The 1,153,433-nt window shown below is 38.6% G+C and overlaps 3 protein-coding genes and 1 pseudogene across 9 annotated transcripts; 1 reads left to right on the plus strand and 3 right to left on the minus strand.

The window, feature by feature from the left end:
• Window positions 1-25,722: 25,722 nt before the first annotated feature.
• On the minus strand, window positions 25,723-164,851 carry PTPRB (protein tyrosine phosphatase receptor type B). Of its 4 annotated transcripts, XM_049883885.1 has the most exons (34): window positions 164,714-164,850; window positions 163,057-163,452; window positions 146,170-146,426; window positions 126,486-126,750; window positions 109,797-110,075; window positions 108,317-108,574; window positions 105,422-105,685; window positions 103,324-103,593; window positions 99,954-100,214; window positions 94,154-94,420; window positions 88,754-89,014; window positions 82,946-83,209; window positions 82,143-82,406; window positions 81,129-81,392; window positions 78,070-78,339; window positions 74,356-74,619; window positions 71,803-72,066; window positions 70,822-71,103; window positions 69,556-69,834; window positions 68,842-68,991; window positions 64,537-64,780; window positions 57,147-57,253; window positions 52,394-52,493; window positions 51,501-51,584; window positions 51,380-51,397; window positions 51,178-51,259; window positions 50,373-50,463; window positions 49,699-49,775; window positions 47,141-47,275; window positions 45,760-45,882; window positions 45,413-45,576; window positions 42,205-42,340; window positions 35,590-35,710; window positions 25,723-31,513 (listed from the first exon to the last, which is right to left on the minus strand). In XM_049883885.1, exons 1-34 carry the CDS (start codon window positions 164,766-164,768, stop codon window positions 31,491-31,493), a joined length of 6,639 nt encoding a protein of 2,212 aa, XP_049739842.1. In that variant the 5' UTR covers window positions 164,769-164,850; the 3' UTR covers window positions 25,723-31,490. The 4 variants fall into 4 exon arrangements, with proteins under 4 accessions (XP_049739842.1, XP_049739843.1, XP_049739844.1 ...); XM_049883886.1 differs by lacking the exon at window positions 99,954-100,214; XM_049883887.1 differs by lacking the exons at window positions 146,170-146,426; window positions 163,057-163,452; window positions 164,714-164,850 and adding an exon at window positions 127,149-127,422.
• Window positions 164,852-165,486: 635 nt separating this feature from the next.
• On the minus strand, window positions 165,487-526,302 carry PTPRR (protein tyrosine phosphatase receptor type R). 2 transcript variants are annotated; one of them, XM_049883889.1, is made up of 14 exons: window positions 526,264-526,302; window positions 500,826-501,124; window positions 331,332-331,445; window positions 327,414-327,569; window positions 321,838-321,948; window positions 310,243-310,505; window positions 253,808-253,994; window positions 250,820-250,904; window positions 221,690-221,769; window positions 220,930-221,067; window positions 202,245-202,355; window positions 200,491-200,648; window positions 193,092-193,205; window positions 165,487-166,651 (listed from the first exon to the last, which is right to left on the minus strand). In XM_049883889.1, exons 1-14 carry the CDS (start codon window positions 526,295-526,297, stop codon window positions 166,558-166,560), a joined length of 1,944 nt encoding a protein of 647 aa, XP_049739846.1. In that variant the 5' UTR covers window positions 526,298-526,302; the 3' UTR covers window positions 165,487-166,557. The 2 variants fall into 2 exon arrangements, with proteins under 2 accessions (XP_049739846.1, XP_049739848.1); XM_049883891.1 differs by lacking the exons at window positions 327,414-327,569; window positions 331,332-331,445; window positions 500,826-501,124; window positions 526,264-526,302 and adding an exon at window positions 322,067-322,271.
• Window positions 526,303-707,247: 180,945 nt separating this feature from the next.
• Window positions 707,248-707,822, plus strand: LOC126076460 (high mobility group protein B1-like; annotated as a pseudogene).
• A 125,706-nt stretch (window positions 707,823-833,528) lies between these two features.
• TSPAN8 (tetraspanin 8) lies at window positions 833,529-887,732 on the minus strand. 3 transcript variants are annotated; one of them, XM_049883894.1, is made up of 9 exons: window positions 887,700-887,732; window positions 876,245-876,412; window positions 859,111-859,173; window positions 853,091-853,228; window positions 849,597-849,671; window positions 849,393-849,500; window positions 844,618-844,752; window positions 841,085-841,168; window positions 833,529-833,822 (listed from the first exon to the last, which is right to left on the minus strand). In XM_049883894.1, the coding sequence occupies exons 2-9, from the start codon at window positions 876,302-876,304 to the stop codon at window positions 833,769-833,771; spliced, it is 717 nt and encodes a 238-aa protein (XP_049739851.1). In that variant the 5' UTR covers window positions 876,305-876,412; window positions 887,700-887,732; the 3' UTR covers window positions 833,529-833,768. The 3 variants fall into 3 exon arrangements, with proteins under 3 accessions (XP_049739851.1, XP_049739850.1, XP_049739849.1); XM_049883893.1 differs by lacking the exon at window positions 887,700-887,732 and adding an exon at window positions 887,592-887,693; XM_049883892.1 differs by lacking the exon at window positions 887,700-887,732 and having other exon boundaries at window positions 876,245-876,596.
• Window positions 887,733-1,153,433: the final 265,701 nt, after the last annotated feature.

The following is a 1,153,433-nucleotide window of genomic DNA, read 5'->3' on the forward strand; positions in this document are numbered from 1 at the left end:
TCATGCAATCTCCGGCATCATTTCCATCACCAAGGTCGTATTTTCCAACTGCTGATCCTTCTTTTATGTTTCCAGCTTTTGCATTCCAATCACCAGTAATTATCAGTGCAACTTGATTGCATGTTTGATCAATTTCAGATTGCAGAGGTTGGTGAAAGTCTTCAATTTCTTCATCTTTGGCATTAGTGGTTGGTGAGTAAATTTGAATAATAGTGGTATTAACTGGTCTTCCTTGCAGGTATATGGATATTATCCTGTCACTGACAACAAAGTCCTTCAGGATAGATCTTGAAATGTTATTTTTGACAATGAGTGTGATGCTGTTGCTCTTCAATTTGCTATTCCCAGCATGGCAGAACATATAATTGCCCTATTCAACCTGGCCAATACCAGTCCATTTCAAATCACTTATACCTAGAATACCTATCTTCAAGCATTCTGTTTCATTTTTGACACCTTCCAATTATGCTTGATTTGTACTTTGTACATTCCATGTTCCAATTACTAATAGATGTTTAAAGCTGTTTCTTCTCATTTTGAGTCATGCCACAACAGCAAATGAAGGTTCTGAACATTGCTCCATCCACGTCATTAAGGCTGACTCTACTCTGAGGAAGCAGCTCTTCCCTAGTGTATTCTTAGTGCCTTCCAACCTGAGGGATTCATCTTCTGGCACTGAAGCAGGCAATGTTCCACTGCTAGCTGTAAGGCTTTCACTGGCCGATTTTTTTTCAGAAGTAGAAAGCCAGGTCCTTCTTCCTACTTTGTCTTAGTCTAGAATTTCCACTGAAACTTGTCCACCATGGGTGATCCTGCTGGTATTTGAAATACTGGTGGCATAGCTTCCAGCATCACAGCAACACAAAATCTACCACAGTACAACAAACTTAAAGATGAGTAGCAAACTGTAATAAATTACCACATACTTAGTTGATTAAAATAACACAAACGTATTTTTTTTTTACTATCTTAGAGTCCTGAAAGTCAGAGTTGAAAATGGGTCTTACTGGGCTAAAATTAAGGGGTTCATACACTTGTATTCCTTCTGGAGACCTATATTTCCTTGCTTTTTCCAACTTCTAGAGGCTATCTGCATTCCTTGAGTAATGGTCCCGTTCCTCCATCACCAAAGCCTGCAATACTGGGGTAAGACTTTCTCCCAATGCTACTCTCTATTTCTATGTCTTCTGCCTCCTCTTCCACTTATAAGGATCCTTGTGATTACATTGGGCCTACCCAAGTAATTCAGGAAAAACATCTTATCTCAGGATCAGTTGATTAGTGATCTTAATTCCATCCACAACCTTGATTCCTCTTTGCCACATCACCTAATATTCCTAGGTTTCAGGTATTACATGTGGGTATGTTTGTTGTTGTTGTTAGGTGCCCTCAAGTTGGTTCGGACTCATAGCTACCCTATATACCACAAAACGAAACATTGCCCAGTCCTGCGCCATGCTCACAATCGTTATGCTTGAGCCTGTTGTTGCAGCCACTGTGACAATCCAGCTCCTTGAAGGTCTTTCTCTTTTCCGCAGACCCTGAACTTTACCAAGCATGATGTCCTTCTCCAGGGACTGATCGCTCCTGACAACATGTCCAAAGAATGTAAGATGTGGTCTTACCATCCTCGCTTTTAAGGAACATTCTGGTTGTACTTCTTCCAAGACAGATTTGTTCATTCTTTTGGCAGTCCATGGTATATTCAGTATTCTTTGCCAACACAACAGTTCAAAGGCATCAATTCTTCTTTGGTCTTCCTTATTCATTGTCCAGCTTTTGCATGCATATGATGTGATTTAAAATACCACAGCTTGGGTCAGGTGCACCTTGGTCTTCAAGGTGACAGCTTTACTTTTCAATACTTTAAGGAAGTTCTTACCAGCAGATTTTTCCAATGCGATGTGTCTTTTGATTTCTTGACTGCTGCTTCTATGGGTGTTGACTGTGGATCCAAGTAAAATGAAATCCTTGACAACTTCAATCTTTTCTCTGTTTTTCATTATTGGTCCAGTGGTGAGAATTTTTGTTTTCTTTATGTTGCGGTGTAATTCATACTGAAGGTTGTGGTCTTTGATCTTCATCAGTAAATGCCTCAAGTCCTCTTCACTCTCAGCAAACAAGTTTGTGTCATCTGCATATTGCAGTTTGTTAGTGAGTCTTCCTCCAATCCTAATGCCATGTTCTTTTTCGTATAGTCCAGCTTCTTGGATTATTTGCTCAGCATACAGATTGAATAGGTATGGTGAAAGGATACAACCCTGATACACACCTTTCCTGACTTTAAACCATACATCATTCCCTTGTTCTGTTCGAACAACTGCCTCTTGATCTATGTACAGATTCCTCATGAGTGCAATTAAGTGTTCTGGAATTCCCATTCTTCGCGATGTTGTATATAATTTGTTATGATGCACACAGTTGAATGCCTTTGCATACTCAAAAAAACACAGGTAAACATCTTTCTGTTATTCTCTGCTTTCAGCCAGGATCCATCTGACATCAGCAATGATATCACAGGTTACATGTCCTCTTCTGAATCTTGCCTGAATTTCTGGCAGTTCCTGTCAATATACTGCTACAGCCGCTTTTGAATAATCTTCAGCAAAATTTTGCTTTTGTGTGATATTAATGATATTGTTTGATAATTTCTGCATTCGGTGGGATCACCTTTCTTGGGAATAGGCATAAATATGGATCTCTTCCAATGGGTTGGCCAGGTAGCTGTCTTCCAAATTTCTTGGCATAGACGAGTGAGCACCTCCAGCACTGCATTCGTTTGTTGAAACATCTCAATTGACATTCCGTCAATTCCTGTAGCCTTGTTTTTTGGCAATGTCTTCAGTGCAGCTTGGACTTCTTCCTTTAGTACCATTGGTTACTGATCATATGCTACCCCTTGACACCTTCCAATTACTCTTGATTTGTACTTTGTACATTCCATGTTCCAATTACTAATGGAAATGATTGAACGTCGACCAGTTCTTTTTGGTATAATGACTGTGCATTCCTTCCGTCTTCTTTTGATGCTTCCTGATTTGCTTAATATTTTCCGCATAGAATCCTTCACTATTGTAACTCGAGGCTTGAATTTTTTCTTCAGTTCTTTCAGCTTGAGAAATGCTGAGAGCATTATTCCCTTTTGGTTTTCTATTTCCAGCTCTTTGCACATTTCATTATGGTTTTTTTTTTTTTTTGTCTTCTTGAGCTGCCCTTTGAAATCTTCTGTTTAGTTCTTTTACTTCATTGTTTCTTTCTTTTGCTTTAGCTACTTGACGTTCAAGAGCAAGTTTCAGAGTTTCTTCTGACATCTGTTTTGGTCCTTTCTTTCTTTCCTGTCTTTCTAAAGACCTCTTGTTTTCTTTATGTATCATGTCCTTGATGTCGTTCCACAACTTGTCTGGTCTTCAGTCATTAGTGTTCAACGCATCAAATCTATTCTTGAGATGATCTGTAAGTTCAGGTGTGATATACTTAAGGTCATACTTTGGCTCTCGTGGTCTTGTTCTAATTTTCTTCAGTTTCAACTTGAACTCCCATATGAGCAATTGATGGTCTGTTCCACTGTCAGCCCCTGACCTTGTATTGACTGATGATGTTCAGCTTTTCCGTCATGTCTTTCCACAGATGTAGTCAGTTTGATTCCTGTGTATTCCATCTGGTGAGGTCCATGTGTATAGTCACCATTTATGTTGGTGAAAAAAGGTATTTGCAATGAAGAAGTCGCTGGTCTTACAAAACTCTATCATGAGACCTCCGGCATTGTTTCTATCACCAAGGCCATATTTTCCAAATACTAAATCTTCTTCACTTGCTGAAAATGAAGAGGACTTGAAGCACTCACTAATGAAGATCAATGACCACAGCCTTCAGTATGGATTGCACCTCAACATAAAGGAAACAAAAATCCTCACAACTGGACCATTGAGCAACATCATGATAAATGGCGAAAAGATTGAAGTTGTCAAGGATTTCGTTTTACTTGGGTCCACAATCAACAGCCATGGAAGCAGCAGTCAAGAAATCTAAAGATGCATTGCATTGGGCAAATCTGCTGCAAAGGACCTCTTTTAAAGTGTTGAAGAGCAAAGACGTCACCTTGAAGACTAAGGTGCTCCTGATCCAAGCCATGGTATTTTCAACCACATCATATGCATGTGAAAGCTGGACAATGAGTAAGGAAGACCGAAGGAGAATTGACGCCCCTTTGAATTGTGGTGCTGGCGAAGAATATTGAATATACCATGGACTGCTAAGAGAATGGACAAATCTGTCTTGGAAGAAGTACAACCAGAATGCTCCTTAGAAGCCAGGATGGCGAGACTGCGTTTTACATACTTTGGATATGTTGTCAGGAGGGATCAGTCCCTGGAGAAGGACATCATTCTTGGCAAAGTACAGGGTCAGTGGAAAAGAGGAAGACCCTCAACAAGGTGGATTGACACAGTGCCTACAACAATGAGCTCAAGCATAACAATGATTGTAAGGATGGTGCAGGACCTGGCAGTGTTTCACTCTATTGTGCATAGGGTTGCTATGAGTCGGAGCTGACTCAACGGCACCTAACAAGAACAACAATCTTTCTTCTTGGTTCCAACTTTTGCATTCTAATCACCAGTAATTATCAATGCATCCTGATTGTATGTTTGATCAATTTCAGACTGCAGAAGCTGGTAAAAATCTTCAGTTTCTTCATCTTTGGTCTTATTAGTTAGTGTGTAAATTTGAATAATAGTTGTATTAAGTGGTCTTCCTTGTAGGCATATGGATATTATCCTATCACTGACAGCACTGTATTTCAGGATAGATATCGAAATGTTCTTTTTGATGATAATTGCAACGCCATTCGTCTTCAAGTTGTCATTCCTAGCATAGTAAACCATACGATTGTCCAATTCAAAATGACCAGTACCAGTCCATTTCAGCTCACTAATGCCTAGGATATTGATGCTTATGCGTTCCCTTTCATTTTTGAAAATTTTCAATTTTCTTAGATTCATACTATGTACATTCCATGTTCCAGTTATTATTGGATGTTTGCAGCTGTTTCTTCTCATTTTCAGTCATGCAACATCAGCAAATGAAGGTCCCCAAACTTACTGCATCTATGTCATTAAGGTAAACTCTGCTTTGAGGAGGCAGTTCTTCACCAGTCATCTTTTGAGTGCCTGTCAACCTGAGGGTGTTCATCTTTCAGCACTATATCAGACAATGTTCTGCTGCTATTCATAAGGTTTTTATTGGCTAGTTCTTTTCAGAAGTAAAGTGCAGGGTTCTTCTTCCTAGTCTGTCTTAGTCTGGAAGCTCAGCTGAAACCTGTCTGCCATGGGTGATGCTGCTGATATCTGAATACAGGTGGTATAGCTTCTGGCATCACAGCAACATGCTAGACCCCACAGTATGACAAACTGACAGACACGTGGGGATGGATATGTTTGAAGGACCATTATTCAACGTACCATGTTGTTATTGTTGTTGTCGAGTCAGTTCTGACTGATGGTGACCCTGCTATGTTACAGAGCAGAACTGCTCCATAGAGTTTTTTTGGCTGTAACCTTAACTGAAGCAGATTGCTAGGCCTTTTCTTCTGCATTACCGCTGGGTGGGTTCAACCTGCCAAACTTCAGGTTAGCAATTGAGCATAAATCTACCACATTAGCATTGCACTGAAGAATGCATTATAGACTCTTTGCCACAGTGTCAGAATTTAATAAATATTTGCACTTATTATAATTGCCTTTAATAATACAAAGGATCCCTTGTGGCACCGTGGTTAAGTGATCTACTGCTAACTGAAAGGTTGGTGATTTGAACCCACTGGGCGCTTTGTGGGAGAAGGATGTGGTAGTCTGCTTACCTAAAGATTACGGCCTTGGAAACCCTATGGGGCAGTTCTACTCTGTTGTATAGGGTTGCTGTGAGTCAGAATGGACTCAAGGGTGATAGGTTTGGGTTCTAAGAATACAAATGAGAGGTCTAGAACCAATGCGTGAAAGGTATAGGGAGCACACTTTTGGCTCAGTAAAAGGAAGTTCTTTCTATCCGAGATGTCTGAATACAGATGGGGTGCTGAGTTTCCCAACATTCATCAACCACTTAGTGTGGAGGAAGACGGTGCAGAACAGATTCAAGCATCCCAAAACCACTTAGAAAAGATAAGCTTTCAAATGTCCTCTTAACCTGGAAAGGATAGGTTTATTTTATAATCAACTTCAGAAAGCTGTAGCACTTTTCAGAGATTTGTGCAAACTCAGTTCATTACATCACTTGAGTCTACAGTGGACCCACAGCTGAGCTTGCTCGGTGGAGTTCTGTAGCATTCTTGGAAAATTTACCCTGAACTTTGATTACAGATCATGATGGACTCACACCCCAGTAAGTTAAAAGTTGTATAAGTAAGCTCTTCAAAGTTCCTGTCACCTGTAATTCAGGGAGATAAATTGTTGTTTGGATTATACCAAAGTATCTATCTAGAACTCCAGGTAGGTGAGAAATCACACACACTTCCAGGCAAACCTAAACTGGATTATACAAGATAAATCCGGGTTGAGGTAAGAGAGATTTTATTGGAAAGGATGGTTGCAAAACGGGAGAAAGGCTATTATAATGGCGGGGGGGGCGGGGTACTATTGCAATAAGGACAATGCTCTGAGATCTGCAAACATCTCAAAGGTCAGGCAGAAAAGGGCTTTTCTTTTATGTTGTTGTTAGTTGTTGTCATGGTTACCCCACGTGTGCAGAATAGAACTGTTCCATAGGGTTTTCAAGACTGTGACCTTTTGGAAGCAGAAGTGCCTCTGGGTGATTTCCTTTTGGCTAGTAGTCAATCCCTTAACCGTTTGCGTCACCCAGAGGCTTCCAAACACAAAGTCATACGTCATTAAGTACTCAAAAGGGTAGTAGAGATAGATGCAAGTGTTTTAGGAGATAGAGGAGAGAGAATTTAAAGCTGGCTGGAAGAGTTGGAGGCCCAGAGTGATCATTCTGGTTCGTCTGCTTTTGCCTCCCCCTCTCCCATGCATTCTCTGCCTTCTCTGCCAGTTTTGCACTGACCCCTACGGATTGCATCCCCAGGCTACCTTGCCAGCTGCATCTGAATTGGGCGTCCAAGGGGACACAACTGAGAGTGATGAGAGAGTAAGAGAGGCTGAGATATTTCCCCCGGATCCTTCCCTGTGTCAGGCAAGACAGCCCCTCCTCCTGCTCTCACTGGACTCTGGTGACCTTTTTTCCCCCTTGACCTTCAGGCTTAGGGCTGGGAAAGGCTCCCTACTGCTGCTAAATTTTGGATGGCTCTCCAAGGACTTCATTGGGTCCCTTAACCTTGCCCACCGTTCTGCAAATTGCCCCTTCCTTAGAGTCTCTTCAGCTGAGCACCTGAGTGGAATTATATTCCACGTCAGCAGAAAAGCCTGGCAATCTTACTTCTGAAAAATCAGCCATTGAAAAACCCTATGGAGGACAGTTCTACTCTGACACATACAGAGTCAGAACCAACTCAACAGCAGCTTTTTATTTATTTATTTTTTACAATGAGGAATTGGGCTCCAGGAAATAAACAACCTGCTGACAAGTTGTACAGCTTATCAGAGATGCTTTTTGAACCTGGATCTGTCATTTTCAATACTCTGTGCTCTTTCAGAGAAAAGAGCAATTACAAATACAACATGGTCTTTACAAAATCCCCTTTAAAGTTGATTTCATTTAAAAGGTACCAATTTAGAAAATAGGATTATCTATTTGATTAGATTAAATCATCATCATAGAATTTCATATGTTGTTGTTGTTAGGTGCTGTGGAGTCGGTTCTGCCTCATAGTGACACTATGTACAGCAGAACGAAGCACTGCCCAGTCCTGCACCATCCTCACAATTGTTATTCTTGAGCCCATTGTTGCAACCACTGTGTCAATCCATCTGCTTGAGAGCCTTCTTTTTCGCTGACCCTCTCTACTTTACTAAGCATGATGTCCTTCTCCAAGGACTGATCCCTTCTGATAACATGTCCACAGTATGTGAGATGCAGTCTCACCCTCCTTGCTTCTAAGGAGCATCCTGGTTGTACTTCTTCCAAGATAGATTTAGCCATTCTTTTAGCAGTCCATGGTATATTCAATATTCTCTGCCAACACCATAATTCAAAGGCATCAATTCTCCTTCAGTCTTCCTTATTCATCACCCAGGTTTCACATGCATATGAGGTGACTGAAAACTCCATGGCTTGGGTCAGGTGCACCTTGGTCTTCAAGGTGACATCTTTGCTTTTCAACACTTTAAAGAGGTCTTTTGCAGCAGATTTTTCCAATGCAATGTGTGTTTTGATTTCCTGACTGCTGCTTCCATGGGTGTTGATTGTGGAGCCAAGTAAAATGAAATCCTTAACGACTTTAAAAAACACAGGTAACTATCTTTCTGGTATTCTCCGCTTTCAGCCAGGATCCGTCTGACGTCAGCAGTGATATCCCCTGGTTCCACATCCTCTTCTGAATCTGGCTTGAATTTCTGTCAGTTCCCTGTTGATATACTGCTACAGCTGCTTTTGAATGATCTTCAACAAAATTTTACTTGTCTGTGATATTAATGATATTGTTCGGTAATTTCCACATCTGATGGGATCACCTTTCCTGGGAATAGGCATAAACATGGATCTCTTCCAGTGGGTTGGCCAGGTAGCTGTCTTCCAAAATTTCTTGGCATAGACGAATGAGCACGTTGGCGGCTGCATCCATTTGTTGAAACATCTCAATTGGTATTCTGTCAATTCCTGGAGCTTTGTTTTTTGCCAATACCTTCAGTGCGGCATGGACTTCTTCCTTCAGTACCATGGGTTCTTGATCATATGCTACCTCTTGAAATAGTTGAACATCGACCAATTCTTTATTTTATTTTTTAAATTTTTATTGCGCTTTAAGTGAAAGTTTACAAATCAAGTCACTCTCTCACACAAAAACTCATATACACTTTGTTTTACATACTCCCAGTTGCTGTCCCCCTAGTGAGACAGCCTGCTCCCTCCCTCCACTCTCTCATTTTGTGTCCGTTTCGCCAGCGTCTAACCCCCTCTACCCTCTCATCTCCCCTCCAGGGAGGAGAAGCCAACATAGTCTCAAGTGTGCACCTGATCCAAGAAGCTCACCCCTCACCAGCATCCCTCTCCAGCCCATTGTCCAGTCCAATCCCCATCTGAAGTGTTGGCTTTGGGAATGGTTCCTGTCCTGGGCTAACAGAAGGTCTGGGGGCCATGACCACCAGGGTCCTTCTAGTCTCGGTCAGACCATTAAATCTTGTCTTTTTAGAAGAATTTGGGGTCTGCATCCCACTGTTCTCCTGCTCCCTCAGGGGTTCTCTGTTGTGTTGCCTGTCAGGGCAGTCATCGGTTGTAGCCAGGCACCATCTAGTTCTTCTCGTCTCAGGCTGATGTAGTCTCTGGTTTATGTGGCCCTTTCTGTCTCTTGGGCTCATAATTACCTTGTGTCCTTGGTGATCTTCATTCTCCTTTGCTCCAGGTGGGTTGAGACCAATTGATACATCTTAGATGGCCGCTTGCTAGTGTTTAAGACCCCAGATGCCACTCTCCAAAGTGGAATGCAGAATGTTTTCTTAATAGATTTTATTATGCCAATTGACTTAGATGTCGCCTTCAAAGCATTCAGTTTATTCAGGAAACTACTTTTGGTTTAGACCAGTTGTGCTGACCTCGCTTGTATAGTGTGCTGTCTTTCCAGTCACCTAAAGTAGTGCTTATCTATTATCTAATTAGTGAATACCCCTTCCCGCCTTCCCGCCCTCCTGCCTCTCGTAACCATCAAAGAATATTTTCTTCTCTGTTTAAACTATTTCTCGAGATCTTATACAATATTTGTCCTTTTGCAACTGACTAATTTCACTCAGCATAATGCCTTCCAGATTCCTCCATGTTATGAAATGTTTCACAGATTCATCACTGTTCTTCATCGATGCATAGTATTCCACTATGTGAATATACCAGATTTTATTTATCCATTCATCTGTCCATGGGCACCTTGGTTGCTTCCATCTTTTTGCTATTGTAAACAGTACTGCAATGAACATGGGTGTGCATATATCTGTTCATGTAGAGACTCTTATCCCTCTAGGGTATATTCCAAGGAGTGGAATTGCTGGATCATATAGTAGTTCTAGCTTTTTAAGGAAGCGAAAAATTGATTTCCAAAGTGGTTGTACCATTTTACATTCCCACCAGCAGTGTGTAAGTGTTATAATCTCTCCACAGCCTCTCCAACATTTATTGTTTTGAGTTTTTTGGATTAATGCCAGCCTTGTTGGAGTGAGATGAAATCTTATTGTAGTTTTGATTTGCATTTCTCTAATGGCTAATGATCGTGAGCATTTCCTCATGTATCTGTTAGCTACCTGAATGCCTTCTTTAGTGACATTTGTATCTTTTGCCCATTTTTAAATTGGGTTATTTGTCTTTTTGTAGTTGAGTTTTTGCAGTACCATGTAGATTTTAGAGATTAGGTGCTGATCGGAAATGTCATAGCTAAAAAACTTTTTCCCAGTCTGAAGGTAATCATTTTACTCTTTTGGTGGTCTTTGGATGAGCATAAGTATTTGATTTTTAGGAGCTCCCAGTTATCTAGTTTTTCTTCTGCATTGTTAGGAATGTTTTGTCTACTGTTTGTGCCATGTATTAGAGCTCCTAACGTTGCTGCTATTTCTTCTTCCATGATCTTTAATCATTTTAGATTTTATATTTAGGACTTTGATCCATTTTGAGCTCATTTTTGTGCATGGAGTGAGGTATGGGTCTCGTTTCATTTTTTTGCAGATGGTTCCACATTTAACTGTTTTGGGGCCTTTGTCAAATATCAACTGCTCATACGTGGATGGATTTATGTCTGGATTCTCAATTCTGTTCCATTGGTCTACGTATCTGTTATTGTACCAGTACCAGGCTGTTTTGACTACTGTGGTGGTATAATAGGTTCTAAAATCAGATAGAATAAGGCCTCCCACTTTGTTCTTCTATTTTAGTAATGCTTTACTTATCCAGGGCCTCTTTCCCTTCCATATGAAATTGGTGATTTTTTTTCTCCATCTTATTAAAGAATGTTGTTGGAATTTGGATCAAAATTGCATTAAATCTATAGATCGCTTTAGGTAGAGTAGACATTTTTATAATGTTAAGTCTTCCTATCCATGAGTAAGGTATGTTTTTCCACTTACGTAGGTCCCTTTTGGTTTCTCTCAGAAGTGTTTTGTAGTTTTCTTTGTATAAGTCCTTTACACCTCTGGTAAGGTTTATTGCTAAGTGTTTTATCTTCTTGGGGGCTACTGTATATGGTATTGATTTGGTGATTTCCTCTTCGATGTTCTTTTTGTTGGTGTAGAGGAATCCAACTGATTTTTTTTTTTTTTTTTTATCCCGATACTCTGTAGAACTCTTCTATAAGTTTCAGTAGTTTTCTTGAGGATTCCTTAGGGCTTTCTGTGTATAAGATCATGTCATCTGCAAATAGAGATACTTTGACTTCTTCCTTGCCAATCTGGATGCCCTTTATTTCTTTATCTAGCCTAATTGCTCTGGCTAGGACCTCCAGCACAAGGTAGAATAAGAGTGGTGATAAAGGGCATCCTTGTCTGTTTCTGGATCTCAAAGGGAATGCTTTCAGGCTCTCTCCATTTAGGATGATGTTGTCTATTGGCTTTGTATAAATGCTCTTTATTATGTTGGGGAATTTTTCTTCTATTTCTATTTTGCTGAAAGTTTTTATCATGAATGGGTGTTGGAGTTTGTCAAATGCCGTCTCTGCACAATTGATAAAATCATGTGATTCTTGTCTTTAGTTTTATTTATATGATGGATTACATTAACTGTTTTTCTAATGTTCAACCATCCCTGCATACCTGGTATGAATCCCACTTGGTCATGGTGAATTATTTTTTTGATATATTGTTCAATTCTACTGGCTAGAATTTTGTTTAGGATTTTTGCATCTAACTTCATAAGTGATATATGTCTGTAATTTTCTTTTTTAGTGGTGTCTTTACCTGGTTTTGGTGTCAGGGATATGGTCGCTTCATAGAATGAGCTTGGGAGTATTCTGTCCTTTTCTATCCTCTGAAATACCTTTAGTAGTAAAAAAAAAAAAAACAAAAAAACAGTGCATGGTGTTAATTCTTCTCTGGAGGTTTCGTAGAACTCTGCAGTGAACTGATCCAGGCCAGAGCTTTTTTTTGTTGGGAGTTTTTTGATTACCTTTTCAATCTCTTCTTTTGTTATGGGTCCATTTAGTTGTTCTACCTCTGTTTGTATTAGTTTAGGTAGGTGGTGTGTTTCTAGGAATTCATCCATTTCTTCTAGGTTTTCCAATTTGAGTACAATTTTTCATAGTAATCTGATATGATTCTTTCAATTTCAGTTTTGCCTGTTGTAATATCACCCATCTCATTTCTTATTCAGGGTATTTGCTTCCTCTTCTGCTTTTCTTCTGTCAGTTTGGCCAATGGTTTATCAATTTTGTTGAGTTTCTCGAAGAACCAGCTTTTGGTCTTGTTAATTCTTTTAATTGTTTTTCTGTTTTCTATTTCATTTAGTTCTGCTCTAACTTTTATTATTTGTTTTCTTCTGGTGCCTGTGGGTTTCTTTTGTTTCTCTCTCTCTATTTGTTCAAGTTGTAGGGATAACTCTTTGATTTTGGCCCTTTCTTCTTTTTGTATGTGTGCATTTATTGATATAAATTGACCTCTGAGCACTGCTTTCACTGTGTCCCAAAGGTTCTGATAGGAAGTGTTTTCATTTTCATTGGATTCTATGAATTTCTTTATTCCATCCTTAATGTCTTCTATAATCCAGTCCTTTTTGAGCAGGGTATTGTTCAGTTTCCAAGTGTTTGATTTCTTTTCCCTGCTTTTTTCTGTTATTGATTTCCACTTTTATGGGCTTATGATCTGAGAAGATGTTTTGTAATATTTCAATGTTTTGGATTCTGCTAAGGCTTGCTTTATGACCTAATATGTGGTCTATTCTAGAGAATGTTCCGTGTGCACTAGAAAAGAAAGTATACTTGGTTGCTTTGAGTGGAGTGTTCTGTATATGTCTATGAGGTCAAGTTGGTTTATTGTGGCATTTAGATTTTCTGTGTCTTTATTGAATTTCTTTCTGGATGTCCTGTCCTTCACCGAAAGTGGTGTGTTGAAGTCTACTATTATTGTGGAGCTGTCTATCTCACTTTTCAATGCTGTTAGAGTTTGTTTTATGCATCTTGCAGCCCTGTCACTGGGTGCATAAATATTTAATATGGTTGTATCTTCTTGGTATATTGTCCCTTTAATTATTGTATAGTGTCCTTCCTTATCCTTTCTGTTGGATTTAACTTTAAAGTCTATTTTGTCAGAAATTAATATTGCCACTCCTGCTCTTTTTTGATTGCTGTTTGCTTGATGTATTTTTTTTCCATCCTTTGATTTTTAGCTTGTTTGTATCTCTAAGTCTATGGTGTGTCTGTTGTAGGCAGCATATAGGTGGATCGTGTTTTCTAATCCATTCTGCCACTCTCTGTCTCTTTACTGGTGCATTTGATCCATTTACATTCAGCATAATTATAGATAGGTATGAATTTAGTGCTATCATTTTGTGTCTTTTTCCATGTGTTGGTGACAGTTTCCTTTTCCCCACTTAATTTTATGTGCTGAGTAGATTATCTTTATATATTGTCCTTTCCTCATATTTGTGTTGTTGATTTTGTTTCTGCTGAGTCTCTATTTTTTTTCTTGTATTTTATTTTGATGTGTAGGATAGTTTGTCTCCTTTTTGGTTAATTTATTATTTACCCTATTTTTCTAAATTTAAACCTAACTTTTATTTCTTTGTATCTCTGTATCTTCCTCTCCACATGGAAGATCTATGATTACATTTCTTAGTCCGTCTTTATTGTTTTAATGCTGTCTTCTTTTACATAATAACATCGCTGTTACCCTGTTTTGAGCATTTTTTAAATCTTGCTTTGCTTTTTGATTTCCCTTTCTGGGTTGACTTCTGATTGTTCTGCCCAGTGTTCTAGTCTTGGATTGATACCTGATATTATTGATTTTCTAACCCAAGAACCTCCTTTAGTATTTCTTGTAGTTTTGGTTTGGTTTTTATGAGTCCCTAAACGTCTGTTTATCTGGAAATGTCCTAATTTCACCTTCATATTTAAGAGACAGTTTTGCTGGATATATGATTCTTGGGTGGCAATTTTTTTCTTTAAGTTTTTAAATAAGTTGTCCCATGGCCTTCTTGCCTGCATGGTTTCTGCTGAGTAGTCTGAGCTTATCTTATTGGCTCTCCTTTGTAGGTGACTTTTCTTTTATCCCTCGCTGCTCTTACAATTCTCTCTTTATCTTTGGTTTTGGCAAGTTTGATTATAATATGTCTTGGTGACTTTCTTTTAACATCTACCTTATGTGGAGTTCGATGAGCATCTTGGATAGATATCTTCTCATCTTTCATGATATCAGGGATGTTTTCTGCCAATAGATCAGCAATTCTCTGTGTATTTTCTGTTATCCCTCTGTTCTGGTACTTCAATTACTCGCAGGTTATTTCTCTTGATGGAGTCCCACATGATTCTTAAGTTTTCTTCATTTTTAAAAATTCTTTCATATGATTTTTCTTCAAATATATTAATGCCAAGTGCTTTATCTTCAAGTTCAGAAATTCTGCCTTCCACTTGCTTGTTTCCACTCCTCTAACTTTCTATTGAGTTGTATGCTTCTGCCATTTTATTGTTAATCTTCTTAATTTCTGATTGCTGTCTACGGATTTTTCCAGCGTACTAAATTTTTCGTTATGTTCCTGAATAATCTTTTTAATTTCTTCTCTTGCTTTATCTGTGTGTTCCTTGGGTTGTTCTGCATATTGCCTCATTTCCTTCCTGATGTCTTGAAGGGTTCTGTATATTAATCTTTTGTATTCTGCCTCTGGTAATTCCAGGAATGCACTTTCATCTAGAAGATCCCTTGATTCTTTGTTTTGAGAGCTTGTTGAGATGGTCATGTTCTGTTTCTTTATGTGACTCGATATTGACTGCTGTCTCCGAGCCATCTATAAGTTATTGTATTAGTTTATTTTATGTTTGCTTACTGTGTAATAGCTTCTTGCTTTGTTTTGTTCTGATATGTCCAAATGTGTTGCTTGAGTGAGCTAGCTTGATTATTTTTGCCTTTGGAGCTCTGATGTCCTGTGCCCCGATGGCTAGAGCTGTTATCAGGTATATCATTCTAGGAGTCCATTCACTTTTCTTGTATGAATTCAGCTCAGGTTTCCAGGTAGCTGATCATCAAGTGTGTGGTACGTGCTCTGTCCTACAGTCTTAGAGGGGCTGGGGTGATTGGTGTAGGTACTGGTATCTAGTTGCAGCAGGGGGTCACACTCTGAACAAGGCAAGGAGCTGAGAATCGTCTCCCATGTGTCTCTGAGGAAAGTGTGTCCCTGTTCCCTAGAATGTGCAGGTGGGTGGATTCTGCAGATGGACCATAGGCACCCAGTGTTTTTGGTTGTAAGGACTGGGAGGTACCAGTTATCCTTGGACCCCTGTCACAGGTGGGTGACCTGAGTGGAGCTTACTAGTCCTTAGTCCCCTGATGTGGGTAGGTGAGGACCCTGTTTAACAGGCAAAGCAATGTCAAACATCAAACACTCATCTCTCCGCTGCACATCTGAAATGGTTGTAGTCTGCCAAGAAAGGCCTATTCTCCCAAAATAGGCCCACACAGGTCCATGCAGAGGGGAAAGTTACTCAAAGTCCACAGACTGTTTATGCCTGGACAGGAGCTGCTTCTGTCCTGAACTCCCCCAGTTAGTGGAGCTGGCAAATTATCTTTTCCCCTAATTGCAAATTTTTTCCTTCTTCAAGGCTCAAAGGATGGCTCTACGTGCTCAACAGGGACTATCTCAGGCCCAAGGTATTCAGCTGCTGAAGCCAGCTTGGGGGTGGTGGGCATGGTAAAATATATGCAAGTACTTAGCTTTTTCTTTTACTTAGGTTTTGCCGAGAGCGCCGTTCTTCTCTGGTTCCGGAGGCATGAGTAGGCTGTGTGGCTGGCTGCCTTTCCCTGAGGAAACTGTGGCCAAATGCTAGTACCAGCCCACTGCCACTGCTCCAGGAATGGTGCCTGAGAGCTCTTTGCAATTCAGGTCCAGTAACTCCTCTCTACTTCTGAACCGTCTCTTTCTTCCCCTGCCCCTCATTTCATTTTCTAAGGTTGCCTTTGATGCTCAGAGCTCCTACTTGTCATAAATATACTTGTTTCACTTGTTTTTTTGGGTCTTTGTTATAAAGAGGTCTCACTGGAAGCATCTGTCTATTCTGCCATCTTGCTTCCACTTCCTAGCTGTCGACCAATTCTTTTTGATATAGTGACTCTGTGTATTCCTTCCATCTTCTTTTGATACTTCTCACATCATTTAATATTTTTCTCATAGAATCCTTCAATATTGCAACTCGAGGCTTGAATTTTTTCCTCAGTTCTTTCAGCTTGAGAAATGCGAAGCTTGTTCTTCCCTTTTGGTTTTCTATCTTCAAGTCTTTGCATGTTTCATTATAATACTTCGTCTTCTCGAGCTGCCCTTTGATATCTTCTGTTTGAGCTCTTTTACTTCATCGTTTCTTTCTTTTGCTTTAGCTACTTGATGTTCAAGAGCAATTTTCAGAGTCTCTTCTGACATGCACTTTGTTCTTTTCTGTCTTTCCTGTATTTTTAATGACCTCTTGCTTTCTTCATGTATGATGTCTTGATGTCATTCCACAACTCGTCTGATCTTCAGTCATTGGTGCTCAATGCATCAAATCTATTCTTGAGATGGTCTCTAAATTCAGGTGGGATATACTCAAGGTCATACTTTGACTCTTGTGGGCTTCTTCTAATTTTCTTCCGTTTTAACTTGAACTTGCATATGAACAATTGATGGTCTGTTCCACAGTCAGCCCCTGGCTTTGTTCTGACTGATGATATTGAGCTTTTCCATTGTCTCTTTCCACAGATGTAGTCAATTTGATTCCTGTATATTCCATCTGGTGAGGTCCATGTGTATAGGCACCATTTATGTTGTTGAAAAAAGGTATTTGCAATGAAGAAGTCATTGATCTTGCAAAATTCTATCATTCGATCTCTGGCATCATTTCTATTAGTAACAGCATGTTTTCCAACTACTGATCCTTCTTCTTTGTTTCCAGTTTTCACATTCCAATCATCAGTAATTATCAGTGCATCCTGATTCCATGTTTGATCAATTTCAGACTGTAGAAGTTGGTAGAAGTCTTCAATTTCATCTTTGGCCTTAGTGATTGGTGCATAAATTTGAATAATAGTTGTATTAACTGGTCTTCCTTGTAGGCATATGGATATTATCCTATCACTGACAGGATAGATCTTGAAATGTTCTTTTTGACAATGAATGCAAAGCCATTCCTCTTCAAGTTGTCATTCCTGGGGTAGTAGACCATATAATTGTCCAACTCAAAATGGCCAATACTAGTCCATTTCAGCTCACTAATGCCTAGGATATTGAAGTTTATGCATTCTATTTCATTTCTGATGATTTCCAATTTTTCTAGGTTCATACTCTAGACATTCCATGTTGTGATTATTAATGGATATTTGCATCTGTTTCTTCTCATTTTGAGTCATGCCACATGACAAATGAAGGTCACGAAGGCTTGACTCCATCCATGTCATTAAGGTTGACTCTACTTGGAGGAGGCAGGTCTTCCCCAGTCATCTCTTGAGCGCCTTCCAATCTGAGGAGCTCATCTTCCGGCACTGTATCAGACAATGTTTGGCTGCTATTCACAGGTTTTCAGTGGAAAATTCTTTTAAGAAGTAGACCACCAGGTATTTCTTCCTTTTCTGTCTTATTCTGGAAGCTCGGCTAAAGCCTGTCCTTCATGTGTGACCCTGCAGGTATTTGAATACTGGTGGCATAACTTCCAGCATCACAGCAACACGCAATTCCCCACAGTAGGACAAACTGACAGACACTTGGGGGGAATTTCATACAGTAACTTAAAATTTGGGTTCATTATTTTGGATAGCACAGAAACTAAAAAAACTAAACCTGTTGCCATCGAGTCAATTTGGACTCATTAAGACCCTATAGGACAGAGTAGAACTGCCCATAGGGTTTCCAAGGAATGCCTGGTAGATTTGAAGTGCTGATCTTTTGGTTAACAGCCGAGCTTTGAACCACTTTGCCACCAGGGATCCAAAAAAACCCAGAGTGTAGTGTAAATCAAGGCTTTGAACTGGTTCATTCCAGTTTGAAATGCTGCTGAGAATTTGCATTTCTAACAAATTCCCTGCTGAAAATTTGCATTGCCACTCCAGATATACTGAATCAGAATCTACATTTCAAAAAGATCCCCAGGTGATTCTTATGTATAACTTCTGTGTACTTGTTAGAGATGCAGATTCTGTACAGGGGTTGGAACTGGACTGAACCAGTTCAAAGCCGTAGTATAAATTTTCTGATTTAGAAACACTATGGAAGGCCCAGCAATCAGTGTTTTAATAAGACTTCCAGGTGTTTCTGATGCACACTTACATATAAGAATACTCATGGAGTGGTTGAGCACATTGCCTGAAGTCAGACTGCCTGGGTTTGTATCTTGGACTCTGCCGTTTATTAGCTGTGACTTTCCTAGGTCATATTTTCCCATTTCATAGGATCTTTGAGCAGATTAAATCAATTCAAATGAGTTAAAATACAATGTATAATACAAGTCCTTTGTTGAAATGTGTCTTTTAATATTATATATTACCTATTATTATGGGAGCCCTGGTAGTGCCAAGGTTAAAGTGCTCAGCTGCTAACCAAAATGTTGGCAGTTCGAACCCACCAGTGGCTCCCTGGGAGAAAGCACCTGGCGATTAGCTCCCAGAAAGATTTCAACCTAGGAAGCCCTATGGGACAGTTCTACTCTGTCCTATAAGGTCACTGTGAGTCGGAATCAACTCCACGGCACACAACAACAACAAATTATTATTATAATCTAGAATCAGCCTTGAATTTGTTTGCTGGGTGCATTGAAGAAATAGTTCTCAAGCAGTCTGACAAGGAAGACAAAACAAATCATTTCAACATAATGTGCCATGGGCAATGATAAATATCTCTATAGCTGCAGATGTAGTCCAGGAGTAGAAAGTTTGTGGGGGTAGGTTAGAGCAGGTCTCAGAGGTCAAGGGAGACTCTGATCTTGCCATCTTTTGGATCTCCTGGTATAGTAAAGACATAAATTAAACCTCAAATTAAAAAAAATGCCTAAACAGGATTACAAAAATTGTGCAATTCACAAAATAATGAAAGGACTTATTAAAAAATTACTTTATAATACACTACAGGTTGATTAAGGAGTCCTGGTGATGCTGTGGTTAAGTGCTTAGCTGCTAACCAAAAGCTTGGCAACTCAAACCCACTCAGTGGCTCTTCAGGAGAAAAGACCTGGTGATCTGCTCCCGTAATGATTAGCCTAGAAAACTTTGTGGGGCTGTTCTACCCTGTCACATAGGGTCACTATAGCTGAAATCAACTTGATGGTACCTAACAACAGCAACAGCAGCATAGGTTGATTGGCTCAATAATGAGTTTAAAGTTATACAGAGCATGTCTTCTCTCATTCCTGTCAGCGCACCTCTGTGAGTCTACATTTATTTGTAGATAAAATCAAAGGGCTATATTGCTACAATTTGTGAGAGCAAGGCCTTGACTAATAACCTTCCTGGCCTCTCTGTGACCAAATCTGGGTGTCAGAGAAGAGGTGAGAATGATTTTAGCTGGAAAGAATGGAATATACAAGAGCAAAAGGTACAAAAGAGCCATGAGCATTCTAGAAACCCCAAGTGATTTGAGACAATGAAGCCTAAACTGCAAGGAGAGGAGTGGCTACAGGTACAGCTGAGGAGGTCGATACAGGCCACGTCATAAAAGACCTTATATGTCTGCCAAGGAGCCTAGACTGCACCTTGTGCCTGATTGGGAATCACTGGTCCATTTCAGAAGGAACAGGGTAGGGTGGGTTTGGATTTTAGACAAGTCACTCTATTGGCAATGTGGAGGGTGAACTTGAGTGGGGACAATGCCAGAGGCAAAGAGACCACACAGGGGACTTCTGGGGCTGGAAGGGATGATATGACCTGGACCCAAGAGGACAGTGATATAGAGAAGAGTTTGGCTATTTAGAAAGCTGATAGAAACAGCAACAATTAGGGGAGTGGATGATGACTTCCTATTCAGGAGGTATGGATGGCAAAGAAAACCAGTCCTCGGGACTTGCCCAAAGTCACCCAGCTTTTAAGTGAATCTAGATTGTACTGTTCTACCCCAAAACCTGTGCTTTCCTCCTTGTGGCATATTGCCTGGCTCACTATATGCATAGCCTCTGGGAAGTTGCTAGGGGTGGGGTAGGGGTGAAGGGAGAAGAGCCAAGGAAATACCAGGGGAGCCAGGAAGCCTGCCCACTTCCTGGTTAATGGTCCCTTTGTTTGCTGAGCAGGACATCAACATTAGGGCTAATGGACTAAAGAGCCTTTGAAGGAGAGTTGAAACCCTGTTGGCAAATGATCCCTGTGTTGCGGTTAAATCATTCCCCTATCTGAGTGTGCCAGCTGCTTCCTGCTGGACCCCTGACTGCTGCATCAGTGCTATCTTTACCCAAATGGAAGCCATGAATGAACATTTTAGCACACTTTTCTTGTTCATGGCTTGGTTTGGAGTTGCAATGGTACCTTCGAGGTCCTGACAAACCTGTCCCTCGTTCTTTCTCACTCCTCATGGCTTAGGTAATACTTGCTTTCTTTGGCTTGCTTGATCTAAACAGTGCTGTAGAAACCTGCTCCTGTTTCCTTTCCTTTTTCCAAGTGGCTCAGCATTCATTTGGGCCTGACTTTTACAGCCTGTGTTTATTCAAATCTCTGAGATTTGGGAGCTCCATTCTGGAGTCCATTCCCTGCACCTAATTTGTGGATTCCTCTTTGTGAGTTCTTCTCATTCTTTATGTCTCCCAACTGACATGCAAGTTCTGTACACAGGACAATCAATCACTGTCCTTTTGCCCTCAGAATTTATCGTCATCCTGAGAATTGTCTAGCAGCATATTCCTGGGCCCCCAGAAGTAGCAGATGGGATTGAATTTAGAGTGGATGACTGTGCTATCACAGTTGTCTAAAATCCTAGGAGGGCCATCAACATTAGGGCTAATGGACTGAAGAGGCTTTGAACAACAGTCGAATAGGGTAAAGGTGGAAGAAAGTGATTTGCAGCCCATATTGTGAATCTGCAAAACTGAATGGGAAGCTGGAGGCCCAAAACTGAATTTAATTCAAGCTTTGAAATGGAATTTACCTTTTTCCCACCCCATGATACACAAGGAAGTGGTTAAGAACACAAGCTCTAGAATTAGACTGTCCATTTCAGATTAAGACTCTGACAATTGGTAGCTATGTGACCTTGGGCAAGATACGTATTCTCTCTGTGCCTCTCTGTGCTTCATCTGTAGAATGGGAATAATAATAATAGATTTTATTTATTTTTGAGAGGATTAAATGAGACCATGCAATTAAAGCAGTTCAGAGCAGTACTTGGCACATAGTTGTAATAGCAGCTAATATTTATTGTTGTTATTAGGTGCCATCGAGTTGATTCTGATTCATAGCGACCCCGTGTGACAGAGTAGAACTGCCGTATGGGGTTCTTAAGAGCTCAGCTGCTAACAAAAATGTTGGCAGTTCGAATCCATCAGCTGCTCCTTGGAAATCGTATGAGGCAGTTCTACTCTGTCTTATAGGGTCGCTAACAGTTGGAATCAACTCAGTGGCAACAGGTTTGGTTTTTGGTTCAATCTTTCTGGGAGCAGATTGTCAGGTGTTTCTCCCATGGAGCCTCTGGGTGGGTTTGAACTGCCAACATTTTTGTTAGCAGCTGAGTGCTTAGCCAGTGGACTGCCAGGGCTCCTAGCTAACATTTATGGAGTACTTTTTTTTTTTATTTAAATGTACTAGATAAGGGCTCAAAAATATTATACATCACGGTTCCTCTTTGTTACACAGGGCAAGTTATAGAGTTTCGTTTCAAAGAGTTAAATTTGACTAATGAGAAGCTACAAAGCCAGTAGGTTGCCCAAACTTAAGGCAGAGCAGTGGTGTTTAAACTTTCAAGTGCATCAGCATCCCCGGGAGGGCTAGTCAAAACAGAGATTGCTGGGCCCAAGCCACAGAGTTTCTGATTCAGCTGGACTGGAGTGGGGCTGAGAATCTGCGTTTCTAACAAGGTCCTGGGTGCTGCTGCTGCTGCTCTGGGGACCACGTGTTGAGATATACGGGCATAGAGGTTAAGAGGTCACATTTTAAAGTCAGAAGGATCTGAGCTGGAACCCAGGCTTGGGCCTTGTATGGCTTCAGGCAGATTACTTTGTCTCTGTAAGCTTCCCATTAGGGCTAATAAAAAGGATTGTGTGAAGAGTTAAATTGGATGATACATATAGAATGTTCAGCACACAGATAGTGCACAATATACATTCACTGTTTTTCCATTCTTAGGCTAAATGTGGGGCCAACCCCCTGGCCCTTTCTGTGCTTCTACTCCCTTATCTGTAAAGTAGGAATTTCCAGTAATCTGTATTATATGGCAGTTGAAGGAATTCAATAAGACAATGTTTTTTTAAGAGTAAAAAGCTTTGTCTAAATGTGACAACTTTATTAACCATATTAGAGATTAAGCATACAGTCCTCTTCTGTAGCTCTTTTTTTTTTTTATGGTAAATATATATGTAACAAAACATTCTTCACATGTACAGTTCAGTGATCAATTTATGTTCATCATGCTGCTCTACCATCACCCTTATCTGTTCTCAGATTTTTTCAGCACCCTTAACAGAAGCTTAGTGTCCCCCAAGCAGCAAGTTTTCCTTTCCCCCTCCCTTCTGCCCGCCCTTGGTAACCACTAATAAATTTAGGTCTCTAACTCTATGGGGCAGTTCTACTCTGCCCTACAGGGCCACTATGAGTCGGAATCAATTCCATGGCAATGGGTTTGGTTTTTTGGTTTTAACTCTATGGGGTCGGTCTACTCTGTCCTGTAGGATCACTATGAGTTGGAATCGACTCAACTGCAGTGGGTATGGTTTTGGTTTACATACAATTGCCTGGAGCCCTCGTGGCACCGTGGTTAAGTGATACGGCTGCTAACCAAAAGGTGAACAGTTTGAATCCACCAGCTGCTCCCTGGAAACGCTTTGGGGCAGTTCTATGCTGTCCTATAGGGTCTCTCTGGGTTGGAATTGACTCAACGGCAACGGATTAATACGCTTGCTTATTCTAGATATTTCATACAAATGGAATCATATAATATCTGTTCTTTGTGACTAACTTATTTCACTCAGCATATTTTCAAGCTTCTTTCTTCCTCTCAGGTTGATTTGAAAATCTACGGCAAAGGGTTTAAGGATTCCGATAAGTCCTTCAGACTCTAGCTCTCACTGTTAGTTTTATTTGTATGGAGGTGGGAACAACAACGTAGGATCAGTCATTTTATTTCTCCTTCTGTCTAGGGTTACCTTTATCTACTGCTGATGTATTATTCTTTGCAGGTAGATTGTGGTTTCTTTCCTTGGCCATCTGTCACATGTGGGGAAAGAATACCTACTTGAGTGAAGATGGGTCAGCAGTCACTGGAAAATTCTTTAGGGACAAAAGATGGCTTAAAAAATTTAATTTGTATATTTTACAAAATGGTGTGACATTATTAGAGGTTATACTTCGGAATGGCTTCCCACTCTCAAAAGTGATGTTCCCTGGCTTCTGAACTTTTCTACTTTTATTGCCTTTTGTTTCTGTAGTTGTATTGTCAGTTTTTTGTTTTGCTTTTTTTTAATTTTTACCTTAGCTCCTTGGCAAGGCCTAAGTCACAGAACCTTCTTGACCACCAACAGTTTGAAGCAGGCTAGTAGAGACAGGAACCATATTTCATTTCTACCTCCTTTCAAAGACTTAACTAGATGCCTGGTTTCTTTCTGGGATCAGGAGCTCTAAGAGCAAAGAAAAAAGTTATTTTACATTAAGATAATTTAAACAAAGACCCTTGCATCATTAAAAAAAGCTCCAGAAAAAAGGCAAGCTTCACTCAAATCAACAATTTTTTTACTGTAATAATAACATTTTCCTCCCAAGTACTGGGTGGAGAAGACACTTTAGTGAGCAAGGCCACTGGGGTTTTTCACCACCTTCGGCAAGGAGGTGAACGCTTATTAACTCCACCTGCACAGGACCATCCTGCATGGTTTTCTCTATTACTCAGGCCTGAATTCTTCCATTGAATGTTTACTCTTCTGTTATGAATGCTTCTTTTACAGGAGACATCAAGTCTTGCCAATTCTCTCAACATCTAGCTGTAGTACCTCATTTGGAATCTAGGTGATTTGATTTAATTGGCTTTTAATGAATTTTTATAATAGTATTATGTTAGAAAATCATGTTTTCCCCTTTCTTAAACCCAGTGCCATTGAGTTGATTCAGACTCATAGCGACCCTATAGGGCAGAGTAGAACTGCCCCATAGAGTTCCAAGCCGTGCCTGGTGGATGCAAACTACTGACCTTTTGGTTAGCAGCCATAGCACTTAACCACTACGCTACCAGGGTTCCCTTTATTACTCAATACTTTTTCAGCTTTACTATTATGATGACTTTTTTAAAGGTACGACTGTAAAATACAGTCTGAAATCTGTTTAAAAAATGGACGTCTCCAGACATATGAAACGGAAAAATGAGAGGACTAATTACGCAAGGTTGAAGGTTCCACTGACGCTTCGGTTTCCCTGTTGGAGATGGTTGTTGTGTCCATTGGCTTCTGAGCAACTTTCGTATTTTTCTAAATTTATAGGTAGACAAGTCCTCCCCAGGGAGCAAGAGAAAGACCAGCTTCAATTTCAGCTCTATTTTGCTATATCACTTTTAAACTTGGGTTTTGGTTTACTTTAATGTAAATCCCTCTGGTGGCCCTTCCACTTCTAAAATTCTCTGATTGTGGGTGATGTTTCAGCAAAATTACCAAAGGTTAGTTCAAATTGTGATCGTTTCTTTTTCTTTAAGAGCAATTTCCAGCAAACAGCTACTTTGGGAAAAAAAATGCAGGCTCATAGGTCAAATTAGTTTTGTTAACCTAATTATTTGAATTCAGAAGACTTGTTTTAAAAAGCAGGATTGCTTTACTTTTTTTTTAAATAAAGGTTTCTGTAAGTTGCAGAAATATGAAATACTGGCATTTTAAAGAAGGACACTGATTTTTTAACTGAAATATGAAAAAAGCAAAAGACAAATTCATCTTTCTGGAAATAGGCACAGCAGCTCTTTACCAAATGTCACTGTCCACTAATGTGTGAAGTGCCTCTGAGGGGCTCATGGTGACTAGCTGGGGCGGCGCCTCTGAGAACCCACCAACACTGTTGGTAATAGATGACATTTTGATTACTAATGAACTAAGGAACTGAAAACAAGAATTCAGTTGGAGGCAGTCAACTGGAGGGTCTATTATATGTACACAACACTGTCGGCAACCGATTCACCACTTACAGGAATAAAGGTGAAGCCAACCATGTTGTTCATGATAATGGCTTGGAAGATTTTCTTATTTAAAAGCAATCACTTCTGACCTTTCTTCTGAACATAATGATGACGAAAACTAATAAATGAGAAGACAGGACACTCTGCTTCAACAAACAGCAGTTTTATTCCTGTGCTAGTGAGAGGGTATGTAAGGTACTACATAGATTTCTTGGCCACAGTTACACATATGAAAATAAACAAATACATACTTTAAATAAGCAGGACTAATGAAATTCTCTGTTCAAATAGAGTTAGTTAGAAACGCAAATACTGTGGTTGGATGCAATAGTATGGGAAAAAAGAAAGAAAGAATCGTCTACTACCATTTTAAATAACCAGATTTGCAGAGAAAGAATAAATGATGTAAAACAAAAGTGCTCTACTATAGAACATAATAAGCTCAGTTGCTGGAATCATTTACATTATTTATTTAAGCTTCACAAGGAATAGCCGGATGAACCCCCACAAGTAATAGTATTATTAGACACTGACTACCTTACATCCAAAGTATCAGGCAATTTACACTCAAACAGTGTACGTTGAATATAATATATGAGCTGTGCACCAATCTCTACAAGGTAGAGAAGAGATTAAAGACTTGGTTCTTGTCCTTGAAGAACTTAAAGCCTGAGGAGCTCAGCATGGAAGAGCAGGGATCTTCAAGTATTCTTCAGGTAAGAACATTGGTGCACCCTTTTGTTGGTGTGGTCGACCAGGAAGTGCCACGAAGGCTGTTGCAGACTTGTCCACTAGCTTGTGGACAGAACACTGCCCAACTCTGCTACAAACTCATAAAGCCACAATTGCACATACTCCCTTTCTAATGGGATGCTTATCTACATACACAGCTATTAAAACACAGCATTTTGAGCATAACAGAAAGCTTACTCTTAGGGTGAGAATAGTATTTTTTAAAAGAAATTACTTAAGGCACAAAACAGCCATAACTAATCCTTCTTGTGAATATTCTAGAAGGGACAAATTGCATTTGTATGACATTATTCACAGTTTTGCATAACTTATTTTGGTATCTTATATAAAATCATATGCATTGGCATATGTTGTTAGGTGCCATTGAGTCAGTTCTGACTCATAGCGACCCTATGTACAACAGAGGGAAACACTGCTTGGTCCTGCACCATCCTCACAGTCGTTGCTGTGTCTGAGCTCACTGTTTCAGCCACTGAGTCAATCCATGTCATTGAGGGTCTTCCTCTTTTGCTGACCCTCTACTCTACCAAGCATGATGTCTTTCTTCAGGGACTGGTCCCTATATGCACTGGCATGTAAATCAAAACCAAAACCAAACCCATTGCCATTGAGTCAATTCCAACTCATAGTGGCCCTATAGGACAGAGTAGAACTGCTCCATAGGGTTTCCAAGGAGCGGTTGGTGGATTTGAACTGCTGATGTTTTGGATAACAGCCAAGCTCTTAATCACTTAGGTTATGAAAATAATCTTTGATAAATCTGTTAATAGACCTTTTATCTCCATTACATAAACCCATTTTAGGAGCATTCACCAACAATTATCTTATTGAATGAATGTATCTATATAGGCAATCTTTCAAAAATTAAAATGCCTTATTTTTGTTGCATACATTTCCCCATCGTGCCTCATACAAGTCAAGAGTATTCTTTCAGCCAAAGGTATTTTCATTGCTAGAAACAATTTTTAGAATAGATTTTTTGCTATTATTATGGCTCCATCAAATGTTATTCTGCAATTTAACTAAAATGGCCAAACATTTTCAAAGGCATCATCCACTATGAGAATCTAAGGCTGTGTCTTTAGAATGCCAAACCCGGTAAATTTAGTCAAACACCCGGTAAATTCACAAGGCTAAATTAGTCAATTCAGTGTCTTATCCACTAAATCATTTGGCCAATGTAGTCAAAGTGAATACCCAAAAGGGCAATATATCCTAATAGAAACGTGTGACGACAATTTCAAAGAACAATCTAGTCATACAGAACGGATTCCATTTTCTCCTCTTGATGACGTTTTTAGCTTCCCTTTTCAAATGTTTTCCCTTCTTTGCATCATTTCACTTGCTTTTTGCAGTTATGGCTTACAGATTTTCCTTTGATATGAAATGCTTTTTGAATACTTGATGTGACTCTAAACTTCAGGTTAAAAACACTCAGATACTTAACGAGGCATTTGGACTGACAGGGCACTTTCTACTTGACTCTTCAGGGATGAGGTACTGTTGAGGGCTTGTTCGCTGCCACTTTGGGGGAAAAGAAGTCATTTCTTCTTGGCTGATCAGTGACTTTCATCTCCTCAATGAAGGAGAGCCCGGAGAGCCTTTGAACCGCTACCCCAAATGATCAGCTTATTTATTACCTATTGTTTTCCACCAAGTTTGGTTTGGTCTGGCCAATGTGTATGAAGTAAACACTTTCTAGAGCATTTCAGAGTTGGTGCTCGAATCTTACCATTCCTATCATACATATTTGATAGGTTTATGATTTCAGGATTCCAACCTCAGACAATTCCCCAAAAGCTAAGTGAGTAAGAATTTAGTATACAGCCCAAGAATTTTATTGCAAAAAGTGTTTAATATAAGAACTGTATTCTTAGGCACCAAAGCAAGAGAATCAGAGTGTGAAGTATAACATGTGAGGTGTATTTTTGTATTGTTGGGAGTCTGCTTACTGGTTGCATATTATATTCTTATGTCATTTTGGACTTTCTTTCAAGAGGTAATAACAAAAGTAATTAAACACCTCCCCAGATAAAACTACCCCCAACATAACTGTGAGCTATGGCCATTTTACTATTTAAAAGTGGAATCATGGTCATTTCTTGTGTAAAGCAGGGCCTGAAAAGACTATGAAATTATACTAAGGGGTGTAAGGAGATAAAATAAGCCAAAAATAGAATCACATTTGACTGGGAAAACAAACATTCAATAGGGGGAAGGGGAGCAAGTTGTGAAGAGAGGGCTCAAAGTGATAAGAGATGGTAAATTACTTAGAACAAATACGTGCAAGCCAAGACAGAAACGTGAGTCTTTGAAATACCTGATTTCAAGGGTTGAAAAGTTGGCTGCCATCCAGAGAACAACAGAACGATAATAAGAAATTGATTTAATGAGAAGAGATTAAAGGAGTTAATTATAGAGAACTTGGATAAATAATTATTAAGATGCAAGATGGAACTCTCCAAGCCTTTGATAGGTCCAAAGCACTTTGATGCCTTCACAATTAAAGTGCATGGCACAGGTGCGCAGACAGGATGCCCACCAAGACAGGAAATGGAATGTTTACCAAGATGTAGCACATGATGGGATTAAATTAAAATGCACCCAGTTGGGCTGAATGTCAATGAAACCTTTTTTTCCCCTCCAAAATTTAATAAATAGATCAACTAGATTATGTATTTCCTCTTCTCAGAGAGAACAGTGAAACATTTGTTGCTAAGGAGATTTAAAATTAGAAAGGTGTAGCGTAGTAATAAGCATTTCCTGGATTAGACTAAAAAAACCTGGTTTTCCCTTGTCACATTCATTTTCATAACTCAGATTCCACCCCCAGGCATGGCCGAGGTATGTGAGGGTTATTTACTATTACAGATGTGTAGGTTTTTTATAGTTTTAATTCCTGGTTTGTGCAATTAATTGCTCTCTCTTCTAGATGCACTAGCTTGCTACTGAAACAGCATCAACACTCACCAGTGTGTGGCCTGTGGAGCTGCTGCTGTCCTGGACTGGCTGGCTCAGTTATCTCACTGCCTTGCTGAAGCCCTCTTTTAAGCTTAATTGAAGGTAGTACAGCAAGCCTAACATTACTATTAGGATGTTTAGGATGTTCTCGCGCGCCTTATGTGAGTAGAAATGTGTAGTTTTCTGGAACAGTGCATATCGGGTTGCAGGCACTTACTAAAAGTTTTCTGAATGAATGTTGCATATGAATATGAATTTATCTTTCCATGCATTAATGTGCTTTGCCCCAGCAACATTAGTTCAAAATTCTGATTTGTTTTTGTCTTGCCTTTTTTAAAATAATGTAGGAAAAGTTATTCCTAATAGATGCCATAGCTCATAAATCTCTGACCTTTATTTTCTATTGGTCCATCTGCCTCACTTACACATATGTTGTTCCTTTTCATTTCTAGAAGATCCGCCTAGTTCCCCGATACAGAATCACAGCTTAACACTGTCATTTCACAAGAGCATTGAACACAAAGACACTGTGAAAACTCTGAATCTTCTTGTTACACTTCCCATTTATTCTTATGAAGATTTTTACCGTTTTTATAACCTTCAAATAGCCCTGGCATTTTTGCTAGTTTGGGTGTAGATTTACATAACTATAGATAGCTATTTTAGATGTTACTAGGCAAATTATATCCACAATATTACTTATGGGGCTTTATGGTAAGTAGCAAAAATATATGCTTTGAAAAAAATGTATTCTTTCTGCAAATGAAGGTGTGAGATCAACAAACTTGACCTCTAATTACTAAGTTTATTACAGAGAAATTTGTAATGAGAAAAAGGCAAATATTCCTCGCTCATCTTCTCAGGTAGCCATGAGGATTCCATACAGATATCTTTCAAATTTTCCCCAGGAGACCCTTGGAACTGGACCCTGATGAAAGCAATACCCACTTCCGAAATTTGTTATAGTCAAAATAAGGCATGACATAAGATAAACTTAGCAGAGTTTGTAGTGTCTATTATAGTAAATGCAGTTTACTTTAGGTGACTATTTGCCATTTTGACTTCACTGATTGATTCTGGAAAATTTTCTATTAAGCACCACTGAGTTTCTTGTTGTTGTGTTGTTTGTTTAATCAACTATATATGATGTTTGTGGACATTTCCATTAAAAATGTTGGTATTAGATCCATTGATCAGGAGCATAATCTTCCACCATAGTCTTATTTTAGTGAGAAAATCAAGTATGACTGGCCTAATTTTGACTTTTCCAGGAATGCAGCCCACTGGAAATAATACGAAGACTACTATGCACACATAAACCAACACATACATTAAAATATGGGCATGCATGTTCACACTCCACCCTCCAGTATTCATTTGGATACTGATAGGAATGTAGTGAAATAATCTCCAAGCACTGTGCATGTTGATTGATTCTCACGATGATTGTTTCCTTTCAGGGGTACAGTTCGCATTCTTCTTAACACAAGTACTTCATCATTTTTGCTTGGATCATACTCTATCAGAACCCCCAACCCTGTAGTTTGGGTTTGCCTTGCAAGTTACATGGCCTCCGAGCTGACCGCTTTGGCTTGTACCCTTGGCCGGAGAAAGAGGAAATAGTTTAGGCACAACAACCCAGATCAGCCTTGGTGCCACTTCATCTTTTTCCCCCCTCTAAACCTGTTTTTGATGATTATGTTTCTCCAAAAGGCATGTGCATCATCTTTGGATCTCAAGACCCATAGGCCAGCCATACAGCAAAGCTAGCCACACTATGCGTTCTCTCCAACCCTGTCTTTTAGCCTATGCAGTGACTATCAAAATAGGTAGAAATCACGGCCTAAGGAATTGCCTCTGCAATAGCCTCTATATACATTTTCCCAGTAGTCCTGTCATACAGGTTAAATTACTTTATGTAGAACAATCCATGAACACTTTAGTGTGGAAAAATAGTATTATATAAAGCTTAATATTAAACATTATGAAAAAATAAATATTTACAGAAGAAACTACAAAATACAACTATGTACAATAATATCTGTTACCTTTAAATTACATAAATTCTTTAAAATTCTTCAGATTAATAAATTATACATAGTATCAACAGAAATAGCCGGCATCTTTCTAGGGCATGAAGCAAGTTTTTTAAAAAATCACACAGGGAATAGCTTTTATCCAGGAGCTCTTTAGGTACATTCCTAATGCCTTGAATAGACTGCATCTGAAAGGAAGAACATTGTAATTAGAAGTTGTAGTAGGGTGTGGCATAGTTGCTAGTTCTGCTCATTAAAATTACAAATGGGAAAGACTAACAGAAACAACTAAAGCTCAATATGGTTTAGGATGAGATCATTCCTGTGGGGCCAGGTCATTCCATTTAGAACCACAGATTATTAGTATTGAAAGAGACTAATGATTCCAGCCTTACCCCCACCCCCTTGCACCTTTCTGAGTTGGTTTTACAGATGAGGCCACAGGTTTAGAGAGACGAAGTAATTCACTTAAGGCTATACAGCTTGTTAATGCAAGCTAGCTCCAGAGCTTTGAACTGAATCTTAACCTTCAGATGCCTGGTAGTTATAGCTAGCTTTTTTTAGGAGTACCCAAGAATATGCTAAAAACAGACTCTCCAACTGTCAAAATAACACAAAGGAACCTCCAAGATCCCCAGAGCCCTCTCCATCCTGGAGTTTTTTGAAGAATCTGACATGTGAAAACCTTAATTTACTACACAGATAGATTAGGGAGTAATTATTTACAATACAAAAGGATTATGTGATTTACAAAGGACTCCTTTAAATAGCAGCTCTCTCATGTATTGGTGCTTTACAGATTATTAACTATTTAACTGGCAGACAAGTACATAAAATATTAGGAGATATTGACAACTGAAGATCAAACAGAAATGGAGATAAACCAGCTCTGAAATAATATCTGCCAAAAAATATCATCTGATTTACAGATAGATAACCAGTCCCTGTGGCAAGTATCTGAAACCTTCTTCCAACCTCCATGTGACTGATCCATCTTGAAGTAGATCCTCCAACCCCAGTCAAGCCTTCAGTTAACTGTAGCCCAAGCCAATGTCTGAACTGCAACCTCAGGAGAGGCCCTGGGCTAGAAAAAAAACCTCTCTAAGGACTATAGAAACTGTGAAATAATAAATGTTGATTTAAGCTGCTGAGGTTTGGGGCAAAGTTTTAGGCAGTAATAGAGGACAGTACAATGTAGGTTCAACTTTGCAATTATCCTGTGTGATGAGTTAGGTCTTACTGATGGCCCAGAGTGGGAAAAGGCATGAGGACTTTTCTCTTGTCAAGTAATTATTGTCTGATAAAAGCAGTGCCCTACACAGTTAATTAAAAAAAAAAAAAAAATTTTTTTTCTTTTTACTGATTTTTTCATTTAAATAGTGTTACATGCTTATTCTAGATAATTTGTAAAATACACAAACTAGAAGAAAAAATCATATGTATTTCTATTGCTCAGAGAAATTTGTAATACTATTTTGGTATATTTCTCTCCAGTCTTTTTTTTTTTTCTTCTATGCATTGTTTTTGTTTGTTTTACATTCTGATATTTTTACTTTTTTTACAAAACATTTTTATATCTGTTACTATAATCTCTTCAAATATATCATTCTTAATGACTGCATTGTGTTCTATTAAGAGAATGCTTCATGTTGTATTTAGTCCTCTATTGTTAAGTATTTATTTGCTCATACATTTAGCTGTAAAAAGCTTAAAACAAAAGCTTTTTCAGTACTTAAAATGGTAGTAGAAATATTGTGTCACAAGATAAGGGCATATTAAGGACCTTGATGTTGTTGTTGTTAGGTGCTGTCGAGTTGGTTCCGGTGCATAGTTATCCTACGTACGACAGAACGAAACACTGCCCATTCTTGCGCCATCCTCACAATTGTTGCTATGTTTGAGCCCATTGTTGGAGCCACTGTGTCAATCCATCTTGCTGAGGGTCTTTTTCTTTTCTGCTCACTTTCTACTTTACTAAGCATGATGTCCTTCTCCAGAGACTGATTCCTCCTGATAACATGTCCAAAGTACGTGAGAGGAAGTCTCACCATCCTTGCTTCTAAGGAGCATTCTGGCTGTACTTCTTCCAAGACAGATTTGTTCGTTCTTCTGGCAGTCCACGGTATATTCAATATTCTTCACCAACACCATAATTCAAAGGCTTCAATTCCTCTTTGGCCTTCCTTATTCATTGTCCAGCTTTTGAGTGCATACAAGGTGATTGAAAATACCATGGCTTGGATCAGGTGCACCTTAGTCCTCAAAGTAACATCTTTACTTTTTAACACTTTAAGAGGTCTTTTGCAGCAGATTTGCCCAGTACGATGCTTCATTTGATTTCTTAACTGCTGCTTCCATGAGCATTGATTGTGGATCCAAGTAAAATGAAATTCTTGACGACTTCAATCTTTTCTCAGTTTATCAAGATGTTGCTTATTGGTCTGGTTGTGAGGATTTTTGTTTTATGTTGAGGTGTCATCCATACTGAAGGCTGTAGTCTTTGATCTTCATCAGTAAGTGCTTCAAGTCCTCTTCTGTTTCAGCAAGCAAAGCTGTGTTGTCTGCATATCGCAGGTTGTTAATGAGTCTTCCTCCCATCTTGATGCTGAGTTCTTCATATAGGCCAGTTTCTCAGATTATTTGCACAGCATACAGACTGAATAAGTATGGTGAAAGGATACAACCCTGACACACACCTTTCCTGATTTTAAACCCTGCGGTATCCCCTTGTTCTGTTAGAACAGCTACCTCTTTGTCTATGTACAGGTTCCACATGAGCACAATAAGGTGTTCTTGAATTCCCATTCTTTGCAATGTCACCCATAATTTGTTATGATTCACACAGCTGAATGCCTTTGCATAGTCAATAAAACACAGATAAACATCTTTCTGGTATTCTCTACTTTCAGCCAAGATCATCTGCCATCAGCAATGATATCCCTTGTTCCACATCCTCTTCTGAATTCTGCTTAAATATCTGGCAGTTCCCTATTGATGTACTGCTGCAACCATTTTTGAATTATGTTTAGCAAAATTTTACTTGTGTGTTATAATAATGATATCATTCGATAATTTCTGCATTCTGTTGGATCACCTATCTTTGGAATAGGCACAAACATGGATCTCTTCCAGTCAGTTGGCCAGGTAGCTTCTTCCAAAATCTTTGGCATAGATGAGTGAGTGTTTCTAGTATTGCAGCCATTTATTGAAACATCTCAGTTGGTATTCTGTCAATTTCTGGAGGCTTGTTTTTTGCCAATGCCTTCACTGCAGCTTAGACTTCTGCCTTTGATACCATCAGTTCTTGATCATATGCTACCTACTGAACTGGTTGAATGTCAGCCAATTTTTTTTTTTTTTTTTTTGGTACAGTAACTCTGTATATTCCTTCCATCTCCTTTTGATGCTTCCTGTGTCATTCAATATTTTCCCCATATAATCCTGCAATATTGAAACTTGAGGTTTGAATATATTCTTCTAGCTTGAGAAATGTCAATTGTGCTCTTCCCTTTTGGCTTTTTAACTCAAGTTCTTTGGACATTTCATTACAATACTTTGTCTTCTTGAGCCACCCTTTGAAATCTTCTGTCGAACTCTTTTACTTCATTATTTTTTCTGTTTACTTTAGCTACTCATTGTTCAAGAGCAATTTTCAGAGTTTCTTCTGATATCCACTTTGGCCTTTTCTTTCTTTTCTGTATTTTTAATGACCGTTTGCCTTCTTCATGTATGATGTCCTTAATGTCATCCCACAACTCATCTAGTCTTTGGTCATTAGTGTTTAATATGTCAAATCTATTCTTGAGATGGTCTCTAAATTCAGGTGGGATATACTCAAGGTCATACTTTGGCTCTCATGGACTCGTTTGAATTTTGTCCAGCTTCAACTTGAACTTGCATATGAGCAATCAATAGTCTATTCCAAAGTGATTTTACAATTTGAACTCCCAGTTCTGATTTCAAAACATCCTCCCTAGCTATGAGCTTATCACCTAGAAAAGAAATGTTAGGCAGAGTCCTTAATAGAGGGCTTCCTAGGCTAGACAGGGAGGGACACCAGGTATGAAATCAGTACTTTCATGTGGGCATCCCCTCCCCGTGCTGCCTCTCCTCCCTGTAGCCACTCTTTGTGGAGGCCTTTCTCTCAAACCTCTGGAGAGAAGAAATGTGTGGTGCACACTGGAAAAGCTTTAGGGTATTAGTGGTTTCTAGACTGATGATATCTTAGTGAATAAGCTTAACAGTCAGTGAAGTAAGTTCCTACCTCTGTGATACTCTGGATTCACATTTTCATAGATTGGATACAAGGGGTTTTCTTGTTCACTCCGTAGCTTCCTTGCTCTGAGGACGTCTCTTACACACTGATGTAGGTATACATATTGACACTATGAAAAAGCAGAAAACATGTCAGAAGAGGGTTAAAGCATAAGAAAGATGAAGGACTCTCATAGAACATCAACAGTGATAGGAGTCTGTATGTTGTTGTTGTTAGGTGCTATCCGGTTGGTTTTGACTCAGAGAGACCCTGTGTACAACAGAACAAAATGTTGTCTGGTCTTGTGCCATTCTCACAATTGTTACTATGTTTGAGCCCATTGTTGCAGTCACTTGTCAATCCATCTCATTAAGGGTCTTCCTCTTTTTTGGTTTTGGAATTCTATATAGTTAGCAAATTTCTTGATCATCACTTTACTAATGGTCTCTAGTACATGGAAGAATGATTGCTTTTTATTGCCATTGAAAAGGGAATGATAATGAACAGAGAGGTTGTGTTTATTCATTCTTTCTCATGCACGGGTGTATTATAGAGTATGTTCTATGAGTGCCTAGAACTATATGTGGCACATAGTAGGTTCCCCACAATTATTTATTGAATGCTGAACACTGTGTTATGCAATTTACATAAATTATCTCATTTAATTATTTCAACAACTTGGTGAAACAGGTATAGATATCCTTATAAACTGAGTCTCAAAGAGGTTAAGTAATTTCTCCAAGGTCACACACCTAAGAAATGGGGCCCTAGGATTTGATCCTGAGCATGTGACTTCAAAGTTCATGTTCTTTTCACTGTACCAGTTTTTCTTGGATGAATTCTAATTTCATGCATTATTGAATGAGAAACCCATTTCTTTGCATACTCTCCTATTTTTTCCCCCTTTTTTAGGGAGTATAAAAGGGCATGTATAATACACCCGCTGGGCTGTCAGTTCTTTGAGTGCAAGGTCAGTGTCTTATCCATCTTGGTGCTCTCAGCCTCTGAGTCTAGCACATGGAAGATGGTCAAAGACGTTGACTGAACTGCACAGAATTACAGAGGGTTCTGAGTACACAGAGTGAGGACAGACTCACATGTCAGCTATTTGGTTTTGGTAACCATTAATACACCACAAAGACCTCCAATGACAATAGTCTCAGCCACAGGCAGGCAAACTTATGCAGCGGGGCCCCTTCCTTCCTACCAACTGAGCTCTTTGTAAGGGCATGGGTGTCAGTGTAACTTCAGTGCATGGCCTTGGCTCCCTATAATGACATAGCAACTCCTCAGAACCAGGGGAGTCAGGAGGCTGAGAGGAGAGCATGAAACTCCTCCTAGTGGGGTGGGGGGGTGGGTTCTTGGCTTGCCTCCAGCTGGCATAGGCTGAATTGATACTTCTTGGGATCTCAATTACCCTATCTATAAAAAAAGAGATCAAGGTCTCGTCTACAGCTAACATCCTACATTCATTAAAAGCAAAGTTTTTAGGGTGTACAACTTTGTGTTACTGTCAGATGAATGCTGAAAAATATTTCTGGACCTAATGTTTAAGGTGATTTATGTGGCCAGCCTTACCGTATCTTAGACACTTGAGATATGAAGTGAGACTATAAGGTCTTCTCTCACCAGTGATCTTTAAAAGCAGACAAGTACTTATTTTTAGGGGTTGGTGCTCGGCATTGTCCCTGACTGGAAGCTAGACCTGGTCATCTATCTCTGGGACTCATCAGATTAGGACATTTAAAAAAAATTGCTTATAAGTGATGCCGGAATTGGTATTAGTAACTATTCTCTGCATTTCTGCTCACTTGTCATGAGCGTTTTATGCTACCTTAACCTTGAAAATTTGAGGAGGGTGCTATCCTGAGAATGGTTGTTAGCATACAGCAGTCTCTTCTTGCCATCTTGAAAATGATCTACCAAATTAAAGACTGGCTCTTCCTTGTTTCCTTCCCCCCAAGCATAATTCATATTTTCAATTCTACTGGGATATTAAATTACATTGGGGCCTTAGAGGTAAGCTGTGAATGAGCTCTAGTAGCTCTATGCTTTGACCTATTAATAAATTCTTCAACAAATGATCCACCATGGGCTTTGAAACTAGGTAATATCCATTAATTTTCCTTGTTTTAAATATAAATTCTTTTCCAAACAGAAATGTCCCTTTGAAAATGATTACCATGAAAATGTTCAGATTGTTAACACGCTTTCCACTTTATTCATAATGAAAGTAGACAAAGTCTAATATATGAAACTTAGACCATGAAAGATCTTTTTGCTCTGGTCAGTTAACTGGTGAAGCCTTGGCTTGATGTTGACACATTCTAGCCCATTCGATTCCACCAATATATGCAGTAACACAAAGTATTTATAGACCTTCATGGTCCCTAAGTCCACAGTTTAACAGAGAGGCAGATATGTGAGCAAATATCTATGATGTGATAAATGTAAGATAAAATTGTGTACAAAGCTTCATAGAGAAGAGGAAGCTATCAGGACTTCCTTGCGGGAAGGGAAATATCAAGCTAGAGGGAAAAAGGTAATATTCGGAAAAATGTAAGTAAAGAAGTAGTACATTTCAAGTGATGGAAATATCGTGAAAGTACACATATATTCTGGAGACTGTGGGAAGTCTAGTGTAGCTAAGATGTAGAGTGTGTGGGTCATGGGAATCCCCCAGGACAATCTTCTAAAGACTTGGGATCTTTAAGTGTTTCTTTCTCATGGGAAGCAGACAGCGTGACAGACTGGGACAGTCATCTATTGTCTCAGAGCCAGGCTGCAAATTTGCCCCAAGGGAAGATAAAAGAAGAGATGGGCATACTTGGAAATCCCCTCTCTAGTGCTTCTTTGTTTAGAAATACTTGCTCTTTGATATATTTATCAAACATTGTGAAGACCCACATCCCTTTGTATCCCAGAAAAGGTAGAAGAAAATTAAGGTCTACCGTCTCTATGGATCCAGAAAAGTAATACAAAGGGGTCAGAATATCCTTCCTCCTTTGCTGCTGACTTCTTAGCAACATAATGGTAGGATATTTTTTGTTTCATTTAAGAGATAAAACAATATTGGGGATATAAAGAACAAATACAAATCCCTACCCTCTAGAAACTGTTAGTTTGCTGGGGAAAACTGAAGGAAAACAATTGTGAGACAGTGTGATAAAATTCTATAACACTGAATGAAATAATAGATCTATGGCTGCTACAGCTGTTAAGTGAGAGGTTGACGGCGAACATTATAGTGGATGCTTCAGGCTGAGATCCGCTGAAGCCACTGCCAAATTTATCAGCACTTAAAGGGAGACACAGACAAGAGATGCGTTCCGATGTGGTCCAACAGTAAGTGCTCAGTGGCCCCCCGTGAAGCACCGTACCCGTAAAAAGGAACTTGAAGTTAATCAAGCCTCTAGATCCAACCACCAGTGGACAAGAACTAAGAGGGAATTCTTGCCTTCCGTGAAGGAGACCCGGGTTTGAGTCTCTGCCAAGGTGCCTCATGCACAGCCACCACCCATCTGTCATTGGGGGCTTGTGTGTTGTTAAGTGTTGAACAGGATTTAGTGTAGCTTCCGGACTAAGACAGATTTTCTACTTCTGAAAATTAGCCAATGAAAACCCTAAGGATCACAATGGTCCAATCCATAACGGATCATGGGGATGGTGTAGGACCTGGCATCATTCTGTTCTCTCGTGCATGAGGTCGGCCACGAGTCAGGCCGACTCAGTGGTATCTGACAACAACAATAGACAATAGAGGACTACATTACCACTGTGAAAAAGCAATCAGTCACATCCAGAATGTGGGAAAATCTACAGAACAAACGAACTGGTTACTTTCACAAATAAGTGGTATGGAAAACAAACTGGAGGGAGCATTATTATAGATTAAAAGAGATTTAAAAGATACAGTAACCAAATGCAATATATAGACTTTATTTGGATTCTAATTCAAACCAACTGTAAAAAGTAATTTTTCAGATAATTAGGGGTATGTAAACATTGAGGGGATTTTAGATGATACTAAGGAATTATGGTTAAAATGTGATAATGGTATTGTCATATTTTTTAAAAAAGAGTCCTTATCTGTAAGAGATATGTACGGAAGTATTTAAGGATGAAATGATGTGATAATTAAGAATTGATTTAAAATATTCTAATGGGGCCAAGGGGTAGGGAAACTACATAGGATATAGAATAAAAAAAAAAAGAAAAAGAACATAGAATGCTGATCATTGTAAAAGCTGGGGTTTGGGTACATGAAAATTGATTACGCTACTCTCTCTAGCTTTGTGCATCTTTTTTTTTTTTTGACCCCTGCCCTAAAGCGAAGGAGCTCTGGTGGTGCAGTGGTTAAATGGTTGGCTCCTAACCAAAAGGTCTGTAGTTCAAACCCGCCAGCTGCTCAGGGGGAGAAAGATGTGGCAACCTGCTTCCATAAAGATTACAGCCTTGGAAAGCCTCTAGGGCAGTTCTACTTCATCCTATAGGGTTGCTATGAGTCAGAATGGACTTGACAGCAAAGGGGTTCCTAAAGATGGGAGCCCTTGGTGGTGCAAATGGTTAGTGCATTTGGCTGCCGACTGAAAGTTTGGAGGCTCAAGTCCACTGAGAGGTGCCTCCTCTGAAAGGTCTGGCAATCTACTTCTGAAAAATCACTCATCGAAAATCCTATGGAGAACAGTTCGATTCTGACACAAATGGGGTCTCCGTGAGTCAAAATCGACTTGACGGCAACAATTTTTTGTTTGTATTTTTAACTCTCAATCTGCACTGTCCAAAATGGTAGCACCAGCCACATGTGGCTACTGAGCACTTGATGTGGCTAGCGTGTCTGAGGAACTGAATCTCTAATTTTAATTAATTTATATTTAAGTTTAAAAACTTTTATTAGATTCAGCCATTGAATGTAACTCTGATAGTTTTGTGCATTAAAAAAAAAATCCATAATTAAACATTCAGACAAAAGCATGTTGTAATAATTGGTATAATGAAAGCACTCCCAGCCTAGGACAGTGGTGGAGGCAGAAGATGCTGGGTGTGGGCACAGCAAGGAGGAGGCAATGAGACCAGTGTTTTCCAAAGCGTGCTACAGAATGTGAGTTCTGCAAGATACTAGTAAGTGCTGCTAAGAAAAGAGTTCAGTTGGTTTTGGGAATAGTGGGCTCAACAAAGTTCAAGGGGAGCCTTTGCTGCAGCAGACCCCAGTTTTGTGGAGCACTGCTGCCTACGCAGTTTCATGTGTACTGGGACTTTTGTCGTCATTGTTGCTGGCTGTCATCAAGTTGCCACTGACTCATAGCTACCCCATGCACAATGGAACAAAACATTTCCCAGTCCTGCACAGGCCCATTATATTCTATATAGAGTTTTCATTGGCTGATTTTCAGAAGTAAATCACCAGGCCTTTCTTCCTAGTCTATTTTAGTCTCGAAGTTCCACTGAAACCTGTTCAACATCATAGCAATATACAGGCCTCCACTGACAGGTGGTGGCTGTTCATGAGGTACATTGGCTGGGAATTGAACCCTGGTCTCCCACATGCAAGGTGAGAATTCTACAACTGAGCCACTACTGCCTCCTTTAAGGGAGTTATAATAGGATGTGGAACTTTTAAATCTTTTTGACCACAGAAATCTTTTTCTTTATTTTACATGGTTACTTGGGGGTAGGGGGGACCTTGGGAAACACAAAATAAGGGAAATTGAGCTTTCGAAGGTGGTTACGCAGGGGTATGAAATACTTGGGTCTGTTTACAACTTAGTCCCAGATCTAACCCTGAGGCTGTGGGGCAGCAGGCCAGTACTTATGGCCTGGGATTTTTTAGACCAGGGCTCAAGTCCCAGGTTGGCCACTTCATGGCTGTGTGCTTTGTGTAACACTTCACCCTCCGAACCTCAGTTTTCTAGCCTGTAAAATGGGAAATAATACCTCCCTCATCTGGTTATTGTAGAAATTTAGTAAGATAACATGTTTTAAAATGCCCTGCAAATGTCATATGACTGTGCAAATGAAAGCTTTTAGCCTTCACGATCACTCCCTTGGTGTTCCCAGAGGCAGGCGTGCAGGTGGGGGTGGGCTGTAGGGGAGAAGAAATCTACTTCCTGTTTTCTGACTGACATTCTTGTGCTCAACCACCAGCCTATCTTAAATTGATCTCCAAGATGGGTCTCCTTGGCCGTTTCCCAGGCATAATGTATTAAAAAAAAAACCCATCTTGCAAAATTTGGAGACAGATAGTGGTGATAGTTGTACAACATGATGATGATTGTAATTAATGTCACTGTTCTGTATGTGTAAAAAATGTTGAAACGGCAAATGGTTTGTTTTATGTATATACTTACCACAATTAAAAAAATGGAAAAGCCACAGGGAGGAGGGGAGAGAATCCATCGTTCTTCCTAACCACCTACAGAGGATGGGTAACTAAGCAGTAAAAATAAGTGCAAACATCATCCTCAAGGTCACTGAGGTTCCTTTTCAAGCGAGCCCTATAAAACATCTATATTCAGTTTTCTCTTTCCCTTCCTATTGTGTCCTAGTTCTTTCTCCTTGTCAGATTGAAGCCCTGGACATTTTGGGTGGAGGGAAGGTCTGTGTCCTTCAGCCTGTAACTCTTACCTCGGTTTGCACCATGTGAGCCCTGTGAAGTCTCAGGTCGTTCACGGCTCCATAAATGTCCACAGTGTCTTTGGAGTCTAGTTGCTGGAGGATTCGGTCCAATGCAATAAATGTCCCAGTCCTACCCACACCAGCACTGGAAGAGATGGCGAAGGAAGCCTTTTTATTCGTTTTGCCATTCAAGACTGCATCCATAAACTCTGGCACAATCTTTCTCTTCTCTTTCTATTCATGGGAGAATATAAGGATATTTCTTTCTCTCTATCTGCTTTCCCTCTTAATAAAATAAAACATAGAGCCCCTGCCCTCCATCTCTTTCCCCTTCCTTCCTCTCCCCAACACTCTTCACACGAGTGGTAAGTACTGCTCTGCACTTGGTATCATTTCCATACATGATTTTATATTTTTTAAACATACATATGATTCCATGAAAATATATTTATTTTATAAGATTAAAAAATTTACTAAAATGGTAGCAGGTTTTATATGCCCTTTTGCCAACCTTTCTACTCAATATTGTGCTTTGAGATTTATCCATGGTGTTACATGTGGATCTATTTTAACTACTGTACAGATTTCTATAGAGTTCACAAAGGAACCCTGGTGGTACAGTGGTTAAAGCAATTGACTGCTAACCAAAAGGTCAGAAGTTCGAAAGCACCAGCGGCTCCGAGGAAGAAAGATGTGGCAGTCAGCTTCTGTACAGATTTACAGCCTTGGAAACCTTATGGGGTCACTATGAGTTGGAATCAACTCAATGGCAGTGGGTTTTGTTTTTTGGTCTATAGAATTCACAAACCATAGCTAATCCATTCCCTACTGATGGTCAATGAGATCATTTCCAGTTTTTGTCTGCTGAAAAGACAGCTGCCAGGAACATCATTGTGCACATACGTGAAGATTTCTCTAGGACAGATACGTAGAAGCAGAACTGCTGGGCCACAGGGTATGTACACTTTTAACTTCACTAGGTATTGCCAAATGGCTCCCCAAAATGCTTGTAAAACCTGGGGATTTTTGATGCACACGTTTATTAAAAAAAAAAAAAAAATCAGTTCTCCAGTGGTCCTGGGTGAAAATGCTTGCCAGTCTTCAGAATGCATGAAGCTATTCGGTGTCTCACAGTCCTATTAAAAACATCAGGGTTCAAATGACATATAAAAGCAGGGTTCCTAGGGTGCTGGGCTGACTGGGAGAAAATGAATACATCTGACATTTCTTACTGTAGCAATTCCCTGCTCCTTATTTATTAGTGCCGTTGAGTTAGGGCTATCAAAGTGCTGTTGCAAATATTAATTTGCTAAACACCAGGCTCCCCAGGGAGAGAAAAAAAGAGAGAGAGAGAGACAGCTTGTTAGGTTGATTTTACGCACATACCGTTGGAGGCAAAGAAAGGCCAAGCAAATAGCCCCAGAACTGAAAATGAATCCTAGGAGCAAGCTGGCACCAAGCTGATTTGCAGATAAGTCTTTTTATCTGCCTAAGGGGGTTCCATGCCTCAAGGTCCATCTCTGGCTAGGCTGTTTCTTTAACTTCAACACTTTGAGAGCACCAGTGAAGTCTCAAATTGAAAAGAAATATTGAAAAGCAGAGGTAAGTATTGTTTCAAACAGAAGGGAAAAGAAAAAAAGTGAAACTGAGAGGGGGGGCTGCCAAGAGGACAGAGATGAAAGGACTCAATTAGCAAGTTCAGAGGTTTTGTACCGAACACTGCCATGCTATGCCCCACTGTGCTATGTGACCTGGGGGATACCCAAGAAGCAATGACAATGGGTCAACTTAATAAGCTTACAGCCTGGTAGGGGAGAAGCGATGAGATCACAGGAGGCAGTGAAAACATGTAGGAGAGACAGAAATTTAAGAGCAAAATCAGATGCTACAGGTAGCAAGTGCTTCTAGAGCTGGAGGCAGGTCTAGAACAGGGGTCTTGAAGGATGGATGAGTAGGGGTTATATTGGCGGTGGAGAGAGATTAGGCAATTCCAAGAGTAAGAATGGAAAGAAGTAAAAATAAGCTTATGCAGTCACCTTCCCGGCTAGACTGGGAGGGGATTTGTTGGAACCTTGGATTGGAGGGTGAGATGTGGTCTGATTATGGAGGGGGTAGAAATGACATAAGGACTTTGCATTTTGTATGGTACAAAAAAGAACAAGAAGAAGAGAGAAGTATAGAGGCTGAAAGGAGATGAAGTGGAAAAGAAGAAGTCAGTGCAGAGGAGAGAGGTCAAGGAAAAGAAGGGGGAAGAGGGCCTAATAAAATCCTTTGAGACTACATAGTTCATTGCAGCATGCTTCACAATAGTTCAAAATGTCCATCAACAGATGAATGGACAAACAAACATGGTACACACACACAATGGAGTATTACTCAGCCACATGGGAAATGAAGTCCTGATGCATGCTACCACATGAATGAACCTTGAAAACATTATGCTCAGTGAAATGTGAGTCACAAAGGGGAAAATGTTTATGGTCCCACTTAAACGAAATAGGCAAATATATAGAGACCAAAGTTTATTAGTGGTTACCAGAGGTGGGAAGCAGGAGGAAAAGGGGAGTCTTTGCTTAGGGGATCACTGAGTTTCTGTTAATGGTGGTGAAATAATTTGGAAATGGATAGTGGTGATGATTGCACGACATGATGATCATAACCAATGTCACTGAATTGTACAAAAAAATGTTGAATTGGCAAATATATATATATATATATAAATTTTATATATATATATAAAACAAAGCTAGGCAGCCTTAGCAGTGGAGGCCCAGCTTCCATGTATACATACGTACATAAAAAACCCGTAAATATGTAAGTATATATATATATGTGTGTGTACATATATATATGTGTGTGTGTGTCTATATAGGAGCATTGGTGGCACAGTGGTTAAGCATCTGGCTGCTAGCCAAAAGGTCAGCAGTTCGAATCCACCAGCCACTCCTTGAAAACTCCATGGGGCAGTTCTACACACACACACACATATAGACACACACATATATATGACATATATACATATACACACATACATACACACACACTCATATATATCCTATACAGAGGATATCTTTGGGGCTAATAGGCTGGTTGGACCAGACCAATCCTCCACCCACCAGATTCCCCATGTTTATGCCTTTTTTTTTAGTCTCCTGGACACAGTAGACACAGTAGACCCTGTATGGCTGCCATTTTTGGCTCCCAGGTTGCTGAGTACCTGCAGTGCACCACAGTGGGCCCAGCACCCGGGGTTCTGTTGATGTAGTCTCTGACGGTTCTCACAAACTGGATAAGGGATTGGGTGGTCTCGGGGACACCATGGTCTGGCCACACCGTATAGTGAAAGTGGCGGATGAGTCTGTGTGAATCGGGCTGTTCCTCCTGCAGGAGCAGAGAGTAGACTGTTAAGAAGAATGACTCAAGGCAAACCTTCACCTTTGCCAACTGTGCCCATGCAGGAATTCCTAGGGTTTGAATCCAGGACAGGAACCACCAAAACTGGGATTCACAAATCTCCATCTTCCCAAGCTGGATTGTTAAATGAAGTCAAACAAACTAACATACGCTGCATATCTTAAACTCCCTGATGGTCCACTCTGGCAGCACAGACTCTGAGAGCATCTGCAGGATGAGGTCTCCGTAGTAGAGGGAATCCTGGTCTGCTGGCCAGTAATGGTCACACTTGACCTAGAGGAAGACAGACAGAAAAAATGTGAGACCGGAAACATAACTCCTTTGTGAACCTGGACTTTCCCTCCTCAAAATGTCTTCCTGAGTTAGGAACCAGAATCAGCTGCTAAAACCATTTGGCCTTCTGCTTTGTATTAACCTGTTCATGGCCAGTGCTGAAGTTGGGCTGCTGCTCCTGGTGAAGGGGAATCCATAACAACTGGTGATGGGCACAAAGAGCAAAATCCCCAACTTTTGGACTCATTTCCCTTCCATTTCACACAGCCTTACACAGCTTGAATATTTCTGTTGGTTTTCTCAGCATTCCAGTTCTACTAGCAGGTAAAGTACGTCTTAAAATGTATCACTCTTTCTGAAAAAACATCTAGTTGGGCAGTTGAGGGCATTGTCTTCCTGGCCTGTCTTGTTCATATTTTGATATTGATGTCCTGGCCTGGACCATGTACCACATGCCAAGTGATCTTTGAAAAGTCAGGACATTTAGCTAAGCTTGTGTTTACAAGCACAAAGATGGGAGAAAGAAGACTGTGGACAAATATTTACTGAGCACAGATACTGAGTACTTTCCATACAATCTCTCTTTTTTAATCCTCAAAGTACCCTATAAAGTAGGGGATTATAAATGCATTCATTACAAGAGGTTTGTGTGATTTTTTCCAGATATCTACTTTACTTTGTGTCTCCAGACACAGCCTAAAACTCATTTCTCCTTTTTTCTGAAAGCAGAGGCAGGCCCAGTGACTCTGGTAAGGTCTTTCCCTAGCCACACATAGCAGGAGAGAGCCACAATTGGCTCTTTTCTGGAATGGCACTTCCAATCAGGGACGAATTACCAATCAGCAAAGTCCGTATGGGCTTACTTGTGCTTACTTACTAATCTGTAGTGCAAATTTCACCTGTTTTTCACCACATCAAAGATTTGGTGAAACCCATGTGAAATTGTGCACTGCAGATTATTAAGTAAACTCAATTAAGCATGTGCGTACCTTGCTTACTGCTTAGTCCGCTCCTGCTTCCAAATATTCCAGTCCGCATTTGGAAATACCTTTGACTGAAGCTTCAGAACCAGAATCAGAATCAGGCACTGCCTGGATTTACTATTAAAGCCTTTTATGACTGAATAGCTTGATTCCCTAACAATGTCCTCACATGATCGCTACTTGGTTTTTGTAGGGTTTAACTTTTGATGGTGGGAGTGGATTCCATTCAGATGGTGGGAAGCAAAGCTCTGAAGCCAGGGAGGCTGTTTACTTACTCGGCCCTTCTCAACACACTGGGTCACCATGACAATGTTGTGAACGTTCTGTTCCCACGCCATTTTCCAGAAGTCATCCTTGGTGCCAGGAAGTGGTCCCTGAGTAGCGATGTATTCTCTTCTGAAGTTGTTGCCCTGAGATGAATTTACAATATGGAGAGTCAGAAACAATAGGCCTCTTAAGAACTATAAACAAAGAGTTAGTTCTGCAGATTACATGATATGTAGGTTTCTGCCAGACCCCTGACTTGAGAAAAAGACACTTATACAAGTGACAAGGTTTGGGAGCAGGAAGGACAAAGGCCAAGGCACTGAACTATTGTTGAGAGTGAAATTCCTTTTTATTAGGCTGGACTATTCTAAAAGGCAAATGGAGGATACAGGCAATAATCTAGAAAACACTTCACCCTCAGTTATGTGGACAAGTGTGTCTCAGTTCTTCTGTGTGTACGTGTGTATATGTGTGTAGACTGAGGGACTGGCTTTGAGCAAGTTCTCTCCCTATTTAACACAGAAGAATTTTAGTCATTTTGGATGACTGACATTAGAATAATGTTAGTAAGGGATGCCATACAAGAGAAACTTAAGGGTAAAGAAATCACTGATTACTGAGCATCTACCATATGACAGGGGACATTGGTGATCCAGTGGCAGAATTCTCATTTCCATACAAGAGACCTGGGTTCAACTTTCAACCAATGACCCTCATGTGCGGGCTTGTGTGTTGCTATGATATGGAACAGGTTTCAGCATAGTTTCCGTGCTAAGACAGACTAGGAAGAAAGGCCTGGTGATTTGCTTCCAAAAAATCAGCCAGTGAAGACCCTATGTATCCCAATATCAGGACCCCAGTGGATCACAGTAATGGTGCAGAGCCTTGTTGTGCACAGGGTTGTCATGACTTGGGGGCCAACTCGATGGCAGCTAACAGCAACAACAACGATAAAAATTGTGCGACAGGCGGTGGACCAGGAGACTTTACAGATCTTATTTAATCCTAGCCAACTAGTGGGAGTTATTTTCACCCACTCACTCTGCACTCCAGCAATACAGAATTATTTGTAGATACTAGTCAAAGCTCTTTCTCTTCTTGCCTCTTCTCGGGGCCTCTGCAATTGTCACCTCCGCCACCTTCAACCTGCCGCCCACCCCAACACAGCTTCTCATCTGGCTAATCCTTATTTATCCTCCGAGTCTCAGAACGTTGGCTGCTCTGTGGAGCCTTCGTTTATCTTTTGCAGGGTGATATTCTCCTCCCAGATGCTCCCATGGCATCCTCTCACCTGTTGATACTCAGAGTGTGGTCCTCAGACCAGCAGTATTCCAACCATATGGGAGTTTGCTTGGAATGCAGAATCCCAGGCCCCACTTCGGCCCTACTGGCATGAGAATCTGCATTTTAACAAGATCCCCAGATGATGAATGTGTACATTAATGTCGGAGAAGCACTGCTCTAGAACGTTTCTTGTGGCATGGCCTTGTAACTTCTTGATGTCTCAGCTCTTCTGAGAGTTCCTTTAGGGTTAGGGTCCTATCTTATCCTAACCCTGCACACAGCTCAGTGTCTGACTTAGAGTTAGCACTTACTTAATAAGTGTTTATTGAGTTAATGGATGATTGAGGTAAATATTAAACTCACACTTTTTGGAAAAGGAAACAAAGACCCAGAGAGGTGACATAACTTTCCTAAAGTCACTGGGTCAGCAAGGGGTGGAGGTGAAATTCAAATCCAGATTTGTTTGACCCTAAAGTTCTTTCCACTGTAGCGGGCTACAGGAAGTTGGCTAGATGCTAGCCAGAATCAGAACCCAGAGGTTTGACTCAATCTTTGAGTTGTGTTTGTGGTTTTCAAAACTCCAAATAAGATGGGATCTGCTTCCCTAGCTAGGCAGCCTTACCAGGACATTAGAGGCCCAGCATTGCTGTTGTTGTTAGCATCCATCGAGTCAGCCCCAAATCACGGTGACCCCAGGTACAACTGAACAATCAGTTGTAGATTGGGCAATGTTCTGTTGTGATGCATAGGATTTCCTTGGGTGTTTTATGGAAGTAGATCACCAGGCCTTTCTTCCTAGTCTATCTTAGTCTGGAAATGCTGCTGAAACCTGTTCAGCATCATGGCAACATATGCAAACCTCCACTGACAGACAGTGGCTGTGCATAAGGTGCACTGGCTGGGACTCGAAGCCGTGTTTTTCACATGGGAGGTGAGAATTCTACCATTGAACCACCAATGTCTCATCTAGCTTCCTTAGGGAGCTGTAATCTTGGCTAAGGGCTGCAGAGAGAAAACGACCTTTGAAAATGCATCCTGGGATCTTTATGATCTTGTGTGACTACATGTATGGTGAAAAATGGGCCTCAGTAGTGATTGAGTTGAACACCCATATTTTATGGCAACCAGGCACTGATGGTCTAAAGGCAACAGACATGGTCTTTTGAAACCCTATAAACATTTCCAGACCTTTAAATGAGGTCAGTGGGAACATGCAGGTGGAGAGACATTTCCGAGTAGCCACCCATCAAAACTTCACCCCCAGACAGCGTAGTTCACTTACAGGAATGTAGCTGGCATTGATGTAATCAGAGCAAGGGTCATCGTCGACATTGGACAGCTTCACCCGAGAAGCATCATCTAGAAAAAAGTTTATTGAAAGAGATTTATCACTGACTCTTCGGGATGGTTCTCTCCTCCTATCCCCTGAGGCGATGTGCCAACAAGCAAACAAACAAACACCAAATGCCCTTTGAATCCCCACCATGCATCCCTTTACAATACTATGGCATTTGTCTGATGGAGCGGCCAGTTCCCCTTCACTGCTAGAATGAAAACAATCCAGAAAAACTACCTTCTATTGCTTCACCCAAAACACTAAGGATAGTAGTAAAACAACAATAGCAAACTAGAGATTTTGTTAAGCAAACCCAGGTCTGCTGGATACTAGAGCACTTGCTTTAACCCCATTACTGTTATTTGGCTTTCAAGGAGAAGCAGTAGGACCACATGGTGAAATGTCAACGGCATAAGGGCTTCTCAAAACCAGAATTTAAGCTGGTTGTTACCCCTCAGAAGGGAGTGCGATAAAATACAAGTCGTTCCTTTTTAAAGGCATTTACAGCTTGAGATCTTCTGTATCTAGCTATATCATATTTCTTTAGCCCCATTTTATCTCTGGAAAAGAGAAGAAAGGGCTACTGGAAACAGTAATACAAATTTCAACACAAAACTTACAGGGCAATATATTGTTATATCGATTTTTCCCTCTATTCTCCGGCAAGAGTGCGATGTCACATGGTTGGTTTCGACCCACGTCCTTTAAGTCCTATTAAGTAAAAAATAAGTCTTCAAGTAGATGAATATGAAATAGAATAAGACAAATCATACAGTCCTGAATACTCAGAGATATAAAAATATTAACACTTTGTTGTCGTTGTATGCCATCAAATCGATTCCAACTTATAGTGACCCTACATGGCAGGGTAGAACTACTCCTGAGGGTTTCCTAGGCTGTAATCTTTAGAAGAGAAGATTGGTAGCTGTGTTTATGGAATACTTAATATCTGACGTACATAAGCTTTGATCCTCACGATAGTCCCAATGGGGAAGTATTCTTATTTCCATTTTACAGATGAAGAAATTGGAGGGTCAAAGTTGATAACTAACTTGCCCCAGGTCGCACGGACGGCAAAGCTGGGAATCATATCCCAAACCTGCGCCCTTTTCACCACATTTTCTTCCATCCAAGCGAATGGCCAGGCTGAAGAACTGACAGCATTGGGCCTGCATTTGAAACACGTCAATTCTTTCTCACCATGTGATCTAGGTAGCAGTTTGCTGAGCTACTCCAGAGTTAAACTGGCCTCTGAGATTAGGTGGTATATTGTGCAGGGAGTGGATTCTGGCATAAAAGAGCACTCAGTTAAGAATCTAAATATCATTCTAACTCCTGAGCCCAATCAGCCTGTGATTCCACAGTAAAGGCTAGGAGGGAAATTACGCTAAGGGGTGCTAAAGCTTGGCTAAATCTGAATTGTACCTCATATTCCTTGGATAGAAGGTAGTTGGAGTCAGCCTGTAGCTTCATAAAGTGCCCTTCAAACTGGTTTATTTTTATTGGGCTATAATTAAAAATAACAAAAAGAAGAGAAAGTTACTGAAGAAAAGGGAAAAGGCCATAACCAATCTGAGTTGTATTTCAAAAGCACATGATAGAGTAATTAATAAGTTCTCTCTCTTACCAAGATGTTTTCCGGTTACTGTGAAGGGAAGCCAAAAGAAGAAAGACCTCATTAGCAAATCTCGGATAATACAAACAACTCCTTTTTCAATAAATTGTATGAAGGAAAATGCAGCAGTTACCCTTTCTGGCCCAGGTTCAAGTGCACAGATAATGGTCGATCCCGGCGAATGCTCAAGCGAGCGGAGGGCCTTTCTCGACCGTGGCTGAAACGTAAGGGAGAAGCTTTTGATTCTGATTATTAAACTTGGTTTGAACACAATTTTTTCATTTATGGTAAGGTCGTGTGTGTTTGTGCTAATGTGGATTTTTCAGCACTCCTGTAGATTTATACTCGGCCAACATCTCTTTGAGGGAAGGAAAGGGGGAGAAGAGCATAAAGAAGAAATAGATTTTTTCCCACTCAGAAACAGATCTCTGTAACAGCTGAGGATTTGTCTCCTGGTTTTTGGCTACAGGTCATAATCACTTCCCACACTCTCAATAAAACCTTCTTTAAAAAACCAGTAAACCTCAGATGCAAGACATGATTGCAAGAGAGAGGATAATATGCCAAATAAAAGAAATCCCTAAGAAAAGAGGGTATGGCATTAAGGCAGCATGCTCTTTGGTTCTTTTTGGTCCCTTTTTAAATTTGGATAGCAGATATGAGCCAAAAGTGGTGATGTCAGCCATAATTTTCAGCATATTTTAGGAAAGTACTTGGGCACACAATTTGCAAACATCTCTGTCTTCATGAAGAGACTGAACCACAGGAAAAAAAAGATTTTTTTTTTCTGTGCAAAAGAAGTTATTTCACATTCAAATGAAGCTGCAGAGGCTCCTCAGTCTCCTGATCAGAGCAAAATTCATCAAAGGTATACAGAGGAGCTGAAAAAATGTGAATCATGGTTTTAGAGTTTGATTTTTGCTTTTGTTGAGCAACAAAGATGATTTAACCTGGGGAACTTCTTTTCTTTCTTTTCAGTCTAAATGGCATTTTCAGTCGCATCACCAAAGGGGTCTTTGTACTCACCTAACTTTCTGTCTGCAGATGAGTAAGGCCACGACAGCCACCAGCGTGCCGATTAAAAACAGACCAGCACTCACACCTTCAATAACTCCAAACAAGGGTTCTATAGTAATCCGGATGGAAACAACAAACCCAGGTGGGAAAATTAGTGTTAAGGAAGTGAAGCCTCTCTCCCAAGGAACACTGTGATAGATGGGGTTCAAGTGACTTCCAAGTTGAAGCATTTATTATCTAAAGGCTAGGAGTATGCAACTGATAAGATGAAATGTGGGCTACCATGCTGTGACAGACAGTCCAGTCATTATACTTGAGGTTTGTATACTTATACTTAAAGTTAATGGTGTTTCACTTATAAGGGAATTTTGGACTTCTTTTGTGCTTGTTTGTAGCCCTGGTGGCACAGTGGTTCAGAGCTCTTCTGCTAACCAAAAGGTCGGCAGTTCAGTGCTGGACAGAAATGTTATTTTAAATAATTTTTGTAATTAATGATTAAATACTGATATTGTAGATACAGGGAAACCCTGGAGGTGTAGTGGTTAAGAGCTACAGTTGCTAACAAAAGATCAGTAGTTCGAATCCACCAGGCACTCCTTGGAAACCTTATAGGGAAGTTCTACTCTGTCTTGTAGGGTCACTATGAGTGGGAATCGACTCAACGGCAACTTTTTTTTGGGGGGGTGGGGGGAGTCCGTGCTTATTTATTAAGCTTGGGACATCTGAGATAAAGGCCAGTATTTAGAATGGAGAACATGTTATTTGCCATCAAAATAAAAATGCTATTTCATTTATATGAAACATGTTACACAGCATCTGGGGTTTTGGCAAATTCAATGAGTTGGCTGAAGGTTATTTTGAAGAAATCTCCTTTTCTGTTATGCTGTGTGAGACAGCCACTGGAATTTATGAACAGGTAAGAGTAACTCATTTTTCTAACAGCTTTATTGAAATATAACTTACATACCCTATAATTTACCGATTTAAATTGTATAATGCAATGGTTTTTAGTATAGTCACAAAGTTTTGCAACCATCACCATAATCAATTTTATACATAACATTTTCATCACCCCCAAAGGAAACCCCATACCCATTAGCAGTCAGTCCCCATTTCCTTTCATTCCCTCCAACTCTAGGTAAGCACTAAGCTACTTTCTGTCTTCATGTTGTTGTTTGTTGCCAGGGGCAGATTAACCAACAAGAAAGGTACCCACAAGCTTACAGTAAGCAAGGCATGTATCTGCTTACTTGTGTTTACTTATAAATCTGTAGTGCACACCTTTGATGTGGTGAAAAACAAGTAAAATTGTGCACTACAGATTCATAAGAACAGGTAAGCCCATGCACACCTTGCTTATTGGGTAATCTGTCCATGTCTGTTACTGTCAAGTTGGCTCCAAGTCATGGCAACCTAATACATAACAATGAAATATTGCCCAGACCTGTGCCATCTTCATGATTGTTGGTACGTGAGGTCATTGTTTCAGCTATTTCTGTCTTTATACCCATTGCTGTCAAGTTGATTCCGACTCATAGTGACCCTATAGGACAGAGTAGAACTGTCCCACTGAGTTTCCATGGAGTGCCTGGTGAATTCAAACTGCCAACCTTTTGGACAGCAACCGTAGCACTTAACCACTACGCTGCCAGGGTTTCCTCTGTTTTTATAGATTAGCCTATTTTGGACATTTCATATAAATGAATTCATATATTATGTGGTCTTTCATGATTGGCTTCTTTCACTTAGGATGATATTTTCAAGTTCATCCACGTTGTAGCAAGTATTAGTACTTCATTCTTTCATATGGCTGACTAATAGTCCATGTATGGATAGACCACATTTGGTTCATTCATTTAGCAGTTAATGGATATTTGGGTTGGTTCTACTTTTTGCATATTATGAATAATGCTGCTCTGAAAATCCATGAACAAGTTTTTGTGGGACATAGGTTTTCTTTTTTCTTGGATATATACTTAGGAGTGGAATTAGTTTTTATAATAACTTTATGGTTAATGTTTTGAAAAACTGCAAACTGTTTTCCAAAGTGGTTGTGCCATTTTACATCCCCACCAGCAGTATATGAGTTCCTATTTTCCCAATTCTTAGTCAGCACTTGTTATTGTCTGGGTTTTTTATTACAGCCATTCCAGTGGGTGGGAAGTGTATTCTATTGTGGTTTTGTTTTGTTTTTACCCAATGACTAACGATGTTGGGCATCTTTTCATGTGCTTATTGATCACTTGTATATTTTCTTTTGAGAAAAAAAATATCTATTTAGATCTTTTTCCTATTTTAAAAAACCTGTTATTTGTCTTTTTATTATTGAGTTGTGAGACTTCTTTTTACACATATATAATTTTTATTGTGCTTTAAGTGAAAGTTTACAAATCAAGTCAGTCTCTCACACAAAAACTTATATACACCTTGCTACATACTCCCAATTGCTCTCCCCCTAATAAGACAGCCCGATCCCTCCCTCCGCTCTCTCTTTTCATGTCCATTTTGCCAGCTTTTAACCCCTTCTACCCTCTCATCTCCCCTCCATGGAGGAGATGCCAACATAGTCTCAAGTGTCCACCTGATCCAAGAAGCTCACTCCTCACCAGCGTCCCTCTCCAACCCACTGTCCAGTCCAATCCCTGTCTGAAGAGTTGGCTTTGGGAATGGTTCCTGTCCTGGGCCAACAGAAGGTCTGGGGGCCATGACCACCGGGGTCTTTCTAGTCTCAGTCAGACCATTAAGTCTGGTCTTTTTATGAGAATTTGGGGTCTGCATCCCACTGCTCTTCTGCTCCCTCAGGGGTTCTCTGTTGTGTTCCCTGTTAGGGCAGTCATCAGATGTAGCCAGGCACCATCTAGTTCTTCTGGTCTCAAGATGATGTAGTCTCTGGTTCATGTGGCCTTTCTGTCTCTTGGGCTCGTAATTACCTTTTGTCCTTGGTGTTCTTCAATCTCCTTTGATCCAGGTGGGTTGAGACTCACTGATGCATCTTAGATGGCCGCTTGCTAGCGTTTAAGACCCCAGATGCCACTCTTCAAGGTGGGATGCAGAATGTTTTCTTAATAGATTTTATTATGCCAATTGACTTAGATGTCCCCTGAAACCATGGTCCCCAAACCTCTGCCCCTGCTACACTGGCCTTCGAAGCATTCAGTTTATTCAGGAAACTTTGAGAGTTCTTTATGTATTCTGGATACTTGGTCCTTATAAGAAATACGATTTGGGAATAATTTATTCTATTCATAGGTTGTCTTTTTACTTTCTTGATGGTATCCTTTGAAACACAAACATTTTTAATTTTGATGAAGTCCAATTTATCCATTTTTCTCTTTTGTTGCTTTTACTTTCGGTGTCATATCTAAAAAAACATTCCACAACACAAGGTTTTCTTTTAAGAGTTTTATCGTTTCAGTTCTTGTGTTTAGGTCTATGGATAACCCATTTTTGCACTTGGATTTTAAGCCCTTAAATTTGTTTCTTCAATGTTGTTTTTCAAGAATCATCAAATCAACTCATTTTTCTTTTATTGTGCTTAATACTATCATTTTTAATATATGTTTACTCTCTTCCTTTACTGGACTACATACAATTTTTGTTGCATAAAAATATTTTAAATAGGAAAGGCTTATATTTACAACCCCTGCTTAACATTAAGTTACACCAAATACATCTAAACCTTCCGTCCTAACAGTGTTCTGATGTCTTTGGTTTGGAGAGCAGGAGATTACCCCCGTAGTTGGCATAAATAGACAGGAGTGTTTGTGAGGCTGCCATACAGCAGGAGAGACTTTTTAGCTATAAAGAAGAACTTCCCTAGAGTAAGCATTATAGATCAGTGACTACAGGGAAAGGGTGGGAGAGATAATGGTGCCAAGGCAAAATCTAATGAAAAAATGATGTTATTCTGAGCATGATGGAAATATTCCAAGGCAGTGCAGTGCAGTGCAGGGGTTGAGAGCTCAGGTAGAAAGTGCCAGAATCCCAGCTCTACCAGTGTGGGCAAGATACTTAATCCCTTAGTGCCCTGGTCTTCACCTTTAAAATGGGAACAATACTAGTATCTCTTCAAAAGGTTGGAGTGAGGATTGGATATTTTACATAAAATGCTTCAAACCTCCACAGATAAAGTGACCAGTAAATACTAGCGATTATTATTACTTGGACTTTCCCTCTTACTAGAGAAGTTTCTTTCATACATTTAGGTAAAGCTTTTATATTAATATTATTTTTATAGTGGAAAAGCAATATATAATAAGCAAAGGAAGAAAAATTGCCTGTAATCCCACTACTTTGAGATGTTCATTGTGAATCCATCAATTGTATTAATTATTGTTTTAATAACTATTAATAATTATTCTGTCAATAATTCATCATTAATAATACTTTTCTTTTAGTCTTTGCATGCATTTCTATTTTTATGCATATATATATATCCCCACTTACAATTAAAAGCCTTTTGTACCAACTTATATTTTGGCCTGTTCATGCTCTTGATTCTAATGTTTTTCACCCACTACTTAAAACTAAATAAATGCTGCCTTCTTTTCTAGATTAATCCCCTTTCCAGTCCATTCTCCTACGGAAGCTGTACAATCCCTCTAATCCATTTCAACCAATAATCACATAAAGATTAGATTCCAACTGGAAATAAAATATTCCCCCCACCCTCAGCCGCATCACCAGGTCTCCTCTTTAGAGGCCCTTATAGATGACATGGTGATTGGTAGAATGTGCAGGTGGATGGACAGGTTAGCCTTACCTGACTCTGTGGTGATAGGCAAAGAGAAAAATGTGTCTGAATAGAGTGGTTTTGTGAATTCCTTCAGATCCTCATCAAACAGCTGTGTGAAAGCCCGAATGCTGATTCTGAAAAGAAAACCAATTTATTTAAATATTTATTTAACTGGCTGATCACCAAAGAATCAAAATGTGTTTGAGCAGAAACAGGGTGGGAGCCTAGCCAGTGGGTATGTAGTGTAGGATACGAATTACGGAATGAGACACAGCTGGGTCTGTCCATTCATTCATTCATTCATTCATATATCCATCCATTCATTCATTTAGTCATTGGATATTTATTGAGCCTCTACTACGTTCTAGGAACTGGGAATACTCAAGGAATAAAACAAAGTCCCTGCCCTCCCAGAGCTTACATTGTCATGGAAGAAGGCAGACCATAAATCACAAATATGTCAGGTGGTGTTATGTGCTATGGAAAAGAAAAGAGCAGAGTAAGGGGAATTGAAGCAATGGGGTAGGTATGTGGGATTACTTTGTTCAGCATGGTCAGTGAAGGTCTCCTTGACAAGAAGACAATTGCACAGAAACTTGAGGAAAATGGGGGAAGGAGCCATGCCTGCATTCCAGGCAGAGGGAACAGCAGGTACAAGGCCCTGGGACTGGCATATACTTGGAGTGTCTGTGGAATAGCAAGGAGGTCAGTGTGGCTGGAGTGTAGTAAAGAAGTGAAAGAGTATCATGAGATGAGGTCAGAGAGGTAATTTCCGTCTCTAAAGGATCCTTTTCAAGTCAAAAGCTGTACTTCCAGGAAAAACAGACAATGCATAGAAGAATTTTGAGATGTCCCTGTTGTGGATTGAATTCTGTGCCCCCAAAATATGTGTTGTAAATCCTAACCCCTATACCTGTGGATGTAAACCCATTTGGGAATAGGGTTTTCTTTGTTATGTTAGTAAGGCCATATCAACGTAGGGTGTTTTTAAGCCAATCACTTTTGAGATATAAAAGGAGCAAATTAGGCACAGAAGCAAACAAGCACAGACGGGGGAAGATAAATGTCATGTCACGTGAAGATCACCAAAGAATAAAGAGACAGAAACTGAAAAGAACTGACAAAGAGGAAAAGCCTTTCCGTAGAGCTGGTGCCCGGTATTCAGACTTCTAGCCTCCTAATCTGTGAGAAAATAAATTTCTGTTTATTAAAGCCACCAACTTGTGGTATTTCTGTTATAGCAGCACTAGATAACTAAGACAGTCCCCAAAGGGTAACAAGTAGCCTGGGGTGTTAAGTCACAAGGCTGGGAGTTGGTATGTGCTGCTAATCGATTGTACCTTTGGAAGTTGAAAGGAGTCTCTTTGATGACGATGTGTTTCTTATATTTGTGTATTGATTGTATAAGTTTGGAAGACCTTTTACAAACATGGTTATATTTGATTATCTCCAACCTCTTCAAGATAATAAGGATGTTTATTATACTACTTTACTGATTTGTAAAGTGAAGCCTGAAGAGATTCCATGTCTGGACCAAGATCACAGGGAATGCTGGTGAAAGAAAACTAAATTCCATATATCCTGACTTCTCTTTCTCTTATTTTATCTTGGCTTAATTTTTATTTAGCAGCCATGACTTCTGTTGGAGGAATGGTAAAAGGAGCCTGGGCTAGGAGTCTGAGGATTTGATATATAGTTTTCATTTTGTTACTCATTAGTTGAATGTCCCTGTGATGGTTAATTTTATATGTCAACTTTGCTGTACTGTGGTTCCTAGTGGTTTGGCTAAACACTAGTCTAGTTGCTGTCATAAAAGTTGCATATGATTAAATCATTTGGCTGTGGGTAGAACAGAATTACCTTCCATAATGTAATCTAATGTAATCAATCAACCATTTGCAAAGGGTGTTCCCTAGGGTGTGTTCTGCCTCTAGAGCATAAATAGATATTTTGGCAGAAGTCTCACTTGGCTCTTTATTCTGCACTCTTCCTGTCCTCTGACCTATAGATCTTAAGATGCAAGCCTACAGCCTATCACCTGATGGATTTTGGGCTTGCAATCCCCCCACAATAGAGTGAGCCAATTCCTTGAAGTAAATCTCTCTCTCTCTATATATATATACACAATCTCACTGGTTCTGTTTCTTTAGCAAATCCTGACTAAGACAGTTCCTAAAGCTCTTATGCCTCAGTTTCCTCATCTGTAAAATATAAGCATTGGATATAACAACCTTGACATGTTCTCTGAAATTCCAGAAGTCATGGGTGCAAATGCACAGTACCAAATGGATCCAGACAAATACACCCATCCTCACTTGTGGACACGGTTGGGTTCCAAAGACCTGGTTGTTATGTGAAAATTGGCATTATGAGAAAATGGAGGATGACCACACCAGAGCCAAAAATGGAGGCTGACTACATTACTGCATAACTGCCAAACTGCTGAGAATCATGGCTCAGCCAAGTTGACACGTAACCTTAGCCATCACAGCCAGCATTACTTTTGCCTCGCACCTCAGTGTTCGTTACTGCCAGAAGTACATCGTTAATGTGCAAAATAATATGATAGTAGATTTTTTATTGTCATAAACAGGAAATGTTGGATAACGAGATAGTTGATAAGTGAGGAGTAGTTTTAAGAACCTTTAGGAACCAAGGAAAGAGATAATGACCTATTATAGGCTTGGCCTAAAATTAGTGGGTCGTCAGGAACTCTGCCCTTAAAAACTTTTCCAAAAATATGGATACCACAACCACATTCCCTAGCCCAGCACTTAGCACCCATCCACAATCCTGTCCCACCCTATCTCCTGGCTTTGTCTTTCCCACCACCCCATTTCATGCACCCCTGTTTCAAACTGGACTATTCACTCTTCTCTAATTTGTGCATTTCTGCCTCCACAGTTTGACTCACACTTTTCCCTTCACTTTGAATCCCCTCCTGTATCTATCTCCATATTTCCAAATTCTTTCAAACTATTTAAATAATTTTTTTACTGTGGCAAATATATAAGTAACAGAATGTTTTGACAATCTTCACATGTACAGTTTAGTGACAATTATTATGTTTAGCTTGTTTGTTCCACTATCACCCTTGGCTGTTCCCAAATTTTTCCATCATCCTTAACAGGAGCTCAGCGTCCCCTAAGCATTGTGTCTTCTTTTCCCTCTCGCTCTCCCTCCCACCTGTCTCTGGTAGCCACTAATCAACTTAGGCCTCTATATACTTGCCTATTCTAGATATTTCATATAAGTGGGATAATGAAATGTTTGTCCTTTTGTGGCTGACTTATTTTACTCAGCATAATGTTTTCAAGGTTCATCCATGTTGTAGTATGTATCAGGACTTCATTTCTCTTTGTGACTGTGTAATAGTCCATTGTAGGGATATACCACATTTTGTTTATCTAGTCATCTGTTGATGGACACCTGGCTTGTTTCCACATCTCAGCTATTGTGACTGGTGCCGCAATGAACACTGGTGTACAAGTATCTATTTGCATTCTTGTTTTCAATTCTTTTAGGTATATACCTAGGCTTTCCCGACTTTTTAATGCCTACCTAAAATGATACCTCCCCCAAGAAGCCTTCTTAACCTTCACAGATTTTATTTACCTGTATCCCTCTTATGTCCTTCAATATTTCTGCCTGTATGTTACAGACACATCTTCTTTCTCTCACTACATTACATGCTCTTGAAGGCAAGGGTCTCCTCTTATTTATCATTCTATCCCCTACTGCACCTGGCTCAGTGCTTTCCACAGAGCAGGAAATAAAACATGTATATCATCAGCATGATAAATATTATTTTAATGAATAGGTATCTATCTGACAGTAACTACAATGTGTCCAGAATCAGAATTCTATAGCAGAAAGTCAGAGATCATGTGGTTGAATTTCTTTCACTTGAGGAAAATGAGGTCAGGAGAGGCTGCCTACCTAATTGTGGTCATATTGCAATCCTATTTAGAATAGAAACAAAACCAGATCCACATTTTCCTAACTTTCAAACTGCCTCTCACCCGTAATGGTCTGCCCCTTCTCTTTCCATATGGAACAATGGATAATAGGAATCCAACAATGGATGGGAAAACATTACATTTGTTGACTTGCATATCAGCTAAACTTAGCTTTTTCCATTTTTTTCAGTCCTGGTATATATCTTTTTTCCATGTCCTTTCCTGTCTACCTATTCTCTTCGGAAAAAGATGCTGATAGCAGTGAGGATTGCTGTGATTATCCTCTTGAGACAGACAGCATTCGGATTGCACTGAGTCAGAGTTCAGCAGTCAGCACACAAGAGGCCACTTAGCATGTGGTTCTCCCAGGTGCTTTGAAACGGTGTTGTTGTGAGGTGCTGTCGAGCTGATTCCAACTCATAGCAACCCTATGTACAGCAAAACAAAACACTGCCTGGTCCTGTGCCATCCTCACAATTGTTGCTATGTTTGAGCCCATTGTTTCAGCCACTGTGTCAATCCATCTCGTTGAGGGTCTTCCCTCCTTCTTCAGGGACTGGTCTCTCCTGATATGTCCGAAGTGTGTGAGACGAAGTCTCACCATCCTCGCTTCTAAGGAACATTCTGACTGTACTTCTTCCAAGGCAGACTTGTTCATTCCTCCGGCAGTCCATGGTATATTCAATATTTTTCGCCAACACCATAATTCAAAGGCATCATTTTTTTTGTTTGTTTGTTTAGTCTTCCTTATTCACTGCCCAGTTTTTGCATGAAAGGGTACACCCTGTCTTATCAACCATTATCTGCCTGGCATGCTTTTAATAGAATGAACCAAATGTATATTGGAGAAATATAGGAAAGCTGTGTTCTAGAGAACAAATGTGTATGGCATGAGTTGATTACGCTATAATAAGAATGTGTAACTTTTCACAGAGCATCTTGGCTCATTTTTGTATTTGTTTATATGACATTTAATGAGTGCCTCTTTTGTGCCAGGTACTTGACACGTTGTTTTGTAACCAATGACATGTCTGTTTCCCCTATTAGACTATAAGCTCTCTCAATCTAGGGAAAAACAAAACAAACTTGTTACCATCTAGGTGATTCTGACTCATAACGACACTATGGGACAGAGTAGAACTGCCCCATAGGGTTTCCAAGGAGTGGCTGGTGGATTTGAACTGTCGACGTTTTGGTTAGCAGCTGAGGGGCAGGCACTTAATCAAAGGCTTTACAGTCACTGGTAAATGCAGCAGTAGAAACATGTCATGGTGGGTGCTATGAAAATGGAGCTGAGGGAGCACCCAACTGCCTGGTTGTGGGTGGCCATACGTGGTGTCAGGCTTGACGAAGTGTAAGAAGGAATTCACCAGCTAGACGAGGCAGTGGAGGGTATCCAATACAGAAAGAAAAGAATGTGCAAATGCTTGAAGGTTTGTTATAAGAGAGCCATGACACCTTCAAGGGAACTTGGAGGAGTGAAGATCAAAAGGGCAGGGAGTACTTGGGGTAGTTGGTGGGAGACACGGGAGGGGGGCAGAAGGCAGAGGTCAACGGCTTGCTGTACTCTGTTCAGGAATCTGGACTTGCTCCTGTAAGTGCATGGGAACCCCTGGACACTCTTAATCTAGAAGAGACATGACTAGGTTTGATCTATCACATACATTACTCCTTAGGACAACCCTGTAACGTTTTGCAGATGTAAAAAATGAGGATTAGGGAATGGAAATGCTTGTTTACAAGCTAAAAAGTGTCAGAGCTAGAACTCAAATCCTGGTGCTCTCCATAGGACCTCGGCAGCTGTTGGGGACAGGAAGGGTGCCTGCTGGAGACTGGTGGGCTCTGGTCCAGATGTGAACTTCTATAGCTTCTTACTCTCTCTTTAAATATAGTAGTGAGTCATTTTCTCTCTTTCCCTCTCCAAAAGCAAGCAAGCAAAAAAACAAATAAGCTAAAATAGCTTCAACTTTCTAATTCTGAAAGAGAAAGTTGTCCTTCAGAAACTTTTGCTCAAGTTTCTTTCAGCGCAAGTAGCAAAAGAGCTGGGGGAATCTTGATTTTTATAGAAGCTGAAGGATCCTGGTTTTCTGATCTCTCGTATGTTTCTCCTTAGCTCTTTCAGAGATCTCACCTCCTTTAGGTTATGGAAAACAATATCCTTGGGTAGAGCAAATGGTTAATGTGCTCAGGTGCTAACTGAAAGGTTGGAAGTTCAAGTTCACTCAAAGGTGCCTTGGAAGAAAGTCCTGATGATCTGCTTCTGAAAAATCAGTTCTACTCTGACACATTTTTTTTTTCTAGGATAGAGGCTCATATGGTCCCTTTTGAAGTAAACATCACTAATAAGCTTGAGGGTGTTTACTCCAAAGGTGCCAACCTTGGCTGGAGTGGCAATAGCAAGTTTGTGGTGAGTCCTGGACAGAGATAGCTCTTCAGAGTTTCTGTCAAAGTGGGTCCTTTGTTTTAGTAAAAACCTGCACCTATCTTTGTTGATATGAAGGAGAGGCTAAGAACTCTCTTAGGTATGGTGCCATGTCATAGACTCCTTATGGATCTGACAGAAAAGCTTCTATGCTGAGACCCAAAGGTGATACTCGGAATATTTAAGAGTCAGCAACGCCTGGGCAATGACTAATCAGAATGGACACTGGTCCATAGAAAACCCAATTGGCTGTGATACTGGCCAGATACCAGCCCTGTCAACACCCAACAGAGAAGCTACATCCTTTGTAGGAGTGATAATCTTGGTTGCCTGTAGCCTTATACCCAAGAGAGTAGCCAGGTTTTCTTTCTCTTGTGGACCCTGGTTTGGGATGTTGTGTACTTCTGCTTGTGCCCCTGCTTTCTGGGAACACAGTGCAGACTAAGGACATTGCCAGTTGGAAGGGCCTCTTGCATCCAGTGGTGCTTGCTGGAGCTTAAGCCAAACAGCTGCTCCTTTTCACCTGCCATCTTAGCGGGAGGAAAGGGTGCCCCCTTCATTCAGGAGCCCTTGCCCCCCAACAGCTGTGTCTGGACCACAGAGCACTTTTATGTCTTAGAAGGTAAACAAATAAGTGTAATTCTAGTCCTCACTAAATGTGGAAGATAAAGCCTAATATTGCTTGGGTCTCCTCTCCCTAAACTCAGTCTTTCTAGTCAGACCTTCCCGCAGTAGTTAACACTAATTTACTGGACTCATATTAGAGAAGCTATAGGAGAAAGAACAGTTGATTAAGAAATCTTCAATCAATTCTTTACATCATAAATTGGAGCTTTTGCAATATCCTGAAGGCCCTCTTCACACACTACCTGTGAATGGAGGCAGGAACCCAACTTTTTTCAATTACCCAGTAGAATATAGAGCACTCTCGTAAGTTATTAATCTATAGGCGCTCACGGACATCAGATGCCCAGACAGCAGAGCACCTGGTAATATAGCATGTCCCCTCCAGCAAAATGATGCTAATACATCTAACCTGTAGGCAGTGCGTGGCTTCAGTGGGCCATCACAAAATTTTTGCTGATTGGGATCACATTTTCCACCCAGGCTCTCCATCTCTGCTCCAAGCTTAATGTTAAAACTCTTGGAGTTGCTGTCAGGACTTTCAGCACATTTGCTTGCAAAATAATTGGTCTGATATACTCGAATGGAGGCGTTGTGTCTGTACTCCAGGTAGGAAGGCAGAGGGTGCTGTTGTTCTGGCTTCAGCTCATCGCTGCCTACAGAGAAAAAACCCAGTTACAGACTTTCCTTGTGACTTTAGTGCTCTAAAACCCAAACCAAACCCATTGCCATCAAGTCGATTTCGACTCATAGCAACCCTAAAGGACAGAATAAAACTTCCCCATAGGGTTTGAAGGAGCGCCTGGCGGATTCAAACTGCTGACTTTTTGGTTAGCAGCCATAGCTTTTAACCACTACACCACTAGGGTTTCCAAAAGTTGCCATTGATTCTAGTGACTCTACAGGACAGAGTAGAGCTGCCCCCTAGGGTTTCCAAGTAGTGGCTGAGGTAACAGATGAGATCTTAACTACTACACTACCAGGGCTTGAGTGATTTCTAAAGCTGCCTTCTCCTTACTCAGTATCTCTGGCTTATTCCCAGAGTTCTGTGATATCAAGGGATGCTGTGAAATTCCCCTAATGAAATAAATTTTAATTCATATATATATATATATATATACACACACCTACAAGGAGTCTTGGTGGCACAATGGTTAAGTTTGCTGCGAACCAAAAGGTATGTAGTTCAAACCCACCCAGGGCTCCTTGGGAGAAAGACCTGAAGATCTGCTCCCATAAAGAGTAAGAGTAAGAGTAAGAGTAAGAGTAAGAGTAAGAGTAAGAGTAAGAGTAAGAGTAAGAGTAAGAGTAAGAGTAAGAGTAAGAGTAAGAGTAAGAGTAAGAGTAAGAGTACAACCTAGAAAATCTATGGGGTAGTTCTTTCTACCCTGTAACACATGGGATCGCTATGAGTCAAAATCGACTAGATGGCACGTAACAACATGTGTATGTATATATATATGTGTGTGTGTATACATATACGTATATGTGTATAAGTATATGTATATTTATACACACACACATATATATATATATCATCATTTTCTAGGAAATAAAGTGCATGGTGTATGTATGTGGGTAGGTAGCTCATTGCAACAAACAAATGATAACACATTTCATAATTCCACACAGTTGGATGCTCCCCATTGTGAGAGTCCAATAAGCTCAATAAGCTCTCTACCTTGCCAATAACCATTGTAGCTGAGCTAATAAGGAAATCTCTATGACCTGGGAAATAGGGAAAAGATAACAGAAACCATGTCCCAGGCCAGAGCAGCCCATCCCACAAGGCACGTTCCACATGCCCGGCCTGATAATTGCTCCATGTACAGCTCTCCATTATCTTGAGTACAGTTTTATCTTGGCTTGAATTCGGCCCATCACTCAGGACACTTTCCAGAACTCTTCCCCTGCCTGCTTAGCCCACTGTGTGTTTTGGCACTGCAAGCTAGTTTTGATGTTAGCTGGAGGAAAGCACAATTAGGAAGACAAATATTATAGAGATCAGATATCATTTACAATAACTTCAAGGAGTGGTACTATGGGGTTCATTGCAGCATTCTGGACTCTTGTTTAACAAGATTTGCCCAAAATGAGTCTTGGTGTGGGCTTTACATTAACTTTATCCAAAGAATTTGGTCATTGCCCTTGGTTCCTGAAAGATAACCTCTAAAGCCATGGAATTTCCCCAGTAACTGAAATGTTTTTGATGAGACCTCTAAACCATACCTGAGGGTATATGCTAATGAGGTGCCTCTTGGGTGGGGACTGGCCAGGCCAGGAAAACCGCTTTGTGATATCAGCCAACCTGTGGTGGTAGTGGTGTGGGGCCTGATTTAATCAAATGAGGCCCCAATAAAGGCTATGGACACTGAAGTTCTATGAGCTTCTTGGTTTGTGATAGACATCAATGAAACTTGGGAAGGTAGCGTGTCCCTTTTTGGGGACGCAGAAGCTCTCGGTAACCCTCCCAGACCTTGCCCTATATGTCTCATTTGTATCCTTTTTGCTATAATAAAACTCTAATAGTAAGTTAAACTCTAACAGCTCTTTCCATGAGTTCTGTGAGTTGTTTTAGTGAATGACTGAACCCAAGAGTAGTGGGAACGAGCAGGTCAGAAATGAGGGGGCCCTGGGGACCCCTGAGCTTGTACTGGCATCTAAAGTTTTGAGCAGACTTGGAAGTCTGGAGGATTGTGCCTTTGTAACTTGTGAGGTCTGACCTAGCTCTGGGTGGTTAGGGTCTGAGGAAGAAATGCTTCTTGTGTAGATGGTGTCCGAACACAGGGGAACAGGATTCACTAATTCATTAAATTCATTAATTGGGCTGATCCTTACAGTTTGGTGTCAGAAAAGTGGGGACTGAGGTTTGATTTTCCACATCCTTTGAAATGGTATTTTTTGGTAGTAGTTGAAAAGGAATTTTGCCTTTAGGATGAGCATATGTGCTATCAATGACATTTGTATGAAATGGATTGTTATCTTGGATGACCAGAGGAGTGCGGATAATTGAAAACTGGCAGGAGGACACAAGGCTGCCTTCTGGGGTATGACTGCTTTTTGGCCTCTGCCTTACAAACATGTAGTAAAACAACATCTCCATCACAGCCTAATTAAATCTAAACTGTTTGCACAGTTCACCAGTCTATCCCCAATTATAAGGTGCGAGGAAATTTGGAATGCACTCCTGACCCTTGAAATTATTTAATTAATTATGCATAACCAGCTTTGGTAAAGTTAAATAAAATGCAAAAGCACATAGACTGTTAGATAGCCAGTGAAACTAAAATACTATTTTGCCTAGAAACTGTTCCAGCATTGGTCAGGTTTGAAGTTTCCCCCTTGCCGAAGAATGAGTCAAAATAGAGAGAGATGCTTAAGAAACTCATGTACAACACCTTAAACAATTCTGGAAAAATATAATGGATGTAAAACATATTAATGCTCTTCTAGACACAGATCTCTTTTGCTGACATAACACACAAGACCTCAATGGCAAATACACTTATGAGCATGCGTGCCCACAAATACAACACTCCTGCCGGTGATTTGACAATTGCTGAAACGGTAAGCTCTAAAGGGCATATTCAGAGGTTGTACTAGAATGTTGTTATGTCTATTACCTGGTATTTGCCCGGTCTCTAGAATTTTTTTTTTTTTTCTAGAAATTAGATGTTGAATAATTCAGGAAACTAGCAAAGGAAACTCTTCAAAATTCAGTAGAGAAAGGAGGAATGCTTCTCATGATTAACCCTTTGCTTCTTTTAAGCTTGTGAATATTTTTGTGAACTGGTGGGTAGTGTGGAGCCCTGGTGGTGTAGTGGTTAAGAGCTATGGCTGCTAGCCAAAAGGTGGACAGTTTGAGTCTTCCAGCTGCTCCTTGGAAACCCTATGGGACAGCTCTACTCTGTCCTGCAGGATCGCTATGAGCTGGAATCCACTCCACAGCAATGGGTTTGGTTTGGTTGGTTGGGACTGCATGGTTGGTTGAAGTATTTGAGATGGGAAGGGGAGGACAAAGAGAGTTGAAAAATAATTGCTACTAAATGGCCCAGTGAAAGAGTAGTGAAGATCTCATATTGCTCCCATTTGGCACCAAATCAGGAGACCCCAGTGTAGAGACTAATTTTATTTGTATAATCTTCGAATTAACTGGGTAGGTTTTAAGAGCATAGGCTCCAAAGTCTAACTGCCTAGTTTTGAACCCTCTAACTGCTAGCTTTTTAACTGCTAGCTTTGTGACCTTGTTCATGTTACTTAATCTTTTCGTGGTTTAGCTCCTTATTCATAAAGTTGGAATTGTCCTCTTGGGGTTGTTGTGAGAATCGCATGAGCCAATATATGCAATGAACTTCAAACAGTGCCTGGCACATAGTAAAAAAGAAAAAAAAATTTTTTTATAGTAAGGACTCAGTAATCGATGGTTATTATTATTATTGTTGTAGCTGCTATTATTATTATTCTCCCATTTAATAATTAAACTCAGTGGATAATACTTTATTACTGAAAGAGTCTTTAAATAATTTCTTGTTCCATCTCTCTGCTCCATGTAGAGATGGTGTCATAACAGAGTGGAACAGGATTCACTAATCTGAAAAAAAAAAAATCTGAAGGATATAAAAATTAAGCTTTCTACTCTTTTTTTTGAATTTGCAACAGAGAGTCCTCGAGAAAGCAATTCTGTGTCTAAAAGCAGAGTCACTTCATGAAAACTTACCATCCGCCTCTCTCACTACCACTGTGAAGTATTTCACAGCTCCATTGGTGTCGCTGAACCAGCTGCAGTTGAAAGTAAAGTTGATGGAAGATTGGCTAATAAGCACATCCTTTTTATTCACACGAATATGTGGAGGTGGAGGAGGGGGGCCTGGAACAAGGGGTGGGGAAGGAACCAAGAGAGGTCACAGCTGGGCTTTCATGTCATAAACAATAGCCAGTGAAATGAAAATCTCCACCCAACTACATCAGACAGAAAGAGTGTATGTGTGTGTGTGAGTCTAATGCTTGTAATCAAGAAACCCTCCTCCTCCTCTCCTGAAGGGAAGCGGGCAGAGGAAGTGACTTGCCATCGGCACATTAAGCATAATGAAAGCGGCAACTCCTCAGCAGGACTTCCTGAAGTTGTTGCTTCAAATTGCTTAAAAGCTCCATTATAGCTCTAAGTACATCAGGCAAAGCGATGTATTTAAATACTAACTCATTCAGGTACTTTAACATCATTTAACTTGTTTGCTGCCAGGCTACTTTACACAGAGAAATGTTTCCATCTCATGGAGGATTTTAGGTCCTTTTCTCCAAGAGGCGATAAGACCTGCTAATGTGAAAGGGAACTATACGCAAGTGGATACTGGTGATGGATACAACAGGGAGGGTTTAAAGCCCCTCCACCCAGTGTGCAAGAGGCTTGGTATAGACCTCCAGGGGCACTTACGGTCTATCATTGTGATAGTGCTGTCTTCAACTACCTCGCTCGTCATGCCAGCAGACTGCACCTTAATGGACACCAAGTACCTCTTATGAGGCACTAGCATCATGATGTTGAGCAGAGATTTCTCTTTCTCCAGCTTTCTGGAAAACTCAACTTCTTGAGTGTCCATTTTCCGGCACTCAATGCTATACCCATCAAAGTCAGAATCTGGGGGGATCCAGGAACAGGCGATGGCAGTTGAGTTCTGAGGCCGGCAATGCAGGTTTTGTATCTTGTCTGGCTCTGAGAGAGAGAGAGAGAGAGAGACAGACAGACAGAGGGACACACAGAGAGAGACAGAGAGAGAAAGGAAAAAAAAAAACCTTAGAACTCCACGAGACAACTTTTTCAGCTCCTGTGGTCCAACTAGCTCGGAGTTCTAAATAAATGATTCTCAAACTTTATTTGGATTGTTTTTCAAGGAAATACTCTCATGGGCCTCACAAGAGAATTTTTGTTTGCCAGATCCCACTTTTAAAAATACAACATTAAAAGGTAAAATGCTGTCCTTTTAGGTAATTACCAGGTGCCAAGGTGACTGGAAACACAAATGCACATATGGGCACTGAAATCAAGTAGCAGAAGTCAGACAGAAGGTGGGGCAGAGTAGTACGGAGGTTAAAAGTACAGATTGGTCTGCCTGGATTCAAATTCCACTTAGATGTGTTCTTTCATTCTTACTATGCATTCTTGAAATGAATTTTCGGACGAGTTACTCATCTCTGTGCCCTATCTCTGGCCAACTAAACTTCTTTCTGTTCCTCTCTTAACAGATCTTTCTCTCCTCCCTCGGTCTTGGAATATTTTCTTCTCTCCCCCTGGATTATTCTCCATTTCTTTCCCCACCTCCACTTGGTGAATTCTACTCTTTCTTTATGTTTTGATTTGGATGTTTCTTCTTCCCGGAAGTCCCCTTGTATTGAATTAGATGCTTCTACCATGTTTCTATAGTACCATTTACTTCCTTCATCATACCTCAAATGTAATTGTCTGTTTAATTATAGTATCTCCCACCTAATTGTGAGTTCCATCAGGGCAGAGATTATTTCTGTATTGTAAATTGCTGTTGATGCTGAATGAATGAGCAAGTCTCTAAAGGCTTCTGTCTGAATTCCAGTTCAACCAATTCCAAGTAAAATGTGAATTTAAACCAAGCCTCATCAGCATAAGATTTTGCAACATATACTTCCTATCTACACTATCTGAAAAGAGTGGCAAAACATGTCATACTTGTCCTCACAGATCCAAAAATTGGTTTGCTGTAGGTTTTCCAGGAATCTCCGCTGACAGTCTTGACGCTGAATTGATAGGATCTTCCCGGACGGAGACCGTGCACGATACGTCCTTCTGATTTTTTATTGCTGTAGGGGTTGAAGACAGTGAGTGCATCTTGGGGGAACCACTGTAGTTCAAAGTCGTCGTAGTCTGTCCAGTCCGGGGGCCCCTTCCAGGTGATAGCCAGGGATGTGTTTGCAACATCGGCAAACGACATAAGACTGGGAGGACTTGGGGCTATATGTAGAAGAAAGGGGAAAATTACAACCATATGATAACATAGACAAATAACGATAGCTGAGTGACTTTAGACATACTGTTAATGTTCTTTGTAGGAAGAGATAATACAATGATATTATAATAGAAGCTTCCATTTGTAGAGTGTTTACTATGTGTAAGACACTGTCCTCAAGTACTTTAAGTACTTTGTCTTTAATTCTGCTAACCAGGGTGGCGTGGGTTACAAGTATGCAAAGATATTGATTCCATCAGATTTGGGAATGGCAGGGTTGGAGTCCACAGGCAATTATGCCCAGTTGCAGACAGCCTTGCCCATTTCAGCACACAGTGCAGCATACAGATGTTAGTATTATCTGTGCATGCCCAAGATATAAAAATGGTTAGGAAGCACTGCTCATAACAAGGCAATGACGATAGGTATGATTATCCCTATTTTACAGATGAGGACACTGAGGCTTAAAGCTCAATAACTTTCCCAGCTTCACACAGGGAAATGGTAGGCCTGAGCTAAGGACCTAGATCTTTTTGACCAGTCTGTGTTCTTTATCCACTGTGCCATTTTGCCTTCCCAAGTTCAGGGCTAGCACATGGCATGTCATTATTGATTTTATTTCTTGTCACTAAAATAATAATTAAAATGTGCCTTTGGAAGGTACTTCCTACCAGAATTTGGCCATTGGCAACTGAGCATCTTACCTGTTCTGCTCTCCCCTGTGGCCTTATTGGTGAGATCTCCACTGTGGGTTACCACACACAGCATGTACTTCCTTCCAGGAATAAGGCTGTGAAAACGCCACTCGGTCAGGTCCTTGTCTTTCCAGCTTTCCTTCTTCATGCCATCGGGGTTGTAGAGAATCAGCTCATAAAAGTCAAAGTCCCCAGAGGCTGGACTCCAACTGAACCAGAGGCTGTCTGTCATGTTCCGATTGGACCCCTTGAGGTTACTCACGGAGGCTGGGACTTAAACGGAAGGAAAACCTTTACTGAGAACAAAACAGGAACAAAGGCATTTGGGCCCACAGGTGAAAATAAGAGCTGATTTCAGTATATGGGTGGGTAGTACATATAGGAAAGTCAGATCTTGTCTACCTTTAAGGCCACCTAGGTTTAGGGGCAGGTGTTCATTTTGAGAAATGTGGTGTAAATTAAAACAAAAGAGTGAGTGATTTTTATATGCTTGCCACATGTACTCTGCTAAACACATAAAATGAAATCTTCACAAATGATTAATTACTAATGGGCAAGCAGTTTATAACTTAGCTTATAAAAGGCCCTAGAAAAGTTCATAAAAGGCCTTAGTCCCTCCCAGGCTGGCCCATCTCATTAGTGGTCCCCAACCCGTAACAACCCTCCCTGGGTCTCTTTACTTCCTTTCTACTCTCCTATAGGTTTTCAGTTCTCTCATGCTCTTTCTTGTCAAAACATGTCTGGGGAAAAGAAGTGTTAACGGTTACTTCTGCCATTGTATAAATTTAGTCACTGTGCCACCTGCCCTGTGGTTTTTTTAAGCTTCATGATTCTTTGGAAAGTAAAGACTACTGCCCCCTGTTGGAGGAATTTTAAACATTAATAAGCAGGTAAAGGGGGACTTTCAGAGGGAAGGCTGCCTGGGGAAACCCTGGTTGCATAGTAGTTAAGAGCTATGGCTGCCAATCAAAAAGTTGGCAGTTCAAATCCACCAGGCACTCTTTGGAAACCCTGTGGGGCAGTCCTACTCTGTCCTACAGGGTCACTATGAGTTGGAATTGACTTGACAGCAACGGGTTTTTTTTTTGGTTGCCTGGGAAATGGCAACTCGTGGGTAACTCTCTCCGTGGTCTGGAAGCCCTGGTGGCGTAGTAGTTAAGAACTATGGCTATAACCAAGAGGTGGAAGTTTGAATCCACCAGGTGCTCCTTGGAAACTATGAGGCAGTTCTATTCTGTCCTATAGGATCACTATGCGTTGGAATCAACTTGACAGCAGTGGGTTTGGCTTCATGGTCTAGGCTTATAGTTGCTCTTTTTCATTCCTTTCAAAATACAGGGGAACTTCTGGTGCATGCCTAGGATGTGGTCTTCAATGGCTCCCCTCATCTTCAGTCTCAGCTAAAATGTCTTCCCTTTCAAGTCACTCTTTGACACGTACACAATTTCCTTGATAGGAGAAAGGAAATCATCTTTTAAAATTCTGAAGTCTGTTTCTGTCCCCTCCCTTCCCCCAGTGTAGAGCTCTAAGAGGCCAGGGGCCTTGTCTTTTGGTCATTGTCATTCCCAGTAGTGAGCCCAGAGGGCTGGGCAGGGGAGCACCAAAAACTACTGTCAAATGAGAAAAAAACAGGATACAAATGAGCCTGAAGAGACCAAATTATGGAAAAAGAGTAAATTCAATTTCTTATTCGCAGCCCAGAGAGATTCCTCTCTCTCGTTTTCCTGGAACTTTTTCTTTTCATTTTACTAGACTATGTTTCCCATTCTCAGCAGTAGTTCCTTGTTTGTTCAGTTTGTGGCTGCCCTTCTCTGAACCTGCCCTCCACTCCGTCTATTTCTTGTAGAAATCTGAAGGACATCATGTAGATCCAACCACAGTAGGTTACTGCCCTCTGTTACCAGTTTGCCAGGAAGTAGAGAAGCCAGATTCATTTTCATCAAACCCCATGAGACAAGCAAAACCCAAAACCAAACCTGCTGCTGTCAGGTTGCATGGATGACCCCGTGAATTACAGAGAAGAACTGCTTCATAGGATTTTCAAGGCTATGACCTTGAAGAAGCAGATCCCCAGGACATTCTGGGGTGCCTCTGTGTGGGTTCAAACCACCAAGCTTTCGATTAGTAGTTGAACATTTAAATATTTGTGCCACCCAGGGACTCCATGCAAATGGAGGCAAAAGAGGAGAACCAAAAAAGAAAAACCAAACCCGTTGCCATCAAGTCGATGCTGACTCATAGTGACCCTATAGGACAGAGTAGAACTGCCCTATAGAGTTTCCAAGGAATGCCTGGTGGATTCGAACTGCTGACCTTTTAGTTAGCAGCTGTAGCACTTAACTACTAAACCACCAAAAAGAGCAGAAGTCAGTGCAAAAACTTGCCACAAACCATTCTTGTATATAATCAAAGTCTGATTTAGGGCCCATAGCCTGAAGGTCACAAATTTTATGTAACGCTGCCTACTGGATAGAATACGGAGCTAAGAACAAATGAAGGAAAAGTCAGTGACTAGTACGACAACTATCTTGCTGTACATTACTGCTTGAGTCCGGGTGTTACCTGTTCTCCCCAATATAAAAGACTCATTGGACAGCTCTCCACTGTGAGTTACAATCACCATTTTGTACATTCGGCCTTGTAGCAAGTTCTGGAAAGAGAAGCTCTGAACTTGTGGGTCAACTTGAGCTCTCTCCTGAAGAGTGCGATCTGGGTTGTACAGAAAGATGTTGTACCAGTTGAGTTCCCCCTCTGAGGTGGTCCAGCTGAAGGACAGGTGTCTAGTTGAATTCTCTGTGATCTTCAGATTGGTGACAGCTGCAGGGACTGGAAAAGTCAAAGGGCAAGTAAGTGAGACCAAGTTTGGCATGTCCCTGACACAGCCTGGAAGGATGTACCAAAAGCAGATGTTACTAACAGCAATTCTCTGCCTTTAGGACACATGGTCTCTGCCTTTAAGAAATTTTGACTTCACAGAATCCCCAGAGTAAAGAAACATGAATTTCTGTGCATTACTGATGCTGAAACTGTTAATTTTAAAAATAACAAAACCCCAATGTGAATAAAGTTGAAATGGCAAATGTTTTGTTTAGTTATTTTCCACAATTAAAAAAAAAAAAAAAAAAGGGCAACGCCAGCGTGTCACACCCAGAGATTCTGATTTAACACATCTGAAGTGCGGCTCAGTTACTGGTGTTTTTCTAAAAAAAGTTCTCCAGGTCTCATAACCACAGGGTTAAATAGTGTCTGGGGACTCTGCCGGCATGATAAAGTCTGCTCTCCTGCCTGTCTGGCTCCTGCACTTTATTATTTAATCATCTATTTCGAAGGTACTCATCTTTTATTTTCAGCATGTTGCATAGGCTGATTTTTAGAAATGTTTTTAATTATAAAACAATTTATATTATTGAAGTATTATTTCTAGGAGTATATAACTGGTGTATAATAAACTGCACATGAAAAGTATAAAAAAATGAACCAAAAAGTAGTAGTGGGAAATTATCTTCACAGACATTTTTGAGGTGTAGAATAAATGCTGATCTGACTTGTGTAATTAAATGTTGTTTCTAATACTAAGAGTTAGATCAGAAATGAAAAAACTCTATCTGAGTGCCATTCTGAGCTAAGGAAGGGCCTTTGGAGGGAAGGACTTTGGGGAGAAGAAAATAGGTGGATAAAGAAAGATGAAATTGGATTCAAGGATATGGGAAAGAGAAACAGAGGAAAAGTCAAAGCTATTGAAAAAAAAAAAAAAAAAGGAGAGGGTCTATACTAAGATTTTGCAACCCCTTTGGCCTTAAGTGCTGCTGTTAGCAAAATGGTCAAGTGACACTAGAATGCTCTGCCTCTAGATTGCTGACGCAGATGCTAGGTATTCCACAGAAGTCTCTAGATGCCAGTGGAAACAGAACAGGACAGCTCCTTTGGTTTCTCTCGGGTTCTCCTCCCTCAACTCTGACCACTCTTTCTTAGGTTCTTTCGCTTACTCTTAAGTAGGATTTTGAAGGTCTCCTACCATGCACCCTTAAATGTTGGCCCTTAAAAGTTAGTATTTTCCCTGGTTCCATTCTTTTTCCCTTTATATTCTATAATACTATATAAGCAATCAATTTCACTCACTTTTATGGATTTAACTAGCATTTTTGCCCAAATCTTTACCTCTAGCTCACTTCTCTTCTGAGCTCAGGGCTCATATCGCCAATTACCTATGGTCACCATTCTCTGCAAGTCATTTGGATATCTCAGACTTGATACACAGCTGAAGTCTGTATATCTCTCCTTAACACTTCCTCTCCCTCCTTCTCATATCTCCTTTAATGGTATCACCTTCTACCCAGACATCCAAGGTAGAAACTTTGGGATCTTCTATTCTTCTTCTATAATTCACTCAGCCACCAAGTGCCACCTTATTTGCAGAAATATTTTTTGACTTTATCCACTCTTCTTCAGGAGGGCCTCTGTGTTAGTTTAGCTTTAGGTCTTTATCATTCCTATAACTGCAATTGTCTCCTGACCCCACTACCCTCTCTCTGCTCACATCTTACCTACTCTCATTCTTGTTCCCTCTATTCCAGCCATACTGGTTTCTTTGTTGTTCCTCCAGCAGGTCAGACATACTCCTGCACCAGAGTCTTTCTTTCCCTTCTGCTTAAGATACTCTTTCCCAAATATTTGCATGACTCTTTCTTACTTTCAGATGTTTACTCGAATGTCACTTTCTCAATGAAGCCTTTGAGGATTGATTGTACTATCTAAAATTGTAACTCTCCAGTACTTTTTATCCCCCTTCCCTGCTTTAATTTTCTCTTTGGTATTTATTACTATAAACCTACTATGGGAATCCCTGGGTGGTGCAAATGTTTAACAAGCTCTGCTGTTAATCGAAAGGTGGGAGGTTGAAGTCCACTAGAAGTGCCTTGGAAGAGAGGTCTGGAGAACTACTTTCGAAAAATCAGCTATTGAAAACCCTATGGAACACGGTTCTGCTCTGACACAATGGAGTCACTATGAGCTGTGGTCAAGTCCAAGGTAACTGGTTTCAACCTACTGTATTTTTTACTGATTTTTTTTTATTGCCTTCTTCCCTCCTAGAATATAAGCTTCATGGCCGTGAGACTCTTATCTTATTCATTCCTGGATACCCAGAATTTAGAATCATGCTTAGCACATAGTACATACTGAATAATTAATGAATTAATGAACAGGTCTCCCTACCTTTGGTCTCTTCTGTACCCAATCCATCCCTCCATCCCAATTGACTCTGATTTATCCTTTTTAAGAATACATTTTTATTACAAAAAATCACTCTGGCTGAAAAATGTTTATTGCCTCCTCATATTTACAAAATAAAAGAAAATAAGCTTCTTAGGAAAGCACGCAAAGACTGTAATGTGGCCCCAATCTGGCTACTAAGCCTTACTTTCCCTCATGCAACATACACTTCAACTACCCACAACTTCTCATTGTTTCTTCGACAGGCCATAGTCTCTCACAACTCCCTCCCTTTGCCCAGGATAGTCTGTCTGCAGGGAGTATCCTTCTACCTTCTTTCCACATGGGGAATCATTCCATCCTTCATGATAGTACTACAATGTCACTTTTATGAAGACTTCTCAATTTCACCTGACCTCCATGCTTCCCTGCATGTTGGACATTCTTCTCTTATGTACCAACTTATCACAATGTATTGCCATTATTTGTCTATGTGCTGTCTCCTCCACTAGATAGTCAACCTTTTGAGGACAAGAAGCATGTCTAATTCATTTTCATGTCCCTATCAACATCACCTCCCCCTCAGACCTAGATAGTAAATAATCAATTAGCTCAGTGTGGTAGGCAGAATATGGCTTCCAATGATTTCCATGTCCTAATCCTTGGAACCTGTGACTTTTACCTTATCCATCTTGAAATGGGAAGACTATCCTGGATTATCTGGGTGGGCCCAGTGTAATCACAAGGGTACACAAAAGAGGGAGGCAGAAAAGTCAGAGAAGGAGATGTGATTGCCGAAGCAGAAGTCAGAGTGATGCCATTGCTGGAAGGGGGCCATGCGCCAAGGAATGTGGGTGGCCCCTAGAAGCTAGAAAGGACTAGAAACAGCCTCCAAAAGAAACATAGCCCTGCCAACCCTTGATTTTTAGCTCTGTAAGACCATTTCAGATTCTGAAGTATGAGATAATAAGTTTAAAGTAATTTATTACAGCAGCAATAGAAAATGAACACAGCCAGTTTTTATAAGGAGCTATCACATATGAAATAATAAGCTGTACTACTTACCTGTTCGGCCTTCAGTTTGGGCTTCCTTGCTAAAGAGACTTCCACTGACAGTTAGGATCTGTATCTTGTATTTCTTTCCTGGTGTTAGGTCTTCAAATTTATGTTGCATAGCAGTGGCTGGCTCTGATGTGTTGCTCAGAAGGATTCCATTTTCATTTAGAAGAAGGATGTCATATCTTTCTGCCACACCAACTGCTTTCTGCCAACGTACTATTAAGGAATGACTGCTGTAAGCGTTGTCTGGAATTATTCCCTGGACAGATGCTGGGACTGCAAAGAAAAAGAACCAATTGAGAAAATCCTTCCTGAATCAACTGCAGGTAGGCAATAATGCTCCTGCTTTATTTGTGTTGTATTGATACTTTCTGTGTGCCTTTATGGTGTAAAGAGAAGAAAGTATTTCTTGGCTTGAATTATCTGTATAATAATTTTGATTCTCCATTTTTCTCTGAATTTAGACAGAATCTTAAAGTTGAACAGGTGGAGAGATTAGTGAAAGTAACACTGAAAAATATGTGGTGTTGTTTTTTTGTCAGTTGCTGTCAGTCTCTGACTCATGGTGACAACATGTACAACACAGGGTTTTCATTGGCTGATTTTCAGAATTAGGTCACCAGGCCTTTCTTCCTAGTCTATCTTAGTCTGGAAGCTCTGCTGAAACCTGTTCAGCATCATAGCAACACACAAGACTCTGCTGTTGCATGATAAACATGTAGGGTGATGTATATCTGCATATCTAGAAAGTGGAAGAATGCTGAACAAATTTACACTCAATGAATGTAGTTTAGATGACTGAATTATATCTTTTGTTTAGATTTTTATTCCCAAGATTAACTCAAGTCAAACCCTCAAGCCTTGATCTAAGCATTAGTATATAATTGTATTTGTGCTATGGCTCTTGACATGAAAGAAAAAATAATTGTACTTGCCAATGATTTTTATGTTCTAGGCTTATTTCTTTTCTCATTCTACAAAATCTCCTTAGGAGATCTCATCTATTCCCATGGTCTGAATTGCCACGTATAGGCAGGTGACTCCCAATTTCAAACTTTCAGTTCACACGTCTCTTCTGTTTTTGCAAATGACGTCTATGGATATTCCGCAGCTACCCAATGCTCAAGATGCCCCGATTAGACTCTCCCTCAACCAGAATGCTCCTTAGACGCAAGGATGACAAGACTTTGAATTGTTTATTTTGGACATGTCATCAAGAAAGAACAATTGCTAGAAAAGGACATCATGTTTGGTAAAGCAGCAGGTCAGTGAAAATGAGGGAAACCCTCAATCAGATGGACTCAAACATACCAATGATTATGAAGATGGCATAGAATTGGGCAAGATTTCTTTCTTCTATATATGAGGCCTCCACAAATCACAGCCAACTCAACAGCAACTAACAACAACACAACTAACAACTCCTCCCCCATCCTCCTTATTGCCCTTTGCTCCTATCTCACGGTCCAAGTCAGAAATCTGGATTCTTCTTCATATAATCAAACATGAATCTCATAATTTCTGTCTCTTAAATCTTATAAATATCTGTTGGATTGATACTCTTTCTACTGACACTACCCTAGGACAATGTCATCTCTCACATGCACTATTCAACAGCCTCTTGACCAGCGCCCTTGCCTTTTACCCCCCATTGTTTCAAACTCCACACTACGTCCTTCATAACCCCCTAGAAGTCTCATGCTGATGTCCCTTCACTGGCTCTACATAATTCTAAATACCTTAACAAGGCAAAAAAGGCCCTTTATGATTTGGTCGATCTACTCACCAGGCCAATGGCTCACATTCTTTATTCTAACATATTAAATAGCATGTAGGTTACCAAATGTGCTACGTTTTCTCTCATCTCCAGGTCTTTGCTTCTTCTAGTGGAACCAAATCAATGTACACTTCAACTAGATACCTTCTTAATCTCTGTTTATATGTTACATCCCCCTGAAAGCCTTCCCTGGCTCTTTTCTTTTGCTCCTGTAGTCCTCAATAATTGCTTTGATTTTAGTATTTATCAGCATAGTACTGAAATTGTCTTTTTACTTCTCTGTCTCCTTCACTAGATTATAAGCTTTTCGAGGGCAGGAGCTGTGTCTTGTTAGCTAGTGAGTTCCCATATTCCAGCTTAATGCTTGGCATGGTTGGGTATATATGTATATATTCAAACCACATGCCAAGCACTATGTCAGATATGGGAAATATATATATATATATTTATATTATATATGTATACACATATATGCATATTTTTATGAATGTGTGTGTATATATATACACATACACATAGGTAAGGGGCACAGTACAGAAGCCCCAAGCCACAGAACTAAATAAATGGTCATGAGAAAGGAAGACATCCAAGAACTACTGTATCATAGTAGAGAGGGCATGTGATTTGGATTCAGACAGACTTAGATTTGAATTACATCTCTAGGTCTTATTACATGCATACTTGGTAATGTTTCATAAACTTTCTGAGTCTTATTGTCCTCATCTGTAAGATGGCGATAATGATGTCTACCTTGTAGCATGGCTAAAGAAAATTTAAAATGTCTGGCATATAGCAGGTGCTTGTAGCTTATTTTTGTTTTAAAAAATAATATATTAATTCTAGTATTATTAAACAGATACCTCATTCACTCATTTGATAATTGTTCTTTAGCTATGACAGGTAAAATAGATGGCATAAGTATATGTTTTATTCTTAAAAAGAATTCTGCAAAAATGGTGAAATTTTGAAAACTGTGTAGTTATGAAATGTTTGCTTGCTAACTCAATGGCAACTAACAACAACATATCTTTTAACACGTGCAAAGTTTATTGAAATGGTTTGGTTTCTAAATTAAAATCTGTTTGTTTCGAAAATGTCTATTATTAAGAAAAATGAAAAGAGAAAGATGAGAAAGGCTGTTGAAACCACATTGAATTGTAGAAATTTAGATGTTTTTGAATTTGGATATTTTTGATTTGTGAGCAAATGCCTAAGCCCATTTATTGTCCTATCATAGGAGAACTATGAAGCATTCTGCAATTTGGCCTTTCTCCAGGTAAATGCTTACCTGTTCGCCCAAATGCATCTATTTGGTTCCTCAGGGACCCACTGATAGAGGCAATCACGATCTGGTACTGTTCTCCAGCCTCCAGTCTGTGGAATGTGTGCTCATAGACATGCTTGGGGATAGTCTGACACTCAATCTTCTTATTTTGCCTGAATGCTGACACCGAGTAGGAATCAACATCTCCCCCACCAGGTGTCCAGTTTACCATCAGGCTATCTGTTGCCCCATTGGGAGAAATGTGAATATTTTTGACAGCACTAGGAACTAAAAGAGAAAATAAATTTAAAAGCCATTACTTAGAGAATGAACGGTGAATATTTTCAGCCTAAAGCTTTTTGCTTCTTGTATTTCAGCATCTACTGAAAGAATACATGTGAAGAAAAAGTATCAATTTGCCACTTTTCTCTGTCTTTTCTGTCTGAACTGAAATTGGTTGGAAAAGTTTAAGGGGAGGTCAAGGTCAATGAGTAGAGATGAAGAATGCTCAGTAATATAGCTAATGGCAAGTCAGATTACAAGTCTTGGTTTCCTTATTTTCTAGCTGTCGGACTATAGGCAAACTACTTAGCCTCTTTAAGTTTCAGTTTCCTCATGAGAAAAATGGCAATGACGACCATGGAGTTGTGAGAACTCAACAAAAGGACACGCAAAGTGCTTCACTTTGGTTCTGCTTTGTGGCAAACCATCAATAAATGTTAACTATGATAGCAACACTCCTAACAGAGCTTCAAGAAGTGATACCCAACCAACAGAGTTATTTATGCTTAATCTGTATGCCTCACAAACACCAGCTATTCACATCAATTCAATGCTATTTCACTGTATCATCTATAAAGCTCCCGCCCCACATAAAATTTTACTTTTGTTAACCCAGCTTAGACAATTTCATTGTCACGGTTAAAATAACTTTATCCCCTTTGCCATTGCTTTTACCCCTCTAAATCTGCAATCAAAATGCCTGGGTTATCCAATGTGCTAAATATACTACATCTACTCAAGTTCAAGTTCAATTACCCGTTAAGCCCTCAATGAAGGCTGACTGGTGTACATCTCCACTGATGGTCAAGACAAGAATTTTATACAGGCGCCCTGGTGTTAGGGAGGTGAACTGATACTCAGTTGCGGTATTTACAAGGTGAAAAGGAGGAAATACTTTCATGTCATTGAAGAGCAGCTGGATCTCATATTGGTCGACGTCCCCATCAGCTCGTGTCCAAGTCACCTGCAGGTCCTCAGTGCTCCTATTCTGCAATGTCAGATTCTTCACAGGATCAGGGACTAGGGAGGAAAGTGAAAAGATACTTCAGGGAAGTGACTGATCAGAGTTTATCTGCACAATAACTTATGAATCACATTCAAGGGACTGGCAAACATCTTGCCTCCCCAAATAAGCCACTTGAATTACTTCATGCATAATTAAACAAGAAGAATTGGAAGCAACTATTAAAAATGTAATTTTTCCCTGACATAAATCTTATATGCTAAGCGTTGGCAGAATATAATTATAAAATGAGTTATGGTCTCAATCATAAGATAAAACAAGCAGTTGAGAACTTTAAATGCCAAAATACACAAGGACAGGAAGAAAAATGAGATATTCGGTCTTCTTGGTTCCCCACTATGTTTACTTCTTTCTACTAATAAATATTCTATAATTATAGGCCATCACTTGCCTGAATGATGTTAGCCTCAAATGAGACTTACTGGGAATGCAATTTACAGATCAGCAAGCAGAGGAACTTCAAGGTTCAGATAAATTATTACCTGATGACCTTCAAGTCCAAACAACCATTAGATTTTGGAATCACCCCACTTACTTGTTCTCCCGTTGCCTTGTTCACTGGCTTCATATTGTCCACTTTTTGTCGTAACAGTGACACTGTACAATCTTCCAGGGACTAGCTTAACAAATAAGCACTCATTTTCGGACTTGGGAATGCTTTTGGTTTGAATGAAATTGTTTTTGTTTTTAATGGTGACTTCATAGTGATCAAAGTCTCCAGTGGCATGCACCCAGGATACCTTTAAATAGTCACTCCTGGCTGAGTTGCTAATACTGACTCCCTGGACCTTGTCAGGCACTGAAAAAGAGAACAGAAAATAGCTAAAGATTTAGTAATCTGCGTGGGCAATTGATCAGATGACAATCGAGATGGTACAGGAAAGTGAGTAGATTTTTCTTGTGTGAATTTAAAAGACCTATCTTAGACCTTTAGATCACAAATTTCTGGAGGTAAAGATTGTTTCACTGCTGGGGGTGATTAATTGGATCTTTTAACAGAGCCTGATGAATTCATTTTAATCCTGTTTTTTGCCTAAAAAAATGTCATGTGCAAGATGGAACCTTAAACATGTTAACTGGTGATTAATATGAATGATTGTGGTGATATTAATAATTCCAGCATACCTTGGTGACTCAAGGATATATCAAAAAGTTAACAAGAAGAGTATCAACAATCCAAGAGAAAAATGGACAAAAAGGAAACACCTCTGGTTAATTATCACATGAAGAAATGTTCAAGAGCATTGGTGATCAAGAAAATGCAAATCAAGACTACAGTGAAATACCATTTTACCCCCTTTGATTGCTTTCAAAACCTGATAAAACCAAGTGTGGGAGAGGATGCCCATCCACAGGTGATTGGATGAATAAAATGGTATATATTCAGAGTGAAATATGATATTGATTTCTGCCTCTTAATTCAAAATACAAAATATGGATTTTCTCCCTTAACATCGAAACAAAAATATGAACAAACCTTATCAATATAACATTAAGCAAAAAAATCTAACTCCCAAAAGATTACATACTGCATTAAAAATACCCTTTTTATAATGTTAAAAACAAGTAAAATAGAAAATATTCATAATTTTAGAATTACATATGCAATGAAACTATGTAAGACGGAAAGCAAAGGAGAGATAAATGTAGGAGTCAAGATGATCTTTACCCTGGGATAGATTAATGAGGTGGGGGCCATATGATTCAATGCAGATTATTTTCAAGGTCCTAGCTTTTATCTTGGGTAATGGTTTCTCCTATACATATTTAATTATTAAAAATTACCAATGTTGGGGTCTTAAAAGCTTGTGAGCGGCCATCTAAGATACTCCACTGCTCCCACCCCATCTAGAGCAAGGGTGAGTGAAGAAAACCAAAGGCACGAGGGAAAGATTAGTCCAAAGGACTAATGGACCACAACTACCACAGCCTCCACCAGGCTGAGTCCAGCACAACTAGATGGTGCCTGGCTACCGTCACTGACTGCCTGACAGGGATCACAATAGAGGGTCCCAGACAGAGCTGGAGAAAAATGTAGAACAAAATTCTAACTCTCTCTCTCTCACACACACACACACACACACACACACACACACACACAAGACTAGACGTACTGGTCTGACAGAGACTGGAGAAAACCCGAGAGTATAGCCCCTAGACAGCATTTTACGTCAGTAATGAATTCACTTCTTAGGTTCTCCCTTCAGCCAAAGATTAGACAGGCCCATAAAACACAATGAGACTAAAACGGCATACCAGCTCAGGGGCAAGGACAAGAAGGCAGGAGGGGGCAGGAAAGCTGGTAACAGGAAACCCAAGGTCAAGAAGGGGAGAGAGTTGAGATGTCTTGGGGTTGGTAACCAATGTCACAAAACAACATGTGTACTAATTGTTTAATGAAAAGCTAGTTTGTTCTGTAAACCTTCATCTAAAGTACAATAAGAAAAAATAATAACACTAAAAAAAATTACCAATGAAATGCTTAACTAACTAAATAAAAATGGTTTCCTGAATTAAGAATTATGATTAATCCAATTCTGTGACCATGAGGCTCCCAATAATAAATATGAAGAGAAAAAACAATTCTGTGTATCCAAGGTTTTTCCCTCAATCATCAATCAATCAGTCCTACTAGGAACATTGTAAAATAAGGCAACTCTGTATTTACAGCATGATGTTAAGGATATTCTAATTTTTCATTTGGGGCTGTCTTTTAATTCAGCAACAGGCCATGGGATCGTTACTGTCTGGTTATAACTGGATATTATAAATATTAATGAAATGGAGCATTGAAAAGATATATGAACTCAGATTCAAGGAACTGAACTCCCATCTCAAATAGCTTGTCTGCACAGTCTTGGTCTGTGTTTAGTATACGCTGAGGGATTTCTGCTCTGACCACATGCAAACCCTGCGTCCAAGTCTTCATTTCCACTTTTCCCTAATGCATGAAATGATCCAGAAATGTCAGTATTTTGACATCTACATTAAGTTTTTCATGATGCTTCTCACACCTACAAGTTGCACAGCTATCCTCTGTTGGATCATATTTACTGATTAGTTTTTGTATGGATCTATATCTCACCATAGATATAGGGCAAGCACAGGTATGGTTTCTTCAAGATATTTACCTGAAACCAATTATAGATTTGCTAGATTTTAAACATCATAGAGTCAAGGAGAAGAAATTCTGAAGTGACGTTGTATGAGTGGACTAAGAAAGCTCAATGATCTAGGCAATTCACTAAGGCGAAGCAACTATTACAAGAAGAAAAAAATCCTGCTGAATACCATGCTAAGTCAATTAGAGGCTCTCCACATAGAAGGAGAGGTAATTTGTGAGGCCTGCCTTGCTGCACTGTGAGATGAGGTACACAGAATTAGAAATATTGATATTTTTTACCCAAGATGTAGAATAAGAGCATTAGGAAAGGAAAAGGACATTAAGATAATCAACCAGAATCAACAAGACAACAACTTAGACATGACTCTCCAGTTAAACTGATTTGTTGGGGGCAATAGTTTGCTTCTATTAGTCACAAGCCAAGTCCAAGTTCATGCTGGTGAGTCAGGAGGATGCTTTGAATAAAGGATCATTTAAAAACAATCTTAGCAAAAGACCTTGCGATATAAAAGCCATATGGATAAGAAACATTCACGAATTGACACTGATGGGAAGCAAGGGAGCTAGTCGTTAGGTGGCATATCCTTTAATTTCTGACGATTTTTAGGCTCCAAGTTGATCAGCATGAAACACTGACATGAGGCTGCTTTGTAAATGGAAATCTGCTTTGTGGATCTAAGTCATTATTGTGATTGTCAGTATAATTAGGCTTTAAATTATCAGAAGGTGGAGATTATCTCCTTATACTCCTGATTAGTGTGTTCAGGAGTAATATGATGTAATGGAGTCCCTGGGTGGTACAAACAGTTAATGTTCTGGGCTGCTAACCAAAAGGTTGGAGGTTCCGGACTACCCAGAGGCACCTACAAAGAAAGCCCTGGCAATCTTCTGAAAATTCAGCCATTGAAAACCTATGGAGCATAGTTCTACTCCAACACACTAGGGGTCACCATGAGTTGGAATCAACCGGACAGCAACTGGTGATGGAGTGGACATAGCACCGATCTGGGCCGAACTCTGCTACCTGCTAGACACGTGACCTTGGAGAAGTCACACTTGGCACTTTGTCTCTGGAACTTTATCTGTCTCCAAATCAGAGAGGAGATTATAGCATTTTAAGGACTCCTTCAATGCTAGCATGCTGTAACAATGTAAATCAGTGTTTCTTTACCTTTTTTAATTCTTGTAACCTATGAGAATCTGATAAAAACCATAGACCCTATTTCCAGAGAAAGGCACATACCTTCCATAGCCTCAGCTACTTCACAGACAATTTCAGAGGTTACTACATTCCTAGAGCCCATCCATTGACCCCAGGTGGGAATCCCTCATCTAAGTGATTTCTGATTATCCATTCACAAACAATTATTGAGTGTGTACTTGGCTCCAGGCACTGTGCTAGGTGATAGGATGATGTCAATTATCCCATATCCTCACGGAAAAACTGACATTTTTAAATGCAAAACTGAACTCATAGGTCAGGAGAAAAGACTGGACAAAATACTGATGACAACCGTAAGCAGAAATCTCAACTGTAAACACCGTAAAGCGTAAAGATATTGGGAAAAAAATTTTTTTTTTTTTTTTTTAGTTCTTTCCAGCATATTGACGCCTTGGCATTAATTACCTTTGCTAAGATTTTGCTCCCTAGTCCCAGAATGATAAAGATTCACATTTTCCTTGTGTGTGAAAAGGGATGAATAGTGGTCTTGACTGACAGACATTTCAGAAAAGATTTTAGAAGCTCTGTAGATTCTGGAGTCACTCAGAACTGGGCTTAAATCCAGGATTGAGACTTAATGGCTGTTTAACACGTTAAATAAGTTGAGTGAGTTACTTAACCTTTCTGATCCTTGCTTTCCTGATCTGTAAAAGGGGAATAATAACAACTACCATCTCCAAAAGAGATTTAGAAGGACATCATGCTTAGTAAAGTAGGAAGACCCTCAGTGAGACAGACTGACACAGTGGCTGCAACAATGAGCTCAAACATAGCAATGATTGTAAGGATGGCACAGGACCGGGCTGTGTTTCATTCTTTTGTACATAGGATGACTCAGGACTGGGCAGTGTTTCATTCTGTTGTACATAGGGCTGCTATGAGTAAAAACTGTATGAAAAGTCAGGGTCTAGCAACAAGAAAGTGCTTCCAAACAGAAATATTTATTACTATGTTTGAATACTGGAGAGAAAAAAAAAATTGAAGTTGTCAATGATTTCATTCTATTTAGGTCAACAATCAAGGTCCATGGAAGCAGCAGTCAAGAAATCAGACAATATATTGCATTGGGCAATCTGCTCCAAAAGACCTCTTTAAAGTTCTGAAAAGCAAAGATGTCACCTTGAAGACTAAGCTAAGGTGTATCTGACCCAAGCCATGGTCTTTTCAGTCACCTCATATGCATGTGAAAGGCGGATAACAAAAAAAAAAGAAGAACAAAAACCAAACCAATTGCCATCTAGTTGATCTTGACTCATAGCAACCCTATAGGACAGAGTAGAACTGCCCCAAGGAGAGGCTGGTGGATTCGAACTGCTGACCTTTTGGTTAGCAGCAATAACTCTTAACCACTGTGCTACCAAAAGAAAAACTGATACATTCCAATTGTGGTATTGCTGAAGAATGTTGAATATACCATGGACTGCCAGATGAACGAACAAATCGGTCTTAGAAGAAATACAACCAGAATGTCCCTCAGATGCAAGGATGGCAAGATTCCTATTTGTTTGCTTTGGACCCCTCACAGGAAAGACCAATTGCTAGAAAAGGACATCATGTTTGATAAAGTAGAGGGCCAGCAAAAACGAAGGAAACCCTCAGTGAGATGAATTGATACAATAGCGGACAATACAATGAATTGATACAACAGCGGACTCAAACATACCGACATTCATAAGGACAGTGCAGGATCGGGCAGTGTTTCACTCTGTCATACGTAAACTCTCTATGAGTTGCAGCCAACTTGATGGCAACTAACAAGATGTTTGAATATGATGTGAATTCTAGTCATGAAAGTTTGTGTTAATCTTACTCTAAAAGTAACATCTGCTCACATAAGGAGTTTGGTCAAAATATAAAGAATTCATAACAATTCTGTGATCTCAACTGCTTTTAATCCTATAATTACAGGGTTTCTTTTTACAGTTACATGACGCTCTGGGCCACATGGCTAGCAGGATTCTTACAGAGTCCTGTACTTCCATACTGTACTTCCTTACCTGTCCGCTCTTGTCTGAAGGAATGATTTTCGTATTTGCCACTCCTGGTAGTTACGGTCACATTGTAGAGGCGGCCCGGAGTGAGGGAGCTGAAGGAACATTCACTGACAGACTTTGCAATAAGGAGGGACTGAACCACCTTGTCATGAGAGAGTGTTACCACATAGTTATCCACGTCTCCAGGTGCCGGGAGCCAGGAAATGCTGAGGTAGTCATTACGACCAGAATTGTTCACCGTTACTCCACTCACACTGGAAGGGACTGTAATTTGAAAAGGAGAAAAAAAAAAAAGTACAATCAAAAGCTTGAGTCATTTATCTTGATTGCAAAAATAATGGGGAATCAGGAGATCTAATCTGATTACATAGGAGGTCAAGAAAGTGTTAGGATTTCACTTCAGCTTCTGGAAGCTGAATATGCTTACACTGGAAGGCCAACCAAAATAAAAACGCTAGGAGGCCTTTGGGATGAACGCCAGGCAGTCTCATAAATACAAGGATGCTGCTACTGCATTTTTATGGGGTTGCTGTTTGTGAAGTATTTTAAAGTGGAGGCATTTTTATGTGAATGTGTCAGGAGGTCCCCTGTAGGAAAAGGAACCAACATTATAATAATCTGAATGAATTAACTTGAATCAAACTCATCAACAAAGCAAAGATATGTGAGGGGCAAGGCAAAGGACACAACAGTTTTTCGGAATATCTTAGACTTTGAGGTAATTTTGATCTTCATGTGATGAAGTTATTTACCCCTGGGGAGTCTAATAACTAACACAACTGGGAGTTGTGTTTTCCTTTGCAAAGCGTTCCCTGCCCTCTAGTGGTAAAAAAAAAAAAAAAAATAGTAAGTCTAAAACTCTATCCTGGAAGCAAGAAGTCTGAAACTTGCACCAACTGTGGGCAAAGCCAGCTACTGTGGCAATAGGGGTCCTTCTGGTGTTAACTACAATCATTTGCTTATTTTAGTTGGGGGTTAGTGCCACAAACATTTACTAAGAGCCTACTATTTTCCAGATAGCAAAAATGGATTAGACACAAATGCCTTCAAGGAGCTCTCTAGCTGGAAGTATAGTTGGCAAATTAATAATGGTGGGTTTCTGGGTATCGAGTAATAGTTGTAGCACGTATCAGAGTTATGTGCATGGTAAGTAGTATTGCCATTAGTGAATATCAGGAAAAAAAAATCCATTAGTGAATATCAGAAAAAAAATCCTACAGTATATATTAACTGCACTACTGTTTTCATCATTAGCTCATTAACATCAGTTCAATATTTTCATATATTTGTCACTATTGGTACATCATATATAATGGAAGGGATTTGGAAGAATGACTTCTGAAAACACTTCTAATCTAATATGCTCTGACTGTAATTTAAGCCCCAAAGTTTTCCTCACAAGCACTTACCCATCATCAAAAATTATTAACAACACCCTATTAAACAGCTGTACTAATGCTGATCCATGTATACAAATATTTTTTATATGTAAAGTTGGCTTTTTAGCCATAATATTTATGTATTGGTATATACGTCCTTCCTTCATTCTTTCTATCCATCCATCCATCCATTCATCCATCCAACTCTTGGTTGTTCTCAAAATAATTATGCTTGTTTTTCAAAACTGCTAAGAATATTTGACAACTACAAACATTTTATTAGAAAGCATACACTTATCAAAAGTCATGCCAAAAAGGTGATTTACATTGTTAATAAATAATAATATATATATAATTTGTTGTTTTTCCTTTAGAATGAGTTTTTTTTTTTTTTCAGATTGCAATTAGATTTGTTAATCACATCTAATAATGTCTTTAACATACTCTGCCATCTTATCTTGGCTGGGAAGATTTATTTATGTCTCAACTCTATGGAAATATAAACAAATGAGAAAACCTTTCAATATTATCTCAGCGTCAACCAAAATTTCAACGATTTGAGTGAGTGGGAATGATTATCAAAGCCTGAGCCACTAAATTTGTCACAATCTACTGTAAAAAGCACTTTTTAAGATCTTTAGTTTCTGTGCTTCTATAGTAGTGGGCCACTTTTCTTCTTTCTCATGATAATGTCTGCATTTCTAATGTGTTTGAGTAACATAATTCATGCTCATATTTATTCATATGTTACTCTGTCCCCCAAATTTTATGATCATTCTTTAAAGTATTTCTTGTCTCTTTTTGCTTGCTTCTATTATATGAGTCAAATATTGCTGCCTCTGTTACAATTCAAACAGAGGTATAAAAAATATTACAAGTCCTAACTAGCCTATTGCCCACTTATTTCAAGTAATATCAGAGACTAAACTATTTTAATACATCACAAGTTGGACAGCCCTATTGGTATTTTAAATAGGATTTAACTTTTGTGGTAGAGTAAGACTGGTTGTTCACCAAATCATTTACTTTTTCCTCTTGAACACACAGCTAGACTACTGTGAAGACTAATTTTATGTGTCAGCTTGGCTAGGCTATAGTTCCCAGTAGTCTGATCAAACACTAGTCTAGTTGCTGTCATGGAGTAGTTACATGTGATTAAATCAGTTGGCCTTGAGTAGAGCAAATTAGGTAATATAATACAATGTGATGTAATATAATGTAATGCAATGTAATGTAATATAAGGTAATCACTTTCCATAATGCAATCTAATGTAATATAATCAGTCAGTTGAGGTCATGCCACTGGAGGGTGGATGCTAAACCTAATCACTTCTGAGTTATAAAAAGACCAGAATAGACATAGAGACACACACACAGAAGAAGACAGACAATATGTGAGTACCATCTATAGTAAAGGAGTGCCAAGAATAGCCAGCACACAATAGAACTAGGAGAGAGGCCCACAGAAGGAAGTGACAAAACTGATACCCTGATTTGGATTTTTAGCCTTCAGAACCATGAGAAAATAAATTTCTGGTCTTTAAAGCCACCTATTTGTGGTATTTGTGTCACAGCAGTACTAAAGTGACTAAGACAATCAGATTTCTTAACCTCTCCTGCAGTTAGGGGTAACCTTGTGACTGAGTTCTAGCCAATGGAATGTGGGTAGAAGTGATGTGTTTACTGGCAGGTCCGGTAATCTTTTCTCCCTCTCCATTCTCTGGAATAATGGGCAGATCTCTGAGGACCTAGAGGAAGGAAGAGCCACAGATGGGAGAAGACTGGACTTATAAATTGCTGCTTGGAGAAGAACCAACCAATACAGTTTTCTAACCAGGAACACCCTCATTGTACAGTTGGGTAGGCAGGAAATAAGTCAATATAACCTGACTAATACAACTTTTTTTTTTTTTAATACAACTGCAATACACTGGGAAATGGATGCAAGGTCCTTCTCAACTCCTCTTCTCAACTTTCTTTTTGTTATTCCTCCTTCCCTATTCTGACACCCAGGGTAGGCTGGGGAGGGATGAATGACTGTGTCTTGATTACAAAACAGAGGTTTCGAGAAATAAATTCATGGCAGAACTAGGACTAGAATCTAAGCCTCTGGATTAACAATCTAAGCTTTTCACCCTTCACCCCTCAAGTACACTACACAGATGGATGGCGCCAAGGCCATTAAAGAAGAAGATAGACGGTATCAAGAGGGAAGACACAGGTAATGGTGTCAACTGCCATGCAAAGGAAGCACATAATGCGAGAAACGGGCATACATCAGTGGATTTCTGCCAAGACCATGAAACATCTTTTCAAAGATCTTAGTTGCTCTTCAGGGAGAGTTAATGAAGTTAACGTTCCCTGAGTTCATTAAGTACGTGAGAGTCATGAAAACGGACACATCAATGATGCCTGCAGCTGAAACTCATAATATGAGCATTAGAGATGTACAAGGGAGAGCCTGAAATCCAACTTATCATCATCATATAAAATTGAGCAGGAGAAGCTTCTGAGTTCACTAATAATTATCAAAGCTTCCATTGGGTTGTTTTGTTTATTTATTTTCCAAGAAACTAGAACATCGATTTCAGTTTCTGTTTATGTTGTTTCTTTTCTCAGTGTTATGTAGAAAATTACATTTTCTTCATTAGAGCTACTCCTCTATCTGACCAGGTGACCATAATGACACTTAATTGTTTAGTTGGCCTTCTGCCTTATTTGACTGTGAGTTCTTTAAAATCAAGGAACATTGTTTAGGTGGTGTCACGTATTGAACAATGTCCCCCCAAAAAATGTGTGTATCAACTTGGTTAGGCCATGTGTGGTTGTCCTCCATTTTGTGATTGTAATTTTGTGTTGAGAGGATTAGGGTGGGATTGTAACACCACCCTTACTCAGGTTACCTCCCTGATCCATGGTAAAGGGAGTTTCCCTGGGGTGCGGCCTGCACCACATTTTATCTCTCAAGAGACAAAAGGAAAGCGAAGCAAGCATAGAGTTGGTGACCTCATACCACCAAGAAAGCATAGCATGTCCTTTGGACCCAGGGGTCCCTGCACCTGAGAAGCTCCTCAACCATGGGAAGATTGAGGACAAGGACCTTCTTCCAGAGCCAACAGAGACAGAAAGGCTTCCTCTGGAGCCGACGCCCTGAATTTGGACTTGTAACCTACTAAACTGTGAGAAAATAAATTTCTCTTTGTTAAAGCCATCCACTTTTGGTATTTCTATTCTGGCAGCACTTAGATAACCAAGATAGGTGGCACATAATACTAAGCACTTGCTTATGCACTAAGCACTAAGCACATATAATACTAAGCCCTGCTTATATTTATGAAAATACATGTGATTTGGGAATTTTATTAACTCAACTTTTGACCGTACAAGCTGGAGATAATTTTCTTTCTATGTCCTGAAACCAAGACTATGAAAGTAAGTGACGGGTACTTTTCTGTTTTTACTTTGCTTGTTTACCTTAACTGGGACATAAACGTTTCGTGGGAATCAACTGAATGAGGGGATAAACTTAGGCATCAAATGACTATTATGCCATTACAAAGGTTTTTCTAAGAGTTCTGACACTGAAATTAGAGATTGCAGAAAATTCAGAATGCATTTCCCCCATCTATCATTCCTGGGTAAGGGTCCCTGGATGACACAAGTAGTTTGTGTTGGTCTACTAACTGAAAGGTAGGCAGCTTGAACCCAACCATTGTGTTGCAGAAAAAAAGCCTGGTGATCTCCTTCTGTAAATATTACAGCCAAGAAAACTCTATGGGGTAGTTCTATTCTGTAACACATGGGGTCACCGTGAGTCAGAATCCACTTGACGGCAATGGGTTTGTTTTATCATTACTGGGAGAGCTACATTTACCTTCTAGATGGTATTGGAACCTGGCTTTTAAGAAGGTCAGAGGTGAGTGTGTTTTTGAGAATGTTAAAAAAATTCTAGAACATACTGTCTTGGGGTTGCCATGTGTTCAGTTCTCTGTAGGTTACAAACACACATATCTCTACTTCTTACCTGTCCTCCCCTCAGCCACAACTTGTCGGGAAGAGATCCCTCCGCTCACTGTTGTTACCACAACAGAGTAGAGGCTGCCTGATTTGAGGGAGTGGAAGCTGTATCTGCTGGTGTCACCGGAGACACTTTCATTTTTGATGACCACATTTTCATGAATCAGTAAGACTTGGTAGAACTCTACATCTCCTAGAGCCTGGGTCCAGTTAGTAAACAGACTGCTGGTTGTCCCTTGGTTGGCCACATGCAAGCCAGTCACTTGGGCAGGCACTAAAACACAGTAGACAGAGAAAGGACCAAACACAGAATGAACGATTAATCATCCTAAGGAATTGTAGCCAAAATGAGTCAAAAATGGAGGCAGACTTGAAAATGCTAAAAATACTATATTTTTGCTACAGACTCTCAGCTCTATTTTCTGTGATATATGGAGAACATTTCCTGTGGACGCTCTTCTACTCTAAAAAGCTATTATATTGGAAATCAAAATTATTTCAGATCTAAGGAAGAGGCATGCCTACTAAGTGGTTGGGATTTTAAAATTTAAATAATGAAAGGCTTCTATATTTTTAAAATAATTTTTATTGTGCTTTAAGTGAAAGTTTACAAATCAAGTCAGTCTCTCACATATAAACTTATATATACCTTACTACATACCCCCATTTACTCTCCCCCAATGAGTCAGCCCACTCCCTCCTTCCAGTCTCTCCATTCGTGACCATTTTGCCAGAGTCTAACCCACTCTACCCTCCCATCTCCCCTCCAGACAGGAGATGCCAACATAGTCTTAAGTGTCCACATGGTGCAAGTAGCTCACTCCTCATCAGCATCTCTCTCCAACCCATTGTCCAGTCCAATCCATGTCTGACAAGTTGGTTTTGGGAATGGTTCCTGTCCTGGGCCAACAGAAGGTTTGGGGACCCTGACCGCTGAGGTCCTTCTAGTCTCAGTCAGACCATTAAGTCTGGTCTTTTTATGAGAATTTGGGGTCTGCATCCTACTGTTCTCCTGCTTCCTCAGGGGTTCTCTGTTGTGTTCCCTGTCAGGGCAGTCATCGGTTGTGGCTGGGCACCATCTAGTTCTTCTGGATGTAGTCTCTAGTTCATGTAGCCTTTTCTGTCTCTTGGGCTTATAATTACCTTGTGAGCTTGGTGTTCTTCATTCTCCTTTGATCCAGGTGGGTTGAGACTCATTGACGCATCTTAGATGGCTGCTTGCTAGCGTTTAAGACCCCTGACACCACACTTCAAAGTGGGATGCAGAATGTTTTCTTAATAGATTTTATTTTGCCAATTGACTTAGATGTCCCCTGAAGAAAGGCTTCTATATTTGAAGGCTGCTTACTTAATGCTATTTTCTCTGTCCTCACCCTTTGAGAACTCAAGGCCATGTGATCTACCTAAGTTGATGGTTGTTATGGGGTGGTTATGAATTATATTATCATATAATAATAGTGATAATAGCATTCACAACAACAATTACTGAGTGCCTACCTTGTGCCAGTTATGGATTCTATGCCTTATACAAGTTACATTATTTGATACTCACTTAAAACTCTAAGAAATTGATTTTATCATTTCCTGTTTACTGATGAGAAAACCAAAGATCATAAAATGTAAGTAACTTAGCCTATGTCAGATTGCTAACAAACAGTCAGTGTGGGATCCAAAGCTAGACCTGTCTAATCCCTAAGCTTGCGCTCTTTTTCTAGTTAGTAACTATAGTGACGTTTAACCCATCCATTAACAAATCTTATACAAGATGTTGACATTGGCACTTGATCGACATACTTCTTTGCGTCTCTTCCCTGGTTTACTACAATCAAAGTGAATGGAACTTTGGTATGGTCCTTCTCAGAGTTTATTGACCTTTGGATTAAGATGTAAACATATTCATTAAAAAATACTACTATACTTGGATTGAAAGACTCAATATTGTTAAGATATCAGTTCACCATCCCAAGCTAATTTATAGATTTGACATCAACACATTCCTAATCAAAACCCTGGCAGGATTTTTTTTGGTAAAAATTGATAAACTGATTCTAAAATTTACAAGGAAAGCAAAGGACCTAGAATGACCAAAACAATTTTGAAAAAGAACAATGTTGAAGGACTTACACCATCTGATTTCAAGACTTACTATAAAGCTACAGTAGTCAAGACAGTGTGATACTGGTGAAAGGACAGACACAGTGACCAATGGAACAGAATTGAGAGTCCAGAAATAGATCAACACATATATGGTCAACTGGTTCTTTACAGAGGTACAAAAGCAATTCAATGGAAAAAGGATAGTCTTTTCAATAAATAGGGCTGGAATAATTGGATGTCTATATGCAAAAAAGTAAACCTTTACCCATATATTATACCATGTATAAAAATTAACTCATAATGGATCATAAACCTAAATTTAAAAATTAAAACTACAAAACTTCTAGGAGTAAATCTTCACGATCTTTTGTCAGGCAAAGATTTCTTAGATATGATACCAATACTATGACCTATATAAGAAAAAGTTGATAAATTTGACAGAAAAAATTAAAATTTCTATTCTCCAAAGTATACTAAAAAAGTAACAAAAAGACAAGTCACAGACTGGGAGAAAATATTTTCAATACACATCTCTGACAAAGAACTTGCTTCCAAAATAAAGAACTCTCAATACTAAGAAGAGAAAAACCCCAATTTAAAAAGATGGGCAAAAGATCTGAACAGAAACTTCACCAAATAATATAAATGGATGGCAAATAACCATAAGGAAAGGTGCTCAACGTCATTGGTCAGTAAGAAAAGGCAAATTAAAACCACAATGAGATAGCACCAAACACCTGTTAAAAAGGTCAAAATTAAAAACACAAAAAACAAACCAAGCTGACAGTACAGGTGCTGGCAAGAATTTAGAGGAACTAGATATCTCACACATTGCTGGTGGGAATGTAAAGTTGTACAGCCACTTTGGAAAAGAGTTTGGTATGTTTTTAGAAAGTAAACATACACTTAACCGTATGACCTGGCAATTTAGGTTATGGTGATGATGAAAATGATCATTGAGTGTAAAATAATGCCTTGAACTTCCATTTTTGGCAATAGGTGGGCACGATACCATAAAAATTCCCCAATAAACTTAAGTACATATGTGGGATAAAACAAAAAAATGCAAATGCATCAATGAGTTGCCAAGAAAGTAAATTCTTGAGGGTCATCTTTTATTCTTGAGAGCATCTTTCAAACATAAATTTAAGCTTTGACTTTACAGATTTGTAGGATGCAGAAGATATGAGGCAAAGTATAGGACTTTCCCAGGTTGAGGTAACCCTGCATGACATTGGATCCTGAAAGGCTACATCCTAAGTGTAAATGAAATGAACTTTTCCTTTCTACACCCCACCCTACCCCAGCCTCTTTAGTACTGGGTGGAAAAGAAAATTTCCTCTGAGAATTTATAATCTCGAGATAGCTTCAGTGAGTTTGCAGCCTGAATTCACAAAATGTGGGTGGTCAAAAAACTTCAAGCTGAGACCATAGATTAAAGTTGTTCTGGGTTGACAGTAGTTCTACGTACCTGGAAGAACCAAATGAAAACAAAAGTCTTTCTGGAACCCTCCTTCAAACAAGGCCTTTAAGAATATCCACAGAATAAAATCCAAAAAATAGAAGCTTACAGTAAAAAAATCACAAACATTTAAGAATCTAAGACACTATGAGAAAAAGGCAACAAAGTCAATAAACAACACAATTGGACTCCTAGAGGTTTCATATAATTATCAGGCATAGAGTGTAAAACAAGCATTTTTAATTTGTTTATAGCAGTAAAGGAGGAGATTGAAAATATGACTAAAGAGCAAGAGAGCATAAAATACATTTGGAAAAGAACCAAAGAGAATGTTGAAAAGTGAAGAATATAACAATTAAAACTTAAGGCCTATTGTATGAATTTAACAACAGATTAGATAAAGCTGCAGAAAGAAGTAGTGAACTGAAGCAAAGAGCTGAGGAAATTATTCAGACTACAGCTCAGAGAGCAAATACATGGAAAATATGAAAAAGAGGTTAAAAGACATAGAGGATAGAATGTAGGGGAGGGGGATATATATATATATATATAAATCAAAGTACCAGAAGGAGAACAGAGAAGGAATAAAGAAGTGACAATATTGGAGAGCTAATGGCTGAGAAAGGAGCCCTAGCGGTGCAATGATTAAGGGCTCAGCTACTAAACCGAAAGGTTGGCAGTTTGAACCCAACCAGCAGCTCTTCAGGTGAAAGTCCTGATGATCTGCTTCTGTAAAGATTAAACCTGATGGGGCAGTTCTTCTCTGTCACATGGGGTGGCTGTGAGTCAGGATCAGCTTGATGGCAACCAACAACAACAACAACAACGGCTAAGAATTTCCAGAATTGAATAAAGATAGTATTCTATAAGTACAGAAATCCCAATTAATCTTACAGAGGATAAACAAAAAGAAGGTCTCACCTAGATCATTATTGCAAAACAACAGAATACCAGAGGCAAACAGTAGATCTTAAAAGCAGCCATAGTAAACAGATTATCCATAAACCCAAAAAAACACCAAACCCAGTGCCATCGAGTCAATTCTGACTCTTAGCGACCCTATAGGACAGAGCAGAGCTGCCCCAAAGAGTTTCTAAGGAGCGCCTGGCAGATTTGAACTGCCAACCCTTTGGTTAGCAGCGGTAGCACTTAACCACCGTGCCACCAGGGTTTCCTAGATTACCCACAGAGAAATAAAAATTAGACTCACAGCTGACTTTTCAACAGCACCAATAAATGCCAGAAAGAGGAAAGTAATATCTTCATGGACTGACAGAAAATAACTTTCAACACAGAATTGTAATCCAGGAAAAATATTTTTCATGACTGAGAGCTATATTAAGACATACTCAGAAAAACAAAACTAGAGTTTGTCCCTAAAAACTCTCAATAAAGAAATGTGAAGAATGTTCTCCAGGATGAAGGAACTTCTGAGATGTAGGAAGGAAAGGTAAGAAAATAAATGATAAACTGGTGGGTAAATCTACAGGAACGTTGACTGTATAAAACAATAATACTGTTTCGTGGGGTTAAAAAAAGGAGAGAGAAATAAAATACAGGACAACAATAGCATATAAATTGGAAAAGGGAATCTTGAATGATGACCTTGCTTACTATATAAAAATGAGAAAATCAAAGCAGGAGGAAGATCACTGCCCACCATTACATCTATCCACTGACTGGCATCTGTACCCAAATACTCTCCTTCCTAGCTGACGCTAAAACTACTTGTGCTCCTTTCTACAGCCAACTCCTTCCCTTGTGCTCTAGATGCCCACACCTCTCACCTACTCATAGAATAACTGCAGCCATTCTTTCCTCTTTTCATCACCACTATTCGCCTCTCTTCTAGCTCACTCCTACTGGCAAAACAAAACAAAACAAAGCAAATAAATAAATAAACTCCGTTATTTCTGCTATGCTTAAAAATAATCCTCCTTTCAACCCCGTGCTCTCTGCCAGAAGCTGCCCCATTTCTCTCCTTTCCTTTGCAACAAAACTCTTTGGAAGAGTTGTTTTCTGCTCTGGCAAAACAAAGCCAAACCATGTAAAAAGAAAAAAAAAAAATAATGTAAAAAGAAGGAACCAATAAAGAGCTGCAATTAGTGAAATAGAAAACAATCACATAGGATTCATAAAACAAGGCCCAGAATAATCAGCATGTAATGAATATTTGTAAATTGTGTGAATGTTAAACAATTCAGCAAATAAGGTATTTTTAAAATCTAAAATTTATAAAGAATATTACCTGTTCTTCCATTTACTGAAGACGAATTTTTTAAGTCTCCACTAATACTGGTGACTGTAGCCATGTAGTTTCGCCCAGGCACCAAGTCGGTAAAAGTGAATTCTTTGGCATCTTTGGAGAGCAACTTGTGAATGAGCAAGAGGTCTCTATCAGTTAGTGAAATGATGTATTTCTCCCATTCTGCTACAGGAGGCTGCCACATGATGCTCAGTGAGGTTTCATTGGCATGTTTGACACAAAGCTGGAGGACAGCCAGGGGGACTGAAGAAAAAGCAACAGAGCCTTTGACCATTGATTGGCTCACATACATTTACGGGGTATTCTTTACTTTTCTTTTCTTTTTTTTATTGTGCTTTAGGTAGAAATTTACAGAGTAAATTAGTTTCGCATTAAACAGTTAATCCACAAATTGTTTTGTGACACTGGTTGCCAGTCCCACAATGTGCCAACACTCTCCCCTTCTCCATCCCAGGTTCCCTGTTTCCATTCATCCAGTTTTCCTGTCCCTTCCTGCCTTTTCGTCTTCACTTTTGGCCTGGTGTGCACATTAGTCTCATATACATGATTGAACTACGAAGCGTGTTCCTCATGTGTGTTATTGTTAGCCCTAAAGACCTGTCTAATCTTTGACTGAAGGGTGAACCTCAGAAGCGACTTCAGTGCTGAGTTAAGTGTCTGGGGGCCATGTGCTCGGGGTTTCTCCAGTCTCTGTCAGACCAGAAAACCTGGTCTTGTGTGTGCGTGTGTGTGAATTTGAATTTTTTTCTACATTTTTCCCCCTCTGTCTGGGATATGGAGTATTCTTTAAACAGCTGTTCTCTACTATCCATAGGTGTATTCCAGTTCAGCATTTCTTTTCTGAATGCTTATGAGCATTTTTTTTAAAAAGATAATCACCAAAAGTTGGGCTCATGAACATATCAGAAATAAAGATTCGAAAGGATACTATTAGAAAACACTTTGCTGGAAGAATCATTATGTTTGACCAGATATTACTTTATTACCATTTTTTCTCTTCATATGAATTCTATCATATAAAAATGTGTAACTCAATTTTGTCATCCACAAAACTGCAGACAAAAGTCTGTGTTTAAGAATTTAGGTGGAGTCGGGAGTGTTTAGGAGCCTTGGTGGTGCAATGGTTAGCGCACTCAGCTGCTAAATGAAAGGTTGGTAGTTTGAACCCACCAGCCACTCCTCGGGAGAAAGATGTGGCAGTCAGCTTCCATAGAGATTTACAGCCTTGGAAATCCTATGAGGCAGTTCTACTCTGTCCTATAGGGCTGCAGTGAGTCAGAATTGACTCCACGGCAATGGATTTTTGGGTGGAAGTATTTATTATCCCCATAGCTTGGAAACACCAAGTGCTTTCTTCCTTCCGGTTCTGTAAAGGGAACATTGATGTATCCATGAAAGGAAAAAGTGGTTGGTAAGTAATTATAGCATCTGATCAAAGACTCCTTGCATCTAAAGAAGAAGCCCCTGGGTGGCACGAACAGTTAAGTACTTGTCTACTAACTGAAAGGTTGATGGTTCAAACCCACACAAAGGTGCCTTGAAAGAAAGGCCTGGTGATCTGCCTCTGAAAGGTCATGGCCTTGAAAACTCCATGAAGTGCAGTTCTGCTCTGCAACATATGGGGTCAACATGAGTTGGAGCCGGCTCAACAGCAACTGGTTTAGTTTAGCATATCTAAAGAATCGAAATTACTTCCATTAAAAAAAAAGCTTTGTTTTATTATTACAATTTCTAGGAGACACCACAAATGCAATACAGAAGATCTATATAACAAAGCCCAGTATATGACAAGCACTTACTGAACATTTGTTCAGTCATTTCTAGGAGAAATTATTAAGAGCAAAGTGTTGGTCCCACAAAACAACAGGGAAACCAAATTCTGCAAGAAAGAAATTTTAAATTATATTGTGATTTTTCTATCAAACTTTTAATGTAATTCCATTCTCATCAGGGCTCTAAATCTGCAGTTTCCTTCTTCAGTATATAGAAATGAAATTTTTACAATGAGTTCAAAAAGTCACCTTATTCACCTAGGGGTACAATTTAAGAAAAGTTCTTCTGAGGATTATGCCAACATGCTAAGAGCCTCTACTGTTCCTTGATCTTATATTTCCAAGTTATTTGAGGTGACTGAAAAAAATATTGGAAATGATATAGATGTTTGAAGAGCCCTGGTGCCACAGTGGTTAAGTGCTTGGCTGCTAACTGAGAGGTCAGCAGTCTGAACCCATCAGCTGCTCCATGGAAGAAAGATTCGGCAATCTGCTTCCATAAAGATTTACAGCCTTGGAAACCCTACAGGGCAGTTCTATTCCATCCTGTAGGGTCACTATGAGCCAGAATTTGACTTGATGGCAATGGTTTGTAGATGCCTGTCCTATGAAATACTAAAAATGGCTCAGTTTAAGTTTATATAGGTCTCTGATCATTTTCCAATGGACATTAATATTTGGAAAATGAAAGGATTACTGGAAGACACAGTTGGCAAGCCAAGGGGGTGCCTCAATCCTTTTCATTGTCATATTTCTAAGAAGAATATTAAATTAATGTCATTATTTCCTTATTTTCAGGCAAGACCAAGAGAGAATATATTTGAACTTCACTCCAACTTTGGTATATTCCATGCCATAAGAATATTCATAGAATTTTTGAACTTGGAAGGGCCACTCCCCTCTTTGAAAATTGAGGAAATGGGTTTAAAAAGGTTGTGGCTTGTCCAAGGAATTATAGGATAGTGGTGACAGCAAGAATACCAAGACCCATGTCTCAGAATCCTTATTCTCTGCTGCCTTGAAATCCAAATATATCCCTCTTCACTTTAATCATGCTTTCTTGATGGTTGAAATTCTCATATTAGCCAATATTAGGTCAAGGCAAGAGTTCCCTAATACTGATCACCAGCGAAATGTTGTTATCCATCTTCTTTTGGGAGAAGGATAAGCTCTTACTCTCAGCTTGTATCCTTCTTTCTCTTTTTGTGTTAAAATGTCTTTCTTTTATAAAGTAATGTTGTTACCAGAAGAACTAATTTTTAATGTTCTAATTTGACAAAATTAAATGTTAGTAACCCTATGTCAATCTGCAATTTTGGTCTACTGGTTTGCAATATCTCAAATTCAGGGAACATTGTATATGGCCTTGATGGTTACCTAGGTTACTTAGGAGAGGGAAAAAATTAAGGTTGCATCAGCCAGAGGCACCTCAGAAGACAGGCCTGGTGATCTGCTTCCAAAGGGTCACAGCCTTGAAAGCCCTATGGAGCAGTTCTACTCTGCACACCTGGGGTTACCATAAATTGGAATCGACTCAATGGCAACTAACCACAGTCATTAACACTTTGATATTTGCTTACCTGTCCTGCCTTGGCAACGCTCGGAATTCTTCTGGTTTCCACTCTCAACAATGACTTCAACATCATACTGTCTTCCTGGTATGAGCCCTACATCATCCATGACATAGTGTGTTTCCTCCTTTCCCACAGTGATGTTGAGCAGCACCAAAGAACCATTGAAGAGCATGATACGATACTGCTCCCAGTCTCCTGCAGGAGGCGACCAGCTCACTACGAGGGACCTCGTCCAACTATTGCTATTTGCCTTCAGGTTCCCAACTTTCTCTGGAACTAAAGGGTGAAGTGATATCAAAAAGGAGACACTAAAAACTGAAAGTAAAGATATTCATTTCCTTTCCATGCTCAACAAAAGACAAGAGATATAATATCACCAAATCAAAACATTTTTACCTCCCCTTTCCCGAAAAAAAAAAATTTTTTTTTCTTTTTTTTCCCCGTGTCTGTGGATTGTAAATATGAGTGTTCTTTTCTCATTTGGGGAGACACTTGATACTCAAGAAATGTATTCTAAAGTAATCTCAGTGATATGTCAGTAATGCAGTCTTCTATAACACTGTTAATAATCTAGTGATACGAATGTTGCTTTTTATTAATTACACACCAGTCCTTAAGACAACAGTGATGTTGCGTCTAATGATGGTGACATTGACGGATGTGGCATCTTTTTGAAAAGATACTGGATGCTGTGGTCATGAAACATTTTTTTTGCAGCCGAAAAAGATTAATCTTCCTTCAGTATAGCTCCGATTATTATTACTTTGCTGAAAACATTCACGGTCTTGCCTTTAACTACAGAATAAAACTCCTTGGCTTGGCATTTGTGTCTCTACAAAACCAAACTCCATATCTTTCCAGACTTATCTCTGACTACTCCTCACATACTCTCCCGCCTATCCCAACCCCCTTGAATGCTGGGTTCCAGTTGTGTGTTTTGCAGACCTGAAAGGTCCCTGGGCTCTTCTGCCTCTGTGCTTTGCTCATATTGTCCCCTCCAACTCAATTGTCCTTCCCTTTTCTTCCTTTCCACCTGACAAAAAGCTACATGTTCTTTACGTCCCAGTTAAAGGCCACCTGCTCCAAGAAACCTTTTCTGATCTTCTGATAGAGAATTTTGTTCTCTTTTCTTTCTGACCATAAAGCTCTTTTATAGAATCTCTAATAACAGAGAGAATGGACTCTGAAATCATACAGCCTGGGTTTAAATTCCAGCCCCACCAATTACTGTCCGGATGACTGTGGACAAGTTATTTGACTTTCAGAGTTACCTGTAAACCAGCAATAATAATAAGATCTCTCTCATGGCTTTGTGGTGAGAACTAAATAGAATAATGAGCGTAAAGTATGTAGTCATTGCCTGATGCGTGGAGACATCAATAAAATTGCCATTATTAGAATTTTTATTTTTATTATTTGTGTGTATATTCTCCATCTGTGCTATTAAAATGTAAACTCCCAAAAACAGGGCTGGGCAAACATTTTCTGTAAAGGGCTAGATACTAAATATTTCGGGCTTTATGGGCCACAAATGGCTCTCAGTCTCATAATTTTCTTTCCTTTTTAACAATTACTAAAAATGTAAACACTTCTTTTAGCTCTGGGGCTATACAAAAACAAATCTGGCCCACTGGCATACTTTGCTGACCCCTGCCTTAAAGGCAAGTTGTCTTTTTTTTTTTTTAAACAACTTTCAAAGCTCCTACTATATTAATTTATTCATAAAAAGGCACTGGATAAATGTTTGGTGACAGAAAGTAATAATTTATGGAAAACATGGTTAAGTGGTAACTGATTCTCCCTTTAAGACTACATCAGAAATGTTTTAGTCATTGGTATAAATGGTGTGACTTGAAAACGCACAGGGGAGAGTCAACCATGTAGATCATTCAGGAATCCAAACACATTTGTTTAAGTAACGCAGATAAATGCAACTGACCCTCCACTTTACTCTGTGCATGGGGTCCTGACACACAGATGCCCTCAGGCATACAGACCATCCTTCCCAGGCTGGAAAAGGAGTTTTCCTTCTAACTTACTTTATTCTGTTCTAAGATGGATCAGAGAGTGATTTGAGCAAGCAAGGAATATTCTCAAGACCCACCTGTTCTGCCAACTGCCATCTTCTGAGCAGACAGTTCACCAGAGACACAGCTGACGGTAACTTGATAAAGTCGTCCAGGGGTTAAGTCTCCAAAGTGAGTTTCAGTAACTTGGGGTGCTAATATTTCGGATTTGCTGATGGTCCCTTGGTGAGACAGGGTAATGTTGTAGGAATCCACATCCCCAAGGGGTCTTTGCCACTTGACTTTTAGAGAGGTCAAACTGCCATCATTTGTCACCTTCAGATTTGAGACTTCCATGGGGGCTAGTCACGAAAGAATGGAAAAGAGACTTTGACTTAGGGTATCTTACCAGTAGAGGCCAAATTTTTATCTGCATTTTAATTCCTGCAAGCCACATTCCCTGCTCTGAAGAAAACATCTATTTCAACAGGCAGAAATAATACTGCAAGACTAAAGAAAGGCTGTCAGGCTAGTGGAAAGAGTATAATTCTGGCAGTCAGGAGCCTGTATTCTGGCTCAGACTTGGCTATTAGCTGGGCAGCCCGGGCTGCTCTCTTTATCTTACCGAGCATAGTGTTCCTTATTGGTAAATGAGGGCTTGGTCAAAAGATCTAAAATGGCCCTTCCCAGTTCTGAAATTCCTTAAATGTAATGCTCAAAAAGATCTGTCATCTGCCTAATTTCTGCCAGCGTTTATATATGTAATAATAAAGAAATAAAAAATTCATTGCTGTTGAGTTGATTCTGACTCATGGAGACCCTATAGGACAGAGTAGAACTGCTCCATAGGGTTTCCAAGGAGCAGCTGGTGGATTCGAACTGCTGACCTTCTGGTTAGCAGCCAATCTCTTAACCACTATGCCTATTTAATAATAGCACGTATATAATAAATAACAGTTGCCATTGAATCAATTCCAGCTCATAGTAATCCCATGTGTGCCAGAGTAAAACTGTGCTCCATGGGGTTTTCGACAGCTGTTTTTCAGAAGTAGATCACCAGGCCTTTCTTCTGAGACATCTCTGGGTGAAATCGAACCACCAACCTTTTGGTTAGCAGGTAAGCATGTTAACTGTTGGCACCACCCAGGGACTCCCGCATAATAAATAAATTGACCATCACAAAATTTTGTGTGCTAAAAATGTGTCATATTAAATCATGGGAAAGTTTAGTTGCGGTATTATTTCATTAAAGAAAATGACTGCCAAGGAGAGACACTTTGGTGGATATTTTTTTCTACCTCTTACCCATGCTATGATTTTGGGCCTCACTAAGGGCATAATATCCATTAACAAGTCATTGTCAAAGAATAGGCACATCACACGGAATTTGCATAGGACAGTCAGAAGTGTAATTCACTCTTGATATATATAAACAACTCTTAAGGATATGTGATACATTTTTGTCAAGAATGTCAACACATCTTTGAAGGATAATATGAAAGGTATGTAAATGTACCAACCCTTCCCCACCACAAAAAAAAGTTGCCATTGAGTTGATTCCAACTTGTACAGGTATACACAAATATCCTTCCCATCAGCCTCCACCAGAGTAATTTCTGAGGCACTACATATCTTAGATTTCTCTTAAGATTTGATAACTTACCAAGAAAGCGGGTTTATTAGCACATTAGATCCACCAGAAGCATTAGAATCTACTAGAATGTATGCTCCATGAGGGCAAAGACTTTGTCTCTCTTGGGTGTTGTTACATCCACAATAAGCATATAGTTGATAGTAAATACTGGTTGATTGAATTATTCATTAAAACTCAGCATAGTTTAGTTTATCTTTATCAGGGTAGGTTAGGCTGTGAAAACAGGTCCTATAGTATTGGATCCCAAAAACCAAAACCAAACCCATTGCTGTCGAGTTGATTCTGACTCTTAGTGACCCTATAGGACAGAGTAGAACTTCCCCATAGAGTTTCTAAGAAGTGCCTGGTAGGTTTGAACTGCTGACCTTTTGGTTAGCAGCTGTAGCACTTAACCACTAAGCCACCAGGGTTTGCCCCGTTGGGTCCCAGGACATGTTTTATTGCATAGAGTGTTTTAGAAATGGTTGTAGCATGGGGTAGGTCTATGTATGTTTTGGTAGCTGCCACAGAGTTGGTTCCAACTCGCGGTGACCCATGTACAACAGAACAAACATTGCCCAGTCCTATGCTACCTTCACAATCATTAGTATGGTTGAGTCCATTGTTGAGGACACTGCATATTTTGAGTGTCTTCCAGCCTAGGAGGCTCATCTTCCAGGACTAGATGGGATGATATTCTATTGTGCTTCATAGGGTTTTCAATGATTAGTTTTCATAAGTAGATCACCAGGACTCTCTTCCTAGTCTTTTTTAGTCTGGAAGCTCCACTGAAACCTGTCCATCATGGGTGACCCTGCTGGTATTTGAAATACCAGTAGTATAGCTTCCAGTATAATAGCAACACGCAAGCCTTCACAATATGATAAACTGAAAGACAGGTGCTGAAGGTCTATATAGGTGGTCGTTGTTTAATCTTTTTGAATTGATTTTGACTCATAGTGACTCCATATGATAGAATAGAACTGCTTGATAGGGTTTTCTAGGCTATAGTCTTTATGGGAGCCAGGTCTTTCTCTTGCAGAGCTGCTGGTTGGGTTCAAATCATCAATGTTTGAGTTAGCAGCCAAGTGCTTAACCATTGAGCAACTAGGGCTCTTTGGTCTAGGTATAGCACTGAGAAAAGTAGGAATGTCCCGCAAAAGCCAAGGATGCCTGCTTAAGAGAAGGAAGTAGGAATCCTTATCAAGGAGACCGGTGTATTAAAAGAGAAGCTAAAAAAAAAAAAAAAAAAATTTTTTTTAAGTGCTAGTGTAAACGTTAGAATAAAAGTTGAGTCCTTGTTTATTAAACATTTCCTTGATTTGAGCTTTATTCTTGCTCACTATCTAGGAGCACTTACTTGTCCTGACTAGTTTCGATCTGTAGTTTTGCAGCCCCGTGGCTTCAGTCACAATAGTGAGGTTGTAGAGGTGGCCAGGCGTCAGACTGTGAAAAGTGTAGGAAGTAGCATGTTTGTCCATGACTCTGTTGTAAACTAGACTCCCTTTATCCATTAACATCAGCTGGTATCGTTCCACATTCCCAGAGCCATGGGACCAGGAAATCAGGAGAGAGTTGGTTTTTGTGGAAATACCAATATCTTTCACTGGAGACGGCACTAGGGGGATAAAATGCACATAAGTGTCATTCATAATTTCCTTATGAAGGTCATAAAACCTGCTGACTCATAGCAACACTATAGGACAGAGTAGACCTGCCCCATAGGGTTTCCAAGGCTGTAATCTTTATGGAAGCAGACTGCCACATCTTTCTCCCATGGTGTGTCTGGTGGGTTCGAACCACTGACCTTTTGATTAGTGGCTGAGTGCTTAACCACGGCACCACCAAGGCTCCTTAATGGAGGACATAGATCTTTAATTAGAAATCATAGATTCATTTATGCATCTTTGTAAATCTATCTGGTGTAATAACAGTAATGAATAACAGCACTCCTGGATTTCACTGGAATGTTTATTAATGTGCTTTTCAAAGTCTACAGCTGAAAGCTATGTCATAGTTTACTTGTCTGTCTCCCCCACTTAGTAGGTATTAAAGATAATTTTTGCAAATAAAATATGACATGATGTAGTAGTAAAGGGAAGAGAAAGGGAAACAACTGTATAAGATAAAAAATGGAGGGAAAGAAAATGAGGGGAGAGGGGCTGGTATGAAATATATTTCATCGAAGGAGGTGACAATGTGTCCTCAGTATCAGGATGTGTAGGTGCAAGAGACGACTTATTTCTCACCAAGTCAAGGGAGCAAGGCTTGTTTCAAATATAAGAATATTTAGGAAACATCATGACTTGATGTTATGAAACCAAAAACCAAAACCAAACCCAGTGCCATCGAGTCGATTCCGACTCATAGTGACCCTATAGGACAGAGTAGAACTGCCCCACAGAGTTTCCAAGGAGCGCCTGGTGGATTCGAACTGCTGACCCTTTAGTTAGCAGCCATAGCACTTAACCACTACGCCACCAGGGTTTCCCATGTTATAAAAAGAATATATAAAAGAGGAAAACACTTTAAAAATGTTTTATGGAACAAACTTAGAAAAGGAGACAAAAAATTCTATTGCCTAGGATTTGAGTTAGTAAGCCCATTAGGCAGCATCTACTTCAAATTGGAAAAACTACACTCCCAGAGAAGGTCTATGACTTGTTCAAAATCGCCCAGCTGGTTAGCAGCACAGCATGCCTCATTATCTTCAGTCCAGTTTTTCCTCACCCCTCCTTTTTTTGATGGGGGGACATTCCCACTCCCATTATTTGAATAAAATATAACTTCAGAAGTATCACAGATGATTGAATACCCAATTATATGCAAACAAGTCTTACCTGTTGATCCACTGGTATAAATTGTAGAGGAGCTTTTATCTCCAGAAACAGCAGTGATGGAAATATTGTATTTATTACCAGCAGTGAGGTTAAAAAAAGTATATTCGGTCCATGAAGTACTTTCTTGAATTTGGACCCCCTGTATCTTTTGCTTATTATCATCAAATAACTGCATCTCATAGCAAGTAACTTTGCCAGGAGAAGGAGTCCACCAAACGTGCAAGCTGGTTGAAGTGGTCTTCTCTTTATTGACTTCAAACCTAGCAGGAGGTAAAGGATCTGCAAGGCAAATACCAAGAAAGAGAACATGGCTTGAAGACTTTTTCAAATGTATGTTTACCTTGTTGCAACCCAGATTCAGTTTGCTTAAAAACTTCAAGAAAAAGTAGTGGCCAACTTACGACATGTTCAAGTTATATCGAACCGCACTTATGACAGTCTTTTTTTTTTTTGTACGTCTTATTGCTAAAAATTTTTTTTTTATTGCTAGTAATATGTACTACATATGATGTTAAAATATATCTGTAAGATCTAATTTATAAAAGATCAGAGCAGAAATAAATGAAATAGAGACTAGAAAAACAATAGGAAGAATCAAAAAACCAAAAGTTGGTTCTTTAAAAGGATCAATAAAATGGACAGGCCATTAGCCAAACCGACAAAAGAAAAACAAGAGAGGATGCAAGTAACCCAGATAAGAAACAAAATGGGGGATATTAAACAGACCCAACTGAAATAAAAAGGATCATAACAGAGTACTATGAAAAACTATACACTGACAAATTTGAAAACCTAGAGGAAATGGACAAATTACTAGAAACACACTACCTACCTGAACTAACACAAACTGAGGTTGAAACTCTGAGCAGATCCATAACAAGAAAAGAGATTTAAAAAGCAATAAAAAAAAACTCCCCCCCCCCACACAAAAAAAGCCCTGGCCCAGATGGCTTCACTGGAGAATTCGACCAAACATTCAGAGAAGAGCTTGTATTACTCAGACTATTTCAGGACACTGTAAAGGAAGGGATACTTCCAAGTTCATTCTATGAAGCCAGCATAACCCTGATACCAAAACTGGGGAAAGACACCACAAAAAAAGAAAATACAGACCAATATCTCTCATGAATATAGATGCAAGACTTCGCAACAAAATTCTAGCCAATAGCATTATATCAAAAAAATAATACACCATGACCTTGCATACCTGGGATTAACACCAGGTGTGCAAGGATGGTTCAACATTAGAAAATCAATCAATGTCATTCACCACATAAATAAAACAAAAGAATCACATGATCATCTCAATAGACACAGAAAAGGCATTTGATAAAGTCCAACACCCATTCCTGATAAAAACTCTGAATAAAATAGGTAGAGAAGGGAAATTCCTCAACATAATAAAAGGCATCTATGTAAAATGAACAGCAAACATTATTTTTAATGGAGAGCGGCTAAAAACATTCCCCCCAGGAACAGGAACAAGACAAGGATGCCCTTTATCACCACTCCTCTTTAACATTGTGCTGTAAGTCCTAGCTAGAGCACTAAGGCAAGAAAAATAAATAAAGGACATCCAAATTGGTAAGGAAGAAGTAAACTATTCCTATTTGCAGATGATATGATGTTATACATAGAGAACCCAAAGGACTCCATAGGAAAACTACTAAAACTAACAGAAAGATCCGGCAGATTGGCAGGATACAAGATAAACACACAAAAATCTGTTGGATTCCTATATACCAATAAAGAGAACTATGAAAAGGCAATCAGGTAAGCAATACCATTTATAATAAAAAAAAAAAAAAAAAAAAATTTTTTTTTTTTAGCCCCTGAAAAAATAAAATTCTTAGGAATTAATCTAACCAGGGATGTAAAAGTGCTATACAAAGAAACTATAAAAAACTACTGCAAGAAAACAGACCTACATAAATAGAGAAACATACTATGCTCATGGATAGGTAGACTCAACATTGTGAAAATGTTAATTATACCCAAAGCAATCTACAAATACAATGCAATCCCAATCCAAATACCAACAGCATTCTTTAAAGAGATGGAAAAACTAATCATTAACTTCAAATGGAAAGGAAAGAGGCCCCGGATAATTAATGCACTATTAAAGAAGAAGAATAAAGTAAGAGGACTTGCACTACCTGACCTTAGAACCTACTATACAGCTACGGTAGTCCAAATAGCCTCGTAGTGGTATGGGCACATTGATCAATGGAACAGAATTGAGAACTCAGATATAAATCCGTGCATCTACAGTCACCTGATCTCCAACAAAGGCCCAAAGTCCATTAAACGGGGGAAAAGATAGTCTTTTTAACAAATTGTGCTGGCAAAGCTGGATGTTCGTCTGCAAAAAAAATGAAACAGGACCCAAACCTCACACCATACCCCAAAACTAATTCAAAATGGATCAAAGACCTAAATATAAAAACAAAAAGATCATAGAAAAAAATAGGGTCAACACTAGGGTCCTAATATACCACATAAACGGGATATAAACCATAGCTAACAATACACAAATACCAGAAGATAAGCTAGATAGATAACTGGGATCTTCTAAAAATTAAACACTTAGCTTATCAAAAGACTTCACAGAAAGAGTGAAAAGGGAACCTACAGACTGGGAAAAAAATTTTGGCTATGACAAATCTAACAAAGGTCTAATCTCTGAAATCTATAGGAAAAGCCAATACCTCTACAACAAAAAGACAAATAATCCAATTAAAAAATGGGCAAAGAATATGAACAGACACTTCACCAAAGAAGACATTCAGGCAGCTAACAAACCCATGAGAAAATGCTTGAGATCACTAGCCATTAGAGAAATTCAAATCAAAACTGCAGTAAGATATAGCATCCCATCCTGACATTACTGACTTAGACACACACACACAAAAACAGAAAGTAACAAATGTGAGGACACTGGAACTCTTATGTACTGCTGGTGGGAATGTAAAATGGTACAACCATTTTGGAAAACAATATGGTGCTTCCTTAGAAATAGAAGTACCATACGATCCTGCAATCTCACTCCTAGGAATATATCCTAGAGAAATAAGAGCAGTCACATGAATAGACATATGCACAACCATGTTCATTGCAGCTTTATTCACAATAGCAAAAAGATGGAAACAACCTAGATGCCCATCAACAGATGAATGAATAAACTATGGTACATACACACAATGGGATACTACCCAACAATAAAGAACTATGATGAATCTGTGGAACATCTCACAACATGGATGAATCTGGAGGGCATTACGCTGAGTGAAATAAGTCAATAACAAAAGGACCAATACAGTATGAGACCATAATTATAAAAACCCATGAAAAGGTTCACACACAGAAAGAAACAAACTTTGATGGTTACTCGGGAGGAGATGGGTGGGGAGGGAAAAACACTAACTAGACAATAGATAAGTGGTTAACTTTGGTGAAGGGTAAGACAATACACAATACTACGGAAGTCAGAACAAACAAACAAACAAAAATGCAACAAAATCTCTTAGTTACTAGTCATATGAACTCATTTTCCTAATGAAATTTTTTTGTTAAGTTAGCTCTGGCCTTGGAAATCCAAGCAAGGTTATATTTTCTTTGACTTGCATGGCTAGCAAATTTTTCCAACACTGACAAATATGGAGGCTGTTTCTGGATAAATGCTGAAAATCTCTAAAGAAAATATAGATACTAAGAAAATATTTAAAATTTGTACTGAAATTTTTATTTTCTAGGAAGTGTATTTTTGGCGGCAAGCATACAGATTTTGGTGTGGTTTTTAGATAACAGAAAACCACAAAGGAGCCTAAGCTAGGTTTGTTCACTAAAATAGATTCTACCAACAGCTGGGATTCTGATAGCCCTAGATATTCTAAACTTCAGTTCTGGTAATGAACCAGATAGAACACTTTGCAGCTGCTGGAGCCCCAGAGCAGAGGGGAGGTCCTGTGGCCAGCTTGTTGGTTAGTTTCAGCTCTCAAAGTCAGGAGTCTAATTGAGGAGTCTCACTTTCCCTGTGTTAAGCCTCCACTGTGGAACTTGAAATAGGAAGAACAACATATCTCTGGATTTAGAACTAGGTCAATGGCATTTAGTGAGCAGCTGCACTCTCTTAGGGAAGTGGGGACCATCTGAGAAATAAAGGTCTCCCTGTCCTGAGGGCTGGGGGTAGAACAATGGAGAGATATCTACATATGAAAGATTTTCAGAAATCCTACATGGTACTTAGTTTAGACAGTGGGACCAAGATATTGAAAACCAATTTTCAAGGGTCAGGTCAGTCAGGTGATTTAGTGGCATGACTATTATAGTGACCTCAGTTCTTTTTTTATTGTGCTTTAGGTCAAGGTTTACAGAACAAACTAGTTTCTCACCGAACAGTAAGTACACACATTGTTCTATGACATTGGTTAACAACCCCACAACATGTCAGCACTCTCCACTCTCAACTTTGGGTTCCCCATTACCAGCTTTCCTGTTCCCTCCCGCCTTCCAGTCCCTGCCCCAGGGCTGGCATGCCCTTTCAGTCTTGTTTTGGCTGAAGGGTGAACCTCAGAAGTGACTCATTACTGAGCTGAAAGGGTGTCCAGGGGCCATACTCTCTGAGTTTCTCCAGTCTCTGTCAGAACAGCAAGTCTGGTGACCTCAGTTTTTATCTACTTTCTGGTAGATTACATTATACTCACACGATAACTCCAGGAATTCTAGAACCTTCTAAGAATAGTATAGGTTTTAAGCAGATATTCACTTGGAATTGACAAATACAAATATGAGCAAAGGAAACTTCTTATATATTCAAAAGGCATGTGGACAAACAGCTCCACAAGACTATTTATGGGTTTTTCACCTAATGACACTTGTGGAAACCCTGGTGGTGTAGTGGTTAAGTGTTATGGCTACTAACCAAGAAGTTGGCAGTTCGAATCTGCCAGGCAGTTCTAGTCTGTCCTATAGGGTCGCTATGAGTCGGAATTGACTCGACGGCAGTGGTTTTTTTTTTTTTAATGACACTTGGGTGGCACAAATCATTAGGTGTTCACTACTAGCCGAAAGGTTGTTGGTTCAAATACACCCAGAAAAGCCTTGGAAGACAGGCCTGCCAATCTGCTTCTGAAAGGTCACAGACTTCAAAACTGTATGGAACAGTTCTACTCTGTACACATGAGGTTATCAGGAGTCAGAATCGACTTGATGGCAATTTAATATAGATACCACACGCTTAATAGAGTCTTTGCTCAATTTAGTAACTTGTCGGTGTTTTATGCTATGATTTATCTGAGTACATGCTACTGCAGAAATTAAATAAGTCACATAGCATTTTGTAATATCAATAATTAATATGAAATGTAACAAGTAAGCCGAGGCAGCAGTAACTTTAAGATAATACAGAGGGAGCCCAAAGCACGGGTGAGCCTGGAAGACAAGATTGTGTGGGTTACACTGCAGCGCAGCCCTTTGGCTTACCCGAACAGGGTAGGCTTTAAAGACTGATTTTCTGGTCTCTGCTTCTTTGTAGCTCTGTCACCTTGGGCTATTTCTTAGCCATTGTTGTGCTTTAGTTGTACCATCTATATGATGCTGATAATAATATTATCTTTTTAGTAGAATTCTTATGACACTTAAATTGAATGTTATATGTAAAGCACTTAGAACAGTTTCTGGCACAGAGTAAGTGCTCAGTGTTCACTATTATCATTACCAGTCCTCTAAATCGGGAGTCCTGGCGGCACAGTGGTTAAGGGCTTGGCTGCTAACCATAAGGCTGGTGATTTGAATCTAACCAGTGGCTCTGAGGGAGACAGATGTGTCAATCTGCTCCTGTAAAGACTTCAGCCTAGACTAGAAAACCCTATGGAGCAATTCTACTCTGTCACAGGGGGTCACTATGAGTCAGAATAGACTCAACAGCACCTAACAACAACACCAATCAGGAGAAGATATTGTCACACACAAAGCAGTAAGGTTTAGTGGTAGTGAGTGTGGACTTTGGAGTCAGACTGAACTAAACTCAAATCCCAGTTCCATCACCTATCAGTCATGAGACTCTGGGCAAGCTACTTACTTATCTAAGCCTCAGTCTTCCCATCTGTCTGATGAGTATAATAGTAATATCTACCTTAAGGATATTTTGAAGATTAATAAGACATAGAGGAGAATGTAGCTGACATACAGTGGGCACTCAGTAATATAAACTTATTTCTGTCTACTTTACCATTAAAAAAAAAAAAAAAACACTTTCAATCACTGACAAAATGGAGGCAAAAATGGAATATTTTTTGGAAACTAAACTGATAGCCTTAATCGACTTCTTCAGAAAAAGCCTTGATTATATCTTATCGGTTTATTCCCATGAACTAACTTTCTGTTAAGATAAAATAAAAAAATTCCCAAGCTGATTCTCATCTATCTGTTCTTGAGGAAAAGCAGTGATTTTTGTTTGGCAATATTATTTAAATTTTTTATCCTACATAGCAGTATATATAATTAAGGATATAATAAAAGGAAATAACGTAATTGTCCCTGGGGGCCTGGTAAGAATAAGACAGTTCAATACCATGAGATTTTAGAAGCCAAGTATTATGGATTGAATTATGTCCCCCAAATATATGTGTTGTAAATCCTAACCCCTACACCTGTGGTGGAGCCCTGATGGCGCAGTGGTTAAGACGTTAGCTGCTAACCAAGAGGCTGGCAGTTTGAATCCACCAGCAGCTCCTTGGAAACCCTATGGGGCAGTTCTACTCTGTCTATAAAGTCGCTATGAATCAGAATAGGCTTGATGGCAATCGGTTTGTTTGTTTTTATTTTTTAATACCTGCGGTTATAATCCTATTTGGCAACTGGGGTTTCTTTGTTATGTTAATGAGACAGGATTAGGTAAGGTGTATTTTAAATCAATCTCTTTGGAGATTTAAGAGAGATTAAACAAGCAAATGAGCAAGCAGAGATGAAGGAAGAGAGATGCCAAGCCACATGAAGATTGCCCTAGAACAGAAGCTCAAAAGAGACAAGGACTTTCTTACAGAGTCAACAGAGAGAAAGCCTTCCCCTAGAGCCAGCATCCTGAATTTGGACTTCTAGCCTCCTAACTGTGAGAAAATAAATTTCTCTTTGTGAAAGCCACCCACTTGTGTTATTTCTGTTGTAGCCGCACCAAGATAACTAAGACAGCAAGGAAACTCAAGAACAACCCAACTGAGATGCAGCCTTCCTGAAGTGGCAGTTTAAAGACAAGGATGAGTGTAAGAGTTGCTTTCCAGTGATAGTTCAAAACGGATCACTACTGTCATCTAAGTCTACTACCCAGCCAGGAAGTTAAAGAAAATGGTCTTATGATCGGTATAATCTAACCATATATAATCTAACCATAACCTGCAAAATATGAATTACAGAAGTTGAATTTTAAGGTTGCGTGCCTACAGGGTGAAGTTCAGAAATGCAGACTTTATCTAATCTCTCTGAGCCAGAAAACAAAACAGTCAATCCTTTGTACATCCGCTAGAACAAAGGAACAATGAGACTGGGAAGTGCCTGGGCTTCGAGAACCTGCGCTGGAAACAAACTTAAAACCCCATTTAGACTGTGATAAAGCCCTTTGCTGGCAGTTGTCCACTATTGCTATGCATGCTGTAGAAGTTAGTTTTTAGAGAATGACTTTTTAACCTAAGCCCGATGACAACGCTGCTGTATTAAAAAAAAAAAAAAAGTTTTTGATATTTTATTAGATATTTTCATCAGAGGTGCTAATTTTCCAAAACTGAGATTTTAATCCTATTTGAAAATCTACTTATATACCTGTAATCTTCTGATTATATGACAGGTCATTAGAAATACACATTAGATTGACCGTAGGTTTTAATAAGCCTGTGGTATTTTTTTTTTTTTCTATCCGTAGACGGCCCATAGATTGTCTTATGAGCTGTCTGTCCGTGATGTCTTTTGAACATATAAGAAGGTTCCCTTGTTTCTATTTGTGTTTGTGTCAATCACAAGTGAACACTTTTTTAAAAATGCTACTTGACATATAAAATTTATGCTGATTGTTAGAAGTATCAAGAATACGTATGTGAACATTTATAGACTCTCTGGTTTTTTCACCCAATACCTGCATATACATTGTAACCCATGAGGTATTACAAAATAGGAAAAGGGTCAAAAATCATACATCGATATTTTAATATGATCAATATACCTAAATTTATAATTAGCCATAAGTTTAAGACATCTTTGTACTTCTTGGTTTCAGACAGACTTGGAATATAGAATATCAAAGGCAAAGTTGATCTACATATTTGAATAATTCTATGGGTATCAGGGCTCAACAGTTAAGCCCTTGGCTGCTAACCAAAAGGTTGGCAGTTTGAACCCATCCAGTGGTTCCATGGGGGAAAGACCTGGCAATCTGTTTGCATAAAGATTACAGCCTAGAAAGCCCTATAGGGCAGTTCTGCCCTGTCAGATGGGGTCACTATGTGCCGAAATAGACTCAATGGCACCTAAAAACAATAACAACAGCGTGGGTATCAGGAAGCCCCAGAATTTCATAAGCAGTCTTAATATCAACTGAATTTTTCTATACTCAAAGGAAAAAACAAAGTTGGGCTAAATTCCTGAATTCTTCCTTTTTTTTTTTTTTTTTTATGTGACCTAGGAAGGGGGTCTAAATACTTGCCTATATAATGCAGGTATTATTTGCTTCCTTAAATTTTTTTTTTTTCTGCCAAAGCATGACCACTGAAACATCAGTGTCTACTGATACAGTGTTTAGAGTCAAAATGATTGGATTTATTTTAGAAATATATTAAACCTTATGTCATGGATTGAATTATGTCCCCTAAAAATGTGTGTATCAACTTGGTTAGGCCATGATTTCCAGTATTGTGCGGTTGTCGTCCATTTTGTGATTGTAATTTTATGTCAAGAAGATTAGGGTGGGATTGTAACACCACCCTTATTCCCTGATCCAAGGTAAAGGGAGTTTCCCATCTTAAGAGATAAAAGGAAACGGAAACAAGCAGAGAGTTGGGGACCTCATACCACCAGGAAAGCTGCACCAGGAGCAGAGCTTGTCCTTTGGACTCGGGGTCCCTGCACCTGAGAAGCTCTTCGTCCAGGGGAAGATTGAGGACAAGGACCTTCCTCCAGAGGCGACAGAGAGAGAAAGCCTTCACCTGGAGCTGAAGCCCTGAATTTGGACTTGTAACCTACTAGACTGTGAGAGAATAAATTTTCTTTGTTAAAGCCATGCACCTGTGGTGTTTCTGTTATGGCAGCCCTAGATGACTAAGGCACCATATAACAAGAGTGCCGCCAATTTGTGGATTGGTGCCAAAAGCTTTTCTTGAAGGTATAACGGCACCACACTATTTTAGCGTGGAATCTGAGAGTTTACAATAGGCTTTCTCAGTGAGACAGGTGCTCTGAGACATTTAGTGACTTGGCTTCTCTCAAGCAGGTACCAGGCAGTACAGCTGAGCTTCTAACACCTGGCTCTAAATCTTGTGTCCTTCCTCTCACACCTTGGCTGTCCCAAGGTGGAAAACCATGTCATGAATTGCATATTCAGTGTAACAACAAAAATGAAACCAGATGTCTATGGAAAATAATGTGCAAATTTACTGAATTTTTCAATTGATGGCTTGGATATTGTAGCATATTCAAAATGAATAAAAACAGTAATGGTAACTAAATCTGTGGTCATGAAAGTTGCATTGATTCTTTTTTTTATTATTAATATTTTCCTTGTCTGTTTCTTTTCCCCCTATTCTTACTGCCTTTACCTGTAGGTCCATCACCTGGTGTCTGGATTACTCCAAGAGTTTTCTAGGTATCTTTCCTGTTTTCTGTCTTTCCTGCATTATTGCCAAATAACCTCTTCGCATATCTCTCCCATCCGCCATCTTTATCCCCCTTGAAACATTAAGAACTTTCCATTTCAGGATGAAGTCTAAGATTTTTATAGGCATTCAAGGTCTCCTCAAACCGGATACTATCCTCTCTCCGACCTTACCTCTCACCACTATCTAACTCCAAACCAAGAGATCTACTTTTCTAGTCATTATGGAGCCGATTTCGTATCTTTACAGAAATTGACATATCATTCTAGTTAAAAGCAAGTGACTAGGAGGCTTGACTAGAAGCTGCATTTATGTAGCACTTCATGTAAAATGGAGTAAAACTCAACCCTAAAATAACTAGGCATTTTCTCATGGAAATCAGGGGGTGGGGGCGGCAGGGGGATGGTGGTGGTGGCAAACATCCCTAACCATTTCTTGGTGCAAGTTTTTAAAAAATAAGCAAAAAAACAAAATGGAAAATGAATTTATCTCAATCTCCAGTTAATGAATTACAACTACAGAATGGTAATTTTTCCTTGACTTTGTTATTGTTGCTGCTTGACTATGGCAAGTTTTCTGACTGACTTTAAAGACGATGCTCTGTATTACTGCTAATATCTCAGAATGCCATGCCTTAGATTTAACATCTTTATATACTAGGTATAAAACGGAGGCACTGAATTCAATCAGAATAATTAACTGAATAATTTAGAGGGATTTCCTAAGCACACAAAGGAAGATCAAGTGCAGAGAACTGAGTTGGTTCACTCCATACGGGTAGCCCAACTTGATCTTAAAATTTCTGAAATAGCTAGACTGCAAATGGTTGAATGTTAAATTGGTTGACTACCTAAATTCCTAGATATTAAGGAAATTTGAAAGATTTGTCCACCTCCAAAGGAAAATTAAAGCAGTTTTGACAACCATTTGTATCATGATTAACAATTGTGCGGGCCATCATATTAGATATTGTAGATAGTCAGCTTTCTGAGAATCTAAAATCTACTCAGTGAGTTAAGACACATATCAAGAGAGGAAACAAAAAGATGAATTATCAGGGAGGTAGACTTTGATGTCGGAATTGACTTGGGTTCAAATCCCAACATATCACTTACCACAAGGGTGGTTTTAGGCAAGTTGCCTAGTCTCTGGATACTCAGTTTCCTCATCTGTGAAATAGGGCTAACATTACCTACTTTATGGAGTTGTAAATGTTAAGAGGTAATGGAGGTAAAGTGTTTAGCAGAGTCCCAGGCTCATGGTGGAAACTCAGTAAATGGTAGGTAGTATCAATGTTGCTGTTATTCTGGGTGTATATCGTAATACAGGCTGGCATCAATACCAAATGTGCAAAATAGAGAATGATGTCCAAGGGCTGGAGTCTCAGAGGTGAGCTTCATGAAGGAGGTGAACTTGAGCAAATTTGGAAACTTAAATAGGATGTAAAAAATCGGGGAGAAGAAAGAGCATTCCTGAGTGAGAAAACAGTTTAAGGCACTAAAAAGCTCACTTCTAGAGAGTATCAGGAGAACCATGTCACTACTGAGCGTACCCAAACAATTTATGGAGACTTTGACACTTCATCCTCATGATATCCTCGAGTAAAGTGGCTTTACTCTAATTCTTTGATATCAACAATTGAGGCTTTACCAATTTTAACTAAAGTGCCACAGAAATTCAGGATAAAGAGGTCTCCTGGCCTCCCTCTTCCAATCAGATTGCTGTCCAGAAGCCCCTCTTATGTAAACATTCATGGGCTACCACTTGATGTGCACTTCCACACCAGGACATCAAGATAATTAAGGAATTAATGTTAATATTAGGTATGAGGATAATATTGTGGTTATGAAAACAATCCTTGTCTCTTAGAGCTACTTACTGAAATATTTATAAATGACATTAGATAATGAATTTCATCAAGTCATGGTATTGGGGGAGTGGGTAGGGATATAGATGAAACAAGATTGGATATAAGCTGGTAATTGTTAAAGGAAGGTAATGGGTACATGGTAGTTCATTATACTATTCTTTTTATTTATTTTTTTATGTGTATTAATTTTTCCATAATAATAGAAAGCAGAAAACAAAAAAGCCTGGAAATCTATATTTACACCTACCATGTTCATTATTAGTTACATATTACATGTTTAGAAGCATACATGCACCTTCATTTACATACATTCATGTACGTAGAATAGGTATGATTTCTCTTTACAAGGTTAGAAAGGTGTCAACAGTATCCTTTACTGGGATTGGAAGGTGTCATGGATTGAATTATGTCCCCTAAAAAATGTGTGTATCAACTTGGTTAGGCTATGATTCCCAGTATTCTGTGGTTGTCCTCCATTTTGTTAATTGTAATTTTATGTTAAAAGGATTAGGGTGAGATTGTAACACCACCCTTACCCAGGTCAGATCCATGATCCAATGTAAAGGGAGTTTCCCTGGGCTGTGGCCTGCACTAGTTTTCTCTCTCAAGAGAAAAAAAGGAAAGGGAAACAAGCAGAAAGTTGGGGACCCCAAGCAGCACCAGGAGCAGAGCGCGTCCTTTGGACTCAAGCTCCCTGCGCCTGAGAAGCTCCTTGACCAGGGGAAGATTGAGGACAAGGACCTTCCTCCAGAGCTGACAGAGAGAGAAAGCCTTCCCCTGGAGCTGATGCCCTGAATTTGGACTTGTAACCTACTATACTGTGGGAAAATAAATTTCTCTTTGTTAAAGCCATCCATTTGTGGTATTTCTGTTACAGCAGCACTAGATGACTAAGAAGGCGAAACAGTTTTTCTTTGTTCCTATTCCATCCTGTCCAGACAAATTTGATTCTATTTCTTTCTCGGTAACCTATGGAATGCCATACACACCAAGAGAAGTTAGACCAATAGAGGAGCTTCCTAAGCACACCAAAGAAGATCACATGTAGAGAACTGGGCTGGTTCATTACATATAGGTAACCTTCCTTGACCTTAAAATTTCTGAAATAACTAGACTGCAAATGGTTGAATGCTAAGTACTGCAGTCTATCACCAAAAATTCAACATAATTGAAAATAAATAGCTGCTAAAGTGTCTTTTTTTTTTTTTAAAAGTGTCTTCACATTAAACCACATTCAATTATCATTCTGCACTTGCACTGGCTAAGCGTATGTAGATTTTAAAGTATTTTCTTGGTACATTTGGTCCTCTTTAAAAGTTGCCTTGAAAAGTAACAATGAAACATCACATGGAAATTTGGAATGATGAATACCAACTTAAAAATAATATGCTTTCTGAAGACTAGTAGAAGGAATATTGGAACTGGAGCCAGAAAACCAAGGTTCAAATTCTGGCTCTATCATATATTAGCTTTGTGGATTTCTGTAAATTATTAGTTAATTCTTCTGAAGATGAATCTCCTCATAACCTAAAAGTAGTAATAGTAAGCTTACTGCACACTTACTGTGTGACAAAAATTTTACATATTAGCCAATTAAAACATTATAACAATCTTAGGAAGAAGGCATTATTATCATCCCCATTTTATAGATTATGAAACAGGCCTCCAAAAAAAACCAAATCCAATGCCATTGAGTCAATTCTGACTCATAGTGATCCTGTAGGACAGAGTAGAACTTTCCCATAGGAGTTCCAAGGCTGTAATCTTTATGGAAGCAGATTGCCCCATCTTTCTGCAACAAAGCAGCAGGTGGACTTGAACTGCTGATCTTTGAATTAACAGCCTAGCACTTAACCATTGCACCACCAGGGCTCCTTTGAAATAGACCTCCAAACCCACTGCCATCCAGTCGATTCCCACTTATAGCGACCCTATAGGACAGAGTAGAACTGCCCTGTAGAGTTTCCAAGGAGCACCTGGTGGAACCTACTTCTTATTGCTAGGCAAAAAAGTGGCCCCCAAAGTTCTAAAGGAAAACTCTAAAGTAGAAGTTACAAATTCAAATGTCTTCAGGATGCATTAGGGTAAGAAAATAAATGAACTAGCTCAGGGGGATTCCAAGAAATTGGTGCCTAAAGAAGAAGCTACAACACAGCTTCAGAGAGTTCTAGGCACACAGGCCCAGTTTTTCCAAACTTCTGATGTTTCAAGAGAATCCACACATCTAGGTTTTTATGTGAAATTTCTGTTTTTAATGCTGGTGAATAATTTTAGTTTTTCACAAACATGACATGAGCCAAACAAAATATATCCATTATTTACACACCTACACATCCCCATGTGCTACCATTTTGCAATCTCTGCTCTAGACTCTGAGGACATAGGCTTACAGAAGTGTCAGTTCTTCAGTATTTGGTATCTTCCTTCTATGATTTCTGGTGAATTCACAACTAAGTAATTGGCTTTCAAAGGATATTCTTGTTGCATTGACCATTTAATGACCAAATAAACCATACAACTGCCAGATGTCTTCTCCTCTAAGGTTAGAAAGCCAAGCATGCATGAGGACAGACTAGGCTCTTATTCAGGAAAGAAGTGGTAAAGCTCTGTTGCTACCTTCATCATGACTATCTCTCACCCCTCTGTAAGACTGCAAGGGCAAGGCCATGTCTTGTTCATCATCTTTATAAGCTCACCCATCACTGAAAGGCATATTTCCCTGCAGTATCCATGCTCGGTAAATGTTTGCTGAATTGAACTTAAATCCAAATATGTTCTTTGATTTTGGTTTTAAATCTGGTGTGAGAACTGATGTTGGACTATTTCCATTTAATTTTTTTTTTTTTAAATCTTTAAGGTCATGTCTACATTACACTGAAATAACTAGCTATTTTAGTCAATTTATTGGAAAATAAAAGCCAGACAAATCAGACTTGGAATTATACAGAGATAATCATGCCTTGCTCTCATTCTATTTTATTCTAGACCAATAAGACAGGCAAAATGGAATCAGGAAAGCACAGCACATTTGAGTATTTTTTTTAATTTGAAGTTCTGTTCCATACTTAATATGACATGACTAGTTGGCCTTGCTTTAATAACAAAATATGATTTATAGAGCTCATTTCTTTAGCATAGCAATTAATATATAGGAATACTAGTACTTTCTCCTAGCTAAATGAAAACTTCACATATATCCTTAAAACATAGAAAGCACTACTAATAATAAATAAATAACTACCAGCTGCCCAAAAAATCCTCCCTGAGACAATTTTTAAAATATCCTAAGACATAAATATTTTTATTTAAAAAAAATATATAGAAAATCCTAGGAAAGATTATACCATCATACAAATCAGTGTGAGAAAATAATAACTACACAAAGACCACCTGCAAATTTCATTCTTCACATTCATTATGAAGCTCATAAAATTTATGGTGAAAAGTATCTGTAAAAAGTACCTCCTTAAGAAAATTATGAAAACCCTGATTCTAACACATGGTGGATGCTGATGAAGTCTTGTTTTACTCAATATAATCAATAAAATGCAAATATTGTACTTGAAACACCTATTTGCATAATTTAACTCAAAACCCATTCTAACAAGTAACACCCACAATGAGTCCTTTCCTTCAAATCATTTTCCAAAAAGTAAATCCTCTTGATTAAACAAATGCATTCTGGCCTCTTAAGATCTTTATCTCTTCTCCTACAAGCTTCTGAAACTCATCTATTTTTGCAAATCACTCTATCCTTTCAACACACACATTAGTTGGTCAAGCACCTTATCAAATGCAATTAGCACATCTGGAAGTTCTATGTTAAACAATCGCTGTTTTAGCAATATGAGTGTTAACAGAAGTATCCTTAAATAACCAACAACTTTGTGATGAAAAACGAAGCTGCTTAAACATCTGTAAAATGTTTTAAATATGTGATTGATTTCAGTCTCTCTTGATTCCCTATAAAAACACAACAAATATCTTACCAAATGGTTTCCTGACTCTGCTTTAACTGCCCTGTGAACTGAAAGTTCTCGCACCTCTTTACAAATCTGTAGCTGAAGAAGTGATCTTTGTACAGGTTGAAATGTGAGAGACTGGTAAGGACAACTCATTTCTAAATTTAACTTGCAGAATTTTCCCTGAAATTGGAATTTCTGGATTCAAGTAAGTCTTCACTATTGCAGCACATGACAATAATTTTAAAAGACTCATGAAATCATAAAACATCAAAATTGTTAGAGGATTTACAGTACAGCTGAGGGTGGATGTGAGTATTAAAAATGATCTAAGTGTTTGGCACTTGGTAGGAACTTGGACCTGAATGACCAAGCCTAACACTTGTTTTTCAGGTAAGAAAACTGAAGCCACAAAGACAAATTCTTATCAGAGTGTAAGGAAAATGATTGACTTGAGGTATAGAGAAACCAACAGATGTTCTTGGATATTAAGCTGCTTTAGTTACTCATTGATACAAAATCATTTTCATACCCTCACTTGAGGGAAGTTTTCTAATTCCCTGCTCTGAATGGCTCTATTTTACCCCTGAGGATTTCCACAATAAAGCAAAGTAGAGGGAATGCATATCCCTAACCCTCACACTTGCATTATTTATTCCAAAAACATTTCCTTATAGTTATGGTAGGGTTTGGCAATTTAGTGTGATGGAAGCTCAAACCATATCACTGTGACAAATTCCCTCCACATCCCAGAGTAGCTCTCCTTTGCTGCACTCTGAAGTGGCTAGTCTTCTGTTTTCAGCACTAAGGCCATTTATGAAAGTGAACCAAGTCACTTCTGGCCACATCTAAGCAAATTAGAAATCTTTGTCAGTATTCATCTTCATGGGTATTTTTACCTTTAATTTTTGTATGCCTGGAACTCAAATGAAACACCAGCTTGAAAAGGCAGGGCCCAGCCTCCAGTGGCTTGGGCGTCCAGACTGCACTTGCCACCCTTTACCTGTTTGCAAGACCACAGTTCTCTCTTCTCCATCCTGAGACATAATCGTGAAGTTATAGGTGGTTCCCGCTTGTAAATCCTTGGAGTTCCATTCATAGGTGGTGGTGTTTATCTGCACGGGGTTGCGCGACTCGGTGTCATTGCTACAGGTGAGGCTAAAGTTACAGGGTGACCCCAAAGTTCTCCACCGGAGAAACACGGACCGGCTGGAGACCCTGGACTCCGTCAGGCTGATGTTGCATCTCACTGGCTCCACCAGTCCAGTCTGCAAAGGAACCAGAGACAGCAGCTGAAGCTTGCAGTCCGGTCTGCTCAGGGATGTGTCCACTGCAAGCTTCACGAGCTTGCCCCCAGTCTCAGGCCATCCCTTTACTCTCCAGCCAGAGAAAAGGCTGGCGCCTGCGGGGGGAACCAGGTTGCAACTTTCTCCCCAGCTGCTTTCCCTCGGGAGCAGCTGGAGGGAGATGTGGCTTTTTGGCTTTGACAGCAGGATGAGGTGTTAGTCTGGCTGGGGCGCAGAGGAGGATCGTTCTCAAGGAAGAGAAGAAAATTTTACCATCTCACTCACTAAAACACAACCGGGGAGACAGGAAAGTGGAGAGGGAATTTGGTTCTCCGCAAAGAGGTGATGCATCAGCCCCTGACCCCTTCTCGGGCACTCACCTGCAGCAGGCTCAGTGCAATCCACAAGGCCAACTCGGCTCCATGGCTCAGCATTGCGCTCAGTGGTTAAGACCCAGGTTAAACAGGAGTTCGGACGCGGGGCAGCCTTGAGGGCGGGTGCAGGGTGACGGGGAAGCAAGGCTTGCGGGCGTGCAGGGAGCAGCCCCGGGCGGGTTACGGGGCCACTTGTTGCGCGCGCTCAGCGCGCCCCGCGGGCGCAGCGCGCTTCCCTCGGGGCTGGCGACGCGCGGGGGCCGCCGCAGCCGCAGCTGCTGCTGCTGCTGCCGCCCGGGGCGGGCTGAGGACGCGAGAGGTGGCGGGGGCAGGCAGCGCGCCGCCCTTCCCACGCTGCCATTCTGACCCGAGCTGCCTCGCCCCGAGCCCCGTCCACGGACTTCCGCAATCAAAAGGCAATTTCCTTGTCTCCCAGCAAAGGAACAATGCACTGGGGAGGGAGCCCTGAGGAGCCAACGCCTCAGGCTGCCAAAGGGGCCCGAGTCAGGCCAAGCTGTCCCCACTGCTCCGCGCCACCGCCTCTCGGGCAAGGGTCCCGGCCTGGCCCGAGGTGATCTACCTCCTCCCGGACTTTCACTTTTCCCCACTCTGTGGTCCTCGATTCAGTCCTCTAAGCCACAAAGTACTAGCTCCCTCTCACTTTCCAGGCCCCCTCCCTCACCCCCTTCCTCCCTCCACACCCAGCGCCTCCCCCTCCCAATCTTCCTTCCTATCTTCCTCATCTGCTTTCTCCAGGGCCTCTTTTCCCAGGATTAAACTTGACCACAGCAGATTTCCCTAGGTCGCTACACTCTTTCCTGAAACCTTTTATTAGAGTGCTTTTGCCCTTCTCACCTCAAAGCATTTATTTGTCTCAACGGGCATCCCCTGATAACAGCAAGGGAAAAAGACCCCAAAATGATCCCATACCTGGTCAACTTGACTTTCACTCTTTTCTGCCATTCACTAGGTTGGTGTCTTTCTCAAATGGTGCTAACTAATAACGAATATAATTACCACCAATTGTTCACCCATAAGCAAAGCAGCTTCATCACTGACCATCCAGTAGTTAAAGCCATTCCATCCACAATTGTCCAACCAATTAAACAGAACAAAACAACATAAACTCTCATTTGTGGAAAATACTATTGTGAAGGCTCAAAAAACAAAACCCATTGCCCATGCCAACTCATAGCAGCCCAATAGGACACAGTAGAACTGCACCATAGGGTTTTGAAAGAGCAGCTGGTGTATTTGAACTTCCAGCCTTGTGATTAGCAGCAGAGCTCTTAACCACTGCACCAGCAGGGCTCCTCCCCACAAACCTGCAAAGAAACTGCACTTATCAGTCTCCAGCACTAATTTTATGCTTTTACTCAGTCTCCAGCACTAATTTTATGCTTTTACTCAGTCTCCAGCACTAACTTTATGCTTTTTAGTAACTTTCTCAGTACCTGGGTGATTACATATCTGAAAATGGATTTCTCAATAGCTCCCAATAATTGAAGAGCAAAACATTTTTATTGCTTTTCTTTAAGTGTCATCCTTAACCACTGCCAAAAGAGGGGAGCTGAATATCATTCCACATTTTAATTTCCAAAACAAAATACTCTAGAGCTAAATCGATAGAAAGGATGACATATTCCCTTCTTTTTCAAATAGGTTATACACAGAGTCAGATTTATTGCCACTATACCAGGGTATCTACTCTGAGGAAAAGCAGAAAAAAAAGAAGAAAAAGTGAAAATTATTTTGATTCTTTTAGAAAACATGGGGTTAAAAAAAAATCTATTAATGAGAAAATGAAGTGTCTACCCCTTCCAAGATTCTATAATTTCTGCCAGACCAGAGATTTCAAGTTAGCAGACACTCAAAGAACATTGAGATTTTCTAGAAAAGCAGAAATCTCTGCTCAGGTCACTAGTTTTACTAAAGAGCTTTTCCTCTTTATATTTTGTGTCCCCCTCCCCAGCCCCGAAGTTCAATGGCTTTGCACAGCCTTGTATGCATTTCAGCATCATTAGAGACAGCCTCTTCCCCTCCTTTACATAGTGCAAGTCTTATTACAGGCTTCTGTTGCCTTCAACTTTTACGGGAGTCTTTTTTTCAACCCTACTACTTCTCAAATGGAATCCCTGGTGGCGTAGTGGTTAAGAGCTAAGGCTGCTAACCAAAAGGATGGCAGTTTGAATCCACCAGCCACTCCTTGGCAACCCTATGGGCCACTGGGGAGTTTTAATCTGTCCTATAGGGTTGCTATGAGTTGGAATTGACTTGACCCAAAGGGTTTGGTTTACTTCTCAAAAAAAAAAAATTTTTTTTTTTACTTCTCAAACACCCCTTTTTTTGCCATATTCTTGCCAGTGTGGTTTCCTCATCTGTAAAACTGGAACAATACCTGCTCTGAATACACAGCTATAAGGTTACTTATGTTAAAACACCTTTGCAAACATTAACGTGCTGTGCTAACAAGTGTTAGTTTGCCTAATAATACATATGTGCCTCTAAATCTCGGGTTTTTTTTTCTCTCTCTTTTAAATTTATTCATCACATAGATGGATCACTTACCTAACTTATGCTGCTCAGCCATCTGTGTCCATCCTTCTTTTTGCTCTTTCCTTTGGGGTTTTAAAATTTCCTCACAGATTGTCCTTCAGATTTGAAATCTTTCCACCAAAATATATTAATACCCTTCTGTCCTTTGCAGAAATCTTCAATAAATCCTATCTCCTCCAAGCTTTTCCAAGCATCTTTTTTTTTTTAAATACCACTTGCCACCCACCAACATACTGTACCCTATCAGTTAATAATTTTAGAATTAGATTTTATTTCCAACATACTGTCTAACCAACCCTCCTTACAATGCAGGTAAAAGCACCAAAAAGGTAAAACTCGAAGAAGACCAATCAAACAGGGCAATAACCAAATATCTTTACAACAACACAGTTTCGATACTTCCAATTTCTGTGGTATTAACAGTGATCCACTAATAATGCCCTTGGAAACAGGAATTAGAAAAAGAAGTAATTTCCTTAAATATGATGATTTTATTTTTGCTCTGTCAAAGAGGGACACATATATTTAGAATGATGTGTCTTTATTTTAATATCCTCAACATGTATAAAAAGAATCATGGCAACACGTGAAGGAAAGGACCAGAAGTAGACTTCCAAAGTACATAACTGCCAATTCTTATTTTGGAGACTCTTCAGGTTCAGAGCATTGCTGTCAAATAATTAGGACTTCCTAATTAACAGCAACGACAACAACTAACAAAGAGCCCATAAGGAGCCCTGGTAGTACACTGGTTAAATGCTCAGCTGCTAACAAAAAGGTAGGCGGTTGAACCCCACCAGCAGCTCTGTGGGAGAAAGATGTGGCAGTCTGCTTCCGTAAAGATTGGAAACCCTGTGGGACAGTCTTACTCTGTCCTGTGGGGTCACTATGAGTCGGCACTGACTTGACGGCAACAGGTTTGGTTTGGGTTTTTACAAAATAAGGAAGGAAATTTTCAACTCAGGCTTTTACTGATTACAGTTTTCCTTTTTAAAAGCACAGACATTAATATGAGTAATCAGAATTGTAATAGTTTCAAGGAAGTATGGGACTGGAAAAAGCTGCCAGATACTATCTTTTCTACTAAGAGTTTATTTGAAACTACTGTAAAAAATATAAATAAATTGATTCATTTTCTCTTTGTTCTCATCTTTGTTTGGAATTCCTCAACTTCTTTTGAACCTATTTATCCTGCATAATGACACTGCATTTGTTTTAGAAGTTGCTGCATTCCAGGAATTAGAGACCAGCCACTCTGTGATGTTTAAAGGGACAACCTTTTCTCTTTTCCATTACAAAACCTTTCCCAGACTACATGGGAAGGGTGGGGCTGCATTTGATTAGACTTAAGTCAAGCCTAAACAAAAGGAGCTGTCTTTAAAAATAGTAACTAGGTAATAATTATACAACGTAATTATTAATTCATGGCTAAAAGCATGGATCTTTTTATTTTATGGACATGATGCAGAATGATACAGGTCACCAGGGGTCTAGGACCACACTTTTAAGAACTGCTACTGTAGATTTTTTCTTTTTTTTTTGAGCTGGGTTGGGAACAGCTTGGTGGGGTGTTGGGTGGATGAGAGGAGGGCAGGTGACTGGGTCCAGGTGCTTGGTCAATCTAAATTTCTCACCCATGACCTAAAAGGCCCTCCATGATCTGCCTCTGTCTCTCTCTCAATTGCCTCCTATGTTCCAGTTGCCTGGATCTGACAATACATTCACTCATTTGTTCATTCATTGAGCACTTACTGTGTGCCAGGCACTGGTCTAGGTTTTGAGGACACCCCCATGGAGCTGACATTTTCCTGCCCCGGTACCTTTATGCCTGATATTTTCTCTTCTTGGACCACTCTTTTTCAGATTCTCTGCTTCACTATTTTCCTTTCATTCTTTACCCATTGCTGTTGAGTCGATTATGATTAGTAGTAGCCCTATAGGACAGAGCAGAACTGCCCTATAGGGTTTCTAAGGAGTCTGGTAGATTCAAGCTGCAACCTTTTGGTGAGCCGCTGTAGCTCTTAACCACTACACCACCAGGGTTTTTGTTTCGTTCTTTAGGTCTCAGTTTAAACATACCCTCATGGGGGGCAGGTCCCTTTTGACCTTACAGGGTAGAACAATGTCTCTATTGTTTTCCATCACAGCAGATCCATTTGTTTAATTCAGATCATTGGTTACATTTGGTAATTATCTAATTATTTGCATATTCATGCCCTGTTATCTGCCTTGCCCATAATATAGGAAATTCCATCAGGGCGGAGTCATTGTCTTGCTCTTCTTACAGAGGTAGTGCCTCAACAGATACATGTTGAATAAATGAGTGAATGAATGAATGAATCTTTGTAGCTGTTTAGTAAATAGTAAGTGAATAAATACACTTTAAACAAAAGTCCTTCTAAACAGGGTCCTGTTGGATGTCTAAAATACCACCCTGGAAGGGAAGGAGGAAAAGAGGAGAAGAAAAAGAAGGAAGGGTAAAGGAATAAAGAATGAGAATGAGAAGAAGGTGGAGGAGGAGGAGAAGGAGAAGAAGAGATTGATTTTTGAGGGGAAAGAGAAAGAGGTGGGAAAAGATAAGCGTGTGAGGAAAAATGAAAGTAGGAAAAGGAGAAAGGGGACAGAGATAGCAGCCTTTAAATCCACTGCCATCAAGTCTATTCCAACTCGTAGCGACCCTATAGGACTGAGTAGAATTGCCCCATAGGGTTTCCAGGGCTATAAATCTTTACAGAAGCAGACTGCTGCATTATTCTCTTACGGAGCAGCTGGTGTGTTCCAGCCGCCAACATTTGGGTTAGCAACCAAGAGCTTTAACCACTGCACCACCAGGGTTTCTAGCATCCATTAGTAGTTCTGAAAAAGAAGCATTGGCATCATCTGAGAACTTTCTAGAAATGCAAATTCTAGGGCCCCCCTCACAGACCTAAAGAGTCAGAAATGTTGGAGATAGAGAGCCCAATAATCTGTGTTTTAACAAGAGCCCCTGCTCTAGCTGGTGAGAAAGAACTATTCAAATTCCAAACAAAAGCGTCAGATTGTCAATCCTGCTACCCTAAACCCTGCACCAGATATCATTTTCTAGGTATCTGGAGAGCTAATGATATCTTGTTCTTTTCTCTTAAATTTTGCTGAGCTCTTGGGTTACAAGAAGCTACACAGGTGATTTAGATGGTCTTGAGCAATTTTAGAATGAATTAAATATGTAACTTGGTGACATTTATAATGTATAACATGCATAATTTGATATTTATAACTTCTCAGTAAAAATAAAGTAGGTATGCTAAAAGAAAACAGATCAACACACAACAAACTTAATAACTGTTAGAGGAAAGCCCAGTTCTGGTGCCTTTTCTGACAAAGCACTTTTGTTGTGTGAATCTCACTCAAGGCTGTTCCCCAGATATTTTTAAAGAGAAGAAAGCATAGCAATTGGGGGTGTGTGTCAATTAAAAACAACTACAACCTGCCAAATCCTTTTCCAAATTTTGATTTGGAAACTGATTCAATAGTAAGTTATGGCAAAAATGAGAACAACTTTAACCTGCACAGGTGCCAGGCATATAAAAAGAGGTGCTTTATGAATTAAAGAAAAATAATATTGGTAAGCAGCTGTTTTTTTTTTTTTTTTTTTTTTAAAAGACTGTGATTATACTGTTTGGTGTTTAGAGATACAGCTTGGGTTACTTCTATTTCAAGAATCTCTTGTTAACCTTCATAGGTCACAGGTCCCCAGGAAAATGGAAATAATAAAAGTGTCTGGAGGGCGATTACTAGGATTAAGTGAGATCCTGCATGTAATATGCATAGCACAGTTCCTGGTTAAAGGGCCCAATAAATGTTAGGTACTTTGATTATTAATATACTAATAACATTATATGAATAACAATGAAATAAGCTGACAATACTGAGCACCCCCAGTAACACTAGAGAATGACAAAGTCCACAGATGGGAATGTCTTCCTGAGGACATCCAAAGGACAATGAATTATCATTGCTTTCAATCTCATACCCAGGAGAAACTCTTTAGTAGATTAGCACAAAAGACGTTTAACTGCTATTCAGTCTGTTGGCCATGCCAAGATTTTTTTAAAAATCCTGCAAGGGAGGGGTGGAAGTGCCGGATATGTCTCTAACAGCAGGCTCCGTGGCTCTCTCAGACACTTCTCTAAGGTTTCCTGGTGGGGTTTTTTTTTTTTTTCCCCATATCAATTTCTCACCCTCTTACCCACCCCCACCTTTTTTTTTTTTTTTTTTTTAATCTGCAGGAAATGGGCTTGGCATAGCTAAAGACAGCAGAATGGCTTACAACCAGATGTGACTGTAAACGAATCACTTTTTCAACCTGAATCACTTCTGCTGCCCCTTCATTCTCATCTTTCAGTCCCTACCACCCTACCTTCCAAATGGGTCTACTTGAAGATAAATTAAATTGTGGAATTAATGCTTAAGCATTATGGTTTCAGGAGCAAGGTCATGATTTTCAGGAACATTTATTCACCAAACCCTAGGATAGTAAATAAACAAAACATGGCTTAAGATAACATTGGCTTTAGGGAAAAGGAATAGGAAAACAAATAACCAAACATCTATTTCATCTCCCATAGAAAGTGAGATTGAAGGGTAAATGCTATCTTCTTTTTATTCTGTATATCACTTTGCTAAAGCATTTTCCATGAGCTCTCTGGACAATGCACAGAAGGCTCGTTTACTATTTGGCCAGCATGTGTGCTTCTTCTGGTTTTTAAAGAGTAATCTTTACATTGTTAAAAACAAAAGTTGGTGGAAGGAGGGAGCAGGCTGACTCATCAGGGGTAGAGTAAGTGGGAGTATGTAGTAAGGTGTATATAAATTTATATGTGAGAGACTGACTTGATTTGTAATCTTTCACTTAAAAAAATTAATTAAAAAAAAAATCTAGGCTGACCTCCCAGTTTTAGACATTCTTTTGTACTTTTTTTAAAAAAATGTACTTTTTAAATACCATCCCTGAGGCTAGTCACTATTTGCATGGATTAATAAAAATCTAATGTAATAAACAAGCCAATTAAAATTAAAAAAAAAAAGCTATCACAAGGTTAAAAAAAAAGTTGGAATAAGTAGGTAATTTTGAGAAAATCAGAAGGTTTTACATGTAAAAAATCTGGATTTTTTACTTTTAAATACAGAAAGGTGGTGCCACCCTGGGTATACATTCTGACAGCCTATCGGTCAGATCTAATTCAATACAGCCCCTCACTTCACCCTTCTCTGCTGGATGAGGCAGACACATGACATCTCAGAGATCCTGCGTGTTGGAGCTCACAGTGATCAAAGCTGAAGGTCAAAGGATCTTGTCATGTTTTCAAAAATTTAATGATGCAACCATTGGCTAGATGATAGACTACTTGAAGGAAGCAGTTATGCCTCTTCCTAATCTCTCCCATATCCCCAGGTTGTGGAGCTCAATGTCTATTTATATATTGATGGTGTTATGGACTGAAATATATCCCCCCAAAATATGTGTTGTAAATCCTAACATCCTTGCCTGTGGTTATAATTTCACCTGGGAATGGGTTGTCTTCGTCATGTTAACGAAGCAGGATTAGTGTAAGATGTATTTTGAATCAATAAGTTTGGTATATTAAAGAGATTAAACAAGACAGCAGAGCAGAGACAGAGGAAGAGAGGTGCCAAGCACTTGACGATTGACAAAGAGCAGAGAAGTTCAGCAGAGACGAGGACCTTCCTTCAGAGCCAGCAGAGAGAGAAAGCCTTCCCTTAGAGCCAGCACCCTGAATTTGGACTTCTAGCCTTCTAAACTGTGAGAAAATAAATTTCTGTTTGTTAAAGACACCCACTGGTGGTATTTTGGTTATAGCAGCACTAGATAACTAAGAGCTCTGGTAGTGCAGTGGTTAAGAGCTCAGGTTTCTAACCAAAAGTTTCAAATTTACTAGAAACTCCCTCAAAACTCTATGTGGCAGTTCTACTCTGTCCCGTAGGGTCGCTATGAGTCAGAGTCGACTCAGTGGCACACAACAACAACCGATAACTAAGACACGATTTGGTGCTGCAAGAATGGGGTGCTGCTCTAACAAAAAAAAAAAAAAAAATTTTTTTATTTTTTAATTAAAAAAAATTTTTTTTTAATTTTTTAATTAAAAAAAAATTTTTTTTTATTTTTTAATTAAAAAAATTTTTTTTTTAATTTTTTAATTAAAAAAAAATTTTTTTTTTTTGTTAGAGCAGCACCCCATTCTTGCAGCACCAAATCGTGTCTCAGTTATCGGTTGTTGTTGTGTGCCACTGAGTCGATTCTGACTCATAGCGACCCTACGGGACAGAGTACAGATACCTAAAATGTAGAAGTGGTTTTGGAATCGGGTAATGGGTAGAGGCTGGAATAGTTTTAAGGTGCCTAATGGTAAAATCCTAGACTGCCTTGAAGAGTAAATCCTAGACTGCCTTGAAGAGATTATTGGTGGAATTATGGACATCAAAGGCAATTCTGCTGAGGGCTCAGGAGGAAGTTAGGAGAGCTACAGAGAAAGTCTCGTGTTTTAGAGAATACATATGGTGCCAGCAATAGAATGTAGCCAGAAATGTGGATGTTAAATGTGCTTCTGGTGAGGCTTTAAAAGAAAACAGTGAACATGTGATTGGACAATGGAGGAAGGGCAATGCTTTTTATGCAGTGACAAAGAACTTGTCTGAATTATGTTCAAATGTTTTATGAAAAGTAGAACTTGTAAGCAATGAACTTGGATATCTGGCTGAGATTTCTAAGCAATATTTTAAAGTGGCAATGTGGTTTCCCCTTGCTGCTTATAGTAAAATGCCAGGGGAAAGAGATGGACTTAAAAACAGACCATGCAAGTAAAAACAGAACTTAAAGATTTGGAAAATTCTGGTGTACAAACTAAAGACACATGTCCTAGAATGTTCACCAAGGACGTGGCTACACAATCTTTTATTAAAGCGATAAAGCCTGTGACTAACGGCTCTAACTGACTACTACAGCAGAAAACCCACCAGCTTGGACAGAAGGGGACAGAGAAACTTGAAGGAAAGAATGCTGCCTGCATCTTGGAGTTCTACAAGCAGGAAACAAGCCAAAGGAGCTGCATCTGTTGTCCTCCAAGAATAGAGAACGACAATTCCTGTAGCATCTTGAAGATCAGCAGAACTGTTGGAAGAGCACGGGAAGCAGGGCCTTCCCAGTTTCAAAGGGTGGGCCCACCATCTTCTGGATCTCAAAGGGTGGGGTCACAGCTTCCTATGTTTCAAAAAGTTGAATCTTTGCCAACTTGGTTCTGGGCTGTGGGGCTGCTGTTTATGCATACCAGGGAGATGGGGCCGCTGCCTAAAGCTGAGGGAGTGGGGCTGCCATGCTCAAGGGGCAGAAGAACAGGGCCTGCTGGGGCCAAGGTGGTGGGGTTGCCACTCAGATGGACTAGGAGAATGGGACTACCTAAAACTAGGCCCTGGTGGTGAAGTGATTAAGAGCTCAGGCTGCTAACCAAAAGGTCAGCAGTTCGAATCCATCAGCTGCTCCTTGGAAACTCTATGGGGCAGTTCTGCTGTGTCCTATGAGTCAGAAATGGCTTGACAGCACACAACAGCAAAGCTGAGCAAGCTGAGTTGCCGTCCGAGAGGACCTGGAAGGCGGAGCCTAGGGCTGAGGGGTCTCCACTCAGAATCCAGAGGGCTTGAACATCACCCAGAATCTGGAGGGTGGGGCCATTTCCTAGATGGTATCAGAAAAGAGAGGATTATTTTCAAGTCTTGAGAGCTAATATAAACTGTTCTTGTGGGTTTTGGACTTGTTTGGTGCCTGTTATGCCTTCTTTCTCTCCAATTTCTCCTATTGTAACGGAAAGGTCTACCTTGTGCCTGTTCTACCATTGTACTTTGGTAACAGATGACTTGTATTCTAGATTTCATAGGTTTTCAGATGAAGAGGAATTTTGCCCCAGGATGGAATATGCCTAAAGTCTCATCCATATTTGATTTAGATGATTCAGAAAATGAGATTTTGGACTTGGAGTTGATTTAAGACTTTTGGGTGATATGATGGGGTGAAAGTGTTTTGCATGTGGCAAAGACATAAATTTTAGGGGCCAAAGGGTACAATGTTATGGATTGAATTGTGTCCCCTATAAATATATGTTGCCTTAACCTCCGTGCCTGTGGTTATAATCCCATTTGGGAATGGGTTGACTTTGTTATGTTAATGAGGCAGGATTAGTGTAGGGTGTATTTTGCACCAATCTCTTATGAGATACTAAAAAGATTAAATAAGTCAGTACTGCAGAGATGGGGGAAGAGAGATGCTAAGCATAAGAAGATTGCCCAGGAGCAGAAGCTCAAAAGAGACAAGGACCTTCCTCCAGAACTGACAAAGTGAGAAAGCCTTTTCCTAGAGCCAATGCCCTGAATTTGGACTTCTAGTCTCCTGAACAGTGAGAAAATAAATTTCTGTTTGTTAAAGCCATCCATTTGTGGTATTTCTGTTACAGCTACACTAGATAACTAAGACATGAGTAACATTCACACCTCCACCACTACACACACAAAAAAAAACACAAGGGCATGGTTAAATACTTGAAACAAGGTTGTATTCTTCAGCCATTCTAGTGCAGAGCTAGAGCCCTTAGTATTACACAATCCAGCAATATGTAGTAAACCCTGGTGGCGAAGTGGTTAAGAGCTACAGCTGCTAACCAAAAGGTCGACAGTTCAAATCTATCAGGTGCTCCTTGGAAACTCTATGGAGGCAGCTCTACTCTGTCCATAGGGTCTCTGTGAGTCAGAATCTACTCAATGGCAATTGGTTTTAAGCATTAGGATAAACAGCCCTGGTGGCACAATGATTAGGTAGGTGCTTGGGCAATAACCAAAAGGCTGATAGTTCAAACTCAGAGCTTCGAACCAGTCCATTCCAGTTCAAACTCCTGATGATAAATTGCATTTCCACCCCAGATATACTGATTCAGAATATACATTTTAACAAGATCCCCAGGTTGATTCTTATGTATAATAAGTTTTGAGGACCACTGTTCTACTGGAAACCCTTGCAGTGCAGTGGTTAAGAGTTCGGCTACTGACCAAAATGTCGACAGTTTGAATATACCAGGCACTCCTTGGAAACCTTATGGGGCAGTTCTACTCTGTCATATAGGGTCACTATGAGTCTGATCGACTCGACGGCAAGGGTTTTTTTTTTTTTTAATAACTGTTCTACTAGTTGTTCTCAGAATTGGTACCTAACCAGTAGCATTAGCATTGCCTTGGAGCTTGTTAGAAATACAAGTTCTCAGCAGGGGTTCGAACTGGAATGAAGTGATTCAAAGCCCTTTTGGAACCCACACAGCAGCTTGGAGGGAGAAAGACCTGGAAAGCTGCTTCTGTAAAGATTACAGCCAAAGGAAACCCTATGGAGCAGTTCTACTATGTCACACGGGATTGCTATAAGTTGGAATTGACTCGAGGCACTCCACAACAAGCACTAGGATGAACTAGTGTAAACCCTGGTGGCGTAGTGGTTAAGTGCTACGGCTGCTAACCAAAGGGTTGGCAGTTTGAATCTGCCAGGCGCTCCTTGGAAACTGTGGGGCTATTCTACTCTGTCCTATAGGGTCGCTATGAGTCAGAATCGACTGACGGCACTGGGTTTGGTTTTGGTTTGGTTTAGTGTCCACACAGCCCATGTTCCATTTGGATAGACCCTGACTCCATAGAGGATCCAGTCTTCCAATAATCAGAAGATTTTTTTCCTGACCTCATTACTCAGGCCACGGTGTAGAAGCTTAGCAAAGAGATATCCTTTGCAATAGCCTCTCCACAGCTCTACTGTCCTGAGCTGAACAAACTTGCAAAGCGCCCTTACACATTCCAGATCTGACAGAGAAAGAAAGCCTTCCCCCAGAGCTGGAGTCTGAATTTGGGCTTCCAGCCTCCTAAACTGTGAGAAAATAAATTTGTTTGTTAAAGCCACCCATTCATGATACTTCTTTTATAGCAGCACTAGATAACTAAGACACTGCTCTTTCTTGCAAACTCATCATCATTTCACTGTGGCATTTGCTCTCCTCTCTCCTCCTCTCCTCTCCTCCCTCTCTGCTCCCCTCCGTCTGAGCCACAGGTCTATCCATAACTCAGTGGCATACTTTGGGATTCTACTCTCAGAAAGGCCTTAAATGTCTCTACTCTTTGTATTTTTAAAACTTTTTTATTTTGAAATAATTTCAAACTTACAGAGAAGTTGCAAGAATCATATAGGGTGCTCCCACATACCCTTACTCAGATCTACCAATTGTTCTTAACATTCCGTCCATTTACTTTTTTGTTCTGTCTCCATATATATTCTTCTCCCTGAACCGTTTTAGAGTAGGTTGTATATATCCTATACCTTTATTCTTAATAATGCTTGAATGTGTATTTAAGAATTAAGAAAAAAAAAAAAACCTCAGCAAAGCTATCGAATTTTGGAAATTCAAAATTGATTCAATACTTTAATCTATTCCACACTCCATATTCCAATTTTATCAACTGACCTAATTTTTAAAAATTTTATAATTATTTCAGTATTTTGTGTTTTTTCTCTAGTACAGGATCCAGACCAGGATTTTGTATTCCATTCTGTTGTCAAGTCTCTTAATCTCCTTTAATTTGGAACAATTCCTCAGTCTTTTAAGATTATCTTTATGCCATTGACCTTTTTGAATGATACAGGTGAGTTATTTCTATAGAATATTCCTCCGTTGGGTTTGCCTGATGTTTCCTTATGACTTCTTTTTTCTTGCTCTTAATTTTTTTTTTTTTTTCCTAACAGGCTAACTATTCAATTATTCTCCAGTGGATTTCAGACCTAACGGCACATCAGATTTGCTTGATGATATTTTCACACCACAGATGCTGAGGTCCTACCTCGTTAAACTCTGATTTAATAGGTCTGAGATGAAGCCTTGGAATCTGTATTTTTAGAAAGCTCCTCAGGTGATTCTGATGTGTGACCAAGGCTGAGAATTGCAGGCTTCCTATCTCAATCGGTACATCCTCACTTCTGCTTTGAGCTCATTTTCCATTTCCTTCAAAAGTTCCTTTTATCTTCCTCTCTCTCCACTTCATTAACCCTTGCCTGAAATAGACTTCATCATCTCACTGAACCAATGTGCTGCAGAAGTATCAGCATGTTAAAGAGCTCATTTCAATGCACGCATTCTACTCCGTGGTTGCATTTTATGTGTACATGATTTATATTGTGACAAAATATTAACCCAGTAAAATAATAACCGTAGAAAATGATTGAATGGAACAAAATTGAAAAGAATGCAAATCACCCATAACCCAAAAAAGGAAAAAAAAAAAAATCATTGACATTTTAAGGCTACAGTGATCACATGGATTGTAAACCATATTTATGCTATTGCCACTTGGGAATCCACTTTAACTGGCAGACCAAGAAAACTGTAGCCTTTCGTCAGAATGATGCTAATTACAAATCAGGGATCCTTCCCATCATATGTTACTTCCTGTTGCAGCATCAGTAGTCAGAACCTGGTTATGGTTCACCTCATTCACATCAGGCAATCTAAGTCATTCAAGACGAGCGATCAGGAAATGACTTTTTGTGTTACATCCTTGCACTTCTCCTTCTAAGCTCTGCCTCCATAAAGGGAAACATCACCCCACCTTTAGTTCTGGCCACAAAGCAGTGATAGCAATGAGCACACTCATACTTTAAGTAACACAGTGAAGGAGGCTACCCCAGACTTGGGAGGAAGTGCTGGCAGGGAGTGTTTTCTGGATTTGCCTCCTCACTTATCCAGAGACTCACACTGGGCTGGGATCTCTTTGAAGGCCACATGGAAGGAAACACAGGTTAGAGTCCAGATCAGCACCACAATGGCTATTCACGAATTGAGGAAATGCAATCCCTCTCCCAGGCGGAGCCAGGGCGGGGGTAGAGAGGGAAAGAAGAAATTCAGCAGTATCAGAACCAGCCAGTAACATTTTTTCATGCACGACCAGCATTTTAATCCTTTCAAAGCATTTTCACATAATACATTCGCCCATATGGACCTCATCACACTGCGGTGAAATAGGCAGGGTAGGAATGATAAAGCAGAAACGAAAAGTTAGTATTTATTGTTAACATGATTGAATATTTATTATGTGTAGGCAACGTACTATTTGGCTTAATCAAATTTTAATCCTCACAACTGCCTTATAAGACAGGTAAATCCAAAACAAAAAAAACAAAACCAAAAATACCCACAACAGTTGCTATCGAGTGGATTCTGACTTATGGATTCATGGTGACCCCATGTGTGCAGAGTAGAAGTGTACTTCCTAAGTTTTCAAGGCTGTGCCTTTCAGAAGCAGATGATGGCAACTAACAACAACAGCTCATTACCACTGCGTTGAACCACCTCCACAAAGGTCACATGGTGAAGAGGGACTCCAGACTGGACTTCCCTTGAGAGTACACTGCTCAAACAATAGGCAGAGGCTGGCCAGGTTTCACAAGCCAAAGTGAAGTCCATGGCCTACCCTTTCTCCCATTGGAGGCCATTTCTCCACATTTAACTTCTTCCCTACTCCTGAGCTCTTCCTCCTGCAGCCTCTTGCTGCCCACTGCTCAAGTCCCTGGTACAGATTGCCTTTCTTGATGCCTCCTGCCCTGCCTGTCTCACATGACCCACTGGAAGGGCTAGTATATACAGGACACATTTCTGACACCCACATCTGGCCTGATGTACAACTGGACCTGTGTACAGGACACCATGTATCTTTATGTAGGTTGTATACTGCATGGGGTCCCTGGATGAAGATGTGGGTGGAGGCTGCAATCCAGCCCTTATTCCACTGCCATGTCTTATACACTGGTGGTAGAAACATGTGTACCTGCAAGCACCTTTTTCTAATTAACACAAAGGCTCTTTTGACATACAGCAGGACCCTATCTTCCCAGACCCCACTTACTTACCCTAGACCCCATTCCTTGAGGAATGTACACTTTGCTAGACCCCATTCCTTGAGGAATGTACACTTTGCCAAGAAACAGTAGGAGGTTATAATTGAATAAATTAATTTCTGCTGTTTGATTATTTAGCTTTTATAGCACTGCTCTCCCTGCCTTGATAACACAATGCCTTCACATATGCAAAAGTGCCACAAAGGGTGGGAAACTCAGGTGCATGGGGGAGATATTCTGGGTCGAGGACCATATTTATCTAGATTAGTAGTTCTCAAATTTAACAGGGCATCCGCATGATCTGGAGACTTGTTAAAACACAGATCGCTGGGACCCACCCTCAGTGTTTCTGACTCAGTAGGTCTAGGGTAGGGCCCAAGAAGGCATCCCTGGGTGGCACAAATGGCTAAATGCTCAACTATTAAACAGAAGGTTGGGGAATGGAACCTACTCACAGATGCCTTGGAAGAAAGGACTGGTGATGCGCTTCTGAAAGGTCACAGTCATGAAAATTTTATGGAGCAGTTCTACTATGCAGCTCATGGGGTCATCATGAGTCAGAATTGACTTGGTGGTAACTGGTTTGGTTTACTTTTTGTTTAGGGCCCAAGAGATTGCATTTCAAACAATTTCCCAGGTTATGCTGGTGCTTCTGGTCGGGAGCTCAAAGCTGAGAACCTACTGATTAGGCATTTTCCTAATGCATCCTGTAGACAGGCTTTCTGTTCACCAGCTTTGTCCTTGTGAAGAGACACACATCCATATGACTATTTATAATGGTGGCAATAACAACAGCAGCTAACATTAATTAAACACTATTTTCTAGGCACTGTTCTTGGTATATATGTGTTAATTTATTGAATTCATGTTCGGGGTCGAGAAAGAGAGTGAAAGAAAGGAGAAGAGCAAGAGGAAGAGGAGGGAGAGGAAGAGGGTGAACAAGAGGAAGCAACAAAGTTTTAAACCCAAGTGCAAATCTCCAAAGTAAGGCCCATCACTCTGGCAGGGGAGGAAGATAGGAAGAGAAGGAAACCTGAAGGCATGGAAAATTCTGCTCCAAAGAGTCAACTTAATCCTAAATTGTATTTGCAGTAGCATTAATGAGAAGTGATTACTGGGTTCTAAATCATGTTCTCCTTGGCATTTACCTTCAATAACAGGTGTCTATGTAAGAGAATAAGGTGATTAGGCATGTGTGTGTGTACATGCGTGCATGTGAGTGAGTGTGTGTGTGTGTGAGAGTGGGTGTGGTACATGTCTGTATGTCTGGGCATGTGCACTCTTCTCCCTGCTCTGCCACTCTCTAGTTTTGCATCTGAAAAATGGAGACAATAATAATACTACTATGGTTATTGTTGTTGTTGCTAGGTGCTGTTGAGTTGTTTCTAACTCATAGCGATCCTATATACAACAGAACAAAACACTGCCCGGTCCTGTGCCATCCTCATTATCATTGCTATGTTTGATTCCATTGTTGCAGCCACTGTGTCAATCCATCTTGTTGAGGGTCTTCCTCTTTCTCAATGATCCTCTACTTAACCAGGCGTGATGTCTGTCTCCAGGGACTGGTCCTTCCTGATAGCATGTCCAAAGTATGTGAGATGGAATCTCACCATCCTTGCTTCTAAGGAGCACTCTGGCTGTACTTCTTCCGAGACAGATTTGTTTGTTCTTCTGGCAGTCCTTGGTATATTCAATATTCTTTGCCAACACCACAATTCAAAGACTATCAATTCTTCTTTGGTTTTCTTTATTCATTGTCCAGCTTTCACATGCATATGAGGCGATTGAAAACACCATGGCTTGGGCCAAGGCTTACCTTACTCCTCAAGGTGACGTCTTTGCTTTTCAACACTATAAAGTGGTCCTTTGCAGTGGGTTTGCCCAACGCAATACGTTGTTTGATTTCTTGACTGCTCCTTCTATGGGCATTGATTGTGGATCCTAGTAAAATGAAATCCTTGACAACTTCAATATTTTCTCCACTTATCATGATGTTGCTTATTTGTCCAGTTGTGAGGATTTTTTTTTTTTTCCTTTATGTTAAGGTGTAAACCATACTGGAGGCTGCATTTTTGGTTTTTGGTAGATTTGATACTATAGTAGATTGTTTAATAACTATAGACTCCTCTTACCCAATACATATGCCTCTTTGCAATGAGACTTTGCAGCAATTCCCATGAAGAGGTGGAGTCTATTTCTGTACCCCCTAAATCTGGTATAACTTATGATTTGCTTGACCAATAGAATGTGGCAGAAGTGATATTGTGTGATTTCAGAGACTAGGACTCAAGTGGTATCTTCTACCTTGTCCTCTTGCAAACCTGCCCTAGACCAGGAATCCAGAGTAGTATAATGCAGGATAAAAGACCATGTGGAGGAGAACTGAGATGAGCCACTAAGAACAGAGGACAAGCTAACTTTAAATCAAATTTAGAGTTTTGGTTATTTTCTGGAATGAATATTTTTGTTTATGTATGGTGAATGAGTATTGAGTTTTAAAGTGATGGAGCGTCCCTGAATTCTGTTTCAGGGCACAAGAGAAGAACTAGGTCACAGGAAAGATTTATTGTAAAGGAAAAGTTGAGATAAAAAAATAAAGTTCCATGAGTCATTCAATGTACGTGCTATATTTGTTTTGTGATCAATCATATGCATTGGTGGGAGCCATATGCAGTGTTAAATATTGCATAATACAAAAGAAACTGAGGCACTGAATGAATGTTAAGTCATGTAAATAGTGTTGAGCTTTTACTTTCTTTAAATTATTTAAATTATTAGCATTGGTTATTCAGGAACAGCTAAATGTTGCAACGTGAAACCATAGATTTTGCATTGCTATAACTACACTGTTACTGACCAAAATGGCAACCTAAAACTCTGAGAAAAAAGCAAAATCAAAGAGATGAACACCTGAAACAGAAACCCTATATGAGCCAATGCCTATGACCTGCATGGCTGCTTCTCAGGCGTTTGATTTGTCTGTGATCTCATGGACTTGCTTTACCTTGGAGACACAGGTGGGTTTGAGGATGCTGATGTGGAAATGGTACATGACTTTGCTTATCTTTGACCATGCTCCCAAATCAAATATAGTGATTTCTGAATCTGCCTCTTCTTGTTGGCTCTTTCCCCTTCCCTTATGAGTATAAATGATTGCAACATACATGCAGGGTAACCTGCAATGTGCTGATTTCAATTTTCTGTTTTCAGACCATATGTAAGATCATGAACCTTGGTTTTACTTCAGAAAATGTGGCCAACCTACTGGAATAGAGTTATACCATGTTGTTCTCATTACCTTCACTTTATAAAGAGGTAGACATTTTAATTCTAATTTTAAGATTTTCTCATGACACAAAAAGCAGACATGTATATGTAGCAGTAGGACACAGAATTCCTATTCCACCCACTTCAGTAGTTGCCATTTCCCACAAAGCAAGTCTTTTCAAGCAATGGGCTTTCTGAGACTGTTGACAAACCACACTTCACAGCCCCCTGTCCCCTTACCTCTTCAGTGGTGCTGGAGAACATCTGGGTAGTCGTTTGAACCCATGGTGACTCTGTAATTCCAGTTGTCTGCATACTGGGGCTCTGCCTCTTATTGCTGCTTTGACTGTAGATTTCTGTAGTACTCCTGGTGAAGGCCTTTGTCATATTCCTAACGAGGTTTTCCGTGCTATATGTAACTGCATTAAAAGTACTGGGGATTTGGGGAGGATCGGTGTTTCTAGTGCTTCTCACTGAAGCTTCTGCTCCCAGGTGAGCTGAGGTAAAGAAACGACAGTTGCTAAAATTACCCTCATATTTTATGGATTCTTCACATAAAAACACTTTTTTTTTTTTTTTTAGAAAATAAAAGACCTCTTCAATAGTGGGCACGTGGATAAGTTTTAGTTATACGAAAGATGAAACATATTTTGAGTGTGACAGTGTTCATTTGCCCCATACAATTCACTCATTCCCTAATCCATCTATCCAATTTATATGGCAGGTGAAGGGTTCTGGAAACTGTGTATTGGAAAAAGCTCATCTCTGTGTAGAAGTAAGATAAAATTAAATGTACTCCAAGCAGATATTGACTTAAATGTGGCATCTTCTAATCTAGAGGTTAATTTACATGGAGTCCATGAACATTTTAGGGGTTACTAAATTGGTTTTAGGGAGTCCATGAGTCTCCAGAAAGTTTATGCAAAATTGCATGTATATGTGCATGTTTATTTTTTCTTTGGAGAAGTTTCGTAGTTCTCATCAACTTCTTGAAAGGGGGTGTTAGAATACCAGGTTGAGAACCACTGTTAATGGCTTGGATAACTTCATAAAGATTGAGGATTCTTTGGAAAGTAATACCAGTTCTTTAACGGCAGTGCACACTGTTTCTATCCCTGCTTGTTATGTGCCAAATCACAGGACTGTTGTATTTCTAAGCTATCTATCTTCTGGAGGAACTGTGAATGGATTTAAACTTTCGACCTGGTGAGATGAATTTAAAGCTTTGTTTTGCAAGCCTGAATTACCATATTTAAATATGTGTATACGTATGTTTGCGAATGAGATCCACCTAGCCATAATTTTAAAATGTGCTTTCCAGTCCTTGGGATCTTGCCGAAGTGTAAACTCTTATTTAGTATAAACTGTTAGGTTCAGTGTTTCTAACAAGCTCTCAGGTGATGTTGATGCGCAGGTCTTTGGACCACCCTTTGAGTAGACCCTAGAGAACAGTTGTATAATATGAAGCATTAGAAAGTTCTATAAATTATGGGCAGATATATATAAATGTTCAGATGACTCTATCAACTCCTTACTGTACTGGAACTTCTTGGGATATTAAAATCCACTATATCTTGCCAGATTAGAAAACCATGACCCTGAAGAGTTCCAGTTTAAAGACTAATAAAAGAGAGATTTTATTTTTTACTACTTCCTTATTGGTTCTTTCAAACAACCATTCATTAAGCAACTACTATGTGCCAGGCAACGATCCCCTAAATCTGGTCATTAATTATTGCATTTTCCCTGTGCTGATCTGCCCTACTGGTCCCTCTTTTGAACCTCATCCTTTTCCACTGCAATTTCAGCTGACTAATATATTTCATATGCCAAAGTATATAAAGAAGACAGGACATAGCACAAAAAGAGAATTAAGGTGCAAGAGACATTTTTATAATTTAGCAAGATATAAATATCAGCAGTTCCCTTAAAAGTTAATGAACTAATCATGGCTATTAAGCATCCTTTCCTTGCGATGTAGACAGTAGTAAAAATAATCTTGTACATAAGTGTTATGGATTGAATCATGTCCCCCCAAAATATTTGTTGGAACTTAACCCCTATATCTGTGTATGTAATGTACTGGACTAAAAAAAACTACTATACTGTAATATAATCACTTCCCATAATGCAATCTAATGTTATATTAATGAGATCATACCAGTGTAGGGTGTATCCTAAATCTAATCATTTCTGAGTTATAAAAAGAGCAGATTAGACAGAGGCAAGCACAGATGTAGTGTGGGAAAACAGATGCCATGTGAGAAACATCTACAAACCAAGGAAACGTGTAATGCCCTGGCTACTGCCAAGGAAGTAATTGACAGGACAGAGACTCTGATTTGGACTTTGGGCCTCTAGAAGGGTGAAAAAATAAACTTCTGTTCTTTGAAGCCACCCAGTTATGTTATTTGTGTTACAGCAGCACTAAGGATCTAAGACAATAAGGTTGCCAGATTCAACAAATGAAAATATAGGACATCCAGTTAAATTACAATTTTATATAAACAACGAATAATTTTTATATAATTTGGTATATTTAATATGTATTTTTATATAATTTGGTATTATTAATAAATATATAATAATACAGACATATTTTATATTATAGTGCACATCTGGAACATACTCATACTAAAAAAAATTGTCATTTATATGAAATTAAAATTGAGCTGTGTTTTCTGTATTTTATCTGGCAACATTATTCATATATCTACTTGGTCTAGGCTCTGATAGAATTTTGGACATCCCCATTAATTTCTGCTTGCTTTTCTTCTTCTGAATCCTATGCCATTATCACTGCCTTTGGGTCTGGGTTAGCCACTCTGAATCAGATTTATTTACCCCTGAGGTGTCTTCTACATAACAGTCCCAACTACACTATTAGTGAAATTCCTTTACAACAAATTCCAAGAAACAGCCTTAATTTTATAGTCTTGAGTTAGGTAATGTAATCACCTCCCATAGGTGTTTGAAAGTTTCTTTAAGTAAGTAGACATTTGTCTATTGTTGGGAAGTAAAATATTCTATATATAGAGATTAGTATTTTGGTCATGTTGAGCTTTGGCCAATGTTGATCCTCTGAGTAGACTACCACGTATGACAATTTTAGCTCTCAGATCTTAAAAAAAAAAGATCTTAATGATCGGTTTAGGACAAAAATAAGCTTCCAAATATGATTACCTAGCATGTAATTATAACATCTTAGCATGTCAACCTGTGCTTACTCTTCACTAAGGAGCAGTTGGTAAAGTGTTCTTCCTAAGGACAATTTTTTTTTTTTAAATTAGTTAACTTACATAGTTCATTCAGTGGATAAAATAAGATTCTCCCAAAATTAAATAAGTGATCAAAACACTTAGGAAATTTCTTATGTGAATAACATAGCTCATTACCATTACATGTAGCTTTGGATTATCTGGTGGAGAAATTTTTTGTCTTCCATAATGGTCTTCAATTAACCTTCTAAATATATTTTTAAAACACCCCAAACCAAACAAGTCCATTTTCCATTTTAAGCCACAACTCCTTTTCTGAAGACAGAACCTACAGAATATTCAAGCCCAGTACCCCTTCATTTTATGTCTGTGTTTTTAACTTGTCAAGAAGCAAGAAAAAAGCTTTAGCCTTCACTTTCAGTTTCCTTGTGTGGAGAATACCAAAGCAGTGGTTCACAAACTTTGATAGGCATCAGGATCACCTTTGGAGTTTGTTAAGAGTTCTGAAGCCTTGGGCTTACCCCTAGAAATTGTGATTCATGAGATCTGGTATGGGGCCCAGCACATGCAGTGTAGCAAGCTTCTCAGATGATTCTAATACACATCTAAATATACAGTTTTAGCCATTTGCACAATATAAGCCAGAGTTGAACTCTAATTATTTCTTACATGAAGGATTGAAGAATTATAAAATAGATAAGAGGAGAGAAAAGTCATCATAGAAATATATGACTACCAAAATAAGATTATTTTTCCATCTCCTGAACTCTTTGTTGAAATAGGTAGTATAAAATTATACTAAAAATAGTAGATCTCTGGATGTATTAGGGTCTATGAATTCTCCTGGTGTTCTTTAAAATATTACATATTTCACAATTCATGAAAGAACAAACTGTATTTTGACAAATGTAAGGAAAAGTTCTTAAACAATGGAACAATATATCAAAGCTATTTTTAGCAAGCTTTATTGTATCATTGCTGCTATATTGTTCCCCCATTATAACACAATTCCTCTCAGAACACAGTTCAAGGTGAGGAGGAGCATACTGGGTCTGACCTACAAATTTTAGCATTTAAGTTGCAAATAGCTCTTTTTATAGGGTGATATCAACCATAAGATAATTTGCAATGACTCTGTCATATGAAGACCATCTTTTGAATGCATTTTTTAAGAACAATGTGTACTGTAGTTTATCCATTAACCTGTGATTGGTTCAGAAATAATGGATAATATAAATCTGATTTTTGTATAATGAAAATTAAAGAAAATACACAATTTGGTAGCTCCCTTCCTTTAAATGTTACAAATAACTTTCAAGCATGTTGAAATCAGAGTAATTTGAATAAAACTTTTTGGAGATAGAAAATTTTAATTGGATTAATTTGAACTATACTGGTTCTTTTTATTCTGTAGGAAGATGCCAAATATAATATCCCTTTAAAAACTCGGAAAAATCACCACAAAAAGAGATAGGAAATGATACAGACTATACTTTAGTAAAAGAGTGGTATATGTATATACATATGTACTATCAGATGAATTTGCTTTGATATTGTTGGAGCCAGTTTCCAGTTTACTATGTTCTAATTTCCCCCTATCTAGGATTATTAGATCTACTTGCAAGTCAGTAGTTCCCTTTGAGTAAATTTCTCTGTTCCCCATAGATACAGGAGTGAAGGAATGAGCTATTTACCCATCATGACTACGTTAAATAAGACTGAGTTAGAATAAAGGTTAAGTGAAAAGGATGAACATTATAATTGTCTAAATACTTATGAGAAGTGGTAAAAAGAATAATATTTTAGAAAACATAATCAGTGAAATAAAGAGTAAGTTTTAAAAATATGTATCTGAAATTTGAGGAAGTGAACAAGGAAGTGAAAAGAGATGAGAAAGATGGTGGACATGCAAAGCATGAGAGATACAACAAACAATTCAGAAGTCATAATCAGAGGTAAACAAAATAACATTTTGTAGAACTTAAAAAAGAGCCAAGATTGGAAATAAAATTAATAAATGGAAATTGACACCAAGACATAGCATAGTAAAACACCGAGACACAACATAGAAAAAATTTTAGATTAAGAAAAAAAAAGAAAAGGGAGGCTATATCAAAGAAATACTCACCAATAGCCCATTATTACTCACCTACTGGGTTATGGCATGGGTTGCATCATGAAGATGCACTTGGTTTATCCTAATGCCTCATATTTTCTTTTGGATATATAGATTTCAAATCCATATTGCTATGATATATAAGTGTGTGTTTCTCTAGCTCTACAACTACATCTATATTTACACACACCCACCCACACACACACACGTATAAAGTGACTGAGGGGAAGAGATGGGATGGTGAGATGGTAGGGTAGGAGGTAAACATCTGAGTGGAGGAGGAAAGATGGTTTGTAAGTCATGACTACTGTGAGAGGGAGATACTGAACCAGCAGCTACTTGAACAGGGTGAAGAAAAGGGGAGGCGAAAGGTGGATGAATAACCTGGAATGCTTAGGGCTTACATACCCACTAGGCCCAGTGCCCATGAAAATGAAAAGAAAAAAAAAAAAAAAGAATTTTAGGGTTGAAGAAAATGTTTTAAATTTTTGCCCTCATCATTAAAAAAAAAAAAAAAATTTAGGGTCCATGAAAATCTATTAAATTATTAATTTTTTTTTTGTTTTGTTTTTAAACGAAAGAAAGAGGCCCCAAAGGCAAACCTTCCCAGGGCCAAAGAAAGTAGTAGGTGGCCCTGTGCGTGTCCTGGTAAGTTCACTGTTAATGGTACAGGTTGAAAATGGTTGGAAGCTTTGGACCCTCTGACAGCTATTTTCAATGATGATATAAATTAAATCATATCAATAATCATATTATTTTAAATTATCATATAAATAAACGGTCAATTATGAGGTCCATCTTGCTATAATGATGCAAAGAAATAACAAATTTCTAAAATATCTGTAACAGCCAATTTGGTGAAAGTAGGGTCAATATATACAAAATACATTTTATGCTTTTGTTTTCCCACAATGTCCCTGTATTTACTACACACTCCTGCCAATGACTTAGCAAATTGTTGTTGTTGTCATTAGGTGTCGTCAAGGCGGTTCTGACTCCTAGTGACCCTTTGTACAACAGAGTCAAATACTGTCTGCTTTTGCACCATCCTCACAATCATTGTTATTCTTGAGCCCACTGTTGCAGCCACTGTGTCAATCCATCTCATTGAGGGTCTTCTTCTTTTCTGCTGACCCTCTACTTTATCAAGCATGATGTCCTTCTCCACGAACTGATCCCTCCTGACAACATGTCCAAAAGTATGTGAGATGTAGTATCGCCATACTTGATTCTAAGGAGCATTCTTGCTGTATTTCTTCCAAGACAGATTTGTTTGTTCTTTTGGCAGTCCATTCAATATTTTTCACCAACACCATAATTCAAAGACATCAATTCTTCTTTGGTCTTCCTTATTCATTGTCCAGCTTTTGCATGCATATGAGGCAATTGAAAAAACCATTGCTTGTGTCAGGATCACCTTAGTTTTTAAGGTGACATCTTTGCTTTTTAACACTTGAAATAGGTCTGTTGCAGCAGATTTGCCCAATGCAATGCATCTTTTGATTTCTTGACTGCTGCTTCCACGGGTGTTGATTGTGGATCCAGGTAAAATGAAATCCTTGACAACTTCAAGCTTTTCTCTGTTTATCATGACGTTGCTTATTGGGCCAGTTGAGAGGAGTTTTGTTTTCCTTATGTTGAAGTGTAATCCATACCGAGACAGCTGTAGTCTTTGATCTTTGTCAGTAAGTGGTTCAAGTAATCTTCACTTTGAGTAAGCAAGGTTGTGTCATCTGCATGACACAGGTTGTTAATGAGCCTTCCTCCAATCCTGATGCCCCATTCTTCTTCATATAGTCCAATTTCTCTGATTATCTGCTCAGCATACAGATTGATTAAGTGTGGTGAGAGGGTACAACTCTGACACACAACTTTCCTGACTTTGAACCATTCAGTATCATGGTTGATCTATGTACAGGTTCCTCATGAGCACAATTAAGTGTTCTGAAATTCCCAATCTTGCAATGTTATCCATAATTTGTCAGGATCCATGCAGTCAAATGCCTTTGTATAGTCAATAAAACACAGGTAAACATCTTTCTGGTATTCTTTGCCTTCAGCCAGGATCTATTGACATCAGCAATGATACCCCTGGTTCCATGTCCGATTCTGAATCCGGCTTGAATTTATGGAAGTTCCCTGTTGATGTACTGTTGCAACTGCTTTTGAATGATCTTGAGCACAATTTTACTTGTGTGTGATATTAATGATATTGTTTGATAATTTCCACATTCAGTGGGATCACCTTTCTTTGGAATAGGCATAAATAAAGATCTCTTCCAGTCAGTTGGCCAGGTAGCTGTGTTCCAAATTTCTTGGCATAGAGGAGTGAGCACTACCAGCACTGCATCCATTCGTTGAAACATCTTAATTGGTGTCTTAGTCATTTAGTGCTGCCATACCAGAAATACCACAAGTGGATGGCTTTAACAAAGAGAAATTTATTTTCCCACAGTCTAGTAGGCTAGAAGTCCAAATTCAGGGTGTCAGCTTCAGGGGAAGGCTTTCTCTGTCAGCTCTGGAGGAAGGTCCTTGTCATCAATCTTTCCCTGGACTTGGAGCTTCTCCACGCAGGAACCCCAGGTCCAAAGGACGCACTTTGCCCTTGGCACTGCTTTCTTGGTGGTATGAGGTCCCCACTCTCTGCCTGCTTCCCTTTCCTTTTATCTGTTGTAAGATAAAAGGTGGTGCAGGCCATACTCCAGGGAAACTCCCTTTACATTAGACCAGGGATGTGACCTTAGTAAGGGTGTTACAATCCCACCCTAATCCTCTTTAACATAAAATTGCAATCACAAAATGGAAGACAACCACACAATACTGGGAATCATGGCTTAACCAAGTTGACACATACTTTGGGGGAACACAATTCAGTCCACGATAATTGGTATTCCATCAATTCCTGGAGTCTTTTTTGCCAGTGCCTTCAGTGTAGCTTGGACTTATTCTGTCAGTACCATCAGTTCCTGACCATATGCTACCTCCTGAAATGGTTGAACATCGACCAGTTCTCTTTTGGTATAATGACTCTGTGTATTCCTTCCATCTTCTTCTGATGCTTCCTGTGTCATTTAATATTTTCCCTGTAGAACCTTTCCACATTGCAACTTGAGGCTTGAATTTTTTCTTCAGTTCTTTCAGCTTGAGAAATGCCAAGCGTGTTCTTTCCTTTTGGTTTTCTAACTCCAGGTCTTTGCACATGCCATCATACTACTTTATCTTCTCCAGCTGCCCTCTGAAATCTTCTGTTCAACTCTTTCACTTCATTGTTCCTTCCATTTTCCGTAGCTACTTGACGTTGAAGAGCAAGTTTCAGGAGTATCTTCTGACATCCATTTTGGTCTTTTCTGAATTTTAATGACCTCTTGCTTTCTTCATCTATGATGTCCTTGATGTCATTCCACAACTCATCTGGTCTTGGGTCATTAGTGTTCAACGCATCTCACTGAATCTATTCTTGAAGCGGTCTCTAAATTCAGGTGGAATATACTCAAGGTCATACTTTGGCTCTTGTGGACTTAATTCTATTTTCTTCAGCTTCAACTTGAACTTGCATATGAACAATTTATGGCTTGTTCCTCAGCTGATCTCTGACCTTGTTCTGGCTGATGATATTGAGCTTCTCCATCGTCCCTTTCCACAGATATTGTTGATTTGATTCCTGTGTATTATATCTGGCAAGGTCCAAGTGTATAGTTACTGTTTATGTTGTTGAAAAAAGGTATTTGCAGTGAGGAAGTCATTGGTCTTGCAAAATTATATCATGCAATCTCTAGCATCATTTCTATCACCGAGGCTATATTTTCCAACTACTCATTCTTCTTTTTTGTTTAAAACATTTGAATTTCAATCACCGGTCATTATCAATGCATCCTGATTGCGTGTTCTATCAATTTCAGACTGCAGAAGTTGGTAAAAGTCTTCAATTTCTCATCTTCGGCCTTACTGGTTAGTAAATCTGAACAATAGTTGTATTAACTGGTCTTCCTTGTAGGCGTATGAAAATTATCCTATCACTGACAGCATTGTACTTCAAGATAAATCTCGAGATGTTCTTTTTGACAATGAATGCAACACCATTCCTCTTCAATTTGTCTTGGCATAGTAGGCCATACGATTGTCTGATTCAAAATGGCCAATACCAGTCCATTTCAGCTCACTAATGCCTAGGATATCAATGTTTATGTGTTTCATTTCATTTTTGAAGATTTCCAATTTTCCTAGATTCATAATTCACATATTCCACATTCCAATTATTAATGGATGTTTGCAGCTGTTTCTTCTCATTTTGAGTCATGCCACATCAGCAAAGGAACTTCCCAAAAGCTTGACTCCATCCAGGTCATTAAGGTCAACTCTACTTTGAGAGGTAGCTTTTCTCCAGTCGTCTTTTGAGTGACTTCCAACCTGAGGGGCTCATTTTCTGGTCCTATGTCTGACAATGTTCCACTGCTATTCATAATGTTTTCACTGGCTAATATTTTTTCGGAAGTAGATACCAGGTCCTTCTTCCTAGTCTTCCTTAGCCTGGAAGCTCAGCTGAAACCTGTCCACCGTGGATGTCCCTACTGGTATTTGAATACCAGTGGCATAGTTTCCAACATCACAGCAACATGCAGGGCCCCACAGTAAGAGAAACTAACAGATGTATGGAGTAAGTCAAACAGCCACTAATAAAAGCTCTTTCTCCCAAGAGTATACATGATTGCTTACCTTTTTATAATGCTTACGTATTTTATTCCCTCACCCACATTATTATAATTAAACAATTACTTAAACTAGCAATTATAACAAAACTGACAACAATATGGTTTACTTTATCAGCAAAATCTCTCTTAGACATTTCATTACTTTAGCCATATTAGAGACATTTGAATATTTGCCTGTTCTCACAGAAATGAGATTTGAATGAAAAAATCTGTAGTAGTTGCTGGGTAAATGTTGGTCCTTCGGCTGATATTTTATATACAATGTTACTGTCTGTGCAATATGAATTATTTGAGTAAAAGTAACAATTTTAAACAATTATGCATATTTTTATAAAAATAGAGAGACTTGATACTCTCTTGAGGAAGACATTCAAAAGATGAGTGGAATTTTGCACCCTTCACCAGGAAGTCCTAGATTTGAGTGGATAGGCCCTATCTGTACTTGGATTTGCTCTGATATTATTGAAGTCAGTTTCAAGTTTACTAAGTTTTAATTTTCCCCTCTCTAGGATTGTTAGATCTACTGGCAAGTAAGTAATTCCTTTTGAGTAAATTTCTCTGTTTCCCATAGAGGTAGTGGTTGAGGAACGTGTTATTTCCCCTATCATATAGATCCATAAAACCTCAGTAATTGGCTCACTTTGTTTTCTGCTTGGGGGCCCAGACTATTCCCTGCTGGATTGATTTGATGGCTTGGTCAGTTTAAAATGGTGCTTGGATTGGATAGAAAAGAAAAGCAATAGCCATGATTCCAATAGTGGCTTTTCTCAATGTAGTCCTTAGGTTTTCCTTATTGCTCCCTACAAATCTGATATTCAACACTTTCCAGAAGTTGAAACATTTATTAGTTTAATCAGTATTCATTGAGCATGGGTACCAAGATTAGCTTAAGGAAAATATAAAGATTTTTAAGGTATGATACATGTTTTCTATAGGCTTCCAAACCAAACCCATTGCCTTTGAGTTGATTCTGACTCACATTGACCCTATAGGGCAGGGTAGAAGTGCCCCAGAGGGTTTCCAAGGCTGTAGCCTTTATGGAACCAGACTGCCACATCTTCCTCCTGTGGAACAGCTGGTGAGTTTGAACCGCCAACCTTTTGGTTACCAGCCGAGCTCTTAACAACTGTGCCATCAGGGTTCCTTCTATAGGCTTACAGTGTAGCAATTTGGTTTTGCTAACTTTTTTCCCCCTGTGAGTATCTCCTGTATTACACAAAAGACTTGGTCATAAGGAAATTATTCCAACTAAATTTTAAGTGAACTCTCCTGGAATGTATCAAAACATAGGCCAATACAGTTCTCCCCTTAAACAATGTTTAAGCCATGCAGGAAGCCCTCCACTTATAAGTGTTTTGTTGCAATAGTTTGGACATCAGAAATTTGGACTTCGGAATGAACTTTTACTCCTAAAGTAACAATACTCCTTTTTTAAAAAGTCAGGTGTGTGATTACTATATAAAAATGTGATCCTATTGAATCAGTCAACACTCAGGTTTTTCCTTATTCTTACTGCATTATTGATGACTATGTCACATGAATTTATGGAATGAAATAAAGGATTTATATACCAGGGATTTCTAAAAATTATACCCTTACTACAGTGGCTTTGAGGATGTAGCTATCCAATATAACATCAAAATATATACATGAAGATTTGGAAAGTCACCCGTTTGCTTTATTGACACCTTCCAAAAATATAAGTGTTTCTAAATACGTGGATATTTGGCATCTGATGATAGAATATCAGATAAGGAAAATGACATTTTCCAGTTTTTAGCCATATATTTTTGCATTTTGGAGACAATGTTTTCATTATAACTATTATGACTCAGATAGCTATAAGGTTCTAATTTTTTATTTGGCTGAAAAATGTTGATATTTAAGAAGAAGTGTCTGTCTGGCAGATACACTCTTCCTTTGTCCAAAATGAAGGCATACAGTGTACTCTTTTAGAGTAAACCTAAAATGGTAAAAAGAGGAAATGGTAAAAATCTCAATCTTATCTTTTATCTAATTTTTGTCATCTGCTATGAACAGATGTCCTTGGTTCCAAATAAATCCACTTATTCAATTTAATTAGGTTCCTTTTAATTAGGTCTTGTGAATGAACCGTCAGCTGTTCCTGTTCCAAGTGCTATTAACTTTCTCAATTACCAGAATCTTGCTGCTAAATCTGCAAATGATTGATAGTGGATTTTGAACAAGTAATTTTAACAAACAATTCCTTGTTTTTGAAAACAAAAATCAAAAGCAGAAACTTTTATATGGAAATGTGTCTTAAAAATATTACCTATGAAATGTGTATTTATAGTATTTTGTTTTATTGCAGAAAAACATTTTATTCTATTGTTACCATTATATGGTGGTTTTAGAGAAATATAAATTACGTTTGAAGATTAAAAAAAAAAAGGACAATCTTAATTCTTGTCCTGATGAATATCACTGCAGCCAGAATGTTCCTTAAGAAGCAAGGATGGCAAGACTCTGTCTCACGTACTTTGGACATGTGCAGTATAATGGATTGCTTTTGTGTGGCCTTTCTCCCCACAGTTTTGTAACTCTCACCCAGGTTATTGGGTGAGACTGTGTGATAGGGTAACTGTGGCCCACCAAAGGTATTGGTCAGTTTTGCCATCCCACTGGGCTTGAGGTGAGCCGCCCCAGAAGTGAAAGAGTCCACCACTACCAAGGAAGCAGAGTCCGCCAGCAGAGGCCCGGCAACAGGAGATGGAAGGGTGGGCCTCCCAGCCCATGGAGAGAGAAACCTGAGTGCCTTTGGGCAGAGACTGAGGGCCAGGGAGAGGCATGCCTGCAAGCACAGCTAGGAAGAGGCTGTCCTGATGGAAGAACTATATCCTTGAGTGTTCCTCAGCCTGAACTGTAATCTGTTACTTCTTGAATAAACCCCATAATCGTGAGTATAATCTATGAGTTCTGTGTGGCCATTGCAATGAATTATCAAACCGAGCAGAGAAGAGTGCCATGAAAGAGATGGTTGGTGTCAGATGGCAGGGAGAGAAGGCATGTCTGACACCCTCCTCATAGGTATCAGCCTTGGGCTGTTGATCTTGATTCTCCTTCCCCCTAGTGAAATTAGAGGAGGACAGTGCCCCACACTGTTTTTACAACATGTTGTCGGGAGGGACCAGTGCCTGGAGAAGGATATCATGCTTGGTAAAGTGGAGGGTCAGTGAAAAAGAGGAAGACCCTCAATGAGATGGATTGACACAGTGGCTGCAACAATGGGCTCGAGCATAGCAAAAATTGTGAGGATGGCACAGGACCAGACGGTGTTCCATTCTGTTGTACATAGGGTTGCACTGAGTCAGAAACAACCCCATGGCACCTAACAACAACAACAGCAAGAAGCAGTGATTATTCAAAGGAACCTGACTGTAGCACAGGTCCTCCTCCCAAAAAGCTTCACATAAACTTTCGAATTAATCTGGACTTCCTTTGGAAGTCTACTCAATTCATCCTTTTACAGAGGGACTCCAAATAAAGGAGAGGAAGAAGAAAAAAAAGGTAACCTAGCGAGAGTAAAAACCACTTAAAAAAACTGGTGGCCTTCCAGTCGATTACGGCTCATGGCGACCACATGTTTGTCAGAGTAGAACTGTACTTCACTGGGTTTTCAATGGCTGCTTTTTGGAAGTGGATAGCCAAGGCTTTCTTCCCAGGCAACTCCTGGTGAACACCGATTTCTAACCTTTTGGTTAACAGCTGAGTACATTAACCATTACGCCACCCAGGGACTACAGCTACATTATGACAAACCCAAATGAATCAGTTAATGATTGAACAAGGAAAGATTTACTTAAAAAAAAAAAATCAAATTTAAAATTATCCTTTAAAAAAATATTTTAAAAGCAGGGTTGCTTAATGTGACATACTGGTAAGGATGTACATTGGAGAAAGAGGTACTTTTTTCTATTTATACTCTATTGCAATTATCTATTTACTTACCTGCTCCCTCATAACCCTAAGGAATAAGACATAATTATTGATTCTTTCTCAACCCTGGGTGCACAGTAGAATCACCTGGAACACATTTAAAAAAATACAAAGCTTGATTTAATCGACCTTGAGGATGAAGCCTGAGCAACCCCAAAAAACCCAGTTTTTTTTTTTTTTTAAAGCTTCCCAGGTGATTCTGATGTGCAACTTGGGTTGAGACTCACTGGACTAGGGATATTAACTAACACGAGGTCTGGAACACAGTAGGTGTTAGATAAATATTACTCGAATGCTTAAATGAAATCACAAATGCTTCTCTATGAATCAAATGTGAAACATATGGTCCAGACAGATAGGCTTTCTATTCCTGAAGAATTTAATAAAAAAAAAAAAATTCACATTCTGTGGATGAACAACACACATATTTATGCTGCTATAGATTATACCAAAAGACAAACCCAGTGCCATCGAGTTGATTCCAACTCATAGTGACTCTATAGGACAGAGTAGAACTGCCCCGTAGAGTTTCCAAGGAGCCCCTGGTGGATTCGAACTGCCGATCCTTTGGTTAGCAGCCATAGCACTTAACCACTACGCCACCAGGGTTTCTGCTATAGATTATAGGACTTAGTTATTAATGCTTTAAATATGGGTATTTGGCATCTCTTATTGTGAACATATATGAATGCAATTTGGTTAATTTTTCACAATTGCCTTTGCTCACAAACTAGTGAGCTATGGCTCCACTAATGTCCTATATTTTTAATCAATCTGTGGTACAAACTATTGATGCACTGGACTGCTAACCGAAAGGTTGGCAATGCAAGTCCATCCACAGTCATCTCAGAACGAAGGCCTGGCAATCTACTTCTGAAAAATCAGCCATTGAAAACCCTGTGGAACAAAGTTCTACTCTAGCACACACAGGGTCACTGTGAGTTAAAATCGACTCAGTGGCAGCTGATTTTATAAGTTTAAGATGGAACAGAAAAAATTTGCGTATTAAATTATAATTGTGCTAAAGTAAAATATGTGCTGTGCCTATGTGTATTCAAACATAAGATTGCTTCACAATTGTTCAAATTTTAATTTTTTGCCTTTTCTAGAAGTCCATTTTTTCCCAACACACATTACTGACTATGCTTTGGATATGGCTTCGTCAGAGTTTAATTGCAAATGGTCTATTCTATGCACTTTACTTTGAAAGTCAAGTCCTCATAGGATATATTTATCTGAGGGTCAAAGGTGAAAGTTTTCCATAAATTATCTTCCATCTTGACTAACACTCCACTAAATCCATGTCTACTTTTTCACAGTTCCAATTAAAGATTCTTCTCTTAAATAAAGTGATAGGAATTTGGGAGGGATTTCATCTCTTGTGTATAACCTACAACTGGAATATTTACAATGTTTGAATGTTGTTTCGGATGGGTCTAGTTGGATGAGCCACAGGAAAGGAATTGCACAAATTGATGCTATATGTGTACATTCTCTGATAAATTTGAATTTCCTAGTTGACTCATATTTTTATCTTATCATAGTCAGAAGTGATATGTGACTGTAATTCTTAACTTCTATTGTAGAAGAGCCTACTGCGTTAAATGCTGGTTTAGTTTATGAAATGAATAAGTGACAGAAATTGTTCCAAAATCAGCACAGTGCAAAAGGCTCGTACGAGCCTCAAAAATCAATACCTGAGAAAGAAATCTAAGGGTACAGTGGATGCTGATCCCCAAATTGGGTTATGGATCAAAATTACTCATGGAGTTTAAAAAAAAAATTAAATATTATGTCCAATCCAGATTTCCTAAAACTCTTAGAGGTGATAGTGGAGGAAGAAAAGGTGTGAAAGAATCCCAGGAATTTGTATTTTTAATAAGCTCTCCTTCTTCTACTGACGTGACTCTTATGCAGCCAGGAGGGCAAAGATCTGTGGTCACGGATTTGGGGACCACTGGTATAATGGAAGGTGCACTTGGCAGGGAGTTAAGAAACTTAGGTTCTAATCATGCCTCTACCATAATTACCTGGGACAATTCACTTGATAAACTTCAGTCTACTTAATGAGAGTTTTTATGTCTAGATAATTTCTCCAATAATTTGTAATATCTATTGGAGCCTAATATATTGTGATTCTGTAAGTTTTATCTTTCATGATTTCCTAAAAAACAAACTTGCTGCTGTTGAGTTGATTCCAACTCACAGTGACCCTATGCGACAGAGTAGAACGGCCCCACAGGGTTTCCAAGGAGCCCACGGTGGATTCAAACTACCGATGTTTTGGTTAGCAGCCAAATGCTTAACCACTGTGCCACCAGTGCAAACCTCAAATAAAGGAACAAATGAGCAATAAAATGATTAAGTGAAAGAGAAGATCCAGCTTCATGTATACTCTACAGACAGAAATCCCTATCTCAGGATGTGCTGCGCCATGAATTTTTTCACAGGGGTATAAGTTTTTATACATGTCCATCATCTAGGTTATATACACCAATGGACAACAAACTAGAATGCTTTGTGCCTGCACGCTGGTTCTTACCACTTCAAAAATATGTTGCCACCAAAAGATATCTACCCCTAAATATCAGAACAAGAGATTTGCAAACACACAATTCATCTACTCAGTCTTATAAAAATGCCATTTTGATGTTCTAATAGTTCCTCATAATCAGATCTAGACTAGAACTGTCTATGTCAACAAAATCTAATAATTTCCTGATCACTGACATACACAAGCCAGCTGATGGACTTTAGTCATTACACATGTACGCTATGTATATGCCCAGATTTCTTTATCTAATAGCGCGTAAGCCAAAGTGCCTAGCATAGTGTCTGACGCAAAGTAGAAGCTCGATAAACATTTGTTGAATTAATAAAAGAAACAAAAAACAAAGGGAAAGAATAGAGACAGACAGAAAAAGAAAATCTGGGCTTATTTAAATAAGGGTACTGAAGTTTTCCAAGTCATTGGGCACCATGCCATTCATCTCCCTTAGCTTATGAATCTTCTATAGGAAATGTATTGAGGCATATAGACTTCTCCTGAATTAAAAAAAAAAAAAAAATACAAAAAACAAGACATTTAGCAGAACTTTCAAAATTGATCCTAGAAGGAATAGCTCACCTTTTTTTAAGCAGAGGCTTTCATTGACCAGGTTTCCCTTCTCGTTGACATCTATTTTCATCCAGCTATGGAGGTATTTCCTGCCTTTCTTGACCATTGCCCTGAAGCCTTGTTTCTTGAGAAAGAGAGAGGCATTCTCCACCTCAAGGAACCCTCCCTCCTCGTAACAGGTCCATCGGGGTGCCTGGGAGCACTGGGTGAAGATGGCTGCACGGGAAGGGCCACGAGAGGAACTGGAGATGCCCAGGCACAGGGTAGATTTAATGTGAAGGAGCTTTTCATTCTCAGTCCACATCCACTGCTGGTTTTGGCTGGTCTTATTGCACGAGCCCATGACCACTACCCTATTTTGGAAAAGGCACTGTTGTTTCTGGACGTGGACAATCTGAAACCCATCTGGAAGATGAAAAGCTTATAAAGTACTGCATAGCAAATTATAAGGCTCATTAGAAAACAAAAAAACCCACCCAGAAATCAACTAAATAAAAATATTTGGTTTACTTATCCTTTGCTATCATTTCAAGCGTATATTCCCAGATTCAACATGTATGATTTAAAACCCCAAGGCTGATAATATAAAATGTCAACATGTCACACACAGTTCCCTTTCTTTTACTTTCACATGGTTTGAGAAGAAACCACACCCCCATTGAAATAATGAAAGGAAGCTTAGAGAAGAAACAAAACCATCCATAGACTATGGTGACATTTTAGCTTGCTTACTTAAATATGCTGAAGTTCTGAAAAGCCCGCTTTCGTTTTCAACCATTTTACTCTTTCCATCTCACTTCCCTCCCCACTCTTAAAAAACACCCCTTTTTTGAATCTCTAAGTGCCCATTGCAGTAAAAAAAACTTGTATACAAATTGGATTGTCTGAATACAATAAACCAAATCCAAGAGATTTTCTTTCCCCACCCCTCCAAATGCATCCTCCTAACTACAGGAACCAATGAAGTTATTATCACAATCTAACTTTCTTAGAGTCCTGGGGAGAAGCATTTCTCTTTTTTGTGACAATCTCTTTATAGTTTTTCCACAAATACAAATTCAGATATATTTTGAAAATCAGCATTTCTCGATGTAAGAAAATTAAACATTCAATTGCTAAACATCAGTATTAAAAAGTGAGATATTCAGGCTCAGCAACCATTTTCAATGTGCTTTTTTTTTACTCAAATTACCCAGCTCTTCCATGAAAATATTCAGCCCTTTCAAATCACAACTTCCGAATAAAACATCATATTCTCTTACCCCCTTTAATCGTATTTTTTGTATTTTCTCTCTTTATGACAAAACGAAACTATAGCCTGATTGGAAAATATGTTACTTAGCATGGGGAATGCCACAGGCTGTTACATAAGAACAAAAATTTCTCCTCAGGGTGCTTTACCCTCTGCTGTAAAGATGCCGTTTCTGGAACTGCCCAGGCGTTTAGAGGACATGAAGAGGCCATTTATTATTATTATTTTTTGGAGAGAAATCGCAACAGTGTGGGCACAGCTGGCTCCTCTTATTCCCCCTCCGCATCGTTATGTAGCTAAACTGCCATGGAGACCTGGCTCCATTTCTGCCTCATTCCAGACACTTTCCAAAGGCCAGAGACTCCTGGGCTGGGGAGAAATGCCCCAGGAAAATAAGGAGGCAGGCCCACTCACCTGAGTTCCCGAGGAGCAAGCAGGTAAGAACCGCCATGTAAAATTCAGCCTCCATTTTCCACTTAACAACTGTTCATGCTTCGCTTGGAGGAAAAAAAAATTCTCCCAGATAAGAGAAGCAGAAACTAGGAAGGAAATGTGCCTTCATGGTGGGGGGAAAAGTCAGTGACGAGCACTTCCTCCTATTGAATTGTTTGCGGGAGTTTTACACCAGTGTCCTTTTGTCTGTTTCCTTAGAAAGAAGGGGTTATGATTACTTCTCTCTTTTTTTTTTTTTAGAAAAAAAATTCCAGTCTCCAGAAGCAGAAAGAAACCGGTAAGTCTTCACCTACCGTTCCCTTGGTGTATAACTACTTCTTAACCTCAAGAAGGAAGTAAGGGAATTGTAATCTTAGAAAATTGAATGTTCTTACACATTACATCTCTTCAGGTGATGTGATTCTGCTGAATAAATACCAACCATATAATTTACGATGGTCTGTGACAAGTGATATAAAGCTGTAAACATGTACTGTTTGTCTAATGATATGCTGGGCATGTATTGAGAAAAACCACGTAATGATGGTACTTCTAGTTCATTATCTCTTGAGCAATGATGATATTACACTTTCAGATAGTTATCTCCATTGGGGAGATGTAGAAACTAAAATTAAACCCATCACATTATCTACTCCAGGCTTCCCCAAAAGACAATGTTTCTCTCTTTAAATAGGAGGGGGAAAAAAGTATATACTTGACTCAATATTTAGTATTAAGAGTAGTTTATTGGCAGTATGAAACAAAGTCAACATTGCTCCATTAAAAATTGATATTTGAGCTCAACACCTAGTGCTTGTTGGGCTTAGTTATTTTAACTCTTTTGTCTCTTGAAGAGTAAAACCTTTCAGTAATTTAAGGGTATAGATGGCAGCATCCTTTTGAAGAATCTCTGGAAATGGGACAGGTTGTATCATTCCCAAAGGCATCTGCCTTTTATTGGACGAGAGATTCCAGGTAGACAGCATATTCAAAAATTGCCTCTTAGTAAAAGATGGACACATATTTAAAATTCTTGATAGTTCATGGTTGCTAAAAATTTGCTTTTTCCTTTTTAAAGTAAAATGACTCACAATCTCGAAATACACTGGATAGAGATCTGGAGCGGAAGCCACCTTATGCCCAATAATAGAGAATAAATACGTATATACTGAATGACAATCATTGTGCTCTGTAATTGATTGATAGGAGGTACTATAAATATGTATTTAATAGGCAATATTATCAAGACACATTTCCATATAAAATAGTTACTGCTTTTTTTTTTTTTTCAAAAACAAGAACTGATTTCTTAAAAATTCATTATCAGTCACCTGCAACTTTAGCAGCAAGATTCTGGTAACTGAGAAAGGTAATAGCACTTAAGACAGGAACAGTTTAACAGCTGACAGTCCATTCACAACACGGATTTTGCAAACGTTAAAGCATCTAAACACACAATAATAATTTCTTCAGCAGCTCTTCAAATTGTCATCTGACGACATGTATCACTGAGTGTTAAGGACATACATTCTGTGTGGCAGATAGTCAATACAGACAAAACAAACTCCTTAGGATGTGTGAAAAATCTATCAAACAGCCTTCAGCATAGGACCTTCAGAATAACTTAGGGGATGCTTACAAATGCATTCATATACACAAGGGGTTGGCAGTCTTTAATATCTTGCCAAGTCTTCCACAATCCATGCCACAGGTTGGCTTCAGAGCTTCTTTTTCCTTATATATCAGAAAGCTCCTTCTAGAAGCCTCAGGTGGGTAATTCGATTAATCACCCTAAGAGATTGATGGTCACGTAAGTCTTCAGCCTCTCACTGGACAGTTTCTGCTGAAAGTCTGCTCTCATATAGGCACAGAGCATGATGCACAAATTCGTACTGCTCACTGGTTTGGACCATTCCACCCCTGCAAGAAAGAAATGAAAAATAACTTCTTTTTGCTAACATCCTGCAATCTCAAGTGACACAGAGATAACATCCAAGTACAGGGTTTCCCAAAGATCTACAGAATGGTTGACCTATTGATTCTTTTGTTATTCCTGTTACCTGTGCTGAAAGGACCCAACTGGCAAGCTTAAGCCCTGTACATAATTAACACATTAATACAGTGCCTGGTATATACTAGCACTTGATGAATTCTACCTACATACCAACCACTATTGGAAAGGCAGTAGAGTTGAATCGTTAAATACTTGGACTTTGGAGCCAGGCTATCTGCCTTTTATTGTAGAGAAAAACTTGAACACTGTTTCAGGTTAAAACAGAGAGGTTTATTAAGGGTTTAAAACCATTGAAATTGGGGAACTACGTAGCCCAGTGGAAATGGAACCAGTTAGTCCGGGGGCAGTGTCGTTATACAAGTATTCTTATGGGGTAAAAGGAGGAACCAAACCATGGGCGGGGGCGGGGGTGGGGGGGAGGTGTGCAATTACAGGAAAATCAATGAATATTGTAACAATCACACTCTGGTTACTGATTATTAATAGTATAGTTAGTGATTACAGATATAGTTTCACAGGATGTTTAGATCATGATCACAAGATGCTTACATGCATTTTCTTTGTCTATCTTGCAAAAAGATCTTGTTGGCAATGGTACCCAGATAGCACTCTTCCTGAGTACATTTATTTTGAGGGGTGCAGATGGTTACTTGTTCAAGACCCCTCGGGGCATATGGTTCCATACTAGTTTTGACCACTGAGGAAAAACATGTTTTTCTAAAAAGTATAGCTGTTAGTCTAGAATCCAGATTAAAATTAGGTACTATGGCCAGCATATTATTCCTCTGTCTCACTGATGGCACTGAAAGTTTTCTCTTCCTGACACCTTTCCCTCCTTTTGATCAAAGATCTCGTAGAGCATCTTTTGATCACTGATGAATTGAGTAGTCTCTCTCACATAGGCATGTGCTTGCGACTATTGTTTACTGTAGTGGCTGCTTGAATTATCAAACATTTAAGACCTAGAACACCACGCAACAATTGTGACTGAGCACCACTGAGTATTTTCCTTTTACCTTAACATAGTGGAGTTCTCCTCTTTAGGTTGCACTTATAAAGGAGTAATTCATCTTCTGTAAGGTTTTCTCTAGCTCCATTATGCTTTAGAGAGAGACACTCTGGTGGGCATCAAAAGGGGGAGGGAAAGAGGCAACAGTGCTAGGCACAATGGATCAGAGGCACAAAGGGCTGTCTTATTTTTTTCAGTCCCTCCAGTAAGGTTTCATCAAGGTCATCACTGACCTGGGAAGTTTCTATATACGTTTTCTTTCTCATGGACATCGTGTTTAGTTTTCGAGGTCAAAACACGAGTGGTTAATTTTATGCAACATTTAACAGTGCCGATTATGATAAGAATGGCTATTAAAATCATAATTTTAACAAATAAAATGGTCTCTAAAAGTAGTGTTTATAAAAAAGGTCTGGGTTTACAAGGTAAAAGCCAAAATGTCCAAGCAGAGGGTTTATGCTAAAATTGCAATTTGATGATGGTGAAAAGGAAGGTTTGGTAACAAAAAGGAAACCTTAAGTATTTTAACAGCTCATATCTGAAATGTCTAATTTGTCTAGCAATTTTAAGCAATAGGTATAACTGTCATCATGTAATATTTAACAAATAAGGTAGTTGATCTGTTCTATTAACAATAAGCAAATGCACTAAGCAGCATTAACATCTATCATTAACGTGGGAAAAACATTATGTAGAAACACGGAATAACTTGAAGTTTATGGAGTAAAGCAATTAAAAACAATAAAACAAATAGAAAAGCAAAGAAATTAATGTAAGTAAACTTCAGCTATGAGTTCAATTTAAATCTTTTTTTTAGTTTACTCAGTTCCATGTAGTTAATTTTGGTTCCATGTAGTTAATTTTGGTTCCATGTTATCCTGGATCAGCCGCAGCCTGGGAACACATCAGCTCCTACATAAGAATTCTGGAAATCGTGATTCAGTCTAGTCACAGCCTTTTTCACAAATCTAGTCCATCTCTTTGTTGAGATGTTTTGACCAAATTTTTCCAGCAAAGTAAAACTTATCTGCAGACGACAAACTTAATAAGGCCATGATTAACTTAAAATAATAATAGTTCTTACCGGGGACTGAACAAGCCCATAAAACAAAATGAGACTAAAGGGGCAAACCAGCCCAGGCGCAAGGACTAGAAGGCACGAGGGGATAGGAAAGCTGGTAATAGGGAACCCAAGGTCAAGAAAGGAGAGTGCTGACATGTCATGGGGTTGTTGACCAATGTCATAAGACAATACGTGTACTAACTGTTTAATGAGAAACTAGTTTGTTCTGTAAAACTTCATCTAGAATACAATAAAAAAAAAAAAGCTCTTAAAAGTGAAGACTTGACGGGAATTACAAAAGTAATTTAAAGCCAAAAGTCAGTTACAAAATATCCCTAAGCATAATGATTGACTTATTTTCAAAGAGCTTCACATATAACACATAGTAATCAGGTTGCTATGAGTTGGAATCAACTCGACAGCAACTTTTTTTTTTTTTTCAATCTTGAGACGTATTACTATATAGCTAAGATATAACAAGAATATACCAAGATTATCAAGTCTCTAAATAACTGAATAAAAACCAAACCGAACTCATTGCTGTCCAGTTGATTCCAACTCATAATGACGTTATAGGACAGAGTAGAACTGCCCCATAGGGCTTCCAAAGAGCGCCTGCTGCCAATCTTTTGTTTAGCAGCCATAGCTCTTAAACCACTATGCCACCTGTGTTACCAAAATAACTGAAGAGTAGTAAAAATTTTATGGGTAAATGATGTAAATTCCCCAGTCAAATCATTGGCTTTGATGATGTTAGATTAAAATAAATAAATAAATAAAGTTGCAACTAAACAACTGAAATAATAGAAATATGACACAATAACTATGTGTTTGTAATCTAGTATCAGGCATATACTACTAACATATAAATTCTAACTTAAATAAAAGTGGTTATTTATATGACAACGTTTCATATAATTCACATTTTAAATAAATTCTTTGAGCTTCTTAGGAAGTTGTAAAATTGTCAGAAGTTTATCACAGATTATTGAGAAACAATACTTAAATTATTTAAAGCAAAGACTTTAAAAGTAACAACCTTAGTCCCCTCAAAACTATGAGAATTTATTTTGACTTTAGGAAACTTCATGAGATTGAACTCTTGCTTTGAGGCAGATTGTATAAAGAATAAAATTAAACACTTAATTTAGTAACTAAGGAAATTTTGTTATTTTAATCATAAGAAATTTAACTCTTTATATGCTATTTGACCTAGAAAGCTTATAAAAATTTTCTGAATTTTGAATGGTTGTAATAAATAAGAACTTTCACTATTTTAAGTAAATTTCTTTTTTAAAATTTTCTCCTCTAGTTGTTTACTGTTATTGTTGCTGTTGTTAGGTGCAGTCGAGTCCATTTCAACTCCTAGTGACCCTATGTACAACAGAACTAAACACTGCCTGGTGCTGCACTATCCTCACAATCATTGTTATACTTGAGCCCATTGTTACAGCCATTGTGTCAGCCCACCTTGTTGAGGGTCTTCCTCTTTTTCACTGACCCGCTACTTTACCAAGCATGATGTCCTTCTCTAGGAACTAGTCCCTCCAGATAACATGTCCAAAGTACCTGAGACGAAGTCTCACCGTCCTCTCTTCTAAGGAACAATCTGGCTGCACTTCTTACAAGACAGATTTGTTCGCTCTTCTTGCAGTCCATGGTATATTCAATATTCTTTGCCAACACCATAATTCAAAGGCATCAATTCTTCTTCGGTCTTCCTTATTCATTATCCAGCTTTCACATGCACGTGAAGTGATTGAACACACCTTGGCTTTGGTTAGACACACCTTAGTCCTCAAGGTGACATCTTGGCTTTTTAACACTTTAAAGAGGTCTTTTGCAGCAGATTTGCCCAATGCAGTGTGTCGTTTGATTTCTTTCTTTTTTTTTTAAATTTAATTTGTACTTTAGATGAAGACTCATAGAGCAAACTAGTTTCTCATTAAACAATACACATATTGTTTTGTGACATTGGTTGCCAACCCCATGACATGTCAACCTTCTCTCCTTCTCGACCTTGGTTTTCCCATTACCAGCTTTCCTGTCCCCTCCTGCCTTCTCCTTGCCCCGGCCTGGTGTGGCCCTTTAGTCTGGTTTTGTTTTATGGGCCTGTCTAATCTTTAATTTCTTCATCTTTGGCTTTAGTAGTTGGTGCTAAATTTGAATAATAGTTGTATTAACTGGTCTTCCTTGTAGGCATGTAGATATCATCCTATCACTGACAGCATTGTACTTCAGGATAGATCTTGAAATGTTCCTTTTGACAATGAACGCAATGCCATTCTTCTTCAATTTGTCAATCCTGGCATAGTATGCCATATGATTGTCCAATTCAAAATGGCCAATACCAGTTCAGCAATGCCTAGGATACTGATGTTTATGCGTTACATTTCATTTTTGGCGATTTCCAGTTTTCCTAGATTCATACTTTGCACACTCCACATTCCTATTTTTAATGGATGTTTGCAGCTGTTTCTTCTCATATTGAGTTATGTCACATCAGCAAATGAAGGTCCTGAAAGCATGACTCCATCCATGTCATTAAAGTAGATTCTTTTTTTAGGTGGTAGCTCTTCCTCACTTGACTTTTCAGTGTCTTCCAACCTGAGGGACTTGTCTTTTGGCACTATATCAGACAATGTTCTGCTGCTATTTATAAGGTTTTCACTGGCTAATTTTTTCAGAAGTAGACCCTAGGTCCTTCCTAGTCTGTCTTAGTCTGGAAGCTCAGCTGAAACCTGTCTGCCATGGGTGACCCTTCTGGTATTTGAATATTGGCAGCATAGCTTCTAGCATCACAGTAACTGGAAGCCACCACAATACAACAAACTGAGAGACATGTGGGGGTGTTTATCGTTGTTGTTGTTAGGTGCCGTCGAGTCAGTTCCAACTCATAGCGACCCTATGCACAACAGAACGAAACATTGCCTGGTCCTGCGCCATCTTTAAAATCATTGTTATGCTTGAGGTCACTGTTGCAGCCACTGTGTCAATCCACCTCATCGAGGGTCTTCCTCTGTTCCACTGACCCTGTACTCTGCCAAGGATGATGTCCTTCTCCAGGGACTGATCCCTCATGACAACGTGTCCAAAGTATGTAAGACACAGTCTCGCCATCCTTGCTTCTAAGGAGCATTCTGGTTGTACTTCTTCTAAGACAGAGTTGTTCATTCTTTTGGCAGTCCATGGTATATTCAATATTCTTCACCAACACCACAATTCAAAGGCGTCAACTCTTCTTCTGTCTTCCTTATTCATTGTCCAGCTTTCACATGCATATGATGTGATTGAGAATACCATGGCTTGGATCAGGAGCACCTTAGTCTTCAAGGTGACATCTTTGCTCTTCCACACTTTGAAGAGGTCCTTTGCAGCAGATGCACCCAATGCAATGCATCTTTTGATTTCTTCACTGCTGCTTCCATGGCTGTTGATTGTGGATCCAAGTAAAATGAAATCCTTGACAACTTCAATCTTTTCTCCGTTTATCATGATGTTGCTCATTGGTCCAGTTGTGAGGATTTTTGTTTTCTTTATGTTGAGGTGTAGTCCATACTGAAGGCTGTGGTCTTTGATCTTCATTAGTAAATGCTTCAAGTCCTCTTCCCTTTCAGCAAGCAAGGTTGTGTCATCTGCATAAGGCAGATTGTTAATGAGTCTTCCTTCAATCTTCATGCCCCGTTCTTCTTCATACAGTCCAGCTTCTCGAATTATTTGTTCAGCATACAGATTAAATAGGTATGGTGAAAGAATATAACCCTGACGCACACCTTTCCTGGATTTAAACCAATCGGTATCCCCTTGTTCTGTCTGAACAACTGCCTCTTGATCTATGAAAAGGTTCCTCATGAGCACAATTAAGTGTTCTGGAATTCCCATTCTTCGCAGTGTTATCCATAGTTTGTTATGATCCACACAGTCAAATGCCTTTGCATAATCGATAAAACACAGGTAAACATCCTTCTGGTATTCTCTGCCTTTGGCCAGGATCCATCTGACATCTGCAATGATATCCCTGGTTCCACGTCCTCTTCTGAAACCAGCCTGAATTTCTGGCAGTTCCCTGTTGATATACTGTTGCAGCCATTTTTGAATGATCTTCGGCAGAATTTTGCTTGCATGTGATATTAATGATATTGTTCTATAATTTCCACATTCAGTTGGATCACCTTTCTTGGGAATAGGCATAAATATGGATCTCTTCCAGTCAGTTGGCCGGGAAGCTGTCTTCCATATTTCTTGGATAGACGAGTGAGCCTCTCCAGAGCTGTTTTTTGAAACATCTCAATTGATATTCCATCAATTCCTGGAGCCTTGTTTTTCACCAATGCCTTCAGAGCAGCTTGGACTTCTTCCTTCAGTACCATTGGTTCCTGATCATATGCCACCTCATGAAATGGTTGAATATCGACTAATTCTTTTTGGTATAATGACTCTGTATATTCCTTCCATCTTCTTTTGATGCTTCCCACGTGATTTAATATTTTCCCCATGGAATCCTTCACTATTGCAACTTGAGGCTTGAATTTTTTCTTCAGTTCTTTCAGCTTGAGAAATGCCGAGCATGTTCTTCCCTTTGTTTTTCCATCTCAAGCTCTTTGCACATGTCATTATAATACTTTATTTTGTCTTCTCAAGAGGCCCTTTGAAATCTTCTGTTTAGTTCTTTTACTTCATGAATTCTTCCTTTTGCTTTAGCTGCTTGATGCTCAAGAGCAAGTTTCAGAGTCTCCTCTGACATCCATCATGGTCTTTTCTTTCTTTTCAGTGACCTCTTGCTTTCTTCATGGATGATGTCCTTGATGTCATTCCACAACTTGCCTGGTCTTCAGTCACTAGTGTTCAATGCGTCAAATCTGTTCTTCAGATGGTCTCTAAATTCAGGTGGGATATACTCAAGGTCATATTTTGGCTCTTGTGCACTTGCTCTGATTTTCTTCAGTTTCAGCTTGAATTTGCATATGAGCAATTGATGGTCTGTCCCACAGTTGGCCCCTGGCCTTGTTCTGACTGATGATATTGAGCTTTTCCATCGTCTCTTTCCACAGATGTAGTCAATTTGATTTCTGTGTGTTACGTCTGGTGAGGTCCATGTGTATAGTTGCCGTTCATGTTGGTGAAAGAAGGTATTTGCAAAGAAGAACTCGTTAGTCTTACAAAATTCTATCATTTGATCTGTGGCATTGTTTCTATCACCAAGGCCATATTTTCCAATGACTGATCCTTCTTCTTTGTTTCCAACTTTCGCATTCCAATTGCCAGTAATTATCAATGCATCTTGATTGCATGTTCGATCAATTTCAGACCGCAGCAGCTGATAAAAATCTTCTATTTCTTCATCTTTGGCCCTAGTGGTTGGTGCGTAAATTTGAATGATAGTCGTATTAACTGGTCTTCCTTGTAGGCGTATGGATATTATCCTATCACTGACAGCATTGTATTTCAGGATAGATCCTGAAATGTTTTTTTTGACGATGAATGCAACACCATTCCTCTTCGAGTTGTCATTCCCAGCATAGTAGATTATGTGATTGTCTGATTCAAAATGGCCAATACCAGTCCATTTCAGCTCCCTAATGCCTAGGATATCGATGTTTATGCGTTCCATTTCATTTTTGGTGATTTCCAATTTTCCTAGATTCATACTTCATACATTCCAGGTTCTGATTATTAATCGATATTTGCAGCTGTTTCTTCTCATTTTGAGTCATGCCACATCAGCAAATGAAGGTTCCGAAAGCTTTACTCCATCCACGTCATTAAGGTTGACTACTTTGAGGAGGCAGCTCTTTCCCAGTCATCTTTTGAGTGCCTTCCAACCTGGGGGTTCATCTTCCAGCACTATATTAGACAGTGTTCCACTGCTCTTCATAAGGTTTTCACTGGCTAATGCTTTTCAGAAGTAGACTGCTGGGTCCTTCTTCCTAGTTTGTCTTAGTCTGGAAGCTCAGCTGAAACCTGTCCTCCATGGGTGACCCTGCTGGTATCTGAACACCAGTGGCATAGCTTCCAGCATCACAGCAACACACAAGCCCCCACAGTACGACAAACTGACAGACACGTGGGGGTTTATTGTTAGGAAAGTAAAATTTAAACCTTTTTTTAAAATTAACAAAATGAATTTATTTTTATCATTTCCTGAAAACACTGAAACTTTTGAACTTCACAAGAGTGTATTCATCATCAAACTAACTAGAAACATCCTAACTTAAATTCAGCAACACTATTTAGAAGTAGAAAACTATTACTTTCTCTTTTGCAAGTTTTATAGAATCTGATAAAGAGAGGTTTTATGAAGAGATCATTTTGGAATAACTTAAAGTCCTGGTTATATCAACTAAACAAACAACTTATTTACTTTTAAGCAGACTATTCTATAGCTACCGTAGGCCCATCCCATGGCTTTTAAGACAAGATAAAACTTAAACATAAGACAACAAAACCAAACCCGTTGAGGTCGAGTGGATTCCAACTCATAGGGAGCCTATGGATGAGAATAGAACTGCTCCATAGGGTTTCCAAGGAGTGGCTGGTAGATTCAAACTGCCAACCTTTTGGTTAGCAGCTGAACTCTTAATCACTATGCCACCAGGGGTTCAGAGACATAAGACAAGAATTATATAATTAATACTATTGTTTGTTGAGAACCAAGAAGAACATTATAAATTTCATGAAATTAATCAAGGCAAATCTAGAAAACAAAAACACTATAGCCATTTATTGATAAACCAGCGTTTACCAATAAGTAACTACTGGGCTTTGTTTTGTAAAAAAAAAAAAAAAGAACAAAGGTCTGTGTATAGGAAAAAACTTCCTATTATTCTTCAGTGTTATAAGTTTTTCTTCAAATTGTGGATGGCAATTTAATTTAGATCATTTGTTCCCTTCTTTTCATGGTGGGTTAAAGAACTTGGGCCATCTATGAAACTATTTTGAGACACCATATGTGTCTGGGGGTAGACGGGATTGTTTCTAATTAATGATTCTCCTTTTTGTAGTTTTAATGTTATCAAAGGAAAGATCTCTGTTACTTCCCCGGAGGCTGGTTATGCTGACAGTTGTTGGTCTCTTGTGGGCAGTAGAGAGTTGAATTTGTTCTTTTTCTCCCTGTTTTTTAATTCAAAACATTTTTTTTTTCCCCTAGGATGACCTGGTTTTTACAATAAAAACAAACAATAGTGCAGTCTGAAAGATTGTTGAGTTGTATTTGAAATGGTTCCAGTTGTAAAGTTATAAGAGCATCTGGTGGTATTTGTGAGACTTTTTGTTTAAATTGTTCCTTTTTGTTTGTTTTTTAATTTATAACAACCCTTTTTTTTCCTTTTCCTAATACCCAGATTCCTTGTAGTAGTTGTAAGCACCAGGAAGGAAAAGATTAGGTGGAAACTCGTTTTCTCAGAAAAGCAGAAGTTAAGGTCTCTGATGGCTTCTGGCCAGAAAAAGTGGAAATTAGGAGAAATTTCAGGCTTCAACTCTGAAAAATTCAGGTAATAGCTCTGAAACTCAGACTTTAGACTTTAAAATTTTCTTATATATCCAATTCAGCCTAAGTTACTGAAAAGGATTCTGGAGCTAATTTAAGTTGACATATTATAAAACAATAAAAACTTTACCAGAATGATGTATTTTAAATTAGAAGCTTAGACATACTAAGCAGTTTCTCCAAGACTTAAAAGGTTTCCTTATGAGAAAAAAAAAACGAACAGCTAGTCATGGCTTTTGAGACAAGACACGCAAATACTTAAACATGAAATGAGAAAACCCCTTAATGAGTGCGTGCTGTGGATAATGGTATGCTCTACCCTCACTAAGACTGCAACCACATGCGTGGAAACCACTCTGGAGACTTCCACACACACAAAAAAACAAAAAACAAAAAAACACCTGAAGAAAACTTAATGGGCATTTAGGGGAAAACACAACAAGTTCACAAAGCCTGAACCAAACTGCAATTAGCCAGATAACAAACTCATCAAAACGCTCTTGAGTAAGCCAAAAGTAAAGAGATAAAGGACCATTAATAAACCTCAGAGGACTTCAAATGCAAAGACGAAGGTCCTTGGTCTAAGAGGTTTTACCTAGAGAGAACTCTCCAGAGCTGGAAAAGTGGATTAAACATGCAGAGGGCTCGTAGGGGTGCCAACATTCCACAGTCCCATCCTGGGGTCATCTAGCAGGCAAATTTTCTTTGGATCCCACTTCTGACACCAAAATGTTGTAGAGAAAAACTTGAACACTGTTTCAAGTTAAAACACAGAGGTATACTAAGGGTTTAAAACAATTGCAATTGGGGAACTATATAAATTGCAATTGGGGAACTACATAGCCAACTGAAAATGGAGCCAGGTAGTCCTGGGACAGTTTCATTATACAAGTATTCTTATGGGGTAAAAAAGAGGAACTAAACCATAGAGATGGCAATTATAGGAAAATCAATGAATGTTGTAATATCACACTCTGACTGGTTACTGATTATTAATTGTATAGTTAATGATTACAGATTGTTTCACAGGATGCTTAGATCATGGTCACAAGATGCTTACATGTATTTTCTTTGTCTATCTTGCAAAAATATCTTCTTGGCAATAGCACCCAGACAGTACTCTTCCTCATATGTTTGTTTTGAGGGGTGCAGATGGTCACTTGGTTAAGACCTCTCAGGGCATATGGTTTCACGCACTGGTTTTGACCACTGAGGAAAAACATGTTTTTCTCAAAAAAATATAGCTGTTAGTCTAGAATCCAGATGAAAATTAGATAGTATGGGCAGCATATTATTCTTCTGTCTCACTGACTGCACTGAAAGCTTTGTTTTCTTGACACAATTCAAATCCTTCTGCTAAATTCTTAGCTGTGTGACTGGGTATGTTCTTTAAAACTCTGTGTGTCTCAGTTTCCTCTTCTGTTAAAGTGGAATAATGACATTAACTACTTCATAAGGTTGTTGTGAGGGTTAAATGAATTCAGTGTAACCAGAGTGTTAGCATTACTTCTCAATTGTTTTGCCATTCAGCTTATATTAAAATGGTTTATACATTTTGATTAAAATTAATTGAAGCAGGTTATTTAAACAAAAGCTAACTATGAAATGTTGTTCTTTCTACAAGTAAAAAAAAAAGTCTGCCCTGGAGTGGTTCATTTGAGTATGCTATTTGGAAACAACCTTAGGCTTTGGGTGTGGTGTGCTGGGTATCTCAACACAATAGTGGCTGGGCCCTTTAATGAGTTGAAAAAGGGAATTGGCTCTTGCTTTTTTATCTTTGTTATTACCGTTACTATCCCTGGTTATTCAGCATCCCTTTTGTCATTGGACAAGTAGAGGACAGCTGCCTTCATGAGAAGTAATGATGCAAAAATAGATATATCACATTTTGCTCCTTTATAATTATGGTTTTTTTTTTTAAGCTTAGCAAAGCTACCAGGCCCTAATATGTTATTGTTGTTACATTGTTGTTAGGTACCATCAAATCAGTTCTGACTCATAGCGACCCCATGTACAACAGAACTAAAGGCTGCCCAGTCTCATGCCATTCTCACAATCATTGCTATGTGTAAGCCCATTGTTGCAGCCACTGTGTCAATCCATTCCGTTGACGGCCTTCCTCTTTTTTGCTGACCCTCTATTTATCAAGCATGATGTCCTTCTGCAGGGATTGGCCCCTCCTGATAACATGTCCTAAGTAAATGAGATGAAGTTTCACGATCCTGCCTTCTAAGGATCATTCGGGCTATCCTTGTTCTAAGACAAATTTGTTCATTCTTCTAGCAGTGTGTGGTATATTCAATATTCTCAGCCAAGATCACAATTCAAAGGCATCGATTCTTCTTCAGTCTTCCTTATTCATTGTTCAGCTTTAGCATGCATATGAGATGACTGAAAATACCATAGCTTGGGTCAGGTGCAATTTAGTCCTCAAGGTGACATCTTTGCTTTTTAACACTTTAAAGAGGTCTTTTGCAGCAGATTTGCCCAATGCAACATGTCGTTTGATCTCTCGACTGCTGCTTCCATGGGCGTTGACTGTGGATCCAAGTAAAATGAAATTCTTGACAACTTCAATCTTTTCTTCATTTATCATGATGTTGCTTATTGGTCCAGTTGTGAGGATTTTTGTTTTCTTTATGTTGAGGTGTAATCCATACTGAAGCTTGATCTTCATCAGTAAGTACTTCAAGTCCTCTTCCCTTTAAGCAAGCAAGGTTGTGTCATCTGCTTATTGCAGGTTGTTTATGAGCCTTCTGCCAATCCTGATGCACCATTCTTCTTCATATAGTCCAGCTTTTCAGATTATTTGCTCAGCATACAGTTGAATAAGTATGGTGAAAAGATACAACCCTGACACACACCTTTCCTGACTTTAAACCACTCAGTATTCCCTTGTTCTGTTTAAAGGACTGCCACTTGATCTATGTACAGGTTCCTCATGAGCACAATTAAGTATTCTGGAATTCCCATTCTTTGCAATGTTACCATAGTATGTTATGATCCACACAATCGAGTGCTTTTGCATAGTCTCTAAAACACACATAAACATCTTTCTGGGACCCTAATATAGATGTTGGAAACCCTGGTGGTGCAGTGGTTAAGAGCTATGGCTGCTAACCAAATGTTTAGCAGTTTGAATTCACCAGGCTTTCCTTGGAAACTCTATGGGGCAGTTCTACTCTGTCCTATGGGGTCACTATGAGTCGGAATTGATCTGACAGCAGTGGATTTAATATAGATGTTTCTTATTTTTCCTGCTCAATGATTAACAACACCACTGTTAGTAACTATTTGAAGTTCTGTACAGTCTCCATAGCTCTGCAATCATAAAGCTAATTTTGAAATTGTGTTTTAGCCATTTCTTCCTAGTGGCTGTTAGTACTACTCAAAATAATTATTCTCAGACCATTTAAGCACTTCAGCTTTCAAATTATTGCCTCACCATGACATGATTTCTGGTTAATGATAATAACTAGGAAACCCTGGTGGCGTAGTGGTTAAGTGCTACAGCTGCTAACCAAAGGGCTGGCAGTTCAAATCCGCCAGGCGCTCCTTGGAAACTCTACGGGGCATTTCAACTCTGTCATATAAGGCTCGCTATGAGTCGGAATTGACTCGACGGCACAGGGTTTGATTTTTTTGGTTTGGGGTAATAACTAAAGCAGGGCTTGTATCTATGTTTACTGTTCAACCCCTTTAAACATGAGCTTACTAGATATTGAAGCAGTAAAAAAAAAAAAAAGAAAAATACTGAAGCAGTAAGGCTTCACCCTTCAAAAACAAAACCATGATTCTTCGAATAGATCGACATGATGCCAAAATGATAGATTTGGCAAGAAATAAGGAGGTAAATACAATTTTCAGTGATGGTAACTTCTAGACAGAAATATTTCATCAGTCTGTTTTCCTAGGACTGTACATTTTATTGTACTAAAGGTAACTTCCTAGCCAAAGAATTCCTTGGTCAAATGCTGACAACAGAAATGGCCAGCTGAGGATGTGGTAACCCTTCCTCTTCTTAGCTGGATGATGACATGTGGGCACGCCTAAAAACATAGCAGGTGTCCGGAAGATGCTGATCTTGACTATGAAGCTTGGGAGACACAGCCACAGTAAATATTAGGGCAGCTCCAAGAGCTGAGAGGTGCCTCCCTTCCTCTGGCATTTGACAGCTCAGGCAACCATCACTTCCCCTGCTTGAGCTGCAGAAGGTATATGGAAGCTTCTATGTGTCCCATCTCTTGGCCTTGTATCTGTAAACCTCCTCTTTCCACTTACCTCACTTTGAGGCAAGATTTTCCGTTTCTTGTATATGTTCTGGTTTGCACTGGTATTTACATATCCAACTGGTATGGAGGCATAGTCTAGGTTTTCATAACCATTTTACCCCAAGTGAGTAAGCTGTGTATTTTAATACTTGGAATATATTTACCATGACATTCTGTTAACGAAGCCGAGATCGTTTTAGCCAGTGAAGGTGGGGAAGATGAGGGAAAGGAACTCGTTAGTTGTGGGCTAGTAAAATTCTTGTGGGCCTGAAGGCTTAAGGAAGTATGTGAAAAATTATATTACTTCTCACTTAATTCAGAAAATAAAAATTAAAGAATTGACATTAGAGGAATCTTCAAAGGCCGTTCATTCCAATGGCCAATGAGGTGAATCCTTTTGAGATAGAAGCAGTCTACATGGCAGCTAGCTTCCTGAAAACTTACGTAGAGAAGTACTTTAGAGGCTGAGAAAACGTTCCCAACGTTGGCAGGAAAACTTTTGAATACATCAAAATGAATCTGCCTGTTTCTAACTTTCAGCCCATTGGACCAACTGAAATAACCCAAAAAAGTCTTACAGCTTCTCTTGTAGTCACATAATAGCACTGTAAATGTTGGAAAACAACCATCAAAGCCCCATAATCTTTTCTTCTAGACTAAACATCCTGTGCTTACTCAATACTCTCTACAGCCTGGTTTCCCTGTCATTAAACAATATAGTCTCTCTCTTCTATAGGCAGTTTTATCAAACATGATCTTCTTAGAGTGTTGTGTCTACTCCAGATGTGTTCCAGTCAGTAGAAATATTTCCTCCCCTGAGTAGTACACATTACAGAACAAGGAGAACCTCTTAAGTTTGCATTTGCAGGTGCATTGGATGATGAGATGCCTACATGGTGCCTGGCACTCAGCAGGTGCTCACCAAGCATTTTAGGATAGTGAATGAAGGTATAGGTTTAGGTTAACCAAAAAGTCTGCAGGATTTTTTTGAATGTGAAAATTATAGCTCTCTCCCATCCTGTAGTTATATATTGACTTTTTGAAACTAAATGTAGGACTTTCTTTTTATTCCTATTAACTTCAACTTGTTAGTTTCACATAACATTCTTGTTTACTGAAATCATGATTTCTGTCATTCAGTATATTAGTTTTCCATTTCTCACTACCAGCTGTGTCTTTCCAGATATTTAATCAGCAAACCTTATATATTTTCATCAAAATCATTAAAAAAAAGGTAGAACCAAAGTAGAATATTTATTATAACTAATTAGATATCGTATTATGCACTGTCTAGTCTCATTCCAAATTTGTTTACAGCAAGGCTGTAGGTTCTCTGAGGCAGGCATAATGTCTCTGTCTTCTCATATTTGCAGCAATAAAAAGCATTTAGTAGTCCTAGGTAAATACTTGTCAAGTATGTTACCCAGACTATCCTATTTTTTGCATCATGTGAAAACACATAAATGCTGAGCTAAAAGAAGACAAAGGGCATCCTAGATGCATTCACTGGAGGCTGGTTCCAATTCAGGGATGATTCTTCACTCTCATCTTTGAAAATATTCAATAAACTTCCAGTTGCCTATACTGATATATAGAAGACTCTGTTGATCTTTGTTGCTGCCGTTAGCTGCCACTGAGTTGGCTCCTGACTCATGGTGACCCCATCCATGCACAACAGAACAGGGTTTTCATGGCTGTGGCCTTTTGGAAAGAAATCATCAGGACTTTCTTCTGAGAATCCTCTGGGTGGGGGGTTTGAACAGCCAACCTTTCAGTTAGTAGCTGAGTGCTTAACTGTTTGCAACACCCAGAGACTCCAACTACCATGTAGTGAGTACTAAATAAATGCTGCATATTCTTTTTCTTATCCTTTTGCTAACTGCTTAGTTAACACTGCCTATGGTGATCATGCATTGTGGTTTGCTTAGAACAGACCTGTTGCCCTGGTGTAATTAAAAGGGCTGCCTTTCACCCTCAGAAATGTCTTGGTTTAGATGATAAATTATTTGGTCACCCTGATTATGCTCCATTTCATAATCTGGAAGAAAGTTTTTTTTTTCTTTTTTTTGTAAAAGTGGCTACATGGCTACAGAATATGAACACTGGGTTTGGCCAGGCCAGAGAGGATTCAGAGATGCTACCCTTCCAGAAATGTCAGATAGCTCATATCCCTTTAGCCCTGCCAGACACAAAAATCAGGGTAGTCTCAATCTCCATGCAGGGAAGCACGTAGCTATGTCAACTGGGGGTAAACTCAGGTTAGGAAGGCAAAAAAAAAAAAAAATGTAGCTTTTCCCTTTGCTTCTGGAAGAGTATGTAGAAAAAACCCCTCCAGGTGCCCAAGAGAGAGATTTGGTTGTTAACATGTTAAAATTGTGACCTTTTGTGACTATTAACTCACACATACAGAGAGCAACAGCCTTTCCTGCCGCACCGCCCAGCGCGTATCCGGCCTAATCAGTAGACAGAAGAAATTCTGCAGCAGTGACTCACTTCTGGTCTAACAATGGAACTTAAGCTCCTTTGCTTTTTATTATTTTCAAATCTGGAATTCTTCTGGTAAAGTTTGGTGCAGTAAATTTAGAACAAAAGGTGTGGACGTTAATAGGCCTCATGGGTAAAGTGCCGAGAGTTTGGGCATGAGTTGAGTGTGACTAATGTCTGTTTCTATAACTTGGGTCCAGCTGTGATATGTGTCTGGGTCCCTCCTACAAAGGCTTTCCCCATATCTTTACACAGATGTCAGATCAGTGAGGCAGAATTGGACATAAATATTTTGACTAATTCTAACTTGGTATTTAGAACATCCACCTGTCAGTTCCTTGTACTGTGGTGGCTTGTGTGTTATATACCATACTGGAAGCTCAGGCACCAGTATTTCAAATACCAGTAGGGTCACCCACAGTGGACAGGTTTCAGTGGAGTTTTCAGACTAAAACAAGGAAGAAAGGCCCAGTGATTTATTTCTAAAAATTCCCAAAAAACCCACCCAGTGCCTTCAAGTTGATTCTGACTCATAGCGACCCTATAGGACAGAGTAGAACTACCCCACAGAGTTTCCAAGGAGCACCTGGCAGATTCAAACTGCAGACCCTTTGGTTCGCAGCTGTAGCACTTAATCATTATGCCACCAGAGTTTAAAATTAGCCAATGAAAACCTTATGGATCATGACAGAACACTAACTTGCTTACTTTGGACATGCCATTAAGAGGGAACAATTGCTAGAGGAGGACATTATGTTTGGTGAAGTATAGGGCCAATGAGGGCATAAGAGACCTTCAGTGAGATGGATTGGCACAATAGTCTAAATGATGGCCTGGAACATGCTGGTGATTGTGATGATGATGCAGGACCAGGCAATGTTTTGTTCTGTAGCACGTAAGGTTGCCATCAGTTGGAGTCAACTCGATGGTAGCATAACAGCAACATTCAGAACACAGACACTTTCTCTGAAATAGATGTGTCCCAAAGGATTATAGGGCATAAAAACCAGCATAGATGAAATGTAATTCGGTGACAACCCTAGCATATCCTGAGGTCCATTTTTTTTTTTTTTTAATTAGCCAATTTTCTTCTGAATGCCCGGGTTAACACTCAATTAACTCTAAGCTGAGAAGAAGGAAAGCTGAGAAAGAAAAGGTTGTTTGGCAACCTCACAGGAAATTCAGTTGGTACAATCTCTTTTATGAAGAGGACCTCTTACGATCTCAGGAACTGTAACATCAAGCAAATCCATACCAGTTTCTAGGGCTTTATCTACTAATGTCTTCAGAATAAGTAAAGCAAAATGTTGAATTCTTAATCTTCAAATGAGATCTTTGAAATTCATTAATTAGGGGGTCTTTGTGATTGTTTGGGAATGCAGAGAGATACGGATAAATGTCAGGTGAGGGCTGGTAAAAATTATACCAATAGGTAGAAATTTTAAGAAAAGAATATTTTTGAGGCACCATATTAGCCTCAGAAATTGATGGTACGTGCATTCTTTCTTTTAGATCCCTGTAGTGAAAAAAAGAAAAAGGAAAGAAAATCACCAAACTAAAGTGATTAATCAAAAATGTAAACAATGATCTGATGCACACTGGACACATTTTTCTATCCTGTCTGGAAAACTACAAGTAAGGCCTTTGAATGTCATTCAAAATAAGGCCTCTGCATTAAGGATGTATGAAGACAATTACAGACTTCACCATTGACTCTCAGAAAAGAAAATTAGATTGTTTCCTGTTTTTGTTGTTGCAGGAGGGAGGGAAGAAAAAGGCCTTGAAACCAAATATTCTTTTACACGTTTCATTTCCCAAATTCTTCTTTCAAATTCTTCCAGAGTTCAGAGGTGCCAAATGGGGTTAAAAGGATTACGATGAGGGAAAAAGTGCCTGAGGTCAACCTGCGATGGAGCACATTCCTTTCCTCCCCAACTATTTGTCTTCTGATGATCAGTATAGCCGTGCTGTCATTCTCCTGTAAAATCTATGTTTGTGAGGCATTTCCTGAGTTTCCTGGACCAAATTATTACTATGGATGATTGTTATTTTTTAAAGGGGCAGATGCCTCTCTCACACTCAGGGTATAAAGGACCTTCTGTCACTACCTCACACTGTGAAACCTTGGTGTGTACAAGCCTAAATGAGCTAAATATGGTGAAAGCTGGTGAATTTACCATTATATCAAAGGGAATTCTTAATTAGGTGGTATAGTCACAACAATTTTGTCATATTTAAGAGTAAAGGATTTAAGCATAGTATGAAAAGACTTTCTAAACAATAAAAAATGTTTACAGTGTGTTCAGTATAGTACTACTGTTATGGGTCCTTTTTTTCACTATAAATTTTGAACACTGTTGACCTGTATGTGGATGCTAACCTTCCATTAACAGGAAAACTTGATTGAGCAAGTTTCCACAACCATGCTGACCAACGGAAAATTCATTGTGTTTCACATTTCAGATACTAATAATAAGTAACCTAAACTAAAACCATCAATTTGCTCTGGTTTCTATAGCAACTAGTTCAGGGTCATTATGAAAGACAGGATTAGAATGTGAACTTTCTCTCCCTTAATCTTGGGCTTAACCCATTTAGATCTTCCACCCCAGAAAACAATAGCCTTTGGAACTATACAAATCCAGAGTTGAGCCAATCTAAGTAGAGCAAAATTGATAGCTCAGTTCAGGGTGTTAAAGAAAAAAAAAAGACAGTCAAAATTTGTTGTATGATGTTGAATAAGTCATTCACCCCTTTTAGGATTTCCCCCTGAAAAGAATGAGAGGTTTTACAATATTCTGGAGGCCATAAATCGTTATTTAACCATCCCTTTATTTATTTATTTTTTACTGGTAGGTGGAAACCCTGGTGGCGTAGTGGTTAAGTGCTATGGCTGCTAACCAAAAGGTCGGCAGTTCAAATCCGCCAGGCGCTCCTTGGAAACTCTATGGGGCAGTACTACTCTGTTCTATGGGGTCACTATGAGTTGGAACTGACTCGACGGCAGTGGGTTTGGGTTTTACTAGTAGGTATTTAGCAAAGGCTATGACTGCCTATTGTTGCCGTTCTATTATTCTTCACTGAAGCAAAGATTGAAAAATCAAAGAATGCTATACCTGAATGCAGTCTTAGAGATCCAACCCATCATTTCCAATCACTGAATCCCAGGGTGGCATAGGCAACTTATTAGAGGGGTTCTTAAACCCACTTGTGCTCAAACATTATTGGTAGACCAAATAAATATACATGCACTACCCTGGGTGGTGCAAAAGGTTAATGTAGTCGGTTGCTAATCGGAGGGTTGGGGTTTAAATTCACCCAGAGGTGTCTTGGGAGAAAGATCTGCAGTTTGACTTCCAAAAAAATCAGCCACTGAAAACACTATGGCACCTAGTTCTAGTCTGACACACATTGAGTCGCCTTGAGTCAGAATCAACTCGATGACAATTGATTTTTGGTTTACGTATGTATTACTAGTCTTCAAATGTATATAGGTGCTGTTGTGAGTCGTAGAATGAAAACTAATTTAGAAGTATTATGGGATTCAAAATACAACTATCAGGTGGCAGTCCATGAGATATCTTAAAAATAGGATCCTCATACCAGAAGAAGCTGAGGACTACTGATACACTCTACCTCTCTTTTTACACGTGTGAACAGACACCTAGAGTGGACAAGAGATCATGTAGGAAATTAGGGGCCAGGCCAAGATTAGCATGAAACTCTGTGATATCTGCTGCAGAGATTTCTGCCACCACACTCTCTAGTTGCCAACAGCCAGTGCTCTAACCCAATTGGCATACTACCCACTTCACCTTTTAATTAAAAATGAACACAGTGGGAATGAAGGAATGATCCATTACTGCACTTCTAAATAAAACACCTGTGGGTTCCTTGTATTGAATTTGAACTCCTACTTGGAAAAAAAAAATTCATTTTAGTTCAAAATATGGTCAAAAGTATTATTAAAAGGAGAATCACAGACTCATGAGTCTGCAACGAGGACTGTAGCCTCTATTAATAGAAGTTGCCCTCAGGCCAATAAAAATAATGACTTGCCAGAGAATGAGGAATCTACCAAATGGCTTTGTCATTGTTGTTTTACTGGAAACATCCATTCAGCATAACACTCTCATCTCTAAATTGGACCATTTGAATTTATTTGTAAAACTCCAAAAACTAAAACTCAGCATTATAAAAAATCCATGATTGGAGTATAAATCACTTGTTCTTGTCATGTTGAATAGTGATGATCAGACATTGTAATTTTTTTAATCAAGATTTTGATCCTGCCCAATCCTCAAACTTTTGACTGATTGGTCAAGAAACACGTCCCATTTCAAGTGTCCAAATTACTTCCTTGTCTTTTTCTTTGCTGAGGGCAGGGTCCTGGGACTTCTCAGAGGAGGCAGCTAAAAGTGGTAGGGGTGGACTATAAAAAGAAGATGCATAGTGTGCAGCTTTGGATTACGAGTGGGGAGAGGCCATTGTTTAAAAGGACAGGAAAGGAGCTCGTACTCTGCCAGAGTAGAAAACATCAGTGCTCTGATATTTTGTCTTTGTTCTATCCTTTATTATACTCAGCTGAATGCTTCCAATTAGCCAGCCCAATCTTTCTTCTCCCTTTTTAATGGTTCCTGCCCAGGCTCAAAGGTCTCTGGATGGTGCAAATGCTTTGTGCTGGACTAACTAACCTGCAGTTTGGCGGTGTGAACACACCCAGTGGCACCTCAGAAGAAAGCTGTGATAATCTGCTTCCACAAAGATTACAGACAAGAAAACCCTATGGAGCTGTTCTACTCTGTCACACATGGGGTTGCCATGAGCCAGAATCAACTAGATGATGACTTTTTTGTTTGCTTATTTTTTTGCCTGGGCTCAAATTACTATTCTATCTTCAGTCTTTTCTTCATCAGCAAACTTCTTGAAAGAACACTTTGTATGTATTATTTTACAACTTCTTTGCTGACCATTTAAATGTTTTTGTGGTCAGATAAGTCTGTAAAAGAGAGCTTAAATGAAGTTAAACGAGTTTTTCTGCTGGGAAAATTTTCAGGCCATTTTAGTACATTAATGCTTACTGTGAATCTCCAAGTGAGGAGGAATTAAAAAAATGTATAGTATATAACTTTTTCTCAAATTTAATTGAGAACCTGTTTATTTATTGCTTGAATACTGTCTAAGAGGGCCTGGAACTTAAGTAGATACTCAATAAAAAAAGTGTTAGGTAAACAATGCCCTAAGAAACCTATTTGGAAAAGTCTGAAGGGAATCCATCTTTCTATACTCAAGCACCTGATGTATGTCCAGTAATAGGTGTTTAGTAAATGTCTGTTGAATGAATGAATGTATACGTCACTCAGAAGCACTAAAACCCTGCTGGTGTAGTGGTTAAGTGTTACAGCTGCTAACCAAAATGTTGGCAGTTTGAATCCACCCGGTGCTCCTTGGAAACTCTATGGGTCAATTCTACTCTGTCCTATAGGGTTGTTATGAGTTGGAATTGACTCAACGGCAATGGGTTTTGACTCTGAGCAGAGATCTCAGTGCCTCTTCAACAGGGAATAAGGCATGGGATGCAGGCCCATCTACAAACACCCATCCTAAAAACACCTGAAAGCCAGGCCAGCTTCATGGACTTGTGACCTGGACAGTAATGCTGGCTCATCTCTCCTCCTGCTTTAAAGGACTTTGTACTTGGGTTAATACTCTGCTGTCATCATTTTGAAATTTTTAATAAATTTTTCAACAAGAGGCACCACATTTTAATTTTGCACTGGGCCCCACAAATTCTGTAGCTGATCTTACCTAAGGAGTCCCTTGCTAGAGCTCTTCTGCTCCCTCCTAACGTCCCTCACCTTCCCAGTGCCCAGAGATAATCTTCTAGTCTTCCCAACAACAGGGCCTCATCAAGGTATGCCCAGCTTCTGGAACCCTCTGTTCAATTTCTCTCCATCAAAGCCTATGTTCTAAATGTGTTCCTAATGCTGAGAGTTAGACTCTGTTTAGCTGTCATTGTAGAAAGGATAGATCATCTGCTTTAGATTAAAGTGTTAATATCTGAGAAGATAGAAAGTGTTACCCTCACCCTCATCCCCAGGTTATGTGAACTTTCTAAAGGAATGATTCTTTTAGCCAAAGATTGACTCTCTAATAGTAGCATTTTAGACATTCACCATAAATGGATATTTTGGGTTGATAAAACCTTCCTATGTCCTTCGAAGTGTACTGTTAAGGCAACTTCTGACAATATCACCTCATTCTTTGATGAAATAACACTCATTCATAATAAACACAGTTTTAAAAATGATGGTGTCATGAAGTCACTGCATTTTTTTTTTAATTGGCAGAACATTATCAAAGAGAGATGTCTTTGTGAAGTAGTTTTACAAGAAACATGTTCCAAGAACCTGTTTACTTTTATCTACAGTTGTATATCTTTTGAGTTAGAAATCACAAGTCCTGGATTCCAAAGAGGTCCATTTTGCCACTCTCTAAGCTACACCACCATGGACAAGTTACTCGATCTCTTGAATTGTTTCCTCATTAAAAAAAAAAAAAAAAAAAGTGGGGAGGGGGTAAAGAACACCTCTTTTCCTATTTTCAGATTTATTTGGGGTATTAAATGAAACATATGCTTTGAAGACCATGGTGGGGACCCCATGATTAAATAAATTTCCCAGTTGTGAAATAGTGCATTCTGGAATGTCTGAAGACAGATCCCGAGCTGGAGTCAAGGAAAGCCAGGGAAACCAGGTATGTGGACAAAGCTTGAAGGACTGATGAAGAAAGAAAAGCTGCAAGGGCAGAAAGGTGAATGTTTAGATTTGCTGAGATCAGCTTTCCCTTTACTGGCATGAGTCATGGACATGGTCAATGACAGTGGTCAGCTACAAATTAAAATTTTAAAAATGATGGTGCAGGACCTGGCAATGTTTCATTTTGTTATATATGTGGTCACTGTGAGTTGGAGCCTAACAACAACATGACAGGAAAATGCTGAAGAATTGGAACAGGAGGGAAGAGGGGCAGAGGAAAAAAGGTAAGGTGGGGTAAAAAAAAGATTTTCTTTTTTATTTTCCATTATAAGTGGAGGAGTGAACAAAAGAAGGAAGAGACAAGAAAAGGAAAATTGATGTTGATCTTGTGAAGGAAGGAAGGTAGAGGGAAGACCTTTCAAGGAAAGTTTTAAGGAGAGGATCCATTTCATAAACAACAGAAGCAGCTGCTCAGAAGGAATTTATGTAGAAGGGAGCCTGATTAATAAATCAGATTGAAAGATATTGAGACATATATTGGCAGTAATTCAAATTCAGGGTGGTAAAGAGCCTGTGGGCTTCAGATCAGTAGAGAAGTTGAATATGTTTTGAAGATCATATCAGGAGTAAAAAGACAAACCCCATGTGAAGACCTTGGTAGTGACTCCAATTAGCAGGCCAAGGCTAAAATTTCTAACCATTCTTTTTAGGAAGGACGGAGCAGATAGAAAAAGCATCGTGATATGGTTTATAAAAAATGGTTTAAAAAATGTATTTGTGACCCCATTCAAAACTAAAGGACGGTTTGGTGGGCTTGACAGGAGAATGTGACTAGGAAGTAGAATTCAAGGTGGATGGAGGTCAGCTTATGAAGGCGTGTGGGGGAGGTAGGAGATAGAGGGCGAATAGGCAAGATTCAATAGTAGCAAGAGACAAAAAGTTAACAAATCAAGGCCATTTTCCAGGGTGTCATTCCAAATAGGGTCAGGATAGGTAGTATCAGAGGCCAACTTGGTATGGAGTTAGATTATATCTATGCAGGAATCTAGTGTTTATGGAATTCTGGCCCTAGATAGTTGAAAAGCAAGGCTCAGGGGTATGAACTGCAGTCCTTACAGGATTTGAGCTCCAACGCAAGACCCTTGTTTACGAAGCACAAAGCAGGAGACATCAAGGCCACTTTAGGGGCAGCTCTTATCTTCTGACTTAGGGTTCCTCTTTTGGGTGAAGGTAGATCCCAAAGTCTGAAGTGAAGCATCTGGATCCTATCACAGGTAGAGAATGTACTGTACTGTACAGGAGGCACGGAGTTCGCAGGAGATCAAGATGGCAGTTACAAGGGGAGAAGAAGAGAAAACGGGAGCAGATACTCTTGTGTACAAGAAGAAAATATTTTTTGGAAGCAGTTACATGTGGGGCATAGAAAGGGGGAAGTAGAAAGGGTGGAGAGAAGATAAGAAACATAGGTTAATCACTTTAGTAACTGCTTCACAGGTTTAATCTCATCTAAACAGCAACCCTGTGAGGTACATATTATTATCTCCAGTTTATAGATGTGTGTTTAGGTAACTTGCTTTATATATTGGTAATAAATGTGGCTAAACTTGATTGAATGCTTATGATGTGACACTTTACATAGGTTATCTCTTTTAATCTTTACGACAGCCATATGAGGTAGATGCTGTTATTATTTCTGTTTTTCAGAAGAGAAGACTGAGGCATGAAGAAGTTCAGTAATTCACCAGTGCCACCCAATCAGAAAATGGTGGAAGCCAGGATGCATGCAAACCTTGGTTTTCCAGAGCCCCAAATCTTAACCAGCATGATGAGTGGCCTCTAATAAGCGAGTCAAAATTAAGAGGAAAAAGATAAGGATTATGCACGTACAAAGACTTAAAGGCTATTATTTAAAAAGAAAAAATGAATGGTAGGAATGGGGAAATGCCTAAGAGAGGAAAATCCAGGTCACTCTGGAAGTACAGAAGCAGGAAAACCTAATCTGGACTGGAGGATCTGAATGTTTAATTTTTAGAAATAAGAGAAACTTTTTTGATAATTTTAATAATGGTGATGGCAATGATAACACAGTGAACAAATTATTGAAGACTTATTATGTGCCAGGCTCTGTTCTAAGTGCTTTATATATACTACTCCATTAGATCTTCAGAACAATCCTTTTGTCACTTTCTGTTGAATGAATCTTCAAAGTAACTATATAGAGTTTCACTTTTAGGAAAGTCCAGGTCATAGGGCTGAAGTTCAAGAAGCTCAGCCCCTGTAACCCTCTTTGTTTTATTACTTCGTAGGGTCTGGGTAACATCTATTTCTGTTTGAAATGATCATGTTTCTTTGCTTGTTTATTATCTCTCTCTCTTTGTCAATAGGTAAACTCTAAGAGAGCAGGGGCCTCACTCATCTTGCTATAGAGAACAACTCCTAGGGCATAGGAGTTGAGTAAGGAATATTTGCTCTGTAAGTGAAAGAAGAGAATCCAGCCTTTCAGCGTTTCAGAACAACTCTTTTTCCACTATATTGAATTGCTGACCATAGAGACCAGCTACTTCATATACCCCTATGGCATCTTTCTCTCTGTACCGTCTCTCAAGGACCATCTGTTCACTTTCTCTATCACTGACTCAACTATTCATTGACTCAGGTACACTTAGCAATGAAGAAAGGAAGACAGATTTTTTCTTGTTATTGGTTTTGTCTTCAAAACGTAGTATAGATGTCATTACAAAAGTGATCGAACCACCTGCCTATAAAACAACTCTTTATAATACCACATATGCCTCATTTTAAAGGATCAAGATCCTAAAGTAAATGATTAAGTCAAATGAGAATGCAGAGTACATATAAAATAATTGTTTTTTGCTGTTAGGTCTGTTGAGTGGACTTAGACTTGTAGCAGACTCCTAGTGACTGTATGTTTAACAGAATGAAACATTGCCTGGTCCTGCAACATCCTCATATATAAAGGAATAGAGTGTAAGATAAAGAAGAAACAGCTACCGGTATGAACAATCTGTATCAGATGTAGAAGGATTAGGCATGAGCTTTACTTTGGGACTTTTTGAGGGTTGGTGTTCTAAGTAACATGTTCTTAGAGACTTTTTAATGTAATGTGCATTCTTAAGCATTTTACACAAATCTCTGTTGAGATCGAGGACTTGAGAGCCTGGGACGTTTACAAAGTCAGGTTGATCAGATCAGGTTGTGACTTACAATGATGTTCTGAAGTGAAGTCCCCACTACACAATCTCTCAAACACTCACCTGTCTACACGAAGCTGGCAGACGATGCTTAGTGTATCAACAACTCCTTCTTCTTTCAACTGTCGACAGCCAATGGATGTAGCAATAAAACATCCGGTTCTACCTATCCCCGCACTGAAAGGAAAGATATAGAGTAAAAAGGTGGTGGAAAGATGATAAAGGTAAACTATATTCTTTTAAATGGGTAATTTTAAATCTGAAATAATTAGAAGTAATAGTAATAAAACAGCTTTCATGTATTGAATAATATAAGCTAGGACCTATGCTAAGCGCTTGAAGTACATTCTTTCATTTGGTTATATGTAGTAGGATGAGTAGGAGCCCTCGTGGTGCAAGAGTTAAGTTCTCAGCTAATAATCAAAAGGGTGGCGGTTCAAACCCACCCAATAGCTCTGCAGGAGAAAGACCTGATGATCTGCTCCCATAGAGGTTCTTGTTGCTGTTATTAGGTGCCGTTGACCCTAGGTATAATAGAATGAAACACTGCCTAGTTCTGCGCCATCCTCACAATCGTTATCTTTGAGCCCATTCTTGCAGTCACTGTGTCAATCCATCACATTGAGGGTATTCCTCTTTTTCAAAAACCCTCTACTTTACCAAGCATGATGTCTTTCTCCAGGGACTGGTCCCTCCTGATAACATGTCCAAACTATGTGAGATGAAGTCTTGCCGTCCTTGCTTCTAAGGAGCATTCCGGCTGTACTTCTTCCAGAACAGATTTGTTCACTCTTCTGGCAGTCCATGGTAGATTCAATATTCTTCACCAGCACCATAATTCAAAGGCATCAATTCTTCCAGTCTTCCTTATTCATTGTCCAGTTTTCACATGCATATAATATGATCGAAAACACCATGGCTTGGATCAGGCGCACCTTAATCCTTAAAGTGACATCTTTGCTTTTTAACACTTTAAAGAGGTCTTTTGCAGGGGATTTGCTCAATGCAGTGCATCTTTTGATTTCTTGACTGCTGCTTCCATGGGCATTGATTGTGCATCTGAGGAAAATGAAACCCTTGGCAACTTCCATCTTTTCTCTGTTTATTATGATGTTGCTTATTGGGATTTTTGTGAGGATTTTTGTCTTCTTTGTGTTAAGATGTAATCCATACTGAAGGCTGTAGTCTTTGATCTTCATCAATAAATGCTTCAAGCCATCTTCACTTTCACCAAGCAAGGTTGTGTTGTCAGCATGTTGCAGGTTGTTAGTGAATCTTTCTTCCTATCTTGATGCCCCATACTTCGTTACATAGTCCAGCTTCTTGGATTAATTGCTCAGCGCATAGATTGAATAAGTACAGTCAAAGGATACAACCCTGACACACATCTTTCCTGACTTTAAACCATGCAGTATCCTCTTGTTCTGTTCGAAGGACTTCCTCTTGGTTTAAGTACATCTCCTCATGAACACAATTAAGTGTTCTGGAATTCCTGTTATGTGCAATGTTGTCCGTAGTTTGTTATGATGCATACAGTTGAATGCCTTTGCCTAGACAATAAAACACAGGTAAACATCTTTCTGGCATTCTTCACTTTCAGCTAAGATCCACCTGACATCAGCAATGATATCCCTCATTCCACGTCCTCTTCTGAATTTGGCTTGAAATTCTGGCAGTTCTCTGTTGATGTACTGCTGTGACTGCTTTTGAAGCATCTTCAGCAAAATTTTACTTGTGTGTGATATTAATGATATTGTCTGATAATTTCTGCATTCTGTTGGATCACCTTTCTTTGGAATGGGCAAAAATATGGATCTCTTTCAGTTGGTTGGCTAGGTAGCTGTCTTGCAAATTTGTTAGCATAGACAAGTGAGCGCTTCTGGTGCTGCGTTCATTTGTGGAAACATCTCAATTGATATTCCGTCAATTCCTGGAGCCTTCTTTTTCACCAATGTCTTTAGTGCAGCTTAGACTTCTTCCTTTGGTACCATAGGTTCTTGATCATATGCTACCTCCTGAAATGACTCAACGTCAACCAATTGTTTTTGGTACAGTGACTGTGTATTCCTTCCATCTTCTTTTGATGGTTCCTGTGTCATTTAATATTTTCCCTGAAGAATCCTTCATTATTGCAACTCGGGGCTTGAATTTTCTCCTCAGCTCTTTCAGCTTGAGAAATGCCAAGTATGTTCTTCCCTTTTGGTTTTCCATTTCCCAGTCTTTGCGCATTTCATTATAATACTTTACTTAGTCTTCTTGAACGGCCCTTTGAAATCTTCTGCTCAGCTCTTTTTCTTCATCGTTTCTTCCTTTTGCTTTAACTATTCTACATTCAAAAACAAGTTTCAGAGTCTTTTCTGATGTCCCTTTTGGTCTTTTCTTTTCTGTCTTTTTAATGACCTCTTGCTTTCTTCATGTATGATGTCCTTGATGTCATTCCACAACTTGTCTGGTCTTCATTCATTAGTGTTCAATGCATCAAATCTATTCTTGAGATGGTCTCTAAATTCAGGCAGACTATACTCAAGGTCATACTTTGGCCCTCATGGACTTGTTCTAATTTTCTTCAGTTTCAACCTGAACTTACATATGAGAAATTGATGGTCTATTCCACAGTTGGCCCCTGGTCTTGTTCTGACTGATGATATTGAGCTTTTCCATCGTCTCTTTCCACAGATGTAGTTGATTTGATTCCTGTGTATTCCATCCAGTGAGGTCCATGTTGAAAAAGGGTATTTGCAGTGAAGAAGTGGTTGGTCTTGCAAAATTCCATCATGCAATCTCTGGTGTTGTTTCTATCACCAAAGCCATATTTTCCAACTACCAATTCTTCTTTGTTCCCAGCTTTCGCACTCTGATTGGAGTAATTATCAGAGCATCTTGATTGCATGTTTCATCAATTTCAGACTCGAGAAGTTGGACAAAATCTTCAATTTCCTCATCTTTGGTCCTAGCGGTTGGTGTGTAAATGGTTGTATTAACTGGTCTTCTTTGAAGGTGTATAGGTATTATCCTATTGCTGACAAGGTTGTACTTCAGGATAGATATTGAAATGTTCTTTTTGATGATGAATGTGACACCTCATCTTCAATTTGTCATTCCCAGCATAGTATACCATATGATTGCCTGATTCAAAATGGCCAATACCAGTGCATTTCAGCCCATTAATGCCTAGGATATCGATGTTTATGTGTTCCATTTCATTTTTGACCATTTCCAATTTTCCTAGATTCATACTTTGTACATCCCATGTTCCTGTTATTAATGGATGTTGGTAGCTGTTTCCTCTCATTTTGAGTCATGCCACATCAGCAAATGAAGGTCCTGAAAACTCGATTCCCTCCATGTCATTAAGGTTGACACTACCTTGAGGAAGCAACTCTTCCCTAGTCATATTCTGAGTGCCTTCCATCCTGAGGGGCTTATCTTCTAGCATTATATCAGACAATATTTCACTGCTATTCATAAGATTTTCCCCAGCTAATTTTTTCAGAAGTGGACTACCAGGTCCTCATCTTCCGTAGTCTGGAAGCTCAGCTGAAACCATGGGTGACTCTGCTGATATTTGAAATACTGGTGGGATATGCAACACGTCTGTCAGTTTGTTGTGTTGCAGTGGGTTGTGTGTTCCTGTGATGCTAGAAGCTATGCCATAAAGGTTACAGCCTAGCGAATGCTATGGGGTGGTTCTACTCTGTAACATGGGGTTGCTGTGAGTCGAAATCAACTTGACAACTCCTAAGAAAATAACAGTAGGATTAGTGGGGTGAGAAGAGGTCATGGGGGAAAGAAGAGTGAGAAAGGCATTGTAATAATTCTAGAAAGGGTAATTAGGGTCTGAACTTAGGTGAAGTATGAGCAGTACAAAGGAGGGGAACGACTTCAGGCATCAAAAAATGAGTCTCGAGGACTGAAGTTGAGGAGTGAGCAAAGCATAAAGATGACTAAGTCTTGAGTACTAGAAGAATGGTGGCATTACTGAGCTAAAAGGGAGTTCTGGAATAAGGGCTGATTTGAAGTAGTGAAACCAAATGATTTGGTCTTGAATATATTAATATCGAGGAGTCTAGTGAATAACTGATTCAGTTCAGTTTAGGAGAGGAACCATTTCCAAATCATTTATGTAGAGGTGATAGTTAAATAGAAACATTATCTGTACAAAAGGATTTACACATTCATTTACCCTAAACGGTATGTTCATAAACTCAACCTAACAAGCCCTTTCTCTCTCTCTCTCTTTGTCTCTCTCAGCAATTTCAACCACTCACAGACTTTATGTAAATGTCTCTCAAATCTATATCTAAATTCCCAAAGTTTCTTCTGAACTCTAGATTGGCATTTCATATCCTAGCTGGCACTCTTGATGTTACTATTCTGCACTTGCTTCAATTCAATGTATCTAAATTAGATATATCTAAAACAGAATTCATTATCTTTCCTCTCAATGGTATTACCAGCCAGTCACAACTTTTCCAGCCTAGAAATCTTGGAGCCATCTTTAATGTCTTCCCCCTCTCTCACCTCCCACACATCCAATCTGTTACCAACTATTATATTTCCCACCTCTGCTGAGCCTTTGGGATCCATGCTTCCCTTTCTGTAGGCCGTGGTCACGTTTTCAGCATCTCCTTACTTTATGATTAAATTAAAGCAATGATCTCATTATGGTTTCCAAGTCCTGGACTAATTCACCATACACATAGCTGTAGGTTCATCTTTCTAAGATAGAGACCAAATCATATTATTCTCTACTCCAAACTGTCCATGGCTTCCATTAGTTATAGAATAATGTCTAAGCTCCCTACCATGGTATTAATGGCTGTGCACAATCCAAATATGACTAACTTTCAAGCTTTATGTCCTTCTGCAATTGTCCCTCTACCTGTTCTTCTGTATATGAATCATTTTCTTTCTGTGTTAAAGATGCTCCCTCAGTTAGAAATGCCCTCTCTACCACCTTTTAAAAGCTCAAACACTAGTCATTTTTCAAGACCCAGTTCAACATATTCCAACTTTTAGATGCTTTCTTCAATCCCCATATTTGGAATTAATAACTACCCTCCTGGGATTCAAATAACACTCATTTTTCATAGTTGGCACTTGTTTCATGTTGAATGTGAGTGCTAGAGAGATTGAGAAGAGGAATGGATCCCTTTTTGTTCAAGTGTCTATACAAAGTTTATTTCATTGAAGAAATAGTACTTGAACTGTACCCTAATAACGATAGGAGTTTGGTTATCATGAGTGAGGGAGAATATTCCATGTGAGGGAATGGTATAAGAAAAGAACAAATGCATAACAGGTTATGTGATACACGACAATGAGTAGACTAGCTTGATTTGAAGAGAGAGTTATTTTAGGGGAACAGTGGGAAATAAGACAGGGAATGCACATTGGTGCCTATGTTTTTGTTCTAGGTTGCCATTGAGTCCATTCCAACTCATGGCAACCCTGTGTGTGCAGAGTAGAACTGCTCCATGCTCCACAGGGTTTTCAAGGCTGTGACCTTTCAGTGTTCCACTGTTATTCATAAGGTTTTCACTGGCTAATTCTTTTCAGAATTAGACTTCTGGGTCCTTCTTCCTAGTCTGTCTTAGTCTGGAAGCTCAGCTGAAACCTGTCCTCCATGGGTGACCCTGCTGGTATCTAAACACCAATGGCATAGCTGCCAGCATCACAGCAACACACAAGCCCCCACAGTATGACAAACCTTTCAGAAGCAGATCACCAGATCTGTCTTCCAAGGTGCCTGTGGATGGGTTTGAACTGCTAACTTTTTGATTAATAGTAGAGCACTTTACTGTTTGTGCCACCCAGGTCACCAATAGGGCCTGTGAAGAATCTTATATAGAAAGTTAAGAGGTTTGGACTTCATCTTCTAAGCCATGGTACTTTTTTTTATTTTTTGAGAAAGAAAATGATGAACTTTTATTCCCCAGAAAAAGTCACATAAGGTTACATACTTAAATTTGTCCAAATAATTTCAAGGAGTTCACTGACCCCCTAGTTCATCCATAGGCCCAACTTTAAAGATTTTGCTGTAGGCAATGGGAAGCCATTCAGAGGTTTTGAGCAGGACTTCATGTGATGAAAAAGGGTTTGGGGAACATCAGCCAAGAGAAGTACACACAGGGTAGGCTAAAGTGGGGATGGGGATGTGTGTGTGCAATTAGCCAACTACTTCTAAAAGCATGGATGAGGTCACAAGGGCCTGAACTAGGGTAGTTGGGCAGGAAGTGATTACAGGAGATGCTTTGAAGGGAAAGACAATCTGGTGACTGATTAGATACTGAGGATGGAGTTAAGGGAATGGCCAAAGATAACTGTCAACGTTGAATGTTGAGTGCCTGGAAAAAAAGATGGTTTCATTCTTAGAAACAGTAATCAGAAGGGGAACTGGTTTTATAAGGGAAGTGGCTAGTTGATTTTAGATAGCCTGACTGTTTTATGATTTGGGGTGGGGAACAGTTCCAGCTCTAAAATATGACCAATTAAGTTGTCTTTCCTCAACTTAAACTATGTTTAGGATCAAGCCCTCTGCTGGAAGCTGGGTAATGACCTCTTTGGATAAATGGACATACAGAAAATTTTACTTTTAATTAGCCTACAAAGGTCCAAAAAAGAATCAAGCTAAAATTACAATTTAAAATAATGTTTTTAAAATTTATTAAAGGTATTATCAAAAGCTATCTTAAAAGACTTATGAGAAGGTTAAACAAAGCAACATGAGTTATTCTGAGAAAGTATGGGGAATATATGGCTGGTTATAGAAACAAATTTTTAATTGCCTGCTTCAGTTTGGATATATTAAAAGGAAAACAAGGGGGAAGAGGCATCAGCTATGCAAGGAGAGCTTTAAGCTAGAAACTAGGAAAGGGAACCATCATGGATGTCTTTTGCTTTAGTCGCCTGCATTCAGTACCCCATGTTCTGGTAATAGCACTTTGTTTTCCTTTTGGCGAACTTCCAAATTTGTTTCCATCTAGTTTTTATGAGATAACTTTTAAAAGAGTTGCCTGATTTTCACCAAATTTGACGTAATAATAAACATTATCAAGATTCAATCCAAGTACAGTTCAGGTGCCATCTTGAAACAACATAAAAAATATTGATTTCAAACAGCGCATCTGTAATTTTTAGTGTTATATGAGGCTTATGAGACTGAATGGAGAAATATAAATTTCAAGGTAGATGACTAAGCTTTTCTGTTCCCTAAACCACCTACAACTTGCATTTTGTCAACTGTGTAATTGCCCTCTGAAGATGCCCTGAAAATGTGACTTCGTTTCTGTAATTACCATCTTGGTCAAGTGTCTCAAATATTAGGATACTAACCAATTTCTGTAAATATTTAATTTACCAACAAGGTCACATACAGGAAGCAAAACCCAACTCCCACCCACTCTATGACTTTACAAAGAATGGACAGTTACTTAGGCAGAAAGGATAGTTCATGCCTTACCTGCAGTGGACAACCACAGGCCCTCGGCCCACAGAAGCAAGTCTGTCTTCTTCTACATCCAGCATGAGCTGTAGAAGAGGCTGCGCGCTGTCAGGAGTCTTGTGATCAGGCCATGAGGTGTACCAGTAATGCTTCACATGCTGGGTGTGACTTCCTTGCTGAAAATAGCAACAGCCATCAAATACCCCATTCACATGTGGAACTAAAAGTTATTCAAACCACAATAATGTGCGCCTTCTATTACTCCCAGCTTGCAGAAAACTTATTTCTAGGTGGAAAACATGGCTTTTTGGAAAAAGGAGACTTTTGAAGAATGCCCTTTCACCTTGAGGAAGCCTTACTATGCATACCCTAATCTCAACATTTGACAGCCATTATTAAATGAGATATACATTTAACATGGAAAGTATATACATAACAGATACTAAATATATGTTTATAATTAGTTATAATGAACAAAACGGTAGATGGAAACTGTAGCCAGAAAAAACTGGGATATTGTGTTTACTGCTCCATTAGTATTCCTGGAAGGTTATTATAAACTTGTTAACCAATATACCATTATCAGTTCCCGGTACTTCTGGGTAGACTTGAACCATCAAACTTTTGATATGCAGCTGAGCATGTTAACCATTTGCACCACCCAGGGACTCTGGTTAGCATGCTCAGCTGCTAACGGGAAGAAAGGCCTGGTGATCTAATTCTGAAAAATCAGCCATTGAAAACGCTGTGGAGCACAGTTTTACTGTGACACACATAGGGTTGCCATGAGTTGGAATCAACTCAATGGCAACTGGTTAACCAATACAAGAACACTTAATTTTACATTCAGTCACTCTAATACCTCTACACTCAACCCAAATTCCAGTATTTAAGAGTAGTGGGGAATCCCAACAATAAAGGAGTTGTTTGATTGAAAAAGCCTTGAGCACAGGGCCCCTGTGCATCATCTTTGCACCCCAGTGCCTGACTGGGGACTTGGCTTATACTAGGCACTGGAGAACATGTGTTGAAAATAGTTTTCCGTAAGTGCTTCCTATCCAACACCTCTCAATAAAAACTGTCACTGCAGCTCTGCCTCCACCCTCTTCCTCTGTAAGATGATTCTGTCCCAACAGTGATGTTCTAGACAGGATTGAAATCTTTGGGACGATCATCCTCTAGAGGAAAAAATAATACCATGGGAACTTTCCTTAGCATCTGCCTACAATAAATTCAACAAGATAATTTTTCTATGACATAATCTTGTCTGGGGAAAGTCCCTGTAAGTTACTGTAACTCCAAGTTTCTGAAAATCTCATCAACACTTTGGGCTGTCTTGCCACCCACAGCCACCCACAAGTGCAGATTCTCTCTTACACAGTTTCCAGGCCTTGCTTACTTAAAGCTGCTTAGACCAAAGTGATATTAAAAAAAAAAGTCATGGTAAGCTCTCTAGCCCAAACCTTTAGTTAAAGGCTTTCAGAGAGTTCAATCAGAGATGTGTTAATTATTCAGATTAAAAGAGCATAACGTCCTACACAATGAGTCTCCTTAATATCTACTTACATTAATTATTCCACATAGGTTGGGTACTATAGTATCTGACAACAAAGAAATGCATTAGGGAATGATTATTATTTCTGTTTGATCTTCTATTACTTAATTTCTTTAAACTGAATCTGTAGTACTTAAGAGGATAAATAATTTCAAAGTAGAAATGTAATACTCTATCATCAGCTACTTTGTAGATGGCTATAGCTTCATAATCTTACCTTTAAGACCAAGTTTCGAACTGTATAGTTATCACATTCTTTCACACTGATAACAAGAACCTCAACTTTCCCATATATTCCTCTCTTTTCAGGCCAGTATAGCACACATTTCTGGGGAAGGGGGAAGAAGAACACAGAAAACATTAATGGTTTTCATTAGCCTTAGAGAGATTTTCATGTAAGCATCACAAAGATGAATTTTAATTAATTTTTAAAAATCAAATATCAAGCTTTATAATTCTGTAAGTGTGCTAAAAGCCACTGAATTGTGCATTTTAAACAAGTGAATTTTACGGTATGTAAATTATAACTCAATAAAGTTTTTTTTTTTTAAGTATCTATTTTTACTTGTGCCTTCCAAACACTGTTGCTACTAACTCCATAAGAAAGGTAATCATGGCAAAATTTCCCAAAACTCCACAGGGAAATTAAATCCAAATATTTGACTCACAGTTCATCGTGTGACAACTAGAAATAAAAGGGCTGTTCTAGCACAATGATTGAGGCAAGTCATGTTTCTGCTTCATCAAACTAAGGTGTCTTACAAGAATGGCAGTACTGTGCTAGATGCCAGAGAAGGAAGTTTCTGTTGTATGTAAAGCAGATGTAATGACCATTAATACACCTATGGTATTATATTTTCTAGGACCAATGGTTTCTTCACTTATGGGGTCCACTGAAATACATGTATAACATAATTATTGTAAAAAAAATATTTGTATCATGGATTCTCTTTGAAGGGCTTGATAAAAGTAATAATAATTATGTTGTAGGCAAGGCAATATTGTATGGTGGTTAAGGTGCAGGCTTTGGAATTAGAAAGCATGGGTCCAAATTTTTGTTCTACTACTTATTTATTTTTTTTTTTTACTTATTAGCTGTGAGTACATGAGTAAGCTACCAACCTCTCTGGGCCTCAGTTTTCTCATGATTTAATACATGAAAAACACTTAGAACAAAGCCAGGTACATAGCAAGAACTCAACACATGTTAATACTATTATTATACTTTATAACTACTGGATTATAATTTTTTTTAACCTAAGTGATTAGATTTTCATACACTAAATATTATTTGATTGTTGTTCTATCAAGTCCACATCACTAAAACTACAAAATGAGGTGCAAGCATAGATATAAGCTCATGTTATGTATTATTTTACCTTTTAAACAACTGAAAAAAAAAAAGCATCTGTTAATTTTTTTTTAACCACTTCTTTTAATGATTAAGACTACAAAGGGCAAAAATTAATGTTTTACTTGGAGCGCCCAGGGAAGCAATGTTAATTTTAGAAATACTTTTTTTAAAATAGCACTAATCAGTTTCTCCCAACACACACATTTATATAGAAATTCCTTCAGCTGTTGCCTTCAATTAGGATGTTTTAATACTCGGAGACTTGTTTCTTCACATTTATATCGAAGGCATACAAACCACACTTGAAAACAAAACCACTACTTATGGATACAAAAGAGCCACAGAATTACAGAATTAAAGGAGAAGACATGTTAAGCATCAGACACACACCTCTGGGGCTGTGTCATGCTAAGAAGTACCAAATACTCCACATGCTAGCGTCACGCAGGAAGTCACTTCACCTAGTGGAGTCACTGCTTCATCCCTTACGATAAAAACACATTGCATTCTCTGTTTTAATTCTTTTCCAAACCAAATAAATTGTTTTAGCTCTATTTACCTGCCACCCCACATCCAAGCCTGTCAGGCAAGCAGGCTTACTCTGCCTGACATCATTAACAATCTTTTTAAAATAGAGCAACTGATTTCCCTTCACATTTACCAGTGGCCAAATGTCTAAAATTTCTCCCGTTTGTTAAAGGAAATCATACTGACCAATTTGCCTGGTTTCTTTCAAATGAGCATCAATTATTTCGCTTCAAGACCCGTGCTATTGTATGTTAAAACTCATGCCTCCCGCATCAGTCCAAGAAGATTGGCCAAGAATCTTGAAAAAGGTATTGAGCAGAGAAAAGAGGCATTCAGCAGTCCTGTAGTCTGGACTATGCGCCCCATTGTCCGTGATCTGACTTGAGCAGCAGGCCCCTCTTTAGGAAAGTGGCTCTCAAGATTGGAAAAAACACTGTGAAGCTGGAGCTCGCAGCCTGCACCCTGATCTTAATACTGGAGCAGCCTTCTGCACCTACTTGATAAATGGAAGCACTGCTTGCTTCTCTCCCAAGCTTGCTGGGGTCCTCTTGAATGTTTTTCTTGACTCTTGACCAAAGAAGAAATTGGCAGCCAGCTCCCAGCTGACAATGCAATGTGACTTGTTCATTCAAACAACCCTTAATTAACATCCCATCTCCTTTCTGAGATACAATAGCTTATTTTTACACACTGAATACATCCCTCCACCCCCTTGTAGGAGAAAGCAGAAAAAGAGACCAGATAAAGTGTAGGTGCTTTTGAATACAAGATGGGGGAGAGCTGCAAATATACTTGTTTCTAAGAGCACAAGTTCATGCTCAAATTATTTCCGTTAAGAGCTTTTCAAGGTTTCTTTATTGTGGTGCTAAAAATGATACGGAAGAGGCAGAAAATGCAAGGAAAGAAAACGCTGGCTTACAGATAATATTGTGAAACCGTACTAATGCTAGGTGATTCCACATAGCATGCTATTCAGCAGAATATAACCCCCTAATCATCACTCATCATCTTTTGCTGGCTGCACTGAATCTTTTAAGTAAAATTACCTATTAATTCTAAGAATTGATAATTTGGGAGAAAAAAAGAGGTTTTCAGAGGATTTTGTGTCTCTTGTGCAAACAGGTAATTAGTGAACCCTGAACAAAAGGCTCTGGACATCAACTGGTTCTTTGTAATCAGTGCTTTATAGCAAAAGTAGAATATTAACATAAGCAAGGCAAACTCATATTTTTATGAGTTTTTTCTTCCTTTGGTCCTACTCCCCTCCTCAAATTGGGGCATTTGTGTTTAAAGAAAAAGGAAATCTAGCTAGAAGTTTAGTTGCCTGTAAAAACAAACAAACAAACAAAAAGTCTTTTTAAGTTACTTTCCTTTTAGGTAATGCACATTCAAAACCAAAGAGATTTTGCTCTTTGAGCTAAACACATGTATCATCACATTGAAAGTGGTGATTAATGAAAAAAAGAAGATGCCCAGTTTCATTGGGTTATATAAGCATGTAAGAGAAACAGAATGGGTCAGATTATCTAAATTACAATAAATTCCCTAAATTTATTGTAATTACTCTTAATATTGAATAAAGCAGAGAGCATCAAAAGAAGATGAAAAGAATACAGAGTCACTGTGCCAAAAAGAATTGGTTGATGTTCAGCCATTTCAGGAGGTAGCATATGATCAAGAACCAATGGTACTGAAGGAAGAAGTCCAAGCTGCACTGAGGATACTGGAGAAAAACAAGGCTCCAGGAATTGATAGAATACCAACTGAGATGTTTCAAGGGACGGATGTAGCACTAGAGGTACTCACTACTCTATGTCAAGGAATTTGGAGGACAGTTGATTGGAAGAGATCCATATTTGTACCCATTCCAAAGAAAGGTGAACCAAAAGAATGTGGAAATTATTGAACAATATCATTAATATCACACATGAGTAAAGTTATGCTGAAAATCATTCAAAAGCAGTTGCAGCAGTACATAACAGGAACTACCAGAAATTTGAGCTGGTTTCAGAAGAGGATGTGGAACGAAAGATATAACTGCTGATGTCAGATGGATCTTGGCTGAAAGCAGAGAATACCAGAAAGATGTTTACCTGTGTTTTATTGACCATGAAAGGCATTCGAATGTGTGGATCATAACAAATTATGGATAACATTGCAAATAATCAGAATACCAGAGCACCTAATTGTGCTCATGTGGAACCTATACATAGACCAAGAGATAATCATTCGAACAGAACAAGGGGATACTGTGTGGTTTAAAGTCAGGAAAAGTGTGCAACAGGGTTGTATCTTTTCACCATACTTATTCAATCTGTATGCTGAGCAAATAATCAGAGAAACTGGACTATATGAAGAAGAATGGAGCATCAGAATTGGAGGAAGACTCATAAACAACCTGCGATATGCAGATGACGCAACCTTGCTTGCTGAAAGTGAAGAGGACTTGAAGCACTTACTAATGAAGATAAAAGACTAGAGCCTTCAGTATGGATTACATCTCAACATAAAGAAAATGAAAATCTTCACAACTGGACCAATAAATAACAACATGATAAACAAAGAAAAGCTTGAAGTTGTCAAGGATTTCATTTTACTTGAATTCACAATCAATACCCATGGAAGCAACAGTTAAGAAATCAAAGGACATATTGCATTGGGCAAATTTACTGCAAAAGATCTCTTTAAAGTGTTAAAAAGCAAAGATGCCACTTTGAGGACTAAGGTGCACCTGATCCAAACCATGGTATTTTTAACAGCCTCAGATGCATGACAAAGATGGACAATGAATAAGGAAGCTGGAAAAAGAATCGATGCCTTTGAATTGTGGTGTTGGCAAGGAATATTGAATATACCTTGGACTGCCAAAAAGGCAAACAGATCTGTCTTGGAAGAAGTACAGCTAGAATGCTCCTTGGAAGCGAGGATGGCAAGACTTTGTCTCCCATACATTGGACATGTTATCAGGAGGGACCAGTCCCTGGAGAAGGACATCATGCTTGGTAAAGTAGAGGGTCAGCAAAAAAGAGGAAGACCATCAGTGAGATGGATTGACACAGTGGCTGCAACAATGGGCTAAAGCATAACAACGATTGTGAGGATGGTGCAGGACCCGGAAGTATTTTGTTTCATTGTACATAGGGTTGCTATGAGTTGGAACTGACTCCATGGCACCTAACAACAACAACAACACTCTTTTGCCTAGTGCTCTGACTGAATATTACTAACAGGCATAGCAACTTAATATTTAATGTACTTTCATCTACACTGTATTGTTTAACCCTTTCCACAATCCTGTGAGTTAGGTATTATTATCATTTTACAGCTGAGGAAACTGGTTTAGATGTGTCTATAAAGGACTCTTGGAAAATTTCCTTGGGGGCTAGGACACTCCAAGCAAATGCCATTTTATGCATTAGATTTTCTATCTTTGATTTCCAGACTGTCCACTGAAATACATTATAGGCTCTTTTAACCTACTTAACCCTGGGTGGTTCAAATGGTTAAGTGCTGCACTACTAACCATAAGGTTGGTGGTTTGAACTCACCCAGGGGCGCTTTGAAAGAAAGGCCTGGTGGTCTGCTTCAGAAAGGTCACAGCCATGAAACCCCTATGGATCACAATTCTACTCTGAAATACATGGAGTTGGCATGGGTGAGAATTGACTCAACGGCAACGGGTGGTTACAGCATTAACCGATGTCCTCCCTTCCCTCTGTAAAATATGCTGATGCTAATGGAGCGCTGAACACTCCTGGCCCACTCACTTAAAAAGTCCAGTCCTTCTGTTTCCACCTGTTGAGCTGTATGTTTACCAAGTTGTATTTGTCCCCATACCTTTTTATGGCAGTTGTACTCATTATGAAAGCCCAGTAATTTAATTAAATATTATATAAATCAATGAAACTTGAGGGTGAAAAGGAAAAAATACAAGAGTCTTTCTGTGAAATAACTAAGTTGAATAAGTTTTTCATTGCAAAAAAATCAGTAAAGAAATTTGCAGGTATATCAGATACAGGTGAGACAATTCTAGAAGTTTGTGCAACATGGTAAAATCTAGAAAGATTCAGCACTCGCATTGCTTCACAAGCTTTCCTACTTTCTCTCTTACTTTAAAGAAACTAAAATGGGAAATTTTGATGATACAAAAGGGCATGCTTTATAGAAGCTATACAGTCTAGAACTCCAACCATCAGACCAATATAAAAAAAAAAAGACTGAACCACATAATACAAAAATGAACAAATTTTAATGTGAACAAATGCACATATAGATGATTTAAGTTCAAATAAAACATTTTAGTTTTTTTTTTTTTTTTTTTTTTAATTCTCTACTCTGACTCCTGGAGACAAGAGAGCTTCTAACTACAGTCAGAAGTAAAGCAGACTAAAACAACTTGAATATAACACACAAGATTAAATTTAGATATAAATTTATGTTTGGAATATAAGTATGCTTCAAAGAATTGATGAGTAATTTTGCTTGGGGCCAGCAGCCTCTGAGTTTATGGCCACCCTTAATTGTTTGGGCCATGAAATATGATTAGGTTGCTGGCTGTTGCTGGGCAGTGCTAGGCTAGGCTGCTGCTCTCTCCACCCAATGGATGGACTCTCAATCAGAGGCTAGGCAGCCTTGTTGCTGCTTTTGCTGTGGCTTTGGTCTCCTCTTTCCCTGTTAAATTGATTCCTGTTTTGAACTTTAGCAAAGTCCTTCATGGGATCCTAATTCCTCTGGTGACTCCATTTCACGTCCCCGTGTCCAGTTGCCCAGTGACAGTCTCCATAATATCTAATACTGGTCCTCCAGGAAAGCTGAATACCAACCAATCGGTGTGTCTTCACTATTTGCATGCTAGGTGGGCCTCCAACACTACCTCCCCTGACACTGTTTGGACAGACACTTTGACTATGGGACTTGGCTTGCTCATTTCCTTTGATTCTTAGTAAGGAGCATGAATCCTCTGTCCATACCATACTCCATAGATTGACCTCCAACCTGTGTGTAACTTCATAATCATAGTTCCAGGTCCAGACTTCCAAATTGTCCAATACTTTGAACAAATTCAACAGATTTTTGTTTTTTTCTTTAAACTAGGTCACAATGCCTTGTCTGTCTCGTTTGTTAAGAGAATGGTTAGAGACTTTAGCCTTGACTACAAGCAAGCTGCCCTCTGGCTGCAATCACCTCCCACACCATAATCAGAAGACTTGAGAAGGCAGCAGAGTATAAAGGTGAGAAGGAGAAGCTCGGGGGTCAGGCTACTAACTTCTGACCTTGGACAAGTTGCTTAGCCTTCTGATGCCTCACAGTCATTATTTGTAAATGGAGTTTACACATAGGTCTATTGTAAGGATTAATTCCTAGTATACCATTAGTTCCCCACGTGCCTGTCAGTTTGTCATACTGTGGGGGCTTGCATGCTGCTGTGATGCTGGAAGTTACGCCACCGGTATTCAGATACCATCAGGGTCACCCATGGAGGACAGGTTTCAGCTGAGCTTCCAGACTAAGACAGACTAGGAAGAAGGACCCCACAGTCTACTTCTGAAAAGAATTAGCCAGTGAAAACCTTATGAATAGCAGCAGAACATTGTCTGATACAGTGCTGGAAGATGAGCCCCCCAGGTTGGACGGCACTCAGAAAATGACTGGGGAAGAACTGCCTCCTCAGAGTTGACCTTAATGACGTGGATGGAGTAAAGCTTTCAGGACCTTCATTTGCTGATGTGGCATGACTCAAAATGAGAAGAAACAGCTGCAAACATTCATTAATAATTGGAAAATGGAATGTACGAAGTATGAATCTGGGAAAATTGGAAATCATCAAAAATGGAATGGAAAGCATAAACATTGATATCCTAGGCATTAGTGAGCTGAAATGGACTGGTATTGGCCATTTTGAACCAGATAATCATATAGTCTACTATGCTGGGAATGACAGCTTGAAGAGGAATAGTGTTGCATTCATTGTCAAAAAGAATGTTTCAAGATCTATCCTGAAGTACAACGCTATCAGTGATAGGATAATATCCACACGCCTACAAGGACCAGTTAATACGACTATTATTCAAATTTACACACCAACCACTAGGGCCAAAGATGAAGAAATAGAAGATTTTTATCAGCTGCTGCGGTCTGAAATTGATCGAACATGCAATCAAGATGCATTGATAATTACTGGCGATTGGAATGCGAAAGTTGGAAACAAAGAAGGATCAGTTGTTGGAAAATATGGCCTTGGTGATAGAAACAATGCCGCAGATCAAATGATAGAATTTTGCAAGACCAACGACTTCTTCATTGCAAATATCTTCTTTCACCAACATAAACGGGGACTATACACATGGACCTCGCCAGATGGAACACACAGAAATCAAATTGACTACATCTGTGGAAGGAGACGATGGAAAAGCTCAATATCATCAGTCAGAACAAAGCCAGGGACTGACTGTGGAATAGACCATCAATTGCTCATGTGCAAGTTCAAGCTGAAACTGAAGAAAATCAGAGAAAGTCCACGAGAGCCAAAATATGACCTTGAGTATATCCCACCTGAATTTAGAGACGATCTAAAGAATAGATTTGACATATTGAACACTAGTGACCGAAGACCAGACGAGTTGTGGAATGACATCAAGGATATCATACATGAAGAAAGCAAGAGGTCATTGAAAAGACAGGAAAGAAAGAAAAGACCAAGACGGATGTCAGAGGAGACTCTGAAACTTGCTCTCAAATGTCGAGCAGCTAAAGCAAAAGGAAGAATTGATGAAGTAAAAGAACTGAACAGATTTCAAAGGGCCTCTTGAGAAGACAAAGTAAACCATTATAATGACATGTGCAAAGAGCTGGAGACAGAAAACCAAAAGGGAAGAACACGCTCGGTGTTTCTCAAGCTGAAAGAACTAAAGAAAAAAATTCAAGCCTCGAGTTGCAACAGTGAAGGATTCTATGGGGAAAATATTAAATGACTCAGGAAGCATCAAAAGAAGATGGAAGGAATACACAGAATCATTATACCAAAAAGAATTAGTTGGTGTTCAACCATTTCAAGAAGTGGCATATGATCAGGAACCAATGGTACTGAAGGAAGAAGTCCAAGCTGCTCTGAAGGCATTGGCGAAAAACAAGGCTCCAGGAATTGATGGAATATCAATTGAGATTTTTCAACAAATGGATGCAGCGCTGGAGGTGCTCACTCGTCTATGCCAAGAAATATGGAAGACAGCTTCCTGGCCAACTGACTGGAAGAGGTTTTTGAATGATTTTTAGCAAAATTTTGCTTGCGTGTGATATTAATGATATTGTTCTATAATTTCCACATTCAGTTGGATCACTGCCTGATCCTGTGCCATTCTCACCATTGTTGCCATTTGAGCCGGTTGTTACAGCCACTGTGTCAATCCACCTCATTGAGGGTCTTCCTCTTTTTCCCCTCACCCTCTACTTTACCACGCATGATGTCATTCCCAGGGGTTGGTCCCTCCTGATAACACGTCCAAAGTATGTGAGACAAAGTCCCGTCATCCTCTCTTCTAAGGAGCAGCCTGGCTGTACTTCTTCCAAGACAGATTTCGTTTGTTCTTCTGGTTTTTAGTCCATGGTATATTCTTCACCAACGTCATAATTTCAAAGGCTCCAATTCTTCTTCGGTCTTCCTTATTCACTGTCCAGCTTTGCATGCATATGAGGCGACTGAAAATTCCATGGCTTGGATCAGACACACCTTAGTCTTCAAGGAGACATCAAGTCCTCAGACTTAACATGTTCAAAATGGAGCTCATTTTCTTCTCTCATAAATATCACCCTGCCCATCTGGGTTGATGATATCACCATCCACTTAACATTCCAATCCAGAAATCACACTTTCCCTTCCTCTCTTACAGTCAGAAACTAAGCACTGTGGCTTCCATGTCTGGAACACCTTTTGAACCTGTCCTGTCTTCTCAATATCCTCTCCCTTAGTTCAATATCTCATTACTTCTTGCCTGTACCATTGCTATAGCTTCCTAGCCTATTTATTTCTCTGCTTCTCCATGCTTTTCTCAAATCCAAATTCTCTATCCTGCCACTAATTACCTTTATGAAATACAAATTGCATTATATCATTCCGCTTCATAAACTTTTTTATTGGCTCTCTGCTGCCTATATAGGAGGCCTAGTGGTGCAATGGTTAAGCACTTGGCTGCTAACTGAAAGGTTGGCAATTCAAACTCACCAGCTGCTCCACGGGAGAAAAGACCCTGGTGACCTGTTCCCATAAAGACTACAGCTTAGGAAATCTTACAGGGCAGTTCAACTTTGTCCATATAGGGTTGCTAGGGGTCAGAATCGACTTGATGGCCTACAACAACAAGATGCCTATATAATAAAGCCCCATTTTATTTATTTATTTTGCCATAGTCGTGGATTCTCTGCACACAACTTGTCTTTCCAGTGTCATCTTTCACTCCGTACCATGCCACACATGCTCAGGCACAGCTGACTGTTCAACTTAGACATGCCGTGTGGTTTCTTGTATCTCTCTGCCTTTGTATGCTGTTGCCGTGCCTGAATTGTGTTTTTTCCTCTGTGCACCAGCTCAACTGTGAGGACTCTGCTGAAAGGCTTGAAGGCATCATATGAGCTTTTTTGTGAAATAAATATGATTAAAGTTGGTCTTTTCTATAATTTTCCCAGATAGAAAAAGGGAGGGAATGAAAGAAGTGACAGCATAAAATAGGATTCCTTTATTTGGATTTTTGAGGTTAAACTGTTGGCAAAGTGCTGAATAGGCCAACGGGAAAAATGGGGTTCATAGTTCTTAAGTCACATAAGCTTAGCTCTGATGAAAGATGTATGTAAGTACAGAGAAAGAATTTGGCTGTGTTAACTACTTGAGAGAAGTCCTATGTTAGGCTAGATAATCAAGTAATGCCCTCACATTATGAAAAGTAAATTTGGTATCTTACCGCTCTTTGAGTGGATCTCTTGCCTTTTACTGTCTTGTTTGCAAATTTGGCCCCTGTTACTATGTTGGGGCAACAATTACGGACAGAAGCTTTGGAAATCAAACAAGCCTGGGTTACAATTCAGACTCCACTACCTGACAGCACCTAACAACTCACCTACTTTCAGGTTTTGGTAAACGACTTAACCTTTCTGAGCTTCAGTTTTCTCATGTATAATACAAGGATAGTAAAATCTGTTTTGTGGAGTTGGATGAATTTACATATGAACTGTGCTCACCATGTAGATTCAATAAATGGAAGTGGCTAGAAAATATTTTCCACAGTATGTGTGATAAGGTCAACATTTATAGCTACTTCCCTTCTTTCCTAAAAAGGGACGAAAGGGGCAACGCGCAACCTTCACAAGTAGTGTGAGGACTTCGGCTCCCTGGAAGTGTGCAAACACTACTTATCATTTTTGGACTGGCCTTCTAGTTCCAGCTTTGCAGATTTTGGCTACTATGTTTTCATGGGATAGTTCATATAAAAAGAGTGGGCACCCTTGTTTTAAAGGTTTTGTTTTATTTTAGAGGAATTCCCTTCTTCTTGAGATTTATCTAAATGAAGAAAAGGAAATTTACCTGCCATAAAATCTCTTCTCTTTTATTGCAATATAACTAATTTTTTAGCTTTATTAATTTTTTTGTGTTTATTCTTATTTCACAAAAAGTGAATAACTGTAAGAATATTGGGATTATTAAAAAAAAGACCTGGCAAGTGTTTATTTTTTTATGAGAAAGTTGAAAAGTCATGAGAATATAAAGCCTGGGAATTTCTAAAGATACCTCCACCTCTATATTTTTGGAGGAAATGATTGTTGTCTATTTCAAACAATAACACTTAATGCTATTGAAGGTCAGTGCATTTTTGGTAAACAACATTTTCCTGGTAGTGTGAAGTCTAACTATGTATTTTGAGACAGACTTCTCAGTATCATTTTGATCTGTAAAACATCAAAAATTCCTCTATGATATCAGTATTTTCATCTCTATAGAGTCTGGATGGAAAGGAATTTTTAATTTAATTTAATGAATTATCGACAATAAAAAATGTCAAAACTTTGATTGCAACATTTGAAATTATGACTCCAAAAAAAAAAAAACCAAACAAACCGAGAAACAAAAACAAACAAATGAAGACACCCACCTCTCTAATTTCTGAATAATGCAGCCAAACAGAAAAATAAAAACCCCAACCATGCTTCAGTGCTGGCATTACTAAAAAAAAAAATCTAGATTTCTGTATATCCATCTCATTTTCCTACAGCGAATGTGAAATCTGGGAATGGCACTAACAGGTTAGGTCCAAGTATGGTTGTGGCACTTGAAAGAACAAGGTGGGCTCTATTCCTTTACAGACTCAGAATGGAGAGTTCTGAACGTCATCGGTGAATTAACTCTGTATGACTTTGAAGTACATATTTGACTTACACAATTAGTAGAATGACAAATAGCCTTGGTGTTAGAGATGGGGAGTCCTTGAGTGGTAAAAAAAAAACTACTAAACAAAAGGTTGGAGGTTGGAGTCCACCCAGAAGCACCTCAAAAGAAAGTCCTGGTGATTTATTTCCAAAAAACCAGCCATTGAAAACCCTATGGAGTACAAGTCTACTCTGACACACATGGGGCCACTCTGAGTCGAAGTCTGCATGTTGGCAACCATCTTGGTTAGATACAGAGAAGAGTGACTGTCTGTTGAGGCTTCAGCTTACTTGCCAGTTGCTCATATCATCCTAATTGAGCTTCTTTAAAATATGTCATATACTACACACACTCTAGGGTGCTTAAGAAATGCTTTCTGACTAACCGGAAATCTTAGCCTCCTGTGTCCTGATAAAACCCTGATCTAAAAACAAGTTAGAGCGCTAGAGGCATATCTCTGACCTTGTCTATAAGAAGGAAGTAAAATTAGAATACATCACAAGATTCAAAGATTCAAATGTCCAAGAGAACAAAAATCATAATTCAGCTTAAGCAGTGACCACAACCTCTTCTATAACCCTTGTGGGAGATTGGGTTTCACGTATGCTTTGTTGAGTTTTAATCCCAAATAAATACGCAACACAGACAAGTAAGTACTGTTTTCTCTGGAAAATACAACTTAATTGTTTCCAAATATTCACATAATTTGTAAATAATTACACAATTTAGGGTGCTTTTTCTGTGTTGATTTTATTTTTTAATAGAAGAGGAACAGAATTAGTAAGGCTATGACTATCCTTTGTGAAAACATTTACATTATATCTTTTCTGTCTTTTTAATCTTAACATTTCTATGTCCTCTTGTAGACTACATATAACTGAATTTATTTTACCTGTTTGATAATTTCTGGCATTTAACTGGCAGGTTATTCATCCACATTTAGCATGATTATTGGTTTATTTGAATTTGTTTCTACCATCCAATTTGGTAAAAATATACACTGATTTTTCTATGCACCTTTTTTCTCTTCTTTGTGTGTACGTGTGTTTATTCTACCTTTTCCCACTTTTACTAGTTTGAAAGTTATATATCCTATTTCCATTCTTTTGATGGCCAATCTTAAAATTTTAACATACATATTTAGCTTAATCTAAACTTAGTCACTATTTCTTTCCTTTTCATGATTAACACAGATATTTGAACTTTCTTCTTATTCCTCCATCTTAAACATTATTATTATCCAGTATTTTAGTCCTACTTTCATATTTTACTTTCTTTGATTACTATTATTTCTTATAGTTGAGTCTTTTTTTTTTTGGTCTGGATTGAATCTCCTTCATTCCCTACATCTCTTGCAATTCTTTTGTTAAGATTCTGTTGGTGGGAAATTCTCTCAAGTTTTGTTTGTTTGAAAATGTCTTTCACTTTTTATTCCTGTGTGATAGATTTGTTGGGAATAAAGTTCTAGGCTGCCAGTTATTTTCTTTCAGCCCTTTGTAGGTATTATTCCACTTATTTTTGGCTTCTATTGTTGCCAGAAGAATGAACAAATCTGTTTTGGAAGAAGTAGAGCCAGAATGTTCCTTAGAAGGCAGAATGGTGAGACTTCGTCCCACATATTTTGGACATGTTATCAGGAGGGACCAGTCCCTAGAGAAAGACATCATCCTTGGTAAAGCAGGGGGTCAGTGAAAAATAGGAAGACCCTCAATGAGATGGATTGACATATTGGCTGCAATAATGGTTCAAACATAGCAACAATTGTTAGGATGGCACAGGACCAGGCAGTATTTTGTTCTGTTATGCATAAGGTTGCTATGAGTTGGAACCACTGGAGGGTACCTAACAACAACATTGTTGCTACTGAGAAGTATTTGCCAGTCACTATGGCTATGGCTGTTAAGGAAGCCCTGGTGGCGTAGTGGCTAAGTGCTAAGGCTGCTAACCAAAGGGTCGGCAGTTTGAATCCGCCAGGCGCTCCTTGGAAACTCTATGGGGCAGTTCTACTCTGTCCTATAGGGTGGCTATGAGTCGGAATCGACTCGACGGCACTGGGTTTGGTTTTGGTTTATGGCTGTTAACACCATCTCTTGTTTGTGTTTTTCAGTTCCCACTGATAGCTCTAACGGTGGGTTTATTTACTCAGTTTAAAATTTATTGTGTATTTCGAATATGAGAGGTCAGGTCTTTTTTAAGTCTTGGAAAATTATTGGCCACTATTTATTCAAATATTACTTATTTTCTTATATTCTCCCCCTTTTTCTTCTAATACTTCTATTAGACCTGTGTTGGATATTTTAATTCTGTCCTGTAAATCTCCTGACTTCTCTTTCACATTTGTGGTTATTTTTATCTTCTAGATAATCCTCTCAGCTCTACCTTCTAATTCCCAAAGTATTCAGCAGTGTCTAGTCTGCTCTTAACCCTGTCAAATGAGTTTTTTCACATTAATGTCTATGTAATATCAATTTTTAATAGTTTTCTTAGATTATTTAAAAAATTTTTGATAGTAACTTGACCATTTTTAAATTTTATATTATGTGCTTAATTATTTAAAATTTTATAGTCTATGCTTGTAATTTCTTTTATTTGAATTTCTTGGGGATATAATTCTACTTTTTGTTGCTTCTGCCAATTTTTTCTTGCAATATTTTATTTACTTGTGTGCATCATAATTTTCTCTTGTAAGCTTGCATTTGCCTGGGCTTTTTCTATGGGAATTCTGTGAGTCATATGCTAAGAGTGTATGCCTCCGGAAAGTTTTTTCCTTTCTTTCTGCAAAGTGCCACAGAAGTGTTACCAGCCTAGAATGATCTTTCATGTTAATTTTTCCACTTGGGGTTTCCTGGTTTTGGAATTCTGGGGTTTTCTGGCTTTGAATTCTCTAAGAGCCTTTTTATTTATCTCATGTGAAGGGCCAGACTTAAAAGATTAACTACCAGTTTTATTCCTATTTTGTTACACAGCTATATTTTTCAAATTCACCTTTTCACTGAAGATATATAGCCTCATAGGTCCTCATTTTATATAATGTCTCGGTTCTAACACCCAGCTTTCTGCAAGAATGAGGCGTTGACTCTAGTTCTTGTATTGCTATTAAAATGCAACTTTTCATTCTCTGGTTTATGCCTTTTAGTCAGTTTTGACTGCTGGGGTTTCTCTTTTTTACTCTTCAAGCTCTGCTATGCATGCTATTTCCTATTTTACCGAGAATAACTGCTTTTGTAGTGGGAGACTTTTCGGGCTGTCTACCATATTACGAAGTTGTATGTGTGTATGTACGCATGCATGGATGTATATATACATAGGATACACCTTTTAAACATTAGTAATTTTTCTCTACAAGAGAGGTAAGCACCAATGATATAAAACTATGCAGGAACTGTTTGTGCCTTAATATGCGGACAAATTGCTATTGTATGTGAATCAGTTGAGAACAATAGGGATTATTTTATTTTGCTACCTCAAGCTTGCATTTAAAATTTATAGAAATGTATTTATTTAATGAGGCATACAGTTAACTTAGTATATAATTTCATGTTCTGGTCAAAAACATACTTTTTTTTTCAGAATAGATTTCAGAAAAATTCTTTATATATTATGGCAAAAAATGAAGGAAACAACACATTTTTTGAAGCTTACAAACTGCAGTTTTGTGAGTCTGAATTCTCTTGGCTAGCAGCAAGATTATTCTACACTCAAGGGTTATAATTGGACAAAGGTGTCTAAGGGAAAGCCCATGTTTCTTGAATTCTTATTGTCATGGTGAAGCCCTGGTATGGTAATTTTGAAAAGAAAACGAACAACAACAACAACAAAATACCTGACTAAGACCAGACTGTCAACTGTCTTAATAAGATGCCCTAAAATGTAAGAGGTACTTAGGATAGCACCTTTCAGGAATTACACAATTTTATTTTTATGATGCAACATACAGGATGAGTATTCAAGTTAAATCCTTAGAAAAGACTGTAAGAAAAATTTCATCATTAAAAAGACAAGAAAGAAAGAAATACCAAAATGGATGTCAGAGAAGATTCTGAAACTTGCTCTTGAATGTAGAGTAGCTAAAATGAAAGGAAGAAACAAGGAAATATAAGAGCTTGAACAGAAGATTTCAAAGGGTGGCTCAGGAAGACAAAGTATTACAAAGAAATGTGCAAACACCTGGAGATAGAAAACCAAAAGGGAAGAACATGCTTGGCATTTCTCAAGCTGAAAGAACAGAAGAAAAATTCAAGCCTTGAGTTGCAGTATTGAAGGATTTCATGTGGAAAATATTAAGTAACATCAAAAGAAGATGGAAGGAATGCACAGAGTCACTGTACCACAAAGAACTGGTCAACATCCAGCCATTTGAGAAGAAGGCACACAGTCAAGAACCAGCGGTATTGAAGGAAGAGGTCCAAGCTGCACTGAAGGCACTGGTGAAAAACAAAGCTCCAGGAAAGGACAAATACCAACTGAGATGTTTCAACAAACAGAGGCAGCACTGGAAGCCCTCACTGGTCTATGCTAAGAAATTTGGAAGACAGCTACCTGGCCAACTGACTGGACGAGAGCCATATTTGTACCCATTCCAAAGAAAGGTGATTCAACAGAATGTGGAAATTATTGAACATCATTAATATCAATATTGTTCAATAATATTGTTAATATCACATGCAAGTAAAATTTTGCTATAAGATCATTCAAAAGTTGCTGCAGTGGTACATCGACAGGAAACTGCCAGAAATTAAAGCCAGATTCAGAAGAGGATGTAGAACAAGGGATATCATTGCTGATATCAGATGGATCCTGGCTGAAAGCAGACAATACCAGAAAGATGTTTACCTGTTTTTATTGATTATGCAAAGGCATTTGGCTGTGTGGATCATAACAAATTATGAATAACATTTCAAAGAATGAGAATTCCAGAATTCCAGAACTCTTAATTGTGCTCACTAGGAACCTATACACAGATCAAGGGGCAGACATTCTAACAGAACATGGTTTAATTAAAGTCAGGAAAGGTGTGCGTCAGGGTTGTAGCCTTTCACCATACTTATTCAGTCTGAATGCTGAGCAAATAATCAGAGAAGCTGGACTATATGAAGAAGAATGTGGCATCAGGACTGGAGGAAGGCTCATTAATGACCTGCGATAGGCAGATGACACATATTGCTGGCTTGAGGCACTTACTAATGAGAGACTACAGCCTTCAGTATGGATTGCACTTCTACATAAAGAAAACAAAAATTTTCACAACTGAACCAGTAAGCAACATCACGATAAATGGAGAAAATATTGAAGTTGTAAAGGGTTTCATTTTACTTGCATCCACAATCAATCCCCATGGAAAAGCAGCAGTCAAGAAATCAAACCAATGCTTTGCACTGGGCAAACCTCTTTAAAGTATTAAAAAGTAAAGACATCGCTTTAAGGACTAAGGTACGCTCGACCCAAGCCCTGGTATTTTCAATTGCCTTTGAAATGCATTTGAAAGCTGGACAATGAATACGGAAGATTGAAGATAACTGATGCCTTTGAATTATGGTGTTGGGAAGAATAATGAATATATAGTGTACTCCCAGAAGAATGAACAAATCTATCTTGGAAGTACAGCCAGAATGCTCCTCAGAAGCAAGGATGGCAAGACTTTGTCTCACATAGTTTGGACGTGTTATCAGGAGGGACCAACCCTGTTGAAGGATATCATGCTTGGTAAAGTAGATGGTGAGGGAAAAAGAGGAAGACCCTCAATGAGATTGAGTGAAGCAGTGGCTGCAGCAATGAGTTCAAGAACAACAATGATCGTGAGGGTGGTACAAGTGTCTCATTCTGTTGTACACAGGGTCACTACGAAGCAGAACCAACTTGACAGCACCTAACAACGACACCAACAACAATTTTGTGTCTTTCTTGGATTTCTTATTTCGAGGATTTCGAGAAAATTGCTCAGTTTTTTATAACTTCTTTCAAGTCTTTGTTCAAATCTCACCTTCTTAATGTGGTCTACCCTGACCACTCTATATAATATTGCAACCTACTCTTCCCCTTCTCTATTGTCCAGCATATTCAATCTGCTTATCCTGCTCTACTTTTTTTTTTCGATAATACTTACCCTTTCTAATGTCCTATGTTACTTATGAATTTATTATATTTATTGTTTTTTTCTTTCTCCCTTGACTAGAATGTAGAATTTTACCTAGAGCAATAATATTTGTGTATTTTGCTCACTAATTATCCCAAATGATTACAGTACCTGTCACATAGCAGGTGCTCAAAAAATATTTGTTAAATAATTTTTTTTTTTTTAAATATACCTCTCTGTCTTTAAATTGGAATGATATTCATGATGCCTTACTTCCTCACTGGGACACATGGATACAAATGACAGACTTGTATATATCCCAAGTATATGGACTCCTCTGAAATAAAATCACAATTCATAGAATAACACCAATACCAATTACCATTTTTCAAAAGCACAAAGTGGCTTAGTCTTTAAATGTCTCTAAGTTTCCATTTTCAATCTGGTATTAAGTACATGGCATTTTTATTCATAAAATATCTTTTCTATAGCAATAGGACATGTATAACATTCAGTACTTGGGCTTAAGATCATACCTCGTTTTTTTCTTTGAGTTTTGTAATCATAACAATCACAGGGCTGTCTTCCTGCCAAACCATCTGCCAGAAATCATTCACGGTGTTGATCATGGGGCCCTGAGTAGCAATGAATGCTTTCTCCTCACCACTGTAGCCCTAGTTAGAGTGAAGAGAAAAATATGTTGGTTTTTAAGTTCATGCCTTGCACTGAAAGTTTAGGTGAAAGATATTTCAGAACAAAATATCTGTGCTAGTCTAAAAGCAACACAGACTATGGCAGCCCCATTGACTCTAGCTCCACAATTCGCATAACGTCTTTCCTGAAAGTCAAGTATATCATTTACGGTATATTGTGGTATTGAAGGTTGTAATACTCACTCCCTGCCCGAGCACCCCATAAGAGCACGCTAGCCACAGACTCAGAATAAAGAAGTCATTGGAACGGACCCCACTACGAATGATGGTTATGATGAAAACAAAACAAGCAAAAAAACTTACTAGTAACCAACTTGCCTTAACGCTATCAGTGGTTCCCAATTATCTATAGAAATATTTCCCAAAGTATTATGACATATAAATTAGGCCATCTTGAAAAAAGGGAGGTTCAGTAAAAAAAAAAAATAAATGTGGGAAACATTGGGTTAAACAAAGTTGGACCACTTTTTTTTTAACCAAGTTAAATCACAAACTTAATCTACCTTGAGGAAAAAATAAAATCAACAGTTCCAAATAGTAAATCAAATGCACATCAGAAATAAAATTATATTTATTTACTTACCCTAATATAATTAGCATTAATGTAGGTGCTCAAAGAATCAGTTACATTTTTTGGTCTTAAACACACTCGGCTGAGGGGATCTAATGAAGAAAACAAGAAAGAATATATTAAACAAATTTACACACCTGTTAGCTTATATACTGACCATCCAGCATGTGTCAATGTTTGTCACTGATGCATCTGTGTGTCTGTCTCTTCATCCATCTGTGTTTATTGAGAGACATTTGGACCCATCTTGACCAACCTAGCCTTGCCCCACCACCCCATCAGCTTATGTCCTGGTCATACTTCCTGATTTCTCAAGATGGGTGAGATTGATTCATTAAGTGCCAGGCACTGTGCTATCAGTGTGGGTGTGTTGCAGGGGGATGGGGGGGGTGGGGGGAAGGAGATGAGGGGGAGAAGAGGGGTGGTATACAGAGAAACATGATTCATTTCAATGAGTTCTAGTCTGTTCATAAAATAACAGCCCTGTTCCTATCGCACTGACTTCTTTTGTCCTGCCGTATGTCAAACACAGAAACCCTGGTGGCGTAGCGGTTAGGTACCACAGCTGCTAACCAAGAGGTTGGCAGTTTGAATCTGCCAGGTACTCTTTGGAAACTCTGTGGGGCAGTTCTACTCTGTCCTATAGGGTTGCCATGAGTTGGAATCAACTCGATGGCAGTGGGTTTTTTTTTTTTTTTGGTATGTCAAACACATGGTCTTGTCTGAATCCCCTTTTGCTATTTGAAAGAAGCTGTTTTTGGTTACCATATGTAGCAGTTTATTCATTGACAGCATGGATATCTGATATTGGGTAGACTGTTGTAAAGCTAGCAACATGGTCTTAGAATTCTAAAGTCATTTTTCATCAAGAAGTTGAAAGGCTCTGTGGACCACCAAACCAAACCTGTTGCTGTTGAGTCGATTCCAACTCACAGCAGTCCAACAGGACAGAATAGAATTGCCAAGCTCTTAACCACTGCACCACCAGGGCTCCTTGTGGACCACAGTGTTACGGAAAATATGGTAATTTTTTTAACCAACATTTACATAAATGAGTTAAGGTCATATCATCCCTTTATAATTCTTTAACCTGGTATACTTCGGAAACCCTGGTGGCGTAGTGGTTAAGTGCTACAGCTGTTAACCAAGAGATTGGCAGTCTGAATCCTCCAGGCACTCCTTGGAAACTCTATGGGGCAGTTCTACTCTGAGTCGGAATCGACTCGACTGCAACGGGTTTCGTTTTTGGTTGGTATACTTTGAGCCAATTGGGGGCAGAGATGGGGATTTTTCACTATCTCTCGGACTCCTAGTGGTGCAGTGGTGAAGAGGTATGGCTGTTAACCAAAAGGCTGGCAGTTCAAATCTACCAGCTGCTTCTTGGAAACCCTACGTGGGGGCAGTTCTACTCTGTCCTATAGTCGGAGTCTACTTGATGGCAATGGGTTTGGTTTTAAAAGACCTAATGTCTAGCACAGTGGTTTATAATATAGACACTCAATAAATGCCTATTACATTGACTTAAATGGTTACTTCCATCTTTTAAAAATACAGTACGCTGTGTTCCTCCCTAGCAGTGGTTCTATTGCTTTCCTTTTCTACTCAGAAATACGTCTTTAAGATTTTATTATACTCACTGTTTCTATCTCCTCATCTACAATTCAGTCTTCCTCATGTCCATCACAATCTGCCCTAACCCTAGCATTTTACAGAGACTATTCTTGCTAAGACCGACTCTCTCATTGCTAAACCCTAGGGGTCCAACGAATCGACTCAACGACAGTTGGTTTGGTTTAGTTTGCTTTACGGGTCCAATGTGGTATTTTTTTTCTTGTGATCTCTCTATGACATTCAAAAACTATTGACCATGACATTGTTCTTAGAGATCTCTTTTCCCTTAGATTCTGGGACACAGCATTCTTGTTTTCCTACCTCTTTGATGGCTTCTTTTCTGTCTCCTGCTTATTTAATCTGCTCCATTTAGCGTGGCTAATTCTAGCAACTTTTGACCCTCTGCTATTCTCACTTGGCCCTGCCTTGTTGAGTGAGTTCATTTATTCCCGTGACTTTAAGTATTGCCTATATCCTGATGATTCTCAGATACGATTCTTAGACTAGACTCCCAAATATATATCTTAGATCTCAGTTACAGACCATGCTTTTTTCTTTGTTACTCGTTTTGGATATACCAAAGATTTGTTGAACTCTACATTCCCCACATGTGTTCCTGATAGTCCTTGTTATTTTTTATGTTAGGTGTGCTACCATCATTCCAGAGCCTAAGTTTGAAGACTAGGTATCCTACTGGACTTAACCTTCCACACCCAATCACTCATCATATTCTTTTTGCTCTGTATCATAAAACACTCTGGGATATGTCTTGCCTCCTCTTCCCATAGCTGTCTTCTTACAGTGAGCATCCCAGCTGGTCTTCTTTCCTTTAACGTTGTTCTTTTCCAACCCATCCTTCCCACAGTTGCCAAAGTGCTCTCTGTAAAACAAAATCTGTTCTCATTATTCCCTTGCCTAAATGCTACCAGTGGTTCCCAGCTGCACATATTAGTATTTCCCAAAGTGTTATCTGTGAATTATTACCTCTATGACACGTAAATTGTTGTTGTTGTTAGGTGCCATCAAGTCGGTTCCAACTCATAGCGACCCTATGCACAACAGAATGAAACACTGCCCGGTCCTGAGCCATCCTTACAATCATTGTTATGCTTGAGCTCATTGTTGCAGCCACTGTGTCAATCCACCTCGTTGAGGGTCTTCCTCTTTTCCGCTGACCCTGTACTCCACCAAACATGATGTCCTTCTCCAGGGACTGATCCCTCCTGACAACAGGTCCAAAGTATGTAAGACACAGTGTCGCCATCCTTGCTTCTAAGGAGCATTCTGGTTGTACTTCTTCTAAGACAGATTTGTTCATTCTTTTGGCAGTCCATGGTATATTCAATATTCTTCGCCAACACCACAATTCAAAGGCGTCAATTCTTCTTCAGTCTTCCTTATTCACTGTCCAGCTTTCACATGCATATGATGTGATTGAAAATACCATGCGCACCTTAGTCTTCAAGGTGACATCTTCGCTCTTCCACACTTTAAAGAGGTCCTTTGCAGTAGATTTTTTTTGCAGTAGATTTGGAAACCCTGGTGGCATAGTGGTTAAGCGCTACAGCTGCTAACCAAAGGGTCGGCAGTTCAAATCACCAGGCGCTCCTTGGAAACCCTATGGGGCAGTTCTACTCTGTTTTATAGGGTTGCTCTGAGTTGGAATCGACTCGACGGCACTGGGTTTGGTTTGTTTTGGGTTTAATGCGTCTTTTGATTTCTTGTAAATTAGACCATCTTAAAAGGAGGGGTTCAGTTAAAAATTAAATATGGGAAACACTGGGTTAAGCAAAGTTGAGCCACATTCTTTTTATTACTGGACTTCTCAAGATCTTTATAATGCTTTTGTACTATGTGAATTTCCAAGAGTCTATCACATTTTTTTTAATCACATAGTATATTTTTAAACTTATTTGTCCACTGAACTCATTTTATTATGAGCACTTATTGGCAACTCAAACAGCCTGAATCAGCATGGCCCAACTGAACTTTCTGTGATGATGGAAATGCATTCTATCCACATTGTCCAAAACAGTAGCCACATGTGACTATTGTGCAGAAACTGGTCAAATGGACACATGGAACCCAGGGTGCAACAGGGGAGTGTGCTGACACATTGTGAGGATTGCAACTAATGTAACAAAATACGTGTATAAATTTTTAAATGAGAATTAACTTGAGCTGTAAACTTCCATCTAAACCACAATTAAAACAACAACAAAAACCTGTGACTAGTTAGAGCTGAGGAATCCCTGGGTGGTGCAAATCGTTAAGCTCTGGATTAGTAACCAAAAGGTCAGCAGTTCAAACCCATCCAGAGGTGCCTTGGAAGACAGGCCTGGTGATTTGCACACATGTGGTTGCCACAGATTAGTAAGTAAACACAAGTAAACCAGCACACACCTTACTTGCTGGTTAATCTGCCCCTGTCTGCATGGGAAAGCCTTCCTTATTCTTCAGGGTTCAGTTCTAGAAATACAGTCTTTCTGAAGCCCTTGCTGGCCTTCCCAGGCAGAATTAATTGGTCCCTCCTTTCCTCAGGCTCCCTGAGATTTATTTTAGTGTGTACCATCTTGTTCCCCACGCATCTATCAGTTTGTCATACTGTGTGGGCTTGTGTGTTGCTGTGATGCTGGGAGCTATGCCAAATACCCGCAGGGTCACTCATGGTGGACAGGTTTCAGCTGAGCTTCCAGACTAAAACAGACTAGGACGAAGGGTCTGGCAGTCTACTTCTGAAAACAATTAGCCACTGAAAGCCTTATGAATAGCAGTGGAACATTGTCTGACATAGTGCCAGAAGATGATCCCCTCAGGTTGGAAGGCACTCAAAATACGAGTGGTGTGGAGAACAGGTTAGCTGAAAGCAAATGAAGACGTAAACAACATGTGAAGAAAGGAGATAAAGAAGATGATATAACTTAGAGGAGAAAAACAGCTTTATCAACAGAAAAACTGGGACCAACTAAGTCATAAACAAGGACTTATCAATATCAACCAAATGGGCTCAAAGAGCTCCAGCTAAGTCATAAACAGTACTTATCAACACCAACCGAAAGGGCTCAGAGAGCCCCAACATGTATAAAAGAAGAGACAATAAGACTCAACCTTGCTCAGAGCATATCAGAGCCACCCTCTTTCAGACAGTGGAGAGGTGGTATGAGACCCCTCACCTGCCAGAGGACTCCCTGTGAGAGAGGTTGATCAACCGGGGTCCCAGAGCCAGCTGAGTTTGGAAGTAAGGGCGATTGGCCTTTGAGCCACCCTGGTCTCCACTCAGCCTGAAGGGAATTCGATCCCTTTGTGACCCTAGCTTGACAAAAGTCTTGCTGAGGTAGAGGCCTGATATAGCGCTCCTGAGCCCAACGGAACAACGTGGTCAAGAGTGACAGGGGTGTCGGGACTTTGAACATTGGACCTTGGACTTTGGACTTTGCAGTTTGTTTGCCGTAAGCTTGCTTGTTCTCTTTCTCTCTCTTACCTTTTTGGTGACTGAGGCCTCTGGTGTCTGGGGTAGCCAAGAACCTGTGTGCTTAATAATTAATAAAGACATTGTGGAAAGGCACAAATAATTTGAGTAGTTGATAGTGACCCCCTCCTCACGACAGACTGGGGAAGAGCTGCCTCCTCAAAGTTGAGTCCACCTTAATGATATGGATGGAATCAAACTTTCAAGACCTTTATTTGCTGATGTGACACCACTCAAAATGAGAAGAAAAAGCTGTGAACGCCATTAATAATTGGAACTTGGAATGTACGAAGTATGAATCCAGGAAAACTGTAAGTCATCAAAAATGAAATGGAATGCATAAAGATTGATATCCTAGGCATTGTTGTTGTTGTTGTTAGGTTCCCTTGAGTCATTTCTGACTCAATAACCCTATGTACTACAGAACAAACCACTGCCCAGTCCTGCGCCATGCTCACAATCATTGTTGTGCTTGAGCTCATTGTTGTAGCCACTGTGTCAGTCCATCTCACTGAGGGTCTTCCTCCTTTGTGCTGACCCTCTACTTTACCAAACATGATGTACTTCTACAGGGACTGATCCCTCCTGATAACCTGTCCAAAGTATGTAAGACACAGTCTCGCCATCTTTGCTTCTAAGGAGCATTCTGGTTGTACTTCTTCCAAGACAGATTTGTTTGTTCTTTTGGCAGTATATTTAATATTCTTTGCAAACACCACAATTCAAAGGCATCAATTCTTCTTCAGTCTTCCTGGTTCATTGTCCAGCTTTCGCATGTATATGAGGCAATTGAAAATACCATGGCTTGTGTCAGGCTCACCTTAGTCTTCAAGGTGGCATCTTTGTTTCTCAACACTTTAAAGAGGTCTTTTGCAGCAGATTTGCCCAATGCAACGCGTCTTTTGATTTCTTGACTGCTGCTTCCATGGGTGTTGATTGTGGATCCAAGCAAAATGAAATCCTTGACAACTTCAATCTTTTCTCCATTTATCATGATGTTACTTATTGGTCCAGTTGTGCGGATTTTTGTTTTGTTTTCTTTTTTATAATTTTTATTGTGCTTTAAGTGAAAGTTTACAAATCAAGTCAGTCTCTCACACAAAACTTATATACACCTTGCTACATAGTCCCAATTACTCTCCCCCTATAGAGACAGCCTGCTCTCTCCCTCCACTCTCTCTTTTCATGTCCATTTCGCCAGCTCCTAACCCCCTCTATGCTCTCATCTACCCTCCAGGGAGGAGATGCCAACATAGTCTCAAGTGTCCACCTGATCCAAGAAGCTCACTCCTCACCAGCATCCCTCTCCAACCCATTGCCCAGTCTAATCCATGTCTGAAGAGTTGGCTTCGGGAATGGTTCCTGTCCTGGGCCAACAGAAGGTCTGGGGGCCATGACCACCAGGGTCCTTCCAGTCTCAGTCAGACCATTAAGTCTGGTCTTATGAGAATTTGGGGTCTGCATCCCACTGTTCTCCTGCTCCCTCAGGGGTTCCCTGTTGTGTTCCCTGTCAGGGCAGTCATCAGTTGTAGCCGGGCACCATCTACTTCTTCTGATCTCAGGATGATGTAGTCTCTGGTTCATGTGGCTCTTTCTGTCTCTTGGGCATGTAATTACCTTGTGTCCTTGGTGTTCTTCATTTTCCTTTGATCCAGGTGGGTTGAGACCAATTGATGCATCTTAGATGGCTGCTTGCTAGCGTTTAAGACCCCAGATGCCACTCTTCAAAGTGGGGTGTAGAATGTTTTCTTTTTTTTAATAATTTTTATTGTGCTTTAAGTGAAAGTCTACAAATCAAGTCAGTCCGTCACATATAAGCTTATATACAGCTTACTCCATACTCCCACTTACTCTCCCCCTAATGAGTCAGCCCGCTCCCTCCTTCCAGTCTCTCCTTTCGTGATGATTTTGCCAGTTTCTAACCCTCTCTACCCTCCTTTCTCCCCTACAGACAGGAGATGCCAACACAGTCTCAAGTGTCCACCTGATACAAGTAGCTCACTCTTCGTCAGCATCTCTCTCCAACCCATTGTCCAGTCCCTTCCAGGTCTGATGAGTTGTCTTTGGGAATGGTTCCTGTCCTGGGCCAACAGAAGGTTTGGGGACCATGACCGCCGAGATTCCTCTAGTCTCAGTCAGACCATTAAGTCTGGTCTTTTTATGAGAATTTAGGGTCTGCATCCCACTGTTCTCCTGCTTCCTCAGGGGTTCTCTGTTGTGCTCCCTGTCAGGGCAGTCATCGATTGTGGCCGGGCACCATCTAGTTCTTCTGGTCTCAGGATGATGTAAGTCTCTAGTTCATGTGGCCCTTTCTGTCTCTTGGGCTCATAGTTATCATGTGACCTTGGTGTTCTTCATTCTCCTTTGATCCAGGTGGGTTGAGACTAATTGATGCAACTTAGATGGCTGCTTGTTAGCATTTAAGACCCCAGACACCACATTTCAAAGTGGGATGCAGAATGTTTTCATAATAGAATTATTTTGCCAATTGACTTAGAAGTCCCCTTAAGCCATAGTCCCGAAACCCCCACCCTTGCTCCGCTGACCTTTGAAGCATTCAGTTTATCCTGGAAACTTCTTTGCTTTTGGTCCAGTCCAGTTGAGCTCACCTTCCCTGTATTAACTATTGTCCTTCCCTTCACCTAAAGTAGTTCTTATCTACTATCTAATCAGTAAATAATGCTCTCCTGCCCTCCGCCCCTCATAACCACAAAAGAATGTGTTCTTCTCAGTTTATACTATTTCTCAAGATCTTATAATAGTGGTCTTCTACAATATTTGTCCTTTTGCCTCTGACTAATTTCACTAAGCATAATGCCTTCCAGGTTCCTCCATGTTATGAAATGTTTCACAGATTCATCACTTTTCTTTATCGATGCATAGTATTCCATTGTGTGAATATATCATAATTTATTTAACCATTCATCCGTTGATGGACACCTTGGTTGTTTCCAGCTTTTTGCTATTGTAAACAGAGCTGCAATAAACATGGGTGTGCATATATCTGTTCGTGTAAAGGCTTTTATTTCTCTAGGGTATATTCCGAGGAGTGGGATTTCTGGGTTGTATGGTAGTCCTATTTTCTAACTTTTTAAGAAAACACCAGATAGATTTCCAAAGTGGTTGTACCATTTTACATTCCCACCAGCAGTGTATAAGAGTTCCAATCTCTCTGCAGCCTCTCCAACATTTATTATTTTGTGTTTTTTGGATTAATGCCGGGCTTGTTGGAGTGAGATGGAATCTCATCAGAGTTTTAATTTGCATTTCTCTAACAGCTAATGATCGAGAGCATTTTCTCATGTATCTGTTAGCTGCCTGAATATCTTCTTCAGTGAAGTGTGTGTTCATATCCTTTGCCCACTTCTTGATTGGGTTGTTTGTCTTTTTGTGGTTGAGTTTTGACAGAATCATATAGATTTTAGAGATCAGGCGCTGGTCGGAGATGTCATAGCTGAAAATTCTTTCCCAGTCTGTAGGTGGTCTTTTTACTCTTTTGGTGAAGTCTTTAGATGAGCATAGGTGTTTGATTTTTAGGAGCTCCCAGTTATCTGGTTTCTCTTCGTCATTTTTGGTAATGTTTTGTATTCTGTTTATGCCTTGTATTAGGGCTCCTAGGGTTGTCCCTATTTTTTCTTCCATGATCTTTATCTTTTTAGTCTTTATGTTTAGGTCTTTGATCCACTTGGAGTTAGTTTTTGTGCTTGGTGTGAGGTATGGGTCCTGTTTCATTTTTTTGCAAATGGATATCCAGTTATGCCAGCACCATTTGTTAAAAAGACTATCTTTTCCCCAATTAACTGACTCTGGGCCTTTGTCAAATATCAGCTGCTCATATGTGGATGGATTTATATCTGGGTTCTCAATTCTGTTCCATTGGTCTATGTGCCTGTTCTTGTACCAGTACCAGGCTGTTTTGACTACTGTGGCTGTATAATATGTTCTAAAATCAGGTAGAGTGAGGCCTCCCACTTTCTTCTTCTTTTTCAGTAATGCTTTACTTATCCGGGGCTTCTTTCCCTTCCATATGAAGTTGGTGATTTGTTTCTCCATCACATTAAAAAATGTCATTGGAATTTGGATCGGAATTGCATTGTATGTATAGATGGCTTTTGGTAGAATAGACATTTTTACTATGTTAAGTCTTCCTATCCATGAGCAAGGTATGTTTTTCCACTTATGTAGGTCCTTTTTAGTTTCTTGCACTAGTACTTTGTAGTTTTCTTTGTATAGGTCTTTTACATCTTTGGTAAGATTTATTCCTAAGTATTTTATATTCTTGGGGGCTACTGTGAATGGTATTGATTTGGTGATTTCCTCTTGGATGTTCTTTTTGTTGATGTAGAGGAATCCGAGTGATTTTTGTATGTTTATCTTAACCTGAGACCCTGCCAAACTCTTCTATTAGTTTCAGTAGTTTTCTGGAGGATTCCTTAGGGTCTTCAGTGTATGAGATCATGTCATCTGCAAATAGAGATAATTTTACTTCCTCCTTGCCAATCCGGATGCCCTTTATTTCTTTGTCTAGACTAATTGCTCTGGCTAGGACCCCTAGCACAATGTTGAATAAAAGCAGTGATAAAGGGCATCCTTGTCTGGTTCCCGTTCTCAAGGGAAATGCTTTCAGGCTCTCTCCATTTAGAGTGATGTTGGCTGTTGGCTTTGCATAGATGCCCTTTATTGTACTGAGGAATTTTCCTTCAATTCCTATTTTGCTGAGAGTTTTTATCATAAATGGGTGTTGGACTTTGTCAAATGCCTTTTCTGCATCAATTGATAAGGTCATATGGTTTTTGTCTTTTGTTTTATTTATATGGTGGATTACATAAATGGTTTTTCTAATATTAAACCAGCCTTGCATACCTGGTATAAATCCCACTTGGTCATGGTGGATTATTTTTTTTGATATGTTCTTAAATTCTATTGGCTAGAATTTTGTTGAGGATTTTTGCATCTATGTTCATGAGGGATATAGGTCTGTAATTTTCTTTTTTTGTGGTGTCTTTACCTGGTTTTGGTATCAGGGATATGGTGGCTTCATAGAATGAGTTGGGTAGTATTCCGTCATTTTCTATGCTTTGAAATACCTTTCATAGTAGTGGTGTTAACTCTTCTCTGAAAGTTTGGTAGAACTCTGCAGTAAAGCCGTCCGGGCCAGGGCCTTTTTTTTGTTGGGAGTTTTTTGATTACCGTTTCAATCTCTTTTTTTTGTTATGGGTCTATTTAGTTGTTTTACTTCTGATTGTGTTAGTTTAGGTAGGTAGTGTTTTTCTAGGAATTCATCCATTTCTTCTAGGTTTGCAAATTTGTTAGAGTATAATTTTTCATAATAATCTGATATGATTCTTTTAATTTCAGTTGGGTCTCTTGTAATATGGCACATCTCGTTTCTTATTTGGGTTGTTTCCTTTCCTGTATTTCTTTAGTCAGTCTGGCCAGTGGTTTATCAATTTTGTTAATTTTTTCAAAGAACCAGCTTTTGGCTTTGTTAATTCTTTCAATTGTTTTTCTGTTCTCTAATTCATTTATTCATTTAGTTCAGCTCTAATTTTTATTATTTGTTTTGTTCTGGCGCCTGATGGATTCTTTTGTTGCTCACATTCTATTTGCTCAAGTTGTAGGGACAGTTCTCTGATTTTGGCTCTTTCTTCTTTATGTATGTGTGCATTTATCGTTATAAATTGACCTCTGAGCACTGCTTTTGCTGTGTCCCAGAGGTTTTGATAGGAAGTGTTTTCATTCTCGTTGCATTCTTTGAATTTCTTTATTTTCTCCTTAATGTCTTCTATAACCCAGTCTTTTTTCAGCAGGGTATTGTTCAGTTTCCAAGTATTTGATTTCTTTTCCCTAATATTTCTGTTATTGATTTCCGCTTTTATGGTCTTGTGTTCTGAGAAGATGCTTTGTAATATTTCGATGTTTTGGATTCTGCAAAGGTTTGTTTTATGACCTAATACGTGGTCTATTGTAGAGAATGTTCCATGTGCGCTAGAAAAAAAAGTATACTTTGCAGCAGTTGGGTGGAGTGTTCTGTATAAGTCTATGAGGTCAAGTTGGTTGATTGTAGCAATCAGGTCTTCTGTGTCTCTATTGAGCTTTTTACTGGAAGTCCTGTCCTTCTCCGAAAGTGGTGTGTTGAAGTCTCCTACTATAATTGTGGAGGTGCCTATCTCACTTTTCAGTTCTGTTAAAGTTTGTTTTATGTATCTTGCAGCCCTGTCATTGGGTGCATAAATATTTAATATGGTTATACCTTCCTGGTCTATTGTCCCTCTAATCATTATGTAGTGTCCTTCTTTATCCTTTTTTGGTGGATTTAACTTTAAAGTCTATTTTGTCAGAAATTAATATTGCTACTCCAGCTCTTTTTTAGTTGTTGTTTGCTTGATATATTTTTTCCATCCTTTGAGTTTTAGTTTGTTTGTGTCTCTTAGTCTAAGGTGTGTCTCTTGTAGGCAGCATATAGATGGATCGTGTTTCTTTATCCAGTCTGAGACTCTCTGTCTCTTTATTGGCGCATTTAGTCCATTTATATTCAGCGTAATTACAGATAAGTATGTGTTTAGTGCTATCATTTTGATGCCTTTTTATGTGTGTTGTTGACAATTTCATTTTCCCACTTACTTTTTTGTGCTGAGACGTGTTTCTTTGTAAATTGCGAGTTCCTCATTTTCATAGTATTTGACTTTATGTTTGCTGAGTCGTTATGTTTTTCTTGGTTTTTATTTTGAGTTATGAAGTTGTTATACCTCTTTGTGGTTACGTTAATATTTACCCCTATTTTTCTAAGTAAAAACCTAACTTGTATTGTTCTATATCGCCTTGTTTCCCTCTCCATATGGCAGTTCTATGCCTCCTGTATTTAGTCCCTCTTTTTGGTTATTGTGATCTTTTACATATTGACTTCAATGATTCCCTGTTTTGAGCATTTTTTTCTTTTAAAAATTAATCTTAATTTGTTTTTGTGATTTCCCTATTTGAGTTGATATCAGGATGTTCTGTGACCTTGTGTTGTGCTGGTATCTGACATTATTGGTTTTCTGACCAGACAATTTCCTTTAGTATTTCTTGTAGCTTTGGTTTGGTTTTTGCAAATTCTCTAAGCTTGTGTTCATCTGTAAATGTTTTAATTCCGCCTTCATATTTGAGAGAGAGTTTTGCTGGATATATGATCCTTGGCTGGCAGTTTTTCTCCTTCAGTGCTCTATATATGTCGTCCCATTGCCTTCTTGACTGCACGGTTTCTGCTGAGTAGTCTGAACTTATTCTTATTGATTCTCCTTTGAGGAGACCTTTCTTTTATCCCTGGCTGCTTTCAAAATTTTCTCCTTATCTTTGATTTTGGCAAGTTTGATGATAATATGTCTTGGTGATTTTCTTTTTGGATCAATCTTAAATGGGGTTCGATGAGCATCTTGGATAGATATCCTTTCGTCTTTCATGATGTCAGGGAAGTTTTCTGCCAACAGATCTTCAACTATTCTCTCTGTATTTTCTGTTATCTCTCCCTGTTCTGGGACTCCAATCACACGCAAGTTATTCTTCTTGATAGAGTCCCACATGATTCTTAGGGTTTCTTCATTTTTTAAAATTCTTTTATCTGATTTTTTTCAGCTATATGGGTGTCAATTCCCTTGTCCTCCTGATCCCCCACCCTGCATTCCAATTGCTCAAGTCTGCTCCTCTGACTTCTATTGAGTTGTCTAATTCTGTAATTGTACTGTTAATCTTTCAGATTTCTGAATGCTATCTCTCTATGGATTCTTGCAGCTTATTAATTTTTCCACTATGTTCTTGAATAATCTTTTTGAGTTCTTCAACTGCTTTATCAGTGTGTTCCTTGGCTTTTTCTGTAGATTGCCTTATTTCATTTCTGAGGTCATCCCTGATGTCTTGAAGCGTTCTGTAAATTAGTTTTTTATATTCTGCATCTGGCAATTCCAGGATTGTATCTTCATTTGGGAAAGATTTTGATTCTTTAGTTTGGGAATTTGTAGAAGCAATCATGGTCTGCTTCTTTATGTGGTTTGATATCGACTGCTGTCTCCGAGCCATCTCTAAGATATTGTAGTGATTTATTCTATATTTGCTCACTGAGTCTTGTTTTGTTTTCTTTCAATATACGTAGATGGGCTACTAGACTACACTGTCTTGATTGTTGTAGCCCTTGAATCACTTATGTCCTATTACCAGCTGGTTTGGGCTGTTACCAGATATGTAAGCCTAAGAGTCCATTTACTATTCTTGAGTAGAATCTGATTTTGGGTCATCAAGTGTGTGGTGCAGACTGTCACCTATCCACCTAGAGAAGTAGTGGTGATAGTTCTGTGCACCAGATTCTAGTAGCAGCAGGGTCTCACACTCCAGGGGGGGCAGGCTGCTGACAGGCTTCCCCCAAGTGCCAGTGAGGTAGGTGTGTCTCTATTGCTAAAGCACTTTGGTGGGTGGGCTCTGCAGCTGTACCTTAGGCCCCCAATGCAAGTACCTCTACAGATTGGTAGATGTCACCCTCTTTAGACCCCTAAGGCAGGAGGCTCGGCGGTCTGGGGGGAGCGTCAGCCCTCGGTTCCCTGTTGTGGGTCAGTGAGGGCTCTGTTGAATATGCAGAGATATCAGACCTGGGAAACTTGTCTTTCCAGTAATCTGCTAAAACAATTACAGTCAGATCCCTATCAGAATTGCCTTTGCATTATAATAGCCACCTTGTTCCCTGTAGGGATGAAAGCCCAAGACTGTGGATCACATATGTTTGGCTGGAGCTGGTTCTGTGTTTTTAGTCCAATTAGGGAAGGATTTTTGGTCCCTGGGTTTTTTGTAGCTGCTTCTCTCAGGCCAGGAGAATGGGGTAGGAAAAGACCAAAAAAAAAAAAAAGAACAACTGCAGCACACTTCACTTTCTGGCTCAGGAAATTCCAATGTTGATGAAGCCACCTGGGAAGGGGAGGGGAGGGTTCGGATAAATAGTAGAGAGTAGCACCCCAGAATATAGACAAAGTTACTTATCTTGTTTGTTGATGACTGTTTTATCTGAGATTCCCGAGGGGTGTGTAGCCTGTGTGCTTTGTCTGGGTCGAGATTGCCCCCGAGGGTCAGGCCCGCGTCCCGTGCTCGTGCTGTCTCAGAAGCCGTGGTCAGTTCCTTTGCTCCCAGTCCAAAGCCCAGCATCAAGGTTCCCCAGCTGGGACGCTGCACTCCAGGCTCCAAAACCAGTCACTGCCTCCTGGTGACTTCTCCTCCTGTCAGCCGTGTCGCTGCGCTGCCTGCGTGCACTGGCTAGGCTTCCCCTGAGGTCACTTCTGGGTGCTAGGGCTGTGTCCCATATTTGCGCCTTCTCAGGATGCCGTGCTCAGCTCCCCTGTGCCCAGTCCAAAGCCTGGTGCCAAGGTTTTCTGACTGGGAAGCTGGCTCCAGGCTCCAAAAGCAGTCATTGGTTCCCTGTGGTTGTTCGTTCTCAGTCTCTGTCACTCAGGTCAACTCTTTAGATCTGTGTTTGATGGTCAGGGTTCGTAGATTGTCATGTATGTGATTGATTCACTTATTTTTCCGAGTCTTTGTTGCAAGAGGGATCCGAGGTTGCTTCTACCTAGTCAGCCATCTTGGCCCAGCCTCTCAGAATGTTTTCTTAATAGATTTTATTATGCCAATTGACTTAGATGTCCCCTGAAGTCATGGTCCCCAAACCCCTGCCCCTGCTACACTGGCCTTCAAAGCATTCAGTTTATTCAGGAAACTTCTTTGCTTTTGGTTTAGTCCAGTTGTGCTGACCTCCCCTGTATTGTGTGCTGTCTTTCCCTTCACCTAAAGTAGTTCTTATCTACCGTCTAATTAGTGAATGCCCCTCTCCCACCCTCCCTCCTCTTGTAACCACAAAAGAATGTTTTCTTCTTAGTTTAAACTATTTCTCAAGTTCTTATAATAGTAGTCTTATACAATATTTGTCCTTTTGCAACTGACTAATTTCACTCAGCATAATGCCTTCCAGGTTCCTCCATGTTATGAAGTGTTTCACAGTTTCCTCACTGTTCTTTATCGATGCGTAGCATTCCATAATTTATTTATCCATTCATCTGTTGATGGGCACCTTGGTTGCTTCCATCTTTTTGCTATTGTAAACAGTGCTGCAATAAACATGGGTGTGCATATGCCTGTTCGTGTAAAGGCTCTTATTTCTCTAGGATATATTCCAAGGAGTGGAATTGCTGGATCATATGGTAGTTCTATTTCTAGCTTTTGAAGGAAGTGCCAAATCGATTTCCAAAGTGGTTGTACCATTTGACATTCCCACCAGCAGTGTAGAAGTGTTCTAATCTCTCCACAGCCTCTCCAACATTTATTATTTTGTGTTTTTTTTTGGATTAATGCCAGTCTTGTTGGACTGAGATGAAATCTCATTGTAGTTTTGATCTGCATTTCTCCAATGGCTAATGATCGTGAGCATTTCCTCATGTATCTGTTAGCTACCTGAATGTCTTCTTTAGTGAAGTGTCTATTCATATCTTTTGCCCATTTGTCTTTTTGTGGTTGAGTTTTTGCATTATCATGTGGAATCTGGAGATCAGATGCTGATTGGAAATGCCATAGCTAAAAACTTTTTCCCAGTCTGTAGGTAGTCTTTTTACTCTTTTGGTGAAGTCTTTGGATGAGCATAGGTGTTTGCTTCTTAGGAACTCCCAGTTATCTAGTTTTCCTTCTGCATTCTTAATAATGTTTTGTATACTGTTTATGCCATGTATTAGGGCTCCTAACGTTGTCCCTATTTTTTCTTCCATGATCTTTATCATTTTAGATTTCATATTTAGGTCTTTGATCCACTTTGAGTTAGTTTTTGTGCAGGGAGGGAGGTATGGGTCTTGTTTCATTTTTTTTTGCAGATGGATATCCAGTTATGCCAGCACCATTTGTTAAAAAGACTGTCTTTTCCCCATTTAAATGTTTTGGGGCCTTTGTCAAATATCAACTGCTCATATGTGGATGGATTTATGTTTGGATTCTCAATGCTGTTCCATTGGGCTATGTATCTATTGTTGTACCAGTACCAGGCTGTTTTGACTCCTGTGGCGGTATAATAGGTTCTAAAATCAGGTAAAGTAAGGCCTCCCACTTTGTTCTTTTCAGTAATGCCTTATTTATCTGGGGCCTCTGTCCCTTCCATATGAAGTTGGTGATTTGTTTCTCCATCTCATTAAAGAATGCCCTTAGGATTTGGGTTGGAATTGCATTAAATGTATAGATCGCTTTTGGTAGAACAGGCATTTTTATAATGTTAAGTCTTCCTATCCATGAGCAAGGTATGTTCTTCCGCTTATGTAAGTCTCTTTTGGTTTCTTGCAGAAGTGTACTGTACTTTTCTTTGTATAAGTCTTTTAATCTCTGGTAAGATTTATTCCTAAGTATTTTATCTTCTTGGGGGCTACTGTAAATGGCATTGATTTGGTGATTTCCTGTTCAATGTTCTTTTTGTTGGTGTAGAGGAATCCAACTGATTTTTGTATGTTTATCTTGTATCCCAATACTCTACTGAACTCTTCTATTAGTTTCAGTAGTTTTCTGGAGGATTTCTTAGGGTTTTCTGTGTATAAGATCATGCCATCTGCAAATAGAAATACTTTGACTTCTTCCTTGACAATCTGGATGCCCTTTATTTCTTTATCTAGCCTAATTGCTCTGGCTAGGACTTCCAGCACAATGTTGAATAAGAGTGGTGATAAAGGGCATCCTTGTCTGGTTCCCGATCTCAGCGGGAATGTTTTCAGGCTCTCTCCATTTAGGGTGATGTTGGCTGTAAATGCCCTTTATTATGTTGAGGAATTTTCCTTCTATTCCTCTTTTGCTGAGAGTTTTTATTATGAATGGGTGTTGAACTTTGTCAAATGCCTTTTCTGCATCAAGTGATAAAATCATGTGATTCTTGTCTTTTGTTTTATTTATGTGGTGGATTACATTAATTGTTTTTCTAATGTTGAATCATCCCTGCATACCTGGTATGAATCCCACTTGGTCATGGTGAATTTTTTTTTTTAATTCTATTGGCTAGAATTTTGTTGAGGATTTTTGCATCTGCACTCATGAGAGATATAGGTGTATGATTTTCTTTTCTTGTGGTGTCTTTACCTGGTTTTGGTATCAGGGATATGGTGGCTTCATAGAATGAGTTTGGTAGTATTCCGTCCTTTTCTATGCTCTGAAATACCTATAGTAGTAGTGGTGTTAACTCTTCTCTGAAAGTTTGGTAGAACTCTGCAGTGAAGCCCTCTGGACCAGGCCTTTTTTTTTTGCTGGGAGTTTTTTGATTACCTTTTCAATCTCTTTTTTCGCTATGGGTCTATTTAGTTGTTCTACCTCTGTTTGTGTTAGTTTACTTAGGTAGTGTGTTTCTAGGAATTCATCCATTTCTTCTAGGTTTTCAAATTTGTTAGAGTACAATTTTTCACAGTAATCTGATATGATTCTTTTAATTTAAGTTGGGTCTGTTGTAATATGGCACATCTCATTTCTTATTCGGGTTACTTGCTTCCTCTCCTGATTTTCTTTTGTCAATCTGGCCAGTGGTTTATCAATTTTGTTGAGTTTTTTAAAAAAAACAGCTTTTGGTCTTGTTAATTGTTTTAATTGTGTTTCTATTTTCTGTTTCATTTAGTTCTGCTCTAATTTTTTTTTTTTTTCCTGTGCCTGTGGGTTTCTTTTGTTGCTCTCTTTCTATTTGTTCAAGTTGTAGGGATAGTTCTTTGATTTTGGCCCTTTCTTCTTTTTGGATGTGTGCATTTATTGATATAAATTGACCTCTGAGCACTGCTTTCGCTGTGTCCCAAAGGTTCTGATAGGAAGTGTTTTCATTTTCATTGGATTCTATGAATTTCTTTATTTCATCCTTAATGTCTTCTATAATCCAGTCTTTTTTGAGCAGGGTATTGTTCAGTTTCCAAGTGTTTGATTTCTTTTCCCCACTTTTTCTGTTATTGATTTCCACTTTTACGGGCTTATGTTTTGAGAAGATGCTTTGTAATATTTCAATGTTTTGGATTCTGCTAAGGCTTGCTTTATGACCTAATATGTATGTGGTCTATTCTAGAGAATGTTCCATGTGCACTAGAAAAGAAAGTATACTTGGTTGCTTTGAGTGGAGTGTTCTGTATATGTCTATGAGGTCAAGTTGGTTGATTGTGGCATTTAGATCTTCTGTGTCTTTATTGAGCTTCTTTCTGGATGTCCTGTCCTTCACCAAAAGTGGTGTGTTGAAGTCTCCTACTATTATTGTGGAGCTGTCTATCTCACTTTTCAATGCTGATAGAGTTTGTTTTATGTATCTTGCAGCCCTGTCACTGGGTGCATAAATATTTAATATGGCTATATCTTCTTGGTGTATTGTCCCTTTAATCATTATATAGTGTCCTTCCTTGTCCTTTCTGATGGATTTCACTTTAAAGTCTATTTTTTTAGAAATTAATATTGCCATCCGTGTTTTTTTTTTTTTATTGTTGTTTGCTTGATATATTTTTTTCCAGCCTTTGAGTTTTAGTTTGTTTGTGTCTCTAAGTCTAAGGTGTGTGTCTTGTAGGTCACACATAGATGGATCTTGTTTTTCAATCCATTCTGCCACTCTCTGTCTCTTTATTGGTGCATTTAGTCCATTAACATTCAGGGTAATTATGGATAGATATGAATTTAGTGCTATCATTTTGATGTCTTTTTTTGTGTGTTGACAGCTTCCTTTTCCCACTTGATTTTATGTGCTGAGTAGATTTTCTTTATATATTGTCCTTCCCTCATATTTGTTATTGTTGATTTTGTTTCTGCTGAGTCTGTATTTTTCCCTTGTATTTTATTTTGATGAGTAGGATAGTTTGTCTCCTTTGTGGTTACCTTATTATTTACCCCTATTTTTCTAAATTTAAACCTAACTTTTATTTCTTTGTAATGCTGTATCTTCCCCTCCATATGGAAGGTGTATGATTACATTTCTTAGTCCCTCTTTATTATTCTAATGTTGTCTTCTTTTATATAATAACATTGCTGTTACCCTGTGTTGAGCTTTTTTTTTTTTTTTTTTTTAAATAATCTTGCTTTGTTTTTTTGCATTTCCCTATCTGGGTTTACTTCTGGTTGCTCTGCCCAGTGTTCTAGTCTTGGGTTAATACCTGATATTATTGATTTTCTAACAAAGAACTCCCTTTAGTATTTCTTGTAGTTTTGGTTTGGTTTTTACGAATTCCCTAAACTTGTGTTTATCTGGAAATGTCTTAATTTCACCTTCATATTTAAGAGACAGCTTTGCCAGATATATGATTCTTGGCAGGCAATTTTTTTCCTTCAATTTTTTAAATATGTCATCCCATTGCCTTCTTGCCTGCATGGTTTCTGCCGAGTAGTCTGAGCTTATTCTTATTGTCTCTCCCTTGTAGGTGACTTTTCTTTTATCCCTCACTGCTCTTATAATTGTCTCTTTATCTTTGGTTTTGTCAAGCTTGAGTATAATATGTCTTGGTGACTTTCTTTTAAGATCTACCTTATGTGGAGTTCGATGACTATCTTGGATAGATATCTTCACATCTTTCACGATTTCAGGGAAGTTTTCTGCCAACAAATCTTCAACAATTTTCTCTGTATTTTCTGTTATCCCTCCCGTTCTGGTACTCCAATCACTCATAGGTTATTTCTCTTGATAGCGTCCCACATGATTCTTAAGGTTTCTTCATTTTTTTTAATTCTTTTATCTGATTTTTCTTTAAATGTATTAGTGCCAAGTGATTTATCTTCAAGTTCAGAAATTCTAGATTCTACTTGCTCAGTTCTGCTCCTCTCACTATTTGTTTTTCTACTTCTGTAATTTTATTGTTAATCTTCTGAATTTCTGGTTGCTGTCTGTCTATGGATTTTTCCAGCCTATTCAACTTTTCATTATGTTCCTGAATAATCTTTCTAATTTCTTCAATTGCTTTATCTGTGTGTTCCTTGGCTTGTTCTGTGTATTGTCTCATTTCCTTCCCGATGTCTTGAAGGGTTCTGTGTACAAAATTTTGTATTCTGCATCTGGTAATTCCAGGAATGCACTTTCATCTAAAACATCCCTGGATTCTTTGTTTTGAGAGCCTGTTGTGGTGGTCATGGTCTGTTTCTTTATGTGACTTGATATTGACTGTTGTCTCTGAGCCATCTATAAGTTATTGTATTAGTTTATGCTTGCTTACTGTGTCGTAGCTCTTGCTTTGTTTTGTTTTGGTATACCCCTATGGGTTGCTTGAGTGAGCTAGCTTGATTATTTTTGCCTTTGGAGCTCTGACGTCCTGTCCCCAGCTGGCTAGAGCTGTTATCAGGTATATCAGTCTAGGAATCCATTCAGTTTTCTTGTATGAATTCAGCTCAGGTTTCCAGGTAGCTGATATCAAGTGTGTGGTACAGGCTCTGTCCTACAGTCTTAGAGGGGCAGGGGTGATTGGCATGTATATCAGTATCTGATTGCAGCGGGGGGTCATGCTCTGAACAAGGCAGGGGCCTGAGAACCAACCCTCGAATGTCTCTGAGGAAAGCGTGCCCCTGTTTCCTAGAACTGCTGCTGCTCCGGGAATGGTGCCTGAGGGCTTTTCCCGATTCAGGTCCGGTAACTCCTCTCCACTTCTGAACAGTCTTTTCTTTCCCCTGCCCCTCAGTTCATTTTCTAAGCTCATCTTTGAAGCTCAGGGCTCCTAGCTTGTCAGAAATATATTCGTTTCACTTGTTTTTTCAGGTCTTTGTTGCAAAGAGGGCTCACCGGAAGCATCTATCTATTCCACCATCTTGGCTCCACCTCCTTGGATTTTTGTTTTCTTTATGTTGAGGTGTAATCCATACTGAAGGCTGTGGTGTTTGATCTTTATCAGTAAGTGCTTCAAGTCCTCTTCACTTTCAGCAAGGAAGGTTGTGTCATCTGCATAACACAGGTTGTTAATGAGTCTTTCTCCAATCCTGATTCCCCGTTCTTCTTCATATAGTCCAGCTTCTTGGATTATTTACTCAGCCTTCACATTGAATAGGTATGGTGAAAGGATACAACCCTGACACACACCTTTCCTGAATTTAAACCAATCAGTATCCCCTTGTTCTGTTCAAACAACTGGCTCTTGATCTATGTACAGGTTCCTCATGAGCACAATTAAGTGTTGTGGAATTCCCATCCTTTTCAATGTTATCCATAATTTGTTATGATCCACACAGTCGAATGCCTTCGTGTAGTCAATAAAACACAAGTAAAGATACTTCTGATATTCTCTGCTTTCAGCCAGGATCCATCTGACATGAGCAATGATATCCTTGGTTTCACGTCGTCTTCTGAATCTGGCTTGAATTTCTGGCAGTTCCCTGTCGATATACTGCTGCAGCCTCTTTTGAATGATCTTCAGCAATGTTTTGCTTGTGTGTGATATTAATGGCACTGTTCTATAATTTCCGCATTCAGTTGGATGACCTTTCTTGAGTATAGGCATAAGTACGGATCTCTTCCAGTTCGTTGGCCAGGTAGCTGCCTTCTAAATTTCTTGGCATAGGCGAGTAAGTATTTCCAGCTCTGCATCTGTTTGTTGAAACAACTCAATTGATACACCATCAATTCCTGGAGCCTTGTTTTTTGCCAATGTGTGCAGTGCAGCTTGGACTTCTTCCTTCAGTTCTGTCGGTTCCTGACCATATGCTGCCTCTTGAAATGGTTGAACATTGACCAATTCTTTTTGGTATAATGACTCTGTGTATTCCTTCTATCTTCTTTTGGTGCTTCTTGTATCGTTTAATACTTTCCGCATAGATCCTTCACTATTGGAACTCGAAGCTTGAATTTTTTCTTTAGTTTTGGTTTTCTGTCTCCAGCTCTTTGAACATGTCATTATAATACTTTGTCTTCTCGAGCCCCCTTTGAAATTTTATGTCCAGTTCTTTTACTTCATTATTTCTTCCTTTTGCTTTAGCTACTTGATGCTCAATAAAAAGTTTCAAAGTCTCTTCTGATATCCATTTTGGTCTTTTCTTTCTTTCCTGTCTTTTTAATGGCGTCTTGCTTTCTTCGTGTATAATGTCCTTGATATGTCATTCCACAACTTGTCTTGCCTTCAGTCAACAGTGTTCAATGCATCAAATCTATTCTTGAGATGGTCTCTAAATTCAGGTGGGATATACTCAAGGTCCTACTTTGGCTCTCATGGACTTGTTCTAATTTTTTTCAGTTTCAACATGAACTTGCGTATGAGCAACTGATGATATGTTCCAAAATCAGTCCCTGGCCTTGTTCTGACTGATGATGTTGTACTTTTCTATTTTCTCTTTCCACAGATGTATTCGATTTGATACCTGTGTATTCCATCTGGCAAGGTCCACATATATAGTTGTCATTTATGTTGGTGAAAATAGATATTTGCAATGAAGAAGTTGTTGGTCTAGCAAAATTCTATAATGGGATCTCTGGCATTGTTTCTATACCAAGGCCATATTTTCCAACTACCCATCCTTCTTTGTTTCCAACTTCCACATTGCAATCACCAGTAATTATCAATGCATCCTGATTGCATATTCAATAAATTTGAGACTGCAGCAACTGGTAAAAATCTTCAATTTCTTCATCTCTGGCCTTAGCAATTGGTGCATAAATTTGAATAATGGCTGTATTAACTGGTCTTCCTTGTAGCCATATGGATATTATCCTATCACTGACAGCACTGTATTCAGGATAGACCTTGAAATGTGCTTTTTGATGATGAATGCAACACCATTCCTCTTTGTCATTCTTGGCATAGTAAATCATATGATTGTCTGATTCAAAATAGCCAATACCAGTCCATTTCAGGTCACTAATGCCTAGGTTAGATGTTTAAACACTTAAGTGTTTCTTTTCATTTTTGATGATTTCCAATTTTCCTAGATTCATACCTCGTACATTCCAGGTTCCAATGATTAATGTATGTTTGCAGCTGTTTCTTCTCATTTTGAGTCATGCCACATCAGCAAATGAAGGTCCCAAAAGCTTGACTCCATCCATCTCATTAAGGTGGACTCTACTTTGAGGAGGCAGGTCTTTCCCGGTTATCTTTTGAGTGTCTTCCAACCTGGGGGATTCATCTTCCAGCAGTATATCAGACAATGTTCCACTGGTACTCATAAGTCTTTCACTGGCTAATTCTTTTTTGAAGTAGGCTGCCAGGCCCTTCTTTCTAGTCTGTCTTAGCCTGAAAGATCAACTGAAACCTGTCCACCATGGGTCACCCTGTTGGATCTGAATTCCGGTGGCATAGCTTCCAACATCAAAGTAACACACAAGCCCCCACAGTATGACAAACTGACAGATGTGTCAGTTTCTATTTTTATTAGAAAGAGTTAAAATGCTACTTTTTCTTTCTAGATTTTTTTTCCTTTTCTTAGCAAAAGAGGCAGGAAAACTGTCATCCCTTTTCTGTATCCACTGATTATTAGACATTTCCACAAACACCCTACACCACTCAAGCTTGACCTCTTCCTTCAGTTTTTCAAATGCATGTGATGTATATAAGGAGCCTTGGTGGCGTACTGGTTAAGCACGTGGCTGCTAACTGAAAGGTTGGCAGTTTGAACCCATCAGCTGCTCCATGGGAGAAAGATGCGGCAGTCTGTCTCCGTAAAGATTTACAGCCTTGGAAACCTGTGGGGGTAGCTCTAATCTGTTCAATAGGGTCACTATGAGTCAGAATCAACTCAAAGACAACAGGTTTGTTTCTTTGGTATGACATATATGATTTACTGAGAACTCGGCCCTATAAATTGTTTAGTTTAAAAACCATCTAGCTAAATTAAGTTTATATTGGAAATTAGTACTAATGGTTTCAAATACATTTCTTTTTAAAGCAAGAAGATCATATATAACAGTACAGGAGAAAATGTAGGGTTCCAACCAAAGCCTTTTTAATATGTTAGCTTGGACTAAAAAAAGTAACTGCCAAGGATTTAAAAAAAATCTTTATCATCACTGTCATCATCAGCATTTTCAACACTGCTGTTATAATTTTATTCATTTTATACATTTTAAACTACATATTAGCCAAGTTAGCTCCGATAATTGTTTTTTTCAGAACAGAAATTTCTGGATTATATATTAAATAGCATGCTATTTATAATACATCTGCATATTATCAATAAAAAATACCAATATCACTTTAGCACTGATCACTTTTCCTCCATTTTTCCTCCCCTCTTCATTTTCTTTTCTTCCTTCCTTCTTCTCTTCCTCCCTTTTTTCCTTCCTTCCTTCTTCTCTCCCTCCCTCCCTCCTTTTCCTTTTGTTTCTCCCTCCCTCCCTTTTTCCTTGCTTCCTTTTTCTTCTTTCCTCTCAGCAAATTAGTGAAAAAATATAAATTTGGTGTATAGAATGTACAAAGTTTCCCCACACTGGTCACTCTAAAATACCTTCTGGTGATCTTAAGATTTCTTTTTAACAGACAAAATGTTATCTGAATCTTGATATTTTGACTGTCATCATATCAGTTTTTTCAAGGGATATTCCTCTCTTTAAGATTTTCCTTCCAGGAAGAAATGGGGTTTAGGTTTGAAGTTAAGAGAAGCTATTAGATGGGGGGAAAGTGTGTCTCTGCTAGAGATGGGTAAAGCAAGGATACGAGGAATAGCATGGTTTTTATAGATGGCTGCAAGGTAAGTGGGAAATGAGAGGAAAAGCAGGGACTGGCCACACCTTCAAGGTAACTGGGACTCATTTTCAAATTTGTCAGAGGAGATAGAGAAGACTCTAGGCCTGCACTGTCCAATATGGTAGACACTAGCTAATGTGGCTAATTAAATTTAACTTAATTAAAATGAAATCAGTTCCTCAGTTGTGCTAGCCATGTTTCAAATGCTCTATTGCCACAGGTGGCTAGTGGCTACCATACGAGAAATAATGAACATTTCTACCACTAAAGAGAGTTCTAGTGGACACTGCTGATCTTGGCAATGTAAGACAGGAATTATATGGACACTCACTTTTGAGGAGCCATGTGAAAATTATAAGAGCATACAGAACCTTTGAATACTCTGTTTTTGAAACTCTAAAGTTTCCTCTACACAGTGTCCCTATTTCTTGCAATTGATTCTGGGGTTAATGATAGCTTCATCTTGAACTAAGTTTGGAGGGAAAGGAGAAACTAACAGGAAAGGAGAAGCTAACATTAGCTGAGGGATTACTATTATTTGAAACTTTGCTCGGGATTTCACACATACTATAATTCTCTCAACAGACCTGTGGGGTAGTATTATTATCACCATTTTTATGGAGGAAGAAAGGATGGTACAGGAAGATTAAGTAACCTGCCAAAAATCGTAAACGTTTTTGCCCAGGGTGGGAAGTCAGTCTGACTCGAATATTTTGCTTTATCCACACTGCTTGTTGCCTTAACAATTGGTTCATTTATTTCAATATCTACTCTGTGCTAGGCATTAAATATAATAAAACAGGAAGGATAAATTAGGTAGGAAACAACACTGGACATTTATTTTTAAATATAAAATCATGGCCAGAATAAACATCATTCCTTTAATTATACACATATTATTTTATATTTGCATAAATTTTTTAATAAATAAATTGTATGCATGGAAGAAATATACATAAAATTTATTATTATTATACTTGTGTAAATAATTTCATATTGAAATGTAATCTTTTTTTTCCCACTGTTTTTGTGATTTGGAATTTAGGCATATTTTAATCAATGATATTTATTTATATTACAAAATAATTTGATATAAAATTGGTCTCAGCACTTTAGTCTACCATTTAGAGTGTTCTGAACCCGCCTGACATTGTCCTCAGTGAAGCAGCTGTAATTTAATTGGTTTCTGGCCATCCATATAGTTAGTGTAAAACATCCTCAAGACTTTCCATTATGTCCAAGTTGGCAAGCTTTTAAAGTTGAGTTGATTGTAGGCTAAAGCAACAAAAACAATCATATTTAAAATCTTGATCATATGCTAATCGTTATTTTATGTATTGTCTCAAATTTATCTCATATTAACAGTCTAAAATAAACCACAAAGAACAATTTGGCATATTCACTCCAGCCTTTACTGATGATGTCTCAACCAATAGTGTGGCTTCTCTAAGCTACATTTCATAAATTATAATTATTTGCACGATATGGGGTGGGTGGAGTATTCAGGGTACAGACATTTTCAACAGAAAATCCATCATTTACAACATCAGATGCCCTGGTTCCAGTGACCCACCCAGTTCTGGGAATGGAAAAGCTGACACAGGACTATGAAGCAGTTGTTTGATATCATCTGGGCAGGAAATAGAGAAGGCTGAACTTTTAAAATAATCCTAATCATTAGGTAGATAAAATTGGCATGAGTATATATGCCCTGATTATTTATGTTTGGAATATTTTAGATTAAAAAAAAAAATTAACAGAAAGAAAGCGAGAGAGAGAAAATGAGAGAGAACACCAGTTCTAACATTCAGTGCTTTCACCCAGTCAAACGACCGTAGCCATAGAACACCATTCTACAGTAACTACACCTTAAAACCAGGTACTACCAAGTTGATTTTGACTCATGGTGACCCCATGTGTGTCAGAATAGAACTCTGATTTATAGTGTTTTCAATAGCTGATTTTTTCGAAGTAAATCTCCAAGGCTTTCTTCTGAGGAGCCACTGGGTGAACTTGAACCTCCAACCTTTTATTAGCAGCCAGGTGTGTTAACTGTTTGCACCACCCAGGGACTCTGACTATACCTTTGGTAGATTTAGCTGTATAGACCAGTTAAAAATATGTTATAGAGAGTGACTTTAAAAATGATGCACTTCCAACTCTACCAGAGGGGAAAGCAAATACTATCTTAGTCTTTGCTTTCCAGTGGACCTCATCAACAGGTAACTCTTTAAGTAGTCTATTTGAATGTATTGCAAAAATATGGAGAATTTGGCATCTTATGAGTGATTTAATGGGCTCAATTATGAAGACTCCATTATTTCAGTGTCAGCACTTTATTAAAGCCTGTGTGGCTTCCTCTTTCCAAGGTATCATAGGTAAAGATTTATGGATTTTTTGCCAAAACCCCAACTATACCTGTTGTTTAGTGGTTGAAAATGTCATTTTCTCTCTGAAACCTTTTTGTCTACTCTAGGCAGAATTAGTTACTCAGTCCTTTCTATACTCCTACACCACTTGGGCCGTGTTTCTATTATGACTTTTATTACACTGAATATAAACACTTGTTTACATGTCTCTCCCCTCTAGTCCATGAGCTTAATCTTACAGACTGTTCCTTATTCCTTACTGGGTCCTGGTGTCCACCTAATTTCCTGACATCAATAAACTTCACGGATCTCAACTCAGCTTTAGCACAGTCTATAGTTGGTATCATGCATCAGAACCACCTGGGCATTTGCTAAAAGTACAGTTTCCTGGGCCCAGCAGTGGACTTAACTGAACAGAATATCTGGGGTGGGGCATAGAACCCTGGAAAAAAAAAAAGATGATTGCTATGTACAATAAAGCTCTTTTTGGTGGCACAGTGGTGAGGAGCTACGGCTGCTAACCAAAAGGTCGGCAGTTGGAATCTACCAGGCACTCCTTGGAAACCCTATGGGGGCAGTTCTACTCTGTCCTACAGGGTCACTACGAGTCAGAGTCCACTCGACGGCAATGAGTTTGGCTTTTGTTTGTTTGTTTGTTTTATTGAGCTGTAGCTATAGGGTTGTTATGAGTTGGAATTGACTCCACAGCAATGGGGTTTGGTTTTTTTTGTTTATAGTTCACATACAATTCACTCACTTAAAGCGTACCATTCAATGGCTTTTAGCGTACTCACAGAATTGTACAACCTTTACCACAATCATTTTTATAACATTTTCATCACCCTAAAAAGGCACCCCATATCCTTTGGCAGTCACTCCCCACTCCTTCCCCCAGCCCTAGGCAACAACTAGTCTACTTTCTGTCTCTATACATTTGCCTATCTGGATATTTCACAGAAATGGAATCATCAATATGAGGTCTTTTGTGACTGGCTTCTTTCACTTAGCATAATGTTTTCAAGGTTCATACATGCTGTGTAGCATGTGTCAGTACTTTGATTCTTTTTTATGTCTGAAAAATATTGCATTTTTATGCCACATTTTATTTATCCATTCAGCAGTTGATGGGCATTTGAGTTGTTTCTGCCTTTTGGCTGCTATAAATAATGCTGCTCTAAACATCTGTATACAAGTTTTTGTATGGACATTTATTTTCATTGCTCTTTCTGTCATATCTAAGAAGCTTGCTTAATTCAAGATTGTGAAAAACAAACAAAAACCTGTGTGTTTATTCTAGGAGTTCTATAGTTTTAGCTCTTACATCTAGGTCTTTGATCCTTTTAGAGATAATTTTTTTTAGAGATAATACGTTTTGGGAGAAGTACAGCCAGAATGCTCCTTAGACGCAAGGATGATGAGACTTGTCTCATATACTTTGGACATTTTATCAGAAGGGACCAGTCCCTGGAGAAGGACATCATGCTTGGTAAAGTAGAGGGTCAGCAAAAAAGAGGAAGACCCTCAATGAAATGAATTGACACAGTGGCTGCAACAGTGGGCTCAAACATAACAATGATAGTGAGGATGGCACAGGTTCCTATGTACAAAGCACATGGTGCCTATGAGTTGGAACTGTCTCAACAGCATCTAACAAAAACAACAGAGATAATTTTTTTTTTTAATACGGTGTCAGTTAGTGGTTCAACTTTTTCTTTTGTGTTTGTATATCTAATTATTCTAACATCATTTGTTGAAAAGACTATTCTTGCCCCACCGAATTGTTTGGGACCCTTGTGGAAAATCATTTGAGCCTAAATGTGAGGCACAATAAAGTTTTAGAACCATGAGTCTACGGCATCGTGAGTCTAGCATTATAACAAGAGTAATACAAAGTGAAGTTATTACCTTCAGGCCAGTTTAATAACTATTATTCTTGACATGTGTTTGCAACTTCAAATTTGGTGTGCATGTCAGTGACATGAGGATGGGAAGTGATAAGGCAGGGGTAAATGAGGGAAGGTTTGTGTCTTACAATACAAACTATTCAATTTAAGAAACTTACTTGGCAAAATAGTCTTATAGCGATTTTTAGTTCCATGCCTTGGAATGTCAATTTCTTTGGGATCCACAAAGTTCATCGGTATTTCCTACAAAAAAAAAATGATATCATTAGTGTATCTAATGCTGCCACAAAGAAGACCTTCACAGGGGGCTATCTGCTCCATGGCTTTATTGGACTTCAAAGTAATTTAAAAACAACAGACTCCCACCTCTGGTCAACCAACACCCTTCCTTTCATAAACATGTCAGCTGTACCCTGACGAACTACTTCTAAGAAACAGTTTTTTGTGTTAGAGGATATCATTTTGTATGTGGCTATTAAAGAGACAAATAAATAAGTCTTTGGTTAAATTTTAAGAATCTTGTTCTGATGTAATTGCTGAAAGTTATATGCACAGGTGGACAAAAATCGACTTAACAATGCATTCAAATTATTTCAAAATGTTCAGTAACAAAATCATTCCATAACAAAAATTTCACGATGATGGACTCCCTTATAACGTTGATTGTGACTCTTTCAGGATTAGTAAAACCTCCCTCCCGACATGGTCAACCTAAAGGGCTTGTTTGTCGATTTAAGTGATGAGCAACTGATGCGTTTTTGTATTAAGGAATGGCTTATAATTGGGCTGTTCCATTTGTGGTTGTAAAGGCAATATTTTCAGTGAAGTACATCCAAACACTATCTTCCCCCACTTAATAAGAATATACATATTCTTATTTGGTCAGAATATGTGTCATATACCTTAAAGGATTGGAGAGGGAACAATTAGAGCAGAAGCGGCTCAGTGGAAATGCCTCAGACCTAAAATGGAGAGCGTCTGTAGCTGAGCTGACTGGGACAATGAAAGCAGCCAGTGAATGTTTTCAAAAAGGTCCAAACAAATATTGAAGGATTTGATTATATAAAATAGTATGTTCTCTAATTGAAAATTCTGTAAAGGATTGCTTAATTAAGACTAATGTGAAATAAAATACCTTTCCTGTTATTTAATGACCAAACCAAAAAAAAAAAAACCAAACCCTTTGCTATCGAGTTGATTCAGATACATACCGACCCTACAGGACAGAGTAAAACTGCCCCCCATAGAGTTTCCAAGGAGTGCCTGGTGGATTTGAACTGCTGACCTTTTGGTTAGCAGCTGTAGCACTTAACTGCTACACTACCAGGGTTTCCATTTAATGACCAGTGAGTATTAAATTCTTAGATGACATAAAATTACATTTTAATTTAAACTTTCCCCAATGGAAAATATATAACAACACAGCCTAATATTCATTGAAATGAAAGAAATTACTTCTAAATTAATTCAGATTGTTCTAGCTTTCTGTCAGTCCGAAAATTTGAGGTAAGTAGACTCAATTATGAATTTGAGACCTGGTCTACAGAGGAGCAGATTACTTTTAAAACACCATTTCCTAAACTTGTATTATTTTCATATATTTATAATATTTATTCTCCTCTCTGCTCCAATGAAAGGTTTGAAAGTCTCAGTTTCACTGTGCCAAAATAAGCAAAACTGTGTCATGTACAATAGAAACCACATGTTCAAGTTTGGTAATTTCGAACAGGTCAGTGTGTTTTGGTAAAACCATGAGGTAGGCAGTGTCTTCATTCCTCCCTTGCACCTTCCTTCGCACCTCTTACTTTCTGACACACACAGACAATTTGTCATCTTGCAGCATCCTTTCTCTCCTGGGTACTCCATGTTGTCCTCATCTTCCCTTTCAGGGAAGTGGGTCATGTTAACGACTTCTTTCAAAAAACAAGGAGCTATCTGTTGTTCTAGAAAAGAATATTAGCTGTGCATTCAGCTAGATGTCTGGTTGTTGGATGGATCTTTAATTCCTGTCAGTCTCATTTTCTTCATATATAAAAAGATGACACTGTAAAGTCTTATTGAAAAAAATTTTTTAAAATTCCATGCTTGTATTTTACTTGGGACACTTAACAATAGTCCATGGGGCCAATAGTAGATCTAACCCATTTTTGGGTCTTCCACCATTGACAGCACTGGGTTACTGGGTACCATTAGAGTGGTTGCAAATATCTGAACTGACGCTAAAAACAAACAAACAAAAAAACCAAACCCATTGCTGTCAAGTCGATTCTGACTCATAACGACCCTATAGGACAGAGTAGAACTGCTCCATAGAGTTTCCAAGGAGCACCTGGTGGATTCAAACCAGCGGCCTTTTGGTTAGCAGCTGTAGATCTTAACCACTACGCCACCAGGGTTTCCAAACTGATGCTAGAAGGGTCAATTCATTATACTCAATTGATATGGCTTAAGATGCACAACTGATTTAAGATGCAAGGTGATATATAAAATGGAGATTTCCTTTGGGCAATAAAGGCCTCATCTTATTCCTTGGTCTCTGGGTAAGCATATGTTTTTGATTAAGCTATTTCCAGCAGCACTAATGGGTCTAGAATTAAATTCACCATCATTTTTTTTTTTTCATTTTTAGCCCACAATTGATCTTTCTCCTGTGTTCCTTATTTCATATAAGACCACCACACTGCGCCCAGCTCCCCCCCCCCCACCACCTCCCGTTGCTCAAGCTAGAAACTGTGGTATTAGTTCTGACTTCTTCCATGTCCTTGGCTGGGTCCTCCAATTAATGGCCACTTATAGGTTCCTGTGGATTCTCTCCATTTTCACTGCTACTATCTTAGTTTCAACTACGGTCATAATTCCACAGAACTATCTCTACAAGAAAAAAGAAAATCCATTGCTGTTGAGTCAATTCCAACTCATAGCTAACCTATAGGAGAGGGTAGAGCTGCCCCATTGAGTTTCCAAGGCTGTAACCTTTACAGAAGCAGACTGGTATATCTTTCTCCCGTGGAGTGGCTGGTGAGTTTCAACCATCACCTTTTCTGTTAGCAGACAAGTCCTTAACCACTGTGCTGGCAGGGCTCCGTCCCTAATGCCTAGTATATCAAAATACCTATTGAAGAGTAAATAATAAACAGCAGTCTCACCATGAATTCGCTCTGGAGTAAATGTGAACTTGCCACGACGTCTCTCAGCTGTGACCTTGTGAGAATTCGGCTGGCTGACTGCAGATACTCCATTGCTACCTTCTCCCGTGGGGTTGGTATAGCCACAAAGGGTTCAACATTCCCCAAGCTACTCATGTCCAATGTAAGGGACACATTGGAACCTCGCCTACATTAGAGAAGAATGATATTAGGTTTAAACATCACATGGATTATTTTGATTGAACAAATATCTTTCTGTTTTACATGCACACAATTCAGTGAGAACTTTTATAGAAATAAGGGTCAAATATCTTTTGTCTTTTAGTATCATGGTTGCCTATAGCAACTATTGATAGTTTCTTTACAGGAAACTGATCATTTTGTTGTTGGGAATAACTCTGAATTGAGGAAATGCACTAGAATTTATTAAAGGGTATACTTGCTATAGAAATAGTAGAATAGCTAACAATACTAATGTGAGAATTTTCTCAAAAGTAATGTGAGAATTTTTGCAAAAGCAAACATCACACTTGAATTGAAAAATCAGATGTACCACAAACCAGCTTTTATTTATATGTATGTCAAAAAGTTCAGTATAAAAACTGTCATGGATTGAATTATGTTCCAACAAAAATGTGTGTATCAACTTGGTTAGGCCATGATTCCCAGTATTGTGTGGTTGTTCTCCATTTTGTGATTGTAATTTTATGTTGAGAGGATTAGGGTGGAATTGTAATACCACCCTTACTCAGGTTACCTCCCTGATCCAATGCAAAGGGAGTTTCCCTGGGGTGTGGCCTGTACCACCTTTTATCTCTCAAGAGATAAAAGGAAAGGGAAGCAAGCAGAGAGTTGGGGAGCCTCATACCACCAGGAAGCCATCTTAGTCATCTAGTGCTGCTAAAACAAAAATATCACAAGTGGTTGGCTTTAACAAAGAGAAGTTTATTCTCTGACAGTCGAGTAGGCTAGAAGTTCAAATTCAGTGTGCCGTCTCCAGGGGAAGGCTTTCTCTGTTGGCTCTGGAGGAAGGTCCTTGTGATTCATCAGTCTTCCCATGGTCTGGCAGCATCTCAGCACAGGAACCTCAGGTCCAAATGACACGCTCCACTTCTGGCACTGCTTTCTTGGTGATATGAGGTTCCCCCCTCTCTCTACTCACTTCTGTCTTCTATATCTCAAAACAGATTGGCCCAAGACACTACCCAATCTTGCAGACTTCATCAGTATAACTGCCACTAATCTGTCATATTACATCATAGTGATAGGATTTACAACTCATAGGGAAATCACATCAGAAGATAAAATAGTATACAATCATACAAGGGAATCATGACCTAGCCGAGTAGACAGATATTTTGGGGGGGACACAATTCAATCCATGACAGAAATCAAATAGCCATCTAACTTTTTTTTTTTTTTTTACATAAAATACTGTACTTGTGATTTTACTGAACACAGGAAGCTTAGAGAAAAAATGATTTCTTTATTTAAGTTCAAATTATTGCCAGTGAAATAGAGTTTGAAATAAAAAAGTTATGTATTTTGTATAACTTCCGAGTGAGTTCTACAAAACGGTTATGGGAGATAGCCTCCGTATCTCTTATGCATGTATGCATGTATACATGCACATATGTGCAAATGCATGTATATATTTATTTAATTCTGTGACAAACTTATAAGGAACCATAGAGATCACATAGCCTTAAGCTAAGCTACAGTTTATCTCTGCTCTGCAATTTCCTTCCTCTTGTTGGATGGCAAGGTAGGGATCTTCCAACTTATATTGGCCCCTTGTGTCCTGGGTAGAAGATGCGAATGCCTCTTACCAGTAACTTTAGCTGTGTGGAACCAAGAAGTAACTATAAATAGCATGCAAGAGACTAAAGGTCAAAGTCAGAGATTGTGTTCACAAGAATTGTTAAATTAAAAGATGCATTAGGTCTGTGCCAGAAGCCCAAATATGGTGCCAAGTGGTTGGTGTGCCAAAGAAGTGCAGAGCAGGAACAACAGGTCAAAATAAATGAGAGTAAAGACAGTGATAGTAAATACTAGGCCCAGAAAATTATTTCCTCTGAGTAGTGTTTTACAAGCTTATTATGGAGTACTATGGCAGGAAATATTCAAGTGGCTGTTGTTTTTTGTTGTTGTTAGGTGCCATCGAGTCAATTCTGACTCATAGCAATTCCATGTAGAACAAAATGACACACTGTCCAGCCCTGCACCATGCCCATAGCTGTTGTTATGCTTGAGCCCACTGTTGCATCCACTGTGTCAAACCATCTCATTGAGGGTCTTCCTCTTTTTCGTTGACCCTGTACTTTACCAAGCACGATGTGGCTACAGCTTAATTTTAATTAAGTGGCTAGACCTTAATTTTAATCAATGGGAAATTATTAGAACACACAAAACAAACCCATTAAACAGAAATATACCAGTCCTTTACTCCTACGAATCTGCTTCTGGTTGCAGCTTGGGTGCCATTCTATAAATTTGATATGTAATGTTATTTTTACTAATTTATAAATGGATGTAATAGTAATTTTAATTCCTGCTTTAACCTGACGGTTTTGTTTTGAACATTTATTTCCCTTATTAATTTATAGGTATAATACATAGAAGTTAGAGAATGGCTTGACTTCTAATGTTTGGAATTTCTTGATTATTTCTTTGAGACATAAGCTATGATAAGCTTTTCTAAATATTTCATTGATGCTTTTTTCTAGCAACAAATTTGATCATTTATGTATCCATTGACACACAAATAGAGGTACGAGTTGCTTAACATCCATTTGGGCAATGTCCAACTGCATATATGTCCGTGGTCCCATAAAATTATTATAATAATAGAGTTCAGAAATCCTGATCTGAGGACAGGATGTAGCAGATGTACTTTGCTAAGTATGGAGATTCCATGTGTCTCTTACTAGCTCTCCCAGTCCTGCATCTACCCCAGCCCTGCCTGGGGCAGCAGGTGTAGGGAGTCCTAGTGCCCTTCCTTCGTTGCCTATCCCACTGTATTCTCCTCAGGCATGGACCTCAAAGATGCCGCCAGAACAGCCAAGGAAAATGCCTCGCCAAGACTGCTGCCTCCACTTTTCCTGGGCACCCTGCATGTGAGGCCCTGGCCTGAGGCAACGGCTCCTCCTGTGGTGGCGGCCACTGAGTGGTCGGTGCTGCCACAGTGGTGGGAGGAGGAGCAGGAAAGGTGGCAGGGGGAGGAGGCAGAGTCAGAGGAGGAGGCGGAGGAGGGGAAGGTGGGGCTGGGAGAGTTTAACGCCCATGGGGGGGTGGAGGGAAGCAGGTAGGGAGTAAGGAAGGGAAAGGAGTCAGTGATGGCTTGCCGGGAGGCCGCCGGCTGGACAGCGAATGTGTGCAGTGGCAGGCAGTGGGGACCAGGTGTGGCTCTCAGACTGGACAGTGACCACATAGGACCAGCGGTGGCGGAGCCAAAGTTTTCAGGCAGTCCCTCAGCTTGCCAGCTGGTGTGTGTCCTGGGCCTGCCCAGTACAGTCCTGTGCGCCTCTCACCTGTATATAATATAAAGTTGGCACAGTTTCCAAATGACATAAAGCCCTACTTCACAGAACATGTGGCTAAGTGATGTGGACATTAAGCAAATCATACCTGTATATATATGTACAAATACATATAGGCTTATTGATTATATTATTACATATTTTTAAAAGATATTCCAATCTAGTAATTCCTTACTTTTTTCCTACTGGCTTTATCAAAGCCTGAGAAATGTATGTGGGTCTTCCACAATACTTGTGTTGTCATTTCTCCTTATGTTTCTAATAGTTTTTGTTTTATATATTTCAGCCTTTGCACTATTTGCTACTAAGAGATTCATTACCGTTATATCTTTGCTGTACATTTTAACAACATGACATGTTTTGTTTTCCTTTAATTTTATGTTTGGCTTCTCATCTTTTAAAAAATATTAGTATTGCCCTCTCTATTTATTTGTCCATTTATTTATTTAGCATGTTCCTGATAACCTTTTCCTCTATTATTATTTTTAACTATTTTAAATCACTGGGATAGGGGTTTATGGATAGCATTCTGACTACCCCATAAGATATCACCTATGTGATAGAGAAATGTTGCCCCACACCCTTTTTTATTTTTCTTATTTTGGGTTGTTAGTGGGTGACAGGGGTCCTGTGTTTCTGAGTAGGAGGCAAATAGTTGAGGAAGAGCAAAAGGTGGTTCGGTTTTGGGGCCAAGAATTTTTATCTATTTTTGTGGGAAAGCAGGTTATAAAGTTTCTCACTCTAGTTCTTCTGGCCTTAAAATCAGTGGAAACTCCTTTCTGATTCTGATAACAGGTTGCCTATTGGTCTTAGTTTTTAATGTACTTGTGAAAAATCTGGCTTTTGCTGATTTGATAGATATTTTAATAAGGCTGCCTAGGAAACTGTTAATCAGATGCTATTTTAAGCCATTATTCCATTCAGGCAGTTTTTAGCCTCAAACACAAAGGTGTCTTCGATCCTTCTGATGCTCAGTGCTACAGTGATTTAGTAGATGGCAAGGTCTCTTCCATCTGGAGTGATCAGAGCAGATGTATGAAGTAGGAGGCATTTGAGTTGGGCCTTAAGGCTCAAGTTCAGTAGTTAAGTTTTTGTAGAGGGTGTTTCACAGAGAGAGAGCCTGGAATGAGAAAAGGCGTGGGAACAGGAAGTGATAAGGCATCTTTAAGAAATGGCATATAAGCAGTTTTAGCTAGAGTCCAGTTGTGTAGAAATGTATTTCAGAATTGGGGGGAAAGATTACACAGGAGAGATGAGAGAAAAGCAAGAGCTGTGGAAAGTACAATGCTATACAAAGCCTGCCCAATCCAGAAGAGAGAGAATCTAGAACCCTAGCTTCTATCAACCTCTGTCATGGCTTCCTACGGTATACACTACTCAAACCTGGGAGATGAAAGGCCTCCGAGATTCCATGTCTCAGCTCCATTTAATGTAGTGAATAAACTTTCTAAGGCTTCTGTGGTTAGCTGAGAGCCATGGAAGCATTTCCATGTAAACTGACTTTGTAAGAAAACATGACTTTTGTCTGGCAAGTAAAGCAAGAAGGGAAACTAATATTTATCAAACATTTATTATTTACCAAATACTGTTCTAAATACTTTCACATATGAGATCTTAATTAAATCTTCCGAGTGGCTCTCTGAGGGATTACTTCCCCCATTTTACAGGTGAAGAATTAACGTACTTAGGAAAACAATACTGGAGCAAGAAATCAATCTAATTTAGCATATACTGCCCAAGTTTTTTCAACTTTGCCATCCAAAATAAAGGTATGATGGTGATAGACTATGTTGGCCTATACAGTGTTCCACATGGAGTTGGGAGTCCGCTGTTGGGAGGAAGGGGTCCAGATTATTGATGTGTAATGTGGAGGCAGTATTCAGGTTTTAAACGTGATTTTTATAGTCATAATTGTCTGGGCTCAAATCTCGCTTCATCCATATCCTTCTGCTGGACCCTTGGGCAGGGTATTTAGCCTCATGTGTCTCTATTAAGTATACCTTTCTCAAAGGGTCCTTACAAAGGTTTATGAGATAATGTAAGTAAAAAGCTGTTGTTGTTAGTTGTCTTAGAGTCAGCTTTCAACTCATGGCGATCCCATGCACAACAAAACTATAGTCGACTGTGGATCAGATTGTTGTGATCCATAGGGTATTCGTTGGCTGATTTTCAGAAGTAGAATGCCAGGCTTTTCTTCCTAGCCTGTCTTAGTCTAGAAGCTCCACTGAAACCTGTTCAGCTTCATAGCAACACGCAAGCCTCCAGAGACAGACAGGTGCTGGCTGCTCATGAGCTGCATTAGCTGAGAATCAAAACCTGGTTCTCCAGCATGGAAGGTGAGAATGCTACCACTGAACCACTAGCCCCTCTTATAAAAAAAAAAAAAAAAGGAAATGGCTATTATTAAATTAAGGTAATAATAAATATTCGAAGTCCTATTTAACTCTCACCTTCTGTTTCTCTAAGGTATCTATTTGAAGCGATCTTTACTAAAAACTTGAAAGTTGTTTAGCACCCTACAGAACAGAGTAGAACAGCCTCACAGGGTTTCCAAGGAGTGGCTGGTGGATTTGAACTTCTGACCTTTTGGTTAGCAGCAAAGCTCTTAACCACAATGCCACCAGGCCTCCGAGATTAACTTTAGTGTTGTGAAATCAATGGATAGAATCTACACATGCATCATTAAATAAAAACACATCCTTCTTGAAGACCTATTTACCTTAAAGTCTCCCTTTATTATGGCAAATCCATTTCCCTGGATGCTAAACAATTCCAGACCACTTCCCCTCAACATTTCAGACAATGGCACAAAGTTCAATGGAAGAGTTAAACTTGTGCAGGTTGTTGACCTTACAGAAAGGGTATCTTCTGTGTTACAAAATGGTTCTTTTATCCTGGTAAGTACTCTCTTATCCTAGTCGTGAAATATTATGGTACACTGTCATTAACTTGGAAACCCTAGTGGCATAGTGGTTAAGAGCTACAACTGCTAGTTTGAATCCACCAGGGGCTCCTTGGAAACCCTATGCGGCAGTTCTACTCTGTCCTATTGGGTTGCTTTGAGTCGGAATCAAGTTGATGGCACCGGTTTTTTTTTTTTTTTTTTGGTCGTTACCTAGGGAAAATCCCAACTTTTGTTAATTCTTATTTTAAAAGAACAAACAATACTTAGAATAATTTGAATAGGGTGAAATCAGGAAATCTAATCAGAATCTACTAAAAACATTAAAATACTTAGACACATTCTTTTAGTCATGTGCCTAGAGAGGAGATTAAATTTATACGCACATTTATTTTTAAATCTTTACTTTTTAATTTATAAAAGTAACGTGTTATTTGTAGAAAATCTGTAAAATTTAGAAGTGTTAAAAAAGGAATTAAAATCACTCATAGTGACATCTTCACTGGCATTTTTAAATTGACTTCTAAATTTTTGTTATTTTATAGGCAATAATGACAGTGACCTATTGTTTTATTTTTATTTATTTGATTAGACATGAGGATACATTTTTTAAAAATAATTTTTATTGTGCTTTAGTGGAAGTTTACAAATCAAGTCAGTCTCTCACACAAAAACCCATATACACCTTGCTACACACTCCCAATTACTCTCCCCCTAATGAGACAGCCTGCTCCCTCCCTCCACTCTCTCTTTTCGTGTCCTTTTCGCCAGTTTCTAACCCCCTCCACCATCTCATCTCCCCTCCAGGAAGGAGATGCCAACATAGTCTCAAGTGTCCACCTGATCCAAGAAGCTCACTCCTCACCAGCATCCCTCTCCAACCCATTGTCCAGCCCAATTCATGTCTGAACAGTTGGCTTTGGGAATGGTTCCTGTCCTGGGCCAACGGAAGGTCTGGGGGCCGTGACCACTGGGGTCCTTCCAGTCTCAGTCAGACCGTTAAGTCTGGTCTTTTTATGAGAATTTGGGGTCTGCATCCCACTGCTCTCCTGCTCCCTCAGGGGTGCTCTGTTGTGTTCCCTGTCAGGGCAGTCATCGGTTGTAGCTGGGCACCATCTAGTTCTTCTGGCCTCAGGATGATGCAGTCTCTGGTTCATGTGGCCCTTTCTGTCTCTTGGGCTTGTAATTACCTTGTGTCCTTGGTGTTCTTCATTCTCCTTTGATCCAGGTGGGTTGAGACTCATTGACGCATCTTAGATGGCTGCTTGCTAGCGTTTAAGACCCCAGACACCACTCTTCAAAGTGGGATGCAGAATGTTTTCTTAATAGATTTTATTATGCCAATTGACTTAGATGTCCCCTGAAACCATGCTTCCCAGCCCCCTGCCCCTGCTATGCTGACCTTCGAAGCATTCAGTTTATTCAGGAAACTTCTTTGCTTTTGGTTTAGTCCAATTGTGCTGACCTCCCCTGTATTGTGTACTGTCTTTCCCTTCACCTAAGTAGTTCTTATCTACTATCTAATTAGTGAATACCCCTCTCCCACTCTTCCTCCCTCCCCCATCTCGTAACCACAAAAGAATGTTTCATTCTCAGTTTAATTATTTCTCAAATTCTTATAATAGTGGTCTTATACAATATTTGTCCTTTTGCAACTGACTAATTTCACTCGACGGCAGTGGGTTTTAATTTCACTCAGCATGATGCCTTCCAGGTTTCTCCATGTTATGAGATGTTTCACAGATTCCTCACTGTTCTTTATCGATGTGTAGTATTCCATTGTGTGAATATAACATAATTCATTTATCCATTCATCTGTTGATGGGCACCTTGGTTGCTTCCATCTTTTTGCTATTGTAAACAGTGCTGCAATAAACATGGGTGTGCATATATCTGTTCGTGTAAAGGCTCTTATTCCTCTAGGATATATTCCAAGGAGTGGGATTGCTGGATCGTATGGTAGTTCTAGTGCTAGCTTTTTAAGGAAGTGCCAAATCGATTTCCAAAGTGGTTGTACCATTTGACATTTTCACCAGCAGTATAGAAGTGCTCCAATCTCTCCACAGCCTCTCCAACATTTATTATTTTGTGTTTTTTGCATTAATGCCAGCCTTGTTGGAGTGAGGTGAAATCTCATTGTAGTTTTGATCTGCATTTCTCTAATGGCTAATGATCGTGAACATTTCCTCATATATCTGTTAGCTACCTGAATATCTTCTTTAGTTAAGTGTCTATTTGTATCTTTTGCCCATTTTTTAATTGGGTTATTTGTCTTTTTGGAGTTGAGTTTTTGCAGGATTATGTAGATTTTAGAGATCAGGCGCTGATCAGAAATGTCACACAGCCAAAAACTTTTTCCCAGTCTGTAGGTAGTCTTTTTACTCTTTTGGTGAAGTCTTTGGATGAGCATAAGTGCTTGATTTTTAGGAGCTCCCAGTTATCTAGTTTTTCTTCTACGTTCTTTATAATGTTTTCTATACTGTTTATGCCATGAATTTGGGCTTCTAACATTGTCCCTATTTTTTCTTCCATGATCTTTATCGTTTTAGATTTTATATTTAGGTCTTTGATCCATTTTGAGTTAGTTTTTGTCCATGGAGTGAGGTATGGGTCTTGTTTCATTTTTTTGCAGATGGATATCGAGTTATGCCAGCACCATTTGTTTAAAAGACTGTCTTTTCCCCATTTAACTGTTTTGGGGCCTTTGTCAAATATCAACTGCTCATATGTGGATGGATTTATGTCTGGATTCTCAATTCTGTTCCATTGGGCTATGTATCTATTGTCGTACCAGTACCAGGCTGTTTTGACTCCTGTGGCGGTATAATAGGTTCTAAAATCAGGTAAAGTAAGGCCTCCCACTTTGTTCTTTTCAGTAATGCCTTATTTATCTGGGGCCTCTGTCCCTTCCATATGAAGTTGGTGATTTGTTTCTCCATCTCATTAAAGAATGCCCTTAGGATTTGGGTTGGAATTGCATTAAATGTATAGATCGCTTTTGGTAGAACAGGCATTTTTATAATGTTAAGTCTTCCTATCCATGAGCAAGGTATGTTCTTCCGCTTATGTAAGTCTCTTTTGGTTTCTTGCAGAAGTGTACTGTACTTTTCTTTGTATAAGTCTTTTAATCTCTGGTAAGATTTATTCCTAAGTATTTTATCTTCTTGGGGGCTACTGTAAATGGCATTGATTTGGTGATTTCCTGTTCAATGTTCTTTTTGTTGGTGTAGAGGAATCCAACTGATTTTTGTATGTTTATCTTGTATCCTGATACTCTGCTCAAGTCTTCTATTAGTTTCAGTAGTTTTCTGGAGGATTTCTTAGGGTTTTCTGTGTATAAGATCATGTCACCTGCAAATAGAGATACTTTGACTTCTTCCTTGCCAATCTGGATGCCTTTTATTTCTTTATCCAGTCTAATTGCTCTAGCTAGGACTTTCAGCACATTGTTGAATAAGAGTGGTGATAAAGGGCATCCTTGTCTGGTTCCCGATCTCAATGGGAATGTTTTCAGGCTCTCTCCATTTAGGGTGATGTTGGCGGTTGGCTTTGTATAAATGCCCTTTATTATGTTGAGGAATTTTCCTTCTATTCCTCTTTTGCTGAGAGTTTTTATTATGAATGGGTGTTGAACTTTGTCAAATGCCTTTTCTGCATCAAGTGATAAAATCATGTGATTCTTGTCTTTTGTTTTATTTATATGATGGATTACATTAATTGTTTTTCTAATGTTGAATCATCCCTGCATACCTGGTATGAATCCCACTTGTTCATGGTGAATTATTTTTTTGATATGTTGTTGAATTCAATTGGCTAGAATTTTGTTGAGGATTTTTGCATCTACATTCATGAGGGATATAGGTCTATAATTTTCTCTTCTTGTGGTGTCTTTACCTGGTTTTGGTATCAGGGATATGGTGGCTTCATAGAATGAGTTTGGTAGTATTCCATCCTTTCTATGCTCTGAAATACCTTTAGTAGTAGTGGCGTTAACTCTTCTCTGAAAGTTTGGTAGAACTCTGCAGTAAAGCCATCTGGACCAGGGCTTTTTTTTGTTGGGAGTTTTTTAATTACCTTTTCAATCTCTTCTTTTATTATGGGTCTATTTAGTTGTTCTACCTCTGTTTATGTTAGTTTAGGTAGGTAGTGTGTTTCTAGGAATTCATCCATTTCTTCTAGGTTTTCAAATTTGAGTATATCTTTTCATAGGAATCTGATATGATGCTTTTAATTTCAGTTGGGTCTCATTTCTTATTTGGGTTATTTGCTTCCTCTCCTGTTTTTCTTTTGTCAGTTTGGCCAATGGTTTATCAATTTTGTTGAGTTTTTCAAAAAAACAGCTTTTGGTCTTGTTAATTCTTTCAATTGTTGTTCTGTTTTCTATTTCATTTAGTTCAGCTCTAATTTTTATTATTTGTTTTCTTCTGCTGCCTGAGGTTTTTTTGTTGCGCTCTTTCTATTTGTTCAAGTTGTAGGGATAGTTCTTTGATTTTGGCCCTTTCTTCTTTTTGGATGTGTGCATTTATTGATATAAATTGGCCTCTGAGCACTGCTTTTGCTGTGTCCCAAAGGTTCTGATAGGAAGTGTTTTCATTCTGATTGGATTCTATGAATTTCTTTGTTCCATCCTTAATGTCTTCTATAATCCAGTCTTTTTTGAGCAGGGTATTGTTCAGTTTCCAAGTATTTGATTTCTTTTCCCTGCTCTTCCTGTTATTGATTTCCACTTTTATGGCCTTATGGTCAGAGATGATGCTTTGTAATATTTCAATGTTTTGATTTCTGCTAAGGCTTGCTTTATGACCTACTATGTGGTCTATTCTAGAGAATGTTCCATGTGCACTAGAAAAGAAAGTATACTTGGTTGCTGTTGGGTGGAGTGTTCTGTGTATGTCTACGAGGTCAAGTTGGTTGATTGTGGCATTTAGATCTTCCGTGTCTTTATCGAGCTTCTTTCTGGATGTCCTGTCCTTCACCGAAAGTGGTGTGTTGAAGTCTCCTACTATTATTGTGGAGCTGTCTGTCTCACTTTTCAATGCTGACAGAGTTTGTTTTATGTATCTTGCAGCCCTGTCATTGGGTGCATAAATATTTAATATGGTTATGTCTTCTTGGTGTATTGTCCCTTTAATCATTATATAGTGTCCTTCCTTATCCTTTCTGATTGCCACTCCTGCTCTTTTTTGATTGTTGTTTGCTTTATATATTTTTTTCCATCCTTTGAGTTTTAGTTTGTTTGTGTCTCTAAGTCTAAGGTGTGTCTCTTGTAGGCAGCACATAGATGGATCTTGTTTTTTAATCCATTCTGCCACTCTCTGTCTCTTTATTGGTGCACTTAGTCCATTAATATTCAGGGTAATTATGGATAGATATGAATTTAGTGCAATCATTTTGATGTCTTTTTTTGTGTGTTGACAGCTTCCTTTTCCCACCTGATTTTATGTGCTGAGTAGATTTTCTTTATATATTGTCCTTTCCTCATATTTGTTGTTGTTGATTTTGTTTCTGCTGAGTCTGTATTTTTCCCTTGTATTTTATTTTGATGAGTAGGATAGTTTGTCTCCTTTGTGGTTACCTTATTATTTACCCCTATTTTTCTAAATTTAAACCTAACTTTCATTTCTTTGTATCACCGTATCTTCCTCTCCATATGGAAGGTGTATAATTACATTTCTTAGTCCCTCTTTATTATTTTAATGCTGTCTTCTTTTATATAATAACATTGCCGTTACCTTTGTTGGGCTTTTTTTTTTTTTTAAATCTTGCTTTGTTTTTTTTTGGATTTCCCTGTCTGAGTTGACTTCTAGTTGCTCTGCCCAGTGTTCTAGTCTTGCGTTAATACCTGATATTATTGATTTTCTAACCAAAGAACTCCCTTTAGTATTTCTTGTAGTTTTGGTTTGGTTTTTACGAATTCCCTAAACTTGTGTTTATCTGGAAATGTCTTAATTTCATCTTCATATTTAAGAGACAGCTTTGCCAGATATATGATTCTTGGCAGGCAATTTTTTTCCTTCAATTTTTTAAATATGTCATCCCATTGCCTTCTTGCCTGCATGGTTTCTGCCGAGTAGTCTGAGCTTATTCTTATTGTCTCTCCCTTGTAGGTGACTTTTCTTTTATCCCTCACTGCTCTTATAATTTTCCCTTTATCTTTGGTTTTGTCAAGCTTGATTATAATATGTCTTGGTGATTTTCTTTTTACATCTACCTTATGTGGAGTTCAATGAGCATCTTGGATAGATAGCTTATCTTTCACGATTTCAGGGAAGTTTTCTGCCAACAAATCTTCAACAATTCTCTCTGTATTTTCTGTTATCCCTCCCTGTTCTGGTACTCCAATCACTTGTAGGTTATTTCTCTTGATAGAGTCCCACATGGTTCTTAAGGTTTCTTCATTTTTTTTAATTCTTTTATCTGATTTTTCTTTTGTGCCAAGTGATTTATCTTCGAGTTCAGAAATTCTAGCTTCTACTTGCTCAATTCTGCTCGTCTGACTTTCTATTGAGTTATCTAATTCTGTAATTTTATTGTTAATCTTCTGAATTTCTGATTGCTGTCTATGGATTTTTCTGGCTTATTACACTTTTCATTATGTTCCTGAATAATCTTTCCGAGTTCTTCAGTTGGTTTATCTGTGTGTTCCTTGGCTTGTTCTGAGTATTGCCTCATTTCCTTTCTGATGTCTTGAAGGGTTCTGTATATTAAACTTTTGTATTCTGCATCTGGTAATTCCAGGAATGCACTTTCATCTAAAACATCCCTGGATTCTTTGTTTTGAGAGCCTGTTGTGGTGGTCATGGTCTGTTTCTTTATGTGACTTGATATTGACTGTTGTCTCTGAGCCATCTATAAGTTATTGTATTAGTTTATGCTTGCTTACTGTGTCATAGCTCTTGCTTTGTTTTGTTTTGGTATACCCCTATGGGTTGCTTGAGTGAGCTAGCTTGATTATTTTCACCTTTGGAGCTCTGACGTCCTGTCCCCAGCTGGCTAGAGCTGTTATCAGGTATATCAGTCTAGGAATCCATTCAGTTTTCTTGTATGAATTCAGCTCAGGTTTCCAGGTAGCTGATATCAAGTGTGTGGTACAGGCTCTGTCCTACAGTCTTAGAGGGGCAGGGGTGATTGGCATATATACCCGTATCTGATTGCAACAGGGGGTCACACTCTGAACAAGGCAGGGGCCTGAGAACCGACCCCCAAGTGTCTCTGAGGAAAACGCATCTCTGTTCCCTAGAGCGTGCTGGTGGGTGGACTCTGCAAAGGGACCATGGGCACACAAAGATTTTGTTGTAAGGACTGGGAGGTACCAGTTATCCCTGGGCCTCTGTTGTGGGTGGCTGGGCGACTCAAGCGGAGCCACCAGTCCTTAGGTCCCTGTTGCGGGTAGGTGAGGACCTTGTTTAATAGGCAAAGCAATGTCAAACGTCAAACACCCACCTCTCCACCACACCGCTGAAATGGTTGGAGTTTTCCAACAAGGGCCTATTCTCCTGAAATAGGACCACACAGGTCCATGCAGAAGGGAAAGGTGCTCAAGGTCCATGGATGGTTTATGCCTGGACAGGAGCCGCTTCTGTCCTGAGCTCCCCTGGTTAATGGAGCTAGAAAATTATCTTTTCCCCCCAGTTGCAAATTTTTTCCTTCCCCAAGGCCAGAAGGACGGCTCCAGGTGCCCACCAGAGCTTATCTCAGGCCTAGGGATTCTGCCGCTAAAGCTGGCTTGGGGGTGGGGAGGGTGCAGTAAAACATACGCAAGTACTTAGCTTTTGCTGAGAGCGCCCTTCTCCTCAGGCTCCGGAGGCGTGAGTGGGCTGTGTGGCTGGTTGCTTCTCCATGAGGAAACTGCGGCCGAACGCTTGGACCAGCCCACCGCTGCCGTTGCTGCCGCTCTGGGAAAGGTGCCTGAGGGCTCCCTGTGATTCAGGTCTGGTAACTCCTCTCCGCTTCTGAACAGTCTCTTCCTTCTCCTGCCGCTCAGTTTGTTGTCTAAGCTTGCCTTTGATGCTCAGGGCTCCCAGCTTGTCACAAATATATTCCTTTCACTTGTTTTTTCAGGTTTTTGTTGTAAAGAGGGCTCGACGGAAGCATCTGTCTATTCTGCCATCTTGGCTCCGCCTCGAGGATACATTTTTATATGACTGTTGTTCTTTTACAGGTCCTTACTTTTGAGAAATATCTGTTCATGCTCTTTCCCAATTTTTATATTGTGACATTAATGCAATTATTATTGACTCTTACCTTGTCAGATGGGGTTACTATGAGTCGGAATTGACTGCATAGCACACAACAACAACAACACTATGATATGTACATTAAGATATTATTTCTCAGTCATGTTTGTTGCAGATATACAATTCGCTGTTGCCTAAGGATTTTTTAAAAATACCATTCACTTTATATGCAAGCATATTAACCTTTTCTTTTGTGGTTTCTTGCATGACTTTAATAATAGAAATTCTTCTCCCTAAAGTTTAGGATTTTTTAAAAGTTAATCTTTTAATCTATTTGGAATGTATTTCGAGGTACGGTAAAGGTGAGAATTACCTTTTATCCCCCCACTCAATAAAATTTTCAATACTTCTAACACAATTTACTGAACAATCTAGAGAAGAGATACATTTTATAAATATGGGAATACTGGAAATACTAGGATTAACTAGCTATCTCTGAATAGGGATTTAATACAGCAGAAAATAATTTACTGAAATAAGAGAATATCAATTTGTTCCATAGAATCCACAAAGCAAAATTGTAAGAAGTGAGGACAGAAACAGAAAGACATTTCAAAAACAAAGCAAACAAGCTAAGAGAAAATTCAAATTTAGACACAGGAAACAAAATCTAAAGGATTTAGAGGAAAATAAAAAATTAACATGAATAATAGAAATAGATCTGGCCTTTTAATAAAAGCCAAGTGTGGAAAACAAAGAATGCAAACTTTCATGGAAAGCTTTGCTTCTATTTGGTGTATAACTTTGGACAAAGTGCTTAGTCTTTTTTGTGCCTCCTGACTGCTGTTGGACAAAAGGAAACATAATAAAAAGCTTTATCAAGCTCCCGCTGGAGCACAAATTATTATTTATGCCAAAAAATAAATAAGAGGGAGGAAATTCAAAAGATACCAATGCAAACAATTGAAGGAAAAGGCAAATTCTTAAGGAAAGGTAAAAGGAATGCAATAAACAGCATACTAATTACAATTAAGTAAAAAGGAAAACATGTATAAATATTATGGGCCAGGGCCACACAGCCATTTCAGCAAGAGAATGTAAACAACTCTTTGTTGAAACTGTTTAATGTGCAACATTTTTCCTAATGACCAAGAGGTAGACAGAAAATGAGGCTGAAAATACAGGAACACTGTAACTGAGTGTTGGAATAACTGAGATAATAGGAGTATTTATGTTTTTAGGTATTTGGGGCTATAATTGAGATTTTAGAAGCGAGATTTAGACAGAATGGGCTACAGTTTCCAGCATTGTGTCCATAAAAAAAAAAAAGGCTTTGTCTAATTCCCAGACTTCTTTTCGAAGTACCTGGGCCACCCAGAACAGTGAGACTTTCAGTCTGGTGCCTCATTTAGTACCGAATGAAGAATAGAAATGGGAGTAAGAGAGCAAAATGAAACAAATGACCGTTTTGCCTGTAGCCCAGGAAGATGTACTTTTTTAAACTACTGGGTTATGAAATTAAGTTTCAGTGGGAAATAGTGGCAGCTGCTGATCTTGAAGCACTTGAAATGGGAACGGAAAAACATGCAAGATTGTAAGAATTCAGTGCAGAATGAAAGCAAACGGATTTGACCTTTCAGAGCCTTCCAATCTTAATTTTTTGGTCTGTAAAAAATACACCTCTTTTTCCAGAGCTGTCTTCATTAATAAAAAAAATAATTAATCCTACATGGTGAGAAGTAAACTTGAATACTGATGTCCTCCCAGGCTCCAAAATACTGTGAGTCTGCAGCCTGCGGTCCCAGCTTTGGTCCCTATGCTTCACTATCCTAATGATCACAAATATGACAATCTTGGCTTGATCGTAAAAGGTGAGCTCAAATCTTCCCACCTCTAACTTGAGTTCTTATATTTAATTTTCCTTATTCAATTTGTCCACAGATTTAATTTCCTAGGAGACCCTAATAGGAAAAAAGGAAAGAAAAAAAGAATTTCTTACTCATTTGAAAAGCACAGGAGAAAAAAGTGGTAAAGCGAGTGGTGAGATTCCTTTGCTATGTATGGATTGACAGGCTTCCACAGTTGTTTGAAACTCAAGATTCTAGAGCTTTTATGTTCCACAGTCATAACTAATGGTACACTGTCTCCATCTCCTTACCTTCAAATAAATTATGTATAATACTAGCCCCTTCCTTTTAATCATTTGACATATGAAAGGTTAATATATATACCAAAAAAAAAAAAAAAACCCAAACCCATACCCGTTGAGTTGATTCTGACTCATAGTGACCCTATAGGACAGAGAAGAACTGCCCCCATAGCGTTTCCAAGAAGCAGCTGGTAGATTCAAACGGCCCAACTCTTGGTTAGCAGCCAAGCTTTTAACCACTGCACCACCAAGGCTCCATATATATATTGACTTCTAGAAAAGCTAAATTCTGACAGACATGCAAAGTGTTACTAATTTCTAGAAGGTGAAATAAATGAATAGGTATTGTGACTATCTGTAATAAAAATTCTCAAAGGAAATCCTGTAGGGAAGAAATGGTAATAACTTTAAAAGACAACAAGCACGGGCCTAGGAAGATGATAAATGAATTTGACTCTAAGGTACAACCTTACAGCGTAGAGAAAATTCTGGTGTAGGGCGTGATTCATTTTCCTACTGAAAGCACCAAAGTGCCTCTTTTACTAGGTAGAATGTTGCTCTCATTTTTGAGTGATTATATAAAACTTCTTGAGTTCATACAATGGTATCTGACCTTTTATATGTGTACAGGATAAGGCAAAATTTACTACACCCTTGTTTTATTACTTTAAAAAATAGAATTTAAAACAATCATTTAAAAAAATAAACATAAACTTAATTTGTTACATTGTTATTTAATTATTGACCTTGGAATCTGAGTTTAAATCACTACTCTGCACTTAAGCTCTCTGGGCCTTAGACTCCTTAATTTGTAAATAGGGATAATAGTAAAACTCACAGAACTGATCCATGTTTAAAAAGGAAAACAAAATATGAACAATTTCAGCCTATTATCTGTTATATAATATACATACATGAATGGTCTTGATAATTAGTAATAATCATGCGGTAATTCTTACCAACCACCTTCTGGTTAGCAGCTGAGCGCTTAACCACCACACCAACAAGGCTCGTTGTGGTAATTCTTAGAGCCTGACTACTAACTGAAAGGTTGGTGGTTTGAATCCACCCAGAAGTACCTTGGAAGGCAGGACAGGAAATCTGCTTCTGAAAGGTCACAGCCTTGAAAACCCTACGGAGCAGTTCTGCTCCGCACACATGGAGTACCATGGTTAGGAATCAACTTCATGGCAACTAACAACAACTTTTACTTCATTCTATGCATACCGGAGCCTTGGTGGTACAGTGGTTAAGTACTCAGCTGCTAACTGAAAGTTCAGCAATTGGAACCTACCAGCCATTCTGTGGGAGAAAGATGTGGTGGTCTGCTTCCTTATAGATTATAGCCTTGGGAATCCTATGGGGGCAGTTCTACTCTGTCCTACAGTGTTGCTATGAGTTGGAATTAACTCGAAGGCAACAAGTGTGATTTTTTTTTTTAGTTTCTATGCATACCTGACTGTGTGGGAACTATACGGACATAAACTTTAATATCTGAAGGAGGCATGGTTGGGAAAGTGGGTCAGTGGTTAAGAGTTAACAGCAGCATTATACATGGAAAGTCAGTGATCATCTAACTTGGGACTAGTTTTCATACCTCCAAGCAAATACGCTTAAAATTAATAACTTATTTTTTTTAATTTAAATAATGCATATTCATTGTAGAAAACTAAAACACAGATAAAAAGAAAGAAAAATATTCTGTAACACCAACACTCAAAGTAACTGCTAATAACATCTTGTACATATCTTTCAAGTCTTTATGTGTAGATACACATACTATGAAATCTAGACTTTTACTGTACATATTTCTTTTATGACTTGCTTTAAAAAAATTAAATATACCATGAATGTCTCCTCATGGACTCCTTTCCTCAAACACTGTACACTATTCCATTGTATGGATGTACAATAGTTTATTTCCAACAGAATGCAGAAATTAGCAATGTCAATAATATCACATGCAAATAAAACTTTGCTGAATATAATTCAAAAATGGTTGTAGCAGTACGTCAACAGGGAACTGCCAGAAAGTCAAGCCAGATTCAAAAGAGGACATGGAACAAGGAATATCATTGCTGATGTCATACGGATCCTGGCTGAAAGCAGAGAGTACCAGAAAGATGTTTACCTGTGTTTTATTGACTATGCAAAGGCATTCAACTGTGTGGATCAAAACAAATTATGGATAACATTGCAAAGAATTGGAATTCCAAAACACTTAATTATGCTCTTAAGAAACCTGTATGTAGACCAAGAGGCAGTCATTCGAACAGAACAAAGAGATACTCTGTGGTTTAAAGTCAGGAAAGGTGTGAATCAGGGTTGTATCATTTTACCATGTTTATTCAATCTGTATGTTTAGCAAATAATCTAAGAAGCTGGACTATATGAAGAAGAATAGGGCATCAGGATTGGAAAAAGACTCATTAACAACCTGTAATATGTAGATGATACAACCTTGCTTGCTGAAAGTGAAGAGGACTTGAAGCACTTACTGATGAAGATCAAAGACCACAGCATTCAGTATGGATTGCACCTCAACATAAAACCAAAAAAAAAAAAAAAAACTCTCACAATTGGACCAATAAGCAACATCATTATAAATGGAGAAAATACTTAAGTTATCAAGGATTTCATTTTACTCGGATCCAGAATCAATGCCCATTGAAGCAGCAGTCAAGAAATCAAACTACACATTGCATTGGGCAAATCTGCTGCAAAAGACCTCTTTAAAGTGTTGAAAAGCAAAGATGTCACTTTGAGGACTAACGTGTGCCTGACCCAAGACATGGTATTTTAAATTACCTTATATGCATGTGAAAGCTGAACAATGAATAAGGAAAACTGAAAAATTGATGCTTTTGAATTACGCTGTAGGCAAAAAATATTGAATATACCGTGGACCGCCAGAAGAACAAACAAATCTGTCTTGGAAGAAGTACAGCCCAGGGTGCTCCTTGGAAGCTAGGATGGCAGAACTTTGTCTTACCTACTTTGGACATGTTATCAGGAGGGATCTGTCCCTGGCGAAGGACATTATGATTGGTAAGGTAGAGGGTAAGTGAAATAGAGGAAGACCCTCGACAAGATCGATTGACACAGTAGGGCTGCAACAATGGGCTGAAACATAGCAACGATTGTGAGGATGGCACAGGACCTGGCAGTATTTCGTTCTGTTGTACACAGGGTCAGTTTGCGTCAGAACAAACCCAATAGCACCTAACAACAACACCATAGTTTATTTAGCCAATACTTTATTTTTGGACATTAGGTTGTTTTCAGTTTTTCACCATTATAAATAACACTGCAATAAAAATTCTTGTATCAAAATGCTTGTGCATTGTGATGATTATTTTTAGGCCAAAGAATTTTAAAACTAACTTAAAATCTTTACATTCGGGCACATGGGGTGCATAGGAGGCATGAAGACTGACTCTCGGGGATAATTGACATTGACTTAGCTCAGACCCTCTTCATCTCTTCCTCACACCTTTGAGTATTTGCGTAGCATGTCTTTCTGACTCTAAAATGTCCTAGTTCAATATGTTTTCTTTCATATTTCACCAGAATGATGTCTGAACACTGAACATATGATAATAAAAAAACACAAATAACTGCTCTTTGACTACAGGAAAAAACTCAAACCCTAAGATGCTTTCTAATCTGTTCCCTGTGTTTTTCACCAGCCTTGTCTATCACATCCTCTTCCTGAGCTGTGCTCCAGGTAGACCCATAAACTCATACTCCATCCCTGTACCTGAAATAAGCTTGCCCCAACTCGTTTAAGATCCAGTCCCTCAAAAGCTAAGAGCTCTCTCTGGTATCTCAGTAATTTTTCCAACATATCTCCAATATATCATATTAGGAAACCCTGGTGGCATAGTGATTAAGAGCTACAGCTGCTAACCAAAAGGGTGGCTGTTCGAATCCACCAGGTGCTCTTTGGAGCAGTTGTACTCTGTCCTACAGGGTCACTATGAGTTGATATCGACTTGACGGCAAGGGATGGCAACAGGTATATCGGGGTATATACCATATTAAGTAGAAGTGATTCACACTAAAGTGTGAACTCCTTGAGGGCAGACTTTGGCATTAATCCTTTCTCTTTCTTCAACCCTGTGTGCAGGGAAGGCAACATTTTTGTTGACTGAATGGATAAATGGCTGCAAATGAATTGGTTAGGGTAATGCTCGGTGTAACCGTGTTCTGACGGCTTTTCCAAACCTTCTGAAAGTAGGGGAATTGGGGGGATCATGTTAGATAAGAGTTTGAAAATTTAGACTGGAGAAGCCATGCTGATCCAAGTACAATAAATTGTACTATCAGAATTTTATTTAAATATCACCAAAATGTAAGTATTAACATTTTTAAAATCTATGGTGATTCATTTTATTGTATGTAGGGTTGCTATGAGTTGGAATCAACTTGACAGCACCTAACATCAACGTGGTGATTTTATTCATGAGTAAGAAAAAAAGCAGACTTTTGTTTTGTAACCAAGTATGATTTATTTATTTACTTTTTTGGCATTTGGTATTGTTTTGACTGTCACTCATGGTGAGGAGGCTGTTTCCCTTTCAACAAAAGAACAAAATGGTGAGAGCTCTAATTTTAGTCCTCAAGAAAAAGATGATGCTGAAGAAACATTAATAAGTCACAATGAATAAACTATTCTTTCAGAAATGAGAGTTTTTCTTTGCATTCAGCATAGACACCACACACACACACACACACAATTTGGTATTTTCTAAGCAGCACAATACAATGAATAACTCCCTGTCTCTTCAAGCAATCGACTACTAAAGAACTCTTTCAATGCTGAACATTACAAGTAAATTAAATATATTCATTTACTTTCCAGACTAGAAATTACACATATGATTATGATGATCCACAAAAATCCCACTGTCGTGTTTCTTCTGACTCATAGCAACCCTATGGGGCTCAGATAAAACGTGAATCGTCTAAAAATATACAACTGCTCATATCCTTCAGGGTTTTTTTTTTTTTTAACAGCCATTTTTTTGCAGCCCACGTTTATTAAGTCAAATCCTGCAATCCTTAGGAAAACGTAATTGTCTTTTACTTTCAGGCTGCTTTTTTTGAAGTAACAGTGAAGGCAGAATTTTATACCTCCATAGTGCAGAGTGAAATATAGCTATAAAGCAATACAACTGTTATTTATAAATATATGTGTAAGAAGATTTAAGTGTAAAACTAAGGTAGAGCAGTAAGTAGGTATTTACAGCTCTGGCTGCACCTAGGGTGAATGTCGTTAACGCATTTCAGGAATTAATCACGGAAAGGAGAAATTTTCACTACTTGGAGAATTCTTCTCAGAAGCTTCAGCCTGTAAGATTTTCCTCTCTACAAAGTCAGACAGGTGGGTAAACTTCCTCCTATTGCCCCGGCACAGATTATCAGGCATTATGTGCCTGACATTCAGTAGTGCAAATTTATGTTAGAGTAAGCACGTACTCTTGAAATCCTTGCATGAATGGAACTGTGTTGTCATAAGTGGGAACAGGGCAAGAGCTATAGAAATATGGCTGAACAACTCTTTGTTCTTTAAATTTAGAGCTTCACGCAATTGTAGATATTGAAGATTTTCAGTAATTAGAATCGCAACCATGCCGCTAGGTAGTAGCCAGTCTGATTTGGATCTCTATGTAACTAGGTGAAAGCAAGACTTAAAAAAAAAAGATGAGGATAAATAAATGGTACAGAACCAAATGACAAAATCTCAGAGAAGTACCAGAGACTTTTATCCAAATAAAGATTTTAGTTATACCATAAGAAGATTATAATAATGGATGGATGGGACTGAAGATAATTCCAAAAGATGTTTGGAAACACACCCTATCTTTATTTGGATTTATCATCTGACATGTGTTCAGATCTGACATGGCTCACAAAGTTGTCCTTGCTCAAAACTTCTTTTGGCATCCTTCTTCTGTATTTAAGCTGTTAATGACCACAGAAGAAATCCAAATTCATTATTTTGAAGTCCAAATCATTTGTCACCAAACTAGTTCTATTCAGTTCGATCAACTAATTCACCAGATAAGACACCAATCGATTTTTTACTGCTTCCAAAACTCACATTCACTTCAAAGTGGGGCGGGGGGGGGGGGGAGAACTTCTGGAATGACAAAGAAAGGACTCCCAAAAATCTGGTCCTCTATAAATGTAATGATAACACTGGCAAAAAAAAAGGACAAAATCAACATTCTCACAACTCTAGAAAAAAGCAAAGATAACACTGGCAAAAAATGGACAAAATCAACATTCTTAGAACTCTAGAAAATAACCAAAGGCTTGCAACAACCCAAAGAGCATTTAATCAAGATAAACAGCTGAATCTTAGTGAGAACAGTAAACTTTATGGTGTTTTGACTTGCCCTATTTCCATTTTAAGGAGCTCCAGTGACAAAACGGTTAAGTGCTCGGCTGCTAATTGAAAGCTTGGCGGTTGGAACCCAACCCGCTTCGAAGGAGAAAGACCTATCTACTCCTGTGAAGACTGCAGCCTAGGAAACTCTAATTTCTACTCTGTCATTTAAAGTTGCTGTGAGTCAGAGTCAACTCAAAGACACACAACAACATTTCCATCTTAGTCTTTTGATACAAGAAATAGATATCTAAATTCATTAGCAAGGTCACATCAAGGTCTACCTTTACCTAAAATGAACTCAGTCAAAGTTATGAAAATTCACTGTCTCCAGAATTTCCCCAGATGTTATCCATGAACAGTAATTTATTTAAATATACACTCTGTGTTTGTTTAAAAGTATAACACCCAGAAATCCAATCATGACTATTGCGCTCTGAAAGTCACTGGCCTTTCACCTTGGAATATCAGAATAGGGAGTTGCTTCCTTTTGGCCACTGGGGAGTCAATGGTTTTGCTACGCTGTCCTGTGGCTGTGAATTGTATTTAAAGTACCATTACTCCTCAGGTGGAAGGAAAACATCAATTACCTGGGAGAGCTGTGATAGCGATAAGTGAAGAGAGGAACACTTGATTTGATCTCCATGACCAAGTTCTTGCCAAAGTAAATACACAATCATGTTATCAGTGAAGCCTAGTACAAGGATAGATATTTAAATATGAATTATTGAACATAGTTGCCAATAGTTAAAATAAGCTTTTCCCCTCTACTAACTGGGATTTGTTGCCTTGATGCCATTTATAAAAATTCATTTTTTTCTGTGTCTTCTCTCCCTCACTGCCAGATGGAATAATTACAAGATAACTATTAAAATCAAATAGCCATTGACCCAAGTCAAGATATCATGCATACCAGACAAAGCAGAGAATTTTTACTTCAGATACTGTACTTTATTATCTACATTATATCCAAAGAGCAGATGGACTGGTAAAAAATAAATATTTCTGGAATGTGTAATGTCATACACTTTTTTAAGAGTGAACGAAATTTGTCATGTAAAGGACACTTTTATACTTGTAGGAAATATATCCCTTTGCTTTTCCAAAAATAAAAATGTTCTAAATTAGCATGCTTCAACCAAATCAAAGAAAATGAAAAAGTGCTAAAAGCAATGTCTAACTAATTTTCTAGAAACAGCCAACAGTTTGATGTAAAATTAAAATTCTATATACTTTTTCTAATTTTTTACTAAGGTATAATTCACGTACCATAAAATTCACATTTTCAAAGTATATAATTCAGTAGTTTTTATATATTACGAGGTTATACAACTCACCACTATTTAACTCCAGATTATTTTCAAGTCCTCAAAAGGGACCCTGTACCATTAACAGTAACTCCCTGTTCCTCTTCCCTCTAGCCCCTGGCAACTCTAATCTACTTTTTATCTCTGTGTATTTGCCTATTCTGGACATTTCATATAAATGGAATCATACTATATGTGGTCTTTTGTGTCTGACTTCTTTTACTTAGCATAATATTTTCAAGGTTCACCCATGTTGTAGCATGTATCAGCATTTTATTTCTTTTCTGGCTGATTAACATTCCATTGATGGATAAATCATATTTTGTTTTCATATATCAGTTGATAGACATTTGGGGTGTTTCCACTTTTTTGGCTATAATTAATACTACTACTATCAATATCCATGTACAAGTTTTTATGTGGACATATGTTTTCATTTTTCTTGGTTATATATTTAGCAACCCTATACGACAGAGTAGAACTGCCCCATAGGGTTTCCCAGGCTGAAATCTTTATGGGATCAGATCGCCAGGTCTTTTCCCCGGTGGAGCGCCATATGGGTCCAGCCTTTGACCTTTTGGTTCAGTAGAGCACTTAACCATGTTGTGCCATCAGGCCTCTTTCCTTTGCCTTAGTTCCTCTCATTTCCTGATTTTCTGATTCTAATTCTCAGAGCTCAACACTGGTCATATTCTTCTGTACCCTTCCAGAAATTATCTATGCATTTACACAGAGGAACATGTATATGGTTTTTAATATAAATTGGTTCATAAAATTCTATAGAGTTCTGGAACTTTCCCCCTCACTTTACATTACATCTTAGAGAATTTGTCTCATCAGTACATGTAATGGCACAATGTAGATTTCATAAATAATAATTATGCAATAATATCTGTACATATCTATTAATAGATATTGTCTTATAATGGGACTACCACGAGTGGATGGCTTTAACAAAGAGAAATTCATTCTCTTGCAGTCTAGGAAGCAGAGAGATAGGGTGCCAGCTCCAGGGGAAGGCGTTCTCTCTCTGTTGGCTCCGGAGGAAGGTCTTTGTCATCAATCTTCCCCGGTTGAGGAGCTTTTCAGCACAGGGACTGCAGGTCCAGAGGACTTGCTATTCTCCTGGCTCTTATTTTTTGGTGGTATGAGGTCTCCCTGTCTCTATTGTCAATTCTCTCTTTTATATCTCAAAAGAGATTGATTTAAGAAACAGCCTAATCTTGTAGACTGAGTCTTGCTTCATTAACATAACTGCCGTTGATTCCACCTCATTAATATCACAGAGGTAGGATTTACAACACGTAGAAAAATCACATCAGATGACAAAATGGTGGACACTGTCACAATACTGGGAATCATAGACTAAACAAGTTGGCACACATTTTTGGGGGACACAGTTCAATTTACAACAGATATTCATTTCCAATTCCTTCTGCTATTACAAACAATGTTGTAATGGACATTCTAGTATTATAAAAATAGCTCTGCTTATTTGTGCACATATATCTCTAGGAACAAGTATGAGAGGTATAGTTGGTGGGTTAGTTTTAATGTAAGTTTATCCTATATATTGAATATGGCAAACATAAATTTTCTTTGTTATTCAAGACATTACAAAATGTAACCTCTTCACACCTTTTATTTCCCTTTTTATCACCTTCTAAGTATTTATAAAGGATAGCACTATTAGAATAATGGAATTATTAAAAAAAATTTTTTTTTTATAATTATAGGCAAGCTAAAAAACACTTGGTTTAAGCCTACTATATACACAATAAATTTCTCTGTCATTTTCGGTAGAATTATCAGTAATTTTCCATTTTTTTCCTACTATTCACCACTATAAGTAAAAAAAAAAGTTAACCACATCTTCAGTGAAGTTTATTTATTTATAAATTATCTCATGTACTTCTGATTATAAAACATTTACAAATATTGAAATAGAAACAAGGCAAGGTAAAAACAAATATAAATAGGTTTTCTAATATTTTCTTTTTATACCCCAGTAGGTCATTCTGCACCTTCCCTGGAGTGCAGACACCCCACTTTGATATCACTGCTTCAATTATCTAAACTTATCCATGTATGTGGTAGCTTCTCTGAACTGCTTTGAATATACAAGATAGTAAGGCACATAAAAGGAACCCTTATAGCACAACAGTTAAGCACTTGGCTGCTACCCAGGAGGTTGGTGGTTTGAACGCATCCAGTGGCTCCATGGGAGATAGACTTGGTGATCTCCTCCCATAAAGATTATAGCCTAGAAAACCCTATGGGACACATGGGGTCACATGGGTGACTGTGTGTCATGGATTGAATTATGTCCCCCCCCAAAATGTATGTATCAACTTGGTTAGGCCATGATTCCCAGTATTGTGTGGTTGTTCTCCATTTTGTGATTGTAGTTTTATGTTAAGAGGATTAGGGTAGGATTGTAACACCACCCTTACTCAGGTCACCTCCCTGTTCCAATGTGGAGGGAGTTTTCCTGGGGTTTGACCTGCACCACCCTTTATCTCTCAAGAGATAAAAGGAAAGAGAAGCAAGCAGAGAGTCGGGGATCTCATACCATCAAGAAAGCAGCACCAGGAGCAGAGCATGTCCTTTGGACACGGGGTCCCTACGCCTGAGAAGCTCCTTGACCATGGGAAGATTGAGGACAAGGACCTTCCTCTAGAGCCGACAGAGAGAGAAAGCCTTACTTTGAAGCTGACATTCCTGAATTTGGACTTGTAACCTACTAGACTGTGAGAGAATAAATTTCTCTTTGTTAAAGCCATCCACTTGTGGTATTTCTGTTACAGCAGTACTAGATGACTAACACACTGTGGGTCAGAACTGACTTGATGGCATCCAAAAACAACAAGAAGGCACTTGAGAAGCTGCAACAGAATACAGGCAGTCCCCGGGTTATGAGCCAGATCCATTCCTCACTGTGTCTTTAAGCCAAATTTGTAGGTGAGTTGCAACAGGTACATATATAGCTCTTATTTAGCCTTACTTTAGGCTTGAAGACTTTCCAAAGCTTTAAAAGCTGCACGCGCAGCAAGTGAAGATGATTGTGATAAAGTAATTGTTGGTTGGTTCAATCATTTCAAAGTGAGGGAAAATTTACACAACATTAAAGGGTAAGTACAAGTACTCTGTAAGTCGGAGTCCGTAACCCAGGGGACTACCTGTATCTAGCCCATTGCCGTCAAGTCAATTCTGAGTCCATAGTAACACTACAGGATAGAGTGGAACTGTCCCACAGAGTTCCCAAGGAGTGCCTGGTGGAATCGAACTGCCAACCTTTTGGTTAGCAGCTGTAGCTCTTACCCACTAGGCCACCAGGGTTTCCCTGTATCTACAGAATCAGTATTTAATCATTAATTATGAAAATTATTTAAAATAACATTTCTGTCTACCACTGAACATACTTCAATCTGCCCTCTAGATTGGCAACTGGTAATCATTAGGTTTTCACTGCAAGAATTTGCCACCCAAATGACTTCTATGGCTATAAGGAAAAAATTAAAAAGCTCTAAATTTAATATATTCAACAGCACTTCTCCAAGGCAGATGGCAGTGGGGAACATGCAAAAACAGGCTTTTAAACAACAGTTACAAAAATATTCCTTGTTTCTCTAACAAGTGATTATCTCTCAGGTATTAATTTATAAATCAATTCACTATTTCTTTTTACCAGATATCTCTTAACATAGAACTTCTAATTTTATCTGTTGCTGTTGTTAGCTGCCATCAAGTTGGCCCCTGACTCATGGTGACCCCGTGCACAACAGAACAAAAAAGCTACCCGGTCCTAACCATCCCCATGATTGGTTGCAGGTTGGACCATTGTGATTCACAGGGTTTTCATTGGCTGGTTTTAGGACAGATTGCCAGGCCTTTCTTCCTAGTCCATTTTAGTTTGGAAGTTCTCCTGAAACCTGCTCAGCATCATAGCAACATGCAATTCACCACTGACTGACAGGTGGTGGCTATGCATGAGGGGCACTGGGTGGAATCTGCACCCAAATCTCCCACATGGAAGGTGAGGATTCTACTACTGAACCACCAATGTCCCCAGTATTTATCTAGACAACTTTTAATCTGAGATATTCATTTTTATTAAGTCCGCAAATCATATTTCTGTGAATAATGTAATAATGAATAAAACTTAAAAAAAAGTATCGCCTTTTCAACTAAATGGACAATGTAAGACTAGAGTGACTTTTAATGCCAACTAACTGCTGTATGAACATCTTAAGTGGCCCTAAACTATACTACCCATTATCTACCCAGTGCCGCCAAGTTGATTCCAACTCATAGCGACCCTATAGGACAGAGTAGAACTGCCCTACAGAGTCTCCAAGGAGTGGCTGATGGATTTGAACGGCCAACCTTTTGGTCAGCAGCCAAGCTTTTACCACTGTGCCACCAGGGCTCTAAACCAAACCAAACCCATTGTCACTGAGTTGATTCCACCTCACAGCAACCCTATATTGACCCCACAGGATGGAACAGAACTGGCCCATAGGGTTTCCGAGGAGTGCCTTGTGGATTTGAACTGCTGACCTTTTCGTTAGCAGCCATAGCTCTTAACTACTGCACTACCAGGGCTCCTCCAGGGCTCTAGGAACTCTTAATTCTAAACTCGTTAATTTCTGATGATAAAAGTGGATTCAAAGAATATATTAAAGAGTTGAATTATTGAAAGACTAACAAGGAGTGTCAAGATTTAGGGCTGCCAGATTTAGCAAACAGAAGTCCAAGCTGTCCAGTTAGATGTGGGGAAAAAAAAAAAAGCTCTGTCAAATTTTTGTAATTTAAGGAAAAAAGTTGAATACAGGACATGTAGGGTATCCTGACAAAATACAGTAAGCAGGACAAAACCATTAAATATAAGCTATGTCCTGTATATACAGAATGCCTGGCAACCCTAACAAGGTGGAACATAATTGGCCTAATTTCAGTTCCTTCTATGCATCCATGTGTGTCTTCCACATATGGCAGGGATGTGGAGACATGGGGAGGGAAATAACCTCTGTTTACAGGGATTTTCAAGACTGACTAAAAGTGAATTGTGTTTTTCCTGTTTATCACAACTGTTTTCAAAAGAAAAACAATCACATTTGCTTTCACTACATACTAAACAAATATAAGATAAAACCTGACATTCCTGGAATAATGCTTATTGATCTGTGGCAGGAATAGGGATCCATGCTAAGAAATAAAAAATAAAAACTTCTTTTAAAAAATCCAATGGAGCCATAGCATGTCAAAAGCCTCTCAAATATTAATTGCTTGAATCAGGACAAAATGAGTTTTAGAAAATGTTATTTTATAATGTAAATATTATATTACTTGTAGAATATGGAATTGTGTCGTGACAGCTAGACTTTTGAAAAAGAAAGTACTGTAAAACCTTAACACTGGAAGATATACTGGAAGGTTTAAAAAAACAAAACAAAACTTAACGGACCACTGCTTTACATGCAAACAAACGTCGTTTTTGTGTCTTCCATTGTGAACTGAATACCCGCTAGATTATTTTAAAAAGTTGAAAGCTACATTAATCCTTTGTATTTCATGTGAAGAAAATTTACTCACAATAAAAAAAATGGTCTGCAATAATTTGAATATTTTGAGTTTGTTTCTATTGTAGATGAGGTGAAATACTTCTAAGATGTGAGAATGCAATTATAACAGTAAAATATAAGAAGACTTAAGTTTGTAGATTAAAATATATTTATACTAGTTTGTATATGTTGGAAATACTATAAAACAATTTGAAGGTAAGTCCTTTGAACTTTTTTCGCTTTCCTTCATCTAAATTACCCATCCATAGTCTCCACGTCAGATGAGGGCATTCAGAACTGTGATGAGATAAAAAATGAGGTGCTTAAGACAATCTGTTCAAATGGATAGAGCTCATTAACTGAATACTATTGGCCAGTTCCTGGAGTTCAGGTCCACACCTAACAAATTCCAAAAGTTCTTCAGACCTCAGCAAGTCAAAATATACTACGGAAATCGTTTTTGACAAGAATTCTTGGGCTAAGCTTTAAGTAATCAGTATCTGGTTAGGACAGGAATCACCCAGTATCCTGTGAAGGAAAACAGCTGACATGAGAGCCATTTCAGCTTTCCCTCTTCTCATCATGCTTTCTAATGTACTGCCAACTAGCTCCTGGATGGCCCTCGATAAGACTTGCAGCATTACGGGAACCCAGGGTTCATGAATGCAAACTTTACCAGGCCCCCTGCCCCCATCTTTTCCTGCAGATCATTTCTACAGTAAAATTGGGCTTTATCACAGAAATCCCTTTTCAGTACAAATCCTGCTGGAACTTATAAAACCCACAGTTGACGAGTCAATTTGGACTCACAGTGACCTTATAGGACAGAGCAGAGCTGCCCCATTGGGTTTCCAAGGCTGTAAATCTTTACAGAAGCAAATTGCCACATCTTTTTCCTCCGGAGGGGCTGGTGGATTCGAACCTCGGACCTTTTGGTTAGCACTCCATAGCTTTAACCACTGTGTCACTAGGGCTCTCTGGAACTTATAAAACTCCCTAACTAAATTGCAAAGGCTTAAGCACTCAAATTTGATTAATTTCGTATCTTTATCATTGCTAACAAAGAAGAAATAAAAAGAACTTCTGGCTGATAGCAAATGAGAATCTTCTGAAGACCACAGACTCTGTAGCCAAGAAGCCCTGTGGAATGCATTTGCGGTCTGAACATCTACAGCATCCCTCCAGAGACTGCCTCTTATGGATGGCAGTAAGGGACCTCCGGGAAACAAGGGTTCTACTAAAAAAAAAAAAACTACTCCCTGTCAATTTTAGGATTGTTACATTTTTTTTTTTTTACATAGCCCATTCCTTGTTTATGTGTTTTAGCTTTTAAATCCTAAAATGGTAACTAATATCTCCAGCAGGATTTTTGGGGACAAAGAAACAAGCTACTTAAATATCCGTGGAAAAGCAAAAGCATAACCTACTTTTGACCTTGAAACCTCCTCCGTCTAGACGTTAGCGGCGCACAGGCGCCATCTAGAGGACAAATGCAGCACCCTCAGCTCTTCTAATGGAATCAATTTATGAACAAATGATTTTATTTTGAGTGCTTCTATTTCTCCACTTAAAAAATTAAATATAATCCAGTTTTGTACAAGAAGAAGGTGAAAACAAGAATTGCCTTGGGTATTCAGGAAAGGCAGGAAGGAGGAAAGAGTGTGAATTTTGGTGGCACATAGATCTGGGCTCAAATCCCACCTCTGCAATTTATGGGCTCCATGACCTTGGATGTTTACTTAAATATCTGTTTCTTAGTTTTCCCATTTTTGATATTACATATGTAAAGCATTTCTTACAGTGCCTGGCACATAGCAGTTTTTGTTAAGACTTTTCTAGGCTCTTTTCTCTCCACAGAGAGGTATATTTATTCTTGTATATTTTTCCTTATTGGTACCAATATTAGGCTTTGGAATATTATCCTATATTTGAATTTTTTTTTGACTATGCCAAATAAAATAATCTTACTATTTTCCCCTTTTATTTTGACCCCAACAACTTATTCAATCTGGGTTAAGGTTAGAGTTCAGATTTAGTTCTCTACTGGGTAGGACTTGCCTATAAGCAATGCTTTCCATTCTAAGCATGCCAACAGAGGTTCAGTTATTCAAAATGCATGTGTTACATAAATGAGATCATCCAGAAGAACACACTATCCATATGTCTCTGAAAGAAATGCCTTGCAGACATTTACCCATTGTTATCTCTATTGCTTGGATGCCCTACAAAAAGCTCTAGCTTAGGCGTAGTACTGCCAAATATCCTAAAGCCCTCAATGGGAAATGATGTAGGTTAGAAATGATGCTAAGACAATTTAGGGAACAGTTTGGATCAGAATAGGAGTCAGGTAACGTGGCACAAAGTAAAACTGCTGTCCAGGAATAGATAACTCATCCACCTTGGTGTAGCATCTCCCAAGGGGCACCCACCATTGTGAATAATAGTTGGCACCCACCCCCCACTGGGCCCACTCCTTTCCACTGCCAATGGAACAGCGAGTGGAAAGAAGACCAGGCAAGCAGCCAAATAGCTCCTGTCAAAATAGATAGTCATACAATTCAAAATGAGAACTAATATGGGGATGTAGGGAGATTATTCAAGATATTTTAAGTGCATTTTAAGTTTGCTGCAAGATACTATTTGGGTTCCCTACCAGATTTCTTATAGGGCCTTGACAGATGCCAAGTCTCCCTGACAGATTATAAAATATTTATTTAGTGTCTTGGATTTTTTTCCTACTTGACTATTGGTAAAACAAGAATTACGGCTCTGCAAAATGTATAAAATTCAAAACACTACATACTTTGTCTAGCCTGTGTCTTTATTCCATAGGCCTAGCCCCTCCATAGAAGAAAGTGTTGTGAATAAATAAAATTGGATCAAAATTCTCCTTTCTAATACATCTAGGAAAGCGCTCTTTGGGAGGGAAGTTGGATGAGTGTTGGAATTAACTGGGTCAGATAGAGCAGAAAGCTCTCAACAAGCATATTTACCAATTCTTTGGTGACTCTATGGCCTGAACCAGCCACAGTCTTAAATGTATCCAAATTTTGGTGGGAAATTTTAAGTCTTAACAAACTAGCATAGACATACAACCAAGATTATCCGTCTCACAATAAGTGAGAAATGGATAAATAAATGGCTAGAGACTCTGGTATCTTTGGGGAAATTTGGCCTCGTTATGGGCCCGCCATGGACTGGACGCTTCCACTCCTACCCCCTTCTTTCCTGGCTTCTTACCACCACAACCCAGGGTACTTTTAGGTCTGTACCTAGGATTCACGAATACCTCAGGTGAATAAGAATGCCTTTCCTGTGTTAAGAACACGGGACATTTTATGAACAGGAAAAGCTTATTCGGTCCAATATACCTGCCCTTTTTAGGTTTATCTTAATCTCACCTTCTTGCATTGTTACCTTCCTTCATCTTCCTATACAGAGAAAAAATATTTCTTGTACATTTTCCATGATCTCTACTATCACTAAAAAAAAAAAAAAAAATTTTTTTTTTTTTCTAGTCCTGATAAAATCAGATGTACGCTTTGGTACCATTGTCCTTAAAACTAATGAGTTCTGAAAACAGTTCACTAGGCAATAGCACAGTTTGTAATTTTTCTTTTTATAGAGTCATAAACCATGTGTTTGAAAGAGGAGACTCCAAAGAAATTTGGCTTTGAGAATGGGAAGGTCATCTGGCTTGATTCTATGCTTAGCTTTTCATTATGAGTTATCTGTCATGTTCTGGGTACCAGCATTTTCTCTGAGTGTTCAGTGATAAGAGATATGTTTATGTGGGACAGGACTTAGCTTGAAGAAAATATGCAGGTGGCTAAAGAGTAATCACAAAAAGCAAAGACCTGTTAAAAAGCTTAACATTCCTTGAGCTCGTCCTTGTCCCGTTTCACATTTCGTATCTGGAATTTACAATAGGGTGAGGTAAGCCAGTCACTATCATAAAGAAGGTGAAATATTTATTCAACAGATGTTTGATTACTTGAGAATATTCACATTTTCAATTAAAAAGCTGAAAGATGGGCCTTCTATGCAAGCCCATAGAAGTGATTCTTGGCAGCATTAGATATCATGTCTACAAGTTTTATGCACTGAATTTTGACTCTGTTGCTGTGCAGGTCAACAAATCATGGAGAAGACACAAAAGCTGTCTGCCAGATGTCAACCACTGATTAATTCGTCTTAAGTTCAGCCAAAAGGGAAGAAAATATGATGGGTGGAGCATGAACAGCAAGCACAATCAACATCTGACCAACCAGGGTTTCCTGTCACCTTGGGAACAAAATTGATTGGCACTGCAGTTTCCTGTGTACAAGTTAAAAACCAGTAGCAACTGCAGTAACAAGAATAAACTACAGATAAGAGACTTGGAAATTAAATCAAGTCATATCACCAAAACTTCAGCTTGAAACCCTAAGCAAAAAAGTTCTGAGATAACTTTTGAGGGCATTTTTTTTTTTTCCATTTAAGTGCTTTTGTATTCAAGTTATATTTGCTTCTAATTTTGCCACATCTTGCAGTCTGCAATCATTAAAAAGGACACAAGAGTTCACATATATGTTAGGGTCATGTATTTTGTCCAAGACTCAACGTCTCATCTTCCAAAACATAAAATTTTATTAATGCATTGGAGTGATTTTTGTTTTTGTTCTTATTCCACCTTGAATTATAACTTTCTAGGAGCAAAGGGGCTTTTTCTATAAGGATAGCTATAAGTGTACATAAAAAAACAGATTAAATATTAAAAACCTACATTGTAAACTAAACTTGTGTTTAGCTTACAACTTATAAAATATGAGATTAAAGAAGGTAAAACAGAATCAAAAAAAGATTTAAAGCATCAACAACATTTAAGTTTTCTTAGTTCCTTGGCTGCTGTCGTCATGAGTATTAAAGAGTTCTTGTTGAAGTGTTCTGTGTCTGACTCAACACAATTCCATTTGCTTTTAGGGTGGATTCTGGAATTTTATTTCTTATTATTTTATTTATTCACTCACAAATATTAATTGACCACCTAAATATGTGGAGGTACACCTATAAGCTGAGGATTATGACCAATTAAGCAGATACGGTCCCTGCCTTTTAATTTTAAGAATTCACAAGAAAAGATATCAAAAAGTTAGACAAGCATACAAAGGCATTAAAAAACAAACAACAACAAAAAAAACAAACCCATTGCCAAAGAGTTGATTCCTATTCACAGCGACCCTATTGGACAGAATAGAACTGCCCAATATGGTTTCCAAGGAGTGCCTGGTGGATTCAAACTGCTGACCTTTTGGTTAGCAGCCATAGCTCTTAACCACTACAGCACCAGGGTTTCCATACAAAGGCGTAAGGCCACGTTATTGAGAAATAACGAAATAATGGCGCAAAAACATTTGCAAAGGATGCTATTTTAAGATAGTTTTAAGTTGAGAACTGTGAAACTGACCGTTTTTAAATTGTGAGGCTTTTTGAAAATCACTTCACATCCTCTTCTTCTGTTCTTCTAATTTCAGAATCACTCAAAATTTATTCACTGGTTGTGAAATAAGTATATAAATTGTAGCATAATCCTCACACTGTAATTTAGGATTTATGCTATTTCCGTTACTACTGCCAGTGTAGTGGTTAAGAGGATGGATCTGGAGCCAGACTGCCTGGGTTCAAATTCAGGTTCTACCCATTACGACTGTGTAAACTTAGGCAAGTTACTTAATCTGTGTGTACGTCAGCTTTCTTATCTGTAAAATGGGCATAAAATTTATACAATTACTTCATTGGATTCTTGTGAAGATTAATCAAGATAATATATGTGAAAGCATATAGAACAGTACTCAGTACATGGTAAATTCCATTTATTCCATTATTACTGCTGCTGATATTGCTACTGCTTCTGCTACCAGGACACCTTCAGAGCTACTGCTCCAGTTGTTGGGGCTTTCTCTGCAGTCATGGCTATAGCAGTGACGAATACTCTGTCATTGCTGGTGCTGATTTCTCTTGGTAGCTACCACTGCTACCGCCACTGTTAGAACTACTGCAGAGGCTTATTCCTGCTGCTATTGCTACCACTGCTGCTACAGTTCTCAGCATTATTACAGTGTGGTATATGGGTGTGTGTGCATGTGTGTGTATATTAATCTGAGGGATATATACAACATGTTAATGGTGGTTATATCTGCTGGTAGGACTAACTGTGCAATGATTTCTACATTTTTGTTTTGGCTTCAATATGTTTTCTAACAATTTGGTAATACAATGTATTATTTGTACACTTCATTAAAATTTTTAAAAATTTAGGAAGGGCTCTATTGCCTTGGAGAAACATTGAGGTTTGGCTCTCTACTTATGGCCAATACTACCTTTCTGAGATAGAAATGGTGAGGAGTGTACCTCTTCCTGGTGTAAGGAGGGCGTCTTTTATTACGTATCATCTATTATAAAATAAGAATGAAGCGATAGGGCCAGGAGATACTATTAATTTACCACTGAACTATGCACTAAGATGGCATTGGGCATTTAATCACTGACTTATTTTGCAGATATTTTCATCTCATGTCAAACATTTCCTCACTTATCTTCATGCTTAAGAAGAAATATTTTTTATAAACAGAGAGATCTTTTGTATATTTTAGTCAAGCTATTCTTTTTTTTTTTATTCCCAGGAGAATGTCATTGGGTTGGTCCATAGCTCAATTTTGAACAATTACTCTGACATTTTCCTGAAAACAATCCCCATAAGTCATACCAAGAATAAATAAAGCACAATGGAATAAAATTATCTGCTGAATCTAGGAAAAGCAGCTATATTTTAGTCAGGAAATCGAAGGTCTTTTTTTCAATGTATTAAATTCTTATGCTTATGTCACCAGCGAATTTGGAATGTGGGAAAATATTTAGATTCTCCAGTTAGTGTCATAAACCTAGTGCAGTGTCATGGGAGAGACAAATACTAAGGGGAAAAAAAGCACCAATAATCAGCTTGGGTGAGTTTACATACAGACAATTGTCTTTGTGATACAAATAGTTTCAACAGAACAGAGAAAATGGGGGAAGGAGGAGTGGTGGGAAAAGCATTCAAAATAAGGTTTTTTTTTTTGTTGTTGTTAGAATAACAGAAAAAGCAAACTAATTATTGTTGCCTTTTTTTTTTTTTTTACCAAATGCTTTGAAACTTTAAATGTCAAAGAGTTAACTATCCCATCTTTATGAGATAGGGAACTCTAGTGGCACAGTAGTTAAGAGCGCAGCTGTTAACCTGAGGTCAGTGGTTTGAACCCACCAGCCACTCTGCGAGAGAAAAATGTGGCAGCCTGCTTCCATATGATTTACAGCATTGGAAACCCAATGCAGGACCTTGAGCAAACGACTTAACCACTCCAGGCCTTGGTTTTCTCATATGTAAAACAGGGGTAATAATAACCTCTGCCAGATAGAATTGTTCTGAGTTAAAGATACCACCTTGAAGACTAAAGTGACCCAAGGCTAAGGCCTGACCCAAGCCATGGTGTTTTCAATTGCCTCATATGGATGCGAAAGCTGGACGATGAATAACGAAGACCAAAGAAGAATTGACGCCTTTGAATTGTGGTGTTGGAGAAGAATATTGAATATACCATGGACAGCCAAAGAACAAACAAATCTACCTCGGAAGAAGTACAACTAGAATGCTCCTTAGAAGCACAAGGATGGCAAGACTATATCTCATATACTTTGGACATGTTATCAGAGAGATCAGTCCCTGGAGAAGGACATTATGTTTCATACATAGAGGGTCAGCAAAAAAGAGGCAGACCTTCAATAAGATGGATTGACACAGTGCCTGCAACAATGGGCTGAGGCATGAGAATGTTTGTGAGGATGACACAGGACCAGGCAGTGTTTTGTTCTGTTGTTCATAGGGTCTCTGTGAGTTGGAACCAACTCGATGGCATCTAACAACAACAATATATGATAGGTATGTACAGATATATATTTAAATATGTTGTTGTTAGGTGCCACTGAGTTGATTTTAGACTCATACGGACCCCATGTTACAGAGTAGAACTGCTACATAGGGTTTTCTAGGCTGTAATCTTTACATGAGCTGATTGCCAGGTCTCTCTCCCATGAAGCTACTGGGTGGGTTTGAACCACCAGCCTTTTGGTTAGCAGCTGAATGCTTAACTATCTGGGTATTTAAATATACAAATGTTCATACATACCTATTTGAATACATATAAATACATATATTCAAATACATATGTATTTGAAAATACACATTTAAATATACATGTGTATTTTAAATATATATATTTCCAACCCTGCCTCCGATATGTTGGAGCTGAATTTCTGGGTTGGACTGTATGTAATTTCACAAAGTTTCCTAAGGGATTATGATAATAAGGTTTGGGAATCACTGTTTCAGGTTTTTCTCAACTCTAAAATGCTATTTCTGATTTTCAAGGAAAAGAAAGACCTGGCAACCCACTTCTGAAAAATCAGCCATTGAAAACTCTATGGACACAGTTCTCTGGCACACATGTGGTTGCCATGAGTTGAAGTCAACTCAATGGCAATTGGTTACCTCCAGACTATCACAATGGCCACCGCAACCACCACCAACAGCAAGTGGGAATGGGGGAAAGGGACTAAGCACATATTAAGGTCTATGTGCACCAGGAACTTTGACAGATGATAAGAATACAAATGGTTTAAAACATGGTCCTAATAGTAGGATTCGGAAAAGTGGCAAGGTTCAAGATTAACATACAAAAATCAGTCGGATTCCTCTACACTAACAAATAGAACTTCAAAAAGAAAATTAGGAAAACAATACCATTTACAATAGCCAAATGATAAAATACTTAGAAATAAATCTAACTAGGGACTAGACTTCATCGTACATGCTTTGGACACGTTATCAGGAGGGATCAGTCCCTGGAAAAGGACATCTTGCTTGGTAAAGTAAAGGGTCAGTGAAAAAGAAGAAGACTCTCAATGAGATGGACTGACATGGTGGCCGCAACAATGGGCTCAAGCATAACAACAATTGTGAGGATGGCGCAGGCAGGCAACACTTCATTCTGTTGTGCATAAGGTCGCTATGAGTTGGAACTGACTTGAGGACACCTAACAACAACAACAGGGATGTGAAAGACTTATAAAAAGAAAACCATAAATTACTGCAAGAAACCAAAAGAGACCTACATAAATGGAAAAACCATGCTCATGGATAGGAAGATAGCATGGTGAAAATGTCAATACTACTCAAAGCAATCTATAGTTATAATGCAATCCCAATCCAAATTCCAACAACATTCTTTAACAAAATGGAAAAACAAATTCCCAATTTTATATGGAAAGGAAAAGTTTCTGGATAAATAAGGCATTATTGAAGAAGAAGAACAAAGTAGGAAGACTCATACTTCCTGATCTCAGAACCTACTAAACAGCCATGGTAGTCAAAATAACCTGGTTCTGGTATATCGACAGACACACAGACCAATGGAACAGAACTGAGAACCCAGAAGTAAATCCACCCACCTGTGGACAGCTGATCTTCCACAAAAGGTTGAAGTCCATTAAATGGAGAAGAGATATTCTCTTTAACAAATGGTGCTGGCAAAACTGAATATTTATTTGCAGAAAAGTGAAACAGGATCCATACCTCACACCATATATAGAAACTAGCTCAAAATGGATCAAAGATCTAAATGTAAAATCTAAAACTAAAAAGTTCATGGAAGAAAACATAAGAACAAAGTTAGGGGCCCCAATTCATGGCATAAATAGACTACCCAGCATAACTAAAAATGCACAAACAGGAAATAAACTAGATAACTGGGATCTCCTAAAAATTAAATACTTATACTCATCAAATTATTTTTCCAAAAGAGTAAAACGAGAACCTATAGACTGGGAAAAAAATTTTTGTAACAACTTATCTGACAAGGGTCTAATTTTTAAAAGTTAGAGAAAACTTCAACACCTCAACAACAACAAAACAAACAATACAAATAAAAAATGAGCAAAAGACATGAACAGACACGTCACCAAAGAAGACATTTAGGTGACTGACAAACACATGAAAAGATGTTGGTGACCATTAGCCAATGGAGAAATGCAAATCAAAACTACAGTGAGATACCATCTCACCATGGCAATAATAAACCAAAAACCCATTGCTGTCCAGTCGATTCCGACTCATAGCAACCGTATAGGACAGGATAGAACTGCCCCATAGAGTTTCCAAGGCAGGCCTGGTGGATTCAAACTGGTGGTCTTTTGGTTAGCAGCTGTAGCTCTGAACCATTATACCACCAGGGTTTCCCTGGCAATAATGGCATTGATCAAAAAAATAGAAAACAACAAATGCTGGCAAGGTTATGGGGAGATTGGAACTCTTATGTGCTACTGGTGGAAATGTAAAATGGTACAACCGCTATGGAAAATGGTATGGTGCTTTCTTAAAAAGCTTGAAATAGAAATACCATATGCCCCAGGAATCCCACTCCTAGGCACATACCCTAGAGAAATAAGAGCCGTGACATGAATGATATGCACACTCATTTTCGTTGCAGCATTATTCACAATAGTAAAGAGACAGAAATAACTTTAGTGCCCAACAGTGAATAAATGGATAAACAAATTGTGATACATACACACAATGGAATACTATGCAACAATAATGAATAATGATAAATCCTCAAAGAATCTCATAACATGGATGAATCTGTAGGACATTATACTGAGTGAAATAATTCAATCACAAAAGGACAAATATTGCATAAGACCACTATCATAAAAAATAAAGAAAAGGTTTACACACACAAAGAAACATTGGCTGATGGTTACCAGGGATGGGGGAGGGAGAGAGAGGAGTGAGAATCATCAACTAGATAATAAAACCCATCGCCGTCAAGTTGATTCTGACTCATAGTAACCCTACAGGACAAAGTAGAACTGCCCCATAGAGTTTCTAAGGAGTGCCTGATGGATTTGAACTGCCGACCTTTTGGTTAGCAGCCATAGCATTTAAGCACTACACCACCAAGGTTTCCAAAACTAGATAATAACCAAAACCCAAACCATACCCAGTGCCGTCCAGTCGATTCTGACTCATAGAGACCCTATAGGACAGGGTAGAGCTGCGCCATAGAGTTTCCAAGGAGCGCCTGGCGGACTCAAACTGCCAACCCTTTGGTTAGCAGCTGTAGCACTTAACCACTACACCACCAGGGTTTCCAACCAGATAATAAACCAAAAAACCAAACCCAGTGCTGTCGAGTCGATTCCGACTCATAGAGACCCTATAGGACAGGGTAGAACTGCCCCATAGAGTTTCCAAGGAGCGCCTGGTGGATTCGAACTGCTGACCCTTTGGTTAGCAGCCGTAGAACTTAACCACTATGCAACCAGGGTTTCCAACCGGATTAAAAAAAAAAAAATAGCATGCGTTAATTTTGGTGTAGGGAAAGGCAACACACAACATGGCAGAAGACAGCACAATACAACCAAGTCAAAAGATGGCATTGAGAGGTACGCAAGAATAAAAGGCAACTTATATATATATTTTTTTTATGGTAAATACAATAGCATATTCAATCCTGCAACAACAGTAATAACAAAAATAATTTGTGAGTGGATACATAGGTAGATGTGTATGTTAAATATGTGTGGGAAGTTGTATGGGTGTATACCCACATGCATGATTAGGAATGGTTGTGGATATTTCCATATACATATTTACATGTACTCCATGTATCTTCATGTATATAATAGAGTGCATATGGGACACAGCTATGGAAATTTCTTAGACATAACCAAATACCTCGAGGGACTAAGGTACTGGGCTTGAAGACTAGGGACCATCGTCTCAGGGGACATCTAGGTCAGTTGACATAGCATAGTCCATAAAGGTAATGTTCTACGTCCTACTTTGCTGATTAGAGTCCACGGTCTTAAAAGTTTGTGAGTGGTCACCTAAATTACAACTATTGGCCTCTTCCCATCTGGAGCAACAAAGAGTGAAGAAAATCAAAGACTCAAGGAAGTGATTAGTCCAAAGAATCATTAGCCCACATGAACCACAGCCTCAGTTTAAGCCCCATTTGAATTTTTTTTATTTATCATTTTTAAGATTTTGATTTTCTAGTGCTATTTTACTTTGTGCACCTCCCCCCACGGATAAAACTACTGTGGGACATATTATTGGCACCATATTAGAAATTTCATAAGACACTCCTTCACCCCCGTACATTTCACTGGTTATCACTGTAAAACCCATTGCCGTTGAGTGAATTCCGACTCGTAGCAACCCTATACGACAGAGCAGAACTGCACCATAGGGTTTCGAAGGTGGCGCTGGTGGATTCAAACTGCCGACCTTTTGGTTAGCAGCTGAGCTCTTAACCACTGCACCATCAGGTATCACCTTAGATGATGTAAAACTGTGCTTGGGAATTTCTATCATATACAGAGGAAAAGGTTTTTAATTTCTGGTATATTGTCATTATGCCTACAGGTCATATATGGAAGAATAAATATATTTAAATTAGAAACATAACTTTGGTTCACAGTTCTTAAATAATATTTGCTGAGCATGTTCTTCACAGCTTTCTAAAAATTTTACATTTAACAGTGGAGATAATTATTCCAGTAAGATCTCTTTGCACACACTTCTAAAATATCTATCATCAATTCTTTGTTTCTGTGTTCTTGTCCCAATTTTCCAATCCAATGTTCCTAGGATTCAATCTGTCAATATAAAACAAAACACATAAAATCTTCCCGTTCCCTAACACCTAGCATACGCACAAAGGCCTTACTGCTTTGTTGCTGTTTTTGGGTGCCCACTGAGTCGATTTCGTCAAGTGACCCCATGTGACAGAGTATAACTGCCCCATAGGGTTTTCCAGGCTGTAATCATTATGGGAGCAGATTGCCAGGTCTTTCTCCTTGCTGGGTAGATTCAACCCATGGACCATTTGGCTAGCAGCTGTACTCTTAACTCTTGAGCCAACAGGGCTCTTTGCCACACTTTATTTTCACTTTCATATATCCTTTAGCACTTCATTTTTACTCTCATTGATTAAAGTGGGTTGAAAATTTCAATTTATTTCTCAGGATCCTTAGGTAGGCTAAGGATTCTTTCAGGAAGAGAATATATATATTAATCATTTCAGAAGACCATATTCAGAGCGGGGGAGTGAGGGTTTTTATAAGCTCCTGTTAGATGTCACTGTGGGGCCGAGTGACATCACCAGGGACAGGCCTGGAAAGCAGCACAAAGACGCTCCCCTGTGGTGGTTAATGAGGCCAGGTGGCCTTCCAACCCCAGAGGCCAGAGGCTTCTGCCTGAAGGGTACGGAGCGAGATGATGGGTCATCTGCTTTTCTTCCTGTGAAAATTATTTCCTTCCGTAAAATTAACCCTTTTAAGGATGTGTTCATTTTTTCACATTGCTATTTAACACATGTTTATGGAGCGTGCAGTATGTGTCAGGCATTGAGCTATCAAAACCAGCATGTGGGGAAATCAGAATCAAGAGGGAAAAAGGGGAAAATGAGAAGTGAGGCAGGCAGGATGTGGGTGACTTGGAAAAGGAGAGGAATCATTAAGACGCGTACTTAAGCCCCTGATTAGGGGAAAAAAAAGGTTATTTAATAAAAGGATTCATATATTCTAAGACATTATTGCCAAAACCAAACCAAACCACTGTCATTGTCAATTCCCACTCATAGCGACCCTATATGACAGAGTAGAACTGGCCCATAAAGTTTCTAAGGCTGTAATCTTTTTTTTAATCTTTAAAGAAGCTGATTGCCACATCTTTGTCCTGCAGAGGGGTGGGTTTGAACAGCTGAGTAGTGGAGCGGTTAGTCACTGCACAACCAGGGCTCCTTTAAGGCATTATTAGGGGATCATAATTTATTTTGACACATTGTCCTTAAAATTACTTGTGGATCAAATGAGGAATAAAAATGATGATCGGGTAATAAGCATTGTTAGAAAGCACAACATATTTGAATGTGTTCAGACCAATTTGTTGTCTCTCAAGTTACAGATCTTTCATCAGTCACATGAGACCTTTTTCTAAAGTATCTGCCAAAAGAGATTATGCCTTACCTGTCAGAGAGGGTATTAGAGTCATAACGAATTTTTTACAAAAACAAGAGCCGCTTTTCTTTTCCCTAGATGAGACAAGTGAGAGACTGAGCCAACATGCAGTTCTCCACTAAAAAAAACAACATGCAGTTCTCCACTAGGGGGCACTAATTCCACATACTACAAACAGATCGGCTTCAACTAGGCTGTCTTCAGAACAGGTCAGAGCACTTGGTTTCCAGCTATCATTCTTTAATTTAATCCCTCCATGTTTAAATAATACCCAGATAATCATGATGCATTGCTAAATGGAATGGCACTTTAAAGTTCATGATACACTTCCATGAAAGAAAACCCCATCAGTTAAAAAAAAAAAAAATCTTAGTTTTTGCTAAAGTCACCTACCGTGGGTGGTCGTGATTTTTCACCATATAGATTCCAAGTATCAATATCTGGAGAAATCTGATGAGAACAGAGTGGTGCCACGCTTCATAGGAAAACAACATTCAGACACTCCATAAAATGCGCATAGTGGGCCCTGAGCTCTAGCTTTATGACACATTTCAAATAACTTCAAAGGTAAAAAGCTCTGTGCAAGATAAAACCTCCTGACACAGTACATAAGATTCTGAGCTTGTTTCTCTCAAAATAGGAAGCCAAGGGTACGTTGGGAATTGTCTGTGCCTGCCCTGATTAAAATGCTTCTACAAAAAAAGGCCGTTCACCTAATTCTGTCAACCTGTACATCCAGATCTAGAACACGGTCCCCTAGAAAAGACTTGAAATCTCATTTTTAAAAGCACTGCATTTAGTAGTTTCCAAAGTGAAACTCTAATTTGACGATGTGTAGAGGAATCAGCAAAGACTGATCTCAGAAAACGATACCTTCTCCTTTAGGGTAAGGACAATAAGAACTCTATACAAATGTGAACGTTATACAGCCAGGGGAAGTATAATTCTAAAAATAGGTGACATCCCACAGAATGGCCAGAAGCGTTGCCAGGAGGAAATCAGCTTTGGCTCCCAATGATGTGAGTGGAAATGGAGACCACCTTTGCAAATGGTTAATGTGCTTGGCTGTTAACCAAGGGACTGGAGGTTCAAGACCACCCAGAGGTACCTCAGAGAAAGGCCTGACAATCTTTTTCTCTGAAACATTGCCATTGAAAACCCTGTGGAGAGGTTCTGCTCTGACACACATGGGGTCATCATGAGTTGGAGCTGACTCAACTGGCACTGATTATAAAGTTGGAAATCTGTGTCTAGGATCAGGTTGCAAGTTCATGGACATAGAAGGATGGGTGGGAATGGGTAGGATGGGAGCATGGAGAAGACCTTTCTGCTCGAACCTCAGGATAAGGAGCTTATGTGACAGGTGGTCTGGTGGCAGGTACAATAAATAGTTGTTGTTGTTAGGTGCCATCGAGTGGGTTCCGATTCATAGCGACCCAATCTATGTACAACAGAATGAAACACTGCCCGGCCCTGCACCATTCCCATTGTTGCAGCCACTGTGTCAATCCATCTTATTGAGGGTCTGCCTCTTTTTCGCTGACGCTGTACTTTACCAAGCATGATGTCCTTTTCCAGGGACTGGTCCCTCCTGATAACATATCCAAAGTATGTGAGATGAAGTCTCACCATCCTTGTTTCTAAGGAACATTCTGGCTATACTTCTTCCAAGACAGACTTTTTTTTTTTTTTGGCAGTCCATGGTATATTCAATATTCCTCACCAACACCATAATTCAAAGGTGTTGATTCTTCTTGGGTCTTCCTTATTCATCGTCCAGCTTTCACATGCATATGAGATGATTGAAAATACCATGGCTTGGGACAGTCACACCTCAGTCCTCAAGGTGCCATCTTTGCTTTTTAACACTTTAAAGAGGTCTTTTGCAGCAGATTTGCCCGCTGCAATTCGTCTTTTGATTTCTATGGGTCTTGATTGTGGGTACAAGTAAAATGAAACCCTTGACAACTTCAATCTTTTCTCCGTGTATCATGATGTTGCTCATTGGTCCAGTTGTGAGGATTTTTGTTTTCTTTATATCGAGGTGTAATCCATACTGAAGGCTGCAGTCTTTGATCTTCATCAGTAAGTGCTTCAATTCCTCTTCACTTTCAGCAAGCAAGATTGTGTCATCTGCCTATCACAGGTTGTTAGTCTTCCTCATAAGATTTTCACTGGCTAATTTTTTTCAGAAGTAGACCACCAGGTCCTTCTTCCTAGTCTGATTTAGTCTGGAAGCTCAGCTAAAACTTGTTTACCACGGGTGACCTTGATGGTATTTGAATACAAGTAGCATAACTTCCAGCATCACAACAACATGCAAGCCCCCACAGTATGACAAACTGACAGATGCATGGGTCGATAAATAGTAAGAGGACTCAAAGGGACTTACTCCAGTTATTCTGTGGGGGGCCATGAGTGGGGAAAAGGGAGAAGAAGAGAGGAAATGAACAGTTACTGTGATTGCCACAGAGCAGCATCCAAGTCTAAACTCTTAAGACACATTCATCCAAAAAGGCTCAAACATTTAGGGGTCTGCTTGGAGAGAAGTGAGGGCTGTGCTTCCCAAAAAGTGATGGCCAGTTTTTACCTTTTTAGGCAAAACTCCTCTATTTTGAAATTCTCCAAAAAATACATCTTGGCTCCCATTCTAGTCTCTTTGGGTTGTATCCACTGTCATTTCTTTCAGTTAACACTATTACATTTTGTCTTCTGGCATTGCTTTTCAGGTAGGTTTCAAACTGTTTACATCCATTTTCTTAATCCCAGTGATTTTTTTTTTTTTTTAAGTATAAACCCTTTATGAACTTAGATGCAAAAATCCTTAACAAAATTCTAGCCAATAGTATTCAACAACATGTCAAAAAAATAATTCACCATGACCAAGTGGGATTCATACCAGGTAGGCAGGGATGGTTGAACATTAAAAAAACAATTAATATAATCCACCACAAAAATAAAACAAAAGACAAGAATCACATGACTTTATCAATTGATGCAGAAAAGGCATTTAACAAAGTTCAATACCCATTCAGCAAAATAGGAATAGAAGGATAATTCCTCAACATAATAAAGGGCATTTATACAAAGCCAACAGCCACCATCATCCAAAACAGAGAGTCTGAAAGCATTCCCCTTGAGATTGGGAACCGGACAAGGATGCCCTTTATCACCACTTTTATTTAGCATTGTGCTGGAGGTCTTAGCCAGAGCAATTAGGCTAGATAAAGAAATAAAGGGTATCCAGATTGGTAAGGGAGAAGTAAAAGTATCTCTATTTGTAGATGACATGATCTTACACACAGAAAACCATAAAGAATCCTCAAGAAAACTACTGAAACTAATAGGAGAGTTCAGCAGAGTATCAGGGTACAAGATAAACATACAAAAATCAGTTGGATTCCTCTACACCAACAAAAGGAACATCGAGGAGGAAATCACCAAATCAATACCATTTACAGTAGACCCCAAGAAGATAAAACACTTATGAGTAAATCTTACCAGAGATGTAAAAGACTTATACAAAGAAAACTACAAGGCGCTACTGCAAGAAACCAAAAGAGACATACATTAAGTGGAAAAACATACCTTGCTCATGGGTAGGAGGACTTAATATTGTAAAAATGTCTATTCTACCAAAAGCCATCTATAGATACAATGCAATTCTGATCCAAATTCCCACAACATTTTTTAATGTGGTGGAGAAACAAATCACCAATTTATATGGAAGGAAAAGAGGGCCGGGAAAAGTAAAGCATTACTGGAAAAGAAGAACAAAGTGGAGGCCTCACACTACCTGATTTTAGAACATATTATACTACCACGGTATTCAAAACATCCCAGTACTGGTACAACAACAGATACACAGACCAGTGGAACAGAATTGAGAATCCAGACATAAATCCATCCACATATGAGCAGTTGATATTTGACAAAGGCCCAAAGTCAGTTAAATGGGGAACAGAGAGTCTTTTTAACAAATGGTGCTGGCATAACTGGATATCCATCTGCAAAAAATTAAACAAGACCCAAAGCTCACACCATGCACAAAAACGAACTCAAAATGGATCAAAGACCTAAGTATAAAATCTAAAATGATAAAAATCATGGAAGAAAAAATAGGGACATTAGAAGCCCTAATACATGGCATAAACAGTATACAAAACATTACCAGCAATGTAGAAGAGAAGCTAGACAACTGGGAACTCCTAAAAATCAAAAACCTAGCTCATCCAAAGACTCCACCAAAAGAGTAAAAAGATTACCTACAGAGCGGGAAAAAGTTTTTAGCTGTGACATTTCCGATCAGCATCTGATCTGTAAAATCTACATGATACTACAAAAGTTCAAGTACAAAAACACAAAGAACCCAATTAAAAAATGGGCAAAAGATATGAACAGATTCTTCACTAAAGAAGACATTCAGGTAGCTAACAGATACATGAGGAAATGCTCACCATCATTATGATTAGAGAAATGCAAATCAAAACTATAATGAGATTCCATTTCGTTCCAACAAGGGTGGCATTAACCCAAAAAACACAAAATAATAAATGTTGGAGAGGTTGTGGAGAGTCTGGAACACTTATACGTGGGTGGTGGGAATGTAAAATGGTACAACCACTTTGGAAATCAATTTCCTTTAAAAGCTAGAAATAGGACTACCATACAATCCAGCAACCCCACTCCTTGGAATATATCCTAGAGAAATAAGAGACTTTACATGAACAGATATATGCACACCCATGTTCACTGCAGCACTGTTTACAATAGCAAAAAGATGGAAGCAACCAAGGGTGCCCATCGACGCATGAATGGAAAAATAAATTATGGTATATTCATACAATGGAAAACTACACATTGATAAAGAACAATGATGAAACTGTGAATCATTTCATAACATGGAGGAATCTGGAAGGCATTATGCTGAGTGAAACTAGTTGCAAAAGGACAAATATTGTATAAGACCACTATTATAAGAACTCGAGGAATAGTTTAAACATGGAGGAAAATATTCTTTGGTTATGAGAGGGGGGAGGGAGGGAGGGAGGGAGAGAGGTTTTCACCAATTAGATAGTAGATAAGAACTATTTTAAGTGAAGGGAAAGACAACACACAATACAGGAGAGGTCAGCACAACTGGACTAAACTAAAAGCGAAGAAGTTTCCTGAATAAACTGAATGCAATAAAAAAAATTTTTTTTTTTTCCAAAGGCCGGCGTAGCAGGGGCAGGGGTTTGGGGACCATGGTTTCAGGGGACATCTAAGTCAATTGGCATAATAAAATCTATTAAGAAACCATTTTGCATCCCACTTTGGAGAGTGGCATCTGGGGTTCTAAACGTTAGCATGCAGCCATCTAAGATGCATCAGTTGGTCTCAACCCACCTGGAGCAAAGGAGAATGAAGAACACCAAAGACACAAGATAATTATGAGCCCAAGAGACAGAAAGAGCCACATAAACCAGAAACTACATCATCCTGAGACCAGAAGAACTAGATGGTGCCTGGCTATAACCGATGACTGCCGTGACAGGGAACAAAACGGAGAACACCTGAGGGAGCAGGAGAGCAGTGGGATGCAGACCCCCAATTTTCATAAAAAGACCAGACTTAATGGTCTGACTGAGACTAGAAGGACCCAGGTGGTCACAGTCCCCAGACCTTCTGTTGGCCCAGGATAGGAACCATTCCCAAAGCTAACTCTCCAGACAGGGATTAGACTGGACAATGGGATAGAAAATGATACTGGTGAAGAATGAGCTTCTTGGATCAAGTAGACATGAGACTATGTTGGCATCTCCTGTCTGGAGGGGAGATGAGAGAGCAGAGGGGATCAGGAGCTGGCCGAATGGACACGAAAATAGAGAGTGGAGGGAAGGAGTATGCTGTCTCATTAGGGGGAAAGCAATTAGGAGTATATAGCAAGGTGTATATAAATTTTTATATGAGAGACTGACTTGATTTGTAAACTTCCACTTAAAGCACAATAAAAATTAAAAAAAGAAATCCTTTAAAAAATTTTTTGAATTCTTCAGAATCCCAACCTACCTACATAAAAATGCAGTCATGTCTCTCCTACAAGAAAGAGGACAACAGCATGATGTTCACTGTTAAGGAAGGGTTTGTGCGTGTTTCCAATACCTTCCCCACCCCTGGGATGTCCTCATCAAAGTAGTCTATAAGAATATATTTTCATGTGATTGTAATAAATAATAAAGGGCTACAATGTTATTTTCTGTATCACCTGAGGCAGGTAAAACATGTATGTGCAGACTTTGTAGCCAGACTATCTAGATTTGAATCTCCAACTCCATCTTTATTTCTTTGTGACCTTTAGAGTTATTTATCCCTCTAAGTATTAGATCACCAGCAGGAAGAGCATAAAAATAGTATCCACCTGGAGGGATGCAGTGAAGATTGTATGTGATAACACACTAGCACAGTGTTTGGCACAGTTATGTTACTGTTGTTAGCTGTTGGCCTCCAACTCAGGGCAACCCCATGCACAATGGAAGAAAATGCTGCCTGGTCCTGCATCATCCCCATGATCAGTTGTAGACTGGACTGTTGTGATCCAATGGGCTTTCACTGGCTGATTTTTGGAAGTAGATTGCCAGACCTTTCTCACTAGTCAGTCTTAGTCTAGAAGCCCTGCTGAAACCCATTCAGCATCGTATCAACACGTAAGGCTCCAGTGACAAACGAGTGGTGGCTACATATAAGGTGCCTTGGTCGGCAATCAACCTTGGGCATCCTGCACGGAAGGTGAGAAATCTTCCCCTGAACCACTGGAACATGTTTCACGTTCCCCCTGAAACGGTGGCAACATAGTACTTGTTAGAAGTACAGTGTCTGGGGCCAGACTGCTTGAGTTCAGGTTTTGGATGTCACACTCACACCCCCAGTCACTTGCTATTAAGATATTTGGTCTGTAATTTAAACTCTCTGAACATTAGTTTCTTCAGTTGTAAGGAGTGGGTAACAGGTCTCTTGTGAGGTTTAAATGAGGTAATGCATGTAAAAGGTCTATAAATGCGATTGAGTTATTATTAATGCTATTTGGAGTTAAATTAGGGTTGACTTCTCAATGGTTGTTAGTTATGTGTTGACCCCCATATTATCTGACTGAGGGTGAGTCTTGGTTGAGAGACTGTGTTCAGTGGTGCTCAGTCATAGGTTTCATTAGAGCGAGTGATATTTATCTGCAACTTCTGGCAAGTACTGTGAGCTACGGGTCCCATGCAGATCCCCTTTATCTAGATGGTCTGTTTCCACCCCTTCCCATTGCTGGGAGGGTTGGCTGGTAATAGTGAGCTGCTGCCCCTTTCCTGGAGAATTGCCGTCAGCTGATGGGAACGGCCTAGTCCAAAGGTGTGTAGGAAGTTATGAAGCCCCTGCGGGGTGGCCCACAGTTGATGGCTGGTATGAGGGTACAGATGCTTGGCCTGTTTCCCTCACGCTGAAACAACCATCCATGTGGGATCAGGCTGAGGCTAGACGTCAGCTGAAACCACATCTCTGCTTGGCCACCGCTTCTCTTTTTTGCTTCACTTACTTCCCTACAGGTTTCTCAGAGAACACTCACTCGACTAATCACTTAGACAAGGATCCTGTTTTCAGGCTATGCTTTTAGGGGACTTCACCTAAGGCCTAAGACAGCAAGGTTCTGTGTCTCATTTTCTCTAACAGAAAATGAGGAGTTGGATCTGTTTTCACTGCTGAGTCTATTTTATGAATACAAGTTTTCATTTCCAGAATCGTTTTGTATACTCTGTGCCCTGACATTGAGTTGTACGCATTCTATACCCATTTCTTTACTTGTATCTTTCAAAGAGAGGTAAGTTGAGGAAATATTAAAACTCAAACTCGTTGCCATCGAGTCCAACTCATAGCGACCGTATAGGACAGAGTAGAACCGCCTCATAGAGTTTCCAAGACTGTAATCTTTATGGAAGCAGACTGTGGCATCTTTCTCCTGGGGAGCGGCTGGTGGGTTCAAACTGCCGGCCTTTTGGTTTGCAGCCGAGTGCTTAACCACTGGGCCACCAGCACTCCTTGAGGAGCCATTAAGAACCTTGTAAATTCAAGTTTTTAATCAAATAAGCATTGAAATATTTCTCCACTTTTTTTTTTTTTTTAGGGGGAGCAGAGGACAGAAGTCAGGACATTCTACCTTGCCGGGAGCAAATTATAGTAAATAAAAGCTTTAATTTTGGGTGTAGAATACTTAACACTTTCTTGACAAGGTCCCCTTTTTCAATGTTTCCACCATATCAGACATAGTTCTAGCTCTGATAGGAATCTTTAAGGATTAACCAGGTTTTAACCCCTAAGAAAGTCTTTAAACCCACACACCTGGGCACGGACTATATCATCATCTACACAGTACTTATGCACACCCAAAATAAACCACATTGTGGTATAACTTAAGAAAAGTCAGAGAATATTTATTCATTGAGTATCAGCAATCCTTCAGGACTTTATGATAGAAAGAAAACTTCTATTAATGAGATATTCCTGCTAGCTCCCTACCGATCACTGAGAAATACTTTAGTCAGGAAGGGGAGCCCTATGTGACAGGGAACCCACACTTCCTTTCTGGAATGTTCTGTAACAGTGCTTGTTCAGTTTTTACTTCTAATAGAAAATAATATGAGAAAAAATGAGGAAATAATGTGAACATACTTGTTTACCTGCTGATTTTATTTTCCACAAAACTGGAGATTAGTCAGACAGTAGACTAACGGGGGACTCTCCAGAGGCTTTCAAGTTCTCTGTCTCCCCACTGTGGAAAACGTACCGTTCTAGGGCCTGGATGTGATTCCTTGTTTACTGGCATTTCGAGCCTGGACTGTATACAATTTCCTTGAGATTGGTAAGTGGAGGATTTGATTTGGGGAGGATAGGGATGGGGTAAAAGAGGGGAGGGAACAGGTGGCCACTAAGGCCTCATGCTGTACCAAACCTATAAAACCAAACCTGTTGCCTTTCAGTCTATTCCGATGCATTTACTGTCTAGCTTAACCCTCATGAGAGCTGTGTGCAGCACATATTTTTCTCTTAGCATGACAGGTGTAAAAACAAATCCCAAGTTACACACATGCTGAGATGGAGCAGATATTTGAATTTGCCTCCCCAATCCAGGAACTCAATATGGGAAATAAATTTATTTGTTACAATAGAATACATTTAATTTGATATTGATATTTATTAGATAACATTAAATGATGAAATTTACAAATACAGGTTTATAAATTGAGTGAGAGAAACTAAGTCAATTGACATTTAAGAAAATATTTATGATGTCAAATGACAAGTTCACTCTATCAATTCAGTAAAAACAATGTTTCGACTTTTCTGAGTGGGAAAATGTAATTGACCTAGTATAGGCTTGTAAAATAGAATCAGAGAACAAAAACAAAAAGAATAGTAGCATTTTCTTTTCCTTCTTAAAGGCATAATGCCATGTTATATTGATTGTTAATTTTATAGCATCCTTTGAAGTAGGGCAGGGCAGGGCAGGTCTTATTATTTCTATTTTGTGTATTGGGAAAAGTAACCAACAGAAGAGTTAATTGATCTGTTGAGTTACTCATTTAGTAAATATCAGAATTAATATTAGAACAAGTTTTCTTGAATCTTGGCTCTGTAGTTTATCATTAGGCTACTTGTTCTTATGAAATGTTCTTTGGAAATATATGACAGACCCAGATTATGGGAAAATTAATTAATTACTTATTAACTCTGATATTTTTGGGTGTTCACTATGCACCAGGATTACAGGAACCACGGGAGACACGAGAGGATCTTGTCACAGTGTCTGTCCTTAAGGTTCCTACAATCTGGTTAAAGGACAGAATAAACCACTCGAAAACCAGTTTCAGTCCCTTTATGAGCTATTATTTAACTAAAATCATTGCTAGAATGAGTGATATATGGGAGAATTCAGAGGTGTTAGAGACCACCATGGGCATGACTAAATTACGTGGCCAATGGTAGGAAGTAAATTTCATGCTGGGCTTTGGAATTTAGAGATGGGTGGAAGGAGGGAAGAATAGGGACCAGGTGAACAAAGATGCAAATGTGGACAGGAACACAGCACACCTGGGAGGATATGGTGGAGAACAGTCTAAGGGGAAGGGAAGGTTTATTATGGGGAGAAGTCACAAACAGATTTGGACACAATTATCAGGAACCTCAAAGGCCCAAAGAGAGGTATTGAGGATTTTGGTAAGACAAAGTAATATACATGTTCTGGTGACTCTCATAAGTTGGTTCTGACATAATTTGAAAGCCTCGTTTTTTTGATTTCATTATTATTGCCATAGCCTGCTATAGGGCAGTGTTTTGAATAGTAAATCATAACATTGAATATCTGCAAGAGAACCTCTGACGATGATAACATCCGCAAATTAAGTGTTGCAACATTGTACGTAGTGCATATTACTAACGATAAGATGTACCAAAAAAAAAAAAAAAGTCATGAGTGCAGTTTGTCATAACTCCAATACGTCTTAAGTTGGGGACAGCTGTAATGCAAGTATTGTTACAGCAAGATAAATCAGAAGAGTATATAGTAGGGATTGAAGGAGGGCATAGAACTACATACAGGCAGGTTAAGTGAAATTAAAATAATATATGTGAAATATACATGAGTCTAGCTTCATTTTATCATGAGAAATAATTCAGTTATGAAGTAATGAGCTCTGAATCAAGGGTGATGGTTACAGAAAGGAGGGAATCACTAAGCAGAAAAACAGAGAAACAAGAATCAATATGATTTTTTGACTGGTTGGAAATAGAAAAGAAGAGGGTACTGTTATTTCTCTCATTTTATGAGAATCTTTAATCTTCATAGTTTTGGGGTGTATCCTTTGCATTTAGGTAAGCATATGCATTTAGTCTCTATTATTGGTAACGTCAAAGTAATAGATTCTCCCCATCAGTGATGAGAGATTTATATGGCATGACCTGAAAGGTCTTTGGGACAAGCAACTCATAAGGGAGCCTTTATGGCTTCCTGGTGATTTCAGTGAAGCCAGACTTTCACGTAATAAACACAGGATTATTACTACACTCAAGGATCAAGAGACAGAGAACTGTAAAACTCCAGGCTACTTCAAAGGCACCATTAGAACACATGAACATAAATTAAGTTTTAAGACTTAAAACTCTCAGAAACGTTCTCTGACCTCATGGAACACCTTATGTCCTTCATCCTTTATCGCGCTTGAAACTCTTCTCTAGTCTTTCTTGGCAGGGAATTAGGGCAGAAAAATGAAGAGGAAGGGGCGATGGAATAAGCAAAGTGTTTCTCTGCAAAGACTTGAAAATTATTTGTGATAACATTCATTCAAGCCTTTACTTCTAGGAGCTCCTGCTTTCCAGGTATTATGTTCTATATTCAAGAGATGAAGACAAAGTTAAATCATATATATGCTTTCAAAAAGCTTAGTCAATTGCTAACACAGGTAAATCAAAATTTAAATACACCTGAGAAGTGCTGTAAATACTGTTTACCCACAGGCCTGTGGGATTAAAGCAGAAGAAAGGGAGACACAACAGAGCTGGCAGGGCGGGCTGGAGGAAGAAAGGGATAGGAATGTGGCCCAGGGAGCCTGGAACCACTGCCAAGAGGAAGTGATGCTTGATCTTCCTCCTTGTATTCCCCATTCCCACTCCTTCTTCACCTTTGCCTCGTCCCTGTATTCAGGCTGTCAGGATTGGTGTTTTATTGCCTTTGGGAAGAAATGTGATAGCAGAAAGCAGAGGAATTTGAATCCTGCCCCTAGCTTTGAGCTTTAAAGGGCAGGCCCTTAGTGGCAGGACTGGGGCTTGCATGTCAGATATGGGAGAACATGCCATGAGTAAGAGCAGACTTTTCTGTTCTCAAAGTCTAAGAAAGAATCCTGGGCCTGGGAAGGAAGAAGTTTAGAGCAGCTGCTTTGAGAGTGCAGGTAACAGGGGGACCCTGCATCTTTTGGGGCTGAGCCCTGGGGAGTTGGGGGACCCTCAATAGAGGGTAAATGATTCCACCCAATTATGTCAACCATCTCCAGTTCTATCCTTTCCAGTAGGCAAATACTTAAAAAATTTTTTTTAAATTGTGATATATATATACACTGTAATTTAAAAATTATATATATAGAAACATTTGTCATTTTGTTATTTACATGTACAGTTGAGTGACATTAAGTATATTCATCAGGTTGTGCAACTATTACCACTGTCTCTAAGTTTCCCCATCCAGGTGGTGAATATTTTCAAAAACACAACATGTAAGGGATACAGCAAAGCCCTTACCTCTCCTGAAGGCCTATGGGCTTCATCTTGAAAGGGGAAGGACACGCAGAGGTGGCAGCTTTGATCTCAGGAGTGCATCGGCCTTGAGGGTCCACGACAACATTCAGCACCCTTGGAGCCTGCTCAGGCTGGACCATGCTGTTCACTGTCTTTGCCTCGGACTGTGTGGGCTGTAACGCAATGGGTGATAAGTGGATCTCCTGATTTTTCTCTTTATCTTGTCTCAAGGAAAGCTGAAACTTTTCTTTTAATCTGTAGAGAATCTGCAGAAGGAGAGATAAAGGCCTGTCACATTCCCTCAGAGTGAATGATATATGACCTCCTCCATCCCACCCTAGAAGATAAAACAAAAAAAGGTTTAGTGATAATAAATGTAAGCAAAGCCTTGTATGATGATTTCTCACTTTTGTGGTATTGAGATTTTCTCAAAAGGATACATTTGTATTTCTAGTTATAATGAGAATGTGGCTCACTTATTTTGGACATGTCTTTAGGAAAGACAATTGCTAGAAAAAGATATAATTGTTGGTAAAGTTGAGGACTGGTAAAAACAAGGGAGGTCCTCTGTGAGACGGATGGACACAGTGGCCAAAACAATGGACTCAAACATTGCAATGACCATGAAGATGGCACATGACTGGGCAATGTTTTGTTCTGTTATATGTAAGGTCTCTACGAGTTGGAGCTGACCTGACTGCAATTAACAACAATTATGGTACACGTATATATTAAATATGTATGGGCATGAATCGGTTCCTCAAAAATAAGTTCAAAAGCAAATTTGACTGATTTTATGAAAATGCCAGATGTCAGTTTGATCAGATGGGAATTTTTACTTAAGATGTCTGACAAAGGAGGCTGCTTGTAGCAATGAAATATGAGTATGATATGTATGTAATCAGAGACATGCATTCAATACAGCATAGAAGAAAAAACATCTCACAAAGTATCAATAAAAGAAGAGTTATACTATAAACCATAATTTCTTATGTTAATAAATATCTGCATCAGTCATACATTAACATGAGTATGTGGTAATGACATATTGCTTTGGGCAAATCTGCTGCAAAAGACCTCTTCAAAGTGTTTAAAGCAAAGACATCACTTTGAGTATTAAGGTGTTCCTGACCCAAGCCATGGTATTTTCAATTGCCTCATATGCATGTGAAATCTGGGCAATGAATAAGGAAAACCAAATAAGAACTGATGCCTTTGAATTATGGTGTTACTGAAGAATATTGACTATACTATGGATTGCCAGAAGAACAAACAAATCTGTCTTAGAAGAAGTACAGTCAGACTGCTCCTTGGAAGTAAGGATGGAGAGACTCCCTCTCACCTACTCTGGAGATATTATCAGCAGGGACCAGCCCCTGGATCACAACATCATGCTTGGAAAAGTAGAGGGTCAGCAAAAAAGAGGGAGACCCTCAATGAGATGGATTGACACAGTGGCTGCAACAGTGGCCTCCAACATAGCAACGATTGTGAGGATGGTGTAGGATTGGGCAGTGTTTCATTCTGCTTTACACAGGGTCACTATGAGTCGGAACCAACCTGATGGCACCTAACCACAACAATCCGGTAATACTTGAAAAATTATATTTAGGGTATGTATCCAAAAACAATTTGGACCACCAGGATTCTCTTTCTTACTCCCTTCCTCTCATAATTTTTACGCATTTAGAAAAAGGCAGAAGTGTCACTTTCCTCCATTCTCAACAGCGCTCTTTCTGAAATGACATTCATTTCAGAAATAGTAGGTTTCAACACTTTTAAACATTTAAAAAAATGGGAGTAACTGTGTTGGGCAACTGCATGAGCTATATATATTGAGAGGTGGACAAAATGTGTCTTTCATGTCTTCAGGCTCCCCTTTTTATAGGCCCCTCTCCTTTTTTTTCCTTTTCTTGAGGCTGATTTCTTTAGCCCAGTTCCTGCAGAAACTAGGTGTCCTCATGTTTCAAGAATGCTGTCAGAAAATGACTTGAAAAGCTAATTCACAAGTAGATGTGACTTAACCAGTCGTCTGCAACTGTCTGAAGGTATACAGCTATGGTGGCATTTGCATCTTAAAAGGCCTTAAGCTAATTAAACTTCTCTATTTCATCTCAGGAATCCATTAGCTGAATGAGTGTTATTTTAGAGGGAGGGGGCTTTCCTGGCACTTTGCAATCACATTTACTCTAAATAGTTACAAAGTTAATTCTGTCTTTCCTTCTCTTTCAAAGTTCATATAAATCCTAATAATCTTTATATTTTAAATGTACTGGAAAAACAGTGTAAATATATATATATTTCTTGTTACAGGATGAACAAACAAAAGAGAAAATTAGGGAAGAATCCCCCTGAAATTGTGTAGGACATAATTAATTCTGAGAATTTACTACCGGACAATTTTAGGAAATTTTGCCTGGTATTCTTAAAATGACTTTGGGGAAAAAAGTCTATTTGACAAGATTAGATTATTAAAAAAATCAAGATGAAATAAAAACACAACAATCTAAGATAAACAGGTGTTCTACTGCTATTAAAAAAAAATACAAGGAACTAGAAACTTGGTAACAGAATGTAAATCTTTACAAACAATGAAGAGCAGAACTGATAATGCAGAAAATGTAACCAGTGGTTAAAAACAAACAAACAAACAAAAAACCCAAACCCATTGCCATTGAGTCGATTCCAACTCATAGTGACCCTATAGGACAGAGTAGAATTGCCTCCTAGGATTTCCAAAGAGCCACTGGTGGATTTGAATGCTGACCTTTTGGTTATCAGCTGAGCTCTTAACCACTGGGCCACCAGGGCTTTGCACCTACACAAATTGGTGTCATGTATATTTATATGAAGACACAGGTCTTAGAAAACATACTACCCATGTATTCTTGCTGAAAAAAAAAAAAAACTACTCACAGATGGTCTTTAGTGATCAGAAAAGGGACTCAAAATTAAAAACTAAAGGACCAGAAATGGTGATACAAAAGGGAGTTTGGAGTTATTTAAACACAAAGTGAAAACTCAGTTTAACGATGTCTCAGGTCTAACATCCTGGATTTTAATAACAAGAAAGTTCGGGGAGGGCAGGAAGGTAGAAAATAGGGGCTAATGTATGTATGAGAAATGACTTTCTAATTAGGGATACAGAGGTAATCACGGTTAGAATGGTCACTCCAAGTGGTCCTGGTCTCTTGATACATTAAGGAAGTAGGTCTAGACATGTAATGTGGCTTGCCCAAAGTCAACAGTTAGCTGTGGCAGAGCCAAGCCCTAAATGAAGTTCTGATTTGCCAGCCTATGCACTTTCTACACCCTTAAGGAGCCCTGGAGGCTGCTAACTGAAAGACTGGCAATTTGAACCAGGCCAGCCACTCTACAGTAGAAAGACCTGGTGATCTGCTTCTGTAAAGATTACAGTCAAGAAAACCCTATGGAGGCAGTTCTACTCTGTTAAATGGGGTCACTATGAGTGGAAAATGACGGCACCTATCAACATTACCTTTGGCACCGCTCTGCCCTGTGCCACCATCCTGAAAGACTGACTCTCCAACCACATCTGCAGTAGATGTGGTTCTCACTACTGGGTTTAAAAACCACCGAATCTAAGAGTATGTCTTTTGTGGACTAAAATAGTCTCCTTAAGGGGGAAGACTATGTTCATATGACATATGACTAGAAATACATATGATTAATTGAACTGCCAGGAAATTGAAGAGAATCCCTATTATCTTTTGTTTCAGTGCACTTCCACATAACCTGGAAACTTTTATGCTGGTGATATTCATTAATTCTGTGCAGCTAAATCTTAAATTTTGAACAAAGAGTTCTGAGTATTTCCAAAACAAATGTTACTGTGTAAGGAAATAAAAAGATGTCTAATGCTAAGTGGCAAGTTTCTTACTCTTATTATAATTACTTTCAAACAAATATATTGTTTTTCTTTAACTATAGAAATGGAGCCTTGGTGGCGCAGTGGTTAAAAGCTCCTTGTTAACTAAAATAAATGTTCAGCTGCTAATCAAAAGTTCAGCAGTTTGAATCCACCAGCCGCTCCTTGGAAACCCTATGGGGCATTTCTAACCTGTCCTGTAGGGTCAGTATGAGTCAGAATTGACTCGACAGCAATGGTTTTGGTTTTGTGTATAGAAAATACTGAAGCCGAATGGCCTATGCCATTCATAGGCTACTATGCATAGTGCCTAAGGGTGGGAGAAGTTTTCATAACCCTCACAGGGTACTTTGCCACCAGTCTGCAAAAACAAAATCCACACTAGAACAATACCAATTGGTTGACACATACCACATACCTGCTTAGCTTTTTGTGTTAAGCTAAACACATAACTACTAAAAGCAAGTTATTTTCCTGAATGAAAAAAGAAACAAATATCTCCATACCTTTCCAAAAATATATTTAGTAGAAAATAACATATATATTGTATATGCCAAGCTCTTCAAATATGGCGTGTATGTCAGAACACTTACTTGCCTGTTTATACTGGAGCCTTGGAAAAGCATATTTCAAAAACGAAAATGAGAAAGCCAAGGAAATATTAACCTTCTCAATTGTCAGGCCATTTTTATGATGACATTAGTGTAAAACAAGCTCTAGTGCAAAGTCCTTCCCTGCCATTCATGAGTTTATGTTCTTGATGAGGAACCTTTGTCACATATTTTGCCATCAGTCATCTATTTACTTCATCTCTGGTCAGGGGTCAACTTTTCAATCTACCTCAGCGTAGTGTGTGTGCAAAGTGATTTCTACATCTTTAATTAGGGAAAAGCAGAACTAGGAGAATGTATAATGTTTATAACCCACTCTTTAGAAATACTCAAGAGAGAGATTGGGCTGTCTGAAAAAATATGGAAGAATTTGAAGAGTTTGCTACATGGCAATCGGGCAGCTGCCATGTTGTTGTGTGCTGTCATTTCCAACTCATAGTGGCCCTATAGGACAGAGTAGAACTGACCCCTAGGGTTTCCTAGGCTGTAATCTTTACAGCAGCTGATTGCCAGGCCTTTTCTCCCACAGAGCAGCTGGTGGTTTTGAACTACCAACCTTTCGATTAGTAGCAAAGCACTTCAACCATTGTGCTACCAGGGCTTCTTCAATTACCACAGAGTTAAACTATAAGGCAGTTCTTTTAAACTGGTGGGGATTTTGCCCCTCAGAGGACATCTGGCAATGCTTGGAGACAATTTTTGTTATCACAGTAAGGGTGGAGGTATGCTATTGGAGCTAGTGGGTAGAGAGGCCAGGAATGCTGCCAAACACCCTATATTATACAGGACAGACACCCTAAAACAAAGAAACAAAATGTCAATAGTGCTGCTATATGATCTTAAATATCATTTCATAAAATCTCCTCATTTTACATTTAAGTCCAGAGCAATTGGCTGACTTATACAAGGTTAGATAGAAAGCCTAGAATCCAGGTTTCCCGACTTCCAGGCCAGTGATCACTCAACTCTATTGTTTTTTTGTCCAAATCCTCACATCCTTCTTCCCAACCTCTTTCCCAAAGCCTCTGGGAAGTGTGTCAGAGAGTTCTGGGAAATAGTATATTTCTCTATGTGAGAGCACTTTGTCTCAAAGCCAAAAGCCTGTTCTCAATAATAAGTCAGTATTTTTCCTTCATCTTTAAGAGTGGGATGTGATGAAGTTACTCGATCAATTGAAAAAGGAAAAGAAAAAGGAATATTGAATGAGAAGAGCTACAAAATTCAAACTATAACAACAGAAAAAATATATAATAACAGGAAGAAAAGAACCAGAAAAAACAGAAACGGGGGAAGCTAAAAACAATTCTATAAAGCTCTTTTGCAGTTTATAACTTTCATTTAACAAAAATATCATAAGCAACACTTAAAACATTCTATCTGGATTATGTTCAAATTTTAAAATGATGCCACCAATTAACAGTCCATAGCTTTTTTTTGCAGTATTTTACAGTTTTGGAAGAGTTCATTTATTTTCTAGATTTTTTCATTTTTAAAAAATTTAATAAGCATGAAGCAATCCTTACTATGTTCTAGAAACCAAACATTGCAGATGCAAAAGTAGACAGCACACAGCCCTGTGTTCGAGGTTTGCAGAGGAGACAAACGCATAAAAATTCTACCCAGTATAAGACGCTAAGTGTAAAAACAGAGGTGTGTCCCGGTGCCTGGGTGGAATGTTTCTGATTAATAGAAGCACTCTCATCTGTTACTGGACACCTTTGTGACAAGAAATAGATGTTCATAAGATAGAGCAATTGGACTAAAAGAAGCCACAGTTTGACTCTTCATACATGGACTCACAGTAAAGAGCTCAGACTTTTAATCCAGACAGACTTGGGTTTGAAACTCAATATCCCTGCCCGCCCCCCCCCCCACCACCACCACACACACACATTCCTGCCACTGTGGGTTCTTGGTCAAGTCACTTATCTTCTCTGAATCTTGGTTTTCTCATCGGTAATAACAGGAGACTAAAACACATTGTAAAATATCAGGCATCACAGTAAGTATGCAATAAATGGAAGATAAAAATAATTATTGTTATTATAGTAGTATTATTAAGAAGATTAGGCATTCATAGCAAAACGGTTTCCAGAAAAAAAATTGAAAATTACTTTTAGACATATGCCTACCTTGGAAAATAGTTCTGGAACCCATCATTCCAGCTAGAAATCTAGTCCCATTTCCCTCAACCCCTAGGGACTGTATATAACAAATTGGACATGCACGGCTATTAAAGTTCACATTAACAGGTGTTTATTGTATGATACTCAGGCTATAGCAGGTGGTCTTAAAAATAATAATTTCCCATTCTTATTAACTAGACCATAACTAGAGAACCTCTATGTATCACATATGATGACTCCTCTATGGGGCTAACGTGCCAGAGCTTTTACCAACCCAAACAGCTGTTCTTATGCACTTTCTAAAACTGTGTTACAGTAGAGCAATCTAATTTCTAGACATCTCTTCCTACATGTCATAAATACCTTTGCACTTGTTAATCAACTTCTAAGTTCATTTGAAGATCTCATTTAGATGACAAACGGCATCCTATGCATCATGTATTCAAGTTGAAGAATTAATTCTTCTTAGTAATAGACTTTCTCCGTCTAAAACAGACTGAATGGATTAGAAGTTGCCCACACATTTTTTTCTTAGAAAATTGTTTTTGTCTATTTGCTGCTCCACCCACTCTACATTCACATTTGAGAGGCGCTAAATAAGTCACACGTTTGAAAATGTCATGCCTGTCTAATTTTATGCCTGGCAACATTAAAAACGTTTTTGTATTTTAAGGAAAGTAAACAATATGCCACATTTCAAAAATGTAGTCAAGTCTTAAGAAATTGTTACATCGCACTTGTACTCCTCCATCACAGCAGTTTACCTATATAATTTCATAATAAAAAACACATGCTTTTCATTTCGATGGCATGCAGGAAGGCTGGGCGCAAATAACAGTATTTGCTCTATCATAAATAGAATTAATGCCAGAAGGAAAATTCTGAGTTCTATCTTTTCCTTTGCCAGAGTATCAACAAAATTATGGACAACAGAATTGAATACATGTGTCTGAGGGTTACAAAAGTGATAGCATTGACTGTTACTTAGAGATTCAAGTAAAAAACTTGCTTTAAATCAAGATTATCAAAGCCTTTTGAGCAGTGACAAAGACAAGCTTATTTTAGAGAATCACATTTGACACACCCCTAAATGTGAACTGTTGACTTGTCAGTGGTAAGTTAGCATCAGATAAACTTAGCTTCATTTTAATCCTGTCTGCTAGGTAGTATTTATTTTCCTATCACTATCAATTCCTTTTTATGTGCTGCAGGGTTGCTTGTTACTTTTTTAAAGTGACTCTTTCATATTAAAATTTAAGATAGTGTTTTATATCTATCATTCTACTTCTTTCTTTCATTTATTTGACAACTTTTTGAATACAGAGGCCCTGGTGGCCCAGTGGTTAAAAGCTACAGAGTGCTATGGCTGCCACCAAAAAGGCTGGTGGTTCAAATCCACCAGCTGCTCCTTGGAAATCCTATGGGGCAATTCCGCTCTGTCCTATAGGATTGCTATGAGTTGGGTTTTTTTTTTTTTCTTTTTTTGGTTTATTTAAACACAAAGAAAAAATGTTGCTTCTCTGTCACTATTACACTCACCCCCAACCATCTTTCTCCTCCCAAGAATTGGGAGCACTGCCTCCTAGGTGATCAAGTCAAATAACTTTGGAGTCATCTTTAATTTTTAATTTTCTTCTCCTTCAGAATTAGTACAAAGCAAGTCTTTTCAGATTTACCTTCCAATAAACCCCCATTCGTTTCTCTCCACGTCACTGCCACTCACTCACTGTCCCCCCTTCTCTGAGCCATCATCATCTTTCTCATCTATTATAGTAGCCTCTGCAACAGTCTTCTTGCTCCCACAGGCCATCCCAGCCTCTGTCACAACTATTTTTCACGCAAAAGAGAAAGTGATGGTTTAAATGCACAAATCAGATTATAAAAAGGCCCTCCCTGCTCAAAACACTCGATTTCTATTTTTCTTCTTGAACCCAGATCTCCACCAGTTGCCCTTGAGTGGACTCCAACTCATGGCAACCCTATGTGTATCAGAGTAGAACTGTGCTCCATAGGGCTTTTCAATGGTTGATTTTTCGTGTGTAGATTGCTAGGCCTTCCTTCTGAGACACCTCTGGGTGGATTTGAACCTCCAATCTTTTGGTTAGCACCTGAGAACGTTAACTGTTGCAACACCCAAGGAATAAAGCTATGGTTACTCCCGCCACAGACCTGTTCCCCACACTGTACCCTTTGCCTAGGAGGTCCTTTCCTCACATTTTCATCTCTATTCATTGCTGTCATTCAGATCGCAGCTGAAACGCCTCAAATGTCTACTCCACTCACTCACTATTATGCTGTTGTCTTTATAGCACTTATGATATTTGATTTTTTAAAAATAAGCTTGATTTTTCTCTGTGTCCACCTCTAAAGTATACGCTTCAGGAGAACCGGGGCCTTATCTGTCTTGTTTTCTCCTTGACCCACAGCTCACAGGCCTTTAACAACATGCCCACAGTGGATGTTTCGAAGGAGCTTGTTGATTGCATGAATGGATGCATCTATCTTGCAACCCAAAAGAGAGCAATCACCTATACCTTTGAAGCATTCCTGACTCTAATTGTTCTAGTAACATTAGAACATACCTATCTAGGTTTCTGACTTTCACATTGGCGTTTTGCAAATATTGGGAAAGGAAGAATTGTCCTTTGGTCTCAACAGGCTGAGAATGTGGCTATTACAGGTCCTCTGGTCACATCAGACCAGCATGTCATATAGGGATTTATCTAATCTTGTTGGATACACATGGAGTCCTGGGAGGCACAAATGGTTAAGTGCACAGCTACTAACAAAAAGGTTGGTGATTCGAACCCACCCAAAGACATCTTGGAAGAAGAAAGGCCTAGAGATCTGCTTCAGAAAGGTCACAGCCATGAAAACCCTGTGGAGCACATTCTACTATGACACACGCGGGGTTGCTATGAGTCAGAGTCTATTCCACAGCAACTGGTTTCTTTTTGGTTTTGGTTGGATACACAGGTGTTCCCTGGGTTAGAAATTCAGAGTCTCAAACATGGTAGGAAAGCCTACCCTGCCTCTTTCTGTCCTCTAGTGTCTTGGAAGAAGTACAGTCAGAATGCTTCTTGGAGGTGAGGATGGCGAGGCTTCCTCTCACGTATTTTGGACATGTTATCAGCAGGGAACAGTCCCTGGAGAAGGACGTCATGCTTTGTAAAGTTGAGGGTCAGCGAAAAAGATGAAGACCCTCAAAGAGATGGATTGACACAGTGGCGCAACAATGGGCTCCAACATAGCAAGGATTGTGAGGATGGTGCAGGGCCGGGCTGTGTTTCATTCTGTGTGTGTGCATGGGGTCGCTATGAGTCGGAATTGACTTGACTGCATCTAACAACCACAACTCAGAGGCTGCTCATGAATCTGCTTTCCCGCTTTCCTCCTTTTATCCTTGCCTTTGCTATTCTGAATCTTGATCCATTTACCCCCTTTAAAAGCTTCATTACTGTGCATTACTCTTTACCCCATCCCACCCTTCCCCTCCACCCAGCCTTTTTTGATGTGAGACTGAAAAACACATTCACTGTGACTGACAAGAGGGATTTCCTGTATAAAGGAAAAGAAGAATCACATATTTTGAAGTGAAATTAAGCGTAACAAGGAACCACACCCCCTAAAACACTAAAAAATGCCCAGAGGTCTCTGCTACAATCTCCACAAAACTTTCAGCCTCCTCAGCAGCCTCTCATTAAAAAAAAAAAAAAATTTTTAAGTCCCACCATTTGAGATATAAAAATCCACTTTCTTATTCAATTTTATTCTTTTGTTTATTGTCTCATAATTTAAAAAATCTTCTCTCTTAATGCCTGGACCATAAAGATGCCTCTAAATTCACAGCTATTATCATTATGATGGAAGCTTTAGGGTGTTTTTGCTACTAGGTGTATTTTGGTCTCTAGGAAACATGTTCATGTCCACCTTATTCGTGGCCTTAATTGTTTTGTATCCTTCAAGTTTAAACCCACTCAGCCTCTGACTTTCCAGACTGGAATCCTCATGGTTCTAACATTAGCCCCTTCCCAATAAGGGGGAGCACAAATGAACAAAACCTAATAAGACACTTAGCACTAGTGGTGATCGCAGATAAAATAAGTAGCATGATGTCTTTTGGGTACATTTAAAAACTCAGAAGGAACATTTTTAATAATTTGCCACATAAAAAAGAACATAGCTTCCAGGAAAAAATACATTAAAACCCATTTGTAAACTTCAGAGATTATGTTACATCACAAAATTTGCAAAAGACTAGAAAATGTTATCATTCTACTTGCAAGGTAACTGTTAACTCATTCAATGCCAAATAGCACTGCTTCAGTGAGTTTAAGCTTATTTTTGGTTCTGTTTTTTAATTAGAAATATGTGGTTAAAGACCACAAATTTGTAACTTACAGAGCTATTGCAGTAAATACATTTTTATTATGCAGTAAATACATTTTTATTATTCAGTCACTTAAAGAATCATTTGGCACTGGATTGTTCAGCCTTTTCATGCCTGGTGTTCTGTAGAATGCCTTCAAGGCCCTTCAGAAATAAGGAAATTAACCACTCCTTTTTTTTTTAGGGCACAAGCATACGCTTGAAATATATTTCCTTTTTTTTTTTTCCTCCTGAGTTTCATAAAGATGATATAAAAGAACAAATAAAGTAAGAGACTTGAATGACTTTGAAGGCTTCAGTGACCTCAGTAAATCACTTTCTAAAGCTTCACACTTAGAGTTGATCAAGTTACTAGAAGCCTTAAGGCACTTACAGCCTTATCATGCAGTTCTGCAAACATAATTCTATAGGCTTTCCTTTAGCACTCACTCCGCTGTCCGATATGAAATATTCCCAACATAACAGAATGTGTAGTCCTGCTTCTCCCATCAGTCTTTTCAACATTTATTTAAATGCCAATGTATCCAATAATATTAAGCAGTGGGCTCAGAAAAGGATAAAATATATAAAGAAGCCAACTTACCATCAAACATGTTACTATAATAACAAAGATGCTGAGAAAAATGACAACAGCATAAAATCCTTCTTTGCTCCAGATTTTGTCCGCTTCACGCTGTCCTTGTAAAACATTTTTCTTTAAAAGCAAAACAGAAAGAAAGTCCGACGTTAAACGAGAGCTTGAGTGGACTGGCGTTCTTTTCAGACACTAGACATATTTTTAGCTTTATTCCATTCAGTGTAGTGGAACACACCTACATTCTCCGGTGCCAGAACTGCCTCTCAAAGTGATCTAAGACACTCGTATATCAAGCGATTATTTTATCTATCAGGAGTAAGCATGCCCAATCTGGCATACTCAGGTCCCAGACTTCATGCATATCCTTCTCAGTCTCTCTTGCAAACTACCTGGCTCATAGGTAAGGGAATTATGTTCTTGTCTGTGTTGAGGAAATTGTTTCTGAAGCTTTCCTCACTGTGTTACGTCCCCTCCCACAATGCTGACACCCTGGTTCACTTGCTGTAACACTGCTCTCTACTTTTAAACAAAAGTGAAACAGGTGCACACAGATCTCATGATGCATTAATAAACAGCAATCTGACGGGATCATTTCCTTCTTTTGTTTACCCTTTTCTCACTTTTTTTCTCAAATAGAGTCTACTTTGTAAAAATCTGACTAAAGCACTATCTTCGTTTTATAAATTGCCAGGCTGTTACATTTTATTTAGAGCAACAGAGAACATCAAAAAGTCCAGGGTTAGTTGGTAATAAAAGGTAAAATGAATAAGCTGATTTATTTTGTTATTTACTTACTACTTTGGGGGTGGAGGGGTGGAGAAGAACCATGAATAAAATATGAATGAGTCTCTTGATTTTATTTCACCTATTCTTTCCAAAAGTTACATTCACTGAAATCAAGTTTTAGAAAGAATTTTTTTTTTTTTTATAATTCAATAAAATTTGTAGACTTAAAGAAACTTTAACATGAAACCAAGTGGCTTACCATTAGGAAAAATACATAAAGGCTAAATCAAACCCAATGCTTCCACTCATCTAAAATGCCATTTTATTGAAGGCCGCCTTTATTTCTCCCCTAGTGAGGGTGCTACTGTCCTGAAATATTTTCTCCACTAATGAGAAAGCTTTGAGCAAAATCTGTCTCGTAGGGGTCTGAGCTTTGAAGTCACTTCTACTTATTTTTCAAGCTTTTTAAAAAAGTAAAAAAATTCAACATTTGTAAGTTAGACAAAAAACAAAATATTTTCCTTGCGAAGTGTTTTGAAAAAAATTTTATTTTGGTACTCAAGTGAGTTCTGGTTTGAAGATGAGCAAGATAGAACAAATGAAGTCTTTGAGTTCAATTGGGATTACAAAAACTATTTGAAGGGCAATTTACATGCTTGAGGTAGTGGAGTTTCCATTTTCTTCACCTGTAAAACCTTAACATGCTCACTATAATATCTTGCCTATTTTAAGACAAGGACAAATTCGCAGACGCAAGAAATGACTGAAAAATAAAAAGGTTGCCTTTGAGTAGATTCCAGCTCACAGCAATCCTATATGACAGAGTAGAACTGCCTGATAGGGTTTCCAAGGAGCGGCTGGTGGATTTGAACTGCTGACTTTTTGGTTAGCAGCGGAGCTCTTAACCACTGTACCACCAGGGTCCCAAGAAATGACTTAGGTGTACATTATTTTGGAGGGGCCCTGGTGGTACAGTGGTTAAAGTGCTCAGCTGCAGATGGAGACTCAGAAAATGCTTGCTTGATGAAATTTGCAAGCTCTTACTTTGATTTTTTTTTTTACTTTGATTAGGAGGAGCCTGGTGGCACAACAGTTAAGTGCTCAGCTGCTAACTAAACAGTTGGTGATTTGAACTCACACAGCTGTTCAGTGGGAAAAAGACCTGGTGATTACAGCCAAGAAAACCCTCTAGGGCAGTTCTACTCTGTTATGTGGGGTCACTACGAGTCGGAATCAACAGGCACCCAACAACAGCAACACTTCGATTAGGAACAAAGTATCCTGCTAGAAATGACATCTTGGGCTCACGTGCTAACTTTTTTTTTACTTTCTGACATCAGCCAGATCATTTATTATTTCCTTGTCTTTATAAAGGTAGCTGGAAACTAATAGAAAATAAAGCTTTTGTAGAAATCCGGTATAAATTTAGAAATTAATTTTTTTGCAGGTACTAAATAGCATCCATTGCTTGCTATAAAAGCAAACTAGTTAAGCCTTCAAGTAGGCAGCGTAAACTTATCATGTCTAAGTATGAGCATCTGAGCTTTAGCTCACATAAACTTTGAATAAAAAGGGGTGGTTAGGTTGGGTGGAAAAAGATTTTGTGTTCCTCACTTGGTTTGTTTCATCCCCCTGGCCCCCTCTTTTTTTTTTTTGGCTATAGTTTGATACCTCTTGAGATATATTAACATGTTCCTAGTTTTGTTTTCCTTTTTAGCTGAAGCAGTGATGATTGCAGAATTAACCATCCCCCACATCCCCTAGTTAGAAAAACACTTGTTCTGAACTCTTAGAACTTAGTCACTGCGCTTTCTTGGTAAATAGATTTCCTTCTGACTCATGCTACTCCTGCTGAGCATTACTATATTTGTACAGAGATCTAAAACACTTGATAAGGGCAGAGTAATAAATGCAAAGTTTATAGTTAAGATCCCACAAAATAAAAAGATTGTAACTCACAGGAATCTCCAATCTAACCTTTGCATAGGGTTAACCCGATGGCTTATAGATTTTGTCAGGGCCTAAGGGTTCAAAATTCAGATGCCCTGTGTCTGGGTCAAACCAATGCCACTGTATCATCTTTACATCTTTTTCCATAGCTATATCTTTTTTTTTTATATCACTTTGCCCTTTTAATGTAGCTGCAGTGAAAGAAGCTGATGGGTTTTGCTTTGTTTTCTTGCTTAAAATTTGGGCAGTTTCCTGTGTTGATAACAATGGCTTCTCTATATCCTGTTAAAGTTGATACACTATAGTTTTCTTGTCTTTTTTTTTTTTTAATCAATTCTGATCCCAGATGCTGGGATTTAGAAGAGAAGATGATACAGAGACCAAAGCACTTAGCAGAAGCACGAAGTGAAAATGTTATACATTATCTGACGAAACTGATTGACTAGACAGATAAATGAGATATATCCTACAACACTATGGTTTTGTTGGATAAATGCCAAACTTGCACTGTGTTATGCACCAGGTGGACAATTTGGTTTGGATGATCTGACATACGTTGACATTGATTGTATTCCTCCTTCAACAGTGTATGGCTACATCTGTAATTCTTTAGACTAGACTGCTCGCTACCATTCCTAGTTTGAAAGCACAATCACTAAATTCATGGATTAAGGTTTAGATTTATTCGTCATGGTTATTTCTTCTGGTAAAAGTTCCATGAACATATCCGTCAGCACATTGGCTTGTTATTTAAAGAAGGTAACTTCCTCCTTTGAAATATAAGGCCTGTGAAACAGGAGTAACTTGCAATTGAACAAACAAAACAAAATGAACAAACAAACAAAAAAACCAATAGCTCGTTTTTTCTATATGAATGCAGAACTCATTGTTTATATAGATATTTAATGAATTGTGTAAAAATAATTTTAAACAGAAACCAAATTTTATTTCCTTAAAGTTTTGGCTTATTGGGCAAGAGGAGGTCTACCTTTATGAGCATCTTATAGAAAAGAATAAAAGAATATTTGAATACCTACAATGTCCTCAGTACCACATAAATATATACATATATATGTAAGAAATAATACCTTTACTTTCAAAAAACTTAGATTAAAAACAAAAGCAGATGAATAAACAAAAGTAAAACTATGTTTGTATTTCTCCTTTTTTCAGGAGCCATTTCCTAGTTAAAAAAATCAAACAGTCAACAGCACAAATACCCTTCCATGGACGTAAATAATGTATATTTACAAAGAGATGCTTTTGAGACATCATCCACAATGTTCTATAATCCATGTAAGGAATCAAAAGCCAAAATGTCAATATTCCTTTTTTTTTTTCTTGTTGATCAACATATACCATTGTAGAGCTATAGCTTTAAGATTAAAATGTGTAAGAATGGATTGAAATATAATCTGTTATAAAACGTTAACTCAAAAAAGAGATTAAAAAAAGTGAGGAAACTCACAGAATACCCTTAGCTTTAAACAAACAAAAAATCCGAGTTTTTTTTGCAGTGTGCCTTTAGATGGTATCTATAAAAAAAAAAAAAACCAACCACTAAACCTTAGAAGCATCTCCCCATAAGGCACTTGTACACTGTAGACAGCTTTCTCTTCAACTTTTTCCTGTTTCTGTGTTCCGAGCTTCAGGTTGCAGGGTAATGCGTGGACTATTCTAGGAGTATCTGAACAAAAGGCTCAGACAATCCATGCGCTCTTGATGAAAAGAAATATCCAATTCAAACACTCCCTAGTCTCCTGTAAAATATTATTTCCTAGATTCCTATATTCCCATGAACAAATATCAAATAATTTTATTATTCGAGTGCACTACAGATATTGTAATCTATTGTGGACTAATAGCTCTGTGACAAGGGCTCAAGCTAAGCACCTCATCTTCATGAGGCTGGAGTGTGTCGGTTGTTGTTGTGCGTCACTGAGTTGCTTTCGAGTCATAGTGACCCTATGTGACAGAGTAGAACTGCCCCATACAGTTTCCAGGGAGCAGCTGGTCGGTTAGAACTGTTGACCTTTCAGTTAGCAGCCGAGCTCTTAGCCACTGTGCCACCAGGGCTCCAGGAGTAGAAGGGGAACCACGTTTCATTCAGGAGTGAGATGGTGGAGGTGGCAGGGGAAACACAAAAATTTGCCAATTTTGGAAAATACTATAATGAAAACATCTGTTTAAGCTCTAAGATTGGGTTCCTCAGCAAAAGAAAAGCACAATTGAAATTAATTCCAAGGCCGTGGATGTTGTCGCTCTTGTTAGGTGCTGTCAAGTCAATTTTCCACTCATACAGACCCCACATGACAGAGTGGGCTAGCCCGAGAGGTGATTCTAGGCTATAATCTCTATAGGAGCAGATCATCAGGTCTTTCTCTTGTGGAGCCACTGTTTAGGTTCAAACTTCCACCTTTCAATTAGCAGCCAAGCGCTTAACCACTGAATCACCAGGGCTCCTTCAGTTGGGGATAGAGGTGAATACTGGTGACCATTTTGAAAATGAAGAAAACTCTTTAGGAAGAAAGATGTGAGAGTGGGGTTTTCTGTTTGTTTGTTCGTTTTTGTTTTTTTTGACACATCAGTTTCAACTAACCAACCAACAAATATATCTAAATTGTCTTCCTTCCAGGCAATTCACTGGTAAAATCAAAAGAACACAAAACCATAAAGATTTGGGGAAGAAAGTGTCAAAAAGGGAAAACTTTGATGTGAGAATGGATTTCCTTAAGGGATAAACACTACAATATGTAGAACAAAGAATTCTGACCCTTAGGGAGATTTTTATTATTAAATAATATTATAATAAGCAACTTCAATCTCAACACCCCCTTCAGTTAACTTGCCATATCATGCTAACTGTGCAAGTTTTTTAAAATGAAATATTCCATGCAACCACATACCTCAGGGGAGACTTCTATAATCCCAAATTGGGATAAACTTTGATGCAAAACATTGATATTAAGTGAACGTAGCACTTCTTCAGATGGCAGAGCATCAGAAATTCCTGACTTTCGGTTTACAGGAGACACAAATAGTTCAATGCGGTTCTTCTTTTCCTAGTGAAAATGGATTATTTTGTAAGTTATAGAAACATTTTAAACAACTTTTCAATCCTCTAGAAACATTAAAGGAAGTTAGAATCCTGGAATCCTAAACGACATCTTGGAGACCACATTTATTAGTTATTCTCTGATACGCTTAACATTACCAGTACAAAGCCTGAAAGCTTCAAAATGGCCTTCCTCCAATTAGCTGGCACCTCAAGATTTATAATTTCATACATCTTTGCATGCTGATTTATTTTTCATTCCATTTTACAATTTTTGAAACATTGTATTTTTCAAATATTCCCTAAACAAACGTTCAAAGAAGCAATGAAAAATCAAATAAAACAAAACCTGATGTAACGGTACAATTATCAGACATCAGCATTCTATGCCATACGCCAGATGATTTCTTACAACTTGTATTAACATGAAGGCTGGACTAGTTGGGAAGATGGCGCTAGATGCACTTTGCAGTCTCTTCCTCGATGTATTTATATTTATTTTTTAAATAGTATTTTATTGTGTTTTTGGTGAAAGTTTACACAGCACATTAGATTCCCATTTGATAGTTTCCACACAAATTGTTCGGTGACATTAGTTACATTTTTCACACTGAGTCAACATTCTCTTTAGTTGTGTTCTGGTTGTTCCTTTTCCAGTACTCTAGTGTCCTTGCCCCTTATCTTCTCATCTTTGCTTTAAAGTAAAGCATTGTACATACAGATGGTTCTTTTAGAAGAGCACCCATCTTACAGGTAATATCCTTTATTCTGTGTGCCACTCTGTTTTCTTCCTTGATATATGATTCTATGCTCATCACTTTAAATAAGTCACATTTTTAAAATCTATCCTTTGGGAGAAATGCATATGTTGTGTAATGATATCATGATACTTTTCTATTAGTTTTAGCTCATTAGCTGAAATGGAGACAGGATTTTTGATATAAATGATCGATATCACACACACACGCACACACACACTCACACACATCAGGAAAAAATGACATTGGCATTGATATTTTCTCTTTTACAACTTATACAATGCACTTATAGAGATAAATTATTGTTAGCCTTTCCTGTTTGATACATGAAGTTCTCTCATGCTAGAAAATTTTCTTTTAATGCAGTTTGTCAGAAGTTTAGCCATGTATAAAATGGAACATCAATATATTACTAGCATTCCATTGTAGGAAAAAAAAAGATGATGACTAAATGCAGCATATTACTGATGTGAAACATGTTTGTTACAATTTAGTTTATGACCTAATAATAACAGTAGTAGGGACAGAGCACGTATTTTGTGTCTGGCACGCTACCGTGTACCTTAAACCCATGTATCATTTAACACCTCCATGAACAGATATTATTTCCATTTTACAAATGAAGAAACGTAAGTAGTTTGCTGAAAGTCACACTGTTGGGACATGGCCAAGTTGGAAACAGAGTTGGTTCTGTCTGTCTTTGAAGTACATGCTCTTAATCACTGGGCTCTGCTGCTTCACATATTGCAACTACATTGATTATAATGACTACTTTTAGAAACAAATATGCATGCAGTGCTACTAGAATTCTTTGAGAATATGCATATACCATGCTGGGTGTGGCGAATTCCTCTTTTTTTTTTTTTTTTAAAAGCTATTATGCTAATTAAATCTGTCTCTACAAAGTATACCTAAGATATCAATGTATATGTAAAAATTTAGACCTAGATCTAAGCTATCTACGAAATCTAAATCTTCTCACTGGAGTAAGGCTTCTGTGGATATAAATAACTTACTCCGTTCTTTCAGGACATTAGGGAATGCTATATTTCCTCTTCTGTGTTGTTGTTGAGTGCTGACAAGTTGATTCTGTCTTATAGCTACCCTATATGACAGAGTAGATCTGCTCCACAGGGTTTCCTAGGCTGTAATCTTTACAGAAGCAGATTGCCAAATTTTTGTCTCCAGGAGAGTGGCTGGTGGGTTTGAACCGCCAACCTTTCTGGTTAGCAGATAAGCTTAGCAGCTGAGCACTTAACCTTTGTGCCACCGGGGCTCCTTTCCTCTCCTGTAGACTTGAATGAAATCTTTTCTTTTAGAGCTTATTTGGTCACAAAAATTAAAAGTTTATACGAGGAATGAACAACTCACAACCCCAACGGAAAAATGAAAAGAAACAAAGACCCCAAACTAAAACAAAGAGCAAATCCTTCTCCACAGTTGGGAATGCAGACATTGGATGTAACAGGAAGCAGATCCCAAGCAGAAGCATAACTACTTAAGAAAGGGAGAACAGATAGTACTTGCTTGGGTTCCTATTGCAGCAGAAATCAAGAAGATAAATTTAAAACTGTAAGATGATTCCAAAGTCCTTTTCCCCATGAACCTTAGGTTCATGAACTTTTTACAAAGACAAAATCATCTAATGTGCATTTACCTTTTTTGCCTTTGCTCACATCCATCTTCAATCCAGATGGGTGTAGTTGGATGAAATAAGGTTCCCAGATAGTGAGGATAAGGGGGTAAGAAAAGACATGGGGAATTGATAGATAGGTCTAGAATGGCCCCTATACAGAAGATCCTTTGGGTTTACTCTCATTTCCACCTTAGATCCCATCCAAGTTTTCTCTTGGTTTTTCAGGACTTTTTATTCTGGCATTCTATTTGAGCCTCTGTTCTCAAGGATTAAATCTTTATTCTTTACTCAAAATCCTCCACCTTGTGCATTCAATATCCTTCATCCTACTAATGCACCTGAAGGGGCTTCTGTCTGAAAGCAGTGCCTTAACTGATGAAGTTTTTATTTTAATTTTAATGGAGAATATTTTGGAAGTAGTGTCCGGTAGATGGAGTCCCTGGATAGAGCAAATGGTTAACACACTAGGCTCCAAATTGAAAGGTTGGCAATTCGTGTCTACCAAGAAGAGCCCTGGAAAAAAGATCTGGTGATCTACTTCTGAAAAATCAGCCATTGAAAACCCTATGGAGCAAAGTTCTGCTCTGACACACATGTGATAGGCAAGGAAGTCAGGCGCTGCTTGGCCGTTAGCAAACAAAACTTTAGGTGATGGCCATGGGTGTGGCTCAAATGGGAGCTGCTCAGACCAAGCGGAACCTGTCCCCTCCTCTCCATTGTCCTCAAAGTGTTGGGTGTGGCTCAAGTCAGTCAAATCCAGTTTACTAGCCTACATGCCAGAGAAAAAACGCAATTTGTTTTACTGCTCCTGTGCACCATGATAATCTATGTAGTCCATAACGTTTGTATGTACTTCCTTGGGAGAGGCAGTATAAAAGGTTCTGCCTCCCTTTGTTCGGGAAGCTTGATTTGAGGTATACACCTCCTTGCTCCTTGCCTGCACACTTCCAATAAATACTCTTCCTCCCTTCTCACCTTGGTGTGTCTTCATTGACAAGAAGCTACACTGAACAGAACCTGCTTTAGGTAACATACGGGCCACCATGATGGACTCAACTGCAGCTGGTACCTACCAAGGTAGTTAGCCTTGAACGACAATAGCACTGGCAAACTTTTTCTGTAAAGAGCTAGACTGTAAATATTTTAGCCTTCACAGGCCAGATAGGCTGTTTTATCCACTCAACTCTGCCATTGTAACGTGAAAGCAGCCATAGAAAATACATAAATAAAAGGGTGTGGCTTGTTCCAAAAAACTTTATTTACAAAAACAGGTGGCAGGCTAGGTTTGGCCAATGGACTGTAGGACTATAGCACGAACTCTTAAATAATAGAAAACAAAGCTTGTACTCCAGAACGTGAAATTTAGGCATCTTACAAGGAGGCGGTTGATGTGCACTTGCTGAGGTAAGAGTCCTAAAGCTGCAGCCACTCCTTGGCGGAATATCCGAAGCAGTGTTATATTCAGCTTGTTTACATCCATTTGAAGTGTCTGGAAAAACAAAGAAAAAAAGAAGTCCATATTATAGTAAATCATTGGTTTGAATCGTTCAGTTTATCATTGAGGAAGGGCCACAACAATTTCTGTGACTTGCATCTGTGATGCTTTATTGCATTTTAATGGACATAAAATTATAGGGAAATTTTATGTGAAAAATTAAATAATGTTAGCTAAAAAGATAGTGTATTATTACAACAATGCAGTTTACCTAGTTATAATCAATAACTCAAATGAATGACAAATTCATAAAGAATTTCACTGAAATGCGCTTTGATTTATTTTGTTTTAGTTCAAGTCCTGATGATAAAATGGAATCTTTGTCCAAGTATATTTCAGTAATCCAGTCCAAGGACATCTTTAATTTGTGTTCACACACAGTCACAGAGAGCAAGGCACTGTGTAAGTCCCATAAGGCCAGACTTGACAGTTTCTGTACGTACTGACCCACTTCCAGTGCAACGCAAAAGAATGAGGCACAATAATGCATCTTCAAACTCTGGTAAGGAAGCCAATGGTACTGATGATTTGGGCTAAGGTAAATAATTCTTATTCAGTTGTTTGGGCAAACACTCTTAACTGTCATACCTGCTTTGGAAAAGTAACAGCAATTAAATGTTTAAAAATTCCTAAAATAGAAACTAAATTGTGATAATGATACAGCCTTAATTTAAGCCATGGGTACTACTACTATCTTTAAACCACGAATCAGTTTACTACATATTTTTAAAAATGCAGGATAATCTTTTGAGATAGATACTTTACAAGATAGGGAAGCCAAATCTTTATGTATTTTTTATAATGCTTAATTCGCTAACTTGACCATAGTAAGTAACAACAACTGGATGGAGCAATACCATCTATTCTATAAAGTGAGGCATACTTCTATATACCCTGATGAAGATTTGCTTACAAGTGTAGTCTATAGGGTAGGAACTCTGAGAGGACCTTCTCCTAGTTTGCTCTAAAAGGCGAATGATACTGCTTTGGAAATTTACAGTCTCATTAGGAAATAGCTCAGGACCTGGCAGTGTTTTGTTCTGTTGTATATAGGGTCACTGTGAACCAAAACTGACTCAACGGCACCTAACAACAACAACAACCTACAAATAAAGACAAAATAAGTTGGCATAAAATAAGTGACTGGACCAAATGCTTGAGGCTACAGGAATCAGAGGGAATTGGGGAAGTCAAAAGAGTTATAGTGGTTTCTAGTAAAGATGGCAGACCCAGCTGAAGTTCCAGACTGGATATACATACACCTTAAGCAAGAGCTATTGGGCTTGGTCATGTTAGGGAGCTGGAACTAAAAAAAAAACTAGGCTCTGCAAAAAATTGGGAGCCAGAAAAGGGCAGAATCTTTGAAAAACTTTAACAGCTAAGGAGTATGACTTGCTTCTGGAAAGGAGGAAAGGAAAATTATGTTAGGGATAGGTTCAGTAGCTACATCAACACTATCAATAATGCTTTTTGTTAAATAAAATTCATTTAATGGGACACAATAGTTTGCTATATTATTCTCTGTCTTATTCTGCAGTCTAAAAAGTGCTTGCATATATAACACATAATTTAACACAGAAATAAGGCTTGAGCTTAACACGGAAGGATGAATAGGGTTTGGAAAGGCATTGATGAGAAAAACATTATAAGCCTGCTTTATATATTCATCTGCAAACCCAGGAGATTAGAAAAACTCAGTCCACATGGTGGTGGGTTTGAGAAACAGGCTTGCTTTTATCTAGGAGCCTGCTTTCAGCTCTTCGAGGCTGCGGACACTGTCATTAGATATGGGACACTGTATTAAAGGCTCTGTCTACCCTTCTTCCTTTGGGAAGCCAAGGATGGGTTCCTCAGTTCTATAAAACACTGATGAGGAACCACTGACTTCTGGATCACCAGCAGTGTTTGTCAGGCAGGGTAAGCAGGCAGGCAGTATCCCTTTCCCCAGGGGCAGGATTGGGAGCCAACGGTCCACGCTGGGAACTGAGAGTCAAGAGGGTTGTATACATACTTGAGAACTCAATTCCCAGGGCCATGATTAACTTGAGGCTTGTAACTGTGGAAACAGTATTAAAGTATAAGTTTCTCAGTTTGAAACAGTAAATGGGAAAAGAAATGGGAACTCAAGATTAAAAATCATTCAAGAAGGCAACTTCCCAAGAAGGTAAAAGCAGTGCATTTGAAATGGAAATTGAGCTTACAAAACTAAAGTGAAGAAGCAAATTGAATTAATTTACACTAAAATCATCTGGTTCATTGCAACAAAAACATGTGAATAATTTGCCTCAGTTCGCTGCTTGCCTGTGAAAAGCTGGATTGGTTTTACAATGTATGCACATATTCCTGACTATTTCACATAAAATAGTGATGCCAAAATATAGTACAAACAGATACATATGGGTAGGACCTAATATATGCCAGGCATTATGTGTGGGCGCAATCTGAGGAAAAGAAAGCCTTCTCAGACAAAATGAGAATTTCACGTCAGACAAAATGAAAGTATATGATTTCCTTCTGGATGGATGCTGGAAACGCACAGCTTCTCCTCATCCTATTCTGTGGCATCATATCAACTAAGGTAGAGTATAAATTTCCATGGCAATAATAACAGTGTTTCAGCTTTAAACCATACAACTGTGCAAGACATATTTTAGTCTGAATTCTAAACCTGTGGTCATTTTTATCACTTAACATACAAATGATTTAAGTTTTTAATTTCAAAGAAATGAAAATTTTCTTTCCAATGTGAATACTAAGCCCCTTCACAGTACTAAATAAAGCATGACGATTCATTCTGTTGTATATAGGATCGCTATGAATCGGAACCGACTAGACGGCACCGAAGAACAATATAAGGACAATTGAATACCTTTAACAATATTACAAATATACAAATATATAGAAAAAATAAACACATTAAAAAATTTGAAGATTACAAACTCCATCTATATTTAGATTTTTTTTTTTTGGCCTCTGCCTTGTTAAGAGGTTCCTGAATTAATTCCCTTTACCTAGGATTTAAACTCCCTCCTCCTTACCTGAGGAAATGCCACTTTGTAATAAGTCTTCCTTTCTTTGGTCACCAGACTGGCCACTAAGGCGATTGAAGCCTACTGGCCATAGATACGGTGGCTTCACTGGGGTTGGTATCACTCAGTGTGGTAACTCATGGTGTCAAACCCCTACTCCTCCATGGACCTCCTCCCGTACCAGATCATACAGAATCCTAGTAATGTTTTTGTACTAATGTTACTTGTAAATTGTTATTCCCGTATATCGCTCCTTCTTTTTCTTTAATTATTACTGCTTTCTCAGAAAAGTTATCGATATAGGTTCACAAATATTAATTACCACAGTACTGCAGCGAAAACACCAGAAAATTTGACAAAATCAACCTGTTAGCCCATTGCCGTCAAGTTGATTTTGACTCATAGTGACCCTACAGAACAGAGTAGAACTGCCCCATAGGGTTTCCAAGGAGCATCTGGTGGATTTGAACTGTTGACTTAACCACCGTGATTATAAAACACGGGCAGTGAATGCAGACGAAACCACGTGACTGGAAGCGTCATTGTAATTGGGTAGTAGCAGCTCTGGCTGTTCAAAAGTAAATTAGCATAGAGTTTTAGCTTTGTAGGTATATTGATACATGTAAGCTAAGCTTATGAAAAAATGTTTTTGTTGTTATAATTAACTATAGGGATATTTTTTATAGACAGTCATTTTGGTGTCACCCCCCTGACAGTGTCACCCACCACAATCCACACCCCCACCACCGCACCCCACCTAGTGATGCCACTGCTTAGATATTAATCAAGACAGTGGAATTGATTAAAATTCACATTTGAATTTAGCACCAGTAGTATATTTGAATTATTAAGTATAAGACAGGCTTTTAGTTATTTATTTATTAATGGATGGTTAAATTATTTTTGCCTAGGAGAAGGACAGGTTTTTAATTGCTAGTTCCCTCCTGACACTATTAGGCAGCCTGATGACTTGGCCATACCCAGTAAGAGTGAGGACCACACCAAGTGTGAGCCATTAAGTGGAGGGAGGCCAAATGATCATGCCTGTTCCTGGAGAGACATCCTCAAAATCCCTGAGAGAAAAGCTGCCTCATTTCCAAAAGCCATAAAGGACCCAGTTTCCTTAAGGACCAAAGCCTCATCTTTCTAATGTTAATTTATGTTCATTGCTCCCTGGAATGATGAAAAACTGTCATTTATAACTCCATTCTTGGCTAAGGAGCCTCCTCTTTTTGGCTGTGGGTTGGACTGGTAGATTGACAAATGATATCTAGGAATAAGAGCAAAAGTTTCTCTGTTTATATCTTTGAATTAAGTAGAAAACACTGAACTGTGGGAGACATTTTAGACCTTCACTTAGTCCCTTCTTACCATTCTCTGCATTTATGCTTTGCTTTTTTACTACTTTCAAGCTATTTCCATATTTCACTTTCCCACCTTCCTTGGAGTCTTACACTTGCTTCCCTCTACCTGAATGTTCTACTCATGCTTGAAACTCAGTATCATCAAAGCTAAACTTATATTTCTCTCTCTCTGCCCATCCACAATGAAATTTGCTTCTCTTTTTATATTTCATATAATGGGATGAAGTACCATATTTGGGAGTCATCTTCACTCCTTCTTTACTCTCTGCATAGCCACCATGATAATCCAATTAATAAGCAAAATTCTCCCTTTTCTACCTCCTAAATATCTCTTTGAGCTGGAATCAACTCGATGGCAATGGGTTTGTTTTTTAATATCTCTTTAACATTGACTTCATCTTCTCTTTATCTTAAGTTCCACCATCTTAGTTCAGATCATTATCATGGTTACCAGTACCCCTTGAATAGAATCTTAATGGGTGGCCAATTTTTTTCAGCTTAGAAATTCTCTAAATTACTCTTCCAAAGGGCACCACAGTGACCTTTACAAAACGCTAATCCAATCAAGTCACTTCTTAAAATATTTTGAGAGCATCTTATTTTCTAATGAATGGTCCTTACTCTTTGGTAAGGACAATTGCCTTGTCCTTCTAGTCTCACCTCCCACCGTCCTCCACTAGGAACATTACGCTCCACCATACCTAAGGCTTATTAAACATGCTATGCCCTTTCACATCCTGAGTCAGCACGTGTGGACTGCTGCTAGGCTCTCCTCATCCTTGCTTTCAGACTCAGCTCAAGTATCATTCCGCCAGCCTTCCCTGATCACTCCTCCCTTTCCTTTGCTTGATCTTTCAGTTCCTCAATAGTATTTCTTAGTTTTCATTTGTTTGAATTTGTATCACAAAAATTTCATGCATATTACAAAAAATTAATGTACAGAAAGATAAATAGTGAAAAGTGAAAGTATTCTTATTTCCTCCTAAACCTACATTCCAAACCTCAATTTCAATTCTAATTGGTAACCATTTCTCGTGTATCCTTCCAAATATTTCATATACAAATATTTTATAAAAAGAATATGTATATATGATAAAAAAACACCATATATATTACTCTTAAATACAAATAGGATTAAACTACACATTTTCACAACTTGCTTTTTTCATTTATGAATATCTCTTGGACTTACTACATAATGTTTCTGGGACATTGGTGGTTCATTGGTAGAATTATCACCATCCGAGTGGGAAACCTGGGTTCTAGTCCCTGCCAATGCACCTCATGTGCAGCAGCCACCTGTCCGTCAGTGAGCGTTGTGTTTTGCTATTATGATGAACAGTTTTCAGAGGAACTTCTAGACTAAGATGAACTAGGAAGAAAGGCCTAGTGATTTATTTCTGAAAATCAGCCAATGAAAACCCTAGGGATCACAATGGTCCAATTTGAAACCGTGCTTCATTCTGTTGCAGATAGGGTCACTGTGAGTCCAGGGCCAACTCAAGGGCAGCTAACAACAACTTATTTAGCTAGTTTTCATTATCAGATATATCAGATAGCATCTTTCAAGTAGGGTCCATGAGTGCTATATTTCCTGAGACTTTATATGTATGAGAATGTGTTTATAGTGTCTTAACAATAAATAATGCCTTGGCTGGATATTAAATTCTTGATTCAATTTTTATTTTTTTGTCTTTGAACTCTGTTGTTATATTCAAATGCCTTATGGCACTGAAAGTTGCTGTGAAAAATAGCCTGGCCTGAGGCTGGCCTATCTTGTAGATAATTTTCTTTTTCTGCCTAGAATCTTATTTAAAAAAAAAAAAAAAAAGCATTGCCATTGAGTTGATTCTGACTCATAGCGACTGTATAGGACAGACTAGAGCTGCTCCATGGGGTTTCCAAGGAGTGGCTGGTGGATTCAAACTGCCAATCTTTTGGTTAGCAGCTGAACTCTATAACCACTGTGCCACTAAAGCTCCAAAAATCTTACAGGAGTTCTAGTTTATCTTTAAAGTTAAAAAAAACTTCACCAGGACAATTCCTTGGATTAATAGTTCCTGGAACAAGGTAATGAATGTGACCCTTTCATTCTGTGGATTTCAGAATCTTTTATCTCTCAACTATTATTGCCTATTAAATACATGTTTGGAAACCCTGGTGGCACAGCAGTTGAGAGCTCTGGCTGCTAACCAAAAGGTCAGCAGTTTGAATCCACCAGGGGCTCCTTGGAAACCCTATGTGGCAGTTCCACTCTGTCCTATAGGGTTGCCATGAGTTGGAATCAACTCAAAGGCACTTTTGGAGGGGGGGTAGGGGAGGTTTATATATTTGAATGATTTTTTTCTAAGTATAGTTGTCTCATCTTTAAGGACATCAATTATGCATTTGTATATTCTCTGTGTCTTGATTTAACACAATTTATGTTTTATTAGTAATTCTCTGATACTTTGATTACTATACCCTTGAAAAAAAAAAGGAAACAAATCAGAAGTTTATCTTATGGACTTTTTTATTAGTGTACACATACATATATAAAATACAAATTTTGCCAATCCAAGATTTCTCATGTGTACATTTTAGTAGATGTCTACTTCTGATAGTTTAAATCTATATTCTTTTAGAGTTATGTGCTCTATTGGTTATGAACTGAGCTAAAACTTAATCAGTGTTAGTGTCTATTTCTTGTAACTAATTTGAGAGTTAAAAAAAGTTTTTTTTCTGGTTATAAAAATTGAACACATTCCTGATAGAAGACTTAGAAAATACAAGGAATTTAAAAAAAGGAATAAATATCATCCATAATTATTCATTCCATCATTCTGAGGTAAGGTTGTCATATTTTTAGTATTATTTTCTGATAGTTTATAAAATATTACGTGTATACTTATATATTGGAAACCCTAGGGGCATAGTGGTTAAGAGCTACAGCTACTAACAAAAAGGTCGGCAGTTCAAATCCACCAGGCACTCCTTGGAAACTCTATGGGGTAGTTCTACTCTGTCCTATAGGGTCGCTATGAGTCGGAATTGACTCGACGGCAATGGGTTTATGTATATGTTACATATACCCATATATATCCTACAAATATCTATCTATTCTAAAGTAAAGCTGTAGCTATTACATTTCTATGGCTTTCCTCTACCATGATATTAGGAGGGAACACTTATTCCCCTTTCCTGATATTTCCTTCTATGTGGTGGCAGCTCCAATAGAATAATACTCCTGGATTCTTCTACCTAGTCTCCCCAGGGAAGGCGAAGTGACTTATGGAATTGGGGCACTTGGAATAAGACACTGAGCATGTGTAGCTCTGTATTTTCGTTTTGGGGTCTGTCTGCCTGTAAAGAGTATGTGCCCAGGTCTGCTCTTTGCCATGTGGTAAGTAAGCTATAGAGAAGCCCGGGTGGCTCAACAGTTATGTGCTGGGCTGCTAACCAAAATGTTGGCATTTTGAACCTACCCAGCAGCTCCACAGAAGAAAGACCTGGCAACCTGCTCCTGTAAAGATTAAAGCCTAGAAAACCCTGTGGGACTGATCTACTCTATCACATAGGGTTACTAGGGGTCAAAAATCGACTTCACAGCACCTAACAACAAATAAGCTGTAAAGGCTCTGTCCCTGCAGGGCCACAGTGGACCAGTGCTGCCTGTAGCTGAGTGGGTAAATCTGCCTATGGAGGTAGTGTCATAGAAGGATATCATTGTCATGGTCCAAAGTCACATCTCCAACAGCCCTATCAGCAATAAAGCTGATATTTTGATTTCCACTGACCTGCTTCCTTTGTTTCTCTTGGTTGACTCAGAACTCCACCGGAGAGGAGAGAGAATTTATTGGCTTCCTCAAGCACCAACATATGGCACCACAAAGTCAAGTTAAAAAAAAAAAAAAAAAAAAAAAACTCTCTAAATGCTTTTATTGTAACGTAGCCTTGATTTTAGCATGGATATCTAGACCTGGAAGGGTCAGAAGAAAATGATGGTATGTGGCATCATGGAAATCAGGAGTAGAGAGTTTCCAGAAGAGGTTTGTTGCCAGGTGCTGTCAGAGGTAAAGAAAAATGTAGACTAAGAAAAGGCTATTATTTTGTTGATCAGGAGGTATTTGGTGGCCTTGGAGAAGTGATTCTCAGAATGTGGTCACGGTCCATTGGGAGGCCAAGTGGGTCTTCATATAAACTCATTTGAAAGTACAGGTCCACTGAGTAGCAATTTTGGGTGTGTCATGTACAATTCCATAGACTTTCTTTGATACCAAAGGACTATTTAATGAATTCTTAAGTAGTATAATTTGGTATACATGAACCAAAATGAGTGTGTTATTGGTGTACATTGCAACTTTTTGGGGGTTAAGAAGTGACTGCATGGTGAAGAAAAAATGCAGAATACCAAAACAAAAAGAGAAAGATAAAATGATAATTAGAAAGAAGCATCTTTTTCTTTCCCCAGATGGTAAGAACTAGAACCTTTATATTAGAGTAATAGCAAGTCAGGCGACACAATCTTTCTCAAGATCTTTATACTAGTAATAAGCTACCCCTCTTAACACGTGAAAAAAACATACTAGGGTTTTGGTAAGAGTAATGTCTTGAAACATTTAAAAACAATTGCAATGTCTACTTCATGTGTTTTTCATACTGTTGCTCATTTAATCAAATGATTGGATTTGCAGTGTTTACATTTATTGATTCTTACACCTATCAAGAAGCTTTGGCCAAAAGTCAACCAGCAAATCTAAGCCAGAGGCAAACGCAATAGTTAAAAAATAATTTGGATTTGCTAAGTAACATAATCTACTTTTGAAGAAAATATAGATTTGAGGTTTAAGTTCAAAATGGCACATTTTAAGAAAGGTTCTTTGATTCCAGAATCTCTGCTTCCACTCACTTCCTGGCCTACCCTTCAAACCAAGGCTTTTGTGAACACTCAACCCAAATCCCAGGTACTACAGAAAGCTTTTTATAGATGCCAAATTAAGTTCATCTTCCTTTCTCTCTGCCACTACAAATTAAATATTAATAATGAAACAGAGCCAAATTTAGTGATTTAGATTAGAATCTTTTATTCTACTCATTTGAAAAGGTTTTTAGAACCTAGTTTTTTTTTAATCTCTCTCTTCTATTTTAACATTGCCTTTTAATTAGTGTATCCTTTCACATCCAATACTGACATTCTTATACAAACCTTTCTCCTTCAAATACTCTTGAAATTCAGCAATTACAGAACTTCTATACATTGTTCTGAAAACACCAAATTCTATATAATTTGGAGTAAGCCTCCACCTTTAAAAATTAGCTGGTTTTAAAAATCATTAAATAGTGAAGGTCTTGACTTTTCCATCTATAAATTCACTGAAGGAGATAATGCTACCATACCAGAAAACCTAACTCATTGACTTGAGTCAATTCCGACTCATATCGACCCACAGGACAGTAGAACTGCCCCACAGGGTTTCCAAGGAGCAGCTGGTGGATTCGAACTGCCACTCTTTTTGGTTGGCAACACCAAGGTTCCAATGCTACCATAGATTGTAAAATAATGTTCTACAAACTTTTATGATACCATCCTTCATATATGTTGTGATTTTTATATCCATTTATACTTAGAAAATATTTTTATAAAACTTACAAACATATCTATGAATCAAACAGAAGAAAATAGAGGTTTAATAGAGTGTTCTTTAGAGATAGGCGAAAAATCACGATTCAGCCACAAATAGATATTATCCTGGGTACAGTAAACAAATATAATAGCAAGTTGTTTGCTTCGAACAGTGTTTTCAAGTCTCATTATTATATGTTCAAGTCAACAGCAATTTCCACCTTCATCTCCCCTGATTATGTTTTCTGCCGTGTACTATTACTTTTTCTCACTTATTCTTTGTGTTCTCTCTCAGTCTCCACTAAGTTGTTATTCCTCCCTCCCCTTCCTTCGGTATTTCTTATGCTGGAGGCAGAATACAGCAGCCAAAAGCTTGAGCAGAAAATGGCTGGAATCAGGCCACGCAGAAACCCTGTATGGACAAAAGCCCAACACTCAGGCAATGTTGCCTGAAAAATGAGGTCAGATAAATTCAGGTTTCTACATCTAGCCTCATCAAGATGACAAAGCTCTAATCATCACAGCTGTCACTGCTCCATTTGTGCAGTTTTTCTGCAAAGGACAGAGGAGGCTTCTGACTAAAATGCCCAGCAAGAATAGAGACCAAACTAACTTCTAGGTGGCATTTAGAGATGTTTGGAACTAGATGTTGAGGAGTAAAAATGATAATATTTCAACACCCCTGCCACAAGCTCTTTTTTTTTTCTAGTCACAAACTAATACTATCCCAAGCATGAAATATATAAATACCACTTTTTTGTTGTTTTTAATGAAGACATTAACAGTGCTTTATTTCAGATGTGAGTAAAATTGGGAGATGGCTGTCTGTTCACGTACTTATGCTCATGCAAAGTAGCCCTGGTGGTGCAATGGTTAAACTCTTGGCTGCTAACCAAAAGGTCCACGATTCGAACCCATCAGTGGCTCCGAGGGAGAAAAGACCAGGTGATCTGCTCCCATAAAGATTACAGCCTAGGAAACCCTACGGGACAGTTCTACTCTGTCATATAGGGTTGCTATGAGTTGGAATCCATTCGATGACACACAGCAACATATTCAAGCAACAGGAATATATTCTTCTCGGACTTTATGGTGATCTCATGCAAAAGCTTAAGTTATAAAGGGGCAGGGGAACACACAGGCTCTAAAACATCAGTCTAATGCTCCATAAAAGGATGTTATAAATTTGTTTTTATTTTGATTTCCTCCATGAAGTAATTTATGTATCATTTCAATGATCGCAATAGGATTCTATTTTTTACTCCTCTGGTGAATGACAAATTCTCCAAGAAACATGGTAAAATGAAGATTACTGGCATGTGTTTTTGTGATGCGAAGAAAAACTTAATGATTTAATATTCTTTCAGTTTTTATTCTTGGCAATCTTGATTTTTCTGTCACAGTAGAAATTAACAATTTTCTGCATAACTAAAAATAAAGACAGCATATGGAATAAGTTTTAGGCAGTGTTTTTGTGGTCCTTTCATCTATAGAAGGGTATAGCAAAACAATACTAAGCATAACATTTTCCACAATGTGTTATTTTATTTTAGTGATTAGCACCCTGAGAACCATCCTATTTCTGGAAGAGAAAGGATTCTGAGTGACATTGTCTACCGCATAAGTGTAATGCCCAGCATGATTGTGCCAATACCATTCTGTGACTATTTCCCAATCCTTACAGTAATAATCCTTTTATCTTCTTTTGGTATGACTGGATCCACAGTATGTCTTAGGATTGCATATCTCTAATCTGACTATTAGATTGTTAGATAGATGGAAGTGCATAGATTAATCAGGAAAACAAAGGAGACTAAAATATATCACTTATTCCTTTTTGTTGTAGGTAAATATAGAAAATGGCTAATTTCATATAACACAATCCAGCATCAAGTGTCAGCTGAGTAACTCATGGTAGCAATTTAAAAAATAAATTTACGACTGTAGAAGGTATAGGAAAAAATATTTTGTTATACAAGATTAAGAAGTCACATCTTCTTTAAGGTTTTAATTTCTATTAAATGACAGATTTAAACAGGATAGTCTTCCTCATATTAAAAACATATCTGTGTTAGACATTAAAAGAAAATCACTAAAAAACTTTAGTTTCTCTTTAGTCTAAAATCTTGCTAATAAACTCTAAATCCTGCTGTAAAATTACTGCCAAGCCATCATTTACCATTATTATCTGCTCATGTCTCACACTAGAGTAGTACTCAAAAAAAAAAAAAAAAAAAATTCTGGCAGGCCTATATATTGTGGCAAATAGAGATTGACTTCTTCAAACAAATGATTTATTTGGGCCATCCTGATGACTGTTTTCCACAGTATTAAATCAGACAGGAAGTTAATTCAATCTTATTATTACGATAGATGGAAACACCACATGCTCTGTTTTTTGACATTGTTACTCATCATTGTGGACCACAGATAAAATCAGAATTATCCATAATTTTTTTTACCAATACTGGAACAATCATATTATTTTTACACCCTCAGGCTAAATTCTTATTTTTAATGTTGTATGCTCAGAACTTAGTACAATGACTAGAATATAGTGGGACTCAATACACATTTTTTAAAAAAAATAAACCTACATGAATTAAACATTTTGTAAAACTTTTCACCTGAGAATAGCGCTTTTTATACAGATGAACTAATGAGAACCATAATACTTACAAGAAAAAGCAAGGTTAAATAATAAGGTTCTTGGTTCCTGGTGGAAAACAACAAAGCTGAGGTCCCCAGCTGGGAATTAGGTCAGGGACGTCTCATGTCACAAACTTTCATTCATTGGTTCCCACATCTGATTACAATGGAAGAAAATGACTAGTCTTTTAGTGAAGTCTGCATGTAAAGGCAGGGTCCCCAAGATACGGCTATGATAAAAACGTCTAGATTTAGTGGCTCAGCCTGCTGTAACCCTCTCTCTTTTTCTCCTCTTGTTATTGAAAATGGAAACAGTAATCTTTTCCCCAACATCAGGGGGGGAACTAAGCTGAACAAAGCAAGAAAATATCTGCTCCACTCAATATCTTTTATAAAACTTTTGAGTTCTGCCCAAATGGATTTATTTGCAATTCTACTCTCTTTAGCTTGGTTATGGATTTTACAAGAAACTCCTTAAGATTGTGGTAGGATCATTACAATTTAGATATGTTGAATAATTATGCACCATTTTGTTTTAATTTAATACTCTGAGACGAAAGATATTTCCCTGGATATCACCAAGATTCTCCACTGATTTCACTCATATACATGCATATGAACAGATACAGACAAAAATTTCAGCGTCTACCCTTCTAACCTTTCCCCATTACATGGATGACCTGCTGCTTTACAGACTGAATGATTCTCTTACCTGCCTAGAAACTGTCTGGTTGCTGTGACGAATTTGACTTCCATTTGTACTCTTCTTTGTATTATTTCCTCACCATAGCAAGCCAGACTAATCATAAAGCTTTCTAAGCTTGTGCGCTGAGATGAAGCCTCATTTAGTCACCTGAAGGTAACTGCCTGGTACTATTTCTAGAGACATTGCTGATCCCATGTCTACCTGTAGCAGCCTCTGCTTTCCCCAGAGATATCCCAGGTGCTTGCTGTTTCGACAGTTCACTAGAATAAAAATACATGGGGATTTTTTTTTTTAAATAGTAATTAGCAAAACTGTAAGATGAGAACTTTATGAGCTGTAGATAAGGTATGTTGCCTGAGTGAGGAATTTTTCTATCTGCCTTTAAAAAAGTTATGTTCACAATCTATTTTTATGATAAATATAAAGTTCTTATGAAAGTTCCACTCTTTGCACCAAGATTTTCCTGCTCAGTGCAAGGGACTTTACAGATATCTCATTTTAACCCTCACAATGACTTAGGAAGCAGGGATTATTATTCATCCTTCTATTGATGGGAAATTAAAGTGCTGTAAGCAAATTACCTAAGTAATGAGGCTGGGATTCAAATACAGATTGGTCTGATTCCAAAATTAATGATTTTTTCCACTATACCATATGTACACCATTATGGTTTAACACAGAGGGATTTCAGATAAGTGATTCTTATAATATCATTATCAGTAAAATATTTGGTCTGAAAAAAGTAGGAAGGCACAAAGATAATTAGACAAGACCTCTGTCTCTAAATAGCTAAGTGTCTGTCAGAATAAGGGCAGTTTAAACACTTTAGAGATTCTATGAACTTTGGCACCAAGATAGATGGAATACCTCTAGTAAGGTTGCAGTAAAACTTACTAATTTATAAAAACTTAACATTATTAATGGCACGGAAATTGATTTTTTTAAAGCATTAGGACAGTGTCAAGTGTCTTGAAAATGTCCACAATCTTTGATCCAGTAATTCCTCTCTTGAAAATTTATCTTAAGGCAATGATTCCAATGAATAAAAAACAAATAGGCACACAGAAGCTTTTTTTTTGCAACTTTTTAGCAAAAAATTGGAAGTAATCTAAACGAACATCAGTAGCAAAAAGGGTAAGTAAATTATGGTACATCGGGTAGAGGTAACTGTCTAATTCTCTTGCTCTCTCCTATATCATTGGTTTACCTTCTCTATTGTATCTTCTTAATGTGTCTTCAAATGTGCTATAATATTTTTCATATTAAAACATAATCTGAACAAACCATACTATATCCTGGTCCAGTTATCATCTCTTTTTTTACTGTCCTTTCAGACAAAAGGTCTCAAAAGAGCCGTCCATGGTCATTGTTCCGATTCCTCTGTTCTTCCTCTCACTATTCCTGTAACAGTGCCTGTTAAACTAAACCATGATTGCTAAATCCACTGGTCAATCCTTAGTCCTCATCTTTCTTGGACTATCAGGAGACTTTGATACAAATGTTTTCTTCCTTCTCTTTGATATTCTTTCCTCACCAGGCTTCCAGGCCAGGATGCTTTCTTAGTTTTGCTTCTCAGCCATTGGCCACTCCTTTTCAAGTTTCCTTTGCTTATTCCTCCTCATCTCTCTGACCTCTATACATTGGAAGGCCCCAGAACTCAATTCTTGAGTTTCTTCTTCTTTTTTTCAAAACCACACTCTCAAATTAGCCAAGGCTTTTTCCTCAGAATTCAAGACTTTTATATCTAATTGCATACTTTATATACCTACTTAGATATCTAACATTAAACTCCTGATTCCTACTCTACCCATCCGAATTCCTAATCCTTTCCTCTCCCCATTCTTTTCTTTTCCATAACTGGCAACTTCAATATTTCATGTGCTCTTATTAAAATACCAGGCATCATTCTTGCCTCCATTCTTTCTCTCATGCCCCACAGTTGGTAAATCCAATCAGTTCTACCTTTGAACAACATTGAGAAAAAGACCATTTCTCAATACATCCTACCAACCTTTTTTAACTCCCATCATCTCTCACTTGGACCATGACGACAACGTTTTAATTGGTCTTCTTGTTTCCACTCTGCCCACTATAGTTTATTCTCTCGACAGAAGCTAGGATAATATTTTAAATTATAAATTAAATCACATCAGTCTCCCGAAAAACCCACAGGGTCAGGCCATTTCATTCTGAATTAAAATACAAATTGAATCTGATAAAGCCCCACTTAATCTCCCTATCAGCACCTCATTTATTTTCACTCTCTGCTTCTTATTCCACTACATTCATTCTGGTTTCATTGTTGCTCTTTAAACACACAGTTCACTCCTTCTTCAGGGCCTTTGCCTTTACTGTCTGTTAGGAACGTTCTTCCCTGAGATATCTACTGGGCTTCTCTCTCAAACTGTACCTCTGTTTACTCAAACCCTACCTGTCATGGATTGAATTGTGTTCTCCCAAAATATCTGTCAAATTGGCTGGGCCATGATTCTCAGTATTGCATCATTGTTCACTATTTTGTCAGCTGATCTGATTTTCCTATGTGTTGTAAATCCTATCTCTACATGTTGGTGAGATGGGATTAGTGGCAGTTATGTTAATAAGGTAGTACTCAATCTACAAGGTTGGGTTGTATCTTGAGCCAACTTCTTTTGAGATATAAAAGAGAGATGTGAGCAGAGAGACATGGGGACCTATACAACCAAGAAAGCAGTGCTGGGAGTACAGCGTGTCCTTTAGACCCCGGGTTCCTGCATGGAGAAGCTCCTAGACCAAGGAAAGATTGATGACAAGGATCATCCTCCAGAGGTGACAGAGAAAGAAAGCCTTCCCCCTGGAGCTGGCACCTTGAATTTGGACTTCTAGCCTACTAGGATGTGAGAGAATAAATTTCTCTTTGTTAAAGCCATCCACTTGTGGTTTTTCTGTTATAGCAGCACAAATTTACTAAGACAGCACCTTTTCAGAGAGGACTTCCCTAATATATTATTTTAAACTATCAACTTGCCTGTCACTGTCCACTTACCCTACTCTCTTTTTCTTAGCACCTTTCACCATTTTATTATGCTTTCTTCCTACTAGAAGTTATGCTTCATGAGAGCAGAGGTTTTGTCTATTTGGCTTATTGGTGAATATGCAGAGTCTGGACAATGCCTGGCCCATGGCAGAAGCTTAATAAATACCATTTGAATGAATGAACAAAATAGGTATATAATTTAATAGTAGGTGAAACAAGCACAATGTAACAGTGTATACTTTAATTATAACTATAAAAATATGTGCATATTTGGTTAAGGTCTGTAAGGTGACAGAAAACATTAAAATAGATATGTGTGGTGGGATTTGAATGATAAGTTCTATTGCTGGGCTAATGTCAAAGATTTTTTTATAGCTGTTGACGGTTACAGAAAATGCAGTTGCTCTTTTGAGAAATGACTGGTTTCAACCACATGTTTCAGAGGAAAATAGCCACAGTGATTTCAGAGTTAATACCACTCACTTATTATCTCCCCCTTGGTATAGTGCACCAGTTAAGTGCAAGGATTCAGAGTTACATGTTCTGGGTCTGAAGCACAGTTTTGCCTCTTATAGTTGGCTGACCTGGGGCTAGTTGCTTAGTCTCTCTCAACATCATTTTCTTCATCTGAAAGAGTGAATGGAAATTATACCTACCTCAGAGGGTTGTTAAAGGGGATTAATTGAGACAAAGCTTCTAAGGTGCTTAGCATGTTGCCTGGTACATACTGTATACTCAATAAATATTACCATTAATTATTTTTGTTATTGTTAAGTTGGGCAGATAATTTGTTCCATTTTACAGATAAAGCAACTGTAATTCAAAAAGGTTAAAGGCTAACTCGGGACAACCAAAACTCATTCTCAGGCCTTCTTAGTCCCAATTCAGTTGTTCTTTCTACTATGTCATGTGGCTATCCCATAAACAGCAAGCAAGGACTACAGCCACTGCGCATAATATGGAAAAGATTCTTTGTCTCTCTTTGAACTTTTCTGTCATAATCTCTTATCCGGATTATAATTTACTGTCCATGATGTCATCTCATAAATGATGTAAATTTCATGCTTGCATCTTGAATTAGCTTATTTAAAAAATATAGACAGTAAGATATAATTATTTTTAAAATAATTAAAAATTTGTAATTTTAAAACTCCCATATAGGGCATAAATATTAAAAAAAAAGACACTGAATTTTATACACATATTGACTCCTATAACATATCACAAATGAGCAATATTTCCTTACTAATGATCTCCTTAATAATTTTTGAAGGAATAAGGGAGAAGGGGTTGTCTAGTTCGGGTGGACACATTATCTTAGATCATCTCATAGCCACTATATAGAGATTCTAGAATCATACATGCAATTTTTTAAGTCCACATGAAATCATAATGAAAAATCCTTTGCAAAAGATGTTTATTGAGAAACCTAGTTGCCAGAATTTTAGAAGTAATATGAAAATTGAGTCCCCTGGTGATGCAAATGGGCTCGGCTGCTAACTGAAAGGTTGGAGGTTTGAGTCCACCCAGGCACCTCAGAAGAAAGGTCTGGCAATCTACTTCCTAAAAATTAGCCACTGAAAACCCTGTGAAGCATAGTTCTACTCTGACACAGATGCGGTTGCCATGAGTTGGAGTTGACTCAACAGCAGCTGGTTTAATATGAGAACGATCATACCTTGAAATAATGGTGTGCCCACTTGGGGATTCAGGAAAATCTGGCATAACTGGAAGCCTTATGGCTAGAAAAACCACATGTCTATTTACACAAATGACAAAGGCGCTTCCTCTGAGGGAACTCATCCTAAGAGAAGTAAGGGTTGAGAATCACCAGAGGGATTTAAGGACAATGGACTTAAGTGAAATGGAAGAGGAGGAAAGAGAAATGTAGGTTAAGATTTATGCCAAAACTCTGGGGAAATGAAGCCTGAAATTAAAAGACAAAAAACATCAATTTAGGAACATATAAAATCAAGAATGATGGAGAGGATGGAGAGGAATTCTCTTCCTTTGATGCTATATAGATCAGAGCTTTGTCACATGCAGGGCTCAGGCAGTTGACAGCACACATGGGTCCTGCAATGATGAGAAGTAAAACCTTGAGCCTCAGCAGCAATCGGAAAACAGTGTCCTTGGTGTAGATTATCAATGGCATCGATATCACACCTGGAAGCTTTGGTATACGTATCACCACCTCCAACATCTCTGGCAACTTGCTGGGCACAGGAAACCCCAGACCAGGTGACCAAAGGGAACTAGGGTAGGAAACTTCCCTTCTGCATAAGTCACACAAAACTAAAAGAGCCACGTTTATGAAGAAAAGCTGTTATCTTCTAGGAATTTCATACAAAAACCAGGGTAGGAAAAGTGAAGAGGGTTGAAGATCCGGTAATAGTAGATGTGTATGTGGGTGGGCAAGTGGGGCAGAAGGAGACTGCTGGTAATCACCACGGATTTATTATCAGGCTGGTATAGCTATACGAGTACTCCATGTTACTCTCTTTGTCACTTTCCAACTGACTTACTCACTGTTCAGGTCTCAGTTTAAATGGTCAGGGGTTCTTTTGTTAGGTTCCGCCCAACCTAAATTAGTTCTGCTCTGTTTTTCTCTCTTTTTTAAAGTTATGTTCTTTTTTAAAATTATTTTTTATTCTAAAAATATTTATTGTTGCAAAAACATTCTAAATATGACTATTATAACATATTACTCTTAGACTCAAGAAAGTTCGAGTAAATAATCAGGATGTTGAAATGCCTTCAGGACAGAATAATAAAAGATGAGCTCAATCTCTGGTGTTTTTCTAACAAGTTGCAAATGAAAATTTCCCAGTAATTCTAGAATATAATAAATTCGCATCTATGGGGTTATTCAATGTGTGAGAATAAATTCACATTTGTTATTAACTCATCAAAATTCTTCTGAGTATATTGTTTTGAATTTTGTATTACCACATGATAAAAAATATTGCTGCATCATTCATTATTCATACACTCCATTAGTGTATATAAATATCATTTCTCTTTGTATTGCATTAAACTAGAGAAACATACGGGAATCACAAAACGTTTTATTACCTTTACTTCAAAGGCAGTAACAAAGTTTCTTGATTTATTACCATCAGTGGATCATCCTTAATACAATACAAAAAGAAAACAAAAATCATAAATACGTCTAGTTAGCAAACGTATCTTATTTGATACGTACTCTTTTATGGTGTTTAATTTTTGAGTACTGCTGGCTGTCATGTATTTTGAGAAAGGCAACTGCTAAATAACAAATTTTCAAAAATGTTTCAGTGAGTCCTGTATGTTAAAAATGTATTTATACTAGATTTTTAATAACAGGGAATCTGTCTTCTGTTTCAACTGACTACCCTGACATATGTGCAATAAAATTGAATTTATGTGAACTTGACTAGGGTATACAGCCTTTTTTTTTTTTCCATTATGGTTATTCCTAGCTTTATAAACAAACTTTGACTCTCTGACTGTGAATTAGGTTTTACCAAGTGCCAGTTAGCGCCTTTAATACAAAATAGATGCGTGATTAGTGAATGTGTGTGTTTTGGTTTAATATACATAACCAGTAATTTTATCAGTGTTGAAGATAATCATGGGAACTAAGGAAAATCATATGCAAGTCAACAAATTTTTTGGACACCTGTCATGTGTCTGATAATGAATTATAATGTAGAAAGCACATCTTCCACTTGAGAATGTACACTGTTAGGGGATCACAAGACACAAAGTAAGCCCAAAACTGAACTAACTAAGCTCCCATATGGCTATGTCTTCACATAAAAAGTACAATTTGATTTTTTAAAAAAATTAACTAAGTTGATTAATCAAGATGATAAAAAACACATTATAAAAAAAGCAATAGCTTATCAATGAGTGGGCCCTGGTAGCATAGTAGTTAAGAGCTTGGCTGCTCACCAAAAGGTTGGCAGTTCAAATCCATCAGCTGCTCCTTGGAAATCCTACGGGGGCAGTTCTACTTTGTCCTATAAGGTCACTATGGGTCAAAATCGATACAGCTGCAACAGGTCTGGTCTGGTCTATCAAGGAGTATGAATAAGTCGTGTCCCTGCCTTTGCTTTTGCCTACTCTCCACTCTTTCATGTTTCCTCTTTGGCCTTACTGCTTGTTTTGTCTCCCTGGCTTGGAATAGATGTTTACTTTATTCACACCATAAATATTTATTGAGCTCCTAACATACGGCACGTACTTTGGACATGTTATCAGGAGGAACCACTCCCTGGAGAAGGACATCATGCTTGATAAAGAAGATGGTCAGTGAAAAAAGAGGAAGATCCTCAACAAGATAGATTGACACAGTGGGTGCAACAATAGGCTCAAACAGCAAGACTGTGAGGATGGTGCAGGACTGGGCAAAGTTTCATTCTGTCGTACATAAGGTCCCTGAGTCAGAACTGACTTGATGGCACCTAAAAACAACAGTATATGCGAAGCACTGTAGACATTGGACATATATTGATTTTTTAAAGCACCATCTCTGCCCTCAGATTCCTGTGAAAGATATTTTTCCTGCTCCTATCAAAGGCAAATCCATCTGCGTATGCTCTGTATTTCAGCCCCTGCCATGTTCTCCAGGATTTTCTTCCTCTCCTTGAGTACTGCTGGTTGTCATGTATTTTGAGAAGGGCATTATCAGCACTTCCCTCACTACTGGATTATTCTCATAAGCATATAAATATGTATAACTGAAAAAAAATTTGCTGTCAAGGCAATTCCGACTCATAGCGACCCTAGAGGACATTGTAGAACTGCCCTATAGGGTTTCCAAGGTGGTAATCTTTACGGAAGCAGACTGCCACATCTTCTTCCTGCAGAGTAGCTGGTGGTTTGAACTACTGACCTTTCAGTTAGTAGCCAGGCCCTTAACTGTTGTGCCTCTAGGGCTCCTATAAATATGTTTAAGTCATTAAAAAAAATAAGGACCGACATCTACCTCTACGAATTGTCCCATTTCTTTGCCCCCTTTGATCATTAAGGTTGTGTGTTAACTTGACTGGGTCATGATTCTCAGTGGTTTGGCTATTATGATGCATTTGGCAGTCATAAAACAATGTAATCACTTCCACGGTATCTGATATAATGTGGTCACCTCCATGATGGGATCTGCTGTGAGTAGCCAATCAGTTGAAAGGGAGTTTCCTTGGGGGTGTGGTCTGCATTCAATACAGATGGACTTTCTGGTGAGGCTTGCTGGCTGTTGCTCACTCTGGATCCTTCACTGGCTCCTGTTCATCTGACCTCCAGTCCTTGGGACTTGAGCAAGCAGCTTGCTTGCCAATCTTGGAATTTGTCAGCCTCTGCAGTCTGGATCTTGGGTTCACCAGCCCCTGCAGCTTCATGGGTTGGGAGAAGCCCCCTGCCTGACCTATGGACTCGGGACTTCGGGAGAAACCTCCAACCTAACCCATGTACTTGGGACTTTCCGGCCTCTACAACCGCATGAGCCATTTCTTGATATAAATCTCTCTCTAAACAGATGATAGATAGATAGATAGATAGATAGATAGATAGATAGATAGATAGATAGATAGATAGATAGATAGATAGATAGATAGATAGATAGATAGATAGATAGATAGATAGATTAGATAGATAGATTAGGTAGATAGGTAGATAGGTAGATAGATAGATAGGTAGATAGATATAGATAGATAGATAGATAGATAGATAGATAGATAGATAGATAGATAGATAGATAGATAGATAGATGATAGATAGATAGATGATAGATAGATAGATAGATAGATAGATGATAGATAGATAGATAGATAGATAGATAGATAGATAGATAGATAGATAGATAGATAGATAGATAGATAGATAGATAGATAGATAGATAGATAGATGATAGATACTTCACTGATTTTGCCTGTCTAGAGAACCCAGCCTAAGTAAGATATTTGGTTCTGAGAATGGTCCTAGAGAAACAAACTGTAACAATGAGTTTTCAAAATTGTTTCTCAAGTTTGGTAAGTCTTAACGATGTTGATATCTCTGCTTCCAGTAGTAAAGAGGGCACTGCTAATCCATGGCATGAGGTGGCAATGTTGTTGTGAGGTGCCAGTGAGTTGGTTCCAACTTATAGTGACCCTATATACAACAGAATGAAATATTGCCCGGTCCTTCGTGATCCTCACAATCATTGCTATGCTTAAGCACATTGTTGCAGCTACTGTGCCAATCCATTCCATTGACAGTCTTTCTCTTTTTCACTGACCCTCTACTTTACCAAGCATGATGTCCTTCTCCAGGGACTGATCCCTCCCGACAACATATCCAAAGTACGTGAGACGTAGTCTCGCCATCCTTGCTTCTAAGGAGCACTCTGGATGTACTTCTTCCAAGACAGATTTGTTCGTTCTTTTGGCAGTCCATGGTATATTCAGTATTCTTCTCCAAAACCACAGTTCAAACCTGTCAGTTCTTCTTTGGCCTTCCTTATTCACTGTCCAGCTTTCACATGCATAGGAGGCGATTAAAAACATCATGGCTTGAGTCAGATGCACCTTAGTTGTCAAGGTGACATCTTTGCTTTTCAACACTTTAAAGAGATCTTTTGCTTCAGACTTGCCCAATGCAATGCATCTTTTGATTTCTCGACTGCTGTTTCCATGGGTATTGATTGTGGATCCAAGTAAAATGAAATCATTGACAACTTCAATCTTTTCCCCATTTATCACGATGTTGCTTATTGGTACAGTTGTGAGGATTTTTGTTTTCTTTGTGTTGAGACGTAATCTATACTGAAGGCTGTGGTCTTTGATCTTCGTCAGTAGGTGCTACAAGTCCTCTTCACTTTCAGCAAGCAAGGTTGTGTCATCTGCATAATGCAGGTTGTTAACGAGTCTTCCTCCAATTCTAATACCTTGTTCTTCATAAAGTCCAGCTTCTCAGGTTATTTGCTCAGCATACACATTGAATAGGTATGGTGAAAGGATACAACCTTGACACACACCTTTCCTGACTTTAAACCACACAGTGTTCCCTTGTTCTGTTCGAACGACTGCCTCTTGATCTCTGCACAGGTTCCTCACGAGTACAATTAAGTGTTCTAGAATACCCATTCTTTGTAATGCTATCCATAATTTGTTATGATCCACACAGTTGAGTGCCTTTGCATAGTCAATAAAACACAGGCAAACATCTTTATTTCATGCTTTCAGTCAGGATCCATCCAGCATCAGCAATGATATACCTGGTTCCATATCCTCTTCTGAATCTGGCTTGGATTTCTGCCAATTCCCTGTAGATATACTACTATAGCTGCTTTTGAATGATCTTCAGAAAAATTTTACTTGCTTGTGATATTAATAATATTGTTTGATAATTCCCACATTCAATGGGATCACCTTTCTTGGGAATAGGCATATATATGGATCTTTTCCAATCAGTTGGCCAGGTAGCTGTCTTCCAAATTTCTCGGCATATATCAGTGAGTGCTTCCAGTGCCGCATCCATTTGTTGAAACATTTCAGTTGGTATTCCATCAATTTCTGGAGCCTTGTTTTTCGTAAATGCCTTCAGTGCCAGTTGGATTTCTTCCTTCAGTACCATTGGTTCCTGTTCATACAGTACCTCCTGAAATGGCTGAACCCTGACCAATTCTTTTTGGTATAGTGACTCCGTGTTTTCCTTCCATTTGCTTTTGATGCTTCCTCAGTCCTTTAATATTTTTCCCATAGAATCCTTCAATATTGCAATTCAAAGCTTGAATTTTTTCTTTAGTTCTTTCAGCTTGAGAACTGCAGAGCATGTTCTTCCCTTTTGATTTTCCATTTCCAGTTCTTTGAACATGTCATTATAATACTTTGTCTTCTTGAGCAGCCCTTTGAAATCTGTTCAACTCTTTTACTTTATGATTTCTTCCTTTCATATTAGCTATTCAGTGTTTAAGGGCAAGTCTCAGAGTCTCTTCTGACATCCATTTTGGTCTTTTCTTTCTTTCCTGTCTTTTGAATGACCTCTTGCTTTCTTCATATATGATGTCCTTCCACAACTCATCTGGTGTTTGATCATTAGTGTTCAATTCATCATATCTATTCTTGAGATGGTCTCTAAATTCAAGTGGGATATACTCAAGGTCGTGCTTTGTCTCTCCTGGACTTCTAATGTTCTTCAGTTTCAACTTGAACTTGCATATGAGCAATTGATGGTCTGCGCTGCAGTCGGCCACCAGCATTGTTCTGACTGATGATATTGAGCTTTTCCATCATTTCTTCCCACAGATGTAGACGATTTGATTCTTGTGTATTCCATCTCATGAGGTCCACGTGTATAGTTGCCTTTCATGTTGGTTAAAAAGGGTATTTGCAATGAAGTCATTGGTCTTGTAAAATTCTATCATGCAGTCTCCGGTATTGTTTCTATCACCAAGGCCATATTTTCCAACTACTGACCCTTCTTCTTTGTTTCCAACTTTTGCATTCCAATCCTGATTTCATGTTTGATCAATTTCAGACTGGAGAAGTTGCTAAAAATCTTCAATTTCTTCATCTTTGGCCTTAGTGTTGGTGAGTAAATTGGAATAATAGTTGTATTAACTGGTTTTCCTTATAGGCATATGGATATTATCCTATCACTGACAGGGCTGTACTTCAGCATAGTAGTTCCCAGCATGGTAGACTATATGATTGTCCAATTCAAAATGGCCAATACCAATCTGTTTCTGCTCACCAATGCCCAGGATATCAATGTTTATTCTTTCCGTTTCATTTTTGATGACTTCTAATTTTCCTAGATTCATACTTTGTACATTCCAGGCTTTGGTTATTAATGGATGTTTCCAGCATGGTTCTTCTCATTCTGAGTTGTGCTACAGCAACAAAGGAAGGTCCTGAAAACTTGACTCCATCCATGTCATTAAGGTGGACTGTACTTTGAGAAGACAGCTCCTCCCCAGTTATATTTTGAGTGCCTTCCAACCTAAGGGGCTCATCTTCCAGCGCTATATCAAACAGTGTTCCACTGCTACTCATAAGAATTTCACTGGCTAAATCTTCTCAGAAGTAGACTGCCAGATCTTTCTTCCTAGTCTGTCTTAGTCTGGAAGCTCAGCTGAAACCTGTTTGTCATGGTTGACTCCTCACATGTCTGTCAGTTTGTTTTACTGTGGGGGATTGCATGTTGCTGTGATGCTGGAAGCTATGCCACCAGTATTCAAATACCAGTAGTGGGGGGGCGGAGCCAAGATGGCGGACTAGACAGACGCTACCTCGGATCCCTCTTACAACAAAGACATGGAAAAACAAGTGAATCGATCACATACATAACAATCTACGAGCCCTGAACAACAAACACAGATTTAGAGACGGAGAACGAACTAATACGGGGAAGCAGCGATTGTTTCCAGAGCCTGGAGCCAGCGTACCAGTCAGGTACGGCACAAGCACAGAGAGCTGCTCCACCCCCTTGAACTAACCCCGGGAGGGAGACCAGCCGGTTCCGCAGGCGGCGTGGGACGCAGCCGGTAGAAGTCCCCGGGAGGCAGTGACTGGTCTTGGAGCAGGAAGAGCAGCGTCCCAGCCGGGGAACCGTCTCGCCGGGATTTGGATTGGACGCAGGTACGGCATAAACACGGAGAGCTGCTCCACCCCCCTGAACTAACCCCGGGAAGGGGCCCAGCCGGGTCGCGCGGGCGGCGTGGGACGCAGCCGATAGGAGAAGTCCCCGGGAGGCAGCGACTGGTATTGGAGCAGGGAGAACAGCGTCCCAGCCGGGACACTCGGTCACGGCACAAGCACGGGGAGCTGCTCCACCCATCTGAACTAACCCCGGGAGGGGGCCCACCTGATTCGCGGAGGCGGCACGGCCACGCGGCTGGAGAGACAAGAAGTCCCCGGGAGGCAATGACTGATTTTGGAGTCGAGAGTGCACCGTCCCAGTAGGGGAGCCTTGACGCTGGGCGTGGGGCTGGAAGCGGAGGATCTGACCGTGACTCCAGCGGGCCAGACCCCCCGGGGGCAATCTCCACACAGCCAGCACACATAGGCGACGCGCCCGCGGGAATCTCAGATATAATAGTCATTCCACGCAAGACAAGCAACTCTGGCTATATTCTGAGGTGCTACTCTCCTATCTCTCTGTTCCCTCCCCCACCCTCCCCAGGCGGCTTCATTAACATCTGAATAGCCTGAGCCAGAGGGAGAACTCTGATAGGGGTCTGACGGCATTTTTTTTTAGCGGATTTTCTGGAAAAACTAGTTTCCCAGTGATGGCTCGGAGACAACAATCCATATCAAACCACTTAAAGAAGCAGACCGGGACAGCTTCTCCAACCCCCCAAACAAAAGAATCAAAATCTTTCCCAAATGAAGATACAATCCTGCAATTATCAGATACAGAATATAAAAAACTAATTTACAGAATGCTTAAAGATATCACAAATGAAATTAGGATAACTGCAGAAAAAGCCAAGGAACACACCGATAAAACTGTTGAAGAACTCAAAAAGATTATTCAAGAACATAGTGGAAAAATTAATAAGTTGCAAGAATCCATAGAGAGACAACATGTAGAAATCCAAAAGATTAACAATAAAATTACAGAATTAGACAACGCAATAGGAAGTCAGAGGAGCAGACTCGAGCAATTAGAATGCAGACTGGGACATCTGGAGGACCAGGGAATCAACACCAACATAGCTGAAAAAAAATCAGATAAAAGAATTTAAAAAAAAATGAAGAAACCCTAAGAATCATGTGGGACTCTATCAAGAAGGATAACCTGTGGGTGATTGGAGTCCCAGAACAGGGAGGGGGGACAGAAAACACAGAGAAAATAGTTGAAGAACTCCTGACAGAAAACTTCCCTGACATCATGAAAGATGAAAGGATATCTATCCAAGATGCTCATCGAACCCCATTTAAGATTGATCCAAAAAGAAAAACACCAAGACATATTATCATCAAACTCACCAAAACCAAAGATAAACAGAAAATTTTAAAAGCAGCCAGGGAGAAAAGAAAGGTTTCCTTCAAGGGAGAATCAATAAGAATAAGTTCAGACTACTCAGCAGAAACCCTGCACACAAGAAAGGAATGGGACGACATATACAGAACACTGAAGGAGAAAAACTGCCAGCCAAGGATCATATATCCAGCAAAACTCTCTCTGAAATATGCAGGCGAAATTAAGATATTTACAGACAAACACAAGTTTAGAGAATTTGCAAAAACCAAACCAAAGCTACAAGAAATACTAAAGGATATTGTTTGGTCAGAGAACCAATAATATCAGATACCAGCACAACACAAGGTCACAAAACAGAACGTCCTGATATCAACTCAAATAGGGAAATCACAAAAACAAACAAATTAAGATTAATTAAAAAAAAAATACAAATAACAGGGAATCATGGAAGTCAATAGGTAAAAGATCACAATAATCAAAAAGAGGGACTAAACACAGGAGGCATTGAACTGCCATATGGAGAGTGATACAAGGCGATATAGAACAATACAAGTTAGGTTTTTACTTAGAAAAATAGGGGTAAATAATAAGGTAACCACAAAAAGGTATAACAACTCTATAACTCAAGATAAAAGCCAGGAAAAACGTAACGACTCAACTAACATAAGGTCAAACACTATGAAAATGAGGATCTCACAATTTACTAAGAAAAACGCCTCAGCACAAAAAAGTATGCGGAAAAATGAAATTGTCAACAACACACATAAAAAGGCATCAAAATGACAGCACTAAAAACTTATTTATCTATAATTACGCTGAATGTAAATGGACTAAATGCACCAATAAAGAGACAGAGAGTCACAGACTGGATATAGAAACACGATCCATCTATATGCTGCCTACAAGAGACACACCTTAGACTTAGAGACACAAACAAACTAAAACTCAAAGGATGGAAAAAAGTATATCAAGCAAACAATAAGCAAAAAAGAAGAGGAGTAGCAATATTAATTTCTGACAAAATAGACTTTAGACTTAAATCCACCACAAAGGATAAAGAAGGACACTATATAATGATAAAAGGGACAATTGATCAGGAAGACATAACCATATTAAATATTTATGCACCCAATGACAGGGCTGCAAGATACATAAATCAAATTTTAACAGAATTGAAAAGTGAGATAGATACCTCCACAATTATAGTAGGAGACTTCAACACACCACTTTCAGAGAAGGACAGGACATCCAGTAAGAAGCTCAATAGAGACACGGAAGATCTAATTACAACAATCAACCAACTTGACCTCATTGACTTATACAGAACTCTCCACCCAACTGCTGCAAAATATACTTTTTTTTCTAGTGCACATGGAACATTCTCTAGAATAGACCACATATTAGGTCATAAAACAAACCTTTGCAGAGTCCAAAACATCGAAATATTACAAAGCATCTTCTCAGACCACAAAGCAATAAAACTAGAGATCAATAACAGAAAAACTAGGGAAAAGAAATCAAATACTTGGAAAATGAACAATACCCTCCTGAAAAAAGACTGGGTTATAGAAGACATCAAGGAGGGAATAAGGAAATTCATAGAAAGCAACGAGAATGAAAATACTTCCTATCAAAACCTCTGGGACACAGCAAAAGCAGTGCTCAGAGGCCAATTTATATCGATAAATGCATACATACAGAAAGAAGAAAGAGCCAAAATCAGAGAACTGTCCCTACAACTTGAACAAATAGAAAGTGAGCAACAAAAGAATCCATCAGGCACCAGAAGAAAACAAATAATAAAAATTAGAGCTGAACTAAATGAATTAGAGAACAGAAAAACAATTGAAAGAATTAACAAAGCCAAAAGCTGGTTCTTTGAAAAAATTAACAAAATTGATAAACCATTGGCTAGACTGACTAAAGAAATACAGGAAAGGAAACAAATAACCCGAATAAGAAACGAGAAGGACCACATCACAACAGAACCAAATGAAATTAGAAGAATCATTTCAGATTATTATGAAAAATTGTACTCTAACAAATTTGAAAACCTAGAAGAAATGGATGAATTCTTGGAAAAACACTACCTACCTAAACTAACACATTCAGAAGTAGAACAACTAAATAGACCCATAACAAAAAAAGAGATTGAAACGGTAATGAAAAAACTCCCAACAAAAAAAAGCCCTGGCTTGGACGGCTTCACTGCAGAGTTCTACCAAACTTTCAGAGAAGAGTTAACACCACTACTTCTGAAGGTATTCCAAAGCATAGAAAATGACGGAATACTGCCCAACTCATTCTATGAAGCCACCATCTCTCTGATACCAAAACCAGGTAAAGATATTACAAAAAAAGAAAATTATAGACCTATATCCCTCATGAACATTGATGCAAAAATCCTCAACAAAATTCTAGCCAATAGAATCCAACAACACATCAAAAAAATAATTCACCCTGATCAAGTGGGATTTATACCAGGTATGCAAGGCTGGTTTAATATCAGAAAAACCATTAATGTAATCCATCACATAAATAAAACAAAAGACAAAAACCACATGATCTTATCAATTGATGCAGAAAAGGCATTTGACAAAGTCCAACACCCATTCATGATAAAAACTCTTACCAAAATAGGAATTGAAGGAAAATTCCTCAACATAATAAAGGGCATCTATGCAAAGCCAACAGCCAATATCACTCTAAATGGAGAGAACCTGAAAGCATTTCCCTTGAGAATGGGAACCAGACAAGGATGCCCTTTATCACCGCTCTTATTCAACATCGTGCTGAAGTCCTAGCCAGGGCAATTAGGCTAGACAAAGAAATAAAAGGTATCCGGATTGGCAAGGAAGAAGTAAAGTTATCACTATTTGCAGATGACATGATTATATACACAGAAAACCCCAAGGAATCCTCCAGAAAACTACTGAAACTAATAGAAGAGTTTGGCAGAGTCTCAGGTTATAAAATAAACATACAAAAATCACTTGGATTCCTCTACATCAACAAAAAGAACACCGAAGAGGAAATAACCAAATCAATACCATTCACAGTAGCCCCCAAGAAGATAAAATACTTAGGAATAAATCTTACCAAAGATGTAAAAGACCTATACAAAGAAAACTATAAAACTCTGCTACAAGAATTCAAAAGGACATACTTAAGTGGAAAAACATACCTTGCTCATGGATAGGAAGACTTAACATAGTAAAAATGTCTATTCTACCAAAAGCCATCTATACATTTAACGCACTTCCGACCCAAATTCCAATGTCATATTTTAAGGGGATAGAGAAACAAATCACCAATTTCATATGGAAGGGAAAGAAGCCCCGGATAAGCAAAGCACTACTGAAAAAGAAGAAGAAAGTGAGAGGCCTCACTTTACCTGACTTCAGAACCTATTATACAGCCACAGTAGTCAAAACAGCCTGGTACTGGTACAACAACAGGCACATAGACCAATGGAACAGAACTGAGAACCCAGACATAGATCCATCCACGTATGAGCAGCTGATATTTGACAAAGGACCAGTGTCAATTAATTGGGGAAAAGATAGCCTTTTTAACAAATGGTGCTGGCATAACTGGATATCCATTTGCAAAAGAATGAAACAGGACCCATACCTCATACCATGCACAAAAACTAACTCCAAGTGGATCAAAGACCTAAACATAAAGACTAAAACGATAAAGATCATGGCAGAAAAAATAGGGACAACCCTAGGAGCCCTAATACAAGGCATAAACAAAATACAAAACATTACCAAAAATGATGAAGAGAAACCAGATAACTGGGAGCTCCTAAAAATCAAACACCTATGCTCATCTAAAGACTTCACCAAAAGAGTAAAAAGACCACCTACAGACTGGGAAAGAATTTTCAGCTATGACATCTCCGACCAGTGCCTGATCTCTAAAATCTACATGATTCTGTCAAAACTCAACCACAAAAAGACAAACAACCCAATCAAGAAGTGGGCAAAGGATATGAACACACATTTCACTAAAGAAGATATTCAGGCAGCCAACAGATACATGAGAAAATGCTCTCGAGCATTAGCCATTAGAGAAATGCAAATTAAAACTACGATGAGATTCCATCTCACACCAGCAAGGCTGGCATTAATCCAAAACACACAAAATAATAAATGTTGGAGAGGCTGCGGAGAGATTGGAACTCTCATACACTGCTGGTGGGAATGTAAAATGGTACAACCACTTTGGAAATTTATCTGGCGTTATCTTAAACAGTTAGAAATAGAACTACCATACAACCCAGAAATCCCACTCCTGGGAATATACCCTAGAGATACAAGAGCCTTCATATGAACAGATATATGCACACCCATGTTTATTGCAGCTCTGTTTACAATAGCAAAAAGTTGGAAGCAACCAAGGTGTCCATCAACGGATGAATGGGTAAATAAATTGTGGTATATTCACACAATGGAATACTACGCATCGATAAAGAACAGTGACGAATCTCAAACATTTCATAACATGGAGGAACCTGGAAGGCATTATGCTGAGCGAAATGAGTCAGAGGCAAAAGGACAAATATTGTATAAGATCACTATTATAAGATCTTGACAAATAGTAAACCTGAGAAGAACACATACTTTTGTGGTTACGAGGGGGGGAGGGAGGGAGGGTGGGAAAGGGTTTTTTATTGATTAATCAGTAGATAAGAACTGCTTTAGGTGAAGGGAAAGACAACACTCAATACATGGAAGGTCAGCTCAACTGGACTGGACCAAAAGCAAAGAAGTTTCTGGGATAAAATGAATGCTTCAAAGGTCAGCGGAGCAAGCGCGGGGGTCTGGGGAACATGGTTTGCGGGGACTTCTAAGTCAATTGGCAAAATAATTCTATTATGAAATCATTCTGCATCCCACTTTGAAATGTGGCGTCTGGGGTCTTAAATGCTAACAAGCGGCCATCTAAGATGCATCAATTGGTCTCAACCCACCTGGAGCAAAGGAAAATGAAGAACACCAAGGCCACACGACAACTAAGAGCCCAAGAGACAGAAAGGGCCACATGAACCAGAGACCTACATCATCCTGAGACCAGAAGAACTAGTTGGTGCCTGGCCACAATCAATGACTGCCCTGACAGGGAGCACAGCAGAGGACCCCTGAGGGAGCAGGAGATCAGTGGGATACAGACCCCAAATTCTCATAAAAAGACCAAACTTAATGGTCTGACTGAGACTAGAGGAATCCCGGCGGCCATGCTCCCCAGACCTTCTGTTGGCACAGCACAGGAACCATCCCCGAAGACAACTCATCAGACACGAAAGGGACTGGTCAGCGGGTGGGAGAGAGACGCTGATGAAGAGTGAGCTAATTATATCAGGTGGACACTGGAGATTGTGTTGGCAACTCTTGTCTGGAGGGGGGATGGGAGGATAGAGAGAGAGGAAAGCCGGCAAAATTGTCAAGAAAGGAGAGACTGAAAGGGCTGACTCAAGAGGGGGAGAGCAAGTGGGAGTAGGGAGTGAGATGTATGTAAACTTATATGTGACAGACTGATTGGATTTGTAAACGTTCACTTGAAGCTTAATAAAAGTTATTAAAAAAAAAAAATACCAGTAGTGTCACCCATGGTGGTGGCAATAGAAATACACAAAATTTCACCACCAACAGATTAGGTATTGGTGAGAGGAAATTCTTTGAGTGATAGCATGTTTGATACATTTTCGCAAATTTGTCATAATGAGAAGTATAAGGAAGCTGCTACTTTTGCTAGACAAAATGGTGAAAGAAAGAGATGAGCTCAGGGCTTCAAAACTCGAGCACTGCATAAATGACTTCAAAGTTTCCACTTTATGCCTTGAAAGAAAGCCTTATGACTTGTAGTAACAGAAATGATATTGGTGAAAACGAAACCCAGAGTCTTATTGTAAGAGTGGCTGAATTACAACATCTACCGAATTCCCAACCTCAAGTGGTGTCTGAAGTTAAAGTGAAGGCATTGATTGGGAAGAAACAGGATTCTGAAACTTGGGATGTGGACTTATCAGCAGATAATCTGGAAGCTGTGAACACTGAGCCCCTAAATTCCATTGAATCACTCCTGCCAACAGAACTAGCCCTCTCATTCCCATTCGAAGAAGTTACTCCATCTTTGTCTGCTACGCTATCCTCCCCAGTAAAATCATTAGCACCTCCACCCCCATCTGATGAGATTAACTTGTCTGTGTCTGAAAAGCCTTTGTCTGAATCATTGCCTGGGGCATCATCTGAAGAGATGTCTTACAAGACAATGCTGAATGTTCTCAAAACACAACCCACCACACATTTTGGCTTCTAGACCTATAACCAGCCTTAAGTGCCAGTGAGCTCCAAAAGGTGAAGTACAAAGTATGACCCAGGAGGAGGTACAATACACTCCAAAAGAACTGCTTGACTTTTCTAATATGTACAAACAGAAATCTGGGGAATATGTGTGGGAATGGCTATGGTGCAAGGCACATAAAGATGGATCAGTCTGAGTTTATCGATATGAGCCCAGAAGGCACAGATTCTTCATTCAATATTTCAGCTCAAGAGTTTAGGATAAGATCTAACAGTTTATTTGTTTGGGTCACTGAAGCCTGTATTACGTGGTAGTCAAAACTAAATCAAGTTGAAGTACCAGACCTGCCTTGGAACACTGTAGAAGAAGATACCCAAAGGCTTAGGGAAACTGGCATGTTAGAGTGAATTTATCAGGTTAGACCCACAGATTAACACATGGAGTGCCCAGAGGACACAGTTTTTACCACAACGGTGAGGAACAAATTTGTGAAAATAGCCCCAGCATCCTTGAAGACTGCTATGATTGCTGTTGCAGATTTGACAGGGGGAATGGTCCTAACTAAATTAAGACACTTAACTACAATGGGGAGCCCTGGTGGTGCAGTGGTTAAGAGCTTAGACTGCTAACCAAAAGGTTGGGAGTTTGAAACCACCAGCCACTCCTTGGAAACTCTATGGGACAGTTCCATTCTCTCCTATAGGTTCGTTGTGAGTCGGAACAGATTCTATGGCAACGGGGCTGATTGAACTCCATGGTGGGAGGGGCCCACTGGCAACCTCAATCAACAAAGACAAGGTGGGTGTGGTTACCATAATGGACAGCAGAGTCAAAGCGGTAGTCAGAATAGTCTAACTCATACGGACTTAAGGCACTGGTTACTTAGTCATGGTGACCTAGGAGTGACATAGATAGGAAATCTACTAAATATTTACTTGATCTGTACAAGCTGAAGAATTCTAGTTCAAATGAACATCAATCTAACTCAAATCTCCAGAATAGAGAGTCATGGCCCCTCAATCAATTTCCAGACTTGAGCAAATTTAAATACCCACAACCCCTTGAATGAAGGGGAGTCTGGGTCCCCTGGAAGAAGGATCCCACTACACTGCCCAAAATTTATGTTAATCTTTCTCCCAGGTTTCCCCAAAGGAACCTATGGCTTTTTTTTTTTTTAACGAACAATTCAGTGGCATTTATTGCATTCATAATGTTGTACAATTACCAATTCTATTTAGTTCCAAAACTTTTCCCACTTTCCAAAGTAAAACCCCTTATCTATTAAATAGTTTCTTCCAATTATTCCCTCTTCTCATCCACTAGCAACCACCGGTATGCTTTTTGTCTTTATGGGTTTATATACTCTGGCTATTTCATACAAATAGGATCATACAACATGTGACTTCTTTCACGTAGCGTAATGTTTTTGAGGTTCATCCACATTGTAGCATGTATCGTTATTTAATTTTTTTATGACTGAATAATATTCCATTGTATGTATAGACAACAAATTTGTTTATCCACTCATCCACTGGAGGACTTTTGGGCTGTTTCCACCTTTTAGCTATTGTGAATAATGCTGCCATGAACATGAGTATAGATGTATACTTATGTTTTCAATTTCTGAGGTGTATACCTTGGAGTAGAATTACTAGGCCATATGATAACTCTATGTTTAACATGTTGAGGAACTGCCAAACTATTTTCTAAAGTGACTGCATCATTTTTATTCTTACCAGGATTCTCCACATTCTCACCAATAATTGCTGTTCTCTTTTTTGGTTATAGCCATCTTAGTGGGTATAAAGTGTTAACTCAGTGTGGTTTTTATTTTCATTTCCCCCATGATTAATAAACACATGAGCATCTTTTCATGTGCTTGTTGGCCATTTGTCTATCTTTGGAGAAATGTCTATTCAAGTCCTTTGTCCATTTTTTAATGAGTTGTTTGACTTTTTTGGTGTTGAGTTGTAATAGTTTTTTATATATTCTAGATACTAGACCCTTATCAGATATATGATTTGCAAATATTTTTGTGATCACCTTTTAAGGGCACCTAACTCCTCGATCAGTGGAAGAGCGTATGAGGCCTACCTACCTCTCTGACCATACCCGTACACACTAACCTTTATCTACAAGGAATAGCCCAATGTAATTTTAGACCAAATCATGACATTTAGCCATCTAGGGTAAATCTGTGTCTATGTGTGTTAAATAAGTACATAAACCAAAACCAAACCTATTGCCCTAGAGTGGATTCTGACTCATAGCAACCCTACAGGACATAGTAGAACTGCCCCATAGGGCTTCCAAGGAGCAGCTGGTGGATTAGAACTGCCGATCTTTTGGTTAGCAGCCGTACCTCTTAACCACTGCACCACCATATATACATATATATTACATGCATGTTATATGTACGTATATTAAACAAAATGCATTTAAACCTAGACACACAACCATGTATTATTTTATATTTGCTTGGGCATGTTATTCTTGCTTCCTCCTCAATAGTTAAAAATTCTGATTCGTGTCCAAGCATCACATGTTTAAGTTTCCCTGGAATAAAGTTTTTTCTTTATGTATTGAATTTCAACAAGATGATGTCTCAAAAAGTTGAGAGCTGTGGGAGAAGATAGTATACTTAATTTTAACATTAAACAATGCCCAAGTGCAAAATTTATATTTCTTTGTCATTAGGGATCTTATAGCACTGATTTTCACACTACAGACATAATGTTTACAGCGATATGCATATATTTCATTATCAAAGTTTAGCTAAGTAACAAAAAGTCAACTTTTTCTGGGAAAGAATCACCAGAACATGTTCTTGTTGATGAGAAAAAAGGAAGAGCACTTTAAATGTTTGATATGTAAATCATTTCGAAGAAGAGGTGGTTTTTCATAAAATAAGCCCAGTCCACGTCCTGTTATGTAAATTTACAGCACCCAAAAGCATCCATGTCACAAGTACTTTGTCACACAGCAGGGCAGGTCACAGCACAGAATCACAGAGAGATCTGGCCTTTGCCTATTTCTCCAAACTTGTCTTCAACCACTTTCTTCCTTGATCACTACATTTCAGACAGCCTGTTCTACTTATTGTGCTGTGGTTGTAGAGCCTGAGGTAGAAATCCCTGAGCACTCACAGAATGCGATACAGTTTCAAAGAGAGATAGGAACTCGCTGACACACTAAGCCAGTGATTAGGGCAAAAGGAAGATGGGGCTAAAGGAGGAATAAGGAAAAGCTTGAATAAATAATGTTGGTATTAACAATAATAAGAGCTAAACCTTAAAATGTGGTGGTTATTAGGTGCCGTCGAGTTGGTTCCGACTCATACCTTATGTATAACAGAACAAAACATTGCCCAGTCCTGCACCATCCTCACAACTGTTGCTACGTTTAAGCCCACTGCTGTACCCACTGTGTCAATTTATTTCGTTGAGAGTTTCTCTATTTTTTGCTGACCCTCTATTTTATCAGGCATGATGTCTTTCTCCAACAATAGGTCCCTCCTGATGATGTGTTCAAAGTAAGCGAGACAAAGTCTCTCCATCCTTGCTTTTAAGGAGCATTCTGGCTACTGTACTTCCTCCAGGATTGTCCATGGCATATTTAATGCTCTTTGCCAATTCCACATTTCGAATGCATCAATTCTTCTTTGGTCTTCCTTTATGACTGCCAGCTTTCACATGCGTATTAGGTGGTTTGAAAAGATCATGGCTTGGGTAATGTGCATCTTAATCATCAAATCAAAGTGACATCTTTGTTTTTTAAAACTTTTAAGAGCTCTTTTGCAGCAGATTTGCCCAATGTAATATACTCCATTTGTTTCTTGACTGTTACTTCCATGGGTGTTGATTCATCCAAGTAGAATGAAATCCTTGATAACTTCAATTTCTTTATCGTGATGTTATTTATGGGCCCATTTTTGAGGATTTTTGTTTTCTTCGCATTCAGGTATAGTCTATACTGAAGGGTGTAGTCTTTTACTTTCATCTTAATTTAATCAAGCAAGGTTGTGTCATCTGCATATTGCAGGTTGTTAACGAGTCTTCCTCCAATTCTGATACTGTGTTCCTCTCCATATAGCCCAGCTTCTCAGATTAATTGCTCAGCATACAGATTGAATAAGTACAGTGAAAGGATACAACCCTGACACATACCTTTTCCAATTTTAAACCATGTAATATCCCCTTGTTCTGTCTGAGTGATTGCCTCTTCATCACATGAGTTCCACATGAGTACAATTAAGTGTTCTAGAACTCCCATTTTTCATAATGTTGCTCATAATTTATCATGATCCACACAGTTGAATGCCTCTGTCTAGCCGAATGCCTTTGTGTAGTGAATAAAACACAGGTAAACATCTTTCTAGTATTCTCTGCTTTTGGCCAAGATCTACCCATTATCAGCAATGATATCTCTGGTTCCATATCCTTCTCTGAATCCAACTTGAGTTTTGGGCAGCTCCCTATCGATGTATGGCTGCAGGCTTTTTTGAATTATCTTCAGCAAAATTTTGCTAGCATGTGATGTTAATGATATTGTTAGGTAGCATTTGCTATGTCCTGGGATGGCAGTTAGAATCCACCAGGTGCTCCTTGGAAACTCTGTGGAGCAGTTCTACTCTGCCCTATAGAGTTGCTATGAGTCGGAATCGACTTGACGGCAGTGGGTTTGGTTTTTGGTTTGGGGACTGTAAGTGCTTACACTTAACACATTGAAATAATCAATATTTACAGTAAACTCATGAGTTAGGTAAATTATTATCCACATTTTGCTAATGAAGAAAACTGAGGCTGAAAAGTGTTAATGATCTGTCCAAGGTCACATATCTATTTAAGTCCTCCACATTCTCTTCCTCTTATCCTCCCATACAACAAGTGGGGCTCATTAATGCGGAGAAGATCATATGTAAACTAGTTTTAATAATAGCCATTTTTAAAAAGACCTATTATGGCATAGTAGGATGAGAATTCACTGAAAAATATAAAGATTTAGGTTAAGATCCTTGATCTTTCACTAACTGTATAAGCTGAACAGTCACTTTACATATCTGGATTCCAGCTTTTTTAGCTTTAAATGGATAGAGTTGGATCCTATATTCTTAAAGCCCATCTAATAATACTGATAATCTATGATAACAAACAGCTTTTTCAGAGGTATTATGTTGAACTTGTCTTTCTCCCATGTTATCTTTGTACTTGTAGAAAGTTTTGGTTTTTATCCTAGAGGCATGAGGGTAAAATCAGATGGTGTGGGGTGTAGCCAAATAGATTGTGACTACCAAATTGAAGGAATATTTATTAGAAACCTATAAGAGTCAGTTTGTCTTTAGCCCACATTGCTGAACAGAATGCTTGCACAACCCAAGTAATTGTCACCCTCTAATTTAGGTCTCTTGTCTGACTGCAAAGAAAAAATGTTAGATTACATAGTGTTCTCATCGAAATCAAACGAATGATAATATTAAAAAAATTATTAAATTACTCACAAAACACAAGCAGCACCAGCTTAAAACAGCTGTCTTTGCATACATAATTTGTTCAATTAATGCAGCTTTATAAACAGTAATATTTTCACAGATACCCTCTATGATTCATAAAATACTTTCTCATTTACTCCATTAGGCAATAATAACCAAATTATATTGAGAGGAGCTATGTAGAAGAAGTCATATCTTTCCAAATTTTAATCTATATTAATATATAGTTACAGGAATTATATATAAAATACAACAAATAAAATAACTTTGACTATTAATGGCAACGACAGGGCCATGAATTTGTTATTAATTTCAAATACACTGTTATACTGTTTGCAAATACCTGTTAGATAATAATTAAGAATCCTGGCATGTTAAAGTGATGGGATCTTAGAGATTTTGTCTCTCTCATTCTAATGTCTCTGGGAGGTACAAATGGTTAATGTGCTTATCTGCTAACTGGAAGGTTGGAGGTTCGAGCCTACCCAGAGGCACCTCAGAAGAAAAGCCTGGCAATTTGCTTGTGAAAATATCAGTCACTGAAAATCCTATGCAGTACAATTCTACTCTGACACACATGGGGTCGCCATGAGATGAAGTCTCTACTTCATGGTAACTGGTTTATCTTTCTTAGTTCACAAACGCATTTTATCAAACTCAGAGAAAGTTAGTTTCCCATCTGAAGTTACACACCTATTGGAAGAACTGGGCTAGAACCTAGGTTTTCAGATATTCTTGCTTTCCTGTTGCTTGCAACATTAATAATATTAATAATATTCTAAGATATAACTTCAATAAGTAATTCTGCGAGAATATAAATTACTACTTTTAGCACTAAATAAAATTTCTTTCAACATAATGCCTTAGAAATCACTTATTTTAAAAAAGTTAGGCCTGAAATGTCACTGTGAGTGTAATTTTTCATCTATATGTGTCAGAATGGAAACCCTGGTGGCGTAGTGGTTAAGTACTACAGCTGCTAACCAAGAGGTTGGCAGTTCGAATCCGCCAGTTGCTCCTTGGAAACTCTATCGGGCTGCAGTAATCTGTCCTATAGGGTCGCTATGAGTCGGAATCCACGTGATGGCAGTTGGTTTGTTTTTTTTTTATGTCAGAATTTCCTGGTGGTACTTAATTTTTTTACTTATGGTCGCGATGAGTTAAATCAACTTGATGGCACCCAACAATAACAACTCATGAGAATGAATGAGTGTTTGAGTGAAATATTATCATGTGGATTTGATTTTTATTATACGCCTACATAGTGTGAGAGTCTAATTTGATAAGGTTAAATCTTGCCTTCAACAGCAAAGTTTGGAAGCCTATCTACCATGTCTTATAAAAGTAAAATTTTGATTTGAAGTCATGCTAAAGTTTTGCTACTGAAGCACTTGCTATTGGCCTCTGTGCCAAAGAGAGATTGGCCATGTTAAAGCACAGTATTGCCCCACAATCCCTGTTAATCACTTCAGCATTTTTCTCCTGGCCAATGGAGTCCAGGTGCCTACCCTGGGCATGGGGAGTTCGCACTTTGAGATCACGGAGACAAGAAATGTGGGACAATAACCAAAAGAAGCACCCTTTGGGGTTGCCAGATCAATATTGTGAAGGAGCCTCCAAAATCTAGGTATTTGGTATAAGGAAAGGCTTCTGCCAAAGATGTAGGTTGGACTCCATTTTTGTTGTTTATTGTTCATTCTGAGCTGACTCTCAAAAGTCAGCTACTCAGAATACCTCAGGAAACCTGTGGGTTCCCCTCTCCTCCCTTCCTCACACAGTATGGTCCCAGAAAGAACACTTACTCAGGCTGGCCCCCAAGATAACCACAGATTAGCAAGAAGTTAACTGACTCAAACTTTATGATTAACAAAACAAAGCTTAAGGGATCTCATTATTGCCTGTTGTCTGTTAAAGCATAGTTTTGTAAATGTCAGCCAATCAGAATTTTTCCTTGTAATTTCCTGAATTTTCTGTTAAACTCTGTGAAAAATTCTTTTTGATGGAAGAGTACTTCGGTGAATCCTCACTAAGTGCTGCCTGATCCAGACCACTTTACTCCTTCAGTAACACTCTTTGCTTTAATTTTGACAGAGGCTCCAGTTTGCTCTTTGACAATACTAAGTTCAACTGTCCAGAGTTGGATACTAAAATCTAAGCGGGGAACATCAAGAGAAAGCAGTATGTGAATTCCAGTAGAGGCTAACAGAAACAGATGCACGTGGAGTCTTAAAGGTTGTTGTAGACAGATGAGTGGAGGATTTCCTGGATCACTGTGTAGGTGGTCATTGTGGCATTTTATGTGGATCCTGTGGCCTCTATACCGCACTGGGTGGGTGGCCTCTATTGTGGGAATTCTAGTTTACTCAAAGAAGACAGTGTGGAATCAAATTTATACTAAAAAGAAGATATTTTACTTTTATTTAAAAAGGGCTGTTATTCACAAACTTAATTCTTAACCCAAAATTAACTATTTCTCACTCAAAGTAGATAATCAACTTTTCATCCTGTTCCAAAGTGCAGACGAGCAAAACCATTCATCTATTGTTAAATGAGAATGAATTGGACTCCTTTAATTTGAATTTCTGGAGGTCTTGGGACTGCAGGTGGGTGGAGGGGCAAATCTGTGAAGTTACCTTTTTAATGTTAACTCAGTAGCCATTAAGTTCTTCATCACCATGGAAACCTGTATTTTTTAAAGCAAAAGTTATTTGAGTCTCTGTGAATTCTCCCTTCTCTGGAAGTGGCTTCCTCTTACATGAGGGGACATTTCTCCAATTTGCAAATTGTTCATTAAATCATAGAGCAATCAAAAATTGTGTTATTCTTTTGAACTAATACATGATTATATTTTTAACAACAGTGATGTCCATGGAGAAACGAATGGGTAAGAGTGACTCTTGACTCATCCTCATCACCTACCAGAAGGCAGAGCAGTTTTCTCTTTCTAAATGCAGTTAGGTCATTTCCACATATTTGATGAAGAAACATCACAGAAACTGACAATCTGCAGATCTATTTGTTGTCCTCTTTTCAAAGGCTGCTAATCTGTGCGTGTGAGCACCCATGCACATGTGCCAGACAGGAACTAAAGTGAGAGGTGCCTGTTGTTGTTAGGTGTTGTCAAGTTGGTTCCAACTCAAAGTGACCCTATGTACAACAGAATGAAATGCTGACTGGTCTTGCATCATCCTCACAATTGTTGCTATGTTTGAGCCCATTGTTGCAGCTACTTTGCCAATCCATCTCTCTGAGGGTCTTTTTTCTTTTTTGCTGACCCTCACTTTATCAAGCATGATGTCCTTCTCCAGGGACTGGTCTCTCCTAATAATATGTCCAAAGTATGTGAGATGTAGCGTATAAAATATGGCGTTAGAAATGGGATTAGAATCAGATAATCTGTTTACATGACCCTGAGAGTGAGTGACTACTTAAATTTTTTGCCCTAGGTCCCTTTCTTTTCTCTCGGTAATTCTGGCCGTGTGTGTGTGTGTGTGTGTGTGTGTGTGTGTTTTAACTCCAAATTGTTGTGTGCCGTCGAGTCGATTCCAACTCACAGTGACCCTATAGGACAGAGCAGAACTGCCCCATAGGATTTCCTAGGCTGAAATCTTTATTGGACCAGATCACCAGGGCTTTTCTCTGCACAGTGGCTAGTGAGCTTCAACTGCTGACCTTTTGATTAGCAGCCAAGCTCTTAATTATTGTCCCAAGAGGGCTCTTTAACTCATAATTACAGTCTTTAATCCTTGTTTTGCTCTTTATGCTTCTGTTAGCTGCCATCTAGTCTGTCAGTTGTGATCCATAGGGTTTTCACTGGCTGATTTTTGGAAGTAGATCACCAGGTCTTTCTTCCTTGTCTTAGTCTGGAAGCTCCACTGAAACCTATTCAGCATGATAGCAACATGAAATCCTCGACTATCAGGCAGGTGGAGGCAGCACATGAGGTGCATTGGTCCGCAAGAGAACCCCGGTCTCCGGTACGGAAGGCAAGAATTCTACCACTAAACCACCACGGCCTCATGCTCTTTATAGTTAAGATGGTAATTAGCTATTTCGTTTTAGCATTTGAAAAATGCTGATGCTAGCTACTTAAGTAAGAGGTAAATTTACCCAAATCTTCCTAATGGTACTCTACCAATAACCACATGGCTCGTTGCCCCAGGCCACACACAAAGTTAACAACAGAAATGGGATTAGAGTCAGTCGGCTTCCTGGTTCTCTGCTTCCAACACACTGCCCACTGACTTCAGATCCAAAGACACACTGCTGACAGCCTTGATGAATGTGTGAACATGTTGAGAACCGCAGGTCATTTGCCCTGGGTGTTCGTAAAAAATCAAGTTTCAAGATGATTGTTTTTTACAAAAGGAAAGCTTTATTTTTTTTCCAGACTTTCATTGTGACAATTTCAAAAAATAGGATAAAGAAAAAAAATAAAGTTTATCCAAATGTTACTACAAAGATAACTAATAATATTTTATGTACCTCCCCAGACTTATTTTTGTACATAAAAAGATATCATATATTCTTTTTATTATTAATTTCTTAATAGAAATAGGCTTATATTCTCTGTGATGTTGATGGCCTTTTTTCATTTACTGTATGGTGACTTCTGTATCAAATTTGTGGGTTTATATTATCATTGTATAAATATTTTAAAATTTATTTAATTAATGCTCACTGATGGACATTTATGTTGTTTCCATTTTATCCTACAAGAAACATTCTTTCGTGCGTGTCGTGTACTATTTTCTTAGAATTTTTAAAATTAGAATTACTCAGTCAAAATATACAATTTTTTGAGGGACTTTTGATAATTTTTCCAAATCACCCTCCAGAGAGGTTGTAAAATGTACACTTCTACCAGCAGTTTATCAGTGTGGAGCTGACTGCTTTTTTAATGGATTGATGCTTTTCTGTGTTGGAGAAAAGCCCATTTATTTTCAATTTCTATTGCCAGGCTGTGTCAATGGTTCCTCCTCTCATTTCTAGAGTCATGCAGTACTGAAATCAATTTAGTCATTCATTAAATCATTCTTCAAATATTTATTATGTACCTTGTTGTTTTTGTTTGCTGTCAAGCTGATTCTCACTCATGGTAACCCCTTGTGTGCAGAGCAGAACTGCTCCATAAGGTTTTCAAAGCTGTGACCCTTCAGAAGCAGATCACCAGTCATATCTTCAGACGTACCTCCGATTGGGTTTGAATGGCCAATCTTTCGGCTAGTAATCACCAGGAACCTACTGTGTACATTCAAAACCAAAAAAACCCATTGTCGTCAAGTTGATTCCAACTCATAGCGACCCTATAGGACAGAGTATAACTGTCCCATAGTGTTTCCAAGGAGCGGGTGGTGGATTTGAACTGCCAACCTTTTGGTTAGTAGACAAACATTTAACCTCTATATCAGCAGGACTCCATTGTGTACATTGTAACTGTTAAATATAACAAGGGAAAATATAAATATGAAGGAAATAGTCCTCTCCCTCAAAAAATTATCTAAACTTGACAAAAAACATCAACTATTCTGAGGCACTGGCTTAAATAGTTTACTTGGATTATCTCATTTAATATCCACAACAACCAAAAGCATTGGGTACCATTATTGTTTCCACTGTATTGATGAAAAAATTGAGGCATGCTGCTCAAGATCACACAACTTGTAAGTGGTAGACTTGAGATTTAAACTCTGGAAGTTCAACTCTAGAGCCCATGCTCTTAACCACTACGCTAGCATGTCTAAAAGATATACATAAGTAGCTATAATATTGAAAAAAAAATATGTGACAAGATTCTGTGGGTAGGTCCTGGTCAGAAACAGAATGTGGAATATACTTATGCCAAAGCAAAAAATTCTCTACTTGGTAATAGATAGACCTCGCAGTACTGATGTGGCACCGTCCCTGGCTATGTAGGATAAAAGGCACTGAAACTATAGTTCTGGCCTCTTCTGATCTGGTAGTTTTCTTACTTTCAGAGGCCTGAATTGACTAACCAACTACAGGCACGTCTTCATGCAGGACTAGAGAGACACTGGGGAGCTATAGCCACTCACTTGCATCCTAATCCTACATATCTCCCTTGCACTGCTCGGCTGCCTGTTTGGGAGCCATCTGAAATGAAAGCAATCTTGAACTGAGTCTGAGTCATCGTTCTTGCCAGTCTTTGAACCTGAATGAAGGAGTTTAGATCTATTCTAGCTCACCCTTCCCAACAAAGGACCATAATAGATAAGTACTGGATAGTCCAAAAGAGTATGATTAGATCCAATGAAGGTGATAAGAGATGCTTCTCCTTGTTATTTGGGATGGGCCTTGAATGATGGGTAGAATTTTAGGCTGGAAAGGGTTGGGGAGAGCATTGCAGTAGCATCCATAGCAGAAAGCATTGTCTGGCTACAGAAAGTGTGCTGTTGTGGGGGATAATCCAGTTTGATCTAAGATATTGGCATATATATGGTATATACACACACATGTAGGATCACCATGAGTCAGAATTGCTCAGTGGTAAAAAAAAAAAAAAAGAAAAAAATTTTTTTTTTTTTTTTAGCTAGTTTTTAGTGGTAGGAAAGAATTTAGCAATCAATGCAGGTAAGGTACAAGGCATCAAGAGCCTTGAGTATCAGCCTAACAAGTTTTATTTTGATTTTTCATGTTCTGGGAAGCCACTGAAAGTTAACAGATCCTCTACATACGAATCCCAAAGTCCCTTTGTATTGTATATTCTCAGCACACAACTTCCCTACCAGCACATGTCTATACTCCCTGAGATCATACTGCCATTCACTCATTCCTTAAACATACCATGTCACTTTATACCTTATGCCTTTCCTTTATGTATTGTTTTGAATTGTTTTGCAGCCCCCACCCCCTTACCAAAGTCATATTTATCCTAAAAGCTCTAAACTAAGTGCTATTTTCATGATACCCTTATCCCAAAACAGAAATTAATTGTTCTTTTTCTCTTTTACAGCTGATTTCTTTCTGCCTTATTGTAGTCTATGTGGAGATATTATGGAGAGATTGACCCCAAAGAAATTCCCCAGTCCCTTCTTTCTCCTTTGCCACTCCCCACCAAAGAGGTTAGAAAAGCTAAATACTCATTTCTGCAGCCTTCCTTACATGTAGGTGCAGTCATGTTGCACAGTTCTGACATGCTTGTAGGGGACTTAAAAGGGAATTCATGCTTCTTTATGAAAGAGACAGGCACTTAAAAGGGAATTCATGCTTCTTTATGAAAGAGACAGGCATAAGAAGGGAGCTCTCTGCCTCTTCCTCCTGCCTGCCTAGAACACTGATGGTATGCTTGGAGATGTGGCAGCTATATTGCACCATGAGGGGAAAGCAGGAGGTCAGGAGGCACATGCCAAGGATGGCAAAGCAAAGAAATGTAACATGGTAGAATTACTGCCTCTGCCCAGCACTGTTCACTATACACTTTTTACATGTGAGAAAATAATTTCTTTATTGAATAAGCCGCTGATAGTTGGATTTTCTGTTTCTTGCTGAAGAATGCATTTCTAACTGATAAAATCTACTTGCCTATCTTTACCCTTACATTATAAACTCTTGGTTCAATACATTTTGAATTCCTTGGTGGAAGATTTCAAATATATTCATCTTTGTATTCACCTATTATTGCCCCAACCTCTGGTAGAGACCCTCAATAAATGTTGAATTGTTTGAATACTGTTTCATCTACCAATGTGATTAATTCAGCTAAGAAAGAGAGGAAGAAACTAAACGTAGCAGCCAACACTATTTAATATACTTCCTTTAAAGATATTCTGTGAAGTTCTTTTTCAGATTTTAAACATGTCCTCTTGTTGATATATTATCTAATCTGATAAAGCTGAACTCAGATTGTTAGTGAATCAATTTCCACCTTATTTAGATGAACTTTGGAATGGAAGACATATTAGTAATTTGTTTTTGTAAGATATAGCACAAGGAAAAGGTAAACAGCTTGCAACAGTCATATAAATACAGCTGGACTTTTCCAGGGACATCATCGTGTTTCACTTTCTCTCACTCCTTGTTTGGACTACTCCCTATAAATACATCCAGGTAAGCATCTGGTTTGGTTTTTGGTAAGCATCTGCTATGTTCATTAAACCCTAAAGAGCTACCCTGAAGTTATTTTCAGTAGTTCTGTTCCAATAAAACCTTCATCTAAAATTAATGAGCAATTGCTATGGTTCAATGAGAGGACTCAAAATGCACACAGTCCCTAGAATTTGTTGTGCAATAGTCAGTTCTCAAATACCAAGTAGAAGAACTGTCCAATACATTTTCTAACATTGAGTAGTAATATGAAAAATATGTCTAGTCTCTGAGACTGTGAACATAATATTTTTACTTTCAGAGAAAAGTCTTTTCCCTTATTTTCTAGGTATGTGCCAAACTTAATAGCAAAAAGTTAGTATGCATTAACCTCTCTAGAATGATCATCTGAAACTAATTTTTAAATAATTACTTGACTATCAATTTTAAAAGACTATCTTCTTGAATATTGAAATAAAGCAACAAAGCTGCTTTTATATATAAAAAACAGGAAATCCATACCAAAAACAAATGTTGCCAGGAAAAGCTTACTGAGAAAACATTTCTCTAATAAGTGTGTTTTGAATTCAAGGAGCTTCTCAACTGGAATGAGAATGCCATGGTGGGAAATGTACCTAGCATTTGAAATGACAATGAAAATCTCTGTGCTATGCATCTTTCTTTTCCTTTCACAAAGTGCTGTGATTACATCTCTGTCGTTCACAGGAAGACAAAAGCTCTCTGAGACAATTAGCTTTAAGACCTTGTAGGTAAAAAAAATCAAGCCTAATTGAAATGCACTGTGGCAGTTCCATGACAACATCTTGTCGGCATGAACTAGGCTCTGCTTTAACAGATTATCCGAAAGGGTAACACGTATTAGTGGAGGAGCAGCGAACATCTCACAAAAAGTCAGCATGCCCTCGGGGATCATTGTGATTTCTCAGTGATGGTGCCGACAAGAAGACGAAGAGGACTCACTAGGATAAAACTTCACATCCATAAAAAGCTAAGATGAAAACGGTATTTGCAGCAGTGACTTTGAATGTTTGCATTTGATGGACACAACCACAGTTTTCCCACCGATGTAAAGCTGACCAGGAGAGGTTCCGTTCTGCAATAATAATTGCGTGGGGCATTTTACAAACTGACAGGTGCCTACAAAATGTGATATTCTTATCACCATTTTATGTGCATTTTATGTCAGAAGTTCAGTAAACATGTCCCCAAAGTGAAATTCGGCAGGCGGCTTGAAAAACAAAATAAAGACAGAGATGGTGTTCATAGTCCGGCTGATTAAGTTAAAAATAATGTATTTTCTAATATTCTTCTGTAGCTTTGGGGGGGAAAATGCTGGCTTGCAGAATTTTCTAAAGCAAACACTATAGCTATTAAGTAAGAGCTCCCAATTGAACAACACTGTTAGGTAGAGGTGGGCCTCTGGGCAAAAATAAAAGCAGAAAACTCAGTTGTCAACTCAGGGAATTCTGGTCTCAGCCTTCAGACTAGTTTGCCGATCCAAGCCCCTTTCATTGGCCCCTTTCATTGTACATTTCCAGATAACTGAAGCAAATGTGGGTGTGCTAAGTATTTATGATTATTAATAACAATACCGGAACTTACTGAGCCATGCATATGCACTAGGTCACTGGATTCTCACAATAGCCCTAGGCAGTAGGATCCATTACCATGTCTACTATGCCAATGAGGAAACAGTAGATGAAGGGTAGAGAGGTCAGTGACTTGTCCAAGGTCAAACAGATATTATTAGTGGACTTACGGCCTGACCATACTGCTAGAGCATCATCCATCTCATTGCCCTAGAGAGACTTCGCCCATTCCAAAACAGTAAATAAAGCTAAATTTCAATGATTTCATTTAACATTGACCAATATTTACATCAAGATTTTTCTGTTTTTAAGACATTACTTTAGCTTTTCAGCTCACTTTACTTCAAGCAAGAATCCTTTTGTAGATACACTGTCCATTTGGTAGAGATTGTCAAACTGGCCTCTTTGTCTTTCTGCTGTGTTTTAAGGATAGTTTAAAACTCTACTTCTTTCCCTACTAATTGATCTTCCTTGTCACCTTTTATTCTTCACCCTAATTAGCGGAGTCACAAAAATCCCAGAGATGTTGAAAGAATTAGCCCACAGTACTGCAAGATGTTGTTCTAACTACCACTATAATTTCACAAGAGACCCTGCAGAAGAGTGAGTGAAAAAAATACTCCAGTATTGCATGAAGCATTACGATGGGCACCCATGCTACCCCTGTCTTAGTTATCTAGCACTGCACAGAAAAATCACAAGTGGATGGCTTTAACAAATAGGAATTTGCCTTCTCACAGTTTAGGAGGCTAGAACTCCGAATTCAGGGCAGTGGTTCTAGGGGAAGGCTTTCTCTGTCAGCTCTGGAGGAAGGTCCTTGTCTCCTCTGAGCTTCTGCTCTTGTACAATCTTCACGTGGCATGGCGTCTCTCTTCCCCCATCTCTGCTTTTCACATTCTTGTTTAATTTTTTTTTATGTCTCAAAAGAGATTGACTCAAGACACACTCTACACTAATCCTGTCTCATTAACATAGCAAAGACAACCCAAATGGGATTATAATCACAGGCATTGTTTGTGTTCTTGTTGTGTGCTGTAGAGTCCATTTCAACCCAAAGCGACCTTATAGGACAGAGTGGAACTTCCCCATAGGGTTTCCAAGGAGTGGCTGGTGGGTTTGAACTGCTGATTTTTTCATTAGCAGCCTGAGCTCTTAACCACTTTGCCACCAGGTCTACAACCACAGGCATAGAGGTTACGATTTACAACATATATATATTTTTGGGACACAATTCAACCTGTAACAACCCCCCAAAAGACACGTTTCAGAGATACCGTATGTAAACCTTCCAGAACATGAGAAATTTCATTAAACTTTAGCATTGATTGACTATTCCACGTGGAGTATTTGAGAAAGCGAGTGACTCTCTGAAGTGCTTTAAAGGGGGGAGAAAAAAAAAAAAATCTACAGACCCACTGCACTCCACTTAATTCTTCAAGGAATAGGCTTATTGCTGCCATGTGATCCCCTCTAATACCATCGAAGCACTTTTGGAAAGGATGGATATGATTTTCCTAACCCACATCTCCCATCTGAGAAATTGCAATAACAATTAACTATTAATGACAAGAAGAAAATAAGCTTTCTTTTCCCTCAGCAATCTGTCACACTGAGCTCAGTTGGTAGCTTGAAAAGCAGTTTGGTGTATTTATCTGTCAAAAGGATATCATCTTAGGGGTAGAAAATGCACACTTCTCAGTAAAGTACCCTCCTTATGGATAAAACTAGAGATAAATGATTTCTACATTATTGTTGCAGATGCATTTGCATTGTCATAAATCATGAGCAGATTAAAATCTCACTGAATAGAGTCAGAAATAGGAAAAGTATATCTTTGCTTTCTGGAACTATAAAATCAACTCCCAGTTTAATTGCTTGATTTCTTAGACATTCTTCTTTCCTAAAATTAATATTTGGGTATCAAATTAGTTTTAAGGTTAAGAATCTGGGGAAAAGAATTTTAATACACTCTTCGACATAATTTGCTGCACTTTGGATTGTCTCAAAATCAAGGTTGGGAACCATTTCTTTAGCCAACATTTCTTTGCTATAAAATATGATGTCTTAACAGGTTTCAGCAGCGCTTCTAGACTAAGACAGACAAGAAAGAAAGGCCTGGCAATCTACTTCCAACAGTTAGCCAATGAAAACCCTACGTAACAAAATGGTCCGATCCACAACCAATCATGGGGATGGTGCAGAACTGGGCAACATTGTATTCCGTTGTGCATGGGGGTCTCCATGAGTCGGGGGTCAACTCAAGGGCAGCTCACAACACCTCTTCAGCTTCTTTTGCCCAAGTACGTAAATGCATCATCCTGTTGATGACAGAAATCGGCTAAATAGATACCACATCTTTCGCCTAATTTCCTTCCAAAATGTTGATATTCAATATATAAAAAAGTCCTAGAAATGAAGACTATACCCTCTCTTTATTTAGAAGATAAAGGATAATTTCACTATTGACCCACTGCAGGTCCTTTGGGAAACCTCCTCAAAACTCCTTGCCTCAAGGTGGACGTTTTACTTTGTTATCAAAATTGAACTTAAACCTTTTGGAAAAATCCCTATCAAAACAATTCCACTTTTAGGCATCATGTAGTAATCGGCACTGATTTAGTCTCCCACTGTAAACAACTACAAAACAAGACAAAATATATGAAACAATGAGTTTCAGACACTGGGCAACAGGCAGCACAGTACAGTGATGCCTGAGGGAAAGAACTAAATGAGGTCCATTCTACTAGTGCCTCAGTTACTGTCTGGTACAGGGAGCACCCACACAGAGCCCTGTGTCCCCCTGAGTTCATAACTCAGAATTTGCAAGGCAGAGAACCCGAAAGAAGAAAGCAGTATGGGAAAAAGAGAGCTGCAGAGAGAGAGAGAGAGAGAGAGAGAGAGATCGCTCCAGAGATCAGTAGAGGATACTTATGTCCTCAGCTGAGTCCTAACCAGCACATGCATGTGACTTAATAACTTGGAAAGAACAAAATAAATTAACAAAGCTCGAATATATTTAAAAGCATAAAAATATCCAGCACCAAACAAGGTAAAATTCACGATGTCTGGGATCCAATAACACATTACTAGGCATGCAAAGAAGCAGAAAAATACAGCCCATAAGGTACAGAAAAATGAAACAAAGGAACAGATGCAGAAATGACAGATGATAGAATTAATAGACACGGACACTAAAACGGTTATTATAACTATACCCTATATGCTAATAGGAAGATGAAAACATGAACATTTCAAGGAGATATATGGGAGATATAGGAAAGACCCAAGTCTACCTTTTAGAGATAAATGTTATAATCTCTAAAACGAAAAATATAGTGGATAGGATTAACAACAGGTTATATACCCCAGAAGAATGGACTAGTGAGCTTAAAGACATAGCAATATGAATTATTCAAAATGAAACACACAGAGGAAAAAGGTGGAAAGAAAATAGAGCCTTAGTTAGCTCTGAAACAACTTTAAGTGGCCTCCAGAACCAAAAACCAAACCAACTGCCGTCGAGTGGATTCTGACGCATAGCGACTATACATGTAATCGGAGTCCCTGAAGGAAGGAAAGACCAAAAAAATATTTAAAGTAAAAATGGATGAATAATTTCCAAATTTAATGAAAACTATTAAACCAATAATCCAAGAAGTTATGTGGAAGAAATATGAGTAAAACAATAAACAAAACAAAACCTGTTGCCATCGAGTCGATTCCAACTAATAGCAACCCTATAGGATAGAGTAGAGCTAGCCTCATAGGGTTTTCAAGGAGTGGCTGGTGGATTCGAACTGCCAACCTTTTGGTTAGCAGCTGAGTTCTTAACCACTGTGCTACCAGGGCTCCAAAAGTACAATACAGCACATTAAAAACAAAAGGATTAAAAATAATCAGAAATCACATTGTATGAAACCACTACTGTTAAAAACTCATGAGAAGGTTTACACACAGAAGGAAACAATCTTTGATAGTTACAAGGGAGGGGAGGGGTGGGAATGGAAAAACACTAAATAGACAATAAATAAGTGGTAACTTTAGTGAAGGGTAAGACAGTACACAATACTGGGGAAGCTAGCACGACTTGTATAAGCCAGTACAACTTGTCATGGAAGCTCCAGAGACAACAACCAAACTCCCTGAGGGATGAAATTGCTGGATTGAAAGCTGTGAAGGCCGTGGTTTTGGGGAACGTCTAGTTCAATTGGCATAATATAAAGAAAATGTTCTACATTCTATTTTGGTGAGTAGCGTATGGGGTCAGTGGCCATCTAGGATACTCCACTGGTCTCATCCCATCAGGAGCAAGGAAGAATGAAGAAAACTAAAGATGCAAGGGAAAGATTGGTCCAAAGGACTAATGGACCACATCTACCATGGCCTCCACCAGACTGAGTCCAGTACAGCTAGATGGCACCTGGCTACCACCATTGACTGCTCTGACAGGGATCACAATAGAGGGTCCTGGGCAGAGCTGGAGAAAAATGTAGAACAAAATCCTAACGCAGAAGGAAAGACCAAACTTGCTGGCCTGACAGAGACTGGAGAAACCCTGAGGGTATGGCCCCTGGACATCCTTTCAGCTCAGTAATGAAGTCAGTCTGTGGTTCACCCTTCAGAGAAAGATTGGACAGGCCCATAAAAAAAACAAGACTAAAGAGGCACACCAGCCCAGGTGCAAGGACTAGAAGCCAGGAGGGAACAAGAAAGCTGGTAATAGGGAACCCAAGGTTGAGAACGGAGAGTGTTGCGATGTCATGGGGTTGTTAACCAATGTCATAAAACAATGTGTGTACTAACTGCTTAATGAGAAACTAGTTTGTTCCGTAAACCTTCATCTAAAGTACAATTAAAAAAAAATCAGAAATCAGACTTTCCTAACTGAATTTACTACTAAGCCAAGGAGTTTGAGGGGAGTACAAATGCTGTATGAAAACTACTTGGCAGGGCAGGTTTAGTGTCATGAAGTCTAACATTTCAAAGAACCTAGAGCCTCTGGTAGTTTATACATGCTAAGCACTTCAGGTTGTTGTTTTTGGCCCAAATTATTTATATTGAAACTAAGAAAATGAGGTAGAAAGCTCATTCTTTCATTAATCCAACTAAATTTATTCAACAAACTATTAGACCTCTTGGTTCTGCAAAAGCATATTAAAAAAAAAAAAAACCCAAACCCGTTGCTGTTGAGTTGATGCTGACTCATAGCATATTACGACACATAAAAATGAAGAACACAAACACCTTGTAATCTAGTCACCTTCCAAATGTTATGGCTGAAACAATTCTACAATGGTTTGACAAACACATACCTACATGTCTGTCATGCAGAATGCCTTGTCTTATAAAATATAGAGCATTTCTCCCCCATTTCTTTACCATATATTGCACTGAACATTAAATTACAGCTAATTTAGAAGAAATACTCTTTCCTGAGTCATCTATATCTTCCTAATATGTGAAATCTTTCTTTAGGAGGACTTGATGGGTAACATTGCTCATAGTAAAAATAGTTTTTTCTTCAGTCACCTCTTTAATTCATCATTCTTTATCTCTAGCACAAAGTTCCCTGCAGCTCTTATCTAAAAGTTTATGACAAGTAAAAAATGAAACAGTCATGTGGTGGTATACAAATATTTACAAACAGATATGAAATAAAAGAACACACTCCCAAGAAAAATGACCTTTGCATAGGTACATATGCAAATATGAAAATGAATGAGAATTCTTCAAGAAAAGTGACCTTTAAACAGTTCTATACAGTATTTTTTTTTATAGTAATAGTCATTGTGATAAAACAATAACTCAGAAGAGACAATAAAGCATGAAATAGTTCAGCCTTTAAGATAAATACAGGCCCAAGGAAAGTGTGGTAGAAAAATCCCAAGGCATGTACAAGGTGATCCATTGAAGTGAAGGAGGAAATAGGTATTTTAGTTATATTCATATTTATTTATTTTGAATTTTCTTTTTGGATAAGTTTTATAATGCGGATAAAAAATTAGTATATTTGTATAAAAAACCAAACCAAACCCAGTGCCGTCGAGTCGATTCCAACTCATAGCGACCCTATAGGACAGAGTAGAACTGCCTCATAGAGTTTCCAAGGAGCACCTGGCGGATTTGAACTGCCAACCCTTTGGTTAGCAGCCATAGCACTTAACCACTACGCCACAGGGTTTCCAATATTTGTATATAGTCATATAAATACACAGGCACACATACTTTAGGGAATATAATAATATTTTTAACTGATGAGGTATATGACCAAAAACATTTGGAAACCACAGATCTAGGAAAACTATTTTCAAACATTCTTAAAAATAGAAGTCCCTTTTTCATACAAAATTTTACATAAAAATCCAAAATAAAAAGATAAGAGCAGTATTATTTTAAACTGTTTTAAAATAAAACAATTTATTTTTCAACTTCAAAGTTATGATGTTTGAGTTTTACAAAATGAATCAAGGGATTGATGAAGTTTATTTAACACAGGAAACTGAAATGGAGGATTATGGGAAAAAGTTGTAGTATTTTATCAGCTTCAGCGTCTGGGTTTATTTTTTTGGCTATCACAGATACTCATAGACAAGTAGCTGCAAATGATCACAGCTAATCAACAGCTTATTTCATCTAGAACAACTATAGTAAGATCTACTGTAGTAGGATCTTCAATACTATTAGCACTGTTAAATGGATAGATAACAAACGCATGCATGCAGTATTGTATCAATGTTAATTTCCTGATTTTAATGTTTATTCTATCATTAAGAAAGAGAATGTTCTTATTCTTAGGAAATATACACTCAACTATTTAGGGACAAAGAGTCATTGTGTCTGCAATTTAGCCTCTGGTTCAGAAAATTTTAAAAATATACTTTTTAAGTTGACATCTATGATTTAAACCATGATGAATTAACTGCTCAAGAAATAGCCATTAGACATCACCTTATTCTAATGTTTTGGTCCACAGTGATACTCAACGGACAGAGATAAGACTGAGAGTGACTCCAAAGGAAGGGAAATGACAGTTCAAAAAGATTAAAATATGCCAGGCTGTTGTTCATACAGTAATGTATCTGTTAAGAACGGAAATATTTTCAGGGACATCTTTGTCAACAGAAGATACCAAAACCATACCCAGTGCCGTTGAGTAGATTCCGACTCATGGTGACCCTACAGGACAGAGGAGAACTGCCCCATAGAGTTTCCAAGGAGCACGTGGTGGATTTGAACTGCCAACCCTTTGGTTAGCAGCCATAGCACTTAACCACTACACCACCAGGGTTTCCCAACAGAAGATATATTTGATAAATACACATGCATGTGTGCATGCACACACACACACACACACACACATTAATGTGTCACTCAGTTTATTTGATCTAAACCATTTATAGCTCTTGTTTATTAGTTTATGTCTTTATGACCTTTTTCCCCAACTATAATGCAAGATCATGAAGACAGGATACACACTCACACGAGAGAGAGAGAGAGAGAAAGAGAATGATTAAGCCAATGTAAAATGTTAACAATAGATAAATCTAGGTGAAGGGTATATGAGAGATCTCTAAATTGTTCCCATGACTTTTAGAAAGCCTGAAATTATTTGGAAATAAATAGTTACAAGGGAAGATTGAAACTGATAATCTGTAAAGGGAGGGATATAGAATGAAACCGAAATGATTTAAGATTTTAGAGTTTCTCTAGTAGCATCTTGCAGTGATTGTAGGTGTTCCTTAGAACTCATGCTACTTTGGAGGCTTGTTCATTCTTCTTTATAGAATACTAAATCAAGATCTGTATCTCAAAAGTAACAGACATGAAATAAATTTTTAGATACTTGTATTTAAAATCATTTAAGGAAAAAGGAAAAAAAAAAACTCTCTGGTCTGTAATTCAAAATAAATCATGGTAAACCAAGGGAAAAAAACAATACATTATTTGCTTTTTCTCTACTTTGGAGTGAGAAGGATAACGGTCCCCTTTAAGCTTGTAATTTGATATGATTCTACAAATATATATTGAACAAGGTACCTCAGTAGTGGATACGCAAATGAAGAAGTAAAACTCTGGCTTCAAGGGGATTACAGTCTTCCACAGAAAAGGAAGAATAAAATAGGGGAAAGAATAGAATAGATAGCTGCTGTCTAGTAGGCTCCAGCTCATGGCGACCTTATGTTCTACAGAACTAAACGTTGCGCAGTCTTGCATTATCCTCCTGATTGCTGTCATGTTAGAGTCCATCATCGCAGCTATTGTGCCAATTCATTTCACTGTGGTTCTTCCTTGCCCTCATTGGCTCTCTACTTCAGCAAACATAATGTCCTTCTCCCAGGGGCGAATTATCCAATAGGCAAGGTAAGCACAGTGCTTACTTTGTTTACCAGATCATTTGTAAATGAACAATTTCACATTTTTTTGCCACATCAAAGATTCTGCCTCTGGGTGTGCCTGGCATCTATCTCTCTCCCAACCTCACAGCACCTTTCTATAGAATTAAACTTCTTTTTTAAATTTACAGTTTCTGACAGTGGTGGATGACCAAGTAATCAAGGTAAGCACAGGCTTATTTGTACTTACTTGCTAATGTGTAGTGAACAATTTCACATGAGTTTCACCACATCTTTGATTTTGTTCACTACAGATGACCTGGTAAGCAAGGTAAACACTGTGCTAAACCCCGTTATTGGATAATCCACCCCTTCTTCTTCTGGCGATTGATCCCTCCTGATGACCTGTCCAAAGCAAGTGAGTTGGACAATGTTCTGTTGTGATCCATAAGGTTTTCACTGGCTAGTTTTTGGAAGCAGATTCTTAGGCCTTTTTCTTCCTTGTCTGTCTTAGCTTGAAGCTCCACGGAAATCTGTCCACCATGAGTGATCCTGCTGGTAATTGAAATACCGGTGGCGTAGCTTTGAGCATCACAGCAACACACAAGTCAAGTCACCACAATACAACAAACCGAGAGACAGATGGAAGGGAAAAAGAATAAATAGGAAAATGTAAGCATTCATCAGTATAGATATAAATTACACATTTATGAACTTCATATTTTTCAAAAGTTTATTTCACATCGCCTAAAAAAAATGTAAATGTCCTGTAAGATGTAGACCATTAAATCATTATACTTAAGACGAGGGTTTTAAAGAAAAAGAAGCTTTGATGGGAATGTGAAGGATAGTTAGGTCATGGGATAAAAGAATTGATTGAAGCCTTGGAATTTACTGGATGGAAAATGAGATTCAGAGAAGGAAGGATTCCCGAGAATACACATTGCCTCTTCATGTTTGTTTTAGGTCAGACTGGTTTGTAAAGTGGCATTAAATTTAAATAGTTCAATAATATAAATGTGTACACTTGTTACATTGTGGGACTATTTAAAGATATTCTTTGTATTCATTGTAACTTCACCTACCAAGAGAAGTCTCCTAACTCTGACAATCTAAATTTGTGGAAAACGAAAAAAGAACAACTATTTTTTGAAAACTTAAGCAAAAAAATAAAAATGAATTCAAGAAGGTATATTTATATATGGAACCAAAAAAAAAAAAAAAAAACCAAACCCAGTTCTGACTTATGTGGGACAAAGAATATGAAAAACAGCTTGAGATAACGTGAAAGAAGCGGAACAGCTTCTACAGAAGCAAACTGGCTGCGATCCAGGACTTTATGGCATGCTGAGTACGTTTATGCATATGTCCACAACAATGCTTGACATCTACAATTTAAACCATGATGGATTACATGCTCAAAAATAATCATTAGACAACACTCTATTCTAGTGTTCTGATCCACAGGGATGCTCAAGGTTGAGAAAAGACTGAGGGTGACACCAGTGGAAATGTCAGACTGTTGTTCATATAGTACTATATCCCCTAAGAAAGGAGATGTGTATATTTCAGGAGATATATTTGTCACCATTGTCTATATAAATGCAAAATATGTTGAAAGCAATCACTTCTTTCAATGCCTTGGTTCTGACTCAGGAGTAAGTTTAATGTGTCTGAGAACTGGCTGGAAGACAAGTGTGGCTGGAGCTTACTCAGCAAGGTAGAGAGCTATCAGTTGCCATCGAGTTGTTTCTGACTCATGATGCCCTTATGTGTGTCAGAGTAGGACTGTGCTCCATAGATTTTCAATGGCTGATTTTTCAGAAATAGGTTGGCAGGCCTTTCTTCTGAGGTGTCCCTGGGTGGATTCAAACAGACAACTTTTCAGCTAGCAGCTGAGCCTGTTAACTGTATCACCCAGGGACTCCAAGAGGGTGGAGAGTAGTAAGAGAGAAATCTGGAGAGAAGTCATGATTGAAAAGCAATCCTCAAACTCAGATTCTTTTGTAGTCCAAAGTACAGGATATTTATTAAGCCAGAAAAATATTTATTGATATGTCTGATTTCTTTGGTTAATGTAAACAATTTCAAATACTGATAAATACATCTCAACAGTTCAAGATGTTCTTGCTCATTTTATAAGTATTTATTTGGCATCACTGTATACAAAGGATGGTACAGGCACTGCAGGAAATATAAGGAAAAGGCTTCAATGAGGAGGTGACACTTCAACCTAACCTGAAGGACATGGAGGAGAAAAACGTGACAGAAAGGAGCACAAAGCTTGAACAAATTTGAATTGTCCATTGGAATCCATACAAGTGAGTGGTAAAGACAGCAAGGGCTTCCCTAGAAAATGGATGGAGTTTGCAAAACATACAAATAAAAATTATGCTTTTCTGCATCATAGAAATAAACAATCTATGCTGCCAGGAGCAAGACAAGTGGAAATTAATGGCAGAACCCAAGTTTAATTTTCTCTCAAATTTAGAGAAATGAATTTTAATGTTCATGAAAACCATGTGTCACACATTGTAGAGGCCAATTACTTGTTTATTCATAATTTCGTGTGTCTGGTATCAGACACATGGTGGGGAAACAGCCGAGGGAAAGCAAGAGGTGCCAGGATCCTTCATGCAATTCGAAGGCAAGCTGTGGAGCGTCTTCCCTACCAGTTCACAAAGACACTATATAAATAGCTCCTTCCACCTTCCAGAAAAATCTGAATGAATGCAGGGGAAGGAGATTAAATGACTCCAACTGTCAATACCGAGGCGGGGTTGCCAATACATAATCTCTGAAGTAAAGTATTTTACAATATTCTTTTGGCCTTTGGAAAATTGCTACTACAGAAAAGGGCACTGACTTAATATGACCATAATTGATTGAAAGGTCCTCTCATCTCTTTATTCATTAGTTGTTTAGGACATCATGCTAATAAAATTAAAATCATGGGGCTTGATCCTTTTTTAGATTAACTGTGTGTATGTATTTTATCCTTGGGTACAATCCCTTTCCCCTACAATTTTTTTTTTTAAGAAGTTTAAACAAGCATTTTGGTCTCATCTCCTTTTTTCATAATTTTCACTCTCTTTCTCTTTCCTTCTGGCAACTCAAAGTACACAGAAACACACAGAAATAGTTTATATATATATTTTTTTTTTCCCTGTATCTCTTTTTGAAATAACATGGCTCATAGTATAGGATTACCCAGAGGTTTAAGACCATCTTTAAGCTAGAGAATGGAACAGAAGAGGTATTGTTTTAATTTTATATAATGATGTGGAATTATAGTAAGGAAATAAATGGATGGTAAGTTACTAAAGCACATCCTAAAGTTGGCCCGTAGGCATGGCAGAGCAGTGATGGAAGCATCAACCATCTGGAAACTTGGATCTTGCTGTCAATCTCCCTCAAGTTAAAAGTAAAGCATCTAGCCTAGATGACCATTTTATCTCATAGAAAGTAGAGAAAGTGATTAGCAGGAAGACTGTCCTGGACCTAGTTCTGACTCGATGGAAGAATTATTTGCTCCTTCCTCTTTACTCCCAGTGTCCTACATTTATTTTTAGTTTTTACTCATTTATTTTATTTTTACAATTAACACTAATTACATACCCCTCCTAACTCTCATTGCTTTGCTTGGAGCTTCATCTCCCTCCCTACAGTTCCCACGGCAAGAGTAAAGGGGTTCTCCAAGAGAGAACAAAGGCCCAACCTCACTAAGGTAGGTTTTGGCTGCATGTCCAGAGGCCACGTCCTTGTCCAGGGGCCAGGTCTCAGAAGCTGGAAGGCAAGGCCAGGCTGCAGCTGCGAGAGGGCTGGTGAGGGCAGGACTAGTCAGAAAGGGGCTATTCCCATAGTTTTGTCACAGGCTGGACAGAGTATTCAGCCTGTGGGCTCCAGTCCAACTGTCTAGTGGTCATACTGGTGGTTGCAGGGCCTGCAGAGGGACAAGTAGTAGAGGCAACACAGAACTGGAAGAGCAATAAGGAGAAGGTAGTAGATGGGGAATCTTCAACTTGCAAAGAACAAACTCCTCCTCCCTCAACAAGCATTCATGTAACTCCTAGCATTGACTTACTGCTCTGAACCAGAGGTTCCCAACCTTATACAGAACTTCTCTGGGAGCAGTCTCTGGGCTAGGTGCCCTTCCTTTGTGTCCTCATAGCATCCCTTGCTTACTTCTAACACAGCACTCGATATCCTGTGTTGCATTTGTCTGATTATGAGCCCTTGAGAAAAGGCTGTATTTTATTCATTCTTGTGTTCCCAAGGCCACTTAGCACATAGTAGCCACTCAATAAGTATTTTTTCAATTGATGGAACATATACTTTTGAGCATGGTAATGCCTTTAAATGCATGGGATGATCATACGGTAAACTTTAGTATCTCCACTGAGCAACTATGATGGCTCAAAGCTACTATGAAGCCTGTTAAATAAAATTGTGTTTGATTATCCCAAAAGACAACATACATGCCAAAAATACTATCTCACGTATGTTTGAGAATGCTGTACAGGCAATGCTTGTTTCCCAAATGGATCAGTGTTCCCTTGTGTTGTCCTCATCTTGGCAGCTATCTGACCTGGGAGAAACTACCCAGATATTGGCTGTTGAGTCCTATTGTTTTCCTCATTCTCCTAGTGAAAAAGAAGGGACTTGGTTGCAAATATCTGGCTAAATCTCCATGAGGAAGTGACTATGTATAGATGAAAAAGCCCCGTTCCATTGAGACCAAAGATGACTTTCACCCTGCATTGACAGTATTAATAATAACTAACATCATCGTGTGCTTATTAAGTTTTCATGGTCTATTCCAAGTGCTTTAAGTACAATTTACTACTCACAATAACCCTACTAAACCAAAAAGCCAAACTCGTTGCCATCGAGTCAATTCCGACTCATAGCAACCCTATAAGACAGTGTAGAACTGCCCCCATAGAGTTTCCAAGGAGCCCTTGGTGGATTTGAACTGCTGAACTTTTGGTTAGCAGCCATAGCACTTAACCACTACAGTACCAGAGCTTCCAATAACCCTACTAGGTAGACAATATTATTATTATTATTTACAATCAAGGAAACTGAGTAGAATGGTAAGTTACTTGCATAAATTCACCTAGAGAGTGAGTGATGAAGACAAGACTCCAATCTGGACTGCCTGGCTCTGCAGCACCCACTTGCAATCACTATCCTATCTTGCATCCAATTCTAAACACACATTTCATAATTCTACAGCACAGAATCAGCCAACCATCACCAAAAATGTGGGCAGCCTCGAGTCTGATGTTAATGGAGAAGAAGTACCTGCCTTAAAAGCAGTTTAAAGTGGTGTCCTCTGGTCTTTTCACAAGTCTCCTTTCCTCTATTAGGCCTTCTCATGGCCTCTGTTGGAATTAATCTCTCATTCCTTGATTCTACCACAGAAGCACATGCTTCAGTTATAACTCTTGCTATTCTCTCTCTTGCACTGTGCTCCCTTGTGGGATCCCAGTCATATTTGCTTCCTGAGAACAGGGTGTAGGCCTTTATCTATTTGTATCTCCCATAGCATCTAGCACTGTGCCTGGCACACAAAAGGTACTTAATAAATGGGAGAAGAGATATTGAATATGAAATAACAATGTAAGACAATATGTCAAAATTATAGTTGACATTTTAGCAATCTCAGCTATTTTCAGGATAGAGAATGAATCAGAACTCTCTTTTTATTAATATTTTTAAGCTTTCGTAAGTATATCATGGTGACCCCAGGTGTTACAGAGTAAAACTGTGCCATAGGGTCTTCTTGGCTATAATCTTTACAGAAGCAGATCACCAGGACTTTTTTCCATGGCATTGCTGCTGTTGTTGTTAGGTGCTGTTGAGTCAGTTCTGATTCATAGTGGCCCTACAGGACAGAGAAGAACTGCTCCCATAGGATTTCCAAGTAGCAGCTGGTGGATTTGAACCGTCGACCTTTTGGCTAGCAGTTGAGATCTTAACCACTACACCCCCAGGGCACCTACAGCAGTGCTAGGTGGGTTCAAATGACCAACTTTTAGATTAGCAGCCACTTGCAAAATGCTTGCGCCACCCAGGTCACCATGAGTGGAAATCAATCAATAGCAATGGGTTTAATGAGTAAGAATATATTCCTTGATTTAAAAATATTGATCATCAATCTTTTTCAGAAACTATGCTTCTCAGGAAGAGCCAACATGGTGCCCTAGACAGGTGCATCATGCCATCCCTCTGCAGCAAAGACACAAAGAGCTAAGTAAAACATATATAAACGTCAATCTTGGAACCCTAAGCATGAAATGAAGGGATAAAAAATAGATCAAACACACAATGGAAAAAGAAACTGAAGGAAAACAGAGAATAAGGAGAGATATGGAGGGGAAGTCCCCTGCCAACTAACATGACACAGCATCACTATCTTGAAGCACAGCCAGCAATGACTCCAGATAAGGAATATGGGAAGGCAACTTCACAGAGCTCCCAACAGGAGGCAGAACACCCAGTAACCAAAGAAACACACTTTCCCATCCCTCAACTTTCTGCCACATATGCCACAACCCCCCCTTACCAATGGGCCTTGCCGCACCACTCAGCCAGAGAGCTACCAGCCCGCCGTCACCCCAGATCCACCCAACCCCCACCTGCTAGCTCCTGTGTGCCATTCTTTCTCCTTTCTTCCTTTTCTTTCTCCCTCCCACCTAGCCCAGAACACTACCTTCCCCCTTCCCACTGGGCCATGCTGCACCGTTGTGGCTAAAGAGCTACTGGTCTGCAGCTTTCTACTTCCTACTTAGGCCCATAAGTCACCTCCCCACTTCCCACCAGCCTCAAAATCTGCCCTGCTCCCACCCACCAGTAACTTTTTTTTCCCTTTCTTTTCTTTCTCCCTTCCCTCCAGCTCCACAGCCACCACCCCCTACCTGCCAGCCTTCGCCATGTTGCTGCAGCTACAGTGTGCTTGGCGCAGGTTCGCTACTGCACCAGGACTGTACTGCCCCTCTGCTCCCACCACTTGACCAGCTGCAGAATAGTGGGAAGTGAGCATCTACCACTCCTCTTCCAACATGCTCACCTATCTGGTGAGGGGCTGTGAATGCTCTCACACCATTGGACCAACATCAGGAGGCAGACAGCACCTACCCAGTCCACCCTCAGCCACTTTGCCAAACCAGTGTACAGTGAAGTGGGCTTGTCCTGCCTGCTGATGTCCTGCCTACCCAGACAAGGTGGTGAGAAGTGTTTTCGTGTCCACAGACAAGCAAGCAACAAAGTATGCCTGACCCACCTGCCAAAGAGGCAAGATGAAACAAATTAACATACAATCAATAAATAAAGAAAATAACACCTTAATGTCTCAGAGACAGCAGATAATATCAAAACATAAAAAAGCAGGACAAGATGGATTCAGCAAGTGACCATAATAAAGAATCAGATGATCTTCCAGAAGAAGAAAAGGCAGTGGAACTGCCTGTTACGGAACTCAAGAGACTAATATTTAGGGCTATCCAAGAGATTAGGAAAGACATCAAGGCAAACACAGGGAAAAAAAAAAAAACAAGGAAAAAATAGATAAAATTGTTGAAAACACAGACAACTCAATGAAAACAGTCAAAATGAAGGAAAACACAAACAAAGCAGTAGAAGAATTCAGGAAAATAATACAAGAACAAAACATCAAAATAAACACTTAGAAATCATACAAAAACAGCAACTAGAAATCCAAAAGATAAACAACAAAATTTCAGAAATGGACAACTCAATGGAAGGTTTTGGGAGCAGATTTGAAACAGAATCAGTGGGATTGAAGACAAATCCAAGGACACCACTTTGAGGAAAAATCAGAGAGAAGAATGAAGAAAACCTAAGAATTACGTGAGACGCAATCAAAAGCAAAAATTTGCACATGATTGGAGTTTCAGAAAAGAGGGGAGAAAGAAAATGGAAAACACAGAGTAGACTGTTGAAGATTTGCTGTGAGACAACTTCCCAAATATCATGAAAGATGAAAAGCTGACCATGCAAGAAGATCAATGAAACTCATATAGGACAGACCCCAAAAGAGAGTCACCAAGATATATCATAATCACAGTTGCCAAAACCAAAGACAAAGAAAGAATCCTGACAGCAGATGCAGAAAAATGAAAAGTCACTTACAAAGGGGAAACAATAAGACTTAATTCTGATTAGTTGGCAGAAAGTATGTAGGCAAGAAGACAATGGGATGACATACACAAAACCTGGAAAGAAAAAAACTGCCAACCAAGAATAATATATCCTGCAAAACTCTCTCAAAAAAAATTAGAACATTTCCAGATAAACAGAAAATAAGGGAATTTGTAAAAACTAAACCAAAATTATAAGAAAAATTAAACAGAGTCCTTCAGTTAGAGAACCAACATCAGACAACAACCAGAGTTTAGGACACAGGACAGCATAAGCCAGATACCAATCTAGGTAAAGAACTCTCAATAATAAGACAAAGATAAAAGACTTAAAACAAGGACACTGAGATGACAATCTGTAAATGATGGCAACATCAAAACAATAAAAGTGGGAATAAACAGTGTAGGTATAGAACTTTCAAATGGAGAGGAAGTTGATACCAAATAATGAAAATCAGGTTCAAACTTAGGAAGATAAGGGTAAATTTCAAGGTGGCTACAAAGAAAATTAACAAACCTACTCATCAGAATAAAAAACAAGAAAAACATAAAGTCTAACTAAGCACAAAACTATAATAATGGAAGAAAATTAACAAACAAAAGGAACTTAGGATAGGAAAGTAAGAAGAACAAAGAAAATGCCAGCAACACACACAAAAAAGCACAATATTACAGCAATAGACTCATACCTATCAATAATCACACTGAAAGTAAACGGCTTAAAGGCACCTGTAAAGAGGCAGGGTGGCAGAATGTATTAAAAAAAAAAAAAAGACCCATCAACATGCTGTACACAAGAGACATGCCTTAGACACAAAGTGATAGATATATTAAAAATCAAAGAATGGAAAAAATATATCAAGCAAACAGTAACCAAAAAGAGCAGGAGTGGTGATACTAATTGCAGATAAAATAGACTTTAAGGGAAAACCAACGATAAAAGACAAGGAAGGGCATTATATACAATCTAGCAAGAAGATATAACCTCAGTAAATATCTACGCACCCAGCGACAGGGCTCCATAATATAAAAAATGAACTCTGACAGCACTAAAAAGAGAAACAGACAGTTCCACAATAATAGTAGGAGACTTCAACACACCACTCTTGGTAAAGGACAGAACATTTAGAAAGAAACTCATCTAAGATACAAAGATCTAAAGACCCAAATCAAACAACTTGACCTCATGGACGTATATAGAACACTTCACCCAACAGCGGAAAAATATACATTCTTTTCCAAAGCATAGGGATCATTCTCCAGAACAGATCACATTTTAGGCCACAAAGCAATCCTTAATAAAATTCAAAACATCAAAATAATACAAAGCATTCTCTCCGATCACAATGCCATAAAAATAGAAATCAGTAACAGGAAGAGCAAAGAAAAAAAAAAAAAGAAAGAAACACATGGAAACTGAGTAATACCTTGCTTAAAAACAACTGGATAATAGGAAAAAAAGAGGGAATAAAAAATTTCTTAGAACTAAATGAGAATGAAAACACATCATAACAAACCCTTTGGGACACAACAAAGGCAGTGTTCAGAGGGCAATTTAGAGCAATAAATACACACATCAAAAAAAGAAGAACTGGCCAAGGTCAAAATGTTAGCCCTACAACTTGAACAAATAGAAAGAGAACAGCAAAAGAAGCCACAACCACCAGAAGAATGGAAATAAAATTACTGCAGAAAGAAATGAAGTAGAGAACACAAAAACAATAGAAAGAATCAAAAAGACCATAAGTTGGCTCTTTTAAAAGATGAACAAAATTGATAAACCATTGGCCAAAATGACAAAAGAAAAATAGAAGAGAAAGCAAATAGCCCACATAAGAAACGAGACAGAGGAGATAACACCACACCCAACTAAAATAAAAAGAATCATAACAGAATACTATGAAAAATTATACTCCAATAAATTTGAGAACCTAGAGGAAACAGACTAATTTCTAGAAACACACTACCTACCTAAACTAACATAAGCTGAAATAAAAAATCTGAACAGACCCATAACAAGAGAAAAGGTTGGAGAAGTAAAAAAAGAAAAATTTCCCAAAGTCAACAACAAAAAAAAGCCCTGGCCTGGCTGGCTTCAGTAGAATTCTACCAAACATTCAGAGAAGAGCTCACATTAGTACTACTCACACTGTTTCACAACATAAAAAAAAGAAGGAATACTCACAAATTCATTCTATGAAGACAGCATAACCCTGATACCAAAGCCAGGCAAAGACATTACAAAAAAAAATTACAGACCAATATTTCTCATAAATATAAATGCAAAAATTCTCAACAAAATTTTAGCCAATAGAATTCAGCATCATGTCAAAAAAATAATACACCATGACCAAGTGGCATTCATGCCAGATATGCAAGGATGGTTCAACATTAGAAAATCAATCAACATAATCCACCACATAAAAAGAACAAAAGAAAAGAATTACACGATAATTTCAATCCACACAGAAAAGGTATTTGATAAAAGTCCAGCACCCATTCCTGACAAAACTCTCAGTAAAATGGGAATACAAGGGAAATTCCTCAACATATTAAATATACAAAACCCTGGTGGCTTAGTAATTAAGAATTCAGCTGCTAATCAAAAAGGTCAGCAGTTTGAATCCACCAGGCACTCCTTGAAAACCCTATAAGGCAGTTCTATTCTCTACTATAGGATTGCAATGAGTCAGAATCGACTCCACTACAATGGTTTTTTGGTTTTATACAAGATCAAGAGTGAACATCATTCTCAATGGAAAGAAGCTGAAAGCATTCCCACTGAGAGTGGGAACAAGACAAGAACATCTTTTGTCGCCACTGCTATTTAACATTGTGCTGGTAGTCCTAGCTAGAGCAATAAGGCAAGAAAAAGAAATAAAGGGCATCCAAATGGGAAAGGAAGATGTAAAATTATCCTTATTCACAGATGATATGATTCTATACACAGAAAACTCCAAATGTTCCACAAGAAAACTACTGTATAGAAAGATTCAATAGAGTAGCAGGATACAACATCAGCATAAAAAATCAGTTGGATTTCTATACTCCAACAAAGAAAACTTTGAAAAGGAAATCAGAAAAACAGTACCAGTTATAATAGCCCCTAAAAGGATGAAACACTTAGGAATAAAATCTAACCAGGGATCTAAAAGACCGGTACAAAGAAAATTACAAAATACTATTTCAAGAAACCTACGTAAGTGGGAAAACATACCATGGTCATGGATAGGAAGACTCAACATGGTGAAAATGTCAGTTCTACCCATACTGATCCACAGATACAATGTAATCCTGATCCAAATACCAACAGCATTCTTTAACCAGATGGAAAAACTAATCACCAACTTTATATGGAAGGGAAAGAGGCCCAGATAAGCAATGCATTATTGAAGAAAAAGAGCAAAATAGGAGGCCTCACACTACCTCATCTCAGAACCTACTATACAGCCATGATAGTCAAAACAGCCTGGTACTGGTACAACGACAGACAATTAGGCCAATGGAGCAGAAACAAGAACCCATATGTAAATCCATCCACCTATGATCAGCTGATTTTTGCCAAAGGATCAAAGTCCATTAAATGGGCAAAAGACAGTCTTTTCAACAAATGGTGCTAGAAAAACTGAATGTCTATTTGTAAAAAAATGAAACAGGACCCATACTTCACATCATATGCAAAAACTAACTCAAAATGGAACAAAAACCTAAATATAAAACCTGAAACAATAAAGATCATGGAAGAAAAAATAGCAACGTCATTAGGGGCCTTAATACATGACATAAATACAATACAAACCATCAGTAACAATGCATAAACACCAGAAGATAAACTAGATAACAGGGAGCTCCTAAAAATTAAACATGCTCATCAAAAGACTTGACCAGAAGAGTAAAAAGACAACATAGAGATAGGAAAAAATGTTCGTCTATTACATATCCAACAAGAATCTAATCTCTAAAATGTATAGAATACTTCAATACCTCAACAACAAAAAGACAAATAATCCAATTAAAAAATGGGCAAAGGATATGAACAGACACTTCATCAAAGAAGACATTCAGGCAGCTAACAGACACATGAGGAAATGCTTGTGATCACCAGCCATTAGAGAAATGCAAATCAAAACTACAAAGAGATACCATCTCGCCTCAAAATTACTGGCATGAATTAAAAAAAAAACAGGAAATAACAAATGTTGGGGAGGTTGTGGGGAGACTGGAACTCTTCACTGCTGGTGGGAATGTAAAATGGTACAACCACTATGGAAAAAGATATGGTGCTTCCTTAAATAGCTAGAAATAGAAATACCATATGATCCCAGTATCCCACTCCTAGGAATATATCCTAGAGAAATAAGGGCCACCACACTAATAGACATATGCACACCTGTGTTCGCGGCAGCATAATTCACAATAGTGAAAAGATGGAAGTAACCTACGTACCCACCAACAGACGAATGGACAAAAAAAAATTATGGTACTTACATGCAACGGAATACTATACTATACAATGATAAAAGAACAATGATGAATCCACAAAACATCTCAAAACATGAATGAATCTGGAGGGCATTACACTGAGTGAAAAAAGCCAATAACAAAAGGACAAATATATTGTATGAGACCACTATTATAAAAACCTACATAAGATTTACACACAGAAAAAAAAAACAAACTATGATGGTTACGAGGGAGGACAGTGGTGAGGAGGGTAAATCAGTAACTAGAAAATAGACAAGTGTTAATTTTGGTGAAAGGAAAGATACTATATAGGGGAAGTCAGCACAACTTGACCCAGGCAAAGCCATAGAACCTTCCTAGACACATCCAAACACCTTGAGGGACCAAGTTACTGGGCTGAGGCCTGGGGACCATTGTCTCAGGGGACCTCTAGTTTAACTGGCATAATGGTTTATAAAGAAAATATTCTACATCCTACTTTGGTGACTAGCACCTGGAATCTTAAAAGCTTTAGAGTAACAATCTAAAATACATCTATTGGTCCCATTCCATTCAGCGCAAAGGAGAATGAAGAAAACCAAAGACACGAGGAAAATATCCATCCAAAGGACTAATGGATCACATGAACCACAGCCTCCACCAGCCTGAGCACAGAATAACTAGATGGTGTCCAACTACCATGACCAACTGCTCTGACAGAGATCACAATAGGGGTATGCTGGAGAGAGGAGGAGAAAAATGAAGAACAAAATTCAAATTCATACACACAAAAATTCTGACTTACTCGTCTTACAGAGACTGGAGGAACCTCCGAGACTATGCCCACCCCTAACACCCTGCTAACTCAGCAAACTGAAGCCACTCCTGAAGCCCACCTTTCAGCCAAATATTAGATGGGCCTATAAAACAAAAAACACATGTGAGGAATGTGCTTGTTAGTTCAATCACGTATAGGAGACTAAATGGGCAACACTTGCCCAAAAACAGTAACAAGAAGGCAGGAAGGGACAGGAATACTGGAGCGAATAGACAAGGGGAACCCGGGGTATAAAGGGAAAGGGGGAGAGTGTTGACATATTGCAGAGATTGTAACCAATGTCACAAAAGAATTTGTGTCTAAATTCGTGAATGAGAAACTAATTTGCACTGTAAACTTTCACCTAAAACACAATAAAATATAATAATATTAAGAATAAAAAGAAACTCTGCTTCTCTACCACAGTAGATTTTACATATTTTTATTCTGGGACTTTCTGAAGTCCTGAGTGAACTTCTATAAGAAGAGAAGGATTCAGGAGATACACGAGAGGCAAAAATGGAGAAAGGAGAGAGGAAAGGAAGGAAGGAAAGAAATAAGAAGAGAAATGCCAGCGTGTCAAAATCCTAGATTATTACTAAGAGGAAAGCTGAAATTTTGGTAACATCTTTCCTCCAATTAATCCGGAAATGAAATAGTGGTAATAGGATGTGGAAGAAAAAGAGTGAGATACAAATGGAACAGTGATAATGGGGAAGGTGAGAAGAGGGTGGGAAAAGTTGGGCACTCAACTCACACCCACGTCATCACATGCCAGTGACAGCAGATGTGGTTAACGCTGAGAACAATTTGCGCAAATAAGTCCTGCTGCGTCATCTGCTCCCAAACTCCTTTGTCTGGGAACTCCTTGAAATTTGTATTTAATAACACTTAGGAAACACCTTTTGTAAATCAGATAGAGATAAAAACTCAGTCTTTTCGTTTTCCACAGCAAAATGCATACAGCTAGATACAAGAAGGATAAGGTGAACATTCATTCTATTGACTGTCCTATTGACTCCCTCAGCACACGTAAACTTGTAAATTCATGTGCCTTAACGTCTGGCTTGAAAATACAAACGATGTAAACTGATATGATGAATGCTCACAGATATGAATGATTGCAAAACATTTACTGAGTTCATTAGTCCTTTGCTCCAGATCACGTCAATCCTGTGCCTAAAACTCTCTAGTGACTTGCATTAGGTCTGGAAGAAAATTTAAAATCCTTGCCATAACCTTCAAAGCCCTAGAGAATCTCATCCTATAGTTCCTTCTCTAACCTTTAACCACTACCTTCCAGTCATATTGGCCTGCTTTCTGTTCTGTGAACATGCCAAGTTTTTTCTTGACTCAGGGCCTTTGCCCTAGCTCTTCTCTCGGCCGGGAATGTTCTTCCTCTGGTAACTTTTCATGATGGACTTCTCATAGTTCAGACCTTGGTTCAAATGTCAACTTCTCAGAGATCATTCCTTTACAGTCTTGCCTAAACTAGCACTACCCTCCCCCCCCCCCCCCCGCAGACACTTTCTTGGGCATGATCCTTTAATGTCTATTTTGTGACATTTTTCTTGTTGTTGTTAGCTGCTGTCAAGTAGTTCTGACTCATTGCAACCCATGTACAACAGAATGAAACACTGCCTGGTCCTGCACCATCCTTACAATTGTTGCTATGTTTGAACCCATTGTTGCAGCCACTGTGTCAATCCATCTCGTTTAGGGTCTTCCTTTTTTTCGCTGAACTCTACCTTACAAAGCTTGATGTCCTTCTCAGGGACTGGTCCCTCCTGATAACATGTCCAAAGTATATGAGACAAAGCCTCACCATTCTCATTTTCAAGGAGTACTCTGGGGCCATACTTCTTCCCAGACAGAACTGTTCATTCTTCTGGGAGTCCATGGTATATTCAATATCCTTCACCAACACCATAATTTAAAGGCATCAATTCTTCTCTAGTCTTCCTTATTCATTGTCCAGCTTTCTCATGAAAAGTTAACGGCTCTCCAATTGCAGCAGTTGCAGGAAATTGTGGGAGCAAAACCAAAGCAAGAGAATTCTCCCACCAATAATACTGCTCCAATGGTCTGTAACTATTGCAAGAAACCTGGTCACTTTGAAATGCATAGTTTTAAGCTTAAGAATAAACAAAAGGTGACTCCTTCAATGCCACCTTTAGAAAAATCAATGTGATGATGCCCCAGGGAGTTAATAGAGGCTTCAGCAGTAGTCACCTTGTCCCAATGGGAAGACACAACACTCCAAGTAAATGGGGAGCCTTGTGCCTTCCTTGTGGTCATAGGTGTGACACTGTTGACAATCAACTCTGCGAGTTTGCAAAGGCCTCTTCCCCAGAGTACTCAGATTTCTCCTGTCATGGGGGTTCCCAATAAGGAACAAATTTTAACCCATTCTTTACCCATACCAGTTTCTTTAGGGCCAATAGAAGACATCCACCCATTTTTACTAAGCTATAGTACTTCTGTAAATTTGTTAGGGTGTGACTTTCTTTCCAAATGGAAATGCCATATTCAGTTACAGATGCAGGGGATGTATTACTCAATTTTCTTGCCGCTGAAGATGAAAATAAAACCCAGATGCCTGATACAGAAGAAAATTCCCTATTTATTACAAGGTATTTTGGTATCGGAGGCTAAGGATACCCTGCCCTTAGAAAAAGAGACTCAAATTCCTAATCAAATACCATCACAGCTACGGGCTTCCTTGTCCACTGATGTTGGCCTCATTCCATCAGCTGAACCTATTAAAGTCCAAATAATTGCCACTAAGCCATTACCTAAGTTATCTTAATGCCCTTTAAAACCTGGAGCAAAGGAATAACTGAAACCTATCATCCAAGATTTTTTAGAAAAGGGATTAATTGTTCCATGTATTAGCCCTTGTAATATCCCAATATTTCCTGTCAGAAAACCTAATAGCTGTGGTTGGCAGTTTGTACAAGATCTTAGAGCTATTAACCACATTGTTATCCCCTGAAATCCAGTTGTTCCAAATCCACTTTTGCTATTAGCACAAATTCCGCCAGATGCTGCATGGTTTACAGTCATTGACCTCTGTAGTGCTTTTTGTCAGTGTTCTGGTTCATCCAGACAGTCATTTTTTGTTTGCCTTTATGTGGAATAATCAACAATATTCTTGGATCATCATGCCACAAGATTTCACTGAGAGCCCCATCTACTTTTCCCAGATTTTACATACTTACTTATTGCCTTTACACTTTGAACATAAATCTGTGTTACTCCAGTATGTTGATGATCTCTTAGTCTGGCCAAAGAGCAAATAAGCAAACATACAGTATAATCTGTTATTACATCATCTGGCTGTTAGAGGGCATAAGGTGTCCAGGGAAAAATTACAGTTTCTCCTCTCACAAGTAAAATACTTTGGTCATTTAATCTCAGCAGAAGGGATCTCAATTGGCCCCAAACAAAAAGAAGCTACCTTTTCCTACACTATACCTACAATAAAGAAACAGTTAAGGAGGATTTTATGATTGTATAGATACAGTAGAGCTTGGATACCAAATCTGTATTAGTACAATCTCTTTATGTATATCTGAAACTTTCTAGCTGTCTATGGAAGCTGTGTAAGCCACAACTAAATTAAAAGAATCTCTAACTCATACTCCAGCTCTTGAATTCTCACCTATTCTTTAGGTTTCTCTATTTTTCTTCCTGAAAGATGAGGGAATGCCTTAGGCATTTTAATTCAGATGCATGAAGACAGATAGAGATCTGTAGGGCTGCAACCACTGCCAAATTAGTAGAAACAATAGCTGATATAGTATTGAGAAATAATCTAGATGTATATGTTCCACATGCAGTTTCTGCCATCTTAAATTCTACTCTAACGTAACACCTTCCTGATACCCGACTAATGTCATATGAAGTTCTTCTAGCTGCCCCTAACCTTAGAATACACACCACAGGGACATTAAATCCTGTTAACCTCATGCCTGATCCCAATGATAATGACATTGATCATGACTGTTTTAACTTAGCAGATCAATTTTTATCTCCTAGAATAGATCTACAAGAAACTCCACTCTCCAACTCTTCTTCTCTTCTTCACTTGTGCTGTTTATATATGGCTGCTACCTAAAACCTGAAGTTTCTAGGTCTAGGTATCAAGGAGGATATACTGTCACTACTGCGGTAGAGGCATTGGAAAGTGGACCCTTGTCTGAGGTAACCTCAGCCCAACAAGCAGAGCTTATGGCTTTAACAACAGCATGTAAATTGGCACAAGGCCAGCTGGTAAATATTTATACTGATTCTTGATATCAGTATGGAATGATTTTTGATTTTTGAATGTAATGGAAATAGAGGGAATTTTTAACTTCCTCAGCACAATTTTTTTTTTTCAGGACAACTTGTAAAGAATGGTGTGTTAGTGAATGGTATGTTAGTGGCTGATTTGCTGAAAGCTCTTTTATTACCTTCTGAAATAGCAGTAATAAAAACAACCACATCAACCCAAACAGGGGAAGAAAAGGGAAATAGGTTGACTGACAAAGCTGCTGCTGGCTGCTCAGACTCCCATTCAGGAGCATTTAATTTTGACAACTGTTGAAAATAGGAGAAAAACTCATTTTAAGGGTATTAGCATAGGCTCCCCAAAAATTCAAGGTTGAAGAATTAATGGTCTTTGCCTTTCTCTTGTTAACTGTCAATTGCCATTCATAATTTACCTCTGTTTTCAAATAATAAGACAACTTCAGCAGTTAGCTCTGCTGTCTTGGGTCTCAAGAGAGTGTTATATAGACACCACCACCCAATTATGGATGAGGCCAGTAAACAGGCCAGTAATACTTCAAGGTCTCCACCTTACATTATTATTAACTTGTCTATTGGAAATCAAATCTATATAGAAGGAAGATCTTATTGCCTTTTAGATCAAAGTTTCTGGGGAAATTTTAAGGCAGTAGCCCATAATCTATGAGGTAGGAAGTGGACTAGTCTCAGAATTTAGACTAATGCTAATGGAGGAATTGAAATTAAAAGGTATCACCCCTGTATACATTTTTTGGATGGGACCAATGCTAGATTTTTTGTTATAATGGACAAAGTACCCCCTTACCAAAACCTGGGATCAAGGATCCAGGGAAAGAGGGGGAAGAAAAATGGCAAAACCTGTCATTACAGCAAAAAGCTGCCCCTTCCTCTGAACATGATCAATGAAAAACGGAAGGATGTCAGACAAACCAGCAAACAGGATTGTAGATGGAACTAAATAATCACTATGCACTCCCTAAGGATTTACATATTCCAGTAGCTACTAGTTTTCATTTAACAGATCATTTAGGATGAGATAAGACAGTACAAAGAATGAAGAAATATTACTGTGGTCACTTTTGGAGGATTGCAGATAAGGTAGTCAGACAATGCCCAATCTGTGCTGAATTTAACCGAGTGAAAACACACAGACCCCCTGTTGTCAGGTACCCTTTTCCTACTGGATTTATGTTTGACTGGCAAATGAATTTTATTCAGTTAACTTCCTCACAGGGATACAAATACATATTGGTCATCATTTGTAGATATTCTCATTGGATATAGGTTTTTCCTTGTAGGAATGCCCCTGCCACCTTTGTGGCAAAGAAGCTTTTAGAAAATATAGTTCCTACTTGGGGCGTTTCAGGAATTCTCTATAGTGATCTAGGAACTCATTTTACTGGCAAGTAGTAACTGTTTCGTGCAAAATTTTTCCCATCCTACATTGCTTAAAAAAAAAAATCTTTTTTTTTTTTTTAGTGCTTACATTGTCTATATTATTTCCAATTCTCAAGATTGCTAAAAGAACCAATGGTATTATAAAGAATCAATTAGCTAAATTAAACTCTTCATTAGGACTGGCTTGGCTTCAAGCTCTTCACCTAGTGTTAACGAAGTTAAGATCAACTCCCTTTGGTCCTCACCTTTTGAAATTATAACTGGCTGCCCTATGGCTTTACCTTGTGGGGTTAATAATATTGAGTCAGATCTCCTTTCTACTAATCCATTAGAATATTGTCAAGGATTAGTTCAATATGCTAAAGATCATGCTTTTTTTTTTTTTTTTAAAGATCATGCTTACCAGCTGCAACATGCATATCAAACGAGCACACCTGTTTCCAATTCTTCAGATTATGAACCTCAACCAGGAGATTAAGTGTTTTGGCAATGTCACCAAATTAAGGACTCCCTTGAACCTCCATGGACAGCATCTTATTTAGTGCTATTAACTAATGATTGTGCTGCTAAATTACAGGGAGTAAAGTCATGGATACATCTGTTCCAGCTGAAGAAAACCAATGTTCCTAGATGAGTTATTGAACCAGCAAGATGACTAAAACTGAAGTTTAAATGCTTCCTGCACACCACTACTAATTGTCCTCCACCAAAGTCCAAATCTATTCAATCTATACCAGAAAGCGAAGGAGCAGAAAATCCAGTTGGCTGAATTATTAGGACTTATACTAACTTGTTTTCTAATGTAATCATTGTCTGACTCACAGAAACCCTATAGTACAGTGTAGAACTGCCCCATAAAGTTTCTGAGGAGCACCTGATAGATCCAAACTACCAAACTTTTGGTTAGCAGCTGTAACACTTAACCACTACGCCACCAGGGTTTCCATATCAACAGAAGCGTTAAATACTTTAGGTTGAAGTTTGTGGTTTAGTCTGTTTAATCATAGCAATAATTCTGATAGTTGCTGTATTATACCCATTGTTGGTTCTTCATCTATATTATTATGGGTTTAATTAAAATAACCCTAACCTTCTCCATATGTATCTTAACGTTAGCCTGGGAAGAAAATGCATATGTAAAATTGGCTCAATCAGTTGCTGATGTAGGGAATTTAACTGATTGTTGTATGTCATCATAATCTTAAATCTGTACAGGACAATTCAGATCTTTTAGCGTCCCCGTCATGTAACTATCATGTCATCACTTCACCAACAACAAATTCTAGCTCTGCACTAAAATAAGCAGTAAGGGTTAAACTGTAGTGTCCCTCTAACATGCTGTTTCATCCAAATATTCCTTGCTTCAATCTCATGGGTATACAATGCCTAGTTATAGATTGGAAAGGAGCAAAGGCAATTAACCCCCAAGTTTCCTGTGTACAGGAAGGAGAATTAGGACTTTATGTTATTAAATACTATCTTAAATCACCTAGGTATTATGATTACTGGTTTTATAATTATTTAACAACCTTAAATGAAGTATGTCGTAAATATGACAAATACAATAATCCTATTTATGACAATCTCTGTTCTGAGAATTATACTAAGTTAGAAGTTAAGTTTGGAAGACTTCAAATATGTAATAACAATCTAGTTAAAACATGGCTAACGCATGTAAATTTTTCTATTCCTGACCCTCATACCAGTACTGTCATTTGTGCCTCTTATGGTTATATGTTCCTATGTGCGGGATCTACTTAGGGTGGTTTAAGTAACCCCTTTTCTACGGGCAGTCCTTATACATGAGCTATTCTGTGTGTAGATGGGTGGAGAATGCAAGGGCAATTTTAGGATCAATGGGTATTCCCTTTGAAATTTATTCCAAAAACACTAGTTGATACTGGATATGAGTGATATCAAACTTATTCCAATAACCAAAAGAGAAAAAAATATGAAAATCCCACAGCAGAACAGCCAGGGTGGGGTTGGTCATTTTTAAGAGCATTAATTCCCTCATATGGTATAGTAGAATTAGAAAAATCTTTATGAAACCTATGTACTACAGTGGCACAAATAGCTGGTAATGTTGCTGACCACCTCTGGCAAAGGGGGTCCTTGACAATCGAATTTGCAGACTTCTTATTGCCACAACAAGGAGGGGTATGTGCAATAGCCAATACATCCTGTTGCTCTTGGATAGATACCTCTGGAACTATAGAACAAGATATCCATAAAATTAGACAGGAAACTTCTTGGCTGCACTCTATTCTTCTTTTTGAAACCCCAGATTTATTTGGATGGCTACCCCAAAGGATTGAATCTTGGGCTTGCTTTTTCCTGCAAGGCATTTTAATGATAATTAATAATATTAATTAGCCTACTATATATTTTGTTCAAATGTGCAGTCACTGGAATTAACAAATGCCAGCAGCCTAGAGCATGTCCAACTCCTAAACCAATAATATATATTGATTCTGCCCACTTCTGCAACATGATCAATAGAGCTGTAACCCTCATCTAATGATCCTGGCAAAGAACGAGATGATATCTGGTGAAAACCAGACCATGAGTTTAAAGTGCCTATTACGGCTGCCATCTAGGAGCCCAGCAAAGTCTAGGCATCATCTTGTGATCATAATGTACTTACAGTAATCAATGATCAAAAGGAGGGATTGATAAAGGGTTAACCTAACCACAGCAGACCATGACCACAAAAGGCCAACTTGTTTGTCAGAATCTGAAAAGCCTGAAACAATAAGAAACTACATCAAAGAAGTGGGACAGAGTGCTCTAAGTGGTTCAACGGACAGTGGGTATGCCTACCACAACTAAATAACAATTTACCCCAGGAAGTGAGTTAAAGATCTATCTACTATTATACAAAGCCCACATAATAAATAAAAAACAACCATCATATGATAGACCTGGAACCCCTGAGCCAAGAGACCAAATTGTTAGAAAAGAAAAACAAGAAACGTTTACCCAACCATGATCTTAGTTCTTTCTTTAAACAATCATATTCTGTAAGTAATTTACTCATAATGAATCAGCTCCTGTCAAAATTGTATAAAAAGCTCTTATAGATTGTGCTTCTTTGGATTTTGTCTGTTTATAGGTTGAGTGTTTGCAGCCAGTTTCCCATTTTGATTTCTGATATGTCACAATAAAAATCTCTTTTTTGCTGAAGGCTTTGGTAACAGTTGTTTCTCTACATCAGTCATGATGGAAAAAAATTCCTCGGTGCAAATTTCCTGGACTTTTTCTCAACAATGCAGTTTTCAATTTTCTTAAAATTTCTTCATAATAAGCCCCTGTGATAATCTTGTGTCTTTCAAGAAAATCTATCAAGATTACCCTTTGGAGTTCCAAAAAACAGTCACCATAGCCTTCTGAGAGGTCTTCCCTCTCTTGGCTCATCTTTGAGGTCTTCCCAATCTTTCTTAAAATGCTTGATCCATCTAAAAACTGTTGTTTTATATGAGGCAGCATTCCCATAAACTTGCTGCAAAGCTTCAATAATTTGGGAAGATGTCCACTTGAGTTTTGTTAAAAATTCGATATCAACCTTGGCCTCAAAATCATTTTTTACCATGGCATAAAATATGTTCTGTTTATTTTTTTTTAAAGACACCCTAACGAGACTGAAACAATCAGACTGAGATAAGAATATTACTGAGTGAACTTGTCTACAGCTATCCACTGATTGTAGAGATATGTTTAAACATGTTTTGCTTGGAATAAACCCGTGCACATATGAACTGGAGCCCCAGTAGCAATGCTTTTTGAATTCCCTCATATGTGCTAGCCACGGTTTTAAGGTTTTACTTGTTTTAGCTCTTTAAATCTTCACAACGACCCTAAGAAACAGGTACAATTATTACCCTCATTTAATAGATGAAGAAACTGAGGCACAGAGAGATTAAATAACTTGATTAAATTCCTTTAGCAAATATGTAGAGTAGCTATGAGTCAGAATTGACTCGATGGCAATGGGAATATGTAGTGAGTAGGAATTTCAACCAATAGAGTCCACACTATTAATACTATAACACTATACTATACACAATAAATACTGAGTATGTTAACTAATTATTTTATTTTTGAATTTGGGGTTCTGGGTAGGGGTTGAAAAGCACTTTGTTAGTAATTTGGCAGAAGGTGCCATCTCACTATTTGACCATTAGTATACATACTAATAGTCAAATCCCACTTTCTCTGATACCATCTGTAAAGATTAATTGAAAATCAACTTATTATCAGTTTTGCTTCTCTCTGTTCCACTTTTTTTCTGACAACAGTTGCACATACTGCACTTCCTCTGACCCTAACCACCTGAAGCTGATCAGATCCCACAAGTTAAAGAACATAGTTTCAGGCTGTCAGATGTCAGCGGCAAGCTTGGGAGTCCCCATGACACCCTCACTTCTGTCCTGTTGGCTACAAATTTGGGATTTTCTAGATACTTCCTCAGGATATCAGCCATAAGGTTAGGAGTCCACAGGTCTCCCCCTGACTTCTGATTTGTTTGCTTCCACTACTCCTTCAGGTTTGATAATTTGCTAGAATGATTCACAGAACTCGGGAAAATGCTACACTTATGATTACATTTTCACTACAGCAAAAAGGATACAAATGAAGAGATGCATAGCACAAGGTCTGGGAGGGTCCCCAACACAAAACTGACCATGTGCCAAAAAGGAGTGCATTACCCTCCCATGTGCATCGATGCCTTTCACCAAACAGGGAGCCCAATGGAGCTTCCGTTTCCAGAGCCTTTACTGGAGACTCATTACTTATTCATGGTTAATTGAATCAGCCTACCTCCTCTGAGGTCAACTGGTATCATGAGGTGGTCTTTCTTGCCTAGGTAGCCCCTGCCTGAGTCACCTCGTTAGCATATATCTGCAAGTGTAGTTTTGCAGCCTCATCAAAGAAACTTAAATCACTGGGGAAATTCCAAGGTTTTAGAGATTAACGCTTAGGACAAGCACCAAACTCCTTGGACAAGGTTAATGTAAATCCCACACTAAGGTAAAGCCTCAATTAACCTCTTTGAAATACTACTTTGACATTCTGTGCAAAGAAGGAGCCCCACTGCTGAGAAAAAGTGCCCACTTGTGGAGAAGTCATAATCAGAGGAAATCAGTGCTCCAATCCCTTCAATCAGCTGTGGGATGCTCTGGCTTCATTCTGTGCAAAACTGTTGTTACAAATGCTACAAAATAGAGCAGCCCACACAAGTGTTACCATTTTCATTTTGGCTGGTTTCTGGAGTGTAGCTCCTGGAGGGCAGATGGCAAACTGTCACTGCAGGCCTGCCTTTTGGCTCACCTACCTGTAGCCACACGAAACTCTCATTTCCTGAGAAAGCATTTCCTATCTTAAGAGATATTTATAGTCTCTGACTCACCCTCATTGCTCTTACAGTCTTTCTTAAGGTCAGGAAGTGTGCTAACATAGGTCTTACAACTTAAACTGAAAGGTTCTCTTTGTAGCACCCTAATTATGTTAAAACTTGGGGCTGTCTATTCTTGCTCACCAATATGTTTAGTCTTAATGTACACATTCTGAAACAATATTTTTTCCTAGGTTAGATGTAAATAGATATAGACTTATTTTATCAAATTTTTTGCTCTCAATGCCAAAATTACTCTGGAATAGTTCCGAATTACAGGGCAAAATTTCTTGCTCTCTAAAGCAGCACTATTTATTTAAGCCATAGTGTTCCAACTGTCCGTCTTCTGGATGTCCATTTATCCATCTGTTGATAAATGATGTTGTAGCTTTTGCATTTCTGTAGGTCAGGTGTTGTAAACTCAATAGCAGCTAGACAAGTAATACAGAGGAGTGAAAGAGGCAGGTTTTGAGAGATAACAGAGAGTGGTGTAAACTGGAGAATCAAGTTTATGTCTACAAAAGGGTGGCTGCCAGGAAGCTGTGGCCAATTATTGCTGTGTGGGAGAGCAGGTTCTATGCTACTAGATCTAATTTTTCAAGATAAATTCAAAATCCAGAGTTTTAAAAATATGAAATATTCTGACTTATAAATGTTATATCAAATTCAAAAATATTACGGAGAAAGGGCATCCCAAGCAGAGGGAAACTGAGAGAACACGACATGCTTTGAAAAAGCCACTTCATTTAACATGATGGGTGGAGAATGCACAATGGGAATATCAGGGAGTAGGGCTGTGAGGTTTCTTAGATTTTATCATGTAGGTGATGAGATTCCATTTAAGGATTTAAGCAATTATATGACATGTTGTTGTTGTGTGCCGTTGAGTCGATTTCAACATGCAGTGTCTTTATATGGCAGAGTAAAACTGTTCCATCGAGTTTACTGGGCTGTAATCTTTATGTGACCCTGGTGGTGTAGTGGTTAAGTGCTACGACTGCTAACCAAAAGGTTGGCAGTTTGAATCCACCAGGTGCTCCTTGGAAACTCTATGGGACTGTTCTATGCTGTCCTACAGGGTAGCTATGAGTCGGAATCGACTCAAAGGCAGTGGGTTTGGTTTTTTGGTGAAACTTTATGTGAGCAGATTTTCACGACTTTTCTCTTTTGTAGCCACTGGATGGGTTTGAATCATCTACTTTCACCATAGACCACACCTCAACATAAAGAAAACAAAAATTCTCACAATAAGCAAGATCACGATAAATGAGGAAAAGATTGAAGTTTTCAAGAATTTCGTTTTACTTGGATCCACAGTTAACACCCAACACAATCAAGAAATCAAAAGACGCATTGCATTGGGCCAATCTGCTGCAAAAGACCTATTTAAAGTGTTGAAGAGCAAAGACGTCACCTTGATGACTAAGGTGCCGCTGATTCAAGCCATGGTGTTTTCAATTGCCTCCTATGCATGTAAAAGCTGGACGATGAATAGGGAAGGCCAGAGAAGAATTGATGCCTTTCAATTGTGGTGTTGGTGAAGAATATTGAATATACCATGGACTGCCAAACGAACGAAAAAATCCATCTTGGAAGAAGTACAACCAGAATGCTCCTTTGAAGCAAGAATGGTGAGACTACATCTCACATACTTTGGAAGTGATTTTAGGAGGGATCAGTCTCTGGAGTAGGACATCATGCTTGGTAAAGGGTCAGCAAAAAAGGGAGGACCCTCAATGACATGGATTGACACAGTGGCTGCAACAACGGACTTAAGCATAACAATGATTGTGAGGGTAGAATAGGACCAGGCTGTGTTTTGTTCTGTTGTGCATAGGGTCGCTGTGAGTCAGAACTGACTTAATGGCACCTAACAACAACAACAAACTTTCTGCTAGCAGTAAAGCACTTAACCATTGAGCCACCAGGATTCCTTCATGATGTGGTTAGAATTCAAATTTCTATTAGAGTGGTTAAGAAGATGGATCAAGGAGAGGAAGACTGGGGTTGGAACAGAAGTTCAGAGGGTACCACAACTGTCCTAGGGAAGACGTTGGGGGCCTAACATTGTTGAGATGCAAGGGAGACAGATTTTAAAGATAAGTAGAAGGTAGAATATCAGGTGTGGTGATGGATTCAATATGGTAGTGGGGAAGACAGAAGTGTTGAGGTTGTGCCCAGACTGCTAGGTTGGAAAAGTGAGTGGTGAGTGACTTGTGTTATTCACTGAGGCTGGAAATACTGGAGGGGCACTCAAGGTGGGCTGGTGGGTGGGGGTGATAGGGGAAGAGATGAGTTCAGTTTTTGACAAGTTCTATATGATGTGCGTGTGAGACATCAAAGTGGGCTGGAGACAAGTGCCTGGGGACATCAATAAAAGGTGATGCTTGAAGCCATGGGAGTGGATAGTGAGTGAAATAGAAAAATTCAGGGAACAGAAGGAGGGAAACAACAAATCTTTAAGGTGGGGATGATGACTGGTGCAATTAATAAAGACATACTACTCTCAGTTCCATCACTATGCACCCTCAGGGTCTTAAATCCAACAAAAAGCCTCAATGGGTGGATAAGGGTGAGGCTTCCCCCTACCTACACATCACAATGTTGTGGATATCTAAGCTGACAAGTGTCAGGCTCACATTGCATGTGGCAGCTGGGATGAAAGAACTCTGATGGAACGAAATGTGACATCTATAATGGCCTGTGAAAAGGCCCCAGGTGGCATATATTGAATATAGAAAAGAACTTCAAGCTTTCCTGGGGCTGCCTGTTCCCTCCCATGCAATTTCTCTTCAAAAAGGAACTACAGCTAGGCATTCTTACTGCACTGGAGAAGAGTGCACAATGATTTTGCTTATGAGTCCATTAGCAGGCTTCCTAGAGATGCAAGCCGTTATTGACTTTTGAATCTGCATCAGCACATTGTGGAGAACAGAAACCTCACCTATTGCCACAGATACCAGTCTCCTGGGACTTGGACTATGGTTAGCTGCACAATACTACTTAGCAGTGGGCCGCCAGAGATACCCTTGCTATAAGTGTGAGGCCCTTGTAGTTCCATAGTATCTCCATGACCTTTAGAATATGGCAACAATACACCATTTCTTAAACTTATTTCTAAAGATAAATCTACTTGCACTTAGGTCAATGAGAGAGGGAGAAGAGAGAGAGAGTGTCTTGGTGGTGCAGTGGTTAAAGTGATTGGCTGCTAACCAAAAGGTCAGCGGTTCCAACCCACCAGCTGTTTCTGGGGAAAAAGATGTGGCACTCTGCTTCCATAAAGATTTACCACCTATGGGGGAGTTCTACCCCGTCCTATAGGGTCACTACAAGTCAGAATCGACTCAACAGCACTGGGTTTGGCTTTTGATTTTTATTATATATGTGTATACATACACACACACACACATATGGCTGTGGACCTTTGGCCCATATTATGATATGTTCAGCAAAGCATGACAATGTTCTAGGCCATCTGCAACTGTACCTGGCCAAATTTCTTGTACCACCTCTCTGGAAATTTCGAAAGCTGAAGATCTACCTCACTTGTTCCATCTTTTCAGGCCCAACAAATAACACAGTACAAACTGCAAAATTAGTTCATTTTCTCAAATTGGTTTGGCGTAGCCATCTAGTAGAGAAGCCATCTAAGTTATTCAAAACACTGGATTTCAGGTGATGAGAGTATAAGGTCAATAAGAGCAGGGCTTTCCATCTTTTTATTAACTGCTATTTCTTTAATGACTAGAATAACATCTGGAATATAGCAGGAAATCAATATATAATTGTTGAGTAATGGAATGAAGTCATTCGCAGATAATCACTAGGGTAATCCTCTCACAAAGAACATTTTTAAAGAGGAAAATGAGACCATCTGAAGAATAGATTTGACGCATTGAACACTAGTGACCGAAGACCAGACGAGTTGTGGAATGACATCAAGGACATCATACATGAAGCAAGAGGTCATTAAAAAGACAGGAAAGGAAGAAAAGACCAAGATGGATGTCAGAGGAGACTCTGAAACTTGCTCTCAAATGTCGAGCAGCTATAGCAAAAGGAAGAATTAATGAAATAAAAGAACTGAACAGAAGATTTCAAAGGGCGGCTCAAGAAGACAAAGTAAACTATTATAATGACATGTGCAAAGAGCTGGAGATGGAAAACCAAAAGGGAAGAACAAGCTCGGCAGTTCTCAAGCTAAAAGAACTGAAGAAAAAATTCAAGCCTCTAGCTGCAATACTGAAGGATTCCATGGGGAAAATATTAAAAGACGCAGGAAGCATCAAAAGAAGATGGAAGGAATACACAGAGTCATTATACCAAAAAGAATTAATCAATGTTCAACCATTTCGAGAGGTGCTTATGATCAAGAACCGATGGTACTGAAGGAAGAAGTCTGAGCTGCTCTGAAGGCATTGGCGAAAAGCAAGGCTCCAGGAATTGATGGAATATCAGTTGAGATGTTTCAACAAACAGATGCAGCACTGGAGATGCTCACTCATCTATGCCAAGAAATATGGAAGACAGCTTCCTGGCCAACTGACTGGAAGAGATCCATATTTATGCCTATTCCCAAGAAAGGTGATCCAAACAAATGTGGAAATTATAGAACAATATCATTAATATCACATGCAAGCAAAATTTTGCTGAAGATCATTCAAAAACAGCTGCAGCAGTATATCAACGGGAAACTGCCAGAAATTCAGGCCAGTTTCAGAAGAGGACGGGGAACCAGGGATATCATTGCTGATGTCAGACGGATCCTGGCTGAAAGCAGAGAATACCACAAGGATGTTTACCTGTGTTTTATTGACTATGCAAAGGCATTTGACTGTGTGGATCATAACAAATTATGGATAACATTGTGAAGAATGGGAATTCCAGAACACTTAATTGTGCTCATGAGGAACCTTTACATAGATCAAGGGGCAGTTGTTCCGACAGAACGAGGGGATACTGATTGGTTTAAAGTCAGGAAAGGTGTGCATCAGGGTTGTATTCTTTCACCATACCTATTCGATCTGTGTGCTGAACAAATAATCCGAGAAGCTGGACTATATGAAGAAGAACAGGGCATCAGGACTAGAGGAAGACTCGACTCGTTAACAACCTGCGTTATGCAGATGACACAACCTTCCTTGCTGAAAGTCAAGAGGACTTGAAGCACTTACTAATGAAGATCAAAGACCACAGCCTTCAGTATGGATTACACCTCAACATAAAGAAAACAAAAATCCTCACAACTGGACCAATGAGCAACATCATGATAAACGGAAAAAAGATTGAAGTTGTCAAGGACTTTATTTTACTTGGATCCACAATCAACAGCCATGGAAGCGGCAGTCAAGAAATCAAAAGGCGCATTGCATTGGGTAAATCTGCTGCAAAGGACCTCTTCAAAATGTTGAAGAGCAAAGATGTCACCTTGAAGACTAAGGTGTGCCTGACCCAAGACATGGTATTCTCAATCACATCATATGCATATGAAAGCTGAACAATGAATAAGGAAGACCAAAGAAGAATTGACGCCATTGAATTGTGGTGTTGGCGAACAATATTGAATATACCATGGACTGCCAAAAGAACAAATCTGTCTTAGAAGCAGTACAGCCAGAATGCTCCTTAGAGGCAAGGATGGCGAAACTGTGTCTTACATACTTTGGACATGTTGTCGGGAGGGATCAGTCCCTGGAGAAGGACATCATGCTTGGCAGAGTACAGCATCAGCGGAAAAGAGGAAGACCCTCAACGAGGTGGACTGACACAGTGGCTGCAACAATGAGCTCAAGCGTAACAACGATTTTAAGGATGGCTCAGGACCGGGCAGTGTTTCATTCTGTTGTGCATGGGGTCACTATGAGTCGGAACCGACTGGACGGCACCTAACAACAGAACAACAACAAAGAGGAAAAATCATCGCTTTTCTAGGAGGCAGTATTTGCCATTCTACATACAGGGGTATCCATACCATTTGCCTTCCTGGCTAGAAAATATTTTTGGCAGGGATTGACTCAAAATTTACTTTATAGCCCAATAATATGTCTACAATTAGTTGCTGGGATGACATAGTGAAAAGACAGTTAACTTGCAGTTGAAGTGTTAGGTGTGATACCTACTGTTTCTTACGCCATTGTGTGCCCTTAAGGAAGACATTTAACCTCTCCAAAATGAATTTCCTCATCTATAAAATGAGATGATAACAGCTCCCTTAAAAATTTCGTAAGATAAATGAGAATAAGTGCCTCTTGGAAACTCACCAGACCCAGGGGTGAAGGAAGAGTAGGAGGAGTTAAGGTCTCCCAGGTTTCTGCTTACCTTTCAGGATTGTTGTCAGGATTAAAAGAGAAGATATATACAAATGTCTTTTATATACTACAAATTGTATTTGAGAAGATAATTGTTTATTTGTGATTTCTGTATAGTAATTTGTTTTCAGTGATTACTATAGGTTCATTTTTTGTTGTTGTTAAGTGCTGTCGAGTTGGTTCTGACTCATAGAGACCCTATGTACAACAGAAGGAAACACTGCCCCGTCCTGAGCCATCCTCATAATCATTGCTATGCCTCAGCCCACTGTTGCAGCCTTGTGCCAAACCATCTTGTTGAGGGTCTTCTTCTTTTTTGCTGACCCTCCACTTTACTGAGCATGATGTCCTTCTCCAGGGACTGGTCCCTCCTGATAACGTGTCCAAAGTATGTGAGACGAAGTGTCATCATCCTTGCTTCTAATGAGCATTCTAGCTGTACTTCTGCCAAGACAGATTTGTTCGTTCTTCTGGCAGTCCGTGGTATACTCAATATTCTTCACCACACCACAATTCAAAGGCATCAATTCACTGGTCTTCTTTATTCATTGCTCAGCTTTTGCATGCATGTGATTGAAAACACCATGGCTCGGGTCAGGCACGACACAGTAGTGTGATCTTATTATTTATTACAGGTTCTGATTAGGATCCTAACAGCGTTTTGGATATCTCAGATATCCTTGAATCCTTGTGTATCCTACCTTCCATTTAATTACCTATAGTGGCTAATCAGAGAGAGATTGCCTATATGCCTACTAAGGCAGAGAAAAAGGGCAGATGGGTATTCATGATCGACACGTTCTCTTTTCATACTGCCATTCAGGCTACTCATTTATTCAATAAACATACATTGAAAACTGACTACGTGTACTGAGCATATGGTAAAGATAATTGGTAGAACAGGAATATTTCTCTACTTTATTAGAGTCCCTCTAGGTACTGGATACAAAGATCACCTTCCAGCTCCTAGCTTTCATGTTAGAGAGGTGAGGCCTTAATTTCTACTTCTTTTTCTTTAAATTTTCTTTCAAAAGTGTCATTGCTAATGTTTACTTTAATAAAATGCATCACAAATATAAGTGAATCAATTGATAAAATGGGCACAAATATTTTAATTTTTATTTTATTCTCTCTAGTTCATTTATTTAACTAAAACAGCAACCCAGTAAACTCCCACTTAGCCACCATTTTTGCAGAGGAAACTGTCTAATTAATAACATCAGTTATTTTATTTACAAAGCTTTCTTTTATACTTGCCCACCTTTTTTTCCCTCTTCCCTCTGTACTGGCCCCTGTCTCCAGCCCATCTCACACATTGCTGCAGAACAACTCTGCTAATACTTAAACATGAATGTGTTACTCACTTGCTCAGAAGATCTCAGAGGTTTCCCATAATCTACCAGATACAGTCCAGATCCCTTGAATGGCTTATATGACTATCTCATCTCTTATTCCCCTCTATTCTCATAAATTGGGGACAATTCTCAGTAGTAGTATAATTATAATATCTCAGGATGCATGTTTCTCCTCTAACTGGAATATCCTTGCTTTGTTTGCACTGATTATCCTTCAAATCTTAACTCAAATGCTGTATCTTCTATGAAGATATTCCTGACGCTCTCTGGAGGCTTAGACAATTTTGCTGTACTTTTGTAGAAATAAGATATAACACCATAAGTCACCATAAAATTACTCTTGAAAGAAAGTTCAAAATTTTAACATGATAAATGATACCCCACGGAATCCAGTCCTTCCCTATTACTCCACTCTCCTCTCCTGACTCTCTCCCAACAGGTTAATCCCACAATGACCTTGAAAGTGCATGCTCCTAGCTGCCTCAGGACCTTGGTACATGCTGTTCATTCCATCTGAAATCTCCCTGCACCTACATTCTCATTCACACTTTTGCCTGGCTAACCTTCATTCACTCTCAGGTTTCAGATTAACCATTTCTTCATCAGAGAAGCTTTTCTCAACCTCTCAGACTAGTTCTCATTCCCTGGTTATATGCTCACAATGCACATACTGTTAGTGAATATGTCTATCTTAATCACCATTCTGATCCCAACCCCTAGATATTATTACCATAATAAATGCTCAACAAATATTTAATTGAATAAATGAGCTTTCCTTACAAAACCTTTCTCTTTCTGATTATATACAGATATACGGACATAAAAGAAATTAAACTGTATGTTCTGCAAAAGAAAAAAATCTTATTTAAAATATTTTATTTTGAAATATTTAAGATATATAAAGGTATAAAACGATCTTTTGAATATCAAGTGTGATACCGACAAGGGAGCCAGCAAGAGACTTAGCGAAAATAAAGCAAGAAGAGATAAAGGGAGATGTAGCTATAAACATAGGTCCAGCAGGAATCCAAGATACTGTGCAAGTAGAGTGTGTTGAGCATCCACACTGGTTCTCGTTCTCCCACCCTCAAATTTCCTCATTTCCTGAAAGTGGCTTTCAGTTAGAAAATGAGGGCTATATAATCTTTAAATGTCCTTCTATTTCTTACATTTTATGCTGCTGAGGTCATTTTGGCTGCCTTCATAAGCGCTAATCAGCCAATTTGACTGAAAATGAATATCCCTTGGTTTGGTGGAATACTATAATTTCCCCTCCACAAGTGTAATTTATACATTTGTTTTGCTGATCATTACAGAGAAAGCTATTGACCTGGACACGTCTCTTCTGTACTTAGATTGTGGAGACTGGACCTCATTTTTTCAGGGTTCTTTTACAAAACAAAGTAACAAAGTTTAAAAATGCCACCAAAGCACCTTAAAGGCCTCAAGAATAAGTAATCCATTGAAGTTGGAATCCTCAGGGGTTCATCTACATTACTGTTAATTCTACATTAGGATTGATGTGTTTCTACAAATGAGGTGGCATATTGACGGCTTAACATGCATTTGTTTTCAAAGAAATTCAGTTGGTTTAAGGTGGGCCACTAACTATTTATCACAAGCTTTATCTTTTTTTTTTATCCATTCTAATGATCAATAATAATAGCTCCTAACTATTTAGCACAAGCTTTATCCACTCTAATGGTCAATAAACATCTGCTGATGTCATTCTTTCCTAATGCATTTTGGCAAAGAATAAAACTCTTGGATGCTGTCAGCATAAAGATGATTTGTGGCATGAGTCACTGGTTGAGAATAGTTGGGAATGGAAGAGAAGAACCTGGGTTATTTGAGATTCCTTTTTTTTTTTTTTTTGGTTGATTGGAAAGAAGAATATGGCAGGGGCAGACAACTAAAAACAAAAATGGGTAAAAATGGTATCAAAAGAACACACTGAATAGTGGCACAGTGGTTAAGAGCTCGGCTGCTAACCAAAAGGTCAGCAGTTGGAATCCATCAGCTGCTCCTTGGAAATCCTATGGGGCAGTTCTACTCTGTCCTATAGGGTCACTAGAAGTCGAAAGCGACTCGACAGCAATCGGAGTTTTATTTTATTCTTTTAAACTGGTAGCAAAGACAACTGAAAGTGCAGAAGGGGCTATGAGGACAACAAATTAGCAGTCAGAGATGGGTCAAAGTCTGGCGAATTATAGCAGGAGCTAGGGGAGGACACACATACAAAGCCCTGGAACAAATCTGGCCTGACTGGTAGGACTTTTTCTAGTTCTCTGGATAGTTTGCTAACCATTCCCCAATATTCAATGTTTCCATTTTCCCTTTACTAATAAAATCCTTCAAGTTATAGCTGGACATATGGCCATCTACCTACAGATTACATTTCTCAGTCTACCTTGCAGGTTGCTATGACTATGCAATTAAATTCTGGCTAATGGGATGTTAGTAGAGGTAATGTCTGTACTTCCTACATGTCCTCCAACAGGAGCTTCTCCCTCCACTTTCTCTTAGAATGTGGATGTCATGGTGCTGAACTATGTGGATGAAGGTAACCCCTAAAGTATGAGGAGCAACAAGAAATACATAACTCGGGTCTCTGGATAAACCCATCAGTTAGAGCTGTCCTGCCCTCTGGTTTGCCTATCAGGTCATATTTTTACACGAAAGGGAAGTAAAGCCACTGAACTAGTACCTTAGCTCAATCCATCTTTCTTGTTCCTCTTTATTCTTGGTATGTGTGTGTATGTATGTCTTAAAAGTTTCCAGTACCTAATTGATAATTTTAGCAGCAAAACCACAAATTGGTTGGCTTAAAGCCCTTACGATTAAGGAAAAAATCTAAAAAATATGCAACTGCAATATGCAATTTCATTTGTGAAGTTATATAAGTGATTTTAAAACTATTGTTATAATCCAGTGTAATTGTATCAGTCCTGGTTTGGTGAATCTGAGTTAGAAAGATAAAACAATCCATCAGGCATCATCTGCCTGGCCTGACTTTTATAACAAAACCTGACCATGATATGGTTCAGGGGTCACCCTCTTGGTAACTGTCTGACTGTACTCACATATGAGCCAGGTATGGTCTCACATATAGATCTTGGCTTCTCTTCATCTGGGGAGCTGGGACACTGATCGGTACTCTCACTTGTGTTTAAAATTCCCTTCTTAGAAGCAGGTTTAAACCACTGCTGGTTGAACCAAAGTGTCTATGCTGTGCTACAATATTGGTGTCCTCTTCTTAGCTTGACTGCTAGCCCACAAATGTGACCATGTCTTTGAATTTTGAAATATAAATTAAGTAACTATGGGGGTCACTGGATTTTGATTCTGGGTTTGTTCTTGAATGTTACTGTATTATATTCTTATTGCTGTTGTAAAAATTTTTCCTCAAACATAGCTTCTTAAATAATGCAAGTTGACTATCTTACATTTCTGTAGGTCAGAAGGCTCTCAGAGTCTCATTGGGCTAAAATCAAGGTATCTGTAAGGCCTGTATTCTTTTCTGGAGGTTTTAAGAGAGAATCTGTTTCCTTGCCTTTTCCAGATTCTGGAGGCTGTTTGCATTCCTTATCTTATGGCCTCCTTCCATCTTCAAAGTCAGCAACGGCAGGTTAAGTGACTCATGGACATATGGTATCTGAACCACTTTTTATGCCTCTGGAGTTCTCTGGGAAGGAGGTAACCTGATTTTAACGTGTTAAGCCTCAAAGTGGTAGCCTTTTTAAATAAGTGAAACCAAAAAATTCTGAGTGGGAGCCCCATTTTTGAGTAGATTGAGCATTGTCTTAGGTGATGCCTCTCAGATGTGTGAATTTTCTAAACTTTTGACAGGCTTGCCTTTATCTCTGTGAGATAAGCCTCCTCATCATGTTTCCTAGTTACTATGGTCTTGTGAGTATGTGCTTATCCTGAGAATAAGCTAGTGCCAGTCTTCAGTCAATCACAGTGGCCATTTTCTCCTTTATACCACTGATTGTTTCCAGGTGTTACTGGCTCCCTTCTTTTCTAGCTTCCTTACCGTAAGAAATGCCTTTCCAATAAGGCATAAGACATTGCAGTGGTACTTTCCAAGAGACTCACGGTCTTGTAAGTTATTCTTACCACACATTCATGGCCTTATATTGGTGGGATTTACTACGTCTTGGCATCCTTTGGGACATATGTGATCCCAGATAATGGGCATCAAATTCATAACTCATAACAAAAATTCCGAATTGGTCTTTTAAACAGCATGCCTTCCATTAGTGAAAACACATGGTATCAACAAAAAATTCAAAGGAGAAAATAATTGGGTTAACAAAGGGTCAAATCCTTCTCAAATAACATCACACTGATCTTCTCTCCTTTCTCTTTCTTCCATTTTTAAGGACCCTTGTGATTACACTGAGCTCAGAAATCGAGGACAACCTCTTCTTTTTATTGGTTTTAAAATTTTATTTTATTTATCTGAGAATAAAAGCTGGAAAGCTTTGCCTAAACATCAAATTAGCAAGTACTGTAGGTGCTATTATGTTCTTTCAGGCTGACATATTATAAGAGCATATGAGACCTTTAGCTTCTAAAGGAATTAAAGAACAGCTAGAAAAAGAATATTACCTTTTATAGCCTGTCTAGGCTACAAAATTGAAAGAGGGATATGCTGAATTTATATACTGAGCAGATGACATCACGTAACTGTTATTACATTGAGGTTAGAGAGAAGTTACATCCTCCAACATTACCAAAATGGTGATGGAAATCCAGAAAAAAACTAGTTCCACAATGGATAGTACAAATTAATGGGATAACATCAGACCTTGAGAAAGAGAAATGACTGCTATATTGTGTGTAAATCATTATCCAGATTTTCCTGATATAGCTAATAGTTGCTGGAAATAAGTCACTGTTAGATGCTGTCGACCCCATGTAGTCTTGGAAGGTTATACACACTGCTAAGCTAAACAATAAAAATTCTGACTTGAAAAAAATGATCTTCCAAAATTGGTGATGAAGAAATGATAATGGTCCGTATTCTGTGCCATTGCATCTCAGTTTTGTTTTTTTTTTTTAGTTGAAGATTGACAGTGAAGAGTCCTTTATAGAGCACATTTCCAGTTTAGCAGAGCATTAGCACTATCAGGGGTGGACATGTTATCAAGAGGGAGCAGTACCTGGAGAAGGACATCACGTTTGGTAAGGTAGAGGGTCAGCAAAAAAGAGGAAGACCCTCAATGAGTTAGATGGACACAGTGGCTACAACAATGGGCTCAAATATAGCAACAATGGTGAGGATGACACAGCACCGGGTATGTTTTCATTCTGTCGTACACAGTGTCGCTATGAGTCAGAACTAACACAAGAGCATCTAACAACAACGACAGCAGGAGTATGATGTGCTAATGAGATTAATGTTTATGTGCATGAAAAGCCAAAGATTCTCCATTATTTGCCTGACCAAGCACCAGATTTCCTGAGCCCTCAGCACGTGTTCTTGCGTGCCTTTGCTCATTTGCTTGTTTATCTATCGTCTCCATTTGGTGACTCTGGCCTTCGAGTGCCCAATTCAAATGTTCCTTCCACAGCAAGACCTTTCACTTTATAGCAGGAGGTTTGGATTAACGAACTTCAGAATAATCTTCCCTCTGAAAATTATCGGAACAGGAGTCAGTTTCACCAGAGAGAATATAAAGTCACTATGTCTTTCTAGTATCCCACGATCTATGTGGTCAGACTATCTTCGTTTCTGTGTTGAGTTTTTAAATCTTTATTTTCTTAAACGGGGCTTACCACAGAGGTAAGACAACCTTGAAACTATGGTCATTTGTTCTGTCAGTAACTAAGTTTTTCTTGACTGGTCCTCGAGAAATTCCTGCATTTAGTCTGGAGGGGGAGAGGTGAGGCCATGGCCATTTGGCAGCCACATCACTGGGCCAGTCTGAAGTGTGCTTGGGCTTGCCCCGGAATTCCCTCCCGAGCAAGCAGCACTGTGAGGTGAGGAGACCTCTCTGTTTATCTTGGCGGCTCCCATCTTGGTCTGTTGAGCTCCGTGCTGTGGGCTGGACAGAGCCAAACTTGGGCAGGCCTGGGTTGGGGTGGAGGCAAAGCAGGCCTGGCCATCAAGCCCCACGGACTCGAGCTATTCAGAGGAAATTTCATTCCAGCTAATAATATCATTGGGTTCAGACTCCTCTGTACCAGAAGAATACCAAAATGCATAAATAACTGCAGATAGCCTTATCCTGAACCACCACCTGTGAATCAGCAGAAGAATAAGATACAGCTCATCAGTATGCTCAATGAGAAGATCTTTTCTCGAAATTTATTAATATGATGGGGGTAATTCAATTTCCTGTACAGATACTGCATAGTTTCCACATTTCTTGTCTTTATTTGCATAACAAACTGGCTGTCATCCACTTCTTGGTTGTTTCTCTCCACTCTGATTGGGTGATCTTCCCAAAATGATTATCTCTGGAATTTAAAGCCTCACAACTTGATTCCCTGACTCTGAGTACCACTCTAAAGGTATACGGCTAAATTTCAGTAGCTGAAAACTATGACACAATTGCACAATATAATGCTTAATGTTGAATAAAGTAAGAATACTTTTGTCTTGGGAATTGAATAACCAAAACCAAAACTCGTTGTTGTCGAGTTGATTCTGACTCATAGGGAACCTATAGGACAAGGTAGAACTGCCCCATAGTTTCCAAGGAGTGCCTGGTGGATTCCAACTGCTGACCTTTTGGTTAGTAGCCGCAGCACTTAACCACTACACCACCAGGGTTTCCTAGGAATTGAATATTTATTGAAGATAATATGAGAGTGAAAGTATATACTAAATTAGATTTTACAAAATAGAACAATACTTCAAAATTTTCAACATGTTCCAAACATTTTACTTAAGCTGAAAAAAAGGAAAGATAACTTTTCTCCAAATTTAATAGAGATTTCTGATACAGGTTATAATAGAATTTCTTTGTTTACTTTATTGCTCATGGCATTAGTTTTCACTGTAAATTAAAAATCAATTAATATTTTATTAATGAGTGTACAGGTACGGGCACATGGAATTTATAAAACAATTTGCTAATACTTTTTGGATAAGCCTTCCTGTTAGCATCCCCATGGTGCTCTATTAGCATTACCAACTTCCTTTAGATAATATCAGCACTGAAGTCCCACATTTTCAAATTTGAGTTTTTTTTAATGCAATAGCAATGTTAACATATCCCTTGAAGAAATTTAGAGCCATATGTCCTTTTAAGAAGCCCAATAAAGCAATTCCTATAGGAATGAAAATATATTACATTTTGTAGCCAACTGCTATCACTTTTTATATATGACTTGTGAATTTTGCTTTTTATATGAATATATTTTAAACTTTTTCCCCCATAGTTCTCTAAAAGTAACAACTCTCTGTAGAAGCAACACAATGGAATAAACTGAGTAAATCCAGATCCATGAAATTATCGAAATGCTCAAATATCATTCTTTTAGAAATCCTTGCCTAATGAAAACGTAAATCTACCTGTTCTACACCTAATCTTGGCTTGTTTCCAATATATGGATTAGCTGGAAGATGCTTACTAAATTGCCTCTATGGTATGTGTACTAGTTTCCTGCGGCTACCATAACAAATAACCCACAAGTTTGACGGCTTAAAACTACAGAAATTTATTATCTGGAGGCCAAATGTTTGAAATCAAAGTGTTGGCTGTGCTGAACTACATTCAAAGGCTCTGGAAGAGAATCCGTTCTTTGTCTCTTCCAGTTTCTGGTGGCTGTCAATATTCCTTGATTTGTGGCTGCATTACTCCAAATCCTGCCTCTATGGTAACATTGCCTCCTTCTCTTCTCTGTGTTATCTCTTCTGTCTGTTGCAAATATCTTTCTGCCTTTATCGTATAAATATACTTGTTATTGGATTGAGGGCCCACCAGATAATCCAGTATTATCTCCTCATTTCAATATCCTTAATTTACTCTAATTTGCAAAGACCCTTTTTCTAAATAAGATCACATTCAGTTTCCAGGGATTTGACCTGGATAAATTTTTTTTCAGCCTACCACATCATAACATTTAAAACTTCTGCTTGAAATCTTCGAGCACTTCTGCCTTATAATTCCATATTCAATTTGCAGAGCTAGATATAATTCTACAACTTTTTTTTTTTCAGATGTACTCTACTTAAATACCCTCAAAAACTTGTTCTCATCAAGTTTAGAGAAGTATTTTACCCCAGAAGTTGAAAAATTACCCCTAAAATAATAAAAATGTAATCCTTATACTAACAACTGACAATTGTCTCCCTTTGCATGATTGTCTTTGTTGCACTGAGAACAGAGGCTGGCAAAGAGTAGTCACTCAGCTAATGTGTGTTGGTTGGTTGAATGGATGCGAGGAAAAGAACTAGGCCTTTAGTTTTTCTGCAGTCTCACCACTGTTAGTCTTTACGCATTTTGGTTCTTCCTACCTCAGAAATGTAGATTGCAAGATAAACAAGTTATAAAAGCCCTCAGGGATTTAAAATATTTAAATTTCTCATGAAAGGTGTGAATAACAAATATTTATTGAGCATTTATTTTATGCTAGGACTCACTGGAGCTGAACATGAACATATAAAATGGCAATATGAATACTATATGACCATAGAAGCTCTCTCTTTTTATTTTTTTAAAGTATTTTTTATAAATCTCTTTAATGTATGGCTTAATAGACATAGAAGACAGCTGAATTCTCATATCTGCTCCTGCTTTCTATCTATTGAAATACATATATGTTTTTCATTTTTGGTGAAAATATATACAACGAAACATACACCCATTCAACAATTATTTAAAAAAAAAATCCTCACAACTGGACCAATAAGCAACATCACGATAAAGGGAGAAAAGATTGAGGTTGTCAAGGATTTCATTTTACTTGGATTCACAATGAACACCCACGGAAGCAGCAGTCAAGAAATCAAAAAAGGCATTGCATTGGGCAAATTGGCTGCAAAAGACCTCTTTAACATGTTGAAAAGTAAAGATGTCACCTTGAAGACTAAGGTGTGCCTGACCCAAGCCATGGTATTTTCAGTCACCTCATATGCATGTGAAAGCTGGACAATGAATAAGGAAGACTGAAGGAGAACAGATGCCTTTGAATTGTGGTGTTGGTGAAGAATACTGAACATACCATGGGCTGCCAAAAGAACCAACAAATCTGTCTTGGAAGAAGTACCACCAGAATGCTCCTTAGAAGCAAGGATGGCAAGACTGTGTCTCACATACTCTGGACACGTCAGGAGGGAGCAGTCCCTGGAGAAGGACATCATCCTTGGTAAAGTAGAGGGTCAGTGAAAAAGAGGAAGACCCTCAATGAGATGGGTTGACACAGTGGCTGCAACAATGGGCTCAAGCATGGCAACAATTGTGAAGATGTGGCAGGACCAGGCAGTTGTTTCCTTCTTTTGTGCATAGGGAGGTGATGAGTCAGAACCAACTCGAAGGCACCTAATAACAACACAGTTCATTGATAATGGTTATTTTTTTTTAGTGGATTTCACATCACGTCATCTTTCTTTCTATCTATGACCATATTGTTTCACCACCATTAACTTAGACTCTCTTCTCCTTAAAGTTCTCATTTGTGTTTTATAGTTACTGTTGTCCACTTAATCTCATATAGATAGCTCTTTAATAGCACGCATTATTCAAGGAGAAGGTTCTTTATTAAATGAGCTAAATTGTTGTTTAATTTAAAGATGACTTCATGGATAGTTTTGGTTCAAGACATAAAAGCTGTTTTCAGGCAATAAATTCAGGAGTTCCTCTAGTCTCAATGTAGTCAGTAAGTCTGGTTTCCAATAAGAATTTGAAGTTCTCTTGCACATTTTTTTTTCCTTTTGATCAAGATCCAACTATTGGGCCCTTGATCAAAACATTCATTGATGATAACCAGGCACCATTCATTTCTTCTGGTCTCATGGCAAAGGAGGTAGTAGTTCATGGAGGCAATTAGACTGCAGTCCGTTTCATTCTCTGATTCGTGGGTCTGCTTCTTCCTCTGTTGTTCCAGGTGAATGGAGACCAATTGTTTTATCTTGGATAGCTGCTCGCAAGATTTTAAGACCCCAAAGAAGCTCTCTTAATCTATCTCCAGAGTTAAATGCTCTTCAATAAACTTCTCAGTTGTTCTGCAAAATATGTAGAGTGGAGCCCATGGCCTGCTTAAATATCCTGGTGACCAGTGGGTTAACTTCCAAAAGGTCTGTGTGATTCTGCACCAACCGTTTAATTGTATGCTTACTGAAAGTCAGTTGAGTATGTTTCCAAACCTTTTTATGTTTTGTTATTGTAATTGATGTAATTTACTGAACTCGGTAAAATGATGTGAGTACCAAAAACCAGATTATTGTTATTTTTATGAAAACTAAGTTGAAAGCTTTGAAAGATTCAACATAAATATGTTGCTAAAAAGAATTTCTGTTGAATTATGTTTAGGTGAGAAAATTATAATAGACTATAAAAATTATAAAAGCCTAGAAGGATTTTGAACTCATACTGCTTGCCTGTGTTCTCATTCCACTTTAAAGAAACCAAATGTGGAAATCGAAGATGATTTTAAGCGTGGTTTGTACAAAAAAGATAACCTGGCACTGTAATCAGTGCAACCACAAACGAAAGATGGTTCAAAGTTTTAAGTCCAAGTTAAATAAAATAAGATTAAAATGTGTATCATTTTTATTCTCTACCTCAGATTTTTTTTCAGTTAGTCAACCAATGATCAGTTTCAATTACATCACACTTTACATGAGTTTTGACTTGATTTATATAGTCGTATTAATTTGATCTCAAGGTTCATCATTTAAAAAATTCCAATAGATTTTAACGGGACTAAGGAAGTAGTAACTAAAAGACAAAAATCCATAAAAGGTAAAAAACAAACAAACTATAATACAATGTATATACAATGCATGCTTAGCATTACAGTAGATGTTGTTAGGTGCCATCGAGTCAATTCTGACTTATAGCAACCCTATGTACAACAGAACAAAACAGTGCCCGGTCCTCTGTCATCCTCACAATTATTGTTATGCTTCAGCCAATTGTTGCAGCCACTGTGTCAATCCATCATGTTGAGGGTCTTCCTCTTTTTCGCTAACCCTTTACTTTATCAAGCATGAAGTCCTTCTCCAGGGACTGATCCCTTCTGATAACATGTCCAAAGTATGTGAGATGTAGTCTTGCCATCCTTGCTTCTAAGAAGCATTCTGGTTGTACTTCTTCCAAGACAGATTTGGTGGTTCTTTTTGCAGTCCATGGTATATTCGCTATTCTTTGCCAATACCATAATTCAAAGGCATCAATTTGTCCTTGGTCTTCTTTATTTATTGTCCAGTTTTTGCATGCATATGAGGTGATTACTTTAGATATGGTGGGGAGATACCAGAGAGAATAAATCATGTTTTTTGTCTTAAGGAATCAGAATTTGGTTGAGGGTAAGAAGACCTCAATAATAACATCAAAAAGAATAATAATTAATATACAAACAAGATCTGGGATATATCCACAGACAGTATTGTTGTAGGCAATACTGTTAAGTTTACCTCTTAAAATATGGAATCTGGGGGCAGTGGCTCTGTAATCTCCATCTCCTTTAACTTGCTTGGTGAGGTTAGCTTCTGGGATAACTGGAGAATCATAGCTTCCCTTCCATTCTTCATTTAAACCAAGTTGAAAAATTCTTCCTTGTTTTTGCCTCACCGAAAGATTGGAATGTCAATTAATGGGATATGTCAATAATGAGGAAACCCTGGTGGCATAGTGGTTAAGTGCTACAGCTGCTAACCAAAAGATAGGCAGTTCGAATCTACCAGGTGCTCCTTGGAAACTATGGGGCACTTCTACCCTGTCCTGCAGGGTTGGTATGAGTTGGAATCAACTTGATGGCAATGGGTTTGGTTTGGTTTTGGTCAATAATGAGACTTTGGGTTTTAATCCTCCCACAACCCTAAATCTTATTGACAGAAAATTTTTTAGTTGTAAATGCGTATGGCTTTAAGTGCCAGATGGACATCTAGAGGTTCGAGAAAGACTCAGAAGAACTGGGAAACTTGGTTGGTTTATCATCTTTAAAAGTATTTGTTCTATTATTTTATTTTTTTTGGTAAAGAATAGCAGTAGTTGTACCATGTAATTTATATTATTTGATTTGCACAAACAATTATTTTCAGTGAAAATAATTTACACTCAGTTGATTTTGAGTATCTTCATCTTTTTTCTAAGATTTTTAAAAGAAAACTACTTCACACTGGTGTGATCATAATCTATTATCTAGAACTAAATGTGTCATAGGGTCATCACCATGAGTTATAAGAAATGCCACTGTACTCATAACACATATAATGATGAGAAATGCTTTTAAAATCAACATACAATTCAGATGTTGACTCAGTAAAGGCCTAACCATCAAACAACTCTAAAAATAAAATATAATGACTTGGTGTGTAGACAGCTGTACTGGCACTGAGTAATCTCCATTTGCAATAATTACCAGGTTCTGTGACTAAATTTCATCCTCTCAATACTATTCTCTCTGGATATTTTTTTGCTCAGCTGTGTTCATGCAGATTAATGGATATTAAATTGTAATGATTAGATTAAAGATTTCAAGAATGGAAATGTGTTTTGAATGCTAATTGGTTACACTTAAAAGATTTTAAATAATGTAAAATAATCATTTATAGTTCAGATAACTCACAGATACACCAAAATACGGCAGAATATGTGATAGACATTTAGAATTATGATTTGAATTTAGTAAATAACTTTCTAATGAATTTCTGTATACTGCCTAACCAAACACAATTAATACAGTAAATAATCTCTACTGAGATTATTAATTAGGTATTTCATAAGTACTTATTTAATATAGAAAATTTCTGACTCCATCTTTATATAAGTTAAAGGGAAATTTTGTGATCTAACCAACAACCCTAATTACTACTTATAATCTTGTTTTTATATGAAAATATGCCCCTTATCCCAAACAGTTGACTCATCAGTGAACTCTGGGGACAGAGCATATTTACCCCTGAAGAATAGAATATTCAGGTGGAACTTAAGAGATGTCGAATGACAGGGATACCTTGGAGATATTGCAGGTTCAGTTCCAGACCACCCCAATAAATCCAATATCAAAATAAAGCAAGTCACATGAATTTTTTGGTTTCCCAGTGCATATAAAAGTTATGTTTATACTATACTGCAGTCTATTAAGTGTGCAGGAGCCCTGGTGGCACAGTGGTTAAGAGCTTGGCTGCTGACCAAAAGGTTGGTAGTTCGAATCCACCAGCTGCTCCTTGGAAACCCGATGAGGTAGTTCTACTCTGTCTTATAGGGTCACTATGAGTCAACGGCAATGTTTTTTTCTTTTTTTATTAAGTGGGCAACAGCATTATGTCATGGACTGAATTGTTTCCCCCCAAAATATGTGTCAACTTGGTTAGGTCATGATTACCGGTATTGTATGATTGTATACCATCTTGTCATCTGATGTGATTTCCCTATGTGTTATAAATCCTATCACTATGATGTTAATGAGATGGATTAGCAGCTGTTACATTGAGGAAATCTACAAGATTAGGTAGTGTCTTAAGCCAATGTCTTTTGAGATATAAAAGAGAGAAGTGAGCGGAGAGACATGGGAACTTCATACCACCAAGAACACAATGCCAGGAGCAGAGCACATCCTTTGGACCTGAGGTCTAGGGGAAGACTGATGACAAGGACCTTCTTCTAGAGTTGACAGAGAAAGGCTTCCCCTGGAGCTGATGCCCTGAATTTGGATGCAGCCTGCTAGACTGTGAGAGAATAACTTTCTCTTTGTTAAAGCCATCCACATGTAGTATTTCTGTTATAGTAGCACTGGATATCTACGACACATTATGTCTAAAAATGTACATATCTTAATTAAAAATACTTCATTACTAAAAAATGCTAACCGCCATCTGAGGCTTCAGGGAGTATTAACCTTTTTGCTGGTGGAGGGTCTTGCTTCCGTTGATGGCTGCTGACTGATCAGGGTGGTGGTTGCTGAAGGTTGGGGTAGCTGTGGCAATTCCTTAGTATAAGACAACAATAATGTTTGCCTCTTCCTTTTACAGAAGATTTCTCTGTAGCATGTGATGCTGTTTGATAGCATTTTACCCACGGTAGAACTTCTTTCAAAATTGAAGTCAGTTCTCTCAAATCCTGCTGCTGCTTTTATCAGCTAAGCATATGTAATATTCTAAATCCTTTGTTGTCATTTCAAAATGTTCACAGCATCTTTGCTAGGAGTAGATTCTATCTCAAGGAAGCACTTTCTTTGCTCATCCATTAAAGTTTTATCATGAGATTGCAGCAATTCAGTCACGTCTTCAGGCTTTACTTCTAATTCTAGTTCTCTTGCTATTTCTACCGCATCTGCAGTTACTTCCACCACTGAAGTCTTGAACCCCTCAAAGTCATCCATGAGGGTTGGTATCAACTTCTCCCAAACTCCTGTTAATGTTGATATTTTGCTCTCCTCCCATGAATCACAAATGTTCCTTTTGGCACCTAGAATGGTGAATCCTTTCTGGAAGGTTTTCAATTTACTTCGCTCAGATCCATCAGAGGAATCACTATCTATGGCAGCTATAGCCTTATGAAATATATTTCTTAAATAATAAGACTTGGAAGTTGAAATAACTCCTTGATCCATGGGCTGCAGAATGGATGGTGTGTTAAAAACCCATTGCCATCGAGTCAATTCTGAGATGGTGTGTTAGTAGACATGAAAACAACATTAATCTTGTAAATCTCCATCAGACATCTTGGGTGATCAGGTGAGTTGTCAACGAGCAGTAATATTTTGAAAGGTGTCTTTTTTTCTGAGCAGTAGGTCTCAACAGAAGGCTTGAAATATTCAGTAAACCATGTTATAAACAGATGTGCTGTCATCCAGGCTTTGTTGTTCAATTTATAGAGCACAGGCAGAGTAAACAAATTCTTAAGGGGCCCAGGATTTTTGGATTGGTAAATAAGCACTGGTTTCAACTGAAAGTCACTAGCTGTATTAGTCCCTAACAAGAGAGTCAGCCTGTGCTTTGAAGTCAGGCATTGACTTCTCTTCTCTAGCTATGGAAGTCTTAGATGGTATTTTCTTCCGATGTAAGGCACAATTCAATCCATGACAATAATTAATGAAGGTGGCTACATTGAAAATCTGTTTTTTAATGTAGCCACCTTCATCAATTATTGTCATGGATTGAATTGCATCCCCCAAAAATATGTATATCAATTTGGCTAGGCCATGATTCCCAGTATCGTGTGATTGTCCACCATTTTGTCATCTGATATGATTTTCCTATGTGTTGTAAATCCTATCTGTATGATGTTAATGAGGTGGGAGAGGCAGCACTTATGTAAACTCAATCTACAAGACTGGATTGTGTCTTAAGCCAATCTCTCTAGAGATAAAAGAGAGAAGTGAGCAGACAGACAGGGGGACCTCATATCACCAAGAAGGCAGCACTGGAAACAGAGCGAGTCCTTAGGATCCAGGGTCTCTGCACCTGAGAAGCTCCTTGAACAAGGGACGATTAAGGACAAGGACCTTCCTCCAGAGCCAACAGAGGGAGAAAGTCTTCCCCTGGAGCTGATGCCCTGAATTTGGACTTGTAGCCTACTAGTCTGTAAGCGGATAAAATTTCTCTTTGTTAAAGCCATCTACTTGTGGTATTTCTGTTACAGCAGCACTAGATAACTGAGACAATTATCTTAGTTAAATCCTCTGTATAACTTGCTGCAGCTTCGACATCTGCACTTGTTGCTTCACCTTCCACTTTCATGTTATGGAGACAGCTTCTTTCCTAAAACCTAATGAACCAACCTCTGCTAGCTTCAAATGTCTCTTCTGCAGCTTCCTCACCTCTCTCAGTCTTCACAGAATTGAAGAGAGTTAGGGCCTTGCTCTGAATTCGGCTCTGGCTTAAGAGAATATTGTGGCTGGTTTGATCTTCTATTCAGATCAGTAAAACTTTCCCCATATCAGCAATAAGGCTTCTTGCTTTCTTATCATTTATGTGTTCACTGGAGTAGCACTTTTAATTTCCTTCAAGAACCCTTCCTTTGCATTCACAACCTGGCTAGCTGTTTGGCACAAGAGGCCTAGCTTTCAGCCTATCTCAGCTTTTGGCGTGTCTTCCTCACTAAGATTAATCATCTCTACTCTTGATTTAAAGTGAGAGCTGTGCAGCTCTTCCTTTCACTTGAACCTTTGAGGCATTGTAAGGATATTAATTGGCCTAATTTCACTATTGTTGTGTCTCAGGGAACAGGGAAGCCTGAGGAGAGGGAGTAAGACGGAAGAATGGCTACTCAGTGGAGCAGTCAGAACACACACAACATTTATCGATCAAGTCCACTGTCGTATATGGGCATGGTTCACGGTGCCCCAAGACAATTACAATAGTAACATCAAAGATCACTGCTCATAGATCACCATAACAGATACAGTAACAATGAAAAAGTTTGAAATGTTGCTAGAATTACCAAAATGTGACAGAGACATGAAGTGGGCACATACTGTTGGAAAAATGGCGCTGATAGGCTTGCTGGACGCAGGGTTGCCACAAACCTTCAGTTTGTTAAAAAACACAATATCTGCAAAGCGCAATAAAGCGAAGTGCAATAAAACAAGGTATGTCTATTTTCAACAACTATTATTTCGAACAAGAGTATTAGGTATGATTTATATACTTTCCAAGGGTAGAAATTTGAACAGTGTGTGGTAGATATATCAAAGTAAGAAAGAATTTTCCAACAGGCAGAGCTGAAACAGAGATGGATTTGTTGCTCCAGGTGGGAGTGGCTGGTGTTTTAAGGCAGGTTTTTAAGAACAGGTCAAATAACCCCTCCGCAAGGATGGTCTGGAGAGAATCCAAGTCTGGAAAGAGTCTGGTTAGACTTGTAGCTGGTAAGGTCCCTCTAATCCTGAAGTTTCATTTTGCAGTTGCCAAAAATTAGAGTTTGGGATTATTTGTGGATTTTATTCATCTCAATTACCAATTTCTTTCATTAACACAGTATGACACTCATTTGGGTGTTGACATATCAAGTTTGAGAAGAGGGACATCTGGTGGATGAAATAAGCAAAAGTAAGAGGTTTATATACGTGTTCTAATTTTAAATGCATTGTAGATGTTTTCATGGACTTTTCCATTAAAAAACTTATGTATGTGTACGTGTGTGTGTATGTGTGGCTGACAATAGAAAATATTGTTCATGATTTTGATAAGATAGTTTTTTCATCCTGTTCTTTAATACATATTTGGAGAATGCCATTTTAGTTATTTTCTTTAATCAATTTCAAATTAGGCTTTGTCAGAGAGAATTTAAATGATCTCTGTAAAACATAAGCATGTGACCTTCTTGTTCACACATTAAGATCTGTTCCTTTTAGCTAAATCATTCAGTAGAGGGAACGGCAAACAAACAAACGAGCAAACAGAAAACACCTACCTGCCTAAACTATAAATGCAATTGTTTTATTCAAGCCCTTTCCAAAATTTTCACTAGCATTCTTATGTTCTCATAAATTTGAAATTAATTCAAATACTTAAGTGTAGTAATAAATCTCTCTCTGGGAGAAATTTAATTTTGTATCCCTTTCAAGGAAGAGCATTACAGCAGCAATTCAGGGCTGGCTTGCCTGGGAAAATACGCGGTTTGACTTCAGTGCTACTGACTAAAACAGCTACTTGACTCATTAGAGATGTTTTCCCACTAAGATCTATATCTAAATCACAAATAAGTACAAGAAGCATCATTCTTCAGAGCAGGGCTGATTTTTTTTTTTTTTTTTCTGTATTCTAAATATAGTATATCAGGAGCCCTGTTGGCACAGTGGTTAAAGTGATTGGCTGCTAACCAAAAGGTTGGCAATCAAACCCACCAGCCATTCTAGGGGAGAAAGATGTGGCAGTATGCTTCTGTAAAGATTTACAGCTTTGGAAATTTATGGGGCAGTTCTACTCTGTCCTATAGGGTCACTTTGAGTGGGAATTGACTCAAATTGATGGTAGTGGGAAATACAGTTTATTGTAGTAACTTAAATATTTGGTGAACGTATCTCTTCAAATCCATCTCAGCTGGGAGTTATTTTGCCCTCCTTTGAGCACTAGAGCTCTGTCTGTGCCTCTCTACCCTTTTGGGGAAGAAGACTTGATGTACCCATCCCTCTCATCCATTCATTCATTCATCTACTCATTTATTCAGTGTCAGGGCCTGTGTAGAACACAAAGGCATTTTGCCAGATGCCTTCCCTCTCTAGACCTTAAGCCACAAGAAAGAACATGCTGCCCTTACATTACTTTGAACAAAACACAGCCTCAATAACATGTTTTGCTGAATCCAGGAAAAAATTAATAAATTGCTAACCTTTCTGAGTGTTTCCTCCCGACAATTTTTTACTTCATTCTCTTCCCTGTTACTTCAGTCTCATGTATTGGGATTTCAACAGCCAATATTTACTTGTTGGACACTCATTATATTCAGTTATTATTCTAAACATTTCATACATGTCATTTAGTTTAATTCTTCTAATAACCCTGGGAGTGCAGTGGTTAGGAACTTGGCTGCTAACCAAAAGGTCGGCAGTTCACATCCACCAGGCACTTCTTGGAAACCCTATGGGACAGTTCTACTCTGTCCTATAGGGTCGCTATGAGTCAGAATCGATCCAACGGCAATGAGTTAGTAACCTTATGAGGTAGAATTAAAAAAAAAAAAAACTAGTTTTTAAATGAGGAAACTGAGAAAATTTACCCAAGGTGACAGAGCTAAGTAAGTGGCAAAGCCAGGATTTGAACCTGGGAAGTATCTGGTTCGAGAGATGGTGCATTTAATTACTGCATTTATCCTGCCTCTAATGATGATGTTCTGGTGAAATCTACACACACACACACACACACACACACACACACAAGCAAATAATAGTGAAAATAAAAATGGGTATTACAGAGATTTTGTAGAAGATGGGAAAGTATTCTAAAAGCCAAACCAGGTGATGGAAATGAACCAAAAAAGACACTATGTCCTACACTGAAAAACCAGAAAAGTATATCAGGTAGAGGATAAGGGCATAGCCTTGTGAAGAAGTCTGGGTTTATATGCCAGCTCCACCACTTACTTACTAGATGTGGGACCTTAGGCAACTGCTTAAGTACTAATCTGCCACTGTTCCCCCTGTCTAAAAAGAGGGGAAAAAGAATACTCATCCTATAGGTCTATTGTGAATAGTAAAGAAGTTAATATTTATAAACTTACATGGAAGAATGACTGTCACACGATACTCACAAATATTGCTACTGCTGTATTTCATCATATTGAGGACACTTCCATTGTAAAATAAACTATTATCTTGTACATTTCTCTGGTAAAAAAAAAAATACCATCACTTTTGAGATGCATCTCGATGGCAGAGATGTTGAAATGCAAAAAAAAAAAAATAATAATTAATTAAATAAATAAAAGTACATCTTGAAATTGATGAAGTATCATTTTATTTTTATTTGCAGAACTGAGAAGATAGAAGCCTGTTGGGAAAACTAAATGTGTGAGTACACTAACATTTTTATTTTAATTCTATTTTTCACTTTCTCTTCAATACGTTTTCACATATTTTGAACCTGATCGTTAGCTTTTAGTATTATTGTTCTGTACACAGTGTTCATGTTTAGGCTTAGAAGTTAATTGTGGTACTAAATTGAGGAAAGACAGAATTCTCTGGAATGAAGGAAGATAATGTATGAGTGTGTGGGTATGTGAGGGGAAGAGAGCTGAAGGGTGGTGTGTAGGAAGGTTAAATTCACCTGACCTAACTTGATGCTTTAAAAAAATTTCAAGTCAAAGTCCCCTGCCACTTGAAAAATAGGAGAATTAGATAAATGTCAAGGATTGGAAAAATGAGATGCAAGATTTATGACAAATCAATTATTCAAATTATTCATTCAACTAATATTAAATTAAGCACCAATATGAACTCAATGTGCTATGCATAATATATGAAGGATATAAAAATGATTAAGACATTCTCAATTATAGAAAGAAAAAAAGCACATAAGAGAATATTGGAGTTAGAAGTATTTTTAAAAGAGATACAGTTATTGTGACCATAACCTAGTTTTCTCAGTGATTGTTGCTGGTGTCGTCAGGTGCCATTGAGTCTGTTCAAACTCTCATTCTCAGCCACCCCACATACAGAAGAACAAAACACTGTCCAGTCCTACACCATCCTCAGAATGCTTGCTGTGTTGGAGCCCACTATTGAAGCCACTGTGTCAATCCATAATGATGAGGGTCTTCCTCTTTTTCGATGACCCTCTACCTTACCAAGCATGATGTCCTTCTTCAGGGACTGGTCCCTACTAATAACATGGCCAAAGTTTCACAATATTCACTTCGAAGAAGCACTCTGGCTGCACTTCTTCCAAGACAGATTTGTTCGTTCTTCTGGCAGTCCATGGTATATTCAATATTCTTAGCCAACAACATAATTCAAAAGAATCAATTCTTCTTCTGTCTTCCTTATTCATTGTCCAGATTTTGCATGCATATGAGGCCATTGAAAATAGCATGGCTTGGATTAGGTGCGCCTTAGTCAACAAAGTGACATCTTTGCTTTTCAATACTTTGAAGAGTTTTTTTTTGCAGCAGGTTTGTCCAATGCAATACATCATTTGACTTCTTGACTGCTACTTCCGTGGGCATTAGTTGTGGGTCCAAGTAAAATAAAATCCTTGACAACTTCAATATTTTCTCCATTTATTATGATGTTGCTTACTGGTCTGGATGTGAGGGCTTTTGTCTTCTTTATGTTAAGGTATAAACCATACTGAAGGCTGTGGTCTTTGATCTTTATCAGTAAGTGCTTGAAGTTCTCTTCGCTTTCAGCAAGCAGCTTTTTGTCATCTGCATATCATGATTTGTTAATCAGTCTTCCTCCAAGCCTGATACTGCATTCTTTTTCATACAGTCCACCTTCTCAGGTTATTTGCTCAGCATACAGATTGAATAAGTATGGTGAAAGGATACTACCCTGATGCATGCCTTTCCTGATTTTAAACCATGCAGTATCCCCTTGTTCTGTTTGAACAATTGCCTCTTGGTCTATGTACAGATTCCACATGAGCACAATGAAGTGTTCTGGAATTCCCATTCTTCGCAATGTTATCCATAAATTTGTTATGATTCACACAGTCAAGTACCTTTATGAACCAAAAAACCAAACCTGTTGCTGTCGAGTCAATTAGGACTCATAGGGACCCTATAGGACAGAGTAGAACTGCCCCGTAGGGTTTCCAAGGAGCTGCTGGTGGATTTGAACTGTCAACCTTTTTAGTTGGCAGCTGAACTATTAATGACTATGTCACCAGGGCTCTTTTACACGGTCGATTAAACACAAGTAAACATCTTTCTGGTATTCTCTACTTTCAGCCAAGATTCATCTGACATCAGCAATGATATCCCCTGTTCCAGGTCCCCTTCTGAATCCAGCTTGAATTTCTGGCAGTTCTCTGCTGATGTACAGCTGCAACCATTTTTAAAATTATCTTCAGCAGAATTTTACTTGCATGTGATATTAATGATATTATTTGATGTCAAAAGACTAAGTAACCTGCTCATGTCACAAGGTTGGTAGTAGAGAAACAAGATTCAAACCTAAGCAATCTGGTTATAGAATCTAGTACTTAATCATTGCACATCCTGGTTAAAAATATCCATAAGGTCACACAACTAATAACAGTAGAATAGGAATCCAAAGCCTTATCCCTTAAGTAACATTACCTTAGCTCCTTGCCTGACCACATCCCCTCTTCTCCTGGATTTATCAGTAAATTCTGGCTCTGCCACCCGCCTTGACTCAGTTTTGGTCTCTAATCTGACACCTGACATTGGCCTGACCCCAAACTTCATTTCAGCTCACGAATGCTTAGGATATCGATCTTTATGTGTTCCATTTCATCTTTGAAGATTTCCAGTTTTCCTAGATTCATGCTTTGTACATTCTACGTTTAATTATTAATGGATGTGTGCAGTTGTTTCTTCTCATTGCGAGTCGTGCCACATTATCAAATGAAGGTCCCAAAAGCTTTACTCCATCTGCGTCATTAATGTCAATTTTGAGGAAGTAGCTCTTTCCCAGTCGTATTTTGAGTGACTTCCAACCTGAGGGGCTCATCTTCTGACACTGCATCAGACAATGTTTTGCTGCTGTTCATAGGGTTTCCGCTGGCTAACTTTTTCTAAAGCAGACTGCCAGGTCCTGCTTAGTCTGTCTTAGTCTGGAAGCTCCCCTGAAACCTGTCTGCCATGGGTGACCCTGCTGGTATTTGAAATACCAGTGGCATAGCTTTCAGTATCACAGCAACATACAAGCCACCACAGTACAACAAACTGACAGATGCATTGATACTATAATGTTATTCTGATTAATATATATTATTTCTTTTTATACCCTGATCGAAGCCTTGGGGTTCAGTGTTTAAGACCTCAGTTGCAAACCAAAAGGTCAGCAGCTCAAGTCCACCAGCTACTCCTTGGAAATCCTGTGGGGCAGATCTACCCTGTCCTCTAGGGTCGCTGCGAGTTCGAATCGATTCAATGGCAACGGGTATACTCTGATCACTAACAGAGTAGTCAAATGTAAGGCTGTGAATTATAACAGAATCTTCCTCATAGAGTAGATGTGAGAATTGAGTGAGTTAATACATGAAAAGCCCTCAGTACAGTAATCATCCCACCACCCACCTGTCAGTTTGTCGTACTGTGGTGGCTTGTGTGTTACTGTGATGCTGGAATTTATGTAACCAGTATATCAAATACCAGTAGGATCACCATGGTGGGCAGGTTTCAGTGCAGCTTCCAGACTAAGATAAAAGTATGAAAATTAGCCAATGAAAACACATGGATCACACATTATTCAACTTGCTTGCTTTGGATACATCATCAGGAGAGATCAATCACTAGAGGAGGACATCATGTTTGGTCAAGTAAAAGGTCAACAAGGGAGTGGGAGACCCTCAGTAAGATGGATTGGCACAGTAGCTACAACGGTGGACTCAAACATGCCAGCAATCTTGAGGGTAGTGCAGGGCCAGGTGATGTTTTGTTCTATTGTATGTAAGGTCGCCTTGAGTTGGAGTCAACTCAGTGGCAGTTAACAACAACAACAGTAATAGTTACACTGTAAGCACAAATAAATACCACTATGATTATCCAGAACCTTTTAGAGTTCCTGTTCCGCCTCTGTTAAGTGAAAGTCATAGCTAAGAGAGTTGTTGTAAGGAATAAATGAGAAAAAAATATGGAGGCACCTAGCACATCCTGGACTCTTGAACAATAGTCATGATCATTATCAGGCACAAACAGTAGAAATCCCCCACGTGTCTTTCAGTTTGTCATACTATGGGGGCTTGTGTGTTGCTGTGATGCTGGAAGCTATGCCACCGGTATTCGGATACCAGCAGGGTCACCCATGGAGGACAGGTTTCAGCTGAGCTTCCAGATTAGGACAGACTAGGAAGAAGGACCCGGCAGTCTACTTCTGAAAAGCATTAGCCAGTGAAAACCTTATGAACAGCAGCAGAACATTGTCTGATATAGTGCTGGAAGATGAGCCCCCCAGGATGGAAGGCACTCAAAAGATGACTGGGGAAGAGCTGCCTCCTCAAAGTAGAGTTGACCTTAATGATGTGGATGGAGTAAAGCTTTTGGGACCTTCATTTGCTGATGTGGCATGACTCAGAGTGAGAAGAAACAGCTGCAAACATCCATTAATAATCGGAACCTGGAATGTATGAAGAATGAATCTAGGAAAATTGGAAATCATCAAAAATGAAATGGAGTGCATAAACATCGATATCCTAGGCATTAGTGAGCCGAAATGGACTGGTAGTGGCCATTTTGAATTTGACATTCATATGGTCTACTATGCTGGGAATGACAATTCGAAGAGGAATGGTGTTGCATTCATTGTCAAAAAGAGCGTTTCAAGATCTATCCTGAAGTACAATGCTGTCAGTGATAGGATAATATCCATGCGCCTACAAGGAAGACCAGTTAATACGACTATTATTCAAATTTATGCACCAAACACTAGGGCCGAAGATGAAGAAATAGAAGACTTTTATCAGCTGCTGCAGTCTGAAATTGATTGAACATGCAATCAAGATGCATTGATAATTACTGGTAATTGGAATGCAAAAGTTGGAAACAAAGAAGAAGGACCAGTAGTTGGAAAATATGGCCTTGGTGATAGGAACAATGTTGGAGATCGAATGACAGAATTTTGCAAGACCAACGACTTCTTCATTGCAAATACCTTCTTTTACCAACATAAACGGCGACTATACACACGGAACTCGCCAGATGGAACACACAGAAATCAAATTGACTACATCTGTGGAAAGAGACAATGGCAAAGCTCAATATCATCAGTCAGAACAAGGCCAGCGGCCAACTGTGGAACAGACCATCAATTGCTCATATGCAAGTTCAAGCTGAAACTGAAGAAAATCAGACCAAATCCACAAGAGCCAAAATATGACCTTGAATATATTCCACCTGAATTTAGAGACCATCTGAAGAATAGATTTGATGCATTGAACACTAGTGACCAAAAACCAGATGAGTTGTGGAATGACATGAAGGACATCATCCTTGAAGAAAGCAAGAGGTCACTGAAAAGACAGGAAAGAAAGAAAAGACTAAGATGGATGTCAGAGGAGACTCTGAAACTTGATCTTGAGCATCGAGCAGCTAAAGCAAATTGATGAAGGAAAAGAACTGAACAGAAAATTTCAAAGGGCAGCTCGAGAAGACAAAGTAAAGTATTATAATGACATGTGCAAAGAGCTGGAGATGGAAAACCAAAAGGGAAGAACACGTTTGGCATTTCTGAAACTGAAAGAACTGAAGAAAAAATTCAAGCCTCGAGTTGCAATAGTGAAGGATTCCATGGGGAAAATACTAAACAACACAGGAAGCATCAAAAGAAGATGGAAGGAGTAAACAGAGTCATTGTACCAAAAAGAATTAGTCGATATTCAACCATTTCAAGAGGTGGCATATGATCAGGAACTGATGGTACTGAAGGAAGAAGTCCAAGCTGCTCTGAAGGCACTGGTGAAAAACAAGGCTCCAGGAACTGATGGAATATCAATTGAGATGTTTCAACAAACAGATGCAGCGCTGGAGGTGCTCACTTGTCTATGCCAAGAAATATGGAAGACAGCTTCCTGGCCAACTGACTGGAAGAGATCCATATTTATGCCTATTCCCAAGAAAAGTGATCCAACTGAATGTGGAAATTATAGAACAATATCATTAATATCACACGCAAACAAAATTTTGCTGAAGATCATTCAAAAACAGCTGCAGTTGTATATTGACAGGGAACTGCCAGAAATTGAGGCTGGATTCAGAAGAGGACGTGGGACCAGGGATATCATTGCTGATGTCAGATGGATCCTGGCTGAAAGCAGAGAATACCACAAGGATGTTTACCCGTGTTTTATTGACTATGCAAAGGCATTTGACTGTGTGGATCATTTAACAAATTATGGATAACACTGCGAAGAATGGGAATTCCAGAACACTTAACTGTGCTCATGAGGAACCTTTACATAGATCAAGAGGCAGTTGTTTGGACAGAACAAGGGGATACTGATTGTTTTAAAGTCAGGAAAGGTGTGCGTCAGGGTTGTATTCTTTCACCATACCAATTTAATCTGTATGCTGAACAAATAATAGGAGAAGCTGGACTATATGAAGAACGGGGCATCAGGATTGGAGGAAGACTCATTAACAACCTGTGTTATGCAGATGACACAACCTTGCTTGCTGAAAGTGAAGAGGACTTGAAGCACTTACTAATGAAGATCAAAGACCACAGCCTTCGGTACGGATTACAACTCAACATAAAACAAAAATCCTCACAACTGGACCAATGAGCAACATCATGATAAACGGAGAAAAGATTGAAGTTGTCAAGGATTTCATTTTACTTGGATCCACAATCAACAGCTATGGAAGCAAAAGACGCATTGCATTGTGTAAATCTGCTGCAAAAGACCTCTTTAAAGTGTTGAAGAACAAAGATGTCACCCTGAAGACTAAGGTGCGCCTGACCCAAGCCATGGTATTTTCAGTCACATCATATGCATGTGAAAGCTGGACAATGAATAAGGAAGACAGAAGAAGAATTGATGCCTTTGAATTGTGGTGTTGGCGAAGAATATTGAATATACTATGGACTGCCAAAAGAACAAACAAATCTGTCTTGGAAGAAGTGTGGCCAGAATGCTCCTTAGAGGCAAGGATGGCAAGACTGGGTCTTACATACTTTGGACATGTTGTCAGAAGGGATCAGTCCCTGGAGAAGGACATCATGCTTGGCAGAGTACAGGTTCAGAGAAAAAGAGGAAGACCCTCAACGAGGTGGACTGACACAGTGGCTGCAACAATGAGTTCAAGCATAACAACGATTGTAAGGTTGGCTCAGGACTGGGCAGTGTTTCGTTCTGTTGTGCATAGGGTTGCTATGAGTTGGAACCGCCTCGACGGCACCTAACAACAACAACAACAGTAGAAATTACTAAGGTAATATCCCATGAAGATAGAACTTCTTAAGAAAGCTCCAAGATTCTAACCGTAAATCATAAAGCATATACTCCAAGCACAGCATCTGACTGCAGCTCCTTTCCTGCCTCCTCATAGGGTTGAGCACAATATTCAAAAATTAAAGAATACGAGATGGAAGAAAATTTAAAGTCCTAAACTCAATCTATACTTTGTATGAACAAGGACTCAGAAGCGCAGAAAGATAATGTAATCTGCACAGTCACATAGGTAGCTGGTTACAAATTTGGTCTTTGAACTCAATTACTCCAACTCCCAGTCTACTGCCTATAGCACTGTACCATGCTAATGTTGTCTCTTCTAAATTCTCACTATCTATCTAGTACTTCCTCTGGGGCTGATTTAGGTTCCATGAAGGGGCTTAGTTTACTTTAAATGCAGAATCACCCGTTATGTGACACTAAGTAATATTAAGGTCTGGCAAAGGGGAACAGAATTTCTAAGAAGCAAAATGCAAACCAAAGCCAGCTGTCCCTTTCAGAATAATCTACTAATCCACATTCTTACAAAACCAGAGTACCACAGTGAGACATGCTGCATTCAGTAGACTTCACGGGGCCATTCTATGCCACCCCTACACATCTGTCAGTTTGTCATACTGTGGGGGCTTGTGTGTTGCTGCGATGCTGGAAGCTACGCCACTGGTATTCAAACACCAGCAGCTTTGAGTTGCTTGCTAAAGTAGAAGGTAACCAAAAAAAAAAAAAAGGGGGAAAGGCCCTCAATGAGATGGATTGGCACAGTGGCTGCCACAATGGGCTCAAGCATATCAACAATTGTGAGGATGGCACAGGCCCAAGCAGTGTTTTGTTCTGTGGTATATAGGGTCACTATGAGTTGGAACTGACTCGATGGCACCTAACAACAGCGACAACTCTAAGCCATGTACCCATTTCATCTTTTTGACTGAAGCAATGGATACATCTTGATTAGGTCCTCAGAGTCTTTAGTGTCTGAAGAGATGCACTCAATGCTGGATGTGCAGTGTGGTATTCTCAGTTCATTTATTCAAAAGCTCCTTAGCTCTTTTCATTTAGAACTATTCTTTGATCTCCTCTGATGTCTACTGTCCTATGACCTATTTCCTGGTATTTTTATGCATCTCAGAGTCCCTGGGTGGTACCTACAATCATTAAGTGCTCTGCTACTGTCTTAGTCATTTAGCGCTGCTATAACAGAAATACCACAAGTGGACGGCTTTAACAAAGACAAATTTATTCTCTCACAGTCCAGTAGGCTAGAAGTCCGAATTCAGGGCACCAGCTCCAGGGGAAGGCTTTCTCTCTCTCTGTCAGCTCTGGACGAAGGTCTTTGTCATCAGTCTTCCCTTGGTCTGGAAGCATCTCAGCATAGGAATTTCGCGTCCAAAGGACACGCTCTGCTCCTCGCACTGCTTTCTTGGTGGTATGAGGTCTCCACTCTCTGCTAGCTTCCCTTTCCTTTTATCTCTCGAGAGATAAAAGGTGGTGCAGGCCACACCCCAGGGAGACTCTCTTTACATTGGATCAGAGACGTGACCTGGTAAGGGTATTACAGTCCCACCTTAATCTTCCTAACATAAAATTACAATGATAAAATGGAGGACAACCACAGAATACCAGGAATCATAGCCTAACCAAGTTAATATGCATATTTTTGCAGGGACATAATTCAGTCCGTGACAACCGCTAACTGAAAGGTTGGTGTGGTTCGAACCCCCCAGAGGTGCCTCAGAAGAAAGGCCTGGTAAAACCCTATAGAGTTTAGTTCTACTCTGCAAAACTTGGGGTCACCATGAGTCAAAATCAACTTGACAGCAGTCAGTTTGTTTATTCTCGGTCTATGGATCTCATGAGAGCCAACATTTTACCCAGGCACCAGAGCGCAGAGATTAAGAGTTTGGTCTTGCAGTCAAATTGCCTGGGCCCAAATCCTAGCTTTGCCACTTACCAGCTGTGTGACTGGCAGGTTACTTAACTCTCACGATCCCTATCTCCCACTTTTGGAAAATGGGGATGATGAAATAGTACCTGCCACATAGGTGTGCTGTGAGGATTAAATGAAGTAAAAAAATTTTCTTTTAATTTTTTTCATTTTTTTACCCAATAAGGAAAATTAATGTAGGCAGGTGTTGCTAACTGAAATATTTCCTGGGGCCACCAGAAATGTAAAATAAATGACTAATAATGGGGCACAGGACAAATCCAAGAGTGCATAGTCTGCCTAAAATCTTCCAAATCCTTCATATTTTTTTAAAGCACTGTGAAATCCAAGCAAAACACATCTGCTGCCGAGTTTAGCTAGTGTAGAGAAATTTGGGCTAAGAAATGTGTCCATGAATGGTATATTAAATATTCTAGCTCTCTTCACAGAGTTAAAGATTTTCAGTTTCTTCCCCCTCCCCCGCCCCTTTTTAAAAATTGTTTTGATTGTTGTTTTGTACCGAGGAAGGTGAAACGGTAAAACTGCCAGATGCAGGACTAAACCTTAGACACAAACCTGAGGGCAGTTAATACATCATGGAGTCAGTGAAAGAGTTTATTGGTGCCAGTATATAAAGCTGGCAGTTCTCACCTCAGACAGGGCATCTGGGGCTGCAGGGGAGAAGTCGACTCATAGTGACCCCAGGTTTTGCAGAGTAGAACTAAGCTCCATAGGGAAATGAGGGAACTCCTTCCTACATCGATGGTCTTAACAGTGACTGGTAACCTTGGTACTGCGAGAAATACTGTAGTAACAAACTGAGCTAGCAATGACTAACAGTCCACAGGTCCATGTGCCTTGAAGATGGAAGTGAGCAAACAGGCAGCAAGGATTCATAGAAGTAGGAGATTAGCAGCCAGAAGTATTATATTCTAGCTCCACCTTCACCAAGTAGTAACTGTGACCTTGGACAAGCCACATAACCTCTCAGAGCCTATGTTTATATAAAAAGATGACATTTTTTGTCCTGACTGCCTCATTGAAATACTTTGGATACCAGATAAAATTAGGGCACGAAAACTGTTTGGAAACCGTATTGTGTGACTATAAGATATTATTATCTTAAGGCTTTCAAGCCAAATTCCATTTTAACAACAACAAAGCTCTGCATGAAAATCTCCACATAACAACATGTTTTGCAACCCCCAATGCCCCACTTATACGGGAAAAATTTAAAACAAATGAAGCTGTTACAAGTAGTTTGGGACAATCTTCTAAAGTTGCTTGCAATAAAATGAAATCTGTGCACTTTAGCAAATAGAGAGAAATTTTCACCCACAGCCCACAGAACTTTTTAATATTTCATTCTCCTGAATTTCTTCAGACACCTATTTTAGAAGAACTTAGAGGAGGACATCTAAGTTCCCTTTTTTAAACTTCAAGACTCAATTCTTTGAACTCATACTCATTGACTTAGTCACTCAAATACAAACACCATGAGCCACTTATATGCCAGGCCCTATACCAGGGTTCTGGGTATACATTCATTAAAAGACATGGCCCCTGTATCTAATTACTCTCATGTATGTTGGGAAAAAAGACATGAAAATAATTATAGAACAGTGGTAATTGCCACAGTGAGGGTGAAAAAAATAGTGGGAGCATTCATAATCTGTCTGAGATGTGAGGAATGAATAGGCATTTTCCAAGGTGGCGGATTCAGCAGCATATATAACAGGCAGGTAAGAATGAACATGGTGACCCATATATCTATGGCCAGTTACTTTTCAAGAAAGATGCTAAGCCCATATAATGGGGAAAGAATGACTCGTTTTCAGTGAATATACTGGGACAATTGGACTTCCACATGCAGAAGAATGAGGTTGGACCCCTATTTCACGCCATGTAAGAAATCTAACTCAGAATGAATTAAAGGGCTAATTATAAGATCTAAAATCATAAAACTATTAGAAGAAAATATAGGGGTAAATCTTCAGGTCCTTGTATTTGGCAATAGATTCTTAGATATGACACCAAAAGCATGAGCAACAAAAGAAAAAAGAATAAACTGGACTTCATTAAAATAAAAAAAAAAATTGTGCATCAAAGAATGCACAAAGACATTCTTTTACCAAGGATTCAAAAAGACAACCTGCAGAATGGGAGGAATATATGAAAATCATATAGCTGGTAAGGGTTTAATATCCAGAATATACAAAGGAATCCTACACCTCAATAACAAAAAGGTAAATAACCCAGTAAAAAATTGGCAATGCACTTTGTCTTAGTTATCTAGTGCTGCTATGATAGAAATACCACAAGTGGATGGCTTAAAAAAGAGAAATTTACTCTCACATAATTTAGGAGGCTAGAAGTCTGAATTCAGGGTGTCAGCTCCCAGGGAAGTCTTTCCCTCTCTGTCAGCTCTGGGGAATGGTCCTTGTCATCAGTCTTCCCCTGGTCTAGGAACTTCTCATCCAGGTCCAAAGGATGTGCTCTGCTCCTGGCTCTTCTTGCTTGGTGGTAATGAGGTCCCTCTCCTCTCTGCTCAATTCTCTATTTTATATCTCAAAACGGATTGACCTAACATACAAACTAATGCCTGAGATTATGTCTTGCCTCATTAACATAACTGCCTTTAATCCTGCCTCATTAACATCATAGAGGTTAAGATTTACAACACATAGGAAAATTACATCAGATCACAAAATGGAGGACAACCATACAATACTGGGAATCATGCCCTAGCCAAGCTGACAAACATTTTTGGGGGACACCAATCAATTCATAACACATATAAATAGCCATTTCTCTAAAAAAGATATACAAATGTCCAATAAGCACATGAAAAGATGTTCAACATTATTAGCCATTAGGAAAACGCAAATCAAAACCACAATGGGATGCCACTTCACACCCATTAGGAGGGCTAACATTAAAAAAAAACAGAAAATAAATTTTTGGTGAGGATGTGGAGAAATTAGGACCCTTTTGCATTGTTGAGGGGAATGTAAAATGTTGTGGTCACTATGGAAAACAAGTTTGGTGGGTCCTCAAAAAGTTAAACATTGAATCGCCATATGATCCAATAACCCTACTCCTGGACATACACCCAAAAGAATTGCAAACAGGCGCTCAAATAGATACTTGTATACCAGTGTTCACTGCAGCATAATTTACAATAGCTAAAAGATGGGAACGACCCAAGTGTCTATCAACAAATGAATGGATAAAAAAAATGTGGTATATATGTACAATGGAATATTATTCCACCACAAAAAGGAACATGGTTCTAACACATGCAGCAACACGGATTAACCTTGAAAACATGATGGTAAGTGAAATAAGCCAGACACAAAAGGAAAAATATTATATGATCCCATTTACAGGAAATATGTTGAACGGGCAAATGCATAGAAACATAAAGTAGATTAGTGGTTACCAGGGTGTGGGGGAGGGGAGATGGGAGTTTTTGCTTAATTGGTAGAGTTTCTGTTTGGGGTAATAAAAAGTTTTGGAAACAAAAAAATGGTGAGAATTGCCCAATATTGTGAGTCTGTTAATGCCACTGGCTTGTACACTTGAAAATGGCAAAAATGGCAAATTTTATGTTGTGTATATCCTACCACAATTTAAAAAAATAAGCATGGTGAATTCTCCTATGTAAGTAGTTCATTTCAAGTAGGGTACAGAGAACATATGTGAAACTAGAGGCAGATGACATTGAACAGATTTTCAGGGGCAAGTTGGTCAAGGGCTATGTGTGACATGATAAGCAGTATTTGATGGTGAACCACTGAACAGTTCTGAGTGATATGACCAGATTTGCCTGTGAGAATGATCACTTCTCTGACAACAGGGATCAAACCTGGAAACGAGGTGCAGGTTTGGATACTACTTTTCTAAACAATGCAAGAAATTATAAATCCTTAATTATTGCAGTGGCAGTTGGGATGGCAAAGAGCATAGAGGTTAGAATTATTCTGGGTTGGGGTTTGATTTGAATCATAAAGGGAGAGAGAGAGAAAGAGTGCATTTGATGTCACTCTATAGTCTGGCTTAGGTGGATACTGGTGGTGTTTACCTATACAGGGAATAACAGGAGGGGAGATGGGGTAAAATAGGTGGCATTTGGTTTTTAAATTATTGGATTTGAGTTACCTGTGTAACATCCAAAGGGAGAGTTCTACGAAGCAATAGAATGGCTACTTAATGGTTAATTGTGGTTGGTGCTGGAGCTCTAGAGAGGAGTCTGGGCTGGAGACATAGATTTGGGAAATTATCAGTAAATAGGTATTTGATATCTTGAGTGAGACTGATATTGACTAGAAGGAATATATAGAATTAGAAGACAGGACTTGGGAACACAGGCATTTAAAGGGTGGTTGAAAATCTGAGAAACAGCAGTGAGAGTGGCTATGGAAAGATAAGAAGAGAGTTTTACTGAAGGAGGGAAGAGTCAACCAAAATCTCCAGTCACACTAGGAGTTAGCACATACTGGATTGGTCAACTAGGTCCTTGGACCCTTTATAAGAACTGCTTCATTTGAGTAGTGGAGGTGGAGCTATATACTGAAGTGGGTTAAAGGTGAACAGAAGCTGAAAAAAATGGACAGAGTGATGGTAAGTCTACTCTTTCAAGAGGCTTGACTTCAAGACTATAAAATAGAATATGCAGTATTTAGTAATTCTTTTAACTTGCATACAACCAACCAGGAAGGAAATATACTAATATGCTAACATATTTGGAGGATGGATGTTGGCAGTAGTGAGAGAAACAATAAAATGCTCCATAAAACTAGTAAATAAACTGGTTAAACTTTTGAAATTTCCACGCAATGAATATTATTGGCTGCTTGTGAGATCATCTATGAATGTGTTACAGGTAGCTTGGGACACATAAAATCCAAACTAAGGTGACCAAGATCTACCTCAGAGAGATAAGAGAAGAATATTATCATACCTTAGAAAGGAATAATATAATATTTTTATATTTTTCTCAATTGTTTCTTGGCAACAGACTGCAAGATAAAAGTCAGCCTAAGGGCACAGAGAGAAACTCTTGGGAGCCAGAAGTTGGGGGCACTTATCTAGGGGTATGACAGCCATGTGGGTGCCCTGCTCAGATCTCCCTTCAAGAGAGAACCTGCTGCTCATTGCTTCCAGCTGCTCCACCTTCAGGATTCATCACAGTTTCATACCACAGTCACGTTCTCTCTTGCCACCCTCAGCCAATGACTGAGTAAGCACTAGTGCCAGGCCATTCCTGCCCAATGCAGGAACCCATTCAAGGGCAGTGTTTGTTCTGGGGTTCCCACCAGCCTGGCTGAGACTTTCTCAGAGGTGTACTTCAATCTGATACTCTTCCTATCCAGCTCTTCTTACTTCCCTTTCTCATCTTACAAGTGTCAGATCAGCATCATGGCCCAACAAATCTTCCCACCTATTCCTGCTCTTATGGCCTTTTTCCTTCACAGCTGTTTCCCCTAATAAATCACTGCCATATATATTTCCATCCTGAAATCTTCTTCTGGTAGGATGCAAATTGACACAAAAATTTATTGAATTTTGGGGGAATACATTTTCCAATCATAAGAGGAGTGTTCTCTGTGTGGATCAAGAATGATTCAGCAAATCTCACTATCTCTTCAGAGAAGTATTTCTCTCAAAGGCCCTACCTCTTTGCTCTGATCCACCAAGATAATGACTCATGTGAATAGAAGACCATTCAGTCTCTTTGAATCTGCGTGTTTTATCATCTGCCTGACATTTTCCTCTTATTTTCTACTTCTTTGCATTTCGAGTAACTCCCACCTCCAACAACCTATATTCTTTCAATAACTCACTTTTCAATATTCTTAGCTGCTTGCCCCATTACCTTCCATCACATCCAGCTGGATGAAGTCAAGTATCAAAATATCCATCTTCTCCATAACTTTATGTATGCAGTAAGATGGATTGCTTTTTCATGATCTTTCTCACCATGGTCTTGTAACTCTCACCAAACGATTGGATGGGACTATGCAAATAAGGTGCTTGTGGCCCACCAAGGGGATTGAACAGCTTGCTAATAATATAAATAAGGAGCATGGTACCCTTGTGGGGGTGGAACCACGCAAATAATGTGTATGAAACCCTAATGAGGGGATTGGTCAGTTTTGCCAACCCGCTAGGCCTAAAATGAGCCATCACAGAGGTAGAAAGGGGGAACCTGAAGAAGAGACAGAAGCAGAGCACGTCCTTTGGACCTGGGGTCTCTGCACTGAGAACCTCCTAGAACCAGAAGACGGAGAGAGCTCTAACACTGGAGACAGTAAGAGATGGCAAGAGGCAGCAGCAGAGAAACAGCAGCAGCAGAGGCAGCAGAACCAGACCAGCAGATGGCACAATGGGCTTCCTTGCCCATGGAGCAAGGCAGTTACAGTGGGTGTGCCAACACACAGAGCAAAAGAGCTGAGTGCCTTTGGGACGAGGCTTACTGGTAGAGTGGTGTGCCTCTGGGCACTTATTGGTGGAGCTAAAGATCTTTGTAATACTTACCTGAGCAGGGCAGAGGCCAGGTTGAGGGGCCAAGGGCCAGAGAGCCCTGCCTGCAGGCATAGCTTAGAGGAGGCTGTCCTGATCAAAGAACTGTATCCAGAATTGTAACCTGTTACTTCCCTAATAAACTCCATAATTGTTTGTGAGTTCTGTGTGGCCACTGCAATGAATTATTGAACTCAGCAGAGAAGTAGAGTACTGTTGGAGGGACGGCTGATGTCAGAATTAGTAAAAAGGTTAGAGGGTGGAGGTATGTCTGACCTCTGCCTCATAGGAATCAGCTTTGGGCTGCTGATGCTGGTGCTTCCCCTTGTAAAATCAGAGGAGGTCACATTCTGCCACTACACCATTTTCACAATATGCTTGGCACATAAAAAATGCTCAATAAATGTTTGAAAATTGAGTGAACTTCTGAGCATTAGAATTTAGAGTAGGGCAAGATGAATGGCAACTAACTGTTAACAAGAAGCACCAAGTAAGTGGCTCCCCGTGGCCCAGAAGAGAATGAGAGGTGGGATACACACACGGGGAGAAAAAGCCAGGTAGGGAGAAAGACAGAGGCATTGCAGCACAGTCTCTGAGGACATTAATTAACCTTATGGTTAAGCCATTTCCATGCCATGACTTTCTGTAAAATTAGTTTCACATGTGGCCTCTCCCATTCCTAGAATTGATAAGTGATTAATTTTTAAATTCCCAAACATTTTTGGATATGGTAGCTATAGAATTGAGCTTGAGAAACTGCCTGGCATATGGAAAATAGGATAAGCTTTTATAGAGGTCATCAGTCAATTGTGAAATCTATAAAACCATATGAAGGCTGGGCATTTCTGTTTCAAACAACCTTATGGAGATTTAATTCCAATGGTATCCATGCAAATTTCTCAAGGTCTCGTGGAATGACTGGGACTGATCACAGTTGGGACTGTGTTCTGGGTTGCACTGATGTCAGTCAGATCACACAGAAACCTTTGTTTAGTCCTGGGGTTGAGTATGCAGTATATCCATTCTCCCCATCCCAAGTTATGGCCATCTGCCTATGGAAGTTACGATCTTGTTAAAGGGCCATCAATCTCTGTCTTTCCATGAGGATTCTTCTAAGCACAGCACTGTGGACATAAACAGGTGGCTTTAATTGACTACTGCCTTCCAAATCTAGTTCTTAAGAAATACAATTTGGATTTTAAAACAAGACAGTGAATTTGAGTTCAGATTGATTCTCATACTGTCATGCTCTTTTAAAGAAGAATTTTGAATAGAAGGGTATCTGGACAGAGTAGCTCTGAGGATGGGGGCACAAGGCAAATATATCAGGATTGTTCATGACCAGGCTTTCCTTTCCCACATTAAACCATAGCCAGCATGACAAAGTTTATGGTTAGTGGTAGAGAGTGTAGGAAAATTGTCCACAGTCCCCAGGAAAATGTGAAGCAGTGTGCAGAATGTTACAAGAGATGGGGCAAATTCTCCTGGGCCTATCTATATAGCCTAGTCTTCCCCAAGTTGAATCCCACATTCCACTGATTAGTTGCACAAATTAGCTGTGTAGCTCTAAACAAGTTACCTCTTGGTGACATACTAGACTCTAAGTTTCCTCATCTGAAAAATGGAGACAATGATGCCTCTTTTACAGAGTTGTTGTAAGGATTATAAATGGTGCTGTTAAATGCTCAATAGTTAGTAGATATAATTTTTATTGAAGCAGGGAACTTAGGTGGTTAGAAAATTCAAAGGGGAAAAATGAAATTGAATAAATAATTTCAGAACAAAAAATTACACTGCTGCTTAATTAATTAAAAAAAATCAATTTCTCTTTTTATGATGGTCTCTCATTTGGTACTTAAAAAATTTCCAACTTTACCATAGCAATTGATGAGTTAGTAAGGCTCAAAAGGCAGATGAAAGCAGGATGAAGGGAGAATTAGGCTAGTGTCAAGGTTGCTGTAGAATATGTTTTCTTATCCACCAATTTCCCTATTTTGTACTTGGAGTCTAACCCTACTTTTTTCTTTTGAATACAGTTATATCTTGCTGTCAAGTTGATTCTGACTCATGGTGACTCTATAGTCCACTGTAATTTACACTGTAGCTAACATCGATCAAAAAGGAAAATAAAAAATAAACAATGAGCACTGACCAGAAGAAGATTGTAATTCAATAAAGTCCCATGACTAAACATTACTGTGCATATTTAATATACCAGACTTTCAGCCTCCTAAAATTAATTAATGCCCTAATGAAAGCTGTCTGCTATCAGAATAACCAATTTACTTTCGCAACAATCTAGCCACACCAGTTTTCAATTAAGATTCAAAAAGCCAAGTCCTGATGAGAAAGGAAGTCATAAATGATTTATGACTGTCCTACTTTTATGTAATGTTACATTTATTATTCTACTTTAATCCTCTAGCATGCTTTTTAATTCATGAAAAATGAATGCTGAGGCTATTTTATAAAGATTATATCCGCTTCCAAGGTAAGGTATTCCAGGAAGCACGTTCTAAAACTAAGCACGCAATCTTTTCAAATTTAGCAAGCTGATTTCCTAAAATGCCCAATTAAATTTTAATAGTTTCTTTTTGTTTAATTGACTTCCTTTTCAGGACAAATTCCGATAAGCCTAAAGCTATTGTTTCTCCACACTTCATAACAGGATGAAAAACTTCCCAGGTATTTCCATTACTGTTTTTTCATTCAGAATGTAAGGATGCAGAAGCATTCACATGTTGGAAAACATTCAGTGTTTAAAAATCTTCAGACCCATTTCCATTTAGAATGAATTCATAGTGCTGGGAGTTCACAGTGCCTGAAGAAATGAGAACCCCTGGTTTCCTTTGATCTTCACTTTGGCAACACTGCTACTCAGAATCTCTCTGTCACTAAAATATACTGTCATGCTATGATCCTGGGTTCAGGCAAAGCTCCAGGGAAATTTCTTAATTATAAGAAATAGGTACCCTCTCTGAGCTAAAGGTAGAGGGGAAAAGCTGTGAGGATATGAAAGGTAATTTCGTAGATCTCCATAGACAGCCACGCCTCACGTAAATTTTAACGGGGAGCTAGAAAATCAGGAACCAAGATTCTCTTGCTCATCTTGCATGTGGCCAAATTGGCAGCCAGTCCTTAACCTCTAGCATGAGTCCTTTGTTCAAGTGTCCACTACCAGCTTTAGACAGACTGTTTCCCTTAGTTTGGATTGTCAAAAGGAAAAACAAAACAAAAACCTAAATGTCTAAGCTGATTTCTTAGGAGAGCTCTTTACGATAGCTCCAGAGAATGCCACTTATTGAAACTACAGTGTGAAGGATATCCCCTGGATTTGTACAACAAGGCAAGAAGCCCATTACGGTGTTAGGATTTTATTTCAAGATCAGAGTAGATCAGTAACAGGATTGACAATGGTGTTGCTGATCATCATCATCAACTCATCATCATGATGGCCACCATGATTTTGACAGCTAATATTAATTAGTACAATGCACTACACTTTAAAGAACACAGCCACTGGTCCTCAAAAGAATCAAACGAGATAGCCAGGTCAGGTATTATAATTACTATGAAGATGAAGAAATGAAAGCTCATACATTCTCACTGACTTGCCCAAGGTATCAAAGGTAGTAGCAGGACAAGCACAAGAACCCAGGTTGCCTCCTTCTAACACCATGTTGTTCCCACAGCCTAAGCTGGTCCCACTGGGAATGAAGATGGGTCCCGGCCATTAGGACCGGTCTGAGCCTGGGGCTTACTGAGCAGTCAGCCCAGCAGGTCATTATACACAGTGTAATTCTTTTATATAAACTCTATTTTCTTAATTTTTCATACCCAGTGGGTAAATAAAATTTTCGTCAGAAGATTTCCTGCTGTGTCACATTCAGACTCAACTTGTCCCTACTGATTGTTGTTCTGTTGTAGTGACTATTTGTTATGCAGAAGCTTATAAATCACATAATAGAAAATAAAACTGAATAAAAAAGTAAGGAGAATGAGTGAAGAAAAGAAAACATCCAGCCAAGAATGAGATTAGTTCACAAAATAAATACTTAGTAGAGTTCTCTGTGTTTGCTAGAGGTAAACCACAGATTTGGCTCTTAAATATTTAGCAGGCAAAAGAAAAATAAATACAGTTTATAACACTTAGAAGATATAATTATAAACCAACTAGTGGCTCAGGAGAAATACAAGTATTTGCAGAAAGATATATTTCTTCATTGTTCTCTATAATGCTAACAATAGCAACTAATATTTATAAGCCTCTTGCTATGTGTCAGGCATAATGCTAGATGTTAAAAATGTATTATCTCATTCAATCCCCACAACAATTTCAGGGGGTGAATATTATTAGTAGCACTTTTTTTTACTAATGAGGAAACTGAAACACAGAGAAGTTGAGTAAGTCACTGAAGGAAATAATTAGCAAGTGGCTGATCTGGGATTCTAATAAACTCGGCTGACTCCAAAGTTATTCTCCACCACACAGATTCTACTGCTTGAGGTATAGGTTGATTCAATCCCTAAGTACCCCTGAACGTCCAATAGAACCTTCAATATCCAACATAAAGTAGCCCCCATGGGTTCTCGCCTGCCACATAACCTTGTTTTGTTTTCATCATTGCATTCTATGTTACCCAAATTTATTGTGTTCATTTATTTACATGTTTTATTGTCTGTCTTTCATCCATTAGAATGTAAGCTATATAACTGCAATGACTTTCTTTATCTTGTTCACCATTCTATCCTCAGGGCCTGCTTCACTGCCTAGGATGTGGGAGGCACTTGGTAATTTTTTTTTAATCAATAAATAAATGTTTCAAGGAACAAGGATTAGGTGTCCATTCAAAACCTTTATATGTCTGAGAATTCAGTTGCCCCTACATATTCTTACCTTATAGATATCACTTACATATTTTCCAGTCTCCATGATTTATACTACTTTCTCCCCAGAAATGTATTGGTTTCCTATAACTTTCATTCTTTTTCTAATCCACCTTGGCATAGACTTGGTTTTATTTATTTATCTTATAATTTGTAAAATTATAGTTGAAAAATACATGGCACACTTGCTTGTCACACATGAAGAAGTTTTTCTATCCATTTGGCCATAAAGAATGTTAATGTTTTGAAGCCCTACTTCTGAAGAGTTTGCCTAAATGTCTGTTCAACATAGATTTTTCTCTTGGCTATTTGCTGCTTGATATTTCCTATTTAAAAAACAGACCAGTGTTAAAGAAAGAGAGAGAAATCAACTTAATGGCTTGAACACAAAGAAACAGCATGTACTTGTTCCAGTTAAACACACTAATTTCAGTTTTGCCATGTTCTCTGTCATGAAAAATAATCAAATCCTTAAATAACGCAGCTTCACTATCTCACCAACGGGGACATGAGACACTTAGGAGGCTGCTTGAATCACAGACACTCAAGCCTGTGCCTCTACCTATTATTGCTGATTCCTAGGTTCTGTGGAAGCCATTTGTATTCATGATAAATACGAAAGAGTGATAGAATCCATATCCTAAATTCTTCTCCAGCCTCCTGTCATGGCTGCTACCCAAGGGATGTAAAACACCAGGGACACTCTAGGCTAAACCACCACCAGGAAATCTGACCTTACCTCAATAAACACTCTGGAAAAAAGAGAGAAAACAAGAAATAAGTGTCAGGCAGTCCATTCCAGCAAGATCCAGGAAAGACTTTGCCTCTGTGGTTACATCTGTTTATGATGCCTTTATTATTCCACAGTGACTAGGAATAAGATGAATGAATAATACCCATCTTCTGCTAATTTGCCCAAATCTACCTGAAACCTATTGCTGGTTTTCTCTGATGGGCATTTTCTGAGAGTGTTAGACTTTCTTCTTGTATTATGTGCTGCCTAAACTGAGCTTAAGAGTCTGTATGTCCTCAAGTGCTTATGGACTCCAGATCCTAGTCTAACATACTGATAGTCTGAGTTCCAGCTTTGTTATTCAATTGCTTTGATTTGTACTTTGCATATCCAACAGCAAGAACATTTCTCTCCATGTAGTTATTATTCACTGAGTGCTCACTATCAAAAGATTATCTCATTTAATCCACACAGCTCTAAGAGATGGCATTTTACGCCTCCCTTTTTAAAGATAATGAAGTTCAGACAGACAGACTAGCTTATCCAAGGTCACTTAGCAAGTAAAGGAGGCACAGCAGGAATTTTAGTCAGACCACACACCGAACTAAACTATACTCCCCTATAGTCATTTTTAGCCATTTATATGTTTTTGCAAACTTTTTATTATTTTTCTGACTACCTGAATACAGATAATACTTTAATAACAACAACATATCCACACACAGCTAAGGCTAAGGTCTTAGGTCAACTGTCCAAGTCCAGTATATTCCCCTCCAATTCTCTCCTTCTGGTCTGTACAATTTCTCCTCTTTATCTGACTCAGGCAGTTAGGAACTGCTGTGTGCTGAGAACTATGCCTAGTTCAATGGAAAGTCCAGTGCTTTCACTCATAAAGGTCACAGACAGATCTGGGGTGTTATATACCCACTAAAGAAGCAAAAAGAAAGGGTTAGGAAACTCTGAGAAGGCAAGTCTTGCATCCTTTGATTGACATGATAACCTAATATTTTGAATAGGATACTTTCACAGCAGCTGATATTATCAGAAGAATTTATGCTGTGAAGCTCCCAGATTACCATCCATCTCTTCCCTGTGCTGTCCCTCCTTCTTCTTTCTATGCAGCGAATGCCTGTTCTTTTTCTACATCTGCACTCTCTTGCCCACTCACATAGCATTGCCTACCATACTTAAGTCTGTGGATATTTCCCAGATCTAGAGCTTTGGGCTTGACTTCTCTGGACTCACATTTCTAATTGTTGACAGGTACATGAACAAGCTTCACAGCTTTGCCTAAGGAGAGGACGTTCTAGGGTCTTTTAACGCTCATGTTTTCCTAAAACAAGAGAGAAGAACAATTTTTTTTCAATCTCCTGAGTTACAGGGATCGTGTTGAGAGGGCAAGGGAATTTGCTAACTGGTGCCAAGGCCATCACACACGGACAGGGCCAGATGTTCAAGAAAAAATCAAGAAGCTGAATATAATTATTAATTGGCAGTTTTATTTTAAAGTAAAACATTTTATATAAAAAATTTGTTGTTGTTGTTGTTAGTTGTCATTGAGTCAATTCCTATCCATGCTTGTAGAGTAGAATTGTTCCATAGGGTTTTCAAGGCTGTGTGACATTTCAGAAGCAGATTTCTAGGCCTGTCTTCTGAAGCACCTTTGGGCAGGTTTGAATCACCAGCCTTTTGACTAGTACTAGAGTACTTAACCATTTGAGCCACCCAGGGATTAGAAACAAAATTGTTAAATATGATTTATAGGTATTTATGATTAGAAAGAAAGAGGTAAAGAAGGAAGGAAAGAAAGAAAGACAAAGTCACCCACTTTGGGTACAAGAGAACAGTTCTTAATGGAAAAACCAAAAGGTAATTTTTAGAAAGGAAACTGACAGAGCCATGCAAATATTTTAACTAAAGAAAAGCTATTCTCTCAGTTAATCTATGGGCCTCATTTTTTTTTTTTTTAATTTGTGGAAATTTTGGATTAAAAAAAAATTTTAAGTAACAATAAAGAAAGTTAACAAACCTACTCTTCAAAATAAAGAAGAAAAACATAAAGACTCAATAAACACAAAATCTATAATAATAAAAGAAAAGAAACTTCACAAACAAAAGGAACTCAGCACAGGAAAGTAAGAGGAACAAAGAAAATATCAGCACCACAAAAAAAAAAAAAAAAAAAAGGACAACAATATGACTGCAATAAACTCATACCTATCAATAACCACAATTGAGTGTAAATGGATTAAATGCCCTAGTAAAGAGACGGAGAGTGGCAGAACGGATTTAAAAAACACAACCCATCACTATACTGTCTACAAGAGACACACCTTAGATGCAAAGACAAAACTATATTAAAAATCAAAAGATGAAAAAAATATATCTGTCAAACAGTAACCAGAAAAGAACAAGAGTGGTAATAATAATATCAGATAAAATAGACATTAGGCAAGATCAGCCATAAAAGACAAGGAAGGACATTACCTAACGATTAAAGGGACAATTCATCAAGAAGACACAACCCTAATAAATATCTATGCATCCAACCACAGGGCTCCAAAATACATAAAACAAGCTCTAAAATCACTGGAAAGAGAAATAGACAGTTCCACAATAATAGTAGGAAACTTCAGCACAACACTCTCGGTAAATGGCAGAACATTTAGAAAAAAACTCAACAAAGATACAGTAGATCTAAAGACCACAATCAATCAACTTGACCTCATAGACATATACAGAACACTCCACCCAACAGCAGAAAAGTATACATTCTTTTCTAACACACATGGAACATTCTCCAGAACAGGTCACACTTTAGGCCACAAAGCAATCCTCAACAAAACCCAAAATATTCAAATAATACAAAGCATTTTCTCTGATCGCAATATCATAAAAGTATAAATCAATATCAGGAAGAGTGTCTTAGTTATCTAGTGCTGCTATAACAGAAATACCACAAGTGGATGGCTTTAAGAAACAGAAGTTCATTCTCTCACAGTCTAGGAGGCTAGAAGTCCAAATTCAGGGTGCTGGCTCCAGGGAAGGCTTTCTGTCTCTGTCAGCTCTTGGGGTCTAGGAGCTCATCATTTGCAGGGACCCTGGGTCCAAAGGACTCACTCCCCTCTTGGTTATTCATTCTTGGCGGTAGGAGGTCTCCCTGTATCACTGTTCACTTCTCTCTTCTATATATCAAATGAGATCCACTCAATATACAATCGATCTTGTAGATTGAGTCCTGCCTCATTAACATAACAGCCTCTAATCCTGCCTCATTAACATCATAGAGGCAGGATTTACAACACATAGGAAAATAATCAGATGAAAAAATGATGGAAAATCACACAATACTGGAAATCATGGCCTAGCCAAGTTGACTCACATTTTTGGGGGGACACAATTCAATGCATAACAAAGAACAGGGAAAAAAATCAAATACATGGAAACTGAATAACATCTTTCTTAAAAACAACTGGGCAATAGAAAATTCAAATAAAGAATCAAAAAATTCCTAGAATCAAATAAGAATGAAAATATATCATACCAAAACCTTTGGGACACAGTAAAAGCATTGTTCAGAGGGCAATTTATAGCAAAAAATGCACACATCAAAAAAGAAGAACAGGTAAAAATCAATATGTTAGGCCTATAACTAGAACAAATAGAGAGGAGCAAAAGAAGCCCACAGCCACGAGAAGAAAGGAAATAACAAAGATTAGAGCATAAATAAATGAAAAAGAGAACAGAAAAACAATAGAAAGAATCAACCAGACCAAAAGTTGGTTTTTTTGGAAAGATCAACAAATCACCGACCAAACTGACAAAAGAAAAACAGGAAGCAAATAACCCAATAAGAGAGAGATGAAGGACGTTAAAACAGACCTAACTGAAATAAAAAGTATCATAACAGAATACCATGAAAAACTGTACTCCAACAAATTTGAGAACCTAAAGGAAATGGACAAATTTCTAGAAATACACTACCTACCTAAACTAACACACACACAAAAAAAGGGAGGTAGAAAATCTGAACAGACCCATAACAAGAGAAAACATTGAAGAGGTGATTAAAAAAAAAAAACTCTCCCCTCCCCGCCTAAAAAGAAAAACCCTGGCCTGGACGGTTTCACTGGAGAATTCTACCAAACATTTTGAGAAGATCTCACACCAATACTACTAAAACTATTTCAGAGCATCAAAAAGGATAGAATACTCCCAAATTCATTCTATGAAGCCAGCATAATCCAGAGGCCAAAGCCAGGCAAAGACACCACAAAAAAAAGAAAATTACTAGACCAGTAACTCATGAATATAGACGCAAAAATTTTCAATAAAATTCTAGCCAATAGAATTCAGCATTATATATAAAAAAAAAATACACCACAATCAAATGGGATTCATACCAGATATGCAAGAATGGTTCAACAGTAGAAAATTCATCAACATAATCTACCACAGAAATAGAACAAAAGAAAAGAATCATGATCATTTCTATCAACACAGAAAGGACATCTGATAAAGTCCAACACTCATTCCTGATAAAAACTTCCAATAAAATAGGAATATAAGGGAAATTCCCCAACACAATAAAGGGCATCTATACACAATCAACAGTCAACATCATTCTCAATGAGGAGAGGCTGAAAGCCTTCCCCCACTGAGAATGGGAACAAGACAAGGATGGACTTTATCACCACTGCTATTTGACATTGTGGAATGACATCAAGGACATCATACATGAAGAAAGCAAGAGGTCATTAAAAAGACAGGAAAGAAAGAAAAGACCAAAATGGATGTCAGAAGAGACTCTGAAACTTGTTCTTGAATGTCAAGTAGCTAAAGCAAAAGCAAAAAAAATGCTGAAGTAAAAGAGCTGAATAGAAGATTTCAAAGGGAGGCTCAAGAAGACAAAGTATTATAATGACATGTGCAAAGATCTGGAAGTAGAAAACCAAAAAGGAAGAACACACTCAGTATTTCTCAAGCTGAAAGAACTGAAGAAAAAAATTCAAGCCCCGAATTGCAATATTGAAAGATTCTACGGGGAAAATATTAACTGATGCAAAAAGCATTAAACCAAGATGGAAGGAATACACAGAGTCACTATACCAAAAAGAATTGGTCTACATTCAAACATTTCAGGAGAGAGCACGTGATCAGGAACTGATGAAGTCCAAGCTGCACTGAAGGCACTGGCAAAAAAAAAAAAAATCTCCAGGAATTGATGGAATGTCAATTGAGATGTTTCAAAAATAGATGCAGTGCTGGAAGTGTTCACTCCTCTAGGCCAATAAATTTGGAAGACAGCTACCTGGCCAGCTGACTGGAAGAGATCCATATTTATGCTTATTTCCAAGAAAGGTGATTCAACTGAATGCAGAAATTATCAAACAATATATATAATTAATATCAGAGGCAAGTAAAATTTTGTTGAAGATCATTCAAAAGTGGCTGCAGCAATACATCAACAAGAAACTGCCAGAAATTCAAGCCTGATTCAGAAGAAGACATGGAACAATGAATGTCATTGCTGATGTCAGATGGATCCTGGCTGAAAGCAGAGAATACCAAAAAGATGTATGCAATCAAGATGCACTGATATTGCATTGATAATTGAACTGACACGGTGGCTGCAACAATGAGCTCAAGCATGACAACAACTGTAAGGATGATGCAGGACCGGGCAGTGTTTTGTTCTGTTGTGCATAGGGTCACTATGAGTCAGAACTGATTCAATGGCACCTAACAACAACAACAACAATATACAATGGAATACTATGCAATGAGAAAGAATAATGATGAATACACGAAACATCTCACAGCATGAATGAATCTGGAGGGCATAATACTGAATGAAATAACAATCACAAAATAACAAATATTGTATGAGATCACTACTATGAAGACCTAAGAAAAGGGTTACACACAGAAAAAAACAATCTTTGATAGTCACGAGGAAGGGAGTGGTGGGGATGAGAAATCACTAACTAGAAAGTAGACAAGTGGTAACTTTGGCAAAGGGAAAGATAATACACAGCATAGGGGAATTCATCACCACTTGATCAAGGCAAAATCATGGAAGCTTCATGTTGTAGTCGTTGTTAGGTGCCATCGAGTCGATTCCAACTCATAGCGACCCTACGTATGACAGAACAAAATGCCACCTGGTCCTGAGCCATCCTCACAATCTTTGTTATGCTTGAGTCCATTGTTGCAGCCACTGTGTCAATCCATCTTGTTGAGGATCTTCCTCTTTTTTGCTGACCCTCTACTTTACCAAGCATGAAGTCCTTCTACATGGACTGGTCCTTCCTGACACCATTTCCAAAGTATGTGGGACAAAACATCACCATCCTTGCTTCTAAGGGCCATTTTGGCTATACTTCTTCCAAGACAGATTTGTTCATTCTTTTGGCAGTCCATGGTATATTCAGTATTCTTTGCCAACACCACAATTCAAGGCATCAATTCTTTTTTGGTCTTCATTATTCATTGTCCAATTTTCAAATGCATATGAGCCCACCAAAAACACCATGGCTTGGGTCAGGCACACCTTAGTGTTTAAGGAGACCTCTTTGCTTTTTAACACTTGAAAGAGGTCTTTAGCAGTAGATTTGCCCAATGCAATGTGTGTTGCTTGATTTCTTGACTGTTGTGCTTCCATGGGTGTTGATTGTAAATCCAAGTAAAACGAAATCCTTGACAACTTCAGTCTTTTCTCCGTTCACCATGATGATGCTTATTGGTCCAATTGTGAGGATTTTTGTTTTATGTTGAGGTGCAGTACTGAAGGGTGTGGTCTTTGCTCTTTATCAGTAAGTGCTTCAAATCCTCTTCACTTTCAGCAAACAAGGTTGGGTCACCTGCATAATTCATGTTGTTAATGAGCCTCCTCCAATCCTGATACTGCATTCTTTTTCATATGGTCCATCTTCCTGGATTACTTACTCAGCATACAAATTAAATAAGTATGGTGAAAGGATATATCTCTGATACACACCTTTCCTGACTTTAAACCATGCGGTATCCCCTTGTTCTGTTCGAATGACTGCCTCTTGATCGATGTACATGTTCTTCATGAGCACAATGAAGTCTTCAGGAACTCTCCTTCTTCGCAATGTTATCCATAATTTGTTATGATCCACACAGTCAAATGCCTTTGCATAGTCAATAAAACACAGGTAAACATCTTTCTGGTATTCTCTGTTTTCACAGGATTCATCTGACATCAGCAATGACATCCATTGTTCCATGTCCTCTTATGAATCTGGCTTGAATTTCTGGCAATTTCTGGTTGATGTACTGCTACAGTTGCTTTTGAATGATCTTTGCAAATTTTTTTCTTGCATGTGATATTGATTTATTCAATAATTTCTGCACTCAGTTGGATCACCTTTCTTGGGAAGAGGCATAAATATGAATCTCTTCCAGTTGGTTTGTCAGGTAGGTGTCTTCCAAATTTCTTGGCATAGAGTACTGTGCACTTACAGCACTGCATCCATTTATTTAAACATCTCAGTTGGTATTCCGTCAGTTCCCGAAGTCTTGTCTTTCACCAGTTTCTTCAGTGCAGCTTTTAACTCTTCCTTCAGTACCATCAGTTCCTGATCATATGCTACCTAATGGTTGAAAGTCAACCAATTCTTTTTGGTATAGTCATTCTGTGTATTCTTTCCATCTTCATAGACACATCCAAACACCCTGAGGGATGAGTTACTGGGGCTGAGGAATGGGGACCATTGTCTCAGGGGACATCTAGGTCAATTGGTATAACATAGTTTATAAAGAATACGTTCTACATTCTACTTTGGTGAGTAGTGTCTGGGGTCTTAAAAGCTTGAGAGCAGCCTTCTAAGATATATCTATTGGTCCCATCCCATACAGAGCAAAGAAGAATGAAGAAAACTAAAGGCACAAGGGTAATATTAGTCCAAAGGACTAATGGGCCACATGAGCCACAGCCTCCACCAGCCTGGCTCAGAACTAGATTATGCCCAGCTACCACCACTGACAGCTCTGACAGTGATCACAATAGAGGGTCACAGACAGAGTGGAAGAAAAATGTAGAACAAAATTCAAATTCACAAAAAAAGAAAAAGGCCAAACTTACTGGTTTGACAGAGACTGGAGGAACCCTGAGACTATATATGGCTCCCCAAAATTCTACTAAATCAGGACTGAAGCCACTCCTGAAGTCCACTTCTCAGTTAAAGATTAGACAGGCATATAAAACAGTAACATATGTGAGGAACATACTTCTTAGTTTAATGTAGTACACTAGACCAAGTGAGCAGCACCTGCCCAAAAGCAAAAATGGGAAGTGACAGGAAAACTGGACAAATAAATTTGGGGAGGAAAGGGAAAGGGTTGCAGCTATTGTCACAAAACAATTTGTGTATACATTTTTGAATGAGAAACTAATTTGCACTGTAAACTTGCATGCAAAGCACAGTAAAATTAAAAAAAAAAATTTTTTTCAGGGCTCCAACATAAAAAGAAATGGCACTTTCCATCTTCCTCAATAAAAAGTCCTGAAATAGAACAGTTTATATTTTTTTAACAGAACATCTGATGTTTTGTTCCTCTTATTTCTATGGTTGCTTTATATATTTCTGTTGTTAAAGTTTTAAGGTCTATGGAACATACATAATTTTATCAAATTAAAAAATTAGATCCCATATTATAACTATATACAGAGTTCATAAAGAAAGAAGCTACCCTTGAAATGAACTGATGACTACACTCTCTCAAAAATATTAGTTGGGGAGTTGCTTTGAAAAGAGAATACTAAATTTAACTTTTCAACACTTATTTCTCCTCAGAATTAGCAGCTTTAAATCATTGAACATTTTGGGAACATAAGTGAATATATAAAACTGTGAAATCTACCATATAATGGAATTTTAGTAGATGTTAAAAATGATGCTGTATAAATACATTTCATGACTTAGAAACCTGTCCAAAAATTGAGTAAAATATTACAAAATATTACAAAATCTTATGTATGCAGACTCCATGTGTTATATAAAAAAATGCTTACACCCATATATATAAAAAACTAGAGATACATCAAGATGACATTAGTTTTCTAACAGTAAAAATTGTTTTTACCTCCTTTTTCCTTTCTATATATTCTACAACTGTATAAAAATGCAATACTTTTGGAATCAGAACAAAAATACTACTAAATTGCTCTCTGTACATGAGAATATTCAACATACTTACGCAGCAAGGCTTGGCCTTTAGTATGATAATCTATTAGATCAGCTCTTTCGAGATTTTAGTCATCCTACTGTTGAGTCTATGTGATCCAAAAGAAGCAGATGTACTGAGTGGTCCTGTGTTGTAACGTCAGGTAGATATTGCCTAAGCTTAACCTCAAGCGTTTCTAGAATGTGTTCCAGAAATGGAAAAAATCAGCAGATGGTGACAGTTATGACTGTCAGGATGCCAAGCTCAAGAATGGAATTTCTACTTCAAGGCTATTTTGCAGGGAGACAATAATATCTAGGGAAATATAAGCACAAATGTCTCTAAAATGCAAATAGTTGGAATAAAAATAAAAAATGATTATATGAGAAAACTTAGTAATTTAGCAGGCAGCATTTAGGCTAGACTAAGTAAAAACCTTAGTAGGTTGTCAAAATTTTAGCCAAGCTTCTGAAGTAAATCATAGAACTTCTCTTTCTCAAACTCTAATTTGATGTGAAAGTTCATTCTTCATTTATTACCTGTAGAATGACCATGGTGGATATTTACCCATTTCAACATTCCTCAAGCTCCAACATTAACATCTAGTGATCAACGAGTGTATTTTCAGAGAATGCAAATTGTCATTAGCTTAAATAAAGTGCAATTCATAAAATCAAATTTATAATGCTTACCCAAAGCAAATCAAAATGACTCGTGGTATAAAATGTGCGGGTTTTGAAATCAGACAAATATGGATTTCAATTCTGCCTCCAACGCTTATATTAAGTGTATAGCCTGGGGAAAGTTACTGATGTGCGGCCTGGATTTCCTCTTCTGTCAATTGGGGATAATAACACCTAATCCTGAAGTTCTCATGAGGTTTGAAAGTTTTTTATTGACAACTCAATTTTGTCCTGCCATTATTATATGTGATGAAAATTCTGTACTAAGATTTCAACATACAGTTATGTTCCTGAAGTTCACAGGTAGAAGCTGTGGTAGGGAGAATAATGCTCCAACTCCTGCAAAATATCCATATCCTAATCCCTCGAACCTGTGAATAAGTTATTTTATATTTACATGACGAAAGGAATTTAGGTATGATTAAATTAATGATCTCGAGATGAGTAGATTGTCCTGGATTATTTGACTGAGTCCTTATAGTGAAAAACCAAACCAAACCTGCAGCCATCGAGTTGATTCCTACTTATAGTGACCCTACAGGACTGAGTAGAACTGCCCCATAGGGTTTCAAAGGAGGGCCTAGTGGATTCCAATTGCCGGCCTTTTGGTCAGTAGCCATAGATCTTTAACCACCATACCACCAGGGTTTCCCCTTACAGTGAACGGTCTTTATAAATGAAAGAGGGAGACAGAAAAGGTCAGAGTCAGAGAGATTTGATGATGCTATCCTGCTTGCTTTTAAGATTGATAAAGTGGCCTTGACCCAAGGAATGCAGGTGGCCTTTAGAATCTGAAAAAGATAAGGGAGTGAATTCTTCCCTAGAGTCTTCAGAAGGAACCAGCCCTGCCAACACCTTGACTTTAGCCCAATGAGACTGATTTTGGACCTCTAGAACTGTGATATAACAAATGTGTGTTGTTTTAAACCACTAAATATATGGTAATTTGTTATTGCAGCAATAGAAATGAATACAGAAGTCAATAGCAAGCAATGCTCATAAATAAGGAATATTCAATTTTGCTCTGAAGTTTGGGTAGCTGGCCTCCAAGATGGCCCCCACACCTCCTAGTATTCATGCTCTTGTACCCACTGAACAGTCCCCTCGTATTCAGTGTGTACTGGAGTCAGTGGTTCATTTCTAATTGATAGAAAAAGAAAGCGGAAATGGTAGTCTCTGTCTTGAAGACAAAACCACAAAATACAGTGTGAGGTTGCCTGTGTTCATTCTCTTTCTCAGACTGCTTGGCTGGGGGGAAGCCAGGTCATGATGTCCACGTGGTGAGGAAATGGCACATCTTGCCAACAGCTATGTGAGTGAACTTGAAAGTGAATACTTTAGCCCTGATCAAATATTCAGAGACTTCAGCCTGAGCCACAGCTTGACTGCACCAACCTCTGAGTCAGAACCACAGGGCTAAGTTGTTCTCAGTTCCTGACCTTCAGAAGCTGTGTATGCAAATAAGTATTTATTGCTTTAAACTGCTATGCTTTGAGATAATTTGTTATACAGCAATCGGTAACTAAAAGACCCAATCCAAAACGACAGTCCATAGGCTCTACGGACAAAATGTCATTTGCAAGGGAGGCAGAAAAGAAATTCCTAAGATTTAACTACATTTATTTGAGAATCAAGGAAAAGAAGTACACAATTGATTGCTTAACAAATGTACTACTATATGTGGACACAGCGGATATCAGGTAAAGACAAGCCAAATGATTTTGAATCACAAGAATGAATTAAGCAATCATCAAATATTTATTGATTAGCTATTTTGTATTCACTATTGAAAGGTTATAAATTATAGGTTATTTTTTCTTGGAATTTGTACTCTATGTGGGGAAATAACCATATGATGATAGGCAATTATGTGCTATAATTGGGCAAAATTGCTTTAAAATTTGGGATGAATAGGTTATGAGTGGTGGTTGGAGTTGTAAGGAGATATTTAACTATGGATGTGGAGTTTACACTGGGTCTTGGAGGATGGTTAGGGTGTAGGAAGCCAGTGCTTGATCCCTCTAGCTTGTCCATTTGAGCAAAGCACCAAGGTCCACTGACCAATAAAAACTAGCTCTAAGCTCTTGGGCCCTAGCTACAGTTGAAATGTCTTAAGAACCCTCTCCAAAACCAAAAAACCAAACCTGTTGCCATCAAGTTTATTCCAACTCATAGTGAATCTATAAGATAGAGTAGAATTGCCCCAAAGGGGTTTCCAAGGAGCGGCTGGTGGATTTGAACTGTCGACCTTTAGGTTAGCAGCTGTAGCTCTTAACCACTGTGTCACCAGGACTCCAGAACCCTCTCAGTCATGAGCAAATCAGGGTCATTAGTCATCCTAACTGACCTTGCATGAAACATTCGAGGTTGATGAGATACTATTCTAGCAGCAGGATTCAGTTAACCTTCTAGATGGAGTTCTCCTTCTCATGTTCCCCTTTTCTCTCACGTACAAGATCCGGCTTCCTGGTTTGTTTCCCATTTGCAATTCAAATCCTGGTCCTCCCATTTGACAATGGTTTTGGCTCTTCCAAGACTAATCTTGCTTTGGCTAATTTTCTTTCTAGCCTGATTCTGCACTCTGCTACGTTGCCTAATTTACTTGAGAATAGATCAGCCTGGATAGTTTGATATAAATGTGTTAACTATGTTAACGTATACTGTAGTTTAGTGATTTTTAGTTCAGATTTGAAGTATTTTTTTTAATCAGAAATACATACTTCACAGATAGTTAGCATTTTGAAAGGTTCTAATCAGAAGCCATGGAATGCAAAAAGATTATTATCCTAGGTATTAGTGAGCTGAAATGGACTGGTATTGGCCATTTGAATCAGACAATCATGTGATCTACTATGCTGGGAATGACAAACTGAAGAAGAATGGCATTGCATTTATCTTCAAAAAGAACAATTCAAGATCTATACTGAAGTACAACTCTGTCAATGATGGGATAATATCCATATGCCTACAAGGAAGGCCAGTTAATATGACTATTGTTCAAATTTATGCACCAATTACTAAGGCCAAAGATTAGGAAATTGAAGATTTTTACCAACTTCTGCAGTCTGAAATTGATGAAACATGCAATCAAGGTGCACTGATCATTATTGGTTGAGTGTGAAAGTTGGAAATAAAGAAGAAGAAGAAAAATATGGCCTTCGTGATAGAAACAACACTGAAGATCCCATGACAGAATTTTCCAAGGCCAATGATTTCTTCATTGCAAATACCTTTTCTCAACAGCATAAACAGTGACTATACACATGGACCTCATCAGATGGAATACACAGAAATCACATTGACTACACCTGTGGAAAGACAGCATGGAGAAGCTCAATATCATCAGTCAGAACAAGGCCAGGGGCTGACTGTGGAAAAGGCCATCAGCTACTCATATGCAAGTTCAAGTTGAAACTGAAGAAAATCAGAACAAATCCACAAGAGCGAAAATACGACCTTGAGTATATTCCACACAAATTTAGAGACCATCTGAAGAATGGATTTTGATGCATTAAACACTAATGACTGAAGACCAGATGGGTTGTGGAATAACATCAAGGACATCATACATGAAGAAAGTAAAGGTCATTAAAAAGACAGGAAAGAAAGAAAAGGCCAAAATGAAAGTCAGAAGAGAGTCTGAAACATGTTCTTGAATGTAGAGTAGCTAAAGCAAATGGAAGAAAAAGAGCTGAATAGAAGATTTCGAAGGGCAGTTGGAGAAGACAAAGTAAAGAATTACAATGAAATGTGCAAAGACCTGGAGTTAGAAAACCAAAAGGGAAGAACATGCTCCACATTTCTCAAGCTGAAAGAACTGAAGAAAAAATTCAAGCCCCGAGTTGCATTATCGAAAGACTCTATGAGGAAAATATTAAACGATGCAGGAAGCATCAAAAGAAGATGGAAGAAATACACAGAGTCACTGTACCAAAAAAAATTGGTCAACATTCATCCATTTCAGGAGGTAGCATATGATTAAGAACTGATGGTACTGAAGAGAGAAGTACAAGCTACACTGAAGGCACTGCCAAAAAACAAGGCTCCGGGAATTGACAGAATATCAATTTAGACGCTTCAACAAACAGATACAGTGCTGGAGGTGCTCATTTGTCTATGTCCAGAAATTTGGAAGACAGCTACCTGGATAACTGAATGGAATGGATCCATATCTGTGCCCAAATAGCCAAAGAAAAGTGATCCAACAGAATGTGGAAACTCTTGAACGCTGTCATTAATATCACACACAAGCAAAATTTTGCTGAAGATTGTTCAAAAGTGGTTGTAGTAGTACATTGACAGGGAACTGCCAGAAATTCAAGCTGGATTTAAAAAAGGACATGGAATGAGGGATATCATCGCTCATGTCAGATGGATTTTGGCTGAAAGCAGAGAATACCAGAAAGATATTTACCTGTGTTTTATTGACTACGCAAAGGCATTTGACTGTGTGGATCAGGACAAATCATGGATATCATTCTAAAGAATGGTAATTTCAGAACGCTTAATTGTGCCCTCGAAGAAACTTTATTCAAATCAAGATCAGTTGTTTGAACAGAACAAGGGGATACTGTATGGTTTAAAGTCAGGAAATGTGTCACGGTTGTATCCTTTCACCATACCTATTCCATCTGTATGCTGAGCAAATAATCCAAGAAGATGGACTGTATGAAGAAGAACACAACATCGGGATTGGAGGAAAACTCATTAACAACTTGCAGTATGTAGACGACACAATTTTGCTTGCTGAAAGTGAAGAGGACTTGAAGCACTTACTGATAAAGATCAAAGACTATAGCCTTCAGTATGGATTGCACCTCAACATAAAGAAAACAAAAATCCTCACAACTGGACCAATAAGCAACATTATGATAAAACGAGAAAGGAATGAAGTTGTCAAGGGTTTCATTTTACTTGGATCCACAATTAACGCCCACGGAAGCACCAGACCTCTTTAAAGTGTTACCCTGAGGACTAAGGTGGCCTGACCCAGGCCATGGTGTTTTCGATCACCTCATATGTATGCAAAAGCAATGCATATGCAATTAATAAGGAAGACTAAAGAAGAATTGATGCCTTTGAAGTATGGCGTTGGCATTGAATATTGAATATACCATGGACTGTCAAAAGAATGAACAAATCTGTCTTGGAAGAAATACAGCCTGAATGCACCTTAGAAGCAAGGATGGCAAAACTTTGTCTCACATACTTTGGACATGTTAACAGAGGAACCAGTCCCTGAAGAAGGACATCATGCTTGCTAAAGGAGAGGGTCATTGAAAAAGAAGATCCTAAACAAGATGGATTGACACAGTGGCTGCAACAATGCACTCAAGTATATCAACAATTGGGAAAATGAACGCAGGAATGGGTAGTATTTCATTTTGTTGTACATAGGGTCACTATGAGTCAGAACAGACAGGATGGCACCTAACAACAACAACAATTGGAAGCCTACATCTCAGAGGCAGCTACTGCAAGGGCCAACTGTTTCTATTTTTGTTACTCCCACCCTTTACAAAAAGTGTAGACTATATTAGGAAGCCCCGTTGCCAATATCCTTCCAAATGGTGCCCGTTTAAGCAATCCTATGATTAGAAGATGCTCCTTATAGAATATTGTTGCATAACTTCATCTAGATGAATAACTGAATCCTGCTGCTAAGGATATTATCACGTCATTCTCAAATGAATCTTTCATGCAAGGTTGATTAGTATGACAAACCATTCTGATATGCCCACGACAGAGAGGGTTCTTAGGACAGGAAAGTCCTGGGAAAATGAGATGAGTGGTCACCCTATACAGCAAGGTACTCTCAGAACCTAAAAGGACAGCGGGCAGAAACTTAATGGAACTTACAGATCAGGTTGCTTAATTGTTTGTGTAAACCAAAAAAAAAAAAAAAAAAAAAGCCCACTGCCATCGAGTTGATTCCGACTCACAGCGACCCTGTAGAACAGAGTAGAACTGCCCCATAGGGTTTCCAAGGAGCCCCTGGTGGATTCAAACTGCCAAGCTTTTGGTTAGCAGCCGTAATTCTTAACCACTACACAAGGGTTTCCAACTGTTTGTGTATCTGCTTGCTCATAAATGTTTGCATGTGTGGCAGATTTTCTTTGAAATTTGCTTTCATTGTAGCATTCAAAATGGCAGTGAAGCATAAGAAGACTATGCCCTTATTTAATTTTAAATATGAGTTTTGCAGTACCTCCTAAAAAGAATCTAATAACTGATTCCCAGAGTTACCTCAGGCCCCATTCTTGTTGCTGGCTGTCTCCATCTTACCCCCATGGTTAGTTCGCACAGCAGCCTTTAGCAGCCCAGATAAACTCCCAGATGAAGGTAATAGGAGAGATGGATGCTATACTGAGAGTCAGGAATCCCAGATTCCAGGTCTAACTCTCCTACCAGCTTTCGGGCCTTAGGCAAGTCATTTGACTTCACTGATCCTTTTTCATTTCTGTAAAGTGGGAGAAATAGTAATTGTCCAACTACCTTATAAGGTTCTTGTTAAAATAAAATTAAATGGGAAATTCTAACAGACAGTGTAACCTTTGTGGTATTGAATGTGGGGTGCTTTAAACAGTAGTCGATGTGTGCACTGATGCTGAGGTAGTTTTCCCTGTGTTACTCAAGGGGGGCCAGGGTTCTGTGGGTTGGGATTTCTCACCTTCTGGGACATCTTGCTGGGACACAAATACAAAATTACAACAACCTGTCTATTGAAAAAGCATCCAACAACTATTTATGCTAAATGCTACAAAATTTATTTACTGTGTCAAGGCAATGAGAAGGCTGCAATTTGAAAGCCCTTCAAATTCCATCTAGGGATAATCCCTTTACCTGAAAGATGAAACTCAAAAACTGGTCAACACCAGAACCAAGCCCAGCTGACCTATAAAACAGAGTTCAAGATCTAATTGAAACTCAGAGTTATCTGGAACTCTTGGCTTTAGTAGTTTCTAAGTCAACTACCTGATAAAAGTATTTGCAAAGAAAGTTTTGCATCAAAAAAAAGAGAGAGAGAGAGAGCAAGAGAAAGAATGTCTGTGTGCTAGCCTGGGTGAGTAGTGAGCAAGGCAAGAAGCTATAGGATTCTAGGAGTCTTAATAGACCATCTCAGGCTCCTGGACACTCTCCACCATCTTATGTGTTCATTGCCCTAAGAACTCCCTCCTCCTTCCTTCTCTTCCTTCCCTCCTTCTTTCCTCTCATTTTCTCTTCCTTTCCTCCCCCTCCTCCACTTTTTCTTTTATTCCTTCTCCAAAGTACAACCTTCATGCCCTCTTCACTGACTCTGAAATGAAAATTATCTTTTGTATTCCAAGGCCTTGTCCAGGCAAAATCTTCACTCAGCAACCTACTGCAGAACTGGAAAGGTCTCCAGCTGCTTCCACACCACCACTTTCATTCATATCTCTGGGATCCCTCCTCCTTGTTGTTGTGGCTCAGTGACTATCCAAGGGACCCAGTGATCAAAACTTCTTGCCATCAAGTCAATGTCAACCCATAGCAACCCTGTACGACAGAGCAGAACTGCCCCCATAAGATTTCCAAGGAGCGGCTGGCAGATTCAAACTGCCGAGCTCTTGGTTAGCAGCCATAGCTCTTAACCACTGCTTCACACGCTTTGTAATTTTCAGCATACATTTGGTTAAAGTTTTTTTTTTTTTACTCTTGCCACAGAATTGACCTTGAGGCCACTCATATTCCTTCTACGTTGTACTTGTACAGAAATTCTAATAACACCTTCTTAATTGAGCTTCTGGAACATAATTAGCATTCTTTGGGATAAACATTCTAACTGTGCTGTCCTCTCCTTGGAAAAAACAAACTACAGATTTTCCTGATTATAAAAGAAAAAAGAAAAAGGGGGGAAGTATTGTGGATAAACACTTCTATGAAATGCTTTGTAGTGGCAATTGGGAATCAAGAAAGGAAGACGAATGCATGTATCTGTCATGTTCCCATTAAATTTCTCATTCTGAAATACATTGTCTTAATGTGGCAGAAACAAGAAAGAGAAAAAAATATACAGGAGGAAAAAAACGTGATCCCTCTCTCTGAGCTAAGTAGTCGTAGAAGTAGTATATAAGGTTTGAGAGTTGGGGATGGCTTTTTACCTGGCTGAAAAACAAAATCTCAAAGATTTCCCCGATTCAGGAAACTGATACTCATTGGCACAGCTCATAGTTCATTTTGGTATAAATTAAACCACATAGTACCACTGCAGTATTCCTCAAGCAATAAGGTCTGCAGTAATATATATGGAGCCCTGGTGGCACAGTGGTTAAGTGGTCAAGGTGATCGACTGCTAACTGATACATATATATATCTTTCTCAAGATTCATGAGGCATACAGTATCCCATCCACTTTTTATGCTTCTGGAGTTCTTTTTTTTTTTTAACACATTTAGCCTTCTGAAACACTTGAAACTCAAAAATCCTGAGTTGCACCGGAAGGAGAAGTCCCCGGGAGGAAGTGACTGGTTCCAGAATGGGGAAAGCAGCGTCCCAACCCGGAAGTCGTCCAGCTGGGATTTGGGCACGCACACGGGCGGGGCGTGACCGCGGGGCCCAGTTATAATCGCCTGAATAGACCCTAAGGGCGGGCCCACCCGTTCGTGCGGGAAACACCCACCCAGTGCCCGCGAGCGGTGCCGCGCACCGGAGGGAGAAGTCCCTGGGAGGAAGTGACTGGTATCCGAGCAAGGAAAGCAGCGTCCTAGCAGGGGACCTGTCCCGTCCGGATTTTGGCGAACGGGGGCGGAGCGTGAACGCGGTGTTCAGCTCTATATTCTGTGGTGCTACACTCCTTTTTTTTTTTACACTCCTAGCTCTCAGATCCCTCCCCCACCCTCCCCAAGCAGTCCCATTAACATCTGAATACCCGGAGCCAGAGGGAGAATTCAGATAGGGATCTGACTGCATTTTTTTTTAGCCGACTACCTGGAAAATCTAGTTTCCCAGTGATGGCTCGGAGACAGCAGTCTATATCAAACCACATAAAGAAACAGACCATGACCGCTTCTCCAACCCCCCAAACAAAAGAATCAAAATCTTTCCCAAATGAAGATACAATCCTGGAATTATCAGATACAGAATATAAAAAACTAATTTACAGAATGCTTAAAGATATCACAAATGAAATTAGGATAAATGCAGAAAAAGCCAAGGAACACACTGATAAAACTGTTGAAGAACTCAAAAAGATTATTCAAGAACATAGTGGAAAAATTAACAAGTTGCAAGAATCCATAGAGAGACAGCATGTAGAAATCCAAAAGATTAACAATAAAATTACAGAATTTGACAATGCAATAGAAAGTCAGAGGAGCAGACTCGAGCAATTAGAATGTAGACTGGGACTTCTGGAGGACCAGGGAAACAACACCAACACAGCTGAAAAAAAATCAGATAAAAGAATTTAAAAAAATGAAGAAACCCTAAGAATTATGTGGGACTCTATCAAGAAGGATAACTTGCGGGTGGTTGGAGTCCCAGAACAGGGAGGGGGGACAGAAAACACAGAGAAAATAGTTGAAGAACTCCTGACACAAAACTTCCCTGACATCATGAAAGACGAAAGGATATCTATCCAAGATGCTCATCGAACCCCATTTAAGATTGATCCAAAAAGAAAAACACCAAGACATATTATCATCAAACTCGCCAAAACCAAAGACAAACAGAAAATTTTAAAAGCAGCCAGGGAGAAAAGAAAGGTTTCCTTCAAGGGAGAATCAATAAGAATAAGTTCAGACTACTCAGCAGAAACCATGCAGGCAAGAAGGGAATGGGACGACGTATACAGAGCACTGAACGAGAAAAACTGCCAACCAAGGATCATATATCCAGCAAAACTCTCTCTGAAATACAAAGGAGAAATTAAGATATTTACAGATAAACACAAGTTTAGAGAATTTGCAAAAACTAAACCAAGACTGCAAGAAATGCTAAAGGAGATTGTTTGGACGGATGACCAATAATATCAGGTACCAGCACAATACAAGGTCACAAAACAGAACGTCCTGATATCAACGCAACTCAAATAGGGAAAGCACAAAAACAAACAAATTAAGACTAATTCTAAAAAATAAATAAATAAACAAAATAATACACACAACAGGAAATCATGGAAATCAATAGATAAACGATCACAATAATCAAAAAGAGGGACTAAATATAGGAGGCATTGAACTGCCAGATGGAAAGTGATACAAGGCGATATAGAAGGATACAAGTTAGGTTTTTACTTAGAAAATAGGGGTAAATAAAAAGGTAACCACAAAAAGGAATATCAATTCCATAACTCAAGAAAAAAGCCAAGAAAAACGTAACAACTCAATAAACACAAAGTTAAACATTATGAAAATGAGGATCTCACAAGCTACTAAGAAAAACGTCTCAGCACAAAAAAGCATGTGGAAAAATGAAATGGCCAACAACACACATGAAAAGGCATCAAAATGACAGCACTAAAAACTTACTTATCTATAATTACGCTGAATGTAAATGGACTAAATGCACCAATAAAGAGACAGAGAGTCACGGACTGGATAAAAAAACACGATCCATCTATATGCTGCCTACAAGAGACACACCTTAGACTTAGAGACACAAACAAACTAAAACTCAAAGGATGGAAAAAAATATATCAAGCAAACAATAAGCAAAAAAGAAGAGGAGTAGCAATATTAATTTCTGACAAAATAGACTTTAGACTTAAATCCGCCACAAAGGATAAAGAAGGACACTATATAATGATAAAAGGGACAATTGATCAGGAAGACATAACCATATTAAATATTTACGCACCTAATGACAGGGCTGCAAGATACATAAATCAAATTTTAACAGAATTGAAAAGTGAGATAGACACCTCCACATATATAGTAGGAGACCTCAACACACCACTTTTGGAGAAGGACAGGACATCCAGTAAGAAGCTCAATAGAGACACGGAAGACCTACTTACAACAATCAACCAACTTGACCTCATTGACTTATACAGAACTCTCCACCCAACTGCTGCAAAATATACTTTTTTTTCTAGCGCACATGGAACATTCTCTAGAATAGACCACATATTAGGTCATAAAACAAACCTTTGCAGAATCCAAAACATCAAAATATTACAAAGCATCTTCTCAGACCACAAGGCAATGAAGCTAGAAATCAATAACAGAAAAACTAGGGAAAAGAAATCAAATACTTGGAAAATGAACAATACCCTCCTGAAAAAAGACTGGGTTATAGAAGACATCAAGGAGGGAATAAGGAAATTCTTAGAACGCAACGAGAATGAAAATACTTCCTATCAAAACCTCTGGGACACAGCAAAAGCAGTGCTCAGAGGCCAATTTATATCGATAAATGCACACATACAAAAAGAAGAAAGAGCCAAAATCAGAGAACTGTCCCGACAACTTGAACAAATAGAAAATGAGCAACAAAAGAACCCATCAGCCACCAGAAGAAAACAAATAATAAAAATTAGAGCTGAACTAAATGAATTAGAGAACAGAAAAACAATTGAAAGAATTAACAAAGCCAAAAGCTGGTTCTTTGAAAAAATTAACAAAATTGATAAACCACTGGCTAGACTGACTAAAGAAAAACAGGAAAGGAAACAAATAACCCGAATAAGAAACGAGAAGGACCACATCACAACAGAACCAAATGAAATCAAAAGAATCATATCAGCTTACTACATAAAATTGTACTCTAACAAATTTGAAAACCTAGAAGAAATGGATAAATTCTTGGAACAATACTACCTACCTAAACTAACACATTCAGAAGTAGAACAACTAAATAGACCCATAACAAAAAAAGAGATTGAAACGGTAATCAAAAAACTTCCAACAAAAAAAAGTCCTGGCGATGGAGGCGGAGCCAAGATGGCGGACTAGGCAGACGCTACCTCGGATCCCTCTTACAACAAAGACACGGAAAAACAAGTGAATCGATCACATACATAACAATCTACGAACCCTGAACAACAAACACAGATTTAGAGACGGAGAACGAACTAATACGGGGAAGCAGCGATTGTTTCCAGAGCCTGGAGCCAGCATACCAGTCAGGTACGGCACAAGCACAGAGACCTGCTCCACCCCCCTGAACTAACCCCGGGAGGGGGACTAGCCGGTTCCACGGGCGGCGTGGGACGCAGCCGTTAGGAGAAGTCCCCGGGAGGCAGTGACTGATCTTGGAGCAGAAAGAGCAGCACCCGAGCCGGGGAACCGTCCCACAGGGATTTGGACTGCACGCAGGTACGCCATAAACACGGAGAGTTGCTCCACCCCCTGAACTAACCCCGGGAAGGTGACCATCCGGGTCGCGCGGGCGGCGTGGGACGCAGCCGGTAGGAGAAGTCCCCGGGAGGCAGCGACTGGTATTGGAGCGGGGAGAACAGCGTTCCAGCCGGGACACTCGGTCGCGGCACAAGCACGGGGAGCTACTCCACCCATCTGAACTAACCCCGGGAGGGGGCCCACCTGGTTCACGGGGGCGGCACGGCCACGCGGCTGGAGGGACGAGAAGTCCCCGGGAGGCAGCGACTGATTTTGGAGTCGAGAGTGCACCGTCCCAGTAGGGGAGCCTTGACGCTGGGCGTGGGGCTGGAAGCGGAGGATCTGACCGTGACTCCAGCGGGCCAGACCCCCCGGGGGCAATCTCCACACAGACAGCACACATAGGCGACGCGCCCGCGGGAATCTCAGATATAATAGTCTTTCCAAGCAAGACAAGCAACTCTGGCTATATTCTGAGGTGCTACTCTCCTATCTCTCTGTTCCCTCCCCCACCCTCCCCAGGCGGCTTCATTAACATCTGAATAGCCTGAGCCAGAGGGAGAACTCTGATAGGGATCTGACTGCAGTTTTTTTTTAGCGGATTTTCTGGAAAAACTAGTTTCCCAGTGATGGCTCGGAGACAACAATCCATATCAAACCACTTAAAGAAGCAGACCGTGACAGCTTCTCCAACTCCCCAAACAAAAGAATCAAAATCTTTCCCAAATGAAGATACAATTTTGGAATTATCAGATACAGAATATAAAAAACTAATTTACAGAATGCTTAATGATATCACAAATGAAATCAGGATATCTGCAGAAAAAGCCAAGGAACACACTGATAAAACTGTTGAAGAACTCAAAAAGATTATTCAAGAACATACTGGAAAAATTAATAAGTTGCAAGAATCCATAGAGAGACAACATGTAGAAATCCAAAAGATTAACAATAAAATAACAGAATTAGACAACACACTAGGAAGTCAGAGGAGCAGACTCGAGCAATTAGAATGCAGACTGGGACATCTGGAGGACCAGGGAATCAACACCAACATAGCTGAAAAAAAATCAGATAAAAGAATTAAAAAAAATGAAGAAACCCTAAGAATTATGTGGGACTCTATCAAGAAGGATAACCTGCGGGTGATTGGAGTCCCAGAACAGGGAGGGGGGACAGAAAACACAGAGAAAATAGTTGAAGAACTTCTGACAGAAAACTTCCCTGACATCATGAAAGACGAAAGGATATCTATCCAAGATGCTCATCGAACCCCATTTAAGATTGATCCAAAAAGAAAAACACCAAGACATATTATCATCAAACTCACCAAAACCAAAGATAAACAGAAAATTTTAAAAGCAGCCAGGGAGAAAAGAAAGGTTTCCTTCAAGGGAGAATCAATAAGAATATGTTCTGACTACTCAGCAGAAACCATGCAGGCAAGAAGGGAATGGGACGACATATACAGAACACTGAAGGAGAAGAACTGCCAACCAAGGATCATATATCCAGCAAAACTCTCTCTGAAATATGAAGGCGAAATTAAGATATTTACAGACAAACACAAGTTTAGAGAATTTGCAAAAACCAAACCAAAGCTACAAGAAATACTAAAGGATATTGTTTGGTCAGAGAACCAATAATATCAGATATCAGCACAACACAAGGTCACAAAACAGAACGTCCTGATATCAACTCAAATAGGGAAATCACAAAAACAAACAAATTAAGATTAATTAAAAAAAAATACACATAACAGGGAATCATGGAAGTCAATAGGTAAAAGATCACAATAATCAAAAAGAGGGACTAAATACAGGAGGCATTGAACTGCCATATGGAGAGTGATACAAGGCGATATAGAACAATACAAGTTAGGTTTTTACTTAGAAAAATAGGGGTATATAATGAGGTAACCACAAAAAGGTATAACAACTCTATAACTCAAGACAAAAACCAAGAAAAACGTAACGACTCAACTAACATAAAGTCAAACACTATGAAAGTGAGGATCTCACAATTTACTAAGAAAAACGCCTCAGCACAAAAAAGTATGTGGAAAAATGAAATTGTCAACAACACACATAAAAAGGCATCAAAATGACAGCACTAAAAACTTATTTATCTATAATTACCCTGAATGTAAATGGACTAAACGCACCAATAAAGAGACAGAGAGTCACAGACTGGATAAAGAAACACGATCCATCTATATGCTGCCTACAAGAGACACACCTTAGACTTAGAGACACAAACAAACTAAAACTCAAAGGATGGAAAAAAGTATATCAAGCAAACAATAAGCAAAAAAGAAGAGGAGTAGCAATATTAATTTCTGACAAAATAGACTTTAGACTTAAATCCACCACAAAGGATAAAGAAGGACACTATATAATGATAAAAGGGACAATTGATCAGGAAGACATAACCATATTAAATATTTACGCACCCAATGACAGGGCTGCAAGATATATAAATCAAATTTTAACAGAACTGAAAAGCGAGATAGATACCTCCACAATTATAGTAGGAGACTTCAACACACCACTTTCGGAGAAGGACAGGACATCCAGTAAGAAGCTCAACAGAGACACGGAAGATCTAATTACAACAATCAACCAACTTGACCTCATTGACTTATACAGAACTCTCCACCCAACTGCTGCAAAATATACTTTTTTTTCTAGCGCACATGGAACATTCTCTAGAATAGACCACATATTAGGTCATAAAACAAACCTTTGCAGAGTCCAAAACATCGAAATATTACAAAGCATCTTCTCAGACCACAAGGCAATAAAACTAGAGATCAATAACAGAAGAACGAGGGAAAAGAAATCAAATACTTGGAAAATGAACAATACCCTCCTGAAAAAAGACTGGGTTATAGAAGACATCAAGGAGGGAATAAGGAAATTCATAGACAGCAACGAGAATGAAAATACTTCCTATCAAAACCTCTGGGACACAGCAAAAGCAGTGCTCAGAGGTCAATTTATATCAATAAATGCACACATACAAAAAGAAGAAAGAGCCAAAATCAGAGAACTGTCCCTACAACTTGAACAAATAGAAAGTGAGCAACAAAAGAATCCATCAGGCACCAGAAGAAAACAAATAATAAAAATTAGAGCTGAACTAAATGAATTAGAGAACAGAAAAACAATTGAAAGAATTAACAAAGCCAAAAGCTGGTTCTTTGAAAAAATTAACAAAATTGATAAACCATTGGCTAGACTGACTAAAGAAATACAGGAAAGGAAACAAATAACCCGAATAAGAAATGAGAAGGACCACATCACAACAGAACCAAATGAAATTAAAAGAATCATTTCAGATTATTATGAAAAATTGTACTCTAACAAATTTGAAAACCTAGAAGAAATGGATGAATTCCTTGAAAAACACTACCTACCTAAACTAACACATTCAGAAGCAGAACAACTAAATAGACCCATAACAAAAAAAGAGATTGAAACGGTAATCAAAAAACTCCCAACAAAAAAAAGTCCTGGCCCGGACGGCTTCACTGCAGAGTTCTACCAAATTTTCAGAGAAGAGTTAACACCACTACTACTAAAGGTATTCCAAAGCATAGAAAATGACGGAATACTACCCAACTCATTCTATGAAGCCACCATCTCCCTGATACCAAAACCAGGTAAAGACATTACAAAAAAAGAAAATTATAGACCTATATCCCTCATGAACATTGATGCAAAAATCCTCAACAAAATTCTAGCCAATAGAATCCAACAACACATCAAAAAAATAATTCACCCTGATCAAGTGGGATTTATACCAGGTATGCAAGGCTGGTTTAATATCAGAAAAACCATTAATGTAATCCATCACATAAATAAAACAAAAGACAAAAACCACATGATCTTATCAATTGATGCAGAAAAGGCATTTGACAAAGTCCAACACCCATTTATGATAAAAACTCTTACCAAAATAGGAATTGAAGGAAAATTCCTCAACATAATAAAGGGCATCTATGCAAAGCCAACAGCCAATATCACTCTAAATGGAGAGAACCTGAAAGCATTTCCCTTGAGAACAGGAACCAGACAAGGATGCCCTTTATCACCGCTCTTATTCAACATCGTGTTGGAAGTCTTAGCCAGGGCAATCAGGCTAGACAAAGAAATAAAAGGTATCCGGATTGGCAAGGAAGAAGTAAAGTTATCACTATTTGCAGATGACATGATTATATACACAGAAAACCCTAAGGAATCCTCCAAAAAACTACTGAAACTAATAGAAGAGTTTGGCAGAGTCTCAGGTTATAAAATAAACATACAAAAATCACTTGGATTCCTCTACATCAACAAAAAGAACACCGAAGAGGAAATAACCAAATCAATACCATTCACGGTAGCCCCCAAGAAGATAAGATACTTAGGAATAAATCTTACCAAGGATGTAAAAGACCTATACAAAGAAAACTACAAAGCTCTACTACAAGAAATTCAAAAGGACATACTTAAGTGGAAAAACATACCTTGCTCATGGATAGGAAGACTTAACATAGTAAAAATGTCTATTCTACCAAAAGCCATCTATACATTTAACGCACTTCCGATCCAAATTCCAATGTCATATTTTAAGGGGATAGAGAAACAAATCACCAATTTCATATGGAAGGGAAAAAAGCCCCGGATAAGCAAAGCACTACTGAAAAAGAAGAAGAAAGTGGGAGGCCTCACCTTACCTGACTTCAGAACCTATTATACAGCCACAGTAGTCAAAACAGCCTGGTATTGGTACAACAACAGACACATAGACCAATGGAACAGAATTGAGAACCCAGACATAGATCCATCCACGTATGAGCAGCTGATATTTGACAAAGGACCAGTGTCAATTAACTGGGGAAAAGACAGCCTTTTTAACAAATGGTGCTGGTATAACTGGATATCCATTTGCAAAAAAATGAAACAGGACCCATACCTCACACCATGCACAAAAACTAACTCCAAGTGGATCAAAGACCTAAACATAAAGACTAAAACGATAAAGATCATGGAAGAAAAAATTGGGACAACCCTAGGAGCCCTAATACAAGGTATAAACAGAATACAAAACATTACCAAAAATGATGAAGAGAAACCCGATAACTGGGAGCTCCTAAAAATCAAACACCTATGCTCATCTAAAGACTTCACCAAAAGAGTAAAAAGACCACCTACAGATTGGGAAAGAATTTTCAGCTATGACATCTCCGACCAGCGCCTGATCTCTAAAATCTACATGATTCTGTCAAAACTCAACCACAAAAAGACAAACAACCCAATCAAGAAGTGGGCAAAGGATATGAACACACATTTCTCTAAAGAAGATATTCAGGCAGCCAACAGATACATGAGAAAATGCTCTCGATCATTAGCCATTAGAGAAATGCAAATTAAAACTACGATGAGATTCCATCTCACACCAGCAAGGCTGGCATTAATCCAAAAAACACAAAATAATAAATGTTGGAGAGGCTGCGGAGAGATTGGAACTCTCATACACTGCTGGTGGGAATGTAAAATGGTACAACCACTTTGGAAATCTATCTGGCGTTATCTTAAACAGTTAGAAATAGAACTACCATACAACCCAGAAATCCCACTCCTCGGAATATACCCTAGAGATACAAGAGCCTTCATACAAACAGATATATGCACACCCATGTTTATTGCAGCTCTGTTTACAATAGCAAAAAGTTGGAAGCAACCAAGGTGTCCATCAACGGATGAATGGGTAAATAAATTGTGGTATATTCACACAATGGATTACTACGCATCGATAAAGAACAGTGACGAATCTCTGAAACATTTCATAACATGGAGGAACCTGGAAGGCATTATGCTGAGCGAAATGAGTCAGAGGCAAAAGGACAAATACTGTATAAGACCACTATTATAAGATCTTGAGAAATAGTAAACCTGAGAAGAACACATACTTTTGTGGTTACGAGGGGGGGAGGGAGGGAGGGTGGGAGAGGGTTTTTTTATTGATTAATCAGTAGATAAGAACTGCTTTAGGTGAAGGGAAAGACAACTCTCAATACATGGAAGGTCAGCTCAATTGGACTGGACCAAAAGCAAAGAAGTTTCCGGGATAAAATGAATGCTTCAAAGCTCAGCGGAGCAAGCGCGGGGGTCTGGGGAACATGGTTTGCGGGGACTTCTAAGTCAATTGGCAAAATAATTCTATTATGAAATCATTCTGCATCCCACTTTGAAATGTGGCGTCTGGGGTCTTAAATGCTAACAAGCAGCCATCTAAGATGCAGCAATTGGTCTCAACCCACCTGGAGCAAAGGAAAATGAAGAACACCAAGCCCACATGACAACTAAGAGCCCAAGAGACAGAAGGGGCCACATGAACCAGAGACCTACATCATCCTGAGACCAGAAGAACTAGTTGGTGCCCGGCCACAATCGATGACTGCCCTGACAGGGAGCTCAGCAGAGGACCCCTGAGGGAGCAGGAGAGCAGTGGGATGCAGACCCCAAATTCTCATAAGAAGACCAAACTTAATGGTCTGACTGAGACTGGAGGAATCCCGGCGGTCATGCTCTCCAGACCTTCTGTTGACACAGGACAGGAACCATCCCTGAAGACAACTCATCAGACATGAAAGGGACTGGTCAGCGGGTGGGAGAGAGACGCTGATGAAGAGTGAGCCAATTATATCAGGTGTACACTTGAGATTGTGTTGGCAACTCTTGTCTGGAGGGGGGATGGGAGGATAGAGAGAGAGGGAAGCCGGCAAAATTGTCAAGAAAGGAGAGACTGAAAGGGCTGACTCAAGACGGGGAGAGTAAGTGGGAGTAGGGAGTGAGATGTATGTAAACTTATATGTGACAGACGGATTGGATTTGTAAACGTTCACTTGAAGCTTAATAAAAGTTATTATAAAAAAAAAAAAAAAAAAAAAAAAAAAAAAAAAAAGTCCTGGCCCAGATGGCTTCACTGCAGAGTTCTACCAAACTTTCAGAGAAGACTTAACACCATTACTATTGAAGGTATTTCAAAGTATAGAAAAAGACGGAATACTACCCAACTCATTCTATGAAGCAACCATCTCCCTGATACCAAAACCAGGTAAAGACATTACAAAAAAAGAAAATGTTAGACCTATATCCCTCATGAACATAGATGCAAAAATCCTTAACAAAATTCTAGCCAATAGAATCCAACAACACATCAAAAAAATAATACACCCTGATCAAGTGGGATTTATGCCAGGTATGCAAGGCTGGTTTAATATCAGAAAAACCATTAATGTAATCCATCACATAAATAAAACAAAAGATAAAAACCACATGATCTTATCAATAGATGCAGAAAAGGCATTTGACAAAGTTCAACACCCATTTATGATAAAAACTCTAACCAAAATAGGAATTGAAGGAAAATTCCTCAACATAATAAAGGGCATCTATGCAAAGCCAACGGCCAATATCACTCTAAATGGAGAGAACCTGAAAGCATTTCCCTTGAGAACGGGAACCAGACAAGGATGCCCTTTATCACCGCTCTTATTCAACATCGTGTTTTTTTTTATGCAAAGCCAACGGCCAATATCACTCTAAATGGAGAGAACCTGAAAGCATTTCCCTTGAGAACGGGAACCAGACAAGGATGCCCTTTATCACCGCTCTTATTCAACATCGTGTTGGAAGTCTTAGCCAGGGCAATTAGGCTAGACAAAGAAATAAAGGGTATCCAGATTGGTAAGGAGGAAGTAAAGCTATCACTATTTGCAGATGACATGATCGTATACATGGAAAACCCTAAGGAATCCTCCAGAAAACTACTGAAACTAATAGAAGAGTTTGGAAGAGTCTCAGGATATAAAATAAACATACAAAAATCACTTGGATTCCTCTACATCAACAAAAAGAACACCGAAGAGGAAATAACCAAATCAATACCATTCACAGTAGCCCCCAAGAAGATAAAATACTTAGGAATAAATCTTACCAAAGATGTAAAAGACCTATACAAAGAAAACTATAAAACTCTGCTACAAGAATTCAAAAGGACATACTTAAGTGGAAAAACATACCCTGCTCATGGATAGGAAGACTTAACATAGTAAAAATGTCTATTCTACCAAAAGCCATTTATAAATACAATGCACTTCCAATCCAAATACCAGTGTCATACTTTAAGGGGATAGAGAAACAAATCACTAATTTCATATGGAAAGGAAAGAACCCCCGGATAAGCAAAACATTACTGAAAAAGAAGAAGAAAGTGGGAGGCCTCACTCTACCTGATTTCAGAACCTATTATATAGCTACAGTAGTCAAAACAGCCTGGTACTGGTACAACAACAGGCACATAGACCAATGGAACAGAATTGAGAATCCATCCACGTATGAGCAGCTGATATTTGACAAAGGACCAGTGTCAGTCAATTGGGCAAATAATAGTCTTTTTAACAAATGGTGCTGGCATACCTGGATATCCATATGCAAAAGAATGAAACAGGACCCATACCTCACACCATGCACAAAAACTAACTCCAAGTGGATCAAAGACCTAAACATAAAGACTAAAACGATAAAAATCATGGAAGAAAAAATAGGATCTACCCTAGGAGCCCTAATACAGGGCAGAAACAGAATACAAAACATTACCAAAAATGATGAGGAGAAACCAGATAACTGGGAGCTCCTAAAAATCAAACACCTATGCTCATCTAAAGACTTCACCAAAAGAGTAAAAAGACCACCTACAGACTGGGAAAGAATATTCAGCTATGACATCTCAGACCAGCACCTGATCTCTAAAATCTACATGATTCTGTCAAAACTCAACCACAAAAAGACAAACAACCCAATCAAGAAGTGGGCAAAGGATATGAACACACATTTCACTAAGGAAGATATTCAGGCAGCCAACAGATACATGAGAAAATGCTCTCAATCATTAGCCATTAGAGAAATGCAAACTAAAACTACAATGAGATTCCATCTCACACCAACTAGACTGGCATTAATTCAAAAAACACAAAATAATAAATGTTGGAGAGGCTGCGGAGAGATTGGAACTCTCATACACTGCTGTTGGGATTGTAAAATGGTACAACCACTTTGGAAATCCATCTGGCGTTATCTTAAACAGTTAGAAATAGAACTACCATACAACCCAGAAATCCCACTCCTCGGAATATACCCTAAAGATACAAGAGCCTTCACACAAACAGATATATGCACACCCATGTTCATTGCAGCTCTGTTTACAATAGCAAAAAGCTGGAAGCAACCAAGATGTCCATCAACGGACGAATGGGTAAATAAATTGTGGTATATTCACACAATGGAATACTACGCATCGATAAAGAACAGTGACGAATCTCTGAAACATTTCATAACATGGAGGAAGCTGGAAGGCATTATGCTGAGCGAAATGAGTCAGTTGCAAAAGGACAAATATTGTATAAGACCACTATTATAAGATCTTGAGAAATAGAAAAAACGGAAAAGAACACATACTTTTGTGGTTACGAAGGGGGGAGGGAGGGAGGGAGGGAGGGAGAGGGCTTCTTATAGATCAATCTGTAGATAAGAACTGCTTTGGGTGAAGGGAAAGACAACACTCAAAACAAGGAAGGTCAGGCTAATTGGACTGGATTAAAAGTAAAGAGGTTTCCGGGATAAAATGAAAGCTTCAAAGGTCAGTGAAGCAGGGGCTGGGGTCTGGGGAACTTGGTTTGAGGGGACTTCTAAGTCAATGGGCAAAACAATTCTATTATGAAAACCCTCTGCATCCCACTTTGAATTGTGGCGCCTGGGGTCCTAAATGCCAAGAAGCGGCCATCTAAAATACATTAATTGGTCTCAACCCACCTGGAGCAAAGGCAAAGGAAGAACACCAAGGTCACACGACAATTAAGAACCCAAGAGACAGAAAGGGCCATATGAACCAGAGACCTACATTATCCTGAGACCAGAAGAACTAGTTGGTGCCCAGCCACAATCGATGTCTGTCCTATCAGGGAGCACAACAGACAACTCCTGAGGGAGCAGGAGACCAATGGGATACAGACCCCAAATTCTCACTAAAAGACCACACCTAATGGTATGATTGCGACTAGAGGAATCCCAGAGACAATGCTCCCCAGAACTTCTGATGGCACAGGACAGGAACCATCCCCGAAGACAAATCATCAGGCATGAAAAGGACTGGTCAGTGGGGGGGAGAGAGATGCTGATGAAGAGTGAGCTAATTAAATCAGGTGGACACGGGAGAGTGTGTAGGCAGCTCTTGACTGGAGGGGGGATGGGAAGATAGAGAGAGAGGGAAGATGGCAAAATTGGCACGAAACGAGAGACTGTAAGGGCTGACTCAATAGGGGGAGAGCAAGTGGGAGAAGGGAGTAAGATGTATGTAAACCTACATGTGACAGACTGATTGGAATGGTAAATGTTCACTTGAAGCTTAATAAAAATTAAAAAAAAAAAAAATCCTGAGTTGGAGCTTCATTTGTTTTTGTAGATTGAACATCATCTCAGGTGATGCCTCCTACATGTGTGAATTTTCTAAACTTTTGACAGGTTTACCTTTATTTCTGTGAGACAAGCCTCTTGGCTATGTTTCCCAGTTACTGTGTTCTTGTGAGAATGTACTTACAGTGAGAATAAGCTATTACCCGTCTTCATTCAGTCATGTTGTTGTTGTTAGGTGCCATCGAATGGGTTCTGACTCATAGCAACCCTATACACAACAGAACGACAAAACACTGCCTGGTCCTGCGCCATCCTCACAATTGTTGCTGTGCTTGAACACATTGCTGTAGCCACTGTGTCAATCCATCAAGTTGAGGGTCTTCCTCTTTTTCACTGACCCTCTACTTTACCAAGCATTATGTTCCTTTTCCAGGGACTGATCCCTCCTGGTAACATGTCCAAAGTATGTGAGATGTAGTCTCACCATCCTTGCTTCTAAGGAGTATTCTGGTTGTACTTCTTCCAAGACAGATTTGTTCATTTTTTTGGCAGTCCATGGTATATTCAATAGTCTTCTCCAACACCACAATTCAAAGGCATCAATTTTTCTTTGGTTTTCCTTATTCATTGTCCAGCTTTCATATGCATATGAGGTGATTGAAAACACCAGGGCTTCGCTCAGGCACACCTTAGTCCTCAAGGTGATATCCTTGCTTTTCAACAGTTTAAAGAGGTCTTTTGCAGCAGATTTCGCCAATGTAACGTGTCTTTTGATTCTTGACTACTGCTTCTATGGGTGTTGATTGTGAATCCAAGCAAAATAAAATCTCCTCTTCGTTTATCATAATGTTGCTTATTTGTCTAGTTGTGAGGGTTTTTATTTTTTTTATGTTGAGGTGTAATCCATACTGAAGACTGTAGTCTTTGACCTGCATCAGTAAGTGCTTCAAGTCCTCTTCACTTTCAGCAAACAAGGTTGTGTCATCTGCATAGCGCAGGTTGTTCATGAGTCTTCCTCCAATCCTGATGCCCCGTTCTTCTTCATATAGTCCAGCTTCTCAAATTATTTGCTCAGCATACAGATTGAATAGGTATGGTGAAAGTATACAACCCTGATGCACACATTTCCTGACTTTAAACCATGCAGTATCCCCTTGTTAGGTTCGAACGGCTGCACAATTGAGCGTTCTGGAATTCTCGTTCTCTACAACGTTATCCATAATTTGGTATGATCCACACAGTCGAATGCCTTAGCAGAGTCAAAACAACACAATAAACACCTTTCTGGTATTCTCTGCATTCAGCCAGGATTTATCTGACATCAGCAATGATATCCCTGGTTCCATGCTCTTCTCTAAATCCAGCTTGAATATCTGGCAGTTCCCGGTCAATAAACTGCTGCAGTCGCTTTTGAATGATCTTCAGCAAAATTTTGTTTGCATGTGATATTAATTATATTGTTTGATAATTTCCACCTTTGGTTGGATCACCTTTCTTTGGAATAGGCATAAATATGGATCTTTTCTAGTCCGTTGGCCAAGTAGCTGTCTTCCAAATTTCTTGGCATAGACGAGTGAGCACTTCCAGTACTCCATGCGTTTGTTGAAACATCTCAACTGGTATTCCATCAACTCCTGGAGCCTTGTTTTTTGCCCATGCCTTCAGTGCAGCTTGGACTTCCTTCTTCAGTACCATTGGTTACTGATCATATGTTAACTCCTGAAATGGTTGACCGTTGATCAATTCTCTTTGGTATGGCGACTCTGTGTATTCCTTCCATCTTCTTTTGATGTTTCCTGAGTTGTTTAATATTTTCCCTGTAGAATCCTTCACTATTGCAACCCGAGGCTTGAATTGTTTCTTCAGTCCTTTCAGTTTGAGAAATGCAGAGCGTGTTTGTTCCCTTTTGGTTTTCCATCCCCAGGTCTTTGCACGTCACTGTAATACTTTGTCTTCTTGAGCTACCCTTTGAAATCTGTTCAGCTCTTTTACTTCATCATTTTTCCTTTCCCTTTAGCTACTGAACGTTCAAGAGTAAGTTTCAGAGTCTCTTCTGACATCCATTTAGGTCTTTTCTTTCTCTCCTGTTTTTTAACGACCTCTTGCTTTCTTCATGTATGATGTCCTTGATGTCATTCCGCAACTCATCTGGTCTTTGGTCATTAGTGGTCAACACATCAAATCTATTCTTGAGTTGGTCTCTAAATTCAGATGGGATATACTCAAGGTCATACTTTGGCTCTCGTGGGCTTGTTCTAATTTTCTTCAGATTCAATTTGAATATGTATATGTATATGACTAATTGATGGTCTGATCCACAGTCTGCCCTGGCCTTGTTCTGACTGATGATATTGAGCTTTTTCCATTGACTCTTTCCACAGATGTAGCTGATCTGATTCCTGTGCATTCTACTTGGTGAGGTCCATGTGTATAGTCATCGTTTATGTTGGTGAAAAAAGGTATTTGCAATGAAGAAGTCATTGGTCTTGCAAAAGTCAATCATACAATCTCTGGCATAGTTTCTATCACCAAGGCCATATTTTCCAACTACCAATCCTTCTTCTTTGTTTCCAACTTTTGTATTCCAATCACCAGTAATTATCAGTGAACCCTGATTGCATGTTCGATCAATTTCAGACTGCAGAAGCTGGTAAAAATCTTCAATTTCTTCATCTTTGGCCTTGGTGGTTGGTGGGTAAATTTGAATAATAGTCGTATTAACTGGTCTTCCTGGTAGGTGTGTGGATATTATCCTATCACTGACAGCATTGTACTTCAGGATAGATCTTCAAATAGTCTTTTTGACAATGAATGCATCATCATTCCTCTTCAAGTTGTCATTCCTCACAGAGTAGACCATATGATTGTCTGATTCAAAGTGACCAATACCAGTCCATTTCAGCTCACTAATGCCTAGGATATCTATCTTTATGTATTCCATTTCATTTTTAACCATTTCCAATTTTCCTAGATTCATGCTTCATGCATTCCATATTCTGATTATTAATGGATGTTTGCATCTGTTTCTTCTTATTTTGAGTCACGCCACATCAGCAAATGAAGGCCCCAAAAGCTTGACGCATCCATGTCATTAACGGCGACTCTACTTTGAGGAGGCAGCTCTTCCCCAGTGGTATTTTGAGTGCCTTCCCACCTGAGGGGCTTATCTTCCAGCACTATATCAGACAATGTTTTGCTGCTATTCATAAGGTTTTTACTGGCTAATTCTTCTCAGAAGTAGATTGCCAAGTCCTTCTTTGTAGTCTGTCTTAGTCTGGAACCTCGGCTGAAATCTGTCTGCCATGGGTGACCCTGCTGGTATTTGAAAACCAGTGACATAGCTCCCAGCATCACAGCAACACGCAAGCCCCCACAGTACGACAAACTGATGAACAAACAGTCATAGTGGCCATTTTCTTCTTTACATCATTCATTGTTTCCAAGTGTTAATGGCTTCCTTCTTTTCTAGCTTCTGAATGGTAAACAAAGCCTTTCCAATAAGGAATAATGCATTACAGTGGTACTTTTCCAAGAGACTGGAACTCCTGCAAGTTATTCTTACCCTATGTTCAATCTTAGGGCCCAATCATTGCTTCCAAGTGTAGCAGGTGGAATGCACTGGTGTGAGCAGTTCTGCAGTATTCCAGGGCAGCTGTTTTTGCTTCTTAGCTGTTAGCACTGCTTTTGTTCTGATGAAGAATACATACAGTGGTAATTTTCCTGAGATTCAACTTCCTTTGGTTTTCTTATTTGGCCTGTAAGTACTGCTTTTGTAGTAATCAAGAATACATTATTGTGGTAATTTCCTTGAGATAATAAATCTCTTGGATTTATTTATTTGGGCTGTTAAGTATTGACTGTTTCTACAGTAAGGAAGGATGCATTGTACCATATTTTGAAAAATTTCACGAAAAATAATAAAAAGGTTAAGAAGAAAGAAAGTAGAATAAAACGTACATGCAGTCATTGCCAGGTGCCTTCATGTTTTACCTCATATTTTGCCAAGTTTCAAGAATAAAATTAAAAATAAACAAATAAGTTTTATCACTGACTCATGTCAGAAGGATTTACATTGTTCAGGGTCCCCTGGAATACACGAGATTCTAGATAATGGGTATCGAAAAATTCTGAATTGTTTCTTTAGTTAGCATACTTTCATTAGTGAAAACATATAGTATCATCAAAAAATTCAAAGGAGAAAATATTTGGTCTTTGAAAGGGATATATATGCGCACACGTGTGCATGTGCGTGTGTATGTTTGTGTGTGTGCATATATATGTGCATGTGTGTGTGTGTGTGTGTGTGTGTGTGTGTATATATATATACACATATCTTCCTAAGTAGAGCAAATAGTTAACACACTCACCTGCTAACTGAAAGTTTGGAGGTTCAAGTTCACTCAGAGATGCCTTAGAAAAGAAGCCTGGCAATCTACTTCTGAAAAATCAGCTATTGAAAACTCTGTGGAGCACAGTTCTACTCTAACACACATGGATTCACCATGAGTTGGAATCAATTGGTGACAACTGGTGGTATACATGTGTATGTGCGTGTGTGTATATATGAATTTTATACTTGTACACCTTATCTACACAAACATATATCAATTCCTCCAACATATTCATTTAGCTGCCTCAGAATATCTCCCTTGCTTCCTCTATGCTCCATTCCTAAACCCCTTTTCCGCATCGAATAGACCTTCAAACCAGCTGTTATTTGATTGCATGTTTTCCCTTTGCTTCTTGAGCAAGCTGAACATTATTGATTTATTTTAAAAATAACTCCACCTCCCTGGTTTTCTTAGTAAATCACCATGTGCATAAGCAATGCAAGTGGATTACAGGAAACATTAGCACTAGCAATTGTTACAAGCTATCAAAGCCACAACATGGTTAGAGGCTAGATCAAGAGACGCTGGGGATGGGGTTACCTAATGTAGCAAAATCGCCTATTGCCTCTGGACAATCATCATCCAAAAGAAAAGGCCAAGCTTCTTCATGAATCTCCAAACCACAAATAAGCTAAAAGTGAAAAGACCTGCCAGAAGAATTCCTCACTGATGCATTTTATCCTCAATAATATTAAATTAACCATAGAGTACATGTCATTACAAGATAAAATAAACCTTTTGAACCATAATTCACAGTGACTTTAAGAGTTGATGACTATGGGTGTATGACGGTTACTAGAGAGAATATATCCCATGAGCACTAGCATTAACACAGGCATTTCCAGATACAGTGACATCATTAACATCATTCATCCTCACAGAATTGACAGAGTACATGACTTTCACCTTCAGAACATCTGTTCCTCATATAAATGCACAGAACCTGCTCAAGTATTTCAGGAGGCCAAATGACCCACATATTTACTCTTAACAAGAGCTCATTTTGCATTCTCGGTTCATGATTTTTATTGACTAACTGACATTTCCCCCAGACATTTTCCAAGCAAAAGCAGAAACTCCATTTCATTTGTCTCTATTTCCAAATACCCTAAATGATGACTGGGTCATAGTAAATACTCAGTGTATGCTTGTTGAAAACATCAATGAATGGATCTTTGATTCTCAGTGCCAAGTAAAATGTCCAAACCCATTACCACTGAGTGAATTTTGACTCATAGTGACCCTAGAGGACAGAGAAGAAGTATCCCATAGGGTTTCCAAGGCTGTAAATCTTTACAGATGCAGACAGCCACATCTTTCTCCCTTGGAGCAGGTGGTGGGTTTGAACCATCGACCTTTGGTTAGCAGCCAAGCACTTAACCTCTGTTCCACCAGGGCTCCTTTACTGCCCTATGTAGTAGATTAAAAAAAAAAGAGAAGCAGAAGAGAAAGAAACTTGTTCATTACTTTTGGTACATAAAGAGGTTGCCAAAGTGCAAAAATGATTTCATTAAATTATCTTGGCCTCAAAAGTCAATGCATTTGGTTATATTTTTGGCAGAAATGCAATAACAACCATTTAGCTACTGATTTGTAGTTTCAGTGTGGACCCTCCTCTTATAATTTTAAATTTGAGAGGGGCTACGGCCCAAATAGGGTGGCAACTTCAGTATGCATTTAAACAATGATACTTCGAAAAATTGCGAATCTCTGGCCTAGATTACGTACCCTAAGAATATAAGCAACAAGACTACTACATCTCCTTGATTAATAAAGGTTGATGTGTGTTCAGTGATACTAGGACTATTATCCATCAATTACTCCCAAATCATCTTATTTACTCCAATGACAAAAAAACTATCATCCTACACCATCATCTCCTTTTCAACTGTCTTTTCATTTAGTACAATTTAAGTCAAGTGACCAGAGGATCTTCAATAAATATTATTTACTTATGTAGGCTGAGACTGATTAGAACAGATTATCACAGAAGGCAGGAGGCCCAGTACAAGATATGATCTGCTGTAACTGTAAACCCTTCGTAAAGTAATTTTTTTATTCAAATATATATTAAGCATCTAATCTGCCACACATTGAACTATGCAAACAGGATGCAGGCAAGGTCTCTGATTTCATGGGCCTTACATTCAAAAGAAAGCAAAAAGACAATAATCAAGAAACAAACAAAATCAGAGAATGAGAAGCGCTGTAGAAAATAACTATTGAGATTCAGTGATAACCATTCACTATTAGTTTTTTCAAGCATCAGGCACAGAGGAAAAGCACCACCACCAGCATCAATTAAACTCAATACTTACCACCACGATTATGTTTGCTGCCGGGATTGGAAGGTTTTCCACTTCAAGATCTTGACCAGCCATGGCCAACAGATTGAGAGATGGGTCATACGCAGGTCTAGGAAATGCTGAATTAACAATTTGGTGGTGTTTGCTTATTTGAGCTTGGGAAGAGAAATGGTAGCTATGTTTATATATCTTTTGAGGAGCTATATCCAGGCTTTTCTCAATACCTTGCGAATGGTGATAAATGAATACTGGCTTCCCACTCTTCTTCTGATGAATCGCCAAAAAGTGATCATTATTTCCTGAAAAGCACCCTGGAAGAGGGAAGAAGCAGAAAGAAAATTCAAAGATTCTATTCAGTAAGATCGGTAGAAACCTCTGAAAATGAGACTTATATTTTTCTTAAGAGGCTTTAAGGCTTCTGAAAGATTTAGATCAGTTAGTCTTCATCATTTTCTCTGCATCATCATCCCCAACAAATAGAACACATTTGATGGCATGGAGGCATCTCAGAGACTTCGAGTGGTGAGAAGTGGATGTAGCTTGAAAAAAATCCTTATTTCCCAGACATTCTAATACCTCCTAAAAAAAAATTTTTTTTTCTATTTCTAATGCCTCTTTTAGTCAAGAATCCCCACCTTTATCTAAACTCACAGTTCCAACACCTTGTTGGACTCTATTCCTGGATGTTTATTCTGCTCCTCAAATCATAAATATTTATATTATATCCAAGTGTTTTTTTCCTTTAATCAATAGAATTTCATACAATTCTCATTTCATACTTAATTTTGTTCTGCTTGTATTACAGTTAACTAAGCCTATTTAGTTTTTTATGTTTGCTAGACTATTTTAAGCTCATTAAGGGCAGAAATCTGAGTATATTCATGTGGTAGCAACTGCCAGCATTCTCTCCTTCTTATATGGCCATCCAGATAAAAGCTAAGTTTCCCAGCTTCCCCTGCCACTAAGTGTTGCCACTTGATTGAAGCCTAGCCATTGGGATGTGAGTGAACATGATGTGAGCCTTTCTTTCCACTTTTCCTCCTCTGCCGGCTGAAATGCAGATGAGATGGTGGGAGTTTGAGGTAGAAACCATGTGTTAAGGATGGTAAAGTGATAAGACAGAAGGATTCTGGGTCTCTGGTGAAAGTGGAACTATCATACCAACCCGAGTTTCTACTCAGACTTTACATGAGAGAGAAATAATTTTCTGTCTTACTTTAGCCAGTTATGTTAAATCTCTAAGTTACAGCAGTTGATCCTACCCCAACAAATACTTTCATCTTTATTTCTTCTATTAGGTAAATATTCATTGAATTGAATAACTTTTTCTTCCATTTGTTATTGGTGCAGGAGGAATTAGGAACCTGAGTCAGAAAGAATATTACTAGGTCAAATACCAATTAGAAAAGCAAAATAAGATGTTCTGTACAATATGACAAGCAGAGTGAGCAGATTGTAACTAGTTATGTCACCCACATCGTGGCAGATAATAGTAACCCAGGCCACCCCAGATTTTCCTTTGACATGCCAGTGTCAGTCATATGCTATACACTGTCCTTAGAAAATTATCACTGCTCCTTACATCCTTCCTCACTTCCTTATTATTTTATTTTTTACTTTATAACCAAATATTGCAAGGTCCTCCAAATCTTTTCTGAAAATTTCAGTTATTAACATGGCTTATTTCAACAAGACTATCATGGCAGATTTAGTTCTTATGTTGGTGAACATTTTAGATTTTTCTTTTTGGTAGAGGGCCAGTCTCTAAGGAGGGAAATCTACATTCATTCAACCATATAATATGCCTTTCCCCAAATAAAGGCTTATCCTTAAATGAGGAGTATTGGAAAAGGAAGCTAAGATAAAAATAGTATTTCTATTCCATTTCTAAACCCAAAGATGACCACTTCATTGTTGCTCTTAACAGTTCTCCCAGAGGGGAAGGAGGAAATTTCTTACCTGTCAGACATGTAGTAACTCTTCTGGAATACCACAATATCGTTTAGTAAATTACTTTTAGTAAAATACCAAGTGAACACCTTATGGTCAGAAAGTTAACATACATCAAAAACATTTTAGCCCCATTCTCTATTAATAAAACAATGGTAAGAATTATAATTTTGAAGTGGCCTGTTCTGAATTCCATAATATCACATATGTGCCTAATGATGGTTTCCTGTCTAAATCTAAGGAACTCTTATTTCATTTAGAGAAGAAAGGAAAAACAGAGTTATTTCCAGGCCATCATTGTCCAATCATCATATCTGGCAAATTGTGGCAGCTTGATTACTTCAAAAAAAAAGAAAGTCTATTTAGCCTGCTCAGAACTGAGACATGATGATTAGTTTCTATCACTATTTCAGCATCCACAAGAAATGTAATTGTGATTTGAATGATCTAAAGACTAAAGCCAAGAGGACCAGAAGATGATTTCCAAATGGCCTGTTATATACTGGAAGAAAGCACTTTAGCTGGCTAAGAAAATAACTGTCTTTATGTACCTAAGTGAAGGTTGAAGGCATTCTGGTGAGAGGGAACCGCTGGAAAAGCTAGTCACTACATGCAAGTCACACAAGCCTTGATCTTCAGATGGAGGAACTGATTTTTAAAACATGTAAAAATCGGCAATTTCTCCACTCTGGATTTACCATAAATGTTAAATTAGAAAATCGGAGAACACAGATTTCTGAGAAATGGAGAAAGAAATGAACAACAAGAAAATTACAGGATTATCTTCAATCTTTCTTTTTATGTGGTATTAACCACAGCAAACCATTTCAGAGGCACTTCATTTACATAGAATAGGTGAGTTCAGCTAAAAAATACCTCCTGTGCTAAAATTAGCCTACAGGGAAAGGGAAAACTATTCAATTTTAGGTGCAATTGAGACAAAATTGAAGTACAAAGTATAGGGCCTCCTCCTATCCCATCCTTATCCAGTTGCACAGATGAAAGGATGTAGTGCTGCCCAGTTCTTGAAAAATAAGAACCAAGTTAGCAGTGTAATATTAGGTAGGAAAAAAAAATTTTTTAAATGTTATCTTTAAATCTCCTGCATCAGAATCACCTTGAATATTAAAATGCAGATTTCTAAGACTTAACCAAGAACTACCATAGCAGAATCTCTAGAGATGTAGCACAGGCATCTGGATTTATAATCAATTTCTCGTATTCAAGCTCTGAAGTTTGGGGACCACTGAGCTAGTGTCTGGAATAAGTTTTGTCTTCTCTGTCCACAATTGCTATCTCTATATTTCCTCCTTTACTTTAACATTAAGAATATACTCAAGTAAATGTTTTGAAAATGTTAAGATTGAGATGTCTATTAAATATCGAAGTGGAAACATTGAATTAGAAGTTAGATATCCAACTGTGTAGTCCAGGGTTTTTTTTTGTTTGTTTTAGTCCAGGGTTGGAGAAAGAGAGATTTGGGAGTCATTCAATACAAAAAAGTTAAAGCCAAGGAACTGGATTGTTGGTAGAGGACGGAAGAGGACCTAGGACAGAACACTGTAAAATTCCAAAATTTAGAGTCAGAGAACTGGAAAAAAATGAGCCAGCAAAGGTAACTAAGAAGGAATAGTAATGGGGTAGGAGGAAAATCAGGAAAAAGCAGGTCATAGAAGCTTAAAGACAAAAATGATTCAGAACCTGTATATGCTATAGAACCTCAGGCAGAAGCAACTGAAAAATAACTCCGATAGTGATGTCTCTAGGAAATACGAGATAAATAAAACTTCCATGTGCTTCCATGGAGGATAAGTCCCACCGAAGACATGCATACAGATTTTAAAAAATTATGAACCATACTAAGAAACCCCTGCTATGAGAATATACAAGAAGTGGGAAGGTTATCATTTAAGGAAAAATAAATAAAAGAGAAAAAATAAAGGGGATTTTTTAAATAAGTTGATTTAAAGCATTGAAAGAGATAAAGGAAGAAAATAAGAATAAGGAATTTAAGGAAAGTTTTAATGCTCATGTTTTAATAAAAGTGAAAATTGTAGAGATAACAAATATTGTCATTGGAAGAAACTCGATGGATTACACAGTAGACTAGACACAGCTGAACAAAGAATTAGTAAACTGGGAAGTTTTAAGATAAAGAAGGTAAAGAATTGAAGGAGGTCAACTCCTAAGACAGCACCCAATGATCCAGACCTACTGGTATTCACACCCGAGTGTAATTTACTCCCATTGAGAGTGGGATAGATCCAGTAACTTCTTTCTAGCCATCGGATATGGCAATAGTGATGGGATATCACTTCCACGATTAGGTTAAGAAAGACTGTTACTTCTGTCTTGCTAGCAGACTCTCTCTTGCTGACTTTGATGATGTAAGGTGTCATGCTGGAGAGGTCCATGGGCAAGGAGGGTGGTCTGTGGCCAATAGCCAGTAAAGAACCAAAGCCCTCAGTCCAACAAGTGTCAAGGAACTGAGTCTTATGGACAGTAATGTAAATAACCTTGGAAGCACATCCTCTCTCAGTTGAATCTTCATTTAAGACCTTAGCCCTGGCTAATGCCTGGATTGAAGCCTTGTGAGAGACCATGAAGCAGACGATCCAGTTAAGCTGTGCCTAATTTCTGAACACAGAAACTGTGAAATGACAAATATGGGTTGTTTTAATCCCCTAAGTTTTGGGAAAATGTGTTATGCAGCAATAGAAGGCTAATGTGGAGATACTGAGGATAACATAAAAAGTTTTAAATACATTTAATAGTGTTTAATAAATGAATATTAGAGAAATGGGATATTTTACAAGATTTAAGGAGGGAAGTGACAATATAAAATTTGTATTTCTGAGAGATTACTCTGGCTGTATACAAGTCACCAATTTAAAATAGGTTAAAGAATTGAACAGATACTTCACTAAAGAGGATACATGGATGGAACATAAGTACGTGAAAATATGTTCAAGTCCATTAATCGTTAGAAAAACGCATATTAAAACCACAATGGGATACCATTGCACGTTTATTAGAACTGCTAAAATAAAAATTACTAACAATACCCAGTGTTGGTGAGGATGTAAAACAACTGTAAGTCTCATACCTTGCTGGTGGGAAGGCAAAATGGTAAAGGCACTCTGGAAAACAGTTGGGCTGTTCCTTATCAAGTTAAACATACATTTACCATATGACCAAGCAATTTCGCTTCTGAGTATTTACCCTAGAGAAATAAAGACTTCTGTTCACACAAAAACTTGCAGAGTGAAAAAAAAAATTGTAGCAGCTCTGTGCATCATCAGCCAAAATGGAAACAACCCAAACATCCTTCAATGGATAAATGGATAAACAAATTGATACCACTATAAAATGGAATATTGTTCATCAGAAAAAAAGAAAGACCTACTGATACATGCAACAACTTGGATGAACCTCCAAAGCATTATGATGAGTAAAAAAAGCCAGTCTCAAAAAGTCATATACTGAATGATTCCATTGAGATGACATTCTCAAAAACAAACAAAAGCTATAGTGATGGAGGAAAGATCAATAGCTGCTACATGGTTTGGGTTTGGGGGAAGGAGAAGATGTGACTACTGAGGGGAAGCAATAAGAATTTTCTGGGGTAATTGATCAGTTTTGTATTCAGGTTGTGGTGGTGGTTACACGAATGCATGTTAAAATTCATAGAAGTATATGTCAAAAAAGCCAATAGATTATACTATATTGTTTTGTAAGCTACTATTTCACTCAAAAGTGTATCAAATGCATTGTTTCTCGTCACTAAATATAAGTTTAGAGCATTAAAAATTTTTCTTTGACCTTATAGAAAGCAGTTTTCGTAAAGGAATGGGGGAGGTAGCCAGATATAATTGACTTAAGGAGTGAATGTGAGATAAAGTAGAAAATATTTATGTGGACAACTCTTTCAACAAGTTTGAGTGTAATAAGAGTGTGAAAGTGTGGTATCAGAAAGGGAAAGTGGGTGGAAAACAACAGGTGTTGGCGAGGTTGTGAAGAAACTGGAACCCTCATCCGTTGCTGGTGCGAACATAAAATGGTACAGCCACTGTTGAAAGCTGTTTGTTCATTCCTGAAAAAGTTGAACACAGAACTGCCATATAACCCAGCAACCTCAGTCTTCGGTATATATACCCAAAAGAAGTGAAGGCAGAATTGCAAACAGAAACCTGTATACCAACGTTTATTACAGCACTTTTTATAATAGCCAAAAGCTGGAAACACCCAAAAAGCCTGTCAACAGATGAATGGATAAAAAAAAATGTGGTATATACACACGATGAAATACTACTCAGGTATACAGAAAAATGAAGTCCTGATGTATACCACTACTGAAAACATATTGAAGGAAATAAATCGGTTCCATAGGTCAAATATTGTATGATTTCCATTAAATGAAATAAGCAAATACATAAAAACCAAATACTATCAGTGGATCCCAGGAGTGGGAGGTAGGGGACAAGGAGGAGTTTTTGTTTAGGGGACACTGAGGTTATGTTAATAATTGTGGAATGATTGGAAAAGGATAGCGAGAATGGTTGTACGACTTGAAGGATGTAATCAATATCGCTGAATTGTACACGTGAAAATTGTCAAAATGGCATAAGGTTTGTTGATTTTTACCACAATAAAAATTTAAAAAAGAAAGAGAAGGTAGGTTGGTGGGTTGAGGGATTTTTTTTTTAAGATAAGAGAGATTTGAGCACATTTAAATTAAAAAAAAAAAAAAAAAATTTTTTTTTTTTTTAATCTCTATGGGGAAGGAGCCAGTTGAGAAAGAGTGAGTAAAGAAACAGGAGAAAGCAGCTAGAATAGGCTAAGCCTGTGCTCCCCCAGGAGACAGGGGAGGTTAGGATACATAGGACGGCAGAGGGATCAGCACTGGACTGGAGAGAGCAGTGAGAGGCATTTCTTCCATTATAATATGAGGCAGGGCAGAGTGGGGTGGGGGTGGGGGGAGATCAGGAATGTTAATGAATTTGGTGGTAGAAATTGAGCCAGTTTTCTTCTGATAGCTTATATTTTCCCTGTGCAGAATGGGATAATAGAAAGGACCAGTGGGGATGGATTGGAGGTTATGGAGAAGGACTGAGACAGTTCTTATAAAGAATATGAGAGAAAGTTAAAATGGGATGTGTAGTAGGATCGATCCTTCATCTACACTGAGAGCTCAGTGATCCCCCTTACCCTGCCACCCCCATGAGATATACAGTGTCTCTCACAGAATACTACCTAAATAGTTTGTTAAGGATACTCACCTGCATTTAAAATAAAAGAACCTTTTTTATAGAAGCAACATTTACACGAGAATAACCAGTGAGTTTTGATGATCATGAAATTACACAATTGAAATTTCATTCTAGATATGACCTTGATAGTCTCCAAAGAGATCTTGAACAAAGGAAAGAGAAATATATGAAATGACAAAGTTAGAGTATATTATGATTCATTATTTCAAATTCCATGTCGGTAATTCCTGGATGCACAAGGTAAAGTGGCCTTGTATACACCTTCTCAGAATGAATCCTTGCACTTCAAGTGTTTAAATCAATGTCAGTAACTTGTGAAAGGAACAAAAGGATGAAGGAATGGTCTCCAAAGAAAACTGAAAAAAGTGAACAATCAACAAAGAAAAGGCAACTGTATCTCTGATCATTTTGTGAAAGGGCAATCAATGTTTTTAAAAGCATTACCAACAATTTCTTCCCGAGAAAGGAGATATAAATGGATAACAACAGGAACTTCCCTCGGAAATTTCGGCATGAGAAACAGTGACTCTCCCATTTGGTTTATAAATATCTCTCAGGAAAATTTAAAAATACACAGGAGATAGAGACCGTATAGGACAGAGCAGCATTTCCAAGGAGTGGCTGGAGGATTCAAACTGCCGACTTTTTGGTTAGCAGCTGAGCTCTTAACCGCTATACCACCAAGGCACCACGTGAGTAGAAGTGAAAGTTTTACATAGAAAAATAAATGTCTATTAATAGTCCCAAGAAAGAAAGGAAACATTTTTTTTTAGACAACAATGAGTTGCCCTCCCCCATCTATGTGAACTAAAGCAAGACTCCTCATCCTTAGTTTTCTCATAAGAAAATAAAGGTGGTTCTTGTATATCTAGAACCAGATTGGAAATGTAAAAGAGAAGACTCAACTCAGTTAGATTTAACATAGTCCTGGTTTTTTTCTAAAGAGATAAATTTTTTCTGTAAGTACAATAAAAGACTCTTTAGGGATTTATAAGAATAGGACTTTTCAGAGGCAATATTCTTGGGTGTAAGGAGGCTAATATTAAAGCTATTCTTTCAGTTATTCCTGTTATTTTTATTCATTATAATACTAATCTCCAGTTAAAGGGATCCACAGTAATAACACTGAACCTCCCTGATAAACCCTACAGCCTTCTCAATCTGGGACAACTGATGTCTGTTAGGATAACCTTCCGAGGTATAAGAAAATATACTTATTCCCACTAAGCTTGGTAGAAAATTAATTACATCATGTTTTGAAAGAGTCTATTATGGCTATGCATATATATATAGCCAGTTCTATAGAATTCAGCTTCTTTGTCTTAGTTACTTAGTTAGAAACCCTGGTGGCCTAGTGGTTAAGTGCTACAGCTACTAACCAAGTGGTCGGCAGTTTGAATTCACCAGGTGCTCCTTGGAAACTCTACGGGTCAGTTCTACTCTGTCCTATAGGGTCACTATGAGTTGGAATCAACTCGATGGCACTGGGTTTGGTTTTTTGGCGGGTCTTAAAACACACATATATGTATGTATTTATGTATTCACACATTTGTTTTGTTTTGCATCCTGAGACCAAACAACCAGTTTGACAAAAATACTCGTCCTTCAACCAGCTAATTTGTCATAAAAAGGAAAAATAATAAAATGAAGGTTTCTATAAGATGACAGGAAACCCTGGTGGTGTAGTGGTTAAGTGCTACGGCTGCTAACCGACGGGTTGGCAGTTCAAATCCACCAGGCACTCCTTGGAAACTCTATGGGGCAGTTCTACTCTGTCCTATAGGGTCACTATGAGTAGGAATCGACTCAATGGCACTGGGTTTGGTTTTTGGTTTTATAAGATGACAATGACTGAATTTACTAAAATTGTTAAAGATTATGGGCCAAAAAAAAGAAACGCTTGAGATAAGCTTTTCATTGAAATAATGTCTCCCTCCTGGACTGGTTTCTAAAATCCATCCTGGGCACTGGCCACTAAGATGTAAAAACATAACCCCATGAGGAGGTGCTACATAATTCTCCAATATTATTTAAACACTTCGCAAGTTTGCATGGCTAGTGATATGTCAAAACCGATTGCCATCAAGTCTATCCTGAGCCATAGCAACCCTACAGGGCAGAATAGAACTGCCGCGTAGAGTTTCCCAGGCTGTACTCTTTATGGAAGCAGACTGCTACAACTTTATCCGGCAGAGTGGCTGGTGGATTTCAACCATAGACCTTTCAGTTAGCAGCTGAGTACTTAACCACTGCACCACCCCGGCTCATAGTGATAAGTATAATAAAAATAAAGAAACGAATACCAAAATAATTAGTCAATTTCTAATAGAGACAGCTCTATTCTTCTATATACTGAGTTTTTCTCAGGAGAGGACATGAATTCTACAAAAATGAGGGTTAATTTTAATTAAGGCACCTCGCAAACTTTCCCCGTATGTTCTTTGACATAAACACCCCTTCACATTTCCTCAAATATTCCATTAGAAGAAGTGGTTCCTACTCCCAGACCAGTGAAACAACCTGTGATGTACTTACGTACCAAATGGCGAGCTGCATAGTGGAAAATTGATTTAGGAGTCCCAGAATTGACAGTCATTTCAGGAAATATCCACTTGTGCTGGCTATAAAATTATATGAAAGGATTTCATGTTTCCTGATTTCATTCCATCTTCAATAGATTTGTCTTTCATTTGATGAATATATATTACAGAGTGGAGCATAATAGAATTAGAACAATACTATTTGGGGCAATGAGACGAGACATAAAAATCATGAAGAAGGAATGGGGTTAAGACCACTGGCCTCAGCCTCTGCTGGAGAAAGTGGGATTTATGTCTGCTCAGACAGACACAGGCGGACATCCCCCAATTCTTGAAGAATTGAGTTGAGTGGTGCTTGGAGGAGAGGAGTGAATGCCACTATGCCTTAAAATCTACACCGAAAAGACCTTCATCAAGGTACACCCTCTGGGGAAATGCAAAAGTGGAGAAAACTACTCATGTGGTTACCAGGCTGGGAAATACTAGCATTTGCCGAAATCATAGGAATTGACTTCTGTGTATAACTATCTCCATTTTTTTTATAGCAGAGTTTTCCAGATTAATTGAAAGCTTGACTCCAATTGCAAGACAAAGCAAAAAAAAGAATCTATTTTAAGAATAATTTTCATATTGTTAGGATTTATATTAAAACATAGCTAAATGAACCTTAGGGAAAAAATTAACATATTGCCACAGTAATGGTACTACACTCCTCACTTATTGACATGGTTAGATTCCAAAGACCAGGGTGTTATGTGAAAATCAGTGTTACGTAAATATGGAGGAAGACCACATCATGTCACAAAATGGAGGATGACTACATCATTACATAACTGCCACATTACATCATTACATAACTGTCAAATTACGTCATTACATAACTGCCAAACCACTGAGAATCATGGTGTAGCCAAGTTGACACTTAACCCTAACCATCACAGCCAACATGACTATCGCCTTGCAACTTGGTGTTCATTACTGACAGATGTACATTGTTAATGTACAAAATAGCTGGACAGTATATTTTTTACTCTTGTCATAAATGCAAAATGTTGGATAACGAGGTAGTCAATAAGTGAGGAGTGGCTGTACAGAGACGTAAACACCTTGATTTGGGGGCAGAAGAGGGTAAGAAAGGAGTCCATATTTGGCCACTTGAAGAGATTCTCGCCCTGATCTTTTTTATGGTCGCTGCCTGTGTTTAGGGATTTGAGGTACACTTGGCAGGCCCTTTCAACCAAAAGCTTATACTGCCTCTTCATTCACCATTTGAAATTAATGCCCCTGGGCTACGGCGCTGTTGTTGTTGCGTACCATTGAGTTGATTCCTACTTATAGCGACCCTAGATGACAAAGTAGAACTGTACCATAGGGTTTTCTAGGCTATAATCTTTAAAGGAGCAGATTGCCAGGTCTTTTCTCCTATGGAGCCTCTGGGTGGGTTCAAGCCACTGTTTCAGTTAGCAGCTGAGTGCTTAGCTGTTGTGCCACCAGAGCTCCTTGGGCTAAGGCGCTGTTCTCTAATAATTATTTGAAATACGAAAATACACTAGAGAAGGACTGTATGATAACAACTATTCTTATGGGGATGGAGAAGAGAAAGTTGGAGATTGAGGCTGAGCCTGAAAATTTAGCATTGGAAGATGAACCTCAAAACATCAAGGACTGGTGGGGCCTGCCATCCTCAAGAGCTGATGGTACAGGGTGAGGTATGGGGAATTCAAAGACATCTTTGCTTCAAAGGATAGGCCTGGACCCACTGGTAATTCATAGGAATCATCGAAGACTCAGCAGAACTTAAACCCAGAAGAGGCAGGATGCCTGATTCTAGGAATACGTGTGAGTGAACTCTGGGGAGTCATGATGCTTCAGCTTTGTTCAATTTCATCAAGTGTACGCCCTTTCCCCCTCACACACGCCAAGGTGTGTACACAAGATCTTCAAACTGGACAGGAAATCTGCACTGTACAGATCTTCCCAGGCATACATAGGCATGGAGAGAAAATCACTTGCCAGACCTTAGCTTTCATATGTTTACTTTTCTAAAATTGCTCTGCTTGAAAATGGACCTATTGTCAAAGCATCATGCTGTCTTTCTTTTCTTTAACAAATCTCACTTTGCAAAATGAAGGCATGCCTCTCATCCATTCTGAATTGAATTTTTCCAAGCGCCCAGCCCTTGGCTGCCAACCAAAAGGTTGGAGGGTCCAGTGCACGTAGAGGTGCCTCTGAAGAAAGTTCTCATGATCTACTTCTGAAAAATCAGTCACTCAAAATCCCTGGAGCACAGTCCTACTCTGATACACATGGGGTCTCTGCTTCAGCGCCAGCTCAACAGCAACGAGTTCCTGGTTTACCAAGGTATAAAAAAATCTCCCAAGTCTCCTATCAAAGGGACAGATCAAAACACTGGTATAGGCAAAGCCTCCGTTAATCAAGATCCCTCCTTCTCATTGCAGGACTTCACAAATTTCCCTTATATACACTTCTCTTATGAGTGAAGTTCAGCATTAGAAATAGGGTATTTTGGCCAGTGCCAGACGTTGTGAATTCAGATAGTTCGTAGGTGGGGCTGCAGGGATGATGATACTTGCTACAAGTCCTATCTTGAACTCTAAGACTGAGAGATATTTCATCAGAAGAAGGGATGCTCATGACTGCAGTGGCTCTGATGGTTACAGGATTTTTTTTTCCCTTATATACTTCAATTTGGAAAACAGCATTTACTTCCTTCAATACAGTTATAAGCATTTTTAAAATTGTAAAGCAAAGGTTTTACTAGTCTTTTAAAAATGGGAGCATGCCCACTGGTTTTCATGGCATGCCCTCTATTTACCAAAGAAGGCTTTGAAGTGATTATTTTTTAATGGACCAATAGTCAATGCGTAATTTTTTTCTCTTCGTGGATGAAAGGTGAAATATAGTATCAATGAAAGTTTTCACATGCTAGTACGATAACTGTTATAGCTACTAGTCATTGAATATATTCAATGTCCCAGGCTAACGCTATAGAGCCTTATATTCATTACCTCTTTAAATTCTCAGCCACCCTCTGAGGTAGTTACTATTGTATTAGCCCTATTTTACTGATAAAGGGAAGCATAGAGAATTTAAAAAGTACATGGCAGAGATAGGATTCAAAACCAGGTAGTCAAATTCTAGAACCTAAGTTTTTTACTATGCTACGTGAGTTAGGGGATATTTTTGCTGCTTTTGAAGCACAGGCATGTCATTTCAAAATATGCCTTCTATCCTAAAAGGTGAGACAATTATCTTACAAAAGCCCTTGGGATAGAATTTAATACATCATAAAGATTTAGGAAATGCTTTTTTTTTCTTCCTTTCCTCAAAAAGAAATATATTTGACTCTTCTTTGTGAAATCCAGTGTTTATCTTAGAGAGAAAACTCTTTTATTATATTTGCATAGCTTCGTTTAATGTTCAGATTTTGGAGTTGCTTTTTTTTTTAGAAAATTTACAAAATCATACAAATGATAAAATGTAAAATTCGCACACTTTAAATGTTAGGCATTCCCAGTTTGAGGAAACAAATCACTCAAAAGTAACCGGTGGTCACCAGGTGGGAAATCATGGTGCTATGGGGATAAAGAGACTCCTGGAGATGCCAAGGGTTGTGTCTAACTGTACCAGACTTGTGAACACCTGTGAGAATCCCTCTGAAGAGCTTCTTAACTGTCATGGAATTCTGAGTGAGACACTAAAACAGCTACCTGGCTGCATTCCTGGATTTGCATAGACCAGAGAAGCACCACAGAAGAGCTTACACAATGGAATTCTAAGTTTATTCATGGATTGACAGTTTCCAAGGCAGCTGGTCACTGGAACTATTGATAACAGGTCACCTGAGATAAAATTGGCATGAGAGAAGAGTCCTGGCAGAGTTGATAAGGCTGAGTAGCAGAGCCTGAATATTAAGGTAATGGTGGGTAATTTCATGAATAGGCTGAGGCCGTGTTTGACCATCCCCAGTCTAGGCTCTTTTCATCTCCATGCCCCACCCTGCCTTTATATTCACACAGCCCTGTCTTCCCCAGGGTCCACAGAATCACAAGTAGTCTTCCATGTGGACCTAAAGACCAATAGTCTAGAAGCTCCATGACAGAATGTCAGTTGGTCAGTAGAGCAGAAGGATTTCCAGAGCAGCAGACAACAAATGAGAGGTCTATAGAGTTATAAGCAGCTTCCTGGTCACATGTTAGAACCTCTCAGCCTTAGTGAGTCCCTAGAGGGACTAATTGGGGATGTGGCTCCTAGGACAAGTCTGAACTTCCTGCTAATAAAGGCAGTGCAGTAGGAACCACACTTTTGAGATTTATGGTGTTTATGTAAATGATACACATTTAAACTTGCCATCAGGTAAACCTAAGAGAAATTTGTATTACATATTCATTTAAACAGGAATTTTTGAAGACATGCCAGAACCTATGTGTAGATGGAACTTTTAGATAAGGTATTAGGAAAGAGATTGGGTGGGGGGTAGGTAGAAGATATTTTAGAGCTTCACAGTACACTACAAACCTGAACATATGCTCAGGCTCATGCTTGTAGTAGATGAAAACTATACAGATAAGGCCCAGTTGGGTAACCAGTTGGAATTCAGAACACATCCTGGGCATGGATGCTTCCCAAGCATTAGCTCAAACACACAAAAATGAGAAATCGTTCCAGCTATCCACTTATTATCATACCTCTCTCACCCCTAATAAAACAATATCTAATATTTATCTGGCACTTACTAAGACTACACTGTTTTACATACATCATCTCATTTAGTACACGGCAAAGACCCTGCAGTTGTATATTACATAATCTCCATTTAAAAAAGAAGAAACTGAGGCTTAGAAACATTAAGTAGCCTGCTCAAAGTTCCAGAGGTAGTAAGTGTTAGTGCCTGGACTTGAACCCAACAGTAGCATCCATGCTCTGAACTACTATGGTATTCTGTTAAAGGTTACCTAAAAACATGGCATTTTCCCCTTATTTCAATTTTCTCTTCATTTCTTTTTTCAAGATATATCATTTTCCTCTGGGGAGAATAGAAAAGCCATATTGATTCAAGAAGGCAAAGAAAGCAAATTGCTTATAACTGAAAATCACACTTTTATATTAGTGGATTGATGACCCTTCAAGCTAACTTGCCATGATATTATGTTTGACATAGTTCTTATTGTGCATCTTTTCCAGATAAGTAACAGTATCCCAATGATGGGAGCTATGTTCAGTTATGCACACTGCTTCATTTTTCCTCCAGTCTCCGTTAGGAATTGGATCATTGCCATGGTGGAATAGCAGTAGAGTCTTGCTCTGTACATGTTGTTGCACAGGCCAGTAAATCACTCTTACCCTGTGCTCATGTAGTGCTCCTTCCCAAAGAATCAGTGGTTTAGGCCATTCTGCATATTTAAGTCAAAATAGATATTGCTTCAGATCTGAACTAGGAAAAAAAAAATAATTCATGTCCCCACTGAACTTGGCATTTGCTTCAGTGCAATTAGACTTATTGATCTAGACTGCAGCTTTATGTAAACAATTAGTTTTTGCTTTCTTGTTGGTTCATGCTGCTGCAATTTTGATGAACACCAACATCTTAATAAATTGAAATCGAATGAGATTTGATTATTAGGAAAGTCTAGATATCCATTATGAGTGAAAAATGATTTAAATGGGAAGTGCTGATGTTCCCAATACAAATTTGCTAATTGTCTTTCTGTGGCAAATATAATTACAATAACAGACACTTATAGTTGCATTATATGATGCAATAGACATTTGGAAATTTAATATTAAAATAATATTTTACCATTAAATCATTTCTTTTCAAAGCTACTAAAATCTCTTATGTTGGGAAATGTCAATGCTACTCGAAATGTGTCAGTATTTATAAGTGCTTTGAAGATTAAAAATGCACTCAAGGGCCAAGCAGTATCTTTCAAAATCTCCCTTTAAAGGAAAAAATGGCTCCCTGAACCTCTTGAATTTGACTTTACAAACAGCTTTTTAAAAATTTTAACAATAAAGAAAAATAAAGGGCATCCAAATTGGGAAGGAAGAAGTAAAACTATCTCTATTTGCAGATGATATGATCTTATACACAGAAAACCCTAAAGAATCCTCAAGAAAACTACTGGAACTAATAGAAGAGTTCAGAAAAATATCAGGATACAAGATAAACACACAAAAATCAGTTGGCTTTCTCTACATCAACAAAGTGAACGTTGAAGAGGAAATCACCAAATCAATACCATTTGCAATAGCCCCCAGAAAGATGAAATACTTAGGAATAAATGTTACCACAGATGTAAAAGACCTATACAAAGAAAACTACAAGACATTACTGCAAGAAACCAAAAGAGACCTACATAAGTGGAAAAACATACCTTGTTCATTGATAGGAAGACTCAGCATTGTACAAACGTCTATTCTACCCAAAGCGATCTATAGATACAATGCAATCCCTATCCAAATTCCAATGGCATTTTTTAACGAGATGGAGAAACAAATTGCCAACTTCATATGGAAAGGTAAGAGGCCCTAGATAAGTAAACCATTACTGAAAAAGAAGAACAAAGTAGGAGGCCTCACACTACCTGATTTTAGAACCTATTCTACAGCCACAGTAGTCAGAACAGCCTGGTACTGGTACAACAACAGCTACATAGACCAATGGAACAGAATTGAGAATCCAGACATAACTTCATTGACCTACGAGCCGCTGATATTTAACAAAGGCCCAAAGTCCATTAAATGGGGAAAAGGCAGTCTCTTTAACAAATAGGGAAACGCTGACGGCGTGGTGGTTAAGTGCTACAGCTGCTAACTAAAGGGTCAGCAGTTTGAATCCACCAGGTGCTTCTCGGAAACTACATGAGGCAGTTCTACTCTGTCCTATATGGTCGCTATGAGTTGGAACCGACTTGATGGCACTGAGTTTGGTTTGGGTTAGGTTAACAAATGGTACTGGCGTAACTGGATATCTATCTGCAAAAAAAATGAAACAAGACCCGTACCTCACACCATGCACAAAACTAACTCAGAATGGATCACAGACCTAAATATAAATTCTAAAATGATAAAAATTATGGAAGAAAAAATAGGAACAATGTTAGGAGCCCTAATACATGGAATAAGCAATAAAACATCACTAACAATGCACAAACACCAGAAGAGAAAGTAGATAACTGGGGGCACCTAAAAATCAAACACTCGTCCAAAGACTTCGTCAAAAAAATAAAAGATAACCCACAGAGTGGGAAAAAAAAGTTGGCTATGTCAAATCTGGTCAGTGCCTAATGTCTAAGATCTACAAGATATTGCAAAATCTGAACAACACGGGGAATATAGGGTGGAGGAGAAGTATGACATCACATGGTAGGGAGAGCAACTAGGGTCACATAACAATGTGTGTATAAGATTTTGTATGAGAAACTGACTTGAATTGTGAACTTTCACGTAAAGCACAATAAAAAATATAGATTCCTAAAAAAAAAAAATTAACAATAAACTTTCTGTAAAACTTAGCATCCGTATTATGATTTCCTATTATGATGACTACTAATGACAGTGAATGTACTTTGGATTTGTCATCCGATCTTCCCATAAAAAATGACTTTTTATAATTCAGAAACCACTCTCCATTCTTTGGGCCTGACCATGTCAACCATAAGAAAAAAAAAATGTATGGGGCCCAAAACTTTATGATTCAATAAAGACTTTGCTCACACATAAGATGAGGGGGAAAAAAAGGTAGATAGCCACTCAAATACTGAAAAACTTTGTGTTGGAAATTTGATTTTGTTTAGGGGAATCAGGTGAGGGCTGGATTGTTTGGGGTCTTGATTTATTGAAGTCATGCTTGATTGAATGTGTGGTTCATGTTTATTACTACAAGATAGGTGATGATGAACCAGTAACCAGGATCAGGAGTCCTAGCTGTATTCCTAAGTGCACAACTATCATTCTATATTGCTTATATAACCCTTTGATCTCTTTAAAATAAATACATTCCTCTCACTCCTATTCTGAAATAGTGCTGGAAAATCATGCATAAATGTCTTTCCACTTAGTCACTACAACCAGAATTGTGCTCATGGAACACAAACTTATGTTATAGACTGTGTTTGAATAAAAGCTTGTCTGTCCCATTTCCATTTCTCTGTAAATAATAAATGTAAATTGTATTGAGGGAGCAATGTTAAAAGTCAATTCTATTCTTTGTGGTCATGAAGATGACTTGCTATCTCTTTGTCTATGTAATTTAATATATCATAATTTTATTTTGCCAAATACATTACTTTTTCATTGAACATTTATTGATGATATACCAGAAAACAAGCACAATGCTAAGGAATAAGTATACAGGGATTATAACTACATTATTGTCCTTAAAAAGCTTCATAATATAGGTTAAGTGCACTGAAAGAGGAATATCTAGGACTCAAAACACATAAATGCAGGGAAGCTGCTTAAATGAGGTAGAGTGTCAAAGGAAGGGTTCTTAAAGAAGGCAATGCATGGACAAGATCTTGAAGTTGGAGGAAGCATTATCTAGAAAAAGAAGCAGAGTATGAGGATTTAAGATAAACAGAACAGTATGTGAAAAGGATGAGAGGCATGGGAAAACAAAAGAAACTTACTGTCTTGCTGTACAGATAATGGAGCTCTGATGGTGCAGTGGTTAAGAGCTCAGCTGCTAATCAAAAGGTTGGCAGTTCAAATCCACTAGCTACTCCCTGGAAACCTTTGGGGGCAGTTCTCTGTCCTGTAGGGTCTCTCTGAGTCAGAATCAACTGGACAGCAGTGGGTTTGGATTTTTGGTTTTATACAGATAATAAGGTTCAAAGGACATGATGGCAGGAAATTACAATGGACTTTTTTTTTTTTTTAGGAAATACCTGATCATGAAGACTTTGCCAAGCTTCTAACGGACAGGGATATAAAGACACGGAGAATAGAGAAGACATGGAGACTGTTGGATAAAAACAGCAAAGAGCGGGCCAGAATGAATTATTATATTAGTTTTAATCTTGAGTAGTTGTGGGGGATGCTGGTGTTATTCACAGAGATAAGGCATATAGAAATAAGAGCAATTATTATGGGAAATGTTGAGTGTGAACAGTTGAATTTAAGATGATTGTGGTATACTCAATTTAAATGACCTGCCCTGGTGGTGAAGTGGGTAAGAGCTACAACTGCTAACTAAAAGGTTGGCAGTTCAATTCCACCAAGTGCTTCTTGGAAACTGTATGTAGCCATTCTGCTCTGTCCTATAGGGTCGCTGTGAGTCAGAATCCACTAGATGGCAATGAGTTTTTTTGGTTTAGGTAATTATAAATATAGGGCCAGAGTTTAGCAGAGTTACTTGAGGTAGATTAGGAGTCCATGGTATAATTACCCAAGGAGAGTGTGTAGAGAGAAAAGAAAAAAAGAAGACCAAGGACACATAAACTCTAGAGAGCACCAACCACTAACTAATACCCAAAGGACTTCAGGGTAGAAACTGAACAGTGTCTGCAGAGATAGGACGAAAGCTAGGAAGTAGTGGCTGTCCATGGAAACCATGTGAGGAGAGCTTTCAAAATTCAGAAAGAGATCAAATTAGATAAATGTTGTAAATATCCATTGGCAAGGAGAAGATAGCTGGTTACTATAATTATGTTCAACAGTAGGATGATATGATGAGGAGTTGGAATGGGTAGATAAATAGATGGGTAGCAAAGAAAAGACTACATGTGAATAAGCATCCCATAATTTTTATGACGTGTGATATCCGATAGAATACACAATCTCCAAAGTGATGCTGCATGGAAAAAGGGGATACTGCGCGATTTAAAGTCAGAAAGGTGTGCATCAGGGTTGTATCCTTTCACCATACTTATTCAATCTGTATGCTGAGCAAAAAATCCGAGAAACTGGACTATATGAAAAAAACACGGCATCAGGATTGGAGAAAGGCTCATTAACAACCTGTAATATGCAGATGATAGAACCTTCCTTGCTGAAAGTGAAGAGGACTTGAAGCACTTACTGATGAAGATCAAAGACTACAGCCTTCAGTATGGACTACACCTCTACATAAAGAAAACAAAAACCCTCACAAACTGGACCAATAAGCAACATCATGATAAATGAAGAAAATATTGAAGTTGGCAGAGATTTCATTTTACTTGAATCCACAATCAATACCCATGGAAGCAGTAGTCAAGAAATCAAAGGACATATTACATTGGGCAAATCTGTAGCAAAAGGCCTCTTTAAAGTGTTAAAAATCAAAGATGTCACTTTGAGGACTAAGGTGCACCTGGCCCAAGGCATGGTATTTTCAATTGCCTCATATGCACGCAAAAGCTGGATAATGAATAAGGAAGACTGAAGAAGAATCGATGACTTTGAATTATGGTGTTGGTGAAGGATATTGAATATACCATGGACTGCCAGAAGAAGAACAAGTCTGTCTTGGAAGAAGTACAGCCAGAATGCTCCTTAGAAGGGAGGGTAGAGAGACTTGGTCTCCTGTACTTTGGACATGTTATCAAGAAAAACCAGTTCCCGGAGAAAAACATTATACTCGGTAAAGCAGAGAGTCAGTGAAAAAGAGGAAGACCCTCAACAAGATGGACTGACACAGCGGCTGCAACAATGGGCTCAAGTATAACAGTGACTGTGAGGACGGCTCAGGACTAGGCAGTGTTTCATTCTGTTGTACATGGGGTCGCTATGAACTGGATGGCATCTATCAACAACAGCGACAATAAATAATATGCTTCTTAAGTGTCAAAGAAGTAGCAAGGTTTGTTCCAGGGCCTTAAAAACTCTACTTGTAAATTAACTTTGTAAATTTTTTTACAACACTATAGCCATGTCCACATATATAAGGCATTTCACTGAGAAGTGAAAAGTGTCATCAACCAACAAAGTATTTGGGCTGTACAGCATATGACAATCAGTTTGAAGAACTTGGTCACTAAGTTGACGAGCAGTTCTGGTCTCATGCAAGCTCATCCTTTGTTGTCATTCAGCTCATAATGGAAGCAAAATCTCTAAGAGAGAGTAAGTAAAGCACACCATGAGTTTTGGACAGGTGAGCTCTGTTGAAGTTCATTCTGAAAGGGGCTGAGTTGACTAGGTGTGTCTTGCACAGCTGCCAAGAAGAAATTAAATGCAAAAAGGAGAGACCATAAATACCACCTTGTTATATTTATTTATTAAACATAGTTATTTAATCTTTGTATCTAACTTTTATATTAGGCACTGCCTAGGTTTTTTTTTTTTTTTTTTTTTTTAGGCAGGTGCTAGGGAGGGCAGGGTCTACAATAATACAACAGTAAATAAAACAGACAAAGCTATTTGCCTTTAAGGCGTTTACATTTTAATGAAGAGAGGAAAAATATGATAAATAAAATATATGTCAAACGGTGAAAGACCCATGCGAATAAAGTTGAAGAGTGCCTGGCAAGTAGCAACAGAAAGGAGACCAACGTGACTTGAGAGAAATAATAAAAAGAATAGTGAGAGATGACAGTCCCTGGATGGCACAGCAGTTTGCACTCAACTACTAAAGGCTGATAGTTGAACACACCCAGCAGTGTCACAGAAGAAAGGCCTGACAATCTGCTTCAATAAAATTATAGCCAAGAAAACCCTATGGAGCAGATCTACTTTGTAACATTTGGGGTTATCATAAGTCAGCACCAACTTGAAGGTAGGTTTTTTTTTTTTTTTTTTTGGTGTTGGTGATAGGTGAAATCAGAGAGATAATGGGAGAAGGGACTCAAAGAGAGACTTGGCCACTGTAAAGACTAAGAGGTGATTTTGAATAGGAAAATCGGATCCTGGAGTTCTAAGAAACTGTTAATGGAGAATAACCCAGTGACCCAGTGCCGTCGAGTCGATTCCAACTCATAGAGACCCTAAAAGACACAGTAGAACTGCCCCATAGTGTTTCCAAGGAGCACCTGGCAGATTTGAACTGCCGACCCTTTGGTTAGCAGCCATAGCACTTAACCACTACCCCACCAGGGTTTCCAATCGAGAATAGGTATCTTAAAGAACGAGGAAGTTACCATTTTCCAGAAGTCTACACTTTTCTTTGAGAGTGGTGCTTCTGAAAATGACCTCCCAGATCCTCTTGACCCCATCATAGGAACCTACCTTACCAAAGACTACAGAGATTGACTATGCAGTTCTCTGAGAATGAGGAGGCACCTTAGGGGACATACTGAAGGCAGTCTTTGTGCCACTCAGAAAGGCTGGCAGTAAGCACAAGGTAGAAACTTGACAGTCTTTCCCAGAGCATAAGGAGACCATAATGGGTTGAAATCAGTTTCTGTGTTTCCTTAGTAAAACATTCACTAGGAAAAAAAAAAAACAAAAAACTTTCACATGAGAATTTTTAAGATCTCTCAAGGACTTCACTCCCTTGAAACTAAAATACTACCCAATAAGTACCATCATCTGCTCAAACAGATTAGAGTTCTTTGGGCAAGGAAAGAGAAAAAACACTGATGAAAATAAGCTCTCTGTGGATTTTCCACATGATTTTTGTTTTTTAGCATCCATATTACTGGAGAAACTTCTAGTTGCCTTCTTGGATATTCCCCAAGTGGTCTTTTCCATTGGAGTTTACGTATTACACTGGTTCCCAGAAAGATTAAAAAGTGGAGATTTGGGACCACAAACTCAGTGGCGGCTTCACCTACCAGAACCAGTGTGTAATTTTCAACAGTATGCTATCACAGGTCTGGACACTTGGATTTTCATCCTGGCTATGCTATTAATAGACTCTTCATTATTCTGGATCTTAGTTTTCTGATCTGTAAAAAGGGTGATAAATAACTAAGTTTTTGTTTTTAAATAAGGAGATTGATGAAAATCATCTGCCATGGATAGAAGCTAAGTCTAGCTTCTCTAATATGTGCCATAGTCAGCAATTCTTCAGGGTTACCTTACCCGGAGATGTCAATTACATCTCCCAAACATTGCAAATAGATCACAGTATTTTCCCTGTTGAGTTAGAACTCAGGGTCAGATTTTTTTTTTTCTTTTTGTACAATGTCTCAGGAAACCATGACCAAGTAATTGGAGCTGGCACTCAAGTTGAAAATAATTTGCTACCTTATGATTAGAGGCATGGCTATGTTGAAGGCAACACTCCTACTACCACTAAGAGGAGCACTCACATCCCGTTAGTCAATTTTTCCCATTTCTAAAGCTTTCTAACATGTCATCAGTTCCACCAGCATAAAGCAATTGTTGGTTCCCTGGGCATAACCAAAATGGATCAATTAGCTTTCCAGTTAAAGACGCCTAAGTATATAGGACTCATTTCCCTTCTTTATAAAGCCTGTTTCTGTCCTGAGAGAAAAGCCTTCTGTAAAAGAAACAAATTCAGACATTCAACAAGTAGAGAAATCAGTTACATGACTTCTTGATCTTTATCCTACCACCCACTAATTTTCTTATTGGCCAAATATACAGGAGGTTAGATCAAGGAATCTGTGTTTGTTTCATTTCTGATGTAAAGCTCTAAAAATGTTATTAGATAGCTGTGATGAATTTTAATCGGATGACAGCTTGTGACCCACAAATTTCAGTGTAAAATTAAAATGCATCCAAAATGAAACTGGCAAGAGAACCACGATATTAAACTTGCAGTCTGCTGTGATAAAACACCTATCTAAAGCACTATATTAAATATGAATACAATTAATTTCTACACAGCATCTGGCAACTGAAATCTGAAAAAGATAACTCTTCAATATATTGCCTTATTAAATTCAATTCACTAGAATAATCTTTTTTTTTTTTTTTTGCAAATTAAAAAGTCAAAGTAGAGATAGATTGGCTTGGCTTTGATAATACACCCTTTGGCAGAGTTCCAGGTATAATCTAGGGTTCCAGACTTCTAGGTTTCTCCTTTGAACAAAAGTCCTCTATTTTCCTTATCCCAAATATTCATCTACAATAATTTAGAAATGTTTACCACATGGGTTTTTTTTTTTAAGTTTAGTTACTATTTTTTGAACTATAATTACTCAAGATACATTAAGTGTGATCTTCAAGGTAGAATACTTTTTAAGGTTGTTTATATATTAGCTTTGAACAATACTCTAGTATTTTTGCTAGATTGGTTAAATTATTTCTAAACTTGAAGCTTTTTTTTTTTTTGGAGGAGGTAATAGATATCTGTATTGGTGCTATCATTAGGCAATCATGTAAACAAAACTCAATGTCTGTATTTTTATCCCATATTTCAACATTAAAGAAGTGTATGTGGTAATAAAAGGATTCACTGTAGCTGTTTGCGAGTAATTTAATGACCAAGTCATAGCTATTTCCTGGTTTTCAAAAGGTGCCAAAGAATGATAGAAAATCCCATAATATAACATCATAATTATAACAATTAACATGTGTACTTAATTACAGCCTTAATTCTCCTATACATTACTTGCTCAAAAGATTCACAATACATTAAAATAGCACTAGCTAGAATTGTTTTTAGCTAGAATTGAGAAAGTACCATATTATACTCCTATTATTGCACACATAGGGAAAAAAATAACTCATTTAAAGAAAATGCCACAATAACTAATTAAATGGCTGTTATTTTTATCCATTGACCCTGGAACATAGAACACACTCAATAAGTCTTAATTGAAGGAATGAATAAATATGTATGATTGGATGATAAGCAAAGTCAGGGAAAATACCTAGTCTTTGGTTGCTACAGGACTACTGCATAGAAGACTGCTGTCGCAGTAGGGTCCCTAAAACCTCTCTGCCATATTCTATTTTGGTTCATGTATGTATAAAAATGATAAAGGATTCAGTCGAGCAAGTCTTTGCATTACATAGAGGCACTATGTATCCAAAAAATCAAGGTCTGTAGTGACATCGCATATGAAATTTCCCATGCACTTCCTAAGCTTTGCTTCTATATAAAACCTGACATTGGTTTTGGTATCAAATCTGTTCATATTTAGAAGCAGTCTCACTGTCACTTCTGGCTAGACCTCATCAAATCTGTCCCAGGGTTGTCAGCTTGGAAACTGTGATTGGGTTTTTGCCAGTGGACTCTGCCCATGGTGCTGAAACAGAAGAGAGGGTACAATTTGAAACCTTTTCTCCCTCTTACTGGTTTACAAAATTCGATTGACAAGAGCAGGGGCCAAAGGAGCCTGGGTTAACAGCATTTGGTGTGAACCACGTATTTCGATCTTTTGGGAGGAGATGTGGTCCATCTGGTTACAGCCAATGCATCCCTGTGAGCGCTCACTAAACCAAGAGAGCATGTAGATACAGCCGCTGCAGTAAAAAAAAAAAAAAAGGTTGCATCCAGCAGGATGTCTTGTCCCTCTCCTGAAAGAGTGGAAGTCAAGAGCATAACCTAGAAACAGGGGCAGGGAGTCTAGATGGAAGAGAAGAGGAGCAAATCTGTACAAAGGCTGAAAATATTCGAGATGTACGGAAAGATTAATAGCTGATTTTAAGTTCAAGTTTTCTGCCTCAGTCTTCCAACAGGTGCATGGCTCCCTCACCCCTTCCCTGCCAGGTAGTGTCCTGCGTTGCCTTTCTAGGGCTTTCTTTGCAAGGCAAGCTCTTCCTAGAGTCCTTAAGCATTGGCAGTTTCCCATTTCATCCACAGCTCCAGCTCTATGCCCTGCAACTCCTTACCTGCAGCATGAAGACTAAGAAGCAGGCACAGCATGGGGAAGCCGACTGCTCTCCGCATAGTGTTTGCATTGAGAGGTGGAGAAGAAACTCCTCCACGACCCCACTTCAGGCAAAGTGAGATTAGATAGAGCCACCGCGAAGGGTCCTCTGGTCTCCGGGAATTAGCTCACGGGTCCTCGGCTGGGTTTGCAGAGCTGGTCTGTGGCGCGGACTGAGACAAGCACCAGCTTCACCTCCCTAAGAACCGGGGAGAGGAAGAAGAGTAGGAGGAAGCTGGCTGGGGGTGGTGGTGGTGGTGGTTGTGGTGGGGAGATGGGTGCTGTGCCGCTCAGAGGTCCTAATGCTTGGCCTCCTGGAAGCCCTGCAGCTGCGGAGGAGCGGGAGGGGTGGACTCGGGTCGCGTTCCCGCGCCAGCTCTGGAGCCGGGTGGCGCGGCCGCCGGAGCAGCGAGAGAGGCAGCCCGGCCTCGCCGCGACTACTGAGCATGCCCAGCACCAGCCCTCACGCGGCACGGGAGTTTCAAAGTGAAAATCCACTTCTCCGGGTCTTAGTGGCGGCTGCGAGGGGAGCAGGCACCACCCCAGGGGGCTGCTTGGGGCTGTTATTAGTCTTGAAATCTGTCAAAAACCCTTGTGCGGGGGGCGGGGGCGGAATGGGGTGGGGCGGGGGGACAAGATGGGGAAACGACCAGAGGAACCAAAGAGAGAACCAAAGAAAGTGTCAGCCACACCGACCTACCCTATCCCTTCACCAATTCTTGGTTTACAAGTGGACGAAGCTCAGTGCTGGGAGTTTGGTGGGCCTCAGATTGACCAGCTTCTCAGCACTAGCCTACGGGAATATAGATTGCTTATCGGGTGGCTTGGCCTGCTGAGCATCCTAAGCTGCCTGGAGAGGCCCCCCAAACAGCCTACCCCTCGTAAGCAGTGAAGGTGCAGACTGGGGGTGTCTTCTTCCTAGCAGATTTCCCCTCTTTGTTTCTCTTTCCCCTCCTTCCAGCTCAGTCTGTATTTAAACTTTCTCTTGACTCAAGTCAAAAATTTATGGCCAAAACGACAGAAAGAAGTGAGCCCGTACTTTTAGACTAGCGGAATACATCCATGAAGCAAAGCAAGATGCCTTTTATCTGTGAAGATAATTACCTTTAGTTTCCATTTTATTCTGTAAGGTAAAAGGCAATAGGATCACCTCCCATAACAGGGCTTCTCTGATCCAGCTTTGTGTTTCAAGGGAGGCTATTACAGTCTGTCTAACGTAGGTTGCCCTCTTTTTGTATTTTCCATCTTACTGCTAAGTCTTTGGTGTGTGGAGATCCCTATTAATCTAGTTTAGTGGCCAATTACTCCCAGAGTCAAGAAGTCCTACAGTTAGACTTCTTTAACTATTCAAGGAACACTGACCTTTCTGCTTCTGCGTCTTTACTGGTACTCTTGCCTCCGCTCTAATTGCCTCCACTTGCACTACCACTACACTCAAGCTTACAAGAGTCTAACCTTAGTCTCACTGTGTCCAGAAAGCCCTGGGCCAACTTCAAATTACAGTGATGTTTCTCTTCCACCTATGAATGCATACACATTTGGTTAGCATTGCCTGTTATTTTCCTTTCACATAGCTCATGCATCTGTGGTTTGTCTTACAGCACAGTTGAAGGCTCCATAAAGAACTTCTGCATCTTTGTATCACTTAAATTCAATAAAATTGTTCTAGGGAAATAATAGATACCAACAAGTACTCTTTGAATTGAACTGCATATCTAATTGAATGCTTTCTTCCTCTATCCTCTGTAAATTGGGACAAGTGATGGGAAATATGCTACTCACCAGAGCTTAAATTAGGCAGGATCTCATAGGACCTGAAAGCTCAAACAGCATCATTTTTCTTTTATAATTTATTTCATCCCCGGCACTGAAAGGCAGGCCAGGAATTGTACCCCAACAGGCGGGAGAAGGGGAGATGTAGCTTTAAAAATTGAAAGGTCGTCTATGCCAAAAATAGAGAAATGTGTAGCCTCACTCTTTGTACTCTTCTATTTCCCAGGGTTTGCTGGCAGGCACTATTTCTGTGGCACAACCATTTCTTCCAAACCCAAGGAAGCTGTAACCTCTTCTCTTACTCCAGATTCTTTTTTCTCTATCTCCTTTTTTTTTTTTTTTTTGAATAGCATACATCACTTTCTAGCATACCAAAATAATTACTCATTAATCTATTGTTTGTTGTTTATATCCCTCCCCCCAGCTATGAAATATGACCTCCATAAAGACAGAGACTTTGGACAATTTTATTCACTTATGTCTCCCAACTGCTTAGAACAGTGCCTTACATGAAATAGGTGCTCAAAGAATGAATAAGTTGAAAGCAATTGGTTGATAAACAAAGCTAAGTAGTGACAATCAGCTTGGCTCTTTGGAATTCTTACTAAATAGACCTTTGAGATAATTTATGTAGCTGTGCTTAAAGCTAGGAGGTTGTACAATGGGTAAGTGCTAGGATACTGACTGAAAGGTTGGTGGGTAAACTCATTCAGTGGCTCTGCAGGAGAAAGACCTGACGACCTGCTTTCTTAACGATTACATCCAAGAAAACCCTATGGGGCAGTCACATGGCATCGCTATGAGATAGAATCAACTCCACGACACTCAACGACAACAACAAAGCTTAGAGGCCATCATTCATCTGTCAGTTTGTTGTACTGTGGTGACCTGTGTGTTACTGTGATGCTGGAAGCTATGCCAATGGGTATTTCAAATACTAGCAGGGTCACTTATGGTGGACAGGCTTCAGCAAAGCTTTCAGAGTAGGACTATGGAAAGAGAGCTGGTGATATACTTCTCAAAATTAGCCAATGAAAACCTTATGGATCATAACAGAATACTGTTTGATATAGTGCTGGAACTTCTGGGTTGGAAGGCATTCAGAATACACAATGGCTGCAACAATGGACTTGAGCATACCCATGATTATGAAAATGGCACAGGACAGGGCAATGTTTCATTCTGTTGTCCATGGGGTCACCACAAGTTAAACCCAACTCAACAGCAACTAACAATAAGAAGAAGGAGTAACCCTTCTCATCTAATATATGGTACTGGAGAGGCTGTAGGGTTTAGTGTGGGGGGGATATAACTGCTGTAGGGTTTAGTGTGGGGGTTTAGTGTGGATTTCCTGTATTTTCTCCTTCCCTAAAAGAGCTAATTTCCAGACTTACATAGGTCTCTCCAAGAAGAAAATGCCTCATACTAGTGAAACACTAGCTGCAGTGAGGCCCTAGACCCCTTATTTTCCCACACAATAATTCCAACAATTATTCCAGGAGGAGTGGGACATTTATAGTTTCAATTAATATAATTGGCTGTGCCTTTGCCCACAAGACTTCTGCTAGCTATTTTGCCTAGGGGCTGAATTATTAAACTGTGCAAGAAAATACTCTTAGCTGAAAATTTTTCCAATTTCTAATTTGACCAGGTATACTACTAGGATAGTTCAGCATGGTAAAAATAACCTCATAGGAGCTATATTTTTGGTGACTGGACATTAATGATTAATTTACTTGATAGAGAAAAGAAGGCAAGAAAAATTCATATTCTTTGGTGAGTCGATCTAATATAACACCTCTAATGGTTTTGATCCCATGATGTGTGAAATTGAACAGCAATAAAATAAAACCTCTGAATTCTTAGAAATAGTCTCTGTTAATCTATAGGTACTACTTTTCCTTGACTCTGTGATCTAATGCTAGTGAAGGCGATGTGGTGTGTTAGAGAAGTTAGGTTAACACACTGCACCTGGGGTTTAGAGAAGCTAGTTCCAGTTCAAAGACACACGAAAATTATTAGAATGAGAGAAGCATGCAAATTAGTGCCGGCCTATAAAGCTGTTTCCTAAAGGAAATCATTTACATTTTAAAAGACGAATGGAAAGCTAGTATCCTATGGACTTTTCCTTCCCAGCAAACACCTAATCTCTTATGAGGTAAGGTTCAGGAAGAATTTACACAGGAGATAAGCCTTTCAGAGCCTGTCCTCAACACAAATTTAGGCATGATAAGCCTCCACATTAACCAAACTATAAACCAGAGGAAAATCATTCATGTCTCCATCCTTCATTGTTGTCGTTGTTAGGTGCCGTCAAGTCATAGCCACCCTAAGTACAACAGAACAAAACATTGCCTGCTTCTGCGCCTTTTTACAATCCTTGCTATATTGGAGCCCGTTGTTGCAGCCACTGTGTCGTCCATCTCGTTGAGGATCTTCTTCTTTTTCACTGACTCTCTGCTTTACCAAACATATCGTTCTCCAGGGAATGGTCCCTCCTGATAACACATCTAAAGTATATGAGACGAAGTCTCACCGTTCTTGCTTCTAAGCAGCGTTCTGGTTGTACTTCTTCCAAGACAGACTTGTTTGTTCTTCTCTAAGCCCACAGTATATTCAATATTCTTCAGCAACACCATAATTCAAAGGTGCCAATCCTTCTTTGGTCTTCTTTATTCATTGTCCAGCTTTCGCACGCATATGAGGCAATTGAAAATAACATGGCCTGATGGCGTAGTGGTTAAGTGCTACAGCTGCTAACCAAAGGGTCAGCAGTTCGAATCCACCAGGCGCTAGTTGGAAACTCTATGGGGCAGTTCTACTGTGTCCTATAGGGTTGCTATGAGTAGGAATCAACTCCACGGCACTGGGTTTTTCTTGGGTTGAGTCAGGCGCCACCTTAATCCTCAAGATGGCATCTTTGCTTTTTAACATTTTAGAGAGGTCTTTTGCAGCAGATTAGCACAATGCAAAAATTGGTTAATTTCATAACAGCTGCTTCCATGGGCATTGACCGTGGGTCTGAATAAAATGAAATCCTTGACAACTTCAATATTTTCTCCATTTATTGTGATGTTGCTTATTGGTCCAGTTGTGAGGATTTTTGTTTTCTTTATGTTAAGGTGCAACCCATACTGTAGGCTGTAATCTTTGATTTTCATTAGTAAGTTCTTCAAGTCCTCTTCACTTTCTGCAAACAAGGTTGTGTCACCTGCCTATTACAGGTTGTTAATGAATGTTCCTCCAATTCTGATGCCCCGTTCTTCTTCATATAGTCCATCTTCTCGGATTACTTGCTTAGCCTACAGACTGAATAAGTATGGCGAAAGGATACAACCCTGATGCACACCTTTTCTGGCTTTAAACCATGCAGTGTCCCCTTGTTCTGTTTGAAGAGGATGTAGAATGAGGGATATCATTGCTGATGTCAGATGGATCTTGACTGAAAGCAGAAAATACCAGAAAGATGTATACTTGTGTTTTATTCACTATACAAAGGCATTCAACTGTGTGGATCAAAACAAATTATGGGTAACATTGCAAAGAAAGGGAATTCCAGAACACGTAATCATGCTCATGAGGAACCTATGCATAGACCAAGAGGCAGTTTTTCAAACAGACCAAGGGGATGCTTCATTAGGACACTCTAAATAGAGAAATTGGATCTATTGACTGTTAGAATTTCCTATTTAAGTTATTTATATTATTATTACTATAATAAATATTGATAACTAACATTGATTTAGTGCTTCCTATGTATTAGACTCTATTTTAAGCATATGGACTTCCCATGTAAAATTTATACTATTCCTATAAGCAAGCAGTATTATGATGTCATTTTAGAACTGAGACAATTGAAGCGCAGAGAAATAACTTGCCCAACATCAGAGTTATTAAGTTAGCAGAGTCAGGATTTGTACACAGATAAGTTGATACCAAACAACTATGCTATGTTACCTCTCATAAAACAAACAAACAGTTGTCCATGGGACAGATTCTGACTCATGGCCACCCTATACGTATCAGAGAGAACTGGGCAACATAGGGTTTTCAATGGCTAGTTTTTCAGAAGCAGGTCGCCAAGCTTTTCTACAATGTATTGTGCTGTTCTCTACTCTGGCATACATATAATAAATACATATTGTTGGTTGTAGTTGGCTCACTGGGCCAGGGCAGGAGATACTGATCTACAATCTGGTAATAAAGCTCTGAGGTGAGAACCATCCAAAGGAGATCATCTCCAGGAGGATGAACGTGGCTTGTCACAGTGGATTCTGGGGCCTAGCATCAAGTGAACAGGGACAGACAGGGAGTAAAGTCATGTTAGGATGCTTAAGGTAGAGTAGAGCAGAATAAGGGAACTGATCTCTTCCATGGAGGGTGGAGCAGAGGTGAGGATGGGTAGTAGACAAGAAACTATCAGTGGTGAACAGGAAATGAGCTGAATCTGGCTGGATAAGCAGGTTCTAACTACTCTATATGAAGAGAAAGGCAAGCTGATTGTGTGAGGCAGTGAAAGAGACATGACTTTGCAAATGGATTCAAAGAACTTCTGAACGTGTATGGGAACAAAAGGTAAAAGTCTCCGAAATCTTATGGAGATTTGTGATGCGCTTTCCTGCATCATCCTTTCCAAAACCAGTTGCTGTGGAGTTGGCTCTGACTCACGGTGAGAGTAGAACTGTGCTGCATGAGGTTTTTGGTGGCTAATTTTTCAGCAGTAGATTGTAAGGCCTTTCATTCAAGGCACCTCTGGGTGGACTTGAACCACCAACCTCTCAGTTAGCAACCGGTGTGTTAAACATCTGCAACATCCAGGGACTCCTACCATTCTTTACAGAGTCACTTTATTAATCCTGAAGTTGGTTTCCTTTTATCTGAGTGATATCTATGAATAAGACGGAAAAAAGAATACTTTTATAAAGTACTGATTTAAAGGTGAAATGTCTCATAATGGAAAGCAGTGAATTGTAAATGCACAAAGATATTGTGCTCAGGTGTGCTAATTCACTATTAATTCTTTTTAGAAGCATCCCAAGCATAACAAGGAAGAACAGTCTACCCTTCTGCACAGAGTAAGGAAACTAGTAAAATTGCAAAGGACACTAAAATTGGGGGAGAACAATTCCAAAATTTACACAATATGTATTATCACACTGAACTCTCACACAAGCTCTATGAGGTAATATTATCCTTTACTGACAGAACAGGAAACTGAACCTCAACGAGACTGGTGACTTTTCCATGGTCATCTAGCCAGTTAGCACTGAAATTGGAATTAGAACTCAGGTCTGTTGACTCCTAGCACTCTGCTGTTAGCAACTATTCACTGCTGCCTCCCTGCTTAATAATAAGACTTACTTCAAGACTTTACCGGAGAATGTAAAGTTTTTATCCCAAAATAGGCTTCAATATATATAACAACGATTACATTTATAGTATTTTATAGCTCTAGTTTTGTTAAGGTTTATCTATTTGAAGTGTTTGACACATACACACAAAATGCCAACAATATGATTCCAGGAAAGATAAATTATATATCCCCCAACAATGCAGATATATATTTTTCTCTACATATGTGGATCATGCTGTCCTAGTAAAATACAAAATATCAGAGACAGAAAGACTATGGACATGTATAGATTTTGGTTCATTACTAAAATTTTGTTCAAAATGAAATACAAACTTTCCTTGGGGCTAGTCCTTGGTACCAATTTATTGTACTGTCATCTACTCTGGTACTGCAAAGGTCAGACTCATCCAAGACGTTGGTAATGGATTTACAAACCGCTGACTCTCCTGCATTAGCTCTCTGCTTATCCCAAGACAGTAATCAGGCTGCACTTACATCATCCATCATCCTGAGCAGCACACAGAAGTGAGAACCCTCTGTAATGCCTCGGAATAGCCACTTGGGGCCAGTTAAATACATTTTCTGCAAGGCTTGTTCATTCTTTTGGGTTTCCTTGAATGGGGTCACTTTGGAACAACTTGTTCACTCAATAGCCTGGGACACCCAGAATATCCTGGGTAAGTAACTGTGGATTGATTAGATCTTTTAATTCCACTCCATTTCAGTCACCCTGTTTTCACAAGACTAAAATGATATAAACGAATGTCTCCCCAGTACAGGTGGGTCTTCATGCCCCTCTCACTGACTGCTCACCCTTTGAAACTAAAAGTCAGTTAATGCTACTGTCTTATATACTTCCCTCATTCTCTCACTCTTGCAGCTAGCTGTATGTCCACAATAGACAACCAGTCAACCGGTTGCTGTCGAGTTGATTTCAACTCATGGTGACCCCATGTACTTCAGAAATGAACTATGTTCTATATGGTTTTCATAGTTGTGAGCTTTTGGAGGCAAATCACCAGGCCTTTCTTCTGAAATGTCTCTGGGTTCGACCTGCCGGGCACTTAACCAGTTGTGCCACCCAGTGACTCCACAATAGAGAAAAGGGTAGTTGATCAGTCTATTGTTTGGGGTTGGGAAGCATTTTTAGAATAAAACATTCTTTTGCGAAAGACCTATACCTCTACAACATGGAAAAGAGAGTTAGAAGAAATCATACTAAAAATTTCCATTGATTATAATATAATCATTAACATATCCAAATAGCTAAGTAGTCAACTCTCTATGGTTAAAATCTTGACTTATTCATCAAACTCCATGAAAACAGGGCAACTCTAGTGTCTTGTTCAATAAGTACACCAGGAAATGTTATATGAACGCAAGTTGCACTAGAATATGCTATGTCACATACTTTCAAAAAACTGTAGAATAATCTGCTGACATTTCATCAGTATAGTGTTTGATTTCAAACAATTAAACAAATACATATGCTGAGCCTGGGGTCCCTGGGTGGCGCAAATGCTTAACGTGCTCAGCTGCTAACCAAAATGTTGAAGGTTCAAGTCCACCCAGAGGCTACTCAGAAGAAAGGCCTGGCAATCTACTTCTGAAAACCCAGCCATCGAAAATCCCCTGTAGCACATTTCTACTCTGACACAGATGATGTCTCCATGAGTTCAAATTGGCTTGATGGCAACTGATTTTTTTTTTTTTCTCGTTTATGATGAGCCAGGCAGTGTTTCAAGTACTTAGGATATATTATTGAAAAAGCAGACAAAGATTCCTGCCCTCATGGAGCTTACATTCTAGAAGGAAGAAATATACAATTAACAATGAATACAAGAAATTAGTAAATTATATATTACAGTAGAAGTCATTAAGTGATACAGGAAAAAGAAAAAGTAGAGCAGAGAAAGGGGTACGAGGGGCGGGGGTAATGTGAGTGCAGGGGGTTTGCAGAATTGAATAAGGCCTTTAAGTTAAGCCACGTGGAGAAGATGAGCTTGGAGCAGAGACCTAAAGTTAACAAAGGAGTTAGTGAAGAACTTTTCAGTCAGAAGGAACAGTCAAAGCAAAGGCCCTTGAGAATCCATAGATATCTTAACCAGTCTAGAAAACCAAACTGTATCGGAAGTAATTCCCAGCATACCTTTAAATACATAAAACATATAAAGAGAAATCTAACTGACCAAAGGCCAGATCAGGTTGAATGCATAATTCTCCACCAGCTATTTTTATTAACTCAAGTTGCACTTGATTTCAAATAACATGACAATAATTCAACCACGAGGATAACAAAGCTGTTAACAGAACTCAGAAATTACAACCATACGACTGATAAAACAACTCAGAATTCTACTCTTCATTTCATGTTTTTTATGTAAAATAAACAGCTACCTTACTAATGTAGATACATTTTATAATTTATTCATTTTAAAAACAAAGAAAAACTTGGTTAGCTGCTCTTACATTAAACTACCAGCAAAAAAAGTCAATTCAATGTATTATAGATGAAAAATCGAAGCAGGGAAAGAGTGAGAAAAATACCCTCTCAAGCATTTTTGTGTTCTCAGTCTCTTGCTCGACAAATTTCATCAGAATTTTTGAGCTAGGCATTGTCCAAATGCTGGAGAGTAAAGGTTTCACAAGTTCCTTGTTTCTTAGAATAGCTTAGGCAGACAAATGATTTTGATTTTCTGTTATTTTGGGATGTAATAAAAGGTAGCCTCATTTTATTTTTAAACTGCTCTTTAATTCAATTTCATACAATACATGCCCACCAAATTATAGTACTTTATTATTAAGGCCAAATGCAGAGAAAATATAAATCTCTTACAGTGGAGTCATCTGGATCCTCTAGCCTTAGAAGTGCTTTACTTTACAAAAGAAAGTAAGCCAACCTAGATTTTGAATGCAGAACTTAAAATCATATCTTATATTAAGTCTGCGCAAATGGTGATGATCACAGAGATTGGAAAAAGTACCCCTTTTAAAAAAGAAATTCAGTTCCAGTTTTGGAAATAAAATTAAACTGTTTTTGAATCATCCATAAGCATAATTATACAAGATACCAAATTTACCTGTTTCTAGGAAATGGGCAAAAATAGGCAGGATATTTCTGAAGTTTTCCTTCATGTGAATTAATTTTCTTCAGTCTGAAGTTGAACATTTTTAAATTACCAAAAAAAAAAAAAAAATGTCAACTGCACAATAGATCATACAGAAAAAAAGAAAAGAAAACGAGTCATGGGCTCTATCAGTTAGTGATAAACATGCTTAACGTTTTTGTATGCCTAGTTTGGATATACCCAGCTGAAGATGTATGGTTCTATGTATGCATTAAATATAGGTGTGTATATATATATATATATAAAACCCAAACCCTGGTGGCCTAGTGGTTAAGTGCTATTGCTGCTAACCAAAAGGTCGGCAGTTTGAATCTGCCAGGTGCTCCTTGGAAACTCTACAGGGCAGTTCTACTCTGTCCTATACGGTGGCTATGAGTCGGAATCAACTCAACAGCAGTGGGTTTTATATATATATAAAACTAACCCTGTTGCCATCGAGTTGATTCCGACTCATAGCCACCCTATAGGACAGAGTAGAACTGCCCCACAGGGTTTACAAAGCTGTAATCTTTACGGAAGCCAACTGCGACATCTTTCTCCTATGGGGAGGCTGGTGGGTTTGAACAGCCAAACTTTTGGGTAGCAGCCGAGAGCTTAACCACTGCAGCAATAGGGCTCCAGTGCATTAAATATAGTTATTGTTAATTTTAACAATATTTTATACCACTAGGATCATACTACGGATTTGGAAACTTCATTTTTTTAATCTAACAGTATTTTCGAAACATATTTTCATGTCATTTAAGATTGTTCTCAACCATATTTTTCATTGTAGCATAGCATTGCATTTTTGAATTCTATCCTTGACTTCTTATTCTTTAGGGCTCTTCCTCAATTATTGTGAGCTGCTTTAGTGAGTGACCAAGGAAAGGCATTCAAATGACACTCTCTTACCCTCCAAAATATTTGAAAACATGCAATAGAGAATGAAAGTTATAATATTTTTGCATTGCATTTCTAATTTAGTGCCAGTGAAGCCATCACCCCATTAAAGAAGAAAAGCTGAAGTGTCAAAACCATGTGCCAAGAATGGGACATCAGGGACTCAGAGTCAGACCTCAGCCCCTAGCAAATTAGGGAAAACTGAAATGTGTTCATTCCAACCAACCTCCTGCATATTATAAGAACTATCTCCATTATCCATTCATAACTCATTTGACTAACCCTGGAATAATCATAAAAATACAGTTAGATGAAAAGGATTGTAAAATGAATTATATAAATAAAACTTATAAGTAAGTGTAACATTATTTCCTTTTAAAAAATACTTTCCCCTATTTGATTCAGGTATCTTTGTATTAAAAAACAAAACAAAAACCAAAGAAAACAAAAACCTTAATGATACAGTTACAGCCCTATTCTCTTTTCTCCTCAAATGTAATGACTATTGTGATTTCATAGTTTATTATTCCTATTATATATTTTTTATTATGTATTTAGACTTCATCATAGGTATCCTTAAACAATATGCAGTAATTTTTCATTTTAAATTTTACTAAATTGGCTAAGTTGTTTTTACTTTTTTTTTTTTGCTATTACAGACAACATTTCTGAAATTAATACATCTTCTACACATTTTCCGAGCATATTTACCATAGTTTCTCTAGGGTACACATAGGCCATAACCATCTTTACCTTAACCTTAAAGTGCTAAACTGCTCTGTATTGGGTTGGTATGAATTTTCATTCTCAGCATCAATGTATAAGAATATCAATTTTCCTCTAGCTTCACCCACAAATAAGTATTAGACTTCCTTTTTTTTTTTTTTTTTGCCAAGTCAATACATGTAAAACGGTATCTTGTTCATAAAATTTGGTTCTTGTGAGAAGTAATAAGAGCTTTTTTTTTTTTTTTTTTTAAGTTTTAATGGTCATTTGTTTTCTGTTATGTGAAGTCTTTTTAAGTCCTTTGTGTTAATTTTCTTTGTGGACTGTTTTCCTTTTTCTAACTGACATTTTTGAAGTTCTCCATATGTCCTAAAATCTAGGTACTAAGAGTTTGATTTTTATTTATGCTGCAAAAATCTTCTGTCACTGCATGATTTTTCTCTTCTCCTTTATGGTGTGTTTTGATGAATAGCTCTTAATTTTCACATAGTCATATTTATTAATCGGTCAGTCTGGATAGAGGTTAATTGACGATATTCATCTTTTTCACTGAACAACATTTTGATTTCATGGATTATCTAAATCCATTTTGTATTCAGTTTCATAGATTTCAGATTTTGTCCTTATTATTTTCCTTCTTTTGCTTGCTTTGGATTTAATTTACTCTTTTTCTCCAGTTTCTTAAAGTGGAAGTATAGATCTTTGATTTGTGACCTTTCTTCTTTCTTTAATATAAACATTTAATGCTATAAATTTTCCTATAACTACTTTAGCTGTTTCCCATAAATTTTGCTATTTGTATTTTCATTTTCATTCAATTCAAATTAATTTCTTACGTAATTTTCTCTTTGACTCACAGGTTATTTAGAAGTATGTTGTTTAATTTCCAAATATTTGGGGATTTTCCAGATATTTTTGTGCTATTAATTTCAAATTTAACTCCATTATTGTCTGAGAGCGTATTCTATATTATCTAAATTCTTTTAAATTTGTTAAATTCTGTTTGATGGCCCAGAATATTGTTTATCTTGGAGAATGTTCCTTGAACCCATAGAAAAAATGTGCATTGTGTATCACTTGAGTGAAGTCTGTTCACAGTATTGTTCATGTTTTCTATATTCTTAATGATTTTTTGTCTACTTTTTCTTTTGACTGTTGAGGGATGAGTGTAGAATTCTCCAAGTAGATTTGTAGATTTCTCTTTTAATTCAATCAATTTTTGCTTCATGTATTGTGATCTCTTACTAGGAGCATATACATATAGGGTTATTATATATGTCTTTTTGGTGAACTGACCCCTTTATGGTTATGTAGTGTTTTTCTTATCCCTTGTAATACTCCTTGTTTTGAAGACTACTGTGCTAACATTAACATAGCTACTCCAGCTCTTTTGATTAGCATTTGCATCATCTATCTTTTGACTTATCTCTGTCTTTATACTTAAAGTGAGTTTCTTGTAGATGGCAAATAGTTTTGAATACAGTCTTACAATCTCTATGATTTGATTGATTTGTTTAGACCATTTACATTTAATGTAATTATTCATACAGTTAGATTTAGATCTACCATTTTATTGGTTGTTTTTTGTCTCTTCTGCTATGTTCTGCTGTGGTGTCTTTCTCACCTTCTTTTGAATTATTTGAATATTTTTTAGTATTCCATTTTAATTTGTCTCTTGGCTTTTGACTTTTTGTAACATTTCTTTAAGCGGTTTCTCTAGGGAGTGAAATATACATACCTCACTTTCATAGTCCACTTAGAGTTGCTATGTTGTTCTTTTATGGGTTCTTTGAACCTCCCTTCTTTGTTATAACTCTCATATATATTCCATCCACTTATATCAAAAACTCATCATACAATGTTACAACTTTTGCTTTCAACAATCATACATATTTTGAAGATCTTCATCAGAAAAAAAAAAATCTTTTATATTTACCCAAATATAAAGGAACCTCATTCTACCTTCATTCTTAATGTTCCATATTTCCCTCTGATACCATTTTCTTTTAGTACATAAAACTTCCTTTTGCATTTCCTTTAGAGCAGATCTGCTGTCATTTCTCTTAGTTTTATTTCACTTGAGAATGGCTTCATGTCTCCTTCATTTATGAAGGAAATTTTGTCTGAATGTAGAATCCTGCGTTGGCAGTTCTTTTAACACTTTAAAGATGTCGTTTTAAATGATGAGATGAGAAAACCATAGTCATTCAAATTATTGTTCTTATCTATGTAACATGTCATTTCATATCTAGCTTTTTTTAAGATTTTTTCTTTACTTCTGATTTTTAGTATTTTGATTATGACACGTCTTGAAAGTTTTTCTGAGTTTATCTTGTTTGCAGCAGTGAACTTCTCAAATCTCTAAATTTAGGGTTTTCACTAAATTTGGAAAAGTCTTAGCCATTATTTATTCATAGACATTTTCTGCACCAATCTCTTTCTCCTCTTCTTTTTAGGATGCCAATGACATGAATGTTAAGACATTTTTGATGTTGTCCTGTGTTTCCTGAGGCTCTATTCATGTTTTTCTATCTCTTTTCTCTCTGTTCTTCATATTGGATAGTATCTATTGTTCTATTGTCAAGTTCACTGACTCTTTTCCCATCTTTAATCTGCTATTGAATTTATCCAGTGAAGTTTTTATTACAATTTTTTTTTCGATTCTAGTTTTTTAAAATTCTGTTTTAGAGTTTCTGTTTCTTGGCTGAGAATAGGCATAGCATTTACCTATTCATTTCTAGTATGTTTATATTACCTCAAGAAAAATAGCTGCTGTTTTCAAGTCTATGTCTGCTAGTTCTAAGATCTGAATGGATATAATAATGGTATTTTTCACTTGAGAATTGGTCAAATTTTCCTGTTACTTTGTATATCTAATAATTTCATATTTTATCCTGGATATTTCAAATGCTGTGCTTTTAAGTCTCTGTATCCTATTAAAATCCTTTGGGCAATGTTCACTTAATGGTAGGCTTGGTTAAGACTACAAATTCTACTTTATTTTCTTGTGCTAGTCAAGTTTTTGAATATTTTCTAAGCTGCCTCGCCTCTCTCCCCTGCATGCACTACTCAGAGATTTGTCTGTAGGGGTGGGGGTTTATACTGTAATTCAATTCTCAAAGCCTTTGGTATGCTGCTTTGTGCCTGTCCAATATATGTGGTAAGTCAAGAAGTACTGGTGCAAAATCATAGGAACCTTTATTAAGCAGACATATCAAAATGTAAAGCTATTGTTTTTCAACATATCCTCTATCTAGGACTATACACTTTTGAAGGAGGTGTTTTCATTTCTCAAACCCTTCCCCAAAGAATTCTGTGCTTTTCGATTTACACTACTTCAAAATGACAGTTTTAGCATTATACCCAAATATAGAGGGACTCAAATCTTGTACCTTTTGAATGTTGAGTTTTGGGAACAAAAAGAAGTCTGAAGGGGAAAGATCAGGGCTATAGGGTGGATGGGGTCAGGTTCCCCAATAAATTCTTATAGGACAGCCTTTGCTACCCTCAAAGAATGAGGTGTATTTTCATGATGGAAAAAAAATTCCTCAGTGTAAATTACTTGGCCTTCTTCTCACCAATGCCATTTTCAATTTTTTAAAAACTTCTTCATAAAGCCCCCGCGATTGTCCTGTGTACTTTGAGAAAAGGTATCAGGATTATCCCCTGGGAAACCAAAAAATAAAAAACCATTGCCATAACCTTCTGAGCAGTCTTCCCTCTCTTGGCTCATTTTTGAGGTCTTTCCAACCTTCTTTAAAACACTTGATCCACGTAAAAACTTGTTTTATGTGGGGCAGCATTCCCATAAACTTGTTGTAAAGCTTCGATAATGTGATAAGTTGTCCACTTGAGTTTGGTTAACAATTCGATATTAGTTCTGACCTCAAAATCATTTTTTTCCATGGCACAGAACGTATCCTTTTTTTTTTTTTTTAAGGCACCCTAATGAGACTAAGACAAGTGTATTACTGACAGAACTTGTCTGCAGCCATCCACTGACCATAGAGACAAGTTTAAAACCCATTTTGTTTGTAATAAACCTGTGTATGTATGAACTGGAACCCTAGAAGCAATACTTTTTCACTTACCCTCCTATGTGTAGCTCAGGTGTCAATATTGGCCTTTTTTAGACTCATATACAGAATTAGAGAGACGCATTCTCCAAATCTGCTGCAAGAGACCTGTTTAAAGTGTTAAAAAGCAAAGGTATCACTTTGAGGACTAAGGTGAGCCTGACCCAAGCCATGGTGTTTTCACTCTCCTCATGTGCATGTGAAAGCTGGACAATGAATAAGGAAGACCTAAGAAGAACTGATACCTTTAAGTTGTGGTGTTTGTGAAGAATATTGAATATAACATGGACTGCCAAAAGAGCAAACAAATCTGTCTTGGAAGAAGTATAGCCAGAATGCTCCTAAGAAGCAAGGGTGGCAAGACTGCGTCTTACATACTTTGGACATGTCGTCAAGAGGGATCAGTACCTGGAGAAGGACATCAGCAAAAGAGAAGACCCTCAATGAGATGGACTGACACAGTGGCTGCAACAATGGGCTCCAGCATAATAATCAAGAGGATGGTGTCAGACCAGGCAGTGTTTCTTTCTGTTGTACACAGGGTCGCTGTGAGTTGTAAACAACTCGACAGCACCTAACAGCAAGAACAACAACATTCTCCATTGTTCTCTTCTCTAGGGATTCTCCCCATACTCTATAGCCTGCAAAAGCGTCTTTTCATGGTCTTCTTCTACAAAGTCTAGTTTCTCTTCAAGTTTTAGCTGCCTGTACTGTTGTCTTACACCCAACTGGAGCACCCTCAGGGGAAAAGGAAGGGGAAAAAAAAAAAAGTAGAGAAAAGAAAAGGATTCTCTCTATACTCTTCAAGCTGTAAGAGCCCCTTTTCACAGTTAATTTTCCAGAAAGATGGAGTTTCTGTTGAGCCTTTGCTTGCGATGCTGTTACTATTCAGTTCTGTGACTGAGATCCTCCCTCACCTTAAAACTGTGAGAGAAAATTGTGGCCTTCCTAAATTCACTTGTTCTAGCCTTTTTATGTATTTCTCAAGAATGTTCTACATATACTTTAGTGTCAGAAGGAGAGTTCTGTCTTTTCCTTCATTATTATATTGTTCTTCATTTTGGATCACCTGAAGCAGTGGTAATATACATATTTGCCATATCAGCTATTGACACTTGGTGATACTGCTGATTATAAATTTTACTAAAAAACCCTGTCATCACAAAAAAAAAAACCCAAAACCAGGAATATTTATCTTTATTTATAAGCTGTTTTACAAACATACAACATAGGAGATGCAACTCAGATCACAATAGTTTACTACTACTTATATATCAGTTTCTTTATGTTGAGGTGTAATCCATACAGAAGGCTGCAGTCTTTGATCTTCATCAGTAAGTGCTTCAAGTCCTCTTCACTTTCAGCAAACAAGGTTGTGTCATCTGCATATTGTAGGTTGTTAATGAGTCTTCCTCCAATCCTGATGCCCCATTTTTCTTCATATAGTCCATCTCGGATTATTTGTTCAGCATACAGATAAGTATGGTGAAAGAATACAACCCTGGCGCACACCCTTCTTGATTTTAAACCACAAAGTATCCCATTGTTCTGTTCGAAAGATGGCAAAAACAAAGAAAGAAACAAAACAAAACTGCAAAAACAAAAATCCTGACAACAGAACCAATAAGCAACATCACGATAAACTGAGGAAATGGTGAAGTTGTCAAAGATTTCATTTTACTTGAATCCCCAATCAGTGCCCATGGAAACAGCAGTCAAGAAATCAAGGGATGCATTGCATTGGGCAAATCTGCTGCAAAAGGCCTCTTTAAAGCGTTAAAGACCAAAGATGTCACTTTAAGGGCTAAGGTGCACCTGACCCCAGCCATGGTATTTCCAGCGGCCTCATATGCATGCAAAAGCTGGACAATGAATAAGGAAGACCAAAGACAAATTGATGCCTTTGAATTATGGTGTTTGCGAAGAATATTGAACATACCATGACTGTCAGAAGAATGAACAAATCTGTCTTGGAAAAAGTACAGCCAGAATGCTCCTTAAAAGCCAGGATGGCATGACTTTGTCTCACATACTTTGGACATGTTATAAGTAGGGACCAGTTGCTAGAGAAGGACATCACACTTGGTAAAGCAGAGGGTGAGTGAAAAAGAGGAACACCTTCAATAAGATGGATTGACACAGTGGCTGCAACATGGGCTCCAGAATAACAACAACCGTGAGGATGGCACAGGATGAGGCAGTGTTTTGTTCTGTTGTACATAGGGTCGCTATGAGTCAGAATTGACTCAAAGGTACCTAACAACAACAGCAGCATGTATCAGTGGGGGATTGTTACGTAAGCACCAGCATGGAAACGGGTACAGGTCACTCAGTATCAGTAAGCTAAATCAGAGAAATTTTTCTGTGTTTTTTCTTTTTTTAAATTGTGCTTTAGGTCAAAGTTTATAGAGCAAATTATTTTCTCATTCAACAATTAATATGCAAATTTTTCTGTGACATTAGTTGCCAACCCCTCTACATGTCAACTCTCTCTCCTTCTCCACCCTGGGTTCCCTGTTTCCATTTGTTCAGTTTTCCTGTCCCTTCCTGCCTTCTTGTCTTTGTTTTTGGGTAGATGTGCCAATTTAGTCTTGTATACATGATTGAACTATGAAGCAAGTTCCTCCTATGTGTTACTGTTTTATTTATAGAGCTGTCTAATCTTTGATTGAAATGTTGACTTCAGGAGTGGCTTCAGTTCTAAGTTAGCAGGGTGTCTGGGGACTATATTGTCAGGGTTTCTTCAGTCTCTGTCAGACCAGTAAGTCCAGTATTCTTTTGTTAATTTGACTTTTGTCGTAGCTTTTTCTCTCACTCTGTCTGGGACCCTCTATTGTGATCCTTGTCAGAGCTGTCAGTGGTGGTAGTTGGGCACCATCTAGTTTTTCTGGGCTCAGGCTGGTGGAGGCTGTGGTTCACGTGGTCCATTAGTCCTTTGGACTAATATTTCCCTTGTGTCTTTGGCTTTCTTCATTCTCCTTTTTCTGGATAGGATGAGATCAATAGATGTATCTTAGATGGCCTCTCATAGGCTTTTAAGACCCCAGATGCTACTCACCATAGTCAGATGTAGAACATTTTCTTTATAAACCGTTATGCCAATTGAGCTAGATGTCCCCCAAGACCATAGTCCCCAGGTCTCAGCCCAGTAACTCTGTCCCTCAGAGAATTTGGATGTGTCTTTGAAGCTTCTATGACTTGGCTTGGTCCAATTGTACTGACTTCCCTATATTGTGTACTGTTTTTTCCTTCACCAGAGTTACCACTTATCTACTACCTAGTTAGTGATTTCCTGTCCTGTCCCTACCCCCACCCCATAACCGTCAAAGATTGTTTCTTTCTGTGTGCAAGCTTTTTCCTGAGTTTTTATAATTGTGGTCTCATACAGTATTTGTTCTTTTGTGATTGACCTATTTCACTTAGCATAATGCCCTCCAGATTCAACCATGCTGTGAGATATTTCATAGATTCATCATTGTTCTTTACCACTGCATAGCACATTCCATTGTGTGTGTATACCATAATTTGTTTATCCATTCATCTGTTCATGGGCATGTAGGTTGTTTCCATCTTTTTGCTATTGTGAATAATACTACCATGAACATGGGTGTGCACATGTCTATTTATGTAACAGCTCTTATTTCTCTAGGATATATTCCAAGGAGTGGGATTGCTGGATCAAATGGCGTTTCTATTTTTAGTTTTAAAAAGGAAATGCCATATCATTTTCCAAAGTGGTAGTACCATTTTACATTCCTACTAGCAGTGCATAAGAGTTCCAATCTCCCCCTAACCTCTCCAACATTTGTTATTTTCTTTTCTTTTTTTTGATTTATGCCACTAATGTTGGGGTGAGATGGTATCTAATTGTAGTTTTGATTTGCACTTCTCTAATGGCTAACAATCGGGAGCATATGCTCGTGTGTCTGTTAGCCAACCTAATGTCTTCTTTGGTGAAGTGTCTGTTCATACCCTTTGTCAATTTTTAAAATGGATTATTTATCTTTTTATTGTTGAGGTGTTGGTGTATCATATAGATTTTAAAGCTTAGACCGTTATTGAATACGTTATAACCAAAAAAATTTTCCCATTCTGTAGGTTCTCTTTTTCACTCTTTTGGTGAAGTCTTTTGAAAGCATAAGTGTTTAATTTTTAGAAGATCCCAGTTACCAAGTTTATCTTCTGGGGTTTGTGCATTGTTAATTATGGTTTGTATACTATTTATGCCAGGTATTAGGACCCTTAGCATTGACCCTATTTTTTTCTTCCATGATCTTTACAGTTTTGGGTTTCATATTTAGACTTTTGATCCACTTTTGAATTAGCTTTTGTGTATGGTGTGAGGTCCTGTTTCATTTTTTATGGATGATACCCAGTTTGGCCAGTCTATTTAGTGTACTTTGGACCTTTGTCAACGATCAGCTCAGTAGATGGATTTATGTCTGGAATCTCAGTTCTGTTCCATTGGTCAATATGTCTTTCATTGTACCAGTACCAGACTGTTTTGACTACTGTAACAATACAGTAGGTTCTGAGGTCAGGTAACATGAGGCTTCCTACTTTGTTCTTTTTCTTCAGTAATGCATTACTTATCTGGGGCCTCTTTCCTTTCCATATAAAGTTAATGATTAGTTTTCCCATGTCATTAAAGAATGGTGCTGGTATTTGGATGGGGACTGCATTATATCTTATAGATGGCATTGGGTGGGACTGACATTTTTACAATGTTAAATTTTCCTATCTATAAGTATGGTATGTCTTTCCATTTATGTAGGGTCCTTGCAGTAGGGTTTTGTAGTTTTCTTTGTGTGGGTCTTTTACATCCCTGGTTAGATTTATTCTTAAGTATTTTATCTTTTTAGGGGCTGTCATAAATGGTATTGTTTTCCTGATTTCCTTTTCAGAGTTGTTTTTTTTTTTTTTTTTTTTTTTGGTGTATAGAAATCCAGCTGATTTTTGTATGTTTATCTTATATCCTACTACTCTGCTGAATCTTTCTGTAAGTTCCAGTAGTTTGCTTGTGACATCTTTAGGGTTCTCCATGTATATAGTATCATATCATCTGTGAATAGGGATAATTTTACTTCTTCCTTTCCAATTTAGATGCCCTTTATTTCTTTTTCTTGCCTTATTGCTCTAGCTAGAATGTCCATCAAAATGTTAAATAGGAGTGATTTTGTCTGTATTTTCCATTATTTTGTCTATTTTTTCCTTAGTTTTGCCTGTGTTTTCCTTGATCTCTTTCCTGATCTTTTGGAGAGCCCTGAATATTAGACTTCTGAATTTCATATCAGGTAGTTCTAGTGCTTTTTCTTATACCAGAAGGTCATCTGGTGCTTTATTTTGGTCACTTGCTGGTGCCACCCTGTCTTGCTTTTTTATATGTTTTGATATTGTCTGTTGTCTCTGAGACATTCAGGTTTCTTCTTTTTTATTAGTTGATTGTAGGTTTGTCTGTTTCAACCTGCTTTTTTGTTTGGTTTGGTTATGTCTTGGAGGGTGGACCAGGTATGCTCTGTTGCTTGCTCATCTGTGGGCATGATAGTTCTCACCGCTTCTTTGGATGGGAAGGGTCAGTCCCTCAGCTATGGTGCAGTGCAGCAGGTCCAGCAGAGGTCGGGGGTGGGGGTGGGGAAGGGTTGTTTGCTGCAGTGCAGGGCACGGGGCAGAGCTGGTAGGGAGGGGGATGGAGCAGGGTGGGTTCTGCTCTGGCACAGTGTGGCAGACCACAGCCAGTTGAGAGGGGGCAGTCATGGAACCGGTTCCACTTGCATCTATGGCTGGCAAGGCACAAGAGAGAGGCAGGAGAGAAGGGCAAAAGAAGGGCAGATGGAATTAGATGGGGAATAGGAATAAACGGAATTTGTACTGTGGTCCCTGGAAGTCAGGGCTGCTGGGATGGGGCAGTTTGTACCGTTATTCACCAGGAGGGTGAGGGTTGTAGGGGCCTTCTTTTCTGGTCACTGTGTGAGAGTGCCTGGGCACTTCCTTGAACTTCAGTCAGCAAATGGGGTCTCACTTCGCTCTTGGTGTGTCCACACCATTCCTCTACCTCCTTTTGGGAAATCCATGAAGGTGTCTTTCTGCACTCTTCATTTGGGGTTGTTGACTTTATTCCAATGTCTTAGGAATCTAGTGCTGCTATAACAGAAATACCAAAAGTGGATGGCTTTAACAAAGAGAAGTTTATTCTCTCACAGTCCGGTCGGCTATAAGTCCAAATTCAGGGCACCGGCTCCAGGGGAAGGCTTTCTCTCTCTGTCAGCTCTGGAGGAAGGTCCTTGTCATCAGTCTTCCCTTGGTCTAGGGGCATCTCAGCACAGGAACCTCGGGTCCAAAGGATGTGCTCTGCTCCTGGTGCTGCTTTCTTGGTGCTATGAGGTTCCCCACTCTCTGCTTGCTTCCCTTTCCTTTTATCTCTTGTAAGATAAAAGGTGGTGCAAACCACAAGCCAGGGGAACTCCCTTTTACATTGGATCAGAGAAGTGACCTGAGCAAGAGTGTTACATCCCACCCTAATCCTTTTAACCACAGGCAGAGATTATGATTTATAACATAATAGAAAAATCACAAAATGGAGGACAACCACACATGGCCTAACCAAGCTGACACATATTTTTGGGGGACACAATTCAATTCATTACACCCAAGATAGGCACACCGTGCTGTACCAGTTAGCAGGGAACGTCAACTTCATATCTCTACTTGTTTGCTGTCTTCAGTCAGTTTCTTCTTCTCATTTGCTTCTGATCTAATACTTTATCCCTTCATTTTAAGACTCAGGGTTCCAGGATTGACATCTGTATCTATTCTACTTGGTTTTTCAGGTCTTTGTTGCAGAGGGATGGTTTAGTGGATCCGACCGATCTGCTGTCTTGGCTCCAGCCAGAACTGTATTTCTTTTTGGATTGTTCCTGAAAGCTCTCTAAATATATAGACCATATCTGTGAAAGTAAATCCAGATAATTATTGCCTTCTACTCATATAATAGCCCCTGTTATTTCTGCTTGGCCTAAAGTGGCCAAGGTCCTTTTCAAAGTCTAGAGTGGATGCCTGTGATTGTTTATTTGGGAGACGGGGAGGCCAATAAGAAACAATATTACCATGATAATGTTACCATTCCTGCTTTGAAAAAGAAAAATAAAACAAAATTACATGCCCCGAGACTGTGCTGGAGGTGTTGCTCTCTATTTTGAGGGATCAGAACATGATTAATTGATGCCTTGCACTCCCCCCTGTGCTGGCCAGTTTTTTTTCTCTCTGCTCTTAGCACAACAGGCACACCATTTACCTTGATGAGAAATTTCACAAATATATATATATTGCTTGTCACCAAGAGCTCAAGCAAAAAGATATGGATCAACAAAAATGTAGCAAATGTAGCCTCACTCTTAGAAGAGAAGAATTTTTCAAAGTAGTATAATCTTTTTACGTCAAAAGTAGCATCGGTTTGCTCTTAAACTTATCATGCCTGGACCACTGGGAGGCACTGACAATGTAATGTGTATAATCCGCAGGTCATTTAGCAATGCTTCACAATCAAGTATTTGCTCATCTTTATATCAAATGTTATTTGAAGAAGATTCTTGTTGAAATCTTTCTATTGGGTTTTGGTTTAATAACTTGCTAAATGAGTAAAAAGATCATTTTCCATCTTGATACCTAAATTAGTAATTTTGGTCCAATTTTTGAAAGAATACATATCCTTGAAACTGGAGTTAATATCCTCCATGCTTTGTTAGCTCATAGACTTGGTAATAGTATCCTCATTGATTAGACGCAAGATGCCTAAAATGATCTAATGTCCTACAATGCTCTGAGGTTTTCTGGTGTGAAGTTCTACCGAGGAGAACAACAGACCTGTGAAAGTTCAAATGAGAAGTAGAAACACAAGTGAATGTTTGTATTCTATCATTGGTGTTTTGAGTATTCTGTTTTTCCTTTCATCCTATCCCAGATTTATTATCAAAGAAGAAGCTATAAAAATATTCTTTTCCTGAAATTCAGGTAAATAGAAATATTTCAGCATAAAATTTGCTAGACAGGTCACATTTCTTCCCCATACCCAGTTTTTTATATTGTTTCAACTACCCTCTTAATATTATTAATAATTTTCATAGATGCATTTCATTTAGAAACCTTGACTGTGCATGAAAGGAAAAGGCTAGAGTGATAGCTATAGCATAACAAGAGATTTTTTTTCCCTCTAGATAAAGGAGAGAAAAACATATATTCTAATTTAATTACAATTATATCTATTCTGAGCAATTATTGCTCTTGTATCATAGGTCAGTTTATATCCATTTAACTGATCCCTTAATGTCAAATTCAGTACTTATGTCCTGCATGAAGCTTTATCCACTGCTCAACTCAAATTCATCTCTCCCTTCCCTGACTTTTTTGGCCTGAACTGCAAGTATCGTGTCAGTCATTGTGTGAGCTCCTCAGGGAAATTTCTGGTGCCTAGCACGTTTTCTGGCACATAGAAAACTTACACACAGTACACTAAGACTACCTCAGCTTACTTTCAAACTAGACTGTAAATTACTTTGGGGCTGGGATATGCCTTATTTGTTGTCAATTCATCAGTGCCTGTCATAATGCCTAGAATACCACAGGTACTCATAAGTGTCTTCTGAAAATATGTTGTATGTAATGTTAATGTATACAATTTTACACAATATATATATTTTATGTAGCATGTAGTACATGTCACTAAATATTGATTAGAAAATATCCTACATCCCTTATTACATTGATAAGTTCCCTGAAATAAGAACCGTATCTTACACTCCTCCTGTATCCCTATCCTGCAAGCATAAGGATCATTTCAATACTCTTTGAACTAAATAATAAAATGTAATTATGAGGAAGTTCAGAATTAAGTTGTTGTTGTCGTTAGGTGCCGTCGAGTCGGTTCCGACTCATAGCGACCCTATGCACAACAGATTGAAACACTGCCCGGCCCTGCGTCATCCTTACAATCATTCTTATGCTTAAGCTCATTGATGCAGCCACTGTGTCGATCCACCTCGTTGAGGGTCTTCCTCTTTTCCGCTGACCCTGTACTCTGCCAAGCATGATGTCCTTCTCCAAGGACTCATCCCTCCTGACAACATGTCCAAAGTATGTAAGACGCAGTCTCGCCATCCTTGCTTCTAGGGAGCATTCTGGTTGTACTTCTTCTAAGACAGATTGGTTCATTCTTTTGGCAGTCCATGGTATATTCAATATTCTTCGTCAACACCACAATTCAAAGGCGTCAACTCTTCTTCAGTCTTCCTTATTCATTGTCCAACTTTCACATGCATATGATTCGACTGAAAATACCATGGCTTGGGTCAGGTGCACTTTAGTCTTCAGGGTGACATCTTTGCTCTTCAACACTTTGAAGAGGTCCTTTGCAGCAGATTTGCCCAATGAAATGCGTCTTTTGATTTCTTGACTGCTGCTTCCATGGTCGTTGATTGCAGATCCAAGTAAAATGAAACCCTTGACAACTTCAATCTTTTCTCCGTTTATCATGATGTTGCTCATTGGTCCAGTTGTGAGGATTTTTGTTTTCTTTATGTTGAGGTGTAATCCATACTGAAAGCTGTGGTCTTTGGTCTTCATTAGTAAGTGCTTCAAGTCCTTTTCACTTTCAGCAAGCAAGGTTGTGTCATCTGCATAACGCAGGTTGTTAATGAGTCTTCCTCCAATCTTCATGCCCCATTTTTCTTCATATGGTCCAGCTTCTCCTATTATTTGTTCAGCATACAGATTAAATAGGTATGGTGAAAGAACACAACCCTGACGCACACCTTTCCTGACTTTAAACCAATCAGTATCCCCTGGTTCTGTCCGAACAACTGCCTCTTGATCTATGTAAAGGTTCCTCATGAGCACAATTAAGTGTTCTGGAATTCCCATTCTTCACAATGTTATCTATAATTTGTTATGATCCACACAGTCAAATGCCTTTGCATAGTCAAATAAAACACAGGTAAACATCCTTCTGGTATTCTCTGCTTTCAGCCAGGATCCATCTGACATTAGCAATGATATCCCTAGTCCCACGTCCTCTTCTGAATCCAGCCTGAATTTCTGGAATTTCCCTGTCGATATATTGCTGCAGCCGTTTTTGAATGATCTTCAGCAAAATTTTGTTTGCATGTGATATTAATGATATTGTTCTATTATTTCCACATTCGGTTGGGTCACCTTTCTTGGGAATAGGCATAAATATGGATCTCTTCCAGTCAGTTGGCCAGGAAGCTGTCTTCCATATTTCTTGGCATAGATGAGTGAGCACCTCCAGTGCCACATCCGTTTGTTGTAACATCTCAATTGATATTCCATCAATTCCTGGAGCCTTGTTTTTCACCAGTGCCTTCAGAGCAGCTTGGACTTCTTCCTTCAGTACCATCGGTTCCTGATCTTATGCCACCTCTTGAAATGGTTGAATATCGACTAATTCTTTTTTGGTATAATGACTCTGTGTACTCCTTCCATCTTCTTTTGATACTTCCTGTGTCGTTTAATATTTTCCCTGCGGAATCCTTCACTATTGCAACTCGAGGCTTGAATTTTTTCTTCAGTTCTTTCAGCTTGAGAAATGCCGAGCATGTTCTTCCCTTTTGGTTTTCCATCTCTAGCTCTTTGCACATGTCATTATAATACTTTACTTTGTCTTCTCGAGCTGCCCTTTGAAATCTTCTGTTCAGTTCTTTTACTTCATCACTTCTTCTTTTGCTTTAGCTGCTCGATGCTCAAGATCAAGTTTCAGAGTCTCCTCTGACATCCATCTTGGTCTTTTCTTTCTTTCCTGTCTTTTCAGTGACTTCTTGCTTTCTTCATGGATGATGTCCTTCATGTCATTCCACAACTCGTCTGGTCTTCGATCACTGGTGTTCAGTGCATCAAATCTATTCTTGAGACAGTCTCTAAATTCAGGTGGGATATACTCAAGGTCATATTTTGGCTCTCGTGGACTTGCTCTGATTTTCTTCACTTTTGGCTTGACCTTGCATATGAGCAATTGATGGTCTGTCCCACAGTTGGCCCCTGGCCTTGTTCTGACTGATGATATTGAGCTTTTCCATCATCTCTTTCCACAGATGTAGTCAATTTGATTTCTGTGTGTTCCATCTGGCGAGTTCCATGTGTATAGTCGCCGTTTATGTTGGTGAAAGAAGGTATTAGCAATGAAGAAGTCGTTGGTCTTGCAAAATTCTATCATTTGATCTCTGGCATTGTTTCTATCACCAAGGCCATAGTTTCCAACTACTGATCCTTCCTCTTTGTTTCCAACTTTTGCATTCCAATTACCAGTAATTATCAATGCATCTTGATTGCATGTTCAAGATTATGTCCCATGTATTCACAGTGATGTAGAAAACATCTCTCAGTTCAGATCAGCAAATATTTACTGAGCACTTACTATTTTTTACTATGTGCCAGGCACTGTGCTAAGCACTAGGAGTAGAACAATGGAATAAAACAGGGAGACAGCTCTCCAGGAGCATATATTAGTTGATAAGACTGATGTATAATATATTATGGTAAGTAATAAGGATAATTTGGACATACATTGGTCATTTTAAGAGCACAGAATAGCCCTTGATTCAACTTTGGGTTAACGTATGTACCCAAAAGAAAATGATGCCTTCAAGGATGAGGAAGCCTTACCTACCCAAGCAAAGAAAGAGGAATATACCTCTTAGAGGGATTAAAGTGAATGAAGACACAAAACTCTAGAGCAATATGTTATATATTTATTAAAGTATAAATTACGAGGTTGAAAGTGAGGAGAAATTATATGCAGAGTTAGACCATGTCGGGTTATAAAGATCTATCTTAAGCTACCATAAGGAACTTGAACTTCATTCTGTTGTCAGTGAAGGGTCTCTAAGGGTTTTAAGGGGTGAAATTATGTAATTTGGCATACATTGCAGAGAGGCTGCTTTGGTTGTCAGGTAGAGGATTGATTGAGGGGCTGAAGCAAGACTGGAGTAAGAGAAAACAGTCAGGACACTACTGAAATAGTATAGGAAGATGATGGTGAGGGCCTCAGCTTGCTCAAGGGAAGTAGTATGGAGAAGATAAAGAAGGGGGTTTATTCTAGAAATTTTAGGAAAACTGTCATGACTTGATGAAGGACTGAATAAAGTATATGTAGGTGAGGGGAGTCAAGAATGACTTTCAGGTTCCTGGTTAAGAATGAACTGCCAACTGGGAAAAGCAGAGTAGAGGGTGCAGAGGTAATGAGCCCTTTTTCTGATATACTGATGTTGAGGTATGATCAAGTGCAAATGTTCAGCCTATATTCAGATCGTGTGTCTAATCACAGGGTAGGAGTTAGAACTGAAGGCAAAAGTATATAGGGGGATGATAAAGACATAAGAATGAGTTAAATAGCCCATTAACAGTGTGTGAAGGAAAAAGAGCAATAGATTAGAGACTGAAGTCTGAGGAACATTTATATTACAGAGGATGGGGGGGATGGGGTAGACTTTACCTATCACAAAGGTAGGAGGAAATATAGGAGAGTGTCAAGACCTTGGGAGGTATAAATTTCTAAGCACTTGGCTGCTCTCTGAAAGGTTGGCCATTTGACTTCACCCAGAGACACCTTGAAAAAAAGGCCTGGCAACTTACTTCTGAAAGGTACCACCCATTGAACACCTATGTACAATTCTACTCTGTCTGAGACACATGAGGTCACCATGAGTCAGAAATAACTTGACAGCAATGGGTCAAGATCTAGATAGCATCAAAAGTCATGAGAGGTCAACAATGAGAGGTCCAACACCAACAGGCAAGTGTTAGTTTGGTTCCTCAATACTAGTGTTTTAGCAGTACTCCTCTGTGTTCTATCTTACTGTCATACAGTTAGAACCTATTTCTCTTAAACAGCTTTTTAAAAATGACATGAGCCTATCTTTAAGCCACTAAGGGTGCACTAAAGCATAATGCATCCCAGAATGGAGAAGAGGTAGGATGCTTTTCCGGAGCATTTGTTCACAACTGTGACCTTCCCAGTCATGCTGAGAAAGCAGAGAGCAGGCCTGGGGAGGTGTACTTACCAAGGAGCTGTACCAGCTGAGTGTTAATGGAAAACCACAGATGGTGAGCTGTGCATGGCAGGTGCATCCTCCGAGAGACACATTTTAAGCAAATTGATGCTCTTGTGTACGGCTACTTGGACTATACCTGTGAGTACTTTGATATATGCTTTGATATATATTTGATGTGGGTTTTTAATGTACCTTAGGGTAAACTCTCTGCACAGTTGTATTCTTTTCTATCCCCCAAAGGGATGCTATTTGTGAATCTCATTAAAAATTAACATGACTCTATTTCCCAGACTCTGCCTGTCACAGATGAAGAATGACATATGTTGATAAGCACAATCAATTCATTGATTTCTGGGCCCAGAGGCACTGCAAAGCATCACAAATCATGTGATGGGTCTCGGCAAAACTCAATGATTCATCTAAATGATGTTCAGAATTTCATGCATCAATAAAGCTCCCTGGTGGCAATAAATTCAGAGAACTCTGTTTCTCTTTGTAATAAGGAAAACACATTATTCCATGAATTGGGTCCCAATTCATATATTTCTGATGACAACCTGCATTTCACTCAAAGCTTGTCTATTAGTAAAAATCAATCGTTATGATTCTATCGGTGGTGGATATAGAGCTTGAAAGAAGGCAGCTAAACTGAGAATTAACTGGGAAGACCTTGTTAATACTATAGAATCCATGTTGCAACAGATCATTTTTACAAAAAGCCAAGTTCAATTCATGTCTTGCTATCTTGAAAAAAACAAATGAAAAGAATAAAAACCCCTCAGCCAACACCCAAACTAGAAATACAATAAAAGCTTTATAGAACACAGCCTAACAAGTCCTGCGTTAATCTTTTCTCATCACACAAATATCACAGAGAAGATTAATTAGAATACACTCCTCTGTCTGTCTACTTCAACCTTCCCAGAAATACCTGCAAAGCTAAGCTAGGTGAGAGAATGGTGAAGGAGAAGCAGAAATTTCAGGAGGTGAGCCATTTACCTTCTGTAACCTCAGATTCCTCATCTGTAAAACTGAAAAAACATCCTCTAGCGTTTTTGGGTCACCATGAGTCAAAACTGGCTCAACAGAAATTTTTTTTTTTTTTTTTTGGTTTAGTATTACTGGGAGGATTAAAATTATACAATGTATGTAAAGCTCTTACCATAGTGCTTGTACATTTTGAATAGATGATTAAGGATGGTTATTGTGATTATTGTTAATATTACCATTATTATTCAGGGGTTTGCATTAACACTCATTCACTACTTGTAAATCCATTTTACCATTTATTAGCAGGTGACATAGGAAGAATTAAAGAGTTAAGAAAAATCATGAGAGAAAAGCATAAAATGGACTAAATGATATTCATTACTTTACCTACAAATTAGGAAAAACTTGTTGCTGTTATTCAATTTGGTGGAGAAATACAAGTGTTCTACGGAAACATAGTTTGAAAACCACTTTCTAGGATATAATGTAATGACATACTCTGAAATATATAAGCTATCTTTTATCCAGAGAGAAATTCTGGTTCATCATAAGAACTGAGTCTTTACATAGGATTTTTTTTAATGTAAAATATTTCTATTTCATTTTTTTCACAACAAATAGAAATAGGAAATAAATGACCTCAATAATTATGTTTCTTTCACCAATTTGCTTATTTTCCAAAGATATGTGCCTTTGATGAGATTTTAACATGGAATGGGTATAATACAGTCATGTTTTCTGTTAATAAAACTGATTCTACTTTAAGTTTGAGTGTGGTACATCAGCGTGCATTATTCTTGCTGGCATTTTGCCACCTGAAGAAATCTGAGGAACCCTAGCCTAATGTTTTTAGCCTAATGTACAAGGATGGCTAATTTCAGGACTCAACTATAAATCTCCAGCAATGAAGGGTTATGGCAAGTTTAAAGGACTCCAATGTAAGATGTGATGACGTGAGGTGGCAGAATGAAGGTATTTTCATAACAAATGGGAAATTAAAGAAGATGCAGTACTTGAGCTTTGCGCAACACTTCCCACACATAAAAATGAGGTGATGGAATGATTGTCGGTATTCCACTACAAGAGGCAAAAGCTAAGACAAGTATTTATGACAAAGGAACAACCCCAAGCACCATGGAGGCGGGGGGCAGGGAATTCAAATAACTATTTATTCTTATGGAAACTGGAGAAAAGCAGACAGCAGTAGGAGGATATGATATACTTATAAAGGGAAAAGATGAAGCTATTTCTGAACCTGACACCAACCCAGGAACAGTTCCATGAATGCAACATTTAACAGTCAGGTAGCCATTGTTACAAATGTATTCACCCACTTGATCTACACTTAATGAAACACATGCTTCATTCTAGGCTTTTTCCTGGACACGGAGATGAACAAGTTGCCTAAGACTCTATAGAACTCCTAGTGTTTTTGGAAAACAGATGAGAAGGTGAAGCAATTACTAAACAATGGATTAACTAGTGTGAGAATCATCGTAAATCACAATTTTCTGAGTAGGGTAATGGCAGATAGAAAGATGACAGAGATCCAGTTACAAAAGGCTTCGTATGCATTGGGATAAAAGTGATTCATATATATATACGGTGTCTAGCTTTTGGGGATGGGGGCGGATTCCTGTGACATGTGTATTCTGGGCAGCAGCAGATGGCACTAGTGTCTCTTATCCACCACTTTCATTGCTTGCAGTCACAACAGCAAACACCAGAATCATCTGTGAGGGTGAATGACCTGGAAATTTTGAGCCAGGAAATTTTGTCTAAAAGCAACTAGGGATCTTGAGCCAAGTATTAGAAGCCAGGATTTGCTGCCAAAGAGGAATCTGAGAACTGGGCAGATGAGTGAGTGCAAAGAGCTGCAGGACAGAACAGACAAATTGGTGTCAATTTGGCTAAATTCTGGAGGCAGCTGAAAATCCCATGATAGACTGTCTCATCACTCTTGGCAGTTTGTTTATGTGGGCGCTTGGTCTGAGGGTTCACAGTGAAACAGTCACCCGGCACATAGTAGGTTCTCAGCAGAGTGTGTGGTTATGCTGTACGATTTGTCTATTTACCTATGTGCCTAAATACAATGATTCGCCTTAGAGCCAAAAATCTCTATCGAACAGATAGTCTTTAAGGATAGCCACATAGATATCTCTTCAAAATAGTTGTCTTTCTTGTTTATCATTTTATACCAAGGCCTATTATAGTGCCCAGAATAGATGTAATCTCAACTGAAATGAAAAGAGTTCTCTAATGCAGCCCGCCTGAAAGCCTGATTAATCCTGGCAGATCAATGATTCCTACGCCTTCCTCAATATTAGTTTTAAAGCTGACAGATCAGTTTTAGAAATGATAATAATACAAGCATCGAGTTTACAACAAAATTAAAAACTAAAATAAATTAAATTAAATTTAAAATGTTATGAGTCGAAATTGACTCAACAGCACCTAACAGCACAACTACATAGTAAAATTAGAAATGATAATATAAAACATCAACTTCACAACAAAACATTGGGTAATACTTTACAAACTGTTATCTTTCTGACATTGAAAGAAAGAGCGACTACAAAACTAATTACCATATAAGTAGAGGTTTTTTTGTTTTGTTTTATGATTAACAAACCAGAACTAATGAACTTAATGATTTCAAATGGCCCTTTAGGGTAGTTTTACAGGTCATTTGTAGATGGATGACAAACCCATGAAATTTTGAGAGCTTAAATAAAAGAAATTATTTGGTTAAACTTCTCCCTGTTCCACAGAGTGACTTACTCCAGAGGGCTTTTTGTACATCTCCTCTGTCATACCTTTTTCAGTACTTGGGATAATTCACCATAATCAGGTACCTCAGAGACTTTATCATCCCTAACTATAAGTGCTTAAGAATTGACATTATGTATGTATGATATGGTTTCAGATTCTGCATTGCAATTCAAGAAACTACCACTCGTCTCAAGTTTTGATGTAGTATCTTTAAATCAAAGAAAAATATATACGATTAATTGGAGACTACTAAAATATTTTTTTCAAACTACATAGCTGTGTGAAGCTGAATTCTCTTCATATACTTCAATCAAAACACATATTGCAACAGTTTAAATGCAGAAATAGATATGAGAACCCAGCTATCTTTTATTAAATCAGACATTGAAGAGAATTACAAAAATGGAAAATAATGCTACCTACTATTATTTTTGTATTGAAAAATGTTATTTTTCATAAAAAGTATGGGTTTAATTTTGAGTGGATTTATAAATTTTTTAAAGTAAAAAAATAGACATTATGTGAAGGTAACATCTTTGCATTGCCATAATGTAGCACAAAGGTAAGCATACGATAATAATGAATATTTGTTGGGTGGCAGGAGGTCCCTTTCCTCTCTGCTCTATTCTCTTTTACACCTCAAAAGAGATTCACTCAAGATACAACCTAATCCTGCAGATTGTGTCCTGCCTTATTAACATAACTTGCTTCTAATCTTGCCTCATTAACATCAGAGAAGTAGGATTTATAACACAGGCAAATTACATCAAATCACAAAATGGAGGACAACCACAAAATACTGGGAATCATGGCCTACCCAAGTTGACATACACTTTTGGGTGACAAAATTCAGTCCCTAACAGGTAGCTATTGCTATCTCCTTCACTAATGGGCATCTGTTCTTTTCATTGTCTATATCAGACTTCACTCTAGAATGCTTTACCAGGTAATTCATACCAGGTGCTTGATTCTATTCCACTTTAATGGATTCTACATTTCTTTAAGACTCATGAGTTCATGTGATGTCAAATGTTTCTTCATCATCTATTCCTAGATGCTTAACACAATTACCTACCCATGAGGATCTTATCTTTTCCAGATCAGCTCTGAGAACCCTGATTGATTACAAGTTGATTCCAGCTTTAGGATCTCCAGGAAGGCTACCTTCCTGTTCTCTACCCGATCTCTTCATATTTTTCTGGCAAAGATTAAGAATTTGATTTGAGCCCATGAAATTGCCCTAAGATGACACATACTATTAGAGCTAAATGAAATTATGGTCTGTTTCCAGTGGATGACCAAGATGATAACCTGAACTAGCAGCTTTCCTTGATTTGAGTCCAACCAGAGCAGGACAAGTCAAACCATTAAAAATCATGAGAAACGATACTATCTAACATTCTCATTTAGATAAATTTTGGCCTAAAAGACATCATCCACCAACCAATGTTCTTTGTAAACAGATGACTGGAGATATTAGGTTAATATTAAAAGGATAGTCAACCCTTTCTTTTTCATTAGTTTTTCTTGCAGAAGATCCTTGGTGTGTGGGTTCAATAGGTTATTTATTCTTCAGAGCTTAAATAGGGCTCTTTGGGGTGGATATTATTAGGACTGCAATTTTTGGTGGGATCACTCAGAGATATCCCCGACTGCTGTAACAAAGGGAGAAACAGCAGTTAATAGCACTGGGAGTCTTAAATTATGAGACTGCAAGTTATTGCCATTTACTTGTTTCTGTGGTCCACAGAACTCGCTATGCAGTACTCTGACAATGCTGCTGAATAAATGGTATAAAGACAGAGTTTTCAAAGAATTCTCTCTGCATCAGCAATATAAAATGTCAATTTTTTGATGTTATTATCATTTTGGTTCTTATGTTCAAGAGAAAATGAACACTACAATAGTACCATTCTCTTCATAATTTGAATTCCTTTCCATTCAGTGAAACTAATTTTTGCAGTTAGAGTAGTCATAACGTATCAATACGATTATAAAATAATGCCCACCTGTCATTAATGCAATGCAGTAAATGAAAAAACCAAGCATCTCTCCTTTAATAGCAGAAACACTTGCAATGAATTAAGAAGGTGCCCTTTATAAGATTGGCTTATGATTTTTCTTAGGCGATACAGTGGTTAACAGCTGACTGCTAACCAAAAGGTTGGCAGTTTGAATTCACTAGTTCCTCCCTGGAAACCCTATGGGGCAGTTTTACTCTGTCTTATAGGGTCTCTCTGAATCAGAATTGACTCGACGGCAATATGTTTGGTTTTTCTGGTTATCTGTTTTATTCCCCTATAAGGCTAGATGCATTTTTCAAAAGTCTTATCCTTTGGGATACTGCAAAGATTTCCAAATCAAAAAACCTGTTGCCATTAAGTTGATTCCAACTCTTGGAGATCCCATGAGTTGCAGAATAGAACTGCTCCATGGGATTTTCTTGGCTGTCATCTTTATGGAGGAAACCCTGGTGGCGTAGTGGTTAAGTGCTACATCTGCTAACCAAAGGGTCGGCAGTTTGAATCTGCCAGGTGCTCCTTGGAAACTCTATGGGGAAGTTCTACTCTGTCCTATAGAGTTGTTATGAGTTGGAACCGACTCGACAGCACTGGGTTTGGTTTGGTTTTGGTTTAATCTTTACGGAAGTAGATCACGAGGCCTTTGTTCTGTGACACCACTGGATGGGTTTGAACCACTAACCTTTTTGTCAGCAGCTGAGCGCTTTAACCATTTGTGCCACCCAGGGACCTTCTGTGTAACTTTAGAATTATTAGAGTACGTATTAAATAAACCTATAATTGTAGCCAGTTGATTGAAGAGTTTCAATTCATTCGGATGTTATGGTTAAATGGATTTGTTTATTCTAGTAACTTTCACCAACTCTTCTATGCTGAATGCAGCCTTCCCAAAGGTTAAAGGATCCTTTCTTAACTTCTTGGCCTGATTCCATAACTTTTCTTACACCCATTGCTATTAGAATAGTCTCGATTCATTATTCAAGACTCCAAAGTGTTCGTTTTAAAACCATAACTTCAAGCTGTTTACATAATTTGTTTCTCCCACTGCCTAATACTAAACAGCTACTGAGTTAGGCACTCTAAATATATTGTTCCCTGATGGAAACTATTAAGTAAATACTATTATCATTCTCATTTTTCAAATGAGGAAATTGAGGTTCATAGAGGTTAAGTTACTTGTAGAGCTTGTACAGTAATGAGCAGCAAATAACCTTACCTGCCTAATTCCAAAGATTGAGTAATTTTCAGTAGAATACACTCTACAAAATAAGTTAAAAAAAAAAAAGACTGCATTATCTCCATTTATATGACAGCTAAACCATTTCTCAAAGAAATGCATTTGTAATTCCCTGGAATACCTTTCTTTAAATACCCATCTTGCTTATTTCCCATGTGGGCTTCAAAGGTAAAACATATATTTTTTCCCCTTAAGAAGAAAAAAGAAAGGCTGCTTTTCAACTTTTATCATAGATCTTTGATGTGGCCAATTTCCAATGGCCAATCTTTGTATACACTAATAAATCAGCCATATAGCCAATATTATTTTTCTGTGCTTTAACACGTGGGCAGCATTAATCATAAAATTAAGGTCCTTTATTTGCAAGTTACATAGCTGAATGTCATGAAGATCCTTGGGCAATCATTGCTTCTTTTCCATTTTATTCAAAGAGAGATGAAGTCCTTTTTATCTACCAGTCATTCCAATAGTACACATATGCCATTTTGAAACATTGATACTTTTTTTGAACCTATTTTCTCCATTTTCTCTGTTGTTCTGCCTTTTAAAGCAACAACTGTTAGACATTTCATTTAGCTTGTCATTTGATCCACCATTTTTATTCCCTTGACCAGTAGTTAATCTTAGGGACCATGTTATCTGAAATTGCTAATATATATATTTTCAATTTCCCTCAAATGCTTCCTTCCTTGGCAACAGCTACGATGACAAGGTGTTTGCTAATTCCCAGGAATCCAACATTTCCCTTTTTGAAGATTAACTTAGAAGAAGCCCTGCATGTTTTTCCTTGCAAAATCCTCATGATTTGTTACTTCTCTTCTTTTACTAATAAGCTTATTATTGAGTGTTTATGTCTATTTTAATGTATTATAAAAGGCTTTCTAAGTCTCCTTAGAATTAAATCAATTTTCTTTGAATAATATGATATTAAATACATATGGCTTGGAATTCTCCAAAGAATTTAAAGTCTCTTAGCAAATCTGAAAAATGTTCATGTTCATTTTGGCCATAATAGCTCATGGATATGTAATGAGATCCTTCCAACTAATGCCTAGCTAATCCTTCAAAGTTCAGCTAATTTTTGAAACCCAGTATGGAATTTTTTAAGGTAAACAAATCTAATTGGTGGTATAACTAGGGAAGTGGGATCCTCAAATTCAAGATCCTGAGAGAGATCCAATTTATCTAAAATCCAAGTGCTACTGTTACTTGTCCAATAATTTCTCTAGGTCATTCGAAGTCATTAAAATGAAGTCATTAGGCTAACCTTTACTTTTTTTGTCCGCCTAGTTTTTTTTTATCTGAATAATTGTCCTTCAAGCAAAGAGACGCTGAAATAAACTGTTGACAGACATTTTTTTAATTCATAATTTTCATTGTGATTGCTGTATATACAGCTTACCATGTGGAATATTTTGAAAAAGCATAAGAGGAGAAAGGGCAGATGACCAAGTCATCTGTTTTTTATTGGGAAATGTGGTTTTTGTCTACTTCTGTGTGTTTGACTTGAACAACCTGTTTTATTTACCTAAGTGAGCAATTTCTTAGGATTAAATCCTCCACATATCAATATGATTGAAAACACACTCTATATGTATTCGTAGATGAGTGACCACTTCCAGTGCTGCATCTGTTTGTTGAAACATCTCAATTGATATGAGGCTCATTTCCTGGAGCCTCGTTTCTCACCAATGCCTTCAGAGCAACTTGGACTTCTTCCTTCAGTACCATCAGTTCCTGATCATATGCCACCTCTTGAAATGGTTAAACATCAACTAATTCTTTTTGATATAATGACTCTGTGTATTCCTTCCATCTTCTTTTGATGCTTCCTGCATCATTTAATCTTTTCCCCCATAGAATCCTTAACTATTGCAACTCGAGGCTTGAATTTTTTCTTCAGTTCTTTCAGCTTGAGAAATGCTGAGTGTGTTCTTCCCTTTTGATTTTCCATCTCCAGCTCTTTGCACATGTCATTATAATACTTTGTCTTCTTGAGCTGCCCTTTGAAATCTTCTGTTCAGTTCTTTCACTTCATCAATTCTTCCTTTTGCTTTAGCTGCTCGAAGTTCGAGAGCAAGCTTCAGAGTCTCCTCTGACATCCATCTTGGTCTTTTCTTTCTCTCCTGTCTTTGAATCAATGACTTCTTGCTTTCTTCATGGATGATGTCCTTGATGTCTATGCCGAGGAATATGGAAGACAGCTTCCTGGCCAACTGACTGGAAGAGATCCATATTTATGCCTACTCCCAAGAAAGATGATCCAACCGAATGTGGAAATTATAGAACAATATCATTAATACCACACACAAGCAAAATTTTGCTGAAGATCATTCAAAAACACCTGCAGCACTATATCAAAAAGGAACGGCGAGAAATTAAGGCCAGTTTCAGAAGAGGATGTGGAACCAGGGATATCATAGCTGATGTCAGATGGATCCTGGCTGAAAACAGAGAATACCAGGAGGATGTTTACCTGTGTTTTACTGACTAGGCAAAAGTATTCAACTGTGTGGATCATAACAAATTATGGATAACATTGGGAAGAATGGGAGTTCCAGAAGACTTAATTGTGCTCGTGAGGAACCTTTACATAGATCAAGAGGCAGTTGTTTGGACACAACAAGGGGATACTGAGTGGTTTAAAGTCAGGAAAGATGTGCATCAGGGTTGTATTCTTTCACCAGACCTATTCAATCTGTATGCTGAGCAAATAATTCGAGAAGCTGGACTATATGAAGAAGAATGGGGCATCAGGATTGGAGGAACACTCATTAACAACCTGCATTATGCAGATGACACAACCTTGCTTGCTGAAAGTGAAAAGGACTTGAAGCACTTACTAATGAAGATCAAAGACCACAGCCTTCAGTATGGATTACACCTCAAAATAAAGAAAACAAAAATCCTCACAACTGGACCAATGAGCAACATCATGATAAACAGAGAAAAGATTGAAGTTGCCAAGGATTTCATTTTACTTGGATCCACAATCAACGACCATGGAAGCAGCAGTCAAGAAATCAAAAGATGCATTGCACTGGGTAAATCTGCTGCAAAGGACCTCTTGAAAGTGTTGAAGAGCAAAGACTAAGGTGCACCTGACCCAAGCCATGGTATTTTCAATCACATCATATGCATGTGAAAGCTGGACAATGAATAAGGAAGGCCGAAGAATTGACGCCTTTGAATTGTGGTGTTGGTGAAGAATATTGAATATACCATGGACTGCCAAAAGAACAAACAAATCTGTATTGGAAGAAGTACAACCAAAGTGCTCTTTGGAAGCAAGGATGGTGAGACTGTGTCTTACATACTTTGGACATGTCAGGAGGGATCGGTCCCTGGAGAAGGACATTACGCTTGGCAGAGTACACAGTCAGCAGAAAAGAGGAAGACCTTCAACAAGGTGGATTGACACAGTGGCTGCAACAATGAGCTCAAGCATAACAACGATTGTGAGGATGGCTCAGGACCGGGCACTGTTTTGTTCTGTTGTGCCTAGGGTTACTATGAGTGGAAACCGACTCGACGGCCCCTAACAACAGCAACATATGTATTCATTGACGTCAACAGATGAAGAACACTGAAAATATGAAGTTTTTCTTGTTGGCTACAAAACTTTTGTTGCAGCATATGGTATGAATTCCATGCCTTTTTTTTTTTTTTTTTTTTAAACAAATCCACCTTTACTCCAATACCTTCTGCTTTATGGAAATGTAAGGCCAGGGTGTTGAAAATAGATTACACTAAATAATTTAAGATTTTATCTTGTTGTAACTTTTGCTTAACTATGCAATCAGTCTTCATTCACTCACACATACCTTCAATTCAAAATATTTTATTGAGGACTTTCTACATACCATGCATTGTAATTGGCAGCATGGACACAACAATAAATGAAGCAACCTTTGCACTCATGTGCTTTAGATGGTGGGGAATTAGGTGATAATTACAACACAGGGTGATATGTGCCTTTGAAAGAAACAGAAATTTAGTGCTAAGAGTGCACAGAGAAAGGATTTCTTAGGCTATTATAATGGCTTAATTCTTTTAAATATTTATCTAAGTTAGTTAGTACTTTATCATATACAATCAGCTTGGAATTTATGGAATTTTAAGTGGAAATATATTTTATTGTTCAACAGAAACAACTATTGGGAGCAAACAACCATGTTAATGTCTAGATTTGTGAGCCACTGAAAACACCTAAATAAAAATGAGAATGGAGCCTGTTAATTCTGCAAATTATAAGTGTGAACTCTCCAAAATTTTGAGGAACTTCTGTACAAGAATGACAGAGGAAGGGTGACAACAGTGGCTGCCAGTAGGCAGGAGTCCCAGAGCGCTACCAAAACTGTATGCTCCAAAGGAAAAATAAACTGTGGGTGAGGATCATACTGCCATCCATACTGAAACGTCTGACATAACAGATCCACCAGCAACCATGGATTTGGCCGTGACAAGCATGATCTCCCTACAAAAAAAAAAAAATTAATTTGTCTGGTTTTTAAAAAAATAATAAAGGAATTCAGATTTTAAATTAAAAATGGAAAATAAGCTGTACTTTGCGGATAATGTTCTTTCAGTAATCTTGCTTAGATTTTGTGAGCAATGCCTTTAACAGAGTTTTCTTGGTGATCTCAAAGAGGGATTTAAGATTTGGCTTCTTTGCTGAAATAGTGATCCTGCTGAACGTCTAGCTGCAAGAGCTGGTGTGTATAGAAACTTTTGTTTGGGCCTGAAGGAAGATGAAGTTTTGTGTTGTCCGTGGAATGAAAATGAGAGACTATGAATATAGTGGAAACAGCAAGACTTTCATCTTAATGTGCCATAGGATAGGTTGTTGTTGTTAGCTGCCACGGAGGTGGCCCATGATTCATGTTGAATTCATGCACAGTGGAACCACAGATTGGACCATTGTGATCCATAGGGTTTTCACTGGTTGAAGTAGATCGCTACGTCTTTCTTAGTCTGGAAGCTCCACTGAAACTGGTTCAGCATCATACCAACAAGCAAGCCTTCACTGACAGATAGGCGATGGGTGCACATGAGGTGTATCTGAGTCTCCCACATGGAACGCGAGAATTCTGCCACTGAGCCACCAATGCCTCATCACCCCAGGATGTAGTGTGCCAATGTACAGTTGGAGACAGAAATTAACCTCTTTCATGAAAGAGTCTGCGCAAGCAGCACAGGTCTGGTTTCTTCAGTAGAGACTGAGCCATTCTCACTTCCATCACTGGCCACAGTACCTTTTTGGCACCTGACGACATCTAGGTAGCCCCAGCAGACCAGTGCTCTGTATAGTGCAGCCTTGGTCATGACTGAAGGCCTCCCTCACTTAGTTTGTAGATAACAGATCAGGAATATGTCAGAGTGCAAGAAAGTGAGTGACCTTTATGATAGGCATTTCTGGAGCCAAACTGAATGACTGGGAAGACTAAAGAAAAGGAGTGGAGGCCGTATCAACAGGTGGGAGTAGTAAGCCAAAGGAATTTTCATATTGATTATCTCATTTGTTCCCAAAGATAAAAGAATGTTGGATACAGAATTCTGGGAATGTGTTATAGTTAATGAACAGTGTGCTAATCATTTTAAACTCGTTGTGTGTAACACTACAATATTAAACTGCCTCAGCCTCGTCCAAATTCTTCATTTTAGCAATGTTCCCAATCAATGTTGATTACTGCAGCCCAATTGATTGTATTAGAATCCATACCATTATTAAGACTGCCCAAATGACTTGTCACAGTGGACATTTATTTTTGACGTACAGATCCATCCAGTTATGTCTTTATTTTAGGCTCTTTTTTTTTTTTAAAGGTTTATGAATATTTTTGTTAAGATGACTCATGGAAGAGATGTGCGACACAAACCTGACTAAGCGTGGCCTTTTCAGATAGGCAGGAGAAAGTGCTTCCCCTACCAATAGTGATAATATCACTTTGCATTTGCATAGAAAAATTTTCAAAGGCTTTTTTCTTCTATTATTTCGTATCATTCTCATGACAATTCTGTTATATAGACAGCACAGTTATTGCTCTGAGCATTATGCAAATGAGGAACCCAAACAAAGAGAGGCTACACTGAAAACAGTCAAAAGGGAAATCCAGTTCTTTTAACCAGTACCTCTAGCTCATTCCAGTATTCAGCATGCTTTCCCTAAGACCGCTGAAGAACGTTCTTTTCTGAGGGTCATCTGTTCAGAAATTACACTATGAACTCTCTGGAAATTCATTCAAATACATTCAATTTCTCTCTTTTCCTTCTCTTCTTTAGGCACTTTACCTGACTCAGGGTGAAAATTATCAATCTTCAAAATAGGCAGATTTACATCACATAATAACAGAAAATGGTTCCATTGTTGATCAGGTATAATGTTAGACATCTGCTAGAACAGTCTGATTTCACTAATTATGCCATTCTTTTACTCTTCATATTCTTCACTAATCGTTTATGTGCCTTAATTACTTTCTCAAATATACTGTAAATTCCTCAAGGGAAGATACTGTAATTTCTACTTTATATCCTCATTACCTAAGTTGAAACAAAGGTGGTCACTGAACATAAATAGTTGTTGGTGATATTTATGTAGAAAAGGGTTTGATGTATGCCTGTAAAAGGGGACCAACAGTTTCTGAAAGAGTGAAAAATTGCTGAATAAATAACTTCTTTCAGGTTATTAAATGTACCATGCCATCTACACATGGCTCAACATCTGCTATATTTGGGCTTTTTATCTTGTATTGTGTTTCATACAGGAAATGTCACCATAATGCCAAATGTGTGGTGCTTTCCTGCACTGTTGCATAGTATGTTTTGATCTTTATGAAGTTCATTCATCCAGCAAACACTTGTTAATCTTTTATATGCTGGACACTGCCTATAGGCTACAACACATAGAGATATACATAACCACTGGCCCAGGCTTTAAGACACTTTATATTATATAGTTAATACAAAACATGTTGTGTGTTCCTCTATTTCTATCTCTTCACACTTCCCATTATACTCATTGACTTCTCTCATATTTGTTTTGAGAGGCCCACAGCACCTGGTTAATAACAGGAAGGCTTCCATTTTTTGAGTACTCACTGAACAGCGAGGATTGTGCCAACTGCTCTTCACACAATACCTTGTTAAATTTCGTTTAAGCCTCAGAACAAATCTATGAAGTGTGTCAAATAAAAAAACAAATCAGGACTTTGTAAGGACAGATTTTATTCAGAAGGATTATTGCAAAGGGGCTATTGCATTGGAGGAAGAGTGAGGGGAATTATTGCCATAGGGAGAATGCTCTGACAAAGAGATCTGCAAGCCTTTCAAGGGTTAAGTGAAAGATTTTTTCTTTTTCTGTTGTTGCTTTGTGCCATTGAGTTGATCTGGACTCAGAGTGACCCTATAGGACAGAATAGAACTGCCCCCATAGGATCTGTCAGTTTGTCGTACTGTGGGGGCTTGTGTGTTGCTGTGATGCTGGAAGCTATGCCACTGGTATTCAGATACCAGTAGGGTCACCCATGGAGGACAGGTTTCAGCTGAGCTTCCAGACTCAGACAGACTAGGAAGAGGGAGCCGGGATTCTACTTCTGAAAAGCCAGTGAAAACCTTATGAATAGTACTGAAACACTGTCTGATAAAGTGCTGGAAGATGAGACCCCCAGGTTGGAAGGCACTCAAAAGATGACTGGGGAAGAGCTGCCTCCTCAAAGCAGAGTCGACCTTAATGACACGGATGGAGTAAAGCTTTCGGGACCTTCATTTGCTAATGGCATGACTCAAAATGAGAAGAAACAGCTGCAAACATCCGTTAATAATCGGAACCTGGGATGTACGAAGTATGAACCTAGGAAAATTGGAAATCGTCAAAAATGAAATGGAATGCATAAACGTTGATATCCTAGGCATTAGTGAGCTGAAATGGACAGGTATTGTCCATTTTAAATCAAACAATCATATAGTCTACTATGCTGGGAATGACAACTTGAAGAGGATTTAATGCATTGAAAACTGGTGACTGAAGACCAGAAGAGTTGCGGAATGACATCAAGGGCATCATACATGAAGAAAGCAAGAGGTCACTGAAAAGAAAGAAAAGACCAAGATGGATGTCAGAGAAGACTCTGAAACTTGCTCTCAAATGTCGTGCAGCTAAAGCAAAAGGAAGAATTGAGGTAAAAGAACTGAACAGAAGATTTCAAAGGGTGGCTCGAGAAGGCAAAGTAAACTATTATAATGACATGTGCAAAGAGCTGGAGATGGAAAACCAAAAAGGAAGAACACGTTAGGTGTTTCTCAAGCTGAAAGAACTGAAGAAAAAATTCAAACCTCGAGTTGCAATAGTGAAGGATTCTATGGGGAAAATGCTGAACGATGCAGGAAGCATCAAAAGAAGACGGAAGGAATACACAGAGTCATTATACCAAAAAGAATTAGTCGATGGTCAACCATTTCAATAGGTAGCATATGACCAGGAACCGATGGCACTGAAGGAAGAAGTCCAAGCTGCTCTGAAGGCATTGGCGAAAAACAAGGCTCCAGGAATTGATGGAATATCAATTGAGATGTTTCAACAAACGGATGCAGCGCTGGAGGTGCTCACTCGTCTATGCCAAGAAATATGGAAGACAGCTTCCTGGCCATCTGGCTGGAAGAGATCCATATTTCTGCCTATTCCCAAGAAAGATGATCCAACCGAATGTGGAAATTATAGAACAATATCATTAATACCACACACAAGCAACATTTTGCTGAAGATCATTCAAAAATGACTGCAGCAGCATAGCAACAGGGAACTGCCAGAAATTCAGGCCGGTTTCATAAGAGGACGTGGAACCAGGGATATCATAGCTGATGTCAGATGGATCCTGGCTGAAAACAGAGAATGCCAGAAGGATGTTTACCTGTGTTTTACTGACTAGGCAAAAGCATTTGACTGTGTGGATCATAACAAATTATGGATAACATTGGGAAGAATGGGAGTTCCAGAAGACTTAATTGTGCTCATGAAGAACCTTTACATGGATCAAGGGGCAGTTGTTCAGGCAGAACAAGAGGATACTGATGGGTTTAAAGTCAGGAAAGATGTGCATTAGGGTTGTATTCTTTCACCATATCTATTCAATCTGTATGCTGAGCAAATAATTCGAGAAGCTAGACTATATGAAGAAGAATGGGGCATCAGGACTGGAGGAAGACTCATTAACAACCTGCAATATGCAGATGACACAACCTTGCTTGCTGAAAGTGAAGAGGACTTGAAGCACTTACTAATGAAGACCAAAGACCACAGCTTTCAGTATGGATTACACCTCAACATAAAGAAAACAAAAATCCTTACAACTGGACCAATGAGCAACATCATGATAAACAGAGAAAAGATTAAAGTTGTCAAGAATTTCATTTTACTTGGATCCACAATCAACGACCATGGAAGCAGCAGTTAAGAAATCAAAAGACGCATTGCTTTGGGTAAATCTGCTGCAAAAGACCTCTTTAAAGTGTTGAAGAGCAAAGATATCACCTTGAAGACTAAGGTGCTCCTGACCCAAGCCGTGGTATTTTCAATTGCATCATATGCATGTGAAAGTTGGACAATGAATAAGGAAGACTGAAGAAGAATTGATGCCTTTGAATTGTGGTGCTGGTGAAGAATATTGAGTATACCATGGATTGCCAAAAGAACAAACAAATCTGTCTTAGAAGAAGTACAACCAGAATGCTCCTTAGAAGCAAGGATGGTGAGGCTGCATCTTACATACTTTGGATGTGTCATCAGGTGGAATCAGTCCCTGGAGAAAGACATCATGTTTGGTGAAGCACAGGGTCAGCGGAAAAGAGGAAGACCCCCGATGAGGTGGATTGACACAGTGGCTGCAACAATGAGCTCAAGCATAACAACAGTTGTAAGGATGGCGCAGGACCGGGCACTGTTTTGCTCTGTTGTGCATAGGGTCACTATGAGTAGGAATCAACTGGACGGCACCTAACAACAACACAACGACAATCGTTACAGGACCAGAATGCCAGGTTTTTCTTTTTCAGAGGCACAGATGGGTTATGAACTGCTGACTTTTTGGTTAGCAGCCTAGCATTTAACCATTAAACCACCAAGGATTAAACACGGGGAAGTGGGATGAAAAGGTGCATGATAGAACAGTAGATCAGGGAATGTTTTACCTGAGGCCACTCTATTCATGGGAGGGGTTGTTATGGCTCAGGTTGAGGGTGGGCCAAAGTTTAGGGACCTGGAGAAGGAGAGAAGCCTAACCAGAAGTTGCTTAACAACAATTTTGTTCTGATTGATCAGTGGGAACAAACACTTCAATTAATCATTTACAAAGCAAGGAATAGAAATTTGGAGTATCTGTGTCTGGTCTAAGGAGCTCTGGTGGTGCTTAGTTGCTAACCAAAAGGTTGGCACCACGAGCCTCTCAGCGGGAGAAAGATGTGGCTCCTATAAAAATTAGTGGAAACACTATGGGGCAGTTCTACTCTGTCCAACGTGGTCTTTATGAGTCAGAATCGGCTTCACGGCAATGGGTGTTTTGGTTTTGGTGTCTGGTATTAGGAGCACCGAATGTCCATGGTCAAAATTCAGCAGCTGTTTTGTGGGAGAAAGATGTGCCAGTCTGCTCCGCAAAGATTACAGCCTTGGAAACTCGATGGGGCAATTCTACTCTGTCCTGCAGTGTCACTATGAGTCGAAATCGACTGGATGACAATAGATTTGGTTTTTATTTTTGTTTTTGGCGCCTGGTCTTGCCATAGGCAAATAAAGAGGGTTCCATAAGCCTTATTTAAGTCATGTGGGGAAGGGCAGTCCATTTCCCAAAATACAAAAAGGTGGGAGGATTCCTTAACTTTCATTGTTTTCCAGGATCATAGGGCTTACTGGTGAAGTTCAGCATCTTCAGGTGGCTATTACTGATATTTTCATTTTACAGCTGAGAAAATAAAGGATTAGAGTGGCTGAGTGATTTGCATAGGACCCTTGGTTCTTAAGTGGGGGAGCCAGGACTGAACACAGACCTAATCTCTTCAAAGTCTGCTCGCTGACCCCACTACATTATTAAACAAACAAAACAAAAGTTGCTGTTGAGTTAGTTTTGACTCATGGTAACCTCACGTGTTTCAGAGTAGAACTGTATTCCTTACGATTTTCAAGGGTTGTGATCTTTCAGAAGTAGGTCGACAGGCCTTTCTTCTGAGGTTCCTCTGAGATTTGATTGGCCAATCTTTCAATTAGTAGCTGAGCATTTAACCTTTTTCGCCACCCAAGGACACCTTCACTACATTATTGCAGCCATTTAACTAAAGGTGACAGCAATCATTTACATAACTGACAGACCTTTGGTGGTGTACACACTTTTTCCCCTGCTAATATGAATCAGTAGGTGCTCATGTAGAGAATAAGAAGTATGTGCAGAGGGGCTTGAAATAATATCCAGGTACGCTGAAGGAAATGGGGCTGTTTAGGTGAAAAAAGAAAAAGTCTATGAGTGGATGTAATGACTGTCTCTAGAGATGTCACACGGAAAGGGAATTTAGCTTGTTCCACATGACCCAACGATAGAGCTAAGATTACAAGTTAAGAAGAAATCAGTTTGGGCTTAACATGAAGAAGGATTTTCTAATAGGATTCTTGTAAAAGAAAGAAAATAATTCAGTTCATGGAGAAGTACAAACATGACAAGTGCTGTAGAGGGAACTCAGCATGGAGGACAGGTTGAAAACATTGGGACTGTGGTGCAGCCTCTGGCGCTGAAGTTTAAATAGTAGAAAAACTGATCGTGCTGGACTTAGAAGATCCCCCAGGATTAGCCCCACTGAGCAGTAGATGTCACTGTTTCATAGAAAGAGGAGTAAAGGGGCAGCTTTCTGATTGCAAATATTGAAAAGAGAAATATTCAGATCTCCCTCCATTTTACATGCAGACAATTTTCTAAACATCATTTAGAATTTATTTTATATCTAAGAAGCCTGCAATAAGAGAACTGACATTTTACATTTTGCTTAAAAAACTCGTAAGGTTTTTTTTTTTGGAAAATATAGTCCATCATTGTAACGGAAGATCACACTAGTTTCAAAGCATTGCTATGCGTAAGATGAGATCTAATGAGAAAGAAAAAAATTCCTCTTCCCTGGATACTGCTGCTTGTATCGAGGATATATATATACATAAAACCATCGAGTTGGTTTTAACTCATAGGGTTTCCAAGGAGCAGCTGGTGGATTCGAAATGATGATTTCTTGGTTGGCAGCCCAATGCTTAACAAGTGGCATCACCGGGGCTCATATATATACACACACACCCCAAAAAAACCCAAACCAGTTGCCATTGAGTCAATTCCGACTCATGGCGACCCCATGTGTGCAGAGTGGAACTGCTCCCTAGGGTTTTCAAAGCTGTGACCTTTCAGAAGCATATGACCAGACCTTTCTTCTGAGGTGCCTCTGGGTTGATTCAAACTGAGGAGCCAAAGAGAAGGTTCAAACTGCCAACCTTTCTGTTAGTAGTCTAGCCCTCCTTTCTGGCCCTCTATTCTGTGCCTGAGTCAAGCTCTATAAGGGAAAGGGCATGACATGAGTATAAATTGGCTAGTATTTATATTTCCCATCTTGTAAAGGCATTCAAGCTGAGATCGCTGTGTTCCAGGCAAAAGAGGCTTTTTTTTCCACCAGTTATGATCTGCAAAACCTGAAGGTTTGGATTGAATTGACTTCTCAGCCTCAGAGAAAGTTACACAGTCATTGACACTGCTTTGTCTCCTCAGTTCCAAAGATTCCTACTGGAGCACGTAAGAGCTGTCCTCATTTGACCTGTCTTCCTGGGGAACCTTTCTCTTGGTAGTTTCCTTTCACTTCAAAGGCAGAGAGAGGGAAAAGAGAAGACAGTGGTCCTCTAAACCTACCCTCTTCATTGGCTAAGAACTTTTTAAACAACTACTTCCAAAAATCTGGAAATGTGTGTAACTGCTGGTCCCATTCTCTTACACCCTACAAAAAAAAAAAATTGCCTTAGAGTCAATTTTGATTCACAATGACCCATGTGTTATAGAGCAGAACTTCTCAACAGAGTCTTCTTGGCTGTAATCTTCATAGAAGTGGTACGCTAGGCCTTTCTTCTGTGGTGCCACTGGGTGGGTTTGGAGAGCCAACCTTTAGGTCAATCATTGAGCACAAACCATTTGTGCCACCCAGGGACCATCCTATTCTCTTAAGGAGTTTATAATCTCTGAGGAGGGACAAAATGTAGAAAATCATCATGATAAAAAGTAGAATACATTGCAAGTGTGGAACAAAGAGTCATATGTTTTAAAATAGAGTGAGCACTTCTGGCTAGAAAAATCATAGGTTTTTTAGAGCATATAAAATTATAACTAGAGTGCTGAAGGACAGGCAGAATTTTGATACATAGAAAAGATGGGGGAATAATATTCTAGAAAAAGAAATGGTCGTAGTTTAGGTGCAAAGGTGGAATAAGAAGGCATTTCACTTTCCTGTTCAGATTGGTTGATATGTAGGGTTCATAAAGGGGAAATAAAACTAAAGCAAAATTATGATAATCATCTTACTTTGCATGTGGGGATAAAATGGAAAGGTTTTCAGGAGGGGAACGAATTCTACAAGGAGTACTCTAGAGAGATTACCATAATAACAATTGTATTACCATGATCTTCTCTACAGAGTGATGATTTTTGTAACAGGAGGTGAGATCATCTGCCGAGAGTAAGGAAGGTGGACATGCAATTGGGATCTTTGAAAGTATGGAAAGTTTGGGGAGTTACTAGTTGAGAGAAATAAAACATTGCAGTGAGGACCCAGCAGAGTGAAGTCAGGGCACAGATTATGCAGCAGTTATTACTAACTGCCAGTTTAATATTGTAATTAGCAGTATTGGAGTGGGAACATGGAAAGCAGACGGTAGCAGCCACTTAAAGTTAAGTATGCACATGGTAAGTTAGGCAGAGAATATAGAAAGCTAAGAATTCTAGGGTATAGAGAGGGCTGGATTGAGACTGTCCAAACATTGCCTTCTGTTCAGGTGGAAAGGTAAATGAAGCTTGTATGTACATCTACCATTTTGCAAGCACCTATGTGTGCCAGGCAATGTGTTAAACAATTAATTTTTATAAACCCTATGAACTAAATGGTGTTGCACTCATTCTATAGACAAGAAAACTGAGAGTTGGTATGTGACTGGTATGACTGCTATGGGACAGAATTTGGATTCTAACCCAGGCTTGCCTGAGATAGAAGAAAGCAGTTGTTATTAGATGCCATTGGATCAGTTCCAACTTATATCGATCCTATGTGTAATAGAACAAAACGTTGTCTGGTTCCATGCCATCCTCAAAATAGTAGGTATGTTTGAGCCTATTGTTGCAGCTACTATGTCAACCCATCTCATTGAGGGTCTTCTTTTTTGCTGAACCTCTAATTTACTACTATGGCTGCTAACTAAAAGGTAGGCAGTTAGAATCCAGCAATTGCTCCTTGAAAGCCTATGGGGAAGTTCTACTCTGTCCTATAGCGTCACTGTGAGTTGGACTCAATGGCATTCGGTTTTTGGTTTTGGCTACTTTACCAAGTATGATGTCCTTCTCCAGGGATTGGCTGGAATCCTAATTCTAACCTAATTCCCAGGTCTACCTGAGTTAGAGGAAAACAGCAGACATCTTTTTTGGATGGCAGAGGAAGGGAGAGGATATTGGAAGGAGTGGCCTCTTGGAGAAGTTTGGGTCAAGGCATGCCAAGTGTCTGTTAGGATGTTAAAAAGAATAATACTTTTATTATTAGTTATTTTTGATAAATATTCATTTCATATCTTAGGTGTTATGATAATTGGGTTCTTTAAAGTTAATATAATGTGACCAGATTGGCCCTGCTATGGTTAAAAAAAAAAAAAAAAGGAGTGAATCTTAGAATCATAATGGCTTTCAGGAGAAACATGATCTAACATTCTAGTGCTATAGTTAGAAAAACAAATGTTAGACCCAGAAGCACAAATACATAAAAATTAGTATTCAGTAAAAATGAGTGAAAACATAAATGAAGAAAGTTGAAAATATTATTGCAGGACACAAAAGAATGAAGAAAGATATAATGTTTAAGTGCTGACTCTCTTCAAATTAATTTGTATATTAAACCAAATTTTAGTAAAGATTCTAAGGGTTTTGGGCTACTTGATAAAATTGATGAAAACAACATAGTTTGTAAAACTTGAGGTAATGGACATACATGGAGTACTGCACCCAGCAACAGCACATCTTTTTCAAGCTCAACATCGAATATTTTCCAAAACTGGTAATTTACTGGCCCACAATATGCCTCAGTAAATTTCAAAGACTCAGACCAAAATGCAATTAAGTTAGAATTCAAAAAAGATAACTAAAAATATAATCTGGGAGTTCAAAAACACACTACAAAATAACCTATGGATCAAAGAATAAATCATAATAAAAACTAGAAATAAACCAAAATTAAAATGATAATGATAAAACTACATATGACAAATTGAAGGACGTAGCCAGGGGGCAGTGATGATTCTGTGGTAAAATTCTTTTCTTCACATTTTTTTTTTATTGTGCTTTAGATGAAAGTTTACAAAGCAAATTAGTTTCTCATCAAACAGTTAATATACATGCTGTTTTGTGAAACTGGTTGCCAATCCCACGACATGTCAACATTCTTCCCTTCTCAGCCTTGGGTTCTCCATTACCAGCTTTCCTGTCCAATCCTGCCTTACAGTCCTTGCCCCTGGGCTGGTGTGCTCCTTTTGTCTCATTTTGTTTTATGGGCCTATCTAATCTTTAGCTTAAGGGTGAACCTCGGGAATGACTTCAGTACTAAGTAAAAGGATGTCCGGGGGTCATACTCTTGGGGTTTCTCCGGTCTCTGTGAGACCAGTAAGTCTGGTCTTTTTTTGTGAGTTAGAATTTTGTTCTGCATTTTTCTCCAGCTCTGTCTGGAACCCTCTATTGTGATTCCTGTCAGAGCAGCTTTTGGTGGTAACTGGGCACCATCTAGTTGTGCTGGACTCAGTCTGGTGAAGGCTGTGGTAGTTGTGGTCCATTAGTTCTTTGGATTAATCTTTCCCTTGTGTCTTTGGTTTTCTTAATTCTCCCTTGCTCCAGACAGCATGGGATCAGTGAAGTATTAGATGGCCACTCACAAGCTTTTAAGACCCCAGACGATACTCATTAAAGTAGGATGTAGAACATTTTCTTGATAAACTATATTATGCCAATTGAGCTAGATGTCCCCCAAGATCATGGTCCCCAGCACTCAGCCAGGTAATTCATTCCCTAGGGAGTTTGGATGTGTCTATGAAGCTTTCATGACCTTGCCTTGGTCAAGTAATGTATACTGTCTTACCCTCCATCAAGGTTATCTGTGGTAAAATTCTTGCCTTCCATGAAGGAGACCTGGGTTTGATTTCCTGGCCAATACACTTCATGGCTAGCCACCATCAGTCTGTTGGTGGAGGCTTGCTTGTTGCTACGATGCTGAACAGATTTCAGTGGAGCTTCCAGACTAAGACAGACTAGAAGACCTGACAAATTACTTCTGAAAATCAGCCAATGGGATCTGATTATTGAAAAAGCCATGATGGGATATGATCCTTAACCAATCATGGGATGGTGCAGGACAGGGCAGTGTTTTGTTCTGTTGTGCATGGAGTCACCATAAATTGTGGGCCGACTCAACAGCAGCTAACAATGACAACAGGATGCAGCTAGAGCGGTACTGCTATTATTGTTGTCTGCCTTGGAGTTGATTCCAATTCACAGCAATGCTATATGATGGAGGAGAACTGTCCCATAGTGTTTCCTAGGCTGAAATCTTTATGGGAGAGGAGTAGCAGGGTCCTTTCTCCCTTGGAGCTGCTTGTGGGTTAGAACCGTTGACCTTTCAGTTACCAGTCCAGTGCTTAACGACTGTGCCACCAGGGATCCTTAGTGGTATTGTAATTCAGGAATAATAATAATAGGAAGAAAGTTTGAAAATTAATTGGATAAGCATACAAACCAGGAAGTTAGAAAAAAAGAACAAATTATCCCAATATAAGTAGAAAAAGAAAGCGTAGAAATTAGTAAAATAGGAAACTGTTATTAATCATAGCATGTAATATGTAGAAAATCAAAAGAATTCTAGAGAAAACTAGAAAAAAACAAGAGATTTAGTGAGATTAATTGCCGTAATCTAAAAAGGCAACTGTATTTCTATACACAAAGTAAACATTTAACTTAAAAATACTACTTGCAATTGCAACAAAAAATAAGTAATCTAGGACTGCAAAATGTGTAAGACCTTTATTTATAAAGTTATAAAATATTATTGAAAGGCTTTATAAAAAAATAAAAATATAGAGGTATACCATATTCATATATAGGAAAATCAATATCATAAAAAATTGACTACGCTCACGTTGATTTATAGATTAAATGTGTTTTTTTTTTTAATCAAATTCCAACAAGGGTTTTTTTGTAAGAAAAAGCTTATTCTAAAAATTGTATGGGAGTACAAAAGATTAAGAATAATCAAGGCATTATTTGAAAAAAAGAACAGAATAGAGATACTTGTCCTAATAAATATCAAGACTTATTGTAAAGTTTTCGTAATTAGAACAATGTGGTACTGACATAAAAATAGGCAAATAAACCAGTGCAACAGGACAAAGAGCCCAGAAATAGACTCATGGAGTTATAGATACTTGACATATGACAGATCTGGGAAGGAAGATAAGTGGGGAAACAATGGCTTATTCAATAATCATTTTATCCAAACTGAAACAAAATGAAATTTTATCCTGGCATCACACCATACATAAAAATACCCACCAAGTAGCTTAAGAGCTTAAATTTAATATTAAAACTTTAAACATTTTAGAAAACAATATAAGATAATATCATTATCATATGTCAAAGGAATGTATTGTAAGATAAAAAACGCACATGAATTAAAAGATTGTACCAAGAATAAATTTAATTTGTTCATCAATGGCACTATGCAAAGAATAAAAGGAACAAACCAAAACTGGGTGAAGATATTTGTGTCACATTTCACTTACAAAGAATTAATATCCAGAATATATAGAGAGATTCTATGAATCAATAGAGACTATATATACGCCAATGGAAAAATGGGAAAGATTAAAAACATGTATTTAACAGAAAAGAAGATGCATATTGTCAATAAACAAATGAAACGATGTTTCCTCTCATTATTAATCTGGAAAAATTCAAATTGAAACCACAATGATTGAAAAAAATTTAAAGGTCTAAAAATACAAAGTGTTAGAAAAGATTTGTTGGAATAATAGAAACTCCCAGACACTGCTGGTGAAAGTGTAAATTGATGCAAATACTTTGAAAAACAATTTAACCAGCAAATTTGATCATGTATTTATCACCTAGCAATTCCACTACTTTACTTACATGGTAGAGAAAATACTGCTCCATGTACACTGGAATTATGTTCTAGAGTGTACATAGCATCATTGTTTTTAATAACAAAAAATCTGAAAACAACTCAAATGTCCATCAATTTTGAAATAGACAAAAAAAACGTGTGGAGCAATCAGAATTATGGGATACCACAGAGCATTAAAATGAATGGATCACATTAACATGGATGAATCTTAAAAACATAGAACTAAAAAAAAAATGAGTAGCAAAGAAAAATATACGATTTCATCTATATAAAGGAAATAAAAAATATTTTTAGGAATGAATACATGTGTGCTAAAAGTATGAACACCAAGGTATTGTACATAATGAATGAATCAATGTCACTGAATTGTACTTGTAAAAATTGTTGAATTGACAAAGATTTTGTTATATATATTTTTACAAAAAAAACAAGGAAATTATTATCATAAAATTTTGGATAATAATTAAATTTCCAGGAGGAAATTGATTAATTAGTTACACATGATTTCAAAGCCACCAGTAATGCCCAATATTTTAAGTTGGGTCATGGGTACATGGGTGTTTTATATTAGTATTATCTTTAACCATATGAGCATATTATATATACCTTGTGTTTGAATAATTTATTTTTTAACTACATACTATGAAAGGAATCTAATGTTTATCTAGTAGAAGTGTGAGAATAATTAAAGCATTAGCAACTCATAAAAAGATTGGGTTTACACTTAAACTATATTTATGAATACATTATAAAACTGCTACAAAAATTGACAGATGAATGGAAAATAATAGGCTAATAGAAACCACCAGTTGCTCATAAACAAGTTCAAGTTGAAGCTGAAGAAAATTAGAACAAGTCCACCAGAGCCAAAGTACAACCTTGAATATATCCCACCTGAATTTAGAGACCACGTCGAGAATAGATTTGACCCATTGAATACTAATGACCAAAGACCAGATGAGTTGTGGAATGACATCAAGGCCATCATACAAGTAGAAAGCGCAAGATCATCAAAAAGACAGGAAAGAAAGAAAAGCCCAAAATGAGTACAAGTAGAGACTCTGAAACTTGCTCTTGAACATCGAAGAGCTAAAGCGAAATGAAGAAATGCTTAAGTAAAAGAGGTGAACAGAAGACTTCAAAGGGCAGCTCCAGAAGACAAAGTAAAGCATTATAATGACATGCGTAAAGACCTGGAGTTAGAAAACCAAAAAGGAAGAGCATGCTCTGCATGTCTCAAGCTGAAAGAACTAAAGAAAAAATTCAAGCCTTGAGTTGCGATTTTGAAGGATTCTATGGGCATAATACCGAACAACGCAGGAAGAATCAAAAAAAAAAAGGGAAGGGGAGGCAGAGCCAACATGGAGCTATAAACAGAAGCACCACAACTTCCCTCCACAGCAAAGACCTGAAAAACTAAGTAAAACAAAGGTCAATCCTGGAACCCTAAGAGTCAAACGTAGGGACAAAGAACTCAACCAAGTACCGAGTGGAATAAGAAACTGACAGAGAACAGAGAGCAAGGAGAGATACGAGTGGAGGTCCACTATCAGCTAACGTAGCATAGATTTGCCATCTTGGACTCCTGTTGCAGATCGGCAGACAGGGAGTACAGGAAAGCAGGTTCACAGAGCTCCCATCTGAAGACAGAGCCCCCAGTAACTAGTGATACATGCTATCCCACTTTTCACCCTTCCTTCCCCTGCTTGGCCTCCACTGCTTCCCAGGGGACTGAGCAAATGGGACTCAGGAGGCACTGGCCATGTGCTGCATGGATTTGCCCTGCCCACACCAGCCGGCTCCTTCAGTGTCATTTCTTTGTTGCTGGTGTTGCTTTTCTCGGCTTCTTTTGTTTTCTTCCCTGCCTCTCACCTCCTCCCCCTCCTTTCTTTTGAACACCAGACTCCGTGTGCCATCTTTGCTTCTTCTTGACAGGCTGTGAAGCTCTGCTCCACTGAGGAACTGGTTCTCTGGTCTGTATCACCATGCTGGTGGGATCCCTGGGGACTTTTTGTTTGTTTGTTTTCTCTTTCTTTTTTATCTTTCTTCATTTCTCAGTTTCTCATCTCTTTCTATTTACCTTCTTTTCCTGTCTCCTGAATACCTGGCACTGTGTGACATCGCCACCCCTCTCACTTTTCAAATTTGTTGGCGTATAGCTTTTCATAACACTATTATGATCGTTTTTATTTCAGTTGGGTCTGTTGTAACATCACCCATTTCATTCCTTTTTTGCATCTTCTACTGTTTTTCTTTTGTCGGTTTGGCCAGTGGTTTGTCAATTTTGCTGATCTTGTCAAAGAATCAACTTTTGGTTTTGTTGATTCTTTGTACTGTTTTTCTGTTCTCTATTTCACTTATTTCTGCTCTGATCTTTATTATTTCCTTTCTTCTGGTGACTGTGGACTTCTTTTTCCCAAAGAAAATGGACAAAATTTCTAGAAACACACTATCTATCCAAACTAAAACATAATGATGCTGAAAATCTGAACAGACCCATACCAAGAGAAGAGATTGACAAGGTTAAAAAAAAAAAAACTTACAACAACAACAAAAGCAGCCCTGGCTTAGATGGCTTCACTGGAAAATTCTACCAAACATTCAGAGAAGAGCTTACACCAGTACTAACTCAAATTATTTCAGAACGTATTACAGAATAGGGTACTTTTTAATTTATTCTATGAAGCCAGCATAACCCTGACACCAAAACCAGGCACAGACACCACAAAAAAAGAAAATTACAGACCAATATCTCTCATGAATATAGATGCAAAAATTCTCAACAAAATTCTAGCCAATAGAATTCAGCATCATATCAAAAAAATAATATACCATGTGACCAAGCAGGATACATAACAGGCATGCAAGGGTGGTTCAACATTAGAAAATGAATCAACATAATCTACCACATAAATAAAAGAATCACAAGGTCATCTCAATTGATGCAGAAAAGGCATTCGACAAAGTTCAACACCTATTCCTGATAAAAAGCTCAATAAAACAGGTATAGAAGGGAAATTCCTCAACATAATAAAGGGCATCTATACAAAATTAATAGCCACATTATTCTTAACAGAGAAAGGCTGAAAACATTCCCCTTGAGAAGAGGAACAAGACAAAAAATAAAGGGCATCTATACAAAATTAACAGCCACATTATTCTTAACGGAGAAAGGCTGAAAACACTCCCCTTGAGAACAGGAGCAAGACAAGGATGCCTTTTATCACCACTCCTATTTGACACTGTGTTGGAAGTTCTTGATAGAGCAATAAGGCAAGAAAAAGAAATAAAGGGCATCCAAATATGTAAGGAAGAAGTTAGACTGTCCCTATTTGCAGATGATATGATACTATATAAAGAAAACCCAAAAGACTCCAAGAGAAATTTGCTGGATCTTATAGAAAGATTCAGCAGAGTAGCAGTTTACAAGATAAACAAACAAAAGTCAGTTGGATTCCTATACACCAATAAAGAGAATGATGAAAAGGAAGTTAGGAAAACAATACCATTTATAACAGCACCTAAAAAAATAAAATACTTAGGAATAAATCTAACCAGGGATGTAAAGACCTATAAAAAGAAAACTACAAAATACTACTACAAGAAACCAAAAGAGACTTACATAAATGGAAAAACATACCACGCTCATGGATAGGTAGACTCAACATTGTGAAAATGACTATTCTATCCAAAGCAATCTACAAATACAATGCAATCTTGATTCAAATACCAACAACATTCTTTAAAGAGATGGAAAAACTAATTGTTAACTTTATATGGAAAAGGAAGAGGCCCCAGATAAGTAAAGCACTATTGAAGAAGAAGAGTAAAGTAGGAGGACTCACACCACCTGACCTCAGACCCTACTATACAGCTACGGTAGTCAAAACTGCCTAGTAATGGTACATCAACAGACACATTGACCAATGGAACAGAATTAAGAACCCAGATATAAATTCATTCATCTACGGTCACCTGATCTTCAACAAGGGTCCAAAGTCCATCAAATGTGTAAAAGACAGTCTTTTTAACAAATGGTGCTGGCAAAACTGGATGTCCATCTTCAAAAAAATGAAATAGGACCCATACGTCAAAATAGATCAAAGACCTAACTATAAAACCAAAAACGATAAAGCTAATAGAAGGAAAAATAGAATCAATGCTAGGGGCCCTAATACACTGCATTAACAGAATACAAACCATAACTAACAACACACGAACTCCAGAAAATAAGCTAGATAAATGGGATCTTCTAAAAATTAAACACTTATGCTGATGAAAAGATTTCGCCAAAAGAGTAAAAAGAGAACCTACAAGACTGGGAAAAAATCTTTGGCTATTACATATCCAACAAAAAGGTCTAATTTCTAAAATCTACAGGAAAATCCAACACCTCTGCAACAAAAAGACAAAAAATGCAATTAAAAAATGGGTAAAGGAAATGAATAGACACTTCACCAAAGAAGACTTTCAAGGGGCTAAAAGACACATGAGGAAATGCTTGCAATCATGAGAGAAATGCAAATCAAAACCCCAATGACATACCATCTCATCCTGGCATTACTGGCACGAAACAAAACAAACAGAAACTAACAAACGTTGGAGAGGCTGCAGGGAGATTGGAACTCTTATGCACTGCTGGTAGGAATGCAAAATGTTACAACTACTTTGGAAAATGATATGGCGCTTCCTTAAAAAGTTAGAAATGGAAATACCATATGATACAGCAATCCCGCTCCTAGAAATCTATCCTAGAGAAATAAGAGCTGTCACAAACGAATAGACATATGGACACCCATGTTCATTGCAGCATTGTTCGCTATAGCAAAAAGTTGGAAACAACTTAGATGCTTATCAAAAGACGAATGGGTAAACAAATTATGGTACATACACACAATGGAGTACTATGCAACAATAAAGAATAATGATGAGTCTGCGAAGCATATCACAACACAGATGAATCTGGAGGGCATTATGCTGAGTGAAATATGTCAATCACAAAAGGACAAATATTGTATGAGACCACCACTATAAAAACTCATGAAAAAGTTTACACACAAAAAGAAACAATCTTTGATGGTTACTAGGGAGGGGAGGGGTAGGAATGGAAAAACAGTAAATAGACAATAGGTAAGGGTTAACTTTGGTGAAGAGTAGGACAGTACACAATAATGGGGAAGCTAGCACAACTTGTATGAGGCAAGGTCATGGAAGCTCCACAGATACATCCAAACTCCCTGAGGAACTGAATTACTGGGCTGGGAGCTATGAGGACCATGGTCTTGGGGAACATCTAGTTCAATTGGCATAACATAGTTTATAAAGAAAATGTTCTATATTCAACTTTGGTGAGTAGCGTCTGGGGCCTTAAAAGCCTGTGAGCAGCCATCTAAGATATTCCACTGGTCTTATTCCTTCAGGAGCAAGGAAGAATGAAGAAAACTAAAGACACAAGGGAAAGATTAGTCCAAAGGACTAATGGACCACAACTACCACGGCCTCCACCGAGTCTGAGTCCAGTACAACTAGATGGTACCCAGCTACCGCTATTGGCTGCTCTGACAGGGATCACAATAGACAGTCCTGGACAGAGCTGGAGAAAAATGTAGAAAAAAATTCTAACTCAAAAAAAGACCAGACTTACTGGCCTCACACAGACTGGAGAAAGCCTGAGAGTATGGCCCCTGGACACCCTTTTAGCTCAGTAATGAAGTCACTCCTGCAGTTCACCGTTCAGTCAAAGATTAGGCAGGAACATAAAACAATCAGACTAAAGGGGTAAGGACTAGAAGGCAGGAGGTGACAGGAAAGCTGGTAATAGGGAGCCCAAGGTAGAGAAGGAAGAGTGTTGACATGTCATGGGGTTAACTGATGTCATAAAACAATATGTTTTATGAGAAGCTAGTTTGTTTTGTAAACCTTCATCTAAAGTACAATAAATAAATAAAAAGAAAGGCAAAAAAAGAAAAAGGATGGAATACACAGAGTCACTGTTCCAAAAAAGGATTAGTTGATATTCAAGCATTTCAAGAGGTAACACATGATGAAGAACCTACCGTATTGAAGGAAGAAATCCAAGCTGCACTGAAGCCATTGGTAGAAAAACAATGTCCCAGGAATTGATGGCATACCAATGAGATGTTTCAACAAACAGATGCAGCACTGGAAGTGCTCACTCATCTAAGACAAGAAATCTGGAAGACAGCTACCTGTCCTACTGACTGAAAGAGATCCATATTTATGCCTATTCCCAAGAATGGTGATTCAACTGAATGTGGAAATTGTTGAACAATATTAAGTCAGAATCCACTTGACGGCAACAGGTTTAGTTCTTTTTAGTTTTATCAATAATGTTACATGCAAGTAAGATTTTGCTGAAGATCATTCGAAAGTGGTTGCAGCAGTACATCAACAGGGAACTGCCAGAAATTCAAGCTGGATTCAGAAGAGGAGGTAGAACCAGGGATATCATTGCTACGTCAGATAGATCATGGCTGAAAGCAGAGAATACCAGAAAGGTGTTTACCTGTGTTTTATTCATTATGCAAAGACTGTATGGATAACATCACGAAGAAAGAGAATTTCAGAACACATAATTGTACTCATGAGTAACCTGTACAGAGATCAAGAAGCAGTCATTTGAACAGAAAAAGGGGGCACTGTGTGGTTTAAAGTCGGGAAAAGTGTGTGACAGGGCTGTATCCTTTCACCATACCTATTCAATCTGTATGCTGAGCAAATAATCCAAGAAACTGGACTATATGAAGAAGAACTCAGCATCAGGATTGGAGGAAGATTCATTAACAACCTGCATTATGCAGATGACACAACATTGCTTACTGAAAGTGAAGAAGACTTGAAGCAGTCATGGATGAAGACTACAGTCTTCAGTACAGATTACACCTCAACACAAAGAAAACAAAAATCCTCAGAACTGGACCAATAAGCAACACCATGATAAATGGAGAAAAGACCGAGGTTGTCAACTATTTCATTTTACATGGATACACAATCAACACTCATGGAAGCAGCAGTCAAGAAATCAAAAGATGCATTACATTGGGCAAATCTGTTGCGAAAGACCTTTTTTAAAGTGTTAAAAAGCAAAGATGTCACCTTGAAGGGTATGGTGCGCCTGATCCAAGCCACGTTGTTTTCACTAATCTCATATGCATGTGAAAGCTGGACAGTGAATAAGGAAGACCAAAGAAGAATTGATGCCTTTGAATTATGGTGTTCGTAAAGAATGTTGAATATACCATGGACCGCCAAAAGAACGAACAAATCTGTCTTGGAAGAAGTACAGCCAGAATGCTCCTTAGAAGCAAGGATGGTGAGACTTTTAACATACTTTAGACATGTTATCAGAAGGGACCTATCCCTGGAGAAGGACATAATGCTCGGTAAAGTAGAGGGTCAGCGAAAAACAGGAAGACCCTCAACAAGATGGACTGACACAGTGGCTGCAACAGTGGGCTCAAGCATAACAAAGCCCACGAGGATAAAGCAGGATTGGGCTATGTTTCGTTCTGCTGTACATAAGGTAGCTATGAGTCGGAACTGACTAGACAGCACCTAACGACAATTAACAACCACAATAGGAAATAATAAATAGTTCAGGAGCAGGTCCAACTATATGAAGTAATTAACTGTATTGTGAAGTTGACATTTCAAATCCATAAGGAAAGAGTAAATTTTTCAATATATAGTATAAAAATAACTGATTAATGAAATAAAATGTTAGGTTCTTGCACTCTACTCCCAAGTAAAATTCATATGGGTTAAAGAGTTAAATATAATGATGAAATGTAAAAGTAGAAGAAAATACAGGTGAACATTTATATAACTTTAAAGTAAGGAAGCCCTGTCTGAGCAGGATACAGAAAATGAATGTAGCAAAAGATCAATCAAACAAAAATCTAAATACCATAAATAAAGCAGAAAGTCAAATAGCAAAGTACAGGATATATTCATAATATATCACAAAGGTTTACTATCTTTCTCTAAAGAAAATAAAAAACTCTAATAAACTGTTAACAAGAATATTAATACTGCAATAGAGGAAAAAACTCATGTACAGGAAAATGAAGTTTACGAAGAAATACAAATGGTGTGTTGGCATATGAAAAATTCAACTCCGTATGTAAGGAAAGAAATGAAAATTAAACAATGATACATTAATACTTATTGTTGATAAGTGCATAAGGAAATATCACTCTCAGAAACTGCTGATGAGAATGTAATTTGGTCCAACTGCTAGCCCTAGAAAACAATTCTGCAGTATGCCAAATTTCTTCATCATATGTGTATTCTGGTGAAGTCTTTGGCTGGTAACTGAAAAATGGGCTGTTTGAACTCATGAGTGGCTCCTTGAGAGAAAAGACCTGGAGGTCTGCTCAAGTTTACAGGCTATGAAACCCTATGGGTGCAGTTTTACTCTGTCATATGGTGTTGCCATGAGTCAGAATCGACTCCAAGACACACAGCAACAACAACATCCTTCAACCCAGCAATCCCAACTCTAAGAATTTATCTTTATCTTAAGGACATAACAATAGATGTGTGCAAAGGCTATTCTACATATGCTCAACACAGGCATTATTGTAATCAGGGCTGCTCCTTGGGAGTGCCAGGTGTAGGCAAACATTTTTTAGTGAGACTATTGTTATATAGGGTCGCTATGAGTTGGAATCCACTGGAGGGCAACAGGTATCACTGTATATATAAACAAAATGGATTTAAAAATGCATTACAAAATCAGATCTATGAAAGGCATATTTGTTTTTGTCCAATCAGTGCACGTGAAGATTTGTCTGAGTTTGAGGCTCCAGGTCTCCCTTTCAAGTTCAGGTACCACACTTCTTTATTTTTATTGTCAAATGTGCAATTTCTGACTAACGCTACATCTCCTAATGCTACAATACAAAAGGGTAGCAATGCTGTTAATGCTTATACCATGTCTCTGCAGAACCTGTTTGCATAGAACAACATAGGTCTTCTTGCAAGAGTAGTTTCTTAACAGCATTTTTAAAGGTACCTGTATCATTATGCCATGAAAGAAAGGCCTGGTGATCTACTTCCATAAGATTACAGCTATTGTAACCCCTATGGAGTGCAGGTCTTCTCTGACACACATGGGGTTGTCATGAATCAGAGTCACTCCACAGCATTTTTTTTTTAATATCATTGTGCCACTAACTTCCAATGACTCTCTCAAAGGCTGTCACTGTGCTTCCTTGATGATCAAAAAAGCGTTTTACCAGAGTATACAGTAAAATGTGAACGATCAATCCTTTTTTGTTTTTGCTTTTTTGGCTATGTTAAACTTACTATTAGGGATGCGTAAAGGTAGAATAGCATGTTTTCCAACCATGTATTTTCTCTTGAATTCTTTAAGACATAAACACTGCATTCCTAGAACATGATTACTTCCAATATTAGCTGCACCCCTGCCTCCCACATATCTCCAGCTGTGGAGAGGGTAGATGAAGGGCCCTTAGGTGGAGCAGGAAAGGCGGTTCATGCAAGCAAGAAATGCCTGTCCCTTGTCCAGTGTGGATGAGTCCAGTATGGCTTAAACCCAAAACCCAAACCCATTGCAGTTGAGTCAGTTCCGACTCATAGCGATCCTATAGTTTTATTAGTATGGATTAAGCACTTCTTAAAGTCAACCAGAAGAGGATGTGGAACCTGGGATATCATTGCTGATGTCAGACGGATGCTGGGTGAAAACAGAGAACACCAGAAGGATGTTTACCTGTGTTTTATTGACTATGCAAAGGCATTCGACTGTGTGGATCATAACAAATTAAGGATAACATTGCAAAGAATGGGAATTCCAGAGCACTTAATTGTGCTCATGAGGGACCTTTACATAGATCATGAGGCAGTTGTTTGGACAGAACAAGGGGATGCTGATTGGTTTAAAGTCAGGAAAGGTGTGTGCCAGGGTTGTATTCTTTAACCATACGTAGTCAATCTGTATGCTGAGCAAATAATCTGAGAAGCTGGACTATATGAAGAAGAACAGGGCATCCGGATTGGAGGAAGGCTAATTAACAACCTGCATTATGCTGATGATACAACCTTGCTTGCTAAAAGTGAAAAGGACTTGAGGCACTTACTAATGAAGATCAAAGACCACAGCCTTCAGTATGGATTACACCTCAACATAAAGAAAACAAAAATCCTCACAACTGGACCAATGAGCAACATCACGATAAACAGAGAAAAGATTGAAGTTGTGAAGGATTTCATTTTACTTGGGTCTACAACCAACAGCCATGGAAGCAGCAGTCAAGAAATCAAAAGACACATTGCATTGAAAAGCAAAGATGTCACCTTGAAGACTAAGGTGCACCTGAACCAAGCCATGGCATTCTCAATCACATCATATGCATATGAAAGCTGAACGATGAATAAAGAAGACCGAAGAATTGATGCCTTTGAATTGTGGTGTTGGCGAAGAATATTGAATATACCACGGACTGCCAAAAGAACAAACAAATCTGTCTTAGAAGAAGTACAACCAGAATGCTCCTTAGAAGCAAGGATGGCAAGAGTCTGTCTTACACACTTTGGACATGTTGTCAGGAGGGATCAGTCCCTGGAAAAGGACATCATGTGTGGCAGAGTACAGGGTTAGCAGAAAAGAGGAAGACCCTCAACGAGGAGGATTGACACAGTGGCTGCAACAATGAGCTCAAGCATAACAACAATTGTAACGATAGCTCAGGACTGGGCAGTGTTTCATTCTGTTGTGCATAGGGTTGCTATGAGTCAGAACCGAATGGACAGCACCTAACAACAACAAAGTCAACCTGGAACATGATGTAGACTGATGGAAGACATAGCGGACATTGGTCAGAAAGGCAGTTGTCATTGCTACACAACCAGTTTAGAGAGCCCTCAGAGAAGTGCGTATGGCCACTCCTCATCCCCTGGAATGTCTGACATGTGCCGTGGAGCCTGTGGGGAACTGGGGTGAGCACTCCAGGTGCCTGCAGCGGGTCGCAGACATTAAAAAGTACAACAACTGCTGCCCCCTGGCCATCCTCGGGCGCTGTAGACTCAAGGCACTTGTGGTTTGACACAGGCAGAGAAAAAGCAGATGCATGGCTCCACACATGCAGCTCAAGGGTCAGTGGTGGTTATTCAGTGTCCCAAAGCTATGAACTAGTCTTTTGACCAGCATGAATGAGAATCACCGCAAATCAACAGGTCAGCGCCATTCTGTAGACCCAAACTCCTGCAGTCCTATGAAAGAAATAGCCCTCTGGCCAGCAGAAGTGATCTGCAGTAGGTCACCCTACTGCATTGTAGGATCATTTAAGGAATAACCTCAAGTCTTCCAAACTCTCCTGGGCATATGGTTGAACCTCCCGGGACTGGCAGACGATGGAAAATGTGCCAAAGATTAAAAAAAGGAAACAGGAGCACACGTGGACCAGGTCTAGGCTCGCATGCCCTTTCTGGATGACTCTTCCAGACTAGAGTGAGATTTACCATGTGAGCAAAGAGGTGGGGATGGGAGGTGGGAGCTGAGGTTTGATCCCTGACACCCCACGCTTGCCTTATATAAGGATGGTACTGCTTGTAATAGACATTTTAAGTCTTACAGTGCACATTTTCTGCAGTCAGAAAGAATTGCTTTGATTCCGAGCTCTGTCACTAGCTATGTGATCTTGAGCAGATTACTTCCCCGAGTCTTGCTCTCTCATTTCTAAAAGTGGGACTGAGATACTTCTCAGTCAGCTTCTTGATATTTACGTACAACTCATAATATAGTAAGGGGCACATTGCAAGGAATCAATAATTGGTAGCAGCTATCAACTGAAAGTAGGTCTTGGAAAAAGAAAAGAATTTGTCTGAAAATAGAAGAATTTTTTAAAATACACTACTGAGGGCGGAACCAAGATGGCAGAATAGACAGACACTTCCATGGAGCCCTCTTTACAACAAAGACCCGAAAAAACAAGTGAAACAAGTATATTTGTGACAAGCTGGGACCCCTAATCATCAAAGGCAAGCTTAGACCACAAACTGAGGGGCAGGGGAAGGAAGAGACCGTTCAGAAGCAGAAAGGAGTTACCAGAACTGAATCACGGGGAGCCCTCAGGCACCATTCCTGGAGTGGCAGCGTCGGCAGGCTGGTACTATCATTTGGCCGCAGTTTCCTCAGGGAGAAGCAGCCAGCCACACAGCCCACTCACACCTCCGGAACATGCGGAGAACGGCACTCTCAGCAAAAGCTAAGTACTTGTATATATTTTACCGTGCCTCCCCCCACCCCCAACCCAGCTTCAGCGGCTGAATCCCTGGGCCTGAGATAGACCCTGACGAGCACCTGGAGCTGTCCTCCCGGCCTTGGGGAAGGAAAAAATTTGCAACTGGGGGAAAGAGGTAACTTGCTAGCTCCATTAACTGGGGGAGCTCAGGACAGAAGCGGCTCCTATCTAGGCGTAAACCGTCCGTGGACCTTGAGCACCTTTCCTTTCTGCATGGACCTGTGTGGGCCTATTTCCGGAGAACAGGCCCTTGTTGGCAAACTCCAACCATTTCAGCTGTGCAGTGGAGAGGTGGGTGTTTGACATTTGACATTCCTTTGCCTATTAAACAAGGTCCTCACCTACCCACAATAGGGACCTAAGGACTGGTGGCTCCACTTGGGCCACCCAGCCACCCACAACAGGGGCCCAGGGATAACTGGTACCTCCCAGTCCTTACAACAAAATCTTTGGGTGCCCTTGGTCCCTCTGCAGAGCCCACCCACCAGCACGCTCTAGGGAACAGAGATGCGTTTTCCTCAGAGACACTTGGGGGTGGGTTCTCAGCCCCCTGCCTTGTTCAGAGCATGACCCCCTGCTGCAATCAGATATGGGTATATATGCCAATCACCCCTGCCCCTCTAAGACTGTAGGACAGAGCCTGTACCACACACTTGATATCAGCTACCTGGAAACCTGAGCTGAATTCATACAAGAAAGCTGAATGGACTCCTAGACTGATATACCTGATAACAGCTCTAGCCAGCTGGGGACAGGACACCAGAGCTCCAAAGGTGAAAATAGTCAAGTTAGCTCACTCAAGCAACCCATAGGGGTATACCAAAACAAAACAAAGCAAGCAGCTATGACATAGTAAGCAAGCATAAACTAATACAATAACTTATAGATGGCTCAGAGACAACAGTCAATATCAAGTCACATAAAGAAACAGGCCATGATCACCTCAACAGGCTCTCAAAACAAAGAATCCAGGGATCTTTTAGATGAAAGTGCATTCCTGGAATTGCCAGATGCAGAATACAAAAGTTTAATATACAGAACCCTTCAACACATCAGGAAGGAAATGAGGCAATATGTAGGACAAGCCAAGGAACACACAGATAAACCAACTGAAGAACTCAGAAAGATTATTCACGAACATAATGAAAAGTTTAATAAGCTGGAAAAATGTATACACAGACAGCAATCAGAAATTCAGAAGATTAACAATAAAATTACAGAATTAGATAACTCAGTAGAAAGTCAGAGGAGCAGAATTGAGCAAGCAGAAGCTAGAATTTCTGAACTCGAAGATAAATCACTTGGCACTAACATGTTTGAAGAAAAATCAGATAAAAGAATTAAAAAAAAATGAAGAAACCTTAAGAATCATGTGGGACTCTATCAAGAGAAATAACCTGTGAGTGATTGGAGTACCAGAATAGGGAAGGATAACAGAAAATACAGAGAAAATTGTTGAGGATTTCTTGGCAGAAAACTTCCCTGATATTGTGAAAGATGAGAAGATATGTATCCAAGATGTTCATCAAACTCCACATAAGATAGATCTTAAAAGAAAGTCACCAAGACGTATTATAATCAAACTTGCCAAAACCAAAGATAAAGAGACAATTATAAGAGCAGCGAGGGATAAAAGAAAAGTCACCTACAACGGAGAGCCAATAAGAATAAGCTTGGACTACTCAGCAGAAACCATGCAGGCAAGAAGGCAGTGGGATGATATATTTAAAAAATTGAAGGAAAAAAATTGCCTGCCAAGAATCTTCTATCCATCAAAACTGTCTCTTAAATATGAAGGTGAAATTAAGACATTTCCAGATAAACACAAGTTGAGGGAATTTGTAAAAACCAAACCAAAACTACAAGAAATACTAAAGGGAGTTCTTTGGTTAGAAAATCAATAATATCAGGTATCGACCCAAGACTAGAACACTGGGCAGAGCAACCAGAAGTCAACCCAGAAAGGGAAATCCAAAAAAAAAAAAAAAACAAAGCAGGATTAAAGAAAAAAAGCCCAGGAGAGGGTAACGGCGATGTTATTATATAAAAGAAGACAACATTAAAATAATAAAGAGGGACTAAGAAATGTAATCATACACCTTCGATGTGGAGAGACAGATACCGTGATACAAAGAAATAAAAGTTAGTCATAAATTTAGACAAATAAGGGTAAATAATAAGGTAACCACAAAGGAGACAAACTGTCCTACTCATCAAAATAAAATACAAGGGAAAAATATAGACTCAGCAGAAACAAAATCAGTAACAACAAATACGAGGAAAGGACAATATATAAAGAAAATCTACTCAGCACATAAAATCAAGTGGGAAAAAGAAGCTGTCAACACACAAAAAAAGACATCAAAATGATAGCACTAAATTCATACCTATCCGTAATTACCCTGAATGTAAATGGACTAAATGTATCAATAAAGAGACAGAGAGTGGCAGAATGGATTAAAAAACAAGATCCATCTATATGCTGCCTACAAGAGACACACCTTAGACTTAGAGACACAAACAAACTAAAACTGAAAGGATGGAAAAAAATATATCACGCAAACAACAATCAAAAAAGTGCAGGAGTGGCAATATTAATTTCTGACAAAATAGACTTTAAAGTGAAATCCATCAGAAAGGATAAGGAAGGGCACTATATAATGATTAAAGGGACAATACAGCAGAAGATATAACCATATTAAGTATTTATGCACCCAATGACAGGGCTGCAAGATAAATAAAACAAACTCTAACAGCATTGAAAAGTGAGACAGACAGCTCCACAATAATATTAGGAGACTTCAACACATCACTTTCGGTGAAGGACAGGACATCCAGAAAGAAGCTCAATAAGGACACGGACGATCTAAATGCCACAATCAACCAACTTGACCTTGTAGACATATACAGAACACTCCACCCAACAGCAACCAAGTATACTTTCTTTTCTAGTGCCCATGGAACATTCTCCAGAACAGACCACATATTACGTCATAAAGCAAGCCTTAGCAGAATCCAAAACACTGAAATATTACAAAGCATCTTCTCTGACCATAAGGCCATAAAAGTGGAAATCAATAACAGGAAAAGCAGGGAAAAGAAATCAAATACTTGGAAACTGAACAATACCCTGCTCAAAAAAGACTGGATTATAGAAGACATTAATGATGGAATAAAGAAATTCATAGAATCCAATGAGAATGAAAACACTTCCTATCAGAATCTTTGGGACACAGCAAAAGCGGTGCTCAGAGGCCAATTTATATCAATAAATGCACACATCCAAAAAGAAGAAAGGGCCAAAATCAAAGACTATCCCTACAACTTGAACAAATAGAAAGAGAGCAACAAAAGAAACCCACAGGCACCAGAAGAAAACAAATAATAAAAATTAGAGCTGAACTAAAATGAAATAGGAAACAGAAAAACAATTGAAAGAATTAACAAGACCAAAAGCTCATTTTTTGAAAAACTCAACAAAATTGATAAACCATTGGCCAGACTGACAAAAGAAAAACAGGAGAGGAAGCAAATAACCCGAATAAGAAATGAGATGGGCAATATCACAACAGGCCCAACGGAAATTAAAAGAATCATATCAGATTACTATGAAAAACTATACTCAAACAAATTTGAAAACCTAGAAGAAATGGATGAATTCCTAGAAACACACTGGCTACCTAAACTAACACAAACAGAGGTAGAACAACTAAATAGACCCATAACGAAAGAAGGGATTGAAAAGGTAATCAAAAAACTTCCCCCCCGCAAAAAAAAAAAAAAAAACCCTGGTCCTGACGGCTTCACTGCAGAGTTCTACCAAACTTTCAGAGAACAGTTAACACCACCACTACTAAAGGCATTTCAGAGCATAGGAAAGGATGGAATACTACCAAATTCATTCTATGAAGCCACCATATCCCTGATACCAAAATGAGGTAAAGACACCACAAGAAGAGAAAATTATAGACCTATATCCCTCATGAATGTAGATGCAAAAATCCTCAACAAAATTCTAAACAATAGAATTCAACAACATATCAAAAAAATAATTCACCACAGCCAAGTGGGATTCATGCCAGGTATGCAGGGATGGTTCAACATTAGAAAAACAATTAATGTAATCCACCACATAAATAAAACAAAAGACAAGAATCACATGATTTTATCAATTGATGCAGAAAAGGCATTTGACAAAGTTCAACACCCATTCATGATAAAAACTCTCAGCAAAAAACGAATAGAAGGAAAATTCCTCAACATAATAAAGGGCATTTATACAAAGCCAACAGCCAACATCACCCTAAATGGAGAGAGCCTGAAAACATTCCCACTGAGATCGGGAACCAGACAAGGATGCCCTTTATCACCACTCTTATTCAACATTGTGCTAGAAGTCCTAGCTAGAGCAATTAGGCTAGATAAAGAAATAAAGGGCATCCAGATTGGCAAGGAAGAAGTAAAAGTATCTCTATTTGCAGGTGACATGATCTTATACACAGAAAACCCTAAAGAATCTTCCAGAAAACTACTGAAACTAACAGAAGAGTTCAGCAGAGTATCGGGATCCAAGATAAACATACAAAAATCAGTTGGATTCCTCTACACCAACAAAAAGAACATCGAAGAGGAAATCACCAAATCAATGCCATTTACAATAGCCCCCAAGAAGATAAAATTCTTAGGAATAAATCTTACCAGAGATGTAAAAGACTTATACAAAGAAAACTACAGTACACTTCTGCAAGAAACCAAGAGACTTACATAAGTGGAAGAACGTACCTTGCTCATGGATAGGAAGACTTAACATTATAGAAATGTCTATTCTACCAGAAGCGATCTATACATTTAATGCAATTCCTATCCAAATCCCAATGACATTCTTTAATGAGATGGAGAAACAAATCACCAATTTCGTATGGAAGGGAAAGAGGCCCCGGATAAATAAGGCATTACTGAAAAAGAAGAACAAAGTGGGAGGCCTTACTTTACCTGATTTTAGAACCTATTATACTGCGACAGAAGTCAAAACAGCCTGGTACTGGTACAACAACAGATACATGGACCAATGGAGCAGAATTGAGAATCCAGACATAAATCCATCCACATATGAGCAGTTGATATTTGACAAAGGCCCCCAAACAGTTAAATGGGGAAAAGACAGTCTTTTTAACAAATGGTGCTGGCATAACTGGAAAAAATGAAACAAGACCCATACCTCACTCCATGCACAATTACTAACTCAAAATGGATCAAAGACCTAAATATAAAATCGAAAATAATAAAGATCATGGAAGAAAAAATAAGGACAACGTTAGGAGCCCTAATACATGGCATAAACAGTATAGAAAACATAAAGAACGTAGAAGAAAAACTAGATAACTGGGAGCTCCTAAAAATCAAACACTTATGCTCATCCAAAGACTTCACCAAAAGAGTAAAAAGACTACCTACAGACTGGGAAAAAGTTTTTAGCTATGACATTTCTGATCAGCATCTGATCTCTAAAATCTACATGATACTGCAAAAACTCAACTGCAAAAGGACAAATAACCCAATTAAAAAATGGGCAAAAGATACGAATAGACACTTCACTAAAGAAGACATTCAGGTAGCTAACAGATACATGAGGAAATGTTCACGATCATTAGGCATTAGAGAAACGCAGATCAAAACTACAATGAGATTTCATCTCACTCCAACAAGGCTGGCATTAATCCAAAAAACACAAAATAATAAATGTTGGAGAGGCTGTGGAGAGATTGGAACACTTCTACACTGCTGGTGGGAATGTCAAATGGTACAACCACTTTGGAAATCTATTTGGCGCTTCTTTAAAAAGCTAGAAATAGAACTACCATACGATCCAGCAATCCCATGCCTTGGAATATATCCTAGAGAAATAAGAGCCTTTACACGAACAGATATATGCACACCCATGTTTATTGCAGCACTGTTTACAATAGCAAAAACATGGAAGCAACCAAGGTGGCCATCAACGGATGAATGGATAAATAAATTATAGTATATTCACACAATGGAATAATAAAAAAAAAAAACACGATGGAATACTATGCATCAATAAAGAACAGTGAGGAATCTGTGAAAATTTCATAACATGGAGGAACCTGGAAGGCATTATGCTGAGTGAAATTAGTCAGTTGCAGAAGGACAAATACTGTATAAGACCACTATTATAAGAACTTGAGAAATAGTTTCAACTGAGAAGAAAACCTTCTTTTGTGGTTACGAGAGAGGGGAGGGAGGGAGGATAGGAGAGGAGTATTCACTAATTAGATAGTAGATAAGAACTACTTTAGGTGAAGGGAAAGACAGCACACAATACAGGGGAGGTCAGCACAATTGGACTAAACCAAAAGCAAAGAAGTTTCCTGAATAAACAATGCTTCGAAGGTCAGCGTAGCAGGGGCAGGGGTCTTGGGACCATGGTTTCAGGGGACATCTAAGTCAATTGGCATAATAATATCTATTAAGAAAACATTCTGCATCCCACTTTGAAGAGTGGCGTCTGGGGTCTTAAACGCTAGCAAGCAGCCATCTAAGATGTATCAATTGGTCTCAACCCACCTGGATCAAAGGAGAATGAAGAACACCAAGGACACAAGGTGATTACAAGCCCAAGAGACAGCAAATGCCACATAAATCAGCAACTGCATCATCCTGAGACCAGAAGAACTAGATGGTGCCCGGCTACAACCGATGACTGCCGTGACAGGGAACACAACAGAGAATCCCTGAGGGAGCAGGAGAGCAGTAGGATGCAGACCCCAAATTCTCATAAGACCAGACTTAATGGTCTGACTGAGACTGGAAGGACCCCGGTGGTCATGGCCCCCAGACCTTCTGTTGGCCCAGAACAGGAACCATTCCCAAAGCCAACTCTTCAGACATGGATTGGACTGGACAATGGGTTGGAGAGGGATGCTGGTGAGGAGTGAGCTTCTTGGATCAGGTGGACACTTGAGACTATGTTGGCATCTCCTGCCTGGAAGGGAAATGAGACGGTGGAGGGGGTTAGAAGCTGGCGAGAAGGACACGAAAAGAGAGAGTGGAGGGAGAAAGCAGGCTGTCTCTTTGTGGGGAGAGTATTTGGGAGTGTGTAGCAAGGTGTATATGGGTTTTTGTGTGAGAGACTGACTTGATTTATAAACTTTCACTTAAAGCACAATAAAAATTATTAAAAAAAAAATTCACACTACTTTGTATGAAGTTACCAGATAGCTTTCATGGTAAGATCTCATTTTTTGTAAAAGAAAAAATATATATATATAAAAGGAAGCTTGGGACAAAGGGAGACACAATGTGGGTGGGTTGATTGTTCATTGATTTTTGGGGGCTTTTTTCAAATTAATATATGTTGATATTGCAATAAAAAATGAAATTTAAAGCTCAAGTGTGGTTCTAAGATACATTTTTGGGTTTTTGTGTCTCACTATTCCCCAATTTCCAAATTTGAAACTCTTGAAAGTTTGGAATGGAACATTTTTCATTCATTTAGTGTTATAACTACATTACCATATTATACCTAGCAATTTAAGAAGAGTTACATCTTCTCATATATGCATTTATGGCTCTTAATCTGTTACCCAAAAGTTTCTGCACTCAAACACAACTATTTTATTTTTCGGTTCCACTCCATTTCTTGTTCATTTATAAACATATACCACATATACTAATCAGAAAGTACATAAACATTTTGTATCCTTTTTCCACTTAACATTCTTCACTTTGCTCCATAGTCAGTATATGATTTTCACAGCTGCTTAGTGTTATTCTATCAAGCTCTATGATCTTATTCGTCCTATTCTCTATGGTTGAACTTTTCAGACATCCCTATACTGAACCAACCTCGTTGACACAACTTTTTTGTAAATATAATTTTTTTTCTTCTTGTGAATGATTTCCTTACGATAGACATTTTCAGAGGTAGGATAATATTTTCTGGCTCTTAAAATTTATTGACAAATTGTTTTTCAAAATGACTATACAGATTTATAGTATCACTCTCCTGGCAACTTTGACAGCTGTTTGATCTTCTGGCCCAGTCTCACATTATCCCTAATATTGTTTTAGTTTGCCTGTCTCTGATTACCAGCAAGTTTATGCACTCTTACTTATATGTTTGCTTTTTATGCTTCCTCTTGTAGCTCAGATATTTGTAAATAAATGCAACCTTTTGAGCTGTGATCAGAAAAAGTTAAGTCCCTTTATTGTTGGCTTTTCTTCTCTTGTTTAAATCTAACCGAAAGTATTCATTCCACTTTTGAAGTGTCCCCAAAATGCCATATGCCATGATTGGAGATCAAAAATAGAAAACAAATAATTCTATAAATTGTTTTGCTTTTGTGCCATCCTACACCCAGGAGAGAAATTAAGGACCTTGCTCAACATTCTGAGGCTTTAAGGCACCAATTAAAAGTCTCCTGGCAGAATCAGTTGTTGCGACAGTTATAACTGTCATGCTCTGAACAAGAGATTGGATTACTGACCAGGATCAACCCTTTATGGGTCAGTTAGTTTGCCTGTTATAGCAACAAAATTTGATTTGATATTCAGTTATTCAATCAATGGCTCAGCAATTGACCTGTGAACGGTACATTCTGTTGAGACTGAAGGTCGCCTTTCCCTCCTGGATAAACCTCATGCCAACATCCATCTGAAAATTTTCAGGGCTTAGTATCTTCAGTTTGAAATGTCTCTCCTTTTCCTTTTAAAGGGCTCAGCACTTCCATTGGATATGTGTATCAGCTTAAGTCAGGAATCAGACAAAGATGTGCACAGTTGCACAGCAGGATAGAAGCCTACCTCACTTGTTAGATCTGAACCTTGGGAAACAGTGGATTTGATTTGCTTTACTTGGTCTTAGGAGAGAATCAGGGAAGATGGCTGCCCTGGAAGATCAAGCAGTTTTGCTTTTTTTTCTGGCTCTTCCTGAGTTTTGTCCCATCCTACATTAATCATTCTGAATGTGACTCTCTCTCATGTCCCATTGAGCTGTGAATCAATCACATTTTCAAAGTGCTGTAATTTCATACGTATTTTAGCACAGACCTAAGAGGTTCCATGTACTTTGACCATTTAGGGCAAATGCTTCATAGACTGGTAACCCAATATGCTTAGTAACTCCTTAGGGAAGCAAATGTGGTAGCTCACTGCAGTTCTAGAAGGAAAATGATACTTGTATATCTGTTTGCTTCACTTCTAAGAAGTTTTACAATCTATCTTTAGCTAAATGTTACTTATACAATTATACAAAAATGTATAACATTTTTCATCCAAGAATCTATTTTGAATTTAAATTAAAGCCATATATATTTGCATTTAAGAAGCCTTAGTCCTAAAAACAGAAAAAGAATTTTGATGGTGGTTTGCTTTACTGAAGCCAAATTATAACACTCTTTTTTTACCACCCAAAGAGAAAAAAGAGAAGCTATAAATATTATCTCCTGTTGTTCATGTGACAACATTAAAAAATGTGTTGAACTGAATCTAACATATCTTCCTGTGAGTTTTTCCACAAGCTGTGATACATATAATCTGGATATATGTTTGATTCATGGTAAACAATAAAACCAAAAAACCAAACCTACTGCCATCAAGTCTGACTCACAGCAATTCTATAGGACAGAATAGAGCTGCCCCAAAGGGTTTCCAAGGCTGTAATCTTTACAGGAGACTGCCACATCTTTCTTCTGCAGAACAGCTTGTGAGTTTTAACTGCCTACCTTTCAATTAGTAGCTGAGTGCTTAACCACTGCACCATCAGGGCACCTTAAGAAAACAATAATCTGATAAATTATGATTCCAATTTCTGAGATGTTTTTTGACAGGTCATTTTATTTTTGGTTAACATTTGTGCAAAAATAAAATGCCACCAACAACCATCAACCAATGTGGGGTATACATTTTGAGGGCATTTTTTTGCTTTTCCAGTAGTAGGGAAGGATTTGATTGTTTACATATTATCCCAGTTTCTGTCTTCAGCCAGCATATGCATGGAGGAAATGGTTAGCCCGGATTTAGAACACGACAAAACTAACTGACCCACAAAATGATTGAACCCAGAACAGTGTCCTGATCAGTTTGCCAAGTCAGTTTTCTGTTACATGGTAGCCTTTTAAATGGAGAACACAGCAAGCTGGAGTTGATTAGTCAACCTCATTTCCTTAAATCAAGGAAGAATTAATAGTCTCTTGTAAGCAATGTTCCTTCTTTCAGCTTTGTTATTGACTACATGCCTTAACGATTTAGCAGATTTAAACGCAGTGGTTTTTAAACAGAACATTCTTCTAACCTGTCACAATATCAGAAAGCTGAGAGGTTGGGTGATAGTTCCTGACTTTGCTTTGATAAAGGGATTACATTATTAAACTTTGCAATTTGCTTCAGCACAGAATACCTAACTATGGAAGATTCCTGGATGAAGACTTTTTCAGTGATACAGACAGCTGCTTTTTTAAAGAACAGGTTTTTTCTATTTTTATAAAAAGTAGTTTCAAACAGAGGTCATAGACAGAGTTTCAAGAGTCAAGGTCATCAGATTTGAGGTTTTAATTTTTGAGGTTGACAAATTCCACGTATCGAGAACTCTCTCTCTGGGTTCTTAAAATTGTTTTCAGTATCATATGTTTTCACTTGGCTGTTCTTGCTGCATTTGGAATGAAGCTAACTTCATGCTGGCCTTAGGACTGATATAGAGATTCCCTCATAGGGTTGGGCAATCTCCCCAAACAGGATGATGAAAGCTGCCTCAAGCCCCACTACTAGGCAGGGCCCCCTGGGCATCTACCCTTCAAACTTCATCAAAGTACGAAATGCAGCTCCCCAGTCAAATACCTGATTCTTTTATTGGAATAATCTGCCCCTACCCATCTCTTTCTGCTTTCCAAGATAGAGGGTCAACATTCTTTTTCATTTAAACACTCTCTTGGCCACTCTTTTTAGTCCTATGTCATTTAAAGGCTTCCTTCTTTGGATCTGGATGACTCTAAAAAAGTAGGGTGCCAGGCAATTTGATATGTATGGTTTACATCATGACCATTAACCATGCCATTCAGCTACTTATGTCAGCCATTAGTCTTATCAGTTTAGCTGACATTACTTTAAAGCTTTCAAATCTCATTTAGCTTTAGTTTCAGTTAACATAAAGAAAAAATTGGACAGATACGATATTCAGTGCTACAGATAAATGGATTCATTTAGGAGCTGAACAGAGGGTGATTTTTCTTTCCAGTAAATATCTTATCTATTCTAAATTCTCAATGAATTATAGTTTGACTGTCAACCCTAGCATTGCATGTGGATGACTCAGGATCCATAATAAAACATGCTGTATGTCTGATATCTTAGATCACAATCAGAAAAGGGAAAGGTTTTAGTTTGGAAAAGACCTCACTTTTTGCCTCACTCTCTGATGATAAAAAGTCCTTGGTATTGACAACATTGCTTGGGAAAAAAAGAATACTTGTACAGGGTTTTAGTCTTGGTTCTGCCTCTAGTTACATAACCTTGAGCAAGTCACAACCTCCCTGTCTGTTTCTTCAACACCAAGTGAGTGAATTAGATTTTCATAACCCATCAAGCACAAAAAGTTTAAAACTATGTTCAAGCTTGAAAGAATTCACTAAGTCAGAGGTAATGGAGCCATTTTATTTTTCATTCCACGTTTGTGAGGCAGTCACACAATTAACATGAATGGATGAATCGGCCTTAAGTAAAAAACTCAGCTTGGGTAAGGTTAGCCAGGATTAAGGGTTAAATGTACTCTCAGCCAACCTCCAAAGAGCTCACCAACCAGTGCTGTTCCACAAGGCACCGTCCAGAAGCGAAGCTCATCACAACATGTTGTTCACATGAACTCACTAGCCAACATGGTATATTCTAATATCAATGGCCAAGTAACTGTCACCTTTTAATAGTTACATTACTTTTTTAGTTAACAAAGAAAAACTATTACATCCAAGACATTGTTTGGGGCCAGTGAGTGGGATGCATTTATGGTCCTACATTTTTAAAGGTAAAGTTTTCAAAAGTTCTTGTCAATAAAGCAGACAACAATATACAAGAGGAAAAAAAAAATTTCTTAAATGGCAGAGAGAAATCTTCCTCTTTTACGATAGGAAAAGATTTTGAGTCAGGTTCTTTGATTAAACATCAACTCCCCTCGAAGCCCCTAATGTTTCTTACCATTAAAAAGGATCGGAAAACATTTCTGTTAAGAGGCATAACTCTAACTTCAATAGAACCTGCCTACTTTTCCTAACAACGATCTCAAAGCAATAGTGTTAGGAAGTCTGGGAATAAATAATACTCATTTTAAGCCTCACCAAAGTCTTAAGCCAAACAATATTGCCAACAGTCAGACAAAGATTAGCTCCAGTGGAGAAGAAACTAAAGCCTCCAGAATTTCTTCTCAAATTTCTTCCAACTGTCTGTGAGTCAAAACCACAAGGAGTCACTGATGCAGCAGCCCAGAGAGGGGGAGTTGAAAAAGTTCCAGTAACTGTCAAAGAAACTCCTAGTCTTTTCTAAGTTTTTAAATTAAGTTTTACTCATGTCATCCCCATCAGCACAAAGGAATAAACTAAGACTCTGTTTATATGACACCACAACAACCAGTCAATTAAATGGAGAATGAACCCAAATGCTTTGATTGACTCAATTTTTTACCTTCAGTTTGCTATTTCAGTGTACTTAATTGGTCACAGTCTTAACAGGGGCATATTCATTCAATAACATTCATGTGGCATTTGAACACTACTAACTTTCTACCCAAATGAATCTCAGAGATGTCAAGAATATGTAATACAAAGCTTCTTAGTCTATATAGCTGCATATTAATTTCTGATTAGTAATTTTGCTTTGAGTTGTCACTAAGAAATAATAAGGATAAAGCTAATGTAAAGATGGTGATAAATATGAAATCAAGACAAATCAGATCTGGATTAATTTAAACATTGTCAGGGTAGAAACAGTAAGTCTCACTCCATTGTTATATAAAGATGAACATACATGCATATACAGCAGAAATGATGAGTATATCAATCATATGTTGTAATTATAAAACTGTAGCTTGAATAATAAGCCATAATGTGTTACACTGGCAGAGGTGCTTACTTATAGAACGAATTATTAAATAGGGATCATATTTCACCTACAACATTGCCTTAATGTTGTAGAATTTATGAATATAAGACAGACTCTAAATATTAACTGTATTTGGTTAAAATATTATATTAACTACTATTTATTTATTTCAGAGAAAATCAGTCTCATCTAAATAAAAGAAGTCCGCAGTGTCTTAGGCTGTGTTCTCTAGAGAAGCAAAACCAGTAAAGCATATAAACATATATACAGAGATTGATATTAAGGAAATGGCTCACACGGTTGTAGAGGCTGGAATGTCCCAAGTCCACGGGTCAGGCTGGCAGCTTCTCCTGACTCATGTAGCCTCAGGGGCTGGTGAACCCAAGATCAGCAAGTCAGGTAGCAGGGGATTGGCTCATGGGCTGCAAAGACCAACGAATCCTAAGATCAACAGGCAAGACATCAGGTGAGCTGCTAGCTCAAGTCCCAACTGCAGGTCAGATGAACAGGAGGCAGCTACATGATCCAGTGTGAGCAAGAGCCCACAAGTCTTGCCAGCAACTCCACCTATACTGGATGCAGGCCTCACTCCCAAGGAAACTCCCTTTGAACTGACTGGCTACTCACAGCAGATTCCATCATGGAGGTGATCACGTTGTATCAAATCTCATCATGGAAGTGATTGTATCATTATACAACTGCCAGACTACATCATAACTGCCAAAACACTGAGAATCACAGCCCAGCCAAGTTCACATACAACCTTAGTGATCACACCCATGGAGTCAAAATATTTGGGCACCAAGCATGGCTGCATGATCTTGGCTGTATGACCTTGGGAAAGTCATTAATCTGTCTGAACATCAGTTTCTTAATATGGAAGATGAAAAATAAATATGCCTCTCAGGGTTGTATGAGAATTAAATAATTATTTCATGTAACATTTTTAAAATAAAATTATAAATCATCATCTAATATAAATTCTCATTAATATTTATGGTTGTTGTTGTTGTTAGGTGCTGACAAGTCAATTTTGACTCATGTCGACCTGATGTGACAGAGTAAAATGGCCTCACAGGGTTTTCTAGGCTGCAATCTTTTCAGAAGCAGATTACCAGGTCTTGCTGGGTGGGTTTGAACCACCAACATTTCTGTTGACAGCTGAGTGCTTAACCACTGTACCACCAAGGCTCCTTAATATTTATGGTATGGAGTTAGAAATACTAAGTAAAAATAAATATTAAAATGCTTACTATGAGCTAGACAATATGAAAATCATTAATCTTCATAATTTTCTTGCAACCCCAAATCTTGCAAGGAATGTATTATAAACACTGTACAGAGGAAAAAATTAAGATTCCAAAATCATTAGTAACTAATCCAGGACCATACATACAGGAAGCAAGTAGAGCTGAGACTCAAACCCGAGCCTTCTAATTCCAAAATCAAAAGTCAGTCCACATCATTGCATCCTAGTTACTAATAATGACATTCTCTCAAATACTTGTGGATATTCAGTTCTTCATAAAGATGGGTTTTTTTCCATATAGAAAGGAATAACCATTAACAATTTTTATTTTAAGTCTTTGATGAACACAAAGTGAGATAATTTACAAAACAAATTTCGATATTTAGTTAATATCTTATTTGAACAACTAGGGCTTTGTCAACTGACATTTTGACTTGGGGAAAGTTTATGGTTGATGTATAAGTTAGTGCAGACTTAGAAATCATTAGTGAGTTTATCTAGGTTTGACTCCTTCTATTTGAGGTTATAGAGTCATATATATGCCAAGACCTCTTTCTATGCAACAATAACAGTATTTGCTGCCCACTAGCACTAAGTCGCTGTTATGAGTTGAATTATGTTCCTTAAAAACATAGGTTGAAGCCCTAACCCCATTACCTGTCAATGTGACCATATATGGAAAAGGGGTCTTTGAAGATGTAATCAATTAAGTTAACATGAGGTTATACTAGAGTACAGGGGGCTGTAATCCAATTTGACCAATGTCCTTATAAGAAGAGAGGAGAGACAGAGAGCGACAGACACAGGAGGAAGACAGCCATGTGAAGATGAGGAAGAGAATGGAGGTATGCTGAAACAAGCCAAGGAATGCCTGGGGTTACCTGAAGCTGAAAGAAAGATCTTTTAAAGGCTTCAGAGGCAGCACGGTTTGAAATCAGACTTCTAGCCTCCAGAACTGTGAGAAAATAATTCTCTGTTGTGTTAAACCACCCAGTTTGTGAAACTTTGTTATGGCAGCTCTGGGAAATGAATACAGTCCCTTTTTAAGCACATATTCAGCCCTGTCATTTTAGGTGCATTGAACCTAAATTCTATTAGCACGTGAACATGACCATCTCTGTGCGATAAGTATTCTTACAGAAACTTGGTCCAATAGCCTCCTTTCAGGCAGAAACGTATTCAAAATGAATAGATAAGAGAGAAGTAAATGTGTTCCTCTATAAGGTCACTACCTGTGTTTTATTGACTATGCTAAGGCATTCGACTGTGTGGATCATGACAAATTATCGGTAACACCGCAGAGAATGGGAATTCTAGAACATTTAATTGTGCTCATGAGGAATCTGTACATGGATCAAGAGGCAGTCACTGGAACAGAACAAAGGGATACTTCTTGGTTTAAAGTCAGGAAAGGTGTGCGTCAGGGTTGTATCTTTCACCATACGTATGCGACTGTATGCTGAGCAAATAATCTGAGAAGCTGGACTACATGAAGAAGAATGGGGCATCAGGATTGGAGGAAGATTCATTAACAACCTGCGTTATACAGGCGACACAACCTAGCTTCCTGAAAGTGAAGAGGACTTGAAGCACTTACGGATGAAGGTCAAAGACCACAGCTTTCAGTATGGATTACACCTCAACATAAAGAAAACAAAAATTCTCACAACTGGACCAATAAGCAACATCATGATAAACACAGAAAAGATTGAAGTTGTCAAGGATTTTATTTTACTTGGATCCACTATCAACACCTACAGAAGCAGCAGTCGAGAAATCAGAAGACGCATTGCATTGGACAAATGTGGCGAAAAGACCTCTTTACAGTGTTAAAAGCAAAGACGTCACCCTGAGGACTAAGGTGCGTCTGACTCAAGCAATGGTGTTTTCAAACTCCTCAAATGCATATAAAAGCTGGACAATGAATAAGGAAGACTGAAGAATTGATGCCTTTGAATTGTGGTGCTAGTGAAGAATACCGAATATACCATGGACTGCCAAGAGAAGGAACAAATCTGTCTTGGAGGAAGTACAACCAGAGTGCTCCTTGGAAGCAAGGATGGTGAGACTTCATCTCGCATACTTTGGACATGTTGTCAGGAGGGATCAGTCCCTGGAGAAGGACACCATGCTCGTAAAGTAGACGGTCAGTGAAAGAGCAAGACCCTCACTGAGATGGATTGACACAGTGGCTACAAAAATGGGCTTAAGCAAAGATGGCACAGGATCAGGCAGTGTTTCATTCTGTTGTGCATAGGGTCGATATGAGTCAGAATTGACTCGACTGTAAAGGGTTTGGTTTGGTGGTATTGTAGTAGAGCATAAGATAATGTCTTAGGCTGGGTTCTCTAGAAAAGCAAAACCAGTAAAGTGTATAAATATAGATAGATTTATATCAAGGAAATGGCTCACCCGGTTGTAGGGGATGGAATGTCCCAAGTCTACAGGTCAGGATAGAGGCTTTTCCTGATTCACTTAGCTGTAGGGGCTGGCAAACCCTAGACTGGCAGGTCAGAGAATAGGGCTCTTGCTCACAGGCTGTGAAGACTGATGAATCCCAACATCGGCAGGCAAGACCACAGAAAGCTGCTAGCTCAAGTGCCAAGAACCAGCGGTCAGGGGAACAGGAGACAGCTACAGGATCCAGCCTGAGCAAAAGTCCACAGCCTTGCCAGAATATCCACATATTCACTGCAGGCCACATGCCCAAGGAAACTCCCTTTCAATTGATTGGCTACTCACAGTAGATTCCATCGCGGAGATGATCACATAACATCAAATCTCATCATGGAAGTGATCGCAACATCATGCGACACACAACCTTAACCATCACAGATAGTTACCATCTTTTTTTTTTTTTTTGTAACAAACTATCAGAGTTTTTAAGGCAAAGCTTTTCAAACTGTTGTTCATGAACTAGCTGTCTCAAAAACACTTGAGATGCTTATTAAAAATCCATATTGACTTTAACTCAGGCTTATTAGAGTATTAAGGGAGATGCATTTATGCACACTAGAGTTTCAGAATTAAAATGTGAAGTCACATCTCACTTCCAGGTCAAATAATTCCACATTCTTATAGATTTTCTTTTCTGTGCTATAATATTAGTCATTTTCCTATTCACTATTTAGTTGTGCTTAATATTAAGACACAGAGCCCTGGTGGCACAGTAGTAAAGTGCTTGGCTGCTAACCATGTTGCCAGTTGGAATCCACCAGCCACTCCTTAGAAACCCTATGGGGCAGCTCTACTGTATCCTATAGGGTCATTGTGAGTTGGAATCGCCTTGATGGCAATGGGTTTGTTTTTTTGTTTTTTAAATATTATACATACTTCATGGCTAATTCACTCATATTTTCAAACTGAACAAAATATTATTGACAAATGTAATTTGTTCATTGTTTAAATACTAGAAGAGTTTCTTCTCTTTAGCTCTGGGTCTGGGTCTCTTCTCTGTATGTGTCTGATGAGGGCTATAATCCTTTCCTACAAAAAAAGGTATGTAGACATGTACAAATAAAATACATACAATTTCAGTGGGTTCACAGATATTCTGAAGCCCACCAATGGATCACAAGTTAATAACGGAAAAAGTTACCATCGTAATGGGAGGTTTTAAAGCACAAATTTAAGGAATGTTGAATCAAGCAGGCAAGAAGAAATAAGCACTTTTTTTTTTTAAGACTATAGACATGTGAACAAAATAAGTAAGTTTTATCTAATGAGTATGTGTAACTGCGTTCAACATCTGCAGAGTATATATATTTTTATCAAAAACACACTATTTATAAAAATTGACCACACACTGGGCCATGAAACATATCTAAACAAATGTCAAAAAGTTTATAACAGTCATATTATCCGACCAAGTGATTTAACTAGAAATCAAGGGGAAAAAAAAAAAAGGTTATTAGTTTTCTATTGCTGTGTAACAAATTATCATAAACTTAGCTGCTTAAAACAATACGTATACATTATCTCATAGTTCTGTATGTCAGAAATCTGGGCAGGATTGTCTGGTTTCTCTGTTCAGGATTGTACAAGACTGAAGTCAAGATGTTGGCTGGACCGCACTCTCATTTGGAGGCTCTGGAGAAGAATTTATTTCCAAGTTCGTTCAGATTGTTGGCAAAACCCAGTTCTTTGCAGCTGTGGATCTGAGGTTGTCACTTCCTTGTTGGCTGTCAGCAAGGAGCCACTCTCTGCTCCTAGAGGCCATCCACATTCCTTCTCACATGCCTCCCTCCATCTTCCCAGCAGCAATGATACTTCTTGTGCTTTGAATCTGACTTCACCTTTTGTATTAACTTAAGAAAACTCACTGCTTTTAAAGGGCTCAAGTGGTTAGATTGGGCCCACCAAGATAATTTTCCTTTGGATTAACTAAAAGACCACTGATTAGTAACTTTAATTGTATCTGCAAAATTCCTTTTGTTATCATGGATGTACTATCTCATCTATTCACAGTCCTGGGACTAGGGCAAGAAATTTTGAAGGGTCATTTTGGAATTCTGCCTATCACAGTGTATTCTCAGGCCCCTAAAGATTCTAAAAAATATCACAAATGGCCAAGTATTATTCATAATTAAATTTAATCTTTCATAAGGTCTCTCATGCTACCTGTCATGCATTGAATTGTGTCTTCCAGAAATACCTGTCAACTTGGTTAGGCCATGATTCCCAGTATTGTGTGGCTGTCCTACGTTTTGTGATTGATATAATTGTCCCATATGTTGTAAATCCTAATCTCCGCCTGTGGTTAATAAGGCAAGATTGAATTATGTTGAAGAGGATTAGGCTGAGATGTAACACCCTTTCTCAGATCATATCCCTGATTTAATGTAAAGGAAGTTGCCCTGGGGTGTGGTCTATACCACATTTTTATCTTACAGGAGATAAAAGGAAAAGGAAGCAAGCAGAGAGTTGGGGAATCTCATACCACCAAGAAAGCAACACCGGGAGCAGAGTGTATCCTTTGAACCTGAGGTTCCTGCTCAGAGAAGCTCCTAGACCAGGAGAAGATTGATGCCAAGGACCTTCCTCCAGAGCTGACAGAGAAAGCCATCCCATGGAGCTGATGCCCTGAATTCAGGCTTTTAGCCTCCTAGACTGTGAGGGAATAAATTTCTCTCTATTAAAGATATCCACTCATAATATTTTCTGTTATAGCAACACTAGATGACTAAGACACTACCTAAAGGAAGGAATAGTCCCTAACTAATTTAACGTGGGTTAATTTAATGAGGCAAGCCTAATACTTACGCCAAAACCTGACAAAGACAGAATTAAAAAAAAAAAAAAAATTACAGACCAATCTCGCTTATAAGCATTCCAACAAAAAAAACTATAAGCACAACGAATCCACAAATGTATAAAAAAGAGAATATAATATGCCCAAGTAGGTTTTTTTTTTTTTTTAAGGTTTACTTCAGGAATATAAATTAGGTTCTAAATTAGAAATCAATTAATGTAATCCACGATGTTAACTGATTAAGAAAAAAATCATTATTTTACAGGTATAGAAAAAGCTCATAAAGTAATTCAATATCCATTCATGATAAAAAGTTTTTGCAACAAAGAATAGAAGTCGATTTCTTTAACTAGATAGACACTACTTACAAAAAACATAGCAAACATACTCAAAGGAATGTTGAAAGCATTTTTTCAAATATCATACAAAAGATTACTCAAAATTCCACTTTTATTTAACATTATAATGGAAAATATACCTAACATTGTAAAGCAAAATATAGTAAATATTAGTAATCATTGTAAAATAACACAAAACAAAATGTATGAAGTCAGAAAAGAATAAAGCTATTTTTCAATGATATGATAGTTTATGTGAAAGGTCTAAAAGATAATCATTAAAATTAGTAAGATAGTTTACCAAGTTTCTTGGATGAAAAATGTAGAAAAATTAATTGTATATCTATATATTTTTTTTTTATACCAGCAACAACTGAAGACTGTTAGAGGGTCTCACTTATAATCACACCAGCAGTATGCCGGCCACACTGAATAAACAAGAGGGGGTGTCAAGGGGCCAAACCTGCCATCTTCAATAACATAGAGAGTTAACCCCCAGCGTGTAAGCTATCCCCTTATTAGGCAAAACAGGAATTAACCTCTGCATTTAGAGTATCTCCTTTTTTAGGTATACTTCCCATCCGACTCAGTTAAAGAAAACCAGAAACTGGAGTCTTCAGTCCAGCTAAAACTGGTCTTGGACCAGCTCAGGCCTTCCTGAACCGCACGGTACTGATGCCCTTGCCCCTCAGACGACTTATTGACATCAGAGGCCGAAAAACACACCCGTCTACGCCCCGGACATGGGCAAAATGCCATCTTTCTGGCCCTCCTTTCAGACTGAACAGGCATAGAAGACCGGACCACCCTAAGAACGCCCTGTCATGTCAAACCAATCAGCAAGCTGGCCCCACCCTGGGGTGCACCTGGGGATCCCAGACCCATTTTACCCTATCCATATAAGCCCTTTGGTCTATTATTCCGGGAGACACCTTGATGACCCAAGTCTCAGTGTGCTCCTTTACTTGGCCAACTAAATAAAGCTTATTCTTTTGCTTTCATCCAATCTGTGTGTCTTCACAGCCACGCTGAGCAGATCTTGGAGTATCAGGTTACAATAATAGCATCAAAAATATAAAATGCTTGCAAATAAATTTAGCATAAGATACACAAATCTTCCTAAATAAAAAAACCTTTTAAAGTTGTTAAAGAAAATCTAAATAAATGGGGAGATACCCCATGTTAATGTGTTGGGAGACTCAATAAAGTTTTCAATTATTTCCAAATTGATGCAATTTCAATGGAAATCTCATATATATTCATTTATAAAACTGATAAAATGATTCAAAACTATATATGGAAAAATATATAATATGTAAGATGTCCTTTGGGGGAAGTGGTGGTTCACTGGTAGAATTCCTGACTTTCACACAAGAAGAGGCGGTTTGATTTAGACCCAATACACTTCATGCGCAGCCACCACGTTTGTCAGTGGAGGGTTTTCTGTTGCTATGATGCTGAACAGGTTTCAGTGAAGCTTCCAGACTAAGACAGACTAAAGGACTGGTGACCTACTGCCGAAAATCAGCCAATGAAAACCTTGTGGATCACAGTGGTCCCATCCACAACAGATCATGGGGATGGCACAAGACGGGGCAACATTTTGTTCTGTTATGCGTGAGGTCACCATGAATCAGGATCAATGCACGGCAGCTAACAACAAGAACAGGCTCTATAATCCAAAATACTATTTCTACATCGAGGCAGCTCTTAAAATCACAGTCATAATTACCAATAGGAAAGAACTGTACTCTTGGGCCTGGACTTCGTAGGTCCAACTACTTTAAAGATAGCAATGTCCCACCACTGCATGGATCTATAAACTAAGGATAAGACATTGGCCAAGACACAAATAGAGAAGGACAGAGAACTCTTACAGGTTAACAGCCTGGTCACATTTTATTTCCTTTCCCTTTATCAATTCCAAAAAGAAACAACAGATACAATACTCACTAAAAACAAAATATATTCATGGACTCCATTCTCAGAGAAACAACCATCAAATGACCTCATGTTACAGAAAAACATTTTATCAGTAATGAAGGAGGCATGGAATGTCAGCAATAGCTTATGCCTATTGAAATATCCAGGCATTATTGGATTATTGTAATATTCTTTTTAATTAAAGGTGAAATATCAGCTCTCTACTTATAAATATGTATCACGACATATTTGGAAACAATGTTATAAGAAAGTGATTCCAGATGTTCTTAGAGAAGTCATGAAAGCCCATTTGAGAAATACTGATATACAGTAATGTATGTGTATGTAAAAGTTAAAGCTATGTGTATATACACATTCATGTGTATCATATACAGACATACACACACACTCATACTCAATGACAAGAAAATAAACCAGAGTAAATGTGGAAATTTTAGGAAAAAATGATAACTCTCCATAAACAATTTGCTAAAGTAAATCGCTGAACTTAATGGTTGAAATGAAACACACAAGGGAGCAATTAGGTACAGTAATGCAAAGGCAAATAAATAAGACGACCAAACTTCATATAAATATAATGCTTCTTCAATGCTGCTGATAAGTTTCAAGAAAAGTTTGCTTGACTAGTTAAATCTCAGGAAGAAAAAGTATTATATTCATTTCTAAAATCCAGATGGAGCTACAAGTCAACAGTGTTCAAAGACAAAAGTAAATGTGGTGAACATAAAACTCTACAAGGTGGCTTTAAATAGGTCTTTAGAACAAATATTAAGATTTAATTAAAAGTAATAAAAGACAGTGAATTCAATGTTTTCTGTAAGTTGAATATTTAATTATATTCTTGAACATACATTTTTAAAAGTTGGGGATACTTGAGAACAATGGAAGTCATTACTTCTTTAAAAACAACATTCATTTTTTATGATTATAAAAGCAATAATTGGTCCTGCAGAAAGTTTAGATGTATAGAAAGAAAGAAAACCTCAATTCAGTTCTGAGATAGAACTATCCAAGGCAATAATGCAATAAAAAGTACAGATTACAAAGGAACAAATAAAGTCATTTACTTAAAACTAGGTGAATACAAGAGCTCAGCGAAGTGGTCCAATTGAAAATTAGCATACGAAAATTAACAGTTTTACATAACACAAGCAAAAACAGATTAGTTTTTTTTCCCCAGTGGGCGAATTTTTTTTTTAATTTTATTGTGTTTTAGGTGAAAGTTTCCAGCACAAATTCGCTTTTCATTCAAAAATTTTATACTCAAATTGTTTTGTGACATTAGTTGCAATCCCAGCAATGTGTCAGCATGCTCCCCTTTTCCCTTTCCATCCTGAGTTCCCAGTGTCCATTCATTCAGTTTTTCTGACCCTTCCTGCCATCTCGTCTTCGCGTCTGTGTAGGTATTGCCCAGTTGGTCTCCTATACTAAGAAACACATTCCTCACATGTGCTATTGTTTGTTTTATAGGTCCGTCTAATCTTTGGCTGAAAGGTGGACTTCAGAAGTGCCTTCAGTTCTGAGTTAGCAGGGTGTCAGGGGGCCATAGTCTCAGGGGTTAGATAAGTAATTTTTAAATACCCCATTACAAAAGCAATAAAAAAATTTATGGAGTTTTAAATAAATAATTGAGCAATAAGTCATAATATAATCTATGAGACTACTGAAGAATCTAAAAGAAAAATTAAACCGTGTTGATGGATTGTTGTTGTTAGGTGCCATTTTTGACTCATATGGACCCCTTGTAACAGAGCAGAACTTCCCCACATGGTTTTCTTGGCTGTAATCTTTACAGGAGCAGATCCTCAGGTCTTTCTCTCATGGGGATCTTTACATACTAGCATGAGAAATGTCTTAAGCCATGGTTAGGTAAAAACAAAAAGGACAAAACAAAAATGTTGAAAATCACTATCACTACGTTGCAATATGCTATTGAAGGGAAAATATAGTGCAAAAGAACATGGTGTTTTTATACAACATAAAAACACAGAAAAAATTCTAAATAGATATTCACAAACTTCATAACATTGTTACTCCTATGTAGAAGGAATGGGGACCAGGACATGACTGGGGTCAAACATATGGAGACTATATCCTGAGATGTCTGGGACAATTCTCATGTACTCTTGTTTTAATCTTTGGTTTTCCTACCCATATTCAAATTGCTTTTCTTTACCCACCATTAGTCCTAGGTTATACTTTTGGAGCAATAAGAATGAAAACTAACATTTTTTAAATTCCACCAGGCAATATTCTGAAAACTACTCTGGATTTATTTATGTATGTCCCATGTGGCAGGTGGTGTTTTTCAAGATGGCTATGACAAGATCCCCCCACGTGTCTGTCAGTTTGTCGTACCGTGGGGGCTTGCGTGTTGCTGTGATGCTAGAAGCTATGCCACCGGTATTCAGATACCAGCAGGGTCACCCATGGAGGACAGGTTTCGGCTGAGCTTCCAGACTAAGACAGGCTAGGAAGAAGGCCCCGGCAGTCTACTTCTGAAAAGCATTAGCCAGTGAAAACCTTATGAATAGCAGTGGAACATTGTCTGATATAGTGCTGGAAGATGAGCCCCCCAGGTTGGAAGGCACTCAAAAGATGACTGGGGAAGGGCTGCCTTCTCAAAGTAGAGTCGACCTTAATGACATGGATGGAGTAAAGCTTTCGGGACCTTCAATTGCTGATGTGGCAAGACTCAAAATGAGAAGAAACAGCTGTAAACATCCATTAATAATCGGAACCTGGAATGTACGAAGTATGAACCTAGGAAAATTGGAAATCGTCGAAAATGAAATGGAACACATAAACATCAATATCCTAGGCATTAGTGAGCTGCAATGGTCTGGTATTGGCCATTTTGAATCAGACAATCATACAGTCTACTACGCTGGGAATGACTTCTTCATTTCAAATACCTTCTTTCACCAACATAAACGGCGACTATACACATGGACCTCGCCAGATGGAACACACAGAAATCAAATTGACTACATCTGTGGAAAGAGATGATGGAAAAGCTCAATATCATCACTCAGAACAATGCCAGGGGCCGACTGTGGAACAGACCATCAACTGCTCATATACAAGTTCAAGCTGAAAGTGAAGAAAATCAGAGCAAGTCCATGAGAGCCAAAATATGACCTTGTATATCCCACCTGAATTTAGAGACTATCTGAAGAATAGATTTGATGCATTGAACACTAGTGACCGAAGACCAGACAAGTTGTGGAATGACATCAAGGACATCATACATGAAAAAAGCAAGAGGTCATTGAAAGGACCAGAAAGAAAAGACCAAGTTGGATGTCAGAGGAGACTCTGAAACTTGCTCTCGAACGTCAAGCAGCTAAAGCAAAAGGAGGAATTGATGAAGTAAAAGAACTGAACAAAAGATTTCAGAGGGCAGCTCAAGAAGACAAAGTACTATAATGACATGTGCAAAGAGCAGGAGACAGAAAACCAAAAGGGAAGAACACGCTCGGCGCTTCTCAAGCTGAAAGAATTGAAGAAAAAATTCAAGCCCCGAGTTGCAATAGTAAAGGATTCCAAGGGAAAAATATTAAATGACGCAGGAAGCATCAAAAGAAGATGGAAGGAATACACAGAGTTATTATACCAAAAAGAATTAGTCGATGTTCAACCATTTCAAGAGTTGGCATATGATCAGGAACCAATGGTACTGAAGGAAGAAATCTAAGCTGCTCTGAAGGCATTGGCGAAAAACAAGGCTCCAAGAATTGATGGAATATCAATTGAGATGTTTCAACAAACAGATGTAGCGCTGGAGGTGCTCACTCGTCTATGCCAAGAAATATGGAAGACAGCTTCCTGGCCAACTGACTGGAAGAGATCCATATTTATCCCTATTCCCAAGAAAGGTGATCCAACCAAATGTGGAAAATATAGAACAATATCATTAATATCGCACACAAGCAAAATTTTGCTGAAGATCATTCAAAAATGGCTGCAGCAGTATATCGACAGGGAACTGCCAGAAATTCAGGCTGGTTTCAGAAGAGGACGTAGAACCAGGGATATCATTGCTGATGTCAGATGGATCCTGGCTGAAAGCAGAGAATACCACAAGGATGTTTACCTGTGTTTTATTGACTATGCAAAGGCATTCGACTGTGTAGAGCATAACAAACTATGAGTAACACTGCGAAGAATGGGAATTCCAGAACACTTAATTGTGCTCATGAGGAACCTTTACATAGATCAAGAGGCAGTTGTTTGGACAGAACAAGGGGATACTGATTGGTTTAAAGTCAGGAAAGGTGTGCATCAGGGTTGTCTTCTTTCACCGCACCTACTCAATCTGTATGCTGAGCAAAAAATATGAGAAGCTGGACTATATGAAGAAGAACAGGGCATCAGGACTGGAGGAAGACTCATTAACAACCTGCATTATGCAGATGACATAACCTTGCTTGCTGAAAGTGAAGAGGATTTGAAGCACTTATTAATGAAGATCAAAGACCACAGCCTTTAGTTTGGATTGCACCTCAACATAAGGAAAACAAAAATACTCACAACCAGGCCAATGAGCAACATCTTGATAAACGGAGAAAAGACTGAAGTTGTAAAGGATTTCATTTTACCTGGATCCACAATCAACAGCCATGGAAACAGCAGTCAAGAAAGCAAAAGATGCATTGCATTGGGTAAATCTGCTGCAAAGGACCTCCTTAAAGTTTTGAAAAGCAAAGATGTCACCGTGAAGACTAAGGTGCGCCTGACCCAAGCCATGGGATTTTCAATCCCATCATATGCATGTGAAAGCTGGGCAATGAATAAGGAAGACCGAAGAAGAATTGACGCCTTTGAATTGTGGCGTTGGTGAAGAATATTGAATATACCATGGACTGCCAAAAGAACGAACAAATCTGTCTTAGAAGAAGTAACCAGAATGCTCCTTAGAAGCAAGATGGCGAGACTGCGTCTTACATACTTTGGACATGTTGTCAGGAGGGATCAGTCCCTGGAGAAGGACATCGTGCTTGGCAGAGTACAGGGTCAGCGGAAAAAAAGAAGACCCTCAACGAGGTGGACTGTCACAGTGGCTGCAACAATGAGCTCAAGCATAGCAACGATTGTTAAGACTGGCTCAGGACCAGGCAGTGTTTCGTTCTGTTGTGCACAGGGTCGCTATGAGTCGGAACCGACTTGACAGCACCTAACAATAACATGACAAGATCTCTCAAACCACATGCTCCTTCTTATAACATGACTTTATATCCATTCCATTGAGAAGTGAGATCTATGTTCCTGCCCCTAAATGTGGGTGAGTGTGTGGCAGCAGAGGAAGTGATACAACGTGACTTTCAAGACTAAGTCATGAAAGGTAATAGAGCTTTCACTTGGAACTCTTGAGATGTGTGCTTTTGAAATCTACCCACCACCCTATGAGGAAACCCAGATCACATGACAAGACTCTTTCTTCCTGTTCTTGCCAAAAGCCCCAGCTAATCTGTATCAATTATCTATTGCAGCATTACAAATCACTGCAAAATTTAGTGGCTTAGAACAATAATTATTTTTTTAATTATCTGTCATGGTTTTGGGGTTGACTTGGCTGAGCTAGGGAGTTCTAACTCAAGATCTTCTCTGCAGTCGCAGTCAGGAGGTGGCTGGGTTGAAGCAATATCAAAAGCTTCCTCACTTACGTGTCCGGCACTTGCTACCGCCTGTAGGCTGAGCCCTCAACTAGAATTGTCTGTTGGAACACCGACATGTCTAGGCTTCCTTGCAGCATGGTGGCTGGGTTCCAAAAGTGAGCATCCCAAAAGAAAGTTAAACAGAAGTTATATAGCCTTTAATGGCCTAGCCTTGGAAGTCACATAGCTCCACTTCTGATGTACGTGACTGGTGAAGCAGTCACAGAATTCTTTCTAGGTTTGAACGGAGGGAATATAGCCTCCACCTCTTGGAGTGGGAGTTGTACAGTCACATTGTAAGAAGAGTATGTACAACAAGAGATGTTATTTCAGCCATCTTCGGAAACTACAATCTGCCACAGCCCACAACAGCGCTATTATAGTCCCCATTTTACAAGTTAGGAATCTGAGGCACAGACAGGGCAAGTTAACTTGTTTATAGACATGTGGCTAGAATGTATCACAGCTGAAATTTGAATCCAGGCAGTCTGATTCCAGGGCCTGCATTCTTGACACGCTACTTCTATTCTACGGCATACTACTTCTCTAATAAAATCATGTTTGTGTGATAGGGAATTCAATTTTATCACACTTAATGAATGTTCAGATAATGTCTATAAAATATTTAGAACTGGCCCTGGTACGTATAGGCTTTCAGCACATATTAGTTATTTCTCAGCTGTGAAATGGAGATGTTGCTATACACAGGTACATAAATGAGGCGGGTGGGGCATGAAGAGGAGGAAGGGATGTTCTGAGTAAAGAAGGATGTGTTAAACTGGCTTGAGGAATAGATTGGTTCTGATTCCATTATGCAAGTTTTCAGTAGGCTAAAACTCTCCCAAGTACAACCAAACTAACTTTGGGGATATTGGCCAGACAAGAGGGGACAGACATTTCTCAAGCACCTATTATGGGTCAGGAACTGAGACAGTGCTGTGCCTTCACCATGTCATTCAAGAGAAGAAATGGAAGGCTTCTAACTGGAAAAGATTGTGGAAGTATATTCAGAATTTAATTCCAAGAAAAAGAAATCAGGGATTTCTACGTCATCAGTAATGCCTTTCTTGATTCTACCAGCAAGAATTAGCATAGTCTTTTAAATACTTGATAACACTTAATTTGTGCTTCCATTATCACATTGCTGGGTACCATCAAGTCAATTCCAACTCACAGCAACCCCATGTGACAAAGTAGAACTGTCCCATAGGGTTTTCAGTAGAGCTGCCCCATATGGTTTTCTTGGCTTTAATTTTTACGGAAAGAGATTGCCAGGTCTTTCTTCCACGGAGTGACAGGGTGGGTTAGAAACACCAACCTTTCGGTTAGCAGCAGAGCATTTAACCATTGCACCACCAGGGCTCTTTTCATAATCATAGTGTTTTCTAATTTAGCCTTTATGTGTAGCTCTATCTCCCTCGGGGCCCAAAATTAAGCTGATTCATCTTCACGTTAAATATCTTGTATATAGTTGGAGTTCACCTAAAATAAATAAAAATTGAATAAAATGGTTGGTTTTGAGCATAAATACATATGCTCAAATAATATATTAGTTCCGGTACCAGAGGAACTTATGTAATTGTATTTTGCCAAAGCAAGTTTATTTTTGAAAACTTGTCTCAATTCAAGGCTGGAAATGTATGGCACACCCACCACTACCAGACATGCAAAGGTGCTGTCTGGTGATAATTTACTCAAACCAGAGACGTATAGCCTTTGGCACCCTGGCCGTGAAGTCTTAATAGTGCAATGTTAGTTATGTTACTTAGTTTTAGTATAAACAGTGCCACTGACAATGACTATGAACTCCAGTAAAAAAGAGGGGCTGACGCACTAAAAATCTTTCCATAGAATTTATACTGATATTCAACATAGTCAGACCCAGGTCCACTTCCAGATTGCCAGATCCAGCAATTGTACCAACTCCGGCACCCCTCTCTTTGGCTCTGAATTCAAACACACTGTGAAATCTCTGTTACCAGTGAAATGGCACGTCGACTATTTAAAACAGACCATAATCTTCATCTTTGCCAAACTATATTTAAGTAGCAAACATACAGAATTATTCAATTCCCTAATTAATTTTATGATTTATTGCTTGTTTGAAGTAACCAAAAATAATTTTAAGACTTTTTTTTTTAACAAGTAAGACAAATGTGATAGATTGAAAACAGAACTAGATTGGGGATTCAGAAACTTGCCAATTTTGGTACTACCCTACCAGGAACTCCCTATGTAGCTTTAACAAGTTATTTAATCATGCTATTGTCTACCTCCATAGAGGGAATATGTGCTTTCTCAAGTTTTTTTTTTTTAAAAATCATTGAGGTAAAATTAAAATTCACCAGTTTTAAGTGTACAATTCTGAGTGTAGACAAATGCATATAGTCACTTAACCACCATTAAAATCAAGATATAATAGAATATTTCTATCACCCCAAAGAGTTTCCTTCTCTTTGTGATAAACCCACTTTCTCCACCCTCAGTCCCTAGCAATTTGATTTTGTCATTATAGTTTTGCCTTTTCTAGAACTGTATATAACAACAAAAACCCCAAACCTTCTGCTGCTGAGTCAATTCCTAACTCATAATGACCCTACAGGACAGACTAGAACTGCCCTATAGGATTTCCAAGGAGTGGCTAGTAGATTCAAACAGCCAACTGAATTGTTGACTTTTGGTTAGCAGCCGAATGCTTAACCACTACACTATCAGGGTGTTGTCTAATGTGTCTGACTTCTTTCATTGAGCATATTCTTTTGAGATTCATTAAGATTCACTTTTAAAAGACTATCAGTGTCCATATTAAATTATCTAGGGGCCTTTCTAAGAAATCAATCAAGCATATATTTGTGAGTCTATTTCTGGACTCTGTTGTGTTCTGTTGGTCTATATGCCATGAGTCAGAATAGGCTCAAGCGACTAACAAGAACAACAAGCCCCTACTATGCTATTCTAGCGATTATTACTTTTTAGTAAGTCTTGACAGCAAGTATGTCTTCCAATTTTGTTCTATTTCTGGATCTTTTTCACTAATTGAGGTGCTTTGCTTTCCCATATACATTTTACTTTTCAGTCTGGCAAGTAAGCCTGCTGGGATTTTCTATGAGGCTGTGTTGGATTTATGGGGGAGAACTGACATCCTAACAATATAGGCACTTCTGATCCATGCTGTCTCCCCATTTATTTAGTTCTTTTATTTCTCGCAACATACTGATATTACACATTTTTTTGTAAAATTTAACCCAAATTATTTCATTATTTATGCTACTGTGAGTGGTATTGTTTTTAAAATCCAATTTTATAGTCTGTAGAATTCAATGGGAAAGCTGGACAATGAATAAGGAAGACCAAAGAAGAATTGATGCCTTTGAATTATGGTGTTGGTGAAGAATACAGAACATACCACGGGCTGCCAAAAGAATGAACAAATCTGTCTTAGACAAAGTACAGCCGAAATGCTCCTCATAAGCGAGGACGGCAAGAGTTCGTCTCATGTACTTTGTACATGTTTTCAGGAGAGACCAGTTCCTGGGGAAGGACATCATGCTTGGTGAAAAAGAGGGTCATAGAAAAAGAGGAAGACCCTCAATGAGATGGACTGACACAATCAGTGCCTGAAACAATACGCTCAAACATAGCAGAGGCTGTAAGGGTGGAAGAGGATCAGACAGTTTTGCTTTGTTGTACAGAGGATCAATATGGGTCAGAACTGACTCGATTGCACCTAGCCACGACAACAGTACTCAACTGTCTTTTGTGTATTGACCTTGTATCTGATGACCTTGCGGAATTCCCTGATCAGTTCTATCAGCTTTTTTTGTAGATTATTTAGGATCTTCTATGTAAGCAATTATGTAGTCTTCAAAAAAAGTCAGCTTTATATTTTCCTGTTCAATCTGTATGGGTTTTATTTATTTTTCATATCTTATTAACCTGCCTAGGACCTCTAGTACTATTCAGTTCTGGATGTGAGACAGAGGTGAGAAAACATTTTTTTTCCGTATGTGTATCCAATTGACCTAGTGTCATTTTCGAAAAGGTCACTGTTTCCTTTTGCACTGCTGTGACACCTTTGTTGTCATCAGGTTCTAGTCCGGACTCTATTTTGTTTCATTGTTCTATTTTGTCTATCCATGCACCAACACCATGCCATTTTATAACAGGTTTTGATGTCTGGTAGAGTAAGTCCTTCAGTCTTATTTTTCTTATTCAAGTTTACATTGGACCCCTGGTGGTGCAGTGGTTAAGAGCTCAGCTGCTTACCAAAAAGGAGGGCTGTTCAAATCCACCAGCGGCTCCTTGGAAACCCTATGGAGCAGTTCTGCTCTGTCCTATAGGGTTGCTATGAGGTGGAATTGACTCAGCAGCAGTGGGTTTGGCTTTTGGTTTATTCTTGTCCAATTACATTTGTATTTAAATCTTGGAATCAGTTTGTATACCTCACCTTTATCCCCAAAATAAAACATTTTGGGAATCTGATTGTTCTGCTTCTATAAATCAATTTGGGAAGAATTAGCAGTTTGAAAAATTTAAGTCTTTCAATCCATAAATACTTTATACCAGCTATTCCACTATGTCTTTTTTATTTCAATAATGTTTTTACACAGGAGTCCCTGAGTGTCGAAAATGGTTAAGCACTTGACTTGTAGCCAGAGGCATCTCGGAAGACAGGCCTGCTGATCTGCTTCTGAAAGTTTACAGCCTTGAAAACCCTCTGGAGCAGTTCTACTCTGCACATTGGCTCATCGTGAGTTGGGTATGCTGTACATTTAAACGTATTTTTTCTGTTATTATGCTATATTTTACACATCTTTTAAAAAGTTTAGAAGCATTTTTAAAAGAAAGTATTCCCTGTATACATATTTCCTGTATACAACTGAAAATAATTACCTTAAGCTTCAAGATTTCATAACAAAAAATTGTACCTGAGAATTTAGTTCTTCAGCTATTGATAAAAATCTTCAATGATTTTAATAGTATACTGCTCTCATGATTTAAGTGACAATGAATTAAATATAAAATACAAGTCAAATATTCTTAAAAGACTTGTACATTCAAAAGTAAGGCCAAAAGGCTTGGTGAAACTTAAAATATATAAAAAATAGTTTATGATATCTTTGTCAAATCTCAATTAAAACTGATTTAAATCATGTATTATGGTAAAAAACCAAAACCAAACCCACTGCCATCGAGTCGATTCCAACTCAGAGTAGAACTGCCCCACAGGGTTTCTAAGGAGCATCTGCCGCTGCTAACCTTTTTGGTTAGCAGCGGCAGGTCTTAACCACTACATCACCAGATTTCTGGCATATATTACGATAGAAATATTATTATTATATAATAAGTTTTTTTCACTAAGGACAAATTATCCAGTAGGGAAAGAATGTTCTGTATAACTGAATAAAAAGGAATGGGACAGATTAATCCTATTAAATAGAGAGAGGCTACTAGGTAATATTTTAGAATATTTCGTATTTTGTTTGCAAAAAATTAGGAATGTAAATATTTTCTTCAGAATTGACTAAAATGATTAGTGATACATATGTGTATATACACATATATATACACATACACACACACACGGAGAGAGAGCCCTGGTGGTACAGTGGTTAAAAGCTATGGCTGCAAACCAAAAGGTCGGCAGTTCGAATCCACCTGCCACTCCTTGGAAACCTTATGGGGCAGTTCTACTCTGTCCTACAGAATCATTATGAGTCAGAATCGACTCCACGATGTGCTTCCTTGTATTTCAGTTGTGTTTTTTAGAAAAGATGAGAAATAGCACAAAAAGAGCATGAACTTTAGAATAAGAGCTGTGAGTCTGGGTAAATTACTTCATTTTTCTAAGCCTCCCTTTCCTCATCTGTAAAAAAGGAGATAATATTAATGACCTCTCAAGTTTTCTATGGTTATTTTACTGAGAAAGTAATAGACGCACAATAAATGCCAGTTACCCACTTTCCAGTCAGAATCTTCTCCCATCCTATGACTCAATATCTAATTCAAATGCAAAATCTTCTATTTAAAATTTAATATAGTCATACCATGTAAAAATCTTGCAGCCAACCTCATTTTGGAGATGCTAGAAATAGAAACAATACGTTAAAAATAAACTCATACTATTACGCTCAGCCATTTTAATACATGCACATATGGCAAACCTAAATTTGTATCCAACTCAGTGGTATATATTGACTACCTTGTCCTTTTCTGAAGCCCGTTAGAAAAAAGGCAAAAAAAAATCTATCTTGAGGAGATACTGATGATCCTTAACTCTATTCTAGGAACAGCAGTTATGTACAGAATAAAAAAACACTGGACTAAAAATCAAAGTGATTTCTAATTTTATGAATTCCATTAACCTGCTATGCAATCTTATACAATTCATTTATCTTTTCTAAATGTCAAATTTCTTAACTCTAAAATAGGACTAATAATAACCTACCTTTCCTCCTGTACAAGAATCTTGTAAGGATCTAAAGAGCCAAGAGTGAAGATAGCCCTGATAAGGAATCTAAAGGCCTTGGATTTAACTAAAAGAATAAAAAGATACCTGGTAATGTAACCGGACTGTTTCAGGTCTGGACGGCTTGGCGATAACGGCATGAAGCCAGAGGAAGTGAAAGAAGAGGCTTTATTTAGGTGGTTAAGGAGCACACCAGGACTCAGGTAGCCAAGATAGCTCCCCAAAGAATGGCCGAACCAGTATTTATGAGGGGAAGGGTCCTGCAAGAAGAAGCAAGTTCATTGATTGGTCTGGCCCGGAAAAGGGGATTCCTGAGGCAATTCTGTTGTATGCGCTTGCTCAGTACAAAAAAAAAAAAGCGGTGCGGTGGGTCTCTCAAACCGAATCTGAGGCTCGGATCCTTCGCTTCTGAAAGTCTTCCCCCAATCTTGTGCGGCTAAAGTTTGGTTCTGTCCAGTGCGAGAAAAGTTCCGGGGTCACCCAAAGGACAGGGTTGATGGTTCTGCGCATGTCCTGTGGTCCAGATCTGGTCTTAACTGGTTCTATGGTCTGCAAAGCCCAGCGTCTTGTTTTTCTAAATTTGGGAAGAAGCTGGTTGAAAAGTTTCCTGAAAAGAAAACATCTGGAGAAACCAGTTAGAGAGGGAGGTGGCCCACTCTACTTACAAGTTGAGGTTAGTAATGGTGCCCAGAGGTCAGGGTCTCCCACAATGTTGGGCAAGACAAAAAGGGGGTCACCCACTTTACTGAATTTAGTCTCCTTTGAAATGGTCCTTCCTAAAATGCAGGAAAGATAAAAAAATAAATGTTTCAAGAAAACACCATGCTGCTTAGAACTTTGGTTGCTGTTACAGTTTTCTCCTTGAAATTCTTATTCCGTCCCACACGCGGTGGCTGCTAACTGAAATGTCGGTAGGTAGTTCGAATGATCAGCCGCTCCTTGGAAATCCCTGCGGGGGAGGAGGGGTGGGGAGTTCTACTCTGTCCTAGAGGGTCCATATGAGTCAGAGTGACTTGATGGCAATGGATTTCTGTTTGTTTTCCCACACACCCAGAGCCAAAAGTGCACGTTCTGGGGAACAAAAGTAAGTCTTCCAGATTGCAGAGCAGTAAACCTAGTGCGGCCCCCAAGCAATTCACTAGTATCTCTGAACCTGAGTGTCTCATCTGCAAATCAAAGGGTTAGAATGCAGTTTATCTAAACTTCTTTCCAACTTGAACTTTCTATGATTTTGTTTAAAGAAGAGCTTTGATAATTAGAAAATGAATGACACTTTACATCAGCATAATAAAAATTTCTTTGTGAACCAAAAGGTGGGAGAAAATCCATGAAACAGAGCCTGACCTATCAGATTAGCTTAATCAGAATTAGCAATTTCAATGGGTACACATCCACAGAACACATATGCAACCCTTCTCTCTAAATGAAACAATCTCTGTGAAAGAATTTTGGAAGCCGTAAGATTCTATACAAATGTAAAGTATTATTGACATCATCATCTTCTTTACTTGAGCCAATAGACTTGGCAGAAGTAGCCTGTACATTTCAGCTGTGATCAGTCACCCTGGGTGGGCAGAATAGGGAGGGAGGAAGAGAAAATGGAGGTTTTGTTTTTGTTGTTCCGCGGTTTCTCCTGGTTCCCTGATCATGTATGTCTGTGTCATGATTTAATCAGCTTTTGTTGTTGTTGTTCCAAGCAATAAGAGGTCGTCACTTTCCAGTGGACAAATGGATAGAGAAATAGATAGGTCTTTTTGTGTGTCTAGGATTAGGAAACAGGCCACTAACTAGCTTTAAATTCTCATTCTTGATTTGAGACATTTTTAGACCAAACAGGTGGTATGTATGTATGTCACTATTGTGTCCAACATTCTCCATATGCTAGCTTATTTCTTCTCTTTTCTAAAATGAGCTGTCATTTGTATAAAGTCCTTCTAATTGAAAAGCGCTTTGAAATAAGAATGGCTAGTTACAAGTCACTGCAATGATGTTAGACAGCCTGAGAGTATTGTCTGCATTTAACTCTGAAAGAAACTGAGGGGTTGACATAGAGGTAAGGAAAGAATCAGACCTCCCAGGCTGTCTACAGAATGCCAAATCTCTGGAAAAGAGTAACCATAGAATTATAACTTGGAAGATGCTCACAATGAGCAAATTTAGCTGCAAAGGCCCCTAAAAATCCTCAACAGATAATCTTTTGCTGTCTTGAAATCACATCTGCTGGCTTAAGTTGCTTGTTTGAATTGAACTGTTAATTTGCAAGAACCTTTTGGGAAATCATTGTGACCAATAAACTAGAATATTAAGAAGGGAAGCTGGGCCTAGTACTTGCTTAAAGTTATAGTTTCATCAGATCTCATCTCCCTTATAAGAGGGTAATTGTACATCTTGGCCTGGGATGGGGGGCTGGCAGAGGTTGGAGAGATTCTTATCTTTCCTTTTTACTTCTCTAATTTCCAACCATTAAAGCCTTGCCTAACTCATTAGTCGAACTCCCTCATGGTAAAGGAGGGATAACGTCCACATTAAAATCTCCCAAGCAAATATATAACATATTTATTTCCCTAAAAAAAAAAAAAATTTTTTTTTTTATTTCCGCAAAGATTACCTGAAATTAACTGTTCATCTCGGCTTAGATAGAAGACTTGCAGCTTAAAATCTAAATCCAATTTGAGGATTTCTCATGTAACCTCAGATAATCATAAAAGGAAGTTAAGTGGTGCCACTAGAATGCACGTGGCATTGGACATGAAATGATTAAACAGCAACGTTAGGAGGTTCTGCAGCCTGGAGAGTTTTTAATGGCACAGGAAATGTCATAGCACCGCCCAAATGTGGGAAGGAAGATTAAATTGGTGAGGGAGGAGGACCTCTTTTCAGCTAGGACTACAAACCAGCAAAACCTGTTTCTGCTATAAGAACTTTAATCCTTCACCAATATATGGAAGAGGAGAAAAGTTAGCACCTACTTAAATGGTAGGCAGTGAAAACAGCAGAGTGTTACATAGTGATTCCGGGGGTAAACAAGAAAAGCCTAAGAAGCATCAGTGCTCAGGGTTCCCAGACGAGAGATGGACAGCCCAGCACAAACCATGCAGGGAGGTTAAGAGCAAAAAGGGGTCCAAAGAAGGGAACACAGGCTAAGTCAATCCAGTTAATAGACAATGCTATCAGAAACCACCCTATTGCTAAGATAGTTTATTGTGTACAACCTTACATATGTAGCAAGTAAAAAAATAAATTGTTAACAATAAGAACTAAAGTTACTCTTAGGACAAAACTGCTTTTGGAAAGAAAAATAACATGGTGGCTCACTGTAGGTATAGAAGGTGAGGGCTGAGAGCAGCTGGAAAGAGGCAGCAAAGCATTGAGACAAACTGTTCTGCATAAGGGCTTTCAGGAAACTATGATCCTGGGGATGGTGAATAGGTAAAGAAAAGAGTTTTGGAGAAAAGACAGAGAAATCTAAACACATGGTGAGAAACTGGTGAAAAGGGTCCGTTGAGAACCCCTGGGGGTTGGGTGGGAGGGGAGGGATTAGCAAAGGCCTTTTTTTTTTTAAGAACAGGGATGTTTATAATCAATTTAACATTTTTAAGTTTCACCAGGCTTAACCTCCTCTGTTATCCTAAATCATTTAATAAAGTTTGCTAAATATATTTCCTAGTTCAGGAAGTGTGTGTGGGAATAAAGGACCTGTTGGGGACTAGAAAGAAGGAAAGGGTAATGTCTAACATGGAGAAGTTCAGTGCACGCAGAACAATGGAAGCAGGAGCTCAGAACCAGGGGTGACTGGACGCAATGTAAATACATCCTCCCTAGCATTCCCTTAAGGAGCACTGCGTGTCCAAGGGTTAATTAATTAAGCTGCCAGCTGCTAACTGAAAAGTTGGTGGTTCGAACCCACCCAGGAGGTCCGGGGGGAAAAAGACCTGGTGATATGCTCCCATAAAGAGCATAGCCTAGAAAACCCTATGGGGGCAGTTCTACTCTGTCCTGTGGGGTTACTATGTGTTGAAAATCCGCTTGCGAGCACTTAACAACAACAGTGTTCCCCCACCCCAAGGAATCCCTGGAGAGCATGATGACAGTTTTCCACCTCAAGCATTCTAGTCTCTCTTCTTGGCCCAGGAAGGGTGGGAAAGTTAACATTTTGGGGGCAACTCTCAACAAATAGGAAATGAAGTAGGTTGACAAATGCCCCAACTTCCCTTTCTTTTGGAGAGAAAATTTCGAAGTGTGTTTCACACAGTTTTTGAAGGGATCCGCAGTGAGACTAAGTAAGCCCTATTTGCACATAGTGGTAATATGCTCATTAACATACACTCCACCTTTTCTCCCATTCTTGTCTTACTTTACCATTTCTTTACGCCTTTCAGGGATCACCTCATAAATGATCTACACCCAGGTTCTTTACTCAGCATCTGCTTTTGGGGAAATCCAAACTAAGACACTCTCCCAACCCAATCCCCACCCACACTATTCTAATCCCAGAGGCAATCACTTTTACTAGTTTCTTGCCTTCCAAAAATATTTTTGCATAGGCAGCATTTATATATGTATGTCATTGATTGAATTGTGTCCCCCCAAAATATGTGTCAGTTAGGCCATGATTCTCAGTACTGTGTGGTTGTCTTCCATTTTGTAATTTTCCTGTGTGTTATAAATCAAAATCTCTGCCTATAGTTAAAGAGGATTAGGGTGGGATGTAATACTCTTGCTCAGGTCACATCCCTGATCCAATGTAAAGGGAATTCCCCTGGGGTGTGGGCTGCAACACTTTTTATCTTCCAAGAGATAAAAGGAAAGGGATGCAAGCACAGAGTTCAGGACCTCATACCACCAAGAAAGCAGTGCAAGGAGCAGAGCGTGTCCTTTGAACCCAGGGATCCTGCAAGGAGAAGCTCCTAGTCCAGGGGAAGATTGATGAGAAGGACCTTCCTCCAGACCTGACACAGAGAGAAAGCCTTCCCTTGGAGCTGACACCCTGAATTCGGACTTCTAGCCTACTAGACTGAGAGAAAATTAATTTCTCTTTGTTAAAACCATCCACTTGTGGGTTTTTTTTTTTTTTAATTGGGCTTTAAGTGAAAGTTTATAAATCAAGTCAGTCTCTCATACAAAACCTTATATATACCTTGCTATATACTCCTAGTTGCTCTCCTCCTAATGTGTTTCCATGTCCATTCAGCCAGCTTCTGTCCCCCTCAGCCTTCACATTCCCCCCAGACAGAAGCTGCCCAGATTGTCTCATGTGTCTACTTGATCCAAGAAGCCCACTCCTCACGAGCATCATTTTCTATCTTGTAGTCCAGTCCAATCCCTGTCTGAAGAGTTGGCTTCGAGAGTGGTTCCTGTCTCGGGCTAAAAGAAGGTCTGGGAACCATGACCTCCGTGGTCCCTATGGTCTCAGTCAGACCATTAAGTCTGGTTTATTTTTACTAGAATTTGGGGTCTGCATCCCACTGCTGTCCTTCTCCTTCAGGGATTTTCTGTTGTGCTCCCTGTCATGGCAGTCATCAATTGTAGCTGGGCACCATCTAGTTCTTCTGGTCATAGGCTGATGTAGTCCTTGACATATGTGGCCCATTCTCACTCTTAGGCTCATGCTTACCTTGAGTCTTTGGTGTTCTTCACTCTCCTTTGCTCCAGGTGGGTTGGGACCAGTTGTTGCATCTTAGATGGCCACTTCATCGTGTTTAAGACCCCAGATGCCACTCTCCAAAATGGGATTCTTAATAGTGTTTATTATGCCAATTGACCTAGATGTCCCCTGAAACCGTGGTCCTACTACTCTGGCATTTGAAGCGTTTGGTTTATTCAGGAAACTTCTTTGCTTTTGGTATAGTCCAGTTGTGCTGACCTCTCCTGTATTGTGTGTTGTCCATCCCTTCATCTAAATTAGTTCTAGTCTACTACCTAGTTAGTGAATTCACCCTCCCTTCCTCTGTCCCTTCCCCCTCTCGTAACCATCAAAGAATATTTTCTTCTCTGTTTAAACTATTTCTTGAGTTTTTATAATAGTGGTCTCATACAATATTTGTCCTTTTACAACTGACTAATTTCACTCAGCATAATGCCTTCCAGGTTCCTCCATGTTATGAAATTTTCACAGATTCATCGTTGTTCTTTATTGATGCATAGTATTCCATTGTGTGAATATACTTTTCTATTCATCCCTTGATGGGCATCTTGGTTGCGTCCATCTTTTTGCTATTGTAAACAGTGCTGCAGTGAACATGGGTGTGCATATATCTGTTCATATAAAGGTTCTTACTTCTCTAGCATATATTCCAAGGAGTGGGATTGCTGGATCGTATGGTAGTTAAATTTCTAGCTTTTTACAGAAGTGCCAAATCAACTTCCAAAGTGTTTGTACCATTTTACATTCTCACCAGCAGTGTATAAGTGTTCCAATCTCTCCACAACCTCTCCAACATTTGTTATCCTGTGTTTTTTGGATTAATGCCAGCCTTGTTGGAGTGAGATGAAATCTCATTGTAGTTTTGATTTGCATTTCTCTAATGGCTAATGATCATGAGCATTTCCTCATGTATCTGTTAGCTACCTGAATGTCTTCTTTAGTGAAGTGCCTGCTCGTATCCTTTGCCCAGTTTTTAATTGGGTTATTTGTCTTTTTGTTGTTGAGTTTTTGCAGTAACGTGTAGATTTTAGAGATCAGCCACTGATTGGAGATGTGATAGCTAAAAACTTTTTCCCAGTCTGTAGGTAATCTTTTTATTCTTTTGGTGAAGTCTTCGGATGAGCATAGGTGTTTGACTTTTAGGAGCTTCTAGTTATCTAATTTCTCTTTTGCTGTTTTTGCAGTTCCAGTAATGTTTTGTATACTGTTTATGCCATGTATTAGGGCTCCTAGCATTGTTCCTATTTTTTCTTCCATGAACTTTATCGTTTTAGATTTTATATTTAGGTCTTTGATACATTTTGAGTTGGTTTTTGTGCATGGTGTGAGGTATGGGTCTTGTTTCATTTTTTCTGCAGATAGATATCCAGTGATGCCAGCACCATTTGTTAAACAGACTGTCTTTTCCCCATTTAACAGATTTTGGGACTTTGTCAAATATCAGTTGCTCATATGTGGATGGATTTATGTCTGGATTCTCAATTCTGTTCCATCGGTGCTATGTATCTGTTGTTGTACCAGTACCAGGCTGTTTTGACTACTGTGGCAGTATAATAGGTTCTAAAATCAGGTAATGTGGGGCCTCCCATTTTGTTCTTCTTTTTCAGTAATCCTTTATCCAGGGCCCCTTTGTCTTCCATTTGAAGTTGGTGAATTTTCTTCCGTCTCATTAAACAATGTCATTGGAATTTGAATCAGGATTGCATTGTATCTATAGATCGTTTTGGGTAGAATAGACCTTTTTACACTCTTGAGTCTTCCTATCCATGAGCAGGGCATGTTTTTCCACTTACATAGGTCTCTTTTGGTTTCTTGTAGTAGTGTCTTTTACATTTCTTTGTATTGGTCTTTACGTCTCTGGTTAGATTTATTCCTAAGTATTTTATCTTCTTGGTGGCTACTATAAATGGTATTGATTTGGTGATTTCCTCTTTGTTTTTCTTTTTGTTGGGGTAGAGGAATCCAACTTGTATCCTGATACTCTCCTGTACTCTTCTATTAGTTTCAGCAGTTTTCTTGAGGAATCTTTAGGGTTTTCTGTGTATTTAAGATCATGTCATCTGCAAATAGGGATTCTTTTACATCTTCCTTACCAATCTGGATGCCCTTTATTTCTTTATCTAGCCTCATAACTCTGGCTAGGACCTCCAGCACAATGTTGAATAAAAGTGGTGATAAAGAGCGTCTTTATCTGTTTCCTGTTCTCAGTGGAAATGGTTTTGATCTCTCTCTGTTTAGGGTGATGTTGGCCTTTGGACTTTGTCAAATGTCCGTTCTGCATCAATTGATAAGATCATGTGGTTCTTGTCTTGTGTTTTATTTATGTGATGGAATACATTGATTATTTTTCTAATGTTGAACAATCCCTGCATACCTGGTATGAATCCCACTTGTATGTGAAGAATTTTTTTTTTTTTTTTGATATCTTGTTGAATTCTATTGGCTAGAATTTTGTTGAGGATTTTTGCGTCTAAGTTCATGAGGGATATTGGCCTGGAATTTTCTTTTTTGTGTGAAGTCCTTACCTGGTTTTGGTATCAGGGTTATGCTGGCTTCATAGAATGAGTTTCTGTGCTCTGAAATACCTTTAGTAGTAGTGGTGTTAACTCTTCTCTGAAAGTTTGGTAGAATCCTCCAGTGAAGTCGTCAGGGCCGGGGCTTTTCTTCATTGGAAGTTTTTCGATTACTTTTTCAATCTTTTCTTTTGTTATAGGTTTATTTAGTTGTTCTGTCTCTGTGTTAGTTTAGGTAGCTAGTGTGTTTCTAGAAATTTGTCCATTTGCTCTAGGTTTTCAAATTTGTTAGAGTACAGCTTTTCATAGTACTCTGTTATGATTCTTTTAATTTCAGTTGGGTCTGTTGTGATATCACCCATCTCGTTTCTTATTGGGGTTATTTGCTTCCTCTCCTGTTTTTCTTTAGTCAGTCTGGCCAATGGTTTATCAATTTTGTTGAGTTTTTCAAAAAATAAGCTTTTGGTCTTGTTAACTCTTTCAGTTGTTTTTCTGTTTTCTATTTCATTTAGTTCTGTTCTAATTTTTATTATTTGTTTTCTTCTGCTGCCTGAGGATTTCTTTTGTTGCTCTCTTTCTAGTTGTTCAAGTTGTAGGGATAATTCTTTGTATTTGGCCCTTTCTTCTTTTTGTATGTGTACATTTATTGATATAAATTGACCTCTGAGCACTGCTTTCGCTGTGTACCAAAGGTTCTGATAGGAAGTGTTTTCATTCTCATTGGATTCTATGAATTTCTTTATTCCATCCTTGATGTCTTTTATAACTCAGTCATTTTTGAGCAGGATATTGTTCAGTTTTTAAGTGTTTGATTTCTTTTCCCTGATTTTTATGTTGTTGGCTTCTACTTTTATGGCATTATAGTCAGAGAAGATGCTTTGTAATATTTCAGTGTTTTGGATTCTGTTTGCTTTATGGCCTAATATGTGGTCTATTGTAGAGAATGTTCCATGTGCATTGGAAAAGAAAGTATACTTGGATGCTGTTGGGTGGAGTGCTCTGTATATGTCTATGAGGTCAAGTTGGTTAATTGTGGCATTTAGCTCTTCCGTCTCTTTGTTCAGCTTCTTTCCGGATGCTCTGTCCTTCACTGACAGTGGTATGTTGAAGTCTCCCACTATTATTGTGGAGCTGTCTATTTCACTTTTCAATGCTGTTAGAGTTTTTTTTTTTTTATGTATCTTGCAGCCCTGTCATTGGCTGCATAAATATTTAATAGGAATATACCCTTCTGGTATATTGTCCCTTTGACCATTATATAGTGTCCTTCCTTATCCTTTGTGGTAGATTTAAGTTTGAAGTCTGTTTTGTCAGAAATTAGTATAGCCACTCCTGCTGTTTTTTGATTGTTCTTTGCTTGATATATTTTTTTCTATCCTTTGAATTTTAGTTTGTTTGTGTCTTTAAGTCTAAGGGGTGTCTCTTGTGTTCAGCACGTAGCCAGATCTTGTTTTTTTAATCCATTCTGCAACTCTCTGTCTCTTTATTGGTACATTTAGCCCATTTACTTTCAGCGTGATTATAGACAGGTATGAGTTTAGTGCTGTCATTTTGATGCCTTTTTTTGTGTGTTGTTGACAGTTTCATTTTTCCACTTTTTTTTTTGTGCTGAGAAATTTTTCTTTGCGAATTGTGTGGTCCTCTTTTTTATTGTAGTTGAATTTGCTTTTCCTGAGTCTTTATCTTTTTTTTTAATTTTATTTTGAAGTGTAAGATTGTTAGTCGTCTTTGTGGTTACCTTGATATTTACTCCTATTTTCTAAGTTTAAACCTAACTTGTATCTCCTTATATCGCCTTGATTTCCTCTCCATATGGAAGATGTATGCCTACTTTATTTAGTCCCTCTTTATTGATTATTGTCATCCTTTACATACTGACATCACTGTTTCCCTGTTTTAAATTTTTTTTTTTTAACCTTGATTTATTTTTATGACTTTCCTATCTGAGTTGATATCTGGTTGCTCTATTCTGTGTTCTAGTGTTGGGTTGATATCTGATATTATTGATTTTCTATCCAGAGGATTCCCTTTAGTATTTCTTGTAGTTTTAGTTTAGTTTTTGCAAATTTCCTAAGCTTCAGTTTATCTGTAAATGTCTTAATTTCGCCTTCATATTTGAGAGACACTTTTGCTGGATATATGATTCTTGGCTGGCAATTTTTCTCCTTCAATGCTTTATATATGTCATCCCATTGCCTTCTTGCCTGCATGGTTTCTGCCAAGTAGTCTGAACTTATTGATTCTCCTTTGTAGGTGACTTTTCACTCATCCCTGGCTGCTGTTAAAATTTTCTCTTTATCTTTGATTTTTGTGAGTTTGGTGACTTTATTTTGGGCTCTGCCTTGTATGGGGTTTGGTGAGCATCTTGGATAAATATCCTTTCATCTTTTATGATATCAGGGAAGTTTTCTGCCAACAAATCTTGAACAATTCTCTCTGTATTTTCTGTTATCCCTCCCTGTTCTGGTATTCCAGTGGCTCACAAGTTTTTCTTCTTGATAGAGTCCCACATGATTCTTAGGGTTTCTTCATTTTTTCAAGTTCTTTTATCTGATTTTTCCTCAAATGTACTGATGTCAAGTGTTTTAGCTTCAGTCTCACAAATTCTGCATTCCAGTTCCTCAATTCTGCTCCTCTGACTGTTGAGTTTTCTAATTCTGTAATTTTATTGTTACTCTGTATTTCTGAATGCTGTCTCTTTATGGATTCTTGCAGTTAGTTAAATTTTTCATTATGTTCTTGAATAATCTTTTTAATTTCTTCAACAGCTTTATCTGTATGTTCCTTGGCTGTTTTTGTTTGTTGCCTGATCTCATTCATGACGTCATTCCTGATGTATTGAAGAGTTCTGTAAATTAATCTTTTGTATCCTAGATCTGGTAATTCCAGGAATACATCTTCATCAGGGAGAGTCCTTGATTTTCTGTTTTGGGAGTTTGTTGAAGCAATCATGCTCTGCTTCTTTATGTAATTTGATATCAACTGTTGTCTCTCAGCCATCTATAACTTATTGTATTAATTTATTTTATGTTTGCTCACTGTGTCGTAGTTTCTTGCTTTGTTTAGTTTTGATATAGCCAGACAGGCTACTGGGGTGAGCTAACTTGGTTATTGGAGTCTTTGAAGCACTAATATCCAGTTGCCAGATGGGTAGAGTTGTTACCAGGTATATGAGCCTTGGAGTCCATTCAGTAGTCTTGTATAGATTCAGCTCAGGTGTCCTGATAGTCAGTCACCTAGTATGTGGTATAGGTTCTCACCTACTATCTTAGTGGAGCAGTGGTGTTGAGTGTATGCACTGGTTTCTGGTAGTGGCAGGGGTCACACTCTGAGGAAGGCAGGGGGCTGACAGCCTTCCCCCAAGTCTCTGAGGAAGGAGCGTCTTTGTTCTTTAGAGCACTCTGCTGGGTAGGCTCTGCAGCTGTACCTTTGGCACCCAGTGTTTATATCTGTAAGGACTGGTAGGCACCACTATCCTTTCACGGGTGGCTAGGTGGCATGGATGGAGCCTCCAGTCCTCAGGGCCCTGCTGTGGGTAGATGGAAGCCCTGTTTACTAGGCAGGGTGGTATCAGACCTCCAAAATCTGCCTCTCCCTGCACAGATGAAACAGATACAGTCAGATCTCAGGCAGATTTGCCCCTGCAATATAATAGCCACCTGGATTCATGTAGGGGTGAGAGAGAAAGTCTGTGGATCACTTATGCCTGGACTGCAGTGGCTTCTGCTGAGCTTCCAGATTAGGGGAGTCTGCAGAGTATTTTTGCCCCCGTTTATTAATGTGGTCCTTCTCCCAGGCCAGAAGAATGGCTCAGAGAGTGCAGTAGGTTCTGTCTCAGGCCCAGGGAAATCAACTGTTAATGTAGCTGGCTTGGGCAGAGCGGGGAGAGATCAGATAGATAAGAGAGAGTTCTTTCAAAGAAATGAGCTATGAGATCCACACTTGGTAAATCAGACAAAATCACTTATCTTATGTCGAGAGTGCTGTTTTATCTCACATTCCAGAGGCATGTGTAGCCTGTGTGAGCTGGCTGGGACCCCGCTGAGATTGCCCCAGGGGGTTAGGGCTGCATCCCATGCTTGCCTTCTTTCGCTGAAGCAGTTGTGTCCTAAACTCCACTGCCAGTGCTGCAGCCATCACCCCAGGGGGTCAGGGTGCCAGCACTTCATTTGCCTTCTTTCACTGAAGCAGCCACTTCCTAAACGCCACAGCCAGCCCCGTTGTAGACACACCACAGGGTCAGGGGTGCACCACTCTGCTTGCCTTCTTTCGCTGAAGCTGCCGTGTCTCAGGGAACTACCATCAGCCCTGCTGCAGTTGCGCCAAAGAACAGTGTCAAAGAATTGGAGTTGAGGCACTACGTGGGCTTGGCAACTTGTCACTGCTTCTGCACCATCTCTCCCTCCCTTGTCACTCAGACCGATTCCTTAATTTTGCCTTTGATGCTCAGGGTTTATGGCTTGTCTTATATATAATCGATTCACTTGTTTCTTTTTTGGTCTTTGTTGTAAGTGGGATCAGTGGAAGCTTCTGGCTAGTTTGCCATCTTGGCTCCACCTCCTCACTTGTGATAGTTCTGTTATAGCTGCACTAGATGACTAAGACAATATATGTATGTTTGCATATAGCTAGAGGGTAGATAGATAGATAGAGATGTACGTATATAGGTGTTTAATAATTTCTCAATTATGCAGAAAAAAAAATCCATATCCTATAAAACATTCTAAGATAGCTGTCTCTCTTGTAAAAAGAGACTTTTCCACTTGAAAGAGACTAAATCTTATAATACCTTTAATCATGTTTAAAAACCATGTATAATGCATTTCATTTAGTCCACGTTGTGTTGCCAAGGAGTACTTGAGGATTCACCATTCATTAGTAGCTTATCATCCACCATACTCATCTTACATCAATGCCTTCATAATTTTGTTCCACATATATGAAATACACAGTACACAGGACTTGCTAGCAAAATAATCATTATATGAAGTAGTAATTTCAAATATTTAAGGTATTTATTGGAAAAGGATGAAATTTTTACATAGAACTGTCTTAAAACCAAGAAATTTAACAAAAATTAATTTTTAATGGTGCTATGTCTTTTTTTTTTTAATGTCTTAAAAGTTATTTTAGCATTGCAATGCTCTGTTTATTGTGCTGACTAGAAATCAGTGTGCCAAACTGGAAAAATTAGTTTAGTTCTTTGTAGCCTGCTATGTTTTCTGTTGGACATGTGATTTGCTCCAAGATGTGGTGTGATATTTAGTATTACACTTAATACTTCTTGTTAAATTTGAAAAGATTGGTGTCTTCTGATGCTAACTTGACATTATTTCTGCTTGCTCAAATTTGAACATAAATCTTTTTTATTAAGTTTTGTGCTATGAGCAAAATCCTATGATTACACATATATTTTAAACTGTTCGGTATGTGCTATGGGAATTCAAAATACACTCAGCAGTAGTTGATCTAGTAATCCAATAATAATAATGGAGAGATCTTTTATAATTAAGTTTTATAGATACTATTTACATTCATTGCAAATATATTCAGATGATTGATTGTCATATGAACTACTTATTTCACCTTATAAATGAGTCAAAACTTATTTTAGAGGCTGGTATATGAGTCAAAATTGACTCGACAGCAGTGAGTTTGGTTTGGTTTATACAATATCAGCTTTCATGGTTATTGCCTTTCTTGAGTTCTTGTGAAATGCCTTTGTATCATTACATTATGTATCTTCACATTATTTTGAAATTGCAAGAATAGTGTGAGATAATAGCTGCTATCAGAAACAAATATTGTTGTTAGGTGCTGTTGGGTCAATTCCAACTCATTACAACCCTGTGTACAACAGAACGAAACACCGCGCAGTCTGGCACCATCCTCACAATCTTTGTTAGGTTCTATCCCATTGTTGCAGCCACTGTGTCAATTCATCTCATCAAGGGTTTTCCTCTTTGTTGCTGACCCTCTACTTTGCCAAGCATGATGTCCTTCTCCAGGGACTGATCCCTCCAGATAATATGTCCAAAATATGTGAGATGTAGTCTCGCCATCCTTGCTTTTAAGGAGCCTTCTGGTTATACTTCTTCCAAGACAGATTTGTTCGTTCTTTTGGCAGTCCATGGTATATTCAATATTCTTTGCCAACACCTCAATTCAAAGGCATCAATTCATTGGTCTTCCGTATTCATCATTCAGCTTTCACATGCATGCGAAGCGATTAGTCTTCAAGGTGACATCTTTGCTTTTTAACACTTTAAAGAGATCTCTTGCAGCTGATTTGCCCAGTGCGATGCGTCCTTTGATTTCTTGACTGCTGCTTCCATGGATGTTGATTGTGTGGATCCAAGTAAAATGAAATCCTTGACAACTTCAGTCTCTTCTCTGTTTATCATGTTGCTTATTGGTCCAATTGTGAGGATTTTTGTTTTCTTTATGTTGAAGTGTAATCCATACTGAAGGCTGTGGTGTTTTTCGTCACTAAGTGCTTCAAGTTAATGAGTTTTCCTCCAATCCTGATGCCCGTTTTTCTTTATATAGTCCAGCTTCCCAGAATATTTGTTCAGCACACAGATTGAAAATGTATGGTGAAAGGATATAACCCTGACACACACCTTTCCTGACTTTAAGCCATGCAGTATAGATTGCTATGAGTCGGAATAGACTTGATGGCAATGGGTTTGGTTTTAGCTTTTGGTTAGTATCCTTTTGTTCTGTTCCAATAACTGCCCCTTGGTCTATGTACAGGTTCCTCATGTGCACAATTAAGAGTTTCGAAATTCTCATTCTTCGCAATGTTATCGATAATTTACTATGATCCGCAAAGTCAAATGTCTTTGGATAGTCAATAACACACAGGGAAACATCTTTCTGGCATTCTCTGCTTTCAGCCAGGATCCATCTGATATCAGCGTTGATATTCCTAGTTCCATGTCCTCTTCTGAATCTGGCTTAAATGTCTGGCAGTTCCCTGCCAATGTAATGCTGCAGCCCGTTTCAAATGATCTTCATCACAATTTTACTTGCATGTGATATTAATGATATTGTTCAGTAATTTCTGCATTCGGTAGAATCACCTTTCTTTGGAATAGGCATAAATATGGATCTCTTCCAGTCATTTGATCAGGTAGCTGTTTGCAAATTTCTTGGCGTAGATGAGTGAACACTTTCTGTGCTGCATCCTTTTGTTGAAACATCTCAGTTGGTATTCCATCAATTCCTGGAACCTTGTTTTTCACCAGTGCCTTCAACGCAGCTTGGATGTTTTCCTTTAATGTCATCGATTCCTGATAATATGTTACCTCCTGAAATGGTTGAACATTGACCAATTCTTTTTCATATTGTGACTCTGCGTAGACATTCAATCTTCTTTTGATGCTTCCTGCATCGCTTAATAGTTTCCCCTTAGAATCCTTCAGTATTGCAACTTGAATTTTTTCTTCAGCTCTTTCAGCTTGAGAAATGCAGAGCATTTTCTTCCCTTTTGTTTTTTTAACTCCAGGTCTTTGCACATGTGATTATAATACTTTACTTGTCTTCTCAAGCTGACCTTTGAAATTTTCTGTTCACCTCTTTTACTTCAACATTTCTTCCTTTCGCTTTAGCTACTTGACATTCATAAGCAAGTTTCAGAGTCTCTTCTGACATCCATTTTGGTCTTTTCCTTCTTTCATGTCTTCTTAATGACCTCTTGCTTTCTTCATGTATGATGTCCTTGATGTCATTCCACAACTCCTCTGGTCTTCGGTTATTAGTATTCAATGAATGTGTCAAATCTATTCTTGAGATTGTCTCTAAATTCAGGTGGGTTATACTCAAGGTCATATTTTGGCTCTCATGGACTTGTTCTGATTTTCTTCAGCTTCAACTCAAACTTACATATGAGCAGTTGATGGTCTGTTCCTCAGTCTTTTCCGTAGTCAGCCCCTAGTCTTGCTCTGACTGATGATATTGAGCTTTTCCATCTTCTGTTCCCACAGATGTAGTCAATTTGATTCCTGTGTATTCCATCTGGCAAGGTCCATGTGTATAGTTGCCCCTTATGTTATTGAAAAAGGTGTTTGCAATGAAAAAGTCATTGTTCTTGCAAAATTCTGTCATGTGATCTCTGACATCACTTCTATCACCAAAGCCATATTTTCCAACTACCGATTCTTCTTGTTTCCAACTTTTGCATTCCAATCACAGTAATTAACAATGCACCTTGATCGTATGTTCCATCAATTTTGGATTGCAGAAGTTAGTAAAAATCTTCAATTTCTTCATCTTTGGCCTTAGTGGTTGGTGTGTAAATTTGAAAAATAGTCATATTAACTGGCCTTCCTTGTAGGAATATGGATATTATTCCATCCCTGACAGGGTTGTACTTCAGGATAGATCTCAAAATGTCCTTTTTGATGATGAATGCAACGTCCTTCCTCTTCAAGTTGTCATTACCAGCATAGTAGATCAAATGATTGTCTGATTCAAAGTGGCCAATACCAGTGCATTTCAGCTCCCTAATGCCTAGAATATTACTGTTTATGTGTTCCATTTCATTTTTTATGATTTCCAGTTTTCCTAGATTCATAGTCATACATTCCATGTTCTGAATATTAATGGATATTCACAGCTGTTTCTTCTCATTTTGAGTCATACCACATCAGCAAAGGAAGGTCCCCAAAGTTTGACTCCATCCACGTCTTTAAGGTCAACTCTACTTTGAGGAGACAGCTCTTTCCCAGTAGTATTTTGAGTACCTTCCAACCTGGCGGGCTCATCTTCCAGCACTGTATCAGACAGTGTTCTGCTACTATTCGTGAAGTTTTTACTGGCTAATTCTTTCAGAAGTAGACTTCCAGGTTCTTCTTCCCTAGTCTTTGTTAACCTGGAAGCTCAGCTGAAAACTGTCTGCCCTGCTGTTATTTGAATACTGGTGGCATATCTTCCAGCATCACGGCAGCACGGAAGCCCCTACAGTAGGACAAACTGACAGGCACGGGGGGAAACAAATGTTAGGACCTCATTTTAATGTCCTGAGTACAACAAGCATGCATTCACACATAGATTAGTTATCATCCAAAAACACTTTTCAGCCTGTCTCACTAATTAGCAGTCTTAGTAGTATGCTCTCTTCAACTTCTCACTAATATATTCTGTGCACTGATTTCTTCCTAGCTTTCCTTATCAAACCTTGTTCTCAGGAAATGTATCTGGATCTAATTACTGTAATATGTAACTGGATGATTTTTTTTTTCTGTAAAATTTGAAAGCCATGTGGAAAAATATTCTCTGCTTTGAACATAAGAAAATTGAAGCTTGGGGGAAATTTTAAATATATGTGTAATTGGTTTACTGAGTAACCTCAACATTAGTTATAAACATAAAATGTTCTTATTTTTTTCCAGTCACTGTTTTCAGCCATGCTCTGTCAAATATCCTCTTTGTATCCCTTAAAGACATCTTGGACGTGTGCCATACCTCTCACTAAAAGTCCAAACCCGTTTAAAGCTTTTATTTCATATTGGCTTAAATCTCATTTGCTCTCCCTCCTGCACCAACTCCACCCCTTCTCTCTCTCAGCCCCCAAGTAGGTCAGACCTGTAGTTTGAAAGATTAAGAGTGGTGGGAAGGGATGATCTGATTCTGGTTACTTTCTTTCTTTTTACTTTTTATCACTCAATTCCTTCGATTTTGGGAAATTGCAATGAAAAATAGTGGAGGCAGAGATATTTTGGGTCACTACCTTGGTTGCTGGTGATGGGGAAGCAATCAATGTGTCGATTAGGCTCACTCTAATTCTGTTTGCTCTGTTGCTATAACAATCACCACACAGGTGCTGTGCATGACTTTCTTGGGAAGGTTTTCAACCTTCTGTCGCCATATTCACTGGCACCCCTCAAAGAGGGCGGCCTTGTCTGTCTCTCTTTGGTCTCTCACCAGTAGTCCATATCTCAACCCCCCTCAGAGTTGGGGATCTCCCTTGCGTCCTCGCTAAGAACTTTGTAGAAGTGGGATGAGTAACCTCAACAGGAAATGTATCTGGATCTAATGCTCTTCTAAGGCACCTCCCTCCACCTTTTATTGCCCTTCTGCTACCAAATATACCCTCAAGTCTTTTACCTTTAGGACAATGCAGAAAATGAGCTGGCACCAATCTTAATACCCACAACACCCGCAAGCTTCAGGGAGCATGCATCAAACCCTGCCACAGCTTCCCTATGCCAATTTTTTTTACATGTTGCTGTAAAAACGATTACCATAGGGCATTTATGAAAATAACTCTTGAGGGAAGGGTTGGCAAACAAATGTAGAAGGTAGGCATTATTTGGGTAAAAATACGGTATATAACTTTAGGCCGTGAAAGCAGCAGTCAAGAAATCAAAAGACGTATTGAATCAGGCAAACCTGCCACAAAAGACCTTTTTAAAGTGTTAAAAAAGCAAAGCTATCACCTTGACGACTAAGGTGTGCCTGACCCAAGCCATGGTATTTTCAGTCATCTGGTATGCATATCAGAGCTGGACAATAAATAATGAAAACTGAAGATGAATTGATGCATTTGAATTATGGTGTTGGGTAAGAATACTGAGTATACCATAGACTGCCAGAGGAATGAATAAATCTGTCTTGGAAGAAGTACAGCTAGAATGCTCCTTAGAAGTGAGGATGGTGAGACTTTGTCTCACTTACATTGGACATATTATTAGGAAGGACCAATCCCTGGAAAAGGATGTTATGCTTAGGAAAGTAAAGGGTCATTGAAAATGAGGAAGACCCCTAACAAGATGGAATGGCACAATGGCCACAACAATGGGCTCAAACAATGATTGTGAGGATGGTACAGGACTGGACAGTGTCTCATTTTGTTGTACGTAAGGTCTCTTATGAGTTGGAACCAACTTGACAGCACCTAATAAGAACAACAGATAACTTTAATGATATAATTATAAAATTATAATGATATAATTATAATTAAATAAATTACAATTAAACTGTATAATTGTCATGGATTGAATTATCTCCCCCCAAAAATGTGTGTATTAACTTGGTTATGCTGTGATTCCCAGTATTCTGTGGTTGTCCTCTATTCTGTGATTGTAATTTTATGTTAAAGAGGATTAGGGTAGGATTATAACACCCTTACCAGGTCACATCCGTGATCCAATGTAAAGGGAGTTTCCCTGGGGTGTGGCCTACACAGCCTTTTATCTCAGGAGATAAAAAGAAAGGGAAGTAAGCAGAGAGTTGAGGACATCAAACCACCAATAAAGCAGCACCAGGAGCAGAGCACATCCTTTGGACCTGAGGTTCCTGTGCTGAGATGCTCCAAGACCAAGGGAAGACTGATGACAAGGACCTTCCTCCAGAGCTGACAGAGAGAAAAGGCCTTCCCCTGAAGCCAGCACCCTGAATTAGGACTTCTAGCCTACTGAACTGTGAGAGAATAAACTTGTCTTTGTTAAAGCCATCCAGTTCTGGTATTTCGGTTATAGCAGCACTAGATGACTAAGACAATAATTAAAATTATCATTCCAAAAAATTATTTCAAAATTTTGTTTTTATAAGTTTGTGAATCCAAATAAATTTTCTCCAATTACTAGCTCTCCCTCAATTTTTAAACTCTTACGAACCTACGCATATTGAACTTTCCAGGAATTTTTCATTTAATAGTGGTTGGAGCTGCAAAATAAAATTAATAAATATGGAATTTGAGGCACAAAACAATTTTTAAGGAATCAGCTTTTCTAAAGCTCCTAAAATATCTTCATGTATGTCATGCCCTCCTCCATGGGTGTACAGACTGCTATGCATGATCAGCAAACCAGTTTCTGATTCTTCTCATTATGTGTTACCTGGTTCTCTTCTACAAAATCTATCAGAGAAATTCTGTAAGCCACACTGCTATCTATCTGTCTATATTTGTACATTTCATAAAGTATCTGCTACTGGCTAGAGGTTTTGTTGTTCCTGGACTTAAATATCAGGGGAAGGAGAACTTTCCCCCTTTCTCTTCCCTAAATTCTCTACTTTCAAAACCAGAGAAACCCTTAGCTATATCCATCCTACAAAGGAGGATTTGTATAACAGATCCAACTAGTTATATCTGGTAGTGTCCTATTAATCAAAAGCCTCTGCTGTGGGCAAATTGAGATCAACAGTGTATGTGTGTGTGTGTGTGTGCTTGTGGGTGTGGGTGTGTGTTTGTGTGGTGTCTCAAAACACTTATATTATGGAAGAAGTGACCGGGGCTACCCAAACTACCTGCATCAGAGTTATTGTGGTGATCTTTTAAGATAACATATACAAAGTGCCTAGCACAGAGCTAGGCATATAGTCAGTGCTCAATAAATAATTGATGAGTAATTAAATCTCAGCTGACTTGGCCAGGCAAACTTCTGTCTCATGATGTCTGTTTCTATTTCATAACTTGAGTGAATTTCAGTTGTGTATCATAAGACTTCAGTGTATGTTGTATACATTGGCCGCTCTTCCATTATATTCGTTTTTTAAAAAATGTTTTTGAGGTAAAATTGTTATACAATAAACTGTACATAATTCAAGTATACAGTTTGATGAATTTTAACATATGTATACACCTGTGAAACCGTCACTGCAGTTAAGGTAATTAATATATCTATTATCCCCAAAAGGTTGTCTTGATCCTCTTGGTCCTGTTTCCTTACTTGGGCAATCACTGATTTGCTTTCTGCCCATACAAAGTAATTTGCGTTTTGTAGACTATCATTAGGAACTGAATTCTACCAACAGTCACGTGAGTTTGAAAGAGGAACCTGAGCCTCAACTGAGATGGCAGCCTGGGCTGATACCTTGATTGCAGACAGTGAGACCCTGTGCAGAGGACCTGGCAAAGCCATGCTCAGATTTCTGACCTTCAGAATCCGTGAGTTGTTTTTAAGCTGCTAAGTTTCTGGTAAATTCTTATGCAGTAACCAAAACTAATACACAGCCAAAACAGTGACTCTGTCTAGGTTATCACTTCCAAATATTTTAAACTATACCATTGCATTCTAATAAGAACTTTTTCTCCAAAGAATCTAATATCATTTTTATGATAGACTTTCCAAACTGTAGGTAAAAATGCTAACTGTAAATTTCCTTTATAATGGCACTGGTCTGTTGAGATTCTGTAGCTGCCTTTTATTGTTCACAGGTCCTCTCTGGAGTATTTGATGATTCTGATGGCTGATAGCCAAAAAAAAAAAAAAAAGAAATCATTGCCGTCGAGTCGATTCTGACTCATAGGGACCCTATAGGACAGAGTAAAACTGCCCCATGTGGTTTCCAAGGAGTGTCTGGTAGATTTGAACTGTCAACCTTTTGGTTAGCAGCCATAGCTCTTAACCACTGTGCCACCAAGTTTCCGAAGATTGATAGCATCTCCGTATATGTTAGTCAAAGAAAGCTGTACTGCAAAGCACTTCTTTTGAAGATTGGCACTAAGAATTAAAGAATAATGGATATTAGAACTCTCTCTTTCTTTGAGTCTCCTTTTCCCCTTTTGTTCCTCTACTATTAGATCCGGATGAAACTGAGAATACAATGTGAAGCCAAAAAGCATCAATAAGATACACTTGACAGTTTTGATTAACATTTCCACACTCCCAGGTGTATTCTATCATTTTTACATGGCTGCTTTGCCTAGTAGAGTGTGACTGTGGATACCTGCTCTCAGCCTGGTCTGGAGGATAATATTCTGAGGTAATGTTACTGGTGTAAACACTGCTATTATGCAGCCATTCTTCAATTTTCATGTATATCTTTATTTTTAGGGGGATACAGTATTATGGTTAAAAGCATGGGCTTTGGAGTCAACTGATATGAGTTTTACTCCTGGATCTCCCAGTTACCTTGCTGTCTTAGTCATCTAGTGCTGCTATAACAGAAATACCAAAAGTGTATGGCTTCAACAAATGGAAGTTTATTCTCTCACCATCTAGTAGGCTAGAAGTCCAAAGTCAGGGTGTCAGCTCCAGCGGAAGTCTTTCTCTATTGGCTGTGGAGGAAGGTCCTTGTCATCAATCTTTCCCCGGTCTATGAGCTTCTTTGCACAGGAACCTCGGGTCCAAAGGACAAGTTCTGTTCCTGGCGCTGCTTTCCTGGTGGTATGAGGTTGCCCTGTCTCTCTGTTCGCTTCTCTCTTTTATGTCTCAAAAGAGATTGACTCAGACACAATACAATATTGTAGATTGAGTACTGCCTCATTAACATAACTGCCCTAATCCCGTCTCATCAACATCATAGAGATAGGATTTACAACACATAGGAAACTCACATCAGATGACAAATTGGAAGACAATCACACAATACTAGGAATCATGGCCTAGCAAAGTTGACATATTTTTGGGGGACACAATTCAATCCATGACAGTTGCTATGTGTTTCATGTATATGAACTAAACTCCTTGAGTACCAGTGTGTTATCTGTAAAATAGAGACAATACAACGTATCATCAAGTCTTGTTCTGGCTATTAAATGAGATAATGTATGGCATGCGTATTTAATGGTAACTGGCATGTGGACCCTTGAGCACCATTTAAGTTAGGGCTTGACTTTTCAGTTCCTAAGGAGGAAATAGGCCTTAAATGAGTATGAAAGTCACCCAATGTCTGTAAAGCAGATAAATGGAAATGCTGTCTTTCTGATTGCTGTCCATCCACGCCTGCATTTACTTATTCTGGCAGATATTGCTCATAGACACAATATCTGTTCTCTCCTTTTTCCACTGTATCGGTATTTTTAGTTCAGGTCATGGCTGTCAGGCTAAAGACTTCATTTTCCAGCCTTCCTTGCAGCTTTAGTTGTGGTCCTGTGATTAAGCTCTGGCTAATGAGAGGTAAATGTAAATGGCATACAATTTCCAGGTCATACTCTTAAGAGGAGGTAACGTGTCTTCCCCTTCATATTTTCATCCCCCCAGTGCTTATAATGTGGGTATGATGGCTGGAGCTGAAGAAGATATATTGAGTCATAAAGTAAAAATTGTCCACAGAGTTGCCTTACCGGGTCTGGGCTTCTTTCACCTGGGCTACTTTATGAGAAAGAAATAAACTCTTCTGTTTAATATCACAACAGTATTTATAGCTTAATTAATTTAGAATTTGGTACCAGAATTGAGGTTCCCAAAAACAGAACCTAAAATATGTGGCACTTTTTTAACCGTTGGTCAACAAGTGGAAGGGAAACAAATATTGCAAGTTGGAAAATTTCTGACTCTTGTTATTTTTTAGAAGAGGTTTATGAAAATTCTTACCTCTGATACCTTGGAAGGCAGACTTCCTGTGACTCTAGGAACTTGTTTGAGGAAGTTCAGAATGTCACTGGCTGCTTTTTGAGGTTTTTAACAAATTCCTAGAAGAAAGAGGGACTCAAGCTAGAACTAGATTATTTGCGAGGATAGATGGAAGCTAATACCACATTTAAGAAAGTAGTTCTCTGCATGTGACCTTTAACCTAAATGGACAAAGAGTCCAGGATTTGGAAATGTGCAGTATTGAAAAAGCTAATTACTTCTGTAACCAAAGCTGAAACAATGATAAGAAGTAGCTCTAAAGATGGAGCCTTGGCAAGACATAAGACCTGTTCTCAGACTTCTCTGAAGCATCTCCCCACAAATGTTCTTTGCTAGTCAGTGAGCATAGTCCAGAAGCAATGATCAGATTGATGTAGTCACCGTCTCAATAAAATGTGGGAAATGGGCAAAGACACAGTCCAGTTAATAAAAGAAAGGGTCTTCAGATTTAAGAACTTAAACTAGAGAATACCTTTGGCTGGGCTATTTACTTATGAAACCGACTGGAATCCAGTAGACTACTGTAGAAACTTAACTAAGATTCTGAAGAAAATGTATTGTCAATGAAACCACCCATCTAGCATGAAAAAGCCTGTGACAGTTCAACCTACAAAGCAACCTCTGAGCCCCCAAAGTTAGCATAATATACACCCCAATGCCTACCTAAAGCTACAAAAGAGGGTAATGGAAAAGGAAGAACCTTTCAGAGGGCAAAATGAAGGACAGCAGAGTTAATAGACAAGGAATTTCCCCAGATCAGAACATTAGGTTTCCAAATAAACTAACCAAGGACTAACCAAGCTGCCAGGCAAGGAGGTTTTGCAATTCCTTCTCAGCAAGATTTGATGATTGCTAAAAACAAATGTTTGCTATTGAGTTTCCCATTCTTCCCTGTTTTAACTAAGTATTTTGCTATGGATATCCTATCCCTTCTCTAGCATTTTTATTGAGTTTGCATGTGGGAAAGTAATTTTTTTTAGTTGTCAGATCCCCAGACCACAACAGGCTACATTTGAAACTAATGAAGAAGGTTGCACATCACTCAAGACCCTAGACATCGAGGTTGATTCTGCAAGTGAATGAGACATTGGGACTGACCCGTTTACAAAGGGACAGAATGTGGTAGATCACTATTTTCTTCAATATCTATTCTCCCCTTCTTCCTGAGTAGCAGAAATTTTAGCTGAGAACCTGTGATGCTAAGTAAAAATTTTACATGTCCAAAAATTCCAGCCATTGGATATGAGCAAAGTAATGTGTGTAACTTCTAGATTGTGGTCTTAAAGAGAGAGCTATGCCCTCCACATCTCCTTTTCTCTTTCCTCCTAGCTAAAATGGAATATGATAGGTAGAATGAAGGAGCCATTTTAGCCTAGCCTATGAAGTATAAGCCCTATGTTGACAATTATAGAACCACAACCACGTCTATCTCTAACACTAGCAGATACTAGGGTTAGAGTTCAAATGGAGCGCTAAACACCATAGGCATGAATATTTGAAAGTTATTCATCAGGCTAAAAAAATCTATTAAATAGAATATGTTCTGCCCTACTATCTTGACAAATATACTATTGAAATGACTTTGTAGGGCAGGTTCAAATGTAAAATTCTTGGTTTCCTTTTTGTTATGTGCCGGAATGTGGTAAGGTCAGGAATAGATAACCATCTAGTCTGGCTCTGACCTATGGCTCTTCTCATCCAACTATGGGTTCGTGCTGTGCTGTTAGGAATTTCATGGCACATATAAAAAAAAAAAAAAAATTTTTTTTTTTTATATTCCAGTCCAGACATTCAAGTTCCTCACAAACAGTTGCCTCCTAGCCATCCTTTGCCTTGAGTCTGGGAAAGGGCAGACTAGTGGCACAGACCACTGTTGGGAAAGGTATGCTTATGTCCTGGAAACAGGCTTGGAGCCATTTGAGCAGAGTATTCTGGGTCCTGAGGACTTAGCACATGGTCTACACTGTGGGGGAGGAGGCACAGGTTTTAGATAGACATACCTCCTTGGTCCTGAGGATTTCTTACTTCATGAAGTGGGTGCACATCTGGAGGAGATCCAGAGCAGTACCCTCAAAGACAAGGCCAAGGGCAAGGGCTTTTGTTGCCCTGGTCTAAGGTGGTACCCGTAACAAGATAGAAGGGCCCAGATCTCTGACAAGGAGGAGCCATCATGTCTGTCCTGAGCTGTTTACTTTTAAATAATTCCATGAGAGAAAAATATATTTTTATGTTGTTTATACCACTGGTATTTTGGGTCTTTGTTATAATAATTGTACCTTACTTGGGTTTCATTGCCATACAATATTATATCAAGAAGGATCTAAATCGGTTTTTCAAAACCCTCAACTTCTTTATAACTCCGTGGTGTGTTTCTGCCATAATCATGTATAATTGCATTCCTCCAGTCAGTTTCTTAAATGTATGGTTAACATTAACTACATGGGCCTTCTTATTAGCCTCTGCCTCCAAGGTCATTTTCCTCTTGGTTAGGCCTGAACACTGTTGACAAAATGGCAGGATTCCATTGAAGCTTGATCTAAACAATAACAAAATCAACATGTATCTAAAAAAATAATAAAAAACAAAGTCCTGGATGTTTCCTCTGGTTAAGATGCTTTTTCTCACTTTTAAAACAACTTAAGTACTTTTTTCTAAATATATTTTTTCAGTATTTTGTTTAGTCTATTTATGAATGAATAGACCAATGTATATACCTATACTTAACACACTCCCAAGTGTCCATATGTTTCCAATTCCAAGCACCAATCTTCATAGATTATGTGGATATTATAGTCTCAGAATTTCGTGTAATTTAATTTAGTCATCCTTTATTGAAAATAAGTTGCACTTATTTATTCTTTTTTACCTATTGACCACTGGGACAACATCCTGAAACCTTGAGAAGGTCAACTGAGAAAGTTTATCAGTCCTAAAAGATATAAAACCATGTCCTTGCCCTCCCTAGCTTTGGACCAACTGAGGCAAGGGGAAAGGAATTAGCACGTACTGAACCCTTGCTATGGGTCATACAATGAACCATATTCTTTTTATAAATTTGTCCATTTGATATGCCAAACCATTGTGTGAGGTAGGTATAACAAGTAGGAAACCCAGACCACAAACTTGGGAGCGTGAGAAACACAAATTTCTGATTTGCTCATAACTAAACTTAATTTGTAATTTAGAGCCCCATTCTGTGAAGCTAAGGCAACTTAACCTCACTTGTATTAAGGATGCATCCACAATTTACCCCAGAGTTGACATCTAAATACTGGAGGACTTTCTGAGTGTCATGACGAGGGGCAGAGTGGGGGCATCTGATCCTCAGTTTTCATTTTCTAGCTGCTCAATATTACTTGAGACAATCACTCTCTTCAGGTTCTAGATCTGTACTGTCCAGTGTGGTAGCCAATAACCACATGGTTCCTAAACACTTAAAATGTGGTCAGTCAGAGCTGAAATGGGTTATAAGTGTAAAATGCACGTTGACTTTCAAAGATTTAGTACCAAAAAGTATCTCATTAATGATTTTTAATTGATTATATGCTGAAATAATATTTAGATATATTTGATTAAATAAAATATATTATTAATTTCACCTGTCATTTTTGTTTTCTTAATATGGCTACTAGAAATTTTAGGATTGTATATGTGGCTTGCACTATATTAGACAGAGTACTTTTGGCCATTTTCTTTCTCCCACAAGAATGCTTTGGTCAAGCAAAGTCATTTCCATTGGTGTTTTATCCCTGACTTTGCAGACAAGGGGAACTGGCTGTTAGGAAAAAGATAACCTGAGTTTACGGTGGTTCAATTCATACAGTATTGCTTACATATTCTTAGAAACAACGTCTTATAGGTGGAAATACCAGCAGCAGTTGCCATTGAGTTCATTCCAGCTTATGACAACCCCCATGTATATCAAAATAGAACTGTGCAACGTAGAGTTTCAGTGGCTGATTTTTCAGAAGTGGATTACAAGGCCTTTCTTCTGAGGGGTCTCTGAGTAGACTCAAACCTCCAACCTTTTGGTTAGCAGCCAAGCACTTTAACAATTTGTACCACCCGGGGACCCCATAGGTGGAAATAAGTTTATTTAATTTTCTCTAAAAATTAAAACCAACATTTAAGGATCATCCAGAATCTTTCCTCTAGGGGACTCTGAAAGAAGCTCAAAAACCAGTTTTTTGTTTTGTTTTGTTTTGATTTTTAGAATTAAAAATCTATGCCCTGTTCCTGACACCTGGGATCGATCTGTGTTATAAATGAACAAGATGTTCCCATGAATTTCAGAAAAATATTTGGCGAGTCTATGAAGGGTATATGGAGTAATGTTATTACAATATCAGTGGTCCCTGAGTTTGTTGCTATTTAAGCTACTCAGCTATTCAAAAAAGGAAAATCATTCAAAGTCCCTTAAGCAGAAGTTTGCAGCAGTTTATAAAATACTCTAAATTTCTGGGAGTACCTGTCTCAATAGGAAGCCAAAATCACAGTTAACAAAGTCACTGGAGGAAGGCAAAACAACCCAACAGAACAGAAAACAGAGAAGAGGAAGAAATAAAGAGTAATTTAGTCATTCACCTTTCTTGGGAGGAAAATCCTGGAGGCTTGGCAAGGATTTGGGGGACCTTTTTGTCTCTATTCTTTGTGTTCCCCCACATGTCTGTCAGTTTGTCATACTGTGGAGGCTTCTGTGTTGCTGTGATGCTGGAAGCTATGTCACCGGTGTTCAGATACCAGCAGGGTCGCCCGTGGTGGACAGGTTTCAGCTGAGCTTCTAGACTAAGACAGACTAGGAACAAGGACCTGGCTGTCTACTTCTGAAAAGAATTAGCCAGTGAAAACCTTATGAATAGCAGAGGATCATTGATATAGTGCCAGAAGATGAGCCTCCCAGGTTGGAAGGCACTTAAAAGACAACTGGAGAAGAGCTGCCTCCTCAAAGTAGAGTCAACCTTAATGACATGGGTGGAGTAAAGCTTCCGGGACCTTCATTTGCTGATGTAGCACAACTCAAAATGAGAAGAAACAGCTGCAAACATCCATTAATAATCAAAACCCAGAATGTATGAAGTATGAATCTAGGAAAATTGGAAATAGTCAAAAATGGAATGCATAAACATCTATATGCTAGGCCGTAGTGAGCTGAAATGGACTGGCATTGGCCATTTTGTATCAGACAATCATATAGTCTACAATGTTGGCAATGACAACTTGAAGAATGGTGTTGCATTCATTGTCAAAAAGAACATTTCAAGATCTATCCCAAAGTACAATGCTGTCAACGATAGGATGATATCCATCTACCCACAAGGAGAACAGATTAATAGGACTATTATTCAGATTTACCCACAAGCCACTAAAGCCAAATATGAAGAAATCAAAGATTTTTATCAGCTGCTGCAATCTGAAATTGATCGAACATAAAATCAGGATGCACTGATAATTACTGGTGATTGGAATGCGAAAGTTGGAAACAAAGAAGAAGGATCGGTAGTTGGAAAATATGGTCTTGGTGATAGAAACAATGCCAGAGACTGAATGAATAGAATTTTGCAAGACTAAGGACTTCTTCATTGCAAATACATTTTTCACGAACATGAACGGAGACTATACACATGGACCTCTCCAGATGTAATACACAGGAATCAAATCGACTACATCTGTGGAAAGAGATGATGGAAAAGCTCAATATCATCAGCCAGAACAAGGCTAGGGGCCGACTGTGGAACAGACCATCAATTGCTCATATGCAAGTTCAAGCTGAAACTGAAGAAAATCAGAGCAAGTCCACAAGAGCCCAAATACAACCTTAAGTACATCTCACCTGAATTTAGAGACTATCTCAAGAATAGATTTGACACTGAAGACCAGAAGCGTTGTGGAATGACATCAAGGACATCATCCATGAAGAAAGCAAGAGGTCACTGAAAAGACAGGAAAGAAAGAAAAGACCAAGGTGGATGTCAGAGGAGACTCTGAAACTTGCTCTTGAGCGTTGAGCAGCCAATGCAAAAGGAAGAAATGATGAAGTAAAAGAACTGAACAGAAGATTTCAAAGGGTGTCTCAAGAAGACAAAGTAAAGTATTATAATGACATGTGCAAAGAGCTGGAGATGGAAAAGCAAAAGGGAAGAACATGCTCCGTGTTTGTCAAACTGAAGAAAAAATTCAAGCCTCAAGTTGCAATAGTGAAGGATTCTATGGGGGAAAATTTTAAATGACGCAGTAAACATCAAAAGAAGATGGAAGGAATGCACAGTTATTATATCAACAAGAATTAGTCGACATTCAGCCATTTCAAGAGGTAGCACATAATCAGGAACCGATAGTACTGAAGGAAGAAGTCCAAGCTTCACTGAAGGCTTTGGCAAAAAACAAGGCTTGGAGGTGGAGCCAAGATGGAGGAGTAGTCAGATGCTTCTGGTGAACCCTCTTACAAAAAAGACCCCAAAAAGCAAGTGAAAGGATTATATTTTGACAAACTAGGAGCCCTGAATATCAAAGGTAAAGTTAGAAAGCAGACTGAGTGGAAGGGGGAGGGAGAGAGGGAGAGACAGTTCAGAAGTGGAGAGGAGTTTCTGGACCTGAATAGCCAGGAACCCACAGGCACCATTCCCTGGAGCGAATGACTGTGGCAGGCTGGTGGTAGCATGTGGCCACAGTTTCCTCAGAGAGAAACAGCCAGCCGCACAGCCTATTCAAACCTCCAGAACCAAAGAAGAACGGTGCTCTCGGCAAAAGCTAAGTACTTGTGTACATTTTACTGCGCCACCAGCCCCCAAGCCAGCTTCAGTGGCTGTCAATTTCCCTGGGTCTGAGGTTCCGCAGAGTACTCTGACCCATTCTTCCGACCTTGGAGAAGGAATACGTTCACAACTTGGGGAAAAGATAATCTGCCAGCTCCACTAACCTGGGGAGATCAGGACAGAAGCTGCTCCTGTCTAGGCATAAACGGTCCATGGACTTTGAATATATTTCCCCTCTGCATGGACCTCTGTGGTCCTATTTCAGGGGAATAGGCCCGTTTTGGCAGACTGCAACTGTTTCAGCTGTGCAGGTGGAGAAGTGGGTGTTTGATGTTTGACACTGCTTTGTCTATTAAACAGGGCATTCACCTACCCGCATCAGGGGCCTAAGGACTGGTGGATCCACTCAGGTCACTCAGCCACCTAAGACAGGGCTCCAAGTTTAACTAGTACCTCCCAGTCTTTACAACCAAAAGTATCGGGTGCCTATGGTTTGTCTGCAGAGCCCACCGACTTGTGCACTCTAGTGAACAGGGTTGCGCTTTCCTCACAGACACTCGGGGGCTATTTGTCAGCCCCCTGCCTTGTTCACAGCATGATGCCCTGCTGCAACCACATACCAGTACCTACGCCAATCACCCCTGCCACTCTAAGACTGTAGGATAGAGTCTGTACCACACACTTGATGACCAACTACCTGGACACCTGACCTGAATCCATACAAGAAAAGTGAATGGACGTCTAGGCTCATACACCTGGTAACAGCTCTTGCCATCTGGTGACAGGGAGTTAGAGCATCAAAGGCAAAAATAATCAAGCTAGCTCACTGAAGCAATCTGTTCGGGCTTATCAGAACAAAACAAGGCAAGAAGCTAGGATACAGTAAGCAAACAAAATAACCTAATAGAGTAACTTATAGATGGCTCGGAGACAACAGTCAATATCAAATCACATAAAGAAGCAGGAACGAGATCAGGAAGATCAGGCAATATGCAGAACAAGCCAAGGAACACACAGATAAAGCAGTTGAAGACATTAAAAAGGTTATTCAAGAAAATAATGAAAAATTTAGTAAGCTGCAAGAATCCATAGGGAGACAACAATCAGAAATTCAGAAGATTAACAACAAAATTAAAGAATTAGACAACTCAATAAAAAGTGAGAGGACCAGAATTGAGTAAGTGAAAGGCAGAACTGGTGAGACTGAAATAAAGCACTTGGCACCAATATATTTGAAGAAAAATCAGATAAAACAATTTTTTAAAAATGAAGAAACCCTTAGAATCATGTGGGACTCTATCAAGAGAAAAAACTTGTGAGTGATTGGAGTACCAGAACAGGGAGGGATAACAGAAAATACAGAGAGAATTGTTGAAGATTTGTTTGAAGAAAACTTCACTGATATCATGAAAGACGAGAAAATATCTATCCAAGGTGCTCATTGAGTTCCACGTAAGGTAGACCTTAAAAGAAAGTCAACAAGACATCATCAAACTTGCCAAACCAAGAATAAAGAGAATTTTAGGAGTGGCTAGGGAAAAATCACCTACGAGGACAGTCAATAAGAATAAGCTCAGACTACTCGGCAGAAATCATGCAGAGAAGAAGGCAATGGGTTGACTTATATAAAGCATTTAAGGAAAAAAATTGCCAGTCAAGAATCACATATTCAGCAAAACTGTCTCTCAAATATGAAAGCAAAACTAGGAAATTTCCAGATAAACAGAAGTTTAGGGAATTTGTAAAAACGAAACCAAAACTACAAGAAATACTAAAGGGAGTTCTCTGGTTAGAAAATCAATAATACCAGATATCAATGCAAGACTAGAACACTGGACAGAGCAATGAGATGTAAACCCAGATAGGGAAATCACAAAAATAAATAAAGATTTAAAAAAACACTCACAACAGGGAAACAGCAATGTTGTTATGTAAAAGAAGACAACATTAAAACAATAAAGAGGGACTAAGAAATGCAGTCATAGATCTTCCATATGGAGAGGAAGACAAGGCGATATAAAGAAATAAAAGTTAAGTTTAAACTTAGAAAAATAGGGTAAATATTAAAATAACCACAAAGGAGACTAACAATCCTACTCATCAAAATAAAATACGAGAAAAAAATAGAGACTCAGCAGAAACAAAATCGACAACAACGAATAAGAGGAAAAGAATGTATAAACTACTCAGCACAAAAAATTAAGTGGGAAAAAGAAACTGTCAACAACACACAAAAAAAGACATCAAAATGACAACACTGAACTCATACCTATCTGTAATTACACTGAATGTGAATGGACTAAGTGCACCAATAGACAGTGGCAGAACAGATTTAAAAAAAAAAAACACAATCCGTCTATATGCTGCCTACAAGAGACACACCTTACACTTGGAAACACAAACTAAAACTCAAAGCATGAAAAAAATATATATCAAGCAAACAACAATCAAAAAACTGCAGGAGTGGCAATATTAATTTCTGACAAAATAGACTTTAAATTTAAATCCACCACAAGGGATAAGGAAGGATACTATATAATGAATAAAGGGATAATATACCAGGAGGATATAACCTTATTAAATATTTATGTACCCAATGACAGGGCTGTAAGATACATAAAACAAACTCTAACAGCATTGAAAAGTATGATAGACAGCTCCACAATAATAATAGGAGACTTCAACACACCACTTTCTCTGAAGGACTGAGCATCCGAAAAGGAGCTTAATGAAGACATGGAAGATCTAAATGCCACAATCAACCAACTTGACCTCAGAGACATATACAGAACACTCCACCCAAGCAGCCGAGTATACTTTCTTTTCTAGTGCACATGGAACATTCTTTAGAATAAACCACGTATTATGTCATAAAGCAAGCCTTAACAGAATCCAAAACATTGAAATATTACAAAGTATCTTCTCTAACCATAAGGCCATAAGAGCAGAAATCAATAAGAGAAAAAGCAGGGAAAGGAAATCAATCACTTGGGAACTGAACAATACCCTGCTCAAAAATGACTGGGTTATAGAAGACATCAAGAATGGAAAAAAGAAATTCATAGAATCCAATGAGAATGAAAACACTTCCTATCAGAATCTTTGGGACACAGTGAAAGCAGTGCTCAGAGGTCAATTTATATCAATAAATGCACACATCCAAAAAGAAGAAAGGGCCAAATATAAAGAATTATCCCTACAACTTGAACAAATAGAAAGAGAGCAACAAAAGGAACCCTCAGGCACCAGAAGAAAACAAATAATAAAAATTAGAGCAGAATTAAATGAAATAGAAAACAGAAAAACAATGGAAAGAGTTAACAAGACCAAAAGCTGGTTCTTTGGAAAAATTAACAAAATTGATAAACCATTGGCCAAACTGACAAAAGAAAAACAGGAGAGGAAGCAAATAACTCGAATAAGAAATGAAATGGGTGATATTACAGCAGACCCAACTGAAATTAAAAGAATCATATCAGATTACTATGAAAAATTGTACTCTCACAAATTTGAAAACCTAGAAGAAATGGATGAATTTCTAGAAACACACTTCCTACCTAAACTAACACAAACAGAGTTAGAACAACTAAATAAACCCATAACAAAAGAAAAGATTGAAAAGGTAATCAAAAAACTTCCAACAAAAAAAAGCCCTGGCCCAGACAGCTTCGCTGCAGAGTCCTACCAAACTTTCAGAGAAGAGTTAACACCACTACTACTAAAGGTATTTCAGAGCATAGAAAAGGACGGAATACTCCCAAACTCATTCTATGAAGCCAGCATATCCCTGATACCAAAACCAGGTAAAGACACCACAGAAAAAGAAAATTACAGACCTATATCCCTCATGAACTTAGATGCAAAAATCTTCAACAAAACTCTAGATGATAGAATTCAACAACATATCAAAAAAATAATTCACCATGAGCAAATGGGACTCACACTAGGTAAGCAGGGATGGTTCAACATTAGAAAAACAATCAATGTAATCCATCGTATAAATAAAAGACAAGAACCACATGATCTTATCAATTGATGCAGAAAAGGCATTTGACAAAGTTCAGTACCCATTTATGATAAAAACTCTCAGCAAAATAGGAATACAAAAAAATTCTTCAACATAATGAAGGGCATTTATACAAGACCAACATCATCCTAAAATGAGAGTGTCTGAAAGCATTCCTCTTGAGATAGGGAACCAGACAAGGATGCCCTTTATCACCACTCCTATTCAACATTGTGCTGGAGGTCCTAGCCAGAGCAATTAGGTTAGGTAAAGAAATAAAGGGCATCTAGATTGGTAAGAAAGAAGTAAAAGTATCTCTATTTGTAGGTGACATGATCTTATACACAGAAAACCCAAAAGAATCCTCAAGAAAACTACGTAAACTAATAGAAGAGTTCAGCAGACTATCAGGATACAAGATAAACATACACAAATCAGTTGGATTCCTCTACACCAACAAAAAGAACATCAAAGAGGAAATCACCAAACCAATACCATTTACAGGAGCCCCCAAGAAGAAAAAATACTTAGCAATCAATCTTACCAGAGATCTAAAAGACATATACAATGAAAACTACAAGACACTACTGTAAGAAACAAAAAGAGACATACATAAGTGGAAAAACATGCCTTGCTCATGGATAGGAAGAGTTAACATTGTTAAAATGTCTATTCTACCAAAAGTGATCTATAGGTACAATGCAATTCTGATCCAAACTCCAACAACATTTTTTAACGAGATGGAGAAACAAATCACCAAATTCATATGGAAGGGAAAGAGGCCCCAGATAAGTAAAGCATTAGTGAAAAAGAAGAACAAAGTGGTAGGCCTCCCTTGACCTGATTTTAGAACCTATTGTACTACCACGGTAGTTAAAACATCCTGGTTTTGGTACAACAACAGATACATAGACCAATGGAACAGAAATGAGAATCTAGACGTAAATCCATCCACATATGAGCAGTTGACAAGGCCAGAAGTCAGTTAAATGGGGGAAAAGACAGTCTGTTTAGCAAATGGTGCTGGCATAACTGGATATCCATCTGCAAAAAAATGAAACAAGACCCATACCTCACACCATGCACAAAAAACTAACTCAAAATGGATCAAAGACCTAAATATAAAATCTAAAACGATAAAGATCATGGAAGAAAAAATAAAGACAACATTAGGAGTCCTAATACGTGGTATAAACAGTATACAGAACATTACTAACAATGCAGAAAAGAAACTAGATAACTGGGAGCCTATAAAAATCAGACACCTAAGTTCATCCAAAGACTTTACTGAAACAGTAAAAAAAACTACCTACAGACTGGGAAAAAGTTTTTAGCTATGGTATTTCTGATCAGCATCTGATTTCTAAAATCTACATGATACTGCAAAAACTCAACTACAAAAAGACAAATAACCCAATTAAAAAATGGGCAAAGGATATGAACAGGCACTTCACTAAAGAAGACATTTAGGCCACTAACTGATACATGAAGAAGTGCTCAGGATCATTAGCTATTAGAGAAATGTGAATCAAAACTACCATGAGATTCCATCTCACTTGAGCAAGGCTGGCATTAATCCAAAAAACACAAAATAATAAATGTTGGAGAGGTTGTGGAGAGATTGGAACACTTATACACTGCTGGTGGGCATGTAAAATGGCATAACCTCTTTGGAAATCGATTTAGCACTTCCTTAAAAAGCTAGAAATAGAACTACCATATGATCCAGCAATCCCACTCCTTGGAATATATCCTAGAGAAATAAGAGCCTTTACACAAACAGATATATGCACACCCATATTCATTCAGCACTGTTTACAATAGCAAAAAATGGAAGTAACCAAGGTGCCCATCAACGGATGAATGGATAAATTATGGCATATTCACACAATGGAATACTACTCATTGATAAAGAACAATGATGAATCCGTGAAACATTTCATAACGTGGAGCAATCTGGAAGGCATTATACTGAGTGAAATTAGTTGTAAAAGGACAAATATTGTAAGAACTCAAAAAATAGTTTAAACAGAGAAGAAAATATTCTTTGATAGTTACGAGAACAGGGAGGGTGGGAGGGAGACGGGAATTGACTAATTAGATAGTAGACAAGAACTATTTTAGGTGAAGGGAAAGACAACACACAATACAGGAGAGCACAACTGGACTAACCAAAAGCAGAGAAGTTTCCTGAATAAACTGAACTCTTTGAAGGCGAGCATAGCAGTGGCGGGGGTTTGACGACCATGGTTTCAGGGGACATCTACGTCAACTGGCATAATAAAATCTATTAAGAAAACATTCTTCATCCCACTTTCGAGAGTGGCATCTAGGGTCTTAAATGCTAGGATGTGGCCATCTAAGATGCATCAATTGGTCTCAAGCCACCTGGAGCAAAGGAGAATGAAGAACACCAAAGATTCAAGGTAATTTTGAGCCCAAGAGACAGAAAGGGCCACATAAACCAGAGACTACATCAGCTTGAGACCAGAAGAACTAGATGGTGCCCGGCTACAACTGATGACTGCTCTGACAGGGAACACAACAGAGAACACCTGAGGGAGCAGGAGAGCAGTAGAATTCAGAGCTCAAATTCTCTTAAAAACACCAGACTTAGTGGTCTGACTGAGACTACAAGGACCCTGAAGGTCATGGTCCCCAGACCTTCTGTTACCCCAAGACAGTAACCATTCCCAAAGCCAGTGCTTCAGACAGGGATTGGACTGGACTATGCAATAGAAAATGATACTGGTGAAGAGTCAGCTTCTTGTATCAAGTAGAAACATGAGACTATGTGGGCAACTCCTGTCTGGAGGGGAGATTAGAGGGTCAGAAGCTAGCTGAATGGGCACAGAAATACAGGGTGGAGAGGAGGAACATGCTGTCTCATTGGGGGGGAGCAACTAGGAGTATATAGCAAGGTGTATATAAATTTTTGTATGAGAGACTGACTTGATTTGTACACTTTCACTTAATAAAAATTACAAAAAAAAAAAAAAAAAAAGCCTCCCGGAATTGACAGAATATCAACTGAGGTGTTTCAACAAATGGATGCAGCCCTGGAAGTGCTCGCTCGGCTATGCCGAGAAATTAGGAAGACAGCTACCTGGCCAACTGTCTGGAAGAGATCCATATTTATGCCTATTCCCAAGAAAGGTCATCCAACCAAATGCAGAAATTATCAAACAATATCATCAATATCACACACAAGCAAAATTTTGCTGAAGATCATTCAAAAGTGGCCGTAGCAATATATCAACAGGGAACTGCCAGAAATCCATGCCAGATTCAGAAGAGGACGTGGAACCAGCGATACCATTGCTGACATCAAATGGATCGTGGCTGAAAGCAGAGAATAAAAGAAGGATTTTTACCTGCGTTTTATTGACTATGCTAAGGCACTTGACTGTGTGGATCATAACAAATTATGGATAGAATTGCAAAGAATAGGAATTCCAGAACACTTAATTGTGCTCATAAGGAACCTGTACATAGATCAAGAGGCAGTTGTTCGGACAGAACAAGGGAATACTGAGTGGTTTAAAGTCAGGAAAGGTGTGTGGCAGGGTTGTATTCTTTCACCATACTTATTCTGTCTGTATGCTGGAAATAATCTGAGAAGCTGGACTATATGAAGAAGAACGGGGCATCAGGATTGGAGGAAGACTCATTAACAACCTTCAATAATCAGATGACACAGCCTTCCTTGCCGAAAGTGAAGAGGACTTGAAGCACTTATTGATGAAGATCATAGACCACAGCCTTCAGTACAGATTACACCTCAACATAAAGATAACAAAAATCCTCACAACTGGACCAATAAGCAACATCATGATAAATGGAGAAAAGATTGAAGTTGTCAAGGATTTTGTTTTACTTGGATCCACAATCAACAGCCATGGAAACAATAGTTAAGAAATCAAAAGACTCATTGCATTGGGCAAACCTGCTGCAAAGGACCTCTTCAAAGTGTTGAAGAGCAAATATGTCACCCTGAAGACTAAGGTGCGCCTGACCCAAGCCATGGTATTTTCAATCTCATCATATGCATGTGAAAGCTGGACAATGAATAAGGCAGACCGAAGAAGAATTGAGGCCTTTGGAATGTGGTGCTGGCGAAGAATATTGAATATACCATGGACTGCCAAAAGAACTTACAAATCAGTCCTGGAAGAAGTACAACCAGAATGCTCCTTAGAATCAAGGGTGGCAAGACTGGGTCTTACATACTTTGGACATGTTGTTAGGAGGGATCAGTCCCTGGAGAAGGACATCATGCCTGGCAAAGTATAGGGTCAGCGGGAAAGAGGAAGACCTTCAATGAGATAAACTGACATAGTGGCTGCAATGATGGGCTCAAGCATAACAACGATTGTGGGCATGGCACAGTACTAGACAATGTTTCATTCTGTGGTACATAGGGTTGCTATGGGCCAGATCCAACTCGACGGCACCTAACAACAACAACAACAATTCTTTGTGTTAGAACTTAGGAAATAATAAGGTAGAGTCTGTTGAGGAAGCAACAATTAAGGTGTTTCGCCTTGTGTTTTGCAAAAACTTGCAGGAAGCAGTCTCAGATAAAGAAAAGGGCTAGCAAAAGTTTTAGAGAAATCAGGTAATTACAGACTCACTGCTCAGAGCAAACAGACTGAGAGAGTCAGAGATAAGAATATTTTAGCATATGCACCACTCACAGTTACTCAGTAAGGAAAACTTGAGTAGTGTGGTGAATTCAGATGACAATTATAGGCTCCAGAGTAGTACGCCAGCTGTCAGAATGAAAGTCAAGCCTCTTACCCCTGCCTAGTGATAATGTGATAAACAGATATTTAGGAACAAAAATCTCCAATCCCGATTCTCTTCATCCCCCATACAAACCAAACACAAGCTTGGAAGGGACACCAGCTGGACAGGCAACATCAGGCTGAGGGTATATTTTCCAAAGCTGTCAAAGCATAGAGAGCTAAAGGGCTGGTATAAACTACATTCAAAAGAAGAAAACTGCCAAGATCAAAATGAGAAAAGGCAAACTGGTTGTCAGATACAATTGGTCCAATCAAAGGGTAGCTTGCTGAAAGAGAAGCCCAAATGCCCAGGAGCGAATGAAATATGGAAATGAAGTCAGGAGTAAGGAACCAGTGAGTAAATAGCAGTATTTATGTAATAGATACAAAGCAAATGCCTATTATGTGCCAGGCAAAATCACAGGTGTTAAGGAGACAGTAATGGGTAACACATAGTGCTTCTTTCAAGGAACCTATGGTCTAGCTGGAGCCTGGTGGCAAAGTGGTTAAGAGTTAAGGCTGCTAACCAAAAGGTCAGCAGTTCAAATCCACCAGCTGTTCCTTGGAAACACTATGAAGCAGTTCTACTCTGTCCCGTAGGATCAGTTTGAGTCAGAATCAACTCAACCACACACAACAACAACAGCATGGTCTAGTTGGAGTGCCTGGGTGGTAGAAGTGGTAAATGTGCTTGGCTACTAACACAAAGAGTAGAGGTTCAAGTCCACCCAGAGGCACATTGAAAGAAAGGCCTGACAATCTACTTCTGAGAAAGCAGCCAATGAAAACCCTATGGAGCACAATTTTACTCTGACACACATGGGGTTGCCGTTAGTCATAATCGACTTGATGGTAATTTTTTTAATGGTCTGGTTGAGAAAATAAATAAATAGACCATTACACAGAGAGTAGTATGTGTTACGGGAGCACATAAGCAGGGTATCTACCTCAGATTTCCAAGGTGTACAACATCAAGGTTTAGATCTAAACGATGAGTTCAATTAAGTAGGCAAAATGGGCTGGCAGTGAGAACGGAAAGGTAATGGAAGAGGCAGAGGGAGAGCTGAGGAGAGCAGCATTCCAGGCCAAGGACAGCATATACAATGACCTAGCAATGAGAAAGAGTAAATAAAAAGAAATTGAGAACATAAAAGTGAGAGCTGAAGGTATCATGTTGAGGAGTTTGGACTTATCTGGGAGGCAAAAGGAAGCATTTGAAATATTTGCATTCTAGCAAGATGAATATGGGCTTATATGTGAGACTGAAGTCAAGGTAACAGGCGGAAGCTCTGGCAGTGATCTAGGCAAGAGGCAATTGTGAGCTTAACTAGGGTAGTGGCAGTGAGGATGGCGAAAAGTGGATAGAGTCTAAGATACGGAGGTAGGATTGAGAGGACCTTTTTTATTTAGTAGTTGCATACGAGGATTCAGGGAGCTTTTGGGATCTGGTGTTGGGAAATGGACTGAAGTTCTAGAGCTTTTCTGTGAACACGGACAGAGTCACTTTAGCTATATGTTCTAGGGTGCCTGTGTGGGTCAGCGTACTGTGTAAAATCAAAAGTCTGCGAGGACTCCTAGCTCTTTGAACAAAGCTCCTTGGAAACTCAAAGGGGCAGTTCTACTCTGTCCCATGGGGTTGCTATGAGTCGGAATTGACTCAACTGCAGTGGGTTTGGTTTTTTTGGTTTCAGCATTGTGTAGGGAGGGAGCATCAGAGGAAAGGTGAAGCTTCTGTGTTCTCATTTGTACCAATAGTCCCTGAGAGATGAATGACAAAGGGGCAATCACAAATACATTCCTCTCAAAGGTAGACCAGGTCCAGGCCCAGCTGGATATGGAGACACACAGAAAGCTTGCTATTTAAAAGGAATTGTATGGTACATAACTTTAAAATGTGAAGAATATTTTTATGTTTCAAACAACACACCAGATTAAGCTTCTAACAACTAAAAACAACACATAGTATAAACCCACATCCAGGAGAGTCTATGAAAAAAAAAAAAAACTGTCAACACAGCATTAATGTTTTAATGGGTCTCAGTATGTTTTACAAATGGCAAACATGAAATCACCATGTTGGAAATTGCCAAGTTTCCAAAAGCATGCTTACATTAGGCACTATCCGGTAAAGATCTTCAATCTGAAATTATGATTTTTCCAATAATTTTATAAGATACAAATTGAAAGTTTTTCCTAATCACACCCATGACCTTGAATATTTTATACTGTAAAATATCTATGGATTTTCCACCATAACTAAATATCACATTGAATCCCTTGTTCTTGGCTTTATACTTTACATACAAATATATTTAAGAATATTGAAATGGAATAATATTACAGATCTTGAAAAGCACAATTTAAATAGAAAAGAACAAGGTGGTTTTAGGAGCCACTTGGCACTGCTCAAGAAGATTAACAAACCACATAAAAATTGAAACTATAATATTAATAACTTTTTTTTAAACTTGAAAATTACGTTTGAAACATCTGGATTTGTTCTCTGTGAGTATTTTGGCACGTAATTCAATCTATATTGTTGTTGTTAGATGCCATCGAGGCGATTCCGACTCATAGGGACCCTGTGTACAACAGAAGGAGAAAACAGCCCGGTCCTGCGCCATCCTCATCATCATTGTTATGACTGAGCCCATTGTTGCAGACACTATGTCAATCCATTTAGTTGAGGATCTTCCTTTTTTTTCACTGACCCTCTAACCAAGCATAATGTCCTTTCCCAGAGACTGATTCCTCCTAAGAACATGTACAAAGTATATGAGACAAAGTCTCACCATTCTCACCTCTAGGCAGCGTTCTGGCCGTACTACTTCCAAGACAGATTTGTTCGTTATTTTGGTAGTGCATACTATATTCAATATTTTTTGGCAACACCATAATTCCAAAGTGTCAATTCTTCTTCTGTCGTCCTTATTCACTGCCCAGTTTTTGCATGCATATGAGACAACTGAAAACACCATGGCTTGGGTCAGGCGCACTTTAGTCCTTAAAGTGACATTTTTGCTTTTTAACCCTTTAGAGAAGTCTTTTGCAGCAGATTTACCTAATACAATGCATCATTTGATTTCTTGCCTGCTGCTTCCATGGGCCTTAATTGTGGATCCAAGTAAAATGAAATCCTTGAAAACATAAAGCTTTTCTCCATTTATCATGATGTTGCTCACTGATCCAGTTGTTAGGATTTTTGCTTTCTTTATGTTGAGATGTAATCCATACCAAAGGCTATAGTCTTTGATTTTCATCAGTAAGTGCTTCAAGTGTTCTTCACTTTCAGCAAGCTTGTTTCATCTGCATAATACAGGTTGTTAATGAGTCTTGCGCTAATCCTGATGCCCCATTCTTCTTCATACAGTCCAGCTTCTGGGATTATTTGCTCAGCATACAGACTGAATAACTTTGGTGAAAAGATACAACCCTGACGCACAATTATGCTGACTTTAAACCACTCAATATCCCCTTGCTTTGTTCAAAAGACTGCCTCTTGATCTGTGTGCAGGTTCCTCATGAGCACAATAAAATGTTCTGGAATGCCCATTCTTCACAATGTTAACCATAATTTGTTATGATCCATGCAGCTGAACGCCTTTTCATAGTCAATAGACACAGGTAAACTTCTTTCTGGTATTCTCTGCTTTCAGCCAGGATCCATCTGACATCAGCAATGACATCCCTGGTTCCACGTCCTCTTCTGAATTCAGCATAGATTTCTTGCAGTTCACTGCCTATGTACTGCTGCAACTGCTTTTGAATGATCTTCAGCAAAATTTTACTTGTGTGTGATATTAATAATGTTGTTTGATAATTTCTGCATTTGGTTGGATCGTCTTTTATTGGAACAGGTATAAATGTGTATCTCTTCCAGTCTTCCAAATTTGTTGGCATAGGCTAATGAACACTTCCAGAGCTGCACCTATTTTTTTGAAACATTTCAGTTGGTATTCCCTCAATCCCACAGATTGTTTTTTGCCAATGTCTTCAGCATAGCTTGGATTTCTTTCAGTACCATTGGCTCTTGATTATATGCTACCTCCTGAAATGGTTGAACATCGACCATTTCTCTTTAGTATGGTGACTCTGTATTCCTTCCATTTTCTTTTGATGCCTCCTGCGTCATTTAGTGTCTTGCCCATAGAATCCTTCAATATTGTAGCTTGAGGCTTGTTTTTTTTCTTTTTTTTAGGTCTTTCAGTTTGAGAAATGTTGAGTGTGTGTATTCCCTTGTGGTCTTCTAACTCCAGGTCTTTGCACATGTCATTATAATACCTTACCTTGCCTTCTCAAGCTGCCCTTTGAAATCTTCTGTTCAGCTCTTTTACGTCATCATTTCTTCTGTTTGCTTTAGCTACTTGACGCCCAAGAGCAAGTTTCAGAATCTCTTCTGATAACTATTTTTTTTTCTTTCTTTCCTGTCTTTTTAATAACCTCTTGCTTTCTTCATGTATGACATCCTTGACGTCATTTCACAAATCCTCTGGTCTTCGGTCATTAGTGTTCAACATGTCAAATCTATTCTTGAGATGGTCTCTAAATTCAGGTGGGATATACTCAAGGTCATGCTTTGACTCTTGTGGACTTGTTCTAATTTTTGTCAGCTTCAACTTGAACTTGCATATGAGCAATTGATGGTCCATTCCTCATACTTTTCTACAGTCAGCCCCTGGTCTTGTTCTGACTGATAATATTGAGCTTTTCCATTGTCTCTTTCCACAGATGTAGTTGATTTGATTCCTATGTATTCCATCAGGCAAGGTCCATGTGTATAGTCACCGTTTATGTTGTTGAAAAAAGGTTTTTGCAATTAATAAGTTGTTGGTTTTGCAAAATTTTATTATATAATCTCCACCATCATTTCTATCACCAAGGCCATATTTTCCAACTACTGATCCTTCTTCTTTATTTCCAAGTTTTGCATTCCAATCACCAGTAATTATCATTGCATCTTGATTGCATGTTTGATCTATCTCAGATTGCAGAAGTTGGTAAACATCTTAAATTTCTTCATCTTTGGCCTTAGTGGTTCATGTGAAAATCTGAATAATAATACCTTATAAGCATATAGATATTATCCTATCATGGACAGTGTTTTATTTCAAGATGATCTTGAAATGTTCTTTTTGACAATGAGTGCAACACCACTCCTCTTCAATTTGTCATTCCTGGCATAATAGACCATATGATTGTACGATTTTAAATGGCCAAGGCCAGTCCATTTCAACTCACTAATGCCTAGGATAGCAACGTTTATGCATTCCATTTTGTTTTTGATGATTTCCAATTTTCTAAGGTTCATACTTTGTACATTCCATGTTCTGATTATTAATGTTTACAGCTGTTTCTTCTCATTTTGAGTCATGCTACATCAGCAAATGGAGGTCCTGAAAGCTTTACTCCAGCTACATCATTAAGGTCAACTCTACTTTGAGGAAGCAGCTCTTCCCCAGTCATCTTTTGAGTGCCTTCCAACCTGAGGGGGCTCATCTTCCAGCACTCTATCAGACAGTGTTCTGCTGCTATTCATAAGGTTTTTACTGGCTAATTCCTTTCAGAAGTAGACAGCCAGGTCCTTCTTCCTAGTCTGTCTTAGTCTGGAAGCTCAGCTGAAACATGTCCATCATGGGTCACCCTTCCAGTGACATACCTTCCAGCAAGTCCCCACAGTAAGAAAAACTGACAGGTGCATGGGGGAATTCATTCTATACTTCTGTAAAATATTGTTTTTCTTCCCCCTCCCAGTCTTATTCTTCCAGAATATGTTTTTATTTTCTACTCCTGGTGGTGCAGTGATTAAGAGCTCAGACAACTAACCAAAAGATTGGCAGTTCTAAACCATCAATCACTCCTTGGGAGCCCTATGTGGCAGTTCTACTCTTTCCTATAGGGTCATTATGAGTCGGAATTGACTTGATGGCAAAGGGTCAACAGGTTTATTCCTAAGATCGATATGCTAAATTCATATTCAATTGTTTAATATATGTATTAAAATTCAAATTGTTTTCCGTATTAAGTACATATTAACTTGCTTACTGGTACTATATATATTCATGTATATGTATATGTAAATGTGTATATATATATATATATGCAACACACAATTTTAACTATCAATTCTTGATGCAACTCCCTAAACCAAAACTATTTGAATGAAGTGCGAGAAGTTAATTACGTTTACATATTTTCATATGTGAAGTCATCACTTTGCAAATCACAGTTTTTCATATTATCTTTAGTCTGTCTAATGGGAATATAACCAATCAAAACTTTAAAGGAGGGTTCCATAAACTTTCTGTGGAGAAAATTCTTTTTACTGCTCTAAATCCTTAAAATGAGAGTTGGAAACAATAGTGCCTTCAGGACAGACAGCACACAGTGAGGGATAAAAGGAGCTGATCATGAGCAGTATAAAGGGGGATAAGCTACTCTCCTGTATTCTTGGAAACTAGAAATGTTCACGGGACAGTGGGAAGGGAACCAGAGGGTGGCTCTTACTGCTGTACGTTAAAAGAGATGAGGCTTTCGATTGACTGGCCAGTAGCCATCAGTCAGGTAGAGAACCTTATGGGAGCCAAACACTGAGTTTAGATTTTTCATGCTTTGAATACGCTGTTTTATATCAATAAGGCAGCATGACCTTCAAAGTTTTAATACTTATATTGCTTTTGAAAGAAAAATATTTACTACGATACAGAAGCATTAAAAAAGGTATCCTGAGGCAACAAACCGTATAGGGCAACAGAGAGGGAAGGCTACTCTTCTAGCCTGATTCTTCATTTGCCCAACTTCCTGAGATAGAAAGTTCCATAATTCAGAAAAAAATGGGAGAAAAGGCAGTCCAAGTCCTCAGAAAAAAAAAAAAAAAGCACATTTGGGAGAAAGGTGACAATGGGCAGGGAGGATGTTGGAGGAAGCTAAATTGGCAGTAAGCTTGCTCTTGTGGGAGCAGCCAAATGGCTTAGCAAGTTCAGAGGTGATATAGGCAAATGCTGGGACAAAGGAATGCCATTCTAATGGGTAAGATGAAGCAAGGAGGATCCATATAGCAACACTAAAGAGAACTCAGCAGCAGGTAATCAACTCATAATAGGTTCCAAACTGGGCCTGATGGGTTAAAAGGGACAGATCCCAGCCATGCATAAACACACAGGCTAAAGTAACCATAGCCATGGGGATAACACATAAATGAATGTAAGACTAATCACCGTCTCACCAGATTCTCTACCTTGAATTCCTCCCTCTCCCTTACAGCATCCATGCAATTGCCATGCCGTATAGATTCTACCTGTGAAATGTCTTTCAAATATATCTCCTATTCCCCGTGCCTTACTACTACTGTTCTTGTAGTCTTATAATTTTTTACTAGCCTCAGATTTTTCCCCATTCAACCGAGTTTCAACACTGATCCTAAGGTTCACTTCCTAAACCACATCTCTGACCATGGCCCACTCCCTTTATCAAAAACCTTTAACGATTTCTCATTGGTAATTCTCAAGATTTTGAGAATCTGATAGGTGATGTTTAAATGCATGATACACCTCTGTGAACACACTCAGATTCTGAAAGATTCAAAAATATCTTATAAGCAAAGTGCAACAAAATTTATAGCATATTTTTGTTCTACTTGGGTATGTTGAAAGATACAAGATTTTTAAATTTGCACTTAATTAGTACCATAGCCTTGAAATATGATATCAAAACTGACAAAAACACAAAGAGAAATTTAAAATTCCATAAGTATGGAGCACGTGCCAATAGTATTTTCCAAAGATAGCTGCAACAATTTACCGAAGAGCAAGAGGTGAGTTCATTTCTCCACTTTCTTGAGCCTGTGTAGACCCTGTGACTGCTGTGGTCAATGGAATATGTGGAAATGATGCCATGCCAGTCTAGGGCATAGCCCTTAATTGGCCTACCAGCATTCATTTCCTCTCTCTTGAGTCCGCCACCATGTAAGAAGTGTGACAACAATGAGACCACCATGGTGTGAGAAGCCCAAGCCATTTGGAGAGGCTCTGAAGACTGGGATGCCATCTGGAGACAGAGAGAAGCCAAGACACATTGAGGTGTCAGAAGTGAGTGAAGACACTGTCCTGGAAGTGGATCCTCCAGCTCAGCCACACCAGCTGATAACACATGATAAAAGGTAAATTACCTAGCTAAGCTTACCTGTATTCCTGACCTACAAAATTGTGAGCAAAATAAATGTTAAACCATCCAGCTTTGTTTGTTACAGAGCAATAGATAATGAGGATAGGAGAAGCTTAATATTACCTCTCTTAGTACTTGATAGAGCAAGAACACAATGAAAAGTAATAAGGAAAATAGAAAATTTGAACAGTATAACAAATTGGGAGACCCTGATAGTGGTGTGGTTAAGTGCTACGGCTGCTAACCAAAAACGTCAGCAGTTCGAATCCACCAGACGCTCCTTGGAAACCCTATGGGGCAGTTCTACTCTGTCCTATAGGGTCACTATGAGTCGGAATCAACTCGATCGCACTAGGTTTTTTTTTTTTTTTTTTTGGTATAACAAATTAACCGCCATATGTAGTAGAGTATGCTCCTAAGCTGCAGTTCATACACTCTTTTCAAGCACACGGTACATTTTCAAAAGCAAAACTCAATAAATTTAAAAGAATGTAAGAGATTTAAAACACGTTCTTGCACCACAATACAATTAAGCTAGAAATCAATTACAAAAATGTTTCTAGAAAATATTCATACATTTGATATAAAATCTCAAAACCCAAAATATGCAGCTAAAAGAATATTTAGAGGGAACTTTATACCGTTAATTGGATATATGTAAAAAAGAAAGAAAACTAAAAACTAATGAGCTAGGCAACTAAATCAATCAATGTGGGGGGGGGAGGAAGGGGGAGAGGGAAGAACAGCAAAATAAATCCAAAATTAGTAAATGGATGAAAACAACAAATTTAAAAAAAGCCAGAGCAGAAATTAATCAAAGAGAAAATAAACATGAAATAAAGAAGAAACAAAAAGCCAAAAGGTAGTGCTTCGAAAAGACTAATAAAATCAATAAATACCCTGGTATGATTAAGAAAGACAGAAGGAAAAATACCCAATAACAGGAATTAAAAGGGTGGTTTAATTGAAGATGCCACAATTATTAAACATATAATAACAGTGTATTACAAAATAAAATGGACATGTTTCCTGAAAAATATAACTTAACCAAAACTTGTCATTGTTGTTAGGTGCTGTCGAGTCGGTTCCAACTCATAGCAGCCTTATGTACAACAGAACAAAACATGGCCTGGTCCTGCACCATGCTCACCATCGTCTTTATGCTTGAGCCCATGTTGCAGTCACTGTGTCAGTCCATCTCATTGAGGGTCTTCCTCTTTTTTACTGACCCTTTACTTTACCAAGCATGATGTTCTCCAGGGACTGATCCTTCAAAGTCTCACCATTCTTGCTTGTAAGGAACATTCTGGCTATACTTCTTCCAAGACAGATTTATTGGTTCTTCTGACATTCCATGGTATATTCAATATTCTTCTCCAACATGATAATTAAAGGACATCAATTTTTTGGTTTTCCTTATTCGTTGTCCAGTTTTCACATGCATATGACGTGATTGAAAACACCATGGTTTGGATCAGGTGTACCTTAGTCCTTAAAATGACATCTTTGTTTTTTAATACTTTAAAGAGTTGTAGCAGATTTGCCCAATGCAATGAGTCATTTGATTTCTTGACTGCTGCTTCCATGGGCGTTGACTATGGATCCAAGTAAATGAAGTCCTTGACAACTTCAGTCTTTTCTATTTTTATCATCATGTTGCTTATTACTCAATAAGAAGTAGAAATGGGTTTCACTTCACTTAGAATGAAGAAAGCTGCAAGAGAATTTCACTCCCACCCTAACAAGGAGAGAAAGCAGGATAATCTACAAAGCATAATAAATGTTCTTCAGCTCATTGGTGTCTGATGTCACAAAGTAACAAAGTTAGAATTACAAAGAAACACAAGCCCCACCAAGGAGAAATGGGACAAACAAAATGTCTCACCTTTGGTAGAGCATACAGTAGGTAATAAGAAATAAGCTAAATTTTGATGAATTCTTACAGGCTTATGTGACACCGGAATAGCTGAAAGCTACAGACAAAAATGGGAGCTTGAATTCACTTGCAAACGGCTTTCCCAGGGCCTCTCCAGGTAGCCCACAAGAAGTGGGCAGGAAGTGATTGGGTAAAGCTGGAGGATGTGTACAATGACCTATTTGCTTCCGCATATGCTTTGCTTTTAAGAAGCAGAAGTCTTAAAATTCTGGGGGTGGGACAGTAATCCCTCTCACTACCAAACCAAAACCCATTGCCATTCAATCAATTCTGACTCATAGGGTCCCTATAAGACAGAGTATAGCTGCCCCATAGAGTTTCCAAGGAGCAGCTGGTGGATTTGAACTGCCAACCTGCTGATGAGTAGCAAAGCTCTTAACCACTGCACCACCAGGGACTAGGAAAAAAAAATCTATAGCATTTTGAGAAGTCGATGCAGAACATGTCTGCCTCTGGGGGAAGGTAGAAGGCACTCCCAGCCCCAGGACACTGGCAAACACCCACTGATTCTGAGGGAGGGATATAAGCAAAATTCCTCTGCCCCTGGGTCCGGGATCCTACACCAATATCAAACAGGTAACTGCTACGGCTCTGAGAGCTGCAGAAAATTCTCCCACCTGAGAGCAACCTCCGATATAAGGCAGATGTAAAGTAGAAGGAGCAGGAATGTTCCATTCTTGTAGCAGAGGTACACTGACTGAGTCTACCTATGGGTGGACAGTAGTTGTATACTGAAATAAGTTTGTTCAGGTCCTAAATGGATGACTCTGTTACATACACAGAGTATGTTACACACAACAATTCATCTGGAATGATACTATTTTATTTCTTAGGAAAAGAGGAGGCCAAGTGGGTGTGAACTCATTGTAAATGTTAGTTGTCTCTCAAGTACTTTCCCCACTAGCGATGGTTTGTATTATGGGAACTTTAATTTAATTTCTCTTTGGGTGGTCTCTTCTGGAGAGAGTTCCTTGCGGTTAGTCCATCATGTTGGTACTGCCTGTTCTTTAAAGCAGAGTAAGTGTTGTAGGGCCAATGTTAATAGAATCTGCACAAAATCATATTAATTCATTAACTTCTCTTTCCTCTTGTACAGTGTGCAAATGATATCTAATAATCAGGAGTGGTCAAGGCCATGATGGTATAGCTCTTTTCATAAATACTGCATGTGGCATTAGAACAGTCTAAATTTTAGCTGTGATGCTTAATAAGTCAGAAAAATGCCCAAAGCCTTCCTGGGTTTAATTATTTCATTTATAGTCATAGCAGGCAGCTCCCAGGCCAGATCTAGCCTGCTGCTGTATTACTCCCCCTGACACCCCACCAAAAAATTTAAGTAATGACAGACAATATTTAAAAATTAGAATCTTGCACCTAAAAAAAAATTCTCGATTTCCTATTTCTTTGGAAAAAGAAAGAAAAAAAATCTCTAACAATTTGGGGCGTGTGTTTGTCCTGGTACATCCTGACCCAGAGCTGAGTAGGAAGCTCTCCTTTTATACGAGCTCTGCTATTTGTTCAGAGTCCCTGGGTGGTGCAAATGGTTAATATGCTCAGTGGCTAGCCGAAAGGTTAGAGATGCGAGTCCACTCAGAGACACACTGGAAGAAAGACCTGGTGATCGATCTCCTTCTGGGAAATCAGCCTTTGAAAACCCTGTGAAGTATAACTACTCTGACATGCCTGGGGTTGCTGTGCCTCCAAAGCAACTGGCTTGTTTTTGTTTGTGTGTTTGTTTGTTTACTGTTTGTTCGCTGCAGCCCCCTTAGGCCCAGTTCACTCATTTACATCTCTTTCTTGGGACCTGTTTTTTGTGTTTGTAATCCCTGATGCAGAGTGGCTGCCACCATCAGGAGCTTCTGGAGCTCCTGTTGTGAGTGAAAGACAGGAGGGTGTATGTAAATAGCCTGAGCCAGATCAAGGTTCTCAACTTCCCAGAGAAGAGTTTTCCTGGGTGAACCTGGCTGACTGGCAGGGTAGTGCTTATCAATGACCTCTCATTATTCCGGGTTGTTTCAAGGCGGGTACCTGGGCTCTACCTCTCTCTAGAGTTCTGATTTAAGAAGACAAACCCAGGGCAGCAGCCATGCTACAACAGTTTTTAAACTCAACTTGTCTTGCTGTCAATAAGCTTAGAAAGACAAAATGATTTCCGTAACATATGTTACAATACAAATTAGAAGTTAAGCATTAAAAAAAAAAACTCAAAAGAATTGTTTCTGCACATTCTATAGTCTTTGCAGTTTTGTTTGTTTGTTTCCTGAATAGGTAAAATACTCACATGAGTTTGCATATCAAAAAAAGCACTGTGATAAGAAAATTTTCTCCTCTAAATGAAACTTGCAGAGCCTTCCCTGACAGAATATCTAACACCGGGTAATTTGGGAAAATGTATTCCAGGGTCAACATACAAGCAGATTTCATTTCATTATAAAGGATTAGCATCTTTCAATTCAATTGAAACCTCCCAAGGAATTCAAAGTGCTTTACAAATTAATCTAATTTCCACAACATCCAAACTAAATGATCTCTAATTCAAGTGGTTCTCAGAGTGAAATTTAAGAATTACCATCACTGCAACATGAAGACTTTATTTGTAAAAGGCTGAAAATTGTGTAAATAATGATGTAAGTAATTTTTTAAGCCTTGCTCAATGTTGTTGTTGTTAGGTGTCATGGAATTGGTTCCAACTTGTAATGGCCATTTGTAGAGCAGAATGAAAGTAAATAGAAACTAAATGTTGTTGTTAGGTGCCATCGGGTCAGTTCCGACTCATAGCCACCCTATGTACAACAGAATGAAAGACTGCCCGGTCCTGCGCCATCCTTACAATCATTGTATGCTTGAGCCTATCACTGCTGCCACTGTGTCAGTCCATCTTGTTGAGTATCTTCCTCTTTTTCGATGACCCTCTACTTTATCAAGCATAATGTCCTTCTCCAGGGACTGATCCTTCCTGAAAATATGTCCAAAGTATGTGAATCATAGTCTTGCCATTCTTGCTTCGAAGGAGCTTTCTGGCTGTACTTCTTCCAAGACAGATTTGTTCATTCTTTTGGCAGTCCGTGGTATATTCAATATTCTTCAACAACACCATAATTCAAAGGTGTCAATTCTTCTTTGGTCTTCCTTATTCATTGTCCAGCTTTCACATGCATATGAGGCCATTGAAAACACCATGGCTTGGTTTAGGTGCACCTTCATGGATACAGATAGCTAAATAGCTAGATGATAGATGATGATAGATAGATAGGTAGATAAAAAGAGACAGAGAAAACAGGGAAGAGGAAGAGAGTGAAGAGAAGTTAGAGACAGTGAGATTATCAAAAGAATTAGATAGGACTAATGTTTTCTCTACACCTTCCAAAATCCAGAGTAAAATAGAAACAAGAAATGAAGGCAAGAAACTCTGTCCTTCTTATTTCCTGGTATAGCAGAAAGTTTTGAATATTAGTTCTCTGGTTGCCAAGTCTTTATTCAACTGTACTAATAAGGCAAAGGGATTTCATGGATAAATTTAGAGCACTAAACACCCCTAATCCTCTCCTCCTTCACATGCCATTGCCAGAACTATTTATGAGAAAGGGAATTAACTAATTTTACCTGTCCTGTTCTGATTAAGTCTCAATCTGGGTCAATTAGGTCAGTTAGTTAAAGCCAGATGGGAAGACAGTCTAGCTTGAGATTTGTCCCTCATTAGGTTGGTTCATCAGACCTGGCTGGCTTGGAAATTTTCAATTTAACAGGAGAATCTTTCTTCAGTGATATAGGAGGACCATTCTTCGGTCAAGACTAAATACATAGAGTTGGGTTCTTTTTCTTGGATCTACAGATGGTTAATACTGAAACTAATAAAACCTAGATGTTATGGATTGAATTGTGTCCCTCAAAAATATGCGTGGTAAGCCCTAACCTCTATACCTTTGGTTATAATCCCATCTGGGAATGGGTTTTCTTTGTTATGTTAAGAGACCATATCATTGTAGGGTATGTTCTTAACCAATCACCTTTGAGGTATAAAAAGAGCAGATTAGGACAGAGAAGCAAGTGGAGATGGAGGAAGATAGATGCCAAGCCACATGAAGTTCTCCAAGAAGCCAAGGAATAGAAGCTGAAGAGACAAAGACCTTCCCCTAGAGCCAGCACCCTGAATTCAGACTTCTAGCCTCTGCACTGTGAGAAAATAAATTTCTGTTTGTTAAAGCAACCTGTTTGTGGTATTTCTGTTATAGTACCACTAGATAACTAAGACACTATCCTCGTACAACTCCATGGAGAACATTTTGCTCAATTCGTATACTGATCACTCAGAATGTGTGATCATACATACAGTGTGAATTAATATCACTGACAATCCCAGACATGTCACAGTGAACAAACTACATGTAGAGTGACACTCTAGGATAGGCATGGCACTAGGGCTTTCTTATGTTAGCTAAGCACAGGTAACACCACTCCCAGAGAACCAAGTCACAGTGAGAGTGATGTCTGATAATGGGGCAATGACTCACAGTACCATCACCATGGGAAAGAAACAGAAAGGGTAGCCTTAACCCTCTAGAAGAAAATCTGAGAAAGGGAGTTTTTGCAAGTAGAGCATCAGAAAGAAGGAAAGGATGAATGGCAAACAGGGAAATAAGAAGAAAGCATTCAGTAGCACAAGCTAAATACAGGATTATGAGCTCTTATCCCAAACCTTGGGGCCATAACTGCATACATAAGAATTGTATGTATTTTAAAAAGTATTAAGGTACATACATTGTATATTATATAACTGTCCAGCAACATCTGAAGGAAGACCCTATAATCAAACACATCAATGTTTCTGCAGCAAAATACGTGAATATTTATACCAAGTGGAATGAAAAAAAAAAAACGTAAGTAGCCTCCATCAAGTTAAGTATGGTTTTGCCTTCAAAGGAGCTGGAGAAAAAAAAAATTTTTTTTCCCAGTTTTTCAAGCTTTTTGGATTTTGGAAATGTTCATAAAAGATTGTGGACTCATATTCTTTCCTTCAGCAAAGCTACTAGTTTGGGGATGAAGATGCTACAAACTCTACCTCTGGTACTTTTATTGCTACTTCATTTTCATGATTTGCTCTCACACCTACTCTGCCAACCTAGGAGAGGAGAGCCCTGGCTATGCTACATATTAATGCACTGCACCAATGAATTCATTCGTTTAGGAAACATGACTTCATGAACACCCACTATGGGTATACACACTGCACTAGGAGCAGTAGACTACAGCTTTTCTGCTAAGTGACACTTCAGAGCCCAATGCTACGGATTCCTAACTTCTAGACTTCTTAGTTCACCAAATCTAGTGAAATTAAAAAAAAAGAAATATCTGCCTTTACACTTTCTATCCAAAGAATGTTTGATGGTGATATCTATTTTTAAATCAGCATTTTTGAGTCATCTAACAAAATGCCACTGTTGAACTCGTATATATGAAATTGATCTTGAATAGCAAGTAATATTTGACAAAGTGTATGTTCTTAAATTATGTGGGTTTTTTTTTTTTTTTAATTTGGTTCTTTACTAAGAGGTAAGTCTTTTTCCACCTCCAAGTCCTCGGTTTCTCTTCAGGAACATGTTTTTAGCATAAAACACCTAAGCATTTAGCTAACTATTCCAAAAGGTTATTCATAGTCTGAACAATTGAAGAACATCGCAAAGGATTTATTATGTCACACAGGTTAAACCTTAGTTTGATTAATTTGAAAATAGAATAATTACTATCTTATGAAGCACAGATTTAAGCTGGCAAGCTGGAACCAATAATTACAGTTTAAGAATCTGCTTTGTTTCATTTTTATTCCGATGGAATGCAGCCAATATTCCATTTTTGTAGAATGCTTCTATTTTACCCTTAAGTATTAAAGTGATCATCCAAAGGATTTTAAGCCATCTTCCAGATTTGGACTTCCTCTGGTTTGATAAAGACAAGCCAGAGAATAACGAATAGGATATTTGACAGATGGGACTATAACACAAAATAATGTCAAAACAGAATAAAAAACACTATTGATATAATTTGGCTTTGAAATAAAGGATATGAAAACCATGGCTCTGAACTTAAGATAAATCAATCCAGTATTTTTAGTTTTGTGCTAATACCATGTCTGGGACAAACCTTTTGGTCATGTGGGAGTATGATTTACACCTTCATAATTTTATGCCAGCACCCTATAGGAAAATTCAACTCATGAGATGCAAGCAGGCAATCTAGGGCTTCCACTTGGCTTGAGCAAATTTGATAAGTAAAAGTGTTGCTATGAAAAACTAATTTGCGGGGCAGGGCCAAGATGGCGGACTAGGTGGACGCTACCGCCGATCCCTCTTGCAACAAAGACTCGGAAAAACAAGTGAATCGATCACATACATAACAATCTACGAACTCTGAACAACAAACACAGATTTAGAGACGGAGAACGAACAAATACGGGGAAGCAGCGATTGTTTTCAGAGACTGGAGCCAGCATAACAGTCAGGTGACCTTCGGAGCCCGATTTGGGGCAGAGCCCAGGGGGGCAGATGGCACAGACAAGGGGCCCAGCCCTAGCCCCCGAACTCATTCCGGGAGGGGGCCCAGCCGGTTCTGGCGGGCGGCGTGGCGGTGCAGCCGGTGGGAGAAGTCCCCAGGAGGCAGTGACTGGTCTTGGAGCAGGGAGAGCAGCGTCCCAGCTGGGGAGCCGTCCCGCCGGGATTTTGGCGGGGCGCGGGCGTGGCGTGAGCGCGGGGAGCAGCTCCATCCCCTGAATTGACCCCGGGGGGGGTCCTAAACTGTTCGCGCGGGCGGCGTGGCGGGGCAGCCGGTGGGAGAAGTCCCCGGGAGGTAGTGGCTGGTCTTGGGAGAGCGGCGTCCCAGCCAGGACGTGCAGTCACGACGCAGGCGCAGAGAGCTGCTCCGCTCTCCTGAGCTGACCCCAGGGGGGGGCCCAGCCAGTTCGTTGAGGCGGAGCGGCGACGCGGCTGGCGGGACGGGGAGTCCCCGGGAGGCAGCAACTGATTTTGGAGTCGGGAGTGCACTGTCCTAGTAGGGGAACCTTAATCTTGTGTGTGGGGCTGACAGCGGAGGATCTGACTGTGACTCCAGGGGGCCAGACCCCCCGGGGGCAATCTCCACACAGCCAGCACACATAGGCGACGCGCCCCACGGAAATCTCAGATATAATAGTCATTCCAAGCAAGACAAGCAACTCTGGCTACATTCTGAGGTGCTACTCTCCTAGCTCTCTGATCTCTCCTCCACCCTCCCCAGGCGGCTCCATTAACATCCGAATAGCCTGAGCCAGAGGGAGAACTCTGATAGGGATCTGACTGCATTTTTTTTTTAGCGGATTTTCTGGAAAAACTAGTTTCCCAGTGATGGCTTGGAGACAGCAGTCCATATCAAACCACATAAAGAAGCAAACCATGACAGCTTCTCCAGCCCCCCAAACAAAAGAACCAAAATCTTTCCCAAATGAAGATACAATCCTGGAATTATCAGATGCAGAATATAAAAAACTAATTTACACAATGCTTCAAGACATCACAAACGAAATAAGGCAAACTGCAGAAAAAGCCAAGGAACACACTGATAAAACTGTTGAAGAACTCAAAAAGATTATTCAAGAACATAGTGGAAAAATTAATAAGTTGCAAGAATCCATAGAGAGACAGCATGTAGAAATCCAAAAGATTAACAATAAAATTACAGAATTAGACAACACAATAGGAAGTCAGAGGAGCAGACTCGAGCAATTAGAATGCAGACTGGGACATCTGGAGGACCAGGGAATCAACACCAACATAGCTGAAAAAAAATCAGATAAAAGAATTTAAAAAAATGAAGAAACCCTAAGAATCATGTGGGACTCTATCAAGAAGGATAACTTGCGAGTGATTGGAGTCCCAGGACAGAGAGGGGGGACAGAAAACACAGAGAAAATAGTTGAAGAACTCCTGACACAAAACTTCCCTGACATCATGAAAGACGAAAGGATATCTATCCCAGATGCTCATCGAACCCCAATTAAGATTGATCCAAAAAGAAAAACACCAAGACATATTATCATCAAACTTGCCAAAACCAAAGATAAACAGAAAATTTTAAAAGCAGCCAGGGAGAAAAGAAAGGTTTCCTTCAAGGGAGAATCAATAAGAATAAGTTCAGACTACTCAGCAGAAACCATGCAGGCAAGAAAGGAATGGGATGACATATACAGAGCACTGAAGGAGAAAAACTGCCAGCGAAGGATCATATATCCAGCAAAACTCTCTCTGAAATATGAAGGCAAAATTAAGATATTTACAGATAAACACAAGTTTAGAGAATTTGCAAAAACCAAACCAAAGCTACAAGAAATGCTAAAGGAGATTGGTCAGAAAACCAATAATATCAGGTACCAGCACAATACAAGGTCACAAAACAGAACGTCCTGATATCAACTCAAATAGGGAAATCACAAAAACAAACAAATTAAGATTAATTAAAAATAAATAAATAAAATAATACACATAACAGGGAATCATGGAAGTCAATAGGTAAAAGATCACAATAATCAAAAAGAGGGACTAAATACAGGAGGCATTGAACTGCCAGATGGAGAGTGATACAAGGCGATATAGAACGATACAAGTTAGGTTTTTACTTAGAATAATAAGGTAACCACAAAAAGGAATATCAACTCCATGACTCAAGATAAAAGCCAAGAAAAACATAACGACTCAACTAACATAAAGTCAAACACTATGAAAATGAGGATCTCACAATTTACTAAGAAAAATGTCTCAGCACAAAAAAGTATGTGGAAAAATGAAATGGCCAACAACACACGTGAAAAGGCATCAAAATGACAGCACTAAAAACTTATTTATCTATAATTACGCTGAACGTAAATGGACTAAATGCACCAATAAAGAGACAGAGAGTCACGGACTGGATAAAGAAACACGATCCGTCTATATGCTGCCTACAAGAGACACACCTTAGACTTAGAGACACAAACAAACTAAAACTCAAAGGATGGAAAAAAATATATCAAGCAAACAATAAGCAAAAAAGAAGAGGAGTAGCAATATTAATTTCTGACAAAATAGACTTTAGACTTAAATCCACCACAAAGGATAAAGAAGGACACTACATAATGATTAAAGGGACAATTGATCAGGAAGACATAACCATATTAAATATTTATGTACCCAATGACAGGGCTGCAAGATACATAAATCAAATTTTAACAGAATTGAAAAGTGAGATAGACACCTCCACAATTATAGTAGGAGACTTCAACACACCACTTTCGGAGAAGGACAGGACATCCAGTAAGAAGCTCAATAGAGACACGGAAGACCTACTTACAACAATCAACCAACTTGACCTCGTTGACTTATACAGAACTCTCCACCCAACTGCTGCAAAATATACTTTTTTTTCTAGCGCACATGGAACATTCTCTAGAATAGACCACATATTAGGTCATAAAACAAACCTTTGCAGAGTCCAAAACATCGAAATATTACAAAGCATCTTCTCAGACCACAAGGCAATGAAACTAGAAATCAATAACAGAAAAACTAGGGAAAAGAAATCAAATACTTGGAAAATGAACAATACCCTCCTGAAAAAAGACTGGGTTATAGAAGACATCAAGGAGGGAATAAGGAAATTCACAGAATGCAACTAGAATGAAAATACTTCCTATCAAAACCTCTGGGACACAGCAAAAGCAGTGCTCAGAGGCCAATTTATATCGATAAATGCACACATACAAAAAGAAGAAAGAGCCAAAAGCAGAGAACTGTCCCTACAACTTGAACAAATAGAAAGTGAGCAACAAAAGAACCCATCAGGCACCAGAAGAAAACAAATAATAAAAATTAGAGCTGAACTAAATGAATTAGAGAACAGAAAAACAATTGAAAGAATTAACAAAGCCAAAAGCTGGTTCTTTGAAAAAATTAACAAAATTGATAAACCATTGGCTAGACTGACTAAAGAAATACAGGAAAGGAAACAAATAACCCGAATAAGAAACGAGAAGGACCACATCACAACAGAACCAAATGAAATTAAAAGAATCATTTCAGATTACTACGAAAAATTGTACTGTAACAAATTTGAAAACCTAGAAGAAATGGATGAATTCTTGGAAAAACACTACCTACCTAAACTAACACATTCAAAAGTAGAACAACTAAATAGACCCATAAAAAAAAAAAAGAGATTGAAACGGTAGCCAAAAAACTTCGAACAAAAAAAAGCCCTGGCCCGGACGGCTTCACTGCAGAGTTCTACCAGACTTTCAGAGAAGAGTTAACACCACTACTACTGAAGGTATTTCAAAGCATAGAAAATGACGGAATACTACCCAACTCATTCTATGAAGCCACCATCTCCCTGATACCAAAACCAGGTAAAGACATTACAAAAAAAGAAAATTATAGACCTATATCCCTCATGAACATAGACGCAAAAATCCTCAACAAAATCCTAGCCAATAGAATCCAACAACACATCAAAAAAATAATTCACCATGATCAAGTGGGATTTATACCAGGTATGCAAGGCTGGTTTAATATCAGAAAAACCATTAATGTAATCCATCACATAAATAAAACAAAAGATAAAAACCACATGATCTTATCAATTGATGCAGAAAAGGCATTTGACAAAGTTCAACACCCATTTATGATAAAAACTCTTACCAAAATAGGAATTGAAGGAAAATTCCTCAACATAATAAAGGGCATCTATGCAAAGCCAACAGCCAATATCACTTTAAATGGAGAGAACCTGAAAGCATTTCCCTTGAGAACGGGAACCAGACAAGGATGCCCTTTATCACCGCTCTTATTCAACATCGTACTTGAAGTCCTAGCCAGGGCAATTAGGCTAGACAAAGAAATAAAGGGTATCCAGATTGGCAAGGAGGAAGTAAAGCTATCACTATTTGCAGATGACATGATCTTATACACAGAAAACCCTAAGGAATCCTCCAGAAAACTACTGAAACTAATAGAAGAGTTTGGCAGAGTCTCAGGTTATAAAATAAACATACAAAAATCACTTGGATTCCTCTACATCAACAAAAAGAACATCGAAGAGGAAATAACCAAATCAATACCATTCACAGTAGCCCCCAAGAAGATAAAATACTTAGGAATAAATCTTACCAAGGATGTAAAAGACCTATACAAAGAAAACTACAAAGCTCTACTACAAGAAATTCAAAAGGACATACTTAAGTGGAAAAAACATACCTTGCTCATGGATAGGGAGACTTAACATAGTAAAAATGTCTATTCTACCAAAAGCCATCTATACACACAACGCACTTCCGATCCAAATTCCAATGTCATATTTTAAGGGGATAGAGAAACAAATCACCAATTTCATATGGAAGGGAAAGAAGCCCTGGATAAGCAAAGCATTACTGAAAAAGAAGAAGAAAGTGGGAGGCCTCACTCTACCTGATTTCAGAACCTATTATACAGCCACAGTAGTCAAAACAGCCTGGTACTGGTACAAGAACAGGCACATAGACCAACGGAACAGAATTGAGAACCCAGATATAAATCCATCCACGTATGAGCAGCTGATATTTGATAAAAGACCAGGGTCAGTTAATTGGGGAAAAGATAGTCTTTTTAACAAATGGTGCTGGCATAACTGGATATCCATTTGTAAAAAAATGAAACAGGACCCATACCTCACACCATGCACAAAAACTAACTCCAAGTGGATCAAAGACCTAAACATAAAGACTAAAACGATAAAGATCATGGAAGAAAAAATAGGGACAACCTTAGGAGCCCTAATACAAGGCATAAACAGAATACAAAACATTACCAAAAATGATGAAGAGAAACCAGATAACTGGGAGCTCCTAAAAATCAAACACCTATGCTCATCTAAAGACTTCACCAAAAGAGTAAAAAGACCACCTACAGACTGGGAAAGAATTTTCAGCTATGACATCTCCGACCAGCGCCTGATCTCTAAAATCTACATGATTCTGTCAAAACTCAACCACAAAAAGACAAACAACCCAATCAAGAAGTGGGCAAAGGATATGAACACACATTTCACTAAAGAAGATATTCAGGCAGCCAACAGATACATGAGAAAATGCTCTCGAGCATTAGCCATTAGAGAAATGCAAATTAAAACTACGATGAGATTCCATCTCAAACCAACTAGACTGGCATTAATCCAAAAAACACAAAATAATAAATGTTGGAGAGGCTGCGGAGAGATTGGAACTCTCATACACTGCTGGTGGGAATGTAAAATGGTACAACCACTTTGGAAATCTATCTGGCGTTATCTTAAACAGTTAGAAATAGAACTACCATACAACCCAGAAATCCCACTCCTTGGAATATACCCTAGAGATACAAGAGCCTTCACACAAACAGATATATGCACACCCATGCTTATTGCAGCTCTGTTTACAATAGCAAAAAGCTGGAAGCAACCAAGGTGTCCGTCAACGGATGAATGGGTAAATAAATTGTGGTATATTCACACAATGGAATACTACGCATCGATAAAGAACAGTGACGATTCTGTGAAACATTTCATAACATGGAGGAACCTGGAAGGCATTATGCTGAGCGAAATGAGTCAGAGGCAAAAGGACAAATATTGTATAAGACCACTATTATAAGATCTTGAGAAATAGTAAAAACTGAGAAGAACACATACTTTTGTGGTTACGAGGGGGGGAGGGAGAGAGGGAGGGAGAGGGTTTTTTATTGATTAATCAGTAGATAAGAACTGCTTTGGGTGAAGGGAAAGACAACACTCAATACATGGAAGGTCAGCTCAATTGGACTGGACCAAAAGCAAAGAAGTTTCCGGGATAAAATGAATGCTTCAAAGGTCAGCGGAGCAGGGGCGGGGGTCTGGGGAACATGGTTTGAGGGGACTTCTAAGTCAATTGGCAAAATAATTCTATTATGAAAACATTCTGCATCCCACTTTGAAATGTGGCGTCTGGGGTCTTAAATGCTAACGAGCGGTCATCTAAGATGCATCAATTAGTCTCAACCCACCTGGAGCCAAGGAAAATGAAGAACACCAAGGTCACACGACAACTAAGAGCCCAAGAGACAGAAAGGGCCACATGAACCAGAGACCTACATCATCCTGAGACCAGAAGAACTAGTTGGTGCCTGGCCACAATCGATGACTGCCCTGTCAGGGAGCACAACAGAGAACTCCTGAGGGAGCAGGAGATCAGTGGGATGCAGACCCCAAATTCTCATAAAAAGACCATACTTAGTGGTCTGACTGCGACTAGAGGAATCCCGGCGGCAATGCTCCCCAGACCTTCTGTTGGCACAGGACAGGAACCATCCCCGAAGACAAATCAGACATGAAAGGAACTGGTCAGCGAGGGGGAGAGAGATGCTGATGAAGAGTGAGCTAATTAAATCAGGTGGACAGTTGAGAGTGTGTTGGCAACTCTTGCCTGGAGGGGGGATGGGAGGATAGAGAGAGAGGGAAGCTGGCAAAATTGTCACAAAAGGAGAGACTGAAAGGGCTGACTCAATAGGGGGAGAGCAAGTGGGAGAAGGGAGTAAGATGTATGTAAACTTACATGTGACAGAATGATTGGATTTGTAAATGTTCACTTGAAGCTTAATAAAAGTTAATTAAAAAAAAAAGAAAAAAAAACTAATTTGCTCTGTAAACCTTCATCTAAAACACAATAAAAAAGAGAGACAAAAGAGTTTTGTTAATTTTTACATTTTTTACAAAACTTATTGATTTAGGGAATGAATAGTATTGCAAAACTTTGGGCCACCTGCCACAGCATATATATGAGTGTGTATATATGTATATATATATCTGTATATACAGATACATATAACAATTTGACATGTGGTGCATGTGCTGAAATAGGTCAAAAATTATACATGTTAGGACAGAATCTTGTCACCAGATGAAATATTAAAATTGAATGCGGTTCCACTCTACCAACCATACATATACAGCTGAATACAAGAATCACAGGATGTCAGTAGCACACATTTGTAGGGCAGACCATTTACTACAGTTCAAATACTCAGTCCATTGGGAACTTAGCTACAGGAGGAGTTAAGCTCCCACAGGAAACAGGTTTCAATGGAAAACTCAGAGACCCTAGAAAGACCTAAAAGCCTTGGGCTTGCTCTATCACCAACACCTGGATATTTAATATTTATTAAAACATGTTACTTTTAAGAGATGATTTTGTTTGAATCAGATTATACCCATGTCTCAAGCTGTATTTTTAATATCTCCTCCAACTCTGAGAACATTTTTTCATTGCTCATTCAAAAATTCCAACTGCATTATGTATGGTTGTCTAGTCAAAATTTTTGATATTGCTAGTCATACTAGCACAAGACTAGCCATATGATGATGAGTGTAAGCTCACTTTTATGTTTTGTCTCCTGACAGGCTTATTGATATAACATATTTAAGATATTTCATAGAAGATGCATTGAGATGCTTCCTGATAAAGAGGACCTGATGAATCCCATATCCCTGTGGCCCACCTGAAAGATATATTGTCGAAATATTGTATGTTCTACTTTCTACTCTTTTCAATTTTCAGAATTGGCTAAGGTTGTGTGTTCAGTTTGGCTGGGCCATGATTCTCAGTGGTTTGGCAGTTATGATGTAGTTTGGCAGTTATGTAATGATGTAATCACCCCCATAATAAGATCTGATATAATGGAATCACCTCCATGATGACCAATCAGTTGAAAGGGAGTTCCCTTGGGGGTGTGGCCTGCATCCAATTTATGTGTACTTTCTGGCAAAGCTCACTGGCTTTTGCTCATTCTGGATCCTGCATCTGGCTTGTCATCTGACCTCCAGTTCTTGGGACTTGAGCTAGCAGCTTACCTGCCAATCTTGGGATTCATCAGCCTCTGCAATCTATGAGTTTGCAGGGTGCCATCTTACCTGCCAGTCTTAGGATTCATTGGCCTTGCAGCTCGTGAGCCAGAGGCCTGTTTAATGACCTGTCAATCTTGGGTTCAATCAGCCCCTGCTGCTACGTGAGTCAGGAGAAGCCTCCAGTCTGACCCATGGACTTGATACTTCCCAGCCTCTACAATTGTGTTCAGTAGTATGATTAAAGATCAAGTGACTCTTGGGGCCCTATTTCATATTCCTGAGCTTAGTAATATCCTTGGACGTGGACCAAAATTGCTACCTGGTCCAGGTAATTTTCTTATCATCTGATCAGTGCAGAATTTTGTACATGTTTGGGAAATGAACAGAAGAAATAATAATAGGGCCTCAAGTTCTAGATCTATAAAATACCTTGTGATAATTAGCCAAACAAGCCAAAAAAATGTCATTCCATGTTTTAGAAGTCAGCAACCAAAGAGCCAGAGTGGAAAATAGAATTCAGCCTTTGAAGTTTGGGGGTTCAATACTGCTGCAAATTCCAGGGCTTATGCCACCACTCCGACCGACATATATTGCAGACTCAAAAGAGAGGAATTTCTTTTTGTGTATTCCAGTTTTTCCAGTCACCTTCCTAATTATTTTTCCATAAACATTTTCTTAAAAGAATGAATTGTTTTTGTGCACCCAACATGCTGCTTGAATTGCTTTTCCTTGAGCAGTGTTGACATCCAGTGGAGAGTCAGAATAATTACAGGTGTGCTGAAATCCCCAAGGGCTATAACCCAGAATGAATGTCTGGCTGAGATAGTTATCACACAATTCAGCAGTCAAAATTAATTTTCCCTACACACACAATTGAAAATAGAATGAAAGGAACAATAGCTTCAAAAGTTGCAAACACATAAGAGAAAAGCTTTGTGACTTGGAGTTAGGCAAAGAGTTCTTAAACATGGTATCAAGTTTAATATCAAAATTAGAAAGTTTTCCTTTGCAAAAGACACCATTAAGAGAACAAAAAGACAAGCTATAGATTGAATAAAATATTTGCAAATCACATACTTGACAGAGGACTTGTTGAAGAGAAGGAGCTGAAGATCTGAGGTGACGAAAGCAGCTAGAGTTTACGAAATAGAGGCAAGAAAAGAATCTCATTCCTACTCTCCACTGTGTTCTCACCCACTCGCAAGAGGCCTGACACATACTAAGTGCTCAAAATATATTTGCTGGATGGATAGATGGATGAATGAATGGATGGGTAGCTGGACAGATAAATGACTCACTGAATGAATGTTAGGGGGAAAAATCCCAAGTGGGAGCAAGTTCTGGAGGCCATATTTATGAATGAAATGAAGGAAGCATTCGTCCATGCTTGGAAAGACCAGTTGATATATGCCAGCTATAAAAATCTTAATCTAATCTTTTTGGCCTTTGACTTGATTTTGTGTGTAATTAGTGGCTATCCATTATATGCTACATGCCAACTCTGTACAAGTATTTTACAAATTCGGTGTAGAAAAGAAATTAAGTGGAGAATGCTGGAAAGAAAACATGTGTTGAATATGGAAGGCTTATTTCAGAAGTGCAAGGGATTCTGTGGTTCAGTATTCAGTTTGTGTTTCTTACAAGTCCCATTGGTTGTCTTTGACACTAATTCAGAGTGAGACTAGATAGCAATATTTTGGCCCAGTAAAGCACATTTTGTTGAAAGCTTCCTTGACTACTATCTTAATACTTCTTCCCTAACACATCAACTGTTTTAAAGTTCTCTGAAAATATATGCTTCATTTAAATGATCAGTCTTTGAATGGTACCAGCCACCAGATATGTAACACCAAAATTGCCCAGTCATCTATCATTTTAAGGCTTTGGAAAGTTTCAAAGCGATCTAATCGTTTCATTCTACTTCCTCCTGGGCACAATTCCATATCACAAAAGCTTAGGCAACTAATAGTACTTCTGTTAGCTATGTTATGCAAACAGTCTAGATCTGTGTGTATTAAAAAACCCAGTGCCGTTGGCGTGTATTAGATGTTCAAAATTAATTCTAATATGTCTGGGAGTGAGTGTGGGAAGAATACACCTGTTGAATATTATACCTAATAACTGGAATGTATGTTTTCTATTCTTATTTCTTCTGTGACTCACAATGATATACATCATTAAATAATTTTTTGGAATTGCCAGAAAATGGTGGAATAAATCAAAGGCCTTAAGAACTCTTTTTCACTTTCCATTAAAATACCTGTAAAGTCATCCAAGACAGAGACAAAAATCCCAGCAGTTTCCAAAACAAAGGGAGTTGAGCACATTCCTATTTGTGATCAATGAAATTAAGGCAACATTGGCAGCCAGACTGAGCTACAATTATTGTCTTGGGAAGGACTTCTGCCAGAAGCTATGTGTTCCCATCCCAATCTTTTAAAGCACAAGCTTCACCAGCATGCATGAGACAGCACTTCATGTCTGCTCCAGTCTCCATCTTTGTCTAAATTATCCAGTACATTTAATAGTCCTGGTGATGCAGTGGTTAAGAGCTCAGTTGCTAACCAAAAGTTCAGCAGTTCGAATCCACCAGCTACTCCTTAGAAACCCTATGGGACAGTTCTATTCTGTCCTATAGGGTTGCTATGATTTGGAATCAACTCAACGGCAATGGGTTTGGTTTCTTTTTTTGGTATAGTGGCATGCAGATTCAAGACTTAACCCTCTTCCCTCCTTTTCAAACCAATGTACTTTGCCAGGCCTCTGCTTCTCTGTCTTTACACTGTTGGTTTGTTTGGACTTTGCCCTTGGTTCTCAGCTCCGGCTTCATCACTTAATGCAGCCTTTTGGATCTTACGTTTAGCCCCAATCTTTAACCTATAAGTCAACCTTACACCACCTCTATGATGTTCCAGAAAACTTATTCCAAGTCCAGAATCCTGGCTACATGAAACTATGAGTAACACAGCTACACTAAGAAAATACCCAATGACAAAAGAAAAAGCACAGAAAATAAACTTTAAAAAGGAAACGCTTGTGTAAGAACTCTTATCCATTCTCAACAAAATAAAACAAGTGGTAAATATAGGCTAGATTGAATTCTAGAACTGTTTAGAAGATAGTAGTAGCAGTAAAGAGGCTTAGGCATTGTTGTAAAGAATCATGTTAGTGAAACAATAAATAGAATGTAGGAACATACACAGAATACGTAACAAGAGACAACAAATGTAAGAGAAAATGACAGATATAGAAAGTAGAACTGCAATCTAATATCTAATCATTTCTTAAGGAGAAGGTAGAACAAACACGTCAGGAAAGATTATCAAAGGTGTAATAAAGGAAAAAAAAACTTACCAGAATTAAAAAAATAAAATAAAACTGAAATTGGTTATTGAGAAGGCATTCTGTATCCTAACCAAAATTACTAATAGTAAAGTAACATAACTCTGGTGAAATCCCTAAATTAAAGAAAAAGAAAAAATGTCCAAGCTTCTTGAGTTCCAATAGGCACTTCAAAGAAAGGATCGCTTAAAAATGGCTGTCACACAAACAAAAGCAACTTGACTATGAAAATAAGATTACATTAAAAGATGCCCAAATCAGGAAATTCTCAGACTCTGTTGCAGCATCCAATGCCAGAAGATAATGGGGTGATGACCTCATGACACTGACAAGGAAGGGTTTGTCCAGGAATACTTGATCAGCCAAGATGTTTTCCAGCTGGGAAGATAGTAGAGAGATGCTCCTTATTGTACACAATTCAGTACCCATATTTAGAGATCCTTACTGAGGGCATTATCCAGAACTCCCAAGCTTAGAAAAAAATTCTTGAATGAGAAGAAAAGATAATCCTCAGTAAAACTGACTTTAGGGATAAGCAAATGACAGAAATATGGCAAGAATTTACTGAAGGGAGAAGATGATGCTAATAAGTCAACACATTTAATTAAATCTCGGAACCAGAATAGGATACACATTCACACACAAAATCGGAAAGTCAAACCCTCATGAACTACTGAAGGGTGATGAAAGGGAGAGAGGGAAAGCCAAAATGATTAAAATTCCTTTACAAGCTGAAGTAAAAATTATACTGTTTGATTAAGTAACTTTAAATTCATGATTATATCAGTTATATTATGAGTACTGTTAAAAATGTGGCATTTCTCAAATATCTGACCTAAATATTCATTCCTCATCTTTTCATTAATTCAACACGCATATATTGAATGTTAACTCTGTGCTACGCCCTGCTCTAGGTTCAGGGCACATTTGAGGCTTTACTGCTCCTCCTGATCCCAGACCTGGGGAGGGGTACGGATTTGTTGGTTCAAGGTCAAACACAACATTGCTTCCCAGAGCTAGTTAGGTAAAGTTTTTGGTATGATGAACCAAGGTGGTCAAGTTGCTTGTGTCTATGTGCCAGCCATTTTTAACTGATCCTTTCTTTGAAGTATCTGTTGGAACCCTAAACCCACTGACAGCTAAGATTGACTGGGGTTGACTTCAATATAGGAGAGAACTTCTGGCATGGGAAGGACAAGCAGAGCAAGGGTAGGAAAAGGCGGACAGCTTTGGCAAGCTACTCTAAAGAAGAAAGCCTATTTTGCATGAGATTCTTTATCTGGGATTGGTCTTTCCTTGCCTCTTCTTACCATCAGTGTGATATGATTACAGAGCCAATATTAGACATGAGTCTAGAGGAAAGGGGCCAGGAGGTCTCTTGCCTATTTTGCATCTAGGATACTTAAAGATAAGCACTTAAAAAAATAAAAGAGATTGTTGTCCTTCAAGATCTAGCCTGTTTAAAAGAGCCAGAGATTTTTACTTAAGGATTGGGGTCAAAATATTTAGTGTAGCATTTCTAAAAAGATACCCTTCTAGAAGAAAAGATAGGAGGGATGTGATGGTACAAGTCAATTTGAGACCATTGCATACTTCCTCCTGGGGTATTATTGAATACATTAATTAGCATTTGTGGCCAGCAGCAAACTTTATTTGATCTGGATTAGTCCAGCTTTCCGAATTGAAATTGACCATGGAATCCCTTTATGTAGACTGCTTTTAACATGTGGCAAGAACTAAAACTGTTTATATAACATTACCTTTGAGTGATAGGGAGCCCTGGTGGTGTAGTGGGTAAGTATTCGGCTGCTAGCCAAAAGGTCAGCACTTCAAATCCACCAGCTGCTCCTTGGAAACCCTAGAGGCCAGTTCTACTTTGTCCTATAGGGTCCCTATGAGTCAGAATCGACTCAATGGCAATGGGTTTTGGGGGGTTTTGAGTGATAGAGTGTCTTTTGCCTGGGGTGGGTCCCATCTCTGTATAAAATGGCTAATAATTATAGTTAACACATGTTGATTGTTTACTATATGCCAGGCACCATTCTAAAAGCTTTGCATGTATTAAGTCCTTTAATCCTCATGTCATCACTACATGGTAAGTCCTTTTATCATCCCTAATTAACAGATAATGAAACTAAGCAGAGATAAATAACTTATTCAAGGTCACCCAGTTTGCAAAGGTCAGGCTTTAAACTCAAGAAGGTTGACTCCAGAATCCAGGCTCTTATCACAGCACTCCACTGCCTCCTGCCTAGGTAAGAACGTCTTCCTATGGCACAGTTGGTAAATAGTCAAACAATGGTTCTGGCCATCTCCTAATCTTTTTCCAATTTGAAGTCCCCAGTCACATTAGACACTGGAGAAAATGACATGTCACAATTCTTGCCCTGAGTGACAATTAGGAAAAGAAAACAGACAAGTAAACAACTAAATGCCATTTATTTTGATCTATACAGTAACAGAGGATGAATCCAGGAATGATTATTTTAAACTACTTCACAACTGATGGGCAAGGGCAACAACCAGTCAGAATGGAAGTTAACTATAGGACTGGAGCAAGGTTCTGGAAGTCCTCTGCTCTACTGACGTTGCCCCTTTCATTGCTGGATTGTAGAGTGGTCCAGAGGTCCTGAGGTAGGACCAACATAACCAGGATGTTGGGACACTCTAGGAACTTTGAGCAGTGGCTGTTTACTGACTGGCCTAGAGGTACTTCAGTGTTTTAACAATGGATATGTCCACACAACAGCCATATGAACTCTGTATATATCACTGGGGTAATTGTCTACTGCATTCATTGTGGCCTATCCCCCCTGTAGCTTGTCAACCCAAGGAAGCAAAGCTGTTCTCAAGCTGGCTAAATTCAAGATATGGAGTCAAGGAGTTGGTTGCCTTTCTCCTTTACACCCTCCCTCTCACACCTACCCTCCAGAATGTACTATTCATACCACTTGTAGCACACACAATGCTTTTAAGAGGTCCACAAATGAGGGTTTTAAAATTTTAATAGCTATGTATATAAATGAGTCCTAGGTGTTTGGAAACAATTAACCGTTCAGCTGCTAACTGAAAGATTGAAGGTTAGAGTCCACTCAGCTGCCTCAGAAGAAAGACCTGATGATTACTTCTGAAAATATCAGTCATTGAAAACACTATGGAGCGCAGTTCTACTCTGACACACATGGGGTTGCCATGAGTTGGAACCAATTCAGTGATAATTGGTGTGATGGTTGATGTTATGTGTCAACTTAGGTAGGCTACGATTCTCAATGGTTTGGCAGATGTTGGACTGGTTGCTCTTCTGTAATGTGATATAATGCAACCACCTCCATAATATGATCTGCCATGAGCAGCCAATCAGTTGAAAAGAGAGTTCCCTTGGGGGTGTGGCCACCTCCAGTATATAAATGGATGTTCCAGCAAGGCTCACTCTTGCTTTGGATCCTGCACCCAACTTGTCATAATCTGACCTATACTAGCTCTTCCTTCCATGCTTAAAGAATCAATTTTTTCACGTCGCTTAAACTTTCTAGGTCTCTCTTCCTTCCTCTTCAGCTCAAGGCCTACTGTAACCCCTCTTTTTCAAGAATGACTCATTTATCTCTATACCCATGGCAGATGGCAGTTTTTTAAAGTTAGTGATAGGAGTTCAACTCAAATTATCTAAAGCAAAGAAAGAGAATTTATTGGCTTAATTATACAAACCACAGAGAGGTAAATATAAATTCAGGTATGACTGGATCCAGGGGCTGGGATATCGTCAGAACTGACACTTTGCTGTCTCTGAGTATCAGCTTCATTCTTTCTGATAACACACTTCCATACGGTAGTCGACATGGCAGCGGACAGTTTCAGTGTCACAACTTTACAGTGTTAAGACCAAATAAAAATATTCCAATGAGCTCACTTAAAGAAATGCTAGACAAGGTTTCTGAGTGGACAGCACTAAATCACATCCTCAGTAGAAATACATGTTTCATCTGAGAGAAAAACCATTTCCCCCTAAAAAGGAAAACTCACCCCCAAAAATTGGAGTAAAATTAAGAAATAAAGAATAAAGAGTGTCATGTAATTTTATACCAAATTTTGGGTATTTGAGATTCTTATATCAGAGCACCTCAGGTTCCTGGAGGGCAAGGAATTCTACAGAGTAGAGAAGTAGTTCTCTTAAAATGTTTTTATATTCATGGCGATTTTATGTACATGGAGATGGTTGAGGATGGGTAATAGTTTGTTAGGTGAGGGCAAAGAGCAGTAGGTAGAGAAGATATAAAAATTTAAGGAGGTGTAAAACAACAAAGCCTGCGGGAAAACAATATTTATCAGTTAGTTGGGGCTAGGATAAAAGTAGACAGTTGTTACGTACATGAAGAGCAATAATAGGAAAAGAACCAGGAAATGGTATTAGTCTGGGTAGACTAACTGCTGCATAAAGTTATCTGCAGATCGCAGCGGTTTAGCGCAATACTAAATTTGACTTATGATACAACCTAATGAAATGAGAATGGGGACAGGAGAGGAGTCTCTGCTCCTTGCAGTATTCCAGGGACCCAGGATCCTTCTATCCTGTGGTCCTGTCACTGTTTATAACAGTAGTTAACAAACTTTAGAGTACATCAGAATCACCTAGAGGGCTTGTTAATGCATAGATTGATGGGCCCCACCTCTGAACTTTCTGATTTAGTAGATTTGGGGTGCATCCCAAGAATCTGAAGTTCAAACAAGTTCCCAGGTGGAGAACCACTGGTCTACAGCCTCTAGGGATTGCCTGCTTCACTTAGCTGGTGGATGACAATGAAGACAGTACTTCGAGAAGGCGTACCTGCTCTTAACTACCTTAGCTCAGAGGTGACAAGCATCACTTTTGTTCACATTCTATTGTGAAGAGCTAGTTACCCAGCCCTAGGGAGATGCAGGAAGGCTGAGAAATGTAATCTAGCAATGTTCTGGGAAAGGGAGGAGAAACAAATTCTGTGAGCACTAATAGTTAATGTGACAGAACATAACTGAACCAAAAGCATAAAATAACCATGACAGGCCCTCCTATGGGCAAAAAAAGTGATTTCAACACTGAACTAGAATAGATAGAGGAAATAATGTCGCTATAGAGTTAGATTTAGAGAATATTTTGATATTATTATTTATCTTTCTGTTCTTTCATTTAAGGGGATAAAAAGATTTAGAATTCTTCTGGATGAATTTATTAGGTAGTTTATACACACACACGCTTTAGTTTGCCTTGTATTCTAGTTTGCTTTCTCTTTAGACTGGAGTTAAGCTGTATCAAATCCTTTTTGGAAGTCGGCAGGCTGTAACTTATTAAAAATACACATTCTTCAATAAAAATTGTTTCCATTGGGGAGGTCAGCAAATTGTAAGCTTCACTTCGGTTTGGGGTTCACAGTTCAGATAATGTTTTTGCTAAAATCATCTTTGCCTTTCAGTAACACAAGGATAACTCGAAAGATTAAAATATCCTCCTGCTGCTTATTATATGCAAAAGCTGCAGCATATTACGTGCACCAATATGATACTCATCAGGCGTCTAATTCATAACACAGTATAAATCATGTGGCAGTTACCTCCCAAGTTGCAAGTTGCCTTCACCTGCAGTTTAATTCTGCCAGCTGCCATTTGCTTGCTGAATTTTCCTTCAAATACAAAAGAAGAGTAATTATGTCCTATTTTTAATTATGCACTCACTCTCAAGGGAAGAAAGGAATCTGATTATTTCCATACAGACCCTAGTACTTCATCCTCACTCTGGACTTGCCATTGCTTCGACTAATGCTACAGGCGAGTATGTGGCTTATACTTCACTCATTTTAGTTTTGCTCTGGAATTGCAAGTCCTTCAGATGGCAACAAAGACTTACAAAGATAGTGAGCAATAGACTTCTTCACGTGTCTAACTAATTTATTATCCTTTGTGGAGAGTCTTTGTCAGAAGCCACAAATTGCAGGGCTCATAAAATTTTGTGAACACACAATAAAAAATATTGGGAGACCTGGGTCAAATTTCAGGCTCCTGAGATATATTTTACTTCTATGAACAATTACACATTATATTAAATAAATCTGAACTGATTATTAGGAGGGTATTTTTTAGGTTTGGTATTTATTCATAAACCTAGCTAACATTGGGCTATCACAGAGGCCACCTCTATAATGGATCCTCTACAATGGATTGCCAGGTCTTTTCTTCCACAGAGGTTCTGGTTGTTTCTAATGGCTGACCTTTTGGTCAGCAGCCAAGCACTCAACCATTGTACCACCAGGGCTCCTTAGAATGGATTTACAAACTACCAAAACAACGGGGTAGCATCCAATTCACTACTCACGTAATGCCCAATCAGAGGTTTCCTTCCCCCCAGCACATAAAAATAACCTGTTGTCAAGTCGATTCCGACTAACAGCGACCCTATAGGACAGAGCAGAACTGCCCCATAGGGTTTCCAAGGAGCTTCCAGTCGATTCAAACTGCCAGCCTTTCTATCAGCAGCCAAACTCTTAACCACTACACCACCAGGGTTCCTAGTACATAGTATTCAGCAACTGGCTTTTGAGAGACAGCCTGATGTAATGAAAAGAGGCAAAGCCTTTACTGTCAGAAGATTCCAGTTTCAGGCATTGTCTCTACAACTTTACTAGCTGTGGCCTTGTGTTGTTAATCTTTCATCACCTGGAAAATGGGACTAAATACATCTCCTGCAGAAGGTTGGGAAGATTAATTTTGATGATTTATATGGAAGCACTTTGCAAAGGTATCTTTCACAGCTATAAATCTGGGTTGTCGTTTCAATGACTCAGCGCTCAGCCAAAGACAAACATTACAAAATAGGTGAAGTGTGGTCTATTTTCCTGAGCCCTGCTTCCTTTGGCCAATAATCTCCTAATGCTAGTGCTTGCCTAGTCCTCACCTGTTTCCTTTCTTTACTTCACTCAATGTACTAACTTGAGGCTTTGTCCCAAACTATGTTCTTTTCAAGACAGACTTCAAAGGTGAACATTTATAGCCATAACCACTCTCATGTAGTCTCTGTTGGACTGCCAGTGGGTTTCAAAACCTTGAAATTGTTTTGTATGAGTGAGGACTTATTCCAGTTACCATTCTCCCCACCCATGTGCAGGCCAGTCCTGGATAATAGAACGTTTGTTGTGTCCAATTTATAGGTGCCATCTTAACCTTTCAGCCACATGCAGCACGAAACTTGGTACAAAATGAATTAAATTCAAATATGTGCTTTGAAGTTGGGAAAGTCACCTAATTTTACTGAGTCTAGTTTGTTGTTGTTAGTTGCTGTTGAGTTGACGCTAACTCATTGTGACCATACGAACTACAGAATAAAATGGTGTCTAATCCTGCACCATCTTCGCTATCATTGGTATACATGAGTCCATTGTTGAAGCCAACGTAGAGAGCTTATCTTTCAGCATTATATTGAATAATATTCTGTTGTGATCCATAAGATTTTTAATGGTGAATATTTGGAAGTAGGCTCACCAGGCCTTCTTCCCAGTCTGCCTTAGTCTGGAAGCTCCACTGAAACCTGTCCACCATGGGTGACCCTGCTGGCATTTGAAATGCCGGTGGCATAGCTTCCAGCATCACAGCAATATGGAAGCCACTACAGTACGGCAAACTGACAGTTTACTTATCCATAAATAAAGTCAATATTTCCTTAAGAGTATTGTTGGAAAGATTCAGTGACATAATAAGCATAATAACTAAGAATTACTGAGCAGTCATTGTGTGCCAGGAATTGTTCTAAGCACTTTACACATACTCAGTTAATAACCCTCTGAGGTAATAGCATTATTATCACCATTTATAGATAAAGTCCAAAGAGTAAGTAGTTTTGCCCAAGACTGTACAACCACCACTTGTTGGAAGTGAGACTTGAACCCAGACTGCCTGGCTCTGTATCCCATGAACTTAACACACATATAAGGGGCTTGTTTACTTAAAGCTATAATTACCCACAGGGGAGAGTATCATAAATTTAGTGACTGAGAACAGTAAATGCTGGAAGTAGAAGGAGCAGAGCATTTGGAGTCAGAGAATCTAGATCTGAACCCTAGCTTGCACCTTACCAAACTGTGTGACCTTTAGTAAGGCACTCAATCACTCCTAGGTAGTTTCTTCATATGGAAAACAAGAATACCTTTTAACTCTAGATCACAATGTCATTTGAGAAACAAATGAGATGGTTTCTTAAAGAATGCCTGACACATTACTGAGTAAATAAATATAGGAGTTTTTTTTTTTTTTTAGGAGAAAATGATTTCTGTTTCAATCTCCTTTTGGCTTTCTCTGTAGCAACTGTGGAAGATCTGGTGGCATAGCATTAAAGAGCTACGGCTGCTAACCAAAAGGTCGGCAGTTCGAATCCACCAGGTGCTCCTTGGAAACCCTATGGGGCAGTTCTACTCTGTCCTATAGTGCCACTATGAATTGGAATTGACTCCACAGCAACGAGTTTTGTGGGTTTTTTTGGTAGCAACTGCGCCCTGTCTTCTTCCATACCAGGGCCTAAAAATACTCATAGAGGAATAAATTCTTGATAAAAAATGTGCCACGCTTTTACTGACATAGCCTCCTCTGAAATGTTTGAAGAGAAAGATTATTTAATCCAAAAGAATGGCTCTGAAATGGTGGAATTTCAGGCACTGTTCCATTCATTTAAGTGAGCCATTTAAGGACAAAGGAAATTTCTGTGTCCTTGAAATCACAAATCATGCTGTGTAGGTCACCCAAGGCAGAGATTACAAACTGGCCCAACCAGTATTATTTGTTACACAGTACTTAAAAAAAAAATGTTTGAATATAAGTGACTAGAGGAGACTTATGGGCTTCAGTGCTCTCTAGTTAACTTAAATCCCTCTAGCTTGTGGCATGTGAGTTTGCCAACCCTGCAAATTCGCACCTTTCTGGAGCTTAGGAGAAAGTTTTAGTCATTTAGATAAGGCACAAAGGATTGAATGCAATCAGCTGCTTTTACTCATTCAGTTCTGTACTTGTGAAGAAAGGACCTTAGAATTTACTGCCAAGAGGAAAAATTACAAACCTTTTTGGACCTTAACCACCAGTCAGTTGTAGCCCACCCAAAAACTCCCTAAAGTACTTAGACATGTTATATAGCACTGATTTATAATGTAACACTATATAACTAGGCTATGATTAAATAAGAGCCTACACTAGAGATCCACAGTCAATGAAAACTATAGTAACAGGTTTATGTTCCTGAGATAATCCAGATGATTTTCGTCTCCATTAAAACCTACTCCTCGTACAAACAGCTATGTAACAATAATCTTTTGAATGGATCTCCACAGTAGTATTTGCTTAAACAGCTGCCCCAGAGCTGACTAGTGGAAAACTGAATCGATAGACAGGCATTTGAGGATTAGGAGTAGGATGTGAACATTTGCCAAGCCAAGTGAATCTCTGGAACTTGAGACAGAATTACTGCATTAAGAGACAATAGGTCTAGCCTGGTTCCCTCATGTCATTAGGAAAATAAAATTCTTCGAAAACAGAGGGGAAAAAAAGGAGAGAGACAATGGGTCTAAGGAACCAACCCGGAAATTAACCCTGCAAGGCATCAACTGTCATACATATGACCACTGTTGTTTTTCAAGTACCGGTAGCAAAGTATTTGACTCTACTAAGTATAAAACCCCAAAGGGGTCTGTGCTTCGGTGTATATATCTTGTGCTCATCTGAGTTTGTCCAAGGGAATTTAAGAGGCTTTTTAGATCAGGTGATGAAACCAAGGTAAAGGCTTTGGGGCAAATACATCATCTGACTTTCTCTTGTATTCTAATGGCAAAATTCGTCACTCGGGTCAACCCATACACTTGTGGATTCCAGAGCAAGAATACAAATGGAGGCCTAGTTATCATATATCAAATATTTAACAGTTAGAAATTAAGCTAGCAATCTATTAGATAAAATGTTCTTTTCTTTTTCCCTACTTTGACAAATATACCTTCAAAATGACCTTGAAGGTGAGAATTAAATTTAGACTTCTCTGATTCCTCAAAGTTCTATGATAGTACCTAGCCATGAAAGGATAGTTGGCTCCTAGTCTCCAACTTGGGGTGCCTAACACACTTCTACACGTGTTTAGACATCCCCGTGGGTATGTGCAAGCTCCATCCACACCCCCATCCATATTGGCCAAATTTCAGCCTAAAGGAGCACAAACTGACAGCACAGATAATCCTCAGGAGAACAGATCAGGCAAGAGGTCCATACATGGCTCAGGACCATTTGGGCAGTGAATTGTGGGGTCTGCCATTTCTACAACACACTGTAGAAAAACTGAGGGGTGGGATACTAACTCTGGGTGGGCACATCCACTTGACCACTTTGAGGGAGGAACACAGCCAAAGAAGAATCAGAATAGGGCCCTCTAATGAGGGAGATCCTCTAAATTGTGGGGATCAAGGTAGGGGCCACTTTGAACACTTCTGCCTGAGCCTAAGAGCAAAACTGGATCTCCTAAATTACAGGGCTTTATCCCCACTTTGATCTGTAGCACCCAGCATTGAGAATGACAGGAAGGACGATCCCATAATTCTGGAGAATTCACAGAAGTTTGTGTGGTTTTAAGCCATTCCAAGTTTTATTTCTCCTAAAGGCTAAACCACTATACAAGGAACCTAACTTCCATGGACATCTTGGACTAAATGAGACTTCTAGGGATATTCCAGGCAAGTAATGTGCTGACAGCCAGTTGCCTCAGCCCAGCCCTTCCACCTTTACTTCACTTGCAGTAAACACCTGACTTAGGCTCTGAGCCAGACCAAACTAACTTCTCAGGGTGTAAGGTACACCTCTTGGCAAGATATTTTCCCTTTCATTAACCAACTGAGAAGTTAAATAGTTACTTGTATGCATTTATTTATTTCTCTCTTTTTCATATATGCTTTGCTACAGTACTGTTTATTATATTCTTCTCACAGTCACAAATGCAGCACCTTTCATAAAATATTCTATTAGAAAGGTTTAGCAGAGTAAATATTAAAGAATAGAAAAAGATTTATTGCATATATTTGGTCTTCTTTTGAAAGCATTGCCCATTATCTTCATATTAGTGTTTATCAGTGAGGAACTTGGAGGTTTTCAGTTTAACCTTCTCACCTCACATGGTGGAATCTGGGGCCCAGAGAGGTTAGAAAATACGAATAAGGTCAAACAGCACAATTGGTGGTAGAACTGAGTCAATTCCAGCATCCTGTGTGATTTGTTAGCACCTGTCAATTAAAGTTTTCATTATATCATATATAACTTTATATGAAGAAAATAGAGGGACTAGGAAATCTGACCAAAAGATTCCTGGATAATCCTGATGAGCAGCCCAAGGATCTTGGGTGTTTCCCATTTTACCATCATTCCTTTTCGTCTGTGCCTACTAACATGGGTGTGGGGGGAAAGCACCACCAATTCTGCCCAGACATTTGAAAAAAAAAAATCACCAGCAAAGGGCTAAGAAACTAGTGTAGACGATAAGTCATTATGACTGAGATAGTTAGTTGCTTAAATAAATAAGTGCCTATATTTCAATGGCTTAACACAACAAACATTTATCTTTTGCTCAGGTACCAGTCCAGGGCTCCTGGTTGTGGATGATTTAGGAACCGAGACTTCTTCCTTCTTGCTGGTCAGTCATCCCACAGGGCCTTTGAGGTCTCTGCACCCAACTGGGAGATGGGAAGAGAGAGGGATTAGGAAGAAAAAAACAAAAACCACCTGCCTGCTAAAATTTCCACCTAATATGTTCTATCAATTGTGCTCACATTTCATTAAAAATTAATCATAAAGCTACACCTGGATAGAATGGACATGCTGTCACTGACAGAACAGTTCCCTCCCAGTGATAGCTTCACACTATGGAAAGGGGAGTCTGTATTTTTAGTAGACAACTAGCCATCTCTCTCATAATTTACAAATGTCATTGTGGGTAGAAAGTAAAAATACTTTTAAAAAATGGACTAATTAATGACATCCTTTAGAGTACCAAATTTTTAATTTACTGATTCATACAAAGAAGCCATTAGGACCCAGCACATAGAGGAAAGTATCCCTGATTTTTGCCGATTATTCCTGTAACAGAACCTAAAGGGCACATTACTCCTGTTAAGGTTGGAGCTGTATACACATTATATTTTATACATTTGAGTCCTCTAGAAAGCAAGAGGACTCAAGAATATTTAGTTGTGGTTTTGCCAGTGGCATTTTTAATTTCTCAGAAAGTACCTCTTACCCCTATATTTTAGATGTAAGATGATACTAGTAATCACTACTTATAACAAATTTATGAAATGCCTTAACCTTGTGATTTCAGTGTTAGAGAACCTTAGAGATAAGAGAAAGTTTCAAGAAGATGACGAGAGTAAGATCAAGCATGATAAAGACTGAGGAAAGACCACCAGCTTTGCCAATTCAGATATCACTGGGATGCTTTAAGAAATTGGTTTCAATGGAGCAGGTAGTCTAAGAATCAGAATGAAGTAGGAAAAAGAATTAACATTTGGTCAGAAAAAAATCAAAGAGTGTATACCTGGAGTTTTCCAATACATCAGCTCATAGAATGACCTGGAGAACTTTTCTCAAATACTATTCCCTGGCCCCATCCCCAGAAAACCCGATTAAGTAGATCTGGGGAAGAAACTGGGAACCTACATTTTTACTCAGCAATCCAGGTGATTCTGTTCAGAGAGGTCCACAAACCCTTCTCAAAAGCTAGACAGCCATTGCAGTACATTGAGCTCCATGGAGACAGCTCCAGGTCAGTTGAGAGCCAGATAGGCACTGGGCAACTCTGTGACTCACTGAGGAAAAATAGCTAAACATGGACAAAGGAGATCCCAAGAAGCTGAGAAGCTAAATGTCATTATATGCATTCTTTGTGCAAACTTGCCAGCAGGAGCACAAGAAGAAGCACCCAAATGCTTTAGTCAACTTTTAGTTTTCTAGGAAGTATTCAGAGAGGCGGACAACCATGCCCACTAACATGAAAGAAAAATTTGGATACATGAAAAAGACCGACAAGGCCCACTATGAGACAGAAATAAAACCTATATCCCTCCTGAAAGGGAAATAGAAAGGAGTTCAAGGATCTCAATGCCCCCAACAAGCTTTCTCCAGCCTTTTTCTTAGGAAACCATCCACTCTATCCATTGGTGATGTTGCAAAGAAACTGGGAAAGTTGTGGAATAACACTGCTGAAGATGACAGGAGCTTTATGAAAAGAGGGCTGCCAAACTGAAGAAGAAATACAAAAAGGATATGGCTGGATACCAGGCTAAAGGAAAGCCTGATGGAGCAAAAAAGGGAGCCTTCAAGGCTGGGGAAAAAAAAAAAAAAAACAAGAAAGAGGAGGAAAGCAAAGATGAGGAGGAAGAAGATGCTAGTGATGCTGAATAAGTTGATTTTAGCAGAGCTTTTTTTTTTTGCTCTATAAAGCATTTTACCTCCCTGTACACAGTTATTTCCTTTTAAAGGAAAAAAAATTAAAACGTAAGATTTTAAGAAAACTAGACAGTACTTTTTTTTTTTTTGTATGGTTAACACACTACTGAATGTGTCTTTAGATAACTATCTTGGTGATATTTTCAATAGCCACTAACTTTGTCTGGTACAGCATGGACATTGTAAACTAGCATAAAACTTTTAAAAAGTTTCGCATTGGTGCACAGCTCAAATTAATTATATCTGGGATGGTAATTCCATCTTCAGTCTTTGATGCAGCTTATATAAAATAATTGCTCTGTTAATTGAACACCACTTTGTAATTTAAAAAGTAGTTACAGCTGCTTTATTGATATTCTGAATGCTTCTAAGTAAACACATTTTTGTTTATTAAAAAGAAAAACTATAGCCGCCTAGAGGTAACAGAGGTGAAGGAAGAGTTATTTGCTAAGGATAGTCGAAAGTAGAATGTTTTCAGTAGAGAAAAAGAAGCAGTGAATAATGAGAAAGAAAATAACAGAGTCCTTGAAGATGTGTGAAAAGATGACATCTAAAACACAGGTAGATGAGTTAACACTTGGAAAGGATAAAACAAAAACAAACCTGCTGCCCTCGAGTTGATTCCGACTCATAGTAGAACTGCCCCATACGGTTTCCAAGGAGCACCCGGTAGATTCGAACTGCCAACCTTTTGGTTAACAGCTGTTGCTGTTAACCACTATGCCACCAGGGTTTCCTTGGAAAGGATGGTGGATATTTATTCCTTTGAAGACATAAAATAAGGAACTGATAGGTTAGGGTTGTATCATATTTTGAGGCAAAGGAAAAATGAAGGTAGATGGCCTTGATCATCTGAGGAGAGTAAATGATGGGATAATCTACCAAGAGAAGAAGAGATGAGTTGGAGTTTGCAGTTTGAAGACTGTGGAGACATTTGAAACAGCCACTGTCCAGAAGGCTCTAAGGAGCTACATAAGCCAAAATGAGTTGAATAAAAAGATAATATTTATTAGAATTTAAAAAAGTAAAACCGAAGAGAATCAAAGATGACTCTAATAGTAGTCCTAATTTATACTTAAGGGAATACTTATAAGCTACTTTGTGTAGACTGTTTTGCTCTCCCACGCATCTTTGCACCAAACATTTGTACTAAATGTTCTCTCTTCCTGAAAGATCATGGTCCCCAGAGCCACTTGGGCCCTCTTATTTATCTAAATTCTTGTTAAAATAATACAGTGTTATGGAAACCTTCCCAAACTACCCAACTGAATATAGGACCTTCCCTCCTGTCACTCTTTTTTTTCCAATTGTAGTTTAGATGAAGGTTTACAGAACAAGTTTCTCATCAAACAGTACACATTGTCCTATGACATTGTTTAACAACCCCATGACATGTTAACACTCTCCCTTCTCAACTCTGGGTTCCCTGTTACCAGCTTTCCTGTTCCCTCCTGCCTTCCAGTCTCTGCCCCAGGGCTGGTGCACCCCTTTAGTCTTGTTTTGTTCCATGGGCCCGTTCAATCTTTGGCTGAAGGATGAACCTCAGGGGTGGCATCATTACTGAGCTGAAAGGGTGTCCAGGGGTAGTACTCTCAGGGTTTCCCCAGTCTCTGTCAGGCCAGCAAGTCTGCTCTTTCTTTTTGAGTTAGAATTTTTTTCTACCTTTTTCTCCAGCTCTGCCCGGGACCCTCTATTGTGATCCCTGTCAGAGCAGTCAGTGGTGGTAGCATGGCAGCATCTAGTTTTACTGGACTTAGTCCCTCCTGTCACTCTTGATCCCTCTTACCCTGCTTTTTCTTTTTCAATTCACCACTGCCTGACATATTATACATTTGTTTGTCTTTTCTGTCCTATCTCAACTAAAATGTAAGCTGCAAGGAAGAATTTGGCCTGTTTGTTCTTTGCAGTATCTCCAATGCTTTGAAGAGTTCACGGCACACAGCAGGTATTCAATACACACTGGCTAAATAAATAAATTAAATTTTGCATCTATTACCAGAGTCTTGCTCAGATACTTCTACATGTTAGACACTCAGTGAAATTTGGTCAATGTACTGATGAAAAAATTAATAAGTGTTTATGGTAACCAGTCTCCAAGATGATGCCCAGTATACACCCCTATGTAGTGTCCTCCCACACAAAATAGGGCTCACATGAACAACCAATAGGATACTGTGGAAATGATGATGTATGACTTCTGAAGCTAGGTTATAACAGATTTGTGGCTTCTACTTTGTTTTCTTGAATTGTTTGCTCTGACCTATTTGCCATGTCTCAAGGATATTCAAACAGCCCTAAGGAAAATTCCATGTAGCAAGAACCTGACACCTCTTCCCACCAAGCCAAAACCAGACCCATTGCTGTCAAGTCAATTCCAACTCAAAATGACATTATAGGACAGAGTAGAACTGCCCCATAGCGTTTCCAAGGAACACCTAGTGGATTTGAACTGCCAACCTTTTGGTTAGCAGCCATAGCTCTTTACCACTACTCCACCAGGGTTTCCCATAGACAGCCCCAATTTGCCAGCCATGTGAACAAACCATCTTACAGGTGGATCCTCCAGCTCTGGCCAAGCTTCCAGATGATTATAGCCCTGGCCAACATCTTGAGACACCCTGACGCAACCTAAGGAGACACCCTGAACCAGAACCACCCAGCTGAGCTGTTCCAGAAGCTCTGAGCCACAAAAATTGTGTGAGATAATGTTTGTTGTTGAGTTAAGCTGCTAAGTTTTGGTGTGATTTGTTATACAGCAATAAATTACCAATACAGTATTTTAGAACCAGCTTTCAAAATATTGTCCCTCTTTCCGTTTATTTTCTAATGTCAGGGACAGTTCTATCATTTATGAAGTGCATGTTTTTCCCAAATACCAAATGCCTGGTGAATCAGCAGGTTGATTTCCAGCACAATGATTTTAATAGATTATGAAGTCTATTTCATGCCTTTTTACTGACAAGAATTGTTGGCCACATGAAAAATTAGCTGTGTATATAACAAATTCTTAGCATGATGATCATTTAAAGAATTTCAATATCTAGATTTTAGCAATACACTTCTAATAGCCCTAGGGGTCTGAAGTAAAGGATTACTGAATTTTGAGCTACAACATTGCTTGCTACATTCATCTTTTTTTGTTTTCCTAAGTAAAAGAAACAAAAAAAATCTTGATCTCATAATGAACAATTTGCCTTTTATAAATGAATATACTCTTGCCCCCTCCCATCCCCATAAAGAAGCCCCTTTGGTAGGTCTATTAAGCACTTGACCCATTGAATATGTGCTGGACAGCTCTTTAAATGAAAGCCTAAATGAAAGCCTGGGAAGTGTGACTTTGGAAAGCTAAGGAGATGCAGTATGAAGTTAAATTTGCCTCAACACTCAGAATTCTAACTGGCTGTTGTCTAAGGTGCTGTTGTGAGGTGAGAGGAATTGCTGGGCAAGTGTTCTGGTGTAGAGGAAAGATTTCTGGTGGACACATGGGAAGCATGAGCAGGAGACATGAGTTCTCAGAAGTACTGGCCAATGATGTCATTATGGCTGATAAAAGCACAAGGGAGCTGAAAATTGGAGATTCAAAAATTCATAAATAATGAGCTTAAACAGAGCTTCTTTGATTATAATTCAATTTTCTATCTCTCTTCAAAGGAAAGAGTCACATGGGAATTGGCTGTTTTGTGCAATTAGAAAAGAAATGTACTGATTTTTCTTTCTAGGCCATCTACCTCCTGGTCACAACCAACTGGAATCAAGTAAAAAAAGAACTTTTACCACTGAATTGAGTGAAGACAGAGTTATGACAGTGTAAAGCCTGGTTAAAGGGAAAGGAGAGCAAGTACAATGTAGCACAGCTGCTGTGTACTTGGGAGAGGCAGGATTGCACAGATGATGTAGAGTGGTGGAAGGAAGCCAGAGAGGTTGGGAAGGGCCAAATGAACGACATGAGTGTTCATCGTCATAGCTTTACAGTCAAAATTATATGAGTCCAAGTCAAGAATTAAGGGACTTGAGAGGTGTTATTTTACCTCTCTAGCTAGGTGACAGCTAGATGAATACAAAGACAAAGTAAGAACATGTGTGGCATTTCCAAAAAACTAAAATATAACCAATGGGATTAGAGCATGATGGACTAGGGGTAGTAGGAAGAGACGGTGTCTGAAAGGTAGGCAGGTACCTACAAGGCAGATCAAGTAGTGAAAGAGCCATATTTTGGTGCCGGGACCTCTGGGTTCAAGTCATGGCTCAGTACTAACCAGCTCTGTGACTTTTATAAATTTTCCTCTTTGAATCTTATTCTTCTCAAGTAAAAAATGAGGATTATAACATAAGTCTTTTAGTATTTTTATGTATATTCAACATGATATATATGTGTACGTATATATATATAGTCATGTGTCGCTAACTGTCCACAACAGGTTCCGTGAAATAAGACATTATGTGATTTGGACATTGTGTAGACATCATATATTTATATACTTAGCAAAGCTGTAAGGGCTATCTTTTGTTTCGCTTCCAAATTGATACTTCTCCTTTGCCTCTTGCTGCTACTATCACCAGCACCAGTTTTGCTACATTTGGGAGTCATGATGCACTTCACAGTAATATTTTCAAAAGAAAATTAAACAGAGAGATAATGGTACAAAATTCAAGAGATGCCCTGATACGCAAGAGTGGATGCTGCTGCCTGTAAGTGGAAACATACACCATTATATAGTAAATTTTTTATTTGTAAGTGGGAAAGTTCACATTAAAATAACAATAGAAAGTACAGCACAGTACATACATACGCCATTAACTTAGGTGTTTATTATGACTATCAAGACATATGTGTTATAGTTATACATATGTACTGCACCTTTATATGTCTGCCATTCACTATGTATGGTTATGCGTGCTATGACCCATTCTTCAATTGTAATTTCTAAACTCTATTATAAACTTATGGAACCATGAATGTATACGCTGTTGGATATTGCCTGAATGGATTTTATGTGGCACATGACAGCATATATATATATGGAGCCCTGGTAGTGCAATGGTTAAGTGCGTTGCTATTAACTGAAAGGTTGGCAGTTCAAGTTCACCCAGAGGCTCAATGGTAGAAAGACCTGGTAATCTGCTTCAAAAGGTCACAGCCGTGAGGCGGAGCCACGATGGCGTAATAGACAGACGCTTCAGTGAGCCCTCTTACAACAAAGACCCGAAAAAACAAAGTGAAACAGTATAGTTATGACAAGCTAGGAGCCCTGAACATCAAAGGCAAGCTTAGAAAATGAACTGAGGGACAGGAGGAGGAAGAGATGGTTCAGAAGAGGAGAGGAGTTACCAGACCTGAATCACGGGGAGCCCTCAGGCACCATTCCCAGGAGCAACGGCACTGGGCTGATAGCATTCAGCTGCAGTTTCCTCAGGGAGAAGCAGTCAACCACACAGCCTACTCATACCTCCTGAGCCAGAGAAGAGCGGTGCTCTCAGCAAAAGCTAAGTACTTGCATATATTTTACCGCGTCCCCCCACCCCCTGCTTCCAAACCGGCTTTAGCAGCTGATTTCCCTGGGCCTGAGATAGGCCCTTTTGAGTGCCTAGAGCCATCCTCCTGGCCTTGCAGAAGGAATAAATTTGCAATTGAAGAAAAGATAATTTGCCAGCTCCCCTAACCAGGGGAGCTCAGGACAAAAGCAGCTCCTGTTCAGGCATAAACTGTCTGTGGACTTTGAGTACCTTTCCCCTCTGTATTTCTCCAGAAATAGGCCCTTGTTGGCAGACTCCAATTATTTCAGCTGTGCGGCAGAGAGGTGGGTGTTTGATATTTGACATTGCTTTGCCTATTAAACAGGGTCCTCACCTACCCACATCAGGGACCTAACGACTGGTGGCTCCACTCAGGTCACCCAGCCACCTGCAACAGGGGTCCAAGGGTAATTGTTACCTCCCAGTGCTTATAACTAAAAACATTGGGTGCCCATGGTTTGTCTGCAGAACTCACCCACCTGTATGCTCTAGGGAACAGGGGCACACTTTCCTCAGAGACACGTGGGGGACGATCCTCAGCCCCCTGCCTGGTTCAGTTTGTGACCCTCTGCTGCAACCAGATACCAGTACCTACACCAATCACCCCTGCCCCTCTAAGACTGTAGGACAGAGCCAGTACCACACACTCAATGATCAGCTACCTGGACACCTGAGCTGAATTTATACAAGAAAAGTGAATGGACTCCTAGACTGATACACCTGATAACAACTGTAGCCATCTGGGGACAGGACGTCACACACTCAATGATCAGCTACCTGGACACCTGAGCTGAATTCATACAAGAAAAGTGAATGGACTCCTAGAATGATACACCTGTTAACAACTGTAGCCATCTGGGGACAGGACGTCAGAGCTCCAAAGGTGAAAATAATCAAGCTAGCTCACTCAAGCAACCCATTTGGGCATATCAAAACAAAACAAAGCAAGAAGCTACAACACAGTGAGCAAGCATAACTAATACAATAAGTTACAGATGGCTTGGAGACAACAGTCAATATCAAGTTGCATAAAAAAACAGACCACGATCGCCTCAACAAGCTCTCAAAACAAAGAATCCAGGGATCTTCTAGACGAAAGTGCATTCCTGGAATTACCAGAGGCAGAATCCAAAAGATTAATATACAGAACCCTTCAAGACATGAGGCAATATGCAGAACAAGCCAAGGAACACAAAGATAAGGCAATTGAAGAAATTAAAAAGATTATTCAGGAACATAATGAAAAATTTAATAAGCAGAAAAATCCGTACACAGACAGCAGTCGGAAATTCAGAAGATTAACAATAAAATTACAGAAGTAGACAACTCAATAGAAAGTCAGAGGAGCAGAATTGAGAAAGTGGAAGGCAAAATTTCTGAACTTGAAGATACAGCACTTGGCACTAATATATCTGAAGAAAAATCAAATAAAGAATTTTAAAAAAACAAAGAAAACTTAAGAATCATGTGGGATTCTATCAAGTGAAATAACCTATGAGTGATTGGAGTACCAGAACAGGGAGGGATAACAGAAAATACAGACAGAATTGTTGAAGATCTGTTGGCAGAAAATTTCCCTGATATTGTGAAAAAATTGTGAAAGATGAGAAGATATCTATCTAAGACGCTCATCGAACTCCACATAAGGTAGATGCTAAAAGAAAGTCACCAAGACATATTATAATCAAGCTTGCCAAAACCAAAGATAAAGAGAGAATTTTAAGAGCAGCAAGGGATAAACAAAAAGTCACCTACAAAGGAGAGCCAATAAGAATAAGCTCAGACTAACTGGCAGAAACAATGCAGGCAAGAAGGCAATAGGACGACTTATATGAAATATTCAAGGAAAGAAATTGCCAGCCAAACTGTCTCTCAAATATGAAGGTGAAATTAGGACATTTCCAGATAAACAGAAGTTTAGGGACTCATAAAAACCAAACCAAAAGTACAAGAAATACTAAAGGAGTTCTTTGGTTAGAAAATCAATAATATCAGGTATCAACCCAAGACTACAACACTGGGCAGAGCAATCAGAAATTAATACACACAGGGAAATCACAAAAATAAATCAAGATAAAAAAATGCTGAAAACAGGAAAACAGTGATGTTATTATGTAAAAGAAGGCAACATTAAAACAATAAAGAGGGACTAAAAGTAGTCATAGATCTTTCATATGGGGAGAAAGACAAGGTGACACAAAGAAATAAAAGTTAGGTTTAAATTTAGAAAAATAGGGGTAAATAATAAGGAAACCACAATAGAGACAAACTACCCTACACTTCAAAATAAAATACAAGAAAAAAAACAGAGACTCAGCAGAAACAAAATCAACAACAATAAATATGAGGAAAGGACAATACATAAAGATGACCTACTTAGCACATAAAATTAAGTGGGAAAAAGAAACTGTCAACAACACACAAAAAAAGACATCAAAATGATAGCACTAAATTCATACCTATCCATAATTACACTGAATGTAAATGGACTAAATGCACCAATAAAGAGACAGAGAGTGGCAGAATGGATTAAAAAACAAGATCCATCTCTATGCTGCCTATAAGAGACACACCTTAGACTTGGAGACACAAACAAACTAAAACTCAAAGGATGGAAAAAAGTATATCAAGCAGACAACAATCAAAAAAGAGGAGGGATGGCAATATTAATTTCTAAAAAAATAGACTTTAAAGTTAAATCCATCATAAAGGATAAGGAAAGACACTATACAATGATTAAAGGGGCAACATACCAAGAAGATATAACCATATTAAATATTTATGCACCCAATGACAGGGCTGCAAGATACATAAAACAAACTCTAACAGAATTGAAAAGTGAGATACACAGCTCCATGGTAATAGTAGGAGACTTCAACACACGACTTTCGGTGAAGGACAGGACATCCAAAAAGAAGCTCAACAAAGATAGGGAAGATCTAAATGCTACAATAAACCAGCTTGACCTCATAGACACATACAGAACACTCCATCCAACAGCAGCCGAGTATATTTTCTTTTCTAGTCCACATGGAACATTCTCTAGAATAGACAACATATTAGGTCATAAAGCAAGCCTTAGCAGAATCCAAAACACTGAAATATTACAAAGCATCTTCTCTGACCATAAGGCCATAAAAGTGGAAATCAATAACAGGAAAAGCAGGGAAAAGAAATCAAACACTTGGAAACTGAACAATACCCTGCTCAAAAATGACTGGGTTATAGAAGACATCAAGGATGGAATAAAGAAATTCATAGAATCCAATGAGAACGAAAACACTTCGTATCAGAACCTTTGGGACACAGTGAAAGCAGTGCTCAGAGGTCAATTTATAACAATAAATGCACACATCCAAAAAGAAGAAAGGGCCCAAATCAAAGAATAGTCCCTAGAACTTAAACAAATATAAAGAGAGCAATAAAAGAAACCCTCAGGCACCAGAAGAAAACAGTAATAAAAATTAGAGCTGAACTAAATGAAATAGAAAACAGAACAACAATTGAAAGAATTAACAAGACCAAAAGCTGGTTCTTTGAAAAAATTAACAAAATTTATAAACCGTTGGCCAAACTGACAAAAGAAAAACAGGAGAGGAAGCCAATAACCCGAATAGGAAATGAGATGGGTGATATTACAACAGACCCAACTGAAATTAAAAGAATCATATCAGATTACTATGAAAAATTGTACTCTAGCAAATTTGAAAACCTAGAAGAAATGGAAGAATTACTAGAAACACACTACCTACCTAAACTAACACAAGCAGAGGTAGAACAACTAAATAAACCCATAACAAAAGAAGAGATAGAAAAGGTAATCAAAAAACTCCCAATAAAAAGAAAGCCCTGGCCCGGATGGCTTCACTGCAGAGTTCTACCAAACATTCAGAGAAGAGTTAACACCACTACTACTAAAGCTACTTCAGAGCATAGAAAAGGACAGAATACTCCCAAACTCATTCTATGAAGCCAGCATGTCCCTGATACCAAAACCAGGTAAAGACACCACAAAAAAAGAAAATTACAGACCTATATCCCTCATGAACTTAGATGCAAAAATCCTCAATGAAGTTCTAGACAATAGAATTCAACAACATATCAAAAAAATAATTCACCATGACCAAGTGGGATTCATACTAGGTATGCAGGGATGGTTCAACATTGGCACAGCCCAGTTAGAAAAACAGTTAATGTAATCCATCAAATAAATAACACAAAAGACAAGAATCACATGATTTTATCAATTGATGCAGAAAAGGCACTTGACATAGTTCAATACATATTCATGATAAAAACTCTCAGCAAAATAGGAATACAAGAAAAATTACTCAACATAAAAAAGGGCGTTTATACAAAGCCAACAGCCAACATCATCCTAAACGGAGAGAGCCTGAAAGCATTCCCCTTGAGATCGGGAACGAGACAAGGATGCCCTTTATCACCACTCTTATTCTACACTGTGCTGGAGGTCCTAGCCAGAACAATTAGGCTAGATAAAGAAATAAAGGGCATCCAGATTGGCAAGGAAGAAGTAAAAGTATCTCTATATACAGATGACATGATCTTATACACAGAAAACCCTAAAGAATCCTAAAGAAAACTAATTAAACTAACAGAAGAGTTCAGCAGAGTTTCAGGATACAAGATAAAGTTAACAAAAATCAGTTGGGTTCCTCTACACCAACAAAAAGAACATTGAAGAGGAAACCATCAAATAAATACCGTTTATAGTAGCCCCCAAGAAGATAAAACACTTAGGAATAAATCTTACCAGAGATGTAAAAGACTTATACAAAGAAAACTACAAAACACTTCCATAAGAAACCAAAAGAAACATCAGTGGAAAAACATACCTTGCTTATGGATAGGAAGGCTTAACGTTATAAAAATGTCTATTCTACCAAAAGCGATCCATAGAATTAATGCAATTCTGATCCAAACTCCAACAACATTTTTTAATGAGATGGAGAAACGAATCACCAACTTCATACGGAAGGGAAAGAAGCCCCGGATAAGTAAAGCATTACTGAAAAGGAAGAACAAACTGGGAGGCCTCACTCTACCTGATTTTAGAACCTATTATATCACCACAGTAGTCAGAACAGCCTGGTTTTTGTACAACAACAGATACATAGACCAATGGAACAGAATTGAGAATCCAGACATAAATCCATCCACATATGAGCAGTTGATGTTTGACAAAGGCCCCAAATCAATTAAATGGGGAAAAGACAGTCTTTTTAACAAATGGTGCTGGCATAACTGGATATCCATCTGCAAAAAAATGAAACAAGACCAATACCTCACACCATGCACAAAAACGAGCTCAAAAAGGATCAAAGACATAAATATAAAATCTAAAATGGTAAAGATCAAGGAAGAAAAAATAGGGAAAAGGTTAGGAGCCCTAATACATGGCATAAACAGTATACAAAACATTACTAACAATGCAGAAGGAAAACTAGACAACTTGCAGCTCCTAAAAATCAAACACCTGTGGTCATTCAAAGACTTCACCAAAAGAATAAAAACATTACCTACAGACTGGGGAAAAGTTTTTAGCTATGACATTTCCGATCAGCACCTGACCTCTAAAATTTATATGACATTGCGAAAACTCAACTGCAAAAAGACAAATAACTCCATTAAAAAATGGGCAAAAGATACGAACAGACACTTCACTAAAGAAGACGTTCAGGTAGCTAACGGATACATGAGAAAATGCTCACTATCATTACTATTAGAGAAATGGAAATCAAAGCTGCCATGCGATTCCACCTCACTCCAACAAGGCTGGCATTAATCCAAAAAACACAGAATGATAAATGTTGGAGAGGCTGTGGAGAGACTGGAAGGCTTATACACTGCTGGTGGGAATGTAAAATGGTATAACCTCTTTGGAAATCGATTTGGCTCTTCCTTAAAAATCTAGAAATAGAACTACCATATGATCCAGCAATCCCACTCCTTGGAATATATCCTAGAGAAATAAGAGCCTTTATACAAACAGATATATGCACACCCATGTTCATTGCAGCACTGTTCACAATAGCAAAAAATGGAAGCAACCGAGGTGCCCATCGAAGGATGAATGGATAAATAAATTATGGTATATTCACACAATGGAATACCATGCATCGATAAAGAACAGTGATGAATCTGTGAAACATTTCATAACATGGAGGAATCTGGAAGGAATTATGCTGAGTGAAAGTAGTCAGTTGCAAAAAGACAACTATTGTATAAGACCACTATTATAAGAACTCGAGAAATAGTTTAAACAGAGAAGAAAATATTCTTTGATGGTTACAAGAGGGGGGAGGGAGGGAAGTGGGAGAGGGGTATTCACTAATTAGATAGTAGATAAGAACTACTTTCGGTGATGGGAAAGACAACTCACAATACAGGCGAGGTCAGCACAACTGGACTAAACCAAAAGCAAAGAAGTTTCCTGAATAAACTGAATGCTTCAAAGGCCACAGTAGCAGGGGGAGGGGTTTGGGAACCATGTTTCAGGGGACATATAAGTCAATTGGCATAATAAAATCTATTAGGAAAACATTCTGTATCCCACTTTTGAGAGTGGCATCTGGGGTCTTAAACGCTAACAAGTGGCTATCTAATATTCATCAATTGGTCAAAGGAGAATGAAGAACACCAAGGACACAAAGTGATTATGAGCCCAAGAGACAGAAAAGGCCACAGAAACCAGAGACTATATCAGCCTGAGACCAGAAGAACTAGATGGTGCCTGGCTACAACCGATGACTGCCCTGACAGGGAACACAACAGAGAACTCCTGAGGGAGCAGGAGAGCAGTGAGGTAAAAAAAAAAAAATTTTTTTTTTTTTTTTTTTTTTTTTTGGTGCAGACCCCAAATTCTCATAAAAAGACCAGGCTTAATGGTCTGACTGAGACTGGAAGGACCCCAATGGTCATGATCCCCAGACCTTCTGTTGGCCCAGGATAGGAACCATTCCCAAGCCAACTCTTCAGACAGGGATTGGACTGAACAATGGGATGGAGACGGATGCTGGTGAGGAGTGAGCTTCTTGGATCAAGTGGACACTTGAGACTATGTTTGCATCTCCTGCCTGGAGGGGAGATGAGAGGGTAGAGGGGGTTAGAAGCTGGCAAAATGGATACAAAAAGAGAGAGTGGAGGGTGGGAGCGGGCTGTTTCATTAGGGGGAGAACAATTGGGAGTATGTAGCAAGGTGTATGTAAGTTTTTGTGTGAGAGACTGACTTGATTTGTAAACTTTCACTTAAAGCACAATAAAAATTAAAAAAAAAAAAAGGTCACAGCCATGAAAACCATACGGAGCAGTTCTACTCTGTCTGTCACATGGGATCAATATGAATCAGAATCAACTCCTTGGCACCTAACACCACCACCACACACCCGTATATATATAAAACCAAACTCACCGTCTAGTAGTTCCAACTAGATTCAGACTCATAGCAACCCTATAGGACAGAGTAAAACTGCTGCCTCATAGGGTTTCCAAGGAACTACTGCGCATTCAGGCTGCTAACCAAAAGGCCATCCTTTTGGTTAGCAGTTGAGCTCTCAACCACTGTGCCACCAGGACTCCATAGATAGGTAGATAGATGGTAGATAGATGATAGATAGATTAGATTAGATTAGATTAGATAGATAGATAGATAGATAGATAGATAGATAGATAGATAGATAGATAGATAGATAGATAGATAGATATAGGTATAGACTGTATAGGTATAGATAGATATAGATATAGAGATAGAGATGATAGAGATAGAGAGAGAGAGAGAGATACATATCAAAGACCACAGCCTTCAGTATGGATTACACCGCAACATAAAGAAAACAAAAATCCTCACAACTGGACCAATAAGAAACATCATGATAAAGAGAGAAAAGATTGAGGTTTGTAAGGATTTCATTTTACTTGGATCCACAATCAACACCCATGGAAGCAGCGGTCAAAAAATCAAAAGAGACATTGCATTGGGCAAATCAGCTACAAGAGATCCCTTTAAAGTGTTAAAAAGCAAAGATGTCACTTTAAGGACTAAGGTGTGCCTAACCCAAGCCATGGTGTTATCATTCGCCTAGTATGCATGCGAAAGCTGGACAATGACTAAGAAAGACCAAAGAAGAATTGACGCCTTTGACTTGTGTTGGAGAAGAATACTGAATATACCACGGATAACCAAAAGAATGAACAAATCTGTCTTGGAAGAAGTACAACCAGAATGCTCTTTAGAAGTAAGGATGGCGAGACTATCTCTCACATACTTTGGACATATTATCAGGAGGGATCAGTCCCTGGAGAAGGTAAAGTAGAGGGTTATTGTAAAAGAGAAAGACCCTCAATGAGATGGATTGACACGCGGCTGCAACAATTGTGAGGATGGCGTAAGACTGGGCAGTATTTAGTTCTGTAGTACGCAGTGCTGCTATGAGTCAGAACTGACCCAACGGCACCTAACAACAACAACATACATAGCTCTGTATATTGAGTAATGGCTTTTGAATTTGTTTCTCCTGTGCTACTCATTATTGGTTATTTAGCAACTATTGAGAAGTAATATAAATCTTGTTCCATGGTTGTGCAGTATGGCCTTGAAAAGAAAGCCGATTGTTAGTGTTGATAATGGCAATGAAGAGAAAGTGAAAAAGAATAAAGAAATGATGATTCTTGTACAAAATTATATAGAAGTTTAGAATAGAATGCCTAATTAAACTCTGAAGATGTCTCTTTAAAGGTTTAAGTTATACTTTATTGCATTATATGAGAGGAACAAAATAATCTAGTAGCTTTTGCAAATTTGAGAATTCTTACATTCTCAGGACATGATCCTAATTTGTTTAATTATCTTGGGTTATAAATCCTATCCCTTATACCCGGACTTAAAATTCAATGTTTGGTCACATTAAAAGCGCAGTTATTTTAGTAGTCAGAGATTGCATGATCTAACGTATCATGACTGAGTAAAACATTTCTGACTATACAACCATGATATTAAAATTATTACTCTTATCAACCAAGGTCCATTGTTACATTGTGACCTTGCTCTGGTTGCTTGCTCAAGGCACCTTATCAATTCATCAGAGTGGAATAAACCATAAAGCATTCTGTGCAGCCGTGAAGCTTTCTTAGAACAAAGACAGGGCCCAATTTTCCTATGGGAAACAACCTGTGAAAATTCTTCACAAAGTAAGGAAGCTATAATTTTCATCATACCTCCTAATTCACAAAAATGGCATCATCAATCAACAGTTCTCATTAGTCAACTGTGGTTGGAATATGCTGTGGGAAACTATTCCATGTCACATTATCAGCACAACGATTATTAAAGAAATAGTAGGGCCATTTACATAGTTTCTAGAATTATGTTGTTGTTTTTGTGTGCCATCGAGTTGATTCTGACTCATAGCAACCCTATATGACAAAGTAGAACTGCCCCATAGGGTTTCCGAGTTTGAAATGTTTGTGGGAGCAGATCACCAAGTCTTTTCTCCCATGGAGTTGCTGGCGGGTTTCTAACCACAGACCGTTTGGTTAGCAGCCAAGCACTTAACCATTGTGCCGCCTGGGCTCCATAAAAGACTATCCAATTCCCTAAAGTCCAAAATCCATAACATAACCTTCTTATTATGGTGGCTGCTTATTTCCACAGGCGAGTCATCCTTTCCAACAATAGCACCCACATCCCCACAACAACCACCATCACCACTGATAAGACCATATATGTGACACACAATACTCACACAAACACACACAGGTAACTTTCACAAAAACATACCAAGAAAAACCTGCCTCACTTATTCTCAGGTTTTAGGTAAAAATTATCCCTTTATTATTTTGGATCTCTGGTGGCACACTTGTTAAGAACTCAACTGTTAATCAAAAGTTTGGCAGTTCAAATCCACCAGCCACTCCTTGGAAAACTTATGGGGCAGTTGTACTGTGCCCTACAGGGTCGCTATGAGTTGGAATTGACTCAATGGCAATGGGTTTTTGGTTTATCATTTGTAAGAACCCCCCAGTATGTCTTCCCATTTAGGGGAATTTCTCTAAAGCATAGGAGATCCACCATTGTCAGCAGTTGACTTTGACTTTTCTAATTCTGATTAATCTATCCATAATACTGGACATATAAACTTTTCTTTATGTTTTCTACTTTCTCTGCTAGAGGTCTACCTTAGCTCCTAGGTTCTTAGCCAGCTGTGAAAATGGAAAGAATTTTAAAGCTTGTTTGCTGGAAAGTGTATCTTTTGGTATATAATCTAAACCTAAAACAAACTATGCATTTGCCCATCTCCCTGACACTTCCTATGAAACATTCCAACATCCCACTTTTGTCTCTTCGTTTCATATACAGTCTTCAAGGCTGGTTACATAGTCAAAAGGACCCTGGTACAAAATGTAAATGTGAGACTCTTTGTTCAGAAGGAAGAAAAAAAGTACAGTTAAAGGTACAAAAATATAAATCTTTTCCCTTTAAAATGTGTTAAAACTTGCAAAATGTAATAAGGATAATAAAGATATAGGAGTAACAGCATAAACTTACAAATTACAAAAAAAATTCTTTTGGCGTCACAATTTTATATGGTACAATAAATATTTTATTAATGTAATATCTTGATTGTAAGATTTTCTTGGCTTGGTTTTCTGAACATTTATTTAGTAAGTTATTAAAATTATACTTTTAGCAACACCATTTTCAAATGATAAGGTTGAAAGTTATATCAACCACTCGTGACAAGTGCAAATAATTTGATAATTTTTAATTCTGAGAAATCTTTCTGCTGATGCAATTGCTACTGGGGAGCTATTAAGAGTATTTTATAGGCTGTGACAACACTGAGATACGTTTCTGATAAATTATTTCAAAATATAAATTTTAATGCATCCAGAGCTAGTGATTCTTATGTAACAATTTCCCAGCAAGAGTTCATTCTTCATACAAATCAGTTTCATGTAAGTCTGAATTTAATTGTAAATTTAAATCTATGCAATGGAATTTTAATATTTCCTCTGACATTTCCTGTAACTCATGAAGGGCGTACAAGAAACCAAAAGTAGGTTCATGATTTTTTCCAGTTCATATAGTTCTAAATGCCTGTTCATGCATTCTATTGCTGTATTTTCCAATCACACAGATTTAAAAAGTCTTCCTTTTAATAATCGCTCTGTCCGATGGTTTAGATGAAAATATTGTTCTTATTCATTAACTGCTACAATCTTCAAACTAATTTATATTTCTGAGCCTGTGGATATAGTATTTGCTTAGTAATGTTGCATCATTTTTCACAACCAGACATTCCAAAATCTTTAAAGAATTCTAATATCTCCCTGTAATGCTTTATTGCAATATCCACTTGTATGCTTTTATTTTGTAATAATTTACTAACAAAGTTTGTTACCTGAGTGCTGGCAGTTCTTATCCCAGCGTTCAGTTCTGAGCATAAATATTCATGAGACACCGAAGTGGCAGGACTGGCTACAGGACTGACGGGCAAGCCAGCCTCCCACCAGGGTTCCACTGTTGCCACCATGAGGAGGCTTCTTCCCTCCTGGGGGCTGATCTGTAGTCACCACTGCTGCTGCATCCGATGACTTCGTAAAACCAAAACCAAACCCATTGCCATAGAGTCAATTCCGACACCCGGTGACCCCATGTTTTACAGAGTAGAATTGCTTTATAGGGTTTTCTTGGCTGTAATCTTTATGGTGGCACATCACCGTTCTTCCTGGAGCTGCTGGGTAGGTTTGAACTGCCAACCTTTGCTCAGTAATGGAGCACAAACTTTTTGCACCACCCAGGGACCTGATGCCTTTGTAGATGTCATCAATCTGGGCCCAGTTCCTGGCCCTGTATGCACTCCTGAGACCCCATAGTGCCCTAGACGCCCCGGTGTGTCCTGGTCAACTGGACACCAACCCACACTGCTCACTGCCCTCCTTAAAATCTTCAATGGCTTCTCAGTTCTAGGCAAGAGTTCAAAATACTTAACAGGGTCTACAAGGCCCTGCGCATTTTAAAACCACCTAAGTTTCCATATTCATTTTGTATCACTCCTCCCTTCATTTACCATATACTCACCATATGGTTTTCATTCATTCATTCAAAAAATATCTGAGCATCTATAAAATGCCATAAACATTTCTAGGTACAAAAAAAAGTCAGCAAAAGGGATAAGGACCATACCCTCAACAAAACAAAGGAATATGCAAAATGTAATATAATGTCAAGTAGAAAGATAGATAGCTGCCTTCTAGTAGACTACAACTCATGGTAACCTTATGTATAATAGAACAAAATGTTGTCTAGGCCTGTGCCATTCTCACAATTGCTGGCCTTTTCAAGATCATCATTGTGGCTATTGTGCCGTTCCAGCTCCCTGAGAGTCTCCATTGCCCTTGCTAGCCTTCTCCATCACCAACATGAGATCCTCCTCCAGTGATTGATCCCTCCTGGTGACATGTCCAAAGTAAGCATGTTAGACAATATTCTGCTGTGATCCATAAGGTTTTCATTGGCTAATTTTCAGAAGTAGGTCACCAGACATTTTTTCCTAGCCTGTCTTAGTCTGGAAGCTGCACTGAAACCTGTCCACCTTGGATAGCCCTTCTAGTATTTGAAATACCAGTGGCATAGTGTCTTAGTCATCTACTGCTGCCATAACAGAAATACCACAAGTGAATGCCTGTAACAAAGAGAAATTTATTCTCTTATAGTCTAGTAGGTTACAAGTCCAAATTCAGGGTGTCGGTTCCAGGGGAAGGTTTTCTCTCTCTGTTGGCTCTGGAGGAAGTGCCTTGTCCTCTATCTTCCCCCAGTTAAGGAGATTCTCAGGTGCAGCGAACCCGTGTCCAAAGAACACACTGCTCTTGGGCTGTTTTCTTGGTGCTATGATGTCCCCAACTCTCTGCTTGCTTCCCTTTCCTTTTATCTTCTTTTAGCAAGAGATAAAAGGTGGTATAGTCCACACCCCAGGGAAACTCCCTTTACTTTGGATTAGGGAGGTGACCTGAGTTGGTGTTACAATCCCACCCTAATCCTCTCAACATGAAATTACAATCACAGAATGGAGGACAACCACACAATACTGGGAATCATGGCCTAACCAAGTTGATACACACATTTTGGGGGGGGACATAATTCAATCCATGACAGGCTCCTTTTTGCAGAATTGCCTAAGGTTGGTTTTTTTTAATTCAATCCATGACAGGCTCCTTTTTGCAGAATAGACTAAGGAGGTACAAGAGTGAAGACCGAGAGATAGGTCACAAAGCCATTACATTGGTACAAGCGAGGAGAGGTGCTGGCTTAGACTAAGATGGCTGTAGCGGAGCTGTTGAAAAACAGCTATATTTAGAGGTGTGTTAAATGTAGATTCATGGTGAGTAGCATCTGAGGTCTTAAAAGCCTATGAGTGGCCATCTAAAATACTCCACTGGTGTCACCCCATCTGGAGCAAAGGAGAATGAAGAAAACCAAAAACAAAGGGAAAGATTAGACCAAAGGACTGATGAACCACAACTACCACAGCCCCCACCAGACTGAGTCCAGCACAAATAGATAGTACCCAGCTATCACCACTGGCTGCTCTGACAGGGATCACAATAAATGGTCCCAGACAGAGCTAGAGAAAAATGAAGAACAAAATTCTAACTCAAAAAAACAAAAACAAAAAACACCCAGGCTTACAGGTCTGACAGAGACTGAAGAAACCCCAGGAGTATGACCCTTGGACACGGTTTTAGCTTAGTAATGAAGTCACTCCTGAGGTTCACCCTTCAGCCAAAGATTAGACAGGCCCATAAAACAAAACGGGACTAAATGGTCACACCAGCCCAGGAGGAAAGATGAGATGGCATGAGGGAACAGGAAAGCTGGCAATGGGAAACCTAAGGTCGAGAAGGGGAGAGTGTTGACATGTCATGGGGTTGGCAACCAGCGTCACAAAACAATATGTGTATTAATTGTTTAATGAGAAACTAGTTTGCTCTGTAAACCTTCATCTAAAAAAAAAAAAAGATTCTATAGAAGAATCCTGATCAAAATAGGGGGAAATGCATAACAGAATTTCAAATTCTCATGGAATCCAGACTTCATGGAACTATGGAGGTTGGATAAGCCCTGAAAACTATTGACCTGAGATAATCTTTATACCTTAAACCAAAAATATCCCCTGAAGTCTTAAAACCAAACATTAGTTTAGCTTAACTAGTAAAAAATGTCTGCCTTGAGCATTGTGCTCTTTAAAAGAACTATCTTTTTAGGATCATACAGACAACAGAAACTCTAAAGGTTAAATCGGAAATTTAGAGGGCAGTGAATTTATGTTAATGGGTGAGGAACAGTTCAGAAAAGGAGGGTGAGAATGGTTGCCAAAAAAAAAAAAAGAAAAGAAAATGCAGACTCAACAGCATTTGCTAGGGACTGAATGTGGATGTGAGAGCAAAAGCAAAACTAGGTCTCCAAGGTTTTGGGTCTAAGCAACTATATAAATGGAAATACTAAGACGGCAAACACCGGTGAAAGGGCAGGTTTAAGAAGAAAAGTGCGGTATTTTGTACTCCGTGAGTTTGAGATATCCAGATGAAGGAGTCAAATCGACAACTGAAGCAGGGAAAAGGTGGAGAACTGTAGTACTAAATATGAGAGTTGTCTGCTACCTTTTAGCTCCTCAAATGCACCAAGCTCTCCCTCTAGTCCTTTGGACATGCTATTCCCTCTGTCTGAACATATCCTGTGCCCTTCCTTTCACTTGCTCCCATTAATCATACAGGATTTTTGCTTAAATTCTTAAATATCACTGCCCCTGGAAGTCTTCCTAGATCCCCCAGACCAGGTTAGGCCTCTCTGTTATATGCTTCCCTGACATAACACCATATAATTTTTTTTTTTTGTCATAGCGCAGATCACAATTGTAGGCAATTACCTTAACTATTTGTGAGATTAATATTTAATTTGCCCAAGTATCAGCTCTATTAGAACAAGGGTATCTATCTTATCCTCTTATAAATTTCTGGTACCTGGTATAGTGTCTGTTTATGCAGCAAGCACACAATAAATGTTTGTGGAATGAATAAGTGAATAGGTTCTTGTCTTAGTTATCTAGTGCTGCTGTAACAGAATTCCACAAGTGGATGTCTTTTACTAAGAGAAATTTATTCTCTCACAGTTTAGGAGTCTAGAAGCCTGAATTCAGGGTGCCAGCTCCAGTGGAAGGCTTTCTGTCTCTGTCAGCTCTGGGGATAGGTCTTTGTCATCAATTTTTCCCTGGTCTAGGAGCATCTCAGCTCAACAATTCTGGGTCCAAAGAATGAGCACGCTCCTTGCTCTCTTTGATTGGTGGTAATGAGGTCCCCTGTCTCTCTGCTTGCTTCTCTCTTTTATATTTCAAAAGAAATTGACTCAAGATGAAACCTAATCTTGTAGATTGATTCTTGCCACATTAACATAACTGCCATTAACCCTGCCTCATTAACACCACAGAGGTAGGGTTTACAACACATAGGAAAATCACATCAAATGACAAAATGGTGGACAACCACACAATACCAGGAATCATGGCCCAGCCAAGTTGACAGATATTTTTAGAACACACAACTTAATCCATAACAGTTTCAGACAGACCTATTCCTTCACTGCCATTTCATTACTCCTCCACCCTTTCTTATTTCTCTAACGTATGAAGACACATGTGCTTACCGCCAACCACTTCTGAGTGAAGATAAGAATATATGTTTTGTTCTTGTGTGCCATAGAGTCGATTTTAACTCATAGTGACCTTATGCAGCCAATGGATTCAAATGTATATATATATATATATACATATAATTTTTTTTTTTCCAAAAAATCCTATGAAGATATAACTTGTTGGGAGTAGAGAAGTCAAAGGTGCAGAATTGCCTTTAGGTCCAGAATTGCATTTAGGGCCTGATTCTTTTAAATGACTGATGGGATTGTGTTTGAGAAAACAAGAGTCTCCATTGGTGCCAAGAAATAATCAGAGAGACAGATTATCATGGTTTTCCTTCTGTACCATAAGAGTAAATTATGACACTGGACCAATAGCTACACAAAAGTCTTCTGATCAATGAAGTATAGATTTGTGTTTTTCTGGTTCATCACAGTAAATTACAGCTGAAAAGTACAAAGACCTATCAAGTAATGTGTAATTTACTATCCAGTCTTAGCTCACGCTGGGGGAGAAATGTTAAATTGGAGAACTAAAGCATTCTAAAGTTAAATTGACTCTTTAAAAATCTGTTCTCAAATCTATCTTTTCCTAGCATCAGATTAGGGATGGATCCAGAAAAAAACTAACTGTATTCATCCAACTCAAATAAAAGGTTATTTCAGGTAAGAGTACTTGAATAAATTCTCCTGTCATTCCACTTCACTTCCCCCATCCTTTACCTGAATAAGCCTATTATTTCCTCGGAATTTCAAATAAAACTCTGGGGAAGTCTGAAAGTGCCTTATAAAGTTATGGTTCATTATAAAGCTTGAGTTTATATCTCTCCTGCAGTGTTTGTTTCATAATATAAGTCATTAAAATATTGCAGTGGAAGACTATTACAGATAGTCGCCTCTTGGAGAGGACTCTACAGGACTTAAGAATCCCAAACTTCTTGTTCCTTTTTTCTAATTTATAACTAATACTGTTTTCAGATACCCAAAGTGACTAAAAGATGGATAACATAACCCAAGGTAAACCAGTTGCCGTGGAGTCAGTTCTGACTCATGGTGACTCCGTGTGTGTCAGAGCAGAACTGTGCTCCATAGAGTTTTCAATAGCTGAAATTTTGGAATAGATAGCTAGGTCTTTCTTCTGAGGTGCCTCTGGGTGGACTCAAACCTCCAGCCTTTCAGTTAGCAGCCAAGCGTGTTAACCAGGGATTCTATGAGGCAAGGTTGCCAAATGAGATGGTAGGACCATCTCAGGTAGAAATAATATTTACATATCACATGACATCCAAGTGAATAAAACAACAATAAAGTTACCAGATACTGAATATCTGAGAAAATAATTGCATGGTTTCAAACGTAACTTTCTCTAATAACCATTTATCTGAAAACATAGTTTACCTACCATTTATGTTCCCTTCAATAGTTGACAGACATTAATGAATGTAAAAGGTACACTGAAGCTCCATGAGCCCAAAGCCTACAACTGCCAGGTTCACTGCTGTATCTCCAAGATCTAGCACAATGCCAGGTATTCAGTACATACTCAACAATTAGCCATTATTCACACAATGAAAAGCTGGAGAAAATATAAATGATTATTGGGTGGAACTATAAAGCCTCATACTTTTTCAACCAAGTAACTTAGGTTCGAGGTCTAATATTTATGTATATATGTATGTGTGTTTTATTTTGGATGAGATTATTGGAAATTAATTTACCTCTCAGCTTCTAGGAATGAAGTCCAAGGTCTTTTTCAGATCTAAAATTCTATTGTGCTAGATGTCATATTCTCCAAGTCTCTTAATTTATTATATGGGAGTAGAATACCATGAAAGTAAAGCAAGTTCATTGTGTCAAGATAAATAGTATTACTACATGAAGAAAAAATTAATAACCTCTCTCCCCTCTGTCTTCCATTCTAACCCATGAAGTAACAGGGTTAATGCTTTGGTGTAAATTCTGCCAAACTTGTTTATATGCCCACAGGACATAAATAAGCGTAAGTAGGTAATGTGTGTGTGTCTTAAAGGTTTTTTTCCTACTTTCTATAAAGAATAAAATCATATAATACTTCTTATTCTAAATTTGCACTTTTCACTTAACTCTGTCTCATTAATACACTCTCACAGCAATTCATATAGCTCAAACCTATGCTTTTAACAGAGGCATAAGATTCCATTGTATGGAAATACCATCATGTATTCAACCATTCCCCAAGTGATGGATAGCCAGGTTATGTCCAGCGTTTAGCCCAATAAATAATGGAGCAATAAACAAATGTGTATATTGGCTGCTAACCAAAAGGTCAGCAGTTTGAATCCACCAGGCAGTCTTGAAAACACTATGGGGCAGTTCTACTCTGTCCTACAAGGTGGCTATGAGTTGGAATCAACTCGACAGAAACAGATTTGGTTTTGTTGGTTTGATAAGTATATCTAAACATATGGATTGATGCTTTTACTTCTTTAGACTAGATTTTCAAAGTGAAGATTTCTAAGTCAAACTACAAATTTTAATGGGCACTGCCAGATGGATTTCCAAAATTCTGAAGTAATTCAAATGCTGAAAAACAATGTGTGAGAGTGCCAGTTTCCTTATAATGCATCAGCATTGGATGCTTTCTTTTCTTTTTTAATTGAACTGATGGAAATATTTAGATTTTTAATTTCAAAATAATACGATATTATATGTGGACTTTCATAGGTAATAAAACTATGAAAATAGCTTCCAGAAAGCTCACTTGGAGAAACAGGTATGAAATTGATCAAATAGCAAATATGTACTGGGCATCCTTTACATATATTCTTATATAACCATGAAGGTCTAAGTCCATAATAGGTCTCTTGTTCTCAAAGGGCTTTACTTTAGTTAGAAGGACATGATAAATATAGGGACAGAATCTTTTCTTGTCTTCTTCTAGTTACTGGAAATTACCATGTTTCATCCTACAGTGGGATTTTGAACACGCTGTTCTTTTCCCTAAATCACTGCCTCCCCAGCCCTTCCCCTTGATAATTCCTACTCTTTCTTCAGACTTCACCTCAGTTAATAGCTTTCTCTGCAAAGCCACCCAAGACCTCCCTGATTAAGTAAATTTCCCCTTTTGATGGAGACTAATAACTGTTCATCAAACCCTATTCTCGCCTTCTAGCACAGTATCATGGTGACATAGCCAGGGACTGCATTTCTCAGCTCCCTGTTGTACTTAGGTGTGTCCATGTGGCTAAGGTCTTTAACATATAAGTGGAAGCATTGTTGAGTGGATGTGCCCATAGTTTGTACACATATTTGCACAACCTGAGTAGCTTTATTATTTCATGCATTATGATCATCTGAATTCCATTTCCTTTTCCTTGGGAGAAAGCCTTGTCTGGTGTGTGTTCCATGCAGCCCCTCACAAAAGGATGACACTCAGTACATCCTTTGTACATTCTCACCAACTGTTTGGGATACCCGTGAAGCCCTGTTGTTTTTATATGCCCAGTGTTCATGCCCTCTTGTTTTGATAACTCTGATTTTCATTTGGAAAAATTTCCCTCCCTCACTCTTGGCGCCGTGATTAGGATGGGCCTGACTTCCCACTTTGGGTTTCTGGGAGGTGGTCCATGACCTAAGTAAGCCTCATCAGTCATCCTCCTCCATCTGTCTGGCAACAATAATTGATTAATTGATCGTCACTTTACTCAAGTTGCTCCAATAAAGTAATGTCCAAGGACTCTTTTGGAATTCTTGGGAAGCACACAGTCACCACTTGTTTATCAGGGCAGGTTTGGACACGCTGCTGTGATGCTAAATAGGTTTCAGAGGAGCTTACACACCAAGAAGAATGAGGAAGAAAGGCCTGGAAGAACTAGGAAGAAAGGCCTGGTGATATACTTATGAAAATCAGCCAGTGAAAACCATATGGATCATAACTGTCTAATCTGCAACTGGTCTTGGGGATTGCCCAGGACCACGGGGTGTTTCATTACATTGTGCATGGGGTAGTGGTGAGTTAAAGGCCAATCAGTGGCGGCTAATAATAAATCTGGAGCTTCCATTGGTTTTCTTTGCCATAACACACGAAGCAGAGCCAAAGTAATGGAGAGAGACAAATTGCAGGTAGATCATTTGAGTGCCTGAACAGCCTGAATCTAGTGAAAATTCTTTACTTTGCAGCTGATTGAGTCAATAAATTCTCACTTGTGTTTGAGCCAGTTTGAGGTAGGGTTTCTGTCACCTGGTAATAAGAGTTTGAATAAATATACTACCCCACCAGTAAACCCTCATATTTCCTTGATTTTTCTTTACTGGGGGCAGATATCACATTCTGTCTTGTCTCCATTCCCCAATATATTTTTTAATGATTTTTATTGTGCTCTTTTTAAGTGAAAGGTTACTAATCAAGGCAGACTTTCACACAAAAACCCATATACACCTTGCTACACACTCCCAATTACTCTCCCCCTATAGAGACAGCCTGCTCTCTCCCTCCACTCTCTCTTTTCATGTCCATTTCGCCAGCTCCTAACCCCCTCCACCCTCTCATCTCCCCTCCAGCCAGGAGATGCCAACATAGTCTCAAGTGTCCACCTGATCCAAGAAGCTCACTCCTTACCAGCATCCCTCTCCAACCCACTGTCCAGTTCAATCCATGTCTGAAGAGTTGGTTTCCTTTCCCCAATATTTTAAGTTTCATGAGGGTAAAAATGTGTCTCCCAATACTTTAGCCCAATACGTGGTACTTAATAAATTTTGAAAGGCTGAATGGACAAAACAGGTTCAATGGCACTCTGGGGACTAACTGAGGAAGGTGAAAACACAGTTCCTTTCTTTAAGGAGCATACAAATTACTATTAATTATTCCCAGATGGAGGTATATTCATCCCAATTCATCAGCTTCAGCTATGGATTTGAGGAGCTATTAATATGTGCTTCTATTGGATGATTCTACAAATAGATCTTCTATAAATGATATTTACTCCCTTCTTAGTTTTTCTTTTCCCCCCACCACTGTATTTTTTGGGTGCTGGCTTGCCTGGTTCACTGAATTCTCTCCAAATATCTCTTCAGTTACATGATATTAATCCATCAGTATCAGAGAAGGGCTTCAGGGGAAGGGAGAGTGAAAGGGGAGGGAAGAAAGAAGATGGAGGAAAGTGAAACCACATGAAATGGGCACAGCACCAAAAACATTTTTGAAGTCTCTGGTGAAACGTTTTCTGGCATTGCTACATAACAATAGCACATCATTTTCATTAACTTGAACAAACAAAACCAAACAGAGATTAAAAACCAGTACAGATGTGATATAACTTTCCACTCCTAGCCTGGACAAGGCGGCCATGTGGAGCCACTTCCCTTAATAAGGCAGGGCATGTTCTTCCAGTCTGTCCCAGGACAAACACCACATGGCACCAGGATACAGCCTCAGATACACAACTCTGGACTTGGACATTTGTTCTTATTCTGCTCCTTCCCACCTTTCTCCTTTCTAATGATTGATGTGACCCCGGCATTCTATCCTCCACCTCCCATATTTTTGTTTTTCATTTGATGCTGACTTTCATGCTGCCCCCTATACCTGGAAACATGTCCTGCTCTTTTAGGGTCAAGCAACTTTCCCCCTTTCCTCGCTTATCAAAACTCTTCCTCCTGGTTGAGCCTTCCAAGACTGATCTCATTGCAAACCATGTTTGCACACCTCGAGTAGCTTTATTATCTCATGCATTATGACCATCTGAATTCCATTTCCTTAGGAGAAAGCCCTGTCTGGTGTGTGTTCCACACAGCCCCACATAAAGGGATGACACTCAATAAATAATAAATTGTGATGATAACAATATCGTGAATGTATACTCCAGAAATATTTCACAAGGCATAGATGATTGTTGCGCCTCGCCCTTAGTCTAGGGACTGAACTCATTGGGCCACTGTGGGCTTTGATCTGAGTGGCTCAAATGCTGGGTGTTATTGGCTTTCCGACTGTCAAAAGTAGCACATGGCTCTTCAGGGTTCCAGGAACTAAAGAGTGAGCACAATAATAAAACCTTACTAACCATAGCTATATCATTTTCCTGGTGAGGACAATGAGATCCAGAGAGACTATTTATATCTAAATGCCAGGAGCTCCCAGGTTTAGTCTACCATAAGGCATGGATTCTAGTCCTGGTTCTGACATTATTCAGACAGGGATCATGACCCTGGGGAGTGCTCTTAACTTTTTTGGTTTTACTTCATTTATATAAAATGAGAATAACCTATTATTCCTCACTTATAGGCTTAGATGAGAATCATATAAAATAATAGATGTGGGAGAGCAGCAGCAGCTGGTAACAACAATAACAATGTTTTTATTTCCATGTCACTATATGCCAGGTACTCTTGGTAAAAGGTTTATATGAGTTATCTAATTTAATCCTTACAACAACCCAAAGAATTGTCTTATCCCCACTTTACAAATGAAAAACTGAGGCAAGAAGAGGACAAGCAATTTGCAAAGGGCTTCACAGCTAATAGGTTGTAGCTCAGTGATTGAAGCTGAACATCTTGGGTCTAGAGAAGATTTTATGATTTATTACCTTATCCAGGAGCTGTGTAGATTGAAGGAATGTAGAATTGTGAAGCATTATTTTAAAGTACTCTGGAAACATAAGGTATTATTTTTAGAAACAACAAATGCTATTATAAAAAAAACTCATAATAGTATAAATATAAGCCAATTCTTCCATCACCTTGTTTTTTAATGCTTACTTTGTCCACATAACTATCTCTGAAGGTGACACAAAGTTGTGCCAAATGAGATCTCTGCCCTCAAAGAATTCACTCTCACTAGTCTGGTCCTGAGGCTATACAATTACATATTATGACATTGTCTACGTCTGTCCTATAAATACTAGTTATTATTTTAGATACTCAACAAGGCAATAGAATCATGTCCAAAACAGCAATTTAAGAATTGTGATTTTTGTATCACCAAACGCCAGCATTCTTTCAGAGATTTTCTCTGGATTAATCCAATTCAAGCTAAAGGAATAAGCCCCTCCATTATAGAATCCACCTGTAGGGTAGCTACGAGTTGGAATCCACCTGATGGCAATGGGTTTGATTTTGTGTGTGTGTGTGTGTGTGTGTGTGTGTGTGTGTTATAGACAGGGTCTCACCAGGATACCTTCAAAGTGACATAAACATGACCCATGGAGTGGTATCTTAAGCACTTAGAATATGCTCTACTTTGACTACCCAAATAAAGAAAGAAAGAGAAAGGAAAGGGAGAAAAATATCTAAATGCCGGACCTGATTCCACCTTCAATGAATGAGCTCAGCTGCTCAGTCAGATTCATGCCTGCATCCACCCACAGGGGGAGCATCTCACCAAGCTAAGTAGGATTTAGAGATGCATATTTTTCAATAAGCAACATCATGATAAACGGAGAAAAGATTGAAGTTGTCAAGGATTTCATTTTACTTGGATCCACACTCAACATCCATGGAAGCAGCAGTCAAGAAATTAAATGACTTACTGTATTGGGCAAATCTGCTGTGAAAAGAACTCTTTAAAGTGTTAAAAAGAATAGATGTCACCGTAAGGACTAAGGTGTGCCTAAACCAAGCCACGGTGTTTTCAATTGCTTCATATGCTTGTGTAAGCTGCATGATGAATAAGGAAGACAGGAAAACTGAGATCTTTGAATTGTGGTGTTGGTGAAGAATATTGAATATACCACGGACCACCAAAGAAACAGACAAATCTGTCTTGGAAGAAGTACAAACAGAAAGCTCCTTAGAAGCGAGGATGGTGAGACTATGTCTCACATACTTTGGACATGTTATCAGGAGGGTTCAGTCCCTGGAAAAGGACATCATGCTTGGTAAAATAGAGGGTCAATGAAGAAGAAGAAGACCCTCAATGAGGTAGATTGACACAGTGGCTGCAACAATTGGCTCAAGCATAACAACAATTGTGAGGATGGCACAAGACTGGGCAATGTTTCGTTCTGTTGCACATAGTGTTGCTATGAGTTGGAACCAACTCGATGACACCTAACAACAACAACAATATTTTTCATGTGCATGGCCTCTAAATATAAGTCAATTCTTTCATTTTGCACCCATCAATAAAACAGCAATCTGCTTCTACTCAGAGGGATAACTTGGCTGGACTTGAATTACTGAGAGATGTCATGTTAGTCTTCAGTATGACACCTTCCCAGGGAATCCTCAGGGTATTTCAACTATGTGCAATGGTCATGTTACTCACCTACACTAGACTACTAGATAAAATAGAGGGACAGGATAAGCAATGGAAAAGAGTGTGTAGTGGATGAGGGAGTAGTCTTAGTCGGGAAGATCCACTGAAACCTGTGCACCCTGCTAGTATTTGAAATACAGATGGCATGGCTTCCAGTATCATAGCAACACGTAAGCCACTACAGTACAATAAAATAAAACAGATGGATGATACCAGTTGCCATTGAGTCAACTCCAATTCATGGAGACCCCTTGTGTGCAGAGTAGAACTGCTCCATTTGGTTTTCAAGGGTATGACCTTTTAGAAGCAAATCACCACGCCTTTCTTCTGAAGCACCTCTGGGTAGGTTCAAAACACCAACTTTTGGTTAGTAGTTGAGGGCTTAATAATTTATAACACCCAAGAAAGACCTGGTGATCTACTTCTGATAATTAGCCAATGAAACCCTATAGACTACAACAGGATATTATCTGATATAGTGCTGAAGATGAGCCTTCTAGGTTGGAAGGCACTCAAACTAAACATTGGCCACAACAATGAACTTAAGCATACCAATGACCTTTTTAAAAGCACAGTCAGTCAGCCAGTCATCGAACATATTTTCCGTCATAGGCAAAGCACCTGAATTCAAGTAGCTTAAATTCTAAAGGAAAGAGATAAAAAGCAAATGCAATAATTAAATAAGGTCATTTCAAATTCTGATAAATGCTACTAAGGAAATGTTGCTGTTCATTGGTGCTTTCGAGGCAGTTCTAACTCACAGCAGTCCATGGACAACAGAACAAAACACTGCCCAGTGCTGTGCCATCCTCACAATCGTTGCTATGTTTGAGCCCATTGTTGTAGCCACTGTGTCAATCCATACGGTTGAGGGTCTTCCTTTTTCAGTGACCCTCTACATTACCAAGCATGATGTCCTTCTCCAAGGACTGGTCTCTACGATAACATGTCCAAAGTATATGAGATGAATGAAGTCTTGACATCCTCGCTTCCAAGGAGCATTCTGGCTGTACTTCTTTCAAGACAGATTTGTTCCTTCTTCTGGAAGTCCATGGTATATTCAATAGACTTTGCCAACACCATAATTCAAAGGCGTCAATTTGTCTTTGATCTTCCTTATCCATTATCTAGCTTTCTCATGCAAATGAGGCAGTTGAAAATACCATGACTTGGTCAGGCACACTTTAGTCCTCAGTGACATCTTTGCTTTTTAACACTTTAAAGAGGTCTTTTGCAGCAGATTTCCCCAATGCAGTACATCATTTGATTTCTTGACCGCTGCTTCCATGGGTGTTGATTGTGGATCCAAGTAAAATGATATCCAATCTTTCCTCCCTTTATAATGATGTTGGTTATTGGTCCAGTTCTCAGGATTTTTGTTTTCTTAATGTTGATGGATAATCCATACTGTAGGCTGTGGTCTTTGATCTTCACCAATAAATGCTTCAAGTCCTCTTCACTTTCAGCAAGCAAGGTTGTGTCATCTGTATATCACAGGTTGTTAATATCTTCTTTCAATTTTGATATCACATTCTTCTTCATATAGTCCAGCTTCTCGGATTATCTGCTCAGCATGCAGATTGAATTTTTTTTTTTTTAGATATGGTGAAAGGATACAACCCTGGGTACATACCTTTTCCAATTTTAAATCACAGAGTATTTCTTATTCTGTTTGAATGACTGCTTCTGGGTCTACGTAGAGATTCTGAATGAGCACAATTAAGTGTTCTGGAATTCCCATTCTTTACAATGTTATCCATAATAGGTTACGATCCACAAATTATATCCATAATTTGTTATGATCCACACTATGCCTTTGCACAATTAATAAAACTCTTGTAAACATCTTTCTGGTATTTTCTGCTTTCAGCCAAGATCAATCTGACATCAGCAATGACATACCTCATTCCATGTCCTCTTCTGAACATGGCTTGAATTTCTGGCAGTTCCCTGTCTATGTACTGCTGCAATCATTTTTAACTATCTTCAGAAAAATTTTACTTGCATGTGATATTAATGATATTGTTCAATGATTTCCAAATTCTATTGGATCACCTTTCTTTGGAATGGCCACTTATATGGATTTCTTCTAGTCGGTTGGCCAGGTAGTTGTCCTGCAAATTTCTTGGCATAGACCATAGATGAGTGAGCATTTCCAGCGTTGCATCAGTTCGTTGAAACATCTCCACTGGTATTCCATTTTTCATCAGTGAATTGTTTTTCACCAATGACTTCAACAGATCTTGGACTTCTTCCTTTAGTACCTCTGGTTCTTGATCATGTACTACCTCCTGAAATGGTTGAACATCAACCAATTCTTTTTGATACAGTGACTCCGTATTCCTTCCATCTTTTTTTTTTTTTTTTTTTGCCTCTTGTATTGTTCAATATTTTGCCCATAGAATCCTTCAGTAATGCAACTTCAGGACTGAATTTTTTCTTCAGTTCTTTCAGCTTGAGAAATGCCGAGTGTGTTCTTCCCATTAAAGAAATCAAATACTGTATTATATCAGTTTCAAAATGCAATTTTGTTTTTCCTACAATTCACCATTTCTGAGATCTGGAACATCTTACAATCTGACTGTGTGTTCAAGTTTAATTGGCAACATTTTTGTTTTCTTTTTTTCTCTGTGGCATTAAAATAATGGTGCATCTTACAACAGAAGACAACTTATATCCCATGAATATGATACAAACTGTAGGAGGCACTAGCTACTGCACCTTTTCAGACACAGTTTTGATATCCGCTACCATGCAACAAATACATAACTATTTCTAACACTAAGTATTTGCACAGCTAACGTATATCAAATGATATTGACTGTGAAAAGGCATGTAACTGGTAGGGTAAGAGTGAAATACTCATTTCAGATTTTTATGAAAAGTTTCACTTCCCTTTAGTCTAACTTCCTTTAGCTTAACGTGCTTCTTTGTAGCCTGTGCTAAAATTCCATTAATTTACTATTTCTCTGAAATGCCCACATTATCTCTTCCACATTAATAAATTAGTTAACATATTATTAATAAATTTATAAAACAAGTGCTCTGACCAGAAAATTGTCTTTCCTTACATTTTTGCTTTTTATCTTAATAAAAAAGTTCCCTTTTACCTCCTTTATTTTTTTAATCTCCACCTTACTTCTGTTAAGTCGAGACTGCCTCCTCCAATCTCCTTTCTAGTATATACTGTCTGCCTAGCAGACTTGGATAAAATCTCACCTGCCTGTTTGTTGTCTCATTCTGCTTTTAATTCATCCCTGGTCCGTGCTTTCCCTCTCTGCTACCTGTGTTTTCTGTATTCTGACACCGACGTTGCATTGCCTGAGTTCTGCCGCCTACTCTCTTATAGTTTCAAGTTTCCTTTTATGACTTATGCCCTCTCCTTCCAACATTAAAACATGTCAGCACATGCTGGGCGTACATATTTTCCTTCACATTTAAGTCGCATTTTACTTTTCGCAAATGAAGTTATGGTTAAGGGAACCCTTTTTGCCTTCTAACATTTCTGTGTGGGAACTTCTGCTCCCAGGAGTGAATGGTATTGAAGTACCATGTCTACTTCTCCTTTCCTCCTCCACTGCCCTCCTCCCCGAGGAAGACATGGCCTCTCTGACTAGCAGATCTGGGAAAGAGAACTCAGCATGTTCACTTGGGCCCTTCTGGCTTTCCTCTGAATCTGCCTGCGGTGGGAGGTTCATTCCAGTATATTCTGGTACAGCCTATGTACCACAAAAATGTAGCCTCTGTCTCTTATGGGTACAAAGGGCTACTATTGCCCTCGTGATCTGGTGGTTTAAAAAAAGAAAAAAAAAAACCATTGCCATTGAGTCGATTCTGACTCATATTGGTTAGATACATCAATCGAGTACTAAGAATCCATGTGGGTGCTATTACAAGGTGTTTTTGCCACTCCGCCTTCACCAGTGCAGCTGGTGTTTTGATTCCTGTCTATCTAATGCCTGTGTGTTTTGTTTTTTTTTTAAATTGGTTCAGGTAAGGGAGTTTTTTTTTTTTTTTTTTGGTCCCAAACCTTCCCCTTTCATGTTCCCAAGACCAGTTGCCATCTAGTAGATTCTGACTCACAGTGACCCCATGTGTATCAGAATAGAACTGTGCTCCACAGGCTTTCAATGATTGATTTTTTGTGGGAGTAGATTGCCAGGCCTTTGTTCTAAGGCACCTCTGGGTAGACTGGAACCTCCAACTTTTCAGTTAGCAGGTGAGCAAATTAACTATTTGCACCAACCAGGGACTCCACACTCTCAGAAGATGTAAGAAAACAATGTCATTATCAAAAGATGGAATTAAAAAACACACACGCAGCAATCAAAAGTGCCAACTGCCTGAGAGTTTAGTGGGCCCCATTTCTGGAGACATCCAACTATTGGAAGGAAGGTAAGATTTGTTAAGCCTCTATTATGTACTAACAGCTTTTAGATGCATTTTCCCATTTAATTCTTACAACTGTACTTGGAGTTTTTTTGTTGTTAAGTGCCATCGAGTTGGTTCCGACTCATAGCAACCATAGCAACCCTTTGTACAACAGAATGAAACACTGCCCGGTCCTGTGCCATCCTCATGATCGTCGTTATATTTGAGTCCATTGTTGGAGCCAGTGTGTCAATCCACCTTGTCGAAGGTCTTTCTCTTTTTCACTGACCTTCTACTTTACCAACCAGTCCTTCTCCAGGGACTGGTCCTTCCTGATAACATGTCCAAAGTCTGTGAGACAATGTCTTGGCTTCCTTGTTTCTAAGGAGCATTCTGGCTGTACTTCTTCCAAGACAGATTTTTTCATTCTTTTGGCAGTGCATGGTATATTCAACACTCTTCGCCAGCACCATAATTTAAAGGTGTCAAATTTTCTTCAATTGTCTTTATTCATTGACCAGCTTTCCCATGCATATGAGCCAAAAGAAAACACCATGGTTTGGGTCAGGTGCACATTAGTTCTTAAAGTGACGTCTTTGCTTTTTAACACTTTAAAGAAGTCTTTTGCATAAGAGTTGCCCAATGCAAAGCATCTTTTGATTTCTTCACTGCTGTTTCCATGGGCATTGATTATGGATCCAAGCAAAATGAATCCTTCACAACTTCACTCTTTTCTCTGTTTATCATGATGTTGCTTATTGGTCCATTGGAGAATTTTTGCTTTCTTTATGTTGAGGTGCAATCCATACTGAAGGCTGTAGTCTTTGATCTTCAGCAGTAAGTGATTCAAGTTTTCTTCACTTTAAGCAAGCAAGGTTGTGTCATCTGCTTAATGCAGGTTGTTAATGAGTGGTCCTGCATTCCTGATAACCCATTCTTTTTCATGTAGTGCAGCTTTTCAGATTATTTGCTCAGCATACAGATTGAATAAGTACAGTAAAGGAAAAAACCCTGATGCACACCTTTTCTGAGTTTAAACCACACAGTATCCCCTTGTTCTGTTCAAATGACTGCCTCTTGATCTATGTACAGGTTCCTCATGAACACAATTAAGTGTTATGGAATTTCCATCCTTTGCAATGTTATCCATAATTTGTTATGATCCACACAGTCAAATGCCTTTGCATAGTCAATAAAAGACAATAAACATCTTTCTCTGCTTTCCCTGCTTTCAGCCATGGTCTATCTGACATCTGCAATGATATCTCTCGTTCCACGTACTCTTCTGAATCTGGCTTGAAGTTCTGGCAGTTCCCTGTTGATGAACTACTACAATCGCTTTTGAATGATCTTATTTCACAGTTGACAAAACTGAGATCAGAAAGCTTAATGTTCCGCACCCGGCAAGAAAACAAGATTACACACAAATCTATCTGATTAAAAAACTCGTACATGTTCTCTTTATCACAAGTCTCTTATATCTTAGGCTGCTGACTGCTTGGTGGAGACCTCCAGCTCCAGAGACCTCCAGCTGAGATACCTGACTAACCAGAAGCAGAAGTCTGCTTCCTTCCCCATAGCTGCTCCAAAACCACTGACTAAAATTATTTTAACTGTGCATGTACATGAATGACAAAGCTCACATAAAAAAATAATAATTCTCCAGGTGCAGGGACAAAAAGGGAACCCACAGCCAGAGCTGAGATTGAGGCTGCACGGTCTATGGAGGTCCGGGAACTGGATAGGTACCTTGGGGTCCAGGGTTTTAAACGTACCCAGGGAACAGAATCTAGGCTGCAGGCATCTTACACAGTAGGGAGCCTGGGACATGTCTGTCTAATATCCCAGGGTTGTCATCTGAGGAGAGATCTCCCTCAAAAATTATGAGTAGATGGACCAGTTGACACCAGAGGACTCCATGAGATTATCATCCTGAGATACTCTTTAAACTTTAAACCAAAACTATTCCCTGGGATCATCTCTTAGCAAAATATCTGAGTGGCACACAAAGTAAAGGATATACCCTGTAAGAATAGTGAGCTACTAAAAAACCATCTATATGAGACCAAAAGGTCAACAATAACTCTAAAGCAAAGAGGAGAAGATAAGGGAGCAGGGAAACTACAGTACTGGAAATGGAGCAACCAGAACACAATTAAAGAGAATGTTGAAAATTGTAAAAAAAAAAAAAAAAAGTAGTGAAAGTAACTGAAATTGTCAAATGAGAACCAAATTTGGTGTGTAAACTTTTATCAAAAACATAATATTATTAAAAAAGAAAAAGAATGATGAGTAGAAACAGAAAAGCCCACACACACACAAAAAAATACACTGAAATCCCAAGCCTATACCCTCCAAGGATGCAAAGCTAAATAGTGACTCTCCATGGAATATTAGAAACAATACATAAAGCCAGTAATGGAAAAATATAGTCTGCAAATATAAAGCCCCCCACGTGTCTCCTTGTTGGTCATACAGTGGGGGCTTGTGTTCTGCTGTGATGCTGGAAGCTATGCCACGAGTATTCAGATACCAGCAGGGTCACCCATGGAGGATAGGTTTCAGCTGAGCTTCCAGACTCAGACAGACTAGGAAGAAGGACCTGGAAGTCTACTTCTGAAATGCATTAGCCAGTGAAAACCTTATGAATCGCAGCAGAACATTGTCTGATATAGTGCTGGAAGATGAACCTCCCAGGTTGGAAGGCACTCAAAAGATGACTGGGGAAGAGCTGCCTCCTCAGAGTAGAGTTGACCTTAATGACATGGATGGAGTAAAGCTTTTGGGACCTTCATTTGCTGATGTGGCATGACTCAAAATGAGAAGAAGCAGCTGCAAACATCCATTAATAATAGGAACCTGAAATGTATGAAGTATGAATCTAGGAAAATTGCGAATCGTGAAAAATGAAATGGAAAGCATAAATATCGATATCCTAGGCATTAGTGAGCTGAAATGGACTGGTATTGGCCATTTTGAATCAGACAATCATATAGTCTACTATGCTGGGAATGACAACTCGAAGAGGAGTGGTGCTGCATTCATTGTCAAAAAGAATGTTTCAAGATCTATCCTGAAGTACAACGTTGTCAGTGATAGATAATATCCATACACCTACAAGGAAGACCAGTTAATATGACTATTATTCAAATTTATGCACCAACCACTAGGGCCAAAGATGAAGAAATAGAAGATTTTTATCAGCTGCTACAGTCTGAAATTGATCGAACATGCAGTCAAGATGCATTGATAATTACTGGCAATTGGAATATGAAAGTTGGAAACAAAGAAGAAGGATCAGTAGTTGGAAACTATGGCCCTGGTGATAGAAACAATGCCACAGATCGAATGATAGAATTTTGCGAGACCAACGAATTCTTCACTGCAAATACCTTCTTTCACCAACATAAACGGACCTCGCCAGATGGCACACACAGAAATCAAATTGACTACATCTGTGGAAAGAGATGATGGAAAAGCTCAATATCATCAGTCAGAACAAGGCCAGGGGCTGACTGTGGAACAGACCATGAATTGCTTATATGCAAGTTCAAGCTGAAACTGAGGAAAATCAGAGCAAGTCCACGAGAGCCAAAATATGACCTTGTATATCCCACCTGAATTTAGAGACTATCTGAAGAATAGATTTGACGCGTTGAACACTAGTGACCTAAGACCAGATGAGTTGTGGAATGACATCAAGGACATCATCCATGAAGAAAGCAAGAGGTCACTGAAAAGACAGGAAAGAAAGAAAAGACCAAGATGGATGTCAGAAGAGACTCTAAAATTTGCTCTCGAACTTGGAGCAGCTGAAGCAAATGGAAGAATTGATGAAGTAAAAGAACTGAACAGAAGATTTCAGAGGGTGGCTCGAGAAGACAAAGTAAAGTATTATAATGATATGTGCAAAGAGCTGGAGATGGAAAACCAAAAGGGAAGAACACACTCAGTGTTTCTCAAGCTGAAAGAACTGAAGAAAAAATTCAAGCCTCGAGTTGCAATAGTGAAGGATTCCATGGGGAAAATACTAAACAACACAGGAAGCATCAAAAGAAGATGGAAAGAATACAAAGAGTCATTATACCAAAAAGAATTAGTCAATATTCAACCATTTCAAGAGGTGGCATATGACTAGGAACCAATGGTGCTGAAGGAAGAAGTCCAAGCTGCTCTGAAGGCATTGGTGAAAAACAAGGCTCCAGGAATTGATGGAATATCAATTGAGATGTTTCAACAAACAGATGCAGTGCTGGAGGTGCTCACTCGTCTATGCCGAGGAATATGGAAGACAGCTTCCTGGCCAACTGACTGGAAGAGATCCATATTTATGCCTATTCCCAAAAAGGTGATCCAACCAAATGTGGAAATTATAGAACAATATCTTTAATAGCACACACAAGCAAAATTTTGCTGAAGATCATTCAAAAATGGCTGCAGCAGTATATCGACAGGGAACTGCCAGAAATTCAGGCTGGTTTCAGAAGAGGACGTGGAACCAGGGATATCATTGCTGATGTCAGACCGATCCTGGCTGAAAGCAGAGAATACCAGAAGGATGTTTACCTGTGTTTTATTGACTACGCAAAGGCATTCGACTGTGTGGATCATAACAAACTATGGATAACATTGCAAAGAATGGGAATTCCAGAACACTTAATTGTGCTCATGAGGAACCTTTACATGGACAAAGGGGCAGTTGTTTGGACAGAACAGGGGGATACTGATTGGTTTAAAGTCAGGAAAGGTGTGCGTCAGGGTTGTATTCTTTCACCATATCTATTTAATCTGTATGCTGAACAAATAACCTGAGAAGCTGGACTCTACGAAGAAGAACAGGGCATCAGGATTGGAGGAAGACTCGTTAACAACATGCGTTATGCAGATGACACACCCTTGCTTGCTGAAAGTGAAGAGGACTTGAAGCACTTACTAATGAAGATCAAACACCACAGCCTTCAGTATGGACCGCACCTCAACATAAAGAAAACAAAAATCCTCACAACTGGACCAATGAGCAACATCATGATAAACAGAGAAAAGATTGAAGTTGTCAAGGATTTCATTTGACTTGGATCCACAATCAACAGCCATGGAAGCAGCAGTGAAGAAATCAAAAGATGCATTGCATTGGGCAAATCTGTTGCAAAGGACCTCTTCAAAGTGTGGAGGAGCAAAGATGTCACCTTGAAGACTAAGGTGTGCCTGACCCAAGCCATATGAATATGCATATGAAAGCTGAACAATGAATAAGGAAGACCGAAGAAGAGTTGACGCCTTTGAATTGTGGTGTTCGTGAAGAATATTGAATATACCATGGACTGCCAAAAGAACAAACAAATCTGTCTTGGAAGAAGTGTGGCCAGGATGCTCCTTATAGGCAAGGATGGCAAGACTGTGTCTTACATACTTTGGATATGTTGTCAGGAGGGATCAGTCCCTGGAGAAGGACATCATGCTTGGCAGAGTACAGGGTAAGGGGAAAAGAGGAAGACCCTCCACGAGGTGGATTGACACAGTGGCTGCAACAATGAGCTCAGGAATAACAATTGTAAGAATGGTTCTGTTGTGCATAAGGTCGCTATGAGTCAGAACCGACTGGACGGCACTTAACAACAACAAGTGTAAAGCAATGTAGGGCTTTTAGCGAACTAAAAACTGCCCCATAGAGTCACTTCCACATCCCAAATCTCCACTGAAGAACTACAGACAAAATTACAGAGCACACAGAGGAACACAGCATTGCAAGAAAAGAAATGTAAGAATTCACAGCCCAAAATCCAGAGTTAATAAAATACACTGAAAGTGATTTTAAAATAATGAATTAATAAAGGAATTGAATCCATAGAACACAAAACAGGACAAAAGAGGAAGGAGAAAGAGGAGAAGGAGACGTGGGAGAAATGAGGGAAGGAAGAGGAGATGCTTTGAAAAAGAGCCAAGTAGAAATTCTAGATTCTTTGTTTGGACACTTGGTGAAGCCATCATGCTCTGCCTCTCTATGTGATTTGATGTTGATTGTTGTCTCAGAGCCATCAAGAAGTTATTATATTTATTTATATTATGTTTGCTTACCATGTCCTAGCTTCTTGTTTCTTTTGGTTTAGATATGCCCAAATAGGCTGGTTGTGTGAGCTAATTTAATTATTGAAACCTTTGCAGCTCTTACATCCTGTGACCAGGTGATTAGAGCTGTTACTAGGTATGTGAGCCTAGGAGTCCATCTATTTTTCTTGTATGGATTCAGCCCAGATGTCCACGTAGTCAGTCACCAAGTGTGTGGTGCAGGCTTTCACCTACAGTGACAGACGGGAAGGGGTAATTGGAGTAGGCACAGTTATCTGGCTGCAGTAGGGGGGGTCATGCGCTGAGCAAGGCAGGGGGCTGACGGCTGCTGAGTATCTAAGAGGAAGGTGTGTCACTGTTTCCCAGAGCCTGTAGGTGGGTAGATTTTGTAGCCAAACTATGGACACCCAATGCTGTTGGCTGTAAGGACTTGGAGACATCACTTATTTGAGGACCCCTGTCATGGATGGCTAGGTGGTGTGGGTAGAGCCACCCGTCCTCAGGCCCCTGATGTGGAAGGTGAGGCTCTGCTTAATGGGCAGAGTGGTGTCAAATGTTATGAATCTGCCATTCCACCTTATAGCTGATACAGTTGAAAATAGGCTTCAGGTATATACCCTGTTGCACTGTGCTAATGAGGGCCTACACTGTTGAAACGGGACCACAGAGATCTATGCAGGGTTAAAAGACATTCAAAGTCTGTGGACCCCTTATGCCTGTGCCTAGGCAGCAGAGCTGTGCCTGTACTGAGTTCCTGGTTTAGGGAAGCTGGCAGATTATTTTTTCCTGTTTGTTAATTTGTTCCCTCTCCAAAGCCAGAAGAATGGCTCAGAGCAGGCAACGGGTCCTACTTCCGGCTGAAGCCAGCCCAGAACCCACGTGCAGACTGGGGAGGGGCAGGTAAATAGGAGAAAGGCTCTTCCCAAAGGGGGTGTTTTTTGATCCTAGGGATAGGTTAGATGCATGTACTTACCTTTTACTGATTAAGTGCCGCTTTTCACTGGTTCTGGAGGCTTGAATAGACTCTCCCCCACTCGGTTTCTCCCAATGTGGAAAACGCATCTTGATCACCACTGCTTGCCTCACCACCCGCACCAACTAATCCATCCTGCAGGGTGCCAGTTCCTGCTGGGTCAGGTCTGGCAACTCCTCATTGCTTCTGAACCATCTCTCCCTCCCCCTGCCACTCAGTCTGATTCCTCAACTTTGCCTTTGATGTTCAGGGCTCCTAGATTGTCATATATAATTGATTCACTTGTTTTTTCCGGTCTTTGTTGTAAGAGGGACCACAGGAAGCATCTGACTCCTTTGCCATCTTGGCCCTGCCTCCAAAGTAGAAATTCTAGTACTTAAAAAGTACAATACAGTAGATGAGAGATTTTAAGATAGAAAAGGAGGGAAGGATGAAATAGTTCAGGTAAGCTCTAAGGCTTTTCCAACTCTGAGTGTATCTTTCTCTATAACAGAGAAATCCAAGGTCCAGACCCATATATCATTAAGTGAATTTACATTTCCAGGTTCCAGCAGCCCAGGAAGATGCTTTTGTTGAATGGACTGACTATGGGCAACATGTTCATCTTCTAACATGATCCCTCATCCATATTTAATTCAATCTTGCCTCACTGCCTTGACTATCCCCTTTCTCTCCTTTATGCAAGCACTTAGAATTTAAAAGGCAGTAATGCTTCTGAGTGCGCAGTATCCTAGATTCTTTTGACATAGTTGTCAGAAAAGTTCTGTTCCCTGCTGCCAGGAAGAGTGCAAAGTTTCCTCTGGCAAGAGTATTTTCATACATTCAGTTACCATTTAGGATAGTCTGATTCCAAGTGGTTGAGCTCAGGTGCTTTCCATGCATGACTACTTCAAATAACATTTTCCTGTTTATTTAATTAAAATTTTTAGTAAGTAAGCACTCGTTTCCTCTCTTACCTACTTCCTGTGAATTCATGTTTTCACTCTAAGAATTCTATTTGTAAGTTTCGTAATTCAAATGGTATTTGTTTTGTATTTGCATTTTCAAATTAAAGTGGCAATAAAGACAGGCTATTAAAGAAAATTATTTTTATTTTTATTAAGGGAGTACACTGAAAGAACCAGTTGAAAGAAATTCAAAAGCTCTTCAGAAATGTCTTTTTGTCTCAGAGGGGAGTAAGTTAAGGCGTGGTGCAGAGATAACTATGCAGAACCGAATGTCCATTAACAGAAGTCATTGTGGGAGTAAATAAGATGTCTCAGAAACTTGGGATTAGGGAGTCTCCCACGGCCTAAACAAGCCCATTGCCAACCGTGTGTTAGTTGTTTTCTGGTAAGGGGTTCAGATTTATCATAAACCGCCTCTACAGCAAGTTTCATTTCAAATCTTTATGCCTACTTTCTTCTCCTCTTGGTAGTCCAGACAGATCTGGAAACATCCAAAGACCGTCTGAATTATACCTATTCCTATCTCCCCTGGACCAGATGCTGGCCAAAAGAAAACCAAATCAGTTGTTACTCAGTTGATTCTGGCTCATGGTGACTCTATGAATATCAGAGTAGAACTGTGCTCTATCAGGTTTTCAAAGGCTAATTTTTGGGAAGTAGGTTTCCAGGCCTTTCTACTGAAGTGCATCCGGGTGGACTCAAAATTCCAACTTTTGGTTAGCAGCACAGCATGTTGACCATTTGCACCATCCATGGACTCCGTTGCTAGCCCAGACCTATATAAATCCAGGCTGTACATAAACTCACCAAGATCTAAACATACACGAGGAGTCCAGACTTACCCCAGAGCTTAAAAATGTAGACAAGGGCCAACCAGCAGCTGCCAAGTCAATTCCTACTCATGTGGACCCCATGTGTATCAGAGTAGAGCTGTGCTCCACAGGGTTTTCAATGACTGATTTTCGAAAGTAGATTGTCAGGCCTTTATTACAAGGCATCTCTGGGTGGATGCGAACCTCCAACATTTTGGTTAACAGCCAAGTGCAGTAACCATCTTCACCATCCAGAGACAGACAGGGCCCATCCCGCTGAAATTTGGGGAGACTGATACTTTCTGTAGTATTTATTTTGAATCACTAACTTTGTGAGAAAACTTTATTTTGAAAGAAGCTATTTGACTTTCATCCTGTGAAAATGATGAGTTCACTGATTGTCTTCAAGTCCAAGCATATAGAACTTCTCTGGTTGGAGTAAACTGGATGGGAAGGGCATCACCCATCAGTTCATTCATTGAACATATTTATGTTTCCAGGAGATACAAAGTGCAAGAGCAGGATTTCTTCTGAAATCACACAAGCCTGAATCCCAAATCACACTGGTCAGTACCAATTCTGAGTATTGGGACTCAGGTTTTCATTGTAGTAATAGCATTGTTGTTGTTGTTGCTAGGCGCCATCGAGTTGATTCTTACCCTATATGCAACAGAAGAAAACACTACCTGGTCCTTCGCCATCCTCACAGTTGTTGCTATATTTGAGTCCACTGTTGCAGCCACTGTGTCAATCCATCTTGCTGAGGGTCTTCTTCTCTTTTACTGACCCTCTACTTTACCAAGCATGCTGTCTTTCTCCAGGTACTGATCCCTCCTGATAACATATCCAAAGTAAGTGAAATGAAGTTTCGCTGTCCTCGCTTCTAAGAATCATTCTGGCTGTACAGTCAGCCCTCAGCATCCACAATTTCTGCACCTGAAGATTCAACCAGTCATGGATTGAAAATACTCTGAGGGAAAAAAAAGTTCCAAAAAGCAAAACTTGAATTTGCTGCTCGACCAGTGCTACGCTGAATCCACATGAAGTGATGTGTAGGCATCCCCTGCTATAGGCTCCTGCCACTTCACAGATACTCAGTCTCTCTCCAGCACTCATTTAAGCATTGTTCACTTGTGTCTCGTTCACTTACTACTTGTGTTGTGGGCACCCTTTGTTTCTGTGAAAAAAAAGGCTCCTAAAAGCAGGGAAGTGATCAAAGGAATCCGTTAAAGACTAAATGTGAGAGTTTGAGGAGATCAAGAAGGAGTTTCAGGTTAGTAAGGGATGGCTGGCTGGCTGTGTAAAGCACTTCAGCCTCAAGAACTTCAAGATCATGGGAGAGTCAGCATTGGCTGATGCCCAGGAAGCACCAGCATTCCCAGAGAGCTCATGAAACTCATAGAAGAGAAAGTCTACCTTCCACAGTAAGTCTTCCATTGTGATGAAACAACAATTTACATTGTATCATTATATTAAAAGTAATCTAGAGATGTTTTCAAGTATACTGGAGGATGTGCATAGATTATATGCAAATACTGCGCCATTTATATAAGGAACTTGAGCATGCTCAGATTTTGGTACCCAAGGGGGTCCTAGAGCCAATCCCCAGGGGATATCAAGGAATAACTACTTTCTTCTAAGTCAGATTTTTTTTTTCTTCGAGCAGTTCATGGTATATACCATATTCTTTGCCAACACCAAAATTCAAATGCATCAATTTTCTTTGGTCTTTCTTATTCATTGTCCAGTTTTCACATGCATTTGAGCTGATTGAAAGTACCATGGCTTGGATCAGGCACAGGAGCCCTGGTGGTTCAATGGTTAAGTGCTCAGCTACCAGCCAAAACGTCCGCAGTTAGAACCCACCTTATGGGGCAGTTTTACTCTGTCCTATAGAGTTGCTATGAATCAAAATTGAGTAGGTGGAAATGGGTTTGATTTTTTGGGTCAGGTGCACCTTAGTCCTCAAAGTGACATCTTTGCTTTTTAACACTTTAAAGAGCTCTTTTGCAGTAGATTTACCCAGTGCATACATCATTTGATTTCTTGACTGCTGCTTCCATGGACACTGATTGTGGATCCAACCAAGTAAAAGGAAATACTTGACAACTTCAGTTTTTCTTCTCCATTTATCATGATGCTGCTTATTGGTCTGGTTGTGAGAATTTGTGTTTTCTTTACATTGAGGTGAATTCTATATTGAAGGCTATAGTTCAGTAATAGTATTATCTCATATTAATCCTCTGAGACCAGTTTTATTATTATTTCCTCTTACAGATGGCAAAAATAAAGTTCGAGAGAAACCACCCTGGGATAATTTCATGGAGGGGATTAGAATTTAGGTGAGTTTTGACTGATGAATAAATAGAGTTAGGAAGAAAAGACTTTCCAAGAATGTATATTCCCAAAACTCACTGCTATCGAGTGGAGTCCAATTCACAGCAGCCCCACAGAGTATCCAAGGCTGTAAATCTCTATGGAAGCAGACTGCCACATCTTCCTCCCTAGGAGAGGCTGGTGGTTTTGAACTGCTGACTTTTCAGTTAGCAGTCGATTGCTTTAATCATTTCACCACCAGGGCTTCCTAAAATAAAATCCAAGAAAGTATGTTTGGGACATTAAACCACATTTGCTTATGTAGAGGGCTCATCTAGAAGAAGAAATCTCTTTAACTTGTATAAGAATTACTTGGAGTTTTGAGGTTCATTCTTAATAGGCAACCACTTTTTTTCTCATATGGGTTATCCAAAGACCACAGTTTAAGAAAAAATAACAGGAAATAAGAATGGAAGCATAGATTATGAAAGCTCTTACATGTCAAGCAAAAATGTTGGGACCTAATCCCAAAGTTAAAGGAAATAAACTAAGTATTTTTGAGCTGGAGAGTGACATGAGCCAGGCATTCATTTTTAAGCATAACTGTGTTGCTCCTCTCTGCTTCAGAGACAATATTGTCTTAAACCTTCTGAACACAAAGAGAAGATCTAAAGTTAGTGTTTTCTCAGACTGATCATTGTGTCTCACTTCCCTAATTCTGTGGTTACCTTAAAGTTTGTGTTTATAAAGTGCCTACAACTCAATTACTGTCTGAAACAATCTCCATGCTGTGGGGACTGTAGGCAGGTATCGTGATCAAAATGGTAAATGTCAAGTAAACTATTCACACATAGTTTTGCACTTCTTCTTTTTGCTTTTATTTTTCCTAATTTGAAGAAGTCATTATCAAGTATGTTCAGTAAAGGCCTTTTTAATCCATTTTGTTCATATAGATTAAGAGTCATTACGTTCAGAGATTGAAATTCATGCCTGACAAAATCTTGAGGCATGATTAGAAGTAATGAGATTATTTCCACAAGCCACTCAAGAATGCCAATCTCATAACCTAAAGTATTCCACGACTTAATGTATTCCCTTATAAAATGTTATAAAAAAATGTATCAGGAAAAATACTTGCATTTATTAAGCACACAAAGAAAAACAATAATATGATAGTATCGTATTTTACCTCTTTGCTTGTAAAACTTAAAAGTGATGGTGCTTCAAATGTGACACAGGAGCCTAAAATACACAATCGATTTACTCATATCACCTATAAATCAGATACGCCCTAGTTAAATCACATAAAGTCCCCACTGATCTCTTCTATATGATGTGCTTTGTTAATTTGAACCTTGATCCTCATTCCTTGATTTATTTTCTTTCTATAATAAGTCCCAGAACAATGATGCTGGGTCATGTGCCTTGATCTTAAATTGACGATCACTGTAGGTCAAAAGTCCATAGAAGAAAGAAAGACAACCTTTGCTGATGAAATCACATGAGTTGATGAAATCCATGAAAAGCAGCTGTTCTAGATGTCAACCAAATTTTTCTTAGGACTCATCCCTAATTTTTTCTCTTATGGCATTGATGGCAGCCAAAGTTTTGTGCTTTAGTGTGCGTTTAACTGCTTTCTGCATGAACCTAGGTAAGATTTCCGAGAAATAAACTTAATAAGGTACTGATTACCTGGGTGAATTCTATATAATCTGTCAGGAAATTCTTTCCTGAAAGGAAAACCTTTGTTCCTCCATTACTTGTTTTTTATGTCCTCTTATTTGCCTTTTATTATCAGGTTAAATTATCTTTCCTTGTTTGACCTTCCCACAAACCAGCAAAAACTGCTCTGTTACACTAGAAAGAGGACAAGACCGAGAGAAAAACCAGACGCACAAAGATTGAGCACACATTCACAAAGCTCTCTTTGGTTTTATCTCTATATAATACACTTTCCTAGATGCTTCAAAGACTTTATAATACAACCTCACACATACATTGGTGTGTAATATTCAAGAATGATGGTTTTCCAGAAAGTAATGGACAGAACTTTCAAGCAGTGGTTTGTCCAATCCAAAACTGATGAAAGTTGTACAGTTGTATTTTGAAAGAATGCCTAAATGGACTGATGAGATTTCATTTCACTTAACCCTTAATTTCAACTCTTTTTATCCATAGAATTTAATATAGTATCAGTAAAAAAAAATTCATAGAATTTTTTTCTTCTCCCTGAAAAAGAGAAATTTTATGGCCCTTAAACCCACCTAATTTTAGAAATATAAAACCATTAAGCTTACAAAATGTCTAGAAAGGTCCAGAGATAGATCATATGATATTTCCTGCTCTTTTTTTTTAAAAAATTTTTTGATTTAAACTCGTGGATATTTGCGCCTGGGAATGTTTTTCCCACTAATCAGCCTGAAAAGACTATGAAGTTGGTATTACCAATTTCCTGGCAGACTCTGAACTGAAGTGGCATTTTGCACATAATGTAATGGTCTTTCTTGATTCAAAACCTCCAAGCAAGGGTTGGAAATAGGCCAGCACATCTGCAATATATCGTTGTATATATCATCACCGTCTGAATAGAGATATATTTTGAAACCTGCACATTTTAGAATAACTTTTTTTCCCTTCATTTCTTCTTCCTTAAAGAATTTCAACTTGTTTCCTTGTCATTTTATTTCCAGATTGTAGGACTGGGTCCTTCACACAATTTAATTTTTTTTCAAATATTTCTAAAGAAAATATATCAGGATAAACATATATACATGTTCATACTTTGTTTTGTGCATTATGAGACATTGAAAATTTTACAGAAAGCATTACTTTTTAAAAATGTCATATCAAAATGAAGACATCCTCTAGAATCTAAAGTAAGTTCCTTTGGTTCTCTTAACAGGTTTTCTTTATGCTTATGAGAATCTAAGGACTATCTCTTCCCCATAGTGTTCAACTGAAGAAATATTTATGCACCCCATTAAAATTTTGAAGGGGATATTTAAAGAGAATTCTAGACCCCTCCTTCAAATAAATAGGAAAAAGACAGAAGACTCATTTTAAAAAATGGGTAAAAAACTTGAACAGACCTTTCACAAAAGAGGATTTCCAAATGTCCATAAACCATAAACATTCATGAAAGCGTGCTCAAATACATTAGTCATCAGGGATATGTGAATCAAGACTACAATGAAATACCAGTGTACACCTACCACTCTGGTTAAAATAGAAAAGACAGACAACAAAAGAATTTTGATGATGGGAAGCAATCAGAACTCTCAAATTGCTGATGGAGATGTAAACCAGTAAAACCACTTTAGAAAACTGTTTGGCAGAAACACTGCCTGATCCTGCACCATGCTCACAATCATTGTTATGCTTGAGCCCATTGTTGCAGCCACTGTGTCAATCCATCTCGTTGAGGGTCTTCCTCTTTTCTGCAGAGCCAGTACTTTCCCAAGCATGATGTCTTTCTCCATGGGCTGATCCCTCCTGACAACATGTCCAAAGTATGTCAGACCCAGTCTTGCCATCCTTGCTTCTAAGGAGCATTCTGGTTGCACTTCTTCCAAAACAGATTTTTTTGTTCTTTGGACAGTTCATGGTATATTCAATATTCTTCAACAACACCGCAATTCAAAGGTGTCAATTCCTCTTTGATCTTCCTTATTCATTGTCCAGCTTTCACATGCATATGATGCAACTGAAAACACCACGGCTTGGGTCAGGTACACCTTAGTCTTCAAGGTGACATCTATGCTTTTTTCAACATTTTAAAGAGACCCTTTGCAGCAGATTTGCCCAGTGCAATGAGTCTTTTGATTTCTTGACTGCTGCTTCCACGGATGTTGATTGTGGATCCAAGTAATATGAAATCCTTGACAATTCAATCTTTTCTCTGTTAATCATGATGCCTTATTGGTCCAATTTTGAGGATTTTTGTTTTCTTTATGTTGAGCTGTAATCCATACTGAAAGCTGTGGTCTTTGATCTTCATCAGTAAGTGCTTCAAGTCCTCTTCACTTTCAGCAAGCAAGGTCATGTCATCTGAACAATGCAGGTTGTTAATGAGTCTTCCAGCAGTCCTGCTGCCCCATTCTTCTTTGTATAGTCCAGCTTCTTGGGTTATTTGTTCAGTATACAGGTTGAATAGGTATGGTGAAAGGATACAACCCTGATGCACGCCTTCCCTGATTTAACATATGTTCACCAAAAGGCAGTTACTAAAATGTTCTTAGCAGTATTATTTGTAGTAGTCAAAAACTGGATACTATCCGTATGTTTTCAATAGTAGTATGGATAAATAAATTGTGGGATATTTCTACACTGAAATTTTATCAGTAATGAAATGAACAATTCTAAATGATATAAATGAACCTCACAAAAATGCATACTATATGATTCCATTTATATAAAGTGCAAAAATAGGCAAAATTATCTATGGTATTAGAAGTCAGTGCACTGGTTACTCTTGGGAGGATCATGGCTAAAGAAGAATACAAGGAGGGTTATGGCGTTCCAACAATGTACTGTTTCTTGTTCTAGGTGCAGCTTCAACAGCTGTATACTTAATTAAGACTTGTGATTTTTTTAATGACTATGTTATACTCCAATGATTTTTTTTTTTAAGTTAAGACTATTTTTTCCACCTATCTTGTTATAGGAATTTAGCCTGAAGAAAACCAAATTGTAGTAAAGCTCAAATATTTACCTAGAAGAATGTGCATTAAGGAATTAATTTTAACAGCAAAAATATTGAAATAAACCAAATGACAAGTAGTCGGAAATCTGTTTAAAATTTTGACTCACGCAAAAAATGAAACACAGCTTATTTAAAAATGTATTTGGCATTAATATTTATTCTACATAAAATATTTTATTATGTTAATAAACAAAAAGTTAAGTTATGAAAAAAAGTGTGCTTAATATGAATATATGTATATAGATTGGGGGCCGATGTCTTGAGTACACCAGGAGAATTTTTCACTTTTATATTCTACCTGGAAGATACCTGGAGCTGTGAAATGCACAGCCTGCCAGATGGCACATGACCACCTTTCTGGACATCTACCAAAATAATTTTATTGTTTATCTCTCAATAAAGTATTATAACAACATCTGTAAAAAGATCTGAAGTTAGAAGACTAAAAGGGAAGAACATGCTCCACATTTCTCAAGCTGAAAGAACTAAAGAAAAAATTCAAGCCTTGAGTAGCAATAGTGAAATATTCTATGGGCAAGATACTGGACAATGCAGGAAGCATCAAAAGAAGATGGAAGAAATATGCAGAGTCAGTGTACCAAAAAATATTGGCTGATGTTCAACTAGTTCAGAAGGTAGCATATGGTCAAGAACTGACGGTACTGAAGGAAGAAGTCCAAGCTGTGTTGAAGACACTGGCGTAAAACAAAGTTCCAGGAACTGGCAGAATACTAGTTGAAATGTTTCAACAAAGAGGCAGTGCTGGAAGTGCTCACTCATCTACGCCTAGCAATTTGGAAGACAGCTACCTGGCCAACTGATTGGAAAAGATCCATATTTATGTCTATTCCAAAGAAAGGTGATCCAATCAAATGTGGAAAGTACAGAACAATACCATTAATATTATAGGCAAGTAAAATTTTGCTGAAGATCACGTAAAAGCAGTTGCACCAGTACATTGACAGGGAACTTCCAGAAATTCAAGCCAGATTCAGAAGAGGACTTGGAATGAGGGATATCATTGGTGATTTCAGATGGATACTGGCTGAAAGCAGAGAATATCAGCTTTTTATTGACTCTGCAAAGGCATTCGACTCTTTGGATCATAACAAATTATGGATAAGATTGTGAAGAATGGGAATTCCAGAACACTTAATTGGGCTAGTGAGGAACCTACACATAGGTCAAGAAGCAGTTCTTCAAATACAACAAGGGGATGCTGCATGGTTTAATGTCAGGAAAGGTCTGCATCAGCATTGTATCCTTTCACTATACTTATTCAATTTGTATGCTGAGAAAATAATCCAAGAAGCTGGACTATATGAAGAAGGACAGGGCATCAGGAGTGGAGGAAGACTCATTAACAACCTTTGTTATGCAGATGACACAACCTTACTTGCTGAAAGTGAAGAGGACTTGAAGCCCTTATTGATGAAGATCAAAGACCACAGCTTTCAATATGGCTTACACCTCAACATAAAGAAAACAAAAATCCTCACAACTGGACCAATAAGTAACATCATGATAAACTGAGGAAAGCTTGAAATTGTCAAGGATTTCATTTTACTTGGATACCCGTGGGAGGGAAACCCTGGTGGCGCAGTGGTTAAGTGCTATGGCTGCTAACCAAGAGGTTGGCAGTTCGAATCCACCAAGCGCTCCTTGAAAACTCTATCGGGCAGTTATATGCTGAACAAAAACTAGGGGAAGTAGAGACAGGAAATAAATTCTGAACCACAGAGTAGAATGCCTTTGACAATTAAAGTTAAGAGATCAAGTTTCTGGAAAATGAACGAGATCAAGTCAGAACAATGTCTTAGTGGAAGCACCAAACCAAGTTCAAAGCTAAAATGGGGCTGAAAGGGGAAGTGGGGATGGGACAGAGGTAGAGATGTAGCAAGGCACTTGGAAAGGGGGACAACAGGAAGCTAGGTCATCAGATCAGAAAGTTCCTGGGCCTTAAATACTAGGGTATGATGGTGTCACTAGGGCTGGTATCTCCCAGTGTGATAACTCATGATATCATCCTCCTCCATGCTAATTACTACAGTATTGTAGCTAGAACACCAGAAAATTTGTCAAAATCAGAGACTATAAAAACACCCAGCAATGAAAAAAATAGCGCATGCTTGTAGTGCATGCAGACGAAACCACAAGATTTGAAGTGTCATTGCATTTGGGTAATAATGACAGCTCTGACCAGAGCTCATTAGAAGGTTCAAAAAGTAAATTAGCATAGAGTTTTAGCCTTGTAGCTATATTGATACATGTAAGCTGTACTTACAAAAAAAAAAAATGTTTTATAGCTAACTACAGGGATATTTTATAAAAAATAATAAATTTCTGCTGAAATGCTGCACAAAAATTTTACAGACAGTCATTTTGGTGTCTCCCTTTCTGACAGTGTCACCCAGCGCAGTCTGCACCCCCACATCCCCCTGGTAATGCCACTTTTAGGCTAACCCTGTATCTTTTCTACCTGATTGAGGCTTTAGAACACCTGTTCTGTTCTTTCAAGCTCCCTACATTTCTTTACAACTAAGAACCATCAATTCACATGTAGCATATAAACCTGTCCACTGCGGGAAATCTAAGAAAATAAAGAGAAAAGGTATTCTGATTTATATAGGTAAAGATCCTAATCCTTGCACCTTTCTTGGGCTGAAAAAAAGAAAAAAAAGAAAGAGAGAGAGAATTAACTTCAACATGATTTTACTCATATTTCCTAACTGAAAAAGCTGATAAACAAAAAGAACCTCTTGTTTTTGTTTTGTTTTCCCCCTTTTGTGGATGTTTCATTGATTAAAGTTTAGCTCCTATTCCACTAAAAATAAAGCCAGCTGTCCTTCTAGTCTATCACTCACAGCTCTGCAAGTGACCCACAGTGAACCAGTTAGTGAATACAGATGGAGAACTGCAGAAGGGGGGTGGGTTTATAAAAGAGTCTCCTGGACTTCAACTAAGCTCAGGCTGCAATAAAATGTTAATGAAAATGCATTAAGAGGAACAGTCAGGGACAATAATAATTAACCACATAAAACACCACTGAATTATTTTAAATGATCTCCCCCACCCCCAACATTACACCTGCCCAGAAAGAACAGGTCAGATGGAAAAGCTCTTGCAAAACTGACCAAAGGTTAAAGTTCTCACAAACCACAGAGTGCAATGAATTCCAGAGGACAGATGTAAAGTCTCCTGCCTGAGGTCAGATTTGGAGTGGTTGTAGAAAATGTATTCCACTGGATACTGTCTTCAAAGTCATGGTCAAACACCTCCTGAAGGAGAAGTGTTTTGAAGATGGTTAGAGCAATGCAGTTTCTTCTGAAGATGTGATGTAGAGGATTTACATTGCTAAAGGATTTGTTAGTGATCTCACCCAGAAGGAGCCCTGGTGGTGCAGTGGTTAAAGCACTGGGCTGCTAACTGAAAGGTCTGCAGTTCGAACCCACCAGCATTTCTGCAGGAGAAAATGTAGCAGTCTGGTCCTGTAAGGATTGACAGCCTTGGAAATCCTAAGTGGCAGTTGTACTCTGTGTCATAGGGTCACTATGAGCCGAAATTGACTCAATGGCAGTGGGTTTGGTTTTTTGGAATTTCAACCAAAATAATAGGAGCAAGTTCATGATTATTCTGTTTTTTTTCCTGTAAATATGTTGTGTTTATGCTCTATTGCCATCATGCTGAATGCAATTTAACTTGTCTTATTTTGAGAAAATGATTTTTGAAAGTCTCATTTTGAAATTAAATGTTTCTGTAATATAATGAGAAGAGTAAGATGCCCTTTCAAAGACACTCATGCACCAGTCTGTCATGTTTAAAGGCCTTAAGTTCCACAGAACTCCTCACACAAGAGAACTACATTTGTTTTTCTAGCTACAGGAGAAGAAATTCTAAAGACAAGAAATTGTCCCCAGAGATGTAAAGTACTAGTAAAGAACATAGCAACATTCATAATGCAAAAAACAGGTTAAATTTAGTGATGGATGAACTTCAAACGATTTCTAGCTCTGGTTCAATTTAGATACTTATTCAAAGCATGTTGAAATGATATAAACCTCGTGGGCCTACATAATTGAGCTTAAAAAAAAATTCCTGAGCAGTTTTTCTCACAGCATTCTCTCTCTATCCTTTCCTTCCCTTTCTCCACTTCTTTGTGCAAAATCTGGAATGTAAAAGTCAAAGACTATACAAATATGAAAACATAAACATTTTAAAGTTTATAAATATGATTCTGTCTGTTAGACTAAAGTTGGATTCCATTTTAATTCACTCACTTCTATTACACAATCCTATTACACCTGTTTCTTGTCATGCCACACAGGATAAGGAGCCAACTTGCCAGAAACTCTCCATTGTCTTCAAAGCACAGTTTATGGATAATGAGGAAATATGATACCACAATCTTGGATATATATGGTACACTCCTTTCAAATTTCTCAAAGTTTAATTTATTTTTTCTTAAAATTATCCAGTAATGTATCCAGGAATACTTATTTTTGCCCCTGTTAAGGGGGCAGAAAATTTGGAATCAACAGGTCTTCCTGGAATTCCAGGCTTAACACTTTGTTTCCTGCAGTAAACTTGGAAGAATATTAACTATCAGATGCCTTCAAACTTAAAATGAGAAAATCCACACTTGAAGGTTCGGGAGAAAGTTGTCATGCCAAGTCTAAATAAAAGACAAAAAAGAAAAACAGGTTCAAGGATTTGCCCCAGAAATACAGTCACCAGAATACCTAGACAAAAGTTACAAAACTCTCAGAATTCTAATCCTGATCTCTTACCCAATTTCTGATGCCAATATTTTGAAAGGTGTCATGAGAAATTTTTTACTCCATTACTCATTAAAACTTCACTAACCCTAGCCCTAAAACCTTACCTATCGGGGACAAAACTAGAGCCAGAATGAAGGAAAGGAAACGGGGTACAAAATCATACAAGCGTCTGAACAATCTAAAAGAAGGACTAACGTCACTCCCTAAAGTTCATGGATTTTTCTCAAAGGAGAACCCATCAAGCCTTCCCTAAGACTATTTGCTCTTACTTTATATAGAAGTCTAACAAAATAAATAGTAGCTAAAGCAAAAGGAAAAAATGATGAAGTAAAAGGGCTAAACAAGATTTCAAAGGGTGGCTCAAGAAGGCAAAGTATTATGATAACATGTGCAAAAAGCTGGAGTTTGAAAATCAAGAGGGAAGAACACTACTCAGCATTTCCCAAGCTGTAAGAACTGAAGAAAAAATTCAAACCTAGACTTGCAATACTGAAGGATTCTATGGGGAAAACATTAAACTACACAGGAAACGTACAAAGAAGATGAAAGGAATACACTGAGTCACTAAACCAGAAAGAATTGGTTGATGTTCAACCATTTCAGGAGGTAAAATAAGATCAGGAACCAAAGGTAAGGAAGGAAGAACTCCAAGCCGTACTGAAGGCATTGGCAAAAAACGAGCATCTGGGAATTGACTGATACCAATTGAGATGTTTCAACAGAGGCAGCGCTGGAAGTGCTCACTTGTCTATGCCAAGAAATTTAGAGGACAGCTATCTGGCCCACCGACTGGAAGAGATCCATATTTTATGCGTATTCCCAAGAAAGGTGATCCAACTGAAAGTGGAAATTATCAAACAATATCACACGCAAGCAGAATTTTGCTGAAGAGCATTCAAAAGCAGCTGCAGCAGTACATCAACAGGGAACTGCCAGAAATTCAAGTCAGATTTAGAAGAGGACGGACGTGGAACCAGGGATGTCATTGCTGATGTCAGATAGATCCTGGCTGAAAGCAGAGAATACCAGGAAGATGTTTACCTGAGTTTTATTGACTATGCTAAGGCATTCGACCGTGTGGATCATAACAAATTATGGATAACATTGCAAAGAATGGGAATCCTGGAACGCTTAATTGTGCCCTTGAGGAACCTGTACATGGATCAAGAGGCAGTCGTTAGAACAGAACAAGGGGATACTGTATGGTTTAAAGTCAGGAAAAGTGTGTGTCAGGGTTGTATCCTTTCACCATACCTATTCAATCTGTATGCAGAGCAAATAATCCAAGAAACTGGACTATATGAAGATGAACAGGGCATCAGAATTGGGGAAAGACTCATAACAACCTGCGTTATGCAGATGACACAACCATGCTTGCTGAAAGTGAAGAGGACTTGAAGCACTTACTGATGAAGACCAAAGACCACAGCCTTCAGTATGGATTACACCTCAACATAAAGAAAACAAAAATCCTCACAAGTGGACCAATGAGCAACATCATGATAAACGGAGGAAAGATTGAGATTGTCAAGGATTTCATTTTACTTGGATGTCCAATCAACACCCATGGAAGCGACAGTCAAGAAATCAAAAGGCGCATTGCATTGGGCAAATCACAGGCAAAAGACCTCTTTAAAGTGTTGAAAAGCAAAGATGCCACCTTGAGGACTAAGATGCGCCTGACCCAAGCCATGGTGTTTTCAATTGCATCATATGCATGCGAAACTTGGACAATTAATGAGGAAGTTGGAAGAAGAATTGGAGTCTTTAAATTGTGGTGTTGGTGAAGAATATTGAATATGCCATGAACTGCCAAAAGAACAAACAAATCTGTTGTGGAAGAGGTACGACCAGAATACTCCTTAGAAGCAAGGATGTTGAGACTACATCTCACATACTTTGGACATGTTGTCAGAAGGGATCAGTTCCTGGAGAAGGGCATTATGCTTGGTAAAATAGAATGTCAGCAAATAAGAGGAAGACCCTCAATGAGATGGATTGACACAGTGGCTGCAACAATGGGCTGAAGCATAACAACAATTGTGAGGATGGCAAAGCACCAGGCAGTTTTCCGTTCTATTGTGCATGGGGTTGCTCTGAGTAGAGCTGACTCAAGGGCATCTAACAACAGCAACAAAATAAATAATAGTATTTGCCAACCCATAATAACTTAGAAAGGCTGGAAAGGCCACTAGACACGGGGAACGTACAGAAGACCTTTACTGTTGATTATATATTGTTGACGACTGGGGCAAAGCTGAAGATTGGGTATGCTTTATATGAATTTAGGTGATGCTGCCACTGGTATCTAGAAGAATCGTGAGATTTTCATGGTGCAAAAATATTTCCTGAGAAAATGTATACTCTGTACAGAATTCCAGATTGGACATACATGCCCATGGTACACAGAATTAGAGAGGAGTGGCCACGTAGTTCATGTTATATTGGGCCCTTGAATAAAAAACTGCCATCGATTTAGCAGGAAGTTTAGAAGCAAGATATTATGTGTTGGTAAGAAACAGTGACTCTGGAATAGAGCACAAGGCTGGACTTGAAACCACCCCATTCTATCCCTGAAAGTTTATAAATAAAGGAGTCCTAGCAACTCTGCTATAGGAACATTGACTCAAGCAAAAAAAAAAAAGATGAATGTCAGCCAAAAAGAGAAAGGTAAGCACCTGAGATCCAGAGGCTCATGGACTTGCAAGGATAGAGTAGAAAGAGCAACACAAAGAGAGTTGGGGCATGGCAAGCTTCACCCCATGGAAGTCACTACTAGGGAGAATACAAAACTGCACGGGGCCTGGCTCTCCATTACCTCACTTATCTCCTGCTAGTGTTCCTTTTCTCTGTCCTGACTAACTTTCTTGCTGGTCCTTGAACAAGCCAGCATGCTCTCACCATAGGGTCTTTGCTCTGTCGATTCCCTTTACCTTAAATGTGCTTCACCCAGATATCCACATGGATAACTCCCTCACCTCCTTCAAGTCTTTCCTCAGGTATCATCTTGTCAATGAGGACCAGTATGGCCACCATATTTCAAATTACAAAACTCCCTTCCCCCACATTCATGATTCCTGTGATCCTGCTTTATTTTGTCCATAGCACTAAACCCTTTCTAATAAATACTATATTTATTTGTTACACTTATTACTGCATATTATGGTTATATTCCTTGTCCTTCTCCCGTCACTGCAATGCTCCAGAAAGATAGAAACTTTTGTCTATTTTGTTCACTGATGTAGCCCAGGGCCATAGAAGAAGGCCATAAAAGAGTGCTTAGCGCATAGAAGGTATTCAATAAATATTCGCTGGATGGATGAACTAATCCACAGACCTGCGAAGGAAGCACAAAGCAAGGGACAGATCCAGAGCAAACAGTGAAATCAGCTGTGACAGAGAGATGAAAGAAGCTGTGACAGCTGTGAATGATACATAAAACAACCATCCCTTGAGGGAAAGAGCAGAGATTCTGTCATTTGACAAGTGGGGGCTACTGATCAAGCAGATTTGGGGACAAATGACTACAATAAATTTATTTAAGATCCACTAACTGCTGGGCCCCAAGGGACATTCTGGTTGTGGGTACAAACAGCCCTATGCAAGTCAAAAGTCCCAAAGGCTATTACTTTATAAAAATGGAATTGAAAAAACCATGTTCCTAATACTACCTTGGGATACCAAATAAGATCTATTATGTTTATTTTGCTTTGGAAAATGCATGATATATTTTAGAAATATTTCAATCAACAGTATCTAAAATATAAAGATGGTGAGGCTAGGTTTCTGTTAACTGGGAAACTATCTTGTGTAAAATATCTCAATCCTGGAAAGTGGAACAATGGCAATGCTGCATTACAGGTTCAGAGATGATACTTTGCTCTGGATGAATTGGAGTTGACATTAGAGCTGAGTATCAGCCCAGGAAATACACCTCATGATTAAGTCTGTTGAGGCCAGAGAGACCTAGAACCAAGTTCCCAGAAAAGAAGGCACACTTAATGATCAGAGTCAAGAGACCCAGGAAAGGTAAGATGAGGCGAAAAACTAAACTTCAAAGTATTCTCAGGAAACTGTAGGTCTAAAGAAAAAATACCTGTACATAAACACTAAATTCTAGTGGGTAAATTTGTTTTTCACAGGAATTGTTGTAGCATGCCATCAAGTGGATACTGACTCATAATGAACCTATATGACAAAGTAGAAATGCCCCAGAGTAGACTCTTTATGGGAGCAGACTGCCAGGTCTTTTCTCATGTGGAGCCACTGGTGGGTTCAAATCACAGACCTTTCAATTAGCAGCCCAGAGAAAGTCCTGACAATCTGTTCCCATAAAGATTGCAGTCTAGAAAACCTTATGGGGTAATTCTGCTCTGTCCTGTGGAATCACTATGAGTCAAAATCAACTCAGTGGCGCATAACAATAACAGGATTGAAGAAGTAAATAAACTGTAGATAATGGGAACCAAGTTTCTCACTGTTAAGAAAAAAGTTACAAACATGCAAGGGGGATGATGGCTAAAATTAACCTTGTGGTGCTGGATTCAAGTTGCAGACATCAGTATAAACTTATGTTTAATATATATACAGATTCCAGTCCAGTTGGCCTCACATTGACTCTAATGCATGGTTACCCCATGTGTGTAGGAGTATAACAGTGCCCCACAGGGTTTTCAGTGGCTGAGTTTTCAGAAGTAGATCACCAGGCCTTTCTTCTAAGGTGCTTTTGGATAGGTTCACACCTCCAACCTTTTGATTAGCAGCTGAGTGCATTAACTGTTTACACCACCCAGAGACACACATTTATGGGAATCCTGGTGGGTAGTGGCTAAGTGCTGTAGCAGCTAACCAAAAGTTTGGCAGTTCAAATCCTCCAGGCACTCCTTGGAAACCCTACAGAGCAGTTCTATTCTGTCCCATAGGGACAGTGTGAGTCAGGATCAGCTCAATGACAACGGGTTTGTTTTTATATATATATATATATATATATATATATATATATATATATATATATATATATATACACACACACATATGGGCAAATCTGCTGCAAAAAAAACCTCTTTAAAGTGCTGAAAAGCAAAGATGTCACTTTGAGGACTAAGGTGCACCTGACCCAAGCCATGATGTTTTTGACTGCTTCGTACACATGCAAAAGCTGGACAATAAATAAGGAAGACCGAAGAAAAATTGATGCCTTTGAATTTTTGTGTCAGCAAAGAATATTGACTACACCACGGACTGCCAGAAGAACGAACAAGTCTCTCTTGGAAGAAGTACAGCCAGAGTGCTTCTTGGAAGTGAGAATGGCAAGACCTTGTCTCACGTACTTTGGCCGTGTTAATAGGAGGGACTAGTCCCTGTAGAAAAACATCATGCTTGGTAGAGTAGAAGGTCAGTGAAAAAGAGGAAGACCCTCAATGAGACAGAATGAGACAGCGGCTGCAACAATGGGCTCAAGCATAGCAGCGATTGTGAGGATGGCACAGTGTTTTGGTTCTCTTATACATAGGGTCGTTACGAGTCGAAACCGACTTAAGGGCACCTAACTACGACATATATATCTGTGTATATAGGTATGCTGTACATACACAGGAGTCCCTAGGTGGCACAAATGGTTAAGTGCTTGACTACTAGCCCTAAGGGTTGGCAACTTGAACCCACTCAGATGCACCTTGGAAGACTGGCCTAGTGATCTGCTTTTGAAAGGTCACAGCCCTGAAAATTCTACAGAGCAGTTCTACTCTGCACACATGGGGTTGCCTTGAGTTGGGATTGGCTCAATGGCAACTAACAACAACAATACATACTTACACAGATGTGTGTGCATACACGGATTAATACACACATATATATTTTTTAACTCTGTCCACTGAGGGCACCTAGAAGCAGTGACATCCCAGCAGCAAGGAGCACATCAACAGCAGATCTTGGTTTCCAAATAGCATTCTTCAATAAAACGAGCCAGGGCTCCCAGAAGAAATGTCAAATTCTAGGAATGGAGAAAGGAAAATACAAGATGATCCTGGAATGTTAAGTATTGCCAGAAAGTAAGGAAATGGTTTAAAATATATTAAAGAATTCAAACATGTCAAAAGGGCACAGGAGCCAGCCTACAAGAGATCCTGATGGCCAAAGCAGGAACAATTTGAACAAAATAAATGATAACTAACCAAATTTTTTTTAACCAAAGAGTAATGTAAATATCCATGAGTTCATACTGATATAAAGAAAAAAAAAATTTTAATGATTGATTAAATAAAAGGGGACAAATTTCCCTTACAAAGAATTCCGAATAATAAATGTGGAAGGAGTGAAAGGGATAGAAAATCACGATTAGACCACCATAGCAATAATGGCTGCAGGCAAGATTTATGGATAAATGCTAAAATTAGTGGGTGAACCTTTAAGGAGAAACAGGATGTTTGCATAGCCTCAGGTATCTTCTCCAAATTCTCTATTACTTATTGTGGTAGTTTTAACATAGATACACAAATTATTTGATACTTCTCTCTCCAGGAGGAGGTGCTTAATTGCTTTCCCCTCTAGTGTGGGCTTATCTTAGTGACTTGCTTCCAAAGAATAGGGCATGGAAAGAGAAAAATAGTAACATTACAGTGGAGAAAACTGGAAGACATCACCTTACAGAAGTCACCAATGTTAACATCACCAATGAAAAGTCATGCCGATATCATGTACCCCTGTTATGAGAAGGTCGCCTCATCTCTGTGGTATTCTTCCAAAAATATATTGTAGTTACCTGCTGTGGTGTCAGCCCTATCTCATGGTGACCCCATGCACAACTGAACAAAATGTTGCCCACTCCTGCACCATCCCCATGACCAGTTGAGGATTACCGATTGGTAAAATCTATAGGATTTTCATTGGCTAATTTCAGAAGTAGATCGCCAGGCCTTTCTTCCTAGTCCATCTTAGTCTGGGGGCTCCACTGAAACCTGTTCAGTGCCAGAGCAACATGCAAGCCTCCACTAACCCAGACTAAACATGAGAAAACATCAGCTGAACCCAAAATGAAGAAAATTTTACAGAGTATCTGGTCATTTCTCATCAAACTTTGAAGGACATGAACAGCAAGGAAAGACTGATTGACAGTAACAGATTAGAGGAGACTAAGAAGACATGTTGACCAAATGCAACATGGTGTCTGGATTGGATTCTAGAATAGAAAAAGGACATTAGTGGAAAAGTAAGTACTTTAGTTCATAATGTAATACCCATGTTAATTTTTTAGTTTTAATAAATATTCCATGGTGATATAAGATGCTAACATAAGGAAAAGCTGGGTGAAGAGTACATGGGAACTCTGCTGTCTTTGCAAATTTTCTGTAGACCTAAAACTATTCCAAAATTATGTGTTTTGTGTGTGTATACCCTGAATATATCCAAAAACAATAAAAAAAATTAATCCCAGAATAAAAAATAAAGACACTTCATGTAGAAGAAAGTAAGTTAAACAGACTAAAGTCTACCTTAGGAAGACTGAAGCTGAACAAGATTCCCAGGTCTTCAGCGTCTTGTTGCCAGTTTGTAGGCTACTGTCTTGAGTGGTTAAGAGCTTGGCTGCTAACCAAAAGGTCAGCAGTTTGAATCCACCAGCTGATTTTTGGAAACCCTATGGGACAGTTCTACTCTGTCCTATAGGGTCCCTATGAGTCAGAATCAACTCGATGGCAATCGATTTGGTTTTTTGTTTGGTTTTGTCTTGAGCAAAGGCAGGGACAGGCTAGGGAGTGGGTCATCAGCCTACTGAATCCGTATTATATATGTACAAGCAGAGAGAAATCAACCTTCAATTTATCTATGATCCAGCTCATCTGTAATTCAGTATTTGTCACTACAATGGAGGGTAAAATGAAAATATCACAGGATTTAGAAATAGAAGAATTGGATCCAAATCCTGACTCTCAACTGTATCGCTCTTTCCTCATCTGCAAAATAGAGATAACTATATCTGTTTTGTTTATTTCTAAAGGTTTAAGAAAGCTCAGAAGAGATCACATAAATCAAAGAACTTTGTAAACTATACCAAAAATGGTCCTACAATGTTTTTTGCATTATCTAGAAAGATGCAACTATAAGCTCTATACTTTTAATAATTAATACATTTTAGTGATTCAAATACTATGGGAAACTTACCAGTAATCAGAATATTTAATCAACTACAAACCCTTCCTTCTCCGTGATGCCTCAAAACAGAAAGTTTTCTAGAGTGGATTTTTCAAGTGGACCTGAAGAAAACGCAGTTACAAGTAAATACTCATCTTATTTCCTGCAATAGTATTATCTCAACATAAAACAGGCAAAATAAAAAACACTCTTCACTTCCTCACTTGTAAAATATAGGAATTGGTAGATGACCTCCAAAATCCTTCCCAGTTTGAAAGTTTTTATGACACCTCTATTCTTCCAAAGAGTGATGATTCAAGGCAATACTTTGCAAGATTATAGTTAGGGCACAGGAAAAAAAATCTATACCATCTGTGAGGTTACTGTAGTTTTCAATACATGTCACATGAAAATAAAGTGCAGCCTTTATAGTGGCCATTCTTACTAAGAACACACCCTGAGAAGACCCCTCAGCTCAGCAATCTTCTCTTTAATTGTAAATTGTAGTTTCTTGCTTAAATTATTTGGAGTTTATTATCCACAGTGGTCAACCACCAACAACCAATAATTCAACCAACCAATGGATCATAAGAAAAAAGATCACTGTGTTTGTTTCCGACTCAGGCGTTACAACTCAAGTCAGTACATTAAAAAAAAAAAATTCCATCCATGTATGTGAGTATATGTGTGTGTGCGTGTTTGTGTGTGTATGTTCTTCATATCGTTGTTGTTGTAGTTAGGTGCCATCGAGTCAGTTCCAACTCATAGCAACCCTATGTACAACAGAACAAAACACTGCCTGGTACTGTGCCATCCTCACAATTGTTGTTATGCTTGAACTCATTGTTGTAGCCAGTGTGTCAATCCATCTCATTGAGGGTCATCTTCTTTTTCACTGATCCTCTATTTTACCAAGCATGATACCCTTCTCCAGGGACTGATCCCTCCTGACAACATGTCCAAAGTACTTGGGAGAAGTCTCGCCATCCCTGCTTCTAAGGAGCATTCTGGCTATACTTCTTCCAAGACAGATTTGTTCATTCTTTTGGCCATCCATGGTATATTCAATATTCTTTGCCAAAACCACGATTCAAAGACTTCGATTCTTCTTCAGTCTTCCTTATTCACTGTTCAGCTTTCACATGCATATGAGGAGATTGAAAACACTATGGCTTGGGTGGTGCACCTTAATGTTCAAGGTGAAGTCTCTGCTTTTTAACACTTTAAGGAGGTCTTTTGCAGCAGATTTGCCCAATGCAATGAGTTCTTTGATTTCTTGACTACTGTTTCCAGGATTGTGGATCCAAGTAAGATAAAATCCCTAACAACTTCAATGTTTTCACCGTTTATCATGATGTTACTTCTTGGTCCAATTGTAAGGATTTTTTTTTTTTTTTTTTGGTTTTATGTTGAGGTGTAATTCATACTGAAGGCTGTGGTCTTTGATTTTCATCAGTAAGTGCTTCACGTCCTCTTCACTTTCAGCAAGCAAGGTTGTGTCATCTGCATAATGCAGGTCGTTAGTGAGTCTTCCTCCAATCCTGATGCCCTGTTCTTCTTCCTACAGTCCAGCTTCTTGGATTATTTGCTCAGCATACAGATTGAATAAGTATAGTGAAAGGATACAGCCCTGACACCCATCTTTCCTGAGTTTAAATCATGCAGCATCCCCTTGTTCTATTTGAACGGCTGCCTCTTGATCTATGTGCAGGTTCCTCATGAGCACAATTAAGTGTTCTGGAATTCCCATTCTTTGCAAGTGAAAATAAACCTCATTAATTGTTTTCAGGCATATAAATTTCCCTAACTGACCCAACTAGGCAAAATCAAAGCAATCAACTCTCTTTTTTTCCAGCTTTGACCACTTCATAAGAAAGGCAGTTATAAATCTAGTCCAAATAAATCTGTTACATATCAGTCCAGAATAATTACCCAAGCCCAACTCAAACCCAGTGCAATTGACCATCTTCAGCCAATTCTTTTATCTCTGTGATGTTTACATAAATCTTATCACAGTCATCACTCAGATTTTGGCTTTAGGACACCAAAAGGAATAAAAAAAGAAAAGGATACAAATTTTGTGTAAACCTCACCTTTACCAGCCCTAGAGAGATAAAAACAACCTTCAGTATATGTTATTAGATGTTGCCGTCTGTTCTGTGAATTAAGAGCCATTTAACATGTGGAAGGATCTTCCATCTTCCCACTGTCTCAGAAGGGCTTTCCCCTGATAACATCCCTAGCTACTGCCACATTTTATTGTGACACAGATAAAATTACTTTGTGGGGCATCACTGATCTACCAGCCCTAATGAGCGTTTTAATTAATGCAAATTAACAAATTTTAGCAGGCACAAAACAAAAAATGCAGATGCATCATTCTTAATCTGAGCCAGATGTATTTTGGGATTCAGATTTCTCAGAGATGGAGATATAACTAGGTTCATACACTGAGCATGATAGAGCACCCCCAGTAAGGTCTGCGGCAGCAACCCAAGCAGACGTATTATCATGACTTCAGTGAAACGTGAATATTCTCACTCAGTGGAATAAATAATGATTACAAATAGCTCCACATCAATTCAGAACAAATTTTGTCCTCAAAGAAATTATGAGAAAAATAAAATCACTTTGAAGAGCTTTCTAAAATTTGGAATTGAGACCAATGAGTTATGAATCTGTAGTAGACCTAGCATGTGAGTGTGGTAAGGGAATAAGAAGAGAGAATTCATTTTATTTTAATGTCCTCTTATCTAGAGAAGAAACTGTTTGTTTCTCCATTCCCAATAGCTAAGAGCATCTGTTGAGGGCTGATCCTCTCTAATTGAGACCTCAGCCTTTGGCCTTCGAAAGTATCCTTGTAAGTCTATCAGCACATCTACATGCTTCCAGACTCCACAGTAATTTGCAGCTTCCAAATTCCATTTAGTTTCTTTTACAATGTTCACAGATTCAGAAGACAGTTACGTTCAAGTCCAAAAGAAGGAGCCCACCTGGCTCCATTTATCTCCCCTTTCATATTAAGGACACTGTAACCCAAAACCTTTATCTTCAGCCTTTAAACATTTCACATAGGCCCATTTGGGAAATTTATTATCGTCATAAAGAGACTTGTCTTTTTCATTCAGTGTACCCTACTACAAAAACCAGCTCAGTACCTGTCGGCCATCTGGTCTCTGTATATGTACCAGGCCAAAAGTTTCCAGATTTTCTCCTTGTAGTTTGCTCTGGAAAGGACGAATCCGATTAGGTGATAGTAAATGAAAAATAATGCTGGAAGAGTTACAAACCATTATTCTGAGCACAAATGTCATTTTCTCTAATAAGTGTTCCCAGTCTAAATAAGCTTTGAACTTCAGATCTGCTTGGGTGCTGGGGTTTGTTTGCAATAGTCATGTAGCCAGCATGACAATGCCTTTGGCTGAGACCCAGATATTTTTAATCAACAAGGCTCCAGTGTATGAAACAGATTCACATGACCCTTCCTTTCCCATGTCAGGAATTTCTGGGAACTTTATTTAGTGATTCTAGCACATAAAGCACTCTGCTGCTAACCAAAATGTTGGTGGTTCAAACCCACCAGCCGCTCCATGGGAGAAACATGTGGCAGTCTGCTTCTTCCATAAAAATTTACAGCTTTGGAAACCCTATAGGGCAGTTCTATCCTGTCCTATAGTGTCACTATGAGTAGGAATCAACTGGAAGGCTGAGGGTTTTTTTGGTTTAGCACATAGTGAGAAAAATTAAGTCAGGCTTTTTCGTATTATAACAGCCAGTGTCTATTTCCCAGTATCAGGATCTTGTAACAACAAGATAAATAGTAAATAGGTATACTTTTTGAGGATACATGGGATTATAATATGATAGCAACAGCATAAAATGGTGAGATCTCAGGGGCTGATCTAGTCTCTTTACTGACTTATTAACAATCATCCTTTCCTCCAGGTTGCTGTTTCACAACTCTGCCTGTCATTAAAATCACTGGAGAAGCTTTTTAAAAATGTTATTGCCTTACCTAAATTAAACCAAGAACTCTAGGAGAGGGCTTCAGCTGTCTTTATTTTTAAAAGCTCTCTTAGTGATTCAAATACTTGGCCAGGTTTGAGAACTGCAGCTCTGGGCCACTCATTCATACATTTATTCATCGAACAAATATATGCTGAGTGCTGACAATGTCCTGGGACTATTCTAGGCACTGGGGACTCAGAAGAAATGTTTAGTGTGGTTGGAGGATAGTCATCAAATGTCATAAGTGATGTTGAAGGGGAGTTCAGGGTCAAGTCAAGCAGGACACTGAAGGACTTTGGATTTTATGCTGAAAGATCATTTTGGCTGCTCTGCAACTCCAAGGACAGAATAAGAGATCCTGGGAGGCACAGATGCTTAAACACTTGACTACTAACGGAAAGGATGGCAGCCCAAACCCACCCAGAGGCGCCTTGGAAGAAAGGCCTGGAGAACTGCTTCCAAGGACAGAACAAACCATAAGTCTGAAGAGCAATTCAATGGAAACTGTTGGATACTTGCACTTACTACTGCCCTTGTCTCGTACCAACAGGGTGTTACTTCTATTATTTCAGAAAGGCATCATTCCTCTAGAATGAGTTACTCTGGCATCAGCTCACTAAACGACTTTCTAATGCATGGGACTTCCTCTGCTACTAGAGAGAACTCATTTTCAGAGCACAGTACATGTTTCTTAGCTTGCTTGTGCATAGCTGACTACTTCCCAGTTTAGGAGCTCACTTAGTAAAAAAACTTAGTAATGGAGGATAAAAAGAATCTAAGCAATGACTCTTCCCAACCCAGACACACATAGACTGTGATATACTAACTCTGCTATGGGCTGTTGTGATGCAATGAATTGCTTTTATATGGCCTTTCCAGCCATGATCTTGTAAGTCCCACAAAATGATTGGCTGGGCCACTATCTTGCAAGAGATTGTTTGATTTACTATGCAAATAGTGGCTTGAGAACCTACCTCATAGGACTGAGCCCTCTGCAGTCCAGCTGGGGAATTGATCTGTTTTAGCATCCTGCAAGGTGCTCCTTGGAAACTCTGTGGAGCAGTTCTAGTCTGTCCTATAGGGTCGCTATGAGTTGCAATCGACTCAACAGCAGTGGGTTTAGTGGTTTGGCTAGGCTTATATAAGGGCTAATCCCACAGAGCTTCATGGGGACTTCACTACCATCAAAAAGAGACTGGACCAATGGAACAGAATTGAGAGTCCAGACATAAATCCATCCACATATGAGCAGCTGATATGTGATAAAGACCCAAAGTCAGTTAAATGGGGAAAAGGCAGTCTCTTTAACAAATGGTGTAGGCATAACTAGACATCCATCTGCAAAAAAATGAAACTAGACCCATACCTCACACCATGCACAAAAACTAACTCAAAATGGATCAAAGACCTAAGTATGAGATATAGAACGATAAAGATCATGGAAGAAAAAATAGGGACAACGCTGTTGTTGTTGTTAGGTGCCGTCAAGTCAGTTCTGACTCACAGCGACCCCGTGCACAAGAGAATAAGCACTGCATGGTCCTGCGCCACCTTCACAATAGTTGTTATGCTTGAGCTCATTGCTGCAGTCAAAGCATCAATCCACCTTGTTGAGAGTCTTCCTCTTTTCCAATGACCCTGTACTTTGCCAAGCAAGATGTCCTTCTCCAGCAACTGATCCCTCCTGACAACATGTCCAAAGTATGTAAGACACAGTCTCACCATCCTTGCTTCTAAGGAGCATTCTGGCTGTACTTCTTCCAAGACAGATGTGTTATTCTTTTGGCAGTCCATGGTATATTCAATACTCTTCGCCAATACCACAATTCCAAGGTGTCAATTTTTCTTTGGTCTTCCTTATTCATGGTCCAGCTTTCACACACATATGATGTAATTCAAAACACCATGACTTGGGTCAGGCACAACTTAGTCTTCAAGGTGACATCTTTGCTTTTCAGCACTTTAAGGAGGTCTTTTGCAGCAGATTTACCCAATGCGTCTTTTGATTTCTTGATTGCTGCTTCCCTGGCTGTTGATTGTGGATCCAAGCAAAATGAAATCCTTGACAACTTCAATCTTATCTCCATTTATCATGATGTTTCTCATTGGTCCACCCGGGAGGATTTTTGTTTTCTTTATGTTGAGGTGCAATCCATACTGAAGGCTGTGGTGTTTGATCTTCATTAGTAAGTGCTTCAAATCAACACTAGGAGCCTTAATACATGGCATCAACAGTATACAAAACATTGCTAACAATGCACAAACACCAGAAGAGAAATTAGATAACTGGGAGCTCCTAAAAATCAAACACTTATGCTCATCCAAAGACTTCACCAAAAGAGTAAAAAGATTACCTAAGGCTGGGAAAAAGTTTTTAGCTACGACATTTCTGATCATCATCTGATCTCTAAATCTACATGATGTTGCAAAAGCTCAATAACAAAAAGACAACCCAATTAAAAAATGGCAAAGGATATGAACAGGCACTTCACCAAAGAAAACATTGAGGCAGCTAACAGATACACGAGGAAATGCTCATGATCATTAGCCATTAGAGAAATGCAAATCAAAACTAAGATGAGATACCATCTCACCCCAAAAATACTGACATTAATCCAAAAAACACAAAACAATAAATGTTGGAGAGGTTGTGGAGAGACTAGAATACTTATACACTGCTGATGGGAATGTAAAATGGTACAAACGTTTTGGAAATCAATTTGGTGCTTCCTTAAAAAGCTAGAAATAGAACTACCATATGATCCAGCAATCCCACTCCTTGGAATATATCCTAGAGAATTAAGAGCCTTTACACGAACAGATATATGCACATCTCTGTTCATTGCAGCACTGTTTACAATAGCAAAAAGATGGAAGCAACCAAGGTGCCCCATCAATGGATGAATGGATAAATGAATTATTGTATATTCACACAATGGTATATTGCACAACAATAAAGAACAATGATGAACCCATATACAGGAACCTGGAAGCCACTATGCTGAGTGAAATTAGTCAGTTGCAAAAGGAAAAATATTATATGAGACCACTATGATAAGAACTCAAGAAAGAGTTTAAACATAGAAGAAAATATTCTTTGATGTTTACAAGGGTGAGGAGGAAGGGAGGGAGAAGGGTATTCACTAGTTAATAGACAAAAATGATTTCAGGTGAAGTGAAAGACAGCACACAATACAGGAGAGGTCGGCACAACTGGACTATAACAAAAGTCAAGAAATTTCCTGAATAAACTGAATGCTTCAAAGGCCAGCATCGCAGGGGTGGGGTTTGGAGACCATGGTTTCAGGGGACATCTAGATCAATTGGCATAACAAAATGTACTAAGAAAACATTCTGCACCCCACTTTGGTGAGTGGCGCCTGGGGTCTTAAAATCTAGCAAGCGGCCATCTAAGATGCATCAATTGGTCTCAACCCACCTGGAGCAAAGGAGAATGTAGAACACCAAAGACACAAGGTAATTATGAGCCCGCGAGACAGAAAGGGCCACATAAATCAGAGACTACATCAGCCTGAGACCAGAAGAGCTAGATGGTGCCTGGCTACCACGGATGACTGCCCTGACAGGGAACACAACAGAGAACCCCTGATGGATCAGGAGAACAGTGGAATGCAGACCTCAAAGTCTCATAAAAAGACCAGACTTAATGGTCTGACTGAGACTAGAAGGACCCTGGAGGTCATGGTCCCCAGACCTTCTGTTAGCCCAATACCAGAACCATTCCCAAAGCCAACTCTTTGGACAGGGATTGGACTGGACTGTAAGACAGAAAATGATACTGGTGAGGAGCAAGCTTCTTGGCTTAAGTAGGTACATGAGACTATGTGGACTCCTCCTGTCTGGAGGGGAGATGAGAAGGTAGAGGGAGACAGGAGCTGGCTGAATGGGCACGGGGAATACAGGGCGGAGAGGAAGAATGTGCTGTCTCATTGGGCGGGAGAAAGTAGGAATACATAGCAAGGTGTATATAAATTTTTGTATGAGAGGCTGACTTGATTTCTAAACTTTCACTTAAAGCACAATAAAAAAAAATTAAAAAAAGAAATGTAGGATCACAGTTTCTAGCCAAACTGTGAAAAGATGAAGCTTTCAATGGCTTTGCCCATTTGTAATGTTAATATATACTGATGATCTTGTAACATTCCTTGGACAGGCAGACATGGCTGTGGCAGTGTGCTTGTCTGTTTTCCTACTTTTGCTTATTCTGTAATATTTCCCTGGACTCAGGCAGACATGGTTCTGTCAGTGTGCTTGTCTGTTTTCCTACTTCTGTCTGTTCCGTAATATTTCCTGGGACTCAGGCAGGCAAGGCTCTAGCAGCATGCTTCTCTGCTTCCCGCTTTTGCCTTTTTGAATATATGCCAAATAAAATTTTCTTTTTGCTTTACTGAAAAAAAAAAAAAAAGGAATCTAGACCGGAGTGCAGTATTTGGACCCGGGGTCCTGCACTGAGAACCTTTTCGCCCCAGAAGGGAGAGCAGTAACACTGAAGATAAAGAGACAGTGGGCAACTCTGTGCAGGAGATTTGCCTGCTGCTAAAGAGCTGTAACACTTGATCATGAAGAGCAGAGACCTGAGTGTGTCCCCTGCAACTTGACTCCCCCTGCTCCCACACACACAATGTGGTAGGAGACACGCAGGCTCTAGAGCAGCACAGGCCCCGATTGTGTGGCAGCAAAAGAGAGAACCACGTGGGCCAGGGCAGCACTGGCAGAGACCTAGAAAAGCCAAGCAGCAAAGCAGAACCCTAGGAGCAGTGCAGATCTCCCCCATCCCCTTGGGCTGCATAGTGGCAGCTGGAGGCACAGCAATGATGTGAATGCAGCATCTGACCTGATCTGGGCATGCCTGCCCAGTGACATAAGAATGTTGTTGTTGTTAGGTGCCCATTCAGTCAATTCTGACTCACAGCAACCCTACCTACAACAGAACAAAACACTGCCCAGTCCTGCACCATCCTCACAGCCACCCTCACAATCATTGCTATGCTTAAGCCCATTGTGGCAATCCATCTCATTGAGGGTCTTCCTCTTTTTCACTGACCCTTTACTTTACCATGTATGATGTCCATCTCCAGGGTCTGATTCCTCCTGATAACAGGCCCAAAGTATGTGAGATGTAGTCCTGCCATCCTTGCTTCTAAGTGGCATTCTGGTCATACTTCTTCCAAGATAAAGTTGTTCTTTCTTTTGGCAGTCCACGGTATATTCAATATTCTTCACCAACACCACAATTCAAAGGCATCAATTCTTCTTCGGTCTTCCTCATTTGTCATCCAGCTTTCACATGCATATGAGGCGATTGCAAACACATGGGTCAGGTGCACCTTAGTCTTCAAGGGAACATTTTTGCTTTTCAACACTTTAAAGAGGTCTTTTGCAGCAGCAGATTTGCCCAATTCAATGAATGTGTCTTTTGATTCCCCGACTGCTGCTTCCGTGTTGATTGTGAATGCAAGTAAAATGAAATCCTTGACAATTTCAGTCTTTTCTCTGTTTATCATGATATTGCTTTTTGGTCCACTTGTGAGGATTTTTGTTTTCTTTATGTTGAGGTGTAATCCATACTGAAGGCTGTGGTCTTTGATCTTCATCAGTAAGTGCTTCAAGTCCTCTTCATTTTCAGCAAGCAAAGTTGTGTCATCTGCATAATGCAGGTTGTTATGAGTCTTTCTCCAATTCTGATGCCCTGTTCATCTTCATGTACCCCAGCTTCTTGAATTATTTGCTCAGTATACGGATTGAATCCCTTCATAGGTATGGTAAAAAGATACAACCCAGACACACACTTTTCCTAACTTTAAACCAGGCAGTATCCCCTTGTTCTGTTCGAACAACTGCCTCTTAATCTATGTACAGGTTCCTCATTAGCACAATTAAGTGTTCTGGAGTTCCCATTCTTCGCGATGTTATCTATAATTTGTTACGATCCACACAGTTGAATGCCTTTGCATAGTCAATAAAACACAGTTAAACATCTTCCTGGTATTCTCTGCTTTCAGCCAGGATCCGTCTGACATCAGCAATGATATCCTTCGTTCCACACCCTCATCTGAATCTGGCTTGAATTTCTGGCAGTTCCCTGTGGATATACTTCTGCAGCCCTATAAGGATGGACATAGGTAATTTGGGGAAAGATGAGTGTTTCTCTTTTAACAATCTTTTGCTATTGTTTACTATTTGCTTTCTATAAATAATAATTATGGCTTTCACTTTGCCAACACTGTGACAGTATTTCATGTGTCCAGCTCAATCACAGACGAACACAGCACCCATGGAATGGCTGATGCCAGTGAGTGTATGTGCCTCATTCCTAGCAGCCTTCTGGCTGCCTCGAAGTTTGAGGCACAGTTTGTCTGCATGTGCAATGCAGATAGAGAGATGGGCGATAGTAGTTGTCAAACAGGCGCTAATGTCCACAACCAGGGGCAAAGTAATGGCCTCTAAATAAAGTCCTGTTTGAGTGATAGCTAAAATAAGAATCTATTTCTTCATCATAAATTGTAAAGCAGGCATCTTCTCTGCAGAGTGAGATTGTGAGTGAGTCATAATGCAAATAGGATATGCCAGGATTGATGAATTCAACGATTCAATTTTGTGTTCTGTTTGTAACCAGATCACAACTGAGAGTTAGTAGCAGCACCAAGGGAGTAGGAAAAAAAGCAGTGACTACAAAACCTAAGAACACATGACCTGCTTTGGTAGCATCTTTTGTTTACCTTTGCACTATTTTTTTCTTTAGTTGAGACTGTTCTGAAGTGTGTTACAAGTTTAATGATGAAATCAAGGCTAAGAATGAGGGACCAGGCTGAGGCTCCTACACTGATGGGCAGGAAGGCAAGTACTGAAGCATTCAGATTTGTTTTTGACCCACCAGTTCATAAATTTTAGCCATCAATTGTAAACAGGCAAGGAGATTTTTATAAGCTTATGTCAATGACACACTTGCACAAAAATATTTTCATTATTATTAGTTAGAAACTCAGTAGCTGCTATATCATCTTTCCCATTAAAATCATTGTTTTTATAATTTAATTTTTGATGGCACAAATTTTCTTGGGAAGGCAATTACCTGTTAAAGCAGAATATAAATGAAGTAAACAAGATTATTTTATATGAGATAGATTCTGCTACAAAGTTCTATTAAATTTAGACATGCTTATTCTAGAAAGTCTATGCATTGCTTTCTACTGGCAGATAGTAATGACTTTGATTGATAATTTACTTACATTAAAAAAAACTATCAGAGTTAACAAGAGAAATCAATCAACTCTTCAACAAAAATTCACTGGGCACCAATTCTAGCCACTGGGGACATATCATGAATAAGACAGGAAGTGTTCCTGCTCAGCTAGAGCTCTCCGAGCTGGGAGTGCCTGCCTTGGTCTCTGTCCCCTGACCCTGCTTCTTGGCACTCATCACTATGCAATATCATGAATCTATTTACTTATTGTCATGCTTCCCAACTAGGCTGACTTGCTCATTGCTGCATCACCATCTCCAAAACAAGGCCTGACTCATAATTTCTATAAATATGTGCTGAATAAATGAGTGGATGAATAAACTCACGATCACCTGACTGTAAACGATAGAACCCAAACTCAAACCCAGATCTCTCTGACTGCAAAGCTCATAGTCTTTAATTATACTCTTCCGTCTCTTAATTATGATACCTCCAAATGAAGAACAGCTTATATATTCTAAAATCAGGGTGACCATTCAGTGGAATATGCAATCAATAAAATTAAGTTTTCCAAATACCTTTAATGGTGCTGGAAATTGCTGATAGCATAATGTTGAGAACAAAAGGAACGGGATGCAAAATTTTATGTACAGCATGAAAAAAATTACTGAAAGATGTAAAAAGAAAGACTAGAGGGAAAAGCATGAAAGTGTTTAGACTAATTAACTCTAGGTGATGGGACTGAAATAACTTTTTCTGCTTTTTACTTTTCTCTGCTTTCCAAATGTTCTTATAAGCAGTATAATAAATTATATTATCTCTGAGCCTAATTTAATCCTAACCAGATAAAGGAGAATATGTAAATAAATATAGCATACATTGATATTTATATTATTTGTAAGGAGCCCTGGTGGGACAATGGTTAAGCACTAGGCTACTAACCAAGAAGTTGGCTGTTCGAACCCACCTAACAGCTCTTTGGGAGAAAGCCCTGGCACTGTGCTCGGTAAAGATTACAGCCTAGGAAACCCTATGGGGCAGTTCTACTTTGTCTCATTGGGTCGCTATGAGTCAAAAATTGACTCAATGGCACCTAACAACAACAACACAACCATTTATATAACGGGAATTTTTTTTTTTTTTTTAATTTTTTAGAGAAATAGAAGAGCTTAAAGGGCCTACCAGGTTGGGAAAGTTTCAATACCAAAAAAAAAGAAAAAAAACTGAGAAAGCAATTTTCAGAAAATTGGTTCAGCAGGCTCTAAAGGACTGAGTAAGGGAATAACCCAGTAGCAATGGTAAGGGAATAGCAGGGGACAAATCTCCAAAGGCAGTTTTGGAACTGGATTGCAGAAACTGTTTCATGCTGATTGAGTTTAAAGTCCATCTCAGAGTAATAAGGAGCCATTGGGGGTGCTTAAGCAGATGTGAAAGTCTTGTTGAAGACTCAGTCTAAGTAATTATGGGAAAAGTGGCACAAGTAGAAAGCGAATTAACCTCCAAAAAGCTTAGCAACTCCAGCAGAAAAAGTGCACCTTTTCCTAACAATTACATCAGGAATCTCAGATTTATCTTTCACTGGACTGGCTTGGGTATTTCTCCTTTCTCTGAAACCGTCATGGAGAATGAGGCATGTAACGGTCTGATTGGTCAGAGGTCAGCTTATCTCAGGAGCCAGGTGGAGAATGGGCTTGATGGAAAGAAAATAACAGAGAGGAGGGCAAAGTCTTAGAATCAAGAGAGTGTGGAGCGTCTGGGGAATTATAAAGCATAGCGTTCAGGAAAAAGCTTGGCATGGGAGAAACGTCAAGAGATAAAGCAAACAGAGTTAGGTAGGAACTGGATAATGAAGGAATATCATGCTCAGAAATTTGTATTTTTTCCTGAAATCAGGAGAGCAGCCATTGAAGAATTTAAAGCAAGAGAGTAGTATGGTCGTATTTGCATCTTAATTCTGAGAGACAAGTGAAAGGTGGATTGGAAGGAGGAAGGTCTATGTATAGTTTTGACCTATATTAGAGTATTTACTTGGGCAAATCTGCTGCAAGAGACATCTTTAAAGTGTTAAAAAGCAAAGATGTCACTTTGAGGAGTAAGGCGTACCTGACTCAAGCCATGGTATCATAGGCATGCAAAAGCTGGACTATGAATAAGGAAGACCGAGGAACTGATGTATTTGCATTAGAGTTGGCGAAGAATACTGAATATATCATCGACTGCCGACAGAAGGAACAAATCTGTCTTGGAAGAACTACAGCCGGAAGAAGTGAGGATGGCAAGGATTTGTCTTGCATACTTTGGACTTGTTATCAGGAGGGATCAGTCCCTGGAGAAGGTCATCATGCTTGGTAAAGTAGAAGGTCAGCGAAAAAGAGGAAGACCCTCAACGAGATGTATTGACGCAGTGACGCTCAAACATAGCACAATGGGCTCAAACATAGCAACGATTGTGAAGATGGCTCAGGACCGGGCAGTGTTTCATACTGTTGAATATAGGGTCGCTATAAGTCAAAACCAACTCCATGGCATCTAACAACAAAACAAAAACTGACTATTTCCACTATTAAATTGTAAGCCTTCTTTCTCCACTTGACTGTGAGCCCCTCAATGAATGGGCAAATTTCTCATTCATCTTTGTAGCCCTAACCTGTTACCTGCAAATGGTTAATGAAACTCAATAAAATAAAAGTTACTTTTCAATAAAATGACCGTGTCTATTTAAATCAGTTATCAAGGGAGGAGAAATTGTTGCTAATGCTTCGCTTTTGGAAGAAAAAAAGTCACAAAAATATTAATCTTGGTTTAAATTCCAGACTTTAAAAGGTACTGAACCTAAACCTTACACAGACATTTTTCGCTGAATTGAAAATTTGTCTTTGCTCTAGAAAAAGTGTGGCAAAAATGGTAGCTAACACTCTAGTTTATCTTCAAGTCATGCTGTGCCCCAGGGGTTAGCCAAGTTTTTCCGTAATGGGTCAGGGAATAATTACTTTAGTCTTTGTGGTTTTAATGGACTCTGTTGCGTCTACTTAAATCTACCATTGCAGCATGAAAGCCACCATAGGCAATCCATACACAAATGAGCATTGTTGTGTTCCAATAAAATTCTATTTATGAACACTAAAATTTGAATTTCATACAATTTTGTGTGTCATAAAATGTTACTTCTTTTTGTTTTGTTTTTTAACTATTTAAGAATGTAAAGACCATTCTTACCTCTCAGACCATACAAAAATGAGTGGCAGAGGGCCAGATTTGACGTTCTGTAATTTGCTACTCAAGCTCTCCACTAAGTCTGGCAAAACTGATTTTGCTCATGTCAACGTTATCAACAAGCATGTTGAGTGCCTATTATGTGCTCATAGCCTAACATCTTTCTTTTGATAAATTTTGTTCAGGTCACGTGTTCATTAAATGATGTCACAACACAGTCATCTTTCTATTTTAGCAATATGGAGTTAAATATTTAATTCCATTATCCATTGCTGTCAAGTTGATTCCCACTCATAGCAGCCCTACAGGACAGAGTAGAACTTCCCTATAGGATTTCCAAGTCTGTATTCTTTATATGAGGAGTCCTGGTGATCAAAGCACTCAGCTGCTAACAGAAAGGCCAGCGATTTGAATCCACCAGCAGCTCCACAAATGTCTACTTCCATGAAGCTCTACAGCCTTGGAAACCCTATGAGCAGGGGCCCATATATGGAAAATACCACCTATGGCAGTTAGTTTTAAGTTGCCGAATGATCTCTCACAGCTGGTGATGGAAACAGCAATGCCCAGTAGAAACTGCTCATTAGCACCCCTCCTTAAGTGGTGCTCAGGACATGCGCCCTACCTGTCATATTTTAGTTATGCCTCTGCCTATGGAACAGTTCTACTCTGTCCTATAGGGTCGCTATGAGTCTGACTCCACAGAAACTTTTTTTTTTTTTTTAATGGAATTAGACTGCCACATCTTTCTCCCTCGGAGTGATTGGTGGGTTCAAATGGCTGACCTGAGGACTTTAACCACTGCACCACCAGGGCCCCTGATTTATTCCATTACATCTTTTAAAGCGCTTTTCACTTCATTTATTATCTGGATCATCATAAGTGCAAGACTCCAGCCTATCTTAATTCTGATTGTATCCTAATGTCTTTTAGAATAATAAGCAAACAAGATGTCCATGAAAACTAATTTATAGTCATCTTCCAGTGAATGTATTTATTTAATTTTAATTTATTTATTGTGTTTATTAGTCAACAACTTATGATTAGATTTTTAAATTAATAAGAAGTCAACATGTGATGTAGCAATGTAGGCAATTCCTTCTACCCCAAATACTTCCCTTTATGCTAGTATGGTGCCAAATACTAGACATTCATTTGTTTGGGTTTCAATTAATCAAGCATTCATTCCCTTTCTTAGGCCCTCAGGTTTATTTTCTAATACATTAAAATTGAAAGAAAGGTAGTCGATTGAAGGGAAAAAAAAAAAATAGGGTTGAAACACCATAAAAAGACTCCCAGTGTGTGACCACAGGCTAGGAAGGAGGTGGGGGAAAGCAGTGGGAAGGAGGGTATTGAAAAAAGTCTTGAAAGGAAGGTAGAACAACACAGAATTTCTAACTTTCCAGTTGTGCCTAACATGATCCCCAGAGTCCTGGATTTCCTTTGTGAGTCACAGCATAATGTTTCAATTCTTAAAAATATTAGCTTTTCCTTTTCATCTGACGCCACCCATTGATAAGATTACTAAGGGAATAGATGGAATTATTCTTATTTCCTGAGCCTTTTATCCCCATTCAAAGGACCAACTTCCTAGACAATGGTAATAAGTGAACCATAACAGTTTGTGGAAATTTATACTTGACCTGTAACCTAGCTTTTCAGATAATTCTAAACAGTCCTAAAGTGACTATGCTTGAAAGACAATTGGTCATTGCGGTAGCAAATAAATTGTTCATGCAATTCACCAAGAACATTTTATTTAAAATTTATGGTTTCTAGCTATCCTTTCAATGTAGAGTTTTACATATGATTTTTAAAGTATCCTAATTACGTGTCTTGATATTTTAGGAAGTATATGTTATATATACTTAAAAAGAAGAAGAAAAAATACTTTAGGTTTCCAGAATGTTTTATTTTATTTTTTTATGAAGGGACATGGGAAGATGGCGTGGGGAGGAGGCAGGGCTGGGGAAGCCACTATTAATGTAGATCGGAGAAATAAACTTTAAAGGAGAAATACACAAGTGCTGCATTCCCAAAGTGCTGAATAATGCTTTCGATGTATTGTTGCAAAGAGAAGGAGAAACAAGTGACACAATACACTATAGAGACAGAATTTTCTTTTTCTTTGCTTCCTAATAAGATGGTCTTCCTGGTATCTGTCTTTAATTCTTGCATTCTAAAACATTTACTGAATTTATTCAACACCAAAAATTTGTCACATATTATACCAAAAAACCAAAACCAAACCCATTGCCATTGAGTCAACTCTGACTCCTAGCCACCCCATAGAACAGGGTAGAACTACTCTATAGGGTTTCCAAGGAGTGGCTAGTGGATTCAAGCTGCAGACCTTTTTGTTAGCAGCCTGAGCTGTTAGCCACTGTGCCATCAGGGCTTCACATATTATACCAGATAGTTTAAATAGTAGGATAAATAATATGTAATCCCTGACCCCACAGACCTGAACATCTCATTAATCGGGGATATAGGCATGTATACAGTTTTTTTTAGAATGTGGTAAATGCTAATATAGGTCTGTATAATGCACTTTAGGCAATATCTACAAAAATGAGTAAGAGATGAGGAATAACTTGTGAATGATTTATAAAGGAGGCCTCTTTGGAGCTGAATTCTATCTAGAAAACCAGAAGATGAGTGTTGATCTGATACTAATGATGGTCTGAAAGTGTTACTGGTCTTGGATACTTAGGACATAAGACTGAAGATGAGGCCATGAACCCACTGAAGGAGACACTGGAACTGAAATTCCCACATCAAACCATCACCCTCTAAGTACTGCACATTCAGTAGAAAGGTAGAAGGATAGAAAAATGGACTAGTCAAAAATTATTCACCCAGAGAGATGACAGAGAAGCTTGGATGTCTCCCTCTATCATCTAGGAACCAAAAGTCTCATCTGAAAATTTGAAAAGGAATTCACAAGGAATTGTTAAAATTTGAAATTTATACTACCAAAGTTATCTGAAAAAAACCAAGCTCAAAAATTGATATGACAATTTGTCCAATGCTGATGTTACCACTGCACAGCTCCTACAACCCAAAGCACAAAGAGATATCCACAGAAAAAAAAATTAACCCTTTAAAAATGACGTCATAGTAAAAGAGTATAAAACGATGAAGATTAAGTTGAGCAAGGGTCAATAGACAACAGAGGCTCAATAAATTAAGAGAACAAAAGTCTGGAAAAAAAAATGAGTCTATTTAATGTGGTTAAAAACATAAGAAAAGGTACTACAATCCTAAGGAAAGAATAAAACACTATCAAAGAAAAAGAAATTAGATGAAGAAATGAATGTAGCTTCTACAAATGGGAAATATAATTGACACTAAAAACAAAATGAATGAGTTAACCAGCATATTATAGTCAAAGAGAGAACTAGTGAATTGGAAAATAAATCTGAAACTTCAGTGCAATTCAGAGAATAAAAAAGCCAAAAAATACAAGAGATTAAAAGACACAGAGGCTAGATTGAGGAAGCAAAAAATATATGTATAGTCATACATTGTTGTTGTTGATAGATGACCTCGGGTCAGTTCTAGCTCATAACAACACTACATACAATAGAGCAAAACACTGCATGGTCCTGCATCACCCTCACAATTGTCGCTATACTTAAAACCATAATTGCAGCCACTATGTCAATCCATCTTGTTGAGGGCCTTCCTCTTTTTTCACGGACCTTCTACTTTACCAAGCATGATATCCTTCTCCAGGGACTGGTCTTTCCTGATAACATGTCCAAAGTATGTGAGACTAAGCCTCACCATTTGTGCTTCTCAGGAGCATTCTGGCTGTACTTCTTCCAACACAGATTTGTATGTTCTTCTGCCAGCCATAGGCTATTCAATATTTTTTGCCAACACCATGATTCAAAGGCATCAGTTCTTCTTCTGTCTCCCTTATTTATTGTTCAGCTTTTGCATGGGCAATCCAAAAAAAAAAAACAAACCCATTGCTGTTGAGTCGATTCTGACTCATAGCGATCCTATAGGACAAAATAGAACTACCCCCATAGGGTTTTCAAGGAGTGGCTGGTAGATTTGAATGCTGACCTTTTGGTTAACAGCCAAGCTCTTAACCACTGTATCATCAGGACTCCTATAGGAATAATGAAATTGGGTAACTATATAGTTTAATATTGAAGAAAGGACACATTACAATATGAAAGGGGGCACTAGAAAAATCAAAATTATACATTTTTAGGCATTTATTTATTCATCTACAAATTGGCTCCATTTTAATGGTGGAATTTTAAAACAATTCTATTTCAAATTATTTTTTAAAAAAAGGAAAAATTTTTCTAAAAATTTTTCTAAAAATTTCAAATAACATATATCCACATACATTAAAGAAAAACTTTTATATTATCTAAACATCAAAAAAAAAGTAGAATAATAATTTTTATACATATTCCAAATGTATGATTTGCTGCTTAGCCATGTTTATTTCTAATGCTGAGTCGCTGGTAATATTTTTTGATGAATGTATTTTTTAATAAGGCATTGTTTTTATTTTTTTCATAAAATTATCTGATCTTCTTCAAAGTTGTATTTCAATGTTAATAAACTTGAAATTGCTATATCTTCAATTGACTTATCTCTACGGGCCTAAATATTTTTCATAGAGGTAATACTGAAAAGCCTAGAGATAAATTTACTAAATAAAGGAAATTCTGAATCCCAATATTTTCTTATTGAAATATATTAATATTTTAGCCAAATGTTTTCACAAAGATTGTCTTTTTGCTTCCATCCAGGGCACCTTTCTTCAACAGATATTTTTACAAGAAAAAATTCATAACACAGATCATCTCTCTTATTCTTTTTGAAAGTTTTGGTAAATTATGATACTGTAAAACCGTAGGACTTTTAATTTGATTCCATCCCAGTACTAAATATATATATTTTCAAGTTAGTATGGGAACTCCATCAAAAGAATTTTCCTCCAAGTTGAAATATTCTATAGCACACTTACAGAATTTCAGAATTTTATCTTAACATACCATTTGAACTATCATGATTTAGTTCTTTTCATTTTCTTCCCTGATTTTATAGGGATAAATTTCAATATCTTCCAGTTAGTAACATTTGTTTACAATACTTAGAATTTGCTAATAGCTTCAAAAACTGAAGACTTTTTTGCATTGCATTCATTGAATACTTTGATTAAAGATTTCCAAATGATTTTAAACATACATAACTAAAATTTAGAGGACTTTACAAAAATTCTGATACCCACTTTACAAGACTTAGGTTGATTTAATAATTGTTTCTTCCAAGGTCAAGAAAATCCAGCTAAAACTGAGAACAAAGAAAGTGCATACCATCAAACTATAGTATTTCCCTCTAGAACCTCAAACTCCTAACAAAAATGCTATAGTTCAGTTACTTGCATATTTTGGTAACCAACTTCATTTCCAAATGTGGGACGTCAGAGATTTTTAATACCACCTTGGATTATCAATATTCCAAAACAAGTTTCAAGTATAGGTACATATATATATGTTTTTTTTTAATTGTGTTTCAGGTGAAAGTTTACGGAGCAGATTAGTTTCTCATTAAACAATTTATATATATATATATATATAATTTTATGACATTTGCTGCTAACCCCAAAATGTGTCAACACTCTCTCCTTCTTGACCTTGGGTTCCCCATTTGCACTCATCCAGCTTTCCTGTCCCCTCCTGCCTTCTTGTCCTTGCCCCTGGGCTGGTGTACCCATTTAGTCTCATATACATGGTTGAACTTCTTGTATACATGGTTGAATTATGTGTGTTATTGTTTGTTTTATAGGCCTGTCTAATCTTTGGCTGAAGGGTGAATCTCAGGAGTGACTACAGTACTGAGTTAAAAGGGTGTCTGGGGACTATACTTTCAGGGCTTTTCAAGTCTCTGTCAGAGCAGTAAGTCTGGTCTTTTTTTTCAGTTAGAATTTTGATCTACACTTTTCTCCAGCTCTGTCAGGGACCCTCTATTGTGGTAGCCAAGCATCATCTACTCACGCTGGAAAATTTCAAGCATATTTTGCTCCATAGTATTTTTAACTTACTAAGACTCTGTTTTAACATGATGTTATGCTTCACCCAGAAGCCCTGGTGGTGAATGGTTAAAGTGCTTGGCTGCTAACCAAAAGGTTGGTGGTTTGAACCCACCAGCCACTCTATGGGAAAAAGATACGACAGTCTGCTTCCTTAAAGATTTACAGCCTCGGAAATCCTATGGGGCACTTCTGTTCTGTCCTATAGGCCTATAGGGTTGCTATGAGTTGAAATCAACTCAAGGGCCTTGTTTTGTTGGTTGGTTAGTTGGTTGGTTTATGCTTCATCTGCATCACTACTACAAAAAATAATTTCATCTTCAGTGTTGAAGTTTTTAATAACACTCACAATAATGTAAGTGTTTCACCTTCAAAGGAATAAAAATAAATTCTAAAAAGTTTACTTCTGTGAATTGGAAAAAAATATGATTATTGGAATTAACTTATTTTCTATTTGACGCATCTGATGAAACAAACACAAAATAGGCTTAATTTAGTTGTTCGTAAAGTTCATTAATGAAGCCAACACATTAATAGCAGTTACTTTATGCGATACACTAAAAAATCTGGAACCAAAAATGGGGAAAACTAAAGAAAAATGGTAATTTTATCTGAATAAAAAATCATGCTTCCCAGAATGATGTGTAAACAGACCCACTGCTTCTCCAACAAATGTGTCTTTGGCTTTTGTGTGGTCAGTGATTATATCACTATGGTCCCTCTGATAGATGGAAACATCAAAAATGTGCATGTTACATATTCATCATCTACTTTTTTGGGAGACAGAAGTTCAGTATCTAATGTTTTATTAAACACGCTTTCTCATTTTTAAATTAGTTGTGGCTGTAAAGACACATTGCAAAATAAAAATAATGCATACTATACTCAACAAGTTTGATAAGACCACCCACACAAAAAAAAATCCAACTTGCTTGTAACAGCCAGAGTTTATTTCTTATTTACACTGCATGTTGGTGGCTACCGGTCACATATGCAAGTCGAGATTCTGCTTGGCTCTGCTCCAAGTGCTTTCTCCTTTCTGAAATCAGACTGAAGGTGAAACCCCTTTTTATTTTATGTCCTTCTTTCACTTGGAAGAAGGAGAACCACAAACATTGGTCAGCAAGATTAAAATCTAGCAGCACCACCTTTCTGGTCACCAAATATTTAGTTCCCTTTCCTTCTCATATGCAGAATACATTCAACCCTGCCCTAAGGGACCTGCCCTAAGGGAGTCAACACAAAAGTCTCATTCAATCAGGGCACCTAATTCAAAGCATATAATCTGTAGGTGGGGCTCCTAGTCTTTTCTTCTTCATAGTCCCTGACTACTGGCCTCTCAGAAATTCTCCCCTTTACATTATTTTCCTCAGTGACCTTTGAAATGGGTGTTGGGGAATATGGTCTTCTCTGATGTCAAACAATTTTCTTGGCCTATTTTTTCCCACTTGTGACTCCAGGATTGCTTCAATACCTTAAGAAAGTCTCTTTCAGTCTCAGAATAGCCTATCTCAGACATTAATAGACTGTTTTCTATTTAATTCTATCAGCTTTGTGCACCAAAACCAGCACTCACAGTTTTCCACACACACCTCCAGAGACAGTTCACAGGTTGTAGCATTCCTTAGCATTCTCACCCTCTTACCTTTTTTTCTCTTGACTTAATCGTAACTGCACATAATTTGAGCCAATCAGGCTTAGACGGGAAAGTCACACCCTTAATCTCTCTTCCCTGAGATATTTCTTGTGTGAGAGAGATTATGGGAGTCCCTCATCCTTCATTAGATCTCTACTCTGAAAAAATATTAACTGATTCAGAGATTTTTGTGATTGGTAGGCAATCCATAACACGCTCTTAACTTGATTAAACTCAAGGCTGAGTTTTAATCAGTTTTTGTCCTTCAAAGCCTTTCACAATCTTATTTTTTACTATTGTTTTTTTAGGGCTGTGAAGCAGTTGCCTTTTACAACCCTGCTGGTCCCTTTATTTCAAGATTCTTTGTTCTGTTTTATTCCTGCTTGCAAACCAACCAATTCTTTCCTGATATCACCTCTTTGTTGTAATAGCCTACCAAATTCAGATGACAGCAACAAATCCTTACTATTGAGGTCTCCAACCTTTTCTTCTAGAGCTACAATTTGCTGCAAAAAAAGTTCTACCAAACATTTTTCCACTGCATAAAATAAACCACCATATATAAATCCTACAATTACAATTTCTTAGTCACTCACCACTGACCCGCCTCACTCCAAGTAAATGCTCTTATTCCCCGCCCCCCACCCCGCCCAGCTATGGTGCCATTCCACTTCTAAAACCAGTAACTGAATCATTCAGGCTAGATTATACTTCCCTAATTCTCATGGTTTAAACCAATAATCGTTAAGCCTCCAGTTAAGTATCAGAGAATAAAGATATTCACAAATTAACAAAGAGACAATTTGTTGCTAGAAGATCTAAATTATAAGAAAAACGTAAGAAAAAAAAAAAAGTTTTTCAGTCAGAAAGGAAAGTACCCCAGACAATAACTTGAATCCACAAGAAAAAACAAAGAATACTAAAAATTAACTTTTTATCTTTTTTATTGATATACAGTGGAGTCAGATTAGTCAGGAATGTGTTGTTTTGATTTCCAACAATCTTCTTGTTGCCTATCCCTATCTACTAAGGCAAAAACCAAGCAGAGAGACGTCATCAAAGGTAAAACAATAAGCTGCCGAAAGTCATTAACTTTGTATTGTTTGTTTCCTGTAAACTGTCTTTCTAGTTCTCTATCAGACTATTTGAAATTCCTAACTCAATAACTCGCTGTAAGTGTGGTACAAAAGAGCATTGCAGGCATATTATCTGACATTTTGCATTATCTGTATCTATGTTCCTCTTTATTAGCTTAAGTAAGTGGAGTTTGACTGTGTGACACCAGCTCAACGTTTGTTGTCTAGACCTTCTTTACAAGAATGAGTCCTTTCATGGTGCATGTGCAAATAATCAGTCTCTAATTTTATTATCTTCTCAGTCAGCCTTCAGTGATACTGAAAATTGATGAACTGAACACTGAATGGACGGCTTCATTTAAAAGATATTTTTGAAGGTCATCTTTTCAAAATTTTATTTAAAAGATGAAGAATACTAAAGGATATAGAGGCATGATACTTGCCTTTGAGGTATTAGAGTCCTAGTAGGCAAAGATTTCATGCTCATGAGAAACCTGTACACAGACAAAGAGGCAGTCATTTGAACAGAACAAGTGGATACTTCGTGGTTAAAAATCAGGAAAGATGTGAGTCAGTGTTTTATCTTTTCATCATACTTACTCAATCTCTATGCTGTGCAAATAATCTGAAAACTGAACTATATGAAGAAAGATGGGGCATCAGGATTGAAGGAAAACTCATTAATAACCTGCAATATGTAAATGACACAACCTTGCTTGCTGAAAGCAAAGAGGACTTGAAGTACTTACTGATGAAGACAGAGACTACAGCCTTTGGTATGGACTACACCTCAACATAAAGAAAACAAATATCTCACAAATGGATCAATAACCATCATCGTGATAAACGGAAAAAATATTGAAGTTGTCAAGGATATCGTTTTGCTTGTATTCACAGTCACTGCCCATGGAAAAAGCAGTAAAGAAATCAAACAACATATTGTATTGGGCAAATCTGTTGCAAAAGACCTCTCTTAAGCATTGAAAAGCAAAGATGTCACTTTGAGGACTAAGGTGTACCTGACCCAAGCCATGGTATTTTCAATCATATGCATGTGAAAACTGGACAGTAAATAAGACTGAAGAAGAATTGATACTTTTGAATTACGGTGTTGGTGAAGAATATTGAATATAACATGGACTCCCAGAAGAATGAACAAGTCTATCTTGGAAGAAGTACAACCAGAGTGCCCCTTGAAAGCAAGAATGGCGAGACTTCATCTCACATACTTTGGACATGTTATGAGGAGGACCAGCCCTAGAGAAGGACATTATGCTTGCTAAGGTAGAGGGTCAATGAAAAAGAAGAAAACTCTTAATGAGATGGATCAACAATGGGCTCAAACATAGCAACAACTGTGAGGATAGTGCAAGGTGCAGTGATGTTTCATTCTGTTGTACATAGGGTCGCTATGTCGGAACCAACTCTACGGCACCTAACATCAATAACAACAAGCAAAGATATTATGTGAAATGATGTGACCAAGATGAATAAATCTACAAGTTTGATGTATCTAGTAAGGAAACAGGTAGGAAAATATCTATCTATATGCCTCCTAACAACAACAACAACATGGCTCTTTGTCAGTCTTTTCTAAAAGGAAGAAATGATAAATGAATTGGTAAGATTTACAGCATTGATTGGGCAGCTCATGCATGTTCCTCTTTTCTTTCCTTTCCTGCTGTTGATTAGTGATGGTGCTGATCTCTCCTTTTGCCACATGTGCTGGTTTTTGCTCAAGTTCTTATACCATGTAGCTTAACCACAAAAGGTAAAGTACTAGAGTTTGGATGCAGGCTTAGAGGAAGATGGGTATGATTGTTAAGGTTGTATGTCAGCTTGGCTGAGCCGTGATTCTTAGTGGTTTGACACTTGTGATGATGTGATCACTTTCATGACAAGATTTGATATAATGTGATCCCCTCCATGATGGAATTTGCTGTGAGTAGTCAATCAGTTGAAAGGAAGTTTCCATGGGGTTGTGGCCTACATCGAATATAGAAGTGGATTTTCTGGCAAGACTTGTGGGATTTTGCTTGCTCAGGGCCCTGCAGCTGGCTCCTGTTCTTCTGACCTCTAGTTCTTGGGAATCGGGCTAGCAGCTTACCTGCCATCTTGCCTGCTGATCTTGGGATTCTTTGATCTTCACAGCCTGTGAGCAAGAGTCCTGCTATCTGACCTGCTGATCTTGGGTTCACCAGCTCCTGCAGCTACGTGAATCAGGAGAAGCCTCTATCTGACCCACGGACTTGGGATGTTCCAGTCTCTGAAATTGTGTGAGCCATTTCCTTGATATAAACCTCTCTCTCTGTCTCTCTTTCTCTCTGTCTCTCTCTCTCTATATATATAAATTCATGGCATGAGGTGGCAATACAAATACACAAAATATCACCATCGATAGATCAGGTATTGGTGAGAGGCAAAGCTCTGAGTGATTGCATGTGTGATACCTTTCTACAATTTTTCAAAATGGCAGGTTGGTTTCTCCTACTTTCTCTAGACAAACTGGTGAAAGAATGAGATGAGCTCAGGGCTTCAGAGTCAAAGCTCAAGCACCACATAAACAACCTCAAATTTTCCACTTATTTCTTGAAGGAAAGCTTTATTTCTTTTAGTAACAACTGATATTGCCGAAAACCAAAACCAGAGTCTTATTGTAAGAGTGGCCGAATTATAATGCCAACTCAATTGCCAACCTCGAGAAGTGTCCAAAACTAAAGTGAGGGTATTTACTATGAAGAAATGGGATCCTGAAACTTGGAATGGGGACATATGGGCAGATAATCAGGAACCTAGAGACCCTGAGCCCCTAAATTCTGTTGATGCACTCCTGCCAGCAGAACCAACCCTCTCACTCCCATCTCCACATGGAAGAGACTACTCCATGTTTGTCTGTTAAGCCACCCTCCTCAGTAAAACCATTAGCCCCTCCACCATCATCTAATGAGATTAACCCAGCTATGTCTAAAGAGCCTTCATCTGAGTCATTGTCTGGGGCATTGCCTGAGGCAGATGCCTTACAAGATAATGCTGAATGTCCTCAAAACACACCCCTGCCACTGATTTTGGCTTCTAGACCTATAATTAAACTTAAGCCCCAGAAAACCCCAAAAGGTGAAGTACAAAATGTGACCCAGGAGGAGGTATGCTATACTCCAAAAGAACTGCTTGACTTTTCTAATATGCACAAACAGAAACCTGGGGAATATGTGTGGGAATGGCTACTAAGGGTAAGGGGTAATAGTTCAAGGAAAGTAAAGACGGATCAGTCTGAGTCGATTGATATGGGTCCACTAAGTACAGATTTCATTCAATGTTTTAGTTCGAGAGGTTAGGAAAGGATCTAAGAGTTCATTTGTTTGGGTCACTGAAGTACAGATTATACAATGGCCTACACTAAATCCGGTTGAAGTACCAGACCCACCTTGGTATGCTGTAGAAAAAGGTATCCAAAGGCATAGGGTAACTGGCATGCTAGAATGGATTTAACAGATTAGACCCACCATGAGTCATTGTGACTCATTGTGAGTCATTTCAGTGAGTTATCAAATCTGAAGGAGTAGCAGAAACCAGGAGATGAAAGTGAGGAGGCACAGGGGAGACTCCCAAGCTGGTGGATGGCATCCGGAAGAAGTAGTGAGAAAATCCTCAATTCGTGGCCAGCAGGTAAGAAGAGTGTCATTTGGACTCCTGAGTTTGTAGCTCATGTTTGCCTATTTACCAGTCTGAAGGACAGTGTCCTTTTAACTTGTTAGCTCTGACCTAGCTCCAGGTGGCTAGGGGCAAAGAGAGGGAGAGCTATGTGATACTAGAGATGATGAAAAAGTGACAAGTGGGAATTTGATTAAGCTTCACATTTTGGGAATTGAATTTATGTTGATTCTTATCCATGAAGTATCCCAAAGATTGTCCTTCCAAACCTTCTATGAATACATTCAATATTAGACTAAAACACCTATTGTTTTATGACAAATGGCTATTTATGTTTCTATTATTTCCACTACAATAGAACACAAAAGTTGTGTTTTATTCATCTTTGTATTTCCAGTTCTTTCTTTAGTGACTGGTAAATGAAAAGTGATTGATTGAATGACTGAATGAATAAGCAAATGAATGCAGTATTTAGGGAAAATTTCATCATTTTAAAGCTCATCATTCCTATTTGTTTTGGGGTAATTTCATAATGGAAAAAGTATAGAACAGTGTTTCTATAATGATATACCTTAGAGACTAAAATACTAGCTAGATGCTTAGGTTCCATAGAAATACTTCCTAGATTCCTTTTGTCTTCACTTCCTAGTAGTTGAAAAAAGTCTCTATCTTTTAAGGCCTTTGTTTTTGCATCTGTAAAAGGGAGACGGCTATTGTTAAGGGTTAAATAACTTAATACAAGAACAATCAGAAGAATCCTAGAAAATAGTAAGCCCCAAATACATATTATTAACTCATTGTTAAATAGATTTGTAACGTAAAACAAATATTATAGATGATTAAAGCATGATTTTTGTTAAAAAAGAGAAAATATAGAACATCTCCAGCACTCCACGAGGCTCCTTTGTTCCCTTTCATAGTCCTTACCTCCTTCACAAGAGTAAGCGCTCTTATGACCTGTATCACCAGAGATTAGTTTCGCCTATCATTGAACTACATATAAATGGAATTACATGGTGTTATGAATTGAATTATGTCCGCCTCAAAATGTGTGTATCGATTTGGCTGGGCCATGATTCCCAGTATTGTGTGATTTTCCTATATGTTGTAAATCCTGCCTCTATAATGTTAATGAAGGAGGATAGGCAGCAGTTGTGTTAGTGTGGCAGGACTCAGTCTACAGGATTGGATTGTGTCTTGAGGCAATCTCTTGAGATATAAAAGAAAGAAGCGAGCACAGAGGCAGGGGGACCTCATACCACCAAGAAAGCACTGGGAACAGAGTGTGTCTTTTAGACACAGGGTCCTTGCACCTGAGAGGCTCGTGGCCAGGAGAAGACTGAGGACAAAGACCTTCCTCCAGACTCGGAGAGAGAAAGCCATCCCCTGTAGCTGACACCCTGAATTTGGACTTTTAGCCTACTTTTACTGTGAGGAAATTAATTTCTTTGTTAAAGCCATCCACTCATGGTATTTCTGTTATAGCAGCACTAGAGACTAAGACACATGGCATGCTCTGTTTGTATTTCACTTATTTCATTCAACATTATATCTGTGAGATTAACTCATTTGTTCTATGTATCAGTAGTTGGTTCTTCTATTGCTGTGTGGTATTTTGTGGTATGAATATAACAATTTAACATTCTACTCTTGATGGATATTTGTTTTCAGTTTATGACCATTACAATGAAAGTTTCTATAATCACACATTTCTGTTAGGAATATACTCAAAAGTGGAATCTCTGTGCCATAGGGAATTCTTATCTTCAGCTCTTTCAATTTTATTTTATTTTATGTTCTTTAGTTGAACATTAACAGAGCAAATTAGTGTCACATTCAATAATTTATTCACAAAGTGCTCCATGACGTTGGTTGCAATCCCCACAGTATGTCAGCACTCTTCCATTTCCACCCCGAATTCCTTGTTTCCATTCATCTGGTTTTCTTGGCCCTTCCTGCCTTCTCATCTTTGCTTTTGGGCAAATATTGCCCTTTCTGTCTCATATAGTTGTTATAAGGGGCACTTTCTTTATGGATGTTATTGTTTATTTTATAGGCCTGTCTGTTATTTAGCTGAAAGGTGATCTCCAGGAGTGACTTCAGATCCAAGTTAGAAGGGTGACAAAGGGCTACAGTTTTGGAGGGCCCTCCAGCCTCTCTCAGACGAGTAAGTCTGATCTTTTTTTGTGAATTTGAATTTTCTTCTACATTTTTCTCCTGCTCTGTCTGGGCCCCTCTGTCGTGATCCCAGCCAGAGTGGTCAGTAGTGGTAACTGGGCACCATCTAATTCTTCTGGTCTCAGGCTAGTGGAGGCTGTGGTTCATGTGGACCATTAGTTCTTTGGACTAATTTTTTCCTTGAGTCTTTAGTTTTCTTCATTCTCCTTTGCTCTGGATGGGAAGACACCAATAGTTGTGACTTTTAAGACCCCAGAGGCTGCTCACCAAAGTAGGCTGTAGAACGTTGACTTTATGAGCTATGTTATACCAATTGACTTAGATGTCCCCTGAGACTATGGTCCCTAGCCCTAAAGCCTAGTAATTCAGCCTTGAGTAGTGTTTGTTTATGTCTAAGACTGTTCTCCCTGTGTGCTCGATTTTATATATGACAATACATGCAGCAGAAACCCTGGTGGCATAGTGATTAAGTGTTACGGCTGCTAACCAAAAGGTTGGCAGTCCGAATCCAACAGGAAAAAAAAAAAAGGAGCTCCTTGGAAATCTTATGGGGCAAATCTACTCTGTCCTATAGGGTCGCTATGAGTCAGAATTCACTCGATGGCAATGGTGTTTTTTTTTTTTTTTTTTTGGATATACACGCAGCATATATGAATATGTATTAGGAATATCTGCAACTTAGTCTATACGTGCACATGGGTATATGCCCATACAGCCTCTCATACCTATTCAGCATGCATATGTGCCTGTGTATCCACTTGTAAATTATTGTTTACTATTATTGTTGCAGGGTTGTATACATTGTAGTATTTAGCTCAGGTGCCTTTTATTTTTGCATACCTCTCAGTGTCTTTCTTTGCCCTTGGTCATGTTGTGCTGACTTCCTCCATATTGTGTTTTGCCTTTCCCTTCAACAAAGTTAACATGTGTCTACCACCTAGTTGGTGGTTTTCTCTCCCTCCTCTCCCATCCCTGGTAACCATCAAAGAATGTTACTTTCTGCATGTAAACTTTTCTTTAACTTCTTATAATAGTGATCTCATACAATATTTGAACTTTTGTGATTGACTTATTTCGCTCAGCAAAATGTCCCCCAGATTCATCCAATTTACTCTTTTAGTATATATACCAAGTGTGTATATGTATCAAGTATATATACCAAGTGTGTATATGTTTGGGAAGCCCCCAAATCATTAAGAAAAAGACAGACAATCTAATTGAAAACATATAAATAAATATATAGTTTATGGTTCACATGTAGGTCTATGGTCCATCTTAAACTAATTTTACGTATGGTTTGAAATAGAGGTAAAAGTTCATTTTTTACAACATGGAAATTCAGTTGCTCCATAACCTTTTATTGCAAACATTGCATACACCAGTTATTAGGCTATTGTCTTTCAGCTCTCAACCCATCCTTGTCTATGTGGCTGTGTGATGCTGAGGCTGGAACTATGCAAACTACCCTGCTGCTTTGACAGTGGGCTAGCTGTTAAGGTCTGCCAGAGGGGGACTCTGAAGGGAGGCTGCAAAACAGAAGGGAAAAGGACTTGTTTCTTCCTGTTTGTTTGTTTCCTGAGGGTTTCTTGTGGCTTGTGGTTTCTGTGAGTGGTGCGCCCCAGCAGTGTTCATCCCTGTAGTGTCAGGAGGATGTTTTGTCCTTTTGCAGCAGTAACACTCCCTCCTCAGAGGTCTGGGACACAGTCCCACGAGTCTCTTTCTCCAAGCTGAGCAGCATACCTCCACATAGCTGAGAATCAACCTGTGGGGTCCTTTCTCATCGTTTCTTAGTTTTTCCTTTGGCTCCCTTTGATGTCTCAGCCAGAGGAGTGGTAGCTGCTTTCTGCAGTTGTTACCTTAGCGTTCTCCTTTTACTCTTTTTGTTGCTAACTTTTTACTCTGAACAGTTCTTTATGTTAAATTCTGTGTTCAAATTACTGGTGTGGTTTCTGTTTCCTGACTGGGTCCTGGCTCATAAGCCATCTGTTCACCTACTGAATTGCACTGGAGTGTTATCATAAATCAACTGATTTCATATAAGTGGGTATGTTTCTGACCTCTATTCTATGTCATGGGCCTATTGTCTATTCTTTTGCCAGAGCCACACTGTCTTGATTACTGTATTATGATAGAAAGTTTTAAAATCTAGTAATGTTAAGTCATGGAGCCCTGGTGGTACAATGGTTAGGCATTTGGCTGCTAACCATAAAGTCAGCAGTTCGAATCCACCAGCCACTCCTTGGAAACCCTATGGGGCAGTTCTACTCTGTCTCATAGGGTCACTATGAGTCAGAACTGACTCAATAGCAATGAGTTTTGGATAATATAAGTGATACAGCATTGTTTTTTCTTCAGTAATTTTCTTGGATCTTCTATGTACTGAATTTACACTAAAATTTTAAAACTAACCTGTCAACTTTCATTAAAAATGTTGATATTTTTATTGGGATTGCTTTGAAACTTTATATAAATTTGGAGAGAATTGACATTTTACTATACTGATTTTTTCAATTCAAGAATATGATGTATCCCTCTATTTATTTAGGACTTCTTTAATTCCCCTTAGAAATGTTTTGTAGTGGATGTCCTTTATTCAACTTTGTTGTGGAGGTCCTAGCCAGAGCAATTAGGCTAGAAAAAGAAATAAAAGACATCAAAATTGGTAAGGAAGAAGTAAAAGTATCCCCATTTGCAGGTAATATCATCTTATACACAGAAAACTCCAAAGAATCCACAAGAAAACTACTCAAACTAATAGAAAATTTCAGCAAAGTATCAGGATACAAGATAAACATACAAAAATCAGTTGGATTCCTCTACACCAGCAAAGAGAACTTTGAAGAGGAAATCACCAAATCAATACAATTTACAATAGCCCCAAGAGGATAAAATACTTAGGAATAAATCTAACCAGAGACGTAAAAGACCTATACAAAGAAAAATACAAGACACTACTGCAAGAAACCAAAAGAAACCTACATAAGTGGAAAAACATACCTTGCTCGTGGATAAGAAGACTCAACATCGTAAAAATGTCTATTCTACCCAAAGCGATCTACAGACAAATGCATTATGCAAAAGGCAAAATATAGGTCAATTTTACTTACAAACCTGAATGGAAAAATCATAAATAAAATATTAGCAAAGGGAACTAGGCAGAACTCAAATAATAATTGTGATAATAAAAAAACATTATGACTTCTCATGTTCCTCTAAAGACTATCAAAATAGTAGAGACAACCTACAGACTGGGAAAAAACCTTTGGGAATGATATAACCACTAAGGCTCTTATATCTAAAATATACAGAAAACTTCTACAACTAAGCAACCAAAAGACAAATAATCCAATCAAAAATTGGGCAAAGGACATGTGCAGGCACTTCACCAAAGAAGATATTCAAATGACCAACAAACACTTCAAAATATGCTGGACATCATTAGCCATCAGAAAAATGCAAATCAAAACCACAATGAGATATCATTTCATTTCCATTAGGATGGCTAAAATAAGACAAAACAAAACAAAAAAACAGAATATAATGTGTTGGAGGTGTTATGAATTGAATTGTGTCCTCCAAAAATATGTGTTAACTTGGCTAGGCCATGATTCCCAGTATTGTGTCATTGATCCCCATTTTGTCATCTGATGTCATTTTCCTATGTGTTTTAAATCTTATCTCTATGCTGTTGATGAGATGGGACTAGTGGCAGTTATTTTAATGAGGCAGGACTCAAATCTGTAAGATTAGATTGTGTTTTAAGCCAATCTTTTTTGAGATATAAAAGAGAGAAGTGAGCAGAGAGACATGGGGAGCTCACACCAACAAGAAAGCAGTGCCCTGAGCAAAGTGTGTCCTTTGGAACTGGGATTCCTGGGCTGAGAGGCTCTTAGACCAGGGGAAGATTGATGACAAGGACCTTTCCCCAGAACTGACAGAAAGAAGAAGGCTTCCCCTAGGGCTGACACCCCGAATTTGGACTTCTAGCCTCCTAAACTGTGAGAGAATAAATTTTTCTTTGTTAAAGCCATCCAACTGTAGCACTTCAGTTATAGCAGCACTAGATGACTAAGACAGTCATTATCTGAAAACAATGTATTTATTTATATGGACTAATATGAAGATTTTTTTTGAAAAACCATCAGTGCTGAATACAAAAGCAATTTAAAACATAATTGATATTACTGTACCCCAGTAATAAAATATTAGCAAATGTGATTTTTCAAAAAGATGTAACATACAAAAGCAAGGAAAAAAACTCCCTTCCCCCAAAATGTGAGACTCCTACACTGAATAGAATAAAATTTCATTGAAAGGCATAAAATAGGTTACTAGAGAGAGAGAGAGAGATGAAAAAAAGATTTAATGCCATAAAGATGTCAAGACTTTCCAAATTAGCCTATAATATAAAGGGGATACCCATCAAAACCCTCAACAATTTTCTTGGAATTGTGAAGTGAATCTCAAAATTCACATGGGATAATTAAAAGCCAAAAATAGTCATAAATAATTACAAAGAAAGAATGTAAAAAGGGATAATTCACACTATTCTTAAAAATATACAGAAATTAAATCAGTATGATACTGTAACAGGATACCAGACTGAAAACCACAGTCTTTCAGTTGATTCTGCTCACAGAGACCATGAAGGACACAGCAGAACTGCCCCTACAAGGTTTCCAAGGCTGTAAATCTCTATGGAAACAGATTGCCACATCTTTCTTCAGAGGGACAGCTGGTGGGCTCGAATCACTGATCTTTCAGTTATCAGCAGAGCACTTTACCCACTGTGCCACATGACTCCTTTGTATCAGGATTTTGTTGTTGCTGTTGTTAGGTGCCATCGAGTCAGTTCTGACTCATAGCAACCCTACATACAACAGAATGAAACACTGCCTAGTCCTGCACCATCCTCACAATCATTCCTGTGCTTGAGCCCATTGTTGCAGCCACTGTGTCAATGCACTTCAACAAGGGTCTTCTTCTCTTTTGCTGACCCTCTACCAGGCATGATATCCTTCTCCATTGACAGGTCCCTTCTGATAATATGTCCAAAGTATATGAGACACAGTCTCACCATCTTCTGTTCTAAGGAGCATCCTGGCTGTACTTCTTCCAAGACGTTTTTTCATTCTTCTGGCAGTCCTTGTTATAGCCAATATTCTTTGCACCAATTCTTTTTGGTACAGACTCTGTGTATTCTTTCCATTTTCTTTTGATGTTTCCTGCAATGTTCAATATTTTGCCCATAGAATCCTTCAATATTGCAACTGGAGACTTGAATTTTTCTTCAGGCATCAATTCTTCTCTGTTCTTTATTCATTGTCCAGCTTTTGCATACATATGAGGAGACTGAAAATACCATGGCTTGAGTCAGGCCTACCTGGGCCCTTAAAGTGGTATCTTTGCTTTTTAATACTTTAAAGAGATCTTTTCCAGCAGATTTGCCCAAAGCAGTACATCCTTTGATATCTTGACTGCTACTTCCATGGGCACTGATGTGGATCCAAGCAAAATGGAATCCTTGACAATGTCAATACTTTCTCCTTTTATCATGATGTTGCTTATTCGTCCAATTGTTAGGATTTTTGTTTTCTTTATGTTGAGGTATAATCCATACTGAAGGCTGTAGTCTTCCAGTCCTCTTCAGTAAGTGCTTCAAGACCTCTTCACTTTCAGCAAAGCAAGGTTGTGTCATCTGATTATCGAAGGTTATTAATGAGTCTTCCTCCAATCCTAATGTCCCATTCTTCTTCATGTAGTCCAGTGTCTTGGATTATTTGTGCAGCATACAGATTGAATAAGCATAGTAGAAGGATTCAACCCTGACACACACCTTTCCTCATTTTAAACCACCATGCAATATCCTGTTGTCCTGTCTCAACGGCTACCTCTTGTTTATGTACAGGTTGCTCAGGAGCACACTTAGGAGTTCTGGAATTCCCATTCTTAGACATGTTGTCCGTAACTTAGAAATGTTAAATTCCATAACTTAGAAATGTTATTCACACAGTCAAATGCCTTTTCATAGTCAATAAAACACAGGTAAACATCTTTCTGGTATTTTCTGCTTTCAGCCAAGATCCGTCTGACACCAGTAATGATATCCTTCCTTCCACGTCCTCTTCTGAATCTGGCTTGAATTCCTAGTAGTTCCCTATCAATGTACGATGCAATGATTTTTTAGTTATCTTTAGCTAAGTTTTACTCATGAGTGATATTAATGATATCGTTTGATAATTTCTGCTTTCTGTTGGATCATCTTTCTTTGGAATGAAGTGCAAATATGGATGTCTTCCAGTTGGCTGTACAGATTCTTGGCATACCCAGTGAGCACCTCAAGCACTGCATCTGTTTGTTGAAACATTTCAATTGGTATTCCTTGAATTCCTGGAGCATTTTTTTTAGCCAATGCCTTCAGTGCAACTTGGACTTCTTCCTTCAACTACCGTTCGTTCCTGATTATGTGCTACCTCCTGAATGGATAAACATGCACAAATTCTTTTTGGTACGGTGACTCTGGGTATTCTTTCCATCTTCTTTTATATATGTATACATATATATATACGTTTTTTTATTGTGCTTTAAGTTAAAGTTAACAAATCAAGTCAGTCTCTCATACAAAACCTTATATATGCCTAGCTATATACTCCTTTTTTTGTTGTTGTTATATACTCCTAGCTGCTCTCCCCCTAATGAGACAGCACATTACTTCTCTCCACCCTGTGTTTCCGTGTCCATTCAGCCAGCTTCTGCCCCCCTCAGCTTTCGCCTGTCCCCTCCAGACAGGAGCTGCGCACATAGTCTCATGTGCCTATTTGATCCAAGAAGCCCACTCCTCACCAGTATCATTTTCTGTCTTATAATCAAATCCGATCCCTGTCTGAAGAGTTGGCTTCAGGGATGGTTCCTGTCTTGGGCTAACAGAAGGTCTGGGGATCATGACCTTCAGGGTCCCTCTAGTCTCAGTCAGACCATTAAGTCTGGTCTTTTTTACTAGAATTTGGAGTCTGCGTACCACTGCTCTCCTGCCCTTCAGGGATTCTCTGTCATGGCAGTCCAGTCGTCAGTCGTAGCCAGGCACCATCTAGTTCTTCTGGTCTCAGGCTGATGTAGTCTTTATGTGGCCCATTCTGACTCCTGGCCTCATACTTACCTTGTGTCTTTGGTGTTCTTCATTTTCCTTTGCTCCATGTGGGCAGAGACCAATTGTTGCATCTTAGATGGCCACTTGCTAGCATTTAAGACCCCAGAGGCCACTCTCCAAAATGCGATGCAGAATGTTTTCTTAATAGTTTTTATTATGCAAATTGCAGTGCTACAGCTGCTAGCCCAAGGGTCGGCAGTTCAAACCCGCCAGGCGCTCCTTGGAAACTCTACGGGGCAGTTCTACTCTGTCCTATAGGGTCGCTATGAGTCGCAATCAACTCTATGGCACTGGGTTTTACCCTGAAACCATGGTCCCCAAACCCTCGCCCCTGCTATGCTGGCCTTCGAATAGTTCAGTTTATTCAGGAAACTGCTTTGCTTTTTTTATAGTCCAGTTGTGCTGACCTCTCCTGTATTGTGTGTTGTCCTTCCCTTCCCCTAAATTAGATCTTATCTACTATCTAATTAGTGAATCTCACTCTCCCTCCCACCCTCCCCCCTCCTTGTAACCATCAAAGAATATTTTCTTCTCTGTTTAAACTATTTCTTGAGTTCTTATAACAGTGGTCTCATACAATATTTGTCTTTTTGCAACTGACTATTTTCAATCAGCATAATGCCTTCCATATTCCTTCATGTTATGAAGTGTTTCACAGATTCATCCTTGTTCTTTATCAATGCATATTATTCCATTGTGTGATATACCATAATTTATTTATCCATTCATCCGTTGATGCGCACCTTGGTTGCTTCCATCTTTTTGCTATTGTAAACAGTGCTGCAATGAACATGGGTGTGCATATATCTGTTCGTGTAAAGGTTCTTACTTCTCTAGGATATATTCCAAGGAGTGGGATGGCTGGATCGTATGGTAGTTCTATTTCTAGCTTTTTGAGGAAGCGCCAAATCGATTTCCAAAGTGGTTGTACCATTTGACATTCCCACCAGCAGTATATAAGTGTTCCGATCTCCCCGCAGCCTCTCCAACATTTATTATTCTGTGTTTTTTGGATTAATGCCAGCCTTGTTTGAATGAGATGGAATCTAATTGTAGTTTGATTTTCATTTCTCTAATGGCTAATGATCATGAGCATTTCCTCATGTATCTGTTAGCTACCTGAATGTCTTCTTTAGTGAAGTGTCTGTTCATATCTTTGCCCAGTTTTTAATTGGGTTATTTGTCTTTTTGTTGTTGAATTTTTGCAGTAACATGTAGATTTTAGAGATCAGCCACTGATTGGAGATGTCACAGCTAAAAACTTTTTCCCAGTCTGTAGGTAATCTCTTTACTCTTTTGGTGAAGTCTTTGGATGAGCATAGGTGTTTGACTTTTAGGAGCTCCCAGTTATCTAATTTCTCTTTTGCTGTTTTTGCAGTTCTAGTAATGTTTTGTACACTGTTTATGCCATCTATTAGGGCTCCTAGCATTGTCCCTATTTTTCCTTCCATGAATTTTATCATTTTAGATTTTATACTTAGGTCTTTGACCCATTTTGATTTGGTTCTTGTGCATGGTGTGAGGTATGGGTCTTGTTTCATTTTTTTGCAGATGGATGTCCAGTCATGCCAGCACCATTTGCTAAAGAGACTGTCTATTTCCCATTTAACAGACTTTGGGCCTTTGTCAAATATCAGTTGCTCATATATAGGTGGATTTATGTCTAGATTCTCAATTCTGTTCCATTGGTCTATGTGTCTGCTGTTGTACAAGTACCAGGCTGTTTTGACTACCATGGCAGTATAATATGTTCTGATATCAGGTAGTGTGAGGCTTCCCACTTTTTTCTTCTTTTTCAGTAATGCTTTACTTATCCAAGGCCTCTTTCCCTTCCATATGAAGTTGGTGATTTGTTTCTCCATCTCATTAAAAGATTTCACTGGTATTTGGATTGGGATTGCATTGTATTTATAGATCGCTTTGGGCAGAATAGACATTTTTGCAATGTTGAGTCTTTCTATCCATGAGCAAGGTATGTTTTTCCACTTAAGTGTGTCTTTTTTGGTTTCTTGCAGTGGTGTCTTGTAGTTTTCTTTCTATAGGTCTTTTATGTCTTTGGTTAGATTTATTTCTAAGTATTTTATCTTCTTAGGAGCTATTGTAAATGGCATTGATTTGGTGATTTCCTCTTCATTGCCCTCTTTGTTGATGCAGAGGAATCCACCTGATTCATGTATGTTTATCTTGTATCCTGAAACTCTGCTGAAGTCTTCTATTAGTTTCAGTAGGTTTCTTAAGGATTCTTTAGGTTTTTCTGTGTATAAGATCATGTCATCTGCAAACAGAGATACTTTTACTTCTTCTTTGCCAATTTGGTTGCCCTTTATTTCCTTATCTAGCCTTATACCTCTGCTAGAACCTCCAGCGCAGTGTTGGTAAGCATGGTGATAAAGGGCATCCTTGCCTGGCTCCTGTTCTCAATGGGAATGGTTTCAGTCTCTCTCTGTTTAGCATGATGTTGGCTGTTGGCTTTGTATAAGTGCCCTTTATTATGTTGAGGAATTTTCCTTCTATTCCTATTTTGCTGAGAGTTTTCATCGTGAATAAAACCCACTGCCGTCGAGTCGAGGTTTTTTTTCATCATGAATAGGTGTTAGATTTTGTCAAATGCCTTTTCTGCATTAAATGATAAGATCATGGGGTTCTTGTCTTTTGTTTTATTTATTTTATTTTTGTATTATTTATATGATGGATTACATTAATTGTTTTTCTAATGTTGAACCATCCCCGCATACCTGGTATGAATCCCACTTGGTCGTGGTGAATTATTTTTTTGATATGTTTTTGAATTCTATTGGCTAGAATTTTGTTGAGGATTTTTGCATCTAAGTTCATGAGGGATATTTGTCTGTAATTTTCTTTTTTTGTGGAATCTTTACCTGGATTGAGTATCAGGGTTATGCTGGCTTCATAGAATGAGTTTGGAGGTATTGCATCCTTTTCTATGCTCTGAAATACCTTTAGTGATAGTGGTGTTAACTCTTGTCTGAAAGTTTGGTATAATTCTCCAGTGAAGCTGTCAGGGCCAGGGCTTTTCTTTGTTGGGAGTTTCTTTGATTACTTTTTCAATCTCTTCTTTTGTTATAGGTTTATTTATTTGTTCTGTCTCTTTGTTAGTTTAGGCAGGTAGTGTGTTTCTCGAAATTTGTCCATTTCCTTTAGGTTTTTTAAATTTGTTAGAGTGCAGCTTTTCATAGTACTCTGTTATGACGCTTTTAATTTTAGTTGGGTCTGTTGTGATCTCACCCAGATCATTTCTTGTTTGGGGTATTTGCTTGTTCTCCTGTTTTTCTTTTGTCAGTCTGCCCAGTGATTTACGGATTTTGTTTACCTTTTCAAAGGACCAGCTTTTGATCTCGTTAACTCTTTCAATTCTTTTTCAGTTTTCTATTTCTTTGTTCTGGTGCATGAAGGTTTCTTTTGTTGCTCTCTTTCTATTTGTTCAAGTTGTAGGGATAATTCTTTGATTTCGGCCCTTTCTTCTTTTTGTATGTTGAATTTTTTGATATAAATTGACCTCTGAGCACTGTTTTCAGTGTGTCCCAAGGATTCTTATAGGAAGCGTTTTCATTCTTTTTGGATTCTATGAATTTCTTCATTCTGTCCTTAATTTGCTCTATAATCCAGTTGTTTTTGAGCAAAGTGTTGTTCAGTTTCCATGTGTTTGATTTCTTTTCCCTGATTTTTCTGTTATTGATTTCTACTTTTATGGCTTTATGCTCAGAGAAGATGCTTTGTATTACTGTTCTAGAGAATGTTCCATGTGCACTGGAAAAGAAAGTATATTTGGATGCTGTTGGATGGAGTGTTCTGTGTATGTCTATGAGGTCAAGTTGGTTAATTGTGGCATTTAGTTCTTCCATGTCTTTACTGAGCTTCTTTCTGGATGTTCTGCCTTTCACTGAAAATGGCATGTTGAAGTCTCCTACTATCATTGTGGCGCTGTCTATCTCACTTTTCAATGCTGTTAGAGTTTGTTTTATGTATAGTGAAGCCCAGTCATTGTGTGCATAAATATTTAATATGGTAATATCCTCCTGGTATATTGCCCCTTTAATCATTATACAGTGTCCTTCCTTATCCTTTGTGGTAAATTTAAGTTTGAAGTCTGCTTTGTTAGAAATTAGTATAGTCACCCCTGCTCTTTTTTTTGTTGTTGTTTCATTGATATATTTTTTCCATCCTTTGAATTTTAGTTTGTTTGTGTCTTTAAGTCTAAGGTGTGTCTCTTGTAGGCAGCATATAGATGGATCGTGTTTTTTAATCCATTCTGCAACTCTCTGTCTCTTTATTGGTGCATTTAGTCCATTTACTTTCAGCGTGATTATAGATAGGTATGAGTTTAGTGCTGTCATATTGATGCCTTTTTTTGTGTGTTGTTGACAGTTTCATTTTTCCACTTAGTCTTTATGTTCATCTTGTTTTTTTTTTTTTTTATTTTGAAGTGTAGGATTGTTAGCCTTCTTTGTGGTTTCTTTAATATTTGCCCCTATTTTTCTAAGTTTAAATATAACTTGTATCTCTCTACATTACCTTGATTTCCTCTCCATGTGGAAGATCTATGACTACTTTATTTAGTCCCTCTTTATTGATTATTGTCATCCTTTACTTAGTGACATCACTGATTCCCTGTTTTGAGGATTTTTTTTTTTAAATCTGGATTTATGTTTGTGATTTCCCTATCCAAGTTGATATCTGGAGCTCTGTTCTGTTTTCTAGTGTTGGATTGATATCTGATATTATTGATTTTCTATCCAGAGAATTCCCTTTAGTATTTCTTGTAGTTTTGGTTTGGTTTTTGCAAATTCCCTAAGCTTCCGTTTATCTGTAAATGTCTTAATTTCACCTCATATTTGAGAGACACTTTTGCTGGATATATGATTCTTGGCTGGCAATTTTTCTCCTTTAATGCTTTATATATGTCATCCCATTGCCTTCTCACCTGCAGGGTTTCTGCTTAGCAGTCCAAACTTATTGATCTTTCTTTGTAGGTGACTTTTCATTTATCCCTGGGTGCTCTTAAAATTTACTCTTTATCTTCAGTTTTAGCAAGTTTGATGATAATATGTCTTGGTGACTTTCTTTTGGGATCTACTTTGTATGGGGTTCAATAAGCATTCTGGATAGATATCCTTTAATCTTTCACAATGTCAGGGAAGTTTTCTGCCAACAAATCTTCAACAATTCTCTCTGCATTTTCTGTTGTCCCTCCCTATTCTGGTATTCCAATCACTCGGAAGTTACTCTTCTTGATAGAGTTGCAAGTGATTCTTAGGGTTTCTTCATTTTTTTTTTAATTCTTTTATCTAATTTTTCTGCGAATGTATTGTTGCCAAGTGTTTTATCTTCACTCTTACTAATTCTGCGTTCCAGTTCCTCAGTTCTGCTCCTCTGGCTTTCTATTGAGTTGTCTAATTCTGTAGTTTGATTGTTCATCTTCTGAATTTCTGAATGCTGTCTCTGTATGGATTCTTGCAGTTTATTAAATTTTTCCTTATTTTCTTGAATAATCTTTTTAATTTCTTCAACTACTTTATTAGTATGTTCCTTGGCTCTTTCTGTGTATTGCCTGATGTCATTCCTGATGCCTTGAAGAGTTCTGTATATTAATCTTTTGTATTCTACATCTGGTAATTCCAGGAAGACACCTTCATCTGGAAGAGTCCTTGATTCTCTGTTTTGCGAGTTTGTTGAAGCAATCATGGTCTACTTCTTTATGTGGTTTGATATTGACTGTTGTCTCCGAGCCATCTATAAGTTATTGCATTAATTTATTTTATCCTTGCTCACTGTGGCCTAGTTTCTTGCTTTTTTGGTCGTTGTTGTTTCTATATACCCAAATAGGCTATTAGAGTGTGCTAACTTAATTATTGGAGACTTTGAAGTACTAATGTCCTGTTACCAGATGGCTAGAGCTGTTACCAGGTATACGAACCTAGGAGTCCACTCACTATTGTTTTATAGATTTAGCTGTTCTGATAGTTCTGATAGGTGTTCTGATAGTTGGTCACCTAGTGTGTGATGTAGGTTCTTACCTACTATCTTAGAGGAGCAGTGGTGATGGGCGTGTGCATTGGTTTCTGATAACGGCAGGAGGTCACACTGTGAGAAAGGCAGGGGGCTGACAGTCTTCCCCCAAGAGTCAGTGAGGAAGGAGTGTTTCTGTTCTCTAGAGTACTCTGGTGAGCGGGCTCTGCAGCTGTACCTTAGGTACCCAGTGCTTATACCTGTAAGGACTGGTAGGCACCACTATCCTTGGACCCCTTTCACAAGTGGCTAGGTGGTATGGATGGAACCTCCAGTCCTCAGGCCCCTCTTGTGGGCAGATGAAAGCCCTGTTTAACAGGCAGAGATGTATCAGACCTCCAAAACCTGCCTCTCCATCACACAGTTGAAACAGTTACAGTCAGACCTCAAACAGATTTGCCCTTGCAATATAATAGCCACCTGGATCTTTGCAGAAGTGAAAGACAGTCTGTGAATCACTTATGCCTGGAGTGGAGCCACTTCTGCTCTGAGCTTCCTGTTTAGGGAGTCAGCAGAGTATTTTTCCCCCATTTGTTAATTTGTTCCTTCCCCCAGGCCAGGAGAATGGCTGAGGAAGTGCAGCAGGTTCTATCTCAGGCCCAGGGAAATCAATGTTAATGAAGCTGGCTGGGGCAGAGGGAGGAGGGATCAGATAGATAGGAGAGAGTTCTTTCAAAAGAAGGAGCTATTAGATCCACGTGGTAGATTAGAGAAAATCACTTATCTTGTGCCGAGAGTGCTATTTTATCTCAGTTAGCCAGTGTAGTCTCTGAGCACTAGCTGGGTCCCCACACAGGTTGCCCCAGGGAGTTCAGGCTGCTTCCTGTGTTTGCCTTCTTTCACTGAAGCAGCTGTGTTCTAAACTCCACAGCCAGTCCCGCGGCCGTCACACCAGGAGGTCGGGATGCCAGCACTTTGGTTGCCTTTTTTCACTGATGCAGCCACTTCCTAAAAACCATTGGCAGCCCCGCTGTAGTCATGCCACAGGGTCAGGGATGTGCTAATCTGCTTGCCTTCTTTTGCTGAAGCTGCCATGTCTCAGTAAACTACCATCAGAGCCGCTACAGTCACACCAAAGAGTGGCACCAAGGAATCAGAGCTGAGGCACTGCAAAGGCTCAGCAACTCGTTTGCTGCTTCTGCACCATCTCTTCCTCCCCCATCGCTCAGACCAATTCTTTAATTTTGCCTTTGATGCTCAGGGTTCCTAGCTTGTCATATATAATTGGTTCACATGTTTTTTCTGGTCTTTATTGTAAGAGGAATCAGCGGAAGCTTCTGACTAGTTTGCCATCTTGGCCCTGCCTGCTTTCCATCTTCTTTTGATGCTCTCGGCAATGTTCAATATTTTGCCCATATAATCCTTCAATATTGCAACTGGAAATGAATTTTTCTTCAGTTTTTCAGCTTGAGCAATGTGGAGCATGCTCTTCCCTTTTGGTTTTCTAACTCCAGGTCATTACACACTTCATTATAATACTTGGCTTTGTTTTCTCTAGCCACCCTTTGAAAGTTTCTGTTCAGGTCTTTTATTTTATCATTTCTTCCCTTTGCTTTAGTTACTGGACATTCAAGAGCAAGTATCAGAGTCTCTTCTGATATCCATTTTGGCCCTTTCTCTTTCCTGTCTTTTTAATGACCTTTTGCTTTATTCATGTATGATGTCCTTGAAGTCATTTCACAACTCATCTGGTGTTTGGTCATTAATGTTCAGCGAGTCAAATCTATTCTTGAAATTGTCTCTCAATTCAGTTAGGATATATTCACGGTTGTGTTTTGGCTCTCTTGGACTTGTTTTAATTCTCTTCAGCTTCAACTTGAACTTGCATGTGAGCAATTGAGGATCTGTTCCACAGTTAGCCTCTGATCTTGCTCTGACTGATGATATTGAGCTTTTCCATGGTCTCTTTTCACAGTTGTAGTTGATTTGATTCCAGTGTATTCCATCTGGTGAGGTCCACATGTATAGTCTCCATTCATGTTCTTCAGAAAAGGTATTTGCAATGAATAAGTTGTTGGTCTTGCTGAATTCTATCATTCAATCTCCAGCATCGTTTCTATCACCAAGGTCATGTTTTCCAACTGCCGATCTTTCTTCTTTGTTTCCATCTTTTGAATTACAATTGCCAGTAATTATCAATGCATCTTGGTTGGTGTGTTTGATCAATTTCCAACTGCAGAAGTTGATAAAAATCTTCAATTTCTTCATCATTGGTACTAGTGGTTGTTGCATAAATTTGAATAATACTTGTATTAACTCATCTTCCTTGTAGGCTTATGGATATTATCATATCACTGACAGCATTGTACTTCAGAGTAAACCTTGAAATGTTCTTTTTGACAGTGAATGTGACTCTGTTCCTCTTCAATTTGTCATTCCTGGCATAGTAGACCATGTGATTGTCTGAATCAAAATGGCCAGTACTGGTCCATTTCAGCTCACTAATGCCAAGGATAGATAAGTAAATTAAATGAATGAAACAAAAGCTTTGGAACATATCCACATATATATATGTACGAGCTTGGCATGGTACAGAGATGACACTGCAAATCAGTGGGAAAGAATAGATTAATCAACAAATGATGTTACAATTGACTCTTCATTTAGGATTATAACAAATTATACACCTGCTTTATATACACACTCAAAAATAAATTACAGGTACACTAAAGATCTAAATGTGATTTTCTTTCTTTTTTTGTCACAATTACAGAGTTTTTGTTGTTGTTTTTGTTAGGTGTCATCGAGTTGGTTCCAACTCATAGCAACCCTATGCACAACAGAACGAAACACTGTCTGGGCCTGAATCATCCTCACAATTGTTGTGCTTGAGCCCATTGTTGCAGCCACTGTGTCAATCCATCTTATTGATGGTCTTCTTTTTTTTTCTCTGACCTTCTGCTTGATCGAGAATGATGGCCCCCTGCAGGGACTGATCCCTCCTGATAACATGTCCAATGTATGTGAGACATAGTCTCTCCACGCTTACTTCTAAGGAGCATTCTGGTTGTACTTTTTCCAAGACAGGTTTGTTCATTCTTTTGGCAATCCATGGTATATTCAATTTTCTTCATCAACCCCATACTTCAAAGATGTCAATGCTTCTTTCTTGCTTGTTCATTGTCCAGCTTTTGCAGCATATGAGGTAACTAAAAACACCATGGCTCGGGTCAGGAACACCTTAATAGTCAAGGTGACATCTTTGCTTTTCAACATTTTAAAGAGGTCTTTTGCAGCAGATTTGTCCAATACAATGTATGGTTTGATTTCTTGACTGCTGCTTCTTTGGGCTTTGATTGTGGATCCAAGTAAAATGAGATGCTTGACAAATTCAATCTTTTCTCCATTTATCACGATGTTGCTTATTGGTCCATTTGTGAGGATTTTTGTTTTCTTTATGTTGAGGCACAATCCATACTGAAGACTGTAGTCCTTGATCTTCATTAGTAAGTGCCTCAAGTCCTCTTCACTTTCATCAAGCAAGGCCATGTCATTGGCATAAGGCAGGCTGTTAATGAGTCTTCCTCCAACCCTGAAGTCCCATTCTTGTTCATATACTCCAGTTTTTGGAATTATTTACTCAGCATACAAATTGAATAACTGTGGTGAAAGGATACAACCCTGATGTACACCTTTCCTGACTTTGAACCACGCAGTATCCCCTTGTTCTGTTCAAACAACTGCCTCTTGATCTATGTACAGGTTCCTCATAAGCACAATTGAGTGTCCTGGAATTCCCATTCTCTGCAATGTTATCCATAATTTGTTATGATCCACACAGTTGAATGTTTTACATAGTCAATAAAACACAGTAAACATCTTTCTGGTATTCTTCTCTTTCAGCCAGGATCCATCTGACATCATCAATGATATTCCTTGTTCCACGTGCTCTTCTGAATCCAGCTTGAATTTCTGGCAGTTCTTTGTGAATGTACTGCACAGCCACTTTTGAGTGATCTCAGCAAATTTTTACTTGAGTGTGATATTAATGATATTGTACAAGAATTTCTGCATTCGGTTGGATCACATTTCTTTGGAATAGGCATAAATATGAACCTATTCCATTTGGCTTTCTAGGGAGCTGTCTTCCAAATTTCTTGGCATAATTGAGTGTGTGCTTCCAGCACTGCATCAGTTTATTGAAACATCTCAGTAGGTATTCCATCAATTCCTGGAGACTTGTTTCTGACCAGTGCCTTCAGTGCAGCTTGGACCTCTTCCTTCAATACTATTAGTTTCTGATCATATGCTACCTCCTGAAATGATTGAACATCGACCAATTCTTTTTGGTATACTGACTCTGTATATTCCTTCCATCTTCTTTTGATGCTTCCTGCGTCATTTAATGTTTTCCCCTTAGAATCCTTCAATGTTGCAACTTGAGGCTTGAATTTTTTCTTCAGTTCTTTCAGCTTGAGAAATACAGAGTATGTTCTTCTTCCCTTTTGGTTTAACTCCAGGTCTTTGCACATGTTATTATAATTATTTACTTTGTCTTCTCAAGCTACCCTTAGAAATCTTCTGTTCAGTTCTTTTACTTCATCATTTCTTCCATTTGCTTTAGCTATTCAACATTCAAGAGCAAGTTCAGAGTCTTCTGACATCCATTTTGGTCTTTTCTTCTCTCCTGTCTTTTTAATGACCTCTTGCTTTCTTCTTGTATGATGTCCTTGATGTCATTCCACAACTCATCTGGTCTTCCATCCCTAGTGTTCAACACATCAAATCTGTTCTTGAGATGGTCTCTAAATTCAGGTAGAATATATTCAAGGTCGTACTTTGGCTCTCGTGGACTTGTTCTAATTTTCTTCAGCTTCAGCTTCAACTTTCCTGTGAGCAATTCATGGTCTGTTTCACAGTCATCCCCTGAGCTTGTTCTGACTGATGATATTGAGCTTTTTCATCATCTCTTTCCACAAATGTAGTCGATTTGATTTCTCTGTATTCCATCTGGTGAGGTCCATGTGTATAGTAGCTGTTTATGTTGTTGAGAAAAGGTATTTGCAACAAAGAAGTCATTGGTCTTGCAAAATTCTATCATGTGATCTCCAGCATCATTTCTGCCATGAAGGCCACGTTTTCTTCTTTGTTTTCAACTTTCAAATTCCAATCACCAGTCATCATTAATGCATCCTGATTGCATGTTTGATCAATTTCAGACTGCAGAATTTGGTAAAAATCTTCAATTTTTTCATCTTTGGCCTCAGTGTTTGGTGAGAAAGTTTAAATAATAGTTGTATTAATTGGTCTTCCTTGTAGGCATAAAAGTATTATCATATCACTGACAATGTTGTACTTCAGGATAGATCTTAAAATGTTCTTTTTTGACAATGACGGCAATGCCATTCCTCTTCAAGTTGTCATTCCCAGCATAGTAGACCATATGATGGTCTGACCCCAAATGAGAAATACCAGTCCATTTCAGCTCACTTATGCCTAGGGTATTTATGTGTTTGCATTCCATTTCTTTTTTGATGATTTCCAATTTTTCTAGATTCATGCTTTGTAGATCCCATGTCCTGATTATTAATGGATGTTTGTAGCTGTTCCTTCTCATTTTGAGTTGTGCCACATCAGCAAATGAAGTTTCTGAATGCTTGAACATCATCCACATCATTAAAGTTGACTATTTTGAGGAAGCAGCTCTTCCCCAGTCATCTTCTTAGTCCCTTTCAACCTGAGGGGCTCATCTTCCAGCACTATATCAGGCAATGTTCCCTTGCTATTCATAAGGTTTTCAATGGCTCGTTCTTTTCAGTAGACTGCCAGGTCCTTCTGCCTAGTCTGTCTTAGTCTGGAAGCTCAGCCGAAACCTGTTCCCCATGGATGACCCTTCTGATATTTGAGTACTAGTGATATAGCGTCCAGCATCGCAACAACACACAAGCCCCCAGTATGACAAACTAACAAATATATGGGGCATTACAGACTAGATATTCAGAATTACAATTTTAAGAAAATATTGAAATGTTTAAAATTCTTTTGAAAGCTTTGCTAAACTGGTTTAAAAAAAAAAGGAGCTCATTGAGACCAAGAATTGTGAAATGTTGGAATCCTGAGACAATGTGCACCAAAACAAGTTCACCCTGAGGAATTTGGCTAAATTCTAGAGATCTTGAGCTTCCTGTTTACTGGCTGCAGGGGGTAAGAAGGCCAGGGCAAAGGCCTTGGTTCTAGCTAAGGTGAGGAATCTAATAGAAAACCCACACATAATGCTGATTTTTCAATGGCTCTACCCTCTGTTTAAAAGTGAAGAAGAAATAAACCTGATATACAGTAGTTTATGCCTATGTGAAACTTTCTATTGAATGAAAGCAAAAGATAAAGTCTCCCTGAGGGTTTATGACCACAAGTCATTACTCACACTGGTTTCTGGCTTGAATTCATGCTACCTGTATGATCTGACAAACCTCAAACATGAAATTTTTTTTAAAGTGGTTTCAGGTTGGTGGTATCTCCAGGCAACGAGTAGAAGCAAATGCACAAATCATCTTGGAGAAACTCAACTGCTTTTCAAGCTTTGAAAAACTCAGACAAATGAAATAATAAAATTTGAAGGAAAATAATCATCTAGCAGTCAAAATGCATAACCAATATTGCTAACATGGCAATTAACAAAACAAGGATTTTAGAAAGCAACTTGTCAGTTGGAAGATGTGTATACCATGTGCCTCAGCAGTTCCATTTCTAAGTGTATTTCCTAGGGAAGTTCTTATATGTGCATAAGATGTGAATGTGTACACAGATGTTCACTACAGTCTATTAGTAATCCATGTTGTTATAGACTTAATTATCTAGCTCCAGGGAAAAAAGAAAAAATCTTTTTGATATTTTTATTCAGGATGTATTAAATGTATGTATTAATAACTTGGGATATTTGGCATATTTCTAATGTTGAGTCTTCCTATACAAGAACAAGAGCTGTGTTTCTATTTGTTCAAGCCCTGTTTTGTGTCTTTCAAGAGTTTTCAAGTTTTTCTCATATAATTTTGAATGTTTAATGCTAAGCTTATTTCCTAAGTATTTTATTTTTTTAAATTCTTATTGTAAATTCAAGGAGCCTTAGTGGCACAGTGGTTAACTGCTCAGCTCCTAACCAAAAGGTGGACGGTTCAAATCCACCAGCACTCCATCAGAGAAAGACGTGGCAGCCTGCTTCCGTAAGGATTTACAGCCTTGAAAACCCTATGGAACAGTTCTATTCTGCCCTACAGGGTTGCTAGGAGCCTGAAGTTGGCAGTGGGGGGTTATTGTAAATGCGATCTCCTCTTACGTTGTATCTCTTAACTATACATTGTTGGTTAATATAAAGACTACTGGTTTCTGTGTATTAACATTTTATATCCTGATCCTTTACAAATTGTATTAGTGATTATATAAGATTTAGCATTTATTTTCTTTGGTTTAACCATTAATTAAAATTTCAGACTTGGGACTGAAGTATGTTCTAAGGAAATAAGAAATATCCATATATTTTTATTTTATTAATTATTTTCTTTTAGTCAGGATGGGTATTTAATTTTCTTCAAGGCATCTTCAGTGTCTATGGAGAGAATTACAAAATTTTTTCCTATTATCCCCTTTGTAGGGTATATATGTATATATATAAAATTTTTATTACCTTAATGACAAACACATAAGAAATAACTAAGCAAAACAAAAATCAAAGTCAGGTCTGTCTGAATTCAATGTCAACAGCAAACATCTGCCTCTCCTGATGGAAAAGAAAGTGATGGTTATAGGCACCTACATTGCCACATGTTAAAACTTTATTTTAAAATGTAACTGTAAAAAATAAACAAAATTAATAAACAGTATATTCTTTTTGATGAATTAATTTAAATGTATTCTTACAATGGAAAACTATGCAGCAATGAAAATTAATCATCTACAACTACACTCAACAATAGGGATAAATTTCATAAACATAGTGTTGAATGAAAGAAACCAGATGAAAAAATAGTATATACTCTTAAATCCCATTTATATAAAGCACAAAAGCAGACAAAACTAATCTATGCTGTCATAAATCAATATTATAGGTACTCTTCAAGGAAGAGGGTAGTGACTGGAAAGAAAACTAAAGGGGACTTCTGAAGTAGGGTAATGTTTTTCTTCTTGCTTTGGGCACTGGGGTGTGCAGCTTTTGAAAATTCTTTGATTTGTTCACTTATTACATTAGTTATTGATTGTTGAACATCAGATTACTCAAAACTTAGAGACTTACAACAATGCTAAATAATTATTATCTCACATTTTCTGTGGGCCAGGAACTGGGAAGGAACTGAGCTGAGTGATTCTGGTCAGGATCTCTCATGAGGTTATGGTCAAGTTGTTGAATGGGGCTGCGGTCACCTGAATGTTTGCCCGGGGCTGGAGGATCTGTGTCCAGGATGGCTCACTCACCTGGATGTTGGCAGGAGGCCTTAGTTCTTAACCATATGTATCTCTCCATTGGGCTACATGAGTGTGCTCACAACGTGGTAGCTTACTTCCTCTACAGTGAGTCATTTAAGAGAGAAGACAAGGAGGAAAGTGCAATCCCTTTGATGACCTAATGTCAGAAGTCACACACTGTCACTTATACCACTTTGTGAGTCGCTAAGTCTGGCCCACACTCAAGGGGAGAAGAATTGGGCTCTTCCTTTTGAAGAATGGAGTATCAAATAATTTTTGGACACATTTTAAAACCACAATACTTATATGTTCATTTTTCTGAATATATACCGTATTTCAATTAGAAGTTAAAATAATAAAATTTAAAAATATTCTTTCAAATGAACCTTGTTAGGAAAAGTGCTTCCTCCTCATTTCTGATACTCCCTCCCCTGTTCAAGGAACTCAATTAGTTCAACTCTTTTTAAGCCTCTCAGCGTACCCTCCTCATCACCACCACTATCTTACCTTGCACTTCCCCCTACCCAGAAAAAGTGGAGCGAATCACTTGATGGTATATTTAGAGTGAGTATACTGGGCATGCTTAGCTTGGCTCCTCCTTTTTCCCTTTTGGAAGCCATCCTGCCAACAGAGCACGTCTCTTGACTTGTTTACTCCGTGGAAGAACTTCACAGTTTTGGGAATGTTATCTCAAGACTCAATATTTGGTGCATGTGCTTTGAACATTGAGAAATAAAACTGGGAGAAGAATTTGTAGACCAAAATAACATGTGAAGAGGCTTCTCACGGGGTTTGGATTTATCGCCCATGGATTTGAGCGTGTAAATTCTTACACTTTGTAAATTCTTACATTACACCAAAGGGGGTTTTAAAGTTGTGTGGTTGGCATTTAAGTGCCGCAGGCACATGAGAGTTTGACTCTGGCAGGAGATTACAGCTTATGACCATTTTGTTTACAGGTGAGTGGCTGTTTCATAGACGCAGGACTGTACACATTGACAGCTTCAAGTAAATAGTCCTTGGGCTTTGGAAGCCTCAGTTCAAATCCCAGGAAAGGTGTATGCCACTAGACCATTCTAAGTCAAATGATGGAGACTTTATAATACCGGGTGCTGCGTCATACTCCACAGGCACACCTGAGACAATGAATCAAGTCTAAAGGAAAAAATAAATAAATAAAATACGATCATTCCACATTTAGACAGTGGAAGACATAGCAATGTTTGCTGTTTTAAATGCAAGACTGCTGAGTCCTGTATGTGCTGCAAAACACTGGAGAGATCATAGCTCTAAACTGTGAGAGCTCTAAATTGTTGTACAGTTGAGCACTTGATCAGCTACCCTAAATTCCGCTCCAAAATTAGGGCCAAAGAGGAGATTGCAGAAGGATGAATCTTGAATTTATAAGGTTAGTATACAAGCTCAAGAGCAGAAAATATTTAAGAATTATTGGGTAAATTTCAAGGTGACCTTGTTATTGTAGGTGATATGTAGGTACTGCCTGTGCTGTGAGGGAGCATGCCTCAGAAAATTTGTAGAATTTTCTATAAATTTTATAGAAAATAGCACAAGAAAAAAAGTTACTGGGCAGCAGGAACTGGTTCTCACTGGATACCCCAGGGCAGTGGTTCTCAACCTTAGCTGCACGTTGTATCTACCAGCTAATTCAAAATCTCTGGGGGTGGAATCCTAGCAGTAGTGTTGAGATATTTACTTGGGATAAAATATGTAAAGTGCCTAGCATTGAGCCTGACAAATAGCTGGTATTTGCTAAATACATGGAGTCTCTGGATGATGCAAACAGTTAACGAGCTTGACTGCTAACCAAAAGACTGGAGGTTTGATTTCACCCAAATGCACCTCAGAGGAAAGACCTAGCTATCTGCTTCTGAAAAAGATCAGCCATTGAAAATCCTGTGGACCACAGTTCTACTCTGATGCACTGAAGTCTCCATGAGTCAGAGCTGACTCGAAGACAGCTGGTTTTTGTTATGGTTGTTTTCTGTTTGTTTTTACTAAATAAATTTTGGTGCCTGCCCCTCTTTTCTCTCCTACATGGTGTTGTCTTTCATTTTCCAGTGAAGACTGGTTAGGTATATAAGAAATTTTAATTATCTTAACCAAAACTTTTTCACAAGAGGTAACCCAACATTGTAATTTAATCCATCAGTCTCAAAATGTCTCATTTGAGCAGCCATTTTTCTTTGGAGACTTAGTAGTCTCATAGTCCTGTCTTTCCTTTTTTCCCCTCACCTTACTGAAAAATACAAGTTTCCCAGGACACACATTACTACCATTTGATCATAAAAATATAGGATAATTACATATGGGAATAAGCTGAGTAGTGGAGAAAATAGAATCTCTGCTTTTTATTTCTTGAATATATGCTGCTTCCAAGAGATTTTTAGATTTTTACGACTGGATGCTTCCCAGAAAAGAAAGTTGGTTCTGCCATTAGAGACTTGTTCTTTCTGTCTAAGGATCTTTATATCTTTGGAAAGTGCTCTCTGAAGTTCAGTATTTCAAACCATGAAGGGATAATTAAAGAGGATCCAAATGATATTAGGGGTTTAGCCAGTATCGCATGGAGCCAAGCCCAAAGCCTGGCTTACAATCCAAGTCTTCAGCTTCCAGATCCATGATACTCTCCTCTTCCCAATTCAACAAATACCACATCCTAATGCTCGTTCAACACTCATTTAATACATGTTTTATTTCTGAGTACTTCTTGGGCTTAATTTGTTCGACTTGCGTGTCTTCGTATTAAGCATTTTTTGTTTATTAAAAAAAAGCCTGATTGTCAGTTATTATGACTTCCAGTTATGCATCTATTGATGATTTCTTGTCTGTTTATAACATTCCTGACAATATTCTTCTCAAATTTTGCCATGAAGCCTAACCCGTTTCCCAAAATCACCGTTTCTGCAGAGAACAACATGTTCTATTTGGATCACTTGAAATAGTGCCACAAATTACTCTTGGAGATATTGTGAGCCAGGTGCAATGTTGTGTTGGCCTCAGTTAATTATTGCTCTTGAGTTTGCCACAATGGATGCTCAGATTGCACTAAAAAAAAACAGACATGACTTATTTGGGCCTCACCTTGCTGGCAAAACTGACCGAGCTCTCTCTCCACTTGGCTTGATGCGTGCTAACATCCCAGTGATTCTTGGTTTCTATCTCCTTTCGTTTACTGTCATTCATTGCATATGACTCAATTCCTGGCCCACTCTCCTTTCTCTGACTTTTTGTTCCACTGCCTAACACAATAGCTGGATAGCACCCGTGGAAAGAGTGCCTGAGCAGAAGATTTATCATTATGTGGAAGAGTTACTGTCAAAACCTATTTCCAAAATTCAGGGCTTTGAAGATGAAATTATTGATGGCCTCAAAGTTTTTCCAAAGTGTAAAGAAGTTCCATAATCAAAACCAAAACTAGGTAAATGAGTCTTTAAATACTAATGCTAATTGTACTTATTCTTATAATGATCATGATATTATAGCCACTAACACTTACTGAGTACTAACTGTTCTATTTGTTCTAAGCGTTTTGCATGCATTACCTCATTTACTATCACAGCATCCCTATAAATAGGTTTTTTTTTTCTCAGTTTTCAGATGAGGCACAGAGAAATTAAGCAACATGTTCAAAATCATAATGAAGCCATTATTTGAACCTCAACAACTATGAATCCAGATTCCATAGCTTTGAATCACTACCCATTGCTGATAGAAAGAGGAGGTAAAAGTGGTAACTAAACAAACCTTTCACATGAAAAAGGACAGAATAATCTACTCTTCAGGTGTTTCTTTAGATAAAATTAATTTCTTGTAAGTCTTCAAACTTACCAATGTCCATTTATGGCTGAAATAGTTTTAATGTCTTTAAATATGTAAGAACTACTTCTTTCTTTTCTGTTCGATAAACATTGGCTGAGCAAACATCTGTTAGGTACCATGCTAGATGTGGGAAGGGCACAGAGTCACTGTACCAAAAGGGCACAAAGTAAAAAAAGAAAATACGCACTTCTTGTCTCAAATTATTCTCTATCAGGTAAAAGAGGCAGATGTGGAAACAAATCATCGAAATACAGTGTGATAAATGTTACTATGTGTACGGGGTGCATATGACATACAAAGGTGGGGAAAGGAGACCACTCCATTTGGATTTATGGCAATGTATCGATGTATTCTGGTGTTCAAATACTGCCCTCAACAATGCAGCTACTCTGGAAGGTATCTAAACTCTGTTTATTAATCAGATCAGCTTTTTCCCCCCTAAGAGATGTTGTGCATTGCTGTGGCTTACACATGTGAGCTGTGGAGTCAGAGTGGCTAGATCTGAATCCTGGTTCTACTAACTTTGGACAACTCAACCTCTCAGGGGCTTAGTTTCCTTAAATGTACAAGGAGGATAATAACAGTAGTAATCGAATTGTTGTGAGAATTGAATGAGTTCATATATATGAAATTTTTAGAACAGTGCCTGACATGAAATAAGCACTATATGTATTAATGAAAAAAAAAACTATTGTTATTATAACTATAAATAATAAATTGGTATTCAATGAAAGATCTTCATCTAAGTTAAGAATGGATGCCTTTCTTCAAATATGCCAAATTATATTAATGATATTAAGAACAATATATACTTATTCTAAGAGGAAGGCTCACTAACAACCTGTGATATACAGAAGACACAACCTTGCTTGCTAAAAGTCAATAGGATTTGAAACACTTACTAATGAAGATCAAAGAAGACAGCCTTCAGTATGGGTTACACTTCAACCTAAAGAAAAGAAAAATACACCTGGACCAATAAGCACAATCATGATAAATGAAGAAAATATCGAAGTTGTCAAGGGCTTCATTTTACTTAGATCCACGATCAATACCCATGGAAATAGCAGTCAAGAAATCAAATGATGTATTGTATTGGGCAAATCTATTGTAAAAGAACTTTTGAAAGTGTTATATGTGCTTGAACTGTGTGGAAATTTAGGAGTGGTAGTAAGTCAGGATAGGGAGAAAGATCTATGTAAAAGAAGAACATAATTTAAAATACCAAAAATATTCTGGGGAAGCCAGTACAACTTGTCTAAGGCAAGGCCATGGAAGCTCCATAGACACATCCAAACTCCTTGAGGGACTGAATTACTGATCTGAGGGATGTGGAGACCACGGTCTCAGGGAACATTAGCATACATTCTACTCTCATAAGTAGTGTCTGAGGTCTTAAAAGCTTGTGAGCAGCCATCTAGGATACTCCACTGGTCCCACCCTTTCTGGAGCAAGGGAGAATGAAGAGAACAAAAGACAAAAGGAAAATATTAGTCCAAAGGACTAATGGACCACAACCACCACAACCTCCACCAGACCGAGTTCAGCACAACTAGATGGTGCCCAGCCACATCTCTGACTGCTCTGACAGGGATCACAATAGAGGGTCCTGGACAGAGCTGGAGAAAAATGTAGAACAAAACTCAAACTCACAAAAAAAGACCAGACTTACTGGCCTGACAGAGACTGGAGAAGCTCTGAGGGTATGGCCCCTGGACACCCTTTTAGCTCAGTAATGAAGTCACTCCTGAGGTTCACCCTCCAGCCAAAAATTAGACAGGTCCATAAAACAAAATGAGACTAAAGAGGCACACTAGCCCAGGGGCAAGGACTAGAAGGCAGGAGAGGAGACAGGAAATCTGGTAATCGGGAATGCAAGGCCGAGAAGAGGAGAGTGTTGACACGTCATGCGGTTGGTAACCAATGTCACAAAACAATATGTATATTAATTTTTATGAGAAGCTAGTTTGTTCTATAAACCACCATCTTAAGTAAAATTTTAAAAAATACCAAAAATGTTATATAACAAGGGATAAAGTAGAATTCCAACTAAAACGGGGCCAAAAACTAACATTTATTGCACATTTATGATATAACTGATAAAAAAAAAAAACCCAGTGCCATAACATACATAAATTATCTAATTTAATGTTCATAATGATCCAATTAAGAATGAATCATTATCCCCAATTTACAGGTGAGGAACTAAACTTCAAAGGGATTAAGCAACTTGTCTGTGGTTACACAATGATGGAGCTGGAATTTAAACATAGAACCTTTTGATTCCAAAGGTCATGTTTTTATTCAAAGTGCCTCCCAAGGGGCTGAATGCTGACCTGATGAGGAATGAGGATGTTGCTAATATAAAATATAAATGTGTTTAGTATCCATCTGCTTTTCTTCAACCCAATGCCCATTACCATTTTCTTTATGTAGTTATATGTTTGGGGAGCTGACCTCTGTTTCTGCTCTACTGACAGTTTAATTTCATTATACTTTTTCTGAGTTAATTCTTATTTCACTCCATCCAAGTCTTTCCTCCTAAGCTTTTTGCTTTTTCAGACTCATGACCCATCTACTCAAGAATGTTACTTAAAAGGGATTTCTCTTTTACATGCTTTCCCAGTCACCTGTTGAATTTTAATATTAATTTTGGTTATTGATGAAGCTAACAGCTTTTAACTCTAGCATTTGTAATATAATTATATATCTACAGCATATGTTCATGGAAAACAGAGATCATACCTTATTCACTTTGTATGTCTAATATTACTATAAAAAACCAACAAACTAGCTGTCATTGAGTCAATTCTGACTCATGGTGACCCCAGGTGTGCAGAGCAGAACTGCTCCATAAGGCTTTCAAGGCTATTCTTCTTCTTCTCTTTTTTTAAAAATTTTATTTTGCTATAGATGAAGGTTTGTGAAGCATATTAGTTTCTCATTAAGCAACTAATTTGCATATTGTCTTGTAACATTGGTTCCCAACCCCACGAGGTGTCAACACTCTCCCATTCTCCACCTTAGTTTCCCCATTTCTATTCATCCGACTTTCCTCTCCCCTCCTGTCAGGGCCATTCTTCTGAGGCACCTCTGTGTTCTGCGTGAGTTTGAACTGCCAACCTTTTGGTTAGTAGTTGAGCACTTAACTGTTTGTGCCACCCAGGGACTTCTAATATCTACAATATCTAGTATCTACTGTAGGCCTGGAATATAGTCGGGTGCTCAGTAAATGTGTGTTGAAATGTGTATTTCTTCTTATTTTGTTCTTGCTGTAATTTAATCAAATTTGATATTTCTTTGAATGATATGGTAGGTTCCTAAAAGTGTGAAGGTAAAAATGACTTTATTCTTAGATCTGATTTTAATATCCTTCAAGAGTGAAAAAAATTTTTTTTTAAATCACTTTCAGTACCAAAGGCCAAAATTAAAATCTGGATGAACGACCGTATTTAAATAAATACTGATATTGAAAAATACTGACTTAAGAAGTTAGCTCACACTTACACTTGCAGGGAACTTAAATATCGTCTAGACAAAATGTCTCATTTGTAGATGAGGAAAGTACAAGTGAAGGGACTTGCAAAGGTCACAAAGCCAGCAAGGAGACAGAGCCTGGTCTAGACCACTCTTGACTCCATTTTCCACTATAACATGGTGCCCTACTGTCTCCTGGAAAGGGGATATTTTGTTATTCATTTATGATTCTCTAAAGCAGGATTTCTTAACCTCAGCACTATAGACATTTTGGGCAAGATAATTCTTTGTTATGGGTATTTTTCTGTACATTGCAGAATATTAGCAGCATCATTGGTCTTTGCCCATTAGATGCCAGTAATAATGTGCCCCTCCCCTTGTGACAAACAAAAATGTCTCCAGACATGGTCAAATGTCCCCTGGTGGCAAAATGACTACCAGTTAAGAACCACTAATCTAAAGTCCTCTGTCTCCCTAAATTCTATAAGCCAAAAGATACAGAAGAGGATGTAGAACAAGGGATATCATTGCCGATGTCAGATGAATCCTCACTGAAAGCAGAGAATACCAGAAAGATGTCTACCTGTGTTTTATTGACTATGCAAAGGCGTCTGACTGTGTGGATCAGAACAAACTAGGAATAACATGGGGAAGGATGGGAACTTCAGAACCCTTAATTATGCTCATGAGGAGGCTGTATGTGGATCAAGAGGCTGTTGTTCAAACAGATCAAGGGGCTACTGAGCGGTTTAAAATTAGGAAAGGTGTCCATCATGTTTGTATCCTCTCACTACACTTATTCAATCTGTATGCTGAGCAAACAATCCAAGCTGGACTGTAGGAAGAAGAACGCAGCACCAGGATTGGAGCAAGTCTCATTAACAACCTGAGAAGTGCAGATGACACAATCTTACTTGCTGAAAGTGAAGAGGGCTTGAAGCACTTACTGATGAAGATCAAAGACCACAACCTCAACATAAAGGAAACAAAAATCCTCACAACTGGACCAATAAGCAACATTATGATAAGCGGAGATAAGACTGAAGTTGTCAAGGATTTCCTTTTACTTGGATTCACAATCAATACCCATGGAAGCAGCAGTCAAGAAACCACACAACAAATTGCACTGGGCAAATCTGCTGCAAAAGATCTCTTTAAAACGTTAAAAAACAAAGATGTCACTTTGAAGACTGAGGTGTGCCTGACCCATGCCAGAGAAAGAACCTCGATGAGATGGATTGACACAGTGGCCACAATAATGGACTCAAGCATAACAACAATTGTGAGGATGGCACAGGACTAGACAGTGTTTCATTCTGTCATACATAGAGTTGGTATGAGTTGAAACCAACTTGATGGCACCTAACAACACAACAAGACAAAAGAGAAAAAGTCTAGGTAACTTTATACAATTTCTCATGAAAATTCTAAATTTCAGTTTTACTTTCCCTAATTTCATACTCTATTATCAAAAAGTTCAACACCTGTGTGCCTGCTTTCTAACCCTTCAATTGCCATGATGGTGTTTTGCCTGTTTGACTTCTAACCCTTCCTTGCTCTGCTTTACATCAGAGGGAATTACATTTCCTAGACTCCCTTGTTTTCTGGCTATTAGGTGGATTCAGCCAATAGGAAAACATTAGAGTGAGCAAGAAGGAAGAAACCAGGGAATTTCTCCCTTTCTCTCTACTTCTGGTAGCACCATCTGAGTCAACTCCATGGCTCCTATTCCCATAGACAGTCCTTTTCTCTGTGGTCCCTGCCATGGTCTTCCACCAGGTGGCTCTGGATCCTGGGCTCTAGTAACGTTATCTTTGGTCTTCCAGGCCTAAGGGTGGCAGAATGCCCTACTGTTGCTAATCTCTGGTTTACATTGCTATCCCCTGTTTAGCTTATTTCTTCAAGTCCCTGTGTACCTAGTTCTCTGTGTTAAAGTCCCATTGTTTGAAATAGCTACGAAGGTTTCTGTTCTTCTGCCAACCCTGACAAAAGTTCTTTATTCCACTGATATTATGTAATATTATTGAGCCCCTAATATGTTTCATGTACTATGCAAAAAGTACATCTGTGTTGTTTGCTTATCTAATTCTACTAACAACACTGTAGGATAGGGCAACATGATATGGCATAAAGAACATGGGTATTGAATAAAACTGAATCACTACTTCTCCACTTACTAACTGCACTATCTAAGGAAAGTTAGTCTTTCTAGATATTGGTTCCTTCATCTGTAAAATGGGTGTAATGATAGTACTAATCTAAGAGAGTTGTTGTGGATTAAATGAGCTACTCTAGGCATGTAGTAAGCTCTTAATAGATATAACTATGAATTTTAACTGTAATTTATTGAGCATCTATTATGTGCCAAATAATTGGAGATGTTGGACCATATGAAGAATGCAACATCTGGAGACTCCTTAACAACCTGTGTTATGCAGATGACACAACCTTGCTTGCTGAAAACTAAGATGACTTGAAGCACTTACTGATAAAGACCAAAAATCAGTATGGATTACACCTCAACATAAAGAAAACAAAAATCCTCACAGCTGGACCAATAAGCAACATCATGATAAATGGAGAAAAGATTGAAGTGCCCAAGGATTTCAGTTTAATTGGATCCACAATTAACACCCATGGAAACAGCAATCAAGAAGTCAAATGATACTTTGCATTGGGCCAATCTATTGCAAATGACCTTTTTAAAGTGTTAAAAAAAAAAAAAAAGGTGTCACTTTAAGGGCTAAGGTACATCTGACCCAGGCCCTGGTGTTTTCCATATCCTCATGTGCATGGGAAAGCTGGATGATGAATAAGAAAGACTGAAGAAGAATTGATGCATTTGAATTATATTGTTGGCGAAGAATATTGAATAAATCATGGACTGCCAGAAGAACGAACAAGTAGGTCTTTGGGAAAGTATAGCCAGAATGCTTCTTAGAAGCAAGGATGGCAAGACTTCATCTCACATACTTTGGACATGTTATCAGGAGGGACCAGTTCCTGGAGAAGAACATCATGTTGGGTAAGCATGGAGGGTAAAGTAGAGGGTAAGCCAAAAATGAGGAAGACCTTCAACAAAATGGATTGACACAGTGGCTGGAACAACAGGCTGAAGCATAGCAATGATTGTGAGGATGGCACAAGATCATGCAGTGTTTTGTTCTATGTACACAGGGTCATTATGTGTTAGAACCTACTCAACGACAGCTAACAGCAACAACAATTATGTGCCAAATACTATGATGGCGTTGGGGATATTAAGGCAAATAAGAAACAATGCCTTCAAGGAGTTGCACTATACTGACAGCAGTAACCACATGAACAGAGATTATTAAAATAAAATATGACAAGTTTATTAATAGACCTAATACAGGGGAGCCGCGGAGTAGAGCATGATCAACAGCCAAGACTTGGAAGGCAATTGCCGAGGTTTGAAACCCAGTTCTAAAATTACTGTTGGACTCTGGGCAAGTTACCTAATTTCTCTAACCCTCACTTATAAAATAGGGGTTAATCACAGTTATTACCTCATAACGAAACCCTGGTGGCACAGGGGTTAAGAGCTACGGCTGCTAACCAAAAGGTCGGCAGTTCAAATCCACCAGGTGCTCCTTGGAAACTCTATGGGGCAGTTCTACTCTGTCCTGTAGGGTTGCTACAAGTCGGAATCGACTCGACGGCAATGGGTTTTTATATCATAAGGTTCTGGTGAGAATAAATGAGTTAACAAAGTTACAGTTTCTGGTACAGTTCCTGGTGGAAGGCATGTGCTCAGAGAAGAAGAGCTTTCTTTATCATTAATGGGGGAGCACAGAATACAGGTACCTAACCCAGCCTAGGGCTACCCCAAGTTTCCTGCTCCTAGGTGTCCATTCTGATATACTGCACAGTAGCTGCCTCCCTTTCTCTTCCTCCTCCTGAGAAAAAGGACTTAAAAATCTATGAGCTTATCATTTGTTTTTCTAGTATGAGTATAAATTAGAAAAAACTTTATAAAATTGTTTCACAGAATCTATTAAAGTTAAACATACCTATACCCTATGACAATGCAATTCCACTCCTGTATTAACAGCCAGAAATGAGTATATATGTGTATCAAAGACATGTATAGGAATGTTCATAGCAGTTTTATTCATAATAGATACAAATTGGAAACAATCCAAATATTCATCACTAGGAGAATGGATAAATACAGTGCAATACATTCATATACAACAGAATATTACACAACAAGGAGAATAAACTCCAGTTGCATGCAACAATATAGATAAATCTCAAAGACAAAATGTTGAGTAAAAGAAGGCCCCAAAAAAGAGAAGGCAGGCACATAAAAATACATACTTTACTATTTCAGTTACAGAGAGTTTAAGATTTGACAAAATGAATCTACAGTGATAGAAGTCAGAAGAGTGGTTACCTTTAGAGAGATGTATACTAGGAGCGGCAGTGGTGTGCTGATAAATGTTTAGCAGTCAGCTCCAAAAAAAAAAAAAAGAAACCCTGATTTTATAAAAATTTTCTAACTTCCATTGCATAAATTCTCCCGCCATGGTAGATTTCAAACTACTAATACAATGTCACTGAACACTGAGCTGGTGTACATGTGCTCTGCCAAGCCAGTGGAAGCCAACTCCAACACACCACTGAAAGGCGGTCTGGGGGAACCTTCTGGTGAACTGGAAATATTCTGTATCTTCATCTGGGTAGTGGTGGTATGAGTGTAAGTATATTCATAGAGTTATACACTTAAGATTTGTTCACTTTACTGTATGTATATATACTTTAACACAAAGTAAAATTGTAAAATGTTTATGAGAGCTACAAAGATAAAAGCAGGTAGAATTGTATCCCAGAGGAGGATCCAGAGAGACACCAGAAAACCAACGGCTGGGAGGCGGGCACACTGATCTTGTCTCCACAATAAATATGGAGCGGAAGAGAGATACCATTAGTGGCCATTGTTGTACATGGGTGGCTCTTTTAACTGCGCCACTCTCAGTTACTTCAGCTTCAGACTTAATTTAATCTTATCACCAGTGATGAATACACACACAAAAAAAGTGTTGCTTCTAAAAAGCCCAGATTCACCGTTTTAACTACGGCCGTATCACTTGGAGATGAAAACTACTCCACTGGGTGGCTCCAGATGAATGTTTTAAGCACAATACAACCTGAACACAATGATTAGACACGAAAAAGTACCAATGTAAACAGTGCTGTTTTTATTTGGAGTAAAAATGCACTTTCATATCATTTTTCTTAAGTCACTCACATCTTAAATATGTTTGATACATCGGGAAGATAACTGTGATCTGGCTAAGTGAGACATTTTAATATGACAGCTGCTACCGACATATATAATATTCATATATTTAAAGTTACAAAGCCATAGCAAAAGTTTAAAGAGATTTTCCTGGTGATATCTTGACATCTCCACAGATTCATTTTTCCCCGATTTGGCAGAACAAGATCATAGAAAATATCATACCAAGTACCTATAAAATAAAATAACAGGATTAACATGGAAATTAAAAGAAAATGCTAGAGAAGTTATAAGTGAACAGAAAGAACATAACATGTGGAAAGATTCTGATATTGACAGTTTTAATCTTATTTATCTAAGTCATCTTTCTTATGGGAAATAGGAGACTCTGATGGGATAAAAGAACATGGAGAAAGCAATCTGAGATTTTGTGGGTTTTTTTTAATTTTATTAAGCTTCAGATGAAAATTTACAGTGCAAATTAGTTTCTCACTCAAAAATTACACACAAATTATTTCGTGACATTGGCTGTAATCCCCACATTGTGTCGGCACTCTCCCCCTTTCTACCCCAGGTTCCCCGTGCCCATTCATCCAGTTTTCTTGTCCCTGCCTGCCTTCTTTGCTTTTGGGAAGGTGTTGCCCATTTGGTCTCTTATACTTGATTGAACTAAGAAGCATGTTCCTCATGTGTATTATTGATTATTTTATAGGCCTGTCTAGTCTTTGGCTGAAAGGTGGACTTTGGGAGTGGCTTCGGCTCTGAGTTAGCAGGGTGACCAGGGGCCATAGTTTTGGAGGTCCCTCCAGTCTCTGTCAGATCAGTAAGTCTGGTCTTTTTTGTGAATTTGAATTTTTCTCCCATGATATGGTATTTCTATTTCTAGCTTTTTGAGGAGACATCGTATCATTTTCCATAGTGGTTGTATCATTTTACACTCCCACCAGCAATGCATAAGAGTTAAAAACTCCCCACAACTTCTCCAACATTTGTTATTTTCTGTTTTTTTAATTAGTGCCAGTAATGTTGGGACGAGATGGTATCTCATTGTAGTTTTGATTTGCATGTCTCTGATGGCTAATGATCACAAGCATTTCCTCATGTGTTAGGTAGTTGAATGTCTTCTCTGGTGAAGTGTCTGTTCATATTCTTTGCCCATTTTTTAATTGGATTATTTGTCTTTTTGTTGTTGAGGTGTTAAAGTATTTTATAGATTTTAGAGATTAGTCACTTGTCAGATATGCCCTAGCCAAAACCTTTGTCCAGGTCCCTAGGTTCTCTTTTTACTCTTTTGTCCACAGGCAGAAGAGGGGGAGATGGTGTATCGGGAGGTGGGAGGGAGAAAGAAAGGAAGAAAAAGAACAAAATGGTGGAGTGGTACGGGCCAGTGAGTGGAGGTAAGGCAGATCAGGGAGCCACTGGGGAGGGGAGGTGATGTATGGGGCTAGGTGGGAGGGAGAAAGAAAAGAAAGGGAAAAAATGGTGGCATGACGGAAGCCAGTGAGTGGACCCAGGGCAGTGGCAGACCAGTGGCTCTCTAGCCATGGTGGCATGACGGGAGCTGGCAGGATGCGGGGGAGGTGGCATACGGGGCTAGGTGGGAGGGAGAAAGAAAAAAAGAGAAAAAATGGTGGAGTGGTACAGGTGGGTGAGTGGGAGTGGGGCACACCTGGGGATTGGTAGGAAGGGAGGGAGGTGGTGTATGGGGTTAGATGGGAGGAAGGGAGAAAAGAAAGAAAAAAAATAGACACATGGTGGGAATGGGTGGGGTGGGCATGGAGGGGGGCTCATACTGTGCTGGTGGGAGCTGCCTGGGTGCGGGGGGAGGTCTTGCTTCTACCTACCAGAAGGGTGAGGGATGGGAAAGCATGTTTCTCTTGTTACCAGATGCTCTATGTCCTGTTGGGAGCTCCTTGAAGTTACCTTCCCGTACTCCCTGTCAGTGTTCATTGCTGGCTGTGTTTCAAGATGACTACGCTGTGCCATGTTAGTTGGCAGAGGATCTCCACTCCATAATTCTCTTCATTCTCTGTTTTCCATCAGTTTCTTCTTCCATTTGGTGTTTGATCTTAGTTCTGTATCTCTTCATTTGCTGTTTAGGTTTCCAAGACTGACGTTTCCATCTGTTTTACTTAGTTTTTCATATCATTACTGAAGAGGGGAGTATGGTGCATCTGTCTAGGGCACAATGTTGACTGCCTCACGTTTGCGGGTTCTTAATCAGGGTTTTCAAGTGACCAATCAGCCTCTGACTGGCTCTATTTGATTGTACAGTAGCAGCTGCCACCAGAGCACCCCCCTTCTCAAAAATGCGCACCCTTCAGTAGGGCATGTCCCTGAGAACTCTAGGGACTCAGTCCTCTGGGGGGTAAGTATACCTGTTTCTTCCCTAAAAAGGTTATAGACACTTGGTTTAGAACATCTGCATAAAATTCAAGAAGTCTAGAATTTCTCTTGCCATAGTTTCAGGCATTGCCAAGAACAATGAAAAAGCATGCTTTTTTTTTTTTTTTTTCCAACTTGTAAATCTGTGGGAGTAGTTAATTCAGGAATTTTCTTTGAAGTGAAAAAGCTCAGCTGAAAATCTGGGGCATAATTTCCATCTCATTAAATAGCTATTCTAAGAATGAGAGACCCCCAAAATTGCCCTACTTGGCTCTGCAGTTGGTGACTTGCAGGCTGTGGCTTTGATGTAGCAATGACAAGAAAGGACCTCTGTGCATTGCAGATCAAAAGACCTTCCCATCTGCCCCTTCCCCTGCTGTAGGAGGAGGGCAAGTTGCCATTTATGCAGGGTCGTCTCAACTGCTCCTACTGTATCAAGACTCTCTGCTTACTAATACTTTCCCGGAAATTCATTTCAAATAAGAACTGATGCCCAATAGCTATTCCTTCTTAAAAAAAAAAAAAAAGTTCTCTGCAAAAGTAATAATTTTCATTCAGATGTTGTAGAAGTTAGGCCTGAAAATTTCTCTTTTTTTCTTGATCCCAAACTTTAAGGCTGGGGTACAATCATTAGGAAAGAATAAAGAGAATGAGCAAGATAATGGGATATGACAACGATCTACTTCCACATTCTGAAATAGAAGCCAAACGTATGTCAGCGTCTAATATCGTACTTTCTTGCACTTCACTGTCTCTGAAAAGACAAATTTATCATTGCTCAGAAAAATTGCAAATAATTGAGAGCACCATTTTGCAGTAATGTTAAGACTCATGATGCTAAATAGGGTGCACAGGGTCCCATATCCAGAAGCAGTATTAAAAAAAGTTATAAAGTTATAGTTTTTCTCTCTATTTTATTCTTGTCAGGGTAACTTTACCCTATAAAATGATGACAAGCAGTGTCAATGGCTTATTTTACTAAAGATAGGAGAGAAAGTACTGATCGGTTTTTGTCCTTGTAAGTTGCTCTAGTCAAATAAAGGGAGATATGATAGACTTGTTACTTAACTCAGAATAATGAGATTTCTGAAAATGTAGATAAAATTTTCTTATAAATTAAAACATTTTGCATAGATCGTGAGCATCCAATCTAGAAGAACCCCTCAGGTCTGCAGTGTTAACAACAACAACAGAAAAAGCAAATAAACCCATTGCTGTAGAGTCGATTCCGACTCAGTGACCTTATAGGACTCGGTAGAACTCTCCTGTAGGGCTTCCAAAGAGTGGCTGGTGAATTTGAACTGCTGAGCTTTTGGCTAGCAGCCAAACACTTAACTACTGTGCTGCAGGGCTACAAACAGAGTCTTAACCCAAAATTTAACAGAGTCTTGAAAATAGATGCTAGCCCACTCCATCAAAGCCTAGTCCAAACAGACTAACACTCAAGACCTAAATGTCATTGGAGAGTTGTTTTCATATGGTATTTTTTCTGTGGAGATAGTCTGAGTATATTTTCTGCAGGAAGATATATGCTTCTATTTTGTTGTTGTTGTTGTTAGGTGCCGTCGAGTCAGTTCCGACTAATAGTGACCCTATGCACAACAGAATGAAACACTGCCTGGTCCTGAGCCATCCTTACAATCATTGTTATGCTTGAGCTCATTGTTGCAGCCACTGTGTCAGTCCATCTCATTTGCTGACCCTGTATTTTGCCAAGCATGGTGTCCTTCTCCAGAGACTGATCCCTCCCGACAACATGTCCAAAGTATGTAAGACACCGTCTCGCCATCCTTGCTTTTAAGGAGCGTTCTGGTTGCACTTCTTCCAAGACAGATTTGTTTGTTCTTTTGGCAGTCCATGGTGTATTCAATAATCTTTACCAACACCACAATTCAAAGGTGTCAATTCTTCTTTGGTCTTCTTTATTCATTGTCCAGCTTTCACATGAATATAATGCGATTGAAAATACCATAGCTTGGGTGAGGTGCACCTTAGCCTTCAGGGTGACATCTTTGCTCTTCAACACTTTTAAGAGGTCCTTTGCAGCAGATTTACCCAATGCAATGCATCTTTTGATTTCTTGACTGCTGCTTCTGTGGCTGTTGATTGTGGATCTAGGTAAAATGAAATCCTTGACAACTTCAATCTTTTCTCTGTTTATCGTGATGTTGCTCATTGGTCCAGTTGTGAGGATTTTTGTTTTCTTTATGTTGAGGTGCAATCCATACTGAAGGCTGTGATCTTTGATCTTCATTAGTAAGTGCTTCAAGTCCTCTTCACTTTCAGCAAGCAAGGTTGTGTCATCTGCATAATGCAGGTTGTTAATGAGTCTTCCACCTATCCTGATGCCCTGTTCTTCTTCATATAGTCCAGCTATATTTTGTTTTTAAAAATGTTTATTAGAGGTATTTTTCTCTCTGTGTTTCTTTTTATTGTTTTGAACTTGGGAAGCAAAGAAGGAAACATACCTAAGTGTTAGGTAAGTAGACTATTGTTGTTGCCTGCTATCAAGTCGATTCTGACTCATGGCTACCCCATGGGACTGATTAGAACTGCCCCACAGGGTTTCTAAGACTGCAGTCTTTACGAGAGGAGACTACCACATCTTTCTCCAGTGGAACCACTGGTAGATTCAAACTGCCAACCTTTCAGGTAGTGGCCAAGTGCTTAATCATTGTTCCACCAGGGATCCATCTAATGACTATAAGACAGGCTAATCTAGTTTATTGGGTACATTTTTATAGATTGGTTATCTATTTTCAAAGAATAAAAGAAGAGGGAATACATATTTTTTTTTTCCCTTTCAAATCCTAGAGGAAGAGCAGGAATTAAGTAAAATTTCAGTTTTTTGAATCAGCTATTTACCACATCCTTTCAGATATTCTAGGAACCGCAATTGACTGGCATAACTTGTAAAATGGTTACATATAATAATAATAATAATCCCACGGCCATCAAGTCATTCCGACTCATAGCGACCCTATAGGACAGGGTAGAACTGCCCCATAGGGCTTCCAAGGAGCAGCTGGTAGATTCAAACTGCCAACATTTTGGTTAGCAGCCATAGCTCTTAACCACTACACCACCAGCGTTTCCACATTTTATAATAAAAAAAAAAAAATTTACTACCATATAAATTCCATACCTGTAAGCACTAGTTTGTTTTTTTTTTTTTTTTTAAGTTACTATATGGGAGATTTTTATTAAAGTATTTTACCTGTACACGTCTTTAGAAAAACCAGTAAAATATCTAAATATGCAACAAATACACAGAGCACACCAATTTCATAAAATTGTGAACAGTACTATTCCTCTTGCAATCTTATCTTCCACTAGATGTACCTAGATTCTTAGCAATGCTTTTGGCTATGATATGAGACACATCAGTCTTCCCAGTTGATTATGTCCCTATATTCTCTGGCTTTGCTTTTAAGAGACGTCTTAAAAGCATTTATGGGTTGTAGCAGGGAATAATCAAATTTCTGAATTTTGGTAAAATATACAATTTGACACGTTGACACTTACCTTGAAAATTTCATTTAGCATCTGCTCTCTCAATCTTCTGTTGAAAGTATTCTCTATCAATGCATGTGTGTTTGTTATATTTATAAATCTATGATTATATATGTGTGTGACTCCCTACTCACCTTTATGACCATTAGCTTATATTTATAAATTAGCATAAACCAGAGTACAAAGCAGAGAAGCAAAGGACATTTTATAAAAGGCAGAATCGAGAGAAACAGACCTAATGCGTAGCACCATTTGACTGATCATACATCAGACCTAAAGAAAAACAACCATACTAACAGGGGATGTTTTGTATCTAGACCTATTCATTTGGGCTACAAGAAAGTAACATTCAACGACCCGATTTGCTGCTATTCTCCTTTCTCTGATGGCTGCCTAGGAAATTCCACTAGAAGCCTAAATGACCATTTAGAATACTAAATTGCTCCAATCCCAGCTACGTTCCTCTCTAGCAGTGATGTGGCAGAAGTGAGGGGTAGTAAGCTACCAGAAAGTCCAAGGTGACCATTGCCCAGCTTTCAGTGAGAATGAAGCGGAAGTCCCTCCTGTGCTAATCAGCCCTCAGAGGCAATAACAGGGAGACATCGCACATTAGTGATGACATCAGCATGTAATAAATGCCCTGAAATGGGACTGTGAGTGAATTTGATCCACTTGCTATCTCCCCTGGTGATGCAGTGGTTAAGAGCTAGGCTGCTAACCTAAAGTTTGGCAATTCAGCTCTACCAGCCACACTTTGGAAACCCTATGGGGCAGTGCTCCTTCAGGTTTTCTATGAGTTGGAATCAACTCAGTGGCAACAAGTTTTGATACCTGAATTACCCAAGATCTGGGATGATTCCAACAATGCTTCTCTGAAGCAGTTTTATTTCATTTTCTTGCTACGGATTTTAGGCCATATAAAAAATACTTCGCATGTTCTAAAAAAGCCATGCCAAAAAAAATCCATAAGATAAAAAATCTAGATGATATATATTTTTTAAACATCAATAATCAATTTGATGAAAGTAATTAATTAACCTGAAGCAAAGCCTCTTTGAAAATGTCTCCAAATCAGCCCACAGACCTTAAGCTGAGAAAATTGGAGGCCTTGCCTCTAGTTTTTAGAACCTGTTAGATTTCACCAGAATGGGACAGCAGGAAAGCAGCTCCCCACATTGAGCTCAGTTTTTACTTTCTGTTTCAAAATTAGGAAGAAAACGCAAAATTATAAGGCTGTGTTTTGCTTTTTTTGTTGCTGTTTCTTCTAACTTCTGGATACTTTAACTCTTGTGCTAGTTTTCAATGGGGAAAGAATATCTGGGAATGAGAACTGTGTGGAAATTATAATTAATTTTATATTTTTCGCAGTAGAGACATTACCCAAAAATGATACTCTTGCGCCCTACTCGATAGAACTGTGAACCCTTCTCCAGATTCAAGACTGATGGAGAGAAATGCAGGGATTTGGGCACTTGGTATCCCAGTGATTTTCAAAAGCGCTGGTTTTTATTTAGTTCAGTACAATTATTTGTTATAAAAATCAATGTGCAAACAAGAGAATGAATGAAGAGTCAGTAATGCAAGATTATACCGTACCTCAATAACTGCCAGTCCAAATGCTATTCCAATAACTATGATAATATGTTTTTCCAAATACTGGTTTATTGAAGAAACACATGTCTGTAAAAAATAAATAAATAAAAGTTACTTTTAATAAAATGTTGAGCTTATTTTAATTAAGATTTTTATTGAGTTGATTGACTTTCTAAATTGCTACCAAGGAGCATACTCAAAAAAGGGAATTGGATTGTTCCCTGCACACCCCTCTCTTCCCAAAAAGTTTTATCTATGGTGGTTTGTTCATATATTAAAAATCATTTGAAAAGCAATGGTTTGCTTCAGCTACTCAGTTGTTGAATCTGTGGATCTTTGATTATAAACAGTAATTTTAGAGCTGAACTTGCCTCATCTTTTTATTTCTTAGGTTTACACCCTAAGCAATGAGTTCCCAGGTTGAGGTTTAGGTAATAATATTGCAAATCTCCATTTTTAAAACAGAATTTTTTACAAAATCCCTTAATATTTATCAGTGTTACATGTTTCTTCAAAAGAAAAAATTATTCTGTCTACTGTTAAGTCCTTACTTTAGATAGAAAAGGAAATTTAGAAACTTGTCTATGTCACATTTTTGGGGTGAAATTTATTCAAAGACGCATGTACTTCCAACCTTAAAACATTTCAGATCAAACTAAAAATTCTGATAATTGTAAATTATAAGGAAAACTAAAAAAAAGGAAAATTGTTTCACAATGTAATAGTGGTATTGTCTGGATTGTCAAAAAGTATATCATCCTTATGATAATCACGTATGTGCAAAAGGCTAACAAAACATTGTCATTTGTTAAATAAAAAAAGTTCTCCAAAAAGCCAAACTAGACAGTCTTTGCCTATTCATTCCTGGCTCTAATGGATTTCTCCATTTATATCTGACCCAAGTGGTAAACATTAAAGGGAATTATTACATTTAGGATTAACTAAGAGACTAATGATTTTATCTACTGTGAAACATTCATTCTATGTGAGAGTTTTTTTCCCCCTCCCCCTCCTCCTCCTCCAGATAACCAGGTTATATGGGTGAAAGAGAAGGGGGAAAAAAAGGGAAATGTGAATTATAGCCATTCCAGAATTTCTATTTTTCCAGACTTGTTGCAAATGACACAAGGCAGATGAAAATATCTTATGAATTTATGACCTTCTTTTTGGGAAACTGGTACAGCTATCAGCCTACATTCAGCTGAATTATATGTGAACTTTGAGGGAATATCTATTATTTTTTAGGATAGTGCTAGTAGCTTTTCAAAATCGACCTTGAAGAAAAACATTTTTAATTTGATTCTTTTACAGAAGCAATCTGCAATTGAATTTACTAATTTCCTCATTATCCTGACTGGAAACTACATTCAATTACAGTACATTTATTTCCCTTCTTCTTTGTGATTATTGTGTCACTAAAATTAGTTATGAAGGAAGGAAGCTGGAAGGAATATAAAAAGTAAGAATAAAAATTTCTTTATTATATTACTTTGACGATGAAAAGTCATAGTAAAATCGTAGTCTGGTAGATAACTTCTCCCCCATGAGTTACTTTAAATATTAGTGACAGAAATTTCCTTTCAGAACAAAGCCTTTCTAATTTTTATAAGATTAGTGAAAGGGATATGAATAGTCAGGAGGAAGGAAGTTTCATTTGAAATACTTTCTGTTTCCTTTTATATATTAACCTCAGTAGCCATTACTAAAGCAAAAAATGCTAGACTGAAAATAATTTTCAGGTACTACCCACTGCTGTCCAGTCAATTCCTACTCATAGTGACCCTATAGGACAGAGTAGAACTGCCCTATACAGTTTCCACCGAGTGCCTGGTGGATTCAAACTGCCGACCTCTTGGTTAGGAGCCGAAGCTCTTAACCGCTATTCTATCAGGGTTTCCTTTCAGGTATTACAGCACCTGCTGCTTGCGGGTATTACAGCAATTAATTCATTGTGAATATTAATAGCTTTTATGTATCTCTCTCCCAACTAGATTACAATCTCCTCAGGGATCCAGAAGCATGTCTGATTCTAGCAACATTCTGTCTGACACAAGAATGGCGATGAATGAATTAAAACACTAATGGAAAAGAAAAAATACCCCAGTGCGGTTGAGTCGGACTCATAGTGACCCTATAGGACAGAGTAGAACTGCCCCATAGAGTTTTCAAGGAGCCCCTGGCGGATTTGAACTGCCAACTCCTTGGTTAGCAGCCGTAGCACTTAACCACTATGCCACCAGGGCTTCCATATCACTTGTCATTTTTGTATGCATTCCTGCCAGGCAGAGGGAACAGCTTCTGTAAAGCCCTGCAGTAAGGGACATATGTCCTCTGGAAAGCTGAGTTAGATGGGCTCCCATAGTATCTTGTGCTGATCCCTATCTTAGCAACACCAGTTGCCCATTGAATTGACATTGCCTAGCAATTATCTCTCCCTCTTCCCTATTTGAGTGTCAGCTCCGTGAAGGCAGACATTGTGCCCTGTTCAGGGATGGATCTCCTGTGCCTTGGACAAAGGTACATAGGACGTGATCAATAAATATTTGGTGAATTAATCAATAATAAATAAAAGAAATATGACATCTACAAATTTATTCTAAACCTACAACACAGAAAAGGTAAACTTAGCTTTTTCAATTGACTTAAATGTGAGAGGCAACTTCTCAACTCGAGCAATAACTAGGCAAATTGGCAGATACACTTATCATCCAGAGGTTAAATCCTTAAAGGCCAAATCTTTTCTTTATATCTATATGATTAGTTAGGAGATAACCCGTCAATTAGACAAAAGACCTTAATGTTTGAAAATTAAACATGTTGATTTATCGTAGAATTTATGACAATGAGGAGAATATTGAATACGATCTTTGAAGAGGGAAAAATTAAACTCTTATCTATTCATTTGCCTCCTCTTGCAGTAGAATATTTTTTGACCTTTTGCCTGGGTATAAATGATGCCCGACTCATAGAAGAAATGAAATACTTTATATACACATATATATACAAATACATATATATATATACCACCATATGTATATATCTACTCCTCACCTATTGACTATCTCTTTATCTGACATTTCACATTTATGACAGTAGTAAAAAATCTACTATCCAACTATTGTGCTCATTAATGACATACATCTGGCAGTAACCCTTTTGTGACCAGTGGGACATACAGCACCCACCCACATTTTCTGCCTCTTGGGTCCAGAGGGACAACATATGTGTCCCACATAATATTTTGTGATCTGATGTGTTCATCATCCACCTTTGCATAATGTCAATTTTCGCATAATGGCCTGGTCTTTAGAACCTAACCATGTCGAGAAGCGAGGAGTGAGTGTGTGTACATACATATATATGTATATATATGCTCATATCTTTAAACAAATGTTTCTTCCTTGTTTGAGGAATACCAGTGATACTGATGTCATGATTCACATTACTATTGCTGCAATTTTATTTTTGTAGAGACTTTCATTGTGAAAAGAGAATAACAAGATTACTTTCACTACCTCATTTGATTTAGTTCTCACCTGTTTGTAAACATACTTTCCTTCATAAATTGCACAAGATGAATTTGAGTTAGGTGGACATTCACATGACTTGTAATACTTCTCGAAATTATTTCCCCAATCAGCAGCTCCATTTACCAAACCACAGCATTTAAACTGTCAGATGAAAAGCAGATATAAAAAGCAGTCACTAAAGAAAACAAAAAGCATCATAAATAATTGAATTATATTATTCTGAAGCCATTATTAAGATTTTTCTTATATTAAAATATTGTGTAATTCACCTCACCCATCTTTCTGAATGTGTACAAGCAAAAAATGAAGGAATTTTCCATTTTGGTCTTAATGAAGGAAGAATGGGCTGTAGATGCAACAGTCATGGGAACTTGGGAAGAAGATAAAGAATTCACCTTCCAGTTTTTAATAGCAAAAGAAAGGGTCAGAATCAAATCTCTGTATCCTAGATTTTAGCAAAGAAGATTACAAAGAGTTCATGAGAGATTCAAAGTCTCTTAAAAGAAATGTTGCTCAAATAAAAAAAAAGAGACAGAAATTTTTTTTAATGAAATTTCTATTTCATGATCATTGGTCATTCCTGGAGCAGAGTAATAGAAGGGTGAAAGGTAACTCAAAGGCCAAAAAAGATGCTCAAGGGGCTGCCCAACAGACTGGCTTTTACATGGAGATAGAGAGAGAGACAGAGAGAACGTGAGAGTGCTACGAATGAAGGATGAAGCTCTAAGAAAGATGTCAGGAAGATTAAGACCCAGAATAAACTGAAACATGGGGAATTGTTAAGCAGAAGAGGAACAAGCGTCGTGGCCATTTTTGGAGAAAGAATAACAAATATTGGTTTTTAGAAGAAATGGTTGTTGCTGTTATGTGCCATTGAGTCCATTTCAATTCACAGAGACCTCATGTGACAGAATAGAACTGCACCAAGGGTTTTCTAGGCTGTAATCTTTATGGGAGCATACCACCAGATCTTTCTCCATCAAGTAAGTTCAAACCGCCAACCTTTCACTTAGCAGCAAAGAGCTTAACCATTGAGCTACCAGGGCTCCTTTAAGGAAGTGGTAAGCCCTATGATCCAGGGCATATGGTACACAATATTACTAGACAAAAGAGAGAGAAGTAATCATCTCTCATCTTGCTTCTATCCGCTCTATCTGGGAGAAAACTATGCAGAAATGGCAGAAAAAAATTGCTGCAGTAATCAAGCCCCAAACTGGACAGTTCTCTAGGCTCAGATGCATTGCAATGCCAGGATATTGAAAGAACTCTCACTTACTGGCTGGATGATCATGTTACCCATGTTACTTAAATCTGTCTGTGCCACAGATTCTTCTTCTATAAAATACAGATAATAATAAAACCCATTGCTGTTAAGTTGATTCCAACAAATAGTGACCCTATAGGACAGAGTAGAACTGCCTCATAGAGTTTCCAAGGAGTGCCTGCTGGATTCAGACTTCCAACCTTTTGGTTAGCAGCTAAACTCTTAACCACTAAGCCACTAGGGTTTCCACAGATAATCATAGCTGCTAATAACAGTATCTAATGCATACATTTGTTATAAAGATAAAAATGAAAAAACCCACATAAAGATATGAAATGTTTAGCCCAGTGCCTGGCTCATAGAAAATACTCAATACATGTTAGCTGCTATTGCTTTTGTTTTTGTTGTGTTGTTGTTGTTTCCATTATGCTTTCACAAGAATGTGTTCTGCTTAACGTTGTTATCAGTAATTTGGATAAAGATATGAAAAGTATCTTTTCAACTCTAGCTGATGAGGCACTTGAAGAGATGATTAATACCCTGGAGAACAAAATCCAGCTTTAGAGATGGTGAAACAATGGACTTGAACTAACAAGTTAAACTAAGGCAGATATAAAGTCTTGCATTTTGTCACAAAGACTTAATTGCACAAATATGTAACTCAGCAGACTTTCATATGACAAAAAATTGAGATTTCAGTTGGTTCCAAGGTCAATATTAGCAAAGAGGGCAATCTTGAAGCAATCTCCTTTCCTGTTCCTGTGGTAGACTTGACTAATTGGTCACTGTTTCCCATTAAGTAATCTTGAATAATATTAATTTATGCAAAGGGAGTGTTAGACCCACTATTTGGTTTATATACATTCACAGGTCAGTGCATCTTTGGAATACAATATACCTCAGTATTCATTAGGGAGGCATAGAGCCATACTTGTAGCAAGACAGGGTAGGAGGTAAGAGGGTTACAGTTTGGCATAATATCTGGCAACTAGTTCAGAGGTGGAAGCATTTGAGGAAGAAGTTGATTAGGACTTATTGACAGAGATATAACAGCTGGATGAATAAGGCACTGTGCAATGAATGATACAATAATATGCAGACAAATAGTCATCTCCAAGAATCCAAAAGGGGTACATCCCATCAGTAAGTTAAAAGGAAATTTATGTGAGAATTGTCTGAAATCCAAAGGGAAAGGTACTTAGCATCTGCAGTTTCTGTCCATGTGTGCCAGGGCCCCAAAGTTACCCAGCCAGGGTTAGGGCCAAGACTGTTTTCCCAAAGAAGCATAACTAAAAACAGAAAGGCATCATGGATAAGAAACACACACACAAAACTCAGAATAGGCAGTCAAGAAGAAATATAGTCCTATGAACACAAAGAGCTTCAGACACAGGATTTCTATATATGAATGGGAGTATAGCATTAAGAAATCAGTGGTTGGCACTGAGACCTTGAATCCCAGGGACAATGTGCAGCAAGTGAGACTCAGACCCTCGCCCAGAAGTCTGTTGGTTACCTCTAGTACATCTTCTTCTGGGTTAATTCAATAGGGAAGTCAAGCCCCAGACAGTGGAGGAACTGAGGTTGCCTAAAATCTTCCCGCTTTAGCCTGGATAAGTCTGGGCTCTAGAATGGGAATGATTCTGGAGAGAAGATAATGAAGGAACACAGCAATGGGAGAGCTAGGAAAAGCACAACAGAGAGGAAGTTAAACAAGGACTGACCCATATGAGGTTTTAACTCTTAGAAATGATGCTTTAAGCAGAATTTTCTGAGTTGGAGTCTATCCAAATAGGAACTGGTTAATGCTGTGGAAGAAAATGTCATCCGATAAATAGTTCAAGAAACCAAGAATTCTTAAACTTGGAAAGCAAAGCTTCTAGGAAACACACAATAGCCATTTTCGATGGAAAAGGTTCCATGTGTAGAAGCATCAATAGATTTTCCTTTTCTTCCAAAACTCTAGAAGGAATAATGATGTAAGTTCTAGGGAGGAAGATTTTGTTTCGAATTAAGAAAACACACTAACAATCAAATTTGTATATAAATTGAATGGGATGGGCAAAAATTAGCAAGCTTTCCACTCTTCAATATTTAGAGGGTGGATGACCATAAATACAAAATATTTCAATCAATGGGAAGTTGAGTTAAACGACCTATAAAATCCATCCCTGCTCTAGGATCTGAGAATTTCTATGACATGTATGAGATGATTTTTATGCATAGTTAATGTGAAAGGATTCTGATTAAAGAGGATGTGGTTAGGTGGAGTTCCATACAGTAAGTAATGTTTTAATTGAGTCTTAAAATACAAGCAGTATTCAGAAAGAGAGAGAACAGTAGTAAGTACAGTGCAAAGATGGGGATGAACTCTTTTTCCAAAGAAGCGTAACTAAAAACAGAAAGGCATAATGGATAACACACACACACACACACACACACACACACGCAAACAAAAAGAAGGGACACTGAAGAAGAAATGTAGCCCTGTGAACATAAGGAGCTTCAGTCGCAGGAGTCTCTACATAAGAATGGGAACAAAGGCAACAAGGCAGAATTGTTTGAGGGACCTTGAATAGACAATCCTGGCTAGACTGAAATGTTTTCTTTACAGGGTAGTATTTAGTAAAGTTAAACGATTGGGTAGAAGCTAAATAGTAGAATACCTTCAATGCCTGCCTAAGTTTTAAGTATACCCTAAAGACGGTGAAGAAGCAAAAAATAAATAAAGGAGAGGCAGGTTAAGAAGAGGATGGCACGATGACAACAGCAATTCAGCTCTTGAAAAGCACTCCCAGTCCCAGCCTTCATAAAGGAGGCTTTCTTAGTGTACTGGTTAAAAAAAAAAAAAAATTGTTGTTGTTGGCAGCCGTTCAGTCGATTCCAACTTGCATGAGCGCCATGTGATAGAGTAGAATTGCCACATGGAGTTTTTTAGGCTATACTCTTTATAGAAGCAGATCACCAGGCCTTTCCTCCAAGGTGTCTCTGGGTAGACTTGAACTTCTAACCTTTGAATTAGCAGCCAAGCGCATTAACCATTTGTACCACCCAGAGACTCCCGACTGTAAAATAGGGATAATGATATTAGCCATCTCATAGGGTTGTAGTGAGGAATAAATGAGCTAATGTATATAAAGCCTGGAACAGAGTAAGTGGCAATAAATTTTAGCTGTAATTATTTGTATGAGGGAGGAGCAGAAAAGATAGTGACTCTTCAAACTCCCCAAACACATTATGCTTCTAAATAGAAAATATTAAAATAATTATTGATTTGACCCTATCAAGGCTTAATCTTAACCTTATAAACATATCTTTCTTAAATCATCGTCCTTTTAAACTGCTTCAGAATTCATATCATTAGAAAAATATTATAATTTTTGTTAGGTTTTTTTTTAATTCCCTGGTGACACAATAATCACTCAAATTTGCAAAATGGAGACATTTTTCAGTCTTTAAAAAATGTGTGCAGAGAAACTATGCCCAACTTCCCAAATGATCTGCAAATTTTAATTACCACTTCTTCAAATTCGGCTATAGTTTTCTGGAATTTCACTGCAGCATCACCTGTGTCACTCAAAAGCTTTGCTTCTTCATGGAGTGTTTCATTCACAATGCGTGCATACTGAGAAAAAAATTGTTTTTAAGTTATTCATGCCAGAAAGTAGTATTTCATTTTTTCAGAATTTTCCAAAAGTATTAAACACCATATGGTACATACCTCAGGTCTGAAAACAGCTCCTATGATACCTGCTGCCACCTGCAGGAGCAGGATAAGAAGCAATCCTATGAAAAACTAAGAAAAGAAAAAAAAAAAAAAAAAGGAAACAGAATATATATTATTTCCAGCACATTCAGTAACATCCTGGGACATATCAGCATGGCCGTCTCTCTCTCTCTGCAGCCGTGGTCACATCACAGTTGGAGTATTACTATGCTCTTCATGTTTTCCACAAGCTGAACATTTGGGGTCGTTACTACTCGGAAACATTTGCTCCAAAGACTGACCAAGGAAAGTGGTTAAAACGAAATTTATTGATAGCGCTATTGGCATTGTATATACTGAACAGAGGAAAATTTGAAAAATCAGATGAAATTATTTGAATATGATCTTTCTTCCTCCCTCTCTTGATCAAATACAAGCACATACAAACTCAGAACTAGCTCCAAAACGGTATTTAACCACCATCAGAATCACCTGGGGTCTTGTTATAAACGTAGGTTCCAGGAGCTGGCCTCAGATCTACTGAATCATAACTTTGGCAGCTACAGCCCACACTTTTTTTTTTTCCCCCAATAACTTGTAGTCTATTTAAACAACTGTTGTCTATTAAGTGTGCTGTAGCATTATGACTAAAAAAAAAAAAACAATGTACACACCTTAGTTAAAAAAAAAACTTTATTACTAAAAAATGCTAACCATCATCTGAGTCTTCGGCAAGTCGTAACATTTTGCTGGTGGAGGGTATTGATGGGTGCTGACTGATCAGAGTGGTGGTTGCTGAAGACTGGGGTGGCTGTGGGAATTTCTTAAAATAAGACAACAATGAAGATTGCCTCATGATTGACTCTTCTTTTCACGAAAGATTTCTCTGCAGCATGCAATGCTGTTTGATAGCATCTTACCCACAGTAGAACTTCTTTCAAAATTGGAGTCAGTCCTCTCAAACTCTGCCACTGCTTTATGAACTAAGCGTATGTAATATCCTAAATACTTTGTTGTCATTTTAACAATGCTCACGGCATCTTCACCAGGAGTAGATTCCATCTCAAGAAAGCACTTTCTTTGCTCATCCATAAGAAGCAACTCCTCGTCTGTTAAAGTTTTATCATGAGATTGCAGCAGTTCAGTTACGTCTTCAGGCTCCACTTCTAATTCTAGTTCTCTTGCTATTTCTACCACATCTACAGTTACTCCCTCCATGAGGTATGAATCAACTTCTTCAAACTCCTGTTAATGTTGATATTTTGACCTCCTCCCATGAGTCATGGATGTTCTCAATGTCATCTAGAATGGTGAATCCTTTCCAGAAGGTTTTCAACTTACTTTGCCCAAATCCATCAGAGGAATCACTATCTACGGAAGCTATAGCCTTACAAAATATATTTCTTAAGTAATAAAACTTGAAAGTCAAAATAACTCCCTGATCCATGGTCTGCAGAATGTATGGTGTGTTAGCAGGCATGAAAAAAAACATCCGCCTCCTTGTAGAACTCCATCAAAGCTCTTGGGTGACCAAGTGCATTGTCAAGGAGAAGTAATATTTTGAAAGGAATCTTTTTTTTTTTTTTGAGAAGTAGGTCTCAACAGTGAGCTTTAAATATTCAGTAAACCACGTTATAAACAGATGTGCTGTCATTCAGGCTTTGTTGTTCCATTCATAGTGCACAGGTAGAGTAGACAGCATAATTCTTAAGAATATTATTCTTAAGATTTTTGGAATGGTAAATGAGCAATGGCTTCAGCTTAAAGTAATCTGCTGTACTATCCCCTAACAAGAGAGTCAGCCTATACTTTGAAGCTTTGAAGCCAGGCATTAACTTCTCCTCTTTAGTTAAGTCCTAGATGGCGTCTTCTCCCAATAGAAGGCTGTTTTGACTACATTGAAAATCTATTGTTTAGTGTAGCCCCCTTCATCCATTATCTCAGCTAGATCTTCCGGATAACTTGCTGCAGCTTCTACATCAGCACTCGCTGCTTCATCTTGTACTTTGCTGTTATGGAGATGGCTTCTTTCCTTAAACTTCATGAACCAACCTCTGCTAGTTTCAAACTTTTCTTCAGCAGCTTCCTTACCTCTCTCACCCTTCATAGAATTGAAGAGAGTTAGGGCCTTCCTCTAGGTTAGGCTTTGGCTTACAGGAATGTTATGGTTGTTTTGATCTTCTGTCCAGACCACTAAAACTTTCTCCATATCAGCCATAAGGCTGTTTTGCTTTCTTATCATTCATGTGTTCACCAGAGCAGCACTTTTAATTTCCTTCAAGAACTTTTCCTTTGCATTCACAACTTGGCTGTTTGACACAAGAGACCTAGATTTCAGCCTAGCTTGGCTTTCAACATGCCTTCCTCACTAAGGTTAATCATTTCTGGCTTTTGATGTAAAGTGAGACATACTACTCCTCCTTTCACTTGAACAGTTAGAGGTCATTGTGGGGCTATTAGTCGACCTAATTTCAATGTTGCAGTGTCTCAGGGAATAGGGAGACCCGAGGAGAGGGAGAGAGGTGGGGGAATGGCCTGTTGATGGAGCAGTCAGAACATGCACAACATTTATCTGTGAGGTCTGCCATCTTATATGAGCACAGTTTGTGGCACCCCAAAACAATTACAATAGTAATACCAAAGATCATTGATCACAGATCACCATAACAGATACAATAATAATTTTTTTTTTTTTAAGTTTGAAATATTACGAGAATTACCAAAGTGCCACACAGAAACACGAAGCGAGCACATGCTGTTGGAAAATGGTGCCAATAGACTTGGTCAACCCAGGGTTGTCACAAACCTTCAATTTGTAAAAACTGCAATATCTGTGAAGCGCAATAAAGCAAGGTATGCCTGTACTGACAGACTCTCTTCCAGAAGAGCTCATCACAACCTTATATATACAAATACTTTGTTCACTTCTGCCCAGGCTTAAAAGTCTGCTCCCCTCTTTTCTTCTTTTCTTGGGCTACTCACACTGTAGCTATTTGTTTACTTGTTAACCATCATTGTTGTATTGGATACTGTTGAGTCAATTTTCAACTCATATGGACCCCGTGTGACAAAGTAGAACTGCCCCACTGGGCTTTCTAGGCTGTAATCTTTACACTAGCAGGTCTCCAGGTCTTTTTCCCACAGAGCCCCTGGGTGGGTTTGAACCGCCAACCTTTCAGTAAGCAGCCAAATGCTTACCCATTATGCACCAGGGCTCATGTCAATCCTCCCTAGCGGATTCTAATTGTCTTAAAGTCTTAGGAATCACTTATCACAGAATCTCTCACACAGCAGATACTTAGTAACACTGAATGAATGAATGACTAAAATCTGTCAGGGTATTCTCCATTCTGAGCCAAATATATTAACTTCCGTAATCAAACCCTCTAAATAATAGTTATAGTTAGTGTTTTCTTGATCTTGGCTTGTTCTTCTGACAGACAATAAGGATGGGAGAGAAGCCTTGAAAATCAGAAGGTTGGATATTAGAATTTCTCTGGAGAACTCACCAGAATGAGCAAACAGCGGCTTTCTTTTATGGCACCACAGCATCCCAGGAAGCCCAGAATCATGATGATGGCACCCACAGAAATCAAGATATTTGCAGGAACACGGAAGTGAACAGAAGAATCTCCATAGCTGATAATCTGAAAAGAAAAAAGATTAATGGCAAGAAATCCCTTTCCTTGAAGTTTATTTTGCTCATTCAACATATGTTCATTGAGTACCTACTATGTACCAAGCCCTATTCTAGATCTTGAGATACATCAGTGATCTAAACAAGCAAAATTTCTTGCCTTCATGGAGCTTACATTCTATTGAAGTGTTATTTGCCTGAATAATGTTTCCAACTCTATATTTTTCTAAAATGGAAGCTGGATGGAAGAAATGCAAAGGGCTTTTAAAACACTGTTTATTTTAAAATCTTAGGACAGGTACTTTTACTCTTCTTGATATGATCTTTAGTTCACGTATTTTGTATTTTCTATATGTTGTTGTGTTGTCAGTTGCCATCGAGTTGATTCTGACCCATAGTGACCTCAAGCTTGCAGGGTAGAACTACACTCCATACGTGAAGCAGATTGCCAGGACTTTCTTCCAAGGTGCCGCTGTGTAGGTTTGAACCACCCAACTTTTGGTTAGTAGTCCAGGGCTTAGCCATTTGGGCTACCCAGGGACGCCTTTGTTTTATATATACGAGTAACTTTATAAAGCATGTGCTTTTATGTTAATTTAATTCTTTAAATTAAAAAGTACAAGTTTCTCCTGATAAACATAACAACACGAATGAACCTCAAAAAGTTATGTTGGGCGACTAGAGGAATCCCAGAGACAATGCTCCCCAGAACTTCTGATGGCACAGGACAGGAACCATCCCCGAAGACAACTCATCAGGCATGAAAAGGAACTGTCAGTGGGGGGGAGAGAGATGCTGATGAAGAGTGAGCCAATTAAATTAGGTGGACACTGGAGAGTGTGTTGGCAACTCTTGACTGGAGGGGGGATGGGAAGATAGAGAGAGAGGGAAGATGGCAAAATTGGCACGAAACGAGAGACTGAAAAGGCTGACTCAATACGGGGAGAGCAAGTGGGAGAAGGGAGTAAGATGTATGTAAACCTACATGTGACAGACTGATTGGAATGGTAAATGTTCACTTGAAGCTTAACAAAAATTAATTAAAAAAAAAAAAGTTATGTTGGGCTAAGGAAACGAGACACAAAACAGAAAATACTGTATGACAATACTATATGAAGTTCGAAAATAGGCAAAGCTAATTTATGGTGATAGAAATCAGAGCAGTGCTTGACTTAACGACAACAACAGGTAAGAAAGCAAGAACTGGCTAGAAATGGAGAAGAAGGAACTTTAGGGGTTGATGAAAATGATTTAAATCTTGACTGTGATGGTGATTATACAGGTCTATTTATCTGTCAAAACAAACAAAAGAAATTCTAACTAAGAAAAAAAATAGGTTCAGTTCCTAATATTCCATAGCAATTCTACTTCCTCATATCCAGAAGATACAGTTCATAGAGTTTTCTGGAAGCTTTTTTATTTTGCCTAGAATGTCAGGAAATAAGATTGTCTTGGATTGAACTGTGTTCCCCAAAAATATGTGTGTCAGTTTGGCTGTGCTATGATTCCCAGTATTGTGTCATTGTCCACTATTTTGTCAACTGATTTGATTTTCCTATATATTGTGAACCCTATCACTATGATGCTGATGAGATGGATTAGCAGCAGCTATGTTGATGAGATTTACAAGATTAGACTGTGTGTATCTTAAGACAATCTTTTTTGAGATATAAAAGAGAGAAGTGAGCAGGGAGACATGGGGACTTTATGCCACCAAGTAAGCAGGACTAGGAACACAGCACGTCCCTTGGACCTAGGGTTCCTGTGTAGAGAAGCTCCTAGACCAAGGGGAGACTGATGATAAGGATCTTCCCCCAGAGCTGACAGACAGAAAACCTTCCCCTGGAGCTGGCACCCTGAATTTGGACTTGTAGCCTACTAGACTGTGAGAGAATCAATTTGTTAAAGCCATCCACTTGCAGTATTTCTGTCACAGCAAGCAGCACTGGATGACTAAGACAGAGATATTGAGGGGAAAATCCTCAGGCCCTTTATAGTATGCTGGGTTATGGATCCTGCATAATTCAGCTCTTCTTCATCCTCTCCACGTGCTTCATCACTCTCATACTACCTTGCCCCAGCCCACCACTTATCCTCTATAGATGTCCACAAGTAAATCACAATTAAAAAGTGAAATCTTGTGCTTGTGTTATTTGTGAATAATATACATAGCTCATCTGCCTTGTATACCCTCTGTTGACTGGGCTATGTCCAGGTAGAACACTAGTTCCCAGACTAACTTGGAGACTCTGCCTCCTAAAATCTATGGTACGGCATGCAGGTCAACCCCCTTAAAGTCAATACAAAATGATTGCTACTGTTATTAGCCATCTTTTTGTTTTTAAGGACTATGGAAATCAACTTAATCTAGATGAAAACTTTATTAAACAATTAGCAGGAAGTGATATGCTGAAGTTGTAAAAGCATTAAAACAAAGATCTATATTCCTGTCAGGGTCCTGATATTAACTAAGTTGGTAATACTGGGACAGTCAACTAACCCTCCTGGGTCCCTGTTTTGCATTTATAAAAGGGAACTGTGTCATCCTCTGTGATATCTAAGGTCTCCTTTGTCTCTGAAAGCCTATGCTTACAGATAATATTTCATTTTACATATCTGGAAAGCTTGGTTATGTCTTAAAGACTTTTTTGTTTGTCTTTGGGGAAAGGGTTGTTTATATTTTGTTTGCTTGCTCGTTTGTTAAGACTGGAGATAGAAAATCGGTTTTGTTAATAAACAGGCATGGCCAACACCCCCCCCCAAAAAAACCATTGCCATCTAGTTGATTCCAACTCATAGCACCCTATAGTCTCTGTTAAAATAGATGTTCATAAAAAAGCATCATTAGAAAACCAGATCTATGGACTCAGCACCAAATAGAGTGTCACTATAATATTTCAGTGAGTATGGGCAGACCCTTTGTCTTTTGAGAGTGCTGAAACCTCATGGGCTGAGTCATCAGAACTGAGGGGAGCTAACCTAGATACAGAAATAATAGGCCAAATATCTACAATTGAGGCCCAGATAATATGGCCAGCTCTGGGCAGTAGGTAGTGACGCACTTCTGTGGGACTGGTATGGGTAGGGGAACCCTGCTGGTACAGTGTGAAAAGCTCGGCTGCTAACCTAAAGCTCAGCAGTTGGAATCCACCAGGTGCTCCTTGGAACCCTATGGGGCAGTTCTACTCTGTCCTGTAGGGTCGCTATGAGTCAGGATTTACTCGAAAGAAACAAGATTTTTGGTTTCATTCTGGGTAGTGTGAACCCACTGGCCAGAAAGCACTGTGTGGACTGCCTGGAAGTCGCTTTTCCAAGTCAAGTCCAACAAGTAGCTATTCTTGTTAAGGATTAAGTGAAAATCTGAGTTCAGATGTTTGCTCCAGGAGCAGGATAGCTGGAGATAGCTGGATTTGAAAAGTTGTCTTGGGTGAACAAAGTGTCTGTGTGTGTCTTAGGACAGGGGAAGAATTTCTAAAGAAGGAGAATGGCTGGGCATAAAGAAGAACGGGTCAGGGATCCTCTTTGGAGTACAAAGGATCTCCTGGGACAAGAATGGTTGCCCGTATGCTTTGTCTCATGGTGCTGAGTTTATCCTGAGAAAGAACAGAGTGTCCCCACAAGACACTTTAGTAGGGAGAGATGTCATCTCCCCCATGTCCTTCTTTTCTGTGTTTATGCCTATCTCTGTCCTTCTAAAACTGCTATCTATGTTTTTCCACTAGTAAAATTCAGCTCTTTGCACAGTCCTGACTTTGTCACTGAGTTCAGGTAAATAAAAATCAAATCAATTTTACATAAGTCAAATTGGTTAATGTCCTGGCAGATACGGGCTTTTGTTCAGAGTGGGAGGCTAACAGAACACAAGAGTCAAAATGTAAGTAAAGATGCCGTCTAGCTTTATTAATTCATTCTTATCTCCAGGTGTTGAGTAACACCCTCTCCAGGACAATAGTTCTTCTTTAATACATTCAACGTGTGTAATTTCTTAACAGACTAAACACCAAATTTGTTTACCAGAAGCATTGGAGAGAAAGAAAATGTTCCCATATCAACAAGAAATAAAATAAAATACAAGCTGCATACACATAGGAGGGCCAAAGTACCCCCTATGTAGGTGGGAGCTAATCTCTGTGCTCAATATGAGGCCCAGATATCAGATTCTAGATGATGGAGATTCTGCACACCTTCAAATGCCCTTCTCGGTCTCAAGCCTCAGACCTCAAGGCCATCAGGAAGTCACAGTTACACTTGTTGGTATAAAACAATAGATGAAATTCTGAAGGTTGCCAAGCAGTTGCCGTACCCACTTTCCTTCCAGTTCCCCCCCCCCCGCCCCCCGCAGTTAGGAATAGAATGAGGAAGCAGCTAAGCAGCTAAGCTAATTGTCATGTAATTCTCTGGGTTCTTTAGGAGTAGAAAGCATAAGAGAGAGGGAAGGAAGAGAGAAAGAAAGAAAGGGAGGAAGGGAGGAAGGAAGGAAGGAGAGGGAGGAAGGGGGGAGGGAGGAAGGGAGGAAGGAAGGAAGGAGAGGGAGAGAAGGAGGGAAGAAAGGAGAGGGAGAGAAGGAGGGAAGGAAGGAGAGGGAGAGAAGGAGGGAAGGAGACAGGGAGGGAGGAAGAAGTGTCCAGAAAAGCCACCCATTTTAGCTAAGGAATCAGAAGTTAATTTGCTTCTAATGGCCCTTTCAGCTGGGCTGTGTCCAAAGACATTTAGTTGCACCAGGGTACAAGCTTTAATGGAAAATGCATTATCTTAGTAGCTGGCATCAAGATTCCTCTTAGGGAGGGAAACTTTCTTTATTTGGGTAAACACCTTGAAAAAGCTCTAGTGGTAAAAGATATAATTCTGAATAGTGGCAAAAGCCCAGACAACAAAGAAAAACGAGTAAGCTACTCTGCATGAGATAGGAATAACAATGCAGGGTGGGGTACTCCTGAGAGGTTAAAAAAAAAAAAGTAAAGGGGAGATAAAAAGACAGAAGCAGGAAGTCCAGAAAATGGTGCCCGAATGGCATTATGTGAGGTGAAATTGACAAAGTAATTCTCCACATCCTCCCTTCCACCCCACCCCCTTCCCATATTTGTGATACTGCGGTATGGAACAGAAATAGTATATGCAGAATCCAAAGCCTCATGGAATTAACCATGTGAACTAAATGTGAAATGTGCATGAAATGGTTTTGAGGGGGGTGGGGGTTGATAATCTCATCTAGATGGCAAAAGGCTAGACATTCCTCCCGGACTTCTGAGTTGTACACTAGCATGTTACTCATTGTCATAAGTGGCCACTCTCAATGCCAACTATTGTATTTTACTTTGTTGTCTTCAAAACACAGATTCAAATTCATCTTCTCCAAGAGAACTTCTTACCGTTCTCTTCTTTCCTTTCGCATCATCCCACCTTAAACCAAAAAAAGCAAACCCAGTGTGGTCGAGTCGATTCCAACTCATAGTATGAGTCATCCCACCTTAGGATTAGCCAAATTATCAATACCTTGTTGTACTATAAAAATAGCTTTTTTTGAGGAGAGGAGAGATGGTCCATTTCCTCAAACTGTATGTCAAGCTGACCTTAAGCAAATAGTGAAGGAGGCAAATTTCCATTGTGGCCCCTTCCACCTCCACTTTCATTGACATCTCCTATTTTTGGTATAGTGTTTTTATCTAATCTCCAGAAAGATTGTTCCATGGCCAACACAGCACCAGGCACATAGTAAGTAATTATGATGAATTAAAATTGAATCATGAAATCACATATCAGCACAAATGATTACATGAGGCAGTTAAGGAAAATGCTATCAAAACGTTTATCGTTATTATTATTGCTTTCATCACTACAAAAAGAACAAACTACTTTAGGGTTGGAAAGGCTTTTACTTATTTACATATTTACCTCGTCACCACCTGGGCTTACTCGTACCCATATTGCTATTCCCAGGATCAAGACACCACACAGCTGCAAGGAAAAAAAAAAAAAAATAGTATGTCTGAATGCAGTTAAGATAAAATGAAACTAATTGCACACACAACCCATCCATTCTGGTTACAACAGTTTATCATTAATTATACCATTATGATTTGAAAGACGTAAGCGAAGCATATTCATCTGCAGATAATTGCTAAAATGTTAAGCTGTAATTTATAAGTTGATAAGGATAATTCTGTTTCTCGTCAAGTCTATTTGTGGGTCTATGGACAAGACGTCAACTCCATTGAGGGAGGATTATTTTCCATGTTTTAATTCCAATACTGTGCTTTCCGTTAATTGTAACACACAAAAGATAAATCACATCAGCTTAAAGAAAAAATGTCCTTCTTATGCTCCTGGGTTTGTCTCTGAGAAGCATTCTAAGACCAAGAAAGAAGGGAATAACTGACTAATCACCAAATATTCATTCAATATTCAAGAGCCAGAAAAAAGTTGGGATATGCAGGGAAAGTAGGACATTGGACAAAATTACAGCGACAAAGGTATAAATTAAGCAACAGTATTTGTACCCTAATAAACTCTTTTAAAAATAAGATCTGTTAGATGGTAAAGTTTACCCAGAGAGGAAGAACAATGAGGAACAGTACTTAAAGTCTTAAATTCCTTTAATGACTTTACCAGATTATTTAATTTGGACTGAGGCCAACACATAAAATGTGCAACACATTTTATTTTAGTGTAAGGAAAACCCTTGTCTTTCAGGTCCCCCCCCCAAAATTTTTTTTTTGAAAAGGATTTTTTTATATATGCTTCACAAAGCAAACAAACAAAAAAGATCTATTATTAGAGATGTAGAGAGCAGGTCTGGTAACATACCAGACACAACAAACCTTGGAGGACTTTCTAGACTATTCCAACTTGTTGGCCTTCAGATTGAGAAATGCCTGAGTCCTCCAAAACCTGATGATCTTGGAACATCATTGCTTCAGTGCATAGTTCAACCACATGCTTGCAACCTCAAAGCAGCAGTTTCATTTTTAATGGTTTCTCATTACATTTGCCATGGAAATTGAGTCAAGAACTTTGTTAAGAAACAGGGAGTACAACTAAGTAGCTGAATAATCATAAAATCTGTGCCCTCTAAAAGAACTTGAAAATCATCTAGGCCCAAATCCTTCATTTTGGATAAAGAAATTGGAACCCTGAGACAAGTTACATCGTGAAAATCCAAAACAACTCCGGATCCAATCTCACCCCTACTACATGCTTTAGCTTCTGCAAAGTAATTAATGCAATTAAATACCAAGGCTCTCCTTCAAATCACTAAGTAACTTATACAATATAATTATTTTACAGGTGCATATGCAAGGGTTAGCACGCATGTGCAGAAACACACGCACACATCATAATATACAAACATTGAAAAAAGAACTTTAAATCCTTCTTATTTCCTCTCCCCTTCCCACTGAATCCAAATTTTATTTCCAAATAGAGTACAATTTGCTCATTTTAGCAGTTCTTTGTTAATTAGCCTGTGAGAATTTATGTCAAATGATAACGAGATCCTCTGGGATTTTCAGTAATTTTATATCAGTTTTTGTTGTTGTTATTCCATTTGTTTGCTCATACTTTCTTTCTTTTCCTTCTCCATTCATAATTAGATTTATATTAATTGCCTTAATAGACACTGGGGCTTTTAGCTTTAACTGACAAGAATATTAAATACCTTAATGCTATTACAGTTATCATTCCTACTGATATTTATGAAACTATTCATGAGAAAATTTTAAGAACTCCAAGAGACTAAAAGTGTGGTACTTTTTAAATCCTTAACTTTTTTGTTTGTATGTAACTCTTTAGCCCCCTTTTTCAATCTATTTAGACATCAAACCATTCAGGAACCTTATGAAATCAGCCATATTTGCCACTCACATGACAATTTTTATTCTCTGCCACAGAAAAGTTATCTGCAACATTAGCATTTAAATAAAGAGCACCCAATTATTTCAGAAGTCAAGAATATTTTGCTCAACTTCAATATTGAGAATTAGGCAAATTATTGTAGGGACTTTGAAGATGACCAAAGTATCACTTCCACCCCATCTTCAAATTATATTTAAAAATATTTCCTTCAACTTTACTTAAAAAAATATAAAGAAACATGTTTAAAATATATCATTCATCTGATTAGAATGAATTATTGAAGAACTTCACATGTAAAGACTACCTGAGTCTTAATATTATAAAATTATTTATAAATTTGTGAATGCTAAACTTAAATTGTGAAAAGTATATTTTCTGTCAGAAATAATCATTGTAGAGTCATGATTAATCCTAAACTATTTCATCACAATCGTTACCAATGTTGGCCATTATTATGATTTTGTTTGAGACCTTTTCCAAGTTTTGCTGTAAGAGTTTGTCCCTTAATCTTTTTATAGTGTTTCAAACAGGAGTATAACTTAAGAAATAAGTGTCTAACTCTGGCCCAGATGGCTTCACTGGAGAACTCTATGAAAAATTCAGAGGAGAGCCTGTACCAGCACTATTTAAATATTTCAGAATATAGAAAAGTAAGGAATACTTCCAAATTCATTCTATGAAGCCAGCATAACCCTGACACCAAAACCAGGCAAAGACACAACAAAAAAAGAAAATTACAGATCAATGTCTCTCATGAATATAGATGCAAAAATTCTCAGCAAAATTCTAGCCAATAAAATTCAGCATCGCACCAAAAAAAAAAATATATACCACAATCAAGTGGGATTCATACCAGGTATGTAAGGATGGCTTGAAATTAGAAAATCAATCAACATAATCCACACATAAATAAAACCAAAGAATAACATGATCATCTCAGTCAATGCAGAAAAGGTATTCAATAAAGTCCAACACACGTTGCTGATAAAAACTCTCAATAAAATAGGTCTAGAAGGAAAATTCCTCAATGTAATGAACAGCATCTATACAAAACCAACAGCCAACATTGTTCTTAATGGAAAGAGGCTGAAAACATTCCCCCAGAGAACAGGAACAGATAAGGATGCCCTTTATCACCACTCCTATTTAACATTGTGCTGGAAGTCCTAACTAGAGCAATAAGGCAAGAAAAATAAATAAATAAATAAATAAAGGGCATCCAAATTGGTAAGGAAGAAGTAAAACTATCCCTATTTGCAGATGATATGATACTATATGTAGAGAACCCAAAGGACTCCACAAAAAAATACTGAAGCTAATAGAAAGGTTCAGCAGAGTAACAGGATACAAGGCAAACATACAAAAATCAGTTGGATTCCTATACACCAATAAAGGGAACCATGAAAAGGAAATCAGGAAAACAATACCATTTATAATAGCCCCTAAAAAAATAAAACACACAGGAATAAATCTAACCAGAGACATAAAAGGCCTATACAAAGAAAACTACAGAACACTACAGCAAGAAACCAAACAAGTCCTACATAAATGGATAAACATACCATGGATATGGATAGGAGGAATCAACAGTGTGAAAATGTCAAATCTACCCAAAACAATCAAAGATATAATGCAATACTGATCCAAATACCCACAGCATTCTTTAAAGAGATGGAAAAACTAATCACTAATTTAATCTGGAAAGGAAAGAGGCCCTGGATAAGTAAAGCACTATTGAAGAAAAAGAATAAAGTAGGACTCATACTACCTGACCTCAAAACCTGCTATACAGCTATGCTAGTCAAAACAGCCTGGTACCGGTAAAATGACAGACACATTGACCAACGGAACAGAATTGAGAACCAGGTGTAAATCTATCTACCTATGGTCACCTGATCTTTGACAAAGAACCAAAGTCCATCAAATGGGGAAAAGACAGTCTTTTTAACAAACTGTGCTGGCAAAACCAGATGTCCATCTGTAAAAAAAGTTAAATGGGACCCAGACCTTGCACTATACACAAAACTAATTCAAAATGGATCAAAAAACCTAAATATAAAACCAAAAACTATAAAGATCATAGAAGAAAAAATAGGATTGATGCTACAGGCCCTAATACATAGTATCAACAGGATACAAATCATAACTAACAATACACAAACTCCAGAAGATAAGCTAGATAACCGGCATCTTCTAAAAATTAAACACTTATGTTCATCAAAAGGCTTCGCGAAAAGAGTAAAAAGAGAACCTGCAGACTGAGAAAAAAATTTTGTCTATGGCAAATCCTACAGAGGTCTAATCTCTAAAATCTATAGGAAAATCCAACATCTCTACAACAAAAAGACAGATAATCCAATTAAAAAACGGGCAAAGGATATGAATAGACACTTAACCAAGGAAGATATTCAAGTGGCTAACAGACACATGAGGAAATGCTCGCGATCACTAGCCATTAGAAAAATGCAAATCAAAACTACAACAAGATACCATCTCACCTCAACATTACTGGCACAAATCCATAAAACAGAAAATCATAAATATTGGAGAGGCTGCAAGGAGATTGGAATTCTTACGTGCTGCTGGCAGGAATGTAAAACAGTACAACCATTTTGGAAAATGATATGGCACTTCCTTAAAAAGCTAGAAATAGAAATACCATGTGACTCAGCAATCTCACTCCTAGGAATACATCCTAGAGAAATAAGAACCATCACATGAATAGACATATGTACACCCATATTCATTGCAGCATTATTCACAACAACAAAAAGATGGAAACAACCTAGAAGCCCATCAATAGATGAAGGGATAAACAAACTATGATACAAACACACAATAGACTAATGCAATAGACTACTACACAACAAAAAAGAACAATGATGAATCTTGGAAACATCTCACAACATGGATGAATCTGGAGGCCATTATGCTGAGTGAAACAAGTCAATCACAAAAGGACAAATACTGTATGAGACCACTATTATAAAAACTTATGAAAAGGTTTACACACAGAAAGAAACATTCTTTGATGGTTACTAGGGAGGGAAAAACGCTAACTAGACAATAGATATGAGTCCTGGTAGTGCAGAGGTTAGAGAGTTCGAATGCACCAGCCACTCCTTGGAAACTCTATGCAGCAGTTCTACTCTGTCTTATAGGGTCGCTGTAGGGTCACTATGAGTCAGAATCAACTAGATAGCTAGGAGTTTGGCTTGGTTTTTGGTTTAAACAATAGATTAATGGTAACTGATGAAAGGTAAACGTAATACTGGGGAAGTCAGCACAACTTGACCAAGGCAAGGTCATGGAAGCTTCATAGACACATCCAGACTCCCTGAGGGACTGAAATACAGGGCTGAGAGCTGAGAACCACGGTCTTGGGGAACATCTAGCTTAACTGGCATAACATAGTTTATAAAGAAAATGTTCTACATCCTACTTTGGTGAGTAGTGTCTGGGGTCTTAAAAGCTTGTGAGCAGCATTTAAGATACTCCACTGGTCCCACACTGTCTGGAGCAAAGGAGAATGAAGAAAACCAAAGACACAAGGGAAAGATTAGTCCAAAGAACTAATGGACCACAACTACCACAGCCTCCACCAGACTGAGTCCAGCACATCTAGATGGTGCCCAGCCACCACTACCGACTACTGTGACAAGGATCACAAAAGAGAATCCCAGACAGAGCTGGAGAAAAATGTAGAACAAAATCTTAACTCACAAAAAAAGACCAGACTTATTGGTCTGACAGAGACTGGAGAAATCCTAGGAGTATGGCCCCCAGACACGCTTTTAACTCAGTACTGAAGTCACTCCTGAAGCTCACCCTTCAGCCAAAGACTAAACAGGCCCATAAAACAAAACGAGACTAAAGGGGCACACCAGCCCACAGGCAAGGATGAGAAGGCAGGATGGGACAGGAAAGCTGGTAATGGGAAACCCAAGGTTGAGAAGGGAAGAGTGTTGACATGATGTGGGGTTGGCAGCCAATGCCACAAAATAAAAACAATATGTGTATTAATTGTTTAATGAGAAACTAATTTGCTCTGTAAATCTTCATTTAAAGTACAATAAAAAAAAATTTCTCAAAGGCAAAAAAAATCAAATGGTGTATTGCGTTAGGCAAATCTGCTGCAAAAGACTTCATTAAAGTGTTAAAAAGCAAAGATGTCACTTTGATGACTAAGGTGTGCCTGATCAAAGCCATGGTATTTTCAATTGCCTCATATGCATGTGAAAGCTGGACAATGAAAAGTAAGACAGGAGAATTGATGCATTTGAATTGTGGTGTTAGGGAATAATATTGAATATACCATGATTGCCAAAGGAAAGAATACACCTGTCTTGGAGAAAGTACAGCCAGAATGCCCCTCAGAAGCAAGGATGGTAGGACTTGTCTCAATTTGGACGCATCATCAGGAAGGACCAATTGCTGAAGACATCATGCTTAGTGTTATGGATTGAATTGTACCCCCCCAAAAATGTAAATACCCCTATACCTATGGTTATAATCCCATTTGGGAATGGGCTTTCTTTTTTGTGTTAATGAGACAGCATTAGCATAAGGTGTGTCTTAAATCAGTCTTTTTTGAGGTATCAAAACAAACAAACTCATTGCCTTTGAGCAATTCCAACTCCTTGTGATCCTATAGGACAGGGTAGAACTTCCCCATGGGGTTTCCAAGGAGCGGTTGGTGGATTCAAATGGCCAATCTTTTGGTTAGCAGTGGAGCTCTTGGCCACTGTACCACCAGAGCTCCTTTTGAGGTATACCCACTAAAACCAAACCCACTGCCGTCGAGTCAATTCCAACTTATAGCAACCCTATAGGACAGAGTAGAACTGCCCTGTAGAGTTTCCAAGGAGTGCCTGGTGTATTCGAACTGCTGACCTTTTGCTTAGCAGCCATAGCACTTAACCACTACACCACCAGGGTTTCCTTTTGAGGTATAAAAGAGATTAAATAAGCAAGTGAGAAAGCACAGATGTGGGAAGATAGATGCCACGTCACATTAAGATCACCAAGAATTCAAGGAATAGTAGCTGAAGACACAAGGACCTTCCTCTAGGGCCAACAGAGAGACGGTCTTCCCTAGAGCTGATGCCCTGATTTCAAACTTCTAGCCTCCTAATTTTGGGAAAATAAATTTCTGTTTGTTAAAGCCACCCCTCCAAAACAAAAGAAAGAAACGTCCAGCTCTGTCCTACTTTTTGTAGGTGAGTTTATAAAAGCAAGTGGGTTGATATGTTAGGTGTCCATGCCTATTGTCAGTGGATCCTGCAGCAGGGATTGGGCCTTCCTTGCCTCTTTCTGGTTTCCCTTTGGAGAGTGCCATTATGGTGATCACTCAGCCCTCCAGAGACATCTTCCTTTTATCTCATAGCACGTCACACTGTCCTTATAGAATTAGGATGTAATTGGTCTGAGCTGGAATTCTGAGAAATTAGATAATTTTGGTATTTGCTTGCAGGCAGTTGTTGAAACTATAAAATACCAGGAAAAAAAAATGGCAAGGTGCCATCCAGGAGCAAGGTAAATGTTCAGGACAAACTGATTTGTCCTCTTCTCTGAGAATGTTTCTTTCAATTATCCTTAATTCTCCTCTCTCATCTCAATTCTACCTTTTTGATTTGGGCATTTATAGAAGAATGTTTGGGGAATAATGATAATGGAAGAAAACTCATAATGCTATGTTAGATAAAGGGGCAATTTGTGAGCTAGAACATCGTGGGTCCAAAATGGACATTTTTTAGTTTAAGAAAATTCTCCCTGTGCTGTTCCTGAGAAATTTACAAAAGGATAAGAAAATATCCAAGTGGATACCTACGAGATTAGTTCTTATAATAACCCCAGAACAATAGGTGCCATGACCGCAGAGGGCAAGGATTCTGGCAGATTGTTAATGAATCTTCTTCCAATCCTGATGCCATGCTTTTCCTCATATAGTCCAGTGCCTCAGATTATTTGCCCAGCATACAGATTGAATAAGTATGGTGGTGAGAGGATACAACCCTGACACACTCCTTTCCTGACTTTAAACCGCACAATATCCCCTTGTTCTGTTCAAATGACTGCCTGTTGGTCTATGTACAGGTTCCATGTGAGCACAGTTAAGTGTTCTGGAATTCCGGTTATTCACAATGTTATCCATAATTTGTTATAATCCATACAGTCAAATGCCTTTGTATAGTCAATAAAACGCAGGTAAACATCTTTCTGGTATTCTCTGCTTTCAGCCAGGATCCATCTGGCATCAGCAATAATATCCCTGGTTCTACGTCCTCTTGTGAATCTGGCTTGAATTTCTGGTGGTTCCCTGTCAATGTAATGTTTGCTTCATATTTCTAACTATATTTGCTTCATATAATTCACTAAGTGCTATTTAGTGCATTCTCTTTGGTTTTTGCTCAGATTATTTGCTATTAAATTATTATTTTATATTATCTCTCAAAAATATTTTTTAGATTTGCACTCAGGTTTATAATAAAAAATACAATTACTAAAAAGACCAGACTTAATGGAATGACTGAGACTAGAAGGACCCAGGTTCTCATGGGCCCCAGACCTGTTGGCCCAGGCCAGGAACCATTCCCGAAGTCAACTCTTCAGAGAGAGACTGGACTGGACAATGGGTTGGAGAGGGATGCTAGTGAGGAGTGAGCTTCTTGGATCAGGTGGACACTTGAAACTATGTTGGCATCTCCTCCCTGGAGGATAGATGAGAGGGTAGAGGGGGTTAGAAACTGGCAAAATGGACATGAAAAGAGAGAGTGGAGGGAGGAAGCAGGCTGTCTCATTAGGGGGAGAGAATTTGGGAATATGTAGCAAGGTGTATATAAGTTTTTGTGTGAGGGACTGACTTGATTTGTAAACTTTCACTTAAAGCACAAAAAAAAAAAAATGTCAGAACCAATTTTATTTGTTCTAGATTATGCATTTCTGTGGAAGGTAAATAGCCTACTATTTATTCCAGCCATCTCAAAAACTGAAAGCTGCTCTGAGGCTTTGTGGGAACAGAGAGCCCAAAGAGCTGCGAAAAAAATCTAAAACTATTGAATATTTTAATCAGTCTGTTTTAAATTCAGTCATGTCTGAAATTACTAACAGAAAGTAAGATCTGTGACTTCTCTCAAAAAAAATACAATTACTTAGACATAAGTGACTTCTTCACTTATTTCCAGACCTTTGTTACCATGATTCTTCAATGCTTAAACTGTCCAGTTTACTTCACATTTGGTATATATTTGGTATTTGGTATATATATAATTATTTGGTATATATTTAAGTACATTTTATAATATGAATATCTGAAGACATCTTTCTGTGTTGTTCACTTGTGAAAGAGTTTAGCTGGGTATAGAACTCTTGGGCCACATCCTTTGCTCTGAATACTTGACAGATATTGTTCCATCACCTTTTGGCATTTAGTGTTGCAATAAGAGAAGTCTTATTTTGTTCATGTATTGTTTGCTTGTTTTCTTTTTTGTTGTTTGTATCTAGACATTTGTAAGATTTTTATTTATCTTTTAATTCAGTGGTTTTCCCAGTATTTATCTAGGGAAAGTTATCTTCTTTCCATGACTTTTCCTTGGGGCATAATAGGCACTTGCCATCTGTATGCAAGGTATATTTTTAGCTCGACAAAATTTTCATATTAGTTTGATTATTTTTGTTCCATTTATTCTGGTCTCTTTTCCATTCTCTGTTCTCTGTATATATCATCTTCTTTCACATCATTTTCATCTCTTTTACATTTTCCTCTAGGAGGTTCTCAATTTGGATTTCTATATCACTGTCTCCATTAAATATGATGTCCAGAGTGGATTCTAATTTTGTTATTGTGCTTCTAGTTTACTCAAAGTCCTTCTTCAATTTATCCATTCCTCTTTCATCTCATTCTATGATTTTTCAATTAACTTTATCTTCTCTTATATCTTTCAGACACTGTTTCATGGGGATTATTTTATTATTTTATTTTATGGCATTGCATTGTGGGTACTGATTCCCTGACACTCTCTTCAGGATCCTGGAATGTTTCTTCTTGGGATGTGTGCTTGTCCTCAAAGTCTTCAAAGTAACTAACGTTCCCTTTCAGTTGTTCAACAGTGCTTTTGTTAGGCCTTATGCTAAATTTTCTCATTTACTCATTCTTGAATAGGATGAGACCTATTCTGATTCATTATCTATTAAAAAGTTAGGGTGGGTGCTTTGCCTCACTCTCTAGGAATATGGGTAATGACCAAATCTTCTGATCTGTTGGAAGAAAGGTTGCTGTGCATTCCCTCTATACGCATGCCTAATGTAGCTCTGGTTTACTAAGAAGGTCTTCTACCCTTCACTCAGTATCTGGTTTTCTGATGCTCTAAACCAGTGGAGTAAATTATAACTTCAAGTCTTAGCAGGCTCTACTATTATGACTTTTCTATCTTCAGTCCCAAATGAGTGATGTTTATTGTATCAGTGAATGTTAAGTATACAGTACATGTGTCTTTACAGTTCCACTCATCTGCATCTTCGAAATCTATTAAGTAAACCAAGCGCCTAGTACATCAGATGAGGAACACTGAAGCACAGAGAAGCTAACTACTTTCCCAAGGTCACACAGTGTGTAATGAAACAGCTCATGTTCAAAACCAAAGCCTAATTTAAAAAGTTTTAAATGTATTTTAAATAACTCTAAGGCTGGAGAAAGGAATCAATCACATTTCTTCCCAACACAAAGAGTAAGCACACTCAGGGCTATCTTTCCTGCACCAGAGCATAAAATCGCTAAAATTTATATAACTTCAAAACACGTTAAGAGAGATGACTGTTCAGCATTTGATCAGCATCCCAATGTTTCTGAATAATAAAATGATGCTAATTCAGGAATGCTTTTATCACTTTGTTTCAAAAGCACAGCTTCCATGTAACTAACACCTGCAGACCTGTACCTACATTTGCAGGGCCTGATCCAAGAACACAAATAAAAGTTCACAGACCATACGTCTGTATATTAAGAAGTTGTAACTCAAGGTAGAAAACTTATATAAAAGGTGTTCCATCCTCCTACCTCGACAAGTGTACCCACTTAATGACCTTGAAGACAAGGTTCAATTTAGAATTCTTAGTCTCCTCAGAGTCTGCCTATCAGATGAGGGGAGCATGGGGAGAGCCAGTCCTGGCCTACATCCCTCACTTCCAGCTCTTCCCTGAGCCCCAAGGGCCCTAACAGCAGTGAGCCTGGATACCTCCACCTATACGCCCAAGCTCTGTTTACAGCCTGCTCCCATTCCTTGTAAGCTCTCCTTTAATCATTCCTGGGGAAGAGGACTGTGAAGACCCACAAAGAAGGATTAAGGCCATTTGGGCAGGGAAATTTGGGATGTCAGGTACTGAAAGTGTGGTCAAGAAAGGTGAGGGAAGGCTCAGGGTGGGTATATTACTCTGGCATCACATATTCCTTGTCCCATGAATATGGAGGACAGGCTAAGGAAGGGTCAGAGTACAGCTAAAATCATATTTAGCTTTTAAAATTCCAATATATCTAAATGTAATTTTAAATTCTAATACTTTCAAATTAAAAACAATATAATGATTGGAATCCAAAAAAAAAAAAGCATTAATAGAACTATTATTGCATGTCAATCCTTACGTGATAGGCTTTCCATAAATATCTTAGTTAATCTTCACAATTAATCCTCTACGTAAGACTATTATTCTCATTTTGCAAATGCAGAGGCTGCAGCCCAGAAAAGTTAAGGAGCATATTCCAGGTCACAGCACCATAAGGAGTGGAACCAGGATTTGAATCTGAGTCTTGTGTGTTTACAAAATCCATTTTCTTTCCATTCCCCTAAATTATGATATAAGAATTCCTGCCTTATTACAATTCTTGCCATCTTATTTCCTCCTCTGTTTCATATTTCAACAATGAAATTTATTCAACACTATGCAGAGTGGTTTCATATTTCTCTATCTCATAAAAATTTCTATATAATGTTGACTGAAATGTCCTTTTTTCATACATTTATTTAGTATTTACTCCAAGTACTTTATATACATTAAATCATTTAATCCTTACAATAACCCCATGAGGTAGATACCACTGTCATCCTCATTTTTACAGATGAGGAACACTGAAGCACAGCTAAGGTTAACTAATTTCCTCAAGGTCACATAGCTGTGGTGAAGAAGTTGAGGTTCAAAACTAGAACCTGAGCTCTCCATTAGGCTCTAATGTCTTTGACACTGTTATAATTCCACACTGATGGCAAAGGAGTAGACAGCATATGTATTTCAAAAGTTCACACATTTCAGTCATAGACAAGCCCTTAGCTTCACAGATTTCATCAACACAGAAGAAAAGATAATTGTTTCCTTTTTTTTTTTTTTTTTAATGTACCTCTATTTTAATTAGTCCCTGGGTAGTGCAAATAGTTAACTCACTTGGCTGCTAACCAAAAGGCTGGAAGTTTGAGTCTACCAGAGACACCTTGGAAGGAAGGCCTGGTGATATACTTTTGAAAAATCAGCCATTGAAAACTCTTGTGGAGTTCAGTTCTATTCTGATACACATGGGGTGGCCGTGAGTCTAAATTGGCTCAATGGCAGCTGTTTATCTGGTAATTATGTCTGCTTTGCTTCCACTCTTTCAGTTGTTCTCAGAACATACAATTTAGAGGTCCAAGCATTAACTAAAATGCAATGGTGGACAGCAAAACACTGGTTCCTGAGCTCTCTCCATGCTCTGACTTCCTTCTGCTCTCTTCAAACTCCTCATGCAGTGGCTCCTTCAGTGACTAATACATTTGGCTTCACAGTTTGGCTCCTTCTTTGCACTAGGCCTCATTTAAGATTACATCACTGTGCTTTCCCATGAAGAGCTGACCTCCCCATAGCTTACTGCCTCTGATAATTATTCCATCTTCCATGCTTACCCCGACCCCCAAGACACCCCAAGAACCTCTACAGTACTCCCAAGCCTGACTTATCCTGAGAGGTACATAAGAAAATCTGGGCATTCCATCTGCTTTTGACACAAGACTCAGGGAATTAGATTTTGTACCTATAATTTATCATCTACAGCACCTCCAGCTCACTCTAACTTGAATCAAATTCTAGTATGAGTGATTTGGAATGATTTTTCACTTGCCCATGTTTTTCTTCAATTTGTAATTCTAACAAATGGAAATTACTGCATATTTATGTGGCATATCTGAGGTTCCCCCAGCAGAAACTGGTATGTTTAGTTTCAATGACCACAGGCATATCTTCGAGATATTTAAACATCTGGCCCTGCTTTACGAAGGCTTAGTTTCACAAGTTACACCAGAAAGAATGCATTTAAAACATAAAGTCACGGACATCTAGAAGAAAACCACATCAGTGAGACCCTTAAATTTTTTTGCTTAAGTAAACATTAGAAATGTGACAAATTGCTAATTTCCTATGAAAGATTGTAAAATTCCAACTGAGAGCTCTGGGCTGGGGGTGTATAGAAGAACAGAAAAAGGAATGTTGCCTAACCTCAGAGACTCCTCCTGCTCTCTAGATTTTGAGTTAAAATATTAATGGTACCTGTTGGCCGAGATACCATCACTGGTGTTTACAACTGTTACTATCACTCATGGACTCCATTTCAAGATCTCTCCTACAGATACCGTAAACCCTACCACGTGATGATGGGGGGAACAAGACCTTTTACCCAGAAGGAAGTGAGAGATAGGTCTGAAATCTAAAGCATCAGTAACACCTCGTCTTTGTTATCAGAGAAACCAGAAGAAAACAGTAAGCATAAAATAATTAGAGCTCCCTAGTGAAAGCAGTGATACTGTGTAGGCATAGCAGAATACAGGTCTCTACAATTCACCTTAACTCTTAATCTTAAATGTATGATCCTCAACCTATAAAGAACCCTTTTCCTAGACTATCTACATCACTTAGGGTTAAAATTCAGGTCCATTCCAAATTCCTGATTAGCTATAGAATGAGGGACTGAGCTCTGAGGCATTCACAATAGGCATCGGCACTTTGCATGGTGTTATTAAACAACAGAGACATAATTTAATTGTTCCATAATCTGAGGATTGTTACTGGATTGGGTTGGACATATCATATTAAAATAAGAACCATATTTATCAGCATATCCATATTTTAGTTAGTTTCAATGAGTCATATAGATTATGTACCATAAAAAGAAGACAATGGTTATAGTTCTTTAAAAACAGGAATCAGGACTTCTTGGAGAAATAACTGATTCCAGGTCTTTAGTAGGAATCAGGCAAGTGAGACTGGAACATCTTGTCATACCAGATAGTGAAGATGCTATGAAAGTTATTAGGATTATGTCAAAAGGACTCAGGAGCCAACTTTAAGAGGCTCTTCTGGCCAAAGATGGAATAGGTTGCACGTTCTTAAGGATAACTGCAATTGAGATTAAATCTATGAATTCATACAGATACTGAAAAAAAAAAGGTAATTTATTACTGTTGGAAGATACCAGAAAATTAACTCATCACATGAATCCTACCCAGACAAACCCAGTGCCGTCGAGTCAATTCCGAATCGTAGCAACCCTATAGGACAGAGCATGAATCCTAGTAAATAAAAATAAAGAAAGGAGTGTTTATGCTGCCTTCTCTATATAAATTGGATACCACCGGTGATCAAAGAGTAGATTAAAAAACTTCTTTTTATGTAGTATATTTCAACTAATAGGTGAAGAAAAATTGAAAGAACTAGAATATCACCAATTTTCCTCTCTCAATGAATTAATGGATTTAGGTTCTTAAGCATCACAAAAAGAGATACAACCTGACAATACAGGCCTCCTGATGAAAGAACACAATACTTCTATAAAGTAGCTGTGCCAAAAAAAAAAAAAATTGACATGAATCTTATCAAACTTCCAGATACAACTACTAACTTACAGATAATACAGAAGACAGAGGGCCATGTCACACTACACCATGGTAATGCAAACAGCAAAATCCAGACCGTGGGAAATGTGAAAAGACAACACACAGAAGTACATAAAGTTGCAATGAGAAAAAAACAGATGAAGCTGGAAAGGGAACTTAAAGGTTAAAAAAGACAAACAGGATATATCAAACAATTGCACTGTTTGCACCTTATTTGGATACTGTAGGAACATTTACGAGGCAATCAGAAATTCGAATCCTGGGTGGACATTTGATGATTAAGAAATTCGTATTAATTTTTAAAGTATGGTGATGACAGAGTGGCTATGGTTTTTAAAAAGAATTATTATCTTTTAGAGACATATATTAAAATATTTGCACATGAAATTATATATGTGAGGTTTGCTTAAAAATAATATGGGAGGGGGTAGGTGAATGAGAGTATGATCAGGGAGAGGTTGGGGATGGTTTCATGGCAGCTGGGGCTCAGTGATGGGTTTGATTACCCTATTCTTTCTTCTCTTTGGATGTTCAAAGTTCCCCATAATAAAAAGACAAAACAAAATAAAACCAAAGGACATAGGCATTTCTTTGTTTATATTCTACTCCCAATGTTTAACCAGTTTTAAATATTTCAAGGAATGAAATGTATCAGGGCTAACTTTTTTAAAAACTGCCATATACGCATGAGCTTCATTTAAAATTTGCAAAAGCAGTCCATTTTTCCAGGGAAAAGAGAAAGTACAAAGGACAAACCTTCTGTACATTATTCCATTTCTTTGCTTACTTAATTCACCAGTATATCATCTGTACTCTTTAGGGCTACTGACCAGTGAATGAAAAGTCATTCTGTACAATAGGACTGTACTCATGTAGTTAAGTTTAAGCATGGAAACCCTGGTGGCATAGTGGTTAAGTGCTATGGCTGCTAACCAAAGGGTTGGCAGTTCAAATCCACCAGGAGCCCCTTGGAAACTCTATGGGGCAGTTCTACTCTGTCCTATGGGGTCACTATGAGTCAGAATCAACTCGACGGCACTGGGTTTGGTTTTTTTTTTTTTTTTTAATCATTATTTTAACAGGACAGAAAATTTTTCAACATAAAGATACCAATGGCTTGTTTACTAAGATAAAACCAAACCAAACCCATTGCCATCAAGTCAATTCTGACTCACAGGGACCCTATAGGACAGAGTGGAACTGCCCCATATGGTTTCCAAGGAACACCTGGTGGATTTGAACAGCTGACCTTTTGGTTAGTAGCTGTAGCTCTTAACCGCTGCACTACCAGGGTTTCTTACTAAGTGATAAAAAGTGATAGGCGGGTAAAAAAACAAAACGATAATTCTTTCCTGTTTCTATTGCAAAAGCCACTTTTTTTTTTTAATCCAGTATACAAGATGCTTTTTTTTTTCCATTGAGATGCTATAGGCTATCTCCGTGAATTTACTTTTGAACAGTCTTTAATTGCAACAAATATACCAAAAATGACAACATCGATTTCAGTCTTTAATTGCAACAAATATACTAAATATGACAACATCAATTTCCCATCATCCCAGCCTGCCCTTTTCACACTTTCTTTTTCCATTTTCCAGTGTTCGATGATACTTACCAATTTTTCTGATATATGTTATATCAAAGAACTTTTAAGAGACGCATAACAACCCACTGAAATACACATCTTGTTGATTGAAGAGTGGTGACACATTAAAAAAAAATGACTTTAAAATGCTTATATGTACCTACTGGCACAGTTTAGCAAGCTTTTAGTTTCTATGACTGGATGATCTTATTGTTTCCCCCGCCTTCAAGTTTCTTTTCATGTATTTATCATCCCACATCCGCAGTTCACCTGCTTCAAACCCAGACATAAAGGGTGGGTGGGAATCAGATATTGGGCTCAGGAATGGATCAGATCATGTTTTTTCCCACAGAGTCCTTAAACTGAGGAGGCCTGCATGATATCCAACTAGGAATAACTCTCCTTTAATTAAGGGACATTTTCTTCCTCCATGATTGTTTTGCAATGATATCAAAACATTTATGAAATGTTTATCCCCAGAGATCCTGAAGCCCACTTTTTTTGAGTGATTGGCTCCTTTTCAATTACTGAAATAACCAAAGAACAAGCAAATCCAAACAAGTAAATGGAAAATACATTTTCCTCCTCCTCCTGTTTCTCTAGTACAGAGTCTGTTCTCGTTTATGATATTTATATCAAGCTCCCCTTCCTTTCATAAAATTGATAATTAAAAGAAAAAACTTACCCAGAACAAGAAGTTGAAGATAAACATAGAATATTTTAAACAGCCACTCACACCTGCCATTTCGGAAAAAAATCAGGGCTCCGGATCCGTGAATTTAAGCCTTCCTTATTGGACTGTCTTGTGATATGCTCTGGGGTAATTTGCCTGCAGGGTTGTCTGTGCCCACAGCTTCGGAGCAGAAACAGAAAACAGAGAGGTAGAGAGGGAAGAAAACATCCAGTTATTAAAGCAGATAAAAAATTAACCCACACATTTAAATATTACAAGGGCTATCTCTAGGCGGATATGTTCTTTTGCTTGGCATGGCTCCTGGGGCACTGGGCCAGGATATTTATGACCCTTTCTCAAAAACTGCCTCCTCTAAAGTAAACAGATATCATGTGAAGGGAGTGGCACTGGATCAGGGGAGAGAATGGCACAGCGCAATGCTAGGTTGTTGGATTTCAGAAACCACAAACTGACTTCTCTGTCCTCTATTTCGACTATAGGGAAGTTGAGGCTGTTTTGCTGTGAAGTAAAGAGACCTTGTGTCTCAATTCATTTCTGCAAAGTTTTTTTTCAAGAATACAAAATTTTCTCTAAAAATAATAAAATTCTTTTAGAAATCTACAAAATCTGAGGGTTTAGACACAGCAACCTTTATCCCTAACCCTGGAATAGTGAAACAATCATTACATTTACCTGTATTCCAAACATTTTAAATTTATTTCTAAACAATTTCATGGAGCTGCCTTAAATGTACCATGGTTCGGGGGAGGGAGAGGTAGTCTTCCCTATCATAATAAGACCGTTCAATTTATATCTTTGTTTCTTTACGATGCTAAAAAATCTCAGTTCGCTCTCTGACTGCACCTACTGTTTTCACTTTATGATGTGTAGCCATTTTGATAATTGAGTTTGTTTTTAAGGTGGGCACTGTATTTCACTTCCTTTGACAAACTATGTGTAACAGTTTCTCTCCACCAGCTCAAGAGAGTTTCTAGATTCTTGGTTTTCTTTGACCAAAAATTCAAAACAGGCAGTTGTTTCATGAATCAGTGACCATGGATTGTATAGTTTGTCTCTGGTGCTAACAGAAGGTAGTTTTCCAGATAAAAGCAAAATTCTCTGACCTAATCAGGGAGGTGTGGATGGTTTTGTGCACCCAATCTCAATCATGCTCATTTCCACATCCTACCTCTTAAAGAGAGGATATTCCCCCTAAATAAAAGAACCCTTCAAATTGTTGTTAGGAAAATAATTAAATCTTTGTTAAATACTATACAATAGGCAAGCAAGGACTTCTTCCAAAAAAAAAAATTGACTAGTAAAAGACTATTTTTCTAATTATCACTGACATACACATACACTTTTGAAACATTCCCACTCTCTTGCTACAAACACAATGTATTTTTAATGCATTAGCGGCAACAATTCTGAGTATTAAACACCAATTTGGAGATAGGTTAAAAAAAAATGGCTTACATTTAAATAGCCATTAAAACTTTTGATGTCCTATGCTGTTCCTGCATAGAAAATGAAAATAATTTCACAAATTTCTACTGAGAGATTAATATATATTGGATAATCTATGGCTGGAAAAAGAACTTTTAATTAAGAATCAAATGGATTCATAGTCCCAGCAATGATTATTTCTAATTTTTATCTCTTTTTTAGAGATAAAATCAAAAGAAATGGATAGATTTGAATGTTGTTAAATTATTCTTGGATCTAGAATTTTGTTGACAGGAATGTGTTAAGTACCTACCAAATTTGGGTTTAGAACGGTTTTTTTTTTTTTTTTTGGGTGAATGTTGAATATTCTTACAGCGAATAGAGTTTTTAATCATCCTTGATCTCTGAAACATAAAAATCATTGGACGTGTTCTTACAGGAAAAATGACTCTAATGTCATAGAATCCCGAGTCCAATTCACAAATCTATTTGAAAACAGTCTACTCCTCTAAATTCCTACCTCAGTGAATGTTGTAATCACACAACACTTGCTCAAGCTAGGTACTGCAGAGATATTTTGTATTCTCCTTTCTTTCTCACCTTACATCTAATCAGCCCTCAAAGTCTGTTGAGCACCTAAATTTCTCAAATCCGCCCCCTCCGTGGCATCCTCTGCCATTGTCATTATTCAACCCTTTATCACCTCTTAATTGAGCCATTTTAATAGAATCATGATTAGCTTCTCTGCCAGTCTCTTCCCTCTTTTATCACCTACCACTCCAGAATTCTCTTTCTAAATACTGATTGAACATGTAATTCCCCTAATTAAAAGCCATTCTAAGGATGGTTTCCTCTGCCTACAGGAAACTCCCATTCAGACTCCTTAGAAGGGCACTTAAAGCACAAGGCAATTAGGCCTCCATCCCTGTAACAGAACTTTCTCCTGCTCCTCTCTCCCTTGTCAGCCTCCATAACCACAGGATCATCTCACAGACCTAGAACATGCCTTGAGATTGTATGCCTCTGTGCCTGTGCACATGTTGTTTCCACTGCCTGGAATACCTTTTCCCACCTTCTCTACCTGGTGAATTATTACAAATATCCCTCAGGACTCAGTTCAAATAGCACTTCACCTGTGGAGTCTCCCCCTTCCTCATCCATTGCCCCCACTCGGGGCAAATTTGAACAAACTTTTAATATATAATTGCCATCCTGTATTACATTTGTTCGTGTCGCTCCACTTTTTGATCCTTTACCCCTAGAAGACAGAGACCCTGGCCTGCTCATCTCTGTACCCAGAGTAGCTAACATTGGAGATAATGAAAAAAAACAAAGCCCAAACTGTTGCCATGGAGCCAATTCCAACTCATGGAACCCCATGTATTACAGAGTAGAACTGCTCCAGAGGGTTTTCTTGGCTGTAATCTTTACAGAAGGAAATTGTTAGCCTTTTTTTCTATGGCACTGCTGGGTGGATTCAAACAGCCAACCTTTAGATTAGTTGTTATTGCTGTTGTTGTTAGTTGTTGTTTAGACGATTCCAACTTGTGGACATCTTATGTGTGCAGAGTAGAACTGCTCCATAAGGTTTTCAAGGCTGTGAGCTTTCGAAAGCAGGTCACCAGGCCTGTCTTTCAATGTACCTCTGAGTGGGTTCAAACCTCCAACTTTTTGTTTAGTAGTCAAGCGCAAACCATTTGTGTCACCCAGAGACCTTACTTAAGATAAAGGGGTATGTAATTGCAGCCAGAATCTCCAGAAACTTCAACTAGTGATACTTTTAAGAAGGTTCTAGGGAACTAGCAACATGTTACCTACTGCCATCCACCTCTTTTTCTGCAAAAAGTCAATTATGAGGTAAAAAATCAGTTTATTTTAGGACTTGTGAGAATCTTTAACTTGCTAATATACAAGAAGATTATAAAATACATATTAATTCTCAAATGATTATGACCCCAGAACATTATGTTTAGAGATATATTCTTGGACCAGTGTTACAGAACATACTTACAGAAACACTACTCTAGACAACCTCCACATTTTACACTGGAGAAAAGTGAAACTCAGGGAGGTTGAGTAGCCCAAGTTCACAAAACCGGTAGGTGGCCAAGCTCCTTCAAGAAATGAGGTCTCATGATGGTCAGGTCAATACTTTATCCATTTGCATCAATTATCTGTCAAGTTATGTAGTACTATTATAAGATGAGTCATTTATAACCTTAGATCTTAAAAAGATGTTATATAACAGATATTTCAACAGTGGAAGGTAGGTGTGGGGAGTGACAGTAATACATCTTAGACCCCAGGAAAGACCAGGCCAGGAAGCAGAGACAATGGAGAGTAGGGACAACTGAAGGAAAGAGCAGAACAACAACAAAGAAACCAAACCCAGTGCCATCGAGTCGATTCCGACTCATAGCAACCCTACAGGACACAGTAGAACTGCCCCATAGAGTTTTCAAGGAGCGCCGGGTGGATTTGAACTGCCAACCCTTTGGTTAGCAGCTGTAGCAGTTAACCACTACGCCACCAGGGTTTCCAAGAATAAAAGGCTCAATAAATTTAGACTTCAGTTTTCCTCTTGTTGCCCTCATGCCAACTATTATAGTTCATAGGGTCAAGCAGAATAAGGATTCAGATCTGATTAATCATGAAAACTCTCCACCAGGCAATTATCAAGCCAGGAGCCCTAGTGGTGCAATGGTTAAGCATTTGGCTACTAACCAAAAGGTGGACAGTTCGAATCCACCAGCCATTCTTTGGAAACCCTAACGGGGCAGTTCTACTCTGTCCTATAGGGTCACTTGGAGTCGGAATCAACTCAACAGCAACAGGTTTGTTTGGGGTTTATTGTTTCATTTTGTTTTGTTTTTTGGTTTAGGTGATAGTAGTATGGGGAGCCGGGTGTGTGTGTGGTGAGGGGTGGGGGAGGTAGAGACAGAGAGAAATTGATTCTTTGGGCTTGGGACAGAGAAAAGGGTATGAGTCAGACTACCAGATACCCTATATAAAATGTGGCATTTTTCTCTAGATCTTCAAGCAAACCAGGGGACTAGAATTAGAATGCAGCCTAGGTATGTGGTTCATATTTTCCTCATGGTATCATCTTCCTCTTTCTAAGATATACACAATAATTTATTCAACAAATTTTATTGAATGCCTACTATCCTTTTCATTACTGCATTTTTCACATTAATTTTTTTTTTGGATGGCATGTGTTTTCGGCATTGGAATGCATGCTTACTAATGAGTGTGTGTAAATTTTTCATTGGTAATACTGGTTTTGAGAAACATTATCTGGTAATACAAGCCACCAATGAGACAAGCAGCACCGTGGTGCCACCAATCTGTGGTATGACGATATACCAATGAAAGCTATATAGATAATTTATCGTAGGCGCCTTTCTGTTAGGTACAAGGGGAACCTCTGGTTTTCCAAATATCACACACACACACAAAAATAAGCCCATCAGGGCTTCCTAACTGTCACACAGGAAAGTCATAATTATGCTTGCAAGCCTTACCTCATAGAAATAAAGGAGAAAAAGGCAAAAGTTTACAAGACCAACACATCCAGGAAGCATCACCTAATGGAGGAATGTTCAACCTACACAACAATGAGCCTCCAACTCTTGTCCACCGAGCTTCACGCATTTTAAAAGGGACCCACCTTGATGCTAAACGCATGCATTAGAGCTGGAATAATTCCTTACCTCCGAGGTCTGGAGGCACAAAAAGTGGCTGGTGTACCCTTATACTAATGGTAAGAAAAGAGTTGAACATATTTGCTGGAGACACAGCAGCTTAAAAAACAGTTAAAATTTCTGCCTTCATGAAGCTTACTTTATAGTGAGAAGATAACTTACTGTTTTGATTTATGTTTCCAAAATGTAATAATCCTAATATATTTGTCAGTGGAGTATGTAGGAAAAAGTAAATTATGTGTTTTAGAGAATAGGCTATATTCTCGTACTGATACCCAATCTGCTCCACATTATCACTGTAACTTTATAGCTTGTGACATTTTTTATGGTATTGTGAAAATTCAGTTTATTTTCTCAAAGGCTAGTACCAGTAGTAAGAAAAATGATTCTGACATTTCTCTTCCTCATTACTGTAACTAGGGGTGGGTTGTAAGGGCATGAAGTCATGTAATAAAACAGAGTGAAGGCAACGTTCTGGTGCTCGTTAGCATTTCTCATTTTGAAATAGATTTTTTCTTATCTTTGGAAAATTGAAGCTTGCTCGCTTACCGGCCTTAAGATCCTTTTCATAGAAGTAGAACCTTGGCCCTTTTTTCCTCCGAACTTAGGGAATGCTGGTACTCTAGCCTTCCCAAGACCAACAATTCTCTTATGCTTTCATGTGACCCAGTGCTCTGTGCCTCCTATCTTGTGTGCTTATGGAGCATAGCTCATAAAAACCTTCTGCGTATTCCTACTGGGCATGAGAAGCATCTGGTATGAGAATGACCCCTCTCCATCCTTTACAGGAAGTTACGAGACAACATCTACTCATAGTATTGATTCCAGTTCAAAAACCAAGTGTGTGGCTTAGAGTTGTCCTTATGAAGTAGCAATATGGTATTCATGGAGAATAGCTTTCCAATGCCTAATGTCCAATATTCTTCCTCTTCTACAGAAATTTTTAATCTAAAATATTCATGATTGGCACTTTGACATAAGTTACTTACCATACATGTCACATAGGAAAAATATGAAAATACATATGAGAAAAAGACTTCAAATCACCAAAATCTATTTTTAAGTGTTTATAAGTAAAAATTGAGGCAAATGGTGTAGAGATTAAAAATGAGTTTCTGACTGTGGTAGAGTAGAAATGCTTTATTCTCCTTTTATATTTTCAGGAGTTACAGAACGATGAGAAAGAGGCCAGCTAGCTGCTGGGTGGAATCCAGGGTCAGGCACTTGGCTTGGCAGCCCCCCAAGCTCAGCTCTGCCAGCCTTCTTCCCTAAAGTGATCTTCTTCTTAGAAAAGATTCACCTTAAATGATCTCACAGGAGCCAAAATATCAATTTCTTAGTTTACCATGAGAAATGCACCCATGGAGCTATATAGCATGATGAACTATATTAGCTGATTAGACAATCCTCTGCCTATAAGAGAACCTCACAGAAGGAAGAGCATACACAGAGGGTTTCTTGAGAAGCAAGTTAGGTAAAGGGGTCAGGATATATGTTGTCAAGATTGGACAGGCTGCTGTGTCTAGAACCATCCAATAGCCAAGCCCTCCAGATAGCTTTGCCAGAGGTCACAACAGCCTCTCTCTGAATACTGATGGCGACACTGCCAAATTCTTTCTCCTCAAGGTTACCTTCTCTGTACACTATTCAATCCATGCCCCCTTTGTGAAAACAGTCTATCTCTAAATGGGGGTACATGATAATCAATTGAGTTTCCATTTACCAAACAGTAATTACGATTTGGAGTCCTTGGATGGGTGCAACAGTTAACATGCTTGGCTGCAAACTGAAAGGTTCGAGGTTCCAGCCCAGCCAGAGAAATCTCAGAAGAAAGGGCTGGCAATCATCTTCTAAAAATCAGCCATTGAAAACCTTATGGAGCACAGTTCTGCTCTGACACAGGTGGGATCACTAAGAGTTGGGGTGATCTCAATGGCGACTGGTTTGGTTTTAACTACAATTTATTCTTCCTTCCAAAAATATATTTTAATTCCTTTTTAGGAGTTTCTAAAATTCGTCACTTAAACACAGCCTGTCTCTTGGTCCATTCCTATAGACTTTACTAGTTGATTTCTCAGAGATCAAATCTTATTTTCCTTCTTTCCAACTAGGGACTTGTCCCCATGCACAGACTATAATATTGAACAAAGACATAAAACAGAGCTTTGTCATCACCGTTCCAGGATCATTGAATGTTCCGTTTTTATGCTGAACATTTGTCTGGTTGTTTGCTTTTTTTTTTTTTTTTAACTTTAGAGTTTAAACTCCAACCTGCTTTTCCAGGAGCTGTCTCTGAATCAGCCCATTGTTTGGTGAAGTTCACAAGGTACACATTAGCTCTGAGCACAACTGGGTTCTGAGGTAACGTTGAAAAAAGGCAGGGAAGTGACTAGAGGCCACCACCATAGAAGTCAAAGAAAAAAAATAAAGGGGGGGAAAAAAAACATTAGAATAGGTGAGGACGTGGAGGTTCTCAAACTAAAGGAACAAACAAAATGTTACCCTGAAATTAATTCAGGCTTAGCCCATGACTGGTCAGAAATAAACACATTTTATGCACAATGTTAATGAGGATCTCACAAGTGACTAATTCTAAATTAGAAAGATTTATTCAACCTCACACAATGGGAACATGCTGCATAGCTATTTTGGTATCCAGGGGAAAAAAAATAACAGGAAGCCACTGTAAAACATCATGTATAAGGAATTCACAAACCACCATCTCACAACTTTATAAGAAGCAACAAAATGTATCCCAAATAAGTTCAGGTAGAAAAGAACTCAGACTCTGGTTCGAATTAGTTCTTTTTGTAAACCGCGGAGACTCCAATTTGAGATTTTTTTCTTAAGTACTTGAAAGATCTGATTCTATCTTAACATAAGAAGCCAAAAGAAACGGGGACATCCTAGTAAACCTGTGGTTTTGTGCCCAAACCTTGGTTCTTGATCAAGAGGGCAGTGGCCTGGCTGCATTTTCCTTACTGTTGTCCCATCTGAATGGATCATCCCAATTTAACCTACATCAAACAAAAGTGAATGTCTTCAAATGACAATTTCCAAATGCAGTCTTTCAAGGAACCAGACATGGACTACACCATTTCTCCTAAAATTCTCTTTAGGTTCCTGTCTTCGTTTATGATCAGGCATTAAAGAGTCCTTCCCTGAACTTCCCAGCAATTCTCTTACTCATTAACACCCTGGTTGATGCAGAAAATGTCTCACTCATAGGCCAATCGTGTGAGGAAGTCAGAATTCTTTTTAAAAATACACTACTCAAGTAGTCATTCAAGTGCCTAGGGATAAAAAAAAAAAAGCCTAGGGAATGTTTTTCCTTTAAAAAGAGTCATGATGATCTCCAATTTCACTTACACTAATCATTAAACCTTCAGAAAGTATCCCAAAGGAGACCTTACTTTTTTCTTTTTCTTTTTTGTAATTTTGGAAAGGACCCAACCTTTTCTCTCTACTAATTTATTTATAACATATTCATACTTGAGGCTTCGGAAAGCCAGAGAATTCCCTTAAGTGTTCTACTCTCTTTCCTCCTCACTCTTCATGCTTTCTTGAATACATGAATGTGAAGAGGTATTGTCAAGCCAGGAAGACTGGTCTAGCTAAGGCCGATCAATAAGGAATGTGCAAATCTGGAAACATATTCTGGGATTTCTAGTTACCAGTACAGGGCCTGATAAGTCAAAAAAAAAAAAAAAAAACAAACAAACTTGTTGCCTTAGAGTGGATTCTGACTCATAGCGACCCTATGTATAAGAAATGGCCAGAAATTGCAAGTTTCTCAAGAATAATTGTGTTCTCAATGCCCCTAAGGAGCATTTTGAGAAGGAAATAGTTCCTAAACCAATTCTCTGTACAGTAAAATATTACATCACTCCCCAGCTTTGAACTTGCTAATGGATTCCCATCACAATTAGAATACAATCCAAAGCCCAAACAAAGCCACACAAGATGGGCCCTTGGCTGCCTGGCTGACTTTATATCCTTCCACTTTCACCCTCACTCATACTTTCCAGCCACAATGGACTCCTTGCTGCTTTTTGTATTTGCCAAGCACATTCCCAACTGAGGGCCTTCCTAGTTCTTCTTCCTCTTCTGGAATCCTCTTTATCTACAGAGCTAGATAGTTCATCCTCTCCACTCATTGTATTATGTATTTGTTTATCTGTTTTATTGTCTGCTTCCTTACTGGAATGGAAATATTAAGAGGTCAGGGGCATTGTCTGCATTGTTCACTGCCATATCTCCAGTGCCTAGAGTAGAACTGCCCCACAGGGTTTCTAAGGAGTGGCTGGTAGATTCGAACTGCTGACCTTTCTGTTAGCAGCCAAACAGCCTCTGTGCCACCAGAGCTCCAGAATGTAGTAGGTGCTCAATAAATATTTGTTGAATCAATGACTAAATAGCAAGTTATCTAAATATACTTTTTTTGGTAACAATAATAAACAGCATCTGTGTTCACCATTATGTTCCTACAGCCAAGCTCCACCATGTGTTAGACTAGGATACAGCAGTACAAAAGAAAAATAAAGTCTATACTGTCTTACGGAGTTTATATTCCACCAGTATGAGACAGTCAACAAACACATACGCAGATAAATAAGCAAGGAAATGCCCAAAACCAAAGCAAATTCATTGCCATTGAGTTGATTCCAACTCATAGCAACCCTATAGGACAGTGTAGAACTGCCCTGTAGGGTTTCCAAGGCTATAATCTTTGCAGAAGCAGACCGCCACATCTTTCTTCCCGGGAGCTGCTGGTGGGTTCCAACCACCAACCTTTCTAGTAGCAGCCAAGTGCTTAAACACTGGGCCACCGGGGCTCCTTAAGGAAACACCAGGTAAAGATAAATGGCAAGATCTTGTGCTACAAAGTAGCTGAGGGAAATAGTTCATATTACATGGAACACTGATAAGGTGACATTTAAGCTGAGTCCTGAATGGTTAGAAGGAACAAATCAAGCTAAGAACTAGAGTAAGAGCATTCCAAAGGTAACATATAGTACAAAGGCCCTAAGGCGACCACATACTTGTTGTGCTGGAGAAAGAAGGCCAGTGTGTACATAGCAGAAAGTGTTAAGGGGAGCATGGTCTGAGATGAGGTAAGAGAAGAAGTCCTTTAGGTTAGATCCTGTAGAGCTTAGTAAGCCAGGGAAAAGAGAATGGAGTTTATTATGTGTTACTGGAAGCACTTGGTGGCTTTTAAACAGTGAAGTGAAATGACCCAGTGATCCAGGTAGGAGATAATGGTAACTAGTGGCTGGTCTAGAGTGATAGCAGTGGCGAGGAAGAAAACTGAGTGAATTCAGGGTATACTTTAGACATGAAATGAACATTAAAAGTGAAGAAAAAAGATAAACATGGATGCCACCCTGACTTTATCTTGAACAGCTTGGTGGATAGTGATGCCACCAAGAAGGAGAAAACTGGGAGAGGAGCAGAAATTCTGTTTTGGACATCTTATACTTGAGATTCCTATTAGGTACACAAATGGAAGTATCAGGTGGGAAACTGAATACATGAATCCAGAGTTAGGGAGAAAAATCAGGGCTGGAGATGTAAGTTTGGGTATCCTCACCACATAAAGAATATTTAAAGCCGAAATATTGGACAAGATTACCTAGGAAGAAGGTATCGACAGAAAACATGAGGAACCCTGGCTCAATCCCTTGAGCATACCAGTATTTAAAGTTGAACAAAGGAGAAAGAGTAAGTACATAGGTCTAAAAGCAGTAAACATTGAGTTAAGAGGTGAGCAGATTAAAAAAAAAAAAATTCCCACTTCCCACTTCAGTTCTGACATCAACTGCCTATGCAACACTTCTTTCTCTGATTCTAACCACCCAGAGCTAGGTCAGATCTCATGAGTTAAAAAGACACAGCCCTTCAGAATGTCACATAGACAGATGCCACACTACAGTTTGGGAGTCCCTATGACATTCTCACTTCTGACCACTTGGCTACAAATTTGGGGTCTTCCCACTACCCCTTCAGGATGCCAGCTGCAAGCTTGGGGGCTCCCCAGGCTTCCTAACTTCTGATCTACTGGCTACAAATTCGGGGGTTCCTCTACCCCCTCAGGGTACCAGCTTTAAGGTCAGGAGTTCCCAGTCCCCCTCACTTCTGATTTGCTGGATCCCCTACTCTTTTGGATTCCATAATTCTCTGGAACAACTCACAGAAAGTGCTATACTTACGATAACAGTTTTCATGTAAGAAAATGTTATAAATGAAGAGACGCATAGGGTGAGGTCTGGGAGGGTTCCCAATGTGAAGCTTCCACGTCCCAAAAAAGAATGCGCTACCTTCTCACTTGCATGGATGTCTTTCACCAGTCAGGAAGCCTGTGCAGCTTCCGTGTCTAGAGGTTTTATTGCCAGTCTCATTACGTAATGAAACTCCAGCCTTCTCCTCTGAGGTTGGTTGGTCTCACAAGGTGATTATGAGATATCATGAGGTAGGTCTTCCTGGCCTGGCCAGCCCCCACTCCAGAGTTACCTCATCACCACACCTAACCTGTTAGTTATATGTGGTCTTGAGTCCTCATCCAAGACACTTAAATTCCAAGGTATTTTGTTTGTTTGTTTTTCTTTAACAGATTATTTCTCAGGAAAAGGAGCATGGGTGATGCAAGCAGTTTGTGACTGACTGCTAATCAAAAGTTTGGTGGTTCAAACCCACCCAGCAGCTGAGTAGAAGAAAAGTTCTGGCAACCTGCTTTCATAAAGAGATTACAGTGAAGAAAAGCCTATGGAGCAGTTCTACTCCATAACATATGGGGTGATCATGAGTCAGGGGACTCCCAATCTGGTGGCTGGCATCTGCCTATTTGACAATCTGAAGGATGGTGTCCTTTTAACTTATGAGATCTGACCTCACTTTGGGTGGTTAGGGTCAGAAAAGAAAGTGTTACCTGAGCAGTTGATGTCAAAACTGAAGTGAAAAGTGGGGCTTTTTTTTTTTTTTTTAATCTACTCACCTCTTAACTCCATAAATTCACTGCTTTTTAGTCCTATGTTGCAGCTAACAACAACATCTCTCAGGAATCCAAGACAAAGACCAAGTTTTTTGGGTAAAGTTAATGTAAACTCCACAAGAGGGAAACCAGGAGACTAGTGTCCAGTAAGTGAGATGAAGAAAGTGTCTTAAAGAGAGAGTGGGGTAGCTGCCAAGTGCTATTGAGAGGCCTAGAAAGATGAGAACTCCCAGTGAGCACCGGTTTTGGCAGCATGGAAGTTATTACTGTGTTTAAGAGAAGACCAATCTTAGTCCCATAGTGGGGACAGACCCAAATGGAAGGGTTGAAGAAGAAATGAGAAGTATAGAAGTAGAATCATTTACTTCAAACAATTACTTTAAGTTTTGCTGTGAAGGGAAGCACTTAATATATGGAACCTGGGAAAATATGAGCTCACACAGTTCTATTGGCCACTAGGAATTTCAGAGGGTTGGAGAAATTTGTTCCCACATAAAATGAATGGGAGAGTTTCTTATTTACTCTGTATAGAATTAAGATTATGATGTCGTGTCATGTAGAATTAAACTCCTTATTGTTTCTATGGAAGCCTATAGAAAATCATAAATGCAGATCACAGCTAAGAAAATTGTAACATTGAAAAGAAAATAAATAAAAATATAAGGTTTCTTGGCTAATAACTTTCTGTAGGCTTTGAGATAAATTACTCTTAAATGCTGTTATAACTAAAAATTGTACTTTACCCAATAAGCATTAATAAGAAATGTATATGTCAACTGAATAACATGTCAGCTGACAAGTCTAATCAAATGTGAAAAGTATTAGATGGAAAATCTCTGGTCAGAATTTTTATAGATGTATTGTCCCTTGTTCCAGAAACAATCTTCGGCAGCTTACACAAATATATACATAATTATAAAATAATAAATAAACAAGGAAATCTAAGGTGAAGAAATGGATGGGGACAGGGTGGGGACAAGACTTCTCAGAGTATATCTTTTAATTTGTTTTTATTTTTGAACTTTGTAAATGTATCATCTCTCCAAAACATCAAGTAAAAAAGGAAGAAAGAATCTGGAGTTGCAATCTAAAGCAGAGGAGACAGATAACTGATCAGGTCCCCGCAGGTAGGCTGGGGTGGCATTTTATATCTGCTTTGCCAGTTTTTTTTTTTTTTTTTTTTGCCAGAGGCGAACTGTCAAGGTGTGAGCTCTATAATAGCTGGCTAGAGGCAGAATCTAAATAGATAAAGAGGGAGCCAATAACCAGGACCCTAATAAAACATAAGGACAATTTTTCAGAATAGGAAAATTGAACTTAATGATCTCAACACATGATATAACCAGGCAGACATATATATAAAAAGACAAGGCTCTATGACCACTCATGTTAGGGTAGGAGTTTTTTGCTCTCTTCTTTGATTTTAAATTTTTTCTTGGAGTATAAAGACCAGTTTGGTACATGTTAGATTACATTCCTGAAGAGAGAAAAAAAAAAGTACATTCTGCAGAAGCCAGAAACAAGGGCAAAGGACACTGTTCTGAAAGTAGATGATTCCCCCATCACAACCAAGTTAGGTTACTATTTTCAATTTTGACCCATGTTTTACCCAGCATTTTGTTAACCAACCTAGATGGGTCACCTTCTTCCTGACTGTTTAATTTCTTCATGTGCATACTAATATTTTTCCATCTCCCAAAATCACCAACTCAAGGCTTTATCTAACTAAATTGCTTTGTTTCTCAAACAAACAAGTATCATCTCCTATATTGCCTATTTATTTTTAATGGGACAAGCATTATCTTATGTGGCTCAAAACCATTACTCTTTACTAATTCTTTTCCCAATTCACAGAAGTATTTTTTAATTCTATCTCTAAAATAACTCTAGCCTCTGTCCAGCTTTACCATGTCTATAGCCAATAACTTATTGTGCTTTATTGAATTACAATAAATTATTGAATTACAATAAATTACTAACTACAATAGCTGCCTTTTTGGCCTTCAAGGTTTCAGCCTGCCAAGAACTGTGAAGAGTCAGAGATTTTACCCTACTTGCAAGCTAGCAGGTTAGTCTGCCACAGTTTCATATTGATAGCAAAAGACATGAGACTCCTGAGTCAGAGACAAATGACTTTCTGACTCACAGTGCAGAAAACTCCATAAGCTTTGTGTTTGCATTGATTTCCCTTGTCCTCCAATCCCAGATGCCCAGGTAAGTTTTTATCATACCTGAGCAACCTCGAACCTAGGAAACCTCAATCTTTTAAATGGATTTCTACTCCTTTAAAATCTTTTCCCTGTTTCTACGGAAACCCTGTTTTTATCTTCCAAGATCATTTGCTGTACTACCACCACCACCCGTTGCCGTTGAGTCGATTTCAACTCATGGTGATTTCATGCATGTCGGAGTAGAACTGTGTTCCGTAGGGTTTTCGCTGGCTGATTTTTTGGAAGTATATCACCAGGCCTTTCTTTCAAGGCAACTCTGGGTGGACTCAAATGTTCGGCCTTTCAGTTAGCAGCAGAGTGTGTTAACACTTTGCACCACCCAAAGAGTCCTTTTGCTATACTAATATCCTTGAGAAGACAGTCTGGAACAAAGGCTGTCAACGTCTCTGTTCAGAAGACATGCAGAAGTGCAAAAGATCCATGGAGAATTTTCTCCCAACACAAATGTTCACCTTTCCAGTGAACAAACAAAATAAATTACTTTAAAAAACTCCTTACATTTCACTACAATACCTGTAATGGTACTCTGTCTTACTTAAAATATAAGCTACTTAGCAGAGCATCAAAGGCCCTTCAACACCGGTCTTCCAATTATCCCTTCTAATCTTAATTTCTAAGATTTCCCAGCATGTACCATCCGTGTCAGCCAATATGAACTTTTTGACTTTCTTCCATTTTTACCAGCTCTGTACTCCTATTCCTTCCAGTCTCCCTGTCTCAAATGCTCTCCCCATATTAACAACTTCATTGATACAAAATCAGATCAGTTCTTTCAAACCTTAACTCAAATAATACCTCTTACATGAGACTTTTTAAAAATAGATCTCTTCCTTCTGCTAGACTTTTATTGCACTTTTTCCCCTTATAACTCAATTTTAGCCCTCTCTGTGGAAATCCTGGTGGCGTAGTGGTTAAATGCTACGGCTGCTAACAAAAGGGTCGGTAGTTCAAGTCTGCCAGGCGCTCCTTGGAAACACTATGGGGCAGTTCTACTCTGTTTGTAGGGTGGCTATAAGTCGGAATCAACTCGACGGCACTGGGTTTAGTTTTGTTAAAGTTAGTTGTCTATTTGCATTTTTTTTCTCTACTAGCATGTTAGCAGGAAACCCTGGTGGTGTAGTGGTTAAGAGCTACAGCTGCTAACCAAAAGGTCAATAGATTGAATCCACCAGCCGCTCCCTATGGGGCAGCTCTCCTCTCTCCTATAAGGTCTCTATGAGTCATAATCGACTTGACAGCAAAAGGTTTGGGTTTGTTTTGTTTTTTTTCAGCATGTAAGCAACCAAGGTCTATATTTCTACAACTTTGAGTCTCTCAAACCATAAACTATGTCTAATAGGTATTGAGTGAATGAAAAATATAAATAAGTGTTATGATTTTTGTATTTTCCAAAGGAATTTCTAGAGAGAAAAGAGGGTATTATTTTGAAAAACAGTCTTTTATCAGCAAAACTACTGTTCCCCAACTCACCAAATTTTTCTCATCATCCCCATAACTAGAGATATGTTTTAGACTTTCTAGTTGTCTTGGCACAAAACCCAGTGCTTCCTATTATTAAACCTTCTGTAATATTTTAACCTCATGTGAAAGTAGCAAATCAAAACCAAAAACTGCATTCTGGCTTGTCAACATCCCTCTTTTTATCTCTTGACTAAAATCCTTCTCCAACTTTCCTAACGGTTTGACATCCTTTGAGTGCTTTTATGTTATCATTGCTGTTCATGAAGTCACCTTGCACAATCCAGCCCTCCCAAGAGGATGGAAGGTTCCAATTAAGTTAACAGACAGCAGGTTGAAAACAGTTGTTCACTGAGATCAGGATAATACAATATTTTCAAGAATAAGAAGTTCACAACTTTTTTTTTTTTTTTTCCCCAGAAACAGTAACATACAAGGCAGCTCAACTAGCAGGGAAGACAAGATGGCTTCATTAGAGAAACTGTGAAGTGAAGGGGCAAAACAAGGGAGAAAATGAGCTATCTGAAGAGAGGTGCAATCCAAAGACTCTGGGAAAAACTACCCACTTTACCTTCACCGGAATCCCTGGGTGGTGCGAACAACTAACACACTTGGCTGCTAACCAAAAGGTTGGAAGTTCAAGACTACCCAACAGCCTGTGAAAGAAAGGCCTGACAATTTACTCCCAAATAATCAGCCACTGAAAACCCTATGGTGCAGTTATACTCTAATATAATGAGGTATTCATGAGCAGGAATAGACTCAACAGTAACTGATTTGTCTTCACAAAGTCCTGGGCTTAAAAGTAAGAATCTGCTTTTTATTAGCTCAGGAAGCTTTGTTCTTTTGTCTATTCAAAAAATATTTGTTAAGTACCTACTAAGTGCTAGGCTCTGGGTATTTGGTAGTGAAAAAAACAAATGCAGCCCCAGCCCTAGTAGAGTTTGCAAACTAGTATGGCACATAGACAATATAAATAAAACAATAAATAAAGTCATACTTACAAATTATGATGATGAAGAAAAGGAGCTGAACAGAAAATTTCAAAGGGTGGCTCTAGAAGACAAAGTAAAGTATTACAATGAAATGTACAAAGACTGGAGTTAGAAAACTAAAAGGAAGAACAGGCTCGACATTTCTCAAGCTGAAAGAACTGAAGGGGAAAATTCAAGCCTCAAGGTGCAATATTGAAGGATTCTATGGGCAAAATATTGAATAGCAGGGAAACATCAAAGAAGATAGAAGAAATACACAGTCACTGTACCAAAAGAATTGGTTGATGTTCAACCATTTCAGGAGATAACATATGATCAAGAACCGATGGTATTGAAGGAAGAAGTCCAAGTCGCACTGAAGGCATTGTCGAAAAAAAAGGCTCTAGGAATTGACAAAATACCAATTGAGATGTTTTAACAAACAGGTGCAATTCCGGAAGAGCTCATTCCTCTATGTCAAGAAATTTGGAAGACAGTTACCTGCCCAACCGACTGGAAGAGATCCATATTTGTGCCCACTCCTAAGAAAGGTGATCCAACAGAATGTGCAAATTATTGAACAATATCATTAATATCACAAGCAAGTAATATTTTGCTGAAGATAATTCAAGAATGGTTGCAACAGAATGTCAGTAGGGAACTGCCAGAAGTTCAAGCCAGATTCAGAAGAGGATGTGGAATGAGGGATATCATTGCTGATAGCAGATGGATCCTGGCTGAAAGCAAAGAATACCAGAAAAATGTTTACCTGTGTTTTATTGACTACACAAAGGCATTTGACTACGTGGATCATAACAAATTATGGATAACATTACAAAGAATGGGAATTCCAGAACACTTAATTGTGCTCATAAGGAAATTGTACACAGCTTGAGGGACAATTTTTCAAACAGAACAAGGGAATACAGTGTGGTTTAAAATCAGAAAAGGTGTGTGTCAGGGTTGTATTCTTTCACGATGCTTATTCAATCTGTACCCTGAGCAAATAATTCAAGAAGGTGGATTATATGAAGAAGAATGAGGCATCAGGATTGGAGCAAGACTCATTAACAACCTGCAATATGCAGATGGCACAACCTTGTTTTTTGAAAGCTAAGAGGGCTTGCAGCTTTTCTGATGAAGGTCAAAGGCTACAGCTTTCGATATGGATTATGCCTGAACATACATAAAACAAAAATTCTCACAACTGGACCAATAAGCAACATCATTTTCAATCACCTTTTATGCATGTGATAGCTGGATAATGAAAAAAGAAGACAGAAGAAAAAGTGATCCATTCTAATTGTAGTGTTGATGAACAATGTTGAATATACCAAGGACTGCCAGAAGAACGAACAAATCCATCTTGGAGGAAGTGCAACCAGATTCATTGCTCCTGAGAAGCAAGAATAGCGTGACTTTGTCCTGCTTACTTTGGACACTTAATAAGGAAAGACCAATTGCTAGAGAAGGACATCACGTTTGGTAAAGTAGAAGGCCAGCAAAAACCAGGGAAACCCTCCATGAGATGGATTGACACCGTAGCTGCAACAATTAGCTCAGACATACCAGCAATTGTGAAGATGGCACAGGACCAGGCAATGTTTCATTCTGTAATACATAAAGGTCACCGTGAGTCAGAACTGACTCAATGGCAAATAACAACAAAAACAGACACATAAACTATGAGTACTGGCAGAAGGAGATATTAGAAAATTTCACAAAATAGAGAAAATCTGATGAGAAACTCAGCATCCTTTTCCTCTTCATTTCTTGATTAGTCCCTCATCTGGGTTTCTGTATGATGGCAAGATCTTACTAATTCATATGCTGATAATTAGGGATTTTACATTTGTTCTGTGAAGTAAACGAATAATGTAATCAAAATGTAAGGAGGCAGAATGCTTAATTTAATTAAGGAAACCTGTTGTTTCTGAGCAGCTTTGACCACATGTATTTGCATATAATTAATGCGTTGATTACAATGTCTTGGATTTACTCTGTAAAGCAAGCCAAGTAAGACCTTCCTCTGTAACACTTGACCATTATATACTTGTATTTCTTGACAAAATTTGCCGTAAATAAGGCATGCCACTAACTGATACTTTTTTCTTAGTACAAATTAGCGTTTGTTACGTAACCAGCCCTAAATTGATCTGCTTTCCTTTAGTAGCTTTTGATAATTTTATACTTTCTGTCATTTTCCAGAAGGTAGTGGATACAATTAAGGTGAGCCCTTTTATGGTTAAATGATCTCTGTAATAGTTATAATCTGATAAAGATTGAATGGGTGTTTGAGATGTAATTTTTCTTCTTTTATTACTCTGCCAAGGCTTCCTTTTTATAATCCTTAAGACTATTCCCACATCTCTGATTCCATATGCCCAGAGCCCCATGAGGGCCCCATATGATTCTCTACATACTTAAAAAAAAAAAAACTTGCCTTTGTTCTCTGCCTCAAGGGAGGAGATAATTTGCTAAAAGAGTTGTGCAAATCTTAGCACAGAGACCCTGAAGTCAGGCATCACATTAGGCAAAAAGTCCCAAACTTGGCCCTGAATGACTCACATGTTTTATTAATCTTGAATGATAATCTCAATGTCTTATGTGATGGATCATTTCAGATCATCTCTAGAGTGTGCCCTTTTCAGATCATTTCATAAAACATTTTAAGATTTATGAGATTATCATAAGTTTGGGGCACTATTAAAGGATAGTTATCAAAAAAGATAAAATCACGACTCATAGAGAATCAAATGACCATGTGTTAAAGATTTTATTTAACTCATTATCAATTAATTGGTAAGAAACTGGAGTCCCTGGGTGGGGCAAATGGTTACGTGCTCCGCTAGGAACAGAAAGGTTGGCAGTTTTCAAACCGACCCAGAGGTGTCTCAGAAGAAAGGCCTGGCAATCTGTTTGCAAAAGCTCACAGCTCTGGAAACTCTATAGGATGCAGTTCTACTCTATACACATGGGGATCATCCGCATGAATTGGAATCAACTCAATGGCAACAGGTTTGGCTTGTTTTTTTTTTTTTGGTAAAACATTACAAGCGGTCCAAATGAGAACCTAAGAACAGACAGTTAATAGGGCAAGAATACTGAAATGATTGTGCAAATGGAGGCAAAATCAGGTACTTCCACAGTGGGGGAGGGAAGTCAATGTAATCTCCACTGCTGTTGTTGTTAGGTGCCATCGAGTCAGATCTGACTCACAGCAACCCCATGCACAACAGAAGGAAACACTGCCTGGTCCTGCACCATCCTTACAATCGTTGCTATGCTTGAGCTCATTGTTGCAGCCACTGTGTCAATCCACCTCATTGAGGGTCTTCCTCTTTTCCGCTGACCCTGTACTTTGCCAAGCATGATGTCCTTCTCTAGGGCCTGATCCCTCCTGACAACATGTCCAAAGTATGTAAGACCCAGTCTCGCCATCCTTGCTTCTAAGGAGCATTCTGGTTGTACTTCTTCCAAGACAGATTTGTTGTTCTTTTGGTAGTCCATGGTATATTCAATATTCTTTGCCAACGCCACAATTCAAAGGCTTCAATTCTTCTTCTGTCTTTCTTATTTATTGTCCAGATTTCACATGCATATGAGAATACCATAGCTTGGGTCAGGCGCACCTTAGTCTTCATGGTGACATCTTTGCTTCTCAACACTTTAAAGAGATTCTTTGGAGCAGATTTACCCAATGCAATGCGTCATTTGATTTCTTGGCTGCTACTTCCATGGCTGTTGATTGTGGATCCAAGTAAAATGAAATCCTTGACAACTTCAATCTTTTCTCCGTTTATCATGATGTTGCTTATTGGTCCAGTTGTGAGGATTTTTGTTTTCTTTATATTGAGGTGTAATCCATACTGAAGCTTCAGTCTTTGATCTTCATTAGTAAGTGCTTCAAGTCCTTTTCACTTTCAGCAAGCAAGGTTGTGTCCTCTGCATAATGCAGGTTGTTAATGAGTCTTCCTCCAATCCTGATGCCCCATTCTTCTTCATATTGTCCAGCTTCTCGGATTATTTGTTCAGCATATGGATTAAATAGGTATGATGAAAGAATACAACCCTGACGCACACCTTTCCTGACTTTAAACCAATCAGTATCCCCTTGTTCTGTACGAACAACCACCTCTTGATCTATGTAAAGGTTCCTCACAAGCACAATTAAGTGTTCTGGAATTCCCATTCTTTTCAATGCTATCCATAACTTATTATGATCCACACAGTCGAAAGACTTTGCATAGTCAGTAAAACACAGGTAAACATCCTTCTGGTATTCTCTGCTTTCAGCCAGGATCCATCTGACATCAGCAATGATATCCCAGGTTCCAAGTCAGGAAAGAAAGAAAAGACCAAGGTGGATGTCAGAGGAGACTCAGAAACTTGCTCACAAACGTCGAGCAGCTAAAGCAAAAGGAAGAATTGATGAAGTAAAAGAACTGAACAGAAGATTTCAAAGGATGGCTTGAGAAGACAAAGTAAAGTATTATCACAACATGTGCAAAGAGCTGGAGATGGAAAACCGAAAGGGAAGAACATGCTCGCTGTTTCTCAAGCTGAAAGAACTGAAGAAAAAATTCAAGCCTCAAGTTGCAATAGTGAAGGATTCTATGGGAAAAATATTAAATGATGCAGGAAGCATCAAAAGAAGATGGAAGGAATACACAGAGTCATTACACCAAAAAGAATTAGTCGATGTTCAACCATTTCGAGAGGTAGCATGTGATCAGGAACTGATGGTACTGAAGGAAGAAGTCCAAGCAGCACTGAAGGCATTGGCGAAAGACAAGCCTCCAGGAATTGATGGAATACCAACTGAGATGTTTCAACAAACGGGTGTGGCACTGGAAGTGCTCAGTCGTCTATGCCAAGAAATATGGAAGACAGCTTCCTGGCCAACTGACTGGAAGAGATCCATATTTATGCCTATTCCCAAGAAAGGTGATCCAACCGAATGTGGACATTATCGAACAATATCATTAATATCATACCCAAGCAAAATTTTGCTGAAGATAGTTCAAAAGTGGCTGCAGCAGTATATCGACAGGGAACCGCCAGAAATTCAGGCTGATTTCAGAAGAGGATGTGGAATGTCCACTAGACTGGGTTTATTTGTATTGTTATCAGTTACCTACAATTTACAGAGTCGTAAAACAGCTCAAAGGCAATGAAAGGCCAAGAGGCTCCATCAAATCAGAATCAGATAACCCAGAAAGGTATGTTCTAAACAATGCAGTTTTTTATTGAAGCAAAAAATTTTCCCTACAGCACAAATGGAGCATACACTTTCCTCTGTCATTCCTATACTCATTCATCCACAATTATATATTGAAACATTTAGGTATGCCTGAGAGAATGCTAGTCTCTGGGAGATACAGAAGTGAATCATACATAGTCCCTGTCCTCAAAAAGCTTAAAATTTCACAGGTAGAGACATATGTACAAACAAATGAGGGCAACAAAATGACTGCAGGGTTATAATAAAGGTTTATACAGACCCTCAACAGGAAGGATTGACACAGTGGCTGCAACGATGGGCTCAAGGATAGCAATGAATGTGAGGGTGGCCCAGGATTGTAAGGATGGGGCAGGACTGGGCAATGAATTGTTCTGTTGTACATGGGGTTGCTATGAGTTGGAACTAATGTGACAGCACCTAACAACAACAACTGGTGGTATAGTGGTTAAGTGTTATGGCTGCTAACCAAAGGGTCGGCAGTTCAAATCCACCAGGCGCTCCTTGGAAACTCTATGGGGCAGTTCTACTGTGTCCTATAGGGTCGCTATGAGTCGGAATTGGCTCCATGGCACTGAGTTTTTTTTTTTTTTTTTTTTTTTTGGTGAACAACAACAGAACACAGTAAATACAGAAATAATGAATAACATTCAGGAAGTGGAATTGTTCTAAACGCCTTTTACATGATTGTGTCCTTTAAGCCTCATAGTCCCAAGAACCAAAAAGAAAAACAAAACAAGCCCATTGCCATGCAATCATTCCAACTCATAGTGACCCTATAGGACAGAGTAGAACTGCCCCTTAGCCCAAGGAGCAGCTGGTGAATTCGAATGGCTGACCTTTTGCTTAGCAGCTGAGCTCTTAACCACTGCACCACCAGGGCTCCATAGCCCCACGAGGTAGGTACAATTACTAACCCCATTTTACATGTGAGGGAACTGAGGCACAGAGGAATTAAAAGAATTTATCCAAGATCTCACAGATCATATGTGGTAGAGCCAGAATTTAGATCCAATTTCATAGCTCATACTTTCATCTCTATGCTATAAAATTCTCCCAAAGGATAGGGCAGTTGGCTCTACCTTGGGTAAAACATGTGGGTGGAGCTGGAGGAGGAGACAATTGAGCTGAATTTTGAAAAGATGATTGAAGTTCATCTACAGGTTGGGACAGGAGTTCTCCAAAAAGAAAGAGCCACATGAACCAATGCACAAAGGCCTGTATTGCTAGGAAGAGGCTAGATCATGGAGAGTCTCTTAGGCCAAGCTAAACATTCATCCACGGTGGAGAGCTGCCAGAAAGTTTACAGCTGGGGAAAGCTATGATCCTTTTTCCTTTTTAGAAAGAACTGTAGTCTTTTTTTGTATGCATGGGGTGAAATATATAAGAAAACATTTGCCATTTCAACTATCTTTACGTGCTCAATTCAGTGATGTTAGTTACATCTGCCATGTTATACAACTACCACCAATTCCTATTTCCAAATATTTTCATCACCATTAACAGAAACTCAGTACCCCTTAAGCAATACTTCTCTACCTTTTAATAACGATGTGCAGAACAGATTAGAGATTGTGATAGTCATTAAGAAACTACAGGTATAGAGCAAGCAAGAGATAATAAAGATGTAAACCAAAACAAAAAATCAAACTCGTTGCCATCAAGTCAATTCCAACTCACAGCAACCCTACAGAACAGAGTAGAACTGCCCTATGGGGTTTCCAAGGCTGTAATCTTTGTGGAAGCAGACTGCCACATCTTTCTCCTGCAGAGTGGCTTTTGGGTTCGAACCACTGACTTTGTGGTTAGCGGTGGAGCACTCAGCCACTGAGCAACCAGAGCTCCATGATCTAAACAAGGGCATCAGTCAGTACATCAGTATTGGAATTAGAAAGGAACACACACACACATACATTGTGAAGGACATCGAGTTGACAGAACTCAGATATAGTGGTATTGGGGACCAACGATTTGAAGATGACTTATAATAATGTATCTATATTAAATTACTGCCGATATGCGATATCATTCACTGAGATAGAAAAAAAAAGTGAGGAGAAACAGTTTTGGAGGAAAGATGACCTGACTTATGGACAAGTTGAGATTTTGCTGAAAACATTCCCAAGGTTAGACACTTAGGACAGGAGCACAGGGGAAAAGTGTAAACAGTGACACATATTTATGAATCTCATATAGAAAGGAAGTAGCCAAAACCACGAGGTGGAATGACATTTTCTTGTATAGGTAGAAAAGTCAGAAAAGACGAAGTAAAGAATCTTGACGCATACCAACAACTGCTTCTTTACAACGCTGCAGGCTAGAAGACGATAGGGAAATGGCTTCAAAATTCTTGTTGTTGTGGGTTCTGACTCATAGCTACCCTATGCACAGTAGAATGAAAAACTGCCTGGTCCTGCACCAACCCCACCATCATTGCCATGCTTAAGCCTATCAATCTTTCCAGCCACTGTATCAATCCGTCTTGTTGAGGGTCTTCCTCTTTTTCACTTTTTACCAAGGATGATGTCCTTCTTCAGGGACTGATCCCTCCTGACAACATGTCCAAAGTACATGAGACGTAGTCTCGCCATTCTTACCTCTGAGAAACATGCTGGTTATACTTCTTCCAAGACAGATTTGTTCATTCTTTTGGCAGTTCACAATATATTCACCAATCCTCGCCAACACCACAATTCAAAGGCGTCAGTTCTTCTTCAGTTGTCCTTATTCATTGTCCCAGCTTTTGCATGCATATGAGCAATTGAAAACACCATGGCTTGGGTCAGGCGCACCTTAGTCTTCAAGGTGACATCTTTGCTTTTTAATACTGTGAAGAGGACTTGTACAGCAGATTTGTGCAATGCAATGTGTCTTTTGATTTCTTGACTGCTGCTTCCATGCCTCTTGATTGTGGATCCAAGTAAAATGAAATCCTTGACAACTCCAATCTTTTCTCCATTTATCATGATGTTGCTTATTGGTCCAGTTCTGAGGACTTCTGTTTTCTTTATGCTGAGGTGTAATCTCTACGGAAGGCTGTAGTCTTTGATCTTCATTAGTAAGTGCTTCAAGTCCTCTTCACTTTCAGCAAGCAAGGTTGTGTCATCTGCATAATGCAGGTTGTTAATGAGTCTTCCCTCAATTCTGATGCCCTCTTCTATATAAAGTCCATCTTTTCGGATTATTTGCTCAGCATACAGATTAAATAGGTATGGTGAAAGGATACAACCTGACACACACCTTTCCAGACTTTAAACTACACAGTATACCCTTTTTCTGCTCGAATAACTGCCTCTTGATCTATGTACAGGTTTCTCATGAGCACAATTAAGTGTTCCGGGATTCCCATTCTTTGCAATGTTATCCATAATTTATTTTGATCCACACAGTGGAATGCCTTTGCATAGACAATAAAACACAGGTTAACATCTTCCTGGTATTCTCTGCTTTCAGCCAGGATCCATCTGACATCAGCAATGATATTCCTAGTCTCATGTCCTCTTTTGAATCCAGCTAGAATTTCTGGCAGTTCCCTGGAGATATACTGTTGCAGCCACTTTTGAATGATCTTCAGCAAAATTTTACTTGCATGTGATACTAATGATATTGTCTGATAATTTCTGCACTCAGTTGAACCACCTTTCTTGGGAATTGGCATAAATATGGACCTCTTCCAGTCAGTGGGTCAAGTTTCTTGGCATAAATGAGTGAGCACTTTCAATGCTGCAATCATTTGTTGAAACATCTCAATTGATATTCTGTCAATTCTTGGAGCCTTGCTTTTTGCCAATGCCTTAAAAAAAAAATTTTTTTTTTTTCTTTTCAGTGCAGCTTGGACTTCTTCCTTCAGTACCATCGGTTCCTGATCATATGCTACCTCCTGAAATGGTTGAACATTGACCACTTCTCTTTGGCATAGTGACTCCGTGTATTTCTCCCATCTTTTTTTTGATGCTTCCTGTATTGTTTAATATTTTCCCTATAGAATCCTTTAGTATTGCAAGTCGAGGCTTGAATTTTTCCTTCAGTTCTTTCAGCTTGAGAAATGCCAAACATATTCTTCCCTTTTGGTTTTCCATATCCAGCTCTTTGAACATGTCATTGTAATAGTTTACTTTGTCTTCTTGAGCCACCCTTTGAAATCTTCTGTTCAGCTCTTACTTCATCATGTCTTCCTTTTCCTTTAGCTACTCAACATTCAAGAGCAAGTTTCAAAGTCTCTTTTGATGTCCAGTTCGGTCTTTTCTTTCTTTCCTGTCTTTTTAATGACCTCTTGCTTTCTTCATGTTTGATGCCCTTGATGTCATTCCACAACTCGTTTGGCCTTTGGTCATAAGTGTCCAATGTGTCAAATCTATTCATAAGATGGTCTCTAAATTCAGGTGGAATATACTCATGGTTGTACTTCAGCTCTCGTGGACTTGTTCTGATTTTCTTCAGTTTCAGCTTGAACTTTCATATGAGCAATTGATGGTCTGTTCCACAGTCTGCCTCTGGCCTTGTTCTGACTGATGATATTGAGCTTTTCCATTATTTCTTTCCAGAAATGTAGTCGATTTGATTCCAGTGTATTCCATGTGGGGAGGTCCATGTATATAGCCACTGTTTATTTTGTGAAAAAAGGTATTTGCAATGAAGAAGTCGTTGGGCTTGCAAAATTCTATCATGTGATTTCCAGCATTGTTTCTATCACCAAGGCCATATTTTCCAACTACCAATCCTTCTTCTTTGTTTCCAACTTTTGAATTCTAATCACCAGTCATTATCAATGCATTCTGATTGCATGTTTGATGAATTTCAGACTGCAGAATTTGGTAAAAAATCTTCAATTTCTTCATCTTTGGCCTTAGTGGTTGGTATGTAATTTTTAAAAATAGTCGTATTAACTGTTCTTCCTTATAGGTGTATGGGTATTATCACTGACAGCATTGTTCTTCAGGACAGATCTTGAAATGTTCTTTTTGGTGCTGAATGCAATGCCATTCCTCTTCAAGTTGTCATTCCCAGCATAGTAGACCATATGATTGTCCAATTCAAAATGGCCATTACCAGTCCATTTCAGCTCACTGTCTAGGATACTGATGTTTATGTGTTCCATTTTATTTTTAAAGATTGCCAATTTCCACAGAAAAAAAATTGGAAATAGTCAAAATTTAAGGAAGGTGATTTCCAACTCAGAATTTTATATGCTACCAATTAAGTGTGCTGTTAGACTACATCCTGTTTTAGACATGCAAGAACTCAAAAGATTTAACCACTCTCTGTTCCCCCTTTCCCTGGAAATTACTACCAAAATGAGAGTATGCAAATAGGGAATCTGCCTCAAGAAACCAAACCAAACCTCCTGCCGTCAAGTTGATTCCCACTCACAGTGACCCAATAGGACAGAGCAGAACTGCCCCATAGGATTTCCAAGGTTGTAAACTTAATAGAATCGCACTGCCACATCTTTCTCCCACGGAGAAGGTGGTGGGTACAAACTGCTGAGATTTTGGTTAGTAACTGAGCATTTAACCACCGAGCAACCAGGGCTCCTCCTGTCTTAAGGGTAAGGCAAGTAAAATCCTGAGTAGTGAACATAGATTCCAAGATGACAGCTATGCACCAGGTGTGGCTAATAACCAGTTCAGGCTGGAGCAGGTCAGAAGGGTCCAGGAGAGACATTTCCCAAAGGTAAAATTAATAGAATCACTGAAAACAATGAAAGCAGATGTAGACAATCTGGAAGTGTTAAATAAGTGCATAGAAAAACCAAGCAAAAAGGGGAAAGGAAAATTGTTAGCATGAGGAACTCGGGGAAAAAAAATACAATCACTTGACTCACCCATGAATTGTATTTGGAAAGTCAGAGTGACATCAAAATTAATGCATACCTATTTGGAAAGGGAAATGTGGGTGAATATACATGTAAAAGGGAGTGTTAGTGAGCAAGAAAACCTCGTCTTCCATAGAAATGGTCAATAGATATCACCTAAAATGGAAAAACCAAGTAGTATGTCATGTGGAGATACGAAGAATACAAAGATAAAAGAAATAAAGGCAAATCACCTATTGGTTTTGGGAGAGGTAAAGCAGTGAGACTGCTGGTTTTTTACAAGGCTTAGAGAACTATTTGACCCTTTAAACTTACTATGTATATTATGTGTATTACACATATTTATGGTAACGTATACATATATAGGAAACCCTGGTGACATAGTGGTTAAGTGCTACAGCTGCTAACCAAAGGGTCGGCAGTTCGAATCTGCCAGGCGCTCCTCGGAAACTCTATGGGGCAGTTCTACTCTGTCCTGTAGGGTCGCTATGAGTTGGAATTGACTCGATGGCACTGGGTTTGGGTTTTTTTTTTTTTTTTTTTTTTGGTATACATACATAACCAATCAAACCCATTGTCATACAGTAGATTCTGACTGCACATGTGACAAAGTAGAGCTGCTCCATAGGGTTTTCTTGTCTATGATCTTTAAGGAAGCAGATGGCCAGGAAGCACCATCCTTGTGGTTAGCAGTTGATTGCAAACCACTCACATCACCCAGGGACCTTTTACTTTCGATAAAAAATGAAAAATAAATTTTCAAAAAGTGAGTAGGAGTTGAGGATGTAGAAAAAAACACATAAATTTGGATAAATTTGGTGGGAATGGAAAGGTAAGTGATAAGGATAGAGGAAAACAGATTATTCTTTAAAAGATAAGTGAGATGCTTGAGCAGGTGTATAAGCTGCAGTGGGATCAGAAAATCAGGAAATGGTGAAAATACAAACGAGAGAGGGAGCAAGGCAGCAGCAGAATCCTGGCCTGATGGGGGTGGGAGGAACTGGTCTGGAGATCACACCTTTGAAAAGGAGAGGGGACACCTCTTCTTCGGAAACTTGAGGAAAGAAGGGGAAAGCGCAAGTGGATACAGACCCAACTGAGGAAATGGTGGCAGGGAGGAGGAGACGGGAATGCGCTACATTCAAATTCTGCTTCCTCAAAACCCAATGAATTCTGGAATGTGAACTTTCACTAGACATTTGGGATACTCTCCCGAGTTCCCTCGATCCCCCGGTGCACCCAGTGCCGTCGAGTTCCCCCAATCAGTCTCCAATAATTCTCTTTTTCATATTGTGGTGTCATTACGCTCTGGCTTCTGGTTTACTTTTTTGTTCTTTTTCAAATCACGAAATCCCTCCTGTAGTAGCAAACGCACATGTGCACATGAATACACACACACACACACCGTTCTCTCATTCATAGGCCTCTGCTTGGAGAGCAAGTCCTTTCTGGAAAAACAATGCTAATAGCAGAGCAAAGAGGGCTTTGATGTTCTTTTACAATTAAAAAAAATTTCTTTTCAACTTGCATCTCTTAAAAATTAAGACAACAGCAATATCCTGTGGTAGCTCCCAGCATAGTTCTTGGAGACCCCACATGTAACCTCAGGACTACAGTTCAGCAACAGGTTCATAAAATTATGGTTTCTATGCATTTCTAGTACCACGCCTGGGATGCCACAAACTGTGCAGAAAGGCCACACCTTCCAAATGATAAATCATAGCCCCGGGGCAATATGTAATCAATTACCTCCACCCTCTTCAATGGTGTTTAATTTTCAATTCCAGTTTTTTCACAATAATGTACCTTTTATTGTAAGTCACTTCTGGTTGCATTCCAAACATAAATAATTAATATTAATAGAGAATTTACAATGTGTCAGGTGCTGTGATAAGCTTTTTATACCCATTAACTTTTGTTATTCTCCTAACAGCCACCCTAAAACATAAGTACAATATTGGTCCCACTTTAAGGAATTCCAAGTGACCACTCAAGAATTCAAACCCAGGCTTTTCTCCCTCCAGAGCCCTACAGGAGTAGATGCTGCTGCTTCTGAGGCTACTATGGTCCAGGGAGAAAGAATGAGGGCTTAAACCTAGACAATGACCAAAGCACTAGAAAGATAGTATACATACTCCCCCCTTTTCCTCTATGGCACATTTGATATAGGTCCTTATTACAGTCGAAAGCCACTATAAAGTTTATATAAGTCCTCCCTCATATTATAAATATCCTTTCTGTAGGCTACAGAAAGGTTTGGAAATGATCGTGGATACATACGTGTGTGTGTGTGTGTGTGTGTGTGTGTGTGTGTTTATATGCCAGGAACTATTGTTTTCTTATCAATTCTTGGGGTCCTTACATGGCACAAACAGTTAAGTGCTCAGCTACTAACCAAAAGCTTGAAGGTTCCAATCCACCCAGAGGCACCTTGAAAGAAAGGCCTGGCAATCTAGTTTTAAAAGGTCACGCTCATTGAAAACCCTGTGGAGCGTAGTTTTATTCTGAAACACAAAGGTTTACCATGAGTGAGAACGAACCTAATGACAAATGGCTTTTATCAATCCTTACAACACTATTAATTTGTAGATTATTATTCTCATTTTATGGAAAAGGAAAATTGGGATTCAGAGTGGCTAAGTGACATGTCCCACCTTAAACACCTTGAGAGTGTTAGGCCTGAGAGTTCGGGAGAAAGTGCAGCAATAGAACCATCTTTTAAGCCAAGTTTGAATGCTGTGACTGGGAATAACAACGAGGAAAGCTGTTGTTGACATATCATCCCCAGAGATGATGGTGATATGTAAATTAATTTTAAAAAGAGCCCTTTTGAAGACACCCGTTTAGCATATCATATAATATTGTATATAGACACACAAAGTACATCTTAATTTTCAAGTGGCTTAAATGCAGCAGTTGACAGGTTAAACCTCAGCTCATTATTTTTTATGGTGCAGGAACAGACCAAGGATGTTCACTGCACGTAAATAAGATCATGCAACAATTATTCCTTCACAGGGCTTACGTCGTACAGTTCAGGGTTTAACAATCTCATCCGGACACTATAAGCAGATGTGCCTGGTCCTTTTAAAAGACAAAGGTGTTTCCCTGAACAACTTCATTTCTTTCCTGCTACCATAGTGGTGCTAATCATGAATTTTTCTGCTTCGCAATATTCAAAGGACAATCTTTTCTCACGGCAAACCAAGAAACAATATTCTGTTTTCTATGGGAAAATTACCTTGCAAATTTCCCATAGAAAATTTGTTATCCTAACCTTTACATGTTTTTAAAGTAGAATGAATGTGAATACTGTCCTTGGACACCCTCCAAAAAGTTTCCTGAGAAATTTACCTGAATTGTTTAATCATGTTTTTTACTTTTGTCACATTTTTGTTCTTTGACTACTGAAAGGGCCCTCGTTTGTTTATTTTAATTGGTGTGGAGTAAACAGGACTGACATAGCATAGGGCTATTTTAATATTTTAGTAATAAACTACTTCCTCAGGGGTTAGAAAAGGAGTAATTGTTTTTAAGATCATATGAAGTTGTATTTTCCTTCTAAGACTCCCTTGCTATATACCCCAAACCAAGTTTTATTAAGGACATCAAAAATAGGATACATGTATACAAATATGTATAAATATATAGTACCACCTTCAGAGAGCCCTGCCTACTTCAAGAGACTTCTTTCTTTCCACAAAGGAAGATTCTAGAAACTACCTAAGCTTATCTTGCTAGAAAATAAAAAGCAAGTTTTCCATAGATGCCAGCCAAACCCACAACAGACTTTAAAATACAAAACAGTTCCACATTTGTAATTATGCAAGACATTCCAAATATGAGGCTGTCATACCCAAGGGAAACACACAAATTAAAAAATCTCATCACTTACGTGACTTTGAGAGAGTTGCACTCTTTTCCCTTTTCATGCTACATCGTGTGTTACCATTTCATCAAAGCAAACAGTTTCATTTAAAATCTCTTCAACGTGCTTAGTGAGAACAGCTGCAGTGCAGGTTTCTCCCTTCATTTGAAGACTACCGAATACTGCTTTTTGTTCCCTTTCCAGTCTAGACTTGATGAACCATATTTACAAAAAGCCTGCTCAGCCTCCTGTCTCCATGTCCAAAGCTAATCATTGTTTCTCCCAGGTGAGTAGAAGAGTAAGTGCACAACATTAGTGTGTTTTAGGGTGAGGATAAACAAGCCATTAACAATTAAAAAGGAGGATACAAGGATGGAAGGAAAAGAGAAAGGAAGGGAGGGAGGGAGGAAGAGAAGAGAGAGCGGAAGAGAAGGAAACAGGGCTTCTTATAAGGGTTTGCTGTGGTCCTTTTTTTTTTTTTGGCACAATTCATCAGCATAATAGTTGTATTGTCATTAGCATAGATGAGTTACCCTGGGACAGAAGTCTGGGCAGAGACAGGAAGTATCAATTTGTCCTGCTGGCTTCAGTATATGAAAATACAGAGGTGAATCTTGCACATATTGTCTGTCCTGATGTCATTTGACCAATGACCAGACATTCCCCAAGTTGGAAGGGGCAAAGCCACCCCCCCCACCAGCCACTACTTGAATAATAACCTGACTTCACTAAAGTATGTTTCAAACTGATTACATTTCAACAAACTTCCCCCCCCCCGCCCCCGCCAAAAAAAAAAAGACATGGACAAAAGTAAAAGACCAAATTAAAGAAACCATTATTATATCTGTTATGATGAACACAGATACACTCTGCTTTAGTAAACTAATCAGGTGTTCGTCCACATGGCACATAGAATCACCATCAATTCAATAGAACTGCCAGGACTGGATCTTGGAAATCAATTAAAGGAAATGCTGACACTAAATTTATAAATATTTTGGATCTCTAGCATTAATCCTTTCATTTTTAATTTCACACAACCAGGGTTTATTATTTATTTATTTTTTTTCATGTGGGTTTCTGTATATAAAGAATTACCAACTAAGGTCACAAGCTTTGCATTGCTCTCTAAAGCAATATGGTTCCTTTGGAGTTGCCTGGGATGCAACTTTGCAAACACATGCTTCTTTGTTCGGGCAACATATTCAGAAGAGTAGAATCTCATCACCTCCAAAAGGTATGGTTATAATTATGGAAACCAAGCAGTGCCAAAACTCCAGAGTCAAAAGCTGTTAACCCTCACTCACAGTGCCAAATCATTGGTAGCAAAGTGTATACACACAGCATTCTTGATCACAGGAGTATTATCACGTAAACAGATCCTATACTGCAAGGGGTCTTGTCTCTGAAAACAATATGTACAGAACATAATTGAATGAGTCTGTGAACCACTGATTGGAGATGGGAATCTAGGGGCAATGGATGCATTCAATATTAATTCCAATCAAGCGAAAGAGATGGAAAAATTTCCCTCAAGAGTCTGTTAATTTCATTACTAACTAATGAAGAAAGTGGATAGATTAGACCTAATTTAATTAGCCAAATGCCATTGCATTGCTTTTCCAGGGAGATGAGTGAAAAGAAGAGGCCCGGTCTAAAATCTGTAAAGTATTGTTCATAATGTCATTCGTATGGCAGTTTCATTATCAAGAAGCAGCATAATGTAATGAAGCATCAGGATACCTAGTGTCTAGTCCTAGTTTTCCCATTCAGTAGCTATATGGTATTAAAACCCAAATCAAACCTATTGCCATCAAGTCAATTCTACTCATAGAGACCCTATAGGACAGAGTAGAACTGCCGCATAGGGTTTCCAAGGAGCATCTGGTGGATTCGAACTGCTGACCTTTTGCTTAGTAGCCGTAGCTCTTAACCACTATGTCACCAGCGTTTCCATATGGTATTAGGAAGGTTGTTCAATTTCTCTGGACCTTCATTTATTCATATTTTCCTAATGGATAGAAACTATGTCTGTCTTGCTTTATTTTGTACCCGTAATGGTTTTTAAACTCAGTTATTGAAACATATAAAGAGTGGGAAAATTATATTATAAAACTAACAATGTTATCAGCTTCCAGTTTAGTCTGCTTCTATTTCTATTTCGTTATTCCCATGGAGGGCACTGAGGACACACAACCATTACTAGGCAACACAATCAGCTCGGCAGGAACACAGACAAATGTGATCTTGATTGTCCAGTATTAATACCCAATGATGCCATTAATCAAGCTGGCAGAGCTTCCTGGAAAAAACAAATGGCTACAAGGAAAAATGGCATGGATCTGCTTAACAATGATTTCAAGACAGCTTTCTTAGTTGATGTCAGATGAATGACTAAATCAGAGTTCAGCAATTTTTTTTTTCTGTAAAGGGTCAGAGAGTAAATATTTTAGGCTTTGTGGGTCTTTGTAACTGTTACTCAACTCTGCCATTATTGCACAAAAGCAACCATAGACATATGTAAGCAAATGAAGTAGTTGTATTACAATAAAACTTTATTTATGGTCACTGAGTCCCTGGATGGCACAAACAGTAAAGCACTTGACTACTAACTGAAAGGTTGGTGTTTCAAACCCACCCAGAGGCACCTCAGAAGACAGGCCTGGTGATCTGCTTCCAAAAGGTCACAGCCTTGCAAACCCTATGGAGCAATTCTACTGTACACACATGAGGTCACTATGAGTCAGAATTATCTCGAGGGCAATCAACAACAACAATCATGTTTATATGTCACAAAATATTATTCTCCTTTCGGTTTTTTTCAACTATTTAAAAATGTAAAAACTATTCTTAGTTCTTGGGCACACAAAAGCAGGCATTTGGCCCAAGGGCCTTAGCATATCAACCCTTAGATAGATGTTACAAAAGATAGAGATTATTCATCCATGCTCTGTTGAGATTTCTGTTTGGGTTGTATTGGGCGAATACTTACTGTTTTTGCAACGTATGGCAATTTTGTCAGTGGATCAGGAACATCACACAAAAATAAGGACACTGAGAGAAAAAAAAATCTCCCCTGGGGCACTGCGAGAAAGACAAGCAGTGGAGGGCATGGATTCCTAAACCAGGTGGCAGGTACACTGATCTCTGATCCTGCCCTGGGCCAGAATTAACAGGATACTAGTTTTTTTTTTTTTTTAGAGGAGGATGAAGGCAGGAGCCTGAAAACAATAAAGCAACACCAAGCTAGTGACTGCAAGTGAACCACAGCATTCTCCCATCCTCTAGGGCTTCAACAGTTACCTGCTCCTAAACTGGTTTGACAGGCTTTGGAGGCCCCCTGCCTATTGTTGACATTAAAAATTCTACCATGTGCACTTGGTCCTGTCTCTAAAGCCCTTTGGAATTTGCAAATATCTCTCAAAGAAATAACTAGTAAGTCACCAATGTTAGTGTTTATCAGGTTATTTTACCCAGTGCTTGGAGCAAACAGGAATAGGAGGTAAGGGGTTAGATGATCTGGGATTCAGGGGATTAAAAAGGCAACAAAGAGGAGAAAAGATGTGCCCAATTTGGCCGATTCTACAGCTTAGGCTAAGTGGATTCCTGCCATTCAGTCTGTAGCATTTATTGGGCTCCTACTCAATTAAAATGCTTGACAACCAGAGCCTCTACCTTCACTATGTTTGCAAACATAGTGAGATTGAGGTATCCTTTTTGTGTTAATAACAGCTAAGATTAAATAAGGTCACTTGTATTCTAGTGAGAATTTTTGAAAAGTGCCTATTTTCATTCAAAATAACATAATGAAATCCGTAGTATAATGATACCCTGAGCTGACTGCCTAGAAGATTCTTTTGCTTATATTGTTTCCACATTTGTAATTAAATACTTTGGCTTTTGGGTTGGGATTCAATACTAACATAATGATTATAATGGTTAATCAACCATGTGCAAGAAAAATACATAAGAGGAATAATCCCAATTTGAGTTTGGCATGAATTCTTATTTGCTCTACTAATATTTCGTGGTAAGAACAAAGCTCAAGAAATTCTCCATGGAAGATGCAGCTTATTAAGATACACATTGGTTTCCATGTTGCCATTAACAATGTTGGAACTACAAATCAACCAGAAATGCCTAAAAAATTGAGGGTGACATCAGGGGTGAAATAAACTTTAGAGTCAGAGAGACCCAGATTTGATTCCAATAATGTGGCTTCAGGCAAGTGACGCCAGCTGCCCAGGCCTCAATATCCTCAACTATAAAATGGGGTAGGAATTTTTACCCTTGGGCTTGTTGTGAGCATTCCATGATGTTCTGTTCATAAGGTGGCTCAGGACAATGTCTGACAAAGAGTAGCCTTCCAATCAACATTAATGCCTTTTTAGAGACCACATTAGACTATTGTCCATATGAAAGCCGTGTATAATTAGAACTGAGTTCACAGTCTTAGACCTCAAGGTTAACTGAGGTTATACAATTCCCTTCCTCCAGTCACTGAGAGACGTGGATTCACTTACCTGCTTCAAGTAAGCAGGCCTGGAAGAATAGATTTTTTTTTTTTTTTTTTTTGGATAACTGAGGATCTAGTAATAATTTTCTCTGAATTCAAATCCTGGCTCTGTCACCTAATAGCTATGTGATCTTGTCAAGTTTTTAAAACTTAGTTCCCTGTCTTTAAAATCAGAATAATAACAGTAACTAACTCTTAGGGTTATTGTATGAGTATATTTTATATATATATGTATATTAGAGAGAGAGAATGTAATATACCCACACACTTATTGCTTGGCAGAAGTATATATATATATATATATATATATATATATATATATATATATATATATATATATATACAAAACCAAAAACCAAACCCACTGCCGTTGATTCGATTCTGACTCATAGCGACCGTATAGGACAGAGTAGAACTGCCTGGTAGAGTTTCCAAGGAGCGCCTGGCAGATTCAAACTGCCGACCTTTTGGTTAGCAGCGGTAGCACTTAACCACTACGCCACCAGGGTTTCCTAGATAGATAGATAGACAGACAGACAGACAGATAGATAGGTAGGTAGGTACATAGATAGATAGATAGATAGCTTGACCTAAATATATATATACATATATATAAAACCCATCACCAAGGCCATATTTTCCAGCTACCGATCCTTCTTCTTTGTTTCGAACTTTTACATTCCAATCACCAGTAATTATCAGTGCATCCTGATTGCATGTTTGATCAATTTCAGACTGTAAAATTTGGTAAAAATCTTCAGTTTCTTCATCAACGAGATAGATTGACACAGTGGCTACAACAATGGGCTCAAGCGTAGCAATGATTGTGAGGATGGCACAGGACCAGGCAGCATTTCATTCTGTTGTAAAAAAGGGTGGCTATGAGTCAGAACCCACTCAACAGTACCTAACAACAACAACATACACATAACCCATTACCCTTGAGTTGATTCAGACTCATAGCAACCCTATAGGACAGAGTAGAACTGCCCCATAGGAGCTCTAAGGAGCAGCTGATGGATTCAAACTTCTGATCTTTTGATTAGCTCTCCTAGCACTTAACCAATGCACCACTAGGGCTGCACATATACATATATGAACGTGTATATATATATATATATATTCCACCACTCATCTGTCAGCCTGTTGTACTGTGGAGGCTTGCATGTTGCTATGACGCTAGAAGCTATGCCATTAGTATTTCAAATACCAGCAGGGTAACCCATGGTAGAGAGGTTTCAGTGGAGCTTCCAGACTAAGACAGGCTAGGAAGAAGGACCTGGTGATCTGCTTCCAAAAAAAAAAAATTGTCCAGTGAAAACCTTATGAATAGTAGCAGAACATCGTCTGATATAGTGGTGGAAGGCACTCAAAATACAACTGGGGCAGCACTGCTTCCTCAAAGTAGAGTCAACCTTAATGACATGGATGAAGTAAAGCTTTCAGCACCTTTATTTGCTGAAGTGTCATGACTGAAAATGAGAAGAAACAGTTACAAACATCCATTAATAATCAAAACATGGAATGTATGGAGAATGAATCTAGAAAAACTGGAAGTTGTCAAAAATGAAATGGCACTCATAAAGATCAATACGGTAGGCATTAGTGAGCTGAAATGAAATGGTATTGGCCATTTTGAAACAGGCAATCATATGGTGTACTATAATGGGAATGACAAATTGAGAAATCACATTCACCATCAAAAAGAACATTTCAAGATCTATCCTGAAATACAATACTATCAGTAATAGGATAATATCCACACTCCTACTAGGAAAACCACTTAACATGACTATTATTCAAATTTACTCACCAACTGCTAAAGCCAAAGGTGAAGAAATTGAAGATTTTTACCAACTTTTGCAGCCTGAAATTGATCAAACATGCAATCAAGATACATTGATAATCACTGGCAATTGGAATGGGAAAATTGGACACAAAGAAGAGGATCTATAATTGAAAAATATGGCCTTGGTGGAAGAAATGATCCCACAGAACACACAATAGAATTTTCCAAGATCAATGACTTCTTCATGCAAATACCTTTTTTCACCAGCATAAACAGTGACTATACTTGTTGACCTCACTAGAAGTAATACACAGGAATCAAATCTACTACATCTTTGGAAAGGGATGATGGAGAAGCTCAATACCATCAGTCAGAACAAGGCCAGGGACTGACTTCAGAACTGACCATGAATTGTTCAGATTCAAGTTGAAGCTGAAGAAAAATTAAAACAAATCTATGAAAGCCAAACTATGGCCTTGAGTATAACCTACCTGAATTTAGAAACCATCTCAAGAATAGATTTGATGCATGGAATACTTATGACCAAAAACCAGATGAGTTGTGGAATGACATTCAAGGACATCATACATGAAGAGTGCAAAAAGGTTATTAAAAAGACAAGAAAACCAAAAAAAAAAAAAAAAAAACCTTGGGGAAAAAAAAAAAAAGACCAAAAAGGATGTCAGGAGAGACTCTGAAACTTCCTCCTGAATGTAAGTAGCTAAAGCTAAAGGAAGAAACAATGAAATAGAAGAGTTGAGTGGAAGATTTCAAAGGGCAACTTGAGAAGACAAAGTAAAGAATTATAACAAAATGTGCAATGACCTGAAGTTAGAAAACCAAAATGGAAAAACACACTCAGCGTTTCCCAAACTGAAAAAACTGGAGACAAAATTCAAGTTGAGTTGTAAATTGAAGGATTCTATGGGCAAAATATTGAATGACTTAGGAAGCATCAAAAGAAGATGGGAGGTACACACAGTCACTGTACAAAAAAGAATTGGTCGACATGTAACCATTTCAGGAGTTAGCGTATGATCATGAACCGATGGCACTGAAGGAAGAAGTTCAAGCTGCACTGAAGGCATTAGCAAAAAACAAGCTTCCAGTTATTGACAGAATATCAACTGAGATGTTTCAAGAAAGGGATGCAATGCTGGAAGCTCTCATCCCTCTATGCCAAGCAATTTGGAAGACAGTTACCAGGCCAACTGACTGGAAGAGATCCACATTTGTGCCCATTCCAAACAAAGGCAATCCAACAGAATGCAGAAATTATTGAACAATATCATTAACACCACTCACAAATAAAATGTTGCCGAAGATAATTCAAAAATGAATGCAGCAGTAGATCAACAAGGAACTACCAGAAATCCAAGTCAGATTCAGAAGAGGAAGTGGAGCAAGGAATATCATTGCTGATGTCACATGGATTTTGGCTGAAAGCAGAGAATATCAGAAAGATGTTTACCTGTGTTTTGTTGCCTACGCAAAAGGATTCAACTATGTGGAACACAAATTATGGGTAACATTGTGAAGAATGTGAATCCCAGAACACTAATTGTGCTCATGAGCAACCTGTACATAGACCAACAGGCAGTCACTCAAACAGAACAAGAGAATACTGGATGGTTTAAAATCAGGAAAGGTGTGGGTCAGGGTTGTATCCTTTCATCATATTTATTCAATCTGTATGCTGAGCCAATGTTCAGAGAAGCTGGACTATGTAAAATAAAGAAGATTGGAGGAAGACTAATTAACAACCTGCAATATGCAAATGACATAATCTTGCTTGCTGAAAGTGAAGACGACTTGAAGCACTTACTGATGAAGATCAAAGACCACAGCCTTCAGTATGGATTACACCTCAATATAAAGAAAACAAAAATCCTTACAACTGTACCAATATACAACCTTACAGTAAACAGAAAAAAGATTGAAGTTATCAAGGATTTCATTTTAGTTGGGTCCACAATCAATGCACATGGAAGCAGCAGTCAAGAAAGCAAAAATGTACTGCATTGGGCAAATCTGCTATAAAAGACCTCTTTAAAGTGTTAAAAAGCAAAGATGTCACTTTGAGGACTAAGGTGCACCCAACCCAAGACATGTATTTTCAATCACCTCATATGCATTCGAAAGCTGGGCAATGAATAAGGAAGACTGAAGAAAAACTGACCCCTTTGAATTATGGTGTTGGTGAAGAACACTGAATATACCATGGACTGCTAGAAGAACAAACAAATCTGTCTTGGAAGAAGTGCAGCCAGAATGCTCCTTAGAAGCAAGGGTGGCGAGACTTTGTCTCATGTACTTTAGACTCATTATCAAGAGGGATCAGTCCCCGGAGGAGGACATCATGTTTGGTAAGGTAGATAGTCAACAAAAAAGTCGATGACCCTTAATGACATGGATTGACATAGTGACTGCAACAATGGGCTCAAACATAGCCATGATTGTGTGGAAATGGCACAGGACCAGGCAGTGTTTTGTTCTGTTGCACATAGTTACACTATGGTCATTTACCTCTTTCTCCTAAAACCTGAAAGCATAGAAAAACGATTTCATCTGTTGGGATTTCTTCTTAATTATGGTGCCATTGTAGACAAATTCTATTTATTAGTTCTATAGGAGTTCTCTCATCTTCATATGACAGCTTAAATCCTGGGCAGAGTTTGGACCATCCCCACTCTGTCACATAAGATGCATGTGAGATGTAAAGGAGTCTTGTACTTGGAAGGTGGACTTAAACGTACCTTCTATCTGAAGAATCTAAAGTTCTATTTGAGGCAAGAGGTAGCTAGATACGAGAGAAAACTGAAATAGTTCTTAAAAACCAAAACCTAACTTACTGTGACAAACTCAGAATATAACAGCAGTAGACTAAATCTTTAAAGCAGTTGTCATTTTGATTGTTGTCTTTCAGGGCTGGGGAGAGGTGGAGATGATATCATGTTTGGCTTAAATCAATACTTAAGACTTAAAATATCTCTTTTCCAGAGATGGTTAATAAAAAGTGAAATACAAAAATGGACATTCTGGGATCAAGATAGCTATTGACATACTAATAACAAGAAGAAAATAAACTTTGGATTTAGGTCTTTTTGGTTATGAGGGTCTGGGGACTTAAAGAGTCACCCTGTCCTAAATCCCCATTGCTGAAGCACCCCTTCACCCCAACCTGACTATGGTAGTAGCTGGAGCAGATGGTCTTCACTCCCCTGGATCACAGATGTTCCCTTTCAGGAGACCTACTCATCTGATTTCTAGAAGATTGGTCCTTTTTCACCACATAAAACACCCAGGACCCTGTCCCACACCACATTCTTCCCCAGCCTTGACAAAGATTCCTGGGTGTTATTTTAGATCTGCCAAAACAAAGAAGAGCTAGTTCTACTCTTTCATCAGGCAAATGGGTCCTACTTTCTCACCCTTACATAACTGAGGTAAACCAATTGACTGCTTTCCACAGCATGGGTAAATATTTGCTTTTTTTTTTTTTTCTGACAAAAGAAACTTTCTGAAGAAAAAATTCATCTCTAGGGGTGTTCCCTCTGATTGGACGTTCATTCACAATAATTGAAAGAGGTTTTTGGCTGACCCAGAGAAATTCAGTTTTGGAAAATTAATAGCCACATACTAACTCCCCTGGTCTCAGAATACATTTTAACGTAATTGTCTTAAAAAATGCCAAAATCTTCTTCTTTTGTTTTTTCTTAAAAAGCTTTCATTAAATTGTTAGGGTAACATAATATCCATGACTTCCTAACATTGAAAAAATACAATATAGAATCATTCCCTGAAGTCCCAAGAGAAACCAGACTGTATCTGTTCATATACAAGGGACTTCATCTGGAATGTAATGGAGAGGCATCAAGACGTATTTTAAACAAGTGAGTGAGTAGATTGGGTTGTTTTTACTAGAGTTGTTGTTGTTGTTAAGGTACTGTCTAGTCAGGTCCAACTCATAGTGACCCCTATGTACAACAGAATGAAACACTGCCTGGTCCTGGGCCATCTTCACAATCGTTGCTATGTTTGAGCCCATTGTTGCAGCCACTGTGCCGATCCATCTTGTTGAGGGTCTTCCCCTTTTTCACTGACCCTCTGCTTCACCAAGCATGATGTCCTTCTCCAAGGACTGGTCCCTCCTGATCACATGGCTAAAGTACATGAGACGAAGTCTCTCCATCCTCGCTTCTAAGGCACTTTTTGGCTGTACTTCTTCCAAAACAGATATGTTTGTTCTTTTGGCAGTCCGTGGTATATTCAATGTTCTTCACCAACACCATAATTCAAAAGAATCAATTTTTCTTTGGTCTTTCTCATTCATAGTCCAGGTTTCATGTGCATATGTGGCAACTGAAAATACATGTTTTGGGTCAGGTGCACTTTAGATCTCAAAGTGACATCTTTGGTTTCTAACACTTTAAAGAAATCTTTTGCCGATTTGTCCAATGCGATACATCCTTTGATTTCTTGACTGCTGCTTCCGTGTGCATTGATTGTGGATCCAAGTAAAATGAAATCCTTGGCAACTTCAATCTTTTCTCTGTTTATCATGATGTTGCTCTGTTTACTGCGGTAAGTAATCTAAACTGGTGCAGAGGAAGGGCTAGAGAAAATAAAGGGATGCAAAGAGCAAGGTCAGTGATCTAGAAACTGTTTCTACAGGACAGAAAATGTTCAGAAAAAATCCAAGAGACAGTTCAGCAAGAAAATCCATATCATGCGGTTGTCATTTTAACACAGGCCAGGAGTGAGAGGACAGAGATAGGTGAAGAAAACCACATTGATACTATCATTTAGACCTAGAACTAGAAGCAAACAGGGAAAAGTGTTGTTGGCCTTCCACAGTATATTCTCCAAAAGCGGCTCATATTCAAATCTGGATATACTCAGATGCCACCACCCATCTGCCAGTTTGTCATATTGTGGTGGTTTATGTGTTGCTGTGAAGCTGGAAGCTAGGCCACCTGTATTTCAAATACCAGCAGGGTCACCCATGGTAAACAGGTTTCAATGGAGATTCCAGACTAAAATAGACTAAGATGAAAGGCCTGGTGATCTATTTCCAAAAATTAATCAATAGAAACCTTATGAATCACAATAAAATTTTGTCTGATATAGTGCTGGAAGATGAGGCCCTTAGGTTAGAAGGCTGCAACGATGGGGTAGAGCATACCAATGATCATGAAGATGGTGAAAGACCAGGCATTATTTCATTCTGTTATACATAAGGTTGCCATGAGTCAGAACTGACTCAAGGGCAACCAATGACAGCAACAACAAACTCTGTTGAAAAGAGACAAAGGAAAGCAATGTGCCTGAATCATTCTGTGATCACACCTTGATTCAGGTAGATAAGGTAGTCAAAGAAAGGCCCTTTTTTACACCCATCATCAAAAAATGCTCAGGGCCTGCCCCAGATTAGCACTGTCTCCAAACTGATTTTCCCTGATACCAGAACCTGTCTGTGCCTCTTTTAAGACCATATCACCTTACCATGATAACAATTATCCACTCATGGTAACAGCCCTGCTTTTTTTGAGTAAAAGACATGAGGCCCACTGAAATGAATAAGAGCAACCCAATTCAACAAAGGTAAGTCAGCAGGATAGAGATAATATTTTAGAAAGGAAGCACCAACAAGAAGGAGCTCAATTGCCATGGTTTGGGGCTTGGCAGTAAAAAAAAAAAAAAAAAGATCCTCATATATCCTTGTTCCATGAGGCCATGGATTGCAGGATGCACCACTCTAATATCTGCTGTTCAGGGTGGCAAGGTGAGGGACAGCAAGCCAACCTATTGAATATACACACCATTGCTAAGATATTTTCTAATTTCAGAAACACTTTTTAAAATGTGCATCTTGGAATGATTCTGAGTGCTTTTCATATATTAATTCACTTAATTTTCATAAAAAGCCATGAGCAGGAATGAAGAATGATTGTTCATGGGCTCAGGATTTATTTTTTGTGTGATAAAAATATTCTACAATTAGATTGCTGGGGATGGTTGCACAACTATGCAAATATACTAAAAAAACACTGCACACTTTAAATGGGCAAATTTTATGATAGGTAAATTATATCTTAATATAGCTGTTAAAATGAAAATAAAAACCCAGGAGATACATAATTAGCCCCAATTTTCAGATAAGTAATCTGAGGCACAGACAGATTAGCTGGTAAGTGAAGGAGCTGGGATTCAAACTTAGGCAGTTAGACTCCAGAGTCTGCACAGAGTCCCTGACCTGAAAGACCTCACACTCTGGGGCATGTTTACAAATACAAGGCATAAGCATCTTGCCCTTGTATCTACTTATGTAGATACATTAAACACACACTTGGATGAAAAGTAAAAATACCTCACAGAAAATTAATAGGTAACAGAATGCTGAAAATCTGCAGATGGGCCATCATGCCTAAAGCCTGGTTCTGTGCCTGCTAACGTAGGTATAGGCAGGAAAAAATGCGTAGAATAAGTTCTATTGCGAAAGACGGCAGTTTGCTCGCTGCCCATTACATGACAAGCTGAAGTTAGCCTATGTATGTGTGAGTTTGTGCACATGTGTGCATGTGAGCACATGAGTGTACATGTGTCTGCTGGAATATTCTCCTCCAGGAAGTCCTGTCATTTTCATTCTATACCCAGTACCTAGCTGGACACATAGGAGACAAATTAAGAATGATGAATGAGTTACTCTCAATTAGTTAAAAAGTAGCTTAAATCAAATTCCAACTTCCTGGACTTTAGATTGGCTAATGGCTAGCCCATACGATAAGGAAAAGAGTTACGCGTGATGGTTTGAGGTATGCTGGCATTAAATGAATAATCAGCCATTTGGCAAGCACCTAGTATTCATAAGGCCACAGCTTCAACCTTGTACAGATCAGTTAGTTCTCACACAAAACGTTTTTCAAGAACACACTGTAGTTTTCTTGTAAATGTATTTAACTGGTTATAAAAAGCGCTGAGAAAGAGAAAATGGATGGCTACGCTCAAATTCTTTTCCACTACAGGAAAAACCACAGTGCATTTGAGCAAAGGAGAAAGCATTTCCTTAAATAGTATATATTCTACCTGCTAATATATGTGTGTATATATATATATATATATTTTATACAACCAAAACGCAGCAAGCAGAAATAGAAAATACTTCAACTGGAATGCATACTCAAATGTCAGTTCTATGAACTGGCAAAGACTACTTTAAATTCTACTCAACAGCATTTTGTACCAAGCATTGACTGTACTAAATGTTGAGTAAATAAGATATGACCTTTTGTCCTGAGGAAAACCTGGTGGCATAGTGGTTAAATGCTACAGCTGCTAACCAAAAGACTGGCTGTTCGAATCCACCAGGCGCTCCTTGGAAACTCTATGGGGCAGTTCTACTTCGTCCTATAGGGTTGCTATGAGTCGGAATTGACTTGACGGCAACGGGTTTGTTTGTGTGTGTGTGTGCTGAAGGAGCTCATAGTCTAAGTGTTTCAAGCTCCTCGAAATGTTTAGGATTTCTGAATATTTATTTATTGAAAAAAAAAATTTCACGTTTGTTAACAAATTACTTCATCAGGTCCCAAACAGGGCCCTACTAGTCTGAGAATAATAACAAACGCTAAATAAAAAGTACAAAGGTTGATTTTCTTACTAGAGTTTGAACAAAAACTATAAAAAAATAATTTACCATTTAAATGAAGGGAGAAAATAAATTTTAAATAGGGTGATTAAAAACTTGGATAATTTATATTTAGCTTTTGAATGCCCAGAGAAAAATATATTTAAGTATCCATGTTCCCAGTCAGACACACATGTCCTCTCTACATCATTCCCATTCCTCCTTCTACCAGAAATGATACATTCCTCTGTTAGCTTATTTATTGTATAAGAAGCAGGAGAACTAAGCAGTTAAGGGTGAGGTAAACATATAACGCATTACCTAAACAAGAGAGCTTTTGAGAGCAAAAAGAGTCACAATTAGTAATTATACTGGGAAAGCAGAAGTAACCTGGGACCATCCTGAGCAAGCTGAGACATATGGACACCTTGTTAAGAGTTTGTGCTCTGAGGTCAAACTTTGCTGGCAGCAGAGAGGACCAATTAAAGACTTTTGAGCAGTGTTGTTAAATGACCAGAACTTCAGGAAGCTTCGTGGTTAAGGGGATTGTAGCTGGATACAAGCAGGGAGAGACTGAAGCTAGGAAAACTCATGAAAATGTTCTTCTGGCACTTGTTGTTAATTGCTGTCAAGTTGATTCCAACTCATGGCAACCCCATGTGTGCAGAGTAGAACTGCTCCATAGGGTTCTCAAGGCTGTGACCTTTCAGAAGCAGATCACCAGGACTGTCTTCCAAGGTACCTGTGGGTGGTTACAAACTGCCAACCTTTGGCTAGTAGTTGAGTGCTTAACCAACTGGACCACCCAGGGATTCCTTTTACGGCGCTAGGAAAGTAGCAATGACAGGCAAAGCTGGGATGTTGGAGATAAAAAGGGAGAACTTATATAAGAGATCAGAGTCATGGGTAGTGCAAACGGTTAATGAGCTTGGCTGCTAGTCAAAAGGCTGGAGGTTGGAGGTCACCCCAGAGGGGCCTCAGAAGAAAGGCCTGGAATTCAACTTCCAAAATATCAGCCATTGAAAACCCTATCGAACACGGTTCTACTCTGACACTGTAGGATGGTCATGAGTCTGAGTCAACTTGACAGCAACTGATAAATATAAGAGGTCAGGCCGTTAAAGAAGCCAGACAGGAAATAAAACTAGTCCAAGTTGTTAGAAGATATACAACATATCTCAAGGGACTTGACAGGTGATAGTCAGGCAAAGTAGAGCGCCTGCCAGCAGAAGAAACCAAAGTGAACTCGGATCCTAGGGCAAAAGCTGTTTACTCTTTATGTCTTTGTCATACTTCCTGCTCTTGTGAGTGCCAGGATCTTGTGTGTGCTTTCATGCCAGGGAGGATGGGAGCCCTCCACTGACAGCTTGCTACCATAACCACGAGGTCCTTTCACTGGTGGAGTGGTAAAATGCCACCAACAATTGCTCCAGGCACCACTTGGTGGCACCAGTACCCTGAAATGATTGAATGCAGCCTGCCCTTCTTGATCTTACAGTGTAAACCTCACTCTCAAAGGTCCCAGCCGATCCACAAGTTTAATTTTCTCCATGATTGTCTGACTTCTGTCAGAACTTTCACATCTTCCTTTGTCTTATCTATCTTATCTTATCCTGAAAACTAGAAGATGAAAATGTTTTAATTATCTCTTATTATTTAAAAAAAAAAAAATCCTTTGCATAAATACCAAAAAAAAAAAGTTTCCATTGAGTCTGTTGTGACTCATGTGTTTCAGAGTAGAACTGCTTCATTGAGTTTTCATGGCTTTGGTCTTTTGGAACCGGATTGCCAGGCCTTTCTTCTGAGATGCCTCTGGGTGGCTTCAAACCTCCAACTTTTGGGTCAGTAATTGAGTGCTTAACCACTTGCAACTCCCAGAGACTCCTTTACATACATAATTTTTCATAAATGTGATCACATCTTTGACACTGGATATTTCTGTGTCTTGTCTTTTTTTGCTGAATTTCCTTATCTACCACCACCAAAACTCCTTCTACTCCCTTCTAGATGACCAATCTCAACAACCCAGTATGTATCCGTCCACATTTTTCTTCATCATTCTATGTTGTTTTTGTGTGCCATCAAGACAATTCCAACTCATAGCGACCCTGTATGACAGCATATAACTCCCTAATAGGGCTTCCTAGGCAGGTCTTTTATCCTGCAGAGCAGTTGGTGGGTTTGAACAGCCAACCTTTGGGTTAACAGCAGGCACTTAACAATTGTGTCACCAGGGTTCCTTCATCATCATATAGCCCTATACAAAAGTATACACAGACAGATTAAAATAAGACCAAACCCGCTGCCGTCAAGTTGATTTCAACTCATGGTGACGCCAGGTGTTACAGAGTAGAACAGCTCCAGCTCCATCGGATTTTCTTGGCTGTAAATCTTTGCAGAAGCAGGTCACGAGGACTTTCTTCTACGGCTCCGCTGGGTGGGTTCGAACAGCCAGCTGCTAGGTTAGTTGTTGAGTGCAAAACATCTGCACCATAAAAAGATTAGTGAGAGATAAATGTACACAAATGAAAAATTTTTGGTCACTCTTTGATAAAATTAGGGTCATGTTGTATGTTCTTTAAGTATCTTGCTTTTCTCCCTTGACAATACATGGTGGTAATCTTTCTAAGTCAACTGGCGTTGTTCTATTTCACTCTTTCTGGAGGCTACATAATACTCAATGATGCAGACATATCTTAATTTATGCCTACTGAAAGGCATTTATTTGGTTTCAATTTTTTTTTCTTTTTGCCACAGTGAATGATATTGATGTAGAAATCCTGTGTCTATATGCTTATATATTTGTTTTTATGGGTTAGATGCCCAAGAAGGGGAAGCTGGACTGAAGGATGAGTACATATTTTTAATTTTAATAAATGTTACTAGATTTAATTTCAAAAAGCTGTTAAGAATTCCCATTTCCACTAACAATGTTTAAAAGTGCCCTTTTCCCCACATTTCCGCTAGCAGTATGTGTTTTCACTTGTTGCTTTTTGCCAACTTGATGGGCGTAAAGTGATAACACATCATTATTTTACTTTTTGTTTTCCCGACTGGTGGTAATTTTGAACATTTTTTCAGATTTTTTATCCATTTGGATTTGATTCTTTATAGCTTTTTTTTACTTAGTGAAGAAGCTAGTAGAATATTGCTAAAATATTTAGAAAAAAGAAAAATTAGAATTTATTATAGTCACCAATATCTGTTTGTGATGTTTAACATTAACTAAAAACACTGGGATACCAAAAATTATCTCATGAGTACTATTCAATTCTGGAATGTCTACTCAGTGGGCAGAATATGGCTGTTTTTTCTCTCCGTAAGCACCCTACTTCTGATTGGACGATGTGCTGCTATATAAATTCAAGTAGGATTTGATATTAAATAGAACCAGTTGCATTTATTTGGATGCCATTCAGAATACCAGTTTTAAAAAAAGGACAAAAATCAGAAGGGAAAGAAATCGTATTTTTAAGCTTCTAAGAAAGATTTTGTAAACAAAGGAGCCTAGAGAACAAAAAAAGCCATAAAATGACTGGACAGTGTCCTTTTAAGTGAACATATGTTAGTTTTATGCACCCATATGTATTCACATGTGCCCTACATATGCACAGCCAGCTGCTAGCCAACCAGATTGTTCAATGTGTATGTTTACTGTAAAACAAGCCGAAAGTGTTTGGTCTCTTTGTTAGAGTAACAGCTCAGAATTTCAAGTATACAAACGTCCGTTGTTTCTCATTTCTTTTTCTTCCTAGCCAAATGAGCTGTTGATGCTCAATTTGGCAAGATCCTAACTGAGACTGACTCTTGGCTAGCTACACAAACCCGACCCTGAAAGTTTGGGAGATTTTTACAACAGTAAAGAATTTTTTTCCTAATAGCTCCCTGAACTATAAGACATATTCTTAGAGCACCAACAAGTTCTTTCTCACTCAGTCTCCCAAAGGATAACCACTAGTATGGCTTGGATACTAATGGATGGAGTTAGGGTGTAAAAGGAGGGTATCAAGTCATCTTATACTTTGATCAAATACTTTCTCAAAATTTGCCAGCAACAGAAAAAGCCTAAAGGTGTAGAGATTTTGTGATAGCATCTTTAGCTATGAGCCCTCAGCATCTTTTCTTTTATTTCACCTTTATGACAGTGCCCTGCAGCTTAAAGAGATGAAAAGAAGTTTGCCTTTGAATCAGTAATACATCTGTTTCCACAATTGCGGAATCTAATTCAGTTATCACTATTACTACTCTTTGCTGCCTGAATAGCAAGAAGAAGAAGCGTGTTAAGGAATCAGGCAGAGGTGAAAAGAGCTTGTACTCTGGAGTGTCCAGTCCTGGCTCTGTCATTCCCTGGCTGAGTGACCTACAGTAAGCAGTTTCATGCTTCCAATTTCAGTTTTCTCATCAGCTTGATGAGAATAGTAATGCCAACTTATACAATTTCTGATGAATATGAAATGTGATAACCTCTAAAAGATTGATGCACAGTGCCTGGGTGTGTTGGTTAAGATTGCATGTCCAACTTGGCTGGCCATGATTCTCAGTGTTTTGGCAGTCATATAATGCTGTGATCACTTCCCTATTGAGATCTGATATGTGATCACCCCCTTGATGGGATCCACTGTGGGTGGCCGATTAGTTGCAGGGGAATTTCCTTGGGTGTGTGGCCTGCAATGAATATGCGCGGGTATTCAGGCAGGGCTTGGGCTTTTTGCTTATGCTGGATCCTGCAGCTGGCTCCTGTTCATCTGGCCTCTGGGTCTTGGGACTTGAGCTAGCAGCTTACCTTCTGTCTTGCTTGCCACTCTTGGGATTCATGGATCTTCTCAGCCTGTGAGCAAGACCTGCTGATCTTGGGTTCACCAACCCCTGGGGCTGCATGAATCAAGAGAAGCCTTTATCCTGACCCATAGACTTGAGACGTCCTAGCTTCTACAACCATGTGGGCCATTTCCTTGATATAAATCACTCTATATATATTTATACCCTTTACTGGTTTTGCTTCTGTAGAGAACCCAGACTAAGACACTGGGATACTGCAAATGCTCCATAAATGTGTATTCCTTTTTTTCCCATTCCCACTTTCCTCTCCCGAGTCTCTGCCAAAAGAAAAAGGCATGAGAACTGGTAATATTTCTTGGTCAAAAAAGCGATCCAAAGGTCCTCAATTACAATAATAAGGGGGAAAGGCAGAATTCAATAGAGAAAATTGATTTAAAATGTTAGCTTTGATATCTTAAGAGAGGCAGGATTGATAAGTATTATGTATGTATGTATAAATGCATCCATAAATATATTAGTTTGTTTCATCAACTATGTAGCACCTAAAATATGCTAATTGGAGGAGCTCTGGTGGTGCAGTGGTTAAAGCCCTCAACTGCTAACCAAAAGGTCTGTGTTTCAAACCCACCTACTGCTCTGTGGAAGAAAGATGTGTCAGTCCGTTCCCGTAAAGATTTACAGCCTTAAAAACCCTATGGGAAGTTCTACTCTGTCCATTAGGACCACTGTGAGTCAGAATCGACTTGATGACAGTGGTATATGTCTAGTTCAGTCGTAGAATTCTCACCTTCCTCGTGGTAGACCCAAGTTCAATCCCTTGCCAATTCACCTCAAGCACAGCCATCACCCATCTGTCAGTGGAGGCTTGTGTGTTGCTATGAGGGTGAATAGGTGTCAGTGAAGCTTCCAATCTAAGATGGACAAGGAAGAAAGGCCTGGTGACCTACTTCCAAAAAACAGCCAATGAAACCCTATGGATCACAATGGTCCAATCTGCTGTGTTTGCCATGAGTCGAGGGCCAGCTTAATGGCAGCTAGCAACAATATGTCTAGAACAATGCCTAGCATATAGTAAAAACTCTTGAAACCAAACTCATTGCTGTCAAGTCGATTCCAACTCATAGCAACAGCGACCCTATAGGACAGGATAGAACCATCCCATAGGGTTTCTAGAGCAGCTGGTGGATTCAAACTGCCTACATTTTGGTTAGAAACTGAACTCTTAACCATTGCACCACCAGGGCACCAGCATATAATAGATGTCAATAAATATTTCTTAAGTAAATGAATGAATATCAAGTCCTTAGAGCACCATCATAATTTCCTTCTAATTGCTCAGTTTCCTGGGTTTGCTAGTAACAACTCCTTGCTTTCCAAGGTGAATGTCATAATAAGAAAGAAGATGTGCATATTTGTTGTTATTGACTTATGCAGCCCTTGAAAAGAAACTAGAAGAATCTCATCCAACACCCAGCTTGCCAATATAGGCTTATTTTATATCTGACTACCTCTCACTCCCTCTTCTCTTCCCTCATTCAATCTTCCTGAAGCTGTCCACTTTTTCCCTCAACTGAAAAATAAAATTCCTATTGCTGCAGGTGTTCGTGTGTTTGTGGCAAAATGAGTCACTGCTGACAATTTCAAAAAAAGAGAGAACAGCTGTTTGCATCTGGATATGGAATAACAAAGAGAGAACAGCTGCTGGCAGCTGTGGCAGACAAGAAAGTGAGCAAGTGAGCAGCTGCTGGCAATTCAGAATCAAGTAGGCCCCCCAGAATCATTGAAATCCAGAAGAAGCATGCTGGGCTTTATTTAACTGTGTTACAATATCCTGATCTTCTTTAGATCCTGTTTGTCCTTCAGTACAGATATTCCCATGATAGCTACATGAGAACTACCAGCAGAAATATCAGCCCTCATCTTCCTATCCATAAATCTTTGGAGAAGTAACCCAAGAGAGGTAAAATGGCACAGAGTTTTTTCCCATTAATTCCATACCTATTTTTACAAGAAAGAAGTCTATGGTTGGAATATTAACCAACAACGGAACTATCACAAGACTGGGTAAAATAAGTCTTCTTTCTCTAAGAGTCTGTGACCATTTTGATGATGAACCCACATTTTAGGATTCCAGTAAGCCAACATAAAAATGTGACAATTTAGGTATAATTCAAACTTGAAAAAATACATTTTAAAACCCTGTCAATGGTTCAATGTTTCTTTTTTATGTATATGTAACCCTGTGCGTAACTGTATACATATAAATATTTCTATCTTTTTTTTTTTAAAAGAAGAAAACATTTTTGCACCATGTATTGTGTGTTAAATTTATTTAGTTTGCTTTTGTGGTCAGATTATTCATTTTGCTTGCTTCAAACTGGTTCTTCTAGTCAACTGGGATTCCAGGATAAACACAAATGACCCAAAATTATGTCAGTCCATTTTTCATCTTGCTCAATGCCAAAGAAAAGCATCGCACAACTACATTTATAGAATTCCAACTCTTTGTCTCTGAAGGACAATACACAACTGAAGAAAAAAGAAACTACATGCAGTGTTATTTATTGTTGCATTATATACTCCACCACCCATCTGTCAGTTTGTCGTACTGTGGTGGCTTATGCGTTGCTGTGATAGCAGAAGCTTTGACATCGGTATTTCAAATGCCATCAGGGTCACCCTTGGTGGACAAGTTTTAGTGGCACTTTCAAACTAAGATAGACTAGGAAGAAGGACCTATAGTCTATTCTGAAAAAATTGTCTAGTGAAATCTTATGAATAGCAGTGGAACATTGCCTGATATAACACAAGAAGATGAGACCCTGAGGTTGGAAGGCACTCAAAATATGACTGGAGAAGAGATGCCTTGTCAAAGTAGTGTCAGCCTTAATGACACTGATGGAGTCAAGCTTTCGGGAACTTCATTTGCTGATGTGGCATGACTCAAAATGTGAAGAGATGGCTAAAAATATCCATTAATAATAGGATCATGGAATGTACGAAGTATGAATCTAGGAAAACTGGAAGTCATCAAACATGATATGGCACATAAAGATCAATATCCTAGGCATTAGTGAGATGAAATGAAATGGCATTGGCCATTTTGAAACAGACAACCCTATGATCTACTATGCCAGGAATGATAAATTGAAAAGGAATGGTGTGATATTCATCATGAAAAAGAACATTTCAAATCTCTCCTGAAGTACAATCCTGTCAGTGATAGGATAATACCCATAATCCTACAAGGAAGACCAGTTAATACCATGACTATTTAAATTTACACACCAACCATTAATGCCAAAGATGAGGAAATTAAAGATTTTGCCAACTTCTACAGTCAGAAATTGATCAAAAGTGGAAATAAAAATGCATTAATAATTACTGGTGATGGGAACGGGAAAGTTGGAAACAAGGAAGGATCAGTAGTTGGAAAGTATGGCCTTGGTAATAGAAACAACAATGGAGATCACATGATAGAATTTTGTAAGATCAACTTATTCATTGCAAATACCTTTTTTCAACAACATAATGGTGACTATACAGGTGGACCTCACCTGATGGAAACATAGGATTCAAACTGACTACATTTGTGGAAAGAGACAATGGGAAAGCTCTATATCATCAGTCAGAACTAGGCCAGCTGAAGAACAGGCCATCAATTGCTCCTATGCAAATTAAAGTTGAAGCTGACAAAAATTCAAACAAGACCATGAGAGCCAAAATACAACATTGAGTATGTCCACCTGAATTTGGAAACCATCTCAAGAATAGATTTGATGGATCAAACACTAATGACCAAAGACTAGACAAATTGTGGGATGACATCATACATGAAGAAAGCAACGGTCATTAAAAAGACAGGGAAGAATGATAAGACCAAAATGGATGTCAGAAGAGACTCTGAAACTTGCTCTTGAACATGCAGTAACTAAAACAAATGGAAGAAATGATGAAGTAAAAGAGCTGAACAGGAGATTTCAAAGGGCACCTCGACAAGACAGGGTAAAGTACTACACTGAAATGTGTAAGACTTGGAGTTAGAAAATCCAAATGGAAGAATATGCTCAGAATTTCTCAAACTGAAAGAACTGAAGAAAAAATTCAGGCCCGAGTTGCAATTTTGAAGGACTCTATAGGCAGACTATTGAACAACACAGGAAGCATCAAAAGCAGATGAAAGGCATACAGAGTCACCATCCCAAAAGGGATTAGTTGATGTTCAACCATGTCACGAGGTAGCATTTGATCAAGAACTGCTGGTATTGAAGGAAGAAATCCAAGAAGAACTGCTAGTATTGAAGGAAGAAGTCCAAGTTGCACTGAAGGCATTGCTAAAAAACAAGGTTCCAAGAATTGACAGAATAACACTTAAGATATATCGACAAACGGATGTAGCACTGGAGGTGCTTACTCATCTATACCAAGAAATAAGGAAGACAGCTGCCTGGCCACCTTACTGGAAGAGATCCATATTTATGCCTATTGCAAAGAAAGGTGATCCCACAGAATGTATAAATTATAGAATATCATTAATATCACATGCAAGCAAAATTTTGCTGAAGATCATTTGAAAAAGGCTGCAGCAGTATATCAACAGGGAACTGCCAGAAATTCAGACGGGTTTCAAGAGAGGATGTGGAACCAGGGATATCATTGCTGATGTCAGATGGATCCTGGCTGAAACAGAGAATACCAGAAGGATGTTTACCTGTGTTTTATTGACTATGCTAAGGCATTCGACTGTGTGGATCATAACAAATTATGAATAACATTGTGAAGAATGGGGATTCCAGAACACTTAATTGTGCTTATAAGTAGCCTTTACGTATATCAAGAGACAGTTGTTTGGACAGAACAATGGGATACTGATTGGTTTAAAGTCAGAAAAGTTGTGTGTCAGGGTTGTATCCTTTCACCATAAATATTCAGTCTGTATGCTGAGCAAATAATCTGAGAAGCTGGACTATATGAAGAAGAATGAGGCTTCAGGATTGGGAGAAGACTCCTTAACAACCTGCATTATGCAGATGACACAGCCTTACTTGCTGAATGAAGACCAGAGACCACAACCTTCAGTATGGGTTGCACCTCAACATAAAGAAAACAAAAATCCTCACAACTGGGCCAGTAAGCAACATCATGATAAACAGAGAAAAGGTTGAAGTTGTCAAGGATTTCATTTTACCTGGGTCCTCAACCAACAGCCATGGAAGCACAGTTGAGACATCAAAAGACACATTGCATTGGGTAAATCTGCTGCAAAGGGCCTCTTTAAATTGTTGAAAAGCAAAGATGTCACCTTGATGACTAAAGTGCACCTGACCCAAGCCATGGTATTTTCAATCGCATTATATTCATGTGAAAGCTGGACAATGAATAAGGAAGACCAAAGAAGAATTGACACGCTTGAATTGTGGTGTTGGTAAAGATTATTGAATACACCATGGACTGCCAAAAGAACAAACAAATCTGTCTTGGAAGAAGAGCAACCAGAACGCTCCTTAAAAGCAAGGATGGCGAGACGGTGTCTTACATACTTTGGACATGTTGTCGGGAGGGATCAGTCTCTGGAGAAGGACACCATGCTTAGCAAAAGACAGGGTCAGCAAATGAGATAGATTGGCACAGTGGCTGCAACAATGAGCTCAAGCATAACAATGATTGTAAGGATGGTGCAGGACCGGGCAGTGTTTTCTTTTGCGCGTAGGGTCGCTATGAGCTGGAACTGACTCGACGGCATCTAACAACTAACAACATGCCAAGAAATTTGGAAGACAGCTACCTGGCCAACCAACTAGAAGAGGTCCATAGTTATGCCCATTCCAAAGAAAGGTGATCCGAAAGAATGCAGAAATTATCAAACAATATCATTAATACCACACATAGGTAAAATTTTGATTCAAAAGCAGTTGCAGCAGCACATTGACAGGGAACTGTTAGGAATTCAAGCCAGATTCAGAAGAGGAAGTGGAACAAGGGATATCATTGCTGATATCACATGGATCTTGGCTGAGATAGAGAATACTAGAAAGATGTTTAAAAAAAAATGTGTTTTATTGACTATACAAAGGCATTCAACTGTGTGGGTCCTAACAAATTATGGAGAGCATTGTGAAGAATGGGAATTCCAGAACACTTATTGTGCTCTTGAGGAGCCTGTATAGCAGACCAAGAGGCAATCGTTCCAACAGAGAAGGGGGATACTGCATGGTTTAAAATCAAGAAGGGTGTGCATCAGGGTTGTATCCTTTCACCATACTTATTCAATCTGTCTGCTGAGCAAATAATCTGAGAAGCTGGACTATATGAAGAAGAATGAGGTATCAGGATTGGTGGGAAACTAAACAACAACGTCTGATATGCAAATGACACAACCTTCCTTGCTGAAAGCGAAAAGGACTTGAAGCACTTACTGGAGATCAATGACTACAGTCTTCAGTATGGATTACACTTCAACATAAAGAAAACAAAAATGCTCACAACTGATCCAATAAACAACCTCATAATAAATGCAGAAAAGATTTATGTTGTCAAGGGTTTCATTTTACTTGGATTCCCAATCAACTCCCATGGAAGTAGCAGTCAGAAAATCAAACAACGTATTGCAATGGGCAAATATGCTGCAAAAGACCTCTTTAAAGTATTAAAAAGCAAACATGTCACTCTGAGGACTAAGATGTGCCTGACCCAAATCATATTTTCAATTGTTTCATATGCATTGATAAGCTGGACAATGAATAAGGAAAACTATAGAAGAATTGATGCCTTTGAATTATAGTGTTAGTGAAGAATATTGAATATACCATGGAATACCAGAAGAACAAACAAGCCTGTCTTGGAAGACACACAGCTAAAGTGCTTCTTGGAAGTGAGGATGGCGAGACTTGTCTCAAGTACTTTGAGCAGAGGATCAGGAAGTGTTTTTGTTCTGTTGTAAATAGGGTGCTATGAGTCAGAACCAACTCAACAGCACCTAACAACAGCAACATATACAACTAAACATTCCAAATAAAAGAAGGATTAAATAAATTATATTATAAGCAACTATGTATTTATGGAAATGATAATTTTAAAGATAATTACATGGAAAATGTGATGTAACAGTCATTCATGGGGAAGAGTGTGATAATATCACTCACCCATGAAAAGTTGAATGCAAAATGTACAGCATGATTAAAACTAAGGTTAAAAAAATGGGCATAGGACAGAGATATGAAAGAAATTTTTTTGTTTAAATGGAAGAATTCAAAATTGAGTAGCAGAGGGGGAGTTTTTAATTTGGCTTGTTTTGTTACTTTTTTCTGTTGATAAATGGTATAATGTGAAAACCTAAATAATAACTAAATTATTCTGAAAGCTATTAATAAAATCAATTAACTGTAATCTCCATGAGGATAGGCATCTTGCCTGTTTTCATCACCTTTTATCGGCAATGCCTGTCACGGTGCCAAAAACCAACAAATATTTGTTAAGTGAATAAGTAAACAAAATAAGTGACTCGTCTACATTTTTAAATTGATTTTGTAGGAGACAGGATGAAACCACTTCCATCAGTAACATGTATGTGACTGAGAAAAGAAGGCCTGCTCTACTAGAAGGAACAATTAGAAACATATCCCCAGCTGAGGACTGTGAAGACCATGGTCTCAGGGAACATCTGGCTCAATTGGCATACAGAGTTTATAAAGAATATGTTCTACATTCTACTTTGGTGAGTAGTGTCTGGGGTCTTAAAAGCCTGTAAGCGGCCATCTAGGATACTCCACTGGTCTCAGCCCTCCGGGAGCTAGGAAGAATGAAGAAAACTAAAGACATATCGGGAAGATTAGTCCAAAGGACTAATAGACCACATCTACCATGGCCTCCATCAGACTGAATCCAGTGCAATGAGATGGTGCCCAGCCGCCACCAAGGACTGCTCTGACAGGGATCACAATAGAGGGTCCCAGACAAAGCCGGAGAAAAATGTAGAACAAAATTCCAACTCAAAAAGAAAGACCAGACTTGCTGGCCGGACAGAGACTGGAGAAACCCTGAGAATATGGCCCCCAGACACCCTTTCAGCTAAATAATGAGACCACTCCTGAGGTTTACCCTTCAGCCAAAGACTGAACAGTTCCATGGACCAAAACGAAACTAAAGGGGCACACCAACCCTAGGGTGGGGACTGGAAGGTAAGAGGGAACAGGATAGCTGGTAATGAGGAACCCAGGGTTGAGAAGGGAGAGTGTTGACATGTCATGGGGTTGGTAACCAATGTCATACAACAATGCGTGTACTGTTTGATGAGAAACTAGTTTGTTCTGTAAACTTTCATCTAAAGTTCAATTAAAAAGAAAAACACACACGCACAACGAAATTATAGAACTTCTCTAAATTTTTCAGGTTTTTGTATTTAGTTTGAGACAGTGAGTCATTTCCACTTTGTTACTTGACTTCAATATGCTCTTCTTGGCACATTTTGTGCCTGAAAAATATGGCTTAAATGAGGACAAATTATTTAGAATTCATATGTGTGTGATTTTTCTCTCACCCAAATTTATCTCATCAAACTGATAATTACTTTCCTAGAAATTTAAGATATGGAAATAATTGAGTTCTTATGCAAAGAATCATTTGCTGTTGTTGTTAGCTGCCGTAGAGTCAGCTGACTCAGGTTGACCCCGTGTACTACACAACAAAACATTGTCTAGTCCTAAGCCATCTTCACCATCGTTGGTACGCTTGAATCCATTGTGACCACTGTGTATTTTGACTGCCTCCCAACATAGGAGACTCATCTTCCAGCACTCTGTCAGACAATATTCTGTTATAATCCATAAGGCTTACATTGGTTAATTTTCAGAAGTAGATTGGCAGGCCTTTCTTCCTAGTCTGTCTTAGTTTGGAAGCTCCCCTATAACCTGTCCACCATGAGTGACCCTGCTGGTATTTGAAATACTGGTGGCATAACTTCTAGCATCACAGCAACATGCAAGCCACCACAAACTAAGTGATGGTGATGGAGAGAATCATTAAGAGATACACAAATATCATATGTTTTAATTCAGATGGCCGTTATGTTTAATGTCACTGATTTTCAATATTGAGAAACTTGGAAATCCCTACCATAGTTTTCACAGTGGGATGTCACTATTTTTCTCCTTTCCTAGTTTTAGATGTGAGAAATTTCTCAGAATCTTAAAATGTTTAAATTTTTTTTCCTAAAAAGAAGGAAGGGGGAAGGGGGGGAGGGAAACAGCTAACTCACTTATCATGCTACCTAGATGTCTCCACAAATTCCAGGGAGTCAGTTTCTGTTCTTGGCAGGTATTTCCTACTAAGAACCAGTACCCAGTGCTGTCAAGTCAATTCCGACTCATAGCGACCTAAGAGTTGGCCTAATTGCTGTCCTATTGTCTTTTACCACCTCCAGACGCACCATCTTCCATTCACTGCAGACTGAAAAATGCCTCCTGTCAGAAACGACTTCAGTGTCCAAGAATGGAAAGACGTTTCCTGCTGTTTGCCTGACATCAGAGGACCTGATTGCTCCACACCTGCCCAGTTTGGGGTGGTCAGCAGGGTCACTGAACCTTTTGGCCTGGAGCTGGCATCTCCCAATGTGTCTTCCAGGAAGGCCCCCTCCCCAATGATACCTCCCAGCTTCTTTAGCTTCACCTGGGTTTCTCTGGTCCTGGCCCAGGCATCCATCCTTGACCAGTACTATTAATCAGAATTTTGGCACATTCATTGAATATAGCTGAAGAAAGTATTCATATGTTTTTAGGATAAATGATAACACAATGTCTGAGTTAATAGAAAAAAAAAAGAAACAAGTATATACTGTTTGGATCAACTATTTGAAAAAAAAAAATTTAAATAAATGGTTGAATTACCATGCAAAACAGAAAAAAGAAACATATCCCCAAAAGACATGTGCTTGCTGCGTCTTGAAATTGGCTCCACCGTGGTCAACTGTGTGGTCCAGCCAGACTTAATGAACCCCCAAACTCCTAACTGGAAGAGACAGAGAAACTAGCCAATCTCTAAAAGTGCTTCCAACTCTGAGATATGATTCTATGACTTGGATTAGAAGAGGAAGGAGAGGGATTAATTCCCAAACTAACTGTCATTGTCACAAGGACCAGACCCTTAATTTGCCAACCAGAATGGCCCAAGACAAAATTCTGCACTCCAGGTGAGTAACTTTCCTCAAAGCAAATTTGATTATTGTTTCTATTCACAGCTCACCTCTCAGTTCCAGGCTTTGTTCCCTGATCTGGCAGTGGAAGAAGTGTTTAAGCTTTGAGCAAGACCGTGAGAACATGAAATGCTGTCTACTCTCCATTTTATTGCCCATACTCCTGCAACAGGGGACTGCAAAGTTTAAAGATTTTTCATGATGTCAAAGTTGCCTCCGAATCAGCCTTGCCTACTAAGCTATTCCCTGGGGAAATGGTGATATACTCATATTCCAGTATGGACATCTTCACACATAGTCTGTTTTCCAGAAATTTTTTAACTTCCCCAAGTCCTGCTTGTATACAGTATAATTGCTTCATGCTAGACGGCACTGGGTTGTTTAGTATAAGATACTCCTGCACCCTGAACAGAGAGTAACTCAAGACCCTGACAAACTTGTACACTATCCAAAATATGTTTGCAGATTTTTCCCTCTTGCCTATAAAATGGCATTAAAGGAAATGTCTTACTCCATAATACAACTGTCAAAGCATTTAAGTGACTTGCACCTCACCATCACCATCACCAAAATCGTAATGTGCCCTTCTTGTCCAGGGTCCAAATCATAGTTTTCTCAGGGTATTCAACAGATATTTGGGCAACACACTGAGAAGATGCAGCTACTGGGGGTTTCTTTAATCAACTTTCCTGAAAAGGACAATAACTTCCACTTATTTTCAGATATAATTTCTGTATCGTAAGTAACTTCAACAAATAAGATTCTATCCACTGAAATCACCAAGTAAATTCTTTCGTGGTTACTTTCAATAACGGCAGGAAGGAGCTGGAAATGAGTTCCAGATTCCAGGTAGCAGAGTAGGGTGGGATGACAAAGTATCTGGAGGGAGCAAAATGAATACCTTTATGAACTAGAAATTGGGAATGATTGGAAAGTCTCCTCATGGGTATCCCTATCATATACCATACCAGTTGCCACTGAGTCAGCTTTGCAAACCCATGTCAGAGTAGAACTATGCTCCAGGGGGTTTTCAATGGTTAATTTTTTGGAAGTAAATTTCCAGGCTTTTCTTCCGAGATGCCACTGGCTGGACTTGCACCTCTGACCTTTCAGTTAGCAACTGAGCACATTAATCATTTGCACCACCCAGGGACTTCATGGGTAGCCCTGCTGATTTCTCAATTCATAATCATATGATGTGAAAGAAAGGGTACGTATTTTAGTAACAGATTAAGCTGGGGTTGAATGGTGCTCTGCCATTGCTCATTGCATGATATTAGAAGTATTCCTGAGCCTCCTGTTCCTCACCTGAACCACTGAAAACAATACCCACCCACAGGATTGTTATGATTAAATGATGTAGCATGCAATAGTTCCTGGCACACCATAACTCTTAATAAATATAGCTTAATTTTCTTTCCTTCTATATTGAACTTTAAATTCTTGGCAGGCATTAAGCTTGTTTCAAGCATCTTTATATTCCATAGATCCTTCCTAATAGTGATTTTCCAAGAAATATCTGTTAAGCAAAGAAATAAATAAAACGAATAAAGTTAGAGACCACCCTCTAATTCCTAGCATAGAATTATCAATGACTACATCTGTAAAAGTAACCCAGTACCATGCCTTATAAAGGCATTTTGAAAAATCATAAATTTATTCTTGACATTTTGACATTTTAGGCTTCAATGAGACATACAGGTGCATATAGGTCTAGTGCTTAGGAGAACAATCTGTGCTGGAGACACAGATTTGGGAGTCACTGGTACCTAACTGAAAGAGTGGAAAGGTAGATGCATAGAAGAAGGCAAAAGGCCATGTCAAAATTCAAGAGAGGTCAACCCTGAAGACAAAGGAGCATCCAAAGAAACAGAAGGAAAAACAAGTGTGGTGTCACAGAAGCCAAGAGATAAGAAAGTGTCTAGAAGGAAAGAGTAGTCAGTAATACCAAATGCTGCTCAGAAGCCCAGTAAGACCAGAACTAAAGGAATGGACCTTGAAGTTAGGCTTGGTCAACTGCCGCAGTCACGGTCACCTTTGCATGGTCCTTCACTTCAGCTTCCTCTCTAATCCGTCTTCCCTATCAGAATTATTTGTCTCAAAACCCAACCTGATCATGTATTTTCCCTTCTAAAAACCCTCTTATGCCTCTCCATTTCTCACAAAACCCTAACTCCTTAGAAATTCAGGCACAACCCTCCAAATTTATTTCATTCATACACTTTCAGCTCTAGCTCCTCCCCCAAAAACTTATCTGCTGCCAAAAATTTGTGTATACTTCAGCCTCAGGTCTTCTCCTTCCTTCTGTCTGTGGCTTTCTATTTCTTCTTCAAGATTGAGCTGAAATGTCATGTTACTTGGAAATCTTCACTGAGTCTCTTGAGCTAAACACCCCCATTTCTGTGCACCATGGCAATTTGTACACTTACCAGGGATTCCACGTGTGGCTGCACAGCTTGTGTTCTGTGTAAGTAAAGGTAGCAACCCCGACTATAGTACAGATCTCATAGCGCCAAATGTAATCATCAGCTTATTTCTCTTTCACCCCATTAGATATAAATTCTTCAAGAACAGAGCTAGGGTCTCATTCACCTTTATAACCCAATCATAGAGCAAAGCTCTCAACAAAGGTTTGCATTGTTCTTGTGTAATATTGTGATGCCAAATAAATCATAACAGAGAAGACAGGGTAAGTGAGTTTACATGTATATGCGATTCAAATGGCCACACGTACCTCAGAGTGATGGGGTCCTGTTTAAATGATTCCATTTTTGCCATTTCTCACTAAAATTGGTGGGCAAAGTTTTATAGGACTTAAATACCCTGGGAATGCTAGCCCACAATAATTCAGGGACTGAATTTTCAGTTGATCCTGGCTTCTCTTCTGGCAGTGCTCTGCTTCTTAATTATTGGACTACTTCATAGCATTTCCATCAGATATTACTAGAACAGAACAAAAAAATGAAATTCACAATGATTTATAATAGAACCATTCATCAACTCCTATTTAAGGAAATTTAGATAATAGCTTAAAATGTGATTTGGTGACTTTTTATGAGCATTATCTGTAAATTCACATAATTGGAAAAATTACAAATGAGCTGAGAATATGCACTGAATACATAATGTTTAGCTGTTTGGTTTTTTTTTTAATTAACAATTTTTAAAACCAGTCTTACAAAACCCTAGCTTTTATCCTATTCATGTGCAAAAAACTTACAAATTTGGTTTCTAAAGCACGTGTGAGTCTTTTCAAGCATTTTCTTTCATAATACACTTGAATCACCCAGACTATATTTAAAACTACAATATGATCATTGTTTATTGTTCTTTCACTTACTATAAGGTGTATTTTTGTTTAATTTTATCTATAAAGTATTAATAGGCTGAAATTTTTGCCAAGTGGTCAAGGATTTTTTTTTTTTTCTTTAGCAAATTGTATCAAATTTTAAAATGTCCTCCTCAAGGTCAATAAATAAGATTTTAAATTCACACAAGACATAAAGTACACCCCAGGAAATGAACAAAATTTTAATTTATATCTACAATTTTTAGATAGAAACATCCCCAACATAATACAATCTTAATTTCACTGAGACAAATTTAATTTATAAAGTTGCAGAATAGGTCAAAAGCTAATCCAGCTTAACTCCAATATACAAAGAAAATATAGTGCCTTTATTTTCTTATTCTTATAAACTCAGTCTCTTCAAGGTTAAATAAAAACTGGTTGCTGTCGAGTCAGTTCTGACTCATAGCAACCCTACAGGGCAGAGTAGAACTGCCCCATAGAGTTTCCGTGGAGCACCTGGTAGGTTCAAACTGCCAGCCTTCTTGTTAGCAGCCATAGTTCTTAACCATTACACCACCAGGGTTTCTAGGATGGCTCTAGGACACAGGATTTTCCTGACTACTAAAATCACATGTTTCCTGGTGTCTAGACATCTGCAGTCTGTGTTAAACTGAGTTACTTTAGCACTATGATGGTGAGTTCTGTTGAAATATAAAAGTAAAGAGTTTATTGAAGGAATAGAATGATTATGAATGAAAATGCTAAGTATTCTAATGCTTAAAGAGAGAAAAAGGGTTTTGATTCAGAAAGGCTGTGACTTTGTAACACTAGCTTATTCTAGTTACAAGTCTTAAAGGGATCATCTTCTTAGAATCAGTTTAGCCACCAAAGTCACATGTTTAACGCTATGTCTGACACCTTTACAAAACTGAATAATCTCTTAACATCAACAATTCTAACTACAAATTTGAAATAAGCAGAGCAAGGTGGGCAAAACTTCATCTTTCTGCAGGACTGCTGGTATCTGAGTCAGAGGTACAATGGAAAATTTTACAGAAGATAGGCTGTATTGTATGACAGAGGTTTTCTTTAAAAACAAAATGGAGTCACTTAGGACAAGAAGAAATTTTGGCCTAAACCTTAGCCAGAAATCCCAGTCTGGCAGTACCCTTGGTTTTGGAATGCTCTTTCTCAACTATAAAAGGCTGGAATGTGACTTCATTCATGGAGATTTGCCTTTTTTTTTTTCCCTTTAACAGTAACTTTGTTGAGATACTATTCAAAAGCCACACAATCCTCCTATTTATAGTGTCCAACTCAATGGTTTCTAGAATGTTCACAAAGTTGTGCAACCGTCACCACAATCAAGTTTAGAACATTTTTATCACCCAAAAAGAAACTCTGTACCCACTGGTAGTCTCTCCCCATACCTTTTCACACTTCCCACCGAACCTTAGGTAGTCACTAATCTGCATTCTGTCTCTATAGATTTGCCTATTTTGACATTTCATAAAAGTGGAATCATATAATATGTGGTCTTTTGTGACTTCCTTTACTTAGCATAATGTTTTCAAGGTTCATCGATGTTGTAACATGTATCAGTACTTCATTCATTTTTATTGTCAAAAAATATTCCATTGTATGGATACACCAAATTTTATTTATCCATTTATTAGGTGTTGGACATTTGGATTATTTCCATTTTGGGGTTATTATCAGTTATGTAAAATGAATGTTTGTGCTCCATATTTGTGCCCATTTCAAAGAAAAGTGATCCAACAGAATGTGGAAATTATCAAACAATATCATTAATATCACATGCAAGTAACATTTTGCTGAAGATAATTCAAAAGCAGTTGAAACAGTACATCTACAAGGAACTGTCAAAAATTAAAGCCAGGTTCAGAAGAAGACATGGAATAAAGGGTATCTTTGCTGACGTCAGAAACCCTGGTGGCGTAGTGGTTAAGTGCTACAGCTGCTAACCAAACGGTTGGCAGTTCAAATCCGCCAGGCACTCTTTGGAAACTCTATGGTGCAGTTCTACTCTGTCCTATAGAGTCGCTATGAGTTGGAATTGACTCGACAGCACTGGGTTTTATTTGGGTTTTTTTTGCTGATATCAGATGGATCTTGGCTCAAAGCAGAGCATACCAGAAAGATGTTTACCTGTGTTTTATTGACCATGCAAAGACTTCAATTCTGTGGATCGTAATAAATTATGGATAACATTGCAAAGAATGGGAATCCCAGAACACTTCACTGTGCTCATTAAAAACCTGTACATAGATCAAGAGGCAGTTGTTTGAACAGAACAAGGGGATACAGTGTGGTTTAAAGTCAGGAAAGGTGTATGTCAGGTTGTATCATTTCACCATACCTATTTAATCTGTATGCTGAGCAAATAATCTAAAAACCTGGACTATATGAAGAAGAATGGGGCATTAGGATTGAAGAAAGACTCATTAATAACCTGTTTTACGAAGATGACACAACCTTGCTTGCTGAAAGAGAAGAGGATTTGAAGCTCTTATTGATGAAGATCAAAGATCACAGCCTTCAGTATGGATTACACCTCAACATAAAGACAAAAATCTTCACAGCTGGACCAATAAGGAACATCATCATAAACAGGAAAAAGATTGAAGTTGTTGAGGATTTCATTTTACTTGGATCCACAATCAACATGCATGGAAGTAGCAGTCAAGAAATAAAAAGAGGATTGCATTGGGAAAATTTGCAGCAAAATACCTCTTCAAAGTGTTGAAAAGCAAAGATGTCACGTTGAAGACTAAGGTGTGCCTGACTCATGCCATGGTGTTTTCAATCATCTCGTATGCATGTGAATAAGGAAGACTGAAGAATTTAGGTCTTTGAATTGTGGTGTTGGTGAAGAATATTGAATATACCATGGACTGCCAAAAGAAGGAACGAATCTGTTTTGGAAGAAGTACAATCAGAATGCTCCTTAGAAGCAAGGATGTCAAGACTATATCTCACATACTTTGGACATGTTATCAGGAGGGACCAGTTCCTGGAGAAGGACATCATGCTTGGTAGAGAGCCAGTGAAAAATTGGAAGACCCTCAACAAGATGGATTGACACTGGCTGTAAAATGGGCTCAAACATAACAATGATTGTGAGGATGGAGCAGGACCAGGCAGCGTTTTGTTTGTTGTACATTGGGTCGTTATGATTCGGAACCTACTCCACAGCACCTAACAATGACAACATGATAACTTTATGTTTAACATTTTGAGAAATTGCTAGACAGTTTTCCAAAGCAGCTGCACCATATTATAATCCCACCGGCAGTGTATAAGAGATCCAATTTCTTCATATTCTAGCCAAGACTTGCTATTATGTGTTGTTTTAGGCTCGGTTCTCCAGAGAAGCAAATCCAGTAAAGTGTATAAATATATGTAAAGGGAGATTTATGTTAAGAAAATGACTCACATGGTTGTAGAGGCTGGGACGTGGGTCAGGCTGGAGGATTCTCCTGATTCATGTAGCCGCAGGGGCTGGTGAACCTGAGATCTGCAAGTCAGACAGCAGGGCTCTGGCTACATACTGCAAAGACCGACAAATCCCAAAATTTACAGGCAAGATGGCAGGTGAGCTGCTAGCTCAAGTTCCAAGAACCGGAGGTCAAACAGGAGCCAGCTGCAGGATCTAGTGTGAGCAAAAGCCTACAAGCCTCTCCAGAAAGTTGGCTTACATTTGATTCAGGCCACACCTCCAAGGAAGCTCCATTTTAACTGATTGGCTACTCACAGCAGATCCTATCATAGAGGTGATCAGATTATATCAAATCTTATCATGGAAGTGATCATATCATCATACAACTGCCAAACTACATCATAACTGCCAAACCACTGAGATCATGGTCCAGCCAAGTTGGCACACAACCTTAACGATCAGACTTTTTTCTTTTTTTTATAGTGAGGTTTGAATTTTTAAGATGTAATTCAAGACTCGAAATGCAAGGTCAGCAGCAGTTCCTGTGGCTTATCATTAGAAAAATCACCTCAGCCTGTTGACTATAAGCTTAGGTATACTGTAATTAGCCCCCCACAATATTTTTCCACATTGGGCTGTGAAGGATTAGTCAAGAATTGGAATTGAGATCACGAGGTGCATTGGACCGTAACCAGTTCATATGAGGATAGTCTATGATTTCCCGTTAGAGTGAACTTAATGTCCATGAGGAGTAAGCGCAAAGCTTTTGGCATGGAAACTAAAGTCCGCAAATACTTTTTTTTTACTGCAGTCTTTTCTTCATTGTTGTAAAAATATACATAACACAACATTCGTCAATTCAAAATTGTTCACATCCACAATTTAATGACTCTAATTACTTTAATCATGTTGTGCAAGCCCTTCTTTTTTTTTTTAGTATCTTAGTATGGTTTAGGTGAAAATTTACAGAGCCATTTAGTTTCCCATTCAACAACTTACACACAGCTTGTTCTTTGACATTGGTTGCAAACCCCCCCCCCGAATGTCTCAGCACTCTCCCCACTTCCTTCCTAGGTTCCCCATGTCCATTCGCCCAGCTTTCCTGCCCCTACGATTCTTCTGAACTTTGCTTTTGGACAAATGCTGCCCTTTAGGTCTTGTGTAGTTGATTGTTCTGAGGTGTACATTCCTCACTGGTGTTATTGTTCATTTTATAGGCCTGTCTATTGTATGGCTATAGTGTGATCTCTGGGAGTGATTTCAATTCCAAGTTTGAAGGATGTCTAAGGGCCAAAGTCTCAGGGATTCCACCAGTCTCTCTTAGACCAGTAAGTCTGGTCTTACTTATGAGTTTGAATTTTATTCTACATTTCTCTCCCACTCTCCATGATGTACTATTGTGGTCTTGGTCAGAGCAGTTAGTAGTGGTAGCCCTGCACCATATAGTTCTTCTGGCCTCAGGCTAGTGGAAGCCATGTTTCATGTGGTCTATTAGTCCTTTGGACCAATTGTTTCCTTGAATCTTTGGTTTTCTTAACTCTGCTTTGCTCTGGATGAAAACAGACAATTGTTATATCTTAGATGGCTGCCTGCAAGCTTTTAAGACCTCAATTGCTACTCACCTAGGTAGGGTGTAGAACATTGTCTGTATGTATTATGATATGCCGATTGACCTAGATGTCCCCTGAAATTATGGTCCCTAGCCCTCAAACCCAGTATCTCAGTGCTAGAAGGTGTATGGTTATGGATAAGCAGCTTTCATGACTGTGTTTCCTGAGCACACTCTTGTAGGTGTATTTCCATATGCCCCTTCCACCCCTGTTCAGCTTAGGTAGATATGTACACTCGTACATTATTGTTTGTTATTACTGCTGTTGCAGGATTGTATATGCATTAGTATTTACCATTGTTGCCTTTTACTCTTGCATGCCTTTCAGTGTCTTCTTTTACCTTAATTATGTTGTGCTGACTTTCCCCATGTTGTATTACCTCAAATAGTTTTGCACGTTTCAGTTGGTACCTCTATAACTAAATAATAGGTGGGTGTTGCCAAATACGAAACAAAAAGTCTAAAAGTTTCTTTGCTACTATCAGAACAGTTGCTTTACAGCAATGAAAGGTTTCTAACCAACCAGGAAACAGAGACACAGTAGTAAGGAGATATTCATAGTCACATGAAGAAGGTAATGAGTGAAATCCATTTGTACATATATGTTCAAAAGAGTTGAAAACTTTTGCCTATGTCAATGTCCCACTTTTACAATTTTCCCAAGATGGTGGGTTTGATGAATGGGACATGCAGCAAAGATAGCCTCTGCAATCTTATTGAAGCATCCTCACCAATGCTTATATATATATTTTTGAATTTTATTTTTCAAGGTGAGTCATAGTGTGTAATGTTCTTAAGAGGTTATATTTCAGCATCTTGGGGCAAAGCAGGAGACCATCTTGGTGCCACGACTGCTATTTGGAAGGAAAGAACACTTTGATCTTTTCCAATGTATTGTTTCAGAATCAAGTGCTTAATACTGTAGTGAGCTTAAGACCTAATGACAATAGTCAGGAGTTAGTTTTGGTCTTGACTCTTGGATTTGTTGCACAGCCTGGAGGTATTAAACAGCTCATTTAGAATAGTAAAATCTGCTAAAGTGTTACCCTTTGCTTCTTGGGTCTGCTTTTTGGTGTGAGGCTCAATCTTAACTACAGCCAGTTCCTTTGGAAGAAGTAAGGAATCTAATAGGACTTTCATGTAACTGCTGTGTTTGATTGCAGTACCACATGCAGTTAAGAAACCATGTTGCTGCCAAAGCATATGAAAATCATAAACCACTCCCAAAACATATTGGCAGTTTGTACAGATACTTGCTCTCATCTCTACCTAACAGACAAGCCTTAGTAAATGTTACAGTTTCAGCAACATATACAGATTTGGCCTACGGGAAAGGATAATATTCAGGAAAGTTTGAGTGGTTTGTGGCTACAAACCCAGCTTGATAGCCTCTTTGTTCTCTTCTCAAATAGGCTCCATCCACAAACAGTTCTATACCTGGGTTGTCCAAGAAAGTTTCTAGAAGATCAGAGAGAAGCATGGAAAATTCTTAAATAAGTGTGCAACAATCATGAGGTTCTCTATCTGTAGGAGAGGAAAAAGAGCAAAGGGGTGTTAGCAGCTACGATGATAAACAAAAATACATGTGGATGAGAAGAGAAGGATTTCATAGGAGATCAGTGTAGAAGCTGAAAAACATTGAATGTTTTCAATCAAGAGTAAGACCTGAATAGCATAAGGGACCATGAGGTTAAGTAAAGATCCTAAGACTAAATCAGCAGAAGCCTCAGTTAACTTTGTGGCTGCTTTCACTGCACATAAAAAAGGAGGGTAGGCTTTTGCTATGGGGTAAAGTGAAAGGTATATGTTATTAGTTAACAAAGTTATACTGGAATATAGTGGGTCCTAATCCCTTCTGAGTGGTCTTATAAAAAAGGACAGACATGGAAACACAGTCACATACAGAGGGAAGACAGGATGTGAGGATTTGTCTACAAGCAAAAGAATATCAAGGATTGCCAGCAGCCACCAGAAACTAGGAGAGAAGAATGGAACAGTTTCCTTCTGAAAGGCTTCAGAAGGAATTTTCATGGTTAATACCCTGATTTGGACTTCTAGTCTCCAGAATTGTGGGAAAATAAATTCCTGTTCTTTAAAATCTTCTACTTTGTGGTATTTTTGATGGTAGTTTCAGCAAACTGAAACAGTGTTTGGTATCAAAAAGTGGGGTAATATTTTAACAAATACCTAAAAATGTGGAATGAGCCTTGGAATTAGGTAATAGAAGCCAGACAAGTTTTGAGGCACTTGATAGTAAAAGCTTAGATTGCTTTGAAGAGATTGTTGGTAGAATTATGGATTTAATAGGTAGGTGTTTCTGGGGAGGACATAAAAAGAAGTGAGGAGAACTATAGAGAATGCTTCTATTGTCATGAACAGAACATTGCCAGAAATGTGAAGTTAAATATTCTTCTGATGAGGGCTTAAAAGGAAATGATGAACATGTTATTGAACACTGGAGGAAAGTATCCTTCTTATAAAGTGGCAAACAACTTGGCTGAATTATGTCCAAATGTTTTGTAGACGGTAGAACTTGTATGTGATAAGATTGGATATTTGACTAAGGAGATTTTTAAGCAAGATCCCCTTGCTGCTTATAGTAAAGAATGGTAGGAAACAGATAAATTGAGGCATAAACTCTTAAGCAAAAAGAAACTAGAACTTAAATATATGGAAAATTTTGTTGTAAAATTTAAGAAAGAATGCTCTGGAAAGGACATCAAAGGTGTGGCTGAACAACCATTTGCTAAAGAAATTAAACATGTGACTTATGGATCCATTCAACCATCTCAGCAACAATGCTCTCAGTTTAGACTGAAAGGGACAGATATGGGATGAAATTAAGGAAAACTGGTTCCTGGGATTCTACAGGACAATGGAACTATTTGGCTGCAAACATCTGCCACCCTCCAAGAAAAAAAGGATGATTCAAGGAGCAGATCAGAGACCAGCAGGATGGCTGGCATGAGTGCATGGAGCTTGGCCACCACTTCCTCAGGTTCAGAGGATGGGACCACCATGTAGGTTTCAAAGGGAGGGGCCACCAACTCAGTTCCAGGGGATAGGGGCATCACACTGTGGGCCAGGAAATCAGGTTCACCACCCAGAGTTGTAGGGTTGTGGCTACTACTGACATTGTGGACTGGGAGAATAGTACTTCCAAGGGCCAAGGGGGTGAGGCTTCTGTGCTAATAGGCTGGAAAAACAGGGCCACCACCCCAGTCCAAGGGAGCAGGACCAACATTTGGTGAGCCTGGAAAGTAGAACTGATGCCCAAGGCTGAGGGTACTCTGCCCAGAATCTAGAGGGTGAGGCCTGCACCCAGAGTTCAGAGGGCAGTGCCATCACCCAGATGTGCCTGGAGAACAGAGGATTATTTTCAAACCTTGAGATCTAATGAGATTTTCCCTGCTGGGTTTCAGACTTGCTTGATACTTGTGAACCTTCTTTCCCTCCAATTTTATATTTTTGGAAAAGGGAATGTCTGCTCTATGCTAGTACTACTGTTATATTACGAAAGGGGGTAACTTGTATCCTAGGTTTCACAGGTTCACAGTTGGAAAGAAATTTTGCCCCAGAATGGACTATATCCAGAGTATTACCCTATACTTGATTTGGATGATTCAGGAGATGAGTTTGTGGACTTAGAGTAGATCTAGAAATAGGTTAAGACTTGGGGATACTGAGATGAGGTGAATATATTTTGCACATTGGAAGGACATAATTTTTTAGGAGTCAGAAGGGAGAGTGTAATGGATTGAATTGTATTCCCCAAAAAGATATGCCGAAGTCCTAACTCTTGTACCTGTGAATATGACCTTGTTTGGGGAAATAAGGCTTTTCTTTGCAGATGTTATCAGTTAGATTAATGATGTCATACAAAAGTATGATAGGTCCTAATCCTGTATGATCAGTGTGTCATAAAAAAAGGAAGACAAACACGGATATATAGTCACAAAGGAAAGACAGGATGTAAGGATCTGTTTACAAGCAAAAAAAAAAAAAAAAATGCCAAGGATTGCTGGCAGCCACCAGAAACTGAGACAGAGGCATGGAACACTTCCTCTCTCAAAGCCTTCAGAGGAATTGACATAGCTGATACCCTGATTTAGACTTCTAGTCTCCAGAATTGTGAGAAAATAAGTTTTTGTGCTTGAAAGTCACCCACTTTGTGGTACATGTATTTTATTTTGGCAGCTCTAGGAAACTAACCAGTCCAGATGCTGTCAATTTGATTCCAACTCATGGTGACCACATGTGTGTAAGGTAGAACTGTGCTCCATAAGGTTTTCAATGGCTTTATTTTTCAGAAGTGATCTCCAGTCTTTTCTTCTGAGGTTGCTCTTGGGGACTAGAACCTCCAACTTTTTGGTTAGCAGCTCAGCATGTTAACCCTTTGCACCACGCAGGGACTCCCTAGGAAACTAAAACGCAATCTTTTGTCTTCTAACTAAATATACCACCTCAGGTTTAAAATCATAATAAAAAATTTGGTTTGGGTAGTTGTGATATCTTCACCTTGATTGAGAACAGAGTGTTCCCGGGGTGGTAGTTATGTGGTCTCTGGAATCAGGGATGGATTCTTTTATCCCCTCTTTATGGAACTGGATAAAAGCCTCAGGAATAGTTGCTAAGATATCATTACCAATTTTCATACTTTATCCACTCACAGTTAAATTTTTTCCCATTCTTTTAAATATCCTTTTGGTAATCAATTCATCCTGCTTTTTCAAAGCAAATTCTAGCATCTCAGGGTCCCACAAGGAAATGAACTAACTGGTAGAGATCAAGGAGTCCAATGATAAATTCCCAAGACAATCCTTAAATGCTTCAATAAACTTGTCTTTCCTTTGATAGGAAAGTCTTTGGCTACAAGTTGAGATATAGGGGCCAGAGAGAAATTCAATCCAGAGATGGGTCAGAACAAGGAGAGGTGAGTATAAATTTGGATTTTACATCCTCCACATTTTTATTAGCCTTCCCTAAGGAGCACTGACTGGGAAATAGACCATAAATCGTTCATATACAAGTTCAAGTTGAAGCTGAAAAATTAAAACAAGCCCATGAGAGCCCAAGCATGACCTTGAGTATATCCCTCTGGAATTTGAAGACCATCTCAAGAATAGATTTGACACACTGAACACTAATGACAAAAGACTAGAGGAGTTATGGTCTGAAATCAAGGACATCATACATGAAAAAAACAAAAAGAAAAGAAAAAATGACACCAAAATGGATATCAGAAAAATCTCTGAAACTTTCTCTTTAGCTAAGGCGAACTGATGAAATGATGAAGTAAAATTGCTGAACAGAAGATTTCAAAGGGCAGCTTGAGAACACAATGTACAGTATTATAATGAAATATGCAAAGACCTGGAGTTCGAAAACCAAAAGGAAAGAACACACTCAGCATTTCTCAAGCTGAAAGAACTGAAGAAAAAATTCAAGCCGCGAGTTGCAATATTGAAGGATTTTTCGGCAAAAAATTAGAGCATACAGAAAGCATCAAAAGAAGGTGGAAGGAATACATGGAATCACTGTACCAAAAAAGAATTAGTCTACATTCAGCCATTTCAGGAGGTAGCTTATGATCAAGAACCAACGGTACTGAAAGAAGAAGTCCAATCTGCACTGAAGGCATTGTCGAAAAACAAGGCTCAAGGAATTGATGTAATACCAATTGAAATGTTTTAACAAATGGATGCCACCCTAGAAGAGCTCATTCTTCTGTGCCAAAAAATTTGAAAGACAGCCATCTTGCCAATCCATTGGAAGAGATCCGTATGTGTGCCCATTCCAAAGAAAGGTAACCCAAGAGAATGTAGAAATTATCGAACAATATCATTAATATCACATGTAAGTAAAATTATGCTGAAGATAATTCAAAAATGGTTGTAGCAGTACATTGAAAGGGGCTGCCAGAAATTCAAGCCAGATTCAGAAGAGGACTTGGAACAAGGAGTATCATTGCTGATGTCAGATGGATCTTAGCTGAAAGCAGAGAATAAAGAAAGATGTTTACCTGTGTTTTATTGACTATGCAAAGGCATTTGATTATGTGGATCATAACAAATCATGGATAGCATTGCTAAGAATGAGAATTCCAGAACACTTAATTCTGCTCATACGGAATCTTACATAGACCAACAGGCAGTTGTTCGAACACAAGGGGATACTGCATGGTTTAAAATCAGTAAAGGAGTGCATCAGGGTTGTATCCTTTCATCATGATTGTTCCATCTGTATGCTGAGCAAATAATCCGAGAAGCTGGAGTATGTGATGAAGAACTTGGCATTGCAATTCAGGAAAACTCATTAACAAACTGTGATAGGCAGATGACACAAACTTACTTGCTGAAAGTGAAGATCACTTTCAGCACTTACGAATAAAGATCAAAGACCACAGCCTTCAGTACAGATTACACATAAAGAAAACAAAAACCCTCACAACTGGACCAATAAGCAACATCATGATGGACTGTGAAAAGATTCAAAGTGTCAAGGATTTCATTTTACTTGGATTCACAATCAACGCCCATGGAAGCAGCAGTTGAGAAATCAAAAGAAGAATTGCATTGGGCAAATCTGCTGAAAAAGACCTCTTTATAGTGTTAAAAAGCAAAGATGTCACTTTGAGGACTAAGGTGTGCCTGACCCAAGCCACAGTATTTTCAATCGCCTCATATATATGTAAAAGCTGGATAATGAATAAGGAAGACTGAAGAAGAATTGATCGTTTTGAATTACGGTGTTGGTGAAAAACTTTGAATATATCATTAACTGCCAGAAGAACAAACAAATTTGTCTTGGAAGAAGTACAGCCAGAATGCTCCTTAGCAGCGAAGATGGCCAGACTTCATCCCATGTACTTTGGACATGTTATCAAGAGGGATCAGCTCCTGAAGAAGGACGTCGTGTTTGGTAAAGTAGAGGGTCAGCAAAAAAGAGGAAAATTCTCAATGAGATGAATTGACCTTGTAGCTAAAATAATGAGTTCAAACATAGCAATAACTGTGAGGATGGCCCAGGACCAGGCAGTGTTTTGTTCTGTTGTACATAGGGTCACTATGAGTCAGAAGAGACTCAGCGGCAAGTTGACAACAAGGAGTCCTTAAGGGAACTTAATTTGGAATTCTACTGTCTTGAGTTTTGGGGTTTTTTTTTTTGTTTTCATTTTGCTTTGTTTTTTGTCTTTGAGAGGCCTCTTCATACCACTTAAAAATTTGTTGACCATTGACTATGTGGAAATTTTTAATCTTTTGAGTCTAAGGCTCAATATAAGCAGATTATCTTACTCATTTTCCAAATTCCCCAGAAAGGACACTGAAGTTCTCAGTTGTCCGTGGTAAAGTTCTGCCAGAGCTTCCAATATTTAGTGATATTGATTCTATAATTAAGCTTATATTTAGATGTGTAAAAAGGCACGGCAGCAGTGTCTGACCTCCTCTAACTTCACAAAAGAAGGAGAATCAAGATCAACAGCCTAAGGCCGATTCCTATGAGGCACAGGTCAGACATGTCTCCTCTTTCCACCATTTTAACCAATTCTGACACCAACTGTCCCTCCCATAGCACTCTCAGCTCCTCCGCTGGGTTCAATAATTTATTGCAATGGCCACATAGAACTCACAGACAATACTCATGATTATGGGGTTTATTAGGGAAGTACCAGGTTACAATTTAGGTTCAGGAAAGCCTCTTTGCAGCCGTACTCACAGGCATGCCTCTCTCTGGCCCCTTGGCCTCTGCCCTGCTCAGGCAAGTGTTACAAAGCTCTTTTAGCTCTGCCTGTAAGTGCCCAGGTGCACCTAACTCTGCCAGGAAGCCTTGGCCCGAAGGTGCTTGGATTTCTCGTTCCATGGGCCAAGAAGCCCACTGTGCCGTCTCCTGCTGGACTCTACTGCTCCTGTTTCTGTGTCTCTGCTTCTCCCTATCTTCTGGGTTACACTTTCTTTCTCTGTCTCAGTCTCTGGTTCTAGGAGCTTCTCAAGTGCAGGGGTCACAGGTCCAAAGGATACGCTCTGCTCTTGGCTCTGCTTCCTTCGTAGTGGTGAGATCCTCTCTTTCCCACCCCTGAGATGGCTCATTTCAAGCCCAGTGGAATGGCAAAACTGACCAATCCTCTTGGTGGGCCACAATTATCTTATTTACATAAATAGACTCACCCAATCACTTGGGTGGAAGTTATAAGACCATGGTGAGAAAGGCCACACCAAAGCGATCCATTCACTGCAAGCAAGATGACTTGAACAAACTAATAAAATCTGATTAGCAGTGAGAAACCACCTGAACCTCATATGAGAACCTCAATTCATGGAATAAATCAAATCAAGAGGCATATACCAAGGACAATAATGAGGAAGAAGTGGCTCAGGCTGAGCTGAAAAGGGGCCAGTCCTGTCCGACTCTTATCACTAAAATTGTGAAAGAAAATTGACCAGAGAGCCATTAGCACAAACCTTTATTCTATAATACTGAACATAAGAAGACTCCAAAGGAGCACCCAAACTTGAAGAAGGAGGGCAGAAGGTTTTACATGGCTTCAACAGGCGTGGGTTGGCCAGAGTTCAGCTTGACTTTAGCTGGAGAGAGGTCAGCTAAAGTCCAGTTCATTTCAGAAATGACAGTAGAGAGATTATTCTTGTTTGGGCAGACTGAATTTTATTGAGAGGGGTGAAGAGGAAGAATTAGAGGTTAAAGTCATGTGCAAGAAGAGTTGGGAAGGAACAGCTGTGTTTGAGGATGGGATGGGGCTGGACAAGGACAGTCAATGGCCATAACAGAAAAATTCTGAAGTCTCAAATTCTTTGGAGTCTCTCACATTCAATAGTAGTAACACTTGTTTTCACAGGGGCCTTCGATACCTCCATTCAAAGTGATTTCCTTGACTAAGCCTCGTTAAAGTACAAAGAAAACAGTACTGTACTAAATTGTGGATAGGGAGTTGGGGAAGATCAGCAAGGCCATTTCTTTTGATTAGTTCCTCTTTTTAAAGATGAAATTTCTGAACCTTCAGAAATTCTGCAGGGTGGGATTCAATGGAAAAAGGTAAAAGTCCAGTGTACAAATTCTCCCATATTACTGCATATCCATATAAATATGATTTTTTTTTTTTTTGTATAATTTAGTTATGCTGTTTTATCTGTAAAGATCCCAGGATAATGAAGCATAATCTTGAGAGGACAGAATTCAAAGTACTTGGATGTTTGCTTATTTTGGTTCAGGGGAATGCTGGCACCCTTAGAAAACCAGCCCTTAAATATGCAACATTGGAATGGAAATCAAGTGGGAAAAGGCATTGGTTCTGCTTACGTAAACCTCAGCTGAATATAACTTTCTCTTGACATTTCAGCTTTATTTTTTTGTTTTTTCTCATTCACTTTGGGTAGAAATAAGTGAAAAGATAGGATCCAAAAAAGGGGAAGGGGCAAAATTAAAAATATTTTCCACATGATTTAAAACCCTGGAAAGACTTCAGCTCTGGTTCAACCTGGGGTATAACTTGTCCACTTATTTTTGCTTTGAAGCATACAGCTGGTTCCTGAACTGAATGTTCATCCCTGCCCCTGTGAACAAGTCCCACTGCAGTTAGACATGAAATTATTGGAGAGGCTTCCATAAATCTGAGTCACTGAGGGCAAATCATGTTACTTTTGTCCTTTTCTCCCCTTCATGTCGTAATACGGGGAACATCTGCGTCAATTGGCATAACATAGTGCATAAAAACAATGTTCTACATCCTACTTTGGAGCCCTGGTGGCACAGTGGTTAAGAGCTCAGCTGCTAACCAAAGGTCGGCAGTTTGAATCCACCAGTGATTCCTTGGAAACTCTATATGACAGTTCTAGTCTGTCATATAGGATCACTATGAGTTGGAATCGACTTGATAGCAATGCATTTGGGTTTACATTCTACTTTGGTGAATTGCGTCTGGGGTCTTAAAAGCTTGCCGGTGGCCATGTGAGATATAACTAGTGGTCTCTTCCTGTTCAGAGTAAAAGAGAGTGAAGAAAATCAAAGGCTCGAGGGAGCAGATAGCACAGAGAACTAATGGACCTCATCTGTCATAGCTTACAGGACCCAAGACTAGAAGAATTAGATGGTGCCTGGCTACCACTTCTGACTGCTTTGACCAGGATCATAATAGAGAGTCCCAGACAGAATGGGAGAAAAATGTAGAACAAAAAATCAGATTCATAAAAAGACCAGACTTACTGACCTGATAAAGACTGGAGGAGCCCTGAGACTATGTTCCTAACAAACCCCCCTGACTTGGAACTGCAGTCATTCCCAGAAACCACCTTCCAGTCAAACAACACACAAGCCTATAAAACAATAACACCCAAAAAGAACATGCCCTGTAGAACAAAAAATTATACAAGATCAAAAGGGCCACATTTGCCCAAAAATAAAGATGGGAAAGCAGGAAGGGGTAGAAAAGCCAGACAAAAGGAAATGGGGAACCCACGGTAGAAATGGGGAGAGTGTTGACACAGCGTGGGGATTGCAACCAATGTCATGGAACACTTTGTGTTCAATTTGTTGAATGGGAAACTAGTTTGCTCTGTAAACTTTCACCTAAAACACAATAAAATATATATTTTTAATCCTAATAAAGCATTGTTTCTGTCTTAAATTCAAAGTGGGTCTTAACATTTATTAAAAAAAAAAAAAAAACTTTTTTTTTTTTATAGATCTTTTCAAAAGTGGATCATTTCAGAAACTGCTTATTCTGACTTTGAGACAGATGTAGAGAAACATGTTGTAGGCGTTACTTGTCTCAACATAAGAGTCTCATGAAGTATAAAACCCATTCACTCTTAAATTTAAGTCTTGTTTGAAGTTTATTTGACCTTGTTTATTCAATGTGCAAGGAGTGTAAAAAGAATGACTTCGTCCAAACCATTCATTTAATTGTTTTTGACTGCTTGGTGAGTGCACCATGTACCAGGCACGACAGTGTTTTGTGTTAAGAAAGTTAAATGTAGTTCTGAAATACCAGAGAAACAGAGATTCTATTGTCCTAGTTTAATACAGAACTCATCAAGGCCAGGACACAGATGGGCATTATTGCAGTCATGTATCCCCAAGAAAGCTTTTCGCTAGTCATGTACTTCTTGGCACCAGTTGGTTCTTTCAGAATGTACATTTTCTTCTCTTTCATTTGCCTTTCAACTACTACATTCCACTAAGGGCAGTATTTAGAATAGCATTTGTTAATTGTTTCAAGAACACAAACTACAGAAGCTCTAAAGTTTTCAGGGCTATGCTTTAAAATTGCACAAAGGAAGATAACTTTTTTCTGTACCAAAAAGGAATAGTCTGCTTGAGAGAATTCAATTTAACAACCTACGCCAAGTAACAAACACTTGTCTGTCAGTTTGATGTACTGTGGTGGCTTGTGTGTTTCTATGATGCTGGAAGCTATGCCACCAGTATTTCAAATATCAGTAGAGTCACCGTGATGGACAGGTTTCAGCTGAGCTTCCAGACTAAGGCTTGGAAAAAAGACTTGGCAATCTGCTTCTGAAAAAAAACTGGCCAGTGAAAACCTTATGGATAGCTGTCTTAGGCTAGGTTCTCTAGACAAGCAAAACCAGTACAGTATATAAATACATATATAAAGAGAGAGAGAGATTTTTATCAAGGAAATGGCTCACATGGCTGCAGAGGCTGCAACGTCCCAAGTCCATGGGTCAGAAAACAGGTTCCTCCTGATTCACATAGCTACCGGGGTTGGTGAACCCAAGATTGGCAGGCCAGAGAGCATGGTTGTTGCTCACAGGCTGTGAAGATCAACAAACCCCAAGGTCTGCAGGCAAGACCACAGGTAGGCTGCTAGCTCAAGTCCCAAGAACCAGAGGTCAGATGAACAGGAGCCAGCCACGGGATCCAAAATAAGCAAAAGCCCCGCCAAGAAGAGAAGGGAAGCTAGGCAGCAAAGGGCAGAGAGATGAAGGCTGGGGCTGGGGGGAGGGGTGCAGCAGTGAGCTGCCACAGGCCCTGCCTCTTGTGGTACAAACTCACAGTAGATCCCATCATGGGGGTGATCAAGTATCAAATATCAACAGGGAAGTGATCATAACATTATATGACTGCCAAAACACTGAGAATCACGGCCCACCCAAGTTGACATACAATCTTACCCATCTTAGTCCACCCCTTGTCAACTTGGCACCTGTACACATTTCCTTAAACCATACATAATCTCTAAATAAAGACAATTATAAAGTCATACTTGGACTTAACATGATACAATGAACACACATACAAACCAAAATACAATAGCCCTGTTTACATCTTATACTTTATAAGTGAAGAAACTAGAAATATTTGATGCACACATAAAGCATAAATACTCATAACAATTACAGCCCTCGTTTCTGCAACTGGTCACATGGCCACAACTGGTATTTAGAACTACCATCTTCTACCATCCATTCTGTATTCCCTTTGCTCTCAGCAAGCACTCAGGTGATCATGGTTCATTGCCTGGTGAGGTGACCCAAACCTTCATTCTTGAAGGGTCTTGGCCATTAGTAGTCATGTCGGAATTGGGTTGCTGTAGTTTTTCATTGACTTTAATCACAGGGCATGGTAGTACTAAGAGATGCCCTAAGGGATTGCTTGAGTTCCAGACATACTCTTCTTTACCTCCATTATGTAATATCAGTCCGATTTCCTCTTGGTAATCAGGATGAATCACGCCGCCAGTATGGTACCTCCCTTCTTTGCCTGTTGATCCAGAGGCATAAGGAAATCCAAGTGGCCAGGTGGCAATCTTAGTTTCCAGTTCAGTGGAATCAGTGATGTGTCTCCAGGTGGGAGCATTCATCCCTATAGAATTAAGACCTCTAGACCTGCAGAGCATAAGGTTGTGGGGACAGGAAGCAGAAATCTTGTGAGTGAGTCACTAGGGGTAATGGCAAGTGGTGCCACTCCCATTTCCACCTCTTGATTCCTGGACCCATGAATCCTGGTTACGGGAGATAGAACAGACACTGGTTTAGAGGGTATCTAGCCTCCTGGAGAACATTGCCCCAACCCTGCAAATTATTGCCACCTAATTGGTGCTGTAATTGTGTCTTTAGGAGGTCATTCCATTGTTCTATCAAGCCAGCTGCTTCAGGATGATGGAAAACATGGTAAGACCAGTGAATTCCATTAGCATGGTCCCACTGCTGCACTTCATTTGCTGTGAACTGAGTCACTTGATCCGAGGCAATGCTGTGTGGGATACCATGACAGTGGATAAGGCACTCTGTAAGTTCATGATGATAGTTTTGGCAGAAGCATTGCATGCAGGAAAGGCAAATCCATATCCAGAGTAAGTGTCTATTACATTAAGAGAAAAAAATGCTGCCCTTTCCATGATGGAAGTGGTCCAATGTAATCAACCTGCCACCAGGTTGCTAGCTGATCACCTTGAGGGATGGTACCATATTGGGAGACTCACTGTTGGTCTCTGTTGCTGGCAGATTGGGCACTCAGCGCTGGCTGTAGCCAAGTCAGACACGGTGAGTGGGAGTCCATGGTGCTGGACCCATGCACAACCTCTACCCCTGCCACCACGGCCACTTTGTTCATGAGCCCATTGAGCAATGAGCCAAATGGCTGGGGAAAGCACATGACTGGTTTCCATAGAACTCATTATCGTATCCACTTGATTGTTAAAATCATCCTCTGTTGGGGTCACCCTTTGGTTAGCATTCACATGGGACACAAATATCATGTCTTTGGTCCATTCAGAGAGGTCTATCCATATACCTCTTCCCCATGCTTCCTTGTCTCCAATTTTCCAATCATATTCTTTCCAAGTCCTTGACCATTCAGCCAAACAAGTGGCCACAGCCCATGAATCAGTACACAATTACACATCTGGCCATTTCTCTTTCTAGCAAAGTGAACAACCAGGTGCACTATTCAAAGTTCTGCCCATTGGGAGGATTTCCCTTCACGACTGTCGTTCAGGGAGGTCCCACAAAGGTGCTGTAGTGCTGAGGCTGTCCAATTTTGAGTGGTTTCTGCATATTGAGCAGAACCGTCCGTAAACCAGGCACGAGTTTTCTCTTTCTCAGTCAACTGATCATAACGAACTTCTCATGATGCCATAGGTACAGACTGGGAGATGGAAGGTAATGTGAAGGAGTGGAGACCATGAGCATGTGGGCTATTTCCTCATGCAACTTACTTGTGCCTTCAGGTCCTGCTTTGGCCTGACCTCACATATACTACTTCCATTTAATGATGGAACTCTGCTGTGTGCATCCAACTTTATGACTCTGTGAGTCAGACGACACCCAGTTCATGATGGGCAGTTCAGGCCGCATGGTGGCTTGATGTCCCATGGTTAAGCATTCAGTCTCTACTAAGGCCCAGTAACAAGCCAAAAGCTGTTTCTCAAAAAGAGAGTAGTTATCTGCTGTGATTCACCAAAGACTACAAACATCACCTCTATCTGCCACTGACACTTCAAGCAACATTGGATCAGCTGGATCTTATGGCCCGAGTGACAGTGCAGCTTGAACAGCACCCTGAACCTGTTGCAGGGCCTTCTTTTGTTCTGAGCCCCACTCAAAACTAGCAGTTTTTTGAGTCACTTGATAAACAGGTTGGAGTAGCACACCAAAATGAGGACTATACTGCCTCCAAAATCCAAAGAGGCCGACTAGGCATCATAGCTCCTTTTTAGATGTGGGAGAAACCAGATGTAATAACTTATCCTTCACTTTAGAAGGAATATCTCAGCATGCCCCACACCACTGGACTCCTAGAAATTTCTCTGTGGTGGAAGGTGCCTGAATTTTTTGGGATTAATTTCCCACCCTCTAGCACACAAATGTTTTACCAGTAAGTCCAGAATCATTGCAACTTCTTCCTTACTAGGTCTAATCAGCATAATGTCATCAGTGTAATGGACCAGTGTAATGTCTTATGGAAGGGAAAGGTGATCAAGTTCCCTGTGGACTAAACTATGACATAGAGCTTGAGAGTTGATGTAGCTGAAGTAGGCAACTGAAGGTGTATTGCTGGCCTTGCCAGCTAAAGGCAAACTGCTTCTGATGGTCCTTCAAAACAGGTGTAGAGAAAAAGGCATTAGCCAGATCAATAGCTGCATACCAGGTACCAGGAGATGTATTAATTTGCTCAAGCAATGAGACTAAACCTGGAACAGCAGATGCAATTGGAGTCACCACCTGGTTAAGTTTTTGATAATCCACTGTCATTCTCCAAGATTCACCATTTTTGTACAAGCCAAATAGGCAAATTGAATGGGGATGTGGTGGGAATCACTACCCCTGCATCCTTCAAGTCCTTGATGGTGACGGTAATCTCTGCAATCTCTCCAGGAATGCAGTATTGCTATTGTTTTACTATTTTCCTAGGTAGGGGCAGTTCTAATGGCTTCCACTTGGCCTTTCCTACCATAATAGCCCTTATTCCATTTGTCAGAGATCCAGTGTGGGAGGTCTGCCAGTTGCTCAGTATATCTATTCCAATTACCATTCTGGAACCAGAGAAATCACTACAGAATGGGTTCAGGGACTCACTGGACCTACTGTGAAACTTAATGAGCTAAGACTCCATTAATAACCTAACCTTCATATGCCTCCACTCTGACTGGTGGGCCTCAGTGACATTTTGGGTCTCCTGGAATTGGTGTCAGCTCAGAGCCAGTATTCAGTAGTCCTCAAAAAGTCAGATTATTTCCTTTTCCCCAATGAACAGTCACTCTTGTAAAAGGCCATAGATCCCCTTGGGGAAGGCTGAGAGAAAAATCGACAGTACAAGTTTTTGGTAGTAGTATATTGGAGTCCTTCCTCAAGGGGACCCAGCCTCCCTTTCAATCAAGGGGATGTGGGTCTGTAATCAGGCTCAAGTATGGAAATTGATTGAGGGGTCATGGCTTTCTATTCTGGTGCTTGGAGTTAGACTGCTCCTCATAAATCTCCTGATTTATGTAGCTGAAGGGGCTGGCAAACCCAAGATTGGCAGGCTAGAAAACAGGACTGCTGCTCACAGGCTGTGATGATCCACTAATCCCAAGATCGGCAGCCAAGACTGGAGGTAAGCTGCTAGCTCAAGCCCCAAGAATCGGAGGACAGATGAACAGGAGCCAGCTGCAGGATCCAGAACAAGCAAAAGCCCCAGCAAGGAGAAAAGGGAAGCTAAGCAGTGACAGGCAGAAAGATGAAGTCTGTGCGGGGGTGGACAGTGAGCTGCCATAGACCCTGTCCCCGCTGGTACCAACTCACACAGATTCCATCATGGGGATGATCGCGTATCAAATCTCAATAGGGAAGTGATCACAATATTATACAACTGCCAAAACACTGAGAATCATGGCCCAGCCAAGTTGACACACAATCTTAACCATCATAATAGCAGAAGAATACTGTCTGATACAGTGCCAGAAGATGAGCCCCTCAGGTTGGAAGGCACTCAAAATATGACTGGGGAAGAGCTACCTCCTTGAAGTAAAGTCAACCTTAATGACTTGGATGGAGTAAAGCTTTTAGGACCTTCATTTGCTGATGTGGCACAACTCAAATTAGAAGAAACAGCTATGAACATTCATTAATAATCACAATGTGCACTGTACAAAGTATGAATCTATGAAAATTGGAAGTTGTCAAAAATGAAATGGAATACTTGTGGCAGATATCCTAGGCACTAGTGAGCTGAAATAGACTGGTATTGGTCACATTGAATCAGACAATTATATGGTCTACTACACCAGGAATGACAAATTGAAGAATGGCATTACATTCACAGTCAAAATGAACATTTTGGGTTCTATCCTGAAATACAATGCTGTCAGAGATAGGATAATATCCATAAAAAAATATATATATATTTTTTTAATCCATAGGCCTACACAAAAGACCAGGTAATACAACTATTTTTTCAAATTTACACACCAACCAATAATGCCAAAGATGAAGAAACTGAAGATTTTTGCAGATTTTTGCCAATTTTTGCAGTCTGAAATTGATCAAACACAATCAAGATGCATTGATAATAAATGGTGATTGAAATTTCAGAAGTTGGAAATATAGAAGAAGGATCAGTAGTTGGAAAACACAGCCTTGGTGACAGAAACGAAGCCTGAGATCTCATGATAGAAAGACCAATGACTTATTCTTTGCAAATAATCTTTTCAAACAAAATAAATGGTGACTATACACATGGACATCCCCAGATAGAATAAAGAGGAATCAAATCAAATACATCTGTGGAAAGAGACTTTGGAGAAGCTCAATGTCATCAGTAAAAATGAGGCCAGGGGCTGACTGCTGAACAGATCATCAATTGCTCATATGCAAGTTCAAGTTGAAGCTAAAAAATTAAAACAAGCCCAAGAGAATCAAAATACAACCTTGAGAATATGCCATCTGAATTTGGAGACCATCTCTATAATAGATTTCACACACTGAATACTAATGACCAAAGGCCAGAAGAGTTCTCGGATGATATCAAGGACATCATACATGAAGAAAGCAAAAGGTTATTAAAAAGACAGAAAAGAAATAACATGGATGTCAGAAGAGATTCTGTAACTTGCTCTAGAGTAGCTAAAGTGCAAGGAAGAAATGGTGAGGTCAAAGAGCCGAACAGAAGATTCAAAAGGGTGGCTCGAGAAGACAAAGTAAAGTACTATAATGAAATGTGCAAAGGCCTGGAGTTAGAAAGCCAGAAGGGAAAAACACTCTCAGCATTTCTCAAGTGGAAAAAACTGAAGAAAAAACTCAAGCCTTGAATTGCAATATTGAAATTTCTATAGGCAAAATATTAAATGACACAGGAAGCATCAAAAGAAGATGGAAGGAATACACAGAGTCACTGTACCAAAAATAATTGGTAGATGTTCAGCCATTTCAGGAGATATCATATAATCAAGAACTGATAGTACTGAAGAAGTCCAAGCGGCACTGAAGGCATTGGCAAAAAACAAGTCTCCAGAAATTGACGTAATACCAGTTGAAATGTCTCAACAAATGGATGCAACGCTGGAAATGCTCACTCATCTATGCCAAGAAATTTGAAAGACAGCTATCAGGCCAACCCATTGGAAGAGATCCATATGTGTGCCCGTTCCAAAGAAGGGTGATCCAACAGAATGCAGAAATTATCAAACAATATCATCAATATTACATGCAATAAAATTATGCTGAAGATAATTCAAAAGTGGTTGCAGCAGCACAATGACAAAGAACTGCCAGAAAGTTAAGCTGAATACAGAAGAGAACTTGGAACAAGAGGTATCATTGCTGATGCCAGATGGAGCTTGGCTGAAAGCAGAGAATATCAGAAAAATATTTACCTGTGTTTTATTGAGTATGCAAAGGAATTTGGCTATGTGAATTGTTACACATTATAGATAACATTGCAAAGAATGAAAATTTCAGAACACTTAATTGTGACCAAGAGGCAGTCATTTGAACAGAACGAAGGGATACTGCATGGTTTAACATCAGGAAAGGTGTACATCAGGGTTGTATTCTTTCACCATACTTATTCTATCTGTATGCTGAGCAAATAATCTGAGGAGCTGACTGTATGAAGAACGGGACATCAGGACTGGAGGAAGACTCATCCACAACCTGTGTTATACAGATGACACAACTTTGATTGCTGAAACTGAAGAGGACTTGAAGCACCTAATGATGAAGGTCAAAGACACAGCCTTCACTATAAAGTACACCTTAAGAAAAAGGAAACAAAAATCTCCACAACTGGATCAATAAGAAACATCATGATAAAAAGAGAAAAGATTGAAGTTGTCAAGGATTTTATTTTACTTGAATCCACGATAGACACCCATGGAAGCAGCAGTCAAGAAATCAAAAGCAGCATTGCACTGGGCAAATCTACTGCAAAAGACCTCTTGAAAGTGTTAAAAAAAAAAAAAAAAAAAAGCAAAAATGTCACTTTAAGGACTAAGGTACGCCTGACTCAAGCCATGGTGTTTTCAATTACGTCATATAAATGTGAATGCTGGACAATGAATAAGGAAGACTGAAAAGGAATTGATGTCTTTGAATTATGGTGCTGGCGAAGAATATTGAATACACCATGGACTGCTAGAAGAACAAGCAAATCTGTCTTGGAAGAAGAACAGCTAGAATGCTCCTTAGAAGCGAGGGTGGCAAGACTTAGTCTCATGTACTTTTGACATGTTATCAGTAGAGATCAGTCCCTGGAGAAGGACATCATGCTTGGTAAAGCAGAGGGTCAGAGAAAAAGAGGAAGCCCTTCAGTGAGGTGGCTGGACACAGTGGCTGCAACAAAGGGCTCAAACTGTAGTAACAACTGTGAGGATGGCATAGGGCAAGGCAGTGTTTTGCTCTGCTGTATATAAGGTGGGTATGAATTTGAACCAGCTCTGTGGCTCCCAACAAGAACACAACAACCCAACATGTCAGATAAATGACTACATATTGTGATGAGTCCCATGGATTTGAACAGATAAGATTTGTTCATTTGCTTGCATTTATAGTTACATTCAGAAACAAGATGTAAGAGAAAATAGAAAACAAATTAAGGATTTAAGAATGTGTGTTTTGGAGACTCAGGTAGCCATTTTGTTACATGTTGTTGTTAGGTGCCGTCGAGTCGGCTCCGACTAATAGCGAACCTATGCACAATAGAACGAAACACTGCCCGGTCCTGCGCCATCCTTAAAATCATTGTTATGCTTGAGCTCATTGCTGCAGCCTCTGTGTCAGTCCACCTCGCTGAGGGTCTTCCTTTTGTCTGCTGACCCTGTACTTTGCCAAGCATGATGGCCTTCACCAGGGACTGATCCCTCCTGACAACATGTCCAAAGTATGTAAGTAAGAAGCAGTCTTGCCATCCTCGCTTCTAAGGAGCATTCTGGTTGTACTCCTTCCAAGACAGATTTGCTCATTCTTTTGGCAGCCCATTCAATATTCTTTGCCAACACCACAATTCAAAGGCGTCAATTCTTCTTCAGTGTTCCTTATTCATTGTCCAGCTTTCACATGCATATGAGGTGATTGAAAATACCATGGCCTGGGTCAGGCGCACCTTTGTCTTCAAGGTGATGCCTTTGCTCTTCAACATTTTAAAGAGGTCCTTTGCAGCAGATTTACCCAATGCAATGCGTCTTTTGATGTCTTGACTGCTGCTTCCACGGTTGTTGATTGTGGATCCAAGTAAAATGAAATCCTTGACAACTTCAATCTTTTCTCCATTTATCATGATGTTGCTCATTGGTCCAGTTGTGAGGATTTTTGTTTTCTTTATGTTGAGGTACAATTCATACTGAAGGCTGTGGTCTCTGATCTTCATTAGTAGGTGCTTCAAGTCCTTTTCACTTTCAGCAAGCAAGGTTGTGTCCTCTGCATAATGCAGGTTGTTAATGAGTCTTCCTCCAATCCTGATGCCCTGTTCTTCTTCATATAGTCCAGCTTCTTGGGTTATTTGCTCAGCATACAGATTGAATAGGTATGGTGAAAAAATACAACCCTGATGCACACCTTTCCCGACTCTAAGCCAATCAGTATCCCCTTGTTCTCTCTGAACAACTGTCTCTTGAACTATGTAAAGGTTCCTCATGAACACAATTAAATGTTCTGGAATTCCCATTCTTCACAATGTTATCCATAATTTCTTATGATCCACATAGTCGAATGCCTTTGCATAGTCCATCAAACACAGGCAAACATCCTTCTGGTACTCTCTGTTTTCAGCCAAGATCCATCTGACATCAGCAGTGATATCCCTGGTTCCACGTCCTCTTCTGAAACCAGTCTGAATTTCTGGCAGTTCCCTGTTGCTATACTGCTTCAGCTGTTTTTGAATGATCTTCAGCAAAATTTTTAGGTATGTAAAATTTTTGTTACCCAGTGCCAAATTTTTTTTTTAATTTTTTTGTTACATACATAAATTTTATTCCTTTGCCTCTCTGATCCCCATTCTTCTTAAAGTCATTTTCTCTCAGCTGTAGGTTGTTACTGTTAATGGCTGTGGAGTTGTGGCCACCCTATGTAAAGGGGAGGGGGAGAGCTTGCACTTGAGAAGAGGAAGAGGTAGGAGGTGCTGACATTCCTCAATAAGACAATCCCTACAAAGGAAGAGACAGGGGGTAGTGACATTCCTCAATAAGATGGTCCCTATGTAGTTAAACTTTAAGCCAAGGAAATGATCTTTACAGAGGTCTTTGATTTGATAAAGTCCTTAACTTGATAAGATCCCTAACATGGTGATTAAACCTTAAGCCAAGGAAATAGTCTTCATAGAGGGGTCTTGTCCTGGCTTTTAAATGTTAACAGAGCCAGATAAAGAGACAAAAAGGGTATAAAACCCTAAAAAAAAACGACTATCGGGGAACTCAGATTCTTTCTCTACCTGAGTAGCCTGCTTGACGCTTCCTAGTCAAGTGTACTTTTACTACTAATTCTCTGCTTGCTAATAAACCTCTGCTCGCTTGGCACTATTTGTCTCAGTGTTTAAATTCTTTCCTACACCAGAGACAAGAACCGAGGCCATTCTCTGGTAACACCTACCTATGCAGTGAAGAACTGCTCCATAGGGTTTTCAATGCTGTGACTTTTCGGAAGCAAATCTCCAGGGCTATCTTCTGAGGTGTGTCTGGGTGGATGTGAACTGTCAACTTTTGGCTAGTAGTGGAATGCTTAACTGTTCGTAATACCCAGGGACTCCTTAGCTGTAGACACACTTATTCCCTCAGTTGTATAAGTTAATTCACAATAAGATGTCCTGGACTGAAATCACTAAATATATGTTGAACATCTCCACGTGCTCCTAGAACTGTGCTTGGGACTATAAGCTTTATTTATTTGATCTCCAGGCTACTTCCTAAAGCATCATTATCAGCTTTATCTATGAGTTTGTTAAAAATGCAGAATCCTCAGACCAACTAAATAGGAATCTGAGTTTTAATCTAATCTTTAGGTGATTTGTAAGCAGATTAAATTTTGAGACATAATAGTCTGGAGCAGTGGCTCTCAAACTTTAGCAAAATCAGATTCAACTGAAGGGCTTGTCACAGGATCTGCATTTGGATAACTTCTGGGCTATAAGATCTAAAAGAGGACAAAAGCTATCTTTGCCCTTAAGCATTTTATAATATAGCTGGAAGCAACTTTATCACATGTTGAATAATTAGAGAACAACTGAGTGTTAAACCATGTGATTTTGACTTCAATGAAGTGGGCATTTCTGAAGGGAATAGTATGATTAGTCCTGTGGAGAGTTGTCAGGAAAAACTCCATTGCCTGCAAAAATGGCAGTACCATTGATAGAATTGAGAAAATTAGAAACTACAGCCAATTTATAAGGAAAGATAACGTGATATGAATTAGTCCCTCGAAGGCAGGAACCTGAGCTTGTTCACTTTTTATCGTCAGTGCTAGTACAGTACCTGACACATATAGACTTTCAATCTTTTTTTTTCTTATGCTATGAATAAAGGAATTTAGACGTGATTCTTAAGCCATGACCTTCATAAATTTTCCCTTTTACAAGCATTTAGACTTTGAAAGAAAACAACAGGAAAAACAAAAAAACTTAGCCCGAAACTATAAATCTTTAATAATAGAATTTTAGACCCTAAAGAATCCAGAAGAAATATGTTTTGGGGGGAAGACATTTAGCTTACTATTTTACTTATGAATAAGGCTAGTATATTAGGAACTCTATATGGCAGAGTGGTTAAGATTTATGGCTTCTAAACAAGAGGTCAGCAGTTTGAATCCACCAGCTGCTCCTTGGAAATCCTATGGGGTGGTCCTACTCTGTCCTACAGGGTTACTATGAGTCAGAATCGACTGGATGGCAACAGGTAGCTTTTTTTTTTTTTTTTTTAATATACATTCATTCTAGTTAATTTTTTTTTATATGTGTTTTGTTAAGAGAAAAATTGTAAGCAATCTTAAACACCTCAAGGACCCTTTTGAAATGAAGCTGAGCCCTTATTATTTTCCCATTATTACCATCAGAAAGCACTGGATACTCCACTGTTCCCGTTGCCCTCGAGTTGATTCCAACTCATAGCGACCCTATAGAACAGAGTAGAACTACCCCATAGATTTTCCAAGGATCGCCTGATGGATTTGGACCGCCAACACAGTAGTAGTACTGGATACTACTGCATGTAAAATCCCTTTCTCCAAGCCAAGAAAAACCTACATACTGTGGATGTTTTATAGAGAGGAATCTGGTATCTAGTCAAATCTTCTATTACCATTCATCACATCTCCTGATTTCCAGTCTTTCTCCTTCCAGCCCAGTTTATATATACAATGTTGGATTTGCTTTACTGCTACCATGCACAAAGAGAATTTATCTACAATAAAGTCAATGTTAGGGTCAGTATGTTCCATTTCCGTTAAACTAATTCTTTGTTCTTAAGGCAATATTTACTGAGTTGAGGATCTTGCAACATGACATAACATTATATTTGGGCATTCAAAGTAACCAAAAGATAATTAAATATGTGATCCAGTTTTCGACAGCAGAAAACGGGGTAGAGAGAACAGAGAATTATAGAATCTTCTCTCTCAATTGAAACATGATGGATTATCCCATAGTATATGGATGAATCTTTTATGCAGTTTCAAAGAGTCAGCTTTTATATCTGCACTCCATTCAAATGTATCATGCTTTATTATTTTGTAAGCATGCTACAGTATTTAAACAAGTATGTAAATAAGTAGTTTTTGTTTTGTTTTTGTTTTTTTTTCACATAGTCCCAGTCCCTAGAGAAGGACATCATGCTTGGTAAAGCAGAAGGTTGCCAAAAAGGGGATAGGGAAGACCCTGACACAGTGGTTTCAACAATGGGCTCAAACATAGTAACAATTTTGAGGATGGTGCAGGACCGGGCAGTGTTTCATTCTGTTGTATATAGGGTTGCTATGAGTCAAAACTGACTTTATGGTACCTAACAACAACAACATGTAAAAAAAAAAAACAATTAAACTTAAACCTCCTAACTACCTTACATGCAAAAACCTCCTTGTAGGGCTTTGTTTGGTAAACAGTTTATCTCCCTACTCTGTTATAATTGGACAGTTTTCATACTTACAAACAGCTAACATCTAATCTACCCATACATACAAACGATGATCCCATTCATATTCTACCCTGTTATGTTGTTGTTAAGTACCATCAAGTCAGTTCCAACTCATAGTGACCCTACATACAACAAAATTAAACATTGTCCTGTGCCATGCTCACAATCATTGTTACACTTGAGCCCATTGTTGCAGCTGCCGTGTCAATCCAACTCATTGAGGGTCTTCCTCTTTTTCATTGACCCTCTACTCTACCAAGCATGATATCTTTCTCCAGGGACTGGTCCTTTCTGATAACATGTCCAAAGTACATGAGACAAAGTCTTGCCATCCTCACCTCCAAGGAGCATTCTGATTGTACTTCCTCCAAGACAAGATTGTTTGTTCTTCTGGCACTCCATGGTATATTCAATATTCTTTGCCAACACCATAATTCAAATGCATCAATTCTTCTTTGGTCTTCCTTATTCATTGTCCAGCTTTCACATGCATATGAAGTGAATGAAAACACCATGGCTTGGGTCAGATGCACCTTAGTCCTTAAAGTGGCATCTTTGCTTTTTAACATTTTAAAGAGATCTTTTGCAGCAGATTTGCCCAATGCAGTGCATCATTGGATTTCTTGACTGCTGTTTCCATGGATATTAACTGCGGATCCAAGTAAAATGATCGAGGGCCAAGGGTACTGAAAGAAGAGGTACAAGCTGCACTGAAGGCATTGGCAAAAAACAAGGCTCCAGGAATTGACAGAATACCAGTTGAGATGTTTCAACAAATGGATGCAGCACTGGAAATGCTCACTCATCTATACCAAGAAATTTGGAAGACAGCTACCTGGCCAATCCACTGGAAGAGATCCATACTTGTACTCATTTTAAAGAAAGGTGACCCACGCACACCAAGTGCAATGCCCCAAAACAGCACCAGTGTGGTCCACCAGACCCCGCTGTGTACTGCCCCCCAGCCCTGACCCATTGGTCCCAGTTATTGCCAAGAACTACCCATCCCCACCCCTCACCCCCTCTGGACCCTCCCTGCTGCACCGTAGCTAAGTGACCAACTCTGTTCACCTGGACAAGATGATAAGAAGTATCATGCTCACAGGTGAGCAAGCCACAAAACACGCCAGCCTGCCTGCTTGGACATAACCAAATATAACAAAAAAGCAGGACAAAACAAACACAGCTACAATCAATAAACAAAGAAAATAATTCCAGGATGTTCTGGAGACAGCAGACAATATAAAAGCATATAAAAAAAAATAGGACAATATGGCTCCAGAAAGCAAACAAAATAAAACACCAGGTGACCTTCTGGTGGAAGAAAGAGCACTGGAAATACCTGATAGGGAATTCAAAATTCTGATATTCAGGGTTCTCCAAGAGTTGAAGGAAAATGCAGAGGAAAAAACAGACAGAATCATGGAAAATATAGACAAAATCAGGGAAAACAGACAAAGTAATGGAAGAATTCAGGAAAATAATACAGGAAAAATGTCAAAATAAATAAACAACTAGAAATTGTACAAAAACAGCAATTAGAGATTCAAAAGATAAACAAGATTACAGAAATAGACCGTGCCATAGAAGATTTTATGAGCAATTTGAAGGATTAGAAGACAGGATCAGTAAAATTGAAGATAAATTCTTGGACAGCACTTCGTATGAGGAAAAATCAGAGAAAAGAATGAAGAGAAGTGAAGAAACCCTAAAAACTATGTGGAATACAGTCAAAAGCAAAAATGTGCTTGTGATTGGAATTGCAGGACAGGGGAGAAAATGAAGAACACAGAGAGGATCATTGAAGACTCCCTGGCAGAAAACTTCCCTTATATCGTGAAAGATGAAAAGCTGGTTGTCCAAGAAGCTCAACAAACCCTATATAGGGTAGATCTGAAGAGAAAATGACCAAGACATGTCATAATCACACTTGCTAAAACCAAAGACAAAGAAAATATTGACAGCAGCTCAAGAAAAATGAAAAGTCACACACAAAGTGGAAGCAATAAGACTAAACTCAGATTACTCAGTGAAACCATGCAATCAAGAAGGCATTGGGATGACATATCAAAACATTTAAAGAAAAAACTGCCAACCAAGAATAATATACCTTGCAAAACTCTCACTCAGATATGATGGTGAAATTAAAACATTTCCAGATAAACAGAAATTAAGGGAATATGTAAAAACCAAACTCCCAAGAATTATTAAAGGGAACTAGAAACATCAATCCGTAAATGACAACGTCAGAACAATAAAAGAGGGACTAAACGGTGTAGCTATAGAACTTTCAAATGTAGAGGAAGTCCAGGCAATATCAAGTAATAAAAGACTGGTTTGAAGTAAGGAAGATATGGGTAAATTTCAAGATAACCACAAAGAAAGGTAACAAATGTACTCATCAAAATAAAGAAGAAAAATATAAACACAAAATCCACAAAAATGAAAGAAACAAAAAGAATACCCACAAACAAAAGGAATTCAGCACAGGAGAGTAAGAGGAACAAAGAAAATGTCAGCACTACAAAAAAGCACTACAAGAAGACAGCAATAAACTCACACCTGTTGATAATCATGCTGAACATAAATGGCTTAAATGCACCTGTAAAGAAACAGAGAGTGATGGAATGGATAAAAAAAGTATGACCCATCAATATGCTGTCTACAAGAGATACATCTTAGGCACAAAGATACAAGTATATTAAAAATCAAAGGATGGAAAAAATGTATCAAGCAAACAGCAACCAAAAAAGAGCAGGAGTAGCAATATTAATCTATGATAAAATAGAATCTAAAACAAAATCCACCAAAAAAGATAAGGGAGGACATTATATAATGATTAAAAGGACAATTCACCATGAGGACATGATCATAATAAATATCTAGGTGCACAACGACAGGGCTCCAAAATGCATAAAACAAACTCTAACAGCACAGAAAAGAGAAATTGATAGTCCCACAATAATAGTAGGAGACTGCAACACACCACTGTCAGTAAAGGACAGAACATCTAGAAAGAAACTCAACAAAGATATAGAAAATCTAAAGGCCACAATCAACCAACTTGACCTTGTAGACGTGTATAGAACAGTCACCCAAAGGCAGCAAAGTACACATTCTTTTCCAATGCACGTGGAACGTTCTCCAGAATAGAACACATTTTAGCGACAAAGCAACCCTCGACAATATCAAAACACTGAGATAATACAAAACATCTTCTCTGATCACAACACCATAAAAGTAGAAAATAATAACAGAAAGAGCAAGGAAAAAAATATCAAATACATAGAAACTGAGTAACACCCTGCTTAAAAACCACTGGGTAATATACGAAATTGAAAAATTCCTAGAATCCAATGGAAATGAAAACATATCATATCAAAACATTTGGGACACAGCAAAGGCAATGCTCGAGGTCTATTTATAACAATAGATGAACACATCAAAAAAGAAGAAAAGGACAAAATCAAAACATTAGCTGTGCAAAAGAAGCCAACAGCCACCAGAGAAAAGGAAATAATAAACATCAGAGCAGAAATAAGTTAAATAGAGAATAAGAAAACAATAGACAGAATCAGCAAAACCAAAAGTTGGTTCTTTGAAAGGATCAACAAAATTGACAAACCACTGGCTAAACTGACAAAAGAAAAGAACAGGAAGCAAATAAGCCAAATAAGAAATGAAATAGGATTCATTAAAATAGACCCCACTGAAACAAAAAGGATCATAACAGAGTACTAGAAAAAATATACTCCAAATTTGAAAACCTAGAAAAAATGGACAAATTTCTAGAAACACACTACCTACCTAAACTAACACAAGCTGAAGTCAAAAATCTGAACAGATGTATAACAAGAGAAGAGATTGGAAAGGTCCATTAAAAAAAACTCCTCCCCAAAAAAGCCCTGGCCCAAATAGATTCACTGGAGAACTCTACCAAACATTCAGAGAACAGCTCACACCAGTAGTACTCAAACTATTTCAGAACATAGAGAAGTAAGGGATACTTCCAAATTCATTCTACAAAGCCAGCAGAGCCCTGATACCAAAATCAGGCAAAGACGCCATGCATACAAAAAAAAGAAAATGAAAATTACAGACCAATATCTTTCATGAATATAGATGCAAAAATTCTCAAAACAAAATTCTAGCTGATAGAATTCCGCATCATATAAAAAAATAATACACCATGACCAAGTGGGATTCATACCACTTAGAAACCCTATGCGGCAGTTCTACTCTGTTTTATAGGGCTACTATGAGTCGGAATTGACTGAACAGCAACGGGACACAAAACCAACAGCTAACATCATTCCTAATGGAGACAGACTGAAAATCTTCCCCCTGAAAAGAGGAACAATACAAGAATGTCCTTTATTACCACTTCTATTTAACATTGTGCTGCAAGTCCTAGCTACAGCCATAAGGCAAGAAAAAGAAATAAAGGGCATCCAGACTGGTGAAGACGGTGAAGAAGAATTAAAGCTTTCCCTATTTGCTGATGATATGATACTATACATAGAAAACCCAAAGAACTCAACAAGAAACTACTGGAACTAATAGAAAGATTCAGCAGAATGGCAGGATACAAGATAAACATACAAAAATCACTTGGATTCCTACGCACCAATAAAGAGAACTACAAAAAGGAAATCAGGAAAGCAGTACCATTTATAATGTTTTTGTTATTATTGAGTCACTTCCGACTCACAACGGCTCACAGCGACCCTATGTACAAAGAAAGAAACTCTGCTGGGTCCTGCACTAGGCTCATGATTATTGTTATGCTTGAGCCCATTGTCACAGCCACTGTGTCAATCCATCTCGTCAAGTGTATTCCTTTTTTTCACTGACCCTCTGCTTTACCAAGCATGATACCCTTCTCCAGGGACTGGTCCCTCCTGATAACATGTCCAAAGTATGTGAGATGAAGGCTCTTCATCCTTACTTCTAAGGAGCATTCTAGCTGTACTTCTTCCAAGACTGATTTCTTCATTCTTTTGGTAGTCCGTGGCATATTCAACATTCTTGGCCAACATCACAGTTCCAAGGTGTGAATTCTTCTTTGGTCTTCTTTATTCATTGTCCAACTTTCACCTGCGTATGAGCTGATTGAAAACGTCATGGCTCCAGTCAGGCATACCTTAGTGCTTGAAGTGACTTCTTTTCTTTTTAACACTTTAAAGAGGTCTTTTGCAGCAGATTTGCCAAATACAGTTTGTCCTTTGATTTTTTGACTGCTGCTTCCATGGGTGTTGATTATGGGTCCGAGTAAAATGAAATTCTTGATAACTTCAATATTTTCTCCTTTTATAGTGATATTACTTATTGGTTCTATTGTGAGGATTTTTGTTTTCTTAATGTTGGGGTGTAATCCATACTGAAGGCGGTAATCTTTCATCTTCATCAGTAAGTACTTTAAATCCTCTTCACTTTCACCAAGTAAGGTTGTGTCATCTGCATATCGCAGGTTGCTAATGTGTGTTCTTTCAATCCTGATGCCCTGTTCTTCTTCATATAGTGCAGTTTCTCTGATTATTTGCTCAGCATACAGGTGGAATAAGTATGGTAAAAGGATACAACCCTGACACACACCCCTCCTGACTTCAAACCATGCAGTATCCCCTTGTTCTATTTGAACGACTGCCTCTTGACCTATGTACAGGTTCCTCATGAGCCCAATTAAATGTTCTGGAATTCCCATTCTTCACAACGTTTTCTATAATTTGGTATGATCCACACAGTTAAAAGCCTTTGCATAGTCAACAAAACGCAGGTAAACATCTTTCTGGTATTCTCCACTTTCAGCCAGGTCCATCTGACACCAGCAATGATATCCCTTCTTCCATGTTCTCTTCTCAATCCGGCTTGAATGTCTGGCAGTTCCCTGTCAAATACTGCTGCAACCGCTTTTGAAAGATCTTCAGCAAAATTTTACTTTTGTGTGATATTAATGATATTGTTTGATAACTTCCGCATTCTGTTGGATCACCTTTCTTTGCAAAAGGCATAAATATGGATCTTTTCCAGTCAGTTGTCCAGGTAGCTGTCTTCTAAATTTCTTGGCATAGGTGAGTGAGCACTTCCAGTGCTACATCCATTTGTTGAAATTTCTCAACTAGTACTCCATCAATTCCTGGCACGTTGTTTTTTGCCAATGTATTTAGTGAAGCTTCAACTTCTTCCTTCAGTACCACTGATTTTTGATCATATGCTACCTCTTGAAATGATTGAATATAGATAGATCAGTTCTTCTTGGTACAACCTTCTTTTGATGCTTCCTGCATCGTTCAGTATTTTTCCCATAGAATCCTTCAATATTGCATCTTGAGGCTTGAGAAATGTTGAGCACGTTCTTCCCTTTTGGTTTTCTAACTCCATGTCTTTGCTCATGTCATTATAATACTTTATTTTGCATTCTCAGGCCATCCTTTTGGAATCTTCTGTTCAGCTTTTTACTCTATTTCTTCTGTTCACTTTAGCTACTAGATGTTCAAGAGCAAGTTTGAAAATCTCTTCTGACATCCACTTTGATCTTTTCTTTCTTTCCTATCTTTTTAACGGCCTTTTGCTTTCTTCATGTATGGTGTCCTTGATGTCATTCTACAACTTACCTCATCTTTGGTAAGTAGTATTCAATGCATGAAATCAATTCTTGAGATGGTCTCTAAATTCAGGTGGGATATACTCCAGGTAACACTTTAGCTCTCATGCACTTGTTCTAATTTTCTTCGGCTTCAACTTAACTTGCATATGAGCAATTGATAGTGTATTCCCCAGTCTGCCCCTTGCCTTATTCTGACTGATGATATTGAGCTTCTCCATTGTCTTTTTGCACAGATGTAGTCAATTTGATTCCTGTGTATTCCATCTGGCGAGGTCCATGTGTATAGTCACTGTTTATGTTGTTGAAAAAAGGTATTTGCAATGAAGAAGTCATTTGTCTTGCCAAATTCCATAGGTGATCTCTGCGGTCATTTCTATCACCAAAGCCATATTTTCCAACTACTGATTCTTCTTTGTTTCCAACTTCCCTATTACAATAACCAGTAATTATCAATGCATCTTGAATGTATGTTCAATCAATTTCAGACTGCAGAAGTTGGTAAAAATCTTCAGTTTCTTCATCTTTGGCCTTAGTGGTTGATGATTAAATTTGAATAATAGTCATAGTAACTCATCTTCCTTGCAGGAGAATGGATATTATTGTATTACTGACAGGGTTGTACTTCAGGATAGATCTTGAAATGTTCTTTTCGACAATGACTCCAACACCATTCCTCCTCGATTTTTCATTCCCAGCATGGTAGACCATATGATTGTCCAATTCAAAATGGTGAATACTAGTCTGTTTCAGCTCACTAATGCCTAGAATATCAATGCTTATGCATTCCATTTCACTTTTATGATTTCAAATTTTTCTATATTTATACTTCATACATTCCATGTTCCTATTACTAATGGATGTTTGCAGCTGCTTCTTCCCATTTTGAGTCATGCCACATCAGCAAATGAAGGTCCCAAAAGCTTGACTCTATCCACGTCATTAAGTTCAAATTTATTTTGAGAAGACAGCTCTTCCCTACTTATATTTTGAGTGCCTTCCAACCTGAGGGGCTCATCTTCCAGCATTATATCAGAAAATGTTCTGTTGGTATTTACAAAGATTTCACTGACTAACCTTTTTCAGAAGTAGACCGCCAGGCCCTTCATCCTAGTCTTTCTTAGTCTGGAAGCTCAGGTGAAACCTGTGCTCCATGGGTGACTCTGCTGGCATTTGAATATCGGTGGCATAGCTTCCAGCAACACAGCAACATGCAAGCCTTCACAGTATGAAAAACTGACAGATGCATGAGGGACCATTTATAATACCCCTTTAAAAAAAAAATTAGGAATAAACCTAACCTGGGACACAAAAGATCTATAGAAAGAAAACTATAACACTACTACAAGAAACTAAAAGAGACCTACGTAAATAGAAAAACATTTCATGGTCATGGATAGGTAGACTCAACATGGTGAAAATGTGAATTCTAACCAAAGCAATCTACAAATACAATGCAATCCTGATCCAAATACCAACAGCATTCTTTAATGGGATAGAAAAACTAATCATTAACTTATATGGAAAAGAAAGAGCCCCAGATAAGTAAAGCACTATTGAAGAATAAGAATAAAGTAGGAGGACTCGTACTACCCGACCTTAGAATCTACTATATGGCTATGGTAGTCAAAAGAGTCTGGTATTGGTACAATGACAGACACATTGGCCAATGGAAAAAAATCAAGAATCCAGGTGTAACTCCTTCCACCTATGGTCACCTCTTCTTTGACAAAGGCCCAAAGTCTATTAAATGGGGAAAAGACAGTCTTTTTAAGAAGTGGTGCTGGCAAAACTGGATGTCCATCTGTAAAAAAAAATAAAATAAAATAAACAGGGCCCATACTTCACACCATATACAAAAACTAATTCAAAATGGATCAAAGACCTAAAATAAAACCAAACACTATAAAGATCATAGAAGAAAAAATAGAGTCAATGCTAGAGGCCCCAATACATGACATAAACAGAATACAAACCATAACTAACAATACACAAACTTCAGAAGATAAACTAGATAACTGGGATCTTCTTAAAATTAAACACTTATGCTCATCCAAAGACTTCACCAGAGGAGTAAATAGAGAACCTACAGACTGGGAAAAAATTTTGGCTATGACAAATCCAACAAAGTTCTAATCTCTAAAATCTGTAGGAAAATCTAACACCTGTAGAACAAAAAGACAATCCAATTAAAAAATGGGCAAAGGATATGAACAGACACTTCACCAAAGAGGACGCTGAGGCTGCTAACAGATACATGAGAAAATGCTCAGATTACTAGCCATTAGAGAAATGTGAATCAAAACTACGATGAAATAACATCTCACTCCAACATTACTGGCATGAATCAGAAAATAAAAAATGTTGGAGATGCTGCCAGATTATTGGAACTCTTCTGTACTGCTGGTGGGAATGTAAAATGGTGCAACCATTTTGGAAAACAATATGGTGCTTCCTTAAAAGCTAGAAATAGAACTACCATGCAGTCGAGCAATCCTATTCCTAGGGATATACCCTAGAGAAATAAGAGCCATCACACAAATAGACATATGCACACCAATGTTCATTGCAGCACTATTCACAATAGCAAAAAAGATGGAAACAACCTACATGCCCATCCACAGATGAGTGATAAACTATGGTACATGTACACAATGGAATATTACACAACAATAAAGATCAATGATGAATCTGTGAAACAACTCATAACATAAATGAACCTGGAGGGCATTATGCTGAGTAAAATAAATCAATCACAAAAGGACAAATACTGTATGAAACCACTATTATAAGAATCCATGAAAAAAGATTACACCCAGAAAGAAAAAATCTTTGATGGTTACAAGGTAGGGGAGGGTTGTAGACAATAGATAAGTGGTAACTTTGGTGAAGGGTAAGACAGTATACAATACCGGGGAAGCCAGCACAACTTGACCAAGGCGAGGTAACGGAATTTTCATGGACTCATCCAAACTCCCTGAGGGACTGAATTACTGGGCTGAGGGCTTGGGACCATGATCTTGGGGGACATCTAGCTGAACTGGCATAACATAATTTACAAAGAAAATGTTCTACATACAGTTGGGTACATAGCGTCTGGGGTCTTAAAAGCTTGTGAACAGCTATCTAAGATATTCCACTAGTCCAACCCTGTCTGGAGCAAGGGAGAATGAAGAAAACCAAAGACACAAGGGAAAGATTAGTCCAAAGGACTAATGGACCACATCTACTGCAGCCTCCACCCGACCGAGTCCAGCACCAGTAGATGGTGCCCATCTACCACCAACTACTGCTGTGATGGTGATTACAATAGAGGGTCCCAGACAGAGCTGGAGAAAAATGTAGAACAAATTTCTAATTCACAAAAAAAATGACCAGAATTACTCTTCTGACAGAGACTGGAGGAACCCAAGAATATGGGTCCTGAACACCCTTTTAACTCATTACTAAAGTCACTCCTGAGGTTCACCCTTCAGCCCAAAGATTATACAGGCCCATAAAACAATACAAGACCAAATGGGCACACCAGCCCAGGGGCAAGATGAGAAGGCAGGAGGGAACAGGAAAGCTGGTAACGGGGACCCCAAGGTCAGGAAGGGGAGAGTGTTGACATGTCATGGATTGGCAACCAATGTCATAAAACAATTTGTGTGTTAAATGTTTAATGAGAAACTAATTTGCTCTGTAAATTTTCATCTAAGGTACAGTAAAGAAAAAAAAAGATGATCCAAAAGAATGCGGAAATTATTGAACAATGTCATTAATACCACACACAAGTAAAATTTTGCTGAAGATAATTCAAAAGCACCATCAACAAGGAACTGCCAGAATTTCAAGCCGGATTCAGAAGAGGACAGGGAACAAGCAATATTGTTGCTGAAGACAGATGGGTCGTGGCTGAATGCAGAGAATACCAGAAAGATATTTACCTGTGCTTCATTGACCATGCAAAGGCATTCCACTGTGTGGATCATAACAAATTATGGATAACATCGCAAAGAATGGAAATTCCAGAACACTTAATTGTGTGCATGAGGAATCTGTACTTAAACCAAGAGGCAGTCAATCAAACAGAACAAGGGGATACTGCATGGTTTAAAGTCAGGAAAAGTGTGTGCCAAGATTGTATTCTTTCACCATATTTATTCAATCTGTATGCTGAGCAAATAATCCGAGAAGCTGGATTATGTGAAGAAGAGTCGGGCATGATGATTGGAGGAAGACTCATCAACAACCTCCAATATGCAGATGACACAACATTGCTTGCCAAAGTGAGGAGGGCTTGAAGCACTCACTGAGGAAGAGCAAAAGCCACAGCCTTGGAGAGGGGGCCAAGATGGCTGACTAGGCAGATGCTACCTCAGATCCCTCTTTCAACAAAGACTTGGAAAAACAAGTGAATCGATCACATACGTGACAATCTACGAACCCTGACCATCCAACACAGATCTAAAGAGTTGACCAGAGTGACAGGTGAGCGAAAAGCTGCATCCTGAACCAGCAACCGCTTCTGGAACCCGCGACCCACCCGACAGCCTTGAGCCCCGGCGGTTCCCTGGTGCTGACTGGGGGGGCTGATTGTGGCTTGCTCAGGTGGGGCAGGCACGGGACACAGCCCTAACCCTTAGCCCCCTGGGGTAACCTCCATAGAAACTCAGCCAGCGCAAGCAGGCTGCACAGTGAAGGGGCAGAACGAACAACTACAGGGAAGCAGCGACTGTTTTCAGAGCCTGGAGCCAGCGTCCCAGTCAGAAAACCTTGGTGCCATGCTTTGGAATGGGTGCAGGGGAGCTGAGCACAGCATCCTGAGATGGTGCAAACAGGTGGCACAGCCCTACCCCCCTGAAGTGACCCCGGGGGAAGCCCAGCCAGTGCACGCAGGAAGTGCAGTGATGCGGCTGACAGGAGGAGAAGTCACCGGGAGGCAGCGACTGGTTTTGGAGCCGGGACTGTGGCGTCCCAGGTGGGGAACCTTGGCGCTGGGCTTTGGATTGGGAGCAGAGGAACTAACCATGGCTTCTGAGACAGCGCAAGCACGGGACCTGGGCCTGACCCTCGGAGGCAATCTCTACCCAGCCAGCGCAAACAGTCTATGTGCCCCTCGGGAATCTCAGATAAAACAGTCATCCCAAGCAAGATAAGTAACTTTGTCTATATTCCGGGATGCTACTCTCTCCTATCTGATCTCTCCCCTCCCCTTCCCAGGTGGCTTCATTAACACAGGAATTTCCTGGGCCGGAGAGTGAAGTGCTCTTCGTTTTTTTTTTCTTTGTTTGTTTGTTTTGTCTTTTCCTAATCCATTCTCCTGGCTTGAGAGAAGCAGCTACAAAAAACCCAGGGACCAAGAATCCTTCCCTGACTTCCCAAAATTGGACTAAAAATACAGAACCAGCTCCAGCCAAGCATTTGAGATCCACAGTCTTGGGCTTTCACCCCTACAGGGAACAACGTGGCTATTATAATGCAAAGGCAATTCTGATAGGGATCTGACTGTAATTGTTTTAGCAGATTACTGGAAAGACAAGTTTCCCAGGTCTGATATCTCTATCTATTAAACAGAGCCCTCAATGACCCACAACAGGGCTGAAGCTCCACCCAAACCACCTAGCCTCCCACCATAGGGGTCTGAGGATAGTGACATCTACCAATCTGTAGAGGTACATGCGTTGGGTGCCTAAGGTACAGCTGCAGAGCCCACCCACCAAAGTGCTTTAGGAATAGAGACACACCTACCTCACTGGCACTTGGGGGAAGCCTGTCGGCATCCTGCCGCCCCAGAATGTGACCACCTGCTGCTACTAGAATCTGGTGTACACAACTATCACCACTACTCCTCTAAGCGAATAGGTGACAGCCTATCCCACACACTTGGTGAGCCAAAATCAGATTCTACTCAAGAATAGTGAATGGACTTTTAGGCTTATATTTCTGGTAATGGCCCAAACCAGCTGGTAAGAGGGCATAAACGATTCAAAGCCTGCAACAATTGAGACAGCGCAATCTAGTAGCCCATCTACACGCACTGAAAGAAAACAAAACAAGATAAGTCTCAGGGAGCAAATATAAAATAAACCATTACAATATCTTATAGATGGCTCAGAGACAACTGTCGATATCAAACCACATAAAGAAGCAGACCATGATTGCTTCTACAACTCCCCAAATTAAAGAATCAAAATCTTTCCCAAATGAAGATACAATCCTGGAATTGCCAGATGCAGAATATAAAAAACTAATTTACAGAATGCTTCAAGACATCAGGGATGACCTCAGAAATGAAATAAGGCAATCTACAGAAAAAGCCGAGGAACACACTGATAAAGCAGTTGAAGAAATCAAAAAGATTATTCAAGAACGTAGTGGAAAAATTAATAAGCTATAAGAATCCATAGAGAGACAGCATTAAGAAATCCAAAAGATTAACAGTAAAATTACAGAATTAGACAACTCAATAGGAAGTCAGAGGAGCAGAATCGAGGAATTGGAATGCAGAGTGGGGGAGCTGGAGGATAAAGCAATTGACACCAATATAGTTGAAGAAAAATCAGATAAAAGAATTTAAAAAATGAAGAAACCCTAAGAGTCATGTGGGACTCTATCAAGAAGAATAAGTTTCATGTGATTGGAGTTCCAGAACAAGGAGGGATAACACAAAATACAGAGAGCATAGTTGAAGATCTGTTGGCAGAAAACTTCCCTGACATCATGAAAGATGCTCATCGAACCCCATATAAGATTGATCCAAAAAGAAAATCACCAAGACATATTATCATCAAACTTGCCAAAACCAAAGACAAACAGAAAATTTTAAAAGCAGCCAGGGATGAAAGAAAGGTCTCTGGCAAAGGGGAATCAATAAGAATAAGTTCAGACTACTCAGCAGAAACCATACAGTCAAGAAGGCAATGGGCTGACATATATAGAGCACTGAAGGAGAAAAACTGCCAGCCAAGGATCATTTATCCAGCAAAACTCTCTCTCAAATATGAAGGCGGAATTAAAACATTTACAGATAAACACAAGCTTAGAGAAATTGCAAAAACCAAACCAAAGCTACAAGAAATACTAAAGGACATTGTTTGGTCAGAAAATCAATAACATCAGATAACAACACAATACAAGGTCACAGAACAGAACATCCTGATATCAACTCAAATAAGGAAATCACAAAAACAAATTAAGATTAATTTTAAATAGACAAAAATGCTCAAAACAGGGAATCGTTGAAGACATTATGTAAAAGATCACAATAATCAAAAAGAGGGACTAAATACAGGAGGCATAGAACTGCCATATGGAGAGGAAAACAAGGCAAAGTAGGACGATACAAGTTAGGTTTTTACTTAGAAAAATAGGGGCAAATATTAAGGTACCCACAAAGAGGTCTAACAATTCCATAACTCAAAATAAAAACTAAGAAAAACATAACGACTCAGCAAACATAAAGTCAAATACTATGAAAATGAGGAACTCGCAATTTACAAAGAAACACATCTCAGCACAAAAAAGTAAGTGGAAAAATGAAATTACCAACAACACACAAAAAGGCATCAAAATGACAACACTAAACACATTTTTATCTATAATTACACTGAATGTAAATGGACTAAATGGACCCATAAAGAGACAGAGAGTCTCAGACTGGATAAAGAAACACGATCCGTCTATATGCTGCCTACAAGAGACACACCTTAGACTTAGAGACACAAACAAACTAAAACTCAAAGCATGGAAAAAATATATCAAGCAAACAACAATCAAAAAAGAGCAGGAGTAGCAATATTAATTTCTGACAAAATAGACTTCAAAGTTAAATCTACCACAAAGGATAAAGAAGGACACTACATAATGATTAAAGGGACAATTGACCAGGAAGATATAACCATACTAAATATTTATGCACCCAATGACAGGGCTGCAAGATACATAAAACAAACTTTAACAGAACTGAAAAGTGAGATAGACACCTCCACAATTATATTAGGAGACTTTAACACACCACTTTCGGAAAAGGACAGGACTCCCAGTAAGAAGCTCAATAGAGACACAGAAGACCTAATTGCTACAATCAACCAACTTGACCTCATAGACCTATACAGAACACTCTACCCAACAGCTGCAAAATACACTTTTTTTTCTAGTGCACATAGAACATTCTCTAGAATAGATCACATATTAGGTCATAAAACAAACCTTTGCAGAATCCAAAACATTGAAATATTACAAAGCATCTTCTCAGACCACAAGGCCATAAAAGTGGAAATCAATAACAGAAAAATCAAGGAAAAGAAATCAAATACTTGGAAACTGAACAATACCCTGCTCAAAAAAGACTGGGTTATAGAAGACATAAAGGAGGGAATAAAGAAATTCATAGAATGCAACGAGAATGAAAACACTTCCTATCAAAATCTCTGGGACACAGCAAAAGCGGCGCTCAGAGGTCAATTTATATCGATAAAGGCACATATACATGAAGAAGAAAGAGCCAAAGTCAGAGAACTGCCCCTACAACTTGAACAAATAGAAAGCGAGCAACAAAAGAATCCATCAGGCACCAGAAGAAAACAAATAATAAAAATTAGAGCTAAACTAAATGAAATAGAGAACAGAAAAACAATTGAAAGAATTAACAAAGTCAAAAGCTGGTCCTTTGAAAAAATTAACAAAATTGATAAACCATTGGCCAGACTGACTAAAGAAATATAGGAAAGGAAACAAATAACCCGAATAAGAGAGGGGATGGGCCATATCACAACAGACCCAACTGAAATTTAAAAAATCATATCAGATTATTATGAAAAATTGTATTCTAACAAATTTGCAAACCTAGAAGAAATAGATGAATTCCTAGAAAAACACTACCTACCTAAACTAACACAATCAGAAGTAGAACAACTAGATAGACCCATAACAAAAAAAGAGATTGATAAGGTAATCAAAAAACTCCCAACAAAAAAAAGCCCTGGCCCAGACGGCTTCACTGCAGAGTTCTACCAAACTTTCAGAGAAGAGTTAACACCACTACTACTAAAGGTATTTCAAAGCACAGAAAATGATGGAATACTACCTAATTCATTCTATGAAGCCACCATCTCCCTGATACCAAAACCAGGTAAAGACACCACAAAAAAAGAAAATTACAGACCTATATCCCTCATGAGCATAGATGCAAAAATCCTCAACAAAATTCTAGCCAATAGAATTCAACAACATATCAAAAAAATAATCCACCACTCCAAGTGGGATTTATACCAGGTATGCAAGGTTGGTTTAATATTAGAAAAACCATTAATGTAATCCACCATAACAAAAGACAAACGCCACATGATCTTATCAATTGATGCAGAAAAGGCATTTGACAAAGTCCAACACCCATTCATGTTAAAAACTCTCACCAAAATAGGAATTGAAGGAAAATTCCTCAACATAATAAAGGGCATCTATGCAAAGCCAACAGCCAACAGCCAACATCACTCTAAATGGAGAGAGCCTGAAAGCATTTCCCTTGAGAACGGGAACCAGACAAGGATGCCCTTTATCACCGCTCTTATTCAACATTGTGCTGGAGGTCCTAGCCAGAGCAATTAGGCTAGACAAAGAAATAAAGGCATCCAGATTGGCAAGGAAGAATTAAAATTATCTCTATTTGCAGATGACATGATCTTATACACAGAAAACCCTAAGGAATCCTCCAGAAAACTACTGAAACTAATAGAAGAGTTCGGCAGAGTCTCAGATTACAAGATAAACATACAAAAATCACTTGGATTCCTCTACATCAACAAAAAGAACATCGAAGAGGAAATCACCAAATCAATACCATTCACAGTAGCCCCCAAGAAGATAAAATACTTAGGAATAAATCTTACCAAAGATGTAAAAGACCTATACAAAGACAACTACAAAGTACTACTGCAAGAAACTAAAATGGACCTACAGAAGTGGAAAAACATACCTTGCTCATGGATAGGAAGACTTAACATAGTAAAAATGTTTATTCTACCAAAAGCCATCTATACATACAATGCTCTTCCGATCCAAATTCCAATGACGTTTTTTAAACTGGTGGAGAAACAAATCACCAACTGCATATGAAAGGGAAAGGGGCCCCAGCTAAGTAAAGCATTACTGAAAAAGAAGAAGAAAGTGGGAGGCCTCACTCTACCTGATTTTAGAACATATTATATAGCCACAGTAGTCAAAACAGCCTGGTATTGGTACAACAACAGGCACATAGACCAATGGAACAGAATTGATAACTCAGATATAAATCCATCCACATATGAGCAGCTGGTATTTGACAAAGGCCCAGTGTCAGTTAACTGGGGAGAAGATAGCCTTTTTAACAAACGGTGCTGGCATAACTGGATATCCATTTGCAAAAAAATGAAACAGGACCCATACCTCACACCATGCACAAAAACTAACTCCAAGTGGATCAAAGACCTGAACATAAAGACTAAAATGATAAAGATCATGGAACAAGAAATAGGGACAACGTTAGGAGCCCTAATACAAGGCATAAACAGAATACAAAACATTACTAAAAATGATGAAGAGAAACCAGATAACTGGGAGCTCCTAAAAATCAAACAGCTATGCTCATCTAAAGACTTCACCAAAAGAGTAAAAAGACCACCTACAGATTGGGAAAAAATTTTCAGCTATGACATCTCTGACCAGTGCCTGATCTCTAAAATCTATATGATTCTGTTAAAACTCGACCACAAAAAGACAAACAACCCAATCAAAAAGTGGGCAAAGGATATGAACACGCACTTCACTAAAGAAGATATTCAGGTGGCTAACAGACACATGAGAAAATGCTCTCGATCATTAGCCATTAAAGAAACGCAAATTAAAACTACGTTGAGATTCCATCTCACTCTAACAAGGCTGGCATTAATCCAAAAAACACAAAATAATAAATGCTGGAGGGGCTGCAGAGAGATTGGAACTCTTATACACTGCTGGTGGGAATGTCAAATGGTACAACCACTTTGGAAATCTATCCAGCATTTTCTTAAAAAGTTAGAAACAGAATTACCATACAACCCAGAAATCCCACTCCTAGGAATATAACCTAGAGAAATAAGAGCCTTTACACGAACAGATATCTGCACACCCATGTTTATTGCAGCACTGTTTACGATAGCAAAAAGCTGGAAGCAACCAAGCTGTCCATCGATAGATGAATGGTTAAATAAATTATGGTACATTCACACAATGAAATACTACGCATCGATAAAGAACAGTGACGAATCTGTGAAACGTTTCATGACATAGAGGAACCTGGAAGGCATTATGCTGAGTGAAATTAGTCAGAGGCAAAAGGACAAATACTGTATAAGACCACTATTATCAGTTCTTGAGAACTAGTATAAACTGAGAAGAACACATTTTTTTGTGGTTACGAGAAGGGGGAGGGAGGGAGGGTGGGAGAGGGTTATTTACTGATTAGTTAGTGGATAAGAACTACTTTAGGTGAAGGGAAGGACAATACTCAATACACGGTAGGTCAGCTCAACTGGACTGGACCAAAAGCAAAGAAGTTTCTGGGATAAACTGAAAGCTTCGAAGGCCAGCGGAGCAAGGGCGGGGGTTTGGGGACTATGGCTTAAGGGGACTTCTAAGTCAATTGGCATAATAAACTCTATTATGATAACATTCTGCATCCCACTTAGAAGTGTGGCGTCTGGGGTCTTAAATGCTAACAAGCAGCCATCTAAGATGCATCAGTTGGTCTCAACCCACCTGGATCAAAGGAGAATGAAGACCACCAAGGTCACACAATAACTATGAGCCCAAGAGACAGAAAGGGCCACATGAACTAGAGACTTACATCATCCTGAGAGCAGAAGAACTAGATGGTGCCCGGCCACAACCGATGACTGCCCTCACAGGGAGCACAACAGAGAACCTCTGAGGGAGCAGGAGATCAGTGGGATGCAGACCCCAAATTCTCATAAAAAGAGCAGACTTAATGGTCTGACTGAGACTAGAGGAATCCCGGCGGTCATGGTCCCCAACCCTTCTGTTGGCCCAGGACAGGAACCATTCCCAAAGACTACTCATCAGACATGGAAGGGACTGGACAATGGGCTGGAGAGAGATGCTGATGAAGAGTGAGTTACTTGTATCGGGTGGACACTTGAGACTGTGTTGGCATCTCCTGTCTGGCGGGGAGGTGGGAGGGTAGAGAGGGTTAGAAAGTGGCAAAAGGGTCACGAAAGGAGGGACTGGAATAAGGGAGCGGGCTTACTCATTAGGGGGAGAGTAAGTGGGAGTAGGTAGTAAGGTGGATATAAGCTTACATGTGACAGACCGACTTGATTTGTAAACTTTCACTTAAAGCACAATAAAAATTAAAAAAAAAAAAAAAAAAGCCACAGCCTTCAGTATTTCAACATAAAGAAAACAAAAATCCTCACAACTGGACCAATAAGCAACACCATTATAAACGGAGAAAAAATTAAAGTTGTAAAGGATTTCATTTTACCCTATGCTAAGTATTTCTTACCTTTTAAGAACCAGAATTCCCCAATTTTATTGCTTCCGGGGCCAGTATAATAAAAATTTGGGTTCTTAAATTTCTTATAGGGCAAAACAGAAGAAAAAATAACTGAAAAAAAAAAAAATTAGGGGAATTGACCCTAACTTTCACCCTGCAAGCAGCTCAGACCTGCTTTAAATGGTGTCACAGAGATGTTACTCCCCACAAACAACTGTTTTCCTCATCAGGATTACAACAATCGTAGATTCAGTTAGGTTAGAAAACCATCCTTCTTTTCAAATGTAAATACCATTTTGAAGATTATGTGACTATTTGCCAATTACAAATTAGTAAGGAGTCCCTGGGTGCTGCAGTTAACACACTGGACTACATACGGGAGGTTTGAGTACACTTAGAAGTGCCTTGAAAAAAAGGTCTGACAACCTACTTCCAGAAAATCAGCCTTTCAAAACCCTGTGGAGCATGGTTCTACTGGGGCACACATGCTGTCTGGCCACCATGACAGCAGCTGATGATAAAGACTAAGGCCAGAGGACTGGAGAGAGCCATAGAAAGAAAAGTGGGACAGTGCCAAAATTCAATTTCACGTATTTAAATTTTGATTTTTTCAGTTCAAAAATAAGGAAAAAAAAATTGCCCTTCTTCACATACCCCAATGGCCATATCTCTTGGGATTCAAAATTCTGGTTAGTGTTCAGTAAAAAAGGATTTTGTCTTGACTTTCCTTGGTTAGCAAGCTCTTAAGTGCTCGATCATGTTGAGCTTGTATTTCTTAACGACATATCCACTCCCAATCTAAACTACTCTAAGTGCAAAAAGCTTCCTTTCTACAGTATTTACAGTTCACAGAATGATGGAGGTTAAAAAGATAATTGTTGGGATGCACATGCTTAAATTTAGGAACTTCAAACCTTCAGGGACAACTATCAGGTTTCCAATAATAAACTTCGAACTGCAGAACTGGTGAGATTGGGCTGTATCATGAGTTCTCCACACTTTCCAAAAGGTCACCAAAATGGTATGCTTTTTTCAATTTACGCCTTGGTAATAGAAAGTTGCAAAATTCCAAGAAAGATTAAAATCAGTTGCGTTGCAAAATTTTAAATTAATTCAACAGGAGTCAATTCTACATGAGAAAGGTTTCTGCCCCACACCTCCTCCCACCACAAAACACATTGAACAAATCACTTGGCTCAAGAAGTGTCAGAGTTCACAATTGCCTTATTACCAGGGTAAAACTTTGTTCTTCTAAAAATTAGAAGCTCGTTCTGAACCATGTTATAAGACCCCACTGCACCCTGAGAAAGTCATGCCTATGGCTTTATGGCTTACTGACAATTTCCTATCAGTTCAGTTGTACTGAAAAAAATCTACTCAGAAAGACTTATTCTTGCTGTGTTTCAAATTAAATAGAAAGCAAACTAGGAGCTTTAGTTCAAAAAACCTTAAGGTTCAAAAAGTTAGCTTGCTTTTTTTTTTAAGTCTGAAATCTGAGCAACAAATACAACTCTGAATCGCATTTCTTAAAGACATGACTTCTAGGTTCACCAGCTTTCAAACTGAACGTGCAGGTAACATAATTACTTTAGCCAGTCAGCCATTTGGGCTGTCCATGTGGTGGCAAACAAATGCTTTGTATGGGAGTCTCCTCTAGCTTTGACAGGAAAGAAAAAATAGGTTTTTTGAGAAATGTTTCATTGTGGGCTCTGGTTAGGCAATAAAGATCCTGCCACTCACCCACATTCACTGGCATGCTTTATGCCCTTTTCAAAGCCATTTGTTTGCTTTCAGGAAAGCATGGGCTGAATAGTCAATCCAAGTAATATTAGAATATCATTTGATGTGGCGGTTTGCAGGATGTAAAACTAAACCACAGCCATATGCTACAAGACTACATGATTATATACAAGATTGATAGATGACACAGCTGTAGGTATAGATACAAATATAGACATAGAGATTTTAACACCACTGGTGTTTTCAGTTTTCATAGCCAGTTTCAGAAGCATACGTTATGTTCAACAGTCTAGTATACCTGAGAACACGATACTCCCAATAGAAATTTATTTAGTTTCCAAATGATCCATTAAGAAAGTTATAAAGTACGAGAAATGTTCCCAACTGCAATTTAACAAGCAAATTTTTAAGTGCTTGTAGGTGAGCCCAAAAGACACAGTATATAAATATAACAGAAGTTTTGTGTCCCAGGACCTTTTGCCAAAGTCATTTATATCTTATTTTGTTAGCTATGCCTTTGAGGATTACCCAGGTTCTTTGTTTTATGTACTTACTTTCCCCACTCCAAGAAATGGTTTGGAGAAAGATGGCATGCATCCATATATTCCCTTCTTCCTAATGCTAAAGATGTTCAAGAATAGATCATAAACTCATTTACCTACATGGAACCACTGTGTGCAGAAGATAGTAAAAATGTTCAAACTGACAACATTTTAAGTCATCTCTGAATCATTTATCTGTACATCCCTTGGAGATAATAAATAACCGCCTTTTCTCTTAAAATGTCTTTGTCTTTATTATCAGCTAAATCTTGAACCTCACTTCCAGGGTTATTAGAATTGTGTAATTCGAACCAATGTTTTCAAATCAGTTTGGGGAATTCCAATGAATAAACTATTTCTTGTTATTCAGAATGACTGGAAACCCCCTCCAAAGCAAATCACAAGTCTCCATTTAACTACAGTCAAAAGAATTTCAAATTTATTTATGTAAAATAAAGATGACAAGGAATTAAGTAATCTTGCATAATAATAAATCACTATGAATGCTATTATATGCAAAAATTGCTTTTAAAAATCCACAGCTCACACTTTCCTCCCAACTTGTTCCTGCTTTTCTGTTACTTGGCTCAGAAAACGGTACCCCCACTACAGTACTCAAGACAGAAACCCAGGAATCTTTTTGCCCACATCCCATCCCCAGGTCCTGTGGATTCCATACCCTAAATTTTTCTGGAATGAATCCACTGAGACAATGCCATCCAGGTCTTCATTGACTCTCATCTTGACTACTCCTCCTGCTCGAGCTGTCTATAGTCTTGCTCCCTTGGGCCATTCTCCACTCAGATGCAAGAATTATTTTTCTAAAATACAGTATTCATCATGTTTATTCCATGGTAAACTGATAAATGGTAAACTCCTTAACACAGCTTTGTTGTTGTTGTTAGTTGATCGCCGACTCATAGTGACCCCATGTGTGCAGAGTAGAACCGCTCCATAGAATTTTCAAGGCTATGACTATTCAGAAGCAGATTGCCAGGCCTGACTTCCCAAGTGCCTCTTGGTAGACTCGAGCAGCCAGTGTTTTGCATAGTAGTTGATTTCTTAACCCTTTGTTCCATCCTGGGACTCCAGATAGCTCCAACACAATAGCTTGGTCTACCTAGTCCCCTGACCTAATACATATTACATTTTTTTTGATAATTGCTTATTTAATTTTCTGATTCTCTTGATATATTGTAAAAAGCTACAAGAGACCAAGGATTGTGTCTGTAATGTTCAGACTGTATCCTCAGCTCCCAATACTGAGTCTGACAAAATGTAAATACTCAGTAGATGCTAGTTAAATCAGTGAACAAGGCAAAAAAATCAAAAAAGAAAGTACAAGCAATTGGGAGAAATATTTACAGCCAATACAATAGACAAAGAGCAATTTCTTTATTAGCTAAAGACTCACGCAAATAAGGAAAACAATAGATAAAAGCATAAAAAACAATAAAAATAGTTCACAAAAGTGGATGCAGAATTCTATAATAAATATATGGACAGTTATTTAACCACATTGCATCACTTCATTGAAATACTCTCTTTTCTGTATAAAATGATTCGGAGATTTTTCATTTTTTTTTGTAATAGGAGGCAATGTTAGCAGCTAGCAAGACTATGGTGAAAGGAACACCGTCATATAATTTTAGTGGGAAGTGTAAATTGATCCAAAAGTTTTGGAAAAAATTGGTTAATATGTAAAGATAATCTTAATGCTTACACAATTACAAATTCATCCTAAACAAATAATTCTAAATATGAGGACATATATAAAACTGTACAAAGCAACAATATTTTCAGAAGTTAAAAAAAAAATCTGAATATTTGATAGGACAGACCATGTAAGATATGATGTATCCACTAGTTAGATTATTACACAGGTTTTATGAGGATGACTAATAAACAGTGAAAAGAGGGGTTATTATATCATAAAATATTGTGCCTGAATTATCCTCAAATTTCCACTTCACTTTGTTTATGTGACCTGGTCTAATCATTATACCTTTGTTATGAAGAAATAAAATAATTTTCATGGACTTTGTTTTTTCCTTTTTCTTTTTTAATAGGTATTTGGAGAAGAATGAGAGAAAGTAAGAATTATGACTCAAAAACATGCCATGTATGCCTGGTTCCATATTATTTTTATTTTTCTTTGGAGGATAGTTATTCAAGTTCTTTTGGAATTGTCAGTATCATAAAAACCATCAAATGTGTTTCTTACAAACCATTTCTGTATTTTATAGAGAAAAAATTTGATATTTGGAAATGTCGATGTTGTTATATGGTATAAGACAGGTTATTGCTTATCCCCAAGTAAATGGATACCACAGATTGGTGAAAAAAAAAAAAAACTTAGCTACTAAATTATAAACCGTAGGAAAAAACCTCACGATGCAATCTCAGAGGGACCATTTTTCAAGAAGGGATTGTGTAGAAGCAGACATCAAGATGGGATTGGTCATGCAAAAGACTTAATGGAGGTAACATCTGTGAGGTGAAAACACCTGTGAGAGGAAATGGGAAAGTAGTTGGAACAGCCTGGAAGAGCTGTCAGACAATGATGCAGATCTGACCCCTGTGAAGGAGAGAGGGAAGGATGGACAGCTGGGAAGAGAGCAAGTTAGACTACTGTGCAATTCTAAGGAAATTCAGTAGGGTGGCTGGTGAACTCTTAAGCTGAAGTCTCCTACCAGGGGAGTCCTCCTTCCCCCAGGAAGGGCCCTGCCTTAGTATTTCTCCCATTCTTGTCACAGACTTGGAGTAGCCCATGGTAAGTGTGGTTTCCACAAGAAGGCAGTGGTTGATTCAGGGTGAGTACAGCAGCTAATTAATGCATCGGTTGATTAAGCTACTGCGATAGGAGCTCTGAGAGGTTCTTTTTCATGGCTGCTACAGGGATAAGTATTTAGCAATACTTTTATAATAAAGCATCTTATTTCAATGGCTGCTTACAACAGCCACCCAGTTATTTTGTGGTTTTTTTTTTTTTTTTTTAACTTTAAAAGCTGTTTACCACATCCCAGCAATGCAGAGCAGCATGTGAGATAAACATGATTTTCTCAGGATAACATCCACAGACAATAAGCTAGGAAAGCATATATCTCCACTGTTTTTCTGGAAACTGAGGCATGGAGAACTAAAGGACTTAGAAAATTAAAGATAAGTCACTAAGATCAGAACTCAAATCATAGCTGTTTCAGTATAAAAAGTTTCTTTCTCTTTTATATTCACATACATATAAATATAATAGAAATTTTGGGGTGTTAACATAAATAACATGTAAACATTTGAGATCCAAGGCTCTGTAGATCACTTTTAAATATTTTAAGAAAGGATGTTTCATAGTTGCAAGTTGTGGAATCACCTTATCAAAAAGCAGTTTGACATTTTTGGTCCTAGTTTCTGAGACCCCACCCAGCTGAGTTTTACCTGTACCTAGATTGCTGAGGGAGCCCCTCCTGCTTTGGCCTTTACCAGAATTGGCTGGGGAGCCCCCACCCAGTAACTGACTTTTACCTAGATTGGCTGGGACCCCTTGCCCAGTAACCAAACTTTACCCAGATTGGCTGAGGGGCCCTGCCTGGTAACTGACCTATATGCAGGTTAGCTGAGGAGTCCCACCCAATAGCTGACCTTTACCTGAATTGGCTTGGGGGACCATCCATTGGCTGATTGAAACCCTAGAACAGGAAGGCTCAGATGGAGTCTCACGATCAAGGAAAGCCAGGAGAGGAGCACATCCTTTGAACACAAGGCCGTGTACTGAGAACATGCCAGACAGGTAAACCTGCAGTGGCAACAGAGGCAGTGGCTGTGATGGGACCAGAAGAGGCAAAGACAATAAGCAGACCAGATGGTGCCGGCAAAATGTAAAGGCCAACCCTAGCCCTGAGCAAGGAGCCAGTTGAGAGGATCAGCAGAAAGCAGAGTCCACTGTATGACATCACAGAACGATTCCTGATTGAAAGGTTTCCTGGTTGACAAGAATAAACATCTGTTTCTGGGAGCGAAATCAAGTCCCCCTGAGACAAAGATCTGGGGACCCCTACCAGACCTTACCCTGTGCATTTTCCCATTTATACCTTTGTCTATAGCCTTCTCTGTTATTAAAGTTATTATAGTTACGATGTTTCTGAGTTCTCTGTGACCATTACAATGAATTACCAAACTCGATGGCACTGGGTTTGGTTTGGTTTATTTTTAATAGAGAAAGAGTGCTGTAGGGGGAGCAGCTAGTGTCAAAAATGGTAGAAAAGTTGGATGTAGTCATTGTTAGGTGGCCTCGAGTTGGTTCCAAATCATAGAGACCCTATGTCCACAGAAGGAAACACTACTCAGTCCTGTGACATCCTCACAATTGTTGTTATGCTCCAGCCCATCGTTACAGCCACTGGTCAATCCATCTTGTTGAGGATATTCCTCTTTTTCACTGACCCCTATTTCACCAAGCATAATGTTCTTATCCAGGGACTGCTCCCTCCTGATAATGTGTCTGAAACACATTAAACGAAGTCATCATCCTGGCTTCCAAGGAGTATTCTGGCTATATTTCTTCCAAAACAAATTTGTCTGTTTTTCTGGCAGTCCACGGTATATTCAATATTCTTGCCAACACCATAAGTCGAAGGCATCAATTCTTTGGTCTTCTTTATTCATTGTCCAGCTTTCCAGTGCATATGAGGCAATTGAAAATATCATGGCTTGGGTCGGGTACGCCTTAGTCCTCAAAGTGAAATCTTTGCTTTTTAATACTTTAAAGAGGTCTTTTGCAGCAGATTTGCCCAATGCAACACGTCCTTTGATTTCTTGACTGCTGCTTCCATGGGCGTTGATTGTGGATCCAAGTAAAATGAAATGCTTGACAACTTCAATCTTTTCTCCATTTATTACGATGTTGCTTATTGGTCCAGTCGTGGGGATTTTTATTTTCTTTATGTTGAGGCATAATCCATACTGAAGATTGTGGTCTTGATCTTCATCATTAAGTGCTTCAATTCCTTTTCACTTTCAGCAAACAAGGTTGTGTCATCTGCATGTCACAGTTGTTAATGAGTATTCCTCCAAACCTAATGCCACATGCTTCTACGTACAGCTCGGCTTCTCAGATCATGTCCTCAGCATACAAATTGCATACACCTCTCTTGATTTTAAACCCTGCTTTATCGCCTTGCTCTGTTGGAACAACTGCCTCTTTGTCTATGTACAGGCTCCCCATGAGTGCAATTAAGTGCTCTGAAATTCCCATTCTTCACACTGTTATCCATAATTTGCTATGAACTATACAGTCGAATGTCTTTGCATAGTCAATAAAACATAGGTAAACATCTTTCTGGTATTCTCTGCTTTCAGCCAAGATCCATCTGGCATCAGCAATGATATCCCTCATTCCATGTCCTCTTCTGTATTCAGCTTGAATTTCTGACAGTTACCTGCCACTATACTGCTGCAACCACTTTTGAATCTCCTTCAGCAAAATTTTACTTGTGTGTGATATTAATGATATTGTTCAGTAATATCTGCATTCTGTTGAATCATCTTTCTCTGAAATGGGCACAAATATGAACCTTTTCCATTTGATTGGCCAGGTAGCTGTCTTCCAAATGTCTCGGCATAGGCTAGTGAGCCCCTCCAAGGCTGTGTCTGTTTGTTGAAACATCTCATTTGGCATTCCATCAATTCCTGGAGCCTTGTTTTTCGCCAATGCCGTCAGTGCAACTCCTTTCTTTAGTACCACCAGTTCTTGATTTTATGCTACCTCATGAAATGGTTGAACCACAGCCAATTCTTTTTGGTATAGTGACTGTGTATCCCTCCTATCTGCTTTTGATGCTTCCTGTATCATTCAGTATTTCACCAGTAGAATTCTTCAGAATTGTAACTCCAAGCTTGAATTTTTTCTTCAGTTCTTTTAGCTTGAAAAATTCCAAGCACGTTCTTCCTTTCGGTTTTCTAACTCCGGGTCTTTGCACATTTCATTATAATATTTTACTTTGTCTTCTTGAGCTGTCCTTTGAAATCTTCTGTGCAGCGTTTTACTTCATCATTTCTTCCATTCAATTTAGCTACTCTGTGTTCAAGAGCAAATTTCAGAGCCTCTTCTGACATCCATTTAGTTATTTTCTTTGTTTCCTGACTTTTTAATGACTTTTTCTTTCTTCATGTATGATGTCCTTGATGTCTTCCCACAACTCGCCTGGTCTTCAGTGATTAGTATACAAAGTGTCAAAGCTGTTCTTGAGATAGTCTCTAAATTCAGGTAGAATATATTCAAGGTCATATTTTGGCTCTTGTGGACTTATTTTAATTTTCTTCAGCTTCAACTTGAACTTGCATATGAGCAATTGATGGCCTGTTCCACAGCCAGCCCCTGGCCTTGTTCTGACTGATGATATTGAGCTTTTCCATAGTCTCTTCCCACAGATGTAGTCAATTTAATTCCTGTGTTTTCCATCCTGTGAAGTCCACATGTATAGCCAGCATTTATGGTGTTGAGAAAAGATATTTGCAATGAATAAGTCATCAGATCTCAGGTGTCGTTTCTATCACCAAGGTCATATTTTCCAACTACTGATTCTTCTTTGTTTCCAACTTTCCCATTCCAATCACCAGTAATTATCAATGAATTTTCATTGCATGTTTGATCAATTTCAGGCTGCAGAATTTGATAAAAAATCTTCAATTTCTTCATCTTTGGCAGTAGTGCTTGGTGTGCAAATTTGAATAATAGTCATATTAACTGGTCTTCCTTGTAGGCGTATGGATATTGCCCTATTTCTGAAGTGCCGTACCTCAGGACAGATGCTGAAATGTTCTTTTTGACAATGGATGCAACACCATTCCTCTTCAATTTGTCATTTCTGGCATAGTAGACCATATGATTTTCTGATTCAAAACAGCCAATACCAGTGCACTTCAGTTCACTGATGCCTAGGGTTTCCATATTTATGTGTTCCATTGCATTTTTGACAACTTCCAATTTTCCTAGATTCATAATTTATACATTCTAAGTTCTGGTTGACTTGACGGCACTGGGTTTGGTTTTGGAAGTTCTGATTATTAATGGAAGTTCACACTGTTTCTTCTCGTTTTGAGTTGTGTCACATTAGCAAATGAAGTTCCCAAAAGCTTGACTCCATCCATGTCATTAAGATTGACTGTATTTTGAGAAAACAGCCCTTCCTGGTCATATTTTGAGTGCCTTCCAACCTGAGGAGCTCATTTTCCAGCACTAGATCAGACAGTGTTCCCCTACTATTCATAAGGTTTTCACTGGACAATTTTTTTCAGAAGCTGACTTCCAGGTCCTTCTTCTTAGTCTGTCTTACTCTAGAAGCTCCACTGAAACCTGTCCACCAAGGGTGACCCTGCTAGTATTTGAAATACTGGTGGCAAAGCTTCCAGTATTACAGCAACTTATAAGCCACCACAGTACAACAAACTGACAGACAATAACAAGAGTGTATTTGGTCTCTGCCTCATAGGAACAAGCTTCCCATTGAGTTTTACCCTAAGAGTCATAGCCAGGGTTATCACAAAATTTCAGTTTGTGCTCAGGAAAGTTCTATTGCAGTAGTTAAATGCATTTATTTTGGAATGAGCTGTCTAGTCATAAACTTTCCTGGAAGGCATTGATTTCTCGTCAATTGTTTCCTTTTCTTACCTAGAAAATAAGGGGCAACATTAAGGTTTTCTTCAATAAGTCTTGGGAGATCATGCTCACTTCTGAGATTCCACGAAAGAAAAGTACCCTACCATGTCCTTTTAGCCACTGGGCACAAAGAAGATATTTAATGACTTTAGAATAACTCCTGTCTCTAAATACTCTGATCTGATCCATGTAAAAAAGAGGATTCCCTATTTAATTCTATACATGTAAAGACATGCTTTTGGATAATTCATACCTTTTTCTTTTTTTTTTAAACTCTGCCTAACTATTGTGAGAATGATGCATTGTACTTTATTAAGCCAAATTTTGAAGCGAGCAAATTTGGGACATTTGAAAACTAAATTAAATCATTAGTGCAAAATAGTTATAACTTTCTTCACAGTGCTCTATTTGTCTAAAAGAATCCGTTTATGCTCAAGGAGTAGTTTACTGTTTTGGGTTGCTTATAGCACTTCGAATACATTCTCTTGATTAATTCTTCATAAAGAATTCTACTTTCTATAGATTGGGCACATGTGTCCCAATACGTGAGTAGCATCAGAATTAGCTCTAAATCTTATAATCTCTAGTAGTGGCTATTATTTGTTCCAGACTTTACAATTTGAAGATTTCCCAGGATCTTGCAAACATTATATAAATTTACTCTTGAAGGGGGGAATGTTAAATTTACTAAAAGTATTTCTCAGGCACCCTTTGAATGATGTCCAAGGTTGGTTTTTCTTGTTTTGTTTTCTTGTGTGTTTGTTTTTTGTTTTTTCCTTATCTTAAAGTATTTATGAATTTTGTTAAGGCAGCTACATGTACTCAAAATGATGAGCTACATTACTAATCTTCATTCAGATACGTTATTTTTTAACAAAATAAGATTTGTTGTCATAGGAAGTTGCTACTTTCTCAGACTTAGAAAAATGAAATCCTCTGTTTATTTATAACAACAGTTATAGCAATCCAAGTTTTAGGGACCAGCATCGCCAGATTTTAAATTGAGCCTGAAACAGCCTACCTCAAAGACCTCTCTTGGGTGGCTTAGTAACTTTATCTTTTTCCACTCTGTCCATCTACATAGTTAAACAGAACAAACTCACATCATTTCTTTTGCACATTTGACTCCACTCCCTTGGGGCAAATTCATTCTCTGGATGAAATGAAACTGCATTGGGTGTCCGTGACACTTGATCACTTAGAAGGAAACAGAACATGCACTCCCTGTTCAATATACATTAGGTCACAGCATTTTTGTATAATGATTTCATTAAAATATAACCATGTGCATGATGAAAATAAATTTAAGTTCCATTCAGCAAGTAAAGAAGCATTCAAGGAGGTACTTCAAAAAGTTTAAAACAATGATTTCTCTTTTTTGAGTCAAAATTACTCAAGCATGCTCAAATTCAACATCAAACATAAGGATAAATCAATTAGAGAATCTTCATGCTTGGAAAAAACTTAAGCAGTTGTTTTGATTCAGATACAGTTTTAAATGTGTATATCGGAGACTCAAATTGACACTGGCTTAAGCAAGAGGGAAGTTAAATTTTCTCTCATATAACACTGCAGAAGTAGGCAAATATTGCTAGTAGGGGCACTCTGCTCCATGAGGTCATCTAGGGACCAGGGACCCTTCTATCATGTTGCTCTGCCATCACTAGTGTGATGCCTTTGTCCACATGGTCCAAGATTGCTTATAATCACATTCCTATTTCAGACACAACCTGAATATTGTACACATTATTTCTGCTCATATCCTATTGGCCAGAAATTGGTCACATTGGCCATATCTACATGCAAAGGAGGCTGGGAGATGTTTATTCTAAGCAGCCATTTTTTTTTTTTTAATGTTGCCATGGAGCCGATTCTCTTTCATGATGACGTCATGAACTATGCTCCATAGGGTTTTCAATGGCTGTGATCTTTCAGAAGTAAATCATGAGGCCTTTCTTTCAAGGCTTATTTAGTTGGATTCAAACTGCCTACCTTTTGGTTAGTAGCTGAGCACTTAATCATTTGCACCACCCAGGGAATCCTAAGCAGTCATGTACCCAGCTAAAATTCAATTAATATGGGGAAAAGGTGGAAGAGATTTTAGACCTCAGCTAAAAGTCTGTGCCTCAGGGTCATTTTAGATCCTAATATGTAAAATAAATAAAAATGGAACTCTGACTAACGAGGGAGTGAGGTGAGAGGCTGGACCCCATCCATGGCTCCTCCATTCATCATAAGACACTCTAATGACTAAGGTTCTGTAAAACACATTTAGAAATGACCGTCGTAGACCAGGGGTGAAAAACTAAAATGTCTACGAGAATTAGGCAGGTAAAGTAAGTAAGCGTAGAAGGCTGGATGGGGCCTGTGGCAGGTAAGAGAACAACCTGGAGAGAACATTCCCAATTAGATCTAAAGGGGTCTGCTGCATTCAGTATCAGCATATTGTTGCTTTGCAGAGTGGCGGGTCTCAAGTCACTAGACCTCCCAGTGTTTCAAGAGAAGCAGAAAATCTATATTTTAGTAAAATCTCCTGCTTTTTTAAATATTCGTTAGTACTTTGTAATATTGTTAAGGCCAAGCAAAACACATCTACAAGCCAGATTTACTCAAAGGTCACTCAATACAATCCACAATCTCAATCGTTTCATTTTCCAGACAAGGAAACAGAGGCCGTAAGTTTTCGAGTGACTAGCCTGTGGTCACACTGCTAGCCAGACTTGGTCAGGTTTTTTATTTTATGATTCAATACTCCTTCCACTAACTTGTTCCCATAGAGTTGATTCTGACTTATGGAAACCCAACATGTGTCATAGTAGAACTGTGCTCCATAGGATTTTCAAAGGCTGATTTTTTGGAAGTAGATCACTAGACCTTTCTTTCAAGGCACTTCTGGCCACCCTAGGACATTAACAATTTGTACCACTCAGGGACTCCACTCCTTCCACTACACTACCATAAAACATGACTGTGAAGTTCAGAATAAGAGAAAAAAAAATTCTTTGAAAGTAATCTAATTCTATGCTACAATTTTGTGTTCAGCTTTGAAATGAAACATTTGACAGCAGATCAAATGTGTGTTCTATGTCCCATTCCCTCCTTCCCCCATAATTGAGAGTAAGATCTGTTCTGTTTTCCATCTTCCTGGTGTGGGTTTGCCAGACCCTTGGCTGCATGATCAGTAACACATGAGGCCCTGAAGAGTCAAAGGATATCACTGGCAGCCGCCCAGTAACCAATCTTGCCTTCTCTAGCATGGCCTTCTCTAGCACACTCATATCATATCAGTGGCAGATTCATTACGAAACATGTTTTCCACTTTTATATATATATTTTTTCCTGTAGGCTGTAGTTATATGGTTAAAATATTTTTTGGCTGAAAACTTTAAATATATGGAAGTGGATAACATTTACCTTTTAAACACCTGAGTGGAACTAAATTGTTGATGGATTAGTTATATGGTGCTTGCATAAGCTGTTTTGTGAACACTTCTATTCTTTATAAGTGTCATCAGAAGAATCTTACACGAAAGTATAAAGTCAGCCATGAAAAAGTATCTCATACATCATTTCTACCTTATGGTGAAGTCTTTTGAGACAAAGATCAGATTAAGCAGTATGCTTATTTTCCATTTTTTTTTTTTCCTAGAATTTTCACTTTGATCAATCTTTCCAACAGTTAAATATATACATATATATATGTGTGTATATATATATATATATATACATATTTTGGTCCAGTGAATGTTATCCTAAATGTATAGTTGGAAGAAAAGTTGGAAAAAGAAGTAGCCTATACTCACGTAACGATTCAAAAAGAGATTTCGTTTTCAAATTTGAATTTACTTTAATTCAAAAGCTTTAGGGCTCTTTTTTTACCTGAGATTTTGGTGGTTTCTGCGACACTAGCAGTTGGCAAAACTAATGTCTGTAGGGGGCCAAGCTCAGAAAAATAAGAGTTAATGGGTGAGTTTGGTTTGGTTCGGAAAATATGATATTTTTCCATTCCCTAGTTCTAATGTCTTAAATCATCATACTTTATTAATAGAATAAATACGACCACATGGAACAATTCCAACTTCACTATTAGAAAACTAAAGACATAAAAGTACAAGTGACAAGTGATGCTGTTCTATTTCCTGGTCACTTTCTGCAGTCTTTTTTTTTTTTTTAATTTTTCCTTCTTTCTTCTTCTCTTTCCCTCTTCTGTTTATTTCCATTACAATTCTTTTTCCTTCTTTTAATTTCCCTTCAATATTCTGTCTGTCCCCACTTAGTTACTGTAAGTGCATTCCTAAAAACATTATCATAAATCATTTATAAATTCTATTTTATTATAGATGTGCCTCATACTTTTATAAATGTGGAAAAGAATTATCAAAAGAACGTTTAAAATACGCTTGAGACAACAACAAGCCTTTGCAAGTTACATATTGATGTAATAAATAGCCAGCCTTTCTTCTTAACATCATCAGCAAGTCTATTTGTTATATCCTGAGATTGTTTGAAAACGTATTCAGTCAGGAATACATTGAGTCAATTCTCTGGCACAGCTGCAGTATGCCTCTCCTCTTATTTTAAGGTAACAGGCTTATTTCTATATCTTAGTTACAAATCTACAAAGGGTCAGCAGAAATGGTGCAGAAGATCTCAGTGAGTAAAAACGAAGTTTGATTAAAACTTGGCTAATTGATGTTTACCTCATCTTGGTTGCATGGTTATAAGAAAACTGTAAGCCCCATCCTCATCTTTATTTAACATTATCAATCTTATTTCCTAACCTGTCAACCAAAATATCTTCTCTGAGGAAAGTTGTGTAAACATTTTTCACAAACATCTTTTAACAAACAATTCTTCCTGACCCTTACCGTCCCTGCATTGCAAGTAATTAAATTTTTATAAAAAGGCTAAATTTTCTTGTCAGAAGAGCAGGAACAAAGACTCTGGGCCAAACTACAGTTTGATTCAATATGGAGTTTTAATTTTGGCCTGAAGTCACACATTTTAGTTATGCCAGCACCTCAGTTTAAAGGTTCGCACACACATCTCCTCTTTTCGATCAAGCCACCTCTAGGGGCCATAAATCACTTACAAAGGAGATACCCATCTTCTGCAAGGACTTGATGTCTCTGGGATGGCTGCTCTGTATGAGCTTTTAAGTTTCTAGATGCTACTGTTTTCAGGTGGCTGCTCATTTTCAGGAGCGTTTAAGGCCCTGGACACTACCCTTTAGCAGCCAGGAACCTTTTGACTTTTTAGTAACCAGGCATCATCTGATTTTACTTTGTCATAGTTCTGGGCCTCATCTTCAGGGTAAATTTGTTCTGATTGTGGTAAGTATTGCATTAGAGAAATAACTGGGAACTCCACAAAAGGATCTGATTTTAGAACTAAACTGTATTCTGCTCAGCAAAATTAGTTTTTTCCCAGGTACATAATTCATCACATGGCTAGATGTCTCAAGAGTTGGCTGTGGCAATGAGAAGTACAGTGTATAATATATTTAACAAATTTTATAATAATAATCACAGTGAATAGAAAAAGGAGACAGGCTAGTAAAAAGGACTGTATCTCAGATTCAATGCTTTGGCATAACCAGTTAAAAATATCAAAAAAGGAAAGCTTTTTGATGTATTTTAGAGATGTCTTGTTCTACTCCTCTAGAGGTATTTATCCATGAACAGCAAGAAGTATTGATGATAGCACAAACTTCTTTTTTCTGTATTGGACAAAAATTGAGGGAGAACTCATTGTTTAAAACAATTTTTGCAAGAGATTCTAATATTTTTTTGTTGAGGTGTCATTCTATCAGCAACATTATTAGCAATTTGAGCCATAGTGGCAGATAGACTGTGAATAGATCTCTCTAGATCAAAAATACCATAAGAGGGAATAGAGGCTCAGGGGAATGAGGCACCTCACTCAGGTCTGTCAGTAACAGTATTATTTGAAAGGACAAGTTTTCTCTTCTGAATGGGTGTTAATTTTAAGTTACTGTTCTATAGTAAGCTGTCATTATATGAATCCATACCCATGGGAACTCTCTAAGAGTACCTAAGCTGCATTGACAATATATTCTAACCATTTAAACATGCCCAGGCCCAAGTAAAGGGTAAATCATCTGTCTTTTTTTTTTTTTTTTTAATAAGCTGATTCTCTACATAAAAAGGTGTATCTGGGTGGGTACACAGTATGTTTGCCCCGGTTTGAATATCAAGAAACACAATGGGCTGACTGGCTCTTTTAAGTCAGTCCACAGTTAATGAATTATCACAAATAGATAATTCCTCAAATTCTCGGGGATCCTGGAGTCAAACACAAATTGGGAGATTGTGATCATTTTTAAAATAGTCATCTGCTACTGCAAAATCTGTCTTGAAATAAGTACACCAGAATGCTCCTTAAAAGAGAGGATAATGAGACTCCATCTCACATACTTTTGAAAAGTTCTCAGGCAGGATCAGCCCCTGGAGAAGGACATCATGCTTAGTAAAGTATAGGATCAATAAAAAAGAGGGAGACCCTCTATGAGATAGGTTGACACGGTAGCTGCAACAATGGGTTCAAGCATAATAACAATTACAAGGATGGTGTAGGACCGGGCAGTGTTTCATTCTGTTGTACATAGGATCACTATGAGTCAGAACCAACTCAAGGGCACCTAACAACAATAACTGCAAAATAGTACCAAGCATTGTTAATATAAAGGTGTTAAGGTGCAGAAGGGGTAAAACATTCTGACCAGGCACAGGTAAGGTCGAAACAAGGAACCGATGAATAAGTGGATAGTAGTCTTAATTTGACAAAAATAGCCCATTTGAAAAGTTTTTTTTTTTTTTTTTAATCAATACTAAAATTAGGTATTAACTTATAATTTAGGACTGGTACAGTGAAAGGATCAGTATGATCTTGTGTAGACCAAGGGGAAGAGTGATATATCCAGCATTCAGTTGAACTGTTAGTACTAGTTACTGATTGAGTTAATTTGATAAAAGCATTTTTTATTTCAAGCATCAGTGATGGTTATAATAAACAGTAAGAGAAAACTTATTAAAAACTTCATAATGGAGAAAAGGTTAACTAAAGTAATGTAGTAAAGAGAAATTAATGAGTGTAAGACACATTTTTTTTTTCTGGTAATTCACCAAGAGATGAACCTAAGTTGGCATAACAAGGCTTTTAAAAAAGGTTATAAGTATTAAGCAAATGTAGTATTTTTAATTACTGGTATGAGGAATGAGAAGATTTAACTTTTGGGTCAAGGCTAAAGGTATTTAATGATTACTGAGGCTATAGGTTTGCTATGAGTCAGAATCAAACTGATGGCAATGGGTATATAATGGGTCTAACACTATAAAGAAATAATTTCACAAGTGAGCAAAAATAGTCAAAATTATTAAAATACTAACAGATAAGAAATAAAGTCCAAAGATTTCAGCAGCCAACATGTAATTCTGTCCCATATCCTAGAGTCAGTTGTTGCCTTTGAAAATGTTTGTGTCTTCGGTTACTGGGGCACTGCTTTAGTCTGAGTTTTAAATCTCCAGCGGGCTGACAGGTCCAAATAGGAGTTTAGTTTTCTTCAACTGTGATAGGTGAATCCAAAGGTTAATTCCTTCTAGCTTAGTTGTACAAGGGTTAGTTAAAAGGACTAGATAAGACCTCTCCAGCGAGCTTTTAAAGAATCTTTTAGTTGGTATCTTTTTCAATAAATATAATCTCTCAGGGGATTGTATTTCAATTAATTTAATCTCGACTAAGGGAGGAGAATCAGGCTTTTGTTTCTCAAATGTCTCTTTGATTTGTGAAGAATATTTGAGTACTGAATTAAAGATTGACAATATTTTAATAATTCAAGTCGTACCAAGTTAGGGTTGGTAGAAGGAATGCAGGGAAGGATACCAGGCCTTCCAGTAACTATTTTGTAAGGATCAAGTTTACGAGATCTGAAAGGAATGCTTCTTAAGTTAAGAAGGACTAAAGGAAGAACGTTAGTCCAAGACAAACCTAAGGATTGAGAGAGCTTAGTAAATTGGGTGTTATACCATTAGTTCTTTTTACAAGTCCAAAGGACTGAGGGTGGTAAGGGCAATGTCATTTCTGGTATATGGGAAAGATTCGACACAATTTTTGAATAACCTGTCCAGTAAAATGAATTTTACTGCAAAGAATTTTTGGTGCTCCCTGTTTTCAAGGAGTTTTTTTTGCTTCAAAAGGAGAAGTGGCACGCCAGCATGGAAAGCCTCTACCTAATGCAAAAATCCACAAATCATTACTAAAATATATTTATAACCATTCAAAGGTGGGAACTGGATAAAATCTAATCATCGTTCAACCATAGGCCCAGAAGGTAAACGGCCCAGGTAAAGTTTTAAGATGTTTCCCAGGATTATAATGAGAACCGATAGAACAGTGGGCAGCTATATGCTCAGCTGCCTCAGAAAATTTTCCCTGTAGTATTTCTTTAAAACTTCAGTCCTTTTATCTCTCAGTAGATGAATATTCTCATGTAGAGTCCTCATCATAGGGAAATGTAAAAGTTTAGGAAAAACAATTTTAACATTTGTTCCTAATCCTAGCTTATGGTCAGGATTTTGGTAATAGTCTTACCTCTTCTGTGTTTCAATTTTACTTAATTGAATCCATTGCCAATGTTTCAAAAGTTTCTCTTTGGTGGGTGCAAATGTATTTCATTGGGACAATTCTCTATCGTTTCTTCTAGAGGCCTCTCTACACATTCTTTTGTTACTACAGGGGTAACAATACTTTGGGAAGTAGTCTGTTTAGCAGCTGCATTAGTAAGGCTATTTTCTCTAGTTTCTTCAGTTTGGCTCACTCCTTTCAGTTGGTGAGCCTGTATTTTAACTACAATGATTTTAGCAGGGAACAGCAAGACGTCTACTAGGTCTGTTGCTAAAGCCTCGTTTTTAATAGTGTTACTAGAATAGGTTAAAAAGTCTCTTTGTTTTTACAATTTCCCAAAACCATGTGTAATTCCAAAACAATAATGAGAATTCATAAAAATATATAGGCTTTCCCTTTAGCAAGTTTGCATATGCTGGTATGAACAATAAGCTCAGTTTGTTGGGCTGAGGTGACTTCAGGAAGAGAATAGCTTTCAAGGACGTTTGTAGAAATTGTAACAGCATAACTAGCCTGATAATGAGAGTTAGGAGTTGATTTCAAATAAGAGCCATCTATAAATATCATATCAGGGTTTGCCAACCCTTGCCGTCTAGTCAATTCTGAGAAGTTTTTTTTTAAGTCACTATGGGGAGTCAGAAGCTACTCAGTTGAGTCCAAACAATCATGACAAGGACAATCATCCTTACCAGCTGCAGGAAGAAGTGATTCAAGGTAGCCACCATATGTAATTTAATATTGGAGGCTGCCAGAACAAAATTTCATAAGAAGTGAGTATGCTGGCAGATAAATGTTGGGTTAAAGTAGAATTAAGTAAAGCAGACACAGCATGGGGTATGTATATTTAAAAAGTTTCCCAAAACTATATCTGCCCTGTTTTCTACTAATTTTGCTCCAGTGGCTACAGCCCTAAGACAAGGGGGGTAAGCGCTGGCCACAGGGTCTAGCTGTAAGCTGTAATAACCTACAGACCTATTTTGTCCCCAATGTTTCTATGTTAGAACATCTAATGCATTACTAGAAACTTCATGTACAAAAAGGAAAAAGTTTAAATGGTAATTAGGGAACCCCAAAGCAAGCATGTTAGTAAAAGCTTTTTTCAAGTTAGTTACCACGCTTAATCTTCTGGGGGGGTAATATAGAATGGATCAGGCTTAGACATTTTTAAATATTTGTATAAAGGCTGAGCCATGAGAGAAAAGTTAGGAATTCGGTCCTGACAATAACTACAGAGTCCTAAAAATCCTATTAACTGTTTCTTTGTTTTAGGTAAAGAAAAAGTTACAATAACTTTTTTTCTCTTGGGGTCAATAGAATTGCCTTTTATAGAGGTTAAATGACCTAAGTATTTGACAGAAGGCTGAGATAATTATAATTTCTCTTTTGAAACTTTATGTCTACCGATAGCTAAATGTTTTAATAAAGTTACACTGTCCTCAAGTCAAGTCTCTCAAGAGATGGAACACGAGTAAATAGTCAACATATTGTAACAAGGTAGCTCCATTTGGAAATTGCAAAGGTTGCAAATCTGCATGCAAAACCTGAGAAAAATATACAAGAGCCTCGGTGAACCCTTGTGGCATAACACTGTAGGTAAATTGGTTGTCCCAAGTAAAGGCAAACAAACATTGGCTTTCAGGTTAGATGTTGTTGTTAGGCGCCATTGAGTCAGTTCTGACTCACAGTGACCCTATGCACAACAAAATGAAACACTGCCCAGTCCTGCACCATCCTTACAATCATTGTTATACTTGAGCTCATTGTTGCGGTCACTGTGTCAATCCATCTCGTTGAGAGTCTTCCTCTTTTCCACTGACCCTGTACTTTGCAAAGCATGATGTCCTTCTCCAGGGACTGATCCCTCCTGACAACTTGTCCAAAGTATGTAAGACTTAGTCTCACCATCCTTGTTTCAAAGGAACATCCTGGTTGTACTTCTTCCAAGACAGATTGTTTGTTTGTTTGTTTGGCAGTCCATGGTATATTCAATAGTCTTTGCTAACACCACAATTCAAAGGCATCAATTCTTCAGTCTTCCTTATGCATTGTTCAGCTTTCACATGCATTTGATGTGATTGAAAATACCATGGCTTGGGGCAGCCGCACCTCAGTCTTCAAGGTGACGTCTTTGCCTTACAACACTTTAAAGAGGTCCTTTGCAGCAGATTTACCCAATGCAAAGTGTCTTTTGATTTCTTGACTGCTGCTTCCATGGGTGTTGATTGTGGATCCAAGCAAAATGAAATCCTTGACAACTTCAGTCTTTTCTGCATTTGTCATGATGTTGCCCATTTGTCCAGTTGTGAGGATTTTTGTTTACTTTTTGTTGAGGGGGAACATTGGAAAGAGCAAATGTGGGTTAGGGACAAATGGAAATCTATGAATAAGAATGCAGTTAATTGCATGTAAGTCTCAAACAAACTTCTAGCTGCTGCTGTGGTACTTCTTAACTGGAAGGTTAGGAGTGTTGCAAGGACTAGTGCAGGGGACACTTTTTTCCCTTAAAAATAAAACCCTGAATAATAAGAGTTATTTCTTCCTTTGCTTCTCATTTAAATATCTACTGGGAAATCTTAGGCAAAGGCTTAGATATGTCCATTTGAATTTTAATAGGTTCAGCAGACTGAACTTGGCCAACATCTGTAAAAGTAATGGCCTCAAAGTTTCAGGAACTTGAGAAATAATATCAGGGGAAGAGGATCTGCTGAAACAGAGTTTTGAAAAGGCATAGTAAGGGCTTGCATGTGACAAATAGCCTCTTCCATATCTAAGTGTGTGGTTTTTAGAACTTAAATTTTCAGGAAGCTTAACAGTATTTCCCCCTTTTCATTAAGCTGTAAGTTGCAATTTCATTTAGATAAAATGTCTGTTCTTATTAAATTAACAGAGTATCAGGACTTAGCAAAATGGGCTGCAAATCCTCTAGGAATAAAGAGATATTTGCACAGGTTGGGAATGAACTAGTGTTTGTTCTTTATTAGTAACTCCTACAATTTTGGAGGTTTTTTTTACTCCAGGGCAGGGGCTTTTGTAAACACATGGGATTAATTGCAGAGAGTGTAACTCCTGTATCAGTTAAAAATTGGCAGGGTTTCTCATTAATGTACACAGTTGTTTCTCCTTGGAGGTTTAGATGTACCGCAAGAAAAGTCCGTTTTGTCCCCAGAGCCCCTTCATTCCAAATCAGAGACTAGAGGAATGGTTGAGGTGGAAACCTTTTGGTTGTTCTTTAATTAAAAGCATTCATTTTTGCAATGGCCAAGTTTTTTACAATAGTGGCACAGAACAGTTTTAGATCCACTGGAGGGTTAAAAACTCCTTTTCTGAGTGGGTTCTTGTAGCTGCTGTAATTGAAGGACCATTAAATTATTTGATTTGTTAGCCTGAGCAGTCTGCTTTGTTTCTAAAGTTTGGGCAAGCTCATGAGCTAACAGTTGGAGCAGCTTTCCAATCTAAACAATGTCTTTTAACTGAGGCTGAAATCTCAGGTCTCAGGCCGGATATAAATACGGCATTAAAGTTCCTTCAGCTAAAGGATCTAAACCCAAATGTTTCAAAAACTTCTGGAATAACTGGGGTTGATAATTATAAATGCTTTCGTCTCTACCTTGTACATAAGAATGGACTTTTGTCCAATCAGTTATTGGGGGTAATGCCTTAAGTTTCACTTCATATAACTTTGTGTCCCTAATTTGGGCATCTGCAAGAACTTCAGCTGTTTTTCCTGTATCTTTTTTTTAAGACTAACTCATCCTGGGGATCTTTCCATTCATCACATGCTAACCATAACTTAGCTTCCCCAGGACCAACTAACATATGGACTAATTGACATAAATTAGGTAATCTGGGCTGAAAAGTGATAATGAGGAAATTAATTCTTCAGCAAATTTGTAATGATTTTTGTGTAAATTTGGGAAATCTTTAGCAATGCTATTTAGTTCTGATCTGGTCCAGGGGACAAAAGAAATAACTGTGTTCTTTGGATTCTCTCTAGTCCCCACTCCAGATTCTGCAGGTGGAATCTTAAAAGGTATTTCAGGAATGGGCTTTGGGCTCTCTGGCTTTAGAATTTCTGGCTTTGAATCTTGAGCAGATTATTCAAGGTAGAAAGGAATTCAGGCAGAGAGTTTCTAGAAGGGTAGGAAGGCAGAGGAGGGTATAGAGAAGCAGTTGGCAGCGGAAGAGGTGTAAGCATTGCAGAGTTTTGGCTTCTTAATTCTTTATTTTGCCTAGTTCATACAGAAACTGTCAATTCTTTATTCTGTTTTTAATCAATTTAGGAACAGAATCCTGTAAAGGAGGTTATTTTATTGTGTTGATGACATTTAGAGGCCTCAAAATGCCGATCAGAAAATGTCCCATAGAAACTTTTTAATATGGGACCGACCCCCTTTGTTCTAATTTACTGTGCAGGAAAATTAATTTAGAAAGATCAAACGTTCCACAAAGTTGCCACTCATTCAAACTGCCTTTAGTTAATTCATGAGAGGCAGACAAAAATAAACAAGTTGAAGAATCTAAATGCTTATTCATATAATGAGTGGAAGTCCCTGGAGGAGGCTCAGTATCACTCTTAGATCTGGCATTTTCCATATTGCCCAAAACAGCATAACGTTAGCTTCGGAAGCTTTTCAAACAAAAGGTCCGTTTTCAGTTTCTCAGAACTAGCTGATATTCCTAACAAAGGAATGGTGTGGGGCTTTTGAATCCAATGACCATATATATGGAACGAAAGCCAAAGGAACACACATTCCACTTCAAAAGACAGAAAGAGAAAAGCAAATCCTTCAATAAAATTGGACAGCTTATGCAAAGAAAGCAGAGGCTGGGACTTGAAAGGCATTTACCTGCTGCAACTCCTGGGATTCCCTGAAGACGGACAGGCTCAAGGGGCCTACGCTGGTGCCAACACTCTGATTTCTCATTGCCCCTGATATTGCAGAGGTAAAATCACCTTCAGACCTCATGTTGGGCACCAAGAAATCTTGTACTGAAGCATCAGACTCATACTTTGCTAGAAATAAAAACGAAGAGTTTTACTGAAGAATAAAAATGTTTCACAAAAAGGGATACACATAAGCAAGCATCTAGGCAGGAACATTGCAGTGTGTTTCCAAACTGCAGAGAGAATAGTGAGGTTTTTATAAAGTGGAACAAACAAAAGGCATGGGTTCACAAGCACCAATGGGGGCACAAGAGAGGGAAGAAAAAATTACAAGGTGTTGTCAAGTTACAAAGTTACTTAACATTAATCTCTCATCCTCTGGAAGATGTTTGACCAAGACATTCTTTTTAACATCATCAGTAAGTCTATTTGTTATATCCTGAGATGTGTTTGAAAAAGCATTCTGTCAGGAATAAATTGAGTCAATTCTCTAGCACAGTTGCAGTTTGCCTTTCCTCTTGTTTTGAGGTAACAGGCTTACTTCTTTATCTGAGTTACAAATGTACAAAGGGTCAGCAGAAATGGCACAGAAGATCTCCATGAGTAGCAATGAAGTTTGATTAAGACTTGGTTAAATGAAGTGTACCTCATCTTAGTTACATAGTTATGAGACAATTGTAAGCCCTATCCACATCTTTAACATTGTTGACCAAAATATCTTCTCTGAGGCCTGCTGTGTGAGCATTTTAACAAATATTTTTTAACAAACAGTTCTTCCTACAAGCCAAAAGTCCTGACCCTTACTCTCCCTATATTACAAGTAGTTAAATTTTTATGAAAAGGCCCAATTACCTTGTCAAAAGAGCAGGAGCAAAGACTCTTGGCCACACTGCAGTATGAGACAAAATGGAGTTTTAATTTAGGCCTGAAGTCACCCATTTTAATTAAGTCAACACCTCAGTTGTAAGGTTTGCATACATAAGATATTTAACTAATAAATCATCCATAATATTCAATATATAAGATATAGTATTGATAATATAAATGTTTGTTTAACAATCACTAGTGTATCTGAGAGGATAATTTACTCATATCCATAGTAATTTATTTACATTTTTTTCTTTCAGCTTTTCTACCTGTAAAAGAGATTGAAGTAGAAAAGCCTTTTCTAAAGCCTTCTACCTCTAAAAGTCTGGTTCTGTAACTTTGTCTCTCTGACCACAATGTTAAATATTATTTTTGAGCACCCCCCAAGAAAAAGATGCATTAAATTATAATAAACTTTGTCAGTTGCTGATTTTTTCCAGACACCTTTAACTATAACCTAAATTGTAAAACATTCTATTTTCACTACATTTATGATAAAATTTTATTGTCTTTTAAAAAATAAAACTCATTGCCTTTCTGTGCTAAAGAGAGCAGTCTAGCTAGTGTACGGGTGTCACCTTTGATTACATTAAACAGGGAGCAAAGGCAGGAAGGTAAAAGAAAAATAAAACTAAAATTTAAGCAATGAGTGTCAGAAGAAAGTTTACTTAGCAATAAGGCAAGAAGAAAGATTATTCAAGAAATATAATAAAGGGCAAAAGTGGAATACTTCATACACATAGCATTGAATCACAGTTATAAATTAGTTGGCTTAAATGAAAAATTATTCATTGAACATTCACCAAATGAATTGGGTCTTTACTTTCCTCACTTTAATGTAACTAACTACCTTCCTCAGTTACAAGCAGGATGCCAAGAAAACAATTATATCATTGCCAAAGCTAGAAAGTAAAAAAGATAGTAAACATTTATCAACATGTCCTGAGCTTGGTGAAGACTTTTCTGGTTTGATCTTCCTTGTCTTACTTGTTAAGAATGCAGCTAAACTGAGGTGGTTCCATTTACAAACTATGTGAAGAAGAATGAAGGAGACAAAGAAAGAAAAGAAAAAATATTGAGAGCAGTTGCAAGGGAAGACAGTTGGGCAAGGAAAACAAAGAGAAAGTGCAGTGATGCTTCCAAGCAGCCTCTCCTCCACTTAGTGACCTTGTTCCCTGGTCTGACATTCTTACTCTTCTGCTTCTTTTACTCTTTACTTACAACTCTTGGTGCTTTGGTAGTAAGGGAGTGAGTGGTGGACAGTTTTACAAGATAACATCTTCTTATCTAAATTCCTGTAATTCCTAGCTAATTTCTCTTCCATCACTCTGGCCTCTCACCAATCTGTCCTCCACATGGCTGCCAGGAGGATCTTCCTAAAATGCAAATATGCTGACATCGTAAAAATGCTGGAAGTCCTTTGAAATGATTCCCTAAGGTGTATGGGATGCTGTCATCTTAATTAGATCAGCACAAAGACCATCACCTCACCTCCAACTCTGCCCCAAATACAATTCCCTAAACATGCCATGCAGGGTTTTATGCTGGGTGCCTTTGCACTCACAGATCCTTTTGCTTAGAGTGTGATTTTTCTTCTTAAGCATCTGGTTATTTCCTAACCATCCTTAAAAATTCTGCTGACCCAGCCTTCTCCTCCAGGTAGCTTTTCCTTATCTATATGATTTAGTTCTCTCTACTCTACATATGTCATAGAAACTTTTACATGGAATTATAAATGTCAGATTTTTTTTGTCTGTCTCTTTGCTCAAATACAAGACTCTAAGCAGGATAGCAAAGTATCAGCAATAACCTAGTGTTAAAAATAATCAAAACTTAATGAAACTGAAACATAAGATTTATTCTAAGCAGTTATTCTATATGCATATAGGGAGACCATACTGGTTCCAGAAAAAGCAAACAGCTCAAAGTAGGTTGGTTACAACAAGTCTTATAAAGCGAATAAAAAGGAGGAGAATAGATCAATCATTAGCTAATCTTAACATGATTTATTAAACCCTGCCCTCTCCCTTTTACTGAGATCAACTGATAGTCATAAGGTATTCTCTGTGCCTCCACCCACACTTAGCCATGGTATCTTTTGAAATTTAAATTAAGTTAGCCTAGCTTTAAACAGGAAAGAAAAGATTAGCAATTTTGGGTGAAAAAAAGCCACTGGCTGGTTTTGGTTAGAAATTTTTATGATTAATATTTGACTTCGTGGATAAGAAAAACCTTAAAATCAGAGTAAGATATCTGTTATTAATTTCTCTTTAATAGCAGGCATTAGGTATTTGAAGGTGCTATCACATATCACTTAAGAGCGGTTGCTCCCACTATATCAAGTACCAGTTGTGTGAATGCAGGCACATCACTTGATCTCTCTACACTTCAGTTTCCACATACATAAATAAAGAGGCAGTCAACTGAACAGAACAAGGAGATGCTGTATGGTTTAAAGTCAGAAAAGGTGTGCTTCAGGGTTGAATTCTTTTACCGTGCTTATTCAATCTGTGTGCTGAGAAAATAATCAAAGAAGCTGGACTGTATGAAGAAGAACAGGGCATCAGGATTGGAGGAAGACTCATTAACAACTCACAATATGCAGATGACACCACCTCACTTGGTGAAAGTGAAGAGGATTTGAAGTACTTACTGATGAAGATGAAAGACTACCACCTTCAGTATGGATTACACCTCAACATAAAGAAAACAAAAACCCTACCAATTAGACCAATAAACAACATCATGATAGAGAAAAGATTGAGGTTGTCAAGGATTTCATTTTACTTGGATCCACTATCAACACCCATGGAAGCAGCAGTCAAGAAATCAAAGGACACATTGCATTGGGCAAATCTGCTACAAAAGGCCTCTTTAAAGTGTTAAAAAGCAAAGATGTCACTTTAAAGACTGAGATACACCTCACTCAAGTCACGGTGTTTTCCATCGTCTTATATGCATGTGAAAACTGGATAATGAATAAGGAAGACCAAAGAAGAATTGATGCTTTTCAACTATGGTGTTGTAGAAAAACATTGACTGCCAAAAATATTGACTGCCATGGACTGCCAAAAAGAAAATGAACAACTCTGTCTTGGGAGAAGTACAGCCAGAATGCTCCTTAGAAATGAGGATGGGGAAAATTCGTCTCACATTCTTTGAACAGATTATCAGGAAGGACCAGTCCCTGGACAAGGACATCATGCTTGGTAAAGTAGAGGGTCAGCAAAAAAAAGAAAGACCCTCAGTGAGATGGATTGACACAGCAAATGCAACAATGAACTCTAGAATAACAAAGATCGTGAGGATGGCACAGGAGGGGCAATGTTTCAGTTTTTTGTACATAGGGTTGCTATGAGTCAGATCCAACTCAACAGTACCTAACAACAACAAAGGTGAAAAAGTCTGGGATATAGTAAACACTTAAATGATACCTAGAAAAATACACCCAGCAATATTTTTGGATATCTGTATTTATCTATTGGTATATCTATATCCGTTTCCTATTTCTATATCTGTATGCCAGAAATATAACACAGTCTAGATCTTGTCACTACAATTAATGCAGGTCTGTCTATAGGCTGCCCCCTCAATAAGGGTTATATTCTCAGGAATGGGATCCAGAAGCAGTTTTACAGAAATGTATCAAATACTCTTACAATTAAATATGTTTGACAGACACATAGAAGTTTATAGATTTAGAAAAAAAAAGAATCATGCCAAACTTTCAGTTTTAATCAACTAATACACACTAGTCTAATTGTTTATTTATGGCTCAAGTAACCATACATCACAGTTTGCTTGGGATGGTCCCAGGTTGTGCTTTCTGTTTTGGCATAATTATTAATAGTGTCCCCTTTCGCTCTCATAAGTGTCCTGACTTGGGCAATTAATTATGTGGCCACTCTGTTTGTGATCTATGCTCATTCTAATTGGTCATGGTGTTCTTTGTGACTGGTCAGTGTCCATGCCTTACCAGTTAAATATTTGTAATATCAGATATGCCTGTAAATTAATTTAGGCATAGAGAAATGACACAATTTTTTTCCTATAAATGGAATTAAATTCATGTGCATTAAGTCCTTTAGAATAAGAAAAATGAGACGAAAGAGCCTAGCTCATGCCCTAAGGACAAACCCCCAAAAAGAAGGAAGATCTGGGCCATTCTGATTCCCACTGATGATGCTTAACTCACTTGTACCCTCTCCTACCCTTCTTTTCCACCTGGACTCTCTCTTCCCTGGTTCAGTCACTGTTGCAAATATTTGTTCTGTACTTCCCTCCCTTTCTAACCTCATAGAAACTTAAGATGCAAATATGGTTGTGCCTAGCTGTTGCAGACTGTTTCTATTAGAAAGTGGAAACTCTAGCTTTTGCTCCCCTATTATACAGCATCCTCCACTGATTTGCAGACATTTTAGCCAGCTTCTACTTGAAATGCCATAGAACTCATTCAGAGTACATTTCCTGAAAAGGTAGGCCAAGGAAATAAAGTTCACTTGCTAAGAAAGCATTATCCTTGCCATATTCATAAGGCTGTCCTCCTTAGGCTAAAAGCATAACGAGAATTGTATGATTCAATCATTTGGCAAGGAGGAAAGTTTTCCACAACAGACTTTCTAACAAAATTAATGCCAATAGAAGTTACATGGTAAAAAAAAGTTGTGCATACATTCAAAATAAAGTCCTTCCCAAGAATAATATGGTCTTGAATGAGAGCTTCTTTTTTAACCTCCCACTAGAAAACTTAACGGTTTACAGAATTTAGGTCAGCCAGTTCCTATCATATTTCTTCCATGAATTTCTACAGATAAAGACATAGCTGTAGTGGTCCGACTTGGGACTTAACGAAGTAATTTTAGCCCTAAGAAAGACTGTCTTAAAAATTTTCCTCATCTTCTATTTATTATCCATATCAAATGTATTCTGTGTTATGCAGGTGACACAACCTTGCTTGCTGAAAGTAAACAGGACTTGAAGCACCTACTGATGAAGATCAAAGACCACAGCCTTCAGTATGGATTATACCTCAACATAAAGAAAACAAAAATCCTCACAACTGGACCAACAAGCAACATCATGATAAATGGAGAAAAGATTGAAGTTGTCAAGAAATCAAAAGACATATTGCATTGGGCAAATCTGCTGCAAAGGACCCCTTTAAAGTGTTGAAAAGCAAAGATGTCACCTTGAAGACTAAGGTGCACCTGACCCAAGCCATGGTATTTTTATTTGCATCATATGCATGCGAAAGCTGGACAGTGAATAAGGAAGACCAAAGAAGAACTGACGCCTTTGAATTGTGGTTTTGGCAAAGAATATTGAATATACCATGGACTGCCAAAAGAACAAAAAATCTGTCTTGGAAGAAGTACAACCAGAATGCTCCTTAGAAGCAAGGATGATGAGACTATGTCTTACATACTTTGGACATGTTGTCAGGAGGGGCTCAGTCCCTGGAAAGAACATCATGCTTGGCAAAGTACAGGGTCAGAGGAAAAAAGGAAGACCCTCAATGAGATGGATTGACACAGTGGCTGCAACAATGGGCTCAAGCATTACAACAGTTGTGAGCATGGTGCAGGACGGGGCAGTGTTTTGTTCTGTGGTACGTAGGGCCACTATGAGTCGGAACCAACTCGACGGCACCTAACAACAACAACAAATGTCTTCTGAGATCTACAGTGAGGGGGGAAAACATTGAATAGTGATGAACAAACACTAGTACAAATAACAACAATAGCTAACATATATTGAGCACTTTTTACGTACATTGATCAATTTAACTCAATCTCCCCTTTGAAACTGGAGTAAATTCTGCACGTAAGAGAGTTGCTTTGTGGTATAGTGAAGAGTTTGATGTCAGGAAATTTACATACTAAGAAGCACATTCTAAAAGGTTTTTATTCTGCTTTGAAGTAAACAAAATGCCAGGCACTGCTGTACTTATGAAAGTCTGTGAAACCAAGTCATGTGTAATAAATTTTTCACTATCATGCTTCCAAGACTAGGCTATTGATGTAGCTAAGGGGTTATTTAAAAACTCTAGTTAAAAATCAGAGGTTTAAATTTCAAAATGGAGCCAAAAATTTAATGAAGACGTTTTGCTTATCTTTCAGTACCATCTGTCTCAAAAGTACACTGTTAGGAATGCTTTTGATCAGTGCTACTAAAGATGCCAGTGTGCAAACTGTTTGCTACTGGTCCAAAATGAAATAAAGAACTTGCACCAGAATGTAAATTAACATACCACTTCCTTCATTGAGAACATCATGCTACAAAACAAAGAAAAGAAAAAAGTCAGTTGAATTAAACAATGTGCTTAGCGAAGAAGTTGGCCTACATTCTGTTGCTAGTTCCATATTTAGTTACAAGCAGTAGGAAAGTTTGTGGACCGACAGTAGCTTACAAAACACAGGTTGAGTAGCATGGTGTGAGATCATTAAGTATTCTGTGTCACTTAGAAATTGTATTCAGAAGCTAAAACAGAGACCCAACTAGAGAAGCACAAATGACTCAGGAGATTCTTTTTCACATGAAAGATGTGAAAGACTGCATGGGACTTGTATGTCCATCAAAAGCTGAGTCTTGTCTGATCTACCAAGTCATAAGTCTGGGTGGGCCTAGCAGCATTCCCTGATAGGATAGAAGTGGTACATCTGGGATTCGGTGCAAGTAGGGCACAGAGTAAGCTGCACAGAAGCTGCCCCAGACCCTCATCTCATCCATTGCTGTGACACCAGCACCTCTCCCTCAGCTCACACTATAGCTGCATGGGGGGTCCATTATGATCATCTGTTGGAGGATGTAAATGACCAAGTTGAGATCACAGACTGATGAGCTCACTCCGTGAGTGTAACCCAAAAACACAGCTGCCACTTGACAGCCCCACTCACGGTGACTCCGAAAGATAGTAGTGAGGGAAATCCTCCCAGTGGGAAGAGCTTCATGTGGTTCATGGAGCTATTCAGTTTGTATGGAAAGAGAAGGTACATGAGGGGAGAAAAAAAATGTGGCATAAAGAATAAAGGTGTTGAAGACAAAGAGATCTGGGAAAGAGGTATATGGATGACATATGAAAATGAACACAAAGTATTATGTATTAACCCACCAAAAAGCATCCACCTCAAAGGAGCACTAAACAAAGAAGTAGACAAAATGACTCTGCCAGCAGATGTCAGCAGCCTCTGTCCTTAGCCATCCTAGTGTTGGCATATGAACTGGATAGCCATGGTGACAGAGACGGAGGCAGGAGCCTGACTTCATGGGTTCCTAATCAACAAGTCTGACATAGCTGAATGTCCAAAACTGCCAGCAATAGGGACTGATGCTGAACCCCTGATATGGCACGAACTCTCAAAGAGACCAGCCAGGCTTGGTGACTTGTCGACCTTTTTTTTTTACCTTGGAAAATGGAATAATTTATTTTGACTAGAATTGACACATATTCCTAGAGTGGGTTTACCTTTCTTGTCTGCAGGGCCTTAATTATATGGACTACTATTATCCAAGGGCTTATGTAATGCCTTGGAATCTGCATAACACTTCAGAGGACAAGAGGACCCATTTAACAGAAAAGGAAAGTAGTGGCTACATAATCATGGGATCCTCTGATTTTATCACATATCGGAAGCTACTGGCCTGAAAAGTATACTGAATGATCTTTTCAAAGATGCAGCAGAGGCAAGAACTTAGAGATAACACCCTGCAAGAAAGGAGTGTCGTCCTCCAGGAGGCAGTATTCGCTACAAACCAACAACTACTACATGATGCTGCATTCCCATTGAGTAGAATACATGGGTCCAAGAATTACAGGATGAAATAGAGTGGTTCTGTTTATCATCACTGCTAGCAAAGCACCCGGGGAGTTTGTGCTTCCTGTCCCCATGATTCGAGAGCCAAAGGATCTAGAGCAGGCGTAAGCAAACTATGACCCACCAAAATCTATCCATGGCCTGCTTTTAGATGGTCCATGATCCAAAAATAAGTTCCTTTTTTTTTTTACATTTTTAAAGAGTTGTAAAAGAAGAAGGAGGGGAAGAGGAGAAGGAAGAGAAAGAAGAGAAGGAGAACTAGAAGGAGAATGAGAAGAAGAAAGAGAAGTGATAAAACCTTTGTGTGGTCTGTGAAGCTTAAAATATTTACTATCTTTCCCTTTACAGAACTGTCCTAGAGGACCTAGTTCCCACAGTGGGAATGCTTCCACCACTGGACACAACAAAATTTCCAATAACTCTAAGTTATGGCTACTACCTGGGCACCTTGGACAACTCGTGACCAGACCAGCAGGCAAGGAAAGGAGTCACAATCCTCACAAGGGTTATTGGTCCCGAGGAGGAGGTGGAGCCACTGTTACAAAATGGGCATGTCTTTTGAAAATGGTCTGCCAATTGTTATGGTAAATGAACAAGTAACGCAGCCAGAGCCTGAGGAGGACATGGTGACCAGGGGCTTAGACCCCTGAGAGTACTAAACCAAGAGATGAGTGTCTAGGTTACCCCACCTAAACCAGCAGTGGTGGTAGCTAAGGGAAGGAGAATCTAGAATGGACAACAGAGGAGAGAGATGATGAGCATTGTTGTACTCTGAGACCAACTGCAAGGTAGGAGCTGAAGTTCACCCCACTAACCATCCTCTTGTATGTTTACCGTAGAAATGACACCAAGCAGAACCAGGGAAGAGTGTTCCTACACGAGGTGGCCTTATAACACAAAGCAAGCACTAAAACACAGAATGCTGCAGGGTATTCAGGCCCAAGATGTTTCCTACTCAAGAACGATGCTCTTAATTGATAAGAAAATCTTTGGTGTGGAGGCTATTTGGAATTTCCACAACTACGTCTACCACCGTGCCTTTATATTTCCCAATAATTAAAAAAAAAAAATCTGTGGATTTTTATTTATTTTTATTGTGACATAATTTACATAGGAGTCCCTGGGTGGCACAAACCGTTAAGTGCTCCACTACTAGCTGAAAAGTTGACAGAATCCACCCAGAGGCATCTTGGAAGATAGGCCTAGCAATCCACTTCTGAAAGGTCACAGCCTTGAAAACCCTATAAAAAAAAAAATCCATTGCCGTCAAGTCAATTCCAACTCACAGCGACCTTGTAGGACAGAGTAGAACTGCCCCATAGTGTTTCCAAGGAGCACCTGGTGGGTTCCAACTGCCGACCTTTAAGTTAGCAGCCGTAAGCTCTTAATCGTTACGCCACCAGGGTTGCAGTTCTCTCCTGCACACATGGGGTCACCCTGAGTCGGAATCAATTTGACGGCAACTAACAAAAACAATAATTTGTATATAATAAAATCCATAAATTTTAGATGTACAGTTTCATTAATTTTGACAAATATATACAGCCATGTAACCACACTCTCATAAGATAGAGCATATCTCCTTTATCCCCAGAAAGTTACCTTGTGCCCCTTTCTAGACAACCCCACCCTTCAGAGGCAACATCTGTTCCGATTTCTCTCACCATAAATGACATTGCCCTGTTGTAGACTTTGATATAAATGGAATCATTTAACATGTATTGTTTTAGACCAACTAGTGCTGCAGGGCTGCTTGTGTTTAGTTTTGTTTGGTTCCAATTATCTGATCAAGTTAGTCCTATCCAAAGTAGTTTTTGCTTGTCCTATGCAGACCTACCGCTGATCCAACATAAACAGCAAATGTTTAATGAACAAAAGCAAACCTTTGGCCCATGCACACCTCACACAGCAACATCTATGTGATCTCAGGAGAGAATTTCTTAGGGTATTCAATACATTGAAGATTGTTATTTCAAAAAGCAAAGATGATATAACTTTAACACAAACTCTAGAACATAAGCCCTAGAATAAAACTGTCTGGGTCTAAATCTTGGCTCCACCACTTACGTTCTAGGTGACTTGGACAAATCACTTCTCCTTTCCCTGACTGTATTGTCACCTGTGAAATGAAGAATGCTATAGAACCATCCTCGCAGAGTTGCTATGAGAATTAAAATTAAATTGTGTATAAGTAAGACAGGGAACGGAGGGCCCCCCAAATCTGCAAAGTACAGGAAATGGGGCAGGGCACAGAAACAAAGCCATTCCCCAGAATAATGGGGCAGGGATCAGAAAATAGCCCGCAAACGTCTTTAAAATTGTCTTTCAGAAACAGCTGGTTAAAACCAGCCCCAGGGACATACACAGAACAGCCACCTGTGACCGCTGTGTGACCTTCCACCAGGGGCAGTGAGGGGCAGCAGCAGCAGCAGCAGCCGGGGAATCAAACTCAGGGAGCTAGAGACTGCACAGGTACGAATCCCAGAGGCCTCCGAGACAGAAGCCATCTTAGAAAGCTGCTGGTCGTCCACAGTAGTTAACCTATCCCTGCGCAAAATGGGCTACTAGCCGGAAAACCCACCTATGCCTATGAATAAACATGAATCTTTTCCCATCCAAGAACTTTTAAAAACTCAGGCAAGTCTTTTGTTCTGTGAGACGGAGTTATGCATCGCTTAGGCCCTCCTCATCTCTGCTTGCAAGCCTCTTCAGTAAAGCTTTGATCATATGGAAAACTCTATGTGCCTTACCCGCTCATTCTTGAACAGTGAAAGGCAGGAACCATATTCAATCCTGGTAACATAAGGAGCATTTACCATACTGCCTGCACATGGCTAGGCCTTGATACACTTTGGCTATAAATACAGATATAACTAATATGTGAATTTGAACATAACCTAAGAAGCATATTTTATTTTTGTATTAAATAGAGGTCATTGTATCCATGGGACAGAAAGATATGTCAAAAGCTAAAGAGAAAGGAGTAGAAAATCTGCCTATTGCTATTAGTTATCTCATGCTAATTCATCCAAAAACAAAAAAGTGGTTCTACTCTGAAGAGCAGAAAAATCAGAATACAAAGAGAATGCTTAAACTTTCTGCTGCCCACCGGACCAATACACACCAGGATATCAGCTAAGATTTGATCCATCACTTTGTCTCAACTGTCCAATTTTTTTTAAGCCTTTCTCTCACAATCTAGGCCTCAGCCAGATTGTTTTCCCCAAAGATTGATTTTAATTTTCATTGTCCTCTTCTGAATGTAGATAAGGTGTCCATTTCCATTATGGATTTCTCTCTTCATATCTTACCTTGCTATTGTGGAATCTTGCCCTTGCTATATATAATACAGTTCCAAGCACAAAGTTCTTGGAATCCATGTCCCAACATAATGTTGCCAGCAGAACTGAGTTATAGCAATGTCTTTCTAATATGTGCTTCTAATAGCAGGGAATAAAATAAAAAGTATCTTTAGGCAGATAGTACCTTCTAGCAGATTAAACCAAACCAAAAAATACATTGCCATCTAATCAATCCCAACTCATAGCAACCCTGTAGGACAAAGTGGAACCATCCATACAAGGTTTCCAAGGAGTGGCTGGTGGATTTGAACTGCTGGCCTTCTGGTTAGCAGCCAAGCTCTTAATCGCTGCACCACTAGGACTTCTCTAGCAGGTTAAAAAGCAGGTTAGTGGTTATATAATAAGAATCAAGTTGATACAGCATACTTGGAAATTTTTCTCCATGCTTATGTTCTCCAATCCCTCTCAATAACTATTCTCTCTTTAAATAAATATTTTACTTTTCTGTTTAAGTGATGCTTCTGCAAAATATATGCAAAATTAATTGTGGCTACCCTTGATTTTTCCATCCTCTATCTTATGCTTTATATTCAAGTATGTTAAGATTCTAGATTGGGCTTCAAGATGAAAATTTTTATCCCTGCATTAAATGCAACTTTCCCAGTAGTCTATATTTACAAACCATGGAGCACAATTCAACCAGTTCTTCAATATTCCAAAATCAGTTGTAAGGCAAGTTTTTAGTGGTTTCATTATCAGCATTAACTTCTATTTGCTCCCAGAAAAGAATTTTCTACATCTGTTTTTTTCTACCCCCTTTTCCATGCTTCTTATTCAAATTTCCATTGCCATATTCTATTTTATTCAGCCAGCTTAAAATATCACAGTGCCTCTTTACCCATGCAACATTGTTCTTTCATTTCTGTAATATCTACTTTTTTTTATTTTAATAAAATCTTGGCCTGCTTAGTGTATTCCTGAAACATCAAGCCAGAAGTTCATGTTATTTTTTTCCAGTTATTTCTTCCAAAATATATCACACGTTACTTTACTCTTGGAGCTTACATCATCCTCTTTCATCCTCAGCAAGGAATGACTGCAAATATGTCTCTTGGAGTAATTCTTAGCTGTTTGATAATCAAAATTCTCATAACATAATCCCCAGATCACCCATCCTAATTGAATCTTTTTTATGACAATAAAACATTGCTAAAACAATTCTGTGATGTCTGTGTTCCATGGCTTCAAAGAGGTTTTCCCTTTCCCATTTTGGCCTCCCTTTTCTTTACTTGGATCCCAGGAGATGTGAGGAGAGACTTGAAGGAAAATAAATTCTTATGTCCCAATGACAGATAAACCTTCAATAGCTCTCTTGGCCCGTTATCGACCTTACTCTTTCCTTTACTCTTTTTTTCCAAGCATAATTCTCCGTATCTCAGACTGTTTTAGAGGATGTAAAGTCTTTAGCATGACTAACGCTAACATGAGCACACCCTGTCCCCGCCCCACCCTGCTTTGAAGTCCTCTAACATTTACATCTACAATATGGAATACGTTGTGTGTACTGTTGTAGCATTATTGCTAAATTTGTGTGTGTGTGTAGATGTACACATATGATCACTTTGGTTCATCAGCTAAAGGCATAGTTCTTCTTCTGCATCTGCTTTCTACCTATATAAGTGGTGGAAATGCAACTATTACCAAATAAATGCTTGAGGTATTAAGCGGGTCATTTATCCATTCACCAAGTGTTCATTGAGCACCTATTAAATGTCAGTCACTGTGCTACCTTCTGGATAAACAGGAGTTTAGGGAATTTGTAAAAACCAAACCAAAACTACAAGAAACACTAAATGGAGTTCTTTGGTTAGAAAATCAATATCAGATATCAACCCAAGACTAGAACACAGAACAGAGCAATCAGATGTCAACCAAGATAGGGAAATCACAAAAGTAAATCAAGATAAAAAAATGCTCAAAACAGGGAAACAGCAAAGTCATTATGCAAAAGATGACAACATTAAAACGATAAAGAGTGACTAAAAAATGTAGCCATAGAGCTTTCATACAGAGAGGAAGTCAAGGCAATACATAGAAAAAAAAAATTTGGTTTAAACTTAGAAGAATAGGAGTAAATATTAACGAAACCACAAAGGAGACTAACAACCCTACTCATCCAATAAAATACAAGAAAAAAATAAAGACTCAGCAAAATAAATAAAAAAAAAAAACAAAGGAAAAGACGAAATACAAAGTAAACTACTCAGCAGGAAAACTTAAGTGGAAAAAAGAAACAATCAACAACACACAAAAAAGACATCGAAATGACAGCGCTAAACTCATCCATAATTATGCTGAATGTAAATGGACTAAATGCACCAGTAAAAAGACAGCGGCAGAATGGATAAAAAAACACAATCCATCTGTATGCTGCCTACAAGAGACACACTTTAGACTTAAAGACACAAACAAACAAAAACTCAAAGGATGGAAAAAATATATATCAAGGAATCAATAATCAAAACAAAGCAGGAGTGGCAATATTCATTTCTGACAAAATAGACTTTAAATCCACCACAAAGGATAAGGAAGGACACTATGTACTGATTAAAGGGACAATATATCAGGAGGATATAACCATATTAAACATATGTGTACCCAATGACAGGGCTTCAAGATACATAAAACAAACTCTAACATCATTGAGAAGTGAGATAGACAGCTTCACAATAATAGTAGCAGATTTCAACACACCACTTTCAGTGAAGGACAAAACATCCAGAAAGAAGTTCAATAAGGACACGGAAGATCTAAATGCCACAATCAGCCAACTTGACCTCACAGACATATACAGAACACTCCACCCAACAGCAGCCAAGTATACTTTCTTTTCCAGTGCACATGGAACAGTCTCTAGAATACACCACATATTAGGTCATAAAGCAAGACTTAACAGAATCCAAAACACAGAAATATTACAAAGCATCTTCTCTGACCATAAGGTCATAAAAGTAGAAATCAATAACAGAAGAAGCAGGGGGAAAAGAAATCAAACACTGGAAAACTGCACAACACCCTGCTCAAAAACAACTGGGTTACAGAAGAAATTAAAGATGGAATAAAAAAATTCATAGAATTCAATGAAAATGAAAAGACGTCCTATAAGAACCTTTGGGACACAGCTAAAGTGCTCAGAGGTCAATTATATCAATAAATGCACATATACAAAAGGAAGAAAGGGCCAAAAGCAAAGAATTATCCCAACAACTTGAACAAATAGAGAGCAACAAAAGAAACCCTCAGGCACCAGAAGAAAGCAATTAATAAAAATTAGAGAAAAAATAACAATGAAATAGGGAACAGAAAAACAATGTGAAGAATTAACAAGAACAAAAGCTGGTTCTTTGAAAAAAACAACAAAATTGATAAACCATTGGCCAAACTGACAAAAGAAAATCAGGAGAGGAAGCAAATAACCTGAATAAGAAATGAATGGTTGATATCACGACAGACCCAACCAAAATTAAAAGAATCATATCAGACTACTACGAAAAGTTGTACTACTCTAACAAATTAGAAAACCTAGAAGAAATGGATGAATTTCTAGAAACACAATACCTACCTAAACTAACGCATACAGAGATAGAACTCCCAACAAAAAAAAAAACCCTGGCGCAGACAGCTTCACTGCAGAGTTCTACCAAACTTTCAGAGAAGAGTTAACACCACTACTATTAAAGGTATTTCAGAGCATAGAAAAGGACAAAATACTACCAAACTCATTCTTTGCAGCCATCATATCCCTGATACCAAAACCAGGTAAAAACACCACAAAAAAGAAAATTACAGACCTAAATTCCTCATGAACTTAGATGCAAAAACCCTCAACAAAATTCTAGCCAATAGAATTCAACAACTCATCAAAAAAATGATTCACCATGACCAAGTGGGATTCATACCAGCTATGCAAAAAATTTTTTTTTTTATGCAAAGATGGTTCAACATTAGAAAAACAATTAACGTAATTCATCATATAAATAAAACAAAAGACAATAACCACATGATCTTATCAATTCATGCAGAAAAGGCATTTGACAAAGTCCTAAACCATTCATGATAAAAACTCTCAGGAAAATAGGAATAGAAGGAAAATTCCTCAACATAATAAAGGGCATTTATACAAAGCCAACAGCCACCGTCATCCAAAATAGAGAGAATCTGAAGGCAGTTCCCTTGAGAACGGGAACCAGACAAGTATGCCGTTTATCACCACTCTTATTCAACATTGTGTTGGAGGTCCTAGTCAGAGCTAGTAGGCTAAATAAAGAAATAAAGGGCATCCAAATTGACAAAGAAGAAGTAAAAGTATCTCTGTTTGCAGATGACAGGATCTTATACACAGAAAAACCTAAAGAATCCTTAAGAAAACTACAGAAACTAATAGAAGAGTTCAGCAGAGCATCAGGATACAAGATAAACATACATGAATCAGCTGATTACTCTACACCAACAAAGAGAACATGAGGGAGGAAATCACCAAATCAATACCATTTACAGTAGCCCCCAAAAAGATAAGATACTTAGGAATAAATCTAACCAGAGATGTAAAAGACCTATACAAAGGAAAGAACAAGACACTACTGCTAGAAACCAAAAGAGAGAGACCTACATAAGAAAACACATACCTTGCTCGTGGATAGGAAGACTCAACATTGTAAAAATATCTATTCTACCAAAAGCAATCAATAGCTACAATGCAATTCTGATCCAAATTCCAAGCACATTTTTTAATGAGATGGAGAAAAAAATCACCAACTTCATATGGAAGGGAAAGAGGCCCTGGATAAGAAAAGCATTACCGGAAAAGAAGAATAAAGTGGGAGGCCTCACACTACCTGATTTTAGAACATATTATACTGCCATGGTAGTCAAAACAGCCTGGTTCTGGTACAACAGCAGATACATAGACCAATGGAACAGAATTGAGAATCTAGATATAAATCCATCCACATATGAGCAGCTGATGTTTGACAAAGGCCCAAAGTCCTTTAAATGGGGAAAGACAGTCTGTTTAACAAATGGAAACCCTGGTGGAGTAGTGGTTAAGTGCTACAGCTGCTAACCCAAGGGTCGGCAGTTCAAATCCGCCAGGTGCTCCTTGGAAACTCTACGGGGCAGTTCTACTCTGTCCTATAGGGTCGCTCTGAGTTGGAATCCACTCGGCGGCACTGGGTTTGGTTTTTTGATTTGTTTAACAAATGGTGCTGGTAAAACTGGATATCCATCTGCAAAAAAATGAAACAACACCCATACCTCACACCATGCACAAAAACTAACTCAAAATGTATCAAAGACCTAAATATAAAATCTAAAATGATAAAGATCATGGAAGAAAAAATAGGGACAATGCCAGGAGCCCTAATACATGCCATAAACAGTATACAAAATTTTACTAACAATGCACAGACACCAGAAGAGAAACTAAAAAACACGGAGCTCCTAAAAATCGAACACCCATGTTCGTCCAAAGACTTCACCAAAAGAGTAAAAAGATAACCTACAGACTAGGAAAAAGTTTTTAGCTATAACATTTCCAATCAGCATCTTATCCCCAAAATCTACATGATACTGCAAAAACTCAACTACAAAAAGACAAATAACCCAATTTAAAAATGGGCAAAGGATATGAACGGACACGTCACTAAAGAAGACATTCAGGTAGCTAACAGATAAATGAGGAAATGATCATTACTATTGGAGAAATGGAAATCAAAGCTACAATGAGATTCCATCTCACTCCAACGAGGCTGGCATTAATCCAAAAAACACAAAATAATAAATGTTGGAGAGGTTGTAGAGAGATTGGAACACTTATACACTGTTGGTGGGAATGTAAAATGGTGCAACCACTTTGGAAATTGATTTGGCACTTGCTTAAAAAACTAGAACTAGAACTACCATACGATCCAGCAATCCCACTCCTTGGAATATATCCTAGAGAAATAAGAGCCTTTACACAAATAGATATATGCACACCTATGTTCATTGCAGCACTGTTTACAATAGCAAAAAGCTGGAAGCAACCAAGGTGCCCATCAAAGGATGAATGGATAAATAAATTGTGGTATATTCACACAATGAAATACTACACATCGATAAAGAACAGAGATGAATCTGTGAAACATTTCATAACATGGAGGAATCTGGAAGGCATTATGCTGAGTGAAATTAGTCAGTTGCAAAAGGACAAATATTGTATAAGACCACTATTATAAGAACTCGAGAAATAGTTTAAACAGAGAAGAAGATATTCTTTGATGGTTACAAGAGTGGGGAGGGAGGGAGAAGGGTATTCACTAATTAGATAGTAGATAAGAACTATTTTAGATGAAGGGAAAGTCAACACACAATACAGGCGAGGTCACCAGAACTGGACTAAAACAAAACCAAAGAGGTTTCCTGAATACAACCAAACACCTCCAAGGCCAGAGTCGCAGGGGTGGGCGTTTGGGGACCATGGTTTCAGGGGACACCTGGGTCAGTTGGCATAATAAAATCTGTTAAGAAAATATTCTGCATCCCACTTTGGTGAGTGGTACCTGGGGTCTTAAATGATAGCAAGCAACCATCTAAGATGCATCAGTTGGTCTCAACCCATGTGGAGCAAAGGAGAATGAAGAACACCAAAGATACAAGGTAATTATGAGCCCACGAGACAGAAATGGCCACATAAATCAGAGACTACGTCAGCCTGAGACCAGCAGAACTAGATGGTGCCGGCTACAACTGATGACTGCCCTGACAGGGAACACAACAGAGAATCCCTGATGGAGCAGGAGAGCAGTGGGATACAGACCTCAATTTCTTGTAGAAAGACCAGACTTAATGGTCTGACTAAGACTAGAAGGACCCCAGTGGTCATGATCCCCAGACCTTCTCTTGGCCCAAGACTGGAACCATTCCCAAAGCTAACTCTTCAGAAAGGGATTGGACTGGATTATAAGACAGAAAATGATACTGGTGAGGAGTGAGCTTCTTGGCTCAAGTAGACACATGAGACTGTGGGCAGCTTCTGTCTGGAGGGGAGAAGAGAAGGCAGAGGGGGACAGAAGCTGGCTGAACGGACACAGCAATACAGGGTGGAGAGAAGGAGTATGCTGTCTCATTATGGGGAGAGAAACTAGGAGTATATAGGAAGGTGTATATAAATTTTTTTATGGGAGACTGACTCGATTTGTAAACTTTCACTTAAAGTACAAAAAAAAAAAAAAAAAAAGGAGTGGTACATAAGCCTCCCAAAATAGGCTATCAAGTGGGTTTAAGAAAATACCACCTATTCACAAATAAAGTATGAAGCATTTGTGGAATATTCGGCAACTGAGTTGCAAAACATTCATGAAATTAACATCCTACTAAACTGGGCCTATAAATCCTTAGTAAAATGGCTCAGGGGAAAAGTCTACAGGGAAACAAAAACTTTGAAAAATTTTTCATAATTCAGCAATTTTGACAAATTGACCTTTCAGCAATTGATTTTCAGCAAATCACCCTGATACAGTTTGGAGTAATGTCTGGCCTCAGTTACTTGCACTTTTTTCTGCTGTCAAGGTTCTGGGTTTGTGTATGGTTACAGTAACCAGTCTCTGTCCCAAGGCCTAGTCTGTTCCGTAATCCATCATATCTAGTATTACCTATTGGCAATTCCATCCTATCTTACCTAGTATTCCTCTTTCAAGATCATAACTTTTATGAAGGTTGGTACCATATACCACATTTTAGACTCTTCGTATTCCTAGCACCTTGCACATTCTCTTCTATTTCGTAGCCGACACTACTGGCTATTGAGTGATCAAGTGAGACCAGGAAGTACATTAACCCAATTACCTTACCTCTTGGGAGGGTGAGGTGGTTAGGGGAAGCCTGGAAAGATATTCATTCCTAATGGCAGTTCAGTAGTTTCATCTTCATATGTGAAAAACTGTATTACCATTGCAATTAAATCTAGCTTATTCTGGAGCTGAATAGATTTTTCCTGTCCTATTTTGACTCTCATTCAACTTGACTAAAATCTTTTCCTTTTCTTAAGTGAGAATTGGAAAAGGAACCAGGTATTATCCCTCTAAATCTTAGCAATTATTGAATAATTCTCATATTAAAACCTTTGACTTGCAAGAGATTTCTGTTATTTGTAATACTTAATTTTAGTAACAATTTGAATTATTTTAACCACTTGTTCTTTCTGTGTTGCAATGATGCAAGGCCCAACCAGAGAGCAGAATTTTCAAGCTATAAACCAGGGCTTCTGGCTATTTTGTTATTCTAGAAATAACTCTCTCATACCTCCTAGAGATCATGACCCCGGAGGACCTGCCTTCATCTCTGACCCTTGAGAGAAATGTCCTCCCAAACCTGATATATAAGATTCCTCTTCTGGTTTCCAATGTCCTGAAGTATCCCATAACTACCTTATGGATGTTTCCTTGATGCTCAGCCCTGGAAGTCTCTAGATTGGTCCAGCCTTGTGCTGTTTATCTGAAACATGTCTATTAGCCTGTTAGTCAGCCCTAATTTTACCCTTCTGTGAAATGTGATTGCTGCCCATTTCTCTTCTAAACTGCACATTGCTTATATTCTGTTACAGCATTTTTCATACTATATTTTAATTATAATCACATCTGACTTGCCCACTAGATTCTGATTATTCTTTTTTGCCCCATGTCTTCAATGGACAGTTGGCTGTCATAATGCTTGCATTCATAAAGAAGATCCATCTTCTCTGAATGTGAAATAACTAGATTCCCAAGTCCTCTAGAAAGCAATCTAATCAAAATTTAAAACTACTAGAATACAAACCCCATAAGCACAAGGAGCTTCCTTGTCCTGTTCATCACTCCATCCCTAGTTCCTAGAACAGTGCCTAGCAACAGTCAGCACTCATCTCAGTAATGTTTGTGATACAAAAGAATAGTTTGTTAACATGCAATCTTGTGAAGAAAAAAAGTATTATGTGGGTCTTTTTAGATATTTGAAAAGTCATAAAGATCTCAGCATTCCTTTCATAGCTTAGAGATGGGACACAGCCTAGAGTTTTTATACAATAGTGATTTTTAAAATTTTTCATCACTGATACTGTTTATCCATGTGGTTTCACAGGAAACATTATCAGTTGGTGTCTTAGGTATCTAGAGCTGCTATAACAAAAATATCACAAGTGGATGGCTTTAACAAAGAGAAACTTATTCTCTCAACAGTCTAGGAGGCTAGAAGTTCAAATTTAGGGTGCCATCTCCAGGGGAAGGCTTTCTCTCTCTGTTGGCTCTGGGGGAAGGTCCTTGTCATCAATCTTCCCCAGTCGAGGAGTTTCTCAGCACAGGGACCCCTGGCCCAAAGGACGCACTATTCTCCTGTCTCTTGTTTCTTGGTGGTATGAGGTCCCCAAGTCTCTTTTTTATCTTTCTCTTTTATATCTCAAAAGAAGCTGACTTAAGAGACAACCCTGTAGATTGAATTCTGCCTCATTAACATAACTGCCACTAATCCCAGGTCATTAACATCGTAGAGGTAGGATTTACAACACATAGGAAAACACATCAGATGACAAAATGGTGGACAATAACACAATGCTGGGAATCACGGCCTAGCCAAGTTGACACATATTTCTGGGGGGCACAATTCAATCCATGAAACTTGGATATGCAAATAACTGTCATTTTTTAAGTCAGACCACACACATACACACAGGGTCCTGTGTGCTGCATGAAGTTCGTTTCCTGACATGGAATGTCCACAGCCCCAATCTGTAGGGACCCCAAGTGTTCTGTGGGGACCAACTGAAACCTGCCCACAACTAGGGCTCAGATGTGTACCAATTATACTCGACTGGGGTCTGCTAAAGGAGGCCAGACTGGAGGAAGACACATGAAGCATGGAAAAGCAAACAGCCTGAGTGGAAACAAAGCCTGGCAGAGTGGGAGGAGTGGGAACAGGAAGAAGCCAGGTCCCAGGGATTGTGTGCAATCACTGTGTCCTATCGCTGCATCTGTGCCTGCATGGAAGGGAGAAGAGGTCTAGAGGGCTAACCACAACCAGGGAGTGAGGGCGGCAGCAGATCAACAGTGAGCACTGGACCAAAAGTCTCATTTCACAGCAGATACAAGAGCAGAGACTCTCAGATGAAGAGACAGCCATTCTAATGATACATGAGATGTGAGACCATCCTGGACTCCTCCATTTAAAAAAAGGCAATGAGGCGAGAAAGACTGACTTTCCTACAAAACAATGCTCAGAACATTGTTTTTTTCCTCCCATAGGGGACAGTTAAAGGAAATACAGTTGCAAGAGTAAGAAGCATTAAGCGGAAAGGAAAGGAACAAACCTTGAAAAATTCAAAGTCATGTCACCAATTCAGCTCCTAATAGCATTTTGAACAAAAGAGTTCACTCATGTGAAAAGAAAAATAGCACAAATTTGGAAGTCTCTATGCCCTAACGCTTGTGAGGGAAGGTGAAGGGAGAAGATGTTCTAGCCAAGGCTGGAAATAGAGTGTGGTGCCATTGAGCTATCCCAGGAAGGTCCCACAGGTGTGCTCACCCTCATGACATAATATTTCAGACTCCAGCATGAATGTTTCAAAGGAAGCATTAAGCCAACAATACCTCGTTGCCCATTGCTCTTCTAAACTGCATTTTGTTTATATTCTATTACAGCATTTCTTCTATTATAATTATGATCACATCTGACTTCCCCACTAGATTCTTTTTGATCCACGTATTCAATGGATAGTTGGTGTATCTGAGCCCTGAGATTGCAGAGACCCTAGAGTGCTGAAAGGGCACGAGGTCAGGAGCAAAAAGCACAAGAAACTTGAAATAATAACAACTTAATGACAAGCTGGGGAGTATCTTGGTGTTGCAAATGGTTAACATACTTGGCTGCTAACCAAAACATTGGAAGTTTCAGTCATCCCGGAGATGACTTGGAAGAAAGGCCTGGTGATCTATTCCAAAAACTCAGCTATTGAAAACCCTATGAAGCACACTTTTACTCTGAGATACATGGGATCAACATAAGTCAGAGTCGACTTGACAAATTTTTGTTTGTCTTCTTTTTTCGTTTTTGTTTTTTTTTTACTACAAGCTGGGTACTGTTCCAAGTGCTTTGCATATACTCATTTAATCCTCAAAACAACTTTATGAAGTAGGGACAATTATTACCCCACCATTTTACAGATGAGAAAATTGAGGCACAGGAAATCTGAGTAACTTGCCCAAAGTCACTCAGGTAGTAAATAGCAGAGTTGAGATTCAAACCCAGACAACCTGGCTCCACAGTGTGTGCTCCTAATGTCACTGCTCTGATACTTCTAGAGGATGTTTCTATAGCACTTACTCTATACCGGGTTTCCTTCCAAACACCCTGCATACATTAATGCATTTTAGGCTGTAGGAGAAGATAAGGACAGTGGAAGATAAAATTTACCTAGGATTGCCTCTGGTCTGGGGTACTTAAAGGGAAGAAAATAATTGGAATGTGCTAATCTCCACTGCTTACTTTACTTTGTCTTCTCAAGTCGCCCTTTGAAATCTTCTATTCAGTTCTTTTACTTCATCAGTTCCTCCTTTTGCTTTAGCTGCTGGACATTTGAGAGCAAATTTGAGAGTCTCCTCTGACATCCGTCTTGGTCTTTTCTTTCTTTCCTGTCTTTTCAGTCACCTCTTGCTTTCTTCATGTTTGATGCCCTTGATGTCATTCCACAACTCGTCTGGTCTTTGGTCACTAGTGTTCAATGAGTCAAATCTATTCTTCAGATGGTCTCTAAATTCAGGTGAGATATACTCAAGGTCATATTCTGGCTCTCGTAGACTTGTTCTGATTTTCTTCAATTTCAGCTTGAACTTGCATATGAGCAATTGATGGTTTGTTCCACAGTTGGCCCCTGGCCTTGTTCTGACTGATGATATTGAGCTTTTCCATCATCTCTTTCCACAGCTATAGTCAATTTGATGTCTGTGTGTTCCATCTGGCAAGGTCCATGTGTATAGTCGCCGTTTATGTTGGTGAAAGAAGGTATTTGCAATGAAGAAGTCGTTGGCCTCGCAAAATTCTATCATTCAATCTCCGGCATTGTTTCTATCATCAAGGCCATATTTTCTAACTACTTATCCTCCTTCTTTGTTTCCAACTTTCGCATTCCAATCGCCAGTAATTATCCATGCATCTTGATTGCATGTTCGATCAATTTCAGACAGCAGCAGCTGATAAAAATCTATTTCTCCATCTTTGGGCCTAGTGGTTGGTGTGTAAATTTGAATAATAGTCATGTTCTTCCTTGTAGGCGTATGGATATTATCCAAACACTGACAGCGTTGTACTTCAGGACAGATCTTGAAATGTTCTTTTTGATAATAAGTGCAACACCATTCCTCTTCAAGTTGTCATTCCTAGCATAGTAGACTATATGATTGTCCAATTCAAAATGGCCAATACCAGTCCATTTCAGCTCACTAATGCCTAGGATATCAATGTTTATGTGTTCCATTTCATTTTTGGTGATTCCCAATTTTCCTAGATTCACACTTCGTACATTCCAGGTTCCAGTTATTAATGGATGTTTGCAGCTGTTTCTTCTCATTTTGAGTCTTGCCACATCAGCAAATGAAGGTCCCGAAAGCTTTACTCCATCCACATCATTAAGGTCGACTCTACTTGAGGAGGCAGCTCTTCCCCAGCCATCTTTTGAGTGCCTTCCAGCCTGGGGGGCTCATCTTCCAGCACTATATCAGACAAAGTTCTGCTGCTATTCATAAGGTTTTCACTGGCTAGTGCTTTTCAGAAGTGGATTGCTGGGACCTTCTTCCTAGTCTGTCTTAGTCTGGAAGCTCAGCTGAAACCTGTCCTCCATGGGTGACCCTGCTGGTATCTGAGTACCGGTGGCATAGCTTCCAGCATCACAGCAACACGTAAGCCCCCACAGTACAACAAACTGACAGGCACATGGGGGAGAAGGACATCATGCTTGGCAAAGTACAGGGTCAGCGGAAAAAAAGAAGACCCTCAACAAGGTGGATTGACACAGTGGCTGCAACAATGAGCTCAAGCATAACAACTATTGTAAGGATGGTGCAGGACCGGGCAGTGCTTCATTCTGTTGTGCATGGGGTTGCTATGAGTCGGAAATGACTCGACAGCACCTAACAACAACAACAAATCTCCACTGCTGAAATATTCAACTTGATAAGGAAACTATTATGAAAGAAAGAATGTTTACAATAAAATCCTGATTTTTTTAATTATAAGATACTTACAATGAAAAGAATAAGTGGACATGAAGTCATAGAATACTACTGAGCAATAAGTATGAATGAAAAAGAAATACAGCTAAATGTATCAACCTGAGTTGTTGTCATTAGGTGCAGTTGAGTCGATGTCAACTCATGTTGTTGTTAGGTGCCATCGAGTCAGTTCTGACTCATAGCGACCCTGTGTACGACAGAACGAAACACTGCCCGGTCCTGGGCCGTATTCACAATTGTTGTTACACTTAAGCCCGTTGTTGCAGCCACTGTGTCAATCCATCTCACTGAGGGTCTTCCTCTTTTTCTCTGACCCTCTACTTTACCAATCATGATGTCCCTGGAGAAGGAACAGTCCTTCCTAACAACATGTCCAAAGTATGTGAGACATAGTCTCACCATCCTTGCTTCTAAGGAGCATTCTGGTTGTACTTCTTCCAAGACAGATTTGTTCATTATTTTTTGGCAGTCCAGTATTTTTCTCTAATACCACAATTTAAAGATGTCAATTCTTCTTCGGTCTTGCTTATTCATGTCCAGTTTTCACATGCATCAAAGGCAATTGAAAACGCCATGGCTTGCGTCAGACACACCTCAGTCTTCAAGGTGACATCTTTGCTTTTCAACACTTTAAAGAGGTCTTTTGCAGCAGATTTTCCCAGTCCAATGCATTGTTTGATTTCTTGATTGCTGCTTCCATGGCTGCTGATTATGGATCCAGGTAAAATGAAATCCTTGACAACTTCATTCTTTTCTCCATTTATCATGATGTTGCTTATTGGTCTAGTTGTGAGGATTTTTGTTTTCTTTATGTTGAGGTGTAATCTATACTGAAGGCTGTGGTCTTTGATCTTCAGCAGTAGGTGCTCCAAGCCCTCTTCACTTTCAGCAAGCAAAGTTGTGTCATCTGCATAATGCAGGTTGTTAGTGAGTCTTCGTCCAATCCTGATGCCCCACTCTTCTTCATATAGTCCAGCTTCTCAGATTATTTGCTCAGTATACAAATTGAATAGATACGGTAGAAGAATACAACCCTGATGCACACCTTTCCTGACTTTAAACCATGCAGTATCCCCTAATTCTGTTTAAACGACTGCCTCTTGATCTATGTAAAGGTTCCTTACGAGCACAATTAAGTGTTCTGGAATTCCCATTCTTTGAAATCTTATCCATAATTTGTTATGATCCACATAGTCGAATGCTTTTGCATAGTCCATAAAACATAGATAAACATCTCTCTGGTATTCTCTGCTTTCAGCCAGCATCCATCCGACATCAGCAATGATATCCCTGGTTCCGCATCCTCTTCTGAATCTGGCTTGAGTTTCTGGCAGTTCCTTGCAGATATACTGCTGCAGCCACTTTTGAATGATCTTCAGCAAAATTTTTTTTTTAATAATTTTTATTGAGCTTTAAGTGAACGTTTACAAATCAAGTCAGTTTGTCACATATAAGCTTATATATACCTTACTCCAAACTCCCACTTACTCTCCCCCTATTTTTTTAATGAGTCAGCCCTTCCAGTCTCTCCTTTCCTGACAATTTAGCCAGTTTCTAACCCCCTCTACCCTCCTATCTCCCTTCCAGACAGGAGATGCCAACACAGTCTCAAGTGTCCACCTGATACAAGTAGCTCACTCTTCATCAGCATCTCTCTCCAACCCATTGTCCAGTCCCTTCCATGTCTGATGAGTTGTCTTCGGGAATGGTTCCTGTCCTGGGCCAACAGAAGGCTTGGGGACCATGACTGCTGGGATTCCTCTAGTCTCAGTCAGACTATTAAGTATGGTCTTTTTGTGAGAATTTGGGGTCTGCATCCCACTGATCTCCTGCTCCCTCAGGGGTTCTCTGTTGTGCTCCCTGTCAGGGCAGTCATTGGTTGTGTCCGGGCACCATCTAGTTCTTCTGCTCTCAGGATGATGTAAGTCTCTGGTTCCTGTGGCCCTTTCTGTCTCTTGGGCTCATAGTTATTGTGTGACCTTGGTGTTCTTCATTCTCCTTTGATCCAGGTGGGTTGAGACCAATTGATGCATCTTAGATGGCTGCTTGTTAGCATTTAAGACCCCAGACGCCACATTTCAAAGTGGGATGCAGAATGTTATCATAATAGAGTTTATTATACCAATCGACTTAGAAGTCTCCTTAAGCCATAGTTCCCAAACCCCTGCCCTTGCTCTGCTGACCTTTGAAGCATTCAGTTTATCCCGGAAACTTCTTTGCTTTTGGTCCAGCCCAGTTGAGCTGACCTTCCGTGTATTGAGTATTGCCCTTCTCTTCACCTAAAGTAGTTCTTATCTACTAATTAATCAGTAAATAACCCTCTCCCACCCTCCCTCCCTCCCCCGATCATAACCACAAAAGTGTGCGTTCTTCTCAGTTTATACTATTTCTCAAGATCTTATAATAGTGGTCTTATACAATATTTGTCCTTTTTCTTCAGCAAAATTTTTAATTGCATGTGATATTAATGACATTGTTTGATAATTTCCACATTTGGTGGGATCACCTTTGTTGGGAATAGGCACAAATATAGATCTCTTCCAGTCAGTTAGCCAGGTAGCTGTCTTCCAGATTTCTTGGCATAAACAAGTGAGTACTTCCAGCACCGCATATGTTTGTTGAAACATCTCAGTTGGTATTCTGTCAATTCCTGGAGCCTGGTTTTTTTGCCAGTGCCTTCAATGCAGCTTGGACTTCTTCCTTCAGTACCATTGGTTCCTGCTCATATGGTACCTCCTGAAATGGTTGAACATTGGCCATTTCTTTTTGGTACAGTGCCTCCTTGTATTCTTTCCATCTTCTTTTGATGCGTTCTGTGTCATTGAATATTTTCCTTATAGAATCCTTCAATACTGCAACTTGAGGCTTGAATTTTTCCTTCAATTCTTTCAGCTTGAGAAATACAGACTATGCTCTTCTTTCCTTTTGGTTTTTTCATCTCCAGATCTTTGCACATGTCGTTATAATACTTTACTTTGTCCTCTCGAGCTGCCCTTTGAAATCTGTTCAACTCTTTTACTTCATCATTTCTTCCTTTCACTTTACAAGTTTCAGAGTCTTTTCTGATGTCCATTTTGGTCTTTTTTAATGACCTCTTGCTTTCTTTATTTATGATGTCCCTGATGTCATCTGGTCTCCAGTCATTAGTGTTCAATGCGTCTATTCTATTCTTGAGGTGGTCTCTAAATTCAAGTGAGATATACTCAAGGTTGTACTTTGACTCTCGCCTACTTGAAATAATTTAATTTTCTTCAGTTTCAACTTGAACTTACATACGAGCAATCGATGATCTATTCTGAAGTCGCCCGTGGCCTTGTTCTAGGTGATGATATTGAGCTTTTCCATCATCTATTTCCACAAATGTAGTCAATTTGATTCCTGTGCATTCCATCTGGTGAGGTCCATGTGTATAGTTGCCTTTTATGTTGGAGAAAAAAGATATTTGCAATGAACAAGTCATTGGTCTTACAAAATTCTACCATGGGATCTCCAGTATCATTTCTATTACCAAGACCATGTTTTTTTAACTACTGATCCTTCTTCCTTGTTTACAACCTTTGCATTCCAATCACCAGTAATTATCAATGCATCCTAATTGTATGTTCAATCAATTTCAGGCTGCAGAAATTGGTAAAAATTGTCAATTCTTCATCTTTGGCCTTAGTGGTTGGCACATAAATTTGAATAATAGTAGTATTAACTGATCTTCCTTGTAGGTATATGGATATTACCCTACCACTGACAGCGTTGTACTTCAGGATAGATCTTGAAATGTTCTTTTTGACGATGAATGCAGTACCGTTCCTCTTCAAATTGTCGTTCCCAGGATAGTAGACGATATGATTGTGTGATTCAAAACAGCCAATACCAGTCCATTTCTGCTCACTAATGCCTAGGATATCAATTTTTTTGTGTTCTGTTTTATTTTTGATGACTTCCAATTTTCCCAATCTTACTTCACATATTCCACGTTCTTATAATTAATGGATGTTTGCAGCTGTTTCTTCTCTTTTTGAGTTGTGCCACATCAGCTAATGAAGGTCCCAAAAACTTGACTTCATCCATGTCATTAGGTCGTCTCCACTTTGAGGAGGCAGTTCTTCCCCAGTTATCTTTTGAGTGCCTTCCAACCTGAGGAGCTCGTCTTCTGGCACTATACCAAGCAATGTTCCACTGCTGTTCATAAGGTTTTCATAGGCTGAATTTTTTCAGAAATAGACTGCCAGGTCCTTCTTCCTAGTCTGAGTCTGGAATCTCAGCTGAAACCTGTCAGCCATGGGTGACACTGCTGGTATTTGAATACCAGTGACATAGCTTCCAGCATCACAGTAACACACAAGCCCCCACAGTAAGACAAACTGACAGACACATGTCTGTCTCTGTCCAATTCATAGCAACCCTATATACAACAGAACGAAGCACTGCCCAGTCCTGCACCACCGTCACAATCATTGTTATACTTTAGCCCATTGTTGCAGCCACTGTGGCATAGCTTCCAGCATCACAGCAACACACAAGCCAGCACAGTACAACAAACTGCCAGACAAGTGGTAAAAGAAAGCTATAGTTGTATATACTGCATGTCCTAGATATCTTCCTTTCTACTCCCCATGCTTCTGCACCATAATCTGTACCTTGGGAGGCAAAGTTGTATTAATTACATCCATGAGCCTGCCATACCTTGGTGGGTTGCCATACCCTGGTTGGTTGGTTCTGCCAATGGTGAGTCCCAACAGGAAATCAGAAGGAGAAAAGTAAGGTCAGAGTACTTTTGTTGTTGTTGTATCAAAGATTCTACCAATCACCAGAGGCTCAAACCAAAAATAGCAGAAACAGCAGGAAGAAACTCTGATTTGTTTCACTTTAGTGTTACAGTCATCTGCATTTCCTTGTCAGTTACCAAAAATATTTCCATAAAAATGTGACACACATCTCAAAGAAAATAGGCACTAGTTTATGGAACAGAAAAGAACTTCTATAAAATGTATCAGTCAGTGTCCAGTCAAGATAGTAGAAGCTACTCTGGTCATTTCATACAGAGGGAATTCAACAGAGGAAACTAGTTACAAAGACGTTGGAAGAGCTACATGAGCCAGAAGAGATAATAAGTTCACTCAAAGATTAATAACTGCAGGGAGTCACTACCATCATAGACTAGATGAGTAAAAGAGGAAATGGCATTTCTTAGAGTCTACAATGCTGGACATCTGAGGTTACTGAGCACCCCCTACTGTCAATGCTGCTGTTGGAGTCTCTGCTGCTATCAACCCCTCGTTTTGCCAGAAGCCAGGAGCTGGTACTTGTACTGATGCTACAAGAGCCAAAGCCTACTCAAACACCCCCTACCATGGCTGTTGAAACCACAGTGCCTGAGCAAGAATTCAGAGCTCACATTAGTCAGTGACTTCTGCTGCCAGAGTCACCCACCAGAAATCAGGAGGAAAAAAATGGCTCTGCTCTCTTCCTAACTCCCAAACACCTGCCAATGTCTCCTGTTGGCAGAACCTAATGGGAAGGCAGCTGGCAAGACATTCTGGGAGAAGTAATTTGCAAGCTTTCAGCCCCTCCAGTGGAGTATAGAGAAGGGCAAGAATGGAACTGAGAGATGAGTCAATTTTTAATTAGCAGTTAACAAATTATTTGGTTGATAACTAGATTATATTATTTCCTCTAATCTCTACCCAATCACAGAACTAATATATAATTTAGTGGTATAAATAAGATGTTGTTGATGGGTGCCATCAAGTCAATTCTGACTCATAGAGGCCCCATGTGACACAATAGAACTCTCATATAAGGTTTTCTTGGTTATAATCTTTATGGTAGTAGATCACCAGACTTTTCTTCTGTGGGGCCTCTAGGTGAGTTCAAACTGCCAACCTTTCAATTAGCAGTCAAGCATTTAACTGGTATGCCACAAGGGCTCCTTACAAATAACAGAAATATGAATATATGCTATTTTATGTGCATATTCTCTTTTACCGGGTTAAGAATAAACTAGGGTCAGAGATAATATAACTTATTATCTTATTACCTTGAATTCTCAAGGCCAGGCTAAAAGACTTCTTGCTGACGATTTAATCTTTCATTCAAGGGCTTTTTCATCAAGCCTGAATTGATATTTTACATGACATTTTTCTTCTTAAATAATTTTGGAAATCACATGTTTTATTTTCCACTCTTCTCCTTTTATTAAAAATCTCTAATAGCCATAATGAGGAGTAATCTAGGAATGATTGGTCAAAGACAGTAATTCCTTGCATTGAATGCAACCAAGTGGTTGAAAAAGTGAGTATGAAGACAAAGAGAGTGTCTGTTGGATCTGGCAACATGGAGGTCATTGATGACCTGCCCAGCGTTGGTGGAGTAGCAGAATGTGACAGTAAGAGTTCAAAGTCTGAGGTCAGGCTGCCTGAGTTTGAATCCTGCTTCTACCACTTGCTGCCTATGTGATATTGTGCAAGTTACCAATACCCAACAAGATTTTTCTTAGTCAAGATAGACAGTTACCACAAAAAACGTTTGTTATCTCTATCTTATTCAATTAATTCTTCATACTTTTTTCCTATAGGATTATAAGAAGAACTATATTCAAATTAATGCGGATAATATAGGTTTGGTAATCATACTTCCTAGTTTGTGACTTTGCGCATCTTTGTGAAAGCTGCTTAACTTCCTTGAGACTCAGTGTTTTCTCAAACCGTGAGGAAAATAATTTCCATCTCCATATGGTTGTTGTGAGGATGAAATGAAGACTATGTCAAGTACTTGGCACAGAACTTGGCACATAGTAGACACTTAAAAATTAGTTGTTAACATGATAACTAAAATGCATGGTTCACCACAACTCATCTCTGTGGTAGAGTTATATGCCCATGACCACATGTAAGTATTCGCTTCACCACAGCTTACATTAAGGCTTGTGTCCGATCCTGTGTGCTCATCTGAATGGCAGCCTACAGCTAGAATGATACCAGAAATGAAGCAGTCCTCTTCTCAAAAGAAGTTTTAAAACATCAGACTTATAATACATAATTCACTGAACAAATAATGATTGTCTCTGATGTCATCAGTAAAGTTTCTTCCTTCTTGTGCTAGAGGCCGCCAAGCTAGCCTTTCTGTAAATGTTTAAACGATGAAGTTGTGACAATCAAAGAAAATAAGGTCAAAACAAGGGAGTGGGAAGGAGAGAGAGCAGGAGAATGAGGGCAAGAGAGTAAATCAATTTAAAATGTCAAAACTGGGAAATGAAAGGAAAAGCAGCTCTGCTGAATATAATCCAGACCTGTAAGTGCGTTATAGGAAGGAAGAAAAAGATAAACCCCTCAGTCAAGCTCAAATCATTGGCCAGATCCTTACGGTTGACTGATGTGTTTACAAGAAATGTACAAGTCTGCGTTAGTTCCTAATTAGGTTAGGATGGCTGCCAAAGAAAGTAGTAGTATTTTTAAATGTAAGGTTATGGTTGCAAATGGATATCAAAAGCCTTGACACTTAAGTGGCCATGACAATAGCTGCCAACTGAAGCTGTATAATTGATCCCCCCAGGTCGAACCAGCAACTCGTGTTTCATTCTCACGAGGGCCCTCCCTCAAAGAATCACAGGACCTAGAAAATGGTACAGTGTTGACTCATTAAATTAATTGGCACTGTTAATTTGGGTTGAAATGAGGGAAAAAATAATTGTGGGTTTTATTATGCTTCTTACCTCTAGCGCTCACCTGGGAAGGGGGTCCATTGTTACTGATTTCTTTGCAAATCTCAATGTCTATTGAGGACAAAAAAAATCAACCATCTTGACCCAAAATATGGAGCTTTTTTGTTGTTGTCCCACACAAGCCATTCTGTGAAATAAAATAATTGACTGCATTTGCTAAATATTTTTCCAACTCAAGTTAAATTGCTCTTTCTGTTTAATTTGTTCTTATTAACCAAGTAAGTAAATAACATAGACCACTTGGAAACATCATCAGTGGCACCATCTCCAGCGAATGGTGTGACAGAATTCTTGCAGATCACAAATCTACACACAATATGTTTTATAATCCAGCCAAATATCATCAAGATGCTGAAAGAATCCATTCTTACACTGCACTGCAAAGTTAAAAATGGGCAAAGCTCAGTGTCTGGAGAGCAGAGAGGTCCTTTTGAACCACTCTTGCCAATTAGCACATTTATTTTATGTGAATAATGTTTTTTCTGCCATTTATTTTCCCTCTTTCAATGTTTTGCCTTTAATGAGCTCTTAGAAGATGTACTGAAAATGGCATTTATCGTTGATGAAAATTCCTTCTTTTCTCCTGCAGAATTCCGTGCTGGAGCAAAAGTAGCAAGTGAAATAACATGCAAATATAATGCACCATTTTCCCCACTCCAGAATTGTACCAGAGCACCCACCAGAGTGCTACATCTATCTCAGATGGGTACATTGTCAGTAATAGGAAAACGTTAATCTATTTCTAAGGAACACATCTACTTAGATGTTACAGGGATCTAGCCCACCAAAGGGAGATGCCTTTAAATTCAGTTTCCTAGCTCTCAGGAAATGAGGGGAGCTAATGCTGATCCTAGGGATGAAGAAAGTGACTTATGATTAATTCTTTGCCTAGAATAGTGGTACCAGCTAGGAGTGATTTTGCCCACCCAGGGGACATTTGGCAATTTCAGGAGAGATTTTTGTTTATCACAACTGAGGTATGGAGAGATACTCCTGGCATCTAGTGGATAGAGACCAAGAATGCTGCTAATAACTCTACAATGCATAGCACGGCCCTCACCCCACCAAATAAAGAATTATCTGGTCCAAAATGCCAATAGTTGTGAGAACATCCTGAATCATTGTTAGAAACATTGTAGAGCTTTAGTACTGCAATATAGCTGAATCCAATGGTTCCACTTTATTTTTGTCATCATCATCATCCAATAAACAAATCCTCAATGCGTTATCAATAACAAAACATTTACTGAGCAGTTTATTCAGTGCCCTATACCAAGCATTTTTCAAATATATATTTTTTAATCCTCCCAATAGTCCCATAAGGAAGAAATGGTTTATTGTCACCATCTTTCAGTCAAGAAATTGAGGTATAGGGAGGTTATGACCCACTCCAGGTCACGCAGCTAACAAAAGAGTAGGAAGCTAACCCAGGTCCATTTGACTCCAGAGGCAAACACTTAATCCACACTGCCGCCCCAAATAGCAACAGAAATAGAAACTCAAGGAATTTTAGGTAAACGTGAAGGCAATTCCCAAAAAGAGAAAAGACAAGATTTTTTTAATGTGATTCTGTGATGAGACTAAATCATACTTAATTGATCCTGTCACCCATTACCAGTGCTCAATGAGAAGGAGAAACCTAGACTTTTTTTTTAACACATGGGAATGACTTGAAACAGTCCAAGACGCATATACTGAATTAGCCCAATTTCCATCTGAGTGGTTGTCCAAATCTGTCTAGCCTTATTTTATGGCAAAAAAAAAAAAAACCAACCTAATTCAGAGCTGACTTGTATATATAAAAATAACTAATATTTTCCATGGAACCCTGAAGCCAGGTTTTTGGCCTGAATGATTGGGTGGAGAGCAGCAGTCTAACTGTTCCTCCAACTATTTTGATTTGTGTGGGTGACTCAATTAGAACTACTCTAAACTAGCTTTGGCATTGTAGCTCAGTCTAGGCTAAACAACACAGTAGGGTGGGACCCTACAGCCACTAGCATTTAAAAAACATGCACACAAACACAACTGTAATTTGAAATGGAAACAGATCTAATTGTTGCCATCTGTGACTGGGTGAAGTCTCCTTAGTCATGGGTATGGGGCACAGTTGGGAGTAAGGGGAACATAGATAAGTTATGTAAAAGAAAAAGGGTCAAAAATATTCTTCACAGAGGGCAATAAGTGGTTGTTCTGAGCTAGGTAGTAAGAACATCCAGACAAGATAAGGCATAGAATTAACAGCACCACACTATAGCTGGGCTCCAATTAAGTGGTTAAAAGACACATGTTGTTAGGTGCATCCAGTCGGTTCCAAGTCATAGCTCTATATACAACAAGGAAACACTGCCCAGTCCTGCACCATTCTGACAATCATTGCTATGTTTGAGCCCATCATTGCAGTCAGTGCGTCAATCCGTCTCATCCAGGGTCTTCCTCTTCTTTGCTGACCCTCTGCTTTATAAAGCATGATATCCTTCTCCAGGGACTTCTCCCTCCTGATAACATGTTCGAAGTACATGAGATGAAGTCTTGCCATCCTCACTTCAAAATAGCACTCCGGCTGTACCTCTGCCAAGACAGACTTGTTCATTTTTCTGGTAGTCCATGGTATATTCAATACTCTTGGCCAACACCACAATTCAAAGGCATCAATTCTTTGGTCTTCCTTATTCATTGTCCAGCTTTCACAAGCATATAAGGCAATTGAAAATACCATGGCTTGGAGCCCTGGTGGCGTAGTGGTTAAGAGCTTGGCTGCTAACCAAAAGGTTGGAAGTTCAAATTCACCAGCCGCTCTTTGGGAACCCTGGGGGGCTGCTGTCCTGTAGGGTTGCTATGAGTCGGGATAGACTTGGCAGCAATGGGTTTTTGGGTTAGGTACATCTTAGTCCTCAAAATGAGATCCTGGCTTTTCAACACTATGAAGAGGGCTTTTGCAGCAGATTTGCCCCATGCAATACGTCTTTTGATTTCATAACTGCAGCTTCCATGGGTGTTGATTATGGATCCACGTAAGATGAAATCCTTAACAACTTAATATTTTCTCTGTTTATCATGAGGTTGCTTTTTGGTCCAGTCATGAGGATTTTTGTTTTATGTTGAGATGTAGTCCATATTGAAGGCTATAGTTTTTTTAGTCTTTGATCTTCATCAGTAAGTGCTTCCTCGCCTTCAGCAAGCAAGATTGTGTCATCTGCATATCACAGGTTGTTAACAAATCTTCCTCCAATCCTGATGCCACGCTCTTCTCCATATAGTCCGGTTTCTCAGATTATTTGCTCAGCATACAGATATGCTGAGGTATGGTGAAAGGATACAACACTGACGCACACCTTTCCTGATTTTAGACCATGCGGTATCCCCTTGTTCTGTTTGAATGGCTGCCTCTTGGTCTAAGTACAGGTTCCTCATGACCACAATTAAGTGTTCTGGAATTCTGTTAGTCATAGTGTTATCCATAATTTGTTAAGCCTTTGCGTAGTCAGTAAAACAGGTAAACATCTTTCTGGTATTCTCTGTTTTCAGCCAGGATCCATCTGACGTCAGCAATGATATCCCTTTTTCCATGTTCTCTTCTGAATCCTGCTTGAATTTGTGGCAGTTCCCTGTCGATGTACTGCTGCAACCACTTTTGAATGATCTTCAGCAAAATTTTACTTGCGTATGATATTAATGATATTGTTCAATAATTCAGGCATTCTGTTGGGTCACCTTTCTTTGGAATGGGCACAAATATAGGTCTTTTCCAGTCGGTTTGCCAGGTAGCTGTCCTCCAATTTTCTCCTCATTGATGGGTGAGAACCTCCAGTGCTGCATTTGTTTGTGAGAACATCTCAATTGGTATTCTGTTAATTTCTGAAGCCTTGTTTTTTGCCAATGCCTTCAGTGCAGCTTGGACTTCTTCCTTCAGTGCCATCCGTTCTTGATCATATGCTACCTCCTGAAATAGTTAAATGTCAACCAACTCTTTTTGGTACAGTGACTCTGTGTATTCCTTTCATCTTTTATTTTTTAATCCTTCCTACTTCATTCATAGTAGTGGTAATTTTGTAAAGTGTTGCATAAGAGTGATAAAAAGAGTTCCTAAGATTGGAACTACATGAGCAAGTGTTTCTAAACTATGTTGATCTACTTGACCCTGAATGGATTTTCATCATGCTATGATTTTTTCTTGCTTGCCAACTTTTCATTCTCTTACACATAAGGTTGCTACAAGTCAGAGCTGACCTGATGGCACCTAACAACAGACTATGATTATTCTATGAAACTCCTGATTCTACCATTATCATCAGTACATCCTTTATCCCAGGCTTTGTACCACAGTTTGTATTTGGCTACTAATTTGTCAGTCTTCTTCAACAGGCTGTGAATCTCTTGAGAGCAGGGACTCTGCGGTGTTCATATTTTTATCCCCAGGACATAACCTGCAATCTGGCACACAGTAAGTGTCTGATAGAATGTTGACAAACGCAATGATGTCATCTTACCTGATGATCCAAGGAAAGTGCACCAAGCCTATTACTGTGAAATATTTTTTATTAGTGACTTGGATGAAGGTATAGGAGGCTTATTAATATTTTTTAATGGCACAAAGTTGGAAGGGTCAGCAAAACATGCTGGATGACAGAAATAGAATTTAAAAATATCTCCACAGGCTTGAATATTGGGCCAAAACTAACAAGATGAAATTTAGTAGAGATAAATGTAAAATCCTCAATTGGACAAATACAAGCTAAATTTGTTTTAGTTTAGTAGTACTTTATATGACAAAGAACTTCAGGGATTTCACTGACAGAAATTTTAGTATGAGCCAAATGCATGATTTGGCTGCTAGAAAGGCTAATGTGATCTTAGGCCACCTCAGCAAACCGAAAAAACTAAACCAGTTGCCATTCAGTTGATTCCGACTCATAGCGATCCTATAGAAGTGAGTTATTTACCATGGATACCACTAAAAAAAACCCGCTACCATGGATAGCTTGCCTATTATCAAATGGTTTGAGGTGGCCTTTAATAGTGGTATAATACATATAGCAACCAATTTTTTTCTTGCTCTAAAAATCTCTAACATGGAATATTTGGAGATACATATCCTGTCCCTGCTAAGAGAAAAATTAAAGAACCCTGACTTCATAGCTCAATTGTCTCAGTATCTAATGAAATTATTGGTGACCTCACTCAGACTTTATGGACTCTTGTTCCTGCGACCATCACCTCATTCTCTACTGCATCTCCCTGATGATGCTATCACCTGCCTACCTTCCTACCCGGATTGCCATGTTTGACCTGTTCATGGGCTCCCCGTTATTGCTCTGGAGCAGACATCCCCTTGGAGCTCCTCTTTGGGTTGCTGTTGACCCTGTAGACTGTTTCCCACTGATCAGGCTAATGAACACATTGAACCTCTGGGTCCCATACACAACCCCAGTGGTTTTCCCATTGCCCTCCCACATTGACAGCCTGCATGACTTAAAAGACTGAAGAAGTCATATGGAGAGAAAGTAAATGGAAAAGACTTTTTTTTTCATTCCATTACAAGAAAATGTTTTTATTTATTTAAGATTTTTTAAAAATGGGATGGCTGCCCTGTGAGAGAGGAAGCTCACCTGCACCAAACTTTCAAGAAGCCTGGAAGGGATTGGTCAGCCATGTCATGAAAGAACTTGTACAGTGTTAGCAAACTGGACTAGACTGATTGAAAGGTAGTGACTCTCAAGCTTTGAAACACCAAAAATCAGCCAGGAAGCTTATTTAAAAAAAAAAAAAAAGTAAAATCCCCAGAATTCAGTAGGTCCAGGTTACAGTCCAAGATTCAGAATTTCTAACAAGTCTTTCTCTACCCCAAATAATTCCCATGCACTTAAATATGGGGGACACTTAAAAAAAAAAAAATTCTTCTAGCTCTAAAAGAACTTAACCAACATTTATTGAAAGCTACTCCATGTTAGCGACTTTATTTTTTTTTTTCTTAATTAAAAGTCAATAAATCCTATGAGAGCTATGGAATAATTATTAAGAACTTGGGCTCAAGAACCAGGCAGCCAAGGTTCAAATTCTGGCTTCTCCACTTACTAGATTTTTCCGTTTCTCAATTTCCCAATCTGTAAAATGGGGTTAACGTTAGTAACTGCACATAGGATTGTTATGAGGATTAAATCAGTCAATTCATATAAAGTGCTTAGACCAGCAGTCTGGCATATAATAAGCACTCAATATTATAGTTATTATTTTATGATTACTGTGGTACTTGTGGCCTGGTGGCACAGTGGTTAAGAGCTCAGGCTGCTAACCAAAAGGTTGGCAGCTCAAATCCATGAAGCGCTCCTTGGAAACCCTATGGATGAATTCTACTCTGTCCTATAGGGTCCCTATGAGTTGGAATTGACTCGACGGCAATGAGTTTGGTGTGGTTTATGGTACTATTTTACACATAAGAAAATTGAGGCTCAAGGGAATGAAGTCAGTTTACCTCAGATTCCTCAGCTAGTAAGTAGCAGAACTGGAAAATGACCTCAGTCTATGTGACTTCAAAGATAATATATTACAATGCCCCTCCCAACACTGTTGTTCTATAACCCTACCAGCCAAAGAGACGTCACTTGATAGGATAAGATGAAAACTGATCCCGAAGATGGCCTTAGGCATATGAGGATTAGACAAATACCTGTTTCATATTCCACCATGAATGATGTTACAGATGGGGAAACTGAGGCTTAGAGAATAAAGTGATGTTGAAAAGGTCCTGCATCAAGAAAGTGGTAGTTGCAATTTAAGCCCGTATTTCTTTGGGGACTCTTATCACTACTTCACACTACCTACTCTGGGGCTGTAATCTAGAGTGAGTCACTGACTGCCTGGAAAATTCTCCTCATTCTAGTAAACACAAATGTTTCCAAAACAAAGGTAGGAACAAAAGTGGAACGCAGGGTGGAATTAGTTCTTGTATAAAGACGCTGCCACCCACGAACATGGAAACAAGCATATTTCCTGACAAATATTTATTTGCTGTACATAGCCACAGCCTAAGAAACTTATCTAACTATTGACATCTCAGGAGTAACCAAAAGGCAGCATTTTGGGGGGGAGAATTTGAGCCTATAAAACTAGGTGACTACTAAATTGGCATAGGAAAGATTGGCTTTGGAATCAGGCACCTTTATGTCTGAGGCCCTGCCTCAGCCACTTATTTAGTCTTTCTAAAATTCAGTTTTTACCTTTGTAAAGATGGGGTGATAATTTCTACCATGCAGAGTTGTAAGGATTAAAATTATTTCATTTCAGGTGAGGTCCCTAACAGGGTACTTGTCACATGGGAAGTGTTCAGTGATAGTGGCTGCTAATTTGAGCTTCCAAGACTGTCATGACTGAGATGGTACAGTGCTCATTTCAAGAGAGCAGGAGACCCATGTAACCATTTGAGCCGGGAAAGGGAAGTTCAGGATGTTAGTGTAGAAGGTAAAGAGAAAATTATACTATCTATATGCATTACACCAAAACTTGTGACAGTGTTCTTCTTAGGAAAGAATGTGAAGAACCAGAGTCCCTGGGTGACGTGAATGGCTAAAAACTGAAAGATTGGCAGTTTAAATTCACCCAGTGGTGCCTCATAAGAAAAGCCTGGCAGTCTACTTCTGAAAGATCACAGCCATTGAGAACCTGATGGAGCAGTTCTGCTGTGAAACACATGGTATAGCCATGAGTTGGAATCAACTAGAAGGCAACAGGTTTTGTTTTGTTCTCTTTTGTTTTAACTAATACACTTCTCTACTCAATAAGGCATTTCCTTATAAAAACACTTACTATGATTGTCTTAATGACTTGAGATCTTTCAATATAATCTCCTCTAAGACTTCTCCAATGTCCTAGAGAGGCGTCTCCTCTAGGGCACAGCTGTACCCAATAAAGGTTTTATTGAATGAATGAGCAAAAGAATGAATAAATGATTTAATTGATTGACAGATGGATGAGACATAACATATATAATTTCTTACAGCAGATGAACTCAGGGACATCTAGTCCAGGGGTCTGCAAACTTTTTCCTGTACACAGCCAGAGAGTAAATATTTTAGACTTAGGGGGAGAGCCTCTGTCACATCTAGTCTGGCACTGTAGCAAGTAAGCAGCCATAGAAAATATATAAGAGTACAAGTTTGGCTACATACACACATAATTTTATTTAGGAACACTGAAATTTGAATTTCATATAATTTTTATATATCATGAAATATCCTCTTTTTAAAATTTTTTCAATTATTTAAAAATGCAAAAACCATTCTGAACTCACAGGCCGTACAAAAGCAGGCAGACTGTAGTTTGCCAGCTCCTAGACTCCAACCAGTGTCACAAGCATCCATAATTGGGAATAGCTTTGCTCCCATGCAAAGCTATTCCAATTATTCCCAGTAGGACTGGATCTAAAGCAATTTGTCCAAAGCTCCCAAATCTTTTCTTTTCTTTTTTTTTTTACATAGAATTGAACTCAAAATACCTACAAATGGTAACTTTATTCTAGTTTTCAACCTGTGGTTGAACTGATACGCTTGCATCATGATATAGGCATGAGAGTCTTTACTGAAAATATGATTAAGAAAATGTACTCTATTAATAGATCTAGTCCCTTAAATGTAAATATTTTTTCCCATACATTTTTTTCGGGGGGGCGGTTTGGGAAAATCAACAGTTATTCCATGAATATAAGGGTCCTCAAGTACACATCAGGATCTTCTCCAAAGAGCCTAGACTTCGTGATACTTTTGTTGTTCATTTTAAACTCATGCACAGAGTCTAAATCAATTAACCATATCTGCTTACGAAGTTCAGATAAGCATCCACATTGTTATTTACACTTCATTTCTTTATCTCTGGCTCTGTCTCCTGTAAAATGCCAATGCAGGAAAAACAGGAACACGATATCTGTGAGATTTAAATCTCTGCTAATCTAGACAGTTTATACATTGGCTATAGCAAGCAAACTGAAAACCAAAACTATGAATAATGGGACAATCTTTAGGTATTTTTAAAATCAAACAAGTGCAGTCTTGTCATGTGTGTTCATTTAGATTTCTAAAAAGCATTATTTATGATTTTCTGGGGGAAAAGGCATAATCTTACAGGGCTAATCTTAGTACCTAAAAGGTAGGAGGGGCGAGAGGGAGGCACATGTTTAAAATGATTGTCTGGGACCCATCTCAGCTTCACCACTGGCTCACTGGAGCTTTGGCAATGCTTAGTCACCTTCTGAGTCATAGCACCTCATTGTTAGCCTTTTGTAAAAATTCTTTTGGTCACGTTCTAATGAGTCAGAGAATACTTGAAAGCCACATCTGTATACGGGCAGCCAAGATGGATGAGAGTCAAAAAAAAAAATCAACCCATTGACCAGGGGCTGTTTTTGACCCAAGAGCCAAGACTGATAACCCCAGAACCCCTTATTTAATGGTGCCAGTTGCCATTCAGTCGACGCCGACTCATGGTAACCCCATGTGAGTCAGAGTAGAACTATGTTCTGTAGGATTTTCAATGGCTGATTTTTTGGAAGTAAATCACCAGGTTTTTCTTCTAAAACTCCTCTGGGTAGGTTTGAACCTCCAACCTTTTGGTTAGCAGCCTAGCATATTAACCGTTTGTGCCACTCAGGGACACTTTTTGTAATGGCGTTATGGTTGTTGTGAGCTGCTGTTGAGTCAGGCCCCAACTCATGGTGACCTCATATGTTACAAAGTAGAACTGCTCCATGGGGTTTTCTTGGCTGTAATGTTTATAGAAGCAGAATACCAGGCCATTGTCCTGTAGTGCCAATAGGTATGTTCGAACCCCCAATCTTTGGGTTAGCAGCCAGTTGCAAACCACTTGCACCACCCAGGCTTCTTTATCGTATGGTAGGGATCTAAAAATATCAGTCCTGTTTCTTGAGTCAAAAACAGAATCCCTGGTCAATAGGCCTAGTCAGTATTCTTGGTTATTGTCTGTTTGTTGCTTTCTTGTTTGTTTGTTTTTTTAATTATTCTGATTCAAGTTGACCACAAGTATATAGATATTGAATACAATAAACTAGCACTTAATAACACTACTTATGTAGTGTTAAAGAGCTCCCTGGTAGTGCAATCAGTTTATACCTGATACTACCTTAAAAGTGGGTAATTTGAACCCACTCAGGGGCACCATAGAGGAAAAGCCCTGGTTATCTGCTTCCGTAAAGATCACAGCAAAGGCAACCCTATGGAGCAGTTCTACTCTATAACACATGGAGTCAGTCACCTTGAGTTGGAATCAATTAGAGGGCAACTGGTTTGGTTTGGAGGGTTAATATTTTGTTGTTTAATGTGTACATTGTAACAAGTTGAAACAATGTTGTTGTTGCTAGGTGTCCTCGAGTGGATTCCAACTCATAGCAGCCACTTGTACAACAGAACGAAACGCTGCTGAGTGAGTCCGGTGCCACAATCACGGTCATTCTTATGTCTGAGCTCATTCTTGCAGTCACTGTGTCAATCTATCTCATTGAGGATCTTCCTCTTTTTCACTGACCCTCTACTGTACCAAGCATGATGTTCTTCTCCAGGGACTGGCTCCTCCTGATAACATGTCCAAAGTACATGAGATTCACCATTACTGCTTCTAAGCAGTATTCTTGGTGTACTTCTTCCAAGACAGACTGGTGCATTCTTCTGGCAGTACACAGCTGTCGTGGATTGAATTATGTCCCCCCAAAAATCTGTGTTATCAGTTTGACTGGGCCATGATTCCTGGTATTGTGTGATTTTCCTATATGTTGTAAATCCTGCCTGTGTGATCTCAATGAGGGAGGATGGGTGGCAATTGTGTTAGTGAGGCAGGACTCAACCTACAAGATCAGATTGTGTCTTGAGGCAATCTCTTGAGACATAAAAGAAGTGAGCAGAGACACAGGGGGACCTAATGCCACCAAGAAAGTGGTGCTGGATGGAGAGCACGTCCCTTAGACCCAAGGTCCCTGCACAGAGAAGCTCCTAGTCTGGGGGAAGATTGATAAGAAGGCCAACAGAGAGAGAAAGCCTTCCGCTGGAGCTGACACCCTGACTTTGGACTTTTAGCCTATTTTACTGTGAGAAAATAAACTTCTCTTTGTTAAAGCCATCCACTTGTGGTATTTCTGTTATAGCAGCACTAGATGACTAAGACAATAGTAATATTCTTCACCAACACCATAATTCAAAGGCATCAATTCTGCCATCTTCTTTGTTCATTGTCCAGATTTTGCATGCATGAAGCAATTGAAAATGGCACGGTTTGGGTCAGGTGCACCTTAGTCCTCAAAGTGACATATTTGCTTTTCAATACTTTAAAGAGGTTTTTTTTTTTTTGCTTCCTTGTCTTTATTTATTTATTAAAAAAAAGAATTTTTTTTTTTTTTTTTATTATTGTACTTTAGATGAAGGTTTACAGAACAAACTAGCTTCTCATTAAACAATTAGTACATATGTTTTGTGACCTTGGTTACCAACCCCACAACACGTCAACACTTTCCTGTCTCGACCTTGAGTTCCCTATTACCAGCTTTCCTGTCCCCACCCACCTTGCAGTCTTTGCCACTGGGCTGGTGTGCCCCTTCTGTCTTGTTTTATTTTAAGGGCCTAATCTTTGGCTGAAGGGTGAACCTCGGGAATGACTTCATTACTGAGCTAAAAGGGTGTCTGGGGGTCATACCCTCAGGTTTTCTCCAGTCTGTGTCAAACTAGTAAGTCTGGTCTTTTTTGTGAGTTAGAATTTTGTTCCACATTTTTCTCCAGCTCTGTCCAGGACCTTCTATTGTGATCCTTGTCAGAGTGGTCAATGGTGGTAGCCAGGCACCATCTAGTCATGCTGTACTCAGTCTGGTGGAGGCTGTGGTATTTGCAGTCCATTAGACCTTTGGACTAATCTTTAAAGAGGTCTTCTGCAGTAGATTTACCCGATACAACATGTCCTTTAATTTCCTGATTGCTGTATCCATGGGCTCTGATTATATTTCTAAGTAAAATGAAATTTTTGATAGCTTCTGTATTTTCTCCCTTTATCATGATATTGCTTATTGGTTCAGTTGCGAGGAGTTTTGTTTTCATTATGTCAAGGTGTAATCAATACTTAAGGCTGTAGTCTTTGATCTTTATCAGTAAATGCTCCAAGTCCTCTTCACTTTCAGCAGGCGAGATTGTGTCATCTACATAATGCAGGTTATTAATAAGTCTTCCTCCAATCATCATGACCCGTTCTACTTCATGTAGTCCAGTTTCACAGATTATTTGTTCAGTATGCAGATTGAATAAGTATGGTGAAAGGATACAATCCCGATGCACACCTTTCCTAATTTTAAACCATGTAGTATCCTCTTGTTCTGCTTGAACAATTGCCTCTCTGTCTATGTACAGGTTCCTCAGGAGCACAATTACGTGTTCCGGAATTCCCATTCTTCCCAATGTTATCCACAATTTGTTGTGATTCACACAGTCAAATGCATTTGTATAGTGAACAAAACACAGATAAATATCTTTCTTGTATTCTCTGCTTTCAGCCAAGACCAATCTGACATCAACCATGATATCCCTTTTTCCACATCCTCTTCTGAACCTGGTTTGAATTTCTGGCAGTTTCCTGTCGATGCACTACTGCAACTGCTTTTGAATGATCAGCAAAATTTTACTTGCATGTGGTATTAACGGTACTGTTAGATAATTTCTGCAATCCATTGGATCATCTTTCTTTGGAATAGGCACAAATTTGGATCTCTCCCAGTCAATTGACCAAGTAGCTGTCTTCCAAATTTCTTGGTGTAGATGAGTGAGCACTTTCAGCATGGCATCCCTTTGTGGAAACATTTCAATTGGTATTCCATCAATTCCTGGAGTCTTGTTTTCTACCAACACCTTCAGTGCAACTTGGACTTCTTCCTCAGTACCATTAGTTCTTGATCACATGCTACCTCCTGGTTCCACATCCTCTTCTAAATCCAGCTTGAATTTCTGGCAGTTCCTTGTCAATATACTGCTACAGCCACTTTTGAATGACCTTCAGCAAAATTTTACTTGTGTGTGATATTAATGATATTGTTCGATAATTTCCACATTCATTTGGATCACCTTTCTTGGCAATAGGCATAAATACGGATATCTTTCAGTCAGTTGACCAGGTAGCTGTCTTCCGAATTTCTTGGCAGAAACTAGTAAAACTTCCAGTGATGCATCATTAGTCAAAACATCTCAGTTGGTATTCCAATTCATGGGGCCTTGTTTTTGCCAATGCCTTTAGGGCAGTTTAGATTTTTTCCTTCAGTACCATAAGTTCATGATCATATGCCACCTCTGGAAATGATTGAATGTCGACCAATTCTTTTTGTTATAGTGACTCTGTGTATTTCTTCCATCTTCTTTTGATACCTCCTGGTCATTTAATTTTTTGCTCATAGAATCCTTCAGCATCTCAACTCAAGGCTTCAATTTTGTATTCTGTTCTTTCAGCTTGAGAAATGCCAATTTTCTAACTCCAGATCTTTGCACATTTCATTATAATAGTTTGTTTTGTCTTCTCGAGCCACCCTTCGAAATCTTCTGTTCAGCTGTTTTACTTTATCATTTCTTCCTTTCGCTGTAACTACTGTAAGTTCAAAAGCAAGTTTCAGAGCCTCTTCTTACATCTATTTTGGTCTTTTCTTTATTTTCTGTCTTTTTAATGACCTTTTGCTTTCTTCGTGCTTGATGTCCTTGATGTCATTCCACAATTCGTCTAGTCTTCGGTATTAGTGTTCAATGCATCAAATCTGTTCTTCAAATGGTCTCTAAATTCAGGTGAAATGTACTCAAGGCTATACTTTGGCTCTGTCCTAGGCTGGGTTCTCTAAAGAAGCAAAACCATTAAAGCATATAAATATATAGAGAGGGATTTATACCAAGGAAACAGCTCATGTGATTATAGAGGCTGAAAGGCCCCAAGTCCGTGGATCAGGATAGAGGCCTCTCTCGATTCACGCAGTCACAGGGGCTGGCAAAACCAAGATCAGCAGGTCAGAAAGCAGGGCTTCCACTCACCAGTTGTGAAGGTTGACGAGTCCCAAGATCAGCAGGCAAGACCACAAGGCTTCCTCTGATTCACATAGCTGCAGGGGCTGGTGAACCCAATATTGGCAGGTCAGAGAGCAGAACTCTTGCTCACAGGCTGTGAAGATCAATGAATCTCAAGATTGGCAGGTAAGCTGCTAGCTCAAGTCCCAAGAACCAGAAATCAGATGACAAGAGGCAGCTGCAGGATCCAGAACAAGCCAAAAGCCTTGGAAAGGCTAGCAGGAAGGAAGTAGGTAGTGAAGGGCAGAAAGATGAAGACTGAGGGGGCAGTGGGCTGCCACAGACCCCACCCCCACAGCCACCACTCAGCAGATTCCATCATGGGAGTGATCACATATCAGATTTCGTTGGGGAAGTGATCACAACATCGTATAACTACGAAAACACTGAGAATCATGGCCTAGCCAAGTTGACACACAATTTTAACCATCACTATCTCTCGTGGACTTGTTTTAATTTTCTTCAGCTTCAATTGGAACTTGTTTATGAGCCATTGATGGTCAGTTCTGCTATCTACCCCTAGCCTTGTTCTGACTGATGATATTGAGCTTCTATATCACCTCTTTCCACTGATGTAGTCAATTTGATTCCTGTGTATTTCGTCTGGCAAGGACCACTTGTATAATCACCGTTTATGTTTTTGAAAAAAGGTATTTGCAATGAATGAGTCGTTGGTCTTGCAAAATTCTGTTACATGATTGCCCATGTCATTTCTATCACCAAAGCCATATTTTTCAACTACTGATCCTTTTTCTTTGTTTTCAACTTTCGTATTGCAATCCCCAGTATTCACCAATGCATTTTGATTGCAAGCTTGTTCAGTTTCAGAGTGTAGAAGCTGGTGAAAATCTTCAGTTTCTTCATCTTTGGCATTAGTGGTTGGTCAGTAAATTTGAATAATAGTGGTATTAACTGGTCTTTCTTGTAGGCGTACAGATATTATCTTATTACCTACAGTGTTGTACTTCAGGATTGCTCTTGAAATGTTCTTTTTGATGATGAATGTGAAGCCATTTGTCTTCAATTTTTTTATTCCCTACATAGTAGACCATATGATTTTCTGATTTAAAACTGCCAATACCAATCCATTTCAGCTCAGTAATGCCTTGGATACAGATCTTTACGTGTGCCAATTCATTTTTGACAACTTCCAATTTTCCCAGATTAATACTTTGTGCATTCCATGTTCCTGTTATTAATGAATGTTTGTAGGTGGTTCTTCTAATTTGAGTTGTGTCACATTAGCAAATGAAGGTCGTGAAAGCTTTACTCCATCAGTGTCATTAAGGTTGACTCTACTTTGAGGAGACAGCTCTTCTCCAGTCATATTTTGAATGCCTTGCACCCTGAGGGGCTCGTCTTCTGACACTGTATCAGACAGTGTTCTGTTGCTATCTATAAGGTTTACAACGGCCAATTTCTCAAAAGTAGATTCTTCCCAGTCTGAGTCTGAAAGCTCTGCTGAAATCTGTCCAACCTGGGTGAGCCTGTTGGTATTTGAAATACTGGTGGCATAGCCAGCATCACAGCAACATGAAAGCCACCCACAGTATGACAAACTGACAGATGAGTTAAACAATACAGTGGTAAAAAAAAAAAAAAAAAAAAGGAAAACTAATAATCTCCTCTAATGCCCAACCAATCTCATCTTGAGGAGCTATCAAAATTATGTTTTCTAGCTATCCTCCCATACCTGTCTCGATATTCATCAAGACATATACCAATATATATGTACCCATATTTTGATTTTTGTTTACTTGATTTTTTACAAAATCAAGATTTTTCTTTTTCCAACCTGCTTTAATTCATTTAAAAACATACCTCAGACATGCGAGGTAATATACTTTTTGATAACTGCATAACTTCTACAAAATGGATATTTTAGAATACTTTTAATCATTCTCTAAATTGATGTACAGTTTTTTAGGTTTTCCCATTACAAACCAGATCATTTTTTTTATGCATTTGTGTAAGAATTTCTGTAGGACATAGTTCCAAAAGGAATTGCTGAAGAATTATATGAGCTCACTCCAGATACATGTGAGAGTTTATGTTATCAAGGTCTTTAATCTTTTCCAATATTATGGGTAAAAACAATACCCGGTTATTGCTTTAATATGTATCTCTTTGAATATTATTGGGTTGATAACATTTTCAAATATTTATTGACCATTTGAACTTTTTTTTTCTATTAGGTGGTTTAGTTTTTTCTTATGAATGTGTGATAATACACTAAATATTGCAGATAATAACTTTTTATCAGTCATTAGTACTAAAAATATTTTCTCTGAATTTGTCATTTGACTTTCTGTAATGTACTTTTTTTTTTTTAATGTACTTTTACATATACGTGTTGCCATGGGGTCGATTCCGACTCATAGTGACCCTATAGGACAGAGCTGAACTGCCCCATAGGGTTTCCAAGAAGCGCCTGGTAGATTCAAACTGCCGACCTTTAGGTTACCAGCCATAGCATTTAACCACTGCACCGCCAGGACTCCAGTTTTACGTAGAGAAAACTGTAATTGTTTTTTGTAGTCATCCGTCTCTCCTTTTACGATCTCTGATGTTTTTTCTTTATTATTATTATTTATATGGGTAGATCTTTAATTTGTCAGGTATTTATTTTGTATATAACATCACACAACAGTATAACTTTGTATTTTCCTCCTAGATTTTCAATTTACCAAATAAATTGTTCTTTTCTCACTCAATTGGAATGTCAACTTCATAATATATTAGGCTTCACTATATACATGAATTCTATTCAGTTTTACTGAGCTATTCATCTATTTTTGTGACAATACCGTACAAATTTGATTACAGTAGCTTAAAGGTAAATTTTTATATCTGCTAATCCAGGAAACCCATCACTAATATTGTTCCAAGAACTGTTGGCAATTCTGAACATTTGTTCTTCTGAATAAACTTTAAAATAGTTTTGTCCTATTAAAAAAGCACATGCTTGTATAAATATATAAATTAGTTTTATATATCCAATTTTGAATATCTATTTTTTTTTCATTTGAATATAAATTTTGAACAGATATTTTCATAATGTTAACTTTTAATTCAGGAACAGGGTATGATTCTTCATTTATTTAGAATAATTGTATCTCTTCAATAAGATTTTGTTTTTACCACACATATTCTGAAACTTTCTTTTTAAACTCATTTCTTCTAACTGATTACAAAGAAAAGTGATCAATTGACTTTTACATGGATTTTATATCCAGCCAATCTACCAAGTTTTGATATCCTTTAATATAATCACCTCGGTTATATACAAATAAGTGATTTTATGCCATTTAATATGTATACCACTTATTTGTTTTCTTATCTGACTGCTTTATCTAGAACCTCCAAAATGTCATTGAATAGTGAAGATAACAGTGAGTATACTAATCTTATTCTTGCTTTTAATGAATACCTCTAGTATTTTATTGTTTACTTAAAAAAAAAAAAAACCATTACCATCAAGGCGATTCTGAGTCAGCAACCCTATAGGACAGGGTAGAACTGCCCCATAGAGTTTCCTAGGAGAGCCTGGTGGATTAAAACTACTGATCTTTTGGTTAGCAGCCGTAGCTCTTAAGCACTACACAGCCAAGGTTTCCATTATTACTAACAGGCATGCTATTGAGCATTTTGGTAAAAAGTCTTTATTGTGTTGTAATTGATTTCTCTGTCTCCATTTGTCTTAGATTTTTATTAGGAATGCAGCTAAATTTAATCAAATGTTTTTTTAGACTCTATTGTTAGAATAATATTTCTTTGTTTCTTCTTTAATATGATGAAATAAATTATGTTGCAGGCTTTTTTTTTTTATTGAACCATCCTTGCATTCCTGAAATGAAAAACTAACTTGGTGTAGTATTCTTTTAACACACTGCTGAATTTGAATTGTTTACATAAATCTGGATCTATATTTTTTATACTGTAGGTATTGAGTTTTGATAATAAAATTATGCTAGCTTTTTATTTCTATTTTTTCTGTGACATTGATTAATTGTATTATGCATAAATTACCTCTTTTTGAATATTATCTGGGACACAGAAGTAAAACCACCTGGGACTAGTGTAATTAAAAATGATGAAAGTTTTGCCACAACCATTTATAACAACATTTGTGATTTCTTCTACAACAATTGTTCTGTTTAGGTTTTCTATCTTTACTAGGGTAAAATCTGGCATTTATATTTTGTTTCAGAAGTCATCTTTTTCCTTTTCTAATTTGTTACCAGACAGTTGCATATGATACTTGTTGTTGTTGTTGTTGTTAGGTGCCGTCGAATCAGTTCTGACTCATAATGAACCTATGCCCAACAGAACGAAACACTGCCCGGTCCTGCGCCATTCTCACAATCATTGTTATGCTTGAGCTCATTGTTGCACCCACTGTGTCAATCCACCTCGTTGAGAGTCTTCCTCTTTTCCGCTGACCCTGTACTCTGCCAAGCATGATGTCCTTCTCCAGGGACTCAGCCCTCCAGACAACATGTCCAAAATATGTAAGAAGCAGTCTCTCCATCCTTGCTTCTAAGGAGCAATCTGGTTGTACTTCTTCTAAGACAGATTTGTTTGTTCTTTTGGGGGTCCATGGTATATTCAATATTCTTCACCAACACCACAATTCAAAGGCATCAACTCTTCTTCAGTCTTCCTTATTCGTTATCCAGCTTTCACATGCATATGATGCTAATGAAAATACCATGGCTTGGGTCAGGCACACCTTAGTCTTCAGGGTGACATCTTTGCTCTTCAACACTTTGAAGAGGTCCTTTGCATCAGATTTGCCCAATGCAGTGCGTCCTTTGATTTCTTGGCTGCTGCTTCCATGGCTGTTGATTGTGGATCCAAGTAAAATGAAATCCTTGACAACTTCAGTCTTTTCTCCGTTTATCATGATGTTGCTCATTGGTCCAGTTGAGAGGATTTTTTTTTCTTTATGTTGAGGTGTAATCCATACTGAAGGCTGTAGCCTTTGATCTTCATTAGTAAGTGCTTCAAGTCCTCTTCACTTTCAGCAAGCAAGGTTGTGTCATCTGCATAATGCAGGATGTTAATGAGTCTTCCTCCAATCTTGATGCCCTGTTCTTCTTCATATAGTCCAGCTTCTCATATTATTTGCTCAGTATACAGATTAAATAGGTATGGTGAAAAAATACAACCCTGATGCACACCTTTCCTGACTTTAAACCAATCAGTATCCCCTTGTTCTGTCCGAAACAACTGCCTCTTGATCCATGTAAAGGTTCCTCATGAGAACAATTAAGTGTTCTGGAATTCCCATTCTTCGCAGTGTTATCCATAGTTTGTTATGATCCACACAGTCAAATACCTTTGCATAATCAATAAAACACAAGTAAACACCTTTCTGGTATTCTCTGCTTTCAGCCAGGATCCATCTGACATCAGCAATGATATCCCTGGTTCCATGTCCTCTTCTGAAACCGGCCTGAATTTCTGGCAGTTCCCTGCCGATATACTGCTGTAACAGTTTTTGAATGATCTTCAGCAGAATTTTGCTTACATGTGATATTAACGATATTGTTCTATAACTTCCACATTCGGTTGGATCACCTTTCTTGGGAATAGGCATAAATATGGATCTCTTCCAGTCAGTTGGCCAGGAAGCTGTCTTCCATATTTCTTGGCATAGGCAAGTGAGCATCTCCAGCACTGCAACTGTTTGTTGAAACATCTCAATTGATATCCCATCAGTTCCTGGAGCCTTGTTTTTCACCAATGCCTTCAGAGAAGCTTGGAATTCTTCCTTCAGTACCATCGGTTCCTGATCATATGCCATGTCTTGAAATGGTTGAATATCGACTAATTCTTTTTGCTATAATGACTCTGTGTATTCGTTCCATCTTCTTTTGATGCTTCCTGCATCATTTAATATTTTCCCCATGGCATCCTTCACTATTGCAACTCGAGGCTTGAATTTTTTCTTCAGTTCTTTCAGCTTGAGAAACACTGAGTGTGTTCTTCCCTTTTGGTTTTCCATCTCCAGCTCTTTGCACATATCATTATAATACTTTACTTTGTCTTCTCGAGCCACCCTCTGAAATCTTCTGTTCAGTTCTTTTACTTCATCAATTCTTCCATTTGTTTCAGCTGCTCCAAGTTCGAGAGCAAATTTTAGAGTCTCTTCTGACATCCATCTTGGTCTTTTCTTTCTTTCCTGTCTTTTCAGTGACCTCTTGCTTTCTTCATGGATGATGTCCTTCATGTCATTGCACAACTCGTCTGGTCTTCGGTCACTAGTGTTCAATGCGTCAAATCTATTCTTGAGATAGTCTCTAAATTCCGGTGGGATATACTCAAGGTCATATTTTGGCTCTTGTGCACTTGCTCTGATTTTCTTCAGTTTCAGCTTGAACTTGCGTATGAGCAATCGATGGTCTGTTCCACAGTCGGCCCCTGGTCTTGTTCTGACTGATGATATTGAGCTTTCCCATCATCTCTTTCCACAGATGTAGTCAATTTGATTTCTGTGTGTCCCATCTGGCGAGGTCCATGTGTATAGTTGCTGTTTATATTGGTGAAAGAAGGTATTTGCAATGAAGAAGTCGTTGGTCTTGCAAATTTCTATCATTCGATCTCCGGCATTGTTTCTATCACCAAGGCCATATTTTCCAACTACTGATCCTTCTTCTTTGTTTCCAACTTTTGCATTCCAATCGCCAGTAATTATCAATGCATCTTGTTTGCATGTTTGATCAATTTCAGACTGCAGCAGCTGATAAAAATCTTCTATTTCTTCATCTTTGGGCCTAGTGGTTGGTGCGTAAATTTGAACAATAGTCATATTAACTGGTCTTTCTTGTAGGTGTGTGGATATTATTCTATCACTGACAGCGTTGTACTTCAGGACAGATTTTGAAACGTTCTTTTTGACAATGAATGCAACACCATTCCTCTTGAAGTTATCATTCCCAGCATAGCAGACTATATGATTGTCCAATTCAAAATGGCCAATACCAGTCCATTTCAGCTCACTAATGCCTAGGATATCGATGTTTATGTGTTCCACTTCATTTTTGACGATTCGCAATTTTCCTAGATTCATACTTTGTACATTCCAGGTTCCAATTATTAATGGATATTTGCAGCTGTTTCTTTTCATTTTGAGTAGTACCACATCAGCAAATGAAGGTCCCAGAAGCTTTACTCCATCCACATCATTAAGGTCGACTCTACTTTGAGGAGGCAGCTCTTCCCCAGTCATCTTTTCAGTGCCTTCCAACCGGGGGGCTCATCTTCCAGCACTATATCAGACAATGTTCTGTGCTATTCATAAGGTTTTCACTGGCTAATGCTTTTCAGAAGTAGACTGCTGGGTCCTTCTTCCTAGTCTGTCTTAGCCTGGAAGTTCAGCTGAAACCTGTCCTCCATGGGTGACCCTGCTGGTATCTGAATACCGGTGACATAGCTTCCAGCATCACAGCAACACACAAGCCCCCACAGTACGACAAACTGACAGACACATGGGAGATATGATACTTAAGAATCTACTCATCTTGATCACATTTATAACTATGTATTCTTTATTACATCTAATAGTATACACAGGTAGTACCTGACTTATGATGGGGTTCTGTCCTGACAACTCCATTATTATTTCCTTTTATTGTCAGTATCTTAATAAATCCAATCTTTAATCATCTTTGGGGGTTTGAAACATTACATATAAACTTACAGATATATTTTAATACATGCATAATACATTAAAAAATACACAAATCATAAAACTTTGCTCTGACAATGAAGAAGAGTTGGACAACATTGGTATTTTGTCAGTTATGGTAATAACTCCACTCGTGGAAGGTTCTGGATCATCTGGTTTATTTCTGGGAATAGCGATGACATCTCTAGTCAGAAAATTAGTGGGAGTCGTTTGTATCATCCTTATCTTTTCTTCTTCATATATTTCACAGTAACATCTCACCACTTCCTGAATATATCGACTTTAGCAAAGTGATCAGAGTTTGGATCCATGTTTTCAAGCAACGGAAGGCCCTGATTTAGTTTAGAAAAAACTCCAGCTAATCCTTTCACTGTAAAATTTTTTAACAACTACTCTCCTTCCTCATTATTCCTTTCTTCTTCAGGGTTTCTTTCCTCTTCAAAATTTATTAAGTCCTGATCTGTCAGTTCCTCTCCTTCATGATCTATGAGCTGTTCCACATTGGTGATATCAAGTTCTAAATTCAGCATTCTTACCATGTGGACAATTTTTCCACCAATCTCTTCCATGACTTATCCTGATCAAATGCTCAGTGTGTTTTCACATAATGCAGCAATTTTTCACATATCCCCTGCATGCATTTTCCTGTAACTTCCTCCCAAACAGGTGTGACATTTCAGATGCACTGAAGAATATTATAATTCTTCCAGAAATCGCACAATGTTACCATACCTCCACCTGTTGCAGCTATTGCCTGAGCAAACAGTCTGTAGGTAGCATGCTTTGAAAGTAGTGATTGCACCTTGATCCATAGGCTGGATCACAGCTGTTGTATTGGGGGTAGATACACACCACTTTCACATCTTCATTTAGATCATCTAGGTGATGAGGATATCCTGGGCCATTCAAGTAGCAGCAAAAGCTCTTAAGGAATGCTCTTTTCAAGGCAGTAGGTGCCCACTTCTGGGATGAAACAATTTAAAAGTCAGTCTTCAAGTAACACAATCATCATCCAGACATTGGAGTTACTCCTGTAGTAGAACCATAACTTACTTTTGTCAATGTTTTTGAATGCTCAGCGATTTTCAGAATGGTAAGCATGAAGAGGTTTTAATTTGTATCTAGCAGCATTTCTCCAAGCAGCAGTATGGTTCAGTCTTTAAAAGCCTTGAAATTAGGCATCGATTTTGACTCTTTCTGAATATAAGTTCATTCTGACATCCTTTTCCAAAACACACCTGCTTTGTCCACATTGAAAATCTTCCCAGGTAGATATTCTTCATCTTGTTTTATCTTGTCCATTCATCCTTGAATTTTTCAGCAGTTTGAACAATGGTGCGTCCTGTTTCTCCAGTTATAATCATGTTATATAAGCCAAATCTGAGTTGGAAGTTATGAAACCTGCCCTTGCTGGCATTAAAGTACTAGTAGTATTCTTATTCTTGCTGTTCCTTCAGGTTTTCAAAAATGCTGCGTGGTTTCATTTGAATCGTCGGTACACTTGTAGGAATTCTCTTCTGGATTTGGTCTTCTACCCAAATCATCAACAGCTTCCCCATTTGTGGATTGGTCCTTGCCTCTTCTTTGTCGAAATTGATTTTATGCCTACTGCCCCTTTATCTGCCTCCCAAATCCTATTCTTATTCTTAATGATTGTCAAAGTGGTGAAATGAGACAGTCCTTCATCACGGGCTATTCGTTGACTTTCTTTCCATTATCATAGGCCTTAATGATCTGCATCTTTATATAAATGTCTAGAGCCTTCGCCCTCTTCTTTTTTGGATTAGAACTTTCAATGGCATGAGTTCTTTTGCTAAACATATTGTTGGGGCTATAAGCAGTGCATGTGTTACAGTTAGAGAATCTTAGAACAACTCAGCTTCACATTAATAACTGCTTCTTTTTACAGTATGAAATGCTGAATAAGATCATGCTATAGGGTTGGTCTACAATGAAGTTGGCGTCAGTGTCATAACAATGAAGTCAGAGTTCAAATGGCTATCAGGCACAAGTGCAGTTTAATTGTCATATGTCATTATAGTTGAACACTGCCCAACTGCCTGCCCATTACAACTCCTGATCCCAACACTGACTTCATTATAGACCAGGCCATAGCCTGCTATACAGCAGCATTTTGAACAGTAAATCGTAAAATTGAACATCTACAAGTGAACATCTGAGATTGATAACATCAGCAAAATATGTGCTGCAATATTGTATGTAGTACATATTACTAATAAGATGTACTAAAAAAAATGGACAGTTGTGTGTTTAACTCAAATACATCATAAACTGGGGATTACCTGTATTTTCTTTTTTTTTTTTTTTTTCTCTTTGTTCTTAAATCAGACTTTCTTGGGAGTTAACTATCTACATATCTAAAACAAATATTTTTTACAAAAAAATCCTTTCTTGGCAATAAATAATAACTCTCGAGGATAATGACCCCATCCTTAAGAGTTAGACAATTTGGGATAGTCATAAAAATACATTTTTCCTCAATTTGACTGACTTAGTAAAAAAAATTTACTTAGGCAATGAGGCACAACAAACCAGTTTAATTCTTAACCCAATAGAACAGCCTTGCATTTTAGCTTTTTGGTCAACTGGGGGGATTCTACACCATTGTTCCCACTTCATGCCATACCCAGATTAACGGTACTGATGAGATGGAGCAATCTATATCTAAGTTAAAATAAAAGGCAGCCAGGCTATCTAAAATAAACTCGGGAAATTATTATTTTCTTGAAAAGGTCTGAGAAATCTTGGGTCATTCCACAGCACCTTCTTAAAACACTTCTGCTTATACTCATTTGTGTCACAGTTAAATCAATATCTATTGTTCAGTGTCTTGAATGCATCTATGAAGCCACTCTCTGAACAGATGATTCAACAAATGATTCAAAACAAAAACAGGATAAAATCTTGCTGACCAAAGGTGAACCTTGTCTTCATGAGAACAAAAAATTTCTGGGCAATTTCCCTTAAGTTAAAGCTGGATAAAGACCAAAAGGGGGAAGCGAGAATAAAAATGTTCACACAATCTTAGGAAAAAAAAGAGTGATTGTTCTTCAGCCATGATAAATAGCCATCAGAATCACTTTTAAAACCATTCAATCATTTAATAACAATTTTCTTCAAATAACATGCTTTTGCCATCTAACCAATCAATAACAGGCTTCACTTATGAAAGTCAGCCAGTGAGGAACATGCTCGTGAATGCCAGCCAGTCAACAACAGTCTCCCCTGAGTAACCATGCTGCTACAGATGATGTCTACTCATGCTTCTCAAGGTATTCTAATCTCTGGACTCCACTCTGCCCAGAAACCTTGCATAAAATCAGTGGGAAGGAAAGGAGAAGAGGGAGTCATTGCTTAGGGAGCACTCAGTTTCTGTTAAGGGTGATGGAAAAATCTAAATATAGATAGTGGTGATCAGTGCACAATGAATGTAATTAATGGCACCAAATTGTATATGTAAAATATGTTGAAATGACAAATGCTTTGTTTCATATATATATGTATATACATATAACTACCATAAAAATAAATATAAAGAATATCAGCAGTCTATTTTTCTCAAGGAAACTGTGCCTGACTGGCATAGCCCTCCTTCACTATAAGCAATAAAGTCCAATTTTTCTTTTGATTTCAGATGTTGAATAGTAATCTCACCAACCTTTGTCAGTCAGTAAAGATTTGTTTAATACTAATTATTGGGATTAAAAAAAAAAACTGAGATGAGAAAGCAAGTTTGCTGCTCCTCTGTGAATTCACACAGTAAAATGTAAAATATTTTCAAATTTGTTTAATGTACCCAAGTATCCTGAAAAGCAGTGGAGATAGACATAAAAAAGATAGAGACATATATAGGAGAAAAAGCATTGACTGGTTACATAGCCGACTGAAATAATTCTGATTTCCCATCTGCATAAATTATTTATTTTCATAATGTCTGTGATTCTAATTATGCTGACTCCTTGTACACGTTTTAGTTCTTTCTGAGACTATACAGATGAGAAAGGCAAAGAAGGAAGAAGGGGGATCTGAAATGGGAAAGAAAGTAAAGGAGGAAGAGTAGAAGGATGAGAAATTTTGACAGCTTGTTTATGGGAAAGGCGAACCTTCAACAAATTGATTAACTAGACAAAGATTATGTTTTGTGCTCTCTTACAGGTCCATATCCTCACTCCTGGCCTCTAAACTACTCTCTATCCACCCCCTCTACATCAACTAGGGACCTAAATTCACTTGGCTGTCAACTAACCCCATAGTAAAGAAATAAAGGTTTCATTCAAAAACATGTATTGGTTATTCACTATGTGTCAGGCCCTATACTGGGTATTACCATACTCAGAGAGATTCTCTACGACCCCAAGTCATTTAAAATCCAAAGTAGTAAATTCAGTGATGAAATTTTAAGCACTGGATTATCTGGTAGAGTATATTTTTGAGAGTAGGGAACCACACAAATAGCCATAATAATATTTTTTTACTTTGGTACATCCTATAAGCCTCATTAAAAGGAGCCCTGGTAGTACAGTGGTTAAGTGCTCAGCTGTTAACCAAAAAGCCAGCAGTTCGAATCCGCCAGCCTCTCTACAAAAGAAAGATGTGGCAGTGTGCTTCTGTAAAGGTTGCAAATTTGGAAACCCTATGGGGCAGTTTCACTCTGTCCTACAGAGTTGCTACGAGTTGGAATCGACTTGGCGATAAAGGTGGGTTATAAGCCTTATTAAATTTCAGTCTGTTGCAACCCACCAGACCAGCAGCAGAAGTGGGCCCTAGTGGAACAGATTCCAAAAAAAAAGAGGCAGAAAAAGCCAGGTTGACCAGAGAAGGCTTTATTAGGGAACTGACATACAGAGGTCTACGCCAAGATTCTTGTAATAGATAGCAAAGCATTGAGTCACCCAGGTAAATGTCCGCATAGGGCAGTGTGAGGTATGGATTTATATACCATCTACCAGGTGGGGAGAATAACATGCCTACCTGCAAGGATACATGCAGGTGAACCAGGAAAAAACATGTCTAATCTGTGAAGGATGGGGTTGTTTTTGTACCAGTTAATGAGTTTCAGTTAATGTTACTGTTAAGTCAGGCATTTAGTGTGTTTTTTCTTGGCCCAGGTTACTTGCTCAGTAAGGTACTCAGGTTCTCTCCCAGAGTCCTATGCAAGCAGGAACCATCTTTCATTATTCATGGCCTTCACACAGTCCACCTCTACATTTCCCAGGAATAAGTCTTCAGGAGGAGGCAAAATATCCTTTTCACGTTTTTCTGTCTGTATGTGGAAGGAGGGGTCATGAGAAAAGGGAGTTTTCATCTGAAGGTTTGCCATACCCATTGCAGATAACAATGAATTTGGCTGATATATCCCCCTACATCACTATCAGAAACAGGAGCGCAGGCTGAATGAATCTCCATGATATCATGCTATTTTGCGGTTTATGGCTGTCGCGATTCTCTGTGTATAAGAAGAGTTATATTATATCCCTTTTGACTTCAGGTTTATTTGCAAAAAAAAAAAAAAACTTAACATTCATGATTGTATTAACATAGGCACAGTTTTCTAATTCTATTTGCTAAGTTATCACTGAATTCAATACTCATTTTGATTGGGAAGCTTTCTTGATATTAAAATGCCAGTCCTTGTTTCGTTACTAGCCCCCAAATTTTCTTGTTTTTTAACCTGGGAAGGGAAGCAATGCAAAACTGTAGGGGCTAGAATTTTTTTCTTTTTTCAAAAAAAAAAGAGTAATGTCGCCTGAGTAGTTAACATTTATTCTCTGTATTAAAAACATTTACTTCCTTAAAACTATATGCATTAATCCCACTTTGAAATGTGGCATCTGTGGTCTTAAAAGCTAACAAGCAGCCATCTAAGATGCATCAGTTGGCCTCAACCCACCTGGAGCAAAGGAGAATGAAGAACACCAAGGTCACAAGATAACTAAGAGCCCAAGAGACAGAAAGGGCCACAGGAACCAGAGACCTACATCATCCTGAGACCAGAAGAACTAGTTGGTGCCCGGCCACAATCGATGACTGCCCTCACAGGGAGCATAACAGAGAACCCCTGAGGGAGCAGGAGATCAGTGGGATGCAGACCCCAAATTCTCACAAAAAGACCATACTTAATGGTCTGACTGAGACTAGAGGAATCCCAGCGGTCTTGGTCCCCAAACCTTCTGTTGGCCCAGGACAGGAACCATTCCCGAAGACAACTCATCAGACATGAAAGGGACTGGACAGTGGGTAGGAGAGAGATGCTGATGAAGAGTGAGCTATTTGTATCAGGTGGACACTTGAGACTGTGTTGGCATCTCCTGTCTGGAGGGGGGATGGGAGGATAGAGAGAGTTGGAAGCTGGCAAAATTGTCACGAAAGGAGAGACTGGAAGGGCTGACTCATTAGGCGGAGAGCAAGTGGGAGTACGGAGTAAGGTGTATATAAACTTATATGTGACAGACTGACTTGATTTCTAAACGTTCACTTGAAGCTCAATAAAAGTTAATAAAAAAAAAGCTCTTGAAGCATTCTAAATAGTGGTAAATGAAAGTATAAATGTATTTTGTATAAAATATAAACTTCTATTGTATGTTTTTTGTCAAAGTAGAGATCATATTCCCATCTTCCATAAATGAAAATTATGTATTTAACTTAGATCAAGCTTCCTAGTGGGAAATTTTGCTTCTTTTAGTGTAATAATAATTCATTTATTTTACATAAAATCTTTATCTTTCACAGTTGTTATAGATGTCTATCCTCCCAAGGAACAGCCAGACTGGAACAATGATATTTTATTTTTTTGGCTATTTTAAAGCATTTATGTTGGAAAATAAATGATGGGAAAAATACTTAGTATAAACTTACTTTGACAGATGTAACACTTGGACCTTTTTGTATGACTCCGTTATAAATCTGTTCTGAAGTAAAAAAAAAAAAAAAAACTATATGCATTAAGTAAAATTTTTTTAAGTTTCTTCCCTAATTTTTCAGCAAGATATGATATGTAAGTCCTTAAAATGGAAAGTCATCACTTGGATCTCAAATCTTCCAGCAATGGCTCTGTCCCTATATTAAGGTTTACATGAGTAAGAAGTTAAGGACCAAAAAAGAGCCTCGGGCATTGCCTGGCATCCCTTCTTTCTTTCCTTTTTGAAACATAGACAGCACTTGCCTAAATTTTTCCCTTTACCAAACTGTATCACAGAAAACACTTGTATGGCTTGTATTGAGCATTATTTGTTTATGTACATATTTTATCACTTTTTTTTTAATGGAGATATTGTAAACAAAAGTTACCATCTCACCAAGTGAACTGTTTATGTAACGATGTTGTTCTAGAAAAAACTTCATCAGAATATTTTTGATAACCTACTGTTATGTACTGTCACTTGCTATAAGCCTCTCGGCAACTACTAAAGTTCTGCCAGTCTCAGTTTACCCACCTTTAATAAGAATTTTTTAAAATACACTCCTCTACAAAAAGTGTATTTGTTCTGACCAAATGGAGTCAAACAAAACAAGGTACCATATTTTTATTCAAATAACACTTTCCTTCTGTGTTTGTTTGCCAACCTCGCCCTCCCTCTGAGAAGTATTTTCATAGGCAATGCTTTGCCAATTTTTTTTACATTGGTGTAAAAAAATTAGCATAGAATGCTTAAGAAAATACCTTGAGGGGTGGAGGGCGTGGTTGGCAAACAAATGTAGAAGGCATGCATTATTTGCGTAAAAGTACAGTATACAAAATCACTTTTATAAACTTAAAAAAATGTAAAACACAAATATTCTTTTTCAGAATATGTTTGGCAAGCTTTGACACAGGGAAAATAGAGAAGGGAGAATAAAATAAAATTAAACTTATCAAAGGTACAGCAACTTCACCTCTGGGCCACTTAGAAAATAAGATATACAGCTACTATTATTATTAACGCTGTTAATGAAAAAGAATTCAGGTGGTAAGTCTAAGAATTCTAAGACAATTTGCATCAGGTCAATGTACTACTCCAGACACATATGCGCTAAGCATTTTGGGAAATATGTATTGTATGTTCTTGAATTTCTGATTAAGAGATATGTTAGTTCATTTTATACATCCTTTTCACCACTTCATTTTACTACTGTTTCAAATTTATTGTCATACCAACTGCAGCTTTATCAAATTCTTCCTGTGAAATTCTATGTCTATCTCAGGCTCAACCGTAAAAACTAAGTAAGGCTGAAACTTGGCCGACAGCTTAAAAGCACATTTGTTTATACCAACCTTCAAAAAAGTCCATATAGTTGTTTCTAAATTCCTGTATGTAAGGCTAAATAAAATAAATCCTGACCAACATGAGACACTTCTTTAGGCTAATTTACTTCAAAAACAGTTTTTTAAATAAAATTATTTATTCCATGACTGGCTCTCATCTCTCCTCCAAGTCCCTCAAGCCCCTCCTGGGTGGATGCCTGGTCACCCTGGTGGCTGCCCTGGCTGATGCCTGCATCTCAACACTTCTGGCCATGAGAGGCATAGCTAATGTTTACGCCATCATAGGACTGTGAAATTTACTGAGAGCTACCAACAGAATCATCACCCTGGCAATTTCCTTGGTTTAGCCCTGCCCCTTCCCTGTCCCACTGGAAGACATGCCCCTTTTGGTATTATGATCACATCCAAAAGCCTCAGAAAGCAGGATCTGAACAAAATTACTGCCCACACCTGTAGGAAAGGCTCTCCCTACTCTAAAAAATCAGGCCATTGCTTTAAACCTTTGGATTACAATTCTCCATGGCTCACTCATGTTTCTCTACATCTTGCTAGTGAGGCCCTGATCATCTTTCTTTCAGGCTACCCTTTCTAGCATGTTTATATAATAAACAGTCTTGGAAGATAAAGATAGTGTCTCCCTCTAGGAAAAAGAGCAGGCATACTAACTTCCAGTGTAATAAGGATAACACCTTTCTTCAAAACAAGAGGCAGGCATGCAATTTCTAGTAGATTCAGGTTTCTAAGCTCCGAGTTCCTCTCTTATAACGTAAACCACTGCATATACATGTGTCATCTGGCCTTCTTTGCATCATTCTGTGGCAATTGGAGCTCAGGGAACCTGAACAGAAATTCTGACTCTGCAGTTGCTACTGCTGTGAGTAATAAACTGTCCTTCCTCTCTGACCCAGTAGTCTTATCTCTTCTAACAGCACCCATGAAACTATGGCAGGCTAAGTAAGTAGAATAGACACCAGGAACCAGGGGTAGAAAGGGGGAATGTGTTGTCACATTGTGAGGCTTGCAACTAATGTCACAAAACAATATGTGTATAGATTTTTGCATGAGAAATTAAAAAAAATAATTTGACTTGCCTTTGTCCCTGGTTCCTGTGAAGTAGCCTCTAAGTCCTTGTAATCTCTTGAATAACTAGAATATCTTTGTTATTCATGGTGGGACCACACCTTGACCTAAAATAGAAGTTGGCCACACCAAAAAGGCTAAACATGTTATCAGAGGGTTGGAGCTTTGAGCCATGTGATATCAGCAGGTTCTTCAGAGAAGGGAGGGTGGCTGGAGATTGAGTTCAATCACATGGTCGATGATTCAATCAATCATGGACATTGAGGCTTGGGTGAGCTTCCCTGATTGACAATATTCTGCATATTGTCACACATCAATGTGCTGGGAGGGTCTTGACTCCCTGAGGGGAGGACAATGGAAGTTTCATTTTTGGGACAGCTCTCACACTATACATCTCTCCCTTTGGCTGGTTCTGATTTTTATTCTTTTGCTATAATAAAACTGTAGTCATAGTATAGTGGTTTCCTGAGTTCTGTGAGTCATTCTAGTGAATATTCAAACCTGAAGGGAGTGGTGGGAACCCATGAATTTGTATCCTGCTGATCAGAAGTAAGGGTGGCCGGGGAACCCCCAAGTTTGTTGCTGGTATCCTAAGGGAGGACAGTCTTGTAGAGGATTCTGCCCTTAACCTGTGAAGTTTGTCCTACCTCTGAGTAGCTGGTGTCAAAAGTCACGTATATAGTAAAGCTCAGACCCTTCACAATTCTTGCCATGAACACATAGGCTGTAAGCTCCTTGCAAGCTGAGACCAAGTCTACTTTATTTATCCCTGTATCCCTGATAAAAAAAAAAAAAAAAAAAATCAAACAAACAAAAACCCCATTGCTATCAAGTCGATTCTGACTCATGGTGACCCTAAAGGACAGAGTAGAACTGCCCCACAGGTCTTTCAAGGACAGCCTGGTGAATCTGAACTGCCAACCTTTTGGTTACCAGCTGTAGCTCTTAACCACTATGCCACCAGGGTTTAGTACCTGGTAAATAGATAGTGGTCAATCAATATTTTTTGAATAATTCAAAAAAGGGGGTAACCCCTGGGTACTTCCTGACGATAAAAAGCTTCCTGAAGGGAGGCTTGAGCTGAACTCTGCTCCCTCTGCATTCAGTATCCCCTCCATCCTGCTGTGAGAAATTGAAAATATCACTCACAGACAAAGCTTCTCCAAAAGAACTTTTCTCCTGGAGTTGGGAGTAGGTGAGAATGCGGAGTGACTGCTTAATAGGTACAAGGTTTCCTTTTGGGGTGATGAAACAACATTGTGCACATGTTAAATGCCACTGAATTGTACATTTTAAAATGGTTAAAACACTGTCTGTTATGAGAATTTTACCACAATAAAGAAATTAAAAATAAATTTTAAAAAAGCAAGTTACAAAAATGTTTTCTAGTGGGAACATAAGGAACCCTGGTGGTGCAGTGGTTAAGTGTTCGGCTGCCAACCTAAAGGTTGGCAGCTGGAACCCACCAGCCACTCCGCGGAGAGAGATGTGGCAGTCTGCTTCTGGAGACATTTACAGCCTTAGATACTCTATGGGACAGTTCTACTCTGTCCTACAGGGTCGCCCTGAGTCAGGATCGACTCAACAGCAGTGAGTTTTTGGTAATGGAAACATGTCACATCTTTACTTCTTTGCTTATCGTGGATTACACAATTAGCCTCAGAGATTCTGTATTCTCTAAAGTTAGAATGTGCATCATATTCTTTTTTTTTTTTCCACATAATCTCTGCTTCTTAAATGTTTCTGCTCTCCCTCCCAGGAGTGGTAGCATTGGAGCCGCAACCCAGTAGGTGACTGGTAATTCACACCTCACTTTAAAACTTTTCTGTCAAGAGACAGTCAGGTGATATTACTTTAAAATACTGAAAGCAATTTTTTCCTGAAATTTTTTCAAAATTTAGAAAGGATTTCGGTTTGAATTTATGATAACGTGCTATATTTACTACACCATTTACAGAGGAGGGTTTTAAATTCTTACAGAGAATTTTGGAGGTTTGATGCTAATTTGGGAACCCTTTGAAAACGGAAAGGGACAGTTGTGTTTGTGACCCAGAGCAGCAGACTGATTGGGCAGAGGCAGGAACAAAACCCAAGGCCCTATAGGATGGCGTGGCTAATGGCACCCATAAAAGAAAAGAACAAAAGGAGAGAACCTGCTTGGAATTCAGCAGTGGCTCTGGTATGGAATGACAGAAAAGCCCAAGGGGGAACTCTCTACTTCAAACCTAAAACCTTGCTGGATTCGTATTGTTACTGGATTGAAAAGTTCTTTAGGATTCATGGTGTAGAAAGAGTAAAACTCAATATTTCTCAGCTCTATGGAACTGATTACCCCTTTTTTCCCTTAAAGCAGTTTTCAAGAGCTTTCTACAATTCCCATTCTTTTTAAAGTTGCAGGTAGAAAACCTTTACACACTGACACCTCCTTCAAACTTGCAAAAAGATAGCAGTAACATATTAATGTCTGGGAGTCCATGAACTCCCTGGAGCAATGGAAAAGAAATGTTTTCAAAAATGGGACCCCCTTCCAGTCAACAATTGTATTTCCTTGTTGGTCTTATGTTTTAAATCTTCACAGATTTCAAATTTAGAGGACCAAATACTTCATAAATTACTTTTAACCTAAAACACAAGAGTTTGACATGAATTTAGTGTTCATGACAGTAAAGGATTAATAGTGCTTGGCTTGACGAAAGCTCAAGCCGAGGCAGGTGGTGGGCAGGATTCTACTTAGCAGAGCCAGCACACCTCAGCCAGGCCTTGTTTACCCAAACCTTGGCCTCTTCTTCAACAGACACTGCCAGTTGAAGCAAAGGGAGCCAAATGGTGTGGTGGTTTTCTAACGAGGCTAAGTGGAGATGAGAATGAACAAAGTAAATTTTTTCTTGTGGCCAAGGCAAGGCTAAGTTATGAACTCAGACCTCCAGAGGCGAAAGGCTTATGTACTCGCCAGCTGCTACTCTGATGCCCTTCACACAAAGCCTCATAGTGTGTCCATGCACGAAGTACTCTTAAAAGTGATGCCAGGAGTTCCCTTTAAAATGGCTTTTCGTTCCGGGCAGTGGAACAGTCTCTGGGTGTGAAGTCACATCTGAGGTTTACAAGCTATTGCTGACATCAGTGAAATGCAGTATTCACCATGCTTCTCTCAGTGTCCTATAGGCATATTGGCACTCTTTAAAAGCTTCCCAAAAATATCATTTGGCAAACATTCATATTTTGTTTCTAAGGGCTTATGTACATCATTGAAAGCGTCATTTTAGACGGCCGCTATAACAAAATCACATGCATTCATTGAATCAAATTGTTTCACTTTAATTAATATGCAGAATTCTTTCCTTCTGCCCAAAAGCACAGCGTATATTCCAAAGGATTGCTTTTGGAGCTCCCCTGAGCTTCCAGATTGACTCCACAGCTCTCACACACTGAGCCACCGTTACAGGTCTGTGTGGCAGATTTCCTCAAATGATGTTTGAAACATAAAGAACACACCACTTAAGAATTATTCAGCAGGATATTTCAACTATTAATTTGTCAGATGAGCTTGTCTACATTTCCATCTGAGTGTAACTGGACAGAAAATTGTCTTCTGAGGATGTAAGCAGAGAACAGTGAGAAATGACCAAATTTGTTATTGCCCAGGCTAACAAGTAATCTAATGGCCATCTTGTTTAACTGGAGCCAAAAGTTTACTAAAGAACATTGGTCATAACAACCCTGGAAACCCACAAGAGAAGTCATGGGTGGAGGTGGAAGTAATTCCTTACATCCAAGTTCTCTTTCCAATCCCATCCTACATCCAGGCAGCAAATAAACAGAGAGCAGGAGCAAGAATAAACAAGGAATGTGTGTAAGAAAAAAGCAGAGGAAACAGGTGATGGTTGGAAAACTGTTTGCAGAAGACCTGTGATGTCATGTGAACCAAGCTAATGCAAAAAAAAATGATGCTGTGAATAAATTGAGCTATTAGCCTAAAAGGAACTAGAGCTCCCAAGTAGGGGACTGATGTCACAGAATAAAGCTGTCATTTTTCAGCAGTCTTGTGGCAGGGGTGGCAGAAGATTCTGCCTTCCTATTCCAAGTGTATACAATCTACAGGAGGTCTAAGCATAAGCAAGTTCTTCACATTATGTTGAACTCACTCAGTTCTCTTATTCGTGACAGAGCCAGGTAAAGTCAAGTGAACAACAAAGCACCTACGTATATGAATCAACGTAATTCTTCATTCACAAACATGAGTGGGCAACCAAGGATCATCAGATAGTTGCAGAAAACCAGGAACACCAAAGAGAACAGCCAAGATGAACAAATAGAACTGATACCAGAGGAAACAAAAATAATTCAGATTCAATCAAGGTAATTTTTAATTAGTACCCCCAAAGATATTAGGGAGTCCTGGTGGTGCAGTGGTTAAGAGCTTGGCTGCTAACCAAAAGGTTGGCAGTTCAAATCTATCAGCCTCTCCTTGGAAACCCTATGGGGCAGCTCTACTCTGTCCTATAGGGTCACTATGAGTCAGAATGAACTCAATGACAACAAGTTTTTGTTTTTTTAAGATATTAGAGGAGATTTTAATCACACATAAAGAAAACACTGCTATTAAAATGAAAGAAATAGCTCTTGGAAAATTATATGATTACTGCTGTTGTGTGCCATTGAGTCTATCTTGACTCATAGAGACCCTATAGGACAGGGTAGAACTACCCTATAGGGTTTCCTAAGCTGTAATCTTTACAGGGACAGATCACTAGGTCTTTTCTTTCACAGAGCCACTGGTGGGTTTGAATCACCATCCTTTTGGTTAGCAGCCAGGTGCTTGACCATTGTGCCACCAGGGCTCTGCTAATAATATGATAGCCAAAATAAATTTTTCAATAGAAAGTTGGAAGAAAACTTTAAGGCTATCTCCCCAGCAAAGAAAAAAGGCATAACTATAAAAAGTGTAAAAGGAAAATTACAAGATAGAGAATTCATCAAGGACATCCAATATTCACCTTATAAGAGTTCCAGAGAGAGAAAGTAAAAGAGAAAGAAGGAAACAATCAAAGAAATACTAGAATAAAATTTGTCAGAACTGAAGACATACAGAAGTCTTCAAATTGAAGAACACCGTTTGTGGCGAAAAAAAAAAATTTTTTTTTTTTCACCGTTTGTAGAGTAGGATAAATGAAAGACACACCTAGGTACCTACTCACAAAACTTTAGAATAAAAGAAAAAGAAAGTGACCAAAAAGCATCCATAGGAACTAGGAAGTGACCTACAAGAAAGCAAAATTCAGATCAGTATTACGTGCCTCATCGGCCACATTGAATGTTGGAAGTTAGTGAGGTAATACCTTCAGAGGTACAATGGGAGATTATTGAAAATAATTTTTGAAAAATAATTAGGACTCTTTACCTAACAAATTTTCAATCAAAATATGAAGAAGTTATAATCACGTGTTCATGTGCGTGGATAATCAGTAAGTTTATCTCCCTTCCAGTAAAAAAAAAAATTTACTTGTATGTGCACCACAGCTAAATTAAAAAGGAAGACAAAAGGGGAAGATATATGGTTGAAAGAGAATCCCAAATAATTTCTGTGCTGCAGACCTAAGACACATATTCATGCATCCAACAAACAGTATAATTAAGAGACTAAATTTTCTGAGGAATATGTATGTATGTTTTTTGTTTTTTTTTTTCTGAAGACACATATCTCCTCTTGGGGAAAAAAAAAGTAAATAATAGTCAATTAAAAACTCTGAGAAAAACAAAAAACTATATAGTTAAATTATGGTCCAAATAGGAAGCATATTAAAATGTGTTATTGTTTTGAGCAATAGGCAAACAGAAAATTGACAAAACAGCATTCATTAGACCTTCATCTTGGGACATGTTCCTCCAAACTGCAAAGATTTAGGGATATAAGATTCAATTTCTTTTCCTGTGAGTTTTTACACTTAGAAATGTTTACATAATCATCACGTTTCAAGTGCTTATTACCATATTTCCATTTTAAAGTCAATCTACAGACAAAGCAATGGAAAATTTAATTATAATAACAGAAAAGAATGTAAATACTCCAAAACTTGACCATCTAAAGTAACAACACAGTTGACAGATTTTGAAAAGAGAGGAGAAAGAGAGATGGTGTAGACACTCCAAAGTGTTCTAAGCACTCTAAAGTGCTCATTTTAAATAGCTGGAAGGAAAAAGAAGCGTTTAACATTAATTAAGAGACAACTAAGGAGCCTTAACTAAGCCGGAATTGACTCGACGACAGTGGAGTGGAAGGAGCCCTAGTGGCACAGTGATTAAGAGCTTGGCTGCTAACCCAAAGATTGGCGATTCAAATCCACCGGCCGCTCCACAGTAAAAAGATGTGGCAGTCTGCTTCTGTGGAGATTACAGCTTTGGAAATTCAGTGGGATAGTTCTACTCTGTCCTATACGGTTCTATGAGTAGGAGTTGACTCAATGGCAATGGGTTTGGATTTCAGGTCAGAGACAACTTAAGGATATTATTTAAATTTACAAAGATAACCAGCAAAAAAAAATTAAAAATAAAATTTGGAAAATGGAAAGGAATGAAAAATAGAAAAAGTAGGGAGAGAATTCAATACAAATTTAAGTAGAAATATAAACATCTAGAGGTATAAGCACATTATTTAATGTTGTAGAAGTAATAACCAGATGAGACAAACTCAAAAATTCTCCAAAATGATTTTGTGTGTGGCAGTGATCCTCTGAATACAGTCCATGGCCCCTGGGGGTCCCCAGGCCCTTTCAGAGGGTCCATAAGCTCAAAACTATTTTCATAATAATACCAAGATATTATTTACCTTTTCCACTCCTACTTGATCACCATTATACAGTGGAGTGTTCTAGAAGCTACATGGTGTGTGATATGGCACCAGACTGAACAAAAAGCGAATATGAGAATCCTGCTGTTTTATATTAAAGCAGATATTAAAGAGATTTGTAAAAATGTAAAACAATGCCACTCTTCTCACTACCATTGGAAAATATACTTACTTTTTATTAAATGGCATTTTTATGTTAACATACAATGGGCTTATTATTGTTATTTTTTAAATAAAGTAAATAAAAATTTCATAATTTTTTCAACTCAAATACCTAATATGATAAACATTAATAGATTAATAAAAGCCCTTTGGGGTCTTCAATAACTTTTAGGAGTCCAAAGCTATGCTGAGGCCAAAAATTTGCACTGAGGGATAAGATGAGGATGAGGAAAAAATTTTTACTTTTCCATTTGTAACTATGTCTATGTGCATGCATTATTTTTATAATAGTGATTTTGAAATGCATACACAAAGAGGAAATAGTGGTATTTAGATAAGTGAGACATAAAAATAGCAACTACACACAAATGATGACTAAAAGAGCTAGAATTTTCAGGACATGAAAACAACTTTCTCAGCAAAGATTATTACACATTGAGAGCAACCAACAGGTTTTACCCATGGAAACACTTTAAATGAAACTAAACAAGTGGTCTTTTTTATACCTTAGGTGTATTTTTCGTAAAAGAGAGGACTTGGCTAGACGACGCCATGAATTCCTTAGAAACTCCAACATGCAATGGTCCTTTGAGTGTTAACCTGATACCCTTCATGTTCGAGAATGTCTATCTAATATCCCCTCCTAAACTCTTCTGTGACATATCAGTGGATGTCACAAAAACACATATGCAGATAATAATCTTGTATGTGTAATGCCAGTTTTCTTTCACGAAGTTCAAAGTGCCTCAGAAAAATCTACTCAATCCATTTTCTTATCCAAAAATTATATTCACTCAGAGCCAGATATACTCTTCTGTCTGTCATGATTCTCTCTCTCTCTATATATATATACATATATAATACCAAGGTATTATTTGTATTTTTACTCCCACTTTGTCAGCCCTGCACAGTGAAATGTTCTAGAGGCTACATCTCCATAGAGAGAGAGAGAGACATCACTTTCTTTTCTCCTTTCCTAGGTTTAAATACGATCTTTAAGGTCTGTTAAAATAATAATAATAATAAAGTCTTGATTCTTTTGAGATTTTCAAAATTTCCTAAGTAAAATCTATTATACTATTTATTGTCAGTCAGGGAAGTCAATTAAACTGCAATTTTACTTTTGGCCTTAAGATTACAGAAACTGTAGCCAAGGTTATATTACAGCAATCTAAATTAATTTAGCTTTAAACGGTAGCTCAAAAGGAAAGTAAAGAGGGCAACGTTGGTGACTTCAGTGCGTTATCTTTGTATTCCACATCAGGTTGTAATTATTTAGTTTTCATGTCATAACAAACATTTCTTGTGTCATGACTAATGTCTACACTTATTTGTCTTGCTTTTTAAAAGAGCATAGACAAAGGCAAGAGTGGCAGTAGGCGTAATGAAAAATTATACAACCAAAGACTTTGTATCATGAGACCTATCTACTCTATTTCCAAGGACATAAAGGAGTTATGTGGAAAGCTTACTCTTCAGCTAATATTTTATATGAAGATGCCTTAGGACTGAATATGACTACTTAGAGACTTGGAATAGTAATGATGACAACGATGGTGATATAAGTAGCTTTTATTGAAAACCCACTATGTGTCTTACATTGTGCTAAGGAGGCTAAGAGGGAGAGGTAAAGCAGCTGATCTGAAGGGATTTTCAGCCTGGTGAGGGAGAAATCCATCTTAACGCAGGTAGAATTCAATGCAGAAAGAGGCATGACTCTCCGAGTGCAGAAAGCTTCATAATAGACATTTAACCTGGATCTCAAAGGGTGAATGAGATTTCTTAATGTGAAGAATCAAGAAAAGGTGCATAGACTGAGGGAAGAGCATGATTAAAAGCACAGCGGACAGGGGTACGGGGAGCATCCAAGGACAGCAAGTGGTCTAATGGGGTCTCATCAGGCCTAGAGGCTACAGAGGCAAATGAAGTTTGAAGGATGTATCAGGGCCAGGTTTCAGGAGACCTTCAAGGCCTTCAAAAAGAAAAAGAAATTTCTTCTGGAACAAAAAATGAGAATTTTGCAGGAGGGGAACAGATTGATGACATCAGACAGGTGGGAAATGAGGAAAATCTGAACTTAGCAATGACTAAGAAAGAGGTAAGGAGGAGGATACAAAAAGACAATCACACGTGGGAGATCAGAAGCTAGTACCTTAAGTAGCTAGAAAGTAAAATGAGGAAAGCAGGAGAAGAAATGGCATAAAAGATTTGTTTGAGACATATTCTTTTTTAGTTACAAGAGGGAAAATTCATGCAAAGATATCTAGTAACTGTTGTCGACTCAATGGTAATGGGTTTGGTTGTAAATTGAGGTCTGGGAGTTGGGAGCAAGGTCAGGATTAGAGGTATATATTATGGAGCCATCGTCATCATGAAGATGTTCTGGGAAGAATTTGAGTGACAAGAGAACAAAAGGTAGAATTGTAACAAACGCCAATTTTTAAGAGGACCAAGGAAGAGGAGCTGGTAAAGGAAACAGGGAAGTAGCAGTTTAATACAAGGCAAAAAGAAAAAGTTGTTTCAGGAAGTAGTGAATGATCAGTGTCATATGCTCTTGGGAGATTAACATGAGGTTGAGAGGAGGCTCAGAGCCATGATGGACCCATAATCGTTATGCAGTTTCTTGTGCTCATTTTCATTTGCAGGCACCACCTGCTTCTCACTTATTGCCTGTAGATATCCTCAGAAGAGAGGTAGAGTTTCACTGTTCAATAAATGCGTGTTCATGTGGCCGTAATGATGTTGTTGATTATCTGCACATAAAAAAAAAAAAAATAGGGACTATTAAATCCAGAATCCGCTTCTGATTTAGACCTTAGGAGTATAGGAAGAGATTCATTTTCCCCCAATCGTCTTTGTTCACATGCAATTCACCATCAGGTATCTATTATAAGCAATTTGCAATTTCTCACCTGATCTTGGAATGTATAATAGTCAGAAGTAGACTCTTTATGCTTCAACTTGAGAAATAATAACTCCTCCTTATAGTACAAGTGGGGCCCTGGTGGCACAGTAGTTAAGCATTTGGCTGCTAACCAAAAGGTCAGCAGTTCAAATCCACCAGCTGCTCCTTGGAAACTCTATGGGGCAGTTCTACTCTGTCCTATAGGGTTGCTATGAGTTTAATTGACTCGATGACAATAGGTTTGGGTTTTTTTTTTTTTTTTCTTTTAATAGTACAAGGGTTATGTAACATTTTTGGCTGTTCTCTAAATTCAATCATTCATTCATCAACAAGAATTTATCAAGTACTTGCTGTGCTCAAGGCTAGCAGTACAATCATAAAAAATAAGCTAGACAAATTCTCTGCCCATATGAAGCTTACATTATAGTGGCAGAGACAAATAATAAATGAATAAATATATATGTGCAACTTTCAACTCAACCTTAGACTAACAAAAACACGAAAGCAGGTAGTATGGACTGCAAGGCAAGGCCTGTCTGAGGAGGAGACATTTGAGGAGAGACTGGAATGGCAAAGAGAAAGAGCCAGTCCAATATTCAAAGAAGCATTCCTGGCAGAGAGAACAAGCATAAAGTCCCCGAGCCTTAGCATGGGATCTCGGCACATTCAAAGAACAGTGAGAGTTCTTTCATAGCTTCAATGATAAATTGAGAAAACTTGAAGACATCAAAACATATTTAATCACTAAGTGTGCCATGGGTACCACTTCCTCCAGCTTTGCTCTTCACTAGCTCTCCTTTCACAAGGATGTCAGATGCAGATTCCTCAGATTTTTCCCCAATAGAAATTCAGAAAAACAGGGTGAGAGGAAATAAAAGCCCACTTCTCTGATACCAAAAAAAAAAAAATCAATTGCCATCTATTCCACTCTCAAGCCACCTGAATGAAGGAACTCAATTCCAATCCAGATGCGTCTTGTTCCTATTTGCAAATACAGTACTTCTTCCTTTGGTCCTAACCACCAAAGACTAAGTCAGATCTCACAAGTTAAAGGGCACAGTCCCTCAGACTGCCAAGTCTTCCCAAGATAAAGACCGAAGGCTCTAGTCACAAGTTTGGGGCTCCCCACAACACCCTCACTTCTGATATGTTGGCTACAAATCTGGGGGTTCCCTCTACCCTCTCAGGATACCAGCCATAAGCTGGGGGGGAGGGCATGCTCTTTCACTTCCGACTTGCTGGCTCCCATTACTCTCTTGGAAGCCCTGGTGGTATAGTGGTTAAGTGCTACCGCTGCTAACAAAAGGTCAGCTGTTTGAATCCACCAAGCACTCCTTGGAAACTCTATGGGGCAGTTCTACTCTGTCCTATGGGGTCGCTATGAGTTGGAATCGACTCGACAGCAAGGAGTTTGTTTTTTTTTTATTTACTACTCTCTTGAGCTTGATAATTTGCTATAATGACTCACAGAACTCAGAAAAGTGTCATATTTACAATTACAGTTTTGTTATAGTAAAAAGGATACAAATGGAGAGATGCATAGGACAAGGTCTGAGAGGATTCCCAACGCAAAGGTTCCATGTCTGAAAAAGAAATGTGCTACTGTCCCACACGTATCAATGTCTGTCACCACACAGGAAGCCCATGGAGCTTCAGTGCCTAGAGCTTTTATGTAACTCAACAACCAGCCCCTCTCCCCTCAGGTTGGCTACTATCAGGAGGAGGCATCTTTCTGGCCCGGCCAGCTCCCCACTGCCCCCCCACCACACCTCTACCCCAAGAGTCATCTCATTAGATTAGCCTGTTAGGTTAGATTTGGTCTGGAGTGTTCATCAGCAACAATTCAACCACTGGGAAATTTCCAAGGTTTTAGAGGTTATATCTCAGAAGCCCAGGACAAAGACTAAATTTTGGGGGTAAAGTTAAATTCTTTACCCCATACAGGGATTCATTTAGAGGTCTCTCATAACTAATTCATTTACCTGCATAAAACAGGGGAAAACTTAGAACCTTCTCTTCGGGTATCATAAGAACTGAAGGATTAATCTGCTTCAATATTAAAATCTGGTGAAAACTGAAAAAAGATGCCATCAGAAAGAGAGATAAGGTTTATTCACTGCTTTTTTAGATCCTCAGCCTACTTTTCCACAGCCTTGACATCTGGCTTTTTCTGGTACATTGGACTTGGTCATGTGCTTGGCTACATACACTGCATATTCATGACTGTCTGGGGAACAGCTAACCATTGACCACTTCAGACTTCCTCAGCACTTCCATTCAAGAAACTGCTAACAGGTGGGAATGAATAATTTAGCACAAGTTGTTAAGGAGCACTTTACTACACAGAGAGAGAAATACAGAAGATGTTCCATCTCTGACTAAAGACGATAGATGGTTTGAATTTCTTAAAGATAACTTGGTATACATTGCTTAGGACTTAGGAAAGATTATTAACAATTTTTTTTTTTTTTAATGTCCTGGAAGTGAAATCTTGAAGATGGCCATTAAGGATTAAAATCCACATTGTCTTGTCTTCCCATTCCCACGCTAAAGTTAAAAGTTAAAAACAAATAAATTAGGGAAAGGAAGCATGCGATACTGCTACAGTTAGTACCCAGCTTTACTCTCTTACAGGAGATACCTATCTATCTATCTATCTATCTATCTATCTATCTATCTATCTATCTATCTATCTATCTATCTATCTATCTATCTATCTATCTATCTCTCTATCATCTATCTATACCTACCTATTTATCTATCATTATCTATCTATCTATCAATCATTTCTTGGACTCAAGAAATAGAAGGCCTGTAGCCAGATCTGTAGATAAAAATTACTGTCATGAAAAGCTATTTGTGATATAATGATATAATTAAATGTATCTTCTACCATTGAAAAAGATCATTTTATATATATTTATACATATGTATTTTTTTATGTGTGTATATGTATATTTCATACAAAGAAAATGGTAATGGCTCTTAGAAACAAGATTTCATCAACACTAGATATGACATGTAGTTCAACTCTTATGTCTCTTTTATGTAAGGGTCATCTCACAGATAAAGCGTGAAGAGGAGTAGAAGACCACAGAGGGCATTTTAGAGCTTAATAATGTGTAGTATGGCAAAACAGCCCAAACACTGCACAAGAAAAGAAAAAAACAGATACAACAAATTCTACTATTTAATATGGCCATCTGTTGGCATCTCTTGACATATAGCATTAGAACATCTATTTCCATAAGTGCCTAGAGAAGGGCACAAGACAGGCTTTCTATTTTCTCTCACTTCCTTCAGGAATGAGATAGACATTCAACATATTTGCCATCCCATATTCCACTAGTAGCAGAAAGTTAGGTGTGTCCAGTTAGGTGTGTCCATACGGTGCAACTATCAGCTATAACCAGGATGAATTAATTTGTTTTGTGACTTTGTTACAGTCAACATTATGACTCTTTTTACTCATCCTGATTCTTTCTAACTCTGAAAGAAGGAAAGCCCTCCAACCAAAGTTTAAGGAAAATGGTAGGTACTATTTGTTCTACATGCTATATCTCACTAAAGCATCTTGGAATACCAAATATTTGGAATATTCCAAGCCCTTTGGAGCTTTGAATTGCAATACATTACAAGAGGAAGCGGAGTCATCTATAAGAGAAAGCAGACACACATCAGGCTTGTTTTACAACCCAGAGCTCTGGAAAAATAAAAAGGAGTAAGGAGTGTTGACAAGAGATTTATTTTTCGGACATGTAAAACCTGACTGTTTGATTCTCAGCAAAAACAGTTACATGGAGAACATTATAAATACTCTGCTAAAATTCTCAGGGAAGTAGATACATGCTTAATGAACTCTAAAAGTAAACATCTCAACTTAGAAAGTAGGCAACTAGAAATAAACCATTTATGAAGTTCTTGGCCTAATGTCTCACTGAATTAAAACTAAGAAAAAATATAGAGCAGGACCAACAAATTTTATATTTTGAACATAGTAGAATCTACTCTCTAGGCTAAATAGATAAATTATATTTTTTTAAGCCAGAAGTATACAATCAATTATCTCTTTGTTTGCAATCATCAGTAGTTAAATAAGTAATATTTTTAGCAATGAGTTCAATCCTAATGACAACCCCTAAAAAATAAAGAACTGCTTAAGGATATATATTTCATAAGTTGGGCTAAATGATTTTCATCTAATTTTTAATGTCTCTTACCAATGTACTAGGATGACCAACCATCTTGGTTTGCATGAAACTGTCCCAGTTTTAGCACTGAAAGTCCTATGTCCCAGGAAATTCCTTGGTCCCGGGCAAGTTAGAATGGTTGTTCATCTACAGCTAACACCTGATAGAATCCCTACGTGATCTGGATAATAATTTGTATAAGACTCCATCAGAAAGCTAGGCTAATGGAATATCTGGGCCTGCATCCCTCTCCTGGGAAATACGTAGGCTAAATCTGTGATTGGATAACAGAACTAATTTAGGTTGACAGGAGTTTAAGGTAAAGCTGCAGAACAAGAAGATAGCTAAGGCAGAGTAAGGAAAACAAATTTCCACAGTAACATTCTTTCCATCCATATTCATAAACTAGACTTTAAACTGAGAAAATGTAAGACCCAGATTCTTTAGTATAGGAATCACTAGCTTTAATAATGGAAAGAGTAATAAAAGTGTGGGAATTTCCATAGGAATATCAGATTTTCCCGTATCATATTGATTTATTGAAGTGATTAACAATGGACTTCAAAAATATATTCTTACCACAACTAATTCCCTAAAGGGAATAGCTTAGAGGTCAAGGTTATCCATTTTAAGTGAATTTGACAATAATAAACTGTTCAGTAGTTTCACGGTTAACACAGATAATAATTTCCAGAGAATTTTTGGACCCCCCAGCTAACAAACATAGCCAATTTTTTGAGAAGTCTAAATAATGTGCAATTCCTTCAGTACCTGATGCCAGTGAATCTATTATTTCTCAGTTTAAAGCCTTTGTTGTATCTGCTTTTCATTTAAGCCAGGAGAAAACATTTTGTTTCTGGAATTGTTTCTTGGGAAAGGGACTAAGTCAGTCCCTTGACCATTCCGTACCTTACCAAAATCTAAGGGCTTTATCCCTTCCCTTGCTGCAGGACCATATATTGCTGCCTAGTAATTCCCCACATATGTGGCCTTGTCCTTTGGAAATAAAAACATCTGATCTAGCAGTGACACAAATAGATGTTCAAAAGAAAGCAATCTAAGATAATTTCACCACTAGCTGTTAAAGAGGATCCAAATAAACTTGACAATACATCCAATATATGTAGCATATTAATGAGGAGAATACTGAGTGCCTCAGGACTCATTTTATCCAAGTACGTTTCAAAGTAAGGAGCTTATGCCAATAAAACTAATGAACTCTTTCTTATACAGAACCAAAGGGAAATCAGGGGTTGATGTGAATTTACTCAATTCACTCAAACACTAATCTGTTTTTGATTATTAATGTGTTGCTGCTCATTCTAAGGCAAACAGGCATGGCAAAATTCACAGAGAAAAAGGACTTCCAAACTTGAATTCTGTTTTTCGCAAATAATTAGTCTACGGGGTTATTCATTATGTGGTTTTAAACTGACTTTTTCTGGTACATCTGGAATTCTTTTCATCTTTCTTTCAAATACTTCCTGAATGGGTTTCCATGTGGCTACCTGGTATGCACCACAACTTGTCTGTCAGTTTGTCATACTGTGGTGGCTTGTGCGTTGCTGTGATGCTGGAAGCTATGCCACCGGTGTTTCAAATACCAGCAGGGTCACCCATGGTGGACAAGTTTCAGCAGAGCTTCCAGACTAAGGCAGACTAGGAAGAAGGACCTGATGGTCTACTTCTGAAAAAAATTGGCTAGTGAAAAATTTATGAACAGGAGTGGAACACCTTCTGATATAGTGCCGAAAGATGAGCCCCGCAGGTTGGAAGTCACTCAAAATATGACTGGGGAAGAGCTGACTCCTCAAAGTAGAGTCAATCTTAATGATGTGGATAGATTAAAGCTCTAGGAACCCTTATTTGCTGATGTGGCGAGACTCAAAATGAGAAGAAACAGCTGCAAACATCCATTAATAATTGGAACATGGAATGTACCAAAAATGAATCTAGGAGAATTGGAAGTAGTTAAAAATGAAATGGAACGCATAAAGATAGATATCCTAGACATTAGTGATTAATGTGGATTAATTAATGTGTGGATCCAAGTAGAATAATGGGCATTGGCCATTTTGAATCAGACAACCATATGATCTACTGTGCTGGGAATGACAAAGGAATGGCGTTACATTCACTGTCAAAAAGAACATTTCAAGACCTATCCTGAAGTGCGATGTTGTCAGTGATAATATCCACACTCCTACAAGGAATTATTCAAACTTACCCACCAACCACTAATGCCAAAGATGAAGAAATTGAAGATTATTATGTACTTCTGCAGTCTGAAATTGATGAAATATGCAATCAAGATGCATTGACGATTACTGGGGATTGGAATGTGAAAGCTAGAAACAAAGAAGGGTCAGTAGTTGGAAAATATGGCCTTGGGGATAGAAATGACACCAGAGATCACTTGCTAAAATTTTGCAACACCAATGACTACTTCATTGAAAATACCTTTTTCAACGACATAGACAGCAACTATACACATGGACCTTGCTTGATGAAATACTTAAAATCAAATTAACTACATCTGTGGAAAGAGATAATGGAGAAGCTTGATATCATCCGACAGAACAAGACCAGGGACCAACTGCATAACAGGCCATCAATTAATTGTTCATATACCAGGTCAAGTTGAAGAAAATCCAAGAAAGTCCAAAAAAGCCAAAATAAGACCTTGAGTATAGCCCATCTGAATTTAGAGACCATCGCAAGAATAGATATGATGCATTGAACACTAATTACCAAAGACCAGACGATGGCTTCTTTGGTCTCCCTTATTCATCATCCAGATTTCGCACACATATGCGGCAATTGAAAATACCATGGTTTGGGTCTTCGCACCTTAGTCTTCAAGGTGACTTTTTTTTTTTTAACAGTTTAAAAAGGTCCTTTGCAGCAGATGTGCCTAGTGCAATGTGTCTTTTTGATTTCTTGACTGCTTTTTCCATGTATGTTGATTGTGGATCCAAGCAGAATAAAATCCTTCCCAACTTCAATATTTTCTCTGTTTATCATGATGTTGCTTATTCGTCCAGTTGTGTGGGGTTTTGTTTTCTTTATGTTGACATGTAATCCACACTGAGGGTTGTAGTCTTTGATCTTTGTCAGTAAGAGCTTTAAGTCCTCTTCACTTTCAGCAAGCAAGGTTGTGTCATCTGCATAAAGCAGATTGTTAACAAGTCTTCCTACAATGCTGATGCCACATTCTTTTTCATGTAGCCCAGCTTCTTGGGTTATTTGTTCAGCATACAGATTGAATAAGTATGGTGAAAGGATACAACCCTGACGCACACTGTTCTTTAATTTAAACCACGCAGAATCCCCTTGTCCTGTTCAAGTGACTGCTTCTTGATCTATGTACAGGTTCCTCTTGAGCACAATTAAGTGTTCTGGAATTCCCATTCTTCACAATGTTATCCATAATTTGTTATGATCCACACAGTCTAATGCCTTTGCATAGTCAATAAAACACAGGTAAACATCTTTCTAGTAGTCTCTGCTTTCAGCCAGGATCCATCTGACATCAGCAATGATATACCTCGCTCCACGTCCTCTTCTGAATCTGGCTTGAATTACTGACAGTTTCCTGTCGATGTACTGTTGCAACTGCTTTTGAATGATCTTCAGCAAAATCTTACTTGCATGTAATATTAATGATATTGTTCAATAATTTCCACAATTCATTGGATCACCTTTCTTTGGGATAGACATAAATATGGATCTCTTCCGGTCGATGGCCAGGTAGCTGTCTTCCAAATCTCTTGGCATAGATGAGTAAACATTTCCAGTGCTGCCTCAATTTGTGGAAATATCTCAATAGGTATTCCACCAATTCTTGGAGCCTTGTTTTTCACCAATGCCTTCAGTGCAGCTTGGACCTCTTCCTTCAGTACCATCTGTTCCTGATCATACACTGCCTTCTGAAATGGCTGAACGTCAGCTAACTCTTTTTGGTGACTCTGTGTATTCCTTCTATCTTCTTTGGATGCTTTCTGTGTCATTTAATATTTTCCCCTTAGAATCTTTCAATATTGCAACTCGGGGCTTGAATATTTTCTTCAGTTCTTTCAGCTTGAAAAATGTTATGTTCTTCACTTTTGGTTTTCTATCTCCAGGTCTTTGCACATACCGTTTTAATACTTTGTCTTCTCAAGGCACCCTTTGAAATCTTCTGTTCAGCTCTTTTACTTCATCATTTCCTCCTTTCACTTTAGCTACTCTATGTTCAAGAGCAAGTTTCAGCGTCTCTTCTGACATCTGTTTTGGTCTTGTCTTTCTTTCCTGTCTTTTTAAAGACCTCTTGCTTTCCTCATGTATGATGTCCTTGATGTCATTCCACAACTCGTCTGGTGTTCAGTCATTTGTGTTCAATGCATCAAATCTATTCTTGAGATGGTCTCTAAACTCAGGTGGATATACTTAATGTTGTCGCAGAAGAAGTACAACCAGAATGCTCCCTAAAAGCAAGGAGGGGGAGACTGCGTCTTACATACTTTGGACATGTTGTCAGGAGGGATCAGTCCCTGGAGAAGGGCATCATGCTCGGTAAAGCACAGGGTCAGCAGAAAAGAGGAAGACTCTCAAAGAGATGGATTGACACAGTGGCTGCAACACTGAGCTCAAGCACAACAAAGATTGTAAGGATGGCGCAGGATCAGGCAGTGTTTTGTTCTGTGGTACATAGGGTCGTTATGAGTCGGAACCAACTCAATGGCACCTAACAACAACAACATACTAAAGGTCGTACTTTGGCTCTCATGGGCTCTTCTTTTGTGAAGGGTCTGTTTAAATTTTCTACCTCTCTTTGTGTTAAATTGGGTAGGTAGTGTGTTCCTAGCAATTTCTCCATTTTTTCATTTTCAAATTTGTTGGAGTATAATTTTTCATAGCGATCAATTACTATCTTCTTTATCTCTGATGGATCGGTTCAATGTCATCAATTTCGTTTCTCAATTTTGCTTATTTGATTCTCTGAATTTTTTCTTTTGTCACTCTAGTCAGTGGTTTGTCTAGATTGTTGATCCTTTCAAAGAATCAACTTCGGATTTTGTTAATTCTTTCTATTGTTTTTCTATTTTCTAATTCATTTATTTCTGCCCTGATTTTTGTTATTTCTTTTTTTATGGTTGCTTTTTGTTTCTTTTACTCTTTCTTTTCTATTTGTTCAAGTTGCCAGCTTAAATTAGTGATTTTGGATTTTTCTTCTTTTTTTATTTTATTGTGTTTTAGGTGGAATTTTACAAAGCAAATTAGTTTCTCAATCAAAAATTTACACACGAATTGTTTTGTGACATTGGCTGCAATCCCCGCGTTGTGTCAACACTCTCCCCCTTCCCTTTTCCATCTTGGGGTCCCCATGTCCATCCGTCCGGTTTTCCTGCCTTCTTGTCTTTGCTTTTGGGAGAGTGTTGCCTATGTGGTCTCCTATACTTGATTGAACTAAGAAGCATGTTCCTCACGTGTATTGTTTGTTTTATAGGCCTATCTAATCTTTGGACTTTGGAAATGGCTTCAGTCTTGAGTTAGTAGAGTGTCCAGGGTCCATAGTCTCAGGGTTCCCTCCAGTCTCTGTCAGACCAGTAATTCTGCTCTTGTGTGTGTGGGTGGGTGGCTGGGTGGGTGTGTGCGTGTATTTGATTTTGTTCTACATTTTTCTCCTGCTCTGTCTGAGACCCTCTATCGCGATCTCTGTGGTGGTAGCCAAGCACCATCTAGTTCTTCTAGGTTCAGGCTGGTGGAGGCTGTGGCAGTTGTAGCCCGTTAATCCTTTGGAGTAATATTTTCCTTGTGTCTTTGATTTTCTTCATTCTCCTTTGCTCCAGATGTGATGGGACCAATAGATGTATCTTAGATGGCCTCTCTCAAGCTTTTAAGACGCCAGATACTACTCACCAAGGTAGAATGTAGAACATTCTCTTTATGAACTATATTATGCCAACTGACCTGGATATCCTCCAAGACCATGGTCCACATCCCTCAGCCCCAGTAACTCGGTCCCTTAAGATGTCTGGGTGCATCTAGGAAGCTTCTATGACTTTGTCTTGGTCAAGTTGTGCTGACTTCTCCTACTCTGTGTATTGCCTATCCCTCTGGCAAAATTATCATTTGTCTACCATCTAGTTAGTGATTTCCACCCTGCACCTCTCCCTTTCCTTGTAAAGATCAAAGATTGTTTTCTTCTGCGTGTAAACCTTCTCTCAGGTTTTTATAATAATGTTCTCATATAATATTTGTCCTTTTATGATTCAGTTATTTCACTCAGCATAATGCCCTCCAGATTCATCCATGTTGTGAGGTGGTTCACAGATTCATGATTGTTCTTTAGCATTGCATAATATTCCACTATGTGTATGGACCATAATTTATTTATCTATTCATCTGTTGATGGGGACTGGGGTTGTTTCCATCCTTTTGATATTGTAAACAATGTCGCAATGAATATGGGTATGACAGCTTTTATTTCTCTGGAATATATTCCTAGTAGTGGGATTGCTGGATCTTATGGTATTTGCATTTCTAACTTTTTAAGGTGGCGCCATATTGTTTTCCATAGTGGTTGTACCATTTTATGCTCCCAGAATTCTAATCTTCCTGCAACCTCTCCAACATTTCTTGAGTGACATTTGGGCACTAATATATATCCTTGCATACCTGGTATGAATCCTATTTGGTAGTGGTGTGTGTTTTTGTTTTTTTTTTTTTTTGATAAGCTGAATTCTATAGGCTAGAATTTTGTTGAGCATTTTTGCATCCTTTTCTATGCTCTGAAATAGTTTGAGTAGTATGAATTTTTCTCTGAATGTTTGGTAGAATTCTCCAGTGATGTGGTCTGGGCCAGGAATTTTTATTGTTGTTGGGAGTTTTTTTTTATTACCACTTCAATTTCTTCTCATGTTATGGGTCTGTTCAGATTTTCTATCTCAATTTGTCTTAGTTTGGAGAGGTAGTAAGCACTGCTTTTGCTGTGTCCCCAAGGATTTGGCATGATGTGTTTTCATTCTCGTATGAGTCTAGGAATTTTTTTATTCCCTCTTTGATTTCTTCTATCACCCAGTTGTTTTTAAGCAACGCGCTATTCAGTTTCTGTGTTTGATATATTGTTCTTCCTGTTATTGATTTCTACTTTTTTGGCATTGTGATCAGAGAGAATGCTTTGTATTGTTTCAATGTTTTGGCCTAAAGTGTCATCTCTTCTGGGGAATAGTCTATGTGCATTTTAAAAGGATGTATACTTTGCTGTTCTTGGGTGGAGGGTTCTATATATGTCTATGAGGTTAAGTTGGTTAATTGTGGCATTTAGACCTTCTGTATCTTTGCCGAGTTTCTTTCTATACGTTCTGCCCTTTACAAACAGTGGTGTGTTAAAGTCTCCTACTGTTACTGTACAACTGTCTATTTCTGTTTTCAGTGCTTTTAGAGTTTGTTTTGTGTATTTTGGAGCCCTGTCATTGGGTGCGGAAACCCTGGTGGCATAGTGGTTAAGAGCTATGAATGCTATAACCAAAAGACTGGCAGTTCGAATCCACCAGACAACCCTATGGGGCGGTTCTACTCTGTCCTTTAGGTTCACTATGAGTCGAAAGCAACTTAACGGCACAGGTTTTGTTTGTTCGGTTTGGTCATTGGGTGCATAGATATTTATTAGGGTTATGTCATCTTGGTGGATTGTCTCTTTAATCATCATATAATGTCCTTCCTTGTCTTTATGGTAATTCTGCCTTAAAGTCTATTTTATTTGAGATTAATATTGCCATTCCTGCCCTATTTTGGTTACTGTTTGCTTGATTTTTTTTTTACATCCTTTGATTTTTAATATAGTTATGTCTTTTTTTTTTTAATCCATTCTGCCAATCTCTGTCTCTTTATGGGTGTACTTATGCCATTTACATTCAGCGTGATTATCAATAAGTATGAGTTTATTACTGTCCTAGTGTTCTGTGTTTTTTTGTTTTGTTTTTGTGGTACTAATATTTTCTTTGTTCCTCTTACTTTCCTGTGCTGAATTCCTTTTGTTTGTGGATTATCCTTTCTTTTCTTTCATTACTATAGATTTTGTGTTTACTGAGTCTATGTTTTTCTTCTTTTTCATTTTGATGAGTAGGTTTGTTAACTTTCTTAGTGGTTACGTTTAGATTTACCCTTATCTTCCTAAGTTTGAACCAGGCTTTTATTATTTGATATCACCTTGGCTTCCTTTTTATTTAAAAGTTCTATACCTACACCATTTATTCCCCCTTTTATTGATTTGACGTGATCGTCATCTACAGATGTACACCTCTGTTTCCCCATTTTAAGTCTTTTAACTTTGTTTTACTATAGACAGTTCTTTACCTAGGTTGGTATCTGGATGATGCTGTCCTGTGTCCTAGACCTAGGCTGTTGTCTGACATTGTTGGTCCTCTAACCAAAGGACTCTGTCTTAGTTATCTGGTGCTGCTATAACAGAAATAACACAAGTGAATGGCTTTAACAAACGGAAGTTTATTCTCTCACAGTCTAGGAGGCCAGATGTCTGAATTGAGGGTGCTGGCTCCAGTTCTCTGTTCGTTCTGGGGAAGATCCATGTCATCAATCTTCCTCTTGGTCTAGGAGTTTCTCAGTGCATGGGCAATGGGTCCAAAGGACATGCTCCACTCATGCTCTTCTTTCTCATTGGTAGGAGGTCCCTCCCCTCTCTGCTTGCTTCTCTGTTCTATATCTCAAAAGAAATTGACTCAATATACAACCTAATCCCGTAGATTGAGCCCTGCCTCATTAACGTAACTGCCTCTAATACTACCTCATTAACATTATAGAGGTTAGAATCTATAATACATAGGATAATTACATCAGATCACAAAATGGTGGACAATCACACAATACTGGGAATCATGGCCTAGCCATGTTGACACATATTTTTGGGAGACACAATTCATTTTGTGACAGACTCCCTTTCATATTTCTTGGAAGTTTGGTTTGGTTTTTACAAATTCCCTTAATTTCTGTTATCTGGAAATGTCCTAGTTTTGCCATCATAATTGGGAGAGAGTTTTGCAGCCTATATTATTCTTGACTGGTAGGTTTTCTGTTTGTTTGTTTCAAGGTTTTACATATGTCATTCCCATTGCCTTCTTGCCTGCATATTTTCTGCTGAGTAATCAGAGCTTAGTCTTATTGTTTCCCCTTGTATGTGACTTTGTGTTTTTCTTGAGCTGCTCTCAGGATTCTTTCTTTGTCTTTGGTTTTGGCAAGTGTGATTATGATATATCTTGGTGACTTTCCTTTGGGGTCTATCCTATATGGGGTTGTTGAGCTTCTTGGACAGTCAGATTTTCATCTTTCATGATATTTGGGAAATTTTTTTTCCAGTAAATCTTCAAGAATTTTCTCTGCATTTTCTATTTTCTCCCTCTGTTCCAGAAGTCTGATCATTAGCAAATTTTTGGTTTTTATTTTGTTACACATAATTGTTAGGTTTCTTCATTTTTCTTCTTTCTTTTCTCTAATTTTTCCTCAAATAAAGTGGCATCCATGGATTTGTCCTCTATCTTGCTGGTCCTTTCTTCCAATGTTTCAAATTCGTTTCTAAAACCTTTTATTGTCCATTTCTAAATTTCGTCACTTATCTTTTGAATTTCTAATTGCTGTTTTTGTATGATTTCGAATTGTTTATTTATTTTGACATTTTGTTCTTGTATTATTGCCCTAAATTCTTCTATTGCTTTGTCTGTGTTTTCTTGATTTTGGCTATGTTTTCATCGGTTTTGTCTGTGTTTTCCATGACTTTGTCCATTTTTCCCTTGGTTTTGTCTGTTTTCCTTGATCTCTTTCTTAATCTCTTGGAGAATCCTAAATATTAAAACCTGAAAAACTCCGTGCCGTCAAGTCGATTCTGACTCATAGCAACCCTATAGGACAGAGTAGAACTGCCCCATAGAGTTTCCAAGGAGCACCTGGCAGATTCGAACTGCTGACCCTTTGGTTAGCAGCCATAGCACTTAACCACTATGCCACCAGGGTTTCCTCGTAAATATTAGCCTTTTGAACTCCATCTGGTAGTTTCACTGCCTTTTCCTCTACCAGAGGGTTATCTGATTCTTTGTTTTGGTAATTTGCTGGAGTCATCTTGTCCTGCTTTTTTTATATACATGTTTTGATATTGTCTGCTATCTCTGAGACATTAAGGTATTGTTTTCCTTATCGATTGGATTTTTTTTTTTAATCCCACTTTTTTTGTTTTGTTTTTATATGTCAGGGCAGGCAGGCTGGGCATGCTTTGCTGCTTGTTCTTCTGTGGGCACAATAGCTCTCATCACCTTGTCCAGGTGAGCAGGGCAGCAGCAGAAAGGGTGAGCCCACTTTGTTGTTCACCAGTTTAGCAAGGAGGCTGAGGGTGATGTGGGCAATTGCTGTCTGCCTCCTGATATTGGTCCAGCAGTGTAGGAACATTCACAGCTCCCTGTCAGGTCAGGAGTGTTGGATGGGCAGTAGTACAGGCTCTCTTCCCACCATTCAGCAGCTGATCTAGCGGTGGAAGGGAGGAGTGATGCAGACCTGATGGTGGGAGGCCCAAGCACTGGGGATGCTCTGGCTGCCAAATGTGGCAGAGGCCAGAAGAAATGAGGAGAACGTGACGTATGGGACTAGGTGGGAGGGAGAAATAAAAGAAAAGAGAGTTAAAAGGGAAAAAAGAAAAAGAAAAGAGGCAGCATAGCAGTAGCCAGTGAGCGGAGGCAGGGCTGACTTGGGAACCAGCAGGAAGAAGAAGGTGGTGTACGGAGCTAGGTGGGAGGGAGAAAGAAAGTAAAAAATAAAAAGAAAGAAATTTAATTAATTAATTTAAAAATAATGAAAAATTAAAAAATAAATGGCTACAGGTGGGGACAAGCAGGTGGGTGTGGGGTAGACCAGGGGTAGAGGAAGGCCAGTGTGCTGGTGGCACTCTATCTGCAGTGGCACAGTAGCGGCTGGCAGGAAGAGGGGAGAGGTTCCATATGGGACTGGGTTCGGGGGAAGTAAAAGTAAGAAAGAAAAACAGAAGGAAAAAAAAGGGAAGAAATGGCAGCATGGTGGGGGCTAGTGAGTGGGGGTGAGGTGGACCCCAGGGCTGGTGGGAATGGAGGGGATGTGACATATGGGGCTAGGTGGGAGGGAGAAAGAAAAGGTAGAAAAGAAAGGAAAAAAAGAAAAGAAATTTTAAAAATAGTGGTGGAGCAGGGTTCCGTGGGTGAGAGCAGGGTGGACCCAGGGCGGCAGCAGGCTGTTGTGTCAATGACTTTTTGGCCACGGCTGCATGGTGGGAGCCAGTGGGAAGGGGGGGGGGAGATGGTGTATTGGGCTAGGTGGCAAGGAGAAAAACCCGGAAGAAAAAGAAAAAAGAAAAAACAATTGCAGCATGGCAAAAGCTTGCAAGTGGAGGCAGGGAGGACCTGAGGGTCAGTGGGAAGTGAGGGGAGGTGATGTACAGGGCTAGGTGGGAGGGATTAAGAAAAGAAAGAAAAAAAAATGGCAGTGTGACAAAAACCAGCAGGTAGAGGTAGGTGGACCCGGGGTGGCAATGATTCTATAGCCATGGTGGGAGTTTGGCGGAAATAGGGGAGAGGTGGTGCATGGGGCTAGGTGGGAGGGAGAAAGGGAAAAAAAGAAAATAAGCAAACAAAAATGGCAACATGGCAGGACCCAGCAGGTAGAGGCAGGCCAGACCTGGGGCAGTGGTGAGCTAGTGGCTCTCTGGCCACAACAGTGTGGCTGGAGCCTTTGGGAAAGGGGGAGGTGGTGTACAGGGATATTGGGCAGGGGGGAGAAAGAAAGAAAGGAATGGGAAAGAAAAGAAAAAAAAAAAAAAAACCATGCAGCAAGAAGGGGCAGGGCAGGCCAGGGGGCTCACATTATGGACCCTGGTGGTGGGAGCTGCCAGGATGGGGGATTTCTTGCTGCTACTCCCCAGAATGGTAAGGGGTGGGAAAGCATGTTTCTCTGGTTACGGGGTGCTCTGTCTCCTGTTGGGAGCTCCATGAAATTGTCTTCCCATACTCCCTGTCCAGGGTTGTTGCTGGCTGTTTTCCAAGATGCCAACACTGTGCCATGGTGTTAGGTGGTAGGGGACTTCCACTCCTTGGTCTCTGTTCTCCGTCAGTTTTTTCTTCCATTTGGTGTTTGATCTAGTTCTTTATCCCTTTATTTGATGCTTAGGATTGATGTTTGTGCCTGTTTCACTTAGTTTTTCAGGTCTTTGCTGCAGAGGGGCAGCATGGTGCAGCTCTCTAGGGTGACTTGTTAGCTCTGCCCCTCTTGTTCATTAATTTGTTTTCTACTTTAAAACCATTACTGACAATGTTTGTAAACCAATGAGACATAGATATAGAAAATGTCACAAAGGTCACCACAAGTTTCTAAGTAATCATTCAACCTAAAAAGATAATGTTCTCCACCAACTAAAACCACATGTGTATGTGAATAGTCTATATATAGTAATAAGATACAATCTCAAGATCGGTAGATGGCATGTAGAAGAAACACATAATCAACAGGCATATCAGAACATAAATAGCAAGATTAGGTCAAGATTCACTGGGTAAATTCTATTCCCATCATTTCTGATGGCATAGATAGTAGTTTACTATTTTATTGGTGCTTTCCTTAGTAACTAATCTCACAAATGATACTAATCTCACAAATGATCAATCCACCTCTTAATTCATCAGTGGTGTGAATCCTGCTTAAGGTGGAAGGAAACACCACCTGAAAATCAGGTGATCATTGCTAACTTATGTTCATTTTAATGGGTTCGTGCTTGATCTTATCTGATACAACCAATATAATGCTATAAATATTTACATCCCCTAAGTGAACTACCTAGATACCTTTTCTTCACAGGGCAAATATACAAAATAGTTGCTGCCAGTTCTTCAGCACTAGTGAACCTACCATAGAAGTATTTCTTTAAAACACAGTACTGTTCTATTAAAAACAGTCTATCTCAATTTTTCTGATGATTAAAGGGGATTTTAATTATACAATCAATGAGAAAATAGATAGAAACCATCTGGACATTCCTTCATTTTTTGCCAAAGAATTTTCTTTTGTTTTACATATCAATGACTTAAGCTAACAAAGGAGTTTCAGTGCCAGTCATTTGTCCTTGGCAGGGTTAGATCTTTTTTATGTTATGAAAGATCTTTTAAATGTACTGATTGAGAGTCAAATTATCCCACATGGTCAGTGAATTAACCTCAGCATTTTCCTACACATAAAACTAAGAACAAAGGGTGTTTTTTTAATTACTTGATCTTTAAAGCATACAAACATTAAATCCTTTTGTTCTTTAATATTTCTACTAATCAGGGTGGTCAAAACTCAAAAACACTTTCTCTTTTTTGAGACACTGATGGAAAATGCTTAACCAGTAAGGTACTGAAAAAAATGCTATTGGCTTTAAACAAAATAAAAGAATAGAGAAGAAGAAGGAAACTCTACAGGGGAAGAATCCTTGAGAAAGACTAGCCAGGAGTCTAGTCCTAAGTGTGAGGAGCAAAGGTGAACTATCCCAAAAGACAAATTAAGTATTTTGTCAGAAACTGATGGGCCAGTCTTCTCTTTGCCAATTGGACTAACGTGGGCTTTGCCTAGAACTTTGCTGCGTTATCTCTGTCAGACACTATCACCTCGACTTTTGATGGTGAATTTTGTTTCTTAAATTCACTGTTTGAAAGGAAATCTGCAAAATAGAAAATAGTTCCTTCCATGAAGGCAAAGAAGCAACAAGATCTTTTCAAAATTCTGTAGAGACTTTTACACAATAAGCAGAATTTGTTGATTTGATAGATGAGCATAGAAAAACAGTAGCTTTTTCCAGGACTTGGAAATTTAGTGACCAAAGAATATTAAAAAATTACATTACCTTTTACCATCCAAACCAAACCCGTTGAAATCGAGTCAATTCTGACCCATAATGACAGAGCAGAACTGCCCCATAGAGTTTCCAACGAGCACCTGGTGGATTCAAACTGCCAATCTTTTGGTTAGCAGCCGTAGCACTTAACCACTGTGCCACCAGGGTTTCCGCCTTTTACCATAGACAAAAAAAAAAACCACTTGTATGAAAGCTTGGTTCATAGCAATATATTTTAGAGATAATTTTGGGGTGCTGACACGCAGAAGTTTTTCAAGATACAGATTTAAGTGGAAATAAGGAAAGAACTGGGAATTGGTTTAAAATTCATTGAACTGTCAACAGGTCTGTAAAATGAAAGGAAAGAAGTTGACCAAGAAAGATTTCTTTCCCCTTTGGCACTTTTTTTTTTTTTAAATAAACAACTATGATCTGTTTGGGGCTAAGATATTATGAAAATTTACAGGGACAAAAATCAAAGAGAGAAAATTAGCTCCTTATCTGTTAATAAGTTGACATCACTTTACTACCCTCACTGGAAAAAAAAAAAAATTCCCAACTTACTGTAGTCAGATGAGCTGCTTTTGTTGCTATTGGTTTCAAGAGGTGCTACCCAAGTCATCACTAAGAATTAAGAGAGGACAGAACTCAGTGACTTATTAAGTGGTGTCCTAAGAAACTGCTCCTCTTCTAAAGATAAGTTTTCATTACAATTTAAGTGTCTTTGATGAAGAGTTTCAAAATTAAGTTAGTGAGCTCTCTATGAACCTGATGAAATTATTTTGTCTTCACTTTAATGTGTATAGATCCATGATGATTACTAGGTTTTAAGTTGTATAACAACAACAAAAAAACCAAACCAGTTACTCTCAAGCCAATCCTGACTCATGGTGACCCCATGTGTGTCAGAACTGTGCTCCTTGGGGTTTCAATCACTGATATTTCAGAAGTAGATCACCAGGCCTTTTTTCCGAGGCATTTCTGGGTGGACTTGACCTTCCAACTTTTAGGTAGCAGCTGAACACATTAACTGTTACAACACCCAGGGACCCCCTACAAACTAAACACAGTGTATAAAAAATAGTGTAGGTATTTTTAAATTTCCAAAAAGCTAAGTCATGCATTAATGATATCTATTGAAGGAGGGCTAGTAATAGCAATGTTGGAAAATGAATGTAGAACGGAATAGATGTCATAGACTTTTTGTAACAAACGCTTTGCATTGGAAACCTGTCCCAGGCTCTTCAGTTTTCTCTTCTGAGGCTTGTTTTGAGGGTTAAATGAGAGTATATATTTGAAATAGCTAATACCTTTGGTTAATGCTCCTCAGCCAGGCACACAATAGACAAACGTGAATCCCCTGCCCCTTAAATTGAAGGACTGAGGTAGAAGAAGGAGGCAATGAACAAAAGGGGTATTGGAGGACGGAAGTGGAATATCAGACATAGCTGGGACAAAAAGGATGGCTGGATGCTGTGGTATGCCACCCAGAGCCCCACTTCATTCCTGCAGCCACCAAGGGTGTTGCCTGCAGCTACCAAGGGTGTTGCCTGCTGGCAGCTCACAGCACTGGCTAGGGGACTAGCTCGTGGCCCAAAGGAACTACCTCTCCCAAAGCCGAGCCCCCTGCCCTAGGCTGCTGCATTCAATGACTGCAGGAGGAGGCGAACGAAGCCTCAGCATCTGTTACAATTCAGTATATCTCTGAGGTGCCATTCCAGCTTCAGGGTGCCTTGTGGGATAAATTGAGGTGGATGTTGCCAATACATGATAGGTCATCTTCTCCCACTGCCCAGTCCAGCTTCCCTCCTTCCTTTATAGGTGTTGTTGCTGAGATATTCTCCAATAAATCTCATGCATGCAAATCTCCATCTTAGTGTCGGTTTCCCTTTGACAAAACAAAAGACAATACCCAGGGTGGGGCTGTGTATGGGGAGCATTTGTCAAGAAGAAGAGGTTTTTCAAGATTGCAGATAATTAATATTGTAATTATACTAAGTTCTTTTGCATGGCTTTTCTATTCAGCTACAAGGAAGATTATCTCTATTTGACAGATTGAGAAGTTGAATGATTTGGTTAATGTCACAGAGCAAGCAATTGCAAAGCTGAGATTCCCATCCAAGTTTATTCACACCGAGTCTTGGTTTTTCCCACTGCATATGCTATCTCTCAACCACGTTCACTTGAAGCAAGCACTGTGTCAGTTGAGGTAGGAAGATGCGTGAAAGGCACAGTGGCTCTGGCTGATTGCTCACTCAGTCTCCACTTTCAGTCTCTTGTACCCTGGGTTTGTGGGCTTTTCTTTGAAGCTGTTATTCAACCCCATAATTCCAAGTATTTAAGACCTGAGTTTTCTTTCCTCTTCATTTTGTCTGAACATCCTATGTTAAAGAAAGGCAGTCTCTCATAATTAAAATAAAAGGACATGTGCTTTAGAGTCTAAGAACTGACTTTTAACACAGCCCAGCCATTTACTTCCTACGTGGTCTTAGAAGAATTGCTTAAGCTCTCTTAAAAATTAAGCTCTCTTAGCCTCAGTTTAATCATCTGTGAACTGGGGTGATAATTAAAAAAAAAAAAAGAAGTTGCTGTCCAGTCAATCCTGACTCATGGCAACCCTATGTGTTTCAGAGTAGAACTGCATTCCACACAGGGTTGTGAATGGCTGAGGTCTTTTAGAAAAAAATTGCCAGGCCTTTCTACTGAGGTGTCCTGGAGTGAATTCAAACCAAAAAACTTTTGGTTAGTAGCCAAGTGCTTAACTGTTTAAACCACCCAGGGAAATTTGATAATAGCCATCTCGTATAGGGTTGCTATGAGTTGGAACCGACTCCTCGGCAAAGGGTTTTTTTGGGGTTATGGTTGTTGTGAGGATCACATGAGATAACCTACACACAGCACATAGCTCAAAGGACATTCCATACATCCTCACCCATATATTCTCATTCTGGTCTAAAGAAGCTCCCAGGTGGTATCACTTATCCAACCACTTCATTGTCATCAAATCAAATTATAGTAAGTGAATATTTGCATTTCTAACAAGTTCCCAAATGCTGCTAATACTGCTGGTTAGGGACTAATTCTGAAAACCACTAGTAGAGCAGTTGTTCTCAAAAATCTATCATACATAAGAATCACCTGAAAAAAAGATCTCGTTAAAATGTAGATTCTGATTCAGTCTAGCTGGAGTGGAAATGCAAATTCTCAGCAGGGGATCAAACGGAATAAACCGGTTAGAAGCCCTGCTCCCCAATCTATATCAAGCTGCCTTTACAGTACCCTCATCCTGATTCACAATACACAAATACACTCAATAGCAATCCCTAGCTTCTCCAGGTCCTTATCATCAAGCCTCAACATAGTAGACATAATGTAAAAACTATCAGAGCAGTTAGAACATCTAAGCCATGTTCTTCTTTCCCAGAAAGATAAGGGCTCTCCACTTCCTCTCTGTTTGGCCACTAGACTCAGAACAAATCATCCCACCATTCCCAGGGGATCTGAGGCTTCAGAAGAATAGAAGTTATCCTCCCTCAGACAAATAGGCCAGAGTGCACTGAATTAAACTTTTAGATTTCCATATTAAGATTCAAACACATAAACTCTGATTTCTGGCAGGAGGCACATCCTCTCTGTTCACAATCACTGTTTGTGTAGGGAAATTGTTGCCACATCTTATTTTGAACTTTGAATTACAATAATAATTGTTTATTTAACACTTATTATACCCTGGTGGCACAGTGGTTAGGAGTTCAGTTGCTAACTGAAAGGTCAGCAGTTCAAATTCACCAGCTGCTTCTTGGAAACTCTGTGGGGCAGTTATATTCTGTCCTGTAGTATTACTGTGAGTCGGAATTGATGGCAACAGGTTTGGTTTTTGGTTTTATATGCTAGACACTCTGCTGTGTGTTACATGCATTTTGTTATTTAATTCTCTTAAGAAAGCTAGCTAGGTATATAATAATTCCTGTTTTATAAAGAAAGAAGAACAGTGTCACAGAAAGCGCCCTTTCCCTGATCCTAGGAGGGATGGAAAATCAGAGCCACTTTAGTTGTTTGGAGTCCCTGTATGGTGCTAATGGTTCATGCACTTGACTTTAATTGAAAGGTTGGAGGATCCAAGTCTACCCAGAGGCACCTTGGAAGAAAGACCTGGCAATCTACGTCTGAAAAATCAACCACTAAACACCATATGGAGCACAGTTTTACTCTGACACACATAGGGTCACCATGAGTCAAATCTACCCCATGGCAACGTTTTTTCTTTTTAACCTGTCTATTCAACCAAAGTGGACAGTGTTGAAGAACATAATAACTAGAAAGAACAACCAATAAGAATAAGCTCATAAGAAGATAAGAGGGGGGACCCTTTTTGTGTTTGTTTACCTCAGGCTACATTTGCACTTCACAAATATCTATTATGTAGCATTGATTTGATTATAGAAATATTTTCAAAAAATCCCAGTTTCTTTTTTAAATAGCAGAAGAAAATAAAGTTATACATTTAGTCAATTAGGATGTTTGGTTGTGTTAAGAAGGAAAAAAAAAAAGAAAACTCTTAAGGCAAAGCACTGGCACAAACCTAGCTTAGAGTGACAGGGCAATGAGCTCACAATGCCCAGACTGAAGGCCAAGTCCTGAAACCAGATAGTTTATCTAATCCACTAAGCTTCATCATTTTAAGTAAATTTACTCTACTGGGATGTTATTTCTCTCTCTAGATCTTTTACTGAGTATTGACTTGATTTTTTCCTGGATCAAGCAAAGTCATTTGCTTGAATTGGTCATCCCTATTTACTGAAAATCAGACAATTTGTATGTTTCACCAACTTTGATATCGTAAAACAAATTATGAACCTAATTTGATTGAAAAGAATGAGATCTTGCATCCTTTCATGATTCTATGAAATTAGGAGTTACACATTTTCTCACTTTCTCTCCCTAGCAAAAGCACTGCCATTGAGGTCATTTTTGCAAGACATTTTATAGTCAATTATTGGGTACTTTGTATATACAGTAAGTTTAACCTCTGTTTGTGACATACAGAGTACAGAAATATCTTTAATATCAATTTTCAGGAGCTGTGAGAATCTTCACTAGTTGAGAATTATAATGGGAAGCTAGTTGCCTGCCACACATGCACGTTTGTGGCAACATGAAGGTGATAACAGATTAATTATCCTATATAGATAAGTAATTCACACAGTCTCGTATCTTCCCTAGTGACCCACTACTTCACAGCCCAAAATCAGAAGCAAGTTTAGAAATTCTTAAACTATAGCAGTCTAGAGATACAGAGATGACACTATGCATCTGTCCCTGAATCCTGTCTAGCAAGAAGAGAATCTTAAGTTTTCTCAATTAAAACATCTTCTAAAGGAAGAATGATCTGGCTGTGACATCAACCACCACTCCTATTGAGCAGAAAAACTATCTTAGAGGTGTCACCATTTTGGGTGCAGGTTTTTTCTGTTGGCGATTACTCTTCCTGAACATTTCTTTCCCAATTTGTGCTATAAAAGATACTATGAACCCACTGTCAAAAAGGGATATGCTTTAAGTTATTGGTTTTGCCATATTGAAAATTTTGCATTGAATAAGTCACGCATTTTCAATCAACCTGTCTCTTATGACTAACACATGAATTTGTAGCAAGGTACACTGGTGTTGATGGTTAAGTCTGTGATTATACACTAGATTGTAATCATTAGAAACTACCTGTCCCACACAAGTATCAAGTACACAGCCTTGAACTCATTAACATGGTTTTATAACTACTTAAGCTAATCAAGAAAAGATATTTCCCATGCAATTAAAATCATTTTTTTACCACCTAGTGTATTATGACATTGTGATTTTTTTTCAATGCAGGGTCTTGTTTTGTCTCTCTTCTTAACTGTCTCCACCCTAGATTAACTGCTTCAGAAAGAATCTACACCAGGGGTTGGCAAACTTCTTAACCTAGACCAGGTAGTATTTTAGGTTTTGAAAGTCATACAGTCTCTGTCAGAATTATTCAACTCTGCTGTTGTACCTTGAAAACAGCCATTGGCAATATGTATACAAATGAGCATGGCTGTGTCTCAATGAAACATTTTTTTAAAAACAGACGACAGGCCAAACTTGATCAGTGGACCATACTTTATTGACCACTGACCTAGATTAAAGCTTAATGAGGGCAAGAAAATACCTGGTCTTGTATCCCTAGCACCTGGCAGACAAGTGAATATTCAAATCTGTTAACTAAATGAATGAAAGTAAATTTGCAAAAAATTGAGAACTGTTCTAGATCAGCCATGAATGGCAAGTGTGTAGTGTTTCACCCCTGTCAGTCTAGTACATAGTAACTGGTCAGTAGAGAAGCACTTGCTGAATACTTGAAATCCAGCTTTACTTCATATCAAAAGTCAACCTCTATCTTTTATTCTTATGCACTGGATTATCTTTGGGGAATTTATTCTTGGTTCAAAATGCCTTAAAAGATGCATTAAACATAGGCTGCAACCCAGCATATATGTGCACCTTTATAAGGTGCTCCAAATAGAAACAGGCATATTGAAACACTGTTTCTTTTTCGTGTGTTCTTATTCACATGTTGTTTTAATTTTCAGTTTCATCAAGGCAGGTAGGCGGCCATCTGGTTGATTCTTGACAGCTCACAATGGTTTTAGTTGAAACATTGGCAGCTGATTTTTTTTTAAATGAAGGCAGCCAATGTTTTGACAAAACTTGAGCCTCTCTCCCTAGAGAAATTATTGAGTTTTTAGAACTTGTTTTCAGACCAAATTTTCCCAGAAAGGATTCATATCTTGCTTTTCCTTTCAAGAATTCTTCCCTTTAGCAGGAAACTGTCACAGCTGATAGTTTACTGGCTATAGAGTTTTTAACTTTCAGTACAAAATAAACAATGTGACATTGCAAATAAGCCTTATGAAAAGATAAGCACAATACTTTTTAAAAAGCGTTTTCACAACTTCCTATCTCATAAGCAATATGCCTAGATGATAAAATGAAGGAAATCAGAATTATAGCCACCAAAGCCAAATTGTTTTCTCCTAGTTAAATAAAGAAATGTCAGTTTAAAGACTTGTAACCAAAATTTGACATAAACAGAAGCATATATGGTTTCTTACACATAAAATTTCAATATTCACGTAGAAAAATATACACGATCTCTATTCCTTTTTCTAAAACATTCTTTTCAAAATTTTTACTATGATGTCTTTTCTTCCAAATTTTTTAGCTAGAGGTTTTAGAAATAGAAACTTTAGCACAGTCTTAAAACATCTTATCCTATATTACAGCCTGGATATGCCTAGCAATTAGAGACACCTCGTCATATTGTAAAGAATAGAGATGTCTGGACCCCACAACAGGGTCAGGCTTAAGAATCTGTTGGTTTTATTTGGGGTGTTCTCCAGGTGGCTCTGATGGCATTTCAGGTTTGGGAACCCCTGCACCAGAGGTCTGTTTCCCAGCAAGACTACTGCATCTGGTCAAAGTTTTAATGATGATCAGAAAGGCCCCAGATTTGTTTTCCTACCAATGGATAGATTTTTTTTTATCCTTTTGATCTTCACCAAAAATTAGGTGCCAGCCACAAAATCCTATTTACTTCTGCCGTAAGCCCAGCAACTGTCTTAACAACCACAGACTCTCTTTCATTTTGTAGCTGTTCCAGTCTTTGAAAACAGAGGCTGATGTTCACACACAGACATGTACTTTTCCTAAAGCCACAAAATAAAGTGGCTGTTTCTAGTTCTGATGTAAAGAAAAACCATGTGTTAGTTTAAATATCTCCTGTCTTGATTACACACATCAGTATGTGAAAATATTTATAGAGTCTAAGTACGGAATTCAGTGCAACAATGTGAAATTCCATCATACTTGTGAAATTCAGATAGATAAATACTAATGGTTAAAATGAAGAAACGCAGCAACAAATATTTGCTGAGTGCCTATACCTGCCAGGCACTGGGAAGATGAACAAAAACTTTTATTTAAAAAAAAAAAAAAAAATAGATGGCCTGAAATATAAAGAGCTTGGAAGTCATCATCCCATTCTCATAACAAGAAAAAAGCTATTCAACTTTTAGATCCATCAGAGAATTAGAGACACAGGGAAAATTGCTACCCTGAAAACTGAAGTGACCAACAGGCAGAAACAGAGAATGACAGCTTACCATGGGCAGACGCACAGGAGCAGAAGTCCAGGAGCACGAGCCTTCCACTGGAGCCAGTGCCGGTAGGAAAACTTAAAAAATAACTAACAAATAGCTAGAGGCTTAGTGTGAACTAGCTTGAAAGTTAAAAACTTTGGGGGAATTGGTCTTGACACCCCCACAGTTTTGAGTTTTACCACCAGGAACCCTACCAGGTTCTCACTGAAAGATCAGAGAAAAATCTCCTGGTGCTTACAGTAGTGGGAGGGAAAAAGTAACCATTTTGAAATACACCCAGAACTGTCCTTTCTCCTTAACATGGACTGGTCTAAAGGGAAACTATTTTACCAAAGCCTAATGGACTTGAGTTTTACCAAAACCTAACCATCATGGGAGAAGTGAAATACCTACTTCCAGCCTCAGATAGACTTCCCATCTAATCTAAGGCAAAGGGTGAGGGGAAGCACTGTGAAAGTCACAGCCCAAGGACACAGGTTCACAAAAAGACTGAGATCAAATCACTGGAATACATAATGCTTTCCTTCACCCCACACCTTACCAACACATCAATAGAGCTGATATAAAGTGAAAGGGGATTGCAGCTAAAAAAAAAGTCTCAGATCCTATTTAAGGAGTATGTAAGGAAACCCAAGATACATGGGGAGACAAAAACAGGACACTAGAGGAAATTTTAACCTTTGGTACCACAGATAAAGCAAACAGTATACACAGCCTAACTCCTAGTCAAGAAATCCTAAAATCTCACACTAAACGAAAATCTACCACAGCTCCTTTTACATATTGCATCATGTCCAGCTTTCAGCAAAAACTTACAAGGCACGCTAAAAGGCAAAAAATGCAATCTGAAAATAGAAAGCAAGCATCATTACCAGACTCAAATACGGAAGAGATCTTGAAATTATCAGACTGGAATTTAAAACAACTAAATTTAATATTTTGGAAACCCTCGTGGTGTAGTGGTTAAGTGCTACAGCTGTTACCGGAGAGGCTGGCAGTTCGAATCCACCAGGTGCTCCTTGGAAACCCTACGGGGGCAGTTCTACTCTGTCCTGTAGGGTCGCTACGAGTCGGAATCAACTCAACAACAGTGGGTTTGGTTTTTTCGGTTTTAAGTTTAATATTCAGGTTTGGATTACAAAAGGATGTTTGCAGCTCTTCTCATTTTGAGTCATGCCACACCAGCAAATGAAGATCCTAAAAGATTATTCCATCCATGCCATTAAGGCTGACTCTACTTTGAGGAGACAGCCCTTCTTCAGTCATATTCTCATTGCCTTCCAACCTGAGGGGCTCATCTTTCGGCACTTATGAGACAAGGTTCTATTGCTATGCATAAGGATTTCACTAGCCAGTTTTTTCAGAAGTAGGCTGCTAGGTCCTTCTTCCTAATCTGTCTTAGTCTTGAAGCTCCACTGAAACCAGCCCACCATGGGTGAATGGGCAGGTATTTGAAATACTGGCGGCATAGCATCCACTATCACAGCAACACATAAGCAACCACACAATGACAAAGTGATGGAATGAATATCATAGGCATTAGTGAGCTGAAATAGACTAGTATTGGCCGTTTTGAATGGGACAATAATATGGTATACTATGCCAGTAATGAAGAATTGAAGAGGAATGGTGCCGCATTCATCGTCAAAAAAGAAATTTCAAGATCTATCCTGAAGTACGACACTGTCAGTGATAGCATAACGTCCATACACGTATAAGGAAGACCAGTTAATGTGACAATTACTCAAATTTATGCACTAACCACTTGGGCCAAAGATGAAGAAATTGAAGATTTTTGCCCACTTCTGCAGTCTGAAATTGATCAAACATGCAATGGAGATACATTCATAATTACTGGCAATTGGATTGCAAAAGCTGGAAACAAAGAAGGATTGGTAGTTGGCAAATATGGCCTTGGTGATAGAAATGATGCCAGAGATTACATGATAGAATTTTGCAAGACTTCTTCATTGAAAATATATATTTACAGTAACATAAACACCAACAGTACAAGTGAACCTCACCAGATGAAATACACAGGAATCAAATTGGCTATGTCTATGGAAAGAGGCAATGGAGTAGCTTAATATCATCAGTTAGAACCAAACCAGGGGCCAACTACAGAACACACCAACAATTGCTCATTTGCAAATTCAAATTGAGCTGAAGAAAATTAAAACAAGTCCACAAGAGCCAAACTACAACTTCGAGTATATCCCACCTGAATTTAGAGACCATCTCAAGAATCGATTTGATGCATTGAACACTAATGACCAAAGACCAGACAAGTTGTGGAATGACATCAAGGACATCATACATAAAGAAAACAAGAGATCATTAAAAGACAGAAAGGAAGGACAAGACCAAAAATGGGTGTCAGAAGAGACTCTGAAACTTGCTTTTGAACATAGAGTAACTAAAGGGAATGGAAGAAATGAAGTAAAGGACCTGACCAGAAGATTTCTAGCTAGAGAAGACAAAGCAAATTATTATAATGAAATGTGCAAAAACCTGGAGTTAGAAAATCAAAAGGGAAGAACACAATCAGTATTTGTTAAGCTGGAAGAATTGAAGGAAAAATTCAAACCTCAAGTTGCAATACTGAAGGATTCTGTGGGCAAAATACTAAATGACTCAGGAAGCATCAAAAGAAGTTGAAAGGAATACACAGAATCACTGTACCAAAAATAATTGGTCAGCATTCAACCATTTCAGGAGGTAGCATATGATCAAGAATCAATGGTACCAAAGGAAGCACTCCAAGCTGCACTGACTGCGTTGGCAAAAAAACAAGGCTCCAGAAACTGACAGAATACCAACTGAGATGTTTCAACAAACAAATGCAGCGCTGGAGGTGCTCACTCATCAATGCAAAGAAATTTGGGAGACAGCTACCTGGCCAACCAACTGGAAGAGGTCTAATTTGTGCCCATTCCAAAGAAAGGTGATCCAACAGAACATGGAATTTATAGAACAATATCATTAATATCACATGCAAGTAAAATTTTATTGAAAATAATTCAAAAATGGTTGTAGCAGTACATTGACAGGGAACTTTCAGAAATTCAAGCAAAATTCAGAAGAGGACGTGGAATGAGGGATATCATTGCTGATGTCAGATAGATACTGGCTGAAAGCAGACAATACCAGAAAGATGTTTATGTTTTCTTGACTATGCAAATGCATTCATCCACGTGGATCATAACAAATTATGGATAACGTTGTTTGGGAATGGAAATTCCCAAACACTTAATTGTTCTCATGAGGAACCTGCACATAGACCAAGAAGAGAATATTGTGTGGTTGAAAACCAGGGAAGGTGTGTGTCTGAGTTGTATCCTTTCACCATACTTATTCAATCTATATACTGAGCAAATAACCTGAGAAGCTGGACTATATGGAAAAGAACGCAGCATCAGAACTGGAGGAAGACTCATTAATAACCTGCAATATGCAGATGACACAACCTTGCTTGCTGAAAGTGAAGAAGACTTGAAACACTTACTGATGAAGATCAGAGACTACAGCCTTCACTATGGATTACATGTCAACATAAAGAAAACAAAAATCCTCACAACTGGACCAATAAGCAACAAAATGATAAATGGAGAAAATATTGAAGTTGTCAAGGATTTTATTTTGCTTGGATTCACAATCAATGCCCATGAAAGCAGGTGTTAAGAAATCAAAGGACGTATTGCGTTGGGCAAATCTGCTGCAAAAGAACTCTTTGAGGTGTTGAAAAGCAAAGATGTCACCTTGAAGACTAGGGTGTGCCTGACCCAAGCCATGACGTTTTTCAATCGCCTCATGTATGCGAAAGCTGGGCTATGAATAAGGAAGGCCAAAGAAGAATTGACGCCTTTGAACTGTGATGTTGGCAAAGAATATTGACTATACCATGGACTGCCAAAAAGAACAAATATATCTTGGAAGAAGTATAAAAGCAAGGATGACAAGACTACGTCTCATATACTTTGGACATGTTAGCAGGAGGGATCAGTCCCTGGAGAAGGACATCATGCTCGTTAAAGTAGAGGATCAGCAAAAAAGGGGAAGTCCCTTAATGAGATGGATTGACACAGTGGCTGCAACAATGAGCTCAAGCATAAGAACGATTGTGAGGATGGCACAGGACCAGGCAGTGTTTCATTTTGTTGTACACTGGGTCACTGTAATGGTTAAGATTGTCTGTCAACTTGGCTAGGCCATGATTCTCAGTATTTTGGCAGTTGTGTGTCGGCAGTTCAAGTCTGCCAGGCGCTCCTTGGAAACCCTACGAGGCAGTTCTACTCTGTCCAATAGGGTTGCTATGAGTCGGAATCAAATCGACAGCACTGGGTTTTGGGTGTGTGATGTTGTGGTCACTTCCCTGTTGAGATTTTATCTGTAATCACCCCCATGATGGGATCTGCTGTGAGTAGCAAATTGGTTGAAGGGGAGTTTCCTTGGGCACGTGACCTGCGTCCAGGGTGGGCAGACATTCTGGCAGGACTCCAGTGCTTTTGCTCATTCTGCATCCTGCAGCTGGCTCCTGTTCGCCTGACCTCCGGTTCCTGGGACTTGAGCTAGCAGCTTACCTGTGGTCCTGCCTGCTGATCTTGGAATTCATCTATCTTCACAGCTTGTGAGCAAGATCCTTGCTCCACAACCTGCCAATCTTGGGTTCTCCAGCCCCTGTGGCTACATGAAACAGGAGAAGCCTCTATCCTGACCCACAGACATGAGAAATTACAGCCTCTACCACCGCATAAGCCATTTCCTTGATATTTATCTCTCTCTTTTTTTTTTTTTATACATATACGTTTATGAACTTTACTGGTTTTGCTTGCCTAGAGAGCCTAGCCTAAGACGGTCACTGTGAGTCAGAATCTACTTGACTGAACCTAACAACAACAACAACAGTACCTGTGAAAGGAGCCCTGGTGGTCCAGTGGTTAAACACCTGGCTGTTAACTGAAATGTTGACAGTTCAAACCCACCAGCAACTCCTCGGGAAAAGGATAAGGCCGTCTGCTTCTGTAAAGATTAAAGCCTTGGAAACCCCATGGGTCAGTTCTACTCTGTCCTATAAGATTGCTGTGAGTTGGAATTGACTCAAGGGCATGGGTTTGGACTTTTTTAGTTTTTTTGTACATGCATACCTCAGAGATATTGCAAATTTGGCTCCAGACCACCACAATTAAGTGAGTACCACAATAAAGCAAATCACACAAATTTTTTGGTTTCCAGGTACATATAAAACTTATGTTTACACTGTACTGTAGACTGTTAAGTACGCAATAGCATTATTGCACTAATGTCAAAAAAAAAAAAAAAAGCACCTACCCTAACTAAAGCGTATTTTGTTGCTATAAAATGCTAACCATCACCTGAGGCTTCATGGATTTATAATCGTTTTGCTGGCAGAGGGTCTTGTCTTAATGGTGACGGCCGCTGACTGATCAGGGTGGTGGTTGCTGAAGGTTAGGGTGGCTGTGGCAATTTACTAAAATAAGACAACAATGAAGTTTGCCACATTGATTGACTCTTCCTTTCACAAAAAGATTTCTTTGTAACACCTGATGCTGTTCAACAGCATTTTACCCACAGTAGAACATAGTTCAAAATTGGATTCAACCTCTCAAACCCTGTCACTGCTTTATCAACTAAGTTTATGTAATCTTCTAAATTTTTTGTTGTCATTTCAACAATGTTCACAGCACCTATACCAAGAGTAGTTTCCATCTCAAGAAACCACTTGCCTTGCTCATCCATGAGAAGAAACTCCTCATCTGTTGAAGTTTATGATGAGATTGCAGCAATTCAGTCACATCTTCAGATTCCACTTCTAGTTCTCTGCTATTTCCACTGCATCTGCTGTTACTTCCTCCACTGAAGTCTTGAACTCTCAAAGTCATCCATGACGGTTGGAATTAACTTCTTCTAAACTCCTGTTAATGTTGATATTTTAACCTCCTTCCATGAATTATGAGTGTTCTTAATGGTATCTAGAATGGTGAATCCTTTTCATAAGGTTTTCAATTTACTTTGCCCAGATCCATCAGAGGAATCACTATCTATGGCAGCTATAGCCTTATGAAATATATTTCTTAAATAATAAGACTTGAAAGTCAGAATTACTCTTTGATCCATGGGCTGCAAAATGGATGGTGTGTTAGCAGGCATGAAAACATTAATCCCCTTGTACATCTCCATCGGAGCTCTTGGGTGACCACGTACATTGTCAAGGAAGAGTAATATTCCGAAAGGAATCTTTTTTTCTGAGCAATAGATCTCCACAGAGGGCTTAAAATATTCAGTAAACCATGTTGTAAACAGATGTGCTGTCATCCAGGTTTTGTTTTTCCATTTATAGATCAGAGGCAGAGTAGATTTAGTATAATTTCTAAGGCCCCTAAGATTTTTGGAATGGTAAATGAACACTGGCTACAACTTAGAGTCACCAGCTGCATTAGTCGCTAACAAGAGAGTCTGCCTGTGCTTTGAAGATTAGAAGCCAGGCATTGACTTACAATAATAACATCAAAGATCACTGACCACAGATAACTATAACAGATACAATAGTAATGAAAAACGCTTTAAATATTGCGAGAATTACCCAGATGTGACACAAAGACACGAAGTGAGCACATCCTATTGGAAAAATGGCAGATAGACTTACTCAACACAGGGTTGGTGCAAATCTTCATTTTGTTAAAAAAAAAAAAAAAGCCACAATATCTGCAAAGCGCAATAAAACAAGGTATACCTGTACCTATGAACGTGACCTTGTTTGAAAACAGGGTCTTTGAAGATGTTATCAGTTAACACAAGCTCATACCAGAGTAAGGTGGGTCCTATTCCAATCTGAGAGTTGTGGTTATAAAGAGGAGAACAGACAGAGAGACAAACTGGGAAGATGGCATGAAGATGCATCTACAAGCTAAGGAATGCACAAAACACCTGGGGCTGCCAGAAGCTAGAAGAAACAAGGAAGAATTCTCCCCCTACAGCAGACAGAGCACAGCCATGTCAACACCCTAAGTTTGGACTCCTAGACTCTAAAACGATGAGACAATAAATTTCTGTTCTTGTAAACCACCCAACTTGTGGTATTTTGTTATGGCAGCCCTAGAAAACGTACACCAACCGATCCAGATGGCCACCAGGAGTCACTGTTATTCCCTTTCTTTTCCAATCATCTAATTAAAAACTAGTGCCTGCTGAGGGTTAACAAAACTCATCTGCTGGGGAGGGAGTGGAAAAGACAATGGAGTGTATGGAAGTGTCCACCTCACAGCTGTTTCCTTCCTTCTTTCCTGTAGTACTAAAGAGTTAATGACTGCCTGTCAGGAAAAGGTAAAGAGAAGGACAGTTGAAGGCCAAGCAATCACAATGCTGACAACCTCATGCCAAGAATACATAATTATCCCCTTTTCCCAGAGAGAAATTTGGCTCAAAGAGGATAAATAACTTGCCCAAGATAATGGAGTAAGAATTTAAATCTAGCTCTGTTTAACTCCAAAGCTCCTGTTCTTTCCAGACTGTGAAGAAGCAAACCTAGAAGGGAGTGGACAGTTCTCCCAATGGCATCTGTATATCTCACATAGGCTTCACTTGCCTCCTTTAAAAAGGTCAACATAAGGATTGATTGTCAACATTGTTAACTGGTTGGTATTACCACTAAATATTTACCATGTGTTATTTAATTCACAACATGTGATATATTGAGGAATCCTTTATGGAGTAATCTCTGAAAAAATCCCTAATGAGTTGCCGACAGGCCGATTCCAACTCATGGTGACTTCATATGTATTAGAGTAGTACTGCCCTATAGAGTTTTTTTTTTTTTATTAACTTTTATTAAGCTTCAAGTGAACGTTTACAAATCCAATCAGTCTGTCACGTATAAGTTTACATACATCTTACTCCCTACTCCCACTTGCTCTCCCCCTATTGAGTCAGCCCTTTCAGTCTCTTCTTTCGTGACAATTTTGCCAGCTTCCCTCTCTCTCTATCCTCCCATCCCCCCTCCAGACAAGAGTTGCCAACACACTCTCAAGTGTCCACCTGATATAATTAGCTCACTCTTCATCAGCATCTCTCTCCCACCCGCTGACCAGTCCCTTTCATGTCTGATGAGTTGTCTTCGGGAATGGTTCCTGTCCTGTGCCAACAGAAGGTCTGGGGAGCATGGCCACCGGAATTCCTCTAGTCTCAGTCAGACCATTAAGTATGGCCTTTTTATGAGAATTTGGGGTCTGCATCCCACTGATCTCATGTTCCCTCAGGAGTTCTCTGTTGTGCTCCCTGTCAGGGCAGTCATCTATTGTGGCCGGGCACCAACTAGTTCTTCTGGTCTCAGGATGATGTAGGTCTCTGGTTCATGTGGCCCTTTCTGTCTCTTGGGCTCTTAGTTGTCGTGTGACCTTGGTGTTCTTCATTTTCCTTTGCTGCAGGTGGGTTGAGACCAATTGATGCATCTTAGATGGCCGCTTGTTAGCATTTAAGACCCCAGACGCCACATTTCAAAGTGGGATGCAGAATGTTTTCATAATAGAATTATTTTGCCAATTGACTTAGAAGTCCCCTCAAACCATGTTCCCCAGACCCCCGCCCCTGCTCTGCTGATCTTTGAAGCATTCATTTTATCCCGGAAACTTCTTTGCTTTTGGTCCAGTCCAATTGAGCTGACCTTCCATGTATTGAGTGTTGTCTTTCCCTTCACTCAAAGCAGTTCTTATCAACTGATTAATCAATAAAAAACCCTCTCCCTCCCTCCCTCCCTCCCCCCTTCGTAACCACAAAAATATGTGTTCTTCTCAGTTTTTACTATTTCTCAAGATCTTATAATAGTGGTCTTATACAATATTTGTCCTTTTGCCTCTGACTCATTTCGCTCAGCATAATGCCTTCCAGGTTCCTCCATGTTATGAAATGTTTCACAGATTCGTTACTGTTCTTTATCGATGCGTAGTATTCCATTGTGTGAATGTACCACAATTTATTTACCCATTCATCCCTTGATGGACACCTTGGTTGCTTCCAGCTTTTTGCTATTGTAAACAGAGCTGCAATAAACATGGGTGTGCATGTATCTGTTTCCTATAGAGTTTTTAAGGCTGCGACCTTTTGGAAGCAGATTACCAGGCCTTTCTTGTGAGGTACCTCTGAGTGGGTCTGAAGCACCAGACAACCTTTCAGTTAGTAGTCAAGTGCTCAATCACTTGCACCACCAAAGGACTCCTGGAGTAGTGTCTATGGAGCATAAACTCAGCAAAATAAGGATAAAGATATAGCAATAAAGCCACGTTTTACGAACTGCCGATGTTGACTTGGATTTCTTTTTTTTTTTTTTGTCTCTCAAAGTAAACATATACTCCCATGCTTGATTGGTAGGTATTCTTATTCTATCAAAATATCCTATAGTATTAAAACAGTCATTTAAAATTAGAAATAGCTATGCTTATTGTCTCCAGATTAAAATATATTTGGGGAGTCAGAAACATTATTAAGAAAAAACAAGCAAATAAAAACATCAATTTTTAAACTTAATAAAAGGTCTGCATAGGGTTGTTGTAAAAATAAATGGGATAATATGTTTAAAGAGAGAGTAACCCTATGCCTGGTGGATTATAAAGGCCCAATAAATGGTAGAGATTTTTATTAGGAAAACACCATAAAATTCAAATATTAAAAAATTCAGAGCATTACTGACCAATAAATTTATTGCTTTTTTAAATGTTTCCATAATATTTCAACCAATTTAAATTATAAGCTTTAAATATTTTACATAGATAAAAAAGTAATAATATTTTTTTCCATTTACTTTTATACACAAATACATAAACAAGGTATTTTTCAAAGATCATTTTATTGCCTGTATCTATAAAATAAGGGGTTTTTATTTATCATTGGCACATTGATTTACCCAGAATCTAAAAAATAGTAAATAATCTCAATATCACTTTCTACCTTTAATAAAATGGTTTGCAGAGATTCCAAAAACATCATTCTATTGCCTTTTCCTGTTCAATCAGACTGTGAATACTTAGCAAATGCTAGTTAAAACACAAGGTTCTGGACATATTTGTAAGCAGGCTTATCCGTGTAATGTAATCATTAGAATCACAGGAATTACAGTGACCACACACATCCATCAAAGCCATCGTGGTTTGTGGGCTGTCTAAAAAGCTCTTGAGGAGAAGAAAAAGAAGATTCTGTTGCATTTGTGACCTCTAGAGGCCAACATGAACGTGATCTATTTTATTCATTCAACAATACCTCACAGCACAATTTTTCAGAGTTTAAATTTATAGGCTTTAGAAAATAGAGCAAACTCAAGAGAAGATAGGTTCCATTTTAGGTGGCTATGTTGCCTTGAACTACAAACCACAAACCACAAACTGAAGTTTTAAATAATAATTTGAAAAAGACTCAGACTCTTGGAGAACCTTCATGGAAAATGAAAACAGGGCCTACTTCACAGTGGGGCTCATTACTTACTGTGAGTAATCATCATACCAAGGATGAACATGACAAAATGCACCCGCTGGGCTTTGGAGTGAAAGCTCAGTTCTAATGTTTGCTAGTTACACGTTCTGCAAAAAGCATTGATATCTCGGAGCCTCAGTATTCTCATCTGTAAGTTAAATAAGGGTAATAAAATTTACCTTCAGTGCTGTTTGTAGATTAAATGACATACCAAATATTCTCAGTGTACTTTGAAAACTGTCAAGTACTAAACCAGAAGCACAAATTTTATTGTATCACTAATTGTTCAGATACTTCCTTTTATTTCCTAATGATATATTTTATCACCACAGTGATAAAAACAAAATATTAGTCGAGTAAAGGCTTCTTTAAGATGAAAATATTTTTGAAGTTGGCCTTATTGCAACCTCTCCCCATGTTACGCTATTGCGTAACAGTCCTACACCTCTGGGTAGAATTAAGAATGGGGCAGCGGTGAGTTTGCTGCCCAATTAGATTTATTGCCTTTTGTTCAAAAGATGTTAATTATGGTACAACCTTTGAAATGTCAGGGCATTTCTTCACTTCTCATCACGTTCAGAAATCATACTCATACACCTCCCCACACATTGTGTTCAGGAGCTTCCTTCAATGGCCAAACCTTCCACACTGGCTCCTTCTACAGTTGGTGTGAAGTCCATATTGTTTCACTCCGGCATGTTCATATAGTCCATCTATCATATAGGAAAGGCCTAAATAGGACGTGGCTAAAGTGCTGCTGCCATGTACAATTTTATCAACTTGTCCCTTATTTGCTCCCAAAGAGCAAAATCTAATCATGAATTCCTCCTCTGTGAACCTTCTTCCATGCCACACAAATAGGAGAAATTCACTCAACCATTATAATTATACAGGATCTAACCTCAATGCCACTCCATTGTGGCATTTCTTGTCAGCTCTCCCCCATGCCCGACAGTAACCTTTTGTTAAATATTCACTATCACCTCAAGCCTGCTCTGCTAAAACTTCTCCTGTTAGTCTCAACAACTAATTCTACTTTTATTTTGCAGAGAAAACCAATGCCCTAAGACAGTAACTCTCTAAATTTCCCACCATTCTCTTACAAGTGCATCTTCATCTACAACCATTATTAAGTCCTTTCTCCTGCTGCAGTGAATTAGGTTATCCTCCACCTGATTCAAGCCCCATCTGCATACCATGCCCTAGATCTATCCGTGTTTCAGTTACAATTAAGATTGACTGCAAGTTAAAAAAAAAAAATTGACGGTGGCTTACAAAGGACAGAAATTTATTTCTCTTTTACAAAAATTAAAACCCTATGTAAGCAAATCAAAGAATATGTTGGCTCCACAGTTGTATGAGCTATAGCCCCTTTTGTTGTGGTTCTCCACTACCCGCAAAATATGGTTTCCACCTCATTGTCCATGGTAACTGCTGAAGCCCCAGCCAATGTGTATGAACTCCAGTCAGCGCACAATGCATCAGTTTTCCTCCCATTGACCAGAAACTGATCACAAAGCCCTCCTAGGGACAAAGGAAACTCAGAAACGTATTCTTTATTGTGGACAATTATGAGCCTAGCAGGTCCCTAGGTGGTGCCAATGGTTTGTGCTCAACTGCTAACCCAAAGGTTGGTGGTTCAAACCCACCCAGTGGTACCAAGGAAGAAAGACCTGGATATCTGATTCTGTTAAGATTACAGCCAAGCAAATCCTATGGAGCAGTTCTACTCTGAAACACAAGAGGTGCCATGAGTTGAAACTGACTCGACAGTAACTAACAACAACACAATCCCAGGTAGTATCGGAGGGCGGGAAGGGAGAGGAAGAACGGATATTGTGGGGTGAGTAACAGCCTCTACCACAGCGCTGTCCTGTCCCCATTATGTTCATATTTTTTCTCTCCTATGTCGTCTAATTCACCCCCTCTATAGGATCTTCCCTTGGCCATTCAAGCATCTTTCTAAATCCTGTGTCTTTCTCTAGCTACTGTCTAGCTTCTCTCCTTCTCTTCACAACTGTCTTAGTTACCTAGTGCTGCCATAACAGAAATACCACAAGTGGATGGCCTTAAGAAACAGAAATTTATTCTCTCACAGCCTAGGAGGGTAGAAGTCAGAATCCAGGGCGCCAGCTCCAAGAGAATGCTTTCTTTCTGTCGGTTCTGGTAGAAGGCCCTTGTCATCAACCTTCTCCTGGTCTAGGAGCTTCTCAGTGCAGGGACCCTGGGTCCAAAGGACATGCCCCATTCCCAGCACTTCTTTCTTGGTGGCATGAGGTCCCTCTCCTCTTTGCTTGCTCCTCTCTTTATATCTCAAAAGAGATTGACTCAAGATACACCCTAATCCTGCCTTATTAGCATCCATAGAGGTTAGGATTTACAACACATGGGATAATCACATCAGATCACAAAGTGGTGAACAACCTCACAATATTGGGAATCATGGCCTAGCCAAGTTGACACACATTTTGAGGGGGACACAATTCAATCCGTAACAGCCACCAAGTCTCCATCTCCTTGCTGCATTCATTTCTAAGCCTACTGCAATCTGAATTTTGCCCCCAACTACTACTCCTTACTAAATCTTCTTTGGTCCATATGGTGAAAATTCTTGGTAGCTACTTCCAACACAGTGTTAACTGAGTCAAAATACATTTAACCCCTCCATCCTGCTCCCAAATTTCCTATGAAATGAACGGAATAATACATTTTTAAATCTGATTTGCTCATTTTTTAGAAGTATTTATTAAGTGTCTACTACATTTCAGACACTGTGCTAGGTTCTGGGGACTCAGGGGTAAACAGGACAAAGTGTCTGTCCTCATGGAGCTTATGTCCTTCGGAGGGAAGATTCATAATAAATAACCAAGGAAATATATAAGCCAATTACAAATTATGATACATACCATATAGAAATAAATAGGATGATGAGACAGAGCAGAGATCAGCAATTTTTTGTGCGTGTAAAGAGCCAGGTAATAAATATTTTAGGCTTTGCAGGCCACATGACCTCTGTCTCAAATATTCAACTCTGCTGTCGTAGCACTCAAGCAGCTATTAGCAATACATAAGCAAATGGTTATGACCGTGTCCCAATGAAACTTTATCTACAAAAACAGGCAGTCGGCTGGATTTGGCCCATGGGTCATACTTTGCCAACCCCTGAAAGAGAGAAAAATTGGGGGTAGCTCATTTTAGATTTAAGGGTCAAAGAAGGCTTCTGAATTGGTGACATTTAAGCTGAGACCTGAAGGTGAGAAGGGGCCCATCAGGCACTCAACTACTCCCCCCAGCCAATTAGCCCTCTGACTAGCAACGAATTTATATGAAAATGATGTTTTATTCTTCTGTTGTTTGGATCTGAAAGATTTGAATGGCAACTCACATATTCTACAGAATGTTGGACAAACGTCTGGTGGCTGCACAGGTGTGTTGTACTATAATTGCCTCCCATCATCTCCATAGCTACTAATGGACATAATAACTACTCATGGACACAAAGTAAGTACCTTAGGGGGAGATGATTGCCCTCTGAGAGACCCAAAACATTTATTGTCTATCTTAGTGGGATAAAGGAGGAAGGATTGTTCACTTGATGCCAGTAAATCTAGAATAGCCAGTCAGGAGATGGCCACCACTCTGAGCCTGGGGCGATGAGTAGTGTCCTTGCCCGCAGGGGAGCTTTCCCTTTTTATTGCCTCCCTCCCCTATTCTCTTTCTGTGCATGGTGTTTGGTACCTAACCATTGCAGCTTACTAGTATATTAACCCAGGGAGAGACATTGGGGTTCCTCACCCATGGTGTGAAGTGGGGTATGCTTGGATGCGATCATAACCTTCCACCCTGGGATCAGAGCCTAATTTGGAGAACCTTGGCTAATGATGATGTTTGCTGTTGTACTCATCCGTGTGCTATTTATTCTGTGAGTACTAAACACCTGTTGATCGTGCCAGTTAGAACAGTGTCTGGTCCGGGCTCTGCTCCAAATGGTCCTTCACACTAAGAACTTATGAACTCGGTACAATGTAACATCAATCCTTGCATTTTCAGTGTGGAAATTTTCAAAAAGAGAAAAATCATTGAACTAACTAAAAGACGTAGTGGTTTTAAAGCGGAGTAGGTTTTGATTAAAGCATTAGATCAAAATTCCCCTTTAAAACAGACTTACTGAAAGAAATTGGAAAAAGCATTACAAAATGCTTTATCTATATTCTAAGCAAGAATTAAAAATATACTTTATGTAAGAAAGAATAATCCAAAGTGGGTAAAATTGTTTTAGATCAAAATTATTATTGTCATAAACCCGTTGCCATCATGTTGATTCCTATTCATGGTCGCCCCATGTGTTACAGGATAGAACGGCACCACAGGATTTTCTTGGCTATAATGTTTACAAAGGCTGGGCAACCTGCTTTTGTAAACATTATAGCCAAGAAAATCCTGTGGTGCCGTTCTATCCTGTAACACATGGGGCCACCATGTCGTTGCCCAGCCTTTCTTTCATGGTGTTGCCGAGTGGGTTCAAACCACCAACCCTTAGGTTAGTAGTCAAGCACAGTTTGTACCACCCAGGGACTTCATTATTACCGTAAAGGCATTAAATATTACAATTGGCTACTGTGGAAAATTGAATCAATGTATAATGAAAACTGTGAGACCCAGAACTCAACAGGACTGCCTTGTTTTTCCAGATCGCACAAGTTTTCTGGCTTTGACAGGGTGCAGTCTTACCACTTTCACTCTCCACTAGTGGAAAATGTTTGAGTTTTCCTTCTCTGATTGGTTTCTACCTTACACAGGTTCTAGCTTTCCCAGGTTTTACTGTACTTGTAAAATATATAAGGGATACGGAGAACATGTCCTTAAATTTAAAAACTATTCACTTAAATCGCTATTTCCCAATGTGTGTGTCACAGAACACCAGTCCAATTAGATGCTGTAAGAGGAAAATAGGGCAAGACTCAATAAGTTTAAAAAATTTTATCGCAAACAATATTGAAAGGATTATCCTCATTCATGTCACCTTGTACCCCTGTACAAGATTTCCTCTGGGGGATATACCCAGCAGTAGAATTGCTGAATCGACAGATTTGTGCAATACAGTTTCCCTAAATACTTCCAAACTGGTATCCAGGATGACTGTACCAGCTTATACTCTTCCAGCAGTGATGAAGGGCTTGTGATTACCCACAGCCTTGACAGCACTTGGTATTATCCAGTTTTTTGATTGTTGCTATTCTCATGAGTCATTTTAATTTGCATTCATCTGAGTTGAGCTTCTTTTCAAATGCTTTTAATTATTTGACATTTTCTCCTTCTGTGAATTGTTATTTTATATTCTTTGTCCATTTTTCTACTGGGTGACCTGGTTTTTTTATAGTTGGTTTGTAGAATTTCCTTATATTTTTATCTTTTGTTAATTGTTCACAGCCCAAATATCTTCTCTGATTCTGTGCATCGTGTCCTACACAAAACAGAAATCTTTCATTTTTGTGTCAATTCCATTGATTTTTTTCTTTATGGTATGCACTAATTTTCACCTGGTTTAAGAAATCCTTTCCCACACTATTGTCATAAAGACATTCTCCAACATTTTTTGTAACAGCTTTATAGTTTTACATTTTACTTTTAGATATTTATTCGTATTGAGGATTAGTTCTCTATGTGATATGAGTTTGGGGTGGGGTCTACATTTTCTCCAAATATTCTGCCAATTTTCACGATATTGTTGGGTGCCATCGAGTCAATTTTTAACTCGTAGCGAAACCAGGTTACAGAGTAGAATTGCCCCATAGGGTTTTCTAGGCTGTAGGGTAACCCCGTACTGCTTATTAAATAACGTCTACCGTTTCCTCAGTGATCTACCAACAAGTCACTAAGTTCCCATATATGTACGGAATTGTTTTATATTCTATTTCAGAGTCTATCAAAGCCTACTTGGTATTTTTAGTACTATTATCACACTGCATTACTATAACTTTGTAACATATGTGGTAAGATGTTTTCCCCACTTTGTTCTTCTTTTTAAAAATTGTCTTTGCTATTTCTGGATTTGTTTTTGCTCAATTCACACATATAGAACATTCTGTTGGATTTTTCATTTTAATTACCTTGAATTTATGTTTTAATTTGAGAAGAATTTACACCTTTACAATGTTAAACCTTCCCTCCACAAACAAGGTATTTCTACCTACTCAGGTCTACTTTTGTGCCTTTAATAAAGTTTTAAAATGTTCTCCACAATATCTTTTGCATTTTTAGGTCAGTTCCTACATACTTAATAGTTGGTTTTTTGTTGCTTGCTATTGTAAATAGCATACTATGGTCTATTAGTTTTCTAACTGGCTATTGGTGAAAAAAAATTCTATTGGTTTTTACTTACTCATTTGTCTTCAGCAACTATACTGAACTCTTTAGCTTTAATAGCTTGTGTGTTAATTCTCTCTCGTTTTTTATGTAAATAATTAAATTATCTGCACATACTGATAGTTTTGTGTCTTTCCTTATAGTCTTATCCCTTATTTTTTTTACATCTCATATTTCATCTGGCCAGGACATCCAGTCCCTTATTGAACAGAAGGGGTCAGAGCAGGCATCCTTGTTTGTTACTGACCTTAAAAGGAAGGTTTCTAAGGTTTCTCCATTAAGAAGAATGATGTTTGAACATTTTTGCTGGATATGCACTTAGGCAATACAATGTCTGAAGGTGTGTTTATTAATAAAAAAAATTGAAAACCTTACTTTGAGAGACAGAATTTCTTGCCAATATAGCACTAAGCTCAAAACTAAGCTAAAAGTCTCAACACATTTTCCCAACTTAAAATAGTTTTAATTTGGCTTTTACCTCCCAGGTTTCCTCATTTCCCTTTGCCAAATTTTGACTAGGGGAATAGAGTGTAGTGGCATTAGTAGTCATCTGAAAAAGGATTCGAATAATTTATGAATTAAATTGTAGACACAAATTGTATATCCCTGCATATGAGAAGAGGTATTACTGTAACTAACACCACTGTTTTTTACTATTATATATTAATTTTTTATATTCATATTTTCAAGGCAGACCAATGTTTTAATTCTAAAACCGAAAAAATACCAAACCCCTTCCCATCCCGTCAATTCTGACTCATAGCGACACTATAGAGCAGAGTAGAACTGCCCCATAGAGTTTCCAAGGAGCGCCTGGTAGATTTGAACGGCCAAACGTTCGGTTGGCAGCTGTAGCACTTTACCACTACGCCACCAGGGTTTCTGTTTTAATCCTAGCTCTACGTAAAAACGAACTATGTGATGTTGGGCAGGTTAATCTTACTTCTGTAAAATGTGGATTATATACGTGTTAGCTTCATAGAGTTGTTGTAATAGGATTAATAATAATATTCACCTCATGAGGTTTGGGAGCCCTGGTAGCACACTGGCTAAGTGCACAGCAGCTAACTGAAAGTTGGCAGTTCGAACCCACCAGTGGCTCTGCGGAAGAAAGACCTGGCAATCCACTCTTGTAAAGATTACAGACTAGAAAATCCTATGAGATAGTTCTACTCTGTCTTATAGGATCTCAATGAGTTGGAATCGACTCAATGACGCACAACAACAACATGAGGTTTTGTGAGAATTATATGTTCTAGTGACTGTGAGTACTTACCATAATGCCTGACATGTGGAAAGTGAGTAATAAAGCTATCGTTGTTATTTTACAAACATTTTACCTGAGCCGCAAAAACTGTGTGAGTCAGGTAGGGCCTAAATGAGCATGTATTCCCGTTTCACCAATGAAGCAAAATTAAATTATAAGGCTAATATTCAGTCAACACGCAATCATACATTCTTACAAGCTATTAAAATACTGAAATACTTCCATACAAATTGGCAAACATTTCCTGCCTAAGGGCCCTAAGTATCACTACTCCCCTAGTCCCCTGCCTCTCCCTTGGAACCCCTGGACTGCTCTATGTCCCAACAACTAAATTGCTAACACCTAGTCAGAAGAAAAACTTGAGGATAGGCTGGTTAGTGACCACAAGCTCCACATTATTAAATATTTTCGATATTACCTTTGTTTATTGCAAATGTCAAATCAAAGGTTTGAACTCAGGTCTTTTTGACATCAAGTTCAAATTTACATAGTAGACTAAAAGAAGAAGAAAACAATGGACCATAGTTTCCATGTATAAGCTTCCCTTAAGGAAAAACTCTAAGAAAAATTCAGAAGAGGAAAGAGAATGTCAGTACTGCTTCCTATTGATTGAAATAAATCAGCCAAAATTGTTTTAAAAGTTCAATAATGTAAAGTCTGAGCATTAATAGAAATACACATGTCATATATAAAACCCTTTTTATATTTTGTAACACACTCTGCTATAAATGATAGACCAACTATAAAATAAGTGAATCAAAAAAATTATTAATAAACTAGCAAAAAATTGATTAATAATGATGAGATTTCTAGGCCAGGTCAGTTCAAGTTCTCTCCAAGTACAAATTCATTGATTCTCTGGTTAAAGTTATGTTAACCTTATTAAAGTACAAGACCTAAAGTGTAACACTAATTAATTTAAACAGCATTCACAGTGGGTGTCTTTTTGGTGCATTTAGAGCTCCTGCACCTTCAGAATGGAAAAACGTACTCTTTTTAATTCCTTATTCGATATTCAACATTTGCATAAATGAAAGCACCTCTAGAGCTACTTTCAAGAAACACATACACACACAGAAAACTAAGGAAAAAAGAACATCCGTAATGGTCAATCACATACAAATTTGATGTGAATCAGGTGACTGCTCTGATATTTATATTTGGCCAGTAAATAAAAGATGGTTTCCAATCATGTTCTAAAATGGAAGGAAGGGCTCTTCCAAGGAATTTAATGGCCTTTTTCACCTACCTCCAAAAACCAGTTTAAAATAGCAAGCATTTGCCAACCAACGCGACCAGGAGCTGTAGCCAAGACCACAGCACCACATGGTCAGCCATATAAAATGCTGCTGACAAATCTTCCATTAGAACAGGTTTCACTGCCATCATTAACAAGTCATCAGTCAATCTGCTGAGGGCTATTCTCCGTATAATTTCCTCTGCAAAGGCATAGGGCTCTCACAGCACAATTGTATTAAACAGCTCCAGGAAATCTGAAAAATATTTAAAATGGAGAGTATGACACGGTGTATTATTTCCCACTTGCATGATATTTCGAGTTTTATACTATCATGCTAGCACATGTGGTATTCTCATCATTAGGATCAGAAGTTCCATAAACATACCATAAGTAAAATAAGGTTCTATGGTTGCAGGCTGCTTACAGTCACATCAAAAAGAAATTTCAAGGTAGCAGCCTAGTTCTAGTAGGCATTTTTTTCTCATTAGAAAACCAAACCCAGCAAACAAATTCAGGATAAGAAAAGAATTGATAATTACTCCAGTTGGAAGAAATTCAGAACAACTAGGGTGTCACTTGGCCAACTGTTATGGATATTTGGGGGGAAATTAGCTTAGCCTTGGTTTATCTAAATTCACCTTTTGAGTTTATTCCAACTGAAACCTAGTTTTTAGGGTGACATTTAAAGAGAAACTTCCTACTCTTTCTAAAAGTCAAGGGATACCTAAACACATGGCCTATAAAAACATGTGGAATTACAAGACTTTGTAAAAACCTCTATTTAATGTTGTATGGATTTGGAATATTTTTCTTGGGTCTCTAGTTCTATAATCTGTTTCCTGTGAAGCTTACCATAGCCAATTTTCTTATGAGAGAGATCAGTTTCAGGGAATCACAAAGCCCAGAGCATCAAATTGAAGTCCAAAGTAAGCAGTCATCATAAAAGAATATTGATTAATAGACCCTTTGTCATTTCAAAATTATTAGTGATAAAATTCATTGACCACTTTTATAAAAGCCACCAGTTCACTACCATATTCCTGTAAAATATTGTTAATTTTTTAAGAATCATAAAAATGGTTTCTGTGTTAAAGTAAATGCAAAAAATATTTAGCATTGTAATAATGTGACATTACAGCTTCAAGATGACTTCTAGGATAGCATATTCTACCAGTTTTTCCCCTTATTCACCAATTACTCCTTCATACTCTCCATTGTTCTTTCTTCCTCAACCTCCTGACCTCTTAACCCTTAATTGGGGTGTCCCTGGAAGTGAGGTGTTAATTGAAGGGCTCCATTTTCAGACTTCTTTATTTCTCTATATGCTTTGATTGCTTAAATATCATCAAAATGCTAATGAGCCCCAGATTTGTATCACTAACTTTGACTACTCTCCTAAACTCCAAACTCATATATCCAAATGCCTACTCAATATCTCCATCTGGACATGTAATATACACCTCCAGCTTTAAATGTCCTGATTCTAAACCAGCCCCCAACCTCTTCTCCCCAGAGTCTCTCTCATCTCAGTTGATGGCAACTTCCAATTTTTCAGACTAAAAACCTTGGAGTCTTCTTAGATTCTTCTCTTTCTAAACCCAGCTCCTCAGAGAAGGAGAGAAACTTGAAGATGAAGGTAAGGAGCCAAGAAATGCAGGCAGCCTCTGGAAGCTGAAAGAGACAAAGAAAGGGATTCTCCCCTAGGGCCTACGGAAGGAGTACAGCCCTGCTGACACCTTGATTTCAGCCCAGTGAGGCTTTTGACCTCCAGAACTAGAACACAATAGAAAACGTGTGTTGTTTTAAGCCAGTAAATTTGTATCAACTTGTTACAGTAGCAATAGGAAACTAATAAACCCACTGAGAGCTTATTTTTAATCTGGCATCCAGAGTGGTCCTATTAAAACATAAATCAGATGACATCATTTCTCTCTTAAAACCCACCAGTGGCTGCCTTCCTTCTCACACAGAATATAAATCCAAAGAACCTTATACCCACTTTCAAGACCCTAAACAATCTGTTTCTCACCCTATCCCCAGTACCCTTAGGACTCCTCTTATATTCTACTCTTCCCCTTACCACTGCGCTCAGTCATGTACATTAGGTACTTTTCACCTCCAGGACTCTGACCCTCATAGTTCTTCTGTCTAAAATAGCTTCTCCTGGATAGTCCCACGTCTTTCTTTCTCACCTCCTTTTAGATCTTTGCTCAAATGTCATCTTCTAAATAGGCAAATAATACTGAACTGGACTGCCAAAAGAACAGCCAAATCAGTCTTAGACAAAATAGAACCGGAATGCTCCTGAAAAGAGAGTATGGCAAGACTTCATCTACTTTGGACATGTCATCTAGAGAATCGCGAGAAAAAGACAACATGTTTGGTAAAGGGTCAGTGATAATGAGGGAAACACTCAATAAGATGGATTGACTCAATAGCCTCAACAATGGGCTCAAACAAATCAAAGATCATGAAGATACAGAACTGAGCAACATTTTGTTACATATAAGGGAGCCATGAGTTGAAGCCAACTCAAAAGCAACTAACGAGTAAGGCTTTGCCTCATCATCTTATTTAGAACTAGACATGCACTATCAGCACCTAGCATTCTTTACTCTCCAGTTTTATTTTTCTCCCTTGTCTTTCATAGTGATTATCACCTCCCAACATACTACATTTTACTAATTTTTTACTGTCTCTCTTATCCCATGAGAATTAAAGCTCCTTTGAGCCAAAACACTGACTGGCACATAGCAGACAGTCGGCAAGTGATCATGACATGAATGAACTTAATATATTATCTTTAGCAACCATGACACAGAACTTCCATAGGGGCTTCTTCGTTTCATTAAGTTCCTTGGGGGAAGAAACCTGGTCTTATATAGGTCTTATATAGATTATGAAAATGTCTCTTCCCCCCAGTTCAGTACTAAACATCAAGCAGGCACTATACATGTACTTAATGGCATTTAAATTAACTCACTTTACAATGACTTCTGCTGTATAAGTATTGCACAATAAAATTTCAGTTTATAATATGGAATAATAAATGTATTTCTTTTGTGCGGGTAGATTTCAGCAGTACACCTCTGTAAACAGAGCAGAAAATCACCACTTTTTCTGCTTCATGCACCCAGTTTTATAATTATTTGACTCTAAAAGGTACAGCATACTTCACTATACATCAAATATACCTAAAATATATAGAAAATCTTTGAAGGATACTATAAAGTAGAACAAAAACTTAGAGGAATATACTTTAGAAAATCTAACACATAAGAAATAAAATCTACCTAGAATAAATGGAATAAAAAATATTAAAAGTCATTGATTCTGAATTCCTAGTTGGTCTCAGTACCTCAAGGTCAGCCCGAGAGTTGTTCTGATTTTATGTTTTCCATCTTAAACTTCTATTACGCCAGCACCCACCCAAACCCTATTATCCCCAGAGATCCCATTAGTGCCTTGTAAATCATGATTCAACACATTCTAGCTACTAAGTTATCTAAAGGGAAGTTGACCCATTGTCATCGAGTAGATTCTATGCATAGCAACCCTATAGGATAGAGTAGAACCGCCCCTATGGGGTTTCCAAGGAGCTGCTGGTGGATTTGTACTGCTGACCTTTTGGTTAGCAGCCAAGCCCTTAACCACTGAGCCTCCAGGGCTCCAAAGGGAAGCAGAGGACCTTAAAATGCTCATTTAAAAAAAAGCTATGGTGATGAACTTAGATTCCTATCGTTTGCTATTCAATATCTTATGTGATCTGGCCAAAAATACAGGTAGAAGTAATGGTGATAATAGTAAGAGTAGTAGTTGAAGTAGAGTAAACTAACATGTATTGAATGCTTATAACGGGCTAAGAACTTAATATTAAAATTATTTAATTCTCACAATAGCCAAATGAGATCCCAAATGAGATAGATACTATTATTTTCTCATTTTAGAGTTGAAGAGACTGAATCTTAGAGAGGATTTTATGCCCACCCAAATCACAGATTAAACGGTAGAAACAGCTTCAAATCCAAAGCCTGTGCTGTTATTAAACCAATATTTTTCAAGCTTTAATCAGTCAGATAGAATTTGGGCTTTTACCCTACTTTACTGTGAGGAAATAAATTTCTCTTTGTTAAAGCCATCCACTTGTGGTATTCCTATTATACCAGCAGTAGATAACTAAGACAGCAGGCAATATACCAGTAGCAAAGGCTGAGTAGAGGGATTGCTCCCTCACCTTCCATCTCCACCCACTGAAGCCTCCTACTGTCACTCTGCTTCATTATTATGGCAAGTTTCTCTGACTAAGGCAAGTATGCTTGTAAACCTGTACCAAAACTCATTCCACTGCCACTGAGTCAACTCTGACTCTTAGCAACCCTGTAGGACAGCATAGAACTTCCCCATAGGGTTTCCAAGGCTGTAAATCTTTACAGAAGCAGACTACCACATCTGTCTCTTCTGAGGAGCAGCTGGTGGGTTCGAACCTCCAACCTTTTGGTTAACAGGGAAGTGCTTTAATCACTGTATTACAAGGGCTCCTTTTGTAAACCTATAACCAAAAGCAAAACCAAACCCACTGCCGCCAAGTCTATTCCAACTCATAGCGACCCTATAGAACAGAGTAGAACTGCCCCATAGAGTCTCCAAGGAGTGCCTGGTTGATTCAAACTGCCGACCTTTTGGTTAGCAGCTGAAGCACTTAACCACTACGCCACCAGGGTTTCCTTGTAAACCTATCCCCACCCAACCCAGCTATAAAAAAATAAAAAAAATAAATAGATGGGATTAAATTTGTTGTGTGGGAATTGTTTGTGTTTCTTATTCAAAATTTGTCTCATTTAGTTTTAAATACGAACATTAATCAACATCATCATTAAATGGCATTTTTAAGCACCCACATTTGTTGGAGACTTTGTAAGAAAACAAGACCTGCTTTTAGAAGTTGTACCAAGTAATATCAACATGGATAAAACTAGGCTTATAGAAAAAAGAATAAAGAATTAATACTAGCCAATCCTAGAATTTTTTTGAATGGTTAAATGATTATGATAGCTCAAGGGTAGATTTAGAGGGTGAAGAAAACCAAAGACACATGGGAAAGATTAGTCCAAAGGACTAAGGGACCACAGCTACCACAGCCTCCACCAGACTGAGTCCAGCACAACTAGATGTTGCCCGGCTATCACCACTGACGGCTCTGACAGGATCACAATAGAGGGTCCCAGACAGAGCTAGAGAAAAATGTAGAACAAAGTTCTAACTCACAAAAGAAGAGCAGACTTACTGGCCTGACAGAAACTGGAGAAACCCCAAGGGTATGGCCCCTGGACACATTTTCAGCTCAGTAGTAAGTTACTCCTGAGGTTCACCCTTCAGTCAAGGACTAGACAGGCCCGTAAAATAAAACAAAACTAAAGCAGCACACCAGCCCAAGGGCAAGGACTAGAAGGCAGGAAAAAGAAGGCAGGAGAGCACAGGAAAGCTGATAATAGGGAAGCCAAGTTGGAGAAAAGCGTTGACATGTTGTGGGGTTGGTAACCAATGTCACAAAACAATACATGTACTAATTGTTTAGTAAGAAGCTAGTTTGTTCTGTAAACCATCTAAAGTACAGTAATAAAAAAAAGAAAAAGAAATTACACGTAAAAAAAAAGAGTAGATTCAGAGGAATGAATGATGATAATAATGCAATTAACTAAATTTAGAACATAGGCAGTTACCTGAGACTGATGGGCCAATGAGGAGTTGGATAATTTTAGCAAAACTAGAAAGTATAACATTTGGAAGACAGATATCTTCCATGAAAACGGAAAATGCTTACGGGGCTGAGAAGGCCTATATTGAGATTTGGAAGCCAACACCAACATGAGAGCCACCCTGAGACAAAGGTAGAACCCCAACACAACCATTAGAAGTTTATGACACGAGGTTTTCCCAGTAGCAGGAGGACGTTCTTTCTGAGCCCATAGGACATGGTATTTACCGCCTAAAGACAAGCCTAGTGAAGGCAGGTGTGAAGCCTTAAAGAATGTGGCTTGCATAGTGTCCTCTAGTGGCCAGAAACTATCACTACATGTTAAAAACAGAAGAAGCCTTTCTCATTTCCTAAGATGAAGTATCGGTGCTCTTACCCACAGCCTGATACTTAGTAGCCAATTCGGGGATTATTTTTTTACAAGTTCTCCACATGGTTTTATAATAATATAAATTAAAATAAATATAATATCATAATGAAATTGCACGGACCTGGAGTTAAAAAAGCAAAAAAGAGCACACATGATATGTCTCAAGCTAAAAGAACCGAGAAAAAAATCAAAGCTTTGAGTTGCAATATTGAAGGATTCTATGGGCAAAATATAGAACAATGCAGGAAGCGTCAAAAGAAAAGGGGAGAATACAAAAAGTCACTGTGCCAAAAAGAGTTGGTCGGTGTTCAGCCATTTCAGGAGGTAGCACATAGTCAAGAACCGATGGTACTGAAGGAAGTAGACCAAGCTATACTGAAAAAAATAAGGCATTGGCAAAAAACAAGGCTCCAGGAATTGACAGAATACCGATTGAGATGTTTCAACAAACGAATGCAATGCTGGAAGCACTCACTCGTCTATGCCAAAAAATTCGGAAGACAGCTACCTGGCCAACTGACTGGAAGATATCCATATTTGTGCCCATTCCAAAGAAAGCTCATCCAACAGAGTGTGGAAATTATCAAATAATACCATTGATATCGCATGAAAGCAAAATTTTGCTGGAGATAATTCAGAAATGATTGTATCAGTCCATCAATGGGGAATTGTCAGAAATTCAAGCCAGATTCAAAAGAGGGCGTGGAACAAGGGATATCATTGCTGATGTCAGACGACGGATCTTGGCTGAAAGCAGAGAATACTAGAAAGATGTTTACTTGTGTTTTTCTGACTGCAAAAAAGAGGAAGTCCGTCAATGAGATGGATTGACACAATGCTGCAACAATGGGCTAAAACATGATAAAAATTGTGAGGATAGTGCAGGACCAGGCAGTGTTTGGTCCTCCTGTACGTAGGGTCGCTATGAGCCAAAGCCAACTTGACGGCCCCTCCCCTAACAACAACTACAGCCACATGGTTTTCCACTTAATCTTGATACAGTAAATAAAGCAATATAGTTGAAAGCATCCTGATTTAGTGGCAAAAAGAAGGCATGAGAGTCCAGAGAATAAGAACATAGTCTGTAGTCAGACAGACTAAGAGTAAAGTCTTGCTCTGCCATTTACTGGCCTTGTGACCTTGGAAGCTGTATTTTAGTATTGTCGTTCTTGTTGTTGTTGTTAGGCGCCATCGAGTTGGTTCCGACTCATAGCAACCCTATGCACAACAGAACGAAACACTGCCCGGTCCTGAGCCATCCTCACAATTGTTTTTATGCTTGAGCTCATTGTTGCAGCCACTGCGTCAATCTACCTCATTGAGGGTCTTCCTCTTTTCCACTGACGCTGTACTTTTCCAAGCATAATGTAAGACACAGTCTCGCCATCCTTGCTTCTAAGGAGCATTCTGGTCGAACTGCTCCTAATACAGATTTGTTAGTTTTTTTGGCAGTCCATGGTATATTCAATATTCACCAACACCACAACTCAAAGGCATCAATTCTTCTTCAGTCATCCTTATACATTGTCCAGCTTTCACATGCATATTATACAATTGAAAATACTGTGGCTTGGGTCAGGCGCACTTTAGTCTTCAAGGTGACATCTTTGCTCTTCAACACTTCAAAGAGGTCCTTTGCAGCACATTTACCCAGTGCAATACTTCTTTTGATTTTTTGACTGCTGCTTCCATGGCTGTTGATTGTAGATCCAAGTAAAATGAAATCCTTGACAACTTCAATCTTTTCTCCGTTTATCATGATGTTGCTCATTGGTCCAGTTGTGAGGATTTTTGTTTTATGTTGAGGTGCAATTCATACTGAAGGCTATGTTCTTTGATCTTCATTCGTAAGTGCTTCAAGTCCTTTTCACTTTCAGCAAGCAAGGTTGTGTCATCTGCATAACGCAGGTTGTTAATGAGTCTTCCCCCAATCCTGATGCCCGGTTCTTCCTCATATAGTCCAGCTTCTCAGATTATTTGCTCAGCATACAGATTGAATAGGTATGGTGCAAGAATATAACCCTGACACACACCTTTCCTGACTTTAAACCAATCAGTATACCCTTGTTCTGTCCCAGCAACTGCCTCTTGATCTATGTAAAGTTTCCTCAAAAGCACAATTAAGTGTTCTGGAATTCCCATTCTTCGCAATGTTATCCATAATTTGTTACAATCCACACAGTCGAATGCCTTTGCATAGTCAATAAAACACAGGTAAACATCTTTCTGGTATTCTCCACTTTCAGCCAGGATCCACCTGACATCAGCAATGATATCCCTGGTTCCACGTCCTCTTCTGAAACCAGCCTGAACTTCTGGCAGTTCCCTGTCGATATACTGTTGCAGCTGTTTTTGAATGATCTTCAGCAAAATTTTGCTTGTGTGTGATATTAATGATATTGTTCTATAGTTTCCACACTCAGTTGGATCACCTTTCTTGGGAATAGGCATAAGTATGGATCTCTTCCAGTCAGTTGGCCAGTAGGCTGTCTTCCATATTTCTTGGCATAGACAAATGAGCACCTCCAGTGCTGCATCTGTTTGTTGAAACACCTCAGTTGATATTCCATCAATTCCTGGAGCCTTGTTTTTCACCAATGCCTTCAGAGCAGCTTGGACTTCTTTCAGTACCATCGGTTCCTGATCATATGCTACCACTTGAAATGGTTGAAAGTCGACTAATTCTTTTTGGTATAATGGCTCTGTGTATTCCTTCCATCTTCTTTTGATGCTTCCTGCATCGTTTAATATTTTCCCCATAGAATCCTTCACTATTGCAACTCAAGGCTTGAATTTTTTTTCAGTTCTTTCAGCTTGAGAAACACCAAGCATGTTCTTCCCTTTTGGTTTTCCATCTCCAGCTCTTTGCACATGTCATTATAATACTTTACTTTGTCTTCTCGAGCCACCCTTTGAAATCTTCTGTTCAGTTCTTTTACTTCATCAATTCTTCCTTTTGCTTTAGCTGCTCGACGTAAGTATGGTGAAAGGATACAGCCTCGATGCACACCTTTGCTGACTTTAAACCAGACAGGATCCCCTTGTTCTGTTTGAACAACCTGTCTCTTGGTCTACGTATAGGTTCCTCATGAGCACAATGAAGTGTTCTGGAATTCCCATTCTTCCCAATGGTATCCATAATTTGTTATGTTTCACACAGTCAAATGCCTTTGCATAGTCAATAAAAGATGAGCAAACATCTTTCTGGTATTCTCTGCTTTCAGCCAAGATCCATCTGACATCAGCAATGATACACTTCATTCTGAATCTGGCTGGAATTTCTGACAATTCTCTGTCAGGGTACTGATACATACAATTGTTTCTGAACTATCTTTAGCAAAATTTTATTTTCATGGGATATCAATGATATTGTTCAATAATTTCCACATTCTGCTGGATCACCTTTCTTTGGAGTGGGCATAAATATGGATATCTTCCAGTCAGTTGGCCAAGCAGCTGTCTTCCAAATTTGTTGGCATAGACCAGTAAGTGTTTCCAGCATTGCATTCATTTGTTGAAATATCTCAATTGGTATTCTGTCAATTCCTGGAGCCTTGTTTTTTGCCAGTGCCTTCACTATAGCTTGGTCTTCTTCCTTCAGTACCATCAGTTCTTGATCATATGCTGTCTCCTAAAATGGTTGAACACTGACCAATTCTTTTTGATACAGTGACTGTGTTTTCCTTCAATCTTCTTTTGATACTTCCTGCATTATTCAATATTTTGCCCATAGAATTCTTCAATGCTGCAACTCAAGACTTGATTTTTTTCTTCAGCTCTTTCAGCTTGAGGAATGCCAGGCATGTTCTTCCCTTTTGGTTTTCTAATCCAGGTCTTTGCTCATTTCATTATAATACTTTACTTTGTCTTCTAAAGTCACCCTTTGAAATCTTCAGTTCTTTTACTTCATTTCTTCCATTCGCTTTGGCTACTCTACTTTCAAGAGCAAGTTTCGGAGTCTCTTCTGACATCCATTTTGGTCTTTTCTTTCTATATCGTCTTTTTAATGACCTTTTGCTTTCTTCATGTATGATGTTCTTAATGTCATCCTACGACTCGTCTGGTCTTTGGTCATTAATATTCAATGTGTCAAATATGTTCTTGAGATGGTCTCTAAATTCAGATGGGACATACTCAATGCTGTCCTTTGGCTCTCATGGACTTGTTTTAATTTTCCTCAGCTTCGATTTGAACTTGCATATTAGTAATTGATGTCTGTTCAAAAGTCAGCCCCTGGTCTTGTTCTGACTGATAATTTGAGCTTCTCCATCACCTCTTTCCACAGACTTAGTTGATTGGATTCTTGTGTGTTACATGTGGCACACTGTCTAAACGTTTAGTCACCATTTACTTTGTTGGAAAAAGGTATTCCCAATGACTAGGTCATTGACCTTGCAAAATTCTATCATGCAGTCTCCAGCTTCGTTTCTATCACCAAGGCCATATTTTCCAACTACCAACTTCTTTTTTTCCAACTTTCGCATTCCAGTCACCAGTAATTATCAAGGTGTCTTGATTGCATGTTTGATCAATTTCAGCCTAAAGATGTTGGTAAAAATCTTCAATTTCATCATCTTTCACATTAGAGTTTAGTGCATAAATTTGAATAATAGTTGTATTCACTGGTCTACCTTGTAAGTGTATGGATATTATCCTATTGCTGATAGCATTGTACTTCAGAATGGATATTGAAACATTCTTTTTGGCAATTAATGTGACATCACTCCTTTTTAATTTATCATTCCCCACGTAGTAAACCACATGATTCTCCAATTCAGAATGGCCAGTACCAGTTGATTTCAGCTCACTAATGCCTGGGAAATCTATCTTTAGGTATTCCATTTCATTTTTGACACTGTCTAATTTTCCTGGATTCATACTTCAAACATTCCACGTTCTGATTATTAATGGATGTTTGCAGCCATTTCTTCTCATTTTGAGTCATGCCACATTATCAAAGGAAGGTCCTGAAACCTTGACTCGATCCACATTATTAAGGTTGACTCCATTTTGAGGAGGTAGCTCTTCCCCAGTTGTATTTTGAGTGCCTTCCATCCTGAGGGCCTTATCTTCTAGCACTACATCAGACAATGTTTCATTGCTGTTCATAAGGTTTTCACTGGCCAATTTTTTAAATATAAATAGCCAGGTACTTCTTCCTAGTCTCTCTTAGTCTGGAAGCTCAGCTGAAACCTGTCCACCATGGTAACCCTGATGGTATTTGAGATACCAGTGGCTTAGCTTCTAGCATCACAGCAACACTGAAGCCATCATAGTATGACAAACTGACAGAAAAGTGGTGGGATTTTAATGCTCTAAAGACCATTCTCCCCTACATGACTATCAGTTTGTCATACTGTGAGGGCTTGCATGTTGCTGTGAAGCTGGAAGCTATGCCACCAGTATGCAAATACCAACAGGATCACCCACGGCAGACAGAGTTCAGCTTAGCTTCCAGACTAAAAAAGACTAGGAAGAAGGATGTGGCAGCCTATTTCTGAAAAGATTTAGCCAGTGAAAACATTATGACTAGCAGCAGAACATTGTTTGATATAGTGCTGAAAGATGAGCCCCTCAGGTTGGAAGGCACTAAAGACAACTGGGGTAGAGCTGCCTCCTCAAGGTGGAGTCAGCCTTAATGACTTGGATGGAGTCAAGCTTTCAGGACCTTCATTTGCTGACGTGGCATGACTCAAAATGAGAAGAAAGAGCTGCAAACATCCATTAATAATCGGAACCTGGACTGTACAAAGTACTAATGTAGGAAAATTTTGAAGTTGTCAAAAATGAAATGAAACCCATAAACACTGATATCCGAGGCATTAGTGAGCTGAAATGGACGGGTATTGGTCATTTTGAATCTCATAATCATATGGTTTGCTAAGCCAGGAACGACAACTTGAAGAGGAATGACATTGCATTCATCATCAAAAAGAACATTTAAGATCTATCCTGATGTACAAAACTGTTAGTGATAGAATAATATCCATATTCTTAAAAGGAAGACCAGTTAATACGACCTTTATTCAAATTTATGCACCAACTACTAAGGCCAAAGATGAAGAAACTGAAGAATTTCACCAACTGTTGCAATCTGAAACTGATCAAAGATGCAATCAGAAAGCATTGATAATTACTGGAGTTTGGAATGAGAAAGTTGGAAACAAGAAGAATCGGTAGTTGGGAAATATGGCCTTGGTGACAGAAATGCCACGAGAGGGTACATGATAGAATTTCTGCAAAATCAACGACTTCTCCATTGCAAATACCTTTTCTCGACAACATTAAAGGTGACTATACACATGGACTTCACCAGATGGAATACACAGGAATCGAATCAAATATATCTGTGGAAACAGATGTTGGAACTGCTCAACATCATCAGTCAGAACAAAGGGAGGGACTGTCTGCAGAACAGACCATCAATTGCTCATAAGCAAGTATTAATGAAAAATGAGGAAAATTAGAACAAGTCCACTAGAGCCAAAGTATGATCTTGAGTACATTCCACCTGAATTTAGAGACCATCTCAAGAATAGTTTTGACGTGTTGAATACTAATGACCGAAAACCACAGAAGTTGTGGAATGACATCAAGGACATCATACATGAAGAAAGCAAAAAGTCATTAAAAAGGCAGGAAAGAAAGAAAAGAACAAAATGGATGTCAGAAGAGACTCTGAAACTTCCCGTTGAACATCGAGTAGCTAAAGGGAAAGGAAGAAATGATGAAGTAAAAGGGCTGAACAGAAGATTTCAAAGGTGGCTGGAGAAGGCAAAGTATTATAATGATATGTGCAACGACCTGGTGAGAGAAAACCAAAAGGAAAGAACACGTTCCGCATTTCTGAAGCTGAAAGAACTGAAGAAAAACTTCAAGCTTCTAATGGCAATATTGAAGGATCCTACAGGGAAAATATTAAACGACACAGGAAGCATCAAAAGAAGATGGAAGGAATACAGTGAGTCACTATACCAAAAAGAATTGGTCGACGTTCAACCATTTCAGGAGGTAGCATATGATCAAGAACTGATGGTACTGAAGGAAAAAGTCCAAGCTGCACTGAAGGCATTGGCAAAAAGCAAGGCTCCAGGAATTGATGGAATACCAATTGAGACGTTTCAACAAATGGATGCAGCACTAGAAGTGCTCACTTGTCTATGCCAGAAAATTTGGCAGACAGTTACCTGTCCAACCCACTGGAAGAGATCTATATTTATACCTATTCCCAAGAAAAATGATCCAACCAAATGTGGAAATTATCAAACAGTATCATTAATATCACACACAAGTAAAATTTTGCTGAAGGTTATTCAAAAGAGGTTGCAGCAGTATATCAATAGGGAAGTGTCAGAAATTCAAGCTGGATTCAGAAGAGGACATGGAACCAGGGATATCATTGCTGGTGTCGGATGGATACTGGCTGAACGCAGAGAATACCAGAAAGATGTTTACCTGTGTTCATTGACTATACAAAGGCATTCAACTGTGTGAATCATAACAAATTATGGATAACATTGCGAAGGATGGAAATTCCAGAACACTTCATTGTGCTCGTGAGGAACTTGCACATGTTCAAGAGGCAGTTGTTCGAACAAAACAAAGGGATACTGTGCAGTTTAATGTCAGGAAAGATATGTGTCAGGGTGTATCCTTTTACCATACTTATTCAAGCTATATGCTGAGCAAGTCTGAGAAGCTGAACTATATGAAGAACAGGGCATCAGGACTGGAGGAAGACTCATTGACATTCTGCTGCAATATGCAGATGACAGAATGTTGTTCACTTACAGTGAAGAAGACTTAAAGCACTTACTGATGAAGATCAAAGACGACAGCCTTCAGTATGGATTACACCTCAACATAAAAAAAGAAACTCATAACTGGACCAATAAGCAACATGATGATAAACAGAGAAAAGATTGAAGATGTCAAGGATTTCATTTTACTTGGATCTCCAATCAACACCCATGGAAGCAGCAGTCAAGAAATCAAAAGACATATTGCATTGGGCAAATGTGCTGCATAAGACCTCTTTAAAGTGTTGGAAAGCAAAGATGTCACCTTGAAGACTAAAGTGCACCTGACCCAAGCCATGGTGTCTTCGATTGCCTTATATGTATGCGAAAGCTGGACAATGAATAAGGAAGACTGAAGAGGAATTGACACCTTCGAATTGCAGTATTGGCAAAGAATATTGAGTATATTATGGACTGATAAATCTGTCTTGGAAGAAGTACAACTAGAATGCTCCTTACAAGCAAGGATGGCAAGATTACATCTCACATACTTTGGACATGTTATCAGGAGGGATCAGTCCCTGGAGACAGACATCATTCTTGGTAACGTAGAGGGTCGGCAAAAAGGAGGAAGACGCTCAAAGAGATGGATTGACACAGTGGCTGCAACAGTGGACTCAAGCATAAGAATGATTGTGAGGATGGCGCAGAGCCGGCCAGTGTTTCATTCTGTTGTGCATAGAGTCACTATGAGTCGGAACGAAATTGACAGCACCTAACAACAACAACTACTGTTTTACCTTATAGACCATCCAAGTCACTAGTTATGCAGAAGAGAAAGCCAAGGCCCAAAGAAGTTAACTGTCTTGTCCCAGGTCACCTGACTGGAAGCACTGGGAGTATCTAAAACTTAAAATGCCTGACTCCTAGTCAAGTTTTTTTCTTTTTTTTTTTAAAAAATCACTTAATGCAATTCACTTCTCTTTTCAATCAGTAAATGTCACCACAAATCACACTCCGAATCAGAGGGAGCAGAGATACCAACTGCTTCCTTAGCACATTTTCCAGGTGTGACAATAACATATTTTGGAGGTAAGGTAATGGATTAATAAGGCAGATGTAAAGATTATACTGAAATCATATTGGAATAATCACAGTGAAAGAAAATTCAATACATGATTGAAACACCATTGATCAGAGCTTAAGTGAGGAAAATATAGGCAAACGGGACGTTTTAAAGTACTTATTTCCCAACCATCCAAAGACACTGCCTCTACCACTTCCCTCCCCTCAATCCAGCCCTGTGACTAAACTCACTTACCCTGATATAGTTAGAACGTGGATACTATTTTGCTTTTCCTCAAATTTACCCCCCCATCTCTTCTTCTTGAGTCTGAAGGAATGGAAAGTAAAAAGATGATCTTTACATTTGCTGTTGTGAATGTGACAAATGACTTCCATATTGTCAAATCCTGTGTTTAGCTGCAAGCCTTCAAGACTTTTTACATATGTTCTACATAGCTGACTGCCCTCTTCTTTGTACAGTTTCTTTCACTGGGCTTTCATGAAACCTCAATTTCCTGCCTTTCCTCCTACCTTACTGACCTCTTCTTCTGATTCCTTGTCCCCTTACTGATCTCTAAACACTGGAATACCTCAGAATTTAGTCCTCAGGCTGCCTGTCTTTATCTATACTCCCTCTCTAGGCATTCTTATCAAATAACATCTACATTAACTTTGACTCCCAAATGCATGTCTCCAGCCCAGACTTCTTCCCAAATTTCAGTATTATGTATCCAACTACCTGCTCGATGTCAATACTTGGATATTTGAAACACTTCTCAAAAGTAACATGAGTAACACTGAACTTTCGATTTCCCTCCTGTGAGCTCTGTCTTGGTAAACCGCACCACCATTTACTCTGTGACTCAGACCCAAACCCTGGAGTCCCCTTCTCTTTCTTTCGATATCCCAACATTAACAAGTCTTTTTGGATTCACCCTCAAAATACATTCCCAAACCAATCACTTCTCACCAGCTCCACAGCTACTACTCTGATCTAATCCTTCATAAACCCTCACTACTACAAGTCATACTAGTCACTCTGCTTCCACTCTTGTCCCCTACAGCCCAAAACACGCTAGACTGTGTCATTTCCACGTTCAAACTCTCCAACAGCTTTTTATAACTTTAAAAATAGCATCCAAACATCTTACCTTGGTTTACACGCCCTTTATAATGTGGGCCTTGGCTTCCTGTCCAGCTCTAGCTCCTTGTTCATTCCACTCTACACTGGCCTCCTTGCTACTACTTGGAAATGCCAAGCAGGCTCCCAGCCAGGGCTTTCGCCTGTACAGTTTCCTACTGAACAGCTGCTCTTTCCCCCAAGTATTCACATGAATGGACCCTTCACTTCACTCAGATCTCTGCTAAAATGTCACCTGTCAGAGAAATCATCCCTATTTTATCTAAAATAGTAACCCTGTCACTCTATCTTTTTTATCTTTATTTTTTCAAAGCATTTGTCATTACTTTATGTTATTTTACCTTTTATTTATTACCTTTTTGTCTACTGTACTAGACATAAGCTCTAGGATGGCAGAAACTTTGTTTTGTTCATTGAAAAAATATTTATTAATTGAATAGTATTCAAAAAAAGATAATAAATACTAAACACTAAATGAATTAATCTCTCCAGGTTTTATACCATATGCTCAGTGTTTTCCAGTTTGAAAAATATGACCCACGTACCAATGAACTGTTCTTAGATATCTCATCACCATTTATGGCTCTACCACTTTCACTTCAAGGACTGTAACATATTATAGCTCAATTGTTGAATGTTAAATTGGTCTGATGGTAGAAACTGCCTCTCAACCACCCCCAACCATGATGCATTTCCAGAAATTCTTTAGCAAGCCTTTATAAAATTATTTCATCCCTCACAGCTTGCAGCCAACACACTTGAGATTACCTTACAGGGCTGGCTTGGATTTCCTAAGTAAAAGCAAATGATTTCAATAAGGGTGGCTTTGATGTAAGAGCATGGGTAACCCCCCAGGATCAGGGCTGATCAGCTTGTCATGCCATCTGCTGTTAAATATGGCACACAGCAGATACTGAAGAAATTATTCTATCACAGGTCCAAGCCTCAGAGCCATCTAATAGAGTGACATGAGTGTCCCACTGTATTCTAAGGTTGCATTAAGGCCTGTGGGTATCAAGATATGATCCATTTCAACCATCACAAGCATGCCTTCTGATGGGAATGAATGGTGCAGTAGTTAAGAGCTCAGCTGCTAACCAAAAAGTCAGCAGTTCAAATCTACTAGCTGCTCCTTAGAAACCCTGTGGGACAGTTCTACTGTCTTATAGGATTGCTATGAATTGGAATTGACTTGACAGCAACGGATTTGGTTTCAGTACAGAGAGAACAACTCACATTCTATACCACAGGGCTCCAGAGTGCAGAATCTCACATGCCACACTCATGGCTCCACTTAGATTTCCTTTGAGGACTCATTACCCCAGCAAATCATTTCCTGGATGAAAGCACGTCCTACACAAGGTGCGCGCACACACACACACACACAATCAATTCTATATAAAACATACAAAAAAAAGAATTTTTTTTAACTCCAGTTGAAGACTGGAGTCATGAAAATGTGCAATTTATTTCCACTCCACCTTTTTGAAGCAGTTTATTTAAAACTGTTATTTGATGGAGCAAATGTATCTAAAAATTATTAACCCTTACTGTGCCATATACTTTACATAGGTTACTTCATTTGATTTAATTATTTTAACAGTAACAATCCTATAAGATAGGTATTATTACCTCCATTTTACAACTGGGAAGACAGGGTTGGAGAAATCCAGAGGGCTGCCCTCTAAGCTTCCTATATCTCCCAGTCTTCCCCACCTCGATAAATGTCACCATTGCCCATCCCCCCAGTTGCTCAAGCCAAAGACCTATATGTTGCCCTCAACTCTGACACGTCTTTACCTCTGCTGCTCCCCGCCAGGCCAAGTAACTGTCATTTATTTCCTGGACTGCAGCAAAAGCCTCCTAAGTCTTCCTATTTCCGTACTTGCCTACTCTGTTCTCCAACCCAGCAGCCAGAGTGATCTTTTTAAAAGATAAACTAGATCATATTACTCACTTTCTTAAACACTTCAGTGGTTTCCCAACATATTTGTAATCAAAAGTATCCTGCCCTGCATACAAGACCCTGGATGACCTGCCAAGAATTCTAACTTCATGCTCTTCTCTCTCCTCTTTCCAAACATAAGGACCTTATTTCTGTTCCTGGAATACCTCTAAGCTTGTTTCTACTTTAGTATCATTGCTCTGGAATTGTCTTCCTGCAGATGTTCACATAGAATATCCTTTGTCACTCTGGTCTCAGTCAAGTGTCACCTCCGAAGATGGATCTTTCCTGACCAAAGTCTAAAGAATCCCCACCCCCATCACCCGTTATCACACTACCTAGTTTTGTTTTATCACAGTACTAATTACTACCCAATGTTTTCTTTTTTCATTTTTTTATTTACTTCTTTGCATCTCCTTCCACTAGAATGAAAGCTCCATGTTATTAGAGACGCTGCCTCTTGCATTTATCATTGTAACTCCAGCACCTAAAACAGTGCCTGGGACATTATAGCACCACTACCACCAGTTGCTGTCGAGTCGATTCTGACTCCATGTGTGTGAGAGTAGAACTGTGCCCTATAGGGTTTTCAGTGGCTGATCTTTCAGAAGTCGATCACTAGGCCTTTATTCTGAGGAGGCTCTGGGTGGATTAAAACCTCCAACGTTTCAGTTAGCCGCTAAGTATGCTAACCATTTACACCACCCAGGGACTCCCAGACGTTATAAATACTCAAAAAATGTTAGCTGAAAATTATCTAAGCTTATGCTGTTAGTTCCAGAGCCAAGATTAAAATTCAGCAATCTATTCACAAATCTTTCCTACTGAATTCTGACTTCTATATGAAATATAATAAACTTTAGAGCTGTCACATAAATATGCATATGCACACTCGTGTTCATTGCGGAATTATTCACAATAGCAAAAAGATGGAAACAACTTAAGTCCCTATTAACAGACAAATGGATAAACAAACTATGGTACCTGCAATGAAAAACTACACAACAGTAAAGAACAATGATGAATCTGGGAAACATCTCACAACCTGAATGAATCTGGAGGGCATTACACTGAGTGAAATAAGTCAATTACTAAAGGTCAAATACTGCATGAGACCACTATTACAAAAACTCATGAAAAGTTTACACACAGAAAGAAACAATCTTTGATGGTTACTAGGGAGGAGAGGGGTGGGGAGGGAAAAACACTAAATAAACAATAGATAAACGGTAACTTTGGTGAAGGGTAGGACAGTACACAATACTGGGGAAGCCAGCACAACTTGACCAAGGCAAGGTCATGGAAAGTTCATAGACACATCCAGACTCCCTGAGGGACTGAAATACAGGGCTGAGGGTTGGGAACCATGGTCTCCGGAGACACTTAGCTCAATTGGCATGACATAGTTTATAAAGAAAACGTCTTACATCCTACTTTGGTGAGTAGCTTCTGGGGTCTTAACAGCTTGTGAGCAGCCATCTAAGATACTCCACTGGTCCCACCCTGTCTGGAGCAAGGGAGAATGACGAAAACCAAAGACACAAGGGAAAGATTAGTCCAAAGGACTAAAGGACCACAACTACCACAGCCTCCACCGAACTCAATCCAGCACAACTAGATGGTGCCCAGCTACCACCACTGACTGCTGACAGAGATCACAATACAGGGTCCCAGACAGAGCTGAAGAAAAATGTAGAACAAAATTCTAACTCACAAAAAGAGACCGGACTTACTGGTCAGACAGAAACTGGAGAAATCCTGAGAGTATGGCCCCGGGCACCCTTTTAACTCAGTACTGAATTCACCCCTGAGGTTTACCCTTCAGCCAAAGATTAGACAGGCCCATAAAACAAAACTAGACTTAATGGGCAACCAGCTCAGAGGCAAGGATGAAAAGGCAGGAAGGGACAGGAAAGCTGGCAATAGAGAACCCAAGGTTGAGAAAGACAGAGTCTTGACACGTTGTGGTGTTGGTACCCAACGTCTTAAAACAATATGTGTATTGTTTAATGAGAAACTGATTTGCTCTGTAAACTTTCATCTGAAGCACAATAAACATTACTTTTAAATTATATAACTATTCATTTTATATATACTGACATGTATCTTCAGCTCTTTTAAATTAAAATTATACTTAATTTTTTTTTCAAGGTCTGTAAATACTACTTCTACCATGGTGTTTGTTCCATCCCCAGTCAAGTTTAATCACTCATTTACCAGTGTTATTATAGCATCTTTTTTACATCTCATTTTTGGAACTTCACTTAACCAGTTTTTTATCTAACTCCCCATCTATATTATAAGGTAGGGATCGTATCTGATACTTTTCCATTTCTCCCAGTGCCTATCAGAGTATGTAGTATGTAGATGTTATTTAATAAATGCTTATGGAATTAAATCACTTTCTCTCTATACAAAGATCTCATTGATTTTCAGAGATCTAGGTCTGTTATGATATGATAAAAATCACTGAAGGCATCAAAATAACCTGTTTATTGGCGATAATAATACATTCAGGGAATTTATTGGAAAGGCTAATGTTCAAGGCCATATTCCACACATTCTAGTGTAAATTCCACAGAGAACAAATTGCATATCGCTGACTCAGAACCTATAAATATCTTTCAAGTTATAGCTATGCAGGATGTTGAATTCCAAACAACTTTTGAAAACCACTAATCATTAACATTCTTCCCCAAATATCACACAGTGTAAAACTGATGGATCTTTTTTGACCTGATGACATTTGTCTCCATTCCCAAAGGCAATATAATGGAAAAGTGGTACTCTATCATCCTGCTACAGTTGGTATAAACCCACTAGATACTTTTTAAAAATATTTTGGGAACACGCAGTCATGCAAACGAATGTCTGACTGTCCCAGAAGGGGATAGTAAAAGATTTCACAAACACCAGATGGGATTTAACAGTGTTAGTAAAACATAAAATGCTCCAAGAGTGCGAAGTCACTTACGAACAACTCAAAGCAAATATATTTGATGTCCATTATACATATTTTTTTCTTAAGAAATTCTAATTTTTTTTCCAGTAAGAGTTTAGCGTAGTACTCTGACATTTAACTTCTCTTTAAATTAAATTATAATTATTTACCCTTTTGATACTATGTATAGATTATTATTTGTGGGCATGCTGCTTCTAATTTTACCCAAAGTCTAGAACATATCAAGTTCTACGTAAGCATCTGCCTGAAGTTCAACGTATTAAATGCCTACTTCACCCAAAATCTAAAGCAGGAATATTTTTGTCCAGCCTGACTTTTCGTTTTTATCATATCTAACTTTAATCTTTAATCTATAGGGTTGCTATGAGTCGGAATCGACTCGACGGCACTGGGTTTGGTTTTTTTTTTTTTTTTGGTTTAACTTTAATCTTGTAGCTATGTACATATTCATATTTTGATAACATGTTATAAAATAGTCATTGCCAATCACTTGATAAGATATGTCCTAGAAACACATTATCTAATTTTATTAAAAAGATAATTTTCTTGGATTCTTTTGGGAATATGAGATTGTGATCATAAAATAGAGTCAATTCTCTACTTAAAGTGGTCAGAAGTATAGATAACCCCTCAAAAAAAAAAAAAATTAAGCAATTGAATTTCATTGTGTGTTAGCTCAGGTAACAAGCAGCCAGCTTGGGGACAAAAAGAGAGGTAGAGTGTCCACAACTGTACTTTACTAATGTTTTACTCAGGCTAACATTAGAAAATAGTTGTCTTTCCCTAAATACACGTCAACTCTCTTTAAATGCGAGCAATTGGAAAGAAAGCTGTTATAAGCGAACCTGAGATTGAATTTTAGTTGCATTTAACATATTAAGTATACAATCCACAAACAAATAAGGCAACTCAAGAAAAAAGTATTCTTGTGCCCAGCAATGCCTGTGGACAAAGATGCTCCCTTTCCATCCCCTAACCCAACCCACTA

The sequence above is a fragment of the Elephas maximus genome, chromosome 4 (assembly GCF_024166365.1).
Source record: "Elephas maximus indicus isolate mEleMax1 chromosome 4, mEleMax1 primary haplotype, whole genome shotgun sequence".
Lineage (NCBI taxonomy): Eukaryota > Metazoa > Chordata > Mammalia > Proboscidea > Elephantidae > Elephas > Elephas maximus.

Bases quoted from the DNA above. Each gene is read 5' to 3' on its own strand.
- PTPRB (XM_049883885.1), bottom strand. From the start codon at position 164,768: ATGGAGGCTGAATTTTACATGGCGGTTCTTACCTGCTTGCTCCTCGGG. The intron at 82,407-82,945 runs GTAAGTGGGGTG...TTTCCTCCCTAG, and splicing joins ACAAGGCAACGGGAGAACAA to TCCCTGATCCTGTGAAGAAT. The intron at 74,620-78,069 runs GTAAGTAGTACA...TGACTTTTCCAG, and splicing joins CCAAACTGAAGGCCGAACAG to TCCCTGCAGCTGTCACCAAT.
- PTPRR (XM_049883889.1), bottom strand. From the start codon at position 526,297: ATGCTGTGCCTGCTTCTTAGTCTTCATGCTGCAG. The intron at 501,125-526,263 runs GTAAGGAGTTGC...TCCCTCTTCCAG, and splicing joins TCTTAGTCTTCATGCTGCAG to GGTGCTTTTCAGGAAATAAT. The intron at 250,905-253,807 runs GTGAGACTGCTG...TTTTTTTTGTAG, and splicing joins TACTCCAGAGCGAATTCATG to GAAATACCGATGAACTTTGT.
- TSPAN8 (XM_049883894.1), bottom strand. From the start codon at position 876,304: ATGGCAGGTGTGAGTGGCTGTTTAAAATATTCTATGTTTATCTTCAAC. The intron at 849,501-849,596 runs GTATGTACCATA...TTTTTTTCTCAG, and splicing joins GAGCTGTTTTCAGACCTGAG to TATGCACGCATTGTGAATGA. The intron at 841,169-844,617 runs GTGAGAACTAAA...TATTTTTTACAG, and splicing joins GAAAGTATGTTTACAAACAG to ACATGTGTTTCTTCAATAAA.